Source organism: Marmota monax, unplaced genomic scaffold (assembly GCF_021218885.2).
Source record: "Marmota monax isolate L192 unplaced genomic scaffold, Marmota_monax_Labrador192_F-V1.1 WCK01_AAM20220418_F8-fsc00024, whole genome shotgun sequence".
Lineage (NCBI taxonomy): Eukaryota > Metazoa > Chordata > Mammalia > Rodentia > Sciuridae > Marmota > Marmota monax.
Window position 1 is genome coordinate 31,640,744 of NW_026695224.1, and position 991,987 is coordinate 32,632,730.

The 991,987-nt window shown below is 48.5% G+C and overlaps 2 protein-coding genes and 3 long non-coding RNA genes across 7 annotated transcripts; 3 read left to right on the forward strand and 2 right to left on the reverse strand.

Annotated features, from left to right (window-relative positions):
* The first annotated feature begins 82,720 nt into the window (after positions 1 to 82,720).
* On the forward strand, positions 82,721 to 955,926 carry Cdh13 (cadherin 13). 2 transcript variants are annotated; one of them, XM_046434914.2, is made up of 14 exons: positions 82,721 to 82,975; positions 286,851 to 286,962; positions 423,513 to 423,721; positions 500,694 to 500,810; positions 568,987 to 569,139; positions 657,040 to 657,184; positions 746,752 to 746,930; positions 828,734 to 828,874; positions 869,966 to 870,148; positions 874,807 to 875,060; positions 927,984 to 928,126; positions 948,466 to 948,699; positions 950,472 to 950,690; positions 954,797 to 955,926. In XM_046434914.2, the coding sequence occupies exons 1-14, from the start codon at positions 82,931 to 82,933 to the stop codon at positions 954,802 to 954,804; spliced, it is 2,142 nt and encodes a 713-aa protein (XP_046290870.1). In that variant the 5' UTR covers positions 82,721 to 82,930; the 3' UTR covers positions 954,805 to 955,926. The 2 variants fall into 2 exon arrangements, with proteins under 2 accessions (XP_046290870.1, XP_046290871.1); XM_046434915.2 differs by lacking the exon at positions 82,721 to 82,975 and adding an exon at positions 117,474 to 118,079.
* Positions 153,009 to 166,156, reverse strand: LOC124086563 (uncharacterized). The gene is made up of 3 exons (XR_006849830.2): positions 165,795 to 166,156; positions 162,878 to 163,043; positions 153,009 to 153,078 (listed from the first exon to the last, which is right to left on the reverse strand). It is a non-coding gene; the product is annotated as an uncharacterized LOC124086563 (long non-coding RNA).
* On the reverse strand, positions 612,005 to 615,550 carry LOC124086564 (uncharacterized). The gene is made up of 2 exons (XR_006849831.2): positions 615,310 to 615,550; positions 612,005 to 613,329 (listed from the first exon to the last, which is right to left on the reverse strand). It is a non-coding gene; the product is annotated as an uncharacterized LOC124086564 (long non-coding RNA).
* A 10,034-nt stretch (positions 955,927 to 965,960) lies between the features above and the next one.
* On the forward strand, positions 965,961 to 970,056 carry Hsbp1 (heat shock factor binding protein 1). 2 transcript variants are annotated; one of them, XM_046435236.2, is made up of 4 exons: positions 965,961 to 966,129; positions 966,365 to 966,431; positions 966,974 to 967,094; positions 968,664 to 970,056. In XM_046435236.2, the coding sequence occupies exons 1-3, from the start codon at positions 966,085 to 966,087 to the stop codon at positions 967,090 to 967,092; spliced, it is 231 nt and encodes a 76-aa protein (XP_046291192.1). In that variant the 5' UTR covers positions 965,961 to 966,084; the 3' UTR covers positions 967,093 to 967,094; positions 968,664 to 970,056. The 2 variants fall into 2 exon arrangements, with proteins under 2 accessions (XP_046291192.1, XP_058431899.1); XM_058575916.1 differs by lacking the exon at positions 968,664 to 970,056 and adding an exon at positions 968,423 to 968,593.
* Positions 970,057 to 986,837: 16,781 nt separating this feature from the next.
* On the forward strand, positions 986,838 to 989,974 carry LOC124086250 (uncharacterized). Its single transcript, XR_006849754.2, has 3 exons — positions 986,838 to 987,604; positions 988,270 to 988,546; positions 989,743 to 989,974. It is a non-coding gene; the product is annotated as an uncharacterized LOC124086250 (long non-coding RNA).
* Positions 989,975 to 991,987: the final 2,013 nt, after the last annotated feature.

Consider the following 991,987-nt stretch of genomic DNA (forward strand, 5'->3'; position numbering starts at 1 on the left):
AATTTTGTCGTTCTTGGGTATTTTTTCATTTGTATGAACTGAAGATGAATCTATTTTCAAAGAAAAGCAGAGAAAGGTGATATTCATGTTAAGAAATCATTAAATTTTATATATTTATATGTATAATTTTGACACTTTTATGGCATTACATCTCCCTAATGAAGAGCCTAATTTTTCATTCCATTTCTTTAAATCTGTTTAATGTTATCCAATTAGATTTTATAGATTTATTCATAAAGACCCTATGATTTTCTTGTCAAATTTTTCCTAGGTATTTTATCTTTATTTCACTATTATAATTTTTAAATTATTTCCATTTTTAAGTTTTAATGCTGGTATATGAAGAATCTATTTTCCTGTATCCTAGAACCTTTTATTAGTCATAGAATTTTTTAAAAAGAGCATTTGTGGACATTCTAAACATGTAACCAAATCATCAGCCCCCCCAAAGAATTTTATCTTTCTTTTCCAGTTTTAGATTAATTATTTAATTTTTCTTATCTTATTGCATTGACTAGGATTATTTGGACCACATAGGCTATATGTTAGTGATGGTAGGCATCTCTATCCAATTTCTGATTTTAATGAAAATATTTCCCACTTTAATATTTGTACACTTCTGTTAAAAAGTATTTGTCATATTTAAACATTTCCTTTTAGTTTCTTTCACAACCAATGGGATTGGTTGTGAAAGTTTAAAAACTGTGTTTTTCTCCTCTACTGTTAATGGGATGAGTTGTAGGCATAAATTTTCTCATACACAAATTAAATCTCCAAGAATGAAGAGAACTCCCCTTTGAGTTAAGGACCAAAGCACATCAGATAATAGGAGGAAAAATTACTAATTAAGGAAAATCAAGGAAGCTAAGACTAAAGGTAGACACACAACACAGCTCTCTGGGTTCTGAAGGGCAACTAACCTGTCATACAAGTTGGGCAAGTGGACACTCAGGAAGTGAAGGCTGGAAGTCCACAAGACTCAAGGTAGATGATAGCAGGTGCCAGGGGAGAGGTCACAGGAATGTTTTGTGATGGAGGCAGGACAGGGACCAACATTTTTTTAGGAAGTGGATTAAAGCTCATTAGTAATGGCGAAGGAGAAAATAACTCCAGTGACAGATTTGATAAAAGATCCAGGTATCTGGAAAAGCACAATCCCTTGGGGAGAGAAAGTAGACGATTCTTTGGATACTGGGACTGAAAAATGTACCCAGAAATCAGGGAATACCTAGAAGGATGCTGGTGTAACTGGTGAAGTCAGTGATGTCTGATGAGGACTGGGAACAGTGAGAAGAGAGGGGGGTGAGCTGAGGTGAGCATCGGGGGACACACACTTGTTTCTGTCAAGAGGGGTTCCAACCAGAGTTAGGTTTCCAGTGACATTCAGAATGTCACACTGTCACACACAAAAACACAGACACAGTGACGGCCGGGGGCGGGGGGGGGCCTGTGCACCTGGGAAACTTGACGAGGAGGGAGCACTGGATGTGGGAGCTAAGAGACAAACAAGGGGTTGCCAGATCAGCAGGTGGCAGAGTGCAAGCCTCACCAAACCAGAGACATCAAGGTGGCCAGAGCAGGATGGGGCTGAGGAGGTGCACCAAGCCAGGAGCCCAGAAGCCCTTAAAGGTTCCAATTCTAGTGCCAGTGTGGGCAGTGGGGCTCTCTGTTGCCCCCAGTTCTTACAGCCTGCACCCGGCTGTCAATTGGGAAATGTGGACCAGCTTCCTGCACATGCCAGTCCAGACCACCTGGCTAGAGGGGAGCCCATTAGGAACAGACTGGGCTCCGGGCTTGACTTCCTTGGTGATGGGGAGACCATTTTCCTAGGGGCACTCACAGTTGACTGTACCCAAGATACACACAACTGTCAGCACAGCTGCTGGTGCAGTTTGAGGGACTGGGTGGGCTGGTTGCCTCTGCCTTTCTGTTCCTTCTGCTGGGCCTGTCCCACCCCTACCTGCCCAATTTGGTTCTGCTCCAGCTCCTCCTTGTGTTGATAGTGCCACCTGTGCCTTTGCTCTGAATGCTCCTTACGGGGTTTCTCTTTAAGCACCGCAGTGAGAGACACGGCTACTCACGCTCACTTGGGGGTTAGCTTGCCCTGGTAATAAGGGGGGGAACCCGGCATTCCTTGTTTGTGCCGTGTACCCGGACAGCGAGTAAGCTTTCCATCACAAATGAGCTCCCTCCATCTGCTCAGAGAGCCTGTGCCATGGAGAAGGAAGAGAGAGTCAAAGTCAACCTTTCTTTAACACGACAGCCTTCTTTCAACAGTCAGGGGGCCAACACCAAGCATGGGTGACCTCAGACGCTGGGGGGACGGCCGTGGACACACAGGCCCAAGGCCCTGTTCTCATGGAGCTTACAGAAGAGTTGGGGGGATTAGTAGTCAAAGCCAGCAGAATGTAAGTTGTGGGAGTAGGTGACAAGCACCAAGCAGGCCAGGTGGCAGAGTCCTCATCAGGGCGAGCACACTGAGGTTAGGGATGAGAAGAGACATCATGGGCAACACCTTCTTCCTCTTCCTCCCCTCTCCAAGATGCTTGCTCTCACTTCGCCAGCCTCCTCCTGAGCCCAGGAGACACGCCCCGCCACCCACCTGGGCAGGTCCTTACTGCTGGGTGGTAGCTGGGTTCTCCCAGCCTCTGTGGAGGTTTGTGCAGTTTTCTATTTTCATACTTTCCCAGAGATTTTATGTCTATCCCCACTTTACAGTTTGCCCCGTTGTTTAAATGAGCCCAAGGTAGACACAGCAGTACCAGCTGGGTGCGCGCCATGGTGGCGGGGCAGGGAAGGCAGGTGGAGAGGCTGCCTGTGCCCAGGACAGCCTGCCCTGGTGCCTGACACCGCAGCCTCTGACAGCCATCCAGGAGAAGCCCACCACCTGCTTTCAAGAACCAGGTGCCTGGGGTCTTTAATGGGAATGTTCAGCAGTGGCCACAGCATCCACCTGACCTCTGCTCGGGGTCTAACTTGTAGATGTGCTGACACCTCCCCCTGCCTTTGATGGAAAGGACTCCATGACACAAATACTCTGGCTTCACTCTCTGTCCTCACTTCTAAATCTGGTTTGTCAGAGTTGCTGCTGTGTTTTAGACAGTCTGCATTCACCCAGTGCCTGGCACGCCACTGGGCATGTTATGCCAGTGCGTTGGGTCTGCCCAGCAGTCCCAGGGAAATGTAGACTCTGAGTGTCTGACAAGAGAACTGAGATGCAGGGGTAGAGGGAATGGCAGTGCCAACGTTTAGAAAGCAGGTGAGGAAGAGGGCTTCAAACCTTGGTCTGGCTTCTTCTTGGGCCGGTGCTCCACCCTGTGCCTCCTCCTCTGGGGAGCTGGGTGAGGAGGGGTGGATGTGCACAGGGGGAGCTGAGGCTGACCCCAAACCAGGCACAGTGCATTGCAGAGGAGGCGGAGAGAGGGAGGAGTTCGCCCCCCCCCCCGCCCCCCGTCCTCTACTGTCCTCTCTGCCTTGGGGTGATGTGGGTGGTGGCTTTATGAAGATTCCACAGGCAGGCAGGAATGGCACTGGGATGAATGGCCAGATCAGGAGCTCAAGGGTCTCAGGGGACAGGAACAATGAGTCACGTCTAACCCAAAGATATTTGGTGTTAGTAGCATGTGATCTGGTCCAGAGGTGCAGGATGCTCGCCCACCAAACCCTCAAGGGTGATGCCAGGGAGTCCCGCTGGCTGAACTGATATCCACCAATTGTGTACTGAGCACCTACGATTCACCAGGTGACAAGGTTATTGCAATGAACAAACCAGGCATGGCCCTTGTCTCCTGGGGAGATGTTCACGTGGGCAGAGGGAAGCAAAAATAAGCAAATCAGAGCACCTAATCGTCAGTGCTGGAGCAAGCTTGGCCGGGACAGCAGGCTCTGTGGAGGGGTGTGAAGGTGACGGACGTAGCAGGGCTGTGTAGTTAGGGCTCACATCCTGGAGGACGTTGTAGTAGTGAACCTCAGAGCACACTCATGGCTCCCAAAGCCACATCTCCAAAAGGGGGTTGGAGTGCTCAGCCATTTGCCCAAGAGTTTGGAAAGCAGTTGTTTTTTCATTTAATATATATTCCTTGTGCACTAACTATATGTGGCAGGCACTGTTCTAGGACAGGGACAGATTGTCCTCTTGGAGTTTATATTTTTTAATTTTTTAAATTTGTTTTAATGAGTTATACATGACAGTAGAATGCATTTATGCACTTTGATATATCATACATAGATGGGATATAATTTGTAATTTTTCTGAGTATACATGTTACAGAATCATATTGGTCATGTAGTCACATATATACATAAAGTAATAATATCTATTTCATTCTATTGTCTTTCCTAACCCCACACTCCCACCTTTCCCCTCCCTCTATCTAATCTAAGGTAATGCTATTCTAGTGCCTTATTGTGAATTAGCATCCGCATATTAGAGAAAACATTCAGCCTTTGGTTTTGTGGGATTGGCTTATTTCGCTTAGCACAATATTCTCCAACTCCAAGCATTTACTGGCAAATGCCATAATTTCACTCTTCTTTAAAGCTGAGTAATATTCCATTGAGTATATATGCCACATTTTCTTTATTCATTCATCTATTGAGGGACACCTAGGTTGGCTCCATAGTCTAGCTATTATGGATTGAGCTGCTATAAACATTGATTGGCTGCATTACTGTAGAATGCTGATTTTAAGTCCTTTGGGTACAAACTGAGGAGTGGGATAGCTGGGTCAATGGTGGTTTCATTCCCAGTTTTTTGAGGAATCTCCATACTGGCTTTCCATAGTGGTCGCACCAATTTGCAGTTCCACCAGTAATGTATGAATGTACCTTTCCTTCCACATCTTGCCAACATTTATTGTTGTCTGTATTCTTGAGGATTGCCATTCTGACAGGAGTGAGATGAAATCTTAGAGTAGTTTTGATTTGCATTTCTCTATTGCTAGAGATGTTGAACACTTTTTCATGTATTTGTTAATTGATTATTTGGGGGGTTTTTTGGTGCTTATCTTGTTGAGCTCTTTATATACCCTAGAGATTAGAGCTCTATATGATGTGTAAGGGGTAAAAATTTGTTCCCAGGATGTAGGCTTCCTGTTCACCTCACAGATTATTTCTTTTGCTGAGAAAAAACTTTTTAGTTTGAATCCATCCCATTTGTTGATTCTTGTTTTTAATTCTTGTGCTATAGATGTCTTGTTAAGGAAGTTGGGACCTAACCCCACGTGATGGAGATTAGGGCCTATTTTTTTCTTCTATTAGATGCAGAGTCTCTGGTTTAATTTAATTTCTCTAATTGCTGGAGATGTTGAACACTTTTTCATGAATTTGTTAATTGATTGTGAAGTGTCTGTTCAGTTCCTTAGCCCATTTGATGATCACTATGTCAGCCTAGGATCTGACTTCCTTAATAAGACTCCTAAAGCTCAAGAAGTAAAATCAGGAATCAATAAATGGGATGGATTCAAATTAAAAAGCTTTTTCTCAGCAAAGGAAACAATCAATACCGTGAGGAGAGAGCCTGCAGACTTGGAGAAAATCCTTACCACATGCACCTCTGATAAAGCATTGATCTTTAGGCTATATGAAGAACTCAAAAAACTTAATACCAAAAAAAAAAGAAAACCCACAAATAAACCAATGAATAAATGGGCTATGGAATTTATATTTTAATGTGAATTACAGACAATAAACAGAAACTCAAGTAAATTTATAACAATATTGGGAAATAAATGCTATGAAGAATGTAAGTCAAAGTAAGGGGAAGAAGGAGATGGGGCTCCTCTAGAGAATGTGGTCAGGGAGGTGCTCTTTGGAGCTGTAATATTTGAGCAGAGACCTGTGTGACCTCTTGGCAGCACATATAAAGGCCCTGGGGCAGGAATGAGTTAGGAGGTTCTAGGTGCAGAACAAAGCCATTGTTGCTAGATTAAAATTAACAAGACAAAGGAAGTTGGAGAAAGAATCTAGGGAGCAGGTAGGTAGGTCCTATAAGGCCAATGAGCATGGAAAGAGATCTGGATTGATTATAAGTGATTATAACTATGGGAAGATGTTTGAGCAGGGCAGTGCCACAATCTCATTGGAACTTTCAAAGCTGTAGTCTACTGCATGGAGCATATGCTCTCGAGGCCAGGAGAACAGCTACTAGAGAAACAGGGTTTGGACTAGGTGGTATCTTTGCGAGAGCAATCCCACAGTCCTACCCTGTACCTCTAGTGGCCCAGGCAAGGCCTTGCTGGTGGCACTTGGGACTGGGTGTCTTGCTCCAACACAACCTCCTGGGCCAGGAGGGATGTCAGGTTCTTGATGATGCTGGCACATGGGTCTCAGCCCAGGTAGTGGCACTACTCACCATGCACCCAGTTATACCTCCTCCTGATGCTGCTCAAGTCTGCATGTTTTCTGCTCAGTGACCTTCCTTCTGCATACCCGCTGGCATCCAGAGCTTTCCCCCGTCCTGCAAGCCTAGGAGGAGGTATCTGCTGGCAGATCCCTGAAGGTACCCTGGCAGGTCCAGGCATCCCGAGGACTTTGCATCCAGGCCCCTCTTGCACAGCCTCCGCTGCTCTGCCCACAGCATCCCCCGTGCATCCTGGCCGCACACTGAGATTCTGCTTTTCTCTGCTGGAAAGCAGAGTTTTTCTTAGAGGCTGCTTCTGTCCACAAAGGGCCAGGACTTCCCTCTTCAGAAGCACTAGTCCCACCACCGCTCACCACCCAGCGATGGGAGCTGGCCCTCCCCCTGCCCTCTGCCCTCTGCCTTCTCTCCTTGACTTCTGCCTGTGCCTCCCCAGCCATCAGGTCTCTTTTGCAGGGGTACAGCTGACAGCTGGGTCTACGGAGACAGGCAGCATCCCATCTCCTGTCACCTGGCTCTCCACCAGGTGTCCCCGCCTTCTTTCCTTCAGGAGGCCAACAGCTTGTGCTCTGCTGTCAGCTCATAAGAAGTAGTGCTTAGGGACATCCTGGACTGCCAGGTGTCTGTCTGGCTTTCACTTGGTTTCCTGAAACCCCCAGCCCAGTGTCTCTCTCTGCTGTCATTCATTTGGACTTAAGCTGAGACATCAGTATTACTGAGTATGTTTTTATAGGTCCCTAACTAGACTACAAACGGCTAGAGGGCAGGTTCTGTGTCGTATCCATCTTTGTGTCCCCCAGAGAGCTCAGCACAGTAACTTATTTTTGGTGACTGTTCCCTAAGTATATGCTGATTGACTGACGGCCACGCCAGCCCCAGGAGCGGACACGCTTCCGCGCAGGGCTAAGCAGGGACCCAGTATTTGTCTCTCCGCCTATTCAGTTGTAACAATAGATCAAGGCAAGACTTCAATTATCCTTCACTTTCCTTCCCAAGCTCTCTTCTCTGTTCATTCTATTGAAAATGCTAGTGACAGGGAGCGAGGCACGGAGAGAGACAGAATGCTCGCAGAGCCTTAGGAAAGTCGTGCACCAGGAAGGACATATTTCAATGAAGTTATTTTCCACCAAGGCTAATATTGTGTTTCAATACTTCAGGCTCTAGTGAGCTCATCAACAATGTTTGCCTTTAATTTTACCATTTGTACCCAGTCATATGTTACTAGCTGCACTCATGTCTAGCTCTATTTCATCAAAGGGATGTTAGGGCTTCCATTGTCTTTGAAAAATTGCTTCAAGATGGACGCGTATGGATATCCATCATGTTTAATTATCTTCTTCGTCACGTTCCCTCAGTTGTCTGTTAAAGGATAAATTGTTCACATGCTCATTAAAAAATGGAATTTGTGTGATTGGATGGGGGAAAGAAATTGCATATTGGGTTGGAGCGAAGGGAACCTTTCCCTTATTTCTCCCTGTGAGGACCCCTGGCCTTCCCCTCATGTCCAGGAGCAGCCCCTGGCCAGGTGCAGGGAGCCCATGGGCCTGAGGTTTGAGGAAAGAACTCTTCCTCTCCCGGCAGATTCCACATGGCTTTAGAAGCTCCGGGCACTGGAATGAGTATGAATCACCTGGGAATAGGTGCCGTGCCCATTCCCTGCCCATTAGGTAACACCGACTTGAAACCTGGCACCAAGGCCCACTTCAGGCTCCCCAGGTGAGTCTGCTGTGAGCCAGAGGGAAACTGGTGGCCTCCAGCAGAGCTTCTCAGCAAGGTGTGGAGACGGTTTTGATGGCCTCACTTTTGGAGGGGTGGTGTTACCCGCAGCTAGCATGTTGAGGCCAAGGATGAGTCTCAGCACCCTGCGACGTAGTGCCCACTGCTCTACCCCCTAAAAAATATCCATCTGGTATAAAAGTCTAAGTACCAAAGTTTAGAGCCCTTTCCCTAAGACCGTAGAGAAGCCAGCATGTGCCACACATGCACACTTATTTGAGTCTAAGATATTTTTACAGGAACATCACCTCACTTTTCTCGAATGACTACGGTTCTCCAAGCATATATGCTTTTTCATGCTTCACTGAGTTTGGTATTCACCATGACCCCATGAGGGAAAAATTGTGGCCATCTTGATTTTACACATCAGGAAACTGAAGCCGAGGAGCATGGATGACTTTCTCAGGACCGTGGTCTTCAACTTCTCAGCTGGGCTCTTTTCCTTAGCACACGTGTCAGTGGGGTACACCGACGTCTTCCTTGCCACATCCCCCGCGGGGGCCAACACTGTGACTAATCACTGCCTTCACTTCCCCTGAGCCCAAGTGCAGCCTCAGAGCCCTTCTCAACACTGAGCTCCCGGCAGCCCCAGGAGAGAGGACTTGCCACAGCCTCTCCCACCCCAACTCCATCCCTCCCCCTGCATGATGATGATCTCCTCGAAAGAGACAGAGAGGAGAGCGCTGGAGAGTAGGAGGGCCCTTGAACGTCTGCAGGTGTTGAGGCAATCTGTTTGGGAAATTAGGATGTTAGCAGCGTGTAGTCCCGTCTGCCTAGATGAGGAAGCGACTGTCTCCCAAACCTTGTATTTCTTTATAACTTTATTAGTGGCTTGGCTCTCACCATACACCCCATTGATACACAAAGGCACCACACACAGTTGTATTCTTTGGTGCAAACTAAATATTTTACCTTCTTGAGCTTGCTGGGTTCTCCCTCCCGAGCTGGAGACGTAATTATGAGAAGACTTTTGAACAACGATTCACGACACAGGCAGGACAAGAGTCAGTGTGTGCTCAACTGGCAGAGTGGACAAGCTGGGGCTGGTGGTCTTTGCCTAAGCCCTGGGCACAGTGAACAGCATGCACAATTTAATGCGTAATGCCTGTGAGAAAGCTGCAGTGGGAGGGCTGAGAGCCCAGGAGAAGGAGCAAGTGGGGTTAGACGCAGACTCTGCCTTGCAGGAGGCAGGTGATGGAGGAGATGCAGGCAGCCCAGCAGATCACTGGCCCCATCACTGGGAGACAGGTTGCAAAATGGCAATGGGCATCTGCACATTGAGGTGCTTACCACCATATTGAAAAAGTTAACTGAGCCTTTTTAGAGTAAACAGGGCCCACAGCTCTTATTTCTAGCCCGAGGGTACCTGTGGGATCAGTAGCCAGCATCAGGCGTGAAGACCCACCACACCATGACTGAAATTGAGTGGATGGGTCTTGTTCCCCATCTTTGGGCTGGCCAGCATGTGTGCCCAAGGGCACTCCTGCTCTTCTGTGCTCCACCAGGAGGGATTCAGGCACGCTGTTGCTGGGCGGGCTGCAGTTCATAGCTTCCTCTCTTGACCAGGAACTCAGCCCCAGGCCCCAGGAATAGCACCTTGGTTATCTGGAGTTTTGGTGCCAGCATTCGCCTTGGGACTTCTGGGGAACTATATTTTGCAGAAGTTTCTCTCTCTGCTGGGCTAAAATCTCCTGAGAGTCCTCATCAGTGCCCAACACTCCATGAATGAGTTACCAGGTGCCAGCGGGCTCCTGCCATCCCGTATCGTAACCTCTCCAGGATGTCACTGTTCTTCTAATGGATGAGAAAACCAACCTGAGAGATAATTGATTTGGAGAGGTCCACACAATTTGGAAAATTGGAAAGCGGCAGACCTAAAATTTGTATCAAGTCAAGTTCACATCACAGTCTTTTCTCTTGCATTTTTGTGTTTCTGCTCTTAATAGGAGGGGGAGATTACAGAGTGTGGTTGAGGGTGTGCCTTCCTCCTGTATGGTAGAGCAGTCACATTAGCAGAGTAAGTGAGGAAGAAAATGCAAGAATCCTCATGGCTCTCTACTCTGGAAAACAGCATTTCCAAATCTGGGTTCAGTTTAATGCAGTATTTGCCAAAATCTCTGTGTCTTCAGAACCTCTCTTTTCCCCCACAGTCAACTTATTATTAGCCCCAAGACACTGGTGTTGCACATATGATTTCATGATTTGAAGACAGCCTGGCATGTACTATACCATAATAAAAATAGAAAGCTCAATAAAATGCAAACATCTTCATGTTAGCAAGCAGATGCTCCAACGACAAATCTGACCTTGATTGATAAGTTGGAATCCATTCAATACTTAAAAATGAGCTAAAAAACTTAGAGATTGAAGTAATATAGAACTTTCAGTGAAGACATGAAGAGCACCGAGAATCCTAATTCATCTCAAGCTAAGTAACATGGGCATCCATTTCACAAAAGTATCATAAATAAACAGTGATTTATTGAGCTCTCGTAGGTGCCAGGCTCTGCTGGCATTGGAGATGCACGTGTCCAGGAGGGAGGCTTGGTGCTGCTGGCCACAGGCTTGGCCGCTGTGTCTTCTCTCCGAGGTGCTTTGCAGGGTGCCAAGGGAGGAAACAGCTACCTTCCTGTTGCCACAGCTCTGCCTGATCTCCAGTCAGCCTGCAGTTCATTTACCCACTCATTCATTCAAGAGATCTTCTCTGAGCACCTACCTGCACCAGTCACTGTAGACACAGCACTGCAGGGTGCAGATAAAAGTCCTTTCCACAGAGAAGTTTTTTCCCAGTGGAACTGATATCCTGATTATTCTGGGTTTATTTTTAAGAGTTGCTGTCCTGCTGAGATCACACCTGGCACATCCTTAAATGGAAACCCAGGATCCTCTCACTTGTCCAGGGCCTTTAACCTCATGGGCTGAGCCAAGCCTTCCTGGCATGGCACTCTGTTATGTTCTCAGCCCCCTCCTGACACGTCGCTGGCTCTCTACTTCCTGGACCTTTGGGCTTGACTCTGCCTCCCACTCCTACCAGATGCATCCATCCAGTCCTGGAAACTGTACTGAGCCATCCTGGGTACTGTGCTGTGTGGGACCACAGAGGTGGGCAGCACAGAGTCTTGGCTCTCGAGGGGCACAGAGTGGAGTGATGGCAAGAGGATGTGAATGGTGAGGTGAACTCTGAGGGCAGTGGGCAGAGGCTGCTGGTCTTCCTGGAGGAGGGCTCCCCTGCTCTGAGTCTTGAGGGATGTGGAAAGACAGGTGGGTGGTGAGAGGGAAGGGGAAGGCCTTGCAGGTTGAAGGGGAGACAACACAGATGCTGGAGGATAGGACAGGCAGGGAGGATGGGGCTTCCCTGCTGCCGCCGCTCAGCTCAGCCACTAGGTCTGCTGCTCCTTTCTTCCCAGCACTGAGCTCAGCCCCACGAAGAGCTGGTGAATGAAACAGGCACATCTTCCCATCAAGCAAAGGCAACAGGCAACGAGCCAGGAACCAGCCTAATTGTGTGACAAATGCTCTAAAACGTGTGAGCACCTAGGGCAAGAGCAAGTAGGCGCCCAGGGCCCTCCGTTGGGTCAGGCAAAGCTCCTGGGGTGCAGAGGGGGTACCTTAGAGCCAAGGCCTGCAGGTTCAGAGGGAACAGCAGGGGCAAGAGTGCTGGGCAGGGAGGGGCTGTGGAGGGTGGTCAAGGAATTCCAGAGGGAATGTGGCCAGAGTGAGGTGGACAGTGCAGCGGGGGTTGTTGGGGCAGGCTGTGCTGGGCATTATGGTGTCTGTGGGGTTTGAGTTCAGGCATAAGGTGATACAGTATGACTGAAGGATCAATCATATTTGAAAAATAACAATAATAATTGTGGAGTGTATGATATTAAGAGACTTAGTGTTAGTTGTTTGGGGTGTTATAATGAAAAGGTGGTTAAACAAAAAGTCTTAATCAATTGGAGCTTTGTACTGAGCTCTTTAGAAGTGAAATGATACAGGCTTTATTTTAAATTATTTCAGAAAAATAAGTAGGGAAAGAGATAAAACAAAAATTGGAGAAATTATGATAATTTTTGAAGCTGGGTAATGGCCTGCTGGTATCATAAGATTACTCATATTTGAGTGCTTGAAATTTTCTATAATGAAAGTGCTTTAAAGTTTGTGAAAAAATTATATACAGTAAGTGCTCAATAAAGGGGAAATTGTTAATGAATGTTAATTGTTACCTTTTCTTGAGCATCTACTTCATGGCAGATTTGTTATACATAAGCTCAGATCTTCTGCACTCTTGAAATTGTGCATCCCTATCCACGAAGAAGACTGCAGTCATTACATTTGACGAGTCATGCTGTTTGAGCACCTCACAGAACGTGCAAGCATTCCAAGAAATCTCAAAAGGAGGAAATGAAGTTGGAGTAGGTAACAGTTAATGTCCTGCTAACTGTGGTTGATTTGTGTTAGCATCAGCTGCTACCTGCAGGCAGAAGTTACACATACAGAAAAATTTGTCACCAATAATATTGGGCATAAATCCACATTCCAAACAACCTCATGATCATTTCTTTGGGTCTGTGGTAGACAGGGTTTCAGCAACTCAGATTATATCATCATTGTCTTTGCCTTATAAGGTGACCCATGAAGAACCCTAACAGATGTGGAAGACAGGTCAGCTCTGCCATTTTCTGGCTATTCACTTGTATTTACGTGTGTGTGTATGAATACCAGGAGTGTTTTTTAATTAATTTTCTTATTTGTTTTAATTAGTTATACGTGACAGTAGAATGCATTTGACTTTGATATATCATACATAGATGGGATATAATTTCTCACTTTTATTAGTGTACATGTTACAGAATCATATTGGTCATGTAGTCACATATATGTATACAGAAATAATGTCTGTTTCATTTTACTATCTCTCCTATCCCTACATTCCCTCCCCTCCCCTCCAATTACTTCCCTCTACCTAATCTAAGGTAATGCTATTTTTCTCAGTGCCCCCTGCCTTATTGTGAATTAGCATCTGCATATTAGAGAAAACATTCGGCCTTTGGGTTTGTGAGATTGGCTTGTTTTGCTTAGCATGATATTCTCCAACTCCAAACATTTACTGGAGAATGCCATAATTTCACTCTTCTTTTAAAGCTGAGTAATATTCCATTATATATATATATATATATATATATATATATATATATATATATATACCACATTTTCTTTATCCATTCATCTATTGAGGGACACCTAGGTTGGTTCCATAGTTTAGCTATTATGAATTGAGCTGCTATAAACATTGACATGGCTGCATTACTGTAGTATGCTGATTTTAAGTCCTTTGGGTACAAACCGAGGAGTGCGATAGCTGGGTCAAATGATGGTTCCATTCCACGTTTTCTGAGTAATCTCCATACTGCTTTCCATAGTGGTTGCACCAATTTGCAGTCCCACCAGCAATGTATGAGTGTATTCCGCCCCCCCACATCCTCGTCAACATTTATTGTTGTCTGTATTCTTAATGATTGCCATTCTTACAGGAGTGAGATGAAATCTTAGAGTAGTTTTGATTTGCATTTCTCTATTGCTAGAGATGTTGAACACTTTTTCATGTATTTGTTAATTGATTATTTGGGTTTTTTTTTTTTTTTTGGTGCTTATCTTGTTGAGCTCTTTATATACCCTAGAGATTAGAGCTCTATCTGATGTGTAAGGGGTAAAAATTTGTTCCCAGGATGTAGGCTTCCTGTTCACCTCACAGATTATTTCTTTTGCTGAGAAAAAACTTTTTAGTTTGAATCCATCCCATTTGTTGATTCTTGTTTTTAATTCTTGTGCTATAGGTGTCTTGTTAAGGAAGTTGGGGCCTAACCCCACGTGATGGAGATTAGGGCCTATTTTTTCTTCTATTAGATGCAGAGTCTCTGGTTTAATTCCTAGATCCTTGATCCATTTTGGGTTGACTTTTGTGCATGGTGAGAGATAGGGACTCAATTTCATTTTGTTGCATATGGATTTTCAGTTTTCCTAGCACCATTTGTTGAAGATGCTACCCTTTCTCCAGTACATGCCTTTGGCACCTTTGTCTAATATAAGGTAGTTGTAATTTTGTGGATTTGTCTCTATGTCCTCTATTCTGTACCATTGGTCTACCAGCCTGTTTTGGTGCCAGTACCGTGCTGATTTTGTTACTATTGCTCTGTAGTATAGTTTAAGGTCTGGTATAGTGATACCACGTGGAACAGGATTTTTTTTAATGCATCAGTGTGTGAAAGACAATGATCTATGAATGATGTTTTGCATTTTTGTAATTTTTTTATGTCTATATATTTTTTCTCTTTGTTTGTATTATTCCACTCTCTTGTCTATTTTCTTGGATTTTTTTCCCAACTTTTCTCCAACCAACAGCCAATCTCTGTTGTCTCCTCTTCCACTCTTCCTGTAAAGTTTTACTTCTAGCTTCTCTCTTCCTCCCTCATGAACATTGCATACTACACTACCTCTGTTCTCTCATCCACCATTTGAAATTGTAAACCATTTTAACAAATTTTCTGTTTATAGTATAGATAGTTATTGAACTCATCATTTTGGTTTAATAGGAGAAAGCAGTAGATGCCTTAGTGGGAGCTGTTATGTTTAAGGCTATACATTGTGTACACTGGCTGCTGTTGATATTGGTCTTACCAGTAAAGGTGAAATGCTAGAAACCTTCAGGGACACTATAGGTCTACAGCATAGAATTTTTGCTGCCTTAGATCCATACTTCTAGATAGGAAAACACACTAACAACATGAAAAAAACAAGGGAATAAAGCACCCCAAACAAACCAAGATGCTTCAACCACAGAAGCCACTGATAGAACAGCAGAGAAATGTCCAAGAAGGAGTTCAGATTATACATAGTTAAATTGATATGTGAAGTAAAGGACAGTATAAGGAGTGAAATCAAAGAAAAAATACAGAAAGTAAAAGACCACTTCAATAAATAGTTAGAGATCATGAAAAAAAATTAAAAAACAAGCAGAAATCCTCAAAATGAAGGAATCAGTAAACCAAATTATAAATTCAATAGAAAGCATCACCAAGAGACTAGACCACTTGGAAGACAGAACCTTAGACAATGAAGACAAAATATATAATCTTGAAAGTAGAGTTGCCCATGCAGAGAAGATGGTAAGAAACTATGAACAGAACATCCAAGAATTATGGGATAACATGAAAAGACCAAATTTTAGAATTATCAGAATAGATGAAGGAGCAGAGATACAAAATCTTTACAATTATATAATAGCAGAAAATTTCCTAAACCTAAAGAATGGAATGGAAAATCAAATACAAGAGAATTATAGGACCCCAAAACTACAGCAGACCCACATCAAGACACAGTAGAGAATGACTAACACACAGAATAAAGATAAAATCTTAAAGGCTGTGAGAGAAAACAATCAAATTATGTACAGGGGGAAACTAATTTGTATCTCAACTGATTTCTCAACCCAGACCCTCAAAGTTAGGAGGTCCTGGAATAATATATTTCAAGCTCTGAAAGAAAACAGATGCCAACCAAGAATTTTATATCCAGCAAACTTAAGTTTCAGATTTGAAACTGAAATTAAAACCTTCCATGATAAACAAAAATTAAAAGAATGCACAATGAGAAAGCTTACACTACAAAGCATTCTCAACAAAATATTCCCTGAGGGTGAAGTAAAAAAAAGTGAAAACCAGTGAAGGGAGAATCTACACTAAAGGGACATTCAACCCAATGAGAAACTAAGACAAATCAAAAACTGGAAATAAATCAAAATGACAGGGAATACAAATCATATCTTAATAATGACCTTCAATGTTAACAGCCTAAACTCATCAACCAAAAGCTATAGATTGGCAGATTGGATTAAAAAGCAAGACCCAACAATATGCTGACTTCAAAAGTCTCACCTCATGGGCAAAGACATTCACAGGCTGAAGGTGAAAGGATGGGAAAAAACCTTATCATTCATATGGACTATGTAAACAAGCAGGGGTTTCCATTCTCAGATAAAGTAGACTTCAAACCAAAGTTAATCAGAAGAGACAAAGAAGAACATTTCATACTTCTTAAGGGAAGTATATATAAGCAGAACCTAACAATTATAAATATTTATGCCTCAAACAATGGAGCATCTTTGTACAACAAACAAACCCTTCTCAACTTCAAGAGTCAAGTAGACCACAATCCAATTATACTGGGTGATTTTAACACACTTCTCTCGCAACTGGACAGATCTTCCAAACAAAAACTAAATAAGGAAACTATAGAACTAAATAATACAGTCAAGAATTTAGACTTAATGGACATGTATAGAATATAGAATATTTCATCCATCAACGAGCAAATATACTTTCTTCTCAGCAGCACATGGCTTCTTCTCTAAAATAGTCCATATCTTATGTCACAAAGAGAATCTTAGTAAATATAAAACACAGAGATAATACCTGTATTCTATCAGACCGTAATGGAATGAAATTAGAAATCAATGATAAAGTAAAAATTACAAGCTACTGTAACAAATGGAGTCTAAATAATACACTATTGAATGATGAATGGATAGTAGAAGAAATCAAAGATGAAATAAAAGAATTCTTAGAGGAAAATGAGAACACTGATAAAACATATCAAAATCTCTGGAACACTATGAAGGCAGTACTAAGAGGAAAGTTTATTGCATTGAGTGCATTCATTAAAAAAAAAGTCAATAAATAAATGACTAAATACTACATCTCAAAGCCCTAGTAAAAAAAGAACAAATCAACACTAAAAGCAATAGAAAACAGAAAATAATTAAAATCACAGCTGAAATAAGTGAAATTTAAACAAAAGAAACAATTGAAAAAGTTGACAAAACAAAAAGTTGGTTCCTTGAAAAAATAAATATAGATAAACCCCTGGCTATACTAACAAAGAGAAAAAGAGAGAAAACTCAAATTACCAAAATACAAGATGAAGAAGGAAATATCACAATAGACATGTCTGAAATAATACAGAAGATAATTAGAAACTATTTTGAAAATTTATACTATAATATAATAGAAAATATTGAAGACATCAACAAATTTCTAGAGATATATGACCTACCCAAACTGAATGAGGAGGTCATACACAATTTAAGCAGATCAATTTCAAGTAATGAAATAGAAAATGCCATCAAAAGCCTACCAACTAAAAAAAGCCCAGGACCAGATGGACTCTCAGCCAAGTTTTACAAAACTTTCAAAGAAGAATTTAACAGCAATACTACTCAAAGTACTCCATGAAATAGAAAAGGAGGGAACCCTTCCAAACTCATCCTATGAGGCTAATATCACTCTGATACAAAAACCAAACAAAAACACATCAAGGAAAGAAAACTTAAGACAAATATCCCTGATGAACATAGATGCAAAAAATTCCCAATAAAATTATGGCAAATCACATACAAAAACATATTAAAAAGATAGTGCACCATGATCAAGTGGGATTCATCCCAGGGATGCAGGGTTGGTTCAACATACGGAAATCAATAAACATAATTCATCATATTAATAGACTTAAAAACAAGAATCATATGATCATCTCAATAGATGCAGAAAAAGCATTTGACAAAATACAGCACATCTTCATGTTCAAAATACTAGAAAAATTAGGGACAGTAGGAACATACCTCAACATTGTAAAAGCTATATATGCTAAACCCAAGATCAGCATTATTCTAAATGAGCAAAAATTAAAAGCATTCTTGCTAAAAACTGGAATAAGACAAGGATGTCCTCTTTCACCACTTCTATTCAACATCATCATTGAAACTCTAGCCAGAGCAATTAGACAAAAGAAAGAAATTAAAGGGATATAAATAGATAAAGAAGAACTCAAACTATCACTATTTGCTGATGACATGATTCTATATCTAGAAGATCCAAAAATTCTACCAGAAAACTCCTAGAACTAATAAATAAATTTAGCAAAGTAGCAGGATATAAAATCAACACCCATAAATCAAACGCATTCCTATGTATCAGCAGTGAATCCACTGAAAGAGAAATTAGGAAAACTATTCCATTCATAATAGTCTAAAAAAAAATACCTGGGAATCAATCTAACAGAAGAGTTGAAAGACCTTTACAATGAAAACTACAGAATACTAAAGAAAGAAATTGAAGAAAACCTCAAAAGATAGAAAGGTCTCCCATGCTCCTGGATAGGCAGAATTAATATTGTCAAAATGGCCATACTACTAAAATCATTATATGGATTTAATGCAATTCCTATTAAAATACCAATGACTTCTTCATAGAATAGAAAAAGCAACCAGGAGTGCCTTTTAAGTCACAACACTGATTTTTTTTTTTTTTTTTGGTACTGGGGATTGAACCCAGACACTCTACCACTGAGCCACAACCTCAGCCCTTATTTTTTATGTTTTATTTTGAGACAGGATCTTGCTGAGTTGTAGGGCCTCACTAAGTTGCTGAGAATGGACTTGAAATTGCAATCCTCCTGCATCAGCTTCCTGAGCTATTAAGATTACAGGTAGGCATCACCATGCCCAACTGAATATTATGATTTATTTACCTGGGCACACACAAACTACCTTACAAAACAAAGCAAATAAATAAGTGAAGGGTTGATGTCAGTTACCCTGCATTACAGAAAAAGAGCTGTCATGAGATCAAGTATGGGTGTTGGGTGCAATGTGTGTGTGTGTGTGTGTGTATAATATAGCATGTATACAATATTATATAGTTTATATAATAGTATTGGTAAGGCTTTAATTCCTTTTTTACAATTTGAGGTCAATTAAATAATTCAGAAATAAATTTCTAACACTTCTTTCCAGTACCCTCAGCAGATCATCCTAAGTCCTCCCTTCCCCCTTGTAGAGTGCAGGCTCTGCTTTGGAGACCTTTGCATCTGTCTGCTCCTCACAGTAACCATGTGGAGCAAATGTTATTAGCCTCCAATTTTCAACTGTGAAACTGAACTGGGGAAGGTGAAATGACTTTCCCTAGGGACATAGCTGCTAAGAGGCAGAGCAGGATTAAAACTCAGGGATGCCAGACGGAAAGTTCCTTCCTCCTTAATTACAGTGCTGGCTGCTAACCTTCCTGTTGGCTGAAGACTGGGCAGGGGGCAATGATCCCTGCATCACAGAGGCAGAGGTCAGCAGGCCAAACTGGCTTTCTCATGCTCAGGCTGTTCTGTGTTACTCTAGGAGCCAACTATCTGCATGTGAATCCCAGTTCACCCCATGCAGCTTGGGCAAATGATTTAACTTCCCAAGTGTGAATTTCCTTAGCCTTCATATGGGCTAATAGGAATACCCTTCTCAAAGAACTTTGGAAAAATCTAATTGAGATAGTGGACGGGCATGGGAATATGGATATTTGTTATTGTTCTGTGTATGGGAAGTGATGGAACAGAATAGGGTTAAATATGGAGGTGTCAGAGCTACCTTCATTTGCCAATATGCATTATTGATACGAAAATGAAGAAATGAATGAGTTGCCCTGTCAATTCCCCCCACCTTCAAATACTCTCTGGGCCTGAATTCTGCTTTTGTGTTTGGCCCATGATGAAGCTCCACAATGAGCTCTAGGCTCCAGGCTCTCATGGGCAGGGGCATCATGACTTTCCTCACCTTGTTTGAATCTTGTCCAGTTGTATCTGCAGATGCTGTAGCCCTGTGGTCCTCCTGCCACCAGGAATAAAAACTGGGCTCATCTGTACTTGCCATTGAGTCAGAAAATCTGGAGAGAAAAAGGCTAGTATGGACAGAGATTCCAAATTTATGTGACAGGGACACAAATAATGTCTTGCATTCTGAGAGCAGAATGCAAAGGCTTTCTAGCTCACAACATATTTTAATGCCATATTTGAGCTCTGTGGCAGAACAGCTCTCTCTAGATGCTAGAGCACAGCTGTAAAAAGAAAAAAAAAGAGGCAGAGAGAGAGAGAGAGAGAAAGAAAGGAAGGTCTACAACTAAGATCCAAGCAAGCTGCAAATTAAAAAGGGAGAGAATATTTTGGTGGATCATGTGAAGGAAAGGTCATCTGTCTTCATGACTCAAGGTAATAGCAATGCCCAATGTGGACCCAGAGAAAGTTATTATTTTCTGAACATTTCCAATATGCCTTGCCTTGGGCCAAGCATTTCTTTCTGTTATCTCACTGAAAACTTACAGCAGCCTTATGAGATTAGTTAGATTGGTACTATCACCAATTTTGCACCCCAAGAGGAAACGGGTGATACAATTAAATTATGACATTTTGAGGAGAGTTTATTTGAAAGGGTCTATTTGCAAAGGTGTGGCAATGTCCAAAGGAAACTCTAGAGGAAGGACCACAACCAGGGGCTGGTAGCAGCAAAGGTGTTGCCCCCATTGTGGTTTAGATATGAGGTGTCCCCCAAAAGCTCACATCTGAGACAACACAAGAGAGGAGATGATTAGATTATGAGAGGTGTGACCTAATCAGTGGATTAATCCACTAATATGGCTTAACTGAATGATAGGTGTAAGTGAGTAGGGTAACTAGAGGACGTGGCTCACTGTGTAGGTGACATTGGGGTTTATGTTTTGTCTGCTTCCTTATTGCTGTGTCCAGAGCTATTTTCCTCCACCACGATATTCTGCCTCATTTTAGGACCATGTGATGGAGCTGGCTACTGTGGATGGAACCTCTGAAATCATGAGCCAGGATAAGCTTTTCGTCCTCTCTGTTGTTCTTGTCAGTTTGGTCACAGCAATAAAAAAGTTAACTAAAACCCCACTCTAAAGGCAAAAAGGAAGACAGGCAGCACTTACCAACACCAGAAGGAGAAAGGCCTCCCTTGAGTGGCGAGGGGTCCTTGGTGGAGGGAAAAGCCCGCCTAAGGAAGGGCCAAAGCCAACTAGAAGCTAGAGGGTAGGAACATCTGTTGGTGTGATCTACTGTCTCTCTACCTCTGGATGATTGACACTGGGGGCTGGGTGAATTTTGACCGCAGAGAGCCATTCTGTGTATTTGGCTATTTAGCAGCAACCCTAGCCTGAACTTATCAGATGTCAGGAGTAACTCCCTCGGTTTTGATGAACAAAAAATGCCTTTAGACATTTGCTCGTGGGAGGGGGCAGCACTGTTCTGGCTGAGAGCCACTGCTAGATAACACACAGGTTAGTCTCCCAGGCAGAGAGCAGGGTGCAGAGGTGTACAGAGTGGGTCTGGAGAAAGGATCCAAGAGAGAGCTTACGTTAGTCTTCTTTCCTTGCCAAGGAAGCTGAGGCTTGAGCAAATTAATTAGCTTGCTCAAACCCATGCAGATTGTAAAGACAGAAGCCAGTTTGCAAACCTAGGTCTGCTTGCTCTCAACACCAGCTTAAAATCACAATCTGTAGTCCATATTCACAGATTGAAAAATTTCAGAGGAAAAGAATGGAAATTTGCAAATTGAGCTCTTGGTTGTTCTGGGAGGGTTGGCATGTGTGGGGCACTTATGTTCAGGATCTGGAGTGCAAAGTGGCCCTTGCTGTAGACCTTGTAGCCCAGGAGACTTTCAAAGCTGTTATTGCCTTAAGAAAAGAGCATGAGAGATAGACTGGATCTGATCTGTAGCTCTGTACTCACTGTGGGTCTAGAATTCTTTCATCATGTGGTGGACTATATTCATGTAGTAGGCACCTAGCACATCACCTTGTGTTTTCTTTTTACTATCACAACAATTAATAAGTGTACAGGTCAGTGGAATGAGTTATTTCAAGAGATGGAAGTTGCTAAAATGTCCACCAACAGAAAAATGGATAAACAAAATGTGATACATATATATAATGGAATTCTATTGAGCCTTAAAAAAGAATGAAACTGAGGCAGACAGCAGACAAACGAGCCTTTCAGAGAGTATGCCAAGTGGAAAAAACCCATCCCAAAAGCACAAATGCTACGCCTGCAGCATCTCTGAAGGCTTCCAACCCATCCAGGTGGCCTGGGATTGTCACAGGGCTTCCTAGTGAGTCTCAGTTGGTTTGTGACTTCAGGTCTAAACACCTCAGTTACTCTGTGTTCTCCCACTGGGTCTCCCTTCTCTTGGGCAAACAGTCTATTATTTTTTTTTTCCGATTACATCCAGAGGATGTAATTTCCAACTTTTCTCTCCATCATCTCAGTTGACCTTCAGAAGCTTCCTATCTCATTAAATTCTTTTTCAATAAGGAAGTACCCAGAACTAAGCAAAACACTGGAGATGGAAAGAAGACCTCTTCCTCAGTGCTTGTTTGCTCTCTTCCTTGTAGATGCACTTGAACTGTGTTGGTTTCTGCTGACAGCAGCACACACTATTGATAAGAAGACACTCTGTAGGAAGGGCAGCCTTCAGCAGCACGATGTTCTAGACCACAGGCAATTGGTCCCTGTGTGTTTTTCAGCCTTGTGTCATTTATTTGTTTGGCTCACAGATGATTATTGAGAGCCTAAGTCTCTTTGGTGTAGAGCTGAGAAGGCTCTGGACAATATCATGGAAAGCAAAACCAGGCTTGGTTCTATAGGGTGGGGACCATTCCTGCTCCTCTTCTGCACAGCAGTTAGCTAAACCACATTTTCCAGCTTTACTTGCAATGAGTTGGGCCATGATCAGAGCAGAATGGGAGTTCATGATGAACACCACCAGCAGGGCTAGCTCCTTAAAGTCTTCCTTGCCTGACCCTCCATTCTCCCCCTTCCTTCAGTTGCTGGCTAAATGCAGGGGATCCAGAGAACACCACCTAGGCCCTGGTGCAAGCTATGGCCTCTAAATGGAGGAGCCTGGGTCCCTGAGTCACTGGATGGAAACTTGCTTGCAAATATCCAGCTACATTTTAACTAAAAAACAAAACAAACAAAAAACTTTCTAGTGAATTAAGCCACCTTGATTCTTAAATTTGTTTGTCACTCTCACTAACTAATACTTCCTTGCCTTTTGAGGGTGGGGAGAGAAAGCAGCTGAGTCTGAAGATGACTCCATCATGGATTCCCACCTATCTCCGCCATCTCACTCTCCACTCTCTAGCTCCTGGCTGGTTCTTTCCTACTCTGCCTATACACATTCTGTTTCCTTTACCTTCTGTTTCCAACCTCCCATGTCCACTCTCCTTTCTGCTAACAAGATAAAATAAAATCAGAGTAATCAAGGAGCCCCACACTCGCTGAGGAGTGGGCTATCACAAACAAATGTGTTATATTAAGAAAGAGAAGTGTGAAGTTGTGATTTTAAAATAATGTTGCTCTGTCATTGCTAAAAATGGCTCATTAATAGCAGCAACTGACACATGTTTACTCAGTGCCAACCCCAGAGCCTAGATTTCAGTTGCTAACACTACACTGAAACATGTTGGGTTGCTGTTTCCCTGCATTTGGGGATGAGAAAAAGGATAGGTGTGGGAGACCAACCTTACACGTGACTTAGTCACACACCCTGGCTGGGTGCTGAGGCACTCAGTCACAGAAATGTGGCAGAGCTTTCCCCACCCTTCTTGGGTTCGAGGATCGGTGTCTTGTGCATGGATGTGTCTTGCTACAGCCCCATGGGTGAAGCTCCGCTCACCTGTTCCTTTGTAATATAACCTCTTGCCCTGTTTAGGATAGAATCTTCCATGGAAGTGCCTTGTGTGTGTCCCCTCCTCTTACTGTGCCCTTGGGTGTGGCCTACCCAGGTGTCCATCAACCTGCTGACAGTGAACATCATGAAGATAGACTCAGCCCCTTGAAACCTGACCCCTTGCCTCATTTGAATAGCTTCTCCTCAATAAAAGGGGTCAGTGCATGCTCTCTCTCCTTCTTTCTGTGGACCCTTAAGGTCAGAGGAGCCGCCACAGCGACCCCAAAGAAAAAGGTATCTGTGTCTCTTGTGGTTATTTTGTGCAGCCCAGTTAGCGCAGTTCAACTGGAGTGACCCCTGAGCCTTCTAGTCGTGAGAACAGAAAGCTGGCAGAGAGGTTCAGAATGCCTCTTATTGCCAGAGAGCATGGTTGCTTCAGGAATTCACTGCACAAAGAAACCAGCTTATAGCCAAGTGGCAGCAATTTGAGCATCAGTAATAGGAAAAGAGTGGTTATAATTGTAGTTAATTGGGAAAAGTAACGGTTGAGAGCCACTTGGGTAGTATGAATGCCCACTGGTGACCCCAGCACAATTTCCAGTGGCCACATTAGGTTTTGGGTTTCTGTTTGCTTGGTACTGAGAATTGAACCAAGGAGTGTTTTACCACTGAACTACAACCACATTAATTTGAGACAGGGTCTTGCTAAGTTGCTTAGGGCTTTGCTAAGTTGCCAAGGCTGGCCTCAAACTTCTGATTCTCCTACCTCAGCCTCCCAAGCTGCTGAGGTTACAGGTGTGCACCAGCTAGTGGCCACAATAGGAAACAATATGTTCACTGAGCATACTTTGTCATCATTGTTGTTTGGACTTCTGTCACTATGGGAACGAGTCTGAGACTGACTATGTTTTGCTGGAAAATCTTAGACAAGATGGGAGTGAACCTTTGCCTCTCCTTCTCCACAGCATTCCCACAAATGGAGGCTGGGAGGTGCTACACCCAGCTGGCCATCAGCTTTATCTCCAAGGGTCACAGTTTCCTCATCTAGAAGATATTATTGTTCAGAGTTAATATTAGAATCAAATGAGGTAATCAGTGAACATAAAAAGTATTATAATTACATGTAATGAGTGCTTTTGACAGCTTGTGTAGTTATCTCACTTGATTCTCATAAAACACAGTGAACATTACCTCTAATTTATAAATGAAACAAAGATATTAAAGAACTCTGTTTATTCCCTCAGCAAGTACTTATTTTTATTGTTTATTTTGAAAAATTGACAAAAATGGTATATATTCACAGCACACTACATGATGTTTTGAAATATGTGTACATTGTGGAATGGCTAAATCAAGCTAATTAGCATATGAATTATCTCTATCATTTATTTGCAGTGAGAACACTTAAAATCTACTCTCTAAGCAATTTTCAAGTATACAATACAGCAACAGATCTCTTGAACTTATTCCTCTTGCCTAACTGAAATTTTGTTTAATTCTTTGACCCACATCTCCCCAATCCATGCTCACCCCCCTACTGCCACTCAGAGTGCTCAGTTCCCAGTTACCACTATTGTGTGCTCTTTTCTTCTATGTGTTTAGCTATTTATTTATTTATATATAACAGTGGGATGCATTACAATTCTTATTACATATATAGAGCTTACTTTTTCATCTCTGGTTGTACACATAGTATACTCATACCAATTCGTGTCTTCATACATGTACTTTGGATAATAATGATCCTCACATTCAACCATCATTAATTACCCCATGCCCCCTCCTTTCCCCTCCCACCCCTCTGCCCTATCTAGAGTTCATCTATTCCTCCCATGCTCCCCCTCCCTATCCCACTATGAATCAGCTTCCTTATATAAAAGAAAACATTCGGCATTTGTTTTTTTGGGATTGACTAACTTCGCTTAGCATTATCTTCTCTAATTCCATCCATTTACCAGCAAATGTCATGATTTTATTCTCTTATTACTGAGTAATATTCCATTATGTATATATGCCACATTTTTTTTATCCATTCATCTATTGAAAGGCATATAGTTTGGTTCCACAATTTAGCTATTGTGAATTGTGCTGCTATAAACACTGATGTGGCTGTGTCCCTGTAGTATGCTGTTTTTAAGTCTTTTGGGTATAGACCTAGGAGAGGGATTGCTGGATCATATGGTGGTTCCATTCCCAATTTTCTAAGAAATCTCCATACTGTTTTCCATATTGGCTGCACCAATTTTCACTCCCACCAGCAGTGTGTGATTGTACCTTTTTTCCCACCTCTACCCACACTGGCCTCTGCAGGGCCCAGGCACCCCACACACCTGATCCCCCCCTTCGCTGGCAGGGCAGAGACCACCGGAGCCTAGCCTTTGGCACAAGACTGCCCTTTCTGACCAGCAGACTACTGCGGGAGGTCAAGCCCAGTGGCCAGATACACTCACACTAGCCTCTGTGGGACCCAGGCACACAGCGGGCCGGGCCAGGTCCATCCCTTTCCTGGCAGGGCAGACACTCACCAGAGCCTAGCCTCTGGTGCAGGCCCCCTCTGACCAGTAGACTACCATGAAGGCCAATCCCAGTGGCCCAGATCTACCCACTTCAACTTACAGAGGTCCCCGATCCAGGATGCAGTATCATCCACTGGGGGTCACCAGCAGGGTCTGGAAGCCCAACATCAAGGTGAGGTTCAGACAATCTGTATGGGTACTATAAGAATATAGGGAAGAAACTGTAATATCTCAGACCCACACTGCAAGAAAGGAAGAAACAAAGACAACATGTAAAAACAAGGGAGGAAAATGACCCCCAAAAACCAGGACACTATAATAACAGAACCTATGGACAGTGAAGTTGATGAAATGTTGGAGAAGGAGTTCAGAAGGTTCATAATTAAAATGATCTGTGTTTAGCTATTTTAATACCATATGTAAGAGAGATCATGTGGCTTTTGTCTTTTTGTACCTGTTTTATTTCATTCAGCATAATGTCTTCCAGGTTCATGCATGTCATCAAAAATAACAGAATTCCCTTCATTTAAAAAACTTAATAGTATTCTATGACATATATTTATGTATCTGTCTATCTGTATGTGTAAATATATATGTAATATAAAGATATCAGTATATATATATAAAGATATAGAGATACACAGTGATACATATCTATGTATGCACACATCTTTGTATGTATCAATAGATAAATAGATATTACATTTTACTTATCCGATCATCTACCAGTAGACATGTAAGTTGATTTCATATCCAATTATCTGCTGATGAACATTTTTAGGTTGGTTCTACATCTTGGATGTTGTAAACAATGCTGCAATAGACATGGGAGTACAGATAGGTTTACAGTATCCTGATTTCTTTTCCTTTGAACATACAAACAGTGAAAGATTGCAGTATCATGTGGTATACTTTTATTTTTAATTTTTGGAGGCTACTCCATTCTATATTCAATAATGAATGTACTAATCTATATTCACATCAACATTGTATAAATGTTCCATTTTCTCCACATCTTTGCCAACACTTGTTATTTTTCATCTTTTTGATAAAAGCCATTCTAACAGGTATCAGAGGATTATCTTTGTTACTTAAATTTTCATTTCCCTGGTAACTGGTAATTAGTAATGTTGAATTGTTTTTCATGTGCCTATTGGCCATTAGTATGCCTTATTTTGAGCCAAGTCTATTCAACATAGTAGTAGAAGTTCTAGCCAAAGCAATTATTCAAGAGAAAGAATTAAAAGACATCTAAATTAGAAAGGGAGAATTCAAATTATCTCTGTAGATGACATTGTCTTATGTATATAGAAAACTCTATAAAGATTCCACAAAGAAAGCAAACTATTGTAATTAATAAACAAATTCACTAATGTTTTAAGTTAAAAATTCAGTAGTATTTCTATAAACTAGCAATTAGGTATTCCAAGAAGAAAAAAAGAAAAGAAGTCAAGAAAATATCATTTACAATAGCTATAAAATAAAATACTTAGGAATGCTTTTGACAAAGGAATTGAAATAGCTATACACTGTAAACTATAAAATATTGAATGAAAGTAACAGGAAAACACAAATAAATGGAAGGCTATACCATGTTCATGGATTGGAAGAATTAATATTAAAATATCCATACTGCCTAATGCAATCTATAGATTCAATACAATATCTGCTAAAACTCCAGTTGTACTTTTACAAAAATAGAAAAAAAAATCTAAATGTTGTATGAAACCATTAAGGACCCTAATAGCTGAAGTAAATAGAACGGAATAGAGAGGCCAGAAGTAAATCCCCACATTTTCAGTCCATTGATTTTTGCCAAAGATGCCTAGAACAGGCAGTGGGGGAAAGGAATATGTAGTCAATAAATGGTGTTATAAAAGCTAGATATCCACATACAGAATAATGAAATTAGATTCTTATTTTGTACCATATACAACATTCAACACAAAATGGATTACAGACTTAAATGCAATAGTTGAAACTGTAAAACTTCTAGAAGAAAATATCAGGGAAAATCTCCATGAAACTGATTGGACAATAATTTCTTGAATGTTGCACTAAAAGCACAGGCAACAAAATCAAAACCAGGCAAATAGGATTACAACAAAACTAAAATGATTCTGCATAGCGGAAGAAACAATCAACAAGGTTAAGAAATGGGAGAGAATATTCGTGACCCACACAACTTATATGGGATTAACATACAAACTATATGAAGGATTCAATTCAAAAGCAAGCAAAGAATTAAAAAAATAAGTCATTTTTTAAAAATTGGCAAGTATTAACCCACAAAATTACAACTATCTTATATTAGATAAAGGTGCCAAATACATGCACTGGAAAAAAGATAGCATCTTCAATAAATGGTGCTGGGAAAACTGGAAATCCATATGTATCAGAATGAAATTAAAGATATCTCTCCCCATGCATAAAACTTAATTCAAAATGGATCAAGGACCTAGGAATTAAATAAGAGACTTTGCGTCTAATAGAAGAAAAAGTAGGCCCTAATCTTCATCATGTGGAATTAGGCCCCAACTTCCCTAATAAGGCTCCTGTAGCACAAGAATTAAAACCAAGAATCAATAAATGGAATGGAATTATACTAAAAAGTTTTTTCTCAGCAAAAGAAACAATCTGTGAGGTGAACAGAGAGCCTACATCCTGGGAGCAAATCTTTACCCCTCACACATCAGATAGAGCACTAATCTCTAGGGTATATAAAGAACTCAAAAAGCTAAGCATTGAAAAAACAAATAACCCAATCAATAAATGGGCCAAGGACTTGAACAGACACTTCTCAGAAGAGGATATACAATCAATCAACAAATATATGAAAAAATGTTCAGCATCTCAGCAACTAGAGAAATACGAATCAAACTACTCTAAGATATCACTCACTCCTGTCAGAATGGCAGCCATTATGAAGTGTTGGTGAGGATGTGGGGAAAAGGCACACCCATACATTGCTGGTGGGATTGTAAATTGGTGCAGCCAATATGGAAAGCAGTATGGAGATTCCTTGGAAATCTTGGATTGGAACCTTCATTTGACCCAGCTATCCCTCTCCTCGGACTACACCCAAAGGACCTAAAAACAGCATACTACAGGGACACAGCCACATTAATGTTTACAGCAGCACAATTCACAATAGCTAAGCTGTGGAGCCAACCTAGATGCCCTTCAGTGGATGAAAGGATAAAAAAAAAATGTTGTATATATACACAGTGGAATTTTACTCAGCAATAAAAGAGAATAAAATCATGGCATTTGCAAGTAAATGGATGGCATTGGAGAAGATAATGCTAAGTGAAGTTAGCCAATCCCCCCCCAAAAAAAAATGCCGAAAGTTTTCTCTGATATAAGACAGCTGACTCATAGTGGGGTAGGGAGAGGGAACATGGGAAGAAGAGATGAATTCTAGATAGGGAAGAGGGGAGTAAGGGAAAAGGAGGAGGCAGGGGATTCGCAAGGACTGTGATGGACATCATTATCCAAAGTACATGTATGAAGACATGAATTGGGTGTCAACCTACCTTATATACAAACAGAGATATGAAAAATTGTGGTATATATGTGTAATAAGAATTGTAATGCACTCTGCTGTCGTGTATTTTAAAAAGTAAAATCAGTAAAAAATATTTAAAAAGCTGACAAATATTGAGCAAATATTCATTAAGCACTACCATGTACAGGTACAATTCTAGCATTCGTTATCATCTTTGAGTGAAACTGACCAACATCCCTGTCTAGTGTATGTGAGGGATTGGATCAGACAATAAACAACACACCCAATAATAATAAAAAAACTTTGTGAGTTTCAAGACAGTAAATACTGTGGAAAAGGAAAGCAGAAGGGAAATGAAGAGTGAAAGTGTTGGAGTTGTGGGAGGGAAAGAAGAAGAGGTCAAGGTTGGCCTCCTTGAGAAGCTTGTGTATGAATGGAGACTCAGAGGAGACCAGGAAATTTAGCCCCATAGCACCTGGGGGACACCCATTCCAGATTCACAGGTCAGTTATGGTACTGTTATGGTACAGCTCAGCTCCATCAGTCTCCAGAGCCCAAACTCACAGCCAAGGTCAGAAAATGTCAGTTCCCTACTCAGTCCTCCCAAGCAAGGAGCTGTGAGCCCCCATTCTTCATTGACTGCTGCCCATGTTCACCCCAGGCTCTGCCCATTCCCACACCATGCCCACAGGTCTACACACAGGGCCTGCCTCTGTCCCGGCTCAGGCTCTGTCTTTGTTCTGGGTCTTCTGAGGCCTACTGCCTTCCGAGGGCCAGGCTGCTGCTCTGCGGCTTTACTCTTCTTCTCACTGGGGCAGTTTGGGATCGCATCTTTCCAGTCTTCCTTTAGAATCTCCTGCCTCTTGTAAGTCATGCAACTGCTCCACTTCATGTGCGGGTGTTTCCTCCATAAAGCAGGCAGCTGGACTTTTGTTTTCTTTGTGGTCATTTGTGGAGGGATCCAGAGTAACTTTCTGTCACTTACAACCACAGAACTCTGAGCAGATTTCTCTCTTTCTTTTTGATTAAGAGCCACTGGGAAGTACTTTTTTCATGGCTTAAGGCCACTCACACATCTTTCTTTCTAAACTCAGGCTATGTCCTTAGTCACAGGTCACCTCCTTGCGTCACCAGCATCGAGAAGATGAAACAGTCCCCAATGTAGCAACTCTCCAGATCCTCTATTTTTAGCCAAATTAGACTCCCAGCAGATGTCTAGTAGTAGAAGCCTCCCTTAATTACTATAACTTGTCCAAGTGCCATTTTTGAGATCAGCAAAACAGAAGCTGAAAATAGAATCCACCTCATAAGGTTGTTGAGAAGATCAAATGCAAAAAGTGCACGCAAGGAGAGGTGGCACAGTGCTTGGCTGAGGCACGTGGCAAGGCCTTCTGCTCCACAGTGATTGCAGCCAGAGGGAGGCCTTCACGTCCCGGGGTGGGGGAAAGGCTGGGTTCTAGCCCAGCTCCACTGGTCACCCCCTGTGTGATTCTGAGTGGTGGCTCATATTTCTTGTGCTATTAATCTAGAATAATAATAGCAATTTGAGGAGTACATGAGAGAAAAGACATAAAAATATATAAAATAATATACGTATATAAATGCTAGAATAATATCAATTTCAGTACTAAGTGAGATAAAAGGTACAAAAAGGCATAAAATTGTATGCCTAAAAATGCTGAAATAATACCAATTTAAGTATTGAGTGAGATAAAATGTATAGAATAAACCCTGTAATAATCTTACCAATTAGGATTAAATAAAATGTACATAAATTGGTATTAATGATATCAGTAGAATATAAAATGAAATAATATGTACAAGGGGCTGAGCATTATGTCAGACACTTACTAGGCACTTGAAAATGGTATATACCAATGTCATTATTGTTGTCAGTGTAGTTAGTATCATATTTCTATCAACCTCCCCTCACTGTTGGAATGCATTGCTCCCAAAGTTGTTCCATGCTGGGTAAAGTTCTTTCTGCTGTAGTACCTAGTGAGCATTTATCAGCAACAATTCTGATCATATGCCATTATCACTTATGCACATATTTACCATTTTCCAATTGCCTTTTCTTCAATAATTTCATGCATTCTCATTCAAAAGTGGCTCTGAACACAAATCATCAGTCATATTAGAATTTACAGGTTTTATCTCCATTGATCTGATCATACTAAAGGCTAAACATGATCTTTTAGGAAATCAGGAGTTTGCAAAGGAAGTAATTTCCAAAGAAATAGGTCATATAGAAGGAAAATGGGAGTGAGCATTGTAATTCAAGAAGCTATATAGGAAGACAAAATAGTCATGTAGATTAGAGCAGATTATTTGGTTCAGAATTAAGTGAGAGAAAGATTATATACAAGTGGTACCATGAGAGCACCTTGGAGCCTGTACTGCAGAGGGGAGCAGTTTGTGGAGATCACAGTCTCCACTCTTCCTGAGCCATGACTGTGTGCTGGTTACTCCCTGCCCCTCCAGTTGCTCTCTTCTCCTATCCACTGTGAGTCAATGCTCTTTGAGGGTGCCTCAGGGTGGCTGTGTCCCTTGATCTAAGGTCTGGAGGGGTAGACTTCTAGTCTACTAGTCTACAAGGTTTTGGAATGGAGTTAGACTCTATGCTCTGGGAGGACAGAAATTACCTGTGTTTACTTTATTTACCACTGTGCCCTAACATTTTGGCTGGCCCCAAAGAGGCACTCAATACATTTCAGCTGAATGGATGCAATTGGAGATGCCTTAATAAACTGCATTTTAAGCAAACCACCACCTAAACCTGACTTGTACACTAGCTATTAAAAAAAAGCCACACGCTCTGATCAGTAGTTCTTAGGAATAAAGGCTCTTAAAATTCCCATCCACAAGCTGCGACTGTGCCACATTAGTGCTTTCCACTGCATTGTGCATGGGGGTCCCAGATGTTTGAGTCTTTTATTTCACAGCATTCGCTTTTCTATGAGGTTCCAATTAATTGAATTGGGGAAAGCTGTAAACCCTGTGACAGAGGAGCCATCTCTTTGACAAAATCCACATGCTGTAAAGTCAAAGATTCCTCAATCTCTTCTTTATTTAGGTCCGTGAGGCTGAGCAACAAACCTGATTGATTTTCTATTTTAAAATATTTGGTTCAGTAGCTAGAAGTTTCAATGACATACACACACACATATAGATATGATATCAGTAAACTATAAAATGAAATAATATGTACAAGGGGCTGAGCATTATGTCAGAAACGTAGAAGGCACTAAGAGGGTCATTTGGGGATACACCTCTTAGGTGGCATGGATTTCTAGAACATTGTGGGATAGGATGGGAATCCCAAGATTGCTTGCTATTATATTCCAGGTTATTTTTTCCTGGAATTCAAAAATTCATTTTCTGTCTGTCATTTTTCTCCTCAAAGCATCAATCAATGTTGTTTCTAGCAACAATGCCTCAATTCTGCAGTCTTTTAAATTGCTATCTCCCTTGACCCAACACCTCTCAAACATAGAGGTCTCATAGGTGGTAGTACATCCTTTTGTACCCCTGTATCTCACCCTATGTAAATGTTTTTGCAGTTGCATTTTCCTGCATATTATGGACCATTCATTTTCCATATAGCTCTAATGATGGGAATCTTTGTTGTCAGCTGGCACAGGATCTGACATCACAATCTCATGCTCCCCCGGACCACTTCTGTGTGGCAGCTGCCTTAGGTTTGGTTTTACAGAAGTCAAGCCTGACCATGGATTCAGGTACTGTGATTTATTGTGTGATTGCTCTTAAGAAAAACTTGTGACAGAAAGGGCAGCAGGATAGGGAAAGGACAAGCAGAGCAAGGATGTATCTCAGGTAGTGTCTATGATTGGCCTGATGATGGGGGGTGCATCCGGGGCATAAGGTGACCCAGGGTGTTGTCCCCTACTGAAGGCAGGAGAATTGGTTGTTTGGTTCACTCACATAAGTCATTCATTGACTGTGGGATGCCCATGGGGAATGGTGTCCCCTCCCAGATGAGGAAGTTCTGGTCCTCCAAAGGCAGTAGGCTGCAAGATGGGAGTTCTGCTAACTGTTAGCAAAGCTAAGGTTTATAGTAACTGGAGGATGGGTATACTTGATGGACAAAGGGGTGTGGGTGGCTGCCCAGACCATTTGCTTCCTTAACTTGTATGCTTTCATAGCACCTCTTTGAGGAAGGAGCTATTATTAGCATCCTTTTACAGAGGAGGCAGTAATATCTGGGGTGATATTACACAGAAGCAGAACCTGAGACTATATTCATTGGTTTATTAAAAAATATAAAAGGTTATTTGTACCTGAGAACATCTTCTAGAAAAGTGAAGCAGAGTAGATACTCCCTAAAACATTCCGTGATGCCAACATTACCTTAATACCCAAACCAGATAACAATAATATGTACAAGAAGGATAACTGTAGACATGATATCTCTCATAAACATAGATTTAAAAATTATCAACAATACATTCACAATCAGATATATTTATACAGGGTTGGGGTTGTAGCTCAGTGGTAGAGCTCTTGACTAGCAAGTGTGAGGCACTGGGTTCATCCTCAGCACCATATAAAAATAAATAAATAAAAGGTATTGTACCCACCTACAACTAATATATATATATATATATATATATATATATATATATATGTGTGTGTGTGTGTGTGTGTGTGTGTGTGTGTGTGTGTATGCCACAACCAAATGGAATTTATTCTAGAAATGCAAGTCTGGTTCAGCATTCAAAAATCAGTAATTATAATTGGTCAAATTAGTAGGCTAAAGAAGCAAAATTGTAGGATAATAACAGCTGAAATGCAAAAATAAATGGACAAATCCAACACCCATTTATAATGAAAAATCAGCCAACTATAGAAACTTTCTCAGCTTGATAAGCACATCTAAAATTTACCTATAGCTTACATAATATTTGTGAAAAACTGCATACTTTCCCTCAAAGACCAAGAATAAAACTAGGATGTCCTTTCTCACTACCCCTATTCAATAATGTATTCAAAGTTCTAGCTAGTGCAATAAGACAAGAAAAAGAAATAAAAGGTATATGTTTTGGAAAGGAGGAAATAAAACTTTTTATTCATAAATTATCTGGGTTTCTATTAGAGAATCTACCAAATATATATATATATATATATATATATATATATATATATATATATATATATATATCACCCCTGGGACTAATAAGTGACTATAGCAAGTAAGTCAGATATAATTCCAGTTATAATAGCACCAATATTTTTTAAATGAAGTACTTAAATGTAAATCTAATAAAATATAGGTTTTGAACATAGGAAATTGAAAAACACTAATGAAAGAGATCAAAGAAAATCTAAGTGGAGACTTGTTATGTGTTCAAGGATTCGAAGACTCAATATTGTTAAGATATAAGTTCTTCCAAACTTAGTTCCATATCAATCAAAATCACGATGTACTATTTTATAGATGTTGACAAGTGATTTTAAAGTTTATGTGGAAAGGCAAAGGTCTAGAATAACCAATACAACACTAAAAACGCAGAACAAAACTTAAGGACTCACTATATGACTTTAAGACTTTTGAAACTATGGTAAGCATGATATTGTGGAAAAAATAGACATATAGGTCAACAGACAGAATATAGAGCCCAGAAACCAACCTACCCAAATACAGTCTGCTGAAATTTTGCAAGGACACAAAGGAAATTTAATGGGGAAAGAATAGGCTTTTCAACTAATGGTGCTGAAAAGAATATTCATGTGTGGGAAAAAAGACACATTACATAAAATTGACATAAAATTAATCAAAGACCTAAATGTAAGCCGCAAAACAACAAAAATTCTAGCAGAAAACAGGATAAAATCTATGTGAGCTTGATTTGATGATAAGCTTTTAGATATGCACCAAAAGAATGATCTGTGAAATAAAGCATTAATTTGTTTCCTAAAATTCAAAACTTGCTTTTTGTGAAAGATACAAAAAAATGAAAAGACAGACCACACAAAATGTGCAAAACACATATCTGGTAAGGTGCTTATATTAAATATATACAAAGAAATCTTAAAACTCATCAATAAGAAAGAAATATAATTTAAAAATGGGCAAACTATTTGGACTTCTTACCAAAGAAGATAGGAAGATGGTGAGGAAATAGGAAAAGATGCTTAGCATCACTTTTCACTAGGGAAGTGCAAATCAGAACCACAATGACGTCATTGTGTGCCTATTAGCAGACTCAATTAGGAATAATGTATCTGATAATACCAGATGCTGGTGAGGAGGCAGAGCAAAAGAAACTGTTATTTCTGGTGGGAAAGTAAAATGGCACAGCCTCTGTGGGAAACACTTGGGCTGTTTACTATAAAGCCGAACACAGACTTAGAGTGCAATGCTCCTATCAAAATTTTAGGTCTTGGCCCACCAGATTTACAAAGCTATGTTCACACAAAAACCTGTGACTATTTATAGTGACTTTGTTCATTTAAAAAAAAACCCTAGAAACAATCAAGTTATTCTTAAATATATGAGTATATAAGCAAACTTTAGTATCCATGAAACCGCAAATTATTTACTAATAAAAAGGAATGTTATCAAACCATGGTAACATACAGATAGATTTTAAAATTCATATTGCCAAGTGAAAACAGCCATCACAAAGGTAAATATTGGGTGATTCTACTAATATGGATTTTTTTAAAAAGACAAACATCAGAGATAATAAACAAATCAGCAATTTTCAGGGGTTTGAGAGAGGGGGGAAAGAGTTTCATGAGTCAAGCATAGGAGATATTTTAGAGTGGTGAATCTGTTCTGTATGTGATAATTGTGGTATTGACACTGCACATTTGTGGAAATCCATAACTTTGTTGCACACAGAATTACCTTTAGTGCATGCAGATGAAAAATATCATTTAGGAAGTTATAGGATCCCGAGATGAAATGAAGAATGTGACAAAGAAAAGAAAAGAAATTTGACTGTATTACAAATGTAGGAACCTTACTGAAGGGGGTGAGGGAAGAAGCAGTTCTAATTTTAACTTTGAAAGGAGTGGAGTTTGTAAGGTAAGCATGTTATTACTGTACTCTACTTGATAAAACTATGTCCGCAGGGGTATGAGTTAACAACTCTGAAACCTCTACACATGTGTCCTAGAAATGAGTATTAAGTGAATGAATGACAGGTGGCAGAAGCCATGTTTCTTGATGGTGCTGGTAGAGGCTATAGGCAAGCGAGGAGAGAGGGCTAGAGTGTTCCCTGAGTAATGGATTAGGGTTGGTGACATCAGGATGTACTCAGGTTTAGCTTAATATAGATGGTAGGATAGGTAGATATGTGTATGTATGCATTTACAGAACATAACAGTTTGTGCTAATATAACATATGTATAATGTGTTTCCTTCCTCCGTCGGCTGAGAGTGCCTATAAGCAGTGGTGCTAACAGAAGCACTGAGCACATCCAGCACCAGATCTTGGGTTCTAATACTATTGTCCAATAGAAATAGCTAGGACTCCTAGAAGAAATGTTGATTCTAGAAGGGGTAGGCATATACAAGATGAACTCACAGAGTCTTCTAATGCCAGAAAATAAGGAAGTGTTAAAAATAAAAAAAAAATTTAAAAATCCACAACGAGGGATTCTGTTGGAGGGGGCTCAGGAGCCAAATGAAAGAGTTCCCAGGAGCCAAAGATGGAATAATGTCTTCTAAGTGTGATCTGCTCATAGTGAGTCCCTTACAAAGTGTCCAGTATAGATAGAGGAAGATATGTCTGTAGAGGGTATGTGGCCTTGATCAGATGAAGGGCACTTCACCTCTATGGTCTTCCTCTCCAAATCCATAGTACCAGTCTAATCACAATGAAGACACCTGCAAATCCCATTGAGGAGTGTTCTTCAGCATGCCTAAGCCACACTCCTCAGCACCAGTCAGGTCTTCAAAAACAAGTTCCTCAAAGACACTGGCCTCAGAAGACTTCATGCCCAAATGTCACACAGTGCCTGGGCGGGTCTCTAGAGCAGAAAAAGTATATGAGATTAAAAATTAAGGATATCTGAATAAAATATGACTTTTCCTTAACAATTGTATATCACCATTGATTCTGTGACTGTGACAAATGTATTGCATTAGTGGAGTATGTTGGTAATAAGGGAAATTGGATCGTGGGAATATGGGAATTCTAGCACTGTCTTTGAAACTTTTTTGTAAGTCAAAATCTACTCTAAAGTAGAAAATTCATTATAAGAAAAGAAGAAAGCATCCCAGGGGAAGTTGATATGGGAGTGAGAGCCACAGGAGGCCAGGGAAACTGGCAAGTAGGGGTGAGGCTGAGGTGGATCTCCAGCCTGGCCCAATCCCATCGGGAGCTCAGGAGGTGAGCTCAGAGATTGTCTTGGGTGCGGACACTGCTGCACCTGCTGTTGACTACTGCCACCCTGAGGGTGTGGGCTCCGGCACTTCTGACTGTATTTGTTTGAACAAACTGGCTGTAGAAGTACATGGATGGTCTTATGAAGGGCGTGAAGGGAATGCACGTTGAAGTGGGGCCAGGACACACCCAATGGATTAAGGCAGTCCAAGGAGATCTAGAGAGTTCCTTCCAGGGCTCACTACACGGAGGCACAGGGAGAATACCTAACTCACCCATAGTAACCACACCAGCAGGGGGTGGAGCCAGGATTCATGCCTGGGTTGTGTGACCCCAAGCTCACTGCCCACCACCACACTGTCATACACTATCCTGAAGGCTCTGGACCTCTTACTGGCCATGAAATTGAGAATCACAATTCACATTTTCCTGTATCTTTGAAAGGCTGGGGGAAAACAGTGAACATCTGGGCTGTCCTGGACTTCTCTGGATGGGAGATGTGAGAAGTCCCCATAGAGAAATCCCTGAATGTCCACAGATCTGGGAGAAAAGGCATTCTGTAATTCATGTATATTGAATGAATGCAACTTTTTAGCAGAAGATAGAGTAGGCCTTAGCTAACAGAAGCCAACCGGCCACTGGTTTTTAGACTGGGGAGGAGTAGAGAAGTGGTGGGGCTTAGCATGCCATCTTCTCAGTCAGGAGTTGCCTCTGGCCGCAGAGTTCTATCTGGTAAGCTGTAGCCCTAAATACCCATTTTCCACATTGCCCCAATACTAAGGGTCCACATCTGTCCCATTGAACAGTTTCCCAGTGACGGTTCGAAGATTCGAGGCTGCCAGAGGAGTCACTGCCAATGCAGGTTTTGTAATCTCCACTTATGTAACATAATTGGATTAAGCCTGTTTCCTAAGGAAAGAAGCAAAATGGTGCTTAGTGTGGGCCACTGTTCTTTAGAAGCAAACTGTAGGAAAACCAAACGGAGATTACCATTTCTAATTATCTGCCATTATGAACCTAGGGGATGATTATTGTAAAATGCCTCTTCTCTCTACCAGGGCAAGGCACAGAAATCAGTGCTACTGTGGCCGGGATTTATTTGTGACTCACCTTGGTCTATTGTCTCTGGTTTCTCACCCCTCTGAGCCCCACTTCTGCTCCTCCCTTGTTGCTTTTTGTCTGCCAAGAATTCTAAGTGCTCTCTCACCATTTGTCAGCCCACGCAAGAAGGTACTGCAGTAACAATTAACTCTGAGACCTCAGGGGATGCCATGAATGAAGGTGTATTTCTTTCTGGTGTGAAATGTCTCCTCGTGTGTTTCTGCTCTGTTGCAGGGACATGTGACCTCCCAGGGGAGAGAGGGTTTTGAGACACAGTAAGTCTTAATTTCCCCAGCCTGAAGGAGCTGTGCACAAAATTTTTGGCAGATCTAGTCACATGGGGCTAAATGATTGCAAGAGAGACTGAAATGGACAATATGTAATGGAGCATTTCCATGATTCTAGACTTTCCTAGCACATTTTGAAGTGTTCCAGAATATTCTAGAATGTTTTAGGACAAATGATTGCTTATTATATTGTGAAACTAACACAGGTTCCTGGGGGTTTATGCAGACCTCTGGCTTAAGCCTTCTTTGATGAAAATCAGACCAGTTTATGCCTGAGTGGTTAAACTCAGAAATCCATTCTAAGTTCGACTGTTTTGGAAGATTTAGCTTAAAAAAAGCCTGAAAACCAGTGGACTCAGGTAAGGAGGCTTGGAGATATAAATGTCCACGTTCAGTTCCTTGTCCCTCCGCTTACAAGCCATGAGATCTTGAACAAATTAACTGATCATCGGTGCCACAGATTTTCCACATCTGAAGACTGGAGATCAAAGTACCACCTCAGGTGCTGATATGTAGGTGATGAAATCAGCATGCGAATGGACTGTCCTCCCTAGTCCATGTCATCATTGTGATTCTACAGCACTCATCAATAATTTACATGAAAGCTAATTGTGGATGACACAAACCTGAAACTGATGGGAAACTTGTACTTTGACAAAACCAGATCAGAAGGATCTTAAAAACTTTGAAATTATGGGCTTCGTCTAGTGAGAGGAGGTGTAGTAGGGATAAACAGCACATCATCCTGGAGTTCAGGAATGCAAGTAAGAATAGGAGACAAGGTGGTCCAATGGCACTATACTGAAGGATGGTAAATTCACTGTTGCTCAACCCTACCACAGGGACGACTGAGAAAAGTGAATACCCTGCTCCTCTGCTCTGGAAAACTAGGCACAGACAAAGCTTTAGGTCTTGTTATTTGGAAGAAGCCAAGACCACTGGTATAGTTTGTTTCTTTCCAAAGTATCTATGGAGCATCTCCTATGGTTCAAGATACCCAGGACTCAGTAGCAAAAATGAAGATATTCTTCATTGCTCTCTAAGACCCCACAAACTAGAGAAGCTGAGAGACTGGATTAAATAGCCACCAAATGAATACAAAATTAAAACTTTAATACATGCCAGGATAGAGAGGTTCACATGTCCAAACAAACTTCACTGGGAGAACTTGTATTCAGGGAGACCCTGGGAAGGGTTTCTGGAGCATTGAAGATGGGCTAAGATCTAGGTAGAGTAAAGGTGAGGGGGTAGAAGGGAAGGGGTGTTCCAGGCCTCTATCTGCAGGAGCTGGTGAGAGGGAGTGAGGCATGTGGCATGCAGGGAGCGAGAGCCGCTAAGAGGCCTAAGACCAGAGAGAGTCGATGGCTGTGCAGGGGCTTAGAGCTTTGTTCTGCTGCTGCTGAATGCTCAGCACTAAAGGATGCTAGGCATGCAGGAGACGTAGTATGGGTGTGTACAGACAAGGGGAAGCCACTGAGGCTTAGGTAAGGAGATGTCATGGTCACATCCGCCTACTGACAAGATCACTCTGGCAGTGGGAGAGAATAGACTACAAGTGGGACAAGAGTGGATATCCACATTTGGCTTTCAAAAGTGTTTATCCTACCACCGGTAAATAGGAGTATTCACCTCACTCCACCTGGAATGCCTAGAATGCTGTCATTGAAAAGTTTTGAAACAAATACGATTTTATTGCTTTATTTTGAGATTTTTTTTTTAAATTAGAGATATTGAAAATTTTTCATTTACTTGGAAATTTCATTTTTAATGGGATTTTTGTAACTTGGAATTTTAAAAATTTGAATTAAGAATTTTTATTACAGATTATAGGCATTTTTAATATATTAACACATTATCAATTTTTAAAAATTTACTGACATAATTAACACTTACATAAACCCATATATCCACATGCACACATTCTTTTGGTGTTTTTTTTTAAAGCAGCTTACTCCAATTTTCCATATTTTGTTACTTTTAAAAGTTAAAAAAGTATTGATTTTTGTAGAGTCAACCCTACTTGTCTTTCCCTTTATGATTTTTTTTCATTGCTTTGATGTTTGGGTTCTTTGAGCAACATCAGTTAGTTTTTCACTTTTTAAAAACTTTTAATGGTCTCCTATGTATACATATAACCCTTTTTCCCCATGGAATATAACTTATTCCATGAACAAGAACTCCTAGAAATTAAACAATAATAATTTGGGGTATTACATTCGCTAACCTCTGATTTTAGGAGGGATGTTTCAGCTTCACCATTAGATAATATTGATAATAAATATAACTTAATTTTCATGTCATGTTATTTTATTCTCAATACACCAAAATTTTTTTGCTCTTAATTATAATGAGATGATGCATTTTATTAATTTCTTATCAATTTACCTTTAAAGTGCACCTATTGATAGGTACATTTCAAGTTTTCTATTAGTAAACCACCCTTGCTCTGAAATAGTAAATATACTTGGTCATAGCAAGTTTTCCTTTCCTTCAAGTATTAGTGCATCCACATGGCATGTACTCCTTGAGTGCCCCCTACGTGCCCAGCATCCTTCAGGGGTCAGTATCCAGCAGTAGGCAGGCTAGGAGCCCGCTCCCAAGGAGCTCTGTATTAGTAAGTGTGAGGGGGGTGCAGCCCAGCAAGCCAACAGCTCACGGAGGGGCTCTATTTTACACAGTCAGTGGAGATGTTTCACAGAAGTGATATCTGCACACGTGGGTGGGGGACACCTCGGTGATGGGAGGGAGGGAGTGATCCCCGAAGAAACAGCTCCAAATTCCCTCTCCATCTAGGAGCACCTCGGCTCTAGCAGTCACATATTGACTGAATTTCCACACAGTCCCCGCTGCTCTTCACTGCCTTCAGCCACGGCCTTCACTCTGCTATTCCATATCAGGATTGGCCTGTGCTTGTACCATGCTCTTGGGCGTTCGTCTTTCTCACTCCACCTGTTCGTCCCTGCAGTGCCCTGGCCTCTCTCTGAAAACTCATGCTTGCTGGTTTCTTTAAAACACAGTTTCCAGAGACATGTTCTTCTTTGTCCCTCTGCCTGTTATACCTTTAAGTCTCTTCATATTGTCATTCTTTCAGTTGTTCATTGTTTGGTTTTTAGGTACTAGGAATTGAACCCAGGGGTGCTTCACCATTGAGCTACATCTTAGAACTTTTGTATTTTATTCATTCATGTGTGTGTGTGTGTGTGTGTGTGTGTGTGTGTGTTATAGGTGAACAAAATACCTTTACTTTATTTTTATGTGGTGCTGAGGAATGAACCCAGTGCCTTACAAGTGCTAGTTAGCACTCTACAATTGAGCCGCAACCCCAGCCCCGTTTTTGTATTTTTAATTTTGATATTTGGTCTTACTAAGTTGCTCAGGGCCTCACTAAGTTGCTGACACTGGCCTTGAACTTGTAATCCTCCTGCTTAAGATTCCTGAGTTACTGGCGATTATAGGCATGTGCTACCAGGCCAGGCTCTTTCAGTCATTCTTTGTGGTCTCTTTGTTCCTGGGATGGTATTGATGTAATTGTATCAGTGCTTCCTTAGAGCACTTCCTTGGCATTAGACTGGCTGAATACCCCGAGGGTGCAGACATTTTTCCCTGATGGGATCTCAACGATGTGCACATGTACAGCTCACTTCCCATGCTCAGCAGGCAGCTCGCTCTAGTGTGACCATTGTGGGGGGGGGGGGAGGGAGAGAAGACTTTTTAACCCCAGCTTGGTTCTTCAGATCCTATTGCAGTAGCTCACCATACCATGTGGGCATGGGAGACCACAGTGCTATAGTAGAGCCTTCCTTTGGGTAGCAGAGCACCTCAGAATCAAATCTAATTCTTGCCACACCACATTTTGATGTTATCGTCTTATAATGGAGGTAAAGGAGCCATTGACATGGGGAGAAGGGCTTCCCAGGACCCTGGTTGTGGTTATCTTAGAAAGATGTTCCTGGAGGGTGGCTTCCTTTCTTTCCTGAGCAGTGTAGAAATAAGGACACAACGTGAAATTTAATGGAGTAAGGGGTTGGCATGTTTTCTACTTATTTTGGGGCATTTATGCTGTTATGAATTAAAGAGTAGCACATATAGTATGTATTTCAAGAATGTGCTTTTCCGTCAATCCCTATCATTAATGCAGTTAGTGAAAATTTCTCTTGTATTTTTGTCATGATTTTTTCTGCAAGGGACCACATGCAGTCTGTTGTTTTTATCTTCAGGGGTATTTTCATAAAAATTTGGGTAAAAGGTCCAGGTATGCCGTCTCTGTTCACTAAGAATTGTCCCTAAGAAAGATTGTCACCTGAAGGTGGGCCATACTATCTTTATGAGTATGGGTTTCCATCTGTGGAGATGGTCAGGTACCAGCTGGTCTGTTGCATGGCTGTCAACTGCAGCAGTGACTCCAAGTGTCTCAAGTCAGGAACAAGGGGTGGGTTTTCCCTTGTAGACCTAGACTGATGGATGGCTACCGGCTGTCTGGAATCAATGGAAAGAGTGTCATGATCCATTAACAAGGTCTGTCCTGGACATGGGGGTGGGAAGCAGAGGCACATGAATTTGTCATGTCTAGAGAAATAATTGAATGAAAGGGTAGTAGCTCACTTTGGACATGAAGAGTTCCAGAGTGAATGTCCTCTGTGTTCTTATCATAATACCTTATGGGAACAAATGAAATGTATTAGCTAGAACTGTGCTTCAGAAAGACCTAGACGTGCCATTGGGGTTCCAAATGGGCTATTTTAAAGATGATGAAAATATAAGTCCACAAAGGTGGTATGAGAGCCAACCACTTATGGGGTCTATTGGTTTTTCCTGATACCATTTGATTATCATGAAGTCTATTTGTTTATTGGTGATTAATGTGCATATTCATAAATTATTGAGCATTTAATATATATTATGTTCTGTGCTAGATCTTCTAGACAGAGAAGAATCAGAGGATGAACAATTCCTAACTTTATGGATTCCTGAGAAATTGGGTTGCACTAAAAGTATCCACCATGCACTTTAATTCATTTAGCTTTCCTAGCATTTAGACTTCTCCCTTCTAGAAAGAACCCCTGTATTCATTTTGTATTTATTTCAAGAAATTTCTCTTCTACCACTTCATGAACCCTTGTGGATCATCTACCAAAATGCACCAACTATCCTGTCTCCTCTACCACCCAGCCCAGGAGGGGGCATGGACCCAAGCTAGGTCAGACACACCTGAGGCAATTGGCATTGAGGTACTCTAAAGGCTGTGCCCAGAAAGATTGGCCATATGGTTATGAGGGTATCCTTGTTCCTTTCCTTCCCTCAACTCTTCTTTCTGCTTGGTGAGTTACTCATTTCCTCCAAATAAATTCCTTTGAGTTTCTTAATGTGGCCTGTCTTAGTGTCTGTGGCCGGTGGCTTCAGAAACCTAGCTGGTAGAACACCTTTAGGTTGGCACTGGGGTTAAACCCTTGGGCCACATGTGTGTCTACAGGATCTGGAGGCTATCCCCTGACAGAACAGTCCACATTCCAGCTCAGGCCTGAGGTCCTTGCTTCTCACATTGTGGAAAAGATGCCTACAATGAGGTCTAGCATTGCGGTTGCAAGCATGGGCTTTGTAGACTGGAGCTGTCTCATATCTCAGCCCTGCCAGTTCTTCCTCAGTAACTGGGGGCAAGTTACTTGACCTCTCCAGGCCTCATTTTTTCATGTGGTAAAGTGAATATGGTAATAGTACCTACTCGCATAGAGAAGAAGATTAAGTATAATAACACACAAAGAGCACTTAGCACTATGAAGTTGGATTATAGCAATCACTCTATTTAATATGTGTGTGTGTGTGTGTGTGTGTGTGTGTTTTAGATCCTGAAAACTTGAAATTCCAAGCAAAAGTTGGTTTCACTGTGTGGTCTCTCTTTAAGCTCTTGCTCATATTGGAGTTTGAGAACAAGAGAATACAAATGTAACAGCTCCAATTCTCTGGCCTTTCCACACCCACATGCCACACACAAACTTACTCTAAACCCATGTTTCTTCAAGTGTGCAGTCTACTTCAGCATGTATTAATAGTGCCCTCTGCTGCCCACAGCACCTCAACTTAATGGGAGCTCCTGGGGCAGGAGAGGTGGGGTGTGGGTCTGAGTGATTGGCTCTTCTAGCTCTTCCTCTCACCCTCACACATATTTTCCTCCCAGTTCACAGCTCCTTTTTCTCGCCTGCTTTTCTAGCTGTGCTCTGAGTCATCGATCTCAACCTTTAATTCAAGATTGTGTCTGGACCTGAACCAAACCATAGATAGATCCCTATAAAGGTTGTGCAGCTGAGAGTACGTGGTTCTCTCGCTTTGGATCAACAGCAGGCCGAGATTTGTTCCAGGGTGGAAGAAGCCAAGTCTATTTTCTTGTGTTACAACGTGGGACTCAAGTCATGCCCAGAGCTAGCTGAGCGGTTTCCAAGATTGGAACAGCATGCAGTGTGGCTCACCATGTTGATGGAGTTCACTTTAGTTCCCTTTTTGCAGCCAAGTGCAGTGATAGTTTCCATAAGATGGTACTCCAAATCTGCTCACTTTGTCTTCTGCAGTGGTTACTACTCCAGTTGGAGAAGTAGGTTGTAGAGAACTATTGATGAAAGGAGATGTGAGGTCTTCTTACAAATTGAGGCTCCACCAGAACTCGACTCCATTTAGACCTCATAGTTTTAGTGTAATTGTAATGATTTCCTTCACAGCAATGCAATGTAGATTTACTGATGAAATAAGTACCCAGAAAACCCTTGTACATCACTCCCTTTGAGCATCAGCTGGACATAAGAACATACTGGAGAAATATGAGGCAATAATTTGCCTTCTTCAAGGGAATGTGTGCTCTGAGGAGCCTGGTCCACAGTGGAGACAGATTTGCCCTGAGTCAGTCACACTCTCTCCAAACTATCACTGTGGCCAATGCTAGTTAGGTCTTAGATCTTAGAATCCCCAATCATTTACTTCAAACATCTGAGCTAACCTTCCAAATAAAAGAAAAATGGACAATGTATGATGTTGGACATGCTTCACACCTGCAATGATCCATTTACTTCCACATAGCTAGGTGTCATGATATAGCACAGTGTTTATGAACCTAAGCTCTGGAATCAGATGAACCTGGGTTTGAATCCCTACTGTAGTGATGAGCCACGTGCAGTTGGAATCAATTACTCTCCCTCCCTCCCTGTGGATTTCCTCTTCCCCATACCAAAAAGGCTAATCCCATCTGATATTGTTGTGAGAGTTGAAGTTGGTAGTCCCTGCTGGCACTATGCACAATGCCCAACACAGTTGTTGTTAGCTGCTACTTCAGTGATGGAAAGTAACTGGTCCACCCATTTCAGAAAAGGAAACAAGCAATGAATCCCAGGAAGTCGCAGAGCTGAGTCAGTTTCCTCTCCTGCTGCCCCACCACAAAGTTCTTCACCTGTGTATTTTTTGTTAGTCTTCAGGGTTTTCAGATCTCACGTCATTAGGCAAGTGTTAGATATGCTTGCAAGACACGGGGCTTTTATAGATCTAGATAATGTCTACGTTACAGGGAAGTCTTAAGAGTTAAATATAAAATTGTGTGTGGTCATCCACACACACATAGCACTAGGGAACTTAAATAGAAAGACAAGCTTCTTATCATGCCAGTAAGGGCATTCAGAGACAAACCTCTCACACATCATCTCCTCTTACCACCACTGAGAGGCAAGTGGAATCATATACAGTAGTGTGGGTTTTCATTTCTCTTTATACTCAGTGTTAGCTCAGGTGTTTGGGATACGGCTTCTTGGGTGTCAGGCTCCCCATATGTGTGGGAAGAAGTTAGATGTGGTAGAAGTTAGATTTTCCACCACAGAATACAGAGTACATTATCCTGGGTGCCCACCTTACCGATGTCGCTCACAATGGTAATGAGTGGCTGATCCATAAAAAATGATCAGCCTCTCCCCATTAAAAAAAGACAAAAACAACACATCTCTGTAGCAAAACTAAAATAATGTGTTTGCTGATTAAAGGAGATGATTTGAGCTCCAACCAGCTCTTGGGAATCATTGTGTAGAAGGCAAAAAGTTCTCATCTTGCAGAACAAACCAATAGTCCCAGCAACCTCCTTGAGAGTGGGCTTGGAGAGGAAGACTGACCCAGGGTTGCTCTATGGAAGGTCAGCTCAGTCTGGCCTGCTTTTCAAAACGACCCAAGGACCAGGGAGTCTGAGGGGTGGGATAGAGATGTGTGGATTTGAGCCAAGCAATTCAAAGTGATTTGAAGAGATTACTGAGGCTTAAGTGTCCTTTACTGTAGTGAATAAGTAAGTGGCTCACTGTCCCCAGAGACCAGGGCTGGTTAGTCATCACACTCCCTGAGGACGTCCCAGACTTGCCAAGGCTGATATGAATCTGGTCTTAAGGTCACCTCTGGCTGGGAAGTGAGAGGGAGGTGGGGATTAGCTGCTATAGCCTGAATTCCTTCACAGGATGAGAGGTGGCTCTCCACACAACACAGGCAGCAGCTGCAGAGATGGGCTCCAACCTGCCAGGTTCACAGGAGTGCTCTCCAGCCCCCCTTCAAATGTGATGACCATTCTTCATGGAGACCTAGAGGAGTAAAAAGACCATTGAGTCATGATCAAATTGACTGTGTGACTGTCACAAAATTATGGCAGGCGTAGGAGCTAGACAGACATGCCATGAATCCTGATTGCAGCCCTTCTGAGCTGTGTAAGCAGACACAATTCTTGTCCCTCCAGCCATCTATCCCATCCTCTCCGCACCTTGGGCCTGTCTAGCACTATAGCCACCATCCACTTGTGGCTGCTGAGCTGCTTAGATGTGGCTAGTGTGGCCTGAGACATCCTGGTAGGGCAAAGTCCCCAACTGGCATTAAAAAAAAGAATTTAAGATGTTGCATTAATAATCTTCAGTGTTGATTACATATTGACATATTGAGATGATAATAATAATTCATTTTTACCATTTTATGATGAGGCATCCAGAGAAGAAATGATTTGCTCAGACCCAGCAGTTCATGTATGAGGTGGTGAGTCAAATGCGGTGTTTGGGCCCAGCAGCCCAATCTCTTCACCATTAGTTACTCCCTTTGCTGCAGCTGGGGTGTGGGGCGCTGTCGCTGTCTACCTTGCCAGGTGATGTGTGCTGGGTGGACTCTTCATTTAGGCTCCGACACTTAGTAGGAGCTCCAGAAATAATGATGGCTACTATTAGTGTTTATAGTAGCAAAAAGGAGGAGAAGGAAGAGGAGCTGGAGCAGATGAAGGAAAACAAAAAAGTAAGAAGAGGAAGAGGAGGAGTGGAGGGAGAAGAGGAGATGGAGGAGAGGAGAGGAGCAGCAGGGAGGAGGTGGAAGAGGAGGGCTGTCTTGGGCACTGCAATACACATCATGGGATTTAGAGCTAACAGTGAGCCTGGCCAACACACACCTCCCTGCAGCCTCTCATTTTGCTGGTTTGAGTGTAGTAAAGTCGGTCTGGCACTTGGGTATGCACTTTCACTTCTCCAGTCTTTGCCAGGGTCTGCTGGGGGCACAGGAAGCTAGCTGTGGCAAAGGAGGTGCTGGCAGGAATGGGTGTGGGCCACTTTTGAGATGGTTGGGTGTGGCAGGGGTTGGATTTCATAAGAGCAAAGTGGCTGTCCTAATTTTAGCATCTGATTCACCCAATGCAAGTGTGAGCACTGTCCCCAGCATTCAGAAGCTATGAGTACTAAAGAATTTACAACCAGGCAGTGAAGAGGGTGGTAAGGGTAGGAAAGGAAACAAAAAGAAAGATGGTGGAGCCTTACTAAGAAGGGGTGAGATCAGAATCAAAGGGTGGTATTTTCCTTTAAGAAATTTTAGAAGATTATTTCATGGAATTGGCCTTGGCTCACACAAAACAAACAAACAAAAGCCAAGAAAGCATACTTTAATTGGACCAAAGAATCAAGTTTGTTGGGCTGTTGGGTGATTTCAATAACACAGAAGCCTTGAAATGAGAGGGATGTGGGGAAGGTGGTGTATGTCTACTTTGGTCTTGGAAGCTTCTAGAAACAATCTATACCTGATCCTGGCCAGGGACATATGGGCACAGGATCAGTAAGCTAAGCATCCTTGCTACTCTCTGCCACCTAAGCAAAGAGCCTCTTACAGAGACCAGGAGAGACTCCCTCCCTCCAATAGCAGTGGGTGGCCAGGGTCAGCCTTCACTCTGTCCTTGCCTGCCAGCTGGATGTTTGCTATGTGATACCTTCTTGGGTCTTGGTACTAACTCTCTGAAGTGTTTATTTTTATCCTTCATTTTGCAGGGGAGATCAAATTATTCTGCTAGTCCATTTAATTAGAAATTGGCAGTGCTAGAATTCTAACTAGGTCGATCTGACTCCCAAAGCTTTACTGATTACACCACATTGCACGTCTTTTCTTTCAATCCCAGTCATGACCAGAGCTTTCTCTACCTACACCAATTTCATGAATGAGACCCCGCAGAGCATAGAGCAGACTCATTTCAACTGGCTTCTGGGGGCGAGCCAGGAGAGCCCAATGGAAGGGGCCTTAGGCGTTGCTGTTCTGTTAAATGCAACTTAGGTTTATTTGGAAGCAAAAAAAAAAATCATGATTTGCTAAATGTAATCTGCAAAATTGAATCAGGTGGCTGTCAATAAATTCATACTATATATCTCCATCTATCTACTTAACTATATGGATATAGATATCTAGACACACGTTTGAGTTTTTTATGTCTACTATTTTATAAAGTCTACCTGTCCCTGTTCCTGTGCAGCCTCTAATAAAATCCAGTGATTGACTGTTGCTTTTTTAAAAAAAAAATAATTAAAAGACATGATTATTTAAAGAGTTCAAGTAGTAAGAGAATGCATTCTAATCATCATAAACTGAAACTATTTCCCACATGTGAAACTGTCCCTGCTCTGTCTGTCCTTCACAGGGTGACCACTGTCAGTGCAGCCTTCCTCACCCTGCCCCAGCATTTCACTTACAAGAACCTATGGAAAGAGATGGCTTCTTTCCTATATCAATAATGGGCTGCGGTGCTACATATTATTCTGTAACTTCTTTTTTACATAAGGTGACATTTTCCCCCCAGTGGTTATCTGCCATCCCAGAGTATGGAGTTACCAAAATTCATTCAACCATTTCCACTGATAGACATTTAGGTGGTTTCTTGTCTTTCACTGTTATGAGGGCAATTATTTATACTTTAATTCTAGGGAATGCTCAATGTTTTACAGTCAACATATGGCTCAGTAAATATTTAAGGTTTTATATTGACTTTTTGCTGTCGAGTCCAGAAATTTTATTATGCAATTCACCTCTTAAATTATATGTGTTACTGCTTTCTAAGTTTTAGTTTGCAAGGCCACACCTATAAATGTTGGTCATCTCTTCTAGACAGTACCTCTTCTATTTTCATAGCTAAGAGTCAATAAAAATTAGTGGTCCTACCTTGCTCTGGGAGGTCTGAGAAGCATAAACTAAAGAACATAGAATAAGGGCATTTTGATTTTTTGGGGTCCTATTCCTCTCTCTTCTCCTGCCTGCCATAGACTCTTATCCAATTGGAAATGGGCACTAACCAGCTGGTGACTGATAAGGGAAGTATCAGATGTATGAATGGGGTAGTCCTATGCCCAGACCTTTGCATTCTGTGTCTTGGATTAGCTATGCTGGAGAGCACAATTTAGGCCTGAGGACAAATGCGTGTCCTACAGAGGGTCCAAGTCTAGACCTCAGGCCCATCTGTGGCAATGCTAGGTTTCCAGAAATCACTCCAAGCAAGTTCCTGTCCAGCAGAGGATCTCCACTACTGGACACCCACCATTTGGCAAGGAATAGCTTGGTCTTGCCTCCTCCATCCTTGCTAAGTGGCCCAAGGGATGTCGGAAGTCAAAGCTTCCTTCATCTCCATAGTCAAATGGTCTGTAATGCATAGAATGAGTGAGTGGAGGACGCAAAGGGGGTCAGAAACACCCCAGGCCCACTCCCTCCAGGGGAAGGGCTAGAAGACCCTCTTAGAAACATGCAAGTAGGGGAATTGACAAACATTGCACATAGTCTGGCCTTCTAGATACCTTCCTTAAAATTACAGATTAAAAACAAAGTCATGTAGTTAATTTCATTTACTATAATAGGTTAGAGAACCCCCACCCCCCCACCACCCAAAGTCCATAGCCTAACATCTGTACCCTGTGAATATTATCTCCTCTCCGAAAAGTCTTTGCAGATATAATTAAGGCCAAGGTCTTGAGATGAAATTATCCTAGATTACCCAGGTGGACCCTATATCCAGTGGTGAGGGTCCTTTTTAGGAGAGTAGACACAGAAGAGAAAGGAAAGGTGCGCATTTACCATAAGAATGAAATAAAGAAGCCACATGGTGTTCAATTTAGAGATTGGATTCCATACCCGATACCCGGGCAAGGCTGGAGGCCTTCCCTGGAAATCAGCGGTCCCCATGGCTGTTAGGGCAGTAGCTGTTTCCCCCGTTCATGACCTGTTCATAGTTTCTTTCAGTTCCAGCTCTTCACTGGGGCTTATCTAGGACTCCTGCCTCCTGAGGCCTGTCCCTCCTGTGCTAGGCAATGGGGCCTTCCTGTGAGAGGCTCCCGGTAACTCTTGTGCTCACCGGCTCCTCTGGGGGCCTCAGGCTTTGGGCAGCATCGATTTAGTTGGCTTTAGGTGACTCCCAGCTCTGACGCTCCCTTCCTTCTTGGTTAGAGCCTGGCCAGGAGAGCGGGATCCAGATCTTTTCATGCCTCGCCTGAATCACCGCCACAACTGCCTTCTATTCAGGGACAATTTACTTGGGAAACTTTTATCACAATGTGTCAACTAATTCAATTCTCAGTTCACCCGCATTGGCCCTTCTGTCATTGTACCAAATAGCTTTACTAAGAGCGAGCGTCTCACGCATCTTTATAGCTTTCTTCTGTCCTTTGTTACCAATTGGGGCTTTTAAAAGGGAGTCAAGTCCTTCACCTTCTTGGTGGGAAATATATTGAACAACAAATTGAACAAAACAGAACAGTTTGAAGACGGTTGTTCCTTCACTGTGCAGCTCATCAAACTTGCACCAGTGGTTCTAATGTAAATGGGGACGTACAGAGAGAATCCTTGGTGGCAGAGCTTCCCAGCAGCAGAGGTGGTAAATATGGATCTTGTCAGCCTTTGGGTGGCCAGCAGGGCCAGTTTCATGGATAGGACACCCATATGATCTCAAGGTGCTTGATTTAATGTTTTTTGTTGTTGTCTTTAAATTCTTAATAATTTTTAATAAGAAGTCCCACACTTTTATTTTTTACTGAGGTCCACAAATTATGTGGCTGGTGCTAGAAGCCAGCATAGGCCTGGGGCATCTGGAGTCCCCAGAACAGTTGCTTCTTGCAGTGAGCAAGCTCCTCCATATCCAGGTGTGAGGTTTCTTTTCTTTTCTAATGTAAACTGTGAGCAGAAGAACTTCAGGGAGCAATACTTGAAGTAAAGCTCATAGGTTTGAGAAGCCCTGTCCCTCACCACTATTTGGTAATGTCTAGAGACATTCTTGGTTGTCACAACTTGGGGGTGTTGCTGGCATCCATAGGGTAGATATTAGAGATGTTGTTAAACATCCTACAATGTTCAGGACAACCCCTCGCACAAAAAATTATCTAGCCCCAAATGCCAACCATGCCAGAGCCACTCCAAGATTATCCTTGTACCTGTAGTCTGAAAAATACCAAGGAACTGGCTGTAATGCAGACTCTCAGGCTGCAGCCAGAGCTGCTTGAATCACAATGGTAGCATTTTCATGAGACCCCCAGTTTACTCAACACATATTAGCACTGGGGGGCTCTGCAGAAGAATAGTACTCCAAAGATTCATGATTAGGCATCTGCCTGGTATCTGATTGGGAGGGCTGCTCTTTGGAGTGGGAGATGCTGAGTTTGGATACAAAGTGACTATGGAATTTATAGCAGGAAAGACTAGAGTAGCTGACTAGCAGAGCACAGAGCACAGGGCTGGGAGGCAGGTGGATGGAGGAGAAGATGTGGGCTAGTTTCCAGGAAAGGAGCCAGGGACAGGAGGACAGAGGGACTGTGGTGTGGGGTGGAGTGGGGCCAGTGGTTCTTTGGATTAGGGAGTGCTGAGGAGGGCTGTGTCCCCGTGGGGAGCTCACTGTGTGGAGGTGGAGAGAGAAGCTCATAAAGGAGACACTTGGGAACACTCCTTATGGCCACCAGGAGCCATTGTCTGGAGGTCACACTGGCTTGGAGATGAGAGCCTTACTTTAGTCAGCCTGATTGGTTTCCAGGGGCTTCCATGACGAGGTCCAGACTGGGAGGCTTAAGCAGCAGGTATTTACTTTCTCACGGTTCTGGAGGCTGGAAGTTCATGATCAGGGTGTGGGCAGGGCTGGTTTCTTCTGAGGCCTTGGATTACAGACACTGTCTTCTCCCTGTTCCTCCTGTGGTCATCTGTCTGTTTATATCTGCGTCCAGATGTCCTCTTTGTGTAAGTACATAAGTCATATTTGATCTGGGCCCACACAGAGGATCTCATTTGAACTCGTTTACCTCTGTCGAGTCCCTGCTGATAAATACAGCCACACTGTGAGGTCTAGGGGTTTAGACTTCAACCTGTGTGTGGACTGATGGGGATGGGGGCACAGGTTGTGTGCTCGGCCACCCCAGGCCCCTGTTCCTTTCCACAGAGCTTCTGCCTGGTACCACTCTCAGCCCTTTGTCCTCAGGACTCTTCCTATGGGGGTTCGAGCTACACTACTCCTGGGGAGCCCAGCAACCTACTGAAATGAAATACATGAGCTCTGAGTCCTTGAAGGACAAAGCTGAGCTGTGAGTCAAGACTCCTCTTCCCTCTGAAGGCTTTTCCTTCCCTCTGGGGCCCACTGCAGAGAGGGCTCCAGGTTAACCAGGGCGATTGTTAGTAAATGGTCACTGTGTGGTTGCCTAAAGGCTCTGGTAGATAGGTCAGGGGAATGTGGATGCAAATGTATTTTTAAAGCACACTGCAGCTATTGTTGGGCATAATGGAAGTCATTAAGCACATTAGCTGCTGATTTTATAATCAAGTGCTAACATTTTCTGGATGCTAACCTAAGTAACAGGAGATATTGGCCATTTGCAAAACATGTTTAAACAAAAAAGATTTAGAGATGAGAAGTGCCTCTCATCTTAATTATTTTTTTTTTGCATCATAAAGACCTCAGGAACAATGCTTCCAAACGCATAATAGATGCGAAGCAGCTGTAGAAAACATCGCACTTCCTTTGTTTGGAAACAGTGTTTTACATTTGGAAAGAAAAATCCTGTCCAGTTGATTTTATTCCAAGGAGAGGACAAATCTGAGAGAGGAATCTGGGTTGTCCCTGGAGTATCTGTTCATGTCCATCACACACTGGTAAAACTCTGGAGGGAAGGGCTGGAACTGGGCTTGTTTGGCTCAGGGCCCCCTCTTCAAGGTCTCCTCTGGCAGCTGCTGAGTCTGCTGGGGAAGGTGGATCTGAGAGCATCAGGCCCTGCCCTTGATTACCAAGGAGCACACTTCCTGAAGAGCGCTCTCCTCTCTTCTCCTGAGCCCCTTACAGGCCATCAGAGTTAGCCCAGACTTATTTTGCCATGGGCCTAAAGTATAATGATGAGTCCAAACGGGAGGAGCACGGCAGCCCCAGTGACTAAGCCAACCACAGCAGGCACAGCGCAGCCTGCCTTCAGCTTCTGAGATGTGAACCTGTGGCCAATGACCTCTGTCCAGCAGGCCCAGCAATGGGCGACATAGCCATGCACCCCTGAGACACGGCATTTCGCACCTCCCTGGGATGCCCCTCTCACAGGACTATCCTCCATCTTTACCTAACAAACCACACTAAATTTAGTGGCTTCAACAACAACCACTTACCATTTCTCATGAGTCACTGGAGACTGGGCAGTTCTGGCTCAGGCTTGGATGATCTGGACTGGGCTGGCTAATATGTCTATGGCCATAGCCCATCTTCTTGGGGCCAGTTGGTCTAGGATGATCTTTATTGGGGCACCCCAGCTATCCCATGTGTCTGTCACATCTTCCTGTAGGCAACCCTAGCACAGGCTCCTGGTCTTGGCCCAGGCACATGACAGACATTGTTCCTGTGGTCTGCCAGGCCCCTGATCCTGGTGGAGAAAGCAGATCATGGGAGTCGTGCAAAGGCACTCACAAAACATCAGGCAGCACTGCGTGTGAGCTCTTCCATCACTGTGAGAAAATACCTGAGAAGAACAACTTAAAGGAGAAGGACTTATTTTGGCTCATGGTTTCAGTTAGTTGTCACTTGGCCCCATCACCGTGGACCCATAGGATAAAGTCTCCAAGGGCACACCCCCAAGGATCAGTGTACTCCTGCAGCCAGGTCCCACCTCCTACAGTTCCCATCCCTCCCAAAGTCCCTCAGCTGTGACTCCCTCAGTGGATGGATCCAACCCACAGAGGTCAGAGCCCTCATGGTCCAGTCACTTCCCCAAAGCCCACTCTGGACACTGCTACACAGGGACTAACCCTTCAACTCAGGAGCCTTTGGTGGGTCTTCCAGATCAAATTCATAACACATGGAAACTTAGGGTCTTTAGTGCAATTAATATGGTTGCAACCCGCAGTTCTGTTACTGTCAATCGCTAGATTCAGTTCCCTGGTCTACCTGAGGTCCGCTACCTCAGCTTCCCCTCCTTTCCCTGAAGGATGAGATCTTATCCCTGTGACCCCTGCCCTAGTCAGAGCACTGGATGAATTGGGTCACTAGACCATGGGCAGACACCTCAAGGGATCTGGCCAACATTGTACCCTCCATGCCCAGCTCTTGTTGGGGACACAGACAATACACAATTCAAGAAGAATGACAGATTCTGCATTCCTAAGATGCAGCTTGGCTAATCTTGGTTTCATCATTGCCCCGATCCTCAACTGAAAAGGCCCGTACTCTTCTATCAGGGAGGATGTTTGCCCCGTCGCGCTGGTCCCCTGCCCGCCTCACCTGGCATTGGCAAGCAGTCCTGGGTGAGCTGCAGAAAACCCAGTTCTCAACCAACACATTTCTGAGCAACAGACCTGGCCCAAGGTAAGAAGCCCTTTGGTTACTTCCTCCAGGTGTGAGCTTTCTGCTCCACAAATTCAATTCACTCCATTCAGCCAGGGAGCGTTAGATCTGGGGAGGATTTATGAGTGTTTTGTTCACTTGCTCAATGTCTATTTATCCCTTGAAATTTTGCCTAACTGTTCCCTCCTCTATTAAGGCTTCCTCCAAACAGGTATAATTAGCGGAGCCTGTGTGTGTGACCCATTGCACCTGGCAATAACGACCTTTGGATTCTGTTTTATTCAGCTTTCGCCAAATATGTATTGAATGCTCCCTACACGCCACGCTCCATTCAGTCACCGAATAAAGAGCACCAACAAAAGCAGTTTCTGCTCTCATGCAGCTTACATTTAAAAGAGTTGAAAAGTATAAAGTCAAATAAATACACATTGTATCAGATGCTTGGAAGAAAAGTAAGATTGGGTAAGGAACAAAGAGAGGCATGCCTGTGTCACACATATAAGTGTGTGTGCTGTGTGTGGGCATATGTGGGGTATGCGTCATATGCACACACACACGTATGTGGGATGTGCGTGACATGTGCATGCATGTGTATGCATGGTGTGTGCATGAGTGTGGCACATGTCTGTGCATCAGTGTGTACCCTTACATGGTGAAAGGGACTTGGCAGGTATAATTAAGACCTTGCGCTGGGAGATTATCCTGGGTTACCAGGGTGGGCCCAGTGTCATCACGAGGTTCCTGTAAGAGAGAGGAAGGAGAGTTCCATCCAGAGAGGAGGTAGGGTGACAAAAGCAGAGGTCAGGAGTCAGGGGACACCAGCCTCTAAAAGCTGGGAAAGGCAGGAAACCGACGCTGCCCGGGAACCAGCCCTGCCCACACTGCGTTTTTACCCCTAAGACCCAGGTCCAGCTTCTAACCCCCAGAATGTAGACTAATGAATTTGTGCTGCTTTGAGCCTTAAATTTGTGGTAGGTTTTGCAGCAGGAGGTCACCCAAGGGCTTTGAGAAGAACTATGATATGTCTTGATTTATGCTTTAAAAAAAAAGTCCCTGGCTAGTTATGCAGATAATGGGATGAGGAGATGGAGTGGAGGAATTCTCCCACAGAGCAGGGCCACTGGCGCTGGCCTGGGTGGTGAGGGGAGGAAAGAAGCTGGAACCAACCTGTGATTCAGAAACGGACTCCCAGAATCTAGGTACAGATTTGTCGTGGGGGCTGCAAAGGGCTGTGGATGCCTTCTAGATCCCCAACGAAAGCCTCTAAAAAGATGAAAAGCTATTTATTAAGAATAGGGAAGGTTGGAGGAAAAATCATGTCTGAGGTTTGGTGTTTGTGTGGGTGGAGGAATGGATCAGGAATTCCATTTGGGCATATTATATTTGAACTGTCTATAAACCATCGAAGTTGAGGTGTCAAATAGGCAGTTGTTTTTTATGAATCTGGAGCTCAGGGGAGCATTCTGAGCTAGAGGTCTAAATGCAAGAGTTGTCAGTATAGAGGTGATGTTGGAGGCTTGGACGGGATTGTCCATGAAAGAGTCACAGTTTGAGAACAGAAGCTGGGGAGAGGAAGCTGAGTGTTCCGCCTGGGTTGACCCATTTCTGACAGCACCCTCTTGTCTGGGACTTGGCGGAAGAAGAGGCCTCTTAGAATTTTAGGGGTGGCAAATAAAGCATTAAGGAGATTTCTTAGTCATCCACTGGTCTCTGCTGTGAAGAACACGACTGAAACCAAACTGGCGTTCCCTAGCACGTATTCATAATGGAAAGATGATGCTTCTACAAGAGATTATAAATAAGCCCCTGTATTTAAGCAAAGACAGCAGTCATATCAGCATGTGTACTATGACACCCCTTGGCTGAGTGTACCCATGAAACTGCTTTAATACGGTTCATCGGATAAATAATGATTGTAAGGAAAGGGTAACTGCGTGGAGAAGCAGAAGGAGGTGGGCCAGGTGGAAGGCAAGATGGATCCCCCGATTGATTCATTGGCTCTTGTTGACTGTTTCCACTCCATCAATCTCATTTGAAGAGTCTTTCTGTATCCAGAATGAGGGCCCAGAAACCCCAAACAAGAACACAATGGCCCACCAGGGAAGGCATTAACCAACCTAAATGCTGCTCTCCTTCCCTGAAGAAATCTCCTCCATCTGTGCCCGAGTCGTTATCTCTGCCTTCCTTGGAAAGAAGGAAATTCGCACTATCAAAGACAGGATTTGTGTGGCCAACCTGACTTCGGAGATATTAAGCAATAAACTTTCCAAAAGAAGGACAGAATGAGTCCTCAGCCCTTACCCACTTGCCAAGGAAATGAAGATGGAACCATCTGTACAAGGGCCTCAGGAAAAGGAAGACAAGCGTCTTGGTACCTAACCCTAGACTGGATTACCTAATCCTCATTGTGGATTAATCCATTTGGTCTGATGAGAGCTCTCTTTTGAAGACCTGATTCAATCTCAGGGCTCCTGAGAAATTCATGATAATTGCTTGACTGTGTCTATGTAATTTATCTTCTAGTACAAAATGTTCATACAGCTGTATTCTTGCCATATGGACATATCAATTAGCTCTTGACACTGTCATGCTATGTAGCTAGCTGTCCCCAAACTCAGCAGCTAATAACACTGAGTATGTCTTGCCCATACATTATGGGCAGCTGGGATTGAGAGTGGCTCTGCTCCACATATTTCATTCTTGTGTCCAGGATGAAGTAGGAATATTTGTCTAGAAGTTCTCCTAATGGTGGAGGTTGGAAGTTCCCAAAAGGGCAAGTAGAATTTCACAGTGACCCTTGAGATCCAGGCTTAGAAGTGGTGTATCGCACTTCCATGCTCATTCCATTGGCCAAGCAAGTCACATTTCATTGGCCAAGTCCCATATCAAAGCATGGGAAAGTGCAGTTTCCATGAAGGTTGGGGAAAGGAAGAGGATGTTTATGGAATGATAAGCTAATCTCTACAGGGAGGAATAAATGAGAGCCATGACATGTCTGTGTAATAGTTCTCAGTTGGAGCCTAGAGAAAGCATATTGTATTGATTACCAAAATTGTTACTCACTAAACTGTTTCTTGACTTGGTCACCAGCTATATTTATTCCTTGGAAGGGACTCTAATCATTAATTTTTGTTCTTCAGATGTTATTATGGTTTAGATCTAGAAATGTCCCCTGAAAAGCTCACATTTTGTAAGTATGATCTCCAGTGCAGCAATGCTCAGAGGCTTTTAGGCAATGATGAGAGCTATAAACTCATCTGTGGATTAATCCATTTGAATCAATCTGTTTGGTCAACTAATAATTTGATAGACTACTGAGTGGTAAACATAGGCAAGTAGGTCACTGGGGACAGGCCCTGGGGGACTTTATCTTGTCCCTGGTCCCTTCTTTCTTTACCTTTCTCTGCTATCTGGCTGCCAGTAACCAGAGCAGCTTTCCTTCACCACACCTTTCTACCAAGATGTTCTGCCTCATCTCAGGGCCAGAGTCAGCTGACCCTGGACTGGACCTCTGAAACTGTGAGCCCCAAATAGACTTTTCCTCCTCTAGGTTGTTCTTGTCAGGCATTGTGGTCACAGTGACAGAAGTGTTCACCCCAAAACATCTCCTTTTCCTCCTGAGCATGTAGACAGATCCTTCTCAGCCTCTCTGGCAGCTCTCCAAGGCCATGTGACTGAGCTGGTGGGCGGTGGGCTGAGGGGTCCCACAGCACCCAGCCTGACTGACACCAACCTTCCCACTCCTGTTCCCCTACACCCTTGCCCTCCCACCAGTTGGAAGTCCTCATGCAGGGCTACACTGAGGTCACCTGTTGAAGATGGCAGAAGTACCCATCGACCAGGAACCTGCCTGTTCCACCAGTAAACCAGCTTCTATCCCGTTAAGCCCTGGACCTGTGGGGTCATCGGGCAGAGCAGTTTCTCTACTAGTTCATCTGGTTTATCATATATTTTCTTCTCATAGTAAATCTTTTCCTCTCACATTTCTCAAAAGGCTCTGCTTGCACTCAGTGGAACATTTGAGGACCCAGCTATGTCCTTCTCATCCCTAGGGTTGAGCAGAGTGTCATTATTGAGCCATGCCACCTTAAATGAAGGGACTCTTATGTGCCAAGCATTTCATGCACATGGGTTATACCCTTTGAATGAGGTCTATCAGGTCCATATCACCGTTTAGGAAATCTGGGCTCAGAACAGGCAAGTAATGGACCTAGGTAGAACAGCCCAGCCCTGCCCAGCCCTCACACTTTAGGTCTGAGCAGTGGCTTGGGGGCCAGGCTGTGTGTCTTCACACGGCCTGTTTGGAGCCAGGCCTCAGAAAGCCAGCCTTCCGCCCAGCAAGCCGGACCTGCCCTTCCGCGCACCCACCCTGGGAGACTGGTGCCCAGGAGGCCCTCTCCTTCTTGCCCTGATGACAGGGGACTGACTGCCCTTGGCTCTGCTTTCCAGCTTGCTACCACTGGGCACCATGGGGAAAGCGCCACCAAGGCGACTGCGTAAGAGCCGTGGACTTTCCAGAACAGCGATGAATGCGCTCCAGGCCTCACACACTCTCACGCACAGTGAGGTGCTGGCTGCAGGCTCCGCCAGAGGGGCGTAGGCACTGCCTTGCTGGCATCAGACTTCCTCTTCTCCCTCTGGCTGAGGCAGAACTCCTGTCCCTGTCACTTAACCTTGGTGGCAGCTTCCAGGAGACAGCCGAAAGCAGCTCAGAGAACCAGTGAGGCCCTGGGAGGTCACTTGGGGTAAGTGGGTGGGGATCCTCAGTGGGTGCTGAGCCATGTCTCCGACGGCTGAGCCTGGGGTGCTGTGGGCTGACCTGGAGCTGGCCCAGTATTGTGGGCGATGTGAGCATCTGAGGTCAGATGTCAACGACCTTGCTTGCCATGTTGTCCCCTCGCCTCCTGGGTACGAGGCCCTAACTTCACTCCTGAGCTCTGTGTGACTCAGGTTCCTTGTAGTACAATGAGGCTTTTTAGAAATATGCGACTCCAGAGTGAGGGTCAACGTGAGAGGTAGAGAAAGCGTTTCTCAGAGCACCAGCTTCTATGGTGTCCATTCAGGTCATTATGTCCTGAGCAGGGCTTGCGTGGTCCATGATAATTTTCAAGAAAATGTCCTGGCCCTAGAGGAAAATTATGAACCCCATGGGACAGCACTTTGGGACTTCTCATAGACTGGGCTTCAGAAGGGAGTGGCAGCAAAAAGCCTTTGAGCCGCACCCCCATTTCTCCCCATCCTGAGAGCCCTTCAGGAGCTGCAGGGTGAAGATGTGGCACTGGTGGTCTCTCCAGTGGACGGGCTGTTGGCTGGCCCCATGCCACCTCAGCCACCTGTATCCATCTGCAGCCCACAGGTAGCTCCTCCTCTCTAGGATGGGGAAGGCGTGAGCCCATTGCTGCAGATGAGGAGGAGAGGGAGAGGGTGAGCCTGGGGGGAGCTGGGGAGACAGAGCCGCTGAGACCCCGAGAGGGTGGAAGGGTGTGGAGTGTGCAGTGGAAGGGAGCTTTGCAGTGATAAGAGCCTTCTCTGGACCCCTAGAAACCCCTGATCTTATGTCCACCTAGGGCTACTTGTGCTTCTAAGTCTAGTTCAGGTGGGAAGTCCCACCTCTCCTCATGTTCTTAAGCATCTGAGGGGTTGTGTTGGTTTGATTTCCCAGAAGCAGACCCTTAGACTATTGAGGACTTATTTGGGAAATGATCCCGACAAGCTCCAGTAGAGGACTGGGGGAGGGAGATGTGTGTGGTACGCTGAAGAATGTCACCCTGAAAGATATTCTTGTCCCAGTGCCTGGGCCCTGTGACAGTTGAGGCTGTTGGAATGGGGAGAGGATCTGGATTTTCCAGGTGGGCCCTCAATGTACCATGTAGGTCCTTCTAAGAAAGAGGCCAAGGGAGACCAGAACAGAAGGGGAGAAGGCCTTGTGGCCTCAGAGGCACACATTGAAGGGATGCAGCCCCAGAACGAGGATTCTGTAGCCACCAAACTCTGGGGGTCCTGCCCTTGAGTATCAAAGGCAGTGCAGCCTGAGCAACACGACCTCAGGCTTCCAGCGCCCAGAGCTGTCGAGTAAATTCCTGATGCTTTGGATGATTTGTGCCAGCAGCCTCAGGAAAGTGACACCACAGGGAAGGGAGGAAGCCATGGCGGGTGGATGAACTTGCTACCTCTGGGAGCAACTGCGCCCAACCCACTGGGGTTGCACTGGGCACCACACCTGCCAGTTGTCACCTGAGGCAAGGACACTGGAGCTTCTCTTTCCCAAAGCTTTTTTTTTTTTTAAGATGTCTCCTCTTGGAGCATCTCCTCACCAGCGCGGAGAAGGCCGACAGGCAGAGCACCTGTTGTGGGTTTCTGCCATACGAAGCTGCCAGTGTGTTCTGGAAAGGGAGTGTTTGGGGGTTAGTGTCTGATCGGGGCTCCACAGTGGTGTTCACTATCCATGGGCACAGGGCAGGTCAGCTGGGTCACCCTTGTCTTTCTCCTGAGGTCTGGAGCCCACACAGCTGGCTACTCTCGCTCTCTCATCCCAGGGACCCCCGTCCCCCCAACAGCAGCCCTCGTCTGTCATGGCTGGTCCCTAAAAGCTGTCTGGGCTGGGGAAGGGGGAAGTTGGTGAAGCTCTACGGAGGATATTTTGGTCCCATGACAATTACAGTAAGAGGTACACAGACAGACGGACTTGGACAAAAGGCTGTAGAATTGAATCTCCTCCCTGACACTTAAATTATAGAATGGAGCATCCCCTGGTTGTGCTGGTGGCCCACCTTCTCCCCCTTGCCAAACCTTTCCCATAGCATATGTCCCTGGACCTCAGGTGACACCCTGAGCACACCAGGAGTATTAGCCGTGTGTGCAGGGTGCTGCGCTGGTTACCTCCAGTTTTAGAAACAGGATTTTAGTTGTTCCTGGTGATGAGATGAGGAGGATGCTGATAGCTCACATTACCCACTACCCACTATTACCCATTACCCAGTATCACACATCACCCCTTATTGGTCAAACCTGTGTTACAGCAGAGGAAACAGAAGCTTATCAGCTTGCTCTTCAAAGAATGGTCCAGGGACCACAGCTTCAGCAAGACTGGGAGCTGGTTAGAAATGTAGAATCTCAGATCTGCACCCACCTGCTTTTCACCCCAGCCCTCAGGAAGTTCATTAGATGTCGAGAAGCCGTGACATCATCATCTCAAACCAGGGCCAGGCCTCCCCCAAGGCTCTGTTGACCTGGTCTCTTCTTGCAGGCTTGAGGGAGGGAGTGGGATGGCCAGAAATGGACCTCCTGTGTCTTTAGGTGGCCTTTCCTGGGGGTGCCCCAGGGACTGAGGATTCCAACATCATCACTCTTTCTGCTGCCTCTGCTTACAGGTGATAGAAGAGGCCTCTCTCACTGTGGCCCGGTTCAGTAGCCCTTGCATTGTGCACTGAGATGTGGGGAGTTGCTACAGTGCAGCAGGGGAGTGGGCAGGGTTAAAGCCACTCGGACTTTACTGGGGGACCAAGACTTTGGGGGCATTTTAGTGAGTTACTACCTCTGGCCCTTTGCCTGCTGCCCCAGGCCTCTGGGGTGAGGAGCATTGCTCACTCTGTTCACACTGGGGAACCCTTTTTACCCCTCCAGGTCCCTGGGTCTGATCGTTACTGTCAATCTGCTTCTTAAACCAACCAAGGCTCCAAATAATCCCATGTCTTTCCCGTAAGCTCTTTTGAATTCTCTTGCTCGTGTAGCATCTTGGAGAAGGGCTGTGTTGTCATGCCAAAGCCAGCTTCTCCCATGAGCCTTTGTTACACAAATAAAATAGATGTTTGCCTTTGTTCCTCATGCTCCACTTCCTTGCCCTCCCAGCTCGGGCTCTTCACAGAGTTTATAATAAATGGAAAAGAAGGCGGCTGAGGCTGCAAAGGGCGCCTGTGCATTCTTCTCCTGCTACCTCGGGCCCATCCCTTGTGCCTGTGTTTTCGATAATGAATGTCACAGGGGGCCAGGGAGATGAATGGGGACTGATAAGTGCAAGCCATTATTGTGCTCAGCTCTTGGGAGCAGGGAGGAGTGCCAATGCCCAAGCTCCCGCGACAGACAGGAGCAGGAGAAAGCACTTTCTCTGCTGTCCCCTTGCCCTCCATCTCAGCCACAGAAGGTTCTATGTGCTGGGCTGAGGAGGAGTAGGGGACTCTGAATCCCAAGATGTGGGGCTGTGGTTCTTGCTTTGCCACCAATGCACTGTGGAGCCATGGTCAGGGGACCAAAGCTTTTGTGCTGGCCCACTCAGGGTATTGAAAAGGGAGGAGACGGAAGCGAGGCAGGTCCCATGGGCCAGGTGAGAGGCCATGGTTGGGGCACTCCTGGGTGGGAGGGAAACTGGAACAGGCAGCAGAGAGGACATTTTTTTGTGTGTTAAGTGTGGATTTCACCTCTACGCCCTGAACCCACTCTGGGGAGTCCAAGTCCCTCTTGCTATGATGAAAGGTTCATGTCCAAGGTTCCACTGTGTCCAGTGTCTATCCCCAGAACTATCGCCTTCTTGGGTACACACCTGCATTCACTGGTGCTGGCTCCGGGAGCCTGGCCATTTTCTCTTTTCAGTTATGTTGTACTCTGGAATTTTGGAGCTTAGGGTAAATGGACACATCTGCGTCTTTTCTTTTCATAAACTGGTGCCAATCTGGTTCTCACCGATTCTCTACTTTTTATTTTTTTAAGTTAAGGGAAGAACTTTACTATAATAAACAATGGCATTCTAAAGAATTTAAAGTCTGCACCTTGAAGGTCAGGTGGGAAAATCCTGTGGGTTTTTGGGAACATGAAGTGGGATTGGTCAAGTGGTGACCAGAACTAGTAAGGAGTGAGCAGGGCCAAATGGCGAGAAGCCCGCCAGATGTCCTCGATGTCCTCAGTGACCCTGGCCTCCATGCCCTGGGCTAATCCCTTCTCAAAATGATTCTGAAGTCTACAGTTTGTCGACCTCTGAGGCTAGGACTTAAAAGGCATGACAGCCTGTCCTGCTTCTTGGCTCTCCTGCTCCACAGGGAGCCAGGGACCTTGACAGACACCCAAGCACCCCTGTGGAGAGAAGCCTCAGGTCTCTGGGTGGCTGTGGACCTGGTCAGGCTCTTGGCCAGCGCCAGTAGAGACCACCAAACCGTAACTGCCTAGCTAAGCTGCTCCTGAAGTCCTGACCCACAGAGACCCTGAGAGATAAGAAAGGCTTATTCTTGTTTTAAGCTGCTAAGTTTGGGCAAGAGCAGCTGATACGGTGAGGACGAAGTCACATGCCAGGGAGAGCTAAAGGTCAGACCTTGAGGAGCCAACATTGGCTCTTAATCTATGGAATAAAAATTTCTGCAGAGCAAAGATTAGTTTTTTGTTTTGTTTTGAAAGCAAACATCATAGTTTATGAGAACCTCCTTGCATGAGGGAAGGAGAGTGCTCACACTCAGGGACCTGCTGCTGCTCTCCAGCTCTTAACTCATTAAGTCATGGGCTTTAAAAGAACCCGGAATATGACCCAAGGCCCTGAGGCAGCTGGAGGACTGGGAAGATGAAGCCTCAGGATCCCAGCAGGGGAGAGGACTGTGACATTGGTCTGAAATCAGCACACTTCAGAAGGTTTTTGGAAAAGCATGGAAAAAACGTAACTTTGAAAGAAGTCACAGAATCTGTCTTGTAAAGCATCAGGGTCCCTTAGAGAGTGGTGGCGTTTGTCTGGGGAGTGCAGTGTTGGAGATCTATGAAGGCTCAGGCTGTGGTTCAGTGGAGTCAGGCCACTCTGACACCCAGTGCATTGAGATTCGTAAGTTTTGTAAGATGTGAGATGAAGCTCAGTGGACTATGGATTAAAGTCAGCACGAGGGCAGAAACCAAAGCCCGGCCACCAGGATCAGGAGCTGGGGACCAGGACCAGGCCCAGGGCCAAGCAAGAGGAACTGACAGTTGCTACGAAGGCGGCTGCACGTATTTTTAGAGGGACTGCTAAGCCCCTCTAAGAATGTGACTGCTAAGCCGCTGTGACTGGGTTAAGCAGTTCTCCCTCAGTCTGTGTTCTCAGGCCTTCTGCTCAGAAATTTGGGTGATAGGGGGGCTCTAGTAGTGCTTGTCTACCACTGGGGTATATAAGATAATCTGTCACCTCACCAGCAGAAGGCTCCAGATGTCAGGCAAGGAAGGACCCTGACGCTTGCCAGGAAGGCCCCACACCACACCGTGTGGGATTCCCACTCTCCCTGGGAGCAGGCAGTCCCTCCCCCAGTGTGCGTCTTGTCATCCAGATGGCATGTGAAGACAGGATGGTGTGCCTATCAAAGCTGATGACACTTAAAATTACTGTTATTTTCAAGATATTAAGTCTTGTTACCTTTCCAATAAACTGGGCCTCCCAATAGTATTTTTTATTCTGATTGAAAATAAAATGCAACCAATTGAAGAGATAAATAGCATAAGAGGATTTTTTAAAAGGCAGCAATGCCTTCATCTGGGCACTTGGAAATATGAATCAGTTTTACCACTCTCATGGGCAGATCAAATGACCGTAGGAGTCGGGCCTGATAGAGACCAGTTTGGTTGCAAGAGTCAAAATCCCACAGAAAACCAACAAACCAAAGTAAAGCAAAAAACAAAACTCCAAACCAAAAACACCAGAAGAAAGAACTAGAAATGAATTGGCTGGTTGCATGGCCTGTGACTTAGCCCCCGTCTTCCGCACTATGTGTTTCTGGGTCAGATTCTCAGAAGAGAGAATGGGCAGAACAAGAGCAGGCCAGTCTCCTTCAGGGCAGGCAGTGCTGGGCCTGGGTGTACCATGGTGTCTGGTAAGCCTCCACTGTGGTGGGGGTCAGCTAGTTTACAGCCCTGTACATGGGGGTGGCTATAAGAATCTAAGGCTGTAATGTCACACTTAGCAAAGAAAATCAAAGAAAGAAAATAGAAATGAATTACAAATATGCAATAATTGGGACACACTTAATACTAAAAAGTGATTTGTCTGAGATCTACACTTCTCCAGGTGTTCTCCATTTCACCTGGTAACTGGACTCACGGCTTATCCTTCTCCATTGGCATCATCAGGGAGAAAGATTTGGAAAAATTTAAACTGAGACTCAAACTAAATTTTCTGTGCTTAGGGGCTGCTGTGTTTCTATCCTTCTTGGTTTCTGAGATCTGTTTTCATTTCGAGAAGGTAGGAACCCTGGCTCTGAAGTCTCAATCTGCCACTTAGGGATGGGGCATGCTGGGAAGGCCAGCTGGCTCTGAGGTCCCCTGTTGTCTTGTCTGGATACCAGGCCTGGCCACATCTATTTCATAAGGTTGTCACAGGTCCATTCCTATTGTTGTAGGTGGCAGATTGTCTTCTTTTTAAAGGCTAAATTATATATATATATATATATATATATATATATATATATATATATATGCGCCACATTTTCTTATCCTTTTCTCTGCCGGTGAGCCCTACATGTCTCCCTATCGTGGCTATTGTGAATATGCTGTGTTGAACTTAATAGTGCAGCAGCTCTTTGAGATATTGAATTCAATTCCTTTGGATAAATATCCAGAAGCGCTAAGTGAAATAAGCCAGATACAAAAAGACAAATACTGTCTCATCTCCCTTATATGTGGAATCTACAATAAACAAACTCATAAAGGCAGGAAACAGGTGGTTACCAGGTGGATACCAGGCACTGGAGAAGGGGGCATGGGGAGATGTTGGCAAAAGAATAGGATGACCATTGCCGGTACTGGGGTGTGCACTTGGTGTTTGGTAAGTGGGGGGGTTTGGAGTGTTCCTACCGCACACAGACACACACACAAGATAACTATGTGAGATGATGGATATGTTAATTATCGTGATTGTGATGATTATTTCACAATGTGTGTGTATAAAATCATCTAATTGTATACCTTCAACATATACAATTAAACATTTTTTTAAAGAAATAACTGCTGTGGGGAATCAGTGCATGCAGGTGGGAATACCCAGCAGGATGCCAGTCATGTAGCTGGTGCTTGGCTCTGTGGCCCGTCCCCAGTCTTCTTCATCATATGAGCAGAAACACAAGTGTCTATCATTGCTCATGGGACCATGTGCTCTCCGTGCATGATCTCATCTGATTCTGGCAACAACTAAGCAGGGGAACTACTGTTTTCACCTCCAGTTGAGCCATGTGCAACTTGGGTTGGCCTGAGGGCAGTGCAGGGGACAGAGCTCCCAAACTGGGATGCGAATCCAGGACAGGGTTGCAGTGTGCACCGTGTCAATGTCATACCAGTGATTTTTATTCTGCAGTGCTATGGGTTGGACCCAGATGCTCGTGTGTGCTGACAAGCACACTACCACTGAGCCACACCCCTGAGCCTCCCATGCTCTTCTCTGTGCTTGGAAAGCATAAGGCCCAATGTGTGGCACCAGGTACATTTTGCAGCCCTGGATCCACCCCTCTGTCCAGGTGTCTGCAACTGCTAGCATCCCAACACTCGCTAAGTCTCCTGCTCTTCCTGGCTCTCTCCTGTACCCTGAGGATGCAGCAATGAGTTCCAGTCTAAGTTAGAAAACAACCACCAGCCAAGGAAACAGACAGAGGCAAGACATTGCATGGAACATAGTATGTGGTACAAAAGGAACCGGCAGAAGAATGAAAGATGTGACCGAGGGTTAGAGTGGAAGGGAGATATTCTAAATAAAGGTGTTCATGGAGGGCTTCTCTGACGAGAAGACCAAAGAACAGAGACCAAAAACAACTCGGCGCAGTTGCAGGTAGAAGGCTGGCAGTCAAGGACAAGCCAGCAGTGACGGGGCTCAGCACAGAGGCCCGTGTGAGGCCCAGTGTGCAGGGAGAGAGGTGGGAGATGAGGTCAGAGCACAGCAAGGAGCCAGGGGCTTATCGCTCAGTAATGGAAGATGTGCATTTGCCAGGGGCTGTTCTGTTTGTGACCCACGGTGCCGACCACAGATTCAAGAGAAAGGCCCCCCGTCTCCAAGGAGAGGAAGTCTGCGTCAGGAAACCAATCATGCCACTTATCGCCCCAGTTTGAAAAGTAATTGCAGACACATGTGTAAAGGGCAGGGCAATCTTTTCTGCCAATTATGTGCCCTGTTATTAGGCGATTAGGAGCTGGTAAAGGCACAGCAAGAAGGATCAGCCGCTCCTCCTCTCTGTCCACCTCTGCATTTCTGTTTCTCCCAAGGGCACACTATTTCCCCGCAGTGGCCTGGCCAAGTTTGAACAGGTGATTCCTCAAATGGTAACCCCCAGACCCACTGTCCTTGTCTGCAGGAGGAAAGGGGCCACAAGAGACCTTTATAAAACTGCAGTTGAGGAACAGGCCGTGATGCAGCAAGCTCATTTCCAGAAGGCTCTTCAGCCCTGGGCGTTTCCAAAGCCGGGCCTCAAGCAGACCATGCTGGTCCTGGGTGCACGTGCAGCACAGGCCGCCCTCGGCTTTTTATTTGGCTTCTCATGGCACATCTCTTTCCACATCTGTGGGCCTGTTGTTCACTAATCTATCTATCCCTTCATTCTTTAAGCCAGCAGTTAACTGAGCAGCTATGCTTTTCTAGCACAGAGCTACTATTTTAAATTAACAGAGGAGTCTAGTGGTTAAGAACCCTGAGGTTAAACAGACCTGAATTCAAATCCACCTCCTCTCCTGGAGTTGTTCTTGCACTTGCTTGTTACGTCTGAGACGTGGGGGTGGTGGCAAGACGGGGCTCTCTGTCCCTCTAATTCCCTTCACTCATCCTCAGCCCTGGCAGAGAGGAGACCTGTGGCCTCTCACCCCAGGCCATGGCAGCATGGCAGGAGTGGACAACGGCAAGAGGACTTTGGTTGGCTTGTAGGAGAAAAATTCAAGAGCAAGGCAGCTCTGCAGGATGCACAGGCCCCACGTGAAGCTGTAAGTCTGGGATGAAGAAGGAAGGGGCTCAGAGGAAGAACGGGCCGAAACCAGAGAAGTCTTCCAGATGGCACCGAGGAGAGCCTGGGCCTGGGGTGAGCGGCTCTGCCCAGGCTGCTGTGATGGCCGAGAGGAAACCCCAGGAGCCAGACTGCTTGGGTCAGGTCTGGTCTGCCGGATAGCCGTGACCTTGGGCACGGGGGGCGAGGCCTGCACCTCTGCTGCTCCTGGTCTGACAGTAGGACTTAACTGGTAGGATGGCTGGAGGGGTCTGGTCAGTTGATAAAGGCAAACTGCTCAGGCTGGGGCCAGCACCATCCTCCCAGTACCGCAGCAGCAGGCTTGGCACCCCATTCCCCCAGGGAGCCTCCTCCCTGTCCACACTTCCCCAGCACTCGCCACCCGTTCATCTTAACTCACATTTTCATGTTGTTTGTTGCCCCCCCCCACTAGAATGCAAGTTTTCTTTGCAGTCTGGGGGTCTCTTCTGTCCACTGTTGTACTCCCAGCTCAACCTCCTGCTAACCGTGCTTGGCTCACCTGGGTACAGTCGGTGCTTCTTAAGGACTGATCAGATGAGCAAATGAATGAAAGAACAAGTGAATTATCAGCTTGTGGGCTTCATTCTTGACCAGCTCCTTGTGACCGTGGGCTGCCTGCCCAGGCTTCCTGATGTGGGCACATGACACTGTGCTATGACAATGTTAATAGCAATACCTACTTTCTGAGGACCATGGGAAACAAGGTGTGCAAAGTGCCCCGCCCCAACCTGGCACATAGTAGGTGCCCAATTCTGTTGCCTGTTGGTGAAGTCATGGCTCCTGCATGACACCGTGTGCTTAGGGCATTTGATCATGCAGAGGTACCTGCCTGACTGTGACGGAGACAGGGGTCCCACAGGACGACTGTTTTAGCCAGCTTTTTCACTGCTGTGATCTAAAGACCTGATGAGAACAATTAGAAGGGGAAAAGTCTATTTTGGGGTTCATGGTTTCAGAGGTCTCAGTCCATAGATGGCCAGCTCCATTGCTCTGGGCCCAAGGTGAAGGCAGAGCATCATGGTGGAAGGGTGTGGGGAAGGAGAGCAGCTGGGGACATGGCAACCAGGAAGCAGAGAAACTCTCCATACCACTGACACAGTTAAACCCTGAGGGAATGCCCCCAGTGACCCACCTCCACCAGCCACACTTTACCTGCCTATTGTCGCCACCCAGTTATCCCTATCAGTGGATTAATGCACTGATCAGGTTAAGCCTCTCACAACCCAATCGTTCCACCCCTAAACTTTCTGGCAAAATCTCACACATGAGCTTTTGGGGGACACCTCATATCCTAAACCATAACAACTATACTCTGGATCTCTGAGTCTCTCCCTTTCAAGGGGAGCAAAGCCATGTGTATAGGCCTAGGCCCATAGACCTTTGGTAGTGGCTCCCTGGCATCTGCTAGAATTGTATAGGCTGCCACTATGTAAATGCACCCCACCTGGGATTTGATTCAGTGGAATTGACTGAGAGAAAAATAGTTAGATGCCGCAGTCTGGCTGGGCACAAATCACGAGCCACTGAAGCAGGAACAAACTTTATTTCTGAACTCCACCAGCACACTCCACACACGCTCCCCGGGAACTCTCCCGAACGCCACGTGGCTCCTCCAGGAACCACCAACCGGAAATCCCTCCTCCAGCACTTCCCCAACCAATGGGAACTCTCCGGGAACCCCCGGAGAACTCCAAAGTAGCAGGCTGAGGCGGACAGCAGGGGTCTAATATACACAGCTTAACATAACCATTATCATCTCAATGGCTTGCTGGTGTCACTTCTCAACCACTCCGTTCTGGCAAAAATGCCATGCTTCATTTGGACTCGGCTATGGCTCTCAGCAGTTAGAGACTTTAGCTCAGTTTACAATGAACTGTGTAGGTGCCCAGTTCTGCCACGAGGGCTGATTCTAAATCCTCAGTGGTCACTTTCTTCTAGTTACTTCTAAGTACTGACTCCTCTTCAGTCACTGGGGCACATGGACCTGGAGTTCTGGCTGATTCTGGAAGGGAGCTGAGAATAGCTGCCCCCACCCACTCAGAACACAGGTGAGTGTGTGCTTCACATGAAAAGCAATCTGTGGTACAGAACCAACAAGGGGCATCGGCCTTTCTAATCCCTGAGGTGAGGGGCATGGTGTCTGACTTTAATGGTGAGGGGCAGCAGGCGAGATGTTGGAGAGCTCGTGGGCTGCAGCCTAGGGTCTGGGGAAAGCCCCTTCCATCAGCCACATGCCTCAGTTCACTCATTAAAGGAAGGAGGGTGAACTGGCCTTCTGAGATTGTCACAAGTATTAAATACTCTGACATGTCAAAAGTGCCTGGAATAGCGGCTGGCCCACTGTCAATGACCATTGCTTATTAATTATAAGAAATAATCAAATAATGTTAAAATAAAATACAGCAATATTTTAAATAAAAATGATAAAACAGTGCATTTGAAGCAAAATAATTAACTCTTAATTAATTCTCAGTTACCATAAGTTATTATTTCTGCAGCTCTTCCCACCATGTGGCCCAGGACTTGGCCGATGGCCAGTGCTGACAGTGATGTGTTAAGCAGCTGGCCCAAGTCTGGCTCCAGTGAGTGGCACAGCGACATCTAACCCTGGGCTGTCTCACCCCAAAGGCTACGCTTACCACTAGGAAGGTGCCCAGGGCTGCCTAAATAAGGAGCCGGAGCTGTTCTCCCTGACATCACCCAGAGGCCCTGGGGGCAGCCCAGCACACAGGCACTCTGAGTCCAGCTCTGTGCGATAAGACTGGCCTCAGGGCAGTCTTCCTGTCACTGGTCACCAGTGGAAGGGGATGATTAAATTCCACATGAAGCTGGTTAGCATGCAATGAGAAAAACATGATTGTAAAGCTCTTGGAAAAGTGCCTCACACTTAATAAATGTCACAGCTCTCATGACTGTTTTTCATGCATGCATTTATCAATGCACAGCTGTTATTTTGAAGTCCCATGTGTAGTTGGAACCGGGCTCATTGACGATGTAGATGAGAATCTGACTTGGCCCCTCACTTCAGGCGGCTCTGAGGGACTCCAGTAAAGGAATAACAGCCTGCGCTGAGCACATTGACCCGACCTGCCAGGGAGGGCCAGGGACAACTTCCTAGAGGAGGCGCCAGAGGAGATGGTTCTTAATGATGACCTGTGATTCACCAAGGGTACAGAGCCCAGGAGAAAGTGATGGGGGAATCTCAAGAAGGCAGCATGTGCAAAGGTCCTGAGGCAAATGTAGCCTTATAGGTGGTAGAGGAAATGGGGGAGATAGAAAAGAATATCTGTTTAGGACCCTTTTGCACAGTGTTAAATGGAAGCAAAGGGTTTGGTCTTAGACTAAAGGGTGATGAAGAACCTTATATCTTTGTGGTCAAAGGTCAGAACAAAGCTGCTATTTTTCATTGCTGAGTAAATTAATGCATGGACGGTATGAGATACTCTATATTTATTGTTTGAATTAAAAATTATCCTGGCAACAATATGGAAGCCAGACTGGAGAGTTGGGGAAGATTGGCAAACTACAAGCCAATTGCATGGCTTGATTCCAGGAAGTAATTCTTTTTTATTATACCTTGCTTCTTGTTACTAAAATAATGGCTGAATGAACAAACGAATGAATAGATAGTTATCCCATTCCACTTTCTTTGTTAAGAGGGACAGTTTATGGGCCTGTGAGGCATTTTTTCTGAGAGCAATAAAATAGGTGAATCCAGGAATAAATAACCACTTAAACTCCCAAAGAATAATAACCAGCCAGGAGCACCTTGTGGGACTCTGCTGTGACCATCTCCTCACCCACTGGGCTGCACAACAAGCCCCAGAATTCTTTGTCTTCAGTCCTGACCCTCTGTGGTCCTCAGAGCTTCCTGGGGACAAACAGCTAATCGACAGATTCATTATGTGAATAAGAACCTGGCGCTTTGAAAAGGCTATGGATGAATCCTTGACCTGTCCAGTAAGAGAAATCGTGTTGGAAACACTCCGCCATGTCCTGCTTGGGTGTAGCCCTGCTCACCTCAGCCTCTCTGATGCACCTTGGGAAAGGGGGGTCCTCGGGTTCTCCCAGGACCTGTCCCCAGCCCACTCAAGTGTGGTCTCAGCAAGGAGAGCTGTGTGCAGCCCCTGGCGTTCCCCGGCCCTGCCCCTTGTTTCTGGTATAAGCTTTTCAAGCGTGCTCCTTCTTCCTCGCCAGGTTCCTGCCGGGTGCTTTCTGGACAGTGGCTGGTGGTCGTCAGCTGTTGGACCACTTGGTGTTCCTGATGAGATCCGTGCAGTTACAGGGCCACCAGCCTGACTCCTCTTGGCCATTAGATTGTCTGCTCATTTGTTTCTTAAAATAGAGGTCACTGAATCTTCATCACGAGCCAGGCAGGTTCTAGGTTCAATAAAGAGGTGGTCTGTCGCTCTCGTGGAATCCAGCTTCTCGCAGAGGAAGCAAACTTAAAAGAAGCCCACAGCAGATGAGATCGTGGCAGATGATAGGAGGCACCTATCAGGAGGGACAGGCAGGAAAGAGCTCTTGGAGAAGGGCTGACTGGTGAGGGATGGCTCCTCCTCTGAGAGGAGATGTCTGGGGGGAGGAGAATGATCCAGAAGTGGGGGAAAGAGCAGCCCAGAGAAAGAGACTAGAGTATGCCGAGGACCCAGGGAGGGGAGAGCAGAGGGCAGTGAGCCGGGGGGAAAGGAAGTGGAGGGATTTGGGGAAGGAGCCCGGAGGGCCTCGTGGACAGCGGGCAACCTGCTGTCTCCCATCTTGTGTTGAGGGGGAATTTTATGAGTGGAAACAGACTCACTTCTGAGGTTTGTACAGTAGAAACAGGCCCAGAAGATTAACATCGCCGTGTGGAGTGTCGGGAGGAACAGGAATACACAGCTGATCACACCTGGAGAAGCCCTGCTGTAGGAGAGACATGCTGAGACCCACACAGAGGTGACCAGTGGGACAGCATGCCCAGCTTCAGTAAATATCAGGGTGGACAGCAGCTTGCAGGCTAAGGAGGACCCCCAGGCACCCCATTCTTCATGCGGCACCCTTCTCTTGGCTACTGCACATCTGCTCAGTGCCTGGAATGCACGGGTAATGAGCGTCCAAGGGAGAGAGATGGACACTATCTTTGACCTAATGGAAATTGCACACAAGCCATTTCAAACTGATGGAAACTCAGATTAAGAAACAAAAGTCTTGGATTTGCCTTTTCTGTCTCTCATTTGGTTGAATTCTGGCAGCGGTCACACATTCAGGATCATTAAAATGTAGTTTTGTGTACTTAACCTGCTTCCACAGATTAACTTTCACCAGCTCATTACATGGCCCTGACCTTGGTCTATTCATAAAGACCACAAAAACCATTAACTGGATGGGTTTCTTTCTATAGGGGCAGGACAGTTTTTCTACTGGAGGCATTAGCCGATTTGGATTATATTGTAAACAAATGTATCCACTATAAATATTCACAGATCTGCAGGGCATTGTAAATAAGTGTTCTTGAGTAATTGCTAAGTGATAGTCTTACAATCACACTGGCATAAGAAACACGAGAGAGAGAGAGAGAGAGAGAGAGAGAGAGAGAGAGAGAGAGAGAGAGAGAGAGAGAGAGATTCAGCAGCTTTGCAGTCAACGTTTAGAAAGGAATCTGGGGTTTTGCAAGGAGACAGCCAGCTTTGAGTAGGTGGGTAAAAGAACAGGACATTTGGTGAGTTGAGAAACTATTAGGAACTTGGATTTGTGATTATTAAGAGCATCAAGTGTTGGTCATGCCCATGTAAGTGTCTGTGCTGGATTTAAGCGTTCAGCTTTTAGCCCATTCCCTGAGCCGAGCATTTCCTGCAAGGGCTTTGTTTGTGTATCTGTCATCTCTTTCTGGATAACAAAACACCACCATAACCCGTGTGTCTTATGGCAATGAGCATTTTTTCCTGTGGGTCTGTCTGGTCTGATGGGGGGCTTGCTGATATGATCTCTCTGCTTCTCACTTCTCATCTGGGCTGGGCTGGCTCTGCTGACGTGTTTCTCAGCTGCTGGGGCCAGTTGGACAGCCAGGGTGCACTCTCTTCATTCAGATGGCTGAGATGTAAGGGAGTAGACAATCACTCCTGAGGCCTCTTCACTGTGTGCTGTGGCCTCCACCTCCTTTTGTCCTCTGGCCCAGGCCATGGGGACAAGCCTAATGTCAGAGGTGAGGAAATTCATGCCATCTTTGGTAAGGAAGGATTGGGTGCAGGTAAAAGTGAAGAATTTGCACTCAGAGCTGAATGCCACATCTGCTCTCATTCACCTGCTCCTGCAGGAGCAGGGAGATGGAAGGGCCACAGTCCGACCCTGTGGACAATGAGAAATCTGCAGAACAGAGCTCTTGCTCTTGATTATGGTCTGAGTTGTCCAGAAATCCTGTCTTCCTCAGTCTGACCCTCAGCTGAATCCATCCTCCAACATAACCAGAGAGGTCACCCTAAAACTTCAAGGAGGCACTGGTGTCTGGTTAAGCAGTCTGAATGATTTCTCCCCTTGCCTGTTGACCTCCTGAGGTCGACATTCAGTCTGGACCCCTCATCAACCCAGGCTGGTCAGCTGCTGCCCCCCTGGTCACCCGTCACTTCCCCAGATGCTCCTTCCTCCCTGTTTTCCCTTTGTTCTAGTTTGGTGTCTCCCACTTGAGAACCACGGACAGGCTGGAGGTCAGGGCCTGGGGGCCGTGGCGTCATTGTAAGAGATCTTACCTGAAATCCCAGGAGGCATTGCCCGTCAGATGCATAAATAATCTCTCTCTCTCTCTCTCTCTCTCTCTCTCTCTCTCTCTCTCTCTCACACACACACACACACACACACACACACACACACACACAAACACACACAACTGCCATCTTGCAATTTTACCTAGATGGGATTGTGAAGGATAAGGTTCAAATTCAAATAACAGGCAGTGTTGGATGTGAGCACTCTTTGGCTATTATTTGGTTTCTTGTCATCGGATACAGAAAGTACAGCTTCTGTCGTGTAAAGACCCAGGAGAGTTTTTGACACATAACTGAAAACAGCCACTTGGACCTGCCTCTTCTTCAACACAACCTGCTCGCCGCGGCTCCGGCTGTCTCGGGTCTCTCCCAGCACCCCCTTGGCAGCTCGTCACAGGGTTGTGTGCCTCTGCACTGGGTTTTCTCAAGCGCATACACCTGCCTTCCCATTCCTCTCCTGTTGCTCGGCTGGGTGGCTGCTCCGTGCTAGGCGGTTTAGGAACATTTCTAAGTGAATGGCTGAGTGACTGTAAGTCGAGGAGTTGTCCCTGGAATAGTGCTCTCAAGGTGTGCTGTCCGAGGACTTGCACAACACAGGATGTCACCCTCTGCCAGAGTTTCTGAAACAGTTGGTCTGGGGGACACAGAATTTACCCTTCTGCCCGTGCCCAGCTAGTGCTGATGCTGCCAATCTAGGGACCCCAATCCAAATGCCTCAACTCTGCTGAACTTATGCTGGGAGGATTCTCCTTGTAAAAATAACCCCAGATACTAATTTTGGGTAAGGGAGACACCTAGAGGGGGGTTTTAACTGCATCTCATTCACAGGATAAAATTGGCTCCTGAAAGTCGAATTTCGCTGCTGAGGAGGAAACTAAAGCCCCAATGGCTCCGCTGAGCAGAGGGGCCTGGAGCTCATCAGGGCGTGCCCATTGCTCCTGCGGGAGTCCGGCTGTACTCCGCTTGTTCATGGGGTCCACTCCATGGCAGAACCGAAAGAGACAAAGCAGTGCTTTCTGTCCTGTCTCTCTGCTAGCAGGCTGTCCCTCCACTGGGGAGTCAGAAAGGAGTCACACCCCAAGGGTCCTCCACAGAGCATCTCTAAGTGCCTAGTGCTCACGATGGCCTCTGTAGAGTGACCTCACTGTGTTCAGTTCTGGGTTGAGGCCAACCTGGCGAGTCCTCGGTTGTGGTAAGGTAGTGGTGCTGGCCGGCATCACAGGTTTTCAACCTGGAAGCCATGTCTCTCCTCTCAGGCGAGCCAGCTAGCACCTGCCATGCTGCAGACCCTGTTCTAGAAGCTGAGCACTTAGCAGCAAAGATGTGCTCACCTTCCAGAGGAAGAGGCAGGCAGCCAGTCAGCCTGTGCGGCTCCCCATCAGCGGTTGCTGCACAGCAAGCAGCTCTAAGACAGACGATGATTTTTAGCTCGCATACCTGTGGAGCAGTGGCTCTGGTGACCATCTGCTGGGCTCAAGCATCTTGGGTCCCTGGGGGAGCTTGTCAGTCTTCTGGACTCGCCCACATGCCTGCTCCCAAGAGTGGTGCAGGTCCCAGTGAGAGCAAGCAGAAGCACACAGGGTCTCTTGGGATTTGGGCTAATAATATCACCAGTGCCTCCGACCCATGGCACAGCCAAGGCCAAGGGCTGAAGGGCGTAGATGAACTTGAGAGAAGCATCGAGACAACAGGACAAGAAATGTATCATGTGAGGTCAGGTAACATGGAGGGCAGTGGAGAAGCTTGAGGCAGGGGGCCCAGTTCAGAGTGGGCAGAGATGCTGGGTTTGGTCAGCATTGTGGGGGCAGGGACACCCAGAGGATGGTCTCGTGTCTTGTGAGAGTCGTGTTGTGAGCATGAGGAATGACCTTCTCCGCATGGCCTGGACTCTTGTGCTGAGTGTGTCCCTGTTCCAGAGGCCTCTGGGATACCTGGCAGCTGTCCTGACTCACAGGGTGGCTCATCTGATTGCCACTGTTCTATATAAATGCCTGGTCACAGGAGCACCTGCAAAAGGGTGTCAAGATCTAAAGACTTTATCTTTGTGCCAGGTGCCCCCAGCTCATACACACCAACATGTGCTTGTACACACACACACACACACACACACACTCGGAATGTCCTCATCCACATCTGCCAGAGATAAGAAACAGTCCCAGCCCCTGGCGCCCACAGGAGGCAGTGGCTGGCACTGGGTCATCCATCAACTCCAAAGCCAGACAGACACGCCTGAAAAGGGGTGTGAGCCTCGAGTGTGTCTAAAGGCACAGGCCACAGGGGGCCCGCGGCTCTGGCAGCAGATGGGCTGAGGGGCTGGTGTGGCAGGAGGCAGAGCGTGGACAGGAAGAGAGGGTGTCAGCCTAAAGGTTTGCCACTGTGCTCAGTCCATCAGCCGAGAGGCCCCATCAGGAGCTGAGGGACAACAAGGCAAAACATGTAGACAAAAGTGGGGTTCCTCTGCAGCAGCCTTTGATCATTGGAATGAAATGATTTTTCTCCATCTTTTCAAAATCTGACCTTATGTCCTTTGGCAAGATGTGTGTTTGGGGGCGGGGACACCGATTCTGACAACAGCACTTGAGTTATGTTATTGTTTCCGTTTTATTGATGAAAAAACAAGGCTTCGGGAATAAAAGCAACATGCTCAATGTAAGCAGGGCCCAGAGGTCCCTGTCTGGGTCACATCTTACTAACAAGCCTCTTTCCGCCTTCAGGTTTGCAGAGGCCAGCTCCAAGGCCTGAATAGACCCTGCATGTCAACCCCTCCCAGTTCTGAAAAGCCACTCTGTGGAGCCTGAGGCCAGGAAGGGACAGGGCCTGGCCTCTGGGCAGCACACCCATCTGGGAATGGGTGTGCCCCAGCTTGGCTGCAGCCTCTCTCCCTGCCAGTGAGCAGCCCAGGACCTTGGAGGATGCCTGGGCAGGTCCTGGCAGGGGCCAGTGCCCGCAAGGTGTCTGCAGCAAACCTGCATCCACCTGTAGGACACAGTAGGCCCACAGACCTCTGTGGCTTGGGAATCACCACTCCAGTTACCTATTGCTGGTTTGATGTCCCAGTTTCAGTCCTAGGTGATGGATTTGTGGTCAGGTCAGAGGACTGCCCTCTGCCAAATGAAGTGGCCTCAACAAAGATCACCCCCATCCAGCAGCTGGCCCAGGCGCAAAAGACATGGCCCTAGGCCCCAAATGTCAGGTGAGCTCCTGGGGAGGCTGATCCTCCGCTGCCAGTGCAGCAGCCCCCTTCCCGCCCCCCCGCCAGTCCGGCTCCCCTGCTCTCTCGCAGATGTTGCTCCCAAGAATCCTCCCTGGCAAGCCACCTGCACGAGTCTCCACCTGGCACCTGTGGCCAGGGAAGCCAGCCTGGCTCACTGGCCTTGAAGTGACACTGGTCACTTTTGCTCCCAGCTCTTTGTCTAGATCTGGCCCCATGACCCCTCCAGCCCCAAGGGTCCAGCAAGTACAACCCTGATGTTTGCACAGAGGTGGGGCTGGAGCTGGGAATATTTGTTGAGTGGCACTAAGGACATGAAACGGGCAGAGCACAGAAAGGCCTGGCCGAAATGCAGACCCATGGCACTCCTTGTCCTCTGAACACAGCCTTGGACACTCCCTACCCCAGGAATGCTTCCTGGACTGAGCTGCTGCTCATGGAAATCTAGAGCTCACCTTCTGCCAGGTACCTCTCCTCTTGGTGCTCGGTCCCCTCCTGAGCTGTCCTGTGCTCTCCCTGTCTTTGCGTCTGACAATCCATGGTCTGGTTTAGCTGGTCCCTGACTGACAGGACGCCCCTTTCCTTTCATGGAAAATGGATGCTTCAGAATGTCTAGATCTGAAGCTGTTGGATTCCAAAGGACCGTGCTTTACTCTTATCAGTGGGCAGTAGTGCTGTGGGTCTCCACACACAGGGGTTCCAAATCATGGTCATGTGTCACATCATCTGCTAAAGACTGCATTTTGTAGACACTCCAAGGCAGATGGTCCCACTCGAGTCAGGGAAAGACTAGATGAAGCAGCACATCTGCCTCTCACAGCCCCTTCAGGAGTTGTTTTGCCATCGTCACTGTCTGCTGGGTCAGCATGCATCAGGTGGCACTGCATTTTTATCAATGACCTTGGGACTTGTGAGATGACCTTGTGACCAACTAGCAGACAGGGAAGAAATTTTGAAAAGTATATCAGTTCACATTTATTGAGTGGCTATTATGTCACTTAATCCTCACCACAACCTAATGAGTTCAGTATAATTTGTATTTTAATTTTACCCGTGGACAAACAGAGGCACAGGGAGTTCGAGTAACTTAATAGTAAGTGGCAGCCCTGGGGACTGAGCCTAGGCAGTGTGACTCCAGACTCTTTGCCCCTCCTTGCCTTCTGCTACTTCTTGATTAGTCTAGCTATCCATCCCTTTAACACACACTAATCTCTGTCTTCATGTTCCAGGCCCTGTGCCAGATGTTGGAGTATAGCCCAAACCCAATGGATCTCAACATGGTCCATTGCTCAGTGTACTGCTATAATAGATGTCACATAATACATTTATTCCAGTATTTAATGCCAGGGGAAATTATGTTGGATGACTTTGTGTTCATGTTTCTATAGCAAGAACTATGTAATTTACCTGTTTCTCATATTGCTTTGGCTACCAGGAAGCTCATATCCAAACCAGAGCCAATCAGTTAGAGTTTGGAGTTAGCATTCCATCTTTCTGGACTTTCCCTCTGGTCTGGATTTTCTATTTTGATGGCAAAAAATGTCCTCTTTTAATACAACACCTTAAAACCTTAGAAGGAGACTGCATGAAAATGATGACATCTTTGTTGTTTATTCTTAGATTCCTACCAGGGAAGGCAGACCTACATGTCCCTCTTACCCTAATTGCTAAAGTACTCCACTTGTAGAATTCCTGGAGCAGTGGCTACTAATGTTTTGAGTGGGTGTGGAGGTGGGGGGTGGGGAGCTCAAAGCTTCTGAAAGGTGAAAGTTCAGTCCATATAGGGGAAAAAAAAAAAGTCCTCAAATCATAGCCCCAGCTTTGGTGCCACATTTGTGGAGTAGGCAGCCGGTCAGACTCTCACCTGAGTAGTTAATAAAATCTATTGCCCCTTGATGGATTTTTCCTGCAAGCTAGAATTGATCTGTCCTCTTTGTGATTTGTGAGATGGCAGGGAAACACCAGACACATCATGGCTTGGGCCACATTTGGGGTGGGGGAGAGAGAAAAGAAAAAGAGAAAAAGAAATCCACTGCCAAGGTTTCCCTGGTGTAGACAGGGCTGGAACTGCTGGGGTCATTTTATTTGATTTATTGAAAATAAAGTGGATCTTATTAACATTTTAATAAAGAGAATCTATTTGCACCAGGCTGGAAGTGGCCACCGGTCCCTGGTGCAATTCCATTCTCTGGCAAAGTGGAATCGGCTGGCATCGCCCAGCGTGATTTGTGAGGCTGGGCCCCCACAGTCCAAAAAAAGCAAACGTGCTGCCTCCTGCAAGGGGCTCACTCTTCGCGAGGTGCTCGCCCGTATCTGCCATGCAAAGCGAGGGAGCTTTATGAAGGAATCCGTCTTGTAAAGCCATTGGTCCTGGTCATCAGCCTCTACCCAATGCTTTCGTGATGCTGCCGCTGATCTATTTGGGAAGTTGGCTGGCTGGCGAGGCACAGCCTCTCCTCAAAGCCTGGCTCCCACGGAAAATATGCTCAGTGCAGCCGCGTGCATGAATGAAAACGCCGCCGGGCGCTTCTAGTCGGGCAAAATGCAGCCGAGAACTCCGCTCGTCCTGTGCGTTCTGCTGTCCCAGGTAGGGAAGGGGAGCCCGGGCGCTCAGCACCGGTCTCTGCATTCTGCTCGTCCAGCGCGGTTCCGGCGAGGGGGCGTTCGGGGGTCTGGGGGCTCCGGGCGCGGCAGTGAAGGCAGCCCGGGGCTCGGAAGGGAGGTCATCCCCATCTTCACGGATCCTAGGAGCCCTGGCCTCCCACTCCGCCGTGTGTGTGTGTGTGTGTGTGTGTGTGTGTGTGTGTGTGTGTGTGTATACGTTTCGGGAAAGAATGAGTGCGCTCCGGGTCCCTTTTTTTTTGCAAGCCCGGGCGACATTCTCGCCTACATCAACTGGGGTAACTTTGGTTCGCCCCCAGAGGAGGAGGCTCCTGCACTGGAGAAAGACAGTTGGAAGCGAGTCTAGCGAGTCGTGCTTCCCGCTGACCAGCGCCAAGCCGCCGAAGCGCCGCTTGGGTCCGGATTGTGGGCTGCCGGGCTGGAGAGGCCGAGCTGGCATCGCCGACTTCCCGGGGCTCCGGTCCCCCTCGCCCAGCCCGCGGCGAGCTGGAAGGCACCTCCAGCCAGCCCAGCGCCGCAGCCCGGCTGCTGCTGTCGCTCAAAGGCGCCGGCGCTGGCCGCGCCCGCATCAGGGTCCTTTGGGTCTCAGACCCCGGGCCCGGAAGGGCCTGAGCGCGTCCCCCGCCAGGGCGCAGGCCCCAGCCCCCCGCGCCCCCATTGTCCAGCCAGCTGGAGCTCCGGCCGAGCCCAGGCAGCCGCCTCTGTTGCCTTCCCCGGGCGGGCGGGCGGGCGCAGCGCAGAGAAAAGTTCAAGCCTTGCCCACCCGGGCTGCAGCTGCCTGTTAACCCTCCCTGATCTGCAGCTGCAGGAGGAGGGCTTGCCGCTTAGGAGGGGACCAGGAGACAGGGCCCTCCACAATCACCTCTGCGTCTCTCGTCTCGGGAAGTTTTGTGTGCAGGAAAGCGGTACTCCAGCCAGGCCCGAGGGTCTGGTGGCCGAGGGGCACACCCAGCCCTACTCAGGGCCCTTTGGTTTTTCAGAGCACCCGACCCAGTCCCCAACGGCCCCCCTGGTTGCCTCTGGGACTTAGAGTGAGCTGGCAGCCTACAAGTGGGTGGGTAAGACAAGGGCAGGGCCAGCCTGAGAGGAAGGAGTGGAAAGGTGCGCCGCGGGGTGCAGGAATGGGTGTGGAGCTTGGCAGAGGAGGAGGCCCACGGGTGCACTTGGGGCTGAGAAGGAAGCCAGGGTCCCAGCAGGGACTGGCTGGTATGAGAAGATCTAGTGCAGCCTTTTAAGGGGAGACCACGATGGGTCAGTGTTGGGGTATGACTTGGGAAATGGGCCAGCCTCCCAGGAATGCAGTGACCATGGAAACGACTCACAGGAGGAGTGGGTGGCTGCGGATGGTCCTGCCAGGGTGCAGAGTAGGGTGCCTGGCTGCTGAGCCACTCTCCTGCCACTGACTTCTCCCCTGGTCACTGGGTCACTGTTCAGACTGCCTAGTTTAAGCTCCTCTTCTTCCAAGGCTTTGCTGGCTGATGTTTGTGGGCTCCCTGTAGCATTTAGTCCTGCCATGGATCCTATACCTGGCTGTGTACCAGTTTTCCAGACTTCCTGGACTCTAACTGTCCCTGAAGCTATATGTTGAACATATATCCCAGTTAGCAAGGTGGCTCAGATTATGCCTCAGACAGAACGATTCAGAGGGTTCCTTTCTGCTATATGCTAGTGGTACCACCCTGGGCAAGTTGCTTAGCCTCTCTGAGCTTCTAGGTTCTCTGTAGTGAGATAATCTACCTTCTTCCTGGGACTGCTAGGTGGATAGGGTTGCATTCAACAGGATGCCCTAGGTAATGCATTTGTACAAGGCTGGTCACCCTGGGACACTTACCACAGCCTTATCCAGGACTTTACAGTCCTCCCCTTTTGGCTTCCTTAGAGCAAGACATTGCGTGATAGTTCCCTGAGACTAGGGGCTGGGTGCATGGTGCCCTTTGCAAAGCAGCAGGTGGATGTACTCACCCAGGGCCCTGGCTGGCACAGGTGGGCTCCAAAGCCTCACTCAGTTACTTTAGAAGGGGATTGAATCACCTGTCTAGAGGGGTTCCTGTCTCTTTGATTGTTAGGCATGATCAGAGCAAATGTCCACATTAGGACAGTCATTGGTATCCTTTCCTGGTGGCATAGTACCTCATAGGGAAATCTCCTTGCAATTGAGTTTACCAGCAAAAGGTTCGAGTGCAGCGCTCTGTGTGCCATACAGAGAAGCAGGGAAAGTCTTGGAAGCTTTGAGTCAACAAGCAAAAACAAAACTTTCCCGAGGCAAAGAGAAAACAGAAGAAAGGGGAAAACAATGTAATAAAGTAAATTAGTCACTCTGCCCTGGTGGTGCTCGGGCAGGCCCGTGTGTTTTTGCACCGATGGTCTCTGAAGGCTTATTGGCTGGGCTGAAGGTTTTGGTGCTGGGCAGGGATCGAGGAGCTGGAAGCAACAATGGCTGGAAGCTGGCAAAGTTGGAAAACAGTCACCTCTTCCCTGGGGTGTTTTGGGAAAGCCCATCCCAGAAGTGGCCTCTGGAATCTCGCTCCAATAATGAATGTGAAACAAATTAAGAGGCATGAGCTAGAAATTCCACTGTAAAATACAGTTCCTCTGGCCCCCATCGGGGAGCACTTACAAGTAACTCAAAGTCCTAACAATGCATGAGTAATCCCCCAAGAATTAGGATTTTAGGGAGTGGTTCAGGTTTGGAGAGCAGTCACTGCGGAGTGACTAAAAAACATTCCATGGAATTCTGAGATTTCGAGTTAAAGTGGGGAGTTTCTCTTGGAGTCAGAATGTTGATTTTCAGGATTTTAAGTGAGACTCTGCATCTTCACGGGTTGTGTTTCGAGAGTGGTGTTGGTGTGCAGAAGCTTCCTGGTGGGGTAACAGGACTGGGAGTTGGAGAGAGCGCTTACTGCCCATCCTCTGCCTTCAGCACGCGGCAGCTTTGAAGATTTCAAAAGCACTGGGGAAACGGAGATGCGAGTGGCCAAAGGAATCAGAGTGGCAGAGTTCACATGTCTGAACATTTTTTTTTTTTAAAGCAAGTCCCAAAAGAGATTCAATAAACTGCAGGGCTAATATGAGATTTGGATTTGTGGAATTCTTCAGTCTGTGCTGGAAGCCTCGGAGTTCTCCTAGCTGATCTCCCTTACTCTGCCCCTCCCTTCTCCCTCTTCCTATCTTTAGCCCCTGGGTTTTCCCTTAAGTAAAATCGATTTCCTTGTATAAGGATATTCTGCGTGTCACAGTGAAGTCGTCAGCACACCAACGTGCCCAGTAACTGCATCGTCGGAAAGTGTCAGCATATGGATGTGTAAATTGACCCTCAACCGGAAGTTCTCTCCATAGGTGAAAGCATGGCTAGGTTCTTGAAGATATTCTTCTTTGCTTTCCTCCCCAAAGTACAGTTGTTTGGGGGAGTTCAGATAATTTGCATTTTGTGACAGATAAGAAAAAAACAAACTATGGATTCAATTCACACCTGTGTGAAAGTCATATCATCTAAATAGCCCAAAGAATTTCAGTGCGCGCACGTGTGTGTGTGTGTGTGTGTGTGTGCGTGCACGCGTGTTTTGATTTTGTTTTAATACCTGTTGAAAATTTTCTCCAGAAGAGGGCTCCATCCACAGCATTTCAAAATTGTGAATCTACAGCTTATATTTTAAAGAACTTCACCGTAGCAGCTCCATCAAAACAAAACTATTCTCCTTTTTCCAGATTATTTGCCATAAACTCCCCCAGACGAGAAGTCCTGTCATTTTCCCCTGGGCGCCTTCCCTTCTTTCTTTCCTTTTCCCTAGGATGGTTGGTTCTGTTCTATTGACCCTTCAACGCTGCAGCTCCTTAGAGCATTAGAGCTGGGAGATTTCAAAGACCTTTGTAGACAATGCAGTGTGAAATGTGAGGAAGTTCTGAGATTTCCTGGCATTTGGCTTTGGTTGGATCTGGTTTTATTCCTTGGGCAGCACAGAGGCAGGCACAGCTCTCCCTGTGAAGGAGACAATCTTCCCCAGTCGGTTACTACCCAGGAGAGGGAGTCCTGAGCCAGGGCGCCAGGAAATACCTGTCTGTCATCCAATTACAATAATCTGTTAGACAGAATCGAATCAAGTGACCAGTGGTGTGGGCCTTGTTTCCATTTAGCTGTCAGCAAGGTGTCCACACGCCTGCAAGGATCTGGCCTCCCGAGGGACACTGCCAATACAATTCCCAGTGGCCTGTCTCCTCCATAGTCACAGTGACTGGCTGAACATAGATTTCCTTGCACCTTCAGTAGGCACTCAATGGTGGCCATATCCTAGGGTTAGGGAAGGAGGTCACCTCTCTCCCTCTGCAGAGGAAGCACCTAAGGGAGAGCTGGAGAGGAGGAGACCCACTTCCAACCTGAGGTGCCAACCCAGCAGGACTGTGAGTGTGGCCACCCTTTGGCTTAGCAGAGGGGCCTCCAGTCTCTGCTTGCTGCAAATCTATCTCAACTCTGCAACTCTGACTTCTGGGAAGAGGTTGCAAAGTAGTGGTCACAGGTCAATTTTAGTCCCTGGAGGTATCTTGCTTGAAAACTAGAAAATTATACAATAGAACAAAGCAAGACAAAACAAAATACTCCAGATCTCTCGCACTTCTTAACCAGTCAGGAGGTCAGGCAGCCCTAGGGCTGCGCTCCCACAGGGCCTTACGGGGCTGGAGCTGCCCCCTTTAGGCGGGACATGCCTCTGTATTTTGTCACAGTTCCCACCACTCCCAAGGACCCTGACCCACTGTACTCACTGAATTTGCCCACTTGAACCTATTGCCATTTGAGTTTGGACCTCTACTTTCATAAATGATGAGGCTTGATCGAATGGATGCAGTTAAATTCTCAGTGATAGACTCTTTGTAAAGGAAAGGGCTGGACTCCTTCCAGTTCCTGTGATTGAACTACATTGATGTGTGCTTTGGAAGAGCACAGCCAAGAGACTGCCCTCTCCCTGGGACTAATAGCACCAGGCCATTGCTTCTCATGCAATAGTTACCCATGGACAAGCGACACTCTGCAGCTTGGGGTCAGTGCAAGCCCTGGGGCATTAGAGGGTTGCCAGCAGTGGAGGGACCTCGGGATGATGTGATATAGAGGCCCTCCTGCCCACTGTATAGTGTTTTACCAAGAGTGTAAGCTACCCGTGGGGCATGGTGACACCCTGGCATTGTCATTGCAAGAGTGTGGCTTGCCACATGATGGGCTTAATCAGAACTTCACAGGAACTTAGTCTGCTTAGCCTTGCAGGGGCCGTGGTAGGACTGAGCTAATACACAGCATTTGTCACTGCAGGAGGATGTTTCATCATAGCTTTGTCACCTAGCACTCTTATGCACAGGGTGCTGTCACCTCCAGTGTGTTCCTGTGATGTTTTCGTATCTGTTGTTAAGTTAACACATGCTGCGGTTCCACTGACAGCCTTAATGCTGCAATTAATGCTCTTTGGCTTCATAAACACTGGACTAATCTGTGTGCCTCATCCATTCCAGCAGGTGAGCCCCAGATAACACTTGTTTTCCACGCTACAGGCCCCAAAGATCAGGGCAAATGGATCTGCATGCACATCCAGAAAAAGGTGATTGTTTTTCTGCTACTAGTTGCCTACAGAAGTCAAATTCTTGAAAATTAACATTAGCAACAGGCACGTTTTGACACGTTATGTCTCATTTCAAAGACACCAAGGAGTGTCCCCTGATCTGCTGCAGAGGCACAAAGACCCTGTGTCTCCAGGCTGACGCAGGACGGGCTGGGGTGGAGGGTGGCAGCTGCTCAGCTGACAGCAGCCTGCCACATGCCTGGGCAGGGCCCGGAAATGAGCTCAGCCTCTGCAGGAGCCTGGGGACCTTCAGGGGAATGTGGCAGCCTTCATCTCTGCCTCACGGGGCCTGTAGGCCAGTGTTTCTTGCCTCCGAGGTGGGAGGGAACTGCTTCTCCATGGTGTATGCTGCTGGAAGGAGAAGATGGCTACAAATGCCTGAAGCTTGAGTTTCTGTGACAATCTCCCTGTCCCTCCGTGGGTGGATGCAGGGGTCTGCAGGAAGTTGCTGGACCCCAGCCCAGAACCAGTATCTGAGATAGGCCAAAAGGTTCAGCCTTCACTGCCATAGCTGTGGGACACCTGGGGTCATCTAATGCAGAGGCTGAAAGTCATGGCCTGGGGCTGGTCCCTGCCTGCAGCCTGTTTTTATAAATAGTCCCACTGGATCCAAGCCACACCCATTCGTTTATGTAATTGTTATGGCTGCTTTGTGCTTAACAACACAGTGAGACTGTCTGGCCCCCAAAGCTTAAAATATTTATATCTGGACCTTTACAGAAAAACTTAGCTGGCCCCTGGTCTAACTCAAAATTACAGTCAAACAGGCTATAGGAAGCTTTATCAAAGGGGTGGGTGAGGGGTTCAGCCCTTGGGGATTGTGCCTTCCTGGCCCCAGCACACAAGCAACTTGACTTCAGAGAAATTCAGACCATATGGCTTCAATAAATCTCGATGATATTTATGGAGGACCTACTATGTTCCAGGTACCATCAGTGTGTTCAGGGTCCAGCTGCTGATAAGGCAGACTCAGTCTCTCCTCTCTTGGGGCTCAGCCTGGCGGGGGGATCAATCTCAATTAATGAATAATTTAAAACCAAGACAACCGCTGCGGAGGCAGGAAACGCTGGTGCGAGGCCGTGCATTCTGCGTGTCAGGCTTGTCTGCTCTTTGTCTTTCCCCCCCACTGAACATACGCTCTGTGTGGCATGTTGTCTAAATTGTTCACTTCTGTATCCCCAGGGCCCAGAACAGTGCCTGGCAAATGATGGGCACTGAGCTTATGCGAGCAAATGAGTGAACATAGGAAAGGCATCAGATCCAGACGAAGGGGCCAGACACTTCCCTGACACAGTGATGGGATGTACAGACAGGGGCCCAATCCAGGGTGGGGGGATGGGGGAGGGACCCTCCAGGCAGAAGCACAGGCTGGGTGAGGCCTCTGTGCAGCTCAACCCAGGGAATCCTGTGAGGGGTGGCCTGAGGTGCTAGGTCCCTGTTGGCCACTGCAAGGACTTTGGTGTTGTCCCAGAGTGATGGACACCTATTGAAGGCCACAGGGGGAGGGTGTAGAGTGACATGATCCAATTTCCACTTTGAAAAGGTCACCCAGGTTACAATGCAGCCAATGGGTTGGAATAAGAGTATCAATAGAAGCGAGAAGCCAGCCTAGGCCTTAGCTGGAGTCTAGGGGAGCCTAGACTCTGCAGTGACGGTGCATCTGGGCGGAAGCATCCTGCCCAGGCCATGGGAGATGTTTAGTGGAGCCCCTGCCAGGGCTGGAGCGTAGCTGGTTTGGAGATGGGAGGGGATGGTGAGGAGGCCCTCAGGATGCTTGAATCTGGCTCTTCCACTTGGAAGGAGGCTGGAGCCACTTACCCAAGTAAGCAGCCCAGGTGTTTGACATGGGCTGAGGGCCTGTGAGAGTGTTCGCCAGGCTCCTGGGAGAGGCCTGTAGTCAACAGAACCAGTTTACGCCTGCATCCAGATGGGTACTCTGGGGGCCTGAAAATGCCCTTGCCCAGACTGACCTATGCACAGCCTCTGTAATTAACCAATCTCAGAGACTTTTCATGCAAAATATATTTGAGAAAACATTGCCAAGCCCTTTAATCGTTTCTTGAACATTCAATCAGCAGCACTGGAAATATTTCTTACATGAAGCAAATAATGATCCACTGCTTTCTGCAATCACTTTGTGAATGCTAACAAGCCTTCTTCTCAGGGTGTTGGGGACAGTGTTGCTGACATGTACACTTCTGAGCCTGGTAGCAGAATATTGAACTGGGTGCCAGGCAGAGGTGTGCTGGCAAATGTTCAACAACCAGCTCTCTCTCTAGAAAACAAAACCACCCCAAACCCAAACCAAGACACAACCACATGACTCATAGTGTTTGCCAATTTCTATGGTGTAAATGCTCCTGCTGGGGGCAATTTAAACCTACTAACCTAAAAATTTCCTAATATTTTAACAATGTACTCTTGCAAATTGGTACTAACTGGCTGCTTCACACCACGAATGGTTGGTCCCTCTTTCCAGCCTGCCTCTCACCCACACTGTGACCTCCAGCAGAGCAGCTTTAGTGATCTCATCTGCAAAATGGACCAGCTTATCTTGAGGTTCAGATGGATAAAGGGGTTAAGGTGCAGGGAGACCTAGTATGCTGGGTTTATGCTCACAGGTGACCAAGGTCATGATCACCTTCAGGGAAATGGGTTCCCTCTCAGGATTCCACGGCTATGCCGTGGGCCCCCATGAAAACTCAGCCACTGAGTGAAGTTTCATGTGTGAAAACAGAGGGTGCTACTTAGTTGCCTTCATGGGTATTGTGCATATTTTGCAGTTACTTAATAGTGTCATTGCGTTCCATGGCCCCACAGATTCTGAACTTGTCTATCCTGCTCTCCTGTGCTGTTCCTCTTCTTTTCTCCCTATTTCCTCCAGGAAGTGATTTACTGAGTACCATATTTCAGGCTCTCCACCAGCTATTTTAGACTCGGGGAGATGGGTACTGTGGTCTCCTTTCAGCAGGTGAAGAAGCTGGGGAGCTAAAGGAACTGGCCTCAGATCACAGAAGGAGCAGGTGTGGTCGGGGATGTGAACCGCGGCATGGGTGTGGACAGATTGTCCCCGATGTCTCAGTCCTTCACTCAACCCTCACAGAGGCCCTTGGGGGACGCAGAGATAACACAGTGGACGTGATCCCTGCTACCCTGGTGCTCACAGTCTGGTAAGAAGCAAGGAAATAAATAGTTGAAATAATTATAAATTCAGTAATTGTTACAATAGCAAATAGTAGTTGCTGAACTAGATGGAAGGAAGGGGCTGGTGAAGCCTCACTCCCTTCTCTCCATCTCTCTTTCCCTAATTTTGAATACCCACCAGGCACCAAGAATGGTGCTCTGTGGGAATCCATGGACGAATCCAACAGCCCTGCCCTTGGCCAGGAGTGAGTGCGGCAGAGTCGGGCTCTGCTGGGATGCAGAGGAGTTGGGCCGGGGCTGCTTGGCAGAGCTGGGAGACTCCAGCCTTGAGAAGTGAGCTTGATTCCCAGCCCAGCCATTTGCATGCAGTGTGGCCTCCCATAAGCGACCTCACTTCCCCGCTGCTGTTCCCTCCTGTGCTTAAACAAGTAAGAACGGGAGGGCAGGAGTTGGTGAGGATTGAGTAAAAGTCAGCGACTGACATCTGCTAGGGGCCGAAGACACGTTGGTTGTGTTAACTTCACAACACTGTGCTCCAAGGAAATTGAGAGTCTGAAGTTGTCCTCAGGCCCTGCCTTTAGGATCTGACTAACTCAAGAGACAAGATGACTTTGTGTTTGAACGGGCACAGACATTAAAAAAGAAGTTTGTTCTCTTGGGAAGTTCCCATATGGGTAGGTCCCCAAAGATTGCTGTGCTGGGGGCTTCGTGCCTCAGCAAATCATTAGATCTGGTGAGGTCTTATCTTCTGGATGTATCTGCCCAGTGGCTGGTTCTAGGGACTTTATTAGGGCACTCTGTGTGGGTGCATGCAAGTACACGTGTATATACTATGGCCTTAAGAACTTATTATTTAAAAGACCCCAGTAACTAGGATTCACTGCGGCTGCTAGGTAACAGTTACATGCATCATCTCAAATCCTCACTACAGCTAAGGGGTCACTATCCTTATCTCAATTTTGTAGGTGATAAGAAGTTGTGAGTGTCTGAGTCATTTGTCCAAGGTCACTCAGCCATGAGGACTGGGACCAGGGTTTGAACCCAGTGCTGTGTTAGAGTCTGTGTTAGAGTCAAAACAAGTCAAAATAGCACCTGGCATTTTGCCAGGGGAATGTTAGAGTTCCTAAACAAGTCTGGATGGTGCCTGGCAAAATGCCAGAGGGAGTGATTTGAGAAGTAACAAAAGCGAGCCATTAAGTGTGGAGATTCCTTATTGGTTGACTGATGTATCTAGTTTATGCTAATTAGATAAGCTGTGTGGAATGTATAAATACTGTTCCTGTCCTGCAATAAATGGCTCCCTCTCCTGCTGTATCAACGTACACAAGTTGTTCATCACCCCCCGGTTATTTTGCTGCAGCCGGACTGCGGCAGTGCTGTCCATTTGCCTCTACATTTTGGCAGTGTGTGGATGCTACCTGTCCATGCCTGCCCCTCCCTACTTACCTAACAATTCTCTTGAAGTCAATGTGGCAGCTTGGGATAGCCTCAGTTTTTGAGTTTCTGGGCTCTCAATCTTTTTTTGTGTGTGTGGTGCCACGGATGAATCCTAGGGCCTTGTGCAGGCCAGGCAAGCCTTCTACCACTGAGCCATGTCCCCGGCCCCAAGTTCCCGATCTCTAAAGGAGGACCTGGGCCCTAGCCTTCTGCCTGGGTAAATGGTTGCAGCCTTCAGAAATGCATTAGCCCAGGGTCTTTGTGTTCTTTGTCTTGGAGTCTGCTTGTGACCAGGGTCAAAACAACCCACCCACACTGGGTGTTGTCCCTAGCAAGAACAGCTATCTCAGGTAAGAGTGGCTGCAGTGGGCCAGGACCCAGAGTGGGCGTAGCTCTTCTGCAGCTACAAACCCACAGGCAATTCCTGCAGTCACCTGCCCAGCACAGTGCCCAGCTGCTGGGTAGTGCTCTCCCCAGGGTGTGGAGGAGCTTGACATCTAGGCCAGTGCTTCCTGCATTCTGCTGTTTGTAGGATCTGACTGCTTTCCTGGTCCATAAGAAGAGAGGAATGGGGGCTGGGGATGTGGCTCAAGCGGTAGCGCGCTCGCCTGGCATGCGTGTGGCCCGGGTTCGATCCTCAGCACCACATACAAACAAAGATGTTGTGTCCGCCGAAAAAAAACTAAAAAATAAATATTAAAAAATTCTCTCTCTCTCTCTCTCTCTTTCTAAAAAAAAAAAAAAAAAAAAAGAAGAGAGGAATGTACAGCCTGTGACCATATTGAGACACACGCATCTATGGATCTATGGTGCATTGCAACAGAACTGAATCTAACTTGAAATTTATATATATATATATATATATATATATATATATTAATTTAAGTGCCTTTAGTCAGGGCAGCTGTTCACCTGCAGACACTGTGCACTGACTTCACCCAGCACCGTGGCACATGCTGGCCACAGAGCTGCAGAACTTTCTCCACCCTTGTGGAGTCCATTCCCATGGCGGGCACTCTCCTTGTGCCCACTCCCCATGGTCCCATGTGCCAGGTCCTCCCGTGGTGGCCTTGTCTTTGTACCTCTCAGGATGATCACATCTGTGCACCAGCTCTGTTCATTCCATATTCAGCTAAGGCATTCATTGAACAACTATTCTGCACAAAAGCAGTAACTACCCCAGGAAGGCAGCAGTAGTTTCCTGATGGCCCTCATGGAGCCTACATTCTAACAGGGAAAGGCAGAAACAAGAAGTAAATATGATTTTTTTTTTTTTGCAGTGACAGTGCTATGAGACAACTTTCAAATGAGATCGAATGTTGTCCTGAGCATGCCCATCACCCTGCCTTGGGATGTTTGTTTTGATACAATGGCCTTCCTACATCTTAGGAAATGCCCTACCATTTGTGAAATGAAGCTGACAATAAATAGAGAACATTTTTGTCCTTAATTATGAGTGGTCAACCTTTGCCCATTCTCTATTTTCTGTTGTTGTAATTTTTCTCTTGGAAATCCCGTGATTTAAACCAGGGGTTGGTCATCGTTTTGCAAAGAGCTGTATGATAAACATATTGCCACTCTTGCCACCACAGACATATATAAGTAAATGGGTCATGCTGGGTTCCAATAACACTTTATTTAAAAAAGTAGCTGGAGCTGGATTTGGCCCTTATACTAGTTTGCTGAGCCCTGATCTAAACCATTGGCCACCTCACCAGCTGGACAAATAGGATAAGGAAGGATAGGGCAGAGGCCAGGAGAGGAGACCGGACATCATCTCTGGCCTTTGTTGCCACGAGCATTGTTATTACTTTGTGGTCACCTATCACTGGATTGTTTGTATTCACTTCAAGCAAAGTATGTTGGTAGTTAACTAGAGAAAATAGTTTTGAGACCAGCTCTAAACTATGTCATAATTTAGCTTTTGGAGTAATTAACTGGCCTGTAATTCTTAAGGTTTTCTTGATCCCCAAAGGTATTTGGGTCAGGCCCTGCACCTTGGGTCGTGTTCCCACAGGCAGTGTTGGAGAAAAGCTTGAGCACTGGGGGCTAACTTGAAGATGGTCCCTAAGACTGAAAGTGAGCGAGTGGAGAGTGAGACAGAAAAAAGGGAAGCCAATAAGTCAATAAAGAATGTGTCATTGGGCTGGCTACCGTCCTGAGGCCCACTGTCACTGGGGCCCACGAAAGAACGGCACCAAACCCATTTCAGAACAGTCCCTCTGCAGGACAGTGGCTCGGGTCTGTATAACCAGTTCCTATCTTCTGTTGCTCGGGGGTGACCCCTGCCACCATTGGCTCCCCTAGGTTTCCTTTGCTGTCATGGAGAGAAACATGGCTTTGGAGGGTCACTGATCAGAGAAATGGAGAGGCACAGAGTGTGCTTAGACTGCCAGGATATGCCCTGGGCAGGGGTGAGACACGGTTGGCCACTGTTACGTGTGTTAGAAAGGTCCTCAGCAGAGCCAATGATAACAGAAAGGGTTGTGGTGGTACCTGGGTTTTTAAACCTTCCAGTTTGGGTCAAGCACCTACCTGCAGATGTTCTCTTTCCTACTAGATGGTTCCACTATGACAAAGCCCTGGAATGCCACCTTAGGGCTTTCATCTCTGACATGGGCTATATCCCACTACTTTTTAATAATTAACAAATAAGTCAAGATCAGAGGAATGCACTGTGGGTATTTTGGGGTCAGCATATGGGAGAAAAGTGGAATGTTCGAGTAGTTCCCCTCATTCACTCCTTCTGCCTTTCATCGACAGACATGACTGAGCCCACTGGGTGCTAGACACCCTTCTGGATACTGGGAATACAGAAGGGAGCAACATGGACCCAGCAGATGCCCTGGCATACTTCCAGCCAGGAAACAGACAATAACAAACATGGACAGGGAGACGTGCTGTGTCAGGTTAGGAGGGCCCCAGCCCTGGCCTATCCTGCCTGTTGATTGAAGGGTGGGAATGATATCCATGGGAGAGATGATTTTCCCTCTCCCATTTAGCCATGCACTGACTCCTTATGATCACCCCACGCAGCTGATTTTTACAATGAGATTCTGATCTTGAGGAAGATCGGAATGTTGCTTGGCAAATGGGTGTTGGCCAACTGGAGCCAATGCAGCCTCGTGCCCAATCCAGTGCGCTTCTGGATGCTTAGTTAAATTCTCCTAGAATAATTCTGAATTGTTGTTGTTGATTTAATTCATCTGGAATAATTCTGAATTGTTATTGTTGACACACAATAGAGTTGAATTTTACTCAAAGGTTGGGTTATAAAGTCAGGGTTTAAGGCATACAGTTGTCATTAACCTTGAAATCTTTTAAGTTGCCCATTAAAGTGTGATATGCGTGGTTTTGTGTATGCAACCCTCTGCTGTAATCAATATGGAAAAATGTTTAATGCATGTAGCAATGCACACTGTATAATAAAGAATATATGCAAGATATAATTTTACAGCCCTTAATTGCAGTATTTACATTGTTCTTTTTCCTTCTCTTTTTTTGGTGGCAGAACTGGATTTACATTAGTTAAATGTGCATATGATAAAACTTCATTGTACTCATTTGTGCTGGGCTCCTAATCGTTCATTCCCTGCCAGGCTGTGCACTAAGGAGAGCGAGAGCTATTTCCTATTTCGTCTATTGTGTTCTACTCCTTTTTGGATTCCCACTATGGGTCAGATGCTTTAGGACAGGGAACTGCAACATAGTATTTCCAGTATAGTAATGGTGGCTGGTGTCTGTGTGGTGCTGCCCAGGAGTGAGTTCCTATCCCAATACTCTGATGTATTAATTGGCACGCCTAGTACCCATAAGGATTCTGGGGGGTATCTGCTGATTCTAATTTTGTTTCACAAATGGAGAAACTCTAGAAGACCGGATATAGATCACACAGCTTTGAAGCTTTGGGGCTTAGATTGAAAACTCAGGTGATTCCAGATACAAAAGGGCACGTGTTGTATGATTCCATGGCACAGGCAAAGCCGTAGAGGCAGAAAGCAGACTAATAGCTACCTGGGGTTGATGGAGGGGTGAAAACAGTGGGGGGTAGCTGTTAATGGTTATGTGGTATCTTTGGGGAGGATGAAAACATTCTAGAATTCGATAGTGAGGATGATCACACAGTTCTAGGAATATACCAAAAGCTACAAAATTGTGTATTTTAATAGGGTGGACTTCATATTATGCTAATTATATCTCAATAAAGGTGCTAGTAAACAAAACAAACAAACAAACAACAACCCAGGCAGGGCAGTCTCAGGCAGTTGAGGCTCAGGACTTCTGCACGCTCCATCCCTGAGCACATACACCTACGGGTGCTCACCAAGAGCCGAGTGGCTCTTCTTCACTTCCCTTAGCACTGCTTCTCCATAACAGGGCCCTACCCACCAAATACAGATCAGAAAACTGGGGCAGAAAGATACTGAGAAATTTGGGGCTTGAAGGAGCAGGACCACTACTTAACCCAGGCTCTCTGGGGCTGAATCCTGCTCTTGCTGGCCAACCGGCTCTCCTGCTTGTTTTGCCCATTAAAAGCAACCTGTGTGGTCTAGAGCTTGTGTGGTCTAAGCTTCTAACTTGAAATCAAGGCTGAGCTTTTCACTTCTTTTCACTTTTGCTGATTTGTAAACTGGATTAAGAACTATCTGTAAACTGGGTGCTGTAGTGCATACCTATAATCCCACCGACTCAGGAGGCTGAGACAGGAGGATCACAAGTTCAAAGCCAGCCTCAGCACTTTAGTGAGACCCTACCTTGAAGTAAAAAATAAAAAGGGCTGGTAGAGCACCCAGGGTTCAATACTCAGTGCCAAAACTAAATAAATAAAAATAAAAATAAAAAAATTAAATTAAAAAAAGCCACCTTTTCTTCACTGGTGATTGTTCCCATCTGGGGGAGCATCTCTGGTGCAGGGTGCTGGTAGAAAATGCAGAGTTTGTATGAGAAAGGAGTGTGTTCCTGGAGGACTCAAAAGTAGTAAGTGTCCCAGAAGAGAGGGAAGGAAAGAGAGAGAGAACAAACTTAATTGTGTGTAAGTCATTGTGTTTAAGTTGATAGCAGATTCTGGAATGATTTGGGGTTTACCCCCAATCACCTGAGTGTCTGGCACCCCTTGGCTGGTACAGTGGAACAGCTGACAGAATAGCAATGAGAAGGTGACCTGAGCTCTAAGGCTGGGAGAGGATCTGGCTTTTGATCTCTGGCACTTTGGGCTCTCTAAACCCAGGACCCCACCCTTAACACACCTGCCCAGCAGAGTTCCTTTGATTCCCAAGCCCCCTAAAAATGGAATTTACTCCTCTCTGCCTTCACTGGTGGATTGATTATTTTCATTTTCTTTTTTGTTTATATGCAGAGTGACAAAGCCATTATGCATGTACACTGTAACAGGAAAGGACAGCCAGGGTTTCCTCACTGACCAGGCACACGACAGTGTTTGTGTTTGTGGCCATGGAGATGGGGCTTTATAAAGGCCATGCTAGGAACTGTCATTGCCTTCCTGAGTCTGCAGCACAGGGAGCAACTGAAGTTGGAGCTGGCGCTGGGGCAGAAGCTGGGAACTGACTGTCCTGGACCTAAGGCATCAGAGCCTCTGGGTGGCTCTGGCTGAGACCTGTTCTCCTGGTGTCTAGTGACAGGAGTTTGCTGGGCTTCCCTAGTTTTTTTTTTTTTTTTTTTAATTTATTTTTTAGTTCTCGGCAGACACAACATCTCCGTTTGTATGTGGTGCTGAGGATCGAACCCGGGCCACACGCATGCCAGGCGAGCGTGCTACCGCTTGAGCCACATCCCTAGCCCCCTTCCCTAGTTCTTATAGCCCTCTTAGGTGATGACAGAGCATGTTGCAAAGTCACACAGTTGTCTGATTCTGCTCTGTCTCATCATTTCTCCAATACACCATTTTGTAGTGTGTTCTGAAGAGATGCTACTTCCATGGGAGGTTAATCAGAGTTCCAGAAAACATTGGTTGTATAATTAGACATCTTGGGAAACTCTGGAGTTGCCCAGAGAAGTGAACCAGACGAGGTGGAGTTTCAATAAATGAATGTCCCTTCATTGCACATTGAAGTTTCAGTGCACATTTGAGTTTCAAAGAGGAGCTCCCCAAGGTTGCATTCAAAGACTCTTCCCAAACCCCAAGGGTAAGGAAACATGCATGAAGTATGTCTCAGGATAGTAATTGACAGGACACACAGCTATTCATGTATACTTTTTCAAAATGATAACTTATGTTCTCAGATAAATGTAAACTTTAACTCTTTTATTTATGAGGAAACTACTAAGATGTTATGACAATTTTAAAAACTGTTAAGAAGCTAGGATAATTATAAACAATTTAACAAATAAATGTTAGGATGAGACTTTTGAGTTAGATTAAAAACTGGTTAATGTGCAACATGCCTAAACCTTTGGGGTATTTTCCACTAGAAAAAATTATTTGCATCTGTAGTAGAAAAAATTAACCAGTTAATTTCATGAAATCTCAGATATATAATTGAAAGCAAATTATGAAATGAACTAAGGACCTGTTCCTATACATCTTCAGGTGGCCTTTATCCCTGAACCATATTCAAAGGATGCACCACCAATCATTTGTGCTTTATTGAAAGATTTGTATAATACTTCTGATGCTTTGGACCCATGGCTTCTAATGTACTAGTGCTTCCTTACTAGAAAAGGTCTGTAAAATGTTGGGGCAAAGAAATGAAATGCAGTCGAGGTATAAGAGGTAGTAAGAGGAGAGGTGATGGGTCAAGGCCACGGTAAACAGATGCCACTTTTTACCTGTCTTCTATGAAGTGTGTGCTGTGCAACACTTCTATGAAGTGTGTTGCTCTTGCTCAACCCTGTGAGGTGGCCTTTACTGTCCCCATGCACAGATGGGTGAGAGGAAAATTTAGCTATGAAAGTTACTTGTTTGGGCAGAGGAAGAGGAACACAGTAGGGAGTCAAGTCTATGGAAGGAGAGATACAATTTACCCAGATAAAGAAGGGTCAGTGTTACAAGCTTGAGGGAAGCACAAGTCCAAGTTTGATGTATAAATACACATAGCATATTCAGGGTAAAATGAGGAGGTTGATCTGGGTGACAGTGAGTGTGAATGCAGTGTGAAATTGGATTGTCAGTTATTAATAGTATCAGTGTTATTTTAGCCAAAGGATCTTACTATTGCTACAGGGCAGTGTCTGGCAGTACATCATGGCCATTAAGAGCCTAGGACATTGCAGGAAGGCAGAATTACAGTTTGGATCCCAGCTCTGTCATTGTAGGGCTGTGCAGCTTTGGACAAGTTGCTTAATCTCCCTGTGCCTCAATGACCAGATCTTTGAAATGATGGCAATGATACCTACTTTGATATCATCAGGACGTTATGAGGATTTTAAATGACCCTGTAAACACCTGGCCAAGTAAGCAATCATACCTCTGAGAATGGGAGTTGGTTATTTCTATGTAGATGAGGAGGTGAACAGACAGGATTTAACAGATGATACTTGCTGGCACCTGGTCTGTAAGTGTCACAGTCTCAGTTTGAGCTCCCATGAAAGCAGATTCTGAGAGGAGGAGTTAAGTGCCATGAATTCATTTGGGAAGCCATCCAGGGGAAACCGCAGGGAGTGGCCAAGTGAGGCAGGAAGGGGAGAGCCACACAAAGTGTCTATTATTTAGCCAGTTACTACTACGGATGCCTGGAGCCTAATTCCCCCCCTAGGACCCTTGGGAGCCAGCCACCTCAGAATCACCCCCAGACACCGGGGACATGTGAGCTTCAGAATTTATGCCACAAATCTGGGTGGGCATCATTTGAAGGCCACCCTGAGTGGGTTGATTTTGGCAATGATGGGCTCTGGACTCAGAGAAAGTGCTGGGCACAGAGGTATAGAGTCTAGCAGCTGGAAATTGAGCTGTCCTCTGTGGAAAGGCCAGAAGAGAAGTGGCCTTGGAGATGGAAGGGAAGCCAGCAGGACCTGCTGTACCAGGGTCAAAAGGCATAGAGACTACAGCGTCCTTCGAACCAGTGATCCCCATCTGAGAAGTTAAAGAAACAGAGCTAAGAACAGGAAAGATGTACAATACTCCATGAATCGCATGCGATAGCTCAAACTGGAAATCGTGCTAATGGTCAGCATCTATTGTGTGGGCGCCACGGGCCTTGCTCCGTCTAGCAAACGAGAGCTGTTACGCAGCTCAGGGCACTGTTCCGTGGCCACCGGAGAAGATGTGTGTGAAGATGACGACCTGACCACACCGTGGCAGGGAGCAATGCACACTGGACAGAGACCCAACACACAGCACGGTTCCTCCTAAGCAAAGGAGTCTCTGTATGTGGCACAGAGGCACGGGGTCTGAGAGGAAATTCATCAAAATTCTAACTGCAGTTTTGTTGTTCTCTGAGAGACTTTTCTCCTCTATTTACAAACCTCCATTGATAGGCTTGTATTTTGTTTATAAGGGAAAATATTAAGAAATTGAAAAAGCAAAGGAAGAAAAGCTTCCCCAAAATAGGCGGTGGACATCCAGTGGGGTTCTGGGGAGGGGATCATAGAATGGAAAAGGATGTTTCTGAAAGTTGACGCGTCTCGGACGTAGATTTACTGGCCCACAGGGCATTCCAGTTTTATGCCTTCTGATATTGACTACAGTGTACAAGACGGGTCAGAATGGGACTAACCTAAGGCCACAGGTCCAGCTTGAAAGCATATGAAGGCCATAGGGAGTATGGTGGGAAAGACTGATTCTAGGTGTTTGGTAATAAGTAGGATGATGGGGAAGAAAGAGCAAAATTCCAGAAATAATTTCAAGATTTTAAGGCTGAGTGGGAGAAAATTAGCAATGGAAAATATATATATATATATATATATATTAAACATAGCTTTGAGTCAAGTTTCTTTACATCTTGAACCTAACAATAATCTTCTCTGCAATGGTTTTGATTTTCTTTTATAAGAGAGATGATAGAATATTAGAGAATTAAAGACACTTGTCTAAGGTCACAGAGGGTCTGAGTTTAGATCATTGTTGAAGGAACTAGATGGATCGGTGAGTAGGTGGCCAGGGGCGTTGAAGAATGGCAGGGTGGATGGGTGCATGGATAGGTGGAGGGTGGGTGTATGGGTGGATGGATAGGTGGACGGATGAGTGGATTGGAGGAGGAACAGGAAGAAAGATCAATGAATGGATAAATGGGTGGATGAATGGAAAGATAGACGGATGGATGATGGGAGGATGGATGAGTGACTACATAAGGTGAAAGAACCCAGGCTATTACAGTGTCCAGTAGAATGGAAGGAATTTCAGGAAGAAAAGGCAGATACTCTTAGGCGATAATTAAGGAAAGAAACTAGGAAAAGCTCCAGATTCAGCAGGAAGAAAGAGGGGCCATTTGTCCTTTTTGAGAAGCCCACTCACGTCAACTAGTGAGAAGGGGGCTTAAATGGCATTGGGAAGCCTGAGGGACTAGGACACTGTGTTGGGGGGTACCTGAAATGACTGGTCAGACCCTGGCACATATAAGCTTAATCACAAGTATGAGCCTAAGCAACAGATGCCCCAATAGGAAGGAGGGTGTGAGAGGAAGTGAGAGGAGGGCAGGAAGAAACAGGGAAAGGAAAAGCAAATCAATTAATGGTTAAGAGTGATGACACCAGCAGCCTGGGTCTGACAGCTCCGTGGCCCAGTGACTGCCAGCAGAGCTACACTCTCTTGGCCTCAGACCCCTCTTCTGCAAATGGAAGACAGTATAACCCCAACTTATGGGGCTCTCAGGATGAACCAGAGCACGCTAGCATGCTGAGCAGGGTGCTGACACACCCGAGCTCCCAAGTGAGCAGAGCTCCTGTGGCCTTAGTTGTCCCCATCAGTGCCATTTCCTAGGAAGCAGCCCAAGCTCTTGGTAATGAAACTGAGGCCCAGTCACTTAAAGAAAGTACACCTGGAGCCCCCAGCTACCCGCCCCAGAAAGTGGCCTCTTTTGAGAGAAAACAGATTTTGTGTAAGGCCCTGTGTGGAGCTTTGTTAACTGGAAATTAACCTTTTTGCGATTTGTAATAAACGAGGAATGTTGGGCCTCACATTTCTTTTTTTTCTTTTCGACAAAAGCATTAATAAACAGAGGCTGTTCATTAACGCCCAGTTGTAAGGTGCTTACCAGGCAGTGGAGAGGGGCTGGAGAGCAAGGCTGGGAAGGAGCGGAAGACACAGAGGGGGCAGATGAAGATCCATCCGATCCCAGCAAGTGCCGCGAACTCCGTGCCCTTTCTGCATGCTGGAAAGTTTTATGTTCTTATAATTGATGCTTGCAGAAGCCTGTGCAGTTCAGACTCGGCATGAGGAATCCTGAAAGCCTTATTAACCCAGCCACTTAGCCTTTCTGAGTGCAACCCCTACTGTGGCCATTTTGGCTCCAGATTAGCTGGGTCCCAAAATGTCCTGCTGTTGGGATGGAGAGGTCCAACTTACACCTTTCTCTGGTCAGCTCCTGCTCCCAAATCTCCCTGACTCCCAGAAAGCTGCCTCCACGCACAGCTCCCCGCCACTCTTTGCCTTCCTGGTTGTGTTATCTGCCAAGGAGGCCTTCTCTTGAAACTTGAGCACACTCGGGATTGACTGTGCATGGTGTAAAAATGCATCTGTTGCACCAGGCAGTGCCCCCGGAGGCTCAGGTCTGCAGAAGACCTAGCTCAGACTCTTTGGAGGCCCACAGTTGCAGGATCATGAGTGATTGGATTTGGAAAGTTAAAAAAATGAAACAGGAAAGACAGATGAAATTGGGGTGTGCTTTTCTGCGTGAGAAAGGGTTTTCTCTTTCTGTGCCAATGAGTCTTATCTGGTAGCTGGTCTTTACCTGTAGCATGGTTCTGTGGGGAGGGCAGGGGAGTTGTCAAGAGCACCCTCATTAGGCACCTTTCCCCGAGGACCCAAGGAGCCCTGGGGAGCCACTGGCAGGATGAGCTGTCTCCCCAGAGATAGGACTTTAATTTTCTTTGATGGTCAGCTAAGAGCAGCCATTATCCTTCGTGCTCTACTAAGTCTTCATTTAAGTCTTCATTCTAATAATTAAGTTTAAAAACACTAACATTTATTGAGCACCATCTGTGTGTCAGGCACTCAGCTAGGTACTTACACACAGAGTATCTAATTCAAGTGCAGGACGTGTAGCCAGGGTAGCCAGGGAGCTCACAGCTTATGGAGCTGGCTCATGTTCACAGTTTTCACTGATCTTCCCTCAACCCTCAGGGAAAGCATTCTACAGTGAAGCCAACTGAGCCCCAGGGAACTGTCTTCTTCAGGGAATGGTTGACAGGACCAGGATCCCAGCCTGGGCCTCCTGACCATGCTGTTGTGATTGTACTGGGAGCGTACATTGGTGGTGTACGCACATTCATGAAATCCCTCTGGTTGGTCTTGGAAAAGGAGTGCACTGCGCATTGTCTCAACCCTGTAGTAACCTCATCAGGACGAGGACACTGAGGCTCCGAGAGAGTCAGCCATGGGAACAAAGCCACACAGGTAGCGCTAGGGAGTAGAGCTCGGGGTGCCACTTTCCCCCCTCCCCTCCAGGTGGATCTCCTTTGCTCTCAGCCTTTCTCCACCGCAGTGCTCTCAACAGGAGAAACTAGGCTGCAGTTTCTAGTAAGGGCAGAAGAGGAGATTCTAGTCTTGGGCCTTGGGATGTAGGACGCGCGACTGGTATTGGAAGTTGGACAGGCTGTCAGAAGTGTGCGGCTGGCTGGCTCCGTCCCGGGAGGAGCAGGCTGGAAGTTCAGACTTGGCAGAGCATTCAGGAAGGACCAGCTCCTTCCTGTCAGAAGAACAATTTGGGGCCTTTCATCTTCTTTAAGGCCAGCAGTTTCAGCGGCAGGACTTGCTGGACCAGCCTGCTCTTCCTTCCTTCCTTGGCCTGTCGCGGTCCCCAGAGCACTGTGCTTAGGACATACCGAGGCGCTAGCACTTTCCAAGGGGGTCCATTGGCTGTGGGAGGCGGGTGACAAGCCACAGAGTTGGGTCTCCATTTCCCTAGAGAGTTTTGTGCATTGAAGAAGCATTGCCGGTCTGTCATTGTGGGCTGTCACCGATGACCTGAGCTCTTGAGAGTGACAGGAAAATAGCAGGCCTCCGGCAGTTTCCAGGCCTCTTCTCACCTGGACCAGGGGCTTTTGTTCATGACGAGATGAGAAGAGCTTGGTTAAATAAAGATCAGCTGCTCTTTCCACGTCTTCCTCCTGATTGATAGCCTCAGAAAGCCATTCATCTGGTTGGAAGATAGATAGGTGGCTGCCGTCACTGCACACAGGCTTTGAAGTTCTCTCTGTGATGTGATTACAGCCCCTAGTTAGCTTGTGCTCCAGGAGGTGAGGTTGACCTTTGATCCTTCTCCTAATTTAAAAATCACAGATCTTGGAAAATGAACCAACTCAGGAAGATGCTGGAAGCTACTGAGGTTGGCTGTCAAACCCATTTAACTGGCCTGCTTTACCTAGAATTCTGGTTTTTCTGATTAAAACAGGTGACCTTTGAAGTTTTTTTTTTTTTTTTCCTCCTTCCTCTGACAATCTCTAGAGGACATCTGGTCTTTTGTGAGTTCTAATGGGAATCCCAGAATTATTCCATGCTCCAAATCAGAGAAACCCTTTTAGCACAGTATTAAGCAGGAGAAATTAAACACCGTTGTATAGGTTGAGGCTATACGTTCTTCATCCTTCTCATTCATTAACTTATTCATTCATTCACAGCCAGTTCCATGAAACCAGGGATAAAAAAGTGACCAGAATGTAGTCCCTGACACCGGGATCATGAAATTTGGAAGGAAAAGCCGGCAAGGTAGCCAATGTTGTATAGCTTGTGAATGTGCTTGGGGTGGTAACCTCCTTGCAAAACCATTTTGCAGTCCAGCATTGACAGAGACCAGTTTTCCCGAGTGCTCAGGAAGAAGGTCTCGGACAGGGCTCCTTGCAGGACTGAGAATGGATTTTTTCTGATCTCAGGGCTGGTTAGTGGCACCTCCTGCAGAACACTGAGTTCACACTTGGGCTTTGGTAAAATGGGAATTACAGTGTGCTTGGCCTCAGACACTCTGGGAGCTCAGGAGAGATGGGCCCTGCTTAGGGAGAGGGCACGGAGGGAGACTGAGGAAGGCTTTCTGGGGAGCTGATGTTTGAGTAGGACTGAAGAGGATCCAGAGGAATTAAGCAGTCAGAAAAATACGGCCAGATGTGTCTGCAAAAAGCCAGCAGCGGGGAAGGAAGGTGTGGTGTGTGGGGGTGCGGCTGGCAGTGGGTGCTTGGGAGAACTTAGTGGCCCATCTTGCTGGAGACCAGGGTGCAGGGTGTGTGTGGGGGGAGCAGAGGGCAGGAGGCTGCACTGCTTCATGGAGGAAGAGGCCAGGGGTGTCAGGCTGAGGGTTCAGACTTTGCCCTAAAGATGGCGGGAGCCTCCAGGGACTTCTAAAGAGCATAGCATCCCTATCTGAGCCTGCAGCAAGGCCCCGGATGAGAGATATGAAGAGCCCTTCACAATTCTCCCAGAGAAGAGGGCTGAGGGCCACATTCAAGGCACTGAGCACTGTGTGGCAAGAGCATGGGATGGAAACTGTGGAGATCACAGGGCACCACGAGCTGAGAAGACTCAATAAACGGCTGGAGGGAGGGACAGGGCGAGATCTGAAGTCTTCTTCCAGCTAGGCTCTGGTTGGGACTACTGCAACAGAGATATGTGGGTCTGAGAGCTGAATCCCTTTATTACATAGAACGACAAAGATCCTCATCAGTCACTTCAGGAACATCTGTCCCCACCCACAACACACACCAGGCAGCGGGGGAGGTTCTGAGGAGACTGGGAGAGAAGGTGCCAGTCTTACCCTCTGAGTGCCACCTGTAGAGTCTGGGGAGACAGCAGGTCTGACTCTGCCTTAACCTCAGGATGGTGTGTTCGGCTTGGTCTATGCAGTGGTCAGTTTGCCAGTCCTTGTGGTGTCAATGATGTGGCTTCCCCAAATCCCTTGCAGAAAGGATCATTCTTTTCCCTTGAGCGGTTTTGAGCCAAGCATGTAACATTGCGTGAATGTTTGAAAACTTCTCCTGGTTCTCAGAATGCAATTCTGACAGTGCTGAAGGCTGCCAATTAAATGAAGATTTAGATAAAGGCTGTGTGGGAGAGGAACACAATATTCTTAAACCTAATAATGGTTTTCTTCTGTCTTTTCGAAGCTCTGGAATAATCCTGATTGACTGGCTCTCTGCTTTGGGCATTCCCATTTACTGGACAATTTAATAACATTTAAAATGTTTGACAACCTTTATTTGGGGGCAGACATCCTCAGGGGAAGGGGCTGTGGGTAAGGATGTGCATGGTGTTGTTAAAAAAGGAAGTACAGGCTTGAAAGAGCTCTTCACGCTCAGGATGGGTGTATGGAGGGTTGAGAGGAAGCTCTCAGACTCCTCTTGGATTAAATGCAGGAAGCCTGCAAGGATCGTGTGCCTGGCCAGGTGCTAGGTGCTTTCCTTGTATTGCTCCTCTCAAGAGCACTGAGGTAGATGGGGTGACTGTGCCCATCACAAGTGAAGTGGCTGAGGCCCAGAGCCACTAGGTAATGAGCCTTGGAGCCCCTGGTCCCAGACATTCTCTGATTCGTGGTACAAGGTGAGCCTTAGGAATTGGAGGAGGGCTCCAAAGGATGCCTGAGAAAATCCCCCTCCTTTCCCACTGTATCAGGAGTTCACTTGTCAACACCCATTCACTTGTTGAGCTGCTTGCCGAGTGCCACTGTGTGCCAGGTTCAGTTCTAAGCAGCAGGAAAACAGGGGGGCACCCAAGCCCTGCCCCCACAGAGCTGAGCTTCAGCAGGGAAATCGGTGGAAGCCCACTGGAGGTAAGTGCTTCAGGGAGAACAAAAGGCCCTGTGAGGGTAGAAAGCGGCCAAGGACGCTGCTGGAGAAGGGGTGCAGGCCAGGGAAGTGCTCTGGAGAGCCCCGCCTGAACCTGTGGCATGCGAATTCGCCAGGGAGAGCCCAAGGCACTTGTAAAGTCCCAGAGCAGGAAATAGCCAGGCGACCACAGCAGATGGGCCAAGAGCAGGAGATGAGGTCAGGGAGCCAGATTTAGGCCACAGCGAGGGTGAGTGATGGAGACCATTGGGGTGGGGGCCCAGCAGAGCAGTGACATCATCTGTTGCTGTGTGCCGCAGAGGAAGCCAAAGCAGTTTAGAAGAAGCCTGCAGAAGCTCACCTCCTCCACAGTCTATTTTTTCTTGTTTTATACATTAATGTAACATATATTAACTCACTCAGTCCTCCCAACAACCCAATGAACTAGGCATTGCATTTTTATTTTTACTCCTCTTTTAACAGGGGACTGAGCCTCAGAGCTGAAAAGGTCACCCAGATAACTAGTGGCAACTGGCTGCCTTTGGTAACAGCTCACTCTCCCAGTACTCTAAGTCCTAGCCAGCATTCAGTGGGCACTGCTCTCTCAGGGTCTGTATGAGGTTGGGGGGGGCGCTTAGATACTCTGGAACCCTGGCATGTCTCAGGTAGTGGGCAAGACAGAGAATTAGACATAGTTAGCAGAGTGCCCAATAACAAGTGCTAGGCTGGGGACAAGCTCTGGTTTTGGTTTGGGAATGAAGAGACCAAGTGTCTGTTTCAGTTGGAAGAAGGAATGAGAAGATGACCCTTGAGCCAGGAATGCACAGCCTGTTGGAGTTATTCAAACAGAGCTGGAGGTGGAGTCGGGGAGGGGAGGCCAAACCAAGGAAGGCATCAGTGGCTCAAAGGCAGAGCATGGAGGTTGGGTGAGGGCCAACTCAGTGTGGCTGGAGAGGGGAAGAAGAGCACCTGGTTGTGTTTGAATGGCATTTAAATGTGTTTGAGTGTGTGCTGATGAGGGTAATTAAATTGGAGGCTAGAGAGAAAGACAAGTTTCTACCTGGTAACATTTTTTCCCCACATTTTAAAATAGACTTCACTTTTAAAGAAATTTTAGATTTATAGCAACATCAAATGGAATATAGATTTTGCAAATATCCCCACACATGCAAATCCTCCCCTACAACCACTCACTGGATGGCATGTTCAATACAGTGAGTGAGCCTACGTGGACATCATTATCACTCAAAGATCATAGTTTACAGTAGGGGTCACTCCTGGTGCTGTACCTTCTGTGGGTTTGGACAAATATATGTCTAAAATGTATCATGCTGAATAGGTTCACTGCCTTAAAAATCCTCCATGTTCTGCCTGTTCACCCCATTCTTCCCCTGTACTCTACCACTGAGCCAAATCCCCAGCACCATTTTGTATTTTATTTAGAGACAGGGTCTCACTGGGTTGCTTAGCACATTGCTTTTTGCTGAGGCTGGCTTTGAAATTGCGATCTTCCTGCCTCAGCAGCTGGGATTACAGGCATGCACCACTGTACCTGGCCAGATTGGCTTCTTTCTCTTGGTAACATGCATTTAAGTTTCCTCTGTGTTGCTTCATGGCTGGATAACTCATTTCTTTTTAGTGCTGATTAATATTCCATTATCTGTATGTGCATAGTTTGTCCATTCACCTCCTGAAGGGCATCTCGATAGATTCCAAGTTTTGGCAGTTATGAAGAAAGCTGCTATAAACATTTGTGTGAATTTTTTTTTTTTTGGTAGGAACATACATTTTAAACTCATTTGGCCAAATACCAAGGAACACAACTGCTGGATAACAGTAAGAGTATGTGTAGTTTTGCAAGAAGCTGCCAAACTGCCTTCAGAGTAGATATATCATTTTGCAATCCCATCAGCAGCAAGTGAGGGTTCTTGTTGTTCCGTATCCTCACCAGCACATGATCTTGCTTGTGTTTTGGGTTTCAGCCTTTCCAACTGGTGTGTGGGGCATCTCCTTATTATTTTAATTTGCAATACCCTAATGGCACACGATGTGGAGCATCTTTTCATGTGCTTATTTGACATTTCTGAAACTTTATTGAGGTGTCTGTTCAGGTCTTTTACCCCTTTTGTGAGTGGGTTGTTCTTTTACTCGTTGTTGTGTTTTAAGAACTCTTCACATATTTTGGCTAACAGTCCTTTATCAGATATATTCCTTAAAAATATTTTCCCCTCTCTTTAGTCAGTGTCTTTAACAATGCAGATATTTTTAGTTGTAATTCCAACTTATCATTTGTTTTACTCATGGATTGTGCCTTTGGTGTTATATCTAAAATGTCATTGCCATACCAAAGGTCATATAGGTTTCCTCGCCCCTCCAGGGTTCTAAGAGTTTTATACTTTTATGGTACTTGGCATTGAGGTCTATGGTCCATTCTGAATTAATTTTGTGAAGAGTGTAAAGTCCACGTCTGGATTTTGTTGTTGTTATATGAAAATATACAGTTGTTCCAACAACATTTGTATTGCCTTTGTTCATTTGTCAATATCAATTGACTATATTTACATAGATCTGTTTCTGGGATCTTTGCTTTATTGATCTTTTTGTTTATTCTTTCACCATAACCACCTGCCTTTGTTACTCTAGGCTTACAGAAAATTTTGTGGTTAAGTAGTATCCACCCTCTATCTTTCTTTTTCTTCAATAATATGGTGCTATTCTGAGTCTTTTCCCTTTCCATATAAACTTTAGAATCACTTTTGCTGGAATAACTTGCTAGAATTTTAACTGGGATTGTGTTGAATCTGTAGATCAAACTGGGGAGAGTAGACCTCTTGATGATAATGAGTTTTTGTATCCATGAACTTGGGATATCTTTTGTTTATTTTACTTAACTCATTGATTTCTTTCATCAGAGTTTCATAGTTCTTCTCATATAAATTCTGCATATATTTTATTAGGTTTGTAACTAGATGTTTAATTTTTAGGGGGTTGATGTTAATAGTATTGTATTTTTAATTTCCAATTCCACTTGTTCATTGCTATTATATAAAAAAGTAATGGACTTTTGCATCTTTATCTTTGTGTCTTCCAACCTTGGTATGATTTGCTTATTAGTTCCAAGAGTTTTCTTTGTTGATTCTTTTGGATTTTCTACATAGACAATCTTGTCATTTGCAAAGTAAAATAGTTTTATTTCTTTCTTTTCAGCCACAATACTTTTTATTCCCTTTTCTTATCTTATTGCATTAGCAGGACTTCCAATATTATGTTTAAAAGGAGGTTGAGAGGAGTTAATCTTTGCCTTATTCCCGATTTTAGTAAGAAAACTAGTTTCTCACAACTAAGGGTGATGTTAGCTGTAGGGTTTTTGGTAGGTGGTCTCCATCAAGTTAAGGAAGTTTCCCTCTGTTCCTAATTTGCTGGGAGTTGTTTTTATAAATGGGTGTTAGATTTTGTCAGGTATGGATTTTTTCCTGCATCTATTGATATGATCATGTGATTTTTTTATCTTTAACCTATTTATGTGAGAGACTACGTTAACTGATTCTTGAATATTGAATAAGACTTGCATACCTGGGGTAAATTCCATCCTGGTGTCATTTTAATATACTTCTTTACATACTTGTCTTAATTGAGAGTATGACTCAATGGTTAAGACTAGAGTCAGCTGCTTGGGCTTAAATACCACCTCTCTTGCTTACCACTGTGAATGTAGGCAAGTAATTTAACCTCATTATGCCTCAGTTTTTGCATCTGTAAGATTATGTGAAAAGTACTGATCCCAAAGAGTATTGTAAAGATTAAATTGAACCTAAAAAACTTAGCAGCCTGCCTAGCACATGGTGGGTGCCATGATGGTTTTTAAAAGGTGTCCCTCCCTGTTTGAATGTGTTCTCATTGTGTTTTCTCTGCTTTTGTATTTCTAGTGCCTGGTATAAAGTAGATACTAGGCAAAAGAAAGCACTATGGAGTAAAATATACATTTTTTCTATTTTATGGTTATTAAAGATTCTGTAATTCTACTTTGATTATATATTTGACATTCAGATAAGTTATCCCCAAAGAAGGCTCCCAAGGGGGTGGATTTTCTTGTGCTATCTGGGCATAATCCCTAGAACATCCTCCAAGGTGTATGCTAACTCTAACTTCCTTTGGATCATTGTCCCAGGCTTGGTTGTTTCAAAGTTCTGTGAACAGGAAGGTCACCAGGGAAGAGTTGAAGGTACTATTACCCTATTTTACAAAACACGATGCCAGGAGAAACATGTATTTTCTGATGGTTTTCAAGGGTTGAAACAACTTCTCTGAAGATTGAGCATCACTTGAATTTAGCAGCAAGAGAACATAGCTTCTCTGTTTGACCCTAGCCCCTCTTTCCCTTTTAATAGTTCTAGAGTCAGAATACTCACTATCAACCTAATGGAGAATGCCTTAGGGGTAGACCACATAACTCATAAACAATGATGAATAAGCACATGCCACAATAATGGGAAATGGCCCTGCCATCAAGAGGAATCAGAATCACACTGTGCTGGCCATGTTTGCCTCATGTGCACGACGTACAGTTGTGAAAAATGGCAGCGCATGGGCTCTTCCCAAATGGAACCGGCACAGAAATAATGTGAAGCTGTGACAGAAAAAAGAGCACATGCTCACTCTGGTAAACAACTGAAGACCTTCTGCATGAACACAGCTCTCCTGGAAGAATTTCCCCCCTGGGGAAATCATGTCACATGCTCTCAAAAGAGGCCACAAAGGCCAGGGCCTCTGCAAGACAGTGGGGGTTTGCTGGTGAGTTAAGCAGATTGAGGATCATGGACATGTCTGGACTAATCCTGGGAAGCTCTGAATGTGAATTGTGAGGGCAGGGTCTCTCTGCATGATGGCACTGTTGCCTTTTGGGGTCTGGTGATTCTTTGTGGTGGGGACTTCCCTGTGCATGGTAAGATATCCCTGGTCTTTACCCACTAGATGCCAGGGGCCACCCTCACAGTCACACTATATAAACCAAAAATGTCTCCAGATGTTGTCAAGGGCCAGTGAAGGGCATAAAACCATTTCCCATCAAAAACCACTTCTTTAGGAAGATGGCTTAGAAGTTCTGGCACATCCATCCAGGAAAAACCAAACCTGCAACTGGGAGGTTTATCCAGTCTCACTGGAAGAAACGATGTTCATTTTAAAAAGCAGAAGGTGAGATGACAATTATTTTGTAAGGTGTGACCAGCTTGGTCTAAGATCTGGGTTTCAGGGGAGGCTGCTGAGAAATAGGAGAGAACAGGTGACCCAGAAATCACAGGAGCCAGGGAAGCTCAAGGGACCACCTAGGATTAGGAAGCCTAAAGAAAACACGGATCAGGCAGGTGCAAGTAAAGCCGCCAAACGTGTGGAGCGCAGAAATTGGCTATCGATATGAGTTTAGTCAAGGCAGACAAACAGGGCCACACCAGGGTGATACTCACAGTGTCTAACAACCAAGAATATAGCAGAGGAACTACCAATCCTAACAGCCATCAGCGGAAGCCACCCAGCATGGGCAGTCCAGGGCCTGGCAGGGCCTGGGGACACCAGAGAGGGAGCACCGGTTGGCGGCAGTCAGATAAATCAGGAGGGCTCCAGCAGGAGCTTGAGAATCAAATTCAGAGAAGGCCCCAGCAAAGCAGCAGTGCTCAGAGGCCAGGGGCAGAGCCGGAGAAATAAGAGTTCCCAGGGCCCAGATCTGTCAGAGGGTTGAGTCCTGTTTAATCCTTTTCAGTGCCTACCTGGATCCAAAGACACGGGAGCCGCTTCAGGCCTAAATTATGTATACACACGAGCAAAGACGAAAGCGAGCACAGAAAAACGAAAGCCCTTTGATTTGTAGCCTTTCAGCCTTGTAGGTGATTTTCCCCCTTCTTTTATTTAGAGGTCTGTTGATAGCGCTACAATTTTGTTTCAGCAATAAAGGTAAAATATATGTGGATGTTAACAAAGATGAGCCAGAAGAGCCTTTGGGAGGTTGCGGCCGGTTAGAATTTAATATTCATTAAGATTTTTTAAAAAATCTATTAACTTTATAGCAGAAGTCATAAAAACAAACCCGATACCACCAACTTCTTCCCTCCCAGGCACGTGGCAGCGGCACTTCAAAGCAGGCCGTGCCTCTCTGAAAGAACTGGCTGTCTAGAGTGCGACTGAGCCCAGGGGCTCCACTGATGTTTCCTGCCGGAGGGAGACAGCTGTCCATTCCCTTCGCCCCTCTCATCGCGGTCCAGCTCTGGCTCATGGTGCATGCTGACCGATGAGGCCCGCTGCCAGCCCTGTCCTTGCCAGGCTGTAGTGAGAAGTAGTCCCCAGGACACACACACCGTCCATCACAACAGATTAGCTCTGATCACAGCCTAATTATGCCAAGTACAGCCAAACCCCTATCTGTGCTTTTCTGGGGATGGGTAGAAACAGAAATGGGTAATTGAGAGACATTAAGAAAGGGACTAAAATACCGTGTGTTGTGCTGAAGGATGAGTACGATTAATGACACATTATTGCGAGGGAGAGTAAAGAGGTTGCTGCCCGCCCGTTCTCCTGCCAGGCAGCCAGCAGACCCTTCTTCCTCAGTGGGGATTGGTGAAGGAGATGGCTTGCAGGAAGCCGGGCTGTTGGCATCAGCACCTTCTGGAAGGCCCAAGCCTGTTGGGTTGCTGTAGGGCAACTGTACAGCTCCAGAGAGGGCACCAAGATATATAGGAAGCTCCGTGCCTGAGGGCTGGCTTCCAAGTAGATGGCACATCTGTCCTTTATTCTTCCCAGAAATGTATGCTCAACGTAGGAACCTGGCTTGTTATTAATAGACAACAGCAAGTATTGGGGGGAACCTCAATTAGGGAATAATGAGCTAGCACTCAGATATTCATGCACACAGAGGTGAATCACGTCAGAATACCTAATGGAAACGATTTAGGAACAACAAATATATGCTCTTCAATTAGGAGAATTGTTGAATCTACACCGTCTGATACAGTAGCCACTAGGCACATGTGACTGTGTTTAAATTTCATTTAATTTAATTAAGGACACTTAAACATTCAGTCTCTCAGTCACATGAGGCACATTTTAAATGCTCAATAGCCACACGTAGCTGGTGGCTACCACAGAGGCGGTACAGATGCCAGACGTCTTCTTATCATCACGGAGAGACAAGATGGACACTCTGGGATTAAAAAATGCTGGTGTATCCTTATAATGGACAACTGCCTATTCTCAAAAACATGAGGTGAATGCATGTAGTCTGATATAGAAAGGTCTCCCCTGTGTATTATGTGTCAACAAGTTATAAAAGTTTATAATATTAATTATTCTTTAAAAACAAGTGTGACACATATACAAACACACACATTTTATGTAAGTCAGAACACAGACTGGAAGGATGTACCCCAAATTGTAAGCAGCGGTTATCTTTTTTTTTTTTTATTCCGGGGATTGAACCCAAGGTGTTTAACTATCGAGCCACATTCCCTAGCCCTCGCAGCAGTTATCTTGAGGAGAAATTTATTTTCTCCACTACACATTATCTGAATGTATTCCATTGAGCATGAGTTACTTTTGTAATTAAAGAGATTTAGTGGATGAAAAGGTGTGGAAATGGTTGAGAAGCATGAGCAGAGGTTTTCTCTTTGCCTCTTTATTTGACTAGTCTTGTTCCTGAAGCTGCCTGCACGGGGTTGACCAGCTGGCTGGCTGGAAAGGGCACAGTTCACAGCAGACGCACCCGCTGCCTTCAGGACACTCCCGCAGGCCTGTGCTCCTGGTCTGCAGTGTCTCTGCTGGTAGGGGGATGAATCCACTTTGCAGGAATTCGGAGGACCACTCACGACTTCTCTTTGAGTCCATAGCAGAGGAAGATGAGGCAGAAACACATGGCTGCCATGTCAAATAGCACCTGGGGGGCTGAATCAAATGGGTACATGTCAGCCAGGGGACTTCCCTGCCACATAGGAGGGATCGGAGATATGTCCCCCAGGCTGTGTTGTGTGTGTGTGTGTGTGTGTGTGCATGTGGGAGAGGCATCCGTATCCATCCTGTCCCTGGGAATTCCTCTCTCTGCTGCCTTATGTTCTATGTGATGGACCTGGAACAGGACCTGCTTTCTTTCTTCTTCCCCTTCAGAAATCCATCCCTGCCTTCCCTCCCCCTTCCACCCTGACTTGCCCTCCGGCACCATGGACGTCCTACTCTGGGGTGTGAGTCACATGAACTCCTGCACTGTTCTGGGTCCCTTCTGCTCTTGTGGCTGTGGGCCACTGGACAGGGTTCCTTGAACTGTGAAATCCAGCTTCATTCTGGGGAAAATGGATGATCACGAGCCCTTACTTCAGAGTCAAAGAGGGGCAGTGAGGAGCTTAGGCAGTGCTTGGCATACAGTATGTGCTAGATAAATGCTCTCTTGCATTGGAATTAGCATTTGTTTTTTGCTGAGTAATTCTGCAGAGAGGCTCACCATTGTCTGCTCTTTATGTGGCTGCGTCTCTCCTCAGATGAATGGAGAGTCATTGAAGGACAAGAACATCTGCTTCACATTTTCTGTCCCTTAGGCTCCCGACAGTGAGCTACCCCAGCCTACTGGTGGATTCACTTTTGGTGGGGTGCTGGGGGATATTGGGAATCTGACCCGGGGTACTTTGCCACTGAACTACATCCCCATTCCTTTATTTTTTATTTCAAAACAGGGTCTTGCTAAGTTACTAAGAGAATCCTCAAATTTGCAATCTTCCTGTCTCAGCCTCCCGAGTTGCTAGGATTACAGGTGCCCATCACCACACCCTGCTGGTACACTCACTGTTACTTTTGCTTTGAACACTTCGGAGAGCCTGGGCGACATCCTTCCATTGCCCTCCTATGTGACAGGGAAGCCCTCCCTGACCGACATGTCTGTTCGCAAGGCCTGCCAGGTGCTGCTTGACTTTGAGGCCCAGGGTTTTTCTGCCTCATCCCGGTGCCTGAGTGGTGAGGGCAGCTCAGCTGCAACTCGGAGCACAGTGCACAGCTCAGCCCTGGGAAGGCTGTTGGCCACTGAACCCCACACAAACCTGGGCACCTGACAGTGCTGTAGGTGGGCAAATGGGGGTACCCTGGGTGTCAGAGAGGAAGGGCCCAGGGTTTCCCTGTGTGCTTCCTTAGAACTGTATCCATCTCTGTCTTTTAGTTTTCTCAAAGGAAGACAATCTTGTTAGTCTCTGCCTATTGCCATCCAAGAAGAAAGCTGAGGGCTTTCTTCTACTTGGTGACAGATACTGATGTGAAACTGTGATGACAACAACAGTACTGTTTGTGTGTTTCTTAGTATGTCTGAGAGAGACACTAGGCTAATAGCATTTTATGCATGTATATGTATGTATAAATGTGTGTCTGTGTATGTACGTGTGTGTGTGTGTGTGTGTTGTGACTGATCCTCATTATTGGTGAATGATGTTTTTGTGAATTAGCCTACCCACTAAAATTTATTTGTAAACTGAAAATCAGTACCCATAGCACTTTTGTGGACATCTTCTGATGCATACAGTGATGAGAAATTTGTCACCTGATGTCAAGTTTGCATCTGATCCTGGTGACACCCTGCCTTCTAATTTCTGTTTGGGTACTGTAAACAAGTGTCCTCTCTATGGACTACTTAGTGACACATTCTCCTAATTTGGGGGCCTTTCATTGGCAGTTTTGCTGTTTCAAACAGTCTCCAAGTGTGGTGCTGAGTGCTGTCTAGTGTCGCTCAGTGCAGGAAGGCTGTGGTGTGCCCCAGGAGAATGTGACTTGTTAGCAAGATAGTTCAAGCATGAGTTGTAGCGCTGTTGGCCGTGAGCTGGGTGTTGTGAGTCACCGATGCCTAGTTACCGAGGTGTCCTTAAACAGAAGCCTAAAACCAGCTCATATATTGATAGGTTAACAGAAACATTGAGACCAGAGGCTTCCAGGCTCCCAACATTCTCTCTGCTGGGAGCAGTGCTTCAGCATTTCATTCATTTGGGTTCAAAAACTTGACCAAACAGCTCTATGGTATGTACGAATCTTTGCTAAATCTCCCGAGTCTGTTGGAGATAGAGGGGACTGTGATGCTTAAGTTCACAGACTCTGGGCTGGAGTCACGGCGTCTCTGTCCACTGACATTACACATCTGTTTTGCCAAGAACCGTAGCTGCTGCTGGGGATCCTGCTCCGAGCCGTCAGGACATGTTTGTCCTTAGATGTTTTTCCCTGGGTCTCAGCTCCTGCAATCAGCCACATACTTGGAGGAGTGATGGTTTATCACTTGCTGGACCAACCACACCACAGGCAGAATCTTGCTGTGTGCGTTAAGTAATAAAGGTGGCTCTGTGAGGCACAGCGGGCCCCGGCAGCCTCTCCTCAGCTGGCTGGCGGCCACCTGCTGGCTGGCTTCTCCACCTGGAGAGTCACAGGGAAGATCCAAGACTCAGTGAGTACCCTGGCCGATGCCTCACTCTGTGGAGTCCGCAGTGGTCTGTGAGGGAGAGCCCAGCTCTGAAGCTGGCTTCCCTCGTGCCGGAGCCCAGGCCGGACCACATGACGATGACAAGATCAGGGGTGGCTGAGTTTGGGGCTGTTTACTGTGGCTCAGCCACAGTGGTAAGTAGGGCCTGCAGCTTGTCTTTGATTATTTGTTGTGCGCGTCACAACCACATGAAAGTGGTCCTGTCAATATGCCCATTGTGCAGATGAGAAGATGACAGCATGTCACATGGTGTGCCCAAGACTCACAGGTGGAAGCTGGCGAAGCCAGGATTTAAAAGTAGTTGGTTCACCCCCAGAGCCAGCTGCCTTCCCATCACCAGATGACATCCTTCCGTGTCCTCGAGGACCAGCATTCTCATCAATATGGGGGACATTGCAACAGAGAATCCATGTGCAGTTCCTGACACTGAGCTGAGTTCAGGAAAGGGTTTCAGTCCCCTTTCTCTTCTCTCTTTCTTTTTTTTTGGCCATGCTGGGGTGGAACCCAGGGCTTTGCACATGCTAGGGGAACGCTCTACTCAGAGCTACACCCCTGTCCCCAAGTCCCCTTCTGTAAACACAAGCTCCCTCCTGCCCCAGGCTAGCTCTGAGCATTCTGCTGTTTCTCTGGAGCTGACAAGGATTCAGCTGTTGATTGGGAGGGGTGCTCTGACTTGTGTCACGTATCACAGAAGTGGTCTTACTCCAACTTGCCCACGCTGCCCTGTCTGCTGGCAGTTGGAGCAGGAGTCAAGTGTGGGACTTAGGAGTCGGCCTGCTTTAGTCACTGCCCTAGGGGGACCCCATAAGGCAGAGGGCTTGTGTCCAGGCGGTATCAGGGAAGACGGTCCCAGGGCACAGGAGTGAAGGAGGAAGGGGGTGAAGGAGTGTGTGTGGGGGGGTTGGGGGGTGTGTGTGGGGGAGCTTGAGGGGTGAGGGGTGGCCGTGTGAGGATGCGCTGCTGAGCTGGCCGCCTCTGTGCACAGCTGAGGGACAGTGTGGGACCCTGCCCCTGAGAAGCGTCCTTGCAGGTTGTGGCTGAGAAGGGGGAATTTGCCCACTGGTTCCAGTCTTGGATGGGCCAGTGTTTGCCCCCGGGGCTTTCCTGGTTTGCATCTTTGGGTGGTGCAGGCAGGATGGGGCCCTGAGAGCCTGGGCCCTCAGGCAGGAGGCAAGAGGCTTTTAGGCCAGGGAGGAGCTGGGTGCCGCTCCTGCCAGCTGGCAGACCCCACCAGAGCTGGCGCAAGACCTCCGGAGGCAGCTTCGGAAGTGTGCCTCATCGGGTCCGAGGCAGCCTGCAAACTGAGCTGCTACGTGGACCCTAGCCCCCTCGGGGCCCCTTGGCTCCTGTGCTTCCTATGCCCCTGGGTTTTTCTGCCCCTGTCACCTGGCAGCCTCATGACTGTGCTATCGGGAGCCTTCTCAATCTTTTTATGCTCCGATTTCAAAGCTGTCTCGAAATGAGATAAGTGAACGCCTAATACAGTTTCTCCGAAACACCTGTATTTGTCTGGCTGACCTCATATTAACACAGGTTCTCGTCTCAACTTGAACGCTGCTGTATCTATGGCTGCCCCCCTTACCATGGCCGCTGCTGAGCCCTTAGCGCTCATCTCTGTGTCTGATGCCGTGAATACCAAGTGAGTGGCGCAGGATGGCTCCCACCCTCCAGGCAGATGGGCCCACTACCCGGCAAGTGTACCCGAACTCGCAAGAGGCAGGATCCGACCCCCAGGCTGGCAGCCTGCCTGTTTAGTTGCTCTGCTAAATCCTGGCACCTGAGACTTTGGTTGCTGCCTGCATTCCCTGAGCCCTGGTCACAAGATGAGCAGTGCCTTCCAGGCTGGGGAAGCAGAGATGACAAGCCCCTGCCAGCCCTGGGAGGGGTCAGGCCAGCTGATAATTAAAGGGCACCTTGGACACATTGCCAAAGCTATTATTGGTTCTAGTGGAGAGGACTTCATTCCACACAGGGCAGAAGAAGTAGATAGTGTGAAGTATTCGGAGCTCATTGTGGTGAGGGCGTGGTTCTTATCCCAAAGCAGCAACCCAGAGGCAACCCTTGGAGATGTTTAATCCTGAGCCGGGGGTCTGGCCCGTGGCTTCAGTATCACCTGGGTGGTGGAAAAATGGAGATTTAGGGCCCTACCTCTGACCTATGGAGTTAGCCTTCCTTGGGGTAGGGTCCAGTTGTCTGCATTTTAACAAGCTTTCTGAGACTCTGGTGCACACTGAAGTTTGAGAACTACAACCTTGTGGGTTGTCAGCAAACCTGAGCCTCCAGCAATGCTCTCAGCTTGCCCAGGCTCAGCTCAGTGTGGGGCCAGAAAAGAGAAAGCCCAGGGGTGGCCCTGTCAAAGAGAGGCTCTGAGCACTCACTTTGGAGTCAAACCTGTACCTCTTTGGATCTTTAGCATGTTCCAGAATCTCTGTAAATCAGTGACCTCCTGTGCAAAGTGGGAATGGCTAGCAGGGCCCATTTTTATTCTAGGTACCCATGGCACACCTGGCGTAAGATGGCCCCAAGGACTGCTTTTGTTGTTCTCGTGACTATCTGCAACCAAGGGACTGAGTTAGCCGGACCCATGAAGATCTAAGCTTTGGGGGCTTCACAGGCTCAGGAGTCAGCAGTGCTGCCAAAGGGCAAGGCCTGAGACTCCTGCAGACCCCTGGGCACCTCTGTGGATGCCACTCCTCCTGTAGCCTTTGGGGCATCCTTGGACCTGGGGACAGCAAATTGAACAAAACTATGTCCCCAAACAAGGACAGCCCCTTTAGATACCTGGCATGTGGCCCTGTCTTGGCATTTGGAGCCTGGACGATCTTACTGCCCCATCAGGCTCATGGACAATGGACCCTGCTGCTATTTATCTTACCCACTACCTCACTGATAAAGTCTACAGAGGAATAGTGGGTCTGTTAGGACTTACCCATTGAGCCTTTTATTTTAAGTGACACATTCTAGTACTGGTTAATTGTAATTCTGATAACATTACTTGTAATACTGTCTCCAGTCCTGAGAATTAATTTGACTGGAAAAATTCCAGAAGGACTTAAATGTTTCTCATTAAAAGCATTATAGATAACTTATTAGACATTGTAACTAATTGTAATACCACCCAATGTAAAGCCTCCCAATTAAGATGCTGTTTCTTCTCCTGTGATTAGTTGGGAAACCTTTTCCATACGAATATGCCCTCTAGAATGTCGATCAATTAAGCATATATAATTGTACTGAACCGTTGGCTCCCCCAATAATCACTCTCTCTAGTGATCTGTACCCCATCTGGGCTGGAAAGCTCCTGAAGACAAATTTCCTCAACTCTAGTTAGGGGCTGAAAAATGGTTCTCTGTAAGGCTGCTTGTGCGCTAGATATTTCTCTTGGCCCTGTTGACAGGGATGCATTGTGCTTTTTCAATATGGAGGACGTCTTCAATGCATATATTTTTCCTTAAAAAGATAAAGAGAAGCCATTCTGTGTCTTGGTTCTTGACCTCCCTTGAGGGACACACCTGTGGGAGAGTGGCCCCTGTTGGGCAGCTGCTGCTTGCCCCAGGGTTGAAGGTTCGACCTCAGTTCTCAAGCCTCCTCCACATTTATGGGACTTCAGAAGGACTTCCCGCTTTCCGTGCCTGGGAAGTCACCCTGGAAAGCCTAACATTGCAAGGGAGCATTTGCTAGTCACCACCGAAGTGTCTGAGCTCATGCCACTTTGCAATTGCTCCATGGTGGAAACCTCTGGAAGTCATCAAGGGGGTGGGAAGTAGCCAAGATTTGTAGGAGAGGCAGGACAGAAGCTGCAGTGAGCCTGGTGTCAGGAGGAAACAGCTCATTGTCACTGCATCCGTCTTTTTACTCATGACTTTCCCCACTGAATTTTCCTGCAGCCACGTGTAGGTGGGAAATGAGGAAAAAGAAAGAAAGAAAGAAAGAAAGAAAAACCCACAGAAGAGCCCAAATCAACAGCTCAAACAACTCCAGAATCAATCGAAAGCTCCTCTCTTCGAGGGGAGTGTTCATTGGTGGGGTGACCACAAACTGCCTGGGCTTGCTGTACCTGGGAACAACAGGGCAGATGTCCACAGGAACATCCAGGAGAAGGACAGATGGGGCTGTAATTAGGGGAAGAGCTTCCAGCAGATTCTCAGAATGGGCCAGAGTTTGCAGCATCCAGGATATATAAACTGGTGCATAATCTGGGGTAGTCAGGTATGAAACCTAAAGACACGTCCATGGATTTCCTTTTAATAAATCATCTCCTCTAGTAGTCATTTTTCATCAACAGGCAATTCAGGAAAAGTTGGAATTGAGCATAATGTTGCATATCATTTCAGAACATCTGGTTCTGATATGCAGGAACAGCTGTTTAGTACCTGGGATGGAAACAACATCTTCCCCGGGGCTGCCACGGTTCACCTCCCAGAGGTGCAGTGTCGTTGAAGTAGCTGTATGTCCCAGGTCTTCCTTTCCTGGGTAACAGGGACAGCAGCGTTACCAGTGGGGCACTGAAGGCTGCATATTGTTTTATACACACCAGATACTTGCCAAGCACTTTCCTATGTGATCGAATTAAATCTTCACATCTGGGTTCACTGGTGTGTAGACGGGGAAAGGAAGTCATAGAGCCAGAGACGGGCTCTGCACAAAGTCCACTGCGGGTCTGCGCCATGCCACAGCTCAGGTTCTTCCACCACCACCACGAATTGCTCATAAAGGAGGAAAGAAGACGACTGTGGAGATCCCAAATGAAGAAAATAGCAGGTGGATTTCCTTTATTTATTCTGTGGTCATGTTTTGGATGGGAGATGTTGGTTTTGCTGCTCTGTCATTATGTGTAGCCACACCGTCACCAGGTGGCAGCAGGATGCCTTGATCACATGAGCCAATCAGCAAGCCCTGTTCTTTACCCAGTGTTCAAGGTGGTAAGCAAAACCTTATTTGTAAGCAAGACTTTCTAAGTCTTTGATGAAAACTTTGAAAACCAAATGTTTAGGAAAAGAATTACACTTATACACCTAATGTCAAAGCAGATAAATCTTAAAAGCAAACTTAATAACACAGTCTTAAGATGTAGGTGGGTTTCCTCCTGATCTTTAGCCACATTGAGGTAGCGGGCTGCCCCAGTCTTTGCCTGGCACTGTGATAGAAGTGGTGGTCTTCATGAGTCCAACAGAACATTTAACTTGATATCCAGATTTCCCCAGAACTCAGTCTCTTAGATCCAGATTTAAGTTTTGAAAGATTTTCATCATTCACTCGTTCAGTGTTTTAGGACTTGCTTTCTATCCACGACCTATTGGTGTATGCAGGAGCAGATGCACTATGGGGTAGTTGTGCCCAAGAATTAAAAACAGAAAGGGCGTGGCCTCAGGAAGTGGCCCCTCCGTGGCATCGTGTGCCTGTGCCTGACCTCAGACAGAGCTGTTTCCCCGGTCACTCCACATTCCCTCACCTGCCACTGCCACCTGTATTGTTAAGAACCGTTTCTCACCTAGGAAGCTCCTGGGGATCCTCCCTAGCCTCTCACCCACGCTTGCTCTTCTGAACACCAAGGCTGAAGTGGACAACTCAAGCTCAGAGCCTGGGTGGAGCTGGGTTCAAATCCTAATGACCCAAATTCCCTCTGTGTGTTTCATTTCATTTCATTTTAATTTTTTTATTTGTTTTTTTAGTTACACATGACAGTAGAATGTATTTTTATATATCATACATATATGGAGAATACCTTCCCATTTTTGTGGTTGTACGTGATATGGAGTTAGGAAAGTTATATCTGATTCATTCTACTATCTTTCCCATTCCCATCCCCTGGTCAGCCAATTGTGAGTCAGCATCCACATCAGAGAGAATATTCCGTCTTTGTTTTTTTGGTTCTAGCTTATTTCACTTAGCATGATATTCTTCAGTTCCATCCATTTACCCACAAACGTCATGATTTCATTCTTCTTTATGGCTGAGTAATATTCCATTGTGTATATATACCACATTTTCTTTGTTCATTCATCACTGAAGGGCACCTAGGTTGGTTCCATAGGTTGGTTATTGTGAGTTGAGCTGCTTGCTATAAACATTGATGTGGCTGTGTCACTGTAGTATGCTGATTTTAAGTCCTTTGGGTATAAACTGAGAAGTGGAATAACTGGGTCAAATGGTGGTTCTGTTCCAAGTTTTCTGACGATCTCCATACTGCTTTCCAGAGTAGTTACACCAATTTGCAGTCCCCTGTGTGACTTTTATCACTTAGCCTCTCCGGTCTCTGTTTCTTATGGGAGCTATAACCTCATCAATGGATTAATCCACTTGATGAATTAGTAATAATTTCAGTGGACTGCTGGGTGGTGACATAGGCAGGTGGGGTGTGACTTGGAGGAAGAGGTCACTGAGGATATACCCTTGGGGACTACATCTTGTCCCTGGCCCTTTCTTTTCTCCTTTTCTCCTTCCTGGCTGCCCTGAGATGAGCAAGCTTTTCTCTGTCACATCCTTCCACCATGATGCCCAAAGCAGTGGAGTTGGCTGGCCATGAACCGAACCTCTGAAAGCCCAGTTCTACAATCTGCACAGCTGAACCCGAGAAACTAGCAAGGGGTGATAGGGATATTAAGAATAAAAGGCTGGGATCAGGTGGTCACTGCTCTCTGATGGAGGAGGAGCGTCTGAAGAGTTGGTCCAGCAAGTTTATTTACATGGAGTCTCATAATCAAGAAGTAAAGGGCCATTCTGGTGGCGTATGCCTGTAACCTCAGCAGCTCAGGAGGCTGAGACAGGAGGATCTGAGTTCAAAGACAACCTCAGCAACGTCAAGGCTCTAAGGAACTCAGTGAGGCCCTGTCTCTAAATAAAATACAAAATAGGGCTGGGGATGTGGCTCAGTGGCCGAGTACCTCTGAGTTCAATCCCCAGTACCAAAAAAAAAAAAGTGAAGTACTATGCAGGCATTGTTCTTTGTGCAGTAGAGACTTTCTAGTGCTGCCATGTTTGGAGCTTCCTGCCGCACTCAGGAGGCCCCTTGTCTAACGTGACTGTTAGCTGGGCAGGCTCAGAAGTAGCAGCACTGGTGAAATACTGCAGGGATCTATGTTCAGAATCCTCTGTTCCCTGGAGGCTGGGTCTGAAATCTAGGTCAAGAATTGATTGGCTCCGTGGCTAGCACAGAAATTCCTTTAGAACAGGGCATCACCCCACAACTGGGCCATCTCTTGTACCAAGAATATTCACAGAAAGGCATCGCCTCTGTCGCAGGACAGTTTCAAAACCCACCATTCAGTCACTGCTCCTGACAATCCAGCCCCTTTCCCTCCTCTAGGTTGTTCTTGTCAGGTGTTTTGGTCACAGTGATGGAAAGCTAATGAACGCAGCACCTTTGAAGGTACAGCTTGTGTTCTAAGTTGCAAACACTTGTAGTGGGAGAGGAATTAGCAGGAACTGCAACCAGAATCCTCTTGGGGCCTGTAGGAGGCCTTGTGCCCACTCACATCAGCCACCCCCATCTCAAATGGCCTGATTGACAGCTTAAATTTCACCCCTTTCAAAACTGTCTTTATAAAGACCTCTTGCTCCCAATCTGGCCGGAGATGGTAACTTCAACTAATATTGGGCTCACTTTTCTTAGTTTTCATCTTCAATTTGTGGTGTTTGAAATGAACGTGAGGCTGAGGCACTTGAAGAAGCATGGAAAGTAAGAGCAGTTCTCGAGCCAGCTAGGCAATTCCCTTCTGTCGGTCCCCACCATGTCACACTGGAACCTCTGTTGACGGCAGCAGGGCGAGTCCTTCATGCGCACATACCTTGAGTCTTACATTCCCGATTCTTCTCCCTGAAGTCCTTGGCTCAGGTACATAACACCAGAGGGAGGTCTCACCAGGGATCACATAGACAGAGGGTATTTAAATTTGGAAAACATTATCGAGAAATATGAGTCGTGTCAGCCGTCTCCTGTGCTAACATTTTTTCAAAGTGAATTATTTTGTGGCTGTTCGAGGAGGGGGCCTACTGGAAAGAAAGGCAGACGGGAGGAACAGAATTATTTATAATTATGATATGTGTTGGCGGGACGGGGGCTGTGCCTTCCGAGACACAAATGGATGACAAAGAATAAGTTATCTCCTTATAGATAGAACGTGGCAATAATTGCATAGTTTCTGGCTTCAAAAAGTCATAATCTATTAATTTGATGGATATCAAAAAGCCATAATCTGTCAATCAGTGTCAGAAGAAAGAGTGCCTCGGAGCTTTGAAGCCTGACATTTAGAGTACTGCTGGATACCTTTATTTTTATTCTGATAGTAATAGGGAGGAAGGATTCAAACATGCACAGAATACTTAGGGAATGAATATCATTTTAGTTGTCTTAACAATTTTGCAACTTAAAAGTGGTATTGGATCAGTACGCGGTATTGGAAAAAGTGTAAAAGTCACCCTACAGTGAACTACAGGGAGATAATTTCAACCTACAATTTCACTGGCATTACCCATTAAGGCATTGCCTCCTTGGTTTAAATGTGAACGGAACCTGAGATTATTTCTCCATAAATTCCCGTGGCCCATCTATTATTTCTATCTACTCCATGGATACATTCCTGAAACATACCAGTGGGCGCCGAGGAAAATAGTCCATCAGTAGAACGTCAAATTGATGGAAGGAAGGAATCGGAGACGTCACACACAAAGAAAAATGCAGCTTTTCCAGCCCTGGTGCGCTTGCCAGTTGCGGTAAACAAAGGTGCCCTGCTCTGGTCGGGGAGAACTGGGCTCCACGGCTCCTTGACACTCGCGCAGGTTAGAAAGCTGAGCCCTGTGGCCTTGGCCTACTTCTTATCCCCCAGCTGAAGATGCTGTTTAGGTATTTTCCAGGGCAGAGGCCGCCACACCCACCTGCCCTGTCTTCCTGTGTTCGCTGGCAGCTTGGCCCTCCTTCCCCCTCTGTCTCTCTTCCTGAGGTCGAGCCGTGGTTTACCTTGAAGAGGGAGTGACTGTGCACCTCTGGTTCAGCCTCCGTGGCCCCTCCCCTTAGTACAAACACCTGGAAGAGCAGACAGCAGGGAGGACACTAGCGCTCAGAAGCCAAGAGAAAGGGACATGAGAGGGAGGAGCCGAGACTGCCCAGGGCCCAGGGACAGGGCGAGAGGGAGGAGCCAAGACTGCCCAGGGCCCAGGGACAGGGCGAGAGGGAGGAGCCGAGAGTGCCCAGGGCTCTGGGTATTCTGGGTGTGGACATGCATCTCGTCTGCACCATGATCTCGCCCTCCAAACCTGGTCTCCATCTCGCCTTCCTGACCACCAGCCTGCAGCTTGCCCCTCCCTGGTGTCCACTTTCCATCTGGTAGATGGCACCTCCTGAATGCCTCCATCTGCTTCTCTCCTTCTCCACTGCCAGCACCCAATCTGAGCTCACATTTTTTTTTTTTTTTTGGTCTTAAATATCAAGACGGCCCCCTCCTGGTCTCACCATAGTCATTCTACTCTTCTGTGCACTCTCTTGTCCCCAACCAGAGGGGACAATAGCTTCAATATCATGCCTGTGACCTATGTAACTCCACTGTTTACCATTTCTTAGGGAAACAATATACTAAATGCTCAAATGTGCTACAAGGTCTTGCATGGGAATCACTGATGGATACCATCTGCTCTTGTATAGCTCGGAACTTGAGCTCCGGCCATCCCAGTCTGTTCAGTCGCTAAGACCATCACGCACAGGCCTCTGCCCAGCCTCCACTATGCTGTCCACTGTGCTGTGAGGGAACCCTGAGCCTCTCCCGGGTTCCAACTCCTCCAGCCCTTGCATTTCACTCTATAGTCGCTACTTTGGGGAAGGCCGAGCCTCAGTCTAGATTGGTTCCCCCTCCTGTCCTCTGGTACCATGTCACATGCCTCTGCCCCGTCGCTCAGGTGGTGATCGTTTCTCATGTGTGACTAGTGTGGTCTCCGCCACAAGACTCACAGCTGCACAGGGAAGACACTGAAGCCCACTGCTGAGCACAGTGGTTGACAACTTTTAGATAATTAATAAATAATGACTGCATTAGTACATTTATGGATTAGATATAGAGTTATGGCCCATTTAGCAGATTTGGAACCAGAGTTCACTCTAAGTAAGAGCCTGGCAGAGGCAGAAGCGGGATTTGGACTCAGTTCCCTCTCCTCTGCCCATCCTAACACACTAAGATATGGACAGGGCGAGGGTGGGTCCTTTGTGAAGTTCCCTCCAGTCACAGTGAAGTACCCTAGCTGTCTTCAGTTTGACGCTCTATCATTTGTTTCACGCAGATGCTCCTGTGGGACCGTGCCGTCCCTCCCCCTTTCCCACTGTCTTGGTGATGTCAGTCTGTCCAGTTGGAGCCTTTCTTTAAGTGCCCAATCAAACTAATCTGATCAAGTGAACTTGGCTTCTGACTTGGCTCTCACAATTTGCCACCTCTGAATGATTGATGTTGTCTTGTCCCTGTGGGAAAAGTGGCTGCAAATATGATCCAGGGACTCTATAGTCGCAATTCCAGCATAATTTTCACAAGTCGTGGTCAGAATAGTAAGAAGCACTGCTTGGAAGTCTCGCGTGGACATTACTCGTCTTCTGTCACCTTGGCCTTTACATTGGCCTCCCAAATCCCCGTGTGCAGCAGCCAGTACCGGAGCCTTCTCCCTCCTGGAAGAGTGCTGTGACCGAGCAGACTGGTCTGGGGAGATGAGTGTGTGGGGCGCGGCAGATGATTTATAACGTATTTTCATGTCCACACAATTCACCAGCTCAGGATCCAAGAGAAAGTGGGATAAGTGTAAGCATCACCTTCAGGAATGTGGCTTAAAGTTCGCGGGGTGCAGAGAGGTTTCTGCTGGCTTTGAAAGCCCATTTCCCATGACATGATTGCCCCAGCCGAAGGCCTTTGGGTAAGGTGCGGGAATTTCCTGTTTGCTTATCTATTTTCAACCCAGAATGTCCACTCTTCCAGGGCAAGGACTGGGTTCTGTTTATCCTCTTATCCCCGGAGGCTTTCATGACCTGGGTCGGTCCTAGGTACTCAAAATATTTCTTGGAAAAAAGCCTTCTCTCAGTGACAATGGAGCATGGAGGAGCCAGAAGGAGTGGGTGGGAGGCGGCTCTCAGCTGGCTTTGCTTTCTGAGAGACACTGGCCTCTCTGGTGAGGCCACGGGTGTAGGCCTGCTCTTGTGGAAGTAGGCAGCCTGGAGTGGCCTTGGAGAGCACAGAGCTGAAGGAGACGGCAGTGGGACAGCCACATCTTACAGACCTGGCCTCTCTGTTTTTCCAAACAGTGTGAAATGCATCACCTGTGCACAGACATTCCATTATTCACCACAAAACACAAAGAAACCCCCTTTCCTCATCCCCGATGCAGCCTGTACTCAACCTCAGACACGCAGGATCAACACGAGGGATTGTGTGGTTCCAGAAAACAGGGCATCATGACAGGGAAGGAGGGACAACCCACTCTAGGAAGCCGACTTGGGTTGGCACCACTGTGGGTGACAGAGGCACATGCCTCCCAGGACCCTCCAAGGAGAGCCACAGAAAGCACCCCAGAAGTGTTTGGCTCTGGGGTGGTGCCCACACCCTGTTACCTAGGTCTGCCCAGAGGATGCCAGCACCTTTGCTTTCTCAAACCACGGGAGCAGGAGGGACCCTATGGTTCCCTGGGGCATTCCATCACACGGTGTCGGAGAGACCACAGGGCACAGCCCAGGGATGGAGGGTACACTGAGGCCAGCTGGCTGTCACAGCATGGGTCATGCTGAAGCTGGTTGTCACAGTAGGGCTGGGCAGTAGGGAGAGAGAAGTGCCCAGCAAGATCTCCTACTTTAGGTGTGGACCATAAAGGTCACTTCAGAGCCCTCACACGCTCCTAGAGTGGGCTTGCCAGCCTGGTAGTTTGCACACGAGCAGAGAGAGGAAGTGAAGTCCTGGTGGGGCGGCAAGGTGTGAAACAGGCAGAAGCTGGTCGGTCAGCGTAGCGGAGTGAATGGGAGCACAGGCTCCTGCACCCAACTCCCTTGGTTCTGAATTCTGCCCTGCTCCCTCCTAGTGCAGAGCTGAGGACATGATTTAACCAGTCTTGGTCATGGGCTTATCTTCAGCAAAATGGGGATACAAAGGGCAACCTCAAGCTGTTTGAATTTCAGATCATTTGTGATGAGAATATGCTCATAACTACCTGCAGAGGCGGAAGTGACAATACCATGCACAGGTATCAAAAATGGACCTGGAACAGATTTTAGGACACTGGAAAAGGTTTTTTTAAAAAAGAACCATATTTCACAGAGTTTCAGGTCCACTAACCAGGAGTGCTATGGGCCCAGAGCACACCTCTGTCCTCGGTGGTCAGGAAGAGAAGGAGGCCCCCCACAGCAGCGCGGGGCAGGGAGGTCTTTGAAATGCAGCGTCCAGGGCTCTCGGGAACATGCTTGTTTCCACGTCCGCCTGTCCCTCTACTGGGGTAGAGGGAATTCGTGCCAGTGTCCTCCAGTGCTGTCACTGCTGGCTCGGCCTCTGGTGCCAGGGGAGCTGAAGAGGACCGGGAGGGCAAGTGAGGTCAGGCCTACCGAGAGTTTCCAGAGCTGGGGTCACCGAGCTGCGTGGCGGTGGTCTAGGAACTTCCTGTGCGTGGACTTTGGTGGTGGATAGTCTGGGCACCCTGTTCACATCCTCCGTGTCATGAGCCGCAGTCCTGCAGAGCTGAACTGATTTGCCCCAGGTCCTGCGCCAGGAGCGGCAGAGCTGAGACAGGAACCTGGCGGTGCAGTTCCAGAGCCATACCTCAGACCCGCCCCCCACCGCCCTGCAGAAATAGCTTCCCAGCCGGCTCGGATCTGGGACATGTAGGTACCAGAAGAGGACCCAGAGCATCTCTAGCCCCAAAGCTACGAATATGCACTACCAATCAACTGCAGTACTGGAGTGGGTTATTGGTGGGCTACTCTCTCATTGATCATTGTTGGAGTGCTGGGTCCCAGCAGGAAAGAGAGGCTCCCACAGACTGGAATAATTTGAAGGGTGCTTCAGGGACTATCTACTAAGATGTGGAAGGATTTAGGGAGAGATAATAAAGGACACTTCAGTGCTTATGACCTCTTCACAGCAGGAAGCCCTCACTCCCTGGGCCTGAGAGGACAAGGGCAGAGAGGGACCAACAGAACCTGGAGATGGCACTTAGTGGAGAGGACCCCAGAACAGGAGAGTCAGGGGTGCAGTTTCCCAGAAAGAGGAGCTGGAGGAAAAGGTACTGTAGCCTCCTCCTGTCTGATGTCCTGCCTGCCCCTTTCATTGGCCAACCCATCAGGGAGCCTAGAATAGAGCTAGAGGAGAAGGCAGCCTACATAGGTCAAGGTCTTGGAGCACAGATGAGGATGGAGACAAGTAAAGGATTGATCTGGGAAAGGGAACCGCCAACACTGTTGTCATCCTGCAAGCAGATACTCTTTGGAAACCTTTGTGGTATCCAAAGAATGAGAGGGAGCATATTTCCATTTGATGGAATATTATTCACCCAGAAAAAAGAATGGAGTACTATACCCATGCTGCAACACAGATGAACCTTGAAAATGTGATGCTGAGTGAAGGAAGCCAGTCACAGAGGCCAATGCTGTAGGATTCCATTTATGTGAAGTGTTTGGATTCCGCAAACGCAGAGATAGAAAGGAGATTGGTGGCTGCCAGGGGCTGGGGGAGGAGGGAATGGAGAGCGTACTATAGGTCCAGGATTTCCTTCTGGGTGTGGAAATGTTCTAGGAGTAGATAGTTGTGGTGGCTGCACAACATTGTAAGTGTGATAAATGCTGTCGGGGATGACTATCATGTTGTGTTTGTTTTTCACAATTAAGTAGACAAACAAGTAAGTGAGAGGAAGTTAAGTGAGAGGTGCTCAGGCTGGCCCCGTATCCGCATCCCTTTCTGAGCAGGCGCCAATGCGCCACGCCCCTTCCTGCTGGTGGGGGAGGCAGCAGGTGCGCTAGGCGCCCACGTGTGCTCCTCACCTTCACGCCAGCTCCACCTCCGCCAGCTGAGGCCTCCCTGTGCCCTCAGCCCCAGGGCTCGCTCCAGCTGCTGAAGCCCACTGTCCCTACCAGCTTTGCTGAGGATGCCCGGGTCCCAGGAGCAGCACCGAGCAAGGACCAGCAGGACAGGCGCGTCAGCTCCCTCCATCAGGTGGAGGGCTGGCTCCAGACCCTGGTCCTCGGACTCACTCACGCCCTTCCTGGTCCCTCTCTTCCTTGTCTCACTTCCCCTCCCTCCTGGTCCTTCCTTCACCTCCAAGTCAGCCACCACTCTGAAGCTCTTTCTGGGGATTTATAATAACTGTGAGTAATAGATAGCACGGATGGAGTTCTTATTATTAAAATGCAGGTGAGAAGACACCTGTTGGTGTTCACTGAGCCTCTCCTGTTCCCCGGGAGCCATGTGTCACATCAATGACTGCCACCGTTTCTGACACAGGTGTAAAGAGAACCCGCGGGGGGGGGGGGGGGGGGCGGTGCTGAGAGTGCAGATTCCCTGGCCTCACGCTGATTGGCAGATTCAGTTCATCAGGGCGGGGCCTGGGAATCTACACTGACTGACCTCTGCAGGCGCTTAGGCAGGGCTGGATAGAAGCAGTGTCCGCTGCAGAGCACTGGACAGGTGTCAGGGGACTTCCAGGTGTGTCTGCCTGCAGAGGCCCACGCAAGCCTCAGATCAGGTAGCATTTCTACAGCGGGGCTCCCTGGAACTCTGCAGGGAGAAATCCTCCCCTCTACACTGACTTTCTCCTAAACCGATGGGATCCATATCCAAGTGTAGAAGTTAATTTCAGTATTTAATAATCATTAAGTAAAGAGAGAGTGAAATATCTACGCTATGTAATTACATAAAACATGCTTCTGGCAATATTTGCCCCCTTGAAAATTCAAACAGGAAGTCTCCAAGGAGTGAGGTTGTATTCTTGGAGGTGGACACAAAGTAATTGAGCTTAGCTAATGGAGATAATTAATTAGGAAATGGATGTGCTCGCTTCTAAGAAAGAGATTGGAAGGATCTCCCCAAGGCCCAGCCCTCCGCCTTCGCTGGCTTTCAGAAGTCAAGGACACCCAGAGGGCCGTGGCCCAGACACACTAAGGAATTAAAGGGTAGAGCACCCACGACCCCTGCCTACATCTCTGCTTGACCCCAACAGTGCCTAGGCCGTAGGAATGCTCCACCAACAGAAAAGTGCCAGCGGAGGCCTTGGGCCAAGTCTGGGCCTCAGCCTGTCAAGGCTCTGAACCTGGTCACCTTTCCACCCCCCAGGGGCTGGAAATGCTCCTCCTCAGGGCTGGGGTTGCACCAGGAGCAACAGTAATGGGCATGCCCTGCAGGAAAACCGGCTGTAGACAGAAGGGGCCATCCTTTTGGGGTCTTGCTAAACCCTCATCGGCATCAGCTGTGGACCTGGTGTCCTGCATCTGGGCTTCCTGTCCGACCCTCTGCCCAGGTTTAAGCAGTAGAAACCTCGCGCTCTGGCCCAGTCCTTCTGGCTGGGCTCCCTGTCAGCATCCCTCCTCCCTCTCCCAGTTCCAAATGTGAGACCCCTCTTGCCTAATACGCCTGGCTCGCTGGCCCACTGCTGGTGCTGCCAAGTGGCCAGCTTAGCCCTCAGCTGTGCCACTTCAGTGGAATCAAAAGACAGTGCCATAGCTAGAGATTGCATTCAGACCCGCTGATTCCCTCCCTAAGCATCTCATGGCAGGATCAGCCAGGCCAATATGTCAAGCCCAGAAATACGGATGGACCAGAGGGACCAGCAGCTCTCAAGGGGCAGGAGGGCAGGGGTCAGGTCGTGCAGGTCACAGGCAAGGCATGTGAGCGCTCCTGGGGTGAAGAACACATCCGTTATCCAGGGAAAGTCCATTTGTCTCCTTCACCAGGCTGTCCACACCGTCCAGCACGATCAATAGTTATTAAATGAGAGAGAAGCTGCGACCTGAGCCAAGGAGGCGGAGACTTGTCCTGGGTGACGTTTGTGGCTTCCTGGTGGTGGCAGATAATATGTTACATATTACTAGGACCTAGCACAGGAAGGCATTGGTTTCCTATGTTGATGAGAAATGTGTGCTTTTTATTCCTTTACCGAATCGGAATCGATAGAATCATAACGCATTTACTTTTGACTTTTCTATTCTCCCCTCTTTTATTAAATCTGCCCTGGGCAGGGAATGCCTCTCCTCCTGTGAGTCCCTTACCAAAGGCCATTTATACTGAGGTCATCACAGTGAGCAAGGAAGGACTCCTGATGAGCTGAGGTTAAAGTGAGCTCTACTCAGTTGAGGGGAGTTAGGGACGCAAGTCTTGATGGAGAAAATGCCCAGGTTCACGGAACACAGGGTTAGGATTCTTAAGAAGAAGGTGACCTTCCAAGTGGGGCATGGAGACCCATGTGAAAGTTCCTGTGACTTATCTCATGGGGGCCAGATACGAATGTGTCTGGGGCATCTGTCCCTTAGATGTAATCATGTTCTACATCTGGGATACGAACCAGGTTCCATTGTGTGGATCAATTCTCATGTAGAGGCTGCCTAGGTCTATGTGTTGAATAAGATCTTGAGATTATCAGAAAAGTGTGCTGCATTTGATTAGTGATGTCTGTTATGAAGGTTGCAAAGCCGTGGTGTCCCATGTGCCACATACCATCTCAATTTAGTGGATGTATAATGAAGTCAAGATTTGGAGACCTATCTCCTTATTTAAGAACAATTCCCCAGATACTTCTTTGAAAAACATGGATACTAGACCCTAACTCAAGTGTATAATGGTTCTGCAGAAAGAAATCATTTAAAATTGTTGTTGACCCCTTTTCTAAATGATTGAGTTTGGGGCATAAAAAGCAGGGTGCAGAAGGCACAGCATCTTGGGAACTGCTTTCTACCAACATGACTTGCAGGCATGCCAGTGGCCGAGTCCGAGCCCAGATCTTAGCCCTCCCCCAAGACCACAGCCTCCTTTTCAGAGCTGAGGAAGCAGAGGCTAGAGGACAAAAAAACATGTTTGTTGAAGGGGAAAATATATTGCACTTCAAACATTGCTTGAAAATGACCAAACTCAACAGTTCTTGGTGTACTCTTCTAGGGTGTGTGAATTTAGCCAAGGCAGGTGCAATTTAGGACAGAGGGTTCAGGGCTTACTACAGAGCAGCAGTGTCTGCCTGGACACTCATGTGACTCAGAGTGCAGCACTATGACTGAGGCCATCAGGAGCAGTGCACCCACAGGGGGCAGAGGTGCAGTGGCTTTGCTGAAGACCACCTTGGACTAGAGGAACGAGGAGACTGTCTGACCAGCACTGTCTCTTGCAGTTCTAAGGTGGAAAAGCCCAGACAGAGGCACTGTAGGTTGTGCCCAGTGAGGCCTGCCTCTTTATAGATGCCGTCTTCTCATTGTACCCTGCCGGGGGGCGGGGGGAGGTCTCTGCTGGCATCCAGCCAGCTTGGCTCAGGGAGTGTTCACCACCTGTATTGGCTGTCTCTGCCTGCCTTGGTGCTTTCAGCCCTTGGGTTTCAGGAAGAGTCTAGAATGTTCCATGTGTGGGTTTCTGCTCAGACGTCTTCAGACAGGACCTTTGTTTGAACAGGCCATGTACACGAGTGGTGTTCAGGTGCTTCTTGGGAATGGCCTCCACTGACCTGTCATGGCGCCCTCTGGTGGTTATGTCATGACAAACATTCCCAGAGCTCAGGGCAGAGGCAGGAAGTCGTGGATTTCACTTCCACATCATTCCTAGTGAATTAGAGTGATCGTTTTCTTTCTAACTGCAAGTAGCCATTATAATGGTGCTACCACCACCCTCCACACCCTTCTCAGAAGTCCAGGTGACACATCAGCTTAGTCATCAGGGTGGATAGCCACCATGTGCAGAGGACATGCTTAGCGTCTGTGGGGCTGAAAAAAGCCATCGTGCCCTTTCTAGTTCAAACAAGAGCATCCTTGAGAGTGAACCAGGACTTCTTGGTTGAATAGAACCTTAGCTCTGAGCTCTTCCCCTCCTGGTCCCGCAGAGGACAGTGAGAACACACAACAGGGGTTGCTGATTCCTTAGGGTCCACACACTCACAGATGCAGAGGGCTTAGCGAGTATTTGGTGCTGACTTCAGTTGTGTGATCAGTAACTGCCATGGGCAGGGAGTAAGGGGCATGGGAGAGGTTGGGGGGCTAAAGAATGCAGGTTCTAGCCTCTCTGTATTCCCAGAGGCAGCAGTGTGATGTCAGTCAGAGAATGGCACTTGGGGACAATCAAGCCTGTGATTGACTTGCTCTGGAACCCTGGTTTAGTTACTTAATTACTTCAACTTTCAGTTTTTCAAATCTGAAAGTGAGAGTATTCATTTCCTCTAGTGATTTTTGTGATACATGTGTGGAAGATTCCAGTACCCACTGCTTTTCTTCCCTGTGTGGACAACCCAGGATATCACAACCCAGGGACTCAAGTGACCAGGGAGAGCAGTAGAGTTTATTTATAAGTGCCGGACTGGATAAGGTGGCACCCGTGACTGTGGCCCACAGGGAGGAACAGTACCGAGGAGACACTTGCTCAAGCTACACCGAGAAAATTCCTCCTTGGATCTCTTAAAGATAAAAGCCACTGGAGAGTTTTCTACTTTATTTATTTATTTTTTAATCAAAAAGTTAGAATTGAAAGCTCAACCTTAGTAAGTTCTTGCTTAACTCAATAGAGACTTTGCGTTAGGGCCACCCACCACTTCTCTGGCCTTACAGCTGCAGGACTCTGCCTTGAGCAGGACACACATGGGGGAGAGGAAGCAGAGGGCCTGGCGTTACTGCCAGCTGTCTGGTGCAGGCAGCAGTTTGCCTGTGACACAGGTCCTCTCTCGCCATGGTAATGGCTTCAGAGCTGGTGCAGAGAGAGGTTAGTGCCCAGGAACAGTGCAAGGGATGGGGGTAAAGAGGGGTAAAGAGGAGGACGGAGGGTTTGGCACAGGAGAAGCTCAGTCCTTAGGGTGTGGGGCACTGTGCTGTGGGCTTTTACTCTTCCGAATTTTTTTTCTTTTTTAAAATTTATTTATTTTTATTTATATATGACAGTGGAATGCATTACAATTCTTATTACACATATAGAGCACAATTTTTCACGTTTCTGATTGTATATATAGTATAGTCACACCAATTTGTGTCTTAATAGATGTGCTTTGGATAATAATGATCATCACATTCCACCATCATTTTTAACCCCATGCCTTCTCCCTTCCCCTCCAACCCCTCTGCCCTATCTAGGGTTTGTCTATTCCTCTCATGCTCCCTCTCCCGATCCCACTATGAATCAGCCTTCTTATATCAAAGAAAACATTTGACATTTGATTTTTGGGGATTGGCTAACTTCACTTAGCATGATCTTCTCTAACTCCATCCATTTACCTGCAAATGCAATGATTTTATTCTCTTTTATTGCTGAGTAATATTCCATTGTGTATATATGCAACTTTTTTTCTTATCCATTCATCTGTTGAAGGGTATTTAGGTTGGTTCCACAGTTTAGGTATTGTGAATTGTGCTGCGTCTACATTCATCAAACAAACTCTTCTCAAGTTCAAGAGTCAAATAGATCACAACACAATAATTTTGGGTGACTTTAACACACCTCTTTCATCACTAGATAGATCTTCCAAACAAAAGCTGAACAAAGAAACTATAGAACTCAATAATACAATCAATAACTTAGACTTAACTGACATATATAGACTATTTCATCCTTCAGCGAGAGAATATACTTTCTTCTCAGAAGCACATGGATCCTTCTTTAAAATAGGCCACAAAGCAACTCTTAGCAAACATAAAAAAATAGAGATACTACCCTGCATTCTATCAGATCGTGATGGAATGAAATTAGAAATCAATGATAAAATAAGAAATAAAATTCACTCTAACATCTGGAGACTAAAAATATGCTACTGAATAAACAATGGGTTGCAGAAGACATCAAGGAGGAGATTAAAAAATTTTTAGAAGTGTATGAGAACACAGATACAACATATCAAAATCTCTGGGACACTATGAAAGCAATTCTAAGAGGAAAGTTCATTTCATGGAGCTCATTCGTTAAAAGAAGAAAAAGTCAACAAATAAATGACTTAACATTATATCTCAAAGCCCTAGAAGAAGAAGAAGAAATCAATACCAAAAGCAGTAGAAGACAGGGAATAATTAAAATCAGAGCTGAAATCAATGAAATTGAAACAAAAGAAACAATTGAATAAACTGACACAACAAAAAGTTGGTTCTTTGAAAAAAATAAATAAAATTGACAGACCCTTAGCCATGGTAATGAAGAGAAGGAGAGAGAAAACTCAAAACATAAGTGATGAAAAAGGAAATATTACAACAGACACTACAGAAATACAGGAGATAATTAGAAATTATTTTGAAAATTTGTACTCCAATAAAACAGAAAATATCAAAGGCATTGACAAATTTCTAGAGTCATTTAATTTGCCCATATTGAATCAGGATGATATACACAATTTAAACAGATCGATTTGAAGTGATGAAATAGAAGACACCATCAAAAGTCTACCAACCAAGAAAAGCCCAGGACCTGATGGATACACAGCCAAGTTCTACAAGACCTTTAAAGAAGAACTAATACCAATATTCTTCAATTTATTTCAGGAAATAGAAAAAGAGAGAGCACTTCCAAACTCATTCTATGAGACCAGTATCACCCTGATTCCAAAACTAGGCAAGGACACATCAAAAAAAAAATAGAAAACTTCAGACCAATTGATATCTCTAATGAACATAGATGCAAAAATTCTCAATAAAATTTTGGCAAATCGAATCAAAAACATATCAAAAAGATCGTGCACCACGATCAAGTGGGATTCATCCCAGGGATGCAAGGTTGGTTCAACATATGGAAATCAATAAATGTAACTCATCACATCAATAGATTTAACGATAAGAAGCATATGATCATCTCAATAGATGCAGAAAAAGCATTTGAAAAAATACAGCACTATATTCAAAACATTAGAAAAACTAGGAATAACAGGAATGTATCTCAATATCATAAAGGGTATCCATGCTAAGCCCTGGGCCAACATCATTCTAAATGGAGAAAAATTGAAGGCATTCCCTCTAAAAACTGGAACAAGACAGGATGCCCTCTTCCACCACTTCTATTTAACATAGTTCTTGAAACACTGGCCAATGCAATTAGACAGACGAAAGAAATTAAAGGGATACGCATAGAAAAAGAAGAACTCAAATTAGCACTATTTGTTGATGATATGATTCTATACCTAGAAGACCCTAAAAGTTTCACCAGAAAACTTCTAGAACTAGTAAATGAATTCAGCAAAGTAGCAGGATATAAAATCAACACCCATAAATCAAAGGCATTTCTGTATATAGCAGTGATAAATCCTCAGAAATGGAAATGAGGAAAACTACTCCATTTACAATAGCCTCAAAAATAAAATAAAATACTTGGGAATCAACTTAACAAAAGAGGTGAAGGATCTATATAATGAAAATTATAGAACCCTAAAGAAAGAAGTCAAAGAAGACCTTAGAAGATGGAAAGATCTACCTTGCTCTTCTAACTTTTTAACAGGTGGTATCAGCAGGAGGCCAGGTTCACTGGGCTATGAAGGATAAAGGTATCATCGCACTCTGGGTCACTCCATCAAGATTGGAAGACCCAAAATGGAGGCCCAGTGAGGGCCTCTGTTCACACTCGCTATCCAGTGGGTTGGGTGCAGAGCCAGGGTAAACTGTTATGGATGGGCTTCTGGCAGGCATCCTACAGACACAGATGTGCTTGGGATTGGGCTGGTGGGCAATTTCACCTGTTCACTGCAACACTGCAGTGAGGGATTTAGATCCTCGGAGTCTCAGATCTCCATGGCAGCAATGGTTCAGAAGCAGGAAGGAGATCACTATTTGTGCTTATCTTTTGGTGAAGGCCTGGGATACTGGGGCTTCTGTCTTGGGATCTCTGTAGTGCAACACTCCAGGGCAGTTGCTTGGCTTTTACCTGAAGTGGTGTCACCAGTGTCACCTGTCAGCAACTGCTACCTCCAGGCTGTGTCCTGGATGCACTGCTGGGCTCCATGTCTGCTAGGAACATGGTTTCATCCCTACAAATCCAAGCACCAGATACCCAGGACCTACGAGAAAGTCAACCACACAGCTCAGGCACACTGGGCAACCTCTCTGAGCCCTTCCTGACACAAATTAGAGAAGATCCTACAATCACAGGGATGCTTGTTTATAAATCAAATAACAACAGTGACAAGTTCACTCTGGTCGTTATCATTACTCAAGACCCCCAAATCCATCAAAGCCTGTTTGCCTTTCCTGGGCTTGGCGTCTGGTGGGACTCACATATATCTACTGAGTAAAATGTTCACTGTGACAACATATTTTAAAGACTCATAATTAAAGCACCACTTTCCTGATGATGTTTCCTCTACACCATTTTGAGAGGTTCCTGACAGTGACTGTAAAAGGAAATGAGAGTTCAAGCATGATGCGAGGGACTACTCTCAGTATCTCGGTATCTTATTCTCACTTATTCTCAGTATCTGTGTTTGCTTTTCTTAGTAATTAAAAAAACTGAAATGAAAGGTGGAAGGAATGAAGACTGGCGAGGTCTGGGTTTGTGGTTTGGTGGTCACGCAGGCAATGGGAGGAAAACGGACCAGGATGACCATGTGACCACTTGCTTCTTGGGAAAGGGGCCAGAGTGAGAGGAATAGGGGTCCAGGGCAGGCTCCCTGGTTTCTGCCAGTACTGGGAACCCAAGTTTGGGTCCCCCGGAGAACCAGGACCTTGAGATGCTCATTGCCAGGACCAGAGGCATAAGTTTAAGAACTGGGTCAGCTGTCTTCCACAGCCCCTGGGTTCGTGCATGGGGGAATGACATGCGTGAAGTCATGGGTACTTTTCCACTAGGGTTAACACACTTATTTAGGCTTATTCCTCTAACTTGCCTGCATCCAAACATATTTTTCAAGATTAAAGAGGCATGTCAAACTGTTCAGCTGACATATCCTGGTAGGTTGGAGAAAATATCTGAATTAGAGATGGGTCCACTTGATTTCCAGTGGGAATGACTTTCTTGGCAGGTGTAAACCTTGCTATTAAAAATTTATTACATGGATACATTGTTAGCCAGCTATTCCATGAATCCACCCTTACAGAAAGCCAACTTTATCATTCTGGACTATTTTTAAGACTGCCATTGTTATAGTCAGTTTAGTAATTTCCTTTTGCCTACTACTGGTTGCTTGTTTTCAAAGCTCTCCAAAGCGGAATCTCAGAATGTCTGAGGCCACTTGGCCTGACATCCTGTGGACCATAGGCGTGACTTCTGTCACTTCCTTACCACTCTCTATTTGCTCCATGCTTGAAGATTGTCGTTGGGCTGATGCTGCAAATGGCAAGTGTGTTTGCTGCCCTAATATTGAACATAAATCCAGATAGGGGCTGCACGGACTCACTGTTTCTGTGAAGGGATTCCTGTTCTCAGAGTGCCGTGCCTCTCATTTGCATTCTGGACGAATGCGGCTGTCTGTTGGAAAGGGCAGACCTACCACGAGCTGAAGCAAACACAGCTGCCGCAAGAGAGGTGATGCCTTTCCTGTCCCAATAAATCACACCTGACGAAGACCTGGTCATGTCCCCAAGTGGGGAGGGGTGAGGGGACTCAATACATAGAGGAATGGGCGTAGGTGCAGAAGGACTTGCAGAAGGCTTTGGAAATGTGTCCACCATAAAGTGTCATTATTTTTTATATTTTCTATTTAGTTTTAAATATGGAATTTGGATTAGTCACAAGAATAACATTTTAGAAGATTCAATATGTAATAGTGTTCTCTGTGGAATGATACCAGGGCTGGTCTTGTATGTGTTTATCAGTGACTTGTAGGAGGGGTGCAGAGGTCTGTAGATTAGTTTATAACCATCTAGACAGGAAACACACAGCACCCCAACAACAGCCCCATGGGCAGCCGAGTTAACCTAGTGAGAATGAGTGAAGAAATCCTTGAGGGATCCCAACAGCCTGCATGGAGATGGCTGTCTTAGCTCTGGGATCACCCAGAGCCATGTATGGAAGCCACTGCCACCATTGCTAAGGAGTGAGGAAAAGAACCACTCACAGGAGGGCATCCTGATGCCTGGGGCCCCAGGGTGTTGGCCCACCCAGCCTGGCCCCAGCTGTGCTGACCGGTGGTTCCAAGTCTGCATGTCCCATCAGGGAGCAGGAGCACAGCCTGGGAGGAGTGAATGCTTTAGTTGCCTGTGGCAGATAAAGAATCAGTTTCCTACCTGGGAAGGTGAAGGCTAAGAGGAGAATCCTCCAAGCTCCATAAAGACACATGGGGAATGTCGGTCGGTGGGGGAGATCTAGGTAGACTGCTCAGACTTTGGATCCATTAATGCACTTAGCAGATGTTCACTGGGCATCTGTGCAGTGGGTCTGGAGCCCCTCTCAGGTCTCCTTTTCAGGGTCAAACCACCCATCTCCAAAATAATCATGGAGGTTACCTGCTGTGGTGAAAGGGAGACCCAAGTTTCCCTTTGTTACTTAATTACATCAGGTACAGCCCAAAACAATTTACACAAAGAACCTATTTACGGTGTCATATGTGGAAGGTAAATTTAAATATAATGCAATAATTAAAGTCTAATAAAACCCATTTTGCAGAGGAAGAAATTGAAGCACAGAGAGATCAGGAAGTTGTTCGAGGACATGCAACTGACAGGGAGCAGAACAATGTGTGGGCTGCAAATACAGGGAGATAGACCTGCTTGAGATCAGTGGGTCTTGGCCTTTGGCTCACAGATGCCCTGGTGCAGCTTGTGAGATCAGTGGCTGCATGCAGCAACCCTAGCCTTTCGGATTCCACATGTTGGAGAGGAGCCTGAAAGTTTGCATTCCCAGCAAGTTCCCAGGTGACATTGCTGCTGCTGCCAGCTGCGCATCACCAGGCTCCCCCCGCCCCCTGGCTTGAGACCACTGCTACTGCTCTAGGTGGGGTGGTGGACTCTCTCATGCTCTCTCCTCATGCTTGAACCCTTTTCAGGGTCAAGCCACCCATTTCCCAACTGCAGGCTTGTTGACAGCCACGTCCCTCATTCATGGCTCTTAGTCACTGCCTTGTTTAGGGCTATGCTCCCTCACAGGGGCAGCTGGCTGAAATGATGTGGCTTTGTCACCTCCCCTTGGGACTCCAAAGGGTCCCAACTGAGAGCTTGCAGCAGGGTCTGCAGAGGTTCAGTGCTTCCTCCCTAGATGTGGGTCTGCCTGTCACTTTGCCCAACCCTGCCTTCCTTACCACGTTGTGCTCCATCTCCAGGGAGTAGTTCCCCAAATCTCTCTGGTGACAGCCATGTCTCAGGACAGCTCATTTGTGAAGGAGGAGAGACTGGCAGCAGTGCCACTCTGAGGCCTTTATTCTCAGGGTAGATCTTGCTTTTTTTAAAACATTATATAATTTAGTTAAATATATTTTAGTTGTTGATAGACCTTTATTTTATTTATCTTTATGGGGTGTTGAGTGTCAAACCCAGTGCCTCATACATGCCAGGCAAGTGTGCTACCGCTGAGCCCCAGCCCCAGCCCTAGGGTAGATCTTGATGAGCAGAGTTCCAGATAGCGTAGAGGCTAGCAAGAGGTGGTCACTACACGGAGGCCATGGGGAAAGCCACTGGTGGGCTTTGATGTGTGATGGGACTACGTCTCATTCTTTTCAAGTTTCCCCTGACTGTGGGGAAGTGGACTGTATGGGTGTGGTAGGCCGACTAATGGCCCCCAAAATGTTCCCCTCCCTGGAACCTGTCAATGTTACCTTACGTGGTAAGAGGGATCTGGCAGATGTGATCACCACAGGATCTTGAGATGGGGAGATTATGCTGTATTTTCTAGCAAAATCAAAGTAATCACAGGGTTCCTTGTGAGAGGGAGGCAGGGCCCAGCATGGAGATGTGATGTGGAAGCCGAGGCTGGAGTGATGGGGCCCAAGCCGAGGCATGTGGGCAGCTCCTAGAATCCAGAAGAGACAAGAAATAGACCCTCTCCGGAAGGCTCCAGAAGGAGCCCTGCCAAACCCTTGGCTTTAGCTTCATCAGACTCATTTTGTATTTCTGGTCTCCAGAACCTTAAGAGGATATGTTTATGTAAGTTTAAATTGCTTTAGGTTTGCAGTAGTTTGTTACAGTAGCAACAGGAAAAATAAATAGGGGCCAAGGGAAGGAGGGAGATGAGGCCAGGAGGGCACAGTGATGGTGGTGGGGAGCAGGGGTGTAGCACAGGTTGGATGCCATTGTGAGGCATAACCAGGGGACAGATATGATTAAAAACCCAGCCAGGACAGAGCTCCTAATCCAGCTCCACCACCTCCCCAGCAAGTTCAGGAAACGCTGGAAGTGTAGGCCTGTCCTTGCACGGAGGTGATAGCACTTCCCTCCTGGGGACTTTGGAGGCTCAAGTTTCACACACTGCATGGATAATTTAGCAACCCATGCCCCCCAAAGCTGACCTGTATACTGGACTTGGTTGCAAATAGTTTAAAATGTGATCCTCCCAAGTAGGAGTTGAGACAGGGAAGGAGGAAATGCCAACGAAGAGTGTGTTAGTGACAAATGGCTTCTGGGGACCCTCTGAAAGTGGGACCTCAGAATTGTCCCACCACAGGGCCGGGAGGCTGGGACACTCACCACCATCTCTCACCACCAGCTGTTGAAGATCACCCCTGGGCATCAAGCCTGTGCCAAGTTGCATCTGCCACATGCTCAGGCTGTGCGGCTGCTGCTGGTCAGGAAACAGAAGATGCCGGAAGCCAAAGCAGATAGGGAGATGGTCTACAGTAGTCTTCGAGCAGGGCTAGCTAGGGGACATGGCTAGGCAGTGACAGTGTCTGCTGCTAGGTTATAAAATGCCTGAATGGTGCTGTGGATGGCAGAGCTGTAGTGAGGTGCTGAGGGGAAGTCAGATATTTAGGGCACAAGATGCAGTAAAACGTAAGCAAGCAGCAGGCTAGGCCAGCCAGCATGGTGACGTCTGAGTCCATAGGAACAGTCAACCTGTTCCTGAATGTCATTAAAGCCCTTCTTAGAGGACTCCTGGATGTGACGGTGTGGTCTTTAGTAGTCGCGACGCAGGGTCCTCTGTGAGAGGACTAGCCCTAGTGCCCATGGAACTGCATGCCTGAGAGACCCGGGCAGCGCACAGGACCTGGGAGGAGACCTGCAGAAGCACTGGGTTTAGCACCTGGGGTAGGCAGCTTCCAAGGTGGCCCAGTGCTGCTGTCCTCCTGGAACACATGGCCTGTGGGATCCTTTTCCCTTGAGGAGCTGGTTTCCAACCACTAGAGTTCCCCAGCCTGGAGGGAGGTCTCCTCTGCGACAGGATCACACAGCTCTTGCTTCCACGTTTCTACTCGACTCTCCTTGGCTGGCTTGTATGAAATATATCAGCACTGTTGGGGCCCATGTGATGTGGCAAGCAGCTCAGGTGGCCTCCTGCCAGCAGAGAGCTAGAAACTGTGGATCTCAGTTCAACAGCACAAAAGGAAGGGAATCTGCCAAGAATCAGGCCACAAACTTCTATGTGAAGTCCCAGTCCTGATGAATCCCTTGACTCAAGCCACTCAAGAGGTCCTGAAACAGGAACCAGCCAAGGTGTGCCCAAGTCCTGACCCCAAGAAACCACGGTAGAATAAATGTGTGTTGAGCCTCTTAGTTTGCAGCACTTTGTTAATCAGTGACAGGTAACTAAATCTGACCATCAGGGGACCCGTTGGCAGAATTCATGTCCATGATCACATGGTTGTGTAGGACCAGTGCCCTGAGCAATGTCCTTAGTGGCAAGAAGAGCATCAGCATTGGCAGAGTGCAGGTCTGAGCTCTGAATATGTGGGTACCACTGGCCCCCTGTGAATGCCTGGTGGCCAAAGGACTCCTGCCTCCCTACCTCCGGGGCTCTGTAAGGACTCTAAGTGGACAATTATGTAAACATGCCAAAATGCAGGCCCACATCAAGAAGATCTTTGCTGTCAATAGGACATTAATGAGCCCTGCTTTGCACACTGCCATGTGTTAAAAGGCATAATTATATTCCGAGATTTCTCTGAGTTACTGTCACTTTAGTCATATTTCATGAAAAGGCAGGAGTAGAAAAAGACATTTATTTTGTGCTATTGATCCAAGGTGGTGTCAGAGTCGTAAAGTGTCCACTCAAGTTCCAGCAGACTCTTGGGCTCAGCCATCTTGGAAAATCCTACTACTCCTGTGGTTCCAGCTCTTCATCTGTGACTCCAGGGGGTGCAGCACAGACAGTGTAGACCTGAATTGACATGCTGTCTCTAATTTACTAAGTACGCAGCCCCCAGCAAGTAACTGAAACCAACTTTGAATTTCAATGTCCGCATCTGGGTAAAAATGGAAATAAAGGGCACACTTAAACAATACCATCATTGAAATGCAGTGCCTGGCACTTAGTTGGTGCTCAATAATTTTTCCTTCCAAATTAATTATTCACAAGTGCATAGAACTATTTAATGCAGAAAACTTTAGGGGACAACTACAAGTTTTGCATACTTTTGTAGAAACATCTCAGCCTTCTTCTGCCTTACAATAATAATAATAAAAAATAACATTTGGCTCCAAGCAGATGAGATTGAACAAAGTTATTTGATACTTATAACAAAATGTGACAGGCAGACTTTGGTATTTCACCACCCCTAGTTTTTTATGAACTGCTCACTGTCATTGCAACATTCAGCACTTTTTTCTGTGTCGATGTGATAGACAATATTCATATTCTCCCTGGGTAATTGCCTTTTCAGCTGAATCAATGGCTTGCAGGCACCAGGAGGAGGCTGTTTTATCTCAACTTTATTTATCCTATGATTATATGAAGACTATTAAACTGAATCTCCCCCGCCCCAAGCCCATTCCCTGCCATCTTCCCAAACCTCTCTCACTCCTCAGCTCCTTTGTGAATTTTCCCACCGCTATGCTTCACATGACCAAAATATTTCCCTTTTCTGGCAGAATCCCAAATTTAAACAAAGGGCCGCTGGATGGGTGAAGCACTACGATGAGTCACTCAATCACTCATTAAAAAAATATTTTTGGAGGGTTTACAGTGGGCAGACCCTGGGGATGTAGGAGGAAGGGAGGAGGGTGCCATTATCCTCGTGTGTAAAGGGGATGCAGCTGTGGTAAGTTCTACAAAGGACAATTTCTACAAAGGAGCAGTCCGAAGTATCCTTAGTGAGCATAACAGAGGGACTGGTCGGTGAGGGAAGGCTCTCCAATGATGTGAACTTTGAGCTCAGATTTGAAGGAAATGTACACGGAGTGCATATGAGATATGAGGGAGGGGACAGAAGGTGGTGGGGAGTTGTGTGCCCCAAGGGATCAGCGTGAAAAAACTCCTGAGGGCTGAGCGGGGAGGATCCTGAAGGGAATCTGGGGCAGAGGCCAAATCTCAGGGGTCCCTGTGGACCCACTTGCCCTTCCCAGACTCCAGCCTGGGGGGCTGGGGGGTCCACCAAAGGGAAGCAGGAAGAGGCTGTGTTAGAAGAGGGTTTGCACTTTACACAGAACTCTCTGGTTGGAGGTAAGGGAGTGGATTGGAGGGGACCAGTGTGGATGTGGGGCTATTGCAGGATCTAGGTAAGGAGTGAGGGAGGCTTGGACAGTGGGGTTGCAGTAGGAGCATGAGGAAGGCGTTCAGAGACTCCCGGCTGTGGAAGGCATGATACAGTGGTGGTTCGGATAGGGACGGGGCAGGAGGGATGGCCACCAAGGATAACTTCTTGGTTTCTGGTTTCCCTAGTTGAATGCTGCTGTTGCCTGCCAGTCTGCTGTTAGGAACCACTGAAGGAGGGCCAGATTTAGGAGAGAGAGGCTAGATCCATCTTGTAGGCAGCTTTGGCTTTCCAGAATGGTTAGATTTCAGGAGCCAAGGCTGAGCTGGTCAGAGCCACGTGGAGGCAGCACAAGGTGGCCCAGTCTTATTTTGCCACCTTCTCCTGGCCACATCCCCTCCCCATCCTAGTCCAAGAGCAGGCGTTTCCCATTCGTCCCTGCTGAGCCTGTCACACCATCTTTATCTTATTAGAGATAATCCAAACAATAACTCGAGACATCTGAGCCTAATCTGTCTTCTCCCAAGCCGTGGAACTACTCTGCATCTTCCTCTGATTTTTTTTGCTGTAAAAATTCTACCCCTTCCTAAGTGTGTGCGTGTTTGCAGCCTCTCCTTTCTCGTTTCCTGCCCAGTAGCCTCAGTGTTTTGAAAGTAATTGTGGAGCCTTTCAGGATGCTCTGAACCAACAAAATCAGGCAAATAAACTCCATCGTACAACCAGGTCAGGCTGCAGGGCAGGGACTGCCTGCTACGTGGTGTAGAAGGAAAGAGTTCTGGGTTAATAAGTGACATCTATCACGGGCTCCGAGGGGAATGTGGCCCCCTGTGAGCCAAGTCAGTTGGACTCCTGCCTCAATCTGCCCAATTCTAGGAATAATCTTTTAAATCTATATACATATATTTACAGAATATTATTATCTATATCATATATTTACAGAATATCAAATTATCTCTCAGTGTGTTGTTTGGATATTTCTGAATTTTTTAAATATAAAATATTTGGAAGCAAGAACCAATTGGTCTGCTTTTAATTCTGGGTTTCCTACTCTGCACTTGGAGGCCCAGAAGGGGTTTAATAAATTCTTTTGCTCTGTTTCTCACCACTCTCTTCCCCTTCCACCTGTCCCTACGCCTCTACCACCCATGCTCTGGCAGTATCTCTGCCAATGAGCAGGAGGGACTTCACTTTAGCTTTTGTGTGTGCAGTTTCCAAAAGTGCTTTGGAGTAAGAGTCAGGAAGAGGAAAATATGACTTTATTGGTGGGCTGGGTGTTATTGTCTGGGCCCACCCACTCAGAACACTCTTACCAGTAACAAGAAGCTGTTTTGATGACCTTCAGGCAAAGCCCCTGTCTGAATTCTTGCAAGAAGCCTGATTACGAGGTCATTGATTGACTCTCTGTGAGATGAGCAGCAGGAGATTTGAACATAAGGCAGGGTGTGATCTTATGTGGTGCAGTCTGGTAGAACTGAGCTCAATAACTTTTGGATTTATAAAAGACTACATTTAATTTTTAACAGATTATATACAAGATACTGAGTGACATTAAACACAGAGTTAAATCAACCATAACCCATTTAAAGCAGCCTTGCAGATAAATGTCTCAAATCTACTAGCCTGCCAACTATATTCCTTATCTACACACATCTGTCAATTATTTCCACAACACTAAGCCTTTCTAATGATTCTCTCAGAGTTACTTTCTTCTCCCAAAGCCTGAAATACAGGTGACATCTACTGTCTGTGAACTAGATGGAATTGCCAAGGGAAAACCCCTAGATTTGTGATTGTGAAGGTTTGGTATTCTCAGAGCCTTCTGGGACTCATAAAATTTTTGTACTGTTCCCCATTTGGAAAATAAATGACAAAAGCATATACAGATATATTTAGCTCAATCTATTGTGTTAAGTTGATTTCATTTACGTCATTGCACTTTAAAAATCTTCACTAAAATGTACACTCACTGTTTATATTTCATATGAAAATTAAGGATTATTAAAACTTGGTTAAAAACACAAACTACACAAGTTAAGGAAAAAGTAAACCTTAATTATGTTCAAAAGTAAAAATTAATAAGAACATAGTTGTTCTGGAAGTGTAAGAAATTTTAATAGTCACAATATCTTTGACATGGCAACATAGATGCCATCTTTAACATCCAGCCAGTTTCTGTACCTTTGATTTTGATGCCTTAACATGTAAAAGAGGAGTCATTGATGTGGGTATCAGAAACAAAAGTCACAACTCCTGTAGCTCACATTGCTGGAGAAATGTAGATGGTGTCATGAAAAGCAGGGATTATAAGATCTTCCCATTGGATTCATGTCCCGTGATATCTTTGTTGCTGGGCAATTTCTTTTATGTATATTAATGATCTACTGCCCCCTAATTTAGTGAGTTAAAAAGCAAATATTTATTATCTCAGCAATGGTTTAGCAAGGCATATTTAGTTCAGAGTTTTTCCTGATTGTTATTGCTGTCAAGATGTTGGTTAAGGTACCAGTCATGGGCAGGATCCCCTTCCAAGATGGTGTCCTCACGTGGCTTGTGGCAGGAAGTTCCATTCCTTGCCACAGACATGACAACTGGCTTTCCCCAGAGTGAAACATCCCAGAGAGAGAAGAGCAAGAAAACAACCAGAGTGTCGTTCATATCCTAATCTCTAATGTCACACACTATTATGCTCCAGTCAATGGAAGCAAGTCATTGGGTCCAGTTCCCAGGGGAGACGAATTGAAGTCCACTTCATGAAGGAAGGAGTGTCAAATAATTTGTAGACATGCCTTAAAACACCACAATGTTTTATCAAATAAATAATTGTGAGTTCACGTTCCAGTTTTAAGGTGGTTTGAGCAAAGTAAATTGAAGAGTCCATCTGTATTCCCAGGTACTGCAGACATGTGTCCACAGACAAAATGATAAGGCTTTGTCTCTCTCTCTCTCTCCCCAGATTGTCCTCCCGATGTTGTTTCTTTAGAGAGGCCTTTTTGAAATTTGTTTCTATGTGTATACTTGTATTTTCACATGCATTATAAACATCTCACAATGGTTTTGACTGTATGGAGTCTGTGCTTGTACTACTGTGTCAGTGTTCTGGCACAGTGTTTGGCACACAGGATCTTCAAAGAAAAATATATATTAGATGAATGAATGAATGAGGACTCCTGGGCGAGCAGGCTAAACAGGCACCAGCAGCCTAGTAACTTCAAGGGCAGCTCCCAAAAGATTGGAGCATGGGTAAGGTTGAGAATTCCATTCCAAGGCGGTGACCACTCCACCCTCTTCAGTGTTCCCTGTCCAGTAGGAAGAGCCCATGGGTCTCAAGTGTACATTTTCATTGAAAGGCAAAACTGGGAGCAGATAGGGTAACTGGCTTTTAGTGAAGACAGAGGCAGAGTCCTATCTTCCTTGGGTGGAGGGGGATGCAAGGGAGGGTGTCCCACAGATTTTGGTGTGTAACAAAGAGCCACAAACCTTGGTAGCACAAAACAGGTAGTGTTTGTTGCCATGCACATGCGGTTAGCAGTCATCTAGGTGGCTCTGCTGATTCCAGCTGAGCTAGCTCATGTGTCTGGAGTCAGCTGGTGTTGGCTGGCCCATGCTGGCCTTGGCCATGATGACCCGGGAGACTAGTCTTTGCTCCACATCTCTCAGATTAGAGCAGGTCTGTTTGGGTGTGATCTTGGAGAGAGGGCAGAGGCACATGAGAGATAAGCTTGACCTTTCAGGTGCCCTCAGACCTGTTGAACCAGTGTCCCTCAGCCACAGGTGCCAGGCCTGAGCTTGTGTTGAAGTGGGAGGCCCAGGCAGATGTGAAGAATCGGGCATTTTTCTTTTTATTCTATTTTGGGAAGGCCAAGAGATCGATGACTGTTCCTCCTTTAAGATAGGGGTCTACAAATTTTTCTGAAAAGGGACAGATAGAAGATGTTTCAGGATTTGCAGGTTCTTAGGTCCTGGCCCATATTCTCCTTCTGCTTCTCTCTCCTATTCTTCTTCTTTTCCTCTTTTAAAAATCCATTAGAAATGGAAAAGTCAATCTTAGTTTTCTGATTGTACAAAAACAGGGTGCAGGCTGGATTTGGTCCATGAGCCATAGATTGTCAACCTCTGGGTTAAGAAGAAAGAAAATCTTCCTTCTCCCACTAACATCCTCTGGACACCTGTCATTTAATCGATCCTCACAACAGCCTGGTTGTCGAGGGAGGTCATTACTCACTGCGCCCCTTCCACACTGGGAGTGACGGGAAGGGATTTGATGCCTCTGATCCAGGTTCAGGGTTGTGCTCGCTTCCCCTGCTGAGGACACTGCTTGCATCTGGGGCCCTATTTGCTTCCAGAGCACTGCCAGAGCACCTTGCTTCTGCCCCACCCTCCCCAGAGCCCCACTCAGCAGGTGGGGGGAGCCACCTCATAATGTTAATTCTACTTCCACCCTGGCTGATTGGAGGCTGATTTCAAAGGGCCCAAGGAGAGGCACCCGATTTCCAGTCTCCTCCCAGCCTCCACCTCATTAACCTGGCCGCCCTTCACGCAGGCCTTAACTCTGCCTTCCAGAAGGCCTGCTCCTCCCTAAGAACCTCTTAGACGTGGTGTTTAAAAGGATGTGTTTAAAATGAGTCTTCGTGGTGATTACGACATTTGTTCCCTAACCAAAATGTAGTCAGTAGGCACATGTTACACCCTTATACTTAAGTCCACAAACACAGCTTTTACTCGTTTTCCTTGTCCAGCCCACAGCCCAAACAATGTATAGAAAAACCAGAATAGAATGTGAGCTGGTCTCCTTATCTGGGCCAGGTGCCACTTGCCCACTGGGAGGAGGCATCCAATCTATCTTCACAAACAGGAAACAGGGTGGCTGGTGTAGGTCCGCGTAGGTGATGCCGATGGATGCTCAACAGGCCTCTGGAAAAGGAAAATGAAGTGAGTCAGCCCCTGAGCTGGCCAGGCACTGGCCTGCGAGCCACCAGAGAGCTTGCTCATTAATCCAGAATTGGCTAAGACGTGCTTGCTCTAGAAGTTGACTTATTTTAGAACTTTGTCCTATGGTGGTCTTTTCTGGACCTACCCAAAGTATAATTCATGCGTATTTGTTATGTATACTAGCATATTATAGATAGGATACCGATGTTTTGGGGTCGAATATATGTATGGCTAACAAATTGGAAGACAGTTCAAAACATTAAATGAATTTTTTCCTACCGAACTTCTCAGAGCCTTCAATATGCAACTGAGCGTGTTGAATTTCCAGGAAGGGGTTGGAGTGGGCAGTGGTTTCTAAGTCGCCTTGACCTGGGAATACCTCTGTTCACAGACTGTATGATGAGGTAATATTTCCAGAACAAACTTGGGCAATCACTCCTGTGAGTGGAGCGTCACCAACACTATGCCAGAGGAGAGCTCTGGTGACACTCACCAGGGAAACCTGATGGTGTATAAGCTAAGTGGATGTTAGCCTGTTTTTTCTTTTTTCCCCCAAATAATCAGATCATTCCCAGTGTTTTAAGAAACAGTATTTTAACAAAAATCAGGGCTGGTGATGGTAGGGATTAAGAGTCTGAACCGTGGGTTCAACTTAATCATTTCTAGGATTCGGAGACTCCAGGCCTGTTGTAGAACTGTGAAAGCAGCTGGAGAGAACAGCTGTGGGAACATCACAGCTTCTCCTCCTGCTTCGAGGCTCGCTGTCCTCTCTGCCCTTGTGTGAGTTCTCACTGATGGCGTTGCTGACAGGATACATTTTAATTGTTTGCTGTCTGACTTCCCAGGATAAAGAGCCCCATAGATGGTGATTACCCACGATGACGACTATTCAGAAAACTATTCTGGTCTCTGAAACTACAAAATGGGGCTCTCCCTCTATGGTGGCCAATCTTTTCTCCTTAAGGAGCATCAGGAACACTGTTGCCAATGCTGTGCTCCCCGACGCTGGGCATCTCCAGCCTGCTATCCTGAGGGCAGCCCCAGCTCCTGTGGCCCACAGGAAACTCGTTATCTCCGCCATGAGTCAGCTCCTCTTCCTGTTTATATTTTAACTCATCCCAGCTAACGACATTACCATCCCCTCTGTCTCCAAAGTTAGAAAGTTCTGAGTAATTTTATTTCTTCCTCTTCCTTGCCTTTAGTGAGCTACTAAATCCTGTTGACACTACCCTTGAATCATTTCTCAACTCCACATCTCGCCTTCATTCTCCTGGGCATCGCCCTAGTTCAAGGTCCCTTCGTCATGATCTCTTTCCCATCCAATAACCTAGATATCTATGCTGTTACTGAGCCCTGTGACATTTCTGAGCACTGAGAACATTTTCCTTTTTTTCCCCTGAGTGTTTTATATGCATAATCGTTCAGTCTTTCAGTACCAAGTGACAGCATCCTACCCCAAACTAGCGTAAGTGGCAAAGGACGGTGGTGTGTGAGGCTGTACAACTGGGCAACCTGGAGTTGAGATTCAGCTTCTGTAACAGCTGGACCTTCAAACTAAATTTGTCACAGGAGAATGTCTTATGTGTTCCCTCTCAGCAGTCCTCCTCTTCATCGCCTCCACCCTGACGTGAGGCTGTAGCCAGGATCCAGTGGCAGCCCCAGACTCGCAGCTCCCCCACCCCCCAGCAGTGGCAGTGGAAGGGCTCCCTCTTCTCGGCACATTTAATACACTTCCTAGGACTGAATCCCATTGACTCCCATCAGGTCACATGCCCATCCTTCAACCAATGCTGTGAACAGGGGACAGGATGCTTGATTAGACAAGCTGCAATCACGTGTCCTCGTCTGAGGTCAGGTGAGTGGGACTGTCAGTTCTACCAGCCACGTGGACGCAGACCACAAAATGGTTATAATTTCTCAGGGAAATTGGAACACTGCTATTGGAAGCAGGGACAGAATGTGGGGCTAAAATGAGCAAGCGATCCCCACTCGTGGCACTCAGGTGATGTGTCACCACATCCCATCCCTCTTCCCCCCTGGTCTTCTAGCTCTGAAAGCTAAGAACCACATTCCCCGTCCTCTCCAGGTAACTTAGGCCCCTCGTGTGCTGTAAGTGTCCCCTGGCCGCCTTCACCCTGCTGTCCTCCTGCCTGCAATGCCGTCTGGCTCTCATAAGCTCACACACCTTCCACCTCGGAAGGCCTTCTTAGCTTGTCCCTGCTTGAGCCCAAACTGGTCCCATGGCACACTGCCTGAACTTCCCAGGCCCTACTATGAGATATCTAATCATAGGACTGGCTTTGTATGACCTGTCTTCCCCTCCCGGATGCTGACAGCGTGACAGCAGGGCCTCTGTCCTGTTCATTTCAGCGCTCCCTGGAGCCCAAGTGCGTGGCTTTTACACAGTGCAAGCACCATAAATACTTATTGATCCATCCTGGACTTTCCATCCATTAAGAGAAGTTAATGGAGGCTTTCTTATTCCCATCAGATGACCAATTTTGGATTGTCATATCAGTCAAATTTCTAAGAATCAATAGTCTTCCCTTGGACTTTTTTTCCCCCTCACTCTTAAAAATAAATTTATTGTATTCTTCCCCTCTGATTTTAGTGGTATGCAAGCATTTTATATTTGCAAATATGGAAGTAAAAGATGGTGAAAAGGTCCTTCCTGGCTCAGGACTGTATCATGTGCCATTTCCTCTGCCTGGAGCCTGTGGTCCCCATGTGGTCAGCTTACCTGATTCCTCAGGCACATCTTACTAAGAACCTCACCTTCACCTCCAGATCTTTCTGTGCCTCTCTGTTCTCTTTCTAGCACTTATTCTAATAAAAATATCCTCTTTGCTTTTTTGTGTGTTTGTCTCTCCTGACTACATATTAGCCCTGTGCATGCCTAGGTGTGTACGTTGGTATGTGCTACATATACTCTGTGTCTTATTCTACAAACACACAGCAGCAAAAGGTCACAGGGCAAACTCTGGGGCTGCCCCACATTCTGTCAGCTCACTGTCATGTTCTTTCCTCACCAGGCCTTCTGGTGAGGAAACTACAAACCCAGAGCTCTGGTGTGCTAGAAAACTTGAGCTCCAAGGATCAGCCCTCACCCAGGGATAAATGGGGATGGAGGATAGAGGCCCAGCTCCCTGGCCCTGCAGCATCTGTCTCCTGGGTGTGTTCCACACCAGTTCTGAGTCCTCAGGGGACAGGGCTCAGGTTCCCACAGAGGTAGAAAGACTGATGAGCTGCACGGGCTTCCTCTGAGTGTCACTCTTCCCAGAATCCCCTTCCAAACAGGCCACCTGAACTCAGAGATGCATCCTGAGGGTCTGCTACCTAAGGCATGGAAACCTGCAGACACAGCTTTGGAAACTCTCAGAAAATGGCCTTTGCTTCCTCTCAACTCCCAGCCCATAGATTTTTGGCTTTTGGCTCTCCCTTCCTCTCTGCCTCCTGCATGTGCTGGGTGTGTGTGTGTGTGTGTGTGTGTGTGTGTGCAAGTATTTCTTCCCCCTTCAGAAGTCACTGGGACAAAGCCCCATCAGTGATGTGGGGACCCAGAATGTAGGCCTAGCAGACATCATCAGTGGCTTCAGAGATTCTGGAGCCTTCCGTGTGCATCTGCATTCAGCTTCGCATTTGTCTGTCCAATCTATCTTCCAAGGCGTTTGGCTTTCTCCTTTCTCCTTCATCCCCAGGCCCCCCACCCGCCCTTGCAGCACACACAATGGAAACCACATCATGCTGCCGCCTCAGCCCATAAGACCTTTGAGAAAGGCAGGCAGCAGGGCTCAAATGTTTCTAAACTTCAAAACTAAAACTGCAAGTTGCAGACAAATGTGGGGGAAGGGCTGGAGGCAATCCCCAGGCCATTTCAGGCCCTGCACAGCGCAGGCCCCCAGCACGGCTCCAACGCCTTGGTTTGGGCATCTGTCTTTCTGAATTCAGGTCTGAATTATAGATGTTACTGAATGAAACATTAAGGCTCCATCCACTGAGACTGCCCTGGCTCTCTTGTCTGTTAACTTTCTCACAGTGCCGTTCAGTTTATCTGAGCATTTCTTCCAGATCTCAGGGAGGCTCCTCATTCACTTGTTCTTTCACTGGTGCACATCAACATCAACGGTGACGGCAAGGCCCGGGACTACAAAAGGCTGCTAAAGATTTCAAAATCTAAAGATGATAGACAAGCTAATTAATCATGCCAGTGTCTTGCAGTTATGCTGTCTCTCTGCCTAGGAGCATGTGCTACAGGCCCAGGCACACCTGGGTCCGTGTCCTGACCTGGCAGATCCAGGGAGGTCTTCCAGAGGAGGAAGCAGGGCTCAGTCATCAAGACCGGAAGACATGGAGTCAGATAGCCCCGCTTGTTAGAAGTCTGCTTTGTACTAAGCTGACTGACTCCTTGCCTCCCTGAGCCTTAGTTTTCTGATCTGCTAAATGGCTAGAAAAACCCCTACATCACCGGTTGTGTTAAATAAAGAGGAGAATGTGTGCACTGCACTTCAGCAGATGTGACAGCACATGATAACTTCCTGAGTGAGTGTCAATTGTAGCAATTAAACCAAGCCCTGGATATCAAGAGATGCTGAGCACGGACTGGGGAGGTGGGCGTCAATTTGCTGGAGGAGGCGATGTCTCCTTGCTGCATCCCGAGGAAGGTGAATGACAGAGCATGGCTGCCGGACAGGCAAATAAATGGTTTCCTCTTTCTATTCTTTGGGTGCCAGTGAGACCCGCCATGTACCTATGTCAAAACCTGCAATTTATCAAGAATAAAGCCAGAGATAGTAACAATCTTGCTGGCCACAAAATCAGCAGGATCCAGGCAAAATAGATTGCTTCTGGGACCGTTGTTTCATGATGGGTTTTCAGTTATGTATCACGAGGCACAACTGTGCTCCTCCAGGTCCCATCGAGCAGGTGGGATGCCCAGTGTGTTTGTCGTTAAGATTTGATTTCCTCCCTCCTTCTCTCCAGCAAAGGGATGTTCAGAAATATAACAATTAGAATTCAGCATGCTAATACAATGTCTCATTAGCAGAGCCAGGCAGTCGCCTCCAGTGACTCATGTGCAAAGCGGCACGGGTTCCCGGAAATTAGCTCGGCTTCCCGCCGTCCCCATCTGAATCTTTCCTCAACTACTTTTTGATTGCGAGGAGCCAAGCTCATTTCAGCAGTGGGAATTTCACTGGGCTGCGTGATCCCTAAACTCATTCAAGAATTAATACATTTTCCTTTCCTTTATTATTATTTTTAGGAACATATTTGACAATACACGCCCTTTTCTTCCTTGCAAATATTTCATTCAAACGAAGTCCTCCAGCTTTCAAATTTTAAAGACTTAAAAGAAATCAACTGTGGTCCAGGAGGATTCACGGGCTTTGCACCTGTCATCCTTGCATGATGCTGGAGAGGAGACTCCCTCACGGTGCGTCCCCTTTTCCATCCGCTCCGGGTTCTCTTCTGCCTGAAGTCTGGTGGTGCAAGGAGGGTGCTGCTGTTCCTTCAACAGGCTTGAGCACCTAGGTGCTGGCTGCTGGCTTCAGTGGTGTTCCCATTTGGGAGCTGCCCCTCCTTCCTCCCCTCCTCTGTGCCCATCCTTCCCTCCCTCCCTCCCTCCCTTCTTTCTTCTCCTCCTTCCCTTTCACAGGATTTATTAACTCCTGTTCTACACCAGGCACTATGCAAGGCACCAGAGACACATTGAAGAACAGGGGGAAGCGGACTTTCACCCTGATGGGGTTAACGAGATAGAAGTGCTTCCCAGCAAGACTTTGAGGAAATAGTCATGTATAATAGGGAGTCATGGTGTGAGCGTGTGTGGCGGGGGAGGGGAGGGGTGACATGTGGCCAGGAGGAAGGGACAAAGAAGAGCCAGCCCTAAAGCACCGGGCAGAGCAGAGGTTCCTGGGCTGCCCAGCAGGGAGCAGGGAGAGGGGCTGAGGGGGAGCAGGGAGTGGGGCCGGACCCCACTCGTGGCTTGGGAGAATGGAGGACTTTTTTATTTAAGATGGTTCTCAGAGAGGTATATGTGCTGTCCAAGTTTTATGAATCTAAAATCTTTTTCCTAGTATTTTGGTTCAAATCTCTCTTCCAAAGTCATAAAATTACTTAGCATTCCTCTCTACATTTCATGAGCTCCCCTCTTATCAAAAGGAAAAAAGCATTTAAATGGGGACTATTGTGGAAACCTCAAGTGGAAGACGGAGGAGGAGGGTACAGGCCACATTTCAATGGGAAAATACCTCATGTCACAGGCAGTTACTTTGCTTCCCAAAGCATAAACTCAGAGGCGCAGCAATTTAGTCAAGTAGTTGATCTGGTTGTGCTCAGCTTAAGGAATTAACACCAATTCCGTGCCCGGTTTTTGTTTTCCATTAACTGAACGAAAGCCATTACTAACGAGGCTATGGATACAGAGCCAGCGGCTAATTTTTTTGGGAGATTTCAATTGAAGAAACAGGTTTTAAATATTTGTAGGAAATAAGGTAGATATGATTTTCAATAGGCTTGACATTAGGTGTGATAGAGGCACTGACAATCAGGGTGGACAGTGGCGTGTTGGTGCCACCAGGACATGGGGAAGGCATAAGATGTGTCATCGAAACATGGGGTGATGGAGGGACACATGCCCTTTGCATAGGGTTCATCTACGGACACAATCTTTCCCCTAATTTTATTTATTTTTTTTTGGTACTGGGGATTGAAAATAGGGGTGCTTGACCACTGAGCCACATCCCCAGCCCTTTTTACTTTTATTTATTTTATTTATTTTTTTAATTTCAGACAAGGTCTTGCTGAGTTGCGTAGGGCTTCACTAAGTTGCTGAGGCTGGCTTTGAATTTGTGATCCTCCTGCCTCAGCCTCCTGAGCCACTGGGATTACAGGCATGTATCACCCTGCTCCCCTTACATTAAAGAAACGGAAAGGAGAGAGATCTTCACAGAAGCCAGGGCCTGTGCTGGATGACAGAGGGCTGACCAGGCCAGATGCGGAGGGCATGTGGCTCCTGATGGCAGGATTCGCTCCACAGTGATTTCTGTGACACCATCAACCTTTTCCAGTTTGATGTGTCTCTTTCCATGTAATTAGTACAAAGTAGGTACTCACTGAACATCTGTGAAGAAGATCTGGATCTCAACCATAGAACAGCCTCTGGGGTTACCATCTTTATGTCATTCAAGATTCTTTTGGTTAGAGAATAGAAATTCTCCGAAATTTACTCAAAGAAGAAAAGTTTAGGTGTTAGGAAAAGACCGAGCTTTTGTAACAAACAGACTTCCAAATCCTGCAAGACAGACTTTATTTGTTTTGGCCCCTGGATGAGCAGTACCCCCGGGCAGGCTGGCTGTGTCCTACGTAGTCATTCTCTCTTGTTCCCTCCAACTGCTGCTCAGACACGCTCTGGGAGCCATCTCTAGTGTTGCGGTTGGCTTTCCTCTAGTCTGTTTGCAGAGCACAGGCAGGAGCCAGTGGACGGCCTCTCAAGCTGGGGTGACGTGGATGCTGCACGGAACACTGCTCACAGCCCATCTACACCCCCTTGCTCATAGGGCTGCCCAGCTGTGTGGGGGCTAGGAGTGCAGCTGGCTAACTTGGACCCATGGGTACTTAGTCATAGATTCAAATCCCGCTTACACATGAGAGAGAAGCTGAACAACCAGGCGTCAGAGTGCAGAGCTGAGGGGTTCTGCTGGGGGCTCTCCCACGTTCTCCTTTTGCAGAAACTCTATTCTCTCTGGTCTCATGACAGCTTCTTCTATCTCCTGTTGATGTGGCCCCCAATGGCAGCTCAACTGTCTTGTACTTGGGGGTCTCAAAGCTGGCTAGCGTCTTCTAGCTCTGTCTCTTGGTTCACATTGCCCAAAGAGAGGATCTGATTGGCCTAGGTCCAGGTAGTGAAGGCCCAGCACACTAAGCAGGAGCACTCTGAAGGGTGGGGCCGCAGCCAGCTGTTCAGGCTCCTCCAGCCACTGGAGCCTGGCAGGCGGAGGAGAGGTTCATTTTCTGAGCTATCCTTCCCCAAACTGACCCCACACAGCTTAAGCAGCCTGCGGATTAGGGCAGCACAGGAGCGGGTACTGTGTAACTGACCAGAATCTGAAAAACTTCCGGGGCTCTCTTGCGAATTGATAACTCATTTCTCAGTCTTTTAAAATTTGGTGACTATGAGGTGTCCTGAATGATGGATTCATAGAGTAGAGAGACTGAGAAGTGGAGGCCAATTCAATAGTAAGATTTGGAGAGAGCTCCCAAGTACCTCCCTAGCTCTCTGGCCTCATTCCCTGGAATGAATGTGAAGGGCGGGACAGAGGATGCAAGCCCCAGTTCTGTCTCGCTGGTGGTGAATGAGGGTGAGATTTTGAATATGTCCTTAGCAGCTCTCAAAAGCTGATTAGCAGGACAAGTCCAGTCATCTCCCTCTTACCATGAACATGGTCATCAAAAGCAATTTTAATCCTATGAACCAAGAAAGAGATGAAAATTCTGGGCTGAACTTGTAGTTTTTTCTGGTTTGTGTTTTATGCCGCAGGAACAAGTTTTTAAAATTGTTGAAAACAAATCCAATTTTATGTCTTATTTAAGGCAACAGATATGAAGCAATCTGTTGACAAAAGTCGACGCGACGTCTCAGGCAGGGCCTGGAGAGAGCTTGCTGGGCGTGCTCAGGCTCCCTCGTGTGCCTGCTGCCCCACCTGGATGCGTGGCTGGTGCTGATAGTCACTTTGTGAGGCTGTGGAGAAGAATAAATGAGGTGATCCCTGCCAAGACTCGGGGGCTGACTGGCACGAGGCAAGTGTTTGATTAATTTGGTGCATCAGGGCATGAACGTTGTTGGAGGAATTTAGGATGGAGCAGTGCAGAGAAGGGACAGGGTTGACGTCATGGGAGCTCTTCACCTTAGGCTCCAGGGTGAGGTTGGACAACCCATGAAGTGCCATCCCATGCCAGCACTGCCTTCTGGGCTTGGCAACACCTGGGCAGGATAGGCTGAGAAAGACAGCCTTAAAAAGCCTATGTACTCTTTAAATATATATTCACATACTTTATATATAAGTATTTTTTATAAACTACATACATAGTATTTATATTCACATGTAGAATCAACCAGTCTCATTCCAAGCATGGGTGAAAGAACAGCTCGATCTGGTGTAACTTGTACATTGTAACCTGCTTTTTAACTTTTCTAACTCAATGTTAAAAAAACAACAGCAACTGGTGTAAGCAGGGTGGAGGAAGACCCCAGCCTCCAGTCCCTTCCTGTGGGCTCCAGTATTATGGCACCTTGCACTGAGGGTCTGGGGATTTCAGATTCCACTGAACAACAGTGGAGGGCTGTAATACTGCGGTTGAGAATTCCAGGCCCTCCCTCCTTTCCACCGGACAAAGAAGTGAGGCCGAGACCCCGAGGGCCCCTCCTGGGAAAGTCAGGACCGTACCCAGCCTGCGGTCAATTTAGACACCCAGGACAGACCCTCAGGTGGCCGTACACAGGTGATGCTCTCAGCCCATTTAGCAGTTGGAGAAAATGAGGCTTAAAGAAGTAAAATCACTTGCTCCATGTCACACAGCTGTCAGCAGTGGTGCTGGACCTGAAGCCCGCTGGTCTTTATCTGGAGGCCCCAGCCTTACCCACTAGACTCTCCTGCCTCCCTGTCTCACTCTCCAGACTTCCCTCGGGAAACTGATATCATCAGGTTATTCTATCTGACCATGTTTCTAAATCTTAATATTACCATATTTTTAAAGATTGAACAGCATGAAAAGTATCCAGTACCTTCTCCTCTATGGAATGCTCTTCTTCTATAGTGTTACGTCAGGATTTAACATGACCTTGAAGAAGATATCAACCCTTCTGTAGCAAAATGGCCAATCTTCTTCTCCTCCTCCTCCTCCTCCTCCTCCTCCTTCTTCTTCTTCTTCTTCTTCTTCTTCTTCTTCTTCTAATTAAAGGGTATAATTTAGAAAGAGACTAAATTATAGAATAAATTATAGAATACATTTTATTTATTACTTTTAAACACATACCTTAACAAAAATTATGTAAGAATGCTCCCTCCTGGGACTCACTTGGAAGATTTGTTATTAGCATTAATAGTACTTACATGTAAATGAAAGGGAGCTTAATATGAGCACCTTGCTTGTTTCTCTCTTTTCTAACAAGTCCTGCCCAATACTCCGGGAGAGTGGCTTAATTATCTCTGGCCAGGCCTACCGTGATGGCCTCCAAGCTCCGTACCCTGTGCCTCGCCCACCATGGCTTCCCCACGCACCTGTCAAATGGCTTCCAATAAAACTTAGCCTTAAAGTACAGCATGGTCCACACTCCCCATCCCTTCCCCTTGTGCCCCTGAAGCTCCAGCTCGGGTGGCTGCCCCCGGGCCCTCACATTCTGGGCTCTCTGCTTCCACAGGTACCGCTGGTGCTGGGTCTGTGCACCCTTCAGGAAGTCTTGCTGGGTTCTAGTTCGCACTGCATCAGTTTCTCTTGTGAGCCATGTCCCCCCACCAGGTGTGGCCCATCTCTGGGGGCTACCATCACTTCCAGCGACATGTGAGTCAGGTGTTGACTTGTCCTCTCGACAAGACTTCAAGCTCCACGAGGACAGCCCTGAGCCTTACTCAGATTCCCTGCCACCTGGATACCCAGCAAATGCTTACGGAGGGACAAGAGTCATGGGAGGGTGTATGTGTGTATGCCTGTGCACGTGTCTAAAAGGCAAGAAAATGAGTCCCCAGAAGGAATAGCAACTCTGTCATTGCCCCTTGATTTAGGGTCCCTGTGCCACCACAGAAGAACCTATAAATCTATAAATCCACTGAATAGACAGGCAGATTCTCCATCCTGGCTAAGACCTGTCAGATGGTGTGGGTCTGAGGCTCTGCATCTTGAACATGTGCTCCAGTGCATCTAGAAAGCACTGCCCAGGTCTGAAGTGTCTACGAGTTCCAGTGTCATGCAGCCCAGGACAGCACCTCTGCCACCTCTCGGGACTTGATCATTGCCTTCCTCAAGCAGGTTGGGTGGCCTTCCCCTGCACTTCCTCTGTCACAATCCAGGGAATGTTTCTGGCTGGCAGTGGAAGAGTGGTCAAGAGCTTGTTCTCTGAGAGAGCAGAAATGTGACAAGGTGAGCCCCAGTGTTAGTCTGAGGTCCTCCTCTTACTACATTTTGGGATTTGCTGAGTCTCCATTAAAAAATCAACAGATATGCCCATAGACAGATATGGCACAAGGTGGTGTGGACTTTAAATACTAGAAAACCTAGTTCACATTTCACTGAGGTCCCGCACTGCTCTGTGACCTTGGGCGAATTCCTTAGGCTTTTTAGGGCTTGTGCAGCTGCGATGAGGGGAGAGAACAGTTTCTGTTGCAGAGGGATATTATGGGAATCAAATGAGATCAGACATTGATTAACTGGGGGCCAAGGAAGACTGAGGGCTCTCTAGATGTTCCCCGGGATGGTTATTATCAGCTTCATCAGTGTTCAGATGGCACCCTGATTTTCTGTGTGATTAGAGTCTGCCAACCCATCTCTGTGCCCAGGCTTAGAGCCCAGGGCTCAGAAGAACCAGGCTGTGCTCAATAAATATCCTCTTGAACGAGAAACAGACTGACCACAGTGTGATCAAGATGTAGACCTGGGGGCAGACTTCTGCAGCAGCCAGGTTGTGACTGTCTTGAGCCAGGGGACACTGCTCTGGCATCTGTTCAAACCCAGGGGGGCATTCCTGCCCACGTCGTTATGCCTGGATGACAGAGCCCTGATTGTCCCTGTCCCTCCTTGGGGACTTGAACAAGACATGAGTCCCGGAGCCTGCATCATGCTAGGGCCCCCTCTGCCTGTGGCAGTAGACAAAGAAAAGCCGTCTTCATCGCGGGCTGAGCTGGAAAGGAGCTTTGGGTGGGTGGAGTCTGGGCTGATCAAAAAGAACTTGGCAAATCCACAACTTGCTTACCCGGCAACAGCAAAGCCCTCCAGAAATCTGTGCAGGCAACTAATGATTTTAAAACTCCTGGTAACCCCCTCAACACCCACTCTCCCTGCCAAATGGTTGAGAGTAGAGGCCAGCTGGGTGTCTGCTTATTTACATAATTAATCTAGTATGAAGTCTTTATATGTCCCTCCTCAGCCTTCTCTTTTCCAGGATAAATAATCCCCAATTCCTCCATCCATAAGCCCCAATTTTACAACCTTTTAATCATTTTTGTGGCTCCCTTCTGGATTTTCTTTTGGACCCGTTTAAGCCTTATCTAAATTTAACAGACAGGCTACAAAGGCAATTAGAAGAGATGGATCCATCAGAACCTGGGACTGTCCCTCATTTGGATCCGAGTCTTTCTCTTTCTAAGTGTGACATGGAGAAGGCTCAAGGCTTTCCCACTGACAAATGGGCTGGATGTGGGTCCTGCTTGCCCACAGGATGACTTCCAGGATCCTGGAAAGCCAGTTTCCATGGAAGCAGGAAGCAGGAGCCAAGCGGGAAGTCTTTCTCCAGTGGTTTCTGCAAGCAGGTCCATGGGGTGGAGATGGAGGGGTCTGTTGTTGGAGAGAAGTGGCGCAATCCAAATTCCGTGACCTCGAGGGCCTGGGCAGATTAAGGGCTCAGTGCGTGTTCCTGCGATGGTTATTATCAGCATCATCAGTATTCAATCAATTCAGGGCTTAATTTCGTGTGATTAGAATCCACTTACCCATCTCTGTGCCCAGGCTCAGAGGGAGCAGGCTGTGCTCAATGAATTTCCTGTTGAGTGAGAGGCAGACCCTCCATCCCCGCTCCTGGACGTGAGGCGTACCAGTTGGTCTCTGATAGCTTTTGAAGAGTCCCTAGGCCAGGCAGCCCTGCTGCTCTGTGTCCTGAGGCCTTATCTAACTGTCCCCTGAAAGCCATTTCTTATCTGACATCAAGCAGAGCCAAAGAACCAATCCCAGAAGCTGCAAAGCCATTGACTTGAGTTTTCAGCACTCAGTAGTGACCATGACGTGGCCATATTATGCAGCTGGTAAAATCATGGCCCAGACGGGAAGAGAGGGTGGGGCTGGAGCCAAGGGACTGAGGAACTTCCAGGGAGGAAGATTTTTGAGAGAAACAGAAAGAACAGGAAAAAAGAAGGTGGGGCTGGGCAGACAATGTGGCTTGTCATTGTGCAGAGACAAAAGCCGTCACTGCCGCTGGGTGCTGCAGGTCATTGTCCTCTTATGGTTCTAATCTTTCCTGCGCTGCATTCCCCCTTGCATGGTGTGGCTGCTACTTCCCAGGGACTCGCTTGACAGGGCTCAAACAGCAGGGATGGGTATTTGAGCAAGGATTAGTAAATATAGACATTCCTGTTTGGCTACCCTGTCAACAATTTCAAGGTGACACCCCCACCAGTCAGCAGCTAATTTGGTGAAGGAGATTATTGTTTTGTGCAAAAATCAAATGCAATCCTTTGGGGCTCTTCTTAGGTAGCAAACACGAAGCTCTGGTCTGAAGATCAATAAAGCAGAACCTACTCTTATTACACAGTAATAGTGCGCGAGCAGAAACCAGGGCAGGGGCGGATGTCACTCACCACCCATCCTGAAGACAGTCTGACTCTGGGGTAGGCAGTGCAGGATGGTTGCGCATGGGTGCTCAGCAACTCTTCTGTGGCTACAATTGGCTTTTGGCCTGCAAGTTGCAGAATCAAGAGTCCCTTCTGAAGCCCAACGAAGCCTGAGGCACTCAGGGCCTCTTCAGAAGAGCTACATCCAGCATCAAGTGCTTCAGGATGCTCACTGACCAGGCATTAGCAGAGTAAGTAGGTAACAATTAATAGAAGAAGGCAGCCGTGGTACTTCCGGGATGAATGAACTTGCCCAGTGCTACAGTTTGGACCTTGAGTTCCCTAAAGCCCATGTGCTAACGGCTTGCTTCCCAGAGTGGCACTATCACAGGCAATGGGACCTCAAGAGGTGGGGTTAGTGGGCGGTCCTCAGGTATTTGTGGCATGCCCTTGAAGGGGACAGTGAGCCCTGGTCCCTCCCTCTCTTTCCCACCTGCAGGGAGCTGAGTGGTTCAGCCATGATGTATGTGCTGCCTCACCACAGACCAGAACACCAGGCTCATCGTTCAGAAGCAGAATCCCCTGAACTGTGAGCCCCAAACCCTTTTCTCTATAAGCTGATTATCTCAAGTACTCGCTATAGTAAAAGAAAGCTGACTCACACACTAGGGTGCCAAATTCCCAGGACTCCCTGAAGCCAGGCCACTTGGTGGCTTTGGATTCAGTATGGGAAGAGCTGGGGACTTTGCATCACTTTCCCAGGGCTGCTGAAACAAGGTGTCACAAACGGTGTGGCTTAAAACAGTGGAAATTTATTCCCACAGTCGTGGGGGCAAAATGGCTGAAATCATGTCCTCTCATGTTGTGCCAGGGAGACACAACTTAACCCTTAAGAGACCTGGGAGCAGGGGCTTGAGAGCCAGAGGCACGGAGGAGCAAGGGTATGTGGTTCATGGTATGGTATGTGAGTATCCTGTGGCTGCTATAAAAAATGGCCACAAACTTGGTGGCCTATAGTTAGTCTCTTACAGTTCTGGAGGCCAAAACCAGTTTCAGCTGGTAAATGTCAAGGTGTCAGCAGGCTCCAGGGGAGAATACATTTGCTAGCTCTTCTAGGTTCTGGTGGCTCCTGACATTCCTTAGCCTATGGCCACATCCATCTGTGGTCACAGGACCTTCTCTTCTGTGCCAGACCTCCTTCTGCCTACCTCTTAGATACCTGTGATTGCATTTACTGTCCCCCAGATAACCCAGGATCACATCTTCGTCTCAAAATCATTATCTTGATCACATCTGCACGGTCTTGGACACATAAAGGAATATTTACATGTTCCAGGGATCAGGATTTGATATTGATGGGGGCCACTGTTTGATCTGCTATTGAAGGGCCTCACTAGTCGGTGGGGAGATAGTCACAAACCAAGGGCAGGTCCTCCCAGCAACAGAAGAGGCTCACTGCCCTGGGGGCCTCCACCAGAGGCTCAGGCAGGCTGTGGCAGTCTGCATCATGGATTGCTGTGCATGCTGCACTTTGGGAGGTGATGGCTAGGGCGGCAGGAGCAGTGAGACAGGGAGGAGAAGCAGTTGAGGAAGGGGTTGCTATTGGGCTTCATTCTCGTGGCAACTCGAGGAGGTGTAGAGAACGCCTCCCGCCTAGCTTCACCTGTGAGCCATCCAGCTGGGTCTGCATTGGCGGCTTGTCTGCCATTGGCTGGGATACTTCTGCAGCCGCCACAGGTGTTCCCAGTAAGCAGCCTCTGCAGGCAGAGCCAGTGTTGAGGGGATGCACACAGGCAGCTCTGCTCCAGGCGCCCGGGCAGCAGACCTCTGGACGCCACAAGGAAGCACAAGTAGGAGTGTGATGGAAGGAATCCGAAGGCTGGGCCCAAGGTGGATGAGCGCCGCCCAATCTCAGCAGGACTGAGTTCTCCCAGACCTGAGAGTTGGCGGGTGTGCCCTGCTGTCCCATATCTCCTTGTGTAGCTGGTTTCTGTTTGGATCCGCTTGTGCCTATGCTGTGACAGTTGCTAAATATTTTGCAAACACTTCATGTGGAGGTCAGTGTCTGGCTGGGTGGCTCTGAGGACTGAGTCAGAGATTCCATGTGACAGCTGTTTGCAATTTGTGAAGTCCTACGTGAAGGTTGTGGCTGCTTTGCTGCTAGAGCTGTTTGGCAATGAAAACTGATAGGGTGGAAGGAGTTGAGTCCTGCTCCTATGATTGGGGGCCTCCATGAGCAGAACCAGCATGTGACTTTGGCCAGAGGCTTTCTGGGGCAGAAGTACTGAGAAACTCTGTTGTCAACGACAGAAAGCTTGGAAGTTAAAAGTCCATGCGTCCTCTGGAGTCAGGCACTCCTGAGTTTAGGTCAAGCTCCAGGATCATCACTGACTGTTTAGTGGTCCTGGGCAGATCTCTGGGCCTCTCTGAACCTCAGTTTTCTCATCTGTTACCCGACATAATGCTTCCATCAGATACATGAAGAATACATGCAATGAGGGACAGAGCCAGGGCCAGGGCCACCTCTGTTTTGGTTAGTTGATTAAGTCTCCTTGTGTTTATGTCCAAGCCAGCCAGGTCTCTGTGGAATGTCCTGAGTGAGGCACATTGATAGATAAACAGCCATACAGGGTAGCATCCCTGAAAGCCACTGGCTTACCTTGAACACAGATTCTCAAGTCCAGTGCCTCGGTCCCCCTGGCTTTCAGGGTGCTCTCAGTTGAGCAGCCTGGTACAAGAGGCCCAGCTGGGAATCAGGCTCTCAGCCAGCGCCTCCACTCCCCGCAGGTGTGGTGAGGCCGCTTTACCTGACCGACAGCACTCTGCCTCAGTGAGAAACAAGAGCCACCTCTCAGGGCCACGGTAGAGCTCAGAGGATTTAATCAGGCAAAAGCATTATTTCAAGGGTGGCTTGTCACATGAGCTCAGTAAATATTAGCTGATACGACTGGTGGAATAGACGCTCCATGAGGACAAAGCCCCGGGCTGGCATTTCAACTCTGGTCCCCAAAAGGAGGCTCGGCAAAGAGCACGGAGACATGAACTGAACAAATGGAGGAATGAACGTGGCTTCCTGGAGGTGGGGTGGAGACCTGCACTTTTTGGCTCTCCCACATCACTATGAGATGCAGCCATGATTGAGAACCACTGGCACAAAATATTCAATTTATAGAGGGTGAAAGTATGGCCAGAGCAGTGAGGGACTCCCCCCAAGAGCTGTTGATGAAGTTACCAGATAGTCCTCCTGTCTGACACACATTCATCCCGTATTTGCAGTGTCACTGCTGCTATTGAAGCTACCGTTTCTACCAAAAAGAATAAGGCACTGCCCCGCCCTTGATAGGCCTGTGGTTCTCTAGAGGTTCAGATGTATGAGAGGTTCAGCTGTGTGGCGTTGTGCCATGGCCTGGCACCCATGGTGGTTGGAGGAAGGAGGATGAGGAGCATGGATTCTCCCCAAGGTCCAGGAGACTAGCCAGGAGATTTGCATATAGGACAATTCAGGACAGAGAAGTCCAGAGGTTCTCAGGCAGCTAAGGGTGCAGAATGATAGAAAGCACAGGGGCACAGATGCAGGAGAGGTCACAGATTTGTGCCTCATGCAGTGAGGTGGGGTGGAGGGCGGACCCCTGCCATGGTCATCTAGATGGGAGGAGGGCACCCCAGGAGGAAGTAGCAGCAAAGAGATGAATAAGTTGAGGAGTTGAACTAGGAAACACGTGAATGAAGAGGGAGTGGCCAGAAATGCAGTGTGACAGACAGACCAGGGTCACATGCTGCTCTTTGTTGGCCATGGAAGGAGTTCAGAATTTATTCTAAGTACAATAAAAGCCCTTGGAAGTTGTAAGCAGGAAGCATTCAGGAGTTAAGCTTCAGGGTCAGTCTTGTTACTTTGATGGAGCAGAGTACGTCTGCAGCGAGGAGAGCCATGGGGAGTGATCTGCCACCCAGGGCGAGCCAGGGAGGCAGCATGAGACCACGCAGTGGAGATGCATGGAGACGCATGTGTAGCGTGCCCAGGTGAGAGTAGTTGGGGTGTGCCTCCGGTTGGGACCCCACTCGCAGGGGAGCACATTGGGAGGCAGGGACATGGAGCCAAGGAAGACTTTTGCTTGGGGTTTGCAGGGTATCTCTGGAATAAGACATTTCCCAGCGTTATTTCAACTAAGTACAATGGGAAGTTTGGGATATATTTTCATCAGGACCTTCTCAACTTTAAGGATTTAATGTCCACCCAAAAACGGGAAATTCACAGTTTGCTTAACTGGAAAAATCCAGAGAGCCACACTTTAAGAACAACTAAATATAGGGGCTTGGGTATTGCCAGTTCGAATCCCCCCCTACCCCCAGGCTATTTCTAATTTGGCGACTCCACTCTCCTCAGCCTCTCCCCATAAGGTACCAGCTGCTGGTGGGCCCAGATTTGCCAGTCCATGGTTTTCCAACCCCAGCAGAAAGAGAGCTGCTGCCCTGCACCAAGCCTCCCAGAGGGCTGACAGTGACTCACCCTGCTTGAGTCCTGTGAGCATCTCCAGCCCAGGCACTGTGTCAGGTGAACTCTTGGGATTGGCTGGGCCAGGGTCACATGATGAGCTTTGCAGCTCATGGAAGAACCACCCTTAATCTTGTGGACCACAAGTGAAAAACAAGGCAGGAGCTGCCTGAAGGCAAGCTGTGTGCATGGAGAACCTGCAACAGCGTGGGTAGACCAGAAGGAGAGATGTCTACTTCAGCACCTGGCCCCATGTGCGAGTTCTGCCCAGCTCTCCAGTGGGATCAGAGATGAGTAATTCAGAGTACCAGGAGGCCGGCACGTGTGTCTCCAGCACCATAGAGTTCTGTTCATTCAATTGATACCTGGGGCATGGTATTGCTTTCTCACATTTTTGTTTCAGAAGTCAATGACTTGTTTCTGATAACTTAACTGGAAATTAAACCTGGGCATTTTTCTTGTACCTTGATTATGAGATTCATCCAAAGATGGCCACAGTAGCAGCATTGGGTCTCAGCCTAACCCAACATCTGAGGATATGGCTCCAACCACAAGGACAGGGATAAATGCAGAAGAAGTAGCCCTCAGGGACCATCCAGGGAAGAAGAACACCATGGGAGTTACCCACAGGGAGCAGGCAGGTGGCCTGAGGGACAGCCAGAGAATGGTTGCAATGAGTGTCTTCAGGCATGGATGTCCAGGGCCACTTTTCTCCCCCTTCCCTGAATGTCATCTTCTCTTGGGGCTACATTCTTCTTATAGGCACTTGCTTTTCCATTCAGCACATATTTATTGCACGCTCTCTGGTTATTCACCAAATCATCGCCTTTTTTTTCTTATGGGCACACAGCTAGGTCACATTTCCCAGACTTTGATTTCCGTGTGGCTGGGCTCTGACCAGGGAGTACGGACAGATGTGAAGTCGGCCTCACTTCTGCAAAACCAGCTGAGAACCCTGCTCTAGTGCCCTGTTTGGTCCCCTGGAGGTGGAAAACCCAGTGGGGGTACTTGAGCCACAAGATGGAAAGAGAAGGCTAGATCCTTAAGGGACCACAGGGAATCGTCAACCTCTCCGTGCCCAAATAAAAGCTCCACATCAGACTGTGATAGGATTGACAGACAAATCTTCAGAGTGGTCACTCACTAAAATTGGGGAGTCCTGTTTTTTGTTTTTGCTGTAGAATAAAGCATTTAGGTACCCTGACTGACCAGAGCTCCCAAATACCAGCAATCGTGCTCTGCACTGGGGACTCGGTGATGAGCAAAGTAGGTGCAGTTCTTGTCCTGATGGAATTTTCCACTCCTGCAGGTTATTTTTTCCACTCCACTTCCTCCTCGCCTTCTTGTAGGCATTAATGGATGACGGTGGGAGCCAAACACTTGCTATAACTTTGGTGAATCTTGAGTAAAATGAGCTGCTGGGCTGGGCTTTGGAAATGAATGTCTTCATTGGTACTTTTCAGAGAGAAATGGAGCGGCACCCAGCCTCATTCTGCAGGCCTTTTGGAGCTTAAAATTCTTTAATTTTGTAGGTTAAAGACTTTTTAAAAAATGTGGATGAAAACTACTTTTTTCCTCTTTCATTTTTTAATTCTAAAATCAGTGCAAGAATTTCACCCATCCCATCTGCTATCCAACCATGCATCCTTCCAGACTCCCTCCATCCATCATCCGTCCTCCAGCCTCCCATCCATCTATCCATCCATCTGTCCTTTCTTTCTACCTCATTTTATTAATCATAGCTGTCTTTTGACACATGCTCATTTGCCAGGTGCTGTGGTAAGATATTGACATTAATAGTCCTTTTTAATCCAAATGACAATCCCATAGGGTAGGTACCATCATTATCACTTAATAAATGAGGAAACTGATCATCTGAGACACAATTTGTCTAAAGCCATAGAACTGGTGAGTGGGGAGGCAGGGTGTGAACCCCACATGTCTCTGGTGGAGCCAGTCACTCCACATTTATCAGGATGCTCTCAAACGCTGTGCCTGAGGGAGGGCTCAGCTGGATTACCTGGCTAGAAGGCGGCCATCCTCTGTGTGGACCACGTGTGTGCACACATGTGCCCCTATGCTTGTTGAAGACAGAGTGGCTGGGGGGACTGTCCTATAAGCAGGTAATATAATTGGCAAGATGCTGTGAAAAATGGTGAGACGGACAGAGCCCTGAGAGACACTGAATGGCATTCTGATGATCCACTGGGCGGAGAAATGGTACCCAGGCCCCAAAACAAGGGAGTCAGGCGAAACAGGGACTCTTTGTGCATGTTCTGGAGTCCGACATTTCATCTTATACCCAGCGTCCTCCAGCTGGATGCCTTTGGACAGGCCACCCAATTGCTGTGACTCAGTTTCTCCACATATAAGATTGAGATGAGATAGTTCATACCTAGGGGGTGACGGCATTGTAAGGACTAATTGAGGTAATCAGCAGGCCAGGAATGCTGTAAGTTCTCAATAAATATTAGCTATATCAATGATGATAATGGCGTGGAATCAGAGGCAACAGAATAAAGGTCCACTTCCCTTTTACAAACAAGGTCAGTGTGACCCTCTCCCACACACATGATCTTCTGTCCAGTTCTGAATTATCCCAGCTCTGTCATCAAGCAGTGTTGAGGTCCTCAGGGTAGGGCGCAACCTGCTTGTCCCATTTCACATCTCCAGGGATGAAGGAGGAGAGCCATGGAGGACTGCGTGGATGCACCAGCTAGTCCTGTCTCTTGCCTGCTCTGTGCCCTTCGGCGAGTCAGTCCACCCTTCAGAAACCCAGATTCTTGCATCTGCAAGATGAGAAGGAAATAATCCCCACCCCCCTGAGGTGTTTAGGGACCTTGGAAATGACCACAGGAAGCTGGTGGCCTAGTCCCTAGAACATAGTAGCCTCCCAATGAACGCTACATATTCTCTTTGTAAAACTAAGAGGCTCCTTCGGCTTTACTCAGAGGGTTTTTAAAATATGTGTCTTACCTCGGTTTTTACTTGGGAAATTAATATTCAGTGCCCCTGGCAGTGCATTCTTGATTTGTAAACTGATTTTGACACCATCTCCATTCCAGTTGGCTCTCTGAAAAACACTCCTCTTTAATGATATGATGGCAGGATTACTCATTACCAGTTATTTTAGGCAAGAGTGGTTTTCAACTCGTTACCCAGATAATCATTGCGGCTCTCTAGTTGTCTTTCTGTGCACAGACTTAATAAGCTCAGAGCATATGTGGTGGAGCTCTTCCTGGCTCAGATGGGAATATTACCGAAGCTCTGCAGGTGAAGGTGTGGCTCTTTGGTGTGTGTGGAGTAGACACAGCAGCAAGTGGCCCCCCAACCACCAGAGGGGCTCGGCTGCTTTGGGAAATGGCTCAAGGTTTCCTCAACACGGGACATTCCCAGTGTGCCTGAGGATGTTACTATGTGCACACGGACATGTGCACATAGGGAGTTAGGCACAAACAGAGGGCCCGTCCTAGCTGCTTCCCTTTGGCTGCTCCCGCGCCCAGGAGTCAGGTAGACTGGCTGCTGTATCCTGCAGTGGATTAGATCAGATTGGCAAAATTTTTCTATAAATTAAATATTGAAGCCTTTTCAGGCCAGAGGCCTCTGTTGCAGCGACTCGATTCTATTAATGCAGCATGACAACTGTGAAAGCAGAGTAGAAGTGAATGGAGGTGGCTGTGTTCCCACAGAACTCTACCTATGGATGTTACAACTTGAATTTTATGTAATTTTTATGGGCCACAAACTATAATTTTCCTTTTGATATTTTTTTTTTTTGCCATTTACAAATGTTAAAACCATTTCTTACTCACAAGTTATACAAAAAAGGGTGGTGGCCAGGATCTTGTTGGTGGGCCAGTTTGCCAATCCCTGGGGTGGAGTCTGTATCTGTTTATGCCCTACACCTTCTGTGACTTTCTCTGTGACTCTGGAAATGCTCCCTCACTGTCCTGTGTCTCACCTTCATTGGGCAGTAGAGAAACTGAGGAGTGAGCAGAGGGGAAGTGCTCAGAACTGCCGGATGCACGGTGTGCCCTTGGGAAATACTAGTTTCATCACTTTGATTGGATTATCATCCTTTGGATTCTCACAGCCGCACTGGGAGGAAGGTAACTTTATCATCCCCGCCTCCTACATGAAGAAACTGAGGGACAGAGGTTTCAATTAATTCACCAGAAGCCAGAGTTAGACCTAGGTTGGCAGCAGGGACCCGTGGTGACTGATGGGGGGAATGCCGCAAAGCTGCTTTGGTTCTCCTCAGGCTCCTCCAGGGACCCTAACATCCACCGGAATTTGACCATGATCAACAGGAACTTGCACTTTGGGCGAGGTATTGAAGATGGTCACAAGGTCAGCAGGTGGTTCTGAGAAGGGGTGGCAGTAATCCAGTGGTAGCAGTGGAGCAGTCACTATGTCACTATGCATAGTCACTATGCTTTGTCCTTCCTTCCCCGGTTCTCTTTGGACACGCTCTGGAGTGTGCAGCAGTGATATACCTGGGGAGCTTGCAAATTGCAGGAGGTTCCAGTTGCAAGATGTGCACTTAGCCTCTTCCATCACATTTTTCTTCCTCCCTAATGCACGAAATTAGAAGATTGGCTGATTTTCATTTTCCCTAAAAAATAAAATTTCAGTTTAAATCACAACTGTCTTTGATGCACTTAGCAGCCACAACAGCTTCTAACAGGTATCTATTCCTCCTTATTCCTTCTCTCCCCAAGAGAATAAGCATATCTATTGTGATTTAGAGATGCATTAGCTATACTTAGAGGTAAGGACCAACTTTGACTTCTGGGGAAGTTACCCAAGATTTAAATGGTAAGAATCCATCACATTTAGAGCATGGTATATCCATTCCTTTCCCTTCTTGATTCTCTCATTTTTGAAAGTATCAGAGTAGATTCTGGAGGGGTTCAACTACTGGGACAAGAAAACCACATGTGAGCTGTAGCTGGCTAGTTCTGCATATTCCCCTGTGGTTCAAGTCTACCCCCAACCTACAGGAATATTCCCACCCTGGCCCTACCCAGGGCTGCAGCATTGGGACAGACCTGTGCTTTCCATATCATGAAATGCCTCATGCTCTTTTGGACACAGCCCTGTCTCTGTGCAAATTCAAATTCCCTTGAATTAAAAAAAAAAAAAGAATCACTAGATTTTTCCATATATCCCAGCTTCACTGTTCTCTAATCAAATCATTGGGCAAATTTTTAAATTTCTTATTATCTTTGCATCCTCTGTAAAATGAGGGGTAATACTGATACCTTATCTCATGAAGTTATGAGAATCAATATTTGTAAGATGTCTGTAGTGGTGCTTGATACATTAAAAAACAAACCTCCCCAAAGCTTCTCAGAAATTAAAAGCATTAGATAACAGAAAATGGGAGCGATCATATGGCTCCCCACTTTAAGCCTTCAATGCCATCCCATTTCTTCTAGGATAAGCCGTGATCTCCTCAACCTGGTGCACAGGCATGCTTAGTTCACCTGCCTGGTCTTATTCCATTTGCCTTCCTCTGCTACTCCAACCAAATGGTAATCTTTCCCTTGGTTTAGGCCAGTGCTGTGTGGGAGCCAGCTCACACCACCCCAAGAGTGACTTGGTACATTTCCAGAAATTTTGCAAATTATTAAATGCAGGTGATTGCAACTATATTGAAATTAAATTATCTCAACCTACAAATAATAACTGTATTAAATGTAAGTGTAATAAATCCCCCACATGTATCTGTTCCTGATTATTTTTCTGCTTTTTGCCCTTGAGGCTGTGTAGTCTGTTACTTCTGTGTGGTGAACTCCCGTTGGAGAGTTCCTGCATACATCTTCCTAACATGCCATTCAGTGACACTGGTGGCTGGAAATTGGCTGTGGTAGGACCTTTTACACCACAGTGATTGGCAAGCCCTGGGAATCATGGCTTGGTTCCTTGTTTTTCATTTTTATTTTATTAGTTATAGATGGACACAATGCCTTTTTTTTATTTGTTTGTCTTTTATGTGGTGCTGAGAATCGAACCCAGTGCCTCACACATGCCAGGCAAGTGCTCTACCACTGAGCCACACCCCCAGCCATGATTCCTTATTTTATTGATGATCTAGAGTAGTGGCTAGCAAATGCTTTTTTGCCATGTACTAAACATCTTAGGCCTCATGGACATTAAACCTTCTAGTTGCAGTTACTAAGGCTGAAAGTAGCCATAAAAAGTATGTAAATAAGTGAGCAGGTTGTTTCAATAAAACTTTATTTACCAAAATAGTAGGCTAATAGTTGGCTGAGGTCTCGTTTAAATTTACAAAAGTGATAGACAAAAAAAAATGTTTAAAAATGTTGACAATGAAAATTAAATTCTACAATACGCTGTGTCTGGTAGCTGTTACATTGTGTGTAGCCCCCAAAGCCCTGAAGACACATTCTGCCAGCATTTGAAAATTATGATTCAGCAAAGAAGATGCTTGGGTTACTGACAAATGAGTCAAGTTCTGACTTCCATATCACTCACTTTTAATGTAAATGAAATGTAAATGAAAATATCAACAAACTTTGATATGGGAGCCGTAATTTGGTCATCAACTGTGACCTGAGGTTGGCTACAGATCTAAGAGTTTGGCAAAAATCAACAAAAGCATTCTCTAAGAATCAGTTGGCCATGTGAAGAGTTTATAGTAGAGAATAGTTCTGTTTCATCATTATTTGTAAACTATGTTACTTAACTTTCAACCTCAGTGGCATTTATACTAATGTGTTTATGGCTAGATGTGCACCTAGTAGCCTCTGTCAAGAGTTGCTTGGTAATGTTTACCAGTACACCACACCACTGTGGTTCCCTTGGAGGGGGCAGGTACTTTCTAGCCTGCAAAGGTGGCTCCTCCTCCTGAAGCCAGGCCCCTTTCTTCCCCTATGTAACTAACTCCTGTTTATCCTTTGATTTGCAGCTTAAACTTCTTCTAAAAAGGGCTTCCTTGATCCCCCCAAGACCAAGTGAGTTCATTCCAGAATGCTCTCTTGTCCAAGCAACTTGCTTAATTTTAGTTACATGATAAATTATGTGTTGGCTTTGTATCTGCTCTTTATCATGGTGTCTCTGGAGCTCAACAACATTTCTTGAAAATAGTGTGCACTCAATATTTGTAGCTAGACTGAATTATGATTGTTTGAAAAACATGAGGTCTGTATTTAAAAGTTTTAGCCCTGGTTTCATCTGGCCCAATTTAAGTACACATTCAGCAAGTTAAATAATAAATGGTGACCACTCTTGTACAACAGGTTTGAAATCTAGTTTTGAGGCCCCATAGTTGCTGAAATCGATGCCCACTGTCTCCAGGTATAGTAATTATTTCTCATATTGTTATTGACTGTCTCTTTAAAGCTCGGCCAGGACAAATCTATTTCTCAGGCTCTTGTAAATGATGTGAAGCAGGAAGATGAATGGAATGGAATGAGGGCTGCTTAAAAGAGATTTATCCCTCCCTAGCATTGCTGGAGAGACCAGTGGCCAGTTGCTCCCCGCCCATCTCATGTGAAAGCCAGGAGCAGTTAATTTTCTATTCCATGGCTAACTTCTCATTTCCAAATGTCTATTACAAATTCTGACAATCTGCACATATTTTCAGATACAATGGAGATCTGTTTACTTCCTTTAGAATTCTGGTTTCGTCAAAATTTCGTATCAGGTGTTTGAGCAGGGACTCCACAGTAGAAAAAAATAAAGTCTGGTTGGGAGATTTGAGGGAACTTAAATGTAAATTTGGGACCTCAGGAGGAAGAATGGTGTTGAGGCTCTCACAAGCAGGTGTCCTGTTTTTCTTTCTGTTTTCCTACCTGAAGCAAACGTCAGTGGTGACCATGTTTATTCCACAGGCTATTCTGCCATGAGTGGGTAACCATCTCCATCAGTTGTGAGGAGTTCTTCAAGTAGCTTACATCTCAACTGGGTCCTCAGCAGCCTTAGCATGGCAACAGGAGGGGCCCTCATTGGCTGATCATAAGCATGCAGACAGGGAGGACATACAGAAGCTGCCCACTGGTCCTGTTCCCTCCCACCCATGTTATGGTCATATGGAGGTCCAGCATGCAAGATCATCAGGCTCCCAGCCAGCCATGCCTCTGTCATCCCACATGCTCAACCAGAGGACTAGGTCATTCTGAGATATGTTTATTTTTAAAAATACCTGTCATTTGTAATTTATATTGGTTCACTATAATTATGGGATTCATTGTGACATATTCACAGTGTGTGATTTGGTGTGCTTCAACACCCTCTGTTCCCCTCTCCTCATCTTCGCCTGATCCCCACCCTCTAGTCTGCTGGTCTCTTGATTTTCATACCATCCCTTTTCTTTCCGTTTTTCTCTTGGTCCTCGGATGTCAATGAAGCAGCGTGACTTGGGTGGGGAGACTGAGACTATCCAGGGATGCCCGCTTCTGCACTCCCAGCAAATGGGACTCTGGGTCCTTCACAGAGGTGGCACATCCTGGTGGCACATCACAGTCCCTTTATGTAGAGGGGATGGGGAGCAGGGGCCAAAGCAAGGAAGGCCGGTGGTTACGGAAGCCAGTGGAGATTCAATGCTGGTGTCAGCCAGCAGGTAGCAACTTTGAAATGTCTTTTGAAGGTCAAACTTTCAAATATTCTTCATGGCCTAAGATTGCTTCAGAGGAATAGAGTGAAAGGGAGCAAGCAAAATGAAAAGATCCCAAGATTCAATCTAAATTATAAAATCTCCCAATCCAGTGACAACTGTGTGTGGGTGGCTTTTGGTTCAGCTTAACCTGGGCTCAATTTTTTTTTCCAGCATCTAGAGACGAAATGTGATATAATTACAAATGCTTCAGTGATAGGGATAGAACCTGTCAGAGAGACGGGGCATGTAGGTCCTTGTTAAACTGCTGGCACTGTCCCAGCAGCAACCATGCTATTCATAGACTGGTCAGTGAGAATGTTGTGTTGCTAAACTTGGCATGAAACAATCCAGTTATTTATGCATCTTCATAGCATCCAGTATCGCCTTGGAATTGAGATTCTGTTATAGCGACAAGAGTGGGCAAATCAAGAAACTTTATTCCATAATTTATCGCCAATTTGACAGAGTATTGCATGTAATAGGGGGAGTAAGTGTATAGATTTTAGCACATTTATTGCAGCGTGATGTGGTTTGACATGGTGTCTATGAGTCGTGTGGGGTGAAATGGAAGGTTTAAATGGATTCCAAATTCATTATCTCACTGTGATCTGAGGAAAGCTGAGACCAAAATGTTGCCACCTGGTAAATCACTTTATCAAATTCCCTCCTAGGCTGAACAGCATTGCTTTGCCAAAGAAAGCTATTTGCTGGGTGCACTCTTTAGCAGGTTGAATTTGTAACTTGGGTTCCCAGCCAGCCAATAGAGTCTTACAGGCTTTGCTTGCAACGTGCACGGCTTGGCTATTTACATGAGATTGACAGTATGAGAAAAACCCAACTCTGAACTCCCCAGGCTGATTTAGAGGCATCTCTGCTCATTTGAATTCAGCTAAGCTGGTTAGGCTACCCGGGGAAGACCTCAGGAGTGAAAGAGAACCAATAGGAGTGATGCAGGAAATACCCAAAGGGCATAGGAAATGAATTCCACTGAGTTCCCAAACCAGTCGGTAAACCACACCGAGGTTTTGCTTTCCACATCTCTCCTGTGCTTAGGGGCTGGTAAAAATACTGAAACTACTTTTTGATTTGTTTTTCTTTCTTTGATGGAGGGATACCCAGGGTGTAATGGGCACCCGAGGTGGGCGCCTAACTCAATTCTGGAGATAGAGAGTGCATTCTTGGAAGAGCAGTGCTTAAATGTAGACCTGAAATACAAAGGGGGTTCACCAAGCAAAAGACAGGGGAGAACTTCATAAGGAGACGCTGTGCTCTTCGCAGATTCTCTGGGCGCTTGCACAGGCTCTGTTCTGGCCTCTGTGGGGAACCAGCTGCGGATCTTGTTCCATGAGCTACTGGTCTAACCAGAACACTGCAATGCACAGAGTTAGTCCACGGTGCTGAAGGTCAGCTCTGTTTAGCATCGTAGTCCAGTGCCTGGGACACAGTTGAAACCCACAGAATATTTGTTGAACTGAAGTTCTTTCCCAGAATTTTTTCTCTCATTATCTTCGGTTCAAGTTTTCCTTCACCTTCTACCAATTCTATCCGTTTTTTCATCTTTTTCACTGATGAATTTTTTAAAAAGCAGGCCACGCCATCACTAGTTCCTCCTCCTCACGACACTTTTTTTCTCTTGCCACTGCGTCCCTGTCAGCAGCCCAACTTGATGTCACCCCTCACCGGAGACGGGGACTCCCTGGGCACCACAGCTTCCTGTTGTTGGGTCAGAAGCCCCCTCTGTCCCCGCCCCCCTCAGCTCCTTTATTGTGCTGTAGTTCCAGTCCCTTGGCTTCTCAGATGTGGCAAAATTTGGGCTCTTCCTCCTCCTGTTTGAATATTCCTTCTCTGCCTCTCTTGGTTCCTTTTCCTCTTCCTAACACCCAAGTGATTTCAGAAACTTCAGTGTTAACTTCCTATGCCTCCTCCGTTAGCACTGGTTTCAAGTGCCCTGTCACGCTTTCACTGAGGGGATGATGGCCAGACCTGGACCTTAGTCCCTGGGCTTTCTAGAGGAGGTCCAGCTATGTGCTGGCCCCTGGGTACCAGCCTGGACCAAGTTCATCTGACCTCACAGTCCCATGCACTGCTGTTTCCACTCCTGTCCTATCAAGGTTGAGAGCCAGGGGGTGCAGGCGAGCCTTCCTCTGGTCTTCCTGGTCTTCCCCAGGCAGCCCTCAGTTGACTCCGTGGCCTCCTCCTGTGCAGTGGCCGACTCTGGATTTCTCTTGTTTGTCTTCCCATGCTCTTTACATTTCACACACCCCTCCCCTTGTGTGACTCCCCAGAGCTGTGCTATTCCCTAGGGGCTAAAAGAAAGGGAACTTCAGAACTGGGCGCCTCCCTGTGGGAGAGAGGGATGATGTGAGGGCTCCTTGAGATGCCTTTAACATCCCCCAGCCAAATCTATGAACCTGTCCAGAGAACACCCATCCGTCCTGCATTTCCCACTTAAGCACCATATTGTAGGGCGGAGAAGGTGCACAGGGAGGTGGGGAACCGAGGGGAGCATTTTGATTCTGGCCTGTTTGATTCCTGTGCACTGCCCTGATCAGATGTCTGTCCCTGGGTTCTCCTGAGACCACCTCCCAATACCTTTTCCTTTTCCTCTTCCTCTAGAGTGCCCAAGTTCTTTCACTATATTTCTCTTTTTTTAAAAAAAAACCATTTTAAGTAAAATCAATACACAAAAACCCATGCATGTTTAATGTACGCAGTTGGAGTTGGAACATAGGCACACACCCATGAAACCATCACTACCATAATCAAGGTGACAGAATGCACCATTACCTCCAAACATTCCCACATGCCCATTTGGGTTTTGCTGGTTCCGATGCCTTATTCTAAAGCAGAGTCAACTTCTTCCTGGGCTTGCATCACATCCCTAGAGCCCCTCAGTCTCCTTGGTGTCAATCTCCAGGAAAGCGAAGGTGTGGACAAACCCACCCCAAACAGAAGGACTCCCTGGAGTCCTCGCCAGCGTCTCTCACTCTGACCCACCCACTTTTCACAGTGTGCTTTGGACGCGCCATTCTCCTGTGCTGAAACTTGTAGTGGCTCAAGAGCTGGTTTCTAAATTCCTCAGCCCAGCATTTAACCTGCCGCCAACCCATCTTCTCTTAGTGCCTGTGTCTGATGGTGTTCCCATATCCCCCAGGTAAGCAGCCCGACCTCCTGTGATAGGAATGCACCGCACCAGTCCCTGTCAACTCTCTCCTAGGGTGCTCACTCGCTTCCCTTACTTAAATGTCCCCCACTTTACAGTTTATTTGGAGTCAGCGCCGCCTCCTCACTAGGAACAGCAATCCGTGCCCTGAGATTTCGCTCCACTTAGGTAGTGCCATCGATCTCACACTGATCACGAGTTTCCTTGACTATCATCATCCACCAGCAGGTGTTATCTGTCTCCATCCTCTGCTCCTGGCGGTCAGTGACTGTCTTACAATTTTAATGTTCCTTGTGATTCACATGTCATAGGCCTTCCAGAAACTTTTGATGGAGAGATTTATTATAGAAATAAATTAAGAAGTAGTTAGAAAATATATTTATTATTCTTTGTCATGCCCCACCCTCAGGAACTAAGCACTAGAAATGATGGTTCCCCATCACTCACTCTTTAGTATGGTCCCAGTTATATAACATTTTATTCTTTCCAATAAAGATAATTTGCTAATAGCCTAGCCAGATGCGATTTAACTGTTATATTTTTTGGTAATTAAATAATCAGGGGAAAAAGAGTCCTTTTCAAATGACATATCTTTGTGACTGATTCAGACAAGCTGTCTACTTTCAAATAAAGAAATTCTCTACCAAGATGACCCAGCCCCAAAGGGCCAAATCCCACCTGTAATGGCAGACAAGTTTCCTACCAAAAAATCCCACTTAAATTCAAATTTAGAAGCAGTTTTAATTACTGAATCTTGCTCCATCTCAGATATTTTGGTTTTCATCATGAAACATGCTTTTACTGTTTCCATAAATTGAAGGACAAGAAGACAAAGTAGCAGGTGAGAAATCATTTAAGCCTACTTATATTCCCTCTTTGAGCAGTGGGGAGGATTTTCTTTATTTTAAACAAGTGGAAGACAAGGAAATACCACTTCAAGCTAATGAGAGACAGAGAATTTGCCCTCAGTTATTTAAAATAGTTTCAATCTTGGTTCAACTATGTTTCAAACAACATTTAGTCTCTACAAAAGGAAAGGGGAATACAGTGACATTCCAACTTCTGTCAGCCTTTTCAAAATATTAGTAAGTTAAAAAAAATAGTTGATTCTGAATTGCAAGCTAAATATATGCCAAGGGTAATATTCACCTGAAGAGTGTGTACTCAGAATGGAGTATTGTTTAATCTGTTCTAACTTTCAAAGAACCTTTCTTTTCCCTGAAAAGATACTTGAACTTTTGGTGTTGACTACATATAAAAATATGTCAAACACACAGATTCTGCATCTCCAGATATTCAAACTAATTATTCCTTAATTTGCATGTGAAAGCAAATTGCCATCTAATAGACCATTTCCCTGGCAAACCTTTCTTTATTCTAATGAGCGGAATGAAGAAGCCTATTACAATCAGGTTAGAAACCTCCATGCCACTCCACAGGTTACTGCTTACATACAACACTCCTGGAGAAGGCAACAGAGATCAAATATGCTTCTAACATGGAGCTGAGCTCATGTCTGTCTACTTAGCATTTTAATAAAATGCATGTCACAGAATCACTAGTCGATTGATTTCTTATGTAAAACATGTGAGTACTTTAATTCTGGATGGAATTCATCAGTGACTTCTAGTTGATGAGATGACGTTTTACAATTAGAAGCACTGGGCTATATTTAATTATTATATTCTTCAATTGTATTATCCCACGTTCTAGATAATGCAGAGAGTATCAGCTCAACCTAATTTCTCTATTTAAATAGAGATGGGCTATATCTAGAAGAGGAATGGATTACGCCCATTTATCAGCTAGTCTTTGTGGTGATAATGCCACCTAACCAGCATGCTAAAACTTCATGGCTTAGGCATCTGTTTGGCCAAGGGCTGGCTGATCCAAACTGGGTTCCAGTGGGCTTGGCTCTAGAGTTTGAGTTTCATTTAGTTCTGTACCATGTCTGTTCTTCCTGGAATAGCAGGCTCCTGGGGCAAATTCTCTCCCTGATGAAGACTGAAATGTCCTCAACTGGCATAACACAAATGCTTCATGAAGCCCAGGCAGGAGCTGGTGCAGAGTCATTGCCACCACTGGTCAAAGCCAGTCACCCAGCAAGGCCCACCACCAGTGGGGGAATCTTCTCTTTGGGAGAACTGCTGCGTCACATGGCAAAGGACTGGGTGTGGTGAGTGGTGAAAAGTAGGGGAAGATGCTAAATCCTTGACCTGGATGGAAATGTGCTGTCCCCCATCACAAAAGAAAAAAGATGACTCCAGATCTTCCTTTACTTTAATAATTTTTTTTTGTCTTAATTAGTTACACATGACTGTAGAATGCATTTATGATTTTGATATATCATACATAGATGGGATATAATTTCTCACTTTTCTGAGTGTACATGATGCAGAATCATATTGGTCCTGCAGTCACATATATACATACAGTAATAATGTCTGTTTCATTTTACTCTCTCTCCTATCCTCACAACCCCTCCCATCACTTCCCTCTACCTGATCTAAGGTAACACTCTTCTTCCCTGGTGCCCCCCCACCTTATTGTGAATCAGCATACACATATTAGAGAAAACATTCAGCCTTTGGTTTTGTGGGATTGGCTTGTTTTGCTTAGCATGATATTCTCCAACTCCAACCGTTTACTAGCTAATGCCATGATTTCACTCTTCTTTAAAGCTGACCCCAAACTTACCATGTTCACTTTCTGCTTGGAAGCACACCAAGGATCCCGGTTTGCCACCGACACAGCTCACACCCATGGGTGCCTCTGTGACAATCTCCATCCTCTCTGAGAGTTCACCTCTGTCATTTCTGTGGTGGCTTCTCTGCAGGGACCCTCTTCTCTCTTCCAGCTGCTTGGTGAGGTCAGATTCATTTAGAGTCAAACTGTAACTTCTGTGCTGATTCCCCAGAGAGTTTCTGCTTCCTTCTGTCTGTGGTTCCTAGCATGTTAAACTTATGTCCAGGGAGCACTGATAATAATTGGAGTTAGTTGTTCACGTGTCTGTTTCTCTACTAGACGGTGAAGTCCCTGATGATGGGATCCGCGTCTTGTTCCTATCCCTCCTCATACTGATCTGGACGGCTCTAGCGAGATAGACTTTACATAAGGTGGTTGGATTGAATCAAAGGTGATGTTTGAAATGAGCACTTAAAAAAATAGAAATAAAACTGCCTGTAGATATGCTCAACCTCCTTAATAAGTGAATAATAAATAATCACAAATTTTAGGAGAGGCTATATTTACATTTCAGATCACCAATTGTGTTTTGAAAAAGATAAAACAGCATTGCAAGAATACGGATATCTAGAATTACCAATGAGAATCCAAAGGACAACTTTCAGAGATTCTTTATCAGTTTTCCCCAAATATTTCAATAAATTCATATATGCTACCTCAGAAATTTTATTTTAAGTGATTATCAAATAGAAACAAAGTTGTGAAAATTTTTTTCTATAGGGTTATTGATTATAACATCATTTCTAATAGGAAAAGTAGAAACAATAAGTTTCTTACAATATAAGATGGGTTATATGGTAATAGAGTATTGAGCAAAGATATCTGAAGTTATTAAGAGGGATAGTTACAAACAATGGGGGGAAAGTTTACTATGTATTTTCCACGAGAGAAATTAGGTTATAAACCAGAGCTACAGAGTCTGTTGTATGATGTCAGTTTTTTAAAATGTAAGAGGCTATTGATATTTACATCTCATGTGAGCCAAAAAAAATTAGACTTGAAGGAAATAAAACAAAATATTAACAGTGATTACATTTGGGTGTAATGATCATAGGGTGGCTTTGATTATTTTTGTGCTTTTATCTAGTTTCCAAATATTCCACATTGAGCTTGCATAACATTTATAGTGAGTGGGAAAAAAATCTCAAAATATTTTTCTGAACCTATAATTATGATACAGTGACTTGTATTCTTCAGTGGGTTTGTGAGAACTCTAAATTATTGATTATGTGCAGCACTTTATATGTGAGACCTACTTTTGAGCCTTGACTATTGTTTATTTTTAGATTGGCTTCCATTTTTCTCTTGTAATTAACTAAGAACTGAAATGAATTTCCTAAATAGAATTGTTCTTAATATAAATGCAGAATCTTGTTTTCTCTAATGTAATTGTACCTGAGTGAAAATAACCACAACAAGGACTATAAAAGAAGATAAAGTAGGAATATGATGTATAATTTCCCTTCGCATAATTGTAACTCCACAGAACGCATGCTCCCGGCAGAAAAGTAATTTAAATTGTATCACAACAAATGCCATATTTTAAAATAGAAACTATCCATCAAACCCTGAGTAAAGCTGGTAGCAACCTATAAGTCAAGAATGAACTGAAAGTTCTTCCACGAGTCCATTAAAAATAAATTGATTGGTTTAATTCCAGCACATGCTGAAGAGTAAGTGATGTAATGTAATTTTTAAGTGCATAAAATTACTAATTACACATTTAGAAAAATATGATTTAAGAGAGTAAGGAATCTTTAAAAGTATTTTTTATTAAAAAATATTGGAATCCATACAATGTCAACAGAGGAATATAGTAAACTCAATGTCCATCAAGCACACCATCTCTTTTGGCACCATTTCTCTTTTGAAGATGAGTCAGAAAGGCTAAAACATAGTACCTGATTCTTGCTTTTTGGCCTCATCTATGAGCAAAACTAGATCTGAACAACACTGAACATTTTACTAACTGTAGAGCACAGCTTATGGCACATATTTTGAAGGCATTATTTGGAATGTCTTGGAACAATTACTGCAGGAAGGATGTGAAAAGATTTTTTATCTAGACAAAGAATAGACACATCTTTAATTTGTTTACACAATTTAAAATACAGAACCAAATGTTCAACACTCTTCTCCTGATCAGCACAAAAGCTGTGAATATGAAGAGCAGTCATGCCTTGATCTGACCAGTGTTAATGTTCTCATATTTCTCTCTAGAGATTCTTCTCTGAACCTTCCTTTACATAAAAGAATCATGCCATATAGTGTTTTTCACACACACACACACACACACACACATATATTATTTCAAAACCATACTTTGAAGAAATGTCAAGTATTTCAGGTGGATATCTTGATTTTTATATAGAAAAATTTGAACTAGTTACAGTGGTTGATGTCTTCATCCAGCATATATTAGGCACTTATTGTATGCCACATGCTCTTTTAGATTTTGGAGAAAGTAGCAAACATGATGGGTTATAGAGCCTATCTTGTTTAAAGTGTATTTTTATTCATGTTTATTTGGTGCATTGTAATTATACTTAACAGTGGGGTTCGTTGTTACATATTCATACCTGCTTAAGGAATCTTGAAGCTCTTGGTAGATATACATGACAGTCGGATGTATTTGACATATTATACATGGGGTACAAGCCATTACAATTTTGATCCCATGCTTGTTGAACATGATGTGGAGTTACACAGGTCATGTATTCATATATGAGTATAGGAAAGTTATGTCCGATTCATTCTTCTGTCTTTCCTATTCCTATCCCCTCTCCCTTCCCTTCATTCCCCTTTGCCTAATCCAATAAACTTGTACACTTCCCCTCTGTACCCTCCCTGTATTAGTCAGCATGCACATATCAGAGAGAACATTTGACCTTTGGTTTTTTGGACCTGGCTTATTTCACTTAGCTTGATATTATTCTCCAGCTCCATTCATTTATTGGCAAATGCGATTTCATTTTCCTTATGGCTGAGCAATATTCCATTGTGTATATGTACCACATTTTCTTTTTCCATTCATCTGTTGAAGGGCATCTAGGTTGGTTCCATAGTTTAACTATTGTGAATTGAACTGCTATAAACATTGATGTGGCTGTGTCACTCTAGTGTGCTGGATTTTAAGTCCGTTGGGCACAAGCTGAGGATTGGGATAGCTGGGTCAAATGGTGGTTCCATTCCAAGTTTTCTGAGGAATCTCCATACTGCTTTCCAGAGTCCCCCTAGCAATTTGCAGCAATGAATGAATGAACCTTTTCCCCCAAGTCCTAGATGCAAATTAAAACTACACTGAGATTCCATCTCACTCCAGTCAGAATGGATTATCCAGCTCTTTCTTAATGGGGAGACATTAAGAGAAACATTCAACTCAGAAAATTTGGGGTCTAGCTCACCCTTTATCTGCTCAGGCCCATTTTTCCATGTGACTCTGTTGACAGAGGAGTCACACATACTATGGCTGGTGCCAGGTCTCCAGCTATGTCCTCACGAAGCCACAAGTAGCCACCTGGGACAGTCCCCCTAGAGCAAAGCAAGCTGAATGGTGACCCCAGCCATTACAGCAGACATGAAACACGGAGTCTCTAGGCTTCTAGTCCCTCCCCCATAGTCACTTTTCACAGGTGGAGCTTCTTGCTTTCCAGGGTTGGAAAGTGATGTGCATATGTCTGTGAGGAGCAGTAGCTTCAGTGTGGACTGCTCCTTCAGGTCCTAGGGACTTTTTGGAACCAAGGAGTGGACCAGTTGATTTGTTGGTCACAGATTTCTTTTCAGACATAAATTTCTCTGGGCTGGCTTCTAGAATACTAGGTCCTTTGCCCTCTCAATCCATAACAGGGCAAAATGATCCCCCCTTTCTACAAATCCTGGATGAATAGTAGTGGCTGTGATTTGGGGCACTTACCATGTCATAAGCACCTATGTGCACCTCATCCCACTTAAGCCCCACCACCTATCCATGGGCTCTGTGCACTTATTTCCTTGTGACACTAATGAGAACACTGAGGCACAGACAGCTTGAGTCACTTTCACAAGGTACAGAGCCTGTAAAATGGCAGCCTGAGGACACTTTGGTTGTAGGACTCTACTCCTGCGGCCACCAGGCAGGACTGCCTCTCACAGGGTACATACATACTCCAGCTTCTCACAGATGACATCAAGGGTCAGCTGTTGTCCTGTGCAGACAGCAGTGAATTTTGAGATGTTGTTTAGTGGCAGAGATGTAATCTAGTGGCACAGTAACTAGGAATAGAGCCCAGATTCTAATTCTGAATCTCACCTGCAGTCTACACGTCCATCCAGCATACTTTACAGGTGCTAGGAAACAAATGGATGTTAGTGCTGTATTGACCACACGAGACCAGGCCTAGCTGGTGACCCAGGTGGGGCAGGGCCTCTCAAGGGTAGCCACTTTCATTGATGGGGATTTGGGAAAAAAATTCAAGCTTTGGTAGATTTCCCACCTTCATGCATTATTAAATAAAGATATGATGTGTAGGGACTGATTTTGAGATTTAGGAACATGATTTCCCTCCATTACTAGAGTACCATTGAGTCAGTAGTAACATTACACAAAGCCTGGGAAAGAAATGAGAAGCCAATCCTCCTGCCCTGATGCAATTTCTGTTCTTTTCTCAGAATTTTGTACGTGGACCCATCATAGATGCTTATCAAAGCTCATCTGGTCACTTTCTTCCTTATATATAAACATTTTCTCATCTCACTTTTTCTTAAATGTGGGTTTTCATTGGGCCATATATAATGATAAATTAATCATCATTTAGCTATTTCCAGATTTCTGAGTATTTCTTTTATTCTACAATTTTTGAGGCTGGGATGATAAAATTTGGTCTATTATTTTACTTCCAGAAAACAGTTTTCTAGAAATAAAATTACCAAGTCACTAAGTACAAATGTTGTTGTGCTTTTGAAAGTACAACTGCTTTCCAAAACTATTATAATATTTTATAACACCATCAGAAGGTATCCATTCACAAGTTTAATTATACAGTCCTCGGCATTAGCCATTACCACTTTTAAACACAAAGGCCAGCACAACGGGGATTTTATGTCTACTTCTGCAGTAGAGAGGATGTAACTTGGACTTTTCTTTCAAAATCCAGGCAACTGTAGAGTGCTTTCATCACTGAAAGCAGGTGTCCCCATCATTCAGGGACACAGACTCAGAAATTAAGGATTCTTGTCAAGCCAGTCGTTAAAAATGAGGACTATGGGGCTGGGGTTGTGGCTCAGTGGTAGAGCGCTTGCCTAGTACATGTGAGGCACTGGGTTCAATTCTCAGCACCACATAATAAATAAATAAAGATATCTTGTCCATCTATGACTAAAAATATTTTTTAAAAAAATGAGGACTAAGAAATTCATATTTTCCCATTTAAAAATATAGTGTTTTTAGCCAAAAAGTGACTTTTTGCCTTTATAATTACCTATAAAAATTTCATTTATGAATAAAGTTGTCCTATTAAATAAGATTTTCTTAAAAATGCCTAGAGATGTATTAGATGAAATCACTTCATCTTCTTAAATAAGTGGTTAACTCAGGCACATGTGCATATACACAGTCACACACACATATGCACACACACAGGTACACACACACACACAATCTCATTCTTTAAGACCCAGGAAAAAATCCTAAATCTTTTTTCTTACATTGTTATTTTGAAAATTTTTTTTCAAATTTTTGCACAAAACCGGTAGAAATAACGCCATGATGGAAACTATTCTTAACCTTTTATTTTATCTCAGTATGGTGTAGACTTTTTGTGATTGCAATCAATAATTCATCTTCCTAAAATATCAGAACAATTATTAAGGACGTGGTGTTGTGATTGGTGATTCCTCTTTTATCAGTAGATTCCAATAGTGAAAAATCACTGTGCAAATAGATGCTCGAGGTATGTTGCTGAATTAAATTGTTACCTTGGTGTGCTGGCTTCCTCCATGCAAGGTGCTTCCAACAGAATGTGATTGTCACAGAAATGTAGAAAATATGCTCTTTTCATGCAAGTTTTGTTTCCAGTGGGACCATTTAACCAGAATGAAACGTGGCACTGTGTAGGATTGCCACCTTCAGTGGCAACTTTCCCTTGGTGGACAGCCAGCTGTGGTCCTCAGACCAGAAGTCTAGCTTCACCTGGGAGTGGGTAGAAATACATAATTGCAGGCCCTGCCCTAAACCGACTGAATTGAAATCTGCACGTAACAAGATCCCTGGGGGATTTGTACAGACTCCAGGCTTGAGGATCACTCATTCAAGTAGCTCCGATCCCCACATAAAGGAAAGGACAGGCTTTTCCCTGTATTGGCAGATGTGTTCACTGCTAAGTTCAGAGCTTCTCAAAGGGTGGGCCCTGCACCAGCAGCTTCAGGCCTCCCTGGGAACTTGTGTTCTTGGTCCCCCAGACCCACTGCATCAGAAGTGCCAGGGAGCTGCAGGAGTATTTAACAAGTCCTCCAGGTAATTCTTTTGGCTGGGGTTTAAGAATAATTGCTAAATAGACATGAATTTAGTTACTTAAATGGATTCAAAGCCTCTAAGACTTCCATTTACAAATTAGTGTCTCCAAAAGTGTTTTGTCATGTTTTAACGTCTGCATGATGTGAATGTTGTGAATTATGTCAACTCTGGGGATTTAGGAATAGCATAGTATCAGTATTCCACAAATAGAATTGTAACTATCTTTCCTGCTTGGATTTTATTATTTTTTTTTCCCAAAGTGGACCAAAGACCCTGATTAACAGAAAACTCGGGCTCAAGTTGAACTGGTAGGTTCCACTTGACCTTTCCAGATGCAGAAAAATCCAGTTAAAATGTCTTCTGTGGGTCCGAAATTTCTCGTTTGTTCTCTTGTCTCCAACCCCACCTGACCCAGCAGCAGGATAATGGATGAATCACCTCTTTTCAGCATCACAGCCAAAGCACTCGCTGTGTCTCCACTGTGTGACGCATAACTACTAAGCAGAGACGAGACCCACAAACCCCGCAGGAAATGACTCTCATTACTGCAGCCTAATTCATGCTCCCATCCAGAAGAGGGCTTCATTGCACATGGCAGCTAATTCACTAAGCAGAGGGTGTTTTGCTTGGGACCAGCTTTTATTCTGACTTGCAGGACAAGATGATCGCCTGTGTCCTTAATCACAAAACGGGCTTTGCGTTATCTCCGGGCAGTGTCATGAGCAGAGAGGGACTCTTCCCTGAACTGAGTTTTGATTCCACAGGACAATGATCTGGGCTTTTTGATTTTTGTTTTCCCTTGAATTGTGACTTGAATATGAGTCAGCAATGTAATACAGCTGCTAATAAGTAAATATCAAAGTGGTAATTCCAAATTGCTCGTAACTGCACATTGTATGCCAGAAAGGCAGGTGGGTCTCACTGTGATGGTGACAGATGTCTCTGCCTGGAAAAGTAGGACACATCTAGGAGCCTAAGAGTAGCAGAGGAGCCCCAGACAAGGCCCAGCTGACAAGAGTCCTGGGTCCTGAGCCTCAGCTGTCTTCTCATTTGCCCAGCATCTTGTCCTGGCTGCCACTGCCGACTTCAGATATGTGGCTCTGCCACCCCAGCAGATTCCTGCATCAAGCCGGCTTGTCAGATCTCTAATTGCCTGGACTCAGCCATGGGTCTAGAGGCCCACCTGAGACCCGCATACAGCAGTGGGGAGTTGTTTGGTGTAGCTGACTTGAATGTGGCATGGAGTCGACCCTTCTCGTTGCCTTGAAGTTATTAGTTCCAAGGACTAGGCAAATGCAGAGCTGGGAGCCCCACTTTCTTCCACAGATACAGTGAGTTGGATTAAAAAACCCAACAGAGCCAAGAAATGGAAAGAAAAAGAAAAGGAAAGAGAGGAGAAAGCAGAGAGGTGAGAGAGACACCAATGGTATTATTCAACCCCTGGATTCAGTTGTACCTGAAGTCCATATCTTGGACTTTCCAATTACCCACAGAGATATATTCTCATTTTAAATGCGTTCAAGTTCACAATACATTCAAAGAAGTCTGACTGATGTGATTTGGAAATGCTATTTCTGAGGAATGGTTTAAGGATCAAGGCAAATTTCACCGAGAGAAAACAAGATTTGATGGGAGCAATGGTGGAGCCAGAGAATGCATTTCATGTATGTCAAGGCATGGAAGGAGGGAGGAGTGGCTTCATCGGGGTCCATGTGGGGAGCAGGACCAGGGGCCACTTTGGAGTAGAGGAAGGAACATGGCAGCAATGGCAGGACTGACCCCAGTTCCAGCATCAGGCAACAGAACTCACTGGCTCTATGTCCGCCATGTGTAAGCCTTGCTCAAGCGACCTCACCTTTTCTCATGTATAAAATGGTCATGATGCTATTCGTCCCTTGCTTATTTCAAGTGAAAATGACATTTTAAAAAACCTTGTTGAATGCCCAGGCTGTGTCAGGCACTGTAATAGGCATTAGGGACCCAGGGGCAAACAGGAAGACAAAATCTACGCCCTCACGTGGCCCAGGGATAGCGGTGTTGGCAGTGAAATAGAAGTTAGTGTAACAATCGTGCACATGGATGTAAAGTTGTCACTGTAGGAGGGTGAAGAAGTGTGGGGTGTATGACATCCAGAGAAGGCCACGCCTTAGATCTTAGAGTCAGGAGCAGCTGAAGCGTCATGGGAAGTACTTCTGCCAAGGGGGACGGCACGTGGGGTCCCTATGAAAGAGGACGAGGAAGCTGCCGGCTGGTTTGGACTCCCTGAGGGGAGGTGCATGGAGGCCAGACTCTGCAGAGTCGTGGAGGCCAAACAGTCAAGTGACGAGGGAGGTCACAAGTGGGATAGGCACGGAGGGCACATCATATCATTTTGGTGGCTAGAGGAGGACGGATGGAAGGCGCCAAATTGAATGTAGGAATACACACTATCAAAGAATCATTTATGAAATTGCATTGAAAATCACAAACGCTCTGCCGTGTATGAGCCATCACTGTGGTGATGGTGGTGGTGACAGCTGCCCCTGAGCTGGGGCCAGGGTGACGGCAACCGAGTTGTCATTAGACCCTGCTATCAGTGGAAGTGCAGCCTAAGTTGGTAACTTGCTGAAGGTCATAAAGTGGAAGAGCTGGGATTTGAGCCTGGGGTGGTACGTTGCTGTCCCCAGTGTCCCTTCTCCTCCCCTGCACACTCACTTCTTGCAGTTGCCTTGACAAGATCATTCTCATCTTCTCTTTCTACTTTCCTTCCTTCTTTCCTCTTTCCTTCCTCACTTTCTCCCTCTTTCCTCTCTCCCTTTATCTTCATTGGCATCTGACGTACACCCAGACCCACAGAGGGTGCTCGGGGATATTTCCTCCAGAAACTGAAGGCAATACCTAACGTGTGCTCCGGAAAGCTCTCCCTGTCCCTGAGTTCTGCAGCCAAAGCTAGCAGGCTTCTGTGTGGACATTGTGGGCAGGATGTTCCTGGGTTGGCTCAGAGACTGGACTAAGCATAGTCGATATCCCTTGTAGCCAGTAGTCCAGGGAGGTGCTCAACCCAAGCTGACATTCCAACTAAGCGTCTGTGGTTAAGTGGGGTGCTGAGGGGTTCACTCCCAAGGCAGCAACGCTTTGGGGTCCAGCAGAAAACAAATCAGGAAGCAGGTGGTGGGGATATCTGTGGCCATAAATAAGAACATTCCTTATTGCAAAGCAAACACACTAGGTTCTGATTTAAAGGAGCCAAGTTTCCTGGATATTCAGGAAGGATGTCTGTCTGCTCTTTAATACGTTTTTGGAAAACCAGATACTCGGGGCCAGATTCTCGTGTCTCCCAGCTCCCATCTCTATCCTGTGGCTACTGGCCGCCCCCTTCTCTGGGAGCTGGGTGGGTTTCCCTTTTCTGGCCCCTATACAAGGAGACTCAGCCGCTTCCGGTCTGGGTCTGAGTGTTACGAGACGATTGATCCGACAGGACTGAAGTGGTTGCCGAGGACGTGCCTGGAAGCTCAGCTCCTCTTTGCTCGATATTGTCTTAAGAAGGTCTCAGGTGGAGAAGGAAGACATTAAATAATAGCACTTTGGGGTTTTTTGACAATGAAAAGGGAAAATATCTCAAAGAATGCTTCCAGCTGATGACGGTTGGACAGGGTGGGAAGGAGAAAAATCTCTTGGTCCAGCTGGAGCTTGTTAACACTGAAAATGGCAAGAGATTGGCCTAAGCGGCTGCTTTTTCCCAAAAGCACAGGCAGAGACTTTGATTTCCAATTTTCGGTTTTGGTTGAGTGCATTCTTTTAGCAAACACTGAGTGAGCATGTTTAATGCCAGGACTGCTCCCTTAAAACAAGTGCCATCGACGCTTCTTCCGTCAGACGCAGAAGCTTCAGACCACAGCAGTGATGGAATGGAAACCGTCCATCAGCAACCTGCAGAGATCAAGGTGCTGGTCCTCTCCCAGCCAAGGCACCCGGGTGGCTCCTGTCCTTTCTCTTCCTGAGCACCCTTCTCTCTTGAGCCTCTTTCCTGTTTACTGCTTGATCATCCATAATATTCAGCATGTGCTGGTGTGTGGAAAGCCAGGTGTGTGCCAGTGGATGTCACCACGACAGGCAAGACAGAGGACTCTACAGTCAGGGGTGGCTTTAAGGGTGTGTGACATGCACAGTTTCCCAGTGCACAGTGCTCACAATGGGGCCCCACGCTGGGACGGAGAGTGTTAATACTCTGCCATCACCATCTTTAAACTCTTGATGTATTTTTTTTTTTAATTTTTGTAAATGAAGTTCAGTGGGGTACGAATGGGTATTAGAGCCCCTCCTCCTGGGACAGGCTCTTGGCTGCCTGCTCCCAAATCCTGTCCAGCAAAATGCAGCACCATAGGACAGAACTCTAGGTACCTGGGGAGGGCCTGCACTCGCTGCTCTGACTTCCCATGTCTCAGAGAGCATGGCATCAAATAGCAAATTAAAAAAAAACAAAACACAAAAACAGCTCGACAGGTTGAGAGACAGCCTGTTTTTAGAACAAAGGTCCCTACATTTCATTTTGCACCAGCCAAATTCTGTGGCCAGCTTGGGGCACCACTTTTACGTTGACCAGCACACAGCATCAGGAGGCAAGCCATTCTTGGGCCTGAACAAGCAGAGAGCCTTGTGATGGAGGTCGGCATCGCTCTCGGAGTGCCCATGGGTTGTATCCTCCTCCTGGAAACACATAAAGCACCACCAAATAACGACCATGCTTAACTATCCAAATAGTACTCTAGAATAATCCACTGCCAAATTGGAGAAACAAGATGATAACCGAAATTAGGAGAGCATCCCCCACCGCAGCAGTCTGGGAAACAAGCATTATTTACAGTATCAACTAGAAAGGCAGGCCGCCCGTGATAATCAATACACCACTCTGCTCTCCATCCAATTCTCTTCTCATTATGTAAATAGGATGGCCCGAGGTGCGAGAACAATGAATAGAATAATAACTGGAAATGTAATGGAGCTAATAGTGGATTTCTCGGACTGTCAACTCCTGTTCAAAGATCCTGGCAGTGAAGGATGGCGAGGGGCCTGTGGAAAGGCGCTCTCCGCGCTCTGCTTTGGTGTGCTGGCTCTGCTGACCCCTTCTCCTCCTCCTCCTACCCCTCGCCGGCCCACCACACCCCTTGTGTCTAGAACAATCTCCTCTGCAATCCTTCATTTCCTAAATGACCTGGCCCGGTGCCTGGTTTTGGATAGATACTTAAACATTTCTTGATTGGGTGCTGCAAGTCTAAACTGATTCAAGTCCGAACTCTGAAGCGTGTGACCTTTCCCTCTGAAAATGTTCAGCTCTCAGTCATTGGTTATTTGTTTGCAAGTAGAAAACATGCATTTAAACAAGTGTAAGAAAAGCAGGTGGTTATTGGGAACAAGGAATTCATCTGGGCCTTCCAAAGGGCCAGAACTGGGGTGGGCAGTTTATCTGTTCCCTGGGAGTCTGGTCATCTCTCCCCAGTGATGTGCAAGCCCTGATTCAGAGCTGGTGCCTATTTGCATGCACTAAATGCTCCCACCATGGCTGATTTCAAGAAGCCAAGGATGCATTAGTAAATGTAGGGCCAGGAAGAGCTGAGAGGCTGCACCCCATGATATAGTGTCTCCACCACAGGCTTGTAACAGGCAGAATAGCCTCAGAGCACAGAGAGCAGTCAATACAGCTAAAAAACTAAGACACAATACATTTTGAGGATCCACTCATTTAAACATAAATGAGCATCATTTCATTTTGAACAGTGTTTAAAACTGTTAAAAATCTAACCTATCTTGAGTTGTAACGATGATGACTCCTACACATTGCCCCCACCCCACGTTGCCCCCAGCCCACCCGTAGGATGGGGAGCAGCCTCCCTGCCCAGCAGAAAGGTCCACAGGTAGAGGAGGAAGTGACTGGCAGAGGAGGTGAACGGATGGCATTTCAGTCCCGTCTCCCTGCAGATATCTTAATGCAATCCAGGTAGCATTTCACTGTGTTTCCAAAACTACCTCCAGATCTTCCCTCGCCCTCACTGTTCTCTTGCCCCCTCAACCATCTCTGACTCTGCTCCCTGACAGGGGCCTTTCAGTCTCCCTGTTGGACATCCTTTATCCTGCCTATAAAGGCAAGTACTCTGCCTAGGGAGTTGGGACAGTTACCTGCTGAGCTCCAGCAGGTGTCCTGAGCTACTGCCTTGATGTCACTGCATGCATGTCACCATACCTCACCTTCAAGATATGCCAAACAGTCTGTGTCCTACTCCCACATAACCCTTCTCTCTCAAATGGCAGCGTGCTGAAATGGAAGAGTGGATTTCCACTCTAGTGCAAACCGCAAGGTTAGTCATCTTCCTAATCTCAGTTTTGCCACCTGAAAAATATGCTCAACGTTCCTTGATGGTTTTTACTCCATGTCCCAAGGAGCCTTTGATTCTGTGTCCACCTTAAATGCTTCCAAGCATGAAGAGCAGGGTCCCGGTCCAGTGCTGGGCACCCGTGCTTCTTTCCACCAGGGCCATCCCCTCTCGTGATTTCCAATTTCGTGCTGAAGTTCCCTGACGTATTTGTTTCATCAAACAGTGACCCAGGGAATTTTGTGAATCAATGACTTAGTTGACCTCTCAGGTCCCCCTGGCTCTAGCATCCCATGAGTCTTCGATCAGGCTCAAGCTTCCGGGACAAAAGGGCCAAGCGACAGGGCTGAGGCGAGGACTCCACGACAGGCCACTGCTCTCCAGGTTCACTGTGCGAGGTGGGGCTGGGAAGCTCCTCGGCCCTGAGCCAGGCCGGCTCAGTTCCAGTGCCTCATGCTCAATTCACATTTGGATTCTACAAGAACTTCTTGTGTCTGTTTCTGCCCCAACGTCCTGAAACATAAATGTTAACACTCATGCTTCCCCTTGGCGGTCATTTCCAAACAGAAGCGGGCCTGCATTAATAATCATCGTTGAATAAATGAATAAATGATTGTCAAATGAATGGCCAAATGAATACCACCGGGGAATATTATTATTTTGGATTCATCCTGGGGCCTGAACTTTAGAAGAGTAAATATTTATTGCCCTCCAGTTGTTGAATCCAGCTTCCTAACCAACTTTCTATTTTATGGAAAAGGAGCAAGAATCGTTTGAGGTTCCTGAGCATTGCTACAAAACATACACAGAGCTTTCCCTAATTTTCAGCATCTTCAGGCAGAGATGAGGCTTCTGCGTGAAGGGAGGCGGGGGACATTCTCTCTCCAGGGCGGCTGCATCAATATCATTAGAGCTGGGCTTATCTGTTAGTTTCTTTGGGTTCCTAAGCAGCCCTACCTTTGTTGTGATGATGATACGGCAAAATGCAAAGCAGCTTCCAACAGACCTTTGCTATCCAGACTTTTGATAATGATCTCTAAAAGCCAACTCATTTCATTTGCATCCTTTTATTAATAATACAAAAAAAAAAAAAAAAAAAAACCAAACCTCGGCTAGTGCTTGTCACAGTCAGTGAGTACTTCACAAGCCAAGAGTGCACAGGCGGGTGTTTTGGGTTCATTATTGGGTTTCTTTAATTGAAATGACATTTTGTGAGAGCAATCATGTATTTTAAGGGGAAACTCAAACAGTGCATTAGTTTCTAAGTCCTTATTACTATAACCACAAGCAACACTTTTGTTAGAAGTAAGTGGGTGTGTGTGTATTCACACCTGTGCATGCGCACGTACACACCAGCAAGCACCCGCATGGACATGGGGAGACCTGGTCAAATATATGTAGTGCTGTCTTTGTTCCAAATGCAGCTGGCCACAGAGCCCCTCTGCAGACAGTCAGCCATTGACTGCAGCCCTCCTCCATCTTTCTCTTGCCTGCACCTGACCTGCAGGATCTATGCACGGCGCTGCCTCTGTGCTCAGCCCCACACGGTGGCTGGCTTGATGTCACTGCATGGATGTCACCTGCCCAAGTCATATTATTCATTTATTCTTTTTGACAGGGCAGTGATTGCATTGAGAACAAACTGGGGCTGACCAAGGGCACCTCTGCAGTGAGCCGTGTTGGGGAGAGTGAGAGAAGGGTTCATTTGGAGTCTCTAGGAGGCGATGTTGTTCAAATACTTTCTTGGGTTGGTTTTCTGATGGGGTACCGATTTTCTGAATTTTTTTAAAACGCAGATTTCCGCCCCACCCCCTAAGTTGCTTGGTTCTTGGGTTCTCACTGCAGAGCTCCACCAGGGATTTCACCAGCCCACTGTTCCCGCCCTCCTTCCTTCAGCCGACCCAAAACCAAGCCAAACCCAGACAGGAGCTCCCTGGAATCCGCGGTGGCCTGGCCGACATCAGGGGCTATGACGTTCCGAAGTCTTACTGGATGCTTGGACAGTTGGTCTGCTTAGTGCCTCCTTAAGTATTTAAGTGTGGCCACGGCTATGGTGCTGAGTGGAGGGTGAGGAGCACTTGCAGAGGAGGCTGCAGGACAGCTGGAGGAGTCACTGGTGTGGCTAGAGGGCAGAGAGGGGCCCGGGACTCTCTGGGCAGGGTGGCTTTCACTGGTGAGAAGAGGCTCGGCAGAGGGTTGGGAGAGCGAGCTGTTAGGAACGGCTGGGAGGCGGAGGAGGAGTGGTGTTTTCAAGCTGAGGGGCGACCGTCTGCAGGCTCAGTTTACGATGTTTAACGTGTAAATTCTGTTGAGGAGGTTTGTGAGGAGGTGGCTGTGAAAGTTGTGTATTTTCATTTGTTGCTGAGGCTGCTTAGCCAAGAACCCGGTGCTTGGATGAGCAAGTAGATTAGTAACAGCCAAAAACAAAAATGAGGGCAAGAGAAGGTCCGGGGCTCCCGAGAGGGCAAGGGGAGTGGTTCCTGCTGGTGGGGGCGCTGATGCGTGGTGTGGCCTGCTGGGGTAGTGATGGCAGTGGCAGCGCTGGGCCTTGTGGGCAGTCTGGAAGCCCAGGGCCACGGGGCAGTTGCTGCCGCCATTCCCCACCTCAGTAGCTCAACCTTGGTCAGCCTTGGTTTCCCCATCTGCCACAAGAGCTTGGGGACATTAAGTGTCAGGTGTAACTAGTCTTATTGGTCCTTTCCCTGTCACAGTTGAGGAAACAGAGACTCAGGAGGACCAAGGAGGATGCGATTGGGCCTGGGGGTGCTCTCAGAAGACTGCGCTCTTGTGAGCTCAAACCAGTCTGATGCTGAGAGGGACAGGTTCTCTTTGGTGCCTGAGGATCACCCTGCCTGTGCACTCTCCATGTGCGTGACCTCAGTGGGGCTCTTAAGCTCCATGGAGAAGGTGATGGTGGTTGTGTTTTATTGCTGCTAGATCATCAGTAGGACTAGCTGGCACGTTTCCTTGTGGAAGGACCACCTCTTGTGGCTCCCCTTTCTTTGCCTGGCAAACTCCTGCTCACCCATCAGGACCCACAGAGCCCTGACACGGCTCCTGCCCCAGCCTTGTCCCCTCTCCAGGCCGCGGTCACCCTGTGCCTGCTTTCTCTCTACGCTTAGTTCCTTCCATGGTGACACACTTTCCTGCTGCATTGTGATAGGTCTTCTCTCCAGTCAGAAGCCACTTCTCATGCTCCTGGGCTCCCTGCTCAGGGTTGGCTTGAAGCAGGCACTTGGCACATGCTTGAGTAAACAACCAGGAACACCTTCATTTGCATCTGAACCTTTTTCCTGGTATTTGAACTTCTCCCACACAAGACTTTTGTCATGTGCTTACAGGTTTTCAAAGAATGCTCTGTCTGGGGACTGGCCAGCTCTCACATGCCTAGGAGGAAGGCTGGAAGCAAAAGCAAGGCTACGGCTCTGAAAGAATTATGTCAACATTTAATTGTGAGAGATAGTTGCTCTGCCCTGAGGGTTTCCAGAACAACTGAGATTTTGGTTTAAAGCTTGATTTCTAGGTAACTTATCAGGTGGAAGCAGTTTGACTGTTGCAGCTTGGAAATGCAAGCTGCGGTAATAATGCCATAACTTCTTATAATGCCGCTGTCAATCCATCTTGGGCCTGGAAATCTCCTGGCAGGTGTGTGAATGCCAAGGTAATGGCTTTCACTACCGGGAGGGTTGGAGATGAGCCACAGCTTTGTTGATGACCCTACAGCCTAGCAAAGGCAAAGGTGACCAGATCTATAACAGAGCCACTGAGGGTTCTAAGAGCCTTGTCCCCAAGGGTCATTTTCTTTGTGCCAAGTGAGAAAGGACCTGGATGATTCTGGGAGATTGGTCAATTCTCCCAGCACATGTTAATGAGGCTCTTGGAGCTGGGAGGAGAAAGGGGTACCCTCGGGTTCCATTGAGGTGAAGGGACTGGGAAAGTGAGGTGGATGAGAGTCCTGGTCCCTGGAACAGCTGGACACTGGCCTCCTGGGGTGGACAGCTGGGGGAACACTCACTCCACAGAGTTGAGGTCCCAGCTCTAGGGACGGGGCCACTACCTTGACCCAGCCCAGGTGGACAGTCTGTAGCTCCTCCTCCTCTGCCCCAGGTGTCCTCAGCTCAGGGAGCCTGGTGGGTGCCAATCAGCCAGGACTGGAAACACAGGAAGGTGACTTCAAACCTGCTGGGAGTGGGTGGGCAAGTGCCCCAGACTCCCGAGTGGTGATTCTGAGTCAGACTCCTGGTCTCTAGGGTGGCCTCCTGGGGTAGAGGCCCAGTGGCCCACGGCAGGGCTGGTTATTATACAAGCCTGTTGGTGCGCCTCCCTCCTCTGGCTCCCTTTTCCACTTCCTCATTTGTGCTTCTTGGGATAAAGTCCCAAATATATGACCTTTACTGAAGTTCTCGTCCACTTTTGGGGAAATACAAACTGAAGCAATAAAATCTAAGCCCATGAGGGAAGGGCATGAGCAGCCAGCACCGCCTTCCTCTAAGTAGTTGTAGAGAAGGTTTCGGGGGAGCAGACGGGTGCGCAGGTGATTGATCGAACGTGGAGCCCTCAAGTAGCAAACATTGCTGGGGTCCACGTGCAGCATTCCTAGCCCTTTGGTGGTTTCCCCACCAAGAAGCAGAGCGGGAGGCGAGCATACGTGCTCACTGAAGGAGGCCTGTGGCTCTACACAATCCCCTGGCCTGTGCCCTGGCTCACTTGCCAAGCCTGCTCTTCCGATGTGCACATGGAGGCTTCTGCCTGATCTGCTCCCCAAAACTTCCCGTCACTCAGCAGCCTCCATTTTTCTTTACCTGAAAGCTTTCTATCAAAATGCATTTACATTTTGAAAGAAAAAGAAACACCTACCTTCACTGTACTTTTAATTATGAAGCATTAATCATATTTTTTTCATATGTGCCAGCTAAAAAATAACAATTGGGATTATGAGGGTAATGATTTATAATAATTGTGTGGTCACTAATTTGCAAAGATCTGGAGTGTTCTACCCTGATCTTGTTTTTCCAAAAACTGTGTGAATTTTTGCACACTTTTGCTGAGCATGGGGCTTTTTGGAACACAAGTATTGTCCCCCAGTACCTCTTCATTGTGGCTGCAAGCACAGGAGCATGGGTGCCAGCTGGGTCTAAGCACCTCAGCCCATGATACTTACTAAGGGGACAGTAAGTTCGACCCTGGCCCATGTTAGATGTGATGCAGCTGCCAGTTAGCTTGGGTGTGCCATCCTGTGCTCATAAGGGGAGTGATCAACCCCCATCTTCTGGGGGAGGTGTGAGGAAACCTTGGGTTTAGGAAGTGACCACATTCTGATAATTTGGGGTACTGTCAGTTGCTTCCATTGTTTTTTAGTGACGTTGTAAGAATAGACCAACTGAAAATTTTGTGCTTCTGCAGCTTTCGTCGCAACTTTTTATTTTAAATGACTCACACTTTAGAAACTATTTACAAAAGCGTGCTAGGTTTTACAGTAATAGGGATCCCTGCTACACAATAGGAATCGTACTAGAGGGCAACGTACCACATTTGCTGTGACTCTCACAGGGACTCAGTGGATAAAGGTGTCCATTCCTCAGATGAAAAGATCAAGGCACTGAGGGCCCGACGAGTCTGCTACTCCAAGTCACCGAGGTCTGAATTTACGATCATGTTCTCCCACCCCAGGAGGCTGCTTCTCTATGAGTTATCGGCCCTGGGTGGTTTTATCACATGGTCTTGCATTATGAACATGCTGGATTCGCCCAAGGGAAGGGTCTGCAGACCTGAGCAGGCCTCGCAGTGGGCTTAAAGCCATGCAAACTTCCAAAAACGTTTATTCTTGGCCTGTTTCCTCTCTCAGCAGCGTCCATTAGTTTACATTAGGGCTCTTCCAGGTTGTATTGTCACGAGGAGAATGTGACATATTTTTGAAAGAGAAAAATGAGAGTGATTCAAAGCTGGGAAATTTGAAGTGAAGCCTGAAAGTTTTTCCTTCCCCCTGACTTATCTGATTATTTATATATATATATATATATATATATATATCTACCCCTGGGAGGGGAAAAAAAAAACACCAAAATACAATAACTTTAGATAACAAGAAAAATGGTTTCTGTTTACACTAAGTTCTCAGAGGTGAGATATGCATTAAGGGCACCAAAGCTAAAAGACAAAGAGAAATGACAATTCAAGCCCTGGAAAGGCCGGCTGGATTTTTTTACAGCAGGTTCAGCAGAGCTGGGAAGTGGTGCCCCGGACCAGGGCTGGAGTGAAGCAAGGGGTTCCTCACAGTGCCCTGAGCTGGGGCATTCCTCTTCTTTCCCCCCAAGTGACCAGCGCCTTGGACTGCACCCAAGTTTCTCTTTTTCAAAGATGGAATGAAGAGGATGAAGGCAATGATTACCAGCGTTCTCTTTCTTCTCCCCCAATGTGACTCCCAGGTTTTCCAAGTGTTCTGAGCCATTAGAATGGATTAGCTCTGAATTGTTATGTACTCTTCATAAAAAGAAAATTATTCAAGCTTATACTTTTCTGGCACAAAATATACCCACGATTTTCTAAAATATTGTCTCTTAATGCACAGAGTCCTCAAGAACTGCAGCTAACCGGAGCTACCACAGAGAATTAATAGAAAGGATATGTGAGAGGGTGTTATTTAATAAACCTCTAAGTCTGTAATTCTAATGATTCAAACCAACTTCAGCTTTCTACTAATTAGAAGCCAAACTCTCAGCTTCGCTTCTTTTATCCACGATTCCTCCTGTCTTGGGCTACTCAGTGCTGGCCATGTGCCTGGTGGGTCACTTCCTCCATGTCTGCTCAAGGAAGACCCCAGCCACACCGAGGGCATGTCCACATGCAGGAGGAAGTCCCTGGAGAGCCCTGGGTGAAGGCTTGGGTGCTGACAGCCAAGGCCAGCTGTGCTGGAGGAACAGGAGGGGGCTCTGTTCCCTTTGGCCTCCTTTTATGAACGTCCTTCTCATCAGCGGGCTCCCACCCTTGGGGAGGCCCAGGCTGGATGGCGTGCGCACACTCTTCATTACGCAGCCATTGTTGTGCACTGATTAAAGCAGTTTAATGATTTTTTGAGGAAAAATAATTGTCTCCTATGCTCTCCTGGAGGTACCTGAACTGTCTATGATTACCAGCACAGAGTGGACATCCCAGGGGATCCCAGGTGAAAATCCAGCAGGACCCTGATGTTGAAGATACCCGTTAAGCACAGAACACTGGCGCTGGCTGGGCCAATCTTCCTGCTAGTGCTAGAACCTCCAGCTCCTGCCAGCCTCGGGGCCTCTGTGCGGTCCTTGCTGCTCGGACTGCACGCTCCCCCCGAAGCTTCGCTGCCTGCTTCTCCTTATAATGAGACTCTTTGACCCTATGTCCCTTTGCACAGATGCCATCCTCTACGACGCAGCCTCCCCCATCGGCTGTCACTCTGTCCCCTCTCCATGCTTTACTGTTTCTCTGCAGCACTTATTTCCTGACTTGTCAATATCTTTCCAATTGCTCATTTTGCCTCTGCCCCTCCGCTGGGATCACATGCTCCATGAGTGCACGCTTGCTGCTGGCCTGGGTCCCTGCGTCATCTCCAGCCCAGGGACATCATGTGCACTCAATGGACTCTTTGCTGAATGAGAGATACAAATGGAGATCTGAGCCACTGATCAATGATTTAAGTCAAAACATAATCTTTACCTTAAAAACACAGTGTCTGCACATGTTTGAGAGTTAAAGAATATGGAGAAAAGAGCAAGGAACGCATGAGTGGGTGCCCGTCCAGGCAATAGGTCTAAAACAAAACAAAACAAAAAAAATGAGCCCTGGGCTTTGAAAGGGGTCGTGGTAAGGCCATGGGAACCTGCGGATTGCCAAGTTCAATTTCTGGATCCCCAACTGCTGAGACCATGCACAAGCTCTAGTCTCACTGCCTTGTCTGTGAAGAGAGGACAATTATTCTACAAAACAGCAACAATGATAACACAGATAACACTTGCTAGGCCGTTTCTGGTGTGAAGAATCCTGAAGAGAACAACCCTGTCTGAGCAGGAGTGAAAGTCCCACCATCACATCCTGAAACCAACCAACCAAGGTTGGAAAGCTGGCTGCAGCCAGTCCTTCTCCCTCTCTTACCTGCTAGATGGGATTCTGCTTCACCCACCTGGTTGTTCCCTTCCCTATCCCCAGGAAGCATCCTTTCAATCTCTTATGAGACGAAACTGGGAGAAGTGTCAAGCGAAGGCTGGAATCTACCTTTGGGAGATGGAAGGTCCACCCTGGGACAGGAGGGCAGCAAGAGTAGAGAGGGCCTGTGTGCCTCCTGTAAGGGGTGATTTGTGTCCATTTATCCCCAGAGAGCCTGGAGGGTAGCAGGTGCTCATTAAATGTGCATTGCCTAGTGAGTGGAGGGCATCAGCCAGCTGGGGCTGATTCTGCTGGTGTTTTGTGCCCCTCTTTCTTGAGATGTTGAACCATGCTCACCACAGAGTGACTCCACTCATTCCCTTCTTCATGGAATCCTGTCAGGGCTGTGCGGTTACGGACGTAGTAGACCAAATCCAGTGTTGTTTTTCCTTCCACATTTTACAGAGGCAGCATCTGGGTCCTTTAAACCATGGTGGCCCTGACTGCTGAGCCTCCAATCCCCTGTAGAACCCCGAGGGTCTCCTCGTGGGATGCTGATATTATGCCTCTGTGGCAAGCCCCACCGTCGTTAGCTCAGTTCAACAAGTTTCCATTGGGTGCCCAGCGCCAAAAGTTTTAAATGGAATTGATTCCCCACTCCTTCTATTTTAACTGTCAAAATCACAGACCATATTGTTTCAGACTGAAAACCCACTCTGGGCTCCTACGGGCCTTCCCTTTGTTCCCTCTCCGGGCAGGTCCTGATGATGCCAGGGTCGATGGGGATCTACGCTGTGAATGGGTATTTACTGTGAGAAAATCAGGTGGCACAGAAAAAAATAATTGCCTTCATAAGTGTATAATTTTTGTGCTGTGAGCCTCTCCGTGGAAAGGCATTCTGAGGGAAGCCTAATTGCTAATTCTCAGTGTTAAACGCACCTCCGAGGAGCATTTCACGGTCCAGCTCTCCGAGTGTCGTTTCTTCCTGTGGACCAGGAAGAGAGAGGCTTGGAAATGAAATTTCATTGCTCCTCTACATAGGGCCAGGCCTGTGAGGACCCCACACTGGTTTCTCCTTATAATGACTTGGGAATTACGTGGAATTATCCCCATTGTGGAGAGCACAGTTTCTCCTGAGGCTCAAATCCTGTCACATAAATTCATCTCATATAGTTTTGTCAAATCTGAATACAGGTCTCTGTGTCACCAAGGTCCACCTCACAGGGAATACACAGTGTCCTTTGGTGTCTGTGTCCCTTGGTGATGTTTCTTCATACCAAAAGAACTGAAGGGTCCCTGACAGCTAGCGGCACCCCAGATATCTTCCCCACCACCTCACTTCACCCACCAGTAGCCTGCCATTAGAATCCCTCTTCTGGGGAGAAGCAGGAATCTTCTTTGGGTTTCTACTAAAAATGTCCTGTGCCATGGGAAATGTCTAGTGTAAGCTCTTTCATAAGTCAAGGAAAATTTGTGGAACTTGGGTCAAGTACATGGAGAATAATTTTCAGATCCCATAAATCCAAAGTTGACCTATTTAACACCAGATCCCAGCCATTTCTAAAGGAGTGAAACTCCCCTCAAGTCTGGAGAGAATAGCAGAGCTACTGGGGACACTGCTAAAGTGTCGTGGCAGAGAACAGAGATTCTCTGGGTCACTCAGACTCAGGCTCAAGTCCTCGTCCTGCCAGTTTGGTATCCCCCTAATCTGCAGGAGAATGTTCCAAGACCCACAGTGGTTGCCTGGAACCATAGATAATGTTGAATCCCCCATCTACCGTGACTTTCCTATATACACACACATATATCTCTCTCATCAAGTTTAATTTATAAATTAGTCACAGCAAGAGATTAACAATAACTAATAAACTAGAATGATCATAACTATACTAGAGTGAAAGTTATCTAAAGCTGATGAATTATTTCTGGAACATTCCATTTAATATTTTTGGACTATGGTGTTGCCTGGGGGCAACTGAAACCATAGGAAGAGAAAGGGTGGGAGAGGGAGAGCTAGTGATTATTGGGACAAACAGTTAATCTGCTGAGATTGAAGGCCACCCTTTCAGGGTTGCTGTAGGGTGAGATGAGATAGCACCTAATGCTTGACGTAGGACGGTGGCCAGGGTGTAGTAGTAATGGCTGCACTTGTTCCTACTGTATATAATCATCCTACAAATGTCAAAAAATCTGGTTAAGTCCTTCACAAACTGGTTTTCTTCTTGGCATTCCTCAGTTTGAAATGTAAGATGTCCTTTGATTGTAAAATAAAATATCCAGCTGATTTTCAAGGGCTATCTGTGTCCAACATACAATTTTAAAAAATTCAACATTTTATCATAAGCATTTTTTGAGAGAGAGAGCGAGAAAGAGAGAGAGAGAGAGAGAGAGAGAGAGAGAGAGAGAGAGAGTATGAATGAATCTTTTTTTTTTTTTTTTGGTATGGACATAAAACAATGCCTTTATTTATTATTTTTTTTTTGTGATACTGAGAATTGAACCCGGGTCCTGCCCGTGCTAGGCGAGCGCTCTACCGCTGAGCCACAATCCCAGCCCTATCATAAGCATTTTTAAACCTACAGAAAAGTTGGACTCTTTAGTGCCCATCTACCTGAAATGTTTTCCTCCACATGATTTTCACTTTCTCCCTCATGCATCTCTCTGTCCACCCATTAATGGATCTTATGATCTTATGACTTTGGTTTGATGCATTTCAAATTGCAGATCTTAGTGAAGTTCCCCCTAAATAGTTCCATATGCATGTTATTAAGCAAAGTTCCTGTTTTTCCTCTGTTGGTATATAGTTTACACACATACACAGTGAAATGCATAAGTCTCAAGTGTCAGTCCTCGGGGTTTTAACAAACGCACACACAACATGTAACCCAGGCCCTTGACAAGATGGAGACTATTTCCACCCCAAGAAAGTTCTCCCAAGCCCCTTCCCAGTTTGTTGCAGCCCATAGCTCTCCACAGCAGCCACCTCTCTGAATCCTGTCTACTGGGCAATGACTCTTGTGCTCTGGAACCTGCAGCCAGGGCATCGGGCAGCAAACGCCCTTCCATGTGACTCTTCCATTCTCTGAGCTAACAGAGCTCCTGAATCAGTAAAAGCAGATATTAATTGCATTTATGATTAAGAAGTGGACCCGGAGTGATGATCCCAAGGTCCCTGAGAACGTCAGAGTGAAGAGTGAGGGAGACAAAGCAAAGGGGATCGGCCCTGGATAGTGGGTGTCAGTTTTGTCCACACTGGATGTTCAGGAGGGAGGGAAGGGACAGCTGAAGAGCAGTTGGCCTCGTGTGTAGGTGACCTCAGCATGAGGCAGACAGACAAATGGTTCTTTGTGGCTGGTGGGACTGCTGCACATTCACACGATGTATATCCCATTTTCTCAACTAAATTGCAGTCAGTGTCTTATTATTGACAGTGACAAAGTTTCATAAGGTGTTTGTTTACTTTGTCCCCTTCCGTGACCCATTTGTGGAAACCACCAATAGATACGTGCTAATTGCCAGTGATGCCTCTCACCTGGCCAATCATTCTAGCAATTAGTTTTATTGATGCTTTGGGACTGGACTTACTGTGTATTTGACTGAATTGACCAACTTTGCCTTTGCAGGGAGCTGTGTTTGTTAACTTGGTCCTCCCAAAGACGTGGGGAGAGGGCAATGGAGACTGTTTCCATTTTGTGACTGTTTTTCTGTCACAGCATGGTAGCACTTAGCCACTAATGTCCGTGGTAGACCCGGGTTCAATTCTCGTGTCTTCAAAAATGTGGTGTAGTATCTATGTCTATCTTGTTCCTCAGAAATTAAATAGAAAATTTCAATGTGGGGTCTGGGCTCGATGTCTATCTGTGAGACTCCAGGCAGAAAACAGAGATTCTCTGGGTCAGTCAGACCCAGAGATGCCTGAGGCATCTCTGTTGGTGCAGGGATCTGGTGGGACAGCCACTGGCCATCCATTTCCTACTTCATGACCCAGCTGGCTCTCAGTTCAGACTGATTCTGACTCAGCCCAACAAAGAAGATCAGCAGCTTCTGTTCACACCTTTAACACTTGGTATTTTGCAAATACTTCAAGGTAGTTTGAAGGTCTCTTGTTTTCTCAGGAGGACTGGGCACAAATGTTTGAGAGCAATCATGTGATGACATCTCTCTGATTAAAAAGACAACTAGCAAAATTGAGACAGAACATCAAATTCAGAAACATCATTAGCAGGATTCTATTCTGGTTAGGTCTAATCTTCTGTAGGGTCAACATGTTGCCTTCTGCGAGTCTGGCCATTTTATATCATTTAGATTGAAACAGACCCATCATGTCACAGGCAAATGGCTTTATCATATTTAATTAACCCAACACCATGTAATAATCTCCTTGGTAATTATCCCTCACCAGCGCTTGAAAGCATGCTGCAACAAATAAATCATCAAAGTTGCAGTTATACTTAAACTGTTATTTGGTGCCATGGAAAAAGAGTATTGACAAGTTACCATGCAATACTAATTATACTAAGGAAATGTAAATGGCTTCATCAAAAAAAGAAAGAGCCAGATGGCAGGTTTTATATACTGTATCTTCATGTGTTAGGAAATGGGGTATTAAAAAGTCATCATGGCCTCTGCATGAGAGAGGGAGGAGGAACAGGAAGGTACCTGTGTCTTTATGGATGCTGAGCTGAAACCCAGGGCAGAAGCTGTCTGGAAAGTGGTCATGGTGAAAAGGGTACTAGTGGTCATTGCCCTTGATGTCTTGTGGTGTCACCCTAAATATGGACAAGGGGGAGAGGGGAACTGCCCTGTCCTATGGTGACCTAGCCTTTCCTGGGCTTGCTGATGATGGATTGTTAGTGGAAAGATTCATACTTACCAGGTGGTAAATCAATGCATCTCCACTGAGCTGGCTTTTCTAATGCATCTGCAAGAACACACTTACCTGAGCACATTGCAATTAAAAAGCAAAATTCAATTGGATACAATGGACTAAGACCAAAGAATATGAGAGGCTGTGTCAAAGGAAAATCAATTATCGGTGTGCAGTTTGTTCTTGGGATGCACAGTGTCCCTGCACAAGCAAGGAAGGCTAAATTGGACTTCCAATGAGCAGGACTCGCATTCCCTGGCTCTTGCGTCGCAACACTCATTGCCCAGAGTCCATTCCCAGCTAATTTTGCCAAAGCTGGAGGGTCAGCTGAAGCATCACTGTGGCTTGGGAAGTTCTCTGCTGAGGTTGGGCTGCTACCTGCCCAAAACATGGCTGTGATTTAGCCTTCTTAGAAAACAGATTTGGAAAATCACTAAGAGACGAGTGTTTGAATAGCAATGCTCTCGCGGGTTTCCTCTCCTCGTTATTTCATCTGGGTGTTTGTATGCACATTGTGTTGTTGTTACTCAAGCAGTCAATCAAAAACAGTGTTTATTTTAAAAGTAATTCTCCTTAATTGGATAAAATATGGAACATAAAAAAGGAAAAGCAAGAAAGTCACTCAAAGTTTGCGACCCAAGTATAATTGTTCTTGATAGTTACTTTGAGTCATATTCTTTCATGCATACATTTTCAAGTTGTTGGTTTAGTCCTTATATAGTTTAACTAGTTACAAGTCTTACATTCAAACCCTGCTTAAAATAATCATAAGTTTCATCTATATAATTACATGCAATAATTATTCTTTGGGCTGTATTACCACTCTACAGACAACTATCATTTCATGAATTTTGCACAATTTCCAATTATTGTATATTATTCCTCTGCTTAGACATACTATAGCTTAGTTAAGCATTTCCTTATTGTGGCACATCCATTTCCAGTGTTTCCAGCCAGCATTTTTCTTTACAAATATATCCTTGATACAAAATATATATTATACATAAATAAATAGTATATATATATTTAGAAACTAAGTTGCAATTTTATAATAATCAAAAATTTTTTACTATAGTTCATAAACTTTTTTACATTGTTTTATAATTTTCACAAAAATAATTTTGGCAGTTGCATTCCTTTTTTAAAATCCAGAGTTGACACCATAATTTAGCTATTGCTTCGTGTCTTCCCCTGGAGATTAAGGTGCTTTCCAGTGTTTACAATGATAACCAATATCCTGATTAATTAATTAAAATGTATTTGCATCAATTGTATATGCAGCACAGTGCTAAACTGGCTATCTTTGTGCATAAAACCTGTCCAAGTAGGAATCTTTGTTGAGGAAGGATGCATAGCATTGGTGCCACTGGACCTAATGGGACTTGCGTTTCTAACGATGGAGGGAGCCCTTGCCTGGTGGCTTTGGCAAAGCATGTTACTAACCTATTCCACCACTAGTGTTGCGGGGGTGTCCATTTCCCCACAGCAGTGTGGTGTCAACTGCTTCTCCCCACACCTCACACAAGGAAGTGGGCAAAGTGGGATAGAGGACTTGGAGAAACAGAGTCTCAGAGAGTTTAAGGAAACTTCCCAAGTCCTGCGCCTCATATCAGAAGCGGAATTTGAACTTGGGTCCGTCTGACTTTCAAATGCAAACCATTAAGTGCTGTCTTACATTTGGTTCCCCTGATGAAGGCCTTGTGGTGAGAACTACTGTGGAAGCCTTCTTGTCAAGGCTCCTAGGGGACACCGTAGGAAACGGTCAGTCTGGGAAGGAAGGCAGCTGACAGGGTGTGGTGTCCAGCCATGTCTCACCAGGTTGTTTTGGCTTAGCCTCCCATGGAGATTAGAGATGGTGTGGATCACACTTCAGCGTTGGCCCCCTTAAGGGACAAGGACCTGGGTATTTACACCTCCAAACTCCCCAGTCCTTGGCTAAGGGCTGCTGGGGTGGGACAGCAGTGAACTTGAATCCCAGACTCTTGCTCTCTTCGGGTCCAGGCAAGGGCCATCCTGGCAATCTGGATCCAGCTCCTGTGAAGCAGAGGCTCAGATGTCCTTGGTGAGCTGAGGTGGGCTAGTGCTGGCTTGTGAAACAGGTGTTCAGCTGTTAGGATTCTGCAAGCTGGTTCTCCTAATGGGGATAATTCAAAATCAGCCACAGTAAGAGTATTTACACCATGGAAATTGGCCGGTTTTCCAAATGAGGGTCTCCCCTGACACAGAGGGGATTGTAAAATACACGAGCCCTGCACTGTGGGCGTGGGCGCTCGGGTGAAAGTGCATTGGGAGTCTGTGTGCACCGAAGGAACCCGAGGGCAGGGATGGTGCCCACTGTAGAACCAATTTACGCTGGCCGCAGATGGAGCAGGAAACCAGCCCCACCCTCCACCAGGCCAGGCAGGGGTGTCTGAGAGAAATGGAGTTAGTCAGAAGGAGGGCAAGCTGTGGATTCAGGGCAGGGCCTCTGTGCCTGAGGCAGCTGGGTTAGCAGAGGTGCTGAGCAGACAAAACCCTGGGAGATCTGCCCCAGGGAAGCTGGGGAAGCTGTCGCACACGGTGCCTAGAACGTGGGTGTCCTCACGTCTCTCCTGCCCCTCACCATCCATCCATCATTCTGATCTCCATCGTCATCTTCATCATCCCTCCTACAGATGATGTGACTGAGGTCGAGGGAGGAAAATACTGTCCAGTGCCACAGTCTGGCTGGGCACAAATGCCGCAGTCTGGCTGGGCACACAATCACGAGCCACCACACAGCTTGTAGATTCAAACAGCATCTCTTTATTCCCGAACTCACACCAGCTGTCTACAATCACGTTCTGGGGAAATCCACGTTCTCTGCCCAAATCCACGTTCTCTGCCCAAATCCACCTCCACTGGGCTTCTATCTCCAAAATATACTGTCTGAATCCCGTGAGAACTCAAGGGGAACTCAGGCAGCAGGATACGCCCTATTCCCAGCAGGAATAATCTTAAACCTTAAACCTGGAACCTAAACTGGGAACGCCCTAAACAAGATTATCTTAAAACCGGGAACACCCTAATCTGCCTTGGTCCTTGAGCAAGGTTAAGTACATTCAATGTTACTGCAACATGGGGTACGCTGGCAAGGAAATTGTCATACCTACTTGGCTAATGGCTCCCAGCATCTCCCCCCTTCTGATTAATTAAACAACAAGCAATGTGGCTTAAGGACCGTGCCTGGTAGGTTGTCCAATTCAACATATGGTTCTTACCCGTCATCGGAAAACTGACCTTTAGGCGTCAGCCTCCTGTCTTAGGTTGATACCACTGCAATTGAATCATACCCGTCACTGACTACCGGTCCAGCATACAGCCATACTTGTGGATAGGTCTATGCACCAGTGGGGGGGTGAGGTTCTTTGCCTCACCTCTGTTGGCCCCCAAATTTGGCCTTGGTGCCAGTGGGGGAGTGAGGTTAATGTGGCTTATGGACCGTGCCTGGTAGGTTGTCCAATTCAACATATGGTTCTTACCCGTCATCGGAAAACTGACCTTTAGGCGTCAGCCTCCTGTCTTAGGTTGATACCACTGCAATTGGATCATACCCGTCACTGACTACCGGTCCAGCATAAGCCATTGGCCCCCAAATTTTAGACCATCACTAGCAGAAGGGAGGAGGATACAGAAATGCCACGACACCAAGCCAATTGACGGCTCTTTGGGAAAAATTGCATCACTGGTGACACCATCAGCAAAGATATGCTAGCATTACCACAATTCGCTGCACCAAACGATAGTTACATAGTCCAGGCAAGTTCTGCAAGCAGTTCAAAGCAGAGGAATCTATCAATATGTCCATTTCCTCCCAAAATCCGTTTCCTCCCCAAAGTAAGTTGACTCTTTGATTGAGCATTACTTGTTGAGTTCTTCACCGGCACTGGGATGGAGATAGGAATTCTGGCAATGATGCTAAAGAGACATTATCCTGAAAATAATTATTAAATATAATGAAAAGGAAAGGTGAAAGTAAACAAACAGATCTGTTAACCTACTTTAAAAACAATCCTTAACAGCCTTTTACCTAATTTAAACTAGTAAACAAACAGATCTGTTAACCACCTTTAAAAACAATCCTTAACAGCTGTTTACCTAATTTAAATTAAACCATTTAAATCACGTGAATAAAAAAAATAATAATAATTCGGATCCATTTTTTCATGAGCGCTCCTCATACAAGAAATATGGACATACGCACATACAGACATACAACACAAAACACAAGAGTGTACACAAACGTACAACACATAAGAAAATAGTAAAGGCCTTGTAGCTTTACCTGGGTGAAATCTCCATTGCAATGTTTAAAAACTCCACAGTCAAAAAATAAAACTGATCAGAAAAACATTAACCTAGGTTTGTATGAGCTCAAAAAATAAAAATAGAACCTTATGATGTGGAAAAATGCAGTAATAAAATAGCTATTGAAAAAAGCATCCTGGTTAATCACTGTCGCAGATGTAAGAATGGCCAAGCTGGAGTTCTGGATATCAGCTGTTATGGATTTGAGTCAAATCATCTTCTTTTCGATCTGTAGAAACTGTTTTAGTTAATCTCTCTGGAATCCAAATGGGCTGCTGTTCTCCCTGTGGAAAAACACAAACAGACCCCCGACTCCAGACAATCACTGGGTCAGGACCTTTCCATTGTCCTGTTAGAATATCTTTCCAAAGTACTTTAGGCTTATGTACATTTTTTGGATACATATGCCTTTCCGCAGCACTAAGTCCTGATGAATCCAAATTTAAAAAGTTTAGAGTAAAAAGCGTTATTTTAAGTTTATCTTTGGGGGATATATACCCCCTTCCAATTCCCTCTTTTTGCTTTAATAAGTATATGTCTGTATCTAATAGTTGTCTTAGCTTTTTGCATTTTCTATCTGTGTAATACCTTACTTGACATTTTCAACCATTTTCTATCTTATTTCTATCTTCTAGTTTTTTTTTTTCCCTAAGGTTTGTATTTTTACCCTTAGTTGCTTATTTTCCTCCTAGTTTTTTTTTTCCTATTTTGTGAGTTTAAAATTATTGTCTTCCTACATCTTTTCTATCTTCCTATATCTTTTTTATCTTTATTCTTTTTAACTTTCTATACTTCTGTCTTTAAAGTTTTTCACTTTAAATTTTTAATCTTCTTTATCTAAATATCTTTTATCCTATTATCTTCCGATTTTTTTTAAAGTAATGCCTTTAAGATTAAGCTTCTTTCCTCCATCATGAAGGCATTTTAACCACCTTTAATTTAACCTTTTAAAGCCTTTTAATTATCATCTATACTGTACTTTTAAATGTACTTTTTCAACACCTACAACTTCACTCTTTTAAATGAGGCTTAGATTTTGTTTAAATCGCTTCAATGTTAGTTTACATGGCTGCCCTTCAACCAAAGGCTTTTTTTTTAACCCCATTGAGAAGCTTTGTCTCAATCTGCCATGTACAAATACCTTTTTCTTTTTTCTTCCTTTCTCAAGCTTTTAAAGTAAGTCTAGTTTCCTCAAAATCTTTTTAAATGGCATTTTACAACTTTTTACTTTACCACACAGAGATTATCTCATCTAGAAACATTTCTTTTTCCTTTAACCTTTTATATTAAAATATATTCCCACATCTTGAATCTTTTTATCTTTTTTAACTGTTAACCCTTTTTATAAATTTACATTCTGAAACAACTCTTATAAAAATTCTGATTTAGAAAATTACTCCACTTTAATAAGATGAAAGACTTTCATGTTTTTATGATACTATAATACTATAATTGAAACCCAACTGAAAATTTTTCTACTCTTTGTATATAAATTACACATGATAGAATCTTAACTCTTAGTAACCTTGTTTTAGCAAAGACACAGACACAAAGCAATATTAAACCTTTTTCCATTTACCAATTTATGAAAACACACATAATGTTTAAATATATTACCTTATGGAACTTAATAAGTAAAGAGTGGTTGCTGTTTCAACATTTTAGCTTTGTAGATTAATCAGATGTCTGTAAAAACCAAGATCTTAGACAAGTGTAGTAAACAGAACTAGCCATCTCTTTCTTATTGAAGAAAAATCCTTCTACAGGATACCATGATGGTCTCATTAATATACTTAATAACTCATCTTTAAAAAGCCATTTGCTACATTTTTGTATTTTATCAACATATGCCTTAACTGTTCTTGGTCTTACTGGGGTGCCTCCTTTCTCTAACAATTTCTCTTCCTCGGAGGCGAACAACTTCAAACCTTGAGTCAACCATTTTCCCCAGTTTGCCTGAGAAAGTTCTAGGAACAGGCAACTTGAAATAAAAACAAAATAAATCAAAACAATAGCATATTGTTTTTTGAATTGGTCACCCATTCTTTCTCTCTTCCTCAAGGGTGAGAAATTTCACTTACCTCTAAGCTTTAGAAGTTCCCCGTACAAGCCGCCAAATGCCAATGTCTGGCTGGGCACAAATGCCGCAGTCTGGCTGGGCACACAATCACGAGCCACCACACAGCTTGTAGATTCAAACAGCATCTCTTTATTCCCGAACTCACACCAGCTGTCTACAATCACGTTCTGGGGAAATCCACGTTCTCTGCCCAAATCCACGTTCTCTGCCCAAATCCACCTCCACTGGGCTTCTATCTCCAAAATATACTGTCTGAATCCCGTGAGAACTCAAGGGGAACTCAGGCAGCAGGATACGCCCTATTCCCAGCAGGAATAATCTTAAACCTTAAACCTGGAACCTAAACTGGGAACGCCCTAAACAAGATTATCTTAAAACCGGGAACACCCTAATCTGCCTTGGTCCTTGAGCAAGGTTAAGTACATTCAATGTTACTGCAACATGGGGTACGCTGGCAAGGAAATTGTCATACCTACTTGGCTAATGGCTCCCAGCAGTCCAGCACCAAGGTGGGAGAGCTGAGCTCTGAAACTACCAAGTCTGACCCCAAAGGCTCAGCATTCGAGAGCTAAGCAGGAACTCCTCCTGAGCCGATCCCGCGGCCTGAGTCTGTGTGATAGGGCATAGACTGGTGGGGTGTCCTCAGGTGACCTGGGGAGACCCGGCTCTGGTGATGGGTCCTGGGTTCCTCAGTGGCTCTCAGAAAATGATAAAGGGAGGTCAGGAGCCCATAGTTAGTGTTTGGGGTGGAAAGGGTAGGACTTGGTCCCCTGGGGTAATGGTGATCGGTCATGCTCCTTTCCTTCCCCAGAATCGGCTCCAGGCTGGCCCAGAACCCAGCGTGCAGGGTCAGGGAGATTTGAGGGGATCCAGGAGAAGCACTTGCACAGGCTACTCAGATTCAGGGCAAGCCGAGGATGCCGAACCTGCCTCCTACCCTTTGGGGTCTTCTCTGCCGTGCGAGGCCCCTGCTTCGTGCGCATCCCTCTTGCTTTCCCCAGTTTGCTCACCCTGGACTGATGTAGTGGTTGGACGAAGGTCTGGAAGGCTGTTCCCTCCTCAGCCCCCAGACACCCCCACGTCAGCTGCTCTGCAGAGGAAGCCATAGATGGACCTGTCCCCATGGGCATAGCAGAGACCCATCTGGAAGTTTCCTTTGAACTTGAGCTTTGCGTTTCAAGTATTTTTAGTTTGCACCCTAACCATGGCAGTCCAGAGCTGCCTCTGGGGTATCATATGTCTCTGGGGCCTGTTGCTTCTCTCTGTAGGTGTCTATCTGTGTGTACGTGTGTTTGCACACCCTTACAAAGTACAGCCACTCCGTTCAGTTTTCTCTAGTTTCAGTTACCCATGGTCAACTGTGATCCAAAAGTTGTTCTATTATTCAATAGTTGCTATTGTTAATCTCCTATTGTGCTTAATTTATAAATCAAGCTTCTCATAGCTGTGTATATTTAGGCAAGGTAGAGTCCATGGAAGGTTCAGTACTGCCTGTGGCTCGGGCACCCAGGACGTCTGAGAACACAGGCCTGTAGACAGGGCAGACCACTGCAACTTAGATAAGGAAATGGAAAATAAAATGTTCCTTATGTTGTCGATGTTACGTTTTTCCTTTAATTCTTCTGTGAATATTGTTTTCCTAACTACTCATCAATGGGGTTTCCTTTTTTCAAAAAGCAGATTGCCTAATCCATTGTCCATGGAGAGGCTATAGCGTGGTGACTGGGCAAGTTGGGCTCTGGGACACTCGGCCTCTCCGTTTCTTTCTGCGTGACTGTAGTTTAGCTCCTCCACATCTGTCTTGGTTTCTCTGTGTGACTTGTGGACACCCCCAGAACCTCTTTCCTAGGGTTCTGAGAGGGTGAATGCGTACATGCACTGTCCACGGCAGTCTGCTGGGCACGCGGGAAGCACCGCCTGGTGTCAGCTGTCACTGGGCTTTCTTCACAGGTTTCATCTTGACCTTCAGAAAAAGAACCCTTTTATTCCACAAGTGTTTATTGGGCACTTACAATGTGCTCATCCCCTGGAGATGTTCTCCCATGTAACTCACCCCTCACCACCACCCTACGTACGCTCTTCTTCTCAGCTTCTAGGGTTCCCAACCCCAAATGCTGGGACTCGCTATGTCGGCCAGGATAGCTGAGGCCCTGCCCTGTCCACAGCAAGCACAGACCCCGGATTTGGGTGTCTGAAAACAAAAAGGCCTAACTGTCTCTCAGGAAGAGTCCCCAGGCCAGGAGCGCTCTCCTGAGGTGGTGTCTGTCCAAAGGCCCCGCTACCTCATGTGTGCCTTCCCTGCTTCAAGGGAGAGAGCAGGAGAGCGTGGAAGTAAAGGGTCACTTCCACCCACCCACAGTGGGATTGGGCGAGAGGACCCTGTCGGCTGGCTCCTGCCTTCCTAGATCACAGTCCCTCATTTGCGGGATGGGGTAACGGTTGCACCTGCCCTATAGGGTTGTGAGAGTGAATGAGGTCAGGGTGTGGCATCTCCACCCCCACCTAAGTGGACTAATAAAAAATAAAGAAAGCAAGAAGACAGTCAGCTGAGCCTGACAGTTCCGAGAGGCCTCTGCAGCTTTGGATTTGGTCACCTGTGGTTTGAGATCCAGTCCTCTCCCCTCCCAGCTGTGTGAACTTGGGAATTACACCTCAGCTCCCTCTCCTTCTCCCCACCAGGACAATGCAGTGGACGCGCCCAGCCCACAGGCTATGCCAAGGCTTACCTTGCCAACACACGGTGCTTCCTCGGTGAGGAGGAGCTCAGTGTTTGAAACTGTGGCCATTTGGTCTCCGTGGCAGTGCTGGGAGCAAGGATGAGAATACATTTGAGCTTTTCTAACTGGCAAGAATTAAAACTCGGTCTGGGGATGTGGCTCAGGCGGTCGCGCGCTCGCCTGGCATGCGTGCGGCCCGGGTTCCATCCTCAGCACCACGTACAAACAAAGATGTTGTGTCCGCCGAGAACTAAAAAATAAATATTAAAATTCTCTCTCTCTCTCTCTCTCTCTCTTTAAAAAAAAAAAAAAAAGAATTAAAACTCCCGTGGTTGGTCTTCTTGGTCAGCCACCTTCCCTAGCGTGCGCCACATCTCCCGGAGTCAGCAGCTCAGGACTCCCAGCACAGGCTGGGCACAGAGCCCTCTGGCGAGCGTTGGTCCTTCCTCCTTTGTCTGGTTGCGTGTTGAGGGGGACCCCCGGGGGCCTGCTCCTGCATTACACTCTGATTTGGATGAGTACAGATGACTCTCTTGTGTGAAAAGAGGGGTGAAAGGAGCAAAAGATAGGGTGCCACTTGTGCCATATGCTTTCCTGAGGCTGTAAAAACGTGTATGCAGGGATGCCCACCATAGAGTGGACACTCCTTTATCAGGGCCCTTTGTCATTTGTAAGTACCTTGCCTGGCGGGAGTCTCTGAGGCTGGAGCCATTGCTGTACTAACGCCTTCCACAGAACCAGAGCCCTGGGCATCCCAGAGGAAGCCAGAGTCAGAGGTGCCATGCTCTGTGCTCTTCACAGACACCAGGAGCCTTTCTCTGAAAACCAGTCAAGATTTTCATACCCAGTTAACAGGTGAGGAAAGTGAGGATCAAGGAGATGAAACTTTTTGCAGATGAGACAGTGACAATATTATAGAAAATTGTATCCAAGTCTCCCCAGACTGGGCATTAGTGTAACTGTGGTCCTGGGGCTTCAGGGTCGCCTGATTCACGTGTGTTCTGTGGGCAGGGCCTGTAAGAACTGCCCACCTCAGCAGCCCTGAGCGCATGAGCGGAGGTGCTCAGCAGGTGCAGCAGGCTTGTCTTTCTTGCAGTTCCGTGTCCTGGTCCGCCATATATCCAACAGTCACCTATTGCTGCACGACAAATCACCCTCAAATGTAGCAACTGAAAACCAAAGCATTTGTTATTCCCTGGAGTCTGGGCTCAGGAGTCTGGGTGCAGATTTGCTGGGCCTGGCTGTGTTCAAGGCTAACATCCGGGTGTCTGGGGGCATGCAGTCTCTCACTGCCCCAGGGCTGAAGGTTTGCTTTGCCTTCACTTGTGCAGGTGGATTCTGTTCCTTCAGGCCTGGGACCAAGTGCCTTGCTTCCTCCCTAGATACTGGACAGAGGGGCGCACCTTTGCCCTGTAGGCTTTCCCAGAGGCAGCTCACCACTGGGCAGCGGGCTTCATCTGGGCTGATGAGGAAGAAGAACCAGAGGGCAGAGCACCAAAGGAGAGAAGCCTCAGCCTTTAGAAGCTTCCCCATGGAAGGCGTGAACCGCCACTTTTGACAGATCCTTTCCTTAGAAGCAAATCACTCAATGTTGTTGCCCTGAGCAGGAGGGGATTGCATACGGTCATGCACATGGGGATTGCATACGGTCATGCACACAGGGATGCAGGGACCATGGGAGCCACGGGCTGCCTGCTGCAGTGGGCATGGTTATTTTAATGTAAAATAATGCATCAAATTACTTCTTCTGGTAGAGTTATCTCTTCTGAAAATCTTGACAGTCTTAAGGATCCAGGACTTTCTTCCTGGGATAAGGCACAGTTTGAAAAGCTGGAGTGGAGACCACGTTTGGCTGGTCTGGAAATAACCTGTCTTGTATAACTCTGCATCTAGCTTCTCCCACCCAGGAGGCTGAGTCCACCCTCATCACTGTGGTTTGGGTGGTGGGGGCATTGCCACGTGGCTGCTGTGGACTTTCTGTGCAAATAAGCACTGACCTTTGAAGTGCTCTCCTAGGAATGGAAGACTCTGCTCATTCAAGATGCAAACTTTGCCCAAGACCTTGTAGCTTCTCTGGGAGTGACCTTTGGAATCAGTCCCCCCCCCACACACACACACACTCACACACTCACATACAGAGTCTGCCTCCAGTTAAGATGTGACCCCCATAAAGTATTTTTTAGATTTGGCTGGCAGGAAGGCATCTTGTTCCTTACACTTAGGCCTTATTTCATTCATTTCCTTCTAGAAGTCCTAGATTAGAACTCAGACCCATCTCCAACCCTGATTGTCCATGTTTATAGCACCCGAGGAGGCAGTGAAGCCTCAGGTTTGATTGTTTTCAAGTAAAATGCAGCCATACCACCATCTCCCTTCCCATTTCTATGCTCAGCTCTGCAAGGCTCAGGAGCTGAAGTGTCCTCTGTCATGAAGTTCTAGACATGACCGGAGGTCTGAGCAAAGAGAGCGATCAGGAGGCAGCCCTGGAGAGTGCTGTGTGTACTCATCAATCTCAGAAGGACTGAAGTTCGGGAGTGGAGAAAATGACTGGATTTTGTAGCAGAGACAAAGGAGAATCTTAGAATCTTTTTTTCTTTTTCTGACAAAAGCGAATCTTGAAGTGCAGAGTTAGAATGTGGAAGGAGAGGGTAAGACTTGAGTCATGAGCCCATTTGAAGCTATTTTTATAATTTAATAAACACATAAAAAATCATTTATTGTATGCTAAACACTTGAAACTAAATAACCAGGAAGAACCACTACTTTCCTCATAGAAGTGGAGGGACATATCCAAGGTCACACAGCCAGCAGGCGGCCGTCCACCCTCATGACCCATGGTCTCTATGTGCTGGCTTCAGAACTAAACAGCCAGAAGAGAGCAGAGGCCACCCGAGGAGTCCTGGGCAGGGGCAAGGGTCAGGGTTGCTGCTCTACAGGAGTGATTCCCTGGTGTCCCGGAGAAAAACATCCTTTTCCCTTGGAACAAGAGGGATCTGAAATAGATTGTGCAGAAGATGAGAGTCTTTCCGAGTGAACCCAGAAAGATGGCCAATGGCTCCGAGGAACAGGGCTTGAGGCGGCCAAGGCCAAGGGCCAGGGGAGAAAGGCAGAAAGAACTGGAATAAGGGTAGGGTGCTCATTACCTAGGAACTCGCTGTGACAGACCAGCTCTATTTTGGGAGTTCACCTGAGTCTGTCCCCCCGGGGCCAGCCTGTGGGAGTTGGATAACTCCTGCGGTGCCTGAGTGAGTCTGAGGGTGTGTGTACCCTCGTCATCTCCCCCGTAGCAGAGGGTGGCAGAAGGGTATAAGGGAGGGTCTGGGGGCAGCATGTGGAAGGGGAGGGCCATGGCTCTCATCTGTTGTGTCACACAGGTAGAGTTCACAGTGCTGAGCATCCATCAGCCCCAAGGAAGCAACTACGGCCACACATGTGCATGACATTACTTGGTCTTTCCCTGCCAGACACACTTCTAGGGGTTGCCAGTTCATACTTTTGTGGCCAATGCGGATCCAGGTGCACAGGTGATTTTCCTAAACAAAAGAAGTGCAACGGAAAACTGTGAGTTAAAAATCTAGCTTGATGTCCACACAGGATTCCGCTCCCCTTTTGCTTGTAGGAATCAGAAGAGGGGAAGGTCAGGTCCACATATTTAAGACTCCACATGTGGACCGCGGGCTTGCAACAGAAGCGGTTCCCTTGAAAGCTCTGTCCCACTGCAGAGTGTCCACTGAGGACCTGGGCTCCGGAGGGCGGAGCTTCTCCTTGCCAGTCCTCCCCTTGCCTGCCCATAAAGCAGCGGTGAGCAGGCTGGAGACACTGCAGGCAGCCAGAGATATAAATATCCAGTCCTGACAGTCTCCGAAGGATAAATGACAGCAGCCCGTACAACGTGCCTTCTGCACATTTTAAACGGGCACTTCTCCTCTGCACCCAAGCTGACACGTTAGTAAATTGGTTCCAGGTGATGCTGACATTTTGGAATTATCAGTATCTATAATATTCCATTGAATATTTTGATCATTTAAAATAGAGTAGCATTTCTAATAGTGGCCATTAGTTTAGCTCAAGGGAAAATTTATGATTTAATAAACTTAGATTAGAAATAACTCGCTAAAATTACAGTTGACATGATTAGCATCCTCATTTCTTTAATAATAAAACAAAGCAGACTGCCTTTACCCAAACTGACAGCTTTTCTCTCTCAAACTGGTTCATTGTTCTATTGTTATCTAGAGGAAGGAAAGACATCTAGAACACAGTAATGGTAATAAAAACATCAAAACCCATACACAAGGACAGGGGCTGTACTTCCTTCTACACCAACAGAACTGTCACCCATTCTCCCATTTTCTGAGTAGCAGTGAACTGCAGTGAGTAGTGGCTTTGAAACAAAGTGTCCTGCTGCCCAAAGGGACAGCTTTGTGAGGTTGCCTGGGAAGGCATGTGGCTCTGGACTCAGCTCCCTCCTTCCCCTGTGTCTACCTCGAGGCAGTATAAAGGGGATTATCAATGATGGCTGTGCTTTAAGAAGCAATGCTGATTGATTGCTGCAATGCTCTTTGGGGCAGCCTCACGGCTCGAGGAAGTGCAGGCCACGCCAGTCCTGTCACTGTTTTGCTTGTTGGAGGCTCGGGTCTTGTGGGCTCTCTCAAGGGATAGAGAGTTGGATGGTATCTTAGTGGACATAGCTCTGTTGCTGATCAGATAGAGCACTAACCTCTAGGGTATATGAAGAACTCAAAAAGCTAAACACCAAAAAATCAAACAAACAAATAACCCAATCAATAAATGGGCCAAGGAACCAGACACTTCTTAGAAGGTGACATACAATCAACAAATATATGAAACAATGTTCAACATCTCTAGAAATTAGAGAAATGCAAATCAAAACTACTCTAAGATTTCATCTCACTCCAGTCAGAATGGCAGCTGTCAAGAATACAAACAACAATAAGTGTTGGTGAGGATGTGGGGAAAAGGCACATTCACACATTGCTGGTGGGACTGCAAATTGATGCAGCCAATATGGAAAGCAGTATGGAGATTCCTTGGAAACTGAGAATGGAACCACCATTTGACCCAGCTATCCCACTCCTCAGACTATACCCAAAGGAATTTAAAAGAGCATACTTCCAGAACACAGCCAATTCACCATAGCTAAACTGTGGAACCAACCTAGATGCCCTTCAGTAGATGAATGGATAAAGAAAATGTGGTATATATACACAACGGAATATCATTCAGCATTAAAAGAGAATAAAATCATGGCATTTGGAGGTAAATGGGTGGAGCTGGAGAATATAATGCTAAGTGAAGTTAGCCAACCCCAATAAATCAAATGCTGAATAATTTCTCTAATTTAAGGATGTTTATTCATAATATGCTGCAGGGGGTAAGGATGGAAAGATTAAATGAAGTCTAGATAGGGCACAGGGGAAAAGGGGAGGGAGGAAAATGGAGGGGGTGTAAGGGTTGAAAAGATGGTGGAATGTGATGGTCATCATGACCCTAAGTACATTTATGAAGACACGAAGGATGTGACTCTACTTTGCGTACAACCAGAGATATGAAAAATTATGCTCTATATGTGTAATATGAATTGTAATGCATTCTGTTGTCATACATTACAAATTAAAGTTTAAAAAAAAATTAACCCCCCACAGTGTATTGTGGTAATACTGGAGTCCACAACATATACCTGATTTTTTAATAATAATGATTATATGTAAAAAAAAAAAAAGAACCACCATCTTGACCCAGCTATCCCACTCCTCGGTCTATACCCAAAAGACTTAAAAACAGCATACTACAGGGACACAGCCACATCAGTGTTTATTGAAGGACAGTTGAGGTCATTCTTCATTTAGCTCCCCACCCATCCATCTACATCCACATATTTATTCATCTGTCCATTCTTCTGCTTATTCACCTGTTTATCTACTGAACTATCACCCACCCACCATCCATCCATCCACTCACTCACCTGCCCATTCATTTGCTTACACACCTGTTTCTCCATCCATCTATCTACCCCTCCATCCATCCATCCCTACCTTCATTCATCCCTCTGTTGTCACATATGCACACTTTCATCCACCAATATACCCTTCTATCCATCCATAAACCACTCCCTCTTAAAACACTCGACAACACTGATTTTGGCATTGGTAATACGGATACATAAGTCCCTGTCATCCCACCAAGGAGTTTGTGATCTAGTTCAGGAGTCACATGTAAACCACACACTAAGTGACAGCATGCTTAGTGATCATGTAACCATGCTGTGTGGCTGCACGGAGCTGAGGGTGGGCTTCCCTGTGTTTGAAGACTCAAGGGGGAAACACGTGTGCAAACCCTGGTGCTCTGTGTGCTAAATAGGGGAGCCAGTGGCCAGGGAGAATGAGCAATGCATGGATACCCAGATCCTAAGTTCCTCCAAAGTCATTTCAATTTGTTGTTTGCTAGGATCATCTGTACATGGGTGGGGGCTCCTAGCAGGGACGAAAGGTAAGGGGCCATTACTAGGACTCTGCACTCTGAGATTGGGCAGGAGACCTAGATAAAGAGCCAGGATTCAGAGTGGGCCTCTAGTTCTGAATGAAGGAAAGGAGAGAAATCAAATGGACAGATGAATAAATGAATGAAAGGTACCTAAATATATCTTAGGTGATAGATTAAAATGCAGACTTGAATTTAACCCAACTACCATAGCAACATCCTTGACCAACACCAAAATCACAACAAGGAAAAGCAGCTCGGCCCTGAGCACATGGCAGCAGCCTTCCCTCCGACTCGGGCTGCTGGCAGGAGCAATCGGCCTTTCAACCCCAAGTTCCTGGCAGCCAGCTCGGTAGCTCGCCTGGGCGAGGTCTTTATGACTCTTCCAGAGGCCTCCAGCTCTCCATTGAAATGAAGCAGCTGTTACCAGGGGCAACTCCACTTCCCAAACAAGAACATAGACTTTGTTTAGCTTTCCCAGGTGCTGCGAGCCCAGCATTGCCAAAAAGCTGCCCGAGACCCACAGTCTCCTTCCTCCAGTGCTTCCCAGCGCTGTTGACAACAGGTGTGGCCCAATGAGCACACAGGCTCCCTCATTACTGCAGGGTTGGCACCAGAGGACATTTCCTGTGGAAGGAGCAGGCTTCCAGGAGCATGGGAGAGCCACACTCAGAGCCAGAAAGGGCTCTGTGCTCCCCTGTTAGGTCCAATGGCCCCCGACTCAGCAAGCAGGTGCTCCTAATGCATGCAGAGGTCCCACAGTCAAGGCCAGGCTGGGCCGGGAGGCTGAGCCTGGTCTTGGAGCTGCAGCCAGCTGACTGATTAGGCTCTCTGATGGTGGTAAGTGGCTCGTCATCGTCATTAACTCAGCCAGATTAACTCGCTCAGCAGAAGCTGGCGAAGCTGCGTGAGCCTGCCTTTCACGCAGCTTGATTTAAAGAGATTGAACTTGAAGGGCACAGAGAGGCAGGCTCCCAGAGGGGGGTCCCAGCCCTGGGATTAGTTGTCAGAAACCCCAAGGACAAAGAGAAGAACTTTTTACTCCTTTTAAAAATCTGACCAGTGGTTCTGACCCTCCCTGAGCCGTCTTAGGGGCACAAGTAAGTTGTGCATTGAGCTCAGTGGAATTGCCTGCTCCGTGGTGGCCCTCTCCTCGCAGAAGCCTTCTGGACGTCACGTTGCTTTGGGAAGTCCACCCCTCCCGGGAGGCTCTGCTGTGCCAGGACTCACTGGACATGGAAGAAGAGGGAGGAAGGTGGGAGGCAGAGCAGATTTCACAGAGGAGCGCTGTCTGTCAGGCCGCTGCATGATGACTCCAGGTGGAGCTGGTGGCAGGAAAGAAGTGGAAGAGAGCAAAGAGAAAAGACGGTGCACAGGTCTCCTAAGAATGTTTATGTGTCAGAAATTCAATTTGTCTCTTCCACCGCCATGGGACCTACAGATGTGTTTATGGAGATGTGAGGAATATATTTTGGGGGAGACCCTTTTTATCTCATTTCCAACACCTGCTTTAAGCTTCATGCCTTAGTTCAAGTGGTCGGGCCTCGTTGCAGGAGTAAGAGTTACCCCAACATCTCAGCCGTTTAGCAGAAGTTTGCATCCTGCTTGCACGAGAGCTCTGAGCCGCCTTTCAAATTGAGGAGTTTCTTCCACCAAGTCATTCAGAAACTCACGTGGCTCTGTCCTTCAACTTGGGACTCCCATTGGGGCCTGGACGTCTGCCTCCCAGTCAGCTGGACACAGAAAGAGCATGGAGCAGCGTGTAAGACATTCTGGAGATCTGACACTTCACCCCATGGCTCACCACAGACCACACCCACCAGGAGGGCTGTTGGGAGGTGGAGTCCCGTTGTGCCAGGAAGCAAGGGGCACTGATCTTGGCAGCTCTCATGCTATGTACCCACCTGCTGCGGTAGCACCCTCTGTTGTCCCAGGAGCTGAGGCTGCAGCAGTGGGCAGCCCTTCCTCCTTGCTCACAATCGTTTAGACTCCAGGGAAGGAAAAAGAAGGGCTAATGACTGATGATAAAATTAATTGCATTTTTGATATGGGCTCTAAGGAGAAACCACAGGGCACTCTGAGAGCTGGCAGCTATCTCTAGGACAAGGTCAAGGGGAGGCAGAGAAGGCTTCTGGGCACAAGTGACATTTGGCTGGAGTCAGGAAGGTCAGACAGGTTTGGCCACGCAGATGCTCAGAGCGCAACTTCCAGGAGAGAGAGGGAGGCTGTGTGAGGCGCTGGCAGTTGGTGGAGAGAAGGGGGAAGGATGGGAGAACGTGTGGGGACAAGACCTGAGACTCCTGTGCTGAGCCCGGAGGTCCCAGGTGTGTGAGCTCAGGGTAGCACTTGGTTCAGAGAGCCATGGCTTCCCTGTGACTGGTTTACCTTTCCCTCTGTGGTTTTCGGCCTTCTTGATTTCAGGCTTATTTAATAAAAGACAGCTCCTTAAAGTGGATGTTTGGTGGAGCTCAAGTTCCTCTTCCTCTGCTCTCCTGTGGACCCTCATGAGCATGCGTGACAGAGCACATCTGAGGTCCCCAGCAGGCAGGCCCCAGCCCACAGGAGACATCACTCCACGTAAATGACTCATTAATCACACTCTTGATTTTAATAACGTATACCGTCTGGCTTAAGGTTGGCTTGTCTATAATCTTACATTCATTTTAGAAATTTGATAATCAGTAAAATCACTGGTGGATTCCAAATTGATGACAATTTATTTCTTTTAGAAAACTTAGGAATCAAGATGTATTCCAGCTACTTCGTAGAGGTGAAGTGAATTAGTGATGGTCTTTTTATCTAATCTTTTAGATCCCCAAGCCCATCATAATATTTCAGGATAATTTGTGGCTCAGAGGTGACACCACCTTATTAAAAAAAGTCACTTCTGGGGCTCTCCAGGATAGGGGCTGGCTTGTGATGTGTCTGTGCCCCTCCAAGTCAGAAAGCAGTTGTTTCCAAGGGTAGCTGGACCAGAAAGTGACTTTTTAACAGCAAGGCCGCCCCCTGGTTGGCCCTGGAGTCCTATGACTCGGTGGGGTGTGAACCAAGTGAGGGCATATGGCTTCCAGGGAGTCGTTGCCCTCCTGATTGAGTAGATTGTTCCACAGGATAGATCACAGTCACTTACAAAGAGCCCTTCAGCTCACACGACAAAATGAGCCCGTGGTCTTGCTGCTAAAGGTTGTTCCCCACCAGGGCTGGTCTGTGGCTGGGCACAGTGTGTGTCTGAGCCTGGGATTCTGGGAATAGACTTGCCAAACTTTTTAAGTGGCTTTACTTCCTTACCGCATCCACATACAAAGCTGGGTGTGGCCAGTCTACTGGTGTATATTATATTGAAATAAATACACCCAAACCCACAGCACAGCAGAACCTAAGTCCTGGAATAGAAACAGGAAACATTTGCCTCATCACATTATTCAGAAAAATTGCCATTACAGAGGGCTGGTGGGGTTGACTGTTACCTGATAATAACGGAGGAATTCTGAGCATTCATAATGAGTAGATAGTTTTGCTTAGTGGGTTTTAATCATATAAATCATTGAAAAATAGTGTAAAAAATATTTATGGAGAATTTGTTATACACTAAGCAGATGTATCACCTACCTTAACCCCCATGATTAGCCTACAACGTAGGATTATTACTGTCCCAAAGACAAATGAAAACCATGTAGCCCTGAGCTTCCACACACCTCACAGCCTGGGAAGGCAGGGACCAGTCCTGTGCTGGGCTCCAAGCAAATGACTAACTGCTAGTGCTCTAGATGAGAAACATATGCTATCTGCCTCAGCTTCATCTGTCCATCATTTTGCATTATCTTTTTGAAATTTGTTTATCCATAAAACTACCCATGTATTCCTAATTAATGATAATTTCTTGTTGTGTGTGTGTGTGTGTGTGTGTGGTGTGTGTGTGTGAGTGATTCCTTTTGGAAAAGCCAGGAATCAAGACATAGTCCAGTGACAATATGGTGGGAGATGAAAGGGGGAATGTGGGCTTCTTAATCTCAAACCCATCATAGATATTTCAGGATAATGAAGATTTATATCCGAAGATCCAGAGTGTGCCTTGCAATCTCTGCTACACCTAGGGTGTAACCAGCAGGAGCGTGGCCGTGCACCTCTATTCTGTACCTGCCCCCAAAGCACCCTTAGTTGGCACTAACCTAAGATTTCATATCCTGTCTGAGAAGCACCCTGTTTGAATAACTCACTGCCCCCTGGAGACTCTGACCAAGTAGACTTCAGCACAGAGAGAAATGTGTGTCCAGGAATCTAGTGTGAATGTGTTGAGGAACTTTTTATTTTTCCTTTTGGAAGGAAAAGGAGTGTCCTCTGCACAGGTCTCCTGGATTTTGTTCCCACACCTGCAGCCTGGGCTTGGCCTGGGATGGTCCTCTCCAGGCAGCCGCGATAGGTCACCATTGCCCAACACATCTGCCACACCTGGGGCAGGTGTCCAGGAGATGGCTGAGCCTGCGAACCAGGCTAGCCTTTCAGAAGCCTCTTGGGTGTGCTCACATCGATTCTTATAAGAAGGCCCTGCTCCCCACCAGACACCAAGGCCTCTGCACATGCCCGTATCTGCTGACCTCACTCTAAGAAGACCCTCCCTCCATGGGTTCTCAATTGGTGGTCTTTAACTCCCAGCTTAGGGAATCAGACTGAATTAGCTCTTTGTATTATTAACCAGAGGAGCACTTACATTTTCTGACATCTCTAATCTTGGAGCTCAGGGAATAGCACAGAGCATTTGCATGAAATTACCCCTCATTCTATCTATAGGCCTCGCTGCCAGCGTTTGTGAATTTGGCAGAAGCCGGCAGATCTCTCGGTTAATGTCTTTCTCTCCTGCCAGGCTCTTCAGAATGGGGTGCATTAAAGTGCCATGTGACAAAGAGCCGGATGGATCCTGGGACGTGGAGCCCAGGTGATGTTATTTGCATCCAATTAAAGAAGCAGGAATCAGTGGCATTGTTCACATGCATGACTCTAAATACCTTTTGGCTCATTAAGCCTTTGGATCAACTTTTGCAGGAGGCTGCTGGAGAGAACACAGGCAGGGCTGGGCACAGGTAGAGGGCAGCTTCCAGTCGGATCCCCCACCAGGCTGTTGGTCAATTGCATGCTTCCTTTTGGGCTCACTGCTAGGTTCCCAAGGAGGCCGGTTTGCTGCTTGGCCTGTTCCTGGCTCCACCCTTAGAGCCAGGGAGCTTGAGTTCGACTCAGGCTCATGAGTCTCTCTGGGTAGGTCCTACTCTTGGCCTTCTCCCCTTTGTCTAGGACCTTCACACTCACCCCACCCTCAAGGTGCCCCAGGGGTTGGAAGGTAGTGTTGGTCACTCAGTTTTGATGTGGCTGGGCTGCTCAAAGGAATGAGAGATGCCACAGAACACCAGCTCTCCTCCATGTGTTGCACAAAGGGCCAATTCACTGGGATCCCCTAAGCAGGACTGGGGAGGGGAGGGCTACTGGCAGCAGTTGTGAGCTCACCGAGGGAGGGGCTCAGAGGATGCTGGGGAGGTGTAGCATGCCCAGCGTCATGCACCATATGCCGTGGGAAGAGAGCTTACCTTGGGCGGTCACTCTGGGTCACATCCAGGACTGAGAACCACTGTTCTAGATTTGGCTGTGACTTTGAAAGGACACTTCACCTCTCGGGATCCCATTTTTGTCCAACTTCTAATGAGGGAACTGAGTCAGAGAAATCATTGATACGGCCTTTCTGGGCTGCACAAGGCCGAGAGGCACCTGGGAGGTCCCACGGGAAGGATACCCTGCTTCTAACAGAGCAGATTCCACTCTTCTTCATTTGTTTTCATCAAGAGAAGGTGAAGTAATAGTTTTATTTTGTTTCTGAATAGGGTTTTGCTGTTCTTTAAAGAAGTGCAAAGCCCGAGGTCTGAATGCTGTTTCCTGTTCTAAGAATTCTGAGGCCCAGCCTTTAGATTCTGAGAGCCTTCAAGCTCAGTTCCAGCTGCAGACTCTGGCACTCTGCACAGAGAGGGCCTCCTCGCTCCTCACTGGGCACGGGCACTGTGGGCCTGTTCCTGGGGAGTGCACAGTGGGTGTTTCCAAGTCTCTATGTCCCCCACCCCCACCTAGGGGCAGACTCCTCCTTTAGTCACTGCTTATTGGGGAATGGGGGGCCACGTCCTACCTGGACAGTCCTGGGGCTTGTGAGATGTGCTGGTCATTGGAGTTTAAAGCTATGTCTCTTGTTCTCTTACACACACACACCTTATAGCATGGTGAATTACACTAAGGTTTTAGATTGACATTTCTCAAATATGGCTTTGTGAGTATCAGTAGGTAAACAAAACCTCCTCAGTTAGGTGAGCAAAGCCCAGGCTGCCTTTCCAGCACAGTAGGTGGCTCTCATGGTCTCTGCCTCCCTTGCTCTGCGTTTACGCCCACTGTCCCCTCCTCCGTCGGGTCACGGGAAGGATCTGACTTGCTTCTAGCCAATAGAATACAGCACTTTCTTCACATGAGCCCTCCAACCAGGAACTCCCCTAGTTTTCTGGCCTCATAGACTCATGACTTCCAATAAGCAATGCTTTCACCCCCTTTGTCCTGGTACCACAGGGCTCCTGCCTCGTGGGCTGGCTGTCTGCCCTCCCAGCATGGAAATCACCACTTCCTCATTCAAGTGTCATTCGTCAGCCCCCATTCTCATGTTTTTGGAAATGCAAAGTGGAAAAAAAAGACACTAGCCTAGTAGACGGTGTTTTTGTAGGTCACAGTTCTGATAGGAAACACCTGCATCCATTGCCAGGCGCGTGGGCATGCTGCTGTCACTCTCCCCCACATACACCTGCTGTGATGTGCAGTTCACTGGGCTTCTGGACTCCCTGAAGGTCATTCAGGAATCCTCACCTAGTCCTTGACCCCAGGATAAGTTCCTGCTCCAGGCTGTCAATTCTCTGGAGCTGGGTCTTCTATGTCACTATATTCCTAGCACCAAGGGCAGAGCCTGGCAGCGTGTGAACCTTTAGTCTGTCTGAATTGAACTAAATTGGATGTGTGGTCTTGTCCTCAGGAGTCCTTCGGTTTCTTGTGTTCCTCTTGTCATTCCTCAAAAACAAAATGTCCACCTCTGCTAATCAAATGACCATTAATTTTGAAACCATTGACTAATGCTTGACTACATATAGGCTGGGTGACATTTTTCCTGCTAATTAATTGGTAAGAAAGTCCACATGCAAGGCACCATGGGCTCCCAGGGGTTCCCCAGGGCTCCCTTGGGCTCAGGGACTACAGCACTGGTGTCAGAAATCACCCTTGTTGTCTCCTACGGTGCAGGGTGACTTTCTGGCCAAGAGGCAGTGTTGACTTTGGATCTGAGTTTGCCCCTGATGGAGTTATTCACAGACGGCTAAGTTAAATGCAGCCTTCCTAGTGCTCAGACATGTCAGAGGCAGCTGAGCAAGTGGCCCATGAAATGGAGGCACCAGGAGCCTCTGGAAGCATCGCCAATGCATCACCCAGTGAAGTCATTGTGTCGCTGGATGGTAATGAGCATTTCCAAGGGCAGCATGGGGACTTCCCATCAACCTGTGAGAAGGCAGGGTGTGCAGGCATTGTGCGTCACAAGGGAGGAAAACGGGCAATGGAAAACTGCAACAAAAAAAAGAAAGAAAGAAAATTTGGGTCTAGAGCCAAGAAGATACTTTCTGTGGAAAAGGGAGGGGAAAAAAATTGCTCCACCCCTCCTGTCCAAATGAAAAAGCATTTAATTGAATGTTCTTTACAGAGGTGAAAAAATACCCTGTGGAGTTCCCAGTGTTTCATTATCCAATTGAGTTTGGTACCTCAAGTTTCAAAGACCATTCTCCTGAATGATTATTCTTATTTCCCTGTCAGTCTCCCCTGTGCTCAGCCAACCCCTGCTGGGCTGCATCATTTAAAAGTCAAAACCCTGGAAGTATTTTTAATGCCCAATATAGTAACAGAGCAAACTCCAGTATTACTCATTTTATTCTGCACAGCCTCCTTCCCTGCGTCTGTTATGCAGATTACGGTGCTACTGAGGATGCTGGGGATCAACAGGCCTGCTCCCCAATCCCTTTCTTAATGCAGGAAGGCCTCCTGGGAAAGAGATTAGAAGGCTTAGTGATGGAGGCAGGCAGGAGACGGCCCTCTTGGTTTCCTCTTGAAGTCAGCAAAGTGAGAAGCCTGGGGCATGGCTGGTGGCTCTGAGGGAGTGTGTGCATGCATCAGGAGGCATCAGGAGGGGCCCAGCTGGGTGACCATGAACTGGATGGACTCCTGCCGAAGCTCCTTTTGAGAGAGGGTGGCTACTGCTGGGGGAAAGCCTCCCCAAAGGGAACAGGGAAATAAGCCTCGCCAGCTCCGTGAAATAAACGACACCTTTTTTGTTCTTGGGCACATCTTAAATCGGGTTTAAATCATTTGAACATCTGTTTATTTATTTATTTATTTATTTTTGCCCTCCCTTGGGGAAACCTCTGGATGGGGCAGAGAATCATTTCAAATATTTCCCTTCAGAGGGAAGCTACTAGGTTAGCTGATAAACAGCATGAAAGAGTTGTTTAAAAGTTTCACATCTGACCCCGGTAGCATCCGGCACATTTGGTTAATTTGAAAAAAATACTTGTTGATCCTAAATCCAATTGTATTTTCTCAGAGGCTTAATTTCTCTTTGACTGAAATGAATAGTTATGTTGTCACACCTAAGCAAACACCTTATAAATATAATACCCTTCAGCCTTAATATTTCAAATACTATAAAGCCGCTACGATATTTTCTCTCTTTAAATTGTAGAATAATTTCAGCCATTTTTTCCTACCTTGGTTCCTTCGGGGTTGATGGTTCCGCCTGGCTCCCTCTGTCACGGAACATTCGAACCCCCACCTACCTCCCGCATTGGCACAAAACCATTTGTTTCTAAAATGATGCTGTGGGATAGTCTAGGAGAACCCTTTGCCTCCTCCTTAGTGCCCGTGTTCTCCATTCCATTCTGAAGAGAAAGAGGCTGGCCTCTGAGTGAGCCAATGCTGCCCCCCTCCTCCACGTGGGCTCCTGGGCACCGTCTCCGTGGGCTCTTACATCCCTTCACCAAACAGGCCTGGCAGTGCCTGCCTGCAGGTGACTCCAGGTCTCTGTGTGGAAGTTTTAGCTTCTGAGCTGAGTGCTTTGGTTCAGGGACACTTACTTGTCCCAGGGGACTAGAAGCCGAGGTCTTGAGCAAAGCCACCTGAGTGGCCCACTTCTGTGGGTGAACGTGAGTGCACCTTAGCATCTCAAGCAAGGAGAGGGATGGTGGGGTGAGAAGCTAGGCAGGTGGGAGTCATGCTGGGTCCTGAGGGGTCAGGAAACCTCAGATTGTCATCTCTACCTAATAATGATGACTGACCTATTTCATTCCCACCCGCTGGCCACCTGCCCTGCATTGTTGAATAGGATGCTCAAACCAACTGTCTCAATTTTGTTCATAGTGTCCCCATTTCATAGACTGGAAAGTAAAGGTGGAGGGAAGCCGTTAAACACCTCGCTGGGGGTTGTACACTGGAATACAGGGGAACAGAGACATGTACCCGAGCAGCTTATCTGTGAGCCTTCTTCCTTAACCACCCTTTGACCCTGTTCTTCATCAAGGTCCACCCCTGAGTTCCTGATGCCCAGAGAGAGTAAAGCACTTGTGGTTGAGAACTGGCCCCTCTGCAGGTTTCACCTTGGCACCTGATGAGCTCGTGGGAAAAGCGCCCCAATTCCTGGCTCTCTACCCCTTATGGACCTTGGGGACATGCTAACAGATTGTGTCCATTCCCTTAACACAGCAATAAATATCTCCTTCACTCACTCACTGGTCCATTCTATGGGGTTTCGTTCAATGAAAGCATGCAGTGCCTGACATTTCTCAGGCATGCTCTTAGACCTGAGAGAGAAACTGGTGAGGAAAATGGATGAACCTTTGCCCTCGCAGCACGTAGGGTCTCAAACTGCTGCCTGTAGGTGGTTGATTCTGACAACCTCCCTGAAGGACAGGTGGTATTCTCTCCTTTTTACAAAGAAAGAAACCAAGGTTCTAGAAGGTGGAGTGGCTGGCCCATGGCAATACAGCTAAGGGGTAGGAAAGTCAGATGGACTCAATTCAAAATGACTCAAAGTAACGTTCAGGATGAAAATATTGCAATGAAGCCCACTCTTATGTATAATTATAATGCACCAATTGAAAAATAGAAAACCTTGGCTCTTGGCCTCTGCAGCATTCTCCACTGCTCTGTTGCTGTGTGGAGGGAGCACATGGGTCCCTGGAAGTGCCATCTTACCTAGAATCAACGCCAGGCCCTGCTGGCAGTTCTCTTCATCTTAGAGCCCCCTCCCACCCCTCCCTAGGGGTGCTCCCAGAGGAGGGCACTAACTGCTCATTCATTAGTTCATGGGACAACCAGATACGGAACCCCCGTTCTGGGCCACAACCTCTCCAGGAGCTGAGATTTCAGCAATGAGGACAGGTCCCCACCCTTGTGGGGTTTACATTCTAAGACCACATTTTTCCATGTGGATTCCTCTTAGGGATTCTTTTTTCATTTCATACCTTTAATCTCTAGATCCTTTTGTGACACTTCAGCTTATAGGCATTCTGTACTTGATTCTGGGAGTGATATTGCAAATATTTGACACATGGCTCAATCAGAATGGAAACTGGCCCTCAGGGCTGCATGTTCCTTAAGCCTTCTCCTGTGACAAGTATTAGCCCCTACTTGCTAAATGATCAGGAGGTCGTGGAGATCACAGAAGAAGATGAAGCCTTACATAGGCGAATCTGAGGGGTTTGCAGGAGCAGCAGCCTTACCCTAGAGAACAGAAATATGTCCATGATTCTACAATGGCTGTGCCTGCATGCTGGGGTGGACATTGGCCCTGCAGAGGTCACATGTAAGGCTTGCCCTCTCCACCTGCACTGGGTGCCCACTAGGGTCAGGACCCCGTTGCCTTCCCTTCTGGCCCGAGCACTGTGGATCTTGTTCACCCAGGACTGTGAAATCGGCATCAGCCTTCCTCACGGTTTTAAAAGTGGACCTTAAAGCTGAGCAAAGTACAGATGAGATAAATACATAATATTTATGATAATGTTGCCAGTTTTTCCCATGCATTCATGGGAAGGAGGGTGACTTTTCAGTTGCTACTGAATAAGATTTGCTATACAGTGTGTGTCCTTCTTGTGATCTGATAGAACCCAGGTTCCAGAGCCTCACGTGTACACGACTCAGCACAGAACTGGAAGTCAAAGTCCCTCCCTCCACCTCTGTTGATTAACACAAGAACCAAGCTCTGCATCTTAGCATCCCAAGCAAGGAGAGGGACCGTGGGGTGAGCTGGATAATAAATGCAGAGCAAGGACAGCAGTTGCCACAGAAAGAGCATCACCGCCACATGCTACTTGGAACAGGGGGCCGTGCTACTGCCAGGCCCTCATCCATTCCAAGGGCAGACATGACCAATCGATCCCTGCACTCCAGGCCTCAGAAAACTCTCATGGCTTCACTTCATGTGTCTGATCCATCGGCAGATCTGGATTAGCTCAAGAAACTAACTCTACTCACTATGTCAAAACTGCTATTCAGCTAGAAAATAAACATGCCTCCCCTACCCACCCAAAGAGATGCCGATCATTTACCTGTTCAATCTATCAGTTGTATAGATCTGGGCGTACATGCTAATTTGATTCAGTGTTCAGGATATGTCTGTCGTTTGGGTGAGAATCCAATGTACAGTGGTAAGTGGACATGAGAGCACCTCTCCAGGGCAATGGGGCTGTGAGTGTGTGGGTGTGCACGCAGTAGGATGACAGGATCGCTTTCCATTCACTACTCGACGGCACAGAGCCCGTGCCTTCCTAGAGCCCTTTGTAGCAGGTCTCCACTGCTGGTTTGTGCTCAATTTACCAAGAACACAGATCCTGTGTGCAGTGGTCTTGCTGGTCCTCATCATAGGTTTCGATGTGAGATATCACTGAACTGTCACAAAGTAATGAGACACTTTCCCCCAGGTAGCTCTGAGTAGAGGAAACTTTCTCCGATGACTCAGCTATATCAGAATCAACTGAGATGCCACGTCTTAACTGGCACCATGAAAGCAAGGGCCGGCACTTACTGTCTGTCTACCGGAAACCAGGCTCCCCTGCAGTGCCATCTCATTCAGCCTGAATCATAACCCGTGAGGTGGTTATCATCCTCTCTATTTTCAAATCTAGAAGAGCATTGAAGCAATTAGGTGTTTGGTAGGAACCATACGCCCGTAAACTAATATTAGAACTCAGGTCTGTCTGATTTCAGCGCTCTTTATACACCACCTAGAATATCCATGCTCCCCGTGAAAGCTCTTCCTTTCTCCCTGGACTTACTACTTCTTAAATTTGTAGCTCTGCTTTCAATACAGGATTCTTGAAATGGGATGATGACTTCTGGTTATTGCTCCCCAACCCTGATTTCAAAGGGAATCAAGACGTGAGGCTGCAGGTTTCGGAGAGGGGTGTGCTGTAAATGCAGGCCAACCTTCTTAACAGGACGGTAATGTCTACATAACTCTGAACTGTTTCTAGAAGTTGCTTCCCTGCTCTAAGATAGGGGTTAGATGCACAAATGTCCAAAGGCACTGGGTGGTTACTGTAAATAAGGACCACACACTGACCTGTGGCTGGAGGCCAGAGGCAGGTTAGGGAAGCCAGGCTAGGCCGTACTTGGAAGCATGCTTCAGTTGTGCGCATGTAGGGGGCAGTCCTCACTCATTAGGATGATTGCTAGGCCCCAGCCAGGCCCCAGTCAGGCCCCAGCAGGGAAAGCATGGCCCACTTCAGCTGAGTCACTGGAAGAGCAGCTGTGTATAAAGAGGTGGGTGGGGACTGTGTGCCCCAGCTCCACACTCCCGCTTCTCTCCCATTTCATGATGTTGTCCCTCATTTGAGGTCAGGTGGGAAAGTGGAGGATGTGGACTGGGGTGTCAGAGAGAGTCCCAAGGTTGGCCAAAGTGTAAGAGCTGCATATGCGGCTTTATCCACATTGCTCGGTGTTTGATGAAGGGACTGCCTTTCACCTTCTCTTCATTTCACTGTGGTTTACCCACGGAGGGAAGAGTTGGCCATCAGGGGAGGTACCAGGCTGATTAGGTGCATTCTATCTTGGATAGTTGAGTATTAGGGTGTCTGACAGGCAATGTGGAATCTGATGTTAAAAGTCACAAAAGCAAACGAGTGGGGACACTGCTTGCCTGGAGCACCTAAAGCAGCTGTTCACTGGGGTCACTGGTAAAGGTCAAGGCTTCGGTGCAGGGGTCTGAGGATGGGGCCATTCGGTCTTGACACCTTGCCCCTTCATGTGGCTCTTGTGGGCCATGTTCCCACAGTTGTGGAGGACAGGAAGGGTGTGCCTGTCACTCCAGAGTCCCCCACATTGCGTGTCTAATTTTGGTGGTAGCATTCTTTAGATCTCCACTTAAAAGCCTTTCGTAGCTTTCCAACCTGAGGCAGGTGCTCTTTCCCTAACTCACTGTTGCTCCTTCCCCTTCTTCCTCCTCTTCCTCCTCATCATTAGAAGCAGCAGTAGCACATCTAACATGGGTCACCTTCTCACTCACCTGAGTCACCTCCCTGCCAACAGTAACCTCTGAGGTGAGCACAGTTTGGACTTTCATTTCTCAGAAGAAACTGAGTTCTGGAGAGATGAGGTCATTGTCCCCGGGAAGCAGAGTGTTTAGAACCTGGCAGAGGTGGGATCCAACCTAGGCTATCTGCCACCAGAGACCTCGCTAACTATTACAGTTCGTGCCTCTTAGGACTATTCAAACCCAGCAAATCCACCTGACAACGGTGGGTGGATGGGGACATGTATGGCCAATGGACAATCTGTCCCCCTCATGGGGTTTGGCATGTGGATGATACAGAGCAGTAGCCATGGCACTTAGAGGGAGCGCCAGACAGTGAGCAGGGAAAAGTCAAATGCATGTTAGTCTTTGTTGCTCAGCTCAGTTGCTTACACGTAATTCATTTGTAAATTGATACTAATGAAAGTTGGTCTTGAAATATTGTATACAGCCCAAATTAGGAGCTTGGCACCAAATCTCCACTTGGACCACAAAACACCTATTGATGCCAAATGAAAGGCTGGAGTCATTTACCATAGGATGGGCTTTTAACCCGAATGTAGAGATGCATTTGGTGGTTTGCTATGAAAGCTGATTAGCTCATGGAAGTAGCTTGTGAAGGGGCTGCTCTCAGGGTAACACATAACTTTGGTCTTTTTTTCCGACATTACTGATTTCACCTTGTAATAAAGGGGAAATAAATGGAAAACTCTTGTTCAGTATTAATTCATTCGGACCCATTTATTTCCATCAGTGACTTCTGAGAGTGAGTTTGGTACATTTTCCCACATTCAGTCTCTGATTCAGAGTGAGGTTTTGTTTTTATAATGAACAGAGACTTTTTCAAATAGAAAAAAAAAATACTTGTTTTGTGCTTTGGGGAAAAATTGTGGCTACTGTGTTTGATTTTCTAAATTGAAATCTACACAAACAGTCGATTTTTTATTTTAGTATATGCCTCTGTCTACCTCTTGATGTTATGGATTTTGGCTTTATGGCAACCCACTACCAAGCTTCCAGCTGTCACAATTTATTGGTTCCTAAGTAGGAACAAAGAAACCACTGCATTATCATGAGATCCTGATACAAGCACACAGCATCTTTTCCTAAGCCAGTGTGGACCCAGATCTGCCCACTGCACTAAATGAAACTGTCCCTTGGCTTTGGTGGGTCTGGTTGGTGCCATTTTGATTAAAAGATGTGCAGACTCTGGTTGATTGTTAACTATTGTATATTTGTCTGTCTTATCACTAATAATTTTCTAGAGATTGCTTTTAATTTATGTGTTTATTTTGGATTATCCAAATGGGAAATTATGCCCAACAGTGCTTCATTGTTGAATGGGGAAGTTGACTCTCATTCAGTGAGCAAGGTCTATTTTAAAACTATGATTGACTGTCTTGTATCAAGGAGAGACCAAACCGGAGGTTCCAGGTTCCGTCTCTGCTTAACTTCTTTGCTTCCCTCAATTGCTGACCCAGAATCCACACCTACCACAGCCATCTAAAGGCAAGTGGTAGCTATTCATTATGAAATGGAGTTCCCAAATGGTACCCAAATCCTAAATAAGTTCTTTATTAGGGATCCATGGAGAAGAGATGAAGGTATGGGCTTTAGGAAGCTCCTCAGCTCCCCGGTGTGTGAAACAAAGCTTCAGGTATGGACACACTTCACAAAAGTGTTATCAGCTAACAAATGACCCAGAATGGTTAAGGTTATTAATCTTGGATCATTCTTCTAAGTAATGAGTTATGGTTAGTTATACATGAGTTGGCCTTAGCTACATTTATTTACATACTGCTTGTCCTTGGCCATACCAGTCAACTACTGTGTGTCTCATTATAGTAAAGAGAAAGAAGGTTTGCTTAAAACCCAAAGGAATATTGATCCCGTGCAAATTAAAGTTGGTTCTGAGATTTAGGAGACTCAGATGAAAAACCAGGAGTCATGTTTGGTTATTAGACTCATTTGTAGTCAATATTCAATTATTTAAATATAGCATATGCATTTTCACTAATCTTAAAAAAAATCCCTTTTTCTTATTTTGACTCCATTTCGCACATTTTGTACCACTAAGCAAGGGGAAAAGGACCTGGAGCTCTTGAAACTCCAAAGCAGCATAGTTAGTTGTTGGTGGTCCTTATTGAGAAAGATGAAGAACCACATTTAAAATTATTAAATTCAGTCTCTCTGGAGTTTTCAATACCTAGAAACCAGGGTATGTTGGGTCTGTTCTAAAGAAACAGCAAGTGCTCAGTCCCACCTGGTTCCCTAAGCACTCAGACTCACCTTCACCCCACAAAGTGTATATGTTTGTGAATCACTCGTTCCCTTCCACCTCTCAGCACACTTTTGGCCTCTTTCCAATGAACCCAGCTGGTGAATTTGTGAATCACTGCCCCGTGGTATGTCCTTCTCTGATCTCCTGCTTGATTCTCTAACTCCTGTGGTCTCAAATGCTTTGAGGACAAACCCTGTCCAGGCCACCCCATCTCCAGACCCCTCTAGCTTTGTGCTGTCACTCAGGAACCTCTCTGCCCGCTGACTTCCTATTAGGCCAGCAGCAGTCACATTCAGCCCTAGTTCACAGAAGTCACCAAGGGTAGCCAGGGTCAAGAAAGCAAGGCTGCTGCTGGGGCTGAGTCCAGGTGAGGGGAGGAGGCAGGTGTGGATTCTGGGTCAGCAATTGAGGGAAGCGAAGAAGTTAAGCAGAGACGAAACCTGGAACCTCTGGTTTGGTCTCTCCTCTTAACCCACATGTAGCATACAAAATGATCCCAAGTAGTTTCAGTCTTTGCCCAGAATCTTCTGACAGTTCTAGAACATTGACAGTACAGAGGTATATAGATTAGGAGAAGGAAGTGTTGTAAAAATTTGTTACCCACATTTGTGCCCCCTCTTGATGCCCTTGTTCCTGTCCCCAAGAGCAGATGCCCGCGGAAGGATCTAGATGCCTGTCATTTATTTGTAAGTTAATGCAGGAAACTCCAGCAAGGGAGTGGGACCTGAGACAGGAAGTGAATGAAAGGTGCACATGAACAGATACGTCACACCTTGGGCAAGCAGGGCCCAGTTCCCCTGAGAACTTGTGGTAGACTGTGACAGAGACCGTCTCAACATTGTGCCACTCAAGGGGCATCTATCAACCATGTCTCCTGGTGGTTGCATGAGGTGGGGCAGGTAAGCCATGGTTCAATGGACATGAAGTTCAGTCATGAAAGAGGAAAAAGTGCTGCAGATTCTCCATACAACACAGTGCCTTCTTCCCTAAGGCTGAATGACACTCCGTGGTGTGCATATGCCACATTTCCTTCACTTTTTCTTTTTTGGGTACTGGGGAATGAACCCAGAGGCCTTAACCACTGAGCCACATCCCCAGCCTTTTAAAAACTATTTTAGCAAGACTGTGTTGTGCACTGAAAAGCTAGAGTGTAGGGCACATGTTAGGGTTCCCCAATACACACAAGTGCACACACACACACACACACACACGGATACACGAAAACACACAAGGAAACTTCTGGAAGCGATGGATGTCTATTGTGGTAATGGTACCCTGGGAGGTGTACATATGTGAAACTCGTCACATTATATGCATTAAACGTGCAGTTTTTATTGTATATCTATTATACCTCAACAAAACAGTTGAAAAAAGAAGGAGAAGCCACTTGGTTTTCATATCATCAGATATGACGGCAGGGATGCCATCCCGTGAGCCAGAGCCGGTTGGTTAGGCTTTGGGAAAACTTCATTTGGGGATTGATTGTGAGGGTCTGATGTCAGATCATCATAGATGTGGATCCTAGTTCTGCTTCGTGAACCTCTCTCTGTTTCCTTATATGAAAAATAGTGGTTTCAACGTGTGCCTTACAGGATTCGTTTGTGGATTAGGAGACACTGTATTTTACAAACCACCTGTCCAGTGCAGGGCAGGGTGGATACTCAGTATTTGGGATCATTCTCCCTGTTTCTTCCTCCCTCTGTGTATAGTATAGGCCAAATGACTGAACAGGACTCCTCAGAAACAGTATCCAGTAGAGAATAGACCATAAGGATGGATGGCCATCTGCGTGGCTTAGGCTGAAGGAGCGGCATGTGGTAGTCACATTAAGAAATTCAGAGAAATAACCTGTGGCCATCAGGATGTTCACAAACTCCTGAGATTCAGTTTCCCACCTCAACTAAATCTGCATCACATTCCCATTATAAGCAGAATTACCCACAGTTAATTATTTAGAAGATACCCAAGGATGGTGCTCCCTCCTGACCCATCTTTGCTCGTCCAGAGACCTAACACACGGCACACAGCACAGGTACCATCAAGGCCCCCAAGCATTTGTTGTAGCAGAAGAGGGCAGACTTGTTTCTACTTTCCTGGGGTCTCTCAGTGGAAGGCCTCTACCTTCTTGCTCAGCCACCATTTCTGGGTCTCCTTCTCCATATTGGGACCAAGTCTGAGAGCTGTTGGTAGGGAGATAGGCCTTGCAACCCAGCGGGGCGGGGAGTAGGCACAGAAGAGAGAGTTGATTTGACTGTAAAGCTTATTTGAGACGCTGAAGAAGACAGCGAGTGATTTGTGTGGTGTTTTGGCCTTTCTTTTCATTTGGTGATTAAATCCAAAGCCGTCCAAAGCCAGTCCCTGGCTTATCTCAGCTATGCAGCATGGAAAGGGTGAGTTCAAGCTGTGAGGAAAAGATCTGTGACACCAAAACTAGCAAAATGCCAGAAATGTGTGTTTGGGCAGAATAGCAAATGTAGTTCTGGGGGCCTGCATGGAGCTGGGGCCAGGGCCAAGGGCCAAGGCCAATGACAGGTAGCTGCAATGAGAGGCGCTCCCAAATGACGGGCAGGGATGCCATCCCATGAGCCAGAGCCAGTTGGTCAGGCTTTGCAAAAACTTCATTTGGGGATTGATTGTGGGGGTCTGATTTGGAACTTTTGCCATCACTTAGTGGTTTCTGCTGATGGAGGTCTTGGGAGAGTCGAGTTCTGTCTTGGTGGCACAGCTTTTCCCATCTGTCACGGCACGCTGAGCTGGCAGAGATGAAGAAGGGTGCAGAGGGACTAACCTGCCGCTAACTCTGGTGTACAATTACAACGGCTCCGTTGTCTAACATGGCCTGGACTTTGCCACTTTGACCATCCTCTCTACCAGAAACTTCAGCTAAGTTCTGGGTTCCCGTGTCACCTGCACTGGGCTCACAGGGCCCCTGGCGGGTGTGGGACCCTGGCATGCAGTAGGATGTTAGTGAACTTGTCTGGTCTTCGGTCCTGTCTTCCTTCAAGCTCAAGGGCACCTCAAGTCTGTCAGCTCACTCTTCCTGCTTTAGCCCCTTTACAAAGTGCATGGGGACCTTCTATTTCCTCCTGGCTGAACAGGGCTTGGAGATGTATCACTGAGAGAAGACACCACATTGTCCCTTGGCAAGGAGCCACTGGCGCACCCCCTTTTACGTACCTGCTGTATTTCTCCCGTCCTTCCAATCCAGGGAGTCTGCCTCTGCACTCTAGGAGGGGTGCCCTGGACCTACCCCATTCTTTCTTATCTACCATTGAAAACACAACACTTATGCCAAGACTCCTTCAAGATTTAGGATTTGAAATATAAAAAGTTGGGCTCTTACAGAATAATGATTTTTAAAACCCAGAAAATAGGACTTTTAAATCCTTAAGTCTTTATTTTTGACCTACCTCTTCCTTTTGGCAACACTTTCCCTTTCCTGAGACAATCAATGATAAGAAGTGGAGGAACAGAGAAAACCTAAGGGGGAATGTCATTTTCATTCCAGTTCCTGCCCCAAACTTCAGACTGCAGATTGCAGCCTCGGGTGCATAAAGGTGTTTTGTTGTTGTTTTGTTCCTTTTTCTCCCTGGAGCAGAGCTGGCTCCCACGTGCCCTCAGGCAGGGAGGGATGGAGACTGCTCCCCGTTGTTGGAGCTCACCTGCGACTGTGATGAGGGGAATGTGGTTGAGTTCTCCTGCAGTGAGGTTTCAGGTCCACAGAGACCCAAGGCTTTCACTCTGCCATAGTAAAGAAACACAGGGATGCAGAGATAAGGTGAAATTTGCAACAATAATACCCTCTGCGAGGACTGATCAGGTGTGGGTGGAGCTGTCATCAGGAGAGTGACATCCAAGATGTCTGGAGGTAGCAGAGGAAGGGCTGATTTGGAGAGTTCTCAGTCCAAATGACACACAGCTCCTTGGCTCTCAGCATTATCTTGCATTTGGAACCATGCCCTTTTATTTGTTTACACAAAAGACTTAAATTGCTCTTACTGACAACACACATTTCCAGATTTATCTAATCAATGTTCCAAATGTTACATAAAAATGCAGCATTTGGCAAGATTATCAAGTAACCTGCTATATAAATGCTTTTATTTGTCTTAATCCTTTTGAACAAACAACCTTTCATTATTTTTGCCCAAAAGAAAAAAAGGAACTGAAATTTTGTGATTGTTTTTTCCAGGAGGTATAAAATAGGGTACTTGTTGGCCGGGGAAATAAGATCCTTCTCCGTAGCAGCTGAGGTGGTGTAACTGATGGGGAGAGGTTTGGGGGCTAGGAACGGAGGAGTGAAGGAATGGAGGATTCTGAGGTCAAGGGCAGGGGTCAGAGGACCAAGAGTCCAGCTGGAGTGGGTGAGAGATGATGATACAGAGGAGACAGGGCACAGCCACCCAGGGAAACATGGTGCCAAGACTTGAGTTCTGGTGCTGAGGCTGCTGGGAGGTAAGCCATGGATTCTGCAGCCTGCAGCCCTTCCTACAGGCTCCTGGACAACCCCTCAGCTAACGGTGTCTGAGTGCTTAGGGAGAAAAGGGGCTTCCTGTATCTAACAAAATGTGAAAGGAACAACTGATCCCCCGATTTGACACCCCAAAAAGCCACCATGGAGTATTTTGTATTATGAAGTAAAATGACTAAAGGGTAAATATTTGCAACCCACAGAAATAATTACTGAGGAATTTTTTTAAACAAATTTCATTTAGTTTCTTCTAAACTTGAGACCTCATTCCCAACAATATCTCAGGGCATTTTCAAACTGTGTTCTTTTCCTTAAAATAATCAAAGGGAATTGCTTATTATCCAAGGTCAACTTATTAACTGCAGACAGAATATTCTCCAATTATCGTGTCTCTTGAATTCAGTTCTTACTGAGCTCTAGGCAAAGAACAAAATGAGGAAGAGAGGAAAGAATGTAGCAAAACTCCCAGGCCAGTTTGGTCTCCAGCTAACTAGCTCAGTGACCCTGAGCAAACCCTCTGACCTTTCTGCGTATGTTTTCTCATTTGCAAAATGAAATGAGATGGGTAATTCCAATAGCCCTTCTTTCTGCTCTTCCCAAGTTTTAGAACTGCTAAATTATCTCATGCATGAGATGATTTATGTACGCCCTCTTTGAAATAATGGAGTTCATTTGCTGGGATCTCTAGCTTGCTGTATTTCTGTTAAACAAGATCTAACGGCCTTTGATATCTTCCTGACTACTTTCTAGGGAGTTACAGATGTAGTATCATTTGATTTTGTGGAGATACTTGGTCAAGAACTGTCACTGATGCCTTCTGCTTTTCTGCTGTACTCTCAGAGCATCTCAGACAAGCAAAAGATGACAGAGAGATTGGCAGGAAGAGGGTTTGGATACAAGCTTTTTGAGAAAAGCAACCGAAAAAAAATGCTCCTTCTCCATCCTTAAGAGTATTGACATATTTTTTGGCAAAGTGATGTTAGAAAGATGACCAAGAAAAGCTTTGAGGACCTGCTGAGGACTGTAGTGTGCTGAGGGTTGGGCTCTTTTACCAGAATGAGGATGTGTATTCCTTCTTTGTAGACAATGAGATCAAGACACAAAGAGGTTCTTTCTCTACCCAGACTCGCTCAATAAAGTGAGTGGCACAACTGAGGGTTTCAGCCAGGAATTTAAGCCAGAGGGCATCTATAACTTAAATAGTCTCAAAAAAGGCTTCTTAACCTCCTCTACCTGTTTCTCCTCTCATTTTTGGAAGTGGGGACATTATCATTCCATACAGCAATGCACATCTTCCCTTGTTACTTCACGAGTGTAGCAGTCAGCTTTCTGTTGCTATGACAGAACACTTGAGAGAATCAACTTAGAGGAAGAAACATTTATTTTGGTTCCTAGTGTCAGAGGTTTCAGTGATGGTCCCTTCCACTGCCGTGGGCCTTTGGTGAGGCAGGCATCATGGAAGAGAGCGCATGCTGGAGCAGAGCTGTTCACCTCATGGTAGAAGGGGAGGAGAGAGAGGGAGAGGAACGGAGACCAGGGAGAAGATACAGTCCCCAAGGGTTCACTTCCAGTGACTCGTGCTTCTAACTAGGTCCTGCTTCCTAGAGTTTCCACCGCCTTCTATGAGTCCAGTGAACTGTGATGTCATCAGCAGATGAGGTTACAGTTCTCAAGATCCAATTACTTCCCCCAAACCCCCTCTGAACATTGCTGCATGTTCTAAGGAACTCAGCCTTCAACACGTGAGCCTTTGGGTGACATTTCATATTGAAAACCTAATAATGTGGAAATGTCCCCTCACTTTACCATGTACATAGTGACATGTACATAGTGTAGTCTGCCATGAATTAATTCCTTTAACCTCTTCCCTGCTGGCTTTCACTGTTAAATATAACCCTATAGAGTATCCTTTGATCACATACAGGAGTGGTTTATTTTTTTCTAATTGGATGCAAAAAAGTAAACTTGCCTCTCTAGATATGTGGATATGTATAAAACCTGTTATGTGTGTATGTGCACATACATATATGGATTTTTTAAGATTCTGCCAAATTATCCTTCTAAACGGCTATGCCAAATTTCACTCTCTACCTCCAGCGTAGTATAAAAAATGTTTCCCCATACTGTCACCAATGCTTAATGTCATCAAACTTTAAGCATTTGCCAAGCTATTTTATATATATATATATATATTTGTGCACCTCTCATCCCGAGGGGTCAAGTGAACTGCGTCACAGGATCACAATAGGAAAAGCAGAGCAGGCTGCCCTTGTCCTACACCTTGCAGGAAGGTTTTTTCCTGCTGAGAGTGACTTAGGGCCACTGGCCTTGGCGGCCCTAGAGAGGAGGGGTGGTTAGATCACATTATCATTATGAGTTCACCTGGGGGTTGTAAAGGAGGCTGAGCAGCCTCTTTAAGCGTGTAACTGATGACACTCAAATCTATCAGAATACCAACCCTGAAATCAGACCTGAATTTACAACCATAATATCTATCTTTGGATTTGGTTTTATGTTTTTACCATTGATTTATATATGCACCTTCCTTAGCATCCCATATCTCAAGCAACATAAATGTATTAAAGTAATGGAATTTAGCAAATATGTTACGGTTACCATCTTTGTTCCCAAGAGGGAATTTGGAAATCTGACAAATATTATAGCTTTCATTTTCAAGACCCATTTTCTGAGCAGTTTCACTAACAAGTCTCCTGATTTACCACACCATTAACAAAAATAATTCATTCTGGACAGCGGTAAAAGGAGTGGATTAGCACAATTTACAGCTTCCTCAAGATACATATAAGGTGACTGTTGAGGAAAAAAGGGACAGATTTTTGATTAACTGATCCATCGACTTGCTTTTAGGACATCTGAGTTCATTCTCCATGAGCCCATCTATTAAGGATGGTGTCCCTCAGAGAGGAAGCTTGCCATTGCCTGGTGTCCCAGCACCAGCCCGTGTTGGCTGGCAGTTAATTAGAAATGACTTGGTTGCTGACAGCCCTGCATCACTGATTGAAAGGAAAACTTTCCACTTCAGGCTGAGGATGTGGCGTGTATTTTCCTCTCTTTAAAGGAAACATTACCCAGGAACAGCCTTTTAAGTCCAGGGTGCCCGTGCACACAGATCAAGAAAACAAGAGCCTGGGGTAAGCAGGGACAGGATGGGCGAGGGCCAAGGACAGCAGCCCATTAGCCAAAACCCACGAGGAGGAAAGGGGGAGGAAAGTAGAAAACCCTGCAGGAAGGAAGATGTGCAGTTATGGGTGAAGTGGTGGGGGGGAGTTTCCTCCAATCGCTACAAACAAGAGGGCCTTGAAGTGTTGGGACACCCAGCCAAAAGATGCTCTGTTGCTAGAAAGGAAGGTGCCTCATAGGGCGAAGGTTCCTCTCTCTAGTGGGGTGAGTAATGAGGCCATGGGTGGGGGCGGTGGGTTCCAGCCAGCAACTCTGAGACGTGATCCCCAGCTCCAGGGCTGGTTCTGCAACCAGCAGAGATGACCAGCAGAGTGAGGGGTACACCTTCTCCAGGAGAGGTGGGTGGGCTTGGTTGTGAAAAGCAGGAGCGAGAAGCCTGGCTGTGGGGAGCCTTGTAGGTCCCAGGAAGGGTTTAAGTTTTACCCTTAGAGCAGCAGGAAGCCAGTAACATGATTCTATTGTGTGTGTGTGTGTGTGTGTGTGTAGGAGGCAGTTAATTAAATTTCTCTTTGCAACTATTATTCCTAGAAGGCCTAGTGTTCTTATTTACTCTATTTTATTTTTTGGCACGCGCGCGCGTGTGCGTGTGCGTGTGTGTGTGTGTGTGTGCGCGCGTGCGCGCGCGAGCGCATGCATGTGCACCACAAACCCTTCTGTCAGTCTGGAGAATCCTGTGGACAACAACTCATCAGATCCTATTTTTAGAAGCACAGATTAAAATACTTAGATTTGTGGTGGGTCCCACTTGTACTTTACTATATATATTTTATAATTTTATGATACATTTATAAAAATAATAGAGAATCATCTGCGATAGAATAATATATACACATAGGTATGTTGGAGCATGCTCATTCTTACCAGCTTGTAAAAGTCGATTGTGTGACTTTCTTTGCAAATTCCTGTTGAGTGACACCACAGTGAGAGCTTGAATGCAGATACTGTGAGAGCATTTACACCATGGAAATTGGCAAACACTGAAAATCACGACTCCTCCTCCAAGGGTCAGTTGTTAAATATTTACCAATACACCATTGCATTTAGCAATACCTTAAATAGCAGATTCTGACGAAGTACTGATGAGTGCAAATAGCGTTCAAGGATTTTGCAGCAACGGTGATCTAATATAATAACTTTTGTTTTTATAATTGGTGACAAACACTAGTATTGCTAATACCACTCTGATTTGTTGTCTACATCCATAAGGGAGATGTTACATTTAGAATCAAATGCAAATCCAGCTACATTTTCTCCATTTCAAGGGCTCTTGAACTACAGTGTTGACAATATGGGAAAGACCTGGGGAGTGAGGGCCAGGTAGTAGGTTGCAGCAATGTTCCAAGCCATCCTGGCAGCTCCTCTTCAAGTGAGGGAGGGAGAGATGTACGTGGAACTAGAGATGGTCAGCAGATAAAGCCCGTGTGGATTAGGGATGTGGAGCTATAGAGGTAAGGGGGGTTCCCAGAGCGACTCCCAGGGTTTTGGCTGACACCACTGGATGTAATGGGGATGGGAATGGCAGAGAGGGCCAGGTGGAGGAAAGGCGACAGTGAATTTCATTGGGACCCGTTGAGTCTGAGATGCTCCTCCAATCTCCTTGTGGAAATGCTGAGCAGATACTGAGGAGTGCATATTTGGAATAGGGACAGAAGTAGGTTCCACTGTTGATGTTTGAGAGGGGGGGGCCCAGCTGGGGAACACGTTGTTCTTTGATGCAGGAGCAACTACATGAAATTGTGCTGCCCTTTGATAAAGGCATCGACACCACTTCCCTCAGTGTTGTGTCTCTCAGTGATTCTTTCGCCAGCAGACTGTCTTTAGAAACTGGCAGATGACCTGTCTGGGGTCTGTGCCCAAGAAGGAACCACTTGCCCAGTAGCTGCACAGCTGCCTTGCTGGATTGGGAAGTCCAGAGGAAAAGCCAGGACTGTAGAGGTGTATGAGGGAGTCAGTAGGATATTAATGGCACTCAAACTTCCGATCAATTTGAAACTGCCCTGAGGAAAGGGGTGGACGGAGAGGAGGGTGACCAGGAAGCCTTGAGCATTTCCAAGATCAGTAGCTCTCAGAGGCAGATGAGCTGGAAAATGAGAAAGGAGCAGCTATAGAGGAGGAAGGCAGGTGTGTGTGTGTGTGTGTGTGTGTGTGTGTGTGTGTGTGTGGTGGGGACAGACAAGGGAGGGTGCTTCCCAGAGCAGAGCAGGGAAACGGCAGCCGCAGATTGGAAGAAGACCAGAGCCTCTTCACTGGATCTAGGGAGACAGAGGGCAGGAATTATACATAAGCCGTGTTGGTGGAGGACGCGTGGGGAGGAGATGGAAATAGCAGTTACAGACACATCTTTTAAAAAGTTTGGCTGCTAAGAAGAAGACAGATTTGAAGTCGTCGGAGGCGGCTGTAGAATCAGCAAAATCTCCTTCCTTCTCTGCCTTCTTCATGTTTTTACTTCTCTCTTTTCCCTTCTCTCTTTCCTTCCTTAGAAGGATCCACTTGGGACACAGCAGGTAAAGACACCTGGAAGAAAGGAACTGATAGTGGCTTAGGGCTCCTGAGCAGGGGAAAGGGTGGACTCTAAACACGGGGTGACTCCGTCTTCGTACCAGGGAGCCGAGCGACTGAGTGCATGAATGAGGCGCCCGCAGGAAGGGTGGCACTTACATCACCACCTCAGAGACGAGCTCAGGAGACACAGAGACCTGCTTCGGTCTCATGCTGGTGCTATGCAGACTCAGAAATAATTTTCCTGTGCACATACGAATACACCCTCGTGAGCCCAACCATCATGTACATCCACAAGAGTGGAGTCCTAACTAGAATAAGATATATTCATTCAATGCTTGTATAATTATATCAAAATGAATTCTGCTGCCATGTATAACTAAACAAAAAAGACTATCGGGTCTCAGGCTGGAAATTGGGGCATTGTGTTGGTTTTCCTGAGCAGCTCTGTGCATGGTCTACGGAGACATGACCCAGGCTGGACAGAGGAGTTTGGGGCTTGGGGAGATCACTAAGGTACAGTTGTTGGGGACGGATGCTGATGCAGATGGGCTTGGAACTTCACAGCTGCCCCGTCCCTCTTTCTGGGATCAGAACCGTGGCATTGCTGAGGCTGTTTTCTGACCCCTGAATGCAGCTGGGAGTGGAGTGCTTCTAAAGACACGGAGACTAAAGCCTTATTGACGGATGTGGACCTGCTACGCATCAAAGGGCTCAGAAGTGGTATTAGCTGGGGGCTCTTTTTAAGTGCAGAAAGTGCTTCTCTGTAGATAGCGCTCAGAGCCACCTGGGGTTATGATAAAAGGCTTCAAAAAGGCAGCAGCACCCTGGAGTCTGCTTGTGGCCACTCACTTGGCTGCTTTGGCCATGCTGACCCTAGACTGCCCAGCTGACCTTGGCATATCTCTATGGTGGCAGAGCCTGCGAGAACCAGGCTGTTAAGCCTTTGCCAGTGAGGCAGACTGAACCCTGTGTTGAGGCTGCCTGCTGGCTCCCCAACCTCCACACTGGTCAGTGATGGGGAAAACATTGAGCCTCGAATTAAACCAGGGGTGTGTCAATCATCAGCCCTGCCCTAGTTGGCTGTGGGACCTTGGTCAAGTTCCTTACCCTCCCTGAGAGTCAGTTTAATCATCCAGGCAGTGGGGATACTCTTACCTACCATGGCAGAGCTCCATCCATGCAACACATGCCTGAGTCCTACTCAATCAATCACTGGCTGCCATACTGGTCTGTGTCTAGCTGCACCAGACGGTCACGATCCTCACCTTCATGTGTCATGCGGTTTGAGGGCTCATGGGCTAAGTGCCTGGCTGTGATATTGTGACATTGTAAGAAACATATGTAGCCTCTGCTCTCTGTTCTAATATTTGGCCCTTGACCCCAGGCACTCCTGGATAGCTTCAGGCTTGCAGATTGGGCTTTCTGCCTCACCTCCAACCTCCAAGTTGGGAGAGGCACTGAAGGTTGAGTTGGTCCCCAGTGGACAGCGATGTGATGACTCGAGCCTCTGCAATGAAGCCTTGTACCAACCAGACAGGGACTCGGATGATGAGAGCTTCCGGGTTCCTAACACCTGAGGCTGCCTCAAGGTCACGCACTTACCCGAGCCTGTGTGCTTCTTCACCTGCTGTTGGTCCGGATCCTCTGTGGCAGCCTTTATAGCATTTACCAGAATTCTGTGAGCCACTCTAGCAAATTGATTGAACCTAAAGGAGTTGGGGGATGCTCGGTTTATAGCTGGCTGTCACAGTGGGGCTTTTGACGGACATCTGAGGTGGGAGCAGTCTGGTGGCATGGAGTCCATGACGTGTGGGATCTGATCCTTTCTGCAGGTAGTGTCAGACTTGAATTGGATCAGCTGACACCCAGCTGGTGTCTGCTGGAGAACTGCTGGCCCCCACCTGATGTTCAGCATTGCGTTGAGCATGTGAGGGAAAGGAAGCCCTTTGGTTGTTCCTGTCCCTAACAGCAGCCCAGAGAACTCAACAAGTACCTCACTCATTTCTTTCTTGTCCTTTATACGCCAGGCTCAGCTGAAAGTACCTGCTGTGGCCCCACCTAGTGCACAGTGGGTACGAGGAGGCACCACCTGTTCGCTGCTCTGCAGGGAGTAGCAGCAGCCAGACAGTGGGCTTCAGGTGGAGGGGAGTAAGGGTCAGAGCCCCGGTGAGGGCAGACTGTGGACATCTGTGTCATAGGGCCACCTGTTGCCAGGGAGGCGGGGGAGGAAGTGAGACAGCAGGAGTGTGGCGAGTGCTCAGAGCAATGCTGGGACCCGCAGAGCCCCCGTCAGTGGGAGCAGTTAGTGTTGTTTTCAGAAATGAGCTGCTCTCACTAGAGCCCGCCAGTCTCAGAAGGAAACCAGGTAGTCGGGGGTCAGTGGAAGTTCCGCACCCAGGTGCTCTCAGACACTGCTCCCTTGGTCGTCCCTTCTCTTCCCATCCCAGGTGTCCCCTGTGGGTCTCCTACATAGAGCAGGGTGCCTAATCGCACACTGTCACGTTGCTGAGGACTATTTGCTGACCACTCGTTGTACTGCGAGGTCTCAACAGGTTTAATTACAATAATTTGAGGTTTGTTCAGAGCATTATATTCCACATAGTTCATGGATGCTTTTAATTTAATTATATGCAGTTTAACACGGTAGATGACCGTCAGGGAGAGGAAAGCGCTGCTCTCTCTGAAGGCGACACACGTGTTTAAAGGGCATCACAGTACTTTTGTTTCACAATAGGAAGAGATGTGTTATGAGGCGTGTGGCAGTAAGTGGGTGCTGGAGCCTTGGTCTGAACGCTGCTGCCAGAAACGGGCTGCCTTCTGGTTGAGGATGGGTGGGGAAGGTCTCCCAGGAAATCGACCTTGAGCTAAGTTTTGAAGGAGGGAAAGGATGAAGAATGTAGGCCGAGGTCTCGGGGCCTCCAAAGGAGCCTGTGGGTTTGAGGAAGCCCAAGAGCGACCTGGGGAGTGAGGGCAGGCGGTGGAAGGTGCACCGGGAAGGAGGGGACAGCCCTGTAGGGGAGTCTTTCTCCTGTCCGTGCCAGCACCAGCAGCACCTCCTCCCCGCTGCACACCCCTGGAAGCCCACAGGGACAGCCCTGGTCCCTGTGCTCCTGGACTCCTACCAAGGACAGGGCAACTTTGCTCCAGAAGGAGTGAGTGAGCGCTGACTTTAAAGAGCTCCAGAGTTGGCAGGAAGCATGGCCTACAGGGGAGGACAAGGGGGACTCCCTGAGGGCGTCTGTGTTGCTCTGGGAGGCCTCAGAGATGAGCCGGGTGTGCTGTCAGAGCATCTCACCTGACCACTCACCCCTCTCCACTCCTTCTGCACAATGCACTGTGGCTGCCCATTTCTTTCCCTAACCATGGCTCTTGGCTCAGAGCTGGCTTTCTCTCCTCCATGATGATCCAGCCCAGCATCCCACGGCCGTCTGGGTCCAGCCCTCCTGCTTCGGCACATTGGCGAGCAGCTGCTCACAGCGTGCGGCCCTCACTCTCTTCAGAGAGTATCCCGATAAATCCTTCACTCTGCACACAATCCAGCGAAATCCCCACTCTGGGCTCTAGTTGCTTCCAAGGGGAAGGAAGGATGAATACAGAGATGGAATATTCATGGACACAGAATGTGTTTAAAAGAACGCACACACAATCAGCGCACACGGGCACAATTCTACACCAATACACGCATTATTCAGCTGGCTTTTGGCCACTGTGACCAAAGACCTGGCAAGAACAATTATAGAGGAGGTTTTAGAAGTGTTTAGGGATCCCAGTTTCAAAGGTCTCTGACCCATCAAGGGACTGACTCCATTGTTCTGGGCCTGATGTGAGGCAGGACTTCATGGAGGGAAGGTGTGGAGGAGGACAGCAGCTCAGGATACGGATACCAGGAAGCAGAGTGTGTTCTGCTCACCAGAGACAAAATCTATGTCCCAAAGCCATGCCTTAGTGACCTGCTGCCTCCAGCCACAACCTACCTTCCTATGGTTACCATCATTAATTCCCCTGCAGGGACTCATCCAGTGACACAGTTCAGGCTCTCATAACCCCATCATTTTACCTCCAAACTTTTTTGCATTGTCTCAGACATGAGCTTTTTGGGGACACCTCATATCTAAACCATAACATGCATGAACATACGCATGAATATACATACACAGGTCTGCATTTATTACATGAATGTGCGCATACATCACAATTATAAATACACATGTATGTATGCATATATACACAGTAAGCATTTATATATGGGTACATGGGTACACACAAGCATGAGGCTCTTAGACACATACACCACATGTGTGCATGTCTAGGTACACAGTGCCCACATGGCTATGTATGAATGAATGTGTGACCCACCCATGTATGGTGGTGGTGGTGTGTGTGTGTGTGTGTGTGTGTATTTTAGAAACCCTAATTGTGCCAGGAACTTCATAGCTAGTCTTGCTTTTTACACACACCACAACCCTACTCTGTGTGTGCTACCATCATTCCTGTTACATAGATGCGGAATTGGGGGGCTCAAAGTTTAAGTTTCTTGGGTAAGGCTACAGGGCCAGTAAGTCCTAAAGATGACAGTCAAACCAAGGACTGGAAAACAAAATATTTTGTTCTGATGCTTAAAAGATGTCATCAGAAAGGGAGAAAAGCAACAAAAATCCAATAAACCACAAGTCTGGTCCTTGAAGTTTGAGAGCCCACATTTGCCTTTGAGAGGTGTTCAAAGGCTTGACTCACCTTGGGCTCAGTAGCCATGGGCATAGGCAGGATATTTTAGGAAGAAAAGGACAGGCACGGGCACCTTGCATCTGGCCACAGGCACCTGCCGGCATGAGCAAGGATCCAGAGCCAGTTCCCACTGGTACCGTGGCATAGCCGCTCTTCTGCATGCAGACTCCAGCCCTGCGGTTGTTAGTAGTGTTGTAACTGGAACAGGGACAGAAACACAGTGAAGGCAGGACGAGTGAGGCCTTGTGAAGCATGCGCAGCGGCTGGCCCGCTCCCCTCTGAGCACTTTCTGAAGGTTGCTGATGGACAGCCGCTTTGCCAGGAGGTGCCGTGGAAGATTGTGTGCACCTTCAGCAAAACTACGGGGCATGTGTGATTGCCTCTGTTTATTCGATACTAAGAAATACAAGATTGAGTTTAATGAGCGGGAGAAAAATGCACATTCCACACACAGGCTGGGTAGGTTTCATTGTCTAGGGTGTTATTACCACAGAGTAATCTTCCGAAGGCTTGGTGAGTAATCCTGTAATTACAAAAACAATCAATTAATTGATCTGAATTAATCGGATAACATATTTTATCCTGCTAAGCATGAGGGTAGATTTCAAGAAAGTTTCTAGATAAAGGAGGCATTGAACCTTTACGGCCCCCAGCCAGGGATAGTGACAGAGAGTCTGGTCTCCAATACTGATCCACTAATCAGCAAAGGTTAGAATTAGCATCTGGGGAGTACTGCTCCAAGGACACAGCCAGTCCTGTCCCTAAGCTGGAGCATCCCACCGTTTTCCCGCCCGGGGATGAGGCTTCCCCAGCTCCCCGGATGGCCACCTGGAGAAATGAGGATGTCTGCATAAATGGGACATGTATGTTTCCAATGGGAGAAGCCACTGGACAGGGACCAAAGGGGGGGGGAGAAGCTTCCTGTTTCCCCTCTTTTTCCTCTTTCCTCCGCATTTGCTGAGTGCCTACGATTCACTAAGCAGTTCTGAAATGCAGCAATGGACAAACATGGCAAAGATCCTTGTCCTTGTAGCACTGAGCTTCTAGTGCAAGACATGCAGCGGCTGGAAGGGCAACAGGAACAGCCGAGTAGCACAGAGTGGGGCTGGAGTAGGGTGCTGGGTCCACAGGCACTTGCTTGTGCTGGAAAGGGTCTGAGGGATGCGTCAGAGACCCAGCAGCAGCTGTAGAGGAGGCACATGGCAGGCAGACGGGCGTGGAGTGGATCCCAGCCCTGCTCTGTGCCTGTGACTTATAGGAACATATCCCTGACTGGGTCTGCATCTTTCTGTTTCTGCTTTTTAAAGGAGGATCATGGGATCTGCCTTGTGGGGAAGTTTAAATGAGATTCCGATGGGAATATCATTGGTTTGTTTATATGAAACCAAGGCTGCAAAGGATTCGAAAAAATCTATAGTGTGTGGAAAACCCCAAGAGAAGGGTCTGGCACATGTTGGGTATCAGTGCATGCACAATGTGATCAGAGCAGCGTGACAAGGGCTCACAGCCCCTTACGATGTGCCAGGCATTGCTCTCATGAATGTCAGCACATTTAGTCCTGTGACCCTGAGAGACAGGAACTTTATGGCCATATTATGGATAATGGAACTGAGCCACAGTGAACTGAACTAATTTCCTTAAGGGATTTTTTTTTTAAAGTGAAGTCTTTCGATTTTTTTCCTGTTTATTTTTATGGTACTGGGACCAAATCCTGAAAGTCTTTTGCCTAGTCAATGGTAGAGAGAGAATCTGATCTAGGCACCTGCTCTGGAACTGCATGGCCCTTATTCCCAGGCCCCAGACTGTGGAAACAAGGCACTCATTTATTCAGCAAATATTTATTGGTCACCTATTATGTGAGAGGTCTTGGACAGGCACTGAGGAGAGGAGGTGAGTGAGGGACGGGCTCCTTCCCCTAAACCCTTGACCTCAGTGTGAGACTCATCTACCTGAGGGATCTGGGTCTGGAAAACCTTGTTTGATAAGGATAACACACCTGTGCCCTGGGTGTAGCCCTGAATGTAAATATTCCACCCTTATTGGACCAGGCCCAGCAATGTGGCTGCGTACCTGGGGGAGGTGGTCTTCATTCATATGAAGAAGCCTGCCCTGTCTCTAGTGGGGACCTTCGCAGTCAGTCAGTGGAACTTGCCTCTACCGGCAAGGGGTGAGCCCTGTGACTTTTAGATGATGGTCTCCTCATTAGAAGAAGCCATCAATTACAGCCGAAGTGATCATTATTGGCAAGCTGGAGACCGGGCGCTGTCAGGGAGGGTGGGCCCCTGCAGAAGGTTGCAAACTGATGACTATTTAATCTTGAACTTCGACAGCAACAATATTAGTTGAAGGTCTGTAATGCATTCACAGTCCTCATCTGACATTTTCCCCACATCATTATTTTTCTGGTTTTACTTTCAAATTCCCCATAGGATCATTGACATGAAATTCTAAGGGGAAATTTGGAACATTAATGACTGTTTAAAGCAAATGAGTAAGTGTCCTTTCCAAGAGGAAATTACCTTTATGATATTGGCATAGGCTATTTTTAAAATTTACACTAATGAGGAGTCAACTTAGGGTAGAGGACTGGTTTCCAGGCTTGTCTTGGCCTGTGCAGCCTTTGAATTGGGCTCCAGCGAGCCCTGTGTGGCCTTGCAAAGCCTGTCCTAGGTGCAGGGAGGGCCTGTCCTCTCTATTCCTTTCTTTCATATTGGTTATTGAGAACCCTGATCAGCCAAGCATGGGCTGCGGCTGGGCATGCCACAGTCAGCAAGGAGCATCTCGGAGCTTGCTGCCTAGATAAGCCAGACCCTCATCCAGGGGCACAGCTGGTAGCTCTCTATGCTGCAAACATACCTAAGTACCTTGAGAGAGGCAGAACAAAACTCTATGACCTTGAAGAACAGAGGGCTACAACCCTGTTTGGGGCTTGGGGATGATGGTGGAGTCTATCCCTTGCTCTGAATCTCTAATGCAATAGAGGATTTAGAGAGGCCAGAGGACTTGAGGGAGGAGCCCATATCAGGAGGAGGGGCTGGCAAGGGCTCCAAGCTAATGTGACCCTAAGAGGACCCGTCTCTTCTGATGGCAGTTCTCAGCTGGAGCCCTGTGAGGGTGTGCACATGGGATCCAGGCTCCCCATGGAAGGGATCTTCCTGTGGCACCCATGTCTGGTACGCGCTGAGAGCAAGCTATGGGGCAGGCGCTGTTCCAAGGGCTTCCCGTGAACACATGCATTTGACCTTCCAGGAACCTTCCCTCACCCCATTGGAAAAGTGACCTTAAAAGTGATGGACAGATCCCACCTGCACAAGGCGATCCATGATAGCAGTATTTTGTCACAGCAATAACAAACGAGCAAACACGTTCACATACAAACCTTGAAGCATCCAATTCTTGTCGAGAGAGCACAGGTCGGGTAAAAGACAGGACGCCTACACCAGTGAGCACCTGCTGTCCCGAGAGGGCAGCAGGGAACAGCTCCAGGCTCCTCTGGGACAACATCCAGATACACTGCGAAGGGGGAAGAGTAAGATACAGAAGTGTGTGTCTCATGACTGTCCATCTGCAGGGGAGGGGTACACTTTATGTACAATTCACTTTTTAAAAAACAACATAGGTTAAATCATAATATCCTTTATAGTGTCCCTGTTGCAGTTGTCCCAAAGGCTTACAATGTCAGCAGCACCAACTCTCAGGGTCCACGTATCCTCTGGGCCCAGCAAGGTGGGTCACACTCAGGGAGGGATTCTTATGTGCTCAAGATAGTGGTCAAGGGCAGAATCATCTGAAAGCTTTCTCACCCACGTGCCCTGCATCTGGACTGGGGAGACCCCAACAGCGGAACAGCAGGGCTGTCCCCTGCAGGAAGGCTTCTGGGCAGCTGAACTTCTTGCAGGTTGGCCCAGGGCCCCGAGGTTCTGTCCTGAGCGAGGGGCTGGTCCATCTTTGTTGTGTTTTGTGTCTTGGAGATTCATGGGGTCACTTTTGCCCATTTCATTTTCTTAGGCAGTTACAAGGCCCTCCTGGCCTCGAGGGTTGGCAGAACTAGACTTTCTGTGGTCTCCTGCTAGTGAGGAAGAGGGGTGGCTGGAAGGAACACTGGACCTAGGGTGCTGCTGCGGCCATCTCTGGAATAATCTGACCCAGTCATGAGAAGTGTAGATTAAGACTGAGGAGACAGGAGGAAAAATAAGATTTTAAAAATAAACCTTGTTTCATGAATAGAAAACAAAACTAATAAGAAGGCAGGTCTGAAATTGAGAAATCAGATAAACAATCAAACCTACTCTGTGCTCAGATGACTGCATAACCCCCAAGAGAAACCACCCCCAGAAACTTTAAAGCACAGTAATTTGACTGCATCCATTTGTAAAATGTACCTTAGAGAGAATTCAAGAAAATAAATACATAAAAACAAAAACCTGCAAAAAGGAATCTTCACCTGTTCTTAGTACCCGAGTTGGTGAAGGTAGCGTTGTATTGTTACTGCCATCCCTGTGTGTATCAAAAGGCAAAGCAAATGAGTAATTATGCTAATCTCAAGTAGAATTAGAATTTTGAGGTGTGGGAGGAAGAAGATACAGGCATTAGATCATTAAGTTAATTAAAAAATGCTAAAGAATTGGAAATGAGATTATCGATATGAATTCATTATATATTTTATCTTTAAAATTCATATATTCTATCTCTGCCTACTAAAAAAGCCTAGAAACATTAGCAATGAGCTTCCTTTGAAAATAGATAATGGTTTCTATTTACATTTCCCAGCAAAAGAAACCAAACTGCCACAGGAAAACGGTTGATTTCATGTCTGGGGCAGGAAATATAGAAGATAAATTTGTAAAGTCTTGTCCTAGTAAAAAGTAGAAAGGTTGCACTGAGAGTGTAGTTCAGCATAGAGTGATTGTCTAGCCTGTGTAAGGCCCTGAGTCCTATCCCCTGACCCATCAAAAAATAAGTAAATAAATAGTTTTCTGAAATGATTAGGGTCATGTCATACAGTAGGCCACAGATGAGACAATCTAAGCCTTAAAACAACGGTAATAATTTCAATATAATAAAACACATATGTTTAAATCCATAAGTTCACAGTGATAGGGGAAAATCAAAATTGTCTATTGGTTATCTTTCAAAGATGACAGAGGCTAACTTGTGATTGTAAAACTTGAAGAGAAAGAAGCAGACCCCTATCCGCCTTTCCCTTAATCATTCCATATGGAGAACAAGAAATGACAGAGAGGGAATGTGCAGTCCTCGATTCATGGATCTAGGGCTGACCATGCATGGCTGTTGCCCCACATGGAGAGTCAGACATCTGTCCCACCTGAAGAGAGCTCACAGCCTACCTGGCCTGGAGCCCAAACTACCAGACCTGACTCAGATCAGGCCTCCAGGTATGAGCTCCTACCTGTGGACCACTCAGAGGCCAGCTAATATGACAAACGACCCTTGCCATGATGACAACCCAGATTATGCAACAAAAGGTTGAAAACAAATAAGAAAATGACTTGAACAGAAGGCTCTACAAATTAATAAAAGAAACACTTACCAGGCATATTGATTATAATGTTTGGTTCTCATTTGAAGTTATTCATTAAGAAATTCTTGTTATTTTTGCTCAGATGTGGTATGTATTGATGTTGAAAAACAGAGCTTGTCTTTACAGATACTTTATAAACATTTATAGATGAGATGATATCCGGGGTTTGCTAAAGGAGCTGGGGTTCATGGGTGCTCAGAAGAAGCAGGAGCAGCCACAAGTTAAATGCTGAGCTCGATGGGAGAAGCTCACTGTAGGACCCTTTCCATTTTTGTTTCTTTGGAATTTTTTGATATTGAAAATTTAGCAAAAATAGTAACAATTAACAGGGATAAAGGACTTTCCTGTTTTTCAAAGGGCTTTCTAGCCATGATTTTAGCCAGTGAATATCAGAAAATGGTCAGTACAGGTGCATCCCAGCTTAGCCTTCCAGGGACATGAGATGCCCCAGCAACTTGGCTGCCCTCTGAGGCTGTGCCCCCACCTGACTTCATCAGGAAGACACCAGGAGCCACTTGGTATTATACCATCTTCAAATGATGCCTCACTCTCTAGGAAGAAAGGACCTCATTTCTTTTTTCCCTATTTGATGCTTCAAAAAAAACAAAAATGAAAGAAAAACTTCTCATTAGCTGGAAAGGGTTCTTGATCCAATTTTGAATTCAGTGACCAGTGAGGACCCAAATCTCCTTGGCCTATTTCTGCTAGATCTAACCAATTTTAACAAATATTTTGAGATGCTTTGTCTGCTAAAGGAGAGGTTATTCTGATTCTGAATTACTTTGCTATAAATAGCTATATGAGAGCCAAATGAAAACCTGAAATCAGAGGGTTGCTTTTGCATGGAGTCAGACTATTTTAGGACTGCGGGGCAGGAGGCTTCAATTACCCGAGTGAACATTCTGACTTTAGCAATGAATGACGACGAGGATGTAAAATGGTTGTATGGTTTTTATTTTCTACCTACAATCTCGAATTCAATCCTCAACTTGAAGCATTGATAAAATTTTAAACATTTCAGTAATTTTAAATTGTTTGAATCTGCACGTGATCCGAATCCCTATGGTTTTAAAAATGGTTCTTCTATTATATGTATGTATATTAAAAAGTCCTCCCAAAAAGTTAATTTACCTCTCTCTTCTCAGGACTAGAATCCCAATCACTTCCAGACTGAAACACTTACAGGGGAAGGAAAAAAGGCAGAGAGCTCCCATAATTTTAAATTGCTTTGTACAATGAGGAGTGCCTGCAAATGACACAGTGTGGCAACTGGTTACATAAGCTTTTTTTGATTTGTAAGTAACTTAGTGGATCTGCTGATGAAATAGTTTGACAGGTGCCTCTGATAATGCAAAGAGTGAGTGACACATCTCCATGACCACAGGGAACTTGCAGTAGGTTTTCAAGTTTCAACAGCTGGAGAAGGTGGGGGAAACTGTGATTGGCTCCCAGGGGACTTGGGGAAGGTACTAAGGCTGCAGATTTGAACTAATTACAGAAAATGCCACGTGGCTGGCTTTGGACTAATTCATAGAGCCCCTGGCCTGTTCTGCTTACCCTCTGCCTGGTGATAAAATTGGGGTTCTATCTAGGTGGATACAGTTGGCTTATATCTTAGCCAGGCAGGACAGCTTCCGCCTGGATTTGTTGGTACTCATTTCTTTAAAAAAGAAGAAAAAAAAATGGTGAAGTGTGCTTTTGGGGCTTTTAGGAGGGCCAGAGAAGTACAGGTTAGTGTTTTTCCTAGCAGAAAGAGACTCCTTTCTGAGGGGATGTCTCAATTGTCACTATTTTGGATTAGAATCTGTTGTTTAAACACAGGAGGGCTCTCGTACCTGGCTCTCGAGACAGCTATAGCTCTAAGGTATTAAGGTATGAAGAAATTGATAGGTCAGAGAGATGGGGCCAGAGGTGCTCATCTGTGGACCTCAGCAAATTGTGGGGAAGGGGCTACAGGATGGACTTGGGGATGGTGTGAGTGTGGCTCTACCAGAAAGGGTGGGTGGAGGAACAGGACTTGCCCTTGTAGGTGTGCTGTAAGAGAGGTAATCAGCAGGCGGGGCAAGTAGAGCTTCCTCCTGGGCAGTGTCTAGAGCATTTTGTCTGTGACTTTGAGAGTCCCCACTGTTGGGAAACTGAGGTGCAGGGCGTGTAATCTTTGGGGAGGGTCATGTCTAAAAGCTGCTTTCAAAAGATCCTCAGCATTGACACTGTTTCTTTACCTGAAAGCATGAGAGAGATATTGGTTGGGTTATTTGAATAGAACAGCAATAATAAGGGAAAGATAATAAAGTTTATGGCAGAGGCTGGCCAGATGTGCTGGAGTGTGGCAGGAGGGCAGAACTCATGACCACTTGCCGATTAAGATCCCGAACGGAGACAGAATTCCCTACTTTGGGAGGCAAGATCAGAGTTGAGAGTCCAGTCACCTTGATTTGTCCAAGATTGCCCCACATTTAGCACTGAACGTCCTGTGCTCTGGGCAACTTCTTGGTTCTGGCCAATGGAGACAGCGGATGGTCCTGTTGGAGAGGATGAGGGTCCTGCTTTGTCCAGGCAGGTTGAGTCTGGAGTAGGCTCCCTGTGCTTGATTAGGAAGGCCGCCCCTAGGACATGTGTGCAGTGCCCTCTCAGGACCTTCTCTGGAGCTCCATGTGGGGTGGGAAGACCCAGGTGAGAGAGAGAAAGCGAGCACTGGGCTCCGGCACCTGCCTTCCCGAATCTGTTGCAGATACCAACCCCTAAACTCAAGTTCCGCAGACTAGAGGCTGCTCCAGGGAACACAGGGTAGGGGGTTTTGGGCTAATGTGATGGGCTTTGGCAAAAGGAAGAGCCTGGGGATTGGTGGATGTGTAGCAAAACATTGTCCAGAAGGAAGGGTCCATAGGAAATGGGAGAAGGGCGCCGTCCCCCAGGAGCTGGCCAGCCATATGCTCTCATGGATTGGAGAGACTAAAAGGCACCATGAAGTAGGAGCAGGCCTTTTATTTAACTTAACTTTCTTGTTGCCCCTCCTGCCTCTGCCCCAGAATTGTTCTCAGTGTGGCTCCTGATTAAAGGAACATATAACATTCAATACCACCTGCCTGGGAGGATGGATAAGGGGACAGGCACCCCGGGAGCCTGTCTGCTCCCCTGTACTCCATTCATACACTACTGGGCTCCAAACGCCTCCCAGGCTGGAGGGGCCAGAATTGCATTTCCCTTTATTCCTCTTCTGTCGTCACTGCTACCCAACAGGAAATAATTTGATTTGGGGCTGCAGGGGGTAGGGCAGCAAAATGCAGTAGGAAGCCAGAGAAAATCAGCAAGAAATTACTTAAAGGGGTTGGGGGGGGACCCAACCGACTGCATATTTCCTACAAGATGAGTTAATGAAATTCTGCTCTTCTTACACAGCTGTATTCAGTTTGTTTTACATTGTTCAGTATGTAAAAGGATTTGGCTTTGTGTTACAGAACTAATTGCTTGCTAGATATTACATGGATATCAAAATACTTTATAAATATTAATTAATCTTCACCTAATTCCCTGGCAAGCACAAATAACCATGGCATATTTATTGGATGTGTAAGCAATAATCTGATTCTTAAAGACTTGTTTTCTCTGCAGAATCTTTCTCATCATCTCCATGTGTCAAAATGCCTCACCTCCTTTGAGAATGCTATCATATGCCACTTCCATAATAATCTTTAGGGAAATAATAATGAGGATGATGCTAAGAGTAACCAGCATTCTTATTTACTGAACAGTCACCCTTTGCCGGGCCCCAGGGTAAGCAATTCATAGATATCATCTCATTTGGTTCCCACAACAGTCCTATAAGGAAAAGAGAAGCATTGCTATTTTTTTTTTTTCCCAGAGGAGGGAACAAAGCTTCTGGTAGCTGGGTGAGAATCCATGCCCCACTCTGTCTGCAGGAAAAGCTCAAAATAAAAGCAACTCCACTGCAACTTTTCTGATTCTCTCTGCAAGATGACACTTGTGTTTGTTGACAACTTCATCAGTTGGTTCATTCAAGAGTATTTATGTGAAAGCCAGCTCTAGACGAGGCCCGGTGCTGATCTCCATCAGGGCACCTAAGGAGCCATCCAGGGGGTTGGCATCTTTTCTCTCCCGCCATTCTTTGAGGTCCCCAAGGGATGTGAACCATGTTGTTTGCATTGAGCAGAGGACCTGGCACAGTGGCCATTTCCAGAAGGGGTGGAGAGTGATGGAGTGAAAGGGGGATGGGAAGCTGCAGCTCCTTTTGCTTGTAAATGGCAGGGGGAGGTGCTGGGGGGGGGCGGGCAGTCACGCCCTCCTTTCCTAATTTCATCATATGTGATTGCACATTTATTTGTGTTCTTACTTGTTGAATGTCTTCTGGGCTTGACCCTCCATGAGGGCAGGCACCATACCCCTCATCTGACCCATACATGCTTGTTAAATAAATCCACTAATTCTTGAGGAAGGCTGAATAAAATGGTTTTATGTGCATACTATGGAGTCTATGGAAATAATCCCAATCCAGATCATAGTCAGGCTTTTTCTGGAATGCACAGAACTTTTATGGAACAATGTGTGCGATGTGCATTGACATAAACATTGTCCAATAGATATGTTTCATATAAAATCTTCCCTGGTGTTGTGGTGGGCGTGGCCAACAGAAGGTGCTTAACAATTTTCCTCTGACCTGAAATAGAACCAGAACTTGTGACTCAGTTTCCTGTTTGTTCTCCCTTATGTTCTCAAACTGTGGTCTGTGGACCAGCAACATCAGCATCACCTAAGAGCTGGTCTGAAATGCAGACCCTCAGGCCCCATCCCAGACTCACTGAGCCAGGATCTGTATTTTTAACATGATCCCAGGCGATTTGCATGCACAGAGGCACTTGACAAGCTTAATCCAGGGGCTTCTTTGCAGTCAATGACTGTGATTTGCAAATTGTCAGCATTTCAGAAATCCCAGTTGAAATCATCCTTTCACCCTGGGCTAGAGTGGCATCAATTTATCAGCTATGAGCCAGAATTCTACCAACTCTGCTTGGTTGCTTATTTAAGAAGCCTCCATCTGACAAGAATATGTGTCTTTGATTTTTTTTTAAGTGTAGGGTGGGGAGGTCTGATGATTGATGTGATTATTAATAACTGCAGTTTACTTAGAAGAGCAAAGTGTTTAACAACCAATGAGGAGCATCAAAAGGAACAAAGCAAACCACAGCATGAAGTTCTTCCAATGATGTGACTCAGGGACCCTAACTGGGTTCATGATGCCCCAAGAAAAACCAGCCTCAAAACAAAGGCAAGAATGAATCACAACAGCATCCAGAAGGAGAAAGGAGGGAACCGAGTCTCAGAAACAAATATTTCTGTTGACCCTCTGCTACTGTGAAGTTGGCACTGTGAAGACGACCTTCCTAATGATTAATTGAATTTCTCACCTTTTGCTCGAATGCCTTGGCCCCTTGGTTTTTAAATAACATCGAAGGGCAAAGAAGACCCAGGACTTTGCCGAATGACTTTTCAAGATACAGCCCCTTACAGGAACATCCGTGCTCATCGGCTCCCTTTGCTAACGGAGAAATTATATTGAGGGTGACCTTTTGAAGGAATAAAACTCATTACCATGTGGAATGTGGTAGCTATAAAAGATCAACACTCGGAAGCCAAAGCAAAATCTCACATATGATAAATTAATTAGAATAGAAGTTACACAAATCCTAGACCTTCTGTGTGACCCCTATCTTATAATTACCTCTTCTTTAGAAGCAGAATGGAATCTTTTATGTATGAAGATGCTACTGCTGACCCTAAATGCATTAAGAGTCAAGGAGATGTTTTTCACATATTGAAAATAAGATTTGATTGAGTGCTTGCAAGTGGCCTAGTGAAATCTCATTAAAGCACTGTTTACTTTAATTCTTTATAAATTACAGAATATTAGCTATTAATTATGAACATGAAACGAGTTGGAAAATAAGTTTGGCTAGAGCTTGCTTTTGAACCTGAGTTAGAACATTGCCTTTTATGGTTTTAAGCATTTTAGAGCCGTGGATATCTATGACCAAAGTGTAAATTCCCACCTCTTCCACTTTTTCCTCCTACTCAATGCTTATCAACCTGGTTGCAAAAATCTAAGTGAAAACCAGAAGCTGAGGTGAAGCCGGCTGTCACTATTCAGTTATAATTAGATTTATAAATCATGTGCACGGTTCACAGTGAAACATGAATCTTTTATTCTTTTCAACCATTCCCACGAGACACACACACACACACACACACACACACACAAGCAGTCTGAATTCACTAAAGTTGCCATGTCACAAGAGCTCTCACATGCAGGTCAATCTGCCCTGTACAAATAAAGAACTGTGTATTCTGAATCACAAATGGATAGAGAGAAAATGAAGTTCTTGAGTACCTACCAGGTGCCAAGCATTGAAACACTAAAACTGTGTACAAATTTGACTGCATCAAAGAAGACAGGCTGATTTTTATTTAGATGACAATTCCAATTATTTGGCACCTAAGCTGGAAGGCTGTGTTGGGGAGGATTCTGAAGTGTGAGCCACACAGCATCACAGAGATGCACCAATGGACGTTCACTGGGTTACATCAGCCAGGGGGAAAGATGTGCTACGAAATCCCATCCTAGCACTACGCTTCCTCCCTGCCGAAGTCAGCCAATGGGTTGTTGAAGAGCTCCCTCTCCAAGGGAGGGCAGAAGGAGGACCAAGCAGAGGCCTGGAGATTCAGGTCCATCTGCTAAGAACCTTCTCCAATTCAAATGACTGACCAAACTCAGATGTTCAGGGCTTTCCGATTTCAAATGTTCAAATTATAAATGAATATTGAATTGTTTCTCCTGTGCACCAAGCACATTAATGTGCCTGTTCATTAATCCTTTCCATGATCATGCAAAAAAGTTGTCATTGAGCTTTTCATAGACAAACTAGACTTTGGGGAAAGAAGGCCCTGCATGGCTGCCGTGTGGCTAGCGTGGGGGGGGGGCATAAGGATTGGGAGCCAAGTTTGCGGACAGCAAAATCCACACTCAGGCTAAAAACACGATGGTCGCTTGCCAAGTCCTTCACTTCATGATGTTCCATGCATACCCCTCCCCTCTGTCAACTACTCGAGGACTTTATGTGGCTTTCACACTCGATGGAGGTGAAAGGATCCCACTTCCTCCCTCTCTGCTCTCCTTGTGTTCAGGAAGTAGCCTGATGTCAACCAAGCCGCTTCATGGGATCTGTTTACGATCCATTCCAGCCTCTTCCCCCAGAATTCTCAGGGAACACCTAAGCTCGAACCAGGACGTGAGGGAAGCCCCACTCTAGGCAAGTCTCCCGTGCAGCAGCCACTTGGCAGAGAAAATGAGGTACAGCCAAATGAGGGTCTCTTCACAGTTGACACCGTTGTAATGTGAAAGAGCCTACACGTGAGCTCTGCAGAGCAGAGGGATAATAATGCTGTAGGCATTTTGTCTTTAACAAAACACCTTTCTGGAGAAATGTATTACTTGCCTTGTGGGTGGGGAATTGTCTCTGAACCCAATCAGGATTAGTCACTGGCCCATGACTATCTCATTTTTAATAAATAATAATTTTCTCAATTCAGCGCTAGCCAGCTTGTCTGCTTTCAGAAGATAGGATATGACTGTTCGGTGTTTCCTGTATTAATAATCCTCAGCATTAGAGGGTTAACCCTTGATGCACTGAACGCAGTTCTTGCTCTTGGAGCCTGAGAGGTCTGTGTCTTCTCACCTGATAGGCTGCACACATCTTTCAAATGAATTTAAAGGTCAGTGCCTTGTGCATGAGATGCGGGGGCCTGCACTGAGATTCAGCCAGCGCCTGGGCATTTGTGCAGAAGGCAAAGAGCAATCTTGCTACTGCCTCAAGCCCCCTGCCCCCCTTCCCTGGTCCCTTTTACATCCCTTCTGCTCATCTGCTCAAAGAGTACCTGGCTCGGGCCAAGCGTAGTGCCAGGTCCATCTGACAGAATCAAACAGCTGTAGGAAAAACTGTAAGAAAGATTCCCCAATAAAAGAAAAGGCTTCTTCCATCAGTGAGGCATGCTGGTCAAGAACATGAGCTGTGTGGCGTGCCCTGGTTCAGGTCCCGCCTCGCCTCCTAGCAGCTGACCAGCCTTGGGCCTGAGCCCTAGTTGTCACAGTTCATAATGCTCATCCCCTCAGCTCGGCAGAGCAGGACTGCCGGGACGTTGATGTTTCTGGCAATGATAAGCTCTAGATGAGGGGTCTGCAAGCTCTGGTCCGTGGGGCAAATCCAGCGGGCCACCTGCCTGTGCACAGCCTGTTTGAATGGCTGCATTTCAAGTGCTTGTACAAGGAGCTATAAGATATCCTTGATTTCATCCCTTGACCCACAAAGTGTCACATATTTGCTACTTGCCCCTTTAAGAAACAAGTTTGCCAAACTCTGCTCTGGAGTAATATGAGTCACCTAGGTAATAGTAAATTTTCTGGTTTTGTGTTTAAAAGAAAAAAAAGGGTGAAAACAAACAGGTGACATTAATTGTAGTATATTTTCTTTAGCCAACATAGTTTCATTTCAACATGTGGTAAATATAAAAATTATAAGGGAAATATTTTACATTCAATTTCGGACAAAATTTTTGAAATCCAGTGTGATTTTGTACTTAACAGCACTTTTAATTGGGACTTGCCAACGTCTGGTAGGCTTGTGTGCCTGGCAGTGGCCCTGGTGGATGTGGCCGTGTTGGATGGTGGCATATCTTCAGAGTTGGAGCCAATTTATGCGCCCAACAGTCGCAGCACTCACAGAGAAAGCTCAGTATAAATCCCAGAGTCGGCTTCCTTTTCAAGGTCATGTCATACCTGGATTTAGATGGCACAGCTGCCCCCAAACTTAGATGCAGTGACTACATTCAGAGCTGCAAATAGGGTCCCCACTGGCAGATTTTCTTGGATATGTTTCCTGGGGACAGAGTCCAACCGCCATCCCCAGGGACTTGATGAAGAGCTCATTTGTGGTCTCACTGGTGCTCTGTCAGTTCCAAATCCACAGCTGGCTACGTAACCTGCGAGGGCCGCTGATGTGTGCAGCCTGGGCTCCTCCGTGGTGAGGGACGGCTGTGCCCAGCTGCAGCGCTCACCCGGGCCTCCTCCCTCATGTCCCCAGGGAGACGGCGCCCCAGGCCCAGGTCTCAGCTCAAGCACAGGGGAAGGCCGGAGCTGCCCTGCTGTGGTGATCAATCCCTGTGCGTGCTTGCCGCCAGCAAATCCAGGGCATTTAATTCTTGGTTGAAGTCTCATCAGCCCCATCAGTCTATGACAATAAAATGAATATGTGTCTGGGCACACCAGGCAGTCTCTGCAGATGCCCGGGAGATCACCGCTCCAGGCCTGGAGTCTCCTCCTGCAGCGAAGCCTCATTCCCACATCCTGGGCCTCAGATTTCCCAAGATTCACTCATAGCATGTGCCCTGTGTCTTCAGTGAAATGTTTTAGATACTTTCTTCCTCTGTGGCTGTTCGGGGCCAAAGGGGAGTAGGCACTTTGCATATGAGAGAAGCTTTCCTTGCAGCCACCAATGGAGTGAGTGAGTGAATGGTGGTCATGTCAGGCCAGAGGCTTGAACCTGAGCTGGTGTTGCAATACCAAAGGGGCCATTCCTTGCTGGGCCCCATCACAGAGGTCCCAGGCCTGAGAATCAGCATTCCTAACAACTCCCCCAGGATCATGGAGGCTGCAGGTCCAGTGACTATGCTTTGAAGACCATGAATCCAAAATTTAGTAGGATTTTTACTTTGTTTTGGCTAAGTCTGCCTCTATATCACTCTTCCTACCTCTGGTTGAACGTCCTTGTCTGCAAACCTTCCAGTTAATTGAGGGGCTCCTCTGATTTAATAGATAAGATTTTTAAAACTGGAACCGCATCCTCTTTTAGTCTTTACTAGCTTCTATTTAAATCAATTTACCATGTTGTACAAATACATTTACAAAGGAAATTTTCTATCATAACATAAATAGAATGTCAATATTTCTTACTATAAATAGGAAGGCAGCATTAAACTAAGACACAATGATTAAAATAAAAAAAATAAGAAAAAGCTTTTCTGAGTATATTGCCTCAATTATCTCCTGGGCTGAAGTGGTATATGTAACCCACTTGGAAAAATATTGGTAAGAAAGGAGGTCAGTCCTACAGGGATCTCTATTTTCAAAAGAAGACAAATACATTCTAGAATAATAGAGATGATAGCATCTTGGCGTTTTCTGCTGCTGCCTTTGAACAGCAGACACCACGGGCCACAGTGCAGCTGCTAATGCCCAGTTCTGCATTCCACAGGGCCCCTGGCTCGGCTGGGAGGGCCCCCGACTCGTGCTTCTTTGTAGCAAGATGAGCTGAATTCAACTCAGCCAATAAAGTCATTCCAATTTGCATTTCCATAAACCACCCTTCCATTTTCCAAGTGTGACTTTCATTTTTAGGACAGAGTTATTCAGTCAATGGATATGCAGTCCCTTTAAAGTGATATTTATCACCCTTGAAGAGTCTTATTGCCAAATCTTAATAGTCTTTCTTATAACAAAGGCTTAAATTCACTACCAAGATGAAGAGGCGGAGCTTGAATGAGCTTTGCTGAAGCATCTCATGATGAAGTAGATTGAAATCTTAAGATGGGTGACCTCCTAGGGTGGGCATCAATGCCCCTGTGTTTCCTGGAGGCCCTATAGGCACTGTGGGACTCAGTGCTCATGGTGCTGCCAGGCTTCCTGAGATAGAGAACTCCACTTGCTAAAATCTGGATGGTCCCAGTACAGCAGGAGGACTGAGCATGTTTGGGACCTGGCCCTCTCTCCCTCACTCTAACCCATTCCTTCCTCCAGCCTTCACCCTGCTTGGGTGATGACCATGCTGGCAGATACAGTGGCAGAGGAGCTCAGAGGCCATCATGCAGACACCTCCCTCCTAGACTCATTCACTCTTGGAACAAAGCCTGCCACCACCGTCTGGCTCCCCAGGGAGACTCCTGAACGGAGGCCCTCCCTGGTAGTGCATTTGACACCGTGTAATTCTTTAGGATGATCCCTTCTCCAATTCGACTATGGGGGAAGATATGCTGTTTTTCCATATGAAGAATCAGACTTAACTTTAAAAGTATTAGGATTAGCAAAAACTTTGAAATATTGCATGAATCCAGCTTGGGTTGAAAATATCCAAAGGACTGACTCATGAAATTCTAGGTAATTGAACTTGTGGAGTCAAGTAGACAGGAGAGTAATAAAAAAAGGTCCTCTGCTAACTACTTCAGCTCAGATGTTGTTTTTTTTTTTTGTTTTGTTTTTGTTTTTCTCAGTTCAAAACCTGACTGGGGTTTGCTCGGTTGGGGGAGGAGACTGGCTTGGCCATGCGGATGTCATGCGTAATGAAAACAGGAGGGGCTCCTCACTGCATCCCCGGTATCAAGACATCCCTTGCTTCTTTGCTGGGAAGCAGGTTTAAGGGCTGGGGAGCAGGGTGGTGCTTGACATTGCTCTGAGGCTGGACTGGAGACCAGCAATCGGCCACCTCCTGCACCCTAAGGTGTCTGTGCCCTTGAACACGTGGGCTAAGAGGAAGGGCTTGATGCTCTAAGAAAAGTGTTCACTTGAGTAACGGAGGAAGCTGAGGCAGAGATTTGGAAGCATTGTTGGGAAGGGTCCAGGAGGCTGGCTGGTGGAGGTGGACCCCTATACAGCCCGCCCACCTTTTCCCATGGGCATCTGTAGGTGGGGATGAAGACTCAGGGGAGGGAGACACTTGGGGAGGCCAGGAAGGGCAGGTAGGTGAATGACAAGTTTTGCGTGTAAGAAAAAGCTCTGTAGGATCCCAGGTACAAACTAGAGGGCACTTCTAAGTGGCACATAAGACAAACAAGGACACAACTGGCAGCACAACACACAGATGGTACTTGTTGCTGGGGACACATGGACTGTGGTCATTTGAGGACGAGGCTGTCAGGGGACTTCATCATCCATGCAATGTCATTCTGTTTGACTCCAGCCCCGGGGCTGAGCTGTCTCAAGTCCAGACACTTAGTGACAATTCTTGGTATTTAAATGTTAGCAGCTAATCGACAAACCAAAGGCCATCCAGCAGATACGGTGGCCCTGTGGGGCCTGCCTGCCATCCGCTCCATTATGCACATTTGTCCTGGGAACAGAGTCCTCAGCTGATGCGGGAACGGGCGAAGCCAGCATGGAGGCCTGGCCTGCGCTCTGAACATGAGCAAGCGACTGCAGACAAACTTTCAAGGTCAAATTGATTATCCCCCAGCTTAGCCAGGCAGCAGCTCCCTAATCATGTCAGAAGGCAGGATTATCTCTGATCATTTGAGCTAGGACTCTGGACAGAACATCAAAAGCAGTATTTAAATAACACATGGTCTTGAATGAAGGATTCACTGCAGTTTCTCTGACTACACAACCAAATTGTGGCGGCTCATTTTGCCCTATTAGTGGAGGGGTTTCCCGGTTTGTTTGGGCTCTTGGGTACTGCAGCCCTTCCTGTTACGAGATACCTCCAGGGAGAGAGGGAAGCTCTCCTTTGTGTCATGGTGGTTCATCCTCACAAGACTCTGCAAAAACACAGGCAGCTTATTGGCCCAAATAACCCAGAATTGGGAGCCAGAATACCTGGTTCTGTGCCTGAGATGCTTGGCTTCTGAGAGCTCACTGTGTACATCTCTTCACTGCTCAGACCTCAGTGAGCTCACATCAGTAGCTTGAAATTAGCCATGACGGGAGTGTTTACACCATGGAAATTGGCAAACATTACAAATTAAGGCATTTCTTCCTTGGAGAGCAGAGCTCCTTGCTAAACACTTACCAGGATCCTCCAGATACCTTTCACTACTGGAATATCTCCTCTACTTCTCTCTTGATATCTGAGTCTAAGTTGCATTCCTCTTTGACATTATATTAATATCTTGCTTGCTGCTCCAGAAATATAAAATAGAGGAAAGCTTCGTAGTAAATGAAATCATTTTCTACCTCAAATCTCTTCAAAAATCCTCCCCTCTAAAAAAGCTGCTAACAAAGAGAACCTGCATTTGATGCTCAACAATGCAAAAGACAAGGAATATTCGAATCATTTGCAAAGCTCAGTCTTGAGACAACTGAGTCCTGCAGAGTAGTAGCCAGTAGCTGCCCCGGAGAGGACAATCAAGGATGACCATCATTTGGTGTCCTGCCCACTGACGTCTTCTGTTTAAAACGGAAGGGAGCACAGCCAAGCCACCCTGGTGTCATCTAGGACAGTGCAGCCTAAGTGACCCTATAACCCTCCCCCAACACTGACTTAACTGGCCCTCCCCTTCCCTCCCACCAGTCACTTTCTCCATCTCAATTCTTTAACTGTGTTGTTAAAGTGGAAATTTATATGTCAGTCTTTCCTCTTACTCTGTACTCCTTGGAGGCTTAAAAACATACTGATTTGTACACATCTTGGCACTGACACACAGTAGGCCCTCAATCAAGGTTACTTACATCAGTGAAGTAGTCTCTCAGAAGGGGAGTAATTGATATTTAAAGAACAGTCACTGCAATTCCTGCTTTTCTGGCAAACAACCATTTGGGGAAGTTTTTGGCTTAACTGCATGTAAGGCTCTTAGATTTTAAAGGAGGAAGATGCACATCCCCACGCCCTGTCCTGGGGAGCGAGGTGCCATTCTGCTTAACACAATAAATTCCTGGTCCTCAACACCAATTTTTGCTTGGTTTATTTCTTTTCTCCTGGAAACTTTCAGAGTGAAAACCTTTAGCAGAAAAAAACAATTTAACAAGATAGACATTTAGTTCAATAGAAGAATTTTCCTGGTGTGAAAAAATAAATTACAAAAAGGACTTTGCCTCTGAAAGATAATTAATAAAAACCTTCCCATGTGATGACAAATCTGACATCTTGTCTGCAGTCTGGCAGAGAAGAAAGTAGGGAGAGCTGCAGTTAGAAGAAAATGTTCCACTTCACAGCGAGGCCGAGCCCGAGCTGGTAATTATTTCTAAACAGGAAAAGGTCATAGTCTAGTTGCTCAATTGACACAACATCAGGCCTGGATATGTAATTATTCACATTGGTGAGGTCTCTCTATAGATTTTCCTGATTTCAGGGGTAAATATTGTTGCAGTGTGAAGAATCACCATGACCCTCTCCCGGACACTGTGCACACAATGTGTGATGAAACGTCTCCCTTCCCTCAGGTAGACTGCTCATGTTGGGGGTAGACTGAATAACGGGCCCCTAAATACATCCCCATCCCAATTTCCCGAGCAGGAGATGGTACCTGGGTTACCTAGGTGAGCATTTTTCATCAGAGCAATCCTCATCCAGGAACCAGGAGGGTCTGAGTTAGAAACAGGAGGTGATGTGAAGAGGAGGGAGAGAGAGAGACAGCAACAGGAGAGGTGATGCTATCTATGCCTCTGGCTTCAGAGGTGAGGAAGAAGGCCCCGAGGCCAGAATGCAGGTGGCCAAGCAGGAAGCGGAAGAAAAGATTCTCCTGAAAGAACACAGCCCGGTGGACCCATTTTAGACTCCAGGACTGTAAGATAGTAAAGGGGTTTGTAAGCCCCTGAGGCTGTGGTTTGCTGTTATAGCAGCAATAGGAAACTAATACAGGAAATCAGAGCCTGAGGCCGGGGGCCGGGGGTTTTCTTTCCAGGAAGCAGGAGTCAGGGCAGGAGGGCAGGGCAGGGAGGAGGACAAGAACTGATGGGAGGGGCCATCATGACAGTCACTCCTGTAGACAGCCAGGGATCCTCTTTCAGTCCTCAAGGGGCACTTGGAATATCTCTCAGAGATGTCTCAACAAAGTCAGGAAGTGATTGGACCTAAGTCCCCTGTCCATGGTTCCAGTGGATTCCAGGTTTTGTGTAGACCAGACAGTTTCCAGCGCCTGGCTTGTGGTAGGTTGTCATTATTCTTATTATTTCACCCAAGAGGACCTCGTTCAGGGGCTCCTTTGCTTGACCTGGGAGAAGCAGGTCTTACCTGGAATTTGGCACCACTGATTCAATCACCAACCTTTCATAAGTAAACACAAAGGCCACCTACTCTGGGTAGCACTGCCTCTAGATTTTATTCTTTCAATTTGTTAATTGAAATTCTTGCAAGACTGTTTTATCCTTGGGTTTTTAATTGGAGCCTAGTGAATTAATCCTGAATTCTTAACAGGAAAGAGTTAACTTCATTTTGAAAAAAAAATTGTGATTTCATTGAGTGGATTGTTTGGCTGTTTTAGCCAGATTCCAGAAGGACAAGCATTGTCTATTCAGTCCTATTTTGAGACAACAAAACACCTTCAAATAATCTTGTAAACAACCCAGAGCTTGTTATCCCTGCCAAATTGCTCTCTGCTTCTTGAACTGACATGCCATGGTATTTGTATTTATCAGACTCCTACATGGAACATTCTTTCTTGTGCTTTGCCACTTTAAAAAACTCCCATTGTCTTTCCAATATGCCTGGACCCCTGGTTGTCTTCAGGGGTGACCATCAGGATTCCTCATCACATCGGTTCTTTGTAACATGACCCAGTCCCTGTTCTCATCTGAAGAGTGTGTTCTTCCTTCCTCTTTATTTCCATAGCACCTTTTCCATGTTAATATGTAATATAATAATAGAAATGCTAGCACATAGCACCTACTGTGAACCATTTTCTGTCCTAAACTCTTTGATTTCTGAGCTCCACAACCAATGGAAATAGATATGATTATTAGTTATATTATTGCATATAAGGAAACTAAAGTACAAGGAGGTTAAGTAAATTGCCCAAGATAGCACAGCAACTAAATGGAAAAACTGGGTCTTGAACACAGGCAGTCTAGTTCAAAAATCTTTGCTCTGAGCAACTTCCTTGTGAATTCTCAATCGATAGAAACACATGATACATTAGATGCCTATGTGTCTCTCTTTTTTTGTAGATAATAAGTTTATTAAGGCCTTTGTTTATTTTTCTATCTCTAGCATCTAGCCCAGACTGGCAGATAATAGAAATTTAAAATTCTGACGAGAGTATTAATAAAACAGTGAAACCAGTGCTTATAAAATAACAGCAGATCAAACTGCCATATAATTTACAGAAAGATCACTAAAATAAAAGAGAAGGGGCTCTGGGCTGGGGTCACCGCACAGTGGCAGAGCGCTTGCCTAGCATGTATGAGGCACCGGGTTCAATTCTCAGCGCCACGTATGTAAGCAAAACAAAGGTGCATTGACAGCAAAAAAAAAAAAATGGAGACGGGGCTATGCCTCCTGTTTAAGCTCAGGAAAGAGCACGTAGGACGATTCCTGCTGCAGTCTTGTCCACGGGTTTTGAGGTCACAAACTCCCTTCCTCCTGGGATCCCGTCTGCCCCAGCTCCCCTCTATCTCTCCTCCCTTTTCCACTCTCTATTGATTTTCCCAGATCACGTTTAGAGCTTGATAATCCAAGTAAAGAAACCAGCATCTCCTGAGTGTCTGGGGTCAAGATGGTGCCATGCCGGCCGTGAGCTGTCTGTAGCTGCGGTGACAATTTGCCACACATTTAACAACTTGAAACAACGCAGATTATTTTCATACAGTTTTCACATTTTCTTTTTTTTCTTTGGTGTGCTGTGGCTGTGCATGGTGGTGGGAGCTGTCACAGCTTCACACATGCACACAACATAGCGACATGGTTTGTTCGTATCACTCCCCAGGATTTCCCCTTTCCTGTTCCCTACACCAGGTCCCTTTCCTCTACTCTACTGACCTCCTTTGGATTTTCACGAGATCTCCCAACCTTTCTTTCCCTTTTCCTCCCTAGATTCCACATAAGAGAGAGAGAGCATACAACCCTTGACCTTCTGAGCTTATCTTATATTGCTTCACATGATGTTCTCAAGTTCCACCCATTTTCCTCCACACGACATGATTTCCTCCTTCTCCATGGCTGAATGTGCTCCACTGTGTATATACACACATTTCCTCATCCGTTCACTCATTGATGGACACCTAGCTGGTTCCAGGGTGGTCATTGGGGATCATGTATTGACATAGTACACTGGCTTTAATCTAAAGGCCACAAGTCCAGGTGAGTCTTGCTGGGCTAACGTCAAGGTATTGGTCACAGGGCTGCCACCTTTTCTTCAGGCTCTGGAGGAGAACCCTCATTTGCTGTTCTTCTTGCACTTTCTAACTTCTAGAGGCCACCAATCCCTTGGCTCCTGGGCCGTTTCTCCATCTTCCAAGCCGCAGTGTCTCCTCTCACACCACATCCCGCCATCGTCCCTCATTCCCCTCTGCCTTGTAACCTGATGTGTTCACAGGGTGTGAGGTGGGGGTGAGCACATCCTGGGGGGCCATTACTCCATCTTCTCTTGTTCTTGTTGTCTTCTTGAGGTACCCCAGCCACTGCACACTGTGGATGGCTTTGTGGTCATTCTACCAAAGCGAACCCAGTTGGTGGTCCTGATGCAATGGTTTGCTAAAAGTCAGAGAAAGGGCCAGACTTGGATGAGTTTTGGCTTCGGATCCCCTGATTTCCCAGATGCATGCAGCTTCCCTTGTAGTAACTTGAAGGAAAGATGTCAGGTAGTGTTCAAGGAGAGACAAGGTCCAGGGGCCAGGATGCTGCATTCCACGTGTGAATGGAGAGCAGGACTCACCTCTGGCCTCCCCTGGAATCACAAAATAATTCCAAGTGTCTGTTATCTTAATGGCCGGAAAGGTGACAGCTGTTCTACCTTCTTGAGGCTTTGAAACAGCGGGGACATGTTAAGTAAGTCACAGTCAGCCAGAGGATTGCTGAAGATGACTGCGGCTGCTCTGCATGTTGTGCACACGGGTGCACATGCGTGTGTGTGCGTGTGTGTGCACCACAGGTCTTAGAACTCTCCCTTTCCTCTGTGCTCTCCCTGTGGACAGTGTGCCTTTATAAAGCCTCCCCGGACTCTGGGCCTCTGGTCCACGGTAGATAAAGAATCAATTACAATGTGGTGCTGTGACATTTTTATAGCCTCCAACTCAGAGAGAGTATAGCCTTTCTTCCCCACCAATCCAAGACCACCAAACTGGTTCCCGTAGACCAACCGTGACAAGAGAAACCGGAGGTGTTTTGTGGCAGGGATAAAGTAGCTGTCCATCCAGCTAACAGCAAGTGCAGAGCGAGCCAGCAGCCAGCGAGGGGTGGACAAGGAGCCGGGGGACACCAACGAGTTCATCTGGAAAATATCAGTTGGGAGCCGGCTCAGGAGAGGGTGCCATCCCAGGTGGTCCCGGCCTGTGGAGATAATTATCTGTGGCAGGAGGTTTCTTTTGATTTTTGATGGTTTGAGGACAGGTGTGTAAGCTTTTCTTTTAGTGTTGCTGTTTCTCCCCAGGAACCGGGATGAGTCCCCAGAGCCGTGGCAGCCCCCTGCCGAGCTCCTTGTAAGCTAAGTGATCTGTGGGCTCGGCAAGCTGCTGGAACAAACACCCCCAAGTCTCAGTGATGTGACGCAGCGGGTCAATGCTCCTTGCTGGTGGCTCTCCTGGGTCCCTGTCGTCTGTCCAGTGTCTGACTTCTGGGCTCTTGCTTTTAGGTGACTCTGGCACCTTGGTAGCCCTGTCTTTCTGTTTTCTTGGGTAGGGCAAGAGAGAGGGTCCCGCAGGACATTTCAGGGGCTGGGCCTAGTAGGGGTGACAGTCCCTCTACCCTCTATCTGTGGGCGAGTGCTTGGGAGGTCCCATGGCCCCTGTCACTTCAAAGGAGCCAGCAGCTCAGCATGGGGCACCATTGTGACACATGTGGAGAAAGCGTGGACGGTTCTTGGCTGTCCCAAGGTCTAAAGCATGGGTGGCCACCTCAGATGCCTGAAGGGCCAGGCGGGTGGCACCTGAGTGCAGTGAGCAGGGACAAGGACAGGGCCACAGGTCAGCGCCAAAAGGCCACTCCACGTAACCTGGTGATTCAGCTCGGTGACACACAGCTCTGGCCACACTGGCCACATCATCCCACGCGTGCCAGCTGGCAGCCCATGGTCTGGGAGAGGAAGCGCACTCCAGAGTTGGCTCCGCTCTCGAGTCAGTACCTGTCAGGATAAGCGAGCCCAGCCCAGCCCGCTATTTTTAAGACAGAAAGTTCTGTGCTGCGTCAAAGAAATGGAAGCTAAAAAGAGAAATGCGGGTGACGTGAGGACACGCTCAGGGGAGTACATGGTGTCCTTTCACAGAAGCAGCCCAGATGCAGGCGTCCCTGACCTCCTCACTGCCGGGCTGACCCCACCACGCCAAAGCCCTGCTCTTCCACTCTTGGACTCACATCCCTGCTTTCGCCATCTGTATGCTTCTGAGCACAGATATCCACTCAGCAGTTCTATAGTAGCAACGAATAATATTCTAGTGATAAATGTCAGTGTCTGCCCCAAGGAATATCAGTGAATCACGTGTATTATTATTAGAAATAATAATAAGCATTTATCGAGCAGTTATTATGTGCCAAGTGCTACTTATGTCTCTTTACAATAATCAACTCACCCTATCCTCATGATATCCTGCAAGACTCCAGTATTACTCTTTTGTTCAAAGAAACTGAGGCACCGGTCACTTGCCTTATTTGTCCACTAGTATAACCAGAATTTACACTGAACCAGCCAGGCTCAGACCTGTGCTTATTGTCTGCAGAGATGTATCTCTGCTTTCAGGGCAGGCTGATTGTAATTTTCCAGTAATAGGAACCCGTTCGTGATCATAAAATTTGATAATTGTCATGTTCTCAAAGGTGTATTGGTCACCTGTTATTTATGAGAGGCAAGATGATGCATAGATGAACCCAAGAACAACAGAGGAAGACCATGATTGCCTGGCATTAAAGATAAACTCGGAATGCCCACAGCACATACTCTGGCAGAGGTAAAGAGGGCTTGGGGAACAGCATGTCTAGGTCTTCATACGTGTAGTGTCTCATAATGTCGGAGAAGGTTTCCTGGCTCTGGCATAATGTCCCAGGGGTATTCTACCACAATGAGGGGTCTTGCTTTATATCTCACCCCCAAACTTAGTGGGATTGGAATTGAAGAGTGGCTCTCCATGCTGAGTTCACATGGAAAATCCTGCTAAGTTGTCAAGGGGTGATAGAAGAACTTAGAACACTGCACCATGGCTGGCCAGCAAGAAATTCAGCTTTGCGAAGCCCTCAGTCTGGATTCTTTCTCTGAATGCAGTTTTGTCATCCTGGAGATGCGCTACCTGATACCTGATGTTGACGCCTAAGAAAACAGGGCTTGATGGTTCAGGATAAGCCGCCATCCCTCTGCTTATCCAGCCAGTCCTTACTTTTGATCTCAAGGAGGGAATATCCCTTCTGCAGGTGTGATGCCCTCGACACCTAGGGAGGATAGGCTCCTCTGTGCCAGCTCTGACATGCTCCCAAAGGGACTGCGCCTTCCTTTCAACTTAGGGATTCGTTTTCCTTAGCTGATTAGTTACGTAGGATCTGCTCAGCACGCTCCTCTTCTAGACCATGACCCTGTGACTGATCATCTGTTGACCACTCTTCCGAGGCACCGCCTTCCTAAGTGCTTCCTGTGAATCAGCCTATCAGATCCACACAGCCATGCTCAGGGCCCCCCACCTTCCTTGCTAGATGAGAAAACCCAGGTCTAGAGCAGCCATGAAGCAGGCCACATCCCATGGTCTGTGACGGGTGGAGCCAAAATTCAAATGGGAACAATGGCTTGAGAGTCCTTGAATTGAACTGCGAGATTATCACCCTTCTTTAAAAGTTTCTGGGCAGCATCTGGCAAGGCCCTAACTGAATCCTCGGAGTTTAACAAGTCTTTGTGAGTGAGCGAGTGCACGATCTGACAAGCTCTTACCAAGTCACCCTGGTCTACCTGCTGAGTACTTTTATGTGACAAATATTTAAGCTGGATTCTGACTGGTAGACGGACTGACACAAGAATTTGCAGACAAAACTATGTCTGTGGGACATTTCTGACCCCACCCTCCTAAGGGTCAGCAGTTGGAGAAGGTTCATTTTTCTGGCCCCTCTTTACAATTGTAGAGAATCCTGAATAGACTGTGGCAGGGCTTTTTGATGGACTGAGTCATGGGAAGACAAAGATGGAGAAAACTCCCCTGCGGAGCAGTTAGTTCCTCTCATGCTTGGAGAGCTAAGCGCGGCATCCCTGGGGAAATTGCATCTCCCTTAGTACGCACAGGGTGACTGGTTAATGGTCTGGGATTTGAGGGCAGAATTAGCCAATTAGAAGGTAACGTACGGTTGTAGGCACAGGGGCCTGGGATAACCTTCACCTGCTGGCTGCTTAACCAAATTAGCATCAGCCAGTTATAGATTTTCTGCTTGTAAAATCACAAATTATTCTGAGTTCTGAAGCTGTCTGAGATGGTGTATATGCCACTTAGGATGCCAGTGGTGCCATTGCTTCGGAAGCGATGTGTCAGAGCCTGATCTCAGGATGAGGCGAAGTTTTACAAGCAGATCTGCAAGACCCTGTACTAGAGCTTCCTCCGCCCTCTGATCTGAGAAAGATGATGTCGGGCGAGGGGATGGCACTTTCATTTCAACTTCTCTGATGTGGCTCAGGCCAGCTGCATCATGAACCTTCTGAGAGGGATTCTTGCCCCCATTCCTTGGGGTTCAGTGGATTTCAGGAGGCTGGTATTTAGAGAGATGCCCTGATTCCACAGCTCCCAACCTTTGGCACCCTCCTCTGAGTTTGTCTGCAGGGACGATAATGACTTTCTTCAGCTGCCTGTGTGCAGTGGTTGAGAATGGGGTCCAGTGTCAGAGTCTGGTTTCCTAAGAAGCAGATACCCAGTCAAGATTCCAGCACAAGCTGTTGATGGGGAGGACTGGCCTCTGAAAAATACTGACGGGGCGAGGAAACAGGCCCAGGAAGAGAGAGCTAAGGAAAGGTGACTCATGCCAGATACATGGTGGGGTTGCAGCTCAGATCCAAGCGGGGACTGGGAGGCAGCTTGTGCCCCCCAGTCGTCTCACCCGAAGGGAGAGGGAGACGGGTATTTACCCACCCTTCCATCTGTCAGTGGTTGAGGGCTGCTCCTGCGCATGTCAGTTTCCCAACCCTCGTTACTGTCACCAATCTCACAGTGAAGTAGTCTTCCAAGGTTTTTAGAGAAATATCTCAGGAAAAAAAAAATAAACCACAAAGTGTTCCCTGGCGGGGCCTAAGGGGAATGGACAAGGCTTAGACTGTGTACAGACTTAGAGGAAATTTAGACTTCAACTCAAGTCCTGACTCAACCCAGCCTAACTGTACATCTGGAGCAAGCTGGTGACCTCTCTAAAGCTTTAGGTCCCTCCTCTGTAAACTCTCTCTTACATTAGTACACACTTTGCAGAGCCACCAAAGACAGTAAGTGAAATCATACACATATAGTGAGCTTAGCACAACTCTTGGCATACGGTATAGGCTCAAAAATGTCAGTTTTCCTTTTTAAGTATTATGGGATGTACTCGGTGTAAACAGGCAAGGAAAAGAACTAAGGCCTATCCTCATGGGCTTATGGTCTTTGCTTACTAGACTGTAAGTTCATTTCTTACCCAAGTTATACCTTGCCGGGAAGGGTATCATATACTTTGATATTTCAAAGCTGATAACCCAACTTTCTGACTGAAAGATAAAGTAAATAGCCCAAGTATTTGCAAAGACAAATTTGAGCCTATGGAAGTAATTGTAAATTTAAAATTATATGGTAGCCAAAACTCACAAAAGTCAAAAGAAGCAAGTAAAATTAATTTTAACAATATATGTATTTTGACCCACATATATAAATGTGTGTGTGTGTGTGTGTATGTATTAGCAGTTCAATGTGTAATTAATATAAAATTATAGTTAGGTATTTTTTTATTCTTGTTCAGTTACCAAAATCCAATTATTTTTTATTCTATCAGTGTCTAAAATTGGGACCAGCTGCATTTCAGGTGCTCAGTCGCTCACCGTGGCTTGTGACCACCGTAGTGGGCTAAGGTGCAGAGGCCCAACAGGCCTTAGGTTCTATTAGAAGTCACATCCAAAGGGAACGTCTCCTTCTCTTTTCCTTCCCCTTCAGAGATGACAATGCTCCTTTGCATGTATGAAAGTAAAGCTGGTTTTAACTCGGGCATCACAGGAAATTGACAGTTTCTATAATGAAGTTTCACACATGGAGACCATGGTGAGATTCTTAGCAGGTGTAAAAATCTGACAATGTTATTTCTTTAACTGCAACTTAATGGAAGCTGCAGCAGCTGTTCCCCTTTGTGGGTTTTCCAGATCTCATTGCCAAAACGAGCTGCTGGCAGACCCAGGAGAAGTATCAACTTGCCTCTTCATTTGGGAACTGAAATTAAAACCTCAGCTCATTTCTATAAGTCGCCTATCTGGTAAAAAGTTAACAGGGCAAACACATAAGCCGCTATTAAAACATTAATGGCCTTGGTTTCCTCAGGTGCTGCTGCTAACATCTGCAGAAGATTTGGACTGCACTCCTGGATTCCAGCAGAAAGTGTTCCGCATCCATCAGCCAGCAGAATTCATCGAGGACCAGTCGATTCTAAACTGTAAGCAGTATCACTTGAAGATGCTTTTGGCCTAGCCCCCTATTGGAATTCACTAGTGTCGAGGAATGTGTCTCAGGATGCAGTATTTCCTAAACTACTGTTTTCTGATCATGTTTCTTCTGTCAATGACGGACCCAGGGTGGAGCACCTGAACCGGACACTTGCAGGCTTAGAGGTTAATAGAGTGGCGGGTCTCTCTTTTCAGTATTTTATCATCAGCGGGCATTTCTGCAGTGCTCCCAGGAAAGAGTCTGCCAGCTCCTGTGTGAGTTCTACAGTATGTAAAGGAAATGAAATCCATTTCCCCTGGGCAGACCCCAAGAGCAAAATCACTGCCTTCCTGTAGATTGCTGTCCTACCTGTAGTTTCTCATACATAGCATTAGATCAAAGTAATGGTGAGACCATGATATTGGCTGCTGGGATTTTTAGACATAAGCATCAAAAATTCTGATTCTTGAAGCTGATAAGATCATTCTCAGAAAGATTCAAAACCTCTCCGGTTTGTTCTGAGGATTAATTTCAAATCCCCCCAAATTCCGATTGATTTCTTTCAAATGTGCATCCTTCATCTGTGGTTATGATCACGTCCTATTTTTAACACTAACGTCACATTACTCTATGTTTAAGGGGGAAGAGGGTAGATTGCTAAATGCACATCGAGCGTGGTTTCTTCACAGAAGCATTTGAAATGGATAGTGGGCGTAACCATTTAATTGTGGGATCTCGAGCACTGTTCTTTAACGGATGGAAATAAAGGTTATGTGGACAGTGGTCTAATGTGGTCAGATGCTTCAAGGCCCCTACAACACCTCTGCACTGTTGACCGCGAGATCTCAGGTGTGCCTTCCGGGCTGCTTCATTCCTTTATTCCTGTGGCATGTGACTGGCGTGTTTAAAGGAAAGGAGACAGACAGACAGAACCCACACATAAGCACACGCACAATGGCCCTCCTGATTGTGAGGCTGGTGAGCACTTTAAGAGTTGAGAGCAGCACAGTAATGAAGATGCAGTGCGGAGCGTTGAGGGGCATCTGTGGTGCAGCCCGTGCACATCTTGATGCAATTTCACCAATGAAATCATCTCGATAATTAGAGTCCGTCATGGCAAGGTGCAGGATGGGCACAATAAGTGAATTCCAATATGTGATTTCCTGGTAATTTGATCCCTGTGTGTGACTCTGGGGTCAGTCCACCAGGAGACCTCATTTGTCTTTTGATTTTTGTATTTATCAGAATCAATATATTTCAAATGGAACTTGATTTGTGAGAACGATTTTTTTCTGGCTCTCCCTCCCCCTCTTCTCCCTTCTTGTCTGCCTGATTCTGTCCGTCTGTCTGTCTCTCTGCCTCTCTCTCTTAATTTTGTCCCAGTGATTATCCCAAATGGCATCTATGTTAACATGCTTGGAAATGCGAAGCCACCCTGAGTATGGAAATTAATAGAGTTGGTATGCAAAGCAGGCCCATAAATGTGATTGCTTCTGTAATCTTCACGACACCAAACAGCTTTTAATTCACCACTCAGAAGCTGGAAACAATCATACTTTGGGGGAATCTTTTTAATTTAAACTAGGCCACACTGTACATTCCAATATCATAGCTTTGTGTGTGCCCGTGTGTATGTGTGTGTTTAATCCCCTAAGTAATTAAGAGGGTTATGGCTGCTGCTTCGGTGTGAGCTAGTAAATGCTAAATGACACTGGGTTGATAATCAATGATAGGAAAAGCCAGTGACATAGGAATTGAGAACATTTACAATTTTATGCTGTTAGGTGTGCTGTTAGGTCAGCAAAATCTGATTAGCCCCTGTCAGTGAGATTGTGTGTCCACATGTATGACTAGAGTAACTCAAAGCCAGCCGACCTGGTGAGCGAGTTTTCAGTTCATTCCAAGGCAACGGGCACAGGTGGTTGTGAAGCCGTCTGTGCATGAAGTTCGCTGCCTAAGTGAAGAGGAAGTTGTCACAGACTTGAGGTGAGTGTTGCTTAGAAAACCTGGGTCTCCAGAAACAGCACGATTTCAGCACAATAGGAAATGAAGAGCCCAAAATATTGAACATGCTTTCCCACATATCCAACCAAGGTTTTCAGCCAGCCACTCCTACCCCATCTACCCTTCCTTCCCATCATTCTTTGTTTTTTCCCTTCGTTTACTTACAAATAAACACAAAACCTCTGTTTCTGAGATAAGTGTGACTGACCTAGAGAGCCATGATTGGGGTACACTCTTGGAACACCCTCTGACACAGGCTGACAGCTTGGTGAAGGATGGAAAGACTCAGACAGAACCAGACCACTTAAGAAGAACATGGAGCTGCCTATTTGCATATGGAAGACCCAGGAGATGGTTAGGGACACTTTCCTGACATAAACACAGGTCCCTGTTGCAGGGTGGTGGAGGTTAAGAGGAACTAGGTAGGTAATACCGTCTTGGGTCCCCTGGATCATATTTGCACTTCATATTGTTCCTTTATCTTTGCAATATTGTAGAGTTCTGGTTGCGATCACTGTTTTTGTTTTCTGAAGGCATGAACACAGCCTAATTGATCAATTGATGTCTACGCTCTGCACTGTGCTATAAAGTCATCTGCAGGTGTTGCCTCTGTGCCTGACAGATGTCCTCTACCTGCCCATACCCTAGACTTGAATTAGCCAATTCTGTGTTCGGCTTTTAGCCGGTTACAGGGAATGTTTATTCTGTCCGTGGCTTCCCGCTCCCTTTGTTCTGACAGTAATATTTCCTTTTATACTTTTTTCATCTTCTCCCTCATTTCTGGGTGACTTATCTCTTTCTGCTTTAACTGTTCCTAATGGCCACCTCCACTCCTTTTATTTCCCTAATATTTTATTCACTGTTCCCTCCGATACATCTTTCCCTCAGTTGTTCTAAAGCCTTTTATTTTCTTCACATCCAAATAACTCTTTATTCTACTCTCCTTTCCACTAACTAGACTTGCTTTCTTCTTTAAAAGACCATTTTTCAATAAGCTGCCAGGATCAAAACATAGTGCCCCACTATTTCTTCTAATGTAACCAGCAGAATTCTTTCATTGCATCTTTCACAGTGTGATGCAAAGCCCTCAGCTCAGGATAACTTGGGCAGAACTTTCTTGGCTTCATCTCAGTCTTGAAAGGAGAGCTGGGAAGACATGGCTATTCCTGTTTCTCAATGAGAATCACAGGGCAAAAGTGGAAGACAGCTTAGGAAGAAAGACTGAGAAAGGAGGCACTCATCCAAGATCTTGGGCTCAAGGGAGGAATCTCACCAGAGAGTCCCCAGAGGCCCCTGGGACCCAGAATCTCTCACACAGCCTGGTGGTTGCTCTTTCTCCTCCTGCACATGAAAATCATGTTATTCCAATAGTCACCTGGACATTGTTGGGGATGGCCAATAGCCCTGGTTATGGCCTCCCAGCTGACACCCAGATCAGAAGATCCCCAGGCCTAGAGAACAGTTCATCTGGACAACTGACCAAATACCCAGCCAGAATGGAAAAAATGCTAATTGACAAACCCTTGCTGTCATTAAAACAGAAGATTCTCCCCTGCTCCTATCAGCTCAGACAGACATTACTGACACTTGGGGGCAGGCTGTGATCACTGAAATCCCTAGGGACACCATACTCACAAGCATCCAGCCTGTGCTAGGGGTAGATGAGTCTAGCCTCCAGTGTCCAGAAGGGTCACCCAATTGGCCACCCAACCTCTACCAGGACTGGACTATTCTTTTCCATTTATAACATTGTGATTTTTCTTCATCCTTCATGTGGGTCACTTTTCTTAGTCCACACAAACAGAGACACATAGAAAAAAACCACCACATCTAAATTTATCTATAATTCAACTTATATAATCACTTTTAGTAAAGAACCTGTATTGGTCAGAATAGGCTATGTTATGCTGTGATAACAAACAGCCCCAATGACCTAACATAAGCAATGCTTACTTCTCATCCAGGTCATGCAGATGCAGGCCAGGCTGCTCTCCTGGGTCTTCCCACTCCCAGTGTGAGCTGGTAGATGGGGTCAAGGAAGAGAGCGCTCAACCATCAGCTCAAAAGTGACATGTATCATTTCTTTCCATTCAATCAGCAGACCCAGTCTTGTAGCCAACCTACTGCAAAGGGGGCTGGGAACTGTGGAGGAGCTCACTGGAACTGGCCAGTCTCTATGTAGGTCCTAACAAAATGAGGTTGCCTGGCTCGAAAGGAGACCCTGGGAGAGAGAGAAATGGAACATAAAGAAGGCAACTGTCTCTGAGGAACCAGGGTCCATGCAGGACAGAGTTGGCCAGTGTAAGAAGGAGAGCAAGGTCACAACCTCTAAGGGTGCCCTGCGGCCCACACAGTGGTGTCCTCTTCCTCCCTGCTCTTCTTAGAAATACCTGGGGAGGGTCCTCACCTTCTGAGCATTGTAATAAAGATGGGCTTCAATTACTTCCTCCTGAGGATTATAGCATTGTAACTAAGATCACACAGCCCAGCTTTGAACTCACATTGACTAGGGTTCAAACACCCAGTCATGTTAGCTCTGTGACCATAAGTGAGTCATTTGAACCCTCGTCTGTGCCAGAAGGGTGACGGCAGTCTCAGCTTAGCTACAGCTGATCTAACGAGGGTGGAGACCAGGGTGGAATTGACCTCTGAGCAAACAGGTGCTGCTTTTGGCCTCAATATCATGTGTCCATTGTTATCATCGTCACTCAAGATCAGTGCCCTCACATGGCCCTCTGAACCCAGCATTCAAGAGGACAAGTCATGCTGACCATTAAAAATCTGAGCAGATGGGGCAGTGTCCCTAGCAGTGGTTCCAGGACATTGGAACTTCATGGACAAGTAGGAGTCTTACATTTTTTTTAAATCTTGGATTGATGAGAGTATTTTTTTTTTAATTGCTAATCCTGAATATGAAAAAAAAAAAAGGTGAGTAATTGGAGAGAGGGAAAACACCACAATTTACTTTCAATCAGAGTTATCTCTTAAAGGTCATTTGTCATCAAGAAAAATAAAAGGATCAGGGACTAATTACTGAACAAACGGCAGTCAGTCCTTTCCTTAAATTGTGCTGTTTGAAAGCATCCCAGATGTCCCCACTGACCACTTGTCACGGGAAACCGCTGGCCTGTGGCATTGGGATGTCACTCTGCACTCTTTCCTGGTGTTCTTCTGGAGTTTCACTATTGTTTTAGTCAGCTTTTTCATTACTGCAAACAAAAGACCTGACAAGAACAATTAGAGGAGGAAAAGTTTATCTGGGGCTCTCAGTTTCAGGGGTCTCAGTCTGCAGACAGCTGGCTCCATTTCCCAGGGCTCCAGATGAGGTGGCACATCATGGCAGAAGAGCGTGGTGGAGGGAAATGGCTTGGGACATGGCACCAGGAGGCAGAGAGAAACTCCACTCTCCAGATACAAAACATATACCCCAAAGGCACGCCCCCAATGCCCACCTCCTCCAGCCACACCCCACCCACCTTCAGTTACCACTCAGTGATTACGGATTGGATCAAGGCTCTCTAACCCAATCATTTCCCCTCTGAATATCCTTGCATTGTCTCACAGTGAGCTTTTGGGGGACATCTAATATCTAAATCACAGCAACTCTGTTAGTTCTCCTGAGGAGGCAGGGGTAATTCCTAGGAAATTTCTTTATGAAGTGCCACTGGCCGGTTCTGACAAAGAAAGATCATTTCTGGAAAACGTAAGTGGTGGGTGCATGTTAGGGACAGATCTGGGGACACATGGTACAGCTGGTGCTGATCCGTATGCTGACCATGGCCTTGAGAGTTGACCTTGGCTGTGTACCCCCCAGATGCTGGGGTCTCCGTGAACCTCCCAGCAGCACTTAGGGGAAAGGTATCTCATGTGCCCATTTTTACAGAGGGGACACCTAAGACAGAGCCAGGTGAAGAAAATTTCCTGGCTGGCATCACGTACAGCTGATGGGGTCAAGATCTGAACCCAGGACTCCAGGGCACTAGTGCTTTCCCTGAGTCCTCTGGTCCAGTGTCCCTTAGTTTTTGTTGATGTTGGTGGCAATGCAACCAGGAAATTTGCCACTTGATTTTTCCATCACTTCCATCAACCTGGATGAGACAGAGAACTTGCACTGCATATTTTTTCTGTTTATAGTCAGGTTCACTCTTCCTCTGTAATATACTCAAAAGGAGCTGTTTTTCTTTGTTTGGGATGGATGCAGTGCCGCATTGTCTATGACCCTCTGCCTCCCCATGGGTCCCTCTCACCAGGATGCTGCCTGGCCATGTCACCAAGACACTGACCTTATTTAGCATCCAGGTCGTCCCCGAGTGTGTGGGGTTGCATTAATCACATTTGTACTTAACATACATGAGTCATGGCTTTTGAGGTGTTTTTAATTGACTATAAATCAAACAGGGACTTGAAAAATGAAGGCAATTAATTAAAAAGCGATGTGAGGGATGTTTTGCATCCCAACACAGGAAGTGCCTCGACAGTGAGTTAGATGTCCCAACAAAGTCCCTGTTGACCCTGCAGAGAAGATTTCATCTGGATGGTAATACACAGGTGGACTTTCCCACCTGGCAGGTGGAGAAATGCGTTTCCCGAGTTCACTCTGACTTAGGCGTTTGTCAGTCCATATTTTCTGTTCTAGAGATCTTCCCAAATCTTTTGCTTTGGCTTTCAGATTTTGTGGCTTTAAAAAAAATAATGAGTTTTTAAACAGAATTTCCTTCCCATTTTCTGGCCATCCTTCACCCTAGCTTATATTTATTTACTCTCTGGTTGGGAGACTGATGAACTGATTTGTGAAAGTATTTAACGTTACCTGTCCTGCAATCTGGATAGAGTCGAACAAGGTTGAGGTTTCAAGTGGCACATTTGTTTTAAGCTGTCATGATGTGCCAAGGAAAATTACTCTGGTGCCACCTAGCTCACTCCATCATTATGAAGTTGATTATACTTTGGGTTACGATGTGGCTCCTTTTTGCATTATTAAGACTTTTCTCTTAAGATCAACAGAGCTCTGCAGAAATAAAATGTTTCTATAGGTTCCCCCCCACCACCATGTATTTGTAACAATCTAAGAATCAATTAATATTTATTAGGATCCTCCTATGTGCATTATTATTAATTACCTGACAAGTGTGAAAATTACAGTTAACAGACTGAAGGATAAGAGAGGACGGCTCGCACACACCAGCAAGAGAGGTAATGGAATCCAGAGAGCCTGCCCTTGGACGTGGGTCCTAGGTTGCACTGTGCGGTGTGGGGAATGCAGGGGGAACAGTGACAGCCTCACCAGATGATGACCAGGAAGCAGATGGAGTGCCTGGAATAAGTCATCAGTAAGATAAACAAGTCACTCTGTCATCCCTGAACCAATCGTCCCACAGCTATGTCCTGTTTGGAGGCTCAGTGAGGGATCTAAAGCATTTAAGGAAGGAATTGGTCATCAACATTGAGAATTTCACTATGTAAAATCCTCAACTTCTGAGCAGGTTTGGGCCTCCAAAATAGAGCCTGGATGCAGAACCCCCTGGCTTTGAACACAAGGGCAGTCCATTATCAGCACAGTCAGACAGACGGAGAAAAAACAAAGCCAAACGAACAAAAATCCTTACCCTCCCTGTCCCTAACAGCAATCAAAGTCACCTCCCTGCAGTGTCCCCTGCTCCTAAGAACGGTGTGTGGGTCCAGTGACATGCCACCAAAGATGCAGCAGCACATGTGCTTCTTCCATCAGATCATTGTTGTTAGTGACAAGAGCTGTCATTCATAGTCAAAGGAGCAGAGGGCAGGTGCTAAGAGATGAAGGGCCCAGACTGGCTGCCGTTGACCAGGGAGCTGTGTGGTCAGACCATGTGGCTGGCTTTCTGGGAGGTCAGAATAGGAGGCAGACAAAAGGGGAGAGTGGTGTGGCTCAGGCTGGCCTAGAGCTATTTCAGAAGTTCAGAGATGGGGTGGTTGCGATGTTTCGGAGGAGTGATGAGTGAGAAGGTGGCAACATGGTGGAACATGAATCCCTGGTGACAGAAGAGCCCTAGAGAACTCCCCAAGATTGAGCAGGCAACTAGGAGAGAGGTGTAATAAAGACAGGCAGAATCACTGGAGTCTGTTCCCAGTTCAGACACTGACCTTTGTGATTAATTTTCTCCTTGGACCTCTGTTACCTCATTTGTGTAATGAGAATATCAGAGAGATTTTGGTTATAATTAATAATAAATCAATTCCAGTTAGTTTCAGCAAAAAAACATAAAAAACTATCGTCTCATATGATGGAAAATTTCAAGGTTTGAGTTGGCTTCAGCAACACCTGGATCTAGAAACTCTAATGGTTGGTATGGCCCGTCTTTCCTCAGCTGTGTTTTCTGTAGTGCTGATTTCAGTCTTCACTCTCAGAGGGCTTCCCTCCAAGATGGCTGCCGTTCAACAGTCCAGAGCCTCTCATTTCCAAGTGTTCTAGCAAATATCTCATGGCTAATTCTGCACCAGCTTGGGTCGTGTGTCCATCCTTGAGCCAATCACAGAGCCCGAGAAGATCTGGTACTCCTACTGGCGTAGGGAAATGGAGATGCTGTTTCTTGAGATAAAGAAACAATGCTGGGCTGTCGCAAGCAGGACAGTCCCTCACGATGGTGCTGTACTTCCTTTAGTACCAACATCCTGTGACTGCAGGCTGCGCTCCATGCATGAGAATTTTGAGAATCCAGAACACACACAAATGCAAATGTCTTTTAGGTGGCAGGGGACAGGGACAGCTATCGCATCATGCCAGGTTTCTCGCTGGTGATGCTGGTGAGCAGATTGCTTAATTAAGACTGTCAAATTCTAAGTGCTGCCATATGGCCTCGCTCTTCAACCTGTTGAGTATCTTCACTCACATGGTCTTAGAGCTGTTATAAATCTCTTTTATTTCTGTTTTTCTTCAAGGGATTAAGAATACAGGAACATACGGATATTCAGGAGCATCTCCTAATTTAAGGTATTAGAACCACATGAATTGGGCTGCTTAATGAGGAAGGCAGCAAGATATAAATTGGGAAAGATTAAGCATGGCTTTAAATAGTTTGAGCAGCAGAAGATCTTATTATCCTGTTGCAGATCTACTTTACACACATGCTAATAATCACAGTGCCCTCTGTCTGTCCTATTTGCCTTGGTTTTCATGGAAATTTCTTGTTTGCTGGAGAACAAAAGGGCAAGGGGTGCAAATTCTTGCCAATGTTTCCCCCCACATTCTTGTATTTGAGCAAATTCATATATGGAATGTGGACAGGCAAGGGATGAGGATGGTCCAGGCTGTGAAGGAAGGAAGACACAGTCATGTGATAGAGGTTGTGAGGGGCTGCTGCAGAATGGACAGTCCAAGCAGCTTTCTCAAAGAAGTCAGGACTTGAACTATGAGAAGTTACCAACCAGATAAAGACAAGGTGGAAAGACACCCCGGCAGAGGGACCAGCCCTTGCAAAAAAGCCCTCAGGTGGAATAGGCTCCCCAGGTGAAATACCGTGATCCAGAAAGGGTTACCATTTTATCTACAGAACCATCTCAATTGCCTTATAAGCAGGATTATGAAGCCCTGTTAAGAGAAAAGGGCATGGAGGCGGACTAGACTGTGCAGGTGGTGTCGGTGGTGGAATGTGCTCTGTGGTCACCTGACCCCGAAGCCCATGCTCCTCCACGTGGAATGCTACAGCCAGTGCTATAGGCCCTCCCACCGGGAGGGGCTCCTGGCTTTTCCTCCCAGACTTTGACAGCTTCGCAGGGCCATTGGTGTGAGCTCCTGAGTCCCCTTGCTTGTCTTAAAACCCACAATGGGTGGTATTTCCAGTCACCCAACCCTCCACTCCTCACTGTCCTCCTCTGTAAACTGGAGGTGCTATTTTAATGGTTAAACAAGTTGGCACATGCTGAGGGCTCACCTTGGCTCCTGCCACCTGCAAGCTCCATGGAAAGCTGGGTGGGTTTTATTATTTGAAGAGTGGGGATGGGGCATGGGGTGGGACGATGCCATTGGGATGGGCAGTGCCAGTGTCTACCAAAGGTGGAGCAGAGAGTTTCCAGTAAGGATCGGCTCCTCTCAGAGCCCGCTCTCCTCCTAATGCCCAGGACTCCCTTCAGGCCCTGTCCTCCCTCATGCTTGGTCTCTTTGGGCCAAATGTTTTGTAAAATCATGATCTTGGAAAAGTGTTTTAGAAGTGATTCCTCCCGAGCATGGGTCTGGGTGTGCTGGTATTAGAGAGATCGTAAAGTGCCCAGGCTGCATATCATCACCTCTGCCGGTGGGTCTGGGGCAGCACCAGGTCGTAACGTAGATTGATATTTCAGCAGTAAGACTTGAATGTTTACCCTAAGCAGGATAAATAAAGAGCACAGATAGCATCAGGTCAGCTCAGGTTGGGTTTTGCTGTCAAGTGAATTATGGAAACACTCTCGGTAGGCTGACCGCCTGGATTTTGGAATTATAGACTGCACCCTTTAGGAGACCATTCTTGCGAAACGCCTCCAGTCTCTGCTTAACAGAGATTCAGGTGGCCTCTTCACATCCCAGCTGTTTCTGGAGGAGCAGAGTGTGGGGGCCCAGCCTACCCCCACAACCCCTCTCCTACTGGTGAGCAACTTGGTAAATGACATCTTGGCAGGCCATCTCTGAAAAGTGGCCAACTGCTGCACCAGCCCATTTCTTTCCCATTTGAAGCCAACACAGTTGTCAGCCATCCAGGTTCCGCTGAACCGTGCCTGTCAGCTGATTCTGAAGACCTCCCAGTGGGTCTATTTTTAGCTAAAACTGGTTTTAATTTTCATATGTATACATTAAATTCCATGGGGGAAGGATGGATTCCAAATGAGGAAACATTGATTCTGAATAACATGAAAGAAATAATTAGTGCTTGAAAAACAGTTCAAAATATGAGTCAAACCCTCTGAGGAATATGGTTAGCACTGCATTTTTCAGCAAAAGGAAGTTTGTTGAATTAAAGCAGAGACTGAGGGTAAGTGGGGATAATCCTGCAAGGAAGGCACTTGGCATCAATTTCGAGGTGCTAAGAAAGGGCAAGAGACTTGGAATAGGGAAGACCCAAGTTAGGAAGCAACTAGGTTGGTCATTGTCAGAGGCTCATGGGATGCTCGGCCAGGTGGCCAAGTCCCAGTGTCCAGAGGTGCACAGAGGAGTGTGGAGGGCATGGACAAGCACCAAACCTTTGTCCGCACTCAGGGAGGTGAGAGAAGCAATAGCTCCTATGCACAGGCATTGTTAGAGTTCAGATATGAGGTGTCCCCCAGAAGCCCACGTGTGACATGATGCAAGAGTTTTTGGAGATGAAATGACTAGATTAAAAGAGGTATGACCTAATCTGCTGATTAAGTCACCAGTATAGATTAATTGGGTGGTAATTATAAGCAGGTAGGACGTGGCTGGAGGAGGTAGGTCCCTGGGTATTGCCCTTGGGGTTTATATTTTGTCCTTGGGGAGCAGAGCTCTCTTTCTGCTTCAGGGGTGTCCTGAACTGAACTGATCCTCTGCCACATCTTCCACCATGATATTCTGCGTTCCTTCTGCCCAGAGCTATGGGTTCTGTAGACCATGGAGTAACCCTCTGCACTGTGAGACAAATCTATAGTTTTTTCCTCTCAATTGTCCTTGTCATGCATTCTGGTCACAGCCATGAAAAGCTAGGTGGAACAAGCATGGAGTCTGTGCCTGGCACGTGACTCCCCTTCTAGATCTCCCTTCTGTTGGGAGAAGGCAGCTCCAGCAGGAGAGGGCCTAGGCCAACAATGGGTGCCCGGAGTCTGGGCTCATGTTAAGCTGCGGCTCTGCTCTCGGCACAGCCCACCTCGGCCTCCTGTTCCCATCACGCGCAATTTGGTCACACACACCTGTCTGGGACAGCGCATCCTGCCACCCATGCCTAAGGAGCTGCTCCGTTACAAAGTCCTTTGTCAGCTGCATTTGCTGACTTAGTGAGGGTTCTCACAAACCCTGACTAACTCAAGACTTTGAAGAAAGGGATTTAATTAAAATGAAAGGGAACTGTGTTGCTCACAGTTTCATCCAAAGACCTGAACAACAAGGCCTCAGAAAGGCTGAACCCTGGAGGGCCCGAGGAATTCAGCAACAGGAACTTAGAACAAACTCTGGCTCTTCCAAAGTTTTAAACTGAAAGGCTAGATCCATTTCATTTTGTTTTATATCAATGCATTACGGCCTTAAATTTTTGTTAAAAAAAAGTCAAACAAAATTTTCAAAAAGTCAAAAATGTGACTTACCTACCAATATAAACTGAAAATTTTATTGAATTCAACAGTTAAAAGGCAAACCAATAAAATAAGTATGTTTCACAAGATATATGAAGAGCTCGATATTTGTTAAGTAATTTAATCCTAAAGGAAGGGGTGTTAGAGGCAGTTTGCCAGGTCACCCACAAATCTGGTTAATGTCCTTCAGGGCAAATAACTGTAAGCTCTGGGGTTATCTTTTCTACTGAATATTACTTGACTCTCTAGTAGACAGAATCTGCAAATTAATTTCAGTAAGTCTGCAATCTTCAATGAGTAGTAAACGTGAGGTGAACAGATCACACTTTTGTAGATGATTAAACAATCCTTCAATGAACGCATTGGTGCCTTGTGTATGGCATTGAAAGAATATGGCAACCACCTTTTTGTCTCATTCTCAATTCTTAGGTTGTTTTTATTAAGAGTATCATAAAATTTAATTATTATAAAAGTTAAATTAAGCCAAAGACATACGCAATATAAGTTTCTTAAAAGTGAGATTTGATAGGCGAATGATCACTCTGCCACATTGCTTTCAATTACTGTACTAATCTTGCTATGGTTCCTTCTCCAGAGGTCAGGCATTGGTCTATGGACCACGTTGTTAGTCTTAGGATGTCTTTACAGGACCAGCTTAGCCCCAGAGAGCTTTCAGTTTGGGGTGTCTCCAGTTGACCTTCTGGAAGAGGGGCTGATGGCCTTGGCATTGGGTCAAGAGCCTGTGCTGAGGTCTGGTCATTGAAAGCTCCTTCCTTAAAGAAGAGGTTTCTTTAAGGAACAAGCACAAATCAGGATTCAGACAGTCCCCAAGTTCTGAGGGCCTGGGCAGGGCTGAGTTCTGGCCAGAGGGAAAGGAGCCTGCAGGCCATGTGTAGGCACCGTTTGACTCCCACATGTGAATCTCGTGCCCAGCAGTTCACATGTCCATGGCAAGGCAGCAACTCCGAGGAGCATCACCAGATGATTCGCGTGAATGAAACAGTTGGAACCCACGTCCCTAGGAAGAACAGCACCTTGACAGGGCCTGGCAGTGCTGTCTGAGCTGGACGTCAGAGTGGGCATCCACGGGTCGCTGGGGAGGGCTCAGCCCCTGCTGGTGGGCGTTGGTAACGAGCACGGCAGACTGGCATACTGTCGTGGGATTGCTAGATGTAGCAGGGTGAGATGCAGATGTGAGCCTTATAAGTAGGTTATTGTTTGATAAATGAGCTATTAGTCTGGCTGAGCAGAGTGTTGATGCAGATAAATTGATCTGCATGAATTTCCTGACACAAATAGCCAGGATTTTTCTGGTTTAGAGTCTTATCTTTCTTGGGCAAAGCTTTCTGAGAATGAACAATGAAGTCAAGTTGACAGAGGCGCCGTCTCAGTTCTTGGGCTGAAGACCTCCACCATGAGGATTAGGTGGTCTCACTTAGTTCTTGGCAGTTTGTGTTTGTCTTAAGTTAGCATTTCTGGAACTTCAACTATGGAACACTGTTCTCAGAATGGATATAGGAATGCAGTGGAGGGAGATGTTTGGTTAAATCTGAGGAATACTGAGGGTGGATTTTTTTCCCCCAACTGTAGACCTTTGCAATGTGAAAATGCACAGTGAGCATTCTAGAGGGCATGCAGACATATCCTAGAAACTAATCCCCTTCTAATTTAAAAAGAGTTCATTCGGTCTTCCCTAAACCACAAAGTTCTACCCATGCCCACCCTCATCCATATTATAAAACCTTCCAGTACCCTGGGCTTGCAAAAAACAAACAAACAAACAAACAAACAAAAAACAAAAAAACACCTTTCCACTCTTGCCTTGGGGGCAGGTGCACTTGAGCCTCTGGGACTCAACCCCTACTTGGTTTTCAATCCAGGTGGGATTATTCTTCTATTTTATTCTTTGTCATTCTATTGAGCTAATGGGAAACAAGATAGAATAAAATGTTTGAAACTATGTGTAGCTTTAAAATGTCTTCCCCAGCATGGTGGCCCTGGCTTGGGCCTTTCCGGAAGGCAGGCTTCTGATACCCAGGACCCTCTATACCTTTCTCCCTCTGCAGCAGAATGTCCGGGCTCTGTCACCCCACTCGAAGGGTCCCTGGTGAAGGAACTGCCCCCTCCTGAAATCTTGAGTGAGCTCTTCCTAAGGCTTACAGTGAAATGTTTGCAATTAGAATTCGCCCAGTACATGAGCCTGTAAACCCTGGCTTGGAAGACTCTTGTTTCATAAAAGTCTTGAGGTGAATACTGAGTCTTTGGCTCTCTTTGCATTTCTGTCAACACCAAATCTTCCCTACAGGTAGCAGATGCCTGTGGCAAAAGAAGGGAGAGGTCAAATTGGAAAAAACAGATAAGGACACCCAGAGACATTCCAGAAGGCTTGCTCTGTTCTTTGAGGACAAACCAAGCCTCCCAGAAGGAGGAAGCCCTTCTATAAATGCTTGCGAGTTGAGAGCAGAGTGATTTATTCCAGAGCTTGCCTGTGGGCTGAGGCTTGCAACTTGCCAGTGTTGGTCAGGAGTTTCTTGGGGACTAGGTGGGGTGATCTACCAACCTCATCCAGGGTCTGCTCCTCCCGCACGTTTACCCTCCTCACAGCCAGCTCTCACCGGCTCCATAATACTCCAGCAGAAGAAGCAAGCATTGCCTGGAACTGACGATTAAAATGCTTCCAGTTACTCCAACGAGACCCAAGGCTTGGTCAATGGTGTCACGTACCCAGGAGGCTAAGGTGGTTTGGCTGCTGAACGTTTTGCCTGCCAAGAGCCTGCGTCTGCTTCAGCCCAAGCATATATAAAAGGGTTTGAATGAGAGCATTTGCTGTTATTTTGGTGATGGATTTAGGGAAATGGAAAGTGGCAAATTGCTTCATTTGTGGACCCCTGCCAGCCCCATCCTGGTTATGGCTAGCACGGGCATGGTTGATTGGAGAAGACCAGCTGCTGCTCTAACAGCCCAAAGCAAGGCCAAGGGTGGCTGATTAGCAAGTGCGTCATGCTCATGGTAATGAAAAGAGTCTTATAATTATAAATTAGTAGCTTCCATTGTACATAAATATGATGCCGTGTTTTAAAGTTGATCAGCCCTTCATGCCCAGTGTGGATGTGAAGCTCAGTCCTATTTTCAGGGTGATAAGGCAGAGAACATCCTTTGAGAGAGTTAGGTGCAAGTCCTGGCTGTGAGTGAGGACCTCACTCTCAGAGCCTCAGTTTCAGCATCCGTAAAGCAGGGTGAATAGTGCCCAACGCCTGCAGCTTTGAAAACCCAACAAGGTGAAGTCCATGAGAGCCTTTGAAAGTCCTTAAGCAGTGCCCCCTGCTGTCCAGCGCTGCCTAAGGAAAGATTTCCCTCTGCTTATATGGACCTTTCCCATGAAAAGTGTGCTTGTCCTTCCTATTTTCAACATTGGTTTCCAGTACTTTTTTATTTATTTATTTTATTCTTGGGTAATAAGTTTGGGAAAGTGTGACCAGTGGCTGGCCATCCAAAACTTTCTGCCAATGTTTGCGTCTGGGGAGACTTCAGCCTGCCGTCCTGGGCCATCTTGTACAGATGTATCGTGGGGTAGGTCTGCAGAAAGTCGAGCAGGAGCTAGAGAATGGTGTGCAGGAAGTTTAAGAGAGAGAGTTTTGGGGGTCATCAGCTGTTGGGGGTGGGGAGAGAAGCAGGTAGGAAGAGAGGAGAATCCGGACCTGCCAACATCTCATAACCAATGTCCCAGGGGACTCAGAGGCCAGGACGGCCTGGTGAGGGTTCTGAGCTGGGACAAGTGAGCCAAGACTTTAGCTCCCATGGTGAGTCTCTGAGATGCGGGCTACAGCAAGGGACATGAGCACAGAGGAGAAGGCTGTCTTTAGGCAAGGCAGTCCCCTAAAAGTCTGACTCCTTAAGGCTGTCCCCAGAGTCTGGGAAACACAGCCCTTTGGTTCTGAAAAGGAACAACGGGCACATTACAGAATCCACACAGGCAGGTAGGAAACATACCATCCGTGCCCACTGAGGCGGCCCCCACAGTTACAGTTGCTCCGGGGACACCCGCAGTCCTGCCTTGTTACCTTGCACAGTGATGGAGTGGAGGGGACAACCGTCTCAGCTCTCCCCCATAGTGGCAGGGCAAATTACCTGGTTGGTGCCTCAGTCCCCGTCTCTCCCCAGATGTCACCTCTGAGCCTGGGACCACCCGGACAGTGCTTGCTACATGGCTATTGTGTTTAACCTGTGACCACACCTAACCCCCACCTCTCCTTCCTCTCACACTCTCACATGCTGTCTTGGGTGTGTGCGTGCCACTTACACATCACGTGTTGATTAAGCTACCAGTGCATCAGCTCAGCCCACCAGCAGTCTTTTTAGTATTCTAAGGCAGCTTAGTGAGTGAACAACAATATTTTTCTAAGCAGAAAACTGACCATACAATATTAGTTACAATTTTTCTAATGAAATATAGACTAAAATGTTCTAAAGGAAGGGGGACAAATGGAAATGTTGCCCTGTGTCCACATTCCTGAGACACGGGTAGACGGCCTCTTGGGGACGTGGACAGGATCCTGGCTGGAGGGGCATGGTCTGCTGGGTTGCCTCAGGCTGCGTCGGGACCCTCACTCTAGGCAACGCACGCGGGGCAAAGGTTTGGGAGATGTGGCTAAGGAGCCCTCCCCTGCTCCTGGCGTTGGGCGTTCAGCCTGAGCACTCTATGAAGAGCAGGTGCTGAAGCTGAGCAAGGAGTTTCTTAAAACAGACAGGAAACCTGATCCATCTCCTCTACTCGTGGCTGAGGACACCTTGTTCTGTTCTGTAGATCTGATCTGCTGAACTTTACCACATCTGTTCGTGGGCTCTGTCGACCCAGTCTGTACTGAAAACACTCAGAAGGAAAGACCTGTGTAATACGTTATGTGCAAGTATGTTACTCCGAGCATGATTAATAATAGAGAAATTCAGAAACAACTCCAGGAATGCTGCATAAATTTGGGGTATTCATATGAAAAGAAAGAGTGTTATCTAGCCACAGAAATATGTTTCTGGAAAACTTATAACTACACAAAAGATGCCATGATTGAATGTTAAGTTAAATAAGCAGACAGATCTTAAATGCTATATTTGTTTTTAAATAGCCTGTTATAAGAATATACTCCCTGGCAATTCGTCAACATTGATATTAGGCTTATTTGTTGAATGCTGTTCATTAAATAGCTCATGTTTTTAAATAGCCTAGCGAGTCTATGAAGGTTCACCCCATAACTGTTTTCTTAACAAGTGTTTATTGTTGAAAGTAAAAGAAAACCAAACTGTATTTCCTACATGAAGCTCCACACCCTGTGCACCTAGTTGTTGTCCTCATGTCACTGAGTTCCTCTCCACTCAGGTCTCACAGGGTGATGCCACGTGCAGGGTGGAGCCCTCTCAGGAGGCAGCGTGGCCTGCTGGACAGCCCTGGGCTCACGGCAGGCTGTGTCCCTCACTAATGATGTGTCGTAGACAATTCACCTCCCTTCTGTGCACCTCAGTGTTCCAACCTGTAAAATGGGCATACACCACATGGACCTGTTTTCCACTTGTCTGGGAAAGACCCATGAAGTAATGCACCAGTGCAAAGCACCGAGAGTGAACACCAGGCCCTCGACGGCTGCCTGCTAGGGTTGCCCTAAGTGCTCTTCCTACCGTTTTCATTAACTTGCTTCCTCCACTTTGTGGACAAGCTGCGACAGGCGGGGAATACATTCCCAAGAGATCAGGCAGCCCCTACACCACCTTACCAGGCACAGGGGCAGCTGAGGCCCTGGAGCGTAGAGGGGTCACCTAGTAGCAGATGGAAAGCCACCATGTCTGTGTTTCTCCCTTGACCACTCCCGCCATGTTCCAAGGGGGTGTCCGTGGAGAGAGCCCTCCTCACATGGGCCGTGGGGAGTGGGAAAGGTCTGAAAGAAAACTGAGCGGTTGTCACACACAGGTGTGCATTGTGTCATCTGGGGTCAGTGCAGAACTCCATGGTCACCTAGTGCGTCAGCCTCCGTGGTGACCAGCGTCTGTGAAAACTGGCTCCGGGAAGCCACACCAGCCTGAGGGATTTCCTAGGAAGATGCTCTGGATGGTGCTTGGCATTTTTCTTCAGAAAAACACATCCTATACATCAAAAAGATACAGATGACGGGGAGCAGTATGTCAAAATATTAGCAGAGGTTATTTCTGGTTGATTGGATTATAGACGGGATTGGCTTTCTTCTTTGACTTCCTTTTATCTCCTTTTTTTCTTTTTTTTTTTTAAATGAGGCTGTGCTATTAATGCTTCTCCATTTTTGAAACCTTGCGTCTAAAAAACCTCTGGGAAAGACCTTAAGTTCAGCAAACTTGGTTTAGAAAAGTTGAAATGTACAACACAACACGCTCACACAAAAGAGGTTGTCTTTTTTTCTTGTGTGAGATTCACATCAGAGGTTTTTGTGAAATAAATAGTAGGAGTTTGCAGAACATGTAAATTATGATTCAATCGACGCTTCTTTCCTTGGGCGTCGCTGCGTGGTGTGAAATATGTCTACACGTGTTGCAGAGACATTAACCTAATGATAAGTTCCATCTTTACTACAGAGTGTGACAGGGTCAGGCAAGGTTCCCCGCTGCACTGGAAATCCTCCCAGCCTGACGCTGACCTCATCCCCTCACAGACGGGGAGACCAGGCAGTGGAGTCACTCACCACCGCCTCAGGTCACACAAGTCCAGGCCCAGGTCCGCTCTGGAGTCACCACCTGGGCTACTTCTGGCCACCAGCAGTGAGACCCAGGCAGACACCTTGAAGGCACAGATGGCCCTCCGAGGGTCATGGCCAGCTGTGAGCAGAGGTGGCCTCTGCGGCATGGAGGGAGGGTGGGAGGACAGGCGGTGTCCTCTTATTTCTTCTCCGTGCCCTGGAAGCGCGGGCTGGCGTAGCAGTGACCTTGATTTCCTTGGGCTTCCTTCCTTGGTGGCCTCCTCCTTCCCTTCCAGGCTCCTCATTTCCTTTTTTCTTCCCTTCCTTCCTCCCTTCATTTTTTTGGGGGAAAAAAAGCCAAAAAGGTAGACATAATCTGGTCTTTAATTTTTAAAAACTTTCTTCTATACTCTTAGTAGGATTTTTACGGAGCCCGTTAGGTTCCCTCTTGCTGCTGTAGATAAAGCCTGCTCTTCGTTGGAGAGAATCCTGGGGAAAAGGATATTTGGATGCTTTTAAAACAGCAGTTAAAAGGGAGGGAACCTGGACAGGCTGCTCCTTCAGGCAGCCACAGGTGAGGCCCATCTCCAGCGAGTGTGGGGGTCTGAGGTCTGTCCTGGGAGAGAAGGGGCTCATTTCAGTTGTCTGGATTTTACTACAGCTTTCTGTGGACTTTAGGGCATGCCGTCACCCAGGCTGTGACAAAAGGGCTTCACACCATTAAATTCAGGACGCATAAGAGAAGAAATGAGGGGGCTCGAGAAGCATGCCGGTTCCAACGTGGAAATGTGACCTGCCGAGGAGGAGGAGACGGGAGGGCAGGAAGGTCCGATGCTGCTGGCCAGCTGTTGCAGGAGGAGTTCAGCCCAGTCAGTTCTCGTGGTGGTGCTCATCCTATCACCGCCACGGAATCCAGCAGTGGGAGGAAGCGTGTGTGTCAGAAGCAGCCAGGTCCTTTGCCCAGAGGTGCAGATTGTGCAGGATCAGGTGGAACAAAGGAATCTGCAGCTGATATTGATGCTATGGAGCTCGCCCACTGGAGCCCAGGTGCATGGGTTGAGATCTTGCCTTCAGCAAATCATTTAACCTCCTGGTGCCTCAGTTTCCTCATCTGTAAAACAGGCATATTTATAATCCCCACATCAAAGGCTTCGGGGTGTATTAAATACACTGGTGTTAAGAAAACTCTCGATAGCGGAGTGCCACGTGAGCATCTGTAGCATGAGCAAATGCAGACGTGTTGTGTGACTATGTGCACCCGCGCACACTGGGCTCCTCTCCCTGCCCTCTTTCTTCCCAACATAATGCAGATGTATTCCAGCAGCTGACAGACTTCGAGAGGAGAGATTACTTTTAAGATCCTGAGCTCCCAAGGGAAGGGAATCTGTGGGTATGAGATGTTTGACAGGCGGCAGAGGCGTGCTGTGCAGAAGGGAGGCTCCCTGGGGCGGGGTGTGGGGAGTGAGCTCGGATGCGGCTTCTGACTGGAGAGCTGGCAGGCAAGGAGCTGGGCTGCTCAGTTGTCTCCTGCGGCAGAAAAAGCCAGAGGTTTCATGAGAGCAGCAACCGGGGCCTGTAATTTTCTAGTCCTTGGAGGCCAGGGACAGAGGGAGGCGAGAGAAGTCATGGAGAATCTATTTCCCGCGTCCCCGTTGGAGGTGTTGGACTCACCTGAAGTTAACACTAATCGAGCATTTGCTCAGCAATGGCATCGCTGAAATGGACGTGTTAAATTTAAACTCCCGCTGCCCCATGCACGCGTTCGGCGATGGGCCTGGAAACAGCTCTGCCTTCAGCGGCCTCTCCCAGCTTTTCCCAGCCAACAAGGCCTAGGCCACTTTGTTTTCTCAGGTTTCAGCCTTGTCCAATTTTTAGATGACAGTCCTTTGAAAACTTGTGCGACCATATTGTTTTCCTTCCAATCATCAACTTACAAGGTAAAGACAAAGCTGTGAAAAAAAATTTATAAAAAGCAAAGTTCCTTCAAATCCTTGTTTTCCAGCCAGCTCTGGCTTTAGCTTAAAGCTCTGTCTTTTGGGGAGAAAATCCCATTTGCACATTTCCTCCTAGCTGGCTGGACTTGTCACGGATTCTTGGGTGACGTTCAGTAGCCTGCCTTGCACGTTGGCTGAGTGCTGGAACCCTCTTCTGGGACCGTGTGAGGCGTAGAGGAAGACTGTTGCTCACTCCTGCTCCCCCATAACTAGATCACCCTTTTGCAAGAGATGGATAAAAAGACGGTTATGGTTTTGAGCACTACATCTTTACTTTGCATTCTAATTAATTTTAATATAAAGCATTTCTGTTACTGAAGCAATACATTATAGAAAAATTGGTTATTCTTCAAAAAGCACAAAGCAGGAAATAAGACCATAAAAGAAAGGAAAAAATAGAAGTTGTGTGTTTCTTCTGTGCAGACACATTTGTCCATCTTTCTGTCCATCCCCCACACATCTCTTCTTTCTTTGTTTCCTTCAACCCTGCCCGCTTTCCATCCCTCTAGCCTTTCATCTATGTATCCATTTAAGCCAGGAGGAAATAGTAGCACCTGGGGAACACAGTGCAGCTGGTGGCATTACTGTAACCACAGCTACTCAGGGAGTTGAAGCAGGAGGATCTCAAGGTCAAGGCCAGCCTGGACCACTCAGGGATACCCTGTCTTAAAATTTAAAAAAGTAAAAAGTCCTAGAGATGCAGTAGCTCAGTGGTAGAGCATCCCTGGTTTCGATACTCACTACTGTGAAATAAATAAGTAAGCCAGCAAATCCATGAAAGCAGAGCACCATGGTTGAAAACACAAGCACTTCAGTGAATCCCCTTGTGCATCCGAATCCTTCCTGTGCCATTCAGCCTCTTTGGAACCTTGGGCAAATTTTTATGGCATTTTTTTTACATTTATGAGATAGGGTTAACAGCAGTGCCTACCTCCTGTGTCTGTGTCAGGGTTCGATGACATCATCCATATAAGATGTTGGCAAAACGCCTGGCCCGGAGAGGTTCTCATTAAACACCAGCCATCTTCATCATCTCTACCCTCTTTCTTACTTAGTAGAGCCTCCAGCTCCAATCAGAAAGCATGCTAAAAATGCTTAATGCAGTGTGTAGCTGGTATAATTATAAATGTAGTAATAAATATGCATGTGTATTTTCCATTCATGCTACTGATATCCATTTCATAAACTCATATTTAAATGGTGTTTTAATGGCTGAAAAACATTCTATGATACAAACCAGTCATAACCAAACTACTCTACCTATTTCCTTAGACCACATGACATTTCTCATTGTGATGCTGTGAGAAACATCTGTATTCACACTTGTTTCCTTCGCTAAGGTTCTAGATGTGGGACTGCTGGTTTTAGGGCATATGCACTTCAGTGCTTAGTAATGCCACCACAGCGCCCAGCAAACCCTGTGCTACTCTGCCATTCCAGATGGGCTCCTCGGCCTGCTTCTCTGCACTCTTGCCAGCCTTATGGGTTATCTCTGCAAACGCCTACCATTCCAGTAGGCAAAACATAGATCTCATTGCTGCTTTATTAACTTGCTTTTATTTAATTAAAGTTGAACTTTGCCTTATGTTTTTTGACAATATTTATTTCTGTTTCTTAAAACTGTCAGCTGGTAATGCTTGTGCATGTTCTCCACTGGGACGTTTGTTCTTTCCTTAATGATTCCGCCAGGGCTTAAAATTTTGACTTTCTAATGAGAAGGTTTTGGAATTTACTCTCTTCCAATTTCTGAAACTTGGACATGGGCTACGTGCACTGTTCTAAACCCACCTCTGTGTTCTGGAATTCCCTCAAGCTTGCTGACAGTGCCTGTCACTCAGGACCCTGGCCCGCCAGGCACGCATGTCCATGAGCCCATTCCTAAGTGCCTCGGGGAAGACTCACCTCCCATCTTGCAGCGGGTCTCGTTTTGTCACTGTGATTTTTCTCGGTCCTAAATTTCAAGTTCATTCTTCTCATTGAGGAAAAATAATAGGTGACAATAGTAGCAACTTCCCCTTTTATTACGCCTTTTATGTGTCTCTTCTTGGTTGTGTGCTTCTCTTTCTTTGTACTCCTTTTTAAGCCTGTGCTTGTTAGACAGGCTGTACAAACCCCATCTGTGCGGTTCCTCACCCCAGAAGCCTCCCTTCAAGTACGCTGAACAAGCTGCCAAAAGCTTTTCCTTTAATATCTGGAGAAAATTGCTTTAGACTTTGTGTCTAAAGATTCATCTCCATTAATGGTCCAGTGCACAGGTCAGGAAACCTCTCCTTACAGGACCCGATGAAACACATTTTCAGCTTTAGAGGCCCTGCAGTTGCTGTTGGTGTCACAACCACTCCACAAAACAAGGCAGAGGTCCAGTTTGGTCCAGCAGCTGTTGTCTGCTGGTTCTAAATGAGAGAGGAGACTGGGGCGGGGATGGCGAGGGAAGATGGGCATTCAGACATACTGCTGTCAACAGGAGAGCCCTGGACTAGCAGGCTCTGCATCTGATAAGGTCAGAGACTCCCAGGAGACTCGCGGGCCTTCCCCTGGGTCCTAGAGATGAGAGCACAGCTTGGCCAGAGAGCCTGAGCAGACAGCATCTGGGGAGGTGGCGAAAGGAAAGGAGAGTGTCCAGGGGAGTGTCCAGGAGAATGTCTTCAGCAGACAGCCCCAGCCACCCCAGCACCCTGAGAGCAGAGATGGCTTGGGAGTGAGTGGGTTCCTGCTCTGCCACCACTGAATTGATTCTGACCTTAAATAATTTCCCTGTAACATGTTGCTGTTTTTTCAGAAAAGTATGTTTTGGGTAAAGGGTTCTGTGCAGGGTATTTTTCTTGCTAATCTTGCTGGGTTTCGCCTGTTTTTTTGTCCTTTCAGTTGGCCCTAAGGCATTATTTTTTCGTGAGATCTAAGCTCTAAACAGCACCTAATAACCTTCCAGAAAAGACATAAGACACGCACACTGAAGCCCTGCCCATCTGTGTCCTCTGTGACTTTGTCGACAGGCAAATCAGATGGGAGCTCTCAAGCCTCCGTTTTCGTAGTGAGCTTCATGAAATAGCTGGAAGAATAAGAGCAAAACGCTGATCTGTCTATAGCAGGGGATATCAGGAGGCCCCTGGAGTGGAGGACATGGGACCGTGTGACTGTGTTCAAATCCCTTCTTTCCTCCTCTGTCAAATGAGGGGATTGGATCAGAAGCAGAATGGCAAATGTCTGGCAAGTGTCCGGTCCCCTGGTCCCTGTCACCTCTGACAGCCATGGCTGCTCCTTCCTTGTCTCCTGGAGGGAAAGCCTTCTCATGTAGGGCTTCCTAGCCTCACAGAACTGGGTCCAGATAAGCCTGGGTCTATGTGGCCTCCAAGGCTTCTCTGGAGCTGCATTTCTGTGAGTCCGGTAGCAGGCAGGGAACTCAGACATGTCCCGCCCTGAATGGGGACAACTCATCGCTTTGAATAGCAGCTCTGACGGGTCATCTGTTCAGCTGCCCTTAAGTGTACTGAAGCCCCTTGAAATGTACACTCTGCCAGGTGAGCGAGTCGCCGTGGCATCTGCCTCTGCCCTCTGTGCCGCAGTGATCCAGAGCCTGCCTGTGGCCTCTCTGAAATGCCTGTCTTGGGCAAGCCAGGGAGGGGACCACGTAATGTTTCATTGCCTGGAGTGTTTTCAGATCTTGTGCCTGTAATAGATGTCCTGAGCTTATTTACTGCCCTGGGCTGTAGTCATTGCTGTGGCTGACCACGTTGAGAAGCTGCTCTGAACATTCTTGTGTGAATGAGCGTCACTCTGGGGATGGTCTTCTGCTCAACCTTGTTTTCCATTGCAGAGATTATTTGCAGAAGAAAATCTCTCCTTTTGTTCTGCAAATACTCCTTGGGTACTTAAATGCCATCATCCTTTCAATATTGGATAATTTTGGTTTACACATGAAATGAACCATAGCCGTCTTGTCTAAGAAAATCTAGGAGTGCCCATTTTCTTTCTACCTGCCTTCTATTCCTCTATCACCTGTTGTTTATCTATCAAGCATAGGTTCAATTTTTCCTGGTTCACCTGTGAGTTAAGGGAACTCACTTTTACATGACTGGAGGAGGAAGGCAGGCAGGGGCTAAGCGGCAGCTGGGGAGGCTGGCAGTCTTGCAGTCTGTCATGTGCAGACACCAGAGGTGGTCTCTATTTCTAGGATCATATTGCTGTCACCAAAGGAAACAGGACAGTTTTTTCAGGTCTTTGGTTCTCAGTATTCATCAGAGAAAAATATGCCAGTTGTTCAGGTGACACCTCTGTATGTTTGATATTAAGACCTGGTGGCCGTTTCTGATACCAGAGGCACACAGAATGGAACCAGCTCCATCTACATTATATTTAAATATTACTTTAGAAAAAAAATTGGGTGTGTATTTTTTTTAAATGTTCAGGTCTAATCCCTAGGTCTTTGATCTACTTTGAATTGATTGTGTGTGTGTGTGTGTGTGTGTGTGCAGAGTGAGAGATAAGGGTCTAGTCCCATGGGGATATCCAGATTTCCTAGCACCTTTGTTGTAAAAGGTGTCTCTTCTGTAACATATGTTTTTAGCACCTTTGTCAATGGTCAGATAACTGGACCTGTGGGGTTTGTCCCTGTGTCCTCTATTCTGCTCCACTGGTTTAGGCCAGTGCCTTGCTGCTCTTGTTACTATAATTCTGGGGTGTAATTTGAGATCCGGTATTGTGATGCTCCCAGCATTGGGTTCATTGCTCCGTATTACTTTGACTTCTGGGTCTTCTATTCTTCCACTGACTTTTACAACTGTTTTTTTTTTCCTAGTTCTGTGAAGAATGTCTTTGGTACTTTGATGGGTACTGCATTGAATCTGTAGTTTGCTTTTAGTAATATGGCCATTTTTACAGTATTAACTCTGCCTATCCAAGAACAAGGTTGTTAGATCTTCTAAGATCTCTCTTTAATTTCTTTCTTCAGTGTTCTATAATTTTCATTTTAGGAATGTTTAACTTCCTTGGTTGGATTTATCCCCATGCATTTTATTTGTTTAGATCCAGAATTCTTTTGTGAGTGAAGTTTATTTATACATTAGCAAGTTCATTATTCAAGTAATTAATGAAAGCTATTGGGTTTTGTAAGTTGATCTTGTATCCTGCTACTTTGCTAAATTTATCAGCTCTAGAAGTCTTCTGGTAGAGATTTTGGGCCATCAGTAGATATTCTTTTGCTATTTTTATCCCTTCTTTTGCCTGATTGCTCTGATTGGAGTTTCAAGAACTATATTGAATAGTAGTGGTGAGTGTGGACACTTCCTGTGTTGTTCCTCATTTTGGAAGAAATATTTTCATTTTTTCTCTGTGTAGTCTGATGTTGGCTTTGCATGTGTTGAATATAGCTCTTAATGTTGAGGTAAGTTCCTTCAATCCCTAGTTTCTTCAGTGTTTTTAAAATGAATGGTTGTTGTATTTTGTTGAAGGCTTTTTCTGTATAAGTTGAGATGATTGTATGATTTTTTTTCTGCCTTAATTCTATTTACATAGTGAATTACATTTTGATTTGTGTATGTTGAACCAACCTTGCATTCCTGGGTTGAAACCAAATTGATCATGGTGTACAATCTTACTAATGTATTTTTGAATGCTTATTGCCAATTTTATTGAGGATTTTTTCATCTGTGTTCATCAGGGATATTGGTCTGTAATGTTCATTTCTTGATGGGTCTTTTGTACCTGGTTTTGGTAGAGTGATTATGGCATCATTTAACAAATTTGGGAGTGTTCCCTGGCTTTATATTTCATGGAACAATTTGAGAAGAATTGGCTTTGGTAGAACTCAACTGAGCATCCCTCTGGTCCAGGACTTTTCTTTAAGATCAGTACTCAAACATATTGGTGCAGTACTGACTTCCTTTAAAAGATTCCTAAAGCTCAAGGAATAAAAACAAGAATCAATAAATGAGATTGTCTTAAAATAAAAAGCTTCTGCACAGCAGAGGACTATTCAGAGGGTGAAGAGAGACCCTATGGAATGGGAGATAGTATTTGCCAGCTCTTCTGCCAGGAGATTAACATCCAGAATATATAAAGAACTACAAAAACTTAACACTGAAAAGAAAAAAAGAAGCCCGACAATAAATGGGTAAATGATCTAAGCAGACATTTGTCAAAATAAGAAATTCAAATAGCCAACAAATACATGAAAAAAATATTCAACCTCCTAAGCAATAAGGTAAATGACAATCTAAATTACACGAATTTCATCTCACTCCAGTTAGAATGCAGATCATTAATAATACAAATAACAATAATTGCTGGGAAGACAAAACTCTCATAAATTGGTGGTGGAATTGCAAGTTAGTACAAATGCTTTGAAAGACTATGTGATGATTCTTCAGGAAACTAGGAATGAAACCCACATATGACCCAGTTATTCCACTCCTTGCTATATATCCAAAGGAACTAAAATAGGCATACTCTGTTGATTCAGGCATACCAATATTTATAGTAATGTAATTCACAATAGCCAAGCTATGGAACCAGTCCATTTTAAAAATATGGACTGAAAAGATTTTAAATAAAATTTCTTTAAAAATAGTACAATCTGGAAGTCTGGTTGTTTGAAATTTAAAGAAAGAGTGCAACTAAAATTCATGCATCTGAGGGGCATGGCAGATTTAAGGTTTCCCAGTGTCAACAAGACATTTGTGTAAGAGTAGATGCTCCTCTTTGGGAAGTGACACAGACCAATGACCTCCGGGATGCTGCCTCGCAGTACTTGGTTTCTGCGTCTTCAAGACCCCACAGCTGCAGGGCCATAGCAGTAAAGCTGACTCGGAAATAAAAACCATTAGGACTTCTAGACTTTTCCACTAAGGCTTGACTCCAGAGCCACTGATCATCAGATCTTGGTTTCAGGCTCTGGCAGGGGATCCTTTCCCAGAATCCTGGTGTAGAAGGATAAAGAGTGATCACAGTTGGCTTGGGTAATCATTGATCTAGAGCCTGATCCAAAAGAAATGCTCAGGGCAGGGAGGACCCAGTGTCCTCCAGAGGTGGATTTGCCTGGGATATGATTGTATGTGACTGGGAGACCCAGCCCCTCATGGAGAGTGTGAGCTTGGCTACTCAATGCCATCTGTAGCCTCAACCTCTTTAGAAAGCCCTGGACTAGATGACCATCCCAAACCCTGTTTTTGTTGTTCCTTTGCAGTTACCCTGAACAGCTAGAGCAGGGTCTCTGAACTCAGCTTTTCGGGGATCTCCTTCAGAATCTTGAGCCTCAGCATGGCGTCATCAGCAGATGAAATTGCTCCATGACAAAGAGTAAAATCAATGGCCTTCTTAAAATGGGGTTTGCCAGGACCCGTGCATTTGCTGTCCTTCTTAGTCTTCAGGGCAGCTGTGTTCAGACTGCCAGATGCTCTTATATTTGCATGAAGCGTCGGCACCTGAGGTCTGGAAAGGTTAAGCCATAGATGACAATATTTCATGGCTTGCTTTGTTTTTGCTTCTGGGATACAATTCTTTTAGTATCTCAGGACTTACTTCAACTGCCCCGACTGACACTAGCAGAGTTTTCTGGCCTGGATTCACTGGGCCCATTTCCTATCAGAGACTCTGGATGAAATGAGATCCATGCTGAAACTTATCTAGAAAATACAGGTTCCATCTCTCTCTCTTGAAGACCACCAATTTCCTGAAAACTGAAGAGGCCCTCCAAGAAACAAGCAGGCTATGTGGATCCCAGACTTTCCCAAGTTTATTTTATTTTATGGTGCATTTTAGAAGTTTCTAGAATCCCATTCTAGAGCTGTGGGCATCTCTGCAAGGTTAAGACTCAAGCATTGCTTTTTACTTGTCTTGGACTGTCCTACATTAGCATTTGAAGAGCTCAACACATTGTGGGAAACACTGCAGTCCATGGTGCATGCCTTGGGTGGTACAGAAGTTCCCCAAACCACACATGGAATGCATTGCCATTGCCCCATCACTACTCAGGCAGGGATTTTTATTTTGGGGTCAGAAAGTACCCTCCCGGTAGAACCAGGAGAGCTTAGCTTAGTGTTACTGAGCCGTCTGTAACATGGTGTGATGCCAGTTGTCATGATCAAGCAACGTCATGACCCTCTGCAGGATATGAGATTTAGACATCCCAGGCCCTTGCCATGGGCTACGGAGAGTGTGAGCATTTGCATGCATGAGTACTTCTTAACTTGTCCCTATTGTGTAAATGAGGATGGAAAGGCTCCAAGAGGATTGCTGTTGCTCAGTAGTTTTAATCCCTCACCTCTCACTGTTGGCTCCACAGGTGTGACTGACATGAGGTTGAAGTTCAAACTCTGGAGCTTAAATGCCATCCTCCAAGTCTCAGCTTCTCCTTATGAGCTCTGTATCCCTGAGCAGGTTACCCAACTTTTCTATGCTTCGGTTTCCTCATCTGTGAGATGGGGGTGTTAAAACCCTTTCCTTCCTGTGGTATCCTCGGATCAAAAGAGTCAGCGTGCATGATGCCCAGAACAGTGGCAGACACAGAGAGCACTCCTAAGACCTCGCTCAGCACTGCCTTCTCCCATGCATGGCACTCCTGCCCACACACCCACGGGCCCTGGCCCACCAGCCTCTTCCCCAGCATTGGTTCTGCATGACATTTGGCTGTTTGCAAAATTCCCCATTCCATGAACAAAGATTTTCCTTCATAAATGCTGTTTCCAGGGGCGTGTCTGCCCTGAGGACAGTTCTCGTAGGGGAGAACAAAAGTATTTTTGGCAAATGACAGTCTGGTCCAAGTAAGTGAGTCATGTCACTAAGTGTCTATTTTGAAGGGTAAAATAGGCATTTCCGTGTACAAATCATTGCCTCATTATTCTATTACATACAGAAGGGAGTTTGGGGTGGGACCTCTAAAAAGCACAATAAAAGCACTGCAGGTTGTTCTGTCTTTTAGGATTTAATTAAAAATAACTAGGAAAACAACTAATTGAAATGCTCACTGCATTTTTTTTTCCCATGCAACAACAAGCTGACTGAGTCTTCCAAATTACTAAAGCAATCAGGCTGTCCTGGGAGCTTGGATCTGGTAACCCTACAGCTCTTTTTATTCAGAATGTTGGCATTTTTACGCTAGTGTCAAATATGATAATTATTTTTCACAGATATTGAACTTAATAGAGTAATTGCTAAACAAATTTCCATGTTTGGCTCTCTAAGACAAAGTTTGTAAAATTTGTGAGCTGTGAACAGCAGCTTCTCTGTACTCTTGCCTGACAATTGTCTAAGAAATCTGTCCTCGATGAATGGGAGGGGACAAAATGAATCCAGACATCAAAGTCATTGCAATTCTCTCTGTGGACAACCAGGATCCCTGAGTCCCATGTAAATTAGTCATCACAGATTGAAAACAAACAAGTAAACCTGTGCAGAGAAGCCTCAGGATCCCTGGAGCCAATTAGACATTCAAAGGAAAAGACTCAGTCTTAATATGTTTCAAATCACACAAATACATATGTGTTGACATCAGAAGTTTCAACAGACATGCTTAAAATAGGAGAAATGCAAAAATAGATACCAGGCGATTTTACTATGGCCTCAGCAATGGGAGGAGAAGTCTGCTCCAAATCTTTGCTTTGGAAGGAAGCAGCTGTGTAAAGTGGACAGGGTGGCATGGGGCAGGGTCAAGCCACAGGTTCCAACCTTGGCTCGAGTATGAATGTGACCAGCAGATCACAGAGGGTTAGTTCCTCCTATGGGGGCTCTCGGGGAGACGCAGTGTACCCAGCTTGCAGAGGGATGGGATGGCTTTCTGATTGGCACACAGGAGAAACAGCCTGTGTATTTGGGAACTGGGTTGTTCATTCTTGACAGCTCCCTCTGGGCAGGAGCTCATGAAGACAGGACCCAGTCATTCAGTGTCCCTGCAGCTGTCCTTGGTCCCTGGGCCACAGCACACCATCCATGCACGGGATTGCATTTGGCTCAGTGGAGCCTCTTTCTGGATCCTTTCATCCACCTGATCTTTCCCAAGATCCTGACTCCAGAGCCTCTTTCTGCGGTTCGCCTGGTCCAAGTCCCATCCTCGTACCCCTGATCCCATCCCCAACACCATCCTTCAACTGACTTCCTGCTCTAGTCTAATCCAGCATCCGGAAGGCAGCCCGCCTGCCTCCAGCCTGCCTCCCTCCAGTCCCTTAGCAGGCTCAGCAGGCTCTGTTGAGTATTTCTCGTGTCCCAAGCTCTGAGCTAGGAGGTGGCATGGGCCTCTGCGGAGGTTCCCATCCCCCCACCCTCACTCACGGGTGGTGCATAGGACATGCCTCCCTTACTGGTCGTGGTCATGTAGTTGGGAGAAAGTGAGCTGAGGCTCCAAGGCAGCTGACAATCCAGTGGGAGAGACAGTTAACAAATAATCATATAATCCAGGTGTTGATGGTGATGCGTCCACAAAGAAAAGTGAAAGAGGAAGTGGGACAGAAAGTGACGGAAAAGCCTGAGGTAGGATGGCCACCGCAGGCCTTCCCAGAGCTGCGTGTCTCCAAAATGTGGAAATGAAGTGAGGGGTAAGTGGGAACGTGCTCTAGCCAGAGAGAAGCAGGAGGCCCAGGCTGGGTCTGAGGAGCAACAAGATGGGAGGTGAGACTGGGGAGAGGTGAGCATTGGCAGGGGAGAGAGTGGCAGGAGAATGGGGATCTGCAGGGCCTTTTATGCCTTTGTAAGGAGGGTAAATACACTGAACTTGTGACAGCCCCCAGCCCTTTTCACGTGTGGTCTCTCCTGCCCCAACTTTTTGTGAGGCTGATACCTTCTTGTCATCATGTCCCAACTCAGTTGTCACCACCTTTAGTGCCCTGGCCTGATTGCTTATGACATCAATGTTTTATTTTCCTCGTGTCACATTTCACAATATGACACTATCTTATTCATTCAATTTGTCTCTGCCTTCTCTCAAACAAAGCAGGCTTCACAGACAGCCTTATCTTCCTTGTTCACTGGTGAATTTCCAGCACTTTCTATAACAGTGCTGGCCATGTGATAGTTAGGGTGGTCTGGGTCCTCTCAAGAGCAGACACCAAGACGGGGTTAAATGACAAGACATTTACCAGGAAAAATGCTTGGCAGAGAGGGAAAGGGAGGGGCCCAGAGGCTGGCAGAGCCCAGCCAGAGTGTAGTCTGACCCCAGTGGACTGAGATTGTCCTGGAGGTCACACCAGCTAGCTGGGTAAGGAGTCCTTCCTCAGAGGGCAATCTGAATGGCCCACTAGTGTCCCTTTCAGCTGCCTAGAGATATAAAAGCAGAGTGACCCTTTTGTCACAGCAAGCCTGGTCCGAGGGCCTCACCTGAGCTGAGTGTGTTGGAGGACTCCCACATTGCTGTGACATCAGGTGTGCTCTCTGGAGTCTGTGTAAGTGACAGCCAGGGCAGTGGTGGGTTTGTATGTGTAATGCATTGGCCCATGCCCCTAGGGTACACTAGAAGACAATTTCTTGGTGTTTAAAAGATTATCCTTTTAATAATTCATTGATCTTAACAACACAATACATCAATGGTTTACACCAAAGTCATGTTTTATCTGCAGTGCACTTCTAAATTGAAAGGTACCATAAAATAGCACTTAACTTTTGGAATCCTTATGTTATCTAAAGCTCAGTTTCATATTTGTTTGATGATAATGAATATCCTATCTATCATCTAGTACAAGCTCTAATTTAGGAGCTCAAGAATGAACGGCCACGCTGGCAGGGGGCAGCGTGTACGTGTGCGTGGGGTGGCCTGAGAGCTTGTTGGCACATTCCGCACCGACCAGTGGTCACGCAGAGAGCGCATCTGCACTCCTGCCTCAGCTGGCCCATTGGTGCGGACAGGGTCCTTTGCCAACAAGAGCATGAACCGCATTCTCTTATTCTGAAGAAACACAATGAGCTGCTATGTCTTCATCTAGAATCGAGCATCTGCCAGGTTTCTTTTCCTTCCTTCTCACTTGTCCTCAGTCACCTCACAGTGTCCTGGTGAGTTCTGTGAGCAGGTGATTACAGGGCAAAATGGTCATTGTGCTCCTGTAGCCTTTAGAATGAAGGTGGACGTCCACTCATGGGGGAGAGGAGGCCCAGCCCTGCCGTCTGCCCTGGGCCTGCTCACTCTGCTCTCATCCTTGAAGTCTGTAGCCCGGGAACATGGCCCCGACATGACACGCGGTGTTCTTCCCCTCACGGTGCCTTCCCACCTGCTGTTCCCTCTGCCAGGAGGGCTGCTTCTTGAGTCCCTTCCACATCACAGCTTTATTCCTGGTGAGCAGAAAGAACCAAGAGGGTAGATCCATGCTTGTCCAAAATGCTCACTGCGTGGAGAATGAGAATGTGTGAGAACAAATCAAGTGTCCGGCCCCTGTGGGGAGAGCTAGGGCTTGGGTTCTCGATGATCTTGGCTGTAAGACTTTCAGTTAATTGCTGAGGCCACAGGGTGGTTGGCCCTGGCCTGGGGAGTGCCTGGACCATGACCTGGAGAAGAGGGCAGGGGAGTGGATTCTATCAGGAGGCTCAGCTCCTCAGGAAGGCCAGGGATGGGGACATAACTTCAGAGGGGGCAGGATGGAGAAGAGGATTTTTGTTTTCTTATTTTCCCAGAATAAGTAAAACTTAAACATGTTTGTAACTGCCAGCAAGTGGCCAGTGGAGAGGAAGTGATTGAAGATGGTTGAGAGAGAGAAAAGGTAACTGATGGGCCCATGTCCCTGGGGAGACAGCAAGGATGAAATCAAGAGTGGGGGTCAGGAGGTGAGCCTTCCAGAGTCCAGCGCAGAGGCAGGTGATTTTTCTGCCCAGCTCTCAACTTTGGTGTGGAAAAGTGAAGGAAACATCAATCACTTCCTTTTTGGCCGGGTAAATGCCAAGAAATTCTAAGGCAGAAACTTGCCCAGGCAGGAGGCTTGGAATTAGTTGTCAGGATTAAGCATAAACCAAAAGGAACATGGAAGTCGTAAGCACTAAATCCCAGGAACAGAGCCTTTTCAGATCAGGGAAATGCATCAGAGAATGATCCCACAGCCTGGCACGTCCAGGAAGCTTCCAGGTGCCCGGAGACCCACCAACGCCCCGGGAAGCTTGTTTCACATGGGCCGAGATGTACATCGATTTTTTTTTTTTTGGATGTGATTACCATTCTAGAAAAAAAAAAAAAAAACATGATCTCTTGGAATCCATCTGGGGATAAAGGGTCTGAGCAGTAGGATGTGTTGACCTTCTGCTGGCATTGTCTTGCTGTCCTCGACACAGCTGGTTTGCTGGCGACACAGAGACCCAAATTAGGAATCCTTCAATCCTTCAAACACGATTTACCTGATTAACAAAATCTTGGTGGAACAGAGGGTTTGCCTAAGGGTGTGTGTGTGTGTGTGTGTGATGAGTAACTGGGCTTATTGGGTACCTAGGGGTGAAGGGCAGGGGAGCTGACCTTGTGTTTCATCTCGAGTGTCTGATGATGTATAAGACTAAACTATAAATATTTGGAGAACAAGCAAGTGCATGAGAAAATGGATCAAAGAATGGACAAACTTTCCCTCTACAATCTAGGTTCTAGAACGGTTCCCTCCCCCAAGAGACTCTCTGCTTGGGATGTCACACATGCCCCATAAGAAATAAGTGATAGGCAGCCGACACATATTCATTGAATTAAACGAATCAATCCCTATTCCACCCATATGGTGACGTTGACATATCTTGAGTACAATGTTAGCATTGAATAGAGCAAATGGACGTCCATTGTGTACCAGGTTGGTATCTGTTGCCAGGATAGAATTCAAAACAGAGACAGGCCCCGCTCCCATGTAGCTTAGGACCCCACAGTGGTTTTGTTGAACTCTTAGGACATGTGTCCATCTCTGCCATCAGGAGAGCAGGTTTCCTGTGCAGCTACCTTTCATACACAACCCCTGATGGTCCCAGAAAGTCTGAGAGGTATTAGCAACCTCACATTCTCTGAGCTGAATCACAGAGGTTTTTTCAGTGACTTGTTCAAGGTCACATGGCTGTTACGTGCATGGCACAGCAAAGAATCAAATACAGGTCTACTTCCAAAACTTGGACCATTTGTCCATATCAAACTGCTTTTAATTTTTCCATTTTAAAGTAGGAAACAACTAAGTAAAAGGCTCACACAGATGTATGTGAAACAATTTGTAAAAATTTAAGAAACTACCATTTTCATACCCAAAGTCTGTATGCACATGTGCCTAAAGTGACACAAAGCAGTTCTTTATGTTCTGAGGGGGTTCCCCTCCTAAGGTAAAATAGTCAAATTTCCTGGGAAGAGGGGCTCCCTGGGGATTGGTCTTTATAAAATAAACAAAAATCAATTTTGACTTGTTTTCTAATCATGATAAATGAAGCCAGGTTAGAGAAAAAAGTTCCAGCATTAGTTGAAGATCGTCTTGCCAGGATGCACTGGTCTCTGACAAGCAATTAAGAAGTCCTCTGATTGTGCCTGGCAGTGCCACGGCTCAGCACCCTCCTGATTAATTCTCATTTTTATTCTTTCCTTGGGATTTATTTACTCCCTCCACCTGGAGTGCGTTTAGCTCCTTACCACCCTTCCCCCTTTCCTGGCATGCTCCTTGCTGGCTCCCTGAATCTGCACTACCGTTAATGGGCACCGCGCTCATGCCTGCTGCTGACGCACCTCCTGGATGGGCACTCACTCAGTCTCTTCCTCCATTGACTCCCCCATGGCGAGGTTCTCCATCGGAACCACCTTTGTGGTGCTCTGCATGGTCCTCCAGCAGTTCTTTTACAACCCAGGCTGGCCGGCGGTTACTTTGCTAGGAAGAGGGTTTATTCATGGTGGGCTCCCAATGGTAGGTTGGAGGTGCACATCAGCAGAAAGCCTGGAGTTTGGACAGATTGGAAGGGTCTTGGGGAAGCTAAAAGAGATACGATTGGAATCCTTATATTTGTCTTTGTGGCTATTAACTGTTGAATCCTTTCTCGAGTCCAGGCACTCTGTCTAAATATATCTTACATTATTTCCTTTAATCCTTGCAAAAGCCCTAAGAACAAGGCATTGGAGGCTTCCCTGTAGAGACAAGGTGACCGAGATTCTCAGAACGTGAATGACATTAGCAGTAAATGGTGAAACCGGCCTTCCAGCCTTTGTCTGTTGACACATTCATGCATAACCCACAGAGACACAGACTCCAATTGGCACCACCAATAGCAGCAGGCTGCACACCTTCAGGGCAAAGCCTTTGGCCCAGCTCCTTGGCTGGATTGAGTGGGCATGACCACCCGACTCAATGGTGAGTCTCTCGGAGCTAAGCTCTGTCCTGGCCACTCGTCTCAACCTGCCTTCTCAGCCTGGCAGTGACTTGGTGAGGCTTGGCCCAGTGAAGAGACTTGCTCTGGCTGTTCCAGGGGACCTGCTGCTGGAGGAGTGGTCTCAGTCATCCCTCCTGGGGTTGCTCCCAGCCGTTCGTTCCTCCTGGCTGCCTCATTCCCTCATCAGGGAATGGGATGCGGAGATGAGGGCAGTGAAGCATTTTCCTACTGGGAAAAATGTGTCTCCCCTGGAAACTTTCTTCTTGGAACCCAAATCTTCATGTTTCCTCTCTCCTTGGGGCAGTGCATGCAGGGAAATGGGTACATACCACACCGTCTGGGACCTCACAGTCGTAGTCTGGGGTAACCCTAGAGCATGCTGGTGAGGTAGGCCTTATTTTCCATGTCCCATAAATTAGAACCCTGGGGTTGGGAGAAGTGGTACAGATCCCTTAGTCCTCACAGCGGGGACATGGCAACAACCAAAAGGGGACCTTTTCCTGTTTATTTCAAAGTTCAGTCTCTCCCTCTTCCTCTCCCTTTCCTCGTTCACCCCTCCCTACTTCCTTCTTTCTCTCTCCTTCCCCTACCTCCACCTCCCCCCAACTCTCTGTCTTTCTCTCCTTTCCTCCCTCCCTCCCCCCGGAAGTTATAGGATCATGTGATTTTCTTCTAAGCTGCTTTTTCTATTAAAATTATAACCTGTCATTAAAATATTTAAGCACACAAATTAACTGATGCTAATTATGATATTTCAAAAGGTGACAAGCAATTAGAATGAGATTTGAAGAAAAACAATCTCCCTAAATATAACTTGGCATCTTTCGTAATAAATACAAAACTTTTTCAATCACTTTATCTAACCTTGGTACACCTCAGGTCTAGACAGAACACAAGTGGTGTTTTTGGAAATTCTGGTACTAAAGAGCATCCAAAGCCATTGCAAGTAGCTTTCTGTTTCCTCTCTCATCTTTTCTCTAAAGACAGGTTGGAATGATGACTCCCCCTTGTCCTGGGAATGCTCTCTCCTGGACACCCCCATTCATTCACATGCCTCCCAAACCTTCCCTACTATGTGGAGAGCTCAGGCCAGGGAAGATCACCTTCCAGCAGGACGTAGGGGTGTGGACACAGTCTGCTGGAGTGCAGTGGCTCACGTGCAGATGATTGTCATCTTGGCCCCTCATTTCTGTCACTCAGGCCCCCCTTCCCGTGATGCACCAGGAAGCCATATGGCTGGAAGGCCTTGTTCTCCAGAGCCTCCTTCTGCCCCTGCCCCTGGGTGACTTGACTAACAGGCCACTGCTCCATCGGGCCATGATCTCCCATGAGGGCAGTGCAGCATCTGCACCAGGTGAACCTGGGTTCCTTCCACGGCTCCAGCCTTCCGTAGCTTCTGGCTGAACTCACTGCCCTTTTTCTTACCGAGTTTCTGAGATGTGTGTCAGTGACTCTGCAGAGGAAGTGGGAGAAAGCAGAGGCAGTGCCATGCAGCATGTGCAGAGTATGTGCATCTAAGGGCACTTCCATAAACGTCCAGGGTGCTGTGGGGGCATGGAGGTACCAGGCCTAGAGAAGTTAAGCAACTTGGCCAAGGTCACACAGGAATTTGTAGCATCCCCAGATAAGGAAGGGCAAAAGAACATTAATTTTATTTTGTATCTGATAGTCATTTTTAGAGAGGAGAAAAGTTGTCAAAGCAGAAAGAAAAAAGAATTTGGGATGTTATAAAATGGTGTGTGTGTGTGTGTGTGTGTGTGTGAGAGAGAGAGAGAGAGAGAGAGAGAGAGAGAGGAGAGAAAGAGAGAAAATTATAAAAAGTATCAAGTATTTAAAAATTTACCCTCTAAAGAAACGGTAGAATTTCTTGAACAAATATGTTCAAAATAATGATCAATTAGAAAGTATCCAAAGCCAGGCTTCCTTAAATCACAACTACCCCATATCCATATAATGCAAACAAGTTTAAATTTTCTAATAGTCACCTCAGAAAAGTAAACCAGGTAAAATTAATTTTAAGGATAACCTTTCACCCAGTATATCTGAAATGTTATTTCAGCATATAATCAATTTAAGAAATCATTGAGATATTCTGGTGCTGAGTCTTCAACATCCAACTTGCATTATTTCGCACTTCCAGCACATTTCAATTTGGGGAAACCACGCTTCAAGTGCATAGTAACCACGCGTGGCTTGTGGCTCTTGAATTGCTCAGAGTGGCAAAATTTTTTCTCCTTTTTGTCTTTTCCTGGAATCAATCAGAATGTATTTTTCAAGTGAATATTTAAATAGAGTATACTCTGATTTTTTTTTAATGCATGTATCTGCATGTAAGCTTATGTAGCGTCTGCATGTGTGGTAGCGTCTGCCCCTCTGCACATCTAGAGAGAGACGGCTTCTCTACAAAAGCACAGGGAGAGAATCTCTGACACTGCATTTTCTTATGCCAGATGGGAGGTTTCACAGAGCACATTATTCCATGTCAGGTTCTCAGATGTCAAGGAGCCCTTCATTAGAGGGTTTATAGATGAACAGTCTCCCCATGGAGCCTGTGGCTCAGCAGACCCCTGAGGTGGCTGCCCTGATCCACACTTAGCACCTGATTGGTTGCTGGTCCCCATTCCTCCAGTGTGAGTGATGAGTGTTGACAAGTTAGTTTTTGCTACCAAATGAAATCACTGACCATTTGTTCAGGAAAACCCCGGAGGCCGTCATGAGCCCATTTGTATTGCACGAATTGGTATCCACCATGTCCCAGCAAGAATGGAAACCACACACGGTGTTTCCCTGCTAACGGACATGAGAGGGATGTGACAGCACCGGGCTTCTCGTTGCCAGGAGGTAAATCAAAGTAGTTGTGCACATTAGTCTCTTGTATCTCTTTCCTTGAGCTACACTAACAGACTAGGACAAACTCGAGTGACTTACAGCAGGAGTTTGTTTCCTCCCAGATGTGACAGCTGGAGCTCCCAGTCCAGGTGTGGTGGGGCTGTGCTCCCCGAAGGGCCTCTGGGAGAATGCTCATGGTTTCTCCCCAGCTTTGGCACCTCTGGGCATCCTTGGCTTTCCTTGGCTTGCTCATGCGTCACACCATGGAGGAAGTTTCTGTTTCCTCCATCATGTGACCTTCTCCTCTGTTTCTCTGGGTCTATGTGTCCTTTGATCTTCTTGTAAAGACACTGTATTAAATTTAGGGGCCCACCATAATTCATCATGCCCTTATTTTAACTTAATCATATCTGCAAAGACATTATTTCCAAATGGGGTTGTGTTCTGAGCTGCTGGATGGACATGCATGTTGGAGGGACTTTGTTCAACCCAGGACAGCTGCTCCTCAGTTTCCTCCAAGATCCTGTGTCCTAGTTCAACAGGTCACTTGACACTTCAGAATCTGCTCAGCAAGTTGATCTGGAAGGTAGAATTTAGGAACAGAAATAGAATCTGATGACAGCCTAGGTCAGTGGAATCCTTTATCTGAGTCAAGCTGAGTCCCAGAGACAGAGAAGCAAACAGGTCAGGGCACAGTCTGGGGGCTGCATTGGCTCTATTACCCCTGCCGGCTCCCTTCTGGGCGCCTAGAAGCCCTCCATAGCGTCTTGAGGACTTCTCAGGCCCTCTTTAAACATAACCCTTTATTGTATTGATTAAGAAACAGGGTTTCAAGGGAGAAAGTGAGTTCTCCAAATTTACACCACAGTTTGAACCTGAACCTTCTCGATCATCATGTGTCCATCAGCGCATGGACACATGATGGTTGAGAAGGACACATGATGGCTGAGAAGGTTCAACCAGAGAAAAACTATCGCGCATCAGTCAATCTTTCTTTTTCTATTTTGCCCAACTACAAAAGCAAGTCTGTGGTGAGGCCAGAGCAATATCACCTCATGTTGGTCTTCTCTTTGCCCTGGAGGAAGAGCCTGCCTAGAAGAGCACTCTCTGAGTCAGAATGCAGTTAAGTTTCCTTCATGGTTTTTTTATGGCTTCTTTTAAGTAAAAAGGTGAAAGTTCTTGATTTAATAAACAAAGAAAAAAATCATATGTTGAGGTTGCTAGATCCATGCTAAGAGCAAATCTTTTATTTGTGAAATTGTGAAGAAAAAAAAAAAACATTATGGTTATGCTACTGCACCTCAAGCTGCAAAAGTCATGTCCACAGGATGTGTGCTCAAGTAAGATGGAACAGGCTTCAAATCACAGGGGTCAGCAATACCGCTTAGGCATCCCCTGGGGGTCTGGGAAAGTATCCCCAAGGGATAAAGGAGATGCCTACATATACATATATGTGTGTGAGTGAACACAGAGTCATCTTCACCCATATGTCTGTACCTCCACTGATATGTCGAATTTTGCAGTATAAATGTGTCAAATGTAAAAGGCATAGTACCAGGCACATGTTTCAATCACTTCTGCTACACATATGGAGTATCACATCAGTTGACAAGGTTTCCGCTGTTTCAATCATCAAACAAATACAATTTACATATTCACATTTTAAGTCATTTAACTCATTTCATATTAAGTCCTTACATATGTTTTATTGATGAGGAGGCAGGGCTTTCTTCACAATTTTTATCGATACTCATGTGGTCAATGTTGTTGATATTCACCGATAGCTGGTCCTTTTCTGTTCTCTGGTCATAAGAAACTATGCTCTCTTCTCTCCACCTTCTGGATGTTGACTGCGAGCCTGGAAATGTATGTGGGAGAAGCCATGTCACTTCCAGGCCAAAGCATGTGATCTCTGGGCTCCATTCTTCCATCCTCCCTTCCCATCCCTAAGATGCTGGCATGTGGTCACCTGTGGTCTGGGTGAGAGTGATCATCAGATCCCTGCCATTGACCTTCTGGGCGCATGGCAGAGGCAGCCAATAAACCCTTGTTGTCTGACATCACGGCAGCTTTGGGGTTGGTTTTTGTCACTCTATAACCTCGCCTGGTCCAGCTGGTGCTCGGGGCTGGGAGCAGCCCCTGCATGTCCTTCAGCGCCTGTGACAGTGTCCCCCAGTCATGAATGTCTATTGCAAAGTCAAAACGTCAGGTTGCTTTTATCCACCAGCCCCTACCTTTGTACCTTGGCTCCTCTGCATCTCTTGACTTTAGACTCTCTCTATTATTTATTCATGGTTTATTAGATAAATATCTTCCCCCGACAAACCTGGAACTCCCCAGAGTCTGCCGGTTCTTTGGCGCAAGCCTCTGGTGTTAGCGATTGTTTCATTAAACTCCAATCTCAAGGCTAATCCCTGCTGGAAAATTCATTCTGTCCTATAAGAAGTCTCCCAAGGCTCCAGGTCTCAAACCACTAAACAGGCCGCCCTGTTGTTTAGTGGTGCTTATTGGTGGCCACGTGACATTGTTATTTCTCTCTGCACATTTCTAGTGTGATTCACACTGTATAAAAGGATTACCTTTTGGCTAGGGAGGTACAGAATTAGAGAATGAGATTTCGGAAGCCCTGTGCTCTCCTTCAGCACACACCAAGGGTATCCACTCCTGTCCAGAGGCCAATGATGTGACAGGATCTGAGGCTAATGAGTTGACTTGGCTTTGACCTGAGCCTGTGCGGAAGCCAGTGGGTGGGGGTTGCTTTGAGGCCGGCGAAGTCCTCTATAGAAGCTAGAAATAGGGTGAAAATGTGCACTTGAGGAACACTCAGCGTTCAGCCCACCTGTGGGGTAAGGCTGGCCCCATCGCTTGTGGCCACAGCTCCCTGTGTGGTGGTGCATCCTCTGCTGATGGGAACAGATGCAGGTCAGGAGAGCTCTGCAGCTGAGTCCCATCACTTCCCTAGGGCCTGCAGTTCTTTCCAACTTTCCTTCATTCATTCATCTCAACAGGGCATGAGGCATAATATGGACGGTGTGAGAAAGAAACTACCCAGAGAGGCAAACTGAGAGTCCATGGTTTAGATTCAGCCACCCTCTGTACCTTGGCTATTCATCCTGACTCTCCCCCACCATGGGCTGCAGCGGCTCCCTGGTGGCCGAGCATCCTGTCTTCACCTCTTTGAGGACAAAGTGGTCTGAAGGGGCCCTGAAGAGACTGCAGTCTGCAGTCTTCATCCTCTCTGACTCTGCGACTCCATCTGAAAAGTGGGAGAATGACAGAAACAAATGAGGTCACCCCAACAGATAGTCACATGTTCTGAAGACTCACATGAGTGCATTGGGGCATTCAGGGTGTCACTGTGGCCATGTGCTCCCTGCTGAATCTAGATATCCTCAGACCCCTGCTCCAGGCTCCTGACCTGAATCTTGACTTTTTCCACCAAATTCCTCATGATCTTCCTGCTTTGAACTGACCCCACCAGCTCTTCCCGGGTCTCGGAGCCTTGGCTGTGCCCATCTCTGGATTGCTGCTCCCCTGAGGAGCCAGACTCTCCTGACCCTCCTGTTCTCATGGTCCATGACTCAGCCCTGGTCCACCTTGTGTGGCCCTCTGAGCCCCCAACCCTCACTGCTGTCTGATGTCCCGTCCTGCCATTGCCGTGGACACCTGTGGGGACATTAGCTTCTTCATTTGCCTTCTCTACCAACCTCCAACCACTCCCTTAGCCCATCGCTAGCCTGTGTCCCTTCCTGGGATTTAATCAAACACTGCTGCTTCTTGTCAATATGTTACTTTTCACAGGCTGGTCTTCATATTTTTTTTTTAACAATTTAGCAAACTCTCAGTGATGGATATTCAGCATTACCCGAACCCTCTGTCACATTTTGCAGAAACAAAATTGGAGTCAAAAAATTATCCTACTCCATTCTAATATGTGTATGGGTCTCTACAACAATGGAGTTCGAACAATGAGTGAGTTAATGAATGAATGAATGCAAATAGGTTGATGTTTTCCCAAATGACTGGGGTCTTTTAACCTAGTGTAAAATCCTCTTCTAGGTCAAAGTATTTCTTTAAGTAAATGAGTGATTAAAATGAAAGATAGGGACATATAAAAATAGTTTGATTAAATCTTTTTAGCTGAGTCACTCCACTGAACCCCGGGAGGAATAAACTATAATTTGGGTCTTCTATGATTGTGTTTAAGGAGAATGATGCCTAAAAACTGGTCTCTTCATGTTTTTTGTCTGGACATTGTAAAATCTGTTTTTAGTCCTAATTCAAGATGCCTGAGATTGAGGATGAGTTGGGGATCTCATTATTTGCATTGATAAATGAGACTTTCTAATTAAATATTGGTTTAATAAAAATAAACTTTAAAAAATTAAAAAGGAAGTAAAAATGGAATTCAGATTTTAAAATAGATGAAATAGAAAAAAAAAGTGATACTGTATGATTTAGAGCTTCACTTTTTTCCCAAAGGGCAGGTGGTAGACCTACCTCAAGGGAAGCTGGATTGGTGTTGAGCTGGCTTGGGAGGGTTTGCTGCTGGCTAATCTGAAAGTGTGCAGGGATGCAGGTGGGACCTGGGCTCCTCCAGCCACACAGTTTGCACTGAGAGTCTCTGGTTTCCCAGCTCCAGGGTGGCACCTGGCTGCCCAGCCCCGTCCAGGGCTGTAATAGGGAGAGAGAGTGGGTATCCAGGCTGTACCCACTGGAGCCTGCTGTGAATGAAGTCCATGGAGCCTGACTGACAGTTGGGAACAGGCCTGAAGGTGACTGTGCTGCAGAGGCCAGGACAGTAGGTACGCCAGGGCCGAGCGCTGGCTGGTGTGAGGAAGCAGGGTGTGCCTGGGCAGGAGGGACAGACTTAACTTGGGTCCCCATAAGCAGATCCTGAGACAATGGCTCTAGGGTAGCTGTTCTCTGGGAGATGGAGGAGACACAGGTAGAGAAGTGGGGGACTGAGCCAGAAGGAGGTGACCTAGCTAGAGGGGTTGGTGTTAGTGAACCACTAATAGCACTGGGGCTCCTGGAGCTTAACTCCCAGGGCACTGTGGGAAACTGGGACAAGCATGCCCAGCCACCCCGGCAGAGGGCAGGAAGTGCTGGTGTGGAGACCCCCTTCCTGCCCTTCCTGCCGGTGCATGGTGTTAAACTCTGGCAAAGCTGAGGCTGGAGAAGAAAGGCAGGGTCGCTGTGTTGAGAAGGCGATGGCCCAGGAGGACAAGGAGCTCTGAGAAAGGGAGACAGGTTGGGTGGCATCCAGCTCTGCCTCCTTCCTGCCAGCACTGAGCCGGGCTCCTGCTGGAGCCCAGCTCCCATTCTAGAGGGGCTCCACCTAGCATGGCGGCCCCCCCCCCCCAGCCCACTTACTAGTGATAATAACAATGTTTGAGCCGCTGGGAGTGCTACGTGCCCTGGCTGCCTCCTAACACAGGCAGTCTGCAGAAAAATGCCTGTGGGTGAACGCCGATATCATCCCCATGTTTTTACAGAGGGAGAAAAGGAGCCTAAGGTCCAGCAATTTTAAGCAAATTGTCTATTGTCGCACAGCTCATAAATTGCAGAATTGGCCAATTTTTTTTTTTTAACTACACTGCCCGCAAGTGTCTTACCCATGATTCTTGCCAATACTGCTATCTCCAAAAGGACCCAAGAATCACACTTGTTAACCCACTATTAACAAGTCAAAATAGTCCCATGTATTTTGATTTCCATATATTTTTTCTATATTCTTTGATCAAATTTACAATATTTTAAAATACCAACCAAATAAAATATTGCCAGAAGGTAACAAAGGAAGGGAATTAAAGCCATGGTGATTTTTGAAGGTGAGTGCTCCCTTTTTGACTGTCAGGCAGTGCAAGACCAGGCCGAGCGGTGCTGGCTCTGGGGGGGAGCTATGGGACTCTAAAAGCTCACGGGGCAGAGGATGGGGGAGCCTCGCCCCACTGAGACATCGGTATTCTCCACAACAGAGCTGGCCCTGCCCTGCAGTTCATGAACCAGCCTCTCCAAATTTGTTTAACTTGTTGTTTGTGATGTCATTAGACCCAATGACACAAGAGGTGTCACCATGAGCATCCGGCAAGTCTGATTTGAATCCTTAGCAAACATATAAAATGTCTTCCCCTCCTTCCCCCTCCCCCATGCTTTTCAGGGATGGGGAACAGAAGTAAATGTTAAATTTGCATGTCATGCAGTGGTCTAAACTTTCACTGAATTCTAATCCACATAATAGTCTGTTCCTTTTTTTGCAAGTAGATGATGAAATGTAACCCAGAGACAGTTTAAACAGAACTCGGGCTGGGCTGCTCCCCACAAAATGGCCTAATTTGGTGGTGACAGCATTGGCGCTGTATGTGCACTGATCAAATCCTGCGTTTTCAATTGTCCTTTTTATGGTCAATTAAAATAGTTTTAGGATATAGATTTAAAATCGAGTTGTCTGATGTAACAGACTAAAGTATGCCCTCCAATTACAGGAGAATGTCTTTTTGTGACAGTGGCTCTCCGGGTGAGTTTTATGGGCTTCTATTTTTGAAGTTGACTCAAAGGGTCTCAGCAGCACATTTTGGAAATGGTTTTGTAAACTGTAACGAAGGTATCTTTCTTTAACAGCTTCCTGCCCAAAGACGCCTGAGTGCTTTACAAACTTATCAAAGTGACTTACAGGGATCGTTTTAGTCTCTGCAGAAATACAGGGGCCGAGGGAGCTGCAGTCACTGGTGACAAATCTTAGGTGCTGGGTTGCCAGCGGGGAGGAGGAGTGCTCGGCATCTAAAGCACCCTCCCGACTGCAGGCCCCATCAGAGGGCTCGGGAGCTGGGGTCCGGTCTGCTCTGCTCTCCTCGGTGGCTCTTCCATAAAAAAAGGATCAGGAGAGGCTCTCCAGCCTCTTGCAGCTGGTTCCTCCTGTGGACTCATTTGTTTCCTGCCAGGCACTTTAAGGTATCCTCAGACAAATGCACTCCAGATGGGCAGGTCTCATTGTCTCTGCTTTTCAGCACAGTAGACCACCAGAGGGGGAAACTGATTCCTGCAGGCTCTAGTGCCGATTAGCTCCAGGCAGGAGCTGTCTGGCCCAACGTGCCCAGAGCGCAGGGTCGTCTGCATTAAAGGACATGTTCAAGCATTTCTGAGCAGAGGTCCTTTGGCCCTGTATGAGTAAAAACTTTAAAATAATTCATATTTAACATGTCAGGTATTTCCTTGATATGAGGATGCTTAAATGTTGCCAGAGGGCATCTCCTTTATCCCAGAGTCCAAAGTTCAGTTCCCTGGAGCAGCATTTACTCATCACCTTCCATGTACATTACTGCACTCAGAGCAGAAGGAGGGAGACATGAGCTGCCCCCCAGGCCCCAGGCGCCCAACACAGCCAGCAGAAGATTCATGGAGGAATGGCTCCAATGAAGGAAGACCCTGAGAGGGGCCGTGGACCCACAGCCTGGTGGTGTTTCTGCAACGTTGATAGCACTCTCACATGTTCCCTGAAATAGTTCATTGCTATGTGTCTTAATTTTGATTTTGAAGCAGGAAAGGAGGAGATCTAAAGAATATTCAGAGTTGACATTTCCACGTGCTTAGGTAACACAATTAGGTTTTTTTTTTTTAATAAAATTGAAATGACCAAGGTTCTGATTAATATGTAGCAAACTAAAATTTTACAGAAGTATTCTAAGCCTTAACAGAGCTGGCTCCTCCCCAGGTGCACACTCACAGGTGGAGGTGATCACTGGTAAGCCAAGGGCACAGGACCTGCAAGGCTGTTGTCTTAAAGTCCAGGTGACATAAATAGGGGGAGCAGGGTCCATGAGGACAAAGGTTGAAGGTTGCTGCCTTCACCAGAAGGTCAGAGGAAGGAAGGTGTCACACCTAAGCAGGGCAGGGCCACATGACTGCCATTGAAGGGGCTGTATGCTCTGTGGACTGGCAGGGCCGGGAGAAGGTGGCGTGCAGGTCCCTGTGGGTGAGCCCACACAAGGGCAAGATGGTCCAGCCAGACAGGGGCCTTAGGCTTGGGGAAAGAATATTTCAACTCAGAGAACATTTTCAACATTTTTTTTTAAAGATACACTGATAGGGAGCATAGGAACAAAAGAGAGCTCCTACAGGGGAAGTTCTCCTTAGAGGAGTGGAGATCTGTGGAACAGTTGAGAAAGGAGAAGGGGAGGGGGAGGGGAGACAGAGAGAAACAGGGAGAACATACAAAAGGCGTATTGGAACAACACATGGGCTTCAGTAATCAACTCAGTAGAAAGAGGGTATATAAATAACCAGCGAACATGCGATCCTGTACTGCATGGGACCCCAAGGTTCCCCGACAACAGCACACTCCAGATAAGACAAAGATTGCCAGGAGATGTTTGTGCAGGCAGCTGCAGGCAGGTCTGCTCTCAGGCAGATGGTGCCCTGGTAGAAAAGGCAGAGTAAACGCCAGACCACACCGGCTCAGGGTACTTCCATTTCTGTGATCAAAGGAAATAATCATCACTCGGTAAAAGGCTTGAACAAACATAAATAGGAGAAAATTGGAGCCCAAGATAGTTGAGAAGATGATAAAAGTGCATCCTATTGATTTAAGTGAGTTCATATCCACAGGACCAGAGGAATCATTTCTCGGAGGCCACTGAGAACACTGGGACCGGGATCCCAGCATCAGTTCCTGTAATTTTGGAGACACCATGAGGAAGAGATGTGTAAGGGGAAAGGAAATGAGTGCGGCTGACAGGTTCTTAAAAATAGAGGATAAAGACCTGTGACGCCCCAGGACAGTCCATCACCTGTGCTCACGGGCCACCCGCCCCCAAGGCATCTCTGCTCACTCAGGAAACACTGCGTGAGCACCTGCTCTGTGCTGGGCTCCAGCAATGCTCCAGACGACAAAGAAGCTGCCCCCAACAGAAGGCAGAGATGAGTGCAGGGATTATTAAAACAAGTTATGTGACTTCTGCAAGGACCATGGTGTGACCTGGTTGCTTAAATGTATAATTACAAGAGCAGGAGGTGTCACCACCCCCGTGTTACTCTAGGTGTCTACCTTTGCCCAATCAAAACTGGCTGAAGCCAAAGGACATTTCATGGCTTAAGAATGTGAGAAGTTCTTGGATAAGCCTGGGGTCAGGCCTGGCTGGTATATAAACACAGATGCCACCCACTACTAGGACTTCATAGTTCTACTTGGATTTCTTTGGTGTTAGATCCATTTCTCCAGTCCTGTTTCTTACAGCCCGTCCCCTCATGGTGCAAGATAGCTGCCAGCAGCTCACGCACACTCAGTCTTCACAGGCACTTCAGTGGAATGACTCTGTATCCTTCCCCATAGTTCTAACAAAAGTATAGGATGAAGTTCACCTTCATCAACAGGGGTCGTGTCTATCTCCTTGATCAGTTATGTGGCCAAAGAACAACAAATACCCCAATGGTCCTGGCCTGGGTTTAAGTAATGCCTCACCAACAACCAGGCATGGAGTAAGTCTATCATGGACAGGGGGGCAGGGAAGTCCCCTCTCTGAGCCCTGCTGGTTAGAAACCACCAGAAGTATCCAGGGTACGCTTTCTGTCTTATTCACTATTTTTTTTCTTTCTTTTTTTCCTTTTTCCTCCCTTCTTGCCCTATTCTGTTATTTTTCATTTTTTTTGCCTCATTGTGTCGGTAGAGTCTCCCGTACAGTGCTGGGTAGAGGGTGCACAGGGCTGGCATGGTCTTGTTTCTGACACTGGGCAATGTTTCATCATTAAGTCATCCTACCACGAAGGATGATGTTGGCCATGAGTTTCTCTATGTGCCCTTCCTCATGATGAGCATTCCTTTTATTCCAGGTTTGCCAAGCTATTTCATTATGGATCAACATCCTGGTTTTTATCACATACTTTCCTTCCTTCTTTCTTTCTCTCTCTCTCTCTCTCTCTCTCTCTCTCTCTCTCTCTCACCAGGGGATTGAACCCAGGGATGATGCTTGACCACTGAGCTGTGCTGCATACCCCGGCCCTATTTATTTATTTATTTATTTATTTTAATTTATTTTGAGACAGGTTTAGCTAAGTTTCCAACTTGTGATCTTGCTGTCCTCCAACTTGTGATCCTCCTGCCTTACCCACCCAAGTTGTTGGAATTGTGGGTGTGGCTATCGCACCCAGCTATCAAAAGATGATTGTGGGGTGTTTCTCTCCACTGGTCTATCAGTAAAATTTATTGCATTACTATATTCTTGAAAATTAAGCTAGCCTTGGATTCCTGTGATAAAGCCTCTCTGGTCCTGTTTGTTGAGGTACAGAATTTTTTCACCTTTGGGTTCATTTCCTGTAGCAGCCGTAACAGTTCACCACAGGTTTGGCAGCTTAAACAGAAATGTATTCTCTCCCGTTCTGGAGGCCAGAAGTCCAACATCACTCTCCCTGGGCTCAGATCAAAGTATCCGGGGCCTCAGTCTCACTGGGGATCTGGAGAGAGGCCATCCTTTGCTTCTCCCAGCCTCTGGTGGTGGCCACATTACGCTGTCCACAGTCACGTCACTCCAGTCTTGAAACGTCTCTGCATGCTGGTTTCTCATCACCTTCTCTGTCCCTCAGAGAATCTCCCTCTGGATCCTTTCATAAGAAAAGAGTAATGACATTTAGGGCCCACCTGCATACTCCAGGACAATGTCCCAGCCCACAATCCTGCATTTCATCACAGCTCTGAAGACCTTTCTGCCAAATCAGGTGTCATCTACAGCTGCAGGGATGAGGACCGGAGTTCTTTGGTCCCTATTCAGCCTCTTACCTGTGTTGTTGGATTTAATTCACTGACATTTTGTTGAGGATTTTTGTTTGCATGACCATGAAGGTGCTGCTTCTCAGGTTTCCTTTGCTGTCTTTATGTGAGTGCACTGCTGGCCTCAGAGAATGAGTTGGGAGGAGTTCTCTTTATTTGGGGCAGGAATTTGTAAGATGTAATATTTTTCTTTCCTCTTTCTTCTTCTTCTTCTTTTTTTTTTTTTGTGTGTGTGTGTCTTTGCTTTTTGGTACCAGTGATTGAACCCGGGGGTACTTACCACTGAACCACTCCCCCCAACCTGTTTATTTATTTATTTTTATTTTGAGACAGAGCCTCACTAAGTTGCTGAGGCTGGCTTTGAGCTTGGGATCCTCCTGACTCAGCCATCGAGTTACTGGTATTATAGCTGTGCACCATCACGCCAGACTTAGTAATACTTTTTTTCTTTAAGTACTTGATAAAATTCACTGGTGAAGCCATTTGGGTCTGGACTTTTCTTTGTGGAAATATTTTAAATCACTGATTTATTATTATTATTAATTTTATGGTTTCAGGCTATTAAAACTTTTAATTTCTTTTTGAATCTATTTGGGAATTTGTGTCTTTCTCCAATTTGTCTATTTCATCTAAATTGTCTAATCTGTTGGCATGCAATTATTTTTAGTAGTCTCTTTTATCTTTTAAATCTCTGTCTGATCAGAGGCAATGTGCCCTGTTTTCATTTATTAATTTGGTTATATAAGTCTTATTTCTCTTTGTTTTGTTTTGGTCAATCTTTTTTAAAATTTTGAAGAACCAACTTTTGGTTTCATTGATTTTTCTCTTTGGCTTTTCTACCCCATACTTTAAAGAAACCCCTGGAAAATTAAATTCTATCATCTGTCTACACAACCATGTCCAAGTAACAGGGAAAGGTAAGGAAGGCATGTAAGAATGGGATGCATGTCGCTTGAGGGCAGTTTCAGAATAAGAGAATAGATTCTCCCACTTGCCAAAGTGTTGAATCAGATCAGTGCATTTGGAAGCGACAGAGCACCATCTCCACATCATGACCCTCCTGGGACACAGACTCCACCTCAGCCCAGGACCCTTGCCTCGCCAACTGTGTGCTACTGGCGCACTCCTGGAGCTCACCCTCCACGGCTCTGGGGCCAACGGCAGTGTGCGTTTCTTGAGCTGCCCACAGGGGAGGAGCCTCAGTCCAGGCCCGGGAGCGGGAGAAGCACTTCTGGGCCCTGCCCATGTGTCCATGGCCAGACCCCTGGTGGAATGGGTCAGTGAGGGAGGGAGGTGGGTTTGAGGACTGATGTGCAGTATCTTTAGCCGTATCTGGTCAATAGTGAGGGTTCGACACTCAGAGTGGCTGCTGCTGTTATCTTTCTTGAGGTTTTAGCAAGAAGTACAACCTGATGAGAATATACCAGGCTGAAGTCTAAAGAGAAGAGTCCCCCTCTCTGGGAGTTTCTAGGCTGAGACAGACTCTTTGGGAGGTCACAGAGTCCTGCCCTTGCTTCCTTGAACTCTGAGGCTACTTGAGCTCACGGACATCAGACAGACAAACCAATTTCTCCTGCTGTCTTGAGACTTGGAGGAAGCGCTTTCCCCTTGTGGGGGCTGGGTTTCCTCAGTTCTATAGTGTGTGAGGGTAGCCATGAAATTGGGCGAGATGAGTCACGTGGAGCTGCAGAACAAGGCCGAGTGTGTAGAGAACGCCAGCCCTTAGGAAATATCTGTTTTCTTTCCTTCTACTTTATTTCCTTTTTTCTTGTTTCCTTTTCTATGATATAGATAGTAACCTGTACGAATTGCATTCAAAATGATTATATGCTGTAATTAGGATAAAGAGATAATTCCTGGGTTGGAAATGGGCATGACCATTGTGCAGCCTCCCAACACCTTCTCTTGGTTAATGGTCACAGCATTCCACAATCCCGGCCCTGTGGGCAGCTTCCTGCTCCTCAGGACTCAAGATATGCATGCCATAGCAACGGGTTTCTCAGAACGTCCAGAACCATTCATGGCCAAACAACTCATGAGTCCGCATTTCTCATACTCCAAGTTGATGGATGGTAACCAATTAAAAAACTTATTTCCTATAAGAAGATGATAAATGTAATTCTGGAAGCTCCAAGTGAGCAAAACAGAGGATAATGATATGTTTTCTATGTGGTTGCTTTCGAACTGCAGACGAGAAGCCTGGGTATTCAGAGTGTAAAACCCTCCCCAAGTTCATAAAAGTCAACATTATTAAACAACAGGAAGTTTGGCATTAGGATAAAATCTACTCCCCAATCCAGCGCCTTCCAGAGGAGAAAACCGGCACAAAACATTGACTCAGGGTATTGTGTTGGAGCCCGGCTCTCCCTCGTTCTATGCAGTTGTGATTTTCATTTTTGTGACACGACTTTATTACTGGGAGCCATTACTGCCCACCCCATATTGTCAGCTTGGTCCTCAGGTTATTCCAACTCAAGAGGAACAGGTGCCATCTCCCTACTCTGAGAGCTTTAAAGATAAGCCCAGATGCAGGCGGAGGGCAGGCGCGTTCCTGCTCTGGGCTCGGGGCATGAGGCCTCCTGCACCACGCACCGCCTGCCTGAGCCACCGTGGCCGCGCTGCTCAGAACACGGGGCAGTATAGTAAATGATGCCTGCCTGGAGCCGAAGCCATGAATAAGGGAACCAGCACATTCACAGTGTTTTAGGGACAACCTGTCTCAGATGCTCATGGTGGTGTTATTACCCCCTCGTTAGAGCTGATAATGTTGTTTTTAAAGCACTTTGGAGACATTCATTGGTACATGGCTGAAAAAAAAAAAATATATATATATATAGATAGATAGATATTTCTTTTCTCCTTAAAATCTTCCCATGAGACTTTAGATCTTTGTAAGAATAATATTCTGATTACTCAAGTGGGTAGATTTGCAGTCTTCTTTTTTATCCTTTAATCATCTTAAGAGACCAAGCATTCTTCACCAAGAAGTGCTGCCATGCTCCTGGTTGAGGGGGAGGGCAGAACCCTCCAGAGACCCTGGCCTAGGTGGGCTGCTGCCCCAGCAGCTCCCACAACGCCATGGTTCCCAACTCCCACCAAAGAGGCAGCAGGCGGAACAAAGCCAAGAGTGGCCTGGACATCGGAGACCACCCAGGGACCCCCGGCCGGGAGTACAGGAAGCTGCTGAGAGCCCGTTCCTGAGAATAACTGCCACTTGGAAGTGTGCCCAGAGTTGCCACTCACTGTCCCCAGGAAAAGCTGGAAGCCAGCCATGGTGTCTGTATTCAAGGGAGAGAGAAGGACCAAGGGCGAACTGGCCTTTGGTCTGCCCCCATTTGCCCTGGAAACCCCTGGTAGACTTCTGTGTAAATCTTCTTGGCTAGACCAGGTCACATGATTGCTCAGGCTACACAGGAAGAGAGTGAATATTTATGTCCCTAGTAATTATGATGGAAGCAGGTTAGGAGAAAACATTTAGGAGCCGTCGTTGGGCCAGTTAACCTGAAGTACTTGCCAAGGTGTTATCACTGCATTGTCTCCCTGTTCAGGAGAATAAAGCATGTCAACGAGCCAGACCCTCAGCGTATAACCAGTCCACAAGGCAAAACCATGGCTAGCTCACAAGCCCTCTCTGCCTTTTACTTCAACAATATACTGTCTCCTTATTCCGTGGCTCTAGGGTCTCTACCGATAAGCACTGGTCGTACCTTATTATTATTGTTTTGTTTAGTTTTCTCCATCTATCCATCTGCTGGAACATTCCACAACCTCTTTTTGTTAGGTAATGAATTTTCTCATTTTAGAAGATTAAATGAAGACACGCAGAACTGCATACTCGCTCTTACTGACACAGGATAATCAGCAGGGGAGGTGGCACAATCACAGATGGCAGCAAAAAGTGAAAACAAAAGACATTTTAATTCTTCTGTACAGACTTTTTTGGGCAAGTTGATACTTTTCACTAGGCCAGGGGATGTCAGCCCTTTTTCTGTAAAGGACTGGACAGTAAATATTTTAGGCTTTCAGTACCATGTGGTCTTTGTTGCAACTATTAAACTCCACCACTGCCTTGTAAGGACACCCCAGATAATAAGTAAATAAAAGACCCTGGCTCAGGACTGGCCAGCTGATCAACAGTGTGCTCACCCTTACCTGAGGCTTTTTAAAGTATTAGAGCATTTTCATGCCCTTGCACGTGCTTTACTGAAATGTCAGAGGTCCTGCTGGGGGACCCTGATTTTCATGGTAAACCTTGTGGGGACCACTGTGTTCCCACAACTGGGATCCCAACCATATTCTCAGAAACAATGTCCCTACTTTCTCTGTCCTCACTGTGAAGCTCATCCTTGACCTTGGGCTCGGCTCTTGCTCTAGACATCTTGACTAGACTGCTAGAAGGTGAAAGCAAACTCTTGGCTTGGGTCCATGAGCCTTAAGACAGGATCCCCGCTCTGCTGCTCTCTGTCTTCCTAGTTACAGTCATTTGCTCAACAACTTACTGTCTGTAGCGTGCTCAGGAATCTGAGGTGTGCGCAGGACTTCTCCAGGCCACAATGCTCAGTCCTTCAGCATTAAGATGAGATGGTGGACCTGGTTGTGTATTTGATCACAGCTCCCAGTTATGATTGGGTCTGTAGATGGTTCATCTGTACTTTACAGTGTGGGCTGGGGTAGCCTGGAGGCTGGGGTAACTCAGCAGCTGAAGCTGGACTCATTTCAAACCTGGTAAAAGGTTGGACAGTAAATATTTTAGGCTTTCAGTTCCATGTGTCTGGTGGTGGATGCTGGCTCTTGGCCAGAATATCCACAGGTGGCTTCTCCATGGGGCTGCTTGGGCTTCCTCACCGGGTGGCAGCTGGTGGCAAGAGTGAGTCTGCCAGGAGAGCTGACTCAGCAGCTCATGTCATGGCCCAGGCTTGGAAGCACCGCATCACGGCGCTCTGTAAGGTCTGATAAAGTCAGAATTCCAGAGATCCAGGAAACAGAATGCAGATCCGGCTGCTCAGTGAGAGGCACATCACCATCATCAGCATGAAGAACAGGTCTCCTGAAGAACATCAGAGAGTTAATATTGTTGCAGCTATTTGGGGGAAAATTCAGCCTTCCACAAATTGCATGACATGACCTATCCAGCCAGTGTTTTGCTGTCTTCATAAATCCCTTTAACTGAAGTAGTTTAAGGACACCTGGTGTGGCAGAGCCTGCAGGACTGAAAGGCAAGATTTGGTGTTGAGATGACCCAAAATAGATGATGAGGACTTGACACATGCGGTTCCCACTTCCTGTAACTGCCCTCCTTCCTCTTTCCCTGGGAAACTCCTACTTTAATCTCAACCAAGAAGTGACTCCTCAGTAAGTCTCCCTCCTAAGTGCTCCCACCCACCCTCATGTTACCCCCGTCATTCCTTGTCACACCACGCTGTCACCGCCTGGTCCCGTCTCTGGTCCCCCTCTGGATGGTGAGGGATAACAAGCAGGAAGCCATGCCAGTGTTTCCTGCCGCTCAGTCCTCAGCCCAGGCACCCTGCCCAGGACGGGCAGCTGAGAAGCTGTCCATTTGTGGAACACCGAGTGGTCAGTGCAAATGGGGTCTCCTTACACCTGCGTGCGCAACAATGGGTTACTGACCATCAAGAGAATGGACTGATTCATCATCAATAATGTTTGAGTCCTTTGTAAAAGGTGGCCTTTGGTTAGGTACTGAGGCCTTGGACAAAGTCGTCACTCTGTCTCTGGGGAAATGTGTAGTTCTAGTAACAATTTATGTACATTCGTTCCCACAGCATCCTGGGCTCACTTCTAATGGCTTTTATTCTGTGTTTCTCTTGCTTTTCATGCCACGTGATGGTGATGGTTACACACCTATCATGGAGAGTGATGAATTCTTTTCTAAAAACTGTGATCATGTCATGGTATGTGCTGCACCTCCCCACCCAATAGTGCATAGTGCACGGTCTGTAGTGTGTATGTGTGTGTGTGTGTGTGTGTGTTTTGGACCTAAGGTGTTTGAGGACCTGTGCTAGACCTATGTACTCTCTAACTTACTCAACCACTCCCATAATTGATGGACATGTGGGTGGCCTCTAGGTTTTCACTTTTATAGGCACAGCACCAATGACATCCCTTCACACAGCCCCCCGGGATGTAGGGTTGTATTGTGGAGATGGCTTTGCTGAATAAAGATAGGCCCGTTCAAAATCTTGGCAGAGACTACCGAGTTGCCTTCCCACACGTCATCCAATTTATTTGCATTTCCTTAAGACCTGATCCCTTGACTGGTGGGTTCTCCCAACACAAATAAGAATTGCCCAAGATGGGGTTTTCTAGTTTCTCTGAGATCACCTCAGGCTCAAGTGATTCCCAAGGTTGAATTGTTGATGGAAGAGTCCAAGCTTGTGCTTTTTATTACACCCAACATCAAGAGAGACCCCTGGAAAGGCTGGAGGCTGGGGCTGGCAGGGTACTGAGGTCAGTGAACTCCCTTCTCGTGGTCTCCCTGTGTGACACGTTGTGTGTGGGTCAAGCCTCCTTTCTTCTGCTGCTGGAACCAGGAAGCGATGCTACCCTTGACTTTGGCACTAGCAGTGTGTTCAGTGTGGGCAAGGAATGGTCTCTCTTGGTGTTTTTGACTTATAGGGGTTACGTCCCACTATCTACTTTTAAAGCCATTATTTCTATGTTTAAATTGTTGAATCACCTTCAAGAAGTATTTTTAGAATCTGAATCAGGTTGACTCCCTGTGTTTAGACTGTTTATGGAAGTTCAGCGTGGGCTGTAGACTGAGGTCTGTGTTTCCATATGTTGAACCCTAACCCCAGTGGAATGGGATCTAGAGGTGCAGCTTTGGGGAGATCGTGTGGGTGAAGCCCTTATGAGTGAGACTAGTGCCCTTAACAAAGAGGGGTCTCAGGGGTCTGTCTCCCGTACACTGCTCTAGCACACGAGGACAAAGTGAAATGAGGGCCATCGGTGAGCAGGAAGCAGGCCCTCACCAGACACCTATGCTGCTGCTGCCTTGATCTGGACTCCCAGACTTCAGACCTGGGAGATAGAAATTTCTGATTTTTTTGGGGGGGTGGGGGCAGTCTATATAATTCTATTACAGCTTCCTGAATGGAGCAAGACTAACTATATACAGAAAAGTGGAGAAGCCACAAATCTACAGCTGGACATATTTTCACAAACTAAACACACAAGTAGCCAGTACCCAAAAAAGGGAGCATGGCCAGCTCAGAGGCTTGCGCCTCCTCTCTGTCGGAATCCATGGTGGTAGCCACCATTCTGACTTTTAATAGCAGGGGTTGGTTCGCCTCTTTTGTTCTTTATGTAAATGGAATCATTCAGAGTGTATTCTTTTGTGTCTGGCTGGCACTTTGTCTTTTTAAATACTGTATAGATCAATAGCCAACATTTAGCAAACATGATGCACCAGGTACTTTTCCAAGCGCTTGGTGTGTATTAGATTAAACACAGTGCATTAACTGTGGATCACATTGGGGTGTTTTAAATTTTACTTTGAAGTAACTCTATAGCTTGTGTAGGGATGTCAGAGAGATACAGTTCTTTTTTACACAACCAATTTATTCATTTTTTTATAAACAACCATTAAAATTAGGATCCATAAATTACAAAGAGAGCTCTCTATCAGCCGTCTTTACAGTTGAGGTTTGTAATTATCCTGTAATAAACATGTTATGATGTTCTGAGGATTTTGAACAGTTATGCCCTCAAATCCATCATTTTAAACTAAGCACTTAAAATTAATACTATGAAGCTTTGGCGATACCTAAATAAATCAATATCCAAGTTCGCCTGAGGTGAGAAGGGCAATGGGACTTAATGGCCCCTCTATCCGTTTCTTTTTCAGGAAATGATGAGCCATCGGAGAGGACATAAATCACTCCTACTCCCAATTAGATTACAGTGCAAGGTTTAAGACTTGCCCTTACCTGCAGACTCTGATATTAGACTTGTGGCTGTACCATTTCTGCTCCAGGGCAGACTTCCTGGTATTCACAGCCCGGACAAGTTCCGAGTCTATTACAGAAGAGGCTGGGCCTCTAGTGAAGATGATTCCAAACAAAATGGACGCCATCTTTTCTTATTAGTGATCCTTGGGGAATAATCACAAAAAGACTCTTGGGATTGGTAATTACATGTGTGCCTCTGCTTAAGAATCCTGCTTCGAGCCTAACTTACACTTAAGCTATCCTCCCTCCTGGGACAAAAGGTGTATCCAGCCGCATTTAACCAGTTACCCACACAGAATTTTCTCACCATGTAATTGCAGTAAATACAAAATAACATTAATTTCTCCTTTGAAAGGATGTCAGTTTACAATTCAATAAGAAACAAATGATTATAGCCCCTGGAAAATATGGATAATTCTATTTTCCAAGGCTAAGCACACGCATCTTTCTGCATCCCTCTTTGTGAACCCTTGCTGCCTGGGTTAAGCAGAGGCTGGCAGTTTTATAAGCAAGAGGGAAGCAACAGATGGACTTGTAGGACTCCTTGGGTGTTAAAGGAATGAAGATGGTCTTATAAATTCCACAGACTGGACGGCCTTGCACGTGCTCAGTGGCTGTCAAGGAGCCTGCCCATGAGGAGCTGTTCAGAAAGCATCTGCTGAGTAAAAAGGTGCCACCTTTTGGACCCCTTTTTTGATCACTTCTTTTTTGACTGGTCAAAGTGAGAAGAGTGCAGCCGTGTGGACAGATAGGTGATGCCAACTGAAGGAAGCTCCAAGGAGAGCATTCTGTGCCAGTGGTCAAGAGCACACAGCTTTCAGTCATGTAAATGTAAGCAAATAATTTAAAGAACTTTAGTATTTTTAGCATAAGTGCATCCGGTGCAATATTTCACATCCTTTTTTTAAAAAGTATTTAGTTTTTAGTTGTAGTTGGACACATACCTTTATTTTATTTATTTATTTTTATGTGATGCTGAGAATCGAACCCAGGGCCTTGCACTTGCTAGGCCAGCTCTCTACCGCTGAGCCACAACCCCAGCCCGATATTTCACATTCTTATCTAAAGAATTATTTAAAATTCAAACTTAGCTGAGAATCTTGTCATTTTTGCCACTTGAATTGCTGGTTGTTGTTGGTGATGGTGGTGGTGATGGTGGTGTATGTGTGTTTCGAAACTCTATCTCAGTTCCACTGGCCCCATTTATACAATGTTTGGCTTGCATATAATTCCTAACGAGAGAAGGGGATTCTTTTTCACGAGTCATCTGAATTTGGCTATCTCTGGCTGAACTACAAGAGAAAAGCTTAACTTTGTCCATGAACCTTTCCATTAAGACCACAGATGAGTCCTTGCTGAAGAATTGTCAGAGCATCTGACTATCCATAGACAGAGTAATCAGTCTGCCATTGCTGATTGGAAGACTGAAATGATCTGATGAATTATTAGCAATAATGCAATAGGAACAGATGTCAGTGTCTGTACTTTGGACCAAACAAAGAAGTGCACTAGTAAATTCAGTCACCAGTGGGGAGCCGTGCCTACTAGTGGAGGCATAAATGAAAGCAAGGGTTAGCATTTCAAATTGGCTGAGACAGCAGGGTGATACATCACCTATTCATGTTCTTTTCTATCTTTTATTGCATGCCGTTGAGTGATGGGGAATGTATGGATCTCTAGGATGATGGGATCAAACCATTCTGTGGAACTGTTTTCAGTTGTGGGGTGGAATCATTCACGCTTCTCTGGTGTGGAGACCTGAGTGCTATTGGGCAAGTGAGAGAGAAGTACTTTCTAGAATATTCTCCTAGCACTTGGTGGTTTGAGAAGAAAGTCAGAGGACCTGCTGGGGAGGTGTGAGGTCATTTAGAGAGCTCATTTCTGGACCAGTGGTTCTCCAGCTGGAGTGGGCGTCAGAGTCACCTGGGGGTCATTACAGCGGACGCCCGGCCCTCGGAGCTCCTAACTCAGAAGGCTGAGGATTTGCCTTTCTAACATGTTCCCCCAGTAGTGTGCTGCTGATAACTTAGAGCTTGTATGTAATAGTTCTTTTCATACTTACACGTGGCTGTGACCAAGGCATACATGGGGCTGGCAGCGTGAGAGTAAGAGGAATCAACGCCGCTTGTGTGCGTCACCACACTGGGTTCAGGGCAAGACCCGATGGGGTGTGAGAGCCTTGGCCCATCCATTTGCCCATTGGGTGTTAAGTTCTGGAGCTCTTCTCTAGCTCCTCTGAGAGTTCCCTTTGAAGTCCATGGGAACATGGTGCCAAGAGCAGACACACTACTTTCTTAGGACCTGAGCGACAAACTCAGCATGGTACCACCATAACCAAAATGGGCCAAGGACTGATTGGTATTCAGGCTTTTGTCAAATCCTCCGCACCACCCAGGAGATGACAGCTGCCAGGGGCTCTCCACTCTGTGTTAAGAAGGCAGCAGTAAGTAGCCAGCACTCAAGTAAACCCACAGAGCCTGTTCCCTGCTGGTGGGGACCTGCGATCCTCATGGTGTTGTTTTCTATGGTTTGTTTTTGATTCCCCCAGAGCAGCTACGGCTCCAACCCTGACCCATGCCATGTGCCAGCCTCAGGGTTATCGAGACCCACTTATGAAAATATTCACGATCGCATCCAGAGCCGTCTCCTCGCTTCCTTCTGCTGCTGTCTCACTTGGCTTTGGAGCTCAGATGAGGCAGTCTTTTAATTGCACATTTTCTTTCTCTGTCTCTGACACACACACACACACACACACACACACACACACTACCTAAATCATAAATTCTGTGAGGACAGGGCCAACATCATTCATTTTTACAGACAGGCTGAATGTGGTACCTAGTACAGCGGTAGTACGTGATATGTGGGACCAAATGGTAAGTACATACATTGTTACAAACCAGCAGGTGGACGTTGCTGTGGTCCTTCATTGCTGCCTCTGAATGTCCAAGGACTTTGAACAAAATGCAGATGACCTGGAGTCCAGCCATAATATCTGCTTGTCCACTTATAACTTATTTTGTAGCAACGACAGTATCTGTATGATTTGTGGATCTCATGTTGCTTATTCATTTTTCATATCCATCACACCTGTTTTCAGTTTGTAAACAGCTTATTAAAACACAGTTACACAAAGGTAAGGATTTTAATAAGACAAAACATAAGGCAAAAACACAATTGTTGAATATGGTTATGAAAGCCTAGTACCAAATTTACTTTGGTTTCCATGTAACCATGGAAAAAATGGAAATGTCTTAGCTTAAATAGTTTGCAGTGTTGACTAGAAGAGATGGAGGAAGAGACAGGAGGAGAAGGAGAGGAATAGGCTGCTGATAAATGGGAGAATACTTTTCTCTCCTTGGCGTTTATTTCTGGTAGAAATGTAAGCAACTTTACAGAAAAGGGCACTGAGTTACCCAGGGAATATCTTTCCCAACAGCAATTTTTCCAGGGGTATAAACACATCCTTTGCCCAGGTGCCTTGTATATCTTTCCCCAGTGAGGACGTGAGGAAGGCCGAGCTTCCAGGGGGTCTGACTTGTTCAGGAATAGAGTCGAGTGAGCCCAGAGAACTAAACGATCACTGTATCTTTCAGATAAGCCCTCTGGCATCAGTGGTCTCCGCCAGCCTCAGAGGGGATGATGAAGTAATTTCAGCATTGAGTTTTCTACAGTGTCTATGCTATAAAAGGCTGTGGTGTTGAAAAATGACTCAACTTCAATGTCACCTTGCCTAGCATCAGCTGGTCCAGTGGGGACACATGAGATGCCACTAGTCCCCTTAGCTGGGGTCCTCAAGAAGAGACCAGGATGTAAATGCATGTTTAAGAGGTTCAGGGAACCCCAGAAATGGACAATGATGTGGCAGAAGGAAGGTGAGTCCAAGCAGAGCGCTGCCTTAAACTTCTATGATCAGCTTAAGGTTAATCCCAAGAGGAAACTCTGGAATGCCATAGAAGACGTGCTTTGGGGCTGAGGAAGGAGGAATGGGGATACAAACAGACCAATTCCTTGCAACAGCGGGCATTTATTCTAACTGTCTTGCTTGAGGACTAATCTCAGGAAAAGGTGTTGATGCCAGGGCACTTCCCACCAGAAGGCCTACAGGATGCATGATCTAGGAGCTAGACTTGCCCATTGGTATGAGAGCCCCCAACCCTATGTGTTCCAGAACGTTCTGTGTGTCCCTGGACAGTCACAAAACACGGAAGGGGGCTCTGGGCCAGTGCTATCTTATTCCAGGGGAGGAGACCTGCTGAGAAGGAACTGGTGGAAAGCCTTCTCAGTCTCCAGGGAATGGCTTCCCTTGGTCCTTGGAAAAGCTCTCAGGCATAGCACTGCACATCCTGGAACACAGTGAGATGGGGTGGGGCTGCATTAGAAAGAAGCGGTCACAGCTTAAAATAACTCCGCATCACCGAGACCTCCAGTTCTTGATCAGCCGGAAGACAGTGATTTGCCACTTGCATTCTTTTACCTTAAGCAGGAAGTCTCATGGTAGGTTTGCCTATTTTAAACACCTCTCCACACTTGCTAAGCCACCTCATTTATTTTTTTCTTAACAAAAATTGAATTTGACTCTAAGATCATTACTTGCCGAAGGCACCATTATCTAGTTAAGAATTCCCCAAGGTTTCATTTCCTCTGGGATTTATTTTTAGGGGAACCTTCTATTTATGTGAGACAACATAGCTTTTCATCTACAGTAACGGTATGGATTCCTTTTTAAATAAATATATTTAAATGAAAAAGTAAATATGTGGAAAAAAAATCTAATGACATTACAGATATTTCTAGAGATGGGTTGGTGTATACTGAACAACTGGCTCTCCGGGGAAAAACATGCCCATGATTGTAGCGTTTGCCTACTTCTGCAGGGTAACACTCCCACCACGCTGGGTTCCAGGAGGCCAACAAGAAATCATGGAGCGTGGATTTGGGAAGAGTTGTGCACAGTTGTCACAAGCTGGAAGAAGCCAGTGCCAATACCCCTCTGGGTGCCGCTCAGCAGTCGCCAGCCTTTCAAAGATGAAGGGCTATTCACAATACATTCTGTGGGTAGAATGAGGGAGAAGAGCCTGAGTTCCCTTCCAAACAGCCCCAAAACTTGATAATGAGGTGGCCCCAGGAATGCCAGCTGGCAGCAATTAACACACGTGCAAGTGAGATCCCCAGGTTCCCTCCTTCCAGGGCAGAATCAATTATTTTCGACCCAGACAAATGCAAGAATTGAATGCTGCCAGCGGGTTCCCTCCATTCGCGGCGTCCTTCCTGGTCTCCTCCAGAACAGGGGCTGTGAGATCCGCCTCCTCCACTGCTTCCCACTATTCTCAGTGGTTAAGCCCAGTTCCCGGAGTCTCTAGACACGTTTGCCCCATTCCTCCGATGCTGTCGCTATGGACATTGTTGATAGTATTTGTTATCCTTGGCTTGTGTGGGCATAGTTCATCTCACTGTCAGTCTGATGCTGTGCCTTAAATTTAGAGATGAAGACCTCAGTACCAATCCTTATTCAGGCCCTTTAAATAGGTTGCTTTGGGCAGTCTGTCTTCTTACTGAACTCAGTTTTTACATCTGTAAAATGGAGATGATAAAATCAGCCACCACCTCACGGAGTAATCATGAGACAAGAATAAGCTAATGACGGTTGCTGTTGGTGCCCGAGGATGGAGTTGGGTACCAACCTCAGCAGTTGCCATCACAGTTGTTATCTTGCTATTACTGTTGATTCCCGGGATTCATCTGAGTTTTGCAATCTCTTTGGAGTCTCTTTCATAGCTTCTACTTGAATTCTAGATTTGACTCAGGTGAAGTTGGCAGAATAGAGAGCTGATCCTTCTTGCTTGCCTTGCCTTAGGTGCTTCATGCATCTTTCAAGATGTTTATAGAAAACTAATCAGCATCTACATTTGTTTTCTAATTTTCTTTTGCTCTCATATACCATGGCCACTTGATTAGCAATCAGCGCTGTGTTGGCAGCTACAAACAGGCCCCATTCCTCCTAATCAGGGATGTAGGAAGCAAGCGCTGGTGTTTAAAGGGAACCCTTTTTTGAGCTCTTGTCCCATGACTCCTAATTGTTGTATTTCTCAAACTCAACCCAGCTGCAGGCTTTATTAGGGAAACATTTATTCAGATAACAAGACTGGAGTATGAAAGAGGGGTAATTATTTTGCAAATGCATTTGAATCACTGGGTGCTGTGGCACAGCTCATCCCCCCAAATGGAGAAGGTGCACATTCGGTCCGGAATGCTTCTTTGTACATGGACAAATCAACCACCATGTGACTGGAAAGTTCTGGCAAATGCTTCCAAACAATGATTGAATGAAAAGACACCCTCAAAACAAGAAGCCCAAAAGTGGTTAGGAAGCTCCGAAAGCTGACCAGGGTGAGCAGAACGCCTCGGTTCCATTCATTCTCATTCACTCGTTCATTCATTGTCTATCAAATATTTTGAGCTTCTATTATATACTTGGCTCTCAAAGAGCTTAATGTCCTAATTAGAAGAGGGAGAATGAAAATGCGTCTGCTGAATATGAGCTGGGATCTCTGATCCTGTGAAACCTCAATAGCCTTGGCCCAAACCTCCACATCACTCTTCAGTGATATGGCAAGAGTTTGGAATTTCATGGTGGTGCTTGCATACCAGGGCTCACTCTAGCTCCAAGATGATGCTCCAGCTCATCCGATTGCTTTGCCTGATCAGCCTCCCCCACAGACCATATGTGGGGAATGGCCCTTCTCTTTTCTTCCCTATCCCAAATTCACACAAAGCTTCATTTGGGTAGCATGCATTATTGAAATTCTAGAAAGTCAGATGTGGAGATGGCATCAACTGCCAATGGAATATTAAACATGACAGCACTTGGTGCCTGCACCCGGCTCCCTGCCACCATCTCCCACCCTCCGGCTCTTGCCCCCCACCCCGTGCTTTCCCACCCACTAAGCCACCTGCCTCTGTTGTGAGATGAGAGTCTGTCTTTGGCTCCTGCTCCTTCGCTGAGTTCCAGTCTCAATTCTTCCATCCGTACCCAGCAAGTTGTTCTCCAGGATGTGACCCATGGGGGTAAATTTAGGGATTTCTTCATGTATCCCAATATGTGTGTCTGTCATATGTCTGAATTGAGTCTGTCTTTGTTAGTGGATCCTTTTATATTTTCTTGCTGGTATCATTTGATAAACAGGTGCTCTACATTTTAATAAAGACCAATTATTCTTTCTATTTTGGTTATTGCTTCTTGTGTCCTTTTTAAGAAATCATTTACATGGTCATGAACATTCTCTGGAAAGTTTTCTTTTATAAAAATTTTATTTTTATTGATGCATTATAATTATACATGATAGTGGGTTTCATTATATCTTACATGCTCACAACATAGTTTGCTTAATCGCATTTCCAGCACCTTCTGAAAGCTTGATTTAACTTTCATTTTTGATTTTCATCTCAAATTAATTTTGTGTATGGTGTGAGGTAGAAATCAATATTTGTTTTTTCTAGTTGCTCTAGCACCATTGATTGAGAGGCCCCCCTCTCCCCCAAGGCTCTGCGTAACTTCTTTATCGTAAATGACATGACCACATCTATGTGGTCTATTCTACACTCTTCTCTTTTTCTGTGGTCTTGGTATCTGTTTTTGTGCCCAGGAAGGGCTGCTGATTTTCATCATTTTCCCTTTTATGTAGATATTTCTACATATCCTGTGTTAAGTGCCCTAGTTACAGAAATGCAGACTCTAACACATCCCAGAGAACTTCAGCTAAAGGGAAGAGGGTCGGTGATGGCTTTCCAAGTGGAGGTGTCAGAGCATGGAAGAGCCCTTCCCAGGCTTGCCTTCTGGGGTTGTCCCACTCAGCAGTTTACTCTCTTTCTGGTGGGTCCTCTGATTTGGAATCTGTAAACCACACTAAGTGAGCACTGGCCTGGAAGAGATGCTGCCAATGAAGCAAAGAAGATGCTCAAGTCAGGATGGAACAGCCTCCCTGTACAGATGTGGAACTTGAGATCAAGAGTACAAGTACTTGCCCAGGGTCACTGAGCTGGTGATCGTAAAGTCTGGATTGAATTCGGGTTTTCCAGTAGGTCCATCTTCTTCCGGGGACATGGCACTGCTCCTAGTACAAAGGCTCAAGGTCTCTGAGCTTCCAGGGGCCAAGCTTGGGTTTGTTCTCAGTTCTTTAACTCTGAAGTCTGTGCTCTATCCAGCATCCCTGATGGCCCCTCTGGAAAAGCTGAATTTATTTGTATGCCTAAATAAGAATGAGCTAATTGATTCCCATTTTAATATAACTCTGCTCTAACACCATCAATATGTGTCCAAAAACTCTTATGGTGCATGACTAATTGCACTTTTGAATTATATACATTTAATTACATATTTGATTTGATAGCTAGCATTTACAATTACCGTCATTTCCCACTTACTGATCTTCCATTCTTACTGTCTAATTGTCTTTCTTATAGACTCCTCTCGTATGCATAGGAAATAAATATAGGCATGATTTCTTATTACCATGTTTATTTATCACATATTGATTTAGTGCCATGAGTCAGATATGACAGTCTAAAGTCCATAAGTTCTCATAAAGTACCCTGTATAGGATAGACCACCTGAAGTGTAGCTTTGGCAAAATGATTGAGATGTCTGGGAAATATTTTGTCTTCTGGTGTGTAAACCTGAGTATTCAATAGTGAAAGATTATAGGACTCAAATGGAAAAAGAACTCATGGCCAAAGTTGTAATTATTATCAGGAGACCCTGAAAATCCTTTCGGGGTGAAACAGGTAGCTTTATCCTTCTCTGTGGGGCTCTGACTGATGGCTTGGCTATTACCAGGCAATGTATATCTGATGCAGTATCTGTGGATAAAACCAGCAGCTTCTATCAAGTGGATCAAATATTTATTAAGCACTTATTATGTCCAAAACACTTTGGGGAACAAAGAAATATAAGCCTGTCCTTGCCCTTAAGAATATATCAATTGAGATTCAGTTTAGACTGTAGCAATCAATTACACAGATGTGTCTGAGTTCAGCATCTGCATGCTTGGTGTAAACAAGACAAAATGCACTAATAATGAGCCCAGTCTCCTCTGTCAAGTGATTCGGCTTGCCCTGTCATTCAGGGGCGCCAGCATTTTCTTGCATCTTTTCCAATTATCAGCTTCAGCTCATTCCACAGTCTCTGGAGAAAGAGGGTCCAGACACCATTGTCCTCTGCATATTTTTCAAGTCCTGTTTCCACTGCCATGAAGGCACTCAAATAGCTGGTTATCAATCCAGACCCTAGAGATTAAGCATTTAATTTCTCTTGATCTCCAGCCTTAGGAAATAAGCCAATTCATTACTTAGCTATTATTTAATTCATTACTGTCATTAAAGACCAGGAGAATTGTCAGACCAGGACTGAGAGCACATGACAACTCTCCTGAGAGCACAATGACCAGACTGGGAGGGCCCTAATTGGAGTTCCATTCTGGGATTTGGTATGACCACATTGTCCAGTCCTGGGCTTCTTCTGACTGGCGTGCAGCAGCGGGGCTTGACCTCATGGAAGGGACCTCTGTGCCACCTGTTCACAGTGCCTTTGGTCTGCAGTGTGCTCTGATAGACTCCTCCAGGGCCCATTGGACAGGAGGTCCACTAACAGAGAACACCTGGGGGCCTGCATTCTCCAGGCTGGGATGGGCATGAGGACAGCTTCCCGGGGACACTGGGAAATGTCTGGAGATATCGTTTATTGTTGTAGTGGGGACAGGTGTGGGAGGGGTGCCTGGTTAATGTCCTGTGGGTAGAGGTCAGGGTGTGGCCAACATCCAGCCATGCCCTGGACAACCTCATACAACAGAATTCTCTGATCCAAAATGGCTCACATTCCCAAATTAAGAGCTCATTATTATTGCCTTTATAACTATAATATTTGTCTGTAGGTCTCTGCAGATTTATTTATTTGATTTTAGTGGATTAGTAAGAGATAGCTTGATAGATTTCTCTCTTCCTCTCTCTCTCTCTTCTCTCTCTCATTACTACTGACCTATTTCCTTCTTCATTTCATAAAATATTAGGTAATGCAGTTTATACATACCACACTCAATAAAGTAGGTAAAAGAATTTCTAAAAATGCATAGGAGGAAATATAAATTGAAGTAAGCATTAGCAACTATAGAAAATATATTGCCTAACAATCGGACAGTCATGGTTTATAAAATTCATATAATTTTCTTTGAGTTTCCTAGTGGCCAGAAAAAAAAATGAGAATAGTATTTATACTGGTTTTGTTACTTAAGAGTAGAAAATATACTAAATAAACTTTTTTGGAGTGCAAAGACATTTCTCACTTTAAACTTCAGGTAGGACAGGAGATGACAAATTTTTGTGAAGGGACAATAGGAAGTATCCTCAACGTTGTAGGTTATAATCCTTACTGTTGTAATTTTTCAGCTGTTTCAGTCCCAAAATAGCCCTAGATAGCATGTAAAGAAATGGACAGAGCTATATTCTAATAAAACTTTATTTGCATAAACACGCTGTGGGCCAGATTTGACCCCCAGTCTGTATCTTTAGCAACATCCCTGATGGACTGAGAAACGGGTTACATCATGTTCTAGACCACTAGGTGAGAGCTCAGACTGTGCTGAAGAAGATTTCCTATGAAGATAAATGAACAGTAGCAAGGATGACAATGAAGTTCCTCTCCAGGACAGACCTGTGGTATAGAGCGAGGGTTGTGCATCGTTAGGTTTCTGTTTAGTTGTGCTTCTGGCGGACCCTCCCTGTGAGCCGTGGAGAAGCCCAGTGTGATCACCTCCCTCCTCCCCGTGCTGAGACTCTCAGGCAAGGGAAGGAACTTGGTTCTGCTCCTCCCGTCTTGCTCGGTGCTTAGATGTCACTGGGGTGAGGCACAAGAATTCCCTCAAACCGTTTCCTAAGGTTTGGGCAGACAGAGCCATGATCAAAAGCTACCTCCAGACCGTGCCTCTGAGCCCTTTCTCAGGGTGGTCTCAGCCTGGCTCCGTGGCTCTGGGAAGTTGTGGCCCCTCCATGGAAGGAAGTGTCCTCTGCCTTTGTCCTTCTCATGCTTGGCACCAGGAACATCTGCTGGTGCTATGCCAGTCTCTTTACACCATGTGCCTCTTCCCCCAGTTGACAGAGGTTCTTGAAGGAAGATTATGTCTTTCTGGTCACATGTCCTTTCTGATGGCTATTACAACATCTAGCCCAAAAGAGACACCAATTATTTGTCAGTTCAGAAACCAAAAACGTAGGTGGATGAAGGGATGAATGGATGAATGGAGAAAGGGAGGAAGAAAGGGATGGATGAATGGATGTGGAGGGAGGGATGGGCAGTGGCTAGAGGGATGGAATAGAGGGAGGAAGGATTTACAGTTCCTTAAACATTTAAGCTCAAACATAAGTAGCAGTGGTGCTTGTAAAGTATTTTCCTGATAAGCATTCTGACCAAAATTGTCCCATTTCCTCATAAAGTTAAGTTTAACCTTGATTTGGTAACAACAAAATCTCAAGTCAGTGTATCTGATTTATGCTTCAGTAACATTTGCCTAGAAATTCACTGAAAGTCAAAATGATTTATGTATACGATCACTAGAATGAAGTTGAGAGTGTTTTAAACAGAATCTACATTTAGATGTGTGTGTATATACACACACACACACATAAAACAAAAGATGCTCTAATAGATTAGATATGCATGATTGAATTGTTGCTAATAACACTAGATCAGTCTTTATGAGTATAGATGTTAAAATAAATAATGTTATTCTTGAAAAGTAAGAGTGTCTCATCCTTATTCCTATCTCTGCTAGTTGTTGGATACCAACAGCCACCAGTTTGTAAATGAATTTTAGGCTTAAGCTTGTAGGATCTCTCTCCTCAGCAAGGGCTGGTGATCCTTCCTCCCACCCATTCTGCATTTTTAAATTCTCCAGCTCTCTCTCCCTCCTGCTGTCCACTGTCATTCTGCCATCTACCCATTAACTCCACTACTGCAGGGGAACAAGATCACTGACGTGGGAAGAGGTGGCCAAAGGGTAAATAATTTCAGAAATAATAAAAACAAGTAATTGTAGATGCGAGTGGATATTTTTGGATAATGGGAGAATGGAAATCTTAGATCATAGAGTCAGGCGTTACCCAGGCTTGTGTCTTGAACTAAAATAATTACCTTATGGTTTCTCAGTTCCTCCATTTGTCATTACATGTCATTCTGACACCTCTGCCTCAATTAATATGAATGGTACATAGGTAGGAACTTTTTTTAAAAAGATGCTTTGTGAAAACTTCCCTTTCAAGAGGGAAGTTTCAAGGAGAAAACTTAGGAGATTAAAATTTTCTTTGGCTGTAAAGTATCAGAACCCATAAGCAGACAGTTTCTCTGTGTGTTACTCAAACACTAAACTTGCAAGTTTGAGAGTCGAGGTAGGAATCCCAATGTGGCAAAGTTATTTTGGTGCCACTTTCCCAGATTTAGAGTTTGGCTTCCATGTTTCCAATAAGAATCGATTCCTCAGATGGAATTTCATTATGAACTGCTAAAAATGGCATTTAAAATGGAAACCCTGACAAGTATGGATGTCACATGGCAGCAATGAATTCACGCTGGGACTAGCTGGGAGTGTATGACATTTTAAGTGTCTCATCGCTCTGAATTCATTTGGCATTTATGGTAATAGAAATGACCATATCGAATTCATTTGGCATTCATATGGACTTCACATGTATTTATGGGGATGTAACATGGTAATTTAACATTTACTGTGCTAAGCATTATTTAATGGACATTGAAAGACACTGTCATGCAATGCTCAATAGAATCAAGAACTCCACAGTTAATCTTCTGTCAAAGAAATGAGGAACCACTTTGATTCCCCAAGCAGGTGAGCAAATTATTTGGATAAGCCAAAATTATGTATCTACTTCACCAAATCAGCTTTCTAAATTTTTTGAGCCAGGAGGCTCATTCTAAGATCAAGAGAGAAAAGCAGACGTTCAGATGACTTCTTTATATTCTGAAATTGTCTGCACACACATTAATCTCAGTCTAAAAGTATTAAGGACAATTTTCTTGGAACATCAGCAAATCTAACATACGGCACGCCTTTCATAGATTTATCTTTTTTCCCCCTTTCGAGTTCAGTGTGGTCTTAACATTGTTCCCCCAGATGAATTTCTGTTTTATCCTTGCAGAGGAACTATTTTCAGAACAAACAAATCATTATTTGGGAACAATCAAAAGATCAAAGGCACGAGGATCTTTTCGGGATAGTGAAAGAAGAGCTCTGCTCAGACCAATCTTTTGTTTTTCTCCAAAGAACAGTTATTTAAGGACACAGCGTAAGGCAGACTTTGCTGTGATTTGCTTTCAAAGACATTGCTTCGAAGGCTGTGACCTTCTTCAAATTTTCTCCATGGCCTTCTTCACACCCCTCAAAAGCAGAGCTTTATCAAAAATTTACAAAAAGGTGACCAAGTAACTTGTCTTCACGGCACAAATTAGATCAGTGCTTAACTATGATTTTAGAGTACTGGTTATTTTATCGGAAATTTATTGAAAACTTTTTATTAAGGACTAGAAAGACAAAATATGTATTTTAATGACCTGTACCTTATCTACATTTTTTAATGAATTCAATCAACAATGCTTTCAAAATCACTATACAGTATTATGATACTGTGAACATCTTTCGACTCTACTTTGTGGGACTGTTTTCAAGTCTTGATCAGGTTATCCTGAGCAAACCTCCCTTATGACCCTGAGGTCTTTGAGAGGGGGAGTGTATTGCCTGTGGCCACTGTATCAAAGCACTTCCAACAGGTAGCTTAAAATAGCAAGTCTGTCTCACAGTTCCACAGGCTGGAAGTCCCAAGCCACCGAGGTGGCAGAGCCCTGGGGAGGAGAATTCCTGCCTCTTCCACCTGGGTCCCAGGTGCCCGGGGCTTATAGCTGAATCATTTTAGGCAGAACCTCTGTCTTTACCTGGCATCCTCCCTGGTTGTCAATACTTCAGACATTTCCTTTTCTTATAAAGCCAGTCATACTGAATAAGGCCCACTCTGAAGACCAGATCTTAAATTGATTATATCCAATTTCTAAATAAGTTTGCTTTCATAGATGCCAGAGTGAGGTAGAGGCGGGGTCAGATGTCTTCTAGGGGGACCCAATTCAACACATAATCAGAGATCTCATGACAAATTGTAATGGTGTTAGTATTTCAGTGCTTGCACTTATTTTTAAGATTATCCTCTGTGATAGGCACTAAGATGAAAACCAAATTATTTGCCCTTTAAAGCTTCTTTGTTTTCTTCCGATTGTGCTAGCAGCAGCCAGAGAAATCAGCATCATCTTTTACATGTCTAACAGAGATTGTTCCACAGCTTTCTCCTCCTTAATCTAAATGCATCCCTTGGTCTCTGTGATGTGACATTTTTGTGTTAATTGTAAGTTGTTTGCTTCCCAAACCCAAATGGAGCTTCTTTGTTTGACGGGAGCCATGATTCTTATAAAAAGAAAAGAAACAAACTGGGGACTTCATTTGAAATCCAAATCTGTGTTCACCGTGGTTTACTTGTGCTCTCATTTAATTTTCTCTTGGAAGCAACAATAGGAATCCACTCTGACTAATGTTAAGCTACTAAGGAAAAGTAGAACTCTTACTGTTACCAGTATTAGTTTGCTATAACAGAGTGCCACCAACGCAGGGGCTTAAACCAGATAAGCTTACTGTAAGTCACACGTGGAGGCTGGAGTCTGAGAGCAAGGTGCAGTAGGCTGGCTCCTTCCGAGGAATGTAGGAATCTGTTCATGCCTCCCCGCCCCTGGTGGTTTGATGAGAGTTGTGCACTCTTGACTGCGGATACCTCACCCCATCTCGGCCTTCACTTCGTATCATGCTTTTAGTGTACGTCTGTCTCTGTGTCCACATTTCCCTTTTGCATAAAGATATCAGTCCTATTAGATTAGGGACCACCCTAATGACCTTATTTTAACTTGGTTAACTCTGTAACAGTCCTTTCTCCAAATAGAGCAATGAATGGTTAGGAATCGAAAATCTCTTTGGAGGGTATGGGGTTAGAAGATATTTTAACCCATGACAATGGCTAATGGCATGGCATGGAATCAGATTCATGAACGGAAGGAAACTAAAACATGACTTAGTGCGAGAATTTGTGAGCCTTCTAGAACTTTCCCACTGATTGCCTCAGCTCAGATGTTGCCTATCACCATGTCTCTGTGCCTTGAATTTAAAGTCTCTGAGGGGAATTTTATTGGTCTGCTTTGGTTCAGGACCCTTCCCTTGGGTCAATTGTCTGTGGTCAAGAGGTGAGGATACAGGACGGGATGGCCGTGTGTTGGGGGGTATGGGTATGGCATACCTATGCACATGCATGTGTGGGGATTATGTCCTGTGAGACATGGGTGGGGTCACTGTGACACTGGTCCCTATCACTGGAGAGTAGATTGCAAGTATCAGTTGGCTTGCTCCAGTCTGCCCCAAGCTGTGCTGGGGACCTGGTGACTAGCACTGGGTGCTGATACTAAGCTATTCGCATCATTGAGACTGAAGTAGGAAAGGACTCCCTCTTTTCTCCAAAGGTCAGCTCACAGTGGGGGTGTTGCTACCCTGGCAGGGTTATCATGAAGGACCACGTTCGGATCTTCAGACTCCACCGCTGTATGAGCTCAGGCCCCGGGAGCCATTCCCATTTTGTGTGGCCAATCGGGAGTTCCTCCAGTTCGTGCTAAGGGGCAGGGGGTTTGGTGAGTGTTCAAGAACACAGAGGACAGGAATCCTTACATCCTGGGGAACTGGCAGGCTCAGTGGGAATGTCTAAGTTGTTTGTTTCCTCCCCAGAAGCCACAGGGGGGCCACACAGAGACAAGGCCAATTGCCACTGCATCTGCCTGTCTGTCATTTTTCCTTAATGCAAGTTTTACAAGATCCCTTCCCAACAGGGTCACGATCATAACACATGTCATTTTGTATACGCTTCGATGGAACAATGCATTGGGCTGGGGTGCAATTAAATGTACAATCACATTTGGAGATCAAAATTTCAAGAGAAATTTTGACAATGAAAAATGCAAAGACATTTTTCCTCACTCAAACAGCCTGGTGACATGCCCCTCCAATTTCTTATTTTCTTTGAAGCACCAGTCCCTTGTAAACAAGGACCCTAGATGCACCTGTAGAGGATGACCTGGGTTCCAGTACCATTTCTACCAGTTTGTACCATGTGAGCATGGGCAGTTCTCCCCCTCTGGCTGGCCTCAAGTTTCTCCTTGGTGAAGGAATGGTTTTAAATCACTGTCTTCATGACCACTGCTTTCAATGAGGTAACACTTGGAAAGAATTGAGCCTCGTCCCTGAAACATAGTACACTCTGCGTGCTGCTTGGTGTTCATGCAGGAAGTGATCCTGGCTCTAGTGCATGTTCAGATCCCAACAAGGTGGGAAGTGTGCTGCTTGTTATTAGCAAAGCAGGGAAGGAATACGGTTTTTCTGCAGACCCTAGAATATAATAGCAATTAATGTCTATCAATTATTTATTATGTGCTTGGCAGCCTGCTAAGTATTTTCCATGGCTTCTATTATTTAATTTTTGTGCTGACTCTGCAAACTTTGTGTTGTATATCCATATTGCATATCAGAAATCCTCACGGGCCAGATATAGCCCATAGGACCCTACAAATCTATTGTCCATCAACCTCTGCCTTCCCTGTGCCACGTGATGCCAACCTAAGTGGACCATGCCAACCTTGGTCTCTCACCCTCTTAGCTCAGGTTAGGTGCTCTATGTGCATAAGTTAGGGACCCAACAGAGTCAGAAGACACAACTGAACTAACTAATAATGTGAACAGCACATCATAAAACTACTGTGGACCAAGATAGAGGCAGGGTGCCGGGATATTATGGGGGTTCAGCATTCTGGGCCTCTATGACTGACTGCAGGCCTGCTTGTTTAGAGTGACACAGCCAGGGTCAGAGACAACTGTGTGCACAGGGTTTGCAAGTGAGGGATGTGCCAGCCTCATGACCTCAGAAAGGAAATCAGTGCACGGACACCCCATCTGGCTGCTCCTTCACCTCTGGTCTCCAGCTGGTATGCCTCACTTACTGAACCCCGCTGGAAGCCAGAAGACAAGGCTGCCAGGCGCTGTGCCCAGGGACAGAGTGGGGCTGAGAAGGGAGGGTGCAATAAGAGGGCCAAGCAAATGCACCCAGCACGTCTTCCTCCAGTGCCATTGGCCCTGGGCAATGGGCAGTTGAATGTCCCTTCGCGCCACGGTGCTCACTGCTCATTCCTTCTTCCCATTTCTTCTATTACTTTTCCCATAGACTGTGATCTCTAAATACTGTAGTGGGAAACCTGAACTGGCTCAGCATCTTAGCAAAATCCAGCCACCTTTAGATTTGAGGCTATTTCATTGTGAAAAGGTCAAGATAAAAAAAAATTGCATTACTAAACATCCATTTATCCTTTATTTTCTCATAATATAAGGAAAGGTTATTGCCCAGTAAGATAATAAAATTTTATTGCTCCAATTTTTATAAGCAAAACAGAATATTTCTTAATGAATTTTCGTTGATTAGATTATCAGTTGCCAACGACGCGTTCCTGGGTCTTTGGAGACCAGGCTGCAGCAATGGAGGTCTGCAAGCCATTTAGAATGTTCCAGAAAATCTAATAATGATACTTTTACAAGTGATAAAGCTTCACAGACTAACAAAACCATCAAGATTCTTTGCTTTTGACTAGAATGATATTAGCTCCATGTGGTGACCTTAGTAATTTTATTCTGATCAGAAGCTCTGATTGGCAGTCATAAGTGTCTTTGATTAATAAAACATGAGAGAGCAAATGAATTATTACTTAATCTGTGCAGTTTGCTAGATAAAGTCTTTGAAAACCCAGAGTCAATTGGAGGAAAGTAATTAACTGGATGCTCAATAGTGGGCAAGGGGGTACCGTGCCGCTGTGCCTGAGGCCGACTTCCAGGGGGCCAAGAGCTTAGAGAAAATTCAAGTCCATTATTTGTTTTCAATAATAACAACAGTAACAATAATAGTGATACAGGCAACAGTCGTTATGTGGTGCTGGAACGCTCTGTGCGAGATATCTTATTTCATGCTTCCAGTAGAGCTCGGAGGGCACTCGATCCCCTGCCGTGAGTCAGTCTCTCTTGAAGCAACCTTGACTAGAAGGGTTTGTGTGCAGATAGTGTACGTGGCAAATGATGCTAGGAAGCCCTGGGGGAGATGGAGCGTTCAGCATGGGAGGGGAGGGTAGCCAAGGCAGAGGTACTGTCCAGCAGCCAGCTGCTTCAGACAGCGGAGACCCAGTCCCCTTGGCATGACCAGGGCCATGTGGAACGTACCTCTGAACTGCATGAACCGATGGGGAAGGTGGGCATCCATCCCCCGTCTCCCACGTGTAATTGTTGGGAGCTATTTCCTGGGGCATCGACTCACCAGAACTTCTGATTTGTCTGTCCTGTGTGTGTGTGGGTTGGAGCAGGTTCTGATGGCCAGAGAATGCCCTCAGGCGGCAAGTCACAGGGGAGCAGGAAGACGGCTCTGGCCATGTGGGAAGGTATGGCAGGTGACCAGGACATCTGCTGCACTGCTGCCCTAGGATGAGGAAACCAAGACTTCATGGTTAAAATGATTCGCGTGAAGTCCCAGAGCACTTATGGGGACATGTGGTTCCGTGGAGTTTTATCAGCGCCTGTGACAAGGGACTACCTACGCAAGAAGCCCAAAGAGCACATTCTTAAGTTTCCAGTCATTTTTTTACATCAGCTTTATTGAGATACAATTCATATAGCATACCGTTTGCTCATTTAGAGTGAACATTTCATGGTTTGCAGTACACAGAGTTGTACAGCTATTACCATGATTGATTGCTGAGTATTTTCATCACCCTAAACTAAACTGTATATGCATAAGTAATAATGCCCATTTCCCCCGTCTCATCCCTAGCCCCTGCAACTAAAACAAAAGTCAAAAGAAAGCTCTTTCAGTCTCTCTATATTGGTCTTTTGTAGACATTTCATATCAATGAAACAGACAATAAGTGATATTTTGGGTCTGCCTTCTTCTCTCACTTAGTATAAACTTTTAAAGGTTCATATCTGGTGTAACCAGCATCCGTATCTTTTTTTTTCTGTATGTAATTAAATCCACATTTCTCGCGTGAAAAAAAATAATACTCATTTCATGGATACAACTTATTTGTTTCTCCATCATTAGTTGATGGACATTTGTTTACACTTCCAGGTTATTATGAATAATGTTGGTAGAAAATCTGTCTGTAAGCCTTTGTGTTGACGTCTGCTTTCATTTCTCTTGGGTATCTACCTGGGAGCAGAATTGCTAGGTTATATGGTAACTCTATTTTCAACCTTTGGAGGTTCTGCCAGATTGCTTTCTAAAGCAGTCTGGGAGTTTATTGATGGCTTTAATCTGCTGCTGTTCAATTAAGCAAGCTGCCTGCCTCGCACTGTTTGGCAAAGGAGAAGAATCACTAGTGTACACTTGGAAGCATAGATTTCTAAAATTCTGAAAGCCTTCAGGAAGGTCGTCATCTGGGCCTTATCAGAGTTGACTCGAGTTGGTCCTGGCTTTCAGTGCCTGCACATCTTGCTTTTTACTTATAAATGATTAATACTTCAGCCTCATCGTTATCCATTTAGCTTTTGATTACGTGCTCTCCGCCTAACCCTACTGGGTGTAGTGATGCATGGTTTCATCAAGAGTCTTTTGGCCTGTGGTTTCTAAACAGCTAGAATTTAAAGCATAGACAGGTGGCAGTTTATTAAACATGCATTCATTTTTGTTTTTGTTTTGCGCCTACTGTGAATCAGACACTGTGTTGGGGGCTGTGGATACGGTGGGGGGGGGGGGACCAAAACAGATATGATCCAGTTGGAGAAAAAGAAGCCCAGACAGGAGCTGCTCCAGAAGATGCACCCTTCAGTGGCTGCCAGGATCCTCTTCTGAGCAAGCACTGCTGCAGCCCATAATTCACTCTGAATCTAAGACGAGCCCTGCTCAAAATGGCTGCGTGGATGAGGCTGCTGTTGTCCTGCTAACTGTAAGCCCACAAGAGAGAGATGGAAAACCTCTCTCCATGAGGAGCTCACAGTGTAAATAGGCGGGATGCCTGGGGGTACAGCTCCCGCCAACTAAATCAAAAGAAAACCTGCTGCTGCTGCTGCTGCTACTGCTGCTACGGATGCTGGGATGGATGGGGTTCTATCTTGCTCCTCCCAAATTCTGAGTATGATTTCATATGGAAAAATGAAGAAGCCTGATGCTTCCCGTGGTTGTAGGAACACTAAATGAAGGCTCTCTATGAAATAAGCAGGAGTCAAAGCCATCAGTGTCATTTAACAATGGATTTATGATTTTTTAATTCCACAAACTGGACATGTTTTTGATGTCCCACTAGTACATCAAAATCCACAGGCGCAAAATCAACCTCCCCCTCTTCCCACTGACACCCACCCTCAGCGCAGTCCTGAGCCTGTCTTCTCCCCAGCCCGTGTTTCCTGTTTTAGCAAGTCAAGGGTGCTACTCACTGTGCTGTTGCCAAAGCCACAGACCTGGTCCTCCCTCCAACTTCCCCTCCACAGTCAGGCCTCGAGTCTCCTTGACCAAGCCCTCTCCATCTCTCCAAGGCAGGTTCGCTTCTCTGGTTCCTGGCTTCACCAGCGTCATCTTTGAACAGCAAACTCTTCTCCCCAGTTCTAGAGGCTCCACTCTGCAATCTTGCCCCAAAGGGCAGCCGAAGGGTCATTGTAGGCTCAGAGGAGTCACGCCCCACTCCTGAAGAGCCCTTCCTGGCTGGGCATTGCCCACTGGTTCAAGTCCCTCTTCCTGGACAGGTAAAGCACACCCTCCATGCCCAGCCCCTGATGCTTCCTCTGGTTTTATGTTCACCACGGCCCTTGGCAGATGTTCAGAGCTGAGCAGAGCCAAACCAAATTCTTCCCTTGCCTAGAATGGCTCTCTCACATGGGAGGCCTTGCTTAAGATCAGCTTTGAAAAGCTCATTTTTACCTCCAAGTGGCCAGTGAATTCCCCAGCCCGTGTTCCATTCTTTCCATGGAATGGATGAGGACACAGATTCAGATGCCACAGAAAAGATCCCATATGCAGTGGCTTCAGCGAGATAGATGTGTATTTCTCTCCCAAGTGGTGGTCCAGGCAGAGCAGTGCTGGCTGTGGTCGTCCCTCTGTGTCACTTAGCATCAGGGTGGAGACAGTGGCCAAGGCAGACCTGTCAGGGCCCACCAGGTTGCTGCTAGTGCTCTGGTGGTCCTAGGTGGCTCACCACCACATCTCACCCCTAGGTGGGAGGCAAGCAGTGGTGTGGGGCTTCCCAGGAAGGACATAATTGGGAAGCTGCATCTGCACCCACTGCTTCTGCTCATGGCTCACACTGGCGAGCAGGCACATGACCGAATCTTCCTGCTAAGAAAATTAGGGAACATTTGTCGTTCATTGGGGGGCAAATAGCAATTTCTATTATCTATTTTATGTAAATTAATCTGGGGAAATTAGTGAACTTTCCTTCCAGTCATGTACAGCCTTGGCAGAGTCGAGAGCACTGGAGTCACACCATATTTTGCCAGCAAAATAAATTTCCAAACCAACAGTGTCAGATATTGGAACTTCCAGCTATACGAAAGTCACTGGGAGGCTGGCAGTTGCGTGCCCACTTGACAATTGTTGAAACTGAGCTCAGGGGGTGAAGTATTTCCCTTGTAACTCGTGTTCGCCTCGCTATCTTGTGAGTCCACGTCCTGGCCGAGCGCACGTGCAGCGCGGTGTATCAGCATGATGACGAACATGAGCTGCAGGCCCAGAAGGGTCCGGATGCCTCACTTATTGATGAAGTGACATTTACAAGCTCTTTAACTCCTCTGAGCTCCATTTCCTCAGAGAGATGTTAATGCACTGAGTGGGATAACGCATGGGACTGCCTAGGAGACACGTGGCCAGTGAGCGCACCCAGCAAACAGTGGCTGGTATTTGTTACTGTGGTCAGCATTTCCTCACTTTCCCACTCTTATCAGTTTATTATCACCTTCGGAGACTGATGGCTGAGGAGTGGGCGCACAAACCTTTGCATATGCCCATGTCTTCACAAAGCAAGACAAAGTAAGCCCCTAATCATCTCCCTTGTGCAGGGAAGCCACACTCTCTAAGAGGCAGCAAAGGTGGGCTGAGGGACCCCCACACTGTCCCACCGTCAGCTAACTGGCAGCTTTGTAACTAAGTGCCCAGACTCCGGAGGGAGCCAGGCCAGAGCTGCACCTTTTCTTTGCTGTCTGGCCTCAGAAGAGACACCTGACCTCTCTTAGCACCGTCTCCACCTCTAAACATGAGAAGAATACGAATGGCTGCTTCATCATGTTGCTGGGAGGAGCTGCTGAGATGAGTCACACAAACGTGCCTCAGACAGTACCTGCTGTGTGGCTCCTGCTCGGTGAACAAGAGCTGACTAACTCCCCCGCTTCAGCGTGAGTCTCAGCAGAGGATTGGGCCAGAGGGGGGGGATGTGAGAAGAGAAACTTGGGAGGTAGAATTGGAAAAGATAGAAATATAGCAAATTATTATGAGAAAATGGATATGTGTAGATGGTTCACCAAGACAGGACATGCAGGGGGGAGCAGGTTTGGGAGGAAGGCAATGAGGGGTACATTTATGTGAAGTTACACGGTCGTGAGTTTTGTACATGGAGATGCTAAACAGACATTTGACAGTTGGGTCTGCAGCCCTGTAGAGAAGTCTAACCCTGAAACTCCACTGAGATCATTCAGCTCAGAAGTCACCAGCCACAGGTGACACGCACCCAGCAAACAGTGGCTGGTATTTGTTACTGTGGTCAACATTTCCTCACTTTCCCACTCTTACCAGTTTATTATCACCTTCGGAGACTGGTGGCTGAGGAGTGGGCGCACAAACCTTTGCATATGCTGTCTTCCAGGACCAGCAGTGGTCAGACAAAAGGAGGAGAGAGTGCACGCCCTGCCTGAAGGCCTTCAGGGACATGTCTGGACTGGCAAACATGGCTCTGAGTGTCCAGCCTGAGGGCTGAGCATGCTTAGAGTGAGTGCAGTCCACCCCAGCATCACCCCGTGGAGACTGAGGGCTGGATTCCCCCTGAACCTCACTGAGGCATTTGAGACCAGAGGGTCTGAGGCAGCCTGCATTGGGCAGTGCCCTGGTGCAGGACAAGGCTCCCCAGCAGTGCCCTGGTGCAGGACAAGGCTCCCTAGCAGTGCCCTGGTGCAGGACAAGACTCCCCAGCAGTGCCCTGGTGCAGGACAAGGCTCTCCAGCAGTGTTTGTGACCTGACAATGGTACCAATACCTGGCATTTCCCTTTCATATATAAATAACTATCTTTCACAACAGCCATACAAAGTGAGAAAATTCTCCTTTCTTTGGAAAGCCTCTGCTTTACAATGTATGTTTACCTCCCTGGGTCTTTCCTACATCTTGAACTCGTGTTTTGTTTAAAAAGATAACCAGGGAGAGAAAGCATTCCCGACAGCAATATAACTCAAGGACGTTCATTTCACTCAAACCTGTGTGGCACTTTTGGGGGGTGCTGCTCTGGCTCCTGTGTTACTCAGTTTCTTATTGCTGCTGTGACCATTCACCATAAATTGTGGCTTGGGACAACCCACAGCATCTGTGAGAAGGCTTCCTTCCTGGAGTCTCTAGGGACATTCTATTTTCTCCTGCTTCCAGCTTCTAGAGGGTCACAGCTCCTTCCTCCATCTTCAAAGCCACCGGAGAACATCTCTCCGGCCATTTTTCCTTACTCACATCTCCTGTGGACTCTTGTCTTCCACTTCTCACTCCACTTCTAAGGCCCCTGTGGTTCCATTGGGCTCCCCTGGACAAGCCACTGTTCTCCCGACTTTAGGGTCAGCTGATCACCAAACTCAGTCCCACCTGCCAGTTCCTTTAGTGATGGAAGCACACCCATTCTTTGTCTTGCTGAGTGGTAATCCACAGTATGGTTGGGCTGCAGCTTACTTAGCCATGTTTTTGAAGGGCATCTGGGTTGTTCCCATTCTTAGAAATTATGAAAAAGGCATCTGTGGACTTTTGCATCCAGGTATTTCTTTGCATAGTCATTTCTGCTCACTAAGATAAAAGCCCCAAAGTGCAATGGCTAGGTTATAGTAATTGTGTATTTTATTTTATTAAAAAATTGCTAAAATGCTTTCCACAGCGGCTGGACTATTTTATATTCGGCTGGAGAGCTTTGAACCATGAAGTGATGAGATCCTATTTATATTTTAAAAAGCAGTGTCTGGCGGCTGGGTCAAGAATGCCTCCAGGGAGGGCAAACGTAGACACAGGATGTCGGGAGGAGCCTTTCCATTGGTCCAGGTGAGAGGTGAGTGAAGGAGTCCTAGCGCTCGCCGTGGAGAGGTTGCGGTGGTGGATCAGAGGTGGATGTTGAAGACATAATTGACAGTTGCTGTAGAGTTAATTGCTCGCAGAAATTGGGAGAAGGAGAACATTTGAGGAAGATGTTTCTGCTTTGGGTCTGAGCAGACTGTGATGAAGGTCCTCGCTGTCTAGAGCATTGGAGGGCACCGGGCAGGAGCTGCCCTGGCGAGACGAGGCCCATGTTTCAACCTGTCAGGTTTCCAGGTGCCAACCTCTAGTGGGCATAGGAATCTGGAGCCAGGGGAGCAGTGGGAAGGTGGAGGCCGAATGGACAAAAGGGTTCGTATCCATAAATGTGCCAAGAGAGAAGCAGAGGCGAGAACTCTACCGAGGTCTCAGGAGCACTTGTCTTGCTGGGCACCGGGAAGAGAGTGGCACCCGGCCTCCATTTCAAAGCAAGAGTATGGTGATCTCAACCATGTGCCACTCTGAAGCTAGGAGCAGCAGAGACCAGCGTTCACGTTCGGTTCCCAGGGAATTGTGCACGTCACAGAGAAGGCTTCAGCTTGAGCCTGTCTTGTAATGTGTTTTCTTTCTTTCTTTTTTAATACCTATTGTTAATGCAAACAAGTCCATTGTGGTTTTAATTATAGGAAGAACTCAACACAAATCATTTTTAATACCCATGTTCCTCTTCTGTGTTGTGATATGGAGTGGCAAATAGGGTAATACAAAATCTGGAGAGCTGCTTTGTTGGCGGAGTGTTCCAGATTGGATTCTGCCTTGGCAGTGACTCGTGGGCACTGCAGCTCAGGGCCAGAGCAGAGGTCCCTTCCTCTTGCTCTTTAGTGACTCTTGCTGTGCCTCTACCTTCCCGTGTCCGTTGATTTATTATCAGCATGGAACAACAGAACCCAACAGAGCTGAGCTGTGCCGTTCACCTTCCATCTCCCCAACAAGGAAACAGGCCCTGGGGTGAGCTCGACTTCCCACAACCAGCTGCTGTGGGAGACTGTTCTGCCGTGCCACAGCCTGGTCTCCTGACTGAAGCCAGCAGGGGTTTTCAGAGGTGCAATGATGAGCCTGCCACTCAAACCCTTCCAAACTGTGACTCCCACTACTTGGAAACTTTCAATTTTTCCCTGGTCCCAAGAATAAAGTCTCTACAGGAGTCTGCCCTTATCTGCAGCTGTGCTTTTTGAGGTTTCAGTTCCCTATGTACTCTCTGAAAATATTAAATGAAAAATGACAGAAATAGTCTTAAATCACATGCCATTCTGAGTAACACAATGACATTCTCCATTATCCCACTCAGTTTCACCTGAGATGTGACTCATCTCTTTGTTCAGTGTATCCATACTGTATATGCTACCTACCTACATCGCCACAAGAAGAAGGCTGCATATAATATGAGATCTCTTGAGAGGAAGAGAGTCCATTTTAACTTGTCTTTTAAATTATAGCATATTGTTTGTTCCATTTTATTACTGTTCTTTCTAATCTCTAACTATACCTCACTTATAAATTAAATTTTATCATAGGTGTGTACATGTAGGGACATAGTGTATGTGGGCTTGGTACTGTCTGCAATTCCAGGCATCCCTGGGGTGTAGGAACACACCCCACCCATAAGGGGACGCTACTCTACAAGGGTCTCCATGCAGTCTCAGGCCATCTTCAGGCCCAGAGCTCAGCACTGTGCCCTGGGATGCACCAGATTTCTCCCCCTTTACACATTTATGAGCTATGTCTGTTCTTTGAGGAACTTCTCAACACCTTCTAAATAATTCCTGTGCCCAGCACACCCACGGTTTCACTCTTTCATGAACTCTCTGGCTCCCTGTTGAACTGAGCCCCTAACTCTACATCTTAGGTGACTTCCTTCTCTCTTGTGTTTCCCTTTCATCTCTAATCACCACCGTAATATGTGCAGCCAGCCCTCCAGATCCATGGGTTCCCCTCTGTGCAGTCAGCCATCTGCAGATCAAAACTATGTGGAAAAGGTTCATCTGTACTCCACAGGTATTGACTCACCTTTATCCCATAAACAATGGCCTATGAGAGCCACCTACCCAGCATTTGCATTGTATCAGGTGTTGTAAGTAATCTAGGAGGACTTTGAATACACAGGGGCAGACACCACAACCTGTCATATCAGGGACTCCAGCATCTACAGACTTTGGTATCCAAGGGGGGTGGTCCTAGAACACACCAAGGGACGACTACAGCGAATACCATTTAAATACCAAGCTCACACGGGACTCACGTTTGCTCACTGACTCCTTCCTACCTAGAACAGCCCTGGTGCAGGAGTGGTTGCTAAATGCTCCGTGTGTGTTTATGACACACGTGAGATGCCCGTCCCTGGAAGTGGGAAGCCCCCAGGAACAGCATTTTCCTGCTGATGTCTGAAACCCTGTCTGCATCCCTATGGGAGCAATAGCAAAGCCCCGCTGAAGAACAGAGGCCCCGGCTGGCCGGTCCTCACAGCTGGATGGGCCATTTGGCGAGTCTGTGTTCACACAGGGAACAACCAGCACCCAGTGGAGCAGCAGGCTTTTGAGAGCTCCTGAGTCACTTTGTATGGGCAACTCTCTGCCTCTGAATTTGTCCAGTGTAATCCTCAAACACAAGAAGGAAACCCAGGCCCAGAGAAAAAGGAACAGAGATGACTAAGATCTGAGAAACCCATGGCGGGCCCATTCTACGTGCAAAACCGTCTGAACACTGGGGCTCCGTAAAGGAGACATAAACTAATGTGATTTTCTTGAAGTCCCCTGTATTTTATTCTGTAATTCAGCTCCATTTAGGAAATGGTTTTATCCTGAGTGATCCCAAAGGGCTTACTAGACTGAAAAGGAAAATATCAAGTAGACTGCATCTCAAAGCACCTCCCAGGCACACTGGTGATAAGGACCTGGGGCTCGCTGACAGCAGGTAGCTGTTGTAGAAAGCAGAGAGTGGCTTATCCCACCACCTCCAGGGAGAAGAGAGAGAGAGAAGATAATTGCCCGCGTTGGCTGAGATCACATGGGCTTTTTGTATTGAGAAGGCCATGGCTTTCTTCCTCCCACCACGTGAATTTAAGTGAGCGACTTCTATCAGTATCGCTCTCCCCCTTGTGCTGGGAGAGAAAGCAGCTCCCAGGGCTTCTCAATAAGGAGAGCAAGACTCCTGGGTAAAGCCCTGGGGGTTAATGGGGTCGGTGGGGAGTAGCAAGAGCAACTTAAAACTTGTGCATTTTTAAAAGTACCACGTCCCCTGGAGTTCAGCCCGCAGTAAGAGATCTCCCACCCACTTTTACCTGCTCCGTTTCTGCCCAAATGACTGCTAGAGGATTTTCATTCTTTTTCTTTGTCCTGATTAGGACCTGGTGGCACCAACTTTCTGTGCATTCCTAGAGACACGGGGGCCAGTGGCTGGGGGAGGGCAGCTCCTCCTCCTCTCAGTCTTCCAAGAAGGGCGCCTTGTGGGGAGGGAAGGAGGGACTGGGGAAGTGGCAGGGGGTGTAGCTTCAGTCACCATCTTGTGCTGCAGAGGATACACAGCTGCCCTGGGGAGTGGCCACTGCCCCATGTCTCTTCCCTGTCTGCAGCTCCCAGTGCAGGCCCTGGGCGCTCTCTGCTTCCCGCCCAGCTGCCCTGGTGTTGGGACCTCCTTCTCTCCCCACAGGACCTCCCAGAGGCTGGGAATCTGGGTCAGTCCAGAGAGCGCTCCTCCGGTCAGGCTGGAGGAGAGCAGATGGAGGGGCCAGCCTTTAGTTGGGTTTTATGATCATTCATCAATTTTCCTATGGAACATTATTTTAAAGAAAAAGTTGGAAGCTAGTTCCCTGGCCCTCAGTAGTGACACGGGTAAAGCCTGAAACTTGAAGGAGTGAAAAGAGCTAAGTACACCAGACCGCAAGCTGATGGGGGGTCTCAGCCAACCTGAATTCTGGGACCCAGGAGCCTCCCGCGCTATGTGAAGTGTTTAACTTAGTGACTGCCTTGTCCACATCAGCCTGAGAAATAGGTGCCGTGCCTTCTATTTTTTGAATGAGAAAATTAAGGCTCAGAGAGGCTAAGTAACTTTCTCAGAGCCACAGAGCTCAAACATCCAAAGTCAGATTGGTTTGTCCAGGAGCCTTTGTTTTATAATTCTGTTTTACATAACACAGAGAGTATTTTTATTTTTTAACTTTTGATTTCGAAGTGAATTCAGACCTACCAAAAAGTTCCAAATGGAATGCAGTGTATTCCTTCATACCCTTCATCTGGATTTCCCAAATGTTAACGTTGTACCACGCTGTTCAGCTCTCCGTCTCTCCCCCGAAACCCTGGAGATAAATGGCAGAGCAGTGCCTCTTTCCCCTAATCATCAGTGTGGCGTTTCCTAAAAACAATCATTTCTTTCTCTCTCATAGGACCTCAGGACAATGATCAAATCAGGAAATTAATACTGTTGAGAAAGTATCATCCACTCTAAAAAATTTATTCAAATTCCGTCAATTACCACATTTGTGTTCTTTACAGGAAAAGAACACAATATCGTCCTGGCCCAGGATCCAATCCAGGCCTGAAACTTGTGTCTAAACCTCACGTCTCTGCAGCCTCACTGAGCCTGGGAACGGTCCCTTGGCCTTGCTCTGTCCCTTGGGATCTTGACATTGCAGGAGAGCAGGCCAGCTGTTTCCTAGACGCCCTGTCATGTGTTTCTGGGTGACACGTTTGTGACCAGATCTTCACACTGGCACCCTGTGCCCTCAGTGCCTCCCGTCAGGCGGGGCAGAGCCTTTCTCTGCGTCCTCACTGGTGGCCTTAACTGGGCTCTTAGTGTGGTATTGGCCAGTTTCCTCCTCAATATTTTCAAATCCATATTAAATACAATTTTTTTTTCCATTTGTGACAATAAGTATCTTAGAAGGACATTTCCAGGCTGCACAAAGGTCCTGCTTCTTTACAGGTTCTCTCCTGCTGAGTCCAGCCTTGTCCAGTATTTTGTCCAAATACATTTCACCCCTGTGGTTGCCATATGGTGATTTTTCTCATTACATGATTTCCAAAGAATCTACATGTCTTAGTTGCCATTTCCCCTTCTCCTTCATTTGTTAATTCATTTTTACATTTTAAAGTTGAGTCAGTGTGGTCATGGATTCCTGTTTATTCTGTGTGGTCATAGTCTGTCACGGTCATTATTGGTTCCCGTGCTCCAGTTGTGCGAGGTCCTGAGGTGGGTCTTCAAACGTGTGGTTTTTATACCCGTGTATCCTAACACCTGGATTGTTATTGCTTCTTAAGATGTGCCCCCTCTGCCTCCCTCTCCTGGATCCTTTATCTAGAGAATGTGTTTTCCAGGCAGGCCTCAGACCCAGTGATCCAGTCACTGCTGGTTCTTGCCAACTAATTCCGGGAATAAAATTTTTTTAAAGCCAGTGGTAGGGGTGAGGGGAGTTAAACGGCAGCTCCCCCGGGAGGCCTCGCTCATGGCCAGCTAGCTGCTTGGGGCCCGAGGGACGGAACCTGGGACCTTCCCTGACACACTGTTTTTGATTTCTCCCTGCTTTCCAACCTTTCAGTCTGCCTCCGTTCATTAGCCTGAAAGTGTGGATTCAGCCTCCCAAACCCACCCTCCTCCTGGGAAGCCCCCTCTCTCCTGGGCAGAACTAATTATTTTCTTCTTGGCAGCGCCGTAAGCCCTCGGTGTGGGCCTTCATTCCAGCTTCAGTCCTATGGTCTTATAATTACTTGTGATACGCCAATCCCCTCAACGGGCTCTGAGCTTCTCACATACATCTGCATGGAAGTGGTGATGGACATTCACTGGTTTAAAGTCACTAGAAGCTGTGCCCAGATTCTGTGTAAACCAGAGGGCGGCCCCCTTGGCTGCAGAGGCCAGGCAGGCTTGCGGGCGACGTCTCCGGAACCCTTGGATTCTGCCGCCATATGGACAGAGCTTCACCAACCATTCATACAAGAAGAGACGCGCCTGTGTCTCCATAGAAGTTTATTTACAGAAACAGGCAAGCGGCTGGATTCTGCCCTAGGCCCACAGTCTGCTAACTCCTGGTCTCTTCCATCTGCAGGTCCTCTCTCGGGCTGAGCTGTCTTCCTCAGAAAATCCATCTTCCCCAAGTAACTCCTGTGTGTCCTTGAGGTCTCAGCGTAAACCCGAGCTGTGTGGGAGGAAGGGAGAGCTTCCCGATCTGTAAATAGATCAAGTTCCAGCACTGTATATTTTAAAGTATCCCCATCACATCCCTGTCATAGTACTCTTCAATGTGAACTTTTGTCTTTGATGCCTTATGAAATATCATTAGAGCAGGTTGTTTGCTTCCTGTGCCTGTGGTCTCAGTGCTCACTCAACTCATGCTATGGACACTCTGAATATTTGTTGAATGTACAAATGAATAACAGCAGGCTCTCTCATAGAACAGCTTGCAGAATTGTGGGTGCCATGCCCACACCTCTGCCACTCACCATTCCAAGGCCTGTCACCGAATGCACTTCCTGGAGAGCAGACACTCTTTGGGAGCAGCTCTCCACGGAAGACCAGCAGGAGCGGGAGTATCAATACCCCGGCTCCCTCACTCCCTGGATGCAACTCTAAAGCTCTGAAAGTGGCTTCCGGGATTCTCCAGTGAGCTCAGTGCCCATTTCCCACACGGGCGGCTAACTAAACCAACCCTTTAGTTCCCTGCTCCCCTGCACCGTCTCATTCCTATTCTGTATGGTGCTCCTTCTCCTAGACAACAGTGTGTGCTGGAATCTTTGTTTGAGAGTCCACCTCTGAGACAGCAAAACATAATGTTCACAATAGCCCTGCATGATGGGTACCCTCACCTTTGATTATTATTATTTTTTTAAATTAAGAAATGCAGAGCAGATGGATGAAAACCATCTAATAAGTGCATAGACAAATCAGAACCTGGGCCCCAGACCTAGGACGCCAAACCCTGGACCTAATCCATTCTGCCATGACATCCAGGTGTTCAACCAGTGTGCGTCGAGGGACTAGATGGCTGAATGCAGTTCTGATGTAAGCCCATCCCTTATGATTCAGCCCTGGATTCCAATGGCTTCTTTTTAGTCGCAGCATGATGCTGACAAGAGCAGTCTGTTTAGTAAGGAGGAAATGTAAAAAGCACAGGTGTGCAAGTCGGTTACTTCCCCTCACCTCCCTGTGCCCAGGTGCTGCCTCGCCCTGATCCTATTCAAACAGGCAAGTGACCTTCAAATCCCAGCCTCCCGCAGGTGATTCCCTGTGGCCAGTAACCTGGTTCACAGCGAGGGCTCTGCTCAGAGGAGGATGGTCTGTGGAAGCCACTTCAACTCTGGCCGGCATTAACCCCAGCCCAGGAGTCCTGTGCTGCTGGACCTGAGCCCGGCTTACCTCACAGTCACTGTGCAGAGGTGCACAGATGGAGTTTGTCCTGAACAGGGTCGATGCAGAATGGGGTAGCTGGGCTGAGGTTGGACCCCAGAGTACTCCAACTGCAGACCACTAAGCTCAGGGCAAGACCAGGGAGAGGGCAGTGGAGGATGGGTTGGGAAGACCAAGCACAGCACTCACGCAGAGCACAGTTGTGGGCACTTGGCGAGATCTCCTCTTGGCCACTCTATTTCTACTGAGGCTCTTGGTTTTCTGAGTTCCACATTGAAAGTCGCACTACCCAGCTTCTAGCATATTCTTTAGCAGAATGACACCCTGGAATCTCTAGAGGCAGCCGTTGGCAGCCTTGGAAGCTGGGGAGTCAGTTCACCACCGTGCCCCCCACTCCCCTCACAAGCAGAGTGGGGTAGGCACAGCACCTTCCCTCAGAGCTGTTGCAGGGAGAAATTGGGCAACTCCATGTGACTTTCCAAGGACAGTGCCTGTCACGTGGTAAGCATTCAGCACATGTCAGCTATTTTTAAAATCGCAGGTCGTAGTGGTCCAGAAGCATCCATCAAGGCTGGCACCGTTCCATGAGTCAACGGCATTTGGGTGCAATGGTTGCCAAGGCAAGCATCTGCCGTCTCTAAAACCCCAAGAGCACGTCCGGAGCTCTGCTGCAGCCCTAGGAAACACCCATCCGAGTCTGTGTCCTCACACGTGATGCCCTTAGTGGACCCAAGCCAATTTCAATAAACCCTAGCAGCCTTCCAAAGATCACCACTTCATTTTCTTTTTAAGTGTTCAAAACTGTCACTTTGATGATCAGTTCTGAAGTCTTGACCCAGAACAGCGCCCGTCTTATCACGGAATCTCAGAGCCCACTGCCACCTTTGGAACTACCCAGAGAAACCTTTCTGTCCCTGGTTTCGGCACTCCTGACTTCTTCTGAACTGAATGCATGTACAGAAATTGTTTTACGATTTCTTTACCCAACTTTGGGTTTATTTCCTGTTGTTCCTCTTTTTGATTCAGATGCTTATTTTTTGGTGTTTTGTCTTGAGGATTGGGGACAAAACACATACTCAGGGGGTCCACCTTCTCTTTGCCACCCTGTCCTTTGCTCACCTGCAAGACGCAGGCTTTATCACTCAACTTTCTGTTCTGAACGTGGCTTTAAAGCCCATTCGGGTATCCTTAGGAATTTTCCTATGTGTCAGCTCCTTTGAGACACCCCACTCCAGATGTCTTGTTTCTGAGAAGTTCTCTGTTCAGTTTAACAAAACACACATTAGGCACCTACTGTGAGGCAAGCATTGTGCTGCACTTAAAAGACAAAAGGAAAACTAGCTGCAGCCCCCGCTGTCAAGTGGGATAGAGCAGAGTGGCCCAGGCCAGCACGTGGGGCCCAGGCCAGAGCTGGAGCCCCCAGCCTGCGCTTCCACCTGGCTTCACAAGGGAGGCGGCATTGAATAAGACTCACTCCCCTTCCTTTTAATCTTCTACCCCTTCATTTCTCTTCTTGAATCCCCTAGGCACCCTTTAACAGCTTGTGCAAATATGTCTTCGTGCTTGCGCAGAAGTCATGCAAAATGCATATTGCCATTTTGTGTATATGTATTTAGCTTTTTAATTTGATGTAAATGATCCTGTGTTACATATCCGATTCCATTTTTAACTTTCCTAAGCACTTTTTAAATGATGCATTCACACCAGTGTAAACATCTAGGTTTTTACTTCTAATTGCTGCACAATGCCCTGGACTGTGCCTGCTCCTTGTCCTTCACCGTGGAACCTCTGGTGGCCTCTTGCTCCCACCACCCCACATAACCACAGTGACATGCTCTGTGATGCACCCATGGGTGTGAGAAGTTCCCCAGGAGTTTCTTTATCTAGAAGGCAGAATGATGGCCCGATGATGTCCTGATCCCTGAACTCTGAAAATACTTGGTCTCATATGGCAAAAGGGACTTTAGAAATGTGTCCTGGGAATGGACTGAGCATCCTGGGTCAGCCAGGTTGGTCCAGTGTCATTGGAGGGTCTTTAAGAGAGACAGAGGCCCCAGAGATGGCATCAGAGTGATCTGCGGATCCTACACTGCCGGCTTTGACAAAGGAAGAAGGGGTGAGAGACAGAGGAGCAGGGCAGGACCCCAGCATCCTCCAGAGGGAACCAGACCTGCCGACTACATTTCAGCCCACTGAGACCCGGGTCAGACTTCTGACCCCAGAACCAAAGACCATCCATCTGCATTGTTTGAAGCAACTGGGTTTGTTCTGGTTTGTAACAGCAGACCCAGGAGGCCCACATATCCTATGCCAGGCTGATCTTGACCTAAATGGTCCCAGGTTGCTCTCAGAACGCCCAAGGGCCCTACACACTCCTCTGGACTAACAACACACCGAGGAGAGAATCACGGGGACTGTGAGTGACAGAAGCACCGTTCTAGGACTCTCCCCTGTGGGAAATGGAGGCCCTGAGCGCCACATTTGGCCCAGTTCAGCTTTCTGATTTCCATTCGTTTGCTAGGTATGAAGTTTGACCAAACCTTAAAGAGTCTTAGGCAGTCTTAGTACTGTGAGTACTGGCCCCAGTCAGGGCTAAGCATCAGGCTTATTTCCATAGTGCTGTGTGACTCTAGACCAAGTTATTAGTCTCTCTGACCCTCAGTGTCCCTCTTCTGGGATGTCAGGGATAATAATCCTGCCTGCCTTGTGGGACTTGTGCAAGGCTTGCCTGGCACCACAAATGTGAAGCCCCTGGAGCTATGCATGGTGAGTAGTTAGCACCCCATCAATAACCATGACCATGACTTTGTTCATCACTACTGTAACTCCAGGGACATTACAGGTCTGCTGTAGTCTTCACATCAGAAGAGAGAAAGTTTGTTTTTTTCTAATCTATGGTATCCATTTCTGACCTTGCTCTCCTGCTTGGAGAATAGCGAATTGCAATCTGTTTTTACATTTTTACCTGCAAATGATTTATACACTATTTTCAAGTAAATCTCTTTCTCTCCACCACCCACCCTGTGCACACCCCTATCCCTTAAAAACAGTGGTTTCCTCTTGGGGCTGTCCAGGGAAGACACACTCAGCACAGCTTGCTGTCCTGCCATCTGTCCTGCAGGCTTCCCTGCACACTCCTCTGGACTAATAACATAGAGAGGAGAGAATCGAGAGGACTGTGAGTGACAGAAGCACTGTTCTAGGACTCTGCCCTGTGGGAAATGGAGGCCCTGGTCAGGAGGCTGATCATCAAGCAAAGCAGATGCCTGGAGGCACTGACCCGGGAGACCAGAAAAGCATTTTTCTAGAGATTTGCTGAGAGTTGAAATGCAGATGACTTGGAGACCAAGGGAGGGTGTCCGTCATGCAGCCCTGGGTGACCTAATAGGAGAGAGTGGAAATCATATCTGAATCCATTTTTCTCCTTGGCTTCCCTCTCTAATAGTTCAGCCTACTGGTCAAAGCCAGAGGGTCAGGGCCTGGCTGAAGCCATAAGGTCCCGTGTAGGGTCCCAAGCAAGGTGGGGAAGGGAGGAGGGGGACCAACAGGGCTTACCCAGCACAGTTCTCGTTTGCCAAATGTCAGACATAAGATGGCGCATTGGAGATGACTAAATACAGCTCCAGACTGAGTTCAGGATGACCAAGCAACATTTAAAACCAGTGAAGGTGCTTTCTGAGGACTCTCTCCACAGAAGCACAGTTCCCAGATGTCCTTTCAGACATCTGGGAAGGCAGGCTGTGGTCTCCATGTTCTGGGGAAGAAGCAGCTGAACCTTAACTTGACTTGCTCGAGCAAAGTGCCCTGACAGAGCCGAGCCCCAACTCCACGTGTGTTTCTCGGGCTGCCTTTTCCAACAGCCTTCTGGACCTCACCTCTCAAAGTTCAAGACTTTGCAATGGTCAAGGAGATGTTGGTTTCACAGCTGTGTGTCCCTGGGAGCTAAAACTTACCAAAGCCATTGCGTCAGGAACTTTCGCAGGCTGCTCCCTGCATTCAGCTGGTGACTGCAGCCCTCTGTGCTGTGGGGCCCGGGCACCTGGGAGGCCCAGTGGAGGGCCGCCTCCCAGGACCAGCCTGCATCCTGAGGAACAGCAGAGGGAGGCAGCTTTCCCCAGGGGCTCCATTTCCATGGAGACTTTTTCCAGTGAGCAGGTTGCTAGTCATTTAAAAATGTCTCAGAGGGAGGGAAAAATAATCAAGTTCCTTTTTGCCTTTTACCTACAAATCTCAAAACTAAATTAACTCCCAACCTCTGTGAATCAACCTTGTGTCCTGATAAATCCATTCCCTCAAGAAGACTCCAGCCATCTTCTCTCAGTTCTCCATGTCACAGACCACAGTTTGGGTTCCAAATCCTCCCCTTGATGAGAGCCTCCAATTGGGAGGCCCTCTCCCTGTTCTCCACGTGTCATCACTGGAGGCACCCGTGTGGATGCCTGGGGTCTCCACCCCGTTGTGTCCCTTTCTTCTCTCTTTGTTTGCTAAGCTCAGCCCTTGAAGATGGTCCTTCCAGCCTGGTCCATGGGGATCCTGCTCCAGCCCTAAACACACACACACACACACACACATACACACATACATACACACACACACAAGACCCATTCATCAAACCAGAAGGGACATATGTCAGATCCCATGTGCCGACTTTCTTGTAGGTGTTTTTCTGTCTTACTGCATCTGCCCAAGGGGGTGCTTGCTGTCACCCCTGCTGAAGCACTGTTCCTTCTTTCCTAATGTGCTACCCTGTTTCCACCCTTCAGATTCTCCAAGGCTCCTGGTGGCTTCCTAATAACCATTTTACATGCACCTTAATCTCTGAGCTCCCAGCCTTGAAATCGGCCCTCCTGCGGCTTCCTGTTCAGTTCCTCCTCCTGGCTTGCCATCTCACAGCTGTTCCCTGCCATCTCTCCAATCAGGAAAAGAAGAAGGTGTATTCCTCGGTGGGAGGGCATGGTATATGAAGTTGCATTTCCTTGTCTCAAATTCTACCGTTAGCACTTATTAGCAGTGTGATACTGACAAGTTATTGGGAAATTTAATCTCTGTTTACTCATTTGTAAAATGGGGATAATGATGCTTTGTAGGGTAGTAAATGAGTCAATTCATGTATTTGGAGTTGTTCTGGAAAATAAGAATCGATGCTGTTAACGTCTACAAGTTGACATTTTCCACATTCTGGCATTCAAACTGTTAGTTTCTATTGCTATATAACAAACTACACCAAATTTAGTGGCTTAACATAACACAAATTGTGCAATTCCGGAAGTCCTAAATCTCACTGGGTTAAAAACCCAAATGGCAGCAGGGCTCTAGGAGAGTATGCACTTTGAGCTTTTTCCAGCCTCAGGTACACCTGACCTTCAGGTGCCCGGGGCCTGCCCCACTTCAGTCCAGCAGCCCGGCACCTCATGCTTCTGTCATCATGGGAACCTCTGAGATGGCATTGGGCCTACTGAAATAATCTAGAATTATTTACTCTCTCAAGGTCACCTAGTTAGCCAATTAATTTCCTTGCCATGTAACCTAACAGGTTGCAGGAATTAGGATGGATGGACAGGTTTTTGAGGAGGGCATTGTTTTGCTTATTGTAAGAATTACTTTTCCAGCTGGGCGTGGTGATACACATCTGTAATCTCAGTGGCTCAGTAGGCTGAGACAGGAGGATTGCAAGTTCTAAGCCAGCCTCAGCAATTTAGCGAGGATCTAAGAACCTTAATGAGACTTTCTCTAAATAATAAAAAAAAAAAAACAGAAAAGGGCTAGGGCCGGGGCTCAGAGGTTAAGCACACCTAGGTTCAATCCACAGTACCAAAAAAAGAAAAAAAATAGAATAACTTTACATCATTTATTTAGACAACCATTGAAGTCTCTCTGGCTCCAACTACCAGCTTCGAGCTGATTCCTCCTTCTGATCAAACACCCGGTCCCAATCTTAACTCCAGGCTCAGGCCCGCCATGAGTTGCTGGTCATCTCTGCTGGGCTGCTTTGCCCACAAATGCTAGTACACTGGTCAGAATCTCAGGACTGGTTCTATTCCTTCTCCCCACAGACTTCGTCTTATAAATGGCTCAAGTTCCCCAGGTCCCTTAGTATTTACCAAAGAATGAGGATCTCTCTCCCAACTTCCAGTGAGCAGAGGAATATATTAAAATAAAAAAGCTTTGGTTTGGGTACAGTGGCTCACACCTGCCACCCTAGCAGGAGACAGGGGATCACAAGTTGCCAGCTTCAGCAACTTTGCAAGACCAAGTTTCAAAATGGAGAGGGGTGGGGAGGTAGCCCAGTGGTAGAGCACCCCCAGGTTCAGCCCCCAGTGTGAGAGCAGGTGTGTACATGCACACACACACACACACACACGCACACACGACTCTCTCCCTCAGCCTGAATGGAAAGGATGCTCTTCTGAATGGCCACTGCTGCTTTGCTCAGTGGGGCAGCCAGGGGACGTGCCCTGCACACCCCCACCTCGGGGAGTTACCTGAGCAGCACTCTGCTCGGGCCACGGCCGAGTTCCAGCTGAGACCAGGCTCCTTTCCAGCTGCTGTCACAATGAGTCCACAGGCAAGGGCCAAAGGCAGATCCATTCCTGGGAGTCTCAGAACTCACCCAGCATTGACGTTAGGTCTGAGGCTCCCCTGAGGTGTGGCGGGCCCTCTCTTAGACGGCAGGGCAGTCGAGGGCTGTTCCACTGTCCTGTCTTCCCTCATCTTCGTCCAGGCTCCGACTGGCCTCTTGGTGCCATGGTTCTCCCATGTCTTCCCAGCGACCTCTTCGTTGTCTCTCACCCAGGTGTTTCCCCTAATAAAATCATTGCTCTTTGTTCCCAGCTGGCATCTGCTCTCAGGGGACGGGGACAGGGACAGGGACGCGGACTCACGTGTCCAGGTGGAGGGATGTGGGGTCAGGATCTGACGATGAAGCGTGCTTCCCTGGGGATCCTCGAGTTCCTGGAAGACAGGATTCATGATTGCCAGGAAAGGAGTCATCAGACATGCAAACTTGCTGGCACCGGGAGTCGAAAGTGGGAGGAAAAGGAGATGTTTTAGAAACAACAGAGGGATCTGGAGACAGGACTGCTGTGGGGTGATGTCACGTTGACACAAATTGACAGCTAATTGACTGCATATTGGGGAATACTGCAGCAGGGGTGTGTGAGGGGAGTGTGTGCAGCACAAACAGCGGGGACAGATGTGTGTGCTCACTTCAGTGTGTGTCTGTCTGAATCCACTTGCCCTGTCCACATTGCGCCCGTCCCCCTTGTACCTGGGGAGGACTGGACTTGTTCACTGAGCCCTCAGTAGGAGGAACCGTGGGTGGAGGCTCCAGAAAGCAGACTGAGTTCCATGTACAGAGCTGTCACCACAGACACCTCACGTGCTGGTGGCTGTACAGGCTCCCTGCAGCGTGGGAACTGGACTGGGCAGCCCATAGATCTTCCATCTCAGGGACTGGTATGGACTCAACCTTCTTCTGAGCACCTGCTTCAGCAGATTTCCAAACATGGCAACCAGCTAACCACATGAGAGGCTCATAAAAATACCCCAGACCTTCTCAACGTGGATCTCGAAGGAAGGGACAGACGGAGGGCAAGAGCTACAAACTTGGATAAAACTGTAACAGATGCTGGCCAGGTCAGCTTGAAAACCACACTGTGTTATTGACCAAAATTCAGGGAACTGGGCCAATTTTAGGTCTAGTTCACCTGTGTCTTCATGTTCATGATCTTTTGTGCTGAATGGGAAAGATGCTCTTCTGAATGGCAGCTACTGCTTTGCTCAATGTACTTTGTTTAATGTACTTGAGAAGAATTTCTCCGAATTCTGAATTCTCAGAATTTATCAGAATCTAACAAGCGTGATTCTAAATTCTGGCTCCACTATTTATCTGCTGAGTGCTCTTGAGTAAGATTTTTAACCTTCAGAAGCTCGGTTTTTCCTAAGCTGTGTATGGTGACGGTACATCCTTGCTCAGTTTACTAAAATGACTGAGTGGCATAATGACAGTGGCTTCTGCTCGTCACAGCTTCCAGCATATCTGTTAGCTCATTTATTCCTAATAACCCTTTGAGGTAGGTTCAACTACAGTTCCCATTTGTAGATGAAGAAATGAGGTAGGAAGATGTCAAAAAACCTTGCTAAAGTTTGCAAGGGATTGGTACGGAGCTGGGGTTTAAACCTGGGCAACATACCCAGGAGTTTCCTTTTTTAGGACTTGCCCCCCCCACCCATTGTCATGGGGAGCATTTTACCCAGAGCTTGGAACACACTGCCTGCTCAATAACTGTTAGCTCAGGTGTGATCACTGCTTTCACCCTGGGGCTCACAGTGCAGGTGTCACGATTCCCCAGCACCTGCAGTACTTCCATAACTACTTACAAAGCCAGAGCGCCCGTGTCTTCATTGTGTGCTCAGCCCTGTCTGGGTGACAGCGAGACAGCACACATCAAGGCGTTTACTTACTGGGACTGGGAACACCAAATTCAGAACCTGCTCCTATTGAGTAAGGTCAGTAAGTAATATTATTTGCTATATTTTCCCTAAGCTTGAAAAAGAATCCTTACAAAATATGAGCCCTTTAATCCTGATGTTCTTTGACTTCTTTGGGACACAGTTACCGTGCCATCTCTAGCGCCAAGGAGGACTGTTGTGTAATACAAAGGCTGGAGGTGAAAGGCAGCTCTGTGACAACAAAGAGGATGAGGGGCTGATTCAATCTATTCTTCAGGGAGATCAGAACTCAGAGATCTGGAAATATGTAAGGCTTGGGAGTTAGTTTCAGAGGAAAAATTTGTATCATCAAATTTATAACCTAATGACTCCCGTGAGGATAACAAATGGTGCTTTGGTGACCACTATGTCCAGTAGACATTTTCCCAGCTTTCCCTCATTTCCCCTGCAGAGAAATTCTCACCCAGGCCCTTCAAGGTAAAAGTGTGGCTTAAGACACGGTCAGGTCTGGGGTTGGGCCCAGTTTTGCCACTTCTCTTTGGGGAGGCACTGGGCAGGACCCTCACCCCTCTGAACCTTGCAGTTCTACTTTCTGAACTGTGGGTCCTCTGCTAATGCCTGCTGTAAAGATGTTATGGGACAAAATGTGACAGGATGTAAACTCAAGGTGCTCCTGGGCCTGGGTTAGGGCTCGGCCGCGCATTCCATAGGCATCACTGATGTTCGCAGAGCGACGTGGGCTTTCACATCCTTACGTCTGAGCCTCAACAACACCTGGAACCTGAGTAAATCCCAGAATTGACTTCTTTCTGTTGGGTTGAGTGGCAAACCCATTTGATTCAGTGAAAACGAGAATGCTTTCTTGCAAATGCCCATCAAATAAATACCTGCGATCCACTCCACAAACATATGAAATCCACAGCCACACTCTGCCGCTTGCCAGCTCTCTCAAATTCTCATGGACCCAGTGTCCAAAATACCTCAGAACTTTAGTGCTTTGCCACAACAAGCATTTCTTTCTCCCTTGCCTAGCTGGTTTGAGCTGGGCCCGGGGACTTAGCGCTCTACCTTGAGTCGAGCTTAGGTCTGTCTGCTTCCTGCATCCCTCATTCTTCTAGTGATAGCAACGCTGCAAGCCCATCGGTGCAAACCCACCTCAAGCCTCTGCTTCAATCCCATCCAAACACTGTGGGTCCAAGCTGGTCACGAGCTAAGCCCAATTTTGAGATCCCAGCAAGGGGAGGAATACACAATACTGAAGGGCAGGGCAGAATCGGGATGGTCTCTTCTCACCTGCTGGAACTCCAGATTCCTTTATCAGTGCTCAGCTTTCAAGTTGTGTAGGACAGACCCGGCTGGTAGAGTGATGTCAGCCCATGGACGGGTCACATGGAGCACAAGAGGACGTGCTGGACCCCACCTCGGCTTGATGGAATTAGACTTCAGTGACGCATGCAGGGATTAAAAGAGCCCAGCCAGCGCTTGGCACAAAGCAGCAGCTCTATGTCAATGCTCACTGGAAGGTGGGTCACCTGAAGCAGCTCCAGAGAGCGGGACCTTTCCATGTCCCCAAAGCAGCCGCCACGTTCTCTCCTCTGTGGTCATTGACTTGCTCACAATTAGGTTGCTCCATCTTTGTTTTTTCTGGACTTATTTTTTTATTACTTTACTGTTTTTCAATTCCCACTACATCCCATAAACTCCCCCAACGGGAAGGGATTCCGCTGGGTTAATCAGCTCCCTTTCAACCTTTCGGAGCTGCCCGATGTGATATGCTACCACCATGGTAAGTGTCAACCAAGGAACAGTTTTCTTTTCCTGTTCCCATCACTGGCACAGTCACAGAGAACTAAGGCGCACAGGGGATTCCCTCTGGCTGTACTCTCAGCAGGCGCCCCTGGGGCTTGCTGTCACTTAGAGACTCAAGGACTTCCTAGACTCACCCAATCGTCTCTTTGCAGGGCTGCATCCTGGGATTTGAAGAGAGCCTCCCTCTCTCTCACTGAGAGGTCTTTCTCCCTCTGAAGTGTTAATCGCAATCTGATAAGGCAACAGCCCTCCTCATTGTTTTCTGCCCCTTGCTGGTTAGAATGTCATACCTCCCTGCCAGAACCCAGCACTGCCAACCTGAGCAGGGCCCAAGGCGGCTGGCCCCAAACCTAAGTTCAGAAGCGCTGTGTGCATGTGTGTGTGCGCACGCTTGCTTTGGTGTAAAGAAATAACTCTTATCAAATGAGCAGGTTGGGTTCTCCCCAGTGAGGAGAGCAGAAGGAACAGGGGTTTTCCTGGCAAATCAGTTGAACAAGAGGTGAGGGGGAGAAGCTGGAGGCTGGATCTGTGGGGGCAGAGCTTAAACAGCACGGAAGCTTCTAGCAGGCTTGGAAAGATCCAGAAAGAGAACGAAGAATCAAGAACAAATTCTGAGTTGAAGTTCGTTCCTCTTCACGTCTCTAGTGCTGAAGACACCAGGCAGCCCCTGAGGGGGCCCTGTGGAGGTAGATAAGTGAATTAACTTATTAAGTGAATGAAACACTGAAGTGCAAAGTCAGCTTGGCGTTAAAATTCAGGGTGAGCCTTGTACGGAGAAAAATCAACTTCCCAAACATGCCAGGAGGACCTAGGACAAGGGAAAGACAATCAGGCACCAGTGAACATGCAGCCTATCCCTGGAACACGGCGGGGTTGGGAAAAAGGGAAAGGCCCAGGGAATGGGGCTGCCCCTGGGCCATGTTGTGTGGAGGTCTGTCACAGGCAGAGCCCTGCTCCCTCGTCTCCCTGGGGGTGTGCAGTTTGCAGTTAAAACTCCATTCACATCAGTGATCACTAGTCCTGAATCTTGGCCGTCTGTGGAATAGGTCACCCTGCTATTGACAAGCTGGTGTTTTGGGGACAGGAAGGGGATCAAGAAGCCATGGGTCTCAGGAGCATCTATTCCTATAAGCGTTTTCTGGTTGGGGCAATAGCAAGATAAGCAGGCAAGGTGGTGTCACGAGGCTCAGAATTCCATCATTTAGATCCTTCTTTTACTCTGGCACTTCTGCTGGGCAGAGCCCAGAGCCCAGACCAGGCCATGCCAGCCAACAATCTTATGGAGATTTTTCTCTTCCCGTTAACCCGCAAGGAAGAGACCTTGGCACCCTGGTGTCTTCAGGGTTCAGGGTAATGCCTGGGTTTGTACTTACACTGTTTGAGCTCAAGCCCCCTGGGGAGGGGTGAGTCATTTTCATCTCCATCTTGACCAGTTTTCTCTTTAACCAAGTATTGTGCCTTACATTTAAACTCCACTCTAATCCCTTAGTTTCCTATGAAACTGACCTTGTTAAAATCCCTGGGATCCAATTATAGAAATGCTCCCAGGCCCTGCTCGCCATTCAACAGCAGCTGAGCAGGGTCCTCATCAGCTCCTGGCCGCCCCTGCCAGCTCCCCTAGAGGGCCATGTCTTGTCTCAAGGTTTCGAAGCCCAGATTCTTTTCTTGTCAACCAATGTCCTCGTTTCAGCTGCCAGATACATCTCTCTGTGCTGGATCATCAAGGGTTTCTGCTCTTTCTCAGCATCCTCCTCCTTCCCCCTCAGCAATGTTGCTCTGACTCAACTCCAAGCCCCTGTGTCTAGAAGTCAAGGAACCAACTGGTCATCACTCTCAAATTCAGCATTTCCCATGTTCACCTTTGGAATAGGAAAAGCAAAGATTCTAGGGGGAAAAAGTACGCAAACTGCACTTTTAACGATGGTGATGTCGTTATGCTACCCGTGGAGTGGCACAGAGGAAACAATGAGACATGTCAGCAGTCCCCTTGCCTCGGCTACTGTCCGTCTGTCCAGGTGCAGCCCATCACAGGAGTATACTGGCCTGTATCCCTCCTGTGCTTACCATTCAGGACTTCAACTCACTCGTGTGACAGTCTAAGGAAGAAAGTCACGAAGGTCGTGTGTTTTCTCAGTGCGGCTCCTTTGTCAGACTATCAGTGGCCTGCTTTAAGAGCAATTTTGAAACCGTACTGGGCTCTCTGGGGCAGGGGCAGTTATGGTGCCTACCCAAGGTGGGGCACCAGGAAGCAACGGCAGCATCTCTGCCTGCACCTGCACCCTTGATTGGGTGAAGCCCAGAGGCAAATGCACCTCTCATCTCCCATGGGCTGACCGCCTCACACAGAGGCCTTTCTCTAACCAACAGTGACCTCTTAGATGGCAGGAGAGCCTTACAAGCAAATAGTAACCCACTAATTGACAGTTCCCATAATCTTGTTAGGTACTACGTGGATTCAATAATGCTGATTTTATTGTTAACAAAAGACAAATTTAAGGCAAAAATTGAAATATTTTTAAAATGTATTTTAATATGCTTTACTTTTTATGCAAGATGTAGACAGGGTTTCAACATAAATCAGCTAACGTGGATTCAACTTCAACTCCAGTTCCAACTCCATCTCAGGTGCCACCAACCCTGAGGACATTGTCTAGTCTGGCTTTTTATCTCTTTCCTGCTCTGCTCAAGTCCAATTTAGCACTTCTAAAACCACAGTCCGCCCCAGTCCCTCATCCCCCCACCACCTCCAGGACATTCTTTGTCAACATTGGCCTTGGCACATGGGTGCTGCAGTGAGCTACTGAGGGCAAACCCTGCTCCAGGGCATGATCCCTCCACTGCTGTGTGGAGCACAGCGTAACCTGAAGGAGCACGGATCTCAGCAACATCAGCAAGGATCAGAGAGGATCTTACATGTGAGCAGACCAGAATTTTACGGTGTTCCAGAATCACATCCCCAAGGTCAAAAGTATTTCCTAAATGTTTACAAATCAATATCTTGGTCTGCTTTAACTAATTGGTCTATAAATACATTTTTTTTAAAGTAACTTCTCCACTCAACTAGATGTAAAGGGAATATATACACAGAAACAGTTGTATTATGTTTCTTGTCAGCAAGGAAATTAAAATCTCTTTAAAATCAAGAAACCAATAAACTGTAAACCCCATAAGATGTAAATGGTAATGGGCAAAAGTTAGGAGAAACATAGAATCAGTCCAGGCCATGATGTATCATCCCAGATAGAAACGAAGATAGAAATGCCACCTGTGTTGGTCCCATGTCCCTGACAGAGAAGGGCTGGGACCTGAAGGGTTTAGTGCCCCTGGCTGGGACAACCCCATCTGTCCATCTGCCCCAGGCTCCTCAAAATCTAGTGGCCAAAGTAGTGTCTTCTCTGGGGCAGGGCTCACGTGGCCACACTAACTTCTTTCTCTTTCTTCAAGACTTCTAGGCCCCGTCTTCCTATTTACATGTTGGTTCTTAATATAGTTACTCTGATAACGCTCTGCCTCCCGCTCTTGTTATCTGTTTCTATAACATTGTGTGACAAATTTACACTTTTTCTCCCAAAGGCAGCCTGGGTACCCGCTTTCCAGACACGGTGGGATGTACCACTTGGGGGCGTTAGTTCCGCTCAGAGCATTGCTCCTGGAACTCAGACGTTTGACGGGGTACCTCGACACTCATCAACCTGGAGGTGCTGACTTAGGCTGTGGCAGGTTCTGAATCGATACTGTCTTTGACTCAGCCAAAGCAGAGACGTTGAGACAAGTCCAGGGAGAGAGAAGCACGTTGGCTGACGGGTGACAACTCTGGGACTCCATCGGAGACTTCCTTGCTGGCCTCATTTCCAAACCCACATCTGCCTCCATCGCCAAGCAGAGCTTTGTGGTGCTGTCTGAAGACTTGCCACACAAGAACTTATTTTAGGTTAACAGTAAACAGTTGTGGCAGAGTCCTCTGGAAGGGATGCCACGTGGGACCTTGGCTTGTGCTCAGCGTGTGCCGCTGCTCAGACAGGCTTCAGGCGTGCCCTTCTTCTCACATACTGAGAACAAAGTCGGTACCATTGCGCTGAGAAGCAGAAGACAGGCCACTGAGACGAAGGCTGGCAGACACAGCGTCTGTGGAAGTGGCAGGGGTTTTACAGGAGGCATCTTGCAGGGCCGTGGTCAGGAGGATCCTATGCACTCACCTAGGTCTAGTGCTGAGCTGGAGCTGGGTGGAGGGAGCACTCCTCCCCACTGGCACCCCAAGGGGCCCCAACCCTGATTCATCCCCAGTGTCCCTCCTCAGGGATGGAGACGCCTTTTGCAGAGCTACCCGTCATTCCCTCTGGCGCTGGTCTCAGGAGAGGAACAGCATCTGGCTCCCACCCTCCTTCTAATTACCCATCTGTTTGTGGGGAGGGAAGGAGAGTTTCATTTCCTTCCCTCCCAAACGTTTTTGCGTGCTGATGTGTGAAGACAGCAGCTGTACCTCTGAGCCAACCTCACCCAGGGCGCCACGCTTACTCCATGCTCGCTGCCCGCTCACCGCTCAGCCAGCGCCTGGGGTCCTGGGCAGGTGGCCAGGCGTCTGGAGCCCTCAGTCTCTAACTCCTGCTCATCTCCACTCTGTGCACCCGGACCTTTGCTCGGGACTGACCCAGCTTCCGCGTGGCTCACTGATTCAGGGCCGTGGAGCCTCCTGGGGTGCCTGAGATCCCCTTTAGGTGGGCTCAGGATTCTGCCTCTCCATGCTGGCTCAGTTTCTGTTGGCACCAGAGATGCCACAGGGTACAGTTTTGTACCCCATTTCCTGACCTTTGCTCCACTGGTGACCACTCTGCTGATTTCCCCTCATTCTGGAAGCCCTGTTTAGAAAGAGCTTATGTGCCAACCAAACTTCATTTAATAAGCAATAATTTATTCATTTCCCATTCTAAATAATTAATCCAGGTCTATGTAAGAGACAGAAATTCTTATTCGTCTTTGATAAATGGGATGGTCAATGTAAATTGCTGATTCAAGGCTCACTTTTTTAGCTGGCCCAGAGGATCTGGCTATGGAGAAATTTGACAGTTTAGTTCTATTTTTTTTTCAAATGCTGAAGCATTTCAAACCACTATTAATACCTGGGTGTACTGGTTAAAGGAATCATTTTGGACATAGAAACCCAGAGTTAGATTCCACTTGGCCTCATGCTAGGTACATGACCTTGGAAAAGTTTCTGAACTTGATGCAACTCAATTTCCTCATGGATAAAACTGAGATAATTATACTGATGATTTTGTAGGACTAACATGAGATAAAATGCATGATGTTTACAAAGCACTACCTACGGAGAGGCATGAAGCAAGAAATCAGTAAAGGTTACCTGCTACTATCTCTATTTCCAACCTTTGGATCATCATTATCAGTAACCACCAAAACACAAGAGGCTCAGGAATGGGGGATCCCATTAGGAACCTCCATTCCTGGGTAAATAGCCTGGGAACTTACCTGTGGCTGGGACCCCTCGTAGTTCCCCCCATCTCTCTCTCCATTCTCTCTTCCTCCATAGCACTAGCAGTTATAGCTGGGCACATAGGCACTCAGCCATGGACTCCTTTTTCAAGGCACTGTATCCTCTAGGTGTGGCCAGGTAACTGGGTGACAGTGACACTTGAATGGGCATAACAGTGGCACTCTAAGGTTTGCCCTGTATTTCTCCTCTTTTCCGGCACATGCATGAGGTGGTGAGTCACGTTCAGTAAAAAGGGCAGCGTGCTGGAAATGGCATGGGAACAAGACATGTCCCCAATACCTTTAAGTCACCAGTCCAATTCTGGACCTAGACTGTTACGGGCAGGAGACAGAGACCTCTTGTTTGCTTTAAATGACTGAATCTCGGGGTCACTTGTACAATAATAGAGTATAGCCTAAAAATACACCAAGCATCTCTTTTCAAAATGTACCTGATATTTTTCTAGGTATACAACTTCCTGAAGTCCAAAATCATATTACCCCAGCCCAACACGGCTCCCTTTTGATAGGATAAAACGAGGTGATATCAAAGACCTGATGCACCCACTGGGAAGAATGACCATGGGCCCCCTGGAGGGCTGCAGGGGAGTCTGTGTTTCTAACTGTGAGAGAGTGTGGTGTGCACAGGGTGGCGAGAGGCAGGTCCAGGCATAATATGCACAGCCTCGTCAGGACGGTGTAGGGCTGTTTGTCAGGTGGAGTTGAAGCTGACTGGACCTGGATAGTCTCCATCTTCCGCTTTCTCCCTTGTTTGTTTCTGTGGCTCTGCCTTGCAAGACTAAAATGCACACCGAGCAAAAGCATAACAAAGGGAGAAACCTTCGTGCAGATGAAATAATGCTTCCATTTTAGAAAGAAAGGCAATTAGTCACTTGAGGTTTTCCGGGGGGGAGCAGTGACTAGGAGGTTATTATATTCCTTTCCTGCAGTACATCTGAAACACTTAAGAAATAATCAAAACTGTGAGCAGTATTAAAAGAAGAACAAACCCCCTTTCTCCCACCACTGCTTTACTCTATGAGTCATCGCCTTCCTGAACTGGAAGGACACTGAGCTTCATGGTATGGGGACTTCAGCTCTGAGGAAAATGCGTGCTTCTTTATGTGGAAATCTTCAGCGGCCTCACAAAAGCCAGCCCAGGACCCAGGGTGTCCCTGCCTTATCGCTCTGCCTGGCTGCTCTCTCCATGTCTGTTAGAATTTTCTGATTTCCTGAGAAGCATTCACTGCCTTTATGTGGAGCCAAGTCGTATGTTGGAATCAGCAAAAACATTAACCATGGCACCAACAGAAACAACCGCAAGTTGATCATACCTTATAAGGAGGTTGTCTTAGCCTCATGGTAAAATCGAGGGAACTGCAGCTCAGGAATATGACAAAACTTACCAAGAGTGACTTGGAAAATCACAGTGAGAGTGATGACAGTGATTATGATGATGGCCTTGAAGGAGGTGATGATGACGTTGGTGGTGATGATGTTAGTGATCATGATATTGGAGGTGGTGGTGATCGTGGTGGTAATAATGGTGATTATGACAATCTTGGTGAAGGCGATAATGATGGAGACAGTGATGGTGGTGATGATTGTGGTCATGATGGAGGTGATGATGATGGTAGTGGTGCTTGTGGAGGTGATGATGGTGGTAATGGTGATTGTGTTGGTAATAATAGTGATGATGACAATGATGATGGTCAAGGTGACAATGGTGGTGGTGGTGGTGGTGATGGTGGTGATCATGATGGTGGTTATAATAGTGATGGTGATGATGGTTTGAGAGGTGGATAGGATTAGAGCAAAGGCATGAGATACTGTCTATAGGTCAAAATTTAAGGGAGGTCCCCCCAAAATTCAGTAGTCAATAATATTTTAATGCAATACTTATAAAAATAAAAGTAAAGTAAATGCATTAGAAACAAAATATCAGTGTTTTAAATAAAAAAGAGACCCCTGCCCTTGCACAGTTCAGTCCATTTCCCACCTCCTAAGCCCTTCCCTTAGCTAATAATTTTATTTCATCCTTGGAATAGTCTTGAGCCTGAGCTGTTCTTGACCTCATCTTATGGATGAAAATACAGAGGCTCGAGGGGTTTTCCCCAATCACACAGCTAAGTATGGAAGCCCTGGGATTAAAGCTGAGATATACCTAAAATAGAAGTTCGGGTTCTGCCCAATCTTCTACCTGCCTTCTAACATAAGTTTTTCTCAGTCACTACAATTTTTACATCATTTTCTTAGTGTTGATTTGTTTGTGTACTGGGGACCAAACCCAGGGCCACTATACCAGTGAGCCAAATCCTCAGCTTTTTTTAATTATTCTTCTTTGGAAACAGGGTCTCACTAAGTTGCATAGGCTACCCTTGAACTTGCAATCCTCCTATCTCAGCTTCTGGAGTTACTGGGAATTCAGGTGGGCACCACTGTGACCAGCAGTTATTTTTTTTATTGGTTGTTCAAAACATTACAAAGCTCTTGACATATCATATTTCATACATTAGATTCAAGTGGGTTATGAACTCCCATTTTTACCCCAAATACAGATTGCAGAATCACATCGGTTACACATCCACATTTTTACATAATGCCATATTAGTAACTGTTGTATTCTACTAGCAGTTATTTTTAAATAATGGAGAATAAAAGAGAATAACCGCCAGCTGCAGCTCTTACCAGATCAACAGTGTCAGCCAAGGTGATAACGATGCTGTGGAACTTTGAGAACGTGCATTTATTAAACACCCACTCATTTACATAATCCCTTCAACCTGCTCAGGAGCTCTGAGTGGAGGGCATCAGAGTTGTGTTCCACAGACGGGGCTTTAGAATCCAAGTTGATGACCAGTCAGCCAATCTGCAGGAGAGCTGGAGACCAGCGTGAGGGTTCCAGGCTGGGGTGACACTGTTCCCTCTGCTCCCTGCTGCCTGCATGTGTCCCTGGAGCCCCACGCTCCCTATAATTCCGCAGAGGAGCCCTCCCTGGAGATACCCAGTTTGTTTGTACTATTTTCCCTCCTGTTACTATGTCCTGAAATGCATTAGCACGTCAATTATAATAACATCTTGAATCTTGTGTGGTTTTTAATTCAGCATGTGTTAACTAAGACATTCTGGAAAGCAGAGGGAAAAACCCAAAGAAACAGACATTTCCATCCTTCAGAAACAAGCAGGGATGTCATTTCAATGAGTTTTTTCCTAGTGTTTTAGCTTGTTTTATTTAGGGTGACCTGCTTTTCTCTCTGTCCCCTTGTAATAACAGACTGTGGCAACAGGAGCCCAAGGGAGATCTCAGGGTGGGATTCCCTTGACTCCTGTGCTCACTCTGCCTGGACCTTGCTCCGTCCACTTCTAGCCCCACTCTTGGCTTCCCCACCAGGCCCTCCTCCTGGGTCACTCTCCTCTGCTGTGAACTGATGGGTGTTACCCCAGCTCTCCAACAGAGAAGCCTGGATACCCGACAACTGAATAAGAAGCACTGCACATCCCAGACTAATACAGACCCCCACACACTGCACATCACCCAGGTTTGCAGGGCTCCCCTGCATTTCATTCATGCATCCCCTAGATTCAGAGGAGCCCAACAGAACCCTGCAACTTAATTTTCCTTTGATTCGTCTTTCCAAGAGATACATCCCTTCTTATTTATTTATTTTTTTTTTGGTACCAGGAATTGAACTCAGGGACACTCAACCACTGAGCCTCATCCTCAGCCCTATTTTGTATTTCATTTAAAGACAGGGTCTCACGGAGTTGCCTCACTTTTTGCTGAAGCTGGTTTCGAACTCACAGTCCTCCGGTCTCAACCTCCCAAGTTGCTGGGATCACAGGCGTGTGCTGAGACAAGAGGACTGCGAGTGTGGCTCAGGGGTCGAGTGCCCCTGAGTTCAATCCCTTCTCATTTCTAAATGTTGCTAACTGCTTTTTTGTTTGGTTTGCAGTCCTGGAGATTAAACCCAGGCCCTCAAGTATGCTAGGCAAGTGCTGCACCCTGACCTACAAGCCCCAGGCCTTTTATAAATTTTATTTTGAGACAGGGTCTCGCTAAATTGCCCAGGCTGGCCTCGAACTTGCCATCCTCCTGCCTCAGCCTTAGAGCTGCTGGGATTGCAGACACATGCAGCCGTGCCCAACACTTTCCTTAGTAGAGAAGCCACTCTGCAGATATAGTGTCCCTTGTTCACCTGAGTACGGACTGGAGAACTTTTAACAAAGCCTCCTGCAGCCACCTCTAGGTCATACAATTTTACAGGATAGTGATTCCCCTTCCTCTTTGATTTTGTTTAATAGGGATCCAATATTGGATATAGACGCCTAGTGCATGTTTTTGTATATGTGAGTGTTTTAACATCAAGATAAATTTTTACTGGTACCAAGGCATGTGTTTAAGGAAACCATAAAACATTGGAAGAAATCAACTGCAGGTGAAATTTTTAATGATCTTATGATTAGATAGACTTTAAGCATGTCATCCAAAGTCAAAACTGCAAGCTGAAAATTACATAATTGACCACATAAAATGTTAATGCTTTTGTGTAAAAAAAAAAAAAAAGCTTTAAAAGTACGAAAGCAAAGGACATGCTGGAAAAATATTTGCATCAGGTATCCAGGGAGAAAGGGTCTCTTCTGAGCACTGTGTCCTCGGGCCCGTCTTCCACCTCTGCATGTAACTTTCCTCATCAATAATGTGGGACCAGCAAGGCTGCCTCAGGGAGTCCTCTTGAGAAGCAGATGGGATGAAGTGACACGTAATAGTGGTTCTGAACCAAGGTGATTTTGCCCCCAGGAGACCCTTGACAATATCTAGTGGTGTTTTTTGATTGTTTGGACTGGGGTTTGCTTCTGGTGTTTTGTGGGTACAAGTCAGAGATGCTGTTGGACATTCTGCAGTGCAGAGGACATCCACGTGGAGCGAATTCTCCTGCCCCGGATGCCAGTGTGGTGTGATAGAGAAACTCCGGTCTCCCAGAGGAGGTTGCTCCCTCAGCTCTCCCTGATACATCCTTTCTCATCTGTCCCTGTCACATCCCTGTCCTGGGTGCACCCACTACACACTATTGATCTCTTAAGGACAAAGCACCATTTGAGATACCTCCTCCTCAGACTGTGTCCATTTCCTGCCCCCCTCCCCTCCAGCCTCCGTTCCCAGCCAGCCCAGTGTGCCACCTCTCCCAGGTGTCACTCTTTTCTCTCAAAACCCAGAGCACTTGTCTCATGAGTCTTCCTGCCCTCGCTTGGTACTTTTTACCCCATTACATGAGGACATCCTCCAGCTCTGCTGGGACACTCGAAGGCCCTTGAGAGAGGACGTGACTTTGTATTCACTCTAACCCTGCAGGCTCTACTTCACATAGAACCCACACAGGGAGGCCGGGAGCTGGTGTTGCTCATAGAAACCACTTAGGTGATTCTGATTCTTGATCGTTCTTGTAACTAAGAACACATTTACATCCCTCTGTTTGGACCACTTAGCATTAGTCATCTGGTATGGTTTGAATTCCTCCAACCCACTGAAGTGAGTTCATTGTCTGTGAAAGTGAGTTATTTGGTATGCTCCAGCAAATAGTGATCCACGTTGATAATGGATATGTTTTCATCTCTTCTTGCTCCAGTGGGGCAGAATTCAAACTGCCATTGCTAGCATGAACGTGGAGCCACCAGACCCTGGACAGGGCCTCTGTCCCATCACTGCCACTTTCTTTTCAGTTTAAGAAAAGTAGAAATTGACTGGGAGACATTTATGTAAATCAGTGTGGTTCTGAGGAGTTATCTGGCAACTGTGTTAATGGATGTGCCACTCTGAGCAACGAATCCCACATTTTGCTTCTGCTGTCAGGGGTTCTGTGTGGCCGTTTACACCTGCTGTGACGGATCTGACAGGGGACACTCGTTGTAAAGTCTGCTTTGTGCATGATGGTGAATCTCGTCCAGTCCTCGGGCCCCCATGGACCATGACAGCAATGACCACTTTTAACTGGGGGAGCTACAGGGCACTGCCAGCTGGGAAGAATGTGCGCAGTCTCTCACTAAATTCCTCAGCACAGCAGTACACGCAGGCTCATCAAAAGACAGGAAGAGGATAAAGGGAGGAGAGCTCACCAAAATCCCAGCGTCCCAGGAACTGTTGGTACTGGACTCAATTCATTTAAACAGCAAATATGAGCTGGGCACCTTGACGTATTTACTTTCTTGCAGGCATTGATGATGCAGCATAGGTGTATTGGGGTGAATGTGGCCCCCAAAAGATATGTCCACTCTCTAACCCCTGGAACCTGTGCATGTGACCTTATTTGAGGAAAGTGTCTTTGCAGATGTAACGAAATTAGGGATATCATGACAAAATGGCCCTGGATTAGTCTAGGCAGCCCTGAACCCATTAGCAGTGTCCTTTTAAGAGACATACAAGGAGCAAACACAGAGAGAAGGAGAAGGCCAGAACAAGACCCGTCAGAGGCTGAAGGAAGCCAGGGGTGGACTCTCCCTGAAGGATCTGGAGGAAGCGTGTCAGCCCCTTGCTCTTGTTGCCTGCAGAACCATAAGAGAATAGCTTGCTGTTGTTTTTTTAGGTCACAGAGTCTGTGGTCGTCTGCTATGGTGGCCACAGGAAACTGGTGCCGTGGACTTCACAGGTGAAGACCTGTGCCACGGCAGTGGTTTTGTTCTGGCAGGAAATAGGTGGAGCTCATTAGGTGCTGGACTGTGATCGGGGATAGAGATGATGCAGGAGAGAGGGGCTGGGGTGCCGAAGGGTTCACGTTGGAAATGGAGGACCCATCAGCAAGACCTTAGCGAGAAAGGGGATTTGTGCAGAGATGGGAGGCAATGAGGAATCTCGTTGTGAGGGCATCAGGAAGGAAAGTTGTTTAGACAGAGGAAAGTGCAGTTACAGAGGCCCCGAGACTGGAACGTGTCTGGTGTATTGCAATGTAAGGAAGCACAGATGAGAACAGATGAGGTAGAAGTTTGCCTGTGTTTGTCCCTGTACTTGACACGTGTCAGCTGAGCGTGCACCGTAAGTGTTATTTGATGGCATTCTCACAACACCATAGAGAGGGGAGTCTGAGAGCCCCACTTTATAGATGAAAACACCAACGTGAGGCTCAGGATGACTGTCTCATGTATGGCAGCCCTGGAGAGGAATCAAAATTTGATGCCAAACTCAACATCCTTTCCCCAACATCAAATGACTTACATAAATATTTATCTTATTTAAAATTTGTCTGCAATATTGAGTCCCCTGTGACATTCATGAATGTGAATAAGCCCCGCTTACCTGAGTCCAATGAAAGAGTGGTTTGCATTGATAGTTGCTTTAGGGTGGCAGGACAGGCTGTGACTTTAGGAAAGGTCAAGGGCCACAGATGGCCATTTCTCATGAAGTCTGGTAGCATTGGATTGATCATTTATCTCCTTAAGTGACTTAGCTCTTCATAAACAGGGACGAAATAAGGAATGCTGTGTAGAAAAGAAGAAATAAGATAAAATCAGGATAGCCGCATATTATCATGGCTGCAGCAACTGAACATGGAAAAAAACCAGAGAAGCCACTTGCCCCACCTGGTGACTTTAGCTCTCAGACTTCAGTGCTTCCGGTGATCACTACATGCTTGTCCTGGGATGTGACAGGGAAGTAAGAGCAAGGCAGGCGGAGGAGCCACGGCAGAGCTCCGCCCCTCAGCCCTGGCCTGAGGGCATGCACGGCCACGGTTTCCCGGGCCCCTCGACTGCTCTTCTCCAAGGGCCTCTCCTGTTTGCTGGGGGTCGCTGGAGATCTGTGAACAGAGCTCACCCAGCCCACTGCATCTCCTAAATGATTCTCTATAAACGGGAACTTAGGTGTTTGTGATGTCTCTCTGCTGCTTCTTTTATGTTTCCCTTGGTTTGTTTGGGGGGAAATCCTGAGTGGACTTGCTTCTTGGAATTACTGTAGTGGTCAGACTAATAGAGGAAGAAGCAGGGGGATGGAGACAATGGGACAAGTCAGCCTGAGCTAGTCTCTCTGTAAGTGCTCTTCAGAAAAGGCGACTTCAGTAGGCAAGAGGGAAGTTCTGCCTTGATGAAGACGTGTTCATGGGCTGGGCACAGGGGCTGTGGAGCTGGGGTTAGCAGCAGCAGCAGCAGCAGAAGCAACAGCATGCTCCCAGGGGAGTTAGGCCCTTTCCTGACCCAGTGGGCACCAGTGCTCTCTTGCTGCCATTCTGGGAGAGGGTGGGGACACAGGGGAGGAGAAGGAGCCAACCAGGAAGGCTGCAGTGGGCTCTGGAGACTCAAAAGAACAAGGGTGTTGGGAAGAACTCAGACCTTGCCAGCTCAGATCTGGGCATCCACACTAGTCGGGACCTTGGCTATAAGCTGTAATGAAAGAAGGTCTAAAAATAGAAGCTTAAACAAAATAGAGTAAGTCTTCTTCCTCATAATCCAGTACAGGGCAGGTCGGTGGCTGTCCTCAGTGACCTTTAGGGACCTATGTTTGGAAAAGGTCAAGGGCTGCCCATTGCCATGTCTCATGATGACTTCAGCAAGTTGCAATAGCCTTTTGACCCCAAGAGGCATTGGACCGACAGTTTATTGGACCCGTCCTGCCACCTCTAGGGTGCTGTCCCATTTCCTAAGTCCAACACCATGGCCAAGCTTTTGAAAGTCAACAGACTTTGTTAAGGGGGCAGGGGAAGAGGAGCAGAACATCTCCTTTCAAGGGGCACTGACTGTAGGTCCCCCCTCGATTCCCTTCCTCCCCCCCGTTGGTCAGATCAAGGTCACAGCCACAACAGAGGCCGGGAAGTATGGCTTCTAGGAAAGCAGCCATATACCAGGTAAACCCCAAGGCAGGGCTGAGGGTCCATAAATACAGAAAGGCACAGCCCTACCAGAGGCCCTGGGCTGCGGGACACTGCTGGATTTGGGATAAAGAGTTCATTGTCTCCACTTAGAGTTAAAAGAAAGTTAAAAGAAAAAAAAAAAGTTAAAAGAAAGACTTTCTCCACCAAAGCCCAGGCCCTCAGGCTCCAGGCCTCCTTACTCTCAAGATTTCTCTGTCCTCATTCTCATCTCCTGCCAGTGTTGGCTTAGCTGCGGGCAAGGGACCCTGAAGCTCAGGGTCACAACCCCCACTGAGCCAGTCACTCCCACCAGCACCCAGACTTTCACGTGTTCACTTCCAGGTAGAACAACGGCTACTACTTTCCAGTTATGGAGGACAAAGGGAAATCTCCATCTATTCCTGTGTTTGTCTTCTTCACGCCCTTGATAAACAGGAGCTGTCCTGCACATACAGCTCACTTCAGAAACAGGGTCGGATCCTCACCACAGCTGGGCACTCCTCACGGGGGGGGTTTCCTGGCTGATTCTCTATCTCAGATGGGGGTGGGGGGAAGCCCTTTGCTTCTTTTGCTTTCTTTTGTTTTGATTGATTTATTTAAAAAAAAATGTTGATGGTGGGTTTGGTCCTTTAAAATAAATCCTGACTCAGTGTTTAAGTGACCTCACAGAAATTATTTGATAATTTTAAGATCATCCTCATTGACAACTGATTCAAAATGAAAGATTTAAAAATATGACTTTGGCTGTACCATTCAGAATATCTTCAGCCTCGAATCAGTGTTCTACTTTGTTTTTAATGTGACAAAAGTCCTTAATTGCGAATGATCACATGAATTAAAATTGGTTTAGAAGGTACTAAGTCCAGGACGGCCACTGCAGTTCCTGGCCCTGAGGTCATAGTTTAAGACCCCGTGTTTTAGTTGTACAATGCTGAACTCAGCCGTCCTTTAATTTTAAATTTTAAGGTAATTCTCATTTTCTGAAAGCTCAATGGGGTACATTTATGGAAAACGAAAAAGGAGGCCCCGACACAATTGTTAATTACCACGAAAGAGTTGATCATCCCATAGGAGCATGTCTTTAGATCCAGGTGATAATGTGACCTTTTGTTAATACAGAGAAAGAAAAAGCTGGATTGGAGAGGCCTTCTCCCAGGTGCATAAGAAAACAAAATTCAGACTGTCTCATAAATGATCTTGAATGACACAACTTACATCCCCTCAAGGCAACTCCTTTGTGGAACACGCCAAAGCCTGCCTTTCTGGGGCTATCCAAAGGCTAACCCAGAAGATGCAGTTGGGGGTGGGCGAGGCTGGCCAGGCCCAGGAGTTGGTGCAGCTTTGGCACCACCCTTCTCCGCCGTGTGTTTCTCATCTTTGTGTACAGAACAGATCCAAAGGAGGATCGTTCACTTTTAGAATCACGCTTTGCCCTGAGAGAATCTAAACAAGAAAATCACAGAGTAGCGTAACTCTGGTAGAATTCGTGGGGGAGCCAGGCATTCTTACTAATTTCAAAAAACTGGTTCTTTTCAGAATGGTGGCAATTTTGTTTTCAGAAATCTGTTTTATTCCAATAAGATGGTTACAATAGACTAACTCCAATTCCTGAAATTCACTCAGCTAGGAACGGCCTGATTCACCACTGAAATTCTGCCATGTCCCGTTTCTTCCAGAATGCCCAGGCTCGAGAGGGAGTCCAGTGAGGGTACAGCAGCCCCCGTGGGCCTCCACCCTGACCTGGACACTGCAATGGGCAGTCTCTAAGCACGGTCTCACTTTCTCTTTGCTGTGGCCCCATCCCCTTGGGTTGTATGTATCAGAATGAAACCCATCTTCCACATCAGGACCCGGGGTGCAGCTCAGTGGTGGAGCACTTGCCTAACAGGGAGGCCTTGGGTTCCATCCCAGCACTACAAAGCAAAATCAAAACAAAACAACACACAAAAAAAGTGGATTAACTTGGACAAGATATGTAACTTGTCAAGTTTTGTCTAGAATCAGATCTGAGCCCTGTTCCCGAGTTCTCAATTCACACGGGGCTTCTTCTCTGAGAAAACTTTGGGGGCCAAAATATATCTTCTGAAAAAAAAGGCCTTAAAATCATTGTGCATTCGACTTTCTCGTCCTTGCTTTACTTCTATAGTCAGGCCTGGGCAGACAAGGGCAGCGAAAGGTCATATTATAATATAGTACATTCAATGTCCTCTCCCTCCACTCTTCCTACCTACCTACCTATTTAGCAATTGTCATTCATCTTTAAGTGGATGACGCCTGACAATAGCTAAGAAAAGGATGAAAATGAAGGAAATCCATCCCTTCCTCGATGGACTCACTGTGTCCAGAGAGCTGCCAGTCCCCTGTGCTTCTCCACCTCCGCTGTCTCCCGGCTTGCCGTCTAGTGAAGGAGGCTGGTGGCAGTGAGCAGTATCGTGAGACACAGACTATGGCGCGCATCTTGATAACGGGAAGTGCTGACGGAAAAATAAGACCGAGAAATGCTGGTGTGTGGATGTGTGGAGTGTTAGATGATGTGTCCGGGGAAGGCCCGATGACAAAGGGGACAGCTGAGTGACCACTGAAGTAAGTTAAGTGTGGAAAGAGGAGCTTTCGGAGTGCAGAAGAAGCACTTGGAGGGCAGTGGGCATAGAAAAATGCCAGGGTCTTGAGGCAGAAGCAGGCCTGGGAGTTAACTGGAAGAAGAGCCAGCAGACCCGCGTGGCGAGCGACTAAGTGACGCTTAGAGTAGAGACGGGACAGTAAGCAACCAGATCATGGAGCGTGTTGTAGGTTGGCCCAACAACTTGACTTTGACTCCACATGGGGAGGTTTGGGGTTAGAGGAGTGACATATTGGAGTTCTCCTCACTGGGTTGAGGCCACGGGGGTGAGGCTGGGCAGAGTGGGACTGGGAGTCCAGTGAAGAGCTTGCCTCAGAGGCCCAGGCACAAGATGATGGTGGCCCAGGGGGTCCTTCCTCTCTCCTTACACTGTCCTGCCTCCATTTTCATGTCCCAGATTCATCCAGCAAGTCTGTCTCATTCAAGAGAATGAATGACTGAAGACACTTAATAGGACCTTTTGACGTTAAAATCCTCTGTATCGCACCGTCGGAGGCATATCTCCCTCTGAGGCTCGTCTCCTTCTGAGAACAGTCGCCAAAAATCATCCCTTTCAATGGAAGCACAGAGGATCAATAAGAGCTATTTTTCATTTGCTTAGATTATGATGTGTATTACAGAGAAGTGCAGTGCACTGACTACGGTTCAGTTGATGACTTTAATAAGTTACACTTGCAACTCTCTTAGGTGTCTTTCTCTATATCAGGTGCTTCACAGAATCTTATTTCCTGAGATAATTCTAGGCAGTAGGTATCATTACTTCCATTTTACAGAACAGGAGATTGAGAGTCAGAGATGTCATGCAAAATCTTGCAGAGCTGGGAGGGAGTACTCTTCATATCTGAACCTAGGATCACTCTGGCTCCAAAGCTGCTATTCTTTCCTTGTAGTTAATGAATATTCTTTTTTAAAAAATTAGTATCAAATAGTACATATTTAAAATTGGATAATGGGTATTTACCAGACTTATTGAACCAGTGGCACAGATTATCCTGAGATTTTCATGCCAGCTAGGAGATCACCTATGGAAGGTTGCACATCCCTTATTTGAAATACTTAGGATCAGAAGTGTTTCAAGTTATTTTTTTTTAAATTCAGTTTGGCATATTTGCATACACATAATGAGATATCTTGGCACAGGACCCAAGCCTAAACATGAAATTCATTTAGGTTTCATAACCAACTTTTATGCATATCCTGAAGGAAAATACGAACAACAATTTTAATGTATCTGGGTATGTTACTGCAACCCATCACCACGTGAGGTCAGGTGTAGAATTTTTCCCTGTGACATGTTGGTGCTCAAAAAGCATTGGATTTTGGAGCATTTTAGATTTTTGAATTAAGGATGCTAACCTTGTCTCAAGAGTGATCACACTTGAATGTGAACACAGATTGCCAGGTCCCACCTCAAAACTTCTGATTTAGTAGAACTCTGATGGGCTCGAGATCCTGTACGTCCAATAAGCTCTGAGGATGCTCAGGCTGCTGGCCTGGACTACACTTCAAGAACCCCTCGTCCATGCTGCTCTCATGCTGTTTTCAATGAACAAATTGAAGATCATGAGACAATATGATTTTCAGTGATTGCTAAACTGACCCCCCTTCACCACCTGCATTCACTGTGAGCAGAAGCATTAACTACAGGGGTCTCTAACCAACCCTCAGGAATGGAAAGTCCAGTGTCTCTTGGCTCTTTTGCTTATTTGAATTGAAGACCATAATCCCCAGGCTGCTATCTTTGTTCTCACATTTTCTCCCAATTCATCCTTCTCGAGAACTTAATCAGGAGGAACCCTACCCCTCACACAGCTTCCATTCCTCCTGCCCTGTTCTTTGTGCTTTTCCATTTTGAAAATTGTGTTGTATTTTGTAGTTACTCACTTCATGGGTGAATCTGCTGCAAACAGGGCGGCTGAAGGCACTCATATGAGTACCAGAAATATTATAGAATTATTGACTATTGACTATATTAATTAGTGGATGTGTATTTTCACTATTAAATAGTGAATGACGTTAAGCAATGTGCCCGTGATGTAATGTGAACTGCAGAACTTGGATAGACTTTAGTGATGTAAGAGTCTACCCCAGACCTCACCCAGTTATCAACTGCAAGCACAACTGAATTAGGACTTAAAAACCAAGACTTTTGGGGGCTGATGAGACTAACAGGACCCAGACAGAGAGACAGAGACCTCCGTTGATGTTTTTCCCCCTGCACCAGACTCCTCCAGGCTAGATCAAGTTCTAATGTCTCAGACTTAAGACATATCACAGGTGAGTTTCTGGACCCTTGGGTGTAGACTCAATTAGGACTTAGAGTTAGGATGTGTGTCTGAAGTGTGGTGAACATTAATAAAATAGATTAGATTGAATCTAACAGCACCTGAGACTGAGTCTATAATAACTGCTCACGACAGGCTCTCGTGGCATCTACCCAGAGCCCTGCTGAATCAAAGAGATGCTTTTCTCTAAAGGAATTAGCACTGGCCTATGAGCCTGGATTAGCCACATCTCCTAGGGAGACCTTTCTGTCCATTTTTAATGTCAGTCTCAGAGGTAGAAGACCACTTGGGTTCTCATCCTCCAGGGTGAAGCAAATGCCTTCTCTCCGCCTCTTCATGGCTCAGCTCAAACCCGAGAACTTGTTTCTCCCTGAGCCTGGCTTCTCACTTCTACTGTCTTCCCTGTGGTGGGACACTGTCAGCTTGTTTTAAATGCTGACTTGCTGACCGACTGCTCATCCTTCAGGACAGCTATCACTGTGCTCTGTGTTGGGCATATGGAATCCAATACCCTTACCGAGCCTGAGTTTGCAGAGTGGGCGAGAGACAGGAGGTGTGAGCTTTGAGCGAGCGCCCCTGTCTAGAGAAACGGGTTTCTTACACTTGTCCCCTTTAGGCTCAGTTTCTTTATCTGTAAATTGGGAAATAATAATAGTGTGAAAAACCAGCAAGATGATGAGATACTGCATGTATCTTAACACGATGACGCCTTGTGGAAAAAGATACATAATATTAAATAGAAATCAGAAGTTCATGGTCCACTCAGAGGCTAGTTAAAAATCAAGTTGAGCCCCCACGCTCTGTAAGTTGAGACACTCAAAGCTCTCTCTCTCTAAACTCACACCAACTCCTGCGGACTTGTGTCCTCATGGTCCCTCTGACCTTGGTGTCCTGGGTCTCAAAGGCCATCTCCTTTTCCAACCTGGGTCAGCCAGGCAGGAAATATGGCTCCCGCCCCAAGTTGCACAAGAAATCACACAGCATTCGTGAGCCAGGTCGAGTCACTGAGGGTTGGAAAGGAAGGAGGAGAGGGAAGGCTGGGAGGTCCCTTCCTCCTCTCCTCCTCACTCCCCTTGCCTGAGTTGTTCTTCTCCAGTTTATCTTTCATTATACAGAAAAATCTCTTCAATAATCACTGAACTCGACCTTCCCAAATTGCCACCCCCCAAACCCAGCCAAAGGTTCTGCAGAACAATGGGTCTGGCCTTTAGCTAGATCTGCCTTCCGGAGGGGGACTAGGGGTAAAGGAGGAAACATCTGTCCCTCCCAGCATTGTTAATATTTTCAAAGTTGTTCTTAATGAAAGAGGGGGTGAGACCTGGCCTCGCTCTCCTTTTACCTCCACCCACCTGTGATGAGTTCAGCTCACCTGATCTCCTTCCTGTGCCCCTTTCCCAGACCAGAACTGCATACTTGATACTCAGGACCTTTGAGTGTTGAAAGAACTCCTAGCCATGACACTTTAACTTACAAGGGGCAAGGAAGACCCCGGAAACCGTCCAACATGAACGTACAAAATTACAGAGGAAACTGTGCAGTAGTTTAAGTGGGTGTTTTTCTGAGCTCCTTGGTTTTAAGTACTTGAAATACACAGTGACCATTATTTTTCATGTTCTGCTGGAGCATCTGGCTTCATGGAGACATTTAAACATTTTTTTGGTTGCTATCTTATCTTTCCTTTCATCCCTTTGCTTAAATTTTTTTTTTTTTTTTTTTTTTTTTTTTTTTTTTTTTTTGCTGTTTGTTAATGAGCCAAACCCTCACCAGAGGGGAAAAATAAATGGAATCACTATTTCTCTGTCACTTTTTGGTTAAATAATTCCTGTTAGAGTTCTCATAGAAAACTAAATTTTCAAATGGTTTCACTTAGAGAATGCAGAGAAAAATCATACATCGTAGTCCTTTGGGGGAAAATAATGATAGACCCCCCTACAAGAAAAGAAACAAAAATTAATGACAAGTCACATTTTAAAATGACGAATCACTTTAAGTGTGAGAAACAGACCTTGAAGACAAACAATTTTGCACCTCAACTTGATCAAAAGCATGAACAGCTAATTTCTTAGCTCTAAATTAAATTATTGCTTTAGTTACATAAAAATATAGATATACACAATAGCCATCTGCTCCTCAGGGTATATTCATCTTCTCTATGAGTGCTTGTCCATATATTTAATGATGATAATGGATTTTAAAAGAGTGTTTAAAAACCTAAGCCTCTTGAGATTCTGTTTTGAATGGAAAATTTCTCCCAGAAGATTGTATCTTAGAAAATGAAAGGCAAAGCACAAGCTTGAGAGAGCATTTAGGCGAGTGTGTGTGAGTCATTCTCCCTGTTCTGCTGATTGTCTTTGTGGTTCATCATGAAACTCAGAGTGTGAAATATGAGTTTTCTTGCCTGAGCACTGGAGTGGCTTAGAATAGATCTCTTGGAAAAAAAAAATATGACCTTGGTCTAAAGCAGGGGTCAATCAAATTTTTTCTGCACAAGGCCAAACAGGAAATATTAGGGTTTGTAAGTCTGGCAACCCATGGCATGTGCACGCATAGTGTGGCTGTGTTCCAATAAAGCTTTATTTACAAACATGACTAGTGGGCCAGATTTGGCAGGCAGGCAGTACAGTCTCGATTCCTGGCTTAGAATGACACGTGGTGTCAGCCTGTATGAGAGTGGGTTCAGCCCCTGAGTTGAACATCTCCTTGGGTCCACTTTAGCCTGCCAGTGAGCTGTACTTTCCTGTCTACACAGCTGCCATCAACAAAGCCAAACTGGGCATGACACCCACATTTCCATGCCACAGCAGCACTTCCTGTTCACATGATTTCTACACACCTCAGTCCCCAATCCAGGAAAATGGGATTAAGGGTCTCAGTCAAAGCTCTAAAGAAATCTGCCTACCCTGTTCATCTCACCAGACAGAACAGAAAAACAGGGTCAAGAACAAGAGTTGACCTCTCAGAGTTTGACATTGGCATGGCGTCCACATGAAACGGTCCACAGATCATAAAGGACTGACCCTTGGAAGGTGTTTGTGGCATGTCCACTGTGTGTCAGACTCTGCGCTGCTGCTGCAGATGCTGACCAGGTTCCTGTGAGCCTGGAGGTTTTGCTCTGGTGATGAAGAGAGATGATAGAAGAGGGGAGAAGGGAGGGAACTGAAATAGGAAAGGAGGGGGTGAGTTGAGCTGTCCCTTTAAACTGGAACTCTGCCAAGTAACCGTGTAGTGGTAGAAAGAAGGTTAGCCTCATCTACAAAAACAGATATTCAGTCAATGAACACACACACCTGGCCCCTGCTGAGCCCTGGAGAAAGACTGGGGAACAGGGTGCCTCTCTGCCTTCTAGAAGCTCAGCTTGGTAAGGAGAAAAGCAAGGACAAGTAAGCTCCTAAGTATCCTGACGCCTAGCAGGGCCCCAAGGAACTAGAAGAGCAGTAGGTGAGATGACTGACCTAGGATTCCTCGAAAATGCCCCAATCCACCCCATACTTTCTTCCAACCATCAAACTGGCAAAATAAATAGACGCTTTGTTGTCAAGAGTTGGTATGAGAGAAAAGAATTCTCATACTCTTTAGATCAGAGTCCAGATTGATAAAACCTTGCTGATTTGCCAGGGCTACAGAAGTTTTAAAGGGCATTTTATTTAAATCAACAAATGGGGGACAGGACACATGCACCAAATGTAGCACATCAGGATTGACCTTGACATTGCTGGTCACTATGAAACAGAAAACGCCTCAGTGCCCAGCAATAGGGGACTGCTTTCATGACCCCATATCTACACTAAGCAGCACTGTGAAGTTCTGGAGAAGAATGCAGAGATCTAGCTCCTGGTGTGAACGAATCAGAATCTATCTAACTGGTGCAAAATATTCTCGACAGATATTAAGATCAAACCTACACAATAAACTGCATATTTATGTATGTAATTTGCAAATGCCTATATTTGATAGAATATATGTCAACTGTGTGTCTAGCGGGGGGAAGTAAGGGCTAGGTGGGATGGTAAATGGGTATGTTTCCCATTTCACTCAACTACAGTTTAATCTTTTTGCACTTAAAAAGACTATTAAATAATACATATTACAGGGTGGGTTCTACCATTCCACCCAGCCCTCACTTTCCCCACTAGCTATAGGAATTGACATAGGGTCTATCAAATTTGCAAATGACATACAGAGATGTAGAGTTTATATATGTTTGATCTTGATATCTATCAAAAACATTTTCCACCAGTTAGATAGACTCTTATTCATTCACATCAATAGACAGATCTCCCTCATTCTTCTTTCTCCAGGGCTTCGCAGTGCCTCTTAGTATAGATAGGGTCATGAAAGCAGCCATCTATTGCTGGGAATTATAAGTGCTCTCATAATTCCAGAGAGTGCTGCAACTCAGTTATCAATAGAGTGACCAAATCGACACATCCTTGAAGTTCCTCGGGTGCTTTGAACACTGCTTCTTTAAAGATAGAAAAAATGTCTTCCCTTTATGCCTGCTATCTTCCAAAATATGTAAAGTCATATCCTAGTGATAGTATCTGAAAATCAACATAATCCAAAGGTCCTCACTTCGTAATGTTTGCAGTCAGACTCCAGCATCTTAGCATTTAAGTGTTTTCAGATTACATCCATTTAAACATCTGTGATTCATTATCGTAAATATCACAGTTGAGCGAGACTGTAGGCTTTAGCTTGAAGCACACACACGCACATGCGCACACACATACACACACATATATAAAGAAGAAGCACAAGCAGTAAATCTCAGGAACCTTAGGTCTTAACCTGCCATGGGTCTGTGCAAAAAAGTACATTTCTAGACACATGGGGCCTCCTATAATCACAGTCATATACTGAGATCCCATGTAAGAATCCTTCAATTGCAAAAGTTGCCCCTTTTGATGGAAAGCTATGATTTACGTTTGGTTCCCATACTTCCCATGGCCATTCAGGTGTGTGTGTTGGGGGGGCACAAAAGCCTTCAGCTGCACTGAACTTCCCAGGGAGTGTGTGAGCGCTGCTTTTGTGGAGAGAAGCAATCGCAGGGAAGTGGGATACCTTTAGCAAGTGACAAGATGCTCTTGGCAGGCATCCTCCTTCAGTCCCACGAGGCTGGAGCTAGAGACGATGCCATATGGCATCAGGAATGCAATAAAAGTCTCTTGGCAACTGGAGGATGAATAGGCATGACCTAAGGGCTGATCATCTTCTTGCTTACATCAGAAAGCCCATATATGCATACAAAAATTAATTGTCCTTCATGTACTGCAAGCCAAACCGTTGTGTTTTAATTTCCAGATACGGTCTTGTCAACTAGACAGAACCAATTTGTAATCACAGCTGATGAGCGTCTCATTCACTGCAATTAGGGAGGAGGTGAACGAATTAATTGGTTACAATCAAAAAGAACCCACTGATATTTTTTGATCACCAACTCTGTACCAGGTCTAGTGCTGAGCCAGAGAGACAGAGATGAGGTTGTAGGAAGCTCAGATCCTCACAGCACTCACAAGATTTTTCCTACGTCTTTTGTAGAAAAATCTAAAAGCATTTTAAACATCCTACCCTTCATTTTCACAGTGTGGAAGGAGAACGTTTTCACAGTGTGGAAGGAGAACGTTTTCACAGTGTGGAAGCTGGTGCCCTGCAGACTGTAGTAACTTGCTGGGTATGGATGTTCCTGAGCCACCAACCTTGTCCACGACTTGGGCACACACCCTTAGGAAGGAAACCCATTGCCTCCCTAGAGGATATACATGAGGACCCAAGTGCTGCTCTGCCTTCCAGAAACATTTTAGACCCTCTTCTGCAATCCAGGTAGCACAAGTCCATCTCTGCCTTCTAGAAGCATTTCAGGCTTCCCCAGGAAATGAAGGGTAGGATGTTCAAAATGCTTTTGGATTTTTCTACAAAAGATGTTCATTCATCATATGCTGGTTACAGATGATCTACAACTTCTGTGAAAACCAGACTTGACATTCTGAAGACCATGTATGAATATCTGTGATGATTAAGTAGCAGAATAGCAGGTGTGGACTTGCAGTTAACCCAAATCTTAAGAGTTCTTTGATAAAAGTCATGTACAGATCAACAATACATTTCTCTTTTCTTCCAGTCTTTAAACAAACCATTTTAATAAAAGCCATTGACTATGCTTGGGTGTTCTGGGCTGCATAAAGATTGATCTGGGCCCTATCTGTGTGTCTTCCTTGTCCCTCTTCAGAACTTAAATGTTCCCTAAACTATGACCCCTAAAGTCTTCTGGATTTCACTCCTAGGGTTTTCCCAGTGGGTTTAATCACTTACACCAAGATTCTACTTCACTGAGTTTTTTGTAACTCTCTTCATTTCTCACTTTTGCCGCCCCCCCCCCCCCCGCATTGAGCCATGCACATCTAAAGAAGAACTTTCAACAATTATTATGGATTCCACCGTCCTGAAAGGACCCACCTCTTCCCTTCTCTCCTGGGTCATGAGACAGGATTTTATGATTGATGTAGAAAGCAATTCTACAGTTTTACTATATATATATCTATCTGACCATAATTTTTTTTTCTCAATCTCTCTGAACCTTGGATTTCCTCATCTACAAAATACTCCCTTCATGGGAGTGTTGTAGAATTAAAAGAAATAATGTTCATGAGGTATTTGACCCACGGCTTGACAAATAGAGAATGCTCTATAAATGGCAACTGTTATAGAAAATAAACTTCTAACATGAATAGACAACATTGTATGTTTCAGTAAAATGACTGGGACACATAGGGAGATAATTTGGGTAATCACCAGTGTCTGTCCTCATGAACCCTTTGATGGCCACAGTCATTACACAAGCCAATCTGGTGTGGAATGGATGTAGATGTGGTCTTGAAGGTACCCTCAGCTACCAAAATAAACCAAAGCCTGGTGATTTGCATATTTTTATACCCAGTTAATTTGTCCAATTTTGTGTATATAGTAGCTTGGAAACAAATTCACCAAAATTGGCTTATTAAATTTTATGTGAAAAAAATCCAATTTTATAATAAAACGTATAACATAGAAGGTCAATTATCTAGAATGACACATTTATTTTTATAACAAGAGAAAATTAGAAATTTGCTTTCTAAGCAATTTTTGAGAGCTCATACCTTCAGTAAAGTTGATAGTCCTCTCCTTGGATGCCTCTAGGAATGGTAAGACTATTCATTGGTTGACTTTTTCTCACTGCTAGAAAGAATTTATTATATTGAATTATGATATGTCTGCTTGTAATTTCTACTATATGGCACTTATTTGGCCTTTTGACGTGATGACAAAATGGAACACTGATTCTTCAATATGGCATCTCTCCAGATAATCATGGGGTCAGCCTTCAGACTCTAAATATCATGAAGGTAGATAGTGAACTTATTCATTTTTATGTTGACATTCATCCCTTAGTGCCTACTGTCTTTCACAATGTAAGTGAACAAATGACATTTTCAATGGGTTACTGGATAAATATGTTGAGCTTTAGAATAATAAAATCTCCAAATTGTAAGAGACATCTTCTAATACTGGAATGTATTTCACAATATTATTGCTAAATAGTCATTTAGCCCCCCCCCCCTCCTCCGGGAAATGTCCAATGAAGAGCAAATTATTTCATACAGAAGTTGCCTTCTAAATAGTAATCTAAATTTCTTTAGGCTTTTCCAGTATTTTGGCAAATTTGAGGTCAAATAGATATTAATATTTGCATTGCACCGACTCATAGTTCCCCAAATGCACAACTATGGGACCTCAATTCATCCTTTATTGTGCAATTTCTGGAAGACCTTAGAGCATCTCCACATGAACCCACAAGTGCTCCTATGTCTTCTCCTTCATTGACATTCCTGGGAAGGTCTTGGAGGGAGTCTGTTTTTACTTCTCTCTGTGTGACAAGTCCTTCCTCAAAATCCCCAAGGCCGCTAACCCCTCAAGATAACTGAAGACTCCCTATAGCCGCTTTTGTCTTCTCTGTCATCTCTGCACCAGGGCCAGGCCAAGCTGTATTCTACTCAGAGAGACGTGAGCCAAGCTGCCATTCACCATAAGAGTTTGTTATTGGGAACCAAAAGTTATTGGGAACTTCTGTAATGGTGTTCGAGAATACTGATGTCACCTGTGGTTTATGACTCTTTGAGCTTGTATTTATAAATTCCTCTCCCCCTGATCTGTGGATCCCTGGGGCTTGCCAGGCAACCAGGGCTGTATTCTTCTCTCCATCTTCTTCCTGACTCTGTGCCTCTCTGGATCTCATCCAGAAATCATCCTCCTTTTAGGCCCCATCATCTGCAGGCTCATGTACAGGTACTTGGGAAATCGCCAGACTGCCAGTCATCGAACAAAACTGAGCTCTGTGTCCCAACACAGGCTCAGCCAGCACACTGCCACAGGTGTCTGAACAACTACAGATGCGAGATTAAATACTTTTGAAGTTACAGTAAAGCAAACTTCTCCTTCCATTAGCTCACCCCAGAGAAGCTCGGAGGAGGAAGGCAAGCGTGCATATGATTTCTAGGTACATAAGAAATGAAGGGCTTTTTTAGAGACATGGATAGCAATGAGGGAAAAAAAATCAAGAGGAGATCTCTGTAAATCCAAGACTTGGTGATTCTCAGACTTGCTGAAACCATGATTTCTGTTTCGCTGAGCAGGTGACTTTCAAATTGACTTACTCAGATCTTCACATGAATTTGCCATCGTTGTCAGTTTTGTTTGGGGAATTTTAAATTTGCTTAGCTGCCAAGTTTCAGATCTGCTGTTTATTCATTCAACAAACAGGGCTGAATGTGTACTGTGTCAGGCACTGTGCGATATATAAAGTAATTCCAATTTGAAATACCCAATTCATAGTGATTAGAACCACCCGAGGGTAGGCAATTCACAGCGTCCTATCAGAAAGCAAACTGCCATGTTTTGAAGAATCCATAGCAAGAGAAGATTGTAAGACCTTGACAGAAAAGAGCAGCTTCAGAGCTTACAGCTCCGTTTTTAATAAGAGACAGAAAAATTCCCCTGAAATCAGATGTGGGCTCTGTCTTTTTCTAAGAGGAAGCCCGTAAGGGTTTACATGGCAAAAATAGGTTTCGGCTGAGGATCACTTGACTGAATCATTCATTATATCTTCTGCTGTCATGATAGAATTGAAACTCTATATCAAAGTTGGAATTGACACGAGATGGCATTAAGACTGTTTTATGTGTAGTGTGCACCTATCAAATTTACACAGTCTTTGGAGACGAAATCCACGCCTGGGTCCATCCGTCATGGTTAGCAGCACTCCCCGAATCCTGCAGAAGCGGTGGCTGTGGGCACTGACTCTGAGCCAAAGGTTCAGCTGGGACACAGTCCAGAGCATTCGGGAATCAGGAGAGCGGATGAGTCAAGGCCGGGGGCTGTGCTTACTGTTCCTCCCCCAGTCTGACCCAGTGTGGGAGGGACTGAGCTGTGTTGGAGAAAGCTTGCTCCGTCAGAATGCCTCAGGAAGGAGCATCAGGGAAACCGAGGCCTGGCTTTCTGTTCCTCTCATCCGGGCAGGTCCGAGGAGCCCCAGGATCCGGCTTTGTGAATTCTTTAAAAGGAAGTTAGTGCCTCTGGATGCCAGTGGGATGCTGAGGGATGTGAAAAGCAATTAAATGATGGTCTGCATCCTGGGGAGAGTCCATCTGATGTTTCTGATCTAAATGATACTTGAGTCGCGAGATGGCTTTCTGTGCCCGCAAACACTTTGCAGATCAACCAATATGCAGGCCCTCCACGCTGATGGGCAGTTGAATTCTGTGTTTGTGAGTAGGTGAGGGGAACAGGGATGGTGGATTCCCTTCAGGCTGAGACAGAAGAAGCCATTTACATTCTGCTCTGCAGTGCTAGTGCCTCGTCTCTGAAGATGACTAGTGCAGGTACTTCTGCAAGCCCATGAAGATTATAGAGAATTTTCAAGGCCGTGAAGGCACTTGGGTACATTGAGGTCAGCACTGTATAGAGCATTCACATGGTTAAGCTTGACATATGCTACAAATCCAGGTTATTCTATGGCCAGCGCACCACTGCTGTAGCCATCCTCTTGTGTGTGGGTCCAGAGATCCTGGAGGAACCCACACACCTGCCTGTGGACAGGCTCCAGCTCCCAGGATGACAGATACAGAATTACTCAAGTCCCAGCACAGGCAATCAAGCAGTCTGAGCACTAAGGCTGGCAGGCTCTACAGCTTATGCGCAAACTCAATGGCAAGTCTCAACGGACAGATTCTACCTTTCCTTAAGACCATCTATCTACCTCAGGTGAGAGTGCATGACTCACAGATGGACCAAACACGCCGGAAGAGCACAGGATCCATGTATGGGTTTATACCTGTCTATATAAGCAGAACTAGTCTTTATTTTGCAGATAAATTTAAATCCACTTGCATTTTCATATTTCCTGGGATCATAATACAGCTTAATTTGCTCCTTCACCTGTTATTTCTAAATGGAAAGAAATCTATGCCTTTGGGATTTTTATCCCTAAGAATCATATTCAAAAGAAAGAAATAGAAAAGCAGAAAATCAAGGTCAGGAAGATTAAGCCCCTTAATTCACGTGCCAAACTTTCCATTTCGATTGTGGCTTTGTCTCCCAGCTAAAGTTTGTCTTTTTGTGACATTTGCATTAAGCCCAGAGGACATTTTGAGTGGAAACACGCTGAAAGCATAATTGAAACGCTGAGTGGTGCCTGTCGTCTAATTTGCATTTTCCCCCAGGTGGGGAGTTTTCGCTCTCCCCTCTCTCCTCCTGGGGTGCTCAAAGATTATCTCAAAGAATGATGTTATGCAATTGATTCCAATAAATCCTCAGGTTCAGTGTATTATAAGTATCATTTTTTTTCCTTTCCAGAAGCTATTTGAAATGCCACCATGATAAACAACATGCCGAAGTCATTTGTGAGTTCAGAACAGCGCAGCTAGTCATTGTCCCCCAGATAGAGGTTCCAAATATTTGCTGCTCACAAGTTTAATTGTTTATTAGAATTTTTCCTTTATGTTATCCACATGGTGTCATTTAGAGCTACTTAGGAGGCTGTCTCTATAGAAACAAATATTTTAAAATAGTCATCCATTCAATTTCGTCCTTAAGTATGTTCTTTGAACTCTGGACCTCCAAACACACATTGTCTTGATCTCTGCTGAAAAGCTGGCGAATCACTGATATGTTGGTGGGGTCCACCAAGCTAATGCTATGCGACAATGTGATGATTCTGTCCCTTGAACCCTTTAGGGAATGGAAGGTGAGAGGATTGGTAGGAAAATAGTCTGTGTTCTCCAGAAGGAAAAAAAGGTGTGGTGAATTCTTTCTCTTTTGCTGAATGATTCCTCCCGTGTGTCAGGTCTGTCATCTAGCTATTGCCAAAGTCACCACCACAGGGTGACCTCCATAGGTGCCTTTCCTAGGGTTGGCATCTGCCAAGCCTTCTTCCTTTATGTTGGGTGTATTGGTCCACCCCAGCCATCCGGCTGTCAGAGCCCCATAGGTCAAAGGCTGGTCAGTGGAGCCAAACAGGTCTTTGTCGGGCTTAGGAATGATGGGAGAAAAGCAGCCCCACCCACATTCCCAAGGATGTAGTGAATGTCGCCGTGAGGGTTTTCATGGATAAAAGGACATTTATTTTTTAGTTAACTCTTTAGATTTATTTTAATACATATTAGGAAAAATAGACTTGGCATATTCAACGTGAGAATAAGGATCATCCTCTGTTTCCAGAGAGGAAAACAGTCTTGCCTACAACTGATGCCAGGTGATAATGGGCAGATTCAGGGCGATCATGAAGGCCAAGCTCAGGACGGGCATCACTATTTTAGGAAAGATCATCCCTTAGATTGACATGAAGCCGTCCTTACAGACAGTCCATTTAGAGTATTTTCAGTACAACTGGGTCGGGTGCACGGCGGGCAGCACACTGGGAGTCACCCTCTCCTGCTCTTTCCCTCTACAACTTCTGGTGCAAGGCAGGAAGGCTGGGCCTGAGCAAGAAAGACCAAAGCACTCACAGGTGGGCAGGGCTGGATCGGAATCTCTGCCTGGAGTCCCTGTCTCCATGGTAACTGCATGTGGCCAGGCTGGAGCAAGGGCGCCTGACCAGAACAAAGCTGAAGGACACCGGGCAGGGGGACACCAGCCAGAAGAGGGAAGCTCTGTAGGGCAGGGAAGGGGGGGCTCCCCTGGTGCCCAGAATTATGGGAACACTGATGGTGATTCCTGTTGGTGGAGCAGCAGCCCTGACCCAAGAGCTGCGTTGTGTAGGCACGGACTGTCTGGTTTCTGCATCCCACAGGGATGATGGTGCCCGTAAGCGGGGGTGCTATTACTCCCATTTCACTAGCTGAAGATGTCGAGGAGTAAAGATCGGTGGGGTTCAGTTGTCCAAGGTCACAGGGCTCCTCCAACTGATCCAGGATTCGAAAAGGGCTTAAAAATAACAGTAGAACTGCTTTATTCAGGGTGTGGGAAGAGCAGGTGCTGGCATGCTAGGTCCCCCTTCAGTGCCAGGAATGGCGGGTAAGTGTGAAAACCTAGCATCTTGTCCAACAGTTTCCAACCTAAGGTCTTGGTTCTTGGTTCGTGTGCACTTCATTTGTCTAGGGGGGCTTTGGAAAGATCCAGGTGCACAGTGCCCAGCCAGCCCAATTCTATCTATTCTCTGGAGGGAGGTATTTTTCAAATGTTTCCTTGATGGTGTAGTAGATATTGGCCTTGAGAAAGATTCCCTGGTCCAAAGCATCTGCTCCTGAGTTCAGGTGGTGTTGAAAATAGGCAAACGCCTCCCCTCCCCCCAGTGCAGGCAGCTCCTTGACCTGGCAGGGAGGTGCTGTGACACACGGGGCCTAAGAAGTGCCAGATGCTGGGAGTGGATGTGGCCCCCCAGTGTGCCTTCACCCACGGGATTCATGAGGGGCCCAAGGGGGTTGACATGGGGCAATTGTCATTTCTCTTCTCCTTCATCTCTTCCTAGGAGTAGAGTGCCCAGAACCTGGGCTCTCGAGACAGATCAGGCTGGGGGCATGTTCTGGCTGTATCCCTTCCAGGATGCATGGCCTTGAACAACTCGGTCAGTGTCCCTGAGGCTCAGTCTCTTCTAGAAAGTGGAAATGATGCTTAGAGAGTCTGTACTGTACATTCTCAGTGGGACTCTGTTGCCCCAAATGGGGTGAATTAGGTTCTTGTGGGGAAGGGCAAAATTTGTACTTAAAAAGAATAAAGATTCACATGCGATATATAAGCAGATTTAAGTGTATCTGTGATATTAAAATTTCACGAGAGTGGAGGCAATTAGGAGGAAATTTCTGGAAAGGCTCCTAAGGGCATAAGTAATTAGAAAAAGAAAAAATGGGAGTTGGGAAACCCTGCTATAGTTTAGCATCACCCTGAGGCTGAGGTTGCATGGACTGACTGTACTGTCCCTGGCCCAGAGCCAGGCCCTCAGGAGCCACTCTGCCAATGGTAGGTGTTGGAGCTGTTATTTGTCCAAGCACCCTTTCATCCCACCTATGCTTCAGAGCTGCACAAAGCTTTATTGGAATTCTGGAGAAAGATAAACAACCACACAGGACTTCATCCATGTCCAAGGCCAGACAGGAGGCCAAGTGCCATCATGAATCCGTGCACACAGGGCCCAGAATGCAGAGGGGAGCGAGCATGGTTGGCTCCTTTGTCCCTACCCACCTGTACTCTGGGGCTCAACCACATCAGGAGGCTGCTGGAAGCCTTGTTCTCAGTTGTCAGTCTTGCCTGTAGCCTCCCCGACTGATGGCATGAGAGGGGGCCCCATTCACCACTGTGAGAGCATCCTTTTGCCACTGGAGAGAAATCTAGCTAAGTGGCATCATTATGGATGGCCTCCTGTATGGAGCAAAGCATTCTGTTTATTGCTGAAAATGTAAAGATGAATGAAAGAATCAGACTCAGTTTCTGCTCCTGAGTCTGTGGGAAAACAGAGACACAATGTAGACATATTGGTGTAACATGATACAAAGGGCCCTAAGAGCTGGAAACTTGGAGAACAGCTTGAGTTGAATCCTGCAGAATGATCAAGAGTTAGCAAGGGCCAAGGAGATGAGAAGCATCCTCTGCCTGGCCAGACCATGACAAGCACATGAAATGGTAGGCCTGGGGGTGGGTGCAGGGAAGGTGGGAGGTGGGAGGTGTGAAGACAGAGGGCAAAGGAAGCTGCCAGACGGCCTGGAGTGCAGATGGCCCGGAGTCCCTCATCCTTTGGCAACGAGGGTCCATATTCTTTCAAGAGTCAGGTGGAGGCACCTCCTGTAGTTGCCAAGGGCCTTCTCTAAGGAGCAAGGCCTTGTGGCCCTCAGGTCCCACTTCACAGGAGCACAGCTTATCTATGAAGTAGGAAGCTTATCTCCTTGCTTCTTGCATTCCCTTGCCCTCTGAGCTAATCTCACTGGCTTGTGCCCAGTTCCCTTGGTGCCACAGGACCTTTGCATATTGTGTGAAATAGGACCCTGTTACTTATAGTGGTATTGGATGAATGTCTGTCTCTGTCATTAGATTTCAGGACTGTGTTCATTTGTGTCCAATGCTATAACCTCAGCATCTAGCCTGATGCAAGCTCTCACTAAGTATCTGTGGAAGGAAGGAAGGAAGGAAGGAAGGAAGGAAGGAAGGAAGGAAGGAAGGAAGGAAGGAAGGAAGGAATTTGGCTGTGTAATGAAAACCCTCACACATATTGTATTCCTCTCCCTTGTTCCAACCCTCCCTATCCACAGGCCAGGGCCAGGGCCAGGGCCAAAACCCCCATGTTGACCACAGGAGCAACACATTCCCAGCAGGCCTTGCCGTTTAATTTGCTTCCAGTGGACAAATGCTAATTGGTGATGGTAATGAAAGCAGCCCCTTCATCTCCAAAAGCCGAAACCAGGCATGCCTGCCTCGTCTTGGCTACCAAGGTGGTGAGGGAAAGCAAGCAAGTGCCCGAGAACCGCAGACGCCCCAGCATCCAGCCGTGTGCTTATGCAGAGATGCCTCTGAGCCCTGCCCAGGGGTGCACAGGCAGTGCTGTGCAGGGTGCTTCAGGGCTGGTGGGAGGGTGGGGGCAGGACTGAGCACAGCACGCAGGGTGCAGACCCTCAGGTCTGAGAGGACCCAGGAGGCTCAGCTCAGGTGGGTGTTCCTTTACTGAGACCATGTGGTGATGACAGGCACGTGGACCAGGGCTCAGATCTTGTTTATCCTTTACAAACCCTGTGTGCTTGGCACCAACTTTGCCCTCTTCAAGCCTTAGTCACCTTACCTGGGAACTGTCAGGAGAAGGAATCGGAATAGTTCTTATTCCTTGTCATTGTGAGGCCTGACTCAGAAATGTCTGTAAAATGCGTGTCACTGCGCCTGGCATGTGGAAAGTGCCCCATCCACGCTCTCCATATCACCATCTGATAAGGCGATTGTTGCCTTAAGCGTCATCTTTCCAGAGCAGAAAGATCAGCTCAGTTCATCAAATATTTATATGGCTTTACAGTGACTGGGACCTATGTAGATGTCACCAAAAGATATAGAGCAGAAAGTCCCTAGTAGCAATGTTTTAAGTGACCCAAATTGGAACTCAGGTGCCCATTGATAGTAGAATAAGTAAGCCCTAACTGAGCCTGCACAGAGTGGATTGGGGTGTAGCGGTCCAGATACTACAGAGTGTTTGATGGTCAGGATGTGACTTGCGGCCTCACAGATGAATCTCACAAAATGTGATGTAGGATGAAAGCAGCCAAACACCCAGGGCATGCTGGGTAAAGCCACTTCAGTGACACACACACTCAGGTGAACCCAACCTGTGGACTCAGCCTCTGGGGAAGAGGGTGGAATTCTACCCATGAAGGGAGGGTAATATATTGTGTTGTGGAATGAGTGATGGGTCCTCGAGCACCCATGTTGTAAAAATTAACTGGGTCACACAGTCTGATTTATGCACTCTTCTGTATCTGTGTTAAACTTCAATTAAAGGTTTGCCAAATAAGTAAGCATCTTAGCAGAGAGCATGTAGCCCCCTGGCCTGTGGCTTTGCTTTTGCTTTAGTTGATTTCGGTTACTTGTGGTCAACCATGAGCTGAATTCAATGGGAAAAGGTGGGGGATTGGTCCACATAACTTTGTTCACAGTATGTTGATTTGCAGACTTTTTACATAACTTTTATGCCAGTGTATTGTTATAATTGTTCTATTTTATTATTTTTATTATTGTTAATCTCTCACTGTGCCTAATTTATAAATTAAACTTTATCCTAGGAAAAAACATAGTCTACTCAGGATTCGGTGCTATCCAGGGTGGGTTTCAGAGATACACTAAGGGTCTTGGAGTGTGTCCCCCTTAGATAAGGGGAACTATGGTCGTACGTTTCTATGCTGGGGGGAGTGAGTCTACTCCTCGGCTTACCTACCAGGGCCCCTGAGTCCACAGCAGAGGCAGACAGGCAGGCAGAACAGGTGGAGGCCCTAACAATGGAGTTGTGTGCTAGACACAGAAGCTCCCAGAGGGGAGCACAAGGGCCATCACACCAGTGCTGGCGGCAGGACTCCCGTGTCCCACGTGATTCATCCAGGAGCCACTCTCCTTCTGCCTTCCCACACGTGGCTGAGCCATAACTGCAGGCACTCAGCTCCTGTCTCCCTCCCCACCTCACCACCACCACCGCCGTTGTCCAGCCAGGATCACTAGCACACACCAGGCCCTGGCTTTCCCGGCCCCTCTGTCTGCCATGCTATAACCCAGATTCGTCACACTGTAATCTCAGGGTTTTCACAGGGCTCCCCATGTGCTCCTTGTGCACCTCAACCCTTGGGAAATACTGCTGTCCACTAGAACCAGAGCACACACGGGATCCTGACCTGAGACACACTAAAAATAGCCCAAGGCTGTCACGAAGCACCGCAACTTACTGGCTTTCCCCAGTTTGTCTTCAAGACACACCTGGTTTCACTTCCAGACTTTCTTTCTATTTCCCAACATCCCTGCTCCATTTCCAATTGGCCCCTCTCCAAGTGCTCCTGGTTACCTGGTTCTCATTCCTGAATCCATGCCTCGGGATAGTCTGGGATGCCCTCCGCCCTGTTGAGGACCTCCTATTTATCTTCAAGTTCCAGTTCAAACCTTGGCTCTGTGAAGGCGTCCGACATGCTCCCCAGGGCTCTGTGGTTCTGCCCAGCAACTAGTACGTACCAGAATTAGATCACCTCCCTAAATGTCACTCTTCCATATCTGACTGTTCACGCCACCCACTGCCCTCAAGGGCAGGGCCTGCCCTACATCCTGGCATCCTCAGGGCTTAGCACCAGCTCAGAACTGGGAGGCAATCAAGGGTGTGTTTTGACCGAGTAAAATCCATCAACACAGTCACAGTCACCCAGGCACAAGTGGCCTGCTGTGGGATGAAGGACTGTGGTGGGGACCGTCAAGGTGACCTGCACTTGATAGGTGAGAGGTAGCAACCTAACCATGCTTTTCTGTTATTTTCTATTCCCAGTGACCTTCAGCGACTGTAAAGGAAATGACAAGCTGCGCTATGAGGTGTCAAGCCCACACTTCAGGGTGAACAGCGATGGCAGCCTAGTTGCCCTGAGAAACATAACTGCAGTGGGCAGGACCCTGTTTGTGCACGCGCGGACTCCCCATGCTGAGGACATGGCAGAACTCATGATCATCGGCGGGAAGGACATCCAGGGGTCCTTGCAGGTAACCTTGGGTGCAAGAAGAGCATTGGGTTGTCTCTCTGTCTTATGTGCAAAATGGGTCTTTATGGTATTGGCTAAGGTTATTTTTGTTATTGTTGCTGCAAATGAGAGAAATTCAACTTAAAAAATGGTAGGGGAGGAGCAGTAGGAGTTTATTGATTCATGTAACTCACACATTTCAGGGATGTCTGTGTACTGGTGCTCAAATAATGGCAACAACTTTGGTTTGCATACATCTTGCTTTGCTGAGTCTGCTCTGAGAGGCTCACCTCTCCCTGCCTCCCAGGGTGGAGGTCTCTGCAGCTTGACCTCGTTCTCCCAGGCTGAAGCCACTTGAGAGAACATCTGCCTCTTCTTGATGATGGTAACAAAGCTTTGAATCTCATTGGCTCCCGTTAGGTCCTGAGTCCTTCCCCGCACTGACCTCTGTGTTCACTGGACTATGATGCTCTCATCCTCCATGTCAGGGTCACATGTCTTTTCTTGAACCCAGGGTGGGGTCAGCCCTACCCCCTAAACACATGGATAGGGAGTAAAGGAAGAGTAATCCCTCAAAGTAAAACAGAAGCTAGCTTCAGGGGAAGAGACATGGACATGGGGCAGGGAAGAGCGCAGTGTCCCACTGGAGTTGTGTAGCAAGGCCATTGCATATGGTGCGGCTCCCTCTTTTGCCACACACCAGCATCTGTTCCCATCAGATGCATGCGAATGCCGATCCTTACCATCCCCCACATGTGTATACAGCACATGAGTGCCGCACTGCCTCTTGGCCTCCCCGATTCTGACACTCAGAGGCTTTACGCTGCACACAAAGTCAACTCAGCTATGGCTTGGGAAGGACTCACCTATCCTCCTTCACCAGGAGCTCAGAGTCTCTGGCTTCTTGATTAAAGGATGTTTTGAAAACTACTCAACTAATGATGATAACAGTGTGGCCCGCGCTTGGCCTGCTTGGCCTTTTCTGTGCGACCCTGCATTTCCTCAGTCTTTCCGTGCCCGGGGTTCACTCATCCTTTCTTCATCTGCCACCCATGACCCTCCTTGTCTGTGATCTGGGGTCTGGTTCAGCAGTGGGGTGAGCATGGTCACACAGCTGGGGAGCAGAGATAGTACAACTGGCCACGTGGAGGTGGCCTTCGGGCAGTGCTGGCTCTGTTGAGTTTGAGAGAGTCTTATAAGTTCTTGGTCTGCAGACTGGAGGGTGCACAGGCTGGGATGGCACCTCAGCGGCCATTGGCCTGGGAGCTGCCCCACTCTTCAGCATGCTCATGCAGACATGGCTGATTACCTCCGGCGTGACCTGAGTGTCTTCCCAAAGCAGTGCTTCAGGAACCTACTATCGATTCAGCATTTAAAGACATTTCTATGGATGGGATAGGATCTATTTTCCATCCCAGAACTAGACACACTCAATAATTCCCCTTCCTACCTGTGAAACTGTAGTTAAGGGTAGGTCCCAGCCCAGCAATGAATCTACAGCGTCACTGATGTTTTAAAAGAAAATGGAATGTTGGTGATGGTGCAGACCAGCCACGAGGCCCATCAACACCACAGAGGCAAGATTTTCTCTTCCTTCCTCACTGCCATTTCCATGGCATCTCACTAACCTGTGACATAAATGACTTGGCAAATACATAAAGAAGCAGAATCACCACTATGTGCAGCAAAACGTGCTCCTCAGAAACATGAGGCAGAGAGAGACTCAGTCAGGGGCTCCCTAAGGGACCAGATGCGTCTCATTGGCAGATGTTCCTTGTGATTGGTGGCTCTTTATGTCCAGAGAAGACAAGGTCATAGTGTTTTTTCTTGAAAGAGGACAGAAGGATTCTGGGTACTTCCTAGGATAGCTCCCACTTGGTGGGCTGGGAGGCCGGGCTTCACAGGAAAGGGGCTTGACCAGGAAAGGCCGGCTCCTCGAGGCCCCGGAGGCATTTCACAGCAGCCGCTCATCCAATTCCCGGCTGGTTTTCATTCTCCTGCATCTCAACGCACCATCCACAGATCTTGGCTGCGATCATCTGCTTCCTATAAGCAGAGGCTGCCGCACCACTTGGCACGCCACGCTCAGCTCCGCCCTTGGTAATTCCATGAGGTGTGAACACTGGCCTTGTGAAGGTGCCCAGCTTTGTCTGTGCATAACAAGCCCCCAAAAAAAGAAAAAAAGAAAAACAGGAAAGGAAGACAAAATTGGTAGCGGATGAACCTCTCTGAGGAGAACACAGACGTGGATAGATCTGTAGTTGGTGATTTTTAAAGCCAGATTGTGTGTGGCCCAGGGGTCTAACAGGGTGGGAGTCAACTCATTGCTGGCTGGGGAGGGACAAGGAGTGTGCCTAGGGTTAGCTAAAGCAGGGAGGCAGGTGCCCACTGCTCTGTGCCTTGGGCAGGGTGGGTCATGGGAAGTGGGCAGTGCTGTGATCAGGGAGCAGTAATGGCTAGCTGTTGGCCACACCACAGTGAAGTCCAGCCCTGATGCTTATGGACACCTGTGACAGCTCAGCCTGCTGGGTTACTCTTTCAGCCCACAGAGAGGGGTGTTACTGGTGCCACTATCACCTGCATTCATGGGTGAGGAGACCCAGAGGCATGAGACTGTCTGACACTGGTCACAGCAGTAGGTGGCAGAGCCAGGGCTAACCCTAGCAGCATGGCTCAGGAGCCTCCTCTTGACACCAGTAGCAAGCAGGGCCTGAGACCCAGACTGGCAGATTATCAGAACCCATTCAGGGTCCTCTCCCCATGGTGGAAGGTGGCAGACCCTCCCTCTGAACTCTGGTCCCACTGGGCATGGCTCCTCTTGGCCCCTTGCGTCCCATTTCTGCTCAGGCCTCTGTGATGGGTGGGGCCACTGTGCACCCTGGGGACACTCCCTCCATACCCTCAGCCAGGAGCTCTGCAGTTGCAGAGGCAATCTGCCACCCTCTATCCCCCAAGGCTCATCCTGCCCACTGGTACTCACACAAGCCAGCATCTGGTGCCCCGGGGCCTGTCTCTCGATCAAGGGAGGCTGGAAGGAAAATGCTGAGTTAAAATCATGGAAACAGTTGGGCAGATCGTGGGGGTCTGGATTGACGTGACATGCAGCAGGAACTGTTATAAGGTCTTCCTTCCCTCCTCTATCCACCCATCCGTGAGTTTACTGCTCAACCCTCAGCACCCAACACAATTCTTGGTATACACTTGGTGCTCAGTAAACGTCTTCTGAACAAATGGAAGAGCAGGGCAGGATGAACACTCCTCCCTAACTTACTCTGCCTCTGCAGTACCAAACCACATTGCTTTCTTGGATTGGCCCGGCTTTCCCATCCCTTCACGCTGGCCGTGTCTGGACAGTGTCCCCTCCACCAGCAGCCAGCACCTCTCTGATCCCTCAGGACTGGCCAAGGTTTCCCTCCTTAGGGAACATCTCTTCTTCCACGCCCCCCTAGCCTGCCTGGCTCTCCCCTGTCACACACTGACCTGAGCAGTCTGCTTACCTATGCTTGTGCCCATCTCAGTCCCAGCCCTGAGCTTGGGGACCCTGCACCCATGCAGGAGACTAACAGGAGGGTCTGGTGCCAGAACCCTTGGGTGCATCCCGTGCTGCTCTTGCCTCAGCTCTGGCTTCCTGAGCTCCATACAATATGGGCTCACGTGGTACCAGCTGGTAGGGGTGCAAGGAGGACAGGAAGACTTAATACACACAGTGCCTCAGAACAGTGACCCGCATGTTTAAGTGCCATGCCGATGGCAATTATTCCTCATAACAGATTGTCAGAGGCAGAGCTACCGTGCGCATTCAGTGAACCCATGAGGCAGGGTGAGATGACCAGTCCTGCACCCACACCCACCAGGGCCTGACACCATCACTTCCACACCTGTGTGGGATTCCAGACAGCAGGTGACTGCACTGTGGCCACCTGTCCCTCAAATGCCTACTCCTGGATAAGGAAATCCTGTAGTTAGGGGTTCTGCATTTCTATGAGCCCAGGTAAAAAATACCAGCAGCTTTGACAGTATTTAAAAGATAACTAAGAGCAATTTACATTTCTTTCCTGGAAGTCAATACAGGGTAAAACATGACCCAAAAGGGAAAACTGGACTCTTAATCAGGTTGTTCAAAATAAATGCAACAATAATCACAGTATCTATTCGCTTTTTTTTTTTTTTTGGCATGTTAAGACTCCTTAAAAATAAAGAAAGTTCTGACAGATACTGAAAGGTAAACTTAAAGTCTGGTTCCTCTTCAGCTGTTCATCAATTTAAAACACACAATTTAAAAGGCAAAAATTTGGCTGCTAATCTAGTTTCAAGAGTCAGTTTGGAAATAGTTCCTAAAAAAAAATAAAATAAAATGAGCAACCAGAGAAAGGAACCACTTGAGGGAAATAGTTGATTTTATTTTAAACTTTCAAAATACAATTATGAAACAAGTCTTCAACTACCAGAAGTCCTTAGCAGTGGTGCTGGCTGGTGTGTGGTGTGCCCTGTGGGGGATCAGTGTTTGTTACTACTCCTTCCCAGAGCTCAAATTCCATTTGCGTAGACCTTTAGGGGGTCCTGGTTGGGAGACCCTGAAGCAATGGCTAAGCGCTCCCTTCTGCCAACACACATGCTGGAGAAACTTAGCCAGATTGCTCTGGACAATATTAAGGGGTACCTAGAATTACCACAAATTTTCATCAAATCACATGTTTACCAGCAATCAGCCATATGGTACTGCAAAGTCACCTAAATCCTTGTCACTTCTATAATTCAATTCCCTAGTTTTCCTGATCTCACATTCTAGACAAAAGTGTTTCTGCACATTTATTACTTGTGAGATAAGCTCCAATTTTTTTTTTCAATCCCAAGAGGACCATTTGCATCCTCTGTTTGTTTTGGCCATCATGCCATCAAACCTCCAAGACACCTGCCCCACCACACATAGGTGACCAGACTTCACTTCTTCAAAGCATCCCAGATGCTTCAAAAATGAGAGTCACCAGCTACAGTGAAATGAATCATCTTTCTCAAGACCTTATCACACTGATGTGGACTGACACAGAGTCTGTAGAGCTGGTCAATTATATCGATCTTGCTTACATGAAATATGTTTTACAAACATCCCAGTGGATGACCAATCTGTGCATTTACTGTGATCCTAAAGAAATGATGAGTAGAAACTTAATATGCACCGATTTAACAAATGCAATAACTTCAAAACCCTGTGAATTACCACTCTCCACAGCAAAAGCCTCCCCAGTTACTACCATGGAAAATTAGTATCAATTTAACTGTCACCCAAATTGGGAAAATTATTATAGGAATCCAAGAATTGGACCTTAAATAGGGCATTAGGCTGTTGTGTTTTGACACATGCCTAAACTGCTGTGTTTATGGCTCTTAGCTCCAGGGTACTCCTCAAACACAGATAAAAAGATATCCTCCGATTCATTAACTTAAATAGATAACAGAGTGCTTTGTGGGTCAGAATCTACGAAAACTATATTCCGAAGATTAATTTTAATTGAAATGCTTGGGGGAAACTAACTGATCCCATAGAAAATGTAGATAACTGAAATTGACTTCTTTTTGGCTTGTGAAAACTCAATTTCATTTTGCACAACATCAGAGTCCCACAGATATACTGTGAGTCACCGTTTATCATTTTAAGGTTTCTTATAGTCACATTGAAAAGAAACAGGGAAAATTAATTTCAATAATGTTTAATTTAACTCTGTATGCATATGCCTATCATATATGTATAGTATCATTCAACAAGTAATCAATATAAACGTTATTAATGGGGTTTTCTTTGAGGTGTCAGGGAGGGAACCCCAGGTCTCCCACATTAATGATGTATTATTTACGTTCTTCTCCATCAGCGGGTGGCAGGCCTGGGAGTTGAGATGGGCCTTCGGGTTGGCTGTCACCACTGCTATTTTGGTAACTGACATTTGCAGCTTCATTGGTGCTGTTATTATCCAGTGAAAACCTGAAAGGACATAAGAAAATTAAAAGGCAATTATGAATAAAAATGAGTCCATAGTCAAGCAAAACGCCCAAAGAAATTTCAGGTAGAAGGACAAGCCTTACGTTGTCATGGTTTCCTAATGTAATTCTTGGCCAGGGCAGGATCCTGGCTCATCCTCATGGTGCCAAGTCTGGGAAAATGCTTTACATTAATGTTTTATGAATTATAAGTTGCTATTTTAGTTCCGTGTGCATCGTCTGATTTACTCCTCACACCAGTGCCTGGAAGTAGCGAGGTTTTTCTGCCCTCTAAGCCGGGAAACTGAGACCCATAGACACAGGTCTTAGGTCATGGAGCTGGTCATGGAGCAGTCCCGCTCTGCAAGTCCTCCGTGCTCTCCGACAGCAATGGGGCTTCTCAAGTGCATGGAATGGAGTCCATCAGAGGGAAGACAGGACACAGTCATGAGAGCCAACGCACTTTCCAGGCTCTCATGCCTCCACTCCTAGAGTTTACTGTGACCATACACCAAATGCCAGTGGATTCTGAACGCAAATACGGGGAAGGCAACATCTGGGACTCTAGGAGCGATTCCTGTGGAGACACTTGGTCACTGCAAGTTTGCAGTAAGCGGGATTGCTCTGATTACAGAGGAAATGACATAGAGAAACCTCAGAGGACTTAGAAATCAGATTTATCACAACACTGAGCCTTGCTTCTGAGAAAACCTTAGGTAGGTGGGCAGGCCATGTTGCCATTTTGCCTTAACAAAAGTTTCTCTAGGAATAAAACCTTTGGAAATAGAATCTTATGGAAAAAGTACAAGGTGTCCACATGGAGCCCCGAAGTCCATGCAGAGTCTGACCTTCATTTCCGAGGGGAGCAGCTCTGATGATGGGGGACCACAGTCTCCTCACAGACCACGGATGGTCCCTAGTTGGTTCCTCTGTCTCAATACTCAAAATTCAGGTAGAAAAAAAAAAAAAAAGGCGGGGGGTGGGGTGGGGAGAATGTGTCATTTTTCTCAGTCCTTCTCAAATCAGCACTTGGGACAATCAGATTATGTGACCTCAGCCAAATTTTTAAGGCAGAAGCCTAGGCATGTGTGCAAAGTTAGGACAGAAAAGCATCATGGTTCTGATGCACCATCTCCCCCATTGCCTAAATGAGAAAGAAACTGTAGGTACCTGCAGACACCTCCCCACCCCCCGCCCCAGGCTAGACTCTAGGTGCTGTTTGATCCTGGACTCAATCATTTGTTCAGGAAGAATCAGTTCTTTTCTCAAGCCATCACCTGGACAGACAGGGAGCACCTTCATCCTACCCAGGGCCTGATTTTATTATAGTTTATTTGTTCTTTTTTTTTTCCTGGGTCCTGTTAAAGAAATGGAGACCTCATTCCCTCTGGTCCATAACCTTGGGGTGAGGGTGGGGGTGCTACATTTAAAAAAAAATGTGTTCACATCCCCTTAGGGCCATAGCAGGGGCTGATACTGACATTTGCTGAATTGTGTCTGTCTGTCTTTATGATCTCAAAAGCAGCCACAATCAAATAGTAAATACTATGTGTATGAGGCCATCAAAGCATAAGACAGTTGTTTATTTATTTTTTTTTAGCAGAAAACAAATTTGTTAAAACCTTCTTTTATTCCTATCATTGTAAAAAGATCAGTTCTCAGGAAAAAAAAAAACAACAACAACAAAAACAAAAATAAAAAAACACTTTGAGTAACCCTCCCAGGCATTTTCAGGATTCTGCACATTGGTGGACCCTCACAGGGAAACAATTGCAAGTGCACCATGATGGTCTCCTAAGGGTCTTGGCGATTCGGGTCTCTGAGCACTGAGAACAGAGCCAGGTGGAGGGCCTCCCCTAGGGGCTGGCATAACTATACATGTTCCAGGGCTGCTCATGCCAAAGGGGCTCAGAAGGCTTGGCACTATTTTCCAAGCAACCATTCCAACACATCCTTCCAACCGGCATCCCCAGCCGGACGAGCTCATTGCTCTGACCTGCCTGGCCCCAGCCACTGCCCTCAGCCTTGTGGCCTGAACACGAGAGTGTGGGGCCTTTTCTGCTGCCCACAGAAAAGATGGGACCCAAGGTCCCAGACGGCTTCTCCTCTCCAGTGGACCACACAGCTCCCCTGCCTCCTAGGTTCTATGGTAATCAGATGGATCCTTCAACTGCCCATCTCTGGCAGCAAATCCTCTTGACAAGAAGTGCCCTTTTGTCAACCAAATCCATCTTCACGTCTGGAGAATTGGACTTCTGTGGACGGCAATTTTTCACGATTTATTTCCTTTGAAGACACAGAGCTATAAACAATGCCAGTTCTCCAAGAGACCGAGAGGTGGCTGCGGAACTGTAAGCAGGCTTTTCTGAGGCCCACCTGCCCATTCTTCTTGCTCCAGAGGCCCCTGAACCCTGCTGCTTTTCACACCTCTGCCATAAAAGGTATGACAGCAAATCAGGATCCATTATTTTCCTCCTGTGTTGTCTGTTCTCCTAAGCTCTGCTTAACATAGACAATTGAGATGTGGCTGAATTTTTGCTCCAAGTCCCTTAATTCAATCTGACCCTTGTTAGCAAAGCCACGCCCCTGACAGAATGACTGGTCTCATTTCCCTAATTATCTGGGATTTTCTCTTTCGTTCAGGCCTTTGGATAATATTTTTTCTAAAGAAGGGAGAAGAAAGTAAGTAATGAGACCCAGAAATTGAGTCAAAGAAAAAGTAATGCAAAAAAAAAAAAATTAATCTAGATTTTTTTCTAAATTCTACATAAATGTCACAAGTTTGGTATTAGTTTATTTGATAAAGTAAAATTACATGCTCCAGAGGGCACTCAACTGACTTATTCATTGTTATAAATCTAGCACTTAACACAATATCTGGCACTGAATAAATAACTTATTTAATGCCTTAACAAATGCCACAGATGGAATGAATATTGATGTTCATAATGCAGATCATAGCCAACATTTATTTAGCTCAAGCTCTATGCCAGAGACCACTCTACGGACTTATAGTAAGTCATTTAATCTTTACAGCAACTCTACAAAATAGATAGCGTTATCTCCATTTTACAAAAGGAGAGAGGTGAGGCACCCAAGGTCACTGGGCTGAATACGTTAGAGCCCTGCTTCCTAATCAGACTCTTCAAAAAGCATTTAATAAGACATCTTATCCTTGTCAAAATAGAGAAATATGAGCTGCATACTCTCACCGTAGTGTAGGCTTAGATTGGCTGAATAGCTGAAGCTAGAAGGTGCACAGTCATCCATCAGCCTGAGCGGCTTCCGCCTGCAGGCCCTGGCCCATGGAATTGCTTCCTCCCAGGGCTGGGGACCTGGATGTGAAGACACGCAGGAGAGTTGGAGGTTTTGATGGCTCTGGGGTCCTTGTGGGATAGCCTCAAGATTCAAGAATTTTGGTGTCTACAAGGGGAGACTGAAGTCAAGAAGGCATGAGGGTGGGCCAGGTGGGGAGCAGCTGCTGGGGACCGGAGGGTGTGGGAAGCTCCCCTACTGAGGATCACAGTCGCCGAACTGGGCCAGCTGCCTCCTGCAGGTCCCTGTCCTTCTCTCCATTCTGCCTTTCGTCCTTCACTTACTGCTTATCACCTTGAGCGCCGCCAAGACTCTGCCCTGGGCCTGAAGGAAGAAGCCTGGCCCCGCTGCCCACGGGTGTCCATAGCAGGCTCTCCAACTCTCTGGGCTGAGCAAGGGACACCACTCCTCTTGAGCTTCTCGGTTCCCTTCTCCCACACTGCCGCCTTCCCTCCCCCTCTGAGGAAGACCCCTCTCTCCCCTTCATCCCTGGAGCCCACTCCTTTGAGCCTCTTCTCTTTAATGCAGCTTTCGTCCTCTCCTCCTCTCGGAATCCCCCGGTGGCCTGCACAAGCCCCCAGTTGGCCTGATGCTAAAGCAGACTCCCCGGAGCCACGTCACCTCACCGTCCTTCAGTCTTCTGGAAAGGGGACTTCACCCCTCAGCTCTGCTTCATTGCTCGCTCCACCCTCAACGCTCCTAGACCAGTTCCTGCCCTCAACATTTTGCTGAAAATGTTCTTTCAAAACTCATGGAAAAGAGCAAACACGAAACACCAAGAAGCCGAATTCCAGCTCCCGGAACTGAGCCCGCGGGGACTGCTTCTTGGAGCTTACACTTATAGGAGCTTACACCGAGCACAGAGCGGCCGAGTTCCGGCTCCCGGAACCGTCCCGGAACCGCCCTGGCTCAGGGCTGCGGAGCCCGCGGAGGCTGCTTCTTGGACCCTGCTACTATCAGAGCATACACCAAGCACTAAGCGGCCGAATTCCGGCTCCCGGAACTGAGCCCGCGGGGGCTGCTTCTTGGAGCCTACACTTATAGGAGCTTACACCGAGCACGGAGCGGCCGAGTTCCGGCTCCCGGAACTTCCCTGGACCGGGGCTAGGAGCCCGCGGAAACTGTGTCTCGGTCCGGGTCCTGCTGAGGGCAGGTCAGGACTCACCCATTGCTTGGGTTGCCTGGCAAGGGGAACGAAATGCTGCCATTCGCATAGGATACCAACATGGCAGAGATCTGATGTCAGCAGAAAGCGGTGGAGGAGAGATCTTCATCAATACCAGCGGCGACATAAGCAGTTGGTCTCCTGGTAAGGGGGGTGAGGCTCAGTCACCCGAGTCTCCTCAATTTGTCCTCGAGCCAGAGGGAAGGAGCCGGGCCGCCGCCAGCCCCCGGAGCAGGCCCAGCGGCTCGCCAGCGTGGTGACCGCGTGACCCCAATTGGAGAGGGGGCGGAGCGGAGCAGCCACCCACACCCGCCAGGTGGGCAGACCCACGACCCAGTAGTACATGGGCGTGGTAGGAGGGGCAGGGCAGAGCCGCCCTTCGCGCTTGCAAGGTAAACAGACCTGTGACAGCCTGGCGGGTCAGGCCCAGTGGCCTGCCAGTGTGGTACACACGTCACCCCAACTCGAGTAGGGGCAGAGCAGATCCTTATCCCACGCCCGGATCAGGCCCTGCCGGTGTGGTGGTCACGTGACCCCAATTGGAGTGGGGGTGGAGCGGAACCGCCACCCGTGCCCGCAGGGTGAGCAGACCAGTGATCAACCTGCAGATCAGGCCCAGGGGTCCACAGGCGTGGTAGGAGGGGCAGGGCAGATCCCCCGCCCGTGCCTTCAAGGTAGGCAGACCTACAACAGACCGGCGGATCAGGCCCAGGAGCCTGCCGGCGGGGTACAAACACCACCCTAATTGGAGTAGTGACAGAGCAGAGTCGCCTCCCTTGCCAGGAACCGACCCAGCATCCTGCAGGCGGGGTAGTCACGACACCCCAATTGGAGTAGGGGCAAAGCAGAGCCTCCACCCGTGCCCGAAAGGTGGGCAGATCTGCGACCGACCAGCGGGACAGGCCCAGTGGCCTGCTGGTACGACAGACACGTCACCCCAATTGGAGTAGGGGCAGAACAGAGCCGCCACCAGCTCCCAGAACAGGCCCAGTGACCTGCCGGCGTGGTAGCCACGACACCCCAATTGGAATAAGGAGAGAGCAGAGCCGCCGCCCGCACCTGCAGGAAAGATACGCAAGCAGTATGAAAAGACAAGGAAAGAAAGGACCACAAGCAATGCAGGTCAACGCAACTTTAGAAGAGGTAACAGCTGCAGCAGATGGAATGTCAGATAAAGAATTCAGGATATACATGCTTCAGATGATCTGGAGTATCAAGGAAGACATTAAACAGCAAAATCAGACAATGAAAGATCACTTCGACAACGAATTACGCAAACAAATCCAGGAAGCAAAGGATCAACTATACAGGGAGATAGAGGTTATAAAAAACAAGCAATCAGAAATCCTAGAAATGCAGGAAGCAATAAACCAACTTAAAAACTCAATGGAGAATACTACCAACAGAGTAGAACACTTAGAAGATAGAACATCAGACAATGAAGACAAAGTATTTCAACTGGAAAAGAACATAGACAGCTCAGCAAGACTGTTAAGAAACCATGAGCAGAACATCCAAGAAATATGGGATAACATTAAGAGACCAAACTTAAGAGTCATTGGGATACAGGAAGGTACAGAGCTCCAAACCAAAGGAATGAGCAGGCTATTCAATGAAATAATACAAGAAAACTTCCCAGACTTGAAGAATGAGACAGAATCCCAAATCCTAGAAGCCTACAGGACGCCGAATATGCAAAATCATAAGAGATCCACACCTAGACACATTATAATGAAGATGCCCAACATACAGAATAAGGAGAGAATTTTAAAAGCTACAAGAGAAAGGAAGCAGATTACATTTAGGGGCAAGCCAATCAGGATAACAGCTGATCTTTCAACACAGACTCTGAAAGCTAGAAGATCCTGGAATAACATATTTCAAACACTGAAAGATAATGGGTTCCAACCAAGAATTGTGTATCCAGCGAAATTAAGCTTCAGGATGGAGAATGAAATTAAAACCTTCCACGATAAACAAAAGTTTAAAGAATTCGCAGCTAGAAAACCATCTCTTCAAAACATCCTAGCCAAAGTATTACAGGAAGAGGAAATGGAAAATAACAATGAAAACCAACAGTGGGAGGTAGGACAGTAAAGGGGGGGGGGAAACAATCAAAGAGGAAAACAAACAATGTTTAGTAACAGAAATAAACAAATATGGCTGGAAGAACAACCCATATCTCAATAATAACCCTAAATGTTAATGGCTTAAACTCACCAATTAAGAGACACAGGCTAGTAGAATGGATCACAAAACAAGACCCAACAATATGCTGCCTACAGGAGACTCATTTGATAGGAAAAGACATACATAGGCTGAAGGTGAAAGGTTGGGAAAAATCATATCACTCATATGGACTTCGGAAACAAGCAGGCGTGTCCATACTCATATCAAATAAAATAGATTTCAAGCCAAAGTTAATCAAAAGAGATAAAGAGGGACACTACATACTGCTTAAGGGAACCATACACCAACAAGACATAACAATCATAAATATTTATGCCCCAAACAATGGTGCAGCTATGTTCGTCAAACAAACTCTTCTCAAGTTCAAGAGTCTAATAGACCACCACACCATAATCATGGGAGACTTCAACACACCTCTCTCGCCACTGGACAGATCTTCCAAACAAAAGTTGAATAAGGAAACTATAGAACTCAATAACACTATTAATAACCTAGACCTAATTGACATATATAGAGTATACCACCCAACATCAAGCAGTTACACTTTTTTCTCAGCAGCACATGGATCCTTCTCAAAAATAGATCATATATTATGTCACAGGGCAACTCTTAGACAATATAAAGGAGTAGAGATATTACCATGCATCTTATCTGATCATAATGGAATGAAACTGAAAATCAACGATAAAAGAAGGAAGGAAAAAGCATACATCAATTGGAGAATGAACAATAGGTTACTGAATGATCAATGGGTTATAGAAGACATCAAGGAGGAAATTAAAAAATTCTTAGAGATAAATGAAAACACAGACACAACATATCGGAATCTATGGGACACATTGAAAGCAGTTCTAAGAGGAAAATTCATTGCTTGGAGTTCATTCCTTAAAAAAAGAAAAAACCAACAAATAAATGATCTCATACTTCATCTCAAAATCCTTGAAAAAGAAGAGCAAAACAACAGCAAAAGAAGTAGAAGGCAAGAAATAATTAAAATCAGAGCTGAAATTAATGAAATCGAAACAAAAGAAACAATTGAAAAAATTGACAAAACTAAAAGTTGGTTCTTTGAAAAAATAAACAAAATCGACAGACCCTTAGCGATGCTAGTGAAGAGAAGAAGAGAGAGAACTCAAATTACTAGCATACGGGATGAAAAAGGCAATATCACAACAGACACTTCAGAAATACAGAAGATAATCAAAAACTATTTTGAATCCTTATACTCCAATAAATTAGAAGATAGTGAAGGCATAGATAAATTTCTTAAGTCATATGATCTGCCCAGATTGAGTCAGGAGGATATAGAAAACCTAAACAGACCAATATCAATTGAGGAGATAGAAGAAACCATAAAAAGACTACCAACTAAGAAAAGCCCAGGTCCCGATGGGTATACAGCAGAATTTTACAAAACCTTTAAAGAAGAACTAATACCAATACTTTTCAAGCTACTTCAGGAAATAGAAAAGGAGGGAGAACTTCCAAATTCATTCTATGAGGCCAACATCACCCTGATACCTAAACCAGACAAAGACACTTCAAAGAAAGAAAACTACAGACCAATATCTCTAATGAACCTAGATGCAAAAATCCTCAATAAAATTCTGGCGAATCGGATACAAAAACATATAAAAAAATTGTACACCATGATCAAGTAGGATTCATCCCTGGGATGCAAGGCTGGTTCAATATACGGAAATCAATAAATGTTATTCACCACATCAATAGACTTAAAAATAAGAACCATATGATCATCTCGATAGATGCGGAAAAAGCATTTGACAAAGTACAGCATCCCTTTTTGTTCAAAACTCTAGAAAAACTAGGGATAACAGGAACATACCTCAATATTGTAAAAGCAATCTATGCTAAGCCTCAGGCTAGCATTATTCTGAATGGAGAAAAACTGAAGGCATTCCCTCTAAAATCTGGAACAAGACAGGGATGCCCTCTCTCTCCACTTCTCTTCAACATAGTTCTCGAAACACTGGCCAGAGCAATTAGACAGACGAAAGAAATTAAAGGCATAAAAATAGGAAAAGAAGAAATTAAATTATCACTATTTGCAGATGATATGATTCTATATCTAGCAGACCCAAAAGGCTCTACAAAGAAACTATTAGAGCTAATAAATGAATTCAGCAAAGTGGCAGGATTTAAAATCAACACGCATAAATCAAAGGCATTCCTGTATATCAGTGACAAATCCTCTGAAATGGAAATGAGGACAACCACTCCATTCAAAATATCTTCAAAAAAAATAAAATACTTGGGAATCAACCTAACAAAAGAGGTGAAAGACTTATACAATGAAAACTACAGAACCCTAAAGAGAGAAATAGAAGAAGATCTTAGAGGATGGAAAAATATACCCTGTTCATGGATAGGCAGAACTAACATCATCAAAATGGCGATATTACCAAAAGTTCTCTATAGGTTTAATGCAATGCCAATCAAAATCCCAATGGCATTTCTTGTAGAAATAGAGAAAGCAATCATGAAATTCATATGGAAAAATAAAAGACCCAGAATAGCAAAAACAATGCTAAGCAAGAAGTGTGAATCAGGCGGTATAGCGATACCAGACTTCAAACTATACTACAGAGCAATAGTAACAAAAACAGCATGGTACTGGTACCAAAACAGGCGTGTGGACCAATGGTACAGAATAGAGGACACAGAAACCAATCCACAAAACTACAACTATCTTATATTTGATAAAGGGGCTAAAAGCATGCAATGGAGGAAGGATAGCATCTTCAACAAATGGTGCTGGGAAAACTGGAAATCCATATGCAACAAAATGAAACTGAATCCCTTTCTCTCGCCATGCACAAAAGTGAATTCAAAATGGATCAAGGAACTTGATATCAAATCAGAGACGCGCCGTCTGATAGAAGAAAAAGTTGGCTACGATCTACAGTCGGTGGGGTCGGGCTCCAAATTCCTCAATAGGACACCCATAGCACAAAAGTTAATAACTAGAATCAACAAATGGGACTTACTCAAACTAAGAAGTTTTTTCTCAGCAAAAGAAACAATAAGAGAGGTAAATAGGGAGCCTACATCCTGGGAACAAATCTTTACTCCTCACACTTCAGATAGAGCCCTAATATCCAGAGTATACAAAGAACTCAAAAAATTAGACAATAAGAGAACAAACAACCCAATCAACAAATGGGCCAAGGACCTGAACAGACACTTCACAGAGGAGGACATACAGTCAATCAACAAGTACATGAAAAAATGCTCAACATCTCTAGCTGTCAGAGAAATGCAAATCAAAACCACCCTAAGATACCATCTCACTCCAGTAAGATTGGCAGCCATTAGGAAGTCAAACAACAACAAGTGCTGGCGAGGATGTGGGGAAAAGGGTACACTTGTACATTGCTGGTGGGACTGCAGATTGGTGCAGCCAATTTGGAAAGCAGTATGGAGATTTCTTGGAAAGCTGGGAATGGAGCCACCATTTGACCCAGCTATTCCCCTTCTTGGTCTATTCCCTAAAGACCTAAAAAGAGCATGCTACAGGGACACTGCTACATCGATGTTCATAGCAGCACAGTTCACAATAGCAAGACTGTGGAACCAACCTAGATGCCCTTCAATAGACGAATGGATAAAAAAAATGTGGCATTTATACACAATGGAGTATTACTCTGCATTAAAAAATGATAAAATCATAGAATTTACAGGGAAATGGATGGCATTAGAGCAGATTATGCTAAGTGAAGCTAGCCAATCCCTAAAAAACAAATGCCAAATGTCTTCTTTGATATAAGGAAAGTAACTAAGAACAGAGTAGGGACGAAGAACAGGAGAAGAAGATTAACATTTAACAGGGATGAGAGGTGGGAGGGAAAGGGAGAGAGAAGGTAAATTGCACGGTAATGGAAGGAGACCCTCAGGGTTATACAGTGGAGGGGGTAGAGAGAGAGGAGGGGAGGGGAGGGGAGAGGTGGGGAGGGGGGAGGGTGGATGATGGGAAAGGCAGCGGAGCACAACAGACACTAGTATGACAATATGTAAATCAATGGATGTGTAACTGATGTGAATCTGCAATCTGTGTATGGGGTGAAGGTGGGAGTTCATAACCCACTAGAATCAAAGTGTGGAATATGATATGTCAAGAAATTTGTAATGTTTTGAACAACCCACAATAAAAAATTAAAAAAAAAAAAAAACTCATGGAAACCAGACGATGGATGTTCCTGAATGTCTTTGAGTCCCTTGCCTGCTTGAATTCTCTGAAGCATTTGGCAATTGATTTTTTTAGTTTTGTTTTATTGAAGTGAAAGTCACATAAAATTTATCCTTTTATTTATTTTAGTTGTTGCTGTTGAAAATATTTATTCTGTTTTGATATTTTTCCTGTTCAGGTTAGAAGTTTTTAGGTAGATGCTATGATTTGGATATGAGGTGTCCCCCAAAGCTCAAGGGTGAGACAATGCAAGAAGGTTTAGTGGACAAATGATTAGGTTATGAGAGCCTTAACCCAATCAGTAAATTAATCACCTGGAAATTTACCCTTTTAAATGGCATTTTCGTGGCACATGATGGACTCACAATGTTGTACAACCACCCCCTCCATCTATCTCCAAAAGATTATCATCACCACGAAATGAATCCCATACCTGTTGCTGTTGGGTCTCCACGATGCCCTTCTTCAGGTCTCCAGTGACCACCAGTCTGTACCCATTTTGTGGGTTCCATAAACAGAATCATACACTTTGTGGCCTTTTGTAACTGGCTCCTTCTGCTCAGCATAATGTTTCAAGATTCCTCCCCATCACGCCTGGACCAGAACTTCATTGCTCGTTAGACTGAATGATATCATTCAGGTGAGAATTGATGCACATATTCATCCATGGATGGCCATCCAGGCTGTTTCCACCTTTTGACTATCGTGAGCTGTGCTGCTCTGCTTTGTGTGGACCTGTGTTTGCTAGAATACTAGTTTTTCTCCTCCGGGGTTTGCCCCTAGAAGGGGAATTTCCAGCTCAGGGGGTGATTCTGCTTACCTTTTCAAGAACCCAGCAGACCTTGTCCACAGCAGCTGAGCCAGCTCACCCCCCACCCCAGCACTCGGCGTCTCTGCGCCCTCAGACGCTACGCCATGCTGCACCCCCACTTCCCATGTGGGCAACCCCTTTTGTTTCTCCTCATCCAGCTCCTCTTCTTGTCCCTGCTGCCACCGCAGGGGACTGTCAGCGCTCTGTCTTGACTTCATCCCCAATCTAGGACGTCTCCAAGTTTGTAGCTGGACCTCCGACCATGAGCTCTTCCTGTCTACCTGCTCATGTCATCTCCACCTGTACCCGCACCTGCCTCCCTAGGTTCGTGTGTGTCCCCACCATCCCTCATATACCTCAAGCCTCATCTTCCTCAATGTTTTATATATATATTTGTGTTTTTTTGCACCAGCACCCTGTCTTCCCAGGCACCCATGCCACCACCTTAGATATGTCTTTGTATCTCCCTACCTGCGAGGTCAGGGTCACTCCCCATCTTCCCTCTGTCCCTCATGTGGTTTCTGCCTGCTGTTCTCTTCACAGGACAGTGACCACTGGTCTAAGCATGATTTCCTTCTCTCTGGGTGTGGCAGGGCCTCTCCCTCTTGAATCTAGCCTCATCCCTCCCCTTGTGACCCCACTGACATGCCTGTGATGGCTAAGGTGACTTCCTGAGGAGTGCCTGGGATCGCGTCCCACCCTGCTCCAAGGCCACCAGGTTCCCCCTCCTCCTGCACAGCGTCCAGGTTAACCCCAGCAGCCTTCTCATTCTCCACTCCCAGCTCCCCCGACACATGATTCTCCCACCACACAAGCTGTTATCCTCCATGTTGACTTGAAAGGATGCAATCCTTCCCCGTCTCTGTCTCAGGATGGTGTCAATGGGCTGCAATAGTTTACAGGAATCAGGACCAGTTTAGGGATCTGATGTCAACAGAACCATTGACAAAAATCTATATTTTTAGCCAAAACAAATGCTGTATGCCAATAGGTAAATCCATTGCTATGGATTTCTCTCTCTCTCTCTTTCAAATTGTAACTAATTATGATGAAAATAATGTTACAGAAACATGCTTGCAAATCTTAGAGTTGTACAACTCCCAGAAAAGAGGCCGGGGAGCTCTACAACTGGAGTCTCCTTCCGATGTCCTGGATCCTTGACGCGCAGGCCAGGTTCTTCCTTGGGCGAGGACTCTCAGCAAACCTGTGCCCGTGGACTCCAGCAACTGGATCCAAGCCTCATCTACCCACTTTTAAATGTAGCTGGAGTTAGAACTCGCAGTGCCTGTCACTTTATTTATTGCTTCATTACGGATGAAGTATTCCAATCGCCAGGGAAAACCAAGACCAAAAATGTACTGGTTTCCCCTGAGAGATCCTTCCTCATCTTCTAGGGCTTCTTTGTTTCTGATGAATTCTGACAATAGCTTCTTTGGTCAACCATTTAATTTTTTTTTTTGAGGGGTTTAACTTTGTCTTGTTGATGCTAATGCACTCCTGATGTGCAGAAAGGAGAATAGTTCAGATATTGTAAAGGAAGGGAAATATTAGAAGCATGAATAATTTATGGAGAAGTAATTTAAGCAGCTAACTATGCCATGCATTCTCCCCTTATTTCATAAATGATCCCTATGCCAAGTCCACACAAGTTAATGTTTATTTCTGGAAACCTTTACCAAAATGAGCAAGAAGTAGTAAATGCCTCATTATGCCCTCACAGTGCCTAATGACACATTATTTTCTATTATAAAACTTCAAGGTTTCCAAAGGCATTGTTATAAATCCAAAGTGTCAACGTTTCTTTGGTAAGAAAAAGCATCCTATAGAAATAAGACGTAAGATTAACAATTCAGGGTCATGTATTTTCATCTCTCCCCGAATTCTACTGTATGTGGCAGTGAGCTGCAATCCATATATCTTATAGAAAATATGCTGTGAAGACCCATAAAACATTTAAGAACATTTGGAAAAGCAAAAATGGGACCTTCAGAAATAAAACCTTAAATAAGAAAATAGAAAAGACAGACCATCAGCAGTGATTAATAAAATAGACATTTTATAAAATAGTCCTTGGGTAGGTAGGTAGGCCGCACAGATTGAGCCAAAATCTAAAGGCTTCCTGGCGACTCTGCCCACCTGAGTGGACGAAGCAGTGAAGGGCAGTGTTTAATAGCTCCAATGCTGGAGTCCCATTTCCTGGGTTTAAAATCCTAATCCTGGAATTCATCAGCCTTGTGACTTGGGACAAATTATTTTAGTCTTTTTGAGACTTAACTTTTTCCATTGGTGAATAATTATAAAAATAATACTTCTTCCAGACATCACGAGATTTGCCTGCTGGGACACATGAGGTCCTCAGTATGGTGCTGGCTCATGAAGCTAAGTGACAGTAACTAGGAAGGAGACAGTGCTGTAGGATATGTGCGTGTGGTGTTCTCCGTCATACACAAAGCAAGGAACAGCTATTCTGGCTTTGCCTGTCACCTAACTTGAGAGTGAGGAGCTACCCTAGGCTCAGGCAAGCCTCCCAAGGCTTCCCAGAATCGGATCTCCTTTCTCCACTTTCCACCTTCTGTCAGTCCTATTTGTGGACGGTGTCCCTCCTTGTTAACAAAGACACACTCAGATTCAGATAATGCAAACAGACAATTTACTGAGGTGAAGGGGAAGCACAGAAGAACCCAGGAGAACCCAGGAACATATTTGGTAAGTCTTCCAACTAAAAGCAGTAGTCATTAGGCTGGATTTTAAAATTACAGCTACGTATCGCTTCATGCAGATATACATGAAGTGCAAGATGCAGAAAGACTGAAAGTTAAAGAATTTAAAGAAATGTAAAAATACTAAACAAAAGTAAGTTTTATGCCTATGGTATTATCAAAGGAAATCGACTTTAAGGAAAGAAGAATTACTAGAGATGAAGAAAGATATTTCACTATTATAAAACTATACAACAGGCAGATATAATCCTAAATTGAAATGCATTGAATAACATATATAAAACAAACCAATATATAAAGTAGAAATAATGGTAGAAATAGAAAAACCCATAATCATAGCTGGAAATGTTAACACAAGCCTTTACAACTGACATCACAATTAATCTAAATATAAACAGGGATAATGAAAATTCCATAACATATAACAAATGCAAAAACTGCAAGTTACACATTATTTTCAAGTGGAAAAGCCACTTGAAAAGCCACTTGTAGAGTGGTTACCAATATATGGGGTGCTGGTCAAGATGACAGAGTTCATTCAGAGTATGCATTCTGACACTGTGGATAGAAACCAAGAATCAATAACAAGAACTCGGACAAATCTACCTGCCTGGAAACTAAGCAGTACACTTTGAAATATTCTGTGGGTAACCTAAGAAATAATGTAGAAAATATTTCAAGTGGAATAGAATGAAAATATGATGTAGAAAAAAAAACCCTGTAGATATATTGCTGATAGAGGATAAAATTCCAGCCTAAGTGAATGTACAGATCAAAAAAGAGAAAATTTAACTTTCAGAAAATAAAGAGGATTAAGTACTAAAGTCAATAACATAGAAAGTAGATATATAATTGGAAAAAAAATCAATCAAGCCTCAAGTAAGTTGTTACTCTGAAAGATGCATAACTCAATAAACCCCTAGTAAATCTGATCAAGAAATAAAGAAAGGCACAGTTACTAATAAATGGAATGCAAAAAGAAGCATCACTAATAATCCTCCAAGTATAAAATGTCTGAGAAGAAGGTGCTGGAAATACATCTATGAAGATCAGTTTGAAAGTTAAAATTGACAAATCTAAGAAATCTAAAAGCTCAAAAACCAAAATACATAAAAGAAGAAATGGAGATTTTGAATAGTCCTACATCTATTCAGTTAAAACTCCAAAGCCTAAGAAATTTAAGGCCAAATGGCTTCATGGTAAAGTCTACCAAATTTTTAAAGAAGAAACTAAACCACATCCTATACAAATTTTTCCAGAAAATAGAAAAAGTAAAACTGTAACTCCCTTTTTAAGGCCAGCATAACCTTTATCACTACAGAGCCGACATGAACATGGAAGGAAAGGAAATTATAGGCCAGTGCCTCTTGTAAGTGTACATGAGAAGACGAATAAATTCTGCTTCAATAAAAGTAAAACCCTGTTCTCATCAAAGCACACCATTGAGAATGTGAACACTGGCTGCTGATTGGGAAAAAATAATTATAATATATGTATCCATTATAGGGAATTTATCCAGGACACATTAACAACTGTTCCAAAACTATAACAAAAGGGCAGAGGACCCATTTAAAAAATGGGGAAAGGATTTTAACAGGCCCTTTTCAAAAGAGAGCATCTAAATGAACACTAAACGTATAAAAAGGCTTTTAATGTCATTAATCCTCAAGGAAATGCAAGACAAAATTGCAAGGAGATTATACAGAGACAGAATCATCCACAAATGCACGCGTGCGTGCATACCAAAATGACTCAGGGAATACCCAACCAGCAATACTGAGTGCTGGCCAAGATGTGCAGCCACCAGAATTCTCACATACTGCAATGGTGAATGCCCTGTGACCTAGGAATTCTCCTCCTAGATCCACATCTGAAAGAAATGTACATGCATGCATACCTATAGACAAAACACTGTGCATGATAGCCCCAAACCAGAAGCAACATGAGAGCCCACCGAGGGCCCAAGGGACCCATGTAGATGGGCATGTAAGGTAGACAGTATGTGGAAACAAAGGCAAAGAAATATTATCATGCCCAAGATCGTGGTTGAACCTCATAGACACAACGTTGCCTGAAAGAATCCAGATGTGGAGGTGGATACTCAAGTGGGTGAAGCCTAAGTTTGGGCAGAATTCATCGTTAGTGATGCAGAGAACTCAGAAGCATGGCTGCCGTGGGAAAGGTGTGAGCTAGCAGGGGCCTGAGGGGAGCTGTGGGGCTGATGGCGGAGGTGTGTCTTCACCCCCATGGCCGTGCAGGTGCGTTCACTGCATAGATATCAAAAAAATTATCAAACTATACACGTGCGTCTTTGTAGTTTAATATATGAGTGATACATATTATGCACCAATTAAAAAGCTAGAAGTAAGAAAAAGAAAGTGGTGATTTGGTGACTCTTCCTATGGTGAGTTAGTAGACGATTCTTTCTGCTATTTTCTGGTATAAAATGAGCATGAACTCGCCACCAAGGCTGGGGCCTTAGCAGGGCACACAGAGCCCTTCCTGACCAGCCAGCTCCCTTCCCAGCCATTCCTTCTGCCCCACTCCATCCCAGATCTTCTTGAGACCTGGTGATACTCACTGAAACCTCCTGAGGTCAGACCTCCTCCCTCTCTGGAGTCCAAGGCCACCACAAGCCAAGTGCCCCAACACACCACACTGAGGCTGGAATGAGGACCTAGAGCCTCCTTAATGCCATTACATGGTGCCGCCCTGAATTCAGAGGCATTAACACTGGGTAGAGGCTCCTCTGGGTTAAACACCATGTTGGGTTAGGGTGTGATTGGGCTCCCCCCACCCTTTGCATAAGCACCAGAACTCTCTAAGGAATTTGTTGTTGTTGTTCTGTTTTGTTTGGGGTTTTTCTCGTCTTTGCTGTGCAGGGTGAAAAAAAACTAGATTTCACTTCACACATCAGATTTTAAAAAGTCCGGTGGAACCTGGTATGGTGGTCCACACCTGTCATCCCTGCACCTCATGAAGCTGAGGCAGGAGGACCCTAAGTTTTCAGCAACTTAGTGAGGCCTTGTCCCCCCCAAAAAAAAAATTAAAAATAGGACTGGGGATGTAGCTCAGTGGTAAAGCACCCCTGGGTTCAGTCCCCAGTTCCAAAATAAATAAATAAATAAGTTGGTCTGGGTAGCAAGAGCCTCTGCTTGATTTCCACATGTGCCATTGGCTAATTCTTCTAGAAAAATATTTGCTCTCTGATGTTTTTCTTTTCCTGTGTGTCAATGTATGGATGTCCAGTATTCCATTCGTCTTCCCCAGTGCTCACGTTCTCAGACCGCCCCGATCACAGGGGGCTTCGTGTTCTGACAGTCCTCCTGTCAGAGTTCCCACCCTATGCTGAGGGATGGCCAGAGTGGAAGAGGCCTGGCCTTGGGGGCCGCCTCTCCCGACTCCCTGACCACACAGGGAGAAGTAGCCATGTGTTTCCATAACGATGCTCTTGTGCCGTGCTCATCTCCTGGAGAAATGGAGCTGACATGCAGGAAAGAGAAGAGATAGTCTCAGGTAGCACATTACAAACTAGAAAGCTTTTGAAGTCAGCATCTGGGCTTGTCTAAAAACAAATGTGCAGCCTGAGAAAAACAATTACTGCTGACTCCACTGACCTCACGGACACTGGGTGGTGATGAGATTCTCTCCTCCAGGACTCTCACGAGGCTTGAAAGGACGTATTCCTGCTTTGCTTTGCTTTTTCCCCTGCCTGATGGGCCCTTTGCTCTGTGCTGATCCATTTGTCTTCCAAAGATGGATGCACAGGTTGTATAGCATTGGCCTTAGTTTGAATCACTGGAAAGCAAAGCCTAAGACAAGGACTTGAGGACAGGCTCATCCTCTGGGAGGTGGTCCTAGGCAGGAGAAGTGAGTCGAAGGGGAGAGCAAAACAGGGATGAACAAAAAAAAAAAAAGTCAGAAAAATTGTATCCTGTATGGAGGTCGCATCTGTACACAGTGGGATTTATTTCCTCAGTTCTCAGGGCCCCAGGGAACCCTGTGGAGGGCCTCGGCATCATCCATCTGAAAAGGTGAAAGGCCTGGAGCCTCATTCGCAGTCTGCCTATTTCCCATGAGTTGAGAGCGGCCTCCGGTGTGTTAACTGCCTTGCGTTTAGGGCAGGTTCCTCCCTGCGTCAGAGAAGGACCAGGGCAGAATGACTTGTGGCCAGGCAAGCCCATGGTGGAACCCTGAAGAGCCAGGCAAGTGCGTGCTCACCCAGAGTGTCCAGCACAGCTTCAACTGAAGTCAGAGGTGGCAAGGGGATGTGACCCAGGCACCTGGGCACCTGCCATAGACACAGTCTCTGCAGGGAGATCTGACTCTTGTTAGATGTCATGGCTCTAAGCAGTCACAGAGGTGTGTGGCCAACCAACGTGGTTCAAACCTGGTTGCTCCGTGACACCTTAGTCACAGGACAATTCCTATGAGGCCCACAGGGCTGACTTTCTATACCCTTGACACACCTTGCATCTGAAACAGAGCTTGGAGACTAAGACGTTCCTCCGAGAATGACCTGCTCACTTAACCTGCTTGAATCTTCTTGCCTCACCATCTTTGGGAATGGTGAAGACTTTTGCCCTTCAAAATCTAAATGGACTGTAGCTGCAGAACTTCTCAAGTGCTCTTAAAGAAGCTGACTTCCTGCTTCGCCAACCTCCCTGTAACTTATTACCCATCTAGTCACATAAGAGAGATGATGAGCTGGTGCTTGTTTTGTCACAACTTCGTTGCACTAAACTAGAGAGAATCATTTGACCTGGACAGTCGATCAAAAATTATAATCAGTCCCCAAATATCTAGATCTACATTCTTGAAAATCTAGCCTTTCACATAGAGCTCAAACCTGACTTCAATCATGAGTCGCGGACTCCACAGGAAGAGGAGTGGGAGGGACAAGCTCGGGAGGCTTCCTGCTGCTCCCCAAGGCCTCACCGAGAGCCAGGAGCAGTGCTGGGCGCTGTCCCTCTATTAATGGATAGAGCTCTGTCTAATTCCCAGACAGGCTCTGAGGGCGACCTAGGTGCCGAGAGGGCAAGTGATGTGCCCCAAAATAAAGTCAGTATTTTTATTTTCTGGAAGTTTCATGTAACTGCCCTGGAGAGCAGAGCTCAGGTCGAGTCCGAGCCACGCCCCGTACCCGGCCATCCTACTCACCTCACGACGTTAGTGCCCCAGGTCTCTGGGCCCAGACACACTGGTTTAGGTAAAATGATGAAGTTGGTTTAAAAAAAAAAATCCCTTGTCTCATACCTACTTTTGTTTTCACAGTCTGTTTGGAATCCCCAGGTTCCAGCTGGGACCCTGTCATCCTCCACGCAAGCTTGAGGGCCTCTTCTTGGCCTTCTCTTCCTCCCCCTGAACCACCTTCCGGGCTGCTCCACTTGCCTAATAGCCAGTTTCTCTCACCCGTGAGCGGTGTGCCCCATGGCCAAGGTGCTCATGCTGGATGGCGGTGCCTGCTACCGGTACACAGCCTGCAGGGTGCCTGGCACACCGTGGGTGCCAATGACAGTCACTTGGCAGAATGAATACAGGAGTGGGTGGGTACACTTGAACATTGGTCCCTGTTTTACAGACGGGAAGCCTGTCTGGTTCATTCTGACACTAGAGTCTTCCCCCGAGTCACCCAGCACGGTTTGTTGGAAGAGAATTGGAGGGAGAACTCAAATATCTGGGGCCCTGGACTAGCGTATTTTCAGTCTCTAATGGTGCATTGCCTTCCTATAGACACAGATAATTTAATGAGCATCCTCTGAGTCATCGAAGAGGAGACTCTTACGGTAGACAGTGGAGGCTCCACATCAGAGCAGCAGAGGGCTGCATGGGGGCTGGGTAGATTTTCTGTGTTACTTAAATCATGTCATGCAAATTCCTAGAATCACATCATGATTCTTGCAAATCTTCTTTTCCAAAATGGTTTCCCATTGCCCTTTTCCCTGTGCCAACCCCAAAATACATTGGGATGAGGAACTGTCAGATCTACATGCATGCAATGAGTGAAGGGTGCTTTCTCAGCCCAAACTTCCTCCAACACCCCCATCCACTGTGTGCGAGGAAGATGCTCTTCCATGGACTGAGGGACAGTGTAAGAGGACCCAGGACACCCACTGCAAAACCAACACCACGTGACTTTGACACTATGGAGCTCGTGTTGCTCTTTGTACCACAGCTAAATGAAACCTCCAGCCCCAAAACCAACTAAAAATTATATATATATAATGAGCAGAAAAACACAAAAAAGTTGTTTCACCCTAAATGTGGCACTACAAAGATGTCTGCCCCAATGACCCAGGGGAACTGAAAGGCAATCAGACTCTGGGTTTGCCAATGCTTATGCTGATGTCCAGTTCCTGCTGGCACTGAAATGTCACACGTGACCAGGAGAGGATTGTCTGGGAGAAGGGGTCTCTTGGGAGGCTGTGGGGACTGGGATCAGGGGCTGAAGCTGAGATAGTGAGTCTGGGCAGGATGACAGTTTGTGGAGAATAAGAAAATGAAGAAGGAGGTGCTTCAGCAAAACACATGTCCTGGGGATGGCCTGGGCTCCGCACCCGATGATGTCAGGTGGCCTGTCTTGGACGGCAGCTCCGGGCTTTGATCTGGGAGGAAGGAATCTTGTCTGGGGATAGTGGTGTTGTGGGTCTTTCCCTCGAATCTGGTTAAATACCACCTTCTCTAGATGCCCCTCCCACCTTACTTGAACTGGATGTACCTTCTGCCACAGCACTTGGGGAGTGTGTGTGAGTGTGTGCTTGTGTTTTTCCATTCTCAGCCATGTCACCATGTGTGATTTTTAAAAGCATTGTTTCTCTTCTTGCTTTTTGTGCATTTCCCATTCCCATTGGCTCTCGAGGTCCTTAACACTTAGTGCCTGGCACGTGATCAGTACTGCACAGAGAGGGATTGAATCAACAGTGCGCTTCTAAATGAATAGCTGTGAGCCATAAATGTGCAGTGGTTCCCGTGACATCTGATTGCTGGGTTCCAGGGATCTACAGGCAGAATGACAGAGGACACAGGCTGTTTTCTTCCTCTTCCTCGTGCAATCAGAAGCAAAGGAGTGACCATCAGAGTAACTGTGAGAGGGCTGTGTCAGGTGCTGTGTGACAGGAGCATTGGCAGTCACACAGGTGGGAAAGAAGTGCTTCACCTACCTAACACTGCACTATCCCAAACCTAGAGACTTCAATGACAGCCACTCTGCTTGGTCATGTTTCTCCGGGTCAAGAATTCCAACAGGGTCTGCCTGTTGTCAACTCTGTCCTTCACTCGGCTATTTTCAGCGGTGACTTAGCCAGGCTGCATGAGCCAGGAAAGTTTCACTCATGCATCTGGCACCACAGGGATTTTTCGTGTGGCCTCTTTCCACGTGCTGTCTCAGGCTCCCTCACAGTGAGTCAGTGTCTTGCATGGCGGTTGGCTTCCAAAGGGAGTGGCCCAAGGATGAGAAAGCAGAGCTCTCGTGGTCCCAGGTCTGGCAGCTACACAGCATGGCTTCCAAGGTACTCTCCAAGCAGCCCAGGATGATCCCAAGTTCAAGAGGAGGAGACAGACTCCTTCTCTTGTTGGGAAGATTAGTAAAGCATTTGCAGCCATTTGTACCCCATCCCAGGAGAGACCCGGGAGATGTCACAGCAGGTTCTGCTGGTGTTTGGCATTGGCATTGAGGGCAATTGGAGGGAGGCATGGCCAGACTTGCCAAGGGTTGTTTTGAGGCCTTAGACAAGGGAGGACCCATTTATAGCTACCCGATTACTCTGTGGAAAATTATCACAAGTGTTACAGCTTAAACTATGCAAACGTATTGTCACACTTTTAAAGGTCAGAGATTCAGAATGTGTTTCACGAGCCTAAAGCCAATATGTCAGCAGGTGGGATTCTTTCTGAAGGCTCTAGGGAGGCTCCATTCCCGGTCCCTTCTGGCTTGGAAGCTGTTTGTCTCCCCTCCCTCCAACTTCAAAGCCAGGTGTGTAGCATCTCTGGGGCAGGGGTGTCCTGGGAACATTGAGGTAAGTTGGGGAAAGGCAAATTAAGGGAAGAGAGTCAAGATTTGATCTGACAAACTATGAGAAATTCATGAAATGTCCAAGAGGAGATGTCCAGAAAAGTCAGAAGCACATGTGATCCTCACTTTGCAGCTGGAAAGGCACCTGGGGTCTATCAGCACAGATACGTGAGGACCACTGAGGCTGTTTAGGAGGAGAGTTCATAGCAGAATTATCCAACAGAAATATAAAACGAACTGCATATGTAAGTTTAAATTTTCAGGTAGCCACATTTAAAAGGTGAAAAGAAGCAGACAAATTGATTTCAGTAATATCTTCTTTGACAGGATGCATCATGTAATGGCCGTTCTGTTATTTAGTCCATAGGAGAACAGTGAGGTCATCTGGACGACTCTCCTGCACTGAGCTGAAGAACTCCAGTACATCAGCACAGGTCCAAGTGCACTGGCTTTCCACTTCTGTAAAACTCTCTGTAGAAGAGCTACAAAATAAAATACAGAATATTGTGGTTGGATTCTAGAAGTCATTAGACAGGGGAAGCTTAAAGTTCCTTCTAAGCCTAGACATGAAGTTTGAATTTGGCTTTTACATATACAATGTATATGTAAGTGCTCGCTTTCTCCCAGATGCATGGTGAGGCTGAGTTTCCTCACCAGTGGTGAGGCTGCAGGGGAATCCACCATCCTAATTTGCAGGAGCCTGAGCTCAGCACCCACAGATGTCGGGTGGCCTGTCTTGGACAGCAGCTCCAGGCTTTGATCTGGGAGGAAGGAATCTTGTCTGGGGATAATGGTGTTGTGGGTCTTCCCCTCGTGTCTGGTTAAATACCACCTTCTCAAGGATCCCTCCCTATCACCTTTCTTGAACTGGATGTACCTTGTTAAGCTTCTGTCACAGCACTTGGGAAGTGTGTGTGTGTGTGTGTGTGTGTTTGTTTGTGTTTTTCCATTCTTGGCATTTGTTTTATGACTGGGCTGTTCCTCAGCAAGCCATTCTGGCTTTCAAGAGACAGAGAGGTTTCCCAAGATTTAGCGCTTCCAGTGCTAATACCGAGCAAAGTCCCGGGTTCACATTGGGAAGGCATCCCACCAAGGACCTCTCAACCTGTCAACCCAAAAAGAAGAACCACCTCTTAGAACTGATAACTCATGAAAGGGATTATAAAAATCTCCACATCAATATATTACTTAGCAAAGAGACATATGCATGACCAGGACAGAAAACTCCAGGTCCATGTGATCAGCATTTTTCCTCCTTCTATGAAGCTGGTCTGTTAATTTATAAAGAGAGATGGCTGTCACAGGCACTGAGATACACGAGTCCAAGTGATCAGCACATTCTCCTCCAGCCTGAAGTCCGTCTATTAATTTACAAAGAGGAATTACTGTCCCAGAGCTGGGGATGCTCCAGGTCCACTAGTCAGCACATTGTGAGCTGCTCCTCCACTCTTCATGGAAAGCCAGATTATAACCAGAGGCTGCTTCACAAGCAGGGCATGTTGGTTGGTGCACGTGTGAAGGCATTGGGCTAGGAAGGCCTGCCCAGCTCCACCCTCGGGCAGACCATCTTGGCCGCCAGAGGCTGGGAGTCTTTGGTTCAGCAGTCCTCTGCCTCCAGGACTCTGCTGCCAGCATTGCCTCATGATCCACCCTGTCCCTCAGCTGCACAGGTGACTCAACTCTTTATACCTGGCTCACACTCAGGGCTGAAGGCATCTTCCAACCGGCAGCCGAGTTCCACTTCCCCCGGATCCATTTCATTTTGTCACATTTGTCTTGGTTCCCATTCCAAAGGGCAGGCTTTGCCCCTTCCTACCAAGTCCTAGGGCCAAGAAGGCAGCACACCAGTCCCTCTGGACCTGGATCAGCAGCATGGAGATGTGGCTTAGTGCAGGGGACGGGGCACGTTTCAGGACCGAGAAGCACCTCGCCTTCTGGTGGGTTCTTCTGGGCCACTCCTTACACCGCCTGAGCCCCAGCTTCCACATCTGTAAAATGAGAGCTTGCAGGTCGGCCGAGACGAGTATGAAATGATGGCAGACACAGAAAGGGACAGGCACGTTGTCTGAGACAGAGTTGTTGCTTAATGAATGAGAGCAAACAACCAACTCATGACAATCATTTTCTGTTAAAATTCCAAAATATTAATGTTTCACAACCTAGACAAACAAAGATTAATGGTCCAAGAGGCTGACTGAGCTCTAACTTTAGAGATAGAATGTACACCCTATAATATTTTTAGAGCTGTTGATTTATTACACTCAGGGGAAGCATGATTGAATAACAAAAGCATGTTGGGAAAATGTTAAAGCAGGCAGGATGAGCAAAGTCTCTCAGTGGACGAGAAAAGGCCAAGCCGTAGTCGGCGTCCTTTCTAGCCAGCGTCCCGGGTCCCTTTGCTTCTCCTTCCTGCCCTCCCCAGCCTCTGAACACTGCAGGGCCTCAGTTTCAGATTTCCTCTTTCCTCCAATCTACCACTTGCTCTGGCCAAAATTCTTGGAGGAGGACCCAAGGTTTGTGTCCACAGCTTGAGCCTCGGAAGCCCTCCCTCTCGCCCTGTGCCGCAGGGCTAACAGAGCAGGAGCAGCCTGTTACCCCCAGGGAATCTTCTGGGCCGCAGGCTCTATAGGATGGTGCACAAACTGTCATTTTATGGGAGATACACCTAGGACTTAGCAAACTGACAGCCTTGGCCCAAATGGACAGCGACATGAGTGTGGTCAGATCTCCAGGGTTGAATCGTAGCCTATATCAACTACACAGGGGCCATAATGATCATTTCTTACATGTTCTAAGTTCTAGACATTGGAAGCATTAACTCGCTGAAGGTCTAAGGAACCCTAGGAGAGGGCTATAATGATTTGCATTCCCACTTTATACCGAAGAGGCACTGAGGCTTATGAATGAAAACTGGCTGACTCGAGGGGGTCACCTAATGTTATTACGTGGGGCTTCTCGGGACTCTCTAACTTCAGAGACCATTCTCACAGGGAGGATGCCGCCCTGTCACAAGTGGAGTTCAGCATGTGGGAGCGGTGGACTGAACAAGTCAAGGATGGTTTTGCAGCAGGATTCTCACCCAGCACTCCTGCCTGCTTCACTGGAATTACTTTTGCAATCTCTAAACAGAAAGGCCCTGGCATTCAGAACCAGCTACATGACAGCTCCCATGGCTCAGCAATGAGCCCTTGCTACCACCCACAGAGACTGGCCTCCATGGTCTTCATCTTTATCTTTAATGATATGATTTTCAGTATGCCCATAGCTCTGCAAGAATCAGGCAGGCAGTTGGCATGGGGAGGTTTGGAAGGTCTGACGTTCCTGCAGAGCTGTGGTTTATCTGCAGGCTGCAAGCTCATTGAGCACAGGGACTGTGTTCATTCTGCTCACCACTCCTCTCTCCTCTTTGCCTTAGCCATTCCCCACTCTCTTTATTCTTCCATTTCTGCCTAATGTCTAAACTTCTCAAAGGAAATGTTGTCTTTTGCATCATGACACACGATCGCCACCAACTGGTAAGAATGTTTGCACTGCAGAGACGGCTAAGGTTTGGGCTGGGGCAGAAAGGGTTCATTTCCATGCTCCAGGGCTCAGCGTCCAGGTACTCACGTCCAAGGAGCATCAATTGCTTTAATTTAAGGTAGGCTTTCATAATCCCAGATGCACGTTCTTAAATTATCCTGTAAACCATCAAATAAAATGATTCCCTAATTGCGCATTATTTGTGACAATCCCAATGCGTATCTTCCATTAGAGGGGTAAGAGTTTCACTGTTATTCAGATGAGGTTGCCTATATTCATCAGCATTCCAACACTGGCTGTCTACTGGAACTTTAATTCTGAAGGTGAATCTCAGATTTCTTTTTCATAAATGCAATTTGTAAACATGATCTCATCTTTTTGTCAACACCACTTTCTTTTTTAAGAATCCCCTGAAGAAGTAGCACCAATGACGGTCCAGCTATTGTTTTATGTGCTTTGCAAGTATTTAACATCCCCCTAAAGTAGGAACCATTATTATCCTCCTTGTTTTAAGAAGATAAACCAGGGCATGAAGAGGTAAAGACGCCATGCGAAGTCATGTATCTAAAAATGCAGAGCTAAGTAGGATTCAGACCTGGAAAATCTGGCACCAGAATCCTATCCATTTGCCTCTGAGGTCTCAGAAAGGTGATTGCTGCTCCCTCTGGCCTCACCAACCTGCCTATTTCTGCCTTGGGGCCAGCCTCACCCTTCTGTGCTCTTACCAAATACTCTGACTACCCACCCATTCTAGTGATAACCCCTGGTCAGCCCCAACTGAGCGTGGTCCCTGCGTCTCCACCCTAGACTACAGGTGGAATACTAGACCCAGATCCAGTCGCACGTGGGAAGTAGCAGGCAATTATTTTTGAGAGGAACACAAAGCTCGTAGACCAAATGTTGATTCCTGTCTTCTCTCGAGAGAGAGAGACAGGCAGAAGTCAGCAATCAGAGTGGTTCCTGGGGACCAGAGGAGGAAATAAAAGAAAGGAAAAGAAGAAAAATTGGGCCAATACCACTTGGAAAATTCTCCCAAATCTTCAAAGATAATTTCATTTTTCCTCCCAAGGAACTCGATGCTTCTTTAGATAGAAGATGTTTTCACCTAAAATATCACATAGCTGTCCCGGAGTCCTCTTGCTTCTTGTCATGCTTATTAGGAGATTCAGTTCTCACAGCAACAAATCTCAGCTTCTTTAGCTTCTGGAAAACTGTAAAATCATTAACTATCCCTTAAAAATGTATTATTGGAAATATATGTGGTCTCTGCCTCTTTATCTGAATATTTTGACATGAGCCACTGTGAACTTGCTACTGACCGTTTGAGGGTGTTGAGTACCATGACCTCCAAGGTTCCTTCCAGCCATAAGCCATGAACTTGGATTAAATAGCACCAAGAATATATTGAAATTTCCCTCTATCTTCCTTTGTTCTAAAGAATAGGTTAACATATATTGATTTTATTTCACAACTCACACGGAAATGAGTGTTTCACTGCTGACATCGTTTATTATCTGTAGTTTCCATTCTTTTTAACAGCCCTGGTGCAGTATTAAAAAAAGTATCTTGGTCATAAAATTTGTTTTTGAAGCCAAAGTTATTTTAGAAAAGCAAACACGGCTTATATAATCCACTTTCTCTGTAGTAGCTTGGTTCAGGAAGGGAAATGTGATTGGAGGTGCATAAAGAAGATACTTCCCTGGGACACTGCTGGACCTATGGTGGCTTTCAAGAGAATGACTGAATTCTTCATACTCATCAGTGAGAGGATGCAAATCAGAAAGCAAGGGAAAGCCTTGGAAATCCAAATTTACAAACCTGGTTCAGCAAAAGTGTTATCTTGGGCAATAGTATCTGAATTAGACCAGGTTAGGTTATGCTGCAGTAACAAAGAGCTCCCCAAATATTGATGACATAAACAACAGAAGCTTTATTATTGCTCATGATATATAACTGATACAGGGAAAAGACTGATGCACCATGCAGTCATACCACATAGGTCACAGCAGCACAGTGCTATCATGGTTGCATCCATATTCTTATGGGAAAGAAAGATAACTTAAAGGTTTTGTCTTACAGCTAAGTACTCACCTAGAAGTGACACACCAAGGTTCCTACTGTAATTAATTCATTGATCCTAGCAACGACATAGCCCATCCAACTGCATAAGGGAAAAAGTGCAGTTCTGCACATACTCAGAAGAGAAGAGACCCAGTTGTGGCTGAGCAACAGAAGCCTCAACCACAATAGCCAATGTGGACCAAATGCCTGGTCTGGCTGGGCAACAAGCCAAGACCCCACCATCCACATGTTGCTCAATCCCCCTGCTACCCCATAAGGCATGTGCTTCCATGACCTCTTTCCTTAGAGAAGGTGGCTGGGAATCCAGGAGGCTAAATGTGCCCAATGTACTCACCTACCTCTAAAGAACCAAGTAGCACTGCCACACAGTTGCTCCCTGAGTGCTCCTCCAAATCTTGGCCAAACCTCTAGACTCTCTGCTCTCCCAGGGGAGGAGCACATCCCCTGCACTTGTGATGCAGAAGCAGCCCTGCACAGACAGGGAGGCATGATGACCAGGGAGCTGCAGGCACTGCCCCCAGGACACTGGGAAACTAATAATTTAGGGAGCTGGTTTTCACATCCAAGACTGTTGGACCGAATAATCATTGTTTCAAGTCACAAACATCAAAAAGTTACTCAATGTGAGAAGATATTTGGGAAAATTTAACAATGTTGAATGTTTGAACAAACATTTTAAAATATAAATCAGTATATGTGCATATGGAGTTGATTTAAGAGGAAGGGAATGCAGGAGAATTCTGAAATCATTTGTATGTATGAGGATTACATATAAACGAACCTCTGTATAAGTTAATACATAGTTTTGATACTATCCATCTATTATCTATACACCTATCTCTCCATTTATCTGACTAAACCAGAGTCCAACAGAAATATAATTTAGAGCACATATGCAATTTTAAATTTTCTTGTGTTGGCATTTAAAAAACTAAAAAACATCTAGATTTAATTTAATAATACATTTCAATTAACCCAATATAAGCAAATATGCTCACTTCAACATATAGTAAACTTAAAATTATTAATGTATATCATTTTTGTGTTTAGTTTTTGAAATTTTGCATCTGTTTTATACTTTGAGCATAGCACAGGGTACTTGTGAGCGCTGAGATGACTCAGATACTAGGAAAGAGCCACACTAATTTGAAATACCCGCATTGCAGTCTAATGGATATACAAGAAGAATTTAGAGCCAGGGGAATTTAGACTCTTCTAGGGCAGTCTTTTGTTCCCCAGAGATCTTGTTAAAATGCAGATTGTGACCCAGTAAGTCTGGGGTGAGCCTGAGCATCCACACCCCTACTAGTGGATGGTGATACTCTGGTCCACAGCTTTGAGAAAACGAAAGCCCCATTTTACAGATGAGGAACTTCGAACTGAGAGAGGTCAGGTGACCCCAGCAGGCTTGCACAGTGAATGTGCAGCTGGGGTTTGGGTCCAGGTTCTCAGTTCTGAAGCATGCACTGTCACAGTGCCAGTGAGAAACTGAACTTGCAGCAGAACCAAGGTCACTCCCTGCCAGCACCTGGGTTCCTTCTGTGGTGTGTGAGTGTGTGTTCAACTTTCCTAGTCACTACACATACTACCTCCTTTTGGCATTAAACAGTACTGGAGCCTTGAACTTCTCTGTGTAATCAATTACCCATCACAAAAGTCAGGTGGACAGTCACCCACATGGTGATGCGCACCCCCACATCCTCCTCTGTGTTGGCACTCCCTAAAATTTCTGGGGGACTTACCAGCTACATTTAGAGAAGCTGCTTTCAGAGTCCCTAATGCAGACTGTATTCACTAAAGATAATCTATTGATTTGGGCAAGCGGAGAGACACCGTGGTCTCCCTGATTATGAAAGGATCCTGCGTAGGTTACCCCGAGTTCACAGTTCTCCACAGTGATGTTGAAATCTGGTAGCATAGTTCCTCTGCGATGTCTAATGTAGCCTGAGGTAGCAGCGACCAGAATATGACAGACTCACTCCACGGTGGTGCCTGACGGAGTGACAGGCACGAGGAGTCAGAACAGCAACTGTCCACACCAACGGGTTCCACATGTGGGAGTGTGGAACACTCCCCCACAGCCATCGTCTCACATCAGCCTCACTCTGCTACTGTTAGCGCCATTTACAGATGAGGAAATACAGAATATGGCATGAGTGAGTGGCTGGCAACTAGAGTCCATTTGAACCCACATCTGCCATTCTAAATGCAACATGCACTGCCCCCAAAACACTCAGTTAGACTAAGAGTGGGAAAGGGACTGCTGCAGCACCTCCTATGGCCCACCCTCATGCCCCGGCCATCAGAGTTGACCTGCAGCACTGCTAACATGGGCAGCCTGGTACACTCACCTCACTACCCAATGGACAGTGCCCTGGGCCAGAGATATCCCAGAGATCCTCAGCCAGTGAGGGATGAGCTCCCCAGCATCCTTGACCATGGTGGACACTGCTGGGCCAGGTTCCACACACTCTCAGGGGCTCCCAGTGGGACTGAGGTCCCATGGCCCCCAGTGGAAGCCCACTGATGTACATGCCTTTTCTCCACCAGTCTCCACCCTGTCTCCCTTCCCCACTCTCTCACTTGCACTCCCTGGCCTCACCTTCCCCCCCAAATACTCTCACCCAAGTCCTTATCTCAGTGTCTTCTTTGAGAGGTCCTAAGAGGGAGCCTGGGTAGCCCTATGAAGATGCCCTGTGACAACAGCAGGAGACTCCCTCTCAGCACTAGTTAATGTGGCTTGTGAGCTGGAACCAGGGGCCTAACCGTGTTCCCCTGGCTTGCCCTGCTCAGGGACAGCACAGCTGTGGTGGCTGAGCTCCACAAAAGATGCGTGTCCAGCCCTGGCGTAAAATTATCTCAACTCTGTGCACTGCCAGGGTGCTCAGGGGCCTGTTTCCATTGATGTTCCCACAAGGCAGGCTTCAGCCTGGTGTGTATTCAACTACTCGGGAATTCCCTGAAAAATGACTCCAAGGATGTGCCATGCTTGGGATTTTCTCAGTTTTCCAGTAGAGACAGAGCAATTCTTCTTGGGAGGATTTTCTCTTTCCCTGTGGGAGCAGATCTCCCTGTGCTTCTGGGAGACCTCTGCAGATAGAGAGTATGTGCTAGAAGTCAAACCAGCTCAAGGCTTTGAGACTGAATGAACATGAACATGGACAGAATTGCAGCAAAAATCTCCTAAATGCAGACGTAAAACTAAAGCTTACCTTTAAGTGGCAGGATCGACAAATCCCAAAGCATGAAAGAGACAAACAAACAGTCTGAGTGTGTTGAGAGAAGTGTGCAGAGAGGCTGAGAGCTGGCAAGTGGCAGAGCCAGGCCTCTGGTCTGCTCCTTGCAGACACCCTGCCTGGTGATCGGAAAACTGGAAGGAAAAAAGCTAAGAGCTCCGACAAGACCAAGTAGTCCATCTGGGCACCACACTCGGCGTGACGCAGGACCAGGCTTGCTTCCTCCTGCACAAGGAGCTTGCGAGCATTGTTTGATTATATTCCAAAAAGAAAACGCCAAGTTCCCCAAATGTTTTATATAAAACCAGGAAATGACTGAGGCACTTCTGTGCATCCCCAGGGCTTCATGGGAGTTTCTGCCAGTGCACACACTTAGCACTCATCAGGGCGGTGGGGCTGGGCAGACGGGCAGGACGCAGTGTGCTTAGCAAGACACAGATCCGTCCAGAGCCCTCAGGACCCAGCCGGCCATTCATAAAGTTGTTTCTAAGCCCTCTTGTTTCCTACATTTAATTATGAATGTTTTCAAACACAAAGTGGAAAGAATTTTACACCAAACAACCACGTACCCATCAGCTAGATTCTACAATTAGATTTTGCATTTCAGTTTACTTGCTTCATCCTACTTTTGGTTGGTTGGTTGTCTTTTATCATTGACATATGTGAGTTATTTACATATCCTGGTACTAGTCCTTTGCCACAGATATTTCACAAATATTTCACCCCAGCTGTGACTTATTTATTTCTTTTCCTATGGTAGTTTTGGATGGGCAGACTTTTTAATACTATTAACATTTAATTTGAATGTTTTATATTTACAGTTATAGCTTTCTGTGTCTAGGCTGAGAAATATATGCCCACACCCATCAAGGGAAGGCATGCCCCTATGTTTTCCTGCAAAACTATATTTTTAACTTTTACATTTAGACTTGATTTTTAATCCATTTAGATGTCATTTTTATGAATGGCATGAGACAGAAGTTCAGGTTCATTTTGTTCCTCTTATGGATGTAGTTTTTCTAGCATATTTGTGGGTGGGAAATTAAACACCTACCAGCTTCTTCATTCAAATAGCTTGGCACCTGTGTCAAGTCAGTTGACCACACTGTGGGAGTCTGGAGCTAGGCTGCCTGTTCTGCTCTGTCGATCTCCTTGCCCGGCCTGATTCTGACACTACACTGTTTCGTTGGCTCATTTTACAGCAAATCTGAGGCAAGCTCATTCTTTTCCAAAGTGATTTGGATATTCTTTACATTTCAATATAACTTTTGAAATCATTTTGACAGTTTCTGCAGAAAGCCTGGTGGGATCATGATGGGTTTTTGTTGAGTCTGTGGACCAATCTGGAGAGAATTAACATGTCAACAATACTGAGCTCAGGAACATAGTATACCTTGGCATTCACTCAGATTCTTTTTGATTTCAGCAATGTTTTAGTTCTTAATGTGATGATCTTGAACATCTTTTGTTAGTTATTTCACCTTACTGTGAATTAGCATCCGCATATTAAAGAAAACATTTGGCCTTTGTTTTTTCAGGAGTGGCTTATTTCGCTTAGCATGATATTTTCTCCAACTCCATCCACTTACTGGCAAATGTCATATTTTCACTCTTATTTAAAGCTGAGTAATATTTCATTGAATATATATGCCACATTTTCTTTATCCATTCATCTATTGAGGGGCACCTAGGTTGGTTCCATAGTTTAGCTATTGTGAATTGAGCTGCTATAAACATTGACGTGGCTATATTACTGTGGTGTGCTGATTTTAAGTCCTTTGGGTATAACCAAAGGAGTGAGGTAGCTGGGTCAAATGGTGGTTCCATTCCAAGTTTTCTGAGGAATCTCCATACTGCTTTCCATAGTGGTTGCACCAATTTGCAGTCCCACCAGCAGTGTATGAGTGTGCCTTTTTCCCACATCCTCAGCAACACTTATTGCTTCCTGTATTCTTGATGATTGCCATTCTGACAGGAATCTTAGTGTAGTTTTGATTTGCATTTCTCTAATTGCTAGAGATGTTGAACACTTTTTCATATGTTTGTTGATGGGTTGTATTTCTTCTTCTGTGAAGTGTCTAAAGTTCCTTATTGATTGGGTTATTGGCATTTTTGGTGTCAAGTTTATTGAGTTCTTTATATATCCTAGAAATTATGTAAATTCACAAAATTTACATAGTACTATTTCACATGAAAGGCAGAAAATTTGCGGACTTATAGATCTATTTAATACTCCATATCTCCATGCTATAGTTGCAACATTTGTATTTTTTTCTTTAAAGAGACATAGATATTTTAAATAAGAGAATAAAATAGTATTTAATATGTACCCGGGTTCTGCCCTGTTCTTTGGCTTCTTGCCTCAACATCAGGTCCCTTCATAGCATCAGAACACCTTTTTCTTTCTTTCTTTTTTTTGAGGTGAAGGGTCACTGAAAAATGAATTCTCTCTTTTTCTTTGGAAAAGATTTTTTCCTTTTTCTCATATTGAAAGATATTTTCTTTTTGGATTTGTATTTCTGGGTTGACTTTTTCTTGCTTCTGATGAAGCCTCAGCAATCATTTTGGATTATTGTTCTCCTCTATACACAATGCTGGGTTTTCAGCAGTTGACTAGGATGGCCTCACATTTAGTTCTCTTTATATTAATATTTCTTTGAATTTGATGAGTCTTTCTTGGGTTTTTGTTTGTTTGGGTACCAGGGATTGAAACCAGGGGCATTTAACCACTAAGCCATATCCCAAGACTTTTTAATTTTTTTTTTTTTAAATTTTGAAACAGGGTCTTATTAAGTTGCTTAGGGCCTTGTTAAGCTTCTGAGGCTGGCCTCAAACTTGCAATCCTCCTGTCTCAGCCTCTTGAATAACTAGGATTATAGATTGATGTTCTTTTGAATAAGTACATTTATATTTTCTACTATTTCTGAGAAATCTTCACCCACTAACTATATAGTGATAGTTTCAATATTTTTTTTTGCCCTCATCCCTGGAACAAATATTATCCATGTTAGAATTTTTTATATTGTCCCAGATGTCCTTGGAAAGCAATGTTCTTGTGGGTTGTTTTTTTTTTTATTATTTAATAATTTCTATTGGTTTGTATTCAGACAATATACTTTCATTTTCATTTTGCTACTAAGGCCAATCAGTGAATATTTTATTTTATTCTTTTTAATTTCTATTTTTAAAATTTTATTTATTTTTGTTTTTTCTACTTATCTGCTGAAATTTCCTATCCCTTTATTATTATACGTATATTTTCCTCTGTGTCTTTGATAACAGTTATGCCTATTTTCAATTTGTTGGTTTTTAATTTCAGCATCTTCATAGCATTAGACTTGGTCTCCATTGATGGCCTTCTCTTTTAGGAATGGGTCACATTTTCTTGTTACTTTTCTTTAGGTCAAGTAAATCTTGGATTATGTTGTGAACATCACAAGTGATGTGTTTTAGAAAATCGGGATTCTCTCTCAAAGAGAATTTTGATTGTTTTTAAACTCACACTTTCACACTCTATGCCTGAGCTGAGTGTCAACTTAAATAGAGATGCTTGGGGACTCCCATGCATGCCTGTCCAGGGGTCACCATTCACAGAGTTTGGGGTACGGTTTATGCCCACAAGTGGGGCTCCCTGCTCTGGAGTTTTTCCTATCTGGAGATTCCCCACTTACCCCCCAGTGGATGCTGCCCTAACTGTCCTCTCTTCTCTGAGACCGCAAGACTGAGTTTTCAGTCAGAGATTTAGTTCCCACCTAGCAATGGTGGCCCTACTGTCAGCTGACAGCTGTGAAATGGGGAAGTCTCTGTGTCACCTCCCTCAGCATTAACTCCCCTCCAGTTCCTTCATACTTTACACTTCACTCTCCGGGCCCCACGGAGGGTTGATTACACATGGTTAAGTGTTTATAGCTGGTGTCTCTCAGAGCACTGGCCAGGTAGGATGTCCCCAGTTTTAAACCAGGGGGAGGGTCTCCAGCCCTGGCATTTTCCATGGCTTCAGAATATGCCATTCTAAGGGCATATCATTCATTCACATTGTCTTATGTTGATGGTTATTCATTATTTTTATTGTTTTCTGCTATGACTTTGACATAAAATCAACCTCACTCTCATCCATACTGGATTTGACACGGAAGCAAGGGACAAGTGTTCTGAATTACAGTTTGCTCATCTGTAAAGTGGGATGACAGCAGCAGCAACAGCGAGGTGCTTTGCTGAGACGGAGAAATAACCCCTCCACTAAGCTGCGTGAAGGGACCATAGTTAGAGCACCTGGTACAGCTCTGACTAATTCAACTTGAAGATCAGTCTGCTCTTCCCGTTGTCCTTGCTGTTGTCATTACCTGGCTGCCCCCGCTCATAAGCATACAAATAAAACACTGGAAAACAATCGGCATGTATGCAAATGAGCTTCTTTTTATATTTATAAATAAATATATCCTGAGGATTTATATTACTCAAGTCGTTTTTGAGAACATGATTTAATGGTTACATAATATGCTAAACAATACATTGGTATTTGGGTGACTCGTGGTTTCTGGAAAACAGAGAAAGTTATGTGTCTATATTATATAAAAGTCTCTGGAAGGAATTTTTTACAAAACCACCTTATTTCTACTTGAAACCTGGTGCTTACTGCATAATGTCAACCAGGCCAACTCAAGTAGCACGTTTCAGAAGCTGAATGCTCATTAGAGTACTTTCCTATTTGGACTAATAAAAGTGACATATCGGCCTCATCCCTGTTAAGGAAGGTGAAGTGCTTCATCACAGTTATTTCATTAAGATCCCCACAGCAGTCCTGTGGCCTGGGCAAAGGTCAAGGGGGCTCTGCCTTTTGCAGATTGGAGCATCAAGTGTCTTAATGATGAAGTGCTCTCCACGGTCATCCACAGTGGGAAGCGCCCTTCGTCCAGGGCCCAAGGCTCGACCCTGAGTCAGGGCAGCTACAATCCTCAGACTGCAAGAAACAGCCAGCTATTCATGCCCAACTGCTAAGATTGGGAACCCAAACCCAGGAATATTTAGATGCCCATGTATAAAAAGTGTAGAGAAAACTTGATTTTTCTTCTATTCCTCATTCCCATGCCATGTATTTTACTGAATGAATAAATAAGTGTGTGTGTGTGTGTGTGTGTGTGTGCGTGTATGTGCCTTCTAATGAGCTAGGTGTGCCCCTAGGCACTCTGCATGCACCATGGCTGCCAAGAGCAATCCTGGTACCCAGTCTGTGTGGTAGACCCTATTGTCAGTCCCGTTGTAAAGATGAGAAAACTGAGGTTCAGACAGGGTGAGGAAACAGTCCCATGGCCACCTGGATCAGCTGAGGGTCTGCTGCTATAACGTAAGAGAAGCCCACTGGATCTTGTGCAGCACTGAGAAGTGAGAGAGGCACCCCTCAGCACAGAGAAGCACAGCGAGTGGAGGCTCACTCTAAGCCACAGGGAAATCATCACATGATGGTGTCAGAACCTTTGCACCAAGCTAGTGGGCTACTTTGCAGTCCTTAAGTGAAGGACACCTTGGGAGACACACGGAGTCCTTTAAGAAAGTGGATTCAAATCAATCTAGTCATTTCGTTAGTACTGATTGAGCACGTACTACGTATCAACTACAGTAGAGGACCTCATAGAGACACCCGTGAGTGAGGCACACAGGGTCTGTGTCACCTGTGCTGAACGGTAGAGAAGAGGTGGCAGGGAGTGAGGGAGGGGTCGCAACTGTGCCAATAGGGGAGCCTCAGGTGCTGGGACATAGAGCAGGGCCATCCAGGCTCGTCCAAGGGCCACATCCTAGAGCCAGAGCAGAGGGTGTGAGCAGGCTTCTAGATAGAGCACCAGGTTCTGTCTTACTCGGGCCTGCTGCTACAGGAAACCATGACTGGGCCGTGTGAACAGTGTTGAGGGTGGACAGAAGGCTGGGATGTAGCTCTGTGGTAGAGTACTCACCTAGCACACTTGGGAGCCTGGGTTCCACTCCCAGTACTAGAAAAAATAAAATAAAATGCAAGTGTGGAGGCTGGAGGTCCTCCATCAGGGCACCGTCCTGGTCAGGTTCTTGATTCAGAGCCCTCCTTTTGGTTCACAGATATCTGCCTCTTGTTGCATCCTCACAAAGGAGAGAGAGAGAGAGAGAGAGAGAGAGAGAGAGAGAGAGAGAGAGAGAGAGAGAGCGCACACATGGGTCTCTTCACTTTGCTAGGAGGACACCAGTCCTATCATGAGAGCTCTACCCTAAGTCCATTTAGGAGACCTCATCTAAATCCACTCACCTCCTAAAGCTCCCACCCCCAAACACCTCCACATTAGGGAGTAGAGCTTCAACATAAGAATTTGGAGGAGACAAATATTTGATGAATAGCATTCTACTCCATCATCTCCCCAAAATATATCTTTCTCAAATGCAAGCCCATTAATTCCACCTCAATAGCCCCCAGAGCCTTAACTCATTCCAGCATCAACTCTCAAGGCAGGTAGTAGAGGAGATGAACATTTTCTAGATTCAGAAAGATCTCTCTGAGTTTCAGCAATGGGCAGAAGCCACAGAGATGAAAGTGCCTCCTAAAATTAGGATGTAAGAGAAGGCACAGAATCAGGAGATTTGGCCTAAGACTCACCTATGAGAAAATGTTCCTAAACCACGGGGTCAATACTCATGAGCACTCGGTGCTGGTGTATCAACAGAGGCAATGGATCCACACATCTGTGTTATAAGGCATGCCAAGTGGAAAAACACGGTGTATCTACTCCCAGATGGTATTTTGAATGGTGTCTTCCCTTTCCACAGAGTTTTCTAGTAAGATTTTTTTTTATGGGGAAATAAGCAATAAGTTTGGGAGTAATTAACTTGGTTCTTAATAAGAATGACTCAGATCCACAACAGGAGCTGATGTGCTATCCTGCTCTCTGAATATCATCACTAAATACATGGTAATTGGATATTGATGAGTTTAGACTCTTGGTAACAGAGTAGTGATTGGAATGCGTCCGTCTGGGAGACGCAGCTATAAATACAGTGTCTTCCTTGGTTCTCAAAGCACCCTTGAGAGGAAAGCCCAAATGGGGTGTCTGTGTACAGTCGCTGAAGGTGTCACCTTCTTCAGGAGACATTAGGACCACTGATGACAGGCAGGAGTGTAAGGGAATGAGGGCAAGACCGGAAGGAAGCAGGGTGGGTAGACACAGCTCACTGGTGCAGCTCCACATGCTTCTCCAGGTGGTGGATGTGGAAACTGAGATTTGCAGAGGTTACTGACATGCCCAACACCACAGAGCACATCAGTTCCACTGAAATCCTGTTGTTCTCTCCATTATGAAATTCGTATTGGAAATTACGGCGGTCCAAAGAGAAACTCCATCCAACCATAGCAGGAAACTTCTTTTCAGTGTGAGCTCTGAGCCGTGCATTGATGAGACTTCCACCTTGATGCTCAGAACCTTCTTAACCTTAGCAGCTCGTGCGTCATTTAACATGCCTGATATTAATCATCTGATTAGGGAGCCAAATATAATGAAGGGAATCCAGCTATTACAGCAGCCCTCTGCCTATCTCAAGTCATATTTTATGAAGTCGAGTTGTCAATATTAAATCATCAAGAAAGATGGCCCCAGGTAGTCTCACCATCTCATCAATAACATTTACCAACTGCAGCTCTTTAGGGACTGGAAATTTACAGTGAGTTCAGCATGCTGCTGTGGGCCCATGATAATTTTTATCATATTCCATGACGGTGCCAACCACCAGAAGAGGCTGTCCTCAAATCTCAGTGTGACAAAAATCAATTTTCAGATGTAAATTCAGGTGTCAAAGGTGGCATTTTCACATCAGATAATTTGCTTGTTTTGAACTAATGATCACATAAACAAACGTTTGGAGCCACCTGATTGCATTATTGGCTGGGGAAAATCTATATGCCTGGGGCAGATTTAGCTGGGGGCAGTCAAGGGAAGGACCTAGGACTTAAGCAGGTTGGTTTTGACGGGGTGTCAGGAGTGTTTTTGGCCTCTTCTTGCCTTTCTTCCTTTCTTACTTTTATTTCCATCCCAAAGCATTCTCTGGCTCTGCAGCTGAAGCCCTGTGTGACCATTTCCTCTCAGTGCACCTGTGGGGGAGGAGAACCACTACGGGTCTGCAGAAGGCAGTGTCTTCTTAACTTTCAGGATCATGGAGAGAAATGTGCTTGTGTGATCAACCAACATGAGTGTGTGTCACCCAGTGAACAAGTACAGGCTGTTTGCCTTGCTTAACAAGAAGTCCCAGGGCAGGTCACTCCAGGGGTTGGGTGAGCAGCTCCACAGAACCATGGGGAGGTCAGTTGTTCCTCCATTTCATCCCACCATGCTTCATCTTGTGGCCTTAACCCTCATACTTGCCCCCTCATGGTGGCAAGATGGCTGATGTGTACCCAGCTGTCACATCAGCAAGATTGTGATCAGGAAAAAAGGTGGGCAGTGGTGTTTGACCTCTTCACATTGAGAAAACTTTGCCAGAAATCACCGGAAGAGGTCTGCCACTCATGTCTCATAGGCTAGAACCTTGTCACCTGAAACAGCAAGATGTGGCCATCCCATTGGTGTCCCCACCAGAATTCAAATGTCACAGCTGGTGACATCACTGTGGTCATACGGCCACATGCATGCATTTGGGGAAACTTTTCTTGTCTTCTTGGGCTTGCTACACGTTCAGATGCAAGGGGCTATTGGTGGGGGTAGTTATTATATTCAACATTCTCTTACGTATTGACCCTCACGAGTTGCTAGTGGCCCCTGAAAAGCACATCAGTCCCAGGTCACCCTTTGACTAGGAGAGGCAGACACTTTTGTCTCAAATCATCTCGGCCTTCCATACCTGAGCAGTGTGACCAGTTGCTTTAATGGAGGAGAATGCAGGGCACCAGGGCCTCCTCCTCTGCTCCAGGATAGGTAGACGGTGGCCTGAGTGATAAATGACAGCAGAACACCAAACTCAGCCACTGGTGTCTTCAATCCATGTCAATCCAGGGCAAAATGAAGAGAGGTTTTCTCAGACCTGATCTTGAGAGCGTAAGACAGTCAAGACCTTTTCTCAAGCAAACGCGGAGGAAGCTTAAGTCCAGACAGGGAAGCATGTCGGTGGCTGAGAGCTGTGGGTTCCACTCCCAGGTCTGCCACTCATGAGGTATGTGATCCTGGGCCATGCTAAGACTTGGTTTCCTAATCTGTAAAACAGGGAGAGCCACCGTGGAGACGCCGTGAGACCTCGTTGTAAACGGTTCATGGATGCACAGGGGAGCTGCCCTGGCCAGACCCTGACTGAGGGCTGAGTGGAGCTGAGCTACTCACTTGGTTCAATCCCAGTTGGGTTCCCCATGGTTCCAGGTTCGGCACCATACCCGCTCCTCATTTTCAAAGCAAGATCTTTTGACACTGCTGCTTTGGCCTTGGCATTTGGACGGTTCTTTGAAGTCAGGGTTTGTTTCTGCCTCACTGATAGTATTCGCTCCAAGAAATAAGTACACACCACTGTCTTGAATCCAATTCATGATACCGCTGCTAGGGATAACATAGACAAGATAAAACTGGGTAAAATGACACAGTAAAATTTGTTGTGGAAGGAAAATTGACGGAAAGATCAAATATTGCTGCCATCATGGAAAAACTGCAAAAAATACCCTATGAGAAATTAGACTTAGTAGAAAGAATGAGAACAGAGCAAAATGACAATGGCCTAAACCAACCAGAGGAAATTTTCTTATTGACTGGAAATTGATGCGAGAATCAAGAGTTCTTGTCAAAAAGATAAAACTGGATTTGGTAAATTCAAGTTACAAAAAAAGAGCCTACCAAATCAGAACTTGCCACTGGTAAAATTTAATTAGGCAAATAAATAAATAATAAATAAATAAAATCAATGGATCAAATAATTGGCATCAAATTTACATAAAGAACAATTAATCCCGATGAAAATAATTTCAGCAATGTAAACTTGATTTTTCTAATTTGAAATTATGCTGTGCAGAAAATGATCAGTGACTTAATTTGGCTTAATGGAGTTTGCTTTGAGAAATACTACCAGATGAATATTGTTGATACGATTCTGATCCATTGTAATTGGTTTGAAATGTGTATAAAATGCTGGCCAAGACCAAACAATGGGATTCCAACACTCTGCACTCCTTCTGAGTATACGGCGCCCAACATGCGGCCAGGAGCATTCGCGGGTCCCCACAATCACTTGCTAACCTTCTCATGTTTGCATTGACCTTCTAAACCTGAGAGCATGTGTTGTCAACACTGAGGTGCACCTGCTGTTGAACACAGAGCGAGGATCTCACAAGTGGGCTCCCTGCACACCAGGTCCCCCCTGCTGGGCAGGTCCCAGGGGAGGGAACATGGCTTACCTCCCTGAGCACTTGCACTGGGGCAGCGCCCTGCTTGGGAAGGCTTCCCTGTGGGAGGCCAGCTCCTCACCTGGCATGCAGAGGTACTTGGAGAGCACCTGCTGTTCTCACTTGGCCTTAATTCAGATGTGAACGCCGCCTTTAGCTCGAGGCAGGGAGACCCTGGCAATCCTTCCGTCTTTAGCTCGGGCTGACACGGGTGGGCTCTGCTCTGTCTCATTGCTCCTGATGCCGAGTGTGTCTCGTTGATTTCATGGCTGTGTGCTCCCTGCTGCCTTCTGTGCTTATAACTCACAGAGCTCTAACTTTAAATGTCAGGATTGTCACTTTAACAATGGAGCAAGGAGCAGGCCGTTGACATTCTTTGGACACAGTTGGCAATACCCTTTCTTCTCCTGTAGCTGTCTCGTATTTCCAGGTGACACTTGCCCAGTAAACATCATCTCAAAGCCCAGAACTTAATAAAGTGTGTCCTGGCCCAGGACTAGGGCTACAGCCATTTCTGATAGGATCTTGGGTAAAATGGATCCCACTGCAAGCCTGGGTGCCTGTCCTAGGAAGTCAGGTTATTATTACCCACTTCACAGGATTGTAGTTCAGTGGTGTCGACACACAGATGGAACCCCTCCAAAACTGTGGGATCCTTCCCATGGGTCAGCATTTTTTAAGCTCTGTGTGTGTTCATCTGATATTTTGAAAAGTTTATAGATTAGAAAATAGTTTTAAGCAAAAGAATGAGCTCCACGGCAGGTTTCTTGACATCATTGAGAGCTTTTAAGTAATGATTACCAATATGTACAGCAGTTTAGAACAGAGATTACCCAGCCCCAGCCCACAAGCCCACCACCCACTTTTATCAATAAAGCTTTATAAGAACACAGCTTCACCCATTTGTTGGATATTGTCACTGGCTTCTTTGGTACAAGGACAATTGGGTAGTTACAGCAGACACAGTCTGGCCCACAACGTCTAATATTAACATCTGGTCCTTTTAGCCACATTTTCTGACGACTGGCTGGTTTTGCCAGTTGCCTTCCATATCTACAGATGAAGATCTAAGTGTGTATCTGGTCACCCTCACAGCTGTCTATGAGGGGGCTCATCCCCACTGCATAGACATGTAGACTAAGATTCTCAGCTCATGAAAGGTGGGGCCAGGCGTTAACTGGAGCCCACTAACCCTCATCCCACGTTTGGTCACTAGCATTCCACCTTCAAGTGCTTTATGGGTCAATGCAAGGCCTGTTCCTCCTCCCTCTTTCAGCTCCTGCTGGATGTCCAGGCCTTTCTAGCCTGAGAGACGGTCGTGCATAGGACGCTTCCTGCAGTTAGCTCCCCTTTCCAGCTTTTGGCACACCACCCAGGCTGGGGACCTTTGGGGCATTTGCTCTGCCTTCCCAAGCGTGACCACATTTGGAGCAGCGTCCTGCCCCTCAACAGGGAGCCATATGTCTTGGTCCCTGTCCTGGAGGAGGGGAAGGAATGGAAGGGGTTCAGAGCATAGAGGGAGTTTGTCTGCAGGGGACACTCTTGATTCTCAACCTGACATGGGCTAGAGGCATACTGGGATACAGTGGGGTGGCTCATTGGCCAGGCACTTCTCTGTCTGACTTTGCTCTAAGGGATGGACGTAGGAGAAGGGATCAGCTTAACAGAGACACAGTCAAAGGTTTCAAGACTGAAGTTGATGAGAGAATCTCAAATATCCACTCAAAATACCCACTGTCTTGTACAAGATCCATCTCTAAGGGGGTTCTAAGACACAGCATTTCTACCAAGACCCCAGGCAATATCCAGGGACCATATTTGTAGTATCAAGGTATCAGGGAACTGTTCAGGACTCCAGCCTCCCTCAAAGTCAAAGCTGGGAGCGTGGAATGGGAATGGACTCCTAAATTTAAAGTTCATGGCACGGACAGGCCAGCTCAGGCAGGGACTGAGACTCACACAGCACCCTGTGGCTGCGAGGCTTCAGCTGGGGGTCATTCCTCTCCACACATCTACACTGTCCACCTGCCCACTTCCTGGCTCCCCTCCCACTGGATTCCCATTTGCCTGACTTTCAGGCTCCTCCTTGTCCCCAGCCCAGCCCCAGCATGTTCTGCGGGTGAGACCATGGCACCCTGGTGCACCTGCTCCCACAGTCTTGTCTCTCTGCTCAAGTTCAAGTGAGGAGCAGTAGGCAGCCGCGTTCCCAGTGCAGAGTCTTCAGCCTCCATGACTCTGTCAGATCTGCCTGTGAGTCTTCCCGGACTGTCTGCTCCCCCTGCACAAGCCAGTGATTACCACTTAGAACAATAATTGGACCCTTTATTTCCTAAGAAAATTTGGTTTCTAGATCAGACTTCAACATTCATTATAATACAGACTAATAAAGGCAAATCTGGGAACATGTGCTTTTTAAGCGTTTGTGTTGTAAAATCTGTAACAACACTTAAGACATTTGGGGAGGGGGGAATGCCCAGGATCCCCCAGCAAAGCCCTGTGTGAGACCCTTTCATTTCTCACCCAAGCGTGTCACACATATATAAACATGTGTGCGTACAAATCTATACTGGATTTTTCCACTTATTATAGGATGGGTATGTTCTGTGGTGCTGCATGAGCTTTGTGTTTATTACTTTTAAGGCTTGTACAGTATTTCTTCTAGCTGACAGCTCGTAATATTTGCAAAGATAGAGCACATTTTCTTTGCAAAACATTTCAATGAGTTCCATTTTTGTTTTCTTCTTTCTTCCTCCTCCTTCTCTCTCTCCATCCCTCCCTTTTTCTTCTCCCCTTCTTTGGCTTGCACATACTTTTCTCTACACACACTTTCTTCATCTTCTTTGGCCATGGGCATTGGGTAATCTTTAACCATGTGTGGAATTATGTCCTTAGGATAAATTCTCACTCAACAGGAAGAACGTTTCCCCTTAGGAGAAATTCAGTGGCCAAATGAGTGTGGTGCCGCTCCATGAGAATCTCCAACACATTCTATGTCTACCTGGCCAACCGGTCATCCCCACAGCTGCCTTCCTTCCTGGGGCATCTGGAGGGAGAGCCAACTGAAGGTGAAGTCAGTCAAGCCAGATCCTCACTCTTAGCTCACCCACGAAGCCACAGGAGAGTCTTCCCAAATTGCTCTCCATTCACATGATTCTCAAGTACACCGCTTAGATAGTCATGCCCCCCCCCATTGGTTAGCATAAGGAATCCACCCACTAGAATATCAGTTTCTCGGAGGAAGGAATGTTCTTGCTGCTTTGTTCATTACTGTGTCCCTAGTATCTATACCAGTGACTGGCACGGGGTAGGTGTTTAATACATTTTATATGTTTGATGATTCATTTAAAAACTTATAAGATCAGAAAGGGGAAAAAAAAGACACCTTTACTCCCCAAAGCTTGAAGCAGTGGTTCTCAAGCCTTTTGAGGATAAATGCATCCATTACAACTGCATGTTTATAAATATAATTTCACAAATAATTTCACTAAGCCCAAAGAATCTCGACATTTTCTATGGATACCAGGTAATGAAACAGTGAGCGCTCCGGGCCGCTTGGCACAGCCCTCCTTGATGGTGGCCTGTCAAAATTGACATTGTTATTCCTTGGTTAGGGCAGCAAATTTCAGGCTCAGAAAGATTCAGAAGACTCCCCCGAAAGTGACGCAGTTATTCAGTGCAGAACAAGGACCAGAACCTGGCTCTGTAATTCGAGTCTCGCATGTGCTACGGCTTCCCGCACCACTGGTTTGCACAACCTTTGCCTCTTAGAATTTGACGGATGGTCATTGTTAGTGCAGATCATTTGGGCTCCCTCGTAATGATCAAGACGCTTTCACCAGCAAGGTCTCGGATGATTAGGACAAGGCAGGTGCTAATGCCATTCTCAGCTTCATCTGGAAATTTCTAACTAGAGTTCATTAACTTGTCAGCCCTACTTCCTTTCGAGCACCACACTGATATAATAAAATAGTGCAAATCGATAAAAGCCTTAAACAGGCGTCATCGGTCTTCCTTTGTGAGTCTTTTTCTTTCTTCTTTTGTTACTACCACTTTCTTTCTTGGCCACTTTAAAAGTAAAGCTCCCGTCCCTCTCATTGGCTGTGTAATTCTGTTTTCTCTGTGTGTTTGAAGTTATGGGAAAACCAGGCACATTCAGCCTTTTACAAACACATCGACTGTGGTCCCAGAGTTGGAAACTTTCCTTCTCTAAATGCACCCAGAAAATATAGGCTCTGCCATGAGCTCTCACATCTAGCAATTAATTTGTGTGTAACATTTCTCAATAAATGATGTGGGTGGAGGTCAACAAGTTGGGAAGAATTGTTTCATTTAAGAAAATTAAGGTGTTTTTCCCAAGCTTTGCACAGCAGCTAAAGTGTTCTCTGCTTTGTGGGGAAGCATCTGTATCTGCTGATGGGGATGGGAGGCAAGGAGGCCTGTGGAATCCATTGTTCTGTTCCTTTCCATCGTCGCCCACTTGCTCTGGCAGGGACTGCCGTATTCATTGAACCTTACCTGCTGCCGAACCTTACCTGCACGGGGTGAGGGTGAAGTTCTTGTTCCCTCTCTCCATCCCCTGCGTGTCTCCGTGTCCCCAGCACTTCTTACACTATTGGGATAGTTGACCCTGTGACGTGAATCTTTCTAGCTGGACACGTGGACTTTTCCCGAAGAAGCACTAAGCTACTTTCATATGCTGACTTCTTATCAGTGACATGGAAAGTAAGCCAAAGTAATGGTCCCTTCCATGCCTGTCCTCATTCATGAATTCACTGGAAGCTTTTACCTCCTACCTACTTCCCAGGGCCTTTTGAGGGGATTCCCAGTCAAGAACAATATATAGCACAAGGAAAGGAATGGCTGCCAAAATTACCAAGGAAAACAAATCCCCAGAGCCCGAGCAACAGTACGCTGTGAGAAGAGGAAGCCCCGAGAGAGAGACAGAAAGCAATGGCTAAAAATGATTAAGCAGGATGACTATGATCCCAGAGAGAGGAGCTACAGACATGTCCCATGGAAGAAGAGGACTTTGAGCAGGGCTTTTGAAGACAGGTAAGATGGAGCCAAGGGCCAGACCTGTTTTTAAGGTCAGGATATTTGAGCCTTTTCTTACGGGTACAGGATAGATTAGTCAATAACTAATTCCATCACTCTTATAGATAACTCCAGAGTTCCAGTTACAGGGCTCCCGCTCAGCAGGGGAAGCTGGGAAGTGAGCCCCTGGACAAGTCCAGCCTATCTGGGCTGTGCCACGTGTAAAGACTTCTGATTGCTTCTGGCCCCTGCGTGGCTCTCCTTATTGTTACAGGTGGAGTCCCAGGAAATGGTCTCTTTGTGGTGGTTGGCATACAGGAAGCATGGGGAAGTGTTCTCAGGAATAGCACCTGCTGTTCTTGGCATGAAAGATACAGGGCTGGGAGGAGGAGGAAGTTGGCCTATGATACACTCACAACAGAGACGTCAACTAACCCCATGGGAAACCCTCAGAGTTCCCAGGAGCTGAAATTTTATACCTCTGTTTGGACTTGTCAGGGAAGGTAGGATCTCCTGGGCAGCGTGGAGTCCTGGGCAGTGGCTGTCCTCAGCAGAGGCCAAGTCCTTCAGTCGGCTGTTGGCTGCCAACATCTCAGCAGCTGCAGGAGTGAAGACTTCACGATGCCACCCGGCATGCTCTTATGGGAGTTCTGCATGGTCAGCGACCCCGCCCCTCCCTGTGAAATGCATTCAGACTCAGTGGGCACCTTCATTCCGACTTGTCAAGGAGTAGCATGCAAAAGCATTTCCTTGATGGATATACAATCCAAAGGATTAACTCCACCAATACATTTTAGGACAATGGCGCTCCTGATAGTAGTTGTTCTATAAGTTGCCAAAGACTACTTTGACAATCATTATCTTGGTGCTCCTGTGGAATTAATCATCAGAGAGGTAGTCCGTAATCTATAGTATATCTCTTCTCCTTCTTCTGGAAAAATAGTATTCTTTCCCTCAAAATGAACTTCATTGTCAACTTGAGAAGGTTTCTTCATAATGTGCTATCAAATGTTTTAAAACCAGCTCTCCCCAAAGAAAGAAAGAAAACCACACAGTTGGTTCTGTTTGCCAATTACAGTGGTGTAAATTCTTACATGAGGCTAATTTCAGGAACCAATGTAACTTGAAGGAGTAGGAAAGAGATGGTATACATCATCTCCTGTTTCTTCACATCACCCAACCTTCCTCAAACTTCCAACTCAATAATCATTCCCCCCCAGGCTATCAGCAGGGTAGTAGTATAGGAGAGATCCAACCCAGGTGCCAACAAAAAATTAACAATAAAACTGAATGAATTCCTGCAGTTATTATCACCACGTGCTGGCAGTACTTTAATATGAGTGACAAAGTACTTTTCTCCCCCAGGAGGATTACACCTACCCCTGCTCCATTGGTAGATGCTAACAAATTCTCTCATTAGAAACTCTCTGTAAAGTTGCGAACTTAGTGTCTCATCATGTTGTATTTCCATTACTTTTATCCCCCAGCAGACTGTGATTTCTCTAAGGTTTTGTAATATGCTTGGGCCTCACCACACCTGGCCCAAATCCTTGGCATATAATAGATGCTCAGTGCAGGTTCATCAATTTGTTCACTGCAAAAACAGGTACACCTTAGTTAATGGAACCAGAATCGTGAATTCGGAGGGTAGGGTTCGTTAAACTTTTATTGAGCAGTGTGTCGTGTCTGAGTCCCTGTGATCAGCCCTGTGGGAGGAAGCACAGCAGCTCCAAAATGGATCTTCTCCTAGAAGCAGTCAGAGGCAGGCAGTACTCGAGAAAATGCTAAGAGGTTCAAAAAAAGTGTCAGAAGTACAGAGAAATGCGAGAGTGATGTCACTTTCAGGGGATCTGTTTGAGCTCACTGCAAACAGAGTACTTTAGTGTTCTATGAAGGCCAGGCCTCTGTCTAAGAAGCGGCCGCAAGAGAAAGGTGCAAACATCAGGGACAATGCAGTGGGGACACGTTGAGCTCCCAGGTCTGGAACTCTGCAGGTGAAGAATGGTGGGATATGCAGAGGTGCCCGCGTGCCTCCCTAAGGGCATCAGCCTGTACCTGCCATCACCGTGGACCAGGGCGAGGAGTGGACTTTGTCCTTTCTCACCTAGTCAGGTCTCAGGAGTTCAGCAACCCACCACCTCGAGCTGTGATCTAGGTCCACACCCCTCTGAGAGCAGCCCAGGGACCGAAGAGGAACATATCAAACGTCACCCCAGAGAGAGGGTATGGTCAGAAGTCGGCAGGTAGATGGGCACACTTTGACGGTTCCCCATTCCTACTGTAACCAGTGATGGCGAGCATCCGCTCTGCACCAAAGCTGAAAGACCAAGCGCAAAAATGAAAGCGCAGTTACAGAAAAATCATCCCTGGGCTGTGACTGCATTTCCTGAGTACTTTATTGCCACCACGACCCATGATTTCAATTTTCAGGACTGAGAGTCTCAGCAAAGTCTGATTTAAATCCGTACTATGAGAGCCTGCGCTTTACAGGCCTGTGCCAGTGCAGAGCGCATCAACTGGGGTTGAATTCCCTTGGACTGACCGACCAGACCTGTATGCAGGACGGGGAGCAACGAGACGGCCTGTGTTAATGACACCGTGAACATTATGGGTCTTATTTGTCTTTCACTCCTGGTCACCCACAAGAACAGTTCAAGACTACTGTCCAGTTGATAGTGGATGATTTTGACTCAAGGGCTTTCATATCTGAGTTTCTGTTGAATGGAAAGGGTGCCCATGTCTTTGAAAGTTGGAGACCTACCAAAGTCTCACTTTTAAAAAATCTTCTGACCGTATTTGAAATTTAAAAAAAAAAAATCTTAATCCTGTCCTTTGATAATGTGAAGATTGAGTGTCCTTCTGGAGGAACATTGATACAGTCTCAAATCAATAGCAGCCTCACTTGGCACTGTTCCTCTGTGTGACTTGGAAAAACTGCTTTACCTTGAAAAAAACTCAGTTTTGCTTAAAAAGATCAGTATTAGAGTAGAGGAGGGAGATGCAATTGCCTTTGTTTTTATCATTAAAGAGTGCATTGAGTCTAACGAATGAGAAACCCCTGCCTCTGCACGCGCACAGCCTAGACCTGTTAAAACCCACGTGATCAGCATGCACAACCCTGGAATTCAAATACTCTTCAATTGCTTCTAATCTTTTGTAATGCTGATCTTTCCCCTGTGAGTTTTGCCTTTTTTTTATCCCTTATAAAGACCTGAGAGAGGCCGAGATTATAGGGTTGCTGCCATATATTACACTGCTCTTCTAGTTTTTTTTAATAAGACTTTGCAAGATGAAAAGTCGAAGAATTGATGTCGACATGGTCGCTGTCGGTAGAATAATGAGCCATCTCACAACTGCAGCTGAGTCACCAGGGCAGGGCTCGGGGCAGCCTCCCGGGAGCAGCCCATCTCCCCCTAGTGTCCAGGGGCACGCTGGGTGCCTGGGTGGTAAGGCCTCCCTCCCTGACTTCCACTACTTTCCTGGAATGACCAGGGAAGGCTTCAGAGCCAGTGGCCTCTTGGGAAGAGCATTCCAAGTGGGAGGGATGCTACAGGGAAAGACAAAGGAAGGAAATCATAGACCTGTTCGGTGGCCAGCAGGCAGCGGCGCTCAATCTAAAGGCCATCACTCCAGTAGAAAAGGGAATTAGGAAAGTTGTCAGAGCTCCAATTTGAGAGGGCCTTGGATGTCAGGTTAGGAGGACGGTAGGTCACACTGCAAGCAAAGAAGAGCAGCACTTCATGCGTTCACATCTTCTAGCAACAAATATCCACGTGTTAGTCAGCTTCTCATTGCTGCGACCAAAATACAAGCAAGTTAGAGGAGGGAAATTTTATTTTGACTCAGGGGTTTCCATCCACGGTCAGCGGATTCCATTACTTACTTATTTCCGTTACTTAGAACCTGAGATCAGGGAGAACATCATGGCAGAAAAGCCTGGTGGGGGACAGCTGCTTAGCTCATTGCAGCCAGGAAGAAGAGAGAGCAGGCAGGTAAGGAGGGACGAGGGACAGACCGAGCCAGGCCAGACCTGCCTCCAGTTTCACCACTATAATTTCCCCCTGCCTGTAGTTTTTGTCTCCCAGTATCTCATTTAAATCACTAATCCACCCAAAGCAAGTCAGAGCTCCCATGACCCAGTCTTCTCACCTCTGAACATCATTGCGTGTCCTTATTTATGAGCCTCGGGTACATTCCAGACCCCAACCATGACATCCCTGACCACCTACTATGCGCTTCCTTAAAGGGAACTGTTGAAAAACAGTGTTTCATAATCCCTGCTCCACACAGGTGTACAGCTGGACTGGAGGAGGACGAGGACGTAGGGCAGGAGGGAAGAGACGGTGGGCTGCTGCGGCGATGGTGCAGATGAGGGATGCACGGGGCCCACAGATCTGGCACGGGATAGTAACAGGTGGTCCGTGGGGCCACGCTGAGGAGCAGGGCCTCAGGAAACCTTCTTTGCTTTGTCTGGTGGTGGTTTCTTTAAAACTTGGAGCATACGTCTTTACTGTGTTGTGGTCGGCTTCAAATCCTACCTGGGCCCTGCAGTGTACAGCGAGGAGCTGACACGGTGGCCCTCGATCCCCACCCCCATCCTCGCCTTGCTGCCACCATGCAGCTTGCTTCGTCCTGTGTGGCAAATGCTCCAGCATATTGTTACTATTTTATTTTAAACAAGCAACTGTCTTTTAGAGACATATAAAAAATAGGAAAGAAAACATATTTACCCCATGTCCCCTGTTCCTTGGGCTCCTTATTGCTTCGTGGAGATCTGTATTTCCACTGGATATTTTCCTCGGGGCTGACGGTTGGCACACACCTCTTATGGTGAAGGTCTTTTAGTGACAAGTTATTTCAAACTTTGTATATCCCCAAAGTATTGATGATTTCACCCTTAATTTGGGGAGATATTTGCGCTGGGTATGGAACTCGGCGTTAACCTCCCCCCTTTCAATCTCGTAAAGCCTTTCTCCCCTGTCTCCTGAGTCACATGGTCTGTGACGGGGAATCCACAGTCCTCCTTATCTTCGCTCCTCAGGGCACTGTGTTTCTTTTTCCCTTACTGGCTCTTGGGATTTTGTTTTTCTGGTGTAAAGAAATTTGATTATGACAAGAAACACCCTGAGGGGCAAATCAAGAGTGTGGAAACAGAATATGTAAACTCTGAGAAGAGTTAGAGGAAGATGAGCCGGAGTGCGCGCGTGATTATAATTGGTAGTTTCTTCCTTGAGCCACTGATGATCATCGTTTCAGGTGCAGAAAGCACACCAGTAGGGAATATACCCTAAAAGAAAAGTCATGTCTAACAGCTGAAAAGCACTGCATACACACATGTGTGTGGGTGTGCAGACACTCACCCCCACATGCACATAAAGTTGCATTTAATAAGTAGACTCTATCTGTCTTCCAAGATTTGTGAGAAATTGGACTAATAGATGTAACATGAGTGTGTTATACTACAAAGTGTAGGCGCTTAACAAAGTCAGTGCTCTAAGTGTTTGCTATTACGTGTCTGTACACACACATTCATCCTAGACCCACAACCACCTTACGAGGCAGCCAGGGCTATTCTCTAGACATTTATTAATCATATAGCATACTGTCGTAATCAGCAGAGCTGGAACTTGAATGCAGGCCATCGGGTTAACAGTCACAACTTCAACCACTGTTGTGAGCTGATTTTTACAGAAAATGGAAGCCAAGTACAGCCGTAGCCAGACCAATGGGCAGCTCTGTTTGAAATAGCCCACAAAAGGGGAAAGTGGACACTCCATCTTGGACACAGAGGATCCTCCTTTCAGGGCACTGGTCTCCCAGCCTCAGGGTTAGAGAGAGCAGTTATCATGACAGAAAATGCCCCTGATCTCAGAGCTGAACTTCTAGGTGGCACTTTAATACTGATCTACCCTTTGGGGTCACCCCGTGTGTCTCCCAGAAGATGGGAACTCTTTCGGGTGAAAGGGAGGAGGCCACAGACCAGTGCAGACCACGTGGCAGCCCGGCCAGACACAGGAAGCAAGGAAGCAAAACGCTGCGCGTGATCTCACTGCCCCACTGCTCTGCTAAGAGAAGATTCTAGAAGCTAAGCCCTTCCTTTCCTTATGATCTGTAGAATGACGGCCCTGACACTCTTCCAAACCCTCCTTTCCTTGAACTTGGAACCGTCCCTTGCATATAACTTGCCTGTGCCTCAGCTTCTCCACCATCCGGAAGCTGATGGTGGCCGGCAACTCCTAAAATGCTGATTTGAATACTAACTGAGATCACTTACCTGTGGAGTGCCCAGGCAGGGCCTGACGTGCGGGAGGACTGGTGGGGTGAGTTGTTGGTATTGTCGACTCTGAGTTTCCTACCTGGACCTCCTGTCGTGGCCCTCCACACCGTCCAGGCCACGTTAGCCTTGCGCCCACCCGACACCCTAACCCTAGGGGTCTCTGTTTCTGCTCACAGTCAGGAAACACCACTGAGCATCCCGGTGGGTTCCACGGCTCCACATAGGCTCATTTTCTCTCCTCAACTAGATTAATTCATCACTCGCTTGATGCCTACGTTGCTTGGGCACAACCAGGTGCCAAGAGCTGCTCTGGTTTACTAGGGTTAGGTGGCAAATGAGAAAGATAAAGAAAAAATCCCTGCCCTATGACTTGTGTGTACTGATGGGGACAGAGAGGGACAAGAGTGATCAAGTGAAAATGACGTGGCCTGTTAGATGGTGCCGAGGGCTGGGGACCAAAGCAGAGGAGGGAGGAAGTTTGTGTCATGCCGTTCGGACACTGGGGTCAGGGAAGACCTCACTGTGTGGTCAGGGTTATCTCGCCCATTTCAGAGGCAAGGAAACTGATCCTCAGGGAGGGGTAGTGACTTTCCCAATCAGAAACCGCAGTTCCCAGCTTCAGGTCTGGCGTCTCTGTACAGCAGGCAGAGGCTGAGCTCAGTTCCTGGTCCTGGGCGGACCCCAGTGTTCCTGTGGTCCCCTTCACCATCGGCCAGGCCTGAAACAGCCTTTTTCCACCTCTTCTGGGTTCTTTCCCTCCTTCATGGCCTAATCTTGCTGATCTAATGAGCTTTAATACCTCACTGAAGTGAGAACGTAGAGCCAGCTCAGCCAACTGAATAATCCCAGGGTAGGTCACCCTGGCCAGTACCTTCATGTGAGTTAGAAACAATTATCCCTTTGGGGGACGGGGGGAATCCAGCCCCCATGGATATATGGCTACAGAACAGAGGGTGAATTTCATCCTTCACCCACTTCCGCCTAGAACTTTTGTGCAGTGCACAACCTTCACCACAATACATGGCAGCTTGATGGCTTTTCTGATGCAATTTTGTATTTCACACACCATTTAACTAATGGAAGTCACATAATAAGGAGTCAGTGAATCATGGTTGATTACATTCTTTCTCATTTTTCATTTCTTAATATGATTAAGATCCTTTGGGTTTCAGTTCATGGTAAAGATATAAGTTATTCCACAAAGATGGTATTTATTGAGCACTGAGTATATGTCAGGTCTTTGGCTGGGCACAAGGGATACAGCTGTGGAATATTGACACAAATCCCTGCATTTACGGGGCTTACACTCTAGTGGAAGAGACAAATAAAAACAAAAATAAATACAGGTCTAGTACATTAGGTCATTCTATTGCAAAAAGAGAGGAGTAAAGCACAGAGGATATGAAGTTAAGGATAACTGTTTCAGAAATGTAAGTGGAGTGGCTGGGGCCGGCCTCATATAGGAGGGCACTTGGAAATACCAATCTGAGTGAAATGGAGGAGCTGAGTGGTGGGGAGAGTAAGGGCTCTCAAAGATGCCCACATCCAAGTCCTGAAACCTATGAGCAGGTCGCCCTTCAGGGCCAAAATTAAAAGGTGACTAAGTTAAGAACCGTGGCCTTGGGAGACTCTCTGGATTTTCCAGGGGCTCAACGTGATCACATGCATCTTTATAGGGGAGGCAGGAGGCAGGGGTCAGAGAGACTGGGAAATTCTCCCTGGCTGCCATGAAGGGAGGAAGGCCGTGAGTCCAGGAAGGCAGGTGGCCCACAGAGCCGGGAAAGGAGGGCACCCGGTTCTCCCGCAGAGCCTCAGAAGCAGCCAGCCCCCACCTTGAGTCCACCTGCTGGGACCTTCTAGGACCTCTGACCCCCAGGACAGAACTATAACAGATAGATCTGTTCCCAGCCACACGTTTGGCATCATTCACTGGAGCCACAGTGGGAAGCGACACGGGAACTCTAGCTGTCTCCAGGACTTTCTGGGCAGGGAGCAGCATAAGTGCCTGGAGTGGGAAGGTGGCTGGGCAGCCCAGGACACCAGTGTAGCTGGGCTGAGGGAGAGTGGCTTAGCAGAGCAGGGGTGACAGGGGCATGGGACAGCACACTGTAGGCCAATACAAGGGCACGGGTCTCTCTCAGAGCTCCAGAGGTCCCACTGGGGGCTGTGAAGCTGAGGAGTGGCATCACGGGGGCTGGCGGGGAGAGGGGTCCAGATGCAGGAGCAAGGTCGGAAGCTGGGACCCATCAGGAGGACTGTGCAGCGGCCCAGGCCACAGGAAATGCTACCAGGGTGGTGGCAGCTGGAGGGGGGCATGGCAGTGAGAGTCACACTCTTAGTATATTTTGAGGATGGTGCTCCTTAACCAGAAAAAGAACAAAGGTGTCACCCGCTGGCTTGGTGGGACGGGATCTTGCATCACCTTCTTTCAGTAACTGCCATAGTCACTTGGAAAGGTGGGGGAGATAGACGGGCAACAGCCCTGGCACCACCAAAAACGTCCTGGGTGTGAGTCCTCCCCTCCACTGGCAGAAGTGTGTGCCTGTGCCGCAGTCCGGCTGCAGCAAAATAACCGGGGGGTGACGAGCAACTTGTGTACATTGATACAGCAGGAGTGGGAGCCGTTTATTGTAGGACAGGAGGGGTATTTATACATTCCACACAGCTTATCTAATTAACATAAACTAGATACAGCAGCCAACCAATAAGGAATCTCCACACTTAATGGCTCCCTGGCGTTACTTCACAAACCACTCCCTCTGGCAAAATGCCATGCACCATCTTGACTTGTTTACAGACTGTAACATGCCTGGGCTCACTGTGTGGCACCTGCCACTGGGAGAGTAAGGACCCCGCGTCCCCAGCCCGGGGAGTATCCCAGGAGAAACGCTTGGCAAGACCCGGGGCAGTTCATAGCAAGTGCTCAGAAAATGCACCCTGGTGCTCGAGAAGCCCGGGTTTTCAAAGATGTTTTCCTGCTGGAAAGTTGCTGAGTTCAACATGGAGAGGTTGGAAAAGCAAGTGAAGTCCACGTGCCGTGTCCTGGGGGCAGGTGCACAGAGGATCTGGGTGCCCCACTGGCCTGGTCGGTCCGTGGCAGGGACCTGAGCCCCCTTCATTATCAAATGGCTTCTGTGGGCTCCACCCTGACTGCAAGCAGGAGCCGGCACCTCCCTCAAGGAGGACGAGCCGCGGCCATGGAAGACGCTCTCCACGCGCCTCTCCTTGAAGCAGTTGTTTTACTATCCTGACATCAAACCCCTGGGCCCGGGAGCCTCAGATGTCGGAGAATATCAAATGTGCTTTTCCTCTTCTCCTCTCCTTTTTCATCTGACGCACCTTTGAACCTTCAAAGGACGCAGTAATCAATGACGTGGGGAGACCCGCGCCATCGCGCGTCATCCTGAAGACGAGTTTATTCGTGTCGACTGCAAGCATGGACCTGAGGGTGGGGCTGAATTAAAATGCCAGGCTCTGAAATCCAACAGAAAACACAGAACAAAGCGAGGAGAGAAGCCCCGCAGGCCGGCGGGAGATGCTTTGCTGATTTGGGGTTTGGAGGATAGAGCTCCATAAAAGGGATCGTCGCTGAAGTCGGCTAAAGCAGCCCTGTGTCTCCATTAAACCTCCTCAGCCATGGAGGAAGAGGAGGAGGAGGAGGAGGAGGAGGAAGAGGAAGAGAAAGAGGAGGAGGAAGAGGAACAGGCGGGAGGTTTTCGGGAGGGGAAAGGTACAGGGGAAAGAGAGGGATGATTTAGGGGAAGGTTGAGAATAGACCCCCAAACAACAGGATCTCGAATTTCAATCACACTTAAACGCTGGTTGAACAAAGGTGGCGATGGACCTTAGCTTCTGATCTCAGAGTTTGCAGCCATCACATCCAGAAGTCAAGCCCCAAGCGGGCCAGCTGGTAAAAACGGGAGGAACACGGACCTGGAAGTAGCGCACCCCAGAGGAGGGGGCTGTGCGGAGCTCCTCCTTTCCCTCAGCATGGGACCTGCTTCCTCCTTCCTCCTGTGTTTGCCTCTGAGAAAGGGGCTGCATCCTGGAGGAGGGCCCCTACCCGGGTTGTAGGGGAGGCTGCTGGGGAGCCCTGGGAGGGTGCAAAATAAAGAAGCCCTGGGTTTACATCTGATGAAGCCACCGCCGTTTTCCTCCAGTCCGTCCTGGAAGAGCCGGCCCTGCCCAACCCTGTCCGTTAGTCTTTCCTTGAGCTGGCCCAGTGACCGTGAGCCTCACCGCAAGCTGGCCGGTCCATCCACATCAACAGCCAGCGCTGTCTCCTGCCAGTTAATGCGGGGATTCGGCCGCGAGGGAGAGGAGAAGGGTGTCCCCCCCACTCCGCTGATCATGTGCCCCAGGTGCTGAGGAAGGAGGCCACCCCCAGGAGGGACATCTCAAAAGTACCTTTGGAGTGAGAGGAGGTCACATGAGCTCACCGTGCGATATTACATGGAATTTATTAAACAGAGGCTGGTGGTTGGTGAAAGCTAAAAACTAAGGCCTGCATTTGCAGAAGAACAGGGCGAGGCCGTGAGACCTCCACCTCTCCTGACCCGGAGAGGGACACTGGAAATGGACACCAGGCTCCTACTGTGTGAGTGTGCATTTCCAGGAAGGTGGAGGAGGCTGGGGTGTGAAGGAAGGGGTCCGAGGAGGGTGCCTTAGTTAGAGGGACATGTGAGTGAAGACAGAGGCTGTGATAGAGCGTGCCACTGTGAGGCAGCACCCATGTGGCCAGCACCAACAGAGCTGGAGTCAGACGGCCTTGGCATTCAATGTCTTTGCAAGTGGTGACTGATGGCAATGTGTCACAGGACCTTTAAAATGTTCAGGACCTTCAACCAGGTAATTCTGCCTTTGTTAATGGGAAGATGAATTTAAAAGATGTATGCCATGCCTCATGTGTCCCCAAGTCTCCCCGCATCTGCCCGTGTCTGCCCACATCTGCCCACGTCTGCCGCGTCATCGTTACTTCTTGGTATCTTTGAAAGTTCTAAGTAGAAAAAGTAAGCAAGCTGATGAAACTTTACCCACAGTGCATTTTATTTGCATTTTATTTGTAGTCACAGCAATCAGGAGCACCTGAACCTAGGAGAATGACAACAGGGGGCCGTTGAACACATGGGGATCCATCCACATCATGTACCGTGCAGCTGCTAAACCTATGTTTACAGAATTTGCAACATGAGCGGGAAGAAAAATTGGGATTCTCTATTAAGTTCCAAAAGCAAAATATAAAATTCAACAAAAGGAAAAAAAAAGTGCGTGAAAACCTGAGAAGAATGGAATGCTGCTCTGTTTGTCTGTCACCGGGTCATAGGGAGATTTATTTTTCTTTTGAGTGTTCATTTATCTTCTAAAGTTCCTGTAACAAACCTATTCTGTTTTGAAGCAAGAAACAATGAATTTCAAAAATGATGTGTGACCAGCTATGGCAGAACAGGCCCACGGTGGCCCACTGTGGTCCACCCCTCCTTGCATAAGCTGGAAACTCTGGACGGACGATGAAGGGCACACACGCACACTCACACACACCCTGCAGACTGCAGAGAGTTAACCAAGGCTGATAGGTAGGAGAACTGGCAAGGGAGTCAAAACCTGGAGCGCTGAGACCTACAGAGGGGATTTCTCCAATTAGGTGGTTTTCTTTGTCCCTGGCTTTGCTCCAGGAGGATTTCTAGCATGAAGCAGAGGGGTGCCCATGCAGGTGACTAAGACTTTCTTAGAACACTTGACTTTCTGGAGAAAACAGCAAGAGGAGAGAATCTTAGATAGGAGAGGGCTTTGTTGCAGGTGGTGGTTGTGATTCACTCCTTGGCTTCTAGAAATGGCGTGGCCCATCCTAGGTGCTCAATAAATACTTGTCTGATAAACGACTTTGAGGAAGAATACATCTCGGGGATTGATCCACTGTTTCCCAAGAAGACCAATGCGGCTAGCCTTCTCCTCAGCATAGCACAGCTGATTCTTCTCCACAAGATGCCCGGGAAGAGGGTTTCAGCCTTTCATCGGAAAAATATGAAGCTCCTTTGTTTAACCGCCACAGTCCTCCTCAGGCGAACGCTCATGTGAGATGCTCAGGAACTGAAAACAACCGAGGTGCATGATCTCTCTCGCTGAGTCTTGATCGTGGGGCATTTTGCTTGAGGATTGGGATTGCAGATGGAGCTGATCTGTGCTTGGGTCACTCCTGCTCTCCGCTGACTCGGTCCCCCTTCCCCTCCTCGTCTCTCTCTCCCTCCCCTCCCCTCCCCAGGTGCGTAGTTAAGGTCATAGTTCTGAAGCACACACACGCGCACTCCCACTATACTGTGTGCACTTGTGGTGACAGAGGAAGCCAAAGACCATGAAGGAGGAGCAGAGAGGAGCGTGACTTTGTCCATGACCCGCCCCTGTGGCCTTGGGCTCTGCCAGTAGAGTACAGGTGGTCAACTTCCAATTGCCAGTTGTGCATCTCTTTGCCCAACCGCAAGTCCAGAAAACGAACACCGGAGGTGTTCATCCCACTTCTGCGACGAATAACCAGTGGGGCTGGATCTAAACCCCCAGCCCCTCACCACCACGCTACACGCTCTGCGCTGCCCCCCAGGGTGCTCACCAGGCTCCCTGCAGGAGCTGCCTGCCCTTCCCTGCCTGCCTGGTCCATCCTCCTGCCAGGATTTCTAGGTTGGGGTACCAAATAAATCCCTGGCTCTCAAACTCTTATCCCAGGGTCTGGCTTCTGGAAAGCCCAGACTAAGAATGTCAAGGTCTACTATCAAGAATGTCCAGAATGTGGTTCTACTATCCAGTCATGAAGATCCCTCAGGTGGGGTGCAGTGGAGCAGGTAAAAGCAATGATCAGGGCAGGATGTGGGATCATAGGGAAGGAAAAGAGGGATCTGGGGGGATATTCCCCAGGTGAAATCCATACGATCTGGCAACCTGCTGGAGATGCAGTGGAGTGGAAACCAAGGTTCCAACCCTAAGAGGCCAGTGTGGGACCTCTCAGCTAAACAAAGAAAGGCCTGTGGCTTTGGCACAAGCCGAGGGGTGGGTGGTAGGGATGGTGATCTGGATGAAGCCCCGGCACGTAGAGTTTGAGGTGTCTGCAGCGAGTCATGTGTCGGTTGTTATGGAGCCCCACGGGGACAGCACATGGCAAGCCCCCAGAGCACCCCCTGCATTGCACGAAATTGTTTTTCCAAGGCAAGTTTCTAACAAGGCTTTCTTCAGAGGCCAGTTGCACATTTATGAGCTCACACAGACCAGAGTGGTGCGGGCCCTGGGTCCGTGTTCTCCCATCTAGAGTCCTACTCAGATTCTCACAGCTGCGCAGGCAGGAGTGCATGTGTGTATTAGAAAAACAAGCCCATCTGTAAAAGGCGGCAAGATGCCTCCAGGTGTTCAGAAGTAGCTATTTAACATGAATATTTTATCCATGGCAGAGCAGATAGAGGGAAATTGTATCCATTATATTCCCATCACCATCACACGTGGTTGAATGGACTTTTGACTAAAGAATCCAAACATGTTTAAAACATTTTTCACCTCCAACAAAACCAGCAAAAAAAAAGTCCTGATTTGTGTTGTTATTGCTCCCACAAGCTTCATGAAAGATTTCAGAGGCCGCTGTGTCGCAGACACGTGGCTGGAAAATTTCCATCCAAATCCTGTGCTCTGGTTCTATTTTTTAAGTAGCAGCTCAAACACACGCAAGTTGATGTCTTAGGGGGAAAAAAAAACGGTAGAAGAGGTAGAGGCATTATTTGTTGCCATTGTATTTGTGTTCTCGTTTTAAGTTCAACTTTTCAAATACGGAGTACCAAACAGAGCAGGAAACAAAGGCTCCGGGGGGTGACCTGACAGGGACCACCAAGGACCAGGCCAGACCCCAGGCTTGATCACAGCCATTCCATCCATCGGGACTCAGCGACACCAGGTGCCCGCGAAGCCTGGCCTCTCCTGCCCTCCAGTGGTTCTCCGTGTCTTGCCCTGTCTGTGACAGCCCTGCTGACTGTTGGTCACCTTCTGCCTCTTGCCTCCTCTCCTTCTGCTGCAAGGCGGGAGCCCTGTCCTGCCCTTTTCTGGATGAAGTCCTCTCCCTCCCATCTGAACCTCACTGCCGTTTCTGGAGGGAGCAGTGGGGTCCTGCTGCATGGCCCAGGGGGTGACCTGTACAAATCCTGGGCAAACACGTCCGGTCACCCCTCCTCCCAAGCCCATTGCCGGCCCCAGGTGCTGGAGCCTCGCTCTGTGTCCATCGCATGGGTCTGTGCCACTCAGAATGCAGAGCTCTTGGCGATGACTTGTTTGACTGCCTTGTCTTCAGTTCAGAATGGGAAGCTCCGGGCAGCTGGGGCCTTTCCCAGTGTGCTCTTTCCTCAGTAGAGACCACCAGGCCTGGTCCCTGGAAGGCTGTCAATAAAACCTATTGGATGCCTAAGTAAAGGCCTAAACATATGCAGAAATGAGAAGAAGTAGAAACTGCCTTCAGTATGGGTATAGTCCTGGGGAGAGAGTAAAAAGCGCCTCCCTTTTGAGAATATAGAAATATAGGATCATGATAGGAAAACGCCCAGTGTCCAGGGGAGATCTAGAGGGAAGGAAGGGTATTGAACTTAGAGCAGTGGGTCAGGGAAGCCTTCCCTGCAGGGAGCCATTTGAGGAATACACAAGGAATGTTTAGGATGCAAGAACCAAACGACTGGGAGGGAGAGCCGGGCATGTTGGGGAATCATGCTGTGCCCCGAGGCTGGCAGGGGAATGGCTGGCATGGGCAGGAGTTGCAGAGTATTGGGAAGAACTGCAAGGTGTTGTGCGAGTCCAGTGCTGAGGCTGGCCCAGGGCAAGTGAGGGGTTAGCACAGGCAGTGGCAAGACCATATCATCCTTTCATTTCACTCAGGGCTGGAGAATGCAGGTGAGACGGGACCCAGAGAGGCACTTGCTGCAGTCTATCATGAAAACCTGTGACCTTGTCAATAGATCATTGCACCTGGACCTCAACCAGGACTCACAAAAGCAGCCCCTTCTCCCTGTTACATAGTTTTATGAAATCTCAAAAGCTAAAAAGCAAAAGAAGAAAAGAGAAGCTACAGGAACCTGTCACAGCTGAGGTGCTCGGTGTTGTTTTGCTTCATCTCATGTATGTTAAGCCCAGATCTGGGTCTTAGCCACTGCATTCTATGAAGGCAGTGGACAGCTCTTATTCCTCAAATATCAAAATGCTTAAACACACTTAACTTTGGTAAAATGGAATTTGAAGGAAAGAGTTTTCCAGAGTTGCAGGGCTTTGTTCCATTGGGGCTAGTGACTGCAAAGCGCTGCACTTTGCTTTCTCATTTTATCTACATCTGGGTCTTCTCAATCTCTCAATCTTCATGTCTTCATTAATTAAGCATAATCCAATAACTCTTGGAAACCAGCAGCCAACAGCACACCAACCCTGTTGTTGGCGGGGTGCAGACATTCAGGGACCTGGCTTTGCCTGTCTAGTGACTCCACCCATTCCGGAGCACGCAGGCGAGATTGAGAGACATCAACAGAGAGGGATGGAGGAGGAAGCTTGGGGTGGTTAGAAAGCTGTGTTTCCTCGTGGCATGTGGACACCTGTGTTTTTTTGTGGTTTGTTTTAGAGAAGCAAATGTGGTTTAGGTCTTTATGTGTTGGAAGTTAGAAGAAATAAGAAAAAGCAAGGGTCTTTAAGCCTTCATCTCTTCCTCTTGAGGGGTAATGTGGTTACTTCCTTTCATTTCTCCTTTACCCATAATATTCTAGCAGACACCATTCTGAGTGGATTCTGTGTGCATGCATTGATTGTTTCCTTGTGTAAGAGCCCTAGCAGTTAAATTACTTAGTAAAGAACATGAATACATCAAAGGCTATCATAGGTAGTCTCATTAGTTTTTGGGGAAAAAAACGATCTCTGCATTTGAAGCATAAAGGCACTCATTTAAGAGCCTCATGAACATCATGTATCTTGCTTTTAAAAAATATTTACCAGCTTTACATTTGGCATATTAGATTGCTAAGATGGTATAGGGATATTTGAGGAGGAAATCCACTGGAGGAGGAGCAAGTTATAACTTAGAGTAAGTGCTGAAGAGGGAGGCGTGAAGGATCCATGTCTGAGACAGTGGTTCTGGGAACCCGGTCCTCAGCACAGAGGAGAGAAAGAAGGAGGAGCGTGGGGGTGGGGCGTGCAGGGGCAGCAGCTGACCGACCTGAAGGAGCAACACTCTTCACCTGTGGAAGGGACGGACTGCTCCCAGGCAACTCCAGAAAGCACACCCAAGATCCCTGAGGAGATTTCAGCTGAAGAAAAAGACATTTCTAAAATGGTTCTATAGATTTGGTCGCTTTGCAAGGCATTGACATCCCAGGATGAAAGAATCAAGCTGCTGTGGCAGTGTCGTCATTGTTCTAGAGAGTATTCCTACGTCAAAGGGGAGGTCAAGGTAGAATGTCAGGCACCCTGTTCACTTACTCACCAGGCGTGATTATGGGATAGATCAGATAACCAAGGCACCATGCCAAGCCCGTTACCTGATTACCCTAATTCTTACAATGATCTGTGGGATGTGCTGGGTCCTCCTGCCTTCCCAGCACTGGAGACTTCATCGTTTGCTACAGGGACACTTGTAGGGAGGGGACCATTAGAAGATCTTGCTAGATGCAGGAAGGAGAGCTTCTGGAGCCACCAGCCACATTTCAAACTCCCCTGATGAAATCTGAGCTTCTCTTCAACATTGATCACTCTGGCCAAAGCAACTTCTCTTGTACCTTCACGTACACATTGGAAACAAAGATCACGCCCATGCCATTGGGAGCCCGCTCCCCTACTGGGCGCTCAGCACTCTGACGTTTGGCGATTACACCTCCCAGGCAGGGTCATTTTGATTTTGGATTGGTCTCTGATGATGACTGTCATTATTCGAGAATCTGGTTTTGACATTGCTGGTGATCGCTTCTAGAAAGCACACCCAAATGGAGATGGGATCCGTGGCTTATACCCATTCCTTCCCGTCACATGCCAGCTGCCCTGGAAAAGCGTGTGGCAGTGTCTACAACAGCAATCTGACCTCATGCCATCCCGTGAGCCCACCAGCCCTCCTCGTCCCTGTCCCCCACCTGTAAATGTGTTCCATAACCCCCTACATGAAATGCTATGTGGGACTCATGGGGGCAATCTCCCTGTCATTCCATTTTACTGTCAGCTTAACTCCGTCCAGTAAATAAATCTACAGTAATGACTCAGCTTGGCTGACATTTGGCCTCCAGAATACTGGGAAAATGGAGAGTTGGAAATGAAATTAGCTGAGCATCTTAGCTCTCCAGGCTCCTAAATTTGATGCAAAAAGTTTGGTATTTGTTGATCCTTTCTTCCTTAAGTAGAAAAACTTCAGCCCCAGGAGGCAATAAAGCAAACTTTAAATCTTGCCCCGGGTATAACAAAGCTGGCTGAAGCATGCATTTGATTGCATACAAAATGTGAACAGAGTAGCCAGAATTCCCCCCTAGCAACTTCCAAGCACGATGAGCTCAGCTGCAAGAATGCAATACATTGCAGATGGGCTTATGCTGTCCATTCATTTGCAGAAATTTGTAGACAATTAAGCTGTCCCCTGAGTACAGGTAGCTGCTCTGGTTAGCCAGGGACTGGCTAGGATTTGCTGTCTCTCCTCCACAACATTACAGCCATAACTCTCCAGTGTCCTGGGTTAACTGGTCTAAGGAGTCCCCTACGGGCCTGCCAGGGTGGTGGCCACCAGCAGCCCTAGGGCAGGTAGAGCCCAGTGTTCATAGCATGGTGGCTCTGGAGTCACTGAGGCTGAGGAGCTAAGTGGCTTTGGAGGAGAATCTTACATCCATGGTGATTGCACAAGAAGACAGGGCCAGACACAAACTTCACAGATGGAGTCGTGGTTCTGATGGACCCACTCTCCTGTTGGAAAATGACCAATGGACAGAGGAGGAGACTGGACTTATATAGGTTATACTGAGAGGTGACTCAGTTAATGCCAGAGTGTGTCTAATGGAGGGTGTGCGGTCAGCGGTCAGTGGGCCAGATGGAGGGTGTGGCGTCAGTGGTCAGTATTTGTGCGTGTCCCTCTGCGGTATCATTGTACTTTTCCTGAGAAAGGACTTATTTGGAGAAGGGCCAATACTTTGGCTTCTTCCTGGAGCCTGCCAGTCTAGGCTTGGAAGGCTGTTTTTCCCCAGGGCCTGTCTTCTCACTGGGAAAGGATGTCTTGGGAGAGGATTTCTTTTTCACTCCCTTTTCCCAGGGCTTACTATTTGGGGGTTTGTCATTCTCTGTATCTAATTCATGGACCTCAGGAACACAGCACCGTGGTTCTCCCTGCAAGGTGCTGACTGGATGCAGGGAGAATGCAGGGTGCCTGGCAGGGTGCCTGGTATGGGACAAGTACCCAGCAGCATTTCCTCAGGCAGACTTGGCGAGGATGCCAGGTAAGTACAGGGTTAGGAAGGTCAAGGAAGCCACTGATGTCATCTTGAGTCTTGAGGCTGGACAATAAGCCTCAGAGTCTCCTACAGAGACTTGGTTCCTTCAAGTCAAACCCAAAAAGCATCACAACTGTATATGGAAACACCAGAGGCTCCCGCTGCCTTGGGAACAAGTATGGCCTTTTTACCTAGACGCACGAGGCTCTCCACAGCGGCCTGGTGACCTCTGGAATCTCCCTTCTGCCCCAGTGTTCCAGCTTCTGCAGGCTTGGCCATATTAAAATGGCTCCTCTTAGCCAACAGCTTCGCCTGAAACTTGGGAATGAAGGAGAGAAGCTGGGGCTCCCTGTAGGACTTGTGTGGTTTTTCTCTGGCTTGTTATGCAACACAAAGACAGGGACCAGGAAGCCAGAGGGCCTGGGCGTTCCCGGGCCACTTCTCACCTGCCTGTCTTGAGTGTTGGGTTGTGAAGGTCCCTGCTGCTCCTGGTCTATGTTCAGGTGTGGAGATTCTCGGGGGGCGGGGGGCGGGGGCGGGTTGTTGTCCTCGGATGGGATACCGTGGGAGTGAGCAGTGATGACCAAGACCTGGACTAGGTCCCAGCCAACAGTCAGTCCAGAGCAGGCGTCTCACTATTCTCCTTGAGTCCGGGGACACCTTGCCCAATTAGTTCTACTCTGCACCTTGACAGGGGTCACAGGGGGACTCTCTGGAAACAGACTTATGACTCACAGTTCCACAAGGAGGTACGCTGGGCAGCGGGAAGGAGGGCAGGAAGGGGCGGGCAGAGGCTGGGAGAGGAGCAGCCTTGTGCTTGCAGGAGGCCTGTGCTGCCTGGAGTGCGGTCCCACCTGGAGGCCTTCGCGGGCCCCATAACCTACCAGTCGTGGGTCTTGTCGCTTCCCTTCCTGTTTCACGGTCCCCACGTCAGCAGTGAAAAGAGGCCCAGTCCGTGAAAACACCATGAGATCATGACGTCTTCTGAATGTCCAGACAGATGCAGGCACACGGCCAGCAGGGGACTCAGGGTGGCCAGGGCGGGGTGAGCAGGGGAGGGATGGCGAATGGGCAGGAGGTTTCTTTCAGGGTGGTAGAAATGTTCTAAAATTAGCTGTGATGATTGGGCAACTCCGGGAATTTCCTAATAATCATTAGGATTATTTGCACATTTCAAACAGGTGGATTCTATGGTATTTAAATTATACTTCAGTAATGCTTTTAAAATGTGAGGGGGAGAAGGCTCCATCAGGGGAGCCCTCCCTTCCCTTTCTGCTGATCCCATGCTCAGCTTCACGGCTGGGGAGGCCCCGGGTGTTCCTGGAGGTCGGGGTTGGGGAGAGCAAGAAGTGCTCGCTTAGCTCCGGCTTTCAGTCTGACCACTCAGCGGTCACGATTTTTCTTGTGGTCAGGGCTCCATCGTCCTCTGTTCTCAGCCTTCCCATGGCTCACATGCACCTCACGCACAGTGAGAGCAGAGCTGGCTGCACAGTGGACCCAGCTGTCCAGGGTGTCCAGCCCCCTCCCGGGCCTGCTGCCTCCTGCCCTCCCAGCACTCTGCTCAGGCCAGGTGCTGCCCCACTGCAGCTGGGACCTGCCTCTGCTGACCCTCCTCCTGAGGCCCACGGGATCCTCCTCCTCCGTCCTCCAAGCCTCCTTCTCAGCCCTTCTGGGCCCCATCCTGAGGTCAGCACATCTCCCCTGCACACTGCCAGGCCCTCTCCACAGGGGCTCCTGAGCTGTGTGTCCCTGTCTTCTCTGAGTGCCACCCACCCCGACTCTGGAGCGCAGGCTCCCTGAGCACAGAGGACAGCTTGTTCTGTCACACTCTGCCCCTCCCGGGTGCCTCAAGAAGGGCGCAGTAGGTATTTTTTGAAGACACTGATGAACGAATTAATCAATAAATATAAATCTGGTCCCTTTTCATGCTCTTCCTCTATTCCTGCCTCCCTCCTCCCCGTGACTCTGGCCCTCCCGCATCACCCCGGCCCCTTTTCTGTCCCTCACAATTTCAGGGCTCCCTGTATTTCTCATATCTTCTTGGAAACTGTACAATGGGACACTCTAGGTAGCGTCCAGTTCCTCCTGGGTGGGGAATGGAAAAACAGATGAGGCTATAAACCCAAATTCATGAGACAGGAGGATGAAGGTCAGGGAGACGGGGGCTGTTCGGGTGGGGTCCACTTCTGCAGTAGCCTCTGGAAAGCCCTGTCCTGTGCCTGGAGCAAGATGGTCAGCGGCTGCTGCTGGCCTCTGGGCGGTCCAGGCTCCAGCACTCAGAGGGATCACTATCCAGAGAGAGCAGAGGCTGCAGGGAGGATGACACGGCCTGGTGGCAAAGGTGTCCCCAGCAATCTCTCTTCTGCTCACCTCTGTGTGCATGTGACTATTCTGTGGCTCAGTGGCCATGTTTATTGGGTTGTGTGTTGTAGGAAGTGTGTGGGAAGGTGTGATGGGTGTTGTGGGCATGGGATGTGGGTCTGCTGCCTGGCAGGTGGTCATGTGGGTGAGACCCTATAAGTGGATTCTGGTGTATGTACCTGGGTGTGTGTGTAAGCCCATAGAAGTGTGAAAGTTTGTGTTTGATGTGAGAGAATATTTCATGTCCGCGTGCATCTAGCGAATCTGGAAATCCGGAAGTGGCTGCGTGTAGGCAGGTGTGCTTAGATCTGGCTTTAGGCCTCCCACCGAGAATGACTCACTCCTAAAAGGGACGCAGTGGTCACCCCCACTTCCTCCCTCCCGTCTCCTATGTTAAGTCCCATCCATTGCTTTTGTGCAGTTCTTTAGAGAGTACCGGCCATGCCCACGGGAACTTCCCCTTCCATTCCAGCATGTGAGGGAAAAGGGGGATTTGCTGTGCTCTGGGATCTGGAATGAAACGAGAAACATATGTGGGTGTGGACTGTGCTCTCTAAAGTGATGCTGGTGAGCATGGTGGCACCTGGATCTGCCTATGGCCCGTGGCTGTCAGTCAAATCAGATTTGATGCTCCTAGTTGACTCCCATCACACAGAGATGCGTGGCTTCCAAACACACAGACAGATGCATCAGCACAGAGCTGATCCCAGCAGACACCTCAGGAGCATGCGTGTCAGCAAACATGCAGTGACAGACACACACACAAATCAGGCAGGCAGAACCACGGACCTGAAATTCAGTGATGGACAATACTGAGGTTCTTCCCACTACGTGGGAAGAAGGTAAGAGTGGGCGGAAGGAAAGGGTCCTGAGCCAGCCACAGTCCCAGGTGCACACCCTGGTGACTCAGTTGCATGCACAGGAAGCCTCTCTGGATCAGTCGCCGCCCCACAGCCTGTCAGGCCCAGAGGACCTTCCCATGGCTTGGAGCCCCCTCCTCTTCTTGGCACTGCAGATTCAGGCTGACTGCCTGTGCTTGTCGCTCACTCCTGGGGTACTGTGAGGGGTGGGCCACTGGACTGGGAGGGGCCCTGGTGGGTGGCAAGGACAGCAGAGGTGGATATGGGGCTCTGGCCCATGAGGACAAAAGATCCCTCATCCACAGGGGGAATGTAAGCAAGCCCTTTGAGAACAAGCCCAGAGTGTGTCCTGAAAAGGCAGCATGTCATCTCCCTGTTCCCGGGGGCAGCGAGTGGGGCCTGGTGGCTCCCTGCATTCGCACGGGACTCAGATCTCTCCAAGTGCCCTCCCAGACACTCCCAGACACTCCCTCATCCAAGGCTCGTGATTTCTCAGCTGTAATCGAGCGGTGTGTGTTGTGCGTGTTTCCCACTCTCTCTCCACCCTGGATATCCCAGGAGGATCTGACACTTGCGCACAGCAGTTTAGGGTGCATACAGCCCACTCTGTTTCCCATCGACTTCTCTGTTTCTCTGTTTCTACCTTCTGTGCTTTTTCTTTTATGCTTGTTTTTTAAAAAAAATATTTATTTTTTTAGTTGTAGTTGTCAATACCTTTATCTTTTTATTTTTATGTGGTGCTGAGGATGGAACCCAGGGCCTTGCACACTCTGGGTGAGTGCTCTACCACTGAGCCCCAGCCCAGCCCTGTGCTGGTTTTACCCTTCCTGCTCTTTCTTTTCCTGCCGTCTGTGTACAGATGCCCATCTGTCTGCCTCTGCTTGCCCATCGCATCTATTGCTTTCTTAGAGACCAGTCTTGACCTTGGGGGTCACTGAGGTTTTCTTTTTCTATACCATGTACCATTAACGTAGGACAGTGTGTCCAGTACAGTGTTCTCTATGTTCCTACATATTTTATCCTCTACCTTCTCTCTCCATTTGGGTGCATTGGAGGGTCATATGATCTCTCTGAAGTCTCTTCACTGATTAAGGAGGGTTATGATTGGCTCGAGGGTCTGTTGTGAGAGACCTCGTCTCTGCATTGAACACTTAGATCGTTTTTCACTTTTGCCCCTTATAAATTATGTGTCACTAAGCATCTTTCTGCACACAGTTCTGTTCTTTGGAGTTGATCGTTTGGATGTATTCTCAAGTGAAATTACAAAGTAAAGGATGTGCACGTTTGCAAGGCTCTCAAAAAATAATGTTGCTCAATTGCTTCCATGAGAAAGTGTCTAGTTTATGCTCCAGCAGAATCAAAAGAGGGACTATTTATAGAAGCGTCCAGAGACCTAGCTGATCTTGGATTTTTTAAAAGTAAATTTTCCTTTAAAACTATAGTGTGCACACACACACCCACACATACACACACTCACACACAGAGACTCCTATAGGGCCAGGGGATAATGATGGCATGGAATTATTTTTTACCATGTGACTTTGATAGAAACTTGCCTAAAGTTTGAGGTGCTTACTTGTAGTGATATGGAAGAAAACTATAATTAGTATGCTGTGTTTACATTTTGAACATGATACTCTATTCAGCTCTCTTTCAGTCTTCTGCTGGGGTCAGGGAGAAAGCCTGTGCTTGGTGCTGATGCCCCTGTAGTACCACCCAGACCCTTCTTCACTCCTTCTAACAAGAAAGCTCTCTTTCCATATGCAGAGGTTTCTGGCTCAACTTTTTTCATGTCTGTCAGTCTCCAGTGTACTTATTTTTATGTTTTCTTCTTTTTATATAATGTGATACTGGTGCTTGATCTAAAATAATTATATAAGATTCCCTTTGTTAAACACATGTATTTAATTAAAAAGGTGGGTTACCGACAGTGCTAGGCTGGGAGATGTCGCTTGGGGAGCACATTCCAGCCGCTGCCCTCCAATAGCGCCGCCCTTTGAAGAAGCCTGGGCTGCGCAGCTGCCTGACACCTGCCGTGGCTTGGAACTCTATGACTGCCCCTTGGTCCCTGTCCACTTGGGAGTCTAAGGACCTTTCAGGTGGTCATGGGAAGAGTCAATCAGTGCAGTTCCACCCAGGTGAACGGTCCCCTTCTTCAGTGGATTGAGAATGGAGACACAACCACTGAGGATCAGGAGTGTGCTGCGAAGGGAGGGATCTCGGGCAGGTATCATATCTCAGTGACAGCTACCGTGAATCATGAGCCTGGTTCTAACTGTGCCCTTGGAATGCCAAGGAGTTGAATCGGCAGTGTCCAGCCATGCACTGGTACAACAGAGGAGCCTGCTCTCAAGGCCAAGGGCTGTGACTTTTCTGTGGGAGATTTTAATCCGTTGGTTTCCTTTTCTTTTTCAGGATATATTTAAATTTGCAAGAACTTCTCCTGTCCCAAGACAGAAGAGGTCCATTGTGGTGTCGCCCATTCTAATTCCAGAGAACCAGAGACAGCCCTTCCCAAGGGATGTTGGCAAGGTAAGTCAGAGGAATGACAGGTGGGAAAGCACACTTTCAATTAAGGGACCCGCGCGCAGGCCAGGCTGGCTGGTGACCAGCTGAAACTGGCCTCGACTTCTGTACACAAGAAGCCAGAGGGATTTAGGTGAGAAAAAAAGTTCAAAAGATCATCCAAAAGGCAGGGTGGGCACGTGCGCAGACAGTACAACAGCTCTGAGTCTGGTGACCTGGAGATCTGTGTGGTGGGAGACATGCTGTGTGACATGGTTGGGTGCCCTCAGTTACCAAATGGACTCTGTTCCTGAGACACAATGGCCAGGTGACCAGCCAGACAGGGCCCTCAGGACAGCAGTGTTGACATGTGTCTTCACTGAGATCCTTGTTTTCCAAATGTCTAGGTCTAGCAATTCCACTGTGTCAGCTCTCTAAAAACTGAGCCAGATCAAGAGAATCCAGTCACCCTCCCCAGATCCAGAAACACCGTTGCACAAATCAGAACAACTGTGCTGGAAAGATGTAGTCCCTGTGAACCGGGCCACAGTCCCCCTGTTGACTTGTCTCAGAAACAGAATTTCAACAGGTTGAGTTTAGCGATGGGGTTGGTTGTTATTGAAGATTCGTAAATCAGGTGGCATCCCACCTAGGAAGTAGCCAGGCGTCCAGTGGAGCTGGCAGAAAGGGTTGGCAGTGAATACAGAAAAAGCTAAATGAGTGGGCATTTAATGACACTAAATGAGTGGGCATGTCAAAATCACATGCCTTGTAGGGTTGCTGTGACCTGCTGACTTGGCGACTGGGCCCCTTAAGCCTGGTTGCCATTTATGTGTTTGAAAACAGTGGCATCTTAAAGTTGACGGCGATCACGTGGCATGAACATGACTCACTGTCTTTGGTCTGGTCTGTTGGACCAGGTGCAGGAGCTTAGTCCAAAATATTGTCTTCCTGTAAATTTAATTGACCATTTGCCAATACGTTTCCCCCCATTGGGCAGTCAACCTGAAGAAGCACATTTTAACCTGTGAGTTATTTTCTGGTGAACCTGAAATTTGAACACTGGCAGTTACTTGAATGAATGATCTTAATGGCTGGTGTAATTAGTCTACTAATTCATTTATTAAATAAAATGGACGGCCTGTTACACACCAGACCCCGTGCTGGGCCTGGGCGACTGTGGCTGTGAGCAAGTGGACACCAGCGCTCAGGTTCTACTGGGGTGACCGACACTCATTCTCATGAATAAGCAAGAAAATTAGAGAATTAAGAGGGCTGTGAAGACAGAGCACGGTGACATGAGAGCAGGAGCCGGTGGCAGGACCTGGACTGGAGGGGGGGCTGTCTGCACAGCTGGTGGGGCTGCTAGGGACGGTGACACTGGAGAGAGCTGGGAGGGTGAGACAGGGACAGCGTGGAAGGCCTGGGTACACACATCTTGGCAAAGGGAACTGCAGGGGAGGCCTGCGGTGGGCAGGGAGGAGAGCCTGAGGGGGCAGCGCCTGGGGACCCAGCGCCCTAAGCCAGGCCGATGGTGGAGGGGGTGAGAGGCCAGCTTCCCCGGGAGGCCCTGGAACATAGGGGTTTCCACAAGGGAGCAGCAGAGGCTCCCCAGGGAGTGAGTGGGACCCAGTGGAAGGAAGGGGAGGGATTGTGGTGGGCCATGTGGGAGATGAGGGTGACTTGGAAATCTGTTTCTATTAGAAATCAGAAATTTATGATCCAACATCCTGGCAATTGCTATTAACTTCAACTGCTCCTGAGCCGAAGGTGGCGTTTTAATTCTGTGTCCCTAGTACAGTTTCCTTCAGTCTCACAGTCAGCCCGCGGTCTCTTGCTGGGTGGCTTTCTCAAGAGTCCTTCCCAGAGCTGCTTAATGGCCCCGTAAGTAAGGTGCAGCCACCATGGGCCCCTGCACCCTTTCTGATGTTGCAGCCTCCAAGGGCCATGATGCCTTCACTCTGAGGATCACCTCTTGACCCTTAATGTGTACCCACTACCTAGACTCCACAAAGCCACTGCCTTTACAAGTGTGATAGGTGACTAATGTCACAATGTGTACGACCCCCAAGCCTCCAGGGGTCTCTTACAGAACAATTGCTCTGCCTTGCAAAAATCTGGTTTTCTTTTTTGTCTACACCCCTGAAGCAACACATTTTCCTCTCCATGCAAATGATTTTCATTCATTCGCCTTATTCTTTAAGTCTTCCATCTTCTCCTCAACAGCTCCACCTGTACCTGATAAGCTGAGCTCATTACAGCCATGTAGGAGCACATAGGCGGTGTCCCCAGTGAGTGCTAGGGAGTGGGGACAGGGCACAAGGGAGGAAGTGCTCTGGCCCACAAACACCTCCACCTTCACAAATAGGACATTAGACGCAGGTTTAGAATGCTTCTTGGAGAAGAGATTCTGTGGCTAACAAAAATGTAAACCCTCTTGGGTTCCTTGGCTTCCCCCAGAAGCAGACCTTCAGGCAAGAATTCAAACACAGAGAGTTCATTTAGAAGGGGGAGGGGAGACCTGTAAGGAAGTGAGACAGGAGGGGCAGGAGCCAGGCAAGAAGCTCAGGTTCCAGCCCTCGACCATGTGGAGGCTCCAGTCTCAAGGGGAAGCTCCAGCAAGTGCCGCGAAGCCACTCTCGACTTACCCTGCCCACAGGGCAGGTGCAGGGATTTGTACACTGCTCAAGTATTCACCACCACCCCCCAGCAGCCTTGGGCCTGGGTGTGAATTCTCCAACACACCCAGCCTGCCCTGTGCTCTGTGCACAAGCACATCAGCTTCTGAGGCTTGGAGGCCTCTAGATAGAGGGGCCAGGGAAGTCTGTGAGGAGTTGGGTGGGGCCAGGGAACAGGTTCTGGCCCTGGTGAATCCAGCTCCATCACTCAACCTGATATAAACCCTCCTGCTGCAGCCTGGGATTTCTGTGTCTTTGTCTTATCCTCTGCTCTCCTGTTGTCTCTTGAGTTGACTTTCTTGTGTCCTTGGGCCTTTGAAGCCCAGTGTATTCCCCTCTGTCCATGTCACATCTCTGAAATCAACCCAGTTCTGGCCAACACACACACACACACACACATTCAACCTCTGCTCCCTATAAGGCCCTGTGTGGGGAACCGGAGGCGTATTGACGAAGGAGACAGGCAGAATCCTTGACCATCTGGGCTACAGAGCAGGGGCCGTGTCAGCCCATTTGCCCAGCAGCGTGCTCAGCACTTCCCATTTCCTTCACTGAGTTCCTGTGGCCACCCCACAAGGGACATCTCCCAATGCCAAGGAGGCAACGAGCCTTGGAGGGACCAGGCAGCCCATCTGAAGCCGCACAGCGGGTTAATAGCGGAGACGAGCTTTGTGTTGGCTCTTTGAGGTTTCAAAGTCTCTGCTCTTCACCAATACGTGCAGGGGCCGTTTAAGCCAGGCTGAGAGACCTCTTCCATGTGATGTAACGTGCTCGCTCGCTGACAACCGCTCCCTTTAAAGCAACATTAAAATAAGTGTGATTCTTTGGCATGCACCAAAAGATAAGATGCAGGATGCATGGTATTCAAAAGAGAAGTACACTAAATGGTATGGTAAAATGGCATGGTATGGTCTAGTTGGCGAGCATGTGGATTCTTGCTGCAAAATTCTTTCAGCTTTCCTATATGAATTCATAATTATTAGAGAAAATTAAGTTTAACTAAATATTAGACTGTACTAAATGACACAGGAGTTAGCATGACGGTATAAAGACACTTATCTTACATTTCAAGAGGGTGAATGGAGACTAGGTATCTGTTCTTGGTTTTGTTTTTTTGATCATTCACAATCTGAATTTCTTTGTTTATGTTTTTAAGTTGTTATTGGTGGTGCAGCATAACTATACATAACAGTAAGGGGTTCATTGTTGCATATTCATGAATTCCTGTAGAAAGAGCTCCCAGTAGCCACGGTGGTCACAGACCCCAAGAGCAAGGTGCCCAGGGAGGGAGCCCATGGGTAACTAAAGACCATGGAGAAGCTGGAAGGCTGTGCGGTGGCTCCAGGATCGACAGACTCCCCATGATTCATTTATCTGCCAAGTGATTAAATAGGCGGTGGGCAGCGGATTCCTGGAATCGGGGGGGGGGGGGGGGTGCTCCCATCACAGAGGGAGTCCTCTTCCAACCTCAACTGGCTGTGTCATGCTGCTTGCCCCGCCTGTTGGTCAGGAGCACGAGATGAACCAAGCTTTGGGGACATGGCCCAGCACCCCCAGCTGTGGGAGAATGGGTTGCCTCTTTGTTTCTGGCTCTTTCCCGTCGTACTTCTGCCTTAGGAAAATCTCTGCATGTTTCTGAAGAAAGGGGAGACACCCTGGAGGGCACAAATGCACTTCCTCAACCCCCTGATTTCCCTGGTTTTTGAATTCAAGACAGAAGGGAGGAGCTGGGACCATGTGCCCTGAGAGAGACATGCTGCCTCCAGCAAGCACCTCCCCCACCCTTCAAAGTGTGACTATTTCAAAATGTGGGCCATAAATAATTTCTCAGTTTTTCCAACTTCTGCTGATAAATATTTGATTGCGTCTTTAGAGATTTTTTATTTTGGGGGCCTGACTGATGGGGAACGGGACTGTAAGTCTTGCGTGACAGCACAGAGGTCTTTGGGAGATGTATTTTATTCTGTTTTATATTAAGTTTGAAAGACAAGTCATTTATGAAATGCTTATTAGATATTCTACTTTCATCACAAACCCTTTTCATCAAAACCAATGAGCGCACATTTTACTGAAAATCCTTTTTTTATACACCTATAAATTGGTAGAATGGGCATTTGGAAGGACATCTCTAACCCCGGATGGAAGGAATATGTAATTGGACCATGTGCTCTCTGAAAAGGGAATCAACATAGATCATTAGACCAAATCGTGGAAATCACTCAAGCGGGGCTCTGCTTTGATTGTGTCATGAGTGTGAGCCCTACAGGAGGATGATTTACCGCAGTTCTGGGAGATTCTGCAGAGGTCTGGAAGTCGGGTTTATTAGAGGCCTCCCCACAGCCAAGGATTCCTGCGACCCGCTATGCCTACTGCTACAAAGAGGGGCCATAGAGTTGAATTTGCTTCGCTCCATTTCATAGGCATTTGCATCTTTGGAACCCATGGTGCCAACTGCAGCCTCAGAAGCTGGACCGGAAGCTTAGGCTGGGTCCCCAGCGCCCCTCCTCACCCTGTGCAGAAGTGCAGGCTCAGCATGGCTGGCTCTTTCCGTGGCCTCATGTTTTTTATGCAGTCAGCCTTAACCCTCTGCCCCTTTTAAATCCATTGCTTCACACCCTTTGTCAAAAGCTCCATGCACACTTGTCAGAAGTCTCCCTCTATTCAGTTTTTCCCTTTTAAGGAAACTAGCAATGATTATACACCCCATATAGCTAGTACACAGGAGAGAAATTAGAAAACAGGGGATCCAAGATGCCCAGGGGCTCAATGCTCAAAAATTCTTCTTGGAATGAACCTCAGCGTTGATCTCTGCATTCAGTCTATGAGTGTGCCAGTTGTCCATATGCCTTTCTGCTTGCATGTCCTTGAACTCTTTCCTCTTCCTGGACACATTCTGAGCAGCCCTTGCCTGTGCTCTAGGAGCACTTACACCACTGCAGGAAGTTCTGCACGATGCCGTCCAAGACCACTCCCCATGTGTGGCTAGTGACCACTCGAAGAGTGGGTGGTGCAGTTGAGGAAGAAGATTTTTAAAACTTAGTTCCAACTTGAAAACTAAGACTTGATGTAATTACTGGGAAAACTATATAAACGCAGATCAAATATAATGCATGAATCCGGATGCCCCATGAAGGTAAGATGCACAACAGATTTCAAAGACTACACACGAGAAGATTGGAAGACATCTCATTCGTAATGTTCGTATTGATTCCCTATTATAATGAAATATTTTGGATATATTGGTATAATTAAACTCAGTGTCATGTGTCTCTTTTTATCTGGTTTAAAATGTAGCTTCTAGGAGAAAAATTGATTTAAAAGGCCCATTGTCTTTCGACTGGACAGTGTTGGCCTACAGCCTAAAGTCATCCCCTTTGTGGAATTTTTGTTTGATCCCTTCTATACATGGCCTCTCATCTCTGATGGCATTTACGTGTTTTGAGCAGCTCTGTAATTTCTTTTGCCCTTTCCTTCCCTTCCTCTTGACTGTAGTTTATTCAGCATGGTGGCCTGGTAGAGTGCCTAACACACAGAGGGGTCCCTGCTACCGTCCCCTTGAATTCTAGCCATGTCTATGGCTGGCTGCATAAGCATTCACTGGCTACTGATTAATTAAAGTGATCATAGCCTGGTTTGTTGTTAGAATAGAATTAACAGACCATTATATGATCAGTCTGGATATTTCCAACAAATTTTAATTTTCTACAATGGCATTGAGGCCACCAGTTAAATTGCTTGGCTGTCAAGCATTATGTCAGGTCATAGAAGCATTCTCAACAGATGGAGGTGAATTTGATGTTGATGGGTTTTACACATGTGTGAGCATGTGCATGTGGATAGAAGGAGAGAGAGAGAGAGAGAGAGGTGTGCATACCTGGGTTTCTGGACTTACTGATACATATGATATTTTAAACATGAAAACACTTAAATCTTTCACAGCTGAACAGAGTCAATCCTGTTTTGGCTATCTAATAAAAGCTGTGTTCACCATTAGTGAGTGTTGCCCTCCTTCTGCAAAGTTTAATTAATGATAAAACAAATTGAGTTGTTTTGGTTTTTTGCCAAATGCATGTATAGGCAAAAATGTCCTCCATGATACACATCCAGCCAGGAAAGGCCTCCGAATGGAGGGAGGAGGCAGCATTTTAACCCCGAGTTTATCACCTTTTCAGTTCTCAATTGGAAAGCTTCCTAAGGCTTTGATGTTATGCACATTTGGCCTCAGACTAAATTTATATTTAATTATTTGTGAACATTAAAGGAGCTGGTGTTTCAGCTTGAATCAGCATCCTGGACTTGGGGGGCGCTGGGAAGCGTTCACATTCAGCCAAGTGTTCAACACCTGATGAGTGTCAGATCTGAGCGGAGCACGGCCGGCCCTCATCTGTTCATCCTCACACCAGCCCTGTGGCGTGGGTGATGCTGCACCACTCTCAGATGAGAGGCTGAACCTGAGAGAGGTTAAGTAGCATGCCCAGGGTGACCCAGGGAAAGGGGATGGGGCTGAGACCCACACCCAAGACTCTCCAGGGCTGAGTCAGTGGTTGACCCACCACAGTGAAAGGGACTCGGTGTCCTTGGGCCCCTGCCGTGTGCATCGCACAGTCACAAGGATTGCCGTCCGACTCTCACACACTCAGCAGTCAGTATTTTGTCTCAGTGAGGAAATTGAGGCTTAGAGGTGTGGCATAGCCTGGGTCAGCTCGTGGGGCAAATGGGGCTCCTGTACAAGGTGAGTCCCTGCCGTGTCGCCTCCTGCACAGTGGAGAGCTCTGGATGGATGTCGCACCACGTGGCAAGTGTTAGAGGTTCTGTTGGGGAAGGGGAGACGAGTGAGGATGGAAGCCCAGCTCGCCATTCCCCAGCGCCCGGAGAGTCGGCCAGGCGAGGGCCCCTCCACAGCGCTCCCTTGCCCTTGGCCAGCCAGCTGCAGGGTGTCTGGCAGCCTGGACACAGATGGTCACACTCCCAGGAGTTGTCTGACATTCCTCAGCTCAAAGCCAGATGCCTCAGGCAGCGACATCCTTGTGACTGTCTCCTGAGGCAGGTGACCCTGACCTGGAGTGTTTTCTACTTTCTCTGGTATAAACACTCCCAGAGTGAACAGTTTTAAGCTACCAGCTTGCAGAATTCCTGAATATTTAACAATAGGTTTTCCAGAAGGAGCAGGAGTTGGTCCAGTGCACTGAGCACTGACCTCAGGGCCCATAGAATGTGACCTCAGTGGGGGAGGGTGCTCTGGCCCCAGGGGAGCCATGCTCAATGGCATGCACCCTCCAGCTGGGAGAACTACCTGACCCTCCCACTGGTCTCCCCAGGACCCAGTTGGTCTCCTTTGCAGGTGAGCCTGAGGGTCACTTTTGGACAACCCAGCTGCTTTCAGAGCCTTGAGTTTCTTGTCCAAAGCCACAAAGCATGCAGAGTAGACGTGGCCCCGAGCCTTCAGGATTACATTTCTCCCTTGCACAGAAGCCCCAGTCTGTCTCCTGAGGCTGCCTAATGCTGTGGAAATTGCCCCCAATTCTACCTGGAAAATGAGGACAGGAGAGACGGAATCCTCCGCAGGGAGGAGCCTGAGGAGCACCTCGCCAGCATTTACCTGATGTGTGTGTCTGCATGAAAGGTCAAGGCCAGAGGTCATTGGACAAACGGACAGCAGCTGCCTATGCCTGGCCAGGAAGGCCGCCTCTGACTGCAGACAGCATGTTTCTGTTGGGGTCTCTGCTGACCACCATGCTCAGAAGGAGCCAGGAGAAGATAAAGCCAAAGCAGAAAAGTCCAACTGGCTTATTTTTCTATGAAGACATGGCTGACTCAGTCAACAAGGGTGTGGAGGAGCAAGCCCCAGGTCACAGTGGGAATGGACGGGCCCTTCCATGGTCACATTTCTAGTCCCAGATGAAGGGGAGGAGACAGAAGCTGGGCGGTGGAGAGGCTTAGGGATGGGGCATGGGTCCGGAAGAACCCCTGCATTTCCTTCCCTAGCTTGGAACTAGCCTGGCCCCTGGGGTACAGCTGTGATGTGAGGCTGGCCACTGGGATGAGTACTTCCCAGGCCCCAGGGGTCAGTCCACCTCTGTGAGCGGGGATGGAGCAGACAAAAAAGCCTCCTGTTACCATGTGAGCTGCTCCCACCTGTGGGTGTTGCACTGCAGATACGGCTGTTTCCTGTTGCGCTGGGGGGTTAAATGAAGAGATGGAAACCGAGCCTCCACTTGGGCCTCTTGAGTAGGAAAACGCTCCTCTGCACCTGAAAAATTGGGCTTCACTCTCCATTCAGTCAGAGATTTATTGAGCTATTACTATGAGCCAGGCACCATGCTATCTGATGCTCTTGGATTCCCCCTCAAAGAACAGCCATTCAGGGGAGGACAGACCTGTGCACAGGCTAATGAGCCCTTGACAGGGAGCTCCAGGGGTCTGGAGAAGTCAAGTGGCAAAGGAAGCAACGCCCCCAAGGGAATTCCCACATGATGAGCAGCAGTGGGCAAGTGAAGGTGCCCTGGAAGGAAGTTCTCCAGGCCGCGGGAGAGTGTGATCCTGTGTCCGACAGCCAGAGAGGACCGCGCGTGTGAGGAGTGGAGAATGAAAGAATATGGCTGTGCTAAATAAATCAGAAATGAGTCTAGAGAAGTAATCAGGGGCTGGAAGACAAAGAACTCTCAAAACTACTTGACCCAGTTTGGACCTTTTTCTACAGACGACGGAAGCTGGTCAACTGGGGAGGGATGTGATCTGATCTGTATGCCAGGAAGCTAGTCTGGTTGCCATGGGTAACACCTGAGGCTGAGGGAGCCGGGAGCAGGGCATATAAAGATGGAGGCTGCACCCACAGGCAACAAAGGGCGGCTGGGCAGGGAGAGGCGGGGCCGCAGCAGAAGGTGCCAGGAGGCTTGGGTGGGTGCGTGGATGGTGGGGTGAGACAAATAGAAGGGTCCCTCTTAGCTGGGGACATTATAGCTCTGTATGTTCCTGAAGAGTCACCTGGGGTGTCCCTTTGGACCAGGGTTTGGCTGTGGGGAGGCAGGCATGACACCTAGGTGTCGATCCCCACCTCCCAAAGCTCTCTCTGAGGAGGCTGCTGTGCGGCCCTGCTCTGAAGTGCCGGAGACCCTCCCAGAGCAGCAGACCCACCTGAGGCTGCGGGTTCCATGCAGGAGGGAGTTCAGCTGGCTGGAGGCTGTTCTCTAGGGAATGGATTCACACGAAGCGGCAGCAGGCCCGTGAGACCTGGACTGCCCAGCCGGTCCCCTCCTCTTCCCGGGCTGGAACACAAGCCCGGGCTGATGTGTGTCTAAGGATTTTACTTTAGTCTTTCCTAACTGTGGATCTTTTTTTTTCCCTTTAATTCCAGCTCAGAAATGCACAACAGCTGTGTTCGCTGTTGGCCTTCTAGCCTCAAATTCATTCTAAATACATTTCTTCTTCATAATTTCTTCTTTGAATGCTGATGTTTGGCTAGGCATTAGTGTACACAATTCAGATGCTCTGTGTTGCTCAAATTTTAGTTCATTTATTTGACAACTTGAAATTCCTCATGAGTGCTGCTTTTATTTTGTTATTTACATCTGGATTCATTCCTAACATGCCATGGAAAAAAAATCTGCCTTGGTTTTTTTAAAGAACATTTTATTTCTCCTTATAAGAGTAATACATGTTCATTGTAGAAACTTAATTTTTTTAAAAAAACACATGCATTTTAAAATAATAACATAAAAATCTTATCGGGTCCTTCCATTTGTAATAACCAGTTATGACATCACAGGACTTTGCTTCTCGGCTTTTTAAAGTACATGTGAAGCTATGAAGGCACGTTTCCTGACCTCACTCCCAGGTGTTTGCATTCCATGGTCTGATCTGGGGGCCTGTGGACACATGTACTTCTGTGGCCCACTTTGGGCACTGTCTTCAACATAACTGTGTGCATTTATGACCATCTGGTATTCGTTGTTGCTTTTTTTTTTATTCAGAAGGTCTCAGAACCATCTTTCCTGTCCTTCAGCCTCTTTCCAGTGCCATTCTGAAAGAACATGTAGCATGGCCACCATGTTATGGCCACCATTAGTCTGGCCCTTCCTCAATCCCAGGGCTTCCTGATTGGGGTGTACAGACCCCAAAAGGACATATTTATGGGTCTGCTGTCTTTGTACCCTAAGCTATCGTATTCTTACTTTGAAAATATTGTTAATAGAAGCATCCCTCTCAATTTACCAGAACATCAAAGGATTCCATGACTCCAAAATTGTTTAAAACGTCTTAAACCATCCCTTATGAATGGTATTTAGTTGTTCCCATGTAACGTCTCCCAGTTGGAAATCTTGTTACCTTACCTGTCACCACTTGTAAACCTCAGCATATCTACGCATGCACGTAGGTGTGTCTATCTTATGCACATATGTTTGATGTCAGTCTTTACCTCAAAAGAAAACCCCAGCCCATACACAAGAAGTCAAGAACTGTCTTAACAGCAAATCTCGGGAAAATGAGAAGTTGGCCGTGTCAGTCAGCTTTGCATCGCTGTGATGAATACCTGAGGAAAGCCAATTAAAGGAAAAAAAGTTTATTTTGGCTCACGGTTTCAGAGGTTTCTGTCCTTGGTCCCTTGGCCCCATCACTTTGGGCCTGTGGCAAGGCAGAACATCCTGGCAGGGGACACGTGGCAAATCTTCTGACCTCATGGCAACCGGGGAGCAGGGAAAGAGTCAGGGAGCTCACCTTTAGAGCCAAGCCTCCCCCAAGCCCACCAAGGCATGAATCCACCAATGGATCAATCCATTCTGAGGTCAGAGCCTTTATGACACAGCCACCTCCCCAAAGCCCCACTCGGAACACCGCTGCCTTGGGAACCAAGCCTTCACCATAGGAGTTTTGAGGGACATTGCAGTTCCAACTCACAACGTAGACTCACGCCTACCTGGAAGCTGTGAATCCCACCCGTCCCTCTCTGAGCAGCTCCTGTCCCTCTCCACGCCCCCCTGTCCATCTGGCACCACCAGCTTCGCCCCCCCACCGACCTGTTGTCCCTGGTCTAGAATGCCTTTGTTCTCATCGGCCTGGTCAGTGGTTGTCTGGGACGGCCTGTCCACAGCCCTGATATGGGCAATTGAAGAATGGCTAATGGGATGCGGACTTTCCACTGAGCTCGGGGACATAGAGGAGCACGCCTGGAGCCTGGAGCTCTTCCCATGGTCCCGCCGCCATTCCCACGCTCCTTCATTAAGCAAGGCAGATTCCTCTGTGGTGTCTTCTAAAGATTTTCTCTCCTGGAGAAGGGCACTGGGGTCAGTGCAACGGGGACCCTCTTGTGAAGCCACTCTCCCAACAGCCATGCACAGGTCAAAGGTCTTCTCATGGCCTTTACAAAGAAGAGAGCTGGGTGATTGATGGACTTGTCCAGTGCTTCAGAGAGGTGAAGATAAGACTCAAAAGACTCTTTATTGAAGTATTGGTGAGCTCCAGATCATGAAACAGAACATGACCAGCTCACCAAATGCTCCTCATGTCCCCGTCCAGGCACCTACTGCACATCTCCCAGGTGGGACCAGTCCTGACTTTAATACTGAGTTAGTTTCCCTTGTTCTTTACAAAATATAAGTGGAATCATACAACGTGCAGATTTGTGTGGCTGTTTACTTAGCATTATGTTGATAAGATTAACCCATAGTGTTAGGTACACATGTAGAATCATAGGTATGTGTTTTCTGAATAGATCACACTTTGTCCTTTTTACTGAAGAGTGTGTGGATGATTTCCAGGTTTTAGTGATTGCAAACAGTGCTTCAGTGAACCTTACTGGGCATGTTTTGGGTGAATGTGTCTGCATATTTCCAGGGAGTATGTTGCAGACCATGAGAAGTTACCTTGGTGTTGATAGATTCTGCCCAAGGGTTACCTAAGTAGTCATATAGAAGTTGAAATTTAAATTCATTCTTCTGACTCTATAATGCATTCTGGGAGAGGAGTATTAATTTATTTTCTTCCTAAAAAAAAAAAATACACACACACACACACACACACATACACCAAGGCGGGAGCAGTGGTGCACACCTGTAATCTCAGCAGCTCATGAGGCTGAAGCAGGAGGATTGCGAGTTCAAAGCCAGCCTCAGAAAATTAGGGAGGGCTTAAGAAAATCAATGAGACCCTGTCTCTAAATAAAATACAAAATAGGTCTGGGGACATACCTCATTGGTTAAGTGCCCCTGATTCAATGCTCAGTACCAAAATACACACACACACACACACACACAGTTTCTTTCCCACTCATGGAAATAAATAAAATATATATTTATATTAAATATAAGTCTGTATCTATATACGTATATCTAGATAGATCGATCAATCGATCTCCAGTTTCTTTCCCACTCAGCGACATGGCTGCCCAGGCAAGCCAGTGTAGGACCTGCTCCCTGAACTTGGATCCCTTAAGAACGTGGTGCCATGAGGACTAGAGAGATTGGCCTTCATGGTGTCCATCCATGTCCAGGCTTCTGGGGTCCATTCCAAGGAAACAGGCTCTGCTCCAGCCCCCTCTCCACTCCAACATCCCAAAGGTGAAGCAATCTCTCAGTCAGTTTTGTGGGAATTCTTGGCCAAAGTTAGAAAAAAAAACTCCTTTTTCTCAACAGGCTTTCATTTAACTTATTGGTCATTTTATAAGCCATGGAATGAAAAGTTCAGGATCCCAAGACCCAGGCACCATGTCCAAGTGAAGACCTGTTTCCTTTTCCTGGTCAAGATTCCACTCATGATCCCAAGCCATCAGCCACACTCAGCGGTCAACCCCTGCTGGCGTGAGGACTGTGTACTCCTCTGAGCTGTCCTTCCTTAGATGGGGCTTCAGAGCACTGGCCACAATGGACGTTACAATTGACCACCTATAACCTTTTGCCCCACCATGCTGCAAACCCAAGTCAGCAGGTGCCCACCGCCTGGGCCCTGGGCACCCGTCTAGACTGCAGACTCAGATCCCGATGAATATTAGCTAGAAGGACGAATGAACAAGCAAATCACCAGAAAAGCAGCTGCAGGGTCTCTGCCCATGCTGCACATCAAGGGCAGGGGGTCTTACACCCTCACCTCTGCTTGCTGATGCGGGTATCTATCCTTCTACATGATGAACAGATCTATTAATTTGGGAATTGATAAAAGTATTTCATTACATCAATCACTGTTAACAGATAAAATGAGGAATAGGATAGGAGAAAAGATACATTTGAAAGAGTCTCAGAAATTTAAATGTAGCATCTTATCACGTATTTATGCCCACGTCACACAATTCATATGACACAACACGTTACGTGAAGGATGTTTTGCGGGGTGGGTGGACTCCCTGCAGGTAGCTCCGGGCAGAGGACGGCTCCTTGAGGTCAATATTACAGGTGACCAAGGCAGAAATGCTCTTACAAAGTGAGCCTTGCAGGTGCCGGTGTGTTTTCATACAGTGGTCTCACGTGGTAGTTCCCTGTCTTAAAAAGTAAACCGAAACCAACACACCCATCTAGGAGTCAGAGGAGGCTTTTAGCATTTTAACCATCAAAACAGAACTGTGCTGAGCTCTCAGGCAGGGGCAGCTGAGACGGGACGCCGTGTCCTTGGCCTCCTCTTCTGCTGTGGATCTCTGGGTTCCTTTCAGGTTTCCCCGTCTCTTCCTCCATTTCCAGGCTTTCTTGGCCGCTTCTCACCTTGCTGGCCCTCCACCTGCCTCTAATAAGTTGAACTCACCCTTAGAACTCACTGCTTTGGGGTGCTGCAGGCAGGACGCCCTCGGCAGACGTGCCCCCATCCAATGCATCCTGAGGGGCTGAGCCACACCTGCATTCAGATTCCGGTCTGGTGACCAGCAGTTTGACTCTTGGACATGGCCCTGAAGCCCTCCAAGTCCTGCTTATTACATGAGACCAGGCTGGTAACACCTCCCTTCCAGGTGTGAGGGGACAGGATGAAGTTACCAGGTGGTCACCTCCATAGCCAGTAAGTGGTATTTTCCCCCTTTGGGGGACAGTATCTGACATGGCATCTTCAGGAAAGACACATTTATTTTGTTAAAAACTTTATAGAGCATCTCTTAAGTTCCAGGCCAAAAAAAAAAAAAAGAGACATTTTGAATAACTGTTTTTCTATTTGTCTACTTTTAACCCGTTCAGGGCTCAATTTGCCTGAAAATTCACACATGTCCCCAGCTGTCAGGACGAGTTCCCTGCCTGGGCTGGGAGTGTCCACCCAGTTGTCTGTTTCCAGAGCAGCACCCTGTTTGCAGCGCATGGACAGGAGTGGCCTTCCCTCCCCAGGTCGCAGCTGCAGTCCCCCGTTCCCTGTACTGTCTGGGGCAGTGGGGCCCAGCTCTCCACACAGAGTGGCGAATGGGTGTGGGAAAGTGGATCACCCCACTTTGGCATTGTGGGGCTGGCCATGCAGATGGCCCTTCTGCGAATGCAGGCCCCTGGACGGTTGCTCCTGCCCTTGCTGGTACAAGCTCAGGGACTCAGATTCAATTTGGGGTCTGCACCCTTATGCTGCTCCTTGGATGTATTTGTCCACATGAAGGGGGACGAAGCCCAGAGCAGGAGGGCGGCCAGTGCCGTTTTCATCCCAGTGACGGCTATTTGTCAGGGTGCCACGAGCCGCAAGGCTGCTGGGTTGGCTGCCGGCTGCTCATCGTGGGGACTTGGGCAGCAGCACCATTTGGTTTGATTTTATTGCTTGAAACCCAACAGTTATGACTCCACCAAGCTTAATGAAAAGGAGAAAACCATTACCAGAGAGGGCATGAAATTGTGAAAATCAGGGGCTTTGAGAGTCTCTGTGCTGGGAGCATTCCTGGCACATGGCAGTATTGTCATTATTAGGGCTAACAATGCAGTCATTATTTTTGTGCTGGCTTAATTGTTCGATAGGAACCGAGGGGCCATGTCACACAGTTCAGCAAACGGAAACAAACATGTCTCACTCCGGGCCCTGTCTGGCCTTCCTCCCCTGTAGCTGTTCGGTTTTCTGGAGGAACAGCTACAGATTGAAGGCATGATTCTAGGCCTAGGGTCACCCTAGACTTTGTCCTCTCCCTCATCCACCCTCCTGTTCAGTCAGCATTCATTGAGCAGTTATTGTTCAAGGCCCTGGGAGCACAGGGGCTCTCAGACCAACTGATGCAGCATATTCCACTGCAGAAGGTACCAGGGGAGGGACAGCGTTGGCAGAGGGCTTTTGTAGTTGAGCAACACAACCATATGGTTGCACTGAATGAGGCCTGTTATGTCCCATAGCAAGAAGCCCAGAGGCAGGAGCTTTAACTGGTTGACCTAAGTCAGATCTGACATCTCTGTGGTTTCAGTCTTCCTATGACCACAAGATGACTGCCACAGCTCAGGCCATCATTCCCAAGGTCAGGCAAGGGTAAACAGAAGGTGGTAGGCCAACTTTATCTGTTCTTTTATGTTTTGTGTGAAAAAGCAAAGATTTTTCCAGAAGCTCTCCCATAGATACTTGCTTGTATTAACCAAACAGGATCCCCTGGAGAGCACCTCTAGCTACAGAGGCAGCCAAGGAAGCAAGATTTAGATGAAAGTCCTGGCAATCCCAACACTACTGGAGTTACAGTATCAAAGAGGAAAAGAGGTCCTGGAGAATTTTAAAAGTTGATATGTTCACAGTTGTTAAAAAAAAAAAAAAAAGACCAGTGAGACTGAACTCCAAGGATGGGGAGAGAAGGTGCTGAGAAGTGACATTAGAGGCATGGGAGAACCGATGGCCCTGCCCTCGACACATGTGAAAGTTTGCTCCATCCCCAGAGGTTGGCCTGCTCCCGTCCACCCTCCTGGGACGTCCCCGCCCAGCTGAGGGCCCAACCTGCTCAGGGCACCCAGCACCCTCTAACTCGGTCCATTGCCTCCAGGACCTGCCTGCGGCATTCCATCCACCATCTGCGGCTTTTATAAAGTAAAACCTCTTAAACATCCCTTAGACCTCCAGGTGACTCACATCCCCATGGCCCTTGGAGTCACCGCTGACCTGGTCTCCATGCTGCTGCCCCTCACCCTCCTCCTCCCGCCATCTTTCCCAGCGGCTCAAGCCCTGAGGGTTCTAGAGATGGTCAATGTGAACACACACCCTCCCTCGAGTCCTCCCCTTCTGGTCAGTTCTAGCACCAGCAGGAGCCCTCTCTCCAGGCTTTTCCTCACTGGTGCTCCACCTTGGGTAGGTGCACGTCACTCTGGAGGGCTCAGATGTCCCCTAGGTGTCCTCTTGCCATTGGTCTCTGAGGTGATGGGCAGCTATGACCTTGGTTACTCTCATTGCTGCTCTGGCCTGAGCTCTAACCCTGACCTGAGCCACGGCTGGGACCTCACTGCAATCAATATGGACACCTGGAGCCAGCAGGAGACTCAGGCTTTACTCCTCCAGGGGCCAGAGAGACAAGGACAGGCACACGGTCCAAGAGGACCCAGGCTGGACTCACCCCTTTGTGACTGGCTGAACAAACTAAGAGGGCAGTAGGAAGGGTAGGTAAAGTCATGGGCTTTGGGCACGAAGCAGAGTGGGTTTTGAGAGCATTCTGACTCCTGGTGACTGTCAATCATCAACTCTGCAATGCAGTGTTGCTATTAGAAGTATTAAGAGTATCTAATAAGGGTAATTTCTCCATACTGAGGCACTCTAGTGGGTCAGGTGTGGCTGTCATTTTGACTCAGAGATCGTTTTTACCTTTAAGCTTCTAATATTTATCCTCAAAGGTGCTATTTGGCACATTCAAAAATATGTCCTCATTTGTAAAGGCCCTTTTTGGCTTCCTTTAATACGTGAAGAAGGTTGATCCCCATTCTAAGAATAATGGCTGGAAGAAAATCTTACTAAGCTCCTCATCTTAAATTAGGGAAATTGAAAACCACCATTGAAGGAGTGGACCCCACATCCACCAGAAAATTAATTCAATTATAAATAACAAGATCGGCCGTTCTCGAATGTGCATGAAGCAACCGTAGTTAAACATTTAAGGAATCTGTCCTTATCTTGTTACTATGACTACAGGTTACTCCAAGATACATTGGTTCTATGGTAACAATGGACTTACATTATTTCCTCTCTGTATTGAAATATTCAGCAACCAATTTCCTGTAGCTGCATAATAAATCATGCTAGTGACCCTGGAGTTGGACATCAAGGTGGTGAGACTGCGTGTGCTTAGGGTTATCCCACTGAGCAAACAGAGGGTGCGCGTTGGCACTCATTTGACTGAGAAGGGTAAGGAAGCCTTTCATGGAAAGAGATGACAATGACATCTCACAGGAAAGTGCTAGCTTCAATATCAAGCATTTAATATTACTTATTCATCCAGTCTATGGCAGGATCACATTGTGAGAAAATTATAGATTTGCAAGGGCAAAGACTGACAGGAAAATGGAAGAATTTCGTTCAGATCCACGAGTCCCTATTGAATACCCATTATGTGCCAGGCACGTGTTTGATAGGACCCCCCCATACCTTACTCTTTCTATTAAAATTATTATTATTATTTTTGTGCATCACCAAACATTGAAAACCATAAGGATAAGGAAGAAAACAAGTGTCCCTGGGATCCTTAAACCCTCTTGTCCATCTCATCCTCCAAAGTTCCTCGTGAGTTCCTGGAGGCACCAGAAGACTAGGAGCAGTGGTGCTACAGCTGCTCTCGGCAGCCCTCAGCAGCGCCATGCTTCCCTTCCGAGTCTGTCTGCAGTGCTGTCCTTCGGGTGGCTGGACGTCAGCCTCGTGGTGTGTTTGCACCACAGAAAAGAAAAATGCTGCACATCCCACCTCCCCACACGCTCTGCCCAGAGCCGGCTGCTAAACGCTCCCCAGCACTGCCCAGATACAAGCAGGGATCTGTGATTCGTCTTCATATTTCAGACTGTTTTCTCCTCTGTGTGTGTCTCTTTTCCCTCTCCTGAACACTTTCCACACATATTTGGTTGAATTTTGCCTCTGTAAATTAAAATGCAGTTTAGATAACAGCAATTGGTGAGCTTCTCTCTACCTCCTTCACCCAGCACCAGGCCACCAGCCTCTCCTGCCTGGACTTTGTCTATGATTTTGTGACCAGTCTCCTTGTGTCCACTTGTGTGGCCCTCCAGTCCAGTCTCCATGCAGCAACTGGAATGATCCTCTAAAAGTGCAAGTCACTGAAGCACACAGAAGAAAAGAAACAGAAAAAAGTCAGGGTTGAAACTGATTAAAAACGGAGAAATAATAGAAAAATCAACAAAACCAAAACTGGCTTCTTTGAAAAGATCAATAAAATTGATAAGCCTCTAGCCAGGCTAACTAAGAAAAAAAGAGAAGACACAAAGTATTAACATTATAAATAAAACATGTGTCCTTAAAACTGATTCTATGAGCACTAAAAGGTTAATGAAAGAATAGTATAAACAATTTCTAGGCTCTAAAATCTGCTAAGTTAGATGACATGAACAAACCAATTCCCTGAAAGACATAAACCATCAAAATTCAAATTAACAGCTCTATATTTATTAAGTAAATTAAATCAATAATTAATAGCCTTCCAAAAAGAAACGCATGAAGCATTGATGATCTTTACTGAACATTGAAGGAACAAATAATATCAAGTATTCACCATGTCTTCCAGAAACTAAAGCAGAGAGAGTACTCCCTAACTATAAGACCAGCACTACCTGAATACCCAAATCATACAAAGGCTTTATAAGAAAGGAATCTACACCCCAATACCTGTATTAAGATAGATGCAAGATTTTTCAAAGTATTAGCAAATAAAATCCAACTATATAAAAAATAATTAGGGAGAACAACCCAATAGGATTAATTTCAGATATGCAAGTCTGGTTTAATACTTGACAATCTATCTATGTGATCCATTAGATCAACAGAATAAATTTAAAATAAATTTAAAATTTGTGATGGCAGGCTAGATGCTTTCTACCAAGATTGAGAAGAAGACAAGCTTTCTACCCCTATTCAACATCACACTAGAGTTCCCAGTTAATGCAATAAGACAAGAAAAGGAAATGAAAGATATGTACGTTGGAAAGAAAGGCATAAAGTTGTCTTTATTCATATCAATGACATGATTGTCTATGCTGAAAAGAAAAAAAATCTTGAGCACTTTTATTTGAGTATAGCAAGGTTATAAGGTCACATAAGGTCACTATACATAAGCCACTTAGTTGCTTTTCTAATTAGATTTATACTTAGGCAAATGTCCACCAATTATGTACAGGAAACATACATATGCAGAAAACTACAAAACTATCATGAAAGAATTCAAAGAAGATAAATAAGAGGAGAGATAGTCTATATTCATGGATTAAAAGACTCAATATTATTAAGATGTCAATTCCTCCTTCTTGATTTATAGAGTCAGTGTAATCCTAATCAAAAATATTGGCAGGCTACTTTGTATTGGCAAACTGACTCTAAAATTTATATGCAAAGTTAAAAGATTTAGAATAGCAACAAAATCCTGAAGGAGAAGAAGAAAGTTGGAGAACTTAAATGACCCAAATTGAAGATTTAACTTAAAGCTTGAAATTAGGTAGTGTGGGTCACCAAGACAGTATGATACTAGCAAAAGGATAGCTCAGAAATAGATCCACACAAATGTATGCAACTCTTTGTACATTTGTCTTTTATTTTTTTACAAAGGTACAAATTCAGTTCAACAGACAAAAGATAATATTTCCCACAAATCATTCTGGAACAATTTGATGTCCATGCAGAAGAATAAGGAGGAGGAATGGGAGGAGGAGGAAGAAGAGAAGGAGAAGATAAATAAATGCAAAGTAAAAAGATCCTAAAAGAAAATATAGGGTAAAAGTTCTGATGACCTTGGGCTTGGTGATGAGTCTATAAATAAGTCACCAACAGAACATACGAGACATGGAACACAAAATTGATGGGCTGAGTTTTACTAAAACCTTCTGCTTTGTGAAAGGCACTGTTAAGTCACTGAAAGAAGTTACAGACTGGGAAAAAAATTGCAAAACATATATCTGACAAAGGATGTATATTCAAAGTACATAAATAACCTTTAAAACTTAACAAGAATATAAAAAAATGATTAAGTGCAAAAGGTTTGAGTAGATATTTCACCATGAAAGATACTCAGACGGGGATGGGTATCTGGAAAGATGATCCACATTCCATGTCATTAGGGAAAGGCAAATTAAAACAATAAGAGGCTACTACATACTTATTAGTATGGTTCAGGAAAATACTAATTTGTGGCAAGTATGCAGAGTAGCACAAACTCATTCATTCCTGGTGGGAATGCAAACAGCACATGCACTTTGCAAGACCGATCGGCGGTTACTTAAGCTAAACGTTAACTGACTACATGACCCAGTAATTGTGCTCACTGGGTATTGACCCAACTACTTGGAACACTTCCCTCCTCATGAAATCTTATACATGAATGTTTGTAGCAGCTTTATTCATAATCACTAAAAACTGGAAGCAATGAAGATCCTCTCCCATAGCTAAGTGTATAAACACTGCCACATCCAGACAGTGGACTGCGTAAGGGCATGAGCTGATGTTAAGTGAGTGTTTCTGAGTGGAAGAAGCCAGTCCGCGAAGGCTACACACTGCGAGATTTCATCTGCATGACATCTTGGAAAAGAAAAAGCCACAGTAAAAAGCCCAACAGTACCCATGAGGAAGACGGGTGACTCCTCTGAGGGCTTTTGAATCTCCTATGCCATTTCCCCCTGTGATTTTCCGAGGCTATGTGGGACCACCGTCAGCTCTAGGGCATTAATGAAGTCCTCAGGTTTCCATGAAATGCGGGATTCCCGTAGAAGACAGGAAGCTGACCCAGCCGTGTTCAGAATGTGCACGTTGAGCTTCCCCAGCGAAGGAGCATGGAGAAAGAGAAGAGAGAAGATCAGGATTTTGAGCAGCCAAATGTCGGCTGTGGTTTTCAAGTGAGCAGTGCTGACCCTAGTCACACTGGGTGGGGACAAGGGGCCTCCTGAGGAGGCAGATTATCACCAGGATTCCTGTGGCAGTTTGGAGCTTAAAGGACAGGCACTTTAGACACCACAAGTCTAAGTGGCCGGCCTGAGAAGCGTGGCTCTTCCCTCCGCTCTCCCCTGTCCCCACCTCTGGCCTCTGAGAACACCCCATCTGACCCTGAATGGGTTTGCACATGTATGGAGCCGAAAGGAGGCCCACCCTGTCCACATTCTCGATTTCCTGCCCATCCATCTATGCCACTCTTACAACGTCACTGTCCCCACCTAACTACATTAACAAGAAAGCCAACCTGAACATCTGCTCGAGAGACAAGCCTCCAAAGCCTGAGATACCACATCAAATATGGCACTGTGGTTAGTTGGGGACACTGCAAAAGATCAGACAGAGCCTTATTAATGGACTCCCTTCTGCACATGGGAATCCCTTTATTTATTTATTTATTTATTTTTAAATCAGTGCTGCTTTCTCTCTCCACTCCCTGGTTCTAGTTAAGAAGGGAGGAAAGCCTAATTCTTGTGTCCAGGAATCAGGTCTTGTTTTTAAACAAGAACCGCACCTCTGATGTGACATTCAGGGCCTAAGGGCGTTCTTTCCTCCCCATCGTATAATCAAGTACAGACTTCTTTGACAGACAATAGAAATAATCCTGTGTTCCATCTATGACTCGTGAGGACAGGCTTCAAGGAGAAGCTTTTGTCACCCTGACATCATCATTAGCATCGTCACCACCATCATCTTCAGGCTTTTTTTTAACATGATACCATTGAATCCTCCCAACGGAGTACTAGGCCATTTACTGTGTACCATTTACAGAGGAGCCAACTGAACCTAGGAGGCTCTGAGTGCTTTGCCTAGGAATGCACAGCAAATGAATGATGAAGCTGGAAATTGACTCTGTCTCGCATGTGAAAGCCCAGTTCCCCTACCCAGCATCAGGGGTCAGGCAAGCAAGGCACGGAAGGGCTTCCCGAGAGTCAGAGGGACACCCATGGGGTGTCTACTTAGGTGCTTATCAAACTCAGATCACCTGGAGGTCACCATCAAGCTTGCTAAACTGGGTACCCCAGACCCTACCTCCGCCACCACCTTCCTCACCCAGCACACACACGGATTCTGCTTGAGCAGGTCTGAGCTGAGTCAGGGTTCTACGTCTGTGACCACCTCCCCAGCTGATTGCCTTGGAAGTGGTCTGCAGCCACGCTTGGAGGAACGGTTTATAAAGACCCGATTTCCTAACTTACGGATCTACCTGGGGCCTCTCCAAAGTCCAGCACACTCCCAGTGTGGGGAACCCTCTTGGATCCCTAACTTTCTATTTCTAGATTTGATATGGGGTCTGGCCTTTCCCTGGGGACACCTATCCTCTGACCCACTGTGTCGCTGAGACTTGCACATGGACTAAAGTGGCTTGTGGTTGCCACCCACTGTTGGCGCAAGGCTCCAGGCTGTGTGGCCCTTACCTCGTGCCATGGTCCTCATCACCATCACTGAAGTAGAGCCAGGGGATACCTTTCAGCCCTCTGCTCCTCCCTGGCACACGCACTTCTGTTTCCCAGCTCCTCTGCAGTCAGGTGGCGCCATTTCACTAGTTCTGGCCAAAGCACCTCATCTCCCTTCTGTTCTCTGCTGCAGTCGACCATGGTCACATTTCACATGGTACCAGCAAGGATTCTTCAGCTATTGTATAACATGGATCTCCAGCCCCACTGAATTCACAGCGCGAGCAAGACAGAAGCAAACCTTTGTTTTGTTAAGCCTCTGAGATTTAGCTCTGCTTGGATCTGGGTTTTTATTTCGTAGCATAGCCTCACCCAGTCTAATCTAGCCCTTCTCCTCTTCCGCCTCCTCCTCACAATAATCCCATATATTTATTATGAGGGAAAAGTGTACCACGTGCTATATGCCATACCAAGCCCTCTGCAATCACCTATTTTAGTAATCACCCCAAACTACACAGAGGACAGTCATCACCTGTATTTTATACTCCCACCCTGTAACTGATGGGATGAAGTGACAACCCAACAACCTGATCCCAAAGTCCTGGGTTTAGCCAAGCATTGTAGGGCAGGTGGCTTAAGAGCCAGGGTGAGTGCTGTAGATTCTTATCATATATAATCCTCTGTGGCCCCTAAGAAGCAGCCATTGTTATCTTGACCTTCCAGTGGGGACACTGAGGGCTGGGGAGTTTAGTGACTGTCACATATGTGCTGATAATAGGTCACCCAAGTCCCTCTGGCTCTTGAATAAAGTATTACTTAAACCCCAAACCAGAGTCTGGGCAATGATGTTTATTTCTCTGAGTCTTTGTCAGAAACATCTAGAAGCCCTATACACATACAGCAGGGCTCAAGATTTCAGACTCTCCAGATTTAAACAGCAGCTCACCATGCACCGCTGTGTGACTTTGACTCAGTTACTTAGCCTCTCTCTGAAAAACGGATTGAATGAAAGAATGCTGGGAACACACACAACTCAGTGCCTAGCACCAAACACGGGAAAGGAGTGTGGTTAGAGGATTAGCTCTGTCTGGTTAGGGGTGGACCCCAGGTGCCTCCACCCCAGCTCCCTGTCACCATCTCACCAAGTTATCTGGTGCTTTCTCCTATAAAGGAGGCCGGGGGAGTGGGGCACATCAGCTCTGCTTTGGGTTTTCTCTGAATTCCTCTGGGTGGTGTTGGGGTGGGCCCGCCGCCCCTAGCCACCGGGACCCCTCCAAGATGGCCTTCTCTCTCAGTTCTCCTGCTGACTCCTGAAAGATCAGGAAAACTGGCTGGTGAGAGAAGAGACGGGGACCTCATGGGCCCACCTACAGTTCCAGGAAGTCATGACATGTGGGCTGGGGCTGCTGGGAGAACCCAAGGGGGCCATAGAGGTCTCACTCCAGCTACTCTGAGCTAGGACCAGCCGGTTTCCTTTTCCTTGGGGGTCTGGGGGCATGAATCATGGTCACTCTGGGTCTAACAGGATCTGGGCTCGTAATGGAGTTGGAATGACAACTTGACTCTGGTGGAAACGGAAAATAACGGCTACAACCAGTGACAGAGACTCCTCGCAGCCAGTACCATTTGCTGAATGGCTGCTGTGCACTGAGCACCACAGAAATGCCCACATTTAATGTCCTTTTGAAGTGGCCGTGGTTATCATTCCCATCTTACAGATGAGAAAACTGCAGCACAGACAGCTCAAGCTGCTGCCCAGGATGATGCCCAGGATGATGCCCAGGATGATGCCCAGGATGCCCAGGATGATGCCCAGGATGATGCCCAGGATGATGCCCAGGATGATGCCCAGGATGATGCCCAGGATGCCCAGGATGATGCCCAGGATGATGCCCAGGATGCCCAGGATGATGCCCAGGATGCCCAGGATGATGCCCAGGATGATGCCCAGGATGCCCAGGATGATGCCCAGGATGCCCAGGATGCCCAGGATGATGCCCAGGATGCCCAGGATGCCCAGGATGATGCCCAGGATGATGCCCAGGATGATGCCCAGGATGCCCAGGATGATGCCCAGGATGATGCCCAGGATGCCCAGGATGCCCAGGATGATGCCCAGGATGATGCCCAGGATGCCCAGGATGCCCAGGATGCCCAGGATGCCCAGGATGATGCCCAGGATGATGCCCAGGATGCCCAGGATGATGCCCAGGATGCCCAGGATGATGCCCAGGATGCCCAGGATGCCCAGGATGATGCCCAGGATGATGCCCAGGATGCCCAGGATGCCCAGGATGATGCCCAGGATGCCCAGGATGATGCCCAGGATGCCCAGGATGATGCCCAGGATGATGCCCAGGATGATGCCCAGGATGCCCAGGATGCCCAGGATGATGCCCAGGATGATGCCCAGGATGATGCCCAGGATGCCCAGGATGCCCAGGATGATGCCCAGGATGATGCCCAGGATGCCCAGGATGATGCCCAGGATGATGCCCAGGATGCCCAGGATGCCCAGGATGATGCCCAGGATGCCCAGGATGCCCAGGATGATGCCCAGGATGATGCCCAGGATGCCCAGGATGCCCAGGATGCCCAGGATGCCCAGGATGATGCCCAGGATGCCCAGGATGCCCAGGATGATGCCCAGGATGCCCAGGATGCCCAGGATGATGCCCAGGATGATGCCCAGGATGATGCCCAGGATGCCCAGGATGATGCCCAGGATGATGCCCAGGATGATGCCCAGGATGATGCCCAGGATGCCCAGGATGCCCAGGATGCCCAGGATGATGCCCAGGATGATGCCCAGGATGCCCAGGATGATGCCCAGGATGCCCAGGATGCCCAGGATGATGCCCAGGATGATGCCCAGGATGATGCCCAGGATGCCCAGGATGCCCAGGATGCCCAGGATGCCCAGGATGATGCCCAGGATGATGCCCAGGATGCCCAGGATGCCCAGGATGATGCCCAGGATGATGCCCAGGATGATGCCCAGAATGATGCCCAGGATGATGCCCAGGATGCCCAGGATGATGCCCAGGATGCCCAGGATGATGCCCAGGATGCCCAGGATGCCCAGGATGCCCAGGATGCCCAGGATGCCCAAGCAAAGACACAGCTGGCGGCCCGCTTCTGAAGGCTTGGGGCTGGCTGGCAGCACACACTGTGCCCAGGCAGGCTGTGGTCTCACACAGAGTGTGTGTGGGTTCCCCGTGGGAAGGAGGGGACCATAAAGAGTGGGCTGAACTTGGCCTGGGGGGATTTGGGAATCCCTAGAGAAGAAGGGCTGGGAGCCAAGAAAAATGGCCAAGCCCCACAAGATGCCATACACCAGTGGCCCCCCTCGGCTCACCCTAGAGACCCAGAGACTCCCCCTAACTATCCCTCCAAAAGCCCTTCACAAAGGATTCTGCACAAACGGTGGTGAGACCCTGCCTGCCCCCTGCCCCCCTGGGAGGATGCAACCCACATGGAGAACACTGGGGACTCTAAGATTCGCTGAGTGCAGAAGAGGCTGGGTTTAACCTCCGTTTCTAATTTGCTCTTGGCCATAGCACACTTTTTACTAGGCAGACAGTATTGATGTCTTCTGGAAGGCACTCGGGGCAGATGTCAAGGGAGGCTTGAGGGCGAGGTATTGGAAAGCTGTGGAGCAGGGGTGCCGAGGTGGGGAGACCTGGAATCGGCGATTCAAGCCCTCAGGGAAGGTAGGGCCAGAAGCAAATATCAGTGAGATAAAAATAAGCTGGAAAAAAAAGGAGGAGGAGGAGGAGGAGGAGGAGGAGGAGGAGGAGGAGACAGGGCAGGGGTAGTTTGTAAGGCAGCTTAGAAATGAGCTTTACTTGCCAATTCGACCTCACGCCATGAATTAGAGACCTGAAATTTGGGAGAGAAGAGAAAAATAGAAATGAGGACTTTTTGTCCCTACCTTCTTTTCCCAGAGGGATAGCAGAAACAGAACAATGATGAGGACTGTGGATGTGGCGAGATCTCTCTGTAGGAGGCAGGAGACCCAGCAGCAGCTGAAATAAGCAGTCAGGAGCTGGGTGGTCCTAGAGCAGCCCAGGGAGATGGCGCTGAGCTCAAAGCAACAGTGTTTAAAGGAGAAAAATGGAAGTTGTGATGTGTATTATCTGCCAGAGAAAGTTTCCACCTTCCATTAGCCACAGACTGTTGGTGCCTGAATCTTCAAGTGTATTTTGGGCAAGAAAGTGTCTCCGGGGAGCCCATTTACAGCAGTTGATCCCTAGCAGTACGGGAGTGATTTCCTGATGCTGTGAGCAAGTAGCCAGGTGCTGCCCAAGTACCTGGGAGACACCAGACCTGCTTCCTGTAAACCTCTCAGTGGTGTTTAAGAGATGTGTAGGAGGGAGAAGGGCTTAAGCAGAAATGGGCTTTGAGGATGGTCAGCCTTGACTGGAGGAGTAACTGGGCCAAGACGACCAGGAAGAAACTGAGCCTCTGCGCCTCCATGAGCCACTAGCCACCAGATTCCTGCCTCTCCTCCTTCCAAGGTCCGAGACTATGGTCGGGGCTCCTGCCCACCTTGTTTCCATATTTAATATGCTCAGGCGCACTGATGACAAAGTGTCCCTTGTTTGAACCCAATTTTGTGTGTTTTGAAGTTCACATTTAACTGTGTTGATAAAACACCTGTTTTCCAAATCAGATGTTTAAAAAATGGCCACTGGGCATCAAAAAACTTTTACAAAAAGCATGTTTTTAGCTTCACGATGAAACAAGAACACACACTTCACTGCCATTCACAGAAACGTATTTGCAGTATTTCGAATCCATGAAAACGTAGAGCAATTGCCTTCTGCACCCCTAATGAGCTCCCTAAAACTATACAAATGAAGCAGTTGCATCCGTGGACTTGAAAATGCCTGTTTGTTGCATTTTTATTTCAACAAGTGGGAATTCTCATGAAAATGAACGTGGGGTGTAAGGAAATACCGCAGACTCTGCCTGGAGCCGCGATGATCTCCCTGGGCCCCACAAGAGCTAGCACACAGTCACTGGCAAATGTCCTCACAGTGATTCTTCCCTGCTCTTGACTTAGGCTGCAATGGATGGGGTACTCAACTTTTGTTTGTAATGAAACGTGCCCTTGTTAAGAAAAACAAGTGTTAGGAGTTGGGGGGATCTGCTCCCCAAAGTGGGTCTTATTCCTGGACTGTGTACCTGTGTGAGTTCTCTGAATCCTCCAGTGCCCCTGCCTCTAGAGCTGTCCCACCAACCTCCTCACAGGCCAAGCCTCATTTGCCTTCATTTGTCCCCAACTACCCTGTTTAACACTCTCCCTTCCTCTAGTTCCCATTGTCAAATACCTTTGCTGGGCATTACGCCCATTCAATGGTTGTTGTCATCTAAAAATATAAATATTGTGAATGAACATAGCATTCTTCCCAACAAAAGTTGTTCAATTGCCTCTACCCTTAGGCCCAATGCTAAGAAGAGTGGTCATTTCATAAATGGGTATCCAATGACAGATCAACACTACCCCAAGTTGCTGACTCTAGTATTTTCTTTTCTAATTAACTCATTCTGATTGTAAAAGTAAAGCATGCTTATTATTAGTTAACAAATAAATAAATAAGAAAATAAAATTAGCTTGTAAGTTTAACTTAGAAATACAAGCTGCTGCAAGAAATCCAATACATGGTCCAAAGTAGGGGGGCAGGCAAACTTTACTTCTACCAGAAATGTGCGCTAGGGAACCTGACTAGCAAGGGACCTGGTGGGCAGTCCACCTGCTTATATCCCTAACACAGTGCCGCCCTTTGCCCTGATTGGAGGAGCTCAGGGGTACAATCTATATAATTGGCTAATTTTAAAATTGGGGCGGGCAAAGGAAAGAGCTATAATTAAAATGGTTACAATTGGATCCAATTAAGGCTGTATTCCAAAAACAGACGGCTTGACTTTCTATTTCTTATATTTACTAGTCAGACATAGCCTCTGATAACATTTTGCTATTTTTGCATCTATTTGTTTCTATCCATAGGTGTCCATTAAATTTATTATATATGCATATGTGTACATATATTTAAATATTATAATCTATATACATGTACAAATACATGCTTATGTAGGATCAAGTGAAGTATTCAGATCTTATTCCTGCTTTGAAAAATTTCACTTTATTTTGTGGGAATGCTTTCTTCTTTGAGTTCTTCCAAATCATGGTATTTAATGTCCACATTAAAAAAAAATCTTTTGAGCTATATTGAAACTTTCCATTATTGTTGGTTATTTGGGTTTCCACCAATAATTCATTATTTTAAAAATTCTGTGAAGATAATTTTGACACATAGATAACTGTCCACCATTATCCAATTTCTTAATATCAAAATTCTTTACAAAGAAATGCCACTCAGCTTGATCCCTACCTAGAGCACAGGGCAGGTCCTGTGTACCTTTTGCACTCCGGCATTAAGTGCTGAGTTTCTTAAATCTGTCCCTTTGTTACATTAGAATGGCAAGGTTCCATTACCTTTTATGCCATCTATAAAGATTGCCAGCTCTTTGTTTCTGCCCTCGCCCTGGGTCTGGGGCAGCAGCTGCCTGCTGGGCCCCTCCCCTTTCTCTATGGAGTGTCAACAGTCTCCCTATGGATTTGTAAAGACTCGCTGCTTATTGCGGATATTAATCTCTCACCTGCTGTACGTCTGTTGCTGTTTTTTTACAAGTTGTTATTTGAATTATTTTTGTTTGATTTGTTGTGACACTGATTTTTTAAAACCCTTAGTCAGACACACTACCATTTTTCCTTATGTTTTCCCTTATTTATACAATTAACGTCCTTGACATAATCCAAGATCAGAGGCATGTTCAAACATACTTTGTTTTCTAAATTGTTATGGCTTCCTTTTCACGTCGGATTCTTCAGTCCATCTATAATTTATTTCGATGAATTATTTAAAGTCCCGTTTTGAATTTTTAGCCTCCAAATTCATGTTTTCTTCTGAATATTTTCTTAAGGATCCACTGTCCCCGGTTTTGTGATAGGGCCTTTGTGTGATATGAAGTTCTGATGTGTACACCAGTTTGCTTTGAAACCATCTTATGTATTGAATTTTGTGACAGTACCACATTGTCCCACCACTCACAGCTTTATAATGGGTCTTAATTCAAGGTAGGGCAAGCCCTTCTAAAACATGCTACTTCAAAACTGCCTTCGTTATTTTTGCCTTGATTTTTCCTTTAGAGAGAAAAACATTATCTTTTTTTTTTTCCCCAGCTCCACCCTCCATAACTGACACTTGCTTTCTCAAACCTGATGTCACACTGTAGACAGGGACAGAAGTCAGGGATGGTGAGAGATCCAGGTGCATAGGAATGGAGACCCAGGTGCCTGGACAGGAAGACAGCTGGGGAGCCTCTACCCATTTTTCTTCAGTGGGAGCCTCTACCCATTCTTCAGTGGGAGACTCTTCTTTCACTTGGCAGGCAAGAGAAACTCACTCCCTAGTCTTCCTCAAATCCCTTCATCAGCCTTTAAGGTTTTCCTGGTAACTATCTTCATACTTAAAATTGTGGGAGCTTTGAACATATTCCTCCAAGCACATTTTAGTGGGAGGCAAGAAATTTTACTTCTCAGGTTGCTGGACAGATTAGATTCCCTTTTTAAAAAGCATAATGTCTAATCATTCATTCTTGCAACGGTCTACATTGTAAAGGCTTCTTGATGATGAAATGAAATGAGAAGTCCAAGAATACATCACATTACCTGGCGCCCCCGTGGAGGAGAGGCCTAGGAGACAGAGGCATAAGTTCATTTCCTGATTGGATGGGATTTTCTAAGATTGCTGCCCCTTTTAACTAGTTTTTCAAAAACCATAAAGGGAACAGAACCAGCATCATCCCAAATGACAAAATTGGCAGATCCTCCCCTTAGCCCTCTTCCCTCATTTCTACTCATTTGGATTCTCTTTCCCGCCACCCAACCTCCCCCATTCCAGTCTTACCGGCCTTTTCATATGAAAGGATCTTTTCTAATAAGGTCACCCATTCTGGGAAAATAGGCTGTTCGTAAATAATCTCCATTTCTGAGATTAAGATTCGGTGAGCCCTGTGCTCGTGCAATGGCTGGCCCGAGATAAGCACATAGCAAATTTCAAGATATCTGTGCCTGCATCTTCATTTCCTTGTTTCTGTCTCACTTTCCTGTATGCCATCAAGAAATTTAGTGACACTGAAAATAGCATGCTCTTCTCTGGGCAGGCGTCTCCCATTTCCTCAGGACCCATTTGTCTTTCTGAAGCGGGGAGTCCCTAGCTGTAAATTTTCAGGCAGCATTATGAGAAGATTAACAGTTTCCTGGCGTCTTGCTTGCAAAGGTTTGAATACTGCTTCCAGCGCAGATCAACATATGAAATTAAACATTTAACTTACACTTTTATAGTGCCATCAACTTTCTCAGCATCTCTTCCTCCACGATGCCTTATTAACCTCATTGCAATTCTGTGCGGTGAACAAGGCTGACATTAACTCCCTGGTAGAAGGTGGCAGCCTTGGGCTAACTAGAGGCCTCCAAAAATGCCACACATTGATTTTTAGCCCCCAAGACCTCAGAATGTGACCTTATTTGGAAACAAGGTCACTATATATAATCAAGTGAAATGGATGGGACCTAGTCCAATCTGACTGATGTTGTATGAAAAAGATCCATTGGGAGATAGACGCACCCATGGGGAAACATCCTGTGAAGAGGAAAGCAGAGATCAGAATAATATATCGGTGGGCCAAAGAAAGCCACAGGTTGCCAGAAACCACTGGAAGCCCTCAGAACCAACCCTGCTGACACCTCAATCTCAAGCTTCTGAACTCTAGAACTGTGAGATGGCATTTCTGTTGGTTAAGTAGCTGGGTGATTAATACCTTGTCATGACAGCTCTAGCAAAGATGCACAGCAGCCAATAGAAAATGCAGAGCCAAGTGGCTCCCCAAGGCAGGGCTCAGCTTCCTCAGATGATTCCATCCACTGACCCTCCTGCTGCACCTGGAGTCCTCGTTCCATCAACCATGCTGAGCTGAGTTCAAGGCAGCCCAGCCTGACAGTGAGGGGGCTTTGGTGCTGGACCAAGCCAACACTCTTCCTGCTCTACCTTCAGCAGGACCAAAGTTCATGCTTTGGTTCCCCTAGGGGACAGTAGCATTGCACAGACAGCTTCAGGTCTCTGGTGTGACGATAAAAGCTAATGTTCATGAAGCTTGTACCTGAGCCCGGCTCAGGCTAGATGCCTGATGAGTACTCACGTAATTCTCACCCTGCCACATGGTGAAGTCAGTGCTATGACCACCCCCATTCGCAGATGCCCAATCCAGGGCTCTGGTGATAGCTTAGCTTATACAGCCACTGTGTTGTGAATCCTGCACTTGAATGCATGCATTCTGACCCTGGAGCTGCCGTTGAGACCACTCAGAAGTTTGGAAAGTATTGTGTTAAAAAGAGTGGAAGTGTTTGCAGCAGGACTCTTCAGAGCTTTGAAAATGTTCTTATCTTTGGGAATCTGCAAGGGGGTGATTAAGTAGGTGGCATTCTTGAACCATGAGGTTCTTTCTGATCCAAAATCTCTTGGGCCTGGTGTTTCATAAATAGAATTGCCTGATCAAATATAAGTTGAAATTTCAGATAAGCCATGACTGACACTTTAGTATAAGTATGTACTAAGGATTACCTCGGCTTGCTAATACTTAAAAATTAGTTATTTTTTATCTGAAACTCCAACTTGCAGTCTACATAAAAAATGCTTTGGAAAGTGAGGGGCAAACAGCCCCAAATCTGCCACTCCCCCAACACCTAGCAACATCCTTCTTTAGGAAATAAACAAAAATCTGCCCCAAACTGAAGATTGGCCCCACGGCCTCCCCTGTGACCTTCACCACATCATCTTGTCATCCTGCGCCCTCTTGCGGCATATCCCCGCTTGGCTCTGGACATGACTTCATAACTCATGTCATCTCCAGACCTGGACAACAGGTGTATCCTCGGCTCTCCAAAGTGAGCATCACCCTGGCTGGCAGAGACATGGTCAGCCAAAAGCCATCTGCCGCTTCCATCCAAGGAAAGGTGGGCACTACAGAAGACCCAACTCTGATGCCTCGAGGTGGGTTAGCTGGAAATCTGTGGCATTTCTGCTACATTTTCATTCCAGGGGAGTTGCAGGCTTATCAAGTTTAGTAGGAAATGGATTTCTAAAAAAGATCGGGTTGGCCCGGTATCTGTCAAATCGCTGGAGCATGTCTTCAATCCTGGGGCTGATCATCTGTCCTGCTCAGGACCCTCCCTCCTCTTCATGCTGCCTCAGTGGCCCTGCCCCCAGTCCTAGGTCGCATCTTCTTACTCGACTTGACCTTTAACAAAAAATTTCGGTTGTCTTTCCAATATATTCCTGTTATCTTGAACAATGTTTCAGTTATCCCGAGCTTTATGCTTTTTTTTTGCTTTGAAGCAAAGCAGAGATAAGTGAAGGTTTGTAATTCAGCATGTTTCCAAGCTGTAGTGAACGTCACCCTCCTTGCCAGGAAAAGGTCCTCCGTGCTTGTACTTGGAAGCTCAATTCAGGTTGCAGACTTGCAATCCCTGGTAAAGTAGCCACCGTCACATATGGCTATTAAAATTTGCATTTCAATTACTTGAAATTAAATAAACACTTCACCTGCTCCAGCCCACTGGCCACATTTCGACTACTCAGTAGCCACGTGTGGCTACTCTACTAGATGGTGCAGATACAGCTGTTGCCATCACCACAGAAAGTTCACTCAGTGAGCCTTGGGTTGGGATCTCACCTTAGCCTCACACATGCCAAAGAATAATGCATGTGACTTTGGGCAGAAGTACCAGCTATGTTTGGGTAGTAACAGAACTTAGGGGAAATATTGCTAAAACAAGGAGGGCATGTGGGTCATTTCATCTGGAGCTACTTATGTCAGTTATTAATGGATTGATGACGTCATGTCCTCGGCTCCCTCTGTGACCCACTGGTGGAGGCGGAACTGCAGCCACACTATTGATTTGCCTCTGCTGCTCCTTCTAATGAGCCCCTGTGGAGAGTGGGCAACAGGAAGAGATGGGCCACAAGGCTTGGTGGGTGGAGCAGCAACTGTGCATGGTGGGGGCGCCACTAGCCAAAAGAGACCTCCTCATTCCAGCTGGGTGGCCTCTGAGGGAATGAGCAAATCCCTACTTGCTGGCCCTTTGTTTTGAAGATAGCTTTGAACAAGAAAAGATTTACTCACTGAAAAAAAGAAAAGAAAGAAAGAAAGAAAAGAAAATTTAGTTAAGTAAAACAAACAAAAATATACCATTCTGACCCTGTCGGCCAGATGGGTCATTGACACATCAATTTCATTATAGCTCTCCAAACTTTCTTTATGCATATGCATATATTACAATAGTAAGATCATAATATGCAAACAGTTTTGTAACATGCTTTTTAAATTAATGTGCATTGACACAAGTCAAGATGGTGGTACAGCATTGCATTCGCAGCTTGGCTGTACTCTCATGACCGTGTTTTAGCTCTTGTTTGGCATTTGGTGGATTTCCAGTTTTCCCCTAACTTTAAATATCATTCCCCTGAATGTCCTCAACTTTGTGCATGTCCATAATTATTTCTAAGAAATATATTTCTGGAAGGAGAAGTACTGATTCAGGGGCCTGGGGAAGTATTACTAAGGTCTGGGATATAGGTCTTTCGTTTCTTCCTGAAATGGAGGCATTTATTTCAGTTCTTAAGGACAGTTCTTGTTTCAAAATCACCTGATTCCTGGATTATCGCTCTGTTGTCCTTGGGGGTCTGAGAGTCTGAGAGACCCTCAGTTCCCTTATTCCCCCCGACAAGCCTGAGTCAGAGGTGGCCTCAAGTTACAAACTATGGGCACTGACAGTCACCCTGGGAAAGACAAGCATAAGACACTGCTGTCTGCTAGAGCTTCCTGAGACAACGGAGATGTCCTGTATCTGTGTATCCAGTGTGGTGAGCACTGGCTGTAGCTGGCTATTGAGCACATTAAGTGGGACTGGTGAGACTCAACAGCCAGATTTTTAACCTTTTTAATTTTAGTAGCCACATATAAGTAGTGTCTACCATTTTGAACAAATGATTCTACAAATCAAATACACACAGCCTCTACCTACAGATCTTTGCCACTTGTTCATCTTAAGTATGGTAACTGATACATTGCCCATGAGTAGATGCCATGCTCTTCTGCTTGTCCCCAAACCAAACCTTTTGGTCCGTTTTCATTTCCTCAAGGGTAGGGACTAATCAGTGGATCACCAGTGATAACCTGACTCCCACCCCCAGGCATGGTACAGCACCCAGGAGGCCCTCAGTGAATGAGCAAGTTAAAGGCAATCACCTTTCTCAAACTTCAGCTTCATCACAATAGACCACAGCATATCCCCAGGCCAGTCTGTTCACCCAGATGTGGAGGTCTCTTGAAGACCTTGATGGCAATAGTACCTACCCTTGATGCTGTTGGGAGGGCTGAGTATAACGACAGTGTCAGTGAGGTGCCAAGCACACTATCAATCTCCAGCGAGCAGGGTGTCACCATTACCTCCAACCTAGTACAAGGTACCCTGCATGTAGGGGTTGTCAGAACCCATGACTAGTGTCCAACAGTGGCTTTAGTTTATTTAGATGCATATTAGTGTTACATCAGGAGAAGTGGCTTGAGAACCTGGGGTGTCAAATTGCCCTGGGTCCCCCTATTGAGTGCGCTTATCACCATAATTCTTCACATGATTACTCTCTAGCATTTGCTTTCCTACCATGCTGTGCTCATGAAGGAGAAAGGATCTTTACCTTGTTCACTGCTGTATCTCTAGTGCTAAACCATAGTAGGCATTTAATATATCTTGAATGATAGATTGAGGGAAAGTGGGTGGTCAGGTGGGAATGAAGGAAAAGCCTAGCTAGGAAAAGCTCTGTTTAGATAGATAACTAAATTGGGGGCCAGTTAAAAGCCAGTACTGCCTTCTCTGTTGAATAGAGAGAGGAAGGTTGATCTAGATTAGGATTTTCCAACCTCAGCCTGTTATTTTAGGGAAGGTACTTCTTCTGTGCAGGGGCCTGACTGTCCAGTACTTTATAGGGTGTTGAGCAGCACAGCCTCTACCTACAACAGGCAGAAGGGTCTCCAGGCATGGCCAGAGTTCCCACGAATGCAAATTACCCCCAGTTGAGAACCACTGATTTAAGCCAAATTGGAACTTCCCTCCAGCACCGTAAGTTTAAGATTCTACTTGGGCCAATAATTTCTGAGCGTGAGAATTTTCTGGCATTTTGTAGATCATTATAGAATTATAAGAATATTTCTAGGTACTCATGCAAAGCACTGTGGCCTGATAATCAACTTAATATTTGGATCACTGGACCATTAAAATGCTGATTTAAAATTCAATTTTCTATTTTTAAAAATGACCACTTTGTGAATCATATCTGTTTTACGGTTGATTTTATTTAAATAGACGGTATAATTTCACCCACTCTGTGTTCATGAATAATGCTTGTCAGAATGCCTGCTAATGACCCCAACAATCATAGCTCATGTCTATGGGATCTGTAGTCACTGGCAGGTTGGCTTTGTTTTTGTTCATCTCCCACTCCTTTTCCCTGAGTAAGACCTTTAATTAGTGTTCATTAAGATTCACAAATAGCCTGGCCTTGGCTTCTCCAGGCACTCAGTCTATTCCCCACTAACTTACTAAAGTTGCTTTTAGAAGTCACGAGAGACATGCATTTATTTTCTGGAACAACAAGTTCACACGTGTCATTGTTCAGGGAAAGTAGACCTTGGCCAGAAATGGAGGTAGACTGCTGCAGAACTGCGTGTCCGCGACCCTGTGCACATCGAGGCTTGGTAACTGCACTCCTCTTGGTGATGGTGGGGTTGGAACCTCACCTCAGTGCTGTGGTGGTGGCCTACAGGGACTTTCAAACCCCTTCATTGAAAAACCACCTTTGTAAGGAGCCCAGAGACTCAAGACACGATCTTTTGGGATTTGTCGTCCCATTAATGTGACATTAACATTTCCTGTGAGGTGGGAGTTCGTCCCATTGTGTGGCAGTGTCTGAAAGCTGCATACTGTTCCATGTGTTCTCCTGGGGTCAGACCATTGCTACCCTTTGCCACCAGAAAAGGGAGTCTTGCGGGGGGTGTTAAATAACCACACAGCCAGGTTGGAATATGGATCCTTGGATTCTGGAATCTGCAGTCTTCTCCAGTACCTACATGGCCTCTAGATTTAGGATAAAATACAAATCACTTATCTTTTCCAGATTAAAAAAAAAAAAAAGCCTTTCTTTTCTTTTAGTACTGGGATTGACCCCAGGGGCCCACTGAGCTGCATCCCCAGCCCTTTTTATTTATTTCTTTTGAGATAAGACCTCGATAAGCTGCCCAGGCAGTCCTCAAACTTACAATCCTCCTGCCTCAGCCTCCCAAGTTGCTGGGTCATAGGTGTGGGCCAACATGCCTGGCAAGAGAAGTATTTCTTAACATCAATCTAAAAGTTGGCTTAACATATGTATTCCTATCAAAGTAGGCTAAGTTTTTAAAATTTGCCAGCACTTATAAATGGGAAATGATTGGAAAATAACTGCCTTTCATGATTGTTTTGGGTACACAATTTTAATCTGTAGATTTTCTGTAGTTCACTGTTTATAGCTTTGAGAGCATGATTTCCCTCCTTTAAAAGTTAGCTTTGTTTTAATTAGAAAACACAATGACTTTGGAGCCTGGAGATTATTGTGCTTTTAAATTTCGTTAGACTCACTGTAGTTTAGAAATAATATTTTTTAATGTAAAAATGTCCTTTGCATCACACCAAACTGAATCAATCAGCTTTCGTTAAGAGAATTCAAAGTCTTGAGATAAGGGTTTTTTGGTTTTTTTTAACTGCTGTATTCTTTGGGGAAAAAAAAAAAGAAGTGCAAATGGAAAAATGGGTGTGTTCTTTTCCATGTCTTTCCCTCATGAACGTAAGGTTGGAAATAAGCAAGAAAAATGTTCTAGCAATTTCCCAGGGGCAATGTCACAATCTGTTTTCTTAAAATAATAATAATAATAACAATAACACCAATGCATAGAGCCAGCTTCAATGGTTTACAGCTCAGACTTAACCAAGGACCTCAGTTTGGTGACTGCTGCCTGCATAATACCAACCCCAGTGCCCACCATCCTTCATTATTATAGAACCTGCAAGTCCCGGAGACCATGCCCCATTGTGCAAACACATAATTGTTAGACCTGTATGCCGACTTTAATTCCAGAGTAATGGTTCCTCTAGGTAATGGTTTTTTAAAATAAACAGACAAAGGCCACTTAATTCATGAGACCACAGTCATCTGCTGGTGTATTTTAATCTACAATTTGCAAGAAAATGTTTTCTTTTCTTTACAGAGAAAACAAAATCCTGTTAAAGGAAGACTTCTCCCAAATGAAGCCATTACAGCAGATTTAAATTCCTGCATTACAATGTTGACAATTTAACAAACATCCTATTTGGGCACATTATTGGTTTAAAGAAGTAAATCACAAACATTTTATTTGCCACTAGTGCAGGGTATTTCAAATCCGTTTTTCGCAGCACAATGAGGTGTTTAAATGAGTCGTTCTATTGACTGAATTTTGGTCACGCAGTCTGGTATTTGCGTTGCAAAAGGGTGGGTGAAGTCAGAAGTCATTGCGTCTATGGCTGGCTCTGCAGCCAACAAGAAAAGTGACATCAAGAAGTCGTTTAGCGCTAGAGGACTGTTTCTTCTCAAAGGAGGGTGTTGAACTGCAGTGTGCCCCACACGGGCTGGGGAGCTTGTCCGCCACGTTGGGGGAGTCCATGTCACCACCCTCGCTGTTGCACTCAGTAGGTCCGTAGTGGGGTCCAGACACCTTCCTTGGTGACAAGCTCCAGGTGTGCTAGCCCGAGGCCCAGCAGCCTTGTGAAGGAACCACCGGTGTGGCTAGTGACAGACACCCTGTCAACTTCAAGCTTCTCTCACCACATTTGGGACAATAATATTTGACACTTTTACTTTCCTTCAATAAAACAAAATGCCCCTCAATAATGTCACTATTAAAATGCACTAAAGCCAGAATCATGTCCGACTGGTTTTGTGAACTCTAAATGAGAAACATTGAGGAAAGTTCAGTGTTGAAAAGGAAAAGGCCAACCAAGAATCAGACATTTTGTGGACCAGAGGTGCTTAACCTGGTTTGTTTTCCCTTGATCCATGAATGGACTTTAGCTCTCTGAACACCTGAAGTGACAAAGTGTGTGTGTGTGTGTGTGTGTGTGTGTGGTGTTTGGAGAGAAGACCATTCTTTGTATAGACTCCCCAGGGAGATGGTGGCTGTAAAATGGTTAGACCTTTGTTTTCACTTTGTGGTGATTCGGCGCCCAGAGACCCTGAGGTGGAGCCCACCTGTGCTACTAACTACCTGCAAAGCTGAGCTGGGTTACCCTTGGAGCAGGCTCGACCAGCATCACAGGCTTCGTGTTGGGCCACATGAAATCTATGAAAGGAGCTATTGCCTAGGACTTAGAAATTGCCCAATAAATATTAGCTTTATCACCCTAACCAGTATTCCTTGGATGTCTTTATTGAGCAAAAGCAGTTGTGGATGAAGCGTTCAGAAAGATAGCAGGGACTCTCTCACCTCCCCACCTCCTGCCAGTCATGTCCTCTCTGGATCTCTCACCAAAAAAAAAAAAAAAAATTGGCAGGCAAAGCTTGCCTCATTGTCCTGATGGCTCTGGTCTCCCCCTGAAGCCACAGGCTTTAGTTGCAAGAGAAACTGAAAATGTTCTAAAGCCAGAGTTACCTACCCTGCCTCCCCAGTGCCCAGGTGTGCTGTGCTCTGCTGGGAAGTGACCCATCCTTTGAACTCCTCTGGGTTTTGTTCCAGGGTTTGAATGTCCATGAGTTCTGTCCAATGGTCCTGTGTGTTTACTCTACAGTCCCCCTGTGAAAGATGGCAGTGCTAAATGCTACCAGTATCGACTTTGCCCTTTAGTCTGAGGGCCCGAGAGACCCTGGGTTAGTCCTGCTGCCGGTGATCAGAAGGACTGTGTTTAAGAATTCATACTCTGAGTGCTAATTGCATTAGCTAACATTTGTATAGCACTTTGGAGTTTACAGAGTGTTTTACTTCTATTTTCCTATTTAATCCTCACTTAGGACTAAAAAGTTAGTGGCACTAATGGGAATGAGCCAAAACCAATTTCAGAGTGTTAAGTACACAAAATTATAAAGTAAAATGAGACTGATATCCTCTAGTCCTGAGGGAAAAATTTGTCTCTTTACTTTGCAGTTTGTCTTATATTTAAAGGCACTTGCAGGCTCCTGTTCCTGACTCCACCCCCCACCCCACCCCCCAGTCTGCCCTTTGGTTTTGGTTTTTCAATGGAGCAGGACACTTGTGGCAATTTTCTATCTGGTTTGAGATGAGGAGATCTTTGGCCAGCAATGCCCAAGTGAGAGAAATTAGCTCAGATTCTCCAGTCCTTGTATGTCACTACAACACAGCCTCGGCCTCAGCTGAGTGTGAAGGAACATTCGAGGAAATTTTCTTCCTATTTGTATTTCAGCCTTAAAAAGGGAGAAGAGATAGAGTGGAATTTTTCAGTCCTTTAAGCGGGAAGTACTTTATTAGAGATAAACACAGAAAGTTTTAAATATCGTTGTTATTAGTCAAACATACCAGCTTTTGCCCATTGTCTGAAGCGCTCTCATCTGCTAAGTTGCAGACCTGTGACCTCTAGATAAAGTTTCCAAATGCAGAAAATATTTATCTGCTTGCTATGACCTTCCATGCACAAGACATGAGCCATGGATTTGCTTCCTAGGGAACTAGTGAGTGAGGAAGATCTATAATTAAATCTGTGAGTTCTATGCTACACATGGGAATTGGGTACACACCAAGTCCTTTAGAAAAACCCAGTAATATTACTACGGCTGCAACTGGTGGAATTAAACCAACTTTCCTTCCGACACTTTTAGCAGCATCATCAGCATCTTAATATGGAAAGGTGCCTGTGCTCCTCTCCAAGGTGGGCGTGTGTCCAGGCTGCCTTCCGTCACACTCTGACCCCGCATCCCTCCCCCAGTGCTCTCCAGGGCAGTCTGACCTGGGAGCAGCCACTCAGCACCAGGACTCTCAGCCAGTGCTTGAGTTTTCTGAACCTCAAAGTATGTTCTCAAGTAAAATCTTACCCCAAAATCCAACCGGTAAAGCAAATACAGGTGAACTGATGTGGGCTGGAAGAAGGGGAGGGAAGGGGTGGGAGCACAGCCCTTGCTGGTGAGGCTCTGAGTCAGGACCCCAAGGCTCAGGGTCAGGACGTCCCTAGGGCACCCGCTTCTTGACCTGAGCGGCAACGACTAAGCCAAGTCACTGAGGGTGGACACGGAGCTGAGCCACAGACACAGCTCTCTGTGGTCCGCCGTCCGTGGCCCTGGGAAGTGAGCACCAGTCAGGACAGCAACAACAGAAGGACATGAGCACCGTGGGTGAGAGCGACGTCCAGCCCTGCTTGGAGACGTCCTCACTAAGCCTCCTGTCTGAGGCCACCTCGCCAGGCCCTCGCTGCAGGGCCTCGCTCAGACTGCTCATCTGCTGAGCCCAGGAACAGGAATAAAACCCCTCGGTGCCCTCCTTTCCACGGGGCGGTGCCACCTGTATTGATCCTCAGCCAGAAATGAACCCGGTGAAATCGAGGCAGGCGCCCAGGGCCGCTGGAGAGAGAGCTGGCACATAGCAAGGCTTGCTGTGGCCCTGGGACGAGCGTGGCACAGGATGCTGACAGACCTGGTACCGGCACTCCTGCCTGCCACACCATGAGGACTAGCAGTGTTGTGATCTCTGAGACTGTGTGTGCGGGTCCACATGGGGAAGCTTGGGCATTTGTAGGGGGAGTACTGGCCATTCAACTCAGGGGCCCTCAACTACCTAGCCACATCCCCAGCCTGATTTGGTATTTTATTTAGAGACAGAGTCTCACTGAGTTGCTTAGTGCCTTGCTATTGCTGAGGCTGGCTTTGAACTCACGATCCTCCTGCCTCAGCCTCCCAAGCCACTGGGATTACAAGTGTGTGCCACTGTACCCGCTCCCTAGCTTGGGCATTTTTCATTTTACTGTTGTTGATTTGGGCTTTGAATATACACAATTGTGTGTGAAGTGTGTGTGTGTGTGTGTGCATGTCTCCATGTCTGTCTATCTGTCCATCTGTACAGACTCTGCTCATTCTGCAGCTGCTGGTGGCAGAGCTTGGGTCTGTTCCTGACTGGCATGGCTCCCACGTGCTCTCGCTTCCCCACACCAACACACCTCCTCTTGTTCTTGTTCTTGTTCGTTTTAGGGCCACCTGTGTGTCTTAGAACAAATCACTCAGCTGCTAGGACTAAATTTGCTGCTATGGAATTTTTCATTTAAAAAAGAATCAAACTATGGCATCAAAATTGGTTTTGAGGACAAAAAAAAAACCCAAACATGAAGCACCTGACCTCCCGCACATAGTAATTTCTCGTGAGTTGCCATGTTGCTGTAGAAATCATCAGCCCTGATGTGCCTAAACAGACCTATGAGAAATTCTGATGCAAATTCAGAAAAAGGCTTCAGAATCAGTTTGTCACATTCGATGGCACTTCCCAGGGAGTTTTATATTGTACGGGCAATTTAATTTCTCCTAAGCTGGGATCTTCAACCATGGGACAGTGTCATGTTGCCTAGGGACTTTCCCTGAACACAGCGTCTGCATCCTTAAGAGGCTTGTTAACTCTCTTTCTGCCACTTACATGTTGACCTTGCCTACTTCTGGGGTGTGGGCAGGTGATCGAGAGCAGGGCTCCTCCATAAGCAGGTAAGTTGCTTGGTTTAACCATGGGAACCCCACCCTGGGCAGGGACAGCGGGCACAGCTCTTCCCTAGCCGATGGCCGAGCCCTGTGCTATGGCTGGTCACCTGTGCCGGCCTTCCCTGACCACACCGTCCTGAGCGCCTCTGTCGTGAACATGGGAAACCTCCAAACCAATTATCATCTCCCTTTGGTTCCACCCTGCGTGTGGAAGAAAAGAAATCATACCTTCAAGGAGGTGTTTCCTCATCAAATAGTGTTTGGTGGTGAAATTAGTGCTCTAAGCCCCCAGGGTCTCACGGTGAGAGGCACCTTAGGTCTCTGGTCGCCGTGACAGCCTTGCCATCCACCTCTGCTGTCTGAGTCTTATTTTGTTGGTTGCTGTTGTTTTGTTTTTATTTTGCTTTTTCCCTCCCCGTTTTTTGTCTGTTTTAACACACCCCCACCTCTGCGCAGGACTGTGGCCGTCGTCAGGTTGGCTACCACTCGCATAAGTCACAACAAGTTGAGTTTTGTGGGGTTGAGGTAGCATCAGATGAGCAGATGAGCGCACGGTGAAGGCGGAAAATCAAAGCTTAACCCAGACACCCAGGGGGAGCCGGGTGGGCCCAGGAGCTGAGAGCCGCGACACCCCCTAGGAGCGGCAGAGCGAGGCCTCCGCAGAGACAGAAGGACAGCTAAGGAGCTCCGTTGCCTACTCTTTCTTTAAATCCTTACCAGGACGGTTAGAAGGAGGAAGGGCCCTCGAGGCCCCTTCACAAACCTGGCATGTTCATATGTCTTTTATGGTGCGTTTGCAAGTTTTATTTTACTTTTGAATGGCACCTAACGGTCATGTTTATGGGACACCATGTGGGGTTTCTTGGGGAATGCCCTCAAAGGCCGGCAGGATAGGTTTCACTCTTCCCTTTGTCACTGAGAAAACCCTGACTTGGGCCACAATGGCTACTGGAAGCCAGGCCTCCTGACTCGCCTGCTTTCACCTCTGGACACAGAGGAGCCGGAAGCCTCAGGTCCAGGAATTAGACTGGCGGGGGGCTTGGCAAGGGCACCTGGAGCAGACAGTGCTTGGCCAGGAGAAGGGGTTTGCAAGGTGGAGCCTGTGGGAACTGGGGGCTTAAGTGACCCATTCCTCTGTCCAGCAGAAACGTCTAGAGACTGAGCTGTGTGTGTGGACATGGCCCAGGACAGGAAAGACAAGTCGGCACCCACCCAGGAAGCACACACAGAGCTGTGGCCACTGTGAGGAGGGCCGGGGAAGACCAGGAGCGAGAGATGGAGCAGACAGGGCAGGGTCTAAACAGCAGGTCAGCCAGGCCCCCCGGTGGGAACTGATGACAGGGAGGAAGGCATCTGTCTTGGGGATGAACATCGGAGATAGAAGTCACGAGGCATACAAATTCCTGAGGCAGGGGTGTGTCTGAAATGTTCTGGAAACATCAGGGAGGGCCAGATGTGGTGGCTCATGCCTATAATCCCAGCTGCCTGGGAGGCTGAATCAGGAAGATCACAAGTTCCAGGCCAGCCTCAGCGATTTAGTGAGTCCCCAAGCAACTTAATGAGATGCTGTCTCAAAATAAAAAGGGTTGAGGATGTGGCTCAGTGGTTAAGCGGCCCTGGGTTCAGTCCCTAGTACCAAAAGAAAAAGAGGAAAGAGGGAGGGAAGGAAGAGAGAAGGAGGTGGGAGACAACAGGAGGCAGGCCTTGTGCCTGGAGCAGAGAGGCCAAGGTGAGGCTGCGGGGCAGGAGAAGCAGCGTGAGCAGATCCCTGAAGGCCTTATGAGCAGACATGGTGAAGACAGGCATGATCTGGCCCATGTCTTCATGTGTCACTCTGGCTGACAGTGGAGAACCGAGGTGACAGGGATGGGAGCCGCTGTGACCACTCTGACCTTGGCCCAAGCCTTGGGGAGGAATGGAGAGGAGGTGTCAGCTCCAAAGCTGGGGACATCTCCAGAGTGCTGTCCAGTTTGGCTCTGCTGGCCAAGTGCTGCTGCAGCCAGCGGGCTCTGTGCTTCTGTGTGCACCCCTGCACCCTGCTCCCATCCTCAGGGCCGTCACCGCCTCTCCATGAGAACACCACAGCTCAGAGATCCAGGGACCTGCTCAAAGCCCCTGCAGCTTTGGCCCTCGGTCTGGCTCCCAAACCTGTCCTTCCACGCTGTGGACTGTTTCCACTCCAAAGGAGACAGAAAATTTCAGACTTTGGGAATTTCTTATTGCATCAGCATAAATATTATTTAATTTCCCACACACTCAGATTTTGTCTATTTAAAAAGACTATGAATCTTTCCGTGTTAAAATCAAGATGGTCAGGATTAATGACACACCATAACATTTTACAGGCAGTCGTTAGTGCCCGCCGTGGCTCCTCGGGGGCTTGGCGCTCCACTGTGCCTTGGGCTCCACCTTCTCCTCTCCGTCTTCTCCTCAGAGCAGGATTCGGCATCGCTGACCAAGATCTTGGGGCAGAAGGAGTGAGGTCGGGATGAGTCATTGTGAACCTGTGTTTTAACCTGGGCAGTGACAGTGGGACCTCAGACACGGCAGCTCGCTGACATTTCCCCTTCCCACAGAAGCGACAGAGCCCGTCCCATTCTCCTGTGCACCACGTCTCCCCTTGATGAGCTCCTTTGCCCCTCACCTCCCTCCCAGCTCCTTACGATTGACTTCAAAGTTCTAAGTCCTGCACAGACTGCCTCCTGGCTCCCTCCCAGCTTCGAGTTCTCTTTCTTGGATTGTCCTCTGTATTAGCTCACTGAAATGACAGATCACCACAGTGGCTGAGAAGGACTCCACCTAGCCAGGACAGAGGACGAATGTGACAGAACCCACCCAAATAGCTAAGGAAAGAAACCCACCAAATAGCTATGGGCACCGTGCTCAGGAAAGCCAAGCCACCATCGGCTTCAGAACAGCTGGACCAGAGAAACTTCTTTTGGTTCTTCCCTTGCATGTTGGCCTGAGTGTGCTCCCCTACTGTAGGCTTTGCCCATCTGGTCAAGGAAGATGGTCACAAACAGCGCCCGTCTAGCACATGATCGAGGCAAGAGAAAGCATCCCTACCAGCTCTGGCAGAAAGAGCTAGAAACACTGTTTGGCCCAAATTTCAGCAAGTGCCCATTGCTGAAGACACCTCTGAGGCCAGAGAAATGGGTTCCATTTGGCCAGAAGTATAACTCTTGTTATTCTGTTAGCACTGGCTAACTGTCCTGGGACAACCGGGGCAGCTGACACAGAAGGGGTTAGAGGCCAGGCATGGCGGTGACTGATTACAGGGACCCCTGTAATTCCAGCTACTCAGGAGGTTGACGGCAGGAGGCTCACAAATTTGAGGCCAGCCTCAGAAATAGAGAACAAGACCCTGTCTCAATAAATAAATAACTAAAATAAGAAGAAACAGGGGTGTAGGTCAGTGGTAGAGTGCTGGCCCAGCATGCATGAGGCCCTGGGTTTAATTCCTGCTACCACAGAAAGGGAAGGGGGGATTAGAAAGCCTGCTAGGTAAACAAATGTTTAGCTAGCATCCTTCATCATGGTTCTTCCAAAGTCAAGTTGCATATGCAGCTCAGCGCTTTATCCTAAAGAGAATGTAGGGCCAGGAGGCCGAGGGCAGGACTTCTTTTCCATTGTAATTCACCTAGCCACCATGTCTTAAGTACCTACCGTGGTGCTAGGTACCCATGGATGGTGAATACACATAGACTCTGCCCTCAAGGATGCGGTCTATTGGGAAAGGGGCCTCTTGAAATTGCAGAAATTAATCAATTTACATGACTATCCTCAGTGCTAACCGAGAAAAAGGAGAAATAGCCCCAAGTGCTAATACTCTGTCTCTTGAATTGAGTTATTTTTCCTAGGCAATAAAATTTGAAGATTGCAATTAGTTAACCATCATGAAGACAAATCTTCAAATATTTCTTTCACTGTGGTGACATTTAAAATGCTTCCTGCTCTACCGAACAGTCAATTGGATTCCCCCCCCCATCTTTCCATAAGGGCTAATTGCTAAGCAATTGATTGAATCCCCTTTTGTTACTGTGTAATTTACTAACCTGGCCCAAACAACTGCCTTGGCGCTTCTCAGTTTGCTCATTGTGGTCACCTACAGGGCAGGTTTGAGGTAGAGATGTTCTTATTTGGTTAAACTTTTCATACTTGAATCGGTTCAATTGCGGAATGTAGTGATTCGGAGCAAAGGCTCAGAGGACACGGGACAACCGGCCCAAGCCTCGGGCCTTTCACCCGTAACATGGGGGAGGTAAGACCCCATCTGGTGAAGGGTGGCGGAGGCCATGTGAAATGGCCCTTCTCAGGGTTCTGCCCTGCTGCAACGTGCTCAGCTTGGTCAGCAGTCTAGGCCCCCCACTTTCTGAAGGCTGCTGCTGACGTGTGCCTGTGGGAGCTTGAACGCGGTCCTGAGTGCCAGTCCCCAGGGTGGCAGGTGGGCACAATTCAGCCACCCGCTCTGAAGGAGGGTGCCAATGTGATGGGGCTGGTGTGAGGGTGAGAGGAGAGAGCAAGGCCCCTCGGAGCGAAGCCACCCCAGGACGGAGCCAACACGATCACGGGGACGCTGGACGGCTGACATGGCATCCCAACACGAGCACCGTCCTCACCTTCTTGCCTCCTGGGGACTCTCTGACCCCTTGGGACTCATATTTTCTAAATACAAGGACGGCGGATCTTTACGCACAGCCTGTCCCCTTCCTTCCCACAGCGCTCATCTGTGTCCCTGGTTTGTCGGGGACTGCACTGTGGGAGGCTGTGGGGCACAGGAGGAGCGAAGGTCCTGCCCCAAGCTGTCCAGAGCCATAGTCTTTGGAGGATCTGTCCAACAGGGTCCTGGTGCTCTTTGCTATTTTTAGATGTTTTTGCAAGACCAAAGGTCACACCCGCTGCTTGGTGAGATTCCCACTCGTCGGAAAACACAAAAGACCTCACTCTCTGAGGAAAGTCATTTCCCCAGAGCTGAATCCAAAGAAGAGATGTCTGTCCAGGTGCCATAAACCAGCAGCCTGCGTCTCCTTGTAGAGTGACCAGAAGCAGATTCGACAGCGCCACACAGCGGCCTCTACTAACCTGCCCGAGGCTGTGGATCCCGAGAGGGTGACCACTTTCATGGTGACCTGAGGTGTGTGTGCAGGTGCACTGTCACTCAGACAGAGGCCCAGGACAAGGTGCATCAGGACAAACACTGGTTCCGACTCAGAGGAAAGACTACAGAGGAAGGGCGGATAGTCTTTGCAGAGTTTAAATGGTACCAGTGTCTTCAATCCAGAACCACGGGAACCATTTCTCTTAAAGAGAAGGACTTATTGATGTGTTTGGACTTGTATTTAGAGATTTAGCCCAGACAGAGCCGTCTGGGGTGTGCACGTGGGGTCTGCCTCCGAAGGGCTCATGGCCGGCTGCCTCGTGAGTGGAGGGCTTCCGCACAGACAGGAGGCGCTGTGAATGCAAGAGCCCTCGGCTCCCAGGGAAATGCAGAAGCTACGCTTGAATAAAAGGCAGCAGAGTGTCCTTGCTGACACCCCCCTGCTCCCCCCCCCAAGCTAGACACGAGCCATTCAAGAAGCTAGCTCTTTACCTGCACAATCTCACACTAATCTTCCAAGAAAGCCTGGGGAGGTGATATCCCCATTTTTACAACAGAGGAACTGAACTGAGACTTAGATTTAGTGAGTTTTCTCTGACATACAGATAATAAATGACTGAGCAAGAACTTGACCCCAAGCTCTGCACACCACCTTCATGCTCTGACTCCCTTCTTGTGAGGATAGTGCAAGGATCATTGGCTTTTCCCTTCTCTCCATGGGGAGGGGTCCACTCTTTCAGAGCAGAGCCCAGGTTGTGTACAGGTGGAAGGGCCCTCTCCCATTTTCTCTGAATCCCAACCATTTGCACGTGAGTGAAATTCACGTGCAGAGTGTCCATGAGCTACTGTGTCACCTCCTGGTTCCAGCTGCTCCTCTGACTGCAGTCACTGGCTCCTCTTCTGCCTCCCCTGCATCTGCGCCAAGCAGCGGCAGAGCAGGGACTCCAGCCTGGCGTTCCGCAAGCTTAGATTTGATTGACAGCTCTGCTTGCGAAGCCCACCTCAACCGTTTAGTATCCTGCTTCCTTCTCTGCAAAGTGAGGCTAACAGTGTCTATTTAGATTATAAAAATTATTATGAAAATATAAGCAAAGCTCCTAGTAATGCACTTGTCCCAAAGCAGGCACTTAACTAATATCAATTTCTCCCTCTTCTTTGCCTCTTCTTCCCACAAAATAGAGAGCTACAGAGATGCTGTCTTCTGCATCTGAGTATTTATAGTTTGAGTGATTCTACACTTTGCAATCCCCCAAAGACTATTGATCCCAATGATTAATAACATGGAGACTAGCTTCGCCAAATTGTACCATGTGGGTGTGGCCCTCAGGTGGTCTCGGGCCTCCTGCCTTCTGACCGCTGCCCTTGCTGTGTGTACAGAGGGATTTCCTTCCTTCCTTCCTCCGTTTCCCCTTCCTTCCTTCCTTTTCTCCTCTCTCCTTCTTGCTGTGGTGTGTGGATTAATCCCAGGGTCTTGCACATGCTAGGCAAGTGCTGTACCCTGGGCCCACATTTAGGGATTCAGGTGCACCCCGACATGGTCACCAGGACTCCCACCATCTGGGGTTCTCCGAGTGAGCACCTTGGCTTTTAGGGCTGTCAGGATGAGGATGGTGTTAGCAGGGCAGCCCTGGCATAGTTTTCTTTTTTTAATTTTTAATTTATTCTAGTTTGTTATATGTGAGAGCAGAATGCATTAAAATTCATATTACACATATAGAGCACAATTTTTCATATCTCTGGCTGTACACAAAGTAGAGTCACACCACTTATGTCTTCATATATGTACTTAGGGTAATGAATTCCATCTCATTCCACCATCTTTCCTACCCCCACACCCCCTTCCTTCCCCTCCCACCCCTTTGCCCTATCTAGTGTTTGTCTAATCCTCCCATGCTCCCCCCAACCCCATTATGAATCAGCCTCTTTATATCAGAGAAAACATTGGGCATTCTGTTTTTTGGGGATTGGCTAACTTCACTTAGCATTATAGTCTCAAACTCTGTCCATTTACAGTCATGTACATGCCATGATTTTATTCTCTTTTAATGCTGAATAATATTCCATTATGTGTGTGTGTGTGTATCTCCATTCATCTAATAAATGGGATGAATTCAAACTGAAAAGCTTCTTCTCAGCAAAAGAAACAATCAGTAAGGTGAATAGAGAGCCTACATTTGGGGAGCAAACTTTTACCCCATGTACATCAGATACAGCACTAATCTCTAGGGTATATAAAGAAATCAAAAAGCTAAACACCAAAAAAAAACAAATAACCCAATCAATAAAAGGGTCAAAGACCTGAAAAGACACTTCTCAGTAGAAGACATACAATCAATCAACAAATATATGAAAAAATGTTCAACATCTCTAGCAATGAGAGAAATGAAAATCAAAACCACTCTAAGATTTCATCTCACTCCAGTCAGAATGGCAGCTATTAAGAATACAAACAACAGTAAGTGTTGGTGAGGATGTGGGGGAAAAGGCACACTCACACATTGCTAGTGGGACTGCGAATTGGTGCAGCCAATATGGAAAGCAGTATGGAGATTCCTTGGAAAACTTGGAATGGAGCCACCATTTGACCCAGCTATCCCTCTCCTTGGTCTATACCCAAAGGACTTAAAAACACCATACTACAGGGACACAGCCACATGGATGTTTATAGCAGCCCAATTCACGATAGCTAAACTGTGGAAGCCCTGGCATAGTTTTAAAAACAAAACCTGTGTTTTCCTGTCTCCCCACAGAATGCTCCTTCCCCTAGAGAAACTGGTGGGAACCAGGAAGGAGAGAAACAGAGATGGAACCATGTCTGGCCCCCGAGCCGGCGTGGGTCACCCTCCCATTCAGGGCTCTCTCCTGTAACAGCCACTTCCACTGCCAAAACAAAGAGGGCCAGATGTGGCTGGCCAATTTGTCCTTGTCCCTTTTCTGGGATAAAAAGAAAATGACTTAACTGAATCTTTTTTTCTTTAAAATGAAAAGAGATTTTAAAAACATTTTAGTAGCAAATAGCTGTCTTAAAGTAGGTGAAATAGGAATCGATCTTGCTCCCTTGCCTTCCCAAAATGGAGAGTTGGGAGAATCCCATGGGAACAGGTAGGTGGCAGCACCAAAGGAGGGGTCTGGGGGCTGTGTCAGGCACCGCTGGTCAAGAGGTCAGGAGCCCCTCATCCACTGTCCCTGCCGTCCCCTGTCTCCACGTGCATCCCTCCAGCATTGACCTATTGCAGTGGAATTTTAAAGTTAACGGCACTATCTTCCCATATAGGTAAAAATAATTTCAAGAATGTTCAAATACAGATAATTATAAGAAGATTCTTTCTCTTTGTTATCCCACCTTGGAGAATCTGCCCCAAGGAACAATTCAAACTGCAGAAAATGTTCTTTTTTTTTTTTTTGCAAGAAGTGTTCTTGATGGCTTTATGTGCATTGTTCACAATTTCAACAGCCAAGCACCCATTATTCTTAAAATGGTGGTTAAATGATGGTTCTTCCCCTAGAGAAACTGGTGGGAACCAGGAAGGATAGAAACAGAGATGGAACCATGTCTGGCCCCCTAGCCGGCGTGGGTTACCCTCCCATTCAGGGCTCTCTCCTATTTTGAATATTAGGCAGCCCTTAAAAAGTTAGTGATAATAGTAGAAGAATGCTCATGACACAATACAAAAATAATGTGAGGATATTTTATACTTTAATGCCGTTCCTGGCAAAGCCCATCAAGGATTTCTAGAGGTACAGACAAGCTTATTCTGACATGTATGTGGAAAGTCGCAAGCCCAGGGCAGCTAAACAATCTCCATGAAGAAAAGCAAAGTGGGAGGCCTGGGTCTAGCTGATGGGACGCTGTGAAGCACCGGCAGTCAGGGCGGTGGGCGCAGCGGAGGGATGGATGTGTAGGCCAGTGGAACCAAACAGAGAAGAGAAATGGACCCACGTGAGCGTGCCCAGCTGACCCTCCATCAAGGCGGCAGAGCAACCCAGGGAGGAAGGCAAGCACCCTCAAGTGAGCCGGACAATGGGTGCCCAAGGCAACCAGAGCCTGAGCCTGAGCCTCATATGAAGGCCAATTCAGAGTGGACCATGGCATAGAAGTAAAGTGTGGAACTGTGAAATGTTTAAGGGGAAAAATGGAAGAAAATCCCAGGGATCTAGGGCCAGACAAAGAGTTCTTAGACTTGACCCTAAGAACCTAATCCCTGAAAGGAAACTGTGATAACCTGCACCCTATCAAAATGAAAAGGTTTTGCTCTATGAAAAATTCCTTGGAGAATGACAAGTTAAAAAGGAGGAAAAAAAGATTTACAAACCATGTATCTGACTAGGGATTAGTGTCTAAAATATATAAAGAATGCATTGAATTCAATAACAACAACAACAACAAAATCCAATGAACTAAATTATAATATGGGTAAAAGACATAGATAAACATTGCACCAAAGGGGCTATACAAATGGCAAATAAGCACATGAAAAGACGTCCAAACTCATCAACTGTGCGAGCAATGCAAATTAAAACCACAATGAGGTACTAGTACATACTTATAAGTATGGTTAAAATTTTAAAATAATAATAATAACAAATTCTGGTGAGGACACAAGGAAACTGACCACTCACATACTGTGATGAGAGTGTAAAGTGGGACAACCACTTGGAAAACCAGTGTGACAGTTTCTTATGAAACTAAAGATATGCAATGACCAGGGGACCCAACATTTGCACTTCTAGGCATTTATTTGAAAAAAGAAAAAAAAAACTTGGTATTTACACAAAAACATGTTTATAGCAGTTTTTTTCACAATAGGGAGAAACTGAACACAACCCAGTTGTCCTTCGACAGGTGAACAGTTAAACAAAATCTGCCACATCCATACCACGAAATACCACCCAACAAAAAAGAAAAAAAAAGAATGAATTATTGATGTACACAGCTTGGGAGAATCTACGGGGAATTATGGAAAAGATCATCCATGCCACACATGCTCTATGATTCAATTTATATATGTTTTCCAAAAGACAACATTTTGGAAATGGAGTTCAGATTAATATTTGCTAGAAGACAGGATATGAGGGGACAGGTGGCCTATGGAGGAGAGGAGGAGGTCTTATGGAAGGGTGACATCTGGAATCTTAGGGCGATGGATACACAAACCCATACATATGGTAAAATTGCATAGAACTAAATGCACGTGCTTGTGCACACACACACACACACGTGCAAATACAACTGGAGGAACCTGAGTAAGATCAGATGTTAGTATGGGAATTGTGACTCTGTTAGGTTTTGCAAGATGGTGCTCTTTGGGAAACTGGGTGAAGGGTATTTCTTGAAACTGCATGTGAATCTACAATTATTTCAAAATAAAAAAGTAAAGTTAAAAAAAAATTATACACACACACACACACACACACACAGTTTTGTGTATTTAAAAGACCAGAAAAGAGTCACCAAATTGTCCTGACTATAAAGTAGACATTGAGCATCTTAGTTTTTGACTTTTCGCTTTGGTTGGTTTGCCAGATTTTTCTAGTGTGCATGTGTTAGTTTCACAAAAAGGAAAGAAAAGCAAACTGCCTTTTTCTTTTTTAAGTTCATTGCCAAGAACAACTATTTACAGTCCTGTTTTTAGTTTATTCTGAAAGTCCCTTCATTCCTCTCCTGTACTTCAAATGTAGAAATAAAGCACACACACACACACACACACACACAAATCACCACCTGCTTAAGATGCTCAAGAACCATTGTGTTAGACTCAGTGTCTGAAGCTCAGAGTTGATGATTTGCAGCTGCAGGTGTCAGGAGTCTTGCTAGGCTGGGCAGAGATTGGGCCTGGGAAGGTCATGGAGTCCAATCTTTGTGATTTCTGTGTGTGATTCTGGTGTACCCCAAGAAGGCGCATCTTGATGAGTAGTTTAAAGAGTGAAGTATTGGAGAGAGACAATAACGCGGCAGGGACTGCTGGGCGACGTGTCTCCTCCTGCCTTCCCTCTGCACTACCCTTTGATGCAGACATAATTTGAGGAGCCCCAAGCACAGGGGTGGTAGAGATGAGTGCAGCGTCTGTTGTGGGGGAACAGTCTCCGGAGCCTATAAAAGATTCAACTCCTGCCTCCCCTTAGGAGAGGTATCCAACCAGTATTAATATTTTAGAAATACTAGAAGGTAGACGAGAAGCCGTTATTCATCACCAGCACCTCCATGGTACTAAAATTAAATCATGGATTTTTTTAAAGACAGAATTGCGAGAGTTGTGGAACTATAAAAAATATTCCTCTCTTGGGGATGTTGCATTTTTTGCTTTTATCTTTTCTTCTCCTCTTGAGAACATTTTGATTTACTTCTGTGATAAGCTTATAACAACTAGGGAACTTGCGAGGCAGAGTGAGCTTGGCTCTGGGAGGGAGTTAGGCAGCTTACAAATGAGTCTGGAAAATGTGTTTGGCTTCAAGTAAGAAAGTGCTGGGGCTGGGAAAGCATCCGTCTTCTATTGTCAGGGGGCTGTGCGTGCACGCGCCGGGGCCGTGGTGCCCATAACGGTAAGAACCCGCAGCGCCACCTGGGCTCAGGGTCTGTTCAGCAGGAGCCTTGCAAAGAAATGCCAGCCACCCCTTCATATTCAGCCAGACCCTGGAGACAGCCCACCTGGCTGCTCTGTGCCGTCTGAGGCGTCATTTCAGACACTGAATGATCGGGGGGGGGGCCGGGGAGGCCAGGAGAGTGGAACTGACCGTCATCTGGAGTTCTAGACTGGCCCAGATGACCTCAGAGGGTTCCATTTCTGAACTAACTGTGCAACCCCTTAGATAAGTGACATCACTTGCCTGAGTCTCCCCCACCCACCCCCCCATCTGTGGCAGGGAAACCACATACCTCGTGGAGCACAGTGACCCCAGTGAGAAGTGTCGTGACTCAGGATGGAGCTAAATAATGTCCCCTAATGATAACATATTCTTCCTGATTGTACATGGTGTCATGTTTAGATGCACTCAGATGATATTTAGTACCTTTATTGAGTGACAACTCTGGGATAACCACAGCTAGATTTTAAATGCCCAGTTCCCCCTACCCCCCGACCCCAAGCACTCAGGTGGATTGCTCTCATTTAACTTAAGGGAAAGTGATGCTCAGAGGGGTGAAAAGATGTGTCCAAGGTTAAAACCAGGGGTTTTAGAGTGGGGTATAAGCTGACCCCGAAACCACTTTCCACATCTGTACACCTGCAGGGGCAGGAATAATGGGTCTGACTCAGCACCTAGAGAACGAAGGGAAGCCCACCCACTGCGGGGGTGGTGGGGGGGTGGTGACTGGACTCAGCAGAGATCCCTAGAGACCCTTGCCCACTCAATGATGCACCTGTCCTCAGCCGTGCCCACCTTCAGACTCAGGATCATAGCAGCTGGGACTGGGGAGGGACCGTAGAGTGCCTCTGGCCCTGATGCCTCCAGGGCAGCACTATGGGCAGACAGTGTCGACCTGGGCGTCACAGGGCAGCCTTGTCCATCAGTGGGCCACCGTGCCACCAGCAAACACCCCTGGGTGCATGAGCCGAGCCTGTTCACTGGCATCTGGTGGCTTTTCTAAAACAAGACTAAGCCAATCTCTTCTGCTGTCCTCAGATGGTGCACCAGATATTACCCATTGCCCCCCCTTTCTGTCTCCAACCACTCATGGGCCTGGCTGTGCTCACCCAGGACAGACCTTCTCTCAAAGGTGCCCTCTACACAGGGTCTCTACCTAGCCCCACAGCTCCATGGGAGAGAGTCCACTGTATCACCATCTGTTCAGGGGTGACCACCAACACTGCAGTTGCTGGGCAGGTGCCTTTGCCCAAGGTCATCTTGGGGGATTAGTCATCTCACTTGAGAGAAACCTGATGCCCATTCGGCTCCCTACAGAGACTTGTAGATAGAGCTCCTCCCGAAATAGTTCCCAGAGCCTCTGTTGGTTCACAGCTGGTGTGATCTTATCTTCTTGAAAGCCCCTTATAACAGCATGTCTTAGAACCAGGAACAGTAGTGCATGTCTGTAACCCCAGCTCCTACAGAGACGGAGGCAGGAGGATCCCAAGTTTGAGGCCAGCCTGGGCAAATTAGTGAGACTCTGTCTCAAAATAAAAAGGGCTGAGGATGTAGCTCAGGGGTAAAGTACTTACCTTGCATGCACAAGGCCCTGGGTTCAATCCTCCATAGGTAGGTAGAAACATATTTTTAAGAATTCATAATCTTCTGAAGACAAAAGATATTCAAGCAAATTGATGTCACTACATCCATGGGCCTGTAATTTTCAGGAAGCAACCTGCCCTGTTCTTGAAAGTGCGTGTGTCATTGAGATCTTTGAATTAGGAGGATGACTCAAATCAACTTTGTGGGAGGATGTGAGCCTAACTCGTGGACGCAAGTCCAAGAAGCAGAGTGGAGCCTCCCCAGAGACTGACAAGGCATCTTGAGCTCTGTTTGCTCATTGGCTCACGCACTCTTTCTCTTTCTTTCTGAACCTGTGGTCTCTTGTTTCAGCTCTCTTTACATAACTTCCTTATTGATTAAAAAACTATTTGAGAGTCTACCATGGGCCATGCTCGCTGCTCATAGCAGCAAATGAAGCAGAATCCCTCTTAACTCGGTGCTTGTACCTAAATAGTGAACAAGACAACAGACATGGATGTGCAGGAGACATGTCAGGCACCGAGAGTTCTGCGAAGGAGAGTCCACAGTGGAGAATGAGCTGGAGGACAATAGGGAAGGGAAGACCCCGCTGCTTGTGATGGGTGGCCAGGGACGTCCTCTCTGAAGAACTACCGGAAAGTGACATTTGAGGAGCATCCGTGTAATGGCACGTACAGACATCCATCTGGAAAGATCCTGGTGGATGAAAGGCATTGACCAGGCCTCATGTAGGAAAGGAGTGTGTGCTATTTTGGTGTCAGAGCATAGTTGGAAACCAAGGATGAGGAACAAGATGACGTCCTAGGAGAGAGATCATCCACTCTCTTCCGTTTCCCCTGAAGACTGTGTTCCTTGCCATGGACTTATGGTCCAGTAGGGTCTCACCCAACGTGGCAGACCCAACTTCTAAGCCAATATTTCCCTTAGGATCCTGATCCTCAGTCTCTGCCCCAATCCTGGGCTTCCCAAAGAGAGGACCTGATCAGACAGGCAGACTCTGCCTTTGGATAGGAGCCTCTGGGTCAGAAGGCAGCAACCAGAGGCTGAAATAGAGTAGAGACAGGCCTGAGCTTGACACCCTGAGGGGAAATAGCAGCAAAATAGAACGAGAGGGTGCGTGTGGACACAGGCTGAAAACAGAGGCAGGAAGCAAGCGATACACTGAATTTTCCCTGACTTCAAGGGGATGGGGGACCCTTGGCAGGTTTTAATCAGGGCAGGATCCACTTGTGAGTAACAGTAGTTCCTTTAGAGAAGGAAGAACCCCAAAGCTGTGCCCACATCCTCCTAAGCAAGTACATAGCAGAGAATATCAGGCTTTCCGATGAAAAGGATTAAAATTGTCTATATTTTTTGATGCTACTTATGTTTCCAAGCATCAGTCTTGCCATTGAAATTTGTCCTGAATTAGAAGAAGTAAGAGGAGAACTGTTGGAACTTTCCGGAAGTGCAGGCTCCTGGGACTCCCAGGGAGGAGCGGCTCACTTGCTCCTGCTGATTGCTTCCCAGTGGGAACAGCTCCAGGTTCATAATGCTGATTGTGTTACGTTGCTTTTTCTGAACTATGGTTCAAATGAGTCCATAAATATTTGGTTTAACCCACTTTGGGAACCGTAAAAAGTTGAACTGATGGAGGAGAAAGGAGTGAGTGGAAGCTGGAAAGAAAAGTTTGGTCAGTTCGTAAGAGATTAAGTCTGTCTATTCCAACAGCGTCCAAGGGCATGATTAATTTATTATCCTTTTAGATGGCGGAACACATGCCGAGAGCTTCAAATTGTGCCATTACCTTGACAAAGCTTGGGGGAGCAGGGAGGTGAGAGCATTTAGAGATGTTGCTGCCAGGAATTTGATGTACAGAGGAAATGGGTGACCCTTCAGATACATATAAATCTGGAAGCCAGACATTGAATCCCTAATCCTGGCTCCGCCACAGACACAGACTGGAACATCCCTCAGTCGTCTTGGAGGGGTGTCGCTCAGAGAGTCCACATTGGGAGCTTCCCCATTGGTACCAGGCTCCGTTATTCCCATGGGCACCCATGTCCAGCCCAGCATATGCCCATCAGTTGACCTCATGCACATGGATCAAGGCTGTGGCCTCTGAATGGTTTGGTTCCAATCCAAAGTCGTCATCTAAGCTGACGATGACTAAGTTTTGGAGACTCCGTTTATCCCTCCATGAAGTGGAGATTCACTTTAGTACCTATCTCAACAAGTTGTAAAACTAAATGCACTAATATGTGCAAAGTGCTTAGAATAATGTGCAGCAGATAGCTGGTGTTCAATAAATGGTGACCTGTGTTGTCACCATCACTATCATCGACAGGCATAACAAGAATACTTTCCTTACATTATTGAGCTTGCTTGTGTTCCTAGGCGTCCTAAACACTTGCCATACTTGTTTTAGGACAGGCATTGTCTCTTGTTTTGCAGAGGAAGAGCATGAGGCTCAGAAAGGCCACACAACTGCCCATGTCGGGAGTTGTGACCTGGGGCAGACACGGCACCTGTCTCACTGTTCTCTGTGTTTTAGTCAGGTTAGGTCAGGCTCTGCTGTGGAGATAAGAAGCCCCAGATTTCTGTTGACCAAAGTAACACAGATTAGATTGAGCACCACAGTCACTGTGGGTTGTGCTCACCTTTGTCTTCGTTCCTTATTTGGGACCGACCCAGGTCAGTGAAATCATCACTAGGTAGAGATTGCTTGTCAGCACGGGAAGGCAAAGAGACCTTGGATAAGAACACCAGAGCTCTTAAGGTTTTTTCGAGAAGTAAACCAAAGTGACACATATCACTCTCACACTTCATTGACCAAGGCAAGTCAGATGGCCACAAGTGACTGTCAGGAAAGGATAGGTCGAGGCTCCCAGAAGGGGAGGAGCTGGAGCCCGTGGGAACAGCTGCAGTGACTCCTTTCTACCTCCATCAGTCTGATCCTTGAGTAGAAGAGATGGCAGGTATTTAGAAGACCTAGCGACTTCACCATAGATTGGTGGCCTTCTTGATCTGTGGTAGAACAGCAGGAGGCGAGAGCAAGGAAGAGATTCTGAAGGGCACAGGGAACGGAGGCCTGGAAATCTCACCGTACACCGGGAACCAGACTCAGGAAATGACTCATCAGCATCTCCACTTACTCTATGGACAAAAAGGGCTGCAAAATTGTGACAAATGGACTTTGGTGCCAGACAGGTACAGCACGAGGTCTGAGTCACAACCGTGACTTCTTCCTCTTTCTCTGCTGTAGCATCTCCCTCATCGCTCAGCACAGGGTCTGCAGTGTGTGCTGAACTGTGCGCCCTCGGGGGCTGGGAGTACTCTGGAGTGAAAAATGATCTTGATATTTTGAATGTTAAAAAAAGAAGGTGTGGAGGGAAGACAATGTGCTAGCGGAATTGTGTTCAAGAGGGAAAACGCCTTGGTAAATACAAGGGACAGCAGTTGACCACCAGGCTGAGATACGGGGCATGCTGCAGTCTGGCCAACAGGGGCAGGAGCCCAGCTGGGTCATTCCAAACAGGTGGGCTCCCGCCATGAGCGCGGCAGGTGCCCCTTCCCTGTGTAAGGCTGTGGGGTGGGGTTATTTGGGGAGAGCCATGAAAGGATGGCCATTTCATGCTCAGAGACCCCCATGTCCTCACAGGGAAGGGCCTTTGTGGTGGGCAGCCCCCCCCCTCCTCCTGGTCTCTTAACCTTATAACCTTCTCCTCAGCAGCAAACACAGTGACAAAATGCCTGGAAACCCTTCCCGGCCACCTGTGCAATCTGACACTTCCTCTGACACTCCGGGCACCACCCGGGACTGGTGACCATCTCACATGCACTCCAGCCACTCGCCGGGCTCTGGTCCCCACATGGCGTGTCCAGGATCAAGCCCGGCCTGCTGTGCATCCCCAGAGACAGCCAGGGTGTTTCCAGGGAGAGCTGGGCTCGAATTTCCACTCAACAACTGCCTGAGCCTTCACCTTGTTCCAGGAGCTGGGTTTGGCACTGGGGGACAGCAGCGAGCACAATTAGACATGGCCGCTGCCCCCAAGAGCTTGTAGTCTAGTCAGAAAGACGGTGTCACGTCACAAAATTCCCAGTTAATTGTTGTGAACAAGAGGCAGAAAGTTCCGGAAGCATGTCCTTGGGGATTTAACTGTGGGGAGCAATGACTTGTCCCAATCTGGAGACTGAGGCTGTTGACCAGAGTTGTTTTCTATGATTCTCCAAGAGGTCCTAACCTGCCTTGTCCACCCAAACCCTGGAGGTGAAACAGGACAGGATATGGATCAATTATGCTCAAGTTCAAAGGCCTCTTTCTTTCCAGACATTGTGGATCTGGAAGTCAACGTGTGAGCCGTTCCTTGGTGAGGCCTCTTCTACCTTCTGTCTCTGTGGCTTTTACACTCTGTGTACCTCATTAAGTGGATCGTGGAGGCTTTCTCCTTCTGAGGGGCCTGACGCCCTCAGTCTCATCCATGCTCTAGCAGGCATCAGAATCTTCTTCTTTCTCAAGGCTGAATACTCTTCCATTGTGTGCATCCACCATGTTCCACTGATCCCTTCATCTCTTGGTGGTGGCCTGCATTGCTTCCCCAACGTGGTCACCGTTTAGACATGCGCAGAATACTCATTCTTTCCCTGCATCTGCACATGGATCGTTTAGTAATGATATTGTGGCAGCCCCACAGTACGTTTTTTTAAAAAAACTTTCGAAAGTAGAAATTTCATAAGCCACATCATCATATAGTAAATTGTAAATAATTAAAATCCCTATGAACACATAGAAATTCAGAAATGCTGTACTAAAAATAAATAAATACGTAAATAAATAAAACCCTGCCGCCCTGACAAAATAACCAAAACAGTATAAACTGTAAGAAAAGAATAAAAAAGCAACAATAAGATGCAATGAATGTTGAGTCCTTTAGAATGGGTTTAAGCGAGGCCTGGGCATAGGGCCTAGGCCTGGGGTCAGGTGAATGTCTGGTATAAATCACGAAGGGGCCTGGGGGTAGGAATGACGGTGACATGAGATGGCCATCATCACCCTAAGTACATGTGTGACGACACACACACAAAAGGAGGGAAACAAAGATGCACTGTGACTTCTCGTGAGGAGGCCACAGTGGGACACAGGGCTCCTCATCCTGTGGTGCTGGGGCTCCTGCCACAGGCTCCATCCTGCCCTGTCCATCTCCACGGGATGATGGGAACCAGTCGGTGAGGACCAGCCCTGATCCACACCGTGCTGTCCAGCTACGGCTCTGGGGACCACCTGGGCAGGGCCCAGTGTGCCTCCACTAGGGCACTGGGACCAGACACTGGGCTGTCCTTAGTCCTCCATGTTAGCCTGTGGCCTAGAGGCGGAAAGGGGCTGACCAGCATGTGGGCAGGAGCCGGGATGACGTCAGAGCTGCTCAGACTGCCAGCTGCCCGCACGTCTCCAGGCCAAAGGCACACAAGGTCCAGCCCACAACAGAACCGGTCAGGGTTCACAGCCCCCTTGGAAGACCAGTCTAAGGATACACACCAACGCCCTTCAATAAGTGTGGGTGAAGGCTCCAGGGCGGTCTTCTCTATGAACAAAGAGTAAAAGGTCTATTCTAAACAGCACGTACACAAGCTCCAATGAGTCCTCTCATATGTTTTAAAAAGTTATCCTTCACTCTATTAATAATATAGGATGGCCAGTTGGGGTGGCGCATGCCTGGAATCCCAGCAGCTCAGGAGGCTGAGGCAGGAGGATCGCAAGTCAAAGCCAGCCTCAGCATCTTAGCCAGGCCCTAAGCAACTCTGCAAGACCCTCTCTCAAAATAAAAGATTAAAAAGGACTATGGATGTGGCTCCATGGTTAAGGATCCCTGGGTTCGATCCCCAGTACAAATATAAATATATATATAATCAACTTTCCCTGTATCTGCACATGGATCATATATGTGTGTGTATGGTGTGTGTGTGTGTGTGTGTACTTTTTTATAAAACTGAAAATACCATAAGAAAAAATACCCTTCCTACCTTCAAGCCCAAAGCACAATACAATTCACATGTGTTTTATTCTCTTTGGTAATTTTTTTGGGGGGGAGGGCTTCAATTATTTTCTAGTTTACTTTGAAAGGGGGTCTCTACTTGAAGGGTCCCTTTCCCAGACTATAATGATAGTAAGCGCCTTTTTGACTCTTAGGCACCTCCAGATGCTGGGAAGCTCACTCTGAAGCATCACAATGAGAGAAAAAGTGCTGGTGTTGCACACGAACATTGATTTCATTTTCAAAAACAGCACGTACCTTATTTTTATTTTTAGTTTGTGAGTTTATGAAGCATTTTACGGTCATATAAAAACATGCAAATAAAGTTGTGCTTCTTCACTTAAAGCGTTAATCAAGTGTCTTCTGTGTTCCAAACCCAGGGAAAGTGAAAAAGAATAAGAAATCAATAGCCCAGGGTCAGTGACCACCACCACCAGCCAAGAGCAATCTGTTCTCTGTGCTTCACAGACCAGGCAGTGAGGAGGCTAGGGCCCAGAGGAGGGCCAGGGTAGGTGTCCATGGAACAGGGCAGGGGACAAGAGAAGCTGTGGTGTGGGTAATCCCCAGCCTGAGTCCAGGGAGATGAGGAGGGGACCCCAGCAGACAAGGAGGGGAACCAGAGTTCAGCAGAACGGACCAGAGAAAGTGGGCAAAGGTCAGGAAGTCTGTAGCTCCCGGTGGCCAGGCAGGCAGAGGCCCATCGAGGGGGGAGTGCCTCTGGGAGTTTACCTGTGAAGGCAGTGGGGAGCCACAGGCAGCCCTGGTCAGACTCGGGCTTGCATTTCAGAATGGCCGCTCTTGTTGTGATTAGGAAAGGAGATGGCAAAGGGACTCAGACCTTGAGGCCAATCCAGAGACCCCAACACTCACTTACACATGGTGGAGCTACTTATTAGATACCAGTTGTGTACCACCACTGTTCTGGGCCTTGAGAACAAACAGGCAAAGCCCTCTAGAAACCTGAGCGAAGGCGCTGACCATGGCGGGCACGGGGGCAGGGCTAGAGCAACAAGGATACCCAGATGACACCGCTATTTAACATAGTGGTGTAATTTCCAGACTGAGATCGGGGACCGGTGTCAGCACGACTAAGGGAGAGCTGGGACCCCCGAGCAGCCCCAAGATGCGCCATTGAAACCACACTTCACTAACGGCCATGGCAGGTGCTGGGTCTTGGATCAGAACAGGGTGGTTGTAGAAGAACTGGTGGCATCTGAGTACACAAATCTGTAGCACAATTAGTAGGGAGCATCAGCGCTGCCGTCTCAGTGGTGGCCAAGGTCCTGTGGTTATGGAAGGTGTTCACATCAGGGGAAACCCAGGGAAAGGCCCAGCAGCTCAGGAGGCTACGTTTCTGTGAGTCTAAAATCACCCACCTCTGAAAAGTACCGTCAGTAGAAAAACTTCAAATCATTCTCAGATAATGATCCTGTTTATTTAAACACTCAAAACTGCCACATGTTCTGAGTGTAGACATGCAGACGTAAACTCATGGAACAAGGCCTTAAAAACATGTCCAATGAGCAGGGCGCAGTGGCGCACACTTGTAAGTAATCCCAGTGACTTGGGAGGCTGAGGCAGGATGGCAAGTTTGAGGCCAGCCTCACTATCTTAGGGAGATCCTGTCTCAATTTTTTATTTTAAAGCAAAAAGGACTAGGAATACAGTTCAGTGGTAAAGTTCCCCTAGATCACTTCTCATAACAAAATAATCCCTGGCTGTGATTGCTCCTTTAAAATGCAGCCAGGGCCAACATATTTTCTTAATTAATATCATTAGTTCTTTGCAAGAAAGAATGGAGGTGGGACCAGGAATTAGCAGGGGAACCAAAGGGGACATTGGCTCTGCCCAGAGAGTTACCCCATGAAGGTGTGTGCAACAGGAAGGACCCTCAGACCCAGCCTGGCAGCCAGGACCCACCCCAGGCCTCACACCTTCCCAGCCTCCGTGTCGCTGGCCAGGGAGCCCGAGTGCCAGGAATGCAGTAGGCGTCCCCTGGCCCCTGGGTTCACGTTCTTTCTCACCATTAACTCCCTTCTCCATTTCAACTCAGAGGACAAGGAAAGAAAGACTCCCACTCTGAGAAGCCGTGTCTTGTTAGGAAGGGTAACAGGAAAGCCGGCTCCCGGGGAGGCTGCGTGCAGCAGGGTGTGCACGGCTGCTGCGGACAGGGCTGCTCTGGCCAGAGGAGCGCCGACTGCTCACCCTCCCTCTCAGCAGACAGCAGCAGCTGTTGATGGGCAGGCTCAGCTGCTGCAGAGGAGTGGGGACAGTGGGGACAGCACCAGGCCAGCTTCAGGAGCCAAGTGTGGTACCCTGAAGGTTGTCTGCAGCCACACTTGATTGGCCTGGGACCAGGGTGGCCAGGCTGGGGCTGGTAGCTATTGCACAGCTCTTCTCCCCCAGCTCAGGGAGGCAGGAGTGAGTCTGTGCCTGGGTCCCTCTGAAGTCCTGAGGGACCAGGGCCTTTCATACATGTCGAGATGCTGGTGCTGTACCTTGGGAAAAGCAGCATCTCTGTTTTGCTGAGGTCTTAGGAACCAGATTTTGAAGTTCTTGTTACTGCTCTGTTTGGAGGTAATGGGAGGGATTGAACCCAGGACCACCTACCTAGCTATTGAGCCACCTCCCCAAACCTTTTTATTTATCATTTTGAAACAGGGTCTCTGTAAGTTGCTTAGGGCCTCACTGAGTCTTAAGGCTGGCTTTGAACTTGTGAACTTCTTTTGCCTCAGCCTCCCAAGTCGCTAAGATTACAGGTGTGCATCACTGCACCCAGCTACTGCTGTGTTTAAAACTGGCCCAGAAAGAAGGTGGCAACAAACCCAATGTATTTTCAGCAGAAATCTCCAAAGAACAGTGGAGAAACCTAGCTTCACCAAGAACATGCACCAGCGGGGACACAGTCGGCTATAGCGGTGGTCCTCAGCTGGGAAGGGGAGTGTCAGGATCATAAGAGGGGCTTGTGCAAGCGCTAATTTCCAGTCTCTGCTCTCTGAGTTTCTGATGCAGGGGGCCTGGGAATTTGCATTCCAACCTGTGCTGGCTGGCATAGCCAGTTGTGCTGGAGAGAAGGAATCCTGCCCTACCTGTGTGGGTGGTCACACTCTGGGGACAGCATCCCTGGCTGCAATTTCTCCTTTAAAATGCAGCCAGGGCCAACATATTTTCTAAAAGGCAGGCTCTTAGGAGCTCAGAGGGAGGCTGTGAGCAGAGGCCTGGAGTCGGTGCCTGGCACCCTCCCTGGTGATAGGTTGTTTTGATCCAAAAGCAAGTGCTAATTGAACAGGGTCCTCTCTCTGAGACCTGCTTCCATGAGGTCAAGTGGCTCCCTCTCTCTGAGGCAGAAGGAGGAAATGATCCTGACCTGACCTTGGCAGCAATGGAAAAAATTGCTCAGGAGAATTTCCAAGTCTAAAATTGAGCTGTGGGTACTGAGCAGCAGGTAGAGAACAGGAGGGGGTAATGTCTGCCCCCAGGGCCCATGCTGCTTCACGACTTCCAGAAAGTCAGGGTGCTGTGCTCCCCACCCCTCCTGAGCAGGGAAGGGCCAAGAAAGAGCAAAGACCACCGAGGCCTCTCCCTGCGCGTCCTCACCTGTGGGCCTGTGGCAGGCAGTGGGGCCAGAAGTCCGTCCCTTCCTGGGAATGTGGTCACTCCCCAGCTACTGCAGGACGCCATGTCCTTTTCCATTAGACTGTCCTGTAGGTGGGCAGGGCCTGTCTCAGGTGTGCGTGGAGAAGGAGGCGGGGTTTGAGTCCATGCAGGGGGAAGTCCATGCTGGGGCATGGCAGAATGGACTGTGCCCATCTGTCCCAGCTCTCTTCTCTCTTCTTGAACCAGAGAGGTTTGAGAGTTTTGTTTTTAGAAAGGAAATCTGTTCCCGTAGAGAGGGATTCCTTTTTTTATCAGAGCTAGATGCTTTTTATGCCTGGAGGTGTCCAACTGACCCACTGAACAACATCATGCATTTTGTTGTGATTATCACAATTAGCCTTGCAATTGCTGGCTCTCATTCACTGGGCCCCTCCTGTGTACTTTCCACTATCTCTTTAAACCCTGGGATCCCGGGGCCATTAGCCTGTTACTCCCATCTTACAGATGAGGAGAGCCTCAGGGGCATGAAGGTCCACGGTGGTCACTGGCGCAGCTAGCACTGGGACGCCTCTGTCTGAGCAGTAGCACTCCCCAATAAGCAGCACCGGTTGGTGTCTGCCCCGCCGTGCGCCGGGCTCTTGGCCAGGAGTTGGCATCTAGTAGTGAGCCCCGTAAGCTGTGGCTCTGGACCTCCTGGAGCCCCCCAGCAGGGGAAGTAGGTCAGGAGAAGATGTCAGGTGGATTAAATCAAGGCAAGTGGTGATTAAAAATGCTTTTCGCCACAAGGTATCGCATGCCTTATTTTTAATGATCGTATTTTCCATTAATCTTAAAAATGCAAGCAGAGGTAATTGGCGTTTAATTAAAACCTTCAGTGTATTTCAATAAAGAACATTTTAAACCAGGAAAAAAACACAAAACAAAACAACAACAACAACAAAATTGTCTTGTCCTTTGGAACTCAGCCTTCCAGCTAGGTAAACCATCAAGTTCATGCTGCCTTAGGCACCACTGCCACCTGGTGTCAGGCAGCAGAATTGCAGGTGCAGGCTTAGAGGCAGCCACTGATTCTGAAGGTTGCAGAATTGGCACTCTCCAGGCCTGGTTGACTGTTTCAGAGGGTGACCGTACATGTGTAAAGTAGTGGCAGTTGGTTTCAAGTCAGCTTTATTTTAGCCCCATGTCACCAACTGTTGTGTTTGTGACCTACAGGTTATTTCTTTATGATCAAATCAACATTTATGAATTCTTGTGATAAAGTGAGATTAAATATAGAGATAAGCTGGGTCTAAATTCTAGAGCCAATTTATACAAATAATAGTCCTTTATTTAACTTCCCAACTCCCAATATCACAAAGAGATCCCCATAACGTGGTCTCTGGCTTCCCTTGGCCTCACCTCTACTCAAACCCTGCTGACGACTCACCATTTGTCCTTGTGGTCCCTTCTGCCTGGTACGACCTTCTTTTCCCTTTACGTTTTTTTTGCGTGTGTGTATGGAGCTGGGGACACTGTTCAGGACCCAGCACGTGGTAGGCAGGTGATCTGCTGCTGAGCTACACCCCAAACCTTCCACCTTTACCTTCTGAATTTACTCTTTAAATGTCAAATCCAGATCAACAATCTGGGGAGAATTTCCTTCAAGTAAATTCAGAAATGACAGTGTCACATGGCAGAGACACGGAAGATGTGGCTCTGGATCCCAGCTTCATCTCTTTGGTAGCTGTGACCTCAGCCAACTTACTAAATGTCTCTGTGCCTCAGTTTTTACCCACTAAGTAGGAATAACCGGGGGCCGGTGGGGGGAACACCTTCTCCAGCATTGTTTCAAGATTAAAAAAAAAAAAACAGATCTGAAGAGCTCCCTCACTCTGAGCCTCTTACCTGCTTATGTAGGGGGTGGTGGTGCTGTGACTGGGACGTGGTGCTGTTGATGACTGGATGCACGTGAAGACCCGGGCCCTGATCAAGGCCCCCCAGTGTAGGATTGTGAGCAAAAGTTTTCCTTTGCCTATTTACTTTTGCTTGCAGAGGAGAAAAATTATATCTCCTGAAGTTAAAAATAGTATGAATGTCCAACTTTGAACTTCCTGCTGTTCTTGCTCTCCTCAATCCATCACTGTCTCCTCCACCTGGTACACTCCCCACCCCCCACAAGCTGCAGAGATCCGAGTGTTAGCATGAAAGGTAGTTTTGCAAGGCTATTTTGGGCAATGCTGCTGTAGGCAAATCCCAGTCCATCAGGCACCTTTGTGTTGGCACCTGAGAGAGAAGACTGGTCCCCAAGTGTTGTTGGCAATGTACTGTCTCTGTATCTTCCAGACAGTCTTAAATGTCACTCTGTTTCTCTGACCAGGTAGTCGATAGTGACAGACCTGAAGGGTCCAGGTTCCGGCTCACTGGAAAGGGAGTGGATCAAGAGCCTAAAGGAATTTTCAGAATCAATGAGAACACGGGCAGCGTCTCCGTGACACGGACCTTGGACAGAGAAGTGATGGCTACTTACCAAGTGAGTACTCTCGCCACACACCCTGTGTGCACGGACATGGCTTCCGATGGGTTTTCTTTCTGCTGAGTGATCATTGCTGCGCCTCACCAAACCCAAGATTGTGTCGCTTCAGGGTGTCTCTGTAAGCGCTGGATGGATGTGGCTCCAGAGTGGGTAACAGGGAGGGTCCCTATCTTGTCAGTAGAACCCCCAGAGCCGACCAGACTCTGGGTCCTGGAGACCAAGAGAGACACTCGAGAGCAGGTGTAAACCCTCGGACAAGACAGGTGCATCCTTAGAATTCTATGCTAAGGACACTGAGAGAATGCTGTAAGATTTTTGTTCAATGATCCTACAGCAAGACATGGTCCTTAAAGTCAAAAAATTACTTGGTGCTCAGCAATAGGAGTGTGGTCAGATTGTGGCTCTGTGCCAAGGCAGTGTTCTGCTGCCATGTAGAATCCTCTGGAAGGAGTGTCAGCTATGTGGGGAGACCCAAGGTACCCCACGGAAACAGAGCCCTCGCTCCAACATCCACTGTGAAAGAGAAACCAGAGTGCTCATGGTTGGGCTGGGTGTGCTGGATTCCTCTTTGGTTTTCTTACCTGCCCCACTGGTTTGCTGTGGGTTCTGAGTGAGTGGAAGGTGGTTTGAGGTGCTGGAGACGTAAGGTGCTGGACAGATGTAAGGGGCTGGGGTGGTGCACAGGGAAGCCCTGCCAGGCAGCATGTCCTTGCCGAGCAGCGCAGCCCAGATCCTCAGTGGAGGAGGAGGCACTTCCCAGGTTTCCCTCTCCAAAGCCTGGCTGAAGGGTTTTCTGAGCATCTGCAGGGGCACCACCTGTTGGGGGGCACCAAAGATGAGGCACAAGTCCTCAACAGAGGCCCAGTGGGGTCTCTGGTTGCTGTAGAAATAGAACATTGATTCCCTTAGACATTCCCAGCTCTCTCTGGCCTTGCCAGGAACTAGAAATCACTGGCAGCTGTTGGTATCCAGCTGCTGCAGGGACAGCCAGCAGCAGATTATGGATAAATGCACCCTTCTCTTTCCATGCCTGCCTTGGGAATACCCCTGAGGTTTCAGGTGCAAGGAACTGAGGAAAGGCACGGCATACTTCAGTGTGCATGGCACAGTGGTTGTGACCTCCTGGGCCAGGCAAAGGCCATCCAAGTCAGCACTGCCGTTTCCTGACCTGAGTGATCTCAGGCAACCCACTTACTCTCTATGATCATGTGACTTGTCCTTGAAGGAGAGATAGAATTCACATCTCTAAGGACAGTAAAAGATGAAGTGAAGTTATTTTGCAAACATTTGGCACAATGCCCAACACTTAGCAGGTACTCAATAAATCTCAATAAATCAAAGCTACTCTTGGTAATTATTCTCCTGAATATTTCTGAATTTTCCAGTTAAGTTCTTCAAATTTCTAACATCAGTTTCCTAAGTCCAACCCTGAGAAGGTTGACGTCTGCCGCAGACATGATTTTCATTCTGATGTTAGACAAATATTCCAGCCTTTGCCTCCCCTCCTTCAGTATCAGAGGGGGATTTGGTACGAATCTGTGCTCAGGAGCTCCCTGGGGGATTGGAAACACAGGACAAAGGATATGGAACAGGAGGTCACCTGGAGCATTCCAAGCCCTGTGGCCAGGACTGGTAAAACCAGAGAGGGCACATAGTGCCGGTGCTCAGGTGTGAGACCTGGTGCTCTTGGGGGACCCTGGTGGGGGGTGCTTGACCTTTCGGATGCTCAGTGACTTGTCTGAGGTCTGCGCACTCGGGAGGGGTTCCAGAGAAGTCACCCTGCTGGGCGTCCTCCCAAGTTCAGAGACAGACTCTGGGCCACCATCTGCCAGGGCCTCAGGGAACATTCATAGACGGCACTGACCTCGATCTGCAGGGATGGGAAGAAATCCCCTGAGATGGCAGACATCTGGGGACAGTCACAATGGCAGGGAAAAGAGCTCAAAGAGTGACCTCCAGAGCTGATGAGAGCCGGTCCTGGCTTCCTGGATCTCTCCTTCCAGTGCCCAAGCTTCGTTAAAGTCCACTGATCTTAGTCTCTCACCTTTGTGAGGCGTGGCATGCCAGGAAGTGGTGCCCCAGGGTGGTGTGGCTTGGCTTACCCTGGCACAGGGCCGTGTCCCACTGAAACTCCGTGGGAAGGCAGTGTCTCACTCAGGTGGCCCCGGGGCCACCATCCACCCTCAAGAGGGTGCAGTGTCGCACGCCCCCTCCTCCCGGCCTCACCCCTTCCCTCTAGACCTGTCCTCGCTGAGTCATGTCCTCGCTGAGGAAGGTCTCCTAACTGCTGCGCATGGCTCTTCTGTCTCTGGGCTTAGTGACAGCTGCTCTCTGTGGACCCGCTTTGGCATGGGAATGTGCCAACCCCACGTTCCAATCTCCTACTTAGACGGAACTCTCTGTCTTCCTGGTGCAGCCAGGGCCACCACGTGAGGGTGATCAAGGTGGAGCAGAGCCCTGAGCCTCTGGATCCCCACCCTTTAGCTCCTCTTCTGCAAGCTTCCACGGTGGAGAACGAGGACCCGCGGAGAGACGTAACGGTGGCGCCAATGTTGTTGGTTTTTAGAGTTTTAAATGCTACTCACGCATAAGGACATGTCAACATGTTGACATTTCCCACATCCAGCAGGAGAGCATCTTGGTGACGGAAGCCGCGGGGATGTGCGTGATGAGGCGTCATCTGGGGTACATTTATTCTTGGCCCTGATCGTGGATCGTCATTGAAGCTACTGTTTACTGAGCGCCGCATGGCAGACGGCATGCCAAACTCTGCGCGTATGTTCTCTTATTTAATCTCTTTCACACAAGAGACTTCAGAAGTAGGAGTTAACACCATTTTACAGATAAGCACAAAACCATTACACAACTTTTCAAGGGCTCACAGCTGGTGTGTATTGGATTTGGGATCCATGGCCCTCTCCCCAGCTCGGAAGCCCTGCATTCTCAACCACGAAGGAGCGCTTCTTCCTGCCTCCACCCCAGCCAGGCTTTGACCCCAGCAGCAAGCCCCCTTTCCTAGGACTGTCACTTGTTGGGGCTGGGAAGGGTCTGACGGGCTGGATGACCTATTGCTTCTCAAACACCATCTTGTTCCACGACCCTCTGCCACCCTGCCATCCCCTACCCCAGCCCCCAGAGGGCTTCCCATGCTTCTGACCCACAGTGACACCTGGCAAGGTAATTTAGCTCTTGCAGGATCCAGAGCTGACGTATTAATGCAAAGCTTCCTGAAATATTACTCATTATTATGCATTTTGCCAGCGTTTGAGTGATTTGTGAACTCGTCATTGGAATAAAGCACTGTAAATGATTCATGAATGACCAAGTTTATGAAATTCTATAAAAATATTAGCAGGTGGTAATGACTCCCTCACACCATGAGTGTAATCTGCCGGCTACAGATTTGTCAACAGGGGATGACAGGAGTGGGCGACAGACTGGCAGGCAGGTGGGGCCAGATGGATAGCTGGAGGTGGTCTCCACCGGGGGTATGAGGCCAAACAGGAAGCAGGACAGAGGGCAGTGGTGGCCAGGTGCCCCCAGCAGGAGGCTGTCTCCCTGATCTGGCGTCCATGGTAGAGATGCACAGATAACCGCAGATGTCAGAGTCAGGTGGGAGAAGAGGACATTTACTGAGCACCTATTTCATGCCAGAGAACTCCCCAGGGCCCTGACCCACACAGACCTCTGAAAATGCCCTCTCGTCTTGCCATAACCAATTGGCTGATTGAGGACCAAAAGTGTTCCCAAGACGTATTATCATCGTCATTACCAATGCTGGTGTCAACCTTCTTGACCGTTGCCATGTGCCAAGGTCTGTGCTAAGTACCTAAGTGGTGATCTCCTTTACCTTCCCTGAGGAGGAGTTTGGTGCTGTCAACACGCTCAGCCACAGAAAGGCGGCTGCAAGGCCTGTCCTTGGCCTCCCAGTGCAGCAGGATGGCCGCGTCCGCTCCCGTGGGCACAGGCAGAGCGTGACATCAGTGCCCACGGGACGCACATTCACCCAGGCCAGGGGGCGTTTGGTCGATCGACTTGTTTATGGGACTGTACTCCCCCAGACTCGTACTGGAGGTGCCCCAGCCCTGGGTAGCAGGGGCCAGCTTTCAGTGTTCTGATCACCCCTGAGGCCGTTTTCTCAGAGGAGGTTCTTGGTGGTGATCCACAAAATCCCCTCCAACTAATCTACAAATAAAGGGGTTAATTAAGAGTACAGGTACCAGCTGAACTGCCTAAGGGCCACGTGACCTGACTCGAGGCTGGAGAAGGTGGCCCTACAGTCACTAAGTTACCATCCCAGTGCAAGGTCTCTCAACTTGGTTGCTATGGACATCTTGGGTTGCGGGGTTCTTTGTCATGGGGCTGGCCTGGCGGTTGCTGGTGGTTTAGAGCCACATAGTCCTGTCAGTCAGAAAAGCCTCCAGAGCGCTCCAGTCGTCTCCACGTGGGGAGGGAATGGAATTCCCCCGTGTGAGCAGGGCTCTTCTCATGGTGGCATTGCTGCCACCCTGTCCTGCCACTTTTACACCAACGATACTCAGGATTGGACGCAGCCACTCTGCTTGGCTGCCAGGAGAGCCAAGTGACTCTGTGCCCCCACGCACCCTGTGGACCCCAGTCTGCAAAGCACCGCTGCAGCTTCACGCCTCTCTCTGCCACGGCCACACCACCTGCTTTGTCCCTGCAGAAACACCTGGATCCCACGCAGGCCTCTAGCTTCAGGCTCTCAGGTACAGGACAGTCAGCTGGCCAGGGGCTGGGCTGGAAGCTAGCTGCCAGCGGTGGCTTCGCACAGATTCCTGGTACTCCTGTTCCCAAGGAGACCCAGGCCACACTTGGGAGGGTGGGCTTTCACACCTGTGATCTTACCTTCTGCTGTCATTATGATCCTGCTAGTCATACTCTGGTGGCCTTAGAAAGAGCTCTGAGTCACAGGAGACAAGGAGCTTGGGTTGGAGCCCCAGCTTTGGTGGTGGCCCTACTGGGTTCAAAGTTTTGACTCTGCTATGGGCTGAGCCACAGGAAATTGCCATTTGGTAGGTGAGTGAAGGGAGAAGGTCAGCACTCATGTTTCTGCCCGATACCCGCTCACCTTCGGCAGGTCTAGGTCTGTTGTCCCTTCCTGAGGGTGCAAATGGGATCAGGGTACCATCTCCCAAGGGTGTGAGAGCCAGCGGGTAGGGACTCAGCGTGAGGCTCAGCCTGTCACTTGGAGCTGGAGCTGGGAGCCATGCTGTCACATGTCCGTTGACAATTGAAGCTCCCTGTGGGCACAGCAGAGTGGCAGCACTAGGTGTCCAGGTGGCAGTCAGGCAAGTGACAGAGCGGGCGTGTAGAAGAGGGTGGGTCAATGGAGCGGCCTCCAAGGCATGGCCCCAACTGGCAGCATACGAAGCCCAGCCATGGGCTGGATCAGAAGCCCTGGGGGAGGGTCCTGCCCTCTGGGATTTGACACACCCTCTGGGTCTTTCCAAGATGCCCTGAGAGCCACTGGTCTAAATATTCTCACATTGACATCGGTACAGCCATTGGATTTATTAATTCACCTCCATGAAGGTGACCTTTGAGCCAACATCCTTACTGTCCTGCCGGCACTGTAGCCATGCACACGTCTCCGGTGCCATGCCTTGCCCTGGGGAGCCCTCTGCCCAGCCCAGGCTCCTCAGAACTGCCTTCTGCTTGTTCCATTGATGACTCCAGGGAGCCAGGCAAATTTGACCAGGCTCCTCTCTGGGGCCACCTGACTTGGGAGGGCTGTTAAAGGCAGCCATGCTGAGTCTTTGCTGATTTCTTAGAAACCAGCCTAAGGCCAAAGAAGCAGGTGTCTCCAGAAGATCTAAGCTGATGCCACTAACTCCTCAAGGGAGACACTGGCCTGGGCTCACAGAGCCAGCCCTTCTGCCCTTAGCACCCATGGTCTTCAATGAGGCATTTGTGGTTCTCAGGCTTTCCTCCATGTTGGACTCTCCTGGAGAGAGCACTCGCCTAGCATGCAGGAGAACCTAGGGTGGATCCCTAGAATCACCAAAACAAAACCAAGCTACCAGCCTAAGCTGCATCTCCAACCTCAATTCAGAACATCTTGGGTGTGAAAGGCACCAGTATGCTACCCAGCCTCTCCAGTCATCTCCACGGTGAAGCCAAGAGAGAGAAACACCAAGTCAATATTACCCGTCCACGCCACAGTTTAATCATAACTAGATAACTAGCAATGACACCCACCACGTCGGTGTGTTGAGAACATCAAATGATGAGCTAACGTAGGAGTTTCTAACATAATAGTAGAAAAATCATCCTGTTTCCCCTCAATCAATGGCTACCTGAAGCTAACCACTTTCTAATGTCTCTTTTAAAAGAAATAGGAATGCAGAGAAACAGGATTTGATAAACAAATGAATAGTTGTCTTCTGATGGCTTTAGAAAATAAGTAATTCAGGGTTTGGCGGCAGCCTCTCCCCCCAGCTCCTCGGAGCATCTCCGTCAGCTTTCGGGTTCGGCTTTCCACGTTTCCGAGCACTTCATTTGTGCACCCTGGCCTTATCTGCCAGGTGCAGCTGGTGAAACTGAGGCATGAAGAGGTGGAACGGCGCTGCCTTGGCAGCCTGGCGCCTGGATTAGGCTGCAGAGTTGCTCCTGCCTGATTATTTATTTGGTCCACTAAGCAAAGCCGCGTCCTCACTCAGGGCTGGGGAAACACATTTTTCTCAACTTCATTAGCACAGACTCCTCCAAAGAGGCTCAACTTGACTCCTGGCAGGCGAGGGAACCCACACCCTTCCACTTGCTGTCCCCTCCCCTCCCTGCGCTTGTGTCCCAGCACCTGGCAGCCTCAGCAGGACTTCATGGAACCAGCCCAAGGCCAGATTCTCCTTGTTGACTTAGGTGACGAAGCCTAGTCGGCTTCATCACTGCTACCTCTTCAAATGACTTGGTGGCATTTTCTCTCAAGGTACTGAAGCATTACTCAGAACTGGAGAGCCTCGGGCCGCGGCGAGAGCAGGTGAAGTGGCCGACTGCTCTGAGGCCAGCCTTCGCAAAACCTCCTGCTCTTTCATTACCCCTCCCTGATGAGCTTGGTGACAGCCCCTCTGAGCCGGGACCCCACACATGCGGAAGGACATCCATGCCAGACCCCATCACCACCACCTCGGCTTTCACCAACATGCATAAAGAAATTTCTTCTTTATTTATTTATTTATTTTGTGTGTGTGTGTGTGTGGTGGTGCTGGGGATTGAACCCAGGGCCTTGTGCATGCAAGGCAAGCCCTCTGCCAACCCTAACAGATTTCATTTTTAATTTGCTAAGATGAGCAGAGGAGGGAAGGAGGGGTTCGTTGGGCTGTGGGTTCAGAGGTAAAATAGAGGCTGATTCCTCCAGCTTCTGTGGGTCAGAGGCCCACGGCTTGGAGGCCGCACGTGATTGAAATTGTTGGTGAGAGACTCTGAGACTAAGGTGGAGCCCATTAAAGTAATTTAGAAAGACTGTGGAGGAATCGGGCCCGTGCACCGTGGCTATAAGGCCAGGACAAAGGTTGATGCAGCTGGGAAGAGACCCCCCAGGAGCAGTTCCAACACAGCAGCCGACCACCGCCCTCGGTGAGGCTCCTGCCAGGTGGCTCAGGAGAGGGAGGAGAAAGCTGTAGTGGGTAGTTGGCAGGCAGCGTGGAGGCAGCCATTGATCAGGGCCCCTGTGAAGCCAGCCTGGGTCCCCCGGGAGGTGGAAGGGACTGAGTTCCCCCAGCAGGTCAGAAGCTGGGAGTCCTGGGCTCAGGGACAACCCAGTGTGGCCCACTGCCCTCTGGCTTGCCCTCCTCACATGAGCTGGCTGCCCAGAGCTTGGACCTGGCTGCAGCAGGTGCTCCACACACTGGGGTTGAAGTGGGGAGAAGCCGCGAGCAATCGCTCAAGGCGTGAAGGAGCGGCCTTGTCCAGCTGGGCCTCCTGCTCCTTTGCAGAGAAGGCCAGGAAAACGAGCGGCAGGGGCCAGCAATGGGGCTGGGAAGCCCGAGGGAGCCCACGTGCCCACGGCCCCTTCAGGCAAGAACTCAGCTCAACAGACTCGTCACAGACCCACGTGGGCCACGCCTTTCCTAGGTGCCAGGAGAGAGCAGCCACCACCTGCAGCCTGCGTCTGGCCTCATGGACCCTCGGTGACTGGGTACTAGTGAGTACTCAGCACCGGGGGCAGGGTGGGGGCAAAATGTGCTGAGAATAAACAGAAAGACAGGAGTGCTGAGGGGAGGGGCCGCTTGGTCCAGGAAGGCCTTGATGGGAGGTGACATTACGGGAGCCTGATGGAGAGTTGCCTGAGGGACCCATGACATCAGGGTTTCCCAACCAGGGTCGATTCTGTCCACGGGGTCATCAGGTACTATCTGGTGTCACAGCTGGGGAGGCTGTGAGCCGGCCCATGGGTCAGAGTGCTGCTCAGCATCCTGCCCTGCCGGGCAGTCCCACGTGTCAACCGAGTCCTGTTTGGACCTGCGTCAGGCTGGCCACTTAGCAGGTCTGGAAATATTTCTTGGTGTGTTTGCTCAGATACTCAATTGGCTCAAGGGTTTGAGAAGTCTGTGTCCATCTGTGGGAACCACAAGGGACATGATCCCTGTCCTTGTCAAGTCTATTAATCAGAAGGGGGGAGATGCTGGGAGCCATTAGCCAAGTAGGTATGACAATTTCCTTGCCAGCGTACCCCATGTTGTTTAGTGGAAGGACTCGTGGAAATAGGACATTTTGCAGTGACATTGCATGTAGGTGACCTTGCTCAAGGACCAGGGCGGATTAGGGTGTTCCAGGTTTAGGATAATCGGGTTTAGGGCGTTCCAGGTTTAAGATTATTCCTGCTGGGAATAGGGCGTATCCTGCTGCCTGAGTTCCCCTTGAGTTCTCACGGGATTCAGACAGTATTTTTTGGGAGACAGAAGCCCAGTGGAGGTGGATTTGGCCAGAGAATGTGGATTTCCCCAGAACGTGATTATAGACAGCTGGTGTGAGTTCGGGAATAAAGAGTTGCTGTTTGAATCTACAAGCTGTGTGGTGGCTCGTGCATTTGTGCCCAGCCAGACTGCAGCAGTAACAAATCAATTCCACCCCATGACAAGGGACAGGGAGCAGGAACAGACTCAGAAGGACATGAGGTCAAAGCAAGGGCTCAAGAACAGAGAGCCAGGTGAGAAGGAGGGGGACGGGGCAGGAAGAGGGTTCTGAGATGGGACAGAAGAGAGTCGCGCCTCTCCGGGATGGGCAGGCCGTGTGGGCAGTGGGAGCACAGGAGGGCGGGGGGAGACAGGGAGGGAGGCTGCACAGGTCAGCTGCTGGAGGACTGCAGGCTGCAGACTGGCCTGGCCAGATGTGGATTAGACGCGGACAGTCCCACTAACCACGCCGAGGAGCGGGAGGCGCTGAGTCCTGTTTCTGGGTCTCTGGACCCACAGTGACAAGTATCAGATAAAGACCATTTTCACTCAGGAGCCTGGGAGGTAAATGGGCTAATCCAAGTCCCTCCCAAGACAGTACGTCCCCCGGGTGGACAGTGCAGAAATTGGAGGTGGCGTGGTCACGCAGCCTTGCAGGGCAGGGTAAGGAGCTTAGGTAGAGAAGCCTTGGCCTCAGAGGTTTTCAGTAAGGGAGTGACAGCCAATTTGCATTTCAGGAAGATAAGATTTATTTGAACAAGTCAACAATAACATCCAAATTACCATGAAATAGGAATTAATTCAAAATCGCACTCATTTGTTGAGAACCCACTACCTACCAGGCACTGGGGGAAAGCAAGTAAAGGAAAAATCCTGCCTTCCCCTGAGCTCTGCTTCCGAAAGCCATTCTTCATTTCTAGACCTGTGTGTGGAGGGCGGAGTGTTGTATGTGTTGCAGGTCCTCCGCGCTTAGTCTGGCTCAGTCTCCAGGCCAAGAAAATAGTCTTTTAAAACTCCAAACTTCCAGTGCTTTCTGCTGCAGGGGTTTATCGGTGGGCCATCTCGGAATTACTTCTTGCAGGCCGCTGGCCAGAGCTGTTGGCTGTTGATTCGTCTGATTAGTATCTGTTTTTAGATCTTTATTATGAGGAGGGCTTATCATTGCTCACAGTGAAGCACTAGGTACCAAAAGATCATTTCCATGTTATTCTTCTTTCTTCTGAAGATGCAGATGTTGGCATCACGGGCTCCCGTAAGCATCTGGGCCTATGTTGGAAAGATGGCCTGCTCACCAGAACCCTGGCTGATGCTCTGCAGCTCAGGGGTGTGTGTTCCTGCCAACGGGCAGAGCTGGGCCTGTACACTGTGTCAGAACAGAGGCTGTGGAGCTGGAGTCGGGGAATGCAGCCTCCCAGGGTGACGGCTTAGCCTGGGGGTGCGGGTGAGGCAGGTTGGGGGGTGTTGCCAGGAGGATGCTGGGAGGAGAGCCCTGTGCTCTTTTGAAGTTGACCTTGTTCTCCTTTGATTGACAACTAGTTCTTGGGAACAGCACTTGGCCAGAGGGTTTGAAAGGCTCAGAAAACTGGCCCGGGGCCTGTCACAATGAATCCCGAATACAAGCCCGATCCTGAGCTCTGCTGAGGTCACCAGGTTCCCGTTCAGTGTCGGGGCCCTGCACTTGGAGGCTCTGGCCATCAGCAAGGAGTCCTGCCTTACAGTGGTGTTGACCCGGGATGGGGTGCAGGCAGCACCCCTGCACCTCACAGTTCCTGGGGCGGCTGGGTGGCGTGGGGGCAGTGCCGCAGCATGGCCCATTTTCTCCTCGAGCTTCGTCTCCTGACACCCTAGTCCCAGATGGGCCAGACGTCTGGGAAGCCATCCCGGTGGGCATAGAACTAGGGGAACGGGGTGTTTCTTGGGAGCACACAGTGGGGGTGCATCCTCTTTGTTCCCCGCAGGAGGTCCAGACCCTGAGGCAGAGGGAGGGGACCTGTGGTGTGGGTCCATCAGAATGGACATCCCCCCAGGTGCCTTCGTCTTCCCTGGGCTCTGGCCTCACCCAGCCCTCTACGCTGAGTTTGGTCAGGGAGAACATGGGAAATGGGGAAGGCCGTCTCCTGGAAGAGAAGCCTCTGGAGACTCTGTACCTGTGGTCCCACTCAGTAGCCCCTGTCTCCACCCAGCCCACCCTCACGCCCCTCTCCCCAGGAAAAATTAATTCAATGGACTGGGGAGGTGGGGTCAGGTCATGACATGCGGGAATGCAGGCGTGACACAGGGGCGGGTGGAGGGAGAAGGCCCTCACTGACACCAGGTCAGCCCGGCTCCTGTCCTGGGGGCACAGCTGGTTGCTCCAGTGCTCTCTGCAGACTGGGAGCAGCCGAACAGCCGGGCCTTTTCCTGAACGTCAGCTAGGGACTTTGTGAGGGTCATTTTCTTCAGACAAGTGGGTGTCAGGGAACAGCTGAGCCATGGTTCCCAGGTATGTTTCCAGAGGAGTGTCCAGCTCCAAGCTCTGCAGCCACCTCTTAGCTCAAGGTGGCCCCCCAAAGTGACCTGTCCAGGGCCATTTGTCCACTGCAGGGGCAGAGGCTGCTAGACCAGGCAGCTCCAAACAGATTCGTGCTCTGGGCCGTGAAGCCCCACCCACCCACGAAGTGCCTTTCCTGACAAAGCTTCAGGGTTAAGGTCCCCGCTGTACTGGGGACACTGGCCTAAGCGGGAGGAATCTGAGAATGTAAACATCTTTGCAATCTGCCCCCATCTCAGGTGCTTATGTTCCGAAGAACCATAAAGGTAGAGGCTGTTTTTGTCCATTTTTCATGGAGAAAGCGAGGCTTCAGGAAGTCTCAGGAAGGAGGTCACATGGTTGGTAGTTAAAGAATCAAGTGACAAATGTGCCTCCTTCCCTCCCGAGCCCAGGCTCCCACACTGGCCCCGTCACACACCAGGCCGGGGCTGCTCACCGTGAGCCATGATTCTCCACGGCTAGATGCTGGCTGCGGACGGGCGGCCATATCCAGAGACACGCGGTACCTTAGGGCCTTAGGGTGCTCTGCCTCAGGGTGGAGGCCAGGAACATCTACACACATCCCACGCCCGGACAGCCGGCCCCGAAGGGTGGTCTAGCCCCCGGCGACAACGGTGTGGCTGCCACCATTGTGTGGCTGAGAAACCCTCAGGAACCCTGAAGCCATGAAGCAAAGTCGTCTTGCGGGTGGCACCCTTTCAGCTGGCACCTTGGCAGGCAGGTGCGCCTGGCCAGGGTCCCTGCCCTGATGCTGAGTCCCGTGACGCGGTTCTCAGAATTCACCATTGCCCATTTTTCATTCTGTGTTGTGCTTTTTTAAATTTTTTTTTTCATTGCAGAAGACAAATTCCATTTCCTTCCTCCTGAGGGAAGCTAATTCCAGCAAAGGCCATTTGTCTTTGGTACCTTAAGATCTAGATAATTTACTGCAAGTTTGTTTTTTATTGAAAATTATGTAGATATTATTCAGAAACACAATTTCCAACTCTATGGCACACTTAAGCGGATTCTATTTCAAGTGCTAATGCATATACTGAGGAGATCTGCGGTAATGTGCATTTCTTAAAGATTCTTTTTTTTTTTAATGACTCACTGCCTTTGAGACCCTCCACCTTGGGCTCCGTGAAGTGCCGAAGGACGAAGGTATTTTAAATGGCTGTTGTGTTGTTATGAGTTGTTACCATTCAACTGCAATTCAAACTCGTGACACTTCATGTAGATTTTATGATTAATGCAGAAATAATATGCACTTACATGTGTTTATGATGTTTAACTGGTGGTTCCAAATGTGCTTCTTCGTGCTTGGCTGGAGCATGCCCCTCTCTGGAGCGTGTGGACACACTCTCCTTCCCTGATCATGTGACTTGAAAAGGGACTATTTATGAAAACCTAATAATTAAAAGATGCCCTCCAACACACAGGGACCCACCCAGGTTCATGTGTATGCACATGTGACTTCTCTGCTTCCTTGGAAACACTGGATACACTGAAAACTGTGACTGGTTCTTTAACATTCACAATGTGCATTTGACAAAGTAAAGACCTGCGGTGAAGTAACTTGGTTAAGTCAACATATCCCCCAATTAAAAAAAAAAGTCTGAGAACTACTATTGTTAAAGAAATCACACTTTGGATAATATTTGAGGAAAAGTTGAATTAATGGAACCAGAGTGTTTGGCATGGAGATGCCTAGTGAGGGCTCTTTTGCCTTCCTGAGGTACTGTGTGGTTAGTCTTTCCAGAAAAATGAAGTCAGAGAAAGATTCTAGCATTAGTTAATTAGAAACAAATCAATGAAATTGATGGGGTGAAATGAGGTTTCCGTTGCTGTCTGCTATTTCACTGTCAAGGAAGGAGGGAGTCAACCGACGAATGAAGAAATAATTGCGGTACGCCCGTACAATGGAATATCATACAGTCACAAAAAAAGAATAGAGATATGTGCTACTGCATGCACACACCTTCAAGACACTCTAACTGAAAGAAGCCAGATGTAAAAGGCTCCATGTTGAGTGACTAGTTATGAAATAGCTGGGGCAGGGGAATTCCCAGAAATACAGTGAACGAGTGGAAAGAGACGGAGGGAGGAGGCACAGGGAGAAACTGCTCAGTAGAATTGGGGTTTCTCTTTTTGATGAGGGGACTATTTTGAAACTAGACAGAGGCGGTTTTGCTCAACACTATAAATGTGGTAAATGCCACTTTAAAAGGACTGTAGATTTTGTACAAGTCATAAATGATTTGTAGATTCTTGCCTCAATTTTTAAAAATCGGAGGAAATGAAAAGAGCTGAGGACGGCTGGAGTGGAAACCCGTGTGAGGCCCAGGAGGCCTGGGAGGCCCGGGAGGGCGCGCTGCCGCATCGCATTTCTCAGGGGAACGGGGGCAACTTGTCCAGGTGAAAACACTGAGGGACTCGTGCACCGGGTCATCAATGACGTCTCTGCTCTCATTCGTTTGCTGCTGCTTGGCTTCTGAGTGTGCTTTTGTCTGTGGCGGTCTTGACCCGCGGTGCTTGTCTTGGATCTGTGAGCTCCGGGAGGGCTTAGGCCACGTGCGTTACAAGGGCTTTACTGTGTTGGCACAGCGTTTGTAAATGGGGAAACTAGAAGTCATTCAACCAACCTCCAGCGCCTGGTTGGTGGTGAAGTGGCGTGCGCAGCACACAGCAAGCTCCACAGGGTGCAGTCGAGAGGGCTCCTGTCTTCCCGGAATCGCATTCTCAGGGGAAGCGGGCTGAAGTGGCAGCTCTGACCACGAGCACTGGTAGGTCCCACCTCGTCTGCTGGAGGCTGCGCTCAGCGTTTACATGTGCGCTCGGTAAATGAGTGCAAGTCAGCAGCATCTCTCTGTCCCTGGGAGCACTGGTTCCGAGAAGCCACTGTCACACCACACACTGTGTGCATCAGGCCCACACACCCACCCTCAGGTGGGTGGCTTTCTAGAAGGACTCACGATCTCAGCCTACAGTTGTCTCCGTGGCTAAGATTTATCACAGTGAAATGGTCCTGAGCCGAATGGTCAGCACGAGGAAAACACATGGGCAGGGTCTAGGGCACCCGGGCACAAGCCTCTGAATCCCTCACCAGCATAGCCACTTGGAAAAAAATCAGAGGACAGCCATCAGTGAGCTGTGACAACATATGGACGTGTCCCCTGCCAGGGACACTCACAGACACTTGGGCCCAGGGTTGTCATTGGGGCTGGTCACATGGATCACGCATAAAACTCCCGACTCCCAGAGGTTGGCATCACCCACACTGTGTGCACGTTCAGGCACAGCGAGCCCCTCTAACAGAGAATGTGCAGACCCCCCCGGATGCCAGCCAGGACCAAGTGTGCAAGCAACCCTCTCGGGGGCCAGCAGTCTCAGGCCTGCTGCATCAGCTGGATTGGCCAGAACAAAACCAGATGTTCTGTAACCAAACAACTTCGGAAAACCTGACTTGGCCACAGTTAAACTGGTTTCTTTACCTCTGACCATTAGTTGTCCACCCTTGTTTGGCCAGGAGTGCCCCTGCTCTCTCCTAACAGGGCGTCTCAGAAGGTTTGGCTTTAGAGGGGACAACTACAAGAAGTTGTTTCAGGAAGTGGTGTCAGTCTTGCTCAGGTTAAGGTCAAACATCGGAGGAGACCCACAGTCAGAAAAGGCAGTTTTAAAACTTATAAATTATCTCTCCCACTGCAGCACTGACAGATAATTGTTCATTTAAGTCATGTCTCAGATTTTGATTGGAGTTACTAAGAAAAATGTGCTGAGGCCGAGCTGGCTTCCTCTGGAATCTGAAACCTGAGAAATACATTTAGACTTGGAATTATTAGATATGGCCTTTATAAACCTGTAATCAGGCAGTTGTCTGTTAACTTATTAGGTTTTTTCATTTGAAATGTAAATTGAATTGTTTCTCTACACAGGCGACACTAACCAGGGTTGGATCTCAGGCTTCGAAATATGATTTAAATGTATTTTTCAGCATATTAAAAACTTCTGTACCCAAACAAAGAACTCGGCACTCCTGCTCTGCCCCTGGTTAGCAAGGGAACCCCTGTGTCTTCTATTATTCGAACCTACACCCCCTGTTCCATTCCTCCTGTTAAAGGACAGGGCTGTAAGTCCTGGCATCTGGGCAGACTCTTGGGAACAGTGTTGGAGGACAAGTCACCACAACCCCAGGGTGCCTCAGGAACATGCCCCGAGCTCTGCTCCCAAAACACCGGAGCTCAGGCAGACCTTGGTCTCCGCTTCCCCGATACTTCATTCTGAAGTAAGTCCCGTGTCCACAGAACCTGTTTTTGGCACTCACTGACCCCGGTAAGAGGACGCTGTCCTCTGACCCTAGGCTGCTGTGTGAGGCCCCTCGTCCTGCTCCTTTGTCTCTTTCCAGCTCCACATTCTGCGTTTGAAGCGCCCCATCAGCGGTGGCCCCATGCTCACACCACAGGCAGGAGCGGGCACTGTGAGCCGGGGCTTCCTGCCTTTTCAGAAAGCAGGCCACTGAGCCTTCAAGAGCACGCCACCGGCACCACCAAACCCAAAGACATTGCCTGGCTCCACGTGAGGCACTGTTAAACCGCATGGGTTTGTCTCATCTTTCCCCATAGCAAACTCATAAGAGAAGTGCCCTCGTTGTATCTGACTTACAGGTTAAGCAAACGGACGCTCTGCTCGGGGAAATCGCCTAAACCCAGACCTGGCATCTGAGAGCAAGTCCCGAAGTCGAGGGAGATTCGCAGTGGAATCCTAGCCCATGGTATCTTTTCAAGCAAGCGTCTCTGTGTCTCTAAGTGACGTCTTTTCCAAGGCTGTGGTGTTGAAGGTGGGATGGATTAGAGGTCACACATTTTTCATTTTTGGAATAAGGAGCGTTTGGAAACTTTGAAGTGGGTGCTAGAGATAATCCAGAGAAAGGGTTCAAGAGGCAGGTCTACCTTCCGTTTTGGTAGATGGATGAGCCCTTTTGCATGCAAGGTGCACACCTGTGAATTCAATCACATTTGAACTTCATATTCTCTCTACAAATGTTTGGTTAACAATGTCCCCAAGATCGCACTGGCACTAACCAGCCAAGAAGTAGTTTGTTTGCAACAGGAACGTCACAATGGACAGTCGATGCGGAGGTAACTCACCAAGGCCTTTAGCAGCAAACCTGTGAGCCACATGACCACACCCATGCAGTGTTGGGGAGACAGGAGTTGAATTCTCACTCCATTTAAGAAGAAATGATTCGGGTCTAAGGTTAGATTTTCCTTAAACCTGAAGAAATATTAAGATTGTCATTACCAAAAAACTCTTTTCATTGACCCAGTGAGCATTCAAAACACCATTTTCCCCTTTTGTTACTTTTTCATTTATTGGTTTATAACTAGTCAAAGAACACCTGATGGGTGCCAGTGGCTCTCCCAAGTGTGGAGAATGAAGGCGTGAAGATGGGCCAGGTCTTGGCCTTGGCGGCTGTGTCCCAGGAAGGAAGGGAGACCCCCCGGGTGTGGTGAGCTTGAAGAGGGCAGGAGAGGAAGTGGCTGAGAGGCAGGGTCAGAGCCTGCTTCAACAGGCTGCAGTGTCCCAGGAACCTGCACGTGGAGGTCTGCAGTGAGACATGCCCAGTGGAGGGAGCGTCTTGACTTTGGAGTGAGGTGGCCATGGGGGTGGAAGTTAGCAAGGGAGGTGGACGGGCGAGCAAACAGACCCCGGAGGACAGCAGTGCCTAGATGGTGTCGGTCGCGGGGCTAGGCACTGCGGCTTATTCTTGGGGGACACCACAGGACCACTGGAGGAGCCAAGCAGACTACAGACTTCATCCTCTATCCATGCTCCCAGTTGGGGTCTATTTGTAGGATGAAGGTCAAGACTGTACTCTTTCTGTCTTTAAGTGGCAGGGAACTGACTTCAGTTCTTTGTGGAGAAATCAGCCACATTGTTATGCAAACGCGGCAATCTGCATCACACCTGGCTTCTTCTACCAGGTGCTTTAATTCCTAGGGCTGGGAGTTATCTCCCCAAAACTTGGAGGGAGAGGCTTCTGAAGTGTGTGTTCTCATCTCTGGGATCTTTCCCTGCCCCTCACCTCCAGGCCAACCACCTGATATATTCAGCCACCTCCGACTTTAGAAGAGAATAAAAACAACAGCACAGCAGGATCGGGCTAGGGCCTGCCTGCTCTGGGGTCCCCAGGAGCCCTGCTGGGCTATGATCTTCATTGTCTCCTGGTGGCTGTACTGTATGGCAGTTTTCAAGGAAACTGGAGAAAGTATACATTCTCGATCATTTCTTTCAACTGCATATCACTACAGTGATCTCAAAACAGGAACCTATGGATAACAGCTCTGTTCCTTTGGGGTTTACTAGGTACTAGCTCTCAGGTTGAGCATTTCCTAGGCATCATCTCATGTAATCCTTGCAGGAGACTCATGAGTTCCAGCATTACCCCCATCTTGCAGAGGAAGAGACTGAGGTTCTTAGAAGTTTGTCCAGCCACCCATCTAGGACTTGGTGGAGCCAGAGCTGCTCCTAGAAGGTCCACCTCCAAAGCTGAGATTTTCAGTTACCCCAGTGGGTCGCCTGTCTGCTGTCCTCACTCTGAGTCCAGCCAGGAGCTGTCTGAATTCTGAGCCTAAGGGGGAGAGGCCAGGCTGGGAGGATATGAGTCACTGTCTCCGCTGGGGCACGCTGTGTGTTATGGTTGGCCCAGGCCTAGTGGAGAGGCCTGGCCCCTTAGATGGCTGGACTGGGAAGATGGACCTTGTCTTCCCCCTCAAGCCCACAGCCTGATGGCAGTCGGGGGCTTTGTGACATCAGATAAGAGGCATACTCTGGTAGAATCAAGATGTCCCACAAAGTCACCAGGCCTGGGCAAGCTGGAGGCAAGGGACATCCATCCCTTGCCAAGCTAAGCTTTTTAACATTTTAATGTGGGGTTCCCAAGGGTTCCTCTTTCCAGTTCCTGCAAAGACTAGTCCCCAGGAGGCCTGGGAGTCTTGAGCTTTGACACCGCCCAAGCTTCACGTCTCCCTCTCTCAGCTCCTGTGCTAGGCGAGCAGGAGACCCTCCCACCCCAGATGCATTTTTACTGTAGGGTTTGAGTGGCATTTTTAAAATTTGAAGAGAAAGCTTGAATCTCTCTTGATGTGTTTGCTGCATCTTTAGGCAAGAATTTATTAGTATATTATGGTTAATATAATCGTGGCCATAACTTCCTAATGAATGCAAATGGGGAAAATAAGATTTTATTAAGCAAGGACGATCATCTTAAAACCATTATAGCCGTGCGTATGGAAAACATTTCAGGATGCACCTGTTCTTAGGGTGAGTCCCACACCCTCACGGGTGCTGAGGACAGTGGGGACCTAGGCTGAGCCCAGGCAGAGGTTACCAGCAGTTGTATGATGCGGTCAAGTGACAGAACAGAGGTGTCTCTGCTCTGGTGGGAGTCAGCGCATGAGGCCAGACCTGGGGTGGGTGCTTTCCCCCAGGGGACACCCAGCAGTGTCTGTTACCATGACTGGGGAGGGGTACACTGGCAGCTGATGTATATGAATGCTGCCCACCTCCTGCACTACTCAGGAGCCCCTGACCCACCAGTAAAGAACTATCTTACCCCAGATGCCAGCAGAGTCGAGGGTAAGAAGTACAGCTGTCGGGGAGACTTGTTTTCCAGCCTGACTCTGTGCTGAGGTAGCTGACCTTCACCTCTCTGAACATCCGTGTCCTCATCTTGATGTGGTCTGCTACTTACACCAAGCTGAGGTTCTGTTCTGTTTTCTTCTGTTTCATGATTCTGGAAGAGGCTTCCTTTGAGGGTGGGGTTGGTTTAGGGGTGGGGGACTGACTCTCAGTGCTGCTGGGGCAAGGTGCCAGCCGTGGTGACACCTGCCATCAACTTGACACAGCAATGCCCAAGAGCAGGACATGAGTGTGGCCTGGACGCAGCCTCTTCCCCCTGGTTTCTTCCACCAATCATCTTGATCAAAGTGAGAAGCAGCCTGTGTCGGAGGCAGGCTCTAGGGTCACAGTGGGAGAAGCGGGCACACTTGCTTCAAGATGCCTGAGCCTCTTTGGTGGGGCAAGGCTGGGATGGGGCAGGCAGGCTGAGCTGGCACCTCAGGTAGGAGCTCTTCAGGGTTCACAGCCCACGTTGCCCCCCCCCCCGGGGGTCCTGGGTACAGCCCTGAGGTCACACAACCTGATACACAAGATTGGAGGGGAGCCCTGCCCCCTGGAAGCCGTCAGTTGCCTCTGTTGTCTCACATGGGTTTGCCATCCTGTGACCACAGCTGCCTGCACATGCCTGGGTGCCTGTGAGTGACAGTTTGGTATTGAAGGAACGAGCGCTTTGGGAACTTCACATGTACACGTGTGGACGTACACACGAACATACACTACATACAGTACATACAGATGCAGTTGAACTTCACTTGCTCAACACGCTGCAGTGAGAAGAATCCGCCAGAGTCAATCTTGGAGACAGATTAAACCCAGAGACCATGACAGCAAGAGGCTCGTGGGTCTGGTTGGAGTTTCTGAGAGGGGGTGGGGACACCCCAGTGTTTCCTTGACTCAAAGATGGAGGCAGGAGAGAAAAACTGGTGTGTGGGCGACCACTGTGGACTCCAGGTAACAGCAGGCATCAGCCGCTGACCAGGCCCAAGACCCTCTTCAGACCTTAATGTCCCCACCCTGGGGGAATGGAGACCACGGCTATGTCACTAGGCTGCTGAAGATGCATGAGGAAGCGGTTCACTGCGTGGCACCCACACAGGTCACGGGGAAGGGATGTCACGTCCTCTGGGAAGAATCAGGGGAGAGACGTCTTCAGACCTAAGAATCGGGAATCTCTTTGAGAAAGGGCCAGTGGCTCTCCCTGGCCGCCCTCACTAGCAGCAATTTGAACTGCTGACCACATTTCCCCCTTCACTTTGGCTGATGGGACCCACAGGAGAAACGGGTGGTCCTGCCATGGTGACAGATGGGGACCCTGAAGCTGGCAGTGATCCCACATTCTCCTGCTCTGTCTTTCCTTGCTTGTAACTGCACATGATTGTGCTTCGCTGTGCAAGCCACCTGAGTCCAGTGTGGATGGATGCAGATATATAAATAAATTGTAAAAAAGCCAAACCTTGAATCCATTCAATAATTCTCCAGGATTCTGCTTAGCTTCATTGTGCTGCTTCCAATTTGAGACTCGCCCAGCTTCTCCTATTGGCTGACTGTAACTATAAAGATAACTGATTCCTATGCCAAGTCCAACAGGATCAATTAAACTCCTTGTAAAAATGTCCCTAGTAGGGGAAATGCTGGGTGAGATGCTGAAATTTATCTGTCCAAAAGCAAGAGGCCAGTGCTTGCCTGGTTTTTGCTGCTGATCAAAGTGTTCTTCCTGCTTCTTGTCAACGCTTTGCCCAAGGTGCCCGTGACAGATGGCAACAGGATGTACACAGCCTCTGCTTTGATTTTAATAAAAAAAAAAATCCTGACTAGAGAGAAAATGAACGGTGGAAGAGATTGAGGATTAGGTCCTCCAAACTAATTACGCCGAGTCTGGGCACATCACGACCTCCTCAGCATGGCCGTTTCGCCATGATGGGGGACTTTGTGATTCAAAAGAGAAGTGGAGAGATGCCTCATGCTGCCAGGCCTTCTGACCCTTCCCCAGATTTGAACTAGGGCTGGTGGCTCGGTGCTTACTTGTATTTTTATTTAGAAAATTAGGGGCACAACTGGAAAATGATAAAAGACCATCAAGCCTCTTAAATGTTGGAAAATGTCTCCACGAGCATATTCCACGAGCTGGCAGGCACTCCGCAGGAGAAGGGCCTGCTGCGATGCCCAGCACAGGATGGCTCTCCTGTCCTGCCAACTGGATCTGCTCTCTGCCCCAGCTGGACTCTTCTGCCAGGTCTACCCTGACCCACACGTCAATGGTGATTTAACCCTTGAATGCACTTCTTGACTTCTAGATGCACTTCTTTCCTGGCCCAAGGGCAGGATGATGTGGAAATCTGGGGTGATTTGTGATGTCTTAAATATTCATGAAAGTGGACCGTGGCATGGACAGGCCTGCATTCAATCCCAGCTCCACTTCTCCCTCACAGAGCAAGTTAGAGAGCCCGTTTCTATATCCACAAAGTGCAAAGGTGTGCACCATCAGTTGGCAGCTTGACCTATTGTTCTCTAGGTGAGCGGGAGAGAAGGATGGGAGCTTCAGGAACAAAATGAGGATAAGAAATTCATAGTGGGACCCAACCTGAAGCCCAGGGTCAAGGGCCTTGTCTCTTCCCCACCCACTTAGGCTCCTAGGTGTGGTTCTTGGTCTCTGTCTATCCCAGTTCTCTGATGTTGGGACCACCGTGTAGAAAGTCTCCAAGAGGGACTTCTGGAGAGCTGCACCTCAACTGGGCTGGTCACTTTAAAGACTTCTTCCTGTGTATTCTTGATTAAATGTGTGGAGTGATAAATTAAACTGGGGCTTTATAACTGTGCACAAATTGTGGTGGTTTGGGGATTTTTTTAGACAATGACTTATACTAATAACATTCATTAAAATGAGTGAGGACATTGATTTATCTGGAAAGCATGGCTCTACAGAGGCGTGGCCACTGTCTGACTGTTTAAAAAAAAAAGACATTTTTACCACTAATATTTTCAGAGAATGAGCCAGAGAGGCGTGACTTGTTGGAGATTGCAGATCCTATCGGAAACGCCTTCATCCAGCAGTGCTGGTCGCTGATTATCAAGATGAACCTTCTTAATGGACCCAATTTAAATTAGACTCGAGGATATGTAGTGATGTTTAGCCAGCTTCAGTGTCAGGACTAGCAGAAGATTAGCAGGTGCCAGTAAAACCCCAGCTCTGGGCACAGCCTTGCTGCCACCCCGAGCAAGATGAGAGGGCAGACTTTGAAGGGTCTGGCACATGGTGTTCTTCTTATGTGTGGCTTTCTGGAGTTGAACATGCACCCAGGACTGCTGACATGTCTCAGATGTGACCAACACGTAGGTGCCAGGGACAATTAACAGAGCTGTGGCGGCAAACCCATTAACGCCCGGAGAGAATCTGCCATTCAGAGGCACTAATTTAACATGACACCAACAGGGGTGTTTATATGTGCTCATTGTGGTATCAGGCATTCTGCTGTAATTGAGTTAATTAAAAGTTAATGGCACAGAGCACATCACGATGCTGTAAGTGACAGGCACGTGACCAATCCTCATGCTTTCTTGTTTGAGTATCTTTCACTCACCATCAAATTCTACTTCTGAGAGATCCATTCCACATCACTGCCTCTCCTCTCTTTGAAGAGAGTACACACTGCTCCATTTGATATATAAACAAAGGGAGCTGGAGAAGATGAAAGGAGGCTGTGTGCTGTGCCTAAAGATCACCCGCCATCGCCAGACTCGCGCTGAGGGGACACGCACATCCCTAGCTATGGCTGCACCAGGACAGGAAGACAGACACAAGGCTGTTGCTCCCCAGTGGTTTGGTTAAGATGGAGGCATGGGACAGGATAGTGTGGTGTGTAAGAGAGTGAGTCGAACATCAGGTTGGTTGCGTCTTCAGCAGGTGGAAGCTGCTGAGCCTCTGAGCTTCAGTCTTTGGTGCAATGCGGAGCTGGTAAGAGTCTGTGTTGTCCATGTTGCTGGACACGTCAAAGGCACAGGGAGAATTTGTCTAAGGAACTTGGCACAGGGTTGAGCCCACAGGGAGTCATCGGTACAGGCTGGATAGCTCTTATTTGAGCCAGGGGGTCGCTACCCTAGGCTTGTCCCTGCTTGCTCTTGTTTGGGCCACCCAAGGGGTTCTGGATGTTCATTTTCATAAGTTTTTGGTTGACTCATTTACATTGCAAATACCTCAGCAAAGAGCGTGAAGCACAACACTACCCGTAGAAGCACTTAGAAATCTGTCATGTCAGGCCAGGCGAAGTCAGCAGGAAATTCTTGGCTGAGCAAACCTACTGTGGTTATGCCTAGAGGTGGAGGACAGACAGGAGAGTAGCTCCATGTCCCTCGTGTGTCCAGTGCTGCCAGCCACAGCAGGAGACAGGTGGCCTCTGGGACCCGGAAAACCAAGAATCCATCATGGGTCATCATGGAACCTAGCAAACAAAATTCCCAAGTAATTGTAACCCTCAAGAAAAAGAAAGCAACTCTTGCCTGGGTCTTTCTTGGGACAGCTCTTGGCAAAGATCAAAGAAAATGACTTTCAAACTTTTATAGATGGATCCAACAATAAAGCACAAGCCCTTGTTGTGCATCGAAGCTTGGTGTCCCCAACACACCCTCCGAACAATGTTCAGTGTCGTCCTTGCTGGCCTGACCACGGTGCTGCTTCCTAGCTTCTCTCCCACTGTTTCCTGTTGTTTAAAATGCCAGTCATGACCTGCAGATTGATTCCGTGATCTGGAGGTGAATTGTGACACCTAGTTTTAAAAACGCTGATCCAAGATGTTAGGTGGGAACATATTTCTACAAAAAGCCCTTCAGTGGAGGGTCAGGAATGAGTGGGGCTAGGGGTCTGGCATTCTGGAAAGAAGTCAATTTTGTATTAGTATCTATTATCTTTCTCCATCTCATCCCTGGCCCCAGGGGGATCCATTGGGCTGGTGCTCCCCCCACCCAGGCGAGCCCTGGGAGCAGACCACTTGGCTGCCCTGTCTCTTGGGCATGGCCCCAATGCCTTTGGTGTACATTAGAATCACCCGAGATCCTAGTTGGGGGGCTGAGATTCTGCATCTCTATGGCTCCAGGGCAATATCACAGCTGCTGGTGCCCCTGGACCACACTCTGAGTAGCAAGGGAAGAGAAACCACAGAGGGGAGACCTGGTGTTTCCAAGCTGCCACCTATGGTCCCATTCAGTGAGGCTCTTCTCTCATTCAAGGGCATCTCCTGGTCATTCATTTTTAGAGACTGATCATGTCGTTTAATATGCATGGGAATTTGAAAAAACACTCAAATGAAGCTAAACATTAACAAAGAATGTTTGAAAATCATGGGAAACTCTTGGAACTGAAGGAAGCTGAAGATCCAGGCTTTTGAGAGGCTGTGAGGTGGGAGGGCTGGGGGTTAGGTGGTAGGAACAGGTGGAAGTCTCCCAAGGTGAGGTCACTGCAGTGAAAGGTCCTTGAGCCATGGCAGTGCACAACTTCTAGGGAGATGAGTCCCCCGTAGCTTCTTGGGTGACAGGTGTCCCCTTAGCCAGGGAAGACAAGGCATCTTGATTGACAGCAGACACACCAGGACAGGACTGAGTTGCCCTGGGCAGGCAGACCCTGCGGCAGCACCACCTGGGCTCTTGGAAATCTAAAGAGCACTGAGAGAGCAAGAGTGCTCTTTCCCAAGTGCCAACTCCAACAAGCACCGTACAGATCTGGAAACTTAACCTCTCAGTAAGCCCAGGCTGTTTCACTGGGGATGCTGTTGCCCTCTAGGGGACAGTGGACAATGTCTGGACATTTTTGTTGTTGTCACCCCTGGGTCGGGGGTGTTACTGCCATTTAGCAGGTAGAGGCCAGAGTTGCTGCTAACCTCACACAGTGCACAGGGACAACTCCCACCACGAAAGACTTATCCTGTCCAAATGGTCACTAAATCCAAAGTTGAGAAAGCCCATGGTAGACATGCAGCGTGGTGAGGGTCTTCTCTGTTGTCCTCCCTTCATGGACAGTGGGAAGTTAGCTAATAGCCAGGGTGGCAGGTCCAGAACTGGGTGGCTTCAGGACACCCTACTCCTTGCTTGACTTCTGAAATACAACCTCGCATGTGCCTGCTGGGAAGAGGAGGGTGGGGACACACCCACGGGGGAATCTTACGAATCTCTTGTGGAGAGATTGTGTGTCCCCCTTGGAGGTGTGTCCCCTCTGCTCATCGGATGTGCTGTGTTGTGTGCTGGAGCTGCTCCAAACTAGCAGGTTTTAACTGAACAGTGCCAGGTGGGTGGGCTCTGTGTCTGAAGTTACCTGGTGCAACTGTGTTCATGCTGGCACCGTGAGCAGGTTACCAAGTGACTAACAGCCGTGGATTTCCCCCAACATGCAGGTAGAAGATGCACAGCCAGCGTACTCCCTTTTAATATTCAGTGGCATAGATTGAATATCGCAGGGTAACAGCAGGCATCCGTGAGAGCTGGGTGTAAGGGCTGGCACCATGGCAGCCCTCATTTCCTCAGACCACATGGTGGGTAATGGGCCTCCATCTCTTGGATTCACCCACAGGGAAGAGGACATTGAGTCTGCAGGGCTGTGGTGTAACCCAGTATGCAGGAAGGGCCTGGGCATCGTGGTGACCCCATACCCATGCTGTCTCTCCTGAAGGGCTTGCCAGTAAGTGTAACTTTGGGGAGGCATTTTGTTTAAATGAGGAAATTTCACTTCCTCTCAAATACCCTATGGTCCAGGTGCAGAGCCCAGGGTTTTTTCTAATTAGAGCCTGATCTGGGGAAGTAGAAGGCTATTTTGCATCTGAAAAGACCTGGATCTTCTTGAGACCCTTCAGGGTCTTCTCACTGGTGTCCCCAGCTTTGCCTGGGGAAGAACTCTGTGAGTTTAAAAACAGAAAGAAAGAAATCTGAAGCAGGGAAAAATGTATAAAGAAATATGGGAAAAAAAATCATAAATTTCAAGTTAAAGAGTTTCCTTAAAAATTCATGAGATGAAATGTAATAAATGCACTGGAATAACTTGTAACAAAAATATCAACAGTTTTCCTTTTGCAGATGTTTCTAAAATATCTGTGATGATTTTGATGGGTTTAAAAGCTTTCTCCCATGGCTTTCATGTTGTCTATTTTGATCATAAATTGAGTAAGATTTTGCCAGTCTAAATTCATTAGGCTTTAGTGTAATTGTATTTCAAACCAACCAGCTAAATTGATACACTGTTTGTCCCGAGAATGACTAAGTAACTAATAAGAGACAGAAGCACATTCTTTTAAACTTGATGTTCTTGGAGCCTGGCATACTGTCTGGTATTCAATAACATTTTGTTAAATAAGTGAGTGCAGTATAAGAAATAGAGATAAATAAGGAGAGAGAGAGAGTGTGGATAGGCCGAGTGTGGTTACACCAGCAAAACAGGAAGCTTAGCTTCATGTCCGTGGATTTGGTGATACGGTGGTTCTTGGGAGCTCTCAGATGGGATGTGATTACAGAAAGGAACTGCTCCAAGTTCTTGGACAGAACCTCCCCTTGATCGAGGTAGTGATCCAATTTCTCATCAAATGTTTGGAACAGTTCCAGGATCAATGAACGTAGAACTATAACCTTTGGTAGGATCGCACTGAGCTCAGATCTGTCTTTGGAAAACAGCCCTTTCCTGCTGGTTCTTTCTCTTGAGATGAGCAGACCTACCAGCCCTGCCATGGTGGATCTCAGATAACGGAGGCCTTTCTGGAACATTCTACATGTGGGAAAACGGCCTCAGGATCTTCAGGATGTGACCTGGCCGACAGAGCACGGGACGGCCTGTCCCCTTTCCACCCCTGTTACTAAGGAGGCCTCCGGCTCTCAGTGTTCTGTCCTCCATGTGTCCCACCCCGAGGCTCCTGGCCCAGCCTGGAAAGTGGGGAGGCGGCTTCAGTGGTGCCAGTCACGCTAGTCAGCCCCAGGTTTTCTGTCCACGACTACTCCAGGCTGGAGCAAGGGGACCTGGTATGTCCCACCACTCCCTGTCCAGGAGAACTGCCTCTTGTCAGGAATGCCCAGAAAGTCTTTCATACACAAGCTAAATTTAACCCTCGCTAATTATTCTCCTGTCCAGATCCCAAGCCCATCATTTCCAAGCTTCCAAGATAAAACTAATCCACGTATCCTGCTCCATTTCCTATTCTTGATCAGCACATGGTTTTCTCAACATACAGCCCTGACTACAGGTTGGAGATACCATCTCGGGGCAAAGGGAAGTGGACACAGGTTAGAGAGCCGGAGCAGAGCACGAACTTCTGCTGATCATTCTGATTTTTTCCATCCAGTGGAGTCCCCTCTTCAATGGAAACTAAGGTTGTCAGCCACCAGACTTTCTGTTGGATCACGTTGGGTTTATGGTCCCCTAGAAACTCAGATCTTTGTAATATTCTTAACGGTCCATGCCTCTCCCGTCTTTGCTTGGACAATTGCTTCTTTGAATTGGAATTTTGTTTAACTGCATCAGCATTATGTATAGACACACAGATACACACATATGTTTACGTGTGTAAATATATATACACACACTCTAAAATGTGTATGAGTGTTATATATGTGAACATATTATACACACATATACACACACACACACATGCACAGTTTATCCTTTAAAACTAACAAAGGCTAAGGTCATGTTTGAAGATCTCTCTGGATGCGATGGATGTCTAATGGTGCTTGCAGCTGGGGTCCACCTGTGCCCACCCCTCGTCTGTATTCTCTGGGGCTCCCTGGAAGCCCCTGCAGCCCTCCCTCCCTCCCTCCTGGTGTTACCTACGTATTGTTCAGTTCGTGATGACTCTGCCGTCACCCAGTTAGGCTGCGGTTTGAATTATAAACATTTACTTTTTCCCGTTGAAAGTAAAGTTTTTTGCTTTCAAGCTGTGCACATGGTTTCCTGCCCCTGCCATCTGCATTCTGTGTGGTGCTGAGACTCTGCCTTCAGTCACGGTTGGAGAGGTCACTGGGATGGATTTCCCATTTTGTGTACATTCTTGGTTTTCCTGGAGTCCAATGTTGTCTCTGTTAATTTTCCTATGTATTCATTATTCCATGTTCTGTCACATGTTCCCTTGGAACTGAGACTCCACTCGGTGTCTCTACATGTATCCAATTGTGTATTTTTTTCCTTGTTTTTGTTTATATCTTTGTTTTTGCTCTTGTCTTTCCTGGAGCTCTGTTTCTTGCTCCTGCCTCCTCTTGGTTGTTGCCCTGGGATTCACAATGGAACTCTCCCTGCCTCTCTTGGGTGTTGAATCTCTTCTTCTCTGAGGCCTTTTCCCCTTCCTTCTGAACTTCTGAATTACAGGTAGATTTGACACACCTGTGAAGAGCACTTGCAAGTTGAGCTGGGTATAGAATTCTGGGTTGATCACACTGTTCAAGAGCTGATGGATTTCTTGGGGGTCCTATCCAGTTTTCTTGTCTTTTCCCTCCCTACCTTTTATTCTTGTTTGTTCTTTGGTGTCATGATTTTAATTTCTAATACCACTTCCTGGCTCTTTTCACAGTCGTCTTTATAGGAATCGTCCTTGTTTCCTGAGTGCAATATCCCTCCTCTCACTCCAAGGATGCTATTTACAGCGTTGTTTGTTTTAAAGATTCTTCTGTTCTCTGTGGCTTTTAAATTCTCTTTTCTGTTTGTTTTGCCCTCTGCCATGTGAAAAAAAAAAAAAGAAATGAAAACTCTGTTCACATACTTGCACGGTGATCCTTTGTTGTCTATTATCTGTGAAGCCCTAAAAGGCTGTTTAGAAACTGAGCATGGACGTGTCTGTCAATGGATGAGGCTCAAAACGGATGTCTCCAATGTGAGCATCTATAACTATCCCCCCTTGGAACACTCAGGGGATTGAGTGTATCGCTGGCACTCTGGCAGTGAGCAAGGGCCACGCATCTCACCTCTCACAGATTTAATCCCTTCCTATTCAGCTCCTCTGTCCTACTGCAATCAAGTCAGAGCTGCTTTGGCCCACTCCTTGCTGAGAATAAATCTGTCCCTGGAGAGTTGGTGGAGGGACAGTCATATGAACACATGGGTTGGGTGAAAAGGCCCGAGAGTCTGATAGCTGTGTGAAGCCAAGTGGAAGGAACCCTTTGGCTTCAGTCCTGCATCACCCATCACATCAGCCTTCAGAGTGACGCCACTCTTCACTCCTTAGCATCACCAGGGCTCTGCAGGGGAATCCTCTTCTGAGTTATTAGATTCTGTCCCTTACTGCATCTTAGCTCAAGGATTTTTGTCGTTCAGCTAAGTCAGTTGCCGCCTTGCTCTACTGTTCTCTCTGATCTAAATTGTGTTGACATCTCTCAGCTGCTGCTGACCCATCTCCTCTTCATTTTCTCCTTATGGATTTATTTCTATTTTTTCATGAAATACACTTTTGGTGGGATATTTGGAAACAGAGACAAATGTGAATCAATTGGCCACATTTAACTTGGTTACATAGAAGGGTTTTAAGATGTTTGATGGATTGCTTTATATATTTTAATTGCTTTCTCTACAATGATGCTTTTTCACAAGGATGTATGGATGCCTGTGACATGGTGGTACTATCTGGGTCACAGAGGGATGACAAGGAACCAGCTAGAGAAAGCACTTTTTAAGAAGTTCTTGAGTGACTGTCTTATGCCTTGAAATCTTAGAGAATAATGATTTCGTTTTAACTTTTTTCTCCATCTCTACTTACCCTGGACTTTCACTGGTCATTCTCACCAAGAGAATATATAAAATATGAAACTCTAATTAGAATCCAAGTAGGAGTCTCATAGGCTGCTAAGAAAACTAGCTAATTAACGTGGATGTGGCAAGCGACAGTGAGGCTGTAGCCCATGTCACCAGCCGTGCTCGTCACCACATGCTCAGAACAGCACAGGGATGCAGATAGCAAACCCATGTTACAGAGGAGAGGGCAGAGGCTCAGGGGAGTAAACAACCTCTAAGGTCACATACATAGAAACAGCGTTTGTCCCTGACTCGGGCGCAGTGCTGCTAGGCGTCATGACACACCTGCACTGTTCTGTTCTCTTCTGCAGGCAGTTGGTGTCACTGATGCCCAAGAGCAGAGGTTTCCTTGAGTAGGTAAGCTCTGCTCTGAGGCCAGGGCCATAGTTCCTCCCATGGGGACACTCTTTAGTGCTCATTTTAGCTATAATAATCAGTGAAGGGTTAGGGTTAGGGGTATTGAAATTGAGTTTATCACCAGATGACAGTTACATATTCTGACATCCAGGCTAGTTGTCCCTGCAGTCCCAAGAAAGTACCCTGCTTGGGATGGCCTTCTGCTGGCCCAAGCTCTGCTCTCCACACTCCTGGGCACACTGAGAAGAACAGAACCTGGGCTCTGCCCTTTGCCAAGTGCCTTGCTCAAGGTGAAGGGGTCTGAGCAAGGAGAAGTGCGTGGCAAGTGCTGAGCCCCAAGGATGGAGGGGCTCTGGCACCTCAGACACCCGGGCCTGTAGCCGCCTCTCCCCTCACTTGTGATGGCCACTGATGGCACCTCCTCCTCAGGTGCCCCCCACCCCTCCAGGAGGTCCTCAGTGAGCAGTCCTCCTTCAGGCTGGACTCCCTAGCAGTCACCTCCTCCTGACCCTCCTGGACCCAAAGGTAGCTCCACCTCCCAGCTGAGCCTGGGGCCACTGTCCTTCACTCTTGAGCTCACTGCCTGGCCCACACTGTGACGCTGTTGCTCTGGATGCGGCAGCTGTGGCTGCTGCAGTCCCAGCTCTGTGTCCACTGGGACACCTTCACCTGCCACCATTTCCAGGCTCAGCTTCCTCCTGGGGAGGTGAGGAGCCGTGAAGCCACGAGGGGGGCAGAGGCTGTCCTGCCTCGCTCTGTGCTGAGCGCATTAGAGGCCAGAGGCCACAACAGAACCCCAGCCTCTGCCGTGCTCGGGAAACCCCACCTGGCGGAGCACAGAGCTGGGGTGGAGGGAGCTCGGGCACGGTCAGTTCCAGGCGCCCCAGACTCGGGGCCGTTCTCTCCATTTCCCTGTTTGTCACTCTGAGCTGCTGGTTGTCCCTGGGCTTCTCTCTGACTCCAGCTACAGACGCCACAGGCAGACACCTCAGCTCCCAGTGGGAGACGGGCAGCTTCTGTCCCTCACAGACATCCCCAGGTCCAGCAGGGCCCTCATGCCTCCATGGCCAGACAAGTGAAGTGTCTCCTGGTCACTGGACAGGGACACAGGATGGCAGAAAATCAAGTATCTCTCAGCTTGGAGGGGGACACTTTGCATGGCCACATGCTGTGTTGGAAGTAGTGGACACTCAAATATAATTGACTGTTTTGCCAAAAAAGGGAGGATTTTAGACAAGTACTGCAAAGTCTACTGTATGGCCCTACCTGGGCCCTGTCCTTCCACCAGGCCCGTCCTTCCTCCTGGGCCCCGTTCTTCTGCATGGCCACCTTCCTTCTGCCTGGGCCCCTTCCTTGCACCAGCACAAGCCTAGCCACATCCCCGGCAGAGGTCAGCCTGGCTTCAATCCTGGGCCCTGCCCTGGCATGTGCCACAATGATAGACACAGTTCCTTTCCATGACAAGGAGGCAAAATAGAGGGGCGGCAAATTCTCTGGGCCTTGGAAAGGGCCGGTGTGTGTTCCCGACCTGCCTTGGGTTGGCCATGGCAGCGTGAACTTCAATAAGCTTTTTCATCTGTCGGGGCCTTGACTGCTGCATCTGTTAAAATAACAACATCTCTCTTGAGAGCTATCGTAAAGGCTGAATGTTCATAGCCAGGTAGAGGTAGGTGGGTCAGCCATACGCAGGTGGATATTAGGATAAGACCAGAGGAAACCCCCAATAAGAGTAATTGGAAAAATCAGAATTATGAACATTAAAAAATAACAGGCAATCTCAGCACGATGATTAACATTTGTGTGTGTGCCCAGACGTGGGAGATGCATGTGGTATCCACACTCAGGTAACATACAGTCTTCGTAATATGCAAGAAACCTAGAAAGTTCCATGAAAGCACAAACAAGAGACCGTGGACAGTGACACTCCTCATGGCTGTGCATGGCCAGATGTGTCTGGCACGCCCTCAGTTCTGTTCGCAGAGACGCTGCTGCCGTGTGGCTCCTGGTGCCAGGGAAGGGGCCACAGCTGTTCCGACTTACTAGTTTTTCCAGACTAACAGGATGTGCAATCTAGTATATATTTTCTGATTTGTGAATTTGTTAACATGATTCAAATTATAAAAACATTCCAGATGACATTCAATTGCATATATATTATAGACATTATGCACAAAATATGCATTTACGCATTGCAGAGAGCACTGCTGACGTGGACTGGCAACACACTTCAGTGGAGCATACTGGTCTCAATAAATTACCCCCAAATTTGTCCTCCTCCTACAAATCCAGCTGTCTGGATTTGAACTGAACACACTGTGATAGACTCAGGGATACAGCGTACATCCCATGAACCACCTTGGAGCGTGACCACGGAAGCTGGCCACGGCTCACACAGGGTCAGCACCACAGGGAGAGAGCTGCTTTGCTCCCTACCCACTTCCCGGGCTCTGCCTGGTGCTCTTTGGTTCTCCATGGCTGGAGGTAAGCTGGGCCACAAGACAGGTACAAGGGCAAAGCCAAAGTGGAAAGGTCCCTAGATCATCAAGGAAACCTCGAGGACCGTTTGTTCTCACGAGCCAGCTTCTTGGCGTCCGCTTTAGGAATCCAGTGCTGCTGTGCCTTTATTGTTGATGTTTTAAACAAAAATGCAATGGCCCCGTGAGCCCAGAATTCTTGAGCATCGCTTTTTTCTAAGCAATTGCGTTCTGTCCTAGTTTTTGAAAACATGAAGCTTCTTGGAAACGCAGCTATCATTGTCTGGAAGATTTTCTGCCATCAGTGGGAACTGACAGGGCTTCATGTCCCACCACACCAGCCCTCTTCCTAGGACCCTAGGAACGTCTGAAGTGCAGGGCAGATCCTGTCACCAGCACTTGTATTATGAAACTTTACATTAAAATGTTAAATGGCATATTATTGCTGGATGCATAATAGACCTGTGCCTTCCTGTCACACAGATCGGCTCTCAACTGTGCCAGGTCATCCCTTTGGACCTGGGAGTATGGAGATCAAGTCTCAATCTGGAGGGAGAATGAGATGCCGTGTCAGTTATCAGGATAGGACAAAAGGGTGGCAGCAGGGTCCACAGTGCCTTGGGACTCAGGAGGGATCCCCAGCCCAGCAAGGTCAACGGGGGCCACCTCAGCCCAGAAGGCTTCAGTGGGCACTGGGTGAATCTGGCTTGGTAGTGTTACCGCTGTTGGCCGGTGACGAGTCCTTGCTTCCCCGATGTTGAAGAATAACACCAGAAAAGCACACGCCGAGGCCAGGTCAGAGTAGAAGTTAGAAGTTTATTAAGGGACAGCAGAAAAGACTTCTCCGGGAGGAAGAAGGGGACCCAAGAGGTGGAATCCGATTGGCGGGCAAATGTGTTCCCCTTTTTATAGGTTTGGTGATGGAATGCAAGGGGGAAGGGTTAGGACACAGGTGGGCCAAATGGGCAGGAAGGACTTAATTATCACTTTTTGGGATGGGCTTATCACTTCTCTGGGATGGGCTATCTCCAAATCTGTTGGGGGCTGTTTCCTGGGCTCCATTAACATTTCTTTGGGGTGGACTTTGGCCTAGGGCCTTTCTGGGACTTCATTAACATTCCATGAGTTGTCCTGCATTTCCTGGAATCATTGTCAGCATGGCCTCCATTTTAGATTTCACTCGATATTAGACCCGATTTACCTAACTACACTGACTACCTAATTTTAAATCTGGCTTCAGTAGTGCCGCCCAGGCCACAGCGTCCACTGAGTGTGACCACCTGGGCCCAATCATAAAATGACACAGCCTGTGTTAACACGAGCCACAGTAGTAGCCCACCTCCACACGCACAGCTCGGTGATGTACTTCCCTTCACACCTGGCTCTGAACCCCCACCTCTGCTTCAGCACATGGAGAGGGACGGATTTGAGCAGCACCCTCTCCCCCTCCCACGGGCCTTCGTGTTTGAAGGAACCACCCTGGAAGCCCACTGAGTCCTCCGCACCCATATCCTCCACAGGGTCAGGTTCCACAGCTTACGAAGTGAGGGACTGGCCCCAGGAAAGCCCGAGTGGGATCTGACAAAGTGAACGGGTGTATTTTCAGAACATGGGGCGGGGAGAAGGTTTGCATCCCAGCTCTTGAACTTATGCACTACGGGGTTGAATCGATGAGCTGATTTCTCTTTATCTTCATTTAGATGTACAAGGGGAGTTTGGGACTGGTAAGGCACAGCTCCTAGGGGTGCTGTTTACTTAAAATGGCATGTACAAAGCCCTTTGTGGGAGATAAAGGGCCACATTAACCTTAGTTGGGTGGTGATGGTGGTGGCGGTTGGTCATATTGTTCCCTGCACTTCCCGTCCCCACCAACACAGTTCTGCCCTTGTCTCTGACCTCTGCCCACCTTCCCTTGTCCTGTCCTTGCTCCTCAACACGTGGTCCTAAATGCAGCTCACCATCCACGGAAGGTAACAACTCGGCCCTTTCTGTGCACTGGGGGGGATGTGATCTGATTCCTCTGCCCTGCTTGCTTAGACCCCCTGCCAAGCATTTCTATGCTAAGTTAAACAGAATTGATTGAGGCTAGATTTACTAAGTCCTCTGAAATGGTTCTATTATTTCGAATACAAGAAAATAATGTACTACACCTCCTGAGAAATATATCTTCTGCAACATTTTCATTAATCTCTTTATTAAACTAAACTGGCTTCTCTTTGGAAATTAATTACTGAAGTAGTATTGAGAATTTTAATTTCCACAATATACCAGCAAGAGATACCGCTGTTTCTTTATACACTCTTACACAGCAGGGCCATAATCTATTGAAATAAGCCTGAAAAGGGGGCAGCTTGTAATTAAAACAGTATAACATAAGTGTTTGATGACTCTCTTAGAGCTAAAATGGCCCTGTCGTGCTGTGTTTGGGTGGAATACAATGTATATTTAGGAAACAACTCTATATGGAGAATTCGGCAGACTCAGGTTTTACAGTTTGGATGTGGCATGTTTCACTGCAGTAATATGCCCATGAGAAATAGGGTTTGGTTTTGGCATCCCAGAGTTACATCCCTTCCTGTACCATGGGAAGGAAGTTTTCCTGATGAAGCCACCCCCAATGTGAAATTTAAAATATTTAAATCACGAAGTGGTGAGCATGAATTATGGGTGTTAGCATGTGCAGGTAAAGGTGGGTACCCTGGTCTCTGGGCGTGTGCACAGCACCCCAGCGTAGGTGAGGATCTGCATGCACGCAGCTTCTGCCTGTGCGTGAAGGCGCTCGCAGACACAGATTTAGCACTTCATAATTCCCCCTCAAGTTCAGAGGATGCTTCATATTTTTCAAGACGTGCTCCTATCTATCATCTTCTACCCTCCCAGGCGTGTTTTCTCATGATAAGAATTATTTACACATCATTTACATTTACAGATTCACGTATTTCCTGGTGCCCAGCACATTCTGCAGATACTGTGTTCCTCTTCTCCCTCCCTCCCTCTCCCCCTCCTCTTCCTCCCTCCCTCTCCCCCTCCTCTTCCTCCCTCCCTCTCCCCCTCCTCTTCCTCCCTCCCTCCCTCAGTTTCCAAGCACAGTAACTTAAGATCACATCTTATCCATTTCATTCCCTTCCACCCCCCCCACCCCCACCCCCACCCCCGTGAGTCAGCTCCATCCATAGATTCCCTAAAAACAGGTTCTCTGCACCCAGGGGCTCCAGATGCAGCTGCACCAAATTCTTAAATAGACAGAACTGCCAGAAAACAGTGTGGTGTCAAGAGTAAGCAGCCTCTACTTCTGGAAGGGACGCTGTGGGGACACAGCTGCATGGGGATCCGTCCTGCAGGGGTCCTCAGCTGAGTTGCTGGCTCAGTGCCCCTCCTCGGTTCCCAGAGCATGTGGGGGCTTCGCTGTGAGGATGATGTCTTTCCCACTATCTGTCACTCTTTCCATCTTCCTGATTTTCATTCTATGTGGGTACTAACCTTACTCCATTCTAATTTTACGGTATCTATGTAGACGTAGATTTTGCATAATACTTATTGTTTACCACACATTGACAAAAGCATTGAAACTGGAATATTCATCCTTACCTAAAATAATTTTGCATAACACTGCGGAAAATGCATTTTATTATAATCCATAAACATCCTCGAGTCTGGTTTCCTTTTGGGCCAGGAGTTTAATGACTGGATTTAGAATTCAGTATAAAGTCACGGACCCATCCTGTTTCTGCTCTTTCTCCAGTCTGAAAATAAGGCCAATGCAGCGACCTCCTGGGGTGGGAGCGGAGGTGGAGAGGCAGTGGCTGTGCCTCGCTAGCTGGAAAACCAAGGCACAGAGACCCGGCAAGGGCCACAGCCACAGTGTGGACGAGCCTTGCTTCGGGAGACTCTTGTGTTGTCACAGGGTCCATTCCTTACTTATCTGGGGGTAGGTGCAACCATGAGGCTCTACACATAGGAGTTGATGATGGGGAGCCTGTGGCTGCAGGAACCCAGGTTGGGCCATTGGGACTGAGGAGCGCTGTGGGCATCTTGCAGAGGCTGGCAAGTGGGTGTTATTTCACACTTGGGTTCTTTAGCAATGCTGGGTATTTAGGAAGGAGGAGAGAACGATCCCATATGTGAGAGGAAGGGGAGCTTCCTGGTTGTCCTCGCTATTCAGTTCCTCCAGTGCCTTGAGCAGCCTTGAATTTGCAAACCTCCTGCCACAATTGCCTACCTGGTGCCTGCGATGATCAGCCCACAGACACGCACGACCACCACCAGTCCCTGTGCCCAGGGAGCCCTGTTCCTTCTAGTGAAATCCTTGGCATCCCTCCAGTGGTCCTCATGAGATATCGTCCTCTGAGCTCTTTTGTCCCATCCTCAGTAGATTCTTTTCTTTTCAGATAGCTCAGTTGAATCACACATTCTCTCTGCATGAAGTCTGGAGATACTCTAGTCTCTGGGATGAGTGCTCGGGGCAGTCCCCAGCTTGTCTCCTGGTGTCGATCCTCCAGTGACAATTCCTGAGTTAGGTGTGCGCAGAACTCTGCCCACCACTGAGGCAGAGGTGACCAGAGTCACTGCTGCTGTTGGAGGCACAGCTGGCTTCCGTTAAAGAAGCAGCACCTCAGAGAGACAGCCCAGAAGGGAGACGGTGTGCATAAAGAGCTGGAAACCATAATGTTCTGGTTTCTTGATGGAAATTGGGAAGTAATTCATGAGAGCCAAGTAGCCCACACAGGCTGGCACTATTTACAGAAGCCCCTTCTTGTATCTTTTCCTGCAAAGTCTTTGACCAGAATTGTTCACTTAGGATAATTAGAGAAAAAATTCTGTAATAAATTCTATGTGAATTTTAACCACAAATCAATTCCAATAAAAGTGCTACTTTCCCAGGCATCTGTGCAGTTGGGAGGAAATAATTTATGCTCAGGTCTCTTTAGCTGGATTAATCTCTTCAAACCTAAGTGATCCATGTGAAGACCTTGTCACTGGAAATTATTTTTGATCCAAAGCCTCCCACATATCATAATGCTAATAAATATTTGGGTTGTGCCTTAGCACTTACAAAGTGCTCTCCCATCCATTATGTCTCTTAATTTTTATATCGACTTTTAGCTATTTCATTCAACCATTATATGAGTGCCTCTTGTTTATTCAATCAAAAACATTACAGACTGCCTCTCCCTGTGCTAACTGTCGGGCACACCATGGCAGATAAGGCAAAGTCCTGAGTCAGAGACTAAATGCTCATGAGGGAGGCTGCAGGTGCAATGAAAAGTTATACAAATGTGCGGCTCAGTGTGAAGGATCCAGAAGCCAGGGGACAGAGCATGACAGGGAATGCTTGTCCCTCTGCCTAGAGGCTGGGCAGCCCTGATAACATGAGAGAATGAGCCCGAAGACAGCATTTCAGGCAAAGGGAACGTGTGTGAGGCCTCACGGAGCCTACCACCCTGCAGCTACAACTCTAAGCAACGCGGATATATTCCCGTGCTGCTAAAATTTTAATTTTAAAGGCTGCAGAATATTCCATTTTATGATGTCCTCATGGATTTTACAGCTTTCCCAAAGTTGCAGCTCAGAGCTCGGTGCATTTCTCCACTCCTACCTGAGCCTCAGGCCCCAGCCACTCATAATCATTTGGGTTAATAGGCCCACGTGGCTCCTGCAAATCTCCTAAGCTGGAGAGAGCACCTCTGACTCCTGGGGATTGGCAGGGCCCACTTAAGTGGCTTCCTCAAACTGAGTGAGAAGGATGCGGTGGGGGAAAGTGCCAGCATTGGAGGCTGGGCTCTCCAAGGTCCCGGGAGCCTCGAGCACAGCCACCCTGTGCAGATCAGTCCCTGTGCGGGGATTTTGGAAGTGGATTTTGCTGTCAGAGCTAATGACTCAGAGCTGGAATCGGCTTTTCCATTTCCACCTCTGTGATTAGCAGTGTGCTTAGTTAGGTGCTGCCAAGAGCCCCACTCCCCAGCCACCTGGGCTCTTGTGGGCGGGGCTCAAATAGACTTTCACCTCCTAATTTCAGGGGGCGGGGACAAATATGATATTTATGGACAGCCTTTCACCATGGTGAAAGGCTTATCACATTGTTCATCAAGTGTAATGGCTGTAAAACCCTATCAAATGCCAAGAAACCTACAGGTGCCACGTCTAAAAGTGGCTACATCAGACTCTGCGAGCTGAGATACCTGTGGATGAGCCTTGTTTGGTGGCTCATCTCCTGGCTCCCTGGGAGGAGCCCTGCCACGCCACTGCAGAGCCCTCTGTCTCCTTGTCCCTACCAGTCCCGAGGTGGGCTTAGTTTTCTCTGCTTACAAAGGGAGGGAAATTTCCACTAGGCGGGTCGAAAACAGTTGGTACAGAGCCCGGGGTCTACCCCACGTGCAGGACTTCACAGTTCTTGACCACTAAGAACTTGTCATCAGCCACACCACGTGACCAACAAGGTTTGCTGCAACCACTTTGATCACCCTTTGTGCCCTTCCGCCTCCCTCCCTGGACTCGGCCCTCACTCCCTCCCCGGACACCATCTTCAAGCCAGCAGCAAGCCCAGCCTTGTCCCTGAGACCAGCTCTATTTCTGCATCCCCAACACCAAGGTCCTGGAGATCCTCAGGCCTCAGTCTGCCTGCAAGCCTCATGCCCATGATTCAGCTGGGCAGGACGGCAGGCAGGAGGGGGACTCAGGGACAAGGCCAGTTTCAGCCAAGGCTGGAGGTGCAGAGAATGTTCTGGAAAGGTTTGTGGCTCAGCCCTTTTGTTTATCTCCTCCCATGGTGGTGCAGGCTCTCCCTCTGGGTTAGCTTCCTGCCCCTCTATCAGTGCTAAAGAGAAAAGGTTTATTTGGGCTTACAGTCTCAGAGTTTTCAGTCCATGACTGATTGGCCCATTGCTTTAAAATCCAAACTACAGCATTCCCCCGGGTATTTGGCCTCTACCCTGAGTGAGGAGTCTTCCCACCCCTGCTGGGAGGGCCCTGCACAGGCTCCCTCCTCACACTAGGCCTCAAGCCCTCCCGAACTGTCCTTCTGTGGCCATCTGATTCCTCGCTCTCCACTGGGCAGTGCCTTCCTGCGAGGAAGGGATTGTGAGAAGAATCTCCTCCCTGGCAGGGGTCTGATTTGTGAAACTTGCTGAATGCATTCTTTTAAAAAAATAAATAATAGAAATGTGTGTGAAGGATCCCTCGCCTCCACAGCTATGGCTTGGGACAAGGAGTGATTGTGAAATATGCCAACTCTCAGGTCCTGGCCCAGATCCGACAGAAACCCCATGGCATGAACCGTGATGGATTTGGAAGCAAGCTCCCATCAGAGTTTGGGCGCTTCTTTGTCAGCAGGTAAAATCCAGCCTTGGTTCCGTTCGGGTGTGCTCCGCAGTGTGGTCTTGGCCAGTCCTCCTTGGCCTCCCCTCCCTTCGCCCCACCTCACCGAGGCTCCTAGGAGAAAACACACCTGGGGGACTGCCTGTCACCCTCCCCTGCCACAGAAGCTCCCGAGGCACGGGTCTCTGTGTGGCTCCGCCTCACCCCTCAGAACTGGGCCTGGCATACAGTCACCGCTCCACAAAGGCACAGATATATGCACAATTCACCTACAGAGCCGAAAAAATTGATTAGGGCCCTCCACAGCTGAGAAAGAAGAGGCCGGACCCTAGTAGCTTGAGATAATATTGACTTTTTTCCTTTTTCCCTTTGATTAGAAGACACTTGAGAAATGAGGGCAGCCATCCTGTTCTCCCTGGTGCCGTTGGGTCATGTCCACTAACAGAAACCAGTGTGGGCAGCTAGTTTCCTAATCAGATTAATTAAATTCAGATGTTGAGCACAAAGACCTCCCTGCACCTTTACCCAAGTAAACAAGACAGTGTGGAGGCTGATGCTCCTCCAGGCTCCCTGAGCCCCTGTGGTGACGAGCTGGGCTTCTGACCTCTGCTGAAACTGCAGGGAAGATGGGGTGGCTGGAGGGACATGCATGGTGTGCAACAGTGGCTCAGGAGGGGCGCTGGGTCCTCACTGGCTTAGTGGACACTCAGGACTGAGTCTGATCCTTGGGTGAAGAGAGACACTGGGTCTGCTGTTGCTTGTCATCATTAAAGATTTGGATCCAGGATTGCACACCTGTAATGCAGCAACTCGGGAGGCTGAGGCAGGAGGATCACAAGTTCAAGGCCCTGAACACCTTGGAAAGACCCTGTCTCAAAAAGGGCCAAGGATGTGGCTCAGTGGTAAAATGCCTCTGGATTCAATCCCCAGTACCAAAAACAAAAACAAAAAAATATTGGTTAGGTTTTATCTCTGACCCCATGGTGTTGTGGCCCAGCTCAGGTGAACTATACGTTCTGTTCAGAATGGATAACCCTCTGCATCAACTGGAGGCCAGGCATGGGAAAGGGCGGAGGACAGTGGGAAGGACAAGATGGTGTCACAATAAGGCATAGCTATTGAGCTTGAGAACTTACAAGCTAATGAAGCTTTTTCTAGTTTGTGCTTTATGTCCTATATTAGGGAAAGAATGAGATGACTCTTAATGAAAAATGCAGGTTCACTTAAATAATCATAATAGAAGAAGAAATGCAAAGGGAGGGAGCTAATTAGACTCTGAATGCCCAGGCTGACATGTTCAGGGGATCATCAACCCGGGACTCGGCAGGTGCTCATGAGCATGTGGCTCTTCCTCCCACACTCAACAAGTTTTCCTGAATCTGTGACGGATGTCCTGTCCCACCCCAGGCATCCACCCGAAAAGCTCTGCCTTGAGTTGTTGCACTTATGGAGCTGAGATCTGTCCCCCACGGTTCAGCCCTGTTCATTAGAGGTGCCAGGAGCCCCCAGCCCTTCTGCAGAACCTCCACCAGGCAGTTCCTGGAGATTCTTCTCTTGTCCTCTGTCTCCTTGCATCTGAGTCTTTGGTGTTTCCCTGTGCGACTCACACACACCAGGGTCAGTGCTCCTCTCAGACACCTCTGCGTTCCCAGAGCTGTCACAGTACCTGTCATGCAGAGGTCACTCGGCAAACATTGGGCAGATGCACACATTAGCTCCCTTCTCAGAGAGGAAGTGCACGGTGTTGAGCAGGAGGTTTGGCATAAACTGTTTTCCAGTAAGTGCTTTTATAAGTAGAAAGAACGTGCACTACGATGACAATTAGGGGTGTAATAAGCACATCCCTCACTACCATGGCCCAGCATGACCTAGCACCTGCTGTACCTGCATCCACGGGCAGCACTCAGGCCTGTGTCCACCAGCACAGCTCAATACTGCAGTGTGCACCACGCTGACCGTGGGACTGGAGGGCGCCACTGGGCAGGTGACTTTCCTCTTTATGATAATGGTGTGGACACCGTCTTACATGCCATCAGCTCACAGGGCCCGGTGGCACAGAAAGCAGGCAGCACCCTGGGGGCTCACTGCCAGGGGTTTCCTTTTTACTTTTTATTGTGAATGGTGCTCTTTTGTGGGAGAATGAATCAACCAATTCTGAATTCGGTTTTTGTCTCCTTTTGTGCAAATTCATCTCATTTTAACATTTTTTTCCCTCACATCAGATTTGAACTTAATATTTAGTCAGAGGAAATGGCTTTAAGATCTCCAGGAGGCTCAAGGTAAAAATTCTAAATAGTAGATACAAACGAGCCAAATGTCAGAGCTAGATTTATTCCAATTAAGTCATTGTAAGTCAACTCTTTTTATAGATCTGAAGTAGAGGAGGAAGTAAATATTCCGTCCCTGAGGATTTGTTAGTGGAGATTTAGGCCCCCTTTCCATTCTTGAGTTTGAATTTAAAATATTCCCAATGCCAAGGGGCTCCTGGATGCGCACACAAAATAATTGTTTTAAAATTCTATTAGACAAAACCATAGCACAAACGCTATGGTTGAACTATCAGCGCCCCAGGCGCGGAAGGACGTTAGCATCATTCAAACACTGCACATAGCTACCCCGCTCTGGAAACTGCCGCTAAAAATGGGTATTAAATCCCACCTTAAAGGTCAGGGGCAATTTGCACATCTTTATTAATGGGCCCAAATAACCCTGGAAGGGCCTGGCTATTAAAAACACGGAGTCGGAACAAGTAGGTGTACCTACGGGGAGGACATCATTAGCCTCCTCCTCACAACTTAGAGCAACACACATTTTCAGATGGATGAGACCTAAACATGAAAAACCATAAAACACACAAAAAGATCATATAGGAGATGTTAAAAACAGGACTTTCTTTTATTCTACTAGGAAAAAAGGACTCTATGAGAAGTTTCCAGTCCCAAATGCAATAAATAAAAGTGGATCAATAACTAAAACTCCTGTATATTTGAGAGGTCCTACAGGTTTCTTTTTTTTATTAACAAGACAAATGACAACAGGACAGAAAATTTTGTGACATATATAACAGACAGCTACTGTCCTCAATATAGAAAACTCCTTGAAATCAACAAGACAGAGAACACAGAAAAGTCAGCAGTGTCCTGCAATCTCCTGAGAGTACGTCTTCCCCCTCAGCAGACCAATTGCAGGGGCTTCTAAATGCTCCATTTCCCCTTCCTTCAGGTGTGCAAATGGGTGGGTTTCCTCAAAGCACAGCTTCACCCTGTCATTTTCTTGATCAGATGGTCTCCATGGCTGACAGGCTGTCATGTGACCGCATGATGGTACTGGTTGGGCATGAGGCTCAGGCTGCAGGCCGGGCATGTTGAGGACACCTCCACAGGAGCATCTATCGCGCCCCAGAGGAGGTGCCCCCAGGTGGCTTTGGAATCCTTGCCACTGCGCGTGAGGTTCCTCTCCATCCCACCTTCCCCTTGTCTTCCACTCTGCCTGCTGAGGTCTTAGCCTCAATCGGCAACAAGTCCCCTCTGCCACACTCCCACAGCGTCACACCTTCGCCATGCGCTTGGCCTTCCAACCGCCTGCAGCTGGGATGACGAACTGTGAATTACCTTCCTGTCTGAAACGGGAAGCTCCTGGCGGCAGGGGCTTACTTCATCCTCCATAGTCTGTCTAATGTCTGTCCCAGAGCTTGCCCCACAGTGAGTCCTCAATCTACAGGATGACTGCAAGGGCGACCTGCACACGGCCGAGCCAGTCACAGTGCTCCCAGGATCCGAAGCCACGGGCCGCGGCCTTTGAGTTCCTGAGCACTTGCCTCCACAGATGCATTCCTAGCCAAGTGGAGTCCTGGAGTGGTGACCAGTCACAGGAATGAATCAGATCAACTCTAGTTTGGGGAAGTTTGGGGACCTTCGTACATCCCTTACTTTTGGCTTCTCATTTTGGATTTTCAATCCTGAACAGAGACTACCTGCAAGGAACATGGGAGTAGTCGGAGCCGGGACTTAGTTTGAGATGGTGGGAGTCACTAGCTGTTTGACCCCAGGCAAGGTGCCCCTTAGACCTCAGTCTCCACATCTAAAAAATGGGATACAAAACCGCTGCCTACATCACAGGCAGGAATCAAGAAGACCACTCACTTGGGTATGTTTATCATCGTGCAGGCAGCATAATGAGACTCAAAATCTTGATGGCCTGCAGGGAAAAAAAAACAAAATAGAGGCAAAGACTAAAGAGTTCAGACAGCTGTGAAAAAACAGGAAATTTTCAGGGGAAGGAAGGACTAACATTTTCCAAATGCCAACCTTGTCACAGGCTGGGAACATCTCTGGCTAATTCAGTGCAAAGAAAACAGCAGGTTATTTAATTGCATAATATAGCAAAGCACCCTAACACAGAATCTAAGAAATGTAAGTCTAATATAAGTATAATGAGCATGGTGAACACAAATGTGACTCATGTAATTAATACATAATGGAATTAATGTGTGATTAATATGAGATGGCATACTCCGGCACAGCATAACATTAGGTGCTTGTCTTTTTCTAAACCATTTTCAGAATAAGCTGAAGGCACAACGGCCCGTGCTTGACAGAGGTGTTATAAGACAGAGCCAGAGCACCAGGCAGCCTCTGGGCCCTGGTCGCAGCTGTCCCGTGACTGTTTTCAGTGTGAAAGTTCCGGCCGCTGCCCACACACTCTTCCCGCACAAAGACCTTTCTGCATCCGGCTCTTCTCACATGTACTTTCTTTTTCCTTTGGTCTTTCTTTAAATTTTGCCATGGCTCCTTGACCTTCAGAAGAAGTGCATTTGTCTGGGGGGCTCAGGTATCCTTGTGATCCTACAGGTTGGCTCCCAGCAAGAAAGAAAATGTCCTTATTAACAGATGAAGACCTCCTCTAAGACATGGCTGTCACCAAAGGAGCCCAGACCAGGGTGAGCTGAATGGGACCACTGAGAGATTATATTTGGAGGCCAAAAGTCTCAGTCTTCAGGAGGAAGAGCATTTTAATGCAGCATGTAAACTCTCAGAATCAATGCATAGAAATCCATAAGGTGCAAATTTTTAAATAAAGACATCATCAAAATTAATGCAGAAAATCTATAATGAACAAAATGCCCAATTTTCGATATGAGCATCGCTGAGTTTTCCTTTTGCCTTTGATTCCAATGTGGTGTATCTCTGCCCTGTAATTGATCCTGTCTCCGTCTAAAATGTTTTTAAGTAATTGCCATTTTTTAAAAATGCATTGCGTTTTGACCTCATTTATCTTTATGACCGAGTTTTTTGGCACTTCCTTTCAGAGAGTGCAGAAAGCAAGCCCCTTCCGACTCCCGCGGGTGCAGTTCACTGGTTCCCTAGTTGGTGCCCACCCTGGAGGGCTGGGGAAGGCATTGCCAAAGGAATCATGCATTCCACGGGTTAGCTAAAGTCCCAGCAACCTATGGCCCAGGGTCTCTAACTGATAGAAGGGCAGAGAGGTGAAATGACTAGCTTAATGACTTCCTTGATAAATGAAGGAGACTCACATTTTCTCTTTCAAAAGGGCAAGTCACAGTGATGTTCAACCCCTTAAGGGAGCTTAAGGGGTTGGAAGGGAGGAAGGAATCAAATTAGTATAAAGCCCACGGTGTGGGTCCTGTTAATAACCAGAAGGAAAGATGGAGAAAGCAAGAGACCAGGTAAACATGCAGAGGTGAGCGCAAGGCAGGAAGAGGTGGCATCAACCTGAGCCCCTTGAAAGCCACCCACCTATGCCCCAGGGGTTCACACGGAGCCAGCTGTGCATGCAGGGCCTCTGGGTGGTGACATTCATGTGGCAGGGCTTTATCAAGTAGAAAGCGTGCATCCCAAGACCTGTGTTGGGAAGCTGATTACTTAACCTTTTCCCAAAGAGCCTTCAACAAATATCCCACACCCCCAAGACAAATTATTTTCCCTTTCATAAAGCTCAAGTGGGTGCACCTCCGTTTCTCTGCAGTAGGAGCGGCTGCATGGCAATCACTTGAAATGCAGGCTCTGAATGGAAATTAATGCCATTGATGAAAGCAGCGACTAAAACATTAAAGGATATTGGACGGAGAAGACAATGGTATTTGCATCCTTTTGAACATTCACCTAGATTTGCATAATGGAGATGTCAATTGTATTTGCAAGAGAAAAATCAACCTACCTGGGCTCCCTAACTGGCTGCTTGCTACAGCTCCCTTAAGGGGTTGAACATCACCGTGACTTGCCCTTTTGAAAGAGAAAATGTGAGTCTCCTTCATTTATCAAGTGAGTCTTTAGTGGAACAGGAGTGAGGAACATGGTGGGCTGTCCCTGCTCCCAGGCTACAAAACCCAGCGAGACACATTTTTGCTGAAGGCCAGGACCTGAGCTCACTGTCTGGACTGAGTGTCCGTCAACCCCGCTGTCCTCCAGGCACAAAGAGCATATGGTCCAACCTTGGCCCTTTGGACTTCTGCTGTTGGAAGTTAAAATGTCAACATTGGGACCCAGGTGTATTGATCTCACTGTTTCTGGTATATTAGTGTCATTGCTTCTGGTATCTGCTAGCACCTTCTCCCCAGGCTTGTGGATGTACCTCAGAATCACCTGCAGTGCTTTAAAAAATGCATGTGCCCTGGCCGCTCTCCAGTGTGGGCCCCGATGTTGCTATTTCTCAATATTTTAAGATGATGCTACCGCACAGCCAGGGTTGAGACCGCCTCTCAAGGGGACCTAAGTTCCTTTTACTCTTTTTTCTTTATCACGGCTGCTTTAATATGGTGAATATGTAGGATTCAATCTCAAAAGATCCCACTTGTGTGAGTTGGAATTTACATAATGCCAGGCACACCACAGAGCCTGTTGCCCCATGGTGGAGACCAGGAGTGGGTTTATCTAGCCGTGTCCTTGTTAGCTGCTCGACCTTGGGCAGGTGGCTTAGCTCTTGGGGTCTGTTTCCTCACCTGTGAAATGGGAAATCTCCTTTCCTGGTAGTACGGGGGCTGGTTCATGATGGTCTATCACAAAATCGGCATGCAAAAGGTGGATTCTGCTCTCTGTGACCTTTGCAGAAATTTCCCCTGAGGGCTGTCCTCCAGCCCCCGGTAGCCCCAGCCAGATAGAAGGAGAGGGGCACTTCCCTTTTGCAGCCCTTCCAGTCACGGTCCCTCCTCCATGGCGGCCACTCCTGATGTCCAGTGGCACAGATCCGAGTGGCCTGTTTTGAGTCTTTCTCCTGCATACCTGTACAGCGTGTCCCTTTTGTGCAGGTTCCTTCCTGTCACCGTTGGTTAGGTCCACGTGGGCCGCATGTCGCCGTAGCTCACAGGTACTCTCTTCACCACTGTGCCGAGGGGTGAATGCGACACCACTGACCCTTCATGCCCCATTCTCCTTCGACTGAGAATGGTCACAAAGATGTTCGAACCGAGGTATCTTTCCAAACAGCTGACTCTCCAGCCACCCTCTCCAAGGTACATGGGACTGACATCCAGCTCCCTGTCCCAGCAAGACGGAACTCCTCCTCCCTGGTCCATGTCCACGGCTCTTCTCCTTGGGCACCAAGCCACTTACTAATAACTGGCCAGCACTGTGCACGTGCCCAGTTTTCTTTCTGGCCCTGCCTCTTCACCCAGGGAGGCTCCCCTTGGCCTTCCCAGTGACTCTCTTCTCTACGGAGAGCGTTTTCTCCCATCTCCATCTGGAGAACACTGATATCTCTCTCTAGACCTGAAGCTTAATGTATCCCCATGAAAAGCCTCTCCCTTCTTTGCCTTTGATGACGTGTCCTTTTTGGCTGAGCATTCCCAGCAGGGCCTGCAGAACTCCTTCGTGATCCTTGTAGGTGGAGTTGGAAGGTGCAGGTTTATTTCTCTGTAAGATTATGTGTTGCTCCAAGCCGTCACCCCCCATCTGGGTCTCCTTCCCCTCCGTGTCCTGTACATCTCTTACAGTGGTTGGCTCTTCTCAGCGAATAGCTAAGTATGGATGGAGAAGTGGTGGGTAAATCAACTTAATTAACCAGGGAACTTTCAGGCACGGCTTATCTTCCCTGGAGAATAATTCTCACTAGAGGTCACGTGATGGACATCTTCAGGCATGATAGTTGGTCTTCCCAGAAGAATGCTTTCTCTTATCCGTCTCTACATCTTGCACCCCTTCTTTTTTTTGTACTGAGGATTAATCCAGGAGTGTTTAGCCATAACCCCTTTTTTATATCTTATTTAGAGATAGGGTCTCACTGAGTTGTTAAGGGCCTTGCTAAGTTGCTGAGGCTGCCTTTGATCTCTCTATCCTCCCACCTCAGCCTCTGAGTCCCTGGGATGGTAGGCATGGCCGTTGTGCCTGGCCATGTTGCACCCCTTCTCCATCCAGCTCCCACCTGCCATTAGAAGCTCTGTGTGGTGACTGCCTGCAGCGTTGTCCCTTCCCCTCCCTCTTGATATCAGGACAGCAGTTGGAGCACACTCACTCACCTCGGGCATGTTACAGGGAGAAAACTATTCAAAACCCCCACCATCCACTGCCTTATTACCCCATGGAAAGACAATCCAAGGTAGGCCTTCAGTCAATTGATTTCCAAAAGATTTACTGGTGCTTACTGCAAGGAAGGGCAGATAATTCAGCCCGACTTACTTTGACCTGAATTTATGTCCAGTGGGACTTATGCCTGAATTATTCAAAAAAATGCCCTCAGTTGCTCCTTAAATTCATCTCATACACATTCTATGTATATTCAAAAAGTGTTTCCTATGATTATTTTTCATATAGCTAATGTCACCTTGATCAGGTCAATGTTCATCAAATTTTTTTTCAATATACAAATGTATGACATCACTTTTAGTCACACCTGCTCCCGATGGCTACGCCTGATTGAATTCATCTGAGGAGCTGGGGTTCACTTATAATGGCCTTTAGATGTTGTTTTTCACCACCGGCTTCTGTCACCAGCTTTGTTTACATTTGGTTCAGAAGATACAAATTTTAAAAGTGACAGGTTGTAACTAGACATAAGATCAATGCAGTAGTTTCTGTTTAAGCTTCTTTTGGTCGCTGTCAACCGAAACCTGAGCACAGATGTCAGGGAAGCATGATTGACACACAGCTGTGGTCAGGCAGGGGTCTCCGGGCATTTCCCCTCCTCACTGCGAGACTGTTCCAAGGGCTTATTAATACTACTTTGCTGCTTTGGGTCCCAATTTCCTTCTCACACACCAAATTCTGTCCACTGTCTGAGGGTCACTTTTCCACATGGGGCTTGTTGGGAACTGATGGATTTCTGGTGCCTCTTCTGTCCTACCAGCTGTTGGAAATGCTCAGCATGTCCCCTTCCGGCTGTGGGGAGAGCATTATCAAAGTGAGCAGCTTCAGCCACAGACAAAACATCCAGAAACATCTTTGTCTTGCAACCTCTATGTCTGTTAGGAATAAGGCCATGCGACTCAAGTCAAGAGCCACGATCCCCCAGCCCCCATGAGGCCTGTTGGATATGCTCACCAAGTTGGCCATTTCCTTTGGATTATAAAAATAATTATGAATATTTGAATTGAAATCACTGGGATGTTCATTAAAGAAAAACAACTATTAATTAGCACTGAATTTCTGTGAATGTCCTCAGGGTATATTCAGAAAATCAGTATTATAAAAGCTTGAACAGTTCCATTAGTTTAGCCTGATTGTACTCTGATTCTTTTTCTTTATTTATTCTTACACCGAATAATATATTAATGAGAACTAAGTAGATTTTTTTTTTATGAAACAAATGAATTTGCTTTTAGAAGAAAGTGTTTTACAACTCTTACTGGGCAATTAGATCCTAATGCTTGTTATCATGGGTTTTTTGGTATTGGATAAATGACTGAATTTATAATTAAACCTGTCTCTCGGACTGAAGTTACTAACCAGACACTTGGGTCAATTATATAATAGCAGTGTACATTGCATTAGACGTTAGCTCAACAATTACCACGCAACATTGAGTTCTGTTTCCAAGTGTTTTTTTAAAGACTATCTTTTTAAAATGGGCCATCAACAACAGAAGGTGCCCCGAACTTTCAGGACAGGTTTTTTTGTGCTACATGTATCTGATCAGGACCAAATCCTCCGATATGAAGTCAGACCCCAGCCTTCCTTAGGTGAGTTTTAACAGGAAGCATTTATTGAATGCTCCCAGGTTTACAGCGACAGATACACAGACCCGGGCCTTACCTGTACCCCGGCCTTCTGGGACCTCTGTTCCACTTTGGGGGATACAACATGCAGACAAATGGACACGGAGCAGACTTCCATTGGAAGGCAAAGAACTTGAACTCCAGGGGTGTCGTCAGTGGTCACTGGGGAAGTTCACCTGGTTGATGTACAAAGCTATAAGCTATAAGCAAGACCTTATCTGTGCCCAAAGTCCAGGATGCCATCATCTTCACAGACCTGGAGCTTGACTTGGGGTTTACGTTCAGAGGTAGTTTTTATCCTGGAGATGGGCTTTCAGTAAACAAATTTGTTAGAGATGCATATGTAAGCCATAATGTCAATAGAGTGACTGGTCATGAGAACCATACTTGTAGGTTAAACTAGATGTCCTTACTTGTATGTCAACACACTCTTTCTGTGCTGGTAGAGCTACCTGGGAAGCAGAATTTTAGTCATGAGCTGGGCCGGGAAGGATGAACACAGAAGCCTCGGTAACAAGGCATTCCTTGGCTTCCTTATTTTCCAGCATAGAAAGCTGAAAACAGTGGTAATAAGAACCTCCACCGTCTCTAGGGGCGTTCCAGTTTACCAGGAGTCAGGTTAGCCCCTTAGCAAGCATTGTTTCATTTAGGCCTCGCAGTCACTTGTCACATATGTACGTTGAGACCCTGTAAGCTGGGAAAGACAGAAAATCCGTGGTGGGTCTGAACTGTGTAGCTCAGAGCACCAAGGGCTCCAAGCCAGGGCTCATGTGACTGCTGTGGATAAATGGTTTTAATTGAAGGAATTAAAGTTGTGCATATCTATTAGCCTTGTAGAAAACCACACTCTAGACGTTGGACGCAGAGGCTTCTGCATCCTCCCATGCACTGGGGACTTCTCGGGGTGAATTTCTCTGCCCCGTGTCCTTGGACTTTTTTAACCTTCTTTGCTCAGTAAAGATGTTTTCTGTCCTGCCCATGACACAGTTTCAAGATAGGTTTTTCCCCCTGTTCTTTGTGGCTCTCTCTCCTCTGTGCCTGTTCTGTTGTAGTCTTCATAACTTAAATCCACTTCACACATGAGAACATCCCTTCCCACGGAGGTTCACTAACCACCCCAGTCAGATGGGCTGTGGCAGAAGGTATATTCTGTGGTCAGTGCTCGAAAGACAAGTGCCCAGAGATGGCCCACATCACACGAGTTCCAGGTGGGAAGAACAAACCCAGGGAGCTGTGAGCCTGGTTGAAGGCAATGCACTTGAAGCCGGGAGGGACATGGGACAAACGTGAGGAGCCGGAGAATCCTGAGGTCGGCCATGACTGCCACACATCCTCAGGTCTCAACTAGAGCAACACTCCCGTGCCCCCTGGGGACCTGTCAGCCAGCAGGGCACGGTTTCCGTGGCAGGTAATGATGTCCTTGTGACATCTTCTCTGTCCAGTCTTACCAAAATTCGAATACTCCGCAGCTTACTCTGAGTACAGTAGCAGATTGCATTTAGACTCAAGTAACTCATTAACACGTGTCCTGGAAAGAGGGGGCGACTGTCTCTGTCACATTCCTAGTGAATTGGTACGTTCGTAGGCTGAGAGGAGCTGCTGCAGGAGACGGGGAGCTAGCGCAGTTCTGTGAACAAAGGAGCAGTGAGGTCCGGCAGGTGTTTTGGAAAGGCCTCTGTGGAGGACGGGGAGGAGAAAGGCCCCGGAGGGCTACCGGCCATCTTCACTGCAGCCAAGCCAGTGGGAGAGGAAGGGGCGTGAATAAGAGCGGGGAGGGAAGGTGGGGGACGGCCACCAGCACTGTCCCAGCCATCCTCGCTTTGTCCCCATCCTCCCTGTGCCCCTTCTTCCAGTGGGCACTCTGGGAAGGCCGCCTGAGTGCCACGTGCTCTTCTCAGTGGTCCCTGAAGCCTGATGCTGGAGAGTCCCCGATACGTGAGGCACTCAGACCACCGGCCAGACAGAACCTGACGCGCTTCCACCAGTCAAGGAGACTTCAAGGTCAAATGGGGCTTTGGTCCAGACAAGGTCTCCCACACAAATGCTTCACATATGTTCTCTGGGCAAATAAACAGGTGATGGAAGGATGGAGTAAATAGAATAATGGCAGGGCATTCGAGCTAGACTTTTAAATGCCTGAGACTGTTTTAAAAAGATATCTGGACCTTCTTGAAGAAGCATACACCTCTATTCTGATCTGTGCAGTTTGGTGACAAGAGAAAAGATGGAAGACATCAATACAGAAAAAAAATATATTATTTATTTTTTGAGCCTAACCAAGTCAGCAAGAATGATGACGTTTGAAAGCCACACATCCCTGTGCACAGCCTCCAATAACAGGCACCAACGTCGTCAGTAATGGATTCCAGCGTCCTGCTCTGCCCTGCAAAATTAATGCCTCACAAAAGAAGAAAAGAATGTTCAAAAAGCTCCCGGTTCATTTTGTTGCATTAAAAATAAATCATAAGACTCCTAGGTTTAGCATTCAGTCTGGGCTTCCTGAGCACTTAAAAATCCCAAGAAGCAAGGCTCTGTCGTGAAGGAAGCCAACGCAGACTAACTGGGTTTCCCTGGGAAAACCTTCCAAGCAGCTGTGGCACAGGCCCTCCGCACTGCCTTTGGACCTGGAAAGACCCCGGGCCAGGCAACCCGGCCCAGCACCCCCAGCTTACCCGCTTTACTGAGGATTGCAAGAGACAGGTTCTGTGACCCAGGTGGGAAGCACTCTGGGATTTCACTGTACGCAGCGTGATGACTTTTCCAATAACAGTGTTACCAGGGACGTGTTATCTCTAGGGGATCTCCTCTGCTCTATTTAATTTCCCAATAAGTTTGTAGCCTTTACTGTTTCTGAGGGTAAAAGTTGCACGTGCTTGTTGGAGAAATTTAAGCACTCTAAAAGGCGTCAGCAGTAAAAATCACCAATAGTCTTGCCACCAAAAGATAAGCAGTGTCTGAACATCTCCTGGACTTTCATTTAGTCCATAAATACACACATGATTTTACCAAAATGGAATCTTGTCACGTTCGCTGTTTGGCAACCTGGCTTAGCCAATCTGAATGGAGGTCACGTCTTTCCAAGTCCTGGGTCTGGTCACATTTTAGCGGTGGCAAGAGAAATCTTAATTTGCCACTCCACATGTTTCTCTTTATTATCCCCTTATTTTGGCTGTTTGGCAAGTTTTCACTTTGGGTCATGAAAAAAGATGAATTCACAAAAAGATCACCAGGGAAAGAGGCTACAGATGGCCCTGCCCTACAGTGCACTTCCTGGCTCGGGTCTCAGCCTGGAAAACAGGTGCCCTGGATGGCATACACTCTGCTCTCTCCCCACTCTCTGTAGGAGCCTCCATCTCCCCCCTCAGTCGCCCTGGCTCATCAGTCAACTTCAGCAGAGAAAAATCGGGCCTTAAGTCACTTAATTATTCATCATTTATTCTGCAGAAATATTTACCGAGTTCCTCCTGTGCACTGGCGCTTTGTGAGATACCAGGGGATATCAGAGAAGGCGATGCGGTGAGGCGCTGTAGCTTCAAGTAACAGATCTCTAACTCGAACTGATCTCCACTTAAGTGAGAAAAGAAATTCCATCAAACTGGGAGGTCAGGAGAAGGACGAGCTCCCAGGGGCAGTCACGCAGTGGCTCAAAAATCTCATCAAGGTCTCAGGATCTTTTCATCTCTCAGGTTTATCCTGGCCACTGTCATTTCCAGTCTGATGGTTGCTCTTGGCTGGTATCAAGTTGGCCCCAGCAAGTGCCGGCACAACGAGACACCATCAGAGAGAAGAAGGATGGCGCTTTTTCTGTCTGTTTTGAGAGGAGGAGGAAGGGACAGAAAGGTCCCTGCACACTTTTCAACATAGGCCAGAATTGTCACCTACCTACCCTTAAACTAGAGGTTGGCAAGGGACACTGGATTCTCATGACAGCTGAGTCAGAATCTCAAGTGCAGAACACTAAGGAGCAAGACTCTGTCATTACCAGAAGGGGTTTTCCCTGGGGACTTCGGCGCTGGCCTGGCCTGTGGGATGAATAGGTGTTAGGGGTAGAGAGAGCACCTGTCCAGCATGTGCAACAGCATCGGACATCAAAGATTATAATCATTTGGGGAAATTCCATGTGTTCTCATTTGACTGAACCCTAGGGGTGGTGTTAGAGACCTGACTAGCGATAGAAGATTGAGCTGGAGGGGGACAAAGGGGCTAGATTTGAAGGACTTTATAAGCCATGATAAGAAATATGGGTTTTGCCAGATGCAGCTGTGCACACCTGTAATCCCAGCAACTTGGGAGGCTGAGGCAGGAGGATCACAAGCTCAAGGCCAGCCTCAGTAATTTAGTGAGGTCCTAAGCAACTTAGTGAGACCCTGTCTCAGAAAGAAATACGGGTTTTATCTTAAAGGAACAGTAGTAGCTCACTAGAATATTTGAAGCAGGGAATACATGAGATTGGATGATTTTGTTTAATCTCAACTAAATGGAATGGAGGGTGAGACCAGATTAGGGTCTCAGAAAACAAGGTCGTGCTGGTAATTCTAGAAGCAGAGATCTAGTGCTGGCTTTGTGGGAGAGTTGAGGAGAAGGAAAGGAGCTCAAAGTTATGATCCTGTTTTTTCCCAAGGTTCCACAATGCTAGAAATCTACATGAAAGGGATGATACATCTGGGAAAATCGGGATTTAAGAGGTAGCTCTCCAGAACCAATACAATCCATACAGAACAACTACCAGAGGACAGATCCTGTTCTTAATGTGTGTGGGATACGAGTTGGCTAGATAAATAAATGAATATCATATGTAAATGTCCATTAGCACAAGTTCTTGACTGAAATGAGGAACCCTAGTGATGTGCGTGTTGTACGAGGGGAGGAGTAGACGAGGTGTTTATGAGCCAGGCATCCAGCAGCTTCCTGTGGGTTAATAGGCTACGGTTTATTCATGTGCTTGAATCCCCTTGGTGAAGCTGCTAATAAGGATGAGTCAAGCTTCAGTGGTCATCTCCTCCTCCTCCTCTTCCCTCCGCTCCTCCTCTCCTCTCTCCCCCTCCCTCCTTCGCTCTCTTGTTTGTAGCTTATTGAGTGGCTGAGCACTCTACTCACCCGTGCATGGCAGAACTCTCCCACTTTGCATATTTTGCACAAGAGTGTTCTCTTTAAGCTTTAAAGTATGAGTCATCAGAATGAACCGTGCATTGTCCTCAGACCCGGGAGCTTCGCCATCTAAAATAGAAAGCTCTTAATGTGAGAGCAGTGGGTAAAACCAGAGCCACGTCCTCTGGAGGCACCCCTGCCTGTGGTCTGCGTGTTCAAAGGACGGTCCTGCTGTCCATGACTTATCAGTACTTAAGCCTGGTCCACAGAGGAGCAGGGAGTGAGGGTGTTGCTTGATATCATTACCTCCCTCTGTTTCTAGGCATCCAGCTGTGTGTGGGAGGGGACTGTGGACGTGGGCACTCTCATGTGGTGTCCCTTCTGAGGAATGACTTCCTAACCTACTTGTGTATCTGGCAGATTAAAGGATTCCTAACATAATCTACCTGTGTGCCCAGCAGAACCTGACGTTTTCAATCTGATTCCAGAATGTTTAATGCCACGTACTTTTGAAGGCTTTGTCTTCCTTCCATGGGACACCGTGAGAACAGGCTACAAGTTGACATGACACCTTCAGGACTGCCCTCAGGAGCCATGACCTTGATGCAGTGGGACATAGGCTGCATCACTGGACATCAGAGAGCTCCTGTCTTAGGCCAGTTAGTAACTATGATCTTAGACAACTCACTTCCCATTTTCTTTCATCTGCAAATTGAGTGAGTACTGCTTGCCTTGCAGTGTTGACCAGGGGAGAGTGTGAGAAAAGCTACTCCGGAGAGAGCCAGCCGAGCACGTGGTAGAAGCTCAGTGAATCATAGCTATTGCCGTGCTTGGACTCTTAGGTGCTCTGTCCTCATTTGCCCTGTAGAACAGCAAAATCCCCCACTGCACTCTCCACATGAGCACTGCAATGGTCATCCCACTTTAGAGAGGGCCTTCCCAGCCCCCACCCCAGTACTTTGACATTGGGGGCCCAGTTATTCTTTGCTGTAAGGGGACTGATCTTTGCAGCAACCAGACTGTCCCTAGACGTGGTCAAATATCCCCTGGGGTGGGGTCGGGGTAGTCAAATCCTCCCTGGTGAAGGACCACTGCTCCAGACAGTGGAAGAACGTGCCCGGCTCTCAGGAAGTGTCCCACAAACGAGGCTGGGACATACCTAAAGTTGAGAAAAAAGCAAGACCCCCACATTTGTTTGCTAAGCCCCTAGATAGTAATACATGAGAACAGGAGAAAAAAATCAAAGCTTTTTCAGCTGGAATAATCTCTCCAAGTTCAGCTCCAGATAAGAAGCAACATTTGGAAACAAGTAATGTCAACAGCGGGGGTCTTGTAGTCACTGCTGCCATAGCTGAAGGTGTCCTAGGAGTGATGATGGGGCCCCATTTTCCTTGGATAATCCATGAAAATCAGGTGTCGGGGGTTCAGCACTGAGTGCTTCCCCTGGGAGGAAGGGTCAGCTCATAGCTGGACTCAGCTGTGCAACAGCACGGGGCAACAGGGACCCATGCTTCACTGGTCAAATCTTAACCCACAGGAATGTTCTAGACTTCCTCTCCCCCTGCTAAAGTCTCATTGCCCTGTCTGCAGATCTGTGGGTAGTTCTGAAGAACATTTTAAGGTAGTTTTACTAATAGGAGCGTCCACTCCTTCAAGGCCCTGGAAACTCTACTTAACCACAAATTCCTTCCCCTGGGGTTTTATATGTTTGGTAAAAACAAAAAATCAACTCTGCTACAGAGTCTGGAAAGGCTTGGGGGTGCGATTCAGCCACTGTGAGAACAGAGGTAGAAAAACATTATACAAGGTGTTTTTGATAATCTTGAAGAGAAAGGAAAGACACTGTGTGTGCACACTGCACCACACACACCTACACACACCTCACACCTACACATTCGCCCCCCACACCACACATATGCACATCTATTTACAACTACACACTCCTACACACATGCACACACCTACCTACATACACCATACACCTACATACACTCCCTACACCACACACATACACCCACCCCCCACACCACACACATACACACACCTATACACAACTACACACCCCCACACACATGCACACACCTACATACACCCCTGCACACACACCTACACATACACACACCTGCAGACCCACCTCCACACACCTGCACACACACATACCTACACAAACACACACCTACAGATACACCTACACACACACACACACACACACACACACCTGGATTTTGGGCCCTGGGACTAAAGGAAGAGGAAGCTCTCCTCCCCCTGGATGATGTTGCCCTTCAGCACCATTAGCAAGCAACAGCATCGCAGCAGGGAGCGATTAGTGATTATTTTCCAATAATACATGCGGGTGCTATAGCTGGAGATGATGGTGCTTCCATGCTGAGATCCGTGAGGTATAGATTTTGCATTTCAACACAAATTCAAAGTATGTGTTTTTTATGATTGATGAGGACATTGCAGCACGGCACCTTCATGATTTGCATTTTAAAAAAAGGCTCTGTGTATAAATCATTGGCATGGATTTCTCAATCAGAAGTCAAATGGTTCTGGTTGTAAAAGCTCTAAAATAGGCTCTTACTAAATACATTGTGGAAAATCAGGGATTAAGATGCCCTAACATGATTTTATATTCCCTTACTGTGCCCCAGATGGCTGTGTGTGTGTGTGTGTGTGTGTGTGTGCTGTTTTAACAAAGGAAATCTCCAGTCCTTATGGTACCATTACCGTCAAGTTAAGGGTTAGCCATTCTCTTTCCTAACATCTATTTTGTGCTTTGTTCAAAGCCAAGAATGACCTTTTAGGGAGTTTATTAACAAGATCTTTCAAGGAAAGGAAAAGTTCTCTTTTTGACCAGAGAAAACATAAATGATGTAGCTAAACTCAGCTTTAGCATATCCTGTGTTTTTCCAGTGAGATGTTGAGTTCCAATAGGGGAGACTAATTTTTTTCTGGAGATCTCCTGCACGGAGACCCTAAACTTGAAAATTGCATTAAGACTTTTCATAAAGGGAGAAGGCAGTTTTCAGTACAAGGCAAAGGGCAGGAAAAAGGTACTGGAGATGGCAAAGTCAGAGATGCCATTACCTATGGAGGCTTTGAGAAAATGTTAATGCTGGACCTGGGTGATTGACAGTGCTGATCAACGTCAAGAACTTCCTGAGCGGACATTTCAGGGAGGTCTCTGGCTGGGTGAGAGATGGAACTCTTGCTTTGCAGCAGCTCATGGGGGGTCAGAGCTGAGTAAGTCCAGGAGGAAGAACCTGGGCACCAACACAGGTGCCCGTGAGGAGGCTGGGCATGTTGCTGGAATGGACTTGAGAGCAGAAGCTAACTGAGATGCTGGGAAGGAAGGAAGTCCACGATCCAGGGTTGAGCAGGGCGGGGGAGGATTGGGGAGTCTCCCTGTGAGAATGTGAAGCTCTGTGCCCCAGTCTCCAGAACTGCCCCTCACTCTGGGCAGGCTCCTTCCCTATTTTAATGATCTTGTATTCTGCAGACCTCCCTGCCTGTTCTGCCTGCATGGAGTCCCATCAAGCACTGAGCTGGCATCTGATCACCGAAGGCTCGGTACCAAGTACTTGCCTGCCACAGGCTCCAAAGTGATGTTGGAAGGACTAAGGTTGAGATGGAGTGGGGGCTCCGGGAGGTCCAGGAGAAGGGCCTATCAAAGCCAAAGCCTCATGGTCAAGGGTGCAGTCTTCAAGGGTCCACCGCGGCCTCTTCCATCTCATGAGCAACTGCTACGTCTGATCCCCTCATAGAGCACGCAGGCTAGGGTGGGGGCCACTCGGGGTAGACAGCCCTCTGTAAAAGGCCTTTTCCTTTGCTACCACTGCACGGGATTTTAGTTTTTAACTTTGCCTCTGTGGCTCCAGAAACCCTGCCAGACGAATGGCTGCTTCATTTGGAGGCAGTGATTCATATCCCTGGCAGAATGCTCCTTGGTGACGGTGTCTCTCCTTCATCATGAAGGAGTAACAAAACATCTATAAAAGGGAGACAGCTTCAGATGAGTGGGTATTAAAGTTCCACACAGCATCAATGGTTGAGAGAATATGCATATATTAATTAAGAATTCCGACATATTTCTTTTATAAGGTCCCTTATGAAAGATAGACTATTTTGCACATTTATTTTGTGTTGGAAGTGACAGATGAAATTAATATGCTTCATAAATTGCCATCACAGAGGGTCAATTAACAAGTGAACTAACCTTGTGAAAGTCATTTTGAAAGACTAGTTATGTCTATAATATTCCCTGTCAAATTAGGTAAAAGTGGGAAAATTAGAAGGCTGTCAAATAAATAGCAGTCTAAGATTCCGAGTAATTGCATTTTGGATAAGGTAAATTAGTTTCTGTGATTGTTGGTTGAGAAACAGGAAATGAGTAGTGGAAATTCTACAGACTTTGGAACTCTGTGTATGTGTATATGTATGTGTGTACTTTAGTGAACATGCGTAAGGATGGGTATGTGCTTCTACCCAGGCACATGTGTGAAGGCAGGCAGTGGAAAAAGCACGTGTGGATTCCACAGGGAAGCAGGACTGGTCCGTATACCTCAGCCAAATCTCTTTCCCTGCCTCGGCTGGGGCAGGGCCCCTGCAGGTGCCTCACAGGTGCCTGGCCAGCACCCAACTCCCTTTGCTCACAAGGTCCTCCTTTGAGCTATTTCTGCCTCTCTCCTCTGGTCCTTAAAAATTGACCCTTGTGCATGGACAGAGGGCTGGGCAGGGCTTTGGCCTTGTACAGACCAACAGGTTGCTCCCAGCCCTGGAGCTGACATTCCCCTGGAGAAAACAGCATCCACCAAGCCCTTGAAGCTGAGACTCTTTCCCTGCAAGCTATTTGCTTCAGACTGTCAAAGGACCAGAGAAAGCAGCCCTCGTGACAGGTCACCCAGACCCTTGGAAGGCAGAAGGAGCCACAGCAGTCAGATCTCATGACTAGTTGCCACATCCACCTTACAGATGGTTCCAGGGAAACGGTACCACTCGTACCAAGTGCCCAGACAGGAAGCTGTCCTCTGCCTGGGCAGATGCAGCCACAGCTCCTCTCCCGTCCCTAGTGTGAGGTCCCCACACACAGCCTCACTCCTCCCTCACCCCCTCTGATGTCTCCGTTCTGTTCTTCAGAACTCTGTCATGTCTGTGATGCAATTAGATCCTTGACTGGGTCTCAAGTTCCTGGTTGTCACATGAATCAGTAGAGCTTAAAATTCATCCCAAGTCTTGGTCACCTGTCCCCATTCCTCCAAGGCCTCTTGTGGGACTTGGAGCAAGTCGACTTCCTTATCAGGACGCAGGCTCCTCGGGTATGAAATGAGGTGTTTGGCAGCATGGAGACTCGTTAAAAAACAGAAATAAATACAAGTGGTTGGATTTGTGTGTATTCCAGAGCCTAGGGGCACATACACGTCAGAGAAAGCCCTTTGTGTCCCATCTTCTCCCTCCTTGGGTGACTTAGAGTAATCTATTAATCTCCTAGTAATTCCTGGGATTCCCAAAAGCACATGTGCCAAATCAGTGTGAATGTATGTGCACACGTATCCACACGGACATAACAAGAGAGTTCTATTTTTTTTTTTCATATGATTCCATTTCATGAGTCAGAAACTGAGTCTCAGGGAAGCAAGCTGTTTGTGGTCTTGCAGTCAGTAAGGTCTGGCCCCTGGGGCTGAACTCAATGGGTGTCACTCCAAGAGCAGAACTTTGGAGCACCCAGGGTGCTCTCTTCAGAGCCAGCTTCCTCAGGTTGGATAGACTCTGCACCCTCTCCTGATGCATTAGGATCCTTGCCTTATTGTTTCTCCTGTTGACAGATGCACTCATACCCTGTGGTCTTCTCACGTCCTGCTTTGGGAGGGTCAGTCCATGTCTCTCCCTGGTCTGTCTAGCACAGCAGGCCAATGCAGGTGAGGAGGCTAAGTTCATGCCCATACACATGGGGAGCAGCTCAGAGCAGTGTTCTCAGGTGAGCTGCCCAGGGTTCTGTGTTGGAAGGACAGACATGAACTGACCAATGAAAGCATGAAGAGAATCACTGGATGAATGCTGGCCACAGTCTACAAATTTAAAATCCAACAGCTGGGTCTCAGAAAGAGCAGGAAGGGTTCCGTTCTGGGGACCCCAGCCAGGAACGGAGATTCTATTCAGGGACCTTTGCATCATGATTGCCATTGTCAGGAGAGTTTCTGACTGGCTGTGGTTGGATCCCGCCTCTCACAGTGTGATTGACAGACCCACCAAGACCACAGGAAATGGAGAGGGAGTGGTCCAAAGATAAGTAGGGTGCTGTTTCTCATAAAAAGGGGAAAGGGGTGCTAGAAAATAGAGACTCTTATCTCCTACATCAGGTAATGAAGCCAAATAAACCCCAAAGCTCGGTTCCTTCTGTCTGCTTCCAAACCTAAACTGCAAATCTGTGTGCAGAATTTGGCGGCGTCAAGGTAGCAGCTTGTGGGTGTAGGAAAATCCAAGAGAGCTCAGCCTCGGAAAATCTGCACCATAGCTGTTCCCATGGTCCTGGGGCACCGCACTGCGCACAGCCCAGTGTAAAGCACAGGTTATCCCTATGCTCACCTCAGGGAGTCACAGGGAGGATCAGAGGCCAGGCAGCTTCTACAGGTGCTGGGGAGTCACTTCTGCTGTAGACGAGATTGACGATGGGGTTCCACAGAAATCCCATGCATGTATTCATAGGTATGCAAACTGCTTTAAACACTGTGAAGACCTCCCCTGGGCCATTCACATTTTATAGGTGGCAACATAAAACAAATGACACCCCCACACACACTTTTAAATGGGATTCTTTGAATTCTGAGTAACTGGCAGATTTCACAGCTATTGATATTTTGACAGATGTGTTGGTGACTTGAGATCTTTGGGGGCAATTATCTTTAAAGTTGTGGATTTTGCAAATGTAGATATTGATATCCAATTCAGCCTTCTCTGTCATATCAGAACTGTGCGTCACAAGCACATTGCCACTAAACTTTGAGCAGGACAGAGATCTAGCAACTGCCTTTTCAGTAAGTTTACTCCATGTTAACAACCCAAATCACTAAAAATAAAGAAATAAATAAAAAGAGTGAAACCACCATTTTTAGAAGTTCTTAGTCCAAAGTCAAAGGGGCCCTGGCTATGCAATACTTAAAGAAGGAATTTTGACATGGAGTATTGGATGGGCCATGCCAATGGATGGCTCTCAAGGATCTTTACCAATAGAAGATGTTTGGAGTACTTTCCAATTTAAAATGCAAGTGTCTTGGAAGGACATAACTTATAATGAGTTACAATTGATTTATTTTCCATTATTTTAGTTGATGTCGTTAGACAATAGCGTCTGGAATTTGCTAAGGAAGAGCAGTTGCCTGAAATATGTGCTGTTTTGAATAAACTGATCCTGACTTAATGGGCTTTTATAAGGTTTTACGCATGGCTTACTACCCACACGCCATTGCTAAGGTAAGCTACTTAAAACTATGGTGCAATGTGATGTTTCTCAGTTCATTTGTCTGTTCCATTAATGATGGAATGTATTTTCCAGCACACAAATCCTATTTATGATCAAGACATTGTTGTTCTGTAGATCAACTTAAACTCTATGCCATGTAATTTACCTGCTGTCAAATCTCATTTGAAGAGCTGTTGTCTGGCGTAGCCCTAATCAAAAATATGCCCAAGTGTAATGAGCTATGCATGTTGTGTCTAGTATTATTCATTTTTAATAAACTTTTTGTTCACCCCCACCACCCTGTGGGAAACTGACAATCTATAATATTTTCTGTATTATTCTTCTTCTTTTTTAACCAATTATCTTCCCAACTGGGGAAATATTTCACAAAAAAATGTGTGGGTTTTTTTTTTTTTTTGTACCTGTTCTTTCAAGCGTTGTAATGAGTAACTGCTGATTAGATAAATGTACAGGAAAAATGCCAAAGTGATTTGAAATTAAAAGCAAGACCGATAATGACACAAGTAATTTCCTAAACAAAGATGGCTTAGATAATGTACAATTAGATCAGATGACCTCCAGGACAGAGACCTCTCAGTTTGGGGAGCCTGGCTGATTGGTCAGGTATGATCCATATGCCCCATAATGGGCAGAATATCCCTGAGATTGCCTGTCCATACGTTCAGTTGTCCAGTTTATCAAGGCCACTCCCATATGGTCAAATCACAGCTGCCTATAAATGGGTAGATAACACTGTGAACTGCCTTCACCTTCCAGGAGCCCTATTATGATAATCATGTCCAATGGATGCCCCCTACCCCTTGGGACGGGCAGGAAATCCACGCCTAAATCACTAGGGTATGGTTTATTTTATGCCCATTTAGTTTCCACACAAGCCAACTTTCACTTGGAAAAATGGAGAGGAACTGTTTACATAGCCCAGAAGTGAGTGACTGTTCCCCCTCTGCTCAACAAGCAGCTGCCCTCAGCAAGGCGATAGGCAGTCTGATGAGAGCTGTCACAAGCCACATGTGGTTCCAGCCCTGGAAGAGAGGGCGAGCTCTTCTCACCTGCCCCCTGTGAAGATGGCCTGGAACCTCCCTGGGGCTCAGCAGGAGGTCAGCCACCAAGCCACAAGGGTCAGAAATGGGTGCTGGATTACAGAGAGAGGACAGTACTACTGTACGTTAGGCCACTTTACCCATGTCAAGGGGACATCTTGCTGCTTTCTTCTTCTCACATGCTGACTTTACACTCCAAGCTCCACATGAGGCACAGCCTCATTCTCGGAGCTTTGGCTGGCCGTCCTTCCATGGGTTTGGCTCTTGGCTCTTACAACACGTTCTTCTTTAGCTAATGGTTCCTGGGAGTTCTTTGGCAGCTGCCACCTTGTCCTCTACTCCAGCTACTGCAAGTCATCCTCGAAGGACCTGGGAACTGGGCAGAATGAAGTCTAAACCCCAGTTCCATGCTCTGTGACTTTGGCAAGGTGCTCACACACAACCACAAAGTGGCTCTGTGCTGACATTACCAAGGACGGAGAGGAACCCTGAGCTAAGAACCCGGATGCGGGCCCAGGAGAAGAGTCACCTTTCTGTGAGTGAGGCTTGTGTCACCGTGATCGCTACTCATGTAAACTCACAAATGGAAGCCCCCATTCGGCAGGCATGGCATCTCACCAGCACTTGGAGCCCAAGGCAGACCCTGAGTCTCCCTGGCCAGGCGAGGTTCATGGTGCTGAGAATTCTACTGCACGTGGAGCTCGGTGATCTGAAGGTGAACTGGCTCCCCTCAGCTCTGGCTTGTGCAGAAGCAAATACCAAACAATCGTGCAGAAACTTGGAGCTAACCGTGGGTGTGTGCCACCTCGCCTTCCACTCTTCTGCATGTGACAATCATTTCCTGTGAGATCACTGCCACCTCCCCTTGAGCAACGAGGTGGCGGTAGGTGCCATTCAGCTCAGTCATTCTTCATGGGATCAATGGACACACGCTTCATCGTCAAGTCATGCTATATATGGAAGATGTTCTTTTAGGGAAAATGAAAGAATCACCAAATATGTTGCAAATTCTAGGTTTAAAAAAGAAAAAAAATGTAAGATAGAAAACTCATCCTGAGCGTATCCTCCCCACGATGGGTTCTGCGTGTTTGCTTCCACATGGCCTTGCAGCCCAGGCTCTGGGAGAACTTCTAGAGCCTGCGTGACTGGCGAGTCTTCTAGGTTACCCTCTGTGGTGTCTAAACTTCTGCTGGCTATGACAGATGAATGTCCCTGCAGCCCTTTTGCTCACGAAGCCATCCGCTCATGAGGACTACACCAGGGCTTTAGTGGCACAGAGCAAAGCAGATACAAAACAGCCCTTGCCCCATGGAGAGGTTAAATCTGGGAGCCGTATATCAAAACACATGGACACAACTACTGACCCTTGTCATTGGCCGGCTGCCCAAGTCTAGATTCAAAGATATCACGTCTCTCCAGGCTCCGGATTTCAGCATCGCAAACTGGGAGAAGGAGGCAGCACAGAAGACAGCTGATGCCACTACCCAGGGCTGGAAGAAAGGGCCCGGCCGGGGGGTGCCAGCTGCTGGAGCAGGGTGGTGCAACACGGGGTAGTGGGATGCAGACCGGATGTCCCAAAGTAAGGTCCATGGAGCACAGAGTGAGGGCTGCTGGGAAGGGTGTAGGGGGACAACCCAGCAGGAGGTAGGTTACCCCACCTGATGACGTCCACAGTGCCAGCAGCTAGTGCCTCCAGGGTGCTCGGACCCTCTGCAGGGTACTCTGCCCTGTTCCAGTTTGTCCTCCAATGGCTGCAATATCAGGGTTATTTTGCCACCGAAGGAATAAGATGAGGGAACTGAGGCCTGGACTGTCGGTCACTCAGGGTCACTTGGCTAGTAAACAGGGCTGGACTGGAAACCAAGTTCGCTCTCAGGTCCTCCCCAGATGGTCTGCTGCTTCTGTTTGGATTCGGTTAGTGGAGTTTACCTGGAGGTGGGAGCAGCCAGCCTCAGTTTTCTCTCTGAGAAGTGGGGGTGACAACAAGACCATCCTGGGGTAACAAGGAAAATGGGAAAGCTAAGTACTGGGAACAGCATAGCGCCTAACACCTGCCGAGTGTGTGACAGCCTCCCGCTGCTGCTGGGGAAGAGGCACATGCAGGGCTTGTTTGGGGGCGGGGTGGGGGCTCTTTCTGTGTTTTCCTGGGTCTGTGTTACCTGGGAAAGTGACCTGCCTCCTTTGGTAAAGATCAAATCACTCCATTTCCTGTATCTTTTTGGTGCACTCTCACATTTGGAAGCTGCCTGGCCTCCAGAGGTCCATGAGAAGTCGTTACTACTGTCAGAATTGCGTTCCTATGTCCACTTTTTAAGAGCAGTAAGCAGGGACTTTGCCCAGTGCCTGGACAGTTGTAATCTTGGGAGGCTTGACCTGAGTGAATGGTCCCACGAGGAGCCATGTGATTCTGTCTGCCCAACACCAGCTGCTGCCTCCTTCCGTGGCATGAACTTGGCCTCTAGCACACCCTGACGGGAGTCTCCATGCAGCACCCTGATGCCTGCACACAGCGGCTCCTTGGTGTCAGTGAGCCCCTGACACACCCTCCTTGGTGGCCTGTTGGAAATCAAAGATGTTTTGCTTTGTGAGCGCCAGTATCATCCTTCCAACCTCGGGAATGTCTGCGAGGGCAAGTGGCCAGGGCCTGCCTCTTTGCCTGCAGGCAGTTTTCTCTCTGTCCAGAGGGCGGTGCCATCTTCCCCTTGAAGTCGCTGCTGGGCACACTTGGTCCAACCCTCTGCTGGTTCCTAAAAATCAGAGCTGGGTTAAGATCTTGATGCGGACTCAAAAGAGCGACTAGAAATAAAAAAACACGGGTGAAAAAATATCCAGTCATTATTCATTGAGATACATGTGAAAACACATTGGGTATATGCACAGGCATTTCACGTAAAACAAAAAAAAAAGTGCCAAGTGATACTGAGGCGTGGACGGAAGGATGGACGGGTTCTCTGGGCAGACCTCTTACATGGTTGCTTCCTGTCTGACTCAACTGACGATAATTGAGAGGACAGTTTTACAGTGCTGTTCAGGTTTAGGGTGGAACCTGATGTTCTCTTTAAACTCTTGGCAGGTCTGAATATTAAGGGTAGATGTCTGGGGTCCTCTTTGACAGGCCCTCCCTTGGCCCAGTCCCCAGGGTTGCACTGCCTGGCAGAGGCACCATTCAGCCCCACTGAGACATGGGGACCAGAAGTCCTCCAAGCCAGGGTGAGCCTCCCGGGAGCTCATTCCTCTAGTCCTGGCACGAGAAACCTTTCTGTTGTGGTTGTTCCTGGGCATGGGAAATACAGAATTAATTGAGTATCATAGTCTAATAAATCAAACTTCACAATTTACTACTTGGGGAGATAAATATAAAATATCGAAACCATCAATATTTTTCATTTAGAACAAGGAGAATAAGATTTAAATTATGAAACAAAACTGGTGATAAAGGAGTGGAGCAGGTCTCGTAAAATATCTCGTCACACAGGCAGAGCTGTGACAGGAAGAGGGGAAGCCAAGAGTCATGGAGAAGAGCTGGGAGTGTAAGGGCCCGGGGGCTCTCCGTCAGCTTTGAGTCGGGTCAGGGCTAAGCTTGAGTGAGTGACCACGGCCTCCAGCTCTTCACTGCCCATTCCAAACCTGCAAGGCCCCAAGAAAATGGACGGTGAGTGCCACCCTCCCGCGGCAGAGGCATTGCGGGCACTAGGCTTTGTCAGCTGGTGATTCCACTGCACATGGCGTAGCTGGTCACGGCGGGCTGCACTTTGGTGGTGGTTATGGTTTGGATGTGAGGTGTCCCCCAAAGCTCCTGTGCTAATGTAGGAGTGTTCAGAGGTGAAATTATTGGATTTGGGGGCTACAATTTAATAAGTGCCTCCTAGTTTAAAAGGACTGACTGCTTGATAACTGTGGCAAGGTGGAGCATGGCTGGAGAAGGTGGTCACTGGGGCCTGCCCTGGACAGGCACATCCTCCCGTGGCCCCCTCTCTGCTCCTTGCTTCCTGGCCCCAGCGAGTGGAGCAGCCCTCCTCCACCCACCACGCCTTCCCCCTGGACTGAACCTCTGTTACGTAAGGAGTCAAAACAAACTTTTCCTCTTCTATGTTGTTCTTAGCTCACAGAGACAAATAGCCAACCAAAACACTTGTCTCCTACTGTGTTCTTTTAAGAACCAGTTCAGAACTTCTTTTCCAAGACCCATCCAGGGGAAAGTTTAGACTGGGGGGACCTCCGGCCTTTGCTGGACAGTGCAAGGCTGAGTATGGCCTGAAGCTGTGTCTGACTTAGAACTAAGACTAGTTAGGTTAGAAGTAAGACGACTGGGTCAAAACCAATGGCATAATGCCCAAGGACCTGGGTTCAATCCCCAGCACCATGCAAAAGACAGACAGAAAAAAGATTAGACAATATTCTAATGCTGTTATCACCTATGATTTTTTTGTTGTTCACCACAATTAAAACAAATAAGAAAAAAAAAAAACACTAATTCTACAAGAACTGACTTTTTCCTGATAAAACATTCTGAAGATGATTTTTTTTCCAGATCATCAGTGCTGCAAATCAAAAAAGCAAAAAATCCATGTGCCTTTGAGGCTGCCTTGTCATTAGTTCCAGTTGCAGATTAGAGGGTGCAGCCCAAGGGCAGGGGATGACAATAAGAACACATCCCTGCCAGGTGCGCCATCAGCCCCAAATTGGAGCCCATTAGATCTTTGGCTTGGATTATAAAAGTTGGGAATTATTGAACTGAATTTAGGGATGCAAGGGCTTAGGACCTGCTATGGAATAAATATGAGAGGGGGGGAAAAAATTATCCCAAGGCCAGCCATTTTCTTAGTTTGAATTTGAAGTTTTTACAAAGTACAGTTTCTACACTAGAAAGATATCTAAAGACGTCTGAAGAAAGCCGGAGCTATGTGATGTTACCAGGCGGTGCTGTAATGGGAACTGAAGGTTAATGAAACATTTCGTGGAGTTCGCTGACAAAGTCCGTGGAATACAAATAAAGGAGATTGAGATGAAGGGTCTCTGCTGATATCTCACCTTATCCTTTTGAAAACTAGTTTGTGCTCAGACTGAGCTTGCAAAAATAGGCATTCATCCCCTGTGAAGCAATTGTTCATTATTAATATGCTAATTCAGGTCAGGTCACCTGGAATTACCTTTCTAAAGTTTGACTTTCTCCTACACCACTCCCTTTGCAGAGTCCAGACAGAAAGCTCTTGGCAATGCGTAATTTAACAGAATTAATTAGAAGCACAGCAAATTGAACAACTTGCAAGCATGTCACACACCAGTCATTGGTGCAGGGATTATTTAAATTGGTGTTGACTCTATGTTAACTGCTACACTGTTATCTTCCTTCCAAAATCCTAAGATACCAGAGACAGTGGGGACGGGTATAGGGGAAGACAAGGGCGATGCCTTTCCCCATCCATGGTAAAGGGTCATGGCCACACCTTGTTAAAAAAATATGAGTTACCAGCAGAAAAGTAGCCAGTTTATCTGATCATAGTTTTATGTGACATGATCACCTTCAAATTGAAGAACCAAAGACCTAGGGTGGACCACCCTTTTATATGCTTGGGCTGGATGAGGCACAGACCACTGTATAGAATACAATTGCCATTGCGGAGGGACAGGTTGCAGGCAGGCCAAAGAAAGTGTCCAGAGATGCACGGGAGACCTGTGATTCATTGAGAAAGCTGACAATATGCCAGAGACTGCCCCGGGAAGAGTGCCGTGGTGACACTGATAGGCAGCACCCCTGACCCTCATGGTACCTCCTCCCCCTCATGCACGGTGTTCTGTTCAGGGGTGACTGGCTGGACGAGTGATGCAGACCCTTTCCACAGTGCCCTTGGTTCTGTGCCCAGGGTTTTATAGGTCAGGCTGCAGGAGCAGGGACACCATCAGCATCAGCTCCCGAAGTTTGCTTGTCTGAGCAGCTGTCCTGGTGCACGTGTAAGAAAGTAGCTTTCTACAGGTATCACCAGTTCCCAGGGTGGGTGAGAGGAGCCTGTGTCCCCCTAGACAGTGTGCATCTGGACTTTCCTGCCCAGGCCTGCTCTCGTTGTTCCCTTGACTTGGCTAGAATCAGGGAAGGAAAAGGAGGCATTCAGGAACACGATCTTACTGCCCCCTTTTATCTAGGGACTGGACAGTGGGGAAACCCCACAGAACCAGTCTGCTCAGACGTATTTTGTCCTCTGCAGCAGGCCTCCCTTCTGGGTCTGGGGCAGGACCATTTCTCGATTGGGTCAATCAAGCAGGACAGGTCAGAGAATTTATTTTTGGTCAGCTGTTACACAGAAAGGTGCAGGGAGGTCACAGCAATGGTTTTAGTCTTCCTGATTGACTTTGGGGAAAGGGGGCTCTCATTCTACGACCCCCTAGGGGAAGAGGAATTCTTATGGCTTGCCTCAGGGAAGAAGAGGAGCAAGAGGACAGGAGAAGCTCAGAGAGACTTCGCTTCTGGGGCTGCCGCTGTGGGATTTCCTTCTGTGCGCCTCAACTCAACTTTTGCATCTCTTGAGCAAAACCTTGGAAAGGTCCTAGCTCTCAGGTGTGAAGGGTGGTGAAGATCAGTGGGACCTGTTGGTTGCATGTATTATGAGCCTGAAGCTCGTGTTTTGGCGACTAGCACAGGGGTGAGAAAGCAAAGAGCTTTAGCATAGAGACGGAAGGAAGCTCTACCCTGCCTTGTTCTGGGGAGAGACAGGAGCTCCTGGGGACCAGGGAAGGAGAGCGCTGTCTAACGGGAAATGTCACCATCTTAGCAGGTTGCTTCCACACTGGAGTCACAGCCACCACCAGGCACTCGTACCTACTGATTTTTTTTTTATTTTTTCTGAAAAATCTTAAATCTTATTAAATGCATCTGTTTCAAGATGTTGGTAAACAAGTTTCTAAGCATCATAAGAACCACATGTGAATGTCTCAGTGTCAGATTCAGCCAGGGGGTTATCAGAAGGTGGGAGGCTGGCTTGGAGACCAAGGCCGAGGCGCACAGAGAAAAGGAGCCGGGGTCTCATGCTCCTGGCAATCAGACCAAGGGGTCCAGCAGGAATGGCTGCAGACTGGAAACTCACTTAGTGAAAAAATAACTGGCCCAATAAGAGGGAAGGGCTGTGGCAAGTGAGCCCAGAGCTCTTGAAAGACTTGGGAGCAGCTGAGGAGAAAGACCAAGGTCCCCAACCACAGAGGCATCCTGTGGATGGGAGTAGAGCCCTGGACACTGTGGCCAGGGTCTCCCCAGGGCAGCGCCTATCCCTCTCAGAAATGGGAATGGTGTGTGAAGTTGCGGGGTACAGCTGTGCAGCCACAGTGTGGCCCTGGCCTCCTGGTTGGCAGCTGGCAAGATTTTAAATGCACCAGTCACTTCGTATTTCTCAACAGACAGAACCCCACAAATCCCGGGGTTCATCATCAGAGTTGTGCATTGATTGATTTCACTTGTTTACTCAACCAGCAAATATCCAGCCATCAGAACACACTAGACTTGGAAGGGACAGGCAGGGATTGCAAAACCAGTCCTCACACTCAAATAATTCCATCCAGCGGGCCACACAGCAGTACAGGCTTGAAAACATGTCCTAGGAGGTGCCACAGGGGTCTCTGCAGCGAGGGGCACCCAGAGGAGGGATTAGCTGTGGAAGCCCACCTTGCCCTGCTTTGGCCAACATATTAATTTTTAAAACTTCCTCCAGGCTGTGGCTCTATGGCCTTATAACATCAGGACTCTCCTTCCTTCCAAGTGCCTACGGTCTTTAATTACTGGCATTCAAAACAATGATTGTGAGCCAGTCCCTTAGGGCTAGACCCCCCCTCCTGACTTTGCAGACAAGGGTCACAGCTGGTATCAAGTGTGGGTAGACTGCCCTACACTGAAAAACACTTTTATGTCTTTTTTATATAAAATGGTCCCCACATAGGACTCAGTCAGACGTGACTTCTGCCATTTTGTGGATGAGAGAATGAGAGGTGAAGGTCAGGGCAAGGTCACAAGACCAGCTACAGCTCTGGCAGATTTGGAATTAGAACCAAGACCACCTCTGTTCAGACTCTGGTTCAAAAACTAAAAATAAAGGTTAAGCAGAACATGCCAATCTCCACGTGTTTGGTAAACAGGGGCTTTACTCCCCGTCCGTTGTCCCACAGGAACAGTGCCTCCAAGGTGCAGGCCAGAGCCATCCCTGCCACACCCCACAGCAGGTCCTGCACCCCCGTCCATCCTCCTCTGGACCACTTCAGTCCACTGAGTGTGAGTCTGAGACAGTTGCACCCCCACCGTCTCCCTCGCCCTCCTGACCCAGAAGAGGCTGCTCTCAGAACCTTGCTGAGGTGTGACCCCAGCACACCCTGGGCACCATGCCGCGGCTTCCAGTCCACTCCCAGAGTTGCACAAGCACCTCACAGTCTCCTCGGAGAAGCGCCATCTCCACCCAGTCACCTTCCCCACCTCTGAGCAACCTCTACTCTGCTTTTTGCCTATAGATTTGCCAATTCTTAACACCTCCAACACGTGGAACCACACGACATGTGGCCCTTTTCACTGGCTCCTGTCACTGCGCTCACCCGTGTTACAGAGTATATCCATACTTCACTCTTCTTCAGGGGTGAATGATACTCCGTGGTCTGGACAGACCATATTTTGTGTATCCATTCATCTGTGGGTGGGCTATTGGGTGCCCACCTTTGGGCTTTTCTTAATAATGCTGCTCTAAAATTCTTTACAAGTTTTGATATGTTTTTATTTCTCTTGGATGTTGTATCTAAGAAGAAACATAATTGGTAGGTCATACTGTGCTGCGACTCTCTGTTGGACTATTTTCCAAAGTGGCTCCATAAATTTTTAAAATCTATTTATTTATTTTAAATTGGTATATATGACAGCAGAGTGCCATGACAGCATTTTAATGGTGTCACATTGCCCTTAAGAGAGAAGCCAAGATGCCTCGCCTTGTGTGCAGGGCCTCCTGCCCCGGCCACAGGGTCCTCTCCACGCTCAGCCCTCGTCCCCTCCTCTCTTTGCCCCTTCTGCTCTGTGCCTCGGGGCTTGGTGTGTGGTCAAAGGTTCAGGCACTTATCCAGGCTCCTCCCCCTCTTTCCTGTTGGCTTCCATCAGAGAGAGCTTCTCCAAACAGCTGCCCACCCACGACCTACACGGGGTTCATCCCATTCTTCCATATTTGATAATTACTCGAGTGATTCCTTCTTAATCCCACTAAATGGTGGCTCCCTGGGAGCTTCATAAATCTTCAAACTTTCTGAGTTATTAGGAGCCATGTGTCTAGCACAGACTCGAAGGACAGTGGGGACACATACATAGTATTGAACGAGGAAGGGATAATCTTGAGAGAGAGTGTGGCTGGATTAGGTGGACACCTCAGGTTGGCCAGCTGGGTCCGGAACCTTGTCAAGATTCATTCTCTCCCCGACACTTTCACAGCCTCTTCCTTTTGTACTAAATGACCTAGAATTGGAGAACTTCTTCTCCACGGGGACAGGTAGTAAGTATTTAAGTTCTCTCAGCCACGCAGAGTCTTTTGTAAGGTCTCAAGCAGCCACAGATGGCAGACAAGGACTCAGAGAAGCTGGGTTCCAGGACCTCACCTACAAAAGCAGCAGCAAGCTGCCTTCAGCCCAGGGCTCTAATCTACCGGACTTTTTTATGACATTTTGGTTACTTTACCTCTCACGTTCCTATTTCTGTCCTCAGAAGCCCTCCACCCTTGTTCTCCTAGAAGACGCTTCTAAACCTCAGTTTAACCAGCACAGGATCCAACAGGCTCTGTATAGTCAGTGAATCACGCACATTCTCATGTGGCCACGTCTTCAATCACGTCCAAACAACCCCACGAATCTGCTCACTGCCCCTCGAGTACAGACTCGCCCGAGGATTGACGTCCACAAGCCCCCTTCTTTTATACCAAACATGTGAACTACTCCTTAAATATTCTCTGAAAGAAAATGGAAGTTGACATGTGCAAACTGAATTCTCTACAAAACGCAGACAGTGATGGAATTTTTAAAAGAGTTTGAAATAGAGGGGAGGAAAAGAAACTCAAAGGACAGGAACGGCAGGCTCAGTGCTGGAGACACACCCAGCTCAGGGTCTGGTGTCTGCCTGGCCATTCTCTCCAGAAGAGGAAGTTCTTTATTCTTCCTAACTAGAATTTTCAGCAGACAACAAAAACAAACTTTATTTTTCTTTCTGACAACTCTTTAGTCCCCCTGCCTCCCCCAAGATGCCCACACTTCTTTTCTCCCCACACTAACTCCTTCCCCACGTGGGGCAGATTCTGATAGGTGCATAAGACGGGGACCAGAGACCAGGTAACCGCTTTCCCATACAGTAGAGGTTCAGCACCATGGACAGTGCCGTGTGGTGGTTTTGTTCTTTCTGGTGCCTTTGAATAAGAGCATTAGGCTGAACTATTCCTTTTCAGTGACCTACAAAGATGGCCCCATCTTATAATTCAATCTAACAAAACTCAGAAGAGAAGGAAGAGTTCGACTAGATTTTAGTTTAATGGCCCCTCACCTGTTCACATCAGGCACCTGCTTACGAGGCCCTCACTGGATAATCTAGGTGATGGGCAGGTCTATAATCCCACTTTTCTCCTCATGGCCTGGAGACATGCAGCTGTCTTGATCACAAGATGGGTGACATTAGCATCTTAATCCTGAGCTGTCCAGGACCCTTGAGGAAGCTGAGTGGCACATGGCAGGGGACGTCCTGACAGTCTGTAAGAAAATCCAGCACAGGGGGGGGATCATGAGTGGACTAGCTGAGCTCCTCAGCACTGAATCTGCACTCCAATCTGGTTGCAGATATTTGGCCAAAAGAAGACAGGGCAGTCTGGGTTAAAACCCAGAAGAATCTAACAAGGCAGCCTCTCATGTCCCAATCATGTCTGCTGCTCAAGGCACTTTTTATGCACAAATGAAAAATCAGAGAAGAGATGCTGAGTTAGGATTCTAGGAATGGGGGAGAAGGATTTATGTAAGAAAGATGAGTCTATTCCTGTAACTTGTATTGCCTCATTTATAAAAGGCAGGGACAGATGGGATCACTTTGGTGAGCTAGAATGTGTATGAAGTTCCACTTGCTTTATTTCCCTTCATTTAAATATGCTTATTAGTAATATGGGTGTCAGAAGAAAATCATGTGCTATCCGTCATTGCCAAACAAGGAACAATACCATGTAAAATATGTGTGCATGCTTGTGACAGTTATAGCAACTTCACTGAACTTGGTTTTGAAATAGGCAGAATAGCTAGCTGAGTTCCTAATGCATTGCTTTGGGCTGGGTTCACCCTCGGGGAATTCTCCAAAGACAGGTGTCATTTATTTCTTGTCTATTGATCTGTTATCTAGAGGGGGGGAAAAGAGACTCCCTGATAAACTCATTCATTGTTTGTTTGTTATATTTCTTGAAAATCCATATGGAAGACACTGTTCTTTTTTTTTTTTTGGGGGGGGGATAAGACAAATTCTTGTCTTCGAAGGCTTGCATTCTAGTGGAGGTGTCAGACAAAGAAATAGCTACAAAATAGCCCTGTAGCAACATGGTTAGATACCTCGAGAGTGGACTCCCACAGTGTCTGTCTGTGATTGGCTTATTCTGCTAACATAGTGTCCTCAGAGACCATCTGTGTTGTACCACGTATCACAATTGCCTTCCTCTTCAAGACTGAGCCACACTCCTCTGTGTGGCTAGGGTGCATTGTGGTTTCCCATTTGTCCCTTGGTGGACACTTGTTTTCTTTCACATCTTGGCTGTTGTGAGTGGTGCTGTTAGGAACATGGGTGTCCTCACTTCTCTTTGAGACCCTGATTTCAATTCCTTTGGGAGTCCACTCAGAAGTAGGTGCAAATTGAAGGTTTAGAAGCATTGCCCTCTGGCATGAGGGATCCTGATGGAGGTGGAGCTGTTCTGCCTGTTGACTGTGGGCCAGCACAGTATGATAAAGCTGCATGGAACAAAGTACACACACACACACACACACACAAAGTCCACAGGCCCAGGCTGTCCACACCCTGGGAGGATGTCACTGTCAATATCCTGTCCGTGGCACTGTCCTAGAGTTTTATACAATGTTACTGGGGGAGCTAGTTAAGATACTAATGGGTTCTCTTTGTGCTATTTCTCACAACTGCATGTGAACTTCAGAATACAAGTTTCATTTTAAAAAAGCAAGCTTTGTTCTCACCATCCTTGATTTGAGAGGACCCAGATGGAAAGGGAGGGTGGTAGACATCCATGTAGAAGGGTGAGAAATTCTCAGCATTGTTCCAAAGGAGGAACTGGGGCAGGGGCTGAGACAGACCCAGGGTGCTGAGTGGATTCTGAGTCCTGGGAGCAGGGCAGCTCAAGGCCCAGACAGTAGGCCCAGAGTGGAACAGATGGGACATGGAGCTGAGAGCCAGGGAGACAGGGTCAGGACCAGTACTCGGGTCTTGTGTTCTATCGCCGGGCAGGCCGGCTTTCCAGATGGCATTGGTTCTGGGAAGGGCGGGCTGTGCAGGACCTTGACCTTGGCCCCCTCTTCTCCTCACAAGGAGATTGGAAAAGGGGCCTGGTGCTGTGTTTCTTCTTAATTCTCTAAATGAACTTCAGCACCATGTGGATGACTTTCCAGGGGCTTCAGATATTAAACCCTAATCAGGAACATGATGGTAGGTGGGGTTTTTCTTGCCTCATGTGAAACTTCAAAGGTTCTAGTGACTGCTGTTTATTTAGCCCTTGTTGTGTGCCCAGGGATTTCACTAAGTGCTTTACAAACCTCACTTATTTTCTGTGAGATAGGTTCTACTCTTCCATTGTGAAGATGAGGCCATCGAGATTTGAAGAAGGTAACTGAATGGCTTAAAAATCACAGAGCCGGCAGGAGAGAGAATTGGAACTTGAAGTCCCGGCTCCCTGAATCGAAAGTCCATGCTTGGAATCTCAGCTCTTTCCTGGTTCATATAATTTATCAGGGAGATTAAAAGTGTAGCATGATAGAGAAAGCAGGCCTCGACAACAGCGATGGTTCACACGATAGAGCTGATGAGACCAAGTTCCATGTTTGATCAAGTGCATTGAAATTCTTCTTTTATCTAAAAATTTAGAGACCTGTGAGGACTAGAAAAAAACATAGTGATACCATGTTCTGCTCTAATCCTGTCAATCTCATGTGCATGTGCTGCAGGCTCCGCACTCCTCAGCAGTGCTGAAGGGCCAGGTGTCCCTGAGTTTAATAAGGGTACATGGTGCCCCATTTGACGACAGTCACTGTCTGAATAGGTTGCAATTTTTAAATAAATCTTATTTATTCTTTTTAACTCTGAAATTAATACATTGCACTATATCTCTCATATATAGTTTTTTCAGTCATATTTTTATTTCATATTTATATTGTATTCACAAATACTTTACTATTAATATATCTTTACATTTTGTAAAGTGTTTCTGTGATGTCGGGTTTCACTGTGTGCATACTTCATTACTCTCCTCTTAGAACATTGTGGCGTTTCTGGTTTTTCCTATATTTAAGAAATATTGAGGCTGGGTGTGGTGGCACACACCTATAATTCCAGCAGTTCAGGAGGCTGAGGCAGAAGGATCGCAAGTTCAAAGCCAGCCTCAGCAAAAGCAAGGTGCTAAGCAACTCAGTGAGACCCTGTCTCTAAATAAAATATAAAATAGGGCTGGGGATGTGGCTCAGTGGCTGAATACCCCTGAGTTCAATCCCTGGTACCCCCCCCAAAAAAAGAAATATTGAAATAAGCATGCATGTTAACACGTGTGCACACACCCACACACCCACACATGCACACACGCACATACACACACACCATGGCTAGATTTCTACAAGTGAATCTTTCCAGTCTTGTGTGGAGCATTGGCAATTCTATTTAAGAATGAGGTTTCAACATCAGAAATGTATGAGAACTTGTTTTCTCACAAGTTTGCCAAAAGCAGACTTAGCCTTTGCTAATTATTTTATAAGTTAAAAAATATCTCATTCTATAATATTTTTTACAGTCTTTTAAAAAAAATTTAGATCTGAAAATTTTTTAATTTTTAGTTTTGCTAATTTCCATTCTTTTCCTGTTAATTTTTAACCAACTTCTTGTATATTCAAGATAAGCTGATATCTTATGTGACATACCTATTTTTCAGTTTTCTGTTTATCTCATTATGATATTTTAGTCATATAAAAAGCTTGCATTTAATTAGCTTAATCTATGAATAATTTGCATGGTAAGAATGCCTTTAATTCTGGCTCAGAAAGAGGTCTTCTCTACTCTGTTACATAAACATTAAATGACTTTTCTCTCCTAATACCTTAACCTATCTGGAATTCATTAGGATATACTTTAATCTTTTTTACATATTAACTGTAATTTTTAGAGAACATAATATTTAATAAAATATATTTTAATACTATTTAACCAAATGAATTTAAATCTATAAACTAAAAAAAAAAGACTTGTATTGAATTGTATCGCTCTGAGTTTCGCTCTGGAAGAGAGGAGAGGGCAAGTGAAAACAAAATCCCTAGTAATTGTTCTGCTGTGGCTTTGTTTTCAAAAGTATTATATTTTTCATCTTTGCAAAGAAATCTCCTTAACCCTTGTGCCTCTCCTTAATGGATCCGGCATAATTCCATCATCCATGATTTATACAATTTCTACTCCAATTAAAATTTTCAGCCTGTGTCCCCCCCTGAGGCAGAGGGTATTCACTAGGACCTCACCCAACCTGCTTAAGTAAAATCATTTTGAATATATGCATAGATTTCTTCCACCTAATTAAAGTTTCTTCAAAAGTTAAATAGGAAAATGCCCTCAAAGTACACTGTGGTTATGAGCATGCATACACACAGAGGAAAAAATGTTTCCATTACATTTAGTTAAAAAGAAAGTAAAAAAAATAATAAAGCAAAATTTTACATTGAGAAAGGAAGTACTGACTCTAAGCAGAGCAAGATTTTCAAGTAGCATCAGGATCTTTAATTAGGATCCTAACAAGTAGGAAAGTTTTTTACCCCTTTGATTGATCTTAGAGGCAGCTGTAAACATGGAGTAAGTCCATCTAGGGAGGAGGGGCCACCACAACTGTGCGGAGGAAGGTGGAGGAGTGTTCTAAAGGCTGAGGATGTCTGTCCCAGGTGAGCCTCCTCCAGGAGTCGGTCCATAATGAAGTTCAACTTGAATAAGGAAATAAAGCTGAGAAAAATAATTTGAAACGCAATTTCTCTCCCCAAAGAGAAACCTGGATCGTTGCAATAGGAAAGTGACTGTAGGCTGACTCCAGGGCATTGGCCCAGTGGGCTGCAAACACGTGAGCCAGTATCTAAACACAGACCCGTGGGAGATGGTGGGTTCTCCTAGGGGGTCCTTGTGCGGAGGGTGGGGCAACGCCACAGCCACACACCAGCCAGGGAATGACCAAGTGCTGCTGCTTGGGGCTCATTGGGCTGCCATGGGGATCTTGATGTGGGGCGCGCCCCGGGTGATGGAGATGCCCAGGAGGTTCATGCCAAGGTCTCCAAAATCTCCTCTGCATGACATTCAGAATGCACCACATGCCTGGAATTGCGCTGCCCGCTCATTCACCTTTCCAGTCCTTCACAATAAACCTGAGACGGGTATGGGACCTACCACTTGTTGCTCACGCAGAGGGCACCCTGAAGGCCTGTGGCTTACCACCATGAGGTCACCCGTCGTCCCGGGTGACCGGGGATGGCTTTTCACTTGTGGTTTTGGCTGAACTGTTAATACTACCTACTTTCATTCTAAAAAGCGTTCTGATGAGAACAATAAATCACGCGGCCTCTGTAACAAAGTACCCCAAACGTAGGGACTCACAACCAACACACCCTTGTCACCTGGCAGTTCTGCAGGGGTGGTGTCTGACATGGTTGACACAGGGCTAAAATCCAGGGGTCTGCAGAGCTACATTAGTTTCTGGCCACTCCAGGGGAGAATCCCCTTCCCACCTTCCCAGCCTATGGGGACTGCCCACCTCTCTCGGCTGGTGGTCCTTCCTCCATCTCCACAGCCCACTGCTCTGACCTCCTTGTCCTCTTTCTTCTCAAGGACCCTGAGGGCCACCCAGAAAATCCAAGTTCTTCTTTCTCTTCTAGGGTCAATTGATCTGCAACCCTAATTCCCCTTTATCAGGTAGACTAACATATCTGCAGGTTCCAGGGATTAGGGATAAAGATCTTGGAGCGCGAGAGGCATCATCGTGCCCACCACATCTCCTGGGAGGCAAGGGAACTGAGCTGATGTCAGGGTTCTGACTCCAAGTCCAGGGCAATTTCAGTGATCAGTGAAGCTGTGCTTTTGAGGGAGTCTTGTTGCATATTTGTGAAATTCTAGGAGGTGGGTGAGAGTGAAGATCACAGACAGAAACTCAATAAAAATACCTATTAGTATTTTTTAAATTTTTTAATTTGTTCTTCCTGGATATACGTGACAATAGAGTGTATTCTGACATATTTTATGTACTTAGAATAAGCATAATTTATTCCGATTAGGATTCCATTATTGTGGTTGTATATGATGTGGAGTTACACTGGTTGTATTCATATATAAGGAGATATGAATACATAAGGATTCATATATAAGGATTGGAAAGATATGTCTGGTTCACTCTACTGTCCTGCCTATTCCTCTCCCTTCCCATCATTCCATTTGTCTAGTCCAATGAACTTCTGTTCTTCCCCTTGCTTATTGTGGGTTAGCATCCACATATCAGAGAGAACATTCTGCCTTTAGTTTTTGAGGACTGGCTTATTTCACTCAGCAGGACATCCTCCAGTTTTCTCTATTTACTGGCAAATGCCATGATTTCATTCTTCTTTATGGCTGAGTAATATTCTGTTGTGTATATATATCACATTTTCTTTATCCATTCATCTGTTGTAGGGCACCAACGTTGGTTCTATAGCTTGGTTACTGTGAATCAATCTGCTATAAACGTTGAAGTAGATACGTCACTGTACTATGCTGATTTTAAGTCCTTTGGGTATAAGCCAAAGAGTGGGATAACTTGGTCAAATGGTGGTTCCATTCCAGGTTTTCCAAGAAGTCTCTATATTGCAGTTCCATCAACAATGTATATAAGTAAACCTTTTTCCCCACATCCTTGCCCACACTTATTGTTACTTGTATTCTTGGTAATTGCCCTTCTAGGTCAAGGGTAAGATGGAATCTCAATGTAGTTTTGATTTGCATTTCTCTAATTTCTAGAGATGTTGACCATATTTTTCACATACTTTTTGACCATTCATATTTCTTCTTCTGTGAAGTGCCTGTTCAGTTCCTTTGCCCGTTTACTGATTGGTTTTTTGTTTGATTGTTTATTGGTGTCAAGTTTTTTGAGCTCTTTTTATCTCCTGGCGATTAATATCTATCTGAGGTGCTGGTGGTAAAGATTTTCAAAGCTTTTTCTATGAAGAACATCACTTTAATTTTAATAGGAATTGCATTATTCAAAGCACTAATTATTAAACACTGCAAAAGGCTGCTCCTGCCCTCTAGTTTCCTATGATCTGATGGGACCATGAGTATGCTCTCAACTAATATAGAATATATATGTTTCTACCAAAACTGAAATGAATAAACTGACAAGATGTTAAATATGTAAGACTCGGGTACAAAAGAGTGGGCAGGTAAGCATCACCTTGATAATGAGTTAGGACTAGTTTTATCGTTTTCTTATCACAACAACTATTGTACCTATGGGTGGAAAATATAATTTTTAGAAATCTTACAACCCCTCTCAACCCTTAGGGATCACGTGTTGATCACGCAAATGGTAGACATGGTTTACAAAAATCCTGTGAGCTCATTTCCAGGGAGTTTTCGCATAATTAAGCTGTGGGCATCTCTGAGGTTCTGGAGACCTGCTTCCAAACCACTTTGCAGGAGGGTTTTATCAGGTTAATGTCACAGCACCTCCCCGTCAACGGGTCTCATCTCCTCCTCATCTGGGGGCAAACGCTGGCGTCTTAGCTTTGCATGACTTCCAAGGTAGAATGTCATCAAACACGTGGTTACTTTGCACTCACAGTCATGCCTAATCAGGAATACCCCATGGTTAGGCGATGTGTATCTCCAGTTGCCCACAGTGAACTTGCCAAGGATCACAGTTCTAGTGTTACAAATGTGCTCTTTTACAAGATATTTGAAAGGAAAGGAATGAGTGCCACTTTTGTTTATAACTGGTAGATTGGCTCAAGTGGAAGTTCCTAAAGAGGTGTTCCAGAGATGGCATAAATGACAGCATCTGTGCTGGAAAGTCTTTTGGTGCCTCAGGAGGCAACGTGGATGGAAAACACTGACTTGAGTGGCAGACATCTTCATCTCCAAAGGAGAAGCCGGTTCTCCCCAGGTTAGAGTGTGTCTGATACGTGCTCTTCATTCTCCGGGATCTGAGGACTGCGGCAGAGGAGTGTGCGTGATGTGGCCACATGCACTCCTGACGCCCGGATGTTCAACTATGTCATCTCAAAACAGCAGTTTAGAGTGTGTGTGTTTTGTTACTCCATTTAAATATTTTGCCCAAAGAAAAACTATCAGAGTCGAGAAAGGTCATTGAAGTGCTTCCTAAATTGTTTTTCTTCAAAATGGTTCACGAGTCCATCTGCTATTTCTGTGCTTTGCTCCAACTCCATTGATCCAGGCTTCTCCTCTGCGACTTGGGTCATCCCATGTCATGAAAACTAATTTTGAAGAGCAAGATCCTCCCTTTTGGCCTTCACTCAAAAGAAATCCTTGTAGCACATTTTGTTGTTCATCGTGTCACCCCTTTGGGTATGATCACAGCATCCAATTCTGTTAGATTAACTTGTGCCTGTTGTGGTGGGAGATGAGAGGACGAGCCAGATGAAGGGCGAGATGTTTACCCTCCATGGTGGAGCGGAAGGACAGGGCGCGTGTGCGAGATTCGCAATCTGGTTCATTATGTTCCTGTTTTTGAAAGGCGTCCTTGTTGATGCAGTGTGCACGCAGCCAATCTGTTGTTATGATGCATTAATTGGCTTGAAGAGTCATCCGCTTGCATGTCATGAATTGATGGTTCACGTCTCTGGTGGAGACATCCCCACGCATGCCCCCTCAGCGTGGACAGGAGGATGAGGGCACCCAGCACTGGGGTGGCTGTTCAGCAGGCCCTTCCCAGTTCAGGAGTGGAGCTGCCCCTCCTCTAACCCCACACACAAGACTCAACAGGCCAGGATGCTACCCCGCCCCCCCAGAAGTGGGGCACAACCTCGTGCACTATCAGCATTCCTATTCTAGGATGAATGCTTTGCTCTGAAGAGATGAAGGCTGATCTGCACCCCATGTCTCCCTGCTATTCCATCTATTCATGGTGGTCATCTGAGAGTTACGTTTTTAAGGACAGCTTTGATTTTCTTTCCACAAAGTCTGACCTCCCAGGAGGGCGCACAGAGCCGGGCCACTCCCGTGATGTTTCTCAGCCCGGTTTGCGGCAGGCTGCTGCCCAACATGCGAGGCTCCCGGGGTGTTCTTGTGTGTTTCCATGCGCACGAATAAAAACACCCAAGCTCTCCAGACTCCTAAATTCATGCATAATTTTGCACTGGATGAGGCAAGTTTAAAAAAAAATGGCCATCTATAAGAAGCACAGCTATTCACAACATAATTAGTAAAGAAAGCACAACTAAAATCATCAGGGGGGCCCACGAGAAGCCACCCAGCCCATGTGGCTGCAGCGAGGGAAACGTGGATTTTGGAGTCAGGAATAAGCCTGGCTCCTGCCTGATGGGCCCTGGGACCCTGGACCTCTTGCTGACTTTTTTTATTTTTTTGCATCAAGAATTTCTCCAGGTCGCATGGAGCCCACGGTATTGAATGCTCATAGATTAAATGCCAAATAAAAGTTAATTCCCTTCTTTTAAAAAGTCATCAGTTTGATGCACTTTGATGGTGTTCACCTCTGGAGGTTTGTTGGTCAATTAAGACCACTGAGTTGACTGGCCCAGGGCCCCTGGCGTGGGGCCGACTCAGCCCCCTATGCCAAGTTGGAGAGCAGGGACAGATGCCCACAGCTGAGGCCAGAACTTCTTACTGCATTCCCTTAAAGAGGTATCGCTTCTTCAGAAGAGAGCTTTGTGCCAGCAGCATCACATGAAGTGCCTGTGGTGTGCCACACCAGGGACTAGGGGGTCACTGATGTGCAGGGACATCCACCAAACCATGCCTTCCTGGGGCCAGATGCTATTGACATAATCATCACCCCAGTGAGTATTGGCCCCATATCATGGAAAGGGCTGTAGGGTTCTGGGGCTGCAGGAGTACACACCAGGGGCTCCCTAGCCACTGCAGGGGAGGGCGAGCTCTGTCATGTTGGGGCTGGGTCTGAAGGATGAGCAGGGCTCCAGTGGGAAGCCCATGTGCAGCAGGAGGGCTGTGTGTGACAGTAGCTGTGCTGGGAGGGACGTCGGGAGCTGGGGATCTGCAGGGGCAAGTGTAGCCCGACAGTAAGGCTCGGTAGGGGCCTCTTGTGATATGGAATGGCTTGGGCACATGGCTGGAACCAGATTACAGAAGGATTTATCAAAAAAGGCATTTGCTGTTTATCCTAAGAGGGACAAGAAGCCATTGAAGGTGTGTGTTAGGGGTCACATTTCTAAATACAAATTTAAAAGGCAACCGTGTACTCCCTGTAAAGAACAGAGTGCTCAAACCAGAGTGGTCCTACAGGAAGACCTACTGGGTGCCTTTTGTGCCGGCCTTGGTGAGACCTGGCAGAGCCCATCCCAGAGGTGGTAGAGGTGGGGGGAGGGTGTCTTTGGGAGGTGACTGGTGCAGCACAGGTGTCCTACCACAACTACTGGGTGGCCAGGGCAGGAAGGGCCTGCTGGCTGACGGCGAGGCCAGGTTGAGAGCAGGCCTGGGCTGAAGACAGGATGAGTTCTGCATGTCCACTGTGGTCCCTGGAGAAGCCACCCTCTGGGCCACATTTAGAGCCAAATGGTCAATGCACAAGTGCCTGGGTCTTGCTCTCTAGTTTCTCAGAATGCCTCACCACCAATAGTGACTTTGAAGAATATCTTGACTAAATTATTTTACAAGGAAAAAGAGTCCTGCTAGTTCCAGTAAAGGTCAAGCCTGGCCTCTTGAGCATTGGAAGCAAGAGCTGGGTGGGAACCCAGCGGCATCAGGCGCTTCCCTGGCTCATTCCCTGCCTAGCACTGGACTCCTGAGGCCGCTGGGAAGGCTGCACTGATGACGGACAGGAGGGCTCCTGGGGACTGTGCCCTGTAAAACCCGGTCCAAAACACCAGGAAGATGTGGTACCAGGCCCCTGAGCACAGCCCAGTGTGCCTCCCATGCCTCCCGGATCTCCATGCTCAGGATATGGAATGTGCCAGCATTCCCTGGCACCAGGCCCAGGTGCTGCCACCTTCCATGTGCACCACCTTCTCCAGAGTGCAGCAGGAAAGCCCTGCCACAGGACCATGCCAAGTGCTGATTCAGAAGACATCATGCCCCAGCCTCAGCACAGCACTGCAAGTCCTCAAAGATTTCTTGTTATTTTTGAAATGAGGAAATGTGGGGCTGGGGTTGTGGCTCAGCTGTAGAGTGCTCGCCTAGCACATGTGAGGTGCACGGTTCTATCCTCAGCACCACATAAAAATAAATAAAATAAAGATACTGGGTCCAACTACTATATATATATATGGAAATGCCAGTTAGGAGTAGTTGGCTGTTTTTTGACATGATCCCAAATTCTTGGTTTCTGTTTATTTTTGTAAAAAAAAAAAAAACCGACCCTGACAATCAAACTCTGGCTCATTTTGTGACATAAAATACTGGCAGGTTGTCTACTTACATAATGGGTTTTCTGAAACTCAGCCTGACATTCTGTGCTCTTCCTACTCAGCCCTATCTCCTTATTGTCTATTTGTCTTCCCATTATGTTGGCAAGGGTCTGGGATCGGCCCCTCCCAGTTTCAATGTACCCGTTCACTTGGCAATGTGGATCCTGATTCTCTGTCTCTCCTGTGCTTTATGACACTGGCCAAATCTTAAAGAATGTGGAAGCTCAGGGCTCAGATACAAGATATTTGTTATCTTTAGACAAAGGATTTTGGATCAAATTAAAGTCGAATCCTTGGCTATTTTGAGAGAACAAAAAGCCATAACTTTGTTATAGCATGAAATTACCCCCAAAGCTTTGTTGTGATTGATTTTTTGTTTTCATTATTCTCATAATAGCTCTCAAAAAAACATAAAAATGTAAAATTCCTTCTCTGTAAGATCTCCTTTGGGTTCAGATGTTAGAAGGCTCTGCCGATTTATTTATTTTTTTATAAGGTAACTTTACATTATTTTATCTGCTCCAGAAATCAAGATGGTGTGTGTGCTCGGGTGTGCATGTATGTGAGTGTGTGTGAATTTGCTTGATGAGAGTAAAGATGAAGTCATGCTAAAGAAACAACGAAGAAGACAATTCCCTCCCCACTCACCTGGTTTCCCGCTCACAGTCGCTTGGACTCGCCAACCCTTTCGTCCTTGTGCACCCCGTTTGCGCCAGGTACTTGTCGTTCTGTGCATTACTCAGTGCTCTAAAGGATCAACGCAGCTTAATTATTTTTTCCTGATGGCCACAGACTAACACATTGCCACACTGACATGAATTCAGCTCGTCCCCTTCCACTGGACTTTTACCTGGTGACTAGTAGGCTTTTATAAGAAATAACACTGCAGCAAATATTTCCCTCCAAACAATGCCACTCAGATAGGACCAGGAGTCATAGCAACATGGAACAAAGTGCCCCAGTCCTTCGTGGTTTTGTTGAATTTTGTCGAGCTACTTTCTGAAGGGCTACAATACCACCAGGTGGGGGATGGCTGTACTGATTTGTCTCCACGGTTCTCTTTCATTTCTGAATTTGGGATAATTTGACAATAGCATTGATCATAGCAGTGGCAACTATAGCCCCAGCTAGTGTTCTTGAGAAGTCTTCTGTCCCAGGCCTTACAAGAGGTGCTTAGACATATCGTTATGATGGTTGACCCTGGACCTGGAGGTAGCCTCGCAAGGTCAAACTGGAATCCCCGGATTAACATTTGCTGACTTCTGAAACCTACCCAAAAGTGGCCGTGGGGTCACTGTGAGGACTGAGTGAGTGATTAGGGCCACCTGCCCACAGCTGCTTGTTATGACTCTAATGATCTTTCTGTTGGCCCATTTGATGGATGAGGAAACTGACAGCTGAGGGTCTTGCTCCAGGTCACAGAGGGCGCCCTCTTGTGCTGGGATCCAAAATGCAGACCCTTTCCCCAGAGTTCTGACTGCAAATGCCTGTTTTTTTTTTTTTGTCACTGAAACACTGCTGCCTGCCACCTTTGCCGGGAACAGCACTCACCCAAGAAGGGTGGCTGTTCTTGCCAAGTGCAGCAAAGGCAGAACTGAGCACAGAAGATGGGAACACGAAGTCCCTGAGTCCTCAGGGGATGCCATGGCGTAATTCCTTGCTTCTAACCCAGCACAGCTGGGTCTGGGCGCTGCCTTCCTTGGGATCCGAAGGCAGCTCTCTATGGAAGTGCCTCATGGGCCTGGGGAATCCCAGGACCTGGTGAAAGCCCGCTGGGCAGGAATCTCGAGGTCCCACTCAGGGCCCTGCAGATCCTGGCTTTCCTGCATGAGCCACGTCTTCTAAAACACTGCCTGGCGTGCATTTCTCCTGAACATCAGCGTAAACACTCAAGCTCATCCCTTAATGGGCTCCGTTCATAAATGCTTAGTCAAATACTTTTATTAGCATAACATTCCTTTTAAGAATAATGATGTTGGAAAAACAAAAACAATGTAAGCACATTTTCTCAGCTAGGGTTGATTGTGAGTTGGTTTTTTTTAACACTCTTCGCATATTTGGTGAATTAATTGTAATTTCCCAGGGGAATCTAACATGAGCTGATCTCTGCCTTCTGTGCTGAGATGTTTGGTCTCTATTCCACTCCCAGTGCCTGTCCACTGAGACCAAAGTTTGAATATGGCCACGGGCTCATAATCTTGCAGACATAACCTACTTTCTCTGGGGAACCAGATTTCAGTCTTCATAACGAGTTAAGGCCTTATTTCTCCCCCTTTCTCTTTGCCCAACAGCTGTTCGTGGAGACTACTGATGTCAACGGCAAAACCCTGGAAGGGCCCGTGCCTCTGGAAATCATCGTGATCGATCAGAATGACAACAGGCCAACCTTCCGGGAAGGCCCCTACATCGGCCACGTCATGGAGGGGTCGCCCACAGGTACGTCGGGCTGCCTTGCGTCAGCGTGATAGCTTGGACAGTGGCCCTCTGTGGTCTTCAGGGACTCCAGACACTGTTGTCCTGCTGTCCTAACTCAGGGGCCTGCACCAGCATTGACACAGCACTTCCCTGGGTGGAAGGCCGCCCAAAATGATGAGGCTCTGAGCTATAAAGTGTCATCCCTTGTCCCTGCAGGGGTCCTCTGGGATGACCACCTCCAAGTCTCTGATGCTCAGCTGGTGTTGAGCACCGTGTGATATCCGGCCACCTGTGTCAGGGCAGGGTAGGGCACAGCGCTGTGATACGGTGAGGCCAGAGAACTGTTATTTCTTTTCATTGTCGCCTTTTAATGAGAACAATATGGTGAAGCAGGTAGGACTCCTTTCCCTCTCCTTAGAGATGTGCACAGAGGAAGCTTTGCTCAGTTAGAGGCCCAGAGGCAAGCGCGTGCCTGGTGTTATTGAGTCACTTGGGTACCAGGGAGCTCCCTGCGATCGCGTCCCCAGGTCCACCTTCCTGGGGAGGCTTTAGAAGTTAGAGCTCCCTTTCTTGGCCCAGAACATACTGATTAAAGCACCATGTGACCAACAGCAGAAGCCACTCCCGCGTCCGGTGCTAGAAGAAGGAAGAACAAAGGAGGAAAATCCCTATTAGGCCGGACTTTGATTTTAAGCTTTAAGATACGCTTGAGTGAAAGGCACTTTTAGTAAAAGGACCACTGTCTCCGGGTCTAAGATTATGCCCAAACCATAGGTGACAGAGTCAGGGCAGTGGGGGCCCGAGGACTGCTTGGCCGGTTTTTTCCCTTGCTGCTGAACTGATGGGATGTATCAGTGACATGTAGATGTGGAGGCTCAGGAAGCGTTGCCATGGCAACCTTCCCAGACTGCCAGGTGAATAATTATATGCAAGGTGCCTGAAACCTCCCTTCAGCTTCTGGGAGCTGGGTCTCTGGCACCTCATGAGAACCCCCAAGGGCAGGAGCGACCCTCTCCCTTCCCAGTGTGCTCTTGTGTGCAGAGGGTGTTTGGGGTGGGGGGGATGGAGCAGAGGAGCAACAACAGCCCGGATCAGATGCCATCAGGGCAGACAGGCTGCGTGCTGCTCTTGACGGAGAGAGGGCTTCAGTGACAGAGCCCGTGGAATTTGGGTTTGATGTTTACAGAAATCTTCTTAACAAGCTGGTGTGCAGAACAAGCTGGGAGAAGCAATGCGGACAGCTATTAAAGAGGCCAGGGTGGGAGTGGAGCCAGAGGATTCCGGGTTTCTGTCTGAGGTCCCCTGGGCCTTGTAGCTGGGGCTCTGGAATGCGCCTGTGCAGGAAAGGTGTTCTCACCGAGAGTGGCAGAGGCTACATCCTGGGCGCTGTGAGCACGCACGGCTTTGTGCGTTCTGCGTGGGTGATTAGATGACGGCCAACTTCCTCCCACCTGGTCCTTCTTAAGGTTTAGGAAAGAGCATCAGATTGTTTCATATACATGTCATATTTTTGAAGAAAAATAGAATCTTTAAAGCACACTGGATTTCTTAAAGCACAGAGCTATCCATTAGGGGTAGTGACATCTTCAGGAACATGGAAACGCTGGAGCTTTGATTTGTGATTGGTATTATCCCATAAAGCCACGCGCCGGGCTTGGGCATCTGTGTAAAGTAGCTGTCACTGACGATGCGTAGCTTGGCCTGGTTTTCTCTCTTCAGGATCCCTGGGTTTATCTCTAGAGGAGGAATCGGAATGGAGTGGGTCACATTCAGGTCATGAATGTGGAAATTTTATAGAAAGCTTTTGGAGGAAAACCACTCAGATTACTTTGCACCCTGTAGGAGAGCTTCAGGAGATATGGCCGTGGACTCCATGACACAGAGCAAACCTGGGAAAGCCGGGAGCAGGCCCTTTCCTGCCCCTCCCCAGCCCAGACCAGTTTCAACCTATGCCAACCATGGCGGGCCATCAGAAGGGCTGCCTCTCCCAATTCCACAGCACCCTGCTCATCTGTGGCTTTTAGAATCCTGCGTGTCGGGAGTGTTGAGCAGACACGTTACAGAAAGGATGCTGAACGTGGAGAGCCCCGAGACTTCTCCAAACCACAAGTAAGAGCTCGGGGAGGATCTCGATATTCTGTCTGGTCTTCCCTGGTCACATGCTCTTGCACCTGTCCCACACACTTCATGATGAAAATGGCCCTGGGACTGTCACTGCTCAGAATTAGACCCTTGCTGGGTGCCAGGGGCTTTTGATCCACTGTGCCACTTCCCCCACCAGCCGGGCCTTACTGAGAGATGGACACCCCCATCTCCATCTTACAGATAAGAACACTGAACCTCACAGAGGTTTGGAAACGCGCCCACACTGGGCAGCTGATGGAGGAGAGGGAATCCGTGTGCAGGTCTCTGGCTCGGGGCACGAGCTCTTTAAACCACGCTCTGTGTTGGAGCTGGCCGCCGCCTCTCCAAGAGCCAGGATGAGGGAGAGAGAATGGGGTAGATGATGCTCATTTGGCTGACAGGCAGCTGCCAATCTGCCTCCATTCTGTGGGGAAATTCTGGCCACGTGTGCGCGGTTGTCCTGCTCAGAGCCTGCTCCAGGTCTGAGCATAATGGATCACGTCTGTTCCTGTTTGAACCTGAGACACCCAAGGGCCGCCTGGCCCCTGGGTCCTTCTCAGCTCCCTGGCTGGCATCATGGGCTCTTTGCAGGCCTGGCTTGTAGGGGAGGGTACCATGCAGCTCTGCTGGATCAGCTGGTTCGCATCCTGACAGGAAATGACCAGCACTTCTGCCAGATCGCCAGGCTCACCACGCAGTAGAAGGCCAGCTGCTGCCCCTCTCCAAAGCACATAGGATAGACCCGAGGCCCTCGTCATGGCCCACGCACTCTCCTGAGCCCACAGACCCATGACTACCTGCACGGGGTGTGGCCACACAGCCTCACAAAGCCTCATGCTCAGGAGGACCCTGCTTTCCTGATGCCCTGTTGTCACCATCTTGAAACCTTTAACGTTTGTGGCACGTGGGGCTCCATGTCTTTGTTCTCCACCGGGCCCAGCACTGGGTTGGCCACTCTGCTCAGCTTCTAAGCGAGACGAGACCTCGGGCCAGTTTCTGGACCTCTGGAAGCCTCAGCTGCCCTGTCTGTACGAGGGGGTGGACGCACTAGTGTCCGCCTTGGAGACTGAGGGAGGAACAAGCGAGACAGTGCCTCACCCAGAGCTTAGAGCATAATAAATGTGCAGGAAACGCTGGTGTATTGTTAATCCTGCGATTCTTCTTTTTATTCTGACAGTGTACCCTTCAGCACAGGTAAAGCTAAGGGACACACAGTTAGTGTGAAGGCGAGGCGAATTCATCTCCCACAAACAGGCATCATTTCCATGTCCCCATGTACCTGAATGCCATCAGCGCCGATCCATCACGGAGGAAGGTCACCCGTATTTATCTGTACGTGCAGACAGGAGACCATTCCCAGCAGCTCCGTGCGAAACTCCAGGGTGTTATTTGGGGGAATCACTCCTGCATGAAGGCAGATCAACAGAAAATAATGGTCTTTGAACTTAGCGGATCACGAGCTGCTCCTTTCATAGCGTCACAAGGCATTGATTTATGGGGCCCGAGCCAGACTCTGGGGGCTCCACAGCCAGAACTCTGTGGGAGACTGGTGTTTTCTGAATGTCCAAGGCATTGCAGGACATGACGAGCAGTGGCAGGAGGAGGACAGGGCCTTGGGAACTCTGGAGGCACAGTGCCAAGGCCCCTGGAGCCTATCAGCACCGACTTACAGGTGTTCCTGCCACGGGTGGCCTTCTGGGCACCTCTGTGAGGGGCTACCCATGAGGAGCAAAAGGCAGGTAGGGCTTCCTCCAGAAGAGACCCCGTGAGGGCGTGCGGCTCACCAGGGAGGTGCAGGGGCACCAGGGGACAACAGGCCAGCCGGTTGAAGGTGCGACATTAAGGTGGCTAGCAGAGTAGACTTTTCAGCTTGAGCCTTGGGGGAGCTCTGGGGATGTGGCATCAAGCACACACTGCAGAGTTATTCCAGCCAAGGATCAGCGCTGGGATGCCTGTCCCCCAGACTAAGGAGGAGACACCGGGTAGGAACGGTTCCCAGCAGCACTTCAACCTCGGCCATGCACAGGGCAAACTGGGAGCTGGGGCTCCCAGGGGCCCTTGCAGCAAGATACTGCATGGGGCCATGGGCTTGGCCTGGGCTCTGCCTTCTGCCCTGCCCCAGCCTCTTTGGAAGGCCACCGGGGCAACTGGGAGATCCCTGCCCCAGGCAGGGGGAGCAGCCCTGAGGGCTGTCGGGGAGACAGGCAATGCGAGGACCATCTTGGTCTCCAACCCCGTGACTGAGAAAGGCCACAGTGGTGTTTATCCTGCCTGCCCTCGGGGGCACTCTGAGCACCCCTCTGTGCCGCTCTCTGGGCCGAGGGCACTTAGCCCCTCCTGTATTCATGCCATATAGGGAGATGGGCGCAACAGCTAGGTCACAGCCAGGCTGGCTGCTTATCCCAGGAGGGACGGAACCTGGGCTTACAGGGAAGGGCCCTCTCTGGAGAGGTGATGTGAGGGCAGGACCCATTTGCCCTTTATTGTTCCCAGGATTACCTGGGTCTCTCCTCCTCCGGACACAAATCACCTTAATCCTTAAACAAGTCCCACCAGGCAGGCGGGAGGGAAATGGCCCATCAAGTGGCCCCTCAGGGAGGCTGCCTGGGGGCTCAAACTGCCTGGCAGCTGCTATTTCCCAGGGTGGCTTGCACTAAGTAAGGATGACTGTGACATCTGACAGCTGACATTTGGCGCCTGTCTCAGGGAAGCAGCGTCCTCAGTTTGCTGGGTTGGCCTGGCACTAAGGTCCTTTCACGGTTGCCTCTTCCCATGGGACGCAGGTCTCAGGCCACCTACGGTCAAGCCTGTCTTCACTGATATTTTCAGAAACTTAAAACGTCTTTCCTTCTGGCTGTCCCAGCAGATCCCAGGGCTTCTGGAACGTTGGGTGTGCAGCCATGTTGTTTGATTTCTAAGAATTAAAACTTTTTTTAAATGCAACATTTTTTTAGCTTTTCAAAGTGAAAAAAAAAAGTGCAATCATACCACATTTCACCAGAGATGGTGGCCCTTGGGAGACCCTGCAGATGCCCTGGCATCTCTGCCCAGGGAGAGGCAGGTCCGCAGCTTTACTGCACCTGCCTTTCTGCAAGTCACTCTCCACCACGGGTCCCAGGGAAGCTTTTGTTAATCAACGAACATTGAGCTGCATCGCCATTGCCAACAGCTAGGTCCAGCTCCACCATCTGCCAGTCATCCAGTCCCCTGAGGACCAAAGATGCTCTCGCTTTCAATCAATTCTGCAGGGAGCAGAATCCCTTCTCTGTCTGGTGACAATTTACTTAGTATGAATTCATGTAAGTGGGACTGAGGACGGAGGATGTGCCTTGGCAGTTTGATTTGGATTTGAGTGATGCTTGTGATTCTCTTCTCTTTCCCATAGTCCCCTTTGACCCTAAGTTGACTGTACATCCCTGGGGCTGGGGATGGGTTGGGGACACCACTTTGCTTCCTGAATGGCCCTCCTCTCCACCCTGAGGTTTCATTCCCAGGCCAGGCTGTGTGCCCATCTCCCCACTGCCAGTGTCACTAGGTAGACTTGAATTTCAGGGGCTCTGGGGGACACGGCCCGCGGGATCACATCATTTGCTTCCCTATCAAAGAAGACATGGGGCAGCTCCGTGCATTAGTCTTAGGAGGTGCTCAGATGTGGGCAGGAAGCCCTCCTTCCTCCACTCTTCACTTGGGAGAGGATTTGTGGCCTCAAACATTTGAAAATAAGATGTAAATTTAATTAACTCCATTAAAACAACAGTTCAAAGTGGAGACAGGGTAAAGCAGCTTCGGTAGCTTCAGAAAGCGACTGATCTTTCCACAACCTTTTCAAAGAATAACTCTGACGGGAATGTCTAGTCCGAATGGAAATCGGGTGGCAGTGAGCATACAGAGTAGAGCGCCCCGAGCTGTGGCAGGAGAGCACCCGGGATGTCCCGGGAAGCGGCCCCATGCCCGAGGGTCCCCTCTCTGCAGCACGGGGAGCTCCTGCTGCCGCTGAGGGTGAACAGCAGGTCCACGAGGCGTCGAGCGCTGCAGGTTCAGGGAAAGCTCTATCTCAATAAGCTCCTTATCACCATTTCGTTTGAGGAATTCCTTCACGTGGTCACTGGGCGGCTGCTACCAGCTGGGTCACATTCTAGGTGCTGGGATGGGGGTGACAAGGCCCTCCAGGACTCTGTTCCCAGCACAGCTATGGTGTGTGGCAAGGAGGGGAGAATCTGCTAAATGAACAAAGGTAATTTAGATCCTTTGGGTAAGGTAGAGCCAGGTGAGGTGACAGAATGAAGGCGAGGTCAGGGAGGGGCCCCGCTGAGCCCAGTGACGAGGGAGCCCAGGAGGCAGGGCCTGGAGGAAGGTGCTGCAGGTAGGGTACCGGAATGTGCCAAGGTCTGGGGGCAGGAGTGGCAGAGGAGGGGCAGGCATGAGGCCCCGTGGCTGGGAAACGTAGGAGCAAGCCCAGGAGAGTTCCCGGAGGCAGGCCCGGCAGGGTGTCTGCGCAAGAGTCAACAGATGAGGCCCTGGACCAGGTCTGGCCCCTGCCTGTTTCTAAAATCAGGTGGTATTGGACCGGCCCTGCCCACCCTCCACACACTGACTGTGTCTGTTTCCCTGTGATGCTGCCAGGACTGGGTGCCCGGGACCGAGACTGTACCTTCCACGGAGCCCAAACTATGCACTCTCTGATGCTTTGCACAAAAGTCCACAGACTGGTTTCCAGGCCTGTAGGTTGGGGTCATGTTGTCCCCTAGCAGGAGGCCTGGGGGAGGTTTAAGCAGGAGAGTGGTCACATCTGATCCCACTGGTACAAGAAAACGTGTGCCACTCAGTGGAGAAGGAAAGGAGGGTGACAGGGGCATTTCAGCCTTCAAAGCCAAAGATGACCATGACCTGGACCAGGCTGGCGCCAGGAATGGCGAGAAGACACATGGGGCTGCTGGACGTTGGCTGGTTCGCTGTCTAGGTCGCTGTCCGGGGCCTTCTTCAGATAAGCACGTGCGGTCAGCGCCCTAATAGGCTTCTCACTCCCGCGTGGGCTGAGGGGAGAGGAAAGCAGTGTCCTCAGCCACCAGCTCTCGGGCAGGGACCCCGTGGTTTGCTGTCACCCCTCAATTTCAGTCTTCCGCAGTCCCAGGCCCATGATAAATACATTCTGTGAACAAATAGTCGCGAGCGCCAGAAATTCTGAATCTCTGTAAACTCCCCTTTTTATTCCTTTTATAAATGTTTGTCTTTATTGGCAGTTTGTTCATTTCTTCAACAAATATCTCCAGAGGGCCCGCTATGCGCCAGGCAGGCTGCGCTTGGGGAGGGGCCGGCTACACCCAGCTCACAGGCCAGCAGGAGGCCAGCTGATGAGCAGCGTGTCCTGTACTTGGTGGTCACTGGGGCACAGGAGGAAGTCAGCCAGCTCTCAGGAGCCTCGATAGGAGTGGTGAGGTACCTGCCAGGGAGTGGAACTGATGGTCTTCAGGAGATTCTGCAACTGTTGAACAGATGCTCAGGGAGGTTAGGTTACTTCCCCAAGGTCACACAGCTGGTGGGTGACGCTCAGGTTTAAACTCAGTCCCAGGTGACTCCTCCTCCTGTGCGCTTCCATTTGCTCCCGTCTGCAGCCTCCACTGCCCTTCCTCCAACCCCATGGTGGTGTTAGGGTAACAGCCTGGAGGGCATCTGCTTACCTACAGTGTGTGTGTGTGTGTGCAGGTGTGTGTGTGTGTGTACAGGTGTTGCTTTGTCACCTTTTTCCTGCCTGGTTTGTTTCATGTAGCATCACATCCTCCAAGTCCACCCACGCTGTCACAAATGACAGGATTCCTGAGATGATGGATGGGTTCATTAGCTGGATTTAATCACGCCACATTGTTTACATGCATCGAAGCATCACGTGGCGTCCCGTAAATGTACACAATTGGGATCCACCAACCAGGAAAACAGCCAAACAGAAATCAGCAAAAGAAGAGAGCAAGAGAGCAGGAGAGAGGAGGGGAAGGAGGCTCAGGGGTCTCACATCCCGAGGGGCTGCAGAGGGGTCAGCCTGTCACAGGCAGAGACGGGAGGGCCACCTGCATAGTGAGAGCGCAAAGGGAGCGCTCTGCCACTCCTGAATGAGCAACTGGGGGGGGTCTCCACAGTCTCCAGTAAGGACCACTGTTCCCCGCCGCCCTGATGCTGGCTTCTGAGTCCCTGAGCAGGAAGTCCACCGTGAGCCGCACTGAGCCCAGGCCTCTGACTCACAGACACATGCTGTCCCCAGCCACTGAGTTTGTGGCAATTCACAACAACAACAACAATAGAAAACTAATATGGCATGTGATTGTGTTATCTTGTCTACACACCAGCCACGAGTAACCCGCGCTACACAACCAAAAAGCAGGAGTAAGTAAAAGCCAGGACTCATAAACTAACAACTAGCAGAAGTTCGATTTTAAGTCAGTTACCCACCTGTAATTTTCAAGCAGTCCCATGCCAGCACCGTCCCCCAGAGCCTCAGGAGCAGTCTTGGGACATGTCTGTCACCACACAGGCTGGTGAAGCTCTCCTCACAGATGCTTTAGGTTTTCAGGTGAGGAGGGTGCCCAGCTGGGCTGAGGGCCCCGTGGGCAGCCCCAGACCCATCCAGCTTCCAGAAGTCTCCTGCCATGGCCATGGTCCACCTGTTCCAGGGTAGATGCCTGTCACAGACAGGGCAGTGCCAAGTGAAAATGACACAGCAGGACACCGCGCCTGCTCGGGGACAAAGCGCCACTGTCATTGGTACAGGTCACCAGAAGCCCCAACCTGGCCCCTTAGCCATTAGCAGGTGGCAGCTGCACAGCTTCTCAGTGTCCATGGACAGTGTCCTGCCACAGGCATATAGAGTACCTCCCTGGGTGTATCTGTTTTAGAATGTCACGCCCCCCGCCACCTCCAGGATCCCTGGGTGTCTGGAATGTGGATCCCGGGGCGGCTTGGCACTCAGCACCCCAGCACCCCCGACAAGAGACGCCTTGGTTTAGCACGTCTCCGTGCAGACTGTGTGGCCCACGTTTGGACACAGGCAAGCTTGACCCCTGGAGCTTCTCTCTGTGGCAGGTGCCACAGCCTGACCATGGCACACCCCACACTGCGTGGCATGGTCTTCAGAGCAAAGGACAATTCAGTGTGTATGTCACAGTCCTGCAGCAGCCCACCTCAGCGGGGGGTGCACAGTCACCTCCAGTGAAATCCTGTCACAGTGGCCATGGCTCCTGCCCCCCCCCACGCCCCACCTGTGCCGCCCTGGGGTGGGCCAGCACAGCCCCCCCCCCCTTCTCCCTCTGTGATGATGCCCTTGGGGCGCATCATGCTGTGGCATCTGTACTGACTGTTTGTTGATGTGGCTCAACAAGATCTATGGAGCAGATTTCCCTTGGAGTTTTCATTGTTTGACTGCATTCACCCACTTACACAGGGATGGGTGGGGGGGTCCTCACCGCTGTTTTGCGAGTGTGAACAATGCTCTGAACATTCGGGGTGAGTTAGGGTCAGGCCTGTTTTCATTTCTCCTGAGTGCTATCTGGGAATTGGCTTTCTGGCCCCTGAAGTAACTCCGCGTTAACCATTTGAGAAACATCCAGACAATGATCCAAGGCAGGCGCACGTTTCCTTTCCTGTGAGGGGTGCACGAGGTCCCTATCCATCCAGCCTCCGGGGCACTGTGAGGAAGTCAGGGCACCGTGTGGCATGGACTGGCATTTCTTTTTCAAGATCCTTAGTCTATTCTGAAGGGCATTGATGGGATGGGGTCGTCACCACAATTCATTTCCGTATGAATCGTAAAATCAACTTGTTAAGTTCTGTGGAAACTCACAGAAGGTAAGTGGGATTTCGACTGGCATTGTGTCGGGCCGATCTTGGATCAATTCAAAGAGCTTGGCTCTTCTACCAATATTGGGACTTCTAGTCCATGAACATAGGGTGCCTTTCCATGGCTCACATCCCGAATATTCCTCACCAATGCCTCGTGGTTCTCAACATACACGTCTTGCAGTGTTATATTCCTAAGTATTTTACTTTTTGATTCTATTATAAATTGAATCATTCCTAGTTTCATTTTGTATCATTCATTGCCATTAAATAGAGATACAATTGATTTTGCGTATTGATCTGGTGCTCTGCAAACTCGTGGAAATGCTCTTTTAATATGGACCTTACTATGCTTATTTTATAAGCTCAGCAATTAGTCTCATCACAATGGCCTGAGCCTCACATGTCCTGTTTCCTGCACCCTCATAATTCCACACGCGCGTGTGAGACAAATATGAAGCAGATGTGTTGTGTGTTTAATGTATTATTGTCCCAAATCCTCATTCTGATAGTTTTCCTTTCCTACATGGTAACTAACTGTGGAAAAAATCAGATTGCTTGCTATAAGGCAAAATCCAGGATGTGTCTTCACTCCTCAACTCTTTTATCTGAGCCACCTCAAACATTCCCAATTGTCTTTTTTCTTAAACATTTGAAAATTGACTCTCTTTCTGATGGTGGTGTATCTTCCCAGCAAAAAGTCCGCTGTGCCTTCCTGAATGTACCTTGCCACTATACACACACGGTTCCAGACCTGCCTCCCCTTTCAGCGTGACCAGATCCCTGCTCATCCTGATGCCTCTCCTGTCCATCACAGACACCTTCTCTAAGGTCGCTTTCTAGCCTTTCTCTAGAAACGATAGCCATTGCCAAACTGTAACTCTTGGGCTTGTTTGTTGCACACACAAAATATCCATCGTGTAGCCAAAGTCAAGGTGAAATGTGAGCTCAACCACCGACTCCCCTAGACCCCCGCCCTGCAGGCGTCCTTGAACTCCACCTTGAGAACAGAGCTGAGACCCTCAGAAAACGACCTCCCAGACTTAGCGCCCTCCTGTTCTCTGCATGCCCAGCCTCTCTTGCCTCTCCTCTATCTTGCTTTTAGAATTCCTGAATCATCAGCTACATCCTCTCCATGTCGCCCGCCCGTTAGCTGAGCCCATAATTCTGCACCCGACCCTCCAAAAACTCCCGTGCACGCCACGCACGTGGACACACCATACCAACTGGAAAGCCCTCCTCCGGAAATCCTCCTACTGCACTTCCCCAACCAATGGGAATCCCCGCGAGAGCTCCAAAGTAGCAGGCCGAGGCGGACAGCAGGGGTCTAATATCCAATTGAATGCACATCTTAACATGATCATTATCATCTCAATGGCTTGCCCGCGTCACCTTTCAACCAAAAATGCCATGCGTCATTCCTACCCGGCTATGGCTCTCAGCACATAACTAAGAAAGGCCTACAATATTCTTCCCATAATTACGACCATATCATTTCTTAGAACTAGGGTAAAGTTTTAAAGTCAATGTAAAATACACTGATAATAAATACAAAGTGACACTGTACTTTCGTATAGATTGCTGACATTCAGGCCAGAAAACAAAGTAGGCATAAGCAGGTGTCTCCTAGCCCTGCTGGGCTCAAGGCTGCAGTGCCCAGGAGGACTGGGAGGGCAGAAGGCCCTGTCTGTGGTGGTCCAGACCCACCTGTGTGGGTGTCTAGGGCACCTTTGCTCGTGATGGTTGGATGCACCTTTTTCGCTGTGGGCTACACTGTGCGACGGTTTGCACACACACCGCTCACTCATTTCCACTTCTTCGACAGGCTTGGAAGGGAAGTTCAGTTCCTTATGAGTGTGGGCACTGAGTCTCAGGGCTGTGGGGTATTTACCAGGGTCCCTTGACTAGGGGAGGGGAAGCTGAGATTCAAACCTCAGGAGTCTGGCCCCAGACTTGCTCCTTTCACCTGTGTGTCATCTCAGACCAAGAAGTTCCAGTCCTGTGTGGCAGGGTGCTTGGCACAGAACTCGTGCCCTGGGCCGTTCTTGCCCCAAATGCAGGGTAAGAAATAGGGATGCAGATCTTCCATGGCTGGGTCTCCTCCCCTCGTGAGAGGACACAGAGAGACAACGCTGCTCTCTGTGAAACAACTTGCAGGTGGGTGGACAGACAGGTCATGGCATTAACTGTGCTTGGGTGACAGCACAGAGCGCCCTCACTGCCCGTGAGTGTGGGTCTAGGGAAGCCAAGCAGTAGACGTTTTGTAGAGCCAAATGGAATCTTTATGAAAATCTGTACAATTTTAGAAATAAAGCACTAAGATCATTTCCCTAAAGAGTTCACAGTCATATCGATAGAATTGATCATCTTTATCATCAATTTTAAATTTAGCTCCGAAAACTTTTCCAAAGCCAGAATGTGGAAGTATTTGGTTATTTCCATGAGCAAATATTTGAAAAATGATATTGAAAACATTTTCTGTGTGTGTCAGCACCCCCCTAGGGAACAGAAGGCATGATTGGATTCGGGCAGTTGTAGGAGGGTCTGTTTCACAAAGAGGAGCAAAGCACAGGCCCCTGTGTGGCCGGGGCACAGGACAGGGTGCTGCTCAGGCAGTCAGGACAGAGCTGCTGCCATCCCTGGTCCTGGGGAGGTCAGGGGAGGTTAGGCCTGTGAGGAGAGGGTCACCTAGGCCCACTGGGGGAACTCGTCCCAGGTACGGCGGGACACAGCGTTCTGACCTCGACCACCCCTGTCCTCATCCCTAAACCCAACAGGAAGTCAAAGGGCCTGCATGGTCCTCCAAGCCAGCCTCCAGGGACAGAGGGAGCGTGACTTGGCATGCTGAGGGGCCAGCTATAGACACACCCACACATTAGCCTGCAAGCTCTGCTGCTTTTTTCCTAAAGCAAAGATGGGGTTCTCATGATTCAAATGGAGGAAAAATAGACTGAGTCCAGCACTTTGACCTACAAATTCTAAAATTCTGGAAAAATCAACATTGTGCCCCAGGCTTATTTAAATACACCTATATTGTATTCAAGGTGGAAGTATTCTTGAATCCATTTCACTACTGGGAGAAAAGAACTGTGTGACCTTCCAAGAGATTCCAAGCCATATTTCACTGGTTTCTAAGTCTGAAGAGGTGCTTGCTTCTGGGAAAGTGAGGAGCGTATTTGTGGGTTTTTGGGGGGGGTTTTGTTGTTGTTTTTTTCACATCTCTAAAGAGGCCACATTTTCTTCTCTGACGAAGTCGGCCGTTGGCGTATATGCTGCTGGGCTCACTGACATCTGACTTGGTGATGTAATATCTGTGTACAGAGCAGTCTCCAAACTGGGGTTCCCTGGGTTGTGCATCTGGCACTGTCAAGGTGTCAAGAACGTCAAGCTGGGACTCTCAGCCCTTCAGGAAGCAGAGAGTGCACCAGCGAGATGCCTGAAGGCAGAAGTCCATCAACAGGGTCTGGGCTCCTCTGCCTCTGATGGCATCAGGCAGGTCTCACTCAGGAGCCAGATAGCCGCCCACAAGGGGTACACACTTTTGATCCCAGCAGCCTGGAAGGCAAGGCTGAGCAACTAACCCAGGCCCTGAGCAACTCCACAAGACCCTGTCTCTAAATAAAATGCAAAAACAGTGGGGTGTTGCTCAGTGGTTAAGTGACCCTTAAATCCCCAGTACCAAAAAAAAAAAAATCAGATCTATGATATGTAGCCTCCTGTCTCCCTCAAGCTCCACCTTCTCCTAGTGCGAATTTACTGCTTCCACCTCTGCAAACCAGCCAGATCCTGTTCAGAACAGCCCCACGCGGCCACATTGCCACGTGAGCAGCATGTGTGTGTATGCAGACGTGGGGTCTGTGTGTGTGTTTACAGACACGCATGTGTGCGTGGGCTTGAAGAACAAGAGCTTGAATCAACTCTTTCTCTCGCAGCTGTAGGGATTTACATCTCCTGACATTCTGAAAGGCTGTAGTGATACAGGGTAGCGGGGACTTCATTGCTAGGTAGGGCTTGGGAGCTGACACACTCCGTCTCTAGTTCCTTTAATTCCACCCATGCAAGCCAGAGCCCCTGCCTCCCACCGACTAGCTGCAGCCGGCTTCCCGGTATTTCTCCCAGGCGCACAATGAGCGGGGCGAAGCTGTTTAGTAACTTGTGATCTGTTTACATTACATAGAAGTCTGGTTAATTAGAAATAAGCATGCTTCTTAATGAATGAACTAATTAATTTTTAAAGACGAGCTGAGCCCCCCGCCCCCTTCCCCGGGGTCCAGGCCATAGGGGGCTGGCACACAGCCGTGGTCGTCTCTGCAATTCTTGGCAAGGACAGTCAGAGTGTGGAGTGACACAGCCACCAGTCGTGGTGGAACGGAATGTGTGTGGATGGCAGATTGTCCTCATCCCACCAATGCCAGTGGAGTCTCTGTCGTGTGCAAGGGAATAAGTTGGGGGACCCTGGGACCTTGGAGGTGAGCAGACAGGGCAGCTCTGGAACGGAGCCCCGGGTGAATGGAGGAAGGGAGGTTGTACGCTGTACACTTCAGCAGAGTCTGCTGGGTGCTGAGAGCAGGGCGAGAGGTGAGTAAAATACCCAAGAAAACAAGAGCAAAGTAAGTCGAGGGCTGGCCGAGAGGGCAGAGAAAATATCTGGAAGCTTCCAGGTAGAAGGGGTGGGTGAGCCGAGATTTAGGGTAATCCCCTCTGGATAAGCAGGAAGTTTGCTGTGGGCAGAGGGAACAGTACAAAGACATGAAAGGTTAAGGCTTGATCTGAGAACACAGGAGAGTGGGTGTGATGGGGACTAAAAAGGGGCTGAGAGGGCTCATGAGATCCAGGTGAGAGAGGTGAAATCAGGCAAAGTGTTGTCAGGATCTCTTGGGAACTCAGCCCCAGTGAGTTATGCAGGAAAAAGAATATATGAACTCATTTAAAATGCTAACCCCAGCTTCAGGGGTGGCTATATCTAGGTGCTCTTCCTGCATTGTCAAGAATCTTAACTCTATTCCTTTGCTCTATTTTTCTCTGCATTGGCTTTCCCCAGGTAGCAGACATAAAGGTCTTCCTGATATTTTCCCTACTACCTTAGTGACCCCAGCTAGCTCGTGCTTGTGCGCTCTCTCTCTCTCTCTCTCTCTATATATATATATATATATATACATGTACTTTTTAATGATATATATAATATATATATTTAATCCATTCATATGTTGAAGAGCACCAAGGTTGGTTCCATAGTTTAGCTGTATAAACATTGATGTGGCTGCATCACTGTCATATGCTGATTTTAAATCCTTTGGGTATAAACCGAGAAGTGGGATAGCTGGGTCAAATGGTGGTTCCATTTCAAGTTTTCTGAGGAATCTCCGTACTGCTTTCCATAGTGGTTGCACCAATTCAAAGTGGATCAAAGACTTAGGCACTAGACCAGAGATCCTGTGCCTAATAGAAGAAAAAGTAGGTATGAATCTTCACCATATCGGCCTAGGATCTGACTTCCTAACAAGACTCCTATATCGCAAGAAGTAAAATCAAGAATCAATAAATGAGACAAATTCACACTAAAAAGCTTCTTCACAGCAAAGGAAACAATCAATAACATGAAGAGAGAGCCTACAGAATGGGAGAAAAACTTGATCACATGCACCTCAGATACAGCATTAATCTCCAGGATATAAAGAACTCAAAAAAATTAACAACAACAACAAAAAAACAACCGAATCAATAAATGAGCCAAGGAACTGAACAGACCCTTCACAGAAGAAGAAATACAATCCATCAACAAATGTTTGAAAAAGTGTTCAACATCTTTAGCAATTAGGGAAACGCAAATCAGAACTACTCTAAGATTCCCTCTTCGTCTTCCTCTTAACTCTTACACTCACAAGCAGCTCTCTGAATCTACCAAAGCATGAAGAGCTCTGTCTGATGTAGGAGGCAGCGACCACATCTCTCTCGAGTGTCAGCCAACACATGTTCCTCAGATGCCAACTGTGTGTCAAGAGCTTTGCAGGAGCAGTGGACTCTGTGGGCCAGCGTCCACCATGGCGCTTGGTACCCAGGTGCTTGGAGACATTGCAGGCTGGGTGGATGTTGAAGTGAGTACAGTCACAGCTCTGCCACTCTGTGAGACATCTCTGCCAGAAACCCACTATGCAGGGGTGGGAGAGGTTGACCACCAGTTACAAGGCCCCTGAGAGGCTGCTGGCCCAGCCTCCTTTCCCAATGGTGTACCGCACGATCCCAAGAGGATTTTTCAGATACCTTCCTGAAATGACAAGACCACATATTTGCCATCTCCTGGCTTCTCAGTCTTCAGGAAGGATCATGCGTGTGCACAAGGTGACGCTCACAGGCGGTCATTGCTGCATTGCTTGAAAAGCAATAAATTAGAAGTTGCTTTGATGTGAGCTGGGAGGAAAATGGGCTAATGGAGTACAAAAAAATTAACTATTAAAAATATTATAATTCAAAGGAATGAACCAAATATTTTGTTTATACATTAAGTCAGTTTATATAAATGTTGCATACAGAGAGAGTGCAAATACTTTATATAACCATTATATATAATGTTTCTATGTATAAGTAAAGTTAACAAAGAGCTCAAAAAGAGAAAGCCAAGGTTAAAGCATATTCCATGTGATATAATTAATTTTTAAAGTTATATATTGCATATATTAAAAACAATAAATACAATGTCCTTGGAAGTGAACATGGACCTCAGATGACATTAAACAGAGAGGACATGCACAGTGTGAAGGGATGGGACAGGATGCGATGGATAAAGGGACCAGGCTTGGTGTGCAATGTGCTATTTCTTCAATAAAATAAAGACAGAGCAAGGTGGCCAGGCTCACAGGTGGCGATTCCAGGTGGAGGTGCACAGCCTCCCACTGTTGTTCTTTGTGCTTTCCTGTGTTTGCTTAAAATTCTCAAACAGCAGGAGGAGGAAGTTAACCCTCATGGGGCACCCTCCATCAGCCCGTCCGTTCTTCTCTCGACCCCAGGTGGGTTTTAGGGTATGGGACACGACAGGTACAGTTGAAAGCCTCCCATCTACCTGCCTTAGGGTGAGGCTCAGCAGCATGGATCAGAAAACAATCTCAAGTGACAGTGAGAAGTTTATTCTCTCACATGATAGACACCAGAGCTTGTGATGTGGCACCTGGAGACGCCACAGCCCCAAGGCTCAGCTGTCCTCAGCACAAGCCCTCCGCTGTCAGGGCTGCGTGGCTGGAGGTGGCTGCTGGACCTCCGTTCTTCACATCTGTGCTCCAGACCCACAGCACCTTCCCCCCCCACAAGTGCACCTCAGCTTCAGCTCATTGGCCAGTACTCATCGTGTAGCCTCAGAGCAGCAAGACGGATGGTGAATGGGAAGTTTCATCAGGTGCGTCACCCAAGGCCCGCCCTGTCCTTCTAGAGAGAGGAGAGAACTGTCCACTGGAGGGCAGCTACCAGCTAGATCGCAGAACTGTTCCCCCCCTCCTGGAGGCAGACACTCCATGGGGGGCTATATGACCCGCTGTACGTGGTCCTCGTGTGAGATGACCACGTTCAGATTGATTAAGAATACCTAGTTTGGGTGTTAAAGTTTCCCTGGGTTCTGTAGCTGCAGCCTCCTGTCCCTAGCAACACGCTAAGTCCATTTTGTCCTCGGCAGATAGTAGCAAGTCCTGATGAGGTTTTCACTGAACACTGAGGCGAATGCGCCCTTCTCTGCTTTCTGAAGATCACGTCTCCTCTGTGGCATCCAGACCCAGCGCGTCCCTCCAGCCTCCACCAGCACTCCCCCTTCTGCTGCCCCACGCCCATCTTTCTGGACTCATGACACCGGGCGGCACCTGCCTGCCTCTGGGTGTTCCCAGGCCTCTCTGACTATGGCCAGCCGTGACCTGGAGAGTGGCACTCCTTCCCTTCACCTCTGTGGTTCTTTGAGCCAAGATCACATGAGCAAGACCCCTCCAAACTCTGCCGCTCGGCTCTTCTGGATTTCGGGTCTTGAACCCTTTAAGCCGTAAGCTCTTTACAGATTCCCCCTCTCCCCAGTCACCAGGCAGCCACCACCCTGCACATCAGCTTGTCCCACGTCACCTCCGTAACTCCAACACTCACAGGAACTCGCCTGTGTCCCTGATGGTCTATGTGGGCCAAATAACTCCGCGTAAAGGCTGCCTACATCTGGACCTAGGAATAGGGGAGAAGATGGGAGAAGCCCCTCCTTCGTGAGGTCACCCCACCTGTCTGTGGCTTCTACAGGTTGGAGTCGCTGCCCAGGAGTTTCTTACACATGAATTCACAAGTGTGAAATGACAGGGACGCCGGTGTGTTGAGCTGATCTGTGGCAGCCCAGCTCTGCATGCGCGTGCGCGAGCACACACACACACACACACACACACACACACACACGGAGTGCCTGCTTCATCCCTGGCCCTGTGCAGACAACGGAGGCTAAAACTTGCTCCCTCAACCTAATGACTTGGAATGCAGCCCAGGGTCCTTCCTGTACACAGGGCTTCAACCCCGCTGGGCAGCTCCTCACCGTGTGGCCATGCGTAAGTGGCTTGCCTTCTTAGAACCTCTGCTTCCTCCTCCCTGGGAGAATAGCAACTGCCGCACCTAGGGACACTGGAGAAGGAAGTGAAACCATAACCCAGTCCCATCACGCTCCACAGCTGATAAACACCAGCTTCTCCCATCTCCACCGTCCCCACCAGCTAGCACAGAGAGTCCACGAGGCTGATGGTGTCGGGTACATTCGTGAAAGCAGGGTATTTTGAGATGATTTCAAACTTAGAGGAAAGTCTCAAGAACAGAACAAAGCACCCCCCAGGGCCCGGCTCGCGATCCCCACCTCAGCTTGCCGACCATATGGAACTTGTGCTCCACTGAGTATCCCCTGAAGAAGGACACTCTCCCGCATCGCCGCCACGCAAACCGGCAAGTCAGGCCGCTCCTACCTACAGGCCCAGGTCAAGCCACCCAGCCGCCCCAGCAAAGTCCTCTCCCATTCTGCTCCAGCTACAGCAGTGGTTCTCAACAGGGGCCGATTGTGGCCATGCCCCCTCCCCCTCCGAGGTCCAGGGTCCATTTGGTAATGTCTGGAGATGGCTCTTATTGTCATAACTGGGGACTGCTATTGGCATCTAGAGCTTAGGGGCTGAGTTCCTGCCAAACATCCCACAATGTGCAAGGCAGCCCCCTGAGCCCTCCAATCCAGCACCTTGGTCAGGCTGTTTTTCTATTTATTCTATAGTAGCCCCACGGGCAGGGTCTCTGTCTTAGTTACCATGGTATGGCCACCCTCTAGGAAAGAGTCTGTCACATAGTATATGCTCAGTAAGTACTTTAATGAACCAATGTTTATTTTTATCCCCAATAAGCTCTTCTGGTTCATTGTTAAACCCAGGCAGCTGGCAAACACCAGCCAGTTCCCAGTGCAGCAGCCCCCACTGCCTCCACACTGGTATGGAGAGTGTAATGGGTCATGAAATTACATCCGTTAGCATGCAGATGCTTATACATATATTTCGCAAACATTTCACCCTATGAAAATATCCAACGAAAGTACAAAATTCTTAAGAGACAGCAGCTGGAAGTATTAGTTGAAATTAGAGAGGATCATTGTCTCCATTAAGTAGTGCCAAATTTTGCAACACAAGTAACATCTTCTTGTTAATGCTCAGAAGTTGTCCGCCTCATTAGGCAGATAAGGCACCCTGTGATTTGGATGCAGAGTGGCCCCAGTGATAAATGAAACCCTATTATGACAGCTTCCAGTCTGGAATCCCAACTTTTGCTTGATTGCTCCACATGAGGTAGCCTGAGCACCTCTCAGGATAAGCTCAGCTATGCCGTAGTAACAAACAAACCCAGCCTCCGTACCTTCATGAGACAAAATGATTCCTTAATGATGTCTGATTCGGCAGAACTGCCCTCCTCGATCTGGCAGCTAATGCCTACGGAACGTGTGGTCTCTGTGGTCACTCACACATGAGAAGAGGGATCAGGGTGACTTCCGCTCTTACCTTGCTCAGCCCAGGAATGAAACATGTCACATCTGTTCTCAGCCCCATAGCCAGGACTAGTCATGTGGCCTCACCTGACTGCAGAGAGGCTGAGGACAATGGGGCACACATGGAGCCTCGGTACCTAGCCATGGTTGCCGTTCCTAGCTGGCCCACCGTCTCCTACGGGCTGAAGGAAGGAGATGGGACTGGTAGACATTATATGTCGGCCTCTCTGTAACCTGGACTCCTCCCATTTTGAGCGCCTTTGGGTGGTTATCAAGATGTAGCTTATCATAATCCTGTAGAACCTGACCTTAAGCTAAGGCAACCCAGATTCTAGACCCAGCCTCTCTATGTGCAGCTGTGGATGCTTCGCAGTCACTGTGGTTTTCTCAACCTGTCACTCATCTGCAATCACAGTGGCGCCCACCTCCCAGGTTGGGAGGGCAAGCTAGTTGGAAACACGTACGTGTTGAGAAAATGTCAGCTGTGCTGGGTTTGAAGTAGGGCTGGACTCAGGGTCCCAGGTCCTTCCCTGACAAGCCCTGATTAGCCTAGAGCAATCCAAAAGCAACCACCCAAAAAAGCCGCACCAGGGCTTGGCCACAGAGGAGTGGGGTTCCCAGGGTACTGGACTGTCGGAGGCAGAGATACCTGGTCGGGGACCTCAATGTCTTCCCACGATCAAATGGGACTTGCTAGTGATGGCTCCCTTAAGTGAAAGCAAACATATCTCTGTGTCAGGTCTCTGGGTGTGATACTGACACTCGGGCAACAGAGAGGTACCTAGAAGCCACAGGAACAGGATTCTCAGTGCCATCTGCCCCATCCAGAGAGAGTTACCATAAAGCCCTCCACTGGGGGTCCAGGCTCCACTGTGAAATAGGGCCCCCTTGCTCTATGTGGTCACGTGCTTCTAGGAAAGGTTTGTATTCTTATCTAATTTTATGAAGAATCTCATATTTCATGACTGTGTTTGGCTACAAGTAATGAAAATTCTGACCATGGTGGCGTAAATAATTTGGGAGTCATTTGAGGGCTGTAGATGTTGACGGCTGACGTCAGAGTGGCTTCGCTGTCACCCTCCTAAATGGGAAGAAGCGTTGCCTGCTCCTTCTTGGTCATTGAGCCTGGGAAGCCCAGGTTCCTTCTAACACCCTGTTCGGCCCCTGTTGTAAGAGACTTGGGCCGCACTGCACTTGCTAGGATTGAATTTCACGCCCACTCCTAGTTACAAGGAAGGATGGGAAGACTAAGTCCTGTGTTCTTCAGCTGTATCACAGGTCAGAAGAGGAGGGTCAGACACGGGCGGTCGGTCAACCAGGCTCTCGTGTCCACGGCAGAAACTCACCCAGGTGAACCACAGCAGCCGTCCCTGGCTCACCTGTGACACTGTGGGCGCCCCCGTTAGCTGTGTGATTCCTGAGGCTGAGAGCCGAGGCCCCTGCAGGAAGAGGCCCCCGGGGTAGGCTGAGGTTTTCCTTCTCCACTGAGAAGTAATTACCTGTGGCAGGTGTCGGCCGGTCCCTGTTTCCCAAGTCGCTGTGACTCTGGAAGGTTGGGCCTTGGGGGAGCTCTAGATGGATGCTGGCTTTTGGGTGCATTTTCCTGATGTAGCACAGGAGTGGCATGGTCCTGCGGAGGACTGTCACCCTGGGCAGTTAAAAACCTGAAGTAAATGAACTGAGCAGGCCTCCCCCGAACAGTGCTCAGAAATCAGAGAGGTGAGAAATCAGAGAGGCGAGAAATCAGAGAGGTGAGCAATGTAAACGGAATTCATGAAGCGCTTGGCAGTCAGCTTGCCTGTGGAGCTTCCGTAGGTTTTTCTTGCAAATCTCAAGAACTTTGGCTCAGGGCAAGTCTCGGATGTGGTTGAGAATGTCCACCTGTGAGATGGTTAGTGGACAGAAGCTAAAGGGAAGAGGTGTCCAATACCTGGCCCTCTCAGGACGCCCGCCAGCCCCTGCAATAGTCCCCCACCCTCCCCTTCTGGGGTCCCTTTCTCTGCCTTGGGACACAGAGTTTACACAGCATGTCCAAGTGCCAACTGGAGTTAATTCTCATTGTGTTCACTGTAATTCAAAGGAGTTGAGTATTCACAGATTTCTGATATGTAGGCTTTTTGCTTTCAATGTCAGCAAGAGTGATTTTGGTTAAACCCCATCGTGTAGCTCACCTATTCTCAGTGAGATGGAGGGCACTTTCCCGGCCTGAGGCCTGGCCTGGCTGGCAAGTTTATTTTGTTTGAACTGTGCATGTTTTCAAAATGAGATTTCATTTAAGACTCTCAGCACTCAGCAGCAGCTGCCTATCTGGACCAGGGCTGCTACAGTCCCCACCACGCCCTATCGCCTCGCACTCTGTCCCGGGCAGCCTTTTCACAGTCTTTGAGAAGCTGTTGTGGACCCTTGCTTTGGTGTCCCTTGTCCAGATGTCTCCAGAGCAGACCTGTTGACAGGGCACGGCAGGCGTTTCTCTGGGAAGGCTCCAGGTGTCTTCCTGTCTGCCCGCCACATTGGCTCCCTAGTGTGGCAGGGGCAGCAGCGTACTGTCACTTGGGCATTATTAGGATTTGAGAATCAGGGGCTTGTCCCCAGGCCTGCCCAGGGGACCCCGTGATGTGACCCAGACCCCCAGAGCTGGACTAACGGAGAGGTTCTCAACCTGCCTCTTGAGGAAGGACCAAGGTCCATCTGAAAGCCCACCTCCCTGGGACCCTGAGAAGCCAGCCTGATGGGTGCCCCATGTGATCCCACTTCCACAGGAAGTTAAGAAACTGCTAGAAGGCTTGCTTCTCACCCAGACTGGTCTTTGTTTTATTAATTTAAAAAATTTTATTATTATGAAACATCACCCGTGTTTGGTAGGAATAGTCATATAAGCAAAAGTAAGAACTTGGAGACCAGCAGTCTTGATGTGGTCCCTCCAGCTTCTTAGCAGGGTGTGTACGTGTGTGTATGCACGTGTGTAAGCATGTGTGTTATATATCTTTGAACAAAGTGAAACGGCATCATGCATGCTATTTTCAAAACTGCTTTCCTTAGTTAAAAGTCTCCAGGGCTGGGGACGTGGCTTAGTGGTGGAGTACTTGCCTGGTGTGCAAGGTCCTGGTTTTATCCCCAGCAGCGCGCACACGCACGCGCACACACACACACACACACAGATTGCATTTTTCTGCAGGAAAAAAAAATTGTTTCTTTCTATAAGAAAATCAGCTCAGTTGCCCCACAGGTATCCCTTACAATTAGTTGTTCCTTTAAAGCTGAAGACGCCCAGGCCCTCACCGGGCCTGTGCTAACTCCACCCATCCCCGTGAACTCTGCGGCCTTAGCCACCCAGTGCCATGGCCCCCACTCCCCCACCTCTGCCTCATCCTTTACTTTTCCATCTTTCACTTTTTCCATCCTTTACTTTTACATGATACTGGATTGCTGAGGTCAGATCATTTATTCTGCTTAACTTCCGACTTTCTGGACTTCTTATCTGGCCACTTCCTCAAGGTGTGACTTAGCTTATCGCTGTAATCTAGTGAGATATCTTTATCCATTGCGAATTCTAGAGGGCCCCTCAAACCCAGTGAATTAAAGTCTTCAGAAACCGTGGCCTGGGAACCTGCATTCCTTGCACTTCCCCGGGTACATCTGAGTTTGAGAACTAAGGTGCCCTGGCTCCTTCAGCTGAGAAAAATGAGTGGCCTCTTACCATGCAGAGAACATTGCCTTGTGGGTTTGCATTCAGATGGTGTTCGATGACCTCAGAGCTTGATGTCCCTCTCTGATGCTGGACTAATGGGACCCAGGCCCTGCCGTTGGTTTACATTCATTCTGTGATGAGAGTCTCCCCTGGGCTGGAAGGAGCCTCCATCCGCAGCCTGCAGCTGGGGCTTTTGCTAGGGGCTTAGCTGTGCTTGCAATTTTCCCAGCAAAACCCATGTTCTCTGAGTCCTGATGGTGGGTGTCTGGCCAGGTGTGGCTAAGTGGGGCTAGGAGGAGTGTGGAACACTCCAGAAAGCCTCAGACACTGGTGTGAAGCTGAGACTCAGAAGTGCTCAGTCCTACTCTAGCCCCTTCCTGCCACGTGGAGCAGGTTCGAGAGAGGCCTGTGGCGCTGCAGGACAGAGGAGGGTGGGGGCTGCTGGGAGCTCAGGCTCAGGGCTGCTGCTTCTCTCCACGGAGCCAGAGGTAGCGCTTCAAATGCTGCTTCTCGAACTTGGGCACACATCTGGAACACGTAATCGCTCTTTATTTGTTTAATCAAAGAAAAATATCATCACACAAATATTACCTAGGCACTGTAGAAGTTTAGGAAAGTCGGTGTGGCAAAACCAAGAACCTAAAATTGCCCTGAGATTCCCACTCCTGATCTGCTGCGCGTCCTTGCAGATGCTTTCTAGGCAAGCATGCATGCACCTTATGTGTCGACACGTGTGTACGCGTCTGCAGACAGGCCTCTTCCTTGGAGTTTCTTCTTGGTGGAGATTTGGGTCTGTCTCCATGAAGCCCTCTCTGTCGAGGGGCTCCGGCCCTGGAAGATCCCTCCAGGGTCTGGATAAAATGTCAGAAAGGTCAGGTTGATTCTCATTCTTTGGAGCAGTGCCAAGCACGCTCTAGCTGGCAGCCGGCCTCGGCAGCTCCTTCCGTGATCAACACGGTCCCCAAATTGAAGGGCATCTCACTCTCTATGCATGTGTTCGCTCCGTTGCCTTCTACCTGGGGTTTCTTCCTCATCTCAATATTTCAGTGCCCAAACCAAACGAGGCAGTGAGGTTCGTCATGGTAGGACTGCCCACACCATCCTTCTTAGGCAGGCAGAGATTAGAGAGTCAGGAGCAAAGCTGTGCTCAGTGTCCAGCGTCCCCAGCCCAGGTGACCATCTCTCATGGTCCTCAGTTTCCCGGGAGTATCCCAACCAAGCTATGCCAACATCCACTTTGCTACTCTTAAGTAAACAAAGCCAGGGCACCAGTCCTCCTAGGGTCTGCCCATGAGTGACAGCTGATTCATCCGCTCTCCCCTCTCAGGGTCCCAGGGCTCTGGGCTCTGCTGCTTCCTGCTGGCTTCTCAAACTGTCAGATCATAGTCCTTGTTCCCCCAGGCATGACCAGGCTCTGGTGAGCTCTTTGCACAGGGGCTGAAGCAAGCGGGGAAAGAGCCTCAGACCAGGAAGAGGTCTGCTCTCAGACCTGCCACTGAGCAGGTGCCCATCAAGCCCACTGGAGCTGATCGCTTGACAGCTGCCTAGGCCGAGACCTGGCTCCTGGCCAGCCATTTCCTGCACCTGAGCTTGCTCTTCTTAGCTTTTGAATATTGCATTCCTGATTCCTGACTCGAACCTTGAATTTGAATTTGTGTCATTGGACCAAAAAATGGTATGTGCTATTGGGGCTGAGTCTGTGGCCTCTGCTGCCTCCACCACCTACTAGCCAGGGACCCCAAGAGACTAATCAATACCTCCCAAGATGCTCCTTAGCATCCTTCTGGGCCAGTCTAAATTTAAACCTGTCTGCACATATTTTAAAACAAAATAATAAGCCCAAGGATGAAAAAGAGGGAAAATAATTTCTAATGTCTAGGTCAATGTGTAAATGCCCAAGTACAACCAGCCCAGAAGATATAATGACACTGTGGGACCCAAGTATCTTCCCAAGAAACCCCCATGAACACATCACATCTGCCACAAGAGCAAAGGAACCCGGGCCTCTCGTACGTTGGTCACTCAAGTGACGCTTAGCTGTGCCTTGTGTTAAGTGACCTCTGGAGGTGAACAGAAAGCAAGCCCTCTGCCACCACAGGCCGTGTTCTGTGAAGTGCCATCCATGCAGCTCTGCAAGAGGGTTGAGTGGAACCTCAAGCTGCCCTCAGACTCCGAACACCTCATTCAGGGCATGTTTGCCCACCAAGAGAAGGCCCCCAGGCCATCCAGAGTTCTGTGGTGCAGTCTCTACAGTGCAAGAGCCCTAAACTTCGGGGACATCACCATCTATGCCACCTCTTCTAGGTGCCAGTAACGTCCCCAATAATCAGAACATCCAAAGATCAGCTCCGTGCACTCCCAAGGCCACCCTGAGCATGTTGTTCTTCTTTTCTTCTCCGGGTGACCTTGATGGCCTGACCTGCCATCCTGCCCTGCTGTCTCAGAACTTCATGTCCCTGTGCAAGACACCTAGACTCCCCAACGACTCAGTGTCCCCATCTGCAGGGGCACAGATAAGGCATCTAATCACTGATTTCGAAGGATGCATAGCACAGGGCTTATGAGCTACACATAATGAGCACTGGCTCTATTTATAACTCATATTATAGATTATTTATGATTGCCGTTAAAATTAACACAAGTTAGTTCTTGAAAGCAATGAGCCGAGATTGTGCGTGCTATTTCATGGCTTTTAGAGAACTAAATTAGATTCCAGAACCTTCGCTGTGGTGGTGACGGCTCCCCGCGTGAACGCTGAAGCTGCTCCGGGAGGCAGATTTCACAGCAAGAACAAGGCAGGAGCCCTTGCCATCTCCTGGAGTTGCTCAGCAGGGGCAGGAGGGCTCTCCAAGAGCAGCTCCAGCCCCTCACTGGGGACCATGCCTCCGCAGACCCAGCCCTAGGCTGCAAAATAAACCAGCAAAAGACGACACGGGGTACCATCAGGCTCAAAGACAGAATCGGCACACATGGTAGGATAGCAGTGGAAGAGCTTGTGCAATTACACGCTAAATTATGGGACACACTCTTTAAATTACAGAGGAAATAGACAAAGGAAACGCTCCGTGTGGTCCAGGGAAAGCTTCCAGGAGGGTGAGGGAATCTGGGTCAGGAGGGAGGGGGAGGCCCGGGGGGAGGGGGCAGGATGCAGACAGGGCTAGGGTGGGTGCCCAGGCCTGGGAACGCAGGACCGCCACAGGCAGTTCACGAGCCACAGAAGTTCCCTGACAGAAAGAAATACTATTTTAAGGCAAGACACAGTGTCCCCAACATCCAGACAGGGACAGATCCAGGGCTGTTTCCTGAGACCATGTTACCCGAAGCTGGTGCCACCCTAATGCAGGAGGTGCACATGGACGTGCCTCCTGGGTGAGCCAGGTGCTGGCTCTGCATGGGCCCCTGTGCTCTGGAAAAGGAAATGTTCTCGTGGGAATACTGCTGTCCCTCCAGGAGGGGCTGTGGGGACAGGCATCGGCTGCCGAGGGACTTTTTGCCAGGATATGTGCTTGTTTATGGTGATGGACGGCAGGCTCAGGGTGAGCCGAGATGGTCTTTCTCTGCAGGAGGCATCTGGAAGCCAGACCAGAACTCCTGTCCCACTCTGCTGCCAGAGTCCAGTGACTGGAAACGTGGTCCGTCTTTATTGGTACACCACAGCCTCCAGGAACCAAGGTGGCCCTAGAGCTCCACTCCCTGGCCCAAGGTCTTGTGTGGAGGGAACACGGCACATGTATCACTGCATGGTGTCCACTGAAGGCGGGGCCGGGTGAGGCTCAGCACATGTTCAGACATTCATTTAATGAACAGCTGCTAATGCCGGGCTGTGGCCTCATGAGCACGTGGTCCCCCCAGTGCAGGGAGACAGTAAGCACGGGAGCAGGCATGTGTGGTGTCTTAGGCCATGAGAGCTGCAGAGCCCGGTGAGCCTGGACAGGGACAGGCCATGTCATCTGAGTACCATGGTCAGGGAAGGCTTGTCTCAGGAAGTTAGCTTGGAGCACAGCTCCAATTTAAAGTGACAGAGGAGCCATGTGATCATTGGAGGGACAGCTCCCCAAACAGAGGGAACAGCGCATGCAAAGGTCCTGAGGGAGAGGCGCATCTGGTGTGTTGAGGCCTGAGAGGAGGCAGGATAGGTGGAGTAGATGGGGAGAGCAGCACGAAGCAGGGGGATGGATCACATCTAAACACGCAGGCACCTAAGGAGCCTGGCTTTGGCCACGAGGGAGAGGTGAGCACCAAGAGTTTGAGCAGAGTAATGTGCTCTCAGTGGTGTTCTGTGGGGCCTCTCTGCTGGCATCTGGAGCGAGCGCACTGATGTGGACGAGAACAGAGGCAGGTGGCCCAGGGGGAAGGGCGGTCCTGCGGTGCACCCACCAGAAACAGTGGCAAAGGAGGCAAGAGCCAGGACCCATGTGCGTTGGGAGGGGCTGGCAGCCGCACTGATGGACAGGCTATGTGGCAGGAGAGAAGAGGCCAGACTGAGTCCTGAGACTTGCCAGTGGCCACCCCGTCCCCCATCAAGGCGGTACCGAGGGTTTGATGGCGAGGTGTGGCCTCCTTCCCAGCCAGCTGCTCGTCCAGCAGCAACAGGTGGCCAGGCTTGACTCCCAGAGCCAGAGGGTGTGCTGTGACAGGGCTCTTCTGCAAGAGCCTCCCCGCCCTCCCATACTGAAGGGCAGGGCCAAGTACCCTTACAGAGGTCTGCTCCCACATGGCCCTTGCTGGAAGGTGCATGCAGGTGCTGGTCACCCAGAGGTGGGCAGTGGTCAGCGGCTACACCGAGCTCAGCCTGAACCTGATTCTAATTCACTTTCACGTGGCTGCGGAGATTTATTTCACCTTTCTGAACACCAGTTTCAGGGTCTGTGGAGTGGAGAGCTTCATTTCCTGCCTCAGAGGGCTGTGGGGAGGGTGGGGTAGCCCAGTGCCTGTCTGTGACAGTGCCGGCTCACTGCTGAGAGAGCACCGGGAAGCAGGGGTCTGCAGGAGCCACGGGCCAGCTGACCCCCCTGTGGGTTCCCAGTGCTTTGAAGGGAGCCCTGCCTTTCCCCTACTGTGAGTCATGCCCATGCCTTTTACCCACGGCCCTGGGGGTTAAGCCCTGCCCAAGGAATCAGGGCACCTCTGACCCCTGCCCACCAGTGAGATCACAGGCAGATCAGCCTGTCCTGGGGTGGGCCCTGAGGCTCATGGCTTTCCTGAGGTCACACAGCAATTGAAGGAAGATTGGGTTTAAACCCTGGGACTTGGCTGCAGAGGTGACTCCAGGGAGGAGGAGGGCAGCAGACATGTGGCTGGACTTTGCCGTCAGCACTTCCTGGGCTTTGCTTCTTTGGTCCTCATAATGACCCTCTAAGCTAGTGCCTGTTATTGTCCCATGCTATAGCTGAGGATACCAAGGCTCTGCAATGTTCTGGAATTTATCCAGGGCCTCACCGTGAGTGCCTCGCCCAGCAGCCTTGGCTCCAAAACCTGAAGACCCGAGCTGGGCCCTGTGCCATCTTGTGCCATCCTGTGCCCTGCATTCAGCTTTACCCCCTAGCATGCCTCTCGGCCTCGGGCAGCTGCTCCTGCCCAGGATTCCTTTCCCAGCAGACAGGGCCACCCAGGGCCTGGGGTTCACAGTGCTAACCCACCACTTGGACTAAGAGGGGCTTCCACTGGTAACAGACACCCCACAGCCTCTAGGACAAATTTAAGCCATCAAGAAGTTCAGCCCTTGAGTAGGAAAAGAGGCCACCTCTCATCAGCTGCCAAAGCCCATCTGTTCTCGCTCTGTCTGGATGCATTCTGGCCTCTCAGTCTCCCTCAGGGGCTCTAATTTGGAAAACCACCAGAAAGTGCACCCAGGAGTGCATGGGCCTTGCTCTGCTGTGACTCAGAAGATCTGCTTCTCTTCATATGCAAACGAACCTGGAGGAAGAGGCTGGGGAAGCCCATGCATTATGCATTGGACAGTAGGAGCTGGGAGTTTTGAAGCGAGGTATGGATTTAATGCCTCCCAGAGCTTAGGAGGAGTTCCGCCAGAGGTACACTTGTACCTTCGAGAATCAGGCATTTGATGAGTTCTGAGCACACATTTGGAAGACATCAGGCTCGGGCAGACCAGAGAGGAAAGAGCTGCTGCTTGTACCCTCTCGTCCCGTTTCTCAAATGAGCCGTCAGAGCTCTGCCACAGAAGCCAAGTCTCGTAGCTACTTATCCCACAGCGCCATCCACATGCCGAGCAAAAGAATCTCTCTTGCAAATGCAGAAATCCCAGTGAGAAAGCTCAGGAGAACCAACTGCAGCAACTCACTCACCTGCCACGAGACTCTCGTCGCCTCCCGCAGGTGCCCAGTGCCCACACTTGGTCTACTACAGGCCCCAGGGAGGCTCTGCTGTCTTCTGAAAGTGTCTTTAGCCATCCGCAAACACAGCCATTGTCTAATTACTCTGCACTGGTCCTCAGTCCTGAGAGTGCTCGGGACTCCCAGGAGCTCGTGCTAAGCACTGACCGCTGGGCCCTACGCTTACCTGGTAGGGCCTTCCTGTTCTAGGGCTGCTGGAAGAGCTCACCAAGGACTTGGGAGCTTAAAGCCAATGAAAGTGGTTGTCCAGTTCTGGAAATGATAGATCCAAAGTCAAGATGATGGCAAGGCCTCATCCTGCAGGGCGAGGAAGGACCCGCCCTGCCTCTGCCATCTCCTGGTGGCTCTAGCATCCCTTGGCTTACAGTCACATCACTCCAAGCTCTGCTTCCAGATTCTCAGTGTCTCTCCTTCTCCTTTCAAATCTCCCTCTGCCTTTCTCTTAGAAAAACATCTGCCGTTGGACTGAGCGCCCACCTGGGTAATCCAGAACCATCTCCTCTCAAGATTTCTGACTTAATTCTGTCTTCTAAAGATGCCCCTCTTTAAAATGTTGGTACATCTTTTAGGGATCCACCATTCGATCCGCTACAGTAGGGCTGGTGAGGGTCCTGGGAATTTGCATTTTTGCATTTCTAACAGGGTCTCCATGAATGCAGAAAGTTTCTCTGAGGTTAGATTGTGAGGGCTTAGGCTGCTGCCCCAAGGAGAGAAATAAAACAATGCCGTCTTTGAAATAGCACCTTTTCAGTGGAGTTCTTCAAATAGATTTTATCTCAGGGGATTGATTTATGGAATCCATTAAGCCAGATGCAAAGCTATACCACTAGAATTAATTTTAAAGTTGCTAACCCTTAATTATTTGCGGAAGAGAGGACAAAAAATGTTGGAAGCAATTTGGAAATAGTCTTTATATTCAGCCTATAATGGATGCTGTTTAAAACAATGGCTTTTTCATATTCTGGTATAAATGACGCAGCTAACATTCAAAGCCACGGCTGCTCAGTTGCTTTGTGCCCTGAAAAAGCTACAAAGACCATCAGACTGTGAGTCCTGATGCTCCTCTGCCCTGACACATCCTGGTGGATGGGGTGTCTCTGTAGATGCTTCGGTTCCTTCTGGATTCAGGTCCTGCCTTGTCTGTCTTTGTGGCTGTTAGAAGCTGGGTCTCGGTTCTCTTGTCTTAACAGTGTGGGGATAATATTTCGCCCTGATAATTACCAGGCTTATTATGATGATCAATTAAGAGCACTTTGTAAGTTGTCAAGTGTTTTGAAATATGCTCTTTCTATAATGATGAGGTTATAAATAAATATAAGTGAAGGTAATTCATAGAAGTCTGTGTACTAAAGATAGTTCTTAAGAACAATTTTAGTTTAAAATAAGTTTGCACACTGCGGTCCCTTTGGCTTTCCTGTGGGTCACGTTGCCTTTTCAAAGAGGACAGAATCTCTCCCAATCTACATGGCCTTCATCAGTGTGACCTTGACACTCTGAAGATGTAAGGACCTTGGATTGAAGTGGACCAAGGACTTGCTCATGACCAATGTGATGCTGCTGTGTGGGAGTGACATTGTGCCTTCTGAGACAAGGTTGTGAAGGGCCAGATGGTGTCCACCTCATTTACTAGGAATCTTATTTTTGGTGTCCTACTTGGAAGCCACTATGTTGTGAGGAAACTCACATCAACCCACACTGGACTCTGGGTCCCGGGAGAGCAGGGACTCTGTTGGTTTGTTGTCACTCACCATTATGTCCCCTGCAGCTAGGACGATGCCTGACACATAGTAGGCACTTGAACAACCATGGTTGGAATGAACCCAGTTCATTCTGAAATGTCCTCAACTTTAAACCAAGCGTGTAAACAGGACATCATGTGAATGGTGCTTTGTTATAAAGGTATGATGTAAAGCCGAATCTTAGCTTCCTAGATTGGTATGGTGTCCAAGGGTCACGTCTGTCTTCTCATTTGGCCCTTATAATGGCTGCCTGATGGCACTGCAGGAAATTGGCAGGGAAGGAGCATCCTCAGACTAGAAAATTTCACAGGATTTCTTTGAAAAAGATTTAACAGATAGCTTAGAAAACTCAGAGGGAGTCTTGGGCCACAGAAGAACGACTTCTAAAGAATGCATCCAGAATGTCTGCACAGCACCCTTCTCCTTCTCACGACGTCTCCTCAGTGAGACGGGGGTGGAGACCAGGGGTTTGATTTTCTGGTGTTCAGATGCAGCTGTACCCAGGCGGCTTCTCATTGCTTGAGCAGTCAGCCGCCTGTGGTCAGGGAGGGCTGCCAGTCAGCCCACCTTCATAGCATGGCACCCAGCCTGCGGGCTGTGCAAATAGCGCCCCCAGGAGGACAGAGTCCACACAAATGGAGCCCCTGGACTGAAGCCACTTGGCCACCCTGGGTCCTCTCCATGCTCAGGGGGCACGAGCATCTCATACCCTAGTGTTATCCATCCCTTGATCCTTGGCCAACGGAGGTCCTGACAGATACCTGAACAATGCAGGATTAGAGGTGGGCAAAGGCCAGGCAGAGCCTGGATCTAGTGTGAACTGAACGCGGCAACCCATGATTGTTCCTTTTGGGCTCCTTGTTCTCCCTGAGGCTTAGCTGGCTAGCACCTCCACTTCTGATGTCCCAAGCCTGCCAAGACAATTTAAACGTGGTCATGTGAGCCAGTCTGTTAGTATCATCGCTACTGCTGATGACAATAGCAGTCTCTGGTTTTTCTAAACACACCCTCTTATGCCATATGCTCTGCTAAATTCTTCACAGACATGATAATTGAATCTTCACAACATGAAGTGTGTGTCTTAGTAATATTCTTATTGTAGACATTAAAAGAAAATCCAGAAGCATAAAGGCTGGGCAATTTTTCCAAGGTCAGTGGCTATTAAGCAGCAGAGCTGGACTTTGAGCCCTGTTGGACAAGACCTTGAGGTCTTGACACGGACCTAGGACTCCAATGACCACCAAAGGAATGACTTGAAAAAGAAGAAGAAAAGATCCCAAAGCGTAGGCGCTGCTGTCTCTGTTGTTGTTTATTTCCTTATAGAAAAACAGGTGCTAGGGGTCAAGGCTGGATCTCCTGTCCCCGCAGCGATGCTTGGAGCCGGGTGCTGGAAAGCAGCCTGTTGCTATTACTGTCACCACTGCCGCTGCTGCTGCCACCTCCACGGGACAGCCAGGTCCCAGTGCTGCCTGTCCCCCACACCCTCGGCTGCCGCTCAGCTTTGTGCCTTGCCCAGGCTCAGTCACCAGCTCTCCTGAGTGCTCTGTCCTAAAAAGAGCTCCCAGATGTGCTGTCCTGTGCCCCAGGGAGGGGACATCCAGGCCACCTGAAATCCTCCAGGTGTTATCAGCCAAACCACGCCCGTCAGCGCTCAGAGAGAGCGCAGATGCTCCCTGTGCAGAATGCTGGCTCCTCGGTGTCTACCCAGCTCCCTCTGGTGACTGGTGAACCCAGGGGGACCACAGAACCTCAGTTTTCTCATTGATGAGACGGTGGCATATGTGCCTCGGGGGCTTGCATCCTTGATGGCGAGATGCCAGTCAAGCTCTGGTGCTGTTCCTGAGCTCCTCCCTCATCCCGAGTGGTTGGTGCTTGGTCTCCTATTAATTTCATTGTTCTGCCTAATTTCATATGAGACTACATTTCCTTTTCTCCCGTTTTTCTTGAAACTTTGATATAATAAGTCCCCTTCTTGTTTGCGTGTCCAGATTTTTAAATTTCATTTGAACCCAAAATGCTTCATCCCATCACTAAGCAGCTGCAAGCTGCCCTTCAGACATGCTTAGAGCATCTGAGGTCCGTGTGCCCTGATTGATGATGTGAGAGTTGGCACCCTCAGCTGCTTCAGAAACCCTGGGGGGGTGAATTGGTTACCTAGCAACCACACAAACGCAGTAGCTAGCGCTCCGCGTTAGCCCCATTTTGTTATAATGAAATAATATGTCTTAGGAGGATGGAAAGTCACAGTGTGCTCTGTGAGGTTGGTGCTCCGGAGACCAACTGCTGCTTCTGGACAGGTGAATTGCGTTGGTCCCCCATGGTTCATGGTGACTCACCGTTTTCCAGAGTGGAAGTTCTGGGGCTGGGACAAGACAGGGGATGCCTGGGTTCGCCCAGTGTCTTTATAGAGAATGTGCACTCAGGTGCCTCAGGAAGGGACAGTCCCTCCCCTGAAGCATCACTTCCAGGCCACTTCCAGGAGCCCACCTGGCCCCAGAGGCATCCGCATGATTCAGAGCCTCCTGTGTCCCATTCCTCTGTACATAAGGTCACTATCTGCACACATGACTTTAGGGGAAAAAACTCAAGATCATGCCATGACTTGACTACAACGGAAAAATTAAAAGTACGCAATTTTCCATAAAATAACACGCATTTTCAAACGTTGATGTTCAGGCCTGGCTCCACCAGAAGATGTGACGATGTCAAATGTTCGCACCTGTGTGCCCTGAATCAGCTTGGGCATGGAGAAGTAGGATGACTCAGACTGTTCTGTGGGGGAGACGCTGGTTAGGGGGACACAGAGGTACAGATGGCAAAGTTCCTCTGTTCAGCACAGACAAAAATCACTCAGAGACTCTTTTGTTCATATGTAGAGTTAGGTTTCTTGGCTCAAAGAACTTCCTTGAATCCTTGCTGGGACCCTGAGGGTTGAGCAAAAGTCCTTGTGAGAGGACTGCCCAGGTTTCAGAACGGCAGGCGCCACTGGCTCTGCCCGCTGGAAGCCCACAGGATCCCCCAGGAGCAGCCAAAGCCGACCCACAGATTTCCCAGCTTCTCACCTCGGCTTCAGGTTGGTCTGTCCCCGCCGCAGGACCTTATTTCTCTCCTCCCCACAAGTTTGTCCATTTTCAAACTACAAGATGGTGAAAAGCAACACATGTTCAATAGAAACCTTGCTCCACATTTAGGAGGGGTCCTTCCCTGAGCTGGGCTTTGTAGTCTGGTCCTCTCCCTTGACGCTAGGCAGCAGCAGGGAGATGCAGCCCAGAGCCACCCGGTGCTCACAAGGAAGCCGCAGGTGCTGTACAGTGTGCTGAGCTATTGGGCTGAGCCCTTGGGTAGATCAGATGTATCTAGTGCATTCTTAAGTAAAATGTTTCCAACTTATGGGCTACACCCTGAGGGAGCCCACACACCCGCAGTCAAGAAGCACCATCAGTACCAAGGACATACAGTACCCCAGACCCGCAAAACAGTGGACAGTCGTCCCTTGACCTCCCTGAGACATTGGTTCCTGGAACCCCACAGATACCAAAATCTGGGTGTGGTCAGGTCCCTTGCTGAAACAATACAGCATTTGCAAAGAACTTGCACTCATCCTCCTGTGTATGGTAAACCCTCTCTAGATTGCTTCTCGCGCCCCATACAGCGTAATGCCATGGGAACAGTTCAACTGCATGGTGCAGGAGACGAGGGCAAGAGAAAATACCTGCATGAGTTCAGTACCGATGCAGTTTTTCCTGAGTGTTTTTGATCTGAGATTGGTTGAATACACCCAGGCCAAGTCTTGGCACACAGGGCCCAAGGCTACAGAGGCTGATTCCAAATGAAAAACTCCTTTTCTGCACCAAAACCTCCCTCAGCCCCTCCCCGGGGTGGCCCCCTGTTTGGTGTGCACCCACAGAAGTTTTGTTCAAAACCAAATGCACGTGTCTTCCTCTCTAGGCATGTTTGGCCAGACTGGAAGCCTCCCCAGGGCTGGCTCTGCATTGCTTTCTCCCTAACAGGATTTCTCGGGCTCTGTGCTTTGCATCGTCCTCCTTCTCTTTAATGACTCTATGCTTCTTCATTTTACAGATGAGGCATAACTTAAAAAAAAAATCTGTTAGCCTGTGGCTTTTACTTTACAGAAATATCTAAAGCGGAAAACAAAGTAGCCCATAACCTCAGGATCCAGATAACCAAGTTCATATTTTTATTTTAGAGAAAAAGAAGTAATAGATGCAGATGATAAAAATAAAAGCAGGGTGGTGGGGAGAGGCGATGGGCACAACCTGCAAAGGAAGCGTCTCCCTCCCTCCCTCCCTCCTGCGCAGCTCTCCCTGCAGCCCTGACTTCACTTGCAGAAGGACGCACCTCGTCCCTGCTGCCCTCCTGGGCATCAGCTGCAGAGGAACTCAGAGGCGCAGGCTGGCCCCCGCACTGCCTGCCTTCCCCTGGCTCCCCTCTCCACGGGAGGGAAGGTAGCTGCTTGGTGGAAATGGACTTGGGAAGCACAGTGATCATGGTCCCCGCCCTGTGCCACGTGGAGCTGGGGCTGGGCTGCTACTGGGCTGGGTGTGCCCTTCTCCACGCCAGCATCTTCCCACGGGGTAGCTGCAGCTTTTCCAAGGCAAAGGCAACTGCCTTTCACACCAGGCAGCCCTGAACAGGGATGCTAATGTCCCAGAAGGCAGCCTCCAGGGACAGAGGTGACCAGTCAGCAGATCGGTACCCAGGCCCCTGCCTGCGGAAGGGCAACTGGGGTTACCTTTGGTGTGATTCCTGGGAGGTCCCCAGTAGGAGAAGCCACAGGGCGCCCAGTGGTCCCAGCTCAGGCACACACCTGTGTTCAGGGATAGTTTTCTCCTTCCTCTTCTCCCTCTCCCTTCTCTCACTCCTGTGCCCTGATTCCACCCCAGATAACCACCTGCACCCAAGTCCTTGTGTCAGGATCAGTCCAAGGAGCCTAGTTAAGTCCGCTCCAGCTTGGCCTGGCCTTGGCAGCTGAGGCTGCTGGCCAGTCACTCTCTCACGCTGGACTGCCTTATCCCTAAGTGAAGGTAACAGGTCCCACCTGAACAGACTGGTGTAAAATTTATAAGAGGTAATGTACATGAAGTGTCTGGCACATTGCTCAGAAGTACTATTAAAATCATTTTATATATTACTATTACATAGCAGTAATTGCTTTATAAAAAGTAACTTAATGAAATACATATGTCAAATGCCTGATGAGAGCTGAATTTTCTAGAACACGGCTTGGTCATCAAAGAATTTTTCATTCCTTCTGCCATGCTCATCCATCTGATAATTCTGAGCACCTACTATGCACCAGGAGGCCCCTTAGGGACAGGAATTCCACTATGACAAAAGAAACAAAAACTGCCATCTCTGTGGCAACGAGGGAGCAAAGTAGATTTGTTCAGCAAATGACATCTGCAACCTGGAGGTGCACAGGCCTCCAGAGGCACCGTCTCCCCTGACCATTTATTTAAAATGCAGGCAGTGGCAAACATTATCGAGGCTGATTTATTTTATCTATGCTTCTTAGACTCCTACTGTATGCCAGCAGCGGGCTCAGCATCCTCCTTATGGAAAGATAAAAATCTTTGGTCCCTGAACCTAAGGAAATGTACAGGCTGCCAAACTAGGTCAATGGGAAAGCTCAGCCCATATTTTTGGCTATAGCTCGCTGTGGCTCTAACTCAGGGAAAAAAAAAATTCTTTCTAATCACTGGTTCTAATACAAATAAAATGTAGTGATTCATTAATCTCCTTAGCCTTGCAATTGCAAATTGAGTTTTCTCTAGAATATACCTAAAGGAGGTAGGTGTCCATTAAACAGTTCAGGGGAGTTTTATTTAAGCTGCAAATAAAATTAGTTTACTCATTTTTAATTTAATTCCCAGGAGGCATTTTGGAAGCCTTCCCTTCTCATTTGACCTAAAACCATTTTTTAAAATTATTGTTCTCCTAAATTGAAGCCCTTTCCAGCACTGAGTATTAGAAGTCTTAAAACTCATCTGTTTTCTTTTTTGTAATTGACTTACGAATGCATAATTGACTCACAGATGCATAATTGACTCTGCATGGCATTTTAAAAGGGCAAAGTTTCCATTTGCGTCTTGATTTCTTCGGAGGTTCTCATTTTCCTAAGCCCCTGCCAACTACTTTCCCGCCAATTCCTTGGGTCATTGCTCAGAGGTAGCGCCCTGCTGGTGTCTTCCTGGGAGGGTGGCTCCTCCTCCAGGCTGCAATGGCTCCAGGAGAGTGGAGGACAACTATCCATCTCTGCAACTAAGTATGTGCTGCTCTTATTCTCCCCACACGTGGACGATTGCTTCAGGACCCAGGTGACTATGACCATGTCATTCTGACGGTGATTCAGATAGCACGTCATGTGAAGAGCAAGGATTCTCTATGTTCCCTGAGCAAAATGGAACCCTGTGCCCAGATAGCCATATCCACAGACTGTGCTCAAATACCTTTACTAGAAACACAGAGAATGTTGTGGTTGACACTCGAAAGACCTAAGACAGTCTTTGAAGGAAGGCAGATAGCTGCTTGTGTTGCCCAGCATGGGAAGGAAGGCAGATGTCCCCACCAGCAAGGACACAGCAAGACGGGGCTTTCTAAGGAGAGGAGGAGCGGATGCTGAGCAGGGAGCAGCTCAAGGCCTTCTGGAATAATCAGCATCTCTCCTGGGGATAGGGAGGGGACACGTGCTTTTCAGGGATGTGGTGAATCAGGAAGGGCCACTGGGTGTCCACTGTTGGCTTCCCTAGAGGCCAGCACTGTGGCCGGGATTCAGGTGCAATAATTGAGGGTTCATTTTGGAGTAGCGAGCACCGTCAGGAGAGTAAAGAACAGGACGGGACGGCAAGGGGAAGCGGCCCAGGAGTCCGCCACCAGCCAGCGGCTTCCACGGGAGCCTGCAGAGCTGTCCGTCCACAGGAAATGCCAGGGAGCGGTGTCGCGAAATAAGAAAGAAAGGGGGAGTTGCCAGAGAGACTGTAGGAGCTCTGGAGAGCATGAGTGGACGGCGGAAGGCTGCTGCCAAGGTGTCCATTCCACAGTGCCCCTGGCCACCGTGCTGAACAGAGCTGCTTCTGTGCCCCTGGGGAGAGTCCTCCTGCAAGGAGACAGGCTCTGAAGTCCACAGTCTCAGGTGGGTGGGATGGTAAGACCTGGGCTAAGAATGGGCATTGGCAGAGCCTGCTGCAAGTAGAATTGAGTTTGCTTTGGCACCTGTAGAGCTCAGGGTACCTGGCTCAGTGCTCCTCCTCCAGGTAATGGGGCCCAGGCTCTGGCTTGAGTGGCACTTGTGGTCTCAATCCTTTGACCAACCTACCCATATGCATACTTCCTAAGGACTAAACACCAACACCCAACGCCCTCTCCCTGACCCACTCCCTGGCCCACTCCTCTTGCAGATGCATGTCACACAGTGACACTCCCTCCTTGGTATGTAGAATAGGACTAATGAGTCATATGACATTTCCCAGGAAGCAAGATCTTCAGTGGAACCACCCATGTCATGCGATTTCCCAACAAGACAGAAGGGATTTGAGTCTTGGAATATCATTACATCCAGGTTATTTAACAGGCTTCTTCTAAATCCCGACTCGTGTCTGGCTGCTTATGACATGTTAACAAGGAATTGCTGAATTACAACCCAAGAGTGGTTCTGGGAGATATTTAAAGCCTGCTTAAGCAGGTTAGTGGGTCTTACTTTCTGTCTGAACCAACTGTTATCAAAATGCATTTGACATTGGACATGTGGGCACACTGGTGAAGGGGTTCCTGGGAGTTCCAAGTGCAAATCCTATTAGCAGGTAATAAGATTATGAGCACAGCCCATGTCCGACATGTGGTTTCATCAGCTGAAGTGAAGCACCAAGATGCAGAGTTCCTAATGGAATCCAGCCTCTGTGTCTTCATGGGTTTCTAAATAGACAAAGTTCAATGCCATCCAAATTAGCTACAGAATCAAAGCTACATCCAGGTGTGGAGTGGGTATTTATTATTAGTTCTACTCTGGGGGAAGAAAGGCTCTTTTCGCCGTCTCACGCACCCTTTCTATCTGTTATACAGTAATTCCCTTCGACCTTCTAAAAATGTTAGAAAATGAACCAACTATGAAAACTCATGCTGCATTCTGAAGTGCCTGACCCCAATCGATAGACCAAGAGAATGCCAGACTCTAATTTCAGTGTTTAGTAGGATAAAGGTTATTGGCTAATGGCCTTGGAGAGAGGAGAAAAAATATGTTGAATGCAATACAAGCCCCCATATTTTGTGTTAAAATCTTTGTAAGTTCCAGCCATACAATGCAATCACAGGATATTCTTTCTTCCTTTATGTCTTTTTGAGTCACTTAAAATATGCCCCACTTATGTATACTACTCATGGAAATACTTTTTTTCCTTCTCCATTGAACTTTTTTTCCCCCAAAGTGTTACAAAAAAGGTTTAATTTAATCCCATTCAAGTAACTGGGTCATTGGCAATTTGATGCTGAAATTTTGATAGTTTTCTTGTGGAATTCAGAACAAATTGAGTGCCCACCAAGGACTGCCCGAGTGAGTCATCCAAACCACCCTGGTGAGCCACTGTGCGCAGTGAGTCGCCAGGACTGGAGACGCCGCTTAGGACCTGTCAGTCTTTCCTGAGTGGATGTTCCAGTCTTTGCCTCAACACTCAGTCACACTGAAATTCCCAAGCCACTCAGAGCCTTTTTCTCTCCACATCCGGTTGGCCACTTGATCCTTGCCGCTCCATCCACAGTGATGGCTCCCATATTCCTTCAGCATCCTCAGGACGGACGGAGCTCTTTCTACTGCCATGTCACTCCTGTTCCAGGGCCTTTGCTCCTCTAGCCTGAAACCATCACCACCCGCACACCTCAGCAAGTTCTCTTATCATCCAGGTCTGTCTGTCTTGCTCTCAGTTAAACAGGGATTGGCACATTGTGACTGATCACTAAGGTGTTGGAATGAATGAGCCCATTTGCAAATAAAATATCCAGGCGCATGGCAATTCATGGGGCCCTCAGCATACGCTGCTTTTAAATGTGAAGTCTCAAACAGCCTGTGATTCTGCAAAGACCACTTTGATCCGTCTCTCCCTGGTACCTGCCACTGTGCCCCACACGTGGTAAGTGCTTCATCATCAGGTCGGTGAAAGTTGGGGTAACACAGGGAAATTGTTTAAAAGGGAAGGAGACCCACATGCATGGAGCACCCTGCGTGGGAACTGGGGTCTGCCTTCTCATCTAATCCCCTGAGAGCTCCCTGAGGCAGACAGTGGCTACCCCGGGTTATAGATGAAGACACCTGGGTCTGGATCCCATAGATTCATGGGGCAAATCTGGGACCCAAACCCACATTCTCAGCAGGACACGATCATGCTGCTCACCGTGCACTAAGAATGCTGTCCCGAGGGAGATTTTTAAGGAGGCAGAGGACACAGTAGAGCCACAATCCCAGGGCATTGTCATTGGAACTCCACCCCCATAATGAGCCCACAGGAATGAGCTGAATGCACACTGCGTGTGCAGCTACCCCTGCCCATCACACCATACAAGTGTCCACAGAGGACTCTGGGAGTGACACATGTGTCATCTCACAGTGGCATTGATGGAAGCTCTTTAGAGTGGGAGGGAGGCTGCCCATCTGTAGTTGTGGTCCCCCAAAGGAAGACCCCTGGGACAAAGAGGGGCTCGTCAGCTAGCTGCAGGCAGAATCACACCGGGGGTGCAAACGCTCCTCCAGACGCTCCTCATCTGTGTTGCTTACCCTCTGTGAAGTCAGGAGCCCCCAGGAGACCTGATAAAAGCAGAACAGTCCCATGTGCACTTAAGCCATACGATTTCAATTTCAGGCATCCATGAACTCGGGGCAAGAACTCTGGCTTCAGAAAATTCCCAGAACTATGAACAGTGGAGATTTTTAAATGAAAGGATCCAAGGTTGATTTTATTTCCTTTTTTAAGAAATGTAACTGTCTTCCATAACTGATAGACATGTTTGGAGGGGGAGTCTCTTATAAGCCGTCATCGTAACATAGCTGCAGTGTTTCTTGTCTACTCTTCTGACATTCATTCCACTGTGCACACACAACTTGACGTTCGGCTGCTTCACTTAATACATCAGAGCATCTCACAGCACAATCCTGATGCCATTTCACCATCGGTACTTAATTGGAAGTGTTCTGCATGATGCTTCTGCAATACTCTGATGCAAAGACATAACGATACAGGGAAGACTGGTCTCTGCTTTGCCTAAAATTATTCTAGATCCCGTTAAATTTCGTGAGGCACATTCCCTTCCGTCTACAGGTCCCCAACATGATGGCTTTGAGCCTCGCCATCTCTAAAGCTGCACATGAGCATATTGAGCTCTAATGTGATCGTGACCTCAGATTATAATACAAACAGAACTTCCCCAGTGATTACCGCTCACTCCTCCTCCATTTCCGTCCAGACGCAGCTCATCCATTCTGCACCAGGCAGCTCATCGCCCCTCTGTCAGCATTCTTTGTAAATGTGATGGATGTTTTATGCCATGTGGCAGTGCTCCCCGCCTAGAGACGAGGATGTGACAGTCTTGGGGGATGTCCTGGGCAAGAACATCAGGCCCGTGGACTCAAACAGGGGCCGTGCCCTCCTCGAATAGCCAAGCAGACCTCCCCGAAGCTGCATCCCCTGCCACCCTCTTCCTCGGCCCTCTGAGCATTTCCGAGAAATAGACACGTCTCAGTGCGGTCCCTCCCTGACAAACGCTCCTTGATATCCAGCCGTGGCGTTGGGAAAGCATTCTCTGGAAGGATCCCAGAGATGTTCTGACGACCAAATCCAACGGCTGCTCTGACCTCGTAACCAATGCCCTTAGATATTTCAAGTGAATGCCCCAGCATTGCCGAGTTGGGGCAGCATTGCCCTGGGGGTCTCTGGAGCCTCCTCATCTTGCTTAACCAAAACTTCATACTGATCACCGGCAGCTCCCCGTCTCCCCACCCCACCCGGGCAGTCAACACACCTCACGTTCACCCCGTGTATTTGAGTGTCTGAGATACGTCATGTAAGTGGACATAGAGGACTGTTCTCTGTCTCTGGCTCATTTCACTCAATAGAATGTTCCGGTCTGTCCATGTTGCTGTGTATCGCAGTTCCTTCTTTTTCAAGACTGAGTCGTATTCCACTGATGCACACACCACATGTTTTTTTGTATCCATTCATCTGCCATTTCCACATCTCGTCTGATGTCCATGCTGCAGTGAACATTACCTTCCCACTACATCTTCGTAAGACCTCTTTAAAACCTTGGTATCAGTTCTTTTGGACGAATACCCAGAGGTAGGGTGGGCTGTTGAATCATATGATAGAGAGGTTGGATTTTTTTTGAAAAGCAAAATATATATATATATATATATAAATGATAAGCCTTTGGCTAGGCTAAGAAAAAAGAGAAGATTTAGTACCAAAAAAAAAAAACCTAATTAATAAATGGGCAAATTAATTAAACAGATACTTCTCAAAATAAGAAATACAAATGGCCAAGAAATACATGAAAAACTGTTAGGAAACGCAAATAAAAACTACACTGAGATTTCGTCTCGCTCCAGTCAGAATGGCAGTCTTCAAGAACACAAATGGTAATAAATGTTAGAGAGGATGTGGATAAAAAGTAACACTTTTACACTGTTGGTGGGATTGTAAATTAGTACATATGGTGGTAATCAGTATAGAAGTTCCTCAGAAGGCTAGGCATGGAACCACCACATGACCACTATGGCACTCCTCAGTATTTATCCTAAAGAATTCAAGCCATCTTGCTACAGTGAGACATGTTTATAGCAGCTTCATTCATAATAGTCAAATAAAATCGAAACATAATTTTCATAAATGAAAAAGGAGACGCTGTGACCAAACCACAGAGATAAAAAGGATTGTAAGATAATTATATGCTAATAAACTGAACAACTTGAAATGCATAAGTTTCTAGAAACCCATACCCTCCCCAGAGTGAACGAGGAAGAAGTATAAAGTCTAAACAAATCAATAAGGAACATGCAAATTGAACCAGTGATCAAAAACCTCCCAGCCAAGAACTTCTAAGGCCAGATGATTGGTCTACGAAACAGTTAAAGAAGAATTAACACCCATCCTTCTCAAACTCTTCCAAACAACTGAAAGAGAGAGAACACTTCCAAATGCATCGTATGAAGGTAGCATTACCCTGCTATCAAAGCCAGACGAAGATGCTACCAGAAAAGAAAGCTACAGATCACCTGTCTGCTGCAGCCTTCCCGCCTTTGTGTCACGGAGGCATGGTGCTTTTCAAAAGCAGGAAGTTTCTAGCAGAATTGAGGAAAGGCTTCAACAGAGACAGCTTTCCGATCGTGTGGCAGAACCTGGAGGTTCAGAAAACAGGTTCTTCAAAAGCACGACGTTCATATACCAGTGTTAGGATTTATTAATGATGTGGCCCTCGGCAGGCAGGTCACCTTGACGTTCTGTGCCACGCTTTCCTTATTGAGAAGATGAAGGGCGGCCCCAGCTCCTCCTTCACGTGATTGTTGGATTAAAAGAGAAAGATTATGAAACACTTGTAGCACAGTGGCCAACACTAGTAAGTGCCAGTACCTGCTGCCAGCTGTAACATGTGGCCCTCAGACACCCAAAGGCATCTGGGAAATGCAAACACCCATGGCAAGCACTGGATCTTTTTTTCCCCCCAAATCAAAAAGAAAGGGCGGTATTCTTAGTTGCAGATCACATGACCACCCCTTGTGAGTGCATATCCAGGAGTGGAGCCACCGAAAACCGGCTTTGTGGAGGTTGGCTAGATCACGACTCATTGATGGTGAGGGTCTCAATTTTTAAGACTCACACAGAGAAATCAGTAGATTTTGTGGATTTACTAAAGAACCAAATTGCTTAGCTAAGAAAGTATAAAAAGTTTGAACCGTTCCCCGTTTTCAGTCAGACATTCCAGGACCTCTGGATTTTTCCTGACCCTCTCTTCCACCATCCTAATGTAGTGTGTGGCTGTGATCTGCTTTGAAGATGTCGCGTCACTGAGCTACAGTCATACGGACACTCTGCTAAGAAGTTATGAAGTCATTCTCTGCCATGAGAAACTCGAGAGTCGGGGCTGCTCCGTACAGCGTTTGGGAAACGCTCCGTGAGCTTTGAGGGTGAGGAACTGCAGCCTCAGGACTCCAAGTTGGGCAGTGGCCTCAGACATGCTGAGTCGGCCAGCTTCTCCGTGTGCCAATGCTTATAATTTGAAGCAAAATAGACTTTAATTTCTTGCATGAATTAATTAATGCCTATGATAAACGTCTTTAAAGCACTTTCTGGTGTCTGATCAAAAATTGGAGTTGCTCAGATCCATTAATTTCTTTTAAATGGAAAAGCCCGAGAAGGCTGAGTCATGTACTGCTGGGTGGGGTGAGAATCAGAGGCCATGGGCCTCTCCCCAGGCCTCTAGAATCCTGAAGCTATTTGCTACGCCACATCTCTCTGGCGCCTTCAGTGGGGACTATCAAGGCGACGTCACCTCAGTATAGATGGAACCACCAGCCACCTAAAAGCTCATGGAAAAAAGAGGCTGTTATTCTCTTCCATGCCACCTCGCGTGAATCCGCCCAGCACTTCTGTCTGTCAGTGACATCGTGAAGAGAGCAGTGTCAAGTGTGTCATGACCATTGCTGTGTCCCTCGCCAGAGCCTGGACAGGGCACTAGGTAACTGCTCTGACTATTACCAAGTAAGTAGTTGACAAACTGTACGTGGATTCCCGTTAGGAGTGTTGGGCACAGGGCGTGGATGGGGCAGGTTGTCATTTAGTCAGCAGCTGGTGGCATAGAAACCAGAGAAAGGGCAGACACACCAGGCGGAGGCAAATTCCAGGGTGAGGGGGCCCGGGAACCAGACCCGTCCAGTTGGCGGCCTCGTCATCTGGAGCATCGCGGGAACACCCGCCTTCTCTCTCCGTAGAGCGTACCAAGGGACAGTGTAGAGGGAGACAATTTCTGAGACTGTTCACTGGGGAACGGGTGGCTCTGTGCTGCCTCGGAGCCTGTTGATGTGACAACACTGGCTCTGTCATCCACTTCGCCCTAAAGAAGATGGTCTTCACAGGACCAAAAACCATGACAGGAAGAAGGAGTCCACACAGTGATTCCTGAGCCCGGCTGATGGAGGTGCAGGTGGCTTCCACGTGGACCTTGGATCGTAACTGCGACAGGCCTTCAGATACACTGAGGAGATCAACAGAAGAAGAAGGGAAAAAAGATGTCCACTGGCCACCTGGTTCTTGATGAGGCTACGGAGCAAGTGGAGATTTTAGGACTCAGACGAGCTGGTCTGCGAAACTCAACCGGGGCATCCTGTGACGGCGAGACTGGACCAGGCTCCATGGCCACCCTTAGTGGCACCCACAAGTCCAACTTGGGGATGAGGCCTTGACCAGGAAGCCACTGAGGGAAGGAAGCCCAGCGGGGGGCCACTGACACCCCTTGTGCCCGCCCACCTCCCAGTGGCGGCACAGCCCCACCCCTGACCAAAGATTCTGGGGGCCCTAGACAGGCACTGCACCTGCGTGGGTGGGCTTTCCGAGCCCCTGCTCGCCCACCCACCCCTGTCGCATCAAGGATGCCTCCTGCCGAAGCTGCTGGGGTGGTGGCTAACGCTGGGCAGGACGTCCGCTAGACTGAGGTCAATCAGTAGAGGAAATCTTGGGCTCTTAATTTTGAAAGGATTATTATGACCCCTCAAAAATAAAAAGGAAGATTTTTAGTTGTTTTCAAAAATGGTTTTGCAAGAATGACAAAAATAATAAGCCTTGCTCCAGACAAATTCTCAGAACGTTATTACGCTTCCCCTCTCAATTATCGTTATTTCATGCGTGCTACAGATGGAGCCCCTGCATCAGTCGGAGACCAATTTCAATCCCAAGGTTGATTACACAGTTCATGCTCCCCAGCTTGGGGATGGTCCGGCTCTTCAGCACCCCGAATCACACAGCTGTGGGCTTGCACACGAACAAGGATCTGGCCGGATTCACTAGTGGAAGGTCCTGATGAACACTTGCTTGTATTTAACCTCTGTAGTAACAATCGCCTCCAGGTTGCCATGGTAATGGGAAATCCAACCCACGAGCCGCCTGCTCCCAAGGGCTCTGGAAGGCTGTGCTCCTCAGCCACCTCCACCTGGTCCCCCCAGAGCTGCGATGCCACCCTTTTCTCACCAAGTTCCAAGGTGTGGGTGACATTTGCAAAAGGTCATTCTGCCCTACCGTCACGAGCGCAGCAGCTGGAGTGTCGCCTGGGAGAAAGAGGGGACGATTTGTCGCTTTGGCCATTGGATGACTTAGGAATTAAAAGGGACCCCCGATGTCATTTAATGTTACTTCCAGTCATAGGACATCCCTGAAAGGCAGTCACGTGGCTGTCACTTGAAGCCATCTGGGAAGGGAGATCTAGGAGGTACCTTTCCTGGTGCTGTTCCCCTGGAGCCAGCCACTAGCTGTGAGAGCTCACTCCCTGCCAGGTGCCAGTCGTGACCAGAGTAAGCCCCCTGCACATCACAGAGAAGGGGCCAGGGGCCAGGTGCAGAATCCCTACGTAGACATCTCCGAATAGTCCTCTGACTCTGCTCCCTTCCGTCCCTTCCAGTGTGGCCTTTGGAACTTTCCTCCTGCGTCACCTTTGCAGAGACCTGCACCCTCCCCAGCTGACCCACGGCGTGTGGACACACTTGCCCTCTTTCTTCTTCCTTTCTCTTGTCCTTCCTGCCCCTCTCCTCTTCTCTCTCCTTTCACTGGTATGTGGCCACCCCACCCCGTCTGGGCACTGGGGACATGGGCTGAGCCACCCTCATGGGCCTGCCTTCTGCTGGGCAGAGAGAGCAAATGCAGCTACAGATGAAGCCCACAGCCGGGCGGGGGGTGGGGGGGCGCACAGCAGAGAGGTCGCCTGTCTCTCCTTTGGGGTGAGCTGCTTCCCTCTCCTCTCCCATCCTTGGAGCCCCAATATTCAAAGCTAAGAGGCAAGGTCGGCCTTCTTGGGACCGCTGGGAAGACCTTTTCCATCACCCCCTCTGCTCCCCGTCGGCAGCTCATGCCCTCTGATTGCACTGTCCTCCCCCCAGCCCCCAGAGCTCTTCCCCACTCTCATGAGATTCTAGGACTCGGTCCTGGGTGGGTTTCCCTACCTACACTGTCTCCTCTCAGCCTCTGAGTGGGAGTGGTTTCTGCACCTGACCTAGGGCCCGGCTTCTGGACCTCCATTAAACAACACTGTTTAGTCCCCGTCACCTGAGCAGGTGGCTCGCAAGTGCATACTCTGGGCTTTGCTGGTATCCCAGCCATCAGACCCACTGTGGCGTCTCCTCCCACATCATGACCCTCTGGGCCCTACCTCCAGCTTTTCCCCTCTGGTGGAACCAGCATAGCCTTACTGAGGTTACACACACCCACACACGCACGCCCACACGCATGCGCCTTTTGCCACTTCTACACCCTCCTGGGGTCCCTGCGTTCTGGAGCAAACAGTGGTCACCATTCTCTCCTAAATCCTCAAGCCCCTCCCTCTTCTCCTAGCAACCTGAACTCCTTACAGCACAACCCATCTCTCTCCTCCCCTCTGGCTCTAAAGTGTGGAGTAGGCATAATGGGGCCACCCAGAGGTGGCTTTGCCCCAGTCCCCAGAATCTGCAACTGTGTTCTGAAGAGCCAAGAGGCCCTCCAGACGAGACCACGTTGAGGACCCTGATATGAAGGGACATCCTGGACTGTGCAGGGGGACTCTGCAGGCTCTCAGAGGTCCTGCAGGAGGGAAATGAGGGCCAGAGACCCCAAAACAGATGTGAGAATGGAAGCAGAGGTCAGAGAGAGACAGCCATGAGCCACGGCATGTGGCTGGGGAGGCTCTTTCCCACCCCGTCACAAGACGCCAGCCCCACTGAGACCTTGGTTTAGCCCCAGAAGGCCAGCGTCAGAGTCCTGACCTCTAGAGCTGTCAATAAACCAGAGTCGCTCTCAGCCATTGGGTTGCGGTCATGTGTAACAGAGGCCACAGGAGATGCATCCAAAGTGCCAGCACCTTAGAGAACACAGCAAGTCTCTGCCTGTGGTTGCCACCCGCCCCACCACTCCTTCTCAGCCCTGCATGAACCAGCCACCTGGTTGACCGTGTCCTCTGTAGCCCCCAGGCCGCTGTCTCTCGAGAGGCATCTGTAGCTACATTTCTGTGGCTGCTTCCAGGACCATGAAGGTGTCGCTTAGGGCCAGGTCTGGCCTCCGACCTTGTGGGCAGCTCTCTGTCACCTCGTTTGTGAATGGTGACCCAAAGGCTGGTCATCTATTGCTGACCCTCCGTCACCTCCACCACCCAAGAAAGACAAAAGCTTCAAAAGCGTGGTCTCTGGCACGTGGGTGAAGAGAGGGGGCACTGTTTCCGTTCACAAGGTCAAGGTGAACACTCTGGAGACGAGGCGGCAGCATTTGGGGAAGTGGTGTATTTAGTCTGCGAAGGAAAAATGAGTTTGATGATTGGGCCTGATGTGACCTTCCATGGGACTCGAGGGAATTCAGTGACTGGAAAATGCCACAGAATTGCAGGAGGTAGACACAGTTTGCTACTTTGGGAAATTCATTTTTTAAAACGTTGGAGAAACACTCTAAGTTCCTCGTTAGTTTGACCTTGTGGTTACATGTATATTCTCCAACATTTTCTGGGGTGTCTTTGGATGTTTTCTCATGCACAAGATATTTCTTCTTATTATTTTGTTAGAGAATAGAATTTTGCCTTTTAAAAGTGCTGTTCGGCTCAGACCCACGCGTAACACTGCAGGGTTTGTAAAGCTTTGTCAGACCATCCCCGAGTAGACCACAGAAATAAACACAGCCCACCCCGTCAGAACTTCTGCCTCGGCATGTGCAAGGCGCGAGAGACACTCAGAAGGCATGAACGGGAAGGGAACACCCAGGTGGGGACACATGTGCTGCTCCTCTCCTCTTGCTGCTCAGGGACAAAATGCACATTTCCGTGGGTTTGTGATCCTGCCCTCTCTGGTGGCAGGTGAAGTCATTTCAGGTCTCCCGTCTCCCAGGGAGTCCAGCCACTATTCTCAGGTCATTTGTTAACATGACCGTTCACTGGACCCACCCACTGCCGCCTTCTTTACCAAGTCCTGGGGGTTGGGCTGTCATCGATTTTGCTGCCAGAGGCCACAGACACCTGCCGGGGTGTTTCCTGGGGGCCACTGCCTTCTCTTCTTGGCTTGAAGAGACAGTTGCAGGAGGAGGACAGGCCATCATTTGGAGGAAAATACTGTTCCCCATGCCCTGGGTGGGCCGAGGGGCCACTGCAGTCAGGCTGTTGTGACTCTGAGGATCTCTGTGAGCCTGGAGCCACATGTCCACTGCTATCGTGAGAAGGTCCTCTTGCATGTTGTGACCTGGAAAGGGGAACCCATTTATGAAAGGAGAAGCCACATATCCTCTCAACAGTCCAGAGAAGGTCTCTGACTCATTTTGGATGAGGGTCAAACATAGCACGATGTCCTTATGAAGCGTGGGGGCCTCACGCCCACCTCTCCCAATGGCCAGTCCCCTAGGAAAAGCCCAGAACCTTCACTCTGGGTCATGAGCTCACTGTGGTTCTGTGCCAGGCCCAGGGTTCCCCTGTGATCATATTCACACAGTGGACCACAAACTATACCCTGAAAGGCAGTGGGGACACAAACCCTGCAAAACACTCCCCTACACACACACACACACACACACACCATTGAAGGTCACCCGAAAGACAGAAGCCGACACGAGAGAAGTAACTAAAATGAAGACCTGGGTTGGGTTCCTGCCGAGCAACCCCACGTGTCTTTTGCAGTTAGAACTGCCTTGCTTTGCTCAGACAGGATTGGTCACGGGTTCCCTCTCCACGGTGACAGTGGCCGCCCCAGCCACTCCCCTTAGAGTGCTGAGGAGAAGGTAGCCAGTCCTCCGAGCTACCCAAACGGCAGTGGATGTTCTCTCACTACAGTAAGGACACTAAGGCTGAGAAAGTTAAGAAGCATGTCCTGCATGGAGTGGCCAGCAATTCTGAGTGGCCCATGCCTGCTTCTGCACTGGGGCATGGAGAACCATGGACAAGGACCCCCTTCCGGCCACAGCTGCTGCAGATGGACCCAGGTTTAGGAAGCCCCTAGCCTGTAGTGGAGGAGCACGCTGGGCTGTGAGGGGCCACCACCCGTCACCCTGGCTGTGGCAAAGAGGGATGGCGCGGACGGAGGCTCATTCAGACATCAGGAGCTGCCCTGAGGTCTCCAGGACAGTCCTGAAGACATCTGGGCAGCTGCAGGCTGCACACAGCCTCGGCATGATGATGAGGAAGCACAGGTTTCTGGGAGGGTTGCCCTCACTTTGGAAGCAGCCACGGCCCAGTGACCATGGCCTGTTGGGAGGGCATGTCCATCACCCTGTCTGGCTTGATCCTGACATCTCCTCTTCCTGGCGAGGGCTGATAAGAATCCTTTGCATTTACAGAAAAGAGTCCAAGAGCTCGGGCTGCTGCTCACTTATCCATGCAGTTGCAGGAAGTCCTCTGCTGAGCTGGGGTGGCTCTGGGGGGCTCTGCTTTCCAGTCCCTTCACCCTCCTACTGCACTATGCTTTTGGGGAGTGACAGGCACAACGAAGCCTTCAGCAAACATTTATTGAGCAACTTCTGTATGCCACACACAAGACATGGTCCTAAGGAGCAAAAACAGACCAAGTCCCTGCCTCCTGGCTGTTAGGAGGAAGAGGGTTGGGACCAGGAAGAAGTCACCCTGAGTTCCAGTCCTGTCTCGTTTATTAATTGGGATTGGATGAGCAGGTGGAGACCCTGCATCTTGGAGCTCTGGTTTCCCCATTTTCAAAATGAGGGAAAATGAGACTCTTCCTGCCTTCGATTTAAGGCTCCACGGCCCTGAGTGGGTTCCTTCCTGCAGTTTCTGATCTTCCCAAAGGTGTCTGGCCTCACTGCCCAGGACAGGAAGTTCTTGGCTCCCTGTTCCTTAGCGCAGGGATCTGGTGGGTTTTCCTATAAATCTTTGACTTGGAAGCGCCGCTGCCTGGAGAGAAGGGAGCCGGCTGGAGCCCCGAAGTGTGGACCTGAAGACGAATGTGGACAACCGGGGCTGATGTAGACTCCTGAATGTCCCATTAGCTCCTGTCATGTCACATTCCCCTTGTTTATGCATGAAGCCTGCCGCAGATGGGGGTGTTTAAACGCCTTCATTACTTGGCATCATGATACTGGTAATAGTTTGTAATGATTTTTTTTTTCCTCCGTGCAAAACATACTCTTAATCTAAAAATATGAATTACACTTAGTGGCTCATTGAAAAGTATTTTCTTTGCATGGGGAAAATCAATCTTGGCTATTGCTTATTTTTCTTTTCTTTCTAGCAAGGTTAATATTCAGAGCGTGATCTGATGGACTTTATTTCACAAGGTGAGAGGCTTCCCAGAAGTGCAGTACAAGGCTCATTAGTCTAGAGCAGAAGAAATTGTTCAAAGCAATTTAAAGGGGCATCAATAATAGCCCCGTGTTTTGTGTATGTAAGCTGAGGCCCCACCTTACAGCCAGGTTAACAGGACTTTCCAGTAACTAAACTCGGAGGACCACAGGTTCAAGTTGGACCTGCTAGAGCCAGTTCACACAGCACCATGGAAAGACCAGGGCATGGGAATCCTAAGGCCCGGGATCAAATCCTCACAGCCCCATTTGAGAGCTGTGTGACCTTGGCTCTGACCTCCTTTCCACTTCTTTGATGAGTCAATGTGTAAGATGCTGTGACCTCGGGGTCTGTGTCACAGCTGACCCAGCTGTTGAGAGGCGAGGTGCAGACGTGTGCGCATGTGTGAAACGTGTAAATGTGAGTGTGGGAGGGCGTGGGGTTGCCATATGTGACGAGATCTCCCAGAGGCCGCTAGCAAAGAGTCATACTTTCTAGTTAACTTTTTCTTTGCTTTTAAAGAGCCACGGACCTCATCTCTGCAGCTGGGGGGCTGGCGGGGGCGCCCAGTCTCCTTCACCCCATGGCTGCAGATCCTTTGACCCCAGCTGTTGTAATTTGTAAGTGCTGTTTCCTCACCTCTCCCTCACCTGGCGTAGCAGGCACTCCAGAAACCACTGTTAAATAGGAGCAGGAGGCCCCTGGGAGAAATCCTCTGCTGAAGAGTTTTGTAGTCATTCCCACTGAATAGCAGGTCTAGGCTTCCCGTGCTCATCCTGCAGGGACTCTGTCCTGCTCCCCAGGAGGCAACCCACAGTGCCTGCAGGGCTGCCTGGCATCCACTACCAGAGGCCCAGGACCCTGCTTAACACCCCCAGGGCACAGGAAAATCCTCCAGAAAGCATGGTCCAGCCCCAAATCTCAGGGGGAGATGCCCTGCTTCAGAGATTCCCAAAGGGACTCTTGCCAAACCTGAGAAGGGCAGCCAGCCCCTCCTCAGCTAATCCCGTGTGGTTGGTGATTTAAGCCTGGGGTAGTCTCCCTGGGCACCTTCCCCATGCTGAGGTTGGCCCCTGGTGTTTGCTCTCCGGGACTCTCTTTGGAAACTTGCTTCAGATAGTGAATGGCGACACTCCCAAGTAGGCATTCTGTGCTTTGCTTTGGACACCTTCATGCCCTTTCTGGAGCAGAACAAAGGCTGTCAGTCTGATCCTGGGTCAGTCGGACTTACTGGGACCGATAAAGTGTCATCTCCCTGAAAGAACTGTGTGCACTTAAGTGCCTATCAAACCGTGATCTCCTGAATAATGTATGCCGTGTGTAATTTCAGAAACCTGGCAATAAAAATGAAAGCAGGAAACCCTCCCTGGCTTTAGCTTGCGCCGCTGGAAGACCTTCTAGAGGTTTCCAAGGTCTACTGTGAATGTGTGATTTAGACCACAGCTCCTCAATTGTGACACTTAATCCATAGAGATAAATCATCAGGTGCCATTGGTGGAGCTCTGGGTGGATAAACAGGCCTCAAATAATTACGTTGAAAACTCCATCAGAGCCTCGATCAGAAAACCACCGCCATTTTTTGTCAATGTAAGAGCCTGGGGTAGAATGATGAAGCTGTTTGTGGGTTGTGGGCTTGGGACCAAATTAAATCAATGTCAGAGCAATATAACTAACTTTCCCTTGACTGTCCTTGAGGATGCTGGGTGCTGTTGTCGTCTCATGAAAAGGCTGGAGTTCATAAAGATTTGATCCTGTTGTTGGCTTCCAAGAAGACTCTGTGCTGTATGATGACCAAAAGCCAATCCTCTTTTATTACCTGTGTGACCTTGGGCAAGTTGCTTGACCCCTCTGAGCCTGGGTTCCTTCCCTTGTTAGATAAGGTGATAATAGAACCTACCTTGTAGGAATATAATTAATATCAAGGTAATTGATATCTATACCACTTAATATACACATTTGATTAATGAAATAAAGCCTCCACCCAAAATGCAAGTCAAGTTAGAAAAAAAATGGCTCTTTCCCATGAAACCCAGAGCATCCTCCCATCTATAATAATTTGGTCAAAGGGCAAAATTAATGTGGAATTCAGCTTTAGTCCTTTCTTCCCCACAATCCGTGTTTTAAAGCGTTTTCTCCGTTTCACAATTGTCCTCCCCAGAATGGCAGGGTGTAAATATGTCTTGCACATCTTCTGTATGTTTGAGATTGTGCCAGAAACTCCAGGCACAGTTGAAAGACAGCACAGCAATCTAAACTGCAAATATTCACAGAGGGTTGAAAGCCTAGAATAACTATTAGGAATGTTAATCATCTCCAATGGAGAAATTATTAGAGGGGACACATTCGTCATACGTGTGCTCCCTGAAGCTTTGAGCAGCTGACGAGGCTTCCAAGGAAGGAGAGAAAGGAAACCCATGACAATGAGGAAGTGGGCAGGCGTCCAAGAGGACCGACTGCAGCTGCCTGAGGCTGCCTGACCTTGGGAAGTCACCCACCTGATTTGAGCCCCAGTTTCTGCATCTTTAAAATCAGAATAACAATAGGAAGGCCTCAGTCCCCCGTGTCCTGGAAGGAGTGGCCTCTGGCCCTAGAGAAAGAGGCTGCTCTGTCCTTATGCTTCAGCAGGGCCTCCAGCCCAGACCAGCAGCAGGCTCAGCCCAGGGCTGTCCGGCTCCTGACATTGAGAGTGAGGAGTCCTGGGAGCATCTTGTAGGAGGGGCTGAGAGAAGATGGAATCTGGACTTGCCTGGGCTGCTGTGGGGGAAGTCCTCAGAAGTGGAACAGTGTGGCCAGTGGAGCTGGAGGGCAGCAGGGAGCAGGGCCACCCTGTGGCTGGTGTCTTCAGAATCCCCTCTGCAACAGGGGCCCGCTGGGGCAAGGCTGCAGCGTCCTTGGCACAGGAGCCCTGCTGTCTCCCGTTAACCAGGCAGGGGTGGCTTGGACAGCGGCCAGGTTTATCTGGGTTCCCACATGATCATGGAGTGGACTTGTATGTGCCCTGATCCGTCGTGGTCACAGAGGGCCCACATCTGTCTGGCGTCGAGTTCTTAGAAGTTGTTCATGTTCGACGGGAGCGGGCCAATGCCTGACTCACGCGGTGCCAGGTGGGCTCCTGAATGTCCATGGCCACTACTCTCTTTCTCGACGTTTTTATTCATCGTGTCTCTAGTGAGTTGTGTGGGACTCTCGGTCCTGTGTGCCCCTTCTCCAGCAGAGCTCAAGTATGACACATAGTATATGTACTTATAGCTCCGTAAAACGTGATGTTTGGTGCTAAATGTGATGGAAACAATATAGGTGCTACAGTTAGAATGACAGCGTGGACCGATGTGTCCCCTAGAGCAACAGTGTTGGAGCAGAGGTCTCCAGGACGGCAGGAATCAGAGGACACGTGTTCCAGGAGAAGGCAACAGGCCATGGGGACAGGAACTGTGGGCAGGCCTGGGGGACAGTGCCACACACAGAAGGAGCAGGCACGTCCCAGGGCCTGGAGTAGGAATGAGCTGGGAAATGAGGGTGGCCTTTCTGCAGCGTGGGGTCTCAAGGACAGAGATGGCCGATGGAGCAGCAGAGGAAAGGCTCTCTGTCTGGGCCCAACAGGGTCCAGAGCCTGGCTTCCATCTTAGACGTCCTCTCAAATAAATAATAGTTGGATGATTTATTTATTTATTTATTTTAAATTCCTGGATCCAGTTGAGGATATAGAGGGCTTGTTGTGGAGGGAAGGGAGGTTAGAGAGGTGAACAGAGCTTCATCACCAAACACAGTGTCCGGAGGGCATGGGGACCCCGAGCTGCAGACATGGGAAGGGCTTCTGTGGCCCACTTTGTCCTTCACATGTAGGACAATCATCCCTGACGGCAACAGACAGCCACTTGCCCACATCTAAATAGTCAGTTGCAGAGCTGCAGGACGGGATAGGCCCAGAGTCCAGAAGACCCCTCTGTCTAAGTGCCCCACGCTCTTGCAAATGTCACGGTGGGGGGGAGGTCTCTGCAAATGTGACCAGGCACAGTGAGAAGACCCCGTAAGGGAAAAGGGCAGTCCTGCGGACCTTCTAGGGAGACCACGGAGCCCTCCTTACCTGTCCCCTGCGGTGTTTGCAAGGGAAGGGAATGTGACCCAGGACAGTGACCACCTGGAGGGTGGGTGCTCTGGAGAGCACGTCCCCCTCAGCCCCAGCCCTGCGTCTCGCTCTTGGCCCAAGCGCCGCCCTTCTGGGAGCACCTCAGCGCGCACCTCGGAGCGCAGGTTGTGATTTCACCATCTGATTTTCATCAGGAAGGTGTTCCTGAGAGCAGAAAATTTAGAAATAGAAGTGGACTCTTTTGAGTAATCCCAGTTAAATGAGCATATCCAGGGCCTGTGGCCAAGGGCCTCCCCTGCAAGGTTGGTCCCACAAGCCGTTCCTCCCGATTCTTAGCGAATGGTGGGGCTCTTTCTCCACCAGTTGCTGGGCCCTTGGGGACCATTCAGACACCGGAATAAAGGGAGAGGGGGACATTAGGACCCATTTTGTAAAATCTACATAAAACTTTTATTCCTACAAAATACTTGCAATGACTTTCATTGAGCTGCAGAATTATGGCCGTTTTTTTTTTTTTTTTAATTTCCTCCCTTTCGGTCAATGGGATTTTCTAAATTTTCAAAAAGTAACGCAAATAACTTCTGTAATTAATGAGAAAATTTTCTTTATAAAATTCTGCATGCTGCTCTGTCTAGTCACGCAGCAGCTGCTTGTGCCATGAAGCTAAGCCCCTATTCTACCCGATGTGGCTTGTGACTGTCACAGCTGCCACCAGGATGTTGGGGAGCACTGCGAGGGTGAAATTCCTCCTTCAGTTTCTAGAATCAAAATGGAACAAGTGTCTGAGAAGTACTAGTACCTGAGGGAACACTGGGGGCAGATTTCATGACGATTCTGGCTCCCACAGAGATGGACCCACATCCTGGGCACCAGAGGGATGGACTCCTGTGTGAATCCTGGAGAGTATTACATGGAGGCTTGGATCAGGGTGTTTTTCAATGAGAATTTCATGGGTACAGCATCCTATGACAGGGATTTTTACAGGGACTTTGTATACAAGGAATGGGGAGGGTTTGAAGGAGGCAGTCCAGAGCACACAGTGAAGGTCAAGGTCAGATCCCAGTGAGGAAAGCCAAGTCCTGTCCACACTCAAGCAAGACCCCCTGCCTGTGCTCATCAGTCAGGCTAGAGGAATACTCAGGCCAGCTTGAGCTAGGTCATCCTTGTGCCCAGTGTCACCTGTAGGTTTTTTGTTAATTTTTTTTTTTTTTAGTTTTAGTTGGACACAATATCTTTATTTTATTTTTATGTGGTGCTGAAGATCAAACCCAGTGCCCCATGCATGCTAGGCGAGCACTAGACCACTGAGCCACAACCCCAGCCCCTCACTTGCATCTTAAACCAGACTTTGTGGCTGAATCTGTTCAAGAGCACGCATCATTCACTCCCCTGGGATTTCAGCTTCCTTATCTGCAAAGTAGGACAGGGGAGTACTGGAGGTAGATGAGCCCAAGCACCCCGTCAGCTGCCGAGCTGTCTCCCACCTCTCTGAGCTGCTCCCAAGCTACAGACCTAGGGACTCAGACAAAAGACACAGCTTCAAGGGCCATAAAGAAAACCTTGGCCAGTATCATTCCAGATGTCCATGTTTTTCTCCTGAATTGCCTGTTGCCTTAGACCAGTGATAGATGAGAAAGATCTGGCTCTGTCATGGAAAACTTTTATGTTGAAAGGTTTGGGGATTTTTTTTTCTCCTTTACTTTGCAGATTTATAAAGTCAATACTTTAGCTGTTTGATGAAAAGTTTGTGTTTTCCTGAGTTCAACAGAACAAAAGAGTTTTCAAATGATCAGTGGCACCTTGAGTTAGAACTGCTTCTAAGATTGTTCTTTGGAATCCCTTACTTCATGGGGAACAGTAATATCAGAATGTAAGCTTAATAGTCTGCCAGGAGCGCACAGGAAGATGCAGAGTGTTTATGCATGAACATCCAGTGATGTGCACCTGGTAATTTCATTCAAAGATGTAAAGGAAAAGATATTGTAAGGGACATTTCTGTTATTTTGTCAAATGCTATTCACAAAAAAATAAAATTTTAACCTATATTCTTGACCTTCAGGGACTTATTTTAAGATCATATGGCTTTTCCTAAACAGCTGAATTATTTAGTGAGATTGAACTGTCAAAGACTTTAAAATAAAGCCCTCCAAAATACCAGCCCTCTGCAGTTCTACAGCTGTTCAGGCCTCAATCTGCATATTTCATCTCAGCAGACGGAAGCTTCAACTGAAAAATAGCTCAGAAAATACTTATCGCCTTCTATGCCAAATGCAAAACGGAATTCATCCAAAGCTGAGGATTTGATATAGTGGGTGACCTATTCCCACACTCAGCACGGCTGAGGGAGTCGAGTCGTGTGGACGTGGCTTCCTCCTCTCTAGGCCACACCACTGCAAAGGCAGTCGAGAGCCACTTCCACAGAGGCACCAAGGTCCTGGGGAGATGGCACAGGAGCAAGTGTGGAGCCCTATGCTTGCAGGGGTGGCCAGCCTTAGTAGCATGTTTTCCCTGCATGTAGAATGTTCTGGAAAGGTTCAATTTACATAATCAAAATGTCTGGCTCCTGGGGAAATTTGACAGGTTTCTAGCAAATCACTTTTTCCCAATGGTGAAAACAGAACTAAGAGTTCAATATGGTCACATTGAGCACTCAAGGGACTTTCTGAAGGGACCCATGGCACCCACCATAGAGACCCATGCTGGTAGCATGGTAACCGCAGCAATGCTGGTGACAAAGGTGGTCTAGTAAGGAAGAGGATGGGAAAGACACTAACAGTGACGATGTAACTGCCACCAGAGAGCTGACAAGGGTGACAATGGCAATGAAGAGGAAGAGGACGACCACAGTGATGATAGTGACGGTCAAGCTCACGTTTGTCAAGCCCTTGCCGCACACCAAGTGGCACACGGAACACTTAGGCACTGCCCCTGTGTGGTCACACGGAATCTTCGACACCAGCCGTGATTTTCCCATTTTAAAGATGAGACTCGGTGATAGGAACTTGCCCTAGTCAGGACCTCGTAAATCCTTCTGTGCAGTAGAATCACCTGGAAGGCTATTTTTTTAATCATGACCCCGTGGCAAAGCAACATGCCCAGCTGGGGTGGGGCAGAGCCAGATCCACAGCCGGCCACTGAGCATCAGGATCCCTCCCACCCACTGGCTGTGCAGCTTCTGGGAGGCCCAGGGAAGTGCCAAGGTCCCCTCAGCTTTTTAAGCATGGGAAGCTGGGGACTGAAGGAGAGTGTGTCCCCCAGAGCAGGCATCCTCTGTTGAGCAGTGTGCTGGAACCAGGGAGAATCGGTCCAATTAACTTCAGTTTCATTCATAATATTCTAAGTCGAGACAATGCCTGTGGTTATTTTTGCCTGAAAGTCTAGATTTCCAACCAGATATCAGCTGCTTTTTAAGTGTCTAGAATCATTAGAAGCCCAACTCCCTAAAGCTGGAGGTAGGAGTCATTGGGGTTGGAGGGTAGCATTTCCATCTTCCCAGATCAGCGCCCCACGACTTTCCTCTAGGGGGAAAAGCAACTCAGCGAAGCCTCCTAGGGTACACCAAGACACCTCTGTCCCCAGTGCGGGGAGGAAATAAAAGCGTTGCCAAGTGTATTCCTAACCCAAAGAGCAGGATTCTTCCAAATAAGGCCCTGCAAAATTAGGACTTGGCCCCCTAAGGATTAATTATTTTTTATATTCTTAATTTTTGGGGGGTGGGGGTACCAATGATTGAACTCAGGGGCACTCAACCGCTGAGCCACATCCCCAGCCCTATTTGTATTTTATTTAGACACAGGGTCTCACTGAGTTGCTTAGCACCTTGTTTTTGCTGAGTTTTAACTTGCGATCCTCATGCGCCAGCCTCCCGAGCCACTGGGATTACAGGCGTGGGCCACCAAGCCAGGCCTATTGTTAATTTTTGAGCTAATATTTTCCTAGGGCAGTGGATTCTGGCCACACCCTGTGTCCAATCTCCTCCGGCACCAGTGCCTCCTCCTCTCATTGAATCCCCTTCTGTCCAGGACTGGGGGGGCCACCTGTAGAGCAACCCCTGTGGATGAAGCTGAGGCCGAGAGGGGCCAGGAACCTATAACAGGAACACCCAGCTGAGATTCTCTTGCACAGAAAAGAGGGAAGTTATTTCATCAAGTCTCCCTAAGTTTTCCCTGAGTCACTGGAGGAGCTTTATCACCTGGCTGCCTAGAGAGGAGGCAGCCGGGGCCCTGGGCTGCAGCCTTGTGAACAGGCGCCTCAGTCACTAGGCTAACACAGGGTGGCCAGGACACTGAGATTCAGAGTCAGGAGCTCTGATAAGCATCTAAAAAACTGTCATATGGCAAGAAATGCTTTGTCCAGAAACAGGACTCAGAGTGCCTGGTATTCTCTGCAGCAGGGACTTGGGGGACACTGCATCCGATATGTCCTTTCTGTCTGTGCCCAGTGACACAGAAATGCAACTGAGAACATTTTTTTCTCCAAAAAATGTGGTTTTTTTTGTTTTTTTCCCCTTTTCAATGGGAATAAAACTACACAAGCAAGTGCACTTAGCTTGGAAATAGGCCCTTCGGCCCAGGGTCAGCTCTGCCTTCTTTAACAGGAGTTGCTCATAGAACAATTTCTACCACTGGGCATTAGAGTTCTCTGCCTCTAGATTTATGAACTGGTTTTGATCATTGTCAGCTTCAGAGAGGGAGAGAAGGAACAAAAAGGGGCTGGAGTTGTGGATCGGTGGTAGAGCACTTGCCTGGCATGTGTGAGGCCCTGGGTTCAATCCTCAGCACCGCATATAAATAAATAAATAAACAAACAAATAAATAAATAAAAGATCCATTTGCAACTAATAATTATTTTTTTTTAAAAAAAAGGCATTAAAAAAATGAAAATTTGCACAGTAGGTAGATCCTTTGAACAGTTGGAGCAAAACCACAGAGGGACTGGGCAGCGTTGAGCTCTGGGGCCATTTGTGCCGGGGTCTCCATCTCTCTCTTTCTGGTGGTAGTCGCAGGAGCGTGAGCTGCAGAATGGGAGTCTTCCCCTCAATTAAACAGAGTTCAGTGGACCTCAGCTGTCTGGCCTGCTGCAGTATGGAGGAGTGACTAGACCAGGGCAAAGGTCACCGTGGGTGCCTTCCATGATGTCTTCAGAGGTGACATCCCACCATCAGTCTGTAAACTGTGCTGTTTGGGGTATTTGAAAAGTCCTATCTTTGTGATAAAATGGAAGGCGAGGACCAGGTCTGGGGTCATCTCACTCACCCCTTTGGCTGGATCAGTGATTTGTTCCTCTACGGTGGTGCATTACTGCCACCTTGTGGCAGAGTACCTGCATTGAAGAGTTTAAGAAGCCAGTGTCTAAATACATCCGTCACCACCACCACCTCCACCCCTGCCCCCTGAAAAACCTGATCATAATTCATGTCTTGGTAAATTTGATGGATGAAGCAGATGAATTAGAGTGAGTCCATACCAGGGAGAAGCCAGACAGGAGGTTCACCCTGTACCCAACCAACAAGTGGGCACACTGTGGTCACTTGGCTGGGAGGCTCAGGGAGAGCTGGGTTGCCAAGAGCGCCTGCCCCTGCAAGCATTCAGGCACGTGCATGGTGACATCATCCCTCCCCTCATGGCCATCATTGTTTATAGAAAAGGCAGTTTTTCCAGGCAGAGTTGGTGGGTAAGAGTAAGAGGACACCAATTCCTGAGACTGACTGGGGACAGGACCGTGACAGAGGAAGTTTGGAGAAGGTTGGCTGGATTGGTTCAACCTTGCTAAGGCAGTGGTCTCTAGAAGTGTCACAGGACATGGTGACCTGGAGGTTCTTGGTGGCTTTTGGAAGAGCAGCATTTAAATAGAGAACCACACAGGGAGACCTAGGGAGTCAGGATGGTGTGGAGAGTCCAGGGCCTCATGGCCTGGCAACCCTCGGCAAGGGGGAGGATTGGGTCCCTTCTGAAGAGTCCAGAACAGATCAAGGGCGAGGACAGATCAATGAGGGCAGCTTCCATATTAACCTGCATTTCAAAAGTCTTACATTCCTGAGACACAATCAACCCGCCCTGGGGCTTGTCAATTCCGCAGTGACCTACCATGATCTATGATGTGCCTCCTCTGTTAGAATGTCAAGTCCTCCGGGACAGAGCCCTAGATGTTTCTTTGAGACATGAGCTGAGAGGAGGGTCGATAAAAGTAAATGATGGGTCAATGGTAAAGAGCTGATGGCACCAGGAGTGAAGCCACCGACCGGTGGAGTCCCTGAAGACCCTGCCTGCTGGGCGGAGGAGCCCTGGCCGCCCCGCCTGGCCACACGCCCCACATGTCCGGGGGCCAGGTTCAGCTCCCATGCAGACTGGGAGTGTGTTGACTTTGGGTAATGGGCCTGCTCTGTAAATATCACTCCATGTATCAAAGCACAAATTGATTCTCCCCCCAGTCACAGGAGCCCAGATCTCTGACTCTTGGCATTTTCCTTCTTCCAGCTGCTCTTGCAGAGTCTTGTATGGTTCTAAGTCCCCAGAATACAATTCTCACATCCATCCACCAGGTGACCCTGGTGCACCCAGTGATCATGGCAGGGATGGGGCTCTGGAGCCGCAGGGTGGATTCCGATCCCTTCTGCAGCTGGCCCACTGGCGGATCATGGGTAGGTTATTTATCTTGGCTGTGTCTTGGTTTCTTCATCCATAAAACGGGGACACTGACGCTGGGACCTCGTTCAGAGGGCTGTTTTGAAGAGTGCATGAGCTAATGCGAATGAAGTGACAGTCCAGGGTCAGGCACATGGAAAGTGCCACCCGAGGGATGGCTATGGTCTTTTTTCATTGTGAGAGGACCTCTAATGGATGGAAAGAACATTCAGTGCTAGAATCACGTGTCTTCACTAGCAGGCTCCCTTCCTCCTCCCTGGTCATCACCAGGGACTTAGGGGTACTGCACATGTCCCCGCTCTGTCCCCAAGGGCAGCCCCCTTGGGGAAAAGACACAAGTAACCACCATAGCCCCTCCACTGCTGTTCTGCTGGAGGAACAGACCAAGGGCACATTTCCAGGTAGCTCCTGCATGGAAGCCATGTGGACCTGCCATCCCCAGGCTCCCATAACCCTGGTGCTGTCTCCCAGCTGTCTACTCTGTTCTTCTGAGCTAGCCAAGGGGGTGTGGGGTGGAGCCGACTCTGAGTTAGAGTCACATGGAGTCTAGGGTTAGGCTAGCAGCAAGTGACTTGACCTCTGAGTCTCGGCTCCTCTGCGACATGGGCTGGGGGGAGGGGAGGATTTTCTAGTTCATGGGGTCCCCGAGGAGATCTATGGAGAGGGTGGTAACGGATTCTTTGCCAGGACCTTGCATATTTTATAGGCATGCCAATTGCAACTCTATCTTCAGTGAATCAAAGGAAAAAAAATTGAAAATCAAGTTCTGGATCAGATTTGATGGAGAGCACTTATGACTTAAAATAGCAGTTCTCAGACTTCCCTGGGCTCAGCGTCACCTGGGGACTTGTGAAAATCAAGGCTGCTGGGTCCCGTCTGCCCAGAGCGACCCATTCCGTGGGTCCACAAAGAGCCTGAGAATCTGCACTTCCAAAAGCTCCCAGGCAATACCAAGGCTGCTGGTCCCAGACCCTATTTTGAGAACCAATGACTTCAAAGAATATTATGCTTATGAAGCAGAGGAGAATATTTGTTATTGATATTTTTCTCCCCTTTTTTATTTTCAAACTTGAAATTTCTGTGTTCAGGGTTCATTCAAACAGAGCCTTCCTCTGCATCTGGTGTATGTGAAGTAGACCAGCTCAGAGATATTGCTCTTCTCCATTTAATCTTGACTCACCCTGGGGGACCAGGCAGGTCAGGACTGATATTTATGATTCCCTATTTGTGCCGAATCGAGACACACCCACCCAGCCTGTCCTCATGTGACATCCCTGCCTCACTGCCCAATCACATGACGGGGGACACATTCCAAGTCATTCTGAAAATACTTAGATTTTTCTTTTTCTAAGACTAGAAAAAGAAAATTTATCTGAAATATTTTCTTCAAGAGTCCTGTTCCTAATCAACCTTGCGACAGTTGGTAGCATGTCGATAAATCAGACGGGGTGGTGTTCGCGGTTTTATTGTGCCCCTGATTCAGCTGTCCATAATCAGTGTCAGAACCTCACTCCTCCACAAGATGATTCATTCCTTCATTTATTCACTCATTTTTTTTCAGCAAGTGTTTATTGATTGCGTGCTCATTGGCATGCTCCATACTAGGTTATGAAAATAGAGACAGATGCAGACACCCTCCATTCAGGCAGGGAGAACTTGTCGTGAGTTTTTAGCTGTTTCAAAGGGCTGCTGTGGCTCCTGTCCCCTGCAGCACCTCCCTTGGGTAGTTTTGTTTGTAGTTTTTGGTGCTATCTGGCTTTGAGGTGGTGTGCATTTCCTGCCCTGTAATCCTGGTAAAGAAGAAAGATATTAACCAGATTCGTTGGGTTCCCATAAAGGGGAGCAAGTCATAGAGAAAAGCTTTCCATTCAATAGGAAAGACCAGCGTCCAGGAACACATGCATGACGCAGTGTGACGTGGGACAGGGGGTCCCGTGGAGAAGCCGGCCTGCCTCTCTGGCCGAGGTCTTCCTGGTGGTGAGAGCTGCGCAGCTGGTCAGGAGGGGAAGCGCCATCCGCACTCAGGTCAGGAAGGCCAGCGTCCCCTGTGGCGGAGACGCAGTCCAGCAAAGGGCTGAAAAGAAGACTTAATTTTTTGAGCCTCATTTTCCTCATCCCAAAAGACGAGAATAACTTTCCATCCCACCTGGGAGTGTTGAAAGGAACAAAATGGGGTGGTTCTGAAGCACTCGGCATAGTGTCTGCTGTGGTACCAGCACTCAGTAAAACTGCAGTCGCTTTACTTTTTGTTATCACGGGGTTGGTGAGTGTCAGATGATACGGAGTGGGCCAGGTGGTGTCTGGAGAGTGAAACCTGACTGGGTCCACGTGTGTTTAGCAGTAGGACCCCTGGGTCTCCCCCAAGTGAGTGTGGAGAGGCTGGAGAATGTTCTTGGCTGCTTTCTCAGTCCTTTCCCATGGTGCATCTGGGAGAACCGGGGCTCCACCAACCCTGTTGGCTCAGCCTCCAGGAACTGGCCTGCTCTTCTGGAGGCCCACATGAGCCTGATAGCAGCACAGCTCTGGGCTTCGGGGTCAAAGCTATGGGACCAGTCTATGGTTCTGATTCAAAATGGCGCCATGCTGTGCCTCCTGCATTCAGAGGCAGGGTGTGCGAGGGCACCTTCTGAGGAGCCCAGTTTTGGAGACCCCCCCCTCATCTTCATCTTTGCCACTTCACCTATGGTGGCCCCTGAGGGACTTGGGTGTGCCCTCATGGCTACCTGTGGAACAATTAACTCAATCCACACGCTCCAGGGAATACTGGGAGATTCTCCAAGAGGAGCTCCAATGCAGGGAGGCAGGACAGCACGTGAGGGGTGGTGGGTCACCTCAGGAAAGGAGCCCCTGCTTTAGAAAAGGTCACCCAGAAGGCAGCTTTTAATGACATTTTGCCTGGACATCAGCTGTGTGTCTGAGGCCCCCACTCATAATGCATGCCACACATTCCCAGAAAGTCCACAAGACATCAGAGGGATGGTTGTGCTTATTTGAGTTTTCAAATTCAAAAAATACCTTTCCACGTTGTCCCTGGAGCCCCGTCCTGATCATTGCATCCTGACGCTGTGTCTTTGTGTCCCTCCTTCTTGTGGCCGTCCGCCCCGGGGCACCATGGGTGTCTCTCTGTCTACTGTACCTCGAGCTCGCTCCATCTCACGACAGTCCTCACCATGATGATCTTTAATGACTCACTATCGGTCCATCAAGTAGCTCAGCCTGATTTACTGGCCATTTTCCTGTGGTTGAATATCTAGGTCATTGATTTGCAGACTTTTTACTGCAAAAACCATGTTTTAAGAATAAATATGTAGAGCCCAAATATGTCCTATTGATTCTTGCAAACACCCTGGCTTGCTTCATTTTCGAAAGTGGCCTGTGAAATAGGAACCATCACTACCTGACGTTCTAATGTGAAAACGGGTGCTGAGAGTTCATCATTTGGTCAGGCGTGGTGGCGCTCGCCTGCAATCCCAGCTGCTCAGGGCACTGAGGCAGGAGGATGGTGAGCTCAAAGCCAGCCTCAGCAACTTAGCGAGGTGCTAAGCAACTCAGTGAGACCTTGTCTCTAAATAAAATACAAAACAGGGCTGGGGGTGTAGCTCAGTGGTCAACTGCCCCTGAGTTCTGTCCTCGGTCAGTACCCACACCCCCCAAAAAAGAGTTGATAGTTTGCTCAAGGACATGGACCTAGCAGGTTATGGACTTGGGACATGAGCCCAAGGACCTCTGACTTCAGAGTTCAGATCCTCCGCATGCTGTACAGCTTGGACCTCGTGGGCTGGGATACGGAGAGTGGCATGAGCCACGCAGTTCCTGCCTGACATGGGCCCTGATAGGTGGAGGCTGGGCATTTTTTTTCAACCCCAGGAAAAAGTTCCTAAGCGCCTCAAGGCAGGGATGCTGGTGTGGTTGCTGGGCCTCCCGAGGCTCCAGGGAACTCATTTCTGCCTGTTGGCCCACACACCTGCTGCTCCAGGGACCCGGAGGCGCTCTCCGGCTCTCCTCCCAGGTTTTCTCTTCTTACCTACACACCGTTCTTGTGTGTTCCCACCCCGGAGTTCTGGCCATTGCTGCAAGTGTCCCCTCCTGAGCTGCCCCTGCTTGTAGCTCCCTTCTCCACAAAGGCCTCTGGTGCCAGCAGACACCTAGGTCACTGCGTACCCAAGGCTGTGGAGGAGGCTCCTCCTCAGAATCCCATATGCCACGCCAGGGGCCCGGGAGCCAAAGGTCCTGTGCAACGCCTCCTGCTTTCAATTAGCTTTCCCTTGTCACCAAGAGTGACCCAGGGCCGCGTCCCTGCTCATCAGTGATGCCATGTTTCCTGTCGAAGAGCCTCCCTTCCGTTCTTTGTGCCGGCTGGAGACAAATCACTAATTGAATTTCACCTTCCATCGCTGGAAAATGACAGACTGGTGCCTCCAATTAACTCAGTAGCCGTGTTGAATAAGAAGCCTGTTGCCTCCTGTGGGGACAGCAGGGCAGGACGAGCCACCCCCCGTCTGGCTCCACTGTCCCCCCTTTCTGGTCTGCTGCAGCACCCAGCCTTGGCCCTTTCCTCTACCACCAAACTCTGATGGGAACCTGCCGAGTGCCAGGTGCCCCGGGCCTGGGGCTGGTGACACAGCAGCAACCAGCAGATGCCTGCCCTGCGCTAGAGACAGCTGGGCAGGTGGGGATGTCAGGTATCCCTGGGTGTTTAACGCAATTAAAAATTTAGGGCCCAACACATGGGGACAAGAAAGGGGTCAACCAGAACAGTGAGGCCCTGTACTAGGTTCTGGGGATACAGAAAGGAGAGGGTGCCAGGAAAACCAAGCCCCATGATAAAGCTGGTTGGGGATCTGTGGCCACGGGAGCCGAGCGGGGCCATGACAGCAGGATGCACAGGCCTGTGGCCTCAAGAAGGGGTGCTCTACCCTTTGGTGGGTTCAGGGGTTGATTTAAGAAATTATACAATTTGCGCCATTTTCAAGAGTTCACCCAATGAGCCAGTGGAAGGAGGCACACTTCAGACACCCGGGATGGCACCTGTGGAAGTCTGGGGCAGGCGAGTCGGGGAGCAGTGAAGGATGTATCAGAAATACACACTGGGGCAGGGCGCGGGGGTGCACACCTGTAACCTCAGTGGCTTGGGAGGCTGAGGCAGGAGGATCACAAGTCCAAAGCCAGCCTCAGCAACTTAGCAAGACCCTATCCCAAAATAAAAATATAAAAAATGGGCTGGGGGATATAGTTCAGTGGTTAAGTACCCCCTGGATTCAATCCCTGAAGCCACGAAAGGAAGGATGGAAGGATAGAAGGAAGGAAGGACAAAAGAAAGCGGGGGAGAGACTAAGAGGGAGGGAGGGAAAGAAAAGAAAGAAGAAAGGCCCACAGGTGGGGGGACTGATAGTGTCACACCACACGTGACATTGCTCACCAGGGAGGCGGAGGCGGCACACAGTGAGACTTTGAAGGCAGTGGGCCAGGCTCTAGTCCCCACCCTGCCTCACTCCTTCTGCAGTCCTGGGATGTCACGTGATCTCCCTGAGCTGCCTTGCCCCTTCGCTGCTCGGTTAGCAAGTATGTGTCCCTGTGTCCGTCACCCAACCCACACTCACCCTGTAGGTCCACAGAAACCCCCCGGGGTGGCTGATGCCATTGACATCATCATCTGCCTCCTGAATCCTCAACAGCAGTGACATCAGGAGTAGAGAAGCGGGGAGGGAGGAGGGGAGGACCCTGGACATGAGTGAAGGCTTGAGGGGCAGCAGAAGGGACCCCACGCTGGTGGTCCCCAGCTCTCCACATCCAAAAGACTTGGAGGGACAACTGCAAATGCAGATGCTGCCCCCCCCCAGCCTGATTTGGCAGGAGCCTCGCTGCCCTGAGCCTGCAGCTGAGAAGTTTCCGGCACTTGAGCTTTTGCAGCAGGTGGCAGGCCTGAGACGCCCAGGACCTGAGGGGGTGCTGGCCCCGCCCCGGCACAAACATTAGAGGGCCCCAGGGACAGAGCAGGAGGCAGCTCCGGCCTCTGAATTCACCAGAAGTGGAAACTCACACACCATGTCCACCCCTGGGGTGCGCTTCCCTCCCCGCCCCACCAAGCAGGGGCTTCCAGGATCCCAAGGGCAGTTGGGGAGCACCTGGGACTTCGCTGTCCTGGTCCCTGCTGCCTCTGCTCCGCTGGATCCCGGGTCCTGGACCAGCTCAGCCCTAAGGTCTCCCTCTCTGCTCTCTAGATCCTTGGCTTGGTGCTTTCCTTTTGTTATTCTGCTTGTTTACTGTTGGCTTTGTATTTCAATCTTTTAAATCACCAAATTAAGTCATGCTTGTGGTAGCAATTTAATCTCCTAATCCTACCCCAACACTTCAACATCATCACTGTTAGAAATTTGTGTGTATTCTTTATGGATGGTATACACACACACACACACACACACACACCATGCATACATAGTATATGTACATACATATATACACATAAAATGTGTGTACACTTGTATCTTCAGACAGAGCTTTGCTTTGCTTTCATTTAGTTTTACAATTCTATGGAGTTCTAGGTGCAGGATATATATATATATATATATATATATATATATATATATATATATATATGGATAATGTATCCCTTCGCCAAAAGAAAAAACAGTGCTCATCTTTCCCCGACAGTAGTGCGAATCCTCACGGTTCCTGAACAGCCGTGGTAGCTAGGCTGACTTACCCATCTCCCATTCCCAGGCCTCTTCCTGACATTTTGCAAACCTGGGCTGTGTTCCTGTGTACTCTCTTTCCATGGCACCTCCCAGTCCTAATGGACAAATTCCCTCTTGTGGGGTTGCTTATTTCTGATAGTCAGTCCCCTGGCCCTGGGCCTCAATATCTGTCCCCTCCTTTTATTACCCAAACCAAGTGCTATGACACTTCAGCTTCCTGCACCGCCGCAGCAATGAGGAACCGCCATCAGGGACAGAGCCTGGACACTGTCCAGGGGCAGGAAGGTGACCCTGACATCCAGTTGCAGGCCCGGAGTTGCCACTGCGTCGAGTTTCCCTTTTGGTTTGACGCCTCGGCCGTCAGTCCCAACTTTAAACACTTGTTTTTCCTCTTTGCTCAACTTAGATAACAAGATGGCCAATGGCACAGTGGCAACTTCCTTTGTTTTTATAAATACAGCAAAACTATGTCCAAAGTTCCCATTTTACAGGTTTAGGAAAAGAGAAGCCAATTCATTGTAGTGAAATAACAACTCGGCAGCCCACTGGCGCTCACCTGATAAGCACCAGGTACAGCCACACCACTGATAAGAAACCCATCTTGACCACCTCGTTGTGCCAAGAGTCTTTCTTCTTGGTGTGGTGCCAAGGGAGAGAGGACGGAGTAAACATGATTAAATTATCAGGCAGAAACACATGACTGTGAATAATTGGCTCTCGTGTTTCATGAGCCCTAACCTCACACTCCAGAACGTTTATTCCCTTTATTTCAAAATGTTTATTTACTTTTCTCCATTGACTTTAATTAATTTTGCCTTTGGCTCATAAACAGGTGAAACTGAAAACTTTTTTATTTGCATTTATCTGGAAGCAACCTAACTAATTAAACTTTGCAGCTCGGTTTCGCTCTGCCGTGCCTGAGCCGTAGGAAAACGGCTTCAGATTGCAGGTGTGTGGCTGCTTTTCCGACAGGAAGTGGAAGGAGTCTGGGGACTTGTGGAGGCTCCCATAAATGCTGAAGGTCAGGCCTGCCTGCGGTCTCTAGGTCCTTCCTCTCCCTACCTTGCACGGCCTTGTTAGTGGCTCCTCTTCTCCCTGGGGTGAGACCCCAGGCTGCACTTCGCACATCCCTCACCAGCGCAGAGCAAAGCAAGATGGAGGTGAGCCATCAGCATCCCCATTTCCAGTAGCGCCACTCAGCTGGCAAAACGGAGAAGGGCCAAGTGCCAAGGTAAAGGGTGCAGCTCAGCCCAAAAAACCTCCAGTTCTTCCCTGAAACCCCAGGGTAGAAAAAAAATGAGGACACCCTTTTTTAATGTAGAAATCAAGGTGCTGTCTTAAAGATCTGCAAACATTTAATTAATAAAGGATTAGTATCCAGATCATATAAAGAAGCCCTACATACTAAAGTCCAATAAATGCAATTTAAAAAACTAAGAAATACAAAGTCATTTCACAAGCATAACTACCCATAAATGTATCAAAAGCTGCTCAAATTCAGTGACCATCAGCAAAATCCAAACAGCAATCACATACAATCATGCATAATTTGTGTCTAACTGACTGGTAGATATTGAGTCTAAAAATGCCAAGCACTGGCTGCAACCTGGGAAAACAGAGGCTCTCAGGATGTTTGGCTTCATTCTCATGTCAGGAGCATAAACTAGAACAACTTTGAAGATCAGTACATCATTATCTACCAAGTAGAATATATGCAACCTGTTCGCAGGACTTACCTGCAAGGAATGCACATTTCTGCACCTGGTTATGAGGCCAAGGACAGTCCTAGGTGCATTGCTAGTGGTTGAAAATCCAGGAAGCAATCTCTGTGCTCACTGACCACAGCCCAGCAAAGTGGCTGATAGTGCAGGCTTCCCGTGACCCCTGCACAGCTGGGCATGCAAAACAGCATTTGCAAGAAAATGCTGAGTGTGATCCCATTTGTATACAATTAAAAGCTCATATGTGCAGAGATGGATGAGGAGTAAAAGCATGAGGCAAAACAATGGATAATGGATGGATTTTAGATTGCAGATGCTCCTTTTCCTGGTGGGAAAGGTGGGTACTAAGACCAGGTAGAGCACACAGGGGCTATGGTGGCATTGTGACAGAGTGCTTCTTAAGGTAGTGACGAGTGCATTCTGTTATTCCTTGCTATCTGCTGTATGTGTGTATACATATGTCCAAATGTGCATGCTTGTGTCCATGTATTTCTATTTGTATAAAAATACATAATTTTAAAGAGAAAAAAAAATGAGCTAGCTGACATTTATTAGGCCCTGATGTTATCTTATTCAGTGTTTATATCAATAATTTCTTAAAATCAAGGCTCATCCAAAGTAGATGAGGGATAGCTAGTCTATCAGATGATTGAGTCAGGCTTCCTAAAGAGCATGGATAAGCTGCAGCCATGAGCTGATGGCTTCATGTAACAGAGAAGAACATACAATCTTCCCCCTTGAAATTCTTAAAAGCTGGCTGAGTAAATCAGGGTGAAACCCCCTCTGTTTAATAGGAGTTCACATGGAAATAACGTTGGAGTCTTAGCTGAACCTAAAGGATCACAGCACAAAGAGGACCTTCTGTTCAAGTGGCAGCCTTGGAAACAGTGACCACCTGCCACTGCAGCTTGGGTCAGGCCATCTTGTATGTTATGTACCTCTTGCTCCCAGAGCTTTGTTGAGGGCCACAGCCAGTTGGGATGACGCATGGCATTTTGCCAGAAGGGAGTGGTTGAGAGGCAAGCCATTAAGATGATGCTGGATTGAAACAGGTTGTGTATTCAATTGTATATAGACCCCTGCCGTCCGCCTCCGGGGCCCGCTACTTTGGAGTTCTCGCAGGGATTTCCTGGGGAGTTCGCGTTGGTTGGTGAGGTTCCAGTGGAGGGAGTTCCGATTGGTGTGTGGTGTGCCTAGAAGGGCCACGTGGGTGGCGTTCGCGGGAGTTCAGAAAATAAAGTTTGTTCCTGCTTGAGTGGCTCGTGATTTGCGCCCAGCCAGACTGCGGCAGAGCTTGACTTGAGCAGGAAATTGACCAACTGTCGCACAGCCATCAAGGATCTATCCACACAGAAGACGTGGGCTCGGCAGAGCTAGGGATTTCCAGAAGCTTGATTCTGGCTGTTACCCCAAATCTCAGCCAGGTCAGGGGGCCCAAAGAGGCAGTGGGCTGCCTATCAGGCATGAGCCCAGGTCCCCAGTATGGCTAAGCAGAAGCTGGACGCTTCCCTCCCTGTCCTAGACCCAAGCAGAACAGAATCCAAGGGCGGTGGAGGGCTCCATCCCTCTCCATAAGTTTCCTTCTCAGGACCAGGAAGAAATATGGCCCCGCCCGGCGGACATTCCAGAAAGTAAGTTCTGCTGGAGTCCTGCTGCTGTGAACCCCGAAGCTTCTTTGTGCTCAAACATTTTTGTGGTTCAAAGAGAGAAAAACAACAACAGAAACTGTGCACATTTTTCTTCCTCTAAAGATTGTAAAGAAATGAGGGAAAAGCTTGCTTCATCCGTGTTTTTATAGAAATATAAAGCAAGTGTCCTCTGTGACGGGGAGATTTCTCTCCCTCTAAATCCAGCAGGCCCCTGACGGAGCTTAAGTGGGAGTCGCTGTCACCCATTCGTCTTCCTGAGCCACTTTGCCACACTTCTGAAAAGATAACACTCCCAGGGAGTGGAGACCTTGAGATTTAGAGGCTACCCCTCACGCGGTTTATAAATTGAGCCTAGAAGACACATGTGTCAGAGGCCCAGGTGTCCTTCACTGCCTAGGCTCTCAGGGAAGTGATCAGAACCTTCTTGGGTGCTAAGCAATGGTGCGTAGCTGGAGTTCAGCCCAATCCTGCTCCCTCCACCCTCCACAGCCCTGCTGTTCTTGGCAGAACCCCCACCGTGGACTCTGAGCCCTCAGGTCCCGGGCTCCAACCCTGATCCCACCACACCCAGCCCCGTGACTCCAGTAAGCCACCTCAGGTGCCCCATCAACAGGATGCTCCAGAGTCTCTGAGGTCAAGGACAAAAGTGATTGCGTGGCAGGGCTCTGAGCTTCCTGGGACTCACTGCAGTGGGCTCAGCTGTGGCCAGCAGAGAGGTCAGATCCAGATCCCTGGAAGGAGTAGGTGGGAGCTTTGGAGGAAGAGGCTTTGCAGCTGTGATTAGGTGAACGGGCTGGAGGTGGGAAGTACCCTGTGTCCTCCTGGAGCATCCGAGCACCCACTCGAGTGTCCTGGCAAGAAAGGCGGAGGGAGGTGGCCGACATGCAGAAGGCAGTGCGGGGAGCCACCCGAGGCTCGAAAGGTGAAGAGCAGGTGATCCCCTGCAGCCTCCCCTCCTTGACATTGAACCCACAGCCTCCAGAGCTGGGAGAGAATGAGTGTCAGGGGCTCTAAGCTCCCAGTTTGTGGTACTTGGTACAGCAGCCCCAGGAAATGGACTCCGTTAGTGACAAGCAAGTCCTTAGCATCACTGTGTCAACCCTCAGGGACAAAGACCTGGTCCCACTGTGCACAGCATGGAGCAAATCTCCAGTAGATCCTTGCTGGATTCAGTAGTCAGAGTGATGCCTCCTGTCTGTCTGTCTGTCTGTCTCCCTCTCTCTCTGTCTCTCTCTCTCTCCCCTTTACTCTCTCTACCCTTTCTTTTTTCATGAATGAACTTCAACCCCTAAAAATCATCATGCAACTTTCCCTTTGATCTCTGCTCTAATTGCTGGCCCTTTCCTTTCTTCCCCTGCCCTGGGATTTCCAGAAGCTTGATTCTGGCTGTTACCCCAAATCTCAGCCAGGTCAGAGGGGCCCAAAGAGGCAGTGGGCCGCTTGCCTGCCTTTTGGTGAAGGGGTTCTGTAGGGTTCCGGGCAGGCTCACAGAGCTCCACGGCTTGCCTGGGGTCTCTCTGCTGAGGTGGGTCTTGGAATGGCAATATATTGAGCGGTGCTGGGCTGAGCATGTCTGGCTGAGCGTGTGTGTGTGTGTGTGTGTGTGTGTGTGTGTGAGAGAGAGAGGTCAAATCCAGCAAAAACAGAAAATTCAAGAGCGGGGAAGACAGTAGTTGGCTGGCAGGTGCCCAGGGCTTCTCAACTTGACTTGCAAATACAGCCTCAAAGTTCCCGGCTCTTCAGAGTCTTTTCCCTCTCTCCTAGTGGGGGGCAGCAGGCTCCAGATAGAGAGTGGTGCTTTTTTCAGACCCTGCTGCCTCTTTGGTTCAGTAAATGGGCGAGTTATTTTGTACAAGAAAATGTTTTCAAGGCTTCAGTGCTAAGTAACATTCACAGAGTCGGGGAGCAGGTCTTTCCCAGTCAGAGGGACTCACCAAACATACTCCAAAGTCCCCATGAGGCAGGTTGCCAGTCACAGGATGCTTTCGGTGTGGCCTTGAACATGTTTTCTTTTCCCCTGTGCCCAGCACGTGGTCACACTACTGAACAACTTTGTGTAAGCATCTCTTCTCTCCCAGGAGGGTGTGGGCCAGGTGAAGGGTGGGAGAGCCTTATCCTTCTGGGTCCCCACAGCCTGCTCCAGGGCCTGCCCAGATGTGTGCCTGCAGCCAGAGGAGTTGAACCCAGTGGGATGGCAGCGACACACAGGTGGCGTGACTTCTCTCTCGAAGTGCGGGTCAGGACTGACCGATGAAAGCCCGCCTCACTTCTGAAACGTGGGGATCTTGGATTGTGTGAAGTGCAGAGGGGACGTTGGCACTGGTGGGCTGCTGGGGTTTCTCTGAGCCCCTGCGTTACAGGCAGAGAGACTTCACTGGGACACTCAGCGTACTGTGTTGGGCTCCTGCAATTGTCATAGATCCCCTTGACCTGTCCACAGACGGACTCTGGGTGATCCTTGTTTGTACAGGTGACTGTTATTGTGCAAGATGTCCTGTTTCTGATCCGTGCAGCTCCCTGGCCCTCAGTGAAGGGGTCACTGCCCCCGCACCTCCGTGGACACACCCTCACGCCCACTCTGCCCTGTCACTCCACTTCCTACCCTGGAGCCCTCGGTGCTGCTCGTTCCTGACAACATCCCTGGGATCCGAAAGGCTGTGGTGGAATTTACAGAATGGCCTTCTCTCCCTGGCCACACTCGTCCTTTGTGAGACCTTCCTATCAGACTGGTTTCCTCCTGTCGTCCAGAGCTCAGCATGGCCACCCACACTGCTCTAGGGTGGCACGACGCTGCCCATTGCTGCTGTCAATGGGAGTAACGTGGCCACCCTGCTCCCGTAGGAGGGAGAGTCGGATCTGGCCAGCACCTGCTGCCGCTGAATATGACAGCATCCTCTGTGACCTCAGGCTGCAGAGGTCTGTGCCGCGCCACTGATCTTGCTGCATCTGGTCTGACCACCTCAGGTTCCCAGCAAGAAGGCCCCACCTGCGTGGGTGATCTGGTGAGGCTGTGCCAGGTCACCACACACTGAGCGCTTCAAAATGCAAATTATGTCCTTATACTTCCAGAAACTCAAAGTCAATATCACCAAGTGAAGTCAAGGTGTGGGAAGCGCCTTTCCCTCTGGAGTCTCCATGGGGAGAATCTGTCCCCGTGAATTCTCTGGCTTCTGGAGGCACCTGCCTGTCCTGGCACATCAAGCCTCTCTTCCATCTTGGGACGCAGCAGAGTGGCCTCCCCAGCCTCGCTCTCTGGCCTCTCCTCCCCTTGTCGTGTTCCCTCCTCTGGCTCCAACTCTCTTGCCTCCCTCTACAGGGGTCCTGTGACTGATTGGGCCACTCAGCTGACCCAGGACAGGCTCCTCATCTCAAAAGCCTCAATCCCATCAGCCACGTGTGGTGACATGTAGCATGTCACAGGGTTGGACGTGCACATCTCTGGGGCCATGGTTTTTCTAACCACATCATTACTTAGTGCTTTTAAACTGTTGAGCGACCTACAGCTCAGAGTGTCTGAGCTCTGCCCACACCCCGAGCGAGTGCATGAAAGGCCAAGAGCTGAAGCCACTGGTTTGATCGTGCAGCTACAGCCGAGCCATGTGCTGGCCTGAGCTAGGGCTGATGCCACCTTACTCGCCACCCTCTCAGTAACTTACAGGAAAGGGTTGTATGCTAGTCATCTTGTGAGTCACCTGTTGCGTAGGACAGACACTGGAATATTATTGAAGATTGATATCGAGTTGATGGTCACAGCTTCCCCTGTGTGAGTGTGTGCTTCTATTGACACAAAAAAAGAGAACATGGAGAGCCAAACTTCCTTTCACCAAGGCCTCTCTTCTTACGAAACAGTCTTTTGATCTCCCCTCTTTAACATCCATGATATTCTCCAAGGACACTGAATCTTTGGCTAACCATTTCATGCATTAGATAATGCATGGTAACCCCTCAGTGAGTACCCTCACTTACCCCATTACCCCCAGTAAAACCTCAGGGTTGCCCAAGGTCACACTATTAGGTGGCAGGACCAGGATTAACACCCAGGACTCTCGGTGTGTTCTCGGCCTCTCTGCGAACCTCATGTCTGGAGAGGGCTGGTGGGAGTAAGTATCTGATGGTGCTCTGTGGTTGCAAACAGTGGGAACCGGAGGGAACGTGGTTGGTGGACCCCTGGGCTGTCAACCTTAACAAGAGCCCAGGGTGTGAGCCCAGGGAGGCCAAGAGCTGCAGGACTCTAGAGCCCAGAAGCAGGAACCAGCAACTGACCCATAGCCCAGGTGGCAGAATCTGGTACTGTCACTCGGGTGCTGGGCCCACACCTCCAGATCCTGGGGCCATCTGGCTTGAGTCCTGCACCGGTTGGCCCTCTGTGCCTGAGCAGCAGGTGCCTTTGGTCCCTCCCCTGCCAGGTTGGTTGAAGAAGAGAACATTCCAGTCTGGAACAGCAGTGTGGTCACCTGGCAGGACTGCAGCAGGAAGAGGCTACAACGCAGAGGGAGACAGTGGCCACACTCAGGGGCCAGAAGCTGCTGACTCTCATCTCTATTTACTCCTTTACTAAATATTTATTGAGCACCTACTGTGTGCCCAATCCTGCCCTAGTCAGTGGGGCTACAAGGTCAAATCCAATGTGCATGTTAAGTTTTGTCTTAGTTATTCCCTGAGCAATGCTCTGGTGACCTGGGAGAGGGAAAGCAGGTTTCAAAAGTGACATTCACAGTGGAGAGAAATGGTGATTAGAACGTATCCACCTCCAGGGGACTGAGAAGGCTAAGGAAAAGGTACGCCACCCTCCCCCAGGCAAGAGCACAAGTGGTCCAGGGGTTCCCCTCAGGTCTCGGACCCAACACATTTAATGTCAGATGTGTGTGACCCTGATCAAGCTCCTTGACCAGGTTTTCCTCTTTGCAAAAGATCCATTTCCCTAGACTCGTAAAGCGACTCCTGCTAATTCCATGTTATTTTATAAATACTTTCATTGCTAGCATCAATCACAGGCAGCCGACTTCCAAGCCATAAAACAACAGCTTGCACTATCACCAGGCTCCCCGATATGTATTTACTTACCAAGTAGAAGAACACATGTTTGCAAAATCAGCAACATTCCCGCTCTCCCAGCAATTGGCCGCACGTCCTTCCTGTTGGACCTGAGTCTCGGATGTGCCCTGTTTCAGCTTCCTGGCTGATTCGGCCGCTGCAGTAACCACCAGCCCCCGGCCGCAGCAGGCAAACCTCCCAGACCCTCAGGAAGGAGGCCTCGCCTTCCTTCACCCCAGGTGTGGTTCTGTGGCCAGTGACCATCTGTTCTGCTCTACAGCTGAGGGACACAGGCCCTGAGGGGCCCTCCAGGGCTTCCTGATGTGCTCAAAGATGCCTCAGACCAGCTCTGGTGGGTGAGGGCAAGGGTGGGCTTGAGCCAGTCTGCAGACAGAGTTCTTGGAAATTAATTATTCCACCTGAAAACAAAGGCAAAATGCCCAGCAGACAGAGCTGTGCTGGAGGCAGGCAGGAAGCCAGGCCTCGGGACATGCTGCCGGGGCCTGCCTCGGCCGGCCACTGCCCTGCCGGATAAGCAGGCAATGGGCAAGGGATCACCTTTGCTTGGTCTCAGCTTCTATCTTTGCAAAATGGGCTAGAGACACCTACGTCACGGGGCCAATGCAAGGTAATCGTGGTCCCACACCATCTCTGCAGGGGTGTGGGCTCTCTGGAGGCCAGTGCTCCCCACCCTGCAGGCTTGGACCCCCTTGGCTGCTTGCCAGCACTGGTCTTGGCCTGTATGACTTTTAAAGAACTCCAGTTCTTTAACACTAGAGATGATCTAATTACCCCTGCAGGACATTGCAAGAACTGTTCCAGCACACAGTAGGTCCACCTGTTCATCTCCCTCTCTGTGGAAATACCAGAGATCCTTTGGCCCCTCTGCATTTTGCACACAGTCATAGGTGTGAGCCTGTGTTATAGGTGATAAAACCAAAGCTGGGTGAGGGTGAGGATGTTGCCCAGACCACATGGCCAACAAACAGGGGTCAGAGGCCACATCTGCTGGGCCCCCATGTGCTCCCCAGACCCAATGCCAGGTCTGAGTGTCAGACATCGTGAGAACTTTAAAATACCCTCCAGTGATTCTGGTGAGGATTTGCATTGCAAGGCACAGCCCGTGCCAGCTTGCCTGGTTGTCAGGGGGTGAAGTAGGCAGAAGTAAGTATCCAAGTATCAGAAATAAGTATCTAATCAGCAAAAGGGGAGAAGAGGCGGCCTAAGACCCAGCGAATCAAGGCACAGGCCAGGGAAATGACAGCTCCCTGGTGCCTGGAGCCAGTTCAAGAGCTGGGAGCCGGCAGGAGGACAGGGCAGGGGTTCAGAGTGGGGCAGGAGGAGCGGCCCCTTGGGCAGCTTGGGCTGGAGCTGTGCCGGTGCTTGTGGCTTCTCACTGGAGAGGACCCGCCCTCAGAGGGGCCAGGAGTTCAATGAACAGGTGCAGTCTGAGCCAGAGAGATGAATAGGAAGGTGTTTGTCCTGTGCTCGAGTGTCACAGTGTGAGTGCTGTGGACGAGGCTTTCATAGCTCACGGAGGGCCCAGGTGGCCTCTGGAGTTTCCCAGCCTCAAGAAGTCCTGGCTCTTGACCAGGTCCGGCTGCATGATTTGAAGGGCCCCAAAAGGGCACAATAAAAACCCAGGGCCCCTTGTTCACCAGTGATGAAAGATCTTGAGAGGGGATAGCAGAGGTCACGTTGTCCAGAGGAGGAGGTGAGCAATTACTCGTGGAGTGCACAATGCCTTCCCTGGAGCTTTTGAAGACTTCCTTGCTTGTAGGATGCTTAGCAAGGTCCCTGGCCTCTGCCCACTGGAGGCCAGTATCACACCCCTGCCTGGTGACGCCAACCAGAAATATCTGCAGACATCACCAAGAGTCCCGCAGCGGGTAAAATCACTTCTAACTGAAAACCACTGTTCTAACAGGACTAGACTGGCCTTTTAAAAATCCCTTTACAAGTAAAGCAAATAAAAATACCCTCACCACATTCTTTTGTGGTTTCTAGGATCTTATGGGAGTTACGTGTCCACATTTGAGAATTAGAGCTACTTCATGCTAACCGAGGGCAAACATTTCTCATTATGAGTCTGGAAGATCTGGGATCATGTTTCCACTTAGATTTGCTTGTTGGAAGTGTTTTAGGCAAGATCAGGTCATTAGTATCCTGTAGCCTTCAAAAAGAGCTACATAGAAAGAAACGGCAAAGGGAAAGACTAAAAGGGATGTTTTAATAGGTTTGAGAAAAATTATCCCTTAAAATTTGGGGTCAAATGAGGAAATTAGGGCAATCCTGCACTCATAACAGGCGGGATCCCAGACTCGGCCAGGCATCACCTAGCGTCTCAGGAGCAGTTTTCCTAAACCGTGGCCCCTGCAGCTTCGCCAAGCAGTGGGTCACCAGAACAGCAGGGTAAAGCTCTGTGGAGCCCGAGCCATAGCAGCTGAGAGGTTGAGAGCATCGTAAGGGGCCTCTGTCGCCACCACCTCTTTATCAGCGTAAAACTAAATAACCTCTGGAAACAGATGGGAGGCGGCCATTGCTCAGCTTGTCATAACTTATTGCAGATTTGACTGTCAATTTGTACTTAAAAAGCCAACTAGCTCCGGGGAGGGAAAGCAGATCCGAGGGGCGAAGTCTATTGCATTTCAAATCGAGAGTGTGGTGATTGCAGCCGCAGAGAGATGCTTATGGCTGCGATTAAATGAACTTAGCAACTGTTGCAAACTTTAAGGCATTCTCACTCCAAAGAACAGCCCGGCACTCCTGTTTAATGTCATTTACTCAGCTCAAACCTGTGACCGGGGCACAGGCTGTACCAGTTTCATTCTGTGTGGTTCTAAAGGTAAAAATGGAATTGCTCAGTGGCCAACATATGACAATGTGCTGCTGAGAGCCATAGCCGAGTCGGAATGACGTCATTCTGACTCAGCTATGGCTCTCAGCATCGTGCTCATGGTGCAAAATTACTGCCCTAAAAGCGCCGCAGCCGAAAGGCCAACATTTGGGAAGTGGGTTGCATCTTTTCTCAATTTTTTCTTCTGTACCTGTTTCTTTTTATTTTGGTCCACCCCTTAAATCTGCTGAATCACTTAATTATTTAAAATCAAAAACAAATTCTACTGTGTTTGACAAATATTCTCTAGCTTGCATGTGATGATTAATTTATTTACACACTTTAAGCAGTTATGTGTGACGTACAGCAAACCACACCAGAACTCAGCAGCTTAAAACAAGAGCCACATTTGCTCGTGATCTGCAGGTTGGGAGGGGCTCAGCTGGGCAGTTCTTCTGCTGTGCTCACCTGGGGTGATGCCCTGGCTGCTCTCCCCTGCAGGCTCAGCTGGAGCTCTGTGTTAGTCATATTTTCGTTGCTGTGACAAATACCTGACATGAATCATGAATGGCTTAAAGGGGGAAAGATTTATTTTCACTCATGATTTCAGAGATTTTAGTCCATGGTCAGGTGACTCCATTGCTTTGGGTCCGAGGTGAGTCTCTGTTTCCTCATCTGTACAATGGGCTTAACAATATGATACCTCCTGGGGTTACCGTAAGATCCAATAAGTTCATGCATGAAACACGTGCTGCATGTTTCCATCACCTATACCCATTTCTCTCTGGCTCCTTTCCCTTGCTGGACCTTGAGGTCACAGGAGGGAATGAGATGCTGCATTGGCCTCAGGGTTTTCTCAATTGGGGGGCGGGGTGGGAGGAGGATGGGGAAGATGCAGTGCCACCTGGGAAGGGGCTGTGCAGAGGTGGGAGCCAGGTCCTGGTGAGGTATGGGGGTGTTAGGGAGCAGGCCTACAGTCCGGCCCTCAGGGAGACTCAGAGAGAAGGTGGCACCAATCTCAATCTATCCTTTTTTGGAGAGAAGACTGATTTTCCTGCTCCAAAAGAGGAAGGTGGGAAGAAGAAGGGCCGCTTGTTATGGTAGCAGAGCCCTGTGTCAGAGCCGGAACCTACCGCAGGAGCGCACGTTAACAATCTTCCTGGCTCTGGGGGTCGGGGACTAGTTCTGACTGACAGTCAAGGTCAAAAGATGAAAAGTGATGCACCTGGGGCCTACTCCGCTGTAGCCTGCTTTGCTCTGCCTTCCCTAGTCCAGCTCCATGATGTTTTGTTTTAAATTTGAATAAGTGTCTAACGTGTAAACATTGTGACAGTTTATACAAAACTCCCAGTTCCCATCTGTTCCTGAAAAATCACGTCTGGATTCTGCAGACTTGCAAGGCAAGATTGCAGCAGTTCCTTTGCGCTGCAAGGCAGCTCCCGTGGGAAGACACACAGGCCCCGTTGGCCCCAGTCCCCACCTTGCCCAGTTGTCTCAGGCAGCTGCACTCACATGAGTTGCCTGGGGGCCACCCAGGGGGCCTTCGAGTTGCTCACACCTGGCCCACCTCCCTTGGCCCCACTCTGCCACAGTCACACCTTCAGGGCCAGTGGGCCAGGCCCCTGCCAGAGGAGAAGCCCAAGGTCATTGACATCTTCATCAAAACACACATGGTCAAGAACTTTCTGGGTTGAAAATTGGGGGCAGGGGGAATGTGTGGGCAGAACAGAAGGAAGGGCCCCAGAATGAGCAGAGGTGACAGAGCCACAGTCCCAGGCCTTGCTGAGGTCTAAGCCTGCTTCCCCTTGACCCCAGGGTCAGGTGGGAAGCTGCTCTACTGGTCCTCCCTCCCTCCCTCCCTCCCTCAGCCTGGGGCTGTCATGACCCTGCCTCCAGAGCAGAGAGCAACCTCCCTCTCCACCCTCCTGCCAGTGGAGCTGTTGTTGAAAGCTGAATGTGGGGATGAGCTGCCCTGAGATGTAACACAGGTCAGTGGGAGAGCAGGACGCCGAGATCCGCTCCCCACGAGCAGGCTGCAGGACTACTGGCCCTGCCTCTCGTGGGCTGCATCTGGTGCCCAGCAGGCTGCCTGGTCATCTCCCACCCCCTAGTCATCGGAGAGTTTGCCTGTTCATCCCTGTGTACTCAGGAATGTGAGGCGAGCCGAGGAAGGAGGTCCGAGCCTGTGTGCATTCAGCAGAATTGTCTAGGCTTGTCTAGGGGGAGAAAGGAGTATTTCCCTTCTGTGACTCTAAATCCCTCCTGTTTCTCTGGATCCAGAGGGTGGAGCCTAGAACCAGCATGAGCTGGACTGTGTTTGGGTCTCAAAGACATTTCCTCCTCTTTGCCCTGAGCATTGTTGGGCCTCTCTGGCTGAGTTCCAAATCACAGGGGTCAATAAAAATAACTCAATGAAACGTCTATTTCTCCAGCACTTTCCATCACCCCGCCATGGGCTTTGTATTCATTGATCTCTGCATCCTCGGTGGGAGCCAGAATCACCCCAAAGGGAGAGATTGCTGACTAGAAAGAATAACAAATATCAGGTGTTGCAATGGCTTGAGGTCCTCCAAAGGGCCATGGTCCATGCACAGTTTGTGTCTGGATTCAACATTTGAAGGTGGGATGGTCAGGATTAAGTAGGAAGAAAAACTCTAAAAATGCTCTTGACTGGGGTGCAGACAGGAAAATAAACAAGGCGAGGCTGCTGCGTTCATTCAGCACCTGCCACGACCCACCAGGTGTGTGGGACGGTCAAGTTCCACTGCCCAAGGATGCCCAGCTGGCTATGGTGGGCCAGGATTTGACCCCAGGCAGCCCCTGTCCAGGTCATGCCCACAGCCCTGATCTGCTCTGGGTGTGCACAACCATGTGGCTCTCTTCCCTCTTGAGGACTGTTTTAGTCAGCTTTTTTGCTACTGCAACTAAGATATGTCACCAGAACAATTGTGGAGGAGGAAAAGTCTATTTGGGGCTCACAGTTTCAGAGGTCTCAGTCCATAGGCAGCTGGCTGCATTCTTCTGGGCTGGAGGGGAAGCTGAACATCAGGGCAGAAAGGTGTGGAGCAGAGAAGCAGCTCTGGTGACCAGGGAGGGGGAGAAAGGGGGAGGGCAGGGGGAGAGAGAGAAAGACTCCACTTTGCCAAATACAAATATATAGCCCAAAGCCAGCCCCAATGCCCACCTCCTCCAGCCACACCTACCTGCCTTCAGTAACCACTCAATTAATCCCATCAGGTGATTAACTCACTGATTGGGTTAAGATTCTCACAACCCAATCATTTCTCCTCTGAGCCTTCTTGCATGGTCTCACATGTGGCCTTTCGGGGACACCTCATTTCCACACCATAACAAGGACTGTTTGGAGGGAATGGAGATCCCAGAGCAGTGTGGTCGCTGCTCAGTGGAGGGAATGGCCAGGCCTGTGTCCCAGGCCGCTCATAGGCTTGCAACAGTGCTCATACCTCCACTCTGCCATCGCAGCCACCACACACGTCTACCTCTGAAATCCGTGCTGGCCCACAGAGCGACCCGCACATCTGGATTGCCCAGGTCCAGTCCTCAGCAGCTGGGCTGGTTGGTCACCTGCTTGGAGAGCTCTCATTGAGCATTTGGAACCAGAGTGCCCCAAACTCTTTCCGCCTGAAGGCGCCCAAGGGCAGTTGGGTTTCAGAGCACCCCGAGTAGACGGAGCCCCCACCTAGAGTCCCACATGGCAGCAGCCGACACCTCTGTCCCCAGCTGACCCCCAGGTGCTGGGAAGAGTCAAGACGAGGGCAGTGAGGGTGCAGAGCTGTGTCACGGGCACGTGCTCCTGCTGTGGCCTTCAAGGCCCATCCCAGGGTGACCCGTGGCAGGAATCAGTGCTGGGGAGGACCTGGAGCTCGCTGCCTCCGTCTGCCGGTTGGTGTTTGATGATGATGTGCCGTTTAGTCTCATCAGTACCTCCTGCCGCCTTTGCTAGTGCATTTTAGTGTCCGCTCCCCCCTGGGAAGCACACGGTTGCCACAACTGTGCTGTCAGAAATCCAGTGCTGAACGTGGACCTGAACGTCTGAATCTCCACGCGTGACTTGCTCTTGAGAGTCGGTTCTCTAAAAAGGAGTCGGACACTGTCTCTGATCAGGCAAAGGCAGTGTTTGGGGATGAAACTGAAGGAATTTCAAGGACAGAATAATTTTGCACTTGTGGAGCGAGGGCGGCCTCTGGTCCTTTGGACCACCCCCCTTGCGGCTGGCAGAAGCAGCCCCTCCCTCACAGGCAGAGCCAAGGGCTCCCTGCTGTCTCCAGCCAGCACCTGCCAAACACCTGCCTGCCAGGTCAGGCCACCAGGGGGCGCCTCTGTTCACGCAGAGAGCTGCAGCCAAGGGGAAGGGGCCATGGGACAGGGACAAAGCCATCCCAGCGGTTAACCAGCCTGTCAGGTGGCAGCCCTGTCCCTCTGCAGGAGGAGATGACTGCATAATTCAAGACGGCCGGCTCACTGGCACCTTGTAATTCTTTCATTTTGCTTCAGGGGGGCTCATCTGGCTGTGGTGGTGACAGGGTGATGATCATTTGTTTGGGCACGGAGCACGGAGAGGGATGTGATGGGAAGATGACAGGAACGTACGTGTGATGGGCCAGGCACGTGTCAGTCGAGTCACTGTCCTTCTCTGTCATCTGGAAGGAACAGGGCAGCAGGATGGGACACCACCCTGCTAGGGGGACCAGGGAGTTCTCCTCAGAGTCCTGGTCATGGGCTGGGGCAGGCGCTGAGGAGGGCAAGCCCACAGGGGGTGGGACGCAGCACTGGCGCGACCTTGGCTTGAAGCTGGCCTGTGAGGCTCCACAGGGGCCTCGAGGCTGCGACCAGAGCTCCAGTGGGTGGGGAAGTGTGCCTGCCGGAAACGCCAGGGCAGGCGGCCAGTTGTCCACTCACTCTGCAGACTCGGCGCCAGGTGACTGGTGGACTGGAGCCCAGCTGGGGTTGCAAGGGTAGTGTGCCACTCCACCGCGCCACCAAGGAAAGACTCGCCCCACACTGAGCTGACACGCGAACAGAGCACAGGTGTCACCTGCAAAGCTCAGATTTAGGGCATTGTGGCCCCTCGAATAAGATGTTCCTGAAGTTTGGGGGAGTGTGTAGACTGCTTTCTCTTGGTGGTCAATGTCGTGCATTTCTGAGGAAAGGCGCTGGCAAGTCCTCTGGGGACACTCATTTGCTACATTTGCTGCGTAGCCCTTTCTCCACCGAGCCCACGGACCAGAATTCCTTGGACCCAGTTTAGGAATGCTGGCTTAGGGGGTCACCTGTCACTGCAGACCCCCAAGGAAGAAAACCATCACCAACCTCGGGGGGAGGCACCGGCAAGAGCAAAGCAGAGCCCTGGGCTCCGAGGGACTGGGATTAGGATAGAGCCAGGGTCCTAGAGGAAGACCAGGGTATGCAGGGAGAACCAAGGAGCAGAACTTGTGATCTCCACAGCGGAAACCCAAAGCTGCACACTGGCACCGTGTGTGCAGGGCGGGAGAGGGCGAGGCCAGCCCCTGGAGATCTGGACACCAGGCTCCTCCTACTGGGCCGGGTTCCAGGTTCTGTGGCCGACTTAACCCTCCTTTGTCCTCCCCACTGCCGTGATTGGCTCAGAACCACCTGCAGCAGGGTTTGAAAATAAAAGGCCTCATTTTCTAAACAGTGATCTACCAGGCCCTGTGCCTAGTCCTTTAGGTAGAGTATCCCGTCAAATCCGCATAATGACCAAGAGGAAGGTGGTGTTAATGTCCTCATGCTGCCCACGGGGAGGCTGAGGCTCAGGGAGGCTGAGCAAAGAGCGAACCCAGACCCGTGGCCCTAAAGTCGTCTTCTTCAGTCTCCCAACCTGTTTACGTGCCTGGTCTCCACAGATGGGGGATGTGCTCAGGGATGCGCTCACGAGGGATCCAGCCACGTGTCCACGTCTGGGTGAAGGCAAAGTACGGCTGAGACGAGGTTCAGTTACTCCCCAACAATTCATTTAAATAAGATATTTTCTGTGCAACCAGGGGAATATTCCAGGGTAACCTTATCCGTATTGTGTTAGCAAATCCATGAAAACCAAGGTCTTCTCAATGCATTTCCTGTTGGAAACTGGAGGCTCGTGGTCGTGGGCCTGAGGGGTTTTCCTCTTCCCTGCGTATGTCAGTCATGAGTCACAGAGACTTCATTTTCCCACTTTCCTTTCCTTGTTCGTCTCTGACTTCAATTAAAGGCAGATTGAGTCAGGCACGGACTCAGTCAATTAAGTGCTCATTAGACACTAACTGAGGAAAAGGAACTGTGTCAACCACACTTAACCCAAGATGGGGGGGCATTGATGGGGTCAGGGCCTCCTCGCGCCTGTGGCCATGCGGAGCTCACTCAGCCTGTCCAGCGGTGAGATCAAAGGCCTGGAATCTGCCTCTGATGATCTGATGGAGGCCCCGAGAGAGGCCAGTCGTCTTCCCAGAGTAGACAGGCAAGATTGGAACTGGCCACCAGGACCTGGGGTAGAGAGCCTGGGCCCAGCATGGCCCACTAGAAAGACAACCGTGTTGCTGGGTGTCATCTTTCAGAGCCCGGGACAGAATGGGGCTGCACCGGCCAAGAATGACCTACTCTTACCCTAGACCCGAATGCTTGCCCTAAAACAGTTTCAAGGGCAAAGCAACAAGACAGATTTCTTTTTAAAGTGTGCCTGTAGCACCTGGCTGAGTGACAACATCAGTGAAGCAGGACTACCTACCATCCAGCTTTAGGGGGGCCAGATTCCCTCTGCTCCCCCCATCAGTCAAGCCAAATGGCTAATAAGGGTTCCCATGGCGAAGAAAACATAAAAGTGCTTTCATGATCAGAGAAGCATGTTCCGTAAGGAAAGGGACCTGCGGTGGGTTGAGCTGTAGGTGAACTGGCTTCCTTTGTGTACCTTCTACAGAGGAGTATTCTGGCTGGAAGCCAGAGCCATCTGCTTCCACCCCCTACCGGTGAGGTCACAGAATGAGGAATGACAGCCAGGCAGGTCATCCTGAGCCAGACATGGCAGCCACACAGTCAGGCAAATGAGCAGGCACACCTGTCTGATTGAGCTCTGGACCATGTTTCTCTGGGTACTTGTAATTGTGCTCTTTCTAAATTAAATCTTAATTGCAAAGTAATACACCCACCTTGTGAAATTAACCAAAACATCACCTATTAAGCTAATGCCGTCCCTGCCCACCAGGCCTAACCCCAATCCCTTCTCTGCTTCCTCCAGTCAATCACTGTTACTGCCTGAAGTTCACCTGCACAGACCGTCTTTGCATTTGTAAACGTAAACTATACCTGCAAAATAGATGCGCGTTGTGGAGCTTTGTGCACATAAGCAGGTTTGCAGAAGCAACGTCACTCATGTGGATAACAATCTCCAACCTGGTGCTTTCTACTTAGTATTCACCCTGGAGAGTTTTCCGTGTCAGCACTCCTGAGTGCTACACCCTGTTTTAGATTGCCGCACAGTACTTCACGGTGTGAAGATAACCATCATTTATTGTTTCCCCTCCTGTTGGACAGCTAGGTTGTTTTGTTTCCAAATTTCTTTTTTATTTTTGGTACTGAGGATTGATCCCAGGGGTGCTCAACCACTGAGACATATTCCCAGCCCTTTTTTTTACATTTTGTTTAGAGACAGAGCCTCACTGAGTTTCTAAGTGCCTTGCTAAGTTGCTGAGGCTGCCTTTGAACTCATGATCCTCCTGCCTCAGCCTCCCAAGCCACTGGGATTATAGGCAGGCACCACCAAGTCCGGCTGTATGTTTCCAAATGTCTGATCATGACCAGTGATCTTTCCATGGACCTCCTTGCACAACCCCCCTGGTGACAAGTGTGAGTACTTCTTGAGAGCTGTTTTCTAAACCTACAGCCCAGCTGTCCTTGAAATTCCATCTACTCCTTCCCCTTCATACCAGCTGGGTGTGAGCGAGGCCCACGTCCCACCCCTTCTCAGCCTTGGCATAAGCACCCTGTGAGCACGCTGGTCAGGGAACTGGATGCTGTTCCTGGGCCTCCTGTTGTCTGTGAGAGAGTGTGACCTGAAGAGCCTGTGGGTGTGGCTGCCCCCGAGTAGGAGCCCAGTTGACGCTGGCTCCGCCTCTTTTTTCCTGAAGCAGCTTCTCGTGGGCAGTGCCCTCTGCTTCACCTGCTCACGGCTCCTCACCCCGGAGGTGTCCACTGGACCACCTTCTCTGAGCCCCGGGCCAGCTGAGGCTGTGCTGTCTACAGTGGCCTCCTCAGTGCCCTTGATGTGATTAATGCTCACCTCTCCTGCTAAGGACCAGCTCCAGGAGAGCAGGGGGGCGCCTTATGTGTCTCTCCCCCCAACACCTGGCCCAGGCACCCACGGCCCGCACTCCATAAGAGCCTTCACCCTGAAGGCCACTGTCACAGAGCCACATCCACAGTGAAGAGCCATGGGAACAAACTGTACATGAGCAGAGGAAGGATTAAGCCGTCACTCTGCTGAGCAGCAGCCATTTCTTTATTTCAGGCCTTTTAATGGATGGATCCGGAAGGAGCCGAGCACTGCAGGGCTTGGGAGATGCCTTTCCTTTTTAATTTGGAAAGTGATTGGCACTTCATTGCATTGCCCAGGGGGAGGGGCCCTGAGCGTCACCGACCCTCCGTAACCATCTGCCACCCTTGGGTCCTGCCCCTGCAGGGACCACGGTGATGCGGATGACAGCCTTCGACGCAGATGACCCGGCCACCGACAACGCCCTCCTGCGGTACAACATCCGTCAGCAGACGCCTGACAAGCCGTCTCCCAACATGTTCTACATCGATCCTGAGAAAGGAGACATTGTCACCGTGGTGTCACCTGCGCTGCTGGACCGGGAGGTGAGCTTCCTTTCTCATGAGAATAGAGCAGGCTCTCCCGCGGGGGAGACAGAGCCAGGTGCTCCTTGTGGTTGGGGCAGAGCGGCGGCGTCTGGGTGTGGTTGGCAGAGAGACCGGACGCAGGGAAGCGGGCTGCGATGTGGCCTGAGGAGAGGCCTCGGGAGGCCCTGTGACCCGCGTCCTGTGCTCCTCAACCCCACGATGGCTTCCTCCCCCCCCTCCTATTCTCTTGGCCCTTGTGGTACTGGACACTGCAGACGGGAGCCGGCAGGGGGTGGAGGCAGCTCTGCAAGGTCACCAGGCTGTCCTCGTCAGCAGCAGCGGAGTCTCTCTTCCGGTCCCCCGTCCTTCCCTTTAGGTTTTCTCTGAAATCTTGCCTGTCACACGTCACAGCCAGGTATCCTGGACCCCACCAGTCCACACACCAGCTCTTGATTTTGCCCAGGATTTTGAAACTTTTACAATTGCTGGCCATAGCAAAACACTTGCCTTTTATATTTCTTTGAAATAATTCCTGTTTCCAGGTTTTTTTTTTAAATGAGAAATTCTGGAAATCTTGGGCCAAACTTCCACACTCATACAATCAGGCACATGAGGTGTGATGGCTGCGGGGAGCTGGGTGTCAGCTGTCCCATTTAGACTGAGCAGGTCCTTTCCCATCTAAAGGTGCCCTCAGTCCCCGCCCTTTCCTGGCTCCAGGTCCCACTGGTAGCTTGTCATCAGACACCCAAGTGGAGACCCTATAAGCCTCCAAACACAGCACACCTGACCCAGCCTGTGCGTCCCCTCCTCCACCCCACTTCCATCTGCCCGCATCCTGCAGTCCACAGTCCTGGCTCGGTGCTCAGGCTGAGCCCTGGGAGTCACCTCCACCTGCGGCTGGCCCTCTTACTCCGCGATCCCTGAGGGCTTCCCAGTGGCTCGTGCGCTTCCCCAGGGCTCTGGATGAAGAGCATTAATGGGTTACAGTGTCCCTGCCTCCCCCTTCCTCTGTGTTCCTGTGTAGAGTTTCTTAGAAGATTCTGGGTTCCATCAAGCTCTCTGAGAAGCCATCCCCATCCTCTAAGTCACCCACAACCCTGCCGGTCCTCCAGTCTCTGACTATCCCTGCAGCCAGCCCATGGCCTGTATTGTGTGCTCCTTTAAATTGTAGCTTGTCCCTCTAAAGAATATCCCCTTTGTCGTGGGCTAGAGCTGCACCATCCAGTAAGTCATCATCACTGTACTTGTGTAGATTAATAATCCGTGTTGATCAAGATGTGTTGAGGTCACATGGCCCCATTTCAAGGGCTCGGCAGGCACACGTGGCTGGTGACTGCTGTGGTGGACGATTCTATCACGACACAAAGCTCTGCTGGGAGGTGCCAGCCGAGACTGTGCCTGTCCTAGGTGTGTCCGTAGCCCTCTCCCTAACACAGCGTGCGCTTCTCAGAATCCTCATTGCATGTTTGTTGGCACAGAGGTACAAAGGCAAGAATTAATTGGAAATGACTCTGAGATGGTTGTTGTCGAGGGCTAGGAAACTGCAGCAAGCAACGGAAAATTATTGGACGGGGAAAGAGAAATTTGCATTAAATGGTGGTTGTCACTTGGAAAACATAATTGTTTCTAGTTTTAAAAAAGTAGAAAATTATTGAGCCCGTTTCCTTCATTTTGTCCCCCACCCGCTCCCCAGCCCTCCCTGTCTGACGATGGCCACGTTTTCTTCTTTGGAGGCAAGCAATGGCTTCCGGTCAGCTCCGTGTCCTCCATCCAGCACACGTGTGTGCAAACACACAATCACACACCATCTCTCTTTGTCCCCCCCCCTCTCTCACACACACACACACACACACACACACACACCAGCTTCCCTCAAACCCCAGATTCCCCGAAAGGTCCTCGCAAGCTCTTCTCCTCGCAGGGGAAGATGAACTGCGGTGATTTCCCCATCTCAGCTTCTCTTTGTTCTCAGAGAAAATGTTTTATGACTCTTTTTACAAATGGAAGTGGGGATAGAGAATGCCGCTGCCTTTGGTTCGTCTACTTGGAGGACAGACGTGTTTCCGGCTCACACTCTTCTCACCTGGCTTTCTTGGGCCCAGTGAGGGCGTCACCGTGAGCCAGCGTCTCTGAGCACCGCGCATCAGCGGCCCCGAACATAAACACAACTCAAGTGAAACTGGAAGATCAATGAAGACGCATGAAGGGTGTCCCTTTTCCCTGAGGGTGTCCAGGGTTCAGTGCTGATCCAGGCCACGTCAGCACAATCTGGGGGAAAGAAACGGGATCTGGGGGGGCGGCTGCTGGTGCAGGGCTAAGGGGCTCCACGTGGCTGAGCGCCCAAGTCCAGCTCCGCGTACCTAAAGGGACAGACCTGCACATGGGGTTTCTGGTGGTGTTCCCGCCGTTCACAAGGCTGTCATCTCCTGAGGCTGGGCTCCTTCCCTAGGAGTCCCATGGAGGTGGCAGTTTTCTTCAGCAGGACTGTAGAGATATTTTTCATTTTTACTTTTGGAGAGCGGCTGAGGAGGCATCCTGCCCTCAGTGTGCTTTTCAGAGTCCAGCCCTGGGCCCGAGGGGTGCTCAGCAGAGAGCTACATGCCGTGCATTTTCAAGAGAACATTTGGTTGGGGGCCTATGGACTTTGGCTGATTCCTGTGGATTGTGAGTGTGGCAGCCCATCTTCCCTCTCAGATCTCAAATGGTGTGCCTGGGTGTGGCCTGTGGCAAGTGCAGACAGAGGTCCTCAGTGTGGTGAGAGAGGCTGTCGAGGCCCTGCGGAGGCTGTGCAGTCTTTGGGGGTGGAGCTGGTTGGTTCTCACAGCTCTCTTGACAGGTTGTTGAATTTCCATGTTGATTTCCCAGGGAGTGTGTTTACTTTCATGAGCCCTTGTCCCAAGAGGGACCCCAGCAGGAGGTGTCTCTGCTCAGGGGAGAGACAGAGATGACCCACATGTCCAGGGAGGACACAGCTGTTGTCCTTCCTCCTCCCATGCTCCCACTCCCCAGGATGTCCCACCTGGGCCAGTGTCAGCAGAGCCCACGCTGATCTGCTCTGCTCCCCACTCCAAGGTCAGGAGGAGAGAGGTTCTGTCCACCCTGTTCCAGGCCTAGACCCAGCCCTTAGCACGTGAGAAATTCTTGGGGAAAAAATGTTTGTTGAGAGGAGAAAGGAAGGAAGGATGTGAGAGAGGGAGTCCCATAGCTGAGTTTCAAGATCAGCTGAAGCAGCTGTTTATTCTCCCCCATGTCACAAACTCATCTTGATGTCACTAACAGACACCATGTCACTCACAAACCAGGTGTATTTTCCATTGCAAGCTCATCATACGCTGTGTCTGAAACCCTGCCACTTCCTGAGGCAAGGGACCTTGGACCTTTGTCCCATAGACCTATTGCCATTACCCTATATAGTGCAGGCATGTAATAGCCATTTGGTAAAGATGTGCTGGATGGATGGATGGATGGATGGATGGATGACCTATGTTCCTCCAGTTTGCATTAACTCAGAACATACCACAAGACCCACATTCTAGTTGGATATATAAACAAAAGAAATTATCTTAGTTGAGAGCTTTGTCTTATCCTTATATAATCAACCAATAATCTAATTTATTCACCTAATATCTATCCCATGCCAGGGACAATAGTAAGCTCCAAGAAATAGTACTTGGTCTGCAAAGTGAGTGGTTGCACATGAGGATCTGTGCCTCTTGCTTAAATAATTGGGAGAAATATTTGTAGAAAATAAGGGCCATATATCCAAGTAAATGAAACTGGGTTCATTTGAGGTACTGTTTTACTCTTTCCTATGGCCATACTTAGCCACTCCATTCCGGCAGCTCTGTCTATGTTTTTAAACTATGTCTGACTGCACTACAAAATAAAATCAGATAAGGGTCTCTAGCATTTGATAAATGGCTTATTAGCTGATCCTCTTGGCTGCTAGAGTGAAATTCATCAGCAGAAATCTGCCAACTTTTCCAAACACAACCACAATTTGCAACTACTCAGAGTAGCTAATGGCCAGGGTCTCTGTTTCTTTTTTCTTTTTTTTTTTTAATGGAAATGGATTCCAGGAGAGGCCTTCAAAAGCAGTGGCTTTGCTGTTTGCGTTGTGTGAGTATCATTAGTCCTTCAAGGACTCGGAGCTGAGCACTCCCCTCTCTTTGGATTTGTTGTTACCTTATTGTGTATCATCTTCTAGATAATCAAAGGAAGGTGACAGCCAGCTGTTGAGAGCCACAGCCGAAGGGGCCCCAGCAAACTTCCAGCTGCCAGCAAACTTCCAGCTGCCGGCTGATGATTGGCTCACAGCGGCCCCAGCAACATCTAGCTGATTGGCTCCTCTTCGGTGATGCTCATTGGGCTGTTTCCCTGCCCTTTCAGACCACGGAGCTGCTCATTGGGGGACTTTTTTGGCTCCGCCCACGTGACCCAGCCAATCGGCCTCAAGAGCAGGAGGATTGTGGGAGGTGGGGAGAAGCTTGTGTGGGAGAGAGAGGCTTGTGGAAAGCTGGTGGTGGCAGTTGAGGCTCTGAGGGTTTTTCCTGAGAGGCTGTTTTGTTTGGCGTGTGTGGTTCTAAAAATAAAGTTAGTTTCTTTTGACAAGTGGCTCCTGATTGTGCCCAGCCAGACTGCGGCAGCCAGCCACCAAAATGTACATGTAATGAAAGACATCAGCACCGGCACTGCCACTTATTTTCTATTCTCAGCTGGTGAAGGAGTTTCTGAGACTTTACAATGTCCATATTTTAGGCTAAATATGAAAATTGCAAGAATTTTCTTTCCATGGTAAGTGACATGTAAGGCTTCATTTTAACATTCATATACATTTATTTGCCATGAGATATTCAGGAGATCTCGACTATGTCAGAAAAGAAAACGGAGACTATTAAGGGAACTTCCCCTGCAAAGTGGCCAGTGAACTTGGACAGAACACTGCAGTCAAAGGAGAACGAGGGCTTGGTCCAGGCGATTCACATTAAAACAGCACCCTGCAGGTGCACCCCCAGAAACACAAAAGAAATCCACAAAAATGGTATCAAAAAATTAGGGATCACATTATTACATCTCCCCTGCTCCTCAAATAAAAATTAGAAGTAGCAGTCATATTCTTGGGGAAATAAATGTTTTGGGCTGCTCTAATCCAACACTAACACTTTTCTCATTATCATTGTGTTTACACGTTGGTGATAATTACACACGATTCAGTTGTGCTGTCAAGCACGTTCTCTGTTCTGGTGGGCAGAGTCAGAGTTAGATGGTGCCACTTCTACATGCTACTTAGTCATAAATATTTTTGATGGGATAATTTTCTCCTTTTTTTTTGAATCACTTACTGAAAAAATAGAGGAAGGAAAGGTAGAAGTAAACATATTGTTATGATATTTTTATAATAATGCATTGTTCTTGCAAACAAAACACAGATGCTGAGCTATCCTAAGTATAACTCTTGCTCTGTTGTGCCACAAAAAGAGAGAGAGAGAGAGAGAGAGAGAGAGAGAAGGACATTCCCAAGGCTGGATTCCAAGCCCTGGGGACGGATGCGCAGTTGCAGGAGAGCCAGGCTCCTGATGGCAGTCAGGGCGGCAGGGGCTGGGTGGGTCCCCAAAGTGGCCTTCTCCGCTCCCACATGCAGGACGATTCTCAGAGACCTCGACAAGTCCCAGGGACTCTCTGGTGACCCCAACCACTTTCCCCATTGTCCTAAGGTTGGCCATCAGTCAATCAAAGCCAGGGCTATGTCTAACTGCCTAGTGTGACCTCAGCCTAGCTGACACCTCACCTGAGAGGCAGAAGCCGAGGGCAGAGACAAGGGCTTCAGAGGCTGCATGCTAGGATGCCGTTGTCTCCACCAGCCGTGACGCTCTGGGCGAGTCCCTTGTCCTCTCCGTAGCCTTAGAGTCTTCTGAGGTCATCGAAGGATGGCAGGTATGTACCCCACGGCAAACAGGAAGCCATCGACCTTTATTTAACCATCAGCACGCCCCTGGAGCAGTGTGTAGGGACCTGGGGAGCGGCTGGAGCTAAGGGGGAGCCTGGGGTTGCCTGGGGACGCCTGGGGGGACCGTGGGCTGCTCTGTGACTGGGGAGAAGAGCCTCAGGAACTTCTGGCCTGACCCGGGGGAGGGATGAGCTACCTCTCCAGCCTTCTCAGCTTGCTGGATTAACCAACAGCGTGTCCTGTTGCTCTGTCCGCGTGCATCTTAAAGCACTAGACAATCAGCAGCTCTCTGGCACGTGGCGAATCGAGAGACACTTCACTTTGTCATTAAGAGAGATTCATCTTTGGGGATTTGACAAATGCTTAATTCTCTAAGCTTTCTCTCTCTTTTTCTTTTTTGGTTTTTTATATGGTAAAAATAACTTAAAAGCGCAGGGTGGTGATGAGTTTAGAGTACTTGCGCTTTTCTGTCACTTAAGATTCCTCCATCTCATTTTATGTGAAGTACCCTAAATACTGAAGAACTTCTTTTCTTTCCTGGGAAAAACTTCTTTCTTTTAGAAAACTTGGGTTTTCTGCCTTGATCAGCCAAGCTCTGTAATTAGTGTGTTAATGTGGGTTTTTCTTCACCAACATATTTTCAGATCATGGATCTTAAGGAACAGTGCTCTCGACCCACCTGTTGAAGATCCTGGTTGTGGGGATGCCCTCCAGCTGAGGAGGAGTTTCTAGTTGGGTTCTGGCTTAAACTGGTGGAGAACAAGGGAAGAGCTTTGATCCTGGCGCCCTGGGAATGGCCAGTGCTTAGCCGTGGTGGAGGTATCTAGGGAGCCGCCATCAGGGTCTTACTGGGATGTGCTCGGCTCCCAGCCAGCACCCACAGCAGCTGCCACAGGTTCCCACTGAACAGCAGTGTAGGGACCAGAAGCCACACGACATCTCAAAATGCCTGAATCCACATTGCCTCCTCTTTTCGTTTTAAAGGGCACCTCTTCTGCTCACCTGTTTGTTGATGGTGTTGCTCATTAGAACGTTTGGGGTTTCTAAAGGGTATGATCCACTTTGTGGGATGGATGCCCCTGTAATGGTGCATCCAACAGTGAAGATGGTGTTGCTCATTAGAACGTTTGGGGTTTCTAAAGGGTATGATCCACTTTGTGGGATGGATGCCCCTGTAATGGTGCATCCAACAGTGAAAGGGATTGCAAGTTGTAGGGTCATTGCTTAGGTTAGAGGTGGACAACCTTTTCCTCTAAGGGCCAGATGGTGAATCTTTCGGGCTTTAAAGGTCAATGAGCAAAGCCAAGGATATTATGTAGGTACTTATCTCATTAATATAACCATTCTAAAAACTGTAAAAAGCAATTTTTAGCCCATGAACTGTCCAATATAGACAGCAGGCTGGGTTTGGACCTGGGAGATCATGGGTCAAAAGGGGGAAAGGCAGCAGTTTCTGGAGTTGACTCTTGGATGTCTGCGTGTGTCTGATTCCAAAGTCCCCTCCGCCCAGGCCAAATCACACTGATGAATCCTCACTGAACTGTGACGGTAGGAAAAGGAACCAGGTCAGGAACGATGGGTCTGATTTCATGTTTGGGTAGCATAGTCCATTTCCCTCATAATTAAGACACAGGTTAACCTCAGGTAATTAATTCTAAACTCAAAAGTTGATTGCAATAAGTAAAACTAGTTTAACCTAAAAATAGCAAAATAGAACTATCTAGAAAGACTAAAGTTCAGTGCAGCCATGTGGGAATGGCTTCTGTTATACCAACAGCAGGGTATATCAGGGTACCAACAGCTGGAGGACTGGGGAGCAGGGGACCGGAGGTGGGGACGGAAGACTTCCAGGTGAGGGCCTCTTCTCTGAGCTAAGCTCTGACTGGTTGGAATCACTCACAGCAGCAGGACCAGAGGGGCACACCCTGTCTCTGCAGGAATGTCTGCAGGAAAACAGAGCCACCCAAAGACAAAGAGAGACCTCCTCACAGGCCTGAAACATTTCCCCGATGATTTCCTAGGCCTCTCGATGCCCCTTCTGTCACCCCTGAACCTGTCACTGGGGCCACGAGGATAAACTAAAATGAGAAGACAACGTAGCTTCGGCAGAGTGTCACACTGGCCAGTGGCTGTAGTCATGCTTCGTGTTCAACCTAATCTTGGCAGCAGCCTGGTGAGGTTGGTAAAGCACCAAGCAGATGAGACTCGGAGACACTGAGGTTGGGACCCACGCAGGTCTCCTCTGCAGCCCGGGTGTGCTTTCCTCCCACTGTCGAATCAGTGTTACCCCCATGTGGGAGGTGGACTCACAGAAGAACCATCTTCAACCCACTCTGGCTCTGACCAGGCTACGGGATGCAGTGCCCATCACCGCATGGCCAGGTGGCTCCCTCGGGGTCACTGAGCTCATCCCAGGTCACTGAGGCTGGGTGAACCCTACAGTTTAGTTAGGTGGCTCTGGACAAAGGCCCTCTCCTGAGCAAGGGTGGAAATAAAAACCAAGGCGACTCATTTGCTGGGTGTTTTGGAGGAAGCCTCGTAAGGCTTAGACAGCACCCCTAGTGCTCTTGAACTCAGCAACGCCACATCATCTAAGGTGTGCACGGGCCTAGCCAGGGGGGCTGCCTGGATCTTTGTTTCAAGATCCAAACTCAAGGCTCAATCAGGAGGGACTTGTCCAATGAATTATGCTGTGCCCTTTGTTGGAATTCACCAAATAATGCAAAAGGATGTGACAAAAGAATATTTCATGACATGGAGAGCTGTGCCGCCTTCTGCCAACGTCCAAAGAGAATTAGTTTCAGTGTTGTAGGGACAGACGAGGCAAGGCACAGAAGACAGCAGGAAACAGTTTTATTTGGCTGCAGCCAGGTTCAGAGGGCATAGCTTTTGCTGTAATCAATCAATCCCCTGAACCCCAACTTTAGGTAGTTTCAGAATTTTATACCTAGCATGTAAGGGGAGGGGCCCAGAAGTTCACAGGCTGCAGAAGTTCACATACAAGCAGCTTTTTCTTTCCCTGTTCTGGGCAAGTTAACCCTTCAAGGACAACACCTGAGAAGGGGAGAGCTTCTTCCCCCCTTTCTTTCCTCCCTGTTACCATGGAGACCAATTATAACTTATCTTAAAAATGTAGACATCTCTGTGAAGCCCAGCTCAAGGCCAGAGGCCTTGTTTGTTCATTTCTACAAACTACTGTACTGGATACATGTTTGTGAGAAACTAGTAAGGGGGTGTCCACACCTGGAGTGCTGGTATCTTCCGGGCCAGTGGCCAAGTAAAACAGGGCAACACGAAAATAGGAAGTTTATCTACATTGAACTCTTTTGCTGACAGTCCCAAAATCAGCCATGATGAGGATTTCTGGAGAAGCCCAGTTAAGAATTTTTTGTGGAGAAAGGGGGTGCCACTTCATCAGGATCCCACACACACCAAAACCTGGGGTGCACGAGGCTCTTACACACAATGTCATCGCACCTAACAGCACAGCCTCCCATGTGCTCTAAATCTCTCCCAATTGCTCATAGTGCTCACCACCATGGAAACACTGGGTAAACAGCCGCCCCACTCTTGTGTTCGGGGAGCACCTACAGGGGGAGGCTTTAATATTCTTCACAGACGCAGGCTTTTTTCCAAATATTTTCAATCCTCTGCTGAATTCCTGGTCACAGAACCCAGGACACCGAGGACCAGTGTATTAACAAGTGGCCTGCAGAGCACCACCTGGCTGGGATTCCGTTTTGCTTATGTCCCTGTCCCAGGTGAAGGGTCTGTGTCACATGTGCCAGGTGGTCTTCCCAGGACTCCCGTGGTGTGCTTCGTCCATGGTGCAGTGTGTAAGATGGGTGTTGCTGGAGTTTCTGTTTCAGCCTCGCCTCTTATCATTAGTAGTGTGAGTGACCAGTGGCCGTTGTGATGATTGCATGTCATTAAACGTTCTTCTCTGGTATCACTCATGCTCCCACAGGGTTCCATGACCACATCTCAGAATAAATCCTGTGTGGTGGGAACTTGCCCTGTTTCTTCATCTTCAAATTGGAATGGCGGTGGCGGCTCTTCCGAAGGAGCGTCGTGAAAAGGGGGGAATCAGCCCAAGCGCAGCACAGAGACTGAGGCCAGTGTCAGCTATACCTGTCGTCTGTGGTTTCTAGTTTGAATGCGACGACTAGAGATTATTTTTGCAATAAAAACACAATTCTATCCATCATTTGGGGAAGCAGGTGTATCTGGGGTCCTGAGGCAGAGACTCAGGTTAGGAGAGGACACCATGAAGGGAGGACGGATGGCAGCTCTGTCCCCATCAAGTGCACACACTGGTTCCCACCTCGGCTGGTTTACTGCCTGGCAAAGCAGGGGGAGTCTGGCTTCCTGGCCTTTGCCAGCACTGCTGAGATCGCAGGCACAGCATCCCAAATGTCAGGAGAGGATGCTTCCACAGGTGTCCTCAGGTGAATCTTACCAAAGCTTCCACAACCAAAACTGCAGGCACTCTGGATTCCTTAAGAGACAGCATGGCAGAGGGTTTCCCGAGGGAAGCTGCCCGTCACCCATGCTCAGTGACCAGCTGCTCTGATCACCTGTCAGGTTCTAGCAGGAAGCAGGGTGCTGTGGCTGCTTCTGGGTTTTAGGACAGCCGTGGGAAATAGAAACTTCTTTCTGACCTTTGCAAAGAACAGCTGCAGAAGTGGCTGCTGAAATTCAGTGAATGGCATCTCTATTTATGGGCCTCCGAAGTGGGGACTAAAATTAAATTCCTGCAGATATGTTCTCTCCTGTGCCTTCTGAATTGTTTTGAGGGATTGTTTTTTTCTACAGAGACTCACAGGGTTCAGAATTCTCCTCTTCTGTCCCCTGGCTCCGGCACTCTGGGGTAGGCAGGAGCTGGGAGATGCTCGTTCTTTCCCTGTCTGGGTGCTGGGCGACCTCCACGTGGGAGGAATGCTGGGACACCCAGCATGGGACAGCCCCAGCTTGAACCTCACAGCATCGCGATCTCGGCCTGTCCCTAAGTGAGGGCCCGTGAGCATGGCCTCTTGGGGCTTCCCTCCACTCTCACGAAGGGCACACCTGAGCCTGTTGGTCCACTGCAGTTCTGCAAACCCAGCCTTACACACGGGAGCCTGGAGTCCCGTGGAGATCTGCACAACACTGGGGCTCAATACACACTGAGAGGGTCACATCTGCAGCCAAGCCAAAGCACAGAGAGGGGCCTTGGTCCATTCCAGCGACCACTGCACTGGTGAACAGTAGCCTGTGTTCCCCTCTCAGTGTAGAAAACAGGGTCCCTGGGGACAGAACCAGGGCTTCATTAGCAGTGAAACCAACAGGTGGGTCAGGACTGGCTTCTGTGGCCAGGTAAACTCACTACTACTTCTCTCCTGAGTCAGAGAGAGCTGGCCCTGCCCAGGCATGGGTGGCATGGGGCAGTGACAGGTCACACTCACCTAGGAGGACCCCACCCCAGCAGGAAGGGATGGGGAAGAGTTGGGGAGGGGAGAACCCACGGGGAGCAGCCACACTGAGTGGACAAGAACCCCATCCCTTTCCCAGGGTGGAGTGGGGGTGGCAGGGAGCCCGTAAATCAGCTTTGTTCAGTAAGAAGAAAAGCCTGTTCCTCTGAATGGATGGCCTTGTGCCAGGAGTGTGGCTTGGTGGGTGGACCTGGCTGGATTTAATCACCACCTGCCCCATTGGCTGGGCCCTGGGCCCTGAGAAGAGTCTGGGTGGACACGATCAAGAAGTTCCACCAGGGAGGCTGAGGCCAGAGCGGTGGGGACCCCGCACTGACCCTCAGTCTTCTTTTCCAAGGGCCTGCAGTGGAGGAAGTATCTTTGGAAGGGTTTGTTAATCCCAGGACACAGCAAGTTTCCTGTTAGGTGAAATAAAAGGGTTAATACCATCATGAAGCAGCCAGCCCGACAGACGTCCCTACTGCTGGACAGGCTGTGGGGGCAGGCAAGGCCCTGCTGACAGCAGCCTCCATCACAGGGGTGGAGACCGGGCCAATGGCCCTAATCAGGACTTAGCATTCTGGGTTGGCACGATGGCGCTCCAGGCATAGCGCCCGGCGTCCGCGCTCAGGCCCTCCAGCTGACAGGTACCGTGGGAGATGCAGCTTCATCCTCACAGGGCCCAGGAGCCGCTCGGGCCCTGACAGCAGCCGGTGGAGAGCAGATAATGAGATCACCTGGGTCCGCCGGATGACAAGACCAGTAGCTTCAAAGGATTTTTTTTTTTAAATAACATTTGTTTACAGAGGTGTTTGTAAAAATAGGACATGTACTCAGAGAAGCAAGCAATTAGTGTCCTGCCAAATAAGTCTCACAGTGACATGGGAACATAATTTTTAAAAAGAAAATCTGCCTCGAATGAAGCATCAAATTTTCCTGCTTTAAGATTCTTCTCTGTAGAAATGTGGAGGGGACGGGAGAGGAAGGGGCCCGATTGTAGATGCCCGATGGTGGCACCCTGGCTGTCGCTGCCTCTTGCCCTGTGGAAACACTCTACCCCTCCCACGCCCTGGGCTTGGACTTCAGTGCCCTGTCCATGTATTCAGTTTAGGCAGGCCTGGCCTCCGGCTGCCAGCTGTCCCCTGCACCTGCAGAAACAAGGGTTCCTTTCCAGTTGTGACCACGTGAGGTCCACCAGGTGTTAGCCCAGAAAGACACTGTGCCCCCTCCACCTCAGTGGCCCCCAGACAACACTGTGACCCCTGACTTTGAAAGGCCAGTAGAAATCCACGCTGACCCCTCATCCCTCACAGCCAGCCTCAGGACTGATGGGTAGGAACTGGCCGACTTGTAAGCACCAGCAGGAAGGTAGGTAACATTCTGCCCAAAGAGCGATGCTTGTGAGGTGGATGAGCTTCATGGAAACCCCCATTCCAGCATAACAAGAGTCGGGGTCACTGACGAGATCAGGCCTGCAGGCACAGTGGGTGGAAGATCCCTGTTGCCAGGCATCGCACCCGCGTGACCATACAAGGGAACCATCCCTTCAGCATTCCCTGGCACAGCGGCTGTGCCCATCTTAACCAGGAGGAAGCCAAGGTCAGAGAAGGCATTGACTTTCCCACATGATCAGTGGGTGGGGTGGAAGTGGAATCCACACCCAGGTCAGCGTGAACCCAAAGAGTCTGTCCCAGCAACAGGAAATGAAGTTGTTCTTGTCCCAGACAGGTCACCGCTCGATGCGGGGATAGAGAGTGGAGAGGGCGTGAAGAGTCGCTGTTGTCAGAAGCCCTTCACACCTCGTTTGGGTCTGCAGCCAGGCGGGTCAGGATGGAGGGTGTGGTGGGGCCCCTCAGTCCCTCCGGGCGCCAGTTCATCAGAAGGGACTCACTGTGGGGACTCAAGTGCTGCTATGGATGCCCATGGCTCTTATCCAGATGCCAGCAGATGAGCCAGGAAGGTAGGCAGGGGCCACAGTCCCTTTGTCTGCTCCCCTTGGTCTAAACTCCAGTCTGACCCACATTTCTGACTTCATCTTCTGCCCCTGGGTCCCCTACCCCACGTCCCAGGGACATTAGTGTTTCCCTTGCCCTTGAAGGTGGAGCACTCCTGACTGTTGCAGGTGTGGCAGCCAGCCCCCAAGGTGGCCCCGGTGACCCCAGCTCTGTTGTGCTCTTCTGCCACCACATCTAGTGGGGATGAGTCGTTACAAATACTACATAGTAGACATCCCCCGGCATGGACTCGGGCCTGGTGACCCTTGTTCTTCTTGTTCTGGGTGAAACTAGCTGCTATGTTGAAGGATACTCAAGGGCCTTATGGGGAAGGAAATCCAGGAGGTAGGAAGGAGAGGCCCCCTCCCAACTCCCCATGAGATGAGGGTCCCACCTTGGAAGCCCCAGATAAAATTTACAATAACTACAGCCTCACAATGTCCTGCTAACTCCCAGGAAACTGGGGGCCAGGACCACACAGCTGAGTCGCTTCTAAATGTCCAACCCCAGAAACCACCTGCGAGCATAAACCTTTGTCATTGCTTAAAGCGGCAGGTTTGGGGTGATCCGTTGTGCACCAATCGCAAGCTACTGTGTGTGCTCCTCTGTCCACTGAACTGCCACTCGGGTGTTGCCCTTCCAGAACCAGCTCGAGTACCGCTGCTCTGAGCAACCCCTCCTCCCTCTGGTTTTCTCACACAAACTAACTGTCCTCCTAGGAATGCCGTCGGCACAAGGAAAGCAATGTTCCCGTCCTAGACCCCTTGGTCAGCTCTGGGCTTCCTGAGAAAGCCTGCGATGTCCTTGTCCTTCAGGGAAGCCTTGCTTCTGGCAGGGCTCAGAAGATGCTGGACTGACTGTAGGCTGTGCTGGCCCCCGGGAAGGGGAACACAAGTTCCTTGGGAGCAGGTGGTATTCTCAAAGCACACTGAGTAGAGACGAAGCCCTTGAGAGGGTTTAGAATCAGCTTTACCTTGCGCTGCTCTGGGTCCTAGAATAATGGGAATGGGGGCTTCTTTGGAAGGGAACTAGACAGGCAAGGGAACATCCCCAAAGGCATTGGAGTGCTTACTGGGCTGCACCTTCACTCTACAAGGTCACCTGCCTGCAGGTCCCGCCCCCTGAATTGTCTAAAGCAAACTCCGACGTTCTTGTTTTAAATAAAAATTGGCCACCAAGAGATTTATTGCTTAATTTTGAAATGATATTTTGTTTAGTAAAAATTTACTAAATACATTTGATAAAAATAGAGTCGGCCAGATCATGTCAGACCATGTCTTCTAGTGTCTCTGCTTCAGTGATGTGTGTTGGGTGGCTATAGCGGAGGGAAGGAGGGGGTGGGAAACAGAGATGGTTGACTTCCCTGCTACTGTCCCTCCCACCTGCTGTGCTCCCAGCGTGAGTCCTCTGACACTTGGGTTAGATAGTACAGCAGAGCCTGTCCCCATCTCCCTGGACTGCCCCCCTCACCCCACTCCCTTATAGGAGATCGATGGGTGATCTCTGCAGACGGCCGCCTGGAGCTCCTTCTGATCACAGTGTTGTGCTCAGGGTACACACAGCAGCCTTTGAGAGTCAGTGGATTAAGACGTCTTCTCCCCCTTTGAACAGGACTTCCTTGAGATGTGCTCCACCCCTGCCCAGAGGACCCTGCTGGGAGCAGACACCAGTGCCCACAGCCTCAGCCTGCTCGAGGCCCCACGGTTGGCTCCTCCCATTCTGTCTCACCCCCGCCTCATGCAGGCCTCTTAGGACAACATACTGAAGAAGTTATTTGCACCCAAATCCTTGCCTAGGGGCCAACTTCTGAGAGAGCAGAAGGAAGCCCCAGCAGAGAGCTAGCTGGCTGGCTCTGGCCTCCCCTCCTGTCCTCTAACCTCAAGATGTCCTACCACAGACACAAGAGGCCATGCAGGGATGGCCGTGAAGACTGAGTTATCTGAGGGCATTTGTGCTTTGCAAAGTTGAGAGCTTAAGCAGCAGTATGTGCCCTCGTGGCTCCATGTGCCCAGGAATGTGGACACTCACCTGTGAAGAGGTGGTTTCTTTGAGCCTCTGCTCTCCCTTTCCACGCCTCTATTTTCAAAGCCAAGAATCCAGACTCCCTTCACTCAGCGCCCTCCTTCCTTGCCCACAGGGCCTGACCCCTCGAGGGTTACCTGCTGCTACCTTGAAGTCTCAAAGACATGAGAGTAGATGCCCAACTTGATGGTGTCCACCTGCATAGCAGGGGCAGACTCGGAAATGAGTCTGTATAGGAAAGGGATACGTGGGACCAGGGACATGAGGCCAGAGGAGTAACTGTGACTCAGAGGACTGTGGAGGGTGGCTGGATGTGGTGTGACCTCAGCTGAGGGTTTGTAGTGGTGACCTGCAAGCTGATCCCATAAGGATCCAGGTGGTAAGTATTTGAGGCTTTCTGGCCCAAGGATTGTGGCTGCCATGACCAACCATGGCCATGATAGCACAAAAACCGCCCTGAACCACACATGAGTGAGTGAGCAGGACTGTGTTCCAATAAGACTTTATGTTGAAAAGCAGGCAGTGGGCAGCTTTGGCCCTCGGGCATAGTGCTGATCAGTGCCTAAGAGTAAGAAGATCTGTGGGGGAGAGAGAAAGAGGCAAACGTAGACAATCAGAGGGACTAAAACCAGCTGGACTTGTGAGAAGTCTTGTGTGTGTGTGTGTGTGTGTGTGTGTGTGGTGATGGTGGTGCTAATAAATAATGCTAATTATAGGAACTAACTTCTATTAAAGATTTATTCTGAACCAGACATTGGGCTAAATTTTTTTTATAGATTGTCATCTGGTTTTTTCCTCTTTGGGTTTGGGAACCTTGGGTTTTTGTTTTAATATTTTCTTAGTTGTAGATGGACCCAATACCTTTATTTTATTTATTTATTTTGATGGGGTTCGGGGGATCCAACCCAGGGCCTCACGCGTGCTAGGCAAGCGCTCTACCACTGAGCCACAGCCCGGCCCCAGGACCTTGTGTTCTTGATGCGCCGGAGACTAAGCTAAGGAGGGGAGAGCTCAGTCAAGGTCACCCAGCTGGCAGCTGGCGCAGGACCAGGACAGAGGCTGACAGCCTGGGACTGCTCATGCCTCCTCTGTGTCTGTCATTAACTCCACTTTAATGGACTTTCTAAAAACTGTTTCAGCTTTGTTTTACAAATGGGATTTGATTTCTTTACTCAGCCCAGGAGTCCTATGAATGGATGGCTAAGATGTGTCTGATGGGTTTCTCCTGGGGCTATTTTATATGAAATAAAAGAAAGAGTGAGATATTTAAATTCTTCAGGGTTATTGGTTTAGAACAGATAAAGTGAAGAGCATTTTTTATTCATATGAGAAGTGATAGTTGGTTGTGTGTAATTTTTTCGCTCTCTGAGATGGAGAGAAAACACAGCGCAGATCTTAGAATGTGAAATAGGAATTTAGATGACATTTGGAGGAAACTGATAAACACACCATTCCACAATTGGACTTAACTTGCCGGTGAAAATCCTTTTGCCGTCCATAAATGATACGGTACATTTTGAAATTATAGAGATAAGTGGACCAGGTCTAATGGAATATTAAAAATACACAACACACCAATGAAAGAATAATTTTCTTTTGCAAAAGTTTCCATTTCTCAAAATGCTATCAGGAAATTAGAGGTACCTGGACAGCCCACGGTAACCTGAGGAATGAGGAAATGTGAACAGAGATGGGCTGCAACTTGGGAAATCCGGACCAGAATTCACCCACACGCGGATGGAGGCCCAGCGGCAGGACGGAAGCGGGTGTCCTCCAAGCCTGGGTTTCATCTGCACCTGGTGTGGGGGGGTTTTATCCGTCTACTTCTAGAAAGGGCCAGACTGTGCAACCCAAAAGGCCGTCTTTCCTCCCACACCATGCACTGGGTTCGTCTGAGAAGCTGCGTGTGAGCATCTCTTAGCAAAGATGGGTGCAAGAGCTGGGGTAAGAGCAATTATGTAGTGAAGATGTTTCAAAGAGCTGATAATATAGGTCAGTGTTTCTCAGGGTTTAAAAATCTACAAAAATTTCCCTCTCAAAAGCTTTGGAACATGAAAGAAGACATCCAAGCGTTTATTGTGCCAAGTAAGGACATTGAAAGAACCACCAGCCAGCCAGCCCCGCGGCTACGCTATAGTGCTATTGCAGTTTTGTCTTAAAAAGAGGGGGCCGTTACACACTCACACCACATGTGCTCTCACTCACACTCATGCACACCTACATCACGCAGAAGCAGGCGGGCGGGTCATCATCTCAGGAGGAAGAAAATCGAGTAAATGTAACTGTGAGAACAAATTCATTGTGCTTATCTTGCTAAAAACAGAAAAAATTCTGCTACAGAAAAACATCACTTAAGTTAATGGAAGAAAAAGACTCATCACAATTGTCACAGGAGACCTGATGAAGAATAAAAATAGAATAAAGAGTGAAACCTGAAGGGGGAGGTGGGCCGCTGCGAGTTCTGAGGAGGGAAATGGGGTGTGCGGTAAGGAACAAGCCACAGCCACGGCACCCAAGAGCCCACAGGCACCCTCGAGGGGCATCCTGAAAGCAACCACCTCATGGCACTGTGGCCTGGCAGTGGTCCCCGCACAGGTGACCCTTGGAGTGCCCACTATAGAACAGAAGCCGCTAATAAAGAAGAGGAAACACCCGAAGGCTGGGTTTGTCCTGAGCATTCCTGGGGACAGTGGCCGGACCTGGGATGCTCTGGTGTGGAGCCGAAGCAGCAGTGTCCCCAGGAGCCACTAGAAAGCAGAACATCAGGCCCCACCCCCCAGAACCAGAACCTTGGGGCGGGCCCCCCACAGAGCCCCTCAGTGAGGCCCAGTCCACACTGAGCGCCTCCCATCAATCCCAGCAGGCTTGGTGAGCTGATCCTGAGCAATCAGCTAGATCTCAAAAGTATTTCACAGATCGGGAAAAAATAAAAGAAGAAGAAAAAAAGCATAGGTCTCTCTGTGTTGAACTTCATTTTAAGCCCAAGAATAATGCTGGTAAATAATGGGAGAATTATCTTGGAGCCTATAATGCCCGCCAGGACTGAGGAAATGGATTTTGGAAAAGAGGGGGTTGAGTTGGATTGTTTTTTCTTCCAAGCTCCAAAGCATCAAGCAAAATGGTTGGACCTGAACAGGACCCTCATCACGCAAGCTCTGATGCAGAGCCAGTCAGGAAGACAGGCCACACAGGACCAGAGATACACCGAGCTCCAAAATATCAGGACCCGGGAGGAGACCCCTGACCCAGGGTGGAGGTGCCTGGAAACCATCTCCAAAAAAATACAGAGACAAGGCCCACCACACACAGGTTCCAGCCACCTCTTCTGCCAGCTCCTCTGCAGTCCCCAGCACGGATGACCACACAGACAAAAATAAAAGGGCAGCAAAGGGCAAAAAGCTTTGTCCCCAGAAGCTAAAAGAATTAACAGTGGAATGAGAAAGCAAGCCCAGATAGTCAGTTAGGGACACAGCCAGGACAGGTGGCGCTTTTCCTAAGTGACAGGCATGTTCCTTTGCTCTCTGTGTCTACTTACATACCCTTCATCCTAACAGCCATCATGCAACAGGGGACACATTCACCTTCTGCACGGGATTGAAGCGCCTCCCTCAAATTCCTGTCTACCCAGAACCTTGGCTGTGACCTTAATTGGTGCTAGGGTGTTTGCAGATGTCCTTAGTTAAGGTCATGCTGGGTAAGGCGGGGCCCTCAATCCAATGACTGGCATCCTCAGAAGAAGAGGACAGACAGGGGGACACACAAAAGACCCAAGGTACAGAAGGATTAAGGATTAAGGATGGAAGCAGAGGGCAGAGTCCGCCTGCAGCGTCCTGAAGCTGAGGGAGAAGTAAGGCAGTGCTCCCCAGAGCCCCAGGAGAACTCCAGATCCCAGGCTTGCAACCTCCAGCACAGAGAGAAACTACCTCCTGTCCTTTTAAGCCACAGTTTATGGTTCTCCATTCAGCAGCCCCAGGAAACGACGCAACCCCATTTGAAGACATAGGCTTGTACCTTGAGAGATGTGTCTCCTGCCCAGGCTCACACAGCCGCTGCGGAGGGGTGCAGTTGGAGGTAGCAGGACAGAGTGAGTCTAGAAGCTCTCTTGCAAGTCTGGTGCTGTGTCCAGGGTCCTCTGGGTCCACCAGGAGGCTGTGGGTAAGTCCTGTCACGTTTCTCCGCTGCTTCTCTTCAGCAGAAGTAAGAACTTTGTGAGCAAGGACCCGTGTCTCAGCCCGGAGTGGACTGGGTGACTTTCAGGGTCTCTCCTAATGAACCCTGAGACTCTTTGATTATGATACTGGAAGCTTCGAAGCGACCACTGCAAAATCCACTTGCACAGCACTTACTATTTAGCCTCTGCTCTTCGCACGGCAGGGTTTTCGGAGTTACTGCCGTTTTATGGACCTAGGAAGAGTTGGCAAGAGGTAATAAAGAGGACTGTTGCTCATCCAAATATCTGCAAGCACAGGGTCTCCTCAGCCCCCCAGCCCAGGGCCTGGGTCATCAGCAGGGGAACCCAACACTGTCGCCCAACTTCCTTTGGTGCAAGCTGGAAGCAGACACCCGCTAGGTGCACTTGGCCAACTGCCCCAGCCGCCAATGTTTCCAGAGTTAACACCAGTGGAAAACCTCAAATGCTCAGAGTTTCTAAATCACAACAGAGACGTTGCCAAAATATGAGAACCCAGGCTTTTAGAATTTTCCCAAAGCCCCCATATTTGGTTGACTTCCTGAAGAAATAAAAGCTAAGCAGAGCACTCATTCTGTTCAGAAGTAAACCCATAGATTGTTCCTGACACTGTGTCCGTGTGCTCCTCATTAGCATTAAAAGATTGCCCGTGTCTGTAGGAACAAGAAAACAGACAAGACAGAAAAGGAAACGGCAGGCTGACGCGGGAGGGTGATATTGTCTCCTTATTCTGTGTTCTTTAAAGCCGATGAGTTTCCATTTCTGCCCCAAAGCAAGAAACTAATTTGAAAATTGCTCTCAGTGTTTTAGGAAAAAGTTAAGTTTTCGAGTCCCCGCCCACAGGTCCGAGACGGCTGGTCACCTTGCCATGGAAGGGAGGGCAGATCGGTTGTGCTGGTTGATTGGGCGGGTAGAAAGTCCATCCCCTGCTGGTCTTTGTAGAGCCAGAGACAGAGAAGCCAGGAAGGTGTAGCGCTGAGCCGTCGCAGGCACCTCTGTTCTGGGCGCTCTGAAGTCAGAGGGGCGCACTCCGTCATGTGGGGTCCCGAGTGGGTCTTTCATGTGGCCTCTGCTTGTGAAACATTGCACAAGTTTCCAGCCCATAAAACTTACAGCAAGGTGACACACAAGCAGGACTGAGACGCAAGGCTCTGACTGTTCTTCACAGTTTTTGAAACAGAACTGAACTTTGCAGAGCGGCTGCGGGAGATGGCACCTGGTGGTGTGAGGCCACGGGAGAGGCGCCTCCTCTCCCCGGAAGGGGTATTGAATGTGAGCGCTCCCTTACTCGTGCTGGGAGGGAGACTACCTAAATTGTTCTTCATCTTATTTATAAAAGCATTGATCAGGAGACCATTTATAAGCACCCCCTCGCTTCCTGGCAGAGTATTTTTAAATGAGGTTAGATTGGCAAGCTGGCCAGCCATAGCCCTTGCCATCATGGAACGAGTAACTTCTCAGAGAAGACAATTTAAAAACTCACACATGCTCTGCCTGTTACCCAGGGCGCGTTGGGTTGGTATTGGGGTGATGACAGGTGGAGTCTGCCTGTGGACATCAAGGAAGACTTCCTGGAGGAAGTGGTGTTTCCTCTGTGATCTGAAGATTGCCAGACAGCAAAGGCTGGGGAGGGCCGGTGGGGGAAGCAAGACTCCTTCAGGCAAAGGTGCCAGTGACTGCAAGTAACTGACATGTTTACAGAACTCAAAGAAGACTCGACACAATGACTGCCATGTTTTCCTGTGTGAAAGTCTAGTGATTCTGGCAAAATGGGTAAATGAAGTGAGTTCTTAGAATCTCTTACTAATTTTGTAAAGATTTTTTAGGGTTATTGGTCGTGCTCTGATCTTCTACTAAACACAGCCAGTGCTAGCAAAAAAATGATGCTCAAAAAGGTGACTTTGAGGACTTTGAGGGGGTTCCATAGTAGGTAGGTTATTCAGCAAGAGAGTCTTGCAGGAATGCAGACTAGCTAAAAGAGGCTCATTAACATATTGGTCAGGGCTAGGCGAGTGATGCTGCAATAACAAATTAACCCCCAAATTTTGGTAGACATAACACAGTAGAGAATCTTTCTTACTCAAGATACAAGACCAAATGTGTCTTTTGGGGAGCTCTGCTCCCCAAAGTCATTAATGGATCCAGGCTGACAGACTCTCTGTCTTGTACCATGCAAAACACATGGCCCCTTTTACAGCTGTGGACAAAACACCAAGGTGTTGGCACCAGCTCCTAAATGCTTCAACCTGAAAGAGATGCTTCCCACTGGCTAGCACTAGTCACATGCCCCGCACCCACCACCCCCAGCTGACAGGAGAGGGGGAAAGGTGAGGGTACCCAGATTGGTCCCCAGGAAGGCATGGTATTATAGATCTGATCTACAGTAAGATGACTGGGACAAAGATCATGTGGATGGAGCAGAGTAATGCTCGTAGGTGTTCTTAATCGTCATGGTCAGCATGTGGACTGTGGTCACTGAACGCTGGCATGGGTTTTACATATACGGTCCTGTTTGGTCCTAACGACAGCCTTCTGAAGTAGGTACAGCTATCGTTCCCATCGTACAGATAAGACTGCGTTCCTGAGCATGAAGGGACTGACCCCTCACCTGCAGTTGGTGACACTGGCACTAGGATGAGTGGGTCCCAGATACTAGAATCTGGGGGGATGGGGAATGGGATGTTAGACCCTGGGACGTGGAAACACGAGGTCTTTTAGTTACCTAGGGAGCAGTGACTACATAGGGAGGGAGGAGAAGGATCAGGGGCCTCGCCTCAGCCGCAGGATGACTTCAGAGAGTGATCAGAAATATGGGACTCCCAGGTGCAGTGTCAGAGCCTGGTGACAACCTACCGCCTTTACTGGGCACACGGCAACACAGAGACACAAAGCAGCCTCCAGCCAGGAGCCTAAGGAAGAGCAGCTAAGAGGCCTCAGTCATATAGTCCGGTTCCATAGAAAGAGCTAATACTTGAAAAAACAAACCCTTATATGAAAACGAATTTCATATCACACTATTACATTCCTCATTTGAAGGAATTTCAGCAAGCTAACAGAGAGGAAATTAGCCACTTTAACTATCATACCTTGAACAATAGACTAATCCAGTTTCGAGTTTATAGGCCCTTTGATGGGGACCAGAGCAGTTGCCTAGAAAATGAATTAAAGCAATTTCTAAAATGTCCAGAAAGAGCTGTTCAGAGAAGCCTTTTTGGTTGAACCTGGAATATCCTGGGGAGGAGGTAATGAAGGCTGGTAATGAAGCCACGGTGGTGGGAGAGGAACGAGGGGACCCCAGTGAAAGCAACGTGGCAGAGGTACAGTTCTCCAAACATGAGTGGGGGCAGGTAGAAGAAGGACTTAAAAAATGCACTAGGAGCTCAGCTCTAGCTCTGAGGGGGACGAAGGAAGACTTGCAGGTCGTTAGGAAGCTGTGAAATCCTGGGATGATGATGTCGGCTTGGAGACATATGTGATGAGAACCCCAGCAAGAAGAGACAGAGGCCACAGGAAACAAAGGTCCCGAGTGCAGGAGCAGAGTCAGAGCCTTGGAGTGTAGGCTGGAGTAGCTCCAAGTACAGATGTCCACCATGGCCAAAACTAAAGGTCGACAACATCAAGTGCGCACAGGGCTGTGGAACAGCCAGGACTCCTGCACGCGGCTGGTAGGAATGGACTTGGATATTTTAGACATACTTGGTAATAACCACTAAACCTCAATTGCCCATATGACCCAGTAAGTCAGCTCCTGAGTTGAGGAGAACTAAATGCTATGCCCACCAGAAACATACACATAAATATTTTCCACAATGTTTCTTCATAATGGCTCCAAACTGGAAACAGCACACATGTGCATTAATGGAAGAATAAATCAATGCATTGGAGGGGATGGTGATGGGAAAGCATGAACTGCTCCACGGGCAACATGGGTGTCCTGGGCTCCGTATTGAGCAAAGAGAACAGCCCCAAAGAGCGTGTTCTGTAGGGTTCCGTTTTTACCAAGTTCAAGAACAGTCATAAATGATTGCCAGCGGTAGAGGACAAACGGTGACTACCTTGGAGGGATGGCAATTGGGAGGTGGTGTACAGAGCCCACTGGGGTGGGTGTGTTCCACGCCCAGATCTGGCCCTTCCTTTCCTGGGTTCCACATCCGTAGATTCCACCAACCACAGATCAGAGATATCTGGGAAGAAAACTGTGTATGCCCTGGGCAGGTACTGACCCTCGCCATTAGTCCCTAGACAGCATCAGAGCTGTTCACTGAGCACTTGCTTTGCGCTCGGCATCGTGAGGACTCTAGAGATGACGGACACATAGGGAGGATGTGCCCGGGTGCTGTGTAACTCCAGGCCATTTCATGGAAGGGACCTGAGCACTATGCCTTGTGTTTCCCCCAGGGGTTCTGAGCCGACCCCACACAGATACTAGGGGAGGACTGTACTCCTGAGGGGCCTGGACGGTGTGCCCCAGGGAGGAACCTGGCTGCATTTAGTCTTGGGAACCAAGACACGTTTCAGCAAAAGCTAATCTGTGTCTAGATGTCACTATGGTCTCACTTCTGTGGCTAGTTTAGAGCCAGGTTCTGGTTCGCATGTAATTTTGCAGGCACATACGTGCTTTGCACTTGGGTATCCACCTGATCATGGCTTCTCTGCCTAGAACGTTCTCCTGGACAGGTTTGATGCAACACCTACCAGGATGCGGCCCATCCACATTAGAGCCAGACGAGGGCGTGGAGGGCTTTGCAGCTGCCCTGTAAGGTGCTGAGGGCACAGCAAGGACAGGCCCAGGACCTGCCCAACAGCTCTGGCCTTAGCAGCTCAGCCGCTTCATCCAGGGAAAACAATCCCTGGGAAGGAGAGCAGCGGGCGCCCCAGCAACAAGAGGCTTCCGGCCATCAGCTCCCAACCTTGAACTTTTAAAAAATTCACTTTCATAACTTGGCATATCGAACACCTGTTCTAATACTCACTCACGGGCTTTTGAAAACATCACACTTTCTTTGACTTCAGTAAACCTACTTAAGTAAGAAATACTGTGTCACCACCAGGCCACTGTGAAGGGGATGCCAGCATTTTGTTACCTGATGTCCCATTTAGGTGTTGGCACACCTGGTGGGGGAGCACCAGGTGAGTACTGCTCACCTACCTGGGTTCCTCCCAGCTCAAAGGCTTTATGGCTTTAAATTATAAAGTAATCAGCCACCGGAACGGCTGTGGGGCCTCTCAAGAGAGAAGGTGCCCCAAGCCCTTTGAAGTTTAGGAAAAAGAGAAAAGAAAAACTAATAATCTAAACAGCAAATCAAAAAACAGCTCACAAATTCTTGGGCAAGTGTTTCTGGTGATAGTAGGTGACCCTCAGCAGGGTCCCTACATTCCCATCAACATCAACATATCCTGACAACAGTTCAGCACAGGGTGAGGACAGTGCATTGGGTTTTAGAGAAATCAACCTAAATTGTATGTTTCCCCAGCCGCCTGCGGAAGGCGGCACGAATGGGTATTTCTTACATCCAGTGCTTTCCGTGGGTCACAAGCTAGGTGTCACTGACCTTGAGCTGTCACTGACCTTGAGCTGCACAGCCGCGAGAAAAGAAATGTAACCTCTTGGACCTTCAGAGTCCTCATCTACAACACGGGGCTGTTGAAGTTTAAGTGAAAGAGCAGAGAGCGCAGGTGGAGGGTGTTGTTATTTTTCAAGTGATTTTCTGAGAGCAGGCCGCAGGCGTGATTGACAGGAGAGGAGCCCCTCAGCAGCCACATGCCTGCCCTGGTTTGCTCTGCCCCTTCCCTTCCCAGGTACAGTCTGCAAATCCAGCCCCCGCCTGGGGCAGGAGGTGGCAGGTCCAGCTCCCTCCCCACGGGGCGTGACCTGCTTGTGTGCCTTATTTAGTGACCCTCTCTACATCCTTATTGGATCTTCGTGGAAAGGCCACGCGGCTGCTTCCAATCCATTGTCACAGATCATGTCAAAAATGTATCCTGCCATTTTTTAAAGGCATGCATTATTTACTCGATGGAGCATACGCTTCCATCTTATGTCAATCCGTGTAACCAACTGTCAGAAGTTAAGAGGAGTGTAGGTAATAAAGCACGTTGGGGGAGGAAGTTCCACAGTACGACACACAGCCGTGGAGTTTCTAATCTTAATAATTCAGAGGGCGCCGACGAGACCTGGTCTCTATTATAGATTTGAAGTGGGTGATTCTTCATTTTAAAAAATGTAACCATTTTTGAGTTACAGGAACACAAAAGTGGTCTGTGGCCTATAAATGTCTAGTTTTATGCCACTCTATAAATGAAAATAAAACAGCACAGCCAGGTAGCTGAGAGTGGGATTGTAAACACGTGTGGAGCCATTTGTCACCAGCAGGGAAGGTTCACAGTTGTTGGACCCTGGCAGGGTCTGACCTCCAAACTCAGAGGGTGACAAATGGCACCAGACTGGCCTGCCAGGCCTATTAGGGAGGCCATCTGGCCCCACCTGTAGGTTCATCACCATCTCAACCCCAAGGACTTCAGTAATGTTTTCCCAACATTTTAAAACTTGTCTCCAGAGCTCCCCACCCAGGGGCGTTCTCAGGGTGACCCCAGCCAGCCACCCCGAGGCCTCACTACCCTGGCAGGTGCTCTCCCCTCTGCTTAGAACTTCCTTCCTTCATACCGTCACCTACCTGATGACATTCATCCATCAGGTTCTGACTGCACTGTCACTCCCTGCAGGAAGCTCGCCCCATTGCACATGCTTGGTCTCCCCTACCCAGGGCTTCTTCCTCCTGCACCTGCCGCTACCATATCAAAAATAGTAGTCAAGATGGATGTCCATGTCCCCAGCCACAGGCCCTGGGTGCAGGATCCACACTTGACTGTTCACCTGTAGCTCCAGCACCCAGCATGGCTGACAGGTCCGTAGCAGGTGCTCAGTCAGATCCTGGATAAGTAACTCCCGAGTGGTTGGAGGAGCGAGGTGAGGTGGCTGGCTTGGTTGAACATCGTCACCCTTCCTGACGCCTGAGCTCTTGTTCTCTGAACTGCAGAGATTTTCTAAATCCAAGCCCGGGCCTCGCCATGACCCCTGCTCTTTTCATGGTCCTTTGACAGAGACTCCCATCCCACCCTGAATCCACTGGCGTGGCCTGTACCCTGCCAACAGTGCTCCCCACACCAGGACCAAGCACCAAGTGCATGCCCTGGCCCAGCCTTCTCAGCTCCCCATTCCTGAGCTTGACCCACTCCACAGACCCCGTCTTATTCCATGGTGGACCCTTGATATCTGTCGCCCTCTGTTCCAGGTGGCCTTTGGGTGCCACCTCCTGGCAGTTGGCATGGGCTCCTCCTAGCCCCGGGTTCCACCCCGTGGGCATAGCCGGCTGCACGGTGCAGACTCTGGCTGTGTTCCCTGCCCTTGCTGAGCTGCTGCAAGGCCCTCCCTGGACCCTGGGAAGAGGAAGCAAACTCACCTCAGTCTCAGGACATTCGGGTTCTAGAAGCATGCACTGTTCCTGGGAAGGCGAGAGAGCCAGCGCCTGTGTCAGAACCCTAGAATGAAGGGTCACTTTCTCTGCCCCAGCCCAAAGGAAGAGTCTCCTGGGTCACAGAAGGCACGAGGGTAATTGGCACCTTCCCACCAAGATCTTGATGTGGTCGCTCTTAATCGCTCAGCCTGCAGGTCACACCCAGGAGGTGGGTGTTATTTCTGTTGCGTAAATTAATGAAGCAGAGACCCAGAGAGTCGAAATGTCACTGTGTCTGTCATGACCTTACCATCCAATAGATTTGTTCCCACCAAGAAGCTTGTGGATTTGCATTATGTGTAGCTAAGAGAATGAATAATGCATTATTAGAAGAATAAATCAGCTTATGATATTCATGAGCAACATACCCACGCCAGGCCCAGGGAAGGAGTGGACATCCATTCTGTGTGCTTATACAGAAGTAGATTTAAAGACACCTCACTACGCTGTTATGGGTCCCCTACAGCCGTGGAAGCAGCAAGTTCACGTGTGACTTCCGCCAGGGTCCTGAGTGGACTGGAGGGCTTGGGGCTCCTCCTGCTGGCTGGGAGGCAAAGCTTGTGGCCCTCAGATTGTCCAGCTTCTTCTTAATCGAGGACAACCACCTAAGGCCAAAAAGCCATGAGGATCAGACGGGGAGTCATAGCTGTGGGGCTTGGTGGGCTAGGAATCCTGCATGAGCCAGAAATGGGAGGGCCAGTGGACAGAGCAGAGAGCTCCTCTGGGTGGATTCCTGCTGTTGGTTTAGACCAGGTACCCAAGTGCTCGCGGGCCCTGCTTTTCTCATGTGTCACAGGCAGTGCCCGGTCTGGTGCACACACAGCTGGAGCTGATAGCAATTGACTTGGGATGAAAACCCTCTTGCCACATCCTCATGACAACCCGGGGCACAGGCTCCAGTTGGCTCTGACAGCCCACATGCCCAGATTTTGGATCAATCACAGTGGTTAATGGAATGGGGTGCTTGGATTGTCCAGGAATCTAGTCTAATATACCTTCCTTCAGTTTTCTATAATTGCCGTTAGTTGACACCTCCAAGGATGTGTGAGACCTGTGGTTCATGCACCTTAACTTATTTAAACTTCTGAAAGCCATAAAATAAGCCCGTGCTGCACCCATCATAAATATAAGGAAACAAAGACAGAGGTTCTCAACTTGCCCAAGGTCATCCAGCTTTTTAAAAAGCAGTGAAGCTGGAACCCTAATGGGTCTCCTGACTCCTGACCTTTCCTGCACCCCTAGTTACACCTCTTGACTACAGTGTGGCAGGAGAGTGTCCCAAGTGGCACCTGCATTGCTGAGCCCCCACTGGCTTGAGAACAGCCCCTTAATCAGACCCCCCACCCTGCACCCCTCATCTCGGACTCCACAGGGGCATGAGCAGAAGAACGGCCTCTCTAAGGGGACATTATCCTGGGGTAGCTGGGTGCACCCAGGCAATCATATGAGTCATTAAGATCAAAGAAGCTTCCTGAGCAGGTCCAAGAGGGGTGAGGGTGGAGGAAGAGGACGAGATCACTGCATGGGAAGGACTCTGTCCGCCATGGGCGGCTGCCAGGGTGCAGAAGGAGGGCAGGGCCACCAGCCAGGTGGTGTGTGTAGCTTGTAGAAGCTGGAAGGCAGGAAATGGGTTTCTTGGAGCCTCTGGAAAGGAACGCAGACCTGCCAACACCTAGATTTTTACCCGTTATCTTCTGACCTCCAAAACTGTAAAATAATACATTGGTGTCATTTAGCTGCCATTCTCGCCCTCCTGTGTTACAGTGGGGAGAGGGGTTTCATGCAAGATACAAGGCAGGACCAAAATCCCCCATGGGTCAGCAGCGGGCCAGCCACTTCCTTCCCTGGGCAGGATGGTTGTCCCAGAGGGTCTGCAGTTTGCCTGCTGTCTGGAGCCGCTCACTTTCCCCTGCAGGGCACCTGCCGGGCCAAAGAGCTTTGCTTTGCAGCCCAAGGATGAACTGTTGGGCCACCCAGAACCAGGACTTAACCAGCAGAAGGGAAGGGATGGGAGCGTCTGTCTCCTGACTGTGTGGTCCCCTGCTCTCTGCTCAGGGAAGGACTATGAAGTGGAGGGTGAAGCTGGGGGACAGACAGCCTGGGTGGACCCCCAGCCTGCAGTGGCCTTCCAGATGGTCCCTCTGCCTGGATGTGCTCATCTGTGAACTGGGAATGACCATACGGACCTCTCCAGGGTGGTGTGAGAGTCAGTGAGGTAGCACGTGGTGGGAAGCACTTGGAACTTAGCCCAACACCTAAGAGGCATTGTTGGTCAGCACTCCATATCACAGAGCTCCCCATCACCTCTCCCCTGGTGTTTCAATCCCAAAACAGAAGCGACGGTCAGCCCTTGTCTGGCGTCTGGCAGTGGCAGGGTGGACTCAGCCTACCCTTGCAGCATCCCTGTGAGGTGGTACTCGGTGGCACCTACTGATAGGTAAAGGGTGCAGAAGGTAGACCATGAAATCAAGGTCACAGAACCATTCAACCACAGCCTTAGGACTCAAAATCAGCCACTCGGGGGAGAGCCAAGAAGTTTAAATGCTGACTTCTCCACTTCCCCAGCCCCAGCCGTACAGGTTCTCCCCTTAATCCTTTGTCCCAATTTTAAGGCAGTTAAACCGATGTGGAAATAATCATCTCCAAGCAGGCGAGCAGACAGAATGGGAATTCAGAGATGAAAGGCGTTGTCTTATGCCTTCACCGGAGTCCAGGAGGAGAAAAATCAAGCACATTCAGTAATTACATTTAAACTGAACCCACCCCGGCATTCCAGAGTGACTGGAGCGCAGGAGGCTGGGTTCTGATTTATAAGAGGGGATCATAGAGGCACCTGGTGCAGAGGTTAAAGAGGGCGATTGCTGAGGCCACCCGGCCTGGGGCCTGGCACCAAGAAGCCCCCCCGTAAACGCCAGTTCTTTTGCTGTCTCTGTCGCCGTGAGGGAGGTAGTAGAGTCACCAGATGAGATGCCTTTGAGATCACTGGAATCCATCCCAGACTATAAAATGGAAACAAGGCTCTCTCCTACATTAATATTTTTATTTAAGAACCAACAAAATTTCAAACTATGTTACAGCAAGAAGGAACCTTACAGATCTTTCCAGAATGAGTTCCGTGACTTTCTCAGGGGCACACAGGGATTTTATTGGAAAATCCAGAGTGAGCTTCTCCAGGTTCCACAATGAGCCACCAGGGTGCCCGGGCCACAGAGGCACATGCTCTTAGCTCCAGCTACATATCCAAACTCACAGAGACCCCTTAATAATCCTCTAATAGCTGCAATAACCTAAACATGTTCCGTTTTAATAACAGCTTTATGCATGCCTTCTCCTTTAAATCTAAATAATGCCTCTGCTGCTCTTCCAAAAGGGAAGACCGTAACTGGCGCTTTGCCATAATAAAGATGGGGAAATTTTAGTTAATCACATTTTAAAGGAGGAAAGCATATTCAAAGAGGTCTCAAACTGCAAACCTAAAAATGCAAATGTGAAGTGATTTTCCGTCCACGTATGCTCGGTGAAGTGTCTCCCTGTGTTGCAGCTGAAAGGGCTCGTGACCCTTCTGTGAGGTGCCCCGCGGCAAAGCAGCTCCTGAGAGGCTGGTTCTGGGTGCGATGGCCCTGGCCCTAACCTGGAGATGTGTACGAAAATTTTTAGCAAGCTCTGTGCTGGCGCTTCTGTTCCTGTAGGGGCCGCGCGGGTCTTGTTTAACTGCCTGTGGACAGCAGCACTGGTGCTGAGATGCCATCACAAGGAACTGCATCTAGAGCACCCACCCCGGGAGCACAGTCGCCCTGAGCGCACCATTGTCCTCATTCTTGTTTCTGAGAAATCCGTTTTGGGGGTGGCATTGGTTGTCATGAAGACAGAGCCTGCTCAAGATTCTCCAAGCCCTTTCTCTTTGTTAGTCACTGTGGTCTGCCTGCCTGTTCAATTAGTGGGAGTCACTTTGAGACATGACCCAAGAGTGGTCATGCTCAGTTAGTAATGGGGTAGTCCCACCAGAACGGCTTGGCCAAACTCTCTGCAGTACAGTGGACTCATTCGAAGTCGAGATGGAGTCATTCCGCCCACAGCCCTCCCAAGGCTTCCCTCCGCCTCTTTTTTGAACGTTGCTGATGGAGGCTTGCTGCTCTGTTTCACGGCGTCGCTACACACCTCTGAAGTTAGAGAGGTGTGCGGTGTTTGTGATCCGTGCTTCAGTCTCTGGAGTCCGGTGTGCCTGGTTCTGGATCCTTGCTCGGCCTCTAGCACCCTAACCTGGAGATGTGTATGAAAATTTTTAGCAAGCGTCGCTTGGGACCTGGCAGTCCTCCTGCAGGCCAGCCCTAAGGGAAGAAGCTCAGCGCTTGAGTACATTTGCCCAAGGATGTCAGTCGGGGCTTTAGTTTTTGTAGATGCAAAACACAAAGGAAAAGGCGAAACGTTCTTCCACACCGCACTGCGTGACACGCGTTCTGGGAACGACTGTGTGGCATATGAAAGCAACTGATAATGTCTGTTATCAGCCTAAGCAGAGAAATGCACGTGCCATTGTTTTGTGAAAAAAAACATAAAATTCCCTGCGTGTGTTTATAGGCTTTTGTAAGGGGAGTGGAGGACATGGCGAGGTGGGCTGCTGTTTTCTTTGCAGAGTGTAAACGGGAATAGAAATTAAAAGCAAGAAAGTAGGAAAATTACTCGTGATAGAATATTGCTGGTGAAAAATTTTATCTCTGATGGATGATGACATGTGAAAAAGAGGAATATGGACTTCAAGATTAAAAGAAATTCCTACCAATTAATGTTAACTTGCTTTGGTAATGGTGGAATGTTTTTCTCAGATTCCTGTTATTTTAATATCACATTTGTAATAAATTATAATATTAAAATCATCACTTATAAGTTATAAACTGAAGTCCTAGTAAGCAGGACAACAGGAGGCTGATCAAGAGGGGTGGTAGCAAGGCCCCCTGGCTCTGCCGGAGTGGCAAGCTGGCAGGGGTGGATCTGGATGCTGAGCCGGACAGGAGGAAAGTTCTCCAAAGACCCTCACCTGCTCCCTGTCCAGCCCGCAGCTCTGCATACGCGTTCCTACTGGAAGCTTGGAGAGGTTTATAGATCTCAGATGAGCACTGGGGGGTGTTCATGTGGGTGCTATTCATGGTAATTTGTAACAAGTTAACCACTTTCAATTAAAGCTTCACATGGGGATCTCTCAGTGGACATATCTCAGCAAAATGAGTGGACCGTAAGCCGGACTCCGCGGGTCTCCGTCACGGGGATTTTATGGTGCCTCAGCACGCTGACCTTGGGCTAGGCTTGTGGTTTTCCTATTAGACGTCTTCTCAAGCATCTGGATGGCATTTCCTGCTGCATCTGGAGTCAGTGATCTTTGAATCAGAGCCTTGGGATAGAGGGCCAAAGGTGAACTCTCTTTCCTGGCAGCCTTGTGACTCTCCTTGTGTGGGGGACCCCAGTCTGGCCCAGGTGACGTTGATGAGCAGTGAGAGGACTTGTTCTTTTTCAGCCTACATCCTTGCTCCCCATCACCCTGCCTTCCACCAACCCCCGCATCCAGCTTGGCGGCAGCAGCTTTCAATCTGTCCATGACCCTGACTACACCTAGGGGGCTGCAGAGTTTCAGAGCTAAGAGTGAAGTTCACCTAATTTCCCCATTTTACAGCTGGACTCTGAGGTCCAGAGAGGGGCAGTGACTTTCCCGCCACTCATGGCAAACCTGGACAAGCCAGCGGGCCTTCAGGCCTACAACCAGAGTGTGCCCAGTCGCCCCAGATTGCCACCTGCCACATCCACATTGGAATGACCCTTTGGGGAAGGTAACCCGTGGGTTCATGCAGACTGGGTTCCAGTAGGAGTTCCTCCATCTTTAGCTCTGTGACTTTGGCTAGGTTCCGTGCCTCAGTTTCCTCTCTATGAAGTGGGATAGTGGTAGTGTACTCTCGTGAGGCAGTTGCAAGTATCAAATGGCATTCCTCCACGAAGGCCTTGGAGTAGCATCTAATAAACCATCTGGGTTAGCATGGCTGCCTTTGTTCAGCATTGATATCAGACAGGGGTCCAGACCCTGGGAAACAGATTCAGGATCCCAGCAGGTGGAAGGAGATGCAAGATGCAGTTGGGGTAGTAGATATTATTTATTCAGAAGCAGAGCAACCCCTAGTCAACTCCAGCTTCAGCCCCCAGCCAGTTCCATTTAGCTCCTTGGTCCTTCCATACACCTTATTGATGGATAGATAGATAGATAGACAGACAGGCAGGCAAGATAAAGAAGGCACAAGCCAACAGGTTACAGAAGTGGGCACACGCTCACAACAAATGTTAGTGTCCTGAGTACACACACTGAATCAGCGTGCTCGTGACCTTGGCTATATACTCAAAACACGGTCCACTGAAGCCTTGGCAGTGGAGCCCAACCGTAGCCACCTCGGCCTGCCCTCCCACCCAGGCTCCATCAGCAGCTCCAGCGTCAAAACACACAGACATTAGAGCCTGAGGGGGATGTCTGTCGCCCTGACCTTGTCTGTGCACAATCCCATCGTCTCTTCCAATCCCGTGATCCTCTGTCTTCCAGTCTTGGTTTCTCCTGTGGGACGGGCACGGCTTGAAGGCAGCACAGAGCAACAGAAAGAGCACAACTGGTGGCAGTGTGAAAAATGGCTCCCAAAGACACCCAGGTCCTCACCCTGAACCTGAGAATATGTGACCTTACCCACAAGTCTTGGCAGGTGACACTGAGTTAGGAGCTTGAGGTGGGGAGGGCGAGCAGACTATCTGGGGTGGCCCAAAATGACATCATAAGCCTCCTTGTAAGTGCCAGGCAGGGTGATTGAGAAGAGGAAGGCCATGCAAGGTGGCTATGGGCCAAGGGACGAGGACAACCTGCAGGTGAACAGGTGACAAGGAGCAGGTTCTGCCAGAGCCTCCTCGGGGGCACACCCCTGCCCTCCCCACCGTAGTGCAGGGGAAACGCTCTGAGGCTTCTGGCTCCAGACCTGGGCCAGGGTCATGTGGGCTGTCTCAAGCCAATGGCTTTATGGTAGTTTGTCCCAGAGCCACTCATATGATGTAGAAGTCACGCCTCAAAGGGGCTCTGCCAACCCTGCCTCAAGATCAGAAGAGGGTGCCCACTTACGTGCACCCTGCAGTTCATTGTGAAGCAAGGTGGGATTATTAGTTTAATACCCAGCACCCAGAGGGCAGCCCTGGGAACATAGTAGTTCTGAATCAAATGTCACTGGATATGTGAATACTCCCAGGGAGACCGCCAGCTTCCTGGAACCCACAGCCAGGTGGTTGGCCACTGTGTCCAGAGCACCTGGCTCAGAGCGAGGTTCTCTGGAAACAGCCACTGAATGAATGGCTGTTTGTCCCCCAGAGTAGACTCCACGTTCACTGTGTCAGCATAGCCCAGCACCATCCCTGCAGCGCCTAGCATAGGCCTGGCACTCAGTAGGTGCTTTGCAACTACTTGACCCTCTGCCTGAATACTGGGGATGGTCATGCGTGAAGACAGATGTTGCTCCAGCATCTGGCAGATGGAGGTCGGCTGTGCCACGGGGAAAGTCAGCAGCCTCCTGTACCCGAGAAGTGGGCCTTGTTAGTTCCCAGCCTTCAGCCACTGTTTCTGACACACCCACGGTGACAGCTCTGCAGAAGAAGCCAACTGTGGGCATGGAGCACTGGGCATGGCTGGCAGGCTGTGCTGTGGTTCTGCTCTGCCTGCTCCTTCCTGGGTCCTCCTCAGAGAGGACAGCGGGATGCTCACCCCTGCCTCAACCCTGTGCTCTGTGCCAGAAGCCAGCTGATGACAGCCACCAGTGTCCTGCTAGAGAAAGACAAGTGTGGGGAAGCTCCTGTCTGTGTGACATTCCACGCCAGGCTGGGGTTTGTGGCATTTCAACAGGCTCAGAAGCACATGGTGCTGTTCAAAGTCCAGCCTCCCCGCTGAGCCCTGGGAAGTACCCATCTATGCCCTGAAACAGACCTTTTGGTATTTCCCCAAAGACCGGACGGGCAAGGGTTCCTGGCCTGCCCGCTGCGGCTTACGCACAGGTGCCTGCCTGAAGCCAGGCGGGGAAGTCAGGGCTCTGTGGGCAGCCGGCAGGCTTCCGCATGTCAGTAATGACTCACGGCCACCAAAGTCAAGCCCCTGGCTGAGGAGGGGGTGGAATGCTACAGCCGCTGGCCCCTCTGCGGTGGAAGTTTGGAGAATCAATTTAAAAGCAGTAGTTGTATTTATTTTTAAATCTTTAAGGTAAAATTCACATAAAAATTAACTATTTTAAAGCAAACAATTCCCAGACACTCAGTGCCTTGACAGTGTGCCACTTTGGTCTGTCTTTTCATTGTCCCCAAGGAAAACCGCAGCCTGGGAAGCCGTTGCTCCCCCTCCTCACACCTGCCCTGGTCTCTGTACTTTCTCCATGGACCCGCGGTGCCAGCCATCCCACATCAGTGGAACCCCTCGATGCCTGGTCCCCTGACTGCCTTCTTCCCCTCCAAGTCATGCTTGTGGGGTGCATCGTGACGGTCACCCACACTTCAGTCCTCTAGGGCTGAATGACGCTCCCTGTATAAACAGACACATTTGTAGCTCCATTGACCTTTCATGTGACATCAGCTCTTGCCACCGTGACCATGTGCCGTGAAGGGGCGTGTGGAGCAGCTATTTAAGTGAATAAGCAGATGGTCCCAGAGCCGGGCCAAGTCCCCGTCCATGAGGAAACACCTCCTCTTAGAGCCAATTCCTCAAGCACAAAGGCCAGTGTGGGGGACAATCTGAGGAAAGCAAAGACCCCGGGGGGGATGCAGCTGTGGTCCAGGTCCTCGGTCACATCTGCAGGGCCCCATTTGTCATGTAAGATGGCATGCAGGGGTCCCGGGTTACTAGGACCTGGGTGTTGGTGGGGCCATTATTCAATCCTCTATGTACTCTGAGGCCTAAGGGTCCATTAGGAGAGCGCTGGGAGGCCAGAGGGTCCAGGTGCTCTGGGCAGAGGGCCCAGCAGCCGAGGCACAGACCAGTGTATGAGAGTAAAGACCAAAAGAAGTGTCAGGATCTGTGGCTTGTGGTCAGGGATCTGTGACTTGTGGTTGGGATTCGTGGCTTGTAGTTGGGATCTGTGGTTGTGGTTGGGATCTGTGGCTTGTGATTGGGATCTGTGGCTTGTGATTGGGATCTGTGGCTTGTGGTCAGGGATCAGTGGCTTGTGATTGGGATCTGTGGCTTGTGGTCAGGGATCTGTGGCTTGTGATTGGCATCTGTGGCTTGTGATAGGCCAGCTTTGCCACTTCATTCATTCCACAAATATTTATTGAGCTTCTAGCTCGTGGCAGGTGCTGTGCATGATGCTGAGCCACTCTGAGACCCTGGACAAGTTAATTTACAGCTGGGCCTCAGTTCCCCATCCGCAAATGGAGATGGGACCATGTCCCTCTCTTAGAGTGCTGCAGGCTTGAGGGAGTGGATCAGCAGAGTCGAGGACAGTGGGGCCACAGAGGAAATGTTGGGGACAGCAGAAAACACACACACGGGGACAACCACTCTGTCTTGGCCCCCTCTCTAGGTGCCCTCTGGAAGGCATTTACCCAGGAAGAGCCCTGGGCAGCATGATGGCACTTGGCATTGTGGGTCACTGAGAGAGTCACACCATGGGCCGTTGAGTGTGCATGAGGAGCAAAGCCATGCTGGTTGCTATGGAGGAAAAATAAAGCCAAACTGAACCGGTTCTGTCTCCATGGTGCCTATAGCCTGGGAGGGAGGCCAACTGTAATCAAATATGCAAACACCAAGTACATGGATTAAGAGGAACAGTCATTGTTCCCAGAGAGTCATAGGTGACTACCTGCCCAGGAGGTCATGAATGGCATCCTCAAGGGATAGTTGGGTGAGTCTGGAGGAAAAGCTGGTGCTCACTGGTCAGGAAGGAGTGGCAACCATAGCTCCATAGGAAGGGAGAGGGACCTAAGCAAATGGCCTGTGGCCACTATGAGCACAGTGAGCATGAAAGGCTGAAGCTCCACCAAGGCGAGGAGCACGGGGCACAGAAGCCCCTGCAGACATGGCTGGAGAGGTCAGAGGGGCTGGGTCCATGGACCCTGTGGGCCAGGTCGACTGGTTTCATCTTGATCCTAATGGAAACGGGAAACTCTTAAAGTATTTTCAGTGGTGGGAAGACATATCCAGGAGGCATTTCGGAAAGATCCCTTGGTTTGAGAGTTTAGGAGAGCTGGAGAGGGAGGTAAGACAAACACGAGGGGAGACGGTTCATTGGTCCAAAAAAAAAAATGACAGGGGCTGACCCAAGGGTGGGGACAGACGAAGGGTGCAGCCTTAGGGGGAAGATCCACGTGGAGTTGCTGCACGTGCAGGGCAGGTGGCAGGACAACTCCAGCGCTGACCACTGCTATCTGAATTTGAGTTGGGGGGAGGGGTGCCGCAGGCTGGCTGGGCACAAATCAAGAGCCACTGAAGCAGGAACAAACTTTATTTTTGAACTCCACCAAAACACTTCACACAGGCTCCTGGGGAATTCTCCCGAATCCACGCCGCTTGTCCAGGAACCACCAGTCACCAGCCGGAAAAATCCTCCGGAAAATCCCTCCTCCTGCACTTCCCCAACCAATGGGAACTCTCCGGGAATCCCCAGGAGAACTCCAAAGTAGCGTGAGAACTGCAAAGTAGCGGCCGAGGCGGATAGTAATGCCTCGCCTGTCAATCAATACTGTTGGCAAAATGCCGGGGGCCATTCCGACTCAGCTGTGGCTCTCAGCAAGGGGTGTGGAGGTGTCCCAAGACCTTGGTCCTCTCAGTCAAGCAGAAACCCAGCCCGTTGACTGAGAAAGAGGGCAGTGACGGAAATGGAGGGATTCTCAGGCGTCAGACATTCCTGAATGGCAGCTCCAAAATGACTTGCAGAAGTGACGCCCTAATTAAAACCAGGTGGAAACACGTAGCAACAGTAGGTGTGGACTGGACATTTCACCTGACCCGCTGCAGAGACCCAGCAGTGTGTTCTGTCTACACAGCAGGTGCTTAATAAGTGTTTGCTGAGCTACTACAGAAAGCCAAACAGCCGCTGAGCAGACTGCTGTCAAGCCACCCGAGACGTTGGGACCATCTCTACAAGATGATCTGTCCTTCTCCGCTTCTTCCAGGAGCCGCCCCTCTGCGAACACTAGGTGCACACCAAAGCTAAAACGGACTCCATTTGCCTTGAATAACTTACTTGGATTTTTCTCCTTTTTGGTGACACCTAAATATGTCACACAGTCAAAACTGAATCTGGCGGATGGAGGGTTGCTGAATTCTTAGGTGTTGGCACATGAGGGTGATAGGAATCCAAGAAAAAGGAAGCCCGCACCCTGGCTCACTTACACAAGGCTTCATCGCTGCAGACCCTCTTAGCACCTTTATTATTCTAAGGTAGATGCTTCTTAGAAATTATTAATCTAAAGAAAAGAAAAAGAATAGCTTCATATGGTTATTACCCAATACAGTGGCATTAAGGGAAGGAAGAAGTCTATAAGGCATAGATTACATTGAATTTTGTAATATCAGATTTGAGCCCCATGGAAGGGGTTGTACTCTAGAATTATACCTTTGGAATATCTGATGAGGTCATTATACCATTCTTCCCGTGTTTTCTGCCATATTTCTAAAAGGACATTATTTTATGCCATAACCATATTCAAGATTGTGCCTGTTTCTGTTGCCTGCCCAGGAATTTAATTTTGTTGTCTAAATGGGGGAAGTCTGTTTTCTCTCCCAGTTATGGCCCAAATAATAAATGTTGATGTTACTGTGCTATAAAAATATGTCCTCTATAAATTGCCTTGCTTGTCATTAAGATGTTTCCTAAACAAGTTGAATACCACTATGTTTTTGCCAGACACTTGCAGCAATCTTAAATTACCTGCTGTGAATATACATATTCAGAAGCCGGAACGGGGAATATGCCAAGTGGCTCCAGAGAAAATCACTTACAAGGATTAGGAGGGCCTCGGGACACCCTGCTCCTGTTGCTGGGGCTGTGCACCAATGTGTTGGTTTCTGGGTAGCCTGAGGCTATCTCCCTTCAGATTTATTTCAGTCCCCACAGTCCCCAAGCAGCTAGACTCCCCTCATCTCCATGGACCATCCATAAGAATCTGGAGACATAAAAGACCTGTTAAATCAGATCAGCAGTCTGTTGATCCAGGGGAGGGGACAAATGCAGTCTCAGTTGAGGAGACTCGTAAGAGATTCCACCCAAGCAACCGCATCCAGATCTACATTGAAATATAGAGTGAAACTTGGGGAAAGAGTTGAAAGAAGGAGCGCGATCCTCAGATCACAGGGGGTGCGTGTTGTGTGAGCTGCAGAAGGTGGGGCAGAGGCACAGGGGAACGTGGAGGTGGGTGTTGACTTCGGGCTCTGCTGTGATTTTTTTATCGGTGACATGGTAACAGGCACAGAAGGAAAGCTGTAGTGACCCTTAGTGATCCCATGAGCAGAAGGGAAGGGAGAGCTGCCCCGTTAGAGCATAGATCTCTAAAGACATGTTACCCCAAGACACATTGTAAACCCCTGGAGGAACCATCTTGTATACAAAGTGTCTTCCAAACTTTAGGAGAACTCCTACCAGGATTTTTGGATCTAGTAGAGTTAGGACAGAATTTGGAAACTGGCGAAATTTGGGAAAGCAAAGACAGAGACTTTCAGAGAAGGAAAGCTGCTGTCTTCAGAGCGTGCTCTACAGCAACCTCTTACTTAACCCTCACAAGAGCTCCATGAGGGAGCTGCTATGATTACTCCCATTTTAGAGACCATGAAACCGGAGCACCGAGAGGTGCCAGGGCCTGCGGAGAGGTTAAATTTGCTGCCTCCGTGGGAAGGAGGCTCTCGTGGTCAGAAACGGGGCCTCCTCCATCAGCACAGCAGAGAGACATGTGCCTCATCCAGGCACCCTCCCCGCCCCCCCCCCAACTTTCCATCATGACTCATCTCCTTCTCTCTCTGATTAGATACAGTTCCCTTGGCTGTACGTCTCATGGATAATTTTAATGGTTTGTCCTGGACAAGACCTATCTAAAAATATTTTATGCTACTGGCAAACTATGATAGCCATTTATTTGGTAAAGGCAGCCCCAGAGCCCCCGTGAAGAGATGCAGAGCTTCCTTGGCAGCCGCTGACTCCTCCCGGCTGAAGTCTTTATGATCCTCTTACGCTCGGTCCCCAGGTCACATGCCAGTCTCCACCCAGACTCTCAGCCCAGCCGTCGGCTCCTGCCCTGGCCTGTATCAGTGTCCAGTGGAGTCAGAGATGGGGGCAGGAAGTGCAGATACATCCAGCCCAGCCGCCTGCCAGGCCACGGGAAGGTGCCTGACTCTCGTCCTTAGAAGTGCTTTAACTCGCTGCACCACGAAGCGCTGAAGACTCACAAGAAAATGAAGACCCCATTTCCAAATAAGGTCACATTCTGGGGCACTGAGGACTAAGGCTTCCACAGAGTTTGGGGGGGATATAATTCAACCCCTAACTCCAACTGCTGCTGCTGATCCCAGATCCCCCTGGGAGAACAGCTACTTGGCTGTAAGTGACAGCCGTGTAGGAACAATACTCGATTCTTTCAGCACATGCTACCCAGAGTCTAGCCTGTGGCGTGGCACATAGCAGTCTTTCAATAGCAATAGGTTGAACAAATTTATATTCCTTCCAAACAGAAGTTTGGCCCATATAAAAGACGCCAGTCCTTCTGGATGTGACCGTAGACAGTGTGTGACATTTCTTACAGCAGGAGCTCCATAAAGGTTGGGTGGCTGAACATAGCTGTCACTCCTTTTTTAAATTTTTAAAAAGAAACATCCTGGGTCCTCATGCTTTTTTTCCACCTCATGGTGCCAAGTGACAGGCTGCTTATTAAATGACACGGCTCCTTGAATGGGAAATTAAAACTCTAAAAAAGCGCCGAGGATTCGGTAGCAAGAACTTGCTGTGATAACTGCTGAGGTAATTGGCTGATTGGCCTGCCTGGGTCCCTGAAGGCCATTCCAGGAAGGACAGTCTCCTTCCTGAGTCCCAGCAACCCCTCACCTCGTCTTGGCCTTCATAACCGCTGTAACATTTCCCCCAAGTCCGAGCTTCTCGGTGGGGCTGACTGCACTCCCCGGGGGATCTCTGACAGTGTCTGTAGACATTATTGTCACCACTGGGGATAGGAGGAGGATACTCCTGGTGTCTGGTGGGTCACAGCCAGAGCTGCTGCTGAGTATCCTGCAGCTCACAGGACAGGCCCCCACTGCAAGGAGATGCCTCCCAAGTGCCAGTAATGCCAAGGGAGAGACGCCCTGACCTAAGCACAGTACATGGCCGGGAAGTTCCCCAGTGGGCAAGAGCATGACTTTCGGGCCACCCAGCAGTGACATTCGCCATGGTGAGGAGCAGAAGCGCCCAAGACAGCATAGCATGCCCTCCTGTGTCTAGCTCTTTGGAGCCAAGGGAAGTGGGATCTTGCCCAGGTCAAGCCCCAGACCTTTCAATTCCTGCTGCAGGGTGAAGAATGAGCCTCATTCCGTGGTTTCTGGGTGCCAGGTCTGTGCCCGCCCCCTGCATCCTCTCACTGTGAGGAGACACCTCTGTGCAAGGTCACAGCACTGGGGATGGTGGTGATCCCCACATTGCAGGTGAGCTGGGTTGGTGTGCGTCATGCAGGATGGACTGCGGAAGCCCTGAGCAGAGCCCAGTCTGCAGGGCTCGGAGTCCATCACCTTTACCCCAGTACATACAGGCTTCAGCCAGGGTCAGAGCCCTGCTCTGCCGATCACTAGTTGGGTGGTCTTGGGCCATGGCATAACCCTTCACTATCTTTGTTTCTTCTTCTGCAAAATGAGGCTTGATAACAATTCAAAGGAATTATTGGGATTACAGAACAAAACAGTTACATTTAGCAGTGTCTGGCCACAGTATAGGCTCAGTAAGTGTTGGTCTTTCTCCTGTTTCCAACATCACACTCACAGGTATTAAGAGGGAAATCGCGGTGTGATTCTCTTAGTTGATGAGACTCCTCTTAAGTTAACTAGAAGATTCCATTTACTGGAAACATAATGATGAAGCTCTTACTCCGTTCACCTCCTTCAGGGAGTGCTTAAAAATAACTCACAAACTCACAGTTAGAAGCTGTTCTTTACCCAGCCGGCTCTTAATTAGTCCTTCTGCAACTCCGTCCTTCTCAGAAGCCGTTCGGTGCTAAATCCCACACAGCCCCTGGGTGGGGTGATGCAGAAACCCACCAAGCACAGGTCAACGTGTTCAGTGACTAAGAAGGCTTAACCGCAAGAGCTGAGGATTGTTAAAGATTTCTCTAACAGCCACAAAGAAGAAAACTATTGTAGATATGTGAAATTAAATACTACAAATCATGCTCCTCTCTCTGGGGAAGGACAGACTAATTTTTGCCATAGCCAAGTTCATCCCAGTGGGCCACCAGAGGATAATTTGTGGACTGGATGTCTCGTGCCATCTTTCCCGAGCTTGAGGAGTCCTCATTGACAGAAGGATCCAGAGAAGGAGGGTGTAGATGGAACACGGCCTTCACGTCTGTGCAGACCTGCCCCCGCCAGCTCCTACTGCAAGACCCGGTTCAAATATTCCCACCTCGCAACGGTGCTCCTGCACCCCCGCCCCCACTGGGGTGAGTTCATGGCCCCTTTTTCTGAGCATTTTCACTCCATGAAGGTGCCCTTCCAGGCACTGGCCACAGAAGTGAGCAAGACATGAGAGCATCATTTTAGCTGGCGGACAAATGAAAAAGAAAACAAACTAATGCTCAGTTAGAGAGCACTAATCTCCATGGAAGATGCCATGGTGTCACCAGAGAGAGAGTGACTGGGAGCAGGTGCCACTTGATAAGGTGGTCAGAGAGAGTGCTGAGTGGAGGCCTGGGCCTCAGCCTTGAAGAAGAGAGGGAGGCGTCTCTACGGGAGGACAGTGCCTAGCACCTTCCTGCTGGCCTTCGGGTAGCTCGTCCCCTTAGAGGCTGAGTTCCTGGAGGGCAGAGCTCTTATCTTGACACCCGAGAATCTGGGTATCCCCAGCACCTCCCAAGGAGCCGGTGCATAGCAAGCAGCTGCAGAAAGTCTCCGAGTGACTAGACTTAATTTAACTTAAAGCATTATTTCCAGTTGTCCTGGCTGTTCATCTCTTGAATATGCCACTGATGTTTTCTTCCCCTCTAAATTGAAGAAGAAAGCTATTGTTCCTTATTTCTCTGGGTTCAAGACTTTCTGGAAACAAATATTTGGAAATCCACTTAGGAAATGCAATATAAATGCCAAATAACTTCTGGGATTGGTGCCATTTCTAAATATTGATGGGGTCTGGGTTTGACTCATGCTTTATGCTGTCTCCTGATCTTTGCTCCAAGAAATCAGGATGGATGAGCCAGGGAGGCGGCACAAAGGGAAGGCTGTCAGCGTGTCTGGAACGGAGCCCTCGGGGGCCCACCAGGCAGAGGGCTCCACAGCCCTAGGGCCGTGTCTGTCCACCAGACAGAGGGCTCCACAGCCCTAGGGCCATGTCTGTCCTGTCTGAAATGTCCACAGTGCCGTCTGCACCTGGCACGCAGTAGGTACTCACAAAGGCTAGTGAAATCAAGGGTGAGTGAGTGAAGACACAAAAACAGGGATTGAGAGAGGCCCCTCCGATCCTGAAAGCCATGGCCGTGGCCTGCGTTCCAGTCCCCTGCCATCTCCATGCGCCACTCCTCCAGCAAAGTGGCAGGTGGCAGGTGCCATGCTGGTGCCAGGGCAGCCATGGCACATGGCACCCTACAGGGTCCTGCCACTCAGGGACCCGGGTCCAGTGGACAGCAGGCTTCTGGCAAATGATGGTGCCAGCGAGTGGCGACCACAGACTGGTGACAGCCAGGAAGGAAAGGTTTGCTGAGAGCCATGAGCCTGCACCCAGGGGAGGCTGGGCCTGGAGGAGGGGACTTTTGAGTCTTCACCCAAAAGGCTGAAATAAATGACGGAGTGAAGGGGGTGGAGGAAGAGTGTGTAGAAGGAGGAGCTTTATTCTCTGAGGTCTGGGGACCTGAGATCCAGTTCAGGGGGACAAAGGGTGAGTGAAGACGGTGAGATGAGTTTCCAACATGTCTGGGGACACCAGGGGAGAAGATGACAGTTGTCTTCCCCAGTCATCACCAGCCCGACAACGACAGCCTGTCCTCTGCCAAGGCCACTGCCACCCACCTGCTCTGGATCCTCACTCCCTCCCGGGGTCCCACCTTCCTTCCTTTCCAGCGGGAGTGTGTTACCACGTAGGACACAGACGCTCCCCCTGCATTTTCATGTCATGATTGTGTTTTCCTTCTCACGGGTCATTTTCTCCTAAAGAAAACAGAACAAGAGTGACTTCTGCCCCACTGCCTGCAGGTTTCCTTCCCTGTCTGGCCGTGTGCTTGTCTGCATTCCTACAGAAAGCTCAGAGAGCAGAGTGACCCAGGAAGACAAGCTTATGTGTCCTCACCTGTCACTAACTGCACCTGTCCCTGAACCGCTGTGACAGAAATGGTGGTCCACCGGCCGCCTCCCTGGGTCCTCTCCCTTCCCCCTCCTCTCTTCCTTGTGCAAAGCGACTGTCTGGGAAATCAGACACCGTCTAGAAAGGGAAGGACTCTCAGGGGAAAGAAGTGACCCTGGCAGCACTTCAAAGGGATGGAGTTGTGCGCAAAGCACCGAGGGGACCCCAGCAGCCCTCACCACCTGCTGGGCACCCGGAAGCTGGCGCCCTCCAGTGTCTTTCTGGGGTGCCCACTCTGGCTTGTGACCCTGTCCCAGCTCAGAGAACCCCCAGCTCCCGCCAAGCACTGCTCAGGTCATTTTTGTCCACACTCAAGAGCAAAAACAAAAAAAAAATCTGCCCAGCGTGAGAACCAGGGGAATGGAAACCCTCCACATTGGATTTCCAACAAGGGAAAGGCCGAGTCAAACCTGCCAACGGGGAAGAGGCGCTCTGTGAGCCTCGTGGAGGGGCAGCAGCAGGAGCCAGGAAAGCCTGCCGCTGGGACAGGCGTTGGTGACTGCTGGTGTCATCAGGGGAAGAACAAGTTCCAAGAAGGGAGGAAGGGACGTTGCTGTAACCGGGTTTGCGTCGGTCTCTCCGCTGACCTGGCTGCCATCACCTGAGCTGTTCATAGGGAAAGGAAGAGCCTTCACCCCATTTCGCTGACCATGCGGACAATACTCATTAGCGCCCTCACCTTCTAGCCCAGGTCCCTGCTCACCCTTCAGGACTCTCAGCCTTAGGCCTCAGGACACAGTTTCCCAGGAACCGCATTCTGCCAAGTGGCCGTGGGCGTCTGCCTTGGTGCCCAAATACTGGCAAAGCCCCAAGAGTTTGAAAGAGACAAACAAAAAGGCCCGCTGAGTCTCTGGGCCAACCGTCCACGGGAGCCTAATGCCAGGGCAAGCCAGAAACATCCCCGACGCCCAGGAGGCCGACAGGGGCTGCCAGCTCTCTTGGCAGAGCTGGGAACATCTGCTTTGATGTCTCAATCCTCCTACGAAACTGGTGATCCCACGTAGGGAACTGCAGCCCAGAAACATCGGCCACGCTCCCTGATTGAGTGCTGCCCACAGCGGGGTCCCGATGACAGACAGTTGGTGGGCAGGAGGTCAGTGGCCAGGCAGTTAATCAGATAGGGAGTCCTGCTCTGCCCAGAGGCACTGGCCCACGTGTGCGAGCTGGCCCTGCAGGTCTGGCTCAGGAGGAGGACAGAGATCCTTCCCTCCCATGTTTTTCCCTGTGGGAAAGAGACAGAAAGCTCCAGAAAGACGGGGCCAAGCCTGCTTTGTTCCCCATTGTCTCCCTAGCGGCTGACAAGATCGGGCAGACAATGGACACCTGTGACATACGCAGCAGTGGTGGATGGGGGCCTTGCCTGGTCTGTTTCTCTCTGAGTTGCCTTCTATTTATCCCGCTCCCTCCCCTCCCAAGTCCTGTGTACCCAACCCCCAGGGCACGTCCCTAATGCACCACCCCCCCCCTCCCTCTGGAGCCAGCTGCTCCTCCCCAGCTGAGGGATCCACCTCCAGGCAGTGCTCCACGCCCCTTACTTCTTTGGACATAAAATCCCATCATGTGACAACCTCGCTTCAAAGCAATCAGACTGACACAAGCTCAGTGTCCTCGGGCCAGCGCCACCCGCGGCCTCCTTCCCGGCTCCCCTGGCTGGTTTCAGCGCACACACCTGGGGCTTCCCGGGGCGGCCCCACTGTCCCACACCCCACCCATGTCTTCATGTGTCTGTCTGTTCACATCCTTTCCCAGCCTGGACTCCCATCCTGTTCTTCGCTGCCTGGAAAAATACCCACGTCAATTAAGGCACATTCTTTGGGACCTTCTTCTTATTCCTGTCCTCCTTTGATGAAACAGAAGTACCCGTCTTGCCTTTCTTTTCCATCACTTTGTACTACGAGTATCCTGAACATACTCCTCCCTGTCAGTCCATTTCCTGTTTCTATAACAAAATACCTGCAGCTAAGTACTTTATAAAGAAAAGAAGTTCATTTAGTTCATTGTTTGGGAGGCTAAAAGTCCAAGATCAGTAGACCCTCATCTGTTCTGCCTCTAGTGAGGGCCCCATTGGCCGTGTCACAATGTGGCAGAGGAGCAGGAAAGGAAAGAGCCCTGTGCTTCGGGGCTGAGCACACAAGGTGGCCTCTTGAGAACTAACTGGAATTGCACAGGAACTAAATGCCCCCTCCGAGGGCTTCATTACCAACTAGGCCCCGCCACCAGAGGTTCCACCACCTCTCAGCACTGCCACCCTGGGAACCAAGCTTCCAACACATGAGCCTTTGGGGACACACTCAAACCCACCCAAGTCATAACACTACCTCACCTGCTGGTCTGTAGCAGGGTCAAGCCCGGGGCGCCAGCATCTTCATCACTGTCCCTTCAGCGGTTAGCATGGCTTCTGGCCCATGACGACTTATGTGACTCCATATATGTGCCAGTCGGAAGTGCGGATGGATGAGAGGTGGATGGGTGGATAAGTAGGTGGACCGGTTGGCAGGTGGGCTGGTGGTGGACTGATAGATGAAAGACAGAATGAGTAGAGGGAATTGTAAGATGGCTAATAAGTTGATTTATTCCAGGAAAATACTAATAAAATAACTTGGTAATCCCACCCCCTCCACCTGGAGATAAACGACATGGCACTGTCCAGGCAGGGCAAGTGACCTCTTGCTGTCCACCATTTGAACAGGGAATTCTGGGATTCCAGGTGCACAGAGACTAACCTAGAAGGTGGCACATTCCCTTGGTGCCATGGGGAAGGGCTCTGTTGGGGGTCATGGTGGGGCTGTCTTGGGAATGGAACTCAAGAAGGGCCCACAGTTGCTTATATGGAAAGGTATTATCTCACCAGGAAATGCTGAAGACCTAAGGTCAAGGAACTGCCCCTGCATTAGTCACCTGGTGACCGGTGCACACAGGACAGATCCTCCCTCAAGACTTCACCCAGGCACGGCCCTGTCTCCGAGTCAGCCACCAACTAAGAGGGGAATGCAGAACGTCAACACCGCACCATGTGGAGACTCACCAAGTGCAAATCACTCTTTTTGCTGAGTGGAAAGCCACATTACCCTAAGAAGCTGCCAATCATCTGCAGTTATACCCCAAAATAGTCCAGCTAGTTGGCTAGGCAGGGGAGGAGTTGCATCTTAAGGGAATTTGTTGTTAACAACAGACTATGGGAACATAGAAAAGAGATGACTGTCTTTGGGGAAAGATAAAGCCCAAGTGCCTTCTCACAAAGCCTGCGATGGATCGAGGGGGGCTCAGTGTGGGGTTCACAGCACAGAGTGCCCACCACTCAGTGTGGGTTCACAGCACTCCGGAAACTCCCACGTGAGCCCCGCCGTCCTGATTAGCAGAAGGTTGAAATTACCTGTATGGGATCTGATGTCTAAATTGACATAAACTGTGTTGATGTGCAGCCTTTTTTTATGATTAAAATAGAGGGATCCAATTTTATTTTAGAAAACACAGGAAACACAAGAGTTAGGAAGAAAAATAATGTGTCTGTAATCCCATCATTCAGAGAAAATGATTAGCAACAAGTGGGTGTTTCGCCAGCTCTTGTCTAAGCGTATGTTTCCTCCCACACGTTATAATTTTAGTACCGACACCCCCGTCTAGTGACAGTCTCTCACCTGGTCAGCAGGCACACTAGTCCCCATTTGATGTAATCACTTACTTACCCACCAATTGGCTGCGGACAGTTTTGTTTCTTTTCTTTTCATCTTTGGATTTTATTTTATTTTTAACGCTTACTTGTTTTGCCATTGTAAGTGCTCTTGCAGTGGCTGGCCTTGTGCATTACCTTGGCCTGCATCTTGCCTGTGTTTTAATGAACTCCCAAAAATAGATTTACTGAGTCCAAGGTGTGATCATTTTAGGAGGTTTAGAACCAACAGGCTTAGATCTCAGGACAGCTGGATCACTTCCACCCATGTGTGGTGCTTCCTAAATCTTTCAAAACCTGGGGCCAAGATAAAGGTCAGACTCTCTTGAGAAAAAAGAAACAGTAAATGCTTAACAACAAAAAAAATAACCTGAGGAGAGCCAAAATCTGAACTCAACAAGAAACTCATGGAATCCCTGGAGACAGAAGATTGCTGGCAGGGGCCAAGAGGCCAAACAGCAGTGAGATGGAAGAGGAGCTCAGAGACATCTTTATGGAGGGATAGGAGACATCTTCACAGAGGAGACAGGAGACTTCATGAAAGAGATAGGAGACATCCTCACAGAAGGGCGAGAAGACATCTTCACAGAGGAGATAGGAGACAACTTCACAGAGGAGATAGGAGACATCTTCAAGAAGGAGATAGGAGACATCTTCACAGAGGAGCTAGGAGATGCCTCATGGAGGAGATAGGAGACAACTTCACAGAGGAGCTAGGAGACATCTTCACAGAGGAGCTAGGAGATGCCTCATGGAGGAGATAGGAGACATCTTCACAGAGGAGATAGGAGACATCTTCACAGAGGAGATAGGAGACGTCTTCACAGAGGAGATAGGAGACGTCTTCACAGAGGAGATAGGAGACAATTTCACAGAGGAGCTAGGAGATGCCTCATGGAGGAGATAGGAGACATCTTCACAGAGGAGATAGGAGACGTCTTCACAGAGGAGATAGGAGACATCTTCACAGAGGAGATAGGAGACAATTTCACAGAGGAGCTAGGAGATGCCTCATGGAGGAGATAGGAGACAACTTCACAGAGGAGCTAGGAGACATCTTCACAGAGGAGCTAGGAGATGCCTCATGGAGGAGATAGGAGACATCTTCACAGAGGAGATAGGAGACATCTTCACAGAGGAGATAGGAGACATCTTCACAGAGGAGATAGGAGACAACTTCACAGAGGAGCTAGGAGACATCTTCACAGAGGAGATAGGAGACAACTTCACAGAGGAGATAGGAGACGTCTTCACAGAGGAGATAGGAGACGTCTTCACAGAGGAGATAGGAGACATCTTCACAGAGGAGATAGGAGACGTCTTCACAGAGGAGATAGGAGACATCTTCACAGAGGAGATAGGAGACATCTTCACAGAGGAGATAGGAGACAATTTCACAGAGGAGCTAGGAGATGCCTCATGGAGGAGATAGGAGACATCTTCACAGAGGAGATAGGAGACGTCTTCACAGAGGAGATAGGAGACATCTTCACAGAGGAGATAGGAGACATCTTCACAGAGGAGATAGGAGACAATTTCACAGAGGAGCTAGGAGATGCCTCATGGAGGAGATAGGAGACATCTTCACAGAGGAGATAGGAGACGTCTTCACAGAGGAGATAGGAGACATCTTCACAGAGGAGATAGGAGACAATTTCACAGAGGAGCTAGGAGATGCCTCATGGAGGAGATAGGAGACAACTTCACAGAGGAGCTAGGAGACATCTTCACAGAGGAGCTAGGAGATGCCTCATGGAGGAGATAGGAGACATCTTCACAGAGGAGATAGGAGACATCTTCACAGAGGAGATAGGAGACATCTTCACAGAGGAGATAGGAGACAACTTCACAGAGGAGCTAGGAGACATCTTCACAGAGGAGATAGGAGACAACTTCACAGAGGAGATAGGAGACATCTTCACAGAGGAGATAGGAGACGTCTTCACAGAGGAGATAGGAGACGTCTTCACAGAGGAGATAGGAGACGTCTTCACAGAGGAGATAGGAGACGTCTTCACAGAGGAGATAGGAGACATCTTCACAGAGGAGATAGGAGACGTCTTCACAGAGGAGATAGGAGACATCTTCACAGAGGAGATAGGAGACATCTTCACAGAGGAGATAGGAGACAATTTCACAGAGGAGCTAGGAGATGCCTCATGGAGGAGATAGGAGACATCTTCACAGAGGAGATAGGAGACGTCTTCACAGAGGAGATAGGAGACATCTTCACAGAGGAGATAGGAGACATCTTCACAGAGGAGATAGGAGACGTCTTCACAGAGGAGATAGGAGACATCTTCACAGAGGAGATAGGAGACAACTTCACAGAGGAGATAGGAGACATCTTCACAGAGGAGATAGGAGATGCCTCATGGAGGAGATAGGAGACGTCTTCAAGGAGAAGCTAGGAGACATCTTCGCAGAGGCAGGGGGGGTATTGGTGTTGGAGACAAAGGAGGCTGTGGAAAGGTGGAGAAGGGGAATGGAGGACGAGCTCTGAAGAAGGCACACTGACTCTCCAAGAGCATTCCTGTGCCCCGGGGGCAGGTCCTTCAGAGAAAGGATCAGCTAAGGTCAAACTGGGTGCAGCCCTCCAGGGCCACCTTGCATTCAGAGAGACTCCTGTGGTGCCATCCCCAGGACAGCTGGGTGCTTGGAGGAGGGAAAGCCATTCTGCATGGCTGAATGATGGTCAGCACGCCCTCTGCGTGGACACTGGCCTGAGTGGCAGTGCACGCCCAGCAGACCTGCCTTCGTCTAGCCTCAGCCCTGGGGCTCACGGTTTGGTCCACGTATCAGCCTCATAGGAACCTCTGGAAGTTGGTCCGAAAAGCAGAATCCCTGCCCCACCTGCCCCAGACCTACTGAATCACATCTTAACAGGATTCACTCGGTAATTCACTTACAAATGGAAACTAAGACATCTTTCCATGTGAGTTTCACATTCACTGTTGCTTGGATTTAAAAGTACTGATCTCTCTGATTCAGGGTTTTCACTGGAACAGCCAGAGGTGTACACGAGCACTCCCAGGTGACAGAATCACCTGTGATTTTAGGTTTATGAAGTTAAGACAAGATGCTGGATGCTCAACACAGATGGGAAAACACGCAGGAAGCCCCACGCTGCGTGAAATCCTTCTGGCCTTTTGAGAAAAGCAATCAGCTCTGGGGAGACTTTCCAAAGTCCATCAGAACAGGTGTCACTAGATGAGATTTTAAGCAGAATACAGCGGATCCGTTAATGCTGTCTGTCCTCTCCGTTCTCGACCCCAGAAAGTCAAGTGTTTTAGGATGGGCAATCGCAAGCATCGTAGAAAATTCCAAGCCCTGGACATGAAATAACCAGGCCAGGATGTTCCATTCTGTGTAGATCATTTGATGTTTCTTCATGGAAACTAATTACCAGGGCCAGGCCGGCGCCCCAAGTGCTTCAGCTGGTTTTCTGCCTCTCTCAGGAACTCACCTCTGGCCTAGGATCAGTTTTCAATGTTTTTCCTGGGAGACTTAACAAGATCAATTACATGGTAATGATAGACCCATTTCCATTTTTCAAGCTGCTTCTGCCTACAAACACAAACACTAGGAGGTGTTTAGAGGCAGTTGGGATCTAGCAGCAAGTCAGGTGAATGACCATTTTAAATTCCTAGTACGATAAAGATGTCGTGGGCTTTAAAGAAAGCCACCCCCCCCCAAAAAAAATCCTGGTTGGTGTTTTGGAATGCTAAGGCAGTTTGCTCAAAGTGAGCGTCAGGAAGGGCGGGGCGTCGCCTCATAGAGAACTGCTCCAGAGGCCTGGCCTCGGGCTGGGCAGGCACACTGAGCAGCACCTGGGCCCCAGGCAGGCTGTCCAGGGCCTCGTGGACCCTCTCCTGAGCGCACAACCAAACGCATGAGGTCAGAAGAGCCATCATCCCCTGAGTAGAGAGGAGGAAGGGAAGCCTGGGGGGACCCAGAGCCCCAAATCACCAGCTGCAGCCTGGGTCCACCAGGACTCACAGCAGAGCTCAGCTTCAGGGCTGCAAAGACCATGGAGAGAAACGGAAAGTATTTCCATGGCTCAAGAAAGGCACTGGGGACCCGTATCAGCCCAGCTGCTGTCACTTCTCCAGCAGGAGGGTGACCCTGCCACGACCCCCCACCTCCACCCACACTGGAGCAGGAGGAGATATGCAAGTGTCAGCTGGTGCCAGGGGGTTGCTGGGCATGGGAACACGGCAGCGGCATCTCCTGGGCTGTGTCTCGCCCCACCCCCAGGCCTCCAGGGTCCTGCCGGGTGTTTCTGTGATCCCTCCCAGTCCCCGTGAGGACCCCATCACTGGCAGCACGTCAGGTCACACTTGCTGTTCTGTGCTGAAGCAGATCAAGCTGTCTGAGGTGCTCGGTGCACACCTGCAAACGGGGACGTTCGGCCGTCTGCCCGCGGGCGCCCAGGCTGGCACATCAACCTCGCCTTCCGCAGAGGAAGCCGGTCCTGGAATTGAGTCGGGAGGCTTGCTGGTGGGCGCTGGGCAGGGGAACGTGATGTTTCTAGATCTTCTTGGTTGTTACCTTCTGTCTCAGTGTCTGGTTGTGACAGCATGTTGACCGCAACAGCGCCCAGTCCCAGACCTGCCCTGCCACCTGAGACTTAGGGGGAGTAAAGACAGGGCACATGCTTTGGTCATTGTGAGTGACAGATTCTTCTGATAAAGCCACACAAAAGAGCAAGTGGCTGGGTCGAAGCCCGCAGCTCCACCCGCCACTTCCCAGCTGGGGTTGTGTTTAGGCTGAGACCTGGGGGCCTGGGAGCGATGCGCAGGGCACGATTGTGCACCATTATGTAAAAAAAGGGTGCCCCCACTGCTCGCTCCCACAATCTGCAGGGTCATATTTTCTGGGGCAGGTGAGTGTTCTCACAGTGACAAGAATCCCTCCAGCTGGACAAGGGACTAGAATTCAGAACCGTCACATTTGCTTTCTATAAGCCCCCGAGATGTCAGAGAGCCCAGGCTGCCCCGAGTGACATTTGCAGGTCATGGTGGTGGGACTGGGCCCGGTTGGCAGGTGTTAGCAGAGAGGGTCGACGTGTTTAAGGGCCCCCTCCGGTGGCCACGAGCATCCTGTGCCTACCTGTGAGGGGGTTGCCCAGCGAGCAGAGCCTGAAGGCGACAGTCCAAGGCCTGACTCAGGAGCGCCCGGTGCCCCTCGCGAGGCCTCCTCTTGAGCAGCTGTGCCGCCGGCTGTCTCGGTGCCTGACTCGTGAATAATGTATGTGTTGTGTGCGCGGCAAGGACCGCAGGTCTCAGACACTTTCAATAATTTAAATTATAAACCTGCATTGGGTTGGAGAGTAACCCGAGCCCACATGTAACATTTATGAGCATAAGTGAAACTTGTGGTTTTTTCTTCAAAATCAAATTGCCTTGTGTGGCCTCGGAGCTGGGGTGAATTTACTTGGCATTCTGACTTTGTGGAACACCTGGTCCTGGAAGGGAGTGGTGTGGCCCTTATTAGGATTTAATGAGGGCAGGGGAGAAACCACTCTGAGGAGAGGGGACATCTTCCCATCACTGCCCACCTGGGCAGTGGGGTAAACAGGTCTGCGGTCGTGTTAGGTGCCTTGGAGTCAGAAGCCAGTGCCTGCTGTCACAGCAGGGTGTCGCCCGCCTCTGCAGCCCGGGGCAGAGAGCTCAGCGCCAAGTTGGCACTGGGCACGAGGTGCCTCACCTCACAGTCCCTGGGGAGGTCCTCTTGGGAGCTCTGGGAGGACTCTGCGGCTTCCTCTGGACGTGGCTGTTTTGACTGGAACCATGGCTCAGAGCCAGGAGGTCCAAACACAGACAGAGAAATGGAGGGATCTCCTCCTCCGATGCGCCCGGCACTCCGGGGCTCTCCATCGCCCACAAGGACACCCACGTGGTCCCCATGGCCCACGCTGTGCCCATCACCTCCCGGGTGTCATTTTACTTCATCTTTACTTAGAACTTCAAGGACCCTGAGGCAGCCACCTTGATGTACCCGTTTTCCCAGATGAGAAGCACAGAGAAGTTAAGTGACTCTCCTACTGCCCAAAAGAACAGAGATGCCCACCTGGGGAGGTGACCAGACCCAGCCCCTCCTCACAACCGATGCTTTCAGGCCTCCCCAGCCTCTCTCATTGAGAATTAACCTCTAAAGTAAAGATAACAGATGAAAGTGGATGAAACAGCTGACCAGCACACCAATATATTGTTGTCCACCCAGGTGACATGGGCTCCTCGACCTGGCCTTATAGGCTGTTGCCTCCCATGAGGACAGGGCCTTAGGATCTCAGGGTCTGGGGCCATCCATTCCACTTCCCAGCACCCCAGCTCCTGCACTGGAGCCCACGACTGCCCTAATTATTCATGATAAAAACATATTGAACAGCTCCAGTACCCAGGTGGAAGCTGATCAAAGTCCACAACAATCAGACGAGGACCCTCCCTCATGGAGCCTGGACTCTGGGCAACTACCCAGAGTTCTAACTGAGCCAACATCTTCCCTACTTTTGTCCACAGTTCCTAGATCTGCCCAAAGGTCACAAAGTTTAGTTGCATTTGGCATATACATAAAATGGAATATTATTCAGTCCTTACAAAGGAGCCAACCCTGCCATTTGTTCAACATGCATGAACTTGAAAGACTTTGGGTTAAATGGAATAAGCCCGACACAGAGAGACAGATACTACCTGAGGCCACTTGAATGGTGAATCTAAAATAGTCAAACTCAAAGAGCACAATGGAGTGGTGATGTGCAGGGCACCACCTGTCCAGGGCAGCGGGGGAGCAGGCAGTTAAGTGAAGCTTCGTTTGTACAAGATGACTAACTCCTTGGGTCCCACCACATGGCACAGTGCCCACAGCTAGCGAGATTGTGTTGTAAACTCGAAAGTGTCCAAGATGGGGTCTTACATTAAGTTTCCTTACATCACGCTATGTGGGGATGATAATAAAGAGGGTGGGAGGAAACCTTTCCAGGTGACACCTGGGTTTGTGGCATAGATTACATGATGGTCACGTGGCTGTGTACATATCTGCACACTCGCCAGGCTGTATGCATTAAATAATCACAGCGTTGGGCGTGTCAATCATGCCTCCATAAGGTGGCATTTCTTGTAACAGTTGCAATGCTGCCACGTGACAGCATCTCTCACATGAAGCCACAGGGCCACTCCCTCTAAGCCTCCATCCCCCACCCTTCACCCTCCCGTTGTCTCCAAGCCTAGACCTTCCCCTGTGAACCCACAGCAACTTCTCTTTAAAGCAATGCCCAGAGTGAATGCAGAACCTCACAGTTCAGTCTTGTTTTAGTGGACATTGTCCAGGTTGGCCATGGTCATTTGGTTGTTAGGAATAGAAATCTGAGTCACCTACCCAGAGTAAAGGCTGCGCGTGGCCTCCCAGAACTCCAGGGAAGGGGGCACCAGATCTCAGGCATGGGGCTGTTGGTACAGCTCCAGAGACCTCAGGGACGGGGTGCCTGTGGTGTGCTCAGCCATTGAAGCAACCTGGCTGCTCTGCGCCGGCATCTCTTGCCTTGCTACCAACTCCCGCAGTCTCTCGAAGCTTCCATTCCAAATTCTCACCAAGCCGTGATGAACGACCCGACCTCAATTACACAACCTGGTTTCCTGTTGGGGTGTGACCACCTCTGGCCCCGTCAGCGTTGGTCCTGTGGCAAGAACATGAGTCTCTAGGGTTGCCCTCCAGGGGCTCAGGGCTGAGCAGAGGGAGGGGAGGGGGTCTAGCGAGGCCACGCGGCCTGAAACATCACCTCTCAACTCGTGCTGCAGCTTGTTGCAATCTATTTCTTTTATTTAAGTCTCCCTTCCAGCTTGCTGTGATTCCAAAACCAATAGATCAGTTTTGATTGACTGTTGTTCTTTTCTTCCCTTGGAGGAAAAAAAAATATCCAGTCAAGTTTGTATCTGCTTCAAAAGAGCTAGGAGACAAGAGGGGGTGCCCTCAAAATACATTTCCTTCCCGTTCTGTGGGGGCTCGATATTTGAGTCAATAGCAACACAGCATAAGAAGAGAAACTCTGATGGGCTAACATTTATTGAGTGTCTGCTAAGCTGTGGGCACTTTCTGTGTTTAAATTAATTTATTTTCTACAGTGACCTCAGGCAGAGTTTTCTCCATTCTCTCACTTGTACAATGGTGAGGGCGAATTTTGAGAGATGCTAGACCACGGGTTCTTACTGCCCGTGGTACGTGCTGAGTGAATGGTGCCTGGCGATGGCCACGTGGTACCGTCAGCTGCAACACGGCTCTGCCACCCGGTGGTAATGCTCCTGGAGACCCTTGCTCAGATTCTGACGCAACTCTCTGAAGGCAGAACACCAAGCTCAGGTGGGATCCCGATATCCAGGGGTGGGGATAAAGGATAAAGGTGGATAGAGCCCCAGGTTGGCATCCGAGAGCTACAGGGCCAAGAGCTCAGAGTGTGGAATTCTGGGAGGTGGGATCAGGACCCTGGAGAGCTCCCAGTGGCACCCCAGCATCGTCCTGGGTCTCTCCCTGTGAGGCACAGTTATGCCCAGGAACCCCGCCTCCTAGGTGTCTGGTCCTCTAGTTTATGTGGGTGTTTGAAAAAGATTGAACTTTCAGTGCACAGAATCTTCTGCCCCGGGTGGGGCAATAGGATTCTTGATGAGACTAGAAAGGACAGAGGGATTCTGATGGGGGGAGGGCAGCTCATTTCTCTGTCCCAGAGAAGTTCAGCTCTGGAACCCACCATTGAAAACACCAGTAAAAAAGTAATAATAGTAATAGTAATAATAACAATAGAGCAGACAGCTCCAGCCCAGGTGGGCAAGAGGCCAGTGTCTCCCCCAGGCTCCGCAGAGCTGCTCCCCGACAGCTGGGTTGTGTGTTGTTGTGTGTTGAATTCCTGACACCCTCTCAAGAAAGGCTGGTCATCTTACACAAAATCACCTGGGCCAGGGGAAGCCCAGAAAAACAGCCCGCCCACACAGGCCCCTTCCTTCAGCATGGCTCACAACCGCAGGCTGATGAAGACGGTCTGAAGTCTCCATGCTGACGCCCAGGTGGAGGGTCTCTGTCTGGATAGTGGGAACGAGGACAGTTTGGACCAATGTGATCTCGAAGGGGGGAGAATGTTAAGAAATAAATCCTGTTTGCCCTACAGTAGAACTAAAGCGAGGCCCTGAGCAACTCAGTGAGACCCTGTCTCAAAATAAAACATAAAAAGGGCTGGGGATGTGGCTCAGTGGTAAGTGTCCCTGGGTTCAATCCCTGGTTAAAAAAATAATAAGAAGAAAGAAAGAAAGAAAAGGAAAAATTACTTTCTGAATTGTGTCCTGAGCTTGTGGCTGACGGCCAATGGGACGTGGGACAAGTCCCCGTTTCTCTGTGGGCGTGTCTCCTCATCTGTCACAGGGAGAGGCTTAGCTGGTCTTGGAGGCCCTTTTGTGCCCAGAAGTCCAGGGTAGAGATGTGGATAGTAAGTGCGTGGGTGGACAACGCCTCGTTGCCCTGCTCCAGGAGAGGTGGACGGTCCTGGTCATGCAGGAAAGCAATGCGAGGTCATGACGGTGGGAAGTGGCACTAACGTGGGCCAGTGGTCCTTCTCTGGGAGGACGTAAGCCGTCACACTACCAGGCGGACTCGTGGAATAGACAGCTGCGTTATTCACCTCAAATCCAATGTAGCAAAGTGTCTGGCAGCTGTACTTTCGCATCCTGGGAAAAGACTGAATCTGAAGCAATGTCCACTGAGAGTGGCCGGGAGGAAACGCACCTCTGAGATTTGAAGCGCTGCCATTTTGCTGTGGACTGAGTCCTACCTTGGTTAAGCTGGGGTCTCTTGAGGTGGTCACTGTCACGCCATCTCTACGGGTGTGAATCACACAGGAGGAGGAGGGGAGCTGGCCTGTCCTTGTGAGCCCTCCTGCCTGGAGTGAAGACTCCTCTTAAGAAGGTGTGTGCACCCTGCCCAGCAGGCTTCCTGAGCAGACCCAGAGTCCTGCAACGCCCAAAACCCAAAGCCCCTGCCCGTGTTCTGCTTCTCCTCGGCCTCCCACCATCCCTCTAGGTGACTTGGCACCTACTATTCACAGGGAGGAAGACGGTCCTTCCATTTATTCTATGAAACTGCTGTGAGCATGGACCTGGAATCCGAGAGCCCCGGGTCAGAATCCTCCCCTTTGCACCTCCCTGAAGGACTTTGGATGAGCAAACGTCACTCTCAACTTCCTCACCTGTAAAATGGGGCTGTAGGTCCCTCCTTACAGAGCAGTCGTGAGGCTGAATATGTGAAAGGAGAGCGTGATACCTGGCGTGCCGTAAGTGTCCAGTGCATGGAGATGCTGCTCTTGGGACTACTGTGTCATTGATTGGTCAAGAGCCTACTATGTGCCTGGCACCAAGGAAATCCCCAGGGATGCAAAGTTGAACCTCATTGATGCTTTCAAAGTATTCAAAACCTAGTGGGAAGAGGTGCAGGTAATCAGGTGGCTATGGGACAGTTTGGCAGGATGTGACTGTAAGGCATGAGCATAAACCAGGCTGGGCAGGAAGGAGGAGGCAAGGGCTTTCTGCAAAGGTGGTGTAGGAGCTGCATCTTAAACTGAGCAGCAACAGGGCAAAAGCACAGCCTGACACACCCAGGAGACCCAGCCCACGTGCTGGAGAGATGTGGGGGGAGGACAGCCCTTCCCCAGCCCTGGCTCCAGGGTTCTGTGGCCACCACAGCACAATGCTGTCTCATTCATTCATGTGGAGTGCTACACAGGGCCCCTGAGGTAGAGGGAATCTCCTTTTTCTCCTGCATCTCAGCACCTTTGAGCCTCTCCCACATCCCTGCACTACCCTGAACCTCCAGGTGTCTGGGTATTCTTGTGTGCCTGCAGGTCATCAGTATTCCTTGCACTCAGTGATTCATCCCAGACCTTTGTGCTCCACAGGAGCAGGTCTTACCTGGCCCAAGGCTTACTCCCTGCTTTCGCGCTAAAATCGCTCTCCTGCATATACTCTGGCACCAGACTCCTGGGGATGCCACGCTCCACACCCACATCTCAGCTGCAGGCACTCGCTGCTCTCTCCAGCCCTGAGACCCTGACCCTGGACTCCTCCCTGGCACCTCCAGCCCTCTTCCACTGCTCTTTTATTTTCTTGTTTGTGCAACTGTTCTGGAGGACTGATTACCAAGTCCCCTCTCAGCCCCAAAGTACTTCTTTGTCACAAATGATTCCACTCCTTGAGGACATTCAGTGACATTTAATTCATCTCCTGTTCTCTGCTTGGATGAATCCTCAGAACTCCCCGAGAGGAAGACCAGACAGTGGGACATCAGAGAAATCAATCTTTCTGCGGTGGGTGAAGGGGATGGAGTCTCATCTCCTCCTGGTGTGTTTTCCTGCTGCATGGGGAGCTCGGGGCATTCTCCTGCTCTTCCCTGCTTTCAGCCAATTTATTCCTCTCTGACTTATGACTTTTCTTCTTCATGTGGAACTTGTCCAATTTTTCAACTCTCATTCTGTGGCTTTTGTACTGTATCTACTATATATTGTTCCAGACTCGGGCTTGGCTAGGCTCACCGTGTGTGGAGAGGCTTCACCAGGCTGGAGAATTGAGTTCCCCCCTTCTCTTAGACTTTAGAAGTTGCCAGGTACTCAGAGACCTTAAAAGGCATGTGTGTGTGTGTTGGCCCAACAGTACCAAGTGCCCTTCCCAATCCTGGAGAGGCCCAAGCACTTGACAGTGGTGCCCTGTTACCTGCTCCTGTGCTCAGTGGAGGAAGGAGGGCACTGTTTCTTGACCCCCACCTTTCCAGGGAAGGGAAGGGCTTTTTACCCTTCATGTACCTGTGTCCATGCACGGAAATGCTGCCCTTTTCCCACATGGACGGGGTAGCCTGCTCGGAGAGGGCCTCAGCCTCCTCTAGGTGGGTGAGTTGCTGCGTGACTGAGAGTACGGGCCCCCTCTGGGGGTGTCGGCTGTGTGATCAGGCCCTGCACCGCCAAGGCAGGACCCAGCTCCACTCTGCGTCTTCCTCTTCCATTTCAGATGAGCAGGCCCTTCTGTGCCGCCTCTTCCTCCCCTGAGCGCAGCCTGGGGTTTGTCCCCACAGCACTGTCTGGTCAGGCGGGACAGAGGGTCAGGTGGGAGGCCTGGTCAGTGTGAGGTGCAAACTGCTCTCGGCCCACTGTGTAAGAGCACTCGGCCTCGGGCGGCCCAACCTCTGCCCAGACAGTGCCCGTCCGTCTTCACCTGCTTGCTGTCCAGTGTCACCTCAAGAGACGGAGTCCCAGGAGACAGAGGAACCAGGGGTCCTGAAATTGCCTGTGTCTCCTCACGTGACCTCCCACCTTCAGCTCTCGCCTGGCCTCTGCCCCTTCCCTACACTCCCCACCCCTCAGGAGCTCCCCTTCCGGCTCCCTGGTTCTGGGTGACCCCAGGCTCTGTGCCTTGGTCCCCCTCCCCTGGAGAGCCCCAGTTTCCCCACTTACCATCCAGGCCACCACATATCTCCAAAGCCTGGCTCTACCTCCTTTCTTCCAGAGGCACCTGACTTGGCAGCGGGCCCACTGCCCCTGGGACTTCCCAGCACCCAGTCTGTCCCTGCATGGCCTCTAGCATCGTCACCTCTGAAACTACTGACTAGCTCGCCCCTAGCCAGCCCACGTGGCGTTGCCTCCCTATCACTCATCACCTTGTGGGGAACCAGCCAAGGCTCGAGGCACTAAAGCAGAGGTGGATGGATCCCTGTAGTCTGGAGCTCTCTGTCAGGAAACGCCAAGGTGCCAGGTGCAGGGGGCGAAAATGAGGCCCGGGAACAGTCCCTTGCACTACGCCTAACTCAGAGAAGGCAAAGAGGGTGCACCTGAACATTTCTAAGGCAGGAATGTGTGCTTGTTGGAAGTTAAAAGAAGCAAGAAAGCATCTAGTCCCAGGTTCTAATCCTGCAAATTTTGTAGCATCCATTTGCAATCAAAATCCAAGTTTGCCCCGTTCTGCCCAGAGCGCTGTCCACCTTGGCTGAGTTGTCAGTGTGCACGCATCTTCTCTTGACCCCCAAACCCAGCTCCTGGCAGGCAAGAGGCCCATCCTCTGTCCCCGTAGCAGAGCCTTCTGTTTCCGTCAAATCCCCTTCAGACCTCCTCCAAAGCTCATTCTGCAGGTCCTCGCAGGGCTGCCAGCAGGTGCTGGTGGAACAAAATGAAACTCGCCCCAAAACAAAGGGGAGAAAAGCCGATCCAATGCAAAATCCATCTGCATTTCAGAAGCTGTCAAGATGAAAAATGAAGCTGAGAGTTTGGCCTTTAAAAATATTAATTTCTTGTAAAGATGAACTGAGGGGTAGGGAGAAAATTCCCCTAACTTCTCGGAGGAACCACAGGACGGAATTCTGATTTTTCTTCTTGAGTCTTGCCTGTCATCCCCAAATCTGCTAATCACCTCTCCTCAGTTGTCCACGAGGCCTGAGCATATCGAGTGACCACACCTGTCGGTGGCTTATCAACACGTCTTCCTTCCTGTCCTGAGCTTGGCCCATGCAGCCAAGTGTGCCCTGGCCTTGTCTCCTGAGGGGTGATGGTTCATCCCCCAAAAGTGAATCTGGACAAGGCCTGACTGGGGCAGGGCTTTGGGCCCAGGTGGGACGCCAGCTGTGGACGCCCCCTTGCTAGTGGACAGGAAGTGCTGAGAAGATAGAAACACCCACATCTGCTGCCATTCCCCCGTCAAGGGCAAAGCGACTGTTTCTGCTTCAGCCAGGCCCCTTTTCCAGCCCCCCATCTCCGCTCCCTCTCATCGGCCCATTCTCCTGGGCTCCTCCCTGCTTGCCTCAGAACCTCTGCTGGGCCTCAAGGCCTCTGTCTTTCTGCCCTCACCCCTCTTCCTGGGCCACTGCAGTCCCCAGCTGCCTCTCTGCTCCCAACCCTCCTATCCTCCCTCGGCCTCCTGAGCACCTTCCTTTTCTGAAACACCTGCTCCATTTGGAAACGCAGAGGGCTCCATCCTGCCTAACAACTAACCTCCAAATTCTTCACCATCTGGTCCTCAACCCCGCCCTGGTCTTCCCTCCTCTCCCGCTGTGCCCTGGATTCCTGCCAAGAGTAAGGCTATTCTCAAGCACGCCAGCCCTTGCCTGCCTCCCCCTGCCACACCTTCTTGCAGCCCCTGGGCCCTGCCTTGCTCACCCTGGGGAGCACCTGCACATCCCGCAGACCCAGCTTAACGCCCATCAAGCCCTCCGCCTCGTCCAGGTGGAACTGACTGTGCTCAGCTCCACAATTGGCTCCACCAGGTCCCCAAGCACATCACGTGTGTCCTACCAGTTGGCAGATGTCCCTGAAAGCCAGCCTGCTCAGGGCTGTCCCTGACACATTACTGTGTCCTCCTCCCCCAGGGACAACCCTAGGCAGATTACAGGAAACGGTGGGCTGTGGGTTTATTACTACCAGTTCTCTGGAAATGACGCTCAAATAGATGAATGAAAGACTCCATATGTTTAGCAAATACACTTTTTTCTATTCTTTCTAAAAGCCCTTGCCCAATTTTTATCACTCCCAAAGGAGAGAAATCCTCCAGGTCCCTAATCGTCTTCTGTCTGATTCAGCAAGGCCCCGGGACGTGGCTGCATGAGGTGCAGGCAGCTGGCGTTCCCCGTCTGTCCTGCTGGAGGAGCCAGGGGCTGTGACGTGCCCATCCGTTCCCTTCTCAGACTTGGAGCTGTGGCCGCAGAGCCCATGTGTTCTCGTGAAATGAGAAGAAGTGCCACTGTGGGGTGGGAAACCAAGCCAGGCAGCAGGCACACTAGACTCCAGCCTGCCCGTTACTGCCTCAGCCCAGGTCTTGCATCCTAGATGCCAAACGGGGTCTCTGCACTCCTTGGTGGTCACAGAACTACCTTTGTGACTAGCAGAAGCACCTCATGGACTCTTCCCTCTCTGTCCACCCCAGCTCTTAAAATCTCCCCGCAGCTCACAGCTCGCTTTTGAGGACACTGGGCTTGACTGTCTCTCCTAGGAGGCAATGTCTCCATCGGTCATTTAACCAAACCCCCCCTGTGGGTGGTGACAATGAGAAAGTCGGGTGGTCTGCTGCCCTCCTGGCACCGTGGTCCAGCAAGAAGGGAGCCGCTGCTCCCATATCCTGTGGCAGAAAGAAGCCAGCAGTGTGGAGAAGCTGGCGGGAGACTTGTGCATCCTAGAATTCCAGAAGGTTCCTTCTCATCCTTTTGTTACAAATGTCTGGCTTTACCCAGGGGCTGGCACCCCAGTGTGCGAAAGCCGAGGAGGCGCAGGTGTGGGAACTCCACTCCCCCAAGAAAGCCAGAGCCGTCTGAGGGCACAACACGGGCCTGCAGGTCAGAGCCGTCCTCCTGGGCGGGAGCAACTCCCCAGCCCAGGTTGCTCTGTCAGGTTTTCTGTATCATTTCACCACCAAGAAGGCACCTGCCTGTTCTACCGACATGAGGATCAAAAGACAGGCAGGTTGCTCCCGTAGCTGCTCAGGTTCAAGTGCGCAGGAGCGAGAAGCGCTGATGAGGGAGGCCTCCGCGACCCCTGTACCCGGGGGAGCGCCAACGGTCAGCTTTCCCCGTCCCTGGGCTTGCTGGGTGGTGGCCCCAGAGCTTGCTCCTTCCTATCCTGGCCCTTAAACCTGCAGATATCGATCACTAAATGATCTGCACACTGGATCAGACTCAAAACCTAAGTTTGAGCATATGTGGACAAATGATCCAACCGTGAGACGGGACCCGTGTCGGCGCTCGGGGGAGAGGACAGAGGACTCCACCCGCTGGCCATCAAGAGACCCAGTGGTGTGACGTGGGGGCTGGTGCTTGGTTCCTGAGCGGAAGCAGCGGTGAAGTTCACTCTCCCCTCTTCCTTCACAACTTTGACCCTTCCCTAAGTGAGCTCCCCTGTTGACCTCCTCAGGTGGGCCCAGGGACCCGAGCTAGATACTGGCCCCTCACTGCCCGTGTTCCTCGCGCCCAATGTGCACAGCAGTTCAGAGCCAAAGGGACACTTGCTGGCTCCTCTGCTACCCTCCAGAGTAACTTGGGGAAGTGTTTGCCATTTCTGAAGCTCGCGTTCTTATCTACAGGCTGGGTTTGGTGGTGAGGGTCATACGGGGGAGCGTCCTGACGTCCCACAAAGTCTGCCGTGTTAAGTGCCAATGAAGGCCCTCCGCTGTCACGATCCCCTCCACTGTCCCATCTGATAGCTAGGTCCTCTTCACTCCCTTCCCAACCCTCCCTTATTCCTCTGCTTTCCCTCCGGAGCCATCCCTTCTCCCAGCACAGACGTGGTATCCATTCATCTCCCCAGAACCAAGCACAGGGCCTGGCACCTCCCAGAACCAAACTACACCCCTGTTCCAGGAAGTTAGATGTCGTAGCCCGGCTTGGCGCTCACCTGTGTCATCTCCAGCTGTTCTTGGCCCTGGGCAGGGGAAAGCCACGGAACACATAAAATAGCTAAGCATAGCATTCCTGACTCGGAAAAAATTGGGAACAGACCCAAAACATGCTTGGGAAAATCAAATCATCATCATTTCTCCTGTGAATCTCAGTCATTGTTTCTGTTTGGCTTGTTTTAAGGATGGGGTGCGTTTAAAGTGTAAGTGTGGGAAAGCTGCGCCTTCCCCCTGTACTGTGACCAATGAGGCCGAGAGCCCAAACTCATTAAGTCTCCCACATACAGAATGGAAATGTGTGCGGCACTTAGAGCGAGCAGGGCTGGTGATGAAGCGTCCTGCTCAGACCTTGAACGTGTCGACACACTCGGTATCTCTCACCCACGGAGCAGCACAAGCATCATCTCCCACCACGTGACATTAATATTATTTTTATGACTGTGCACAATGCGGTGACACATTGCTGAGCCGCTGAGAAATCTAAAGAATAAAAAAGATTTAGACACAGAGGGAGCCTTGAATCATGAATTGGGGGAGAAGGAGCAGTCGATGAGTGCACCCGCAGCCGGTGACGCGGCTTCGTCAAATGAACTGAGCACAGCAGGCCGATTCCTTAGATGGCTCGGGTCCCTGGACTTGGTGTGGGTGGGTGTGGCTCAGCCCAGCACCGTCAGCGTTGAGTGCCGAGGGGAGACTCCAACTAGCTCTGCCCAAGGACCAGGCCAAAGACAGAGCTCTGAGCCCAGAAATGGCCCCCGAACTAGTGAAAGGGACAGGACACTCGCCCTCTGGCCGCCCTTCCTGTGCCATGGCAGATGTCACCAGGCAGTCATGGCCCATGTTTGGGGCCCATCCAGGTCTCAGCAGGCAGCAGGACTCCATTCCCCTCTATGGCTGGACAACAGTCCATCGAATGCTCGGCACTTGGGACTCTCTGCACCTTTGGGCTGTTGTGCTGAGCCGGGAACACGTGTGCATGTGCCTTGGCCTGAGAACCTGTTTTCGGTTCTCTGGGTATGTACCTGGGGTGGTGACTCTCTGGAACCTTCTAAGGCACCGCTATCTATCTCTGTGCCAGTGCACGTCCTGACCAGCAGTGCCTGGGGGTTAGTTTCATCATAGCCAACACAGGGTCTGTGCTTTCATTAGTGGCCACCTCGAAGGCATGAGGTGCTACCCCACAGATGCATGTATCTCACGATCAGTGCGTTGACAATCTATTCATGTGTCCATTGGCTATTTGTGTGTCCTCTTTAGAGAAAATCTTTTCTCCCCTTTGGCCTGGGTTTAGCTGGATTGTCCGTATGTCTTTTTGTTGTTGAGCCGCAAGTCGCTCCTTTATATGTTCTGGACATTAGGCCCTCATCAGATATATGGTTTGCTGAATAATTTCTCCCATTCCACAAGTTGTCTTTTTATGCTTTTGATGATGATACCTCATTGTATTTTTAAATGACTAAATAACTGATAAACTCAACACCAGACATTTAGATGACATTTGTGAACAAAGCAATCAAGAGCTACCATATGGGATCAGTGTTCCTCTCCCCACATGGCCGTGTGCTGAGGAGCCTGCTGACCGGCCCACGCTCTCATTTCCACCTTAACACTGGGCATCATGTCACAGCCCTAGTCACAGACTGGCAGGTGGGCACTGCATGTCCTGGTACAGGAGGGGCTGAGTGTCCCTATGCCCCTATGTCCTCCTGTCCCCTTCTGCTGTGTAGTGGGGGAGGGAGGAAAAGGGAAAGATGGAGTTTCCCAGAACAGCCTTTTAAGGACCCCATCTCGGGCCGTGGTGACGATTAACATTTACTAGAATTCTTAGTTGCCGCCTCCGCAGCTGTCAGTGTGGCTCTCTGGGGATGCCTGAGATCTAAGTGCTCAGCCTGTACCCTGACATTTAAAGTGCCAATGACAGGCATGATCTTTATTTAGCGCCTTCTCTCTACTGTTACGGGAGGTCCTCGCAGACACCTCTCCTGTGGGAATCACTAATGACCATTGCAACTCAGGTAAGGAAACTGTTGTCCAATCTCAGCGACGTCTGGGCCCCCGGCTTGTCTGGTTCCCAGAAGGCTGAGGAGGAGAGAGGAGCAAGAGGCCACTTTCGTCACTCTGGGTCACACAGCTTGATAAGTCCCATCAGAATGGCGGATGATAAGTATCCCAAACACCTTAACTGTTGTGCTTTAGCTCTGATAACAGAACCTGCTTCCTTTTCTGACCACTAAATAATATATGTTTAGAGTACAAAAAAAGTAACTTAGAAAGGGGCACCAAGGAGGAAATAAAAATTGCCTAACCACGTCGTCAAAGATAATTGCTGTTAATATCTTGCTATGTATAATTCTTTTTCTGTTGACATATTGTAATATACAAATACTCTTTTTTTTTACAAAAATGGAATCTTCCTGTTTGTGCAATTCTGAAACCTGCCCTTTCTTCTCAATAGTATAATAGAAACATTTTCCATGTCATTAAATATTCTCGTACTAAGCATTTATTTTTAATGTGGGTGCCTCTGGCTTAAACAGCAGCAATATTCAATGCTGCAAAAAGCTACGCTTGGTGGATTTGACCACAGTTTTTTTTCTCTCAGCATATTATGAGGAGGTTTAAATGATGCATCTGTGAGAATAGACCTCTGATGAGCCATTCCTGGACGGGGAAGTTGCTGGCCATTCCTGACTTGCTCAGACGCTGTAAAATTATCCATCCTACAGCCACAGGGCCCTTGTCTGGATGGTATGATGTGCTGGGACTCGGGTTCCAAGGTGCAGACCCAGCAACAAGTGGCTGGTTAATGTAGGGGCCCTTTGAGGTGATGTGGATAAACTGATGTAACACTTTTTTTGAGCTGGGTAAAATGACAGTAGCCATCCAAGGTGCCAGGCTGAGGTGTGTCACAGGAAAGGACAGGATGGATGGTCAAGAGCAGCAGGAGGTGGGAGACTTCCCAGGGGACAGTAATGGTCGTGCTGACATCAAGGACACTCTGGAGGAGCAGAGAGGGCACCTGTGCGGGCGAAGGAGTCACAAGGCTGCAGGGAGGACAGCGATCACCTGTGCGAGCGTAGGAGCCACCATGTGTAATGAGCTGTGTGCCTGAAGACACGGGCATCAGAAGGCACTGAGCTCTGCCTCCCAACAGCGCACAGACGGGCACAATTCAGAGGGACGGGCAGTGTGGTAGACTGCTGGGGGCACTGATACCAGTAAGTGCTCAATAAATGCTCACCATTGGTGTTGTGCACATAACATTTCATTTAGTCCTCACAGTGACACTGTCATAGGGACTGCTATCTCCCTGTTCCACAGTGATAAAAGAGCCTTGCCGGGGTCACCTGCCATGGTCACTGTGTATGGATTTACTCAAATATGACCTTCTCCAGCCACCCCATTTAAAACTGAGCTGAGCCTGCATCCCCTCCCAGACATCCCATTCCACCTTCTTCTGATTGAATCTCCCCTTAGCATTCACCACCATTCGTCTGCCTACGGTCTGTCTCTTCCTCTAGAATTTAAGTGCCACTAGGAGGGGATCTTTGGCACTTCTGCCTATGGCTGTCTCCCCAGCGGCTCGGAAGAGTGTTTGTGGAGGGAATGAAGGAGCTCTCTGAGCCTCTGGCTCTTCACCTGAGCACGGTGCGAGTCGGCGCTTGCCAGGATGTTAGTGAAGGAGAGCTTCGGGATCTCAGGACTCCTGGCTGAGCGGGGACAGCTCCCGGAGCTGCGGGTGTGGCCAGCTGTTCGCTCGGCTCATGATGCTCGGCCAAGTCTGTCTTCTTTGTACAGATGCTGTCTGGGTTACACAGCTCCAGGTTTAATACATTTTTTTCATTAACCTATGATATAATTTCACAGATACCAAAAAAAAAAATGTTTTAAGGCTATAGCTATCTAATGCCCGCAAGGCCCCTTTATGCAGGTGTCCCAAGTTTGGGCTCATTTGTTCATTTATGCACTCTTTGTCTTAATATTTAAGCTGCCACCTTTGTCAGTAATGTGTCTCTACAAGGATGGGAAAGAAAGAAGAAGCTGTAGTTAGACTTCATCTCCTGTGTCTCCGTCCTGTCCTATGTCTTGTAAGGACACTGGTAGCGTTAGGCGTGCCCAGGTGGTCGAGGGTTATCTCATCTCAACATCCTTCACTTAATGACATCTGCAAAGACCAATTTTCCAAACAAGGTGTCATAGGCTCCAGGCCTTAGGACACAGGTGGATCTTTCAGGGACCCACCCTCAGGCCATGGTGGTTACCATCATGTCACTTTGAGAGCCACCTTCTCAGGCTGTGGCTGTAGGAGCTCACGCACCTCTGTAGGCTTTATAGAGCCTCGATCCTATGGCTTCGGCTTTGACAGTGGGTAGCAACAGCCTTCTCTTGTCCAGTTTACTCTGCCCACCAGACCACACAGTTGGGGACACATGGCAGTAATCCCATTCTGCCTTACCGTGGTCCCAGAGGAAGGGCGAGAGTGCAGGAATGGGGAGCTGGGTGCCAGAGGATGCGATTCACCCGGGTCCCACAGCCGTCAGCAGAGCCGAGCTGAGAGTCGCCTCTCACTGTGGTTTTGCAGCCCCTGCTCTTCTCTCTATGCCAACAGCCAGCAGAAGGCAGTAATTCAACACGCCTTCTGCTCCAGGCACCTCACGGCAGATGAAAGGGACAGAGCTCCGTGGCACGTAGTGACAGAGTGACGTGGTGTGACCCATGCTGCAAGGCCGCTGTGAGGACACCACCATCTTCCTGCCCGGACTTCAGCTTTAGAAGGAGACGGGCGGTAGACCTGGGCAGCTTGAGTGCCCAGAGTTCCCTTCCCGGCTAAGGGAGAAGCGTCTGGGAGGACATGGAGAAGGGAGTGACCGCCCAGGGGCTCCTCCACACCAGGACCTTCCACAGGATGTGGCCCTGTGGTGTGATGCCCAGGGGTCAGCCTGGAAACAGTGTCCTGGTCCCAAGTTACAGCGTCTGCTGCACCTGCCATCCCTTCAGTAGCCCAGGGCCCCCTCCTGCTTTGCCCAGCTCTGTCACCCCCCGCCCTGTCACCCCCTCAGCTGTGGGCTGAGAAGCAGAGCTCCCACCCCAGCACCCCCACGTAGGAACTGATTGTGTCCTGGGATCCTCACCTGTGCCATGGGAGTGACAACCGTGCCAGCCTCACAGGGCATCAGGACAGAACTGGGGTATCTCATGAGGAAGGGTTGATAGCTGTTTCTGGCATACAGTAGGTGCTCAATGGGTATAGCCATAGTTAACTGTAACAACAGAGGCCTGAGTGGAGCCCAGGACAGGCAAACAACAGGCACATTTAGACCAGAGTGAGCAAGTGCCCAGCTGGGGTGCAGCCAGGAGGGAGCAGGAGGTCGGCGTGTGTGGACCCCAAGGTGCGGTCTGTCCCCCCTTTGGAAGAGGCCACTGAGGCCCTGGGGTTTCCAGAGAGGCAGACAGTGGAGTTCAAGTCTCCATCTGAAAAGGACCCAGAGCAGGGCCCGAGGGAAGGCCGAGGCTCTCTGTAGGGTTGTTTTTGAAATGGAAAGGAAGGCCGCCTCCGAGGACGTGAAGCAGCCCCTCTTCATGAGCATCCTGCCTGTCTGCAGGCCGGGCTGGGAGGGCGAGGCCCGGGGTTGAGGCGCAGCACTGACCTCTCCGCTGACATCCCCTGTTAATAGGCTTAGCCTCTCTCCTCAGAGCCAAGACAATTTCAGGAACAGATGGAGGACAGCCCGGGGATCCCAGAGGCCTCCTGGTGCGTGCAGGGCCGGACTGGCAGCCCGCTAGACGCTGGGCAGCAGTGCTGAAGGAAGGCGATCAGAAGGGCCTGCACACCAGGCGTGAAATCAACAAGAGAACCTTCCAGAAGCAGTCTACGTCGGGGCCTTTCACATTGCCTTTTCTCCCTGGTGTATGAATTAGCTTTCCAAACAACGGCAGGGGCATAATTGGAATCCATCTTGTGCCATTTTTTTCCCTCGGATGATTTAGAATTAGTTCAATTTATTTTCAAAGAGCGGAACCCACTGGCTGCAGAGGGGTGGCTTCTGGAATGGCCCTCCTGTGGACCGCGGGCTGGTGTCTGCTGATTCATTGCTCCCACGGCCGGCCTCTTTGTTTTGAGAGCTACCTAGAATTATTGCCAGCAGCAGAACTCTAAGCCAAAGTAAATTCTGCACAGAGAGGCGTTTGACTTAAGGGGCAGCATATAATGCCCACTAGGAGTGACCCTGGATGGGGTTAGATGAGGAGACCCCACGGTGAACCGGGCTGGAGGAGGCAATGTGGTGGAGGCTGCGGTTCTGATGAAGGCCTGGTCGATGGGCGGGGCCCATTGCCATGCGGGGCCCAGGCTGGCAGGGGTCATAAAGCTGAAATTGCCGGTGCTGCGGGCATTCAGAGACTAATTTCAGAAACCTTGGCCAACCCATGGTGGGCTCCTGTACTTCTGTCATTGGGAGTCCGTAATTGAATTTTCTGGATGTTTTGACCAGTGTGTAACTTTGTGAAGCTGATTACACAGCAGAACACAATTTTGAGTTTGACCTTAAAAAGCATTACCCTCTGCCGAGTGATTAGAAAACATGCCGGCTCCGCCCTCCTCCCTGCACTTGATTTGGGGGAGGGGGAGGAGAAGAAACCACCTTGCTATTTCATGTAACCTGGTAAGATTCATTTAGATTCTATGCAGATCATTTAATAACAGATTTTGTAAAACCTTAACATAAGGAGCCACCATAAAACGTATTATCTTTTATTACCCACACAGAGAATGACATTTTAGATGGTAATAAATCGAAACCCAGGGAAAGCGATTTGCTCTCGGGGAGTGCTCGGCGGACAGCAGGAACAGCTTCGGGCTTTGGTCTGTAGGGAAGGAGGCCCCTGGGTCATCCCAGACACCTCCGCTGGCTCTGCTCATCTAGCAACTTCCTCTCGTCCCTCTGGTTTGGTGTGGCTTTGTTCTTTGAAAAGTCATTCCCACCCAAACCTCAACACTCAGAGACCCCATCTTCCCGCCCTGTTGCCCCTCTTTCCATCTCACGTGCCTCAGGATGCGTGCCAGCCTAGGCTGAGCCTGGATCAGGGCCAGGCACGGGCATCTGCCGGACATGAAGAGCTCCATCCAGAACCGCTGGCACACACCGCGGCCTGGTTGGACGACCTCTCTTTGAAGAGAAGGAACTTTCTTCCCACTTGCTCCTGGAGAGCCAGGGCATGAGCTGCACCCTACGCCACCTGGAGACTCACTTAGCCTCTGTGACCTTCCCAGGCCTTGCCACCCAGAATGGTGACCCCGAGGCCAGGCTTACTGAACAGCATTAAGGTGACCATTCTTTGGTTTCTTCTCTCATCAGACATTGGCCAAGAATGTGGCAGACGCTGAACTTGGCTTGGGCAGTCTCTCCCCAGGTAACTGGGGACCAGGCCCACTTATTTTCAAAGACTCTAACCTAATGCCCCCGCAGGGGCTGTGCCTTAGGGTCTCCGTGTCCCCGGGGCACTAGGCATGGGGGGTATGGCAGGGTGAGTTGGAGAAAGGTCTCACTGAGGACTCTAATGGATACTCAGAGTGACCGACAGGAGCAGAAGGCTCTCCAGTAAACTGCTCTGATATTTGTCCATTGCAGGTGGGAGGACACTGGTCTCCCACTGGACAGATGTCGGTGTTGCGGGAAAGGTCTGGTGGACATTCCACCCAGAGGATGAAATGAAACATCTCTGGAGGAGAGACGGAGGAAGCCGTTGTGGGAAGGTGGGCCTAATGGAGGGAGGGAAAGGAGGGCTGAGGCTGGTGGCTGTCACCACAGGAGCCGGGAGGCCGGCAGAGCCTCCGCTCCACAGGAGGCTCAGTGACGCCCTCCAGAGAGGTGGTCACCACACAGAGAAGGCCTTGAAGCAACGCCAGTCCCTGCCTTACAACGCAGGAGATCAGAGTCCAAAATGGGTCTCACTGGGCCGACATCAGGGTGTGGGCAGAGCTGGGGAATCTAGCTCCTCAAGGATTCCAGTTTTTAGAGCCTCCTGCAGCCCTGGGCTCCCAGCCTCTCCCTCCACCTTAAGCCATGGAGGCCACATCTTCAAGCCACGCCCTTCTCTCCCGCCTCACCCTCCCTCTTCCTCTTCTTCTCTCCACTTCCTTCCTGCTGCAAGGACCTGTGAGTGCACTGGGCCCACCCAGACCCCCCGGTCAGTCGCCTCATCTCTAGGTCCTTATCAAAGCCTCTTTTGCCACCTGAGGTGATACGTTTGGTTCTAGGAATTAGGATGTGGACATCTTTCAGGGTCATTGTTCTGAATACCTTAGAGGACGGACTTGAAGGCTTTAGAATGGCGGTCACTAGAGGAGGAGGGGAGGGGACGGAGGGACTGGATGTCAGCTACAAAGCAGGAGCAGGAGGAGCGAGTCTGGCCTGGGGCACGTGGGTGACGCCAGTTTACACCAACCTACTGTGTATTTCAAACTAACCAGAGGAGAGGAGTTGGAAGGCCCAACAAAAAGAGAAGGTGAATGTTTGGGGGAAACGGAAGAACTAGTTGCTGTGATTTGACTGTTACGTCCTGCCCACACGCGTCACACTGTGCCCCATAAGGTATGGGATGATGATGGCCAGCTAAAAATAAAGCCGAGGGCTTCTAGAGCCCGGAGTGCGAGGGGTCTGGGGCGCTGGGCTGTGCTCTGCCCGCTGCAGGAGCCCGGCACCAGCAGCTCACGGTGAGGCCGCAGGACAGACGTGGGCAGAGGACGCACTGTGCAGTGTCACTCAATGCCCCAGGAGAGAACTTCTCCAGATATCTCGGGCTCACAAGAGGAGCAGGAGAGCTCCTAATGGTGGCCACGTCCAAGCAAGGTCAGCCAGGTCAAGTGGCCGTTTGCAGGGTGCCTGTGGAGGTCAGGGTTTTGCAGACTGAGGAAAGGACTAAGGAAGCCCCAGACGGTGGAGCCGCAGTAGTTCATTGTCACAGGAAGAGCCCTGCGTGAGGACCGGGGACGCCACCCAAGCTCGTCTCCCAGGAGCTGGGATGGTCCTCTAGCCACCGAGAGCTCGTGGAGATGCAGGGCAGGGGCTGCCTCCTAGGGCTCACTCTGCCAGCTCTGGGTGGCGAGTAGCTCAGATGGAAACCAGAGGGACCCTTCTGGAAGTTGCTGCAGTGACACAGAGATGCCGCTAGAGGTCCTGGGAGAGCTGCAGCAACAGAGACAGGAGGGCAGACTCCAGAGTAGGCCAGTCGGTGGCTCTTGGCCATCGGTTGTTTGGGGTGAGGAGGGGACCACTACGGTGCTGTGGCCCCCCTGCCTGCACCTGTGGCACTGGGCACCCACCTGCTCAGAGGGCCCACGGGGCTTCACCTGCAGCCAAGCCTGGGCTCCCGATGGTGAGGAGCAGAGCGGGCACCTGCTCTTGTTCCCACAGAGTCCTGGACAGACTCACAGTCAGCCCCCAGCGCGCTCAGTGACGGAAGTCACAGAACATTAGGATGGTGGCCACGTCAAAGCACAGTCTCCCACCACCTTCCACGGAAATGACATCATGACCCCCAAAACAGGACATTCCCTTCCCAAGACATCTCCCCTCAGTCTCCTCCACGTGTGGTGTCCAGCCCAGCGGCCTCTCCTCTCGGAGGCCAGGTCCTCCACACCTACCCCATCTCACTCTACTGAATCGAGTGTCAGTCCCTGGCACAAGACTTGATACCTGCCCCTTATCCCGCCTTGTCGTGGGCACAAGGCCTAACACTCCGCCAGGGCTTGATGAGTGTGTGGTGAGTTAAACGGGCTCCCTGCAGCCTTCCTGAGCCCCCTTCACACAGACCTCCAATAGCACCACCCGGGAGCACGCAGCAGAGCCTAGATATCTTCTCTTTGCTTTTTTCTCTGGTTCAGAAACGCACCAAAAGTAGGTTTGTGTCATCCATCACGTCCCAGCAGAGTTTCTTGAGCCTAGTAGACACTAAATAAATGTTCCCGTGGAGCCAGACTGAAAACCAAGCCTCCGCCGCCTGGAGTCGGGAGGAGGTGATATTTCCAGGTGAGCCATCAATGCCACTGACAGTTATTTACTGTCACTCATCAGGATGTACACTTTGCCCGGAAATGTTTTATTTGCTCCTGGTGTCCCTCAACCTCGGATCCATCACTTAGGCCATGCCAGCCGCGAGTGTCTAAGAGGCAGCGTTTATTTCCCCTGCTGCTCCCCACCCCCGGGCCTGTCGGCAACCAGTAAATCTGGGGAAATGAGCTCTGCTTCTCCACCAGCCCCAGCCGGGAGTGAGGAGCCGGCAGCGACAGCAAGGGTCGTGAATGTCCACATTGGCACAGGGGAGCGGGGGAAGGAGCCCCGGAGACAAACAGTGGAGCCAGGACAGCGGCCCACTGGGAGGCAGGAAGGACAGTGCTGGCCACCAGCAGGACGCACAAGGCCCTTTATACGAGGACACCAGCGGCTCCGGCTGGATGGATGGGCTGCCTGTCTCCACTGTGAGGGGGTCCGAGTGGATAAATCAAACCCAGACAACAACCCGTTCTGCTTCAGATAATGCTTTTACCAATCTGTTGCAATATTTATAGAGCAGGTGTCAGGTGCGCTAACGGGAGAAAAATTGGTCCCCGTCTGGGATGCGTGGAGCCAGGAGTCAGGAGAGCAGATGAGCACACAGTACAGAGGCCGCAGCGTCTCCACGCAGAGCGCGTGGCCGGGATACCGCACGCGTCCCCCCACGGAGGCTGGTGGACACGCTGCTCCCCACGGCTGCCCTGAAGTGCACGCTGGAGCCCTCTGGCCAGCTGATGACAGCCGCCTCCGCGCCTCTTTCTACCGACACACGTGGAGTGACATCACATCGGCAGCTTCTAATCAGCCACGGGAGGAGCGTCGAGACCTCCGAAGTCGAAAACCACCGCACACCCAGAGAATCTGCTGTCAAACATCTACACATGCCTCTCGCTGCGCCAGGCAGAATTTTTGTAAAAACATATCTCTGACTAATCACTGCCTAACGACGATGCGTTCATAGCTGAAAGATAAAGCTCTGAACAGGACAGGGCCCCTCATCGAATGGAGCTCCCATTGTCACGGTCAAGATAACCAATAAACAGGTACTCCATACGTCAGAGCCTCGCAGAACTCGGCAAAAACACCATCTGTGGAGTGTTGACTGCTGCGTAACAGATGACCCCAGACTCGGGGACTTAAAACTGTAGGCACTTAGGACCTCACGGCCTCTGTGTCCAGGCACCGGGGTGCTGCTTGGCTGTGTCCCGTGTTGAACGGGCCCCTGCAGAGCGGCAGCCAGCGTGTTGGTCCAGCATCTGCCGTCTCAGCAGAGGAAGGGAGGATCCAGGACCTGGCTTGTCAGTGGTCAGCAACACCCAGCCCCTTTGGCTCTTCCTGGAGGAGAGTTTGTGCCACATCTTCAGAAGAGTTCCCAAAGACTCCACTAAGAACCATGAGGCCATACCCGCAGCACTTACGTGGTCAGGCTCCGTGCCTGGTGCCTCCAATGCCTCCTTTACTTCCCCCCACTATTCTGCAGACAGGGAGACGGAGGCAGCGGGACTCACGTAACAGGCTGGGTCACTTGGTGCCTGAGTGGTGGAGCCGGGGACTAGTGACGATGGAGAGCCAGCTCGCCAGAGTGGCAGACACCCTGCAAGGCAGCTGGGCTGGGCCCCGATGGAGCTGTGGCGCAGTGAGCAGTGGCCGTCAGCAAGGGGACAGGAGCTCCCCTGGAGGAGGGAGCAGAGACGCCACATTCAAAATCAGGAGAAAGTGGGGGACAGCGGCCAGAAAGCCAGTCTGTGCCAACGCAGAGCCGAGGACGAGACTCAAGATGAGCAGGAGAAGGACAGGGCACCGAGTGGGTGGAGGGCAAAGCCTCTCTCACGTGACGCTTATGTGTTGATGTCCCCCCACGGCTACCATTAGCCTGGTTATTAGTGATAAACGTTCCGTGAAACGCAGACTCGTGTGGAAGTCGCCGTGGCCGTGTAAGACATCAAGGGTCCGGTGACTGATGATGTGTCATATTTGATGACACGGCTTGGTTCTTTTTTCAAGATGAAATGTTTGGTTTTCAAATCAGTGTGATCAGTGAACCGGCCAGAGTCTGTGGAGGCTTTTCCTGGAGGCACACATCTCCCTGGAACCCCAGGGTCTCTATGAACTAGCGGTTCCATGACACCAGGGAGGAGACCACAAATGCAATGGACACTCGTGACCACCAGGCTCGAGCCAGGAGGACGGCTCGACACTCTTGGATATGTCTCACAGATGGGGTCGCTCCAAATAAAATCGGAGGAGCCCATTTACTTTACCCATATGACACGGTGTATTTCTTGGGTGAAATAAGACCCTGTCTCCCAAAATAGAGTTCCCCAAAGTATGAACCAGCCCTGAGGACAAATGGCTTTGGTTTGGAAATGCTGCTGATACACTCAGCCCTTTGAGAGAGAATTCAGTTCAGGAAAACAATAATCAATCATTGTTATCAGAAAGAAAATAAACCACCCACCTTCTGTGCTGAGTCCCGGCCAGCAGTCCAGCCAAAGTCATGGTCCTTGCCCTTGAAAACTGACAGACTTACAGAAATGGTGAAACAAGACACTGGACAGGGAGGTGAAGCTCCCGGGTAATAGCCCCTCCCCCTAAGGAGTGGCCCGGGGCCTGCCCATGCCACAGGACAGCCCAGTGTCCCCCAAACCCTCAGGAAGGCCAGGAGTTGTGGCGGGGAGCCTGAGGGTCTGCCCTGCCCACTGTCCTTACGGGTCTTGGTTCCACATTTCATGTTCCCAGACCGTGGCCCAGCGTGGTGAGGGGACCGCCGAGCCCACTGACTCTTGCCGAGGGAGACACTCCTGCCGCATGGCCCCTAGAGGCGAATCCTCTGCATCAGGGCACCTCCTTGAGAAGGGGCATCCATGGTGGACGCTCAGCTGAGGGGAGTCCATTTCAGCAGAGGGACAAGTGCAGAGTGACAGAGAATGGACCATGTGGGTTTCAACTTAGAGTGACCAGGAAGTTAGGCAAGGGGACAGCTTCCCTGAGATGGCCCAGCCAGACAGGGAAGTGGGTCCGGGGGGATAAAACGGGACGGAGGGGACAGAAAGAGCCAGGCAATCCTGTGGCATCCTGTCTCCTTTTCAAACAAGGCCCGGGCTTCCGCATTTCACGGAGCTTGCGTTTACCATCCATGATCTGGTGTTTGTCCTGTTACCACCGTGAAAGCAATCAAATCCCCCACACTGACAGGCCAGCAATCTTTGGATCTTAGAGTGGCTTTTGATAGTGAAAACCTGGAAGCAACTGAAATGGCCACCCAATAGGGACGGTTTGAATGGACACGGCAGCTTCGTACTGTGGACCGTCCGGCTGTGAAATGGACGGACAGATCTGTAAGCACTGAGGCAACCGTGGGGAGGGGAAAACAAACCGTAGAACTGTGTGCAAGGTCTCATTCTGTTTGAATGTGCGTGTGTGCGTGTGTGTGTGTGTGTGTGTGTGAGTGTGTGTGTGTGAGTGTGAGCCTGTGAGTGTGAGACCCAGGAACAGGCGCGAGATACACCTAGCTACTGTGGGTGCTGGCTAAGCCTTGGGGCAGGGCTGGGCGAGGGCAGAGGAGGGTCCTCAGTTTCCACTCTAGAGACGGCTGCATCACTTTTCTTTTCTTACAATAATTGGCTGGTGGTTTGGTAATAAAAACGTTTTTAATGTTAGCCTTAAATTTGCCAGAAAATTGAGACTTTTGAAACGGCTCATCCCAAACCCTATGATTTCTTGACCTCACAGGCTACATGGCTCTCTACCAGATTCGCCAACCTATTTTCTATTATATCTGTCAAGTTTCATTTACCTCGGGTGGAAATTGGTTCATTTTTCAAAAATATTTATAAACTTGGCTAGATGACAGCAGTGCCCTTCCTCCACGCAGACCCGGGGGTTTACCCAGGCCCCACGCAGCCCTGTGAGGATGGCCGTCCTCAGCCTTGAATCCCGTCTCCCCAAGGAAAGAGAGCCCTGGGTTCCCATCGCTCTGACTCCAGCACCGAGCACAACAGTCAGACGAAGTGGCCATTAGCTGCCAATTAGATGCACAAGCCAATGAAATAAAAAATCATAATACCTGTGCAAATATGTAACACACACACACACACACACACACGTGTATTCATGAAGGGATGGGAGTGCTGTAGTGCAAGATGACAGCTCTTTGCTGTCTGGCTAATGACCAGACAATCCATCGTGTCCATCCTTACAATATGGGTCAGGATGCCTGGTTGTTCTCACGGAACGTCTAAATCAGATGTCTTGAGGAAAGGAGAAATTTATCTGCTCCTAGAACTCGTGAAATCTGAGAGGTAAATTGGTTTCAAGGATGGCTGCGGAGGGCTGGGAGTTGAGTTTCAGTCTCAGGTGCCTGCCTTGGGTGAAGTTCTCCTCGCCTGGCCCGGGGAGGGAGGCCCTGATGGGCCAGGCCTGAGCCACCTGACCAGCCCTCGCCCTCCCTGAACTCCGACTGTGCAGAGGGTGAGGAAGGGGTGGGGTCCCGAGGGAATGATGGCACAGGTATCCCAAGGAGGGAAGGATCCAAGAGAGCAAAGCAGCGCATGCCCGCCTGCCGCAGCTGGGCCTGACGCCACCTGCAGCCCACCCCGCGGCAGCCCACCCTCTGCAGGCTGCAGAGGGCTGAAGGAGCGTGGAGGAGTCATCTCCTTGCTACGCAGCCGTCCTGGAGTCACACTTGTCCCCATTTGCTTCGGGAGCTGTTCCTTTAGGGTTAAGCCAAGCCTGGGATCAGAAAGTAACGTTCTGGTAGAAATGCAGGAATTCCGCATCTCAGGGACTGTCCTTTAAAACAAAAGAAATCAAATGAGAGTCCAGCCCAAGTGTCCAAAGGCTTCCTGAGGTGTTATTTTAAACTGTGGACATTTTTAAAAGATTCTTAACGATCTAAAGACCAAGGAAGAGGAGATGATTAAGTACAAAATATTCACACAATTATAGTTTACACAGCCGTTAGCATGATGTCCAGAATCACGTTGGTGAGTGACATTACGTTTACAATGGTCTCTCAACAGTGGGAAACCATACACACAATTTCTTACTTCTTGTTGTGTGCTTTCAAAAATATGTACGGTTTTTAGGACAAAAATTACGATGTTATAAAGAAACGCGACCTGGGGTGGATGGGATTGTGGCTGGCATGTTCAGAGTCATTTGGGAAGGATTTTTGAAGAGGGCCAATATTGGGTGTCATCGGGTCCAGCCGCAGGATTTATGGCAAAGAGCAAATCCACTCCCACCTGCTTGCGAGCTCAGGCTGAGGTCTGCCAGCTTCAGCCGAGGGCAGATGGTACGACAAGCACCCACTAGAGCTGTCCCTGATCCAGCAGAACCAGGCGGGGCTTGGTGTCGATTCCACTGCACTGAGGGGGACTTTGTGACCTTCAGTGGTGGTAGAATCTGAGGTGAGACCAGAATGTCCCCCTGCAGAGCTGTCGAGGGGCACACCAGCTCCCCCTGGTGGCCATGCACTTCATAGGCGAGCCTTGCCAAACCGTCCAGTAGAACCACTTCTTCAGACACTGGGGCAGAAGCTCTTAGTTAAAGGAAACACAACCGTCCAAGGTGCCTGCAGGAACAAGCAGCAAACCAACCTCAAAAATCCTTTAAAGTTTCAGGGGCGCCAGCACTGAGCTATTAAATCCCCATGCCAGCTCCTGGCTGTGGAAGGAAATCAGAGACCCCCCGCTGCGTTTTTGTGCTTTGCTCCCTGTGGTCCTGGGTAATTGCTGGCTGGCGTAACCGTGGTCTGTCACCTGGCAGGGCTGTTTGTGCTATTGTAAACACCATTTATTTTGTTATTGAACATAGTTCACTAAGACCCTCTGTGTAAGTGATTGAGAAACAAGTCCAAACTGGTTTGAGCAAATAAGGAACATTAATGCCTTAATTACTGAAAAGTCCTTGGGCAAGGCTGGGTTTGGGCAGGACATGATGAGTGGCAGACCTGCCATCGCTGGGGATCGGTCTTGCTCCTAGGTGCCCCTCATTCTCAGGGCCTTTCTGGCCCCGCCCTGCAGTGGTATGAGATGGCTCATCTTTGGCACCAGTTAAACACGCCCAGGTTCACCCACAGGGAAGCTGCGGCTTCCCCCATCATGGGCCACATCTGGGCCTGGACTGGTCAGCATGCCCTGGGATGGGCATGGGCTTTTCTAACCAGGGCTCATTCCAGAAGTTCTCCAGAGACAAAGCAGAGGAAAGCAATCCAACCCAGACCACGTGGGCAGAGAGTCAGTGAGGGTGAGTCCCCAAAGGAAATGTGAGGCACTGCCTTACAGCAGAAGAGCAGTCCGTTGAGTGACCAAGACAAGCAGGTCCCCTGGCAGCAGTTTAAACACGGGCTGTTCAGGGCGACCACTGCGCTCCTCTTCCTGTTAGCTTCCCAGCTCCCGGGTTTCCTGTTTTGAATGTTTGATCATGGAATCCGAATATCTGTCAAATGGCCAAATGGGAATGAAGAGAAGCAGTGGTTACCAGGTGGCTTTATCAGATCGTGGTCTAACATTCTGTGAGAAGTACAGTGTAAGTGACTCTAAACCTCAGTTGGTTTTTTATCTATAAAATGTGAGTGGTAATTGCTGTTTGACATGCCTGTTGGAAAGGGTAGCTCTGATAATTTCCGTGAAGTACAGCAGTCCAACGCCTGGGTGTCAGATCGCCCCGTAAACTTGAGTTCCCGTGCTGCCATCTTTGTCTTGTTCCATGGGCTTGGAGATCTAGAGGTGACTATCAAGGGGAAACGTAGAGCCACACCCAGGAAATGGAACATTCTGGAAAGCATCCAATGTCCCCTTGAACAAGGATAGTGAAAAGGTTCAGTCCCCAGGACCATCTCATCTATGACCTGTTTCTGTGGTTAAACAGCTTTCAAAGGCACATTTACACACAGTAGGTAAAGATGCCATGGCTGACCACAAGGGCCTGCCCTCGACCCAGGAGCCCAGGCAGTGTGCTGGCCGCCTTTCCCAGGCAGTCGCCCATAACTAAATGCCACCTTCTCTGTTGTGTTTGCTTTATAGACTCTGGAAAACCCCAAGTACGAGTTGATCATCGAGGCTCAAGACATGGCAGGGCTGGACGTTGGGTTAACAGGCACGGCCACAGCCACGATCGTAATCGATGACAAAAATGATCACTCGCCAAAGTTCACCAAGAAAGAGGTAAACCCTGCCGACCGCCACCTTTGGGGTCTCAGCCACGGCCACGGGTCGGTGCTAACTCTGTGCACCACAGCCACTGCTGGCTCCCTGATTGCAAAATGGAAGCACTCCCTCTCGGTGGGCAGGACGGTGTTCTGCTGGAATTCTGTCTTGCATTTTTTATTTTGTGTTTGTGTGACGTTAAAATGCCAGGAAGCTGTGAGAACAAAAGCACTGAATCTTGTTAAAGTCCATAAGAAAATAACTTTTAATGCCAAAGTGCCATTTTCATAGTTTTATGGGTGTTATTTAGCCGTATTATGCGCGTCCCCTTGCGATTTTAGCATAACAAGAACTATCTTTTTTAAGCAAGTACAGATTGAGAGTCCAGATGAACTGCAGCAAGGAGGTAAAGCAGATTTCTCTTGGCGATGACAAGGTGGCCCAGGAACTTATGAATAACAGCCGAGTTAGCTTGTCTGAGAGGGCCGTTATTTATTCTCTCCTCTTATGCTTTTATGATTATGGATCACATGGCATTGCCCGTTTATTCCAGTGGAGCGATGTTTGCAGAAGGCTTGAGAAAATAAGACCACACTCAGGGGCTGACTTTGAGCCCAAACTAGGAAGTCATTGGCACTAGGCCTCTGACGGGGGCATGTTAAGGTCACGGCTTTTGGGGCGCCCAGGCCAGGGCTGCGGGTTTGACCCCCTTGTCAAAGGCCTAGTGAAGGGAAAGCATGGGGGCCAGACACAGGCTGGGGCTTGGCTCACCCCTGCCCCCGGGGTCTCTCCACCTGGAGACCTCTGAGTGTGGTTTAATTAACTGCTCTTTGCAAGTGAGGGATCTTACTGTTAAGCTCTAGGGATCTACCCAAGGTCACGGGCAGAGCAAGTAGCAGAAACAGGAAGGCAGCCAGCTCTCCAAGACTGCAGCTGTGCTCTGTTCTGCAGCACGGGGCTTCCTCATCCACCCCCAAGGCGTCCCCTGTGTGGACCTGCCCCACTGCCCTCCAGGAATCCAGAGGGGCCTCCTGAGGCCGGACTCCCCAGTGGCCTCTGCCCCTCGGCAGCTCTGCATGGCTCGTGAGCAGGTAGAAAATTCCCTCTGTCCCAGGGACTCATGGACACTCAGGATCCCAACCTCAAAACAGCCTGGGGCTCCAGACCATGACTGTCTGTGGGTGTCCCTAGAGCTGCTAGTGTGGACTGCTCGTTCAGTATGTCCACGTTTCCCAAACTGGTGTTCCAAGAAATTAATCCCCTAAGTTCCACTGTGGAAGATGGAGGTAAAGAGTTGGAGGGGAGAAAAGAATTCGGGGTCAAACAGACATGGGGAACGCCGAATTGAATAGTTAAAAAGATTTACTGCAAAACTCCTAAGCAACCTCAAAATTGTCTGTTTCTCTAAGGTGGTTTCTTAGAGTTCTTCCCCCAGGAACGTGTTTTCCTGGACCACAGCATGTCTTACTGAACTGGTGTTCAGTGGAACCCTATGGAGGATAGTCATTGCTCTGTAGGATTTCTTGTCTGTCTATTTCAAAATACTCACGTAGCATTTAACGTAAATGTGTGCTTAGTCGGGACTGAGTGCTGGGACTGAGAGATGGTTTTGTTCTTGTGGTTGACATCACTGAGTTCAAGGAAAGATTTAACATACACCTTAAATTTAAGCAAGAGACACTGAGCATCAAAAGAAAAATGTGCCCACCTGTGGATATTAGCAAAAGCACAAAAAGTTTCTTTGAATGGACACTGGATGAGAAGCCTGGGATCCCTGAAGGGCGGGGCCAATGTCTGAAGTGACAGATGGCTCACTCACAGAGGTGCAGGTGACGGGCTCTCGGATGTGGGATTCCCAAAGGAGTCTTTGCCCAACACTGGTTAAATTAGAGCAGTTCCGCTTCTTAACGGGGTCCCGCAAGGCTGTTGCAGAGAGATGCACACCAGAGCTGCCAGAGGGGCCGAGGTGGCCCAGAGCTGGACCTGGACCCGCTGACTGGCCCTGATGTGCGCCAGCTAGCCGCTCCATGTGCCCCGCCCTCAGCTCTTCACGGGGCCCGTGGCAGAGCCCTGGGCTGCTCCCTGTGAGGTGAATGGCTGATGACGAAAGGTACTTGGGCCGTGCCTGTCACCTGCTGTCCTCTGAAGTGTATGGGGTGAAGGTGACGATGAGGATGATGTCCAGGTGATCGAAGTGCTGTTCCTGAAGTCCCAAGCATTCTTGTCCAAAGAGCCACCCACTCCACGCTGGAAGGCACTGTGTTCCTCTAACTTGATCTGTGACTCTGCTCAAGCGCGTCAAGGTACACGTGGAGACCTTGGAGTTGTAGGGAGGAAGGACTGCGAGAGGGGAGGCAGTGAGACCATCACTGTGAGATCCAGGGTGGGGCGGGAGCAGGAAGGCCGAGAGCACCTGGGAGAGATGGATCGACCCCCTGCAGACTCACCCTGGGGCTCAGGATGTGGGCCAGGCAGAGCAGCAGGACCTGGGCACACAGGGAACATGCAGCTGTGACCTTGAGGTGGAAACAGTCATGAGAGATGAGGGTCAGGGTCTGGTGGTTGCAGGATGGAAATGGGGCCATTGGGGTGCAGAGTCCAAGGGGACATTGTCTTATGTGACTCTCCACATTAGGACATCTCGGCAGTCCTCAGGCATGTGTGGTTTGGGGGAATATGTGAGGGTTTTGAAAAGTTCTGGTTGACATAGTGTCCCATTTCCAGGGAAGTACACCCCTTCATCTGTTTCAGAGAACAATTTAAAAGAGGACTTGGGATCGGCTGCAAATAACAGAGACTAGAATTAGCACCGTTTTAAATAAGCTAAAAATTTGCAGGTAGATGGTTCCAGGCCAGTACAGGGACACCATGCCATGACCCCCCAGACTCCTCTTATCTCCCTGCTCCGCCTTCCTCCCAGCTGCTTCATGGCACAACAGATTAACTGCAGTGCCAGCTATCACGTCCAACAGCAGGCAGAAAGAAGCAGGGAACAGAGATGGTGAAGGAGGACCTGCCTCCTGGATAAATGTTATCTAAAGTGCTTCCCAAGAAGCCCAAGTGACTTTTGCTTACACCTTCTTCGCCCCCCTTATCTGTAAAGGAGACTGAGACATAGCGCTGACCATCTTCCTCTGATGGTGGCCACCTTAACAGTACAGCGGTCGTTTAAGGAAGGAGGCCCCTTAAAGGGGTGGTAAGAAGACATCGAAGTGCAGAGTCAGCTCGTTTACTCCCCCGGGGCTCGTTTACACTGACTGTGAACTTGCTGAGAAGCCAGAACCACCTCCCTCCTGTTCTCAGCTGCATCCCGGTAGACACTCAATAATTCAGTATTTACGGAATGCTTCCTGAAGATAATTTGAACTTGAGAAAAGTGTTACTGGGTATGATGAACCCAGATTGTATTTCAAATTGCTCATGTTACATGAAATCAATTTTTAGTCGTTGACTTTCATGCAGATTTAGGTTGGAAACCCCGGTTTCCCTCTAGAGACGTCCCCGGGAGTTTTTCCTAACGGCTTGTACTCATGACTTAACTGAATGTGAGTTTGAATTTCCTGGATGAGGCATTTGGAAATGATCTTAGGAATCCACTTAAAAGGCTCCAGGCCCAGAGATTTAAAAGAGGTGAGGACCGGAGGCCTCTGCAGCAGGCTAACTTGTCCACACTTCATTCTAAAGTTATTATTCTTTTTCAGGAAAGACTTCTGATGTGTGCCTAGAACATAATAGATGCCCAACAAAGACCAATTTAATAACTCCTGATTGCACATAAATCTTAGGTCAGGGTTAATCAAGTCCCCATTGATTTCTAAAGAATGTGTTTGCAAATGATAATCAGATTTTTAAAAATGAGAACTGAGCATTTTCTTCCTTTATTCAGTAAATCTCATTTCCAAATTGTACCTTAAAATGGCAATCAGTAATTTAGACCTAAGAACACAGGACTGTATTTTTGGCAATGTGATGAGTTCTCTCTGAGGTAGATGTTTTGGCGTTACACCATGATGTGTGTAATAAAAGTGGCATCAACTTCAAGGGCCTGTCCAGCTAGAGAGGGCGTCTTGGGCAGATGCCCCCATTTTTACAAAGGGCTGAAGGCAGTGGTGCAGGCCGACCCTGGTGAGCTGAACGGGAGCCCCGCAGATACCAGGTTAGGCCGCCAGGTGACGGCGGAGCCTGCTCTCCCTGTCCAAGGCCAGAGGGGCTCCTTCAGGACATAAGACACCCAAGAGTCTTATTTTTGTTTGAGGCATTAGCTTTTATTAGTAAAAATGTTTTATTAGTTAACTGCAGAAGGATGTCCTGCAATTCTTTTTCTCATAAATGCTTAGCTGCAAACTCTCTGGTGCTTCCTCATATCCTGGTGACGTAGCGTTTTATCTATAGAAATGTGAGAACTAAAGGTCTGGTCCTTCCTCTAACAGGGTTGATAGAAATCTGACCTGCACTATTGAGTGGGTGGTATTTGGTTTTGAGTTGTTTTTTTTCTCACCTGCAGAACACATTTCATTATTGGAGAACTTTGTGTTAGTGTTGAGGATTGTTGTTAAATATGAGAAAATCTATCAACTCTGTTTTATGTACAGATGTGTGTATGTGTGTGTGTGTGTGTACAGACAGGTCTGTGCTATACAATTTCAGATTCTTGTGTAATGACTGATCTTTAAATTGATAACGCTGCTAACCAGGTCGTCAGCCAGGTCCTTGTCTGTGGCACATGATGAGTATTATGTTCTCTTTATCCGTGTCAGGACAGCGGGTAGAACGGGCAAGAATTCTAAATCCTTTTCCAATGTGTTCACTATGATTCACTCTTCTTCATTCATAGATTTAGCCAACAATGAAAGAGCCGTTTTATTTCTTGTTTAGAAATCTACTCTTCCTCTTAATGAACTATCTGAGGTAGGGTGGCACTACTTATTTCGGTCCCTTGTCTCTTTGCATTGGGTTCCACTGAGGTTTTGTTAAGACCTGCTTTACCGAGGTGTGATTCACCCCCCACGAGCTTCCCCCTCTCGTGAGGAGCCCTCCACTGGTTCGGAGCCATGTGCACAAAGCCATTTGACTGTGGCTCTGTCTCTCTTAGAACCACCCACAGGAGAATGCCCGTGTCCATCCCCAGTTCCCCCAGCCTGGGGGCTTCCAAGGTACCCTGGGTCTAGGCATGGTGTGTTTAGGACATGTAATACACATGGGACCACAGGCTGCGGTCTTTCATGGCTGGCCTCATCCTGTAGCTTAATGTTTTCTTTTAAGTCCACCCAAGTTGACACACATGTCAGCACCTCATTTCTTTTCTTTTCTTTAGCAACTTCTGTTTTGTTTTTGTTGGTTCTGAGGATCAAACCTGGGGACTTCCACGTGCTAGGCTAAGCCAGCCCCCAGGACCCCATTCCTTGTTAGGACTGATGCTTCAGTGGGTGGATGGACCACATGTGGGTTTCTACCCATCCTTTGACCAGCATTTGGGGGCTCCAACCTTTAGACTATCACGGATATTCTGCTGTGAACATTTATGTACAGTCTGTGAAGCTTTTGTCTAGATTTTCTATTTCTCAACAACCAGAAGGAAAAAGAAATCACCTATAACAGAGCTCCGCAGTAGTGTTCTGTAATTTCTCACTAGTTTTATTGAGACTTTCCAGACATCTTTCTAAACTGCAGTCAATATGTCTCACTCAAGATTTATCAACTTCTTTTTTAATAAACCTGTAACTTTCATATAGAAAGTACACACCTCCTGTGTAATTTAATTCTCAACAAGTCAAACAGAAAACCCAAACCAAGATATAGGAGGCGAGAAGCAGCGCCGAAGCCCGAGCCTGCTCCTGGACCCCACCTAACCAGGAGCCACTGCTCCTTCCCGGCTTCCACGGATGCACACGCTTTCCTGCGGGTACCCAGGCTCCAGTGCCGTGGCTCCTCCTGATGCACCCACACCCGCCCGTCTGTTCCCCTCGCGGTGCGCATTTGGGTGGTTGCCAGCTGGGGCTAGTTGGTGTCAGAGTGGAATAAGCAACCTTGACCCTGTCTGTGAGCCCGCGTGCAGCCTCTGCGAGCTGTTTGGGGTCAAAGTCACCGTCGGGTGGAACTGCTGGGTCAGCTTTCCATGACTGCCAGTTTTTGCCAGAGGTTGGTCCAGTTTGCTTTGCATCAGCCACTGAGCTTCCATGGCTGGATTTTGATCAGACCAGTGGAGGCGAGTGTCCTTGTCCTCCCCAGCGTGTGCTACCGTCGGGTTTGCGGTTGGCTCTCCGCCTTTCGGAGGTCTGCGCAGCGCGGTTATCATCTGTTCCCTGAGAGCTGAAGCGCTGACCGCGTTCATTCGCCTCCTGGCATTGGGACGCCTCCCGCGGGGTCCTGGGGGAGCCCTGGGGGCTTCTGCTAAGTGGGACTCTGGGCCTGTCCCTGGCAACGTGGTTCTTCCTGTTTCCCAGCCATCTCCTCGCCCTCCCTGAGGAAGAAAGACTGCATTTCAGTGAAGTCCCCTTTTCTCAGCCTTTGTCCTCAGTTAGCGCTCTGTTTCTTGGATGGACGTAACAATCCAGATTGTTTATTCCTCTTGATTTTGACTTGACAAGTAGTATTTTTCTAGAAATGTGTCCATTTCATCTTTTTTTTGTCTCTATCTTTCTTGATGAGTCCTGCCAAGGAGTATATTCATTTTATTACTCTTTTCGAAGAAATGATGTTTTATTGATTTTTCTCTATTGTTTCTTCATTTCCTTCTATTTCTCTGGATGTCATTTATTTCAAAGTCCTTAAGATGACACTTAAGATCATTAACCTGTAGTCTTTTTCTAAATCATGAATTTAAGATTGCTGAACACTAGTGTCCCCTAGTGTGGCTGCAGCTCCATCCCAACGGTGTCACTGAATGTATTTTCATTGTCTTTCGGTTCAAAAGTATTTTCAAGTTTCCTGAGTGTTTCTTTCTGAACTCATGGTTTTCTAGAAGTACACTGTGTGAAGCCGCATGCTTGGGGGTTTTCTCCTCCCTTTCTCAACAGTAGCTAGTTTAATCCCACAGTTGGAGAATATGCGCTATAGGATCACGGTCCTCTGACACTTCCTAGGACCGGCTTCCCAGCCCACACCGGAGCTGGTCCAGGGGCCCTTGAACACATGTGGACTCTGTAGTTATTTAGAACTCGGCTCCATCTGCATCAGTTACACTAAGCTCCGTGATCTTGCTGTCAATCTTCTACACATGTCTTATCAGTCTGCTTATTCCATCAGTTACTGAAAGAATTTACGATATCAGGATTATGGGTATATGGATTCCTCCTGCTCCATCAAATTTTTCTTTGAATATTTTGAGGCCTTATTATTAAATGCATACAAATTAATCACTGCATCTTCCCGATGCGTGAGAACACCCAGCAAGTGCAGCTACAGACCCACCTCAACATCTACCTCTTCTGGTGTCCGCATCATCAGCTCGGTATTTTTTGGTCACATCATCCTGGTATATGCCTTTCTGTCATTTCTTTCTCTCGAGTTTTCTGTAATCTTTTACTCAGAACATGTCCCTTATAGACAGCATCTATGTGGGCTTGGATTTTTCTTTGTCAATTCTAATCCTCCTGGCCTTGTTACTTGGATTAGGTTGTTCATTTACATTAATCCAAGTCCCATAGGTTTGGTTTGAAATCTGCAAATCTTAGTTGTTTTTCCCCCTATTTGTTATTCTTTCTACATGTTTCTTTTTCTCTCATTTCTTACCTTTATCAGAAATATATGGATTTTTATAATTTCATTTTCAGCTCTGACCATTGATACCTTGTAGTGATCTTTGGGAAACTGTCATCTGTATGGCTAACACAGAGAATCTAGTACAAATGGGCATTTTTATCCCTTCCTGGCTAATTCAAGGACCCAGAACATTCAAACTCATTTTATCCTCCTGTCTTTTTGTCATGTTGTGACTCTATGTGTTTTAAATTTTACAAAAGTGCTATTCCCTTTTTTTTTAATAAGTCTCTACCTACATTTTCCTTGTACGTGATCCTTTGCAGTGTTCTCCATCCCTTCCTGCTTCTGCGCCTCCCAGTGCAGGGATTCCCCTTCTGGTTAAAACACCTTCAAACACAGCTCAGCTCTGCTGGTGACAAAGTTCTCTCGTCCATTGCTGACCACGAGCACCTCTGGGCCCCACCCTTTTGGAGCACAGCTTCCCTGGGCACGGTACCCTGGCTGGCAGCCGTCTCTCACGGCCCCTGAAGATGCCGGTCCCTGCCTTCTGACGTCTGCCATGGCTGTCGAAGGTCGACCATCCTAAACGACAGGATCACTTTGTTCCCCACTGAAGAGCCGCGTCTGACTTTCAGGCTGGTCTTGACTTTCAGTGGTTTTCCTGTGACACGCTGAACGGTGGTGGGGCTTGAGTCGGTCATACCGGTTCCTGAAGCGTCTCAGTTCATGACGTAGCCCTCCACGGCTCCTTCTGCCCCACTGTCCCTTCCTTCAGGTGGCTGTCCCTCTCCCCAGCCCTCGCGTGTGTATGTGTGTGTGTGTGTGTGTGTGTGTGTTTGTGAGATAAACATAATTAAACATGATGTAAAATTCAATGTCTGCTGAGTCAGTCGAGGTCACTTCTGAGTTTCTTTTTCTTTCAACATTTTCCTGGTTTGGCCCTTGGCTCTGGTCTTCATACCTAGTGATTTCGTAGTTAAATTATGGACAAGGTGCAAAATTTGGGGGGATGGTTTGAGGCTCTGGTTGGTGTTACATTCTGCCAGAAAGGACTCATTTTTGCCTTCCATAAACCGGCGAGAGTAGGAATGAACCTTAAGACGATCTGGACGGATCGACTCAGGGCTCTGACCCGGTCAGTCTGCTTGCTGGTTCCCCTTGCTCATGGACTCAGCCTCTCTGGTCCTCACTAAAGCCCCCCACGTGGACAGGGCCCCTGCACCTCCGTACACCTTGCACTCCAGCCGCTGTCCCCCGGGTCCCTCGACTGTGATGGAGGCTCCTTGTGGCTTTCTGGCTCCTCCAGCATTTCTGCCCTGATGCTTTGCTACCAAGCTTCTGCCCTTCCATCTGGAGGCTTCCTTGAGGGTCAGGGCTCCCTGGTCTCCTGGCACCTCAGTGAGCTTCCCTTCTCTCCAGGATCCTGGGGGTGAACCTCTGGCTGCTCACAGCGCCCCGAGCCTTCACAACCGGGTGCAGGGGAGGGTCTGGAAGGGCACTCGTACTAATCCTTGTCCTGAAGTTATTCTAGATTGTGAACCTAGGAGAAGTTGTCCCAATGACCACAGACAGAGCAAAACATCTGATTAGCTTTTGAATCTGGAGAATTGGGGGGATCCTTCTCTGTGGAATTCACAGTGGTACAAAGCCTCATTGTACTGTCATTTAAAATAGAAGTTGCAGGAATTAAATGGCTCGTCTGCACCTTCTCGCACCATTTGCTTCAAGATCAACTCACTTCACCAAAAAGCTTGGAAATGTGTCAAGTGTCTCGTCCTCGTTATTGCTGATGAAGAGTTGCGCTAACTCTGAGAGAGCGGAGTCCAACTAGAGCCAACCTTCTGCTTCCGGTTCCTTCTTCTGAGGCCTGGAGCTTTCTTAGCACCTCTGGTCATTGCATTTGGCTTTGGTAGGTGGCCGATTCTGCTGCCCGCTCTCTCCAGAAGGCTAATGACGTGACCTGATTCCCCCTGACCTCCGGGATCCCATGCAATGTATTTGAGTGCTTCGAATGAAACTCTCCTACTTCCCTAAGACTTTATTTCCCTTAGGAGAGCCCTTTAAATTCAGATGTACCTGCATCTAAACACCAGCCCCATTATTATATATTCTGTTTACTCGATGAAGATCAATCCAGAAAGCCAACCACATATTTCTTAGAAAATCGAACCCATTTAAATTATCTGACTCAAGTGACTTTTCTGGAGGGTGGAGCCCAAGACATTTTAACAACCAGATAAATCTTTGAAGATGACTAAATGTTTTTCCACATAGTTTAGACTCCCTCTTTCCATGAAGCCTTTCATAGCCTTTATAGTGAAATACGTGAGACTCTGTGACACTGTGAAATCCCGTACCTGACCGAGGTTTAAACAAAACAAAGCATGCACCGTTGGGATCTTTCTCCCGGCCTCGTACATAGTGGCTGGAATCCCAGTGCATAAAGAAATACAGAACACGTGGAGAGGGCTAGACGTGATCCCAGTGCAGCGGTACCAGCAGCGTCCAGCTCTGAGAATGACAGCACTGCTGCAGATTAGGTCCGTTCCTGGTCTGTGGGGTCCTGAGCAACACGTCGTCCAGGGACCCTAAGGGGGCATCTGTTGCAAAGCGCAGTCCCAACTTCCCGTCACGTCACTGGAGAGCGGTCACCTACAGCACAGCCAGCACCGTCCTCCCATGCCTGTCCTCCCTGGGGAGGGTGAAGCCATTGCTTTCTTCCCCTGCACCAAGATCATAGGGAGGTGTGGATGTGTCAACTAAATCTCCCAGCGTTGAGGTTTCAGAGACACTGGAAATAGCGGGTCTGCCCCTGGGTTCTTGAGTAAAAGAGAGCGAAGCAAACATTTGTACAACTCTAAGCCATGATCTGTAAATAGAGGCCATCATCCAAGCAGACCAATCCAGGTGAGGGCCAGGGCGGTGTATGCATTCCTGGACTTGCTCGCTCATGGACAGCAGGATGAGGTGGCTTGTCCTGCTCAGGGTGCCCGTGCTGATTACAGACTGTGATGGAAAACAGCTGGACTTTTGTAAGCAGAAAATCTATGCACCCACCCTGTGGCCTCTGCTGCTTCAAGTCGCTCCTAGAGGTAGACCAGGCAGGCAGATGATTGATGGCATTAATCACTCTTTCATAACTGTATTCATGAGGCGCTGGTCCCCCTCATCCCTGTGTAGACCTCTATGCAAATTCTGTGGCTCCGCCAACCCTCAGGTTGTGCCCAGAGATTCAGCAGCAACTCGGTGGCAATAAAAGCAATTTTTCACTACAGTTGGCAGAGTCCCGACACAGAGGCCCTGGTGGCATGAGGTCCTCCAAAGACCTCGCCCACCTGCTTCTGCTCAAAGACAGCATCCTCACACTGACAGCAGCAGCCACAAAGGTCAACCCTAAGAAGGTGACATGACCGTACCTCCACAGTGCAGCTCACAGTGAGAAACACAAAGCCACAGCAGGAGAGGGGACGGGGTGAAATGCCCACACCTGCCATCTCGCTTGTGGAAACGAGCCTCTGGCCCCTCTGCCCCCCTCGACCAGAATTGCTTTCCTCGTTGTGCCCAGAAATTTCAGTCTCTTCTTCAAGGCCCACGTCGTGAAGCCCCAGTAGTCTGCCACTCCGTCCCTTTGTCCCAACATACATCTGACCCCTGCCACCCCTCCCAGTGCCCTCACGTCCTCTCACCCGTCCTCAGGCACATCCCCTAGTGCCTCTGGACACTTCGCACCTGGGTGCGTGGGCTTTGGAGGGCCGGCTTTAGGGCCACCCGCAGGGACGTCAGTCGTGTTGAATTGATGGTGAGCTCTCCGTGCGGCATGCCCTCCCGCTGCCCAAGGTCCAGCTCCTGCCACAGCATCAGTGATTCCCCTCCTGCGCATCCGTGCAGTGTCACATGCACACACGCACGACTGTGGTGTATGTGCAATGCTGTTGTGTATCTCAGTTCATTCCAACGTGTGCGTATCCAGGTACGTGCATCCTGTATTCCAGTACATGACAGCCACCTCTGACGTGGCCTGTAATTGTTTACGTGCTTACTGCTGCACTGCCCAAATCAAAATGTAGCTCTCCAGGGAAGGAAGCTGTCTCTTTTGCCCCCTGCAGTGGCCCCAGCTCCCAGCCTGGCAGGGAGAAGGTGCCCAGATAACTGGTGGATGATGGGGGGGGCAGGGGATGGGGGATCTAAACACTTGACAACAACAGAGACCATTAAGAAGTTGAAGAATTGTGTTGTTAAAGGGGATTTAGAAAGAGTCTCATGTAGAACACTGGCTTTGTAGATGCGGGTTGCTGCTCAGGGTGGGTGGCAGACCCCAGACCAATGTCCTGGGGCAGGAAGCCGCTGCCGATTAACATCAAGGTCGGCACTAAGCCGGGAGCCTCAGCTCTCCTGGGTGGGGGGCTTTCCCTACCGCGCAGAGAGCCGAGGCGGGTGAGGTTCCTTCTCGGAATGAAAGGCTAATCGACACAAGTGCAGAGAGCCCTAAATCTCCTTCCTTATCTGTCAAGGAAGAAAACAAAAATGCTGGAAAACTCAATGTCAATAAATAATACATACAGGGGTTGTTAGGGTGCAGACAGGACCAGTTGAGTTTAGCAACGGGAGAGAAAGAAGACCTTGGGAGCTCCTGTGTTCCACCTGGGTCCCTCCTTCCCTTCCCCGGAGTGGGATTAACCAAGTGCCCAGGACGGACTAACACCTTCAGTTTTTTTCAGACCCAGACCTGCTTTGGCTCTGGGTGGAGCCCCAGTTTCCCACCGTCCGCAGCATCTCCATGTTGCTGTCACCCTGCTCACATCTAAGGAGCCCGGTCCCCATACGAAGGGCCCCCAGGCCTGGCTGAGCCGTGGGAGTGACGCAGCACAGCACCACATGGGTGGTTGCCAAGGGCAACCATCACACCTTCACACCATCCCCCTTCACACGTGTCCTTTGCCAGGCTCTGTGCCAGGCCGGGTGCCGTGTGGCAGTGCCCTCATGCACCTCCTCCTGTCCCCAGCTTCTGCTGGTTGCTGACGCCCTTTGGCGCTCCCGGGGCTTCATCCTCAGGGCTGTCTCCCAGGTCCACGTCTGTGTCCAGATTTCCTCTCTACAGGGACTCTGGCCATATTGGATCAAGGCGCCCTCTACTGACCTTGTTTTAGCTTAATCCCTCTGCAAAGACCCTCTTCCCAAATAAGGTCAGGTTCCCGAGTAGGAAGGCTTAGGACTCCCACAAGTCCACTTTGGGGGACACCATGCTTAGCTGTGAGACCTGGAGGGGTGCAGAGGGTGGCCCTGTGGAGGGCGTCCCTCACTTGAGAAGCAACAGCCCAGTGTGTCCACAGCAGCCTGAGAGAGGGCGAGGCAGGGACCCTGCAGAGTCCAGCAGGGGCCACATCCCAGGGACCAAGGAGAGACTAGACTGACTCCAAGTGTGGCAGGAAGACGTTGGCAGACATTTAAAGGGGTCAGGGTGCCATTCAGAGATCCAGAGCCTCACAGTGCCCAGGAATCCTGTTGTCCCTCAAAGGTGAGTGACCAGGCAGGACATGGCTGTGGATGCAGCCACCAGTGACCCCACACCTGTGTGCTCCACCACCTAGACCTCCACAGAAGGTGCTCTGTGGCTTTCCCACGGCAGCACCTACAGGGACCAGTGTTCGTAGACATTTAAATAGAGATCCACGTGCTCTCGCCCGCTGCTTGGGCTGTCCAGCCAGGAGCGTCTGGCTGTGGCCCCTGGGCACTCAAGAGAGCTGAGGCTGAGCAGCCTGTTGCTTCCCAAGGTCACCACAGAGCCACAGAGGGAGGTTACAAGCTGCATGCCTGCATTTTCTTTGCAGACTCTAAGCTCGTTCCTAAGGTGGCCAGCATCCCATCAGCAGCGACTGTGTACAGTTCCCGTGGACCATGGGCCGTTCCACCAGAAGCTCCGAGTCCAACAACCCAGCCCAGCTGCGTGTCGTTAAAAACCCAGTAGCCAGGGCAATATCTCGGAGTGCCAGTTTGTGCTGAGCAGGGTCAGAGAAATGCCTGCCCACCCTCCACCCCTCCTGCAGCATGGGAACAGCCATCCCCAGGTATCCTGGGGCTCAGTTCCAAGACCCTACAGGATACCCACATCCGCTGATGCTCAAGCCACATACATTAAGCAGCATCGCATTCGCAGGTAACCTGTGCGTGTTCCCCTACGCGCTTCAAATCACTCCCGGCTCACTGTAATCCCCAGTACAAGGGGAATGCTGGGTAACTAGTTGTCATACTGAATTATTTAAGGAATAAATAATAAAAGTACAGGTGGAAACGTTTTTCATGTGTGTTCAACCCGTGGTCAGTTGCATCCACAAGTGCAGAACCTGGGGGCACAGAGGGCTGCCGGTGCTGATCAGCATGTCTAGGTCGTGGGCTTGGCAATGGAGGCTCAGAGAGCTGAAGAGCTTGCCGGACTTGAGACCCCTCTCTTCCACCCTCCGCCAGGCTGTGCTGTGCCTTGAAAATGTTTGCAGCTGCCCCAGGACCCAGTGGTGGGAGCGATTCTGCCCGATCCAGCTGCAATGTGGGGCTCCTGGGTCCCTGCCCTACAGGTCAGCTCTCTGGCGCCCCCTGCTGGCTGCTCCTGGGGGAGCGGTTCCACCTGGACACTGGGCTTGCTGAGCGGCCTGGGCTGGGACCCCCATCCTGGGCTTTACTTGAACTTGTAAACTGCAGCCCACTACCTGCTGCCTTTCCACTCAGATTAGGACAGTGTTTTGTGCCAGCTCTGGAGATAACAAAACTCACGAGAAGTGTTCCCTCCCGAGCTCCCAGACACGTCTAAGGTCCCCTCTCTCCTTCTATGACTTCTTCAAATTAAAAAAAAAAAAAAAATGGGGTTGGGATCTTTTGATAGCCAAGGAGTTGACGAGAAGCTTTACTTCTTTATTTGGATGGGCCCAGTGAGCAAATATGACAATCATTTCTCCGGAGCACAGTTTTCATCTGTGTCGTCAGTTCTTTTAAGCTACAGTGATCCAGCACTTTGTGTGAGGCGTCCTCCTCTGTACATAGACTCTCACTGTGCCCAGTTCAGAGTGAGAAAACTGGGGCCCAGGGAGGGTTAGGAACATGCCCAAGTCACAGCATGCGGGGCACAGCTATGAATCCAGGTGCACAGCTCTCACTCACCTCGAGTTCCCACACACCATTCGGTCCCTCTGGAATTCAGGAATAAAGAAGACAGGCTCCCAAGACAGGCTCTTCCATCAGGAGACTCCAGCAAAGAAGTAAAAACACCCAGGTCGAACAGAACAAGGTTCTTGAAGGGACATTGACGTTCCACTTTGTACAGGTGTATTTGCACACGGACTTTGACATCTTTCTACATCATCATCAATCATTTATAACTGACTCCCCAAGTGTGAGATATCATGATGGAGATCCAAGTTTCACTCACTGGAGAAACTGGGCAAAGGCTGTAAAACAAGAAAAACTCTAGTTCGTTAGCTGGGGTCACTTTATATTAGTCTGCTATCTCTGCCTAGCGGTTTTTAAATCTTTGAAATTTATGATAGTGGTTACTGCATTTCCATAATTATTAATGAGATAATGGGCTTCTTCGAGTTCGCAGTCCCGGTGCGTTGGATATACTTGTTCTGAATTATCAGGGTCAGCAGCAGCCCGAGCTCTCTTCATCCCTAAACTCACCACTTGCCTATCAACCCAGGCTGTGTGATGAAGGCTGGGGTGTAAAGGAGACAGGGAAATGCTTGCCTTCACCAGGCTTGGGAGGCAGATATTAAAGTGTGACAAGAAGGGTGAATGCTACAAATGAGATCAGAGAACTCCGCAAACACTACTGAAGGGAAACAGATGTAGGCAGGGTTCCCAAAGGTCAGATCATGAAGTAATGGCTCTTCCTTTTAGTCTCAGCTTTGCTAAGTGAAGTCAGGAGAGGTAATTCAAGTTGGGCAGAGCACACAACATGTGCAAATGCCCTGGGGCACACAAAAGCCATTGGAAGGGTTGAGAGGAGGAGCTGGCCCAGTTCTTATATGGTAAGCCAGGGATGGGTGGGAGAGGGGCCCCGCATGGAGTGAGGCAGTTCCTCAAATGCAGATCAGGGAGGCCAGGTGTTTCCCTTAAGCTTCCCCAAGTCCTTCCTCAGTCAGAATTAACTGATTCTGTCATCTTTGGCCCGGACTTCCCCAGTGTTTGCTGCTGTGTGCCCCCCAGCCTTCTCCCTGGCCTGCACCGATCCGCGTTATCCACATCCTTTATGGCCTCTCCAGACTGGCCCTCCTTTGAGGGCAAACAGCTTCGTCCACCCGGTTTTCCCCGCTTAGCTGCAGAGCCACGTGTACAAAGGAGCACAAAAAATATGTTCATATTGAACGCGACCTAACAAGCAATGCTCTTCCCCAGCTCTGCGAAGGCGGGCAGATGTCTTTGGAATCGCCCCGGGTGCAGGGCTTGCACAACTGGGCACTGTGAGTCCGTGCGTCAGCGCCAGAGCCAGGTAGCCACTCACTGGCCCCCATGGCGCGGGCACAGGGGCTGCCACTCAGCAGATCCACAGGCCGGGGGAGCGGAGTTCAGCCTCGGAGGCACGGTGAAGGGCCTTTCCCACGGCTCTGGGGCTCTGGCGGGCGGAATAGACAGCCCCGCCAGGAGCAGGAACGCCAGAGACTCCCTCCCCAAGGAGACCGCCTGTCACTTCCCCATAGTCCAGGATCCTGTTGGAGCTCACTTGGTGGCTCAGGGCAGGCGCCTACGTTGATCTTGCAAAAGCCACTCCTGAGGTGGCTCGGTCGTCACCTCCAGGGAGGCCAGGGCTTCCGAGTTCAGGTGTGGCCACATCTGGGGCTCAGGCAGGGTGGGGGCTGCTCTCTCCAGCTCTGGCTCTCGGGCTGGCCCTGGCCACCCTGCGCCCCACAACCTGTGGCTTATGATATGCCTGTGCCCCCTCCTCCAGACCCAGGCACTAATGTCACAGAGAGACTCGCTTTGCTGCATCCTGGGGCCACCTCTGAGCCCGTGCGCAGGTGGGGACTCGCTTCTTTACACCTTGCAGAATCACATCCTTCTGCCCCTCCACATGCCACTGTCACCGGCAGGGGTGCAGGCTGAGTGGACTGTATCGGCTTCGCTGTGACAAGACGGGCTTCCTCCCCGTCTGGAATCCGCCATCCAGACCTGCAGGAGACGGCTGCTCCCTCTGCAACCTCCTCCACTCTGTTCCTCTCCCTTTTCAAATCGTCCACTTGTTAGCAGCCGGCGCAGTTGGCCCAGCGTGGCGGTCAGCGGAAGAGATGTGACCCCCTCTGCTGCGTGTCCCCTCCACCCTCCCCCTGAACATCGGGAGGAGGTCTGAAGGGTCTCCAGGAGGCTCTGAGCCCAAGGGCCTGGGAGTCCATGGAGACAGCGTCCACTGCAGCAGGTGACCGCAGCATAGTGGAGACAGAGTGCCCTGGCCAGGCCTGGGCCTGAGCAGCAGTGTCTTGCCGCCCCTCAGCCTCGGGTTCCCCTGGGGCGTTCCCCACCCCCACGCACCCTGGGTATGCAGCAGCTCATGGCTCAGGAGAGGAGACAGACAGGTTTGCAGGCTGTTCCCGGGCTGTCTCCACTTCCTGAGCTGCTGCGGCCACATGGCATGTGGTTATTTCACATCGATCATCTCTGTCACTGCTTTGTGGCCCAAGTCAGTGCCAGCAGAAACCACCATGCACCTGGCATGCTGCGGTGGGGCGCAGGCCTGGGCCGTCAGTGAACCATGTGACTGGCGCCTGTGCTGGGCTAGCACACGGCAGCCCGACCAGGGACTAAAAGTTCTTCGGGCAGAGCTGGCCCTCCGCCTTTCTGTGAGCATTAACTGAGCACCTACTATGAGCCAGGCACCATGGTGGGTTCTGAAGATGAGTGAATCAGTAGACGACGTCTGAATGCAGGCTCTGGCATGCGAGTCCCAGGCTTCCCTTCCAGTTAACCTGCGTGGCCTGGTGGTCACACTCCACCCTTTCCCTGGCTCCAAGACTCTCTTTTGCTCCATCTCTTCTGAGCAGGTGACTTTGCCTCCAATTTCTGATTCACAGTAGGTCCCGTTGGAAGAGGCAACAGTCTTTAATCTGGGCAGACTTCCTGTCCCCTCTGCACCCTGACGCTGTCCTCCCCGGGTAGTTGCTGTGCCCCTGGCTGCCAGGACCCCCTCTGCTTTGGCCTCTCAGCCACATGCCCCTGAGCCTCCCACCTCTCCTGGGCCTCCCTGTTCTCATGCCTTTGGTTCTTGAGGACCTCCCTGTCCTTCAGGAGTCCTCCTCATGACGCCCCTGTTGTCACAGAAACTGGATATAGGGAGTGTCCATATGGAAAAACAGAATTCCCAGGAGACCTCTGATGGGAATAGGTCCCGGTGTAGGCATTAGTTACCAAAAAAGAGTTATCGCAGAATTTTCCAAGGTTAAGGGGTAAGACTGTAGCTTAGCGGTAGAGCACGGGTCCAGTCCCAGCTCTGGGGACTGGGGGGGGGGGGGTGGAGAAAGAGGAGGAGGAGGAGAGACAGAGAAGAAGAGGAGGAGGAGGAAGAGGGGGGAGAAGGAAGTAAACAACCCACCCACACACACTTTCTGGGGTCCTCTGCCTTCCTCTGTCTGGACAGTGTCCACCCCCCAGTCCCACCTGTGAGGAGCGGAGGGTTGTCGTCTGGGCTCCGCACAGCACTGCTCTCCGCCTCCACTGACCAGAGCATCTGGAGTCCCACAGACCTGGGAGTGTCGAGTGTCCTGGGGCAAAGCTGACCTCGGTTAGCAGCCTTGTCCTGGGGCAAAGCTGACCTCCGTTAGCAGCCACCTGCCCTCCCTCCTGATGGGCCTTCCCCATCCTCCCAGTATTTCATTGGGAGATGAAGACGTGTGGGTGGCACCAGGGTCTTCCCTAGCCCCAGGCCCCTGCTGCCGGTGGCCATTTGAAGCTCTCTGAAGCCCGAGTGGCTGATTTGTAAAATAACAATGAAATTGCTCACTCGGTATAAAAGCTCTCTTTGGGCTTAATACTTATCTATTTTTTTTAAGAAATTTTAATAATGCCACTGGGGTTTGAAGTCAGTGGGGAACCTGCTGTTGAGATGGCTGTATTTCTACCAGGATCAGCACGGGGTGTGTATGTCACAGGAAACTCGACCCTGTTTGTTGAAGGAGTAGATTTTCTTGGTAACTGGTGATTGCTGGTCTGTAAAACCTGTCTTCCTGATGTTTCTTCCACTGAGTAAAAATGATTTTTCTGTTTGTCGCAGACTAGACCCGTTTCAAATGGCATCGTTAACCTGCGATCGCCCTTGTACAAGAAGCACCAAGTTCAAGGCAGAAACGGCAAAGCCCGTTAAGCGTGTTTCCTACCTGCACGATTTACCTAAATAGAGATCAGCCAAAGAGGTTTCATTAGCAATCTGGAAACTTTCTCATAAGGTTTTTAAAATGTATTTTATGGTCAAGATGTTACAGTATCCTCCTGGGACTAATTCATATCTGGCCAAGAAAAATTCCATTTTCCCATTTACATTCCAAAGTCTGAACTTTTATTTTATAAATGAATTTCCCCGCCCCCACCCCAATTCAGAAAGTGCTGGCTACATTACAAATTTTAATGCTACTATTATAGGATCATAATTTTAAAATCCCGGGGTTCTCCAAGGGCCCAGCAGCATGCCATCCCTCCACTTTATTAAAATGAATGAACAGATGTACAATTTATTTCTGCCCAGCTATCATCTAAATTCATAAGCTATTTCTCATGTGTCTGAAATCCACGTTGGTTTCCCATTTTCTTTGCCTTAGAAAAAAAAAAAATTACACTCCCTCATTTATCACTCCGGGGACATCAACGAGGAGCCTACCCTTCATTCACTTCAGACTAATGTCCTCGACACCATTTAAATCCCATCTCCTCAAGGCTGGTCAACGAGGGCCAGGCAGCGGAACACCCTGTCCAATCCGCAGCCTCCCTGGCCGTCTGTGGGGAGGCGGAGTCACGTGAGCGTCCACTTAGCAGACACAGCCCGCTGACCCTGGCCTTGAACCTGTGCAGAAGCGTAGGCCAGGCTGCCGCCGTCAGGGTTAAAGTCTGAGTCAGGAAGTGAAATGAACATTAGCTCACCTTTTACAGAACCCCCAGACCATCCCTACTTCCCCTGTGCTGCGCGTAGCAGGACGGGAGGCAATTAGACTCGTCTAGGCTGGACGGTATTCCGCCAAGCTCTCAAGACCCACCTGTTGATCTCAGAAGTGTCATGCATCCCTGCATAGCCACTTTCCAGCTGTGCAAACTTAGGCAGATTGCTTACCGTCTCTGAGATCTGGCTTATTTGTGAGTGAAATGGTAATAAGCAGAACCAGCTTGTAATAAGGAATAAATGAAGTAGAGCCTTCCGATGCTAAGGTCAATATTATACAGCAAGCTCAGTGACTGGCATATGGTTCCATAAAAGGGCCATTGTAAGGACTATGGCATCCCTGAGACACGTCCCCGTCCCCTAACAGTTGGGCTGGCATCATAGAGCATGCCCCTCTCTCAGTCTCCTCTTTGCTGGCCTGGCCCACAGGAACGTAGGGAGGCAATTTGCAGCCAGCGAAATCGATGAGCGCAGCTCGGAGAGGACCCAGATGAAGCCCTCAGGTTAGCTGGCAGAAGCCGCTCCCCAAAGAATTCTGTTTATGGGATCCTGCTGTAACCGGGCAGTAAAACTTGCCCAAGTTCCTAGGTTGGCATGAAATCCGCCCTGCATCTGTAAACGCATCCCAGGGTTAGGGCTTTAATAAGATTCGGAGGGTTTTTAATTGTATTTTTTCCTTTCTGTGGCCCTGTTGCTTGGAGGAAATAATCATGTTGACTTCATTTGGTTTGCCTCGTGACCGCCCTGGGGTCCCACACACAACACGGGGGTGAGGAAGGTGGTTCTCCTGGTCTCCGCAGGATAAAAATGATGGAATTCTTTCATTTAGTGGAGATGTAGCTTGTGAGGCAGTGTCACCAGGGCTGGCTCCCCAGCGAGCAGCAGGAAGAGGAGGGCAGGTTAAGACGGGCTGCGGAGGGGCCCTTAGAAGCCGTGAGAGCGCCACTGTCCGTGTCTGCTCGCAGTGTGCCTAGGAGCAGGTGCTGGCGCCTCCGATGGCCCTGGGATCTGCCGCGAGCACGTCGTCCACAGCCCCTGGTTACAGCGGCCCGTCCTCCAATGAGCTCATAGGCCACGGCGGAATATGGGCCCTGGGCAGTTCCTTCATTTCCGTTTGATCAAGCCATGTGTCAAGGTCGTTGACCCAAGACCCTCCAGGAAGGTTCAGAAATACTGTTCAGCAGCTGAGCGGCGTCGAGGCCAGCCGTCCATGGGACAAGCAGCCAAGGCTCCCATACAGTGAGAAGCCAGGGCCGCTGGTAGCCTGGGGCAACTTGAGGATGGGACTTTAAGAATAATGAACCCAATCATTGGACCCACGGAGCCTCCGATGACAGGATCCAGAGAGGAGCTGAGTGGGGAGGGAGGACCACTGAGCTGGCCTGGGTCCCGGGCTCGCTCCGTTGGCTTGGCTGGGAGGACGGTTTGGTCTCCACGTCCCCTTCCTGGCAAGGCCGGGTGGCGAGGTGCGCTGGAGACGGTCTGGGGCCACAGCACTGTGGGTTCTGGCCCCGTCGCCCGTCTCCCAGCTGCTGGACGTTCCACAAGCACCTGAGGCTCCTGGGGTCTCAGGCTCCTCACCTGTAAAATAGGGGTGTGGTGGGGAGAGCTCCGCGGGTCACCTCTGGCCTCGCCATCTCTTCCCGAGGCGGGTCCTGGTGGCCTCTCCAGCTCACAGACCAGGGACTGGAAGTGAGGAAGCGTTGGTGGCCTGCTGGGTGGCAGCAGGTCAGACTCAAGGCCAGCCATGGATCAGGACCCTTGGTCTCCCGTGAGCTGGCTGGAGATTCACTCTTGGGGGCAGAGGCTGGACCAGGCTGACCTCATGCGGTGGGTGGTGCGGGGTGTCCAGAGAGGCCCCCTCCTTACTCAGGGCCGAAAAGCACACCTGAAACACCGCTTTGCTGAGCCCGCCTGGCTCCTCTGAACCTCCTCCGCCTCCGACCGGCCCCCCGCACAGAGGCCAAGGGGTCAGCTCAGGGGCGTCCACACTGCTGTGCGGGGTCCTCTCGCAGGCTCCTCTCCACTGAAGACGCCCTGCCGTCCCCATGATCTTCTCCACTAGGGGAAGATCGACCTTGAGCTCCTGGCTGGACGGGAGCCAGGGTTCCACGGGGAAGGACGCGCACTAGCTCTCTGGCACCTTCTCTCTCTCTTTTCAATAAATACATCAACAAACAAACCTGTCCATGGTCCTTCAGAGGGAGGCGTGTTCAAATTCAGCGTAGGGGCCTGGTGCAAGGTGCTGCAAGGGGGGGTCATCACAGGTGAATCCCCAGGAAAGTCTCGGGCAAGTTGGCCACAAGACCCCAAATTCATCATGTTAGGTTAGAAAGAAAAAGGACTTTTTTTAATCTTTTATTTTTTGAATGATCAGAGACTCCAGCCTCCCCCAGGACGGCATCTCCTATCATTGCAGAGCGATGCCGAGGCCTGGAGGTGACACGGTGCAGTCCTGTTACCTAAGCTCGATTAAGTTCCCACCATTTGTGTGTGTGTGTGTGTGTGTGTGTCTATCACTCACACGGGTGTGAATAGCCACCATCACCAGGATACAAAACTGCTGCTTCAGCATAGAGATATCACCTCTTGCTGCCCCTTGAAGGTTATGTCCACCTTTCCGTCTCCCCAGGTGACTCTAATCTATCCTCCACCTCTAGTTTTGTCATCTCAAAGATGCTACATAGAAGAAATCATATACTCCTACCCTCCTAGAGATGATCTCCCTTCACTAAGCATAAAGCCCCAGAGGTCCATCCAAGCCATTGCTCGCATGGATGCTTATTCCTATTTGTGGCTGCATAGTATTCCTTGACATGCATGCACCTGTTTCTTTAACTACTTACTCACTAAAAGATGCTGGCTGGCTCCTAGATTGAAGCTATTTTAAATAAATCTGCTGTGAGTCAGGTACAGTGGTACATGCCTGTAATCCCAGTGACTCAGGAGGGTGAAGCAGGAAGATCGCAAGTTCAAAGCCAACCTCAGCAACTTAGTGAGGTCCTAAGCAACTCAGCAAGACCCTGTCTCTAACTAATATGTATGTATGTGACTGCATGACCAATATGATTCTGCAACATGTACACTCAAAAAAATGAGAAAGTATATCCCATCTAAGTATGATATATCAAAGTGCATAAATCCATTCTAATGTCATGTATAACTAATTAAAACACATTTTAAAAATTTAAAAAGGGCTGGCAATGTGGCTCAGTGGTTAAGTGCCCCTGGATTCAATCCCTAGTATCAAAAATATATAAATAATTTACTATGAGCATTTGTGCCTTCATTCCTCTGGGAGAAATGCCCAAGGGGACCAATTGCTCAGTTACATGCTGAGTGCATGTTAGTTTCATAAGAAACTGCAGAACTCTTTTCCAGAGTGGTTATGCCATCTCCATCCTCACCAGCAATGTGGGAGAAACCCTGTTTCTCCACGTCCCCAGCAGCATCTGACACTATCGCCATGTTTAATTGTAGACACTCCTGTGGACATGGGCTAGCAGCTCACTATGATTTTAATCTGAGTGCCTTCAATGACCAGTATTAAATATCTTTCCATGTACTTATTAGCCATCTGTATCTTTGGTGAAAGGTCTGATCGTGAGCTTTGCCATTTTCTGATTGTATTTTTTTTAACTATCGAATTTTGAGAGTTATTTCTATAATCTATACATGAATTCTATGTCAGAGTTGAGGCTCACAAACATTTCTGTTAGCCTGTGGCTTATCATTTTATTCTCTTACTAGAGTTTTCACACGGCAAAAAAAGCTTTTGATTTTGATCAAGTCCAATTTATATTTTCTTGGGTAGGTTGGTCCACTCTAAGGATTCTTTGCCTGGTTCCCAGGTGCTAACACTTATCCTGTTTTCTTCTAAAAGTTGCATAGTTTTATGTTTTGCATTGAGTCCGTGATCCATTTCAAGTTAATTTTTGTGTGGGGTGTGAGACGCAGGCCGAGGTCATTTATTTATCAATGTGTGTACAGTTGCTTCAGTGCCCTTTTTAGAAAAGGCTGTCTTTCCACAGAAGTGCTATTGTCAAAAAAAATTGGGGTGCAATTGTGCAGGTCTATTTCTGGGTTCTCTATTCTGCCCCATTGATCTGTGTCCCCCTCCGCTGACACCGTACTGTCTTGATCCCTGTTGCTACAGAGGAAGGCTGAGCAGCAAAACCGCAGTCCCTCCCCCTTGGTTCTTCTTCAAAAGCATTTTAGAAAACAATTTTAAATGCACATGGAATTCATAGCATTTTCTCCTCCAAAATTTTTTTTTCTGATTGAAATCTGGTTCATTCCCATTGTAAAAAAAACTTTCAATGATAGGAACGTATCATAGAAAAAGCTAACAGTCTTCCCCACTCACCTAAGAAACGACTCTTCGAGACTTTGGTTCAACATCACCAGATGCGTCCCCTTTGCACGTGGCAAGCCCTACTTTTTGATTTACAAATTTGGGATCACGCCACATTGCTGTCTTGCAGTCTGTGCTGGGGTTCTTTTCTTCCTGCTCATCTGTGAGTGGTACCTTATTTCTTCAGGACGTAGCAAAAGCGTGCTGTGGGCAGGAAGCAGAGCCTAGCGCCCCCGCCCGTCACCCGGCGATGCCTGTGTTGCGATATTCATACTTTGTTCCTTTGGCTTTTGCTGTGCGTGGGGCTATCTTGACCTTACTTGGTGGCATCAAAGGACAGAGAACCCCTCCATAATGTGGGTAATTGAAGACAATTCACAGAAGCCATCACGGGAACATCAGAGAGTGGGTTCCACCAACCCTGAGTCCAGGTCCCTCCAGCTGGGACTACAGGCAGGTACCACGGTGACTTCTCAGTTTACGGACAGTAGAGGCAATTCCCATAAGCCAGCAGCACCTCAGAGTGGCCAAAGAGCCTCAGTAAGCAGGTCACGCCGAGTCCCTCGGGTTTTTATACTTTGCCCAGTCACCAGCTCCCCCCAAACTCTACCCACCCCTCGTCTACATGGGAGCCAACCTAAAGGACAGCTGCACCCCTGGCCCCAGCCAAGCTTGCAGGTGTTGGGCCTCACCTCCAGGGGGCAGCCGGGAGCAGAGCCTGCCAGGTCAGCCCCAGCCTAACCCATCTCTGGTGAGCTCCCCCTGCCCCTGCAGCTTAGGATGTAAACATTCTGTAACCTCCTTCTCTTTATCTCATTTCTGCCTTCAGATGTGCCCTTTGAATGGCCCCCATTCTCTGGGTTTCATTAACTCAACACATTTTATTTCCACTAAGTAAACTCAAGACATTTCCATGGCCCAATACAATAGATTTCCCTTTTGATCAATATGCCGAGCAATCTACTACCTCGTTCGTTTTAATGGCTCCGTGTTGCCTTCTGTCTGATGGAAGTCCCGGTGGACCAGCCCCCATCCGCAGCGTGGTGGCTCCTGTTTCCCTCCTGTAACTATTAGGGCCAGTCAAGAGCCTTGGGGGTGTGGGTCTGTGCGCATGTGTGAAGGTCTTTGCAGGATGGACTCTCAAAAGCAAAAGGCCTGGCCCCAAAAGGAGGAGTTTAGAGCTCTTTTCTTAATTCCATCCAAGTGCTTTCAAGTCACCCTCACCAGGTTCCCCCTGAGGGCTCCGCCTCCTGGCCTGGCCCCCCACCTAACGGTGGAGGGAGGTCTGACGGACTGGGGGGGGGGGAGCCTGGTCCAGAAAAGGAGCAGCGCACTCCAGGCCTGTGAAAGGCCACGCGGTTGCAGCAGACCTCGGAGCAATGGGGCTCGGGCACAGTGGGGTGGAGACCAGTGTCCTCCTTGCCTCCGCAGACGAGGCCCTGAATCTGCAGCAAAGCCTCTCAGAGGAGCCGGGAAGACCAATCGCAGAGGGCCGAGGCAGGAGCAGGGAAAGGGGCTCGGGATTGGGACCAGGGGTGGAATTCTGGGCTCTCCTCTACCTTGGGTCCTAAGATTCCAAGCCCCCTACTCTTGAACCTAACCCCACCCCTGAGTGTCTTCCTCCTCCAACTCAGGCTTGCACCTCGCCCACCTCCTCTGACGGGCCCTGAGCTACACTGTATCAAAAAGGCTACCGTATCAGAGCACCCCAACCCCCTGTGCATCACAGAACTCTGCGGGGAAGCCCCCTCTGCCTCAGTACTCACTAGCCCCGCAGGTGTCCGTTAGTCATCATGTAACCAGGCTGTGGGTGCACAGGAAGGGGCAGAGGGAACAGAGAGGGGCATCATTTCCGACAGGTGCAGCACAGCCTTGGTGCCCTGGGCCAGCGAGGATAACTAGAAGCCAAAGGAGCAGGACCCTTGCTCCTCTTGCACGTGGGGAAAGGAGGCCACCTCCTTCCCTGCTCTTAGCCTGGGGTGCTGCAGTGTTCTGCCCTGACCACATCGAGCCTGTACCCCGGGGAGAAGCCTTGGAGCTGTGCAGATCAAAGCTGGTGCATGTGAGAGTATCGACACTCTCACTGTGTCCCTGGGGAACCTTTTCTCTCAACACTGACTGGGCACATGGGGGAGCTGCCCAGAGCAAGCTGCCTGTGTCCTGGGTAAGTGTCTCTCCTCTGTGCACGATGTGTGCTGCCCGAGCAATGATGCTAGGTGTCACCCCACCTGGGGACACTCCCTCTCTGCAAAAGCTGTATGGGCCTGTGTGTGCCCCTGTGTGTACGTGTGTGTGCCTGAGTGTGTACGTGTGTGCTGCATTGCGTTTCATATGAACTAGGTGTCCTTGAAACCTGATGGTCAAGGGACCCTGTTTCCACCTGAAGTTGCTGTTACTGACTGAGAAGGGAGATGAACGGGAGTTCCACATGCAGGGCAATCCGGAGTGTGCGTCCCCCTCCAGTGGCCACCTTTTCATCCTCAACAAGCAAACACCCTACCCAGGTGTCCCCTTGACTGGTGGGGCCCACCTGGGTCCAGGACATAAACAGCCCCCTCCCTGTCTCGCCCCTTCTCCCCTTGCCGTGGGGATGTATCATGAACACATGTCTGAGGCGCGATGCCAACAGCACCTGAAGCCAGTCACGTTTTCCCAGCTGATCACGAGGTAATTGGAGGCTGGTGGCCATGGGCGTGGGTGGCTCCCAGGTCGCGAACCTCTCCTTAAACACCCCTGCAGGAGCATGGAGGGCAGAGGGTCTTGCAAAGCCCACAGGACTGACTCCGGGGGAACCACCCCAACATGCCGAAGGCCACTGGGGTCAGCACAGGTGCCTGGGGACTTGGGGTCAGCACAGGTGCCTGGGGACTTGTGTCCTGACGTGCTGTTCCCGCAGACTGGCAGCTCCTCAGGCCCACATGTGCATGCTCATGCAGGACACCCAGAGCAAGCCACCAGTGGTCCAGGACAGAGCAGCGCTGCAGCCCAAGAAAGCCTCCCACATGGGCTGCTGTGGAGACTTTTAGGGTCATTTTGGTGACATAAAATTTTGCTGAGTTTTAGATTTTAGAAATGGTCACAAAAGCTTGGACTTCCTGGTGCTTAGTGTAGACACAGTGCCCAGTGCCTGTGACCTGCCAGAATCTTCCGTGGGTGGTGGCAGTAGGCCCTGCCACCCCCACCCCAAAGTCCCAGGCTTGGAAACAGTTCTCAGCCTCACTGATGCTCAAAGCAGGTGGCTGGGCCACAGGGCCCCTGGGTGTCCCCGCCTCTGCTTCTGCAGCTACAGGCCCTGGGAATAATGAGAGCCCAGGGCTCTGGCTTGCCCAGAGGTCCCTACTGAAGACAGAGGGGGTGATTTGTGCAAAGGTGGAGCAAGTATCTAGTCTTTCTTGCCTCCCTCTCCCATCTCCCCTCTGCCTCTCCCCTCCCCCTTCCTGAGCCTCTTCCCGCCCCCCCTGCAGCCTGTCCCCACTCCCTCACCTCCTCCACCTCCGTGGAGGGAATTCCAGCTGAGGCCTCACCTTCTACTTCAGTTCCTTGACACCGGAGCCCTCCTGTCCCCCACAGACACCCCACGCCCTGCCCCCACCCTCCCTCCCAGGGTGCGGCAGAGCAGAAGTGGCTGTGTCTCGCCTGCTCCCCATGAACCGCTGCCCACCACCCCCTCAGCGCCCATTCAGTCAGCCCCCAAAGGCCCTTGTTTGCTGTGTTTGCTGCGGTAATTACACCTCAACAATGGCCAATTACGTTATTCCTTGATTGCAAATAAAGTCAGGGCCTGTGTGTGTGCCTTCTGGCCGGCGGCATCTTGCACCCCTTGCACCCGGGAGCTGAGGAGACCCAGCCTTGCCCGAGGACCTGCAGTGGCAGCCTGAGGGCTGTGTCCCCTTGCTGTGTGCGATGTTGTTCTCTAAACTGGAGAGCCTTGAACACGTCTGTCACTTGAAAGGAGGGACAGGTTGATGGGCAGGGAAGCAGAGAGGAAGGGGCGAGGATCAGGAGGTGAAGTCCTGGAGGTGAAGGACTGACCCGAGGGGGAGGCCACGCTGAGCCGGGCAGACAGCCTCCTAGCTGGGGAGGGGGCAGGAGCAGGAGAGGCGGGTTGGTGCCCACACTCCATGCTCCTGGACTCTCCCTCCCGGGGCCCCGGCAGCAAGGTCTCTGAGAGCAGCGGAGGGTCTGGGGGGACCTTCTCAAACCTGCGGAGCTCCCAGTGACCTGGGCCCGAGGGAAGTGTGGCTTTTGCTCAGGTCCTGCGCCTCTGCCCGGCTGGCAGGAGGCACTGAGGCTGCAGTCCCCGAACCTCCCGCTGAGGGGGGCTGAGGGGGCCCGGGGAGGGGGGCAGACTCCTCACCCCAGTGCCTGGAGCACAGCTCAGACTGGCCATGGGAAAGCCTGTTCTAACTCCCTGAGGCCTGTCCAGTAGCCCCTCAGGTGACCCTGGTGGGGACCCAGGCCTTTCTGTCACTCCTGGGTCTACTGGTGCCCACAGTCATAAAATGTCTGTATCTATTTATTTTTTGTGAGAGGCCAGCCGCGGTCAGGGAGAACAAAAGCCAGAGAAGCTCTCTTTCTTCTTCTTTTATTAAGGGGATCATCAGTTACTAATTCAAAAATTGTAGAGTGATGAAAACTACATCAATAATTTTCATAATAATTATAGTCTTTAGTTTTACCCTTGGATGTTTTTCTGGCGACGACTGATTCAATTACCCTGCAGAACGTTGCGAGGCCATTCCACTGTTTTCCTGTGAGGTTTGAGTCCAGGACAGACTTGCTCATTAATCTTGTCCCAGGGGAACCTGCGGCTGCTGTTCCCAGACACGGCGTAGGGTGAGCAGTGATTCTCCACCGTGGAGGAGTTCACACGCACACACACACACACACACACACACACACACGCTGGTGTCTGGAGACATTTCCCCTTGTTACACTTGGGTGGTGGTGCCCCTGGCATCTAACAGGCAGGAGCCAAGGACACTGCTAAACACCTCGTGGTACACAGGTCAGCCCCAGCATTCACTTAGGCATGTTATAAGCATTTTTATTTATTACTTCATAGTCCCATAAGGGTAGGTACTATTATTTCCATGGAGACATAGAGAGGTTAAGTGAGTTACCAGCGGTCACACAGCCAATGTGACACAGATTCATGCGGCATTAAACATGAGTCACTGTCCTCCATGGTCTTTTTCCACGTGGCAGGATGCCCTCTGGGGACACACATCGTCCCCACATAGACTTCCATCACAGTGCGCCACCCAGGCTCCAAGCCCAGAAGGGACAGAGAGTGATCATCCTAATTCCCCCTCTGTCATTGTGCCTGATTCCCGAGGGGTGGCTCTCTCCCATCTCTCCTCCCCGTGGGACTCCGATGTTCTCGGAACTCGTCTGCCACTCGGGAAGCAACCTGAGCCGGGGGAGTTGCGGTTAGGCCCTGGGGATTGACGGGAAACGGGAATCAATGGAGCAAGCGCGACGCTGCGTGTACAGCTGCCCTTCTGCTGAGACACTGGGATTTAAGTATAAATTGGAAGCTGTAAGTCAGTCCATGTGGGAATCCGTACAAGTCCCTGGGAGTGGAAGCAAGGGTCTCCCTTGTCCTCGTTTGTACCAGTGTTGGCATCAACGGCCCAACCAAGTGTGTGGTTCCCACCAGAGAGGAGGAGAGATGCGCTTGCTCTGGCCAGAGTGGCCCTCGTGAGAGTGGCAGGGAGGGCCTGTTCCCGAGGGCCCCGGGGCCCCGTCCAGCTCCAGCTGACCTGAGCAGCCCCGTGGAAATCGGAGGAAGGAGGCGGCTTGCTGTGGTTCCCAAGCCTCCTGCCATTTCCCAGGGGGGCTTGGTCCTCAGGGACCTCCCCTGGGACTCACAGGCTGCCTCAGGAAGTATGCAAGTGGCATGTGGCCGTGTGGAGTGGAAAGGAGTGTGGATGTGGACGTGACGCTGAGTGAAAGAAGCCAGACAGGGACGGCCCTGCCATGCGCTCACTCCAGGGAGACACCCAGAACAGGCTAATCCAGGCGGGGGTGGGAGGCAGCGGTTGCCCGGACTGAGGAGGGGCAGGGGACCGGGCGGCCAAACCCACAGGTTTCTCTGGGAGGTGACAACGGTGTTCTGAAGTCCATGTGGGATGGCCACACGGCTGGGGATGCACCAGAACACACTTGGTGGCACCCCGGGAAGGGGCAAAGGTCACAGCAGGTGAATCCTATCTCAATAAAGCTGCTCCCAAGCCCCCAGCACCCCGTCTGAAGACCACAGGTGAAGCCCCCAAGGGCCCCTGTCCAGGGTGAACTACCATCTTCCGAGGCTTTGAAATCATAGCTGATTTGGCTTGGCACATATTTCTCCCCACAGTTTAGATATCAAACCAAATCGGGGGGAAAAAATCTTAATTCTAGGGAAAGAAACTCTCTAAAGATGGCAAAATGGGCCTTGATCTATGTAAACTTCATGTGCAGCTCCTAGAATCAGGAATTATGTCTTATTTTTTAATATCTGGGCACAGTCCTGGCACTTAGGTATGAAGAAGGTGACAGGCAATGGGCCCCAGGAGGTGGTAAAGAATTAACTCGCTGGAAGGAGCTTTTAAAAAAGAAAGGAACTGTGCAGGAGGCTCCTGCCTGCTTTACTTCCTTAGGAGCTCAAGAGCTGGTGCTCTGTGGTCCGGGTTGCACACTGACTCTCCCGCCCAGGAGTGAAACTTACGCACTCAGCGCCCTCCCTCGCTGAGCCCCCTGCCCAGGGCCGGGGCCAGCAGCAGAGCTCAGCGCCATCCACCAGGAAGCCTTGTGGAGGGCACAGGGGACATGAAGGCTTGGGCCGGGATGAGGCAGAGCCGCTAGGAGTGTGTACGTGGTTGAGAGGTCACCCCACAGACGGGGCGTGCAGGTGACAGGCTGATGACTGCACCCAGTGGAGCCCACATGTAGATGGGAGTGAGGCAGGGGTGGGGACAGGTGGACAAGGACAAAGGGGTGGGTGGGAGATGGAGGGACCCTCCAACCCCAGACGTTCAGGCCACCGTGATGACTGGCTTCGCTCTTCCTCAGACACCTGTCTGGGGGCAGGTCCTCCTGCCTCCTCCTGGGGGGACTTCACCTGAACATCAAGGCACAGCCCATCGTCAGGAGCATCCCCCAGAGTTCAGCAAAGGAGACTCGGAGCAAGGAGGGGGGGTCAGCAGCCAGGGACGGACAGGGACCCCGGGACTCTGAGTAGGGCAGCCGGGCAATGGCAGGGTGGGCAAGCAGAGCAAGAAGATATGCAGAGGTCAGGCCTCCCCGACAGAGAGCTGGCCAGCAGGCCCGGGCCAGGCAGATGGCTAGCCGGGGAGAGGACAGAGGCCCAGGGAGCCTGTCTGTTCCACCAGAGAGCAACAGAAGGAAAGCTGGACATAGGAACGCAGCCCTTCTCAGACAGCCTTCCTGCCACGGGGCGCTGGGGTGGGGGGGGCGCTGGGGGGGAGCTCTGTGGGGGGCACTGTGGCGGGGCGCTGTGGCTGGGCGCTGTGGGGGGTGCTGTGGGGGGCGCTGTGGGGGGCGCTGTGGGGGGCACCGTGGCTGGGCACTGTCTCCGGGCTCACAGGAAGCAGGGTCTCACTGCTCCACTAGCCTCGTCCTCTGTCCCTTTCCATATCTTTCCACCAGCTTCATGATGCTGCCCTCCGAGCGGCTGAGTGGCCCTGGACAATCTCTGGCGGGCTCTGCGGCTCCAGTTTTCTTGGGATGGAAGAGCATAGCTCAAGGCAGCTGCTCCACCGCCCTCCAGACAGCTGCTCCCAGGAACGCAGGTTCTTAGTCCCCTGCTGGGGCAACGCCGCCCCAGCTCACCTGCCTCCAGGAGCCTGGGACACAGAGCGGGGACCTGGGGCAGAGCCGGTGTCAGGGAGGCAGGCCTGGTACCACCTGAGATCCTGCCCCATCCTGGGATGGATTCCCGGGAACCAGTGGGGAACCCTCTGGATCTGGGTTCAGCTGAAGCTAGAAGTTACGTGGCTGTCAACAGAGAAGGGACTCAGCTCCCCGAGGGTGGGGACACATCGGCTCTACTGCTCACTGAGCCCCAAGCACCAGAATCACACCTGGCACATGCAGAGAAATGTGCAGCAGCTTTCACGAATCCACGGAGAGAGCCCACTCTGTCCAGGGTGACTCTGGGCTCTGCCGCACAGACCAGAGACTGTTGGAGGCAGGAATGAAAGAGGGCCACACCTTGGTCACGGGGATGGGATGGTGATCCATAGGCATGTCGTGTGTGTGTGTGTGTGTGTAGGGGTGAAATACGCATCGCATGTCATTTCCATTGTGATCATTCTCGTAACATGTCAGATCCTGTGTCTACGAGAACGTTTGTCATGTCGTGTACCGTCACCGTCATCTAACTCTGGAACTCCTTCAACACCCAGCTGCTTGGTACCCACCACACAGCCACTCTGCGTTCCCTCTGCCAACCGTGAACCAGCTTTCTCTCTGAATCTCTCTTCAGGATATTTGAGGGAAACTGAATGATACGATGGTGGAGGTCACACCAAGAGAGGACGCTGGTCAGCTGGAAGTGGGGGGTGGAGATGAGGGCACAGAGGGCAAAGCCTGAAATGAACCATGGTGCCGTTTGCCGGCAGAGGGGTGGAGAGGGAAGGATTTTTTCTGTGGAGATGGAGGCTAGAAAGTCCCAGTTTTGATCCTGTGATATCCCATCACAGCACCTGGGGGGGCCCTAGTGGTCAGCTTGAGCCCTGCTCTCAGCCCCAACAGTTCTCTAGACACGTCTGGGTCAGTTTGTGGAACACACAAACCTGCCCCACCCCCAAAAAAATCACTTCTCTAGAAGTGGGGCCCCTGTCATTTTTGAGTCATCAGCACTTTTGGAGGGTTTATTTTAGGTGAATCTAATGAGCTCTCAGGGTTAGGAGCACGTGATCCCCCAATCTCAGGTAAGCAAGTAGGGGCACAGGGAAGTGGTGGGATTTACCAAGAACGTCCTCATGAGTTAGAGGCCAGCCTGAACTTGCCCCGCACCTGCACGCTCGCAGAGTTGCAGAGACCAAACCCCAGAGTCCCCAGGAGGCCACGCTGCACTCCTGACAAGCTGACAAGGCCGCTCCTCATCCATATTCAAATGTTTGTGGCCCCACGCGGATCTCTAGAGAAAATTGCTTTCCTTCTCAAAGCTGAACGACGTTCAATTATTTCATTGAAAGTACAAGTGTGTTTTGCATTTTCTTTCATTTTTTTAAGAAGAGAAACTCAACCAAAAGATGCTAATGTCAGTGGAAATAAAGGGTCCAAGACTGGCGTTAGAGAAATGAGGGAATGAGGGAAAATCCTCTCCGTGGTTCTTATTTCTCTCTCACCACCTAATGTCATATTGACTCCATCGGCGCCCTAAGGCCGTGGTTTCCAAACTTCTTTTTAGCAGCAAAACTCTTCTTTTTTTTCCTAAATGAACTCTCAGGCAGGAGCTCTAAATAGAAAACATATAAAAGGTGATAAAGACCTCGGCTGGCCGGGTTTATTGCTCAGGGCAGGGCTTGGTGCGCTGGGGGGACCCCTAGGCCCCTCTCCCCATCCCTGGTTCCCAGGAGCGAGTCCGAGAGGCCGCGCCTCACTGGGGTACTCTCCTGTCAGCCTGCAGTGGCTGCTTGCTTTAGTTTTGCTTTAAAGAGAAAAAAAAATGTCCATGATTTGAGCCTGTTCTTCCTGAACCCCTGCGTCTTTAGTTCCGCAGACTCATGTGTCTGTCTGGCGGAGTGAGGAGCATCCGTAGGACAAGCCACATAGAGCAGGAGGACAGCCATCAGACAGGGACCCAGAACCCCAGGGCGTCCCCCTCAAGTCCCTTGCTCGGCACCGTCTCCGCGTCTCGAGCCGGCCTGTGACCTGGCTCATGGGAAACACACTGGCACCCACGAGCGTGCTCCAGGACAGCAGGCGGGTGGTGCGGCAGGTAGCGCCTGCTTCCTCCTTCGCCCGTCAGCTCGTCCCTGCACCTGAGAGCCGGGAGTTGGGGTACTCCTGGTGTCTCCTCTTGGTGGAAGGGGGCCAGCGCTCAGCCCTCCATACCCAGAGTGGCCTTCCAGTCCAGGGTCACTGGGCTGATGAGAGGGGTTTTAACAGCTCCCGAGGCAGGGACCCTCAGACTCCCCACAGCACCTCACACCCATGAGTCTGTCCTGCAGGACCAAGAGCCAGCCTTCCTGGGAGGCCAGGGGTCCCCAGAGCACCTCTGTGGGGGCCTCTTCCTCTGGAGTTGGTCCCCCTCATTACTTAGCTGCCTCGGCCCCAGGGTTTCGTGGTCCCTCACCTGTTTAGGAACAGTGGGTGGCCTGAAGCCCTTAACTGGGGACACACTGGTCTCAGCAGGGACTCGGGGTGGATTTAATTCCCTCCAAAGGCTTTTTGGACTATGCAGGCTCCCTGAAGAAGACCTGTCTATCAAAACCCCCAGGGGTTTCCAGCCAAGGAGAACTCCCAGGCGCCACGCTTAAGTCACTCGGAGCCAAGGGTGCCCCGTGGGGGCAGAGGCTGGCCAGGCACACGCAGGGCCCTGGGTCCACCCCAGCTCTACAACAGCAGCAGAAATAACACCTGCCCACCATGGGCACGACAGTTCAGTCGCCTCCCTTCCCTCAGTAGGAATAGAGAAGGCTGGTCACTCTTCTCACTGAGACCCCGGGGCAGGCACCAGGTGGTCTTCCTCCCTGGGGTCTCCATTCTCCAGACAAGATGACACCAAAGTGTGATGTGCCTCACAGTCCCTCCCCTTATGGGAGGTGTGGCCAGGCCCTGGGCGAACCGCTGACCAGGCTCTCAGGAGCTCCCACCACGGGGGCACCCCTGGTTGTCTGCTGGACAGCTCAGACTCCTGGGCCGAGTCCTGTTGCTCATGGCGGCTGTAGGCCTGGCCCGGCACTTCACGTACTCTTCCCTGGTGAGCCCTCACCCGAGGGTGTTGAAATCAAAGCTCTGGTGCCCACTTTGGAGAAAAGGAGAAAAAATGTTCCGCAGGCCTTGGGCTGGGATGACCTGGTGGTTCCTGAATGTTCTCCCCCCTGGTCCTACAGGTGCCTCAGGGCTGGCCACGTCTGTCCTGCCACAGGTGGCCAGGGAAGACTCCAGAGGTCCACTCACCTTGAGCGGTGGCTCATAAGCAGCCTATGGCCTTAGTCAGAGAGCTCCAGGGCCCTGTGTGGCTCTGTGGTTAATCACCACTCAGAGCACCTCCGAGGCAGCCTTAAGACTCAGAATGAACTATATTTACCACTCTGGGTTGTGTGCTGTTAGAACTTAGAGATTGTGTTTATGCGCTGTTCTGTGCCCTTTATGTATACAATTAAATTTATAATATTTATAATAATATATATAAACTATTTTATAACATACTACATGTAATATATATTTGTGTGTCTATATAAAATGTGTGTGTGTGTGTGTGTATATATATATAGAGAGAGAGAGAGAGAGAGAGAGAAAGAGAGAGAGAGAGAGCCAAAAATTTTACATGTAAGCTGAACACAAATGTTCTGCTTTCCTCTGAAACATATTGTTTTACTCTTCATCTTTGTATATGGTGTGAGTGAGAGGGTCAAGATCCACTTTTCCCTACATGGACATCCAGTTGACGCAGCCCCATTGATTTACAATGACCATTAGCTGAAACTAAATCACATCTAGACATAAAGGCATCCATAATGGGCCACAGATCAGCCAGGGCTGTACATCAGTGAAGGAAATCATTTCAGAAATTATAGAAGCAAGAGCCGGGCACAGTGGCAGACACCTGAAATCCCAGGGACTCAGGAGGCTGAAGCAGGAGAATCACAAGTTCAAGGCCAGCCTCAGAAACTTAGTGAGGCTCTAAGCAATTGAGCAAGACCATGTCCCAAAATAAAAAATAATAAATAAAGGACTAGGGATGTGGCTCAGCACCCTTGGGCTCAATCCCTAGTACCAAAAATATTTTTTTAATTATAGAAGCAAATGGTGGGGATACATCACAGTGTGTACAACATAAAAAGAGGGAGATACCCACTAGGAAAGGCCATTCCTTCATTTACCGCCACATTTCTCACGTGGTGGCCTCCCCAGTGTGCCATGGACACCTAATGAACACCTGCGAAAATGGATTCTTGCATCTCTTTGCGGAGCTGAGGGCTCATCAGGGACTAGCTGGCACAGTAACCTTCTGGTGGGATCACAGCAGGTAGCTTTCCTCGCCTTGGCCATGACGAAGAGCCCGCTGTCAGAGCAGGACAAGAGTACGCAAGGATGCAGCGTCAGGGATCCGTAACTGAGAAGAGCCCTTCCACGGGGTCCAGGAAAATCAGGACACACTCAAATAACCACGTCATTAGGTGTTTGGTGATGAGAACGGGAAGTCACGGGCTGGGAGCCGCACTCTCTTATTTGTTGGTAAGAATTTCATGGGATACGGAGCAACCTCTATCCCCACTGTCATTGCTAAGACACTGACCCCTTGCTGCACATGCCCGGCTGCGTGCCAAGCCCCTTAATTGTAATGTCGTGTTTATGTCACTCACAGTCCCTATGGGACCGACCTCCACGTCCTTTATGTAAACGCAGTCTGCTGGAGGCCTGGAAGCTGTTATGAGCTGGATTTCCGGCAATCTTGGCCCTTTTATCCTCGCCAACAGAAATTCAGTTTAGAAATCTTTCCTAGACCTCCTCTTTTAATTCCCAAAGTCAATTCCCAGATGACTACACCCAAGCTTCTCGTGCTCAGCTCGGTTCTCTGTGAAACCTCAGAGTCAATGGCTCCTGCGCCTGGGCCCCTGCAGGCCAGCCCCTTAGAGCCATCTGCTGACCTTCCCCACTCAGCTTCCCAGGAGAACCTTCCAGGCCAACTGAGGAGTGCTGTGTGTGCTCTCCCTCGGTGAGTGAGAAAATCCAGTTCCACCTCTCCCTGAAGATGACCTCTTGGCTTAGTCCATCATCCCTAGTGACCCTCATGTGACTCACCCCATCTTTTCAAAGAAAGAAGGAAATAACTCAGCTCTGAATTGAAAGAGCTCACGAGCTTCAATACGCCATCCCAAGCCAACGGCCCACGATCATTGTATGAAAATAAGTTTTACGTCTGGTATTTGATTTGCCACATAGTTTAACAGAAAAGTAACTTTATCTATTTTTTTCCAATTAAAGGAAGTAATGTTACAATCAATAATTCCTCTACTCTGCTTTGGTAAATTAATGTCTGCCTATTGTTTTTAAATCACAAAGTGAACATTGCTATAGAAATGTAAAATGGTACTATTTCATTTTAATCTATTTAATTTTCCATTCTGGAATTACATAATGGGGTTAAAACATTGAATAGAATTAATAGAATGAGTATTTAATTAAGCAATAATGAGTTTCTAAATGGATGCTCAAAGAAACTAGCTTTATAGTTTATGCAAGAATCAGATAATGGTCTTAACAAAGACCATAATAATTGTGTTGAATGTTTTCTATATTTAAAGATTTTTGGATTTTTCTGAATTCTCTCAGGAGTAGATTTAAACAAACCCAATTCCTTGATTAGGCGCCACTTTGCTTTCAAGGTAGATTCTGAGTGTCTTTCCCAGCCATCCAGTCCTGCACTAGAGATGCCATAGGCCACCTTTGCCTCCTGACATCAAGCATTCCCCATGGTCCCCCCGAATTCCACCCGGACCCTCCTTCCTTCTGCTCTGTGAACACACAGGCCCCTCCTGCCACCCGGCCTTTGCTCCTGACACATGGCCTCCGCTCCTGCCGGTCCAGATGCCTCAAAGGCTCTACCCTCCTCCCCTCACTTACTGCTCCTCTTCTTTCAGTTCTCAAAGAATTTTCCCGATGATTCTTCTCTAACCAGGTCGGGCACCTGCCCCCACCAACACACACTGTACAGACCCCTCGAGAACCCTGTGATTTCTTCCTGAGCAGTTAACACAGTCTGTAATTATCTATTAGTTCATATCTGCCTCTCCTTCCAGCCCATAATCTGCATGAGAAAATATACCACATCTGCTTTATTTACTAGTGTGTCCCTAGATGGATGGATGGATGGATAGACAGATGGATGGACAGATAGAAAATGGATAAATGATGGATGAATGAATGGAGGATGGACAGATGGATGGACAGATGGATGGATGGATGGATGGATGGATGGATGGATGGATGATGGATGACGGCATGGATGATATGTATGCCGACGGACCCATTACTACCTCTAAGGACACATGAGGGCCACGGTACACACTTCTGAGATTTCCTAGAACATTGCCACCTTGTGTTCTCTGCCAGCCCCTTTGGTCAGTGCTACAGACATGAAAACCTGTGTCCTGGGAGCAGCTGCCCAGGAGGGTCTCACAAACAGGGCTGAACTTTGGTTTAATCAAGTGGCTGGCCCACCCGTTCGCCAGATCTTCAGGCCCAGTCGTGCTGGGCGCCAGCCTGTGTGCTGTTAAGGCACTGTGACCTACCACTAGGTCCCTGAACTAAGAAAAGAAGAACTCTAAGAGGCAAAGAATGTCTAACTCGTTTCCTCACACCACAAAAATGCGATGTTTAAAGCCCATGAAAATCTATCATAGTAAGAGGGGCCAGTGAGCGCGAACGGCCTGGGGTCAGAGTCAGTTCTGCGGGCACTGTCCTGGAGAGCAGGGTGACCAGCCCACCCTGCCCTCGAGCATCAGTGACTTGCCACAGCCTGGCTCCTGTCTGACTTTGTCCTTGGGTGTTTTCTCAGTCCTCTGTCCCCATGTGTAAGGTGCCTGAGGCCCGGTGCAGCAGCCCCGTGTGAGAAGCTGCAGGCCAGCCAGGAGGGGGCAGGCAGACGGCTCCGCCCTCCGCACCCTCCTCGGTCTAGGCCACAGGGCTCCTCTGCGTGGACAGCCATCTTCTCACGGTGCTAGGACGTAACTGCGTTTCCACGGGCTGGTGGTTCCCGGCACCCTCCAGTCCCGTCCACCAGTCCCCCCGATGGTCTGCCCCGTTTCCTAAGGAACAGGTTCAGAAAAGCCACGAGGACAGGTTGTGAGCCGACGCCCATGGCCATCAGCAGGGACGAGCCCTGTTCCCTGGCGCTGGCTACAGTCAGGGCTGGGTGACTGGCCTGGACAATGAGGAGCCTCGGAGCAGAATTGGTTGAAAGCAGAGATTCCGGAATCCAGGAGACCAGGTCTGACCCTGGTTCACACAGGACTCCGGACCAGAAAGCCTCTGTCTTCTTTGGGCAATCGTCTTCATCGGCATCTGAAGGGAAGGCAGCAGGCGTTTCTCCAAGGCTCCTGGACCCAGCACCCTTCCTGCTGAGCCAGCAGTGCTGCAGGCCCCTCGGCCCCAGGCTCAGGCCTCCTGCCCACCCAGAAGGGAGGGCACTCTGCTTGACACCCGCTTGACCTCCTCAGACTTGGACTCCACACCCTGGACGACGTGTGAGAATTATGTGGGCAGGTTCAGAGAACAGGGGCTCCCAGGCCTTACCCCCGGCCAGCCGGGCTGGAACAGGACCCAGGCATGTCTTTAAAGCTCCATAGAAAATGTCCATGTGCAGTCAGGGCTGAGAGCCCCTGGTCTGGTTTTCCAGCTCCAGAACTCTGTGGTGTTTTGAGAGCAAGAAAGCACAGGAGCCAAGGTCACCGTCCTCAAACAGGGATCAGAGGGACCCGACCGAGGAAGCTCCTGCTGGAGCCATTCCCTGTGACCGCGTCCTCAGTGCCCTGCTGGCCTGCTGTTTTGCATCCTGTGACATGTTCTGGAGCGTCCCAGCTCCCCTGTCATGGCAGACTGGCAACTCCCCCAGGTTTGCCGAGGAGTGATAGATAAATTAGTTCCCATCCTGCCCATCCCCCAAGGCGTCAAGACGAGGCTCCTGATTAATGATTTGTTAGTCAATTAATCAGTGGCTGCCTTTGAAACCTCATTTCTCAAATGAGTTCTCTTTGAATACCAGGCCTTTCTGACATCATCTTACTATCTCCAGATTCACTTTGCTCCTAATTAAAATTCCAAGATATTTCTTCTTGATGTCAGCTTATTGGTATTACTTGTTTATAAAATATTTGCAAACAGATTACTGTTCACCTGTAGTGTGTCAGAGGTAAGCAGCAAAACAATACTTTATGTTTCTGACTCAAAGGAAATGTGTTGATGATAGCTCATGGAACCCTCCATCGAGGAGAAAGCTAATTTTTCATTGATTGATTTATTTCCACCACGCCTACTGGCAACAAGCTTTTGAGATGTACTACAACAAAAACACAGGAGGGGCAGCCTCCAGACTGTGGGTCTCTGTTTCCATAGCAAAGGCTCTCCAGCCACGTGGGTGGTGGGCAAAGGGCGGGGGAGCAAGCTGCTTCTCTTCCTCAGAGGGGACGGCAGCTGCAGCAGAGACTCTGGAGGCAGACCCTGGCCTGAGCCCCAGGCCCCCTGCTGGGAGTCCTGGCCTGGGTTGACCTGGTTGTGGAGTGTGGGCGGGGCTGCAGGAATCGGAGCGCACAGGAGCACCTGATGGCTCACGCTCTTGTTCAACAGCAGAGCCGGGGCCTGGCCATTCCCTCCATGTGGAGACTCAGGGACCAAGGCCCCACCTCGGCTCCCTCTCCCTGGGGGCCTCGGGCTTGTGAGCACTCAGGCAGGCAGAGAAGAAAGAGCACAGGCAGGGGCTCCACGTCTCCTGTCCTCCTGCCCAGCCCAACGTATTTCCACCCACGTTCTCTGGGAGAGAAGTTAGTCTCGGGACCTCACCTAAGTTCAAGGGGAGCCGAGAGGTGCAGCAGAGCATCTTCCGAGCCATAAGCCTCCCGTGTTATATCATTTGTTATTAAATGAGGTGATGTGGGGCGTCCCCAGTACCGTGCATGCGGGAGGGCTCCACACAGGGCCTTTGCTGTGTACTTTTCAAAATAGTGACAGTCACCATGTACTTGGTTTGCAGTTTCAAGCCACAGTGGAGGAAGGAGCTGTGGGGGTCATCGTCAATCTGACGGTGGAAGACAAGGACGACCCCGCCACCGGCGCGTGGAGGGCTGCCTACACCATCATCAACGGAAACCCAGGGCAGAGCTTCGAGATCCACACCAACCCCCAGACCAACGAGGGGATGCTCTCCGTCGTCAAAGTAAGGCTCCGTGATGTGGCTGCAGGGAGCAGGGAGGGCGGGTGGGACCCCGGAGTCGAGAAGACCATAGACAAGGCCCACTCTCTTCCTCGAGTTCACAGAGCAAAGGGCTGGTGGCCCTCAGGAGCGGCTGTGCCCTTGGCAACATAAGCCAGCACCCTGGATCTCTTCTCCTGTTTTACAGGTTCTGGAAAACCCAAAGTCAGCTGTGACTTTAAGGAAACCAAACTTACACTGAAATGCAATTCTCAGTAGGTTTGCCCCTGAGTTAGCAAAGGATGGGCCAAAATGGAACCTGCAAAGGTTCTGTAAAGAGCTGAGCTCCGAGTGTGAACTATCGTGTTTCATCTTCATCTTTCTTAGCAGAGTCTCCATTATTGTCCTAGAAACAAATGCCTAACAGTTCTGGGAGGGAGGGCTCTGGGGAAGCTGCGGGCAACCAGCAGAGCCACCCTCTCTCTGGCTGCCAGTGGAGAGGAAGGAGGAAGAAACACGATCCCAAGAACCAAGCCCTGTGTGTGGTCATGCAGAAGTGTCCCCGCGAGGGACGCTGCACAGAAGGGGCCAGGCGGGTCCCCTCCAGTTTTCAAGCTGCTCCACTCTCTCTGGGAAGTCCCAGGGCCAGTTCCTGCCAGAGCCCAGGCCTTCACCGGAACAGAGTCTCTTTCCTAGTAGAGGCCACCATTGGCCTCCAAAGCAGACAGGAAGTGTATTTGTAGTATTTGCAGAAGCAGCGGGCAGAGCAGAGACCTCGCCCCCAACTCCCCATGTGCCGGCACATCCGCCTCAGTTTCCTCATCTGCAAAGGAGGGTGGAGCTACATCCCACCTTTTGGGCGGTGGTCTCAGTCCATTGGTAGTGCTTGATGGAGGACTGTAGGCCTGGCCGCCTGTACAGAACAGACATTTACTGCTCACGGTTCTGGAGGCCAGAAGCCCAAGGTCAAGGTGCCACAGACTGTGTCTAGCCAGGGTCTGCTTTCTCATTGATGGAGCTTCCTGCTCTGCCCTCATATGGTGGAAGAGGCAAGGCCGTCCTCTGGAGCCTTGTGCATCAGGGCACTAATGCCATCATGACCTAATTACCTACCAGTGTCCCCACCTCCCAATGCCCTTAAACTGGGAAATATGATTTCAACGTATGAATTTGGGGTGGCCACACACATTCAGTCTATCGCAGTTGTGAGGACTTCAAACATTAGTATGTACAATGTTCAGAACGGTGACTACTACTCAGTCTGTGTCAGTTTCCTGCTGCTGCTACAACAAATGGCCACAAATGTAGTGGCAAAATTTTTTTTTAAAGCATGCATTTATTATCTTGCAGTTGTGGAGGTCAGAAGTCCAACAAGGGTCTCACTGGGCTTAAATCCAGATGTGAGCAGGGCCACTATCTTGGGAGGCTCTGGGGAGACAGCTCCTTGCCCTTGCCACTTCTAGACCCTGTCCCGGCCAGGCTGCAACCCTAAAGCCCGCAGTGCAGGACCTTCAGATCCCTCTCTGGGGCCTCCACTTCCTCTCTAGCCCTTCCTTTTCCACCACTGAATCTCCTGCTTCCTCCTCCTTGGCCCTCCTTCCTGGCTCTTCCTCTGACTCTGTGATCCTTTGGGTCCTCTGGACGATCCGCGACAGCCTCTGATCCCAAGGTCTCCGAACTCATCTGTCCTTTTGCCATGTAAGACCCATGTGCAGGGCTCTGGGGTTGGAGTGTGAAACCCTGGGGGTCATTCCGCCCTCTGCAGAACCGTATAAACAGCGGCACCAGCTGAGCTCCACACGGTGGCTCAGGGTCCTGCCCCTGAGAATGACAGATCTCAGACCCTGTGGCCTGTTCAGGTGCCGCCCCCCATGCCCTGCCCTTTTCAACCTCTGGTCTTCCCAGTTCTCCAGTAACAGACAGCAAAGTGGTCAGGAGACCTGGCGAGGGCTTCCTGCCTCTGTGGGGCACACTCAGAGCTGAGACAGTCATAGAGTAGCTCAGCCCAGCCGTCCTCCACGCTTGCCCTCAGGTGACTTCCCAACCCTGCAGAGGACGAGACTCAGGTAGACACCCCCTCCATGGTGATCTGTTCCCCCCACGAGTGCTCGCTAGGGCTCCAGGAAACGTTAGCGCAGCAGGAGGAGCGCTCTCTCCCGGCCCTGCCTCGTCCACAGCGAGGCTCTCAAACGGGGCCCAAGCAAGAATCCCCTGAAACGCTAGTTCAAGGCAGGCTCCCAGGCAGGTCAGTATGGGGAGAACAGGTGCACCGTGACTCTGTGATTCATGGGGCACACCCCTAGGTCCCTGGGGGGCTCCATCAGCACACCCACCCTCTCTGCAGACTGTGGCAGGAGGGACTTGCAGAGGCCAGGCCTCGCCCTTTACCCTAGCCTTCCTTTGCTTCAGAAGGAGGCTGCAGACATGAATCAATAGGAAAGGAGGAGCACTCCCTGCTTCTCAGCACATCTGAGGCAAAACCAGGACAACTTTCTAAAGAGGCAGAGCTGGCCATGCTCTCTGATGCCCTCCATCCTGCCCAAGACTCCATGCATCTGTTAGGAATGCTTTCTGCTGCAAGTCCCAAGATGCCAGACCAATAGTGTCTTCAGTTATAAACAAAATCTAAGAATTTTCCTAATTGGATAAAAGTAGACCAGTCCAGGATTGACTGGCAGCTCAAGGTGTCAGAGAACCAGAAGAGGGTTACCTTACTTGCTTTGGGCATTTTCCTCATGAACATAAAATGGCTGCCAAAGACCCAGGCATCAGGTCTTCCCTTGGCTATGTCCCCAGATAGGAAGCAATGAAACAACCAGACAAATGAGAAAGCATGTTCTCCTATGTCCCTCTCCTCTTGCCAGAGAAGAAAATTCTTCTCCAAGGGTCCCTCAGCGAATTTCCTCTTACGTTTCATTGACAAGAAACATATATATATATCTACCCTTAGTGAAGGCTGAGCAGGTCCAAACCTGGCCTTTTGGCCTCTGCAGTAATAGGTGGGCCAGGGAGAAGGGGTTGGTAATGGCTGGAGGGCAGTCACCATGAGCAGGTCTGCCCTGGCCAATTTGAGGTCCAGCATACAGATGAGCTAACAGGAAGCTGGTGTCTGGGGCGTCCAGCTTCCCACCCAGGCTGAATCCTGGCAGATGAGAACCTGTTTCCTTTTAACCTCTGATCCGGAGCACCCTGACTTGGTTTGTAGACCTATTCCACAACTGCCAAAAAGCTGTTCTTCCATTGGAGTGGAATCCACCCCGCATTTGAGGTCTATTTGCTTCTCTATCCTCAGAGAGGGAAGCATCCGGAAAGTGCCCTGGTTCCCCACCCTGTGATGGGCTGGGAAACCACTGTTGCTTCACCTCTGAACCTTCCCCTGCTGGGCAGCCCCTGGGTCCTCCATCCCTCTGAGTGTGGGACGCCAGCACTGCACGCAATAGCTATAATTGTTTATTATGAAAAATAATGTAATGTTTCTAAAATAACTGGCTCAGTCTGCAGGACGCTGTTTAGGACTCTTGTGCCACCCTCTCTCTGCCCACTGGCCCCTGGGGCTGCCCTTCTGCTGTCCTCCTTAATGGGCTGCCAGTCAACCCCCCTGGCTCTCGTGCGTCGTGTCATCCTAGAGAGCAACCCACTGCCTCCTGCAGCCTGGCCCCAATGAGCTCCCTACTTGCTTTTCCGGTGGACCTGAGAAAATAACCGTCCAAGTGACAAGTTTATCCTGGTCTCACCTAAATGTGTCCCCATGCACACTCGGTCACAGGAGCCCCATTCTGGAAAATGTCACTCTCACTGCATCATGGGACTCCTGTGACGTTTGGTCCCCAGGGCTGTCGCAGTGCTATTGCTTGTGATGGGTTTCTTTGTGCATCTGACGCAGCCCACTCAGTCGCCAGGGAGGCATGTGCCACCAAGGACCTATGCAAAATCACGGGGAGCGGCCCTCCTCAGGGGCAGCTGTCGGCAGTGGGCAGGACAGTCATCACTGTGTAGGGCTCTGCTAGCCTCGCTGTGTGACTGGCCTCTCTGTCCCCTTTCCCAGTAAGTGGTCATAGAGCCCCCGCATCTTGGTGACAGCTGAAAATGCCCCCACAAGTTTTCCACACCCTCCGAGGGCAAAGGGCCCAGCGTCCTGGCCCACATGCCAGATTCTCCAATTCTTCTCCCTCCTGGGCTCCAGAGGAGAGACTGTCACCTGGAGGTGATGTAGAGGCCAGCCTTAGCCTCCACGGCAAGGGAGAGGAGCATTAAGGCAGCCCTGGTTGGCCTGATGGTTTGGTCCGGTGTGTGATGGAGACGGGGTCCTTGCTCTGAAGCTGCCGGAGCTGCCCTTCGGGTCTCTCATTACCGAGCCCCGCAAGCGTCGGGAGTTAGAGGTTACAGGCAGGAAGCTCTCGATGCCTGTGTTGCCCGTGAGCTGCTGCGGAGGCAGGAGGGAGGCCGGGGCCTCAGGCTCGAGACAGGTATGGCCGTTTATTTCTCCATCTGAGCACGTCGACCCTGCCGACCTCATTTGGCATTTACGTGTTTCATTTTCTTAAAGAAGACTCCCAAATTGCATAAGACCAAGGCCCCAAAGCCCAGGTCCCTCCCTGCGCTCACAGGATGTGGGGGGCTCTGTGGGGAGCTGTCCACCCTCGTGGCACGTGCAGGTCCTGACCCTCCCGTCTGCCTTCTAGCCCCTGGACTATGAGATCTCCGCCTTCCACACCCTGCTTATCAAAGTGGAGAACGAGGACCCGCTGGTGCCCGACGTCTCCTATGGCCCCAGCTCCACGGCCACCGTCCACATCACCGTCCGGGATGTCAACGAGGGTCCAGTCTTCTCCCCGGATCCCATGATGGTGACCAAGCGAGAGAACATCTCCGTGGGCAGCGTGTTGCTCACGGCCAACGCCACTGACCCCGACTCCCTGCAGCATCAGACCATCAGGTGGGTGTGCGCTCGGGCCTGCAGACGGGGGCCCCCTGGGCTTCTCCTCCCCGCCACGGGAGTTGGTAGCCAGGAGCAAAGTGCCACTAAATGAAGCCTGTGTGTGATCTGGCCAAGCAGGGACAGTGGCAATGAGGAGCCTGTGGCTGGTGGAACCAGGGGACCGGCTCTGTGTGAGCAGAGTCCCTGCCCCTGACTCCAGCACAGGAGGAGATGGCCTCAGGGCTGTGTCCCCACAGGACCATTCAGTTCTGCTGGCACCAGGGCCACTCCCCAAGGGAGAGAAAGGGGCCACGCAGGTGGCACTGCAGAGGCCGGGCCTGCCTTGCCCTCACCCCACTTTGTGAGAACGGCCCCAGCTGCTGCGTTTACCAACAGGGCATGGTGAATCCAGACAGGCTCACGACTTGCTCAGGGCTGCCCGGCACAGTGGCCGAGGGGTGGGGCAGAATGGGGCCATCTGCCACGCCCACGGCCCCTTCTGCTGAACGCTGGTTGACTCCGAGCTGTCAGAGGAAGGCACAGAGAGGTTGCCTGCTACCTCCAAACACAGCGCAGCCTTAGGGTCGGCCCCAGGGTTGGAGGTGGGGCAAGGAGGCAGAAATGCCCCGTCTTCATTTCTTAGGCTCTGCCTGGTGCTTAGACAGCAGGTGTTTTGTAATGAGATTTAATTAAGTGGTCGTTACTACGGTGTTTTCAATGTCAGCAAATACAAGACGCCCTCGCTGGGACATCTTTTCACAAATCAGCATTTGTGCGGGTCCAAATGTGCGCTTGCCCCTGCCAAAGTTACTGCCTTTCCCTCCCAGATCTGATCTTGGCCCCTTCTGTAAGCACAAATGATCAAACACAGACACACCCATGATAAACATGCCACTGGTTTCCCTGACTTGAATACCTGTGGCATAGTCGACCGGTCGGCCGCTTTCCTACCACCGAGCAAGCTGCAGGGAAGGACGAAGATGAGTGTCCCAGCCCTGAAGAGGATTTGTTTTTACAAGGAAACTTCCTGAATGCCAGCTGAACTGGATAATGGCGCAGAGTAATACCAAAGGCCAAATCCTATAATAACGTGAATCTGAAACAGACGTTTTTCCTCCTCTCCCCTCCCCACGGCCTGGTCTCTGGCAAAGGAAACGTGCAATTTAAACATCAAAGAGAAAGGTTTCCTAAGCACTTAGACCGGGAGCCAGCAGCCTAAGGGACTACAAGGATGGGTGAAGGTAGGGCGCCTCCAGGGGGTTAACGGTGGTTTGTGTTTCTACAATAGGAGGCGAGCAGGCGATTGGGGGTGAAATGAGTGGAAATGGGGTTGGTGTGGCCAAGCCTCCGCTGTCACGCTGTCACCACTTGGAATACTGCCCAAAGTGGCAGGATTCACGGGGAGGGGCGGGGTGGGGGGTCTGGTTCACAAGCCACAGGTCCCACTGAGGAGCAGGGAGTGGACAGGTGGGTCGGTCTGGGTTCCCTGATTGAGACGAGCTCTGGCTCACTTGGAAAAGGGCAAATTGGCCAGAAGATTCTAGGATAATGATGAGGAACCAGCTTGAGACAGCACAGGAGCCAGGCCACCCCCGAGGCTTCAGGTGACAGGAGCTGACAGGCTGGCACTCAGGCTCCCATGGGGACAGCAAGCCAGCTCCCGACCCTCAGCCCACTGTCCACGTGCCAGGGCGAGACTGCAGAGCCAGGAGCCTCCACTCAGGGCACCTGGACAGAGGGGCCGCCCACCCAAGAGGGCTGGGAGGAGGAAGGGAGCCCCGCCTGCCCAGGCCCAGGGATGGGCCCAGGGAGCTCATCCTGGCAGGGTGAGAGCCACGACACTGAGGACATCCAGCCAGCACCCGAGCCATGGAGAACGACGTCCAGTCCCTGGAACTGGGAACACGGGTCCCCACCCTCCCCAGTAGAGTGTTGAGAGCACGTGGGAGGAGGAGTGACCACATCTGTGACGTGTGGGGACAGAGGGAACATGGGATGTTCTGCAGAGAGCCACATTTCTATAGCAAGCCTGACCCCACAGCAGGGACCCTCAGTCACAGGCCACCAGGACCCAGCTCAGAGTGACTTATGCCAAAGGATGCAACGCGTGGTCCACATGACCGAAAAGTCCTCAGGGACCAGGGGATCAGTGTGATGGGGTTTGGGTGCTCAGGCCAGGTTCCTCCTTCCCTGGCTCCTCTCTCCACCCTCAGCTGTCTGTCCCTCACATATGTCAGTGGAGGAGAGGCCACTGCAGGACCCATCCTCCGTCTGTCTGCAGAAAGAGACATCTCCCTCCCCACAGAGTCCAGCAAAGGCCCAGGGGTGGGGCCCATCGAGACAGCTTGGACAGAACCCTGAATGGCAGGACAGACTGCGCCAATGGGCAGGTCCTAGAGCATGGTCCACGGCAGACCCCAGCATTTGCAGTGAGGGCCTGAGCCGTGGCCACCCAGAGAGGGCAGGAGGTCTTCCCAGAAGACCGGAATGGATGCTGAGTCATCAGGAAGCACTGGTGGCCTCTGCAGCTGAGCACCTGCTACAAACACAGCCGCGGTGCTTCTGTGGGGCGGGTGCACCAAGAGCCTTATGCTTGCCATAGGCTGAGGGACGTGGGCCGATCCCCTTACAGGGAGAACCTGGGTGTCCTCTGTGTGCGGTGTGTGAGAGACACGGGTCTCTCGTGGCCCAACTCCTCAGAGTCATAGCTCCTCAGTCCACTCTGGCTGGACCTCCCCTCCCCTCCCCTCCCTTCCCTTCCCCCACTCCCCCCCCTCCCTCCACTCCCCCCACTCCCCTCCACTCCCCCCACTCCCCCCACTCCCCCCCTCCAGGTGCCGGTTCTGAGCTCCCAGGAAGGCAGGCATAACATCACAGACAGGTGGAGCTGTTGTCCTTGGAACTCTGGAAAGAAAAGGCTCATTCATGAGGTGCAGCTTTTGATCCCGCACACTGAGAAGTGCTGTCCCCGGGGGCTGTGTGTGCAGAGGGTGAGCAGGGGTGCGGGAGGGGCCAGGCTGAGAGACGGTTTCTGATAACCCTCACTTGGCTCCCCAGACTTCCCAGGCAGACGGCTGGCCTTGTGAGTTGTGTTGCGGCTGTAAGGACTCTTCGGGGAGCAGACCCTGAAGAGGGGGGAACTTCTCTCTGGGAACTCTCAAGGAGAGCTCTGAACTTAGCTGACTGAGGCTCAGAAAAGACGCTGGGCCATCCGTGTGCCTGCCGTGCTGAGATCATGAGCGTCACTGTGGGTCCCCGTCTCCGGGCCACTGTGCAGAGCCCTCTCCTGGGTGTCCTTTGCTCTGTCCATCACTCTCCTGTTCCCTTCCTGCCCTCTGCCCTCCTCCCTCTGCCCTGCTTCCTCCCCCTGCCTCTCCTGGGTGTCCCCCCTTCCCCGTTCATCCCTCTGTGTCTCTGGCTCTCTCTGTCCCTTCCCCTCTTTTGCTTCTCTTCCTCTTCTACCAAGCAGGGGTCGGGCATCTTCGGGTGATGTCCTCGCGTCTGGCCGTTCCCTCCCCTCCTCCTCCCTCCCTTTCTCTTTTGCTCCATCTCCCTCCCACCACAGCCATCATATCGCTCTCTAGGCTCCAAGATTCTCTGGGGCTCAGCCCCGTCGCCCCCCAGGCTCTCCCGACTCAAACACGCCATGGGAGATGCTCCACTGACCAGTGTCCTTGGAGCCCAGCTGGGGCCCTGCTTGTCCCTGTTGGTCCCTTGGTCTCCTCCCTGGGGGACTCTGTCTGCTGACAAAATGGGAAACCTTCTCCCACCTCCCAAAGACAGGAACTTCTAGCAAAACCCCGTTCATGGCCCGGGGCCCATCTTGTGTGACAAAGCACAGAACCCAGGCCACCACCCCCCTGCTGCCCACTGCCCACTGCCCACACACACTCTGACTCACCAGGGAGCATGATAGCCCTGAAGGTGCCTTGATCTGCAAGGAGCCGTGACCCCAGCCGGGGAGCGTCTTGGCAGCGGAGCACACATTCTTGAAGAAAGGCCTGGGCCACTGAGACCTGTCCAAAAGCCCGTCACCTGTGCCCTCCGCCCAGTGAAGCAGGCCCAACAGATTGGGCACAGGTGGATGCCCCCGATAACGATGATGACTGGCATCCCCTTACCCTTCCTAAGATGGATCCTAGAGGAAACTTTTGAAAAGGCAGTTGATAATAAAATACCTGTGGCATCCACCCGAGGAAATCCCCTTTCCCCCCGGGGCTGGGCCGTAAGACTCGCTCTTATGAACTCTGCCCTCCGTGGGCCTCCTCCGCCCTCTCACTTCCCTGGGTGGGCCAACAGCCGCCCATGTCAAGAAATAGCCTTTGTTTTCCATCCTGAGCACCCACTATCCTGCTACTCACAGCTACTCATCTCTTTACCCACTCCCTTGCTGAATATTTACATTGTTTCCAATTGTTTGCAACAGTTTTAAAGACAGTAGACATGCCTGTAGCTACACTGTTTAATGCTTCACTGATTTCCAGAAGATAAGCCCCTGAAAATCTTTGTCTACTGGGCTAAAGCACTGATACTGTTATTGCCTTTTGAGTGTCCAGAGTCCTTTGGATTTGACACCTAGGCAATCAAATCTACATTTTCCCTTATGATTTCTGCATAGATGTCATGGTTAGAAAGTCCTCCTCTGCTCCAAGGCCACCTAAATATCGATGGGTCTAAAACAGAGCTGGCAGCCACGCCCTGAGCTGCCATGCACAATGATGGGTGGTGGTCAGACATGCTCCACCTCTCAGGCTGGGACAGTCCTCCAGGGACGCAAGGCAGGAGGGGGCACCCCCAAGGACACTTCAGTATCTCAGATGAGGAGTGGACCTGTGCGAGTTAGAGAGGGCAGCGTGGCGGGAGCTATGCCAAGACAGAAGGGACGGTGTCTGCTGCACATCAGACCAGGGTGCAGTGGCTAAATGGGGCGGGAGGGAACTTGAGAAGCCCCGAGTTGCTGGCCCTTCCCCCACCTGTTGGTTTGGTCACACTGGGGACTCTGGCAGCTAAAACCTTCTGAACAGCCTCAGAGGACTCGTTTCATTCTCCCAGTAATCAGGGATTCTGTGGGAGCAACCAAGTAGCAATTCCTATTCCAAAACGTCTTCAGAACTCATCGTGTGCAGGGCTTGGTAAACAATCCCGCGCCGGGAAGACCTCTGCCTGCACGCTGAATGTGAGAAGTGTGTCGAGGAGAAATATTGTTCCTACCAAGTAAAACCACATACTGCTCGGCACTGCTTTAGAGAGGGCCATTCATCCAGGAAGCCCTGCCTGGGCGTGTCAAACGCTGCATATGTGGGAAATAAGCTTTGGCTGAGTATAACAGGAAAATCCAAAACGACAGAGGCGCAGATAGAGTCTGCTTTTTACTCACATAAAATAAATCCAGTGTGGAGTGGCACCCAGGCCTGGCACGGCAGCCCCACAGTACCAACGGAAGCCCAGGGTCCTTCCTGCTCCATTTCTAGGCTGGTGCCCCCTGCTTCATGGTCAGCTGCGGTTGCTGATGCTCCCACCTCCATATCTGCATTCCAGAAAGCAGGTGGGAGAAAGAGGAGGAAGGGGGCCCTTCCAGTCTTTTAAGGAGACTTTCTCAAAGCTGTCCACATTTTCATTTCCATTTTTGTTGGCCACAATTGGTCGCAGGACCACACCTAGCTACAGGAGTTATGGGAAAATATGGTCACTTGACTACAATATGCGGCTTTTAAAATAGGTTGTTACTAAAGTAGAATGGGTATTGGGAGGCAACTAGTACTTGCTGCCATGTGGAGTGAAACTTTCAGTTAAATTAAAAACTGGAGGGTCAATTTATTTAATGAATAAATAATGTGTGACTAAGCTTTCTGTTACTATAACAAAACACCTAAGATAATCAACCTTAAAAAAGGGAAAGGTTCCATTTGGCTCACTGATTCAGACCTTCCTGTCCACAGTCGGTTGGCCCTATTGCTTTGGGCCCATGGGAGGCTGCACATCAGGGGGCGTGCATGGCAGAGCAAACTGTCACCTCTTGGCAGCCCAGAAGCAGAGAGAGAGAAATAGGAGGCGCCAGCATCCCCATAGCCCTTCAAGGGATGCCCCCGGTGACAACCTGCTGTCCACCAGGTCCCAGCTCCTAACACTCCCTGCCTTCCTGTAACTGCTTGGGCTGGGACCACGCCTTCCACACATGACCTTGGAGGATACTTATCCAAGCCATAGAATGTAATATATTGCATTTTAGCACAACTAAAGTAATAGATCATTTTGTTAGGGAAAAAAGCATTGAGTGACACTTACCGAGACCCCACTGGGGGCCTGACCCTTGGTTGGGTGCCACAAAGTCACTGGTGGAAGAAGTGGTCTATGTCCAAGACCTCAGGGGGCTTGCAGCCACAAGACCAAGCACCATTGCTGCAAGTGAAAACACTCCAAGGAACAGGGGAGGGAGGGAGGGATGAAGAACAGAAAAAAGAAAAAGTTAACAAATAACCAAATTCCTTATATCCTAACAGCGTCAGCAGGTTGGATTCACTATTTGCCAAACTATCTTTATTTGCTGCCGCAGTCTGGCTGGGCATAATTCAGGAGCCACTTGTCAAAAGAAACGAACTTTATTTTTAGAACCACACACGCCAAACAAAACAGCTCCTCAGGAAAAACCTTCAGAGCCCAACTGCCACCACCAGCTTCCTACAAGCCTCTCAACCTCCCCCACTCCTCCTGCTCTTGAGGCTGATAGGCTGGGTCGTGTGGGCGGAGCCAAAAAAAAGTCCCCCAATGAGCAGCTCCATGGTCTGAAAGGGCGGGGAAACAGCCCAATGAGCATCACCGCAGAGGAGCCAATCAGTTGGCAGCTAGAAGTTGCTGGGGCCGCTGTGAGCCAATCATCAGCTGGCAGCTGGAAGTTTGCTGGGGCCCCTTCGGCTGTGGCTCTCAACAATTTGCAAACTGTGTGTATACCTCACCTTGCAAGAATGTCTGCATGGGTACCAGAAAAATTGTGATTATTAATAAAATATTCTTTAGAGCCAAGTAATTTCAAAAGCAAAAATTTTTAAATCATTTCAAAATTTTTGTAGAAAAAAAAAATACGCACTTGTGTTATGGTTTAGGTATGAGGTATCCCCCAAAAGCACATGAGTGAGACAATGCAAGAATTTTTTTATATATACTGGGGGTTGAACCCAGGGGTGCGTAATCACTGAGCCACATCCCCAGTCCTTTTAATTTCTTATTTTGAGACAGGGTCTCACTAAGTTGCCTAGGACCTTGCTAAATTGCTGAGGCTGGCCCCAAACTTGCAATCCTCCTGCTTCAGCCTCCTGAGTCACTGTGTTGTAGGTATATACCACCACACTTGGCAATGCAAGAATTTTCAGAAGGGAAATTATTTGATTATGACTGGTATGACCTGATGAGTGGATGATCCACTCATGTGGGTTAACTGCAGGCAGCTGGTTGTGGCTGGAGAAGGCAGGTCCCTGGGGTGTGCCTTGGGGTTTATATTTTGTCCCTGGTGAGCAGAGCTCTCTCTTTCTCTCTTCTTGATTGCTGTGTCTTGTGCCACTTCCCTGTGCCAGGCCCTTCTTCCATGATGTTCTGCCCCACCTTGAATCCACACCCATGGAGTCAGCGGACCCTGGACTGGACCTCTGAAACCAATGAGCCAAAATAAACTTTTCTTCCTTTAAATTGTTCTCGTCAGGACTTGTGGGCAGCAGCACAAAGCTGACTGAGATGATTTGGAGTATGGGCTCTGCTAACACGTTGGATGTGATTTGGGCTGAGGCCATTACAGAGAGAGAACATTCTTAGCCCAAGCCCAGTGCCAGGCCCAGCAAGTGGCTAAGGCTGATGTAGATATTATAGATATGATATAATCTGCATAGGACAGATTAATGGCAGCGGGGTTAGAGTGTCTGTGTGCAAACATTTTGTACATAAACAAACACAGGATATGATTGATTTTTTAATCCTTGAATACTCACTAATGCCTAGCAACCATGAACGCTTCACATAGGGCCTTCCCTCCATCTGGTGGGGAACCACCCAGGAGGGAGGCCTCAGCAGACAGACAGGCCCATCGCTGCACTTCCCAGGTCCATGAAAGTCACATTAAAGAGTCATTTCCATCAGCCGGCTCTTCTTCCAAAGCCTGGATCCAAATTGAGCCTATTCTTGAACACAGAATATCTCAATCAGATCCAAATTAGCTACTCATCCCTTAGAAAGCTCCACCCTGCTTCGTCCTGAGCTCCTCGGGGCTGTCCTTTCAAGCCCTCCAACACCGCCCCCCTCCTCCTCTGGACTTGGAGCTTTTAGCAGCACGGTAGATCCATGCACGCATTCACACTGGCAAAGAATGCGACATTGAATAACAAAAATGCAGCCCAAAAGGTCTGTCAAAATGCCCAATTTCGACTCCCGCTGGTCTTCCTGTACTCATCAAGTCCCCCTTCTTTAACGCCTTGTTTAATCTAATATTGGAGTCCTTTCAAAGAAAATCACCAAAAAAAAAATGATGGGAAATTGAGTGGAAATGGTCACTGGCTGGCTGCAGGACATTTTATTCTGTACCTTCAAAGGCCTTTGGAAATAGAAGGCAAAAACCAGTTCCCTTGGAAATGAGAAACTTGTCATCGTTGACATTTTGGGGAACATTAGGGTACAGATGTGCAGGGTCTTGCCTTTTACTGGGAGGGAGGAGGTCCCAACCCCCAAACCAGGCCTCAAAACCAGATTTAAGAGTCTAATTTGGGGTGACTCCCACCTTTAATTTTCATCAGAAGCTAAAGGCCAAATGATAGCATTTCTATCTGGGGAAATTAAGTGAAGCGCCTCCCCCCACCACAATGTATTATTAACACTTCGTCTTAATTAAATGTGGCGGCTGACCTCAATAAGAGGATTTGGGGTGAGGTCATTTTGTTGTTGTTTTTTAATGAGTTTAGATATTTCTTACTGGAGTCAACAAAGGCAGAGCTGGAAATGTATACGGATTGTTTACAGTGGCGCCCTTGTAATTCTTAATTAAAGTGATGTTCTTCCGCTGGAAGTTTATGGTGGCAATACATTTTATTGCCTGCTCCTCCGTGTGGAATTTTTAATTATTTATGTAAATACGGTGGTGCCGCCGGCCCTCACACTCAGTGGTCAGATTTTCTGTTAGAAAAGTGCTGATGGGAACCGGAGCCTAATAAATTAAGCCACTGAATTTTCAAAGGCTTCACATCTTCACGGGCTAAAATTAGAATCCTGCCTTTTATAATGGTCTGGAGACAAAGGTCTCCAATAATAACTCCATGGAAAGTGCTCAATTTGGTTAATACGAAACAGCCGACCATTTGAATAAACAGTTGAAGGGTTATTTTGGAAATCAACCAGCCTTTTAACATCTGTCTACATACATTGTTACGAATTTGCTGAGGGGCAGATTTTCATGGCTGAAAACTTGCTTGTGGATTGGCTTTATTTGAATGTAATTATGATGGTCCTTCTCATCAGCCTGAGAAATTAATTCTCAGAACCAATATAGAAAATAATGACAAATGTTAACGTTGTTTCCTATCCACTATTTTCTAAGCTGTTCAGTCCACTTGGCTTTTTTTTATTATTTTTTAAAGTTGTAGATGGACACAATGTCTTTATTTTATTTATTTATTTTTACGTGGTGCTGAGGCTCGAACCCATGCCTCCCACGTGCAGGGCAAGCGCTCGATCACTGAGCCACACTCCCAGCCCCCACTTGGCTTTCTTAAAGAAATTATAATAAAGGCATTTGAAACAGAGGAGGATTGCTACCCGTGTGGCATGAGAAGCCACCCCCTTCAGGACTGAGCAGAGGTCAGCAGGAGAGGGCAGGGGCCTTCTGTTACCTGAGTTCATCTGTCAATCACCAACACCAGTGAGCTCCCCTGCTGGGGGGTCCCACGAGGAGCTGGTCACAGCACTGGCCCCACTTCAGGCAATGACCCTGTAGGCCCTGGGTCATGGAGCTGGCTCAAGACATCTCACCCACTCCAAGCTTGCTTTCCAAATGACTCTCAAAGCTTGTGACTTCAGGTGATGAGAATGAACAATAGTCCTACCTGTATCTAACTTAGGGTTCTCACACCGTGTTCCAATGGTGTGGCAGGGATCTCACGGTAAGCTCAGACCTTGTGCAGCTGGCTTTGGACAGTCTCAGATCCCGGGGTGAAGGCTGCATATGTGACATGGGGGCCTCTGGGTTTGGGCTCTGATAAGGGACTCCATCTCTTCGTTCATTCATTCAAAAGTATTTAACAGTGGATGCTTTGCCAGGCCCCGGGATGTGGCAGCAGAGAGAGCAGCTAAGAACATCTGTCATCATGGTGATCGTGTTCCAGGGGGAGCAGAAGCAGACAGGAGGACTGATAACTAAAGGAGATGGCAGAAAGCAAGGAGGGTAGAGAGGAGGTGGGGTGTGTGACCCTAGGTAGAGGGCCAGGGCAGGCCTCCCTGGTGATGTGACACTTCAGTAGAGAACTGGAGGGAGTGGGGGGGGGGCAGGTCCTGGGGCACCGTGCTGGAGCAGGGGGGGAGGCCAGGTCCCTGGAGCTGGGGAGGAGGCCAGGCCCCTGGCTGAGTGCTGTGGGGACAGGGAGGTGAGGCCCAGGCTGGATCAGGGCTTCACTCTGAATGAGATGGTGGTACAAAAGGGCAGGAGGGGTGGAGGATGGGGCAGTGAGGTCCAGGGGGTCTGCAGTGAGACCCGAGGCGGGGGAGGTGCTGCACTGAGGCTGGCCAGAGGGGGCGGGCTTGAGCTTGGTGACAGCCATACAGGCAGCAAGCCGCAGGCAGTGCCTGACCACTCATGTGTGCGTGCGTGCGTGCGTGCGTGTGTGTGTGTGCGCACGCGCGTGCATGACAGAGAGAGGCTAACCCCAAGGGTGGCTTCATCTTGAACATCTGGAAGGACGGAGCCGGGGTGTCTGAGACAGGTGGCTGGCTGGGCAGGGGCGAGCGTGTGGGAGGAGGGTCTCCAGAACTGGCTCTGCTCACACTGACCTTGAGATGGAGGGTGGTCTCAGATACCAAGAGGGTCCAGGCTGGAGATAAAATCTGGGTGTCACAGCATTCAGGTGGACGCCCTGAGATTTTGAGTCCTGCCTGCTCACATCCAGAGGAGTGGCCCTGGTCTTCACAAGGACTGCTTCCCAAGGACCTCTGGGCTGCAGTGACACACAGCATGTGCTATTCTCTGGACAGGCAGCTGCCAAGGCAGCAGAGCCACCATCTGTGCAGTCCCTGGACAGTGGACACCTCACTGGAGTGGGTAGACCTGGGGGTCCTGGTCCCATTCCTCTCTCCGCCAACAGCATGGGGGGCCATTCCTTCTGGGTCAAAGGCGGCCACCGCCCTTGAGCCACACTGATGGGCCAAGGCCACCATACAGAAGCTGATACCCACTGCCCACACACTGTGCTGCGCACCACGCCATCTCCTCAAAGTCCACAGCAACCTGTGAGGACGCCTTACGGGTGAGGGCAGCAAAGCTTGGAGAGTCAGAAGATGGCCCAGGGTCAGAGCGATCCACATGCAGGAAGCCAGATTCAGAGACAGACCTCCTCCCCTCTGCTCCTCGGCCTCCCGGCCACACCACAGCCAGAGTGGCCGGCTCTCAGTGTCGGATGGCACAGCGCCTGGCACCTTTATGTTATCCGGTTCCTGTTCTTCCTAATAAGTTTCACATTGAGTTTTTTTTATTTTAGTCGGTGGTCCTTAAGTCTATGACAGCTTTCACCACCGATGAGCACAGCAAACATCTGCTGCCCACATGCCAGTGAGAGGAAGGAGCCCAAGAAGGACGTTGAGACTGACTTCTGGGAAGCAGGCTCCGGGCTTGCTCCTCCTGGCACAGAGGCTCTCCCGCCTCCTGGCGGGGGGGGGGGGGGACATTCCTGCTGACTCCACCACCCTGTGGTTGGCGGGCGCACCGTGGCCTTCACTGACCTTCAGGCCCACCTCCTGTGCCTTCTGATTCTGGGGTCACCTTGAAGAGAGCAGTGCTTGACCTTCTCTGCCTTCATTTTACCCGCTTTTTAGAGAATAGAGAGTTGGACTTGAAGCACATGATTTCCCTGTGGAAGCAGCAGAGCTTGACTTGTCACTTCTTCAGAGATTCAGTTTGACTCTGGGGGCCACACCCAGAGGGCTGTGCTGGGAAGGGCAGGCCCCTGGCCTGGAACAGCCCTGCACAGAGAAGAACCATAGCCCAGGGCTACACCTGCCAGTCTAGTGCCATCTTCCAGGTGTGTAGCCTTGAGTACAATTCAATCCTCTTGTTCTCAGTTTCCTCATCTGTTAAATGGGGAAAAGTACTATCTAGGTCGTAGAGGTACCAGGGAGGAGAAACAAGAAGACAACTCAGGGAAGTGCTTCAGGCAACCTGCCCGGCACGTTGAATTAGCCCTGTAAGGTTCTTAGCAAGAGACCAACACACAGCCATTCTCTAGATGTGAATGCACAAGAATGAGCACTTCCTAAAATCCATGTCCGTCATGCTTTGTTGGCTTAAAATAGAACCGGCCCGTGGAAACACTAGTGTGGGTGTCAGGGGAAGTTAGTGACCCTGCCAAGTGTGGAGACAGCTTTCCACCTTTGTTCCTAGAGAACACGATGGTGGGCCACAAGCCAGGCCCAGGTGTGGCTCCGCTAAAACCTCGTGGTGGCAATCCACCCCCATCCAGGGAAAATTTAAGGAGCAGAAAGAAGTGTCTAAACGTTAGGTTTGTTCACCTGCTGTTTGCCTGCCGGAAAGCAAGCACTCAGAGGTGACAGAGCCCACGAATGAATGACAAGCTCTGTTGCAGGGGATCCTGGGACGGCTGATGGCTGAGGTCTGTCTGCAGCATGGCCCTTTGGTGTGCAGTGGCTTGATTTTGTAATTCTTCTGAAGCAAAAACATAACATAATCATATTTTCTACTAGTGAAACTGTCCCTGGTTTGGGCATCTGGATTGAATTGAACAATATTTTAAGGTGCTCAGCAAACCATGTCCTGCTATGCAAATATCACCAGGAGTTGTAGATATTGTCACGCAAACAGGTTTAGGATCTGGCTGAATGGAGGTAATGTGATCAATCAAAGGAGACTGTTACCTATGAGCAAAAAAGAGCTTCGTGATTTAGGACCTGTGATCATTTCTAGTTAAGTGTCTGTCGGGATCATGGTTGCAAGCAACAGAAATCATCAGTGATATTAGGTGTAAAAGAAGAGCTTGCTGGGCATGTGACTAGTGGTGTAGCCGTTACCTGGCTTGTGCAAGGCCCTGGGTTCTCTCCCCAGCACTAGAAAATAAATTTACTAGATTGATATTGAGCATCACTGAATGGACAAGGGGCCAGAGAATAAGCTGGAGAAATGGATGGCCACCAAATAGAACTCAGGAGGGGAGGCAATAGGGACCATCACAGAAGGGACACGGTACACGTGCCATGCAAGGTACATGTCCTGCACCTGAGCCCCACGTGACTAACAGAGGGTCTGACTTGCCTTGCCAGAGCTAAGTCACAGTCACACGTCCATTCCTGCTGTACCTGAGAAAGGACTAGAGTTCCTACCTCCTGCCACCAACACTGAACAAAACAGGGGCTTCTCCTAAAGAGGCCAGGAGGCTCTGAGGAATGACAAAGGCAGTGAGCAGCCGGGAATAACCAGTGTCCACTCCAAACCCTTCCACAAATCTGAGTCCTCACAACACCTGTGACAACCCCGTGGCAGACTTTCAGGTCACCACTGTCCCTAGTAGTCAGTCCTGCCTTCTCGATGGATGCATGTGACAAGACGATAAAACATTTGCATATTCAGTTCCTGCCCCAAAAAGCAAGTCTGTCCCACTGCAGAGATGGGTGGCATGGAGCAGAGGCCAGGTGAACCCCCACAGGGCACCGAGGGCCCAGAGTGCTGCAGAGCAAGAGGTGGCTGCTGGGGTGGGGGGAAGGGGGGCTCTGGACAGCCTTCCAGACAGAGGGAGGAGCTCTGAGACCTCCCTGCAGGGTGGGTGGGACGAGGGTGAGGCCAGCCAGACACTCACATCAGGCACGACTTCAAGGGAGACTATCTTTTTTAAAAAATTATTTTATTCTGATTTATTATATATGACAGCAGAATGCAATTCAATTTGTATTGCACATATAGAGCACAATTTTTCAAGTCTCTGGTTGTACACAAAGTAGATTCACACCATTCGTGTCTTCACATGTACTTGGGGTAATGATGCCCACCTCATTCCATACCCCCATCCCCACCCTTCCCCTCCCTCCCCTTTGCTCTATCTGAAGTTCCTCCATTCCTCCCGTGCTCCCCACCCCATCCCCATTATGAGTCAGCATCCTCATATCAGAGAAAACTTTCAGCATTTGGTTTTTGGGGATTGGCATAAATATTCTCCAACTCCATCCATTTACGTGCCAATGCCATGATTTTGTTCTCTTTTAATGTCGAGTAATATTCCATGGTGTATATATACCACATTTTCCCTATCCATTCATCCACTGAAGAGCATCTGGGTTTGTTCCACAATTTAGCTATTGTGAATTGTGCTGCTATAAACATTGATGTGGCTGTGTCCCTGTAGTATGCTGTTTTTAAGTCCTTTGGGTATAGACCAAGGAGTGGGATAGCTGGGTCAAATGGTGGCTCCATTCCCAGTTTTCCAAGGAATCTCCATTCTGCTTTCTAGATTGGCTGCACCAATTTGCAGTCCCACCAGCAATGTGTGGAGTGTGCCTTTCCCCCCACATCCTTGCCAACGCTTATTGTTGTTTGTATCCTTGAAAGCTGCCATTCTGACTGGAGTGAGATGAACTCTTAGAGAAATTTTTATTTGCATTTCTCTAATTGCTAGAGATGTGAACACTTTTTCATGTATTTGTTGATTGATTGTATATCCTCTTCTGAGAAGTGTCTGTTCAGTTCCTTGGCCCATTTATTGATTGAGTTTTTGGGGGGAGTTTTTGTTTTGTTCTGTTTTGGTGTTAAGGTTTTTAAGTTCTTTATATACCCTGGAGATTAATGCTCTATCTATCCAAAATGTAGGCTCTCTATTCACCTCACTGATGTTTCTTTTGCTGAGAAGAAGCTTTTTAGTTTGAATCCATTCCATTGATTGATTCTTGATTTATTTCTTGTGTTACAGGGGTCTTATTAAGGAAGTCAGGGCATAATCTGACATGATGGAGATTTGGGCCTACTTTTTCTTCTGTGAGGTGCAGGGTCTCCGATCTAATTCCTAGGTTCTTGATCCACTTTGAGTTGAGTTTTGTGCAGGGTGTGAGATAGGGGCTTAATTTCATTTTGTGGCATATGGATTTCCAGTTTTCCCAGCACCATTTGTTGAAGAGGCTATCTTTTCTAAGGGAGACTATCTTATAATGCAGTATTTTTTTACTCAAAGTTACTGCCAGAATCTATGATAAGCAAAGGGCAAATGTCTAAGTAGATCAACGGATGTTGCTGACCTTTCCTTTCACATCCAGCTCCGACATGGCTCCGCGTGGCACTGCCTGCACAGGCTGCTTTCCCACTTTGAGCCTGTTTCTTCTTCTGTAAAATTAAAGGGTGCAGTCAGCAATGCTCTGTGACCATGACCCCCCGGAGGGTGTAGAAGAGCTCCGCCACGGTGCAGGCTGCCGAGAAGGTGCTCTGTGCCAGGCCTGAACCTGCAACCCCGGGGCGCCATGGGGTGGTCCTGTCTGTGATGGCACTCAGCTTCTGTTACTGTAACAGTCACCTGGGGGAAATCAGCTTATAAGGAGAAATCGGTTGTTGGCTCACAGTTTCAGAGGTTTCAGCCAGGATTGATGGGCCCTGCTGCTTTGGCACTCACCGTGGAAAAGCCCTGGCAGAGCAACCCATTTGGCTGATGGCAACCAAGGAGCAGAAGAGAGAGAGGAGGATCCAAAGACCCAAAGCTCCCTATAAAGGCACCCGAGGGACCCAAAGACCTCCCAGGAGGCTCCACCTCCTGATGGCAACACAGCTGGGGATCAGGCCTTCAGCACACAGGCCTTTGAGGGACATTATGGATCCAAACTGTTGCAGCTGGGTCAACTGTGAGTCCTTCACCCTTAGTAACTCGTAGCTGGGCTTGGAGTGAAAAAAGAAATCTCTGACTTAAAAAAATAAAACTACTATAAAACAATAAAGTTTAAAATGATAAGGGAGTAAATAGGACCCATGAAGGAAAGGGGGACATGGTGAACAGAAACGGCTGTGTGTCTAGAAATCCAATGTCACACCAGCTGGTCAGTGCCATGGCCCCTGCAAGGTGGGCGTGGGCATCCCCATGCATCCAGAAGGAGCAGAGGTACCAAGAGCTGAGGGTTGGACCATTGGTGAGGGAAGGAGGTGGAATTCAAGCCAGATGTGATTGTGCCAAAGAACTTTGTAACCGAGAAACGTTTCTTTTTTCTTATGTCCCAAGAGGCGCTACCATTTAAAAAAAAAAACGTTCTTAGCGTCTGCGCCCTTCGAGGGCCAGGTTCTCAAGCTCCCCACGCATCTCTTCGTGATGCCATTAAGGCGAGGTCTGCCTCCTGGCCAGGCTGAGGGCCGGTGCCCAGGGTCTGTTCCCTCTCTGCTCCCACTGATTCGCACTCTGTCTCAAACTTCTTTTGCATGTGGTGACGGGCCCAGGGAAACTGTAGGGTGGGAACATGAGAATGTGGCACGTATTCCTGTGCTTTTTGCTTATGATGACACTCATGGAAATTCCCCATGCTCAAGTGCCACCTCATGTCCCTAAGCGCAGAAAAGCTATGTTGTGCCTCAAGGACAGCAGTGTGTGACGTGAGCTTTGTTCAGACGTGGGTCACGGGGCTGTAGGCCTTGTGTGCTGTGTTGAGAATTCAGCGCTCTGTGCTGCATAGGTTTCTCCAGGCTGAAATCATGTAAAACAAGGTCCTGTTCTAGCCGTAGACAAAAATGTCGTGACCATAGGCTGGCAGTCATCGGCCCTGTATTTCCCCAGGGGTGATGGTTCAGCTTGGCTAGTTGGGTGTTTTGGGTGACATCACAGGGCTCAGCCATGGTGGATAATGAGGCTCTCTGGTGCTTGCCCCTGTGTTCACTGCCTGACTTCCCTCACTGGGCTGTGATCCCCTGGAGGGCAGAGACCCACTGAGCTCAAACAGGGCCTGGGGCCCATAGTGGGCCCTTGCACATTCTAATTGAATGAATGAATGAATGAATAATGGCCAATGAATGATTTTCACAGAGTGTGGTAACCCAGGCATCTGACTCGCAGACCCCCTTGGGAGTTACTGAGATCTCTTGCCAAGGATAAGAAGGGATTCCTATCAAAGTCTGACCCCGATGAACACTGCATATGAAAGCTGATTAAGTGTCCCCATTTAGTTATTCCTTAATGCTCTTCCCTGGTTTGAGCTTCTCCCTGGGCTTGAGAGAAGGAGAGCAGATCCTTCTCCCTCTGTCCTCTCTCCGCGCCCTGGGTCAGCACATCAGCTTTGCTGACCCCCTGAGGCTGCCGCGGAGGTGCTGGTGCTCAGTGGTCAGTGTCCCTGTGGGCTCTCCTGGCCCTGCTGCCTGGGAAAGCAGATGGAAAGCAGGAAGCACCCGGGATCGCCCTCCTGGGCGGAGAGGGGCTGTCTGTGGAGGCCATTCTGCTTCTCACTGAACCACACAGACTGTTCGAGGAAGGCTTGGCCCTCCCTGTCCCGCCGACCTAGCCTGGAGCCGGGTTTGAGAACAAGCAGTGCCACTAACCTCCTTGATTCAGTCTCAGCCTCTTATTCTGCGTCATCTTTCATTACAACAGGGGAGGGAGGCAGACTTTCCATCCAGGGCCAGGTGATAAGGCACGCAGGCTTTGTGGACCACCCTCAGCTCTGTCATCGTAACTCAAAAGCTGCCACATCGATGAAAAGACGTGACTCTTTCAATAAAACTTTATTTACACAGCAGGCAGAGGGCTGGATTTCATCCATGGGCCGTAAATTGCTGACCGACAAGGAACAGTCCTTCCTCTCTTCTGGGGTCTTACCTGCCTGTCCTCTGCTCTGGGGGCTCTTGGGAGATGATTTGGGTCCCCTCGCTCTTCTCAAGTGAACATCTGGTGCCGTGTGCATCATGCCAGGTCCTCAGGCAATGTTTGCAGATGCAGAACTGATAAGGCGCAGGCTCAATCCACAGGCGTTATGAAGCATGCCAATCAGACGAAAGGTGGCCTCAGCCCTGGTGACAGCCCATCCACCCATCACCTGCCTCCTGTTGTCAGTACTCAGAATTGCAGCAGCCTGTTCAACATCAAATCAAAATAATATCCCTATTTCACTCAGCCAACAGCCCCTGCATTAGCAGACAGCATCCAGGTGTCAGCTTGGCTCTGCCTCCCTGGAGACCTAAACAAACCTGTAGAAAGTCCTGGCTCCACGCCCTGAGGCAGTCCAGGGCTTCTCCAAGAGTCACCAAATCCCGACGGTTGGAGAAAGAGACCCTGCGTTTCAAGAGTCCCCTCAGACTCTGCGCTTCCCTTCTGCAACTTGGTCTGTTTCTAGTCTCTCCTGCCCATGCCAGCCCCACACACCCTGCTGCCCAGTCCCCACGTGAGTGTGCACACACTGCGCACACGGGCCATGCACCAACCTCTGCCATCAGAATCTGGTGCTGTGGTCTGCATGGCTGGGGACATTGGAGGCACAGGGAGGGCACAGTAATGTCTCTGGGATGGCTTCAGTCTGAGCTCCACAGCCCTCGGCGTAGACGCTTCTCCCAGCCCGTCCTCCCTGGTGTTCACAAGACACCTCACTCCTGACTCCTCAGCATCAGTGGGCATTGTCAAGATAGCACAAGTGCTCCCTCAAGATAGCACAAGTGCTCCCTCGCAGCCCTCCCTCCTGCCCCTGTCCGTCTGTGGGCAGCCTCTGAGCTGCCCCCGTTGCTATCGGCCAGGTGCGGTTTCCAGAGTTTGATGTAAACTGCGAGCTCTTTTTCATCTGGCTTCTTTCCCTCGGCACAACACTTCTGGGGCTTGGCTGTGCGTTTGTCTCCCCAGAGGCAACTTAAAGGCCTTCTCCAGAGCCCCTCGGTTCTATCCTGCTCCATCCCCAGAGGGCTTGGCTCTCTCCTACACACAGGAGAAGTGTCAGAAGTCCAAAAGGGCCCACTTTATTTAGAAGACTGTGTAGAACTTTTGGTGGACCACGTGGCTATTTAATAAGCTCCAACTGTATGCCAAGCACAGTTGTTAGGACACAGTGGGAATCAGGCCAACAGGGACTTCCTCCAGGGAGATCAGAGAAGTAGATGAACAGCTGGCAGGCTGGTGCCACCTGGTGGGGCTGCAAGGAGACCAGAAGATGCTGGGGACCCCTCTGGAAGGACCAACCTCTACCAACCGCAGTGGCCATGTCTGTGGAGTGGAATGAGAGTGGAGTCAGAGAAAGTATCCACAGGTTTCTTTTGTTTACAAGTTTTAGCGTATTTCTATAGGTTTTTTTTTTTTTGGCTTTTGAAGGCCTTTTTAATGATCAATTATGCGTTCACTGTATAAAAATTAACAAACATGGAGCAAAATAAAGAAGCAAATTAAAGCTTACCTTTAATCCCAACACCAGATATGACCACTGTTATATTTCATTTTGTTAACTTCACAGGCAAGAAGTAGAGGAATATGCTTTGTTTCATTTTGTGTAATTAAACAGGCCATGGAACTGCTATCAGCTTCCCGGGGAGCTGAGTTGTGTTTATTTTTTTTTAAGAGCTACTAATTTTTGATTAACAAGAATGAAAGTAACATTTAAGAGGAATCTAATTACACCCTCTTCCCTTTCTCAACAAAACAACATCATTCCCCAGGACACGTGGAGTCAGGGCTCTAAGGATGTATAGCATGGAGCTGGGATTTCAGGGGATATTTTTCATGTCGCTACTGAGACAGTTGTGCGAGTGCTCCAACAGCGAGGTGTCTCTGCCGCAGGTTCCATTCCCAGCTGACGCCAGGGCTGGGTAATAACTCACTGTGTCGTTACTTAATTCCATGATGGCTGCAGGTACCGAGCCAGAGTAGAAAACCTCAGTCCCTGAAAAGATGAGGGACTCGGTGTCAGGACATCAAGGAACAGAAAATGCAGGGTAATCGGGTACACAAAGACCCGTGCTGGGTGTTCTGCTCCTGAGTCTGGCATATATGCTGTTTCCTGTATCAGCTGCTCCAGTCTGCAAGTGTCTGCGGAATGCAGCCTGTGGGCCAGTCCTGGGCACAGCTGTTCTGCCTGTGCAGCTGCAAGAACAGGCCTCTGGCCCTATGGGAGATGGAGGGTTCGGGTATTCGAACTAAAACCAGAGGGGCTAGGAACCTTGTGGATTCACCAGCATCTGGTAATTCCGCAAACTCATCAGACTCTCCTCTGCCTCTGTGCTGGGGTGGCTCACAGAGCTCTCCTGAGCCACCCAAGATGCACTAGCTCAACACAGCCTGCTTCAGCACCATGGTCAGCTCCCGCCCACTGCCCAGGCCCCCTGCAGGACAGCTGAGTGTTTTGCATATGAACTCCTCTGTGCCTTGCTTGTCAATCTCTCACTCCAAATGACCTCCAGCTGCCTTGAGTCTGCTCAGATGCTGACAGCAGAGTTTGATATCAGCTCTGCCACAGAGGGGTGGGGGACTCTGGCAAGTCACCTAACCTCCCCTTCCCTCATTCTCTGCAGATGTAAAAGGAGATCTTATCTAGAGTGGTGGAGTGGATTAAATGGGCTAATCTAGCAAAGCTCTCAGCAGGAGCTCTGGAGTGTAACACAACTCCCATTCACATTAGCTACTGGGTAATACCTCAAGAATCACCCCAGGCAGAGCTTGCCCTGCAAGTCTTCCCTCGCCACCCACTGCCAGCCCCTTAAGGAGCTGATGCGGTTGCTGGCAAGTGTGCTGGTCAGCAGGGGCAGTGCCAGGGGCAATGTCAGCCCCCAGATCTCAATGGTAGCCAGGAGGAGGCTCGCTCACACCACAGTCCAGCTGCAGGTGGTGAAAGTGGAGAGAGCTCTGCTCCACAGCCTCACTCAGAGATCCAGGATCCTTTGGTGGGGCAGGGCCCGTTGGAGAGTCCTGTGGGGTTTTGTGGCCAGGTCCAAAACTGACATTACCGCTTCCACCCACTTTCCCTTGGCCCAGCCTAGCTGCAAGGGAAGCTGAGAGATGCAGTTCCCCCACCGTGTGTCTGTAAGGAAATTGAAATGGTCTCTGATGGTCCAAGTGCTTCTCATCTCACCTCCAGGACAGGAGATGCTTGAGGGCAGTGACCATGTCCTTTGGGGCTCTCACCCAGTGCTGGTTCCCTCTGCCTTCCCTTTGGTTGAGTCTTAAGAATGAATCCTAGAGCTGACCAGGTGACACTGTGCAGAGGGGCTTCCCGGGAGCAGAAGTTGGAAGGAGCAAAGGGACAGAGTGACTGCAAGAAACTTGGCCCCCTCTGTGGGCTGAGAGTCACGCCATGCACTGCGCCTGGTACTGCAGGGAATGCCTCAAGGCCAGGTTAGCAGACGGTGCCCAGGAAGGGGAGGGATGAGCCGGGGACCCAGGGGGCAGAGCCACAACTCTTGGAGAACCCGTTCGCCTGTGCTGGGAAGCCCCATGTCCTGAGTTCCAATGGCAAGCCTAGGAAGAGCTGTCTTCCTGGGTCGCCCCTGCTTTGAACAGAGCCACATGCTTGAGACAAGAAAATACATTGTGTCAAAAAGGACTTTGAAAAGCAGGCAAGGAATGCAAATGGCTACAAACTTTCAGAAAGACATGTTGCATTATGTATCAGCTTTTTTTGAAACAGTCTACTCTTCCAAACCAGTAATTCCACTCCTCAGAATTTATCTCAAAGAAATAATCAGAAATGGTGTCAAAAACTTATGTCCTCAGGAAAGAGAGATTTATGTGCAGAGCCGTACACCAAAGCCTTGTTTATGATGGCAGAAATTTAGAAAACATACGTAATGTCCAGCAATAGGAGGCTGCATAAATATATTACCAACAGTAATATATGACAAACAGTCATATACTGGAATAATATGTGGTGATGAAACTGTATTTTATAGGAATTTTTAAGATGGAGGAACTATTCCCATAATAACTGAAGTGGAAAAAGTAGGACATCCAAGCTGGTACACTACAATCCCAAGTATGTAAGAGAGGACCTTGAATAAAATACCCCAGGTTAGGAGTGGCTCTCGGGCTCCTGGAATTAATGATGATCTATAATTTTTTTCTTCACTCTTATTAATTATAAACCTTCCAATGCTGAACACATGATACTCTTTTAAATAGAAAAAGAAATTTTAAGGAGGAACAAGGAAATTGTAGGAAACCCATCCTTTCTCTCTGCAGACCAGTTAGAAGCCCCGCAGTCTTTTCTACAATTTGCAGGACCCAGATGCCAGCCCAGATGCCAGCCTGGGTCCCTAGTGGGCACAGACCGGTGACTGCTGCCTGGGTCACCTTCCTTTCAACTGCCATAACATCCATCCAGCTGCCCAAAACAGATCATCCCAAACTCCATCCACCAGATAACCCTGCATACAGCACACTTTTTTACAAGGAGAAATGAAAAAGCTTGTTCCTTTGTGAGTTCTATAAAGATGTTTCTTGGCATCTACAAAAAATGACATGGACCCTTCACCCAGACTTCACAGCCTACCCGCACCAAGCTTTGGTTACAGTTCACAAAGGCTCCTGGGGATCTGAAAAGCATTTCACCTCCTCACCTGAGGCTGGGCCTTCCCATTCATTTTGGCGGATAAAACTGCTCCAGGCATGTTAAAGAGTGGAAGTGGGTTTCCAGGGCTTCCTCTGAGCTGGGATTTTAAATCCCCGGTGGTTAGGCTGGTAAGACAATACAGGTATTGAGCAAGGACAATAATAATAATTTACCCTGAAAGGTGGAAAAACACACTGCCTTGTTTTAGTTTTTGTGCCAGAAGATTTTCCAGCCCATGCACCCAGCTGATTATGAGTAACTGTCCTGGGAAGGAAGGCCGGGGTGTGGGGAGAGGTGTGGCTGCAACCAGATATGCCCACCTCAAGGCTTGGGCCTCTCCAGCACCCCGATCTGAGATGCAGCCCCCAGCAGCCCTGCGGCCACAGCTCTATGCCAGCAAGAGTGACAGGCCCCCAGCTGAGAAGCTCCAGGGATCAAGAGCCTCCTCCCTGGCCAATTATATGGGAACTATTCTTAGAATCGAATTTAAGCTCTGTTAGAAAATTGTTGAAAGCCTTCAGTGCTCATTTTTCACCAAATTGAACTCTGTAATGTTACCATAATAGTAGAAAACCTTCCAAAGTTCAATTGGAATTTTTTTTCTATTAACTTAGTAATAAGGGTCCAATTTCAGTTTCAGCAAGAGTGAGATCGCACTGTTTGCTATGCACATCAAAGCTCTCCTCTAACACTCGCGGGTGCCCGTGCTCCCCAGAGTTGGACTTTCTGGAGGGGTCAACATTAATTTGGAAACTTCCAGATCTTTCTGGAATTATCTGAGAATGAATCATTTCCCTTAGAAAAATTTTCTATCAAAATGAAGTTCACACCTTTATGTACTATGTCTTTTTGTATTTTGACTAGGTTTCTAAAATATATGCCCTCCTGATTCTTCCACAGGGACCTGGGGATGGGGTTCAGGGATTTCTGAAGTGTGGTAGTCTCCGATCCCGAAGCTCCTCGCGGGTAGTACTGTGGATAGTCCCAAACCCATATACACTGCTTTTTCCTATATACATGTCTCCAGTAAGGTTAAACTTACAAATCAGGCACAGTAAGACATGAATAATAAATAGTAATAAAATAGAATGATTACAATCATATCATAATAAAACTGCCAGCACACCCACTCTTGTGCCTTGGAGGCATCAGCAATACCATGACAGGGGGTCTGACAACCCTCCGTTACTGAGTGGCTCGTCAGCAGATTGAGCATTCAGCCTGAATGCCCATGACACAGGACCACTCCTGGCTCCCTGCAGGACAGGGCTGGAGGGCAGCAGGTTCATCACACCACTCAGAAGTGAATTAAAACTTATGAATTGTTTATTTCTGGAATTTTCCATATCTTTTTATCTTTTATTTATTTATTTGTGTTTTATCTCAGTTGACCATAACAACTGAAACTACAAAAAGCAAAATCGCAGTTAAGGGAGCGTTTATAATAGATATTGTAGATTGATGAATGGATCCAAGCTATGCTTTACCAGGTTTTGAATTTTGCTGCCTTTTGTGCTTTCATATGAAACTTCATACCGTGCTTACTGTGCCTGCCTCTGGAATCCCCCTGGAAAATAAGCTAGATACCAAGTGTCTTAGGAGTTAGGATTCTTTTTTTTTTTTTAAAGGGGAGAGAAAATCAATGTTATCAGTTAGAGAGCCTCAGAGAAATAGAATTAACCTTTATTGAGCTACTACTAAGTGCCAGGCATTTTCTGTGCATTTACCATTTCATCCTCCAAACAGCTCTTGAGCAGTTCTTACTGCCCCACACGCAGAGCTTGCTGCTGAGATTGGTTGGCTGCACACGTGATCAAAGATCATTCAGCTGAGAAGTGGCAGCTGTGCCAGTCTCTCTCACCATAGTTCCCAGGACATGGGTCTGTTCCAGCATCTCAGCAAACATATTCTGTTTCTTCCACACTGGAGCTTGTGCCCTCAAGGACTACGGGTGGCCAACGCTGGCTCCCCATGACAATGGGGCTCAGGCCTGTTTTATGCATGGTCTAGGGCAGGGCTTGCCCTGGGTTCTGTCCTGTGGACAGTTGCCCCAGGCCACCTCCTTCTGTGGTCACAGAAGCTGGAAGTCAGCTGGGTCTTCTTGGAAAGGGTGAGTGACAGAGAGATGGCCCGCCATAACCTCCCTAGGCATAGTGGCCCCAAGCTGGTGGCATCTCAGCTGTATTGGGTGTGGCACAAAGAGAAGGAAAGAGTGGTGTCCGCAGTGAACACCCCCTGCCCCATGCAGAGGGGGCACTGCGCCCTGTGTTCGCGGCTGCCCACAGCCCACACTTATTGAGACTGCGGAATGCTAACCCTGGAGCTTTCTGCCAGAGATCAGGAGTCACTGTCTGCGCTTGCGCTGTTGACGGGTCCGTTCATCCTCAGGAGAGAGAGCAGTCTGTCCAGGAGACGTCTTGATCACGTGCCCCCTTAACAAATGCTCATCCACAGCCCCAGGACCCCACACCCTGGGCTGGGGGCTGCCTTGCAATTGTCTCTGTGCATCTTCGCCCTACCCTGTGAGGTCAGCAGTGCCATTCCTGTTTCCTGGGTGAGCAGACAAAGGGACAGTACCACTGAAGTAGCTGTCCTTGCTCCAAGTGTTGAGAGCCACAGCCGAAGGGGCCCCAGCAAACTTCCAGCTGCCGGCTGATGATTGGCTCACAGCGGCCCCAGCAACATCTAGCTGATTGGCTCCTCTGCGGTGATGCTCATTGGGCTGTTTCCCTGCCCTTTCAGACCACAGAGCTGCTCATTGGGGGACTTTTTTGGCTCCGCCCACGTGACCCAGCCAATCGGCCTCAAGAGCAGGAGGATTGTGGGAGGTGGAGAGAAGCTTGTGTGGGAGAGAGAGGCTTGTGGAAAGCCGCTGGTGGCAGTTGAGGCTCTGAGGGTTTTTCCTGAGAGGCTGTTTTGTTTGGCGTGTGTGGTTCTAAAAATAAAGTTAGTTTCTTTTGACAAGTGGCTCCTGATTGTGCCCAGCCAGACTGCGGCACCAAGCCCAACAGATGCTAAATGGATACAACTAAGGTCAAGCCTGGGGCCACTGCACAGGTCTCAGAGCAAGACCAGAGCGTCTTCCCCTGGCTTTTGGGTTGACACTCATGTTCCCCAAACCTGCTAACCTGCTCAGGAACAGGGACAAAATACCATCATGGACAAGATATGAATATATATATCTCCCTGTGTAATGAGACTGGAAAGCATGGTGTTTGGGGGGTGGAAACTGATCTGCCGTCTGAAACCATCTCGGGAACTGGGAACAAATGGACTGTCCCTGCTGAGTGGTAAATCTTGCTGTCACTCAAACCTGCACCAGCCCCAAGATCTCAAACTCTGCAGTCTCCCTCCAAGGTCCAGCTCTTCCGTCCCTCTGACTGCGCATCCTCCTCACCATGTCAGACCACTGTTCTTCTCCACCTGTCCCCTCTGAGTTCCACCTGCTCCTGGCCTGTCGTGGGGCCACCCCTCACCATTCCCGTGGAGACTTCTCTTTGGTTGTTTCAGGCCCCGGATGTACATTCCAGCTCCGCCTTCTCCCTGCTCAGCCGTCCTAGCCTGGGCTCCAGGAAGTCAAAGGTTTGGTCGGGAGCCTTGAACTCTCTTCATCACTTGACTGTGGGAGACAGAGGCTCCATGACAGTCAGCCCCACCAAGGAGGCGGTTTCCTTTGCAGCCATAGAAACATGAGGCCTCTCCCCAGAAGAAGGGGGAAGCATAGACAAGCAGTGTGTCCACTCTGGTCATTTTAAACAGTAAGAAGGGCTCATTGAGGGGACTTAACAGACATCCCCAGCTGTGCCTGTCCCCAGTATGCCACGCGTGTTTGCAATCCACAGCTTGACTGCCTCCTTGACTAAGGCTCTGTGGGAAGGATCCCTTTCCACTTCTCCTCCCACAGTCCACTGGGTCTTCCTAGGTCCATTTGGTCCGCAGCATGTCACACAGAGAGCTCTTGGTGCACAAGAAGTGGCCACTTTCTCCTTGAGATCCCCAGTCTTTTGCACCCCTCTGAGGCCCTTGTACCTTTTTCCTTCCTTTGGTCCTTGCCGTCTTGCCGTATCTAACACCTCCACACCAGACCTTCACCTCCCACCCGCCGCCAGCCCTCTTGGTACCGCCGTCCGCCTACGTGGTCTCTGAACTGTTTGCCTTTTATTTTATGTAGACTCGCCCTGGCGATAGAATCTGTGATGTGCTCACTCTGTCTTTACAATACACCCTAAAACAAATATTATTATGATTTCAAAACTAATTGCGGCTCCCTGTTCCGTCCTCTGCCCTGACTGGCTGGTTTCCAAAGGGGCAGGGACAAGCTTTGCATTCTGCACATTCCCCGGCGCTCAGGGCTGTGCTATTGATCTGGTGGCTGGTCAATAAATGGTCACCAGTGGACAAATGGAAAGAGAGAGAGAGGGAGGGGGAAGGGAGCGGGAGACGGAATGGAGCTAAAGTGAACTGCACGGGGCGCATCTTTCGTGACAGACCTGCGGGCGGAACATGGAGCTGGAAAAGTGGAATCTGAGGTACAATGATGGCACCTTCTCTTGGACCCGACCTCCTGGGTGGACCCGGGGCAGGGAGTGTGACGTCAGCAGCCACTGACAAAGCTGCCCTCCTCCCACCCAACTTGCCCAGGCCCCTGCCTGAGGCTCTTGCAGCCAGCAGTGAGGTGGGAAGGACGGGCCAGATGGTGCCACAGGCCAGCGCAGGACTCATTGCCCATGCAGCCCCACCCAGCGCCCCGGAGAGCCCACTCATCCCTACAGAACACAGGAGCCTCCTCTCCACCGGGAGCCTCGTCTTCTGCAGCACAGGCTCCTCTCAAATGCCTCCCGAGACCTCTCCCGAAGAACAGCAGCCAGACTCCATGCGCCAGGGGTGGTTCTCACTACTAGGTGCTGAGCCTGGGGGAGCAGGCTGCCTGGAATCTGGGAGTGAGCTGGGACCCCAGCACCTGCCCGCGTGAGTTCTCTGGGCTCTTGGTTCACTTGGGCTCCGCCCACTACTCCTGTGTTTTGTCTTTTTCTGCCCAAGCTCTGGGTAAGGCTGTGCCCTTCCTCATCCATAGGCTTCCTACGTGTTAAGCTGAACAATGTCCCCTCACCAGCCCAACAATGTCCACATCCTGGTCCCTGGAACTTATGAACATGTGGCCTTCTATGGATGTGAGGGGTCCCCCAAAACCCCTGTTGGTGCAGGAATATTCAGAGGTGAGATGTTTGGACTGTGATGCTGTAACCTGACCAGCGCATCCTAGTGGGAAGGGACTAACAGGGCAATAGTGTAGGCAGATGGGTGTGGCTGAGGAGGTGGTCACTGGGGGCCCTTCCGCTCTCTCTACTTCCATGAATGGAGCAGCGCTCCTCCACCTCGGCCTCCGGCTATGACGTTCTGCCCCACCTTGGGCCCTGAGCAATGGAGGAGGCCGACTGCACTAAATCCCAGAATCTATGAAGCAACATCAACTTTGCCTCCTCTGAATTGTTCTCGACAGATATTTTGGTCACGGGGACACAAAGCTGACCAGTGCGCTTGCCCTCAGTGAAGGGCCCAGGAGACTCTGCGGGTGGGGGAGTGAGGGATCTCGAGATGGGAGATGACCCTGAATTTCCTGGGTGGCTTGGATGCAATCAGGAGGCAGGAGGGTCAGGGTCAGGAGAGACGTGACAACAGAAGCAGAGGCCCATGATGGGAGACGGGTCAAGTAATGCAGGTGGTTTCTAGAATCTGGAGAAAGCAGTAAACAGATTATGCCGTGAGTCTTCCAAAAGGAACACAGCCCTTCGGCACCTTAGCTCTGACCTCCAAACTGTAAGATAACAAACTCGAGTGTTTAATCCAATATCCTTATCCTCACCTGCTTTCCTCTTTAACCCACGAGAGTCCTCAGGAATTCCCCCGTGACCAGGACGCTGTCTTCCCTCCACACACACTCAGACCTCCACACCTAGGGCCCCACACAGGCTGCGGGAGGGTCCACTGCTCAGCACGGGGATTGGGGCTTGATCACCTTGTGCCCCCCATGTGCCCACTGAGGCCCTGTACACAGCAAACACCCCTAAACACCTCCTTACTAGAAGGCCAGCACTGCATGGCCATCCATGGTTGAGCCCCTGAGAGCAGGTTCATCACCAGGCCAATTTATATTTGCCCAGAGCTGGTCGTGCATGATGGCAGGAGATGAATAACCTCATTTGTACCCTGAGGAGGTAAACATTTTGTTCATGGACTTTGTCGCCCCATGTAATAGAGTCTGTTCTGTGCCTGCCACCGACGTCACACAGGGAAAATCTACAGGCTGCATCATCCTCGGTTCCTGACCTTACATCTCGCTCCGTCCATCACAGCCACCTCTCTCTAGTTGTCTGGATTCGTAGAAAGACAGAGACCTTTCAGAAGCATCGTTTATCCCTCCAGTCTTGGGTTTCTCCCAGTAACTCAGAACCTAATTCTCTAGGTTCCTGGGACCACCCACGGGAGAGGCCTTAACAACGGCAGCGTTGCCCAGTGACAGCTGGCAATGTCTGCAACATTTGTTGCTCCTGGCAATCAGTGGGCAGAGGCAAGTGTTGCTGCCAGACACCCTCTAGTGTGGGGGACAGCCCCTCTGCCAGAATTATCCAGCCCCCAAGGTCAACAGTGCCTAGAATTAGGACCACAGGTCGAAACGTGGCCAAGTGACCTGACTCAGGGCGAGAGCTCTGACCTACAACCAGTTCAAGGCAGTTCTGAAGAACCGGGGCCTTTCACGGAGGGCCAGTGCTGCTGGGCAGAAGATTCTATGGCTGTGGGTGAAGCTAAAGATCCTGAAGGCCAACAGCTGGCCGGGCCTGGGGCCACAGTCCTGCACGCCCAGCTTCTGCTTTCCTCTTGATGGCTCTTTTTAAGGGACACGTTGTCACACTCAAGTGTGGTCCAGGAGGACGACCTGGAAACAAGATTCTGCGTGGAAGTCTAAGGAGGAGGACCGCGGGGTCCCAGGAGAGCCGACTCCTCCCGTCCCAGGACAGCCCCTCGGTACCACAAGACGCTGGGAGCCACCTCCCCGTCCTGAGGCAGAGTTCCTTCATCAGGTGGATCAACCACACGGCCGTAATGAGTTCAAGTTCAGCAGTGTGACACACTTCGCACAAACAGCCCCTTCCCGAGCACTCAGCCGACGGGGCTGGTCAGGCATGCTCTTCAGAAGGACAGGAGAGGCTCAACCCTGCCTCACGGGAGGCACGATTGGAAAGCTAGCGCTGGAGAAGGGCGAGGGAGGGACCCACACTGTTTGCAGAAGGAGGGGTGCCCAGTGTGCTGCCCAGGATGAACTGGGCAAATCTCTACGGGCACTCTGGGGCCCCAAGTGGGCACAACCTCCAGGCTACCAGAACACAGAGCCAGTGGCCCTGATCCTGGCAGCCATCAGAGATGCTGTAGCACTTCCACTTTGGGGGGAACACTTCACTGGACAGCAGTTTGGGACACGGCAGCCAAAGTCATCCTTTCTCTACTTTCTCCAGTTAGAAGTTTCTATGAACTCTGCCAGGGACACTTCAGACACCCCACTGGTGAGCGGAGAGTCCACCCACTTGGGCTTCAGCAGTGATGCCTGTCATTAAGCAGGCGGGCGGAGGAATCAAAGTCCCCTGTGCCCTGCCTCCTGCAAACAGACAATGGTGGGGACAAATGCAAGACCAGCGCTGCAGGCTACAGGCGTACCAGATGGCAGAATGGGGACCAGTTAATTCCAGGGCTTTATCTTACTGTAATTAGCCTCATTAGCAAGCTTTGCTATGGCTGGGAGGCGCACTGGCTAGCAGGTTTTCAGAGACTGAGCAAACCCTGTGCTTGTTCTCTTGGGTGACAGGGACCATGGCTGGGGGTATAAAGAGCAGAAATCTCATCTCTCACAGTTCTGCAGGCTGCAGGTCTGAGGTCAAGGTGTGGGCAGTCACACTGTCCGAGGCCTACCTCCTTGGCCATCATCCCCCTGCATGCTCACGTGGTCTCCCCCACCCCATATCCTAGTCTCCTCTTCCTACAGTAACCCCAGGCCTTACACAAAGGGCCACCCCGGTGAGCTCATCTTGACCTAAGCCTCCTTGGGAGCCTCTCTGTCCATGCAGCAAGGCAGAGGCTGGCTGCGGGGCTGAGGCTGCATTTTTCTATTTTACCTACATTATTTGTCTCCACCAATCCCTTTTCTTGGAAGAAGTCCATATTTCTCCATCGATTCCCAGAGATACAGATGTGGTTTTCCTCTAGGTAGCTGGAGTCGCTATTTATTTACCACATGCCATATCTGCTGCATATTATGTTAAACACACATAACAAAATTATAGAGATGGTATAAAACAGCACTGCTCCTTGAGAAATTCACCCCTATTAAGACTGTTGATACATCACCTGGATTTTTATTAGAGTAGTAAAAACATTCCACAAAGTGATGTGGAAATGACAGTGCATTTCCAAGCCACTATTAAAGAAATGTTAAGTAAAGAGAAGTCGGTTGCTTTCGAATATTAGTGTGATTCAGACCAAATACCCCTCAGTTCAAATGACCCAAGTGCTTCTGGCTCTTGACTGGGGTATGTTGATTAGGGTTCAGCAAGGACAGCACGGGGTTTATCCTGCTCTGTCTGCACCACTGGCAACAGGCAGATCAACCTGCCCTAAAGGGTCACTCACCTGGTTCCTGGTGGGCTTGCTCTCCTCCCATCCAATATGCTGATAGTCCTTCCCGGGCAGAGCAGTAGACCAAAGTGCAGATCCAGGCCCCCCTAGAAGTGGCTCCACCGGGAGGGCTCAGCTCGCTGCCTGTTGTCATGGTGCCCATCACCCTCTGTCTTTCCCACATGACCTTGTGAGATGCCTCACCTGGGCCAGGCAGGCCACACCTGGTTTTCATGAGGAATGAGGTTCTTTGCACTGAACTCATTCTTGAGGAAGTTATTCTGTTGCCAATGAGGGTCATGTTCTTAGCCAGCCTCGGGGTAGGAGGGGGATTCCAAAGGAAGGAAGCGAGACCACTAGGTCTGCGTATCTTGAATTCTCCCCACCCCACCAAAACAAAAAGTTCTGTTTTCAGATCTGTGGGCAGAAGGCTTGGCCCCTGGACTTGGGTTTCACATATGGTGCCTCCACCTATCAGCCAGAGCTCTGCCTTCCTTCCAAGGCAGCTTAGTCCAGACCGTGTGAGGGCAACGGCCTATTGACATGGCCCTGTGACTGGGAGATCCTGGGGTAGAGGAGAGCTTAGCCGGGCTGGGGCCGAGTGTTGGTGGGAAATGTTCCGATAAGGAGTCGGCTGTGAACACCAGCCAATTAGAGCAGGGCGTGCCAGTGACGTCAGCATGTGCCCTCAGGAAGGGCCACGGAATCCTCCCTCTTGACCCACCCTCCTTGCCCTAGTGTCACTCTCAGAGAGGCGAGACCTCAGGTTGAAAGGACAGCAGCAGCTCCGGGCCTGCAGCTGGGCAGCTGGGCATCCTGGAAGATCCTGCCCCGGGTCCCAGCAGAATTTCCGGGGTTGTTCTCCCTGACCCAGAGTGGACCACAGGCCCAGCCTACCTGAATCAATGGCCAATTGTAGGGGCAGCCCTGCCAGAACCCTGGGACAGTGAGGAGGAGGGTGACTGCCCAGAGCAAGGTCAGGTGGCCTTACAGGAACAGATGGTACCCAAAGCCACAGCAGTCACATCCCTTGCAAATGGGGTGACAGTCAATGGCACCTCCCACCCTTTCTGTGGTTTCTAGAAATGTCCAGAGCATCACCCTGCTTTACTGGCTTGCCCTACATGTTGTAAATACACCTGTCCTTAAAAGATTGATCACAGATAGACCAGCCTAACGGATGAGAAATCTATACTCTCCGCCATATGTGGCCGCCGGCTGAATACACAAGTGGACTGTGCAGCCTGCTTTTGCCAGGGGCATCCTCACAGGAGCGTTTGAGGGACCTGCATAGCAGATGCCCTCCGTGGAATGTTCTGTACATATCCAGAACCTTCCGTGTGATGCTTTCCTGCTCTGTAACTAACACCAAGAGGTTTTACCTCCTGTCTGGATGCTCTGCTGTCAGTAGAAGAGATGGCTTTAAAACATTCAAAACATTTTCTATAACAAGTGTAAGCAGGCTCCAGGACTCAGGAAACGTTGAATATTCATGAGTTCAACAGAAGAGTGTTTGACGCCCTGTGGATGTGTTTGTTTTACAGCTAGTAGCTGCCTTTTGGAAAAAGAAAAAAGAAAGAAAGAAAAATCAGTGACTCTTTTTTAAATTTTTTTTTAGCTGAAATTGGATGTTTATTTATTGTTTATCTGGTGCTGAGGATCAAACCCAGTGCCTCCCGTGCAGTAGAGGAGCCCTCTGCCTCTGAGCCACAACTCCAGCCCCAGTAGCTGCCTTTTTATAGAAGACAGACTCAGGAAAGACCTTCTAACTCTCCCAGGAGAGGGCCCTGGTGGTACCCATCCACTCTCATCCTCACTGAGAACGCACCGTGACCTTTAATTTCTAATTAGATTTTTGCTGACCACCTTTCCCATTTCTCTCGTGTTTTTAAGAGAAACGCGCAGGCGCGCTCCGTCTGCCCATCTGCTCCTTCGCATCATCTGTACTTGCAGGTAACCGTGATTTGCTGAGCAAGGGCTTTCCGGCTAGGATGGGATTGTGAGGCGGCTGGCTGCAGAGGGAGAGTTTTATGGCCATCATTCTGTGTATTTCTTCACTCACGCGCGGCTTTGCTCATAAACACCCCCACTTCATTCCACAAAAGAGATGAAATGGAACTTGATGGCTCTGAGCTCATGCTGGCATAAATATTGGGTTCTGTGAAATAATCGCTGAGGCTGGTCCTGTACTCCACGCAGTTACTTATGCTGGTGCCCAGTCCCTCTCCGCCAGAGTCTCGTCTCCTCCTCCTGATCAGGATCTGGGTCAAGCAGCGCCTGCTTCTCAGTGCCAAGCACCGTCGGCTTTCTCCTTGCCGACCTTGCCCTTGAGCGGTGCCAGGAACCCCCTCCCCGCAGGCAGGGATTTAGCTGTTTCTGTTGGCTGGGATTTTAACCCCAGAGCCTGGGGCTATTTGCTACCAGACCCTGGTGTGTCCCCTTCCCAGGAGTAGCATCAGCCCAGCACTTTCCAAGAGCATCCCGTCTCCAAAATGGTCTTCACCAAAGTTAGATACAAGCGACAGAAATCAACTCTTTTGAAAAACAGAGACAGATAACAAAGTGCATCGGAAAGCTGCGTGGAGGTGACAAGAAGTTGACACAACAAGGGGACCCAGAGGGGACGTGGAGACCCGGGTTCCCAGCGCCATGCTCTGCCCCAGCTGTCAGTCCAGCCCAGGAGCTGGATTTCAAAGTGGAGTGATGGCCTGGTGTGGGTCAGGGCCGCCCCTCAGCCCGCAGTGGACAGCCTTGGCAACAGATGGTCATCAGGGTGGGCAGCGGCCAAGGGGAAGAGGCACCCTGCTGGTAGGGGGCTGTTTCCCGTGATTACTTTCCCTCCATTTGTGATGACTCTTCTATCAACACTTTGAATCTTCCCCTGGCACATGGAATTTACCTTTAATATCGTCTTCTTGACACAGTCTTCCATTTTGCTGAGTTCATTTTGTTTTCCGTAAAGCTGGGGAAATTCAGATCTTTTATTTCTTAATAGGTTTTGTTTATTTTCAGAGCAGTCGTAGGTTCACAGAAAACTGGAGCAGAAGGTTCCAACGTTCCATAAACCCCTGTACCCCCCATGTCCAGCCCCTGGGTGTTTCCACACCACCTCTGCCTGGCATTGGTGGAGGTGGCTCCTGGGGGGCTGGTTCCCCATCGTGTCCAGCCTGTGACAAAGGTGAGCAAAGGCCTTTGGCTGCAGGGGCAACTTCTCAGGCAACAGAATTCCGGGGCTGGCACAGGGACCAGCCTGCTGTGCACCGAAGGCGTTGGGTTGCTGGACATTGCAGCACGTGCCGGACTAGCACACTCCCCGCTGGTCCCGCCTCTCCTGAGGTCAGCTGATTTGTAAGTCGAGGGACTGCAGGGAGTTGCCCTGCACAGGCCGACGTGCCTCACGAATTTGCTGAGATTTGCTCTCAGAACACAAGCAGGTGCTGGCCATGTCGATCCACTGTGGAGGGACCCCTGAACACCAGGACGTGTCCATTACTCTGCTCAGTCTTCCCAGTGCCCCTGCAAGGAGCTGCCACATCCCCAGTTCCTGAAAGAGGACAGGCACGTGTCCGCAGGTTGTGTTGCTCCGTGTCACCACATAATCTGTCGTTCAACCTGGTCCTGTGAGTAAACACTGGAAACAGCCCTCAGTCTGCTCCACACCCAAGCGCTGTCCTCTTCCCGCGGCATCTCCAGACACAGCGGCCCTCCAGTAACTGTCACGAGGGGCTGTGGGACCAAAGGCACAGGGCACGTGCCACACACTGTTAGATGTGTGGCAAACTCCTTCACAATGCCAGGAGGACCGCAGTGTCCCCCACGTTCCAAGGCCTGGAGGCTGTGACACACAAATGCTTAGTCCCATGTCCTCGCCACCCAACACACCAGGTGCCCATCCCAAGCCTCAACCAGCAAGCCCACGCTCCCTGTCACACTGCACCTGGCTGAGATCCCTGGGAGAAGCCCTGCGGCAGAGCAGGCAGGAGGTGACTCTGATGTCAGACTCCATCCAAATCACGTCCTCTTTACCATGAGACCTGGAAAGGGGGCACTTGACTTCCATGACTCGTCTTCAAAACAGAGTCAAGCCTCCTTCTGGCCGGTTGTTAGAGATGGAATTCAATGAGGTGGGCACAGGGTAAGTGTCAAATCAGTGCTGCTGTGTTTGGGGTAGGGGTGCTGTGGTGGAGTGCCAGCGCTGCCCAGCCCTGATCTGAATGCACACATACCCTCACATATGCACGCACACACACACACACACATACTCACACTCACATACACATACACACACTCTCACACATACTCACACCTCACACACACACTCACACCATGCACACGAGGACATGCACACACACATTCTCCAGTAGGTTTTTCAGGGTAGGTAAACATTATACCGAAACCAGCATTTATTGAGCACCTATTATATAACCAGCACTATATCAGACAAAACATTAGGGGAGTCCAGAAACAAAACAGCCATTTGGAAGAAGACAGTCTCGCTTTCACGTGAAGCCACAGAGGCGGGCTGTCTGCCATCTTTGTGGACATTCCAAGTCTGCCCTCCAGGCACTTTCAACTCTGAGAGAAGAGGGAGCCTGGCTCTCAAGGACCAGGCCAGATGCCATGTGCCCTGAACCCAGGACCTGCCCGTCCTAGAAGATAAACCGCACAGGGCCTCGGGGCTGCCTCTTCTTTCAGGCATGATCCTGGCATAACTGTCTCCCTGGCCCACTCTGTGGCGTGGATCAAAGCTGTGGAGCTGGGCTGGGCTGCACAGGGGCATGCCGCTGGAGGCATGGGGCACTCAGCACAGGGCTTCCTGACGGGGTGCACCCCCACTAGCCACGGCCGGGGGTCCACGTGTCCTCAGAACTCAGTGCTGTTTCTGGCAGGTTGGTAGCTGGATGCGCCCAGCCACGTGGGCTCAGGACAGAGCGCTGGTTGTCTCAAGCTCTACCAGAGCTGGGGAGCCACAGTCCTGCCATGATGGACCACCGTCCCCCTAGGGTCACAGCCAGCACAGTTAACAGGCTTGGCCGCCCTTCTGCAGTGACACACACTCTGTCCTCCCAAACCCAGTGGATCAGAGAGTCGTAGTCGATGCCCAGAGCACAGGGGACCCTTCTCTTGAACACCCAACCACAGAAAAACTGCCTTCTCTAGATCTTTGTAGCAACTAAATGTATTTTAGAGAGAGAAAGAATGAGATTTCCTGTTTGAAGATATTTTTAAAACTAGGTCAAGTTTGTCCTCCTAGGGCTGCATGACCCCAGAGGAGCAGTGTGCTCCTGTCCCTTCCCTGTGGTACACGAGGCAGGCGGGTCCCACTCTGGGCAAAACTCCTGTGTGGCTGTCTGAACCGGTGACTCTTCATGGCTCTTCCATCATTATGTCTACCACACCATCCCTGCCCCCAACTGGCTTGAGGCCTCCTGGGCACCTCAGGAATCCAAACCAGTGAACAGCAGAGTCCTTATAAAGGCACCTGTGCTGAGGGCGAGGCCGGCCTCCCAGGGCCAGCCTCCCAGGGCCAGCCTCCCCGAGATGGTCTCCAGGGAGTAGGCGTGGTCTGGACGGGTCAGACAGGGGCAGGATTTGGACGGGACCCCTGTGGCTAAGTGAGGTGAGGGAAAGCTGGTGGGAAGGAAGGTCAGTGGCAGGCACCTTTGGGGACAGTGGACGGCATTGCTGTGCTGGCGCAGAGGTGAGGGGAGCTGCAGCCGTGCTCTGGGGCCAGGCCGGCCACACTGAGGTGGGGCGGTAGGTGCTGGTGGTCACCTTTGCAGAAGAGCCTCGTGGGAAGACGGGAAGCTGGAGCCCCAGCCTCTGAGGAGGAAGCCCTCCAGGGAGCAGGAGGAGGCTTGAAGGGGCCGGAGGGAGAGGGGCACACCCTCTCTGACCCTGTGAACCTGAGCCGGCCACACCCCTCCGAGCCTCTTTCCTCATCCCTAAAATGGTCCTAGCAACCTGCCTAAATAGCGGTGGTTAAGGCCACACGAACCCTCATGTGTGCAGAGCCAGATGGGGGACCCAACCCAGAGGGGGGTCCTCTGTTTTTAGGGTGATGGCGTCACAGTGGTGTCCTGGAGCCACTTCATCCCAGCCGGAAGGTGCCAGGGTGGTCGCCCCTCTTCCCAACTCCACTTCAGTGACGTCCCCGTCCTGGGATTGGCCATGTGGCAGCACACTGCCACTCTGGGCTTCCGGTCACCCACATGACCAGGCGCAGGGCACTGCTTCTGCACCTGGCGGTGGGAAAGGAAAGGAGCTGGCTGTGGGGAAAAGTGTCACTGTCCTCCTGAGAATGTTCACTAAGAAGAAGTTCCCTGTGGACACCGAAGCGTGACAGTCTCCTAGTTTCTATTTGGTGGCGATTGATGCAGTTGTTGATTCTGTCACGCCGCGGCCCCCTGAGGAAGGCCAGGGCCCTAAATCACACGCCTAACAGATGCCACATTTCTGAGCCCGGAGCTGAGCTGTGACCTTCTGGTGTCATAGTAACTGGGGACGGGTGACGTGCATAATGAGGGAGCAGAGCGAGCCTTTTAAAATATGGGCTGAAGCTGAAAGCAGGTGGACGTGCCAGCCTGAGACGGCCCCAGAGCCAAGACCACCTGTCCCCACCTGCCTTAAGATGCTGAGGGTAGGGTGGGGCCACAGGGCTGTGATGGAAGGCAGGGCTCTGGCTGGGGACATGTGACTTGGCCTTCACTGCGGCCCGTGGCTCACCTGGGCTCCCCTCTGGGTGCCCTTGTGGCACCAGCATATGTGGGTTTGCCCCCAGTTCATAGACCCTGGGGACAGACCGTCACCAAAACACAGGTGGCCTGCGCCCTCCAGGCTCCCCTGTCCAGAGGAGAGGCAGAGCGTGAACAGACACTGTCCACATGAAAGTGACGATGAGAGTGACATTGGAGAGGAAGACGAGAGACTGCGGGGACAGCAGAGGAAGGCACTGCTGCAGGGTGAGGGGGGCTCCATGGCCCAGGGAAGGGACGCGCAGGTGCAGGGAACCACGTCAGCAAGGCTCAGAGGCTGGGCGGAGCTGGAGCTGGACGGGAGGCGGGTCTGTGCGGGGCCCCGCGTGTCCTGCTGGGGACGTCCAGCCTCGATCTGTCCGCAGCAAGGGACTCCTGAAGGTCTGAACTCAAAGGTTTAGTCCGAAAGTCAGGGAAAACTCATTCAAACCCAGGGCAGGTCTTAGAGGAGAGAAGAGGCTGAGAAGCCACGTAGGAGGCCATGTGACCTGGACAGGAGGGTCACTGAGAGAGCTCAGAGGTGCGCAGGAGCCGAGGAGCACAGAGAAGGAGGCGAGAGAAGGTTCAGTGGGCAGCTTGATGTCGAGGGGGGAGGAGACGCAGGGCCACCTCCCGAGGGGGATGAGGCCCTGACTCCTCAGCACCCCCTGGGAGCTGATGCACTGGGCTCGGGGCTGCTGCTGCTCATCGAGTCTCCGGAGGGAGGAATGTTGAGTCCTGAGACTCAGCCCCACGACGCCACCAAATCATGAGTGCGAGCCTCAGGCCAGGGGATCACATCATGAGCCACAGGTGATCCAGGCCCAGGCATGGGGCACGCAGTCCTCGTATTCAGGGAGGAGGGCCCTGGGCCAGCCAGCCGCCTGCCTCCACCCCTCCAGCCAGCCAGTGCCACACAGGCTGGGCAGGGGCTCAGGGACCACCCGTCTGACGAGCTCCTCTGCCCCACTCCGGGCTGGGTGCTGGTTCTGCCCACCGCCTTCCTGGAGGTGGGCGCTAGGCCCTGCCAGGGGTAAACAGCAGGCTGTGTCTCGGGCAGAGCCCCGCGGGTGGTTTGGTGTTAATCCAGAGGAGGAAGTCAACCTAGAATGTTGTGAAGCCAAGGCAGGAGTTTCCCTGCCCAGCCTTGTCAGGAAGTTAAGTGCTGGCCTAACAGTGCAGCGTGGCCCAACAGTCAAGCTTGGGAACAGCTTTAACGACTAACTTCTAATGAGAGTTTCAGAACACTAATTTTCCAAAGCAGAAAATCAAGTTCTGCTCATTTATAACCCGTCATCTGCAATGAGACGGAGGCTATTTCTTCCTGTGTTGTCACTTAACGTTCCGAGCAGTCAGAATACAAAGTAGGGGAGCCGGGCCATAAGTCAGCTCTCCGGGCGCTGATGAATGGATGTGGCACAGACCCTGCATTTGCATTGGCTCCAAGGACATAAATCCATTTCTCCCGATCTCCCTCTAAGTCAGAGTGAGCCGCGTATTTATGCAGGCCTTCTTTCCCCGCTATTTATTTTTCTCACTTTTAATGACTGTCTTTTCACTCTGCTTTTACAGTACATTGTAAAATGTCACATGCCGTGTACAAAAAAAAGACCAGATTTTCAGTTTGCCTCTTCCCACCAGGGATGGTTTTTTAACTTTTTGGCTCATCCATGAGTAATGACCACTTTGGTAGAAACTATCATTTATTAGTTAGACGGGACGTCAGAGACCATCGCTTAATATGTCCTGCATCGTAGATGAGGAAACAAGACCCAGTAATAAGGCAGATGTGCCGATGGCCACAGGCCAAGCCTGGGACGGTCCAGGGCTGTCTGCCTGAGTGTGGGGAGACGAGGGTCACAGTGAGGGCCTGTCCACTCACCAGGCAAACGCCAGTCTTGGCCCGTGCTGCCGCAGTCACTGTGACTGGGGAGGAAGAAGCTGTCTCGGGGACTCCGCAAGGCCTCTGCTAGGCTCAGCGTAGGCCCAGCAGCAAGCAGGGAGGAGCCGGTGCCGGTGTTGCCGCCTTGTTGGTTTGTGTTTTTGCAGTGTTGGGGCGGAGTCAGGCCTCGCGAGTGCTGAGCATGGGCCCTGCCACTGAGCTACACCCCCATTGACTTCTGTCACATTTTTGGCCCTCTGCAAGTCAGTAATAGAATATTCTGAGGATCATCATGGGAAGGGTGTTTGGGTTTTGTCTCATTTTGCTTTGCTTTAATAATCTTGGGAAACCATGGAGAACCCTCTTTCTTGAAGGTATTTTTTAATATATAACAGCATTGTTGCAATATAATTTATACAATTATCTCATTTAAAATATGCTACTCCATGGGCTGGGGATGCAGCTCAGTAGATAGGGTGCTTGCATGCACAAGGCCCTGGGTTCAGTCCCCAGCACCACCCTCACACACACACACACACACACACACACACACACACACACAAAGCAACTCCATGATTTTCAGAGTCACATGACCACAACCACATTCCCATCACCCTGAAGAGAAGCCCTGTGCCCTACTCATCCGCCCATCTCCCCACTTCTTGCCCTAGATGACCACTAATGCACCTGCTGTCTCTGTGTTTGCCCCACCCCGTCTGGACATTTCACGTGAATGCAGAGCTGCCGTGTGGCACCTCCTCAGAGCTCGTAGCAAAGAGACGCAACACAGGGACAGAAAAGCTGCTAGTGTCTGGAAAAGAGGCATGTTCGCCATTCTGGGTTGTTTTTTTTTTTTTTCCTCAATTTTATGAAATTCCCAAGTGCACAGAAACCTTAACAGCATTTAGTCTGCTGTTAACAGCATTAGACCTGCCTGCCCCTGCAGGTCTGTCCCAAGATCACCCCACAATGTGATTTCTCAAAGGAGCCCCTCCCAAACTGAGAGGAAAACACTACATTTGGCAAAATAAAATGTCAACGTTGGAGATTTCAGAAGCCAGGAATGTTGGAAAATCCAACTCGAGAACTTCAGAAACTGTGAAAGAGAAAATCGTGACAAAGAAGGCTCAGAACAGCAATGGGGCAGGCAGTGTTTTGGGATGTGAGGACTGAGGACCACCAGGCTGCAGGGCACCGGCTGGCCACCTCACTCCTCGGCCAGGCAGGGAGGCCTGGAGTGACCAGATGTCTGCAGAGATGGTGACCTCCTGCGCCCACTGCAAACCGTTAGCTTTTCAGAGGATCTCTGGGGACTCAAGAGATGATTTCAAATATCCATTTTGACCTTGCCTTTGACCTTGCCTTTGGAGGGAAAACAGAACCATGGGAGGGAATGTGCCGAGCTGTGTCCCTCCTGTGGCACAAGCTTCTGGATCACGTGACCATGCAGACGGCCCTGCTCCTCCAAGGAGTGGGTTCACAGCACCACATGGGCAGAGAGGTGGCCGTGCAAGGGCAGAGGGAACCAGCACTGGGCCCCATGGGCCACAACCATGCCCCTCTGGGCCTTGAAGTCCAGCCTTGACCTCAGCATTTAGGCCCCTGGTGCAGACGCCGGAGCTGGGCAGAGTTGACTGGGCAGTGGCCGTGTGCACGCGTGCGTGTGTGCATGTGCTTGAAGCCTGTTCACTCGAGTCCCTTGAAGCAAGGGACAGGACTTGGCACAGTCCAGCAGCTCCGCCAGGACCGTGGGGCAGGGCTGCCCAGGAACACGAATCCATAGGACTTTTCCTAGTTTACCAGGCCCCAGCAACACCAGCCAGGACAGAAAGCCAAGGCAAGCAGCGTCCTGTGGCTTCAAAGAACTCTGTCCAGCGTGTGGGTATGGGGCGGGGACACGTTAGCACCCTCTGCTCTTGTACATCTGGGATGAGTTGGGCCCATGAAATGCTAATCTCCGATTGTTGGTGCGAGTTTTGACCAATAACCATGAAACTCCTCTGTGGTTCGAACTAATATTTATATAGTATTGTCTAAGCTCAGGCTGCCACTAAAATGCCACGCTGGGTGGTTTAGACAACAGGAATTTATTTTTCCAAGTTCCAGAGGCTAGAAGTTCAAGATCAAGGTTCAGGCCAGTTCAGTCCCTGGCCAGGGCCCTTCTCTTGCCCACAGCTGCCTCTCACTGTGCCCTCAGAAAGCCTCTCCTCGTGTGCACCAGGGAGAGAGCAGTGGGCAGAGGAGACACTCAGGTCACTCTATGTAAGGACACTAATCCTATCAGCTCAGAGCCCACCCTGTGACCTTGTTTCACCTTGACTGCTTCCCTGGAGGCCATCCCCAAATGCACACTAGCAACTCAACCTAGGAAAGGGGTGGGGGAGATAAACATGTGGTCACATGGTATAAAGTGGGTGCATTATATGTGTGTGACCTACTGTATAGCCAGACGTAGTCGACAGGTACGTTTTACATACTTGCCCCCACACACCTTGTACACACCTCAGAGAATATGCCATCCTGGTAGTAAGTGAGCAGAGCCACGCCGAGTCTGCCTAGAGCAAAACAGAGATGTGGCGATGGAAGGAAGGCAACTGGTACCATTAGTCTTTTATTAAAAAAAAAACATTTTATTGCAAGGACTGGGTACGTAGTTCAGTGGTAGAGCACCGGCCTAGGTCCAATCCACAGCACTGCCAACAGGAAATGAACATCAACTCATTACAAAGGCTCACAGGCTCAAGATAGAAATCTCAGAAATTCTGATAAGTGAAACTAGCAGAGATGCAAGTCCCAGCAGCCACAGGCAACCGCTCCCCAGCCCCGGGCCAGCAGCCGGGCCTCCCAGTGAAGGGTGGGCTGGGGCCGGACCACTCCATCACCGACCAGCTGTATGACCTGGAGCCGGCGGCACAGCCCACCGCACCTGTCTCCCCTCTGTGTAATGGGGTGACGATCCCCATCAGGTGATGATGTCCAAACAAGCAGGTCCATGTAAAGCGCTTGGACTCCCTAACACAGCAAGCGCTGGATGTATATCACCTGCCCCTCCTGCTGCCGTCATCACCCCCGCCCCGCCACGGCTTCCCTTCCAGGGCGTCCCCTCAGCCAGCAGTAGTGCGTGGGTTTGGGACTAGGCACCACACCCCACAAACAAGAAGGGCCTGGCGCACGGGCACAGCACGCGGGGCATCTTGAAGCTGACCTGGTCAGCTGGGTGAGAAGAGGAGTGTGCCTGTCTCGCGTTTGTGTGAGGCCCCTCTCTGCCACACATCCTGGCGCACCACACAGGGCAAGCTCCAGCCGCCAACTCCACACTAGGTCAGGCCTAAAGGAGGAGAGGCCTCCCTCCCGGAAGAGCCACTGCCCAGTGCTCCCTGCCCTCCTCCCCGCTCATTCCCACGGTACTGGGCACACAGAAGGTGCTCCAAGCATGGGCACTGATGCCCAGAGCCAGCCCTCAGGGCTGGGCGTGCGTGGCTCTCACCCTCTACAGTGGGAAGCCACTTCAGCCCTTCACAGCCAGCAGCATCTCCTTCATGGGGCTGGTCCTCCAGATAAGGGCACTGGCCATGTGTGCCCCAGAGCCCTCTCCATGAGAAGCCCAGGCCCTGGAGAAGGCCGCTGCTGTCCCTGCAGCCTGGCAGGAGCCCAGCTCTGTGGATGGCTCAGGGCACGCTGCTGCTGTCCCCACCCCTTCCGCTCGGCAGCCTGCCCAGCCTGTCCACTGACCCTCACAGCATAATGCAAGGCTTAGCCATCTGTCTTGCAGGGTCCTGGTGGCAGATGGCCTCATTTATCCACTTCTCGAAAGCGCTCACACCTCTGCTCAGCCTGGTCTGCACGGGGCTCCCAGACCCGGGCACTGGCACAAAGGCCACGGCGCGTCCATTCATCACCCAATAAAAGTCAGCTCGGCGGCAAGTGCACCGGCTGGCGGCCCCCACCCTGCGCCCCTGGCCTCGGCTCTGCTCTCAGTGACCTTGTGCCTTCGAGATACCCCACCCTGGGAAACTGAGCCCCTGGGCCCAGGCCGCCATGCCACGCCATGCCACGCCATGCCACGCCACACATGGACGAGAGCTGAACTTGGTGAGCCAGCAGTGCCACCCGAGACTCAGGGGAGGTCCCTGCTGTGGGCCTCCCGCAGCAGGAGGGGGCCTGGGTGCCCGGGAACAGTGACACAGCAGACCACTCATCTTAGTTCCTTTTCTGCCTTGTGACAAAGTGCTGTGAAAGTTGAGTAACCAGCTGGACCCCACGTCCTGCCTCCCCACCTTGCCCAGCTCCTCTACCCCAAGATCATGCCTTTCGGAGCAGGAACCAGCAGCTGTTATGGTGGGCGGGGGGAAGGGGCCTCCCCCTCACTGTGACTCTCGGTGAGAACCAAAATATGGTTCAAAACTGGAGGGGAGTAAAGAAAGATCAAAGGTCTTATTTTGGAGAAAAACATTGATGAGGATGAGTTTGCACTGGGTTTGCTTTAACCCAGCAGAAGGCTCTCCTGGGGGGACCGTGGGGGCCACAGAGCTCGCTCCGCCGTGACTCTCCCTGAGCATCTCCTGACAGCGCACGTCACACGCAGTGATGAAGAGGTGGCCTCCCAGAGCACTCAGAGGCTCCACGTTGTCCCAAGGCACCCTCGTGGCCCTTACCACTCAGTCCCTGGACCTCAGTGCCTAGGAGTCTCTCCCCTTCCCTTCCCCCTGCTCAGGCGGTGGCTCTCCCCTCCCCACGTCACCACCTGTTCCCTGCCGACTCCGACGCCTGCCCCCATCACGTTGAGCACCTGCTGAAGCCTGAGTCTGTGCCGTGCGGGGCGGTGTTGCTCGGGGCCAGGACTAGACACCAGGAGACTTCCTACTGACTCTGCTGGCCAGGTGGACGCCAGGACCGCTCAGCGTGTCAGGATGTGGAGAGAATCACGGAGCCAGACAGGAGTTCGGTGGTGACGTGGCAAATGGAGTACCTAGCGCAGTACCCTGCGGGTCTTGTTCACGAGTGTGTCCTGAGGCCTCGGAGCCCCTCCCTGAATGAACGACCAAGAAAGCACACGCAGTCTCCACGCACCAGGGAAGGTGACATTTCTCCCAATCCGCTCCAGGTCCGGAGTCGTCCTGCTCTTCCCTCAGTGCGGTTCCCGGGGCTCGGGAAGGACAGCCTGGACGCTTGGATGTGGGACATCTAACCTGGCCAGACAGCGTGTGCAGGAGGAGGCTTGAAGGGCGGTAATGAAACTGAAAAAAAAAAATGCCAGTGATAATTAATAAGGAGAGCCACCGTGTGGGTGTGGCACTGAAGCACTGTCTCCACAGGGTCACCGAGGCTGAGAGGGGAGTCCACGTTGTCACCTAGAGCTAGGGGTGTCCCTGGTTTGGGGCAGTTTCTGAAGTTTCAGACCTATTTAGACTTCTTAGGGCCCCAGCGTCCTGGGACATTGTTAAGTTCGTGATTTCATACATTGGATCTGTTTTTCTTTGTGATCAACTTGGCTAAAGCAATAGTGAGATGACCCTTTAAAGACGTGGATACAGCATCCCTGTGAAGACTCCTGCGTTCATGTAAGTCTCAAAGATGGGGAGAGCAGTAGTGGGACAGGGCAGGGCAGGGGACAAGAGCTGGTCACAGCGAAGCGCCCATTGCAGCCCCAGCAGGTGGACCTGCAGCTCTAACAAGGACACAGGCCTCCAACGCAGGCCAGGCGTGCCCGTCACCACAGCAGGTGGGAGCAGCCTCGGTTTTCTGGAGCAGAGGGTAACAGGGTTTGCAAGAGCTGGTGTCCAGGCAATGACAGTTCCCCCGGCTGGCCCAGGAGGCTCCATGCACAACTGCTGGCAGGTCAGAGAGTGCGGGCACCAGAACAGGGATCCCAAGCATAGATCTGGGGCACAGCCCTGGTCCTGCCGTGTGTGCAGAGGATGACCACGGGGCAGTGTGGCTGTTGGCTAATCACCCTCAGATCTCCGTTATTACTACTAGACACAAATTCCCTGACACCCGTGTCACGCTTACTGGTTCACCCTGTGGCCAGTCCCCAGGTGTGACACTGAAGTCGTGATGGGAGCTGCCAATGAGAGAACCGCCTAAGCCAATGTCATCTGAGAATCTAGCGAGGAGGTGGTCACACGTGGGTGCTGCACTACGTTAACCTCCTCAAGCGTGTAGGACTTATAGACAGAAATGTGGCTCTGGCAGAGTGTTACACCAGTAGATTCTTTTTTTTTTTCCCCCTTCAAAATGTTACCATTCTGCGGATTCCAGTCCCATGCTCCTGGGTCATCGCTGCTAAAGAAAGCCTGGCCGAGCGCTGCCCCTTCTCACAGCACGGCGCTTCTCACGCTTTGGTGACGAACTGCCCTGAAACCCCGTGAAAATAAAAAGGGTCCCTCCTACTTCAACAACTCCAGTAACTCCGACACAAGCCAAAACTGGAACTGATGGTGTAGAACGATGCCCAGCCCCCAGGGGCTGATCTAAACACAAACAAAAATCAAGGTGTCCTGTGGACAGAGAGATCCACGTTGGAACCACAGTCCTGCTGCTTTAAAGTGACAAAATATGGGCAAGGTATTGGACCACTGGGAACCTTTGTTTCCTCATCTGCAAAATGAGGGTGATCACCTCTACCACCTGGGGCCATGGACATACATGCCATGATGTGCATCCATCGTGCGGGGCCTCCTAGGTGCCCAGTGGGGGGGGGGGGGCTTCCAGCTGTAAACATCACTGAAAGTAGATGCTAAAAACAGAAAGGCGCTCAGAGCACATGATTCGTGTGGAGAAGACGGAGTCCACAGTTATCACAAGTGCACCCAGATGACCTGTGTGAAATGACCCATGATGATTCCACTTCCCTGATGGAGTGTGCCTTCCTGGGAACTGCACACCCCGCCCAGGCTCCGTGCCTGGCACAGCACTGACACTAAAAGTGTCTCTGCAGAGCGAGGGCGGGGACGGCAGGCACGAGGAGAGCGCGCACAGGACACCTCCCCAGGGACGGGAGCCACCGCGACAGGTTAATGGAGCTCCTCGCTGGAGGCAGAGGAGGACGCGTGTCCTTTTCTTCTTTTGACTCATCTGCACTGAGTCGTCTGCAGGGACCGCACCGTGTTTGTTCAGGTGACCGCGAGAGGGGCCAAGCCCACGGAGCTCATCCCACCAGGACTTCCAGCTTCCTGGGTCTTTCCAGATGGTCCTGGGAATGAGGAGGGTGGGGAGGAACAGGAGCAGACTGGTTTCTGAAGAGCAGTAGACTGTCTTCTTGTCAGTTCATTGTTTCAACTGTGGACAGTCGGGAAGGAGTCCACAGAGCAGGCTGAGACCTCTGTCCCCAGGATGGCCCTTGGCTGGCTAGCAGGGTTGGCATCTGAGCTTGAATCTGGGGAGCTCCCGCTGTCCCGACAGACAGGAGGGGTTCTCTGTGCCCCCCGCCCCGTTCCTGGCAGCCTGCCCTGCTGCCTAAGCCCTCCCCCATCCCACATCAGCCAGCATCTGTCCATGGTCACCTCTGAGAACGGCTCCCGCCCAGGGAAACCCATGCTCCCCTCTCTTGACACGTTCACCTCTGTCCAAGATGCCCGAGGGCCAAGGGCCCTGTCCTTCCTACAGCTCCCCTTCTGGGTAGGCCTGCCACCACACAGCCACTCCAGTCAGAAACTGCACCTGGGTCGTTAGTCTTATGCTGTGACAGGAACGTCACTAACGGCCTTGAAGGTCCGGATATAAGCAGTTGTGTGTGTTGGATGAAGCCTCTGGGTTGAGGTGCTGAGTCAAGGGTTCCGTGCGTCTGTGACCTTGGAGGTGGCCATTCCCTGCCCACCAGGGGTTAATGAAAGGGCTTGTGGTCAGCAGAATGGCAGAATGGCAGCCCCCAGCAATGTCCATGTCCCAATCCCAGAACCCGTGGGTATGTTTGTGACTTGGCAAAGGAGACTTGGAGTGTGTGATTAAGGTTCAGGCTCCTGAGATCAAAATGTTATCCTGGATTTTCTGGGTGGGCTCAGTCTAACCAGGAGCCAGCTGTGGCCAGTGTGGCTGGCCTTGAAGGGGGAGGGAGGGACCACAGGCCAGGGGCGTGAGCTGCCTGCAGAACAAGAAAGGCGAGGAAAGAGGCTGTCCTGTGCCCTCCAGAGGAACACAGGCCCGCCCACCCCTGGGCCTCAGCCCCGCGAGGCCGGGACAGACTCTAGGCCTCCACATGAGGAGAGGGAACCTGTGTGGCCTGGGCCACGAACACAGAGCCACTGGGCTACAGTGACAGGAGGAATCCATCAGGCCAAGACTGCGCTTCCGACTGTGGGACTTTGAGAGGCAGAAAATGGTAAGCAAAGGGTAGCCTTCAGCTGAGATCCCGTCACGCTGTGTGAGGGGCAGTCCTGCGTCGGGCACCGTCCGCCGTCCCGCTGCTGTGGGCTCGCTGTGCGCTTCCCTGGCTGTGGGAGCTCCTTCTACATCTGGGGGGTGATCCTTCGTTTCCCCCCTTCCTGAATCTCCTTCTAAGACTTTTTGTAAGTTTCGCTTTTTAAATCCATCTGGAATTTAGTTTGGGAACTGAGATCAGAAAGATATCCAACTTCTTTATTCTCCAAAAGGCTAAAATGAGTTAACACAGTTTATTAAAGGGTTTGGCTTTTCCAAACAACCTGATTGCCATGCATATCAAGTAGCAAATTTCCATATATATGGATATATACATATGCACATAAAATCTTATGTAAAAGATCTATGTATCTCTTCCCATTATGTAGAAGTAACAATAGAAAGAACTCTCTGTACCAGATGGACGGATGGATGGATGGATGGATGGACAGATAGATAGACAGCTGTGATACACACATAGGCATCTCCATATGGTACAAAAACAGCTGTTTCTGATGCTCTATTTCATGGCTTTGGGCCATTGGCTCTTCCTGCCCCAGGAACACTACATAACTTGGTGACCTATTTATGTCTAAAATAAAAGGAATTACCTCATGGAATTTGGGTGCCCACGCTGCACAGATATGGGTTCCCTACATCACGATAAAGAGTGACCCCGAAAAGCCTGCAGAAGGGGCCTGTCAAGCCCTGGGCCTCCTCCTCCTCCCCAGCAAGGTCACCCCCAAGGACCGAGACTGGCCGCCCTTAGCTCTGAGTGTCCTTCCGGGTGGGCCCCTGGCCCTGGCCCTCCCCTGGCGGCCAGCTTTCCTCCCCACCCCCAGCTGCTGGGACACCAGGAGGACACAGCTCATCTGTCTGCCTGCATCTTCTGACGCTGACACCCAGACGAGACCAGGGCTTGGCGAGAGCCCAGAGCAGCTCCGAGAAGCTGCATTACAGACTGAAATGAGCTCCAGTTTTAATTTGATTTTTTTTTTATCCTGTATCAAGCAAAGTTCATATTACAGATAAATTGCCCGGAAATTCCAATTTAATAAGGCATATGCATTTTTCAGGCCTAGAAGCACAGAAAACATCTTGCATGCTGGTGTTTTTATACTGAAAGGTTTATTAAAAAGACAGCTTTAAAATGTCAGAAATTTACATAGCGTGCCCAGTCAGTTGATCAAAAAGGCTGATTTGACAAAAGTGCTCAAAAGCCAGAAAGTGGAAGAGCAGGCAGCTGGCGGTCCCAGGCAGCTGGGTTGGAGGAGGCCCCGTCGCCGAGCACCGCCCGGCGTGGTTGGGGTCACGTGTGCAGTGAGCCGGCCTGGCATCTGGCCCTCTCCTGCCCTGCCTAGGGGTGCCGTTGTGGGCAGAGCCAAGCCGGACAGCAAGGTAGCACAGCACGAGGTGTCCATGGGAAGAGGCACCAGATGGTGAGCAGTAGAAACCAGCAACGTCAAGTGGCCACCTTAAAGCACAGCTAGCACAGCCACAGGTGCCACATGAGTTCCCACCTTTGATTGGCGCACATCAATCATACAGTGTGGCGCAGTCACACTGACATCAGAGGATCCGCGTCATTTCCTGGCCGCCCCTGCCACCGTCCTCTTCCTACCACTCTCCCTTCCACCCTCCCAAGATCCCTTTTCCCTCTACATCCACACAGCAGAGAAAATCCACAGCACTAGACTTTCCGAGTCTGGTTGATCTCCTTAACACAGTGCTCTGCAGTTCCAGCCATTGTCCTGCAAATGACACAATGTCCTTCTTCTGTATGGCTGAGTACAGCTCCGTCGTGTATGTGAACCACATTTTCTTCATCCGCTGTCTGCTTTCGGACACCCAGCTCCACCCAGCCAGCTCCACTACTTGGCTGTTAGGAGACAGGAGCGCACGGAGCATGGGGGGGGGGGGGGGCGCTGGCTTGCAGTCCTTTGGAAAAATGCCACAGAGTGCTATGGCTGGGTCCTATGGCAGTACGGAGGCTTCCCAAAAAACTGAAAATTGAGCTACCACATATAAAATGAAAAGCAGTGAGATGTCATCCCACAAAACCACGCCAGCCCCGGCGTCCCAGGGAATGTGACGCAAACAGGGATTTTAGGGATGGCTTTGAGCATTTATCTGGCTGTCACCACTCCCGACGTGAGAACAAGCAAAGGTGTTAATCGTACAGAAAATCGCAGCATCATAAGACAAAAAAATGAGAGAATGAGAGAAAGAGAGCACTGTTTGCATGCCCAGGTGAAGGCCAGATGACTTAATTCAATGTTATTCATATCTAAACTCAGCTGAGTGATCAGGGAATTAAATACGGCCCATTTAAAATTTTCATTACGTCAAATCTGTTGAGCCACCACAAATCACTCCTGGATCAACGGCCAGCTAGTGACCTGGCAAAATGGAAACAATGTCACCTTCCCTTGCATCTTCCCCTCCCACGACTGCCCCCCTGAAAGGGGAACAATTCAGTCAACATTTACAGGGCATCCACCTCATGCCAGGCACTCCACTCCACCCTGGGCACACAGAAGGGACAACAGCTGGCCTTGGGCGGACTCCATGCTGGGTAAAGTGCAGCCCCTGGAATCCAACAGAACTGTGTTGAATTCCAGTCCTGCCACTTCTTAGCTGAGCAGCCTTTGGTGAGTTGCTAAACCTCTCTGATTTTTGTTTACCTTGTTTTTAAAATAAGAGTAATACCCACATCACTAGGTTGTTGTGGACCCCAGAATTAAAGTGGTGCTACCCATAGAGTTTAGCACAGAGCTAAGTCCACATAAGCATTCTTGGCTAATTTTGGCCAACTTTAACCTCACAATGACCCCAAGTCTTCAGCGTTTGGTGAAGGCAGCAGATCCACAGGGGCCCACGTTGGGGTCCCGCCAGCGTTTTAACCTAAGCCAGTGCAGCAAGAACCCATGCAGGGCGACTGATTCCACCCAGGAAGTCACAGGGTGACCAAGTGGAGATGTTGAGTGGAGTCTTGAAAAATAGTAGGCGCTTGCCAAGTGGAAGTGTAAATTATCGTTGAAATGAAGGCTTGGTGTTTTTGAAGCAGTCCGTTCTCATGAGGAATATCTCACTTCTGTTTTTAAAAAATATTGACATGCTAACTGAGGCGCCAGGCGGTGGGGCCCAGGCGAGGCCCCGCGGCTCTCTCCATCTGTCCATCTGGCTGTTCTGGAGCCCTGTCCTCCGGATTCACAGAACATCCCCCACACGGTCGGATGGGGTAAGAGGGGACACCCTGGCCGCGGCCCTGAACCCCGACACTTCATGGCGGACTCTGAGAGCAGACTGCACCTCCCTCTGCCTGCCAGCCACCCCACGAGGCCACAGCGACGGTCCCCGACTCACAGGGGAGGAAGCAGAAGGCAGTGGGGCAGCTTGGTGACGCAGCACAGTGACAAAGCACACGGGGCCCTGGGGTCCTCATCTGTGGAGGGAATAACTGACCCCGGGTGGGCGCCAGGGCCCAGCGAGCAGGGCCTGGCACTGTCCACACACAGCGTAATGCTGGGGGCTGCCATCGAGAGTCACTGCTGAACCAACTCTGAGCCCCGAGGCTGTCCAGGACTAAGGCTCGGCAGGGGCCTCTCCCTGGTTCAAGATCACAGTGTCACTCGGGCCACACTCCCTCCAGAGCTCCAGGGGAGAGCTGTCTCTGCCTCCTCCAGCTTCTGCTGACTTCGGTGTCCCTAGCTGGGGGTTGTGCTCCTCTGTTCTCGGCCTCCAGGGTCACACGGGCCTCTTTTCTGTGGGCCTCCCATCTCCTCTCTTCCTCTTATGAGGGCACCGTGTTGGCATTCACCACTCCCCACACCCAGATGACCCAGATCAGCCTCCCCTTCGCAGGTGGTTAACTGAACCAAATCTGCAAAGACTTCGCCCTCAAGGTGACACTCTGGGCTGCAGGGGGAGGGCCTGAGGACTCGGGTGTTCCGGCTGCTCACCAGCTCCTCACCTGCTGGCGAAGCTGCGTTTTAAACGTCCTCAGACCCCACCCTGGCCGTGCCCGGCAAAGGTGGTGGTCTTCAGGCCTCGTCAGCAGACTGAAGGGCTGCAGGGACACGTGTCTCCTGGGGCACGCGTTTCAGAGACTGTGGGATGGCAGCAAAGCTCCCTCAGGTGGATTATGGAAGTGGCCATTGTTCCCAAGGCCGCCCATTTCAAGGGACATGTCAGGTTCGGTGGGCCCCCCTGGGAGAAGGCTTCCATGAGGGCCAAGGCGTCACTAAGCTTTGGACTTAGTGACAACCTAAGGTCCTTCGTGGCTGGTGGTTGGCCGTGTCAGCGCCCAGCCCTCAGGGGGAGCTCCGGGATCCTCAGAATCTGCTTCTCCAAACCCGTCCGCTCCCACAGGGGCATCTCCCTGGCCCGTCCCCAGGAGGAACGCGGCCGCGGGCACAGGGAGCCGCTCTCAGAGCTGGCACTCTCTGAATGAGCGACTGCACTGAAGCGAGGCCCTGGGTCCGTGTCCAGCCAGTCCCGGGGCCCAGACGGGCTCGCGCCCCCCACTCAGGCCTGCTGGACTCCAGGGCAGGTGCCGTCTGACGTTGTTTGTCTGTCTTGTTTTTTCAGGTACTCTGTTTACAAGGACCCCGCAGGCTGGCTGAACATCAACCCCATCAATGGCACGGTGGACACCACAGCCGTGCTGGACCGGGAGTCCCCGTTTGTCCACAACAGCGTGTACACTGCCCTCTTCCTGGCCATCGACAGTGGTGAGTAATTTGCAGAAGACCATCCAGGGACACTTCAGTTACCAACGTGTCTTCACGTCTCTGTCTCTGCTGATGCTGCCAGGGGTGTCCCTGGGGAGGACATCAGGCGTGGGAGCAGGGAAGCAGGTGTCCCAGCACCCGCAGCCGCCCAGGTCCCCCAGGGCCCGGGATGCCCTGGTCCTTGTGGACACATGCTGTCCAGCTGGGGTTCAGGCCTGGGCTCGCTGTGCTCCGGGGCAGGCGGCTCTGGGGCTTAAAGCCACGCTGGCAGCTCTCACCCACGTGCCATGTGCTCCTCTGCAGAGAGGGTTCCGTGTGTGACACACGCTGCTAGAAAGTGCCAGAGGACATCACTGCCCCGATGGCTGAACTGTCCCTGGTGCTTTATCCTATACCCTGCCATGAAAGGACACTGGGCGCATGTAGCTGGTCACTGCGTGACAAAACATTTGTGGTTTAAAACTTAGTAATGCAACGTGCATGTGGCAGTCCCTGCTGCAGGTGCTGGGGATTGAGCAGGCAGCTGGCCGGCTGGTGCGAAGAGCAGTAGAGTCCCAAGTGCCACCAGCACCTGCTGTTGTGACGTCACCCTGTAGGGAACGGTGCAATCTCGAGAAGATGGCAGCGTGGACCAGTAACAGGATGAGGGTGAGAGGGACCAGGTTCTGGAGATGTCCCACACACTGTGAAGGCCTGACGGGATGTGGCACTGACCGACATGGGGGCAGGGCACAGCAGATTGGAGCCATGTTTAGCTGAAATGTCTGTTGAATCAAATGCAGAGACCTTTTGCTCTCCCATTATTCCTAAAAGCCAGCAGCAGTTTGGAGCTAAACACTTAGTTTGGGGTCCTTGTATGTCAAGGTGACTCTTCCCATGGCTCTTTATAGGTGCCCATCTAACGTGCACAGGACCCTGGGGTCCATCTCTAGCACCACAAAGAGGAAAATAAAGTTCCTCCTAGAATCCCTTCCCTGCCCTTGGCCTCTCACATCCTGAAACTTCTGGAAAATCCCTGTCTGAAAGCAGCCGCCTGGTTTCACGTTCTAGGGTGACACTCACTGGCTGTCTGATTCGAGGGCATTACTTACAAAACAGTTAGGACCTGGAGAGTCCTGCAGAGCTCCTTCAGGGGACGGGGTGTCACTGTCCTCCCAACAGGCTGCACACGTGTGAGCTACCTGGGGTGCTGGTCACCCACTCGGAGGCTGGGCTTCCTCTCCTGGAAACAAGAACAAGCCTTCTTCCATCACAGCTGTGGGACCTGGGAAGGTGAAGCGCCCGGCCCTCCACCCCCGTCAGAAGCCACACTAGCTCTTCTCCAGACGGGGGTTCTGGAGAAGAAAGAGCAAAGCCAAGGACAGTCCTCCCATGACCCAAGGAAAACCCAGCCTGGAACGGACCTGCATCCAGCTCTCCTGACTCTGATGTCAAACAAGGAAATTCAAACTCCGCTATCACAGATGTTTCCAGAGGACTGAAAGGTCCCTAAAGAGATAAATAGAAAACAGAACGTTAATTAACACGCAGAACCATCGTTGGGCACGAGAACGCTGAACACGGCCCAAAAGACTTACAGCACAAGGACAGACACTTCAAAGGCCTCATAAATCAGAGGGACTTTTATGTAAAGGCTTCCTTTTGTCACTCAGAAAATATATCTCTAGGTGTCATGTTCAACCAGGAAAAGCCTACACCTGTTAGATCAGAGTCGTCAGTGCTAATTGAGGTCTCCGCTTTTTCCGAAGTGAGCATTTGTCTTCTTAATTTCATAAAGATTCAATTTGTTTGATGGAATGAAAGAATAAGCATTTTTGTCATTAAACATGAGGAAAGCTGAATCTCTTAACTTGATTTTCTCCAAACAAGGACATCACTCGGGAATCTGCCCAAGCAGGTTGATCAAATAAAGGCTGCAGGAACTTCTAGGGCAGTAAACCAATGTCCCCAGCGTAAAATTAGAAAAATGCAGGTGAATTATAAAAATTAAATGGTATAAAAAAATAAGGGCATCCGTGAGCCACAGAAGCCGTGAGGCCTAAGCAAACTCAACACAGACCAGGGGGAGCATTCCGACGGCCTTGGCTTTCCTCTGGGCACTCTTGATTCTGGGAGAGGAGGTCGGGCCTGGCCCAGGCAGAGGCCCAGGGAGGGAGGGGAAGGAAGCAGAGACACTGGTGGGAGCCAGGTGAGTCCCAGGGGCAAACAAGAAACCTGAGGGTATTTAAACACACCGCCACTTTTCCACCAGGGACAAATGGCTTTCAAAGGACAGAGTGAGATCTCCAGGGTCTCAGAGGAGTCAGAGACCACCCAGAGGAAGCTGCCCTCCTCCAACACACAGCTGTCCTCACTTAAGATACCTGACAGATCTGCAAAGTACAAGGGCTTGGAGGGTAGGGCGTGGGCTGGCTGGAGAGCTGGGTTTCTCATGCTGGAGGGCGGAGAGCCATCTGCTGGGGCCCATCAGGGCTGAGATACGCAAAGCAGCCAGTCATAGTCCAGGAGTGCCACACCCAGCACCAAGGGTATGCAGAGCTGACCAAGTCTCATTAAACCTGCAGCCCAGCCTGACCCTTCTTAGTCCTCAGCTGAACTGGCCAACACAAGAGAGAAAATGCAGGTAATGTGTCATCCGGAGCCTCCGTCACTCCTTGTACATAATGCCCCGTTTACATTTATTGTAAAAAAAAAAATCTCTAGACCCATAGAAAAGCAAGAATATGCAAGTGATGATCCAGAGAAAAGTCAGACCAACAAGGACTGGCACCCACGGACTCTGAAATCGTCACCTCTAACACATTCAAGGGACTGGAAGACAAAACTAGCCAAAAGCAGAGGGGAGTATTCCAGAGATTTGGAATCCGTAAGAGAGAATGAAACCGATGAACCAGAGGTACGTCGCACCCGATGCTAGGAAGTGAACAGGTGGGTTAACAGTGCAAGATTTGTGACCTGGAAGATGAATCTACAGAAAACACCCTCCACAAAGCACAGAGAGAACAAAGAATCAGAAAAAAATCACATAAGAGATTCGTGGGGCATTCATGAAGCTGGAGTCACCGAAGAATAGAACAGGGTAACGGGCTAGGAAAAAAATATTTGAAGATAGAGTGTCTGGGAAGTTTCCAAAAGGAATGAGAGACATCTACCTGTTAATTCAAGAAATTCAGCAAATCACTAACAGGGTAAATCTGAAGAAAAATCACATTTCAGGGGAAGTGTCACACAGATCAAAACCAAGATCAAAGGGAAAGTGTTAAAAGCAGCCTGAGATTGAAATAGACATTTGCATCTGGGGATGTGTCTCAGCACCAGGCAGCCTGCTTAGCATGCAGGAGGCCCTGGGTTCCCATCTCCAACACTGCAAAGAAGAAAAAGGACATTTTCCCACAACAGAGCAGCAGTATGACTTATGGCTGACTTCTAAATAGGAATGAGGAAATCAGCAATGAATGACATCCTCTGAGTAAAGACACCTGCTGAATTAGTCAGTTTCCCTTCACTAGACTGAAATGCCAGAGACAGTTAACTTATGAAGAGAAAAGGTTGAGTTTTACAGGTCTCAGTCCCTGATGGATTGGTGCCATGATCTGGGCCTGCGGAGAGGCAGCACACTGTGGCGAGAGCAGGTAGCACAGCAAAGCCACTAACACCGCGAGCCAAGGAACAGAGGGGAAGAGGATAGGGCTGGAGTTCCAGGGTCCCCTGCAAGGGAACCCCCAAGGCCTCAAGTCCCCGCACTGGGTGCCACCTCCTAAAGCCTCCGCCACCTCCCAGTAGTGCCTCCCACAAACTAACCCCTACCAGATTGTACCTGCCAATCAAGAATTCTATAGGCCTCAAATTCTTCCTTCGTAATGAAGATGAATTAAAGACCCTTTTAGACAAATAAAAGAAACAAGGGACTGTGCCGTGAGCAGGTGGTTTTTACAAAAGAATATTTCAGACAGAGGGAAAATCCCAGGAAGGCATGGAAATGCAAGAAGCATCAAAACAGAAGGTAAAATATAGTGAGCTAATGATTACATGACATGAGGGTTCAAAATACTGACAGAACTAAAATACACAATGACCATGACAGGGACAGGGGGCTGGAGAAGGCAGTGAGGGCCGGCTCCGCGTCACTGGAGATGTGGGCACCGCCATGCTTGGTGTCCAGCTGCAAGGAGCCAAATATCTACACCGTGACCTGCAGCAAGCACGGAAGAATAGAAAAAGGGTGTAAGGCTAACAAATCAACAAAAGGGAAAATGTCTGATTCATCCAGAGAGACCGGAAAGGAGGGGCAAAAAGCATTTTCAAAATGAGCCAAATAGAAAAGCATAGGGCCAAATATAAACCTAGTGACGCCACAATTAAATGTCAACTGATAATACACCGAGATTATCAGACTGTTTTTAAAAATCAACAAACTAATGTTACAAAGAACACACTTTTAGTGACCACATAGAAGAGAAGAGATGATCCTATACCCCCAAAGGCGGCATGAAGGCAGATTTTAACACAGGAAACGTGACGAGAGGCAAAGGGGCCATGTCATGATAGTGAAAGAAGCAACCTCAAGCCAGATATCACACTTCACATCCCTGAACCTGTGTGCACCCAGCAGCGTGGGTCAGAATACACAGAGCAGAGGAGACAGAGAAGAGAAGCAGGCAGGCCCTCAGTCCTGTGGGAGACGTCAGCACCCCTCACATTCCCAGCAAAAACAACCAGAAGCAAAGACGCAAAGCCCTTGCGCAGCCAAGGAGCGAGCCTGATCAGCAAACAGGCACAGAGCTGAGTGCAGCAGCCCAACTCCTTCCCTCAGGTTCATAGGAAAATTTTACCAAAGTTGTTCAAGTGCAGAGATAGAGAAGGTAACAATTTTTTTAAACTGCCATGATTTAGAGAATCTCTCCCATCACAATGAAACTAAGCTAGACATTAAGGTTACGATACAGCTAGAAACCCCTAGCTGCCTGATAGAAACAATACCCTGCTCATAATTCCTAATCAAGAAGAATGTTGCATAGAAAATATTAGGGAGAGAATAATGACACTCCAAAATATCCAAACTTGTAGAATGAGCAGTGCTCAGATGGAAATTAAAAAAAAAAAAAAAAAAAACATACAAGACAAAGTTACTTGGTCCTTAGAAAAGATTTCATAAAATTAATAAGTTCACATCAATACTGGTGTATCGCTTTTAAAAAGGTAAAAAACCAAATTACCAATATCAAGTATAGAAGGAGGAAATGACTACAGATGTCAAAAGAGTACTGTGAGCAGATTTATGAGATGAATTTGACAATTCAGATGTGACATGAAGTTTCTCAAAACTATTACCAAGTTACCTAAGAAGAAGTAGAAAAATCTTTAATAACTCAATATGGAAAGAAAAATCTGTTGTTGAAACTCTTTCCACAAAGAAAATTCAAGGCCCAGACAGCTTCCTACAGGCTTCCAAATAATGAAGAATGAAAACCACCGGCCTTGCACACTCTTCCTGAAATAGAAGTGGAAGCAACACTTGGCAGCTCTTTTCAGGAGACCGGGTTTTGTCCAAAACCTGACAAAATCTTATGAGAAATAAAAGTTACAGACCAGTCTCACACATGAGCATACATTTTAAAACCCTTAACAAAATATTAATGAACTCAGCAAACATAACATGATCATCGTAATAGTTACATTTGAAAAAATTCTACGTTGATGCAAAATTTAAAAAAAAAAAAAACCTCTGGCAAACTAGGAAAATCCCTTATCTGATAAAGATGTGCAGGAAGAGCTGCTGCTTCAGCAAACATCTTGCGCTGTGGAGAAATACTGAAATGGTCCCCCAAAAGCTCGCGTCTTGAGCGCTTGGTCCCGTGTAGCAGTGTTCAGAGGTGTGGGTTTTGGGGAAGCGACAGGACTGGGAGGGCTCTGACCTCATTGATGATTACGTTCATTGATGGATTCACAGCTGGATGAGTGTGGGGAGGTGGGACCCAGGTCCTGGGGAGCAGGCCGTGGGGATGTGCCCTCGGGACTCTTCTCTCCCTTCTGGGTGACTCTCTGCCTCACTCGGGCCCCAAGCAATGAAGCCACTGACCAAGGACTGAAGCTTCGGAGACCACAGGCCAAAATCAATCTTTCCTCTTTGAACCTGTTTTCCTCATGGTGATGGAAAGAAGCTGACTAACACAAAGACTAAGCAATTTTCCCTGAGGTCACATCAGTCCCAACCAGAGCAGAAAGAAAGAAAAAGAAATACAACTGTACCCAAAGAAGGAGATGGAACAGGTCCACGTTCACACAGCATGAAGCCCCGGTGCTGATTCAACGTCAGTTCTCTCCCACTGACAGAGGAAGACCAGGAAAAATCCCAGCAAAGGTGGTGTGGGGAGGAGACAGAATTGATAAGCTGACCGTGGAATTTACATGGAAATATAAGGAGCTAAAAAGAGCCAAGCTAGGGCTGGGGTTGTGGCTCAGAGGTAGAGCGCTCGCCTCGCAGGCGGGAGGCACTGGGTTCGATCCTCAGCACCGCCTAAAAATAAAATAAAGATATTCTGTCCACCTACAACTAAAATATAAATATTAAAATAAAACAGAGCCAAGGCAATCCTGAAGAATCAGCTGGAAGAATCACGCCACCTCTGTCCAGATCTACTAGGAAGCAAGGGCCATTAAAACCGCAGGGTGTTTGCACGAGAATGAGGGGCAGTGGCCAGAGAAACAGAAGAGAGGCTCAGGAGAACCCCCACACAGCACGGTCCTGTTATGAGGAGGACGGGTGTCAGCAGGGCAGAGGGAAAGCAAGGGCTCGGTGACAACAGCGCTGTGCTGTGTGGATCGACATGTGGAAGAAGAACCTCCCGGACCCCCTTAAGCCCCGTCCAGCCATCGATTCTAAATATGTCACAGAGCAAAATACAAGAGGTGAGACGACACATGGGTTAGAAACAAGAGGCAGGTGCGTCCTTGGTGTAAGCAAAGATGTCTTAGTGAGACATGAAAATACCGTCCACAAAGGGAGAGCACAGCATGTCATGACCTTAACGTCCAGGGCTTGTGTGTTAAACGTAAGAACCTCCTTTCACCCCGTGATGCCACCAAGACCGCGAATTGCAGAATTGCATGGTGTGGAGATGCCTGGGTTGGAGGTCTGGGGAGGAAGAGGTGCTGGGAGCCGGCAGAGCTCAATGTTAACGAGCTAGAGGAGGAGGTGACATGGTACAAAGACACCCTGCAGTCTGCAAGAAAAAGGCCACCCAAAGAAGAACGGGCAAGGGGCTGAACAGGTTCCTCACAAAAGAGGGCCAGTAACACAGAGAAAGATGCTCTATTTAATTAATGAAGAAGATATGGATTAAACTATACTAACAAATTAGCATGCACACTAATGGGAACAGCGAGAACACATCTGCAAAAGAACTGAAATGCAAAGGTGGGAAATCCCAAGTCCCAACAAGGCTGAGCCATGAGCAGAGCTCACCCACAGCTGGCAGGGTGGGCCTTGTACAAGACCTTTTGAAACAAGGGCCAACTGAAGCTGAGTGCGCGTACCCCCTACCATCCCAGAAATCACTCGCCAAGTACAGTTTAGCCTATCAAAAATAGGTTCCCCAAAACACAGGTGCCACCAGAAGGCTCTTCACAGCACTACCCATAAGAACCCCAAGTTGGAAATCATCCAACACAGAGCAAAAGTACAAGGATAGACGGGTCATTCACTTGCTAGTGTATACACAACCCCAAAATGTATTTGCAGATGTATCTCAAAACATAATGTCAAGCAAAAGAATGCTCAAACAACAACCAAAAAAAAAAAAAATCACATGCTGAACAACTCCATCTATGAAAAGACAGAGCTCAGGCAAAATAAGTCATAGCTGCCGGTGCCCTGGAGGATGGTTCCTGGGTCTGCTAGTGCCGGGTCGCGAGGGTGCGTTCCTACAGTGGGAATTCAAGGTACGTATTTATGGTGCGTGAACAGTTTCTATGTGGCAGTAGAAACTTTTAAAATGTATGGCTACACAAGAGCACGTACCTCATCAGCTGGAGCCTGGGCCTTCTCTGAATACCTGCTTACCCTCCAGACAGCCTCAGCATCTCCCTGTCCCAGGGAAGGAGGACCCTCATCTTCTGAGAGAAGGACCAGTTCTTCCAGAAAGGACAGTGATAGGATTTCTACAGAGAAAACAAAGCAAAGCAAGCCCTCTGCAGGCCCCAGAATGCTTTGCAAAGGGCAGAAGTGGCACCATGATATCTCGCCACCCACAGGTCTACTGGCTGAGAACAGTTATGAGATAGAGCCACGAGAGCATTTTCTCCGAGGCTCCTCTCAGAGGCTAGAACTGGAAGATCAGAGTAAAGTAATGCAAAGAACAGGCCAGGGCTGGAAACCCAAGGTTAACAGAAACAAAGACTCTTTGGATGTTTTGGCTTGGGACCCCAAGATAGTTGACAAAGTCTAGAATCGTGCTTCTTAGCAACATGGATATTGCCTAGGTTGTAACTGAAAATTTGGGGGCGAAGAGATGTTTTTAAACCAACCATCCATCCTTATCAATTTTAATGAGCTACAAATTACCTAAGAAGATCATTTGCGCATAATTGAAATGCTTTTGTTTTGCTAAATCCTGTAGTTAGATGAGTGAAGCCTTTAATCCTGTACATTAGTAAGAGATGACCTTTAATGTTGGCAAGCACTTTATCTTTAGAGATGAATATCATCATTTGCCTCACGTGGTCCAGGTTTTCCGAGAAGGTTAAGATAGAGCCTTCGGAGCACAGAAATTCTTCCTAAAGACTTCAATGAGCACAGAATTGCTGCCCTGTCTGAAGAAAGGGAAAATAATAACTGTTAGGAAAATACCATGCTGGAGAAAGAATGTTCAGGAAAGGCAATCAAAGCAATCCTCTGGAGGATGTGCTGACACTGAGCAAAGCAGTAGCAACTAGCTCTGGCTATGTCCTGGGTGAGGACCACCCTGCTCAGGCGGTCACCGGAAGGTCAAAGGTCAGTCACATTGTCTCATGTGGGCTGAACACTGTCAGCAGCAATTTCTTCAACAGTTCTGAGTCCCACTGGGGTGCTCGGGCCAGGTTCTGCTGGTCTGGTGCTGCAGCCTTCTCCTCACCTGTAACTGCAACCTTCTCTCCTGCTTTTTGGGAACTGTACGGGGCTCAGCACTCAGTGATGCTTACTGAATTAGGCTCTTGTGCTGCAACAACAAAGTTTGTTGGCTCCAAACAGCAAAGACAAATATTTTGCTCTGATTACATCCAATGTCCTTGCCCAGCACCCGTGCTAAGCAGAGAATTTCAAAAGAAAAAGAAAAAAACACATATACCTCTGTTAGTTCTTCCTGAGGCTCAGAGCATATGAAATAGAAAGCCCGTGCCATGTCCAGAATCCATGTGAAGTCTCTCCGTGATTACCAAAAGTGTCGTGTCCGCCATCTATTTCCATCTGAAAGAGCAGGGAAGTGATCACATTAAAACAAGCCAAATTACCCCTAAATTCAGCAGCTGGTTTTCATGACTTAGCAACTTGCATAAAGTATGTGCGGGTCTGTCAGTGAAAAATACGTCTACCAGGAAGACACACAGATATAGAACTAGCACAGCGATAAAATTAAAGTGGAATCAGCTAAGATCATGATTTTTCATAGGCTAAGATATTTCACGTCCCAATCTGTCTTTTCCCTTAGTCCCCTATATGATAGATATTCTGAAAATATCACTAATTCCAAAGTGAAATATTGTTCAAAGTACATTCAGATTGATGGAAAGGAAGGAGCATGCTATCCGGTCCCACAGTGAAATGGCGACTGAACCAACAGATGACCACAGCCCCCCAACTGGGAATCTGGACTTCAAAAGAAGCCTCGGTTTGTGTGGGCTTTCTCTTTAGGTCCATCAACCAAGCTCTGGACCGCATGAGGGACAGAGGAAGATCATTTAGATTGATTCTACTTAAAAGATGCTAGTTTGGATAAAATCAAGCCATTAGTTAAGATGGCAACCCAATTAAGCCAGCCTAATATCCCTTATCTCTGCTGTTGTATTAATTGAGGAAGAAAAATAAATTGAAAACCCAGCCATCGTTCCTTGTTATTTCAAGTACAGCAGAATATCAATCAAGTTGAAAATACTAGCTACAATTTTGTCATGGAGAAAATGGCCCCGTAAAACAACTCTTGAGTCTGGTGCCAGAGAGGCTGCAGTCGGAGCTGTCTGAAGACACCCCTCCCCCTGCCCCTTATGGATGGCCTTGGAATGGCCTGGCTCATTAGCAGGGCTGCTCCAGGACAACTGACCCTCCAACCTCAGTCTCCCACCTGCATCATGAGGCAAATTCCACCTGCTAAGTTGTCGTGAGGACTGCAGAGGTCCTCATCTGGGAAGGACCCCAGAAGCGTTGGAGCTGACTTGAGCTGAGTCGTGGGATGATTTACCATTGCAAAGTCATCCAGGCAGTCAGCAACACGCCATCTGTGACCCCCTGGTGGTGATCTGACCAGTTTTCTAGGGAAGGGATGAGCTGCTCAGCCCTCTGCTCGGAGCAGGGCACTGCGTCGTCAGAAAGTTAGCCAGAAACATGCCAACTTCAACCCGCCATCAATTCAGGGAGTGTGCCTCCAGCTGACTAGGGACGTTTAAGCCAATGGCCAACTACCAGACAGTAGGACACTCCCATATTGACCATCTTCAACATGATATTTTCATTCATTTTTATGGGAAAGAAACTGATTTGGGCATTAAAATGGCTGTCATCACACCCACGTGCACCAGCTCAGTTCATCCTGCCTTAGTGAGCTGGTCCCCCTCAGTACCACCCAGTGCCCTGCTTGGCAACAGCATCACAACTGCCCGGTCCCCAAGCTAGAACCCATCCTCCATGAGGCTCTGCCCCTGCCCCTCTAGAGCTGGCCTCCATGTCTGCCCAGCCTCTGAAGCCAGCCTCTGCCCTGCACCTGACTGCCTCCCCAGGGCTCCTCCATGTCACTTACACCACAGTCCTGACCGCCCAGTGGTCTTCCTGTCCACACTCCCCTGACTTCAAGTTCTTCTTGCGTCTCCAGCACCCTCTGTTTTTTACCAAAGCCATGATCCTGCTATAATGTCTTTGAACTTCTCTCAAAATAGCTGCACCACTTCCTCCCCCTAGAACAATCTGCCTGCTTCCCACCGAGTGTCCTGGCTTCCGGCAACTCAAATGCCATCTTCCTGAAGCCGGTCCCCAGACAGCTCACTGTGCCATGCCTCTGAGCCTTACTTAATGTCCCCTCTCTTCCTGTGCGGAAGGCCAACTGTGTGTGTTGACGTACCAGCTCCTGCACAGGCCACTGGCGTGTCAGCAGCAGGCACCGGGACCCCTGTGTCCTGTGCATTTGCAGCCAGGCAGAGTCCCAGTAAATGATGAATGACAGAGAGGATAGAATGAAACTGTCATGTTGAAACAGGGCCTCCAAGTCAATTCTTCCCTTTATTACAGAGAGGATAGAATGAAACTGTCATGTTGAAACAGGGCCTCCAAGTCAATTCTTCCCTTTATTACTTTCTCTGAAGTCAGCAAAATGGAAACAAAAAAGCCAAAGAGTTGATTTTAAAAATTAATAAACAGTTTAGGCTCTGGTTATTGTCTTTTCTAAAAGGATGTTTAAATCCGGATCATGAGGATAATTGCTTCAGCTCTACCTCAGGTTGCCACACGTGCAAACCCAGCACTTCATTTTGCAGACTTGTTTTCTATCAGGCTCACTATTAAATTTTTTCCATGTGTGTGCTTCCTAAAATGAAATTATCAGTTCTCTATTAACAAAGCAATAAAAAAATGTTTATGAGTTTTAAAAACCGTGGTTCTTGGCCTATGGGGCTCATGCTAAAAATCATTTGTAAAATCCTGGTGCTGAAAAGCCTCACCAAATAGAACACAAGGAATTAACAAAATCATACAGAAGATAAGCCGAGGGAGGGGTGAGAGACGACTGCTTCACTCTCCACCTTAGAGCAAGGGCGGAGGCGCGTTTGGAGTCCTGTTCACATGCCCTGATAGATCTGGCTTCTAATTGAAGGTTCAATAGAAACAGAGAAATTTGGGGTCAGTGCATGGTTCCACCCCTGCGACCTGCCCTTGCAAGCAGGTCTCAAACCCCAGCTGTCCCCCTCAGCATGTGCCCAGTAGCCCACATCTGGACAGTGGCTTCTCTTCAGAGGGCCCAATCTGCTGATCATTGACCCCAAACTGAGACCTCCAGCTTCCTTAAGAGGCCAGCGAGATGCCAGCTGAGGTCTCTCTCATTGTCCCTGGTGTGACTCCCTGCTCTGAGTCACAGACCGGCCCCACCACACACTTTTCCTCCCCCAAGTGAGGGAAGGGAGGCCTTGGATTCAGATGCCTCCATTCCACACTAGGACTGGGAAAGACCCCGAGGTCAGGCTTCATGGAGCTCGTGGAGGGGCCCTGCTCCCTCTCCCTCTCTTCCTCCAGTCTATTCTACCTTGCACACCACCCCCACCTGCAGTCCCTTGCACTCATGACCCCCAGGTAAGGCCCAGGCTACAGGCCCCAGGACCAGTTCTGGGAAAACACGGGAACAGCGACTAGAGCCAGAGCTGTCTCCCCTGAAGACTCTTGCTGAGATCCGAGCGTTGTGTGCACATAAAGCCAGCCCCTCCACCCGGGCAGCTGCAGGCTCCCTGTTCATCTAAGGGACCTTCTTGGAGGAGGCGTTTAGAGTCTTATCTTACTGCTCTAGGGACATCATAGCACAGGTAAATCTGGTCCTTCATGCATAGATGTTGGTGGCAGCTTTATTCACAACAGCAAAACATGGTCCACCCAAATGTCCATCAACTAAAGAATGGATGGACAGAACATGGTCCATCCACGCGGTGAACTCTGATGTAGCCAGGAAAAGGAATGGAGTAGTGACAGGCTACCATGTGGACGAGCCTCCAAACCCTGTGCTGAGTGCAAGAAGCCACACTCCAAAGGTCACACACTGTGTGGTGCCATTTATTAAGTGTCCAGGACGGGCAAGTATGTGGAGACAGGAGCAGTAGGAGTGAGTACGCAGATTTAGCACAAATGGTTTCTTTTTAAGGGTGATGAAGTTCTAACATAGTCGGTGAGGATGGCTGCATGACGCTGTGAATTTACTAAACCCAGGCCATCGCCCAAGTAAACAGAGAAAAGGATGTAAAGTAGAATTGGGGAAAAGATTCTTCAATCCCCATGTAACTTTGGAGTCTAACATTTCCTTTCTGATTATTACAGCAATCGTGGTTATTGTAAAGGAAATTAAAAATAGAAAAAGATATTAGTTTAATGTTAATTACCTGGAGAGAGAATCATCACTTGGGTTTTAAATATTCCCTTCTAATCTTTTTCCAATCATACATACACTTTTTAATTAGGATCATTACTATTAGTCATATCTATCAGGGTCAAGATCTAAAGCTTATGCATATCGTTTCTCAAAAGTGGAACCTATCAGAAAAAGCTCAGTATTTTTTGGATACATGGAAATTCTGCTTGGTCATGATTCTGAAAAAAAATCCTTGAGATTAAAAAACAAAAAGAAAACCCGCCCTGTTTCTCATTACACCCACACAGCGTCAAAGGGACAGCTGTGCCCCCCAGGTCTCTTTGGGCCCAGCTCCACAGGCCTTCCTCCCGGGGTAGCGCCCCGTTGGCCATGTCAACAGGGGAAGCAGAAGAGATGGCCCAACCTCTTTGCCTGGTGCTCTGACCACAGCACTAACACTGAAGCTCTGAGCTCAGGCCGTGGAGTGGGGTGTGCAATCCCGGCTACTGCGTTCAGTCCATGGACCACCCAGGAAGATCCAGGAAGCGACACATGTCATCAGGCAGCAGCTGTCACGCAGGCAACTGGCTGATGCGATGGCTCCTTGGACAAGGAACTCTGCTTCTGGGTCCCCAGTCTCCTTTGGGGGGAAATGAGAGACAGCTGGGAAGCAGGACCCTAGGGCTCAAGGCAGCAGCTGGTTCTCCTGGACCTCACCCAGTCTAACAGCAGGGTTCAAGTTCTCCACGTGCCTCCTCCGCTTTCCTTAGTCAGACCGTCCTGCGGCACAGGCCTGCCCCTCAAAACCAGGAGCCCCAAAGCCTCAGGGTAAACAGGAACCAGGCTGACCAGGAGCTGGCCAGGCCAGGAGTGTGGCCACAGTGTGCCTGAGCCCCAGAGCCAGCCCCGCTACTTCATGGGCAGCGGCCACTGCTCACCAGGAGGAATCCCGCTAAGCTGTCAGCACCAAAATCAAACCATGGGTCCACTTGACCATCTTGTCAGGCGACGTGCCGAGGCATTACGCACTGTCCGTGCCGAGTGGGAGCAACAAAGCCAGAAGCCGAGGGCGGCAGCCAGGAGGACAGGGGCAACGTACCCAGTCCACGGAGCAAAAGCGCCTCCAGGTCTTCAAGTCACATCCTCCATCTGGAACAGATTCAGTCAAAGAAAGGAGGGACCACAGGAAAGAAAATGGTGACCACCCCATGTCTTGCCACTGTCTGGCAGCAGCTGGGCGAGACACAACATAAGTAACCCTCACCGGAAGTGGGTTGGATGGAAAGGGGTCTTTCAGCTACATGGTAGGCTTTGTCTCCAGGTCACCTCCAAGCCTTCATTATCATTTGGAAATGAAATTTGATGGGGTCGCTCTTGGGAGGGGGAAGTTCAAAATACCTCTTTACCCCCAGCCACAGTTTTGCGCCACAGAACCCCTAACTTCAGCCCCGTCACTGAAAGCAGTTCCTTCTGCTGAGAAGCCGGCGACCAGGAAAAGGAGGCTGAGCAGCTGGCGTGTGCTCCTACCGGGTGTCCCTGTGACCCCTTCCATCAGAAGACCCACCTGGGGCAGGGGCAGCTTTGTCTTAGCTTTTACAGTTATTTCAGAAACTTAAAAGGGACTGTAGAAGTATTCACGCACAGACACGCTCAACTACAGGAAAGAAGGCTGGGCTGAGAGGCCCTGGCAAGAGGGAGGAGGCAGCCTCCAGTCAGGGTCAGCAGAGCGACACCAGCTAAACTCAGGGAGCGGGGAGCAGGTAGCAAAGGACGCCCACCTCAAGTGCCCCGGCACTCCAGCACCAGGCCACAGCCCAGAAGGACCAGTGGTCATCTTGAGAGGCCATGCTTCCTGGGAAGTCCTCAGATGAAAAGCAAGAATTGGAGAGTAGCCCAGAGACCCACTGCCCATCTCAACTGCTGGCTCAATGAAAGGTCCAGTTTCTTGCAGCATGAAGACAGGTCGGCAGGAGCCCCGGCACCACAGAACCTCTGACCACAGCTCAGCACGCGTTTTCACCAAACTCTCCACGTGACTCGTGGATGGATCACTTATTCAGTTTTGTCCTACAAATTAAAATCAAGTCACTCTTAAAGCGACCTCTTCAAATTGCTTTCGAAATGGTGCAGACCTCGCGGCGCTCCTGGTGTGTCGTGGCCACACTTACCCATCATTTTCAGCACCTTCGTTTCACGGGTGCGCTGCCCCTCACCTCAGTTCCCTGCCTGGCCTTACCTGTGCCCGACCTGGATTGTCACAGCCAGATCCCCGGACATCTGAGCCTGTCCAAGAAGAATAGACAGGACGGAGGTCCAAGAGGCAGAGAAGGCTTCACTCAGAACTACTGCCTCTAAAGTGAGCAGCCACTGTGGGAAACAGGGTGTGGTGCCATTCCCCCGGAAATCAAAGAATCACCCTATGATCCATCAGTTACTCTCTGGACACACACCCCAGAGAATTTAAATAGGAACTCGAGCAGGTTGTGGACACCTATTCACCCATCACCATCATCCCCAATAACCACAGCCAGAAGGAATGTAAGTGTCCATCAGCCAGTGAATGGATAAGTGAAACGGGGGGTGTTGAGGGGGGGGCGTATGTATACATACACACACACACCAAGGATATTAATTAGCCTTAAAAAGAAAGGAAATTCTGGGCTGGGGATATGGCTCAGTTGGTAGAGTGCTTTCTTTGCATGCACAAGGCCCTGGGTTCAATCCCCAGCACCATAAAAAAAAGAAGAAGAAAGGAAATTCTGATGCCACACAGATGAACCTTAATGATGCTAAGTGAAATAAACCAGCCACAAAAGGAACTATAGGACTGTGGCTTCTGGGAACTGGAATGGGGGCCTTGAGGAGGGGTAATAGGGAGTCTCGTGGGTATAGAGTTCCAGTAGGCGAGGATACAGTTCTACCGATGAGTGGTGTGGACAGTTGCAGAACAATATGAATGTACTTCGCACAGCTATATTTACACTTGGAAGTAGTTGTGTGTATTATATAAGGTGATGATCGCCCTGACACAGGAAGCGGAGGATAACACTTGGTCTATGGAAGAAGGTCTAGACTCACCGAATTTACTTGAGCTTTTGTTAGTCAGCTTTCCATTACTATAACAAAAATACCTGACAAGAACAACTGAGGAACAGAAAAGTCCATTTGGGGCTTCAGCTCTTGATCAGCCAAGTCCACTGCTCTGGACCCAAGGTAAAGCAGAGCATAGTGGCACAAGGGCGTGGTGGGGGAACTCTGCTCAGCTCAGCTGAGAAGCAGAGAGAGAAGCAGGGAGCAGCCAGGGGCAAGGTACAGTCCAAGGCCACCCCCCTGATGACCTGCTTCCTCCAGCCACGCCCCACCTGCCCTCCGTTACCACCCAGTAGCCATTCAGATTGTCAAATCCATCAAGTGGCTTGATCCACTGAAGAGGTTGCGGCTCTCATAAGTTCACCATTTACCCCTGAACACTGCCCGACACTGAGGTTTTCAGGGGACACCTCATGTCCAAACCATAACAGAGCCCATATTGACACTCCTCTAGGCCTCAGCCCAAGACCCCTAAGTGAACACAGCAGGGATCCATGGTCTGAACTGGCACTGAGCCCCACTCTGCTCTTCTGGGGGTGTAGGTGTGTGCCCCTGGCGGCGGGGCCATGACCTTGCTTGGATCCCCACTGAAGACACACTGACGGGAACGGTTCATCTCTCGGGCCTCTTCCAGCCCCCAGCATTATAAAGACAGAAGCCCTGCAAACAGTCACAGCCTCCCCACATTTGGAACTTGGACGTCCTCTGATCCTTAAATAGACTCCGTGAAAACGGGGAGCTGCCTGGGAGGGGAAGCAGCCCCACCGCACACCACCTCAGCGGGTTTGCTCCGACTCGGCTCTTCCCTATTCAGGTAGAAAACCCGAGCTGGGGGCGCACGGCCCTGAGGAAATCTCGGTCCTGGGATTTGGTCACGTTGTCCCGTGGGCAGGGGGCTGCGGAGGGGAGGTGAAGGGGTGAGGGATCTTTACTGGTATCGACAGAATACCTGGACGCCCCCATATTTCCTTGGCCCAGAAACTCTTGGAGCCAACAAGCCCCTGAAGAGCCATCACACGCGCGTTCTCGGTTACATCTGAGTCTGGGGTGCGACTTTTCTCCACCCTGGGCACGAAAACACGGGAAGAACCTCTTTCCCAGAGGATTTTGCGAATCTAGTCTTCACCTCATCACCCAAAGAAAGGCGCTCACTCTACTGACTTGAGAAGAAAGACATCAGCCGCTGGCCTGGGAACACCACCCGGGACAGTGAGGACAGTGGGGTGCTCATCACGTTCACGAAAGGCCGCTCTTCTGGCCGTGTTCAGGTGCTGCTAATGCCTCCCATCCACCCTACCAAATGGCTTTCCTTCGTAATATATTCAAGAGTGAAAAAATGTAATGGATTCTTCTGAGATATTCAATTAGCTCGATAAAAGGAGAAAAATAATTTTTCAATAAAGAAATTTAGCCAAATGACTAAAGCTGGCGGTGGAAAACCAACCTCAAAGTCATTACGCATTTCTTTTGAGTTCTTTCTCCAACAAAAGTGGATGATAGTGCCACGGTGGGAATCAGCCGTCCTTCCAGCCGTTCTTCGTTTCCGAGTTCAGCAGGGATTTGTGGAATGCTCACTCTGAGAGTGTCTTTGGGTGTTGACATGTTTACGTCCCCGCCAGCCCCGCGAGAGCATCTGTCCTCGCGGCTCAGCTTCCCTCAAGGCCGTTTCCTCCCCGTGAAGGACACCAGCTCCCCAGGACACCAGCACCGTCCCTGCAGAATCCCGGGCTGCCCTTGTTCCTCACCCTCGGGGGTCACCCGCACCCATCCATGGGTTGCCTTCTCTTCTGCAGAACCACCAGTGGCCTTTAAAGTTTGGGGTTTCCCAGGGCTGCACCCCACGGGCCTTCTCACTTCCCCCTTGGCATCCGAGCTTGCCAGAGGTCCCAAAACCTCCCTGTGTGGACGGCGCCCGACTCCGACTCAGCTCGGGCTCCTCGCAAGCTGCACACCTCAGCACAGCGTGTTGGCTTTGAGGGGCCACAGCACAACGCCGGGCCCACGGTGCTTCCACCGGCCTCTGCTTGTCCCCTGGCAGCCAGAGCTGAGCTCATAAGGACAAGGCACTTCCCACCTGGTCAGGTTGCCCACGCCATGACCCCTTACCTACTCCATCGCCACCTCCCGGCCAGCAGCCTCTGACCCCTCCTGTCAATACAGTCATGTGTCTTCTAAAAGTGACTCCGATTGTTCCACAACTTCTGGTGGCTTTGTGCCCCCCGAGAAGCAGCACAGGTTCCCGTGACCACCAAGGTCCTCGTGCCCCACCTGCCCTTTCCCGTGTCCCCCTTGTCCCCCCTTCAAGATGCCCCACTGTGGAGGAGCAGACCCACATGGCACCTGGTGACCGTCCACAGATAGCCACCAAGGGAGGGCTCACCCTCAGCGGCCTGGGGTCCTCCGGGTTCCTCGAGGCCCATCTTAGGGCACAGCTGCAGGCCACAGAACTGCTGCTCCAAGCCCGGCTCGTGCCGCAGCCGTGTCACATGCACAGTGTCCACTCCTTCTTCTCCTGCCCCTGTCAGTGAGAAACTAGACCTAAAAGGGTTCCTTTGCAGTTTGCCTGCTGAGCTCGAGAGTCCTGTCTCCCAGCTTCAGTCAGAGATGCCACACCCAGCTGACCCCCGGTGACTCAACAGCTCTGAACTCACCGTGCTTTCGAAACACCGATGGGACACGAGATAAAATTAACCTGGACGGCTGATGAAGTGCCATCAAAGTTGGGTCAATCCCATCTAGTTCCCCTGTGTAAAGTCACAGAGGCTCCTCAATCTAGGATGGGTTACATCCCGATAAAGCCATCGAAAGCTGGAAATTGTCATAAGCCGAAAGCACACATTTACTCACCCACCGGACACTGCAGCACAGCCGGCTGCTCAGAACACGACCCTGCGTACGGTGGGGTCGAATCATTTAAATACAGAGCTGACTTTATGACAGAGTGCCGAGTAGCTCGTGTGATCTATTGAGGTGACAAACAGAAGGACAGGCAGGCCTGCTCCCACACCATCGAGAGTTGAAAAGTCAGGGCTGTGGGGAGACTACTCTAATTTCAGGGGTGCATCAGGTCCTTACGGGAACAAGCCCAGTGTTCACACTTAAAATCTGTGTCCTCCAAATTTGGCTCTAGTTTTGCTGAGTTAAAATCAGAAACCACTAATGAATGGTTTTTCCTGAGAGCAGACTTCTAATGCACAGGTGGACTCAGAGTCAGGCTGAGTCTTACTGACATTCAATACCCTTCCTTTAAGTGAAAGATGGGTGATTATAAGGGCGTCTTGAAATAACGGACCCTAAAAGAAAAAACAGTTCAGGAAATAACTGAAACATTGAAGGAGAAAAGGCTCCAAATGTAAGCTCCAGAGGTTGTATTATGATTGCTTCCACTGCACAGTGGCCAGGAGGAGGATTTATTTCTCATGACTACCCTACCTTCCAAATCTGTCCTGACCTGAGGTTTGGCTGCCCCAGCCACCCAAGGCCCTTTTCCTCCCAAGAGGGAAGGCCCGTGCGTCGGCTGTTGACTCTCTAGTTGGGTCCAGCCACTCCGAAGAACCCTCGGTTCCTGTCCCCGCATTTCTAGCCTTCCTACTGCACCACGTGGCCAGCACCAGGCTTCCCAGACGAAAGGCTTAACTTGAGAAGCAAGGAACGTGACCCTGGTTGTCTTTAATCTTCCAGTGCCTCTCGTGTGTTAAATGACTTTTGGGTCAGAAACTCAGCCTTCCAAATGCAAAGGATTTAGCTGGAAGAATTTTAATCAACAGTCTCAGATATGATTTTAAAAAAATCTTTGTAAACCACTAAACTTTATACCAAAAATGCAATCTATTGCGGTTGGTCCTGCCTGAGACTGCTGATAATTGTGGATGCGAAATGCAGTAAGTATGCACTGCAGAAGTACCGTGTGGTCACCCTCCGGTTCACCAGTTGCCCACTAATGCCTTGCCCCTCCCACAGGCAACCCTCCGGCCACGGGCACCGGGACCCTGCTGATAACCCTGGAAGACGTGAACGACAACGCTCCCTTCATCTACCCCACGGTGGCCGAGGTCTGCGACGATGCCAAGAACCTCAGTGTGGTCATTTTGGGAGCGACAGACAAGGACCTTCACCCAAACACAGATCCTTTCAAGTTTGAGATCCACAAGCCGACCGTCCCTGACCGAGTCTGGAAGATCTCCAAGATCAACAGTAAGTGGCTGGAACCTTGCACCCACCTCCAGGTCTGAACTTCGATTCTCTGCTTCTCTTTCCAAAATGCTCTTCCTCTCCTACTCTCTGGGTTCTCAGGGTTTAAGTTACTCATGCATTGTAGAATGCTGACGGTTTCCTTTGGCATGCATTTATTTATTTGTTTGTTTGTTTATTTATTTATTTATTTTGGTACTGGAGATTGAACCCAGGGGTTCTCAACCACTGAGCTGCACCCCAGCCCTCTTTTTATTTTTTAATTTGAGACAGGGTCTCTCTAAGTTGCTGAGGCTGGCCTCATCCTTGCCATCCTCCTGCCCCAGCCTCCTGAGTCCCTGGGATTACAGGCATGTGCCACTGCACCCAGCTGGACAGTTTTCCTACCAGCAATTGAGTCCAGTCCATTGAAGATCAGTTTCTTATAACTGCAAACATGGAAGTTTCCTCTTCTGCTTCCTGCCCTCTGTTGTGCAGTCTGTCCCCAGCATTCCCATACCAACTGTAGTCTCTGCCACCCATCCTGCCCAAGTGGCCAGTCGTAAGACGGTGGCTCTGGGCTCTCCCTCTCTCCTCTTGGTGTTAATTGAACTCCACGTGGTCTTCCATGTGGCTGTCTTGCACAGAATGCTGGCCAGCCACCCCAGTCTTGAGCCTTAAAAAGCCAGGGCCCCCTGCTTCTCCCCACCTGTCTCTGGGCTCAGAGTCTCCCATCCAGAGAAAGAGAACTGTGAACTTTCCCCAGCACTTTGGAGAGATGCTCCAGGGAGCTCCAGCCTGCATAAGGGACTCAGAACAGAAGGTACTGGACCAAGAAGCTACGGAGTCTTCAGCCTCACTCTAGCTTTATGCTGCAGACTCCCCAGCTGGGGGGTATCATGGGGATCACCTTGGCTGCCATCGTCACCCAGGACCTTCTCTCAGGTCCCCTTCTCTCATTCGTGAAACTTACAGGGCTCTTTCTCCCAGTCTTCCCACATTTGACCCAGCGTTTATCATCTGCCTTATTAATTACGAAGGGGCCCTTTTCCAGGGCCTCACCCACTTTCCTCAATAAATGTGAACCAAGTTCACCTTCTAGAAAAGAAAAAGAAGAAAAAAAAATCCCACATAGGAGCACATCAGATAAACCCTCTGTCCACTGTGCCTCAGTGATGAACTCGTCCTGCTCTTGACCTGGTCAGGATTCGCATTTCACATCAGCGGTAGCATTTTTAGGGGGCAGGGAACGGCCCATCTCATTATGTACAAACGTATCGTACGACTGTGAGCAGACTCTTCTATCACAGAGCCTCCTCCGTGGTGATAGCCCTTGCTCATAGCTCATGTTATTGGAGCCTCTCTCATGCTATTGATTCTATTTGCCTGTTAGTCTATTTTATTGCTTTTTAAAGAATGAATTCTGTTCCACTGATTATTTTTAATTAAAACAGCCCTCCTCTTGTTGGAGGGCTTGGGCTTTCCTTGCTCGTTTCTGTAGCTGTAGCTGATTTTGTGACCATCACCAGTTCTTTCCGACTGGAATTTTCCCATCCAAGAGTCTCTTCCCGACATCCCCCACATCACTCTGCCATTCCACAGGGCATTTGACATGCGGCTTCTGCCACCGAGGAACTGGATTTGTATTTTTACTTGACGTTCCTGGGTTTCAATGTGGGTGCCCCCGTGGCAGGGCTTCTAAGCGCAGGCCTGTCGTGTGGGGTTTCAGTCACCCAAACCTCGGTCTCCACCGGAAGAAGCCTCACCTCTCCCCTGGGGGCTCCTTGTCTTCACAGACACGCACGCCCTGGTCAGCCTGCTTCAGAATCTGAACAAGGCGAACTACAACCTGCCCATCATGGTGACAGATTCAGGGAAGCCGCCCATGACGAACATCACAGATCTCAGGGTACAAGTGTGTTCCTGTAAGAATTCCAAAGTGGACTGCAACGCGGCGGGGGCCCTGCGCTGGAGCCTCAGCCCCGTCCTGCTCCTCTGGCTCTTCAGTCTAGCTTGTGAGTCGGCCCCCACCCCTGTGCATGCGCCCCTGTGGACAGGGACGTCCCCACACTCACAGCCCATTTGTTTTCCCTTCTGATTTTGCTGTTTTTCTGTTGTCGTGTATCTTTCCAAGAAAACTTATCCCAGAAGAAGCATTCCTCTTTGGTTTCTGTCCATAGGATAGAAAATCTTACAAGTAAAAGTGCTCCAGCTAATGTGTAAAGGCCTGCAACCCAGGTGACAAGCAAAGCTTCCTGCAGATGCCACTCAGCTGGAGCTAATGAAAATGCGCCCAGATGGGTGACTGGCCCACCAGGGGCCTGTCTCTGTGTTGTGCAGGACGATCCCTTACAAGGTTAAGGCAGACGCTGTGCCTTTCTAAGAACAGTCCTCCGAAGCCGGGTGGGGGAGGTTGGTATAAGGAAAGATAAATGTATCATTCACATGTCTTCCCGCTGATCAGTAGTAATGAATATGATATAATGAAATACTACTTTAAATAAATGAATCATGCTGGGTAGTACACATGTGAGCACAATGTGAGCAAATCCTGGCCAACTCTTTGCTGCTTGTGGAACGTTAATTAGCACTGTTTCAGCCTTCACAGTTTTTCACAATAGCTATGCATGCTGACTGCAGCACACGTGCCCGTTTTTATAAATAAAGTTTTATTGGAACACAGCCTTGCCCATCCTGGGACGTCTGCTTTCCACTACAGCAGCAGAAATGAAGTCTTGTGAAAGAGGCTGTGTGGCCTACAAAGCCAAGAACACTTACTATCAGACCTTTATAGAAAGGGCACCAGCAGCCACTGCCTGCTGTAAGGCATCCTCCATAAGGGGCCTGAGGTCATGGGCACAGACCACACCTGTCACACAGCATGGGAGGAAGAAGTGGGGTTCTCTCCTCCCCTCAGAAAAGATTCGGATCCCAGTAGACTAGCATTATCCAGGAGACTTTCTTCTCTATCTCCTTCATTGATTGGGTGATTTGATCCCCGTTAGCCTGGAAAGGTCCCTGGGCTAGTGAGCTACGGAGCCAGCAGTCGCCATTAGACCACCTACTCCTTGGAGATAGATGAGAAAGCACGTGCATTCAGTATGATGTTGTAGCTGGCTTTATTGCAACTGAGAGGTGAACAGAAGGAGCTGTAGGTCCTTCTTTGACTTCTAAAAATAAAGGAAATAAAACTAATAACATTGAGGGTAAAAAAAAAAGGAAATGAGATTATTGTTACTGTGAATTTTGTTGTATAAATTATATACTGATAACACTGGGGAGTTGATTCTTCCCTCAGCGCCCACCCGGAGTAGCAGACAGCTTGTGGCGAGGCTGCGTCTGTAGTTTCCAGCACAGCTCGGTGTGGGCTGACACGGGCAGTCTTAAGAGACTCGTCCAGAAACCTTTCTGACCATTGCTTTTGCCTTATTAATCAGAAATAGCAAGAATAGAAAAGGAGATCAGTGAACCGTTTTAACTAGTACCAAAATCCAATGTCTCTGTAGTGGGGTGTGGGCTGGTGGAGAGCCAAAGACAGCTCATTTTACTCCCCTGAAATTTCTCATTTGTTTTTTTTAACTAATGCATTATTTGCATACAATAAAATCCACCTGGTTTAAGGGTACAGTTTGATGAATTGTGTTGACCATCCTCAATCACGAGCCACACCCCAATCGAGAGAGTTCCCTTTGCTATTGATCCTTTCCCACCGCCAGGCCCTCACTGATCTGCTGTCTCTAATGATAATTTTGCCTGTTCTAGAATTTCCCAGGGTGCATCACTATTCTGTTCCTTTTTATTGTGAAGCATGTTGCAGGCAGAAGCAGAGCCCGAAGAGGCTCGGAACATGAGTAGAACGGGCCATCCTCTGCCTGCAGGTGGCCCCAGGTCATGCTTTGTAGAGCAGCCATGGTCCCTTCAAGTGATCTGACTGCATGGACAATGATAGGTGAGGGATTTCTAGGTGCCACGCACATGCAAGCAAGAGCTTTACATAAATTACATAGATTACCTCGTGTAATCATCTCAGCACGGCTAGGAGGTAGGATCATTTACATTATGGTCTAAATTGACTTAAGACGGGGATTGGAGACTCTAATTTGAAAACAAAGGGCTGGAGACTAATTTAGTGGATTTTATTCAGTCCAAAATTTGTTTTAATTTTTAACCAATTTGCCCCCTAAGGGACAGTTGGAAATGTCTAGAAACAGTTCTCATCGTGATATCTGGGAAGATGCTGCTAGCGGCACCTAGTGGACAGAGGCCAGGGCGCTGCTGAGCATCTGCAGCGCACAGGACACCTCAGCGCCAGAGGCATCCACCCCAAGGTCACCAGAAGCCTGCCTCCCAGGGTCTCTAGAAACAGTGAGATTTGGGAGGCAGCCCAGCCTTGAACAGTCAAACAGCTTGTGACCATTTAGAAAAGAAAAAGGACTGAGTGTCCAACTACAGAACCTCTGAAGGATGTTCCTCCTTTTGCTCATTCAAAAATGCTCCATATTTCACAACTGTCTTGCAATCTAGCTGCAAATGAGACCCATCCCTTGTGGCAAATCTAAGTGCCACATCAAAACCTAGAAATTGTGAGCAGAATGGAGGCCATCTTCAGGGGGCCCTTGTGGGCAGAGGCAGGACGACGGATTGCAGGTAGCTGACAGAGGCTGGTGCGCTCGTGCATGCCACCCACAGTCTGACAGGTCCCCTCCTCTCACTCTCCTGATGGCACAGGACTCTCTGTAACAGAAGCCCGGCGTGGAGGGCTCTGACAACTGGCACTGGAGACAGGATGGTTTCCACTGCTTAGAGAAACCCCGCTCCTGGCTGGAATCCAGTGCTCAGCTCTGCGGGAGCTGCTTGGGCTTGGAAGTGCTTGCAGGGAATGAGGCAGAAGGAAATGCTTCACCTCAGCTGGATCTGGGCATCCTCAAGGAGCGCCTCCCGGCTGACAGCTGAGCTGGGTAGAGCAACAGTCTCCATCACTGGGCCCGTCCTCTCAGGGGACCTGAAGAAGTGGCCAGGAGCAGGAACTGGGCTACTGGGCTGCTATACACACCTTACGTGCATGTCACCCTCTGTGACCTTTTCCATTGAGTGACATGCTCTCACAGCCCACAACTCTGCTACACGGTGCCTCTTGTCCCCTGGGAGCACAGTGCTGCATACCTGTAGTTGGTTGATAATGGCTTTCAAAGATGTCCTCTTTCTGACCCCTGGATCCAGGAAACATGGCATCCTACCTGGTAAAAGAGACTTTGCAGGTTATTAAGCCAAGGGTGGTAAGATGGGTGGTGGCCTTGAGTTAGCCAGGTGAGCCAATATCATCACAAAGTCCTCACAAGAGGGACAAGGAAATATTGGTTATATAAGCCGCGTGATGGTGAAAACAGAGGCAGAATTAGAGAAGATGCTATGCTGTAGGCTTTGAAGGATGGGGATGCGGACATCTGAAGAGGCTGGGAAAGGCCAGCAGGCAGACAGAACCAGCCCTGCTAACACTGAGTTCGCTCTGTAAGACTCATCTTGGACTCATGACCTCCAGAACTGTCAAATATATCTGTGTTGACTTAAGCCACAACATTTGTGGCCATATGTTACCACAGTAATAAAAAACAAGCATAACATTCTGTGACCAAATATATATATATGAGACAATCATCAGTATCTTAGCTGCAGGTCCCCTTGCTCAGCATTTAGCACCGCTGTGCTAATGTGCATGACTAGGCTCATTGGTAGCAAGGCTAATTGCGACTGTTGGCCTCAGAGGAGGGATTTGGCATCTGAAGTCATCATTAACGTTTTCAAAGAAATTCAGTGTGTGTGTGTGTGTGTGTGTGTGCGCGCGCGTGCGCGCGCGTGCTGGGGATGGAACCCAGGGCCTCATGCATGCTAAGCATAAGTTCTGCCTCTAAGCTGCACCCCCAGCCCCAAGTCCAGCTTCTTAACACATAAACCAGCAGCACCATTATTCTCTCTTCAAATGTCATGCTAGAGAGAAAAAATAAATTCCCCAAGGTGGTGCGGTGTTTGTTACAGCTTGTCAATCACTTATCCAGTGTTTAGCTAAAATGTTTTGAATTAAGTTGTGATATCCGCGACCTAACTCTGAGCCTTTTCCATTCAGGTCTGTGAGAACTCCTGACATCTGAAGCTTGACTCCCAAGTTTCCATAGCAACAGGAAAAAGAAAAAAAAAAAAAAAAAACCTATCCAAATCTGAAGATTGCCGTTTACAGCTATTGAACTTCACAACTAGGCCTCAATTGTTCCAGGTTTCCATTTTCTTTGCGATTTCACTTAGTCTGTACTTCACCATTTTGACAGCATCTTCCTTCCTCCTTTAATTAATGGATCCTCTGAATTTTCCCTGAGTGTTTATAGATCATGACATAGAACTTGACCTTTGGGAGCAGGAACAATGACTACTTTTTCTGATGTGTTGACACGTTGCTAGCCCCTGCTCCTCACATCCAGCTGTGTCTGTGGGTGCGTATCTGTATATGTATGCGTATCTGTCTGTGTATATACACGGTATTTATAGAGAGAGACTATACAGGAGAAGCCTAGTTTTGATATGCCATTCTTCCTTGAAAGGTTAAACAGAGGGGGCAGAAGCTGAGATAGCTAAACCTCCAAGGCCTCAGTAAAAACCTTGGCACAAGTACAGGCCGCCGAGCAGTCACCTCTGTCCTGAAGCCACATCCCCACCAGCCCACTCGGTTTGAAGGCTGAATGCTGAATGACCAGCGGGCAGGTCCCTAGAGAGGCAGGGCAGAGAAGGAAGTCCTTTCTCATTAGTGTGAGGACCGCCACCAACTCCCACTGCCACCAAATGCCGTGATCCTGAGCCATGGCGGTGAGGGCAGAGCAGGAAACCGTGCCATCCCGTGCCAAGGAGGGGCTGCCACACTCCTTCACGGACACCAATGTGCATTGGTGTGCAGCCTGAACCCACAGTCCCGCTGGCTCTTGTGGCGACTAGGATCATGGTGGAGAACCTCCCCTCTGTGCTATGTGCACGACTGCAAATGCCATCACAGAGGTGAGACGTGCATACCAAGAGGCCAACAGGTACCATCTTGTATACACATATATGCCCACATGTATAGACATTTATGCACATAAACACCGTTCGTTTCATGTATACAGGCATAAAATAGAGTAAATACAGGTAGTTTTAAAAGTACCCTTTTGTGTGAATTGACTACCGTTGTTTGCAAACCTGAAAATAAAAGACGTTCATTATGTATGAGAAGTAATTGATTTTTATTCTGTGAGCATGTAAAAGTAAGAGGAAAGTTAGTGCTTGTACTAAGATCATCTTCTTGTTGATAAACTGTAAATGAACCATCTGAGCTCACACCAAATTTTTCTATCAAATAAAACTAGTGACAGCCTGTGGCTTTTTATTAGAGCTTGCCACGAGCTAGGGTAAGGTAAGTGTCTTAGCATATTTTAATGCGGTTGCTTACTAAAGGTTTTAACCACACACACACATGCACACCCATGCTTTCTTATGCAATCTATGTTTGCCCTGTGCTTTTCAGTTAGCCTTTTGTAGGAAGTAGAAGTCACATGTTGTCTTTGTTGTAGTGAAATTATGCAGATAGAGTTCCATATATTGTATTTGTTTCAATAGTAAATCTTTTGGGAACATATAGAATGCAGAGATTTTTTTTCCATTAAAATAAATGGGTATTGGTGGTTAAAACTGCTGGGCAGTAGCTTTTCTCTGATTTTATGTGTGTCTAATATCACTGATACCAGGTCTTGTCTTGGTGAAGTTCACAGTTTTGAGCACCGGGGCCTCTGCACTCCCTGTTGGGGGGGGTGGGTCTGGGAAGCCAGAAGCACCAGCTCACCGCTGGTCTTGGGCACCTTACTCACGTCACCATGACTGAAAAGTTGGTGGCAACTCACAGACAAGGGCACTGTTCTCAAGTTGATGACCATATTTAGCAGTCAGTGATGTGTCCATAGTCCCAAGACATGGGGATCTTCTCTTGAATAAGTCCCAGTGCTTAATCAGGGGACATCACACCTTCAACATGACATGACCATTATCCACCAGTGCAAGACACCACGCAGGGCAGGGACTCTAAGTCTGCACATGCACATCTTATAAGATTTCCCCCTTGGGCTTTAGAGGGCACAACCATCTGCCTCCTGGTGCACCTCACTGCCCTCCTGCTGCTGGGCCAGGGGAGAATGTTCACCCTTGAACGACCCAAGGAGGACCCAGCCACAGCCAGGTGGTAGACAGCCTGACCCACCTCCCACCTGACAATCAGAAAGCTCACCCACCAGCTGACCTTGAGCCATCTCCAGGGGGAAATACGGAAGGAAACAAAGGGTAAGGCTCTTGCTTCTCTCCCAAGCCAAGACCTCCTGTCCTTGTGAAGGCCACAGAGGCGACACCACTTAGCTTGGAGTGGAGAAGAGCTTGTGGGCCCCTTTCCTCATGGACAGGTAGAACTCACCTCAACTCTTCCTTATCAGGATGGAGATATTTCCATAGCATTGCTCTTCCTAATCCTTCCCAAAGAAGAGAAAAACAGGTGGATTTCAGAAGCCTAAGTGGAGTGTGTCCGGGATGGCAGGAGGTCTCAACATGCTAGGACGTGTTATATTGTTACCAAATGCACAAGTAGAGCTGAAACGGGATTTTACTGTCCCCTAGCATTTCTCTATGTCCACATTACTTTCTAAGAAGTCTAGTAAGAGCAAGAAACTACTTTCCCAGTTACTGAGCCCAAGACTGGGGATTTAATTTCCATGAGCCATGGCCACACTTTGCTTCTTTTTACGAGCACATCAACCCCCCTAGCTGACCCAAAATTACATTTTCCTTCCATTTTACATGACAAATTAATTATAACAGATCATTTATTTCAATAAGAATATGCAAGCGTTGTCTAATTTTGATCAGAGTCACTTCCAGAGCTGCAAGTTCTCCAAATGAGCGTCACTTCAGGCAGATACACCTGCTGCACCCCTCGGCCAATGCCAGCTAATCTGAACATCACAGCAAAATAAATCCAGTTAATTTTCATGGTAGGTATCAAATAAGGCTTTTACTCTTAAAGAACATTGTAGGAATTATGATAGCTCATCTCGGACTTTCAAAATGTCCTTTTACACAGTCTGATGGATGGAATAATCATTGATCATCAAAGTTACAGAGTAGATGAAATTGTTTTTCAGCCAAAACAGATAAATTGGATCCTGAATTTGGGATGTGACAAGTCAAATACTGTTAATAAGTCTGCGTTGGACGCTGGGCTCAGTGTGGTCCCACCCACAATCAAGCTGTCCAGATGATGGAGAGAAAAGCAGTCTACGCTTCTGGGCTGTGTGGACAGGGAACAAGAGGTGATTGGCAGTAATGATTGTTTCCCTGTTGGCTGCCTGTTCCGAGGCCTCTCCACACAAAGCTCTTCCTGTGTAGGTCAGCTCAGCCACACAACAGCCACACTCCGCAACAACAGTCACCTCCCTGATTAGACGAGAAGGAAGAGGAGACTCCAAGCAGCCAAATGCTTGTGAAGGCAAGCAGTTGCCAGAACCAAAACCCAGGCCCCTGGCTCCGGGACTCCTGCTCTTCCCGACACATACAGTGCCACTCCTAACTCAGCCTCAAAACCAGACTGAAGGCCTGGCGCAGACCAGGAACAGTCTGCAGCCTGGGCTGCAGGGGCTCTCTGTCCAGCCAGCTTCCTCCTACCAGGCACCTCTTACCAAGGCTCTCTACCATGAAATGCCTGGTGCTTTCTAATTCTGATAATGTTCTTGAAAAACTGTTAACAATATTCTAAGTTAATATTGGAACCTTAGAAAAATTTTCTATGCAAGATATCATAACTTCTTGAGTATCCCTGCCCCTTCCTTTCCATGGCTGGATAGCAAGTATGAAGAAGCTTCTGCCAGATTAATTCAGTACCTTGATTAGCCAAAAGTAAATTCACGTTCCCCAAGTGCCCATCCACTTCCAACCTACGGAGGCAGGGGAACCTGAGCAAGAAGGTGGCGTGGGATTTCCAAGAGTCCCGACTGTGCTTGGTTACAGGCACAATTCAAGTAAGACATTTTCAACAGGGTCTCCAGGGAGTTTCTGGTTTTATAAAATGTAGCCCAGTCATCTGTCCAGGTACATTTGCCTTCAGCATGAGTGGACAGATCAACCACACCAACTGGAAAGGTGGCCAAGAGACAAACCCCGCCACTGCTTCTGTTGGTGACCAAATCACCCAGTGAGGGGGCTGCACCTTTCACACAGACCACCTACCCGCTCTTCTCTTCTTCACTGACCTTTGATACCTCTCTGAATTGAATGAGAAATGCTTTCCTAATCGTTTTCCTAATTGTTCGTGTGAAGTAATTAGCAATTCTTTCACTATCTCAAACCTGTTACTGGCTGGGGATACAGCTCAGCTGGTAGAGTGCTTGCCCCACATGCAAAAGCCCCTGGGTTCAGTCCCCAGCACCTGTCACCCTTCCTGGAGTTCCCATGGCTGATGTGCTAGTCTGCTACTAAGAAAATTCTCCAGCTGTGACTGTATTCCACACACGTATGTACCAGTTTTAGAGACAGAGTAAAACGGTGGGATGGGGCATGAGAATGACGATTTCAGATATGAACCTGAATTCTATAAATTAAGAATAAACCTATAAACAGAAATAACTCGCCAAATTGAGTAAGCAGAAAAGCCTCCTTCTGTCTTATGTTCACCTCCCTTATAGGAGGGTTGCTGAGCTAACCACGCCTTTGGTCCATTTGGCTAGACCTGCTCAGGGCAGGGTGATGGTGAGACACAGCCCCGGAGTAAGAATAAAGTCGTTCTGCATGGATAACACGCAGCAGTGGGATTACTGAGGGTCAAAGGCAAGGCTACAGAACAAAACCCGTTGTCAAGCACATGTCGGTGCTGTTGATGGAAAAACATTACTTGTCCCTCCTGAAATCAAAATTTTCAGAGATTTTTAAATGCACTTGTTCATAAATACCCAAAAGGGATAATAATTTATCTTCTTCAAATATTCAACTTGATCGCAGGTGCCAATCTTTCAAGCCCTGGTTGCTGAACTTGACAGTTTATGAGCTATAAATGGGCAGTTGCTCTATTGCGTAGTTGCAAATGAATTTGTTGCTTGTTTGTGAAACATTCAAGTCATGGTTATGGGGAATTCCATCCCATGTGCATGGCCTAGACAAGCTTCAAAACTGTGAGGTCCAAATACAGTGACCAAGCAAAAGAACACAGCTTCTAGCAGTGCTTGAGTTAACCTGTAGCGTTTAGGGACTGTGACAAAGTCAAGTGCTGTCAGCTTAAGAATCAGCAATTCTTCCTTCATATTAGGCAAGTCCTTCTCATGTGGAAAAACAGACAGATGGCAGCTAGATAGACAGCAAGAAGCGTGGAGAGATACCGAACAAGAAAGAGAAGAGGAAAGCGTTCATACTTAACTTTGGTTGGTTTGTTTAGTTTTGGGATCTGGGGATTTAACCCAGGGACGCTTACCACTGAGCCACATTCCCAGCCCTTTTTATTTTTTAGTTTTTTGAGACAGGGTCTCTCACTAAGTTGCTTAGGGCCTTGCTAAGTTGCTGAGGCTGGCTTCAAACTTGCAATCCTCCTGCCTCAGCTTCCCAAGTCTCTGGGATTTCAGCAGGCACCATCACACCCAGCTAAGTGTTCATTGAGTAAATGCCTCCTATGGAATAGACACTTCATGTATTTATATTTGTATGTACATATTACACTACACATCGAGTATATAATTTATATGTAATGTACATATACATACGTGTACATGTAATCACACAATTCATGCAACATAAAATAGACACTGTCCCCATTCTACAGATGAAGACTCTGATGCTCACAGTTAAAATTCTCATGTGCTAGGAGTCATACCTGCTGAATGGTGGGCATGACCCCACTCTGGTACTTTTTCTGCTGACCCTATGACAGCACCACCACATATGCCACTAGGAACAAAATGATGAGCTGGTGCCATCACACACCACACGTGAAAGTGGCAATGACTAAATAAACCTGGACCAGCAGGCCAAGCAGAAGAGAAGAAACCCGAACTTGTGCCAATGGCTGTCTTCCTCCTGGTAGTCTGTCTCCAGGAGACTGCTAGTTTGGGTAAATAAATACGAAACAATTTCTTGGCAGCCAGTCACGGAGACACTAATTTAGAAAATTGCCTCAAATGAACATAAGCAGTATAAACCAACACTCCAAACCACCAGCACAGCAATCTACAAGATCAGGACACCATTGATCAACGCGCTTCCTCAGGAAAACGAGTTCTCGGGCCTTCTGTAGACAGCCGGGGAGGCCAAGGCCCCCCCTCGCCTTTGTGCAGTGCAGCAGGTGCACTCAGCAGAATCCAGCCAAGCCTGGTTCTCACGGGTGTCCCAGCCAAGAGGATGGCACTGGGATGATGGTGCTTCCAAAGTAAATCTGCCCAGGCTGGGCTGTTTTCTCTGACCAAGCCCTGCATCTGGCCCTGGGCGAGGCCTGCATGGGTGGATGGTGAGTTCTGGCCCCCAGGGTCCTCCTGCCAGCAGGGCTGCCCTGGAGGATTGCTCCACATACAACAGGAACCCAGCACCCACAGGAATCGCACACCATCCTACCTGAGCTCAGTCCCCCAGAAGCCACCAGATATCCCCCATTCAGCAACACTTCCCCATGCTTCTCCTTTTCAAATAACAGAACCAGGTACCATCAAAGCCAACACACACTCGTTTCCCTTTCACTCCCCGTCTTCTCCTATGGCAGAATTTGCAGGCTTTAATCCCACGAGGGTGTGTTCACAATTCAGCCACATCCCTGCCCCCCACCCCTCACTCACTCACACTGCACTTCAAAATGCCAGCCAGGCCTCAGCCACAACCCCAGTGTCAAACTAGATAATTTGAAATGCATGATTTTGCTTAAATTTATTTTTTTAAACTGCACATCACTAAGAATAAAAAAAAAAAAGTCACTTGGCCACTAAGATAGCAATCAAAATAAATACAATGAAAAGCAAAAAAAAAAAAAAAAGAGAGAGAGAGAGAGAGAATAATTGCCTGTTAAGTAGATACTATGTCTACTCAAGACACGGGGATGAGACTCTTGTTCAAAGGAAAGGTGAATAAATCGGGGTTCAAGAGGTCTCAAAGACATAGTGAAGTCCAGTGAGACTCTTCGTCACAAACACCCAAGAGCTGAAGGTGGAATTAGGAGATGCTGCTGTGTAGGTCACACTGTGTGACGTCAAGTCCACGGATCATCCAGAATCATCTGAATAGCAACAAAAGGAACAAGAGTACGTCAGGAGACAGGTCCAGAACGGCCAGTGACCTGTCCTTCTCTTTCTGGAGCCCGGGCTGTGAAGCAGAAGCTCCAGGAGGGCCCAGATCCTTCGGGGTTCACCTTGGACGGGGGGGGGGGGTTTCCATTTACTTTTCCACTTTCATCTGCTGAGAGGAGAACCCCAGGAAGCAGGAAGTGAGGCAAAGAAGCAAGCTCTGGAGTTGATGGCAGAGAACTCCGTCCAGGACCCAGGACTCTGCCTTAGATGAATACACAGCCCTGCAGGTGAGGAAGGGCGTGTCCTCCTGAGACAGAAAGGCCTGAAGTCACACAGGTGCTACCACAGTACTTGTGACGGGACGCAAAGGAGACTAAGGGATTTTGACTGAGAGTCTGTTTCCCCCATAGGTAAGGTCATCCTCTGAGTGAGGGGACTCAAACAGTGGGTTTGGGGAGCCTGGAAAGGTTTGGAATGGCCATGAAGGGCCAGGAGCCTGAGCCACCCAGGCCTCCAGCAGGATGAGGTCTCCTACTGTGAAAGCCAAGGGCAGGCTCCCCCAGCTGCCTGCCGCCACCTGAGAGAAAAACTGCAAGGTGAGCAGCAGCTCAGACCCAGGGGCGGGGCCTAACAGAGCCGCCTCGATGCAACCAGAAAGAACAAGTTGGAACTTCTCTAAGCCCTGCCACGCTGTGATCGCTCCTGCTCTGCTTGCTGGAGGCCAACACACAAAACCTCAAGTTGCACGCAGCAATATGTGCATGGACACCTGCCTTAGTGTGTCCCCAAGAAAGGAGTGTGGAGAAGGGTCTGGCTTGAACCAAAAAGCTGCTCTAAAAGCACTGGGATAAGCTCCCATAAAACCAAGCCACGTTGAAAGGGGAAAAGAGAATCACAACATGCAATTAACCTAGAAAGAGGGAAAAAATGCTAAGAGGAGGTAAAGACAACTCCGGCCCTACAATGAAAGTTAAACGTAAGGGTTGCTCTGAACTGAAGTTTGAAAGGTAACTGCCAACACCTCACGCTACAGTCGTTTGGTTAATGTGAGCCAGGTTCAGGATGTCCCCATGAAGCACTACCAGCCACCACAGTCAGCCAGTGAGGTTCTTGGGTAAAGTAGCTATTTAACTTAGTCTCCATGCAGAGAAGGCATGCCGCCTTCTCTTTTAAGTGCAAAAAGTACATAATTAAATAAAGTGTTAAGTCTGTTTGTTATTTATGCAAAGAAAATGTCAATCTCTGTTTAAAAGAAAAAAAAATCCTCAGTATCCCCCCAGAAGGAAGGAGAGAAAGCAAGAAAGGAATAAAGAGGTTAACTCACTCCAGGTCCTGGGACTAATTCGTGTTCTTGCATTGCTTGAGACCAGATCTTACTAGAATCCCTCTCCAGGTTCTGGGTGATCAGCTCCAAGCCAAGAAGCCTGAGGCCCTACTAGGCCTTGGTACACACTAACCGACACTTTTGGAAACTCTGTAAGCTAACACAAGTGGGTACTGTGGGTACCACCACATGTTGTTAAGGTTGTGTCACTTTACCAACCACTTTGGGTTGAACTGAATCTCCCCAGACAAGACCTGTCCAAGTCCTAGCCCTCAGTAGCTCAGAACGTGACATGGTTTGGAAATAGGGCAATTACAGATATTATTAGTTAAGAAGGAGTCATACTGGATTTAGGATGGGCCCTTAATCCAAACAGTCCAGGGTCTTTATAAGAGAGACACAAGCACTGGGTCAGAGGCCATGTGAAAACAGAAGCAGAGATGCATCTATAGGCTAAGGAATGCCAAGGACGCTGGCTATCCCCAGAAGCTAGGAGAGGGATGCAGACAGGGCTTCCCTCAGCAGGAGCAGACCTGCCTAACCCCAGGAGTTCACGCTGCAGCCTCCAGAACTGCAAGACAATAAATTTCCATTGTTTTAAGCCACTGTTTTAGGGCACTTTGTTACAGTGGGGTACTATATACCAACCCTCAATCTCAATGTATATAGGGAACATTCTCAAGACATGGTATAGCAAAAATAAACTCACGCTTGAAGAGCGAGAGTACAGAATTCTAGGCAGTCTTCAACTTCTTCAGACTTGAGTCCCTGGGAGACATTTTGCAATGTTTGGAAGATATTTTAGGTTGTCTTAACTAAGGGTGCAGCAGAGGAGACACTGCTGGCATCTAGTGGGTAGAGGTCAGAAGTACTGCTCAACATCCTACAGGGCACAGGGCACCCTCTGCCTACCAACAAGGAATTATCTGGCCCTGATGCCAACAGAGCTGCTGTTGAGAAACACTGCCCTAAACTTGGGAAACTGAAGAGAATTCTAGAATGATGGAAAAAGTAAAAGATATAGTTGACCAACATCTTCCACTTCCTTAATCTGATTACTGCTGGGAGCCATTAGCCAAGTAGGTATGACAATTTCCTTGCCAGCGTACCCCATGTTGCTGACATGTTGCAGTGACATTGAATGTAGGTGACCTTGCTCAAGGACCAAGGCAGATTAGGGTGTTCCCAGTTTAGGTTCCAGGTTTAAGGTTTAAGATTATTCCTGCTGGGAATAGGGCGTATCCTGCTGCCTGAGTTCCCCTTGAGTTCTCACGGGATTCAGACAGTATATTTTGGAGATAGAAGCCCAGTGGAGGTGAATTTGGGAGAGAAGGTGGATTTGGGAAGAGAACGTGGATTTCCCCAGAACGTGATTGTAGACGGCTGGTGTGAGTTCGGGAATAAAGAGTTGCTGTTTGAATCTACAAGCTGTGTGGTGGCTCGTGATTGTGTGCCCAGCCAGACTGCGGCAGATTACCTCATTCAGCTCCTCTGTGTCTGATTTTTAAAATTGTAAAATGGTGGTAATTATATCACAGAGGTCTTTTGAGGTTTAAAACACGGGTATGGTGCGGGCACAGTGGTGCACACACACCTGTAATCTCAGTGGCTGGAGAAGCTGAGACAGGAGAACCACAAGTTAGAGGCCAGCCTCAGCAATTTAGCAAGGCCCTAAGCAACTTAGTGAGAACGAGTCTCAAAAAATAGAAAGAGCTGGGGATGTAGCTCATTGATAAAGCACCCCTGGGTTGAATCCTCAAACCAAAAACAAAAAAAAAAAACAGTTACAGGAAAGCAGTCTCCAAATATAAGTTATCATCAACCCTTATGAAAAGTTTTGCAGGCCTAGCACAGGAAGGCAGATCTCTATGTTAGGACTGGGGTGAGGGATAGGTGGTAAGGGGCAGCAGTGAGGCTGCAGTGGGGCGTAACTGGGGAGGGCCTTTGAGTCCCACTGTCTATGGCCAACTCTAGTCCAGTTTGTTATGGACGCTGGTGAGCCTTGTAGCTGCAGCTGACCCCAAAAGAGCCCTCAAAAGAAGTAAAGGATGTGAAGATCGCTGGACCATGCCAGCGTACACTGAAGGATTCTCCCAGCCCCTTGGCCACCTGTGGGCTGGAACTCGAGGTCCTCAACACCCCAATCCTCAACCCCTCACTCCGCCTTTACTAAACCAGAACCTGCCCCTAAGGCTACGCAGCATCGCCTGCGGGTGAGGAGCCAGGCTCTCAAGTGGCTGGGGCTCGGTTCCACGGTGTGGAACTGGAACACAGGCGCAGGGAGTCCACTGCCACTAGAGAGGACGCCCGCCTCTCGGGGCGGGATGACAGAGGACCCAGGGCTCCAGGGTCCAGGCCTGTCTCTTGGCCCAGGGCGTTGATGAGGGGTTCTGTAGGGTGGCAGGATCCAACAAGGCGCCCCTGCAACCGAAGGGAACCAGCTGCCTCTCGCCAGGGTCTGGGAAAGGGCCAGGGCCATTCCCCAACTGCTCTGCTCACTCCAGGTGCCCTGCTCTTCCAGCCGTGGCCTGGGTGCTCCGCGAGACCAAGCCTGGTGGGCGGGGCCTTGAGGCGAGGGCGGGGCCTTGTCTCGGAACGGAAGCGCCCGGCCTCGCGGCCCTTCCGGCGCGTGACGTGGACTACCGCTCCCACAATGCCCCGCGGTCCCGCGAGCGTGCTGTCTCCTCGCGAGAAGCGGGCGGCTGGGGGCGTCTGCGCGGACAAACGGAAGTGTGGGTGACAGTCTGAGACCTCGCCGCCAAGCTGGGAACCGGAGAGATGGCCGAGACTGACCCCAAGACCGTGCAGGACCTCACCTCGGTGGTAAGGGGCGGCCGAGCTCAGGCCCGCTACCCCCTGCCCAACCGCGACCCCGCGCGGACCCGGTGTGCGAGCTCAGCCGGCCTGTGGGTCGGACCTGACCGAGCGGGGACCCGGGCCCGAGAGAGGATGCTCCGCGGAGGCCGAGCCGGGCTGGAACCCGGCAGGCTGGGCTCCCGCCCTCCCAGCAAGCTGTCCCAGGCTGGGTTGGATTTTGTTCGTTTGCTTTGGTTTTTAGGTGCAGACACTCCTGCAGCAGATGCAAGATAAATTTCAGACCATGTCCGACCAGATCATTGGAAGAAATATCTTTTTTTCCTCTGTGGGCATTCTCCTAGGGACCTTGGGAGCCTACCCGCCAGAAGTGGTGGGTCAGTGGGTGGTTTACAGGCCAGCTTCAGCCAGTCACTTAGAAATTCCTTCCCTGGGCTTTGATGTACCGTGTTCCACTGCTGAGGCCTGGGGATGCAGCTGAGCTACACAAGTTCCTGGTTCAGGGGACCGACAGTCCGTTGGTGACAGTTGCTAGTAGGGTCAGTTGTTGGCTGTGAGCCATAACCTTATGAATGGGCTATGAAATTGCCAACTTTGATTAGTGAATGAAGAAACTGAGGGTCAAAAGAGTTGAGAGAACTTGCCACTTCCCATGACTAGTTAAGGGTGGGGCTGGAATTCGACCAGACTCCTGCACTCCTGACCACCTGACCACAACAGTATCCAAAGGACATTGGGGAAGCCAGTTTCCTTAAAACGGTTGTGTTTAAGACCATAATCAAGGGGACCTGGAGGAAGAGAGTAAGGAATGGGACATGTTGGTGTGCTTCCCCTCTCTCCTTAACTTCACCACTTGATGATATGAGTAGTCGCATTGATGATCTGGAGAAAAACATCGCAGACCTCATGACACAGGCTGGGGTGGAAGAACTGGAAGGAGAAAACAAGATACCTGCCACACAAAAGAGTTGAAGGTGAGGGAGGGCACAACTAATTAATTTTTTTTAAAGAATACAGAAATAACCTGTGACTGTGATCTTGACATCATCAGTACTTTCTCTAGATCAGTTTCCAATCATGATCCCAGCACCACCCCTTTACCACAGACTCCATATTTTGAAGATTTTCATGCCAAACTAATAATTCCTTATATAGAATTTATTTTCCCAGTTTTTGTTAATGAGACCTATGTCACCGGTTTTTATTAGTTTTGTTTATCAATTAGACCTATATCAGTATTGTTTTTTTTATCAATTATACCTATATCATGGGCTCACTGTGGGAAAACTCAGTTCAGTAATAACAAATGTGGTTTTTGTTGACCTTTTTTCAGTGGAATATTTTTCATTGGTCATTTGTTTTTTTAATTATTTATTCATTTTTGTTTGTTTAACTTGTTTTTTAAGCAGGTGATAAGTCACCCACATTATCACCTTCGTAAATGCCTAACATTTTAAGGACTTCTTAGGAACTTATGACATAGATGAGCTAAACTGGCTACATTAGGCCTTTATTCTTGACTTGATTAAATTTCCACAGAATCATTTTAGATGTCTAAGAAAAGACAAATTTATATACCCATGTAGCAAGACAGATGCACTCTCATCATTCAGTACAGTGAGTTTCTTCATTGTAGGCCTTTGCCTGTGTTTATATGTGGGTGTTGATGGTGACCCATTAAACCCCCCCCCAATTTTTATATATTTATTTACTTATTTTTAATATTGAGAGTTGAACCCAAGGGCACTCTGTGGCTGAGTCCTTTTAATTTTTTTTAAGACAGGATCTGCCTAAGTAGCTGAGCCTGCCTTCAAATATTCAATCCTCTTTCCTCAACCTCCTGAGTAACTGGGATTACAGGTGTGCGCCATTGCACCTAGCTCCAAAAATAATTTTTAAACTCACTTTATCCCATCATATTTGTAGCATCTAATTCCCTACAGAAATTAAGTTTACCAAGAATATCATGTGATGGAGAGTACCAAGCAGATTATACAGTGAAAGTTACCTAGTTCCCTTCTTATTTTCTGGGCATGCCCTGGACCAAATTTCCAGGAACTAAGAAACAAATTTTTCTGAAGTACAAGAGATTTGGGAGGTCAAAAATATGTAAATTGGTTTGTATTTATACAATAGATTGAGTTGATTCACTTTAAGAAAATCACATAACTGCTTTGTGTTATGTTGTTATTATTCCTACCTGAGGATAATTTGGAAAGTGCCCTACCAGTCTTAGCTTCTGGGGAATCTTATGTGGTAGTCAGAAATACCATGAATTGAAAATTACAATTTTCAATTGCAGGATTGAAGATTGTGACGTGACAGGGATAACACACAGAAAGGAATGGGAATAGGAGATGGATTCTGAAATTTTTAAATAAAGATCTCTAATTAAATATTTTATTTTTGCTGGAATATTATACAAAGAAAGTATAATTCAATAAAGGATGACCAGAATATTTTTAGCTAACAATTCTGTGCATCATTGTTATTTACCCTCATATGATGAAAAACGGTATTGATGATATTTCCTTCTTTAACAGGTTGCTAATTACCCTGAAATCTGGAACACCATTTTTCCAAGCCAAGAGAAGACTGAATGGCTTTTTGCAACTAACTACTACTAAGTGTAGACAGGTTTTATATTATAGTGCATTCTTATCACATATAATAAGTTTTTAGAGTGATTTTTCTCTCCAGTTTCTGGAACATGGTATCTTCACATCTTGAAACTTGGTCAGTTGTGCTCTTAATTATTAAACACTAAAGTTTTGGCAGTTCCTGCATAACATTGTCAAACTTTTTAGTGTATTTTTGTGAAGTCCTTTTTTCCTGCCATTCTTTTGTAGTAGTTGCTGTTTGATAAAAGTTGCTGTATAATTTTTTATTAGATAAGTAGTAAATCCTTCAATTATTGTTGGACTTGGTGAAGTAAAACATTTGTAGAGTTTGGATTCTTTCATTTTCAGCACAAAGTGACTGTTGTGCTAACACTAAATAATGTGTTGGCGATACTTTCCAAATGGCTAGAAGTTGTTTATTCAGAAGTGTCTGTCACTACTTTGTTGCCAAAACTCCATTGAACCACAACTTATGACTAGTCTGTGAGATCAGATGCTAAAGTCAGTGAAAAGTAACCACTGCCACTGTACTGCGTTAGCATTTTTAAATACAGGAAATACTCGAATAGCCTGATGTCATGAGGCATTCGTTAGAGTTTTGCATGAGATTCTAATACTTCAGTAGGCCTCTAGTTGTTCATCTACAATGGTTACCACAAAAAAAAAAAGGGCAGGATTTTAAACTCAATTATTCCATCCTTTCTTTGAGCTACTGATTGAAAAAGAGAAAAAGAAGAGAGAATATTAAGTCTGTGCCAATCATTTGGCTAGAAAATTATGAATGACTGGTAGTAGGCTCAGGTTTTTGAACTATTTCTTACCTAAATTCTTTCAGAGTAATAATTTTTGTTACTGATTATAAAAGACAGAGTTAATGACATTTGCCATTCAAAACTGCAGTGACCATGGTCTTCATAAAGGCAAACCCAGAAAAGAGTAGGGTTTAAGTCTCCCATATCACCAGTCTTGTTTGTATTGCAAATATATAATATTAAGAAATATTTTGTCTTATTTATAGATTATATGGGGAAAACAGATTCTGTAATAAAGCCACCAGAATTGTCATCCAGCTGCAGCAGCTCTTGGGAGGGGCCAGCAGCAGGTTCTGCAGGGTAACCTGAGTGTGTGCTGCCCGGACTGGGTCCTGGGCCCGCTGCAGCCTGCATGCAGGGTGTGTTCAGGGCTATTGAGAGCAGTAGGAACCACAGGCCGCTGGCTATTGGAGGATGGTGCGGACTTGGGGAGGAGTTGACTTCTTTGAAGTAACATATTTCAGAGGCCAAAAATAAAGGTGCCTGAAATCCTGCTATTGAAACTTCCTTGTGTCAACGTTTATTTGGTGATGGGTTTAAGCTTTCTCACTGTCTGGTTTCCAGGTCACTTCACCAAGATCTTTTCCCCCCCTGCCACCTGGTTAGCATTTCTTTCAACTAGAATGGTGTAAATAGGGAGGTGCCAACTAAGCGTCCCAACAGTATTGGCTTCCATTTAGTGCTCAGCCCCTTCTCCAGCGGGGGACCACATCCTTAGCCTCATGTAAAACAGCGTATCACCTGGTGAGGCCTCCACCCTAGTACAGAGGGAAGGTTCCCCGCTTCTGAGATCACACCTGTGTGAAGTCAAGAACTTCACCTGCCAGCTAAGCTACCAGTGCCCTGGGTGCTCAGGACAGGACAGCTCCACCTAGGTGGGCCAGAGAAACCACTGCACTCTCCTGAGGACACCGCCTCCTCAGGTGTCATACACCCCCCAAACCCCCCCTCCCATGGCCTCCGTTCAACCAAACCCCTTCCACGGGCACCTTCACCAGAGCTTATATCTGCAGGATCCGCCCTGACCTTCCCCAGTCTTTATTTTTCTTTTGCAGTGCTGGAGATTGACCCAGGGGTGTTCTGTTGAGCCACATCCCTGGTCCTTTTTATTTTTTATTTTGGGACAAAATCTATCCAAATTGCCCAGGCTAGTCTTCAATTTGTGATCCTCCTGCCTCAGCTTCCTGAGCTGTTGGCATTACAGACTTGAGTTACTGCCTCCAACTCCCTCCCCAGGAAGTCTTTGCTGCTCTCTCATTCTCCAGCTATCCTTTGCTCATTTATAGGCAGCAAAGATGCCACTGAGGCTGGTAAGTACAGGTCAGTATGGAGGCCCGCACCCATGGGACCCAGCCTGATGCTGGGCCAAGTGCCCTGTCTCCCAAGCCCAGAAGCCCCAATAGCTTCCTTGGTTGGCCCCTAATTAACTCTCCTTCAGCCACATAATTTTAAGGTCTTAATCATATTTTCCTATCAATCTTGTTTCTCTACTTTCATTACTGGCAAAATAGTCCCAGTGTTGACCTTATCAGAACAAGCATGCAATATTCCAGGTAGCTGAAGGCCCATCTGCCTGAGTCCTGGGAATCCTACCCACTCTAGAGGCACTGTTGCTATGGGAACCTAGTGTCCTCCAAAACAACTTGGAAAAAAAAAAACTTTTTTAAATAAACTGTTTGCAAGTTGAAGGATTCCTGCTTAGATAAGTATGGTCCTTTTTTATTTGTATTTTGCATACTTTAATTAGATTAAAATGGAAGAATTCTGCAATGTGTTGTCATAGCCAACCCTGAAAATTAACTCTCAATGATTACTGAGAGCAACTATTGAAAGCATTTATTTTAAGCCCCTGTTACTGTGCTGAGTGTTTTGTTTACACTCTGCCCTAATCCTCATGACTACATCCAGCTACATTTTATTTTTTTTTTTAATTTTATTTTATTTTATTAGTTTTCAGCGGACACAACATCTTTGTTTGTATGTGGTGCTGAGGATCGAACCCGGGCCGCACACATGCCATGCGAGCGCGCTACCTCTTGAGCCACATCCCCAGCCCCATTAATTTTATTTATTTATTTATTTTTTTGTGGTGCTGGGAATTGAACCCAGGGCCTTGTGCATGTGAGGCAAGCACTCTACCAACCGAGCTATATCCCAGCCTCCTCCAGCTACATTTTAAAAGGCATGGTTGCACAGGAGTCACTGGCCACAAGGAGAGGACTTGTGATTGCATGTTAGTTTCCACCTGACAAAGCACTTTGGAAACAGGAAAGGCATTTGCTTCTGCAAGTCGGGGTGGTTTCCCTGCATAGGGGCATCCCGAAGCTGAGGAGCCCGGGAGCGCCTCAGACCTGCTAGGCTTAGGTTTCTGACAGGTGTACACGGCTCCCGTTGTCCCTGCTGCTGAGATTGCCTTCTCCAGCAGGCCCCGCTGACCAGAGCGTGTGTATCTGCTGTGTGAAAAGGCACCACCCACCACGTGGATGTGTGTTGTGGAGACCAGCTGGCTGTGTAGTTGCAGTGACTGCCTGAGGGGCATGGCCTCTGACCAGGTTTTCGGAGTAGCCTAGCAAATGTCCCCTTCCCCAAAAGGAGGAAGAGTGCTATTTCCCAAGAGTCAGGAGTAACCCGAGGTCAGCATTTGGGCTTGAGAAGCATTTTCTCGCCCTCACAGAAAGCACAGCCCCTGCTAATGAAAGGGTGTGTGATAGCCCATGGCAGAAGTCCTCCGGAAGGTGCCCCACTGAGACCAGCTGGACCCCAGACTGTGTCCAGCTCGGTGCATCCTGCAGATAAAGAATGTGCTCCTCCCTTGCTTTTGTCCTTTCAGAGTGAAAAACTATTTCCTTGGGGGTGTTTCCACTCACACCCTGTGTGGGAGGCCAGTGCCTAAACCGTCCCTGGCAAAATAAGACCTGCATGACAGGCTGTGCCCGGTGGTTCCCCTTTGTGGTTGTCTCCAGGTAGGGGTTGGAGGTTGCTGAGGTTCAACATGGTGCGCCACCTCAGCCTCGCTGGCATTTAGTCCCACCGTTAGGAGGATGGGAACAATCTGAAGGTGGCCTGCAGGTGAGGCCTTCGAGGGGGAACTGGATTAGGCAGAGCTGTCAGGGAAGACCACCCCCTGCCCGGTGCCCTGTGATGATATCCTGTGCTTCTGCAAAGAGGGAGGGAGACGCTGGCGCTCCCTGTCCCCCTGTGCTGCCCTGCCACTGAGAAGGCCACCAGTAAGTGCAGCCCCTCCACCTTAAAGCTCCAGACCCCTGAGACAAAATAAGCCTCTTCTCTTTCCACCTTGGCTAGACTGTGGGGTTGTGCTGTGAGCAGCAGAAAATGAGCCAATGTGACTGCTGGGGCCTCCGAGGCAACGGCCAGAGAGCCGCTTAACACCAGGGCCACAGCCAGCCCCAGCCCTGTGGCCCCACCCCAGGTGTCAGTAGTGCTGAGGTTGAGAGGTCCTTCCTTAACCGGTTCATGATGCAAACTGGGCTGGTGTGAGTCTTCTGTCAGTTTCTGGACCCTACAGGAAGGGAGATTCAAGAACAAAGAATTCTACCAGAAAGGAGAAGGGATGGCGGCTGGGTTTTGCTGATGGGCGTGGTGTTGGTTGCAGGCCTCCTAGATCAGTGCCAACTCTGGAGGTACGCACACTAGAGTCACCTCGGGTGCCTTTCACACACTATGACCAGGCAGCACCCAGGCCCATCCATCAGACCCCATGGGTGGCCCTGATGGCCATGCAGTCAAGGCTGAGAACTGTGTGTGAGCAGGTCCATCTACACTGACCCTCCTGTGATGCGATCCCCCAAGCAGGTGGCTTCTGCCAAGCTTTTGTAAACCTAGCTGACACTCCTGATTTGGACAGTTGCGACTTTGGCGCACATTATCTGACATTCAATTCAACTTGTGTCATTTTTACTTCAACTACTTGATTGTGTTTCCACTGTTAGAACAAAAGGAGTTTGAGTCCCTGGCAGGGATGACTTGTTACCCAGATTCCGCATCAGGGAGGCCTGACACTCAGGCTGCCTGCCCTGGGCTTGGGCCAGCTGCCTCACCTGCTTCCCCTAGTACGTCCTCAGGAGCACGCGAAGGTCATTGACAGTATCGAAAACTGTGCCCCTCGAATTTTCCTCCCTCTAATCAGCCCTCAGAAGACCCATTCCTAAATCTTTGCCATAGTTTTACTACCTCTTACCTTCTACAGGTCTACACGAGTTTTCCAGAAAGAAACTCTAAACATTTAATACCTTAAAGCTAAAGGCCTGTTACTGTGTGGAAAACCCAGTTGGTGTTGATAGGGAGTCATCAATCATTCCTGGAAAATTAATGTGGTCATTTCTTTTAAAGATAAATTCTTCTGAAAACATAGACCATTTGACTGGTTCTGTTCCAAAATCTTACTGAGGCAAAGGACTGGCCCGAATTCTTTGTGCAGCAGGAGCCCAGGCCTGGGCTGCGCACAGATTGTGGCTCGGGGTGGGGGGCGCTGCAAAGCATGTCCTGACGAGCAGCCAGCCTTTCCCCTGGGTGGGCAGATGCTCCGCTGGGAGCCAAACTCAGATGTTCCTCAATTAGAACCTGTGTTCATCAGGCCCCAGTGAAGAGCCTTAACAGGAAAGCCATCTGTCAAAATTATGCCATCTTGCAAGCAGAATTTTAAAGAGACCTGTGGTTACAGCAGTCCTGCTGGGTCTGTGAGCCCCTCAGAACTGTCCTGGGGGCAGGGCGGGGGCGGATCAGATGAAGCGTCCATGCCACCAGCTTCACTGAAAGAATCACCGTCCAGGGGGGTGAATCTCATTTCCCCAACTCAGTGGAGGCTTAGCCACACTGTGACCTAGCTTTGTCTTCCTGTAGTGAAAAGGAGCCCCCAGGACCCCGCAGGCACAGGATTTCTGGAATCACTGACCGAGAACATTCCTCATCACAGACTCTGCCAGAAACTTCTTGGGTTTATCCAAGCTAACCTGAGTTCCTGGACAAGACCTGTTACTAATGCCCTAACAAGTTACTGTTTAGCAACTTCAGAATGTGAGGAATCTTTTTGGACTAGCACTAACAAGCTGGCTGGAAATGCTTTGAAACTAAAATCTAAAACACACGAAATTGGTGTGCTAGTCGGTCTGCTTCTGTGCTGTTTGGGTATGTTTGCTTTGCAGTTCTGGGGATTGAACCCAGGGGCACTCTGCACTGGGCTACATCCCCAGCCCTTTTTATTTCTTGTTTGAGACAGGGTCTCCCTCAATTGTCAGGCTGGCCTTGAACTTGCATTCCTCCTGCCTCAGCCTCCCAAGTGGGGTCACAGACATGCCCCACAGTGCCCAGATTTCATGCTGTATTAAATATTGCTGTGACATTAGGCGTGTCCTTGCTTGGGAAATAACTCCACTGTCCTCTCTTGGGCTTTAAAATCTCCTTGGAAGATGTCCCTGTGTTTGGTCTGGGCACGTAACAGGGTTCACGTGAAGCTTTGACTATATCCCTTGTGGCTTTGAACTTACCATGTTTTGTTTTTTTTTTTTTTTTTCTTTTTCCCATCTTTTTCCCTAAGCTTCTCCTCCCTGGTCTTCTTTTCCCTACATTTCCCCTTCCTCATCTCCTCTCTGATCTCTCCTCCCTAATCTCATTTTCTCTGAATCACCTCTGTAAAGCCCCCTGTCCTAGTGGATAGGCAACATCACAGCCTTGGGGACAGGAGTCCCCTGTGTTTCTCCTTTGCTAGCAAAGTAATAAAGGTTCTTTTTCTCAAACCCATGCCCTCCTTAATGGATTGGCATTGGGGACTAATGGATTGGCATTGGGGACAAGGACTAAGCTTTTGGCAACAGGCACACCAGCAGAATCCCTCAAGCCTGGTGGTGATTGCCCCTCTGTATTCACTGGTATTTGTTTTCTGTATTTTGGTCTAATAATGGGGATTTAAACAGAACATTCATTGAAGTTATTTCTTCCTTGGAGACATTTACCTTGGGGCAGTGATTCTTCAACTGTGATTCCTGAGCAGCAGCAGCAGCATCTGGGAACTTAGAAGTGCAGATCCCCAGGCCCTGGCCTGCCCTGTCAGGAGTGGGGCCCAGCTCAAGTTTGATACATACATCCAAGGAATTCTTGTCTGGATCTGGTGTGAGAAGCAGGCCCTTAGGTGTGGACTGGAGTTTTCTAGATCTTAGGGGTCAGCAGGGTCCAAATGGAAGAACCCCCGTGGCATTGATTGACATGTGTTTCCCAGATCCGGCTTTTAGATCCTGAATCAGTCCATGTGGGGCAGCAATGGGCAGCATATATTTTTAAATTTTCCCAGTTTGTTATTTGTAATAAATCTCTTCCCAATTCCCATGTAGAGAGGAATGAGCAGTAGTGCCCTCGTGCCCCGAGTCATTCCGGCAGGTGCTAAGGTACTTGAAAAGGAGCTGCTTCTTAATTAGCCAGCACAGCGAGCCCTGGGCCTGCTCGGCCTCTCTGGCCTTCTGAACCCAGGTGAGCGGCCCCAGCCCAAGGAGCTGAGCGCCCAGAGCCCTCCTCCACCCAGACTTGGATCTCTCTAAATCAATTTGCCTCTCATTAAAATGTACTTCAGTGAAAAAATAATTTCAAGTCTTAGGCCACAAAGAATAGCCAATCATTTAAAGCTTCCTGAGTGCTTTAGTTGATTAAAAAGGTTTTAAAGAGCATGGTAAATATTTTACCAGAAGGGTAAGTCATTCAATAAGAAGATTATTTATTTAATAACTGGTAATTCATGGGTTCATTTGTCTTTATTTTCATGAAAGTGTGTACTTTTAACCTGGGTGTGCTTTCTCTGTTCCCACAGCAGATTAAGTTGTGGGGTGATCTGATAACTTTATAATACATAAAGGGATTTAAATATCACTTAGCTTGTGAAAATAGCAAGTTTTCACTAAAATGGGAATGAGACCTATAAAATTAACTTTTAAAAGATATTTTAGATGATTTTATGCAATTTCATATACTTAAAAAACAGTCGTGTTTATGTTTTGAAAAAAGAATGAGATGTCATTCATCTTTGGGGGGAAATGACTCATGCAGAACTTCTTCCCTTCCGGGTAGGAAGGGAGGCCTGTAGTGCTTAAGGCAAAATCTAGGTGCTGAGTCCAACTGCTCGTGGTTCAAGTTCATTCCTATGATAGACCTCGAATCCTTTCAGCTGTAGCACTGGCTGATGGGGTCTTCAGCAATGGGGTGTCATGGCCTCTTGTTCACAGAGCCCAGAGGTGGGGGTCTGGTGTCCATCCCTCAGCTCCACTGGCTGCCAGTGCCCATCTCACTTCCCCTCATGGTGGCCCCTGTCCCCAAGCATGACCTCTGGACCCCACTCCCACTCCCTAGCCCTCCCCAAGTCCACCTTAGTTAGAGAGGGAATCTACCCATCCCCAGAAGTGCTCTGTCTTCACACGGTGTTCTCTGTGGTCTGTGTCCAAGTCACCTTCACAGGGACCCCAGTTCCTGGATTGGGCCCATCCAAATCCATCAGGCCCTCAGCTTAACCACACCTGTAAAAGCCCCTATTTCCTAACAAGGTCACATCCACAGATACTGGGGGTTGAGGGGCAGCATATCTTTTGGGAGGACAATCAACCTACAGCACTGTGCCTCGGTTTCTCCAACTCCCATGCCACCTGCCCACCTACCCAGACTTTATGTAGAGGTTCTCCTGGGCCCTGCCTGGTGTCTGCCCTCGCCCCAGCAGGCTAGTTAGTGGGCAGTTCCAAGGTATGAGCCAGAGAGCCTCCCCAGGGCACTGACCACACCCATTCAGGGGAGAGTCTGCCCCCAGGTTCTCCGAGGCATATATAATGGCTTCTTATATGGCCTACATGTGGTGCAGGATGCACCTGTCCCCTCCCGTCTGCTGGGCTCCTTAGAGAGTTTCTCGTTAGAAAAGTGCTATGTGTTTGGTTCCTCTCTGCCTCTCCTTGGTGCCCGTATCTCAACCCAGTCATCAGCGGGACTCGGTCTGCCCTGGGCCGCTGGCGCAGCTGGCTTCTGTCTGTGCTAGGTGACGCCCTGTCATCTCCCTCCATCCTGACACGCCAGCCCCCTCTCAGCTCCCTCCGTCTGTGCCTGGCCTCTGCCACTCGCCCCGAGTCTCTGACACCCCTTTCCCTTCCTGTCTCAGAAGCTCACCTCCGGGCGGCTGCCTCAGCGCTCCCCGGCCACATCCTCCAAAGCCATCATAACCAGTACGTCAAGGGTTGATTGGGTTTGGAGAAATTAGGTTTTTCTTTTTTTTTTTTTTTTAACATAAGCAAGCAAATTGGGAATTTAATCAGGTCTAACATTTATTTGAGGCTTCTGACAACTTGTTTGCAGAAAGTAATTGCTCTGGAGCTGCAACTTTAATAATCAAAGAGAAGCTCAAGAAAAAGTGAAAATTGCAAAAGAAAGAAAAGTAATAAATTTGAATTAGCAGTTCATTTCCCCCAACATTTTATAAGGAACAATTTCAAACACACAGCGAGGCTTGAGGTCCCTACACCAGCACCTGTGCACATCCGACTCTGCCCTCTGCGGGGCGGCTCCACCCCCTCCATCCCAGCAGGACTGTTTTAATTCCATGATCCACAGACTGCTTTGGGCTCTTTGGGGAAGAGCGGATTTTGGCCCAGGCTTTTCAGTGTCATCAGCCCGGGAGGGAAGCCGGTCCCCTCCCCAACATTCCCGCGTGGTCCCTGCACACCTCCCAGAGCCTTCCCCTCTGTGCGGGCACCCACTTCCCCCTCCTCCTGGTGACCTGCCACTTGATCTCTCAGACTCAGCTAACCGCCTCCCTTAGGGCCCCTCGATTCTTCACGTGTCCTGCCTGTTCACGGAGGATCCTCAGGGACTTGGGCTTCTTTATCTGCAGGTCCCCTCTGGTACCCAGCAGAGGCCCTGGCACGTGGCAGGAACACAGATGTTAGGTAGAAGGATCACACAGAAGGCATAGAACTAGCTGGAACTTTGTAATGGCCCCTCTTCTAAAGCAGCTAAATCAAGGCTTGAGTTCACGCCGCCTGTCCCTGTGGTCACGGCTGGAGGAGCCTGCGACATCCCCTGCAAACGTGCCCAACTGAGCCTCAGTTCTCCATGGAAAGGTTCAAGGTGGCAGCTAGGACAGGAAGCCATCTACCTAAGGGGGGTGCTCCACCGAGTGGAAGAAGAGTTGCCCTCAACACGGTGCCCAGAGGCTAAAGTGGGGAGACAGGCTCACGGTCCCATAGGACACCCCAGGACGTTCAATGTGCCAGTGTCCAAAGAGAATTCCCAGGAAGGGGCTGTGGGAGAAGGTGTTTCCACAACAGCAGGAAAAGGCCAGCGCTGCCTGGACGCGCCCTGGACGCCACTGCCTCCCTGTCCCCCACAGCCCTTTGCTTCTGCCCCGCCCCTCCTCGCCCTGCTCTGGTCCTCCCCACTCACTGCCCAGCGCGGCTGATGGGCCGCTGGACCTTGCTGTACTGGGCTGCACGCAGCCTCTGTTTGGCACAACTTGGGGGATCTGGGGTGGCCCCGTCAGCAAAAGCCTGATGGAGAGGGAGGCTCCGGCTCCACAGAGATGGGCAACATCAGAAGAGAACTCTTCCCCAAAGAACCCGCGTGATCAACACCGGCAGCCCTCGGAGAGCTAGCAGTGCTGCAGGACTCCCCTGGAGATATCCATCTTTCCTCCCAAGATCACCAGCAGCCAAAAAAACGAGATTTCCCTCCCTTGTCTTTCTTATTGTAGGCTTCATCTCACGACTAATGAAGGAAAAATTTGTCTACCTACTCCCTATTAAAGTGTGCAGATTAAATATTCTTACAACTGTAGGTAAAATAATAACAATTCAGAACAGACAGAATACCTCCATGCCCCGAAGCCTACAATTCTGAAGATTGTCTGACAAGTTGCACTGGCTTTCTGGGGTCACCTGGAAACAGTCATCCTTGCAAGGGTCCTGGCACAAAATATATGATCAGCAAACACTTGACACTGGTGATATACACACCTGGAAAGCTGTGGTCAGAGGAAAACAGACCTAGGGAGTCACTACCAAAGTCCACAGTTGTACTCACAGGGGAGAAAGACCCCCTGAATACCGTCTCTGTAGAGGCAAGACTCACACAGGCTCAGGCTACCTGGACGTGGCTACCAGGTGAGCTCTGGATTGGATACTCACCACCTGCCCCACCACCCCCTGTCAAAGCCCTGTACAGTAAGTCAGGAACCAAGGGACAGGGGACTTTGTTTAGGACATCTACATTCCTTACCCCTGCCCCTCTCAGCTGCAAGTGACTAGTAATCTACCCCAACTCAATGAAGCAGGAAGGGCTTATGGTAACACCTAGAAGTGGGAGTTTGGAGGCAGATTCAGGCACGGCTGAATGCAGGTGCTCAAGCTCCTCAGGAATTGACTGTCTCGTATGTTGGCACTCGCCATCATGGCGAAAGGGCCACCAACATCCAAGGGTTGTGTCTCACTGGACTGGCTTGGGTCCTGCCATCTCTGAGTCAACTGAAGTAGTTAGAGGAATAGAATAAATTGATTGGACAGGCCTGGGTCAGTGCCTCTGGAGACCAGGTTGGGAATCAGCTACTCTTCAAAGCCCTGGACCGGGCATAGGGTGGACCAGCACTGCCCACACAACTGGGTGCTGTTTCCAGGCAAAGCACGAGCCTCAGCCGGGTCAGCGGCAAGTTCAAGAAGGGTCCAGCTGCCAAGTGTCCACCTCTCCCACTCCCTGAACTCCACCCTCACCCGCCTCTCCCCAAGCAGCCCATTGAGCTGCTCCTGTCGCCTGACATCTCCAAGCTGCTGCTCTGACCCAACACAGAACCCAAAGAGGAGCCTCTGGTTCGCAACTCAGTTTCAGTCTTATCCTGAGCTTGCAGCCAATTCATGGCTCTAAAAAGTTGGAAACCCCACGGAATGCCAGGACCTCCCAGGCCTGTACCCCAGTGCCACATTCTGGCTCCTCGTCAGACCCTCCAGGAAAGCTCCTGCCACAGCAGTCCCCCAGCCCCCCCCCCCCGCCCCCGCACAGTTCTGCTGGGATGCTCTGAGCACTGCCCAGAGCGTGGCCATTTCCCAGGTCCTCCCCACTGGTGTGCAGGAAGTCACGGGGAGGCATCTCGGGGGTTAAACAGGGAGCGCCAGGTGTGCATTCAGAGGAGTCCGAGGAGGCCGTAGAGCACTGTTTGGGGGTGGAGCCCACCTGGTTTGACCCCCCAGCTCTAACAGCAGAACTGGCCACACTCTCTGTGGTCCTGGTCCAAAATGAAAACTCGGGGTCTTCGTTCAAAAGCAATGAAGAATTTGAAGATGGCAACAGCAGAGCGGACCGCCCGCAGGCCCGCGGAGCTGACCAGTCTCATGGTTTTGGGAGGCCTTCTTAGCACCCCAAGCCTCCAGACTCATTTCCGCAGAGGGGGAAACAGTACTGACTTCTAGAGGCTCCTCAGGTCAAAGTATGGTCCTGATGTGCCGTGGTTAGGGTGGGGCGGGAGTTCCCGGTTAGTGGGCAGAAGGGGAAAAGGGGAAGAGCCGGGAAGGGGCAGGAGGCCCCCTAGTGGGAGCGGAAGCCCCATCTCCAGGGGCAACTCCTGGGATGAAGCTGCCCAGGTGCACGCTGTCCCACCCCTGCCCAGGAGCTGCCCCACCTCCACTAGCACCCAGCAGAGGGCAGCATCGCGCAACTCGAGTCCCGCAAAGCCCCAACCGCTGCTCTTTGCTGGGTGTGACCTGGAGCCTGGGAGATTTACTCATAATTCCCCAAAGAAAGTGAAGGAAACCCCCAAGAAATACACGGAAAAGGTGTGTGCCCTGCATGCAGACAGAAGAGGCAGCTCGAGCCATCCCTTTCCCAAGATGGCCATGATTTCCCGGTCATCCCTCTGGCCCAGTACGAGGGAGACTTGTTCAAGTTGTGCAGAACGCGCCAGGGATCTGGTTTACTGCCCTCCTGTCAGCCTGTCCTTACCCTTCAGAGCGCCCATCACCATGCGTCCTGTATTGTGTGTACCCGGGTGAGCTGTTGCTGATATTTCTCTCCCGCACGTCCAGAAGGATCAAGAAGGTGCTATTCACTTGTTCTCACCACTTAACTCTCTAATACCCTGGGCCTGGCCTGGCACAGGCCACAAATTCTATTTGTTGGCTGAATGAATAAATTTGCCCAAGGTCGAAGGGCTGATAAAAGGCAGAGCCGGCTTCCACACGAGCCCCTCTGACCCCTCAGTCTGTTCATTCCCACTTTTTCTGGCTGCCAAATATGAGCAAATGTCAGTCACATATAAGATAAAGAAAAGCAGTGTTTTCTTTTTCAGCAATAAAGCTTTGCACTGTTACCATATCAGTATTTCTTAACTACGCAAAAATCACGAGCCTGCCCCACAGAGACAAGCCCCAGTTTCTACCCCCTCTCGGCCTCAGCAGCATTAATACATAAAGATGCTGTAATAAACAGATGCCCCCGGCACCAAGGCCAAGGGAAGTCCCTGGTGAGGAGAAGCAGGCTGAGGGATCCTGGGAAGCATCAAGGAAGTCCCAGGGCCTGGCGCCCGTCACAGCTCTAAGCGGGGACGCAGGCACAGTGGCCAAGTGATCTGCCCCAGGCCACACAGCTAGTTAGTGGCAAGGTGAACCTCCTATTCCCAGACGAGCCCTTTACAGCTTCTCGTCCCTGCAACCAGATCCTACTCTGTGGCTCAGGAAGATGCCTGCAAACTGCTCCGTGCCTGAGCCGGCACCCCTCCTGACACAGGTGGTGGGCACCTCTTGTTCTTATCTTAGGCTTCTCCTGACTAAGGCCTCAGGCCTAAGTACCTGAGAGGTCCAAGAAACACTCAGAGGGGATTTGGAAAGTGAGACGGAGAAGGGACCGTGGCCAGTAACAGGTGAATTATCTGCCAGTGCCACCATGGGTGCCCAGAGCTTTGGCACGCTTGAGCAGCTCAGAGCAGCCTCAGCTGGGCCCCCGAGTGCAGGGACGCTGGAAGATCTGCATGCCACTCCCTGAGGCCACCTGGGGGGCTGCAGGGTGGTGGGGTGGGCACGGGCTATGGTAATTCCCTGGAACAGGTGCAATGTGGACTCCGCTAGCTCAAGTTCTTCACCAAGACACGCAGGTGCTGGCGGTCGGGCGCCAGGCCTGTGTTTCCTGAAGGGGCAGAGGTGGGGGAGGGGAGGGCCATCAGTCAGTAGAGCTGGACCCTCAAAAAAGATGTTGAAGTCCTGATCCTCGCTGCCTGTGAATGTGACCTTTTTTGAAACAGTGACTGAGGTCCTTCCAAGAGGGAAATCTTGACAGACACCATCACCGGAGAGAGGCCAGGTGATGGCTGAGCACAGCCTGGAGGCAGCGGGGCGCCCAGGGGCCCCTGGGAGCCTCAGCCGTGGAAGAGGCAGGGAGGGTCCTCCTGGAGCCTTCAGAGGGGCAGGGCTGCCGACCCCCAGAGTCTGGACATCTGGCCTGCAGGACTGGGGAGAGGAAACCTCTGCTGCTGTCACTGCTGGTTTACAGGAACACGGCCCCGGCACCACAACCCCCGGCACCACAACCCCTGATGGCACTTTGTGATCATGACCGTAACAGCCCACATGGTGCCCACAGCCTGAAGGGCAATACGCAGTGTCCCATGCTGGGCAGAGCCGGGTCTTGCTGGTATGCCTGTCCCTGTGGCCATCGGCTAAGTGCGCCTCTCTCCTGCATTCAGACACCCAGCTCTGCACAACAGCCTTCACTTCCGCTGTGGCAGAGAATGGCTGACTGCAGCTCCTCCCACGGACACCATTAGCAGAGGGTGCAGAGGTGGGGACCCGTGTGGACATCCCACGGTGACCTCACTGTCTGAGGAACACCATGTGGGTCCTCATGCCCGCTCTCAGTCACTCGTCTTCCTCCCCAGGCCGCCCTCCCCCAGGTGTTGCCTACTGTGCGCTCTTCCTTCAGACTCAGGCAGGAACCCCGCCCAGGCCTCCGTCCAGGACCCAAAGTCCTTCTCACCCTCCACCTGCATCCAGACTCTAATTCACAGATGCACCCCCCAAAGTGATCTGCCCAGGCAGGCCCCCCTCACAGGATGGGGAAGCCCAGGAAGCCGGGCTGGAACACCAGGCCTCCCTAGGGGCTGGGGAGGACGAGGCAGGGGCGGCCCAGGTGTTCACGGTTTAATGATCCAACCCCCTGGAGGCAGAGAGGAGGAGGCTGAGACCTGGTCGGGAAGGCAAGGGGGAGGCAGGAGCAGCTAGACCCAGAGCTAGACTTCGGGCCACCCATCCCCCATCATGCTCCGTGGCTGCAGCAGAGGCCTCCGGACCTGCTCCATCCTGGCCGCCACCTCCCTCTCCCCTCACCAGCCAGAGCTCCCAGGTGGACGACTGAGCCCCACTGATGGGCGGTGGAGACACCTGGGGCCTGCGGAAGGAACACGTGGCTTTGCCTTCATTAAAGACAGAACCCGGAGACGGTGGCATGGCTAGTCCCGCAGCAGCCAGGTCAGCCTGCAGGTCAGCACAAGGCACCCTGGGGTCTTTCTAGAGGCCTCCAGCTCTTCCAGGGAGGCAGCAGCAGCCTGGGAGGAAGGAGAGACTCTCCTCACAGCCCACGGCACGGGAGCTTCCGGCGCTGGGCTCCAGAGGACTGTGCCCAAGGGCAGCCAAGAGGCAGAGGCGCCAGGCGGGCGAGGTGACTGGGCCAGCCCCGGGCCTCCTTGCCCTCCTCGCCCACCTCACCTGCTTGCAGGGCCGTTTCCAAGGAACCAGGTGTCCAGGTGAAGCCCTGTTGACACACAGCATCCACCTGTGGGAGGGGCAGGTTGTCACTGGAGAAGGACTTGAGGCGTCCCCAGAGGGGAGGGGGCTGGACACAGGACCAGTGGGGCTCTTGGCAGATATGATGAAAAGAGTCTCAGAGGCGTGTTCGGGAGGGAGAGGCACATTCTCAGAAGAATGCGGGCCACCTTGGGGGTGAGAAGCCAGGCCTGGGCTGGCGGTCCAATATTTACAGAAGGACAGTGCTAGGGGCCAGTCTGAGGGGGGCCAAGGTGGGGCTGCACATTTCATGCCAGGGTTCCCTGCACCTGGATGTGTCCCCTATTTACAAGGGTGTGGGCCAGGGGCCTGTTGCTCAAGGTTCACACCTGTACTCTCCGCATCTCCAGGGCCCCTGTAGCTCAACGGTTCCTTTAGACTCAGTATCTCTCTCTCTCTATCCTAAATCCCCATCTCAGGGTGAAAGGTCGATGCTTTTCTTTTTAATTTTGTACTTTTTTATTGTGTGGTTGTAACAGACATAGATATTCAGGAGCTGCTTCTATAACCATTTTTCCTGGCTTTCTAAATGCCCCAGCAGGCAGGAGGCACCTGTCTCCTCTTTCCTGCTCCAGCGCTTCCTTGGAAGGACAGAGAGGCCCGTGTTTGGTCCGCCCTGCCTTGTCGCGGCCTGACCAGGAGGACCATCCACAGTCGTGGGCACCAGGCACAACAGTAAGTCCCAAGGCTGGTCGGTGATCACCCACCCTCACTTCCTGCTGCGTGGACCATGTCCATGCCCTGGCCAGGGACGGAGCGGGGCAAAGGTTGGTTTTGGCCTCGTGCTCTCCACAGGGATGTGGCCATAGGACTCGGCTTGACCAACGGATTGTGAGTAGAGGTGACAGAGAATTCCCCCCCTCAGGCCCCCCGCCGGACCCAGGGGCCCAGGCCAGCCTCGCAGATGCAGAGCAGACAGGGCCAGAAGCGGTGTTGTGTCCCTGGTGTCGTGTGGAGATGTGCACGTCCATTTATCTGGTGGTTAGTGTGGTGACCGTGGGCCTGACCAGCTCACCCCTGAGGAGCCCCGGGGCTGGAGAAGCTGGGGTGGTTGGGCCTCCTTCCCGCAGCACTTCCTTTGGTCCCAGGACAGCCTCTCGCCACCCACCCTGAGGCAGAGGCGCCCTGTGGCCAGAGCAGGCAGAGCCGATTGTCAGGGGTTGGTAACTAGCTGGAGGACGGATCAGGCCTTTCTTCAAAATGACAGGGGACAGGAGGTCCAAGATGGCTGCCGTGTGGAAGGGGAGGTAGGGAAGACAGGGCTTCCTGGCCGCTAGGCTTATGTGGCCCAGTGCGAGGAGCCCAGGGACTTCAGGACACACTGTGCACACAAGCCAAGGGCCTGAGAACATCCCCGTGACCCCCCCACACAGAAGGAAGTCACAAGACCAACACGCTTAGGTCTACAAGATCCCTCACGCCAGCTCCGTGGCCATGACACTCCGTTTGTGTAGAAGGCCCTTGTCTTGGAGAGCAGTCACCACGTGCTTTGTTTTATCATGTCACAAATTCCCGAGCTTGCAGGGTGCCTCCTGGGAAGCACCAAGTGCAGACCCAGTGGCTTATGGTGACACGGAGGCTGAGAGGCCTCTTCTCCCAGCTCACTCTCAGGCACACTCGGGCCGTCACTGTCACAGACGCTGCTGAGGAGAGTGAGACAGACTGCCAGGCAGTACCCTGGGCACCTGGCAGTAGGACCCAGTCCTCTTCCCTGCAGTTACTATCCCCCCTCAGGCGAGGAAACCTGGCCTGGAGAGGTGAGGTCCCTTGCTGGGGTACACAGCTTATAAACAGGGGAAAGCAGCCGGGCTCCCGACCCAAGCCCCTGGCTCCAGAATTTCCATCCCTGAGCACCGCACTTGACCCCGGAGGAAGCAACCCCTGGAGGAAGGAGATGTGTCCTGGAGCAGCAGGGGACAGCCTCTCCCTGTAGATAGCGGGGCTCAGGGCAGGTCTGCCCTGATGCTGGGGTGCTGTTGGGAAGGGGGACGGGGAGCCGTGCTGAGAGGCCCCAGGAGCCCCCCTGACTCCTCTCCTGCCCTCCTCTCTGCTTCTCCCTGCCTCCCCGCCGGCGGGCGCTTGCCTAATGCAGAAAAATTCAGTAATTGTTCCTCTCCCACCTCTGAGGCCCTCTTCACCCCCGCCTTTCCTTGACCTTCACCCTCCACCTCTCGCTCTTCGATTCACGTAATAAAGTGACTTTTGCAATGTCAGCCATAAATAGATTATGAGAAGAAAATCTTTTGTTTAAACAGAAATTCTAATTTTCCGAGAGGTGGTGAACAAACACTCTGGAATTCATTAGAGATCAGCAAATCTTGTTTGCTTAAAATCATGCTTCAGTTTCCTGCAAAAATAGCAGCTACAGCGTCCTTGCCGGGAGCTTCCCTGTGTCAGAGAATCGGTGCCAAGAGCTCCTGACCAGGTGGAAGAGCACGGAGCTGCCGAGTGAGCCAAGGCTGCCTGGGCGCAGAGGCTCAGCCAGGCCCTCCTCATCCTTCAGAGAAACGCATTGGCGAGGGGGAGGGTGGCAGGAGGGGCCGAGACTGACTTCACAGTGAGAAACCCGACTCACAGGGTGCGGCCGTGAGCAAGGTCAACCACTACCGTGAGGGCAGGAGGGGCGCTCAGAGGGGAGCTCCAGCTGGTATCTTGGGTGAGGAGATGAGAAGGGCCCTTACCTCTTTCCTAGAATGCCCCAGGCCCTGGGAGAGAGTGTGGCAGAGGGTGCCAGCGGGGACTTGTTCCCAAAACATAGAACCCCAATCTTAGGAGAAAAGCATCAAATCCCAGTAGAGGAACATCCTACAAAATACCCAACCAGCATTCCTCAAAACCGTCCAGGTTGTCAAAAACGGGGAAGTCCAGGACCCCGCGGCAGAGGCTGTGAGACTGCACGCTGAGCTTCCAGGTGACTGGTTCCTCCACCCTGGGCCTCATACCTGGCCAGTTTCCTGAGTTTTACAGGGTCTGACCCCCCAACCCACTCCCAACGCATCGGCCTCATCCTCGGGTGGGTAGCATGAGGGGGCGGCCCTTCCAGTCTTCACGTCTAGATTCAACAATCCGGCGACTATCTTCAGGAATGAGAGAACTGTTTCTAGAAGCTTCCTGGCAGTATTCCTCCTCCTGGCCCTTTGGTCAGAGGGGATGGTCAGAGGGATGGTGAGTTTCTCCGCCAATCGCTGCACGAGAGGCGGCCCCCATTGCCTAGACTCACCAGCGTTGCCTGGACCTGCTTTCCTGGGTTGGAGATGAGGTAAGCTTCCCCAGCGCGTGGGTGTTCTCAGCAGGGAGGACCTGGGAAGGGGTGCTGGGTGGGCGCCACGCACCGCCAGTCATCCCAAGCTGGAGTGGGTCCCTGGAGCCAATGGGCCCTGCAGGGTCCAGGGAAGAAACTGTTTAGGCTCCTGGCATTGGTAGTGCATCAAGAGGACTAGAGGAGCTGAGGTTTATTTGAAAGATGGAATCACTAGGATCTTCTGGTGGACCCGAGAGCTTGGTGTAAGAAGTCAGTTCTTCATACAAGTGAGACGTTACATGGCGGTTTTCCTGAATTCAGTTTCCAAGTAACCACACCCCGAGGCACAGAAAGCTCTATGCTCTTAGGAGCATGTGCCCTCAGAGAGGAGCCGGCATCCCCTATTGCTAGCATAATAGGAAATCCAATAAGAGTAAGCACCTAATTTACCAGGGATGTTTCCTGTCCCCACCAATGGCTTCAACAAATGCTCCAGTCCTAAGCACTTAGAATCAATTTGGCCCAATTTGGAGTAATTTTTAAAGGAAAAAAAAAAAGCAAACATTGTATTCAATCAATTCCATGTTTAATATAATTATGCCACTTAAGACTTCGATATGATTAAATTTAAAATATAAATGTCTAGGTAGAAAAGTAAAACATAATGGCTTTTATTAAACCAGCTCCAGTCAAAAGCCTCGTTCAGGTTTCCTGTAGTTTCTGTCCGCGTTTCCTGCTGACTTATTCTTCTCACAAACAACTTCTGAAACAATCAAGCCCACCTTCCTCAACGTGGATGTGACCGTCCTGTCGTGTGCAGAACATGATCACGTTTGCTCTTCTCAGAAGGCGAGGCTGTGCCAATTTGTATTATTACCTGGAAAGGAATCCTGTAATGAATAAGCCCCAGACAAATCACGGCTCCCTGTTCATCCGGGCGCTCGCGCTGTCGGCAGCCTTGTAAGTACTCTGAAATTGCTCTGAGCTGTTACTTTGATGTCCTCTGCAGCCCACGTTTTGCTATAAACCTTATACTTCATTTGGAGGCAATATAACTCAATTTATCCACAAACTTTTAAAGAAAAGTGAGCCATTTCCCAATGCAAATTACTCCTGAAATGTGAGATGCTATCTCATAAATGCGGCCACTCTAAAATTGATAAGGACTGCGCGCTGGAAATTAGGACACTGGGAATTCAAAGTAACTCGACATGGTAGATGGGGGGTGGCTGTGTTGTTGGTTGTGTCTTCCTTGGGCCCTTCAGAGAGCTGTTGCAAATTTTAATGATTGATAATACCTCGTACGGGCGAGGTGTGGATGCTGTCATAATATGCCAGCAGGATGCATATCGGTTCAGCCTTGTTGAGAGGCACCATGGCAACAGGGATTAGCCTGACCAGGATGCACCTACTAGCATTTGTCAGGACAACTTCACTTGTGGATACAAGACTGGAGACAGCCTCTTGCAAAGAGCCAATAACAGGTGCTCCTCATAGCACCGGCTGCAAGAGGAGCCCTTACCAACAAACTGGGATCCATCAAGGTTAGCATAAACGGTAATGTGCGTAAGCTCAAAAACGACAAGCTAGGGCTACCAGTCTTTCAGACTGTTGAAAGAAGGAATGTCGACAGAGATGACTCAGGTCTGAGTCACCCTGGGTGACGCACCCTCAGTTTCTGTGTGTGGTCAGGGAGGTGTTTGAAGAGGATCTGTGCTATGGGATTGTTATAGTTAAAGCTTTGTCCCAGGGTTTCATAAACTGACTTCCAGACCACTCACGTATAATCGAATCAAGCCTTTATTGAAGCACACGGGTGGTGGCTGACCAGAACATAAAGTTGTTCCCCTGATCAGCCCCGAACAATTGCAAGGGCACTCCTTATAAGCCTGAAAACCGCAAAAGGGATGTTCAGGGGGTCTAGCCAATGCAAGCAAGCCAGGTTACAGAAGCAAGACAGTGCAGTCAAGCGGAAGGAAGCCTAACCAATCACAGTTAGCCCAGTCACCCCAGTTACAGAAACAGAGCCCTGTTACCCTAGTTACAGAAACAATACCCCATTAAGTAGTTCCGTATTCTTAAATGTTTCTATAGCAAAAGGAAGAGAACACCTTGCTCCAGTCATGACTCTTCTACTTGGCATGGTTGTTTTACAGGATGAAGTCATAAAACAAAATGGAGTCACATTTGTTCCTACTATCACCGGATCGCAGGTGCACGGCCGAATGCACAGGGACGTGCTGACGGAGACACTGTGGTTTCCCATTTGACACTGGCCTTTCTAATTTCATTCCTGGAGTTTTGAACTACAAAGCTCATTTTCCAAAGCTGTGAGTGATTGTCCCAGGACAGGTGAAGGCCTGAGGAACGTCCCTCTGCTGCCCAGAGCGGCGACTCTCTCTCCCTTCATACTGACAATGACGATTCTAGAGAAAATTCCACCTCTCAGAGCCTTGACACTGGGACCCTGTCCTTGCCCGGTCCCCGGCTGTCTTTTATCCTTTTTTTCACAGTACAGGGGCTGGAACCCAGGGCCTCCCACGTGCCAGGCAAGTGCTGTCCCCTTGAGCTCCACGCCAGCCCTTTGTCCTTTGTCCTTGAGATGAGACGGAGCATCCCTTCCATCCCTTCCATGGAGAGGCCTCCCACATCTGTGTCAGAGCCGAAGTCACCCAGTGACCTCTGCCCTGATGGCACGGTGTGCTCTTCCTTCTCTGCCACCTACAGCCAGCATGTGGCTTGTGAAATTAAGCAGGCAGCGCTCCTGGCCTGCGGGGAATAATGGGTGTGGAGTTTTGTTGGTTTTTCTTTTTCCTTCTGTCTCAGGTTTTCAGTGCCTGTCTCTCCTACGCCCAGTTATTTAGGCTCTTTGTGCATCTGTCACTCCATATTAAAACAGGGCTCCTGCCGTGGGTGAGGTTATTGAGCAACCCTTGTGCTCGTGAGGCACGTGGCACCATGCGGCGCAGCAAGCCCAACTGTCACCCAGCTGCTGTTGCCAGATCCCGAGCCACATGAGGCAGACGCGGCCCCACATTCCTCTTGTCCTGGTGTGCAGGTCCCTGTGTAGCAGGACCTTGTCACTCCTCCCTCCCACACAAGGACCCTCCTCCCTTCCCTTGAATCTGGGCTGGCCTCAGACTTGACCAATGAGATGCCACAGAAGTGACACCAGGTGGTCTCTGAGACCCTGAGTGAGTTCTTCTGGTTTCCACTTTAATCGTTTGGAATACCGCCCTCTAAGGAAGCCAGTCTCACCTAAGCCACCGGAGGAGGATAGGGCACCCCACCAGCACCCGCTTCAGCCACGTGTTCAAGTGAGGCCACCTCGAGACTCCTGCCCAGGCGGCCCTCTCGCTGAATGGAGCCACTTATGAGCCAGCCCAGGTGAGACCAGCAGAAGAAAATCAGGAGCAATAAAATATCACGGTCATCTCAAACTAAGTTTAAACACCAAATCTTGGGCGGTTGGGTTACCAGCACAGACTGATGCATTTACCACCTTGCCCTCCAGGGTACAGGGCCAGCATTAGTAGATGCTCAGTGAACATTTATTGGGTGGCTGGAGGAGCCCAGGATGAGATAGGGGGGATGAGAGCAGGCAGGCGAGGAAGGAGGCTGTTGGGAGATTGATTCCACAGAGCCCAGGATCAGGTCTTAACAACCAGGAGCTCTTTTTAATTGCTGATTTCATAGACCTTGAGCTTAGGAAGGGAAATGAGACCAGGCGGACTCATCCGGTCACATCAGGACAGCTTGTATCTTTTCTGTAGATAGTAAAAGAACATCCAAATTTCAGATCCAGCTCCCCTGACTCCTTTAGAAACGAAAACGTCCTTTAATACATTTCAGGAACCTGCGCTCAACCGGTTATCTTCCTTAAGAGTCAGGTCCACAATTCTGCTTCCCTCCGCCACAGATAAAGAACGCCAGCTGACAATTACTTGAATTCTATGGGAAGTTGAGTTTATCTTTATCGTGTACAACAGAAATCTTAATTTTCCACTTCTGTTAAGCTCTTCTCATTCCTGAGGCAAAACCAGAAGGCGAAAAATCTTCAAAGCTGTTGAATTGTTCACGTCTTCTCGGATTCTAGCTTTAAGATGGAGCTGAAAAGACAGGACAGATTAATTAATTCGAGTGTCGCAACTGTAATTATTTAATTGGCTTTACTCCCCAGATTTTCAATGTTGCAAATTCAGCTGATAGTTAAAATTTGAGAGTTCACGTGACACAAACATTTGTTAATCAATTGGCATAAACCCAAACTTAAAAAAAATATATATTTCCTTAGATTGGTAGGAAGGAAAAAATAAATGGGCCGATTTTTATAGAAAAAAATCTAATAGGTACCATCCAGAGTTTAAGAAAAGTTAATGGCTTCAGCCTTAATGACTTTTA

Coding starts and splice junctions, on each gene's coding strand:
- Cdh13 (XM_046434914.2), top strand. CDS start 82,931: ATGCAGCCGAGAACTCCGCTCGTCCTGTGCGTTCTGCTGTCCCAG. Junction 828,875..869,965: donor CAAAGTTCACCAAGAAAGAG/GTAAACCCTGCC, acceptor CTTGGTTTGCAG/TTTCAAGCCACAGTGGAGGA. Junction 870,149..874,806: donor GGATGCTCTCCGTCGTCAAA/GTAAGGCTCCGT, acceptor TCTGCCTTCTAG/CCCCTGGACTATGAGATCTC.
- Hsbp1 (XM_046435236.2), top strand. CDS start 966,085: ATGGCCGAGACTGACCCCAAGACCGTGCAGGACCTCACCTCGGTG. Junction 966,130..966,364: donor TGCAGGACCTCACCTCGGTG/GTAAGGGGCGGC, acceptor TTTGGTTTTTAG/GTGCAGACACTCCTGCAGCA. Junction 966,432..966,973: donor CGACCAGATCATTGGAAGAA/ATATCTTTTTTT, acceptor TAACTTCACCAC/TTGATGATATGAGTAGTCGC.